Raw genomic sequence first — 1,153,433 nt, 5'->3', positions numbered from 1 at the left:
TACTTGTCACCCTCCACCTGGTGTTGCACTGGCAGCAATTTCTTCAGAGACTCCCCAGTTACCTCCCGAATACCTAGAATACCAAGATGTTTTCCGGAAGGATCAAGCTAACTCTCTACCTCCTCATAGGTCTTATGACTGCCAGATCGACCTGATACCTGGATCTACTCCTCCTTGTAGTAGAATTTATGCCCTCACCGAGCCTGAGAACCTTCACCTTCGACAATACCTGGATCAATACCTGGCAAATGGGTTTATTCGTCCTTCCAAGTCCCCTGCTTCTTCAGCTTTGTTCTTCGTTCCAAAAAAGGAAGGAGACCTTAGAACTTGTATAGATTATCGCTCCCTGAACCAGATCACCGTTAAGAATAGATATCCGTTACCTTTGATCCCTGAACTCCTGGACCAAGTCAGAAAAGCATGCATATATACAAAGCTGGATCTTAGAGGAGCTTACCACTTGGTACGAGTAAAAGAGGGCGATGAATGGAAGACGGCCTTCCGCAACAAGTATGGGCTATTTGAATATCAGGTCATGCCCTTCGGACTTTGTAATGCCCCGGCCGCCTTTCAATATTTTATGAACGATGTCCTCAGAGAGCTCATAGATGTGTGTGTTGTTGTTTACATTGACGACATCCTCGTTTATTCTTCATCGGAATCTGAACATCGGAAACACGTGAAAATGGTCCTCGAAAGATTGCGTCAACACAAACTTTTCGCTAAGTTGGAAAAATGTGTTTTCAACGTGACTGAAGTTGAATTCTTGGGATTCATATTATCACCTGGCGGAGTGCGTATGGATTCAAAGAAGGTCGATGCAGTTCTCAAATGGCCATCACCATCCTCCGTAAAAGGTGTGCAAAGCATGTTAGGCTTCGCTAACTTTTACCGCAGGTTTATCCCCGAATTCTCTCGAATAGTCCAGCCCATCACTGCCTTGTTAAAGAAAAACAAACGTTTTGAATGGTCTACCGAGGCGGAACAAGCTTTCCAGGATTTGAAGACTAAATTTATCTCTGCACCAATCTTAAAACACCCTCGCCCCGAACTCCCCTACATCGTGGAAACTGATGCTTCAAGCCTTGCCATGGGGGCAGTTCTATCACAAAAGGACCCGGTAACCAATCAGTTGCATCCCGTGGCATTTTGGTCCCGCAAATTCTCGCCTCCTGAAATCAATAACACGATTACTGACAAGGAACTTCTGGCTATCAAGTCTGCCTTTAAGGCTTGGCGGCATTATCTGCTGGGGGCCTGACACACCGTTACTGTGATTACGGATCACCGAAACCTGCAATATTTGAAAACCACAAAAGCCCAATCCTCTAGACAACTCCGTTGGGCATTATTCTTTGCCGAGTTTGACTTCATAATTACCTATCGACCTGGTACAAAAAACGGTAAAGCTGATGCCCTTTCTCGGATGGGAGTGGAAGAACACTTGATCAACCCTAAACCTGTACCAATCATTCCCGAACAAAGAATTCTGGGTGTAATCGCCACAGAATCCATAGAGGAAGTTAAGGATAAAGCCAGGCAACTTGTAACTCCAGCAGACATACAGAATTGGCATCTGCAGGGAAAGGACTTTGCAGTAAAGGACAACTTATTGTATTTCCAAGAACGATTATACCTACCCAGCACAGATTTACAGAAAAAAGTAATCTCTTGTTATCACGATTCTTTAATGGAAGGACATCCCGGTATGGCCAAGACCTCAGAAAAGATCAAGCGCTACTTCTGGTGGCCGTCTTGGAAAAAAGATATCAGAGACTTTATAATGTCCTGTGGAGTATGCGCCCAAAACAAGAGTCAAAAGGAAAGACCAGCAGGCCTCTTACGCCCTATTGACATCCCACCTCGCCCTTGGCATACGTATCTATGGCCATCATCACCTTCATCACCTATCTACCTCCATGCTCCGGATACAATACGATTCTAGTAATCGTGGACTTATTCTCCAAGATGGCGCATTTCATTCCGCTCAAAGGCTTGCCAACAGCAGCAACTCTGGCCCGAGAATTTCTCGAAAACATCGTCCGACTGCACGGTTTTCCTTCGGTTCTAATTTCGGATCGAGGTAGTCAATTTATTTCTCATTTTTGGCGAAGTTGCTGTCGGTCGGCTCAAATTGATGTGAGACTATCGACCAGTCACCACCCTCAGACCGACGGACAAACCGAGAGGACCAATCAAACTCTGGAACAGTATTTACGCTGCATGCTGCAACAAACTGAAAAAACTTGGAAAGACATCCTTTGGATAGCCGAATATGCCTACAATAACTCTGTCCATTCGGGAACTGGGAAAACCCCGTTTTTTCTTTTGTACGGCAGTCACCCTCGAACCTTGGAGTTGGATCCCCTCCAAGATCTTGAAACACCAGCAGTAGACTACCTGCATTCTACAATCACCCAAGCCTTTAAGGAAGCTGTTTCTCACCTTCAAAGGGCTAAAGAACAATACAAGAAAGGAGCAGATCAACATCGGAAGGAAGCCCCTCAATATCAAGTAGGGGATCAAGTCTGGTTATCCACCAAATATCTACCTCTAAAAGGGCCACGCACATTCAACCCAAGATACCTTGGTCCCTATTCCATCACTACCATAGTAAACCCAGTAGCGGTCAAGTTGGACTTGCCCCCGCACATGAAGATACATCCGGTCTTCCACGTCTCTCTATTAAAACCCGTGCAACCTCAAACCCGACTAACCAAATCTCCAAAACCTATCCTAGTTGATAGAGAACTCGAGTTTGAAGTCAAAAGCATTCTGGACTCCAAGATCTCCAAATCTAAACTATTCTACCTAATTGACTGGAAAGGCTACGGCCCCCAAGAGAGATCCTGGGAACCTGCTGAATATGTCCACGCTCCTCGCCTAATCAAAAGATTTCACCGAACATTTCCTGACAAGCCAAAACCCCCGGAGAAGCCATGTTTGGGAGGGGCCTTGAGGGGGGGTACTGTCATGATCTCTGCTTCCAAAAGGTCAGGGTTTTCCCAACTCCCTTGGAAGCAGATCCATAACCCAGGTTCCGAGTGCCAACCAGTGCCAATTGGGACCTTTTGGACCCAGTCCTGGCGCCAGTGGCACCAGGCTCATAAATATGCCCAGTCCCAGCGCTGGAAGCGCCGGGCTCATAATGCTTGGGTGGACTTACCTGCAGCAGACCATGCTGCTTACTTGCCTGCCAGTTGAGTCTCTGATCCTCTTCTGTTTGGAACTACTTTTCCTGTTGGGTGGGGCAGGAGCCACTCCCTAGATTCAGAACACTGGAACTCTTCTGGAAAGCAGGAACACTTTTCTTACCTAGGCGTGGCTGTGGAAGGAGACACCTAAGCACTACAGGAGGCTATTTAAACCACACCCGATGGATGAATCTTGCTTTGCGTTATTCTGCATCCTCAGCAGCAGAACGCTCATCGTGTCTTCTGCATCTGATCCTGGGCCTAAGGAAAAAGGCTTACCATTCTGAATCCAGTCTTCAGCAACACCTATAAAGACAAGAAAGAACAGGTTAGCATTACGGTCTTCAGTGACAGCTCTTCACTTACCTGGTCCATCGGCTGTCACCAACGCCTCGCGCTGCATTCCGGCATCTGAAAGACAAAGGCTTACCTACTCTTCGTGCGCTCCGGAGGTCTTCACACTGCATTCCGGCATCTGAAAAACAAAAGCTTACCAACTCTTCGCACGCTCCGGAGGCCTTCGGCGCTGCATCCCGCATCTGAAAGACAAAACAAGGTGCGTTTAAAGACATTGGGGAACTTTAATACTCACGTGCCATTACTCCTTTCCACATCTAACCCAGTGGGTATTCCGGCACCCTGCAGCCGCCCCGAACTTGTACCTGCAAAATAAAAAGACAGTTAGAGCGCATCGTGAAGCAGGCAACAAGCGCTTACTTACGTGCTTCCAGGCGCTTCTATTCATCACACGGGCTCCATCTTCAACTCACTTCAGCCCGCCATCCGCCATCGCCGGAACCCTGCAAAACAAGAGACATCATTACTAAAGACTTTAAAGACATTAGAATTACTCGAAACTTACCGTTCGTGCAGTAAACGACGGACAGCAGTCCTCTGAAGTCAAGAGGCCTGCTCCCCTTATCCAGTGAAGAAACTGGTTACAGCACCCTGCCTCGAGGCAGATGGAGAGCACGGCGTTCACTTACCTAAGACATCTTACCCTTCGAGCCAGACATACAGTGCACAGAGGTCCAGCCCAAAGAGCCAGCCGTGTGTTACACATCACCTTTGAAGATACGGTATACGCCCAGTCAAGACCGGCACCTCTACGGGAATCAGGTGAGCGTTACAGAGTACTAGAGATAGTACTTAATTAACAACATGGCCGAAACATGTCGACTATCGACGAGACTATAACTAGTTAGTCTCCCGTTATTGGCGACCAGTTGAGGTTTACCAGAGACCACCTCAAATTGATGTGACTAATAGATGGTATTCATTGCCTCAAAAAATCTACAGCAAGAGATATATGTTAGAAAACCTGATAGTCTCTGTGTAAAAGCTTTTTGTTCCAATAATCATTGAATTTGCAGAACAATAGCGTAATAGTCACTTACTAACCCCATTGTGTTCTAATTTTATGATTCTTTATGTATCCGATGATGGATTTTTTATCATGAATGTTGTATTTTTTTAAAGATATTTAAAAGTAACGAATACATTCTTCATTAAAAACCTTTCTCATGGCCGACATAATTAAGTAACTGGTATAGACAAAAAGTCCTACCTGAGTGTTACCAACCGAAGACTTTTCGGCGTAGAGAGGGGTAATCAGGTTTCCACCTATACCTCTGCATCTGAGACTCTTCCCAATTGAAAGCTGATCCCCCGGAAACAAAAAACAAGTGCAAGTACTCAATATCAATAGCAGTAAATATTGGATACAATACATGAGGTAAATGGAAAAGGGGGAAAGAAAAAATGACAAATTGTGGGATACAATATGTTAGGGGATACAACATGAAAAGTAAGTCACATAAATGTCCTAAACTGTTCAATAGGGTTCTAAACATGATACTCCATTTAAATCACAATCTATACTATGAAGACCAGAGTATAGTCAACCACAGAGGTCTGGTCTCATGTCGAAGCATCAATGGTTTCCAATTGGTACAGCATAAACAGAAATATAGTCATATGTAGTAGGAACTATCATATGAAGTCTGCTAGGTGAGACAATATCAAAACATTCAATTTGTTGTCTTTCATTCAAAATGATCTCAAGCGTGAAATGTCCTAGTTTCAACTAAAGCCCTGGTTGGGTTAGTTTTCTTCAGGAATGGGTTTCTTGTATGTCATGGACTCTGAAGCTGTGTGCAGGGGAAATCTGTAGGAGTCAGGAGATCACCCACATGGCCATGCCAAGAGGACTAAATGGTCCTTAGGGTAGACGCCGGGAAATTCCAACGGCACATGGGTTAAAGTCTGGCTGATCATTGGTGTCAGGAAAAGGCTATTGGTCAGGGGCGTCATTTGGGGGTCTCCAGGGGTCGCAGTTGCGACCCCTGAGGTCTCCTTTGCTACCCCTAGAAAAAAAATAAATTGTTTTTTTTGTTTTTGTTTTTTAACTTTAAAAAAATAATAATTTTAAAATGTAAAACCCTGGGCTCTGGTCAGTGTCATGTGGCTCTTTATATTTTATTTTTTAATTTTTAATTTTCATTTCACAGATTTATGTGGTTTTCCTTATTTTAAACCTTTAAACCTTTAATCTGTTGTAGACCAATTTTCCGTAATTTGTCTACCGCCTTTGTGTAGCTCACACGTCTTTGGTAATTGTCCCTTTGTCTGCGTCACTACGAAGCCCTTCTAATGTTTTAAGTATTAAAATCACCAGTCTTACAAGCGCTATATTGATCTTCATTATTTCTCCTTCTATGAGGATCTTCCACCAGTCTTCTGCGCTCCTTGTGACGAAGCTTCTCAGGACATTGCCCAAACATTGCTCACGGGCTTCTCTTAGTCCCGTGCAATGGAGTGTGAGATGTTTCAGGGTTTCTTTTTCTCCTTTGAGCTCACACACTCTACATTTTGCGTCTCTGTTCATGACTTTCCTCCTTTGTAATATTTCTCCCGTTGGCAGGATGTTCAGTCTGAATCTTAATAAAAGAGCTCGAAAGTACCAGTTCGGGAATAAAGTCAAGTAGCTCGGAATCTGGTTCAGTTTTCGCGGTTGTGCCCAGAAGTCTTCATAGCCTTTGTATTTGCAGATGGTTTCCTGGGTTTCTATCCAGTCTGCCATGTATAGTTTTTTCTTGGTTTTATCTGAGTTTATCCAAAGTTCGTCCTCTGATTTGTTTAGGTTCACCAAGATCTCTCGACGCGCTCCTTGCCACTCTGTTAGTGTTGCGTCTGTTTTTTCTTTTATTGCTTTGTTCAGCACTTTGAAACCTCCAGTTGCGTTGTCCTCCAGGTATTTTCGATAGAAGCTTAGTGTTTTCCATATCACTATGGTTTTAAGTGAAGTTAAGGTCAACTCTCTCCGTATCAGCTCTATTGGTACAGATTTGGGGAGTTGTAATACTTTACGCCAGAAGTGGCCTTCCAGAATTGACCATGTTTGTGCTCTTTATTTTTGGAGTGTCTGACTTTCTTGTTCAGGCCTCTTAAAAAAAAATAGGGTTCCACAAGTGTATCACTTTGAGCAGTGACGCTAAATAAGAAAGAATAGGAATAACACATAATTTGTTTTTTTGGAATTCTATCCAATAATTGCTAGACTCATGAAGGTTTATTTCCAGGCACACTTCAGGTGGTGAATTACTGATTTAGCCTGCTCTTAAACACCTCAACTCAGCCTTTCACCCTTCTGACGTCTATAAATGAGTAGCAACACAGGTTGGGTGATATTGTATGTCTATTTGATCTATATAAAACGCTTAAGCGTAAGTGCTATATAATAACATATCATTATCAGGTCTGCTTTCATTCACAGTAATTTGATAATATGGTCCTATACACACTGATATTAACGATACATATGGTGATCCATTCTTGTATGAAATGTATATAACATTATAGTGATATCGCAACCATATTTTTCATAGTGTACTTAGGAACAATATGTGATGTCCCTTCCTGTTTTGTGAAGGGGTAAAAGTTTGTGTTCCATCGCTTCCCGTGATGTCACTTCGAGGTGGGGGGGTCAAATGACATCACTTCATGTGATGTCATCAGAGGCCAAAGGTCATGTGATGGCACTTCCGCTACCCATGTCATTTTGGCGAAATGACGTTCCTGCTATTGATGTACCTCTACACATTGGAGAATTGGTAAGCCTCAACGCATTCTGTTGTGGGAAACATTAATTATAGTATGCCTGCTGGTGTTAGTATACAACGTTCAAGGGGGAACATCTTGTTAGTTGTTCCTGTTGCTGTGACAGTGCTGCCTTTTATAGTCCAGTGTACCTCAGACATTTGTGTAGCACAAACAAAGTTTACACTGGCTGCCTGTTGCATGAGTTTGCAATGTTGAGTTTGCATTTATTTAATATTTCTGTCCTGTCGGTTGCCACACCTGGACACACTTTTTGAACATGCTCAACCTTTCTCCGCATTTTCGCCCCATTCTTGGGGAACCTATGGTGCCATGGGACACTTGGAGGGATGCTTTTCTTGACTACGTAACGGCCATTCATGGCCCCAACTTCAATATGAAATGCTGCAGGGCACTTCTGATGCACTGCCTAGGATATGAAGGTAGACAGATCTTGAAAAGTCTATCTGACATTGCTAGCCCAGTGCAAGGGTCAGGTGAAGGAGTAGAAGCGCCTAGCGCCTATGAGGTAATTTATAAAAAGATGCATACGCATTACGAGAAGAAAATAAATATAATTTTTCGCCGCTATCACTTTAGTACTAGAGACTATGCTAATGATGAGTCCTTTGATTATGTAATTACTGCTCTCAGGGAACTGGCCAATAAATGCAACCTTGACTGATTGTTTATTTTGTATGCGCTAATAGACAAGTGATTCAAAGCACAACCATGCGTGGAAGGGGAAGACATAGGGAACACAAGACAAACAATCTTACTAGGCATGGTACATTCAGATTGAGCAGGTGAACAGAAACAGGAAGTGCATGGGCGGAGGGGGAACAGGGACCAAGTGCGCCCAGTCCTGTCAGAACCTGGGTTAAGTGCAGAGAGATACCACTCTCATGGGTCGTAAAGGAGGTGCAGTTGTGCTATGGCAAGTATAGGTACGAGGGCAAGTGCAGGAGACTGGCGAGGAAAGATTGGGACCTGTGCGGCTCACAAGGTGCACCAGGCTGCCGGTCGGCAAACTGAGCGGAAGAAGAGGAGAGAGAGTGAGTGAGCAGAAAGAGGTGGTTAGCAAGGGACGGGGAGAGAAAAGGAGGAGACAAACAGGAAGGTCTTGAGGAGTTTCCGGAACTTAAGGCGATCCGGCTGAAGGCGGAGAGAGGCAGGGAGGCTATTCCAATGGGAGGCACTTGCAGTGGATAAAAATCTCCCCCCAAATTTCTGCTTGGCGAAGCGGCTCACCCGCAGGGAGTTGGAGGAAGATGAGCGAGGGCTCGGGAAGGTGAGTATTTAGGAAGAGAGTGTTGAAGGTAGAGTAAGCACCTGCCCCAGAAAGCCTTGTGGACAATGCAAAGGGTCTTGAACTTAATCCTTGCAGCCACAGGGAGTCAGTGAAGGGATTTCAGTGCCGGAGAGATGCGCCCCCTGGGTTTGAACTTTGGACAATCCGGTGATGAACGTCTCCGAGACCAGTCCAAGTTAAAAGTAAAGGAAACTAAGATTAGAGATGAAATATGGGTGAGAGTTGATCCCACCCTAGAGGAGGTTCAGGAGATTGCTAAAAGGCTGAGGAAGTGGGACCAACTAAAGGTGTAGACCTGAAACCACATTCAATAGTGCTTGTTAATAGTATAGTTGTCAGAATGCTTATAGACTCTGGATCAGATTATACTATCATTAATAGAGAAACATGGCAGAACAAGTTTTCTACTGTGAGTTTAAAGACCATTAATATCAAAGCGAGTGCGTATGGTGGTGCTAATATTGTTACAGTGGATTGTTTTGTCATAATTATTTTTTATAATTTGTTTATTGATTTTCAATAAAGTAATAACAATATCACATAGCAATTTACCATACACAGAATCCCCCCATGCTGTTTCTCCGCATATAACCAAGTAACCTGTTGAACCCCTTAACACAGTCCAGATTTCCTTCCCCCTTTCTGTGGAGTTATCAGTGTGGCTGGCAGGCAATCCCCATTCATTCTTTGGAAACATCCCATTTACCCCATAACCTATATTTCCTGGCTGCTTCCTGACTCCTGTAAGTTATCTTTTCCATATTGCTGCAATGTTCCATGCCTTTCTTGCATATCCCCAAGGTGGGTGTTTGTTGGGCCCCCCATCTGACTGCTATGTCTCTTTCAACCACCATTGCAGAGATGTGGATAAATCTCTCTTCTCCCGTGATTCCTTCATACTCCCCCCTAACACATAACAGCAATAGCCTGGGATCCCTGGGCTCTGTGTGGCTTAGTATCCTCGTTAGTGATGGTGTGACTTTGTCCAACAGGTTTGCAACTTTGGGGCATTTCCAGATGAAATGTAAAAAAGTGCCAACCTCCCTTTGACTTTTGGGGCCTCTGTCAGTGTCTATTCTCACCATTTTGAACAATCGGCATAATATATTCTGTGTGCCGCCGGTGTCGTTTTTTTCCGACGCCCGCGAATGGGCAATTACTGGGTCATTACTGCCCTGCCGGACCCGGTAATTGCACTTTTGCAGGCGCCGGAAAAAAGATGCTCCCCATTCCCATTCGGCCCCATAGGGGAGGTCAGATGCACCATGTTTTTAACAGTGCCGGTGCATCCGAAATGCTGTGCTCGCGCGTGCCTTTCTGCCCACCAGGTCCGACCTGGCAGGCAGAAAGGCGTCTGCAAGCGCAGCTTGTAATTTGCCGGTCCGGGAACTATGGTACCGGCAAGCTTACTGGTACCGTAGTTCCTGGACCGGTAAACTTATAATGAGGCCCATTGACTTCTCTAGCCGCCACCTGTGCTTCCATCCAATCTTCAGTATCCCCACATCTCTTTCCCAACTGTCCTTCAATTTTGCCAAGTGGGGATGTGAAATTATTAATGGCCTGGTACAGCTGAGATCTTCCCTTTTGCGTCAACATTTCCAAAAGGAGGTTGACCTCGTGGGACGAGTGGTCCGGAAAATCCAGGTTCCCCCCAAATTTGGCCATCAGCCGTGTGTATGTATACTCCTCTATTGGTGCCAACCCATATGTATTCCTTAATGCTTGGAACATTAGCCCACTGTCGTCCATGACGTCTCCTATCCTACGTATGCCTTTCTCTATCCACTGTGGTTGGATAGAGAAAGGCATACCTTACTGACTTCCTTGATTCCAGGGATGTCTCATAGGGGGTATTGTAATAGCAAAAGGAAATATCGAGGCTGAGTACCCCAAAAGGAAGTACACCAAACACGGGCCTATAAAGAATCACAGATCTTTATTCTATAACTGTACAGTTTTCAAAGAAACAAGGTAACAGATAGCAATCTGGCCCTCAGTACATCAGAGCGAATACCAGCCTTTTCAGTGTGAGAAGTGAGAGGTACTGGACGTCTAAACAGTTAAGCTTTTTATACATTTCCAATCATAACATCCAGCCCCTCTACAGGTTAATAATACTCGGTCTTGGGTTCGTGCCGAGTTCACTTATAGTTCAACTGACAATATGCATATGGATTATCGTAGGTTTACATACTAACAAATTACAATGGCAACAGTGTACTCTCAGATTTAACTATAAGCTTTAGCACATGTCCTATACAATGTAGTTCAAGAAGTATCCACATCCAGTATTTGTTCTACATTGTTTCAATGCATGCTCGTGGATCAGTCTCGTTGGCGCAGACAATCCTCTGTCCACAGGTCAGACATGGAACAAGGTCTCTTTACTTAACCAAAACATTCGGCCAACTGACAGTTTATGCATTAACTAACATACATAGTGCAAGACGGTTCAGTTTACAAGCAGAAAACACTGTCCACCATTTAGGACACAAAGCTACTTTAGAAAATGGCGGATGGACCTAAAATGGCGGCTAAGTCGATCTTTGATCGAAACTTTGCAACGCAGATTTCTTCGCAGAGCGACTGGGCTTAGGCCAATATATACAGTAAAGGAAGCACAATATGGTATCCCGTTTAACAGTATTGCTTGGTTTTCTTCCCCTTCCACCCCATACCTTTGGTCACCTCTTTCCAGCTCAGTACCAGTCTTTGGCCAGCCGGGGGAAGACGATTCCCTCCCGGTCCCCCGTGTAACACTTGAATCAGATCTCGCCCAGTCACACAGGATAATTGCAATCTTGTGTGAGAGAGCTCTGTTCCCCCCGAATAACCATTCATTTGCAACTATCAATTGAGCTGCCCAGTAATACTTCTGAATGTCTGGTAAACCCAATTCGCCTTCAGGGTTTTAAGTGCGATCCGCAGGCTCTGACTACCCCATATTATTCCCCTAATCAGTGCTTTAATTGCATCAAACTGATGTTTAGGTAACCTCACTGATGTTTTCTGCAAGATGTACACAGCCTGGCTAAGGCCATCATTTAGCAGGTCGACTGCTCCCAGGAGTGTTACCAGCAAGGCTGCCCAGTGTTTGCCATCTACCTGCAGCCTGTGAAGTATTGGGACCAGGTTGCTTTGGATAAGTCTCATTTCATCCCCATGTATTAAAATTCCCAGGTACTTTAACTCTTCTCCTTCTATCCTGAGTGGACATCCCTCCGGTATCGCATCATCACCACCTTGTATGGGCATTAATACTGATTATCCCATTTAATTTTAAGTCTGCATACCATCCCGAATGTACTAAGCATTTCTATTTTTCTTGGGCCAGATCTATTGGGATTCCCAACATATATGAGAAGATCATCATCATAAAGTGACATTTTATCCTCCCAGTCTTTCTGCCATCTAAACCCCTGAATCGACGGGTCCAATCTAATTCTTTCTGCCTGTGGTTCAATAACCATGAGGAACAGAAGGGGTATAGAGGGCATCCCTGTCGGATGCCCCTATGCAGGTGGCAGGTCTGTGACACTGCTTGCTGGTTCTGTCTTGAGCCAATGGGCATGTGTGAAAATATTGTACCCACTCCAGAAACGTAGGTCCCAGTCACGCCCTTGTCATTGCCGCCCAGAGAAAGCTCCAGCCCAATGAGTCGAATGTCTTCTTTGAGACCAATGCCACCAATGCAATGACCGCGTGATGACCCTTCAGCAATCTGACATTGCTAATGGGTTGTGCGGCCTCTGTAAATTCATACGTCTGGGCACAAAGCCACATTGATCTGAGTGTATCAGTTTGCTGATGACTCTGGCTAATCTATTGGCCAATTCCTGGGCCAGTACCTTCGCCTCCACATTCCAAGGGGATAGGCCAGTAGGCGGAGCACTCCTCCAGGGGCTTTCCCTTTTTATGAATGACCACTGTTGTGGATGTTCTCACATTTCTAGGGAGTTCCCCTCTCTCTTGACTATCTAGGAACGTGTCCAACATGGGTTTGCTTACCTTGTCCCCCATACATTTCCAGAACTCCACCGGTATTCTGTTCGGTCCAGTGTTTTCCCTGATTGCAAACTATTTATGGACGCATGAATTTCTTCCTGAGTTATGCCTCCCTCTAGTTCCTGCCTCGATTGTGCATCTAGCATTGGTAGCGTGAGTTCCTTTAGATGTCTTTCTATCTCAGGTGTTTGGGGTCCTGTCACTTCTGTGTACAGTGCTTGGTAGTACTCATCGCAAGTCTGGGTTTTCTGTTCCCCATCCGTACATATCTACCCTCTACCATTACATATGTTCCTCACCCATTAAGATCCCTCATCTCATTTTTCTAGCCAGGCCAGCATGCGTTCACCTTTGTCACCTAATTCGTATACCCTATCTCTTTTATGCCAATATGCCTGTCTCGCATCGTTCGTCATGGCCACTTCATAATTCCCCCATGGCTTTCATCCAGGACCCTTTCGATTCAATCGACCTAGATTCTATATAACTCTTTTCTGCATCTGTGACTTCTTCTTCCAATACCGCTATTTCTTCCCTCTTTTCTCTTCCATGTGTTCCAATAGCGGCATGTGCATTTCCTCTAATCACTGTTTTGTACGCCTGTCAAAGGGTAGTGGGGCTGTCGACTGTGCCCCTATTGAGTTCAAAGTATTCGTCTGTGCCCTCTACAAGTTCCTTCCGTATTCTGTCTATTCCTACATAATAATCATTCACTCTCCACTCTCCTTGGCCCTGCGCTCCTTTTCCTCTAATTTTAATGAACAATGTCGAGTGGTGTGAGACCCAACTAGCTAAATATTTTGCCTCAACCACCCTCCCTGCCAACATGCAGGCGACTAACAGGTAGTCTAATCGGGACATGAAGTTATGTGCCCCAGAGTGAAACGAACAGTGTCTCCTATCCGGATGGAGATCACGCCAAGTATCTCTAAGCCCTGTCGCACCAGGAAATGTTTAAAGATTTGTGGGCGGTGCCCTGGGGGGGGGTCCACCTGGCCTGTTGTGAATTTTGTCTTCTTCCCATGTTTATTGAGTGCCTGTGATGACCTCTCTCTCCAGTGTCTCAGCTCTGGGATGCACCCCCTGGTTCTGTATGCGGTGGCTGTTCCCCTGTCAGTTCATTGACTGTTTCTGCCCAGTATCACACCTTTGCAGATTATGTGAAGAATCGCACTCCCTGCGGCCGCATACTCTCAAAGTGGCCTGAAACATTATAGCATATTTAACTCCTTTCTCCCTGAGTTTTTTCCTTACTGCATCAAAGGATTGCCTCGCCTTTTGGACCGTTTTCGTGAATTCAGGTAGATGGCTTTCACTGCTCCCTTGTGCTCCAGTGTGCTCTTCTTTCTTGCCATCTGACATCCCTGTCTTGGTAATTGAGCAGTTTGGTGATAATTTGTCTTGGTGGAGCCCCAGGGGTGGTTCCCTTCCTGCCACCCTATGAGCTTGTTCAATGGAAAGAAATGCATAGTCCTCGCTGACCCACCCATCCCTGGATCCATTTCCCCAGGAACAGCTACATGGAGGGTCCCTCTGCTTTTTCAGGGGAGGCCACTGAGATGCAGGTTATTCCTGTGGGACCTCCCCTCTGCATCTTCCATCCTGCTTTCCAATTGTTCTGTCCTCCTCAGCAGAGTCTGGGTACCCCCCTGTAGGGGTGTTATGGTGTCCTCGATTGTCGAGATGAAACCTTCAGCTTCTTGTACAGGACACGTTTTGGAGGTCTTGCCTCAGGAGCTCCACATCTATGCCCACAGCATCAATTCTTTGTTCTAGTTGTGTCTTGGCCTCCTGAATCGACCTCAAAATGTCCTGCATTGCCCTTGAGTCTTTGTCTCTCCTTTCCGTGGCTTCTTCCGCTTTATGGTACCTCTGACCTGTGTTGTCCTAATGTACCACCTGTGGTGTATGCATCCATCTTTGTTTGGTTTCCTGGCTTCTTTGACTTTTCTTTTTCCCTAGTCATCTCTGCAGGTCTCTCACCTCCCAGTATTTGCAAGCCGCTTAGTGTTGTTGTACCTATGTCCAGTATGTAGGTTTTCGAGTTCTCGTCACATTTGCCCGCTCTCCCTAGGAGGCTGTGGCTATTTGATTGTGTTGGGGCTCTGTCAAGCCTTGCAGTGGCTGGGGGGACCGACCACAGGTACCTTGTTTCCTCTCCCTTTCTTTCTCTCTGGAGAGGTACCTTTCCAGGGTTTGCTAGGACCCACTTTCAATTCTGGTTCAATTCAGCATGGGATTCGTCGTCTCTTGGTCCATGTATGTCCCAGCTTGTATGCTGGATCCAGGGGCTGCACAGTTCAATGTTACTTTTGCAAATGTTCGCGTCATCCTCTGGCTCTGTTACATATACCTAATGCAACTGGTCTCCCAGCAAGTTGTTCGGTATTGTTCTGACCCTGACCCTGAAAGGCTGTGGTGCTGGTGTTAAGAGAAGTTCCTTTCACTATCAACTGTAGGTGGTGGGGTGGGGGTTGCAGGGCTTCTTTCTTCCACTTCTATGTCACAAAAAGGGGGAGCATGGCAAGCCCCACCAGGGACCCAATCCAGGGTGAACCTTGTCTCTGGTCCCCTCTGCAGCTATGCTGCAGATCTGTGCCCTCCGTTTTCCAGCCTCTCTCCTCAGCAGGTATTGTCTCATCTTCCCCTGTCTCAGCCCTGCATCAGTTGGTATATTGCCTCGCGTGTGGGCTGCTTTCATGTTCCTCTCCCTCAGACTCTGTCTGCAGTCTGCAGCCAAGGGAGTCTGAGCTGTTGGGACAGGAGTTCCTGGTCCCACGCTCTCTGAGTTCAGTAGCAGTGATGGACCTTTCTCGGTACCCCCACGGATCCACCACAGATTAGTGCAACCCGGGTGTATATCTCTCCCGCACGCTGCCACTGCAGCCCCTTTAACCGTCTATCAGGTTCTGGCAGCAGCAGCTCCAGGTTGCCTGCTGTGCAGCTCCGCTCCTAGTCGGCCACCATTTTTGCTTAGCTTTGCATCTTGCTGGCCTTCTGAAATTCCACTGCTTCCCGACCTGTCTCCAGTTGTTCCCAAGCCTATGGTGATTTTTAGATGGGCCAAACTGTCTAACAGTGTAGTTTTACAGCCTTTAAATGCGGTTTTGGGGCAGAGCCACGTGAAAGCTGTCACTTCATTCTCTGTGCAACAACTCCCCTGTTTTGTCGCAAATCTTGAGTGTCAGAAAAAGTGTACCAAAGCCAAGGTGTATGTATCAGATATGGGTGGATGCTTGCTAGGATAGTACCAGCAAAGTCAAATGGGAATTATAAATAACCACAAAATTCCAGTAAGCAAAGCCTCCATGGCCTCATCAGAAATGTGCTGCCTTAGGAGAATGCATCTGGTGTTTTCAGGGAAAGACTTGGTTGTCTCAAGGGTATCTGTCACAAAATTAATTTAAGAAAGGGTGCCATTCCAGTAGTAGCTAAAATGAGATGTATACCCCTTGCCTTACGAGAGGAAGTAGCAAAAGAGATCAAAAGATTGGTCACTGAGGACATGATTGAGCCTTTGGAGGCTTCAGGGTGGTGCTCTCCCATAGTCGTAGTAAGGAAACCAAATGGTAGTGCATGATTGTGTGTAGAACTGAGAGCACTGAACAGATGTGTTATTGTTAACCGGTTTCTGTTGCCAAACATTGGAGAATTAGTTAGCCTCATGGCTGCGGCTGAGGTATTCTCTACTTTAGACCTGGCTTCAGCGTACCATCAGGTCAGGTTACATTTTTACTCCGGGGATCTCACTACCTTCATCACCCATGAAGGATGCCTTTTGGACGCATTTCAGCTGTAGCATTCTTTCTGCGGTTGATAAATTAGGTGTTGGGAGACATTAGTGGTGTGTTCTTCTAGCAGGAGGATATCTTGCTCATGGGTACTTCATTAGAGGATCATGCCATCAAATTGATTATTGTGTCAAGCAAATTAAACAATGCAGGTTAACTTTACAAAAAGCTAAGTGTTTCTTCAGGGTTTCTGAGATTGACTATTTAGGGCATAAATTGTCGAGTGAGGAGGTGGCACCCAGGGAAAGTTTGATCAACTCGATAGAACAGATTATGCCACCAAAGGATAAGCAAACAGTGTTATCTTTCTTAGGTGTTGTAGAATACTACACCAAATGTGTGAAACTTTGCTGAAAAGTGCAGGAACATTAGGTCTTTATGCAAAAAAGTTGTGTTTAAGTCGCTGGGAAAAGGTCGTGGTGACATTATATAGGTGACCATTTATATAGAGATGGGGGAACAGGGATTGCAAGGGTGTCCCTCACTCCCCTTGAAAAAAAAAAGGATTTGGGGTTTGAAGGGGTGTCCTCCGCATGTTCCATGTGATGATGTCCCTGCAAAAAATGGCAAATTCTGGTGATTTCTTTGCATGGCGATATTTTTGAGGGGACATTATTACATGGAACCCTGAATGTGATCAAGAATTTATGGAACTCAAACAAGCCATCTCACATGCAGCAGTTTTGGCCTCTTTTGACACCACAAAGGACAGGTTTGTCATGATGGATGCCAGCAGCACAGGCCTAGGGGCTGTCCTCTTAAAGAGAGACACAAATGTTGAGTGGGTGGTATCATTTGCATCTCGAACTCTTAAGGGCGCTGAACATAGGTACTCAGTATTTGAGAAAGAGGCGCTGTCAGTGATGTGGTCCATAAGAAAGTTTAAAACATTTTTATGGGGTAGGAAATTCACTGTTCGGACTCGTCACAAACTCTTGGTATCAGATTTTTCTTCAAAAGATCTGGATGGAGTGTCAAGACACATAGTTAATTTGGTTACAGCCCTTCAAGGACATCATTTTGTGGTTGAATTTGTTCCATGTAGAGACAATGTGGTTGCTGATTTCCTATCTAGAAATTAATGTGCTGTCTTGTACTGAGGAGTATAGTGAAGAAACTATTGAAACTATTTTTGGGTGTGTGAGGACACCATTGCACAGGATGTGTGGGAGAAGGCTGACAGTGCAGATCAGGCAGTGCTTAGAGTAAGGGAGTGTATTCACAATTATTGGTCAGGGTAGTCAGGTGATGTTGGATTAGGAGCTTTCCACAGAGGATCTAAGTGAGGAAGATGGTCAGGTTTTGCGTGCTGGATGCATGGTGCTTCCCATAGGAGTGTAGAAAAAGTTGTTGGAGTTGTAATTGTAGTTGGTTATTTATAATGCTGTTAATACCCAGAGGTTTCTAAGCACAGAACCCGGGATCGAACCAGTGTTGTTCCATGTTGTCTTGCTTCCAAGAAGAGCACATTTCCCCTGAGCTATCCTCCTTAGACCTTTGTCACATTGTGGTCACCTAGGGATTTCTAAAAACCAAGAGTAGACTGAAAAAAAACATGTTCAACCCCACAAAACCATCTGACTTTCCCAAGTTGCCATGGGAGTATGTTGCACTGAGTATTTTAGGACCCATATGGCTGAGAGAGGGTATCAAAAAGTAAGACCTTTACTCGAAATGGATGGAGGTGAAACGTGTGCTGGAAGCCGAATCCAAAGCGGTTGGGCATTTCTTCAAAGCATGGGAGTTTAACACCACAAGACCTTGTTGTTCCATCCTTCGACTAATGGTATAGTGAAAAGGTTCAATAGGACTCTGCTGCAGGGTGTACAAATGGCTGTCGGTGCTGGGAGGAACATATTGAGAAATTGGTCTTTGTCTACAGATTGGCACCTCACTCTACAACGGGCATGGTTCTGTTTGAGGTGTGAAGGATGTGAAAGGCTGCTTCATGTGTGTGTCCTCCTTGGTTAGACAAGATACATTTTGCAAAATGGGATGAAGCTGCTCTAAGAGAAAGAATGGCTAGAAATGAGGAAATTAAAAGTGTGTATGATGAAAAGAATACAACTCGGCTCACTAGAGAAGAAGCTGGTGATCGGGTATGGGTTCGTCGACCATGTGGAGTGATGAAGGGAGAGAGTATTTTTGTTGGTCCCTTGGTGGTAAGTAAGGTGAGAGATAATGCAGCAGTGTTGAAGGATGATCGTATATGGAACAAAAGTAGAATCAGTGTGAGACCGGTCATGAAGCAGATAATGGGAACATCTTTCTCTTGTGCAAGGAGGGAGTTCTGCTATGTGTGTTGAATCTCTTTTGTACATATTTACCTTCAAATAGAATCTGCTGTTACATATGTTTACCTTTGTACATAATCTGTCGTAACACTTGTTTACCTTTGTATACATTTCATATGGTCACTTGTTGACCCTGTTGCCATGTTACTGCTCATCAAGCATTACATGTGTACTTTGTACAGGAGGAGCCAAGTATCTCTACTGGAAGTTCCACCCCTGTTATGCCTATATGTTGGCAACCGGAAATTGCGACATGTGGAATACCAGTAAGAATGCCAATACCGCGCAAAATCCTTGAAACAAGGTATCCATTGAGAAAACCATATATGTATCCACGAAGAAATTATAATCTTCTGAGGGAAGTTCCGGACGAAGTTTGAAAATTAATGAAGAAAGAACTGGAGACGTCACATGAAGTTGAGGTGAAGCACACAGAAGAGATATAAATGAAGTAAGAACATAAACCTTAGAAACCTGATGGCGAATTAAGGAAGAATGTAACATTTCACCCCGGAAATGAAGATTGCATGTGCGAAGAAGTACCGAAGAAAATGCAAAACCATTTTACAATTGTACAGACGCAAAAACGCAAGTAGACTAAATAATCAACAGGCTGGCTACGAAGTGACCAGATTGCGCCGATGCGTCAACATATATACATAGGAATATATAGAATCTGTATGCTCCACAAACGCACTTTAGCAAACTTGGAAGCCCGTGAATGGAAGAATTAGGAATACGGCGCAGCAGAATACTAGCTAACGGTGAAGGAAGATTCAAGAAAGGCTCACCTGACCCAGTGTTAAGAGTCAGGCCGCCGATAACCTTGCCATGTATTCGAGAAGATACAAAAATGTGAGAAGCAAGCTCAGCTCCTTTCTGAGGTATAATGAAAACCATTGAGGGTGCCAAGATTTCTTCATTTAATGGTACAAAAATACAATGAAGATCTCGAAAATGTAGTCTCCAGTCACATGATGAGATGAGAATAGACTTTGGGTCGAGATACGCCAAGACCAGAAGATAAGGTCATGCTTCACTCCCTTCTATTCCCAGGTGCAGTGAGCCTCTGCAAGGCCAAGTTCAAAGGTATAAATTGAACGGCAGACCGCAGGAGTAATGATGGATGTTGGGCTTATTGGGCGGGGAGGCATGACTAGGCCAAATTTCCCAGCACCTGGAGTCCCAGTTGCGTCGCTGCTAGCTTGTGAAATCTTCCAGAAGAACCAATTATAGAGGACCATGTAGCAAAGAGCCCTATAGTTTGATAAGCCAATAATATGTCGTATATTTTCATGACACGGAAGATGGCTTGAACTTGGGATGGGCTTTGTTGCCCACCTAATCTTAGATATCCAATCACATCCTTGTAGCCCATAGAAAGTATATCTAGATGTTACCCGTTGACCAAACACAATCCCTAGTAGGTTTTCTTATTTTGCCACGTATCCTGACATCACTAATGATGAATATTTTGCATAAAGGCAATGTTGTTTTATGAATTATGTCGAGATAAGTCTGTGAGGTGTCCGTTGATGTCCGTTGTACTCCCTGTTTTAAGGACTTGCTATTAAAACAGCTTTGACTTATGCCAACTTCTTGAGTTAGTCTGATTATTGATGTTTGAGTCAGATCAGCATCCCCATCCACCTCAGATACTGTTACCCCGTCTAAAAGGACCCGTTGTCTGGGTTCATTTGGTAGCAAAGAGAGGATGGTTCAGAGCCATCGACCTCAGTAAGCCCTTAGAGATTGCAGAATTCAGGCATCCTCCGCCATCTAGCTGGAAGAACGGAAGGATTCCTGTGGAGAGCGGCCGCAAATAGGCAACCTTGCAAGTAAAGAAGATACAGGTGGGACAGGTCTCTCTTTCACGAAATCCCTCCTGGTTTCCACCGGCAATGAGCTGACCGAAGGTGAGGAGGAGACGATCGCGAGTATCAAGAGCTGAAAAGCAAATGGTGAGTGGATTGAAGGATGCAGCAAACAGATGTGAGAAATGTGAGAACTGGGGATTGTAATGATAGTGAAGAGTAACAGGAGTTGATTGAGTAAATAAATATATAAATGTGACGCGGAGCGTCAGAGACGAAGAGCGTCTGAGATAACGCCCAGTATCTTACACTTAAGAAGTGTCTAAAGGTAGTTATCTCAAAACCCAAGTGGGTAAACTAGGCTGCGAACTAGGCTGCGAATAGATAGATCTATAAGAGGTGAGGATGCACACTCCTATTGGAGTAATTAGGGGCAAGTAATAGCAGCAAAGTGCGCTGAGGAAGTATATGTTGGAAAAGTCGACTAGTTTGTCTGTTTGTGTATTTTATGTATAAGAGAGGTGAAGTATCGGAGAACGACAAGGACAGCTTGTGTTGGGTAGAGATTAAAATACTATAATTTATCTGCTTTAGTTATTTTTGGTGCAGATTGAAATAAGTAGATTGAAGTAAAATTATGGACTAGAGGCTTGGAGCAGCGAATATTGGTGCGCGCTCAATTTTATTGTTTTTCTGAAAATGTATTTTGTGTAAAGTAACGGTGAGTATTGACAATCAATTGAGACTGGTCACAATGGGGGATGCTACTCCATTAATGCATTTGTGGAAGCAACTGCCAAAACATGCACCCAAGCTTAAACAATACAGTGCAGAATAGGTTAAGGGTACCGCAGACAAAATGTTCATGCCATGGCCACAAGGGGGATCATTGTCAAAAGCAGTTTTGAAAAACATGACCACATTCTTGCACGCTGCGCATACATGGAAGAAATTGGCAGAAAAGTTAGCTAGATTAGAGCTTTTCGAAAATGTACCAGGAGGAACATGAAGATCCATCTCCTGAGGATTGGATGCTTAACCAGTGCAGGGAGGAGGCTGTGGAGACTTCTGCTCCCCCTACTGTGCCTGAAGTAAATGGCGATAGTACGAAAGATGACGTGTTGTACCCATTGAAGGAATTAAAAGCGGCGATAGGATATAGTAATCCGATATCTGAACCGCCTGCTTGTAGGAGTGACGAGAGTCCAGAAATAGAATGGGTTAAAGAAAAGGAGGAGACCTCTAAGGTCCTGCAAGATAAAGAGGAGAAGAGTGAATGACCGAACGTATCTCCAGATACAGAATGAGAGATTAAGAGATGGAAAGGAGAAAGGGATAGAACTGACAAGGTTACGCCCGTACAGAACGAATGGATGGGTGGACAGATCTTGCTCAAATTTGATGGGAAGAGCATCTAGGAAGTAAGGCAAGGGGAAGATCAAGATGAACAAGATACAAAAGACAGGGAACAAGAGAAACGATTGAAAGAGGATGAGCATAAGAGGAAGAATAGACAAAAGTGAGAGCCAATGTATCAGGAGGAGCAACTCAGAAAGGAAGAAAGGGCGGAAGAACAGAGAAAGCATGACAACAGGCAAAGAGCAATTGAAGAACAAGATAGGCTAGAAAAGAAAATAGAAGAAACAGAAGAGCAGAAATTATGAGATAAAAAAATGCAAAGACAAAGAGATGAAGAAGTGCATAGAGCAAACTAAAGAAGGGAAGAGAAAAGGAAGGAAGAAGATAGAGTTAAATGGGAAGTGAGAAAACAAAGGGAATTAGACGAAGAAATAGAACAAAGGGGGAGACAGAGAGCACGCAATATTGATCACATTGAGAAAGAACTGATGGAACCGAGTCCAGTAATATCATGGGGTGATATAGAGGAGTTTCTCCCGACAAAAGAAACAATGCCAGGACCATCCAGGGTAAACCTAGATGAGGATTGTGAAATAGGAAGTATCAGAGATAGAATCAATAAAGCACAAAACAAAACAAAAAAAATATTCAAAAGTAAGGGAAAGGAAGATCGACTGACAGGTGCCCAGTCACAAGGCAAGGAAGGAAGCTAATTTTCTTTTGAGCAAAGGGCCCTGTCTTTGGACAAGCTAACGTTAAACAGAGATGAGAAAGACGAAAGCCACACTAGTTGGGGACTAGACATGTCAGACGGAGAAAGAGAAACCTCCCATGGAGAAGCGGGAGAAAGTACATGCAATCCTGAGGGATGTCTGCAGACATATAAGGAAGTAAAATGGTTGGATTTAAACCAACCTAAAGATAGGACGCTTGACCCCATGGCATACCCAGAGTGACCTAAAGGGTGGTCACATAGTGAGAGGGGAGAATCGCCACCATTTGTGAGCAGATTGAGGTCCTTGCCAGGTAGAAGGCAATCGGGAACCATTGTTTCCACTATGAGTAGGTAGATGATGGGAGCGGATTTCGAATTTGGGTTTACGCAATTCTCTATCCTAGAGGCAGGAGGTGCCAGGCCGCAGTATATTCCTTGGCCACAAAGGACAAGGACAATTTAAGATGTAAACTCCCCAGCTTAACAGCAGGTGTGGGGAAATGGATTTATGAGTTAGAAAAGATGACAGGAGGAAACACGTTAGCTATAAGGGACATTGAAGGTCTCCTAGTAGCCATTCTTGGGAAAAGAGCTGATGACATTTGGACGAGAGCAGGTTATTCGAGTGTCACAGCACAGAACACAGCTAGTGATGGAACGCTGTTTAATAATTTGTAGGGCGGCTCTCTGGAACGCGCTTAGAGTACAGTATCCTGATAAGTCAGATATGGGTGCAATTATGGCACGTAAGATGCAAGAAAATGAAGATCCGCTTGCTTATATTCAAAATCTTCAGGAACGGTAGACCTTGGAAACCTGGGAACCTTGCAGGAAATCTGTGCCCGTATTTTACAATATCTTGTGTCAAGAGTTGCCTGAACAGTTACAGAGACAGCTCAAGAAGCAAGTGGGAATTGAAGCGAAGCCTTGGGCAGAGATACAGTTGACTATCATGCATCATTGCCGATTGCTGCAAGAGAAAAATAAAAAAAGGTAGGATGCTAGGAAACCTGAGAAAGCTAAGTTAGTCCAGAAGAAATTATCAAAGTACGCTATAGAAGGACCAGTATTGACAAGCAGAGAGGAGCTGGGAATGCAGAAGGTAGGAGGTGTGCAACAGGTGAATAATCAACGCCAGTTAGATCAAGGAGGAAATAGGTTTATGCCAAGAGGCAGAGGTACAGGCTTTAGAGGAAGAGGTGGCTTTCAGAATGATCAGGTTGGTTTTTTGAAATAACCAAGGCGGGTGTCAGAATCTGCAGAATGGTAACCAAAATGTGCAGGGAGTGCAATTGAGGAGGGTCCCTCCTATATGTTGGACATGTGGTATGACAGGATATATTGTGCGAACATGTGGGAGAGAAGGGTATGTACAGAATGGGCAATTTTCAAGAGGGGGGCCAGCTTATCCTCCAGCATACAGCCCACAAGGTAGGGACGGGTTTGCCGATGACCAGACAGTGTATCAAGCATGAGTGCTACAAATGCAACAGGCTTTACAACACCAGTAAGTACCATAGAATCCACCACAAGGGCAATTGCAGCATGCACCCATGCAGATACAGCAGAGTGCAAACATGGAACAGTTATTGACTCCTAGAGTAGGGGGGTGTCACTATTGCGGGTGGACATCCTTTTGTGGGAGTGAGAATAAGCATGTACCCACAATAGGACAGCTCACAGGGTGACTTGATGTGTTCAGTACTATCGGTGACACCAAATCCTCCAAAGGAACCAAGGGTCAGTGTTACCATGGGAGGCAAATCTTTTTATTTTTTTAGTAGACACTGGAGCAACTCATGTATACGAGAGGGAACGTTTTCGTTATCAAGAAATACCATGAATGCTGGAGGTTTATCTGGCGCTACAAGTAGAGTTCCTTTTACTGATGAATTACCAGTCTCTATAGGAGAGTGCGATATGGCTGTACCTTTATTTTATTCAAGATAGACACCAGTTAATGTTCAGGGCAGAGGTTTAATGACAAAATTCAATATGACAGTTTCCTTCACTGATGAGGAAATAGCGTGCCCCACTCCAGGGATACATTATTTAAACATGGGTGAATTTATTATGGCATTTACAGGGGAGATATCTCTGCGAGGAGTGCCATTAGAGCCAGAAATATTTCTTTATAGGGTACAGATTTTGCTAACATGGTTACCTGGTTTAGTGGGAAAGATTATGAGAATAACTGATAAATTTGGACGAAGAGGGGGGACAGATTTTTCCCCTACTGTTACAGGCAGCTGTAGTGCGAGGGGAATTAACCATGCTTGAAGTATTTGATGATGAAGGCAGGCCATGGAGAATAGTAATTTCCATTGGGGAAGCGTATAGATTGACTGACGTCACAGATGAAGGCATGTTTAGGGATGATCCATCAGATGATGAAGTAGTATTCGAGATGAGTATTACATATGGGGTGAGAATAGAAAGAAGAGAGATCCCACAGCGAATGGTGATTGTGCGGAAATGCCCTGCATTTTTCGATGAGGACATGGAAAAGGTGCCAACCTCTTTATGGACTACAAGCCCTTCTGAGGTATGCATATTGAAGGCAGTGGGAGAAGTTAATATTAAACTAAAACCAGGAACAATTTTACCTCGAGCAAGGCAGTATACAATGTCTTGAGAGGCAGATGAGGGTGTTTTTAAGACTATATCAGCTATGATGGAACAAGGCATCTTGGTGATGTCAGAGTCACCATGTAATACGGCCGTGTATCCTGTGAAAAATATCGAAAGGAGGGGCATGGTGTTTAATTCAGGACCTGAGGCCGATTAACCAGATTGTAAAAGCAGAGTTTCCTTTAGTTCCGAATCTTGCAACGATTTTATGTAGTATTCCTACAGAGGCACGATATTTCAGTGTGATTGACTTGAAAAATGCGTTTTTCTCAATCCATTGCACAAGGACTCTCAAGACCTCACGTCATTTACGTTCCACCAGACTAAGCTGAAGAGTACCCGTTTGCCACAGGGGAACTGCGAGTCCCCATCGATCTTTAATAGAGTCCTACAGATGGACCTAAGCAATATTGATTTGCTGAGTGTTGTGCTGCAGTACGTAGACGTTTGTAGCACGACAGAAGATGAGTGTAGGCAAGATTCAGTCCGATTGATGACTATTTTGGCAGACAAAGGATATAAGGTAGATAAGGAGAAGTACAATATTGTTGTACATAGGTAAGTTGATTTCATATGAAGGAAAAAGGGTTACACCTGAAAGAGCTGAGGCGATTATGAAAATGTCAAAATCACACACAATAAAGCAAATGCAGCAGGTTTTGGGATTATGCAACTTTGTCAGAGCATGGGTTTTTGATTATCGTTCATGTACAAGACCACTTTTGCAAGGGTTAAAGAAAGCCCACGTGAGCAATAAGAAAACAGAATAGACAGAGGAAATGGAGGAGAGGTTTGAGGAGATGAACAAAGCAATTTGTACAGCTCCATTTTTAGGAATTTCCAATTATTCTGAGGAGTTTGCACATGAATGGAACAGTTATGACAGCAGTACTCACACAGAGTACCACGCTTGGGTATAAACCCTTAGCATATTATAGTGGGATTCTAGATCCAGGCATGAGAGGACACTTCCCTTGCGAACAATCGCTGACTGCAGCTACGTTCTCCATTAAGAAGTCTGCAAGCATTGTGATGGGGTGTTCCATGACTCCATTTGTTGAATATGATTTGTTTGCTGTTTTGGAAAAACCTAAGGGTACACTAATGTCACATAGGGCTTCTGCATACAAGGTAGTCATATCGAACCTAGCAATTAAGATAGTCAGGTATTAAACAGTGATCCCTGCCATGTTTGTAGCCGAACCTGTGACAGAGGACAAACAGGTGCATGATTGCTCGAATTATGAGGTGTTTTATGACGAAATCCTGAGGGTAAAGGAGAATGCTCTAGCATGAGGGGAGGTTCTCTTTATTGACAGGTCTTCGAAAATTGATCAAACTGATGGAGAAAGGCATTCAGGTTCAGCTGTGGTAAGGCACAGAGCTAATGGGGAATTTGAAGTGGTACCAAGTGCAAGACTACCGTCTCATTCTTCAGCACAGGCTGCAGAATTTGTGGCACTTATTGTCATGCTCAAGAATCACGCAGGGCAGGAAGTGACGGTGTATAGTGACTCCGCCTATGTGACATCAACCGTGCATGCAGGGTTAGCATGCTGGAAAAGAAGGTGCTACCTCCAAGCGGATGGCACTCCAGTGCAACAGGCTGCATCATTGGATAGGCTTATTAAGGCACTACAACTCCCAATACCCATTGCAATAGTTAAGTGTGCAGCACATACTAAGAGATCTGACTTTATTTCACATGGAAACTAAGCCGCAGACGAAGAGGCCAAAAAGGTATTCATCTGATATTTTTAGTTTTGATACCCGTGATGTGAAAGAAAAACTGGTCCCAATTATTATTGTAAATGAGGGATTTAATCATCTGTCAAGAACGCAAATGATGGAAGTTCATGGTAGTGCTTCATAGGAAGAAAAAGAGCAGTGGACACGAGGGGGTGTTCTTTGTCCCCTTCTGAAGCATTGTGGCGACAGGACAGCAATGGTAAAGCAGTGATGGCTGTAGCCTTATTAAGGGTAGCGTTAGAACAGCTACACTACCCAGCACATGTAACTAGGGACAGTCTTGCTGCAGCTATTGCAGAAGACTGGTTTGTGCCGAACCTGTTAGAACACGTTGCATTTTATGTAGTAAATTGCATCGTATGTCAAAAGTTTACTGCTGGGCACACATTGCAAACAATTAGAGGAGTGATTCCTAGACCAAATGGTCCCCTTCAGCATTTACATATTGACTATGTTGACATGCTGCAAGTATGTAGTGGATATAGGTATATGATAGTGGTAGTGTGTACCTTTTTGAGATGGATTGAAGCTGGTCCATGCACACATCCTGATGCCACTTGCGCTGCAAAGTTTTTAGCCTGAGAAATATTTCCTAGATGGGGAGTATGTGAGGTGCTAAGATCTGACAATGGGCCCCATTTTGTCAATGAGCTAGACGAGCAAATTAGTTTATTACTTAGTATTAAACACAAGTTTTCCTCTGCTTATCACCCACAAGCAAACAGGATATGTGAGAGACTCAACAGCCTTCTCAAAGAGAGAATCGCCAAGTTGCAATGAACACTCAAGAAGTGGTGTCTGTATTATCTGCCCCTTGCATTATATGCATTGAGAAATCAGCCCGGTCGGACCACCACTTCACACCCCATGAATTAGTAACAGGGAGATGAATGAGGGCACCTCTGACTCCTCCATTGAGGACCTGGAGTGATGCCCAGACAACTGCAGAATTGTTAGGAAATGAGTTATGTGGGATGTTTTTACCCATGCATCCAAGCCCTACCATAAAACTGTGCAGTACTGGCATGGAAAACATCATAATGGCCAGAACTCCCCAGAGAGTGCACAGGGAAAACATGAAGAATAGGCTGCCACCCATTTTTGCCTATGTTGTGAGCACAGGAGGGCACTGCCTAAAACCACCATTGGGCTACACACAGAGTAGCTTGAAACCATTGGGAATGGCAATGCTGATTGCCAAAAAGCAACTCAGAACTGTGGGGAATTAATTTTCTTTATCCCAAAAATGGTTGCAATACCGGTACTCACCACTATCAGAAAGCGGGCGTTTTAAAACTACCAGACTTTTGTGTAAAACTGAACAAATGAAACAAAACCAGGCCAAGGAAAGACTTGCTAAGAGGTGGAAGAATGTAAAACTATATTCTGAAATGACTTGAAGGAAGTAATTATTTAATGTATAGGTAAAAATTGTAATTTTGATTTAAACTGGGAACTAAAGTGACATTTAGCTGAATTCTGCCTGACAACTACCCCCGACAGGAGAAACCTGCTCAGCCACTCTTCCCAGGCCTAGCTGCATCCTGCTTCCCCACCAAAAGGAGTTGACACCTCTCTGATTAGATTAGGGGTGGAGCACCTGGGAACTGGAAGGGACAGAACAATGCAACTTCCTTAACTCAGGCAAATGTTATATTGGGGGCGTCGTAAAATAGCTCCCTGTTGGGAGAAACTGGGGGGCAGCTGTGCCTCTGTGAACAAGCTGGCTTGGGGGAAGTGGATAAACTAGTTATTCCACCATGTGATGTGGGAAGCCACACCCCTTTTTGACCAGGGCATAATTTTAAAAAGATGGATAATTCATAGTACGGACTTGTCAGAATTATATAAGTAATATCATTATTCTTGTGATTTTTTCTGTGCACATTTTAAGAGGTGTTAGGACCCTGTGGTATGTTCCTGGGGATAGTATCGGAAAAAAGGTTGTTACTCCAAATGTATGCATGTTAAAAATCTGACACTTTATCATCTGTAACCCATATCCCTGGTGCACATTTGTGTAAAATCTGGAAAGGTTTAGAGGAGAATTCTGTCATCAGTGGACACGACATCGTACAAAGACAGGGATCGGATGGTTTGGTGCTACAGAAAATATGTAAACTGGACCTATAATATGAGAAAAATGGTACATAGATAAATATGTATTTGGATCAGAAATAGATTTGTGTGCAATTTGACAAGGGGAGGTTCCTCTAAACATAAAACCCACAGCATCACTCTGACACTCCATTTCTTCCCCCCAATCAAGGGAGAGGAAAGCTTGGCCAATGATAAGTGAGAGGGGCAGGCTTAGCTAGGCCCAGGCACACACCCATTTTTAAAACACATAAAAAGAGACTGCTGGGACAGGTAGAGACATTCAATTCCATTTGCTGCGGAGCATGCTGACCGACGACTTCACATCCAGAGATCCAGACTTCAAATCCATCAATCTCCAGAACCTGTAGCAGAAATTAACTCCAGAATTTGTAGCAGAGTGCCCTGAATCCACCAGCTGAATCCTCTTCAGCAGGCCTCAAAACCAACCAAACTATTCAACAGCCGGGCAAGCTGTTTGAATTTTTGCCAAGAACTTTTTGCAAGAACCTGTAGCAGTATCCAGAAAGCAGTGCTGTATCCGGAACCCGAGAGAACCACAAACCAGACCGTTGTGTGCAGATCCGGTGCTTGACAGACCCAGAGAGCAGAGCTGACCCAGATCGCTGTGAAGGGCCGAGACCAGAACCGGAGTCCAGTCCAAAACCTGACCAGATCCGTGACGAGGCCTATTTCAAATTGATATTGTGAGTACCTAGAAGAACTGTGCAGAACCAATCTCTTAGTTAAAATAATCTAATCCAAACTATTTTAACCTAAGTAGAACAGCCTCCTAGAAATCGTGTCATCTGTCATTTTTAAAGCTGGACACCTGTCACCTGTCAATTCTGCAGCTGCAAGCTGTCACCTGTCATTTTGAGTTTTACTTTAAATCCGAAAATCTACCTTTATTAAATCGTCCGTATCTCTGGAACCGTTTGGGCTAGGAACGGAATTTCGCGATTCTCGCACTCGCGAAATTTAACGCGATTTGCGATTTGGCCCGATTCTTCATCTGTAGAAATCAGCAGCTTGTTGCTTCTCTTTGTTAAAATCCATTTGCAGCTTGGTAATAACTCATAGAGCATTGCTAAAGTGAGCCTGAACTAATACCAACAAGCATCTCTCACTCACCCTGAACCTCTAGAGGGAATTAAAAGCAATTTTAGCACCTTTTCACTTCCCTGCAAACCACATTAAAGTAATGTGCCTGTGTTTAAAACTCATCCCTGTTTTCTCTAAGCTTGCTGGGGGAACTGGAACTGTGTATTGCATTATAAAGTGTGATTTGTTGGGATTCTTGAAGACTGTGTGCTCTCCTTCCATTTCTTGTATTGCATAAGGGGGAGTGAATTGTCAAAAGAAAAAGTGATCATGTTACCTTTTGCTAAAATCATAACAAGTTATTTCTGTACTGCATTTTATTCCACCTTGCATGTCCTTGAAACCATCAAGCATTTCAGCTACCTCATCCTCTACACTACTCCTAAATAACCAAATCAGTGTACCCCTGTAACATTATCCATTGCTGATCACGGTCGTATTCTGAAGTGTGATATCAGTTATCAATTTATTTATAAAGTGTGATAGATATATATTGTTGAATTGTCCAAATAAACCTTTTAATTTGCAAAACAAACCTACTTCTTGGCTCAGTGGGGTCAGGGGGATTCTAAGAGGGGGTGTTATACAAGGGTTGTCATCCAGAGTACTGAACTAGATATAAAAATACATCAATAAGTGTTTTCCTCAGCATCCCAGACTAGGAATTGACTTAGCTGTAGTGTTGATTGAATATCACTTACAAAAGTGGGGGCTCGGAGCCGGGATATTCTGGGTTAGATTTACCACTTGTGCAGATTAATACAGTGTGCCAACTGACCAGATACACATATCCGGTTAGATCACCACGCTGTTTTACACTGTGAAAGCATCCCTCAAAGGAACGCTCTAAGGAAACGGTCTGTTTTGCAAAATAAAATACAAACTTCTGTAAGTCAGGAAGGAACTCAAATTCCAGAATGACGACCTTGGTAGATATGAAAATAGCCAGAGAGCACTTCTTACATAAGCTATTTGTGAGAGGTGAGTGGACTCATCAGGACCAAACGGTCTGGTTGCAGGCAATCGCGCAACAGGTCACTGAAACAGGGTCAGATACATGGAGAGATCAGGGGCCATTACATGTGGCCCTGAGTGAATTATACATGGCTCCTAAAGTTAAAGATGAACACGACAAGATGGTTAGGATAGCGGCATATTTGTATCTATATATGGGAGCCATGCAGGACAAATGTGCTGAAGGCCAAGATCTGGCAAGTAGGCAATAGATGGCGTTAGAAAAGGCCCAATCTGACCTGGTCTCTTCTGAGCAGAGGCTGCAGAGGAGCAAGGAGTCAGAAAATGATAGTAGGCAGTATATCATTAAAATAAAAGAGGACAGGGATAGACTACAACAGGAAAACACGGACCAGGATACCAGAATTCTGGCTTTGCAGAAGGAGCACCAAGACAGTTTGGACTCCTTACTGCAGAGCCAGTAAAAGCTGGAACAACAGATCAATTTCAACAGGGCTTGCACAGAGCAGGTAGCCACCCTGCAAATCCAACTAGACAGAGAGAAAGAGGAAAGCAATAAATTGATTTTGAAAGACCTGGATACCCAGGCAGAGTTTGATGAAGAACGCCAGAAAGCTGGTGCCTTTCAAAGGCAGAGGGACGACCTGGCCTCACAAATGCCGGCTCTTGGTCAGGAAAGGGATACCTTAGGCCAGGAAGTCTGCCATTTAAAAAGAAAAATTGAAGAAAATCACTTGGCCCTCCAGGGGCTGGGTGACCTCCAAAAAGAGCATCAGGGCTTGCTAGATCACACCAGGAGGGTGGAGGAGGCGCTGGCAAGAAAGGAGCAGGTCAGTAGGGATGGGACTGAGGAGGTAATCCTCCTGCAGCAGAGACTGGCCCAGTACTCCAGGACCAATCAGGAGGCACAAAGAGAGAATGACGCTCTCTGCCAGCGCAATGATAGGCTCCAGCAACAGGTAGCGATGCAGGAGAGACTGATAGAGTCTAGTAAGGCCTTAACTGAGGAACTGAAAGCGCAGGCTCTTGTATTGCAACAGGAAGCAGGGGCGGATAGAGATGAGGTTCGCTGGGAAAGAGAAACTCCTGAGCACAACCTCAGGAGCCCTGGTACCAGAGGCCTTCATCTCTCCCAGTCCCTGGACTCTGCCACCCCCATGTCCCCTCGCGCACATGAGCCCAGGGCCACGGGGACGGCAGATTACTATCCAGCTAGAAATATGGGGCTCATATCCAGTACCTCCCAGGAATGGATGGGAGGGTATCCGGGTATGGGCACCCAAGCACAGTGCAATTTAGTGGGGAACCCCAGGAGAGTAAGCCCATTAAGGGCATCCTGAAAACCTCTGCCCAGTTAGGTCAGTGGGGGGGTACCCATCAAATCCTGGCAGCAAGGAGGGATCTGAAGACTCCTCTGAGCATTACAGGACACAGGAGACCAGGTCCCCACATTCTGCCAGCCATTCCCAGGCTCGCAACATCCGGGAAAACCTGGAAGATCAGACAGGCACCTCTGGGAGCAGTGCTTCTGAGTCAGAGGATGAATGGACCAGGGTTACCCGAACCAAAAAGGCCAATAAGTCAAAAAGGGCCTTGCTTAAGGACCCATTGAAACAAATAAAGGCAATAAGGAGTGTCATCACGCCTTATCATAACAACGCCAAGTATTCTGTTTGGGAACACTTGGAGCTCTATGAGCAAATGATGGAGACTTTCCATTTGAAGGACAGCCAAAGCTGTATTCAATATGTAAAGTGGACCTTCTCACCAGAATACTCCAGTTTCTTTGCGGGGCTGGAGGATCAAAACCATTCAAGGTGGTCCACATACAGGGCGGCCATCTTGAAACATTTTTCTGTGCACAGAAATCCTCAAGAGGCTCGCAAGGCAGCCTACAATTTGCAATGTGGGGAGGATCAGGCCCCACAAGAGTTTGTGCAAGAATTAAAGCGTGCTTTTGCGCAGACCACCAGAAGGGTGCGCACGGATAGCAGAGAATTTATCAATACGTTTTTCCATGCCTTACCCAAATACATAATGACCCAGCTCGTGAGAGATTTTCATGAGAAAAGATCTTTAGACTGGTTCATTGACCAGGCTACCCGGATCTATGAGGTGCAGAAGCCCATCGAAAATAAAAATAATGCGCCGAAAAACCCCAAAACCAACAGCACTCCTGCTGCTGCCAAGGTGGCAGAGGTAAAGGTTGCCCCTGTTTTAGATTGGGAGATGGGGGGGCCTAAAAATCTGCCTGCACCAAATAATTCACAGCCAAGAAGGCCCTCGGCCCAGTCACAGACAGGGAGTCGAGGAGGTAGTCCCACAAATGGGGTCCCCCGCTCCCCTGATTATGTAAGTCCCCGCTACAAGGGAAACCAACCCATCCTGGGTTATGTGTGGACTCCTCCAGCCCAAGGGGGGGGATCCAGCCAAGCACCTAACCCAGGGAACTTCCCTCCCAACTTCCCACAGGAGGGCAGGAATTCTCAAAATCCTGGGCAGAACTTTTTCCCCAGGTATCCGCCCAACTTCCAGCCCCAAAATCATCCACCCTTCTTTCCCCAATTCCTTGAGCCCAGACAACCTAATCCGGGAGAGGGGAGGCCAAGGGTGGAGGGGTACCCAAATCTTCCCAATCCGGGGTATTACCAGAGATGGGATAGCTACCCTTCCCGGGATCAGCTCAGGGGAGAAAATAGAGCCCCGTATCAGCCTGAGCGGGTTTCACAACTTGAGCGCCAGGTCCAAAATATGGCACGAGATCTGGGTCACATACTAAGGGCTCAACAGAACCCTCAGATGAGCATGCCACCGCAGAATGCCACAAACTCTGGACCTGGTGCTCCAGAACAATGACGGGGGCAGCACCCTGATAACCCACCGGTTCCCAGGGAGGAGGCACAAGGGGAAGGGGGGTGTAAAGCCTTGGAGGAAGCTTCCTTCCCAACTTGTAAACAGCCCCTGGAAAACCAGGAACCGGAAACAAAATCTCCTGCCCCTGAAAGTCTGCCACCGAAGGAGCAGAGGGGGGTAGGAGAAACAAAGGACCCAAACAGACCCACTTTGTGGAGGAGGTACAGGTCTTCCAATTTGAGGGAGAGGGATCCCAAGAGGATCCTGGGGAAAGGATCTTCTCCTTCAGAGATGGGGGAACTCCTCCCAAGGAAAAATGGGTCCCAAGGGATGCCAATTCAGACTGGGGAGATGTGGAGACTGAGCTACCGCCGCCCATAATCTCATCCCAGAACCGACAATACCAAAATCCCATGGGTCAAACCCATCCTGATGACTGCCTCCAAAAAGGGGGTGGCGGCCCAGAACCCGAAACCATTTCCAGTTGCCAACTTTTTCTTTCAGATTCCCCAGGCTCTCCACAGAATTCTGCCCAAATCTCTTCGCTAGCAATGTCCAAAACCAGAAAGTTAGCCCACCAGTTGTCCAAAAATGTGCATTATCTGTGCCCCCTTGAGGAGAAGGAGGGAAGATATTATGCCCCGGTACAAGGACAGGGGCAGGGTACAATTTTGGCACTGGTGGACACTGGATCCCAAGCTACCCTTCTGTCCAAAAGGGCCTTTGATGAACTAAATGCAGGAAGGGGGGATAATTACCATATTCCTCTCACCTCTCTTCCTGGACAACTGCAGAACTTTGACGGGAAGGAAATTCCTGTCGAGGGGACTGCAGATTTGGACATCAAAATTGTGCGACACAAGGTGAAACACCCGGTCATAGTAGTGACTCCAGAGGGCACCCCTTGTTTACTAGGGAATGACCTCCTGAGAAGGTTGCCACCCCTAATAGATTGCGTAAACAAGGTCCTCTGGACCCAGACTAGCCGACCAATAAAATTAAAACAGAGTGTCAACCATGTTAGTTTAAACGGCACCTGCCACATGGTTGAACAAAAATCTGACCAAGTAGAATTTCACTTCCAGAACAATCAAATTCCAGACGTGACAGTAATAGCAGTAGGACAACAGACTGGTGATGGGGGGTCCTCTCTATTTATGAAAATCAACCTTCCTTCCAGTTTAAGGTGGTATTCCACACTGGAAGTAAACACTCTGAAATTCTTTACTAATCCACAATCAGAAACTCCCACTCCTACAGTCCAGGAAGATGTGAAATCAGCTCAGAGCCTGGCTGATATTCAGAAAATTGGAGAGCAGTTGTTCATCCCTGTTCAGTTAAATGATGGGAAGGACTCTGTTCTCGCTCGAGTGTGTGTGAACAACGGTAAGAGCTTCATCAGCGAAGCCATGTTCCGCCAACTCCCAAAAGATCCAGTCATTCCCACATTCAAACGGATAGACAAATGGGAAATGGACCTGGAAGCACCTAATTCCAAACATCTCCTGCCAAGCAGGTGTATACTCAAAATCTCCATTGGCAACAAGAGCATAGTCCATAATTGTTGGGTCGTGCGAGACGTCACTGCCGCCTTTTACTTAGGCAGTGACATTCTCAATCGCTTCGCCATTAGTTTGGACCTAATAAACTTCAAAGCTTGGTCCCGATTAGCGGATAATCCCATGGGCTTTGATGATTCAGAAAAAGCATTTAGGTCAGCTCAATTGCTACCTTATGCAGTTGAAATTCAGATTAAAGAGGAAGTCACCACCCCAGAAAGGACCCGACAATTCTCCCTGGAAGTGAAAGTTAAAAGAGGACAAAAATTGAAAAACCCTGATGCTTATATTCATCTAAATGCTTCTCTCCAACAGCAAGGGTTGGGGGTAAACCCAACACCATTAGTCAACATAGAACATGACACCATTCCAATAGAGGTGGCTAACAGCGACTTAAAGAGTATTACTCTAGCCGCAGGTACCATTATTGGAATGGCGGTTGATGACCGACATTTCTCCATTGATTTAGGAAATGAACTGTTAGGATCGATCCCCAAGGACTGTTTTGACAGTGACAGTGAAGACAATACAACACCAGACAGGATTTTCACCCGGCATGGGGGGAACTTCCTGGTGTACACTTCTTGTCCTTATGGTAAGGAAGATATGACTTGTGACTTCAGAGGGGATGAGGTGATTTTCCAGGTCCATGAGGGCTGCCTTTCCCACCTGAAGCCTCCAGTCCAAATCAGCACTCTGACCAGGGACTTCTCCACCCAGCTGGTGGAGGCCGCTGAGATAGCCAAACAAGAAGTCTTTCCAGGCTTCAGGCAGATGGTGGAAGAGAGAGTCAACCTAGCTGATGCCTGTGCGACTCTGGAACAGAAGCAAAAGTTGAAACAAGTTTTCTTGGATTTCCAAGATCTCTTTGCGGTAGACTCATATGACTGTGGTCGCACAGACATCCACACCACAACAATTTACACGTACCCTGGAATGACTCCAGTGTTTGTGAAGCAATATCGTTTGCCTCTCGCATCCATGGAGTCCCTTACTGAAATAATTAAGAACCTTGAGTCCCGGGGAATAATCCGTCCAGTACACAGCACCTTCAATAATCCGTTGCTGGGAATATTGAAGCCAAACGGCCAGTGGAGACTCTGCGCCGACCTTAGGGAGCTCAACAAACGGGTCCATACTTCCCGATGGCCTCTGCCCTACATTGACCAAGGGCTGGCCCAGATTCAAGGGTCACAAGTATTCACTGCAATAGAGCTGACCAATGGATACTGGACCGTGTCTGTCAGTAGGGAGGACCAATACAAACTGGCTTTTACCTTTGGGGCCGGCAGTACACCTGGACCCGGACTCCCTTCGGATACCTCAACTCCGGCAATGAATTCAACATTTTCTTACATAAGGCCATGCCCGACCTGGGTGCGAGGGGTAACCTGGCTTATGTAGATGATGTCCTCATCAAAAGTTCATCAGTGGAGGAACACATAGCGGAGATCCGTTATGTTCTGACACAGTTGAGGGCCGCCGGAGCAAAACTTTCCTTTCAGAAAGCACAGTGGTGTAGAACCAGTGTTAATTTCTTGGGGCATGAGATTACTCCTCAGGGTCTCTGTCCCCAAGAAAAGAAAGTGGATGCACTTCAGAAACTGAAGGATCCCACAACTCTGCGGGAACTAAGGAGCCTCCTTGGACTGACTAATTACAGCAGAAAGTTCATTGAAGGCTATGCAGAGATCACTAGACCCCTGATTCATCTCTTGAAGGGGGGGTTGAGTGGGAATGGGGTCCAGAACAATCCGAGGCAGTAAGACAACTCAAAAGAAGCCTCTCACAAGCGCCTTGCCTAGCTTACCCTGTCAGAAACAAGGAGTTCTTCCTGGAGACAGGGTTCTCTAATACGTGCTTGACGGCAGTTTTATACCAAAAGCATGACAAGGTCAATAAAGTAATCTCCTATGCGAGCTAAACTTTATCCTCTGTGGAGGAAAAATTCAACGATTGTGAGAAGGCACTCCTGGCAACGGTGTGGGCATTGAAGAATTACCGCCCGTTCAACCAGGGGGAGCACATCATAGTGGAGACTCCACACCAGCCTCTGCAATACCTCCAAAGTGACAGAATCCGGGCCGGAAATGTGAGTAATTCCTGAATTACTTCCTGGATTCTGTCAATGCAAGGCTTTCCTGTAGAGGTCAGATATGGCCAAAACAAGAAGAGTCCCCTGGCGCAAGGTCTGGCTGACTTGCATGATTGTGCCAGAGAAAACTGTCTCGAGGATGAAAGTCTAAAAATCAAGGACAACATGGAGGCATACCTTAATTCCCCACACAAAGTCTTTGAAGAAGACAAGTGTGAGGGAATGCCCACTGTCTATGTGGATGGATGCTCGTACCATGTTGACAACAACGGGGAGAAGAACTGGTGGCCGGAGTAGGGAATGCATGGGTGACTGAGTCCCCAGAACCCTCCGCTGGATACAAAATTGGTCCCCGAAGTAGTCAGGTGGCAGAGTTGATGGCTGTGCATCAGGCCATCCTCACTGCTGTCCAACATCAACTCCACAAACTGGTCATAATCCCTGATTCGGATTATGTACGGAACGGGTTCGTGGAGCACCTGGTTAAGTGGAAAACCAGAGGCATGTTATGTGCTAATAACAAACCCCTGAAACATGGGAAGTTAATCCAAAACATTCATGATCTGGTCACCTCGAATGGGATGACCATCTACTGGAAGAAGATCAAGGGTCATTCCAAAGTAGAGGGACCAGACAAAACTGGAAATGACTTAGCTGATCAGCTGGCCAAAACCGGGGCCATCCAAGGGGATCTAATCGAAATAGAATCCCTGTTGGGAGAAATCCAGGTCACTGCTATCACTAGGTCCCAGACAAATGCTCACAATGATCTTTTAACTGCCCAATGGAGTAAGAAGACCCCTGATGCTGATTTAATTACAGCTCAGAAGGGGGATCCAATTATTGGTAAGTTTTACCAACACCTTGAGGACCCTGAGAACCTTCCCCTGACGGATACCGATTACATTGGGAAAGAGGACCTAAGAGTGTTGATGAAATGTCCAAAAATGTTCCCAATCCAAGACGGTTTGCTGGTAAGGAAATCCAAAGCTGGCCATGATCAGTGGGTGGTTCCTACCTCATTCCGAAGCCTGATTTTAAGTCACGCCCACGATGCGGCCACCGCCGGTCATAGGGTGTTTCACACAACACTGGAAATTTTAAGAGAGGTTGCATACTGGCCACACATGGGGCAGGACCTCGAACAATTCTTGAAGGGGTGTCTTGTGTGTGCACAATTTCAGCCATCATCCCTCACGCACCGTGCACCTCTCCAAAAGAGGGGGATGACACTGCCATGGTCAGATTTGCAAATCGACATTGTAGGCCTTGTAATCCGCTCGTCTAGAGGAAACAAGTACATGTTGACCGTTACATGCTTGTTTACCAAGTGGGTGGAATGTCTCCCAGCCCCAAATTGCAAGGCAGAAACAGCAGCTGCCCTGATGATTAACCACATCTTTTCCTGTTTTGGTCTACCTCAAAGAATTGAGTCAGACAGGGGTAGCCACTTCACCAGTGAAGTAATGACAAAGATGTGGGAGATACTGGGGGTCAAAAGAAGCTACATATTGCTTACAGGCCAGCTTCTTCTGGAGCAGTGGAGAGATACAACTGAACCATTGTGAGCATATTAAAAAAGTTTGTGGCAGATTCTGGGCCAAGTTGGGATATCCGATTACCTCTGGTCCTAATGGCCCTCAGATCTACCCCTTCATCTGCAACTAAAATGTCACCATTTGAGTTGATGACTGGACACAAGATGGTGCTTCCCCAGCATTTGCTCTACAGGACTCAAGAGCAGACACTGATAAATGCCTCCACAACTCATGAGTATGTGGAGAATTTAAGGAAACACCTTCAGCATGCTTTTGCCTATGCTCAGCGGAATCTAGAAAGATCCACCGAGAGCATGAAGACCCACTATGATTTAAAAACGACCCGAAAGGAATATAAGGTGGGTGATCGGGTCTATCTATACAATTTCCAAAGGAACCAGGCCAAACAGCGAAAATTCTTGCCTACATGGAAGGGACCGTTTGAAATTATAGACAAAATCTCCCCTGTGGCCTACAAGATCCGCATCCCCAAAGGCGGTTTGGCAGAGGGGGAAGACAAGTGGGCCCATATAAATCAGCTAAAGTGTTGCCATCCCAGACACACTCTGCAACAACTGGAGGAGTCCTCTGCAATACCAGAGGGGACCGCTCCAGAGTAATTCAATTCCAACCCTAAAATATCCCACATATAGTCTCTAAAATATTATGATTTGGAAAAAAAAATGTCTTATAATTGTATCTTGTTTTGGTTAAAACAAGAACTCAAATGTTTTGACTATAAAATGTATATGCCACCCCACCATATCAATGGTGGGGAAGAAATGTCTAGGAATGTGTATTGCCGCTTTGCTTTATCATCCTAGGAGAGATGAAACCATGGAGACTGACCAAGGAGGACGACTGGGGACTGGGAGCAGAGACCCGAGGGGCCCGGGGTACCGCCCAATCCTCCCATCAGGACCAGCAAGGAGAACTGATTGATCGACTGGAGGGAGGAAAAGATGCTGAACTGTGCCATCTATGGAATTGGAAGAAGAGGAGGCGAACATCCCAGATCTTGCGAGTTCCATCAGTGAAAGGACAGAATGGCCATCGCAAGAGGGGGGGGCTTGTGGGATGTTTTTACCCATGCATCCAAGCCCTACCATAAAACTGTGCAGTACTGGCATGGAAAACATCATGATGGCCAGAACTCCCCAGAGAGTGCACAGGGAAAACATGAAGAATAGGCTGCCACCCATTTTTGCCTATGTTGTGAGCACAGGAGGACACTGTCTAAAACCACCATTGGGCTACACACAGAGTAGCCTGAAACCATTGGGAATGGCAATGCTGATTGCCAAAAAGCAACTCAGAACTGTGGGGAATTCATTTTCTTTATCCCAAAAATGGTTGCAATACCGGTACTCACCACTATCAGAAAGCCGGCGTTTTAAAACCACCAGACTTTTGTGTAAAACTGAACAAATGAAACAAAACTAGGCCAAGGAAAGACTTGCTAAGAGGTGGAAGAATGTAAAACTATATTCTGAAATGACTTGAAGGAAGAACAATGCAACTTCCTTGACTCAGGCAAATGTTATATTGGGGGCGTCGTAAAATAACTTCCTCTTGGGAGAACCTGGGGGGCAGCTGTGCCTCTGTGAACAAGCTGGCTTGGGGGAAGTGGATAAACCAGTTATTCCACCATGTGATGTGGGAAGCCACACCCCTTTTTGACCAGGGCATAATTTTAAAAAGATGGATAATTCATAGTACGGACTTGTCAGAATTATTTAAGTAATATCATTATTCTTGTGATTTTTCTGTGCACATTTTAAGAGGTGTTAGGACCCTGTGGTATGTTCCTGGGGATAGTAGCGGGAAAAAGGTTGTTACTCCAAATGTATGCATGTTAAAAATCTGACACTTTATCATCTGTAACCCATATCCCTGGTGCACATTTGTGTAAAATCTGGAAAGGTTTAGAGGTTGTTATCTGGATGGAAAGGGGAGAATTCTGTCATCAGTGGACACGACATCGTACAAAGACAGGGATCGGATGGTTTGGTGCTACAGAAAATATGTAAACTGGACCTATAATATGAGAAAAATGATACATAGATAAATATATATTTGGATCAGAAATAGATTTGTGTGCAACTTGACAAGGGGAGGTTCCTCTGACCATAAAACCCCCAGCATCACTCTGACACTCCATTTCTTCCCCCCAATCAAGGGAGAGAGGAAAGCTTGGCCAATGATAAGTGAGAGGGGCAGGCTTAGCTAGGCCCAGGCACACACCCATTTTCAAAACACATAAAAAGAGACTGCTGGGACAGGTAGAGACATTCAATTCCATTTGCTGCGGAGCATGCTGACCGACGACTTCACATCCAGAGATCCAAACTTCAAATCCATCAATCTCCAGAACCTGTAGCAGACGTTAACTCCAGAATTTGTAGCAGAGAGGCCTGAATCCACCTGCTGAATCCTCTTCAGCAGGCCTCAAAACCAACCAAACTATTCAACAGCCGGGCGAGCTGTTTGAATTTTTGCCAAGAATTTTTGCAAGAACCTGTAGTAGTATCCAGAAAGCAGTGCTGTATCCGGAACCCGAGAGAACCACAAACCAGACCGTTGTGAGCAGATCCGGTGCTTGACAGACCCAGAGAGCAGAGCTGACCCAGATCGCTGTGAAGGGCCGAGACCAGAACCGGAGTCCAGTCCAAAACCTGACCAGATCCGTGACGAGGCCTATTTCAAATTGATATTGTGAGTACCTAGCAGAACTGTGCAGAACCAATCTCTTAGTTAAAATAATCTAATTCAAACTATTTTAACCTAAGTAGAACAGCCTCCTAGAAATCGTGTCATCTGTCATTTTTAAAGCTGCACAACTGTCACCTGTCAATTCGGCAGCTGCAAGCTGTCACCTGTCATTTGAGTTTTACTTTAAATCCGAAAATCTACCTTTATTAAATCGTCCGTATCTCTGGAACCATTTGGTCTAGGAACAAAATTTTGCGATTCTCGCACTCGCGAAATTTAACGCGATTTGCGATTTGGCCCGATTCTTCATCTGTAGAAATCAGCAGCTTGTTGCTTCTCTTTGTTAAAATCCGTTTGCAACTTGGTAATAACTCATAGAGCATTGCTAAAGTGAGCCTGAACTAATACCAACAAGCATCTCTCACTCACCCTGAACCTCTAGAGGGAATTAAAAGCAATTTTAGTACCTTTTCACTTCCCTGCAAACCACATTAAAGTAATGTGCCTGTGTTTAAAACTCATCCCTGTTTTCTCTAAGCTTGCTGGGGGAACTGGAACTGTGTATTGCATTATAAAGTGTGATTTGTTGGGATTCTTGAAGACTGTGTGCTCTCCTTCCATTTCTTGTATTGCATAGGGGGGAGTGAATTGTCAAAAGAAAAAGTGATCATATTACCTTTTGCTAAAATCATAACAAGTTATTTCTGTACTGCATTTTATTCCACCTTGCATGTCCTTGAAACCATCAAGCATTTCAGCTACCTCATCCTCTACACTACTCCTAAGTAACCAAATCAGTGTACCCCTGTAACATTATCCATTGCTGATCACGGTCGTATTCTGAAGTGTGATATCAGTTATCAATTTATTTATAAAGTGTGATAGATATATATTGTTGAATTGTCCAAATAAACCTTTTAATTTGCAAAACAAACCTACTTCTTGGCTCAGTGGGGTCAGGGGGATTCTAAGAGGGGGGTGTTATACAAGGGTTGTCATCCAGAGTACTGAACTGGATATAAAAATACATCAATAAGGGTTTTCCTCAGCATCCCAGACTAGGCATTGACTTAGCTGTAGTGTTGATTGAATATCACTTACAGTTACATGCATATTTAACATGTATCTCTGTCATTTCAGATCAACACTGGCATAAGGGGTGTCGGTCTCAGGACACAGATAAAACCATTCAACAACCGGATACCAAGAACTACCTGTTCCTAAACTATTTAGTGGAGATCGCATATGGATCTGAAATTTCACAAGGAAGTGGCATGATCCCCATTTAAGTGGTCCTTTTATAGTGGAGAACGTTACCCCATCTGCAGTAAAGGTTCAAGGAAGGCGTGCTCGGATACATCTTAACGACGTGAAGCCATATGATGGTAAAACCAGAACACCCCCACCTGATTCAGAAGCAAGCCAACAAGAAGCAGTTCAGCGGAAAAAGACTCGATCGATGACGAGGAAGAAGGACGCAAAGATTATGGAATAAATAAATGCAAGTGTGCATTTGGACTGTGGCTCCCCTGGACACATTGACAATTGGACCTTAGGAAGTGCTGAGATAAATGGAAAATGCCTGATCTGGAATTCCTTTTTGATGCTTGGAAAAGGGAGCAGTTCACAGATTTGTTTCTTACTGAGTTTCTCTTTGGACGCATACATGGTCCTGTCTGATTACGATGCCCGCAGGTTACTTGTTATGATCTTTTATTATATAATTCAAGTTAATCCTTATTTTGTTTGGTGCAACACCAATACTCATATTATTTTACAAGCTCCTATAAATCGTCCTTCAATTAGTTGGTTACTTTTGGAAATAATCGAGCAGATTCAGCAGCTACCTGAGCATTTAATGAGGCTGCCTGATTAAAAAGGTTTTTTCTTTTCTCAAAAAATAAGTACACAGACACAATGAGATTTATTGAGCATGATGCAGTCCCAGAAAGTAAGCAAACTCAACGATGTGTGGAGAGACAACAATGGTGGGGCTTCATGTATTGGTACATAATTTAAATATGCACAGCATCTGTTATTGTGTTTTTATTTTTGCTGATTCCTGCTGCATATCTTGTTGTTTCTAAAAAGATAGAAGTCCCTTTGATTCTCACCACTCCAGTGACCTTTGCAAAGTTAGAGGTTGCAAGGAAGCCAAGACCATATGTGATCATCCCGACACCAGTGACACATGTAAGATCACCTATTTCACTGACAAGTTTTCCTATTATTCCCTCTGTAGGAAGAATGTATACTGATGTGTTTAATGAGATGCTTATGAGAGCTCACCTGGCAAGATAAAGGCCCAAGAGAAGTACAAGCAAGGACGATTATGAGTTAAATGATTATTTAGACAGCACAGCACACTTGGGGAACAGCATGTGGTATCAACACATGAAAGAGGTAGGAAAGAGAGAACCTCTGAGGAGGATTGCTATGTTTGTGCTCTCCTACCTTATGCTACGGGAAAGTCTAAGATAGTTATAGCTATAGAAATAGATGTCCAAACAGCTCATTGCTTAACTCACCTTGTACTCTGCCATACAAGAGGTCAATTCCATGGTCGAACAGCATCTTTAGTTTGGGCAACTGAATGGACAGCACCCGAGGAAGACAATTATGTTCAAGATTTAAAGACAAAAGCAAGAGCACACACCAGAGATCACGTGATAAGATATGAACAGCCAGGCATAAAAGGAGCAGGAATCCGATGGGAGATAAATACAAAGCTCAATTGCCAGGGAAAGATTGATGAAGAAATACGAAGATACAAGGGAAGAGGACAGATGCAGATCTGGGCAGCAGTACTTTCTGATGATGGCTGGGAAGAAGGCATAGTCATATGCAGAGCTGTGGCAGTAACTGGACAGCATAAACCAGTCATAGATTGAGTAGAAAAAGGATGCAAACCTCTCTGGCCAAGGCTTACAAAACTGTTGACATGGGACTAAGACAATGGAGGCCCATTGCAGATAGGGTCTCTGGCTAGTGCAGAACTGCGCTTCAGAAATAATGGCACAAGGAAAGTTGGAGAAAACCAACAATGTGGATGAATTTTTGATGTACCAGGATTTAAGGATGGGACAGTAGTGATAATGGATCACTACTGGGCCTGTGGATCCAGAGCATATATGAAGCTGCCCAGGGATTGGGGAGTACTATGTTCTATGGTGATTATCCATGTTCCAGCGTTAGGGAGTCCAAAGAGTGACCTGAACATTGGTGAGTTTCCAAAAGCAGATGCTCACCTGAGAAAGAAAAGATCTGTTGAGCTCCTGGATCGAATGAAGAGGGAGAATTACTTCTCAGCTAAGTCTATAGCAAGACTAATTCAGTTTTTACAATAATCTTTATGCCTGGGATTTAGCCAGATGTTTACAAATACCCAGATGGGAGCTTTTGCAGACAATCAATACTATGATAAAGGGATCCAATGCTATCAAGGAAGAGCTGAGAGCCATACGACTTATGACTCTCCAGAATAGATATGCTCTGGACATGATTACAGCTATGGATGGAGGTGTTTGTGCCAAAATCGGAGAATCATGTTGCCTATTCATACCTTATCAGGATGACAAGAATGGCAATTTGACAGAGCCCATAACGAGGTTGACAAACTTGCACGTCAAGATGGAAGATGAAGTGGAAGATATTGCTGATGACAGCTGGTTTACGTCAATCTTCTCTTGGGTTCCACAAAGGATGGCGAACATTTTCAAGTTCCTTGGAGCCCTGTTAGTGATGATCATGTTTGGATTCTGTGTGGTTAGGATTATATTCGCACAGTGCAAAAAGACTGCAAAGAAAGCTACAGGAATGATAATCATGATTGATGTTGAAGCTGGATTTAAACCAAAAGAGTTGACAGATGAAGAAATCAGAGACTATGTAAAAGCCAGTATTCACCCACCTGAGGGAACAAAATTCCTGTATGCAAGAAACCACAAGAAGTATGTGGGAAGATTGATTTACCGCAGTCCCAATGGACAGTGCAGTCTTATGACCTGGAATGTTGATGAGCATGTGAAGTCATCAGGATGCCTGAACGGAGTAACAAAGATATGGACTCCAAAGAAATATTTCTTCAGACGAGGATGTCTAGATGCAAAGACTGATGGGAGAGTGGTTGATGAATCGCCCAGATGGGGGAGTGTAGAGGAGGAGCCAAGTAGCTCTACCGCAGGTTCCGCCCCTATTCTACCTATATGTTGGCAACCAGAATTGGGACATGTGCAATAACAGTAAGAATGCCAATATCGCGCAAAATCCTTCAAACTAGGTATCCATTGAGAAAACCATATATGTATCCACGTAGAAATGATGATCTTCTGAAGGATGTTCTGGAAGAAGTGTGAAATTGAATGAAGAAAGAACTGGTGACATCACATGAAGTTGCGGTGATGCACACAGAAGAGATATAAATGAAGTAAGAATATAAAACGTAAAGAACCTGATGGCGAAGTAAGGAAGAATGTAATATTTTGCCCCTGAAATGAAGATTGCATGTGCGAAGAAGCACAGAAGAAAATGCAAAACCATTTTACAATTGTACAGACACAGTAACTCAAGTAGACAAAATAATGATGAGGCTGGCTACGTAGTGAATAGATTGCGGAGATGCGCCAACGTATACACATAGGAATATATAGAATCTGGATGTTCCACAAATGCACTTTAGCAAACTTGGGCCCGGTGAATGGAAGAATTGGAAGTATGGCACTGCAGAATAATAGCTAACGGCGAAGGAAGATTCGAGAAAGGCTTGCCTAGCCCAGAGTCAAGAGTCAGGGGCGCGAGAGCCTTGCCATGTACTCGAGAAGATACAAAAACGTGAGAGGCGAGCTCAGCTCCTGTCTGATGCATAATGAAAACGATTGAGGGTGCCAATATTTCTTCTTTTAATGGTATTAAAATACAACAAAGAGCTTGAAAATGTGGTCTCTAGTCACATGATCAGATGAGAATAGACTTTGGGTCGAGCTACACCGAGACCAGAAGACAAGGCCATGCTTCACTCCCTTCTATTCCCAAGCGCTGTGAGCCTCTGCAAGGCCAAATTCAAAGGTATTAATTGAATGGCAGACCACAGGAGTGATTATGGATGTTGGGCTACTTGGGTGGGGATGCATGACCAGGCCAATCCCCCAGCACCTGGAGCCCCAGTTGCGTGCTGCTAGCGTGTGGAATCTTCTAGAAGGGTACAAGTGTGCCAACCAATTATAGAAGGCCATGTAGCAAAGAGCCCTATAGTTTGATATGCCAATAATATGTTGTATATTTTCTTGACATGGAAGATGACTTGGGATGGGCTTTGTTGCCCACCTGACCTCAGAGATCCAATCACATCCTTGCATCCCATAGAAAGTATATGTAGATGTTCCCCGTTGACCAACCACAATCCCTAGTAGGTTTTCTTATTTTGCCATGTATCCTGACGTCACTCATGATGAATATTTAGTATAAAGGCATTGTTTTTTTATGAATTATGTTGAGATAAGTCTGTGCGGCGTCCGTTGATGTCCATTGTACTCCCTGTTTTAAGGACTTGTTATTAAAACAGCTTTACTTTTGCCAACTTCTTGAGTCGGTCTGATTATTGATGTTTGAGTAAGATCTGAATCCCCATCAATTTCAGATACTGTTAGCTCGTCTTAAAGGACCCGTAGTCCGGGTTCAACTTGTATCCTGTGTAACCTGGAACCTACCAATGTTCTAACCAGAGAGCTATATAAGGTCTGGATTGATTTCTCTTTGTCAGTTGACAGGAGTGACAAGGGTGGCTCCGTATGTATAATAAATACCTCTTCTTCTGCAACTCACCTTGACTTCAGTGGATTCTTTGCATCAGTCTGCTTTGTATTTCTCTCCAGGAACTGGGGGGAGGGAGAAAGGGTTCCTCTGCTTTCGCCAATGGCCCGTTTGCTGTTTGTGATCCCTGCCACCGTTATGGTAACCCTGGTACCTTTTGTGGCATTACTGTCTTCCTTGGGTGTCTTCCAGGGTTGTGTGGGCTTGCTGTGGACTTCTGTGCACCTTCCAGCTTTCTCGGCATCTGCCGTTGTGCTTTCAGGTATAGTCTCCCTCGGCACATGACTCCTGCCTTGGTCATGTGTTCTGGCTCCCGGTTGCTCCCAGACCTCTAATTCACCAGCCAGGACAGCTCTGAACACCTCCTGTGTTCGTCCAGGCTCTGCCAGTGTCCCCTGCTCTTAGCGGTAAACTGTTAGTCAGATCCCTTTTCCTCCAGTAAGGATCTGCCTTCGTGAATAGTCCTTTGTCCCTTTTTATGATTGGGATTGAGTTGGATTGACTATACCGCTTATGTTGGTTCCGCTGTGGACCTTTTCCTCCTTGTCCAATCTTCTTCCTGCCAGTAGTAAGAGGGATTCCAATTGGGTCATTCTTACTCTTCCTCGTCACAGTATCTCAAAGTGATTGGGGAGTTCGATTTTACAGCAATAGATGAGCTTGTGGGATTCCCGCATGGGAGCAGTGACAATACCCTGGGATTCGTCACAGCGCGCAACACTGAGAGCTTACCACAAGCAAAGTTGGATTGACTTTAAAATAGGCACCACTGATATTTAGGCATCTGCCTCTAATTGTGTTTCTTTTAAAATACCTAATGGGGCTTTCTTTCTTACTGTCCATTGAAACTCAAGTCTTACAATAAAAGTTGTCCTTTATGATCTCTCTTTCAGTCATGTTAGAGGTTGATTTATTATTTTCCAAATGTTAATGCAGTACCACTATTTCCGGTTTCTCTAATAAGAAGCCAACACAGGCCTTCTCTACTCTCCATTTGGTAAACTTCACAGGTGTATTTGCCAGAGCCCCAGACCTCAATGTAAGTACTCAAGCATTTCAATGTGGTTTTTGGTCATGTCCTCTCAGGGGTTTGAAGGTTGTTTTAAGCAGGTTTTCTCCCATTGTGCAGCACTCCTAGACTTAGAATCAAGAATTAAAAATGTATTTAATTCACTTTCAGCTTGCTGAGCATTTCATGAAAAGCATATAAATCCTTGTATACAGCACCATGAATAACACAGACACAAATTTAAAACCACGACAATCAGTAAAATGTTTACAATATTACTAAAGAGCAACATAAATTGTTGCTCTTCTTGAGAGGGAGAGGCTAACTCTCAGAAGCTTTTACAGACATCAAACCAACCAAAATAAAATAACGTGTTCAAGCACACTTTCCCCTTGTCTCAACTTAGTCCATGCTTTACTGAAATATTACAGGATGCCTAAAATGTTATATGCATTGCTAATGGCTTTCTCTAGAGGGCAGGGCTAATGCACAATAGCACTTGCCACCCTCATAAATAACCCAAACCCATGCATACGCTTTCTCTTTGTCACAGCTTGGTCTATGTTCTGCTGCAGCTGAGCACAGCAAAACCTTCCACCCTCCTTATCCTTTCGTTAGAGGGCTCATCTTCCTTATTTGCACATCCAATTTTTGACCTATGCATCCAGACGGTGTCCAGTCAACTGGTCGACAACAAACTGGTCGACTGCAATTTGGTCGACACCATTTGGTCGAATGCCAAATGGTCGATTTTTTTTTTTTTTTATATGTATGTGTTTTGTGGGTTTTCGTGTGGGGAAAAAAAAAAAAAAAAAAAGGGGGTTGGTGGGGGGACTCCCCCAAAAAAAACCCAAAAATGGGTAAAAAAAAAAAAAAAAAAAAAAATTCGACCATTTGGCATTCGACCAAATGGTGTCGACCAATTGTCCTGTCGACCAAATGTTTTCGACCATTTGACTGGTAACCCATCCAGACAGCTTGCAAAAAAGATGCCACTATTCAAGTGATGATTTCATTGAAATGGACATGAGAAACATTATCGTTGTTCCTGCTGTCTCCACCAGGTGTGAAATGGTGTACAGCCAAACGTGTGTATGCGTTTTTGAGTTTTTTTAGGGTTTTACATTGTTCCTCTATGGCCAAATTCAGTCTTTTGACGTAGGTGAATCAGTACACTGCCTTTTTAGTTGTTGTAAAATCTCATTAGGGGTCGCCATCAGCAGCAGAAATGAAGTGGATAAACTTGCCTTTATTACTTACAGAAATGCAAAATTTAATGTTTTCGAATAGATCACCTGTAGCCTGATTTAATGTATTATTTTGCAATAGTTTCTTGTTACCACACAATTCTCCTCTTGCTTTCCAACCTGGTAAGAATCCCAAAAACTCTTGTTTTGCAATTTAATCTGTAATAATAACGATTTATATTACGCTGCATTGGACTGCTGGGAGGCTCCTCTCCGTCCTCACCCACAGGATGGGATTCTCTGTACTTAATTGGATTACATCATTCCTCTCAGGCAGAACCCCGGACATCTTACAAGGCTCAATCATCTCACTGATACTTTTTAACCTTTACATGGAGCTTCTCGGCACACTCCTCGAAGTTCGCGACATAGCCATCCACGAATACACAGACAATATTCAGTTGTACATGAGAGTAAAATGCCCAGAGGACAGCAGTCATCCCCGCGATTACCTAGTCATCATGCAGTCCTTGATGGCGACTGCCTACCTCAAACTTAACCTATCCAAGACCGAATTCGTCCTCATTGGTCAACTGCTAAACAACAACTTGTTCAACAATCGCTTAATGATATGCGCCTAGAAGGATTTGATTTGCAGCTCTCGGATTCAGCTAAATCCTTAGGCTTCAGAATTGACAGCAGTCTGTCCTTCCAGAAACACATATCCACGAAGGCACAATGGCCTGGCTCCAAATCTCTTCCCTTCACAAAATCAAACATTTAATCCCTCCGCAGTACATGTGGCATGTAGCGCATGTGCTTGTAGTATTGCAGATCGGTGGGGGAAATTCCCCCTGTTAAGGCGCCAAGCCACTCCCTTGGCTCTCCTAAAAGCAGTCCACCATGCTGTAGCACATCCTTGTTACAGATGTGCCAACATTTGACCGATTTACACCTATCCTACTCGAACTGCATTGCCTTTATCTCCAAGCCAGGATACTATTCAAGACTGCATGTTTCATCTCCCAAGCAGTCACGAGTTGCACACCATTGTACCTGGAGGATAAGCTCCACATATCTGGTAGCAAATGCTCCCCGTGCAACAAATTGACCAACCGGCTCAAATCGCAACTGGTCCATAAAGAGAGGACCTGCAAACAATCTTTCTCTTGTTATGCAGCAAATTGAATAACTGGCTTGAATCACAACTCGTCCATAAAGAGAGGACCTGCAAACAATCTTTCTCATGTTATGCAACTACCCTGTGGAGCTCGACCCCGGTATCAGCTCATAATGCCTCCACAATTCTCCAGTATTGCGAATCTCTCACAACTTGGCTTTTTGAACAACACCTGACAAAGGACTAATGCCAATGGACACACAGACTCCAACTCCAAGTACTGCGCTACTCTTAAAAGATGTCAGTCCAAACACTGGCTACTCACACCCTTCAGAGTGCTCTGCTGCTCTCGAGCTAGGTCCGCACTTTAAACAATAAAATAAAACAAAAAACATTGTCACAGCGCCTTTACACCACATCTATTTTTTGACAATTTCATCTCTACTTTTGAATGTGGGTCTGTGGTACAGCCATGCAGATCTGCAACTCCCTAGACTATCAGTTTCTTGTTATTTTGTCAATTTCTGACTTTGAGTGGGAATAATTGCATGGCCATAAACCAACCCGTAATTTCGGAATTTGGCAGATTTCCATCTCTGATTCATTCACTCTGTAGCCACACCAAGGGTTGGTTGGAATGCTTCAATTATTATCTTCTCCCCTTGTATAAAGATGTGAACATGTTGACTTGCACATGGAGTAGGTAAATGGGCTTTTTTCACCTGGGTTAAACATCTCTTCCAGTGGGGATAGAGTTTTATTTGCATACAATATTATCTTGTTAGTCTGATCATGGCTTTATGGATGTTAGACAGCTGTCTGAATGTACTGTTTCTATGAATTGTTCTCTGTTCCTTTCATAATAGGCCAGGTGAGGAGCTTCAGAGAGACTCCTTTTCAGAAGATTTACTGCCTGATGTTGGGCTTCTCCCCATTCCAACATAGCTCTTTTCCTCAATAATTTAACCAGCGGCTATTCTCAATTCATGTTCTACTTTAGTGGGTTCACCAGAAAGAACTCCCCAGTTCACTCAATGTGGTAGGATCCTGTAATTTGAACAGGGCTATTACTATTCTTAGGTATTATGACCTTCTGTTGGCATTTTATGTTGCAAAAAGTTAACTCTGGTCATACATCATTGAGCTTTCTGGAGAGATTATGTTGCCTCAACTCATGCAGCTTGGTGAGCACATGGAGGATTTCTATCAAAGGTTTTACAAATGAAAGAGACTTTATTTGAATATTGTCAACATACGTTAGGTGTACTCTCTCTGCAGCATGTGGCATTGCCTTGTGGAAGTAAATGCTGCCTTCAATGCCACTGTTAATGTACCTCAAGGGTCTCCTGACTATACCGTTTCTTCCCAAAGGAAAAGGCAAGCTTATATTGGCATGGCTGCTCAACAGGTACGCATCAGTACCCTGAGTGGAGGTCCAGACTGTTAAATTCTCACTGCCCTTGAATTTCAGGTAGACCTTGGTCAATTAAATGCAGCAGCAGTTGGGACATGGGTACTCTCTTATTCAACCTCTTCAGGTCTATATGAGGTCTCTGGTCCCAATTAGGCTGTAGGTTCCTGAAATGGAGTTGTGGTAGGTACTATTAATCAGGCAAATAATTTGACGATCTTACAAATTCTTGACAATCTCGGAAAAGAATTCTGAAGATGCCAAGAGTAGCTACCCGGTATCATTTAATGAAAAACTGGTGCTATATTTGAATTTATATGAATAGTGGTGGCTTGCAAGTTAGGCTTTCCCACAATCAAGGAAATATTTGGGAATATGTTTTGAAAATCTAAAAGTATTTGTCGCTGTCGAGTTTCCTCAGTGATGCAGGCAGCATCTAAATCCACCAGTTGAATCACTAAATCATTATTACATTTGGGAAACATCTCTGGTGTGTAGATTTATAATGTCCCCTTTGGAAAAAAAGATATATCCTCAATATGTTTATTTGTAGGGATTCTGATTAACCTACTTTTAAGGAGAGGGATCTTTTTTATGGGCTTACAATATCACCTAATTTCCCTTCACCTCACATGTAATTCTTCATCTCTGTATGAATATGTGATTTGTAATTTACACATCCCATCAAGACCATTACAGAATACGTCAATAGTGATTCCGTAACCCTCACACCAGATCTCAGGTATGGCACAAATAACTGTAGTTGTCAAGTACATTGTGAAATATTTATGGCTAATGGCAAATCTATGGTATTTCTCCCCAGAGAGATGGAACGAGGGTTGTTCGTGTGAATGAAAATCTTAAAACAACTAACCTTGGCCTCTTCCAAGGGACCGTAGGTGACATATATGCCTTTTTGATGTAGCTTATTGTTTATGGGGATGAGTGTGTCAGTTTCAGTTAGTGTCTATCCCCGCCTATCTAAAATGGGAGCAGAAAACGTTGAATATTGGGGGGGATATTTACGTCTCTTTTTAGTTGTATTTCCATAGTGTCGCAGCACAATTGTGAGGATTTGGAAAGCTATTTCATATCCAGGAAATTCAATCAGTTTTCCCCCAAAGGGGACTGTAAACTAGTAGACTGTAGTCGGAATGCAGAGTTCACAAGGTATGATTTATTGCTGAGTTATATTTTCACACAGCCTCTCGTTATAAACAACAAAACATGCTTAAATGTGATTCAGCAGGCTTGCTCGGGAAAAAAGGTGGAGCAATTCAGAGTTCGCATGAATGTCCTCTTAAACTTGGCTCCTCTTTGAAAGAAAATTAATCAGGTCACATAAATTCCTTTCCCCGGACACTAGCTTTCCATTCTTTCGCCAGCTGTCCCAATTGGGTTTTGAAAAAAGGAAAACCAACAGAGAGGGTAAACCTACGGAAACACTGTCCTTTGAAAATGGTTTACAGCCAGACTTTCCTTGTCAGTGAATCCGCTTCAGTACTGCCCCAGCGCTGCCGCTCTTCAAGCCTCTCCTGGCAGAGGCTCTGCCTCTTGATAAGGATTTCCGCGGTGCCGAGTCTTCAGCCTCCTAGTACGCCCAATGTACATCACCTGGGGATTCCTCCCACTCCTCTGTGGTCTTCGGCCAGGGCTGCTGCTGTAATGAGAGACAGCTGATGAGTTTCCCGGGGCTTCATTTAACTCATACTTTGCTCCTCCCCTTCTCTCAGCTTCCACCCTCCTTTCCTGCCCACTTCCCACACCTGCAGCCAATTTGCCTTCACTCCTCCACCCTGCTCCATGCACTGTTTGCCCATCCCAACCTGTACTGCTATTTGGGTATCTGTCACTGTACCGCATGACAGGGCTGTATCTATACCGCTTCCCTTTGTTCATTTTATCTTTTCCCCCACCTGGTCTCCATTTCCCGTGGTTGTTTATGGGACATGTAGTTTCGTTCTGTCCTGCTGATGTAACATTTTGGGTGCTGGGTCTGAAAGTTAGAATGGGGCTGTCTTTTATCTCTATTGCCTCTTTGACCTCCTCACAGGGACATAGGTTGTTATTGGTGTAGTCCAGTTTTCCAGCCAGATTTAGCACAATATAATTTTCAAGATGAATATGATAATGGCTTTCTTTATATATCAAGATATTCTGAGAGAGCAGTGTTAGGTAGTGTTAGGGAGATTTTTCATTTTAATGCTTCATCCCCTCTCCTAGTGAGGCCCCCCCCCCCGCACAGTTTGCTGGACTTCTGGACCTTTTTCTTTCTCTGCTTTCCCCCTCATTCCTTTTTATTTGCTCTGACTTTTGGAACTCTGTTCTCTGTGTTTTACCTATACTATGGATTCCGCTTTCCCCCATATCTCTTTAAAGGCATCTGTGTTTAACTTTTGCAGCACACAGCACCTTACGTGCAGTTTTGCTGGGAACCCTTTAGGTTCTCCTTTGAGATTCATGCCTTATCCTTACTAACTACAGTTCTTAAGGATAGAGGGATACTTTGTATCCTTCCTAAACCTTTATACTATGAGAGATTAGCACACACCACCATAAGTGGAGTGCTAAGGCGATACCTAGTATCCCCCTTCTCTCTTCTCGTGTGAAGTTTTAGTCACATAGACAACCCTATAGTTCTGGCTGATGGCAGTGGACGTGTTCTAACAACTATTATGCTCTTTTTTACTGCAGACCGTTTTCACAGTCTTGGATGTGCACAATTGGGTCATCTATGTTCTTACATGGTGGCTCCTTTTCTTTTCCCACCATTTCTATCGTGGTTGTTCTTTGTTAGCCTTTCTTCTACCATTCTGGGAGAGGGAACCCTGTGCGTGTGTTTTGCCTTTGGCTGGAAGCCTTGGGTGTCCCCACCTGGCTCCAGTGTGTCTGGGCAGGCAGGAAGTGGGGGAGGAGTTATTCACTCCCTGCCCTTTGTCTCCCTGTGAGCCCGAATGGAGCCAGTTACCACTTGGGGGGTGGAGGGGAGCTGGCTGTCCTGAATGGAAAGCCAGCTGCCCCTTTCTGTAAAATTCTCAGAGAGTTTGCAGAGGAGTGTGTGGGAAAAGTGAATAAAAGTTGAGGTTCCTGAGGTGAAAGGCAAGTTGACCACTCAAACAGAAGTAAACGAAGCTGAAGATGACCAGAGATGCCTGCAGACCCTTCCAATCACTGTGTAACTACCACTGCTGTCCTGACCCAGTTTTCTACTCGACAGAGGAGCCCCTTAAAGGATGACTCCTTCCCTTTGGCTGGTGGAACCAACCAGCCCCGAGACTAACTACACATTGAGCCATCTCCTGAGGTGCTGTGCCTTTCCAGAGCTGCAAATCATGAATAGAAGGAGACCTCTGACCCACTTGTAGTGCAACGTCTTGCTGAGGCTGGATCCATCCAGAACTTTGGTGAACTCTAGATGGACCTCCAAAGGCACGGTCCAACTCATCTAAGATGCCTCATCAGAGTGCAGGACTTCAGAAGCAAAGAAGATCAACCGGGAGAATACCGTCCTTTGTTGGTGCTGTGAAAAAAGGTACCAAAACCGCAGACCGACCAAGGAGACTGAAGAAATCCATGCCAAGGGCACTCTCTCGAAACTGCTGCTGAGACTTCCCATTCAGAGTCCTTCCTTTCATCACCAGACCGAGGAATCAGGAGAACGGGTTTGTCACTGCCGCACAGAAAAGAATCCAGCTATGAATATTTCTTCTAATGGAAGGTACTGTGGGGTGAAAGGTATAACTTACCTTGAACCAAGAAGTCGCTCCAGAGTGACTGGAGTGCGTGAAGAGGTCCCCAGGGTGTCTACCCTACCCCTGACTCACGGTGCCAGCTTGTGCCCCTTTAGGGAGTCCTTTTGCAGAGTCCCCCTCGTTGTGTTGAATTACCAAGTATCTTTTCCTAGAGACTAAGTATCCTGAGGAACTTTTTATGTTCTGCTACTTTTAAAGACTTTGGATCCACTCCTACACTGACCTTTTCATATAGTTAGGGATTGGCCTTTTAAAGCGTTTGTTTGTCCAAACAATTTCTCTAGAACATTAAGCTCTGCTGCTGTGTGATTAACCAACCTTTTTCCTTCCTAACAAAAGTTATCTTATATGGATTAGCTAACTAAATATGATTAGCGTATATCTGTGAAGTAACGCAAGTGCGCGGTAGTACCGATAATAAGGTAGAACTGTCATTAGTGTTAAACTCTGTAACAATTGTAACCGTGAACAACTACCATTGAAACAATGGCCTTTGAAAAGTATTATTAAGAATTCCTGTGTGTGTTGGTCAGTGAATTAAGTATTTATCTACCTTCTTTGTGTAAATATATTAAATGCATATTTTAATGTAACATTTTATGTGTACGTGTTTCTTTGGACTTGTGTATTTACTGAGTTCAGTGTACCTACCTACAGATCACATCTTCTTCTTATGGTAAGTCTGGCTGCTCTTCCACTCTATCCAGGTTCCTTGAGTAGTACAGACTTATACTAAGAGTTGCTGACCTGTATGCCAAGTGATAGTTTTATGAAGTCTTACCTCAAGTAGACTTTAGGAAAATTGCCCTAATGTGAAGATTTTCATTTTAATGTGAAACCCCCCTCTTATGTGAGCCCCCCAGGCACTTTTCTTTTTTTTTCTTTTTTTAAACATCTTTTTATTAGTATGTCAAAAGATATAATTCTTCATAGTATAATACAGAGGTGAATACAGAAAGAAGAAGAAAGAAAAAAAAGAAGAAAAAAGGAGGAGGGGGATGTTAATCCACTCCTCAATATTATTTACATACTAGATATTTAGTCATACAGGGCATTAAATGGCCCCATAACATAAGTTATTCCTCCTCTTTGTCCCTTGCCTTAAATGAGAGTTTTTCATAATTCGATAAAGTTTGCAATTCCACTAACCAGTCTTCCACTGAAGGCTTCTTCCTAGTTTTCCCAAACCCAGAGAATCAGTTTCATTGCCAATAACATAACCTTATCTATCCAATTATTGTATTTTATAGAACTTTCACACCTATCCCTAGGCAGAAGTAAGATTATATTCACTCCCCAGGCACTTTTCGATCTGTTCTCCTGAGTGAGTTGGAACCTTTTTCCACACTAACTAATTTACCCTATTTTTGGGATGCTTTTGTATTTCTTTTTATACCTTATTCTTGGAGTAATGCTCTCCCCCAAGTTTTGTGGCATTTGGAGCCCCATCATTTGTTGCAGACTCACCGACAATTGGCTAACAGTTGTCTTCAAGGAAGACAGTGTATCCTCACTTGGGGGATACCTAGCATCTTTTAACCATACAATTGGAGGCGAATAAGGATAATTATGGAAATCCCTCTGTGGCTAGTTTAAGTTTCTGTGTTCATCTTGGTTTTGAAGCTGTGGGTTTGGACTAGTATTTATTGTAGTCAGAGTCAAAAATCCTATGGAAAGGGGATAGTATTTATTGAACCCTTGACTCGGCCCATAGCTGTCATGATTCCTGCCCCTCATGTCCCCAGCCCTCCAAGATGTCAGGTTGGAGCCAGGCCACGATCACCTACATGGCCCTCAAGGGCCTCTCCATCCCTCCAAAGACCCACTTGGAGTCAGACTTGGCGCTTGTGGCACCAGACTCACTCACTCCCATAGGATAACATTGGGGATTGGACTTGTAGTGCATTGATGGGGACAAGATGGATGCCCCCACATATTTCGGTTCCCAGAACTGCATGTGCGGTCTAGTCCTTTGGGTGTGGTTCAGGCCAGAGGCACTTGAGATACCCAGAGACTATTTAAGCCACACCCAGGCTGAGAAACATGCTTTGCGTTTTCTGCACCTGCAGCGTGACACTCACCGTGTTCGGATTGGTCTCCAGTAGGCCTGCATCTTTCTTCTGCGCTCAGCTCCTGCAAGAACAAGAACACCGTCAGGAACAGCCTTACCTTGCGGTGCTTCTGCCCATCAGTCATCGCTCCTTCTGTTCTGCGGGCATCTTCGCTGTGTCATTCCCATCCCGGCACGCCGCTTCCTAAGGAAAAGGGAAAAGAACAGAAAAAAGGCATTAGTAAGCATTCTGCAAATCTTCGCTTATTTTTAAATACTGTACGAGCTTCAAACGCTTACCTGAATCCCAGCCGCTCTGGGGGAACTCTGTCTCTGGAACTTCTCATCCATCTGCAAGAGGGAAAAGACACTCCAGGTTAGCGTGGAAACATCTAGAGGCGTTGCATACCGCGATTACCCAACGCATTTGTTAATCATAACCGGCATCCACGCTGAAAATGTCGCTGCACCTAAAAGACACAGAAAAAGAACTCAGTTCAATGCAAATACAAAAGGGGTGCATCGCGCATCGCACTCTCACTCACCTTTTGCGCTACTCATCTCAGCAGCACGCCGCCATCCCCGGACGCCGGCCATCATCTAAGGAAGGAAAGGAACGAAGTTAGAGAACTGTTCAAAAGACTCATTATACTTACCTGTCGGACTCTTGCCAGTGAAGTAACTAGGCAGCAACGAGCTCGCATCAATCAATGCGCCCCTGCGCTGAACGCAGGACGGAGAGCACACTATCTAAGAAAACAAGGTGAGCTGTGAATCAAAGGGAAGGGTTGGACCCCGGGGAAGAAGGGGTTCAAGCACATAGAGACAATAGAGAGTTAAACTCTACCAATCCTGTGTTTCAGGCCCAATCTCCAGTCGAATAGCCTCCAGGTAAGGGTTCGAGGTCGTAAGAGGTCAGAACAGGCTGAGTGACGCCCCCGTGGATACCAGGTGAGCGTTACAATAACCCAGGGCTTACTGATTACCAAAAGCCTAAGCATTAATGTCCCTTCCTTGTGCTTAAGCACATGTATACTCCCTTTTTCTGGCTGATTTCCTGTGTACCTGGGACACACACAGAAATCAGTATTGGGGTGTCCTTTGATCTACACTTCATTAATTACTAGGTGATGTTTTCCCTCCCTTTCTAGGCTTTTAACAGACTCTGAAAAGATTTTGAGGTTTCCTGCCCCAGGTCTGATATTTGACTCACTTCTGCAATTTTTGTAGTGTTTTGGGGTGCTTTATTTGGTTTTGGGTTGTTATTGGACCTTGTTGCCTTTTGCACCTCAAATAATACCAACAGTAACCCGAGACACGTGTTTCGGCCTAGTCGGGCCTCATCATCCTACGTAACCCAGGGTAATCCAGACGTGGACCCCTTGCTCACTGTGCTTAGAGAGTCACAGCTTCACCTCACTGAGCCGGCCCGACTAGGCCGAAACACGTGTCTGGGTTTGCTGATGGTATTCTTGTTCAGAGGAGATTTGCCTAGCATTTCAGTTCTGGATTGCCCTTGTGTGTGGGTGGAACAAAGACTGGTATGCAAAGGAATATTTCTCCTTCGTGCAGTGAGCTAAAATGTGGTTGTAGACCCTCCTGAGTTGAAGAAATTCCATAGAACAGGGTATTTGACGCATGTTTGTTCTTAGTAGAGTGCTGAAAGTGTTTTTGCTGGGGCTGCATGTCACTATCTTGTTTCCTGCTGACTCTGGACCCATGCTGAGCCTCTCTTCCATTGCCTTTCTAAAGGCAGAACTTGCAGCTCTTGCGGTAGAAAGTCGCTATCTAAAGTGAAGCGCAGCGGAGTGCTGCAAGTGTATTTGCTGCGGCTGCGTGTCACTATCTTGATTCCTGCTGACTCTGGACCCATGCTGAGTCTCTCTTCCATTGCCTTTCTAAAGGTGGACGTTGCGGCTCTTGCAGTACAAAGTTGCTATCTAAAGCGAAGCGCAGCGGAGTGCTGCAAGTGTGTTTGCTGGAGAGCCAGAGGGCCCGCCACAAACGTGGCAAAACACATATATCCAGTTTCAATCTTCCAGGTAACTGCGGCATCTGCACAGCATGTGAGACTCACCTGATTTCATCAGAGCCTTACATGTTTAGAAGGAGTTTTGGATAACACACTTACGGGGTAAGTGGAAAATGTCCTTTAAGTTGTTTTGACCCCACTTAAAGAAAAATACAAGTGCAAGTCTTTAAATATTCTGTTGTCATACATCAAAAGTGACAAAGGAAGTACTTCTAAAACTCTGCGTTGATTCCACTTAGTACTTACGGATCAAGCGTCAATACCCCACAAAACTATGTACAATCTCAGAAGTGCATCGATGAAGAATGATTTGAGAGCACCTGAATTTGATCCATCTGGAGAGATGGAGAACATTCAATGCAGTATATCTAATCCGTGTGCTACACTGGCTAGCTTAGTAGTCCCAAATTTGACAAATTCCGTTGACTTGGATGATGATTATGTCTTAGTTGCTAACAGTTCCACCCTGCTGGAAGTTTCCCCTGTGTCTAGCTATCTGATTAAAAAATCTCACGATCAGAACCTCGAGTACACAATCTCAACTTCAACAATGAAATTTACAGTATGTGAGTTGGCAAGAAGCAAACATCTTTTGCGCAGTCTAGATGCACTGAACAATCTGGCAGATAGCAGTGGATTAATACCACAATGCACCATGGGTGTGAGTGAGGAACTTGATCTCCATTCTAATAGGAACGTACTCAGCGAGATGCCTCTGGAATCCCACAGAAATCCACTTATGGGGAAATACGAACATACTAAAGATGAACGAGCCCTCTACATGCTGACAACTCCGCGTAACATCCAGTACGCTCCATCCAGTTGAAGTACAAACATAAGAGGGAACCCGTCCATCTCACAGTGGAGTAAAACCCTTGGAGATAACAGACTACCAAGGGACCCCCCACAAGAAACCACCTTGAAAGCATTGAGCTCCGTTTTGAACTCCTTGGTCAATGTGTTTGACTCCCTGAAAAATGAGGTACACATTTATTCAGGCATTATCATGGAACTTTCGAATGAAGTAGGAAGCTGTGAATCTTCTTTGGTAGGTCTATCAACAGCCATCAATGGTCAAGTAAAAGATCCAATAGACCTATTGTTTGGAATTAGCAAAGAGCATTCACATGTACTCAATGAGCTAAAAAGGTATCTTCATAAACATAAAGAGAGGAATGAATACATGTGCAAGGACATCATATTCACATTAACAGATCTCAAGAAACCGACCTGTAGTACAAAGGAAACCGTTGCTGGACAGACAAACAAATCCTTTTATGGGGATGACACTCTGCTCTCAGCATCTGCAGTGGAGGAATTTATGATATTGCCACAAATGGTGGATGATCAAGAATTGGACCAAATTGCAACTGGCAGAGTTAAGAACAACAAGTCTGCTCATTCCTCCATACCCAAAAATGTTGAAATGGAGACAATGAACGATGAGCCAGCACCATTAAATCAAGATGTGCCTGAAGCACAGCCCCCTATAAAAAATCACCAACAGAGGATCAAAAAGAAAAAAAGTCAGGAGAAAGATATGAAGCCAATAGTTGAAGAAAAGGACATCATAGCAAAACCTGCTGAAAACCCAAAATTAAAGAAGCAGAGGAAATGAATTAAAAATAACTTCTTCGAAGCCCTTATTCAAATCTCTGAATCTGAAGGCCGTACAACTAAATATAACGCCTCACACAAAGATATCATTTCAGCTGTTCAAGCAAAGGAAAAGAAAAACAGCAATAGTTAATATTCATCGAAGTGAAATGAACTAGTCCTCAAAATGTAGACCCGAAGACAAAGATCAGTACCGGTTGCCAGACAGGAGAATGGCCACTGGTTCCGCAAAAGCCATTGCGCATGGCACCTATCGTTGTCAATAAAAAGAAAAAAGTCTGTGCAGACAATGCAAAAATGGTGCCCAGTGAACATAGTAAATCATATTCCCCTACAATCTCGGAAGTAGCTGCAGTCTCAGCTAAATCAGGACAATGCGAGTCAGCAAGGCCCTCAAACTTGTCTTTAGCTATGTCCATTGTTCCAATCAAACTTTACGCTGCCCCGAAGCCATGGTTAAAACAATCCCCACAAACAACGGGTCATAAAGCATTAAACTGTATTAACATATTGGCCTACACAAAAAAGTACCCGATCTATATTTGTTTGCTAGTAAAGAAATGGACTGGATTTCCTTCCCACATGAAAACTGCACTTTTATAGTGGAACTCAGCCTAGTCAAATGAGGGAAGGAATGCCATATTAATGAAAAGTGAACATAGAAGTATATGAGACACTGTGTCCCTTATCCCCAATTCCTTTGTAAATTCATTGTGATAGAACAGGCAATAATCAAGTTGATAAAAGCCTGACACATGAGAAGATTGTGAGTCCAATAGACATCACATCAAAAAATGGAATCAACAAGATTGTGCCAAATGAGAAATCCAAGTTGTGGACCCTTCTTCCTGATATTTTGCCTGAAATTCTGCCAAGGCAAAATGCAATCAAAGACCTGCTCAGACCCTCCAGCTTATAGCGATTTTGCGATCCCGCAAAATGCCGCGAAAACGGCCGTTTTGTGCAAAACGCCGCAAAAACGGCCGTTTTGTGCAACAATTGCATCTTAAATAAAAAAAAAAAAAAATTTTACTTTTTTTTTTAAGTAATCTGCAAAAATTACTGTTTTAAAAAAAATAATACTCAGGGTGACAGGTTCTCAACTTTTTTTTACACAAGTAATGAAATGCGCTAACACATCTCATCACTTGCGCACCAAAAAAGTGCAGCCCAATTCACAAGGGACACATGAATGGGCACATTCTATATGCGCGCCCATTCAGATGGCCTTTTTCACCTCCTTGATCAAATAAAGTGGTGTTTTTGTCAATTTAAAAGCGCATCCCTCATTTCCAAGCAAGATGCACTTTTAAATGTGCAGAAATTGTAGGCAACCCTACGCGCATGGGATGTGGGGCTGCCACTGCATGGCAGGGTCTTTCCTGACCCTGTCATGCATTTCTATTAAGGTATGAACCGCTGCTGTGCCGCTTGCATTTCTGTTCCTCAAACAGGATAAAAATGCATTTTTTGGGTCGCATTTTACAGCGGCAGGCACCTGGAGGGCCTGTCCCTGTGAAAGGCGCTAGGAGCTTGCAGACACTGTCGGGAGAGCGATTCTATTCAAAATACTGCCCATTTTGATGACAAAAATCTATCGAATGTTACAATTTGACCTATTTCGTCCAGTACTATTCGATCAATTTTTATAAATACTGAACATGTGTTGCGTGAGTGTCACCCTCTCCCCATGTTCCGCATTTTTGGTCCAGGGTGGTTGCATAAGTGTTTTCCCCTTTTTCCTCAAAATTGGAGCCGGGGACAAAAAAAAAAAGAAAATAACAAAAAATAACAATAAAGGGCCCCTGCGGAGTCGGATCCGACCCACGTTAGAGGGACGGATCTGGCAACGCAGGGTTGCAGGGGAAGTGGCAGCGACCAAGCAGTTAAGTAGGGGAGGGGATGGGGTGGTGGTGAAAGGTACATTTTGGGTTGTTTGGCTAAAGTGCAAATCAATTCGCAGCGAAATTGACTACAGTCAAATAATTACACTTCGGTCAAACAACCCAGAACACCATTCAAGGCAGCTGGCCAGCGCAAAATTTGCGCTACAGCTCAAGCCTGTGGAAATGCGCCGGTCACCTTTGAGAATAAGGTGACCTGCTCATTTCCAAAAATGGGTTGTCTAAAAATAGCATATCCTCCGTTCTTTTTTTAAATGCCCCACTATTTGAGGAACTGGGTCAAAATCTACATTTTAAAAAAAATAAAAAAATGGTTACACTATGAAAGAGGGAGAGTGATGGGTGAGATTTGAAGTGATAGGCAAGAAAGCAAAGGGAGAGCAGTGGGTCAGAGGAGGAAGCGCAGCACAAGAGAGCAGAGGAAGCAGTGATGCGGTGGGCCAGAAATCTAAGAGCGAGCAGAGTTACAGAAAGTAGAGGGAGCGTGTGGTCAATGAGCCAGAAAGCAGAGAGGAAGCGGTTGCCTCGCCTTTTATGCAACACAGCTTTAGTGAAGCACAGCTTCACCTCACTGATGATGCCCAACAAGGCTGAAACATGTCTATGGGGTTGCTGTTGGTACTCTTGTTCAGAGGAGAATTGCCTAGCATATTGGTGCTGGACTGCCCCTGGGCAGGACAAAGACTGATATTTGGGGACATTTCTTCTCTGTGAAAGGGACAGTGAGCTAAAGACTTGGTAGAGTCTCTCCCAGGGGTTATTCACCCAAAAACAGGTGATTGGGCTGTGTTTGTGCTGGTAGAGAGTTCCCAGACCCCCCTTTGTTTTGTTTGTAAATTAGTAAACTAATGGATCTGTGTAAAAAGTCAGAATATAACTAAAGGCACAACAACTAAATAAAATGCTTATTTATTGTTCATTTATAAGTGTCCCTTGTGAAACACAGTCACTTTGTGGTGCAAGCAATTTTGTGGAAAAGAGATTACGGTCATGAATGGCTTGTATTTGCTGAGCAGTGTTTGTGTCAAAAGTTCCCTTTTATTTGCAGGTACAATTTCTTTCTTATGCGACTCATCCCCAGTCCTTGGTGTCTGATGCCCCTGGATCCCAGCCTTTCCTTGATTCTCTCTTTTAAAGTGTTTCTTGAGGAGAAGAGTCTGTTCTATTTCCCCAAAACACTTCTATGCCCACTTTTATTGAAATGATGTCTATTTCAGCAATCCCTTTCCATTCCTCTGCTTCTAGAATTCCAACTGCTCATCCTTTTATCAGTATTTGGCTTTGCCTTTATTACCACATTTCCTGCTTGTAATAATGACTCTCTTTGCTTTATGACACATTCTTACACCTCTCTACTCTTCAATGTTTCCCCTGTCTCCTGTCCACTCCTTATAGGGAATCCCTTTCTTTACCTCCCCCAAAACAGATTTCTTTTTCAGGGGCATTCTTTTCTACTGATCAGCTGCTTGACATGCCCATATGGGAGAAAAAGTCTCTTAATAGACTGTTGGTTAAAATTGGGATAACAGTATGCACCTAAGTGACTCCGATTTTTGTCTTGTAGTAATCAGTCTCCCCTAGGATACAATTCACTTTGGCTTTTAGGAAAATGTTTAGGTGTGTGTCATCTCTTTATTCACTTTGAAGGCATTTTCCTTGCATTCAAATTTATTTAGAAGTCATATTTTGTTAGTCCTATTCCGGGCTCGAATCATTAATTTTTTAAGGGATTTAATTTCACCCATAAAATTATTTTTCTATGTATCATGGACTGTGTATCCTCCCGTGTCTGGCTTTGAATCTTTGGAACATCAAATTTCTCTTTCTGTGTTAGCTTATTCCATGCCTAGATTTCTTAGCCGGAATTGTGAGGCCCCTTATTTCTATCTGACCCAGGAAAATAGTACTCTTACACATTTAATTTTCATTGGTGATGCTATGCATATCCCTTGTTCCAATAAGAGATGTACCGAATAGTAGATTTAAGTATTTGTGCCGAATACTGAATAGTTGGACAAGTATTAGGCAAAAGTTCAATATCTAGCTGAATAGTTGCATTTCTAATAAATAAAGTTATGTAGACGAGAAAAACACTTTTTGGCCCTGATCCACAGAAGCATTTTATTATGGTAGAACCCCATTGAAAAAACCTCTGTGAATCAGGCCCTTTGTAAATTAAAAACACACTTCAAAATATGTATATCCATTCTTTATTGCATTTCTTTTCTTTGCTGTTCACAGAAGATGTTTGTATAAACCCTGAAAGGAAGACATTATCAGAAAGTAAACTGTTCAATAACAGCACAGTTTGTATTTTTGTGCATTAATAGGTATTGCTTGTTCAGCTGGGCCCAAGTAAGTAAGACTAGTCAAAAGGTATAGTATGCATGTATGCAATCACTGTGAGGGGAGACTGGGATGTGTGTACTTGTACTTTCACATTTTCCTTTTGGGCCAGCCCATCTTTATCCTTCTGGCTCTAGCAAGACACTGAAACACAAAAGGGGTCCTCACAACTCCAATTATTTAAACATTCACATATTAGAATAGGCCCTGCTAATAACAAAGAAACAGCTTTAAAAATGTATTCTCAGGTCTTTCCAAATCAATCCAAACTCCAGCAAGTAAAAGGTGAAGCCCACTTAGTGAAACACTGCATGTTTGTCTCTCCTTTTGTTCTGCAGGGTGGGCCCTGAAGGAGACATTGTGGGAGGTGTAGGTGGTGGAGAGAGGACAAGGGAGTAACTTTTGAGGTGGATGAAAGCATAAGGACGAGCGAGTTTTGCTTGTTTCATCGAAATAGCGATTATTTATATTGTAGGCATAGGCGCCAATGGATCTACTGTCCATACGTAAACAGGCAGGCAGCTTTCTTACGCGGTTCCTCTACCTCTAAATCCTTCCGCTATTCAAGGCGGGTGTTATGTTCCGCCCTGCGTACCGCTACGCGGTGACGCAGGGCGTGCCGAATAAAAGCCCCGCCCCCGTGCTCGGGAGGCAGTTCCGGGGCAGACCATCCTCTCATGTGCTCGTGAGTTATTGAAGCTCCCGCTGGAGCTGCGCCACAGGCCGTGCGGCCTTACCTAACTCCTCCAGACTTGGGCGCGCACGCCGAGGGCTGGAACTTAACAATGGCGACGAGGTGGACGAGGTGGAACGAGGACAAACACGCGCTCGGCGTTCACGGTGCCTAGATGGCCCGCAGCCATCGCGGCCAAATTTTTGGACACCCGGTGGGGGGGGGGATCGCTCACGTGACCCACCCCACCCCCAAAAAAAAAAAAAAAAAAAAAAAAAACATTTTCTCTGTCCTTCTATCTTCTCATCATCACTCGCCCTACAAGTGATGGCTGGGCAGTGTGGAGCATCGGAACCACATGGGAAAAACAGCACCTGAATTCTCCGCCACAGCGTTTGGACACCACAGCAACTCCAGGGAAGGCCCAAATTCACTGCGCTAGTGGTTGCCTGAAGAGCTCACGCCAGCGCTGAACAGGTACACGACGACATGGCGGCCGGCACGTCCACCCCTGGGCCCACCACGCCGTCCAGAATTGTGGCAAACCTATTGCTGTCGTCCCCACAGCCTCGCACACAAGGAGGCTCATCGACACTGGTCCAGCCTTTTGACCCCTTTACCGACCCATCTTCAAGTGGACCCAGATGGCAGCTGTGGATCCAGAAATTCGAGATGGCGATGGAGTGCAAAGATGTGACGTTGGCCAGGAAGATGAAGACGCACCTACTACTCAGTGTGGGTGACGAGGTACTGCGAATTTTCAACTCCTTGGATGTGACCGATGGCCAAGATGCGTACCAAAGCGCAAAAGATGCCCTCACGGCTCATTTTCTCCCCCAACTGAACCCGGACTATGAGACTTTCATTTTCTGCACCACCATACAGGCAGCAGACGAAACCCTGGATGCCTACCACACTCGGTTAAGAAAATTGGCCATGTCCTGCGAGTTCACTAATGTTGAGAGGGAGATCAGGAGGCAGATCATTAACGGCGTACAATCAGAAAAACTAAGGCGCGTAATACTCAGCGAGAGAGGCATCCCCCTGCAACGAATCCTTGAATTAGGACGACAAAGGGAACTAGCCCACACCAGAGCGGCCAACATGGAGGCCACACTGCACAGACTGCAACCTGCCCTCAACACAGCCATGGTGGCCCAGATTACCAACAAACAACCCTTGAGGGATGAAGACAGTGGGGGCTATGGCCAGAACAGGTGGCAACTGCGCATTCCTGGGCCCACAGAGTGTGGTTGGTGTGGTGGCCCACGACATGGCCACCGCAACTGTCCTGCGCAGGGCACCACCTGCGGCGCCTGCGGCAGGAAGGATCATTATGCAAAGGTGTGCCGATCGTCGGGCACCTCCACGCAGCCCCCACAGAACATTTCAGACAAAAACGCGACCAAGAAAAAGAAGCAAGCCAGTGCAAGGAGGGTTGCAGTGGCCAACTCTTCCACGGACGAAGAAGGGGATGATATCTCGACAGGGCAGCAGGATCCCGGCAAGGGCAACGAGAGGAAAGGAAGAATGATATACCTGGTGTCCGCATTAAGCCAAGGTCAAGAAACACAAAGAAAATCTGTCCGAAGGCGCAAGTGCATGGTCACCGTCCAAGACCAGCGCATTCTCATGACCATTGACACCGGCGCTTCGGTGAATGTTATGCCCACAAACATATTCCAGATTCTAAGGCCTCAACCAGTCCTGAAAAGCACAGACACGCGGTTGTACGCCTACGGCAGCCGGAAGCCCCTACCAGTCATGGGCAGGTTCCGCACCACGCTGGAGCACGGCGAAAACAGACTATGGTCGAAAGTCTATGTCGCGAAGGCAGGAATTGAAAGCCTCCTGAGTGGGGACGCCGCAGAAGATCTGGGAGTGGTCAAATTCATCTGCCACATTGATGAGGCCGAAGAGGTGGAGAAAATGCTAAGTCAATACCCTAAGCTGCAAGATGGAATAGGCTGCTTGAAGGGCAAAACCATCCGGCTGCACATTGACAAAACAGTGCAGCCGAAGGCCGTACGGCATCGGAGGACACCTTTCCACATGAGAGAACAAGTGGAACAGGAACTCAAGGCTCTGGAGGAAGCTAGCATCATAGAAGCGGTTACAGGGCCCACACCATGGGTCTCCCCGATGGTCGTCACGCGAAAGCCTAAACAGCCCGGAAAGGTCCGGATTTGCATTGATATGCGTCTACCTAACACTGCCATCAAACGAGAATGCCACATCACCCCAACGATCGACGAAATCGTGGCGGACCTCACAGGGTCTTGTGTTTTCTCAAAAGTTGACTTGAAAGCGGGGTATCATCAACTCAAACTCCACAGAGACTCGCGCTACATCACAACATTCTCTACGCATTTGGGGTTAAGGAGATACAAACGTCTGAGCTTCGGGATCTTGTCTGCTGCTGAAGTATTCCAGCAAACTATCCAGGAGGTCATCAGGGGCGTCTCTGGGGTCCTCAACGTGAGCGATGACATTCTGATTCACGCCCCCGACAAGAAGGAGCACCTCAAGAGGCTTCATACCCTACTGGCAGACTACAAGAGGCTGGACTGACCATACACAGGGAGAAGTGCGAGTTCCTCAGATCGGAAATCACTTTTTTTGGTTACAAGTTTGGCAGCACGGGCATCTCCCCTGATCCCCAGAAGGTCGCAGACATCCAGACGGCAAGCCCACCGATGAACCCCACAGAAGTACGCAGTTTCCTAGGGATGGCAACCTACTGCGGGAGGTTCATTCGAAACCTGACCACCCTATCTGAGCCACTACGGGAGCTGACGAAAGCAAACGTCAAGTGGGACTGGGGGCAGAAGTGCCAAGACTCGTTTGAAAGTATAAAATAATCCCTGTCCGTCGACACCAAGATGGCGTATTACAACACCAAACTGCCCACAGAACTGTTCGTGGATGCAAGCCCCATTGGGCTCGGTGCCATCCTAATGCAGGTGACGAGAGAAGGGGAGAAAAGACCGATAGCATACGCCTCGAGAGCCCTCACGGAAACCGAACAGAGGTACTCCCACATTGAGAAAGAGGCCATCGCAGTGCTGTGGGGGTGCAGGCACTTTCATCTGTACCTATATGGGCGGCGGTTCACAGCAGTCACCGACCACAAACCCCTACTACCCATCTTCAGGGGAACATCGTCACACCCTCCGGCACGGATCACCAAATGGCTACTACATCTCCAGCAATACGACTTTCATCTCATCTACCAATCAGGCAGTGGAAACCCCGCAGACTTCCTCTCGAGGCACCCGCGAGCGGCCACCCAACACGAGATCCAAGTGGCCGAAGAGACAGAGGAACATATATGCCAAGTGGTTCGCACAATGAGACCAAAAGCGGTGAGCATCGAAGACATCGAGGCAGAAACCAACAAGGATCCCTGCTGCAATCTAGTGAAAGATGCCATAATCTCGGGGGACTGGAAAAGCTTCATGAGACACACACATAACAGAACAGAGGAAGCAAAAGGATTTCTGTCCGGCATGTTTACCGTCCGGCAAGACTTGTCAATCACAGAAGGCGGAGTGATACTAAGGGGTAACCGCATCGTAATCCCTCTCAGAATGCAAGACAGGATAGTGGCCCTAGCGCATGAAGGACACCAAGGGCTGGCAAGGACGAAAGCCCGCATACGGCACAGGGTATGGTTTCCCCAGATCGAGGAACGGGTCGAGACACTCATCAGCACGTGCCTCGCCTGTCAGATAACAGGAGCCCCGCCAGAACCAGAACCAATTCTATCGGCGGCACGCGGCCGCTCTCGGTGGGAGGCCATCAGTATTGATTTCTACAAGCTACGGGAAGGCCTCCACCTCTTGGTAGCCGTTGATGACCACTCCCGATATCCGGAAGTTGAAATAGTCGAATGCACAGCAGCGGAAGTGGTCATTCCAGCCATAGAAAAAATGTTCGCAACTCACGGACTACCAACCTCCATCAAAAGTGACAATGGGCCACCGTTCATCGGGGAGGAATTCAAGAACTATCTGCAGGACCTTAATATAAAGTATCACCACATCATGCCGAGGTGGCCCCAGGCCAACGGGGAAGCTGAACGCTTCATGAGAACCATTAACAAGGTGCTAAGGGTATCCAAGGCGAACGCCAGCCCATGGAAGGTCGACCTCTACCGATTCCTCATACCGCCGGCGGATCTCATGTTCGGCACCGTCATCCGATCCTCGATTCCGCACCATCCAAGCAGGACCCCGGACGAGGTCAATGAAGGACGCACGGAAATGAGGAGAAGGAGTGCCAATGCCCACATGAGCGGCAAGAGGAGAGCTAGGCAGTCTGATCACCAAGTGGGGGACCAAGTCATCATGCTACGAAACCCCACCAAATCAAAACTCGACACCAGATACGAGGAACTGCCATGGACCGTCAGCGATCGGCACGGAACCATGGTGACTGTGACCCGAGGACACCGTCAAGTGACGAGGAACTCGTCGTGGTTCAAGGCGGTGCCTCGCAACCTGTGGACTGACAGTGAGTGCCATCTGGAAGAGGAGGACGCTCAGCCCAGCGAAGACGAGCCTAGGTCCATCCGGATGAGACAGGAGCGGCGGATGGAACCTGGGAACCGCTGGAGGCCCCCGGCCTCGAGGACATGACCAGTGAAGGTGAGCCAGATCAGGAGCCGGGGGGGGGTGCAGGCCCCGAGAAGGGCGGTACGATCATAGAGCAGCCACGAGACCGCCGGCCAAGCTAAGTGACTATGTGTGGTAGTGTGAGGTACCTGGACCACGGACACTATGGCCGGGCACTTATTGGTTAAGAGCGTGAGCAGATGTTTGCACTCACAGTTGATGCAAGTTAGTGTTATGTTTATTTGTTTTATAATAAAGGAGGAATGTTATGTTCCGTCCTGCGTCCCGCTACGCGGTGATGCAGGTCGTGCCGAATAAAAGCCCAGCCCCCGCGCTCGGGAGGCAGTTCCGGGGCAGACCATACACGTGTACGTAATCAACACCCATGCAGATATTTGTACCCCAATATATAGTTTGGGAAATGTATGTGTAGAATGTCGGTATTAAGCTATTATAGAAAGGAATTCCCTATGTAATATCATTTTGCATAGCAAATTATTCGGAAAACAATAAATGAACAGGCTCGGTCTTGACATCCAGAATGCCATGCCGCCAGCTCTGGCCGTCATGTCACAGGTTTCATTGCACATTTATTGCTGGTCACTTTGTCTCAGTGGGTTGGTTGTTCACAAGCCAGCTATCTTGTTTACCGCGGAAGGCGCAGCAGTGGGTGTTTTTTCCTGATTTGTTATCAATATGTTTCTTCTGTCATGGGAAAGGGGTTCCCTCGTCAGTTCCATTCAACCGTTCACTTTATTCAGTGCATGGCTTGCTGTTAATGGCTTCCTGTTAATGCTGTACAGCCACTGGCCACAATCAATGTCCTTATGACGATTACATCTGACAGGAAAAAATGTGCACATTTTTGAAAAAGGCGGCTGCTATATCTAAAATAAAAAATAAATCTCTATTTACTGTTCTACTATTGCATTCATCTAAGTACGATGCTGTCCTGCCCTTAAAAATAGAAAATAATATATTTACTGCATGGATATGAAAAGGAATATATTTGCGATTGATATAACAGTTTATAGATAGAAACAACGATTAACCCCGGGGAGTCCAGCAGGGCACACACGCTATACATGAGCTGACAGTATCAAACCGTGACGAGCCCCTCGCATGCATTTTCAGTCTGGCCACATGAGACACAGTGAGATTTGTATTTTCAACCAATCCATTTGTCCTCGTAAAGGGAGCCTCTTTACGAGCCTTGGTGCAATTGTTCTCTTTCAAGTTTAGTGCGCAAACTCTTTTCACGCAGGACAAAGGGCGATTCTTACTAATTAGTAGTGGTCTAACTTCAGCTTCGACTAACAATTCCAGTAAGTATTCGGCCGAAGCCGAATAGCTGGTATTCAACCAGAATTCAACTGAATACTTACTCGAAGCCGAAGTTTATTACACCCCTAATTCTAAATCATCTTTTTATCTTTATTTGTGTTAGAGTTGTGTCTCAATATCTTCTTAGTATGGTGTTTTCATTGGTTAACCGGTTGCTATTTGTAGAATGATGGTCCTACATTATTGGTCTCTATGGCAAGTCAACTTGGCTGCATCCCTTTCCTCTGTTACTGAGTAAAATGCAAATCATAATTCTAAAATTTTTCCTTTGACTGCCTTTCTTACCCTGATATTGATACTCCTCCATTTTATTCTGAACTATAACTTGCGTATGTTACCTAAGGTAGCATGTTCCTCAAATACATTCTAATATGAATTTCAAAATGTTGTGAATTCCCTTCATGCACTATCATAGTTAGTTTTGTATGTTTATTTATTTATTTGCATTTTTAAAGCGCTCACGCAGCCCGCGGGCATCGAGGTGCAGTTACAGGAATTGTTTGTTTTTTAGTTGCATAATTCTTTTTTTTGTCTTAGTTGCGTATTTATAACACGCTTAAATACCCAGAGGTTTCTAAGCACGGACCCAGGGATTGAACCTGTGTTGTTTCGTGTCGTCTTGCTTCCAAGGCGAGCACGTTGCCACTTAGCTATCCACCCGGGATGAATTGGAACGTGTATTGTGGATGTTAACCTTTCCAAATCAGCCTTTTTTTGGGAACTCTCATTATGTACACCAAGAAGGTGGCCACTCCAGGCCTTGAGGGCTGGAATCCTGACATGTTTTCAGGATATCCCTCATTAACATTGATGAGCAAAAATGTGCATACTTTTAGAATCATTGTATGCAAATTTATCTCATGAATATTAATGAGGGATATCCTGAAAATCCGTAAGGGTTCTGCCCTTGAGGCATGGATTTGGACAACCCTTAGCACATCATGTTCCATTGCTAGCGTTGATAGTCTGCATTTACTTAATCCACATTCTCTCTATTAGTAACCATTTATTGAAGAACAATTTGGAAGCAAGATTTGCAGTATGTTGTATTTTGTTTTGCCTTATTAACATGTATTTTATTTAAAGTGACATGAATGCACCCTTCTGGGGCCATAGTATCCTCTCCAGCCAGTTTCATTTATTAATTTCTTCTCCCCGTCAGCGTCAGCAGACCCAATCCAAATTACCTGTGGTGTCCCACAAGGTTCATGCGTCCCACCAACAATGTATAACATCTTTACTAAGCCACTCTTCGACAAACTTGACTGTCTGGGTGTCACATATGCGAATTATGCTGATGACACTGAGATCCTCATTCCCCTCTTGGGCAACTTTGTTGAAGACACGGCTCTGGTAAACAAGATATACCTCTTCATTCAGACATGGATAGCCTCACATGGACTCTGCCTGAATGACAACAAAACTGAGATTCTGATCCTGGGCTCTGACTCCAACCTAAAATAACTCAGCCCCAACTACCAATCATTCACCATCGATGTTGACACAATCAAAGTAGTTACTCAGGTAAACACATTTGGTTTTTACCTGGATTCCACACTATCACTAAAAAAAAACAAGTTAGCTCCTTGGCTTCATCTACAGCTTATACTTGTAAATTAATAAGGACCTGCAGACCCTTTCTATCTAAAGCTAGCTGTATCACACTTGCCAATGCATTAATAATGTCTAAACTAGACTATTGCAATGCTCTGTATGCTGGTGCCAACAAAATTAACATCAACAAAATGCAAATATTACAAAATAACACTTTGAGAGCTGCTCTAAATATTCCACGCAGAGAGCATATCTCCAAGTCCAGAAGAGACCAACACTGGCTAAAAATCAGTGATAGGATACTACTCAAAATGGCATCCCTCACTCACAAATGCCTTAACAACGCTGCTCCTCCCCACCTCTCTGCCAGACTTACCAGAAAAACCCCAACGCACCGCACTAGGGACTCCAACTACCTCTGTCTAGAAACTCCTAGATTCAGACTCTCTAAATCTGGCGGAACTAGCTTCCCTGTCAAAGCGGCTACTTCCTGGAATGCCCTGCCCACTTCCCTCAGAGTGGAACAACCATACTCAAGCTTTAGACAGAACTTTTTGAACTGGCTGCATACTAGCAATCACCTGGACCGGTGACCCCTGCATTAATATGAGAGATCTTAGGTGGCCATTGCCATCTTCGGTTCTATTCAATACAACCCTGATTGTGTGTATACCCCTCCAAACTGTATGTAATACATATGTTTATGTCTTGATGTACCTATATCTGTATTCATGTACCTGCACTCTGTAACTAAGCTTCAAGTATCCTTGTAACTGCTGCGCCCAGCTACCTAAGGGTTTGGTGCGCATTACCAAATAAATAAACAAACAAATAAACAAACAAACAATTAATCTTTGCATTCCATCCATTTAAATAGTCAGATTTCCAAATATTTGTTCAAACAGGAGAGCTAGTGCATTATTGGACAAGTGTTTCATTTAAGTTATTTCTAGCAAAAAGAAATGTACTCAATTGTATAGGGTTTTGTATTGGTTGTAACTGAACCGAGCACTGCGGTCCATGACAACGTTGCGGTTTTCTGTATGAATTAAAATACTACAATTTGTGAGTGTGATGTCACAGCTTTACTCCTTCGTTTCAATGGTAAATGTGAGCACAAAAGTGCACAGCACAAAAATCTCACTTTTAAAACAATTTCGTGGAATAAATATTGCTACTAATATGCACACAGATGCAATAACCTTGATTTGCTGTTTTTAGTAGCTGTTCGTTCGTTTAGTCCACACCTGAATGGTAAATGTTTAATGTTGATGCTATGATTTAAAAAAGGCAACCACACCTTAAATATCTTCATAGACTTCTTGAAAGATGTCCTCAATCTGCTGAATCGGGAAGGTGTATTTATTTTCTTTGGTTTATTTTTAAATGTTTATGGTTCATTGACATGCCTTATAACCGAAGAAATCAGGTGGAAACCACCTGATTAGCTCTGGTGCTCTCAAATTGCTCTGACTGAGCTGTATTCATTGATTCTATTACTTCAGTATTTCCCACTGTATGATCAATAAATATCCTTTTTCTTCAAAAAGTTACTCAAAGAAGACAATTCTCTTCTAGACAGTAAATCAAAAATAAAAATAGAAGCTATATCCAATTCAAATAAAAATTTCAAAAAAGCGTGTTTATTCACACGGTTGTTGAGGCAAAGAAATACGGTCTGTCAAAAAACACTATTATGCCAATGCATTTCAGTGCCTAGCACCATCTTCAGGGCTGTGTGTTCAATAATTCAATATATTCAATATTTACAGAACGTTCAGGATAAACCATATTCAATGTCCATAGTGTACAAAATTACCACAACATTCACCAAGGTACATATCAGTTTGTTTTCAATGTTCCAATTATTTACAGATAGTTACACGATCCATGTAAGAAATCAGAGAGACAGTGGGCCTCATTACGACTTTGGAGGTAGTCATGGCGCTACTAGCGCCATGGCTGCCTCCAAAATCGTGTCCAGTTCCGGTCTGGTGGAGTGGGGACTTACCGGGACATTCCGCCCTAGGCGGACTCGCTAAGTCCCCATTCCAAATGCCATTCCCCATTCCCATTTGAGCCCCGATAGGGCTCAAATGGGAATGGGGAATGCGCTAATTAGCAGGCCCGAATTAGCGCCCTGCTCCCCTAAAGGGAGTCGTAAAGAACGTGTGGTCCGACCAGATGTCTCTTGCGGTTCCCGCTAAGGGTCCTCGGAATTGGGCGGTAAGGGATTACTGGCACCGGTCTCCTTATCGGTGCCCGGTATCCCTTACCGCCCACCTCGTAATGACCCCCATTGTGTTCCAATAAGTATTTGCTCATGTTTTACAATAACTCAGTGTGCTGTATGTAAATCAAGTCTGACACATACCTTAGTGTCCAGCCGGGCGGCGTGACTGTGATCTCCCGTTGGAAATCTATTATCTGGCGTGCTGCCTGTAATAAAGGCACTAGTCAAAAATAATGCCTTATGTCTGTATTTATAACTAAAACCCAAGTTTCAGTAGGCTGCCACATTCACTCATTGAGGGGGAACACCGGGGACACAACTCGACGAGTAGTTAAAGCTACTGAGTATTGTGATCGCATTTCTAAGCGTTCACTGTGTTTAATATGAGCACGTAAACAGGTTGTCGTGGTTCCTCCCGTACGTCCCATCCTCCCGTTTCCATTGGAGGGCGGGACGCGAGGCCGTCCGGGTCGCCATGACGACTAAGAAAGCCAGCAGCCTCGCGCATTCCTGCGCAGTGGTTTGCAGAACTGGCGTATAAACGAAACGAGCAAGAGGTGAGTGTGGCAGCCTACTGAAACTTGGGTTTAGTTATAAATACAGACATGAGGCATTATTTTTGACTAGTGCCTTTATTACAGGCAGCTCGCCAGATAATAGATTTCCAACGGTAGATCACAGTTACGCCCCCCCACCTGGACACTAAGGTATTTGATTAACTACTATACAGCACACTTATTGTATATTATATATAGTTATTGTAAAACAAGAGCAAATACTTATTGGAACACACTGGGCCTAATTACGAGTTTGGCGGCAGCTATTAGCTCCATGGCTGCCGCCAAACCGGGCTCCTTTAGCGGGTTCCCAGAATGAGGAATTACCGGGCCATTCCGAGTTCAGAGGGCCCAGTAATTCCTCCCTCTGGGAACCCGGGCCCGGACCTTCCCCATTCCCCTCTGAGCCCGCATGGGGCTCAATGGGAATGGGAGAAGGAGCTAACAACGGGCCGATTACGACCGGCCCGTTGTTAGCTCCCTCTTCCCCTCGCGGGACCCGGTAAGGACGCCTGGTTTTACCAGGCGTCCTTACCGGGTCCCGCGAGGGGACCTCGTAATCGTGCGGAATGGTGTTAACGCGTCCGCATCCATTAGCAGAACCCGTTAACCCATTCCACCGATCTTATAATGAGGCCCACTCTCTCTCTGTTTCCTTACATGGATCGTGTAACTATCTGTAAATAATTGGAACATTGAAAACAACACTGATATGTACCTCAGTGAATGTTGTGGTAATTCTTTACACTATGGAAATTGAATATGGTTTATCCTGAACGTTCTGTAAATATTGAATATGTTGAATTATTGAACACACAGCCCTGAAGATGGTGCTAGGTACCGAAATGCATTGGCATAATACTGTTTTTTGACAGACCGTATTTCTGTGCCTCAACAACCGTGTGAATAAACACGCTTTTTTGAAAATTTTATTTGAATTGCATATCGCTTCTATTATTATTTTTGATTTACTGTCTAGAAGAGAATTGTCTTCTTTGAGTAACTTTTTGAAGAAAAAGGATATTTATTGATCATACAGTGGGAAATACTGAAGTAATAGAATCAATTAATACAGCTCAGTCTGAGCAATTTGTGAGCACCAGAGCTAATCAGGTGGTTCCAGCCTGTTTTCTTTGGATATAGTGTTGTTTACAGGCCCTGGTGTCATAGGGCTATTTTCCTCTGGTAGCTCCTTGTACATATGAAGAATGGAATGTGAAGAATAAATTAAGTTTTTGAACAGATACAAAAAGTAGTGCCCGCCTCTACCCCACTTTTTTCATTGACATGCCTTGACTGAAAGCTCTATAGGCTACACCCAAGCACGCAATAACACACACACTCTTTTCTAGTTTAAATACTTGATCTTAAAATATAGCTCGACAGTTCTTGTACCAAGGTTCATTTCGTAGGTACACTTAAATAAATGTATGGTTTCCTTGTACAGTTGGGTAACCTCGAACATAAGAATATATGTAACGCATCAGTCTCTGAGTTTGCCTTGACCAGCAATGTATATTTTATTTCCTTGTAGCATGTGAGAGTGGGCCTGAACTTTGGAGCCCCTTTTATTTGCTCTTACACAGCTTACAAGATGGCGGTGGTTTAACACTCGTGGACTGCAGCACTGGATTGGTGCTCCAGGTCACCTGACACTCTAATTCTCCTTGAAATATAATACAAACAGACCTTCACTGCAGACACATATAATGGTCAATTTGTATGCTCATTGAGGGTGAAGCAGAGAAAAACCCACCTGTACGGGTACGACCGATGCTCCCCACTACCACCAATGGGTGAAATGTACATATCGCTGCTGAAGGTAAGCCTTGCTACGCCTACCCAAGCTCTATCCTGATAGCACTCAGTCCCCTACCCATCCAAACGTCTTTGGTAAACTCTCTAAAATCTCACTTTCTTCACTAAACGTCCCTTGATCAAATACCTAACCTCCCTCGAGTACCAAATCAGACCACAATTAATACCTACCTCATAACTGCATGCCCTGCAGTGAACAATCAACTTGAACTAAAGAATCCAATGACAGGGTTTAATATAGACATCCTCTTTAGCAATGAAACAAGGCTAAGTGAAGAAAGCCTCAGTACACTAGGCAACATTTCACCACTGGCTTACAAAGCACTAGTCCAAAGCTACCCCTCAACACAGGACAGTGGGGGCAGCTATTATTTATAGACAACATCTGGATTGCAAAACACAAAGGTCCAGACCGTCTCATAAAGAAACTAACATCCTTATATCAAAGTTCATCCCAACACTATTATTTCAGCAGATCTAATCATTCTTTATAGCCCACAACCCTCATCTATGACACAATAATCCCATATTTCCTGGGTGCCCTTATATCATCTGTAATACACAGGCCCACTAATCTCACATTATGCTGAGTTTTGAGCTACTGGCTAGAATACCATGAGCTGGCTAGAACACACACTTTGCTAGACATACTAAGGCCCTCGTTATAAGTGAGCCAGCCCGGAATTAAAGGCGCCGGTAACAACGTTACTGGCACATTTTCCAGACTGGCTCACTTCGAGTCTGCTTGTAGGGTCTGTGAGCTAGTGGCAGGCCTGACGCATCGGCACCGTCAGGGTTAGCATTACCGCAGAGTCCTATGGGCATCCACAGTAAAGGGAAGTTACCGTTCCTCCGCAGTCTGTAATATCCTGGTAGCACCGGGATATCATGTGGCAGAAACGGTAAGGCAACCCCCACAGCTGCCTACTACACTTTGGTTTAATTCGCCTGGCCCTAGGGTGGCGAAACCATTTTCCCTCTAAGGGAATGCATGGTGCCACTTCGAGCTGTTAGAGACCAAGGCAACCATGTTTATTGCGTTGTGCCCCACGTTTTGGACCACTCCCCACTGCCAGAAGAAGTAAAAGAATCTGTGCCATCAGCGGGCGAGTGGATGAACAATAATGGCCTTATGTTTAATGCTAATAAAACAGAGATCATGGTATGTGGCCTCAACCCCCATCTCAGCTCCCTACATTCTCTAACACCAGCCAATCAAGTACACAATCTCAGCATCATCCTGAATTACTAATTGTGCCTTCTGCCACAGATAAACAAAGTCACTCACCCTTACTGTACGTGTCTTATATCAGAAGGTGCATTGCAATGTAGAAGCTGGACAGGACTTTAGGATAGGAGCTTGAACTGTCATGATGTATCGCCTATACTCTCCTGCCGAACTACTGAACTTACTACTGTAACGTAATAAAGCAGTTTCCTTTTCTACCTACTTGCATCCTGAGTGTTCCTGCTCCACGTGTCTCAATTACCTGGAGTCCCAGGATACATCTGTGAATATTCATCGCACTCAGTCCTGAGAACAGTTACAAGACACCTTCCCTTCGTTACCTTTTTTCATCAGTTGACCCGGGTATTTTATAAGCTCTAGGGTTGGCTAATGTAAATCAGTTTACCTGGGCGTCCAAAAATATGCTATCAAGATACTCCATGAATATTTAACACGGCTGCTAGAATTCTCCACTACATTACTTTTAAATCATTCTGCCGGGCCACCAGAATCGCCTGGAACTCTGCCATAGGCTTTTCTAGTGAAGCGCTCCTCCGCTTATAAACCAATGAGACAACTCTGATATGCCTCAATTTACCAGATCACCCTGAAATGTGGCAAGTAGGGCTTGTTCTAAGGCTTCTCGCCTATTGAATTGCCTACCCGATTCTACGGAAAAATAGCAAATCTGCTCTGCTTTAGACAACTTCTTGAAACATATTGTTCTCCTGTTAATCTTTACCAACTTGCAACCCACTAAAATGCAAAATAAGTGCCTAATTGACCTGCAGGCGCCAGTGCCCCACGCTACAAAAAGCAACTGAACATAACATTTACTGAACAAACATAGGAAGGATTCAACAGCACCCTTTATAAAGCTAATGGGCCCGGCTTTGCCAATATTAAGGTTAAGATTGTTTAGTAAAGCCCCCAGCACTTAATTTGTGAGGGTGCTTGCCGGGGCAGAGCTGCGGGACTTATTGACACTTATTCTCTGAGACTCTTGGGTGGCTTGCTTTGGCAGCTTGATTTGTATAACTGTCAGTATGCCTTAGTGACACAACAAGGAACAACAGTGTGAGCTGCGCCGGTGCTTCTGTGCTAGCTAACCAGTTCCATGAATAACAAACCCCATCAGAAGGTAACAGTTCTAGGCGCTAATGCTGGTCCTATAGCAAAACAAAAGATGTGATGGCTAGAAGGTGTAGAATTAATCTTAACCTCTGGCGCAGCACTGGGTAACACTCTAGACCATCGTTCTTTGCCTGCCAAGCTATAAAAAACGAGAAAGATCATATGCAAATCAGGCTTGGTATATGTCTGGGGATGCTCGTGGTTTCGTGCAGAAGCGATGTGACCTAGCAGTTTGGCTGGACTGGCTCTTTTGGGGTATTACCAACCCTCATCTGCATATGGTCTTTCCCTTCTGTAGTGGCTTTGCAGGTTGAAAAAAAGATGGCCTGGAGGGTTGCCCAGAGATGTGCCCGTGGTTAAGATTAATTCTAAACCTTCCAACCATCACCTTTTGGTTTTGCTAAGGCTGGTCCTCCCAGCACAATGCTCTAGTCAGCCTACATGACATTGCTGCTGCTCTGCGGTTGCAATAACTGGCACCACTACTACAGTCTAGTGGGTGGTGGGTGCTCAGGTGTGTGGTACAGGCAGCAGCCAGGGTACCCAGTGCACCTCTCTAGGGCTGTTGGCAAGTGGGCATTCACATGTATGTGTCCCAATGTGAGCATGCCCCTGGTTTTGTTCTTTCTTGGCAGGCAGCGGCACTCAGCGGGCACATGCAGGTCCTTGTTAAGCATGAACTTTGCACTAACTTTGCCCTGCAAAAATATACTTTGCACAGTTACATGAATCAGGGCTTGTGTCGGCAGTGCAAAGTCACTTTTCACCAATGCAAAGTCACTTTGAACCGTACAAAAAATTCCATGGATCGGGCCTAAGGTGTCTGACACATGACTGCGCTCAGACTGCACACTCGCCAGTGCCATAAGTGGGGCAGAGGGGTACATGACACAGAGAGGATAACAAAAGGACAGTCATCAGCCGACATCGCCACCACCATAGGGGCAAGGGATGGGAAAGGCCTCTGCTAAGGATTAGTGCCTATACTGAATGCCAACCTACAGAAGTAGATCTTGCTGAGGTGTTTGACGGGCAAGTTCATCCATTCAGTAGTGATTTGTTGCATTTGTCTAAACTTTACTATGAGAAGGAAACACGTTTACTCTATTTTCTATGGATCAACGGTCAACATGTTCAACGTGCCAACGATTGAATCAGGGAAAATGTATTACATGCAGCGCAAGAAATGGGCTCAAATGGTGCTCCTGCAAAACTTGTCTTGCCAGAGCGCTAGTTTGTCCCCAGACCTAGTGCAGGACACTCACAGATCACCACCAACAAGAAACGCGTCTTGTTGAAGTCTAGGTGATCTTTAGAGCAGATCTGTCCCCAGGCCCAGGAGCTAGCAGGGACACTCCCAGAAAGATCTGTAGTGAAGGTAAGCTTCTGCATGGACAAGCAACCCACGTTTCAATGAGCAGGCAGTTTTCAGTGGACTCGGCATGGGAGACTGAATACAGGAACTGCCAAAGCCTCACACACTGTGTGGTAGTTGCCCCAACTGGTATTCATATCATGCACTTTACAGACATTCTTTTGGTAGGGTTAGGACAGTAACCAATCAAAACTGCAGAGTTCAACTTCCATTATTCGCTCAAAGGAATCTTTTACTGATCACTATAAGACAGGTTTCAAATTTAAAATTGTGGTCATTCTTATGTTCCCATAATGCCCTTTACTTTTATGCAGATTGATAGGAATGGATTCTATGAAGAGACGCTGTGTACATGGCCTGGGGCCATGCCTCTCGGCCCGCCCCTCTAAGGAGGAGAGGGTTCCTCCAGTAAATATTTTCAATTTCCAGCACTGATTACACAGAAGTGGTTAGACACTTGGGGGCCGATTCATGGAATTATTTGCACGGGAAATAGGGAACTTGTGTGACGAACTGCGTGCAAGATCACATTCCTCGATTCATGGAATCGAATGCGCAGGACTTTTCCAGGACTTGCATGTAGTTCGCATAGGCGCGGCACGTCTCTGCGCACCGTCGAGCTCTTTGCGCGAGACTCCACACAAAGCATGGGCGTGGCTTGCATAGAGGGCTGGGAAGGGACAGAACTCAGATAATAGGGAAGAACATGTGAAAAAGTGAACGTTATAAGGGACGGCCCACAGGCAATCCCTTGCCCACCCACATTTGCACCAAACAACCTGTATTCATGGAACCACCGCGCAGCCTCTCGGCATAGAAATGGCCACCAAATCCCTCGATCACTATGCCACCAGAAGGTAGGCGTAAGAACACTTGCTCATAGGATTCGCAGTGTGAAGGTGGGTTTGCATGTCAGATTTAGGGGTGTCTGTATGCAGCCAGGGTTATGATCAAACTTAGGGGTGTGCGTATGCAGTGTAACATGATGCAGGAACGGTTTACAGGGTTCACACATGTTGTCAGGGTGCTGGCAACAGTTACGGGGGACCCTGCGCAGGATCCCCGAGATATAGGCCTGCTTGCTATGGACTCCACCCACTGTTTGATGGGTGCGTGTATTTGTGCCCCGGGGGAGCATGCAAAGGTAGCTGTTCTAACCATTTATGCTTTGCGTGGGAGTGTTTGGGGCCCGAAATGCGAATACGGTTACTTTGCACAGTAAATTCCATGAACACGGGGTGCACACATTTTTTATTCTGTGCGCAGGCTCGCGCAGTGTCCTTCTCGGCACGCATCCCTTGCATGATTTCTGCACACATTTCCATGAATCGGCCCCTTGAGGTCTCATTTCAAGATAACAACTACTATTTATGTTATGTTGTTGTTTTGATTGGTATTCGTATATCACATATAGGCAGTGCACACATTAGCCCCAATGAGCCTGTGCGAGTTTCAGCTGCAAACCCAAATGTGTTGACACTCTAAGGGGTTGCAGTGGTTGGGAGCAGCAGTGGGGGGCGGGATCTGCTTCCCTGATGTGTCACAGGTGTACTCGAAAATATGTGGGCCTTGGCACTTAATTATTTACAAATTAAGCACTGAAGCCCCATAGCACAAAACAGCCATATCAGCCACGTTAGCAAAGCCAAACATACAGTGGCGTAACACAAAATGTGGGGGCCATCCTGCGAGCCATGCTGAGGGGGCCCCCCCAGCTCGGCAAAGAATCATGGGTCGTGCCACACTTTGGGCCGGCCTATTTTATCACACTTGCACAATACGCATGAACGTGCTGGTGAAGGGGTATACCGCACACTGTACTAGGAGAAAGATATAAATATGTGTTTTAATGCAATATACAGCATAATTTCTGAGAAAAATTGGCTAAAAAGCCAGAGTGTTTGCCATTGTTTTGTAGGGTAAAACCAATCCAATACACGCAAATAACGTGTTGCTATTAAAAATGCCATGCCACATTGAAAACATGTCCCACTTGCTGCACAATGTAGACCAGTGTAGACACATTATAACATTACAGTAAAGCATGCCAGGCACATTTAGACATACCTAGACTGGTTGCACAAAAATGCCAGTCAAGCAATAACACTCATCAAGAAGAGAGCACACATTGAAGCCTGGGTCTCTGCTGCCTCTAACAACACGGCCAAACTCTTTAAAATCTGCATGGAACTGGTCGATCCTGTTGCGGTCTCCACCTCTCCTGTTCCCTCCCAGGTCCTCTGTATGGCTCTGGCCTCTCACTTCTCTGCTAAAACTCAGGACATCCTGTCCACTATCTCCTCTTCCTCTCCCTCTCTTGGCCCCCCTTTGGCCATCTCTACCTCTCCTCGTCCTTTCTCCTCTTTCTATCTGACAAAACCTGACAAGGTTTCTAGACAAGTCTGATCCATGAAAGTGCTGTCCGAACGGTGCTCCCAGGACCATCAAGGACCATATTGACACCCTCTCTGCACCTTGGCCGATTTCTGTAATCACTCTTTCACCACTGGAACGTTCCCTCTCCCCTTAAGCACTCTCTTGTGCACCCACTCCTCAACACGCCGTCTGTCGATCCTACCTGTCAGGAAAACTATCGCCCAATCTCCATCACCCAAATTCCTGGGCAAACTCTTGGAAAAAAGCTGGCCATCTCCCAGCTTACTCTCCACATTGGATCTGTTGGTTGTCTCCATGACCATCAGTCTGACTTCAGAGCTGCTAGAGGCACCAAAACCTCTCGCCTGAACACCTGTGAAGATCTGCTCTCTAACCTTGATTCCAGCATTCCTTCTGTCCTAATCCTCCTTGATCTTTCCTCTACTTTCGACACAGTCAATCATGCCATCCTGATAAATCGACTACATGAGAACCTGGGCATCACATATCAGGCCCTGGAGTGGTTGACCTCCTTCCTCTTGGACTGCCCCTCCCAGGTCCAACTTGGTCCCTTTCTCTCTGCCACCTCTCTACCTGTGTCATTCCCCAGGGCTCTATCCTCTCACCCTTGTTTTTCAACCTCTACTTGGCCTCTTTGGCCTACCTTCTCCTCTAACTTTCAGTGTTATGGGGATGGCACTCAGCTTTCCTTCAGGCTCCTCTCATCGCTTGCTCATTCCTGACTGTCTATCTGTGATTCAGGATTGGTGCACTGCCAATGATATCTACCTTAGTGCCATTAAGATGGAGATCCTTCTCATTGGGACCCCTGCCCCTGCTTTCCCTCTCTCACCCTGGCCACCCACCTAGGGCCCTCTTCCTTCACCTTCCAGCGAGGCAAAAAACCTTTGTGTCATCTTTGACTCCACTCTCTCTTTCTCTCCTCGCATCTCGGACGTTGCCAAGAAGTCCCACTACCTACCAGCTGCTCCTCCTCAAAGGGACTCTTCCCTTTCTCACTTTCCCCCAGAAGCTCACTGTCTCCAGAGCCCTGTTGCTCTCTAGGCTGGACTACTGCAACAGCCTCTATCTCAAGCTGCCTTCCTCTCTCCACCCTCTGCAACTAATCCAGAACAGGGCAGCAAGGCTTATCCTTGGCCACAAGCCCAGGGATCATATCTCTACAGCCCTGAAATCTCTCCACTGGCTCCCGGTGGTTGCAATAATCAAGTTCAAGAACCTTTGCATTGTCCACAAGGCTTTCTGGGGTCGGGCTCACACTAAATCCAATGCTCTCTTCCAAAATACCTTTTTTCTCGAGCCCTTCCCCCGGCTACCTCCAACTCTCTAAGGGCTAGACGCTTCTTCAGGCAGAGAGTGGGGGGTAGATCTCTTTCCTCTGCAGATGCATCCCTGCCCCTCCCAAACTTTAGCGGACCACCGGAAGCAGCTCAAAACTTTCCTCTTCACCTCTGCTTTCGCTCTCTCCCTCCCCTGCTGACCTACCTGACCTCCCCTGCTGACCTACCTGACCTACCTGTCCGCTGTACCGACTGGTTGCTTGGCTACCCTCAGAGTCTCACTGAGTCCAGGCTCTTTCTTGAGCAGTCACCCTTGCACTGCCTCCGGCATACCACACACTTAGGGACTGTAACTGTAACCCTACAGTCCCTTGTCCTCCTTGCACTACCTAGAGCCTCACTGTCCTGGCTGCACTTACTCAAAGCATTACAGCCCTGTTTTACCCTCCCTTCTTCCTTGCACTTCCCCCTCCCTTTCCCCTTGCATTTCTTATTCTCGCACTTGCACGATTTGAATGACACAAGGCCTAGTAAGATCATTTGTCTTGTCCACCCTCTATCTTCACACCATTGCTTGTCGCACCAAGAAACACTTGTGTATAGGCATGTTATAATAGACTTATATCATATCATTTTATCACAGATGCTCAAAAAAATATGCAATGCTGCAGTAAGAAATGGCTAGACTGGCAGCACCCAAATGACAATCTAGCCAGGTAATTACACTTAGCAGGACTGCTTTATCAGAAATGTGCAGTTAAAAAAAGGTCATAATAAACTGAGGAATAACTAGACTGGGTGCACCAAAATGCCTCTCTAGCCACTAATACCACATATCATGCCTGCTTAGCCTGGACATGGACAACCATTATGATGTATCGCACAATTCCACTGCCCACACATCCCCTCTCCCTCCCATGCCCTACCCCAACCTCCAAAATCAGCTCCTTGGCCCAGAATTACCTTAAAGGAGAGAGTTAACTGCTTGTAACATTGAAACTGCACTAGAATAGTCTCATTAAAATGCGTAAAGAAGTTAGATGCCCCCACACAAATAAGTTTGCTCCTCCCCACCACCCGTGAAGTTAGCGCCTCTTCCAACATTTGAAGAATCAGCCCCCTGAAATCTAGGTTTTGTTGTGCCCCTGAACACAAGCACAAACACCATTCACCATATACATGCATGCACGCCCAGCCATCCTTACATTTAAGTGTGCACTCTTTCACCATACAGGCATACCCAGGCAGCCATTCATACATTTAAGTGTGCACCCTTTCACCATACACGCACACACGCACACCCAGTCACCCATATATTTGTGTGCACCCTTTCACCATACACTCACACAGGTAGCCACCTCCACATTTAAGTTTACACCCTTTCACAATACACTCACACACCTCATTGGTTTGAGGGTCGCCCTATTACTAAAAAAGAAATTGGGCCTCAGTATAAGTTTGCTTGTCTGGTAACAACAGTACTGTTAAGCTTGCCGGTACCATTGTTACCAGACCAGCAAACTACGAGTTCTGCTCCCGGGTGCCTTCCCGCCCGCCAGGTCTGACCTGGCGGGCGTACCGGCACTCGCGAGCAGAGCATGTTTGATGCACCGGCACCATTCTGAATGGTGCTGGTGCATCCGAGCTCCCCATTCCCATTGAACCCTATGAGGATCACATGAGAATGGGGAGCATTTTTTCCAGCCGCCGCGAATGGCCAATTACCGGTAATTGCCCATTCGCAGGTGCCAGAAAAAATGGCAGGTTTGGCAGCAGCCTACCGGTTTTACCGGCAAGGCTACAGCCAAACTTTTAATGAGGCTGATTGTCTCTTTTTGAAATCACTCTGACTTCATAAAGAAATTATTTCTGTTAAGGACCGAACCATAACGGAAATCATTTCTTTATGAAGGCAGAGTGACTTAAAAAATAAACTATTTCTTTTTTAATTCATAGGACTCCCCCAACCCATGACATGGAGGCCTCCAGCCTGGTGTCTTCCATGTCATGGGGTAGGGGGAGCCCTCTGACTTCAAAAAGAAGGTTTCTTTTTGTAGTCACTCTGTCTTCACAAAGACATTATTTCTGTTAGACATCATTTCTTTATGAAGGCAAAGTGATTTAAAAAAGAAATTAAAAATGTTTTCATTTTTTTTTTCCAAGTGCGGCCCCTTCCCAGGCATGTGCTAGCAGGGCCCCCTCCCGCACCGCGGGGGTGCGGGGGCCCCTGTTACGCCAGTGCAAACATATTGGCTTTGCCAGTGCCGATTTATCTGCCTTTCATACCACGCCACTGTTTGGGGCATTTTCTGCTGGGATGCCATCACTTTAGTGCTTTCTCAAGAGGGCACACTGTTTAGAAGTATTGCTGGTGCTTTGATTGGATGGCTGTGATTATTTGATTTAAAATTCCCCAGCAGTTGTTGGGACCTGGTAACCCTGCCCTGCTCGCACAGTTGTTGGTTCTCATTATTTGTGTACACATTTCCTGAAATCTGTTGCCTTGAGATGCTGGCATAGCCCTTTGTTCCCTTATAAGACTATCGAGCGCAGGCTTCCTCCCTCTAATGAAATGAGGGCATTGTGCCGCAGAACAGATCACTGAAAGCCTCTTGTTCCGCCCTTGGAATTTACAGAGGCTTTCAAAGTCCGGGTCATGTGATTTATTTACCATTTCTGTTTCACTTGCCTTCTGAGGTCAATTCCTTCAAAACAAGTCTGCCCTAGACTTCACAGCTCATCCTAGGGGCGCACATCTGAAGGGTTTTTCTTATTTCCTGCATTTCATTTTAAATGTGCGTGGCATCACACGACAATGACACATAAATGCCAATGTAATCTTAGTATAGTAGCATTTGTTGTGTCATGTAGAGCACTCATCTCTGTTGTTTAATGTTAAATATGATGTAACCGTTGTTGACGGGTGCAAAGCAGATCACTTAAAAGGGGTCATTTTATTAAAAGTGGTAATTTCAAGCAGGGGACCGCCAACACGTGTGTCCCCTACATTCAATTTTCGTCACTCTCAAAGCAGAGTGGAAAACTGAAGTGTAAAACGAGACAAAATGACCTTTCCTCTTCAGCTTTAGGTGGTATTTTATAATGGAATCCAGTGGAATCTGCCTGCTGCTGAACCGTTGCAATTGAACACGACGTGTTGCTTTGGAATCCATCGGTTTTACACGGGCATGAGAAGCGTAAACTCGTGCGCTCCTTCAAGACGGAGCAAGAAAGCTAAGCGGAGATGCACACTCCGCTTTGCTGCCTTCCTATGCCTTGAATGAGCAGGAAAATGGTGCCCAGCATGAAATGGAGCCATACAAGGAATACGCCTTGATTTAATGTCACCAATGATCCTCACAGCCTAATTTTGATTGAGGTCTAAACTTCGATGGAAACTGCACGTTTGCTACTCTGGTCACGTGAGGAGGTTGCTACATTCTTGTTGCAGCACTGACTTAGTAGCGGCGCGCTCGATGTAACCAGATGTAAAGACTTTGTAAACAGAGAAATCGCTTGGTATTTTCGTTTTGGAAATCTGCATCGGAACACAATTAAGGTTCTTTAAAAAAAAATTCATTGCGTGCAGTGGAGCACCAATGTACTGCCGTGTGGACACCCTGCATGCAATTCGAAATGTCCACGAGCCAGTGTGGACAAGGAAAGAGTAAAAGCGAGGCGAGCTAGAGTTTACTCTGTCTCATGGAAATGTAAACATAGACTGCAAATGCACCTTGCGCTCAGCGTTTACTAATGGATTCCTATGGAATCCGTCTTGTCTTGACCAGGTGCAAAAGCGAGGGGGCCCCTTAGGAATCCATTTGTTGTACGCCTGCATGAAAATCACATGCAGGCGTACAATGAAGTGCAGCAATGAGGCGGAGGAAGAATGCACGGCAGAGTTGTTATCTACTCTCCGTGCCCCTCCTCCGTCTCCTCACTGCTGGAAAATTAGGCACAGGGTTAAATGGAGGCTTTAAAGCATTACGCCTCGCTTTAACGTGCCCATTTAACACTGCACCGCTTTCAAAATGAGGCTGATAACACTGCAAACCTTCGTGTCTGCCTGTGTTCGAGGTTCGGGAGCAATGTCTAGGCCTCAACACATGTACATATGTGTAAAGGGAGAGGACATGACCTCTACAGCAGTCAAGCCCCAATAGCTAGACCCTCTCCCCTGCAGAACGAGTCCCTAAACAGTGCCCCAGCTGATTTTAAGGCAGTACAACTATTTTTCCCACCTTGACTGCCATGTCAAGCTACTCCATCCCCTCCTATAACTTCTGGCAGAACCATTTTAATCCTGCTGCTGTCAACCTACCCTGTCTGCTCCTTACTGCCCCCACCCCATTCCTGTGCCCTCCTCTGCCACCTACAGACAACTCCGACAACACCAACTCCCTGATCCAGTGGCAGTTGCCTGCCCTTTTCACCCCCCCCCTCTACCCTCTCCAGACAATTTTCTTTCCACCAGGACCATGGTCAAATCCAAGAAGACCCAGGGCCTTGTTACGAATACAGCGGTAATTAAATCACTGTCAATATTACCGTTCTGCAAAATTACTGGTAACAGAAAGAAACGGGCGGTAATTGCTTGAGGCTAATTCCATGAGAAAAATTAATGCCGGTGGAATTAGGAGCAAAAAACAGCGGTAATTCCTCCAGAGCTAATTCCTCCACTGTAATTATCCACAAAACAATTCCACAGTATTACAAAGTGAAATACCACTGAAATACAGCCAAGAATCTGCTTTAACGCCTCACACAAATGGGTGCTGTTACCTCCACCAACCAGGAGGATGTAAAGACATTCCGGGTAAGAAAATGAACCAAAAGGAGCACTCAATAGCCTCTAACATGCTATGCAAGGGACACACCTTCCCCACACACACTTCAAAGCACTTCAGGAACTTCTAATCTGCAATGACCTGCAGAGGATAGAGCAGCAGCAACAAAGGAACCCACCACGGTCTAGGCAGAGGAGACTTGTGGGAAGCCGGCCGCCCATTCCCCGACTCAGACTTTCTCCCTGGACAGGAACAGAGCACAATTGATGCCACTTCCATCGCCTAAATCGGCTGAGACCATAGCAGACCTCCGGAACCTCATTCAGGCTGAAATTGAGAGTGTGACAAATATACAAACAGCTGTAGCATCGTTGCTCAAGCTGGTATCTGTCTTGCATTTTTGAGCCATGGGCACATATCAGCACACTGTTGGCATGCTGCATGGCATGTCACAACCAATATTTTCAAATTGCTGAGACAAGATCTCGATGCACTAATGAAGCACATGCCCCATCAAATCTCTACCTATCACTCCTGCAGACGGGCATGCCACAAAGGGTAGATTTTACCCACTGCCCCAATGCAATAGCGGCTTTAGACTGCACACATGTGGCATAGTTGGCACTCCTGGCATCAGAGCATGTTTTTCTCAATTGGAAACAGTATCATTTTATGAATGTACAATTTACATGGGATGCAGACATCACTGTGGCCCACTGCTGCACCCATGATGTCCTAGTACAATGGAACAGCACCCTGCAAGCATGCATGGACACCACGGTGGACTGCACACATTGATCCTGTGTATGTAACCACAAATGTGCACGTGGAAGTGAATGTGTTGGTGGGACGCTGTGCTAGAGTATAAAGCACACATACACCAGTGGAAAACTACGCAAATGATACAGAGTTGCAAGTCAAAAAACAACCCCCTTGCACAACATTTTGTACACACTTAGACTGTTTTCAATATAAACACATTCTTTAAAAAACGGGATGATCCGGAGTGAATCACTCCGCTCTCTAATTAATGGATATTGCATGTAAATATGACACTAGTACGGTTGATATTGTCTATTGCACAGCTCTCAGTGCTGTTGATCTATCCCAAAGTCATGGGTGGATACCGAATTGGCTGTGATAATCCATGCATCTTCTTCCCAATGATCAAATAGTGTAATTATGTTAATGTGAAAAAGGAGGCATATCAGTTATTTCTAAATGCCAGTATTTTAATGATTGTGTGTCTGTATATTTGTGTACCTTTTCATATGTGCAATCACTTTAGTAAACACTTGTTACAGTGAATATATTTGGTCTTTACCTTGTTACCTACTAGTATCATCCATTCAAAATAAATATATGTGCATATTGAACGCATTTTAAGTGTGTATAAAATGTTGAGCAGGATGGTTGTGACCGTATAATTTGGGTCTTTCTCCACTGGTTCATGCGCGCTTTATGGTAATTGTGATTTCCAGTTGTAACCAGGTGGAGTAATTTACTGGAAGCCCTTGCCTGTCCTTGGTAAGTGCACTAAAGATACACCCTGCAAATGCAGCAAGAACCTTCTTGGCACATGACAATGGGGCGCAAGCAGGGTAGGTTGCACCAAAAATACACCATGTACATGTACACAGAACCTTCATTGGGCTTGAGAATGCAGGGTGATGTTGCACCAAAGATACACCATGCACATGTAGCAAGAACCTTCCTGGGGCATGTCCCATCTACACTGATGCACTTCGGTTGAAGGGAGCAAGTGTCCCAGAATGCATTGGATTTAAAATGTGAAATTGCATTCTATTCCTAGAACCCTCCCTCCCCCACCATTCAGACATGATGAATGTCCCAGGTGGTTACCCAGGGAAGCAGAGCGGAAAGCACCCCACCCCTCCAAGGAGTACACAACTGCATGGAGATACACAATACACCAATCAAGCATACTGCCAAAGGCACATATCCAAAACACCACAGTGAAGAAGACAAAGCCATCACAGTCTGAAATATAAAGGGTAGCGTGTGGCATGTGCAGGGGGATTGGTGATGCAGAAAGTGGGGGAGGAACATATGCTGCAGAGCATGATGGACAGAACTTGTTGGGCATCTGCAACTGCAAGGAGAACCCACCCCGATGGCACTTGAGTGACCCACTTACATTTATGGAAGTAGAGGTCCATCGGTTGAGTATGACCATTATGTATTTGCAAGTGACCCAATGTCATCCGATTTGCAGTCGGCTCTAGCTTCCCACAACTTTCATGGCTCATGACCCCAAAAAGGAACCCTGAGACCACACGGGAGATTACCTACAGAAGGGCACATAGAAGGACCAGGGTGTGGATAGAGCACACATTTGCACTCTCGGAAGAAAGGTTCCAGTGTCTAAACTGGATCGGGGGTACTCATGTACAGTCCGGAGAAGGTTACTAATCGTCCTTGTGTGTGAGGACGAATGTTCCACTGGCTGCTGAGGAAACATGGCACAAGTTGACTCGGAGGAGGAGGATGAAGAAGCATGGGCTGGCAGGCCACCACAGGATGACCCTGCAGAAGGAAGGCACAGTCGCTTGAGGTGTCAGGAACTGATAGACATTTTCTTTTAAAACTGATATGCCCACTGCACAATGTAAATAGAAGAGGCACACTGGTAATTCTTTGACACGACCCAAAAGGCTACTAGATCTTCACTAGTTATGCAAACTCAATGTATTTATTGTTAAACACACATGCCAACCCTCCACCCACAATCTCTAACACTGAAGCCCTCCCTCCACCCCAATCCCTAACCTGTGCTCTCCATCCACCCTCATCCCCAAACACTCATGCCCTCCCTCTGCCCTCAATCCTCAATATCTAACGCCTCCATCCACCCTCGCCCCCAACACCCATGCTCTCCCTCCACCCTCACTGCCTAATACCCAGACCCACCCTAAATCTAAAACTTATGACATCCCTGTGGCCTCAATCCCCAACACCTATGCTCTCCATGTGCCCTGAATCCCCAACACCCATGCCCTCACTCCACCCTCCATCCTCAAGACCCTTGTCCACCTATTACCCTCAATCCCCATCTAATTGTCATCTAGGAGTCTAGCAAAATTTTAACCACCAATGGCGACTCCCTGCTTGTGACCTTTCAATAGGGTATCAGAGAAAGAGCTGACTACAAGCCACAGATGTGTTGCAATGTAAGGAGAAGCACCCTCAGCATATTCCCATGGCCAGCAGGCAGTGCCTCGGTAAGTCCCCACATCTTCTGACCCACCATGATAGTGAGGTGGTGGCACTGATGTGCCATTTCCCTGGCTATTCTCCTTGAGGCCCCTTGCACAGCATCCCACATTGCCTGTGCATGCAACAAGTGCAGCTCTGTGAGGTATTCCATCCTCTACTGCTGCTCCATTCTTGTGAGCATCTCCCAGATGGCATATAATGCATCACTGTGTAGGCCATAAGGTTGGCAAACAAGGGATGGGGGTGTATAACCTCTCTGTGCCGTCGCAGTCTGAATCATCATTGCCCTCATCTGCCCAATGGAATGCACGTTACTGCCCATGGTGGGGGTGTGCACACGCTGTCTTGTACTTTAGCACTAATTCCGCCGGATGCAATGGTGGTAACAGTATTTCTGACCACAGAGGGCACCTTGAACCTGTTGCAAATCGGCCTGAAAATGGAGATTCTTAGGGAATACTCCACTGACGATGGAAAAACCCTACTCAAGGTGACTGCTTTGAGAATCTCTAATCCCAAGATGTAGGTGGCCTGGAGAGAGGGAAGGTTGACCTCTGCCCACCCAATGATCTTGTGGGCTACTAACTGGAGAAAGGGGGAAATCATGCCAATCTGGCGATTAATATAGATCACGGCCATTTGTTTGTCGGTGCGTAACAGAACTGCCCTCCCTCTGGGCTGTGGTGCCAGAGCGTGCCAAGCCATCCAGATGACACGGTTCACTTCAGTTTGAGTATCTCTCCTCTCGTTGTTGGTCGACTTCCCCTGGATGAAAAAGGACCTCAGCAAGGCTCCCAACCCCAAGTGACTGGCATCCATCATGAGGATCAGGGTCTGGGAAAAATCTAAGGAGAACCCCCAAAAAAGATAACTTCCTGGAACTACCATGCCATAATCTCCCTGATATGGGTAGACATCTTGACCCACCTGGGTTGTAGTCCATTGAGGTCGCATTCCAGGAGGCTAGGAAATGCAATACCCATCCAGGGACTCATGTGGCATCTGACCAAGGGGACCACTAATCTGATGCTACTATGTCTCCTTGTACTTTTAGCTGTTGGTGGGAAGTTCCCACCAACCTCGCCAATAGGCCTAAAAGTCTGTTTCAAAGCCTAGTAACTCTGTGGGACAATAATATTTTCTGGGTGGGGGTGAGATTCACAGGTTCAGTACCCAACTTAATCTCTCCAAAAGGGATTGCACTCAAGATGTGTGCTCCTGGAAGGCAAGCGCTCACAAGGGCAGGTGGACCAATATGTCATTTAGGTAGGAGGGGCTAATATCTGGGTAATGGATCACAACTAGCATGGGAGCGAGGAATTGAGACTTAAGGGTAGGACCTGGAATTGGACATTATCCTCCACCACAGCACTATGAGAACCATCATGTGAGCCTCTAGGATGGGAATATAGGAGTAGGCATCCTTAAGGTTGGTGGAGGTGAGGAAGTTGCCATTCAACACCAGCGCGATTATTCCCTGAAATGTCTCCATCTTAAAGGGAATATCCCTGATGAAGCAATTGGCCATCTTCAAGCCTATGATCAGGTGTCTCGCTTCTGAGGGCTTTGCCACCCAAAAAAGGGTGGAGTACACTCTCCTCCTCTGCTGCTCTGGGTACAGATCAAATGTCCCTTTTGTACAGCAGGGCCAAAACCTTCTGCAGGTTCTTGGGCCAGGGGTTTATTACGACCTCTGAGTCTGGAAGAAGGCATCTGAACTTGGAGTATTTCTTGAGCATGATGTCCCGGGCTCTGGCGTCTCCAGCCTCTTCTTCCCGGAGTGAGCTGAATAGCTGGAGGTGGCCCCCACTAAAGATGATACGTGGGAGTCGGTATTGCATGAGTCAAGATGTAGCTTTGCTCAGGGGGTTTAGCCATTGGTTTGATTGGCTTAAAAACCCACAGGGAATGCGTTGAGCCCCTCTGTGCCTGAAAGGATGACCTGGACTGGCCTCTACAGTAGGCCTTAGGCTCAGTTGGCTTATTGTTGGATGGTCCAGAAAGGTAATTGTTTTCCTTAGCCTGCTTAACCAGGTGATTAATCTGTGATTCGAAGTGCATCTAGTCAAGGAAAGGCAGGAAAATCAGGATGGCCTTGTGGGATGCATCTCCACTCTGGGGTCTAAGCCAGTGCTGTCTTCTGACTGAGGGCACTGAAGCATCCCCAAAACCACAGCTCTTTTTGAGTCTGGGCAGCCTGCCAGATAAGGTGCGTACTAGGCCTTTTACGCATGAAAATCTTGTAAATACGACAGCTTTATTATTTTCCTGTGTACAGTTACACACAAGTTTAGAGCAGAGGGCAGTGAAAAGGTCAGGTTACTTGAAAAAACGAAAGGCTTCTTATGATTTGTATCTACCTGGATGTAAGTGTAAGCCATAGATACATGCCTCTGAAACAGAATGTAGTTCTCTGAAGCCTTTCAAAAAAAAAAACTGCACAATGTGATAAAAGGAATGGTTTATTTCCATTTAGCTTCTGCTGTGTTGATGCTCATGGAGCAAACAGAAGCACTGTGCATATTTATTTTCCTAGCATTTTAGGATTGTAAAATTAATTGGATGGAAAACTAAGTTGCAATTGAGAATTAATATTTTGTAACAAATTATGCTTTTTTTCCTGTGCTCTGTGCATAATCATGCAGAGGCAGATCATTTTTACATTGATAATTTGATTTAAACTCTAAGGGCCTCATTACACGGAAGGCGGTAAGGGTTAACGGTCACCGGTAATGGTACCGGTGACCGTTAACCCTTACCGCCTGTTTACGAGGTCCCTTTGCGGGTTGGTACTTTAACGCCTGCTTTTTAGCAGGCGTTAAAAACCAACCCGCAAAGGGACCAGGCTGCTAATTACGCTACCGCAATTTGCGGTACCGTAATTAGCACCTTCCCCATTCCCATTATGCCCTATGGGGCAAAAATGGGAATGGGGAAGGGCAATGGGGGAAGGGGGAATTACCGCCCCGCCAACCTTGGAATAGGGCGGTAATTCCCCTTTCCTCCAAGGCGGTGCCGGTATTTTACCGGCATGGACCAAGGGGCTAATAGCACCTTGGTCCACCGCCTACCGTGTAATGAGGCCCTAAGTGTAAAAACCGTGTGTAAAATGATGAGTATACACACTCTAGTTTACATCCATTCAACCCTCCACTCAATGGGGTACATTACTATAAATAGTCAGTGGCAGCACAGTCTTTGCTCAAGGGTGAGCGATTGTCATTACACCAATCACAGGTGTTATAGCCTCACAAATCTTCGAGACTACAATTAAAACACACAAAACCTGACTCTCCAGACAGTTCAAAAACAAACAAATTAAAGTTATATTGGTAATTGAAATAGAAGCTCAGCAAAACCTGTCTGATAATCCAGATATGTATTTAACTTTATGTAGCACTTCATACATGGTTCGTCCAAAATTCAGGCACTGTGATTATTATACCTCAGTTGATACTCAGTTAATCGACTTCTGAAGGATATTAGCCAATAAGATACCTCAGCCGGTTGAGCACTTGTTGCTGTGATCTGTGTGTGATCTGTAGGTTGCAGATTCGAATCCCAGCAAAGCCGACTCAGCCTTTCATCCTTTCGAGGTAGATAAAGGAGAACTGACTTAGGTTTGGTGATAATTGTGATAGATATGTTCTTTTACAGCGCTTTGCCAAAAGCGCTATATAAATAACCATTAGACCATGGGATTAGATGTAGAATTTAGCATGGAGTCCTTGCCTCTCTGCACTGTTTTATCATAACATTGGCATACCATTAGGTAGTAATAGCTCTGGGAAACGTGGACTTTCATTAAACATCAAAAGGCAATTCTGTTATCGAACCTCAAAATACACAATACAATTCATGCTTGCTTTACTATGTAATTGGCTAGCTTTTAGTATTTTCAACATTTAAATATATACAGGAGAGATCAAATGGCCAGACCGTAGAGAAATAATGAAAGGTGTATTCTGTCACAACGCAGAAAGCTGCCGCATAGTCATGATAGATAATACAGTTTTTGCACACGTCGGCTGGATGTCACATACATTTTACTCTCTTGCAAAGGAGAAAAGTAATTCTTACTCTCTTAAAATCACATTTACAGTCAAAATTTAAAAACAGGGAGTAAAATATTCCCACCTCAAAATCTTATCTGGAGCACTGACAGTAACTGATCATATGCGGCTATGCTGGCAGTGCCTTTGGGTTATGTTGGTTCTGGGTGTGCCCCTGTTTTATCACAAACCCTTGCATGGAATATAAATGCAGCACCCCATTTACAAGATGGTTTCCAAGTCCAGTAGTTTTCTGTTTTAGTAACTATTTTATCAATCGTAATTGTGTTTCAAGTTTGTGGTGTGTGTTTTCTACAACATAATTGCCTGTAATGTCCTATGGGCCACAGGCCACGTGATTTCATTTCCCAGTATATTTTTAGGGTTTGTGATGTTAGTTCCTCTATCCCTGGCATTATTATGAATTGACATCCCTTCTATACTTTTCTCTAACTTGATAAGGGCTGTTGAAGATATGCCTCCCCCTGACTACTGCTCCCGTCACCTGCCATAATCAGAGCCCATCAAGGCTTCCTGGTACAATTTGCCCATCCAGTTCTAAACAAAGTAGAAAAACTAAGCAAAACAAATTCGCCACAAAAGTTCCAGTTACAAATGCTATAATGGCAAACTTGATCCCCCACTAGTGAAAGGTAGGCAGGCGAGGAGAGTGAATGGCAGCTTTACATTTGAGTTTACCTAATGGAGCGGCCGCAGGGTATGCAGTGGAAGACTCTGTAGTTTCTATTAATGCTGCTCAATTGCGTTTCTCTTCGGAGATAAAACCGCTTAGCAAAAACCCAGGCAAACTCCACTAATTAGACTTGCTTCTGTGATAAATTAGCAACACTGTGAGGCTTCAACCGAAGCTCATCCTGCAAACCACCTCTTACCTGATGACTTTACATGAAATAACATTCACTTTACTTGAGAAACTGTATGCAGAACTGCATTAGAGGCAGGGAAAGACATTGGAATGGTGGGTTAAGTGTGTGGGAATGTTTGGTTGCTCTTATCATAGTAGGTGATTCAATATGGGTGGGTGGGGCTATTCTCAGTTTAATTTTAACTTGCTTCTGAGTGTTATGTCATCTTCCTCCGAAGTCTTATTTGGCATGAGGGGGTTATTGTGAATCCGATGAAGTCATCACTGTTTTTCCAGTGGTGAACTCCTTCCATGTAGCCTGGGGACGGCCACTACCTGGTCCTGACCCTCTGGCGGCTATACGAGGGAGGATCACATGGAGAGACGACCTCCGGGGAGATGTTATGGCTTCATTGGATGAGACATGGTATTCCCATCTTCCCTAGAGGATCACCCTTCCATACCTATTTCTATTTTCCAATCGCAACGGTCGCCCAGAGGCATCTTGACACTAAGCTAACATTTGAAGGGGGCTGCAGGGAAAGACTAAAACATGTAGGTCTTCAAAGCTCTCCTAAATGACATATTCATCCATCTTCTGAAGGGAGAAAGGGAGCGAATTCCACAGGATGCCACAGAAAAAGAATAAGCATTTGCCCTGGTAAACTTGAATCGAGACACCTAGTCCAGGAACACCTCAGCAGATTGCAGAGAGCGGCGAGGCACATATAATCCAAATTTACACTGGAGATATAGTGCCCCGGTCCTATGAAGGGCACAGAAAACCAGGCAGAGTGCCTTATACTGCACACTCTAATACCGTCCTGGCCTATTGTCCTACATCCACTCATCCTCCTATGAAGGGTAGTAAAACCTTTTCCCAAGACCCATAGGCCAACCTTCCAACTCTGCTCTGCCTTGTGAAACTTATGAAAATGCCTTCTCAAGTTCCACCTACCAATCATCTAGGACGGACTTGCCCTTGAAAACCATTGAGAATGTTTACCAACATTTATCGTGGGAATTGTCAACAGTGGACTAGCTTTCCCATAACTACCAAAGTACTGGGACAAGTAAGAGGAACCGAGCAATGCAGAGAAGGCCACAAGATTGGTTACACACACATACCTGTGACCGGGAAATTTAAAGTGCAGAAGAAGAGTGTTGGTGTGCTGCTGGCGGGAGAGAGCTGCTCCTCTCAGTGCGGATTGAGAGGCTGGGTCCTGTGTGGTGGAGACGTCGGGAACGAGAACTAAGAAGATGCCACGTGAAGAGGACACGCTCCAGGAACACCAGGAGCTGACAATAGACTGCTGGGCGTTTGCAAGTTTTAGAAAGCAGTATCAAATTCGCCAGAACCTGGAACACAAAGCAGGTGAGCCCAGCGGAAGCCATGAGCGACTGGAAAGCCAAGAGGAGGTTGTAGCGAGAAGGAAAGAACCGAAAGACTGTCACTGGCTGTCCGTGAGGGACACCAGAAACGCTAGCAAGAACTGGTGAGTCCAGCCAGAGACAGCAGAGACAGCAGGGACACCAGGGCATATCGGCGGCCACGCCGAATGCAAGTAATTGTAAATTAAGTAGCCAAGAGAGCGAGAGAGCTCATTGTCAAAAAGGGAATTAACTGTAAGTGAAAACCTTACAAGTATGTGAATGTATACAGTGTGTTATATGGGAAACACAGACAGGAATACATTATCAAACAAAGTAAATATATAAGTCTGGAAGATGGCACAGACACCGTATGAATAGAAGCCCTGGCAGAAGAGTATACCAGGAATTGCAAGTGTGTGTAAATACAAAATACCCTGGCAGGAGAGTAAGCAGTCAGTCACCACAAAAGTACCAAGGTTGGAAGTCCAGAGAAGTATCCAGACTTGAAAAAGGATTGTGTTAATCGGGAAAGGAGGCACAAAACCCTGTCAGGAAAGAATACCAGGTACCTGAAAGAGACCAAAGTAGAAAACCAGGCGGTTTTGTGTGTCAGTGTTGTTGCAGTTCAAGAAAGGCACAAAAACTGCTACTTGTGAAAATAAAGTAAAGAGGAATCCAGGGTAAGGGAGCCACCATCTCAAATAAGGATCTTTATCCTTTAAAAACATTTCTGTTGGAGTTATTTATTTTTCCTTTTGAACACTTTTCTAAACCACCCAAGGCCAAAGACATTACCATCTGCCCCTTAGAATTTAGTTTATAGTGTGAGGGTCATAATAGAACTTTGGACACTAGACATTTTGATTTGTACTTTCTGAGACAGAGAACCTTAGTTTTTAGGTTGGGTAGGGAAACTCCTCTTAGAGCAGGGTCAAGGAGGAATTTTCCCAACCCCTTTCATTTTGCCCCTGACAAGGTTCAGATGGTACTACAGATGCTCTGCTCTGCCCGTGAAAGAAACACACTGTGGGCCACAAGTCACTCAAGAAGGTGGAGTATAGGTCACGTCTTCCAGAGCTTGTGTCATTGATCAACTGCTGTTCAGTATGTTACCAAAGTATCTAGGTTGGTTACTTCATCACTTGAAAGACTAAAACCTACTAACTCTTTCAAATCCTCTGACCACTCTAGACAGTCAGGTAGACCAATCACGGATGTAATTTGGCATTGAGCTCTCGATAGAGCTAAGAAATTCTATAATGGGGCGTCATCGCAACAAAATGAGGGCAAATAAACTTGTAATTCTTCACAGGAATACACCTAAAATACTCATGCAGAACAATAAATTGATGCCAGGCTTTAATTTCCAGTATTGCCTCTGTGAAGACACGCCTATGATGGCTTTGCCCACATATCACATGCATTTGCCCCTGTCAGGAAATGCATGTGATAGTGTTGCCCCAATATGCCAGCATGTGACATTGAGCATGCATAGACAACATTGTGGCATCTCAAAATGTGTACTTAATATCCATATGGCCAATAATTACACTTATTCTTTTCTGTATTTTCTTAGACTGAGACATTTTTACATTAAACCTAGAGATGGTAAAGACTTGCGTGCACTGCATTGAACAAAAGTCCTATACTATGCTTGCTTAATATAATTGTGTAGAACATATTTATTTTACACACCTCATTGCCCTCCCAATGCTCCATGCCCCCAACTAAGCTCTACCCGCATATCCAATGTACACAGCTCCCCAGCAGGCACACTGACCCCTTGCAAACACAATGCCTCCACCCATATAGGATTCAATGGGAACTGTGATGTTCCCCTCCATTTAATCCAATGGCTGTGGGTCTTTCCACATCTGTGTGGGAGGGGAAGAGTGCAGATCGACACGTAAACCACAGCAGCAGAGCCCCAAAACTAACTTATACTGACCTTACAACTTTCAAAATAACTAAAGTGCAGGAGAATGAGTTCCTTCTCTTGTGGACTAGTCTCTGCAACAGTTCACTTTAATAAAGTTGTCAGAGTTACTTCTTAGTAGGGCTGGACAATATGGACCAAAAGTCATAGCTCGATATTTTTGGGTTGACTGCCGGTATACGATAAATATCTTGATATGGTTTATGTGGGTTAAATGCTCAGTTGTAAACCAACTACATGTGAGATGCCAACAGTAGTAATACTGAACAGTAAATGCAAAACACAACATGAATTGTCGGTTCACCTCATCCTAAAATTGCAATTGATTCAAAAGGGAACTATCTCAACAATAATGGAAATACTAACCAGAAAAATGCTAGTAAGATGCACATCTATATGCACTGAAGTAGGCATTATGTGATCTTTTTGTTACATTGATTTGTCATCCTCTAAATGTCATGGTTGACGGATGTAAATATATTTCTGAGGCTTGTGAATCTGCTTAGATCACATGCTGTGCATAGTCCGACATCTAGTGGTAGCCGCGGAGTATTACATTTTTTGTTTTCGAAACTTGAAAAGGGACATTGACAGTGCGTGCCAGTTATACTATACCAAGTGTGACGTCCACTGTACCCATGGTCCTTCACGTTGAGGTCCCTCAGATTGTTCTTTTTCCGCCATCGCAGTCTTACGCATATTGCAGAGTTCCTTCTGGCTGATGCCATTACTCATTAAAAGTTTAAAGTTAGACTTTCTTTCTGTCAAGGAAATGTCACAGGCCACCATGTTCTCCTTTTTGGTCATCTCCGGAAGATTCTCGCAGTCCTGCCTCCATCCTCCAGAGCAGGGGTAAAAGCCTGAAAGTTCTTAAGCATGGGCTGGGATTAAACCTCCCCTTCACAAAGACTCTAGAATGCATCAAGTCTCTTGGTAACTGAAAGGATGACCTGCACTAGTACCTATAGGGGCCAGAGGCTGAGCTGTTTTACCCTTAGCTGGTCCAGCAAGAGCTTTGTCTTCCATAACCTGGTTAACACTCTCATTCATTTGAGATCCGAAATTTTGCTGGCCAAGGAAAGGCAGGCACATCAGGATGGGCTTCTGGGATGCTTCCCCACTCTAGAGTCTAAGCCAGTGTTGTCTTCTGGCTGAGGGCACTGAAACATCCCCAAGACCAAGCTCTTTTAACCTCTGAGGAATTGTCAGAGGCCTGCATGTTCTCCTTTTCAGTGATCTCCAAATAGTAGGGATAAGAGCCTGAAAGTCCTTAAGCAGAGGTTGGGATTACACCTCCCCCTCCCAGAGAATCTGGAATGCATCAAGCCCCTGGTGACTGAAAGGGTGAGTCAGGGAGATACACGCAAGGCCAGTGGTGCCCTGTTTTTACACAAAAGACATTTTCTCTCCCATTTTTCAAAACTAAGCTTACCACCCTCCTGGAAGTGTTTTTTGGGTGCAGTTCGACCAATACATTCTACTAACACAATGTACTTATATTTTCCACCTTTAGAGACACAATCAGTGGTCCGGAAGAAGGCATATCCAGCTCAAAGCCGAAACGTCAAAGGACACAGCACATTAGTGCCAACAGTCCACTAAAGACCTAGAAACATATTCCCTGATGTAGACCCAAGTATTGGTCACTGGTTTGCCCAGCAGTTGACACCTATGAGGTCAAGATAAAGGACCCATATCCAGTACACTTTGCCAGTAACTCAGGAATTGAGCTAGGAGTTGACTTTCAAAAGTGTGCTTTGGTCTATATGTTTAGATACCGTCTCCAAATGAAAATGACGGCATTCTACACCGCACCATGTTTTGCACACATGCTTATCTGAAATAATTTTATTTGTGTCAATCACATTGCACATGTCTGTATGTTTTGAAAAAATTCTCTTTTCTGTATGTTTGAATTTAAAATTGAAAAAAAGAATGAAAAATAAGATACCAGCAAATTAATAAATGCTGGAAAAGTTTCTTTGGAACTGCTAATGTTGTTGGTATGATTGGATCAGCAACTGCAGTATCACCTCCGTTGTGGATGAGAAAGGGAGATTGTACTTGCTCTATAACCAAAACTTTCAGGAAGCCTACACGAACAAGAGTAAGGCAGAAAAATACAAGTGGCAGGACACCTAATGTTTCATAGGGAGATACAAGCCTGCAGTCCTAATTCACAACATGTAGGGAAATTAAAACATACAGGTGAATGAATGATCGTTGTATGTTTAGTTTTTTGGTGTTTTGATCAGATCGAGATTTAATCAAGAGAAGGGAGAAGAACTTCCCTTGCTATCGAAAAGCCCCTCTTAAGTGGAGCAGACAGCGAGGCGGGCTGTTTCTGCTGTTCCCGCCGTTTTAGTCTGCTTCAGTCTGCTTCAGTTTGTTTTCTGTTTTCTGCTGTAATGGCCCGCAAAGGCTGGAGGATGGAGGAGCTATTGGTGTGTTAGCCGTACTCTGTCACTGCAGGAGTTTGGAATTTGGAGTTGCAGTTGGGTCTGGCTCGGAACTAGCACAAGAGTTCACAGAGATAGTGAAAGGTTCCAGTGGGTGAAGTGCATAAGAGGAGAAGTTGGAGAATCAAGGGGGGGGGGAGCACAGTGCGCTATGATGCTGCTATTAAGCCGTGTAACCAACTACCTGCAATTGCTTGTTACTAACTGCAGTCCTGTAACCCTGTAATTGACTGTAGCCTTGCTCTACAAGGAGAAACACATTGGGCCTCATTTAGAGTATGGAGGTAGCCATGCCCTTAATAAGGGCGTGGCTGCATCCATACCGGGTTCCAGCTCCGGGTTCCTTCAATGAGAAATAACCGGGCCATTCCAACATTGGAGGACCCGGTAATTCCTCATTGAAAAACCCATCCCCATTCCCATTTGAGCCCCCATAGGGCTCAATGGGAATGGGGAAGGAGCTAATAACGGGCCCGTCAATAACGTCCTGAGCGGGTCTCACCAGGGGACCTCATAATAGGGCATCCCGTAGTGAATGGTGCTGGTCCCGTACCGGTCCCTTACCTGCGCCTTAGTGGAGGGTGAAAGTATGGAATTACTTTGAAATCCTTGCTTGCCATTTTTGCCTGTCATTTGCACTATTCAGAGTATGGAACTTGTTACACGAGTATTTTATACACTAGCATTTTCATCTTGCTGCTGGTGCTTACCTTTTAGGTCACTTAAGTTTTTTAAATTTAGTTTTAATTGTTTGTATAATTAATCTTCCGAACCTCATATTTTTTATTTGTGATATCAGATTAATCTGATTTTTTATGAATTGCAATTGGTTAATTTAGTTGTGCTATCCTTCACCCTTGTGGTATATTTTATTCTTAATTAGGCTGTGTTTTAAAAGTTGGGGTGCTGGGAGTAGGAGTGGTTTAAACTTTTACCTTTGAGACCTATGAGAAAACAAGCAAAAGAGAACTTAAAGCTGGACAAGGTTTCCCTCCCAACATTTGTAGATGTGGGTAAAATCATCCCTGGCTATACTTATGTAATGCAGCCATAAAAGGTATGATATTCCAGTGGAGATAAATGGCACCGCCAAATCGCCTGATAAGCAGAAACTGGCAAATTCCGTTAGTCCCTTAGAGGCTCCGGATCTCCTTATCTTTTCTGCAGATCCTCTTTTGAGCATTCCAAATGCAAACAGATTTAGCCCCCCTGATTGAGTTAGAGGTCATTGATAGAAGGGGGCATGTGGGGGCTAACATGGGCAGAGAGGACTGGTGCGGTGCAAAATCCCTAGCAGACAGTAAGCCCGCATTGTGCAGAGTGTAATCAATTACATTTCATTGTCATTGAGATGAACGGTGAATTGGATGGTTTAATGCATATTCTGAAGGAACTGAGAGGAGCCTTGCTGTGATAACTGGGAGGGTGGGAGGAAAACTATCAATCAAATAGTAGGTGGACCCAGCACTCCAGCAGCTAATTCAAATCCAGTAGAAGCCCAGCCAATCACTGGTACTGAACAGATATCTAAGGTAATCAAAGCCCACGAGTTTAAGAATCCCCCGCAATCCCGCACCGAATAGGTTGGGTGGGCAGGCTACTCTAAAGGTGCGGAACATGAGACCCAGCTTCTATAATTATAATTGGTTATTTATAGCACTCTTAATAGCCAGAGGTTTCTAATCGCAGACCCTGGCTTCAAACCTGTGTTGCTCCGTGTTGTCTTGCTTCTAAGGCAAGTGTGTTGCCCCTGAGCTAATCTCTATCTGTTGAACATCCCAAAGTTGACCCCTAGGCAGAGAGAGAGGCAAGGGAGAGCTTACAGACTAAAGTTATAGATTGGCTTAGAGCCAAAAGGGGATGTTCCTCCATTATTAGCAATGATATTATGATATGTGAACGCATCACAGGAAATAGGTTCTCGCATTTAAAGAATGCATTTTCTGCCATTTTTGTGGGTGATCTATGGTTTAGGCCGGAAGCAACGAAAAGCAGTTTCAAATTACTTATTAAGAAAGCGTATGCCTCAGAACGAGCAATGGATGATGTGGCAGACATTGGGCTTCATTGCGAGTTTGGAGGTAGCCATGGAGCTATTAGCACCATGGCTGCCTCCAAACGGGGCTCAATTATTGGGTTCCTTCAATGAGGAATAACCGGGTCATTCCAAAATTGGCGGACCCGGTAATTCCTCCTTGAAGGAACCATTCCCCATTCCCATTTGAGCCCCCATAGGGCTCAATGGGAATGGGGAGGGAGGTAATAACGGGCACATTACAAATGGCTCGTTATTACCTCCCTCTTCCCCTCGCGGGACCCGGAAAGGACGTCTGGTTTTACCAGACGTCTGTTCCGAGTCCCGCAAAGGGAACCTCGTAATCAGCGCTCCCGTAATGAAGGGTGCTGGTCCTGTACTGGCACCCTTCATTACGGGACCGCAAGGGCCGTAATGAGGCCCATTATCTCAGTCAAATTAATCTTCCAGGTATCGGGCCTTAAAACAATCATTTGGATATGAGGTCAATTTGGACCGTATGTGTCCTAAGCAAATGGGGTCGTTGTTTACGAAGCTGCGTTTTGGCATCTTACCTGCAGCTGCTACTAGAAACAACTGGATTAGTGCCATTGCCCCGTTCTACCCTTTCTGCCCTAATGTGAATGAAACCCTTGTATACTTCGTTTTGATCTGTCCATACTATGGCGATACTAGAAGAAGGCTTCTTAGGCCCCTTTTGAATGCTTGCTTGATTAGATATATACGGAAGAAGCCGTGGTCTCGTGTAGCGATGCCATACCCGAGTTCGGTTTCTAAGCGCTGATCCGGGATTCGAACCTCTGTTGCTCTGTTGCCCCTGTGCTATCCTCACTGGGGAAGGAGATCTAGTTGTTTATCTTGATGGCCCTTCCCCGTGATGGCTACTGTCTTCATGTGACTGTGGAGATATTAGTTGCTTGGCAAGTTGGGGAACAAGAAGTGTTCCAGGTTCCTGTGGTGGATATGCCCATGATCACTGATGCCATCCTTCCCCTTAGAAAGTGATACAGGCAGGTATTTATAGCCTGGTACACCGACTCATGTGAAATATAACCTATCCCTTTCTTATAAAACTGTACACATTTTGCATTAATATTGAAAAGGATGCTGGTCATGGGTTGCATGTTTTGGAATTTTATTATTCGAATCATTTGCCTATTTTGCACAGTATTCCAAAAATCACTTTTTTGCACTACTTGTACAAACTGTATATTGCTGTATCTTAATCATATACTGTTTTAAAGTCTTTTATTTGATGTGATTTTGTTTGTATTGTAAGGCTTTTATGACTTTTTGGTAGAAATAAAGCATGAACAAACAAACCAACCAGCAGAACTTTCATGGAGGCAATTAGTAGTGTGGTGGCGTTTTTATCTAAAATCAAGTTGTGGATGCGTGATGGTCCTGAGATGTGCTCAAGGTCAATGGAGCCCAGGGGTACTGGGGGCTGCTAACCAGATATATATATAATTCTGTCCTGCTGATAGTCACAGAGGGTTCTGATGAAGAAGAGAGACAGATTCTCTCTTCTCCACCTGAGGCCAATCTGGTATGACCCAGTAAGGGGAAGCTCTTTGTCAAACTCTCCTTTTGTGTCCCCAAGCACACACCACACAGCCCATTCCTGGCTCTGATAACTCCATCAGCGGACTCTGGGCCTCATTACGACCCTGCCGCTAATGGTTTAACGGCGCCGTAAAGAGCGTCGGCGCCGTTAAACCATTAGCGCCTGATTACAAGGTCCCTTAGCAGGTTGGAGGCTTTAACGCCTGCTTTTTACAGGCGTTAAAATCCAACCCGCTAAGGGACCTTGGAGCTAATTACGGCAACCGTAATTTACAGTGGCGTAATTAGCGCCTTCCCCATCCCCATTATGCCCTATGGGGAAGGGCAAATGGTGAATGGGGAATTACCGCCCCCGCCAACCTTGTGATGAGGGCGGTAATTCCGCCATCCACCATGCCGGAGACCGGCATGGACCATGGTGCTAACAGCATGGTGCTAACAGCACCATGGTCCAGCGCTTGGGTCGTAATGAGGCCCGAGGTTGGCGGTAAGGGATTACCGGCACCGTTAAGGGTGCTGATACCGGTAATCCCTTACCTCCGTATTCCGAGGTCCCTTTGCAGGTCCTCCCTTAATGCCTGGTTTTACCAGACGTTAAGTACGGGACCCGCAAAGGGACTTTGGAGGTAATAACGGTACCGTAATTTACGGTACCATTATTACCGCCTTCCCCTTTCCCATTGAGCCCTATGGGGGCTCAAATGGGAATGGGGAAGGGCCATGGTGAATGGGGAATTACCACCCCCTCCAACCTTGGAATGGGGTGGTAATACCTCCATTCACCATGGAGGAGTCGGAACGGGTTTGGAGGCAGCCATGCAGCTAATAGCTCCATGGTTACCGCCAAACTCGTAATGAGGCCCATTAATGACTGTCATCCTTGTATGCAGTGAATTGTTAAATAAGGCACTGGACTGCAGTATGAGATAATTTAGAGGTAAGCTTGCAAAGTAAGGCAAGGCAGGCTATCTAGGTCAGAGGAGACATTTACATTAAGCACAACACTCTAGGAGGGCAACAGTACATTCGAAGGCCTGCACATCGAGACAGTCTGGCACCTTAGGCACATGCTTTGAGGTTCCTACGTCTGCATAGGTGTCTTCAACTGAGGTCCAAGGCAATGGGAGAGCAGATACTCTTCTACTTACTTCTTAGGCCACGAGCATCCAGGTTCCATAGACAGGCAATCTCAGAGAAACTATGGCCACTCTTAAAGGAGCGTTGCCTTTGATCTGTGGTTCCTTCATTTGCAAGTCCCTGGACTGGGCTACTTGCAAGGTATTGAGGCCCGCTAGGAGCTTTATGGGGATGATAATGGCGGTGTGGAGGGTGGATTCCTCTTGGGCTGCGGCTGGGCTCTTCTGGGAGTTAACCTGCACAATCCATCTTTGTCCATCCTTCTCAGCCTGGGCTGCAGTTACTTGGTCCTGTTAACTGAGGGCAGCAGGGCAATCTTAGGTTGGGAAGGGTTAATTTAGCTGGTCTTCTTTGGTCGTTCCAACCCTTTTCCTGAACTGAGTGCTGTAAGCAATGCATATTTATGTATTAGGGTGTTTGCAGAGCTCTACATGTAGCCTTCCAGCTGCTTCGCAGCTCTTGTCAGCCATTAACAGTACAGCATGATATTGATGTGAACGACATAAAAGAACATGACAAATGGGCATCATTACAAGTTCGGAATTGCAGTGCATGTTCTTGCTGTGATGGAATTGCCGCCAATTTTACCATACTTCCGAATTCCAAGCTTGGAGGTGGGGGATTCCCCTCCTGCGTACCGATGGTCTTAAATCCTCCACTTCATCTTTGGAAGTCATTGCATTGACTGCATGGATCCACATGGAGTCCTATGGACCCCAAAGATGGGGATGGTAGACACACACGTGCGGGTGCATGCACATGGACACACACACACATTTTTTTACACCAATGGTCCATTCCATCCTCAATCAAATCGCTCTTGCTTTTCATGTAGGAGGTTTTAAGTTCGACCTACAGAAGACCATTTGAGGTTCTTTTCTGCTGGAAAAAAGAAAGCTTTTCATGCAGCCAGCGCCACCCCCTGATTATTGCATGGCCTCAGTTGTTGACTTTTTAATGGTATGTACTAGCGTGCTTCCATGATTAAACGTCATCTGTTTTAATATACTTGAATATATTTTATTGTTAATTTATAACGCACTTCCTAGGTTTCTAAGTGCGGGATCGGAATTAGAACCTGTGTTGCGCCCCGTTGTCTTGCTTCCAAGACAGACAGTTGCCCCTAAACTGGGCTTTCCCCACCCTTCATTTGCACCCGCTCTGAGTAGGTTCTAATTTCAGGTGCCTGTTTCAAGTGCTGATGTGTGAATCCTTTTTCTGTCAGGTGGATATTTCACCCAGATTATCTACGCGAGAAATAGAAGCAGGACAACAAGTCGCAAGGAAAGACTGTGCGGTTCCACTGCATTGTGGTCAGGGAGATTTCTCACACAGAGAATCAACTCAAAAGATTAGTCTGTATAGCCCATGTGTATACACACACTGGTCCATGTTTCTTAATAGGCGGACATTGTCTTTACGCCCACAAAGAATATTTCAAAATATGGCTCTATTCCGTTTTGCAAACAGTCAATGGGCCTCATTACGACCCAGGCGGTAAGTTACCGCCTGGGTCGAACCCTTACCACCATGGTGTAAACTATGTTTACACCATGGTGGATGGCGGATTTACCGCCCCATTCCAAGGTGAGTGGGGCGGTAAATCCCCATTTCCCATTTACCCTTCCCCATTCCCATTTTTGCCCCATAGGGCATAATGGGAGTGGGGAAGGCGCTAATTACGCCACCGTAAATTACGGTGGCGTAATTAGCACCATGGTCCCTTAGCGCCATGGATTTTAACGCCTGCAAAAAGCAGGCGTTAAACTCACCATAGCGCAAAGGGACCTCGGAATCAGGCGTTAAGGGTCGGCGCCATTTACGGCGCCGTTAACCCCTTAACGCCTGACTCGTAATGAGGCCCAATTTCTGCCATAAGACGTTCGATTATTTGTATTGACTCTTTTACAGGTAATCAGCAACAGTATGGGCCTCATTACGACTTTGAAGGCAGCCATGCCCTTAAAAAGGGCATGGCTGCCTCCGAAATCGGGTCCGGGTGCCTGAATGGGGAATTACCGGGACATTCCGAGTTTGGAGGGCCCGGTAATTCCTCCTTCAGAGAACCCGGGCCCGGACCTTCCCCATTCCCATTTGAGCCCCCATAGGGCTCAATGGGAATGGGTGAGGGAGCTAACAACAGGCCGATTAGGACCGGCCCGTTGTTAGCACCCTGGTTCCCTCGCGGGACCCACTATGGACGGCTGGTAAAACCAGATGTCCACATCGGGTCCCGCGAGGAAACCTCGTTATAGTGCGGAATGCATTTAACGGCACCGGTACCATTACCGGCACCGTTAAACGCATTCCGCACAGGCCGTAATGAGGCCCTATGACTGAGGGGTGCATTCTGAATAAGAACGTGGTGCCATTAAGCATTCTGTACGTCCGCGTAAGTCTCAAACCAGCTTAGCTGATGGTCCGCTTATCCTTCTCTTCAATTCCATAGATAAGGTGCCTTTCTTGTAATTGTTTATTTATACAGTGTTTATAAACAGGCGGAGTGCTTCAAAGCACTTCAAGGCGGGAAGGGAGCAAGGGGATACAGTAATCATTCTTTGAAGTTTCCAAATGAAAAAAACTAGCATACTAGGCCTGACGGCATTTCTCCTGATGCAAGTGCAAAAAATGGGGTGAGGAACGACGACAGGACAGATGAACTTTCTAGTACATTCAGGTCATGCATGCGTAAAGACGAAGGTTAGTGGAGTGTAGGGGGGGGGGACAAAAGTGTCCAGTCCAGCAGGGCTCTGGGTTTATTGCAGAGAGCGGTTGCCCCACTCATGGAGCCTAAGCTGAAAGTGCAGTAATGCTGAATATAGTGCAGCTGCTGGGAGGTAAGTGCAAAGATTGGCGGGGGAGCCTGGGTCCTGTAAGGCTCTGGAGATACAATAAGATGCAATCTGTAATTTAAAAAGCAGTATGCTACCATGCTTCATTTCTTTGGTGCCTCCAGTTCGCTTCACATGATCGTTGATTGTGACCCATTGCAATCTTATAGACGATAGAGCTACTTTGACAAAACTCATATGATGTGAGCATGCCTGGGTGATGGTGTTCAATGATGCTGTGGTTTACTCATTGCAGCTTTTCTTTTCAATTATTTGACAATTTCTACGTTGATCACCACCCATGATTATGTTTTGACAGAAAAATATTGGGCGCACAATGTCGAACTAATGAAACAATCTCTGGAGAGGTGAGGGGTGATGAGGATGGGATATGTCATTAAAAAGCCAAAAATAAATGGGTGTGTTTTTCATCTCCGAAGTCCGGGAAGAGTCTGGGTGTTCGGGGACATCTATGCCTATTTCTGCATTCCAGGGTTGGTGAAAAGCGGTTTTTGGATGGGTTATAACTTTGGCACCACTCAATGAAACTGCCCGAAATGTGTGAATTTTATTCTAGACCTGACTCCGAATGGTTATGCAAAGTTTTATCAAGAGGGAACAAAATTATAGGGGGGTAACAAAATATTTTAAAGCCTTATAAATGTGGTGCCATTTGATGAATCTGCACAAAAGTTTGCAAAAAGATTTTAGACCTAGATATGATAGTTTTTGCAATGTTTGGTGGGATTTTGTCAAGAGGGAGCAAAATTAGAGGGGGGTCTCAACAATTGTAGATGGCTTGTAACTTTGCTGCCATTTGATGAATGTGGACAAAGGTTTTCAGAAAGATTATGGACCCAACCCTGAATGTTTCGGAAAAGTCTGAAAGGATTTTGTCAAATGGGGGCTAAGTTATATGACTATTTTATGTACGTATATTTTGACACTTTAAAAAAAATAAAACATGGCGGATTTGCAGCAAAATCGTGTAAGGAGCATTGGGAAGGACCTGAAAGCATGGTTTTTCAAATGTGCGCGTGTTTTATTTTTTGAAAAGTGTCATAATGTAGTTACAAAAAATAGTGATATACCGAGGTATGTGGCCATGGACAGGGACCCCGACAATCTGGCTACTGGCGATGACCATGAGGGACTAGCAATGAGGTTAAAGTGGACATGGCCACCAGGGACCGGCCATTTGGTAAAGTTTTTCTAAATTGGGATAGGTTTGAATGGAAATACAATTCTGCTCATGGGTACAGGTTGAAGTGCTGGATGGGATTGCAGCAAATATGAACTTGTAAGCATGGTTTTGCAAATATGCCCTGTGTTTTATTTTATTGAAAGTGTGAAAATGTAAGTATACAACACAATGATATATACATTGATATCTGGGCAATTGGCCTGACCGTCAGCAAGGGGAAATACGTACTGTCATTTGCTTATTGGGGCATGTGGCATGGCCCTAGCGGTAGGTCTGAATGGGAAAACATATTCTGCTTTTGGTTACAGCCTAAAGTGGTGGACTAGATTACAACAAACTTGTGGGACGAGCATTAGCAAGGACCGGAAAGCATATTTTTGGAAAGATGTCTTGTGTTTTATTTTTCTAAAGTGTAAGAATGTAAGTAGAAAAACTAGTGATAGATATTTGGTGACTGGGTAGTGGGCCTGGCCTTCGGCAAATGCAAAGGTGTACTCTGATTTGCTTATTGGGGAATGCACAATTGGCCGAAGCCCATGCCCCATGTATGTGGAGACTGGCCATGGCTGCAAACCATGAGCACTGGCCATTACTTATATTATTAGAGTATAGTGGACACTGAGCTAGGATGCAGGGTAGGTGCAGTGAATAATAGGGGTAGTTTGGTTGTGCTGGGTCATGGTTGAGCCTTATGCCATAGGCAATTGAACAATGATTTCCATCCGCGCATGCACAGCTGATAACGACAAACATAAGTATGTGTTGCAAAAAAAATGTTTCTTAGAGGAGGTTTATAGTTCTTTATTATATATGAAAAGAGAAATTATTAATAACTTATATACAGTGATGTAACACCATGAAACATTTTCACTTATAAAAAACAATTAAATTAACAGAAAAATCTTGGTTAAAGGGATGTTACGGTTAAGATGCATCCCACCGTTCGGACTCCTCTGTTCCAGTAGTTAGCCAGTGCGTCCCACCATGGCATCTCTCAGCATTTCCCTCCTGGGTTCTTATGAACACATGCCCATCCGTACTGCACCTTCTATTTATGCACTTCACTCACTGCACAATGCATATGTGCATTTATAGGAGCACTGTGTACATTCTTTTTGTAGAAGTAAGGGAAAGGCAGATGCAAAAAATGTGTATAAGATTGCTAAGTGGCATTTGGTGTGTGGAAGCGTAATATGGTCATAGGGTTATATGTACAGTTTATGGAAGTGTTTGGTGGATGGATGCGTGCCTGTTTGAAGCAGGCATTGAGCGAGTGTTGGAAATATAAAATAAAAAAGGGTATAAGGGATGCCCTGTGCAATGGTGTGCACGTGCCATCCAGGTCTTTTAATGATCCATGGCCTGGAAAGGGGACTGTGGAGACTGCACATAGTTATAAAGGTCCATCGATTATGCTCCTTATTGTATGCTAGAGAAAAGTATTTGCAACAGAAAATGTATTCTGTCCTTCTATATTTTTCTCTATACAATTGTCCATTAGTACCCAGTGCACCGTAAAGATTGTGTATTCTATTCACTGATTGGTCCTTTTCTGAGCCTTACTGTATGGTATTCCCACTCATGTCGCACTCGCGCCTGTCCTCTTCATTCTTTCGCCTCCCCCACTAACGCGTTTGGTCCACCATTGAAAGGGAGAAGGGACTACAAGTAGTGCCTTCTCCCTGTATCATGGCTGCCATTTTTTTATTTACCTTTTCCCCATTACTTATAATGGCAAGCATGGAAAGGGAGAAGGGACTACGTGTAGTCTCTTCTGCTGTTCCATGGCAACCATTTTCTTTGTTTACTATGGCCAACACAGAAAAAGAAAATGGACTACGTTTTCCTGTCCACGGCTGCAATCATTATTCTTCAGCTACGAAACGCCACCTTTAGTGAAACGTCACCATTAGTACTAATTAGGCCAGAGTACTAATGGCAATAAGGCCCTCGACTGTGGGCCATTACTGCATAAGATAATGCACCCGGGGCCTTTGTTAACTATGGGCCTTGGGGGCATTACCTGATGCGGTAATGGCTGACAGTCTTGGGGCTTATTACTTTATTATTGCCGTTAACATAACACAAATTGCTAATGGAAATGTTGGAGAATCTTATTGAGTCTAACTACTTTACAGAGAAATGTAAAGTAGATGCAGTCTATAAGATTATTTTTTTTAGTTCTATTTATTTACTGTGAAAGGTGGTTCCTAAAGGAACCTTTTTTTGTGATTTTTAAAAAAAATATATATTTTTGCAGGAGAGGTGTGGAGGGGCAGGAGAGAAGAGGCACCAACCACAAATATGGAGGGGGAGGTGAACAGGTCAAGCTGTTGCGCATGTGTTACATCTAAGGTAAGGGGCAGTGTTTCTCATGCTCATTGATTACAGCTTCAAAAGCACTTCGAAATTGCTCCCCCTGCAGAGTATATATGGACTATTGTTGTTTTCGAAAGATATGGATCAACAGCCTCTTTTATCGCTTGCAAGATGGCTGGTGAGATTTTGTGTCCCACAGAAGTAGGCTGTGTGTGGGTGGAGGAAGCAGGCCTACTACTTCCTAAGAAAGGAGCAACCTTTCTGAGAGCATTGCAGTGGTTGGATTTGATGTGGTGGCGCATGGAGGTGGTCCCGTAGGAGTACTGTCCAGGGAGTCCGCGACTGAGTACAACTCAGTGCATTTCATTTTGGTAGCTGTAGCCTTTGGTACATTCCGAACTGTGGTAAAGAACTGCCACAGCCATGATTCTCTCTGGGTGCTAGAGGTAGGGACTTCCTCTTCCTCATCTTCTTGATCCTCTTCATTGTCTTTTGAAGTACTGCTCTTCTTGTGTTACGTAGGTCCTCCAGCTGGTGGTGTTGGCTCTTGGGGAGGAGGGATGGCAATAGCTGATGCCATTTTTAAGATAAATAGCAGTTTTGCAAATATTCTTCCAGGTATGTGCTCTGTGCTGCGTTGTTAATGGATAATGAGTGAGAGTAGGCGTAGGAGCTGTGCAAGGGTACATTTTGAGCTTCAAAGTTCCCAGATCAGCAGAAAATGAAGTACTGAACTGTTTGCGAAGCAAGGACCAGTTTGCGGACACGCTATCATGCCACGCGCAAGCGCATGGTCACGTGACGCTGTCTGAGAATTCTGCAATGACGTCAGACGTTCGCGAATGTCGACGCACACAACAACAGTGGAAAAAGTTGCAAAAATGGTATAGAAGTGTTAAACATGATTCTAGAAGCTGGGGAATGGCAGAGTTTTAATGTGTAACTTTGTAAATTGGACATAAATGTTGCTATATTGGGGTAAGTAGGATATTAGTAAGTTGTAGGAAATTAAGGGTGCACTGGTAAAAACCCATTAAATTCACTGAAAAAACTTTGTTAAAGGGATGTTATGGTTAAGTTGCACTAGTAAAAACCTATGAAATCCACTGAAAAAACTTTGTTAAAGGGACGTTATGGTTACAAGTAAAACCGAAAACCCCCAGAAATTCCCCAACTATGGTAAGCTGTCAACATGAAATAATAAATTAATTTTTAATAAACAGTCCCTACAAGGGGTTGAATTTATGATGTAGGAAACAAGATGTTAGGGGTGATTGTGAGACTTAGCATGAACTACTTAATGTATTAAAAATTGTCCTTATGTAAACAAATCATTACATTTGAGTGTTGTTGTTAATAGAGGAGCCTAATCATACATACATATAGGCAATGGTTGCGGCATGCACCATAGAAGTACCTTATTTTTTATCTGGTAATTTCCGATAGTAAAATAATAAATACTACCTTATGAGAGTGTTGAGTAATGTTAAACATGGAATAAATAGGTAACAATTGAAAACTTAGCACACACTTGTGTTAGTTGAAAAATACATATAAAAACACACAATGCACACAAATTAGAGGCACATACAGGGAAACTAAATTAAGGAAGAAAGAAAGAACAGCACCAATAAATGACAATAATATTAGAGTTAATTATCATGTACACACATTAATTGTGTGTTTGAGGTGTGTCTATTGCCCCATGTATGTGCACTCTGGGCTCAGATTAAACTCTAAGGAAAGTACTTTAAGAACATATAAAAACGTTAATGTGTGGATATATAGCACCTTTTAAAGTTTGGAAATTCTAATTGTCAGTAAAAACAAAAAACTAGCCTAATCATGTCAGTAAACAAAAACAAGTGGCCCTGATAAGTGATGTTTCATGAATCTGATGATGTGATGAATCTTTCATGTCCTGGGTGTTAGTCTTAGCAGTGCACAGTGGTGGCGCGAGTTATGGTTGCTTAGCTTACCATACTTACCATAACTGGCGAATTTCAAGTTTTTTTTTGGTTTTACTCGTAACCATAATGTCCCTTTAACAAAGTTATTTCATTGAAAATATTTTTTAAAAATGTAAAAAAAATAAATATATATACATATGTATAAATATATATATTTCTCTAAGGGTGTCGGTGCATTGGTGACTAGGCATTTATATGCACAGATATATTTACCCCGAGACCCAGACATCTTCTACAACTCTACCAGGCTCCTCTCATTTGAGAGAGACAACTTTATATCCAGAATTGAGTAGTAGGGCAGCCCTCATACCCCAATAGAGTGACATATGTCTCAAACATTTTATCCTCACATCCAAGTCCTGTGGAAGTTGAATGAGTACATATGGTTCATGGTTACAAACACTTTCATGTTAGAGTGAGCATTGTGAAAAAATTAAATGAGCGTCCACCGAATCATGCATTATATGCTTACTGATTTAAGCATGCAACTGTTTTGTCACAGACATATTGTCAAATATAAAAGTCTGTGGTCATTATTTGATCATCAAAATGCTCTCTGATTTTATGGTTAGCAGCCAAGGACCCACATTAAAGCTATTTGTTCCCCCACCATTTTTCATAGGGGTAAAGTGAAAGGGTGTAATGGAGGGTGCCAGGGCACCCACATTGGGATGAAAGCTCTCTATTAGAAAATCATATATACATTTAAATATATATATATGTTTAGGTTTTGAAAATGTGCTTTGCTCAGCTAGACAACAGTAACATTCTTATTATGATTACAGTATATTCTGGAAGTGGTCAGTAGAAATGAACATTGTAAACTTTTAAGACGAGCCAATATAATTAAACTATTTCTTTTTATAGCAGTTTTTTTCCGCCCGAGAATACATACCCTTTTGTCTCTAAAAATGACATTCTTTCAAGGAAGGATACACTTGGTTTAAAACCAATCATCTGTTTCTTCTGTGGGCACCAAGCCCATGTTTAATTTTGTGTGCTGGCCACTGATTGACTGATAGTGCTGCTGGACCCATGCATTTGTAAAGCATGCATACACAATGATTTCTTTTTAAAAATGTTTTTGAAGTATGAATAGTAAGCTTTTAACAACCTATAAATGCTTCATTTAATGATATTTATATGCTGGAAGGTAAACTAATATTTAATTGTGAAGTGCCTTCTGATTAAATCTTAAATTGGAATGTGCTATATTTACAGGCAGTGTGCTTCTGATGAAACTCAATGTTATGGGAACTGGCAACTCGAGTGTCGGAGAGCATGCATTAGAATGGTGCACAGCTCATGTTGTCCAATGCATTGTCGTAGAAGTTGCCATAGCCACAGGGAAATGGTGCAAAGACTAAAATGATCAAAACATAAACAATGAAGCGCCTATTCGAATTGAATACGAGAACACATGCAAATGCTGAATTATAACACGAGATTAGTGTGATTTCATCCGCAAATGCGAAGCGAGAGAGTAATTGCTATGCTGTTTAGGCAATTCGCCTTTAGAGTAATTGCTATGCTGTTTAGGCAATTCGCCTTTAGAGTAATTGCTATGCTGTTTAGGCAATTCGCCTTTATTTAGACTTGGACTTTAAGTCGTGCTATCACAGAAGCCTCGAAAGAAGAGCTGGATAGCTCGAAACATGTGTCAGTCTGACTACTCCTGAATAAATGCAAACTGGCATTTTAATTTGGACTCATTGTGCTGCAGTGTGTCTGGGATTTCTTTCATCCTCTTTTGAGTTAGGCTGTCGGAACAAAGGAGTATTGTAGCAGTAAAGGAGCTTTTCTTTGAGAATTTCCTTCACAATCTTTATTCTGCAAGGCTGAGGATTTTACAGTTTTATCAGTGATTATGTTGCCACACTTGAAGCACACTTTTTCGAATGTATGCAGAAAGAATAATGAGCTATGCAAACTGGTGTCTCTGAGGATACAAAAAGAAAGCCAAACAAGTATGGAAGCTGTGAGCTACCCTATGTGGGGTCATATCATCAAAGGTTTGGCCGTTTTATTAGCAGCCCTTCGGGCCCTTTGCCAACCCCCTACCTTTGGCTGTAGAGGGACAGTCCATTGTTTGAATGCTTGCTGGGGAGCAACAGAACACTTTATAAAGGGGACACACCCAGGGGGTTTCCCTAGGAGCTGAAATTGGTAAGGGGACACAGTGGAATGGGGGAATTTCCAGAGTGGGAGTGATTAGTGATTGGTGAGATGTTCTTTGAAGAAAGGGGTCTGCAGACGGGCTCTGCAGGTCCTTTTCGAAGGGCAGAATGGAGGGGACCAATCTTATCCGTGTTGGAACTTGTTCCAGAGACTGGGTAAGTATCAGGAAAAGACCTGTTCCATTTTATCTCTTGCAGTTGTTTGTTTACAGTGGCGCCCTGGCCTCCGGAGAGGATGAGTTTCTTTTGCCATGTGATTGCTAGTTGTAGTAGATGTCGGCATAACGTGTGCTTAAAGGGGTAGCTAATGCAGCTCCTTGAGGATGAGGATGAAGATGATGTCGTTGTTTCTTAATCCTCTGATGAGGCGTGCTGCAGCGTGCTGGATGGCTTTCAGAAGGGCCAGGGTAAGATCTGGGACTACCAACCATACAGCTGTGAGATCACCAGGGCTCGGACAACTGTTCCGATATTTAGGGAGGATATGACATGTTTGACTTTGGGGAGGAGCATGTTTTTATTACCCAAGTATAAAACACATATGGGTGATCAGACCGGGCCTGCTCTCTGTGATTTCACATACAGAGAGGTGGTGTACTCACAGGGTATATTTCCAGAGCATTGGCCTCACCTCTCAGAGTGCCCAGCACTGTTAAGGTGCACATTAGATGTTCACAAGTACGGTTTTTGTTTTTGTTATGGGGAGACAAGCTTGGTGTGAGCCCTGTGCAGCCTTTGTGTGCTTACGATGGCCGTACACCAAACGCTTACATTAATCCAGCCCCAGGTGACTCCAGGAAGAAGAAACTGGTAGACCCCTGTACATTCAATACTTTGATAAAGAAGAGCACCAATTTTACAGCTGCTTAATGAGGCCCGCCTATCCTTTTCCTTGTGATTTGGGGGGTCACAGAAAGACTATTCCTTGTGACTACATCATCAAGCTGGGCAGAGCAGATAAACAGGCTGAGGATCCAAGCAACAAGGATTGACATCAAAACAATGTGAAACCAAGTACAAGCTTTGGAAATGTCATTGGAGGACTGCTTGAAATAAAGCGAAAGTCGGGCAAGTAAATCACCAGGAAAGGTCTGCCAAAACTCATTCATGGCGTAGCAGTGTGCACCATAGACTATAATAATATCTAGTTTTATATAGCGCTACAAGCCCGCAGGCTTCTGAGCACTGAGATAACAGTTGATATTATTATCCCACAGCGTGGTATTCTGTGGTATTCAATTTATCGACCTCGGAAGGATGAAAGGTTGAGTTGGTCCTGCATCAGCAGGCTCCACAAAGAAGTCAGAAACGGGCGCTCAGCATGTTCTGCCATCTGACGGGCTTAACATTTCTGAACCAAATATCAAGCAACTGGGATGTATAAGTAACAGTTCCCAAACAGTGATGAGCATTTCTCTTCTACAAGCAGTTTATTTATTCAGAAAGCATTGAGCAAATCTTATAATATGTTCACTGACTGCCCATTACATGCCTAGGTAGGGATTAGTGAGCGCTTAAAATGGCCTTTGAAATAAATCAGTTTGCGTGCTTAGTCATTGCTAAAGGAATACCTTTCATCGTGGCTAAGGAGGGAACAATCACTTGAAGTTATATGCAGAGCAAATGTGAAAACATGACAAGGATCTGATTGCCTTGAGACCAGTTCTTCCTCCAGCAAGTTCGGGCCATGCAGACCTACGAGTGTTGTACACTCCGGCCCTGGTCAAGAGTCACCTGATAGCATGCCAGTGACAAGAACAATCACACAAGCAGGATATCACAAGATGGCTCAAAACCAGCGTTGCGCTACAGTGGCCCCCAGCTGGGCACTCAACAGCCAGAGGATGGCCTCCGGATCAGAGTGGCACTTTGGAATACAATCCACCATTGTGCCAGTGTATCCCACACAGAACATGCATGGAAAAGGAGAGTGACAACAGGTGGATGATAGCCAACCACGATAAGGACCACAGAAAGCATCTAGGAAAACAGCGTCTACGGGACGCACAAAAGCAACATCCCACAAATCACCATCCCTGGTGGTCACCCAGAAAACACAGGGATCACACGCCTTTCATACGGGTGCAAGAGCAAGTTACTCAAAGCCAGGTCCAAGACACCTCAATCCAAAAAAGCAAACAAAGCTCATAGCAGACACCCCAGAGCTATCGGAAGGTTGCTATCATTAAAAACACGGGGAGACCTTCCTCATGGAGCATGGACATTCCCCATGGAAATGTGGCTCTCATGTCCATGGGGTACCTGGAGGATTTGGTTCCAGTGCTGTCACAACTTTATGATGATAACATGGCTTGTGTTCCCACAGGCCCTAAAGGTCATTGTATGCCTAATTTTCCAGTTAGTACTGGAGTACTGCAAGGTCCCGTACTTGCGCCCATGTTATTTTCATTGGCCCTCATTACAATACTGGCGCTAAACCATGGCGCTATTAGCACCATGGTTGGTGCCGGTATCGTAACGAGTCCGCCAATGTTCAATGGGGAATTACCACCCCATTCCAAGGTTGGCGGGGCGGTAATTCCCCATTGAACATTGGCCCTTCCCCATTCCCATTTTTTCCCCATAGGGCTCAATGGGACTGGAGAAGGCGCTAAGTATGGTACCGCAAATTGCGGTACCGTACTTAGCACCAAGGTCCCTTTGCGGGTCCCTACTTTAACGGCTGGGCTAGACCAGCCATTCAGGTCGGGTCCCGCAAAGGGACCTCGTAGTAAGGCGCTAATAGGTTAACGGCGCCGCAGCCTTTTACGGCGCCGTTAATCCATTATCGCCAGGGTCATAATGAGGCCCATTATATATTAGTCATCTATACAAGATCATAGTGGAATCCAAGGCTGAGGTCCCAGTACTTGATGGAATGCCATTCCCTGTGTTGAGGTACGCGTATGACCTAGTTCTTTTTCTTGATAGAACTCCACGTTCTCGCCAGAAATAATATCCACCCATGTTCAGTTAATGAGCAATTTGGATCTCTCGATTAACAGCACAAAATTACCTATTATGGTATGTTAGTGGGGCCATAAACATCTACAATTAATGCCCTTTAGAGATGGTCAGGAATGAATCGGTGTCTGTGCTAATTATGACCACTTGGGGCTTACATGGACATCAAAGTTGATGCGCTGAAACATGTGTATGGGGTTGCTGTTGCTGTTGACACTCTTGTTCAGAAGAGAATTGCCTAGCATTTTGGTGGTGGACTGACTAAGTGGATGGGCCCAGACTGATATGCAAATCGATATTTCTCATCCGTGAAAAGTACAGTGAGCTAAAACGTTGCTGTAGACCCCCACACCCCAAGTGGGCACCTTCCCAAAAACAGATATTTTGGCTGTGTAAGTTCTCAGTTGAGGGGGTCCCAGAACATGTTTTTAATACAAAACATATAGAATATCAGAAACGCAAAATGGCCCAGGTCCTGGACGGTGTGCTTCGATTCGCTAAGGCTTTTAAACAACAGTCGGTGGAAATGTTGCTAAGAGATTATACAGTGGAGGCAAAAGCTATAGCAACGCATGGTTCTTGCCCATGGGTAACTGCAGATATAACTAGTATACAAACTGCAGAAAATCCTTTTGTTCAATTTCTACTTGGTGTTCCCAATTTGGCTCCCTCATTTGCCATCCATAGTGAGCTCGCCATGACATATTTTGCAGATGAGATAAGGCAGGAACTAGTGAAACTCTGGTTAAGGGTTTGGTCAAACGAGAAGCCGTCCCTTCACATCTGCGTTTGCCACACGTTTGTGCTTCAGAAGCAAATTGTTTATTGGTCCCATGGATTTTGTATGTGAAAGAGTATCTTTTTCTTGCCAAGGCTACTGTATGCTTTACTCACCAACTCATTATTTCTTCAGCCTTTAGAAAGGCAGCTGTTCAGAACTTGGACTTATTTCTCCTGGTCACGGATCTCGAGCATAAGAAAGTTGCTAAACTCCGTCATTGTGCACATATCATTATGACCTCTGGTAGATTGTCAGAATATCTGTTATTGTCCAATTATATACATGAAAGCTCCCTCATATTGAGGGAAACAGGAAATTTGTTACCGCTTCGAGCGGTTACTCGAAACTGGTCCTCTGATATTGTTGGCACCGCGTCTTGCCCGCTATATAACACGCCTCTTGAAGATATGATGCACTTCTTATTCTTTTGCCCTGCATATGGCCATATCAGGGAAAGTACTTTAAAAGTATTATTCCCTAAACTGCACTTCAGACATTGTCGACCAGCTGCGTATTTTATCATTTTAATTTTAATTTAAGTTTTTTTAATTTTACTTTTAGCTAACACTTTGCAGTGGCTTGGTGAAGTGTGAGCTAAAATACTCGACTTTCTTATCTTCGTGGTGCACTGAAAGAACGAGAGCCGCTAATAAAATTGTCCAAGGCTTGTCTTTTATTTATTTTCTGGTTGGCTGTTTAATTCTGCTGCAATCTGCACGTTTGTTGGATAGTTGTAATTCATGTATGTGTATTTACCATTGTTGATATACTGTACTTATATTATGGATACATTTTAGTCGAAATAAAGTTAAATGAGAGACTGACATTGAATATCGAAGAAAACATGTGATTATTGTATGCTCAAGAGCCCATGTGGGCACTGCATATTCTGAGTGCTCTAGAACCCATCTGCACACTGAATGCATCGGAACCCACTGGATGTTTAGGACACCCTGTGGCCAATTCCTGCACTGAATATTCTAGAAACCATTTCACCACTTAGAAAGCTTGTGACACATTAATGGCTAAGAACCAATTGAAGTTTTATAAATCTATGTAACCACTAAGGGCTGATTCATGGAATTATCTGTGCAGAAAAGAGGGCACTTGCATGCATGCGCAACTGTGCAAATCCGCCTTCGTCGATTCATGGAACCAAATGCGTGGTACTTCCCTGGACTTGCGTGGATTTCGTGCTGGCTCTGCACATCTGTGCGAGTTGTTGATGGCCTTGCGCGAGACTCCAAGTAGAGCGTGGGTGTGGCCTGCGAAGAGAGCTGGGAATGGGGGGAACACCAAAAATGGGGAAGAACTTGTGAAAAAGTGGGCATTCCGAAGGACGGCCTGCAGGCAGTCCCTCGCATGCCCACTATTGTGTGGCACGAGATGTATTCATGGATTCGATCGTGCAACATCTCGCTTGGAAATGGCCACACAAGTCCTCAATACGATCCGCCACCCGGAGGCAGTCGTAAGTGCACGTGTGCATTGGATTGTCAGTCCGCAGGTGTGGGTGCATGTCAGATTTCGGGGTGCATGTAATTAATCTGTATTCCAATGTAATTTAGGGGTGCGCGTAAGCAGTGTAGCAGGGTGCAGGAATGTTTTACTTCGGTTTACACTCAGATTTCCCAAGTTATTGCAGAGTTACGATTTTTTATACGCATGTTGTTGGTGTGCCAGTAATAGTTACGGGGGACCCCACGCAGAGTCCCAGAGTAAAAGGCATGCTTTCGGGGGAACCCATGCACTGTTTGAAGGGTGCGTGTATTCGTGCCCAGAGGAGAGCGCAAAGGTGGCTGTTCTGGCTGCTCATGCTTTGCGTGTGGGCGTGTAGGGGGTGTTCCGGACACGACTTGTGAACACAGCTACTTTGTGCTGTCAATTCCATGAATATGCGGTGCACACATTTTTCTTTTTGCGCACAGGTTCGCGCAGTGTCCTTCTCTGGGCGTGGCCCTTGCAGGATTTCTGCGCCCATTTCCATGAATCAGGCCCTAAATGATTAGGGATGCCTGCGATCATTCAGTGCTTACAGCCCATGTGACGGTTGAGAATGAGCGAGTCCACTGAATACCAAGAACTCATATGATCACTTAAAGCATAAGAATGTGTGTTACTGCTGCATGATTAGGAACTCATGGGATCACTGTATTAACTGAATGCTCTAGAACCTAGATGGCCATCGAATGCCTATATGCCCTTTGAAGACCTGCAGCCACTGCATGCTCTCATAGCTATACTGTCTTAACTTGGTACTCACTAAATGTGGAGCCAATGAGCCGACTGGGTTCTCTACAATCCAGCATTGGCTTTGTGCACACACCCTCCATGTCTGGCAGAACTGAAGACCTGACCTCTACTAGAACCAATGGAATAATTTGCTCCAGCAGAAATGCCCCACCATCTTTTCTGTACCCATTCTCCACGTCCTTAATGGCAATTAGGAATGGAAACCTCACAACCTCACAACCACTATGGACATTCAGAAGCTAATTAAGCTCCACCCCCTCCTCACTGTGTATCTCACCACTACCCTCCCAGAATCCGACCTTTCTGGAGCAGACACCATCATAGGAGGCCTTCTCAATGATAGGTCAGTAATGAAAAAACACCACCAAGAGAATCTTTCTCAAGAACCAGATGTCAGGCTGAGGCGGTGAAGTCGAACAATATCCTGCAGTGACCTTGAAGGTACTTCATTGAAATAAGTGGAGTACCTACTCATTAAATGTGATGAAGCCCATGCCACATTCATTTAGTAATGTTGGGTTATTTTGTCATATAAAGTAAGATTTCTTAATTCGATGTGTGTGCCTCTTTGACAGGGATCAAGTCCTAAAAGAAAAGTGGAGGGACATATGCGATGGAATCTGACGTCACCAGAAATTAGTATATCAAGGTTAAATATGCACAGTTCATTCAATTGGCTTTAAATAACCATACAAATTGCACAGGACAAATGGACACTTGCCTTTCATAAAATCAACATGTGCAAAAAACCAAGAGAGGATATTTTCTTCTAATAGGGTTTGAAAATGTTAAATGTGTGCACATTTTGAACACCAAATATTAATGCTAATGTTCTCCAAGGAGAGTGCATTCACAAAATGTGACATTTCACTGTTAGTTTGTTATTTTTTACCAGGTGTAGTGGTGAAGTGCCCGAACTGTGAACCTGGTGACCGCGGTTCGAATCCTCAGGTCGCGCTTAAAGTCACAATTTAAAAAATGACAGTCAAAGGGTCTCATCTCGAGTTCAGCGTTAAATTCCTAGTGATTCTGTGGTGGCAGTGGCACCATTTCTGGCAGCCGCAATAATGGAACCACCGGGAAATCATGACCTGTAGGTTGTGCGCATTCCCACATGCTGGAAACAGTGCCACCACCACCAGGGAATCACTGGTAAACAAGTCTGAAATCGACCGCACCACATACAACAATGCCGGTGGCACCGTTTCCGGCATGCGCATGCCAGAAACAGCAGTGACAGAAATAGCGGGACCGGAAACAATTTTACCGCTGGAACAGGAAACTGGTTGGCAGCCTTTTTGGAAAACACAATCCACTTAAAATCAGTCAATTCCACTAGCCATCTGGACCCGCAGACACCTGCAGTTCTCCAGAAGCAATGGCATCTCGCATTCCAGAGGGCAGGCGTTGATCATCCTCACGTACTGCATAGTAAACCATGCAGGAGAGTTGTTTGCTACAGACCATCGGCGCAGCACCCAAATATGGAACAAAGCTATATGAGAGGCAGTTGCTGAGAAGGTATCAGATGTGGGAAAAACACCCTGCACAGTACGTGACTGCCACAAGTGGTGAGATGACCTCTGCCTGAGGGTCAGAAACCTGGTGTCGGTCCCCTGCAAGCAATGCATGGCCACTGGTGGTGGAACCTTGTCCCCCATCCGATTGATGCCATGGGAGGACAAGTGCAGTAGCATGCTGCATCTAGATTGAATCAAGGGAGTTGGGGCAGCAGAGGCCGGAGCAAGGACACCTGGAAAGGGCGGTGAGTAGAACGTGCCACAACAGAACAAACACAGCTATACTGCAAATGCATTGCACCACACACATACTTCGAACCCACTGCATAGCACAAGACCACACCGAACCCATATAGGGAATGACGTCCCATGGATGTTGGCCAAGAACACCGAAACAGACACTCCAAATATCCAAGCTCCCATATACCCACAGGGCAACGCTATCTGCACTGCCATCAACGACATGGATCCAAACACATACACAAGCTCCCCCCCGCTTGGCATGCATCTACCAGCCGTCACCAGCTGTCATGACGGGCCCAGCACTGGCAAGTCTGACTGCCTAGCTGCCAGACCAACAGTCCCAAGTGCCCCACAAACAGTGAATTGCTGATGACACATACACTGCCCACCTACCATCACCCATCCAGTACAACCTCCCCATCCCCTCCCATACATGATTGATTGAGTGGTAATCTTGGAACGTGCCCTGCGGCCCATGCCTGCCCCGGTCCCAGTCAAACTAAGAGCCACCTCACTGTGGAACCTGCACACTCTAACCCGGCCACTCCCTGGACAGGCTCCATAAGCCCCTCCCCACACACCCCGCCGTCACCACTGAACCACCCCACAACTCGCACCTGCACATGACGGACCCTTGCAATAAGACAGACTCACAGCACCACCACCCCAGAGTCAGCCAACCCTACCACGCCTACACCCATATGACCGATGTCACCACTGCTCATGCCCCAACAACAGCAGCATCCCACCCTCACCCCTAATGCACATTCAGTACAATGTTGAGTCGAATAACCCAGGCCCTTGGCCTTGGGACTGCTATTGAAAAGCACAGGGATCACTGTACAGGCTCCCTGTGACGGTAATACCAATTACATGTCCCCCTGCCCGACACGCAAGGCTGTCTGCTGCCACGTCCACCATGTGTGATATCCGTGGTGGCACATCCACAAAAAGCCAACACCAGCACCTCCCACAGCCACCCTTCCCTTGAATGGCTGGGATGTGGACCATCTCCATCCTTGGCAATGTACTCCCAACTTGGACCTGCCCCTCTGCTCCATCAACATGTGCCTTGCCCCTTTGAGCCTCCAGCCACTGCGACACACCCCCTCACATCCCGGTACACCTGGACCAGCCTCACGTGCATGGCATAGTCTCCTGTAAACGCAATGTGACAACGACACAAGGACAAGTACAGCCGTGCCTCATAAATCAACCTCCACCTCCTTGCTGGTGGCACCCAGTGACACATGCAAAAATGTGGCCTGCAATGTTCCACAGTGGCCGGCAATGTTGTTTCCGTGGTTGCCTCTCATAGTGCAATGGTCTGGAATGTGTGCCGTTAATCGGAATAACCGGCACGTTGATTTTGGACCGCCACACTTGGAATGAGGCCCAACATGTTTTGTTTTACAACGCCACTAAAATACCCTGGGGCGATCGTCCACCCGCAAGTACCCTCGACTTGACCCCTGCTCTTTCATTACTTCAGTCATTTACCACTTACTGGGCCGTCTTAGATCTTGGACCTTGCTAAGCACATGGTGACCACATCTACGGGACTTGTTCTTCTGTACCTCATGTCATGTCATGTAATGTAAAGTGGTCTCAATTAGCGACCTGCTACCACTTGGATGGCCTCACATGACCCTGCAAGAGAGGAGGAAAGTAAATTGTTACTAGGATAGAGGTGAACATCTTTGGTATTGATGGCTGAAGGTCATAAATCCCTGGTATCTGAGAGCCACTCTGACTCTATGTGCTTGGGATTGTGTTTATCCAGAGAGGAATGTTCAAGATCCAATACATTAGACCGCTCTCAAACTGGTATGTCCACTGTTGTGGGTGTGAGGTGTGATAGAACTAAAGAGGTGAGCTTCGTGGTAGCAAAGTTTAAGCTAATGTTGAGGTGGAAACCAAAAGACCCCCGGTAGCACCTTGGAAGGTTTGTGTGTGTAGTATATGGTGAAAGAAAAGGTTAGAGAGGTGTGGGTTATTGATGGAGGAATGGAGAAGAAGAAGGATAGAGAAATGGAGGGTACATGAACAGAGCAGGGACGTTTAGGACAACATCTGGGGAGGAACAAATGGTGTCATCCATATTAGCCCAACATTGAGACCTATGCACAGCTCTGAATGGTAGGGGCTTTAGGAGAGCCACTAAGCCCCACGTCCGCTGTTCAGATCCCCACCTCTCAGTTTACAGCAGGGACAGCATCCTCTCAGGAAAAACGTACTGGAAGGCTACATGTCTGGTGCTCACAGGGCCTGTACGGGGGACGTGATGGTCTCCATAGGAGGCAGATGGAGATGTTCATGTGTTTGGATTAACTCAGACAGAGGTTCAATGCATAATGTTGTGTGCCCCTATTCAATTTCATTAGGAGCGAGAGACGGCCGGTAGTTCGGACTGCAACTACGTGGACTGTGTAAAGAAGTTTGACACACCTAATAAAACAAGGACTTATGCAGAATGCCCCTAACACGGCAAATAGATAGTTCCAGAAGACTGAAACGTAAGCCTTCTCCACATCCAGCATTTCAGAAACTGCCCTGGCTTGTGGATCACTTTGTGACAGTATACAGAAGACCCTCCGTAGGTTGTGTGTTGTGGATCGCAAGGGGATGAATCCCGACTGATCAGGGTGGACTCTCTTAGTCACGTGTGCAATAGCCTTGAGGCCAGAATGTTCATACATTTGTAATGGGTTATTTATAACGCGCTTGACACCCAGAGATTTCTAAGTGCGAACCCTGGGATCGAACTTGTGTTGCTCTGCGTCGTCTTGTTTCCAAGATGAGCGTGTTGCTCCTGAGCCATCCTCCCGAAAAAGATCTTTGCTTCTACGTTAGTGATTGATAATAGTCTGTACGAACATAGTTCTGCCGGTGGTTTGTTGGGTTTAAGTAGTACAATGATGTCCTTCTTAGCGTTGGTGACAGTAAAACCTTGTCTAGTGATTCTTCCGAAACCCTAAGCAGATGTGGGGCCAAGATTTGTTGAAAATTTGGTGACTAACCCATCCGTGCCCCGGACCTTACCTGATGGCAGATCACTGATAGGGTGCTCTGTGTTTAGGGATAGGGCTTCATCGCGTGTCAGGACTGGGAGATCTATTCCATGCAGCTGCTGGATTATCTTCTGACCCATGTGTGCATCTGCCTTAGCATAGAGGGTAATGTAATAGTGAGTGCCAATTGCATCAGTGACTTTGCCACTCGTATCTCCTGTATCTGTTATAATTTTCTTGTTACCTGCAGTCTTCATTACCCGAGCTAATGTACAGCCCGGTTGAACAGCCTCTCCATGTCTGTAAGCCAGCACTGGCCTACTGTTATAGTGAATCTCGCATCCCGCTAGTAACCGAGATTCAAGCAATTCATTTTTGATTTTTTCTAGGAGCTTGTTTTTTGGAAAGATGCAATGCTGATTTCTAACACCTGTATTACAGCTTGTGCGACTGCCAGCTCCTTCCTAATCTGCTTCAGGATCCCCCCACCGAAGACAGAGCGAGGTCCCATATGTAAACCTTGTACGATTCCCATAAGGTCGAGTAACTAGAAACCAAATCCGTGTTTGTTTCAAATTAGTACCCGGCGAGAGTCAAGCAGAATGCAACACGCATTCTGATTGGCTCTCGCCGAGTCTCGCCGAGAATCCCTCAATTCTCGGCCAAGATTCCAGCCACCTTGTCCACAGAGGGGGGCGTGGCAGCCCCTGAGCCAATGAGGAGGCTCAAAGCGGCACCATCCCCACTCCGATCCTCCCCACGGCTGAGAAACTGCCTTCGCCCCCCGCCGGGGACTCAGGTAAGGTATTATTTTTTTCCCCTTTTCTCCCACCTCCCTGCCCTGCCCTGCCCACCCCACCCCACTTACCTTCTGCCTCCTTTGTCCACAGCGGGCAGCGTGGCATCCTTCAGCCGTGTGGAGGCTCGAAGCGGGGCCATCCCCACTCTGCGATTCCATATGGCTGGAGGCTACCATCGTCCCCCGCCGGGGATTATGGTGCGTCGTTTTTTTTCTTTTCTTTTTCTTTTCCCTTTCCCTCCACCTCCCCTCAACCCCACTTACCTTCTTCTCTGTCGTCGTTCGGGAGCGGATGCCATGGAAAGGGAAAACGGACTCCGTTTTCACTATCCCGGTGGGCATTTTCTTGGTTGTTGTTTTTACTTTTTGCTGTCCCAAAATGCTGCAGATCTTGCGGGCCGGGGTACTGATAGCAATATGCCCCTCGCTCGGGCCTATAACTATGGGCCCAGGGGCATTATCTGATTGGGTAATGCTCCCGCCACTCGGGGCATATTGCTTAAGTATGTAATAATGTTACCTGTCAGGGTTGACAGAAATATGGGATTGAATAATGAGGCTGCAGGTAGTTTCCACTGCGGGCATGCGACATGTTCCACATCCAGTGGTCCAAGTAGGTACCGGGAAGGATGTCAGAACTATCTAGGGTTCCCATTAGGAGTGTCAATACCAGCCAGTAGTCTATCTGTGACATAGTGTCCTGGACCGAAGAGTAAAAGTTGTTTTCCCTCACTGTCAGGTGAATCTGTCTCCAGGCATAGGTTAGTTGAAGTGTGGACATGGTCTGTCTTATAACTCTCACTGGTGGCTGCATGTGTCCTACACCCTCATGCATGATGAGCATTTTATTACTCTCCATATTACCTTGACGCCATCCATAGAGCCAGAATTCTGTGCTAATTCTATGCAGAAGGATGGGTTGTTCACATTAGGGCCATATGTATTGACCAACTTGGTCTTTACTTCTGTAAATACTCCCCAAAGATGGACATATCTACCCATGGATTCGACTAAGTCCTTGCTAAGCCGCAAGTGAATAGAGTGATGTATTAAGGGTCATGAACCCACGCAATTGGGAGGAGTATGTGGTGAAGTATCTATTTTTCCCCCACCACTTAGAAAATGATTCACTAACCACTTGGAATGGATTCATTTCTTGTAGCATTATGACTTTGGAGTTGTATCTGCCAATGTAGGCAACCAGTTTCCTGTCTTTAATCGGGTTGTTGATGCCCCGTACGTTACAGATGAGGAACAAGAGCGGTTCTGCCTGGTGAATCGTGGTTATGGATCTATGTAACCTCCGAGTATTTGTTATGAGAAACGTTGTATCATTCTTGGCTATTTTATGGATTCAACACCCAAAACCCTTAGAACACCCTTCCCACCCTCCCTAATTTGACAGTGTAATCCCATTTTAAAATAACTAGAAAAATCATTGGGAGGGGCTACAAGCAGCACGCCTAAGCCTAACCTAACAGTAGGCAGCCTGATAGCAATTGGCTGCTTCTATCGGCACAATAATAAAAACATATGCCATCACAGTTAGTCACCTTTGCGTGCGCTCATTAAACTTCCATTCATTCAGTCAACAGCATCAGCACTTTCAGGTGTTCTCAGCCTTTGAGCCTTTGTTCAGGTAGAACCGCAAAAGGTTCCTGCCACCCCCAGGGATTGTAGTTTCTATGAATGTGACTGTGTTCATTGGTGATAGGAAAAAATGAGTGTGGCCTCCATATTGTATTCAGAGTTTAGCTGCAAACAGCATGGAATAGAGGATGATGCATTCTCGTAATAATTTCTTGGCTTGTCAAATGCCTTGCGGGCTGTTTGTACTCCAGGAGAGAAGTCAGACTATGTGAATACTCTCCTCGATTCATAGCGCAGCCCACGTCGTTCTCTTGCCACTCTCAAGGTCAAGTGTCTGTCCCTGTGCCTGCCTCTGTCACTGTAATTAAGCAGTCTCGTTATAATGGGATGGGGAGCTCCAGTGTTCTGTGCACTCTCTCAATTAGGAATTGTGGCAAAAACTGTGGGTCCCCTAGGATAGTCCACAGCATGTCTTCAATAAATGTCTTCATTGCCCCTTCTGTGTGCTATCAGGGACCCTGACTATTCTCATATTGTTTCACCTAGACCTTGATTCCAGATCATCACATTTGGCCTTGACCCTGCCAGGTCTTTGTTGATGTTCCTGACCATCGCATCTATTTCTGTTATCTTGTCTTTTGCCATGCAAAATCCTGTTCTCAGCCTGCATTATACGGCGACTCGCCTTCTCCAGTTTGGTTCAAATTGATCTAATATTGGCTGCAAGGTCATCAAGTGAGGGCAGGGAGGATAGCTCATGTTCAATGCTCACCTTGAAAGCAAGATGACAAGGAACAACAGAGGTTCGATCACCGGGTCCGGGCTTAGAAACTGCCCGGTACAAAGCATGTTATAAAGAACCAATTACAATTACATGTTTTACATTGATGGAGGTGAAGCCATTCTGCATTCCTTCCATGATTGGGGTCAGATCTTGTTTTTGTGGCTGGTGTGATGCTTCCCTATCCACAGTGTCCCCACCCAGGGCTTTTATTTCACTGTCCAGCCCCGGCCTGAGTGCTGTCCAGGTGTCCATTGGACCTTGCTTCTTACTCTCAGGCTGTCTCTCGCTTCAAGACACACCAGATAGGTCAACTGTCTGCTATAAGCCGTGGCTCACTGGCTGTCTCTGATTGTCCAATTCTGGCAGCCCTGCAGCCGGCATTGACAGCGGAGCTGTGGTGGCCTCAGGGGCTCAAAACAACCACTGTACCCTAACAGCGGTGCACTCAGGGTGGCGGCGCAGTCTAGGCTGGTGCCTCTACGATAGCCACCCTCCAGCTGGTTCAAATGGGGTGGGAGAACACCCGTTAGGTGTCAGAGGATTTCTACTGTGTAACACTGAGATAGGTCATGGAGGGGTCAGCGGAAATAGATATTGTGAAGGATTAATTCCAAGCCGCCACAGCTCCTCGATCAGGCAGCTATCTTGACAGCTGCTCAGCAGCCCCCTCTAAACTCTACATTCCCAATTCAAACTCGCAGAGGAAATTTTGAGCCTCACTTACAAGCATTACTGGTCAGATTTCCACCAATCTTACCTGTGAAGTTCAGATCTGGGACAAATTCGGATCTTCACTTCATTTGGTGAAAATATCTGCAATATATTTTAAAAAATGTGCCAAAAAAGTTCAGAGATATTTCTGGTCTGCAAACTAGTCCACTGACCCACATGGGGCAGAAGCAGAAAGTTTATTGGTTAGTGCAAGTCAGCTGACTATTTCGAGGACAACTTCAGATCTTCACTTCATTTAGTGAACATCTGTGCAACCTTCTGATAGAAAAACATGAAAAAGTGGGTCAAAATATGCCAACAACATCTAGAACAATTTTGGGCATGTCAATTAGTCAGACGATGAACCAAAATAAGGGGAACATAGTAGTTGTGGGTTTAACAAGTCATCCTAATACTAACTGGGTACTACAAATTCAATCAACAGGAAAGTAGAGACTGCACGTCAGAGTCTGTTATACCCAACAATCCACCTGTCATAAAGTGCAGGCACAATGATTAGAAGACCTAAAAACCAAATTTATTTTTTGCAATTATCATTATTTCTGAATCATTTTCATCTCTTTAAAACTTGATTTGCACCAATTTCCCATAAGCTGATTAATTGATGCATTTCCATAGTTTTGTTTGATCAATTTCCTACAATTTCCTACAAAAAAACAGCAAGGTTCAGTTGTTCAGTTGTTTTAAAACATTCTATCATTGTGGTTGTGTAATTATTGGTTGTGTTTCACTGCTTGTTATACTTACAATTTCAGGATATTTCTTTCTTTGCCATAATGTGATATTTCTTCTTCTAAATTAACTTCAAAATAAGCTGTGAATTTGTGCAAATTCTTTTTTTATGGAACTTCTTCCATTCCCCTCATTCAGGCATTCTTTTACTGTTTTGTTATTTTCTTCTGCACCCAAATATATCAATACTTATTTTGTGAGGTGCTGGTCAGTAATTTAATATTACAGTGTTATTGCCTTCACCTGCACCTGACCATATCAATACTGATTCTATAAAGTGTAGGTTAGTTACCTGGCAACATGTTTTTCTTTTTTCGTATCTTTCTTGAAGATGGATTGGGATTAATCTCACCCTTTTTAGCTGCTGTCCGAGTGTTTGCCGCCATCTTAATTGTTTAAATACATGGTGTGATGTCGTTGCAGAGCATGTGCCATGCACGTGATGACGTCACACGTATACTGTGTTGTTGTTTTCTTTACAATTTCATTGTTTAGGAAAAAAGGAAGAAGCGATCCGCATGTATTTACATCAAATCCCACTTATTTTTTGTGCGTTGATAAACATTAATTTTGTGTGCATATATTGTAGATAACCTACTTGTGTTTCCATTTTTTTATCATGTTGGGGCAAAATTCCACTGATTGTTAAATTGGATGTGGACACAAAGTGGAGCAGTCAATATTATAATTTATCATATTTTTTCTTTTATTACAAATCTCTGACTGAAGAATGATTTTAAGACACAAGTTAGGGCACACATTATTATGGATTACAATAATTGTTCTCTTATTTATTACAAATTGTGGGAACATCATGTTGGTATCCTTTTTAACTGGTAGCATTTAATCCGCTAGGGCCTTTCTTTTATTCATCTCAGTAAAATAGTCCATTCAGTCATCTTGTTTAGCCCATTTTGAGGAGAATTCAATTTCAGGATCCACATTTGTTCTTTTTTATTTAAAATGGTATCCGTGTTTTGATGGTACCTAGATTGAATAACTTCGCAAATGCTCCATTCTAGATCATCTGCAGGATATGACTGTTCATTATATTGATGAGCATTTTCACATTTTGTGCGGATTCAAGATCTATATTCTGAGATTCTCTTCTTCATGGTTCTGTTGGTTTCACCAATATATATCTTTTCAAATGGACATTTAATTATGTATATTTGGTAAAGCAGATTCCTGGCGACTTCTGGAAATAAACAGGTAAGTTCCTTTATACCTTCCTGACAAGTTACAGCAAGTTACCTTTTAGGAGCCTACTTGCACCCATCATGCAGGCTTGATCTCTCCAGCTTCCTGAGTATAGAACCGTAAACCATAAGCACTCTCTCACTCATTCAACAACATTCTCACTGCATTCTCTCTGACATCATAAGTTCCATGCATCCATCCAAGCACACTACAACAGTAAATATCATCAGTTGTTTTGCAGGTCGAAAGCTCTTGAGGATTGAAGTGGAAACCACCATGTGAGAAAGTCTCACTGTTCTTAGCATATGTGCATGCCGAACAATTTGCACACAGGAAATCATTTTCTAATTTTGGTAAGCCCCAGGTGTCAATAAGCGTGCCATCATTTACAGAATAATTTTTTCTTGATTAGTGTACTATTGTGTCTTTAATATTTGTACCTTTTTTTTAAGGGAAATCTAGAAGCACTGTGCTCGGGCACACCATCCCTCCAGCACTGGGTTACCTGGTTCACTGTAAAGGAGCCTGTCATCACAATATATTCTGTGCATCCTGGAGTATCATCTTTAGACTGGTATGGTGTCTGCTTCCAAAGATCCTCAAGAGTGAGCCACTGTCCCTGTCCTTTGAAGGGGTATCCCTGCCAGGAATCCCCCTTCAGCAAGTGCGCTTTACTTCTCAGGGAAAGTCTATGAAACGGTGAGGAATCTATTCAACGTACTCGTGAAATTGCACTATGCGTCATATGTCTTGGTTTTGGCACTTGGTATATGAGGTCGCATTGACCCGGGTAACAATGGAGTCCTTGATTCCTCTACTCCATTAGGAAGGGGCAATTTTAAAAAAAGTTACCCTTCGGGTGTACTCATGCGCCCAATGCTAAATATTTTTTAAATAATATTTTCTTTCACACGTTATCAATTTTTGCGAAATGTAATGCCCTATGTTGATGACACGTGTTTCGACGTCTACAACGTCTTTCTCAAATCAGGGCTTCAAAAATTAGTATGCAATTTATATTTATATGTGAACATTCCCAATAAACCAATTAGATGCAAATATAAATTAGAGAAAAATCAAATAAAATTAAAACATAGTTGGTTGCAATTAGCACAATCATTACCATGTTATTTGGTAAGTTTAACAACGGAAATATCGCAATGCCATGTTAGTTGTAAAACAAAACAAGTTTTAGTGCATACATTGTATGAGATTTGAAAAAACCGACATGGCCATGTTTAAAGGAGAGGGAGAGGGGTAGGAGGTTTGTGGGAAGTCACAGAAAACAGAAAAAAAAGTAAGAAAATATAATTACATTTCCATTGATAAGTAAAGTACATAAACTTAGAACCCCTTTGTCATCTTTATCATAATGGCTTGTTTCCTCTCCATTAAATCCTTACCTGATAGGTATTGTGGCATGAAAATATCCTCACAGTCTTTTCTTTCAGTCATGGGATAATCCCTGTCCTATTAATAAATACATCCACATTCTCTCAGTCATTGAGTCTGTATTTCAACATTAAAATAATTAACATTGTTGTCATAATTCCCTAAGTACACGTTTGTTTGTATTTGAAATGAACATTTTTACTTGGTTAACTCTTGCATAGTGTGCTTGTGTAAATAGCCCACATAATGCACATTATTGTGTGAGTTTCCTATTCTTCTCTTAACTATGGCTTCGCACGGGCAAGATTTTCATTTAACTATTACTGCCATGGTTTCCTACATTCCGTGGTTGACGGAAACCTTGTTTATATTTGTTGTTCGCCGCAAGGCTTAACTACGTGTCGCATGTCTGTTCTCTCTCAGTGCAGTGCTTTTGTTCGTTGTTCGCCGCGGGGCTTAACTACGTGTTCCATGTCTGTTCTCTCTCAATGTGGTGGCAAGTTCCATGAGGGTCCACGTGCCTAGTGTTCCTATTCTGTTTCTAGGTGTGCTGGTGGGCTTGTGATATTATAGAACGTACCTTCATCGTCTGCGTCTTGTGCCTTCCTGTCCTCGTACTACTCTGTCCGACGATTGCAGTTTGTTTAAGGGCTTACGTTGCTAGGTAACGTAAGTCCTTCTACTCTTTCTTTTTCGGCCGCCATGTTATGGGCTAATCTCCGTGTGTTAGAAAGTGGTTTATGTTTTCTTGTCCCAATTCACTTTGTTTATTTAACCACACCAATAAATAACATTTCTTTCTGCTTGTGATGTTTCTCATCACAATATTGTTAATTAAAATATTGATTATAGATGCTAAAAATCTTATTTAGAATATTGGAAAAAAAAATAAACCATTTTTGGGGTGTAAAAGTGCATATTTTCTTCCATTCTTATCTGAAAATTACGTATTCCTCCCTCTCATATTGTGTAAATATCTTCTTACGAAAAGTAGTTCCAATTCTCTGTAAATATTTCATGATCACCTAAGTGTATTAGGGGCACGTTCCCTTATGGATGTCTGCTTACTTTATTGAGCTCATTTTTTAGAGACCCATTGATCAATGCTCCCTGTCGGTACTGGAAGCTTAACCAAAATATTGAAAAATCACCATTTGTTGATGTGCTTTCAAAAACGATGTCTCATGCCATGAAAGTATTCGATCAGTATTAAAGCAAATGTGCAGATATAAACATCAAAGACAATCTACAGAAAAGAGTATATCTCATTATCCAAATTTAAACCTCTTTCTAATGTACGAAATCTGCAGATCATTTTAGCTTCTTCCTGTCTCAGTTTGAGTTCTTGATTTCCTCCCCTTGGTCCTAGGGTTACTCTCTTCAAACCTACAAATTTTAAAGTTGTTTTGTCCTTGCATTGGTGTTCCTTTTGCCAATGTTGTGCTAATGGCGAAGTTGAATTTTGATATCTTATGGATGATAAATGTTCTCTTATCCGCGTTGTAAATTCTCTTATGGTACTTCCTATGTAGATCTTCTGACATTCACAGATTATGACATATATGACATATTTTGTTCTACAAGTATGTTCGGAGATGGTATGCTTAATGCAATATTTGTCTTCAAAGGTTGGTGTACTGTTCATTGTATATTTGCACATTGTGCAAGTCCCACATTTCGTAAAGCCCTTTATTTGTCTTGGTAACCAAGTTGTTGTATTGTCTATTTTTAGATCTGGCAGCAAAGATGGACTTATAATGTTCTTAATAGTTCTTGCTCTTTTGAATATAATCTTTGGGCTGTCTTTGATGTAATTTCTGACACGTGGATCTAGTTGTAGAAGATGCCAGTTCTTCTTGAGAATGTTTGTCAAAATTCCGTTGTTTCTGCAATATGTCGTAATGAAGCTAACTTCTTCCGTTTGGTTGTTGGTTTGCATTTTTGAAGTTAAAGTCTCTGTTCTGTTCAAGCTTTTAGCTTTCTTTTGAGCCTTGCTGATGGTTTGGGTCCCATATCCTCTGTCTTTAAACCTCCTTGAGATGGCCTCTCCCAGCACCTACAGGCTGCTCATCTCCCCCTCTCGCATGAGCAGGACAGTCTGCAGGGCCTCTTTCGGGATGCTGAGTGGCACGAAAAATCTCGCTTTCTCTGCAAGGATGATCCTTTCAGGACTGTGACTGGTGTGGGTCTCCGGTGACTACACCCATGGATACCAATCCGGTTCCAAGCAAAACATTTGCAGGAACATTTTCCTAAACACCAATACAGAAAACTGTCCACCTTGTATTCAATTGGAATTGTCAATATATTACTTAAAAACGTTTCACATCGACCACTGGGTAGCCTAGTGGACTTCGGTGGAATCATTACGAGGTCCTCTGGGATTACCAGTGTCCGATCTACTAAAATAACACTAGGTTTAGAGTCTCATAATACAGAGGTTCTCTGCCCATTAATGAAGACACTTCTCACATAACTGAGTGTTCTCAGACCCATGGAAACACTGGGCTCATTCTGAAGTAATGGGTTCCACTTCAGTATGAAGGTCAAGCTGGCCCCTTGCACCCCTATGGCTATAACCTGTGAACAGGAACCCATACTCCCGACACCATTTGGAACTGTATTGGGCAGAATTCTTACTTCCTCCCACTATTTGAGCTATTTTACTGTTCTCAAGCCCACCCACCAGTGATGTATAGGGGTGAATGAACATTCCGCCTCCAAAGTGCAAAAAAAAGTGCAGAATTCGCACTGGAATCCGCTTCTGCCTGTTCTGCGAAATCATCATAACGGTACCATTGCCACTGAAATTTCACCCTTTTTTGTGCACGGAGCGTGGTGTTTCGTTTCCATGTTGGTTTAGTGTAGCTAGACGAGAAACCTTTTGTGGGTTTTTCTGAACCGTGCTGGTTTCGCACAGTGGGTTAGGGTTTCAATTTGTGCTAGGTGCCACGAAAATCTTTATCCGGGTCTTTTGAGATCAATGCTAGTTTCACACACGAGAAACGTTATGCAAATCTTATTTGATCCGTGCTAATTTCACGCAGCGGCATGAGAAACTTTGCCTGTTTTTTCCTGATCCATGCTAGTTTTGCACAGTGACGTGAGAAAGTTCACATAAGCCTTTTTTTGACCCGTACTAGTTTCACGCCTTGGCCTGAGAAACCTTGAAGAGATTTTCCGATCTGCGCTAGGTTCATGCAGTGGCATGAGAAACTTTGCACAGTTTTATTTGGATTCGTGATAGTTTGACGCAATGGCACGCTAAACTTCAGACAGCTCTTCGTGATTGATGGCACATGCTCCTTGTGCAGCAAATTGACCAACCAGCACGAATCTCAACTAGTCCGCCGAGAGAGAAATCACAAACAACCCTTCTCTTGCCACCCACCCATGCTCTGGTACTTGATACCAGTATCAGATCGGAATCTAAATCAATTTGGATCGGTATCTAATTCTCTAATGTTACAAATCTCTCAAAATGTGGCTTTTTCAACATCAGCTGACCATGTATTAATACCAATGGATGCACAGAATGCAACTCACAGTACTGCGCTACTGTAAAAATATGCCTGCCTAAATGTTGGCTACTCAAACTTTGTTTAGCGCTTGCTGTTCTCGAGCTAGGTCCGCACTTTAAACAATAAAATAAAAAATAAATTATGAATTCCCTCCAAAAATCACACAATATTATAATGTGCCTCATTACGAGTTTGCTGGTTCCTGGTGGTAAATCTGCTGGAATACCACCAAACGGAACTACTGTTACTGCCACTTGGTCTGTGGGTTTACCACAGGATTACAAGTGGTGGTAGGTGGTGTAAATCCCCATTTTCTGGAGTCCGTAGGACTATATTGGGGATTATTGGCAGAATTACCATCGGCAGAATTACTGAGTGGTAATTCCACAGCGTGTTGGAGGAAAAGTGGAGGGTTCACCTCAAGCATGGTGCACGAGGTGAATCCTCCACTTTTTCTCCATTAATTGGCGGAATTACTACTTGGTAATTCCGTCAGTGGTAATTCTGCCAAACCATGTATTTTGGCAGTGTGGGTAAACAGGTGATAATGGAATTACCTCCACTTTTTTCCCGCACTGCCAAACTTGTAATGAGGCCATGTGCAAACTGCTCAGGAATCAGAGATACCATTCATGCATCCCTCCAGATCTGATCTTCTCCTATTCTTGTCTTTCAGGGCAGGCAGAGGTCATGACCATATAATGGTTTCATCTGTTTCCTTTCACACAAAGCAACACAATCACAATGGGCTATAACACAAGCAGCTCTCTAGTGCATACCGTGGATTCAGCAAGGTGATGCCTACTTTTCAGAATTAAAGTACAACCTGCTACGAGCCAGTTAAGGACAGCACTAGCAATGAAAGGAGACTTGCACAGGGCATAAGGTGTCTTTAGGACCTCCTAACCCTGAGAGATATGTGTCTCTCATGGGCATATAACAGATATGGCCCTGACAATGCCGCCGATTAGGAATCAAAGCAAAATAATTGGTAAATTAGTCAGGGTGTCTCGCCAAGAGTACAGTCTAGGACTTTTTCCCCATACAAATTGCATTCAATGCCACCCGGACTGTATATGTGCATTATGCTTCTGGAGGTATTGACCTTCAATCTCACCAGGCCATCTTCCAACATGGAACGGATGCTGCCCAAACGAGCCCATATGTTCACCTCATCCTCCCATGGAAGCTCCTGTCAGCCGGGATGATGTTATTGACAGCTCTCTTGCCTTTGTTCGACAGGAAACCTGTCTGTCACAGCTGGCGTGTTGTCATGTGGAGCCGGCATTGAGGTGAGATAGGTAACATGATCAAGATGACACCTGTTAAAGAGGTCTTCTGAAGAGGAATGGGTCCCGGAGATTTGTGGCCATGTGGTTCTATAGCCACAAGTTTGGCATGGCGGAACGAAGAGCTGCCTTGGTCTCTTCTTCCTGGATATTATATATTAGTTCATATTATACTTCCGTAGGGCCATCTTCTACTTCCAGTGGAATACTCCAAGGGATATAGCGGGAGAATGCTATCAGCAAGGGATACTCGACTTGTGTGAATAAAGTGAATGCATTATCCAGGAAAGTGTGCTTTTCAAGCACACCCACAGTCCACATGCGATGTGTAATTAACACATGGTTAGAAAGTTGTGAACTGCCTGGTGTGGTTTCTGGCTCATGGTGTGACTAACTAAATCACTGATATCCATATGTTTAACATAATGCAGATGTCTATAGGCACTCCTGACCTTATCTGTACTAAAAGATATCGATAAACTCTCTGACTCCTACAAATCTTTTACTATCGACAGAAACATCATCACTGTGGCCAAAGAGGTAAAAACCCTAGGAGTATAACTACACTCTCCCTAAAGAGAAAAGTAAATGCAATCGCATCAGCTGCAGCATACATCGCTAAACTGATCCAACACCTGCCGGCCTTTTTTGAGCACTGACAACTGCATCACAATTGCCAGAGCCCTAACACTATCCAGGATTGACTATTGTAACTCCCTCTTTGCAGGCTCCAATTTCCGTAACATAAACAAACTACAAATCATCCAGAACAATGACGTAAGAGCCACACTCAACATTCCTAAAACAGACCACAACTAGACAAAATATCCACTGGCTCCTGGTCTGAGAACGCACCATGTTCAAAACACTATCCCTGATCCACGAATGCTTATCGAACAGTGCCCCGACTTATCTATGCAGGCAAATTTCCAAGGCCCAATCTAACAGACCTACGCGGTTTGCCTCGCACCTTCTCACCATCCCCAGATGCAAGTGTCAGAAAGCCAGAGAGAGCAGTTTACCTGTGATTGCGGCCAAACAATGGAAGGCCCTGACCTAGCGTTAAGATCAGATCCATCCTTCTGGTCCTTCCACAAAAACCTGACTCTTTTACCGAGACATCCAGAGGAATTGAAATCGTACAATTATCTTTGCACCTGGCAAAGTGTCTAAACCAAGTACCTTGTAAAGTACCACCTCGGTTTGAAACCAACTGTGGTCTTTATGCTCCTGTATACTACTAGCTCTAGTACCAATTATGTCTGTAACCAACTGCACTCTCTTCTCCTACGTAATCCACCTACTGTAACCACCAATCTAATTTATGTAAACTAGCGGCCAATTGTTTCTGGGTTCGGTGCACTTTATAAATGTCAAAACAAATAAATAAAACCGAAAGACTACTAGGTCCAAAATATCACCTAACAGCAGTAAGATTTAATTACAAACAATAAGGCCTCATGAAAAAACGACATTAGGTCTTTTCAATATTTTGTCAATATTTTGTCATACCAGATGTCAATCCACTGCAAACTTACTACTTTGGTGGCAGGTGCAGGCACAATATGTTGTGATATAAACAGAAAGTAATTCGTGGCCATATTAGTTTTGACATAAAGAAATGTGCGAAACTTTCCACTCACGACCCTGGTGCTAATGGGTTAACGGCGCCGTAAAAGGCACCGTACTTAGCGCCTTCCCCATTCCCATTGAGCCCTATGGGTCAAAAATGGGAATGGGGAAGGGCCATGGAGGAAGGGGGAATTACCGCCCCGCCAACCTTGTAATGGGGTGGTAATTCCCCCTTTCTCCATGGCGGAGTCGGTAAGTTACCGGCATGTACCATGGTGCCTGGGTCGTAATGAGGCCCACTGATTGGTCCTGAGATGTAGTACAAAGGCTGGGGAGGGAGCCCCCCTGCCATAATTAAAAACAACTGACTTGAAGCAATTTCAGGAACATACTTACACTTCATCTTTGTCAGAAAGAGGGATTTCCAGAGGTTGGGTGGCACCCAAAGCAGAACGTTGGAGCCTGTTCAACAGGGGATGAATATGGCAAGCAATTAGCAATTGAAGGCAGGCCCCTTTGTTCTTGAGGGGGCAGGAAATTGACAGAGCCAAGGCAGACCGTGAGCCCTGCGACAGTTAGGATCACTTTCACCACTTTGGATCTCCCAGCATGCTCACCCTCTTCCACCCAGCAATCCCACCAGAAGAAAGGCACCCGGGGAGTTGCTGCAAATGAGAGAGGGCACTCGATGAGGGAGATGTTCGCACTCGACCCTATAGGTGGGCTTGGACATCCCCAATCCACTACTGAATAGGGTGGGAACGACACACTCTGTTGGTTAAAGTATCCTCCCATAGGCGTGAAGACAGGAGACTCAAAAGTGGGGAAAGACCATTGCCTCAACATTCCTCTGGAGCACCATGGAGGTTTCCTTCTGATAAAGACAACCACAAACTCAGCAGAGGACAGTGTGCCCGGAAGTGCTTTAGAAGACTTCTGCCTGAGGGAGGACAGCAGAAGAGACCTCAAGTGTGAGAGATTGTTAGAGAAAGAATCACCCACACCCAAGACCAAGAATTGCTACATCTGGCTGCTGCGGATCAGCAGGCCCAAAAGAATGTTTGTGCCAGTACCGAGTCAACAAGTGAGACTGAACAGACACTAGAACCAGTGCACTGCATGATAAGGACGGCCAACTGAGCCGTCGAGCAATGCTTCACACCATTGAACTGTAGATTTTGCCAGCCACACCAGCTGCCTCGAAGACATTGTCGACCAACCTGATCAAATCCTGTTTCACACTATTGAGATGATGTTACAACTGTCCTGTGGAATCGCACTGCTGCACACTTTCAGGAATCGATACCCGTGACAGCCACGGTTAAACCCGGAATCGGGACTCTCAATGTGGAGGATCTAGAGACTGTAAACCGCGCTCTAGTTGTTCCCGCTCCTCAGACCGCGGAATTAGCTCCGCCCCCAACTTCCGGAATGGTATTTCCGGCAACAGGAATCTCAGCACTACGCGTTGCTTCTCTAATCAGAGTCGCGCTGCGCATCGTAAGTTTGCTACCTTCTTATCTTAAGTAATTCCTCTGCTGCTTTTCAGTGGATCGTTTCCTTGTAGCTTCAATCCCTTTTCTCCTTACCTTTCCGTTTCCTGAAACTCAGAGATCTCGATTTCCTTCGGAGCCCTGCGGATCAACAGGAAGTCACCTCCCTGTGTTCCCGACTGTTCTCTCTGGTAGTGTTTTGTTCTGTCTAGCTAATTGTGTTCCGTGTCTCTCACAGGGTTTCTCCCTCTAATCTTGCTTATCTATTACGTTAACTTTAGATTTCAACTTCAGCCCTATTCAGTCTTCAGTTCCCTCGAGCTCAAGCCCTCCATCCTGCTCTTTACAATTCCTCCCTTGGGCTATCACCTGTTGGTAAGACTCCAATTCCTAAAACATTCTTTGCATCTTCGTGTCTTTACTTTTTGACATATCCTAACCTCTTTAACATCTTATAGGCACTTTGCCAACTTTTCACATCCGATTGAAAAAGAAAAGCTTAGAAGGGAATAGGCTTGTCAGGGTAAGCTTCCTTTCTTATCCCTACCACTCTACTATATTAGATTCGGTATCTTTACATATCTGAAATTCTATTCTGTTTCTATCAGAATCCACCCTGACAAGATTCCGGTTAACAGCCCAACCAGTGTGACCCTCCACCAGCCGCTGCAGGAATCTACGCTCCCCAGCAGCACCTCACGGGGTTTTTTCCCTTCGGGGTTTCCCCTGGAGACTTCACTTCAATCTAGCCTTGGGCTGGGTTTGAGAGGAGTTTTCAGGTAATTCCCTCCTGCTTCTAGTTCAAAGAGAGCAGACCATCACGGAGGTAGGTGTCATTCTCATTTGCCGGGAGATAATTTGCTTCAAGAACTTTGTTAGTATAAAGTTATAACAGTAAGCAACGCCAGGTTGACCTAGAGAATTCTCTTATCTTTGGCATTTGTGAAGGACGACTTCTGTGATGGATCAACAAATTCATCAGCTCATAGCTGCGGTACAATCTCTGACTTCAGAGGTGCAGAGTCTGAAACAAGAAAATGCTAATCTTCGACAGGCTCAGCATCAGTCTCAGCAACAAACTGCCCAGTTGGCTTCCCAACAGGCAGCAGCTAGCAGGGTTCCGCATTGCTCAGAAGTTCCTCCTGGTCCCTTACCAAGGGGTCAGTTCGATGGTAATCCACATAAGATAAAGGAATTCCTTGATGCTTGCTCAGTACAATTCGCCTTTAAGGCAGCCTTCTTCCACACTGATCGTGACAAAGTAGGGTATATGATTTCACAGATGGTGGGACCTGCTCTAGCTTGGGCTACTCCCTTGGTCACAACCAATAATGCTATATTAGATTCCCATTCTGCCTTCTGCAATAGCGTTAGATCAATGTTCGGTAGGCAGGAGATTCGGATAGCGGCCCAGGAACAACTACTAGACCTTAGACAGGGCAATCAAGACATCCTGACCTATATTACTAGATTCAAACAGATTGCCAGTGAATCTACTTGGTTAGATGATGCACAGGTTACTCTATTCCGGAGAGGCCTGTCTGATGATCTTAAGGTTGAAGTATCTAGGGTCCCACATCCCACGTCATTGACAGAATTCATCGCTTTAGTCATGCAAGTTGACTATAGGATAAAAGAAAGGAACAGTGAAAGGCATAAAGGGAAACTCAATACTCGTACATATTCCACTACTCCTGTAACACACAGAGGTAACTCAAATGAGGAACCTATGCAGTTAGGATCAGCTAGTCGAGGGCCTTTATCCCCCGAGGAGAGATCACGCAAAAGGACTCAGGGATTGTGCATGTATTGTGGCTCAAATACTCACACTGTCCAGGAGTGCCCCATCACTCCCCCGAGACGATCGGGAAACGCCAGCTCCCGGACGTAGGAGGAACCGCGTTCCGGGATTCTAAAGTGTCTTTAGGTTCCTCTTTAAATATGCCGGCCTCACAAGGAAACGAGCATTCTCACACTCTAATGTTTGTATTACATATCACCCTCACATCTGATAATCAGAAGATGACCGAGATTCCGGCACTAGTGGACAGTGGCGCCGCCGGAAATTTCATTGATGAAATTTGGGCTAAACAACATCATCTACATTTGTTTTCTAAAGGTGAAGCCATCCCTGTTGAGAGTGTAGATGGTAGCCCTTTAACATCAGGGCCTATAATTAACCAAACCTGTCCATTAATCATGTCAATTCTTACACACGAGGAAGTCATTACCTTGGATGTAATACGAACTGCTCATTACCCTGTCATTTTAGGACTACCTTGGCTACGAATGCATAATCCCTACATAAATTGTGCGGCAGGTTCACTCTTCCTGGGATCAGAGTTTTGCCTCAATAATTGTTTGGGGAAAACTAGCAGGGTTTTTCATCCAAGACCAGAGGAGAACAGACAAGTCACTATTGTTGCGTCTGTCATCGGCCTTCCTGCTGAGTACCGTGAGTTTGCTGATGTTTTTTCCTCCTCGGAATACTCTCTGCTCCCCCCTCATCGCAGAGATGATTGTGTAATCGATCTTATTCCAGGCCAGCGGTTACCCTTCGGAAGGATGTACATCCTCTCTTCATCTGAGAAAGTAGCCCTAAGGGAATACCTAGATCTCAATCTAAGGAATGGACTTATTACCGAATCTACATCTCCAGCGGCAGCCTCACTATTCTTCGTACCCAAGAAGAATTCTTCGGAACTTCGACCCTGCATAGACTTCAGAGGGTTGAACAAGATCACCATTCCAGACCGATACCCGATGACTTTGATTCCAGATATTTTAGAGGCCGTCAAGGGAGCCCTCATTTATACAAAACTGGACTTAAAGGCTGCTTACCACCTTATCAGGATCAAAAAGGGAGATGAATGGAAAACGGCCTTCCGCACACCTTTTGGCCATTTTCAATACAAAGTCATGCCATTTGGGTTGTCCAATGCCCCGGCCATTTTCCAGCGATTCATGGATCATCTATTTGCGGATTTACTATTACATTCTGTTATCGTTTATCTAGACGATATTCTGATCTTTTCAAAGGACATTTCTGAACATCAATCCCATGTCAGAGAGGTATTACATAGACTCCAGAACAATCATTTGTTTTGCAATCTGGAGAAATGTTTCTTTCATCTGCCCCAGGTGACCTACCTGGGTTATATTCTTTCGGCACAAGGTATCGCAATGGATCCAGACAAGGTTATGGCGGTTCAGAACTGGGCTAACCCTCGATCAATCAAAGTAATTCAACGTTTTGTTGGATTCTCTAATTTTTATCGTCGGTTTATCCCCAACTTCTCGTCTCTTACTCAGCCTTTAACCAACCTTTTAAAAAAAGGAGTTCCATATGTCTGGAATGAGGAGACGCAAAAAGCTTTCGATACTTTGAAGAAGAGATTCACTTCCGCGCCCATTCTCATGACTCCAGATCAATCTCGCCGTTTCATTCTCGAAACAGATGCCTCCCAATATGCCTTGGGTGCTGTTCTCCTTCAAGAGGATGACCAAGGGTTGGAACGCCCCATCGCATATTTATCCAAAACTCTCTCTCCGGCAGAATTAAACTACACCGTTCTTGAGAAAGAACTATTGGCGATTAAGAGGGCTTTTGAGGAGTGGAGACGCTTGCTATTGGGAGCTCAGTTTCCTGTGGAGGTCCGTACTGACCATCAAAACTTAAGGACCCTTCAATACGCTCAGACATGCAACAGCCGACAGGCTAGATGGGCTCATTTTTTCTCCCCTTTCAGGATCATATTTTCATTCATACCTGGGAGATATAATTTACAAGCTGATGCATTATCACGTAAAGAAATCACTCATCAATTATCGGTCAAACCTGAACCGATTTTTCCCCGTTGTGTTCTGAACATCAAGAAGAATTACAAATCTACGGATTTTCTCAAACGTCTGGAACAAAGCTGTCGGGGGCAAATTATGCCGGGGTCGGCCGGGCTGTCCGTTGACCTCCGGGCAGGGAGGCCCCAACTCCTCCCGTATATCCCAAAAGAGATAGAGTATGAGACACACGCAAGAAGCAAGGTGACTCTGCTGTTTATTAGACAAAACGGCAGGGATGGGTCAAGGATCGTACGCGTCCGTCCTGACACACACACAATCGTGGGGCTCGCAGGCCCTTTTTACCTTAGTATGACGCGCTACTTGCGTCACCTTAGAAAGTTTAGCAAAAAACCTGTTTCCACTCTGGATTGGTTACTCGAGTGGTAGGGTTAGTATAGCATACATATAGAGAACGGTGTTAGTGGTTGAGGGTTAGTCAGGTGATATACTTGGGCTGTCCCTTCAATTTGATACATGAAAATTGTTACATGAAGACCTCTGAGGATTGGTCAATGTTAATGGCGTCAGTGATAAGAGCCCCATGTTCTGATTGGTCCGCTCGCGAGCCTCCCAATCTGGGACTATCGCTGTTCCCAGCTCGCGGTGCACCTGTCATTTGCAACAATGTTTTACTATGGGTAGGTGTAAACAATGTGAGGCTTTATTCATATGTTGGGAGGTCGACTACTCCCACTGCTACAGATGTCCAATGAGCCTTTTAATTGTATCTGCCTGTGTCTTGAAACGTGGGATTCAGGCGTCTCCTTCCTCCTGGGCTTGGCATCCTGTCAGGTTTGGCTTTGTCACGTGAGGTGGGACCGTGTTTGAGGCAAAATTCAGCACAATTAATATTGTTTTTCCCACTGTGTGCCTGGTTTATCTTGCAGGTGCGACCTTGGCGTCGGCTTGCGGTGTGCGAGATTGCAACATCGTGCCCTTGGCGGTGTGCTATCGCCGGGCTCATTCTGCAAGGTCAGCAACCGAGCTCTTGCTCATTCAATGTTCATGGAAGCTTTTGCTTGCGGCCTACTTGGGCCTGGTGCATAGGTGGAACCGTTTGATGCAGAGCGCTTTAGGTTACGGTATCATATTGCTCTATCTTCAGTATCGTGTCTCCGTTATATTCTTCATTATGGTACATGGTTCTTAGAAGAAGCGTGAGCAAGCCTTTTTAGATAAATTCATTATGCGTCTTGCGTTTCTGCATTTTGAGAGCCTATGTGGAAAAATAATAAAGATGCACGTCCGTGGGTATGTCTGTCGCCTACGTCATAGCACTGAGTATGTTCTTCGTGTGGATTGGTGTGAGAGTGTCCGGTGTGCATGTTTGCACAGGTGTGCTGATCGTTGGCTAGGTGTTCATGGCATCTCTAACGACGTGTAGGTTTAGTCGAGTTGATCCATGCCGCAGGTGTCGGCATGGGCTGGGCGGGCTGCTGGGCAGGTAGGTGGGCACATCCGTATGTTCCTGTACCAGGGTATTTGGTCGTCTGGTAGATAGGCAAACTCCTCTCGTGGCGGGTGTCTAGGCCGTGATCCTCTAGGCCAAGCGCGAGAGGGGAAGGGCGGGAGCCTGTTCTTCCATTCTCCCACTTCAAAGCTCTGTGCCCTCCATTTTGAAGAGGTTAACTAGGAAAGAGTTGAGCCTCTTGTCCAAAAAGGAAGGGTGTTATTTCCATGGGAAACAGGTTTTTGTACCCACCAAATCCTTACAGAAGGAAGTTCTAAATATGTGCCACGACTCTAAATCTGCAGGACATAGAGGTAATGTCAACACCCGGGAATTGGCCTCCCGATATTTTTGGTGGCCTTTAATGCGAAATTACATTTTAACATACGTCAAGTCTTGCCCTATCTGCCTGCAAAATAAGAGTCCTAGACATTCTCCCTTCGGAACTCTGGTCAGAATGCCAATACCCACTCGACCTTGGGAGATTATTTCAACAGACTTTATTGTGGATCTTCCAATTTCCGAAGGACGTTCGACTATAATGGTTGTAATTGATTCATTTACCAAACTGGCTCACTTTCTCCCCTTCTCTGGTCTTCCTTCGGCGGCTCAAATGGCACGAATTTTCATTTCCCGAATTTTTTCTCTTCATGGTCTACCTGAGACTATCATCTCCGATAGAGGATCTCAATACACATCAAAATATTGGAAACAGGTCTGTCAAACTTTGGGTATCACCCGGGCTTTGAGCTCCGGGTATCACCCACAAACCAACGGCCAGACTGAAAGATTAAATCAGACCCTGGAAGGATACCTACGGAGCTACATCTCAGCAGCTCAAGATAACTGGCTAAGTTTACTACCAATCGCTGAATACGCTTATAACAATGCGTATCATTCAGCGATTATGACCTCTCCTTTCTTTTGTTCTTATGGATTCCATCCTGCTTCTTTCCCTGACAAGAGATCTTTGGATGACAAATGTCCGGACGTGAAGTCTCTCCTGGAAAAGATACATCGGGGCCAACACGTAGCCTCTCAGGCTCTTAAATCTACCCAGGAAAGAACAAAGAAATGGCAGATCGCCTCCGATCTAAAGCTCCCGTAATACGACCTGGAGATCTGGTTTGGTTATCTTCCCGTTTCCTACCTAGACACCTTAGGCCTTCCAAATTTTCTCCTAAATTCATGGGCCCTTTTCGGGTGATTTCGGCCATAGGGGCAGCAGCCTTCAAACTGAAGTTACCCAAGACATGGGCTCGGATACATCCGGTTTTTCATGTTTCTCAGCTGAAACAAGACATTCGAAGTACTTTCCATCCTATGGTTTCTTCTCGTCCACCACCTATTCTACATCATACTGATGCGGAGTACGAAGTCTCAGAGTTATGTGACTCATGTATTCACTGTGGAAGACTTCAGTATTTGGTAGACTGGAAGGGCTACGCCCCTTCTGATCGGACTTGGGAATCAGAATCCAGTATCCATGCTCCGCGGCTAATTAAAAGGTTTCACAAGAGACACCCCGGTAAACCAGGGGGTAACGACTTTAAGAGGGGGCATACTGTTACAACTGTCCTGTGGAATCGCACTGCTGCACACTTTCAGGAATCGATACCCGTGACAGCCACGGTTAAACCCGGAATCGTGACTCTCAATGTGGAGGATCTAGAGACTGTAAGCCGCGCTCTAGTTGTTCCCGCTCCTCGGACCGTGGGATTAGCTCCGCCCCCAACTTCCGGAATGGTATTTCCGGCAACAGGAACCTCAGCACTACGCGTTGCTTCTCTATTCAGAGTCGCGCTGCGCATGGTAAGTTCGCTACCTTCTTATCTGAAGTAATTCCTCTGCTGCTTTTCAGTGGATCGTTTCCTTGTAGCTTCAATCCCTTTTCTCCTTACCTTTCCGTTTCCTGAAACTCAGAGATCTCGATTTCCTTCCGAGCCCTGTGGATCAACAGGAAGTCACCTCCCTGTGTTCCGACTGTTCTCTCTGGTAGTGTTTTGTTCTGTCTGGCTAATTGTGTTCCGTGTCTCTCACAGGGTTTCTCCCTCTAATCTTGCTTATCTATTACGTCAACTTTAGATTTCAACTTCAGCCCTATGCAGTCTTCAGTTCCCTCGAGCTCAAGCCCTCCATCCTGCTCTTTACAATTCCTCCCTTGGGCTATCACCTGTTGGTAAGACTCCAATTCCTACAACATTCTTTGCATCTTCGTGTCTTTACTTTTTGACATATCCTAACCTCTTTAACATCTTATAGGCACTTTGCCAACTTTTCACATCCGATTGAAAAAGAAAAGCTTAGAAGGGAATAGGCTTGTCAGGGTAAGCTTCCTTTCTTATCCCTACCACTCTACTATATTAGATTCGGTATCTTTACATATCTGAAATTCTATTCTGTTTCTATCAGAATCCACCCTGACAAGATTCCGGTTAACAGCCCAACCAGTGTGACCCTCCACCAGCCGCTGCAGGAATCTACGCTCCCCAGCAGCACCTCACGGGGTTTTTTCCCTTCGGGGTTTCCCCTGGAGACTTCACTTCAATCTAGCCTTGGGCTGGGTTTGAGAGGAGTTTTCAGGTAATTCCCTCCTGCTTCTAGTTCAAAGAGAGCAGACCATCACGGAGGTAGGTGTCATTCTCATTTGCCGAGAGATAATTTGCTTCAAGCACTTTGTTAGTATAAAGTTATAACAGATGATGATCGAACCTGTCCAGCCATCTGTCTTGAAGACGCTACTGCTGTGATTGTGCACCATCAAGCCTTTCATGCCCCGTCTATAAACACCCCCTACGATAGTCAATTTCCATTGATCCAATCCAAGAGCATTGAACTAAAGCTTGAACCAGTGTGAAGCACCAAGAAGACTTGCTGGATGCTGTCAAGCCACCAAAGACTAAGGTAGTGATCTACTGAACTGGGTGTCAGCCCCGGGCACTCTAGGTACCCCGGCCACTATCCCTGGGCTATTTAACCTGGTTAAGTGCCCCATCATTACCCTAACACAAAAAAAGCTTCTGAAATTCTACTTTTGTGTTTCATTCTTATTTTCTAATCAATGGCCTAATTTTACAATCTTTCCAAGACTGCACTTGCAAGCTACGAAGTCAGCCTCTTGTAGAGTTTCAGTGCCTCATTACAAGTGAGGCGGTAAGGGGTTAACGGCGCCGTTAAAGGTGCCAGTGGTGTTAACCCTGTATCGCCTCATTACGAGGTGCCTCCGCGGGACCCGCTCTGGACGTCTGGTCAGACCAGACGTCCTTTAGGGGTCCAGCGAGGGGACCAGGGAGCTAACAACAGGCCCGTCATTAACGGGCCCGTTGTTAGCTCCCTCCCCATTCCCATTGAGCCCTATGGGGGCTCAAATGGGAATGGGGATTGTCCGGGTCCGTGGTCCCTGAATGGGGAAATACCGGTCCCTCCAAAGTCTGAATGGCTCACTATTTCCCCAATCAGGGACCACGGACCCGGACCCGGACCCGAGTTTGGAGGCAGCCATGCCCTTTTTAAGGACATGGCTGCCTCCAAACTCGTAATGAGGCCCCCAGTCTTTCTGTACTGTGCTTTTTCCTTGCAGGCGTGAGTTGGTAGTGCTTTTAGCACGTTCTGTGCTTAGTAAAGGGCACTATTGTCATGTATGGGCCTGCTTGAACCTTCCTTCTATTTCAGTGTGGGCTGCACTGAGATTGTTTGCTCAATCCCGCTGATGACCTACCTCTCGGCAGGGACATGTTCTCTCTTTGGCCAACATTGAGGTATTATGACTTTTCTGAATGCCAAGTTTACTGCATTTTATTTTGCCGCATTGTTGCAGCTTTTATGTCCCACAAACGTACAGATGGTAAGTTTGGTTAAGCTACATAGAAAGGGGGAGCTGAACGGGGGCTTCAACCCCACCCCCTGCTGTTGTTGGTAAAAAAAAGCATGAAAATCGGTCAAAATAATTTTGGAAAATTGCCATGTATCAAAATAAAGGGAAAAATCTACATAGTTCCGACATTGACCCAGGCAATGCAGGTATACTATCCACCGTTGTCTCTTTAACCTTTATGACTGAAACACCTATGAGCCACGTTCTGCTACAGGTTTGTGCAAAGTCTGGAGTAGCCACCGCCTAGCCTCCTGAGGCTGGACAGGCCTTTGTCACAGCCACCTTCTCCTTAGTGCGCCACTGTATGTTTGCACGACACTTCTACTTGCTATGCATCTACCGCATGGGTGGAATACTTGACCCTCGTTCTCCTTCCTGGCCAGTGCTTAAAGTAGGCCGGGGCCTGCCGGGGCCAGGCCCCGGCAGTCTCTAAAAAGTGGGACTGAGCCGGGGCCCCGTCCTACAGCAACATTGGCGGGAATCGCGGGATGCATTATCCCGTTGCGGCTGCGTGGCTTGTGGGAGGGGCGTGGCTTGTGGGAGGGGCGTGGCCTAAAAAGTACACAAACCATAGTAAGGTATGCACACAAATATATAACATTTATATATATTTGTGTGCATAACCTACGGTTTGCCTAGTTTTCAGGGCATCTTTTTTAAACATTTCAGGTTTATAAAAGATGGCCGTCGGCAAAGCTTTATAAAAGATGGCTTGAAATGTGTACTTTCAAAGCCATCTTTTATAAATCTCGAAATATGTCGAGGAATCCCCAGGTTCGCCGAGGGTTAAAGACGTCTCGGCGACCTGGGGAAACAAAGGGACAGTAACTGCCTCTGCTGACCTCTCGCGCGAGGGGTCACCAGATGCATTTACTATGACTGACGGAAGTGGCAGCCAGTCACAGCGTCGCTGTGGCTGGCTGCTGTGGTGTCACGTGTCCCGGGACGCAGGGTCACGTGACACACGACGGAGGAGTGTGGAAATAAAGGTATCACCGGAACTGGCGTCTTAACGCCAGTCCGGGTTTATGCATCTGAGAGTGTGGTCCTGTCCTGATTTACTGCGCCGCCCCCGCGCACTGCGACATCAGCGCGAACACCGCGCGAGGCCTTCACCTCGCATCTATCCCGTCTGCCGTGCCCGGCAGGCAAACATCACACTATTCCTCCCCAACTTGGAGGCAAAACTCCCACGGCTTAACAACAACATTTATATTGAGTCTTACTTCTGGATAGGTGAATGTCTCTGTCTCTGCTGCCGTCTTCTTTGGCATATTTCGTCTACTACATACCCTTGAAGGCGGGAAGATGGTCTGGGCTTTTCTCTCAGACTATATCGGGTGCTTCTTTCTTGTGGCGCGTTTTCCGTGGCGGCCTCCACTTCGGCATTTGTTTCTTCAGGCGCTTCTGTGGCCTGCTGTGGCGTGGGTTTTTGGGGTGAGTGCGCTACTTCTCCCCTCTGGGGTGACCGTTGTTCTTCCCACATTTCTTGGGGCACTTTTCTGAAATGGGAGACGTTTCTGGTTACAGTCTCCTTTCCGCGGGTTGCCGTAATCATGCTGTGATTGGTGGTCGTGACGGTCCACGGGCGTGCTTCGAAATTGAGGGACATTTTCTTTGGTGGTGCCCGGTTCCTGACGAGGACAGTGTCACCCGGGTTTATTTCTCTGTGATGTGCTCGTCGAGCAATGCTTTCTCGCTCGTTGTGTCTTCCCCGTCTTGCTTCCATCTCGATGATGTCCGGGTCTGGCGCTGTCCAGTCGGGGTGTATAGGTAGTTCTGCCTGGATGGGAACTCCAAACATGAGGGCTGCTGGACTGACTCCTGTGGCTGAGTGTGGGGTTTGTCGGTGTGTCCTCAGAAATCGATATACAGCCTTCAACCAGGGGTGCCCTTGTTCTTTGGCAATCCTGATGATCTTGTTCAGTGATCCCATGAAGCGCTCTGCGTCACCATTCGCTTGAGGCCACCTTGGGGTGATGCGTTGATGTTTAACGTTGACCTCTTTGAAGAATTCTCGTAGTTCTTGACTGGTAAACGATGGGCCATTGTCACTTTTCATTTTCCTGGGAATGCCATGTGTGGCGAATATTTTCTCCAGTGTGAGGATGGTGGTTTCTGCGTTTGTCGAGGCAACATGTTCTACTTCAGGGTATCTGCTAAACTCATCTATTACCACTAGCAGGTATCCTTCTCCTGCGATGGTGCAGTGGTCCATACTGACGGCATCCCATCGTTTTTGGCTTCGGGGGGCGCAGCTGATTGGTTCGGGGTTTGCTGGTCTCCGTGAGGCTTGGCATGCTGTGCAAGATTCTACGAGTTCAGTTATTCTCTGGTGCATGTTTGGCATCCACATTCGGGATTTGAGGTAGGCGGTCGACTTGACGATCCCTTGGTGTCCGCTGTGGGCCAGCTTGAGCGCCCTGTCTTCGAGGGATTCTGGCAATATGATCCGGTGCCCTTTCAGTATTACTCCTTCAGGGGCTACAGAGAGTTCATGTCGGATGCCGAACAGGGCCCTGAGTTTGGCTTGGGCTGTGGTTGTTCGGTGAGACATTGACATGAGGTAAGTCTTCCAGTTTCCTGACTGCATGGCTGCAGCTGTATGTTTTAGGACTGTGTCATCTGCTGTTTCTTGTACCACTTCCTGCAGTGTCATGGCTCGTGGTCGGGCGCACGCTATCACGTGACAGACGTGTTCGTCCGTTTCTGTTGCATGGTGCTGTTCTTTGTCCGTGGCTGGCCGCGGATGGCGGGACAGGTAATCTGCCGGGTTGTCCGATCCTGGGCGGTATTCTACTTCAATGTTGTAAGGTTGCAGCTGCAACATCCACTTTTCAATGCGGGCTGGAGGATGTGGGGCGGAGCCTCGGAATATCGGGACTAGGGGCTTGTGGTCGGTGAAAACTTTTGCCTGTTTCCCTAGCAGGTATACCTTAAAATGGCGACATCCCCACAGAATAGCCAGGGCTTCCTTTTCGATATGTGCGTAGTTCAGTTCGGGTTTGGTGAGGGCTCTGCTGGCAAACGCGATTGGGAATATCGTGCCATCTTTATCTGTTTGGGTCAGCACGGCTCCTAGGCCAACCGGGCTGGCGTCGACGAGAAGTTCGGTCTGTCGGTCTACGTTGAAGAACGCCATGGTGGTGGAGGCGGACAGGGAGTCTTTTATTTGTTGAAAAGCCTGTTGGTGAACCTCCGTCCACTCCCATTTTTGGTCTTTCTTGGTTAGCTCTCTGAGTGGGCTTGCGATGCTTACAAGATCGGGGATGAACCATGCACAGTAAGTGGCCATTCCCATGAAACTTCTCACTTCCGAGGCCGATTGTGGTGGTTCAAATTCTTTTATGTCTTGTACCTTGGCTGGGTCTGGGGATACTCCTGCTGCACTGAATATGTATCCGAAGAAACAGAGTTCCTTTTTGTTGAATTCGCACTTTTCTGTGTTGAGGGTCAGTCCGGCATCTTCGAGTCTCTTTAGGACTGCTGCTAGGCGTTGGTGGTGGTCGTCTTCGTTCGATGCATATACGAGGATGTCGTCACTGATGTTGGTGGTCCCCTCGAGTCCTGTGATGACTTTCCGGATCTCATGCTGGAATACTTCCGCCGCAGATGATATCCCGAAGTTGAGTCTCTTGTATCTCATCAGGCCAAGATGGGACGAAAATGTTGTGATGTATCTGGAATCTTTTGATAATTTCAGCTGTGATAGCCGGACCGGAGGTCGAGCTTGCTGAAGATCGTCGCTCCTGTGAGGTCCACGATGAGCTCGTCGATGGTGGGAGTGACATGGCGTTCACGGCCGATGGCTATGTTGGGGAGCCGCATGTCGATACATATCCTTACCGCGCCTGGTTGTTTTGGTTTCTGGGCTACTACCATCGGCGAAACCCACAGGGTTGGTCCAGATGTTTTTTCGATGATTCCTGCGTTTTCGAGCTTAAGTAGTTCCTTTTCTACGGCCTCTCTCAGATGGAAGGGGATTCGCCTGTGCCGTACCGCTTTGGGTTCGATAGTGGGGTCTATGTGTAGCTTGACCGTTCTCCCTTTTAGGCGCCCGATGCCTTGGAACAGTTTTTTGTGTCGCCCTAAGAGGTCGTGTAGTACATCGTGTTGCGCACTGAATGCGAAGTGTATCAGCTCCAGCTTTTCTGCTGTTTTGCAGCTTAGGAGGGTTTCGCACCCAGCATCTACTACATATATTCGTGCCCGGCAGCTGGCGTTACTGTGAGCAAAGGTGGATTTGAACGATCCTCGCACAGGCAGGGGTTTCTTTGATCCATAGGTGTATAGCCTGACTTTCTTCCTGAGGAGCTCGGGTCTGGGGTTGAGTCTGTTGAACGCTGTCACAGGCATGACATTTACTGTGGCACCGGTGTCAATGATTACTTTCAGTGGGTCTCCATTGGAGAGGATGGTGCATGATGGTCTCCTCTTCCGTCGTGATTTCCGTGGGTCCACTGCTGATATTAGGTGCACTCGGTGTACTCGCCTCTGCCCTTTCTTTCTCCTTTCTTTGCCTTGCCTTTCAGGAGATGAGTCACTGTCAGTCTCATCGCTGTCGCTCGTGGCTGGGGATCTTTGTGATTCGTCGACTGCCCTGGCTTTCCCTCTCCGCGTTGGTTGGCGGGATTCCTTGGGCGCGAATCTCCTTCGTGGTTCTTGTGATGGCCGCAAGTCTGCGTCTCTGTCATTTTTGCTTGGTGGATTTAGGCAGACTGCGGCGTAGTGGTTCAGGCAGTTGCATTTTCTGCATGTGGACCCCCACGCCGGACAGGATTCCCCTTTGTGCCATGGACCTCCGCACCATTTGCACAATTGGTCGCGTCTTTGTGGTGGTTGCATTCTCGGGTTCTGTTTTGGGCGGGTGCCTTGGTGTTGGGAGATAGCTGCTACGTCTTCTGTTGGTCCCGGGTCATCTAGCGGTAGCCTCTGAATGGCTGCTTCCATTACTGCTACCTGGTCCTCTGTTTGTTCGCGGAGTCGCGCCATCTCGAGGATGCGTGATAGCCGTACATTCTTCTCCGAGAGTATCGCCCTCCTCAGCTTCTCAGAGGAGATGCCATTGATGATTTGGAGGCGGATGGCGAATTCCTCGTCTGGAAATTCGCAGCCTACGGCCATTTCGTGAAGGCGAGCGTGAAACTTGTCCACTGTCTCTTTTTCTCGTTGTCTTGCCATGCAGAAGTGGAACCGCTCGTAGTCGGGGTTGAGGTCTGGTTTAAACATGTTGGAAAGAGCGGCTTTTGCTGCGGCGTAGTTGGCATCGCTTCCTCTGTTTGGCGTGGCGTTGAATAGGCGCAGGGCGGCTGATCCTATGTTGAGGAGGAGAAAGGTGCGCATTTTTTTGGGCATAGTTATGTCTCTCGCATCAAGGTGCATCTCAAACTGTTGTAGCCATATTTCCCATCTGATGGCTGCTCCGTTGGCCAACGGGTCGAAAGATGGCATGAACGTGGTTTGCGAGGGGTCAGTGCGTTCATCGGTGAGGCTCCTCCTCGACGTGGACCTGGCGCTGGTCTCTGATGGGCTAGACGTCGGGTCGGACATGTTGTGCTTTGCGGTGTTGCAGCGCTGTGTTGCAGCTTACCGTGTTGTGGCAGTTGGGCCTGGTGAGCGTGCAGCGCGTGGTCCCACGTGCGGCGTCTTAGCAGGGTAGGCCGCGTGTTGTCTACGTGGTTTTCCTCACACCCGTCGTGTGGGTGATGATTGCTGCTGGATGCGGCTGCCAGGGTTAATGAGGCTGCTGCCCGGGGTGTATTTCTTTTTCCTGTTGGGGCCCTGGGGTACTGGGGGCCACTCTCCACCGCTGCGGGTGGATACTGCTGATGGTGGGCGGGGCCGGCGTCAATGCTTGCCGGCTCCGCGATGTTGTAGGCGCGGGTCCGTGGGTGCGACGGCTCCCGTCGTCGTCGGGGCTCGCAACCCACTTACCGCCTCGTCGCCAGTGTGATGTTTGCCTGCCGGGCACGGCAGACGGGATAGATGCGAGGTGAAGGCCTCGCGCGGTGTTCGCGCTGATGTCGCAGTGTGCGGGGGCGGCGCAGTAAATCAGGACAGGACCACACTCTCAGATGCATAAACCCGGACTGGCGTTAAGACGCCAGTTCCGGTGATACCTTTATTTCCACACTCCTCCGTCGTGTGTCACGTGACCCTGCGTCCCGGGACACGTGACACCACAGCTGCTACTTCTGTCAGCTTGGCTGACTTCATTGCAGGCGCATCTCTCGACGGGATAATGCATCCCGCCAATGTTGCGGTAGGACGGGGCCCCGGCAGGGCCCCGGCTCAGTCCCACTTTTTGGAGACTGCCGGGGCCCGGCACCGGCAGGCCCCGGCCCACTTTAAGCACTGAACATAGTAAATAAAACAGTCTGCTACATTTTTCCCTAATGAAAACGTCAGATAAAGGGGATTAGGGGCAAACCCTTTTTCTCCAGTCGGTGTCATCGAAGCAGCACAACTGATCCTAAATTCATTTGCTCCTGTTTTCTGCAGGAAGGCACACTTAGTTGATAGCAGTTGCCTCATTTTCCTGCAGACAATGCAGAAACAACTTCGTTTGCAAGAATACTGCCTTCTCACAGACACGTCCATATTTTGTGTGTGAATCTGGCCCTTTATTTTCACTTGCCTATTTTCAACTCTTTCATTAAATAAACACCACCCCCTACTGGCCTTTTACAGATATTCTCATGGCCTTGATGCTCGTCTTATACAGGGGTGAAACGTAATAACAAGACAAGGGGCCGAGACACAAAGCCCCTTCCCCTCAAGTAATGTTACCCTTCACTTGCGCAGAAAACTGCTGAGGTCATCAGAATGTGGAGAGCTGCCATGGCCACATTCTGCGGCCACATTCTGAGGCCACATAATGCAAACGTCCTTGTGAAAGAAATGGAGGACACGAATTGTGCTCCAAATTTGAAGCTTCTATAACATGGAATGGAGCAAACTGGTTTTGGCTCAATTTGAATTATCTAAAAAAAAATAACTGGGGCAAAACTGAAGCAGCTTTTTATGTTTTGCTATGTTTGCCACGTAACATAACATGATATGAAGTAAAGATTTTTCTTTTATCGTACATATCAGAAATAGTACAGAAAACAGCCTGATTCATGCTCGCCCCAATGCGAAGGTTTTTAGAGAGTACGGACTGTGAGAAAACCTGTTTGCTCCACTTTGTGTTCTCTAAGCATTTTCGAAGCTTTAAGCAGTGGTGCAAATGTTAGATAATCTGGTCCCTGATCAGGATTCTGAATTCAAATGTGTATTAGTGCAGTGTGTTTCCTCTCCTGTAAAATCACATTCGATTTTCATAAATGAAATGCACCTTTTCGTGCAATTTCACACTTTTTTTGTGCCCGTTGTAAACAAGTGCAAAGGCATGTGCAATGTATAGAAGGACACTTTCTGGTCTTCCTGTGCATTATTTAAGAGTCGGGAGCAGAGTTATGTACCGTTCTGAATGCATTTTCACAGAGATAGAAATGCATTTTTCTCATGTATGAGATTTCCTCCCGGTGTGCGTATGACCATAATCTGTACAGGAGTAGGTGATGGCAAGGGCATCACTTACATTGCACAAGGCCACTGCTATAAGAAGTGTCTAGTGAGACTTCATAATATCAAGTAGATAAGGAACCTTGAAAACCGTGTCATTAAAGTAGTGGCCTAACAGATGCAGTAGACCTGTCATACCTCGCATAAAAGGGAGTACAATTTATTTTAATAAATACATTGACTAAAAAAGAATGTATTAATAGATTTATAGTTTACATTTCATAGATGTATAATATGTTAATAAAACATCAACCGAAAGAAATGTATTCAAATATAAAATAGAACTAAAGTAGGTCAATGACTGTTCCAATCCCTCAATTCTTTGGAAGGAACTACATCATTCTTATGTATTAATTGCATTAAATCATTATCAAACAAGACTTCAATATATGCTGCAAAAATCTAACAATGCATTCTCTATGTTATACATTCCCTTTCCATCTTTGTAAGAAAACAAATCCAATTCCAAATGCATGTAACTGATGATATGATCTTAATCATGCCTCATAGAGAAATTCAGTATTGTCACTCATCGGCCCTCATTACGACCCTGGCGGAAAGTGACTGACCGGACCGCCACAGCGTAAATAGCGTTTCCGCCATTGCAAGAAGGAGCAAAGTGTGGCCCATTCCGACCCATCGGGCACGAGCACCACGGCATGGCGGAAGTGCAAAGTCCGCGATGGCGGAAATGACCCCAAAACGGCCCACACCGCCGCCGTACGGCGCCCTAGGTGCAATACCGCCACCCATCACAGCGGACACCGCAGTGTGCGCCTACCGTAAAGTACGGTGACCGGAAATATACGGAAACGGAAGTTAAAACACGGGCCCGGAACGGGAAACAACCCGCCGTACACCTATAAAACCACTAAAACCACACAACCACTAAAATCACCACCCTGAGACACAACCCAACCCGTCATCCACCCTAGCGAAACCAAGAAAAATGGGAAAAGTAGCGAAGAAAGCGTGCGACCGCAAGCGGCAGGTCCACTTCTCCCGTGAGGAACTCACCGTGCTAACAGAGACCCTCCAGGAGAATGCTGCCGTCGTCTTCTCCACGCAAATGACCAGGACGGCACTCGCAAACAAGAAGGCCATATGGGCTCTGGTGGCACAGCGGGTAAGTGCGGTGGGGACCGCACCCCGCACCCCACAGCAATGCCGTAAGCGATGGGACGACCTGCGGATACGCGTCCGCAGCATACTCTCTGCCAACCGCAACATTGCCACAGCCACCGGGGGAGGGTCGGAATCACCAATCAAGCTGACCCCCTGGGAAGAAATCTGTGCCGCCACCATCGGAATGGAGAGCATAGAGGGAGTCGGAGGGATGGAGAAAGGAGTGCAGACATCCGAAGATTCAGGTAGGTGGGCCTAATGAAACAATGCCAAAACCACAAAGTCCATCCATGTGAAGCACCATGTGTCCCCATAGTGCAACAGAAACACATGTCCAGGAGAACGTCCACACACATTGGCCTGATAGCGCACGTTAAAACCCACAATAAATACATAAATAATTAAAAACCCCTAAAACACGCACTACACGTGCAGCAGGCACACCCTAACTGCAGGCTGCCAAACAACTGCACCCTCACTCCACACACAAATGGAAGCACCTCCAAGGCCCCGACCCAAATCACCCTCAGGTACCACCCCAATGCATGTGATACAATGCCATTCCAATTCCCACAGACCCACCAATAACCCTCGCCCTCCTTTACTCCACCACAGGGTCCGATCCAAACGACGAGCTGCAGGACACCCCTACCAGCACACCTGCAAAGAGGGCCAAGACCGACGGCCAAAGACCCTCCACCTCAGCTGCACGCATCAAGATACGGCAGCAGCACAAATCAGGTGGCAGCACACAGGAGGGAACATCAACAGGCACCCCAGCAGCCAGCATGCCCACAACACCACCACCACAGGTCCCCCCAACGGATGCCACAGAAGGCACTGCCTCCGGTGGCAGCAGCACCATAGGTGACACCCCATTGATGGCAGCATGCTCCGACACAGAAGACGGGGATGTCGAAGTCAGATCCATCCATGACCTGTCCCAATCCCCCTGTCTGTTCCATCCCGTACTACATGAGGATACCACGCAGGGGCACCCACAAGACGACGACTGGCCATCCCCCACAAGCCCTGTGGCAGGGCAACATGAGGACAACAGCCCCTCTGTGACACCCCCGCAAATGGCCATGGCCCAGCAGAGGCAACAGTCCCTCGACCAGTTAATCGTGCAACAGCAGCAACTGGCCACGCTCCTCAAGGACCATGCCGATGAATGTGGGGGCACTATGGCAGACATAGAAACATCAACTGAGACACTTAGGGCACAAATGGAGAGAGGCACAGAGACACTAAGGGCACAAATGGAGAGTAGCACCGAGAGCCTGAGAGTCCAAATGGAGAGAAGCACCGAGAGCCTGAGGGGGGAACTGCATGCGACGTCCAAAGACGTATGTGCCGAACTTGCCGCAGTGCGCCGTGTGCTCACTGAGCTCTCGCAAACCCTTAGGGACATGCATGGACGTGAGCAGGCAGAGACATCATCCGTTGCAAGTTCCGTCCAGGGCAGCCCCCAACGTAGATCTGGGAGGAACCTGCGCTCCACAGGCAGGGGTGCCCCTGATACCCGCAGAGGGGGCTTGCAATAGCGACTGCCCACGGACGATGAGCATCTTTGGACACTGGTGTTCGGGGGGGAGGTGGGAGGGTGGAGGGGGTGTGTTGGGCTCACTTGGGTGGCGGGTCGATAGGGTGTACAACATGATATCACATATGCCATAAAAAGTGCACGATCAACCAATGAGATGTGTGGACATTGATCTTTGTGTACTAGGCCATCATAGGCGTACAGTCCATATTGTGCATGTCCCAGACACACACAGTGCCACGAGTCCCGTGTCCATGTATCAGCCACCAGGCGTGAGTGCTAGAAGCATACATCAATGAGATGCTGACGAATGTCACGGGCCTCCGGTGCCTCGCAGACTCCTTGAGGTGCTGCCACATCCCCACCCTCATCATGACCATCTTCAGGTGCTTGCAGTTCTGCGTCAGGGGGCATGGGCACATTTCTACGTACGCACATGTTGTGGAGCATGACACATGCCATCACCATCTTTGCAACCTTCTCATGGCGGTACAGGAGTGCCCCGCCAGACCTGCTGAGGCAGCGGAAACGACCCTTCAGTAGGCCGAATGCCTGTTCAATGACTACACGGGTACGTGAGTGGGCATGGTTGTAGTCCTCCTCATGCTGGTCCCGTGGGTTCCGGACTGGTGTGAGGAGCCATCTCTTCAGTGGATATCCAGCATCACCTGTATGTGGACGATAAACGTATGATGTGGAATGCCATTGCTACGTACGCACACCCCCCCTGCCCCCTTCCTGCCAGGTCATTGCCGAATCACATACCCCACATCATCATGCATGAAATGAGACTCACCGAGTAGCCAGGATCTGTTCCCTGCGTGTCGCTCCATGTAGCGTGGTATTGTTGAGTTCCTCAAGACCATAGAATCATGGGTTGATCCAGGGAATCTGGCACAACAATGTGTAATGATCCTGTTGGAGTCACACACCATTTGTACATTCAGGGAATGAAATTGTTTTCGGTTGCGGTACTGGGCCTCCATGGCATGTGGGACGACCAATTCCACATGGGTGCAGTCGATGGCACCAATGCAACCCGGTATGCCGCCAAGTGCATGGAATCCCACTTTTGTGTTGGTAATTTCCTGCTCCGAGCGTGGTAGAGAGATGTAGTCGTCTGCGTGCTGCAGGAGGGCATCGAGCACTTGCAATAGTGTCCGTGAGAACAGTGGCTGTGATATGCCATGCAACTGTCCGACTGTGTGCTGGTAGGTGCCTGTGGCCAGGAAGTGGAGTACAGACACCACCTTCAGTAGGGGTGGGATGGCGGTTGGGCTATCTATCATGCTGACAAGGTCAGCCTGTGTCATGTCCACAATGGCGGTTATGGTGTCCCGGTCCAGACGGTAGAGGGTGTGGATCTGCTCATCAGTGAGGTTGAACGGATGTGCTCGGAGGCGTGGGATTGCGGGCTGCCTGCGTGGTGGTAGTGGCTGTGCTGGCGGCCCTTGCTGGCCCTGCCTTGGCCTCCTCCTCCTCCTGCGTCTCCTCCGTGCGGCCGGTTGTAGTTGGTGTTCGTCTTCTTCTTGGAGTTGGAGTACTTGCAGTGCTATCAGGTCCCCCAGGGCCAACATCGCGAGTCCTGCCGGTAGCATTTCGGTGTGGTTGTGGGAGGAGACTGGCTGTGCAATTTATGTGTTTCCAGGCTGAATGGCCTCCACCTGTGGTGATTCATTCCACCTGTGCAAACTGCTCTCCCCTTTGGCCGAGCACGTCCCGCGCACAACGCTGCAATTCGTGGAATGGCATCTTGCTATTGCAATCTTGTATTTGTACCCGATGGCCGTGTAACATTGGTTGATATGTTCATTCTGTTGTGGTCCCATTGTTTCACATACTATCTGTGCAGTCGCGAACAGAGTTGTGAAGGGTCAGTGGAACGTAGTACTCGAGTAACGGTGGGCCCTCATTCATCACTGTACCGAGTTGCAACGACGGGCGGGGCGTCCCATTCGTGGGTGAAGGCAGTTGCCATTTTCACACACAGCCGCACTCGATGGATTAATTAGTGTTTTCAAACGGCCACAGATGCCTCTTCGACGTGATGTTGCAAATGAGGAATTCGAAGGGCGGCGCTTTCAGTATTCAGCTAGCGGCGAGGAGATGCCCACAGGTCTGACTGCAAATATAACGTTCTATTGTTCAATGTCCTTGGGACAGGGGCCATGGCGAGAATGCTATGATTGATATGAATAGTATGGGATGCGCAATTGCGTAGTGGACGATAAGGCAGGACGTTCCCAAATACATGTTACTTCACTAGACTGGAATTACGTGCTGGGGCACTGTGGATTTTGCAGGCTGCATAACGCACAGACTCAATGGATATTTCTAATGTTATGTGAGTAAATATTCAGGCGTTTTCATTACGGGATGAGGGAATGATGAATGGATGCATGGGCAGGTGATTTGATACAGTGTTTGCCATGTACAGGGCTTCTTGGGATCTGTCCGCCCCCCCTGCGCTATGTGATGCAGGGCTGCCATAGTGGGACCATCGTCTATCTGGCCTTGTTGAGCCCTCCCTGTCTCGACGCGCCTTCAGACACTTGTGTCCATGCACGTTACCAATCCCATCTGAAGGATTCTGTTTTCACAGGCGCATGCACAGGTACACTCGTTTGTGATGGTGTTTTCACCTCGATATAGATAGTTATGATTCGCAAGTGGTTTTGGGGTGGTGATGATCCTTTGGAGTGGGCTTGCATGCATATGGCTGTGGATCTAGTGTGATAATTGAAGTGAGTTGTTCGAATGTAGTTCTGATGGCCATTCTATTCTGTTTCTTTTCTTTTGGTTGACAGGTATCTCCTCCCCTTTTGCCACTGCCATCTGTATGCCACTCCTGCAGATGGATTTTACTCCCGACACCTGCTGCTTCGTGTTAATCAGTGGAGCAGCATTACGATCTTATGGGACGATCGCCAATGGGCCACATGCCCTTACGCAGTACTGGTGGCTCGGAGCAACATTTCGGCCTTTCAGCTGGACTAGTGCCTCCCCATTGGGACGGCCCTGCGGTTCTGTGCGCTTCCATGTTGCCTTTTAGTACGTGTATGTGGCTCTGTGTACCATGAGGGAACAGGGCGTCACACGAGTAGTGGCTGGTCATTTCTTGCGGATGCAGCCCACAATGGTGAAATGTGTTTTGGAGTTCATGGCCTGATGGCTGTATGGGCTTGGTGATATTGATGTGCATTAAAATTCTATTCTGATATGGGCCGTGTAGCGTTCTTCTTTGCAAGTGATGTGGCATATTCCTATTTGGGGAGCGATGTATTGTGAGGGGATCTGCATTGGGTTCCAGCTTCGGAGTTTTGTTGCGTGGTCCTGTACTGGGCGCGTTTGCCTACGAAGCCCGTGAGGTCAGGGATGGGGGCTGCCAATATGACAGTTTGAATGTTGTCATGCTCAGGGGCGGGGGATTGGGTTTTGTGTGACAGATGCCGGTCAGCCAGGTGGACTGGTGGAATGTTGTGATTTTCTGAATATTGCTGGTCACAGGTGCCTGTGTTTGCGTGCGTTTCTTGGTGGGGGACTGTGGTCATGTCCATTGGGATGGCTTCTGTATTCGTGCCATCTGTGCCCTGCAGCTCCCATTGGCCCCTCTTGAGGTTCATTTGTTCGTTGGCATGCATGGGTGACTTGTGCATTTCACTGGTTGCATTGTGGCTTCGTTGCACCTACGGGGAGTTGTACTTTGTGGGCAGGGAGCGGTGTACGGGCAGTCAGTGGGGCCGTTTACGGTTGATTCGCGATGCCGTACTTCTCACCATGGCGGAATGGTGCATTCCGCCATGCTTGATGGCGTTAGGTACATGTCCGCTGGGGTCGGAATTGGCGTACCGTTGCGCCATGGTGGTGTTTACGGTTTGGCATGGCGCGCGCGCGCGTGCTTGGTGCAGTTAGCGTTGGCGTTCACTACGGTGTCGCTAATGGCATCGTACTTTGCGGTGACGGGTCATAGTCGCACCGAGCGCTATTCGATGGCGGTATTGCATTTCCGCCATCGTTTTCCGAATTCCGCCAGGGTCGTAATGAGGGCCATCGTGTTTTCTTTTACTGCAGGACTCTAGGAAACCAGGTCCTCAAAATCAGCTTGGGAAGCCCATCCAGAGCCTACGGATTAAATCAATTTTTGGAGCTGACTGGGGCTGAGCTCCCACTAGCCCTGCCCCACTCAAAGCACTATATACAACCATAGAGAACTGCACAGTTTTAGTTTGTTCTGAATCGAACTGTTGCCATTTTTAGAGTTTCCTAATTCCTTGTGAAACGATAAATAGGCACCTCTTGATTGAATCCACTAGGACGTGTGTTGCTCAAAGCCAGTATATATTTACTCTCGAAAAGTCTCAGAGGGTAATCCATAGAATTTCGCAGAAAAGTGTCGCAAGCGGCTGGCGCAGAGTGTCCGCGTGCGATTGACTGCGCCAGGCACGTGCGCTAAAACCGATTTCCGCGCACAGCGTATTCATGGATTTTAGGCTTCCAAACCAGCCGTGGCGCAGAGAATCGCAGCGACCCTGCAGCAGCGCCAGTAACGCCCCCAAGAACGCCCTCGCGCAAGGAAAAGCCATCAAAATCGCTAAATCATCGCAAAGGGCTGCGCTAACCCTGGACCAGTTCAGCGGGCTGGCAAACAGCAAACGCCAAGCGGGGAACGTGTATTGCAGGGGTGCGCGGGAAGTTCCACACGCGACTGGCCCCGTGCAAGCAGGGTACGTGTATTTCAGGGGTGCGCAGGAACTTCCACACGCGATTTCAGCAGGGTACGTGTATTTCAGGGGTGCGCGGCAAGTTCCACACGCGATTCCAGCAGGGTACGTGTATTTCAGGGGTGCGCGGGAAGTTCCACACGCGATTCCAGCAGGGTACGTGTATTTCAGGGGTGCGCGGGAAGTTCCACATGCGATTCCAGCAGGGTACGTGTATTTCAGGGGTGCGCGGGAAGTTCCACACGCGATTTCAGCAGGGTACGTGTTTTTCAGGGGTGCGCGGGAAGTTCCACACGCGATTCCAGCAGGGTATGTGTATTTCAGGGGTGCGCGGGAAGTTCCACATGCGATTCCAGCAGGGTACGTGTATTTCAGGGGTGCGCGGGAAGTTCCACACGCGATTTCAGCAGGGTACGTGTATTTCAGGGGTGCGCGGGTGCCACCCGCGATTTCAGCAGGATACGTGCATTTCAGGGGTGCGCGGGAAGTTCCACACGCGATTCCATCAGGGTACGTGTATTTCAGGGGTGCGCGGGAAGTACCACACCCGATTGTCCCAGTGCGAGCAGGGTACGTGTATTTCAGGGGTGCGCGGGAAGTTCCACACGCGATTGTCCCAGTGCGAGCAGGGTACGTGTATTTCAGGGGTGCGCGGGAAGTTGCACACGCGATTACAGCAGGGAATGTGTATTTCAGGTGTTCTGGGGAGTACTACACGTGAATTGGCCGTGTGGGTCCTCCCAGGTGTACGCTCCACAACCTCCACGGCCCCTGCAGGCTGCCCACACCACGGGGGAGTACCCTGCACCCCTGCTCATGTCCCGCAGGCAGCCCATCCACCATGGGCATGCCCCCCAGCCAACCCACATGTCACCTTGCACTACTGATCAACAATCCATGTCTGCCACCACCCCCACCCCCCAGCACTGTGGGGCACCTGCCAGCAGGCCCCCACTCATGTCCAACTCATGTTTCCCACCACCCCCACCCCCCTGCCACCATGGGCAGCACCCACCAGGCCCCCACCCATGTCTCCCACCACCCCCACCCCCCAGCAGTGCAAGGGCAGCCTCCACCAGGCCCCCACTCATGTCTCCCACCACCCCCACCCCCCAGCAGTGCAGGGGCACCCTCCACCAGGCCCCCACTCATGTCTCCCACCACCCCTACCCCCCTGCCACCATGGGCAGGCCCCACCAGGCCCCCACCCATGTCTCAATCCACCCCCACCCCCCAGCATCCAGGGGCACCCTCCACCAGGCCCCCACCCATGTCTCCCACCACCCCCACCCCCCAGCAGTGCAGGGGCAGCCTCCACCAGGCCCCCACTCATGTCTCCCACCACCCCCACCCCCCTGCCACCATGGGCAGGCCCCACCAGGCCCCCACCCATGTCTCCCACCACCCCCACCCCCCAGCAGTGCAGGGGCAGCCTCCACCAGGCCCCCACCCATGTCTCCCACCCCCCACCCCCCAGCAGTGCAGGGGCACCCTCCACCAGGCCCCCACTCATGTCTCCCACCACCCCCACCCCCCTGCCACCATGGGAAGCACCCACCAGGCCCCCACTCATGTCTCCCACCCCCCCCCACCCCCCAGCAGTGCAGGGGCAGCCTCCACCAGGCCCCCACTCATGTCTCCCACCACCCCCACCCCCCAGCAGTGCAGGGGCAGCCTCCACCAGGCCCCCACTCATGTCTCCCACCACCCCCACCCCCCAGCAGTGCAGGGGCACCCTCCACCAGGCCCCCACTCATGTCTCCCACCACCCCCACCCCCCAGCATCCAGGGGCACCCTCCACCAGGCCCCCACCCATGTCTCCCACCACCCCCACCCCCCAGCAGTGCAGGGGCAGCCTCCACCAGGCCCCCACTCATGTCTCCCACCACCCCCACCCCCCTGCCACCATGGGCAGGCCCCACCAGGCCCCCACCCATGTCTCCCACCACCCCCACCCCCCAGCAGTGCAGGGGCAGCCTCCACCAGGCCCCCACTCATGTCTCCCACCACCCCCACCCCCCAGCATCCAGGGTCACCCTCCACCAGGCCCCCACCCATGTCTCCCACCACCCCCAACCCCAGCAGTGCAGGGGCAGCCTCCACCAGGCCCCCACTCATGTCTCCCACCACCCCCACCCCCCAGCATCCAGGGGCACCCTCCACCAGGCCCCCACCCATGTCTCCCACCACCCCCACCCCCCAGCAGTGCAGGGGCAGCCTCCACCAGGCCCCCACTCATGTCTCCCACCACCCCCACCCCCCAGCAGTGCAGGGGCACCCTCCACCAGGCCCCCACTCATGTCTCCCACCACCCCCACCCCCCAGCAGTGCAGGGGCACCCACCACCAGGCCCCCACTCATGTCTCCCACCACCCCCACCCCCCTGCCACCATGGGCAGCCCCCACCAGGCCCCGACTCATGTCTCCCACCACCCCCACCCCCCAGCATCCAGGGGCACCCTCCACCAGACCCCCACCCATGTCTCCCACCACCCCCACCCCCCAGCAGTGCAGGGGCACACTCCACCAGGCCCCCACTCATGTCTCCCACCACCCCCACCCCCCTGCCACCATGGGCAGCACCCACCAGGCCCCCACTCATGTCTCCCACCACCCCCACCCCCCAGCAGTGCAGGGGCAGCCTCCACCAGGCCCCCACTCATGTCTCCCACAACCCCCACCCCCCAGCAGTGCAGGGGCACCCTCCACCAGGCCCCCACTCATGTCTCCCACCACCCCCACCCCCCAGCATCCAGGGGCACCCTCCACCAGGCCCCCACCCATGTCTCCCACCACCCCCACCCCCCAGCAGTGCAGGGGCAGCCTCCACCAGGCCCCCACTCATGTCTCCCACCACCCCCACCCCCCTGCCACCATGGGCAGGCCCCACCAGGCCCCCACCCATGTCTCCCACCACCCCCACCAGTGCAGAGGCAGCCTCCACCAGGCCCCCACTCATGTCTCCCACCACCCCCACCCCCCAGCATCCAGGGGCACCCTCCACCAGGCCCCCACTCATGTCTCCCACCACCCCCACCCCCCAGCATCCAGGGGCACCCTCCACCAGGCCCCCACCCATGTCTCCCACCCCCCCCACCCCCCAGCAGTGCAGGGGCAGCCTCCACCAGGCCCCCACTCATGTCTCCCACCACCCCCACCCCCCAGCATCCAGGGGCACCCTCCACCAGGCCCCCACCCCCCAGCAGTGCAGGGGCAGCCTCCACCAGGCCCCAACTCATGTCTCCCACCACCCCCACCCCCCAGCAGTGCAGGGGCACCCTCCACCAGGCCCCCACTCATGTCTCCCACCACCCCCACCCCCCAGCAGTGCAGGGGCACCCACCACCAGGCCCCCACTCATGTCTCCCACCACCCTCACCCCCCTCCCACCATGGGCAGCCCCCACCAGGCCCCCACTCATGTCTCCCACCACCCCCACCCCCCAGCATCCATGGGCACCTTCCACCAGGCCCCCACCCATGTCTCCAACCACCCCCACCCCCCAGCAGTGCAGGGGCACCCTCCACCAGGCCCCCACTCATGTCTCCCACCACCCCCACCCCCTGCCACCATGGGCAGCACCCACCAGGCCCCCACTCATGTCTCCCACCACCCCCACCCCCCAGCAGTACAGGGGCAGCCTCCACCAGGCCCCCACTCATGTCTCCCACCACCCCCACCCCCCAGCAGTGCAGGGGCAGCCTCCACCAGGCCCCCACTCATGTCTCCCACCACCCCCACCCCCCAGCAGTGCAGGGGCACCCTCCACCAGGCCCCCACTCATGTCTCCCACCCCCCACCCCCCAGCAGTGCAGGGGCAGCCTCCACCAGGCCCCCACTCATGTCTCCCACCACCCCCACCCCCCTGCCACCATGGGCAGCCCCCACCAGGCCCCCACTCATGTCTCCCACCACCCCCACCCCCCAGCAGTGCAGGGGCAGCCTCCACCAGGCCCCCACTCATGTCTCCCACCACCCCCACCCCCCAGCATCCAGGGGCACCCTCCACCAGGCCCCCACTCATGTCTCCCACCACCCCCACCCCCCAGCATCCAGGGGCACCCTCCACCAGGCCCCCACCCATGTCTCCCACCACCCCCACCCCCAGCAGTGCAGGGGCAGCCTCCACCAGGCCCCCACTCATGTCTCCCACCACCCCCACCCCCCTGCCACCTCGGGCAGCACCCACCAGGCCCCCACCCATGTGTCCCACCACCCCCACCCCCCAGCATCCAGGGGCACCCTCCACCAGGCCCCCACCCATGTCTCCCACCACCCCCACCCCCCAGCAGTGCAGGGGCAGCCTCCACCAGGGCCCCACTCATGTCTCCCACCACCCCCACCCCCCTGCCACCATGGGCAGCACCCACCAGGCCCCCACCCATGTCTCCCACCACCCCCACCCCCCAGCAGTGCAGGGGCAGCCTCCACCAGGCCCCCACTCATGTCTCCCACCACCCCACCCCCCAGCAGTGCAGGGGCACCCTCCACCAGGCCCCCACTCATGTCTCCCACCACCCCCACCCCCCTGCCACCATGGGCAGGCCCCACCAGGCCCCCACCCATGTCTCCCACCACCCCCACCCCCCAGTAGTGCAGGGGCAGCCTCCACCAGGCCCCCACTCATGTCTCCCACCACCCCCACCCCCCAGCATCCAGGGGCACCCTCCACCAGGCCCCCACTCATGTCTCCCACCACCCCCACCCCCCAGCATCCAGGGGCACCCTCCACCAGGCCCCCACCCATGTCTCCCACCACCCCCACCCCCCAGCAGTGCAGGGGCAGCCTCCACCAGGCTCCCACTCATGTCTCCCACCACCCCCACCCCCCTGCCACCATGGGCAGGCCCCACCAGGCCCCCACCCATGTCTCCCACCACCCCCACCCCCCAGCAGTGCAGGGGCAGCCTCCACCAGGCCCCCACTCATGTCTCCCACCACCCCCACCCCCCAGCCACCAGGGGCACCCTCCACCAGGTCCTCACAATCCCCAATCATGTGCGTAATGGTCAGCCTCCACAGCCAAAAAGCCCTACCAAGTAACCCATTCACCCACATGGAAATGTAAATTACATGTTACACCCCCAATGTTCATGAAGCTAATGAACCCATGTCCGTCACACACAATGGTTGCAATTGAATGGGAAAACACCCAACATGACATGCATGAAACCAATGAGATGATACCACACAGTGAAGTATGAAAACAAAATTGTATTGAAAAAAATAAAGAATGCTAAAGAAAGGAAACAAACTACAATGGGAATGAGAAAAAATAAGGTGCATGTCCGTATAAAAAAAATAAACACTGCAAATCAGAATCCAAAAAAAAGTCGTCCAAAGTCAAATGTAAAAAAATATCTATGCAATAAAGAACTATGTTAAAAACTAACAAGGGTCCATGAGCCCAACTGAACAAAGGAAACCTACTAAAAAACCTAACTAAAAATCAACTATATACAAAAAGTGGAGCAGTGTCCGTCGACTCCAAATCATAATAAGAAAGAAAGGAAACCTAAAACTAAAGAACTATATACAAAGGCGGCGGGCAAGTCCAGCGGCTCACTCCGTGGTCTCCCGGGCCAGGGTATCATCGAACTCCTGTTCGATGTCCCGGAGGCGGTCCAGTTCCATGGCCCCGAGGGTCCGCAGGGACGACGCCGTGTCCTCCTCCAACCCCCTGCGGATTGCCTCGAGGCACTCGGCCCGCCTCAGGGCTCTCCGCATGGAGTTCTCCGCCCTGACCATTGTGAGCCGCGCCTCTTCCGCCCGCCGCCGCTACGCACCTATGGTGTGGCCCAACCGCTGCCACACGGAAGACACTCTCTGTCCTGGGTCCATGTCTCCCACCATGTTGCTGCTGCTGCACTGCCTCTGCCCGTGCACTGCCTCCTGCTGCCTGCACATCCTCCGCCGGCTGGGGTGCAGTTGTTGATGTGGCCACCCCTGCTGGACCTCCGACTCCCGACTGTGGCAGGGATGCCTCCTCCACCAGCCTGGCCGCACCGTCAGAGGCAGCTCCCCAGGGCACCCAGGTGCCTGATGGGTGGGAAGATGGCACAGAGGACGACTGGCGCGTAGGGGTTCCAGTTGAGGAGCGGAGGAATCTGGCCTGGGTGACCTGTCCCAACAGGCTGACGTGGTCAACGAGCCATTCGAGATGACGTGCAGTCTCTCCGTGAAAAGACTGCAGGTCACCTCGCATGGCCCATTGACGCAACGCCACACCAGCCAGGACAGGCTCAACCCGGACCTGGATGGCCACGTCTGCAGGCAGAGGAAGGCCAGTTGACGTCAGCTCATCCCCTGCCTGAAAACGGGTCTGGACGTAGGCATCCCTGCTGGTGCAAGATGATGCAGGGACAGGATCGGGGACAGGATTGCACACAGGCACCTCCGCGGCGGCCTGTGCTGCCTCCTGTCCCTGGTCCTGCACTGCACCACTAGCACCAGTGGGATCCCCACCTCCAGACCCCGTCTCTGGTGCTTGCACGGCCTCCTCCTCCACCAAACCCCCCACCAACCTGGATGACTCCGTGCCATCTTCCCCTGTTGGGCCCTGTGGGGTCCCAGCTGCCCCTTCTGCTGCCGAGGAGTCCAACTGCAACCTCTGCCTCTTGGACCTCCCCCCGGCAGCTGCGGCCTGGGACGCGGCACCGGACTCCTCACTCCCCGACGAGATGACAACACGGGAGGGGAGCCGGGCCTTGCGTCTCCGGCTGGCGGTCGGATCCCCGCCGCTGTGCTCCACAGCACCTTCTCCGCCCTCTTCATCAGTTGACACTGCAGACAGGGAGAAACAAAACACAGGCATCAGGGCACTGTACAATGGACACATACACACATGACAGTTGCACATGAGTGGCATTGGCAAACCTCAGACATGTCATCACAATCCCCAACACACATGTCATTGCAACTCGCACACATGAGCCATACCACAGCCATATCGCAACTGCCAGCACCATCCATACACATACAACAGCATCAGCAGCCAAAGGTGAGCCAGACATCACATGCAACACAGGAAGTGCACCACACATGTACACACACCACCACACTTGCATGCATGTGTACACCTCTGCCAAGTGTTGCACTGTTCAGACGGCCATCCATGTCACATCTGCCAATCAGGCTTCCACATACCGCTGTCACATGCATCCATGTTGCATCACTGTTGCACCCTTGCCAAATACACACACATGCACATGTACACAGTGCTCATACATGCAGCCGAAAACAACATACATGCGTGACATCACGGACATGTCTACTTACATACACATTCATACAAACATGTGTGCACGCACAACTGCATTTGCCATGCAAGCCTACACACACAAGCACCATCCATGTCTCACACATTACAGCCCTCGCATGTGTCAGCCCCACGGCCCTGTACACCCCCACCCATACTCGACCCCATACAAACAGATGTGCAACCTGCACAATACCGAATAATCACCACACGCACTGCTCACAATCAGGATGCATGTACACTCACCGCTCGACTCCAGACGGGTCTGCTTCTCTAGGACCTGGACGTGGAGCGCTGGGGATATGCATTCCAGGACCCCCATCTGTTCTTCCGACAAGTTGCCCTGGCGCCCCTTGGCATCCGCTGCCTTCAAGAGCCGCCGGGCCTTGTTCAGGGTCCTGGACCTGTAGTCCTCCCAGCGCTTCCTGACATGTTGTAAGTCCCGGACTGCCACCCCCTCCGCGTTGATGGCAGTCACGATGTCAGTCCAGATCCGAGTACGTCCTTCCTTGTCGGCGCGGGAACTTCCGAAGAGGGCATCATACTGCCCCAGGACTTGCTCCACCAGGACACCAACTTCGGTGGCACTGAAGCTGGTGCCCCTCTGCCTCTCTGGCCGGGGGTTGTCAGTGGTCACAGATGGTGTTTGCCCCGACATGACAACCCCAGAGGCAGGAGTGGGTGGGCAACTGCATCCTGGGGCTGGGCTGTGGAGCGATGTAATTCCAGTCGGGAGTCTTCGGTTCCAGCAGGGGTGGTCACAGCAACAGCACCCCTGGCTGATGTGCAGGCAGCAAATGGCAGTGCACGTGGGCAGCAGGCAGTCAGGCAGCAGCAGATGGCAGGTGGGAGTGTGCTCGGGGCTCTGGGGGGCAGTAGTTCGGCCTTCTGGGCAGGAGCGTGGTCTTCCGTGTGCTTACGCGTGGCCAGCTTGGTACGGAGTGATTTGGCACGTGAAAATCCTGCACGTCAGCGTGAAAATCGAGGAAAGGCCCTTAGCGTGTAAGCGCGTCAGCACGCATACGCGTTTCTATTGGACCAAAGGCCCTCAGCGCGTAAGCGCGTCTGTGACGTGACCCGCATGGGTGTTTCCCACACAGCACGTGATGACAGAGCACACGTGGAAAGACTGCACGTCAGAGTGTCATCGCGTGTGATTGGACAGCACGTCAGAGTCTCATCGCGTGTGATTGGTGGAAATGGCCCTACACGCAGAAGTGACAAAGCGTGTAATTGGTGGAAATGGCCCTAGCGCGTACACGCCGCGTAAGTGACGCTGGACGTGTGGGCCTGTATAAAAGGTACGTGTAGAACACCATTTCCTTGTACGTGCTTTTCGTGGAGAGCGAGTGGGTGAATTCTGTACTTCTTGTCGTTTCACACGCGATTTACTTCACGGCGTTTCAAGTTCGTATTCCCTGTTACCTCTGACAGCTTTTTCTCTTTTTTCTCTTCTACTGGTTTACCTGGGCCTGTTCCCTCAAACAGTGTTCCCTTCTACTGTTGTCCTGTCTCCTCAGACAGCGTACAAATCTTCTTTTGGCGGGGGTGTTGCCAACCAAACGCGATCCTTTTTCACGCTCTTTTACCTGGCAGACGGTGAGTCACGCACGTATCTAACATCTGTGCTTGCCCCGTGTGTAGCCTACCCCTTCAGAGGTCATTCTAGGCTGCGTGTGACACGCATACGTTCATTCTTGTGTTACTGGGTGCCACAGCGTAGTGCAGGTTTTTCTTTCTGCACACGTGGTCTAGGAGGGGTTGCGTGCACGTCATCTCCCTTTTTTGGGGCTCCTGTGCGTAGCGTGACCCGTCATCTTTCCCCAGGGGTTACAATCAGCCTTGCAAGAGCACTAGGGTACAATTACCATCTGGTACCCAACCCCTTTGACCCCCAATTGCCCAGGACAATACTTTACAGCCACTCCCATACGCACATCTACATCAGTGCCATGGCTGGGAGGTGAGGATTCCGTAAGGGTGGCAAAGGTGGAAGAGCCACAAGTGGTGGCCGTGGTGGATCCGGTAGGGGACGTGGTCGTTACTTGCAGGGTGAGCCTGTCCCCCCATGTGTGGAGGACCAGTCAAGGGCATCCATAATCCCCCCCCACCCGTTGAGGCTGATGTGGCTGACACCATCCATGCTCAGCCCTTGTTGGACCAGCCCATTGTGGCACCAGACCTGGCTGACTCCATGGCTGACTTCCAGGTCAGCAGGCCTATGACACGTGCGCTGGTGCACGTTGATGTCACCATGCCACGTGCATCTGGGGCAGCAAGGTCATCTGCTGCACCAAGTAGGCAGGGCGGAGAGGCTGCAGGGGCAGCTGCGGCTCCATCCACCCCAGCCCTCACACACCCAGCCAGGACAGTGTCGTTCCTAGTCCATGCTGCTGACATTCCCCCTGACACCATCACACTAGAGCCAATGCCTGCACCAACTCCCATGCTGAGTGTGCAATCCCACACTCCTGATACAGAGTCCACCAGGGCTCCTGCCCCTAGTGTCCAGAGCGGCGCAGGACACTCAGGATCACCACCACCTTCCAAGCGGAAGAGGAAGAGTGCTCGTCCGGCACAGGCTGATGCCCCAGACACGGCTACACAGTCTGCCCCGTCCAGGAAGCCCAGCTTCACGGATGACGAACTGAATGCACTTGTCGAGTATGTGTCCGCACATGACAACGAGATGGTCATTGTTGCAGGATCCAAGACCACACCTGCACAACGCCAGGCACACTGGCAGACCGTTGCGGACATCGTAAGTGCCCTTGGAATCGTGAGGCGCACAGCCAATGATTGCTATAAGCGCTGGAATGACCTAAAGCGCAGGGCAAAGAGTAAGCTGGCCTCAAGTCATGCCGCAACTCTAGTGACTGGAGGTGGGTCTCCAGTAGTAGACATGGAACTCACTCCACATGAGTCAGTTGCTGGGACCTACATCACGGAGGAACAGATCCAAGGCGTCGGAGATCTGGCTGATTACGAGGCATTGTCCGGTGAGTGCACATGCATGTGTGTGTCATCCATGTGCATGGTGTGTGTGTGAGGGCTTCTGTTTGTGTGCCAGGTGAGAGTGTGTGCGCCTGAGTCGTATGGGTCAGCCATGTGCTTCATGCAATACATCCTGCGCAGCTGCATTTGGCCATAGCAGTATCCCTTCTGCCAACAGTAGACATCTAGCCCAACTGCACGCCAGTTGCCCTTGAAGTGTCACCTTGCCACAACATTGTTGCTTATTTTTCACTGTTAATTCAGGCAGATTGTTTGCATTCCACCACCTTTACTAGGCATGTCCCAGTCCACTAGTCACATGTCTGACATGGCTATGGTAAAGTGGAGTGACTTTGTTACCTGGATATCATTTGTTCACACATGTCCCTGTGCAATTGGACCATTTCAGACTGGCAGCTCCAGGTGAAAAATCTGACCTGTTAGAATTAGAAAAGCTATTACATGCGGGAACTGGACTTAATGAATAGGTGCTGCCCTCCTCTCCATCTTCACTCAATAGCAATGGTACATGCCATCTGTGTGATGGCATGTGTGTTTCACCTGGCAATCACAGGCCAATGTGTGATGCCACTGCCAGGCAGCATGCAGAAAATGTGTTCATCTTCCATCTTGGTGTCATCAGTGTGTGCCATTTGCCTGCCCTTCATATGCAGTGAGGGTGCATGCATGGGAGGGTTTTAGTCATGTGGGACATGTGTCAATCAAGTACTGGTTCTCTTGCTTCTCAGCCCTCATTGTGTGCCATGGTGCTAATGCCTGTTTCCATTTCTCTGTTTTTATGTCTTTGCAGGGGAAGACGCACCTGATACTGCTGGGGTTGTGGAGATGGTGCAGACCCAGGAGGGGTCCGAGGGCCGACCACCCACCAGTGAGGGACGTGGTGTGGTGGTGGGTGAGAACCCACAAGTGCTGCAGGTCGCGCTCTCAAGGGGTGTCTCTGGCTGCACCTCCCCCGAGCTGTACTCAGGTGTTGATTCGGATGAGACCTACGTGCCGTCGCAGGTGAGTGTTCCAGGGAGGGATTCTGTTCTGTCCCACCCACCTGCACCAGGGTCAGAACCCTCAATGGGGATGTCAGTGTTGGCAGCTACGCCTTTGGTGGTTACGGATGCAGGGTCACACTCCGCGACATCTGATCCTGTTCCTGGGCCAGCAGATCAGAGGGGGAATGCAGTCCTGCAGCCTCAGGCAGTGCCGGCACAGCAAGGGGCAGTTCGCCTTGCCCCAGGCAGGTGTGGTGCCCGCCGACGTGGTGGCCTTACGCCACCTGGCAATACCGCATGGGAGCAATCCATTTACGGTATGGCAACACAACAGGCAGCATCATCCGAGATGATGGCTCAGGCCATGGATAGGGTGGCCACTTCCATTGTCCCCCCTGAAAGGCTGATGGAGCGACTAGAGCAGGCAACCGACTCCATCTGCCAGTCACACAGGGAGGACATGTTGGCGTCCAACAGGGACAGGCGGGCGGCACTGGCGACTCTGCAGGAGGCCATCTCCATTGAGTCCCAGGGCCACAGGGAAGCCCTGAGGCAGGAGCTCCTTCACCTCAGGACGACTCTTGTTGAGCTTGAGGCTTCAACACACCAAAGGACAGAACAGCAGCTGGAGCGTCTCACCCGTACGCTCTCAGCTGAGATGCAGGCAACGAGGGCGGAGGTCCGGGCATCCCGTGAGTTGTTGCATGGGGACCTCCGCACACTCATCCTCCAGAACCAGACCTACCACACCCGCATGCTTGCAGCCATGGAGGAGCAGACTAGGGCCTTGCGTGGGCTGCCTCCCATAGTGCAACCACCTCCGGATGCAGCTGCAGAGGGTGATAATAGCGACAGCAGTGATACTCCCACAATAGGGTAGCCGTGTGGGCCATGAGCCCATGGAGGTGTTTTTTTTTCCCAGGATCCACGCAGGTGGGTTCTGGTGTGCATCCTGTCCTCGGACCTCCTGGGTGGCCTCCCCAACCCCCCCGGGCCCATCAATGGCCATTTTTGATTTTTATTTTTATTTTTGATTTTTATTTTTGATTTTTATTTTTATTTTTATTTTTAATTTCTAAATAATTTTTCCCATTTATTTTGGGACAATTTGTTGGCTTCCGTGGTTCCTGTGGGCATACGCAGCATTGTGGCTGGGCACATGCAGGCTTGTCATGTATTTGGTTCAGATGCTTGGGTTTGAGTCACACACACCCCTCCTGCTTCCCGTTTCCATGGGCTTGCAAAGGGTGTGCCCAAGTGACAGTGAATTACACAGTGACGTTGGACTCCCATGAGCTGTGTGGGCAGTCTGTAGTCAATACTGTGTATACATTCCTAGTGCATATTGCTGTTGTGTTGTACACTGCATGTTGCATTGATGTGTAACTCATCATCTGTGTCTACCTCCCAATTTGCAGGTCCCTTCCTCATGTCTACACAAGGCCCTCTAGTCTGGAGATGGGGTCCATGTTGGCAGCAGTGCACGTACAACTCTACATGGCGCCAACACTGCACAGTTGGTAGTGGTGGGAGTGCAGGCATTTCCAGGTGGTGAGACTACTAATATATAAAATTTGTGATGTCATGTTAATGGTAGTACCTGCTCAAGTTTGTTGTTGGTCCTGCATTACTGTGAGCATTTCCGGTGTTGCAAGTTTCAATTAGGGACACTCTACATTGTGACACTAGTGTCATGTTGTGGGGATTAGTTTATTTACCTGCAAATAGCATGACATGGCACGGTGTGTGGTGTGGCGGTGCTGGGGATGGGTTGGCTGACATGGCACTGTCCTCTTGTTGCATTTTGCAAGTGGGTATTCATTTTAGCTGCTTGAATGTGTTACTTCACAAAACTGCATTGGTGGTGTCTGTGTGGGTAGGGATGCACACATTGTGACACTTCCAGGTGAACAATCTCAGGCTGATATGGTTTTCACGGTTCATTCTCCAGACATTCAGGATCAGTGTCAGGTTGGGTCATCATTGATTGTCAGATGGAATGTGCCAGGGCAGTGTGCACTCCACAGGGGTGTGATTTCTATGTGAAGTAATTAGCCACTAGCTGTGTACGGGCTGCCTCCCCCCGTGCCCTTTCCCCTCCCATGCGCAGCGGCTGTGCATGTGGTTGGGAATGTGGGGCCACCACCATGTCCACGGCCAGGCCCCGGCGTGTTGCAACGTTGTGCAGGACACATGCTGCCACTATGATCCTACACACTACTGGGAGAGCGTACAACAGCTGCCCGCCAGAACGGTCAAGGGAGCGAAAGCGTGACTTTAGCACTCCGAATGTGCGCTCCACTATGCCCCGGGTTGTAATGTGGGCTGTGTTATATCTTACCTGGGGTGGCGTGGTGGGGTTCCGAATTGGCGTCATCATGTGGGGGCTGAGAGGGTAGGCACTGTCCCCTGTGGAGGTGGTGATTGGTATCATTGGTGGGGTTGTGACCTTGCTCAGTATCTGACATGCATGCATGTGCAGTGGCATTCATACTCACCAAGCAGCCATGTATCGCCATGCCGCCCAGCTTCTAGGTCCCGGCTTAGGGTGGACATTCGGTAAATGAAGCTGTCGTGGGTTGACCCGGGATAGTTGGCATATACTGAGGTGATGATTCCCTTGGCATTACATACTACCTGCACGTTGATGGAATGCCAGTGCTTGCGGTTCCTATAGATGTGCTCAGATGCCCTGGGGGGACGTAGAGCCACATGGGTGCAGTCGATGGCACCTAGCACTTTGGGGAATCGTGCCACAGCGTAAAAATCCAGGGCGGCAGCATGCCTTTCTGCAGGTGTTCTGGGCAGGTATATGTGCCTGCGGACTGATGGGCGTGCAGTGATGATGTTCAAGACCTGGTGTAGGCAGCGTGACTGGGTGGCCTGTGATACACCACCCACAATGGCACTTGTCCGCTGAAATGATCCAGTGGCTAAGAAGTGCAGTACATTGAGGACCTTATCCAGGGGGCTGAGTGCTTGGGAGCACAGGGTGGGTGATGTGAGGTCATCCTCCCACTCACTCACCAGGTCCAGTATGATGTGTGGTGGAAACCTGTACCTCCCATGCACCTGGTCATCAGGCATCCCGAAAAGGCTGGTTCTGGGTGTGAATATTCTGGCCCTGGCTATCCTCCTCCTCCTCCTTTGGTTGGCCACGCCCACTGCTGCTAGGAACGGTATGTTCATCCTGGGTCTGAGCTTGTTATTTTGTTAGCGCGCAAATTAATGCGTTGCGCGTGTTGTAGGCGAGCGTGTGACCCGCGCACCCCTGAAATCCAGTACCCAGTCCAATAGCGTGTTGAAATTCCCGCGCACCCCGGGATACAGGTGCGCTGACGTACTTGCGTGTGTAAGTGTCCGCGCACCCCTCATATACACATACATAGGCCAATCGCGTGTACGCGCACTTTTGTCCAATTACACGCGATGAGACTCTGACGTGCTGTCCAATCACACGCGATGACATTCTGACGTGCAGTCTTTCCACGTGTGCTCTGTCATCACGTGCTGTGTGGGAAACACCCGTGCGGGTCACGTCACAGACGCGCTTACGCACTGAGGGCCTTTGGTCGAATAGAATCACGTATGCGTGCTGACGCGCTTACGCGCTAAGGGCCTTTCCGCGATTTTCACGCTGATGTGCAGGATTTTCACGTGCCAAATCACTCCGTACCAAGCTGGCCATGCGTAAGCACACGGAAGACCACGCTCCTGCCCAGAAGGCCGAACTACTGCCCCCCGCTCCCACCTGCCACCTGCTGCTGCCTGACTGCTTGCTGCCCACGTGCACTGCCATTTGCTGCCTGCACATCAGCCAGGGGTGCTGTTGCTGTGACCACCCCTGCTGGAACCGAAGACTCCTGACTGGAATTCCATCGCTCCACAGCCCAGCCCCAGGACCCAGTTGCCCACCCACTCCTGCCTCTGGGGTTGTCATGTCGGGGCAAACACCATCTGTGACCACTGACAACCCCCGGCCAGAGAGGCAGAGGGGCACCAACTTCAGTGCCACCGAAGTTGGTGTCCTGGTGGAGCAAGTCCTGGGGCAGTATGATGCCCTCTTCGGAAGTTCCCACGCCGACAAGGAAGGACGGACTCGGATCTGGACTGACATCGTGACTGCCATCAACGCGGAGGGGGTGGCAGTCCGGGACTTACAACATGTCAGGAAGCGCTGGGAGGACTACAGGTCCAGGACCCTGAACAAGGCCCGGCGCCTCTTGAAGGCAGTGGATGCCAAGGGGCGCCGGGGCCACTTGTCGGAAGAACAGATGGGGGTCCTGGAATGCATTTCCCCAGCGCTCCACGTCCAGGTCCTAGAGAAGCAGACCCGTCTGGAGTCGAGCGGTGAGTGTACATGCATCCTGATTGTTAGCAGTGCGTGTGGTGATTATTCGGTATTGTGCAGGTTGCACATCTGTTTGTATGGGTGGGGGTGTACAGGGCCGTGGGGCTGACACATGCGAGGGCTGTAATGTGTGAGACATGGATGGTGCTTCTGTGTATAACTTGCATGGCAAATGCAGTTGTGCGTGCACACATGTTTGTATGAATGTGTATGTAAGTAGACATGTCCGTGATGTCACGCATGTATGTTGTTTTCAGCTGCATGTATGAGCACTGTGTACATGTGCATGTGTGTGTATTTGGCAAGGGTGCAACAGTGATGCAACATGGATGCATGTGACAGTATGTGGAAGCCTGATTGGCAGATGTGACATGGATGGCCGTCTGAACAGTGCGACACTTGGCAGAGGTGTACACATGCATGCAAGTGTGGTGGTGTGTGTACATGTGTGGTGCACTTCCTGTGTTGCATGTGATGTCTGGCTCACCTTTGGCTGCTGATGCTGTTGTATGTGTATGGATGGTGCTGGCAGTTGCGATATGGCTGTGGTATGGCTCATGTGTGCGAGTTGCAATGACATGTGTGTTGGGGATTGTGATGACATGTCTGAGGTTTGCCAATGCCACTCATGTGCAACTGTCATGTGTGTATGTGTCCATTGTACAGTGCCCTGATGCCTGTGTTTTGTTTCTCCCTGTCTGCAGCGTCAACTGATGAAGAGGGCGGAGAAGGTGCTGTGGAGCACAGCGGCGGGGATCCGACCGCCAGCCGGAGACGCAAGGCCCGGCTCCCCTCCCGTGTTGTCATCTCGTCGGGGAGTGAGGAGTCCGGTGCCGCGTCCCAGGCCGCAGCTGCCGGGGGGAGGTCCAAGAGGCGGAGGTTGCAGTTGGACTCCTCAGCAGCAGAAGGGGCAGCTGGGACCCCACAGGGCCCAACAGGGGAAGATGGCACGGAGTCATCCAGGTTGGTGGGGGGTTTGGTGGAGGAGGAGGCCGTGCAAGCACCAGAGACGGGGTCTGGAGGTGGGGATCCCACTGGTGCTAGTGGTGCAGTGCAGGACCAGGGACAGGAGGCAGCACAGGCCGCCGCGGAGGTGCCTGTGTGCAATCCTGTCCCCGGTCCTGTCCCTGCATCATCTTGCAAAAAATGGTACCAGGAGAACAAGAGAGACTGAAGAAGGTGGGCAGACAAATATGAGCTCAAATCAAATAATTTAAATAATATATTGACATGCTAAGAAATCACAGAAGCTGATCATTTCATTAAACCAATAAGATATTATATTAGGAATGAACTGTGATTAATAACATTGTGAATGATTTACAACACAATGAAAAGAAGTGGTTTAATGAAATGATCAGCTTCTGTGATTTCTTAGCATGTCAATATATTATTTAAATATTGCATTAGAGATTGTATGTATGGATGTATGATTAGTAAAATGCTTTTTAGAATTAATAAAATTAATATGCGTCTATGTGTTTTTTTAGATAAATCTTAATAAAATGAATATATTGATTTGAGCTCATATTTGTCTGCCCACCTTCTTCAGTCTCTCTTGTTCTCCTGGTACCATTTTTTGTTCATATTACTTGGTGTTACCTCTAGGTATCAGTGAAAGTTGAGGTTCCCACTTTGGGTTTGTTGTTCCTGCATCATCTTGCACCAGCAGGGATGCCTACGTCCAGACCCGTTTTCAGGCAGGGGATGAGCTGACGTCAACTGGCCTTCCTCTGCCTGCGGACGTGGCCATCCAGGTCCGGGTTGAGCCTGTCCTGGCTGGTGTGGCGTTGCGTCAACGGGCCATGCGAGGTGACCTGCAGTCTTTTCATGGAGAGACTGCACGTCATCTCGAATGGCTCGTTGACCACGTCAGCCTGCTGGGACAGGTCACCCAGGCCGGATTCCTCCGTCTGATGGGGCTTGCTCCGACCCCCTCCTCAACTGGACCCCCTACGCGCCAGTCGTCCTCTGTGCCATCTTCCCACCCATCAGTCACCTGGGTGCCCTGTGGAGCTGCCTCTGACGGTGCAGCCAGGCTGGTGGGGGAGGCATCCCTGCCACAGTCGGGAGTTGGAGGTCCAGCAGGGGTGGCCACATCAACAACTGCACCCCAGCCGGCGGAGGATGTGCAGGCAGCAGGAGGCAGTGCACGGGCAGAGGCAGTGCAGCAGCAGCAACATGGTGGGAGACATGAAGGCTCGGGGCTTTCCACATCGGAGGGGCAGGCATCGGCCGGAGGGCAGGGGGACCCAGGACAGAGAGTGTCTTCCGTGTGGCAGAGGTTGGGCCACGCCATAGGTGCGGAGCGGCGGCGGGCGGAAGAGGCGCGGCTCACAATGGTCAGGGCGGAGAACTCCATGCGGAGGGCCCTGAGGCAGGCCGAGTGCCTCGAGGCAATCCGCAGGGGGTTGGAGGAGGACACGGCGTCGTCCCTGCGGACCCTCGGGGCCATGGAACTGGACCGCCTCCGGGACATCGAACAGGAGTTCGATGATGCCCTGGCCCAGGACACCACGGAGTGAGCCGCTGGACTTGCCCGCCGCCTTTGTATATAGTTCTTTAGTTTTAGGTTTCCTTTCTTTCTTATTATGATTTGGAGTCGACGGACACTGCCCCACTTTTTGTATATAGTTGATTTTTAGTTAGGTTTTTTAGTAGGTTTCCTTTGTTCAGTTGGGCTCATGGACCCTTGTTAGTTTTTAACATAGTTCTTTATTGCATAGATATTTTTTTACATTTGACTTTGGACGACTTTTTTTTGGATTCTGATTTGCAGTGTTTATTTTTTTTATACGGACATGCACCTTATTTTTTCTCATTCCCATTGTAGTTTGTTTCCTTTCTTTAGCATTCTTTATTTTTTTCAATACAATTTTGTTTTCATACTTCACTGTGTGGTATCATCTCATTGGTTTCATGCATGTCATGTTGGGTGTTTTCCCATTCAATTGCAACCATTGTGTGTGACGGACATGGGTTCATTAGCTTCATGAACATTGGGGGTGTAACATGTAATTTACATTTCCATGTGGGTGAATGGGTTACTTGGTAGGGCTTTTTGGCTGTGGAGGCTGACCATTAAGCACATGATTGGGGATTGTGAGGACCTGGTGTAGGGTGCCCCTGGTGGCTGGGGGGTGGGGGTGGTGGGAGACATGAGTGGGGGCCTGGTGGAGGCTGCCCCTGCACTGCTGGGGGGTGGGGGTGGTGGGAGACATGGGTGGGGGCCTGGTGGGGCCTGCCCATGGTGGCAGGGGGGTGGGGGTGGTGGGAGACATGAGTGGGGGCCTGGTGGAGGGTGCCCCTGGTGGCTGGGGGGTGGGGGTGGTGGGAGACATGGGTGGGGGCCTGGTGGAGGGTGCCCCTGCACTGCTGGGGGGTGGGGGTGGTGGGAGACATGGGTGGGGGCCTGGTGGAGGGTGCCCCTGGTGGCTGGGGGGTGGGGGTGGTGGGAGACATGGGTGGGGGCCTGGTGGGGGCTGCCCATGGTGGCAGGGGGGTGGGGGTGGTGGGAGACATGAGTGGGGGCTTGGTGGATGCTGCCCCTGCACTGCTGGGGGGTGGGGGTGGGTGGGAGACATGGGTGGGGGCCTGGTGGGGGCTGCCCATGGTGGCAGGTGGGTGGGGGTGGTGGGAGACATGAGTGGGGGCCTGGTGGAGGCTGCCCCTGCACTGCTGGGGGGTGGGGGTGGTGGGAGACATGAGTGGGGGCCTGGTGGAGGCTGCCCCTGCACTGCTGGGGGGGTGGGGGTGGTGGGAGACATGAGTGGGGGCCTGGTGGGGGCTGCCCATGGTGGCAGGGGGGTGGGGGTGGTGGGAGACATGAGTGGGGGCCTGGTGGAGGGTGCCCCTGCACTGCTGGGGGGTGGGGGTGGTGGGAGACATGAGTGGGGGCCTGGTGGAGGCTGCCCCTGCACTGCTGGGGGGTGGGGGTGGTGGGAGACATGAGTGGGGGCCTGGTGGAGGCTGCCCCTGCACTGCTGGGGGGTGGGGGTGGTGGGAGACATGGGTGGGGGCCTGGTGGAGGGTGCCCCTGGTGGCTGGGGGGTGGGGGTGGTGGGAGACATGGGTGGGGGCCTGGTGGGGGCTGCCCATGGTGGCAGGGGGGTGGGGGTGGTGGGAGACATGAGTGGGGGCCTGGTGGAGGCTGCCCCTGCACTGCTGGGGGGTGGGGGGGGGTGGGAGACATGAGTGGGGGCCTGGTGGGGGCTGCCCATGGTGGCAGGGGGGTGGGGGTGGTGGGAGACATGAGTGGGGGCCTGGTGGAGGCTGCCCCTGCACTGCTGGGGGGTGGGGGTGGTGGGAGACATGAGTGGGGGCCTGGTGGAGGCTGCCCCTGCACTGCTGGGGGGTGGGGGTGGTGGCTGACATGAGTGGGGGTCTGGTGGGGGCTGCCCATGGTGGCAGGGGGGTGGGGGTGGTGGGAGACATGAGTGGGGGCCTGGTGGAGGGTGCCCCTGCACTGCTGGGGGGTGGGGGTGGTGGAAGACATGAGTGGGGGCCTGGTGGAGGCTGCCCCTGCACTGCTGGGGGGTGGGGGTGGTGGGAGACATGAGTGGGGGCCTGGTGGAGGCTGCCCCTGCACTGCTGGGGGGTGGGGGTGGTGGGGGACATGGGTGGGGGCCTGGTGGAGGGTGCCCCTGGTGGCTAAGGGGGTGGGGGTGGTGGGAGACATGGGTGGGGGCCTGGTGGGGGCTGCCCATGGTGGCAGGGGGGTGGGGGTGGTGGGAGACATGAGTGGGGGCCTGGTGGAGGCTGCCCCTGCACTGCTGAGGGGTGGGGGGGGGTGGGAGACATGAGTGGGGGCCTGGTGGGGGCTGCCCATGGTGGCAGGGGGGTGGGGGTGGTGGGAGACATGAGTGGGGGCCTGGTGGAGGCTGCCCCTGCACTGCTGGGGGGTGGGGGTGGTGGGAGACATGAGTGGGGGCCTGGTGGAGGCTGCCCCTGCACTGCTGGGGGGTGGGGGTGGTGGGAGACATGAGTGGGGGCCTGGTGGGGGCTGCCCATGGTGGCAGGGGGTGGGGGTGGTGGGAGACATGAGTGGGGGCCTGGTGGAGGGTGCCCCTGCACTGCTGGGGGGTGGGGGTGGTGGGAGACATGAGTGGGGGCCTGGTGGAGGCTGCCCCTGCACTGCTGGGGGGTGGGGGTGGTGGGAGACATGAGTGGGGGTCTGGTGGGGGCTGCCCATGGTGGCAGGGGGGTGGGGGTGGTGGGAGACATGAGTGGGGGCCTGGTGGAGGGTGCCCCTGCACTGCTGGGGGGTGGGGGTGGTGGGAGACATGAGTGGGGGCCTGGTGGAGGCTGCCCCTGCACTGCTGGGGGGTGGGGGTGGTGGGAGACATGAGTGGGGGCCTGGTGGAGGCTGCCCCTGCACTGCTGGGGGGTGGGGGTGGTGGGAGACATGGGTGGGGGCCTGGTGGAGGGTGCCCCTGGTGGCTGGGGGTGGGGGTGGTGGGAGACATGGGTGGGGGTCTGGTGGGGGCTGCCCATGGTGGCAGGGGGGTGGGGGTGGTGGGAGACATGAGTGGGGGCCTGGTGGAGGCTGCCCCTGCACTGCTGGGGGGTGGGGGGGGAAGGAGACATGAGTGGGGGCCTGGTGGGGGCTGCCCATGGTGGCAGGGGGGTGGGGGTGGTGGGAGACATGAGTGGGGGCCTGGTGGAGGCTGCCCCTGCACTGCTGGGGGGTGGGGGTGGTGGGAGACATGAGTGGGGGCCTGGTGGAGGCTGCCCCTGCACTGCTGGGGGGTGGGGGTGGTGGGAGACATGAGTGGGGGCCTGGTGGGGGCTGCCCATGGTGGCAGGGGGGTGGGGGTGGTGGGAGACATGAGTGGGGGCCTGGTGGAGGGTGCCCCTGCACTGCTGGGGGGTGGGGGAGGTGGGAGACATGAGTGGGGGCCTGGTGGAGGCTGCCCCTGCACTGCTGGGGGGTGGGGGTGGTGGGAGACATGAGTGGGGGCCTGGTGGAGGCTGCCCCTGCACTGCTGGGGGGTGGGGGTGGTGGGAGACATGAGTGGGGGCCTGGTGGAGGCTGCCCCTGCACTGCTGGGGGGTGGGGGTGGTGGGAGACATGGGTGGGGGCCTGGTGGAGGGTGCCCCTGGTGGCTGGGGTGTGGAGGTGGTGGGAGACATGGGTGGGGGCCTGGTGGGGGCTGCCCATGGTGGCAGGGGGGTGGGGGTGGTGGGAGACATGAGTGGGGGCCTGGTGGAGGGTGCCCCTGGTGGCTGGGGGGTGGGGGTGGTGGGAGACATGGGTGGGGGCCCGATGGGGGCTGCCCATGGTGGCAGGGGGGTGGGGGTGGTGGGAGACATGAGTGGGGGCCTGGTGGAGGCTGCCCCTGCACTGCTGGGGGGTGGGGGTGGTGGGAGACCTGAGTGGGGGCCTGGTGGAGGCTGCCCCTGCACTGCTGGGGGGTGGGGGTGGTGGGAGACATGAGTGGGGGCCTGGTGGGGGCTGCCCATGGTGGCAGGGGGGTGGGGGTGGTGGGAGACATGAGTGGGGGCCTGGTGGAGGGTGCCCCTGCACTGCAGGGGGGTGGGGGTGGTGGGAGACATGAGTGGGGGCCTGGTGGAGGGTGCCCCTGCACTGCTGGGGGGTGGGGGTGGTGGGAGACATGAGTGGGGGCCTGGTGGAGGCTGCCCCTGCACTGCTGGGGGGTGGGGGTGGTGGGAGACATGGGTGGGGGCCTGGTGGAGGGTGCCCCTGGTGGCTGGGGGGTGGGGTGGTGGGAGACATGGGTGGGGGCCCGGTGGATGCTGCCCCTGCACTGCTGGGGGATGGGGGTGGTGGGAGACATGGGTGGGGGCCTGGTGGAGGGTGCCCCTGGTGGCTGGGGGGTGGGGGTGGTGGGAGACATGGGTGGGGGCCTGGTGGGGGCTGCCCATGGTGGCAGGGGGGTGGGGGTGGTGGGAGACATGAGTGGGGGCCTGGTGGAGGCTGCCCCTGCACTGCTGGGGAGTGGGGGTGGTGGGAGACATGAGTGGGGGCCTGGTGGAGGCTGCCCCTGCACTGCTGGGTGGTGGGGGTGGTGGGAGACATGGGTGGGGGCCTGGTGGAGGGTGCCCCTGGTGGCTGGGGGGTGGGGGTGGTGGGAGACATGGGTGGGGGCCTGGTGGGGGCTGCCCATGGTGGCAGGGGGGTGGGGGTGGTGGGAGACATGAGTGGGGGCCTGGTGGAGGCTGCCCCTGCACTGCTGGGGGGTGGAGGGGTGGGAGATATGAGTGGGGGCCTGGTGGGGGCTGCCCATGGTGGCGGGGGGGTGGGGGTGGTGGGAGACATGAGTGGGGGCCTGGTGGAGGCTGCCCCTGCACTGCTGGGGGGTGGGGGTGGTGGGAGACATGAGTGGGGGCCTGGTGGAGGCTGCCCCTGCACTGCTGGGGGGTGGGGGTGGTGGGAGACATGAGTGGGGGCCTGGTGGGGGCTGCCCATGGTGGCAGGGGGGTGGGGGTGGTGGGAGACATGAGTGGGGGCCTGGTGGAGGGTGCCCCTGCACTGCTGGGGGGTGGGGGTAGTGGGAGACATGAGTGGGGGCCTGGTGGAGGCTGCCCCTGCACTGCTGGGGGGTGGGGGTGGTGGGAGACATGAGTGGGGGCCTGGTGGAGGCTGCCCCTGCACTGCTGGGGGGTGAGGGTGGTGGGAGACATGAGTGGGGGCCTGGTGGAGGCTGCCCCTGCACTGCTGGGGGTGGGGGTGGTGGGAGACATGGGTGGGGGCCTGGTGGAGGGTGCCCCTGGTGGCTGGATGGTGGGGCTGGTGGCCGACATGGGTGGGGGCCTGGTGGGGGCTGCCCATGGTGGCAGGGGGGTGGGGGTGGTGGGAGACATGAGTGGGGGCCTGGTGGAGGGTGCCCCTGGTGGCTGGGGGGTGGGGGTGGTGGGAGACATGGGTGGGGGCCTGGTGGGGGCTGCCCATGGTGGCAGGGGGGTGGGGGTGGTGGGAGACATGAGTGGGGGCCTGGTGGAGGCTGCCCCTGCACTGCTGGGGGGTGGGGGTGGTGGGAGACATGAGTGGAGGCCTGGTGGAGGCTGCCCCTGCACTGCTGGGGGGTGGGGGTGGTGGGAGACATGAGTGGGGGCCTGGTGGGGGCTGCCCATGGTGGCAGGGGGGTGGGGGTGGTGGAGACATGAGTGGGGGCCTGGTGGAGGGTGCCCCTGCACTGCTGGGGGGTGGGGGTGGTGGGAGACATGAGTGGGGGCCTGGTGGAGGCTGCCCCTGCACTGCTGGGGGGTGGGGGTGGTGGGAGACATGGGTGGGGGCCTGGTGGAGGGTGCCCCTGGTGGCTGGGGGGTGGGGGTGGTGGGAGACATGGGTGGGGGCCTGGTGGAGGCTGCCCCTGCACTGCTGGGGGGTGGGGGTGGTGGGAGACATGGGTGGGGGCCTGGTGGAGGGTGCCCCTGGTGGCTGGGGGGTGGGGGTGGTGGGAGACATGGGTGGGGGCCTGGTGGGGGCTGCCCATGGTGGCAGGGGGGTGGGGGTGGTGGGAGACATGAGTGGGGGCCTGGTGGAGGCTGCCCCTGCACTGCTGGGGGTGGGGGGGTGGGAGACATGAGTGGGGGCCTGGTGGGGGCTGCCCATGGTGGCAGGGGGGTGGGGGTGGTGAGAGACATGAGTGGGGGCCTGGTGGAGGCTGCCCCTGCACTGCTGGGGGGTGGGGGTGGTGGGAGGCATGAGTGGGGGCCTGGTGGAGGCTGCCCCTGCACTGCTGGGGGGTGGGGGTGGTGGGAGACATGAGTGGGGGCCTGGTGGGGGCTGCCCATGGTGGCAGGGGGGTGGGGGTGGTGGGAGACATGAGTGGGGGCCTGGTGGAGGGTGCCCCTGCACTGCTGGGGGGTGGGGGTGGTGGGAGACATGAGTGGGGGCCTGGTGGAGGCTGCCCCTGCACTGCTGGGGGGTGGGGGTGGTGGGAGACATGAGTGGGGGCCTGGTGGAGGCTGCCCCTGCACTGCTGGGGGGTGGGGGTGGTGGGAGACATGAGTGGGGGCCTGGTGGAGGCTGCCCCTGCACTGCTGGGGGGTGGGGGTGGTGGGAGACATGGGTGGGGGCCTGGTGGAGGGTGCCCCTGGTGGCTGGGGGGTGGGGGTGGTGGGAGACATGGGTGGGGGCCTGGTGGGGGCTGCCCATGGTGGCAGGGGGGTGGGGGTGGTGGGAGACATGAGTGGGGGCCTGGTGGAGGCTGCCCCTGCACTGCTGGGGGGTGGGGGGGTGGGAGACATGAGTGGGGGCCTGGTGGGGGCTGCCTATGGTGGCAGGGGGGTGGGGGTGGTGGGAGACATGAGTGGGGGCCTGGTGGAGGCTGCCCCTGCACTGCTGGGGGGTGGGGGTGGTGGGAGACATGAGTGGGGCCCTGGTGGAGGCTGCCCCTGCACTGCTGGGGGGTGGGGGTGGTGGGAGACATGAGTGGGGGCCTGGTGGAGGCTGCCCCTGCACTGCTGGGGGGTGGGGGTGGTGGGAGACATGAGTGGGGGCCTGGTGGGGGCTGCCCATGGTGGCAGGGGGGTGGGGGTGGTGGGAGACATGAGTGGGGGCCTGGTGTTGGGTGCCCCTGGTGGCTGGGGGTGGTAGGAGACATGCATTGTTGATCAGTAGTGCAAGGTGACATGTGAGTTGGCTGGGGGGCATGCCCATGGTGGATGGGCTGCCTGCGGGACATGAGCAGGGGTGCAGGGTAGTCCCCCGTGGTGTGGGCTGCCTGCAGGGGCCGTGGAGGTTGTGGTGCGTACACCTGGGAGGACCCACATGGCCAATTCACGTGTGGTACTCCCCAGAACCCCTGAAATACACATACCCTGCTGAAATCGCATGTGGAACTTCCCGCGCAGCCCTGAAATACACGTACCCTGCTCACACTGGGCCAATCGCGTGTGGAATTTCCCGCGCACCCCTGCAATCCACGTACCCTGATGAAATCGCGTGTGGAACTTCCCGCGCACCCCGGAAATACACATACCATGCTGAAATCGCGTGTGGAAATTCCCGCGCACCCCTGAAATACACGTACCCTGATGAAATTGCGTGTGGGACTTCCCGCGCACCCCTGAAATACTCATACCCTGCTGAAATCGCATGTGGAAATTCCCCCGCACCCCTGAAATACACATACCCTGCTGGAATCGCGTGTGGAAATTCCAGCGCACCCCTGAAATACACGCACCCTGCTCGCACTGGGCCAATCGCGTGTGGAACTTCCCGCGCACCCCTGAAATACACGTACCCTGCTTGCACGGGGCCATTCACGTGTGGAACTTCCCGCGCACCCCTGAAATACATGTACCCTGCTTGCACGGGGCCATTCGCGTGTGGAACTTCCCGCGCACCCCTGTAATCCACGTACCCGGCCAAATCGCGTGTGAGACTTCCCGTGCACCCCGGTATACACGCACACGTATTTTCTGTCAGCGGGTGTCCGTGTTTGTGGGTACCCCTTTGCACGTCATTTGTCCTGGAGGGCCACAGTATAGGACATTCATCATGGCAGTATATGGGTGCTATTTGTTGGCGCACCTTTTGGCGCACATTTCTTACAGCCGCAGAGACGCTACCGCCTGCTTTCTTGTGGCGGTCGTGTTTGTGCCTGTGCGCTGGTTTGAGCGTGCGCTTTTTTGCCCTATTCTATTCCATGAATACGTGTTGTAGGCGAGCGTGTGGGCGTTCCGCGCACTTGTGCCCTGTACTTCCCCCGTGACGCCCACGTTTTGGCAAGTTGTTCCCCATTCCGAGTGTTACGCCCGTGTTCCGCCTACTTTTGTTGCGTGCGCCGCGCTATGTGCGATTTTCGCTGTGGCCTGTGCCAGTTTCGCTGTGACCTGGCGCACGCAGTTACATGGCCTGTGCGCCAACGTGCGCCGCGCACTTTTTTATCGCACATCCGCTGGTTTTCTCGCGCACGGCCTTCCATGAATCGATGTGCGCTGCTTTTCGTGCGATTTTCGCACTTGCACTGCGAATTTCGCTATTCCACTGCGATTCGCACGTTTTTGCCCACTTGCGCCGCGCTAATTATTCCATGAATCGGCCTGTCAATTTCTTTCTATCAAACCGTTCCAGGGAGGGGGCACCTGAGACCGACAGTGGCATCATCTCTCTCTCAATCTCAAATGTCACAGCCCACTGGACCTGAGTGGAAATAGTTAAGCAATATGACCCGAGCGGCGGGGGCATTACCGGCTCAGGTAATGCCCCCCTCGCTCAGGTCATATTTCTTTTAGTACCCGGGCCTGCAAGATCTGCATGACTGGGGCACTAAAAGCATTTTTTTCTGTCCTGAAAAGTTTCGGACTGAAAAAAAAAACGACCAAGAAAATGGCCACCTGGAAAGGGAAAACAGAGCCCGTTTTCCCTTTCCATGGCGGCCATCGGGAGTGGACGCACAGCGCGTCCGCTCCCGAAAAAAAAGACAAGAAGGTAAGTGGGGTTGAGGTTGGGAGGAAGGTGGAAGGGAGGGGAAAAAAAAACATACCTAGGTCCCCGGCGGGTGACGATGGAAGCCTCCAGCCGTGTGGAGGCTCGGAGCGGGGATGGCCCCGCTTCGAGACTCCACACAGTTGGAGGCTGCCATCGTCCCATGCCGGGGACAAAGCAAGCATTAGGTAAGTGGGGTGGGTGGGGTGGGGAGAGCGGAGAGGTGGGAGGGAAGGGAGGAATACAAAAAAACAACATACCTGACTCCCTGCTTTGAGCCTCCTCATTGGCTGAGGGGCTGCCACGCCCCCCACCGGGGAAAAGGCGTGTGGAATCCTGGCCGAGAATCGAGGGATTTTTGGCCGGGTAAAGCCCCGGCAAGGGCCAATCAGAATGCTTCTTTCATTCTTATTGCGCTCTCGCTGGGTACTAAATATAGTAAATGTATGCAGTGTCCTGTCAATCTTTGATGGCCTGTGGCATCGCCTTGTGCATATCCAGCTCCCTATTCGCTATCTATCCTGGGAAAGCGCTCTGTTAAGGCCTGCTCCACTCACAGTTGCCATTGCTTCTGCACAGTGTGTTCGGATAAAAACACTCGCCTTTCTCTTCAATAAACACAAATACATTCTGTGAAAAGGAACAGCCACAGGGCCTTTGAAATCATTACTTTTCATGACATGCAGGTGCTTGGTTACGCGAGTCTTAACGTTCCTGCTTTTTTGTGTCTATATTATACTTGATATGGAGGGACATTTCAACAGTATACAACATCAGCCAAGGGTGGACAGGGAACCAAAAGAGGCCCTTGAAATAATTTCCAAAGTGGCCCCATATTACACTTTTTGAGCATTTTCCTATGAGAAAATGTGAAAATAAAATTGGTAACCACACAAAAGAGGACCATGGTTCAGAGGCCCACTGGGAAATCTCCAGAGTTCCCCGTAGGCCAGTCCTGCCCTGTACCAGCATTAGAATTGTAAACATACTTTTAGTTGCCGTGGATGTATCCACAATCCAGAGGCGGTGCTGGTGGGGGGGGGCTAAGGGGCCTATAGCCCCTGGTCTTTTGGTTGGAGCCCCAGGAGCTACATCCAAAAGGCTGGCTAGCCCCGAGTCCCGACAGTTCCGACATTAGCAGAGCCCCGGGTCTTTTCCAGACCTAGCAACACCCCTGCCACAATATATTGGGAAACTAATTTCTGTTTCCTTCCTATCTGTCAGGCTGTAAATTGCTCACATTTAATTAACTTGTAGGTCTCTAGCTAATGGTTTACATGAAAAACGAATAGATGTCAACATATTTTCCAAACTGGGCAATTGGCGATATCTTAAATGTGGTGATTCACCGGATTTCATTGCAGGAAATTCATTCATGATCAGTACTGTTTCCTTAGTTTCGTTTTGTACGCTTTGTGACTGACGGCTGCAATTTGTAAAATAACCAGTTGTCTATTGAGTTGTGTTGTTAATGCTGTTGTACCGATCTACGCACTCCTTTGTTGATTGCTTTACTCTGTGTGGTTGGATCTTAGAATATTAATTTTGGGCACGTTTGCAAAGTTGCAGTTCAATAATCCGCTCACTGGCCAAGATCACAAGGCTGCGCTGCAATGAATCCCTCTGGCTGGAGTCCTGCCTTGTGCTGATTGCCTTCTTCCCCGTTGTTGAGGCCAGAGATCACACGGCTGCGCTGCAATGAATCCCTCTGGCTGGAGTCCTGCCTTGTGTTGATTGCCTTCTTCCCCGTTGTTGAGGCCAAGATCACAACACTGCGCTGCAATGAATCCCTCTGGCTGGAGTCCTGCCTTGTGCTGATTGCCTTCTTCCCCATTGTTGAGGCCAAGATCACAAGGCTGCGCTGCAATGAATCCCTCTGGCTGGAGTCCTGCCTTGTGCTGATTGCCTTCTTCCCCGTTGTTGAGGCCAGAGATCACACGGCTGCGCTGCAATGAATCCCTCTGGCTGGAGTCCTGCCTTGTGCTGATTGCCTTCTTCCCCGTTGTTGAGGCCAAGATCACAACACTGCGCTGCAATGAATCCCTCTGGCTGGAGTCCTGCCTTGTGCTGATTGCCTTCTTCCCCATTGTTGAGGCCAAGATCACAAGGCTTTGCTGCAATGAATCCCTCTGGCTGGAGTCCTGCCTTGTGCTGAATGCCTTCTTCCCCATTGTTGAGGCCAAGATCACAAGGCTTCGCTGCAATGAATCCCTCTGGCTGGAGTCCTGCCTTGTGCTGATTGCCTTCTTCCCCGTTGTTGAGGCCAGAGGTCACATGGCTGCACTGCACTGAATCCAGTCACCTTTGCTGATTCCTTTATTTCCCCCACTTGGATCTGAATTCCACATAATGTACTACTCATCCTCGGTCCCAAGGCTGCACTGTAATAAATCCCTTGATGCCCTTTGTGCCAATTGCTTCTCTTTCCTCCCCACCAAACACAATGGCCCAGCGCATACTGCTTGCCCAAGATTACTTGTACACAGCAATGTGGTGTCTGCCCACAAAGAACTTCGTCGACGTTGTGCCAGTTGTAGCCTTTTGTATATTTGAACACCTTAGCCCAACCAAGTACACTTATACTTTGTTTTAAACATAACATTGTATCCTCAAAGAATGAGATGTTCTAAACGTCCTAATGACCCGCTCATTGGGCTGTTACCAGCTACAGATATCCCTTGGCTCTCGATAGAGGATCAGAAATAAAGACTTGTCAAGGGGCTGTTGCCACCTGGTGGCACCTCTACAAATGCAGCATTATTGCTTCAACTGTTGCCCCACTGTATTATGCTCATTAGCACTGTATGAATTATTTTTGCTGGATTCTAATATTTTTAATTTAGTTTAATTGGTGCCCCCACTGTATTTAGCTCTTTTGCATCCTATATCCATGGTTTGCCCGCTGTATACATTGTCTTTCCTAAATCTCATGCTCCCTTCTTCATTCCCACACTATTTGCAGACCAACTATAACACTCACACAAGTCAATTTAAAATGTATCCCAACAGACATTAAACAACAGAACTCTACAACTCTACAACCAACTTATATAACACCAGCCCAGCCAATGCACCCCAGTGCCAGGCGCATAGATGACTCCCGTTTGGAGTCAAATGCCTCTATGCCCGCTATGCAGACCACTTGAAACAAACCCACACACAGTACCCGAGTACTTCTGACCTGCCCCCATCAACACAGCAGCAAAGCTATCTTGCATTTTCCCTCTCTCCAACTTACTTAACAACCCACTCGCTTTCAGATCCATCGGAGATCCTGGAGACCCAGCAAACGGCAGGAGTGGGCAGTATAATTCCCAGAAACCTAACATAACATATCATGCTTTGTCAAAGCCTTCCATGCTCTGGGAAACCCTCCAGACCATCACTTTCCAGCGTGCCAAGCCATTACATAAGGGGAAAACCATATGCATGCCCCACAAGGCCGAAGACTGTCCGTGGATGCGTGTGGTCTCGTGCACAAGGGATGTGACCAAGCAGTTCGGGCTGGACATCCCTTTTTGGGGTGGGACCAAGCTTGGTTTGCATACGGTCTTTCCCCTTCTGTAATGGCTTGGCAGGAGAAGAACGATGGTCTGGAGGGCTGCCCAGAGCAATGACGAAGAATGTGATTAATTCTAAAACTTCCAATCATCACTGTTTGGTTTTGCTTGAGTTCCTCCACCTACCTGCAGCCTACTGTATTATTTGATATTTGAGCAAAATGTACCACCAATCCTAAAACTCATCTTCCTCAAGGCTTTCCACCAGACTCAACGAAACATTCTAATGGTGCCAACCCTTGGACCGGCTAGCCAAGAGTTCATGGTTCATTATGATATGATATTATATAATTTGGCATTTATAACACGCCTATACACAAGTTGCTTCCTTTAATGTTGATAATCAGAATTGCAAATGCAGTGTCTCGAGAGGCTATAATGCGCCTTCTTTGACAGAGTTTTTAATGTAACAGCAGGCACATTTGTTTGGGGGTTTGTATTGTGCACGGGAGGGGGCTTGGCGATGGGGTTTGTGGGGAGCAGGGGGGCAGGCCAGCAGGGAACATAGTTTCACTACTTCTTTTCATACATTTCGACAACTGCTCTTACCCTTTCCCTTACTTTCCACCTTAGCACTCTGAAACATTTTCTTTGCATGCAGTGTGGTCTGAAAAACGAAATAAATAAAATGGGGATCATTAATGGAAACATCAGCAGAGGGCGGCTGCTCGGGGACCTGTGTTCAGTAGGCATGTCAGGACTTCCAGCCTCATTCTGCTACCAGAGGTGAATCTGACAGGAGGAGCCTAACTGCTTCCGCATTTGCGCACCCGAGAGCAGCACTACAGCAGGAAAGTCCCAGAGACCTCTTCAATACATTGTGTATTGTTGAGTATTGTTGGTGAATTCCATAACTCAGTTCTTCTTCATCTAAAAGTCTGCATGGCTTCTTTGGAATGTAACAGTACACAATTGAGCCTTAAATACTGAGTGAGAGGTCATTAGCAAAAAATAATGGCCCATCCAAAGCTCTACAAGGCTAGTAACACAAGGAAGTGAGTTTATTGTAGATTGTAAAAAAAGCACACACACGTGCTCTAATTAACATGGAACTAGTAACAATAAACATTACACATTGTGTGTTTTATTACAGTTAGTTAGTTTGAGGAATTGACCCGTCTCTGTCTTTACACAGCTGATGTCCTCTTCTTTCTGCTGCATGCCAGGTTGCTGCTCAGGTCAGAATGTTTGGAATGTGTTCTACACCAGACACTATAGACTGAGCATTCTGATTGGCTGAGTGAAGGTCTTTAATGGAATCCATCTGCTAGGTTGGCTTTATAGAGTTTATAGACTTAGCCAAGGGCTGTGCGGGGAGTTACAGGCCCTGAAGTTAGGTCTGAGGGCAAGGTCTATAGCTATTATAATCCACATCGCTCTCCAAAATAAACGCTATACTTACAAGTATTTAGAAGTTTTCAGTGAAAACATCCCTCTGGGTTGTCATAGGGAGTTGGTTGCAGGTACAAATAATAATTTGGGTACATTGTAAAACTAAGAATTGAAAAATAATCCCCCCTTCCCACACACAAAAGGAATCGTGCATGCTGTCCTCCAATGGGTTTAATGGATTCAACATTATCAATGTATTTATTTATTTTATTTATTTATTTGTAGTTTAATAGTTTTAAGAAATGGACACATTCCTTTAACTATTGAGAGTAAGGCATCCAATCAGATCTCTCAGAATGCAGAGGGCCACTACTCTTACTGCCCCACTCTGATTCAAAGCACTGGCAATGACCAGTGCAGTCACTGCTAAAGTGGGAAAGAGAGATGGTGGAATAAGGTGGCAGGGTGAATAAGAGGTAGGCAATTGGCTGAGGCAGTCAGGTGTCTCTGTCCTTTGTTTTTGTAGCTCTTTGTTACTGCTCTCCCCTGCAGTCCTGATAGTAATCTATAGCCATCCCATAGAGCAAGCACTTAGTAACGAGTTTCGTAGCCTGTTTGGCGTCTTTTTGGAGGGATCAATCTGTGTTTTTAGTGCAATTTCCAATCCAGTTTTTGTGCTAGATTACTGCCTTTGTTGTGTAGTCGTTTGTTTCTGTCCTTCTTCCGCCCCCCTTCCATCTTCATAGCAATTGGCTGATGCAGTTAGGTGTCTCTGTCCTTTGTTTTTTGAGCCTTTTTTCTTACTGTTTTCCCCTGTCTGTCTGATAGTAATATATAGTCATCCTGTACAGTATGCATTTGTATTTGTATTTGTTTATTTATAACGCGCAGACCATCAGGCCCGGAGGCATCAGGGCGCAATTTAAGCAAGGTTACATACAGAGCATAGATACATACATAAAGATTTACGAGTTTGTGCAGGGTTGCATACAGAGCAAATATACATATGAAAGAATGGCACATAAGATAATAAAGAAGCAATTCAATGTACATGAGTTACAATGTGAGTAGAGGCAGAAGACATAACAAGAATCTATGAATAAAAGTGGAGTATGGAGGCAACTGTGCACGACGTGTCTTGGTGCTCTTTGAAGAGCCAAGATTTGGTTTTGGCCTTGAATGTGTTGAAGGAGTCTTCGGATCTGATTGTCACGGGAGGGCGTTCCAAACCTTGGACGCTAAGACAGGGAAGCTTGTGCCCCCCGCTCTCTGGAGTTTGAACCTCGGGATCGAAAGGCAGTGGGTCTGGGCGGTTCTTAGAGGTCGGGATGTTGAGTGGCGGGACAGCCGACTGCAGAGGTAGGGGGGGCCTTATTAGCCAGACATTTGTGTGTGAGGGCAAGTGCTTTCAGTGAGATTCTCTGTTTCACAGGTAACCACATTAGATTGGTTCTGGATTCAGAGATGTGATGGTTGCGAGGGATGTTTAGGGCGGCTCTAATAGCGTTGTTTTGGGTTGTTTGAAGTTTATTCAGGTTCTCTTGGCTGGTACCTAAGTAGAGGGCGCTGCAATAGTCAATTCTGGCCATGATCAGGGTTCTAGAAAGTGTGACAGAGTTGGGAGTGGTAAGAAACGGTCTGCAGGCTGCGATGAGTTTACATGTGTATGCAGAGGCTGATCTGACTGCATTTATTTGTCGAGCTAAGGATAGGGTGGCATCAAGGTAGAAACTAAAAGATTTGGTGTCCTTCGAGACTTGGATGGTGTTGCCGTCAATGGCAAAGGACTTGTAGGCAGGCTCAAGTTTGCAAGGGGGGGCGACGTGCCCAGGATGAGGAGCTCAGTCTTGTTGTCATTTAGGCATAACTGGTGTTGGGCCATCCAGGCTTGGATGACCAGGTAGACATCGTTGAGTGCCTTGGAGTCAGCTAGATAGTCACCTGTGATGGGAATGAGTATCTGGGTGTCGTTTGCATAGTTTGTGTAGGAGACACCCAGATAGTCAAGCACATCGAAGAGTGGTTTCGTGAAAATTTTATAAAGTGTGGGAGACACGCAGGATCCCTGAGGAACGCCACAGTGAATAGGAGAAGGATCTGCGGATGCGGACGGAGCAAAGACCCTCATGGATCTGTGTAGGTGCCTTTCCCCGGCTTACTACGTCTGAGAGAAAATAAAATAACCAACACAACACCTGTCGGGGAAGGAGGCACTGAGACCCGGCTGCAAGAGTTCAAAGGATGGTTTATTTCTCCAGCTAGGAAATAACCCAAAAAACCCTCCAAAAACATTTACATCATCACTCCTATATATATCAATTAAAGTAACTCTAACAAAAAATACTAAATGGACCCGATTGGCCAGGCAGTGTGGTGCTGTAGGTGTGGGTGGCATCTCTTCCTTCTGATTGGCTGAGTGGCTGACGAGATGATGGACGTCAAATATCTTGTGCTCCACGCAGTTCAGGGTCCGGTCACTGTGGTCACTACCTAAGCTAATATGTTGCATTCGTAAAACACTAAATAACAAATTATCTAAACATTTTATGCTACTTTTCATATTTCTTACACAAATCACACATAGTAATTATTGTCAGTACAATTGGGTCATTTGTGGCTTTAATTGGAGGCCTTGACCTTTATTATGCATGTAAAAAGAGTCATGCTGTGTTTCACATATCTCCTAAGCTTTAGACCTATTAGTGTAAGTAAAAACATGTATTGTGGCAAGATGCTTAAGGTTAGTAGTGGGTGTGTTGGGTGGGTTTCGCAGCGCAGGCGAGGGTCTGGCACTTGAAAGAAATACCTTACATGGAGCGCAGGGTCAGGATGGCAATAAATTGCTCTAAATGGGGGTGGGTGGCTTGCACGTTTATGGGGACGAACGAACAGAAAGTGCTTAGCTCATCCTGGTTCACATGCTGGTTCTCATGGTAACAGTGATCTCAGAGGAAAAAAACTGTATCATATTGATTGTTGCAACTTTCTCCAGCTTCAGCGTGAGAATGGGAGTGCGGAGCTTTCCTTCGCAGGGGGAGTGCAAGGGTGGGGGCCACCCAGCTGCCTGCGCGCCTTGTGTGTGTGTCTCTGTCCTTGGCTATTGCAGTGGAAGGGGAGCTGAGCCTTGCTGTACTATCGCAGTGAGGCCTGTTTACCCAAGATGGAGTCGAAAGGGGGCACAAAAGATGGATGCCCCGTGTCCTGCTCAGTAGCCCCATCTATGTAGCGGTCAACCATGGTTAACTTTACATAAGGGCAAGGGGCAAACCCACTACCGGAGGCACATGGTCCAAGCTTTGTACTGAGGAGTGTATGGCGCGAAAGAGCCTGGGGGCCCCTCGCTCCCATACACTCCCCCCTTTCGTTACATGTAAAGTAACAAACTACTTATCTCGTTCTTTCGTTCTCCCTTCGGTAGCGCTCAGCTTCAGCCACAGCCTCATCCCAAGCGGGTGTACCCTTTATTGGCATCCATGCTTTGCACACACTTCTCAAGTTGTTACCCCTTCTTGCATATTCTTTTGGGGTGACCATTAAGTATATCCCACCATCCCCATCCAAATCTATCCAAACCTCGTTATACCACAGCAAGTCCTTTGGTTCTTTAATGGTAGTGTGATGTAGATTATCGACCACGTCCCCATACTGCCTATAGATGGCAGTCATTCTATACTGCGGTGTGGTGTATTCTCCAGTTTGTACTTGGGCATCTATCAGAGTAGCCACAGTTGTCTGTCAGCCCACTGTTACCATCATCATCGCTGAATTAGGCATATTATTTTCACAGCATCTTAGTCCCAGTTGGCACACACAGAATATTATGTTACGCTCACCTGACTCCCACGGAGGCGCTGGCCTGGTTCGCGCTGCTGTGACCTCTTCTAAGGTGATGCGCAGGGTTCGGAAGACGGACTGGACCGGGCACCCAAATCTGGCTTGTCTGTCTCGCAGAAGTATCCTTCTGTAGGCGAAAATAGGGGATTAACTGTCTGCGGGGTAATGCAATCGGCCTCCCACTTTCCCCTCTCACCCTCCTTGAAACCCTTCTGTGATTTCTCGTAGCGTCTCACCTTAGGGTCTGGAAGGACGAGCTCTCCATCCTGCTTCTGATGCAGGGGCGCGTTGGTGTCCAGTTACTTCACTGGATTTTCGGATTGGTGAGAACCAAACTTGCTTGGCTTACAGGTAAGTTTTTTGATAAGAGGTTCCCCTTGTGTCCATGCATGAATGTACTAATGCTAGTGTCTTTTTCCCCATAGGGGCCGGGGTGCGGAATGCCGGGGAACAGGCACCGACCCGAGATGAGAGATGAAATCCTTGTAGAAATCAGGTAAGTCTTTAATGAGCGTTTTTTGGTAATGTCTTTTCATTCGCTCATTAACGCCGATGTCTCTTTTTCCCCTTAGGGGCCGGGGTCCGGAAATGCCAGGATGCGGCGCGGACCCGAAATGAAGAGGGAATGAATCAACAGGTAAGTCTTAACATGGAGATTTAGCTTTCCTTATTCCCTTCCCTCTCTCACCTTTTGTTATGGTCTTTTTCTCCCTAGGCGCTGGGGCGTGACTGCGAATCCGGATGATCGCTGCTGAACATGGAGGCGCTCTGTAAAGGTGAGTGGAATGCGGCGCTACAGCGATCGACGCGATGAGCTTTTAAATTAAAGTCTTCCTTTTCAGGATTGTCGGCGAGATGTCTCCGGGATGCGGATTTAGCAGGTAAGGACTTTTCCTTCTTCTGTTCTCTTCTTCTCTTCCTTTGCAGGTGATCCAGGATGCTGGCAGGCGTGGCAGAAGTCAGGATGTAGGAGCAGACACGGTGAGTGTCCAGCTGCTAGATGCAGAACAACGCGAAGCACGTGTGGCTGTTCGGGTGGGGTTTAAATAGCCTTGGAAGAAGTTCCAGGTATGTATCCTTCCTCCAATCAGGTATGTATCCTTCCCCGACCACGCCCGGATGGTAAATTAGTCCCACAGGTAAAGTAGTTCCTTTCAGGCCTCAAGGAGGCCGGGATCCTGCAGCATGGTCTGCATCAGGTAAGTGCACCCAAGCATTCCCATGATGAGCCTGGCGCCTATGGCGCCAGGACTGATGTCTTTTATGAGCCTGACGCCATAGGCGCCAGGACACTGTCCAAAGGGCCCCTATATGGGGTTGCTGGGTCCTTCCTTTTGGACTGGATGTCCGCTTTCGGGGACGCTGGGCTTGAACCGGCTCCCCGGGAGCGGGCATCATGACAGCACTCCCCTCCAAGGCCCCTCCCAAGGTTGTTCCCTCCGGGGGTTTTGGTTTGTCTGGGAAGAGTCAGTGGAATTTCCTGACTAATCGAGGTGCATGCACATGGTCGCTGGGTTCCCACGACCTCTCCTGAGGTCCGTACCCCTTCCAATCAATTAGGTAGAACAGTTTTGAGCTAAACATTTTTGAGTCTAAAATGTTCTTCACTTCGAATTCGGGCTCCCCATCTATTAGAATAGGTTATGGAGGTTTGAGTAGTCGGGTTCCGGGTACCACTGGTTTCAGAAGTGACACATGAAAAACAGGGTGAATTCGCATACTAGCTGGTAAATCAAGTTTAACAGCCACTGGGTTAATTATTGCCGTAATAGAATAAGGTCCCAGATATTTTGGGTTAAAAGTTCGAGGCCCTTTGAGTGGTAAATGTCTGGTAGCTAACCACACTTGATCCCCAATCTGATACGGAGGTGCTTCACTCCGATGTAGATCAGCATTCTCCTTGTACTTTCTCTTGGCTTGTTGTAAATGCCTAGATGCCTCTTTGAAGGCTTGGGTAATTGTAGAATGCAGATGTTCTACTGCAGGCATTCCGAGGTTCTGAGGTGAGTCAAGGTTTGAGGTTCGAGGGTGATGCCCAAACAAAGTATAAAAAGGACTGTGGCCAGTTCCAGAGTGTATAGAATTATTATATGCGAATTCGGCTATCCAAAGAATGTCTTTCCAGTTGCTTTCCGATTGCTGTAACATACACCGTAAGTACTTTTCAAGGGTCTGATTTGTCCTCTCGGTCTGACCATCGGTCTGAGGGTGGTGACTGGTCGATAATCTTACGTCGATCTGCGCCATTTGACAACATTTGCGCCAGAAGTGGGAAATGAATTGGCTTCCCCGGTCAGAGATTAGTATAGATGGGAATCCATGTAGCCGAACAATATTTTCGAGGAATTCTTTGGCTAGGACAGAAGCTGAAGGTAAACCTTTCAAAGGAATAAAGTGGGCCATTTTGGAAAACAAATCCACAATTACCAGAATAGTATTGTACCCCGAACAAGGAGGCAGGTCCGTAATAAAATCCATTGATAGGGTGTGCCAGGGTGCTGGTGGTATGTCTAGAGGTTGAAGGAGACCGGCTGGTCTTTTCTTTGGACTTTTATTTTGGGCGCAAACACCACAGGACATCACAAAAGATTTAACATCTTTTCGCCAAGAGGGCCACCAAAATTGTCGTTTCACCTTTTCCTCTGTCTTGGCAATACCGGGGTGTCCCTCTATTAATGTATCATGATAACCGGAAATAACTAGTTTGTGTAATTCCTTATGTGGCAGGAATAAGCGTCCTTGGAAATAAGGTAAACCTTTATCTATGGTAAAGTCTGATCCCTTTTGTATCCATTCCTGTAAGGTTGCAGGGTCCAGGAGTTGTTTCACTCTGGCTTGAATGTCTTCAAGCGTCTGTAACGAAGTCATGCCTAGAATCCTCTGTTTGGGAATTATTGATACTGGTTCTGAGCTTGTATCAGATTCTCCCATTCCAATTCGGGATAAGGCGTCTGCTTTGCCATTCTTGCAGCCAGGTCGATAGGTAATCACGAAATCAAATTCAGCGAAAAACAAAGCCCATCGGAGCTGCCGTGATGACTGAGCCTTGGCGGTTTTCAAATACTGTAAATTCCGGTGATCAGTGATCACTGTGATGGTATGTCGAGCGCCAAGCTGATAATGCCGCCAGGCTTTAAAAGAGGACTTAATGGCTAACAGTTCTTTGTCCGTGATTGCATAATTAACCTCGGGTGCCGACAATTTTCTGGACCAAAATGCTACGGGATGCAGTTGGTTGGTTGCGGGATCTCTATGGGACAGGACAGCTCCCATGGCTAGGCTGGATGCGTCAGTCTCGATGACATAAGGGAGATCTGGACGCGGGTGTTTCAATATAGGTGCGGAGGTAAACTTAGCTTTTAAATCCTGAAAGGCCTGCTCGGCTTCTTCAGACCATTCAAAACGTTTATTTTTCCTCAAGAGTGCAGTAATGGGGTGTACCACGCGTGATAAACCTGCGATAGAAATTGGCAAAGCCGAGCATGCTTTGAACCCCTTTTACAGAGCTAGGTGATGGCCATTTGAGGATGGCATCCACTTTTCTTGAGTCCATTCGGACTCCTTTGGGTGTCAGGATGAAACCTAGAAACTCGACTTCTGTGGTATGGAAAACACATTTCTCCAATTTAGCAAATAGTTTGTGTTGGCGCAGTTTTTCAAGTACTGCCCTGACGTGTTTTCTGTGATCAGATTCCGAAGAGGAGTACACCAGAATGTCATCGATATATACGACAACACAAACATCGATGAGTTCCCGAAGGACATCATTCATGAAGTATTGGAAGGCAGCCGGCGCGTTACACAATCCGAAAGGCATCACATGGTACTCGAATAATCCGTATTTAGTACGGAAGGCAGTTTTCCATTCGTCGCCTTCTTTAACTCGTACCAGATGATAAGCCCCCCGGAGATCTAACTTGGTGTATATGCAAGCGTCCTTCACCTGGTCAAGGAGTTCAGGGATCAGAGGCAGAGGATAACGGTTTTTAACCGTTATCTGGTTCAATGCGCGGTAATCGATACAAGTTCTAAGGTCGCCTTCTTTTTTGGGCACGAAGAACAAAGCCAAGGATGCCGGGGACTTTGACGGGCAAATAAAACCATTAGCTAGGTATTGATCCAAATATTGTCTCAAATGCAGATTCTCAGGTTCGGTAAGGGCATAAATCCTGCTACAAGGGGGTTGTGCACCGGGCACCAGATCGATTTGGCAATCGTATGATCTGTGAGGAGGTAACGTGTTGGCCTGTTCCTTTTGGAAGACGTCCTGAAAGTCTTGGTATTCTGGAGGTAGTTGCATGGAGCCAGAGGTTACAGATGCTAGATTAATCTTCAGGTTTTCTGGGTAGCAGGTTTGTGTACAATCCGGGAAGGTTATTCTCTTAGCTCGCCAATCAATTCGAGGATTATGTGTCTCTAACCAGGGGATTCCAAGAATAACCTGAAACTGTGGAGCCTTGATTACATCAAATGCAACACCCTCCCGATGGCTGTCGGGACCAATAAGAGTCACCTCAGTAGTGGAATGTGTTACCGGTCCAGAGGCAATTTCAGTTCCATCGACTGTGGTGATGACATCTTTGCTGGTTTTAGGACGGAGAGGGAGGTTAATCCTAGAGACCAATTCACGATCCACATAGTTTCCAATAGCCCCACTATCGATGTATGCCTTTATTGCATGCAACCGCTTAGGCTGTTCTGGATCTACGAGAACCATTGGCACAATGAAATGCGAGGTCTGAGAGTTAGTTTTCAAGCTCGGCAAGTGGACCCCTACACTTGTCGGGCAGAGTCGTTTCCTGAAACAGAGTCTTCATGGTTTTTATCAGCGGCTCCTACCGCCTTTCGGGGCGGTTTTGCCGGGCAATCTCGTAGAAAGTGTCCAGAATTCCCACAATAAAGACATAATTTTAACTGCTGCCTCCTTTCACGTTCCTTTTGAGTTAAGGGTCCTTTAACCCCTCCAATTTGCATAGGCTCAGAGACATCAACTCCCTTGGGATTAGCATGGGTCTTGACCAACACCCGGGTCTCAAACCTGGACCGATCTGCTTTTCTGCTTTGAAGTCTGTGATCCAATTGGACCACTAAGTCTATATACTCTGTGCATTCTTGGGGCGGATTTACAACTTGGGCCAAGACATCTTTAAGTTCTCCGCGAAGGCTTCGATAAAACAACGTGACTCTTTTATCCATCCCGTTTCCACAATTAGTCTATTAAAGGTTGCAATATAGGATAGGAGGTCCTGATTGCCCTGTCGCAGGGATAGAAGTTCGTCATCCACAGCCTGCCCCTGAGAGTGTCGAGCAAATAACCTTTCCATGCTTGCTTGAAACCTTTGAAAATCACGGAGAATCGGGTTATCTTGAGTAACCAGTGGAACTGACCAATCGGCAGCGCAGCCGCTGTGATATGACAATACAAAGGCTACCTTGGTCTGATCATTAGGGAAGGCCTCAGGTCTGCATAGGAAGTGCAAACGACACTGATTCATGAATACAGCGAATCGTTTGGAGTCCCCAGAAAAGCGTTCGGTGGGGCCAGCCGCAAGTTTCCAGGTAGATTAATCTGCACATGGCTACTGGAAACCACAGGAGCGGGGTTCCCTCCGGAAACGGGTAGAGGAGTTTGCCCAGCTTGACCTTGCAAAAGCTGTCTGGCCAGGTCATCAGTTCTCTCCTTTGATATTATTAATTCCCTCCTGAGGGCATTAGTCTCTTGACGAGCGGCATGTACTTCGGCCCGTAATTCCCCCAGTAATTGGGCCAACTGATCAGTCTCAGAACTTTCCATAGCGCCTGGGTGGGAATTTGTAGGAAGGCTTCGCGTTCTGTTACGCTCACCTGACTCCCATGGAGGCGCTGGCCTGGTTCGCGCTGCTGTGACCTCTTCTAAGGTGATGCGCAGGGTTTGGAAGACGGACTGGACCAGGCACCCAAATCTGGCTTGTCTGGCTCGCAGAAGTATCCTTCTGTAGGCGAAAATAGGGGATTAACTGTCTGCGGGGTAATGCAATCGGCCTCCCCCTTTCCCCTCTCACCCTCCTTGAAACCCTTCTGTGATTTCTCGTAGCGTCTCACCTTAGGGTCTGGAAGGACGAGCTCTCCATCCTGCTTCTAATGCAGGGGCGCGTTGGTGTCCAGTTACTTAACTGGATTTTCGGATTGGTGAGAACCAAACTTGCTTGGCTTCCAGGTAAGTTTTTTGATAAGAGGTTCCCCTTGTGTCCATGCATTAATGTACTAATGCTAGTGTCTTTTTCCCCTTAGGGGCCGGGGTACCGAATGCCGGGGAACAGGCACCGACCCGAGATGAGAGGTGAAATCCTTGTAGAAATCAGGTAAGTCTTTAATGAGCGTTTTTTGGTAATGTCTTTTCATTCGCTCATTAACGCTGATGTCTCTTTTTCCCCTTAGGGGCCGGGGTCCGGAAATGCCAGAATGCGGCGCGGACCCGAAATGAAGAGGGAATGAATCAACAGGTAAGTCTTAACATGGAGATTTAGCTTTCCTTATTCCCTTCCCTCTCTCACCTTTTGCTATGGTCTTTTTCTCCCTAGGCGCTGGGGCGTGACTGCGAATCCGGATGATCGCTGCTGAACACGGAGGCGCTCTGTAAAGGTGAGTGGAATGCGTCGCTGCAGCGATCGACGCGATGAGCTTTTAAATTAAAGTCTTCCTTTTCAGGATTGTCAGCGAGATGTCTCCGGGATGCGGATTTAGCAGGTAAGGACTTTTCCTTCTTCTGTTCTCTTCTTCTCTTCCTTTGCAGGTGATCCAGGATGCTGGCAGGCGTGGCAGAAGTCAGGATGCAGGAGCAGACACGGTGAGCGTCCAGCTGCTAGATGCAGAACAACGCGAAGCACGTGTGGCTGTTCGGGTGGGGTTTAAATAGCCTTGGAAGAAGTTCCAGGTATGTATCCTTCCTCCAATCAGGTATGTATCCTTCCCCGACCACGCCCGGATGGTAAATTAGTCCCACAGGTAAAGTAGTTCCTTTCAGGCCTCAAGGAGGCCGGGATCCTGCAGCATGGTCTGCATCAGGTAAGTGCACCCAAGCATTCCCATAATGAGCCTGGCGCCTATGGCACCAGGACTGATGTCTTTTATGAGCCTGACGCCATAGGCGCCAGGACACTGTCCAAAGGGCCCCTATATGGGGTTGCTGAGTCCTTCCTTGGGGACTGGATGCCCGCTTTCGGGGACGCCGGGCTTGAACCGGCTCCCCGGGAGCTGGCATCATGACATATTAGGAGAAGAAAAACAATAATGGGAATGAGTATCTTCGCTGCTATGTTCACCCATGATGGTATCCAGCTGAACAGATTGTCGAACCACATGCTGTTGTCCGCTCCACCTTCCGTTCTCATTCTTTCTCCTATGTTATGCACTGCTGTTATCACGTGTGACAGTGTCCCGTTATCAGCATCTGAAGTTGGTACAAATGTGCAGCACGCCCCCCCAATTTTTTTGCAAACACCGCCGTCCATCACTATGATAAGATCTAAGACATATCTGTTTTGCATCGTCATCAGGTGCAGTGCACAGAGCTCTATTTTTATGTTGAATCCTTCTTCAGTGTCGTTAGCCAGCTGGATGAGCTCCCAGCGTGTTATCTGCAGCCATTTCGCGTTTGTCCTTGTTTGAACGCCTGGTGCTAGAAATGATGCAAAAAAATGTCTCTGCAGATGAGAAAAGCTTGTACTGCTGTGGGATTTCAGCAAGGAGTTCTGACGATTTGGACGAAATATAATTGGATCTTTTGCTGCGTGACAACTTGGTTGTCAATGTTTCTTCTGACAATAGTTTGTATGATAGGGGCTCTGTGATTGTCTCATCGGGTGCTGTCGATGGTTCAGCCGATTGCCCTGCTGCCGATATGTCAGCCGATTGGCCTGCTGTCGACTGTCAGCCGAAGGCCTTGCTGTAAACTGAACGTGGCTCTCTGGTATCACCATTAGGGCTGAGTGAAGTGTGGCTAGGGCACAAGTGCCCCTCCAGGATGCTGGGAGATGCAGGTAAGCTTGTTTGCCACAGATCCAGTATATGTCCATTAATGCGGCAGTGCCTTTTTTCATATCTGGTATTATTAAAGTCTTATTGCACTGCTGTGCGTTTCCCATATACACCTTCCCTTCTCCATGGAAGCAAAGTTCGTGCGGTATTTCCCTTTGAATCTTTATGGGTCTCTCTAGTGGTCTGACCCATGTCAGCTTGGTGATATGCTGTGACCAGATGGGGATGCACGTTTCTTTTGCCCACTCGTATGTTTCGTCTGGCAGCCCTCGAAGCCCCTCAGCTTTGCATTTAATCGTTTCATCATGCCACTTGTCGTCTGCATACATTGTCCCTTTTATGATGAAAAATGGCTCTTGGAGGCAGATTACACCTTGTCGCCTGCTGGTGCATGTTTGTTCGTTTTCCAATTTTTCCATGGTGACTGTGTGTGCCTGAAATGTCTTTTTTATTCTACACAGCATCAGATGAATCAAACATTGGGCCTCAGACAAGGGTACTTTCTGTGGAATTAACATTTTTGGGGTTCCAGTTGCATGAGGAATAAGTGAGCACACGTAGCAACTTTCATTACTTGCTTGCTTTGCTGCACTGCTCATGTCTGAATACCATTTATTTGATTGGTCAGGGTGTCGGGGGTCCTCTATTTCATCTAACCCCAGGTTGTGATAAATATCATATCTGTTTTTTCCCGCCCCCCTTTTTCTCCTTGCTCTTTTGTTTTTTAATTGGGTACCAACTCGTTGATATTGCAGCGGGAATATTCTGGACCATGCATCATCAATGTTGTTCATGGTGACATGTGTGTATTCAGTAGTGGTTTCTGGTGCCGTGTGTGTGTGCATGCTTGTATTTCTGGAGTTAGTCAACCAATAGTAATCGTCATTTACATTCCATCCAAGCTCTATTTCCTTGGCCATAGTATTACTCAACAATGGAATAGCAGTTTTGTTTACATGCAATTGGTTATAGGGTGGCGTTGCATTTATACTATTCGATTCAATGTTATAAGTGTCCTTCAAAATGGTTGTTACTCCAGTCCATATTAGTTTAGACCCTGGTTTTATCATGTTAGCCCCGCTCCCCCCTTTGTTCATTTCATTTGCCACAAATAAAACGACGTTATACCAAATAAAATAAAACATCATTATTGCAAATAGTATGGCAGCACATTTTATAACGCATTCCACATTACTTAATCTACTGGCCCTAGTGGCATCCCTATTTCTATCTAACATTTCTGCCTGCTCAGCCGTTTCATCGCATTGGCTCATGTTGAACCTATGTGGGCGAGACAAATTCGTTAAGTCATCATGAAAAGAAACATATTTGAAATTTTTCATTCTTTTTCATCTTTTTGCTCAATTAGGCATTTAACAATTTCTTTCCATTTATCATAAAAACAATGAAGAAAAATAGGAGAAATAACACGATTCATATGAGAATAAGAGAGAGAAAAAAAAGAAAGAGAGAGAGAGAGATAGAGAGAGAAAGACAGAATATTTAAAAAACATTTTGCTTTTTCACTATACTTTCCCTGTCTTAGTTGCAGTTTTCATCATGTCAGACTGTGTTAGCGATGCCATCCACACAGTCTGTTTCATTTTGGGGGAGTGCGACACCGCGCGCCCTTCTCACGTCCGAGAGGTGCACCCAGTATTTCAGTCCCTTCACTTTAACTGCAGTTGGGGTGCTGTACACCACTGTGTATGGACCATGAAATCTTGGTGAATTCCACCTTCTTACAAAACATCTAACATAGATGTGTTCCCCTGGCATTAATGGCCCCTCCGGGCTATCTGCTGCTGGCATGGAGGTGTCTGTCGCTACATCTTCAGTAAATGGCAGAGCAGTTTGTTTTGCTATGCTGCGTACTGCACGCGATAGCTGTGCTAGGTATTCCTTAAACTCTTCCCCCGGCACTGTGGCAGCCCTGTGTGCATCAGACGCCCTCCTAACAGGAGAGAGCGGCGTGTGCATTCTTCTCCCCATCACGATTTCGTGCGGGCTCAAATGGTGATCCTTGCATGGTTGATTTCTGAGTTGGAACAGTGCTAGGGGCAGACAATACACCCAATTCTTTTCAACGTGCTGCATAATTTTGATAAATTGCTTTTCAGCAGCCCGTTGATCTTCTCCACAACTCCATTGGCCATTGGATGATAAATCGAACATAATTTATGTTTCACCCCCAGAAGGGAGGTTACTTCTTTGAAAAGATCATTCACAAAGTGCGTGCCGTTGTCTGAACGGATCACGTCACATATTCCCCACCGCGAGAATACTTCTTGCACAAGGAACTTGGCAGCACTTTTTGCATCCGGATGGGGAAAGGGGCCCGCTTCCACCCACCGTGAAAAAAGGCATACCACCACAATCAAGTATCTTGCTCCATTACATCTTTCTCCCATATCGGCGTAGTCGATATGTAGTTCTCTGAATGGACCTGTAGGGCGTGGCAAAGTGCCACGCAGAGTTCGTAATGTCATTCCTGAATTGTAAGTTTGGCATATAGTACATTCAATCACAAATTTAGACAAGTATTCGTGCAGATTGGGAACAAACCAATCCTCCTGAATGTCTGAGGCGATGTGTTGTTTTGCAACATGAGCTGGGAAGTGCAGTTGTTGGAACGCTACTTCTAATAATTCTACAGGCATCACTACCTTGCCTGTCGTTTCCTGTCTCCAAATGAGATCTGTGGCTGATTGTTTACACCCTCGTTTGCCCCACAACTCGTGATCTTCCGGTGGGGCCCTTCTCTGGAGTTCTATCAATTGTGCTATGGGCGTGTTACTGCATGCTTCTGCTGGTTGTTCTGCTGTGGCTGTTTTTACAACAAACTCTGATGTTGGTGTCTTATTGAAGTACGAGGCCTCCTTCGCTGCTGTGTCGGCTGCTGTGTTCCCCAATGAGACAGCGTCTGTGTTATTGGTATGGGCTTGGCATTTAACCACTGCCACTACCGATGGCTCTGCTAAAGCTTCTATTAGTTCATTTAGCAACGTGGCATGTTGTACGGGGGACCCGTCTACTCTTCTGAACCCTCTCCTTCGTCAACGTGATAGCCCTGAGTGAACTTTGGTGGTGGCGTAAACTGAGTCTGAATATATTGTTACTGCACAATCTTTGGCTGTGTGTAACGCACTGGTTAGTGCAGTCAGTTTGGCTGCTTGTGCAGAGTAGTGTGAGGGGAGACGCTTTTGAACAATCACTTCGTATGTGTCTTCTTCCATGCGCACTACTGCCATCCCCACATGTTTTTCTCCTATCTCTGAGTTTATGGATGCTGACCCGTCTATGAAATAGATTTCTCCTTCTGTAAGGGCAGTTTCTCTTGCTTTGGGAATGTCATTGCCCTCTCCCTCATACGTGCTACAATCGTGTTCCTGTAAATCTTCAGATGTGCATGGCTGTGTAATGAATGTGGCTGGGTTCACTGTCTTGCATCTGACCACGTGTACATTTGGACTGGATATTATTATTTCATAAGCAGATGCTCTCTGTGTTGTGAGAGTAGATTTTGATCTTTCCAGGATAGCAAATAATGAGTGTTCCGCATATAGTGTCACTGAACATCCCATTACGATCGTGGCACTTTTCTCAATGGCGAAGGCCGCTGCAGCGAGGACCTGTTCGCAAGCGAAATGTCCCTGCATTACTGGTTCTAATATTCCACTATAGTACGCTAATGGTTTGTGGCCTAGCGATGTCTTTTGTGTCAATACTGCTGTCATCAATGTTCCATTGCTGTGTGAAAACAGAAAAAATTCCCTTTCATAATCTGGATTTGCAAGGACTGGGGCGTCTGCAATAAGGTCTTTTAATCAGGAGAATTGGGCAATTGTCTCATGTGTCCATTTTATTGAGGCCCTGTTCTTCTGTGCTTCCTTCAGTGTTTGTAGCATTGGCCGTGTGTATGCTGCATAATCGAGGATCCATGCTCGGCAATAGTTACATATGCCAAGAAATGTTTGCATGTCCTTCACTGTTTTTGGTATGATAATGTTTCGAATGGCAGCTGCTCTGTCTGGTAGTATTCTTTTTCCATCTTTAGATATTTGCTGGCCGAGATATACAATGTCTGCAAGGCAGTATTGTAACTTTCCTTTGTCCACCTTGTATCCCTTGGCAGCCAATACGTGAAGCATTGTTATCGAGTCTTCTCTACACTCTTCTTCTGTTTTGCTGCAGACGAGTAAATCGTCTACGTACTGTATAATGGTGCTCCCTACATCTATGTTGCTGACGTCTTCTCGTAGTACTCTGTTAAAAATGCTTGGGCTCTCGCAATATCCCTGTGGGAGTCTGCGGTGTTCATATCTGTTGTTTCCTAATGTAAAGGCTGTAAGGTACTGCGACTCTGGTGGGAGTGGCACAGAGAAAAAAGCATTTTTCAAATCAATGACAGTGAAGCAAGTTGCCTCTTTTGGTATACTGCACAATATTGATGTCGGGTTAGGCACTAATGGGAACTCTTTTTGGTGACGTCATTGAGTGGGCGGAGATCCTGGACCATTCTCCACGCCCTCCTTTTGCTTTTTTTAATCGGAAAAATCGCTGTGTTGCATGGGGAAGTTGATGGCACTAAGATACCTTGGCTTAGGACTGCATTCACTGTTTCTCTAATACCTTCCTCTGCTTCTTTGGATATTGGTTATTATTTCACTCTGGCTGGGAGGGCACCTGGTTTCAGTTTTATCTTTATGGGAGTCACCTTATGCAACAATCCCACATCGAGTGGCCCTGTAGTCCAAATTTCAGGTGCTACCCTGGCCATGTCTTCCTCAAATATTGTCAGTGGGGCCTTTATGTTAGCCATGAGTGGGTTGTGTATTTCTCTGTATTGGATCATAATGTCACATGGTATGCTTATTTCCATTATTATTTCTCCATCCCCCTCGTAATCGGTAAACAATTCTTCATCAGTAATATCTTTTAGCATTATGTTCAGCTCTATGCATAGCACATTTCTCCACTCACGTCCCTGCACGTCCAGGCCTATGACTACAATGCGTTTGTTGGAAACTTGAACTGCCTCAATGTCTATATATATAATTGTGCCTGGCACTACATCTGTTGGTGTGATTGGGCGGAATATGAAGTCTGATGGTATTCTCCACTCTTTTTGTGTTATTTCAGGCACTACTCGGGCTAATACCTGCATTCCATAGACAAACATGTCCATGTCAATGGGGATCCCTCTTACTGCAACTTCCTTTGTAATCGTGCTTATTATCAGGAGTGCTCGTACTGGGCATACCCCTGGCGTCAAGCACACTATCCCTCTTTCAGTAAAAGCTATGGTCATGTTTAACTTACTGAGCAAGTCTCGTTCCATCAAATTGATTGGCGCGTCTTCGTAATACAATAAGGGTGCGCGCACTGTTTTTCCCCCTACTGTTACATCAAGATCTTTTGTATAAGGAACTTTTAAAATAGCCCTAGAGAACCCCTGCGTCTCCAAATTTCTTCCCGAGAGCTGAAACCGCCCTTCTGTGAGACATGATTTTTGTGCTCCAGAGTCTACCATAAAGATAAACTGCTTGTTTCCTATCTCTGCCGCCACTACTGGTTCCTCATTTGCACTTTGTGTGGTGGATAGGACTGGACACGCAAGTACTCCCTGTGGGCTGTCCTAGTCTTGGTGTCTTTGCTGACCTGGCACTGAAAAAACGTTGTCACCTACGACCGTTACGCCACGGAATGGTGCAAGGGCACCATTTGCAGCCGCTGCAAAAGGGTTATTGTTTATGTTCCCTACTGAGTTTTGTCTTGCCATGTGCTGTAGTGCGTTTTGCTGTTGTGGCTGCTGCTGTTGCTGCTGTTGTGAGGCTGGCTGTCGTTGTTGCATTTGAGGGTCATAGCAGTACTGATCTTGTTGTCCCCCTCTCCCCATTGGAGCTCCACAAGGGCTACCTGGATGTGGGCAGCCCCATCCCTGTTCATTGTTCATGGGCTGCTGCTGCCCCTGAAAATACCCTGATGGTCGCATTCTACAATCTCGTGAATAATGTCCCCACCTTCCACAATTCCAACATGACCCCTGTTGTCCTCCTCTTGGTCCTTGCCCACCATACCCTCTGTTTCCCATTCCTCCGTATCCTCCCCTCTGCCCACGGTACCCACCTCTACCTTGGGCCGGCCTGTTCTGCCACTGTGATCCTTGGCATGGCTGTTCCTCTCCGTTCCACTGTCCTTGGTCCTCTCCAACCCACTGCGCTGCTATCCCAGCGGGCCTTCCTCCCGCGTTTCCCTCTCCTTCGTTTTCTCTATCTGCGGTTACACTGGCAGTAATGGCGGCGACCTTCACTAATTTTGTCTGTACTAGTTTTGCTTCGTCGGCCAACCTCTTTTGTGTGACCTCCTTTTCCTTCTCTTTGATCCTCCTCCAATGGTGTACAATTATGCTCTGAATTTCAGGCCACCCTTTGGCTTCGATCCCAGCTATTTTGTCCAAGGCCTTCTGCACCTCTTTCGGCAACCCCTTTTTGATGATAAAATAAAATAAGGCTGTTGATTGATTCCATGCTGTGCCAGTTTCACTTCTCCATAAGTCTTGCACTCGCAAAATGAATTGCGCAGGATCCTCGCTCTCCTCCATCGTGCACTGCATCACTGCATGTAAATCTGGAACGTCTGGAAATGCACGCCGCAATGCATCCCACACTTGTGCTCGAACATTGTTGAATGGTGATTCATCGTGGCGATCACAGCTCATTGTTACTCCCCGGAATCCTGCCCTTTCCCAGATTGTGTCTGCTTGGTCCCCGATTGCTGATACTAATAAGCTTTTCACATCACCTATAGCTAACGGCACGCCTGCCGTGTTCTTCTCAAATACATGTATCCACTTACCTGCTCCTCCCGTCAGCGGGGGGAGGAGCTTTAACAGGTTGTTTTTGTCCATTTGGGCCCATGGGATATAGTTTGGCCTACCTGCTCCTTTATGTATTAGTGGCATTTGTAGTTTCTGTTTCTTTCCTGTTTTGCTCATTCTCCCTTTTTTTGTTTTACTTACCAGAATGTTCCCTGTCCTCCCTGTTGTATCTGGGCGTATAATTCTCTCTGGCTTGTTATTCAATTGGAACAGGAACTGTCCTGACTGCCACTCTTGTTCTTGTCTTTGCTGTGATGATGTCCCTTGTGATGCTATAGGTTGTCCTGATACTGAGATTGCTGGGGTTACATTGCTTGCTGCTCATATCGGAGGTGTGAGATCTGCCAGTGACAGCGGGGGTACCTCCTCTCCCCCTGGCAGCATTTGCCCTTTGTCGCATAGAGCTCTTAACCGTGTTATTTCCATTTGTGCGTGTGCTAGCTGGAGATTTAAATCGCCTGTTAAACGTGCTATGTTCACAGGAAGCGCACTTGTGGGGCCGTACAGGCCTTCTTTGTCATATGGTGGGGGTTCAGGGGCTGTTGCCCTGCATGGAGCAGTGGGGGCGGGTGGTATATACATGGGCTCACTAAACCCTACTGCTGGCCTGGCCATTAAGGGATAGATTTTTGTTACTTTGTTCTCGGTTGTAGTTGTTGAGCACTCCCCTTTTGGTGTCCCGCTTACTTCTTCAGGTATTTTCTGCTTTTCTATCATTCGGCTTGTACCTACCTCTGCCGTGGGGGTAACTTCCTCGAACATTCGCCATAAATATAACACTTCTCTTTCCGGTTCTGTAACTGTTTCCCTTTGTATCGTGCTAGCAAATGTGTTGATACTAGGTCCAACACTCTTTTGTCGAATGGCCCTCCTTCTGGCCAAATTGGTACAACCCCATCTCCTTTTATCTCAGTGATCCACTGATCGTGATACTTCTGTATCCTGTCGCTATATAGTGGAAGGTGCTGGCAAATATGTGCTAGTGGCGTTACTCCCCCCATGGCAATGCTTCTTTTCCTTTCTTGTGTGTTCTGGTACCCTTGAGTCCCTTCCCACCTCTCACTTGGTATGTCAGTTACAATATGTGAAAATGCGTTCTTTATCAATGCTCGCAATTATGGTATGTCGCATTAGCTGTTCTTCTTGAGAGGTGTTACCTGGTCACCTCTCACAATTTATTTCTTTGCCTATTATTCATTAATCACAAGTTACTTGTACTGAAATACTTTGGCATGTTCAACAGGACATATACACAAAGCAGACCAACAAACATATAATCATGCAACATATACATGCACTGCCTGTGCGCGTTTGTTCTTTCCCTATTCCCGTTACTGTCCCTGGTTTTTCTTCTTCCCTATTCTACCTACTATTTCGCATTCACTCCCCACCTCTTTCACCTTTATTATGTCTCATGATTTCTTACCTCCACAGAAAAAGAATATTCTAAAACTACTCCGAGTCTACTCAATATACGAGACCCCTACTATTTTCTCTTTATCTCTATTCTGCACTTGGTCGGGACAAATGCTACGCGGCGCCGCCTTCTACCCCGTACGGGCTAGGATACCACTTCTCTTCTTCTCACTTCTTACAACACCTAATGGCCATATAAAGGATAGATCAGAAAAGTCTCACCGTCACTCACACAGACCCTATTCTTAACTACCTTCCCTTTGTTTGCTAATTCCCTTCTTCCCGTATTTCCCCTTACCTTCCTTTGGGGTCTTTGCAACCGGGACTCCATGTGTTTAGTCAGGTACTCCGAGGGTCACCGCTCACGGCCGGACCTCGCTCAGGTCCGTCCCCCAACCAAGCCGTGGCCTGCTTTGGCGAGCAGCCTTTTTGATCGGGTATTCGTCAACCGGGAACCCTTGACCCTTGGTGTGCACAGTCTGGTCAACCGCGGAGGAGATGGTCTTGCTGGGGGCGTCCTGGATCTCGCTGCCGGGCGGTGCAGGCCTCGAGGCACCTCTCTACATCATGTTGCGGGGGTCACTAAAAATGTAGGTGCCTTTCCCCGGCTTACTATGTGTGAGAGAAAATAAAATAACCAACACAACCCCTGTCAGGGAAGGAGGCACTGAGACCCAGCTGCAAGAGTTCAAAGGATGGTTTATTTCTCCAGCTAGGAAATAACCCAAAAAACCCTCCAAAAACATTTACATCATCCTCCTATATATATCAATTAAAGTAACTCTAACAAAAAATACTAAATGGACCCGATTGGCCAGGCGGTGTGGTGCTGTAGGTGTGGGTGGCATCTCTTCCTTCTGATTGGCTGAGTGGCTGACGAGATGATGGACGTCAAATATCTTGTGCTCCACGCAGGTCAGGGTCCGGTCACTGTGGTCACTACCTAAGCTAATATGTTGCATTCGTAAAACACTAAATAACAAATTATCTAAACATGTTATGCTACTTTTCATATTTCTTACACAAATCACACATAGGGCCTCATTACGACCCAGGCGGTAAGTTACCGCCTGGGTCGTACCTTTACCACCATGGCGTAAACTATGTTTACGCCATGGTGGTTGGCGGATTTACCGCCCCATTCCGAGGTTGGCGGGGCGGTAAGTCCCCAATCCCCATTTACCCTTCCCCATTCCCATTTTTTCCCCATAGGGCATAATGGGAGTGGGGAAGGCGTTAATTACGCCACCGTAAATTACGGTGGCGTAATTAACATCAAGGTCCCTTAGCGCCATGGATTTTAACACCTGCTAAAAGCAGGTGTTAAAACCTCCATGGCGCTAAGGGACCTCGGAATCAGGCGGTAAGGGTCGGCGCTGTTTACGCCGCCGTAAACCCCTTACCGCCTGAGTCGTAATGAGGCCCAAAGTATTTATTGTCAGTACAATTGGGTCATGGAGGCCTTGACCTTTATTGTGCATGTAAAAAGAGTCAAGCTGTGTTTCACATATCTCCTAAGCTTTAGACCTATTAGTATAAGTAAAAACATATATTGTGGCAAGATGCTTAAGGTTAGTAGTGGGTGTGTTGGGTGGGTTTTGCAGCGCAGGCGAGGGTCTGGCACTTGAAAGAAATACCTTACATGGAGCGCAGGTTCAGGATGGCAATAAATTGCTCTAAATGGGGGTGGATGGCTTGCACGTTTATGGGGACGAACGAGCAGAAAGTGCTTAGCTCATCCTGGTTCACATGCTGGTTCTCATGTTAGCAGTGATCTCAGAGGAAGAAAACTGTATCATATTGATTGTTGCAACTTTCTCCAGCTTCAGCGTGAGAATGGGAGCGCAGAGCTTTCCTTCGCAGGGGGAGTGCAAGGGTGGGGGCCAGCCAGCTGCCTGCGCGCCTTGTGTGTGTGTCTCTATCCTTGGCTATTGCAGTGGAAGGGGAGCTGAGCCTTGCTGTACTATCGCAGTGAGGCCTGTTTACCCAAGATGGAGTCGAAAGGGGGCACAAAAGATGGATGCCCCGTGTCCTGCTCAGTAGTCCCATCTATGTAGCGGTCAACCGTGGTTAACTTTACATAAGGGCAAGGGGCAAACCCACTACCGGAGGCACGTGGTCCAAGCTTTGTACTGAGGAGTGTACGGCGCGAGGGGGCCTGGGGGCCCCTCGCTCCCATACATCTGTTACTCAGAAAGGATTTGATCCAGGCTGTGGCTGAGGTGGAGAAGTGGGCAGCGGAGTAGAGGTGACTTCATAGGATCTGGTGGTTGAACAGATCGAATGCTGCAGAGAGGTCAAGAAGAAGTAACAATGCTAGTTTACCCTTGTCCTTCCGTACCTCAATTTGGGTTTTTAAGTCGATCAAAGCCGTTTCGGTCCCATGTCTGGGTCAAAATCCAGATTGTTGTAGACCTAGTAGGTTGTTAGATTCCAGGTAGTCTTGGATCTGAAAGTATGCTGCGCGGTCTAGAATATTGAGCAAAAACGGGACAGTAGTAATAGGTCTGAAGTTGGTGGATATGTTGGGGTCTAAGGATGGTTTTTTAAGCAATGGGATCACCCAGGTGTCCTTAAGGTTATCAGGGACAATACCTGATTTAAAGGAAGAGTTTATGAAGGCCATGATGAATGGGGCTAGATCATGTGCAGAGTCCTTAATGATCGGGGCTGGGCAAGGGTCACCTTGGCAGTTAGATGGTTTTCATTCTCAGAATGATGTTTTCTACCTCAGTGGTAGTGAGTGGTGAGAAGGCAAATGGTTTAATGTTAGCCGAGTCTAGAGGGGGGGAACCTTGCGAGGGAAGGTGGTTGGTTGTCAAGTTTCAGACTGTCTTGCTTGTTTTTAATTTTGGATTGTAGCATAGAGATTTTATTCAATAAGGCAGCTTGTATATTGGCACACCATTTACTGTCTTTGGTGCAGGTGTCAGGGGGGGTGGCTGGCGTTACTAGCTCTTTTATGATCTTGAAGAGTTCCTTTGTGTTCGAGTCAGCTTGTAGGATACGACTATTAAGGGACTTTTTTTGCAGTGAATATGGCATCTTTGTAGGTAAGTGAGGCAAAGAGGAAGCCATCTTTATGTTCATCAGAGGGGTGGCTTTTCCAGTGATTTTCAGCAGCGCGTTTAGCTTTGCGGAGCACTCTTAACTGTGGGGTGAACCATGAGTTGAGATGTGCTCATGGTTTGGACTTCCTGAGTTTGATGGGTGCAATGGAATCTATAGCTGTAAGCATAGTGCGGTTGTAGGTGTCTGCTAAGGAGGTGGGATCGGAGCAGGAGTCAGTGGCAGCGTTGAGAGATGGGAGTAGCAGAGGCAGGAGTTTCTCCTTGGTTATGTCCTTTTTTCTTCTGGTAGGGAGGGCTGGGGCTATCAGGGTCGGGGTCCGCGGGGTGGCTTCAATGTTAAAAGTTATGATATGATGGTCAGACCATACGCAAGGGGTATTGGCGAGGATATTAATATTGCAGTTAATGCCGGCTAGCCAGTCAAGGGTACTACCTTTGTTATGAGTAGGTTCTTGAATGTACATGGTAAAGCCATGGTCAGTTAGGACATTCTCCAAGTCTAGTGCGGCAGGATCTTTCGGGTCGCCAAGACCCAGATTAAGGTCTCCTAGTATGATAGTTTGGGAATTAGTTTTAGTTTTGTCAAGGAGGTAAGGAGCTTTTTAGCCTGTGAAAGGAAGCGCCCCCAATTTCAGCACGATCCTCCCCGCAATGAGAGACAATAAGGGACTCTCCCGTAGTGGGAATAAGGCCAAGACAGAGTGCGGGTGAGCGTAAGTGGGAGTTTATCCAAAGAATAGGGCATGCAAAGAACTCTGCAACCTCCGAGAGCGCTCTGTCTGACAATAGCAAAGACAGGCGTATTTCTAATACAAAAAACGTCATCAGAACCTACACACTATAGGGGGCACAAGTTAATTGGGATTGGGTGGCGTCGACTAACTATAGGTGTTGCTGCAGCGTGGTTGGTCTTGGCGTGAGGACGTCACTGGTCAGCCTCGTGGGTTGGGTTGGGCCTGGCAGGCCAGCTTGAGGTCATCCGAGCGGTGTTGGTATGCTGGGGCAGCCTGTGACAAAGATGAATACCTCTCCTGACTCGTTTGCCCTAGGCCATGCACACTGCAGTTATTCAAGAAACGACATCTAAGTTCATCAATAAATCGCTCGGCAGTTTGTCTTATACAATAAACGCAACGCATGAGGAATGCACCTCTTGAGAGGTCCGGTGATTGTCGGTTAGGGTGAGATTTACCTGTGTCCTATTGACCGGTATTTTAGGTCGAGGGGCTGAGTTTTGGGGCCTGAGCCGACTGGTACATGCCTGTCTGTCGCGTTAGAAGTTATTATATAAATGGGTCTCTGTGTCTTGTCCCAGTGATGGGGGTCGTTCTTGGGGTGGTCTAGGGGGGAGGGTTGTGGACTTTACGAGAGGGTGCTGGTAGATCAGTGGATTCAAAACGTGGGTTTATTACCGTGCTGTAAATAACGCAGGTGGTGGGCTGTGGCCTTGGGTGCGGTGCCGGGGCCTCTGACTCTCTGAAGCGGCTCCAGCTTGGTTGGGGGAGGTGAGGGAGTGCGGCACAGGCCTTAGCTTCCTTATCTGGCAGGCTTGGCAGGGTGGGAGGAAGAATGGCCTTGCATATACTCACAAAGGTTTTTTCCTCGTGCGTTGCTAACTTTTAAATGCAGAACTTTTATAACGTTCCGCCTTATTTTGATGTTATTTAAACACACATATATATTTCCATTTCGTTACACATTTCTTTAATACAGTCGGTCCGAGTACCTTTTCGTTACCTAACATTATATTTACTACATGATGTGATTATTTTATGTACATTAAACGTTACACGAGGTCGTTCTAGGTTATGGCCTACAGAAATTGATGCTCGCTGCTTTAGGTAATTAAGAAAACATATATGAGTAAGTAAAGGCTATACATTTGGTCGACATCTTTCTCTGTGGTTGTAGCAGCACTAGTCCAGACCTAGGGTGGTATCATGTAACGTTACATCTTTATGGTTAATTCACAGTTTACATGATCTGTTTAAACTGAGGTAGTTCGTTAATACCAATACTTGAATTATTTTCTACTTTCTTCAGATAGTGATGCTTCAGCTTTTTTCCCGTCACCCCGGCCTCGCGGACCAGGTCATGCAGGGTGCGATATTACATTGTGGATGAGAATAATGTTACAGTGTTAGCATCTCGGGTTAGCTCATATCCGACTTTCTCATGGGAACGCGCTCGCAGCGGATCTACCAGGGCTACTGCGGCGGCAGAGATGCATGAAAGGTCCTCCAAAGGTGGGGGCCTCGTTACAGTGTGCTGAACTCACGCCATGTTTGCTAAACAAGATGGCTTCTAGGCCTAACTGAATTTGGGTATATGCAGGGAACGGATATGTGTGGGCAATGTCGTCGGCGGGTGACCCCTCCTCCACCTGGGCCCGGGTGGCATGAGGGGACGGCCACCGAGTCATGGTCCTCACCTGGGGAGAAGGCTGCAGGTGAGGAGGGCCTCGCGGCCAGTCCTCCCCTACATTTCCCCCCTTTCGTTACTAAAGTAACGAATTCTTTAGCTCTTCTAATCTTCTACATTCTTGCTCCTCTATCACTGCGTCATCCCATGCAGGTGTTCCTTTTCTAGGCATCCAGGCTCTGCATACCCCCCTCAAGCTCTCACCTCTTCTAGCATACTCATCTGGGGTACATGTTAAATATATACAGTCACCCGTCTCTTCCAAGTCTACCCAGACCTCCTCATACCATTCCAGTTCCACATCTCTGGGTTCTTTGATAGTGGTGTGCCATAGTTTGTCTACTATGTACTTATCACGGCACATAGGCACTAACTGGTATCTGGGAGTGTTATCCGGTCCTGTCTGTACATGTACTTCTTGTGTCGCCTTAATTGTACCACCAGAGTTGCCCATTGTCACCATCATCATCGCACCGTTAGGGACTGCGTTAGCACAACATCGAAGGCCCACCTGGCACAGGCAGAACACCACGAGGAGGACCACCGCCACCGGTATCAATAATTTCATCGTCATTCCAAGCCAGGAGGGAACCCAGGAGAAGATATTGTCGAACCATGAGCTGTCTTTAGCCCCACCTTCCAGCTTCATTTTCTCTCCCAGGTTATGGACTGCTTCAATGACGTGTGACAGGGACCCATTTTCTGCGTCTTCAGAAGGTACGAACGTGCAGCACGCACTTCCTATTTTTCGGCAAACACCTCCATCGATTGCTGTTAGCAGGTCCAGAACATACCTGTTCTGCATGGTCATTAGTCGCAGAGCTCGTAATTCCACCTTTATTATGTTGAAACCTTCTTCAGTGTCATTGGCCAGCTGAATCAATTCCCACCGTGTGATCTGAAGCCATTTTGCATTTGCTCTTGCTTGGACACTTGAAACCAGTGAGGCAAAAAATGTTTCCACGGAGCTGAACAGGCGATACCTGTCTGGGATCTGTGCCAATAAATCGGATGACGCTTGTGATATATAGTTTGATGCTCGCTTGTTCCGTGATAGCTCCTCTTCTTTCCCTCCGGAGGACAGGACATAGAGGTGTGCTTCTGCAGTGGGAGACGTCTCGTCCTTGTTCATGTTTCCTTGCGTCTTTTTATTTTTGTCGACGTGGCTTTCTGGAATCACCATTAGGGCCGAATGCAAAGTGGCCATCGAGCAGCTGCCACTCCATGCCTGGGGAAGGTGCAAGTAAGCCTGATTCCCGCACACCCAGTATGTGTCCATTAGTGCTGCTGTTCCTTTTTTCATGTCTGGGATGGTGAGAGTTTTGTTACAGTTTTTGTTCGTTCCCATTGCCACTTTTCCTTCTCCCTTGAAACATAGTTCGTTTTGTATTTCACTTTGTAGCTTGAAGGGTTTCTCCATCGCTGTTACCCATGTTAGTTTAGAGATGTGTTCTTTCCATATTGGTAAGCACGTTTTTTCCATCCATCGCAGCTTGTCTGGTTGGACACCTCTCAGTGCTTCCGCTTTGCACAGTACTTCTTCATCTTTCCATTTGTTTTCTGAAAACAGCGTCCCTTGTATTGCAAAGAAAGGTTCTTTAGGACAGACCACTCCAGACGCTTTTGAATAGCACGTTTTGTTGTCCTGTATTATTTTGAAAGAGACATCGTGTGCTTGAAAGGTGTTCTTTATTCTACACAGTGTGAGATGAAGGAGACATTGGGCATCCACAATGGGCAATTCTCTTGGCAACAACACTTTGGGTGTACCTGATGCATGGGGGATGAGTGAACAGACATAGCAGCTTTCATTAGTTGTCTGTTTAGCTGTTGTACTCATATCTGCATACCATTTATTTGCTTGGTGGGGGTGTCGTGGGTCTTCCATCTTGTCTAATCCTAACCCATAATACTCATCATACCCCCTCCTGCTTGTCTCTCTTCTTCGCCTACTTCTCTCCCCCCTCCTGTACCTTATAGTTTCGATAGGTGTAAGAATAGGCCCCCCTTTCTCATTCCCTCCCCCCTTTTCCAATTCTTCATGTAGGGACTTGTGTTCTGTCATTGTAATTACTTTTCCATTTTCCTCAATAAACAACAAGTCGCTGTTTTGTATCGGGGCGGGAAGGGTAGTGGGGCTGTTATATATTTCAGGTAGGGACATTGTGTCATTTTCCATACCTTTATCTTTTGATCGTGACGGGGCAGCAGTGGGTGGTGCAGTGTAGTAACCCCATACAAGGCGGGATCCATCCCAGATCAAAAAATCACCTTCTTTAATATTCATGTTTGTAATTGAATTCGTGCCAGGGGCAAGGGTGGTGTTACTCCCCCCTCCCCCCTCGTTCATCTCAGTAGAGATGAACGCTATGACCCAATGTGTCATTAGGCAGAATATTGAGATGAAGAACACAATAACACACATTGAGAAACCGCATTCGTATGAATATGTCAATCTATCTACTAACATTTCTCTAAATCTAACAAATCTATTAGTTGCAGGCTGCCCATCCGATGCCATAGTGAATCCTGTTTGAGACATAAAAGTGCATTAAGTACACGCATGTAAACATTTAGAACGTTGTGAAAAAATTTTTCGGCAAAGTATGGGAGTGGGTGAAGGAGGGGGTATGTCCACAGACAAGGTAACTTTACAAATATTACTATCAGTACATTATTTCATACATAAAGAGAAAAGTCGAGAGAGAGAGAGAGAGAGAAAGAGAGAGAGAGAGAGAGAGAGAGAGAGAGAGAGAGAGAGAGAGAGAGAGAGAGAGAGAGAGAGAGAAGAAAACTTCTCCAAAACCCAAAAAGGACCAAAAAAAAAAAACCTTAAAAAGTTGTAAAAAATTATATATATATATATATATGTATATACACATGTTCATTTCAGTACGCATGTCATGCGCCATTCGTGTTCAGTGTTCAGCACTTAATGCACACAAAATTCCCATCATCCATTCTGCACAATTTCATTGTCCGCAGCTGTCTGTGCCTCGTCCTGTACCTCACCTTCCGCGGCGCTATAAGCTCTGCGTACGTCTGTCAAATGCACCCAGTATCGTAGGCCCTTTACCTTTACTGCTGTCGGTGTGCAAAACACTACCTCATAAGGGCCATGGAAACGTGGTGCATTCCACCTTCGCACAAAACTTCGGACATATATAAGGTCACCAGGCATTAGTTGTAATGGTTTTTCAGGCATTGTCTCTGTTTCTGTTGTGTTCCCCTCCTCTCTTGTAGAGGGGGGGGCTAGTTGCTTTGCAATTACGCGCGCTGCCCGTGTCAGTTTTCTCAAGTACTCTGTGAACTCCTCTCCTAATATCGCTGCGCTTCTGTGTGCATCAGAACGTTCACGGAGAGGTGAATGCACTGTGTGCATCCTCCTTCCCGTGACGATCTCATGCGGGGACAAGTGGTGGTCTTTACTTGGCTGATTTCGTAACTCGAACAAGGCCAAAGGCAGGCAGTACATCCAGGTCTTTTTAAGGGAAAAACACAGTTTTGACAATCTGCTTTTTAACAGACCGTTCATTTTTTCCACTACGCCATTACTTTGAGGATGATAAATTGAACATAATTTGTGCTTTATTCCCAATAGGGTAGTCACTTCCTTGAATAGTTCATTAACAAAATGCGTGCCGTTATCTGAGCGAATAACTTCGCAAATCCCCCAGCGCGGGAACACTTCCCGCACTAGGAACTTCGCGGCGCCCTTCGCATCAGGGCGCGCACAGGGGCCTGCCTCCACCCATCTCGAAAATGGACATACAACCACAATCATGTAGCGAGCCCCGTTACATCTTTCTCCCATGTCTACATAATCAATGTGGAGCTCTCTGAATGGGCCATTTGGTTTGGGTATCGTTCCTCTCAGTGTGCGCAATGTCATACCTGAGTTGTAAATCTGACATGTCGTGCATTCTAAAGCCATTCTTGTGACATGTTCATGGAGGCAAGGTGCAAACCAATCTTCTTGTATCTCTGCCATTATGTGTTGCTTTGCGTTATGTGCGGGAAAGTGTAGTTGTTGAAATGCTATTTCTAACAATGTTACTGGCATTACCGCTTTTCCTGAACTTTTTTGTCGCCATAACAAATCAGTCGGCGATTTGCTGCATCCCCTTTTAGTCCATAGCAATTTTTCTTCTGCACTAGCTCCCTCTTGCAGCTCTATTATTTCCTGTGTGGGCATCATGTTGTATCCTGTGGGGACCTCTTGGCTTGCTGTGTGGTGCAACATGTATTCTCCTACTACACCTTTCTGTAAATACGAAGCTTCTTTGGCAGCGGCGTCTGCTGCCGCGTTCCCCAAAGATATAAAATCTGTATTTGTGGTGTGGGCTTGGCATTTTACGATGGCCACTGCCGTGGGGTCTTGCAGAGCCTCAATCAGTTCTTTCAATAGTTCTGCATGCTGAACTGGTGTTCCATCTGCTCGTCGGAACCCTCTCCGCCCCCACCGTGCCAACCCGCCGTGTACTGTCGTTGTCATGTATGCTGAGTCGGTATATATTGTCACTGCGCACCCCTTGGCGGCATGCAATGCTTCTATTAGCGCAATTAGTTCTGCTGCTTGGGCTGAATAGTGGGATGGGAGGCGGTGTTGCACTAGTGTCTCGTATTCATCTTCCTCTAATCGTACAACTGCCATACCCACATGTTTCTCTCCTGTCTCCATATCTATTGATGCTGACCCGTCTACGAAATACACCTCTCCCTCGTTCAGGGCATTCTCAAAAATCACTTGATCCTGACCTTCGTCACCTGTGAATGTAGCGCAGTTGTGGTTTTGCATGTCCTCTACGGTGCACGCCTCTGTGATGAATGTGGCTGGGTTCACTGTTTTACATCTTACTATGTGGATGTTTGCGCTGGACAGTATTATTTCATATGCTGTGGCGCGTTGTGTTGTCAAGGTGCTCTTTGATCGCTCTAATATTGCAAAGAGTGAGTGTTCCACAAACAGTGTCACAGGACAGCCCATCACTATCGTGGCACTTTTCTCAATCGCGAACGCGGCTGCAGCTAGAGATTGCTCGCACGCGAAATGACCTTGCATTACTGCGTCTAGGGTGCCACTATAGTAAGCCAGTGGTTTGTGCCCTAACGATGTCTTTTGTGTCAATACTGCTGTCATCAGTGTTCCTTTGCAGTGTGAAAATAAGAAGAATTCGCGCCCATAGTCTGGATTTGCCAGTACTGGAGCGCTTGATATCAGTTCTTTTAGTGAGTCAAATGCTGTGTTCATCTCTTCTGTCCATTCTATGTGTTTGTTTTCCTGCTGTGCCTCTTTTAGTGCCTGTAACAAGGGCCTTGTGTATGCTGCATAATCCAATATCCATGCTCGGCAATAGTTGCACATACCCAGAAATTTCTGCATCTCTTTTACTGTTTTGGGCTCCCCAACTGCTCTAATCGCCTGTGCCCTGTCGGGTATGATCCGCTTGCCATCCTTTGATATCAACTGTCCCAAGTATAGGACCTCGGTCAGACAGTATTGTAACTTCCCCTTGTCCACCTTGTACCCTTTATTGGCCAATAATGTCAGGAGTGTTATTGAGTCCTTTCTACACTCTTCCTCAGTTTGTGCACAGATCAATAAATCATCAACGTACTGAATCACTGTGCTTTCTACACACAAATTCCCCAGATCTTCATGTAGTACCCTGTTGAATATGCTTGGGCTCTCGCAATACCCTTGAGGCAGTCTGCAGTGTTCGAACCTCCTCCCCCCTAGTGTAAACGCTGTTAAGTACCTGCTCTCCTCTGCTAAGGGAATCGAGAAAAATGCATTTTTTAAGTCAATAACTGTGAAGTGGGATGCCGTTTTTGGAATGTTGCACAGTATTGTTGATGGGTTCGGGACTAAAGGGAACTCCTTCTGAATCACATCATTGAGTGGGCGTAAATCCTGTATCATCCTCCATGAACCTCCCTTCGCCTTTTTAATCGGGTAAATGCATGTGTTGCATGGGGAGTTTGAGGGCACTATTATTCCTTGTGCTAGCAGTGCATCTAGTGTCTCTCTGATCCCTTCTTCTGCTTCGCGTGACAATGGATATTGTTTTACCCGGGGTATAATTGCTCCCGGTTTCAGTTTTATTACCACAGGCTGAACCTCATGTAATAACCCCACGTCATGGGGGCCATTTGTCCATATGTTAGTGGGTACTAGCCGCATGTCGTCATCAAAGAATGCATGTGGTGCTCCTACCACTGCCATTAATTCAACTTGAGTTTTTCTGGCTGTAACTACAATGTCACACGGCATTGCTAGTTCCATCACTATTTCGCCATCTGTCTCAGTGTCTGAAAATAGCTCCTCGTCCGAGAGCTCCCTCAGTGGGATATTTGCATTTGTACACAGTACTGTCCGCCACTCACATCCTTCCATGTCAACGCCAATCACACATATTCTGTTTGCTGACACGTGTACTGCGTGTAAATCCAACGATACCACTGACCCGAGAGCAGTGTCGGGGCTTGCTATGGGGCGGAAGAGGAATTCGGCTGGAATCCTCCAATCTATCCTTTTTAGTTCTGGTACTATGAGAGCCAATGCTCTCATGCCCTCAACAAACATCTCCTCGTTTCTTGGTAACCCTCTGATCTCTTGCATAATTGTGTGGCCGTGTATTACTGCTAATATGCGGAGGGGGCATATGCCTGGCGTCGAACATACGATACCGCTCCCTGTGAATGATATTGTCATATTTAGTTTGCTTAAGAGATCTCTCCCCAGCAAATTAATGGGAGAGTGTTCATAGTACAGTAGGGGTGCTTTCACTGTTTTACCCCCCACTGTCACATCCAATGCTTCTGTGTAAGGAACTTCAATTACAGCCCCAGAGAACCCCTGCGTCTCTAACGTTCTATTAGATAACGGGAACCGGCCCTCTCTAATGCATGATTTCTCCGCTCCCGAATCCACCATGAATATGAACTGCTTGTCTCCTATCTGCGCTCCTATCAATGGTTCCTCTGATGCATTGTGGGTCGTAGATAGTACTGGACACGCAAGTGCTCTCTGTGGGCTGTCCTATGCGGGGTGTCTCATTGCCCCCCCTTGATCAAAAATGTTCCCCGAAACTACTGACACCCCGCTGTAAGGTGCAGGAGCAGGTGCTCCGTTAGCTACTGTGGCGAAAGTGTTACCTGGCGTGTATTGCATATTGTCATTATTCTGTGGGTGGTTTTGTGTCCTGTACTGATGTCCGTGTAGTTGTGCGTTACTTCTTTGTCCTACATTTTCTGGTTGTTGGTATTGTCCCATGGGGAGGCCGTAGGGGCTTCCTGGGTGGGGGTGACCGTACTGTTCTGTCTCCTGGAACCCGTTGTTTTGTTTGCTCCTGCACTCTCTTGAGTAGTGCCCCCATCTCCCACAATTCCAGCAGCTCCCCTGTGGACCTCTGGGACCCTGCCACCCATTACCTCCCATTCCTCCATACCCTTGTCCTCCTCTTCGGCCCCGGTACCCACCTCTTCCCCCTCTTGGGGCCCACTCTTGCCACATTGGACCTCCGTTCTGCTCCTGCTCAGTCCACTGTCGTTGTCCTTGTCCTGCCCAATTTGCTGCTATTCTTCCTTGTATTGCTATTTGCCCCTCCTCTCCTTCCTCTCCCTCCCTCATGAGTGGGAGTCCTGCTACCGCTGCTGCAACCTTCACTAGTTTTGATTGTACCAACTTTGCCTCGTCTGCCAACCTTTTCTGTGCTACTTCCCTCTCTCTCTCTTTGATCCTTTTGCAATGGTGCACTATTATACTTTGGATCTCTGGCCACCCCTTCGCCTCAACGCCCGCTATCTTATCGAGTGCCTTCTGCACCTCTTTTGGGAGCCCTCTCTTAATGATGAAATAAAATAGAGATGTGGATTGGTGCCAGGGCGTGCCCGTTTCCGCTCTCCACATCTCCTGCACCCGGAGAATGTAATCCATAGCATCCTCCCCGTCATTCATTGTACATTGCATTACTGACTGTAAATCAGGGGTATCTGGGAATGTCTCCCGCAGCGCGTCCCACACCCTTGCTCGTACTGTATTAAAGGAAGCCCCATCATGACGATCATAATCTAACGTCACGGCCGGGAAACCAGCCTTAGCCCATACTCTGTCCGCTTGATCTCCTACTGCGGTTACTAGTAGGCTTTTCACATCGCCTACTGCCAATGGTATGCCGGCGGTATGTTTCTCAAATGCATATATCCACTTGCTCGCCCCTCCTGACAGCTGGGGCAATAATTTCATTAAATTAGCCTTATCCATCTGAGCCCATGGTATATAGTTTGGTCTCCCCCCCCCTCTGTGTATCAATGGAAGTTGTAACTTCCCTTTTGCAGTTGCACCCTCCCTTTCCTTAGTCGCTGCTGACTCCAATGACGCCATCTTCCCCACCCTATTTCTTAGTCGTCCCATCCATTCGTCGTCTATAGTCCCTAGTGAACATGCACCGTCCACTTCCTCGCTTTCCCCTCCCACTGCCATACTCAACCTATCACTGTCATCCAACCCTCCTCTGACATCACATAACAAGTCCTCTCTGATCCCTCTCTCTCGTGATACATCACCAATGCTCCCTTCTACTGCTCCTACCTCTATTATTCGTGTCGGCTCTTCCTCAATCCTGAACAGTATTTCCCCCTTTTTCCATCCTTCCTCAATCTGTCTACCTTCGCTCGACGCTCTAGACGTGCGTCCTGATTGGGTGGGGGCACACGCTGTGCGCTCACATATGTCTTTTATCCTTGAGAGTTCATCCCTTGCCACAGTAAGCCTCGACTCTAAGTCACTCGTTAGCTTCTCTATATCCACCCTCTGTGTGCTTCCCTGGGCGCGCTCTCTGGTGCTTTCGTATGGCGGGGGGGCTGTTGGTCTTTGTGGTGTACCAGTTGTGGGGGGAGGCACATACGTAGGGTCGCTGTATCCTGCTGCGGGGGCTGGTTTAGGTAATATCGGGTACAAACTAATCACCTCCGCAGGTTGTGCTGTACTTAGCTGTTCCTTTTCCTCTCTTGGAATCATCAATGGATTATCTGTGGTGGAAGGTAGATCAATATTTGGTGCCGGAGCTTTGGGTGGGGGTACCTCCTCAAACAATCTCCAGAGGTCTAATATCTCCTTCCTATTTTGCCATTGTTTCCCCTTATACTTGAGGCTAATGCATGTTCGTACCATATCAAGAACGCTTTTGTCAAAAGACCCTCCCTCGGGCCAAATCTGGGGCAGACCCTCCCCCTTCAATTCTGTTACCCATTGATCGTGATATTTATTTATTCGTTCAGCGTATCCCGGTAAGCTCTTACAAATATGTGACAAGGGAGTTTCGGCCCCCATCCTCTAAATCACTCTCACAGCCGTGTCCACCTTCTTTACGTTTAGTTAGGTGTAGATCTATGTATGTATACCCTTATGGCACAGACAAGAGCGGACGTCTCAAATATTATCACCCAAGTTTGTTCACTGCGCAAATCCTTTCGCACTCACCATAGCTCATCTCCTTCCCATTCCCATACACTCTCATATGATTCCGCTTACACTGATCAAGTACTAGTTATGGTCAACACTCTCTGGCGCCACCTCGCGGTCAACCGATCGTCTCCAACACTCACACGGTGCGCGCACCCATCACAATGCCTTTCCACTCACACTTCTTCTTATTTCCTCCCTTTCCTCCCTGGCCAGCTGTCCCTATTTTTCTACTAAGGTTGCTATGTTCACGTCTGTACGTGCCACTACTTAGTCCCTACTCCTCAAAATGTGCTCCCTATTTTATAGTCCTTCTACAAGTATATTTATCTTATATCCTTTTCGCTTTCTTCCCCTGCCCCGTGGAATGGAAAAAAGAAATAGAGAGAGTAGCAATCACTAAAAAATATTCCCGGTGTCTCCTTTTGCCAGACACCAATAACTTATTTCTTACTTCTTCATATATTCCCAGTACTAGTTTAGATAGCACTATGCGGCGCCGCCTTCCACCCCCTTTCGGAGCTAGGTTTCCGTCACTTCTACCACTTCACTTATTTCTTACTCCTAATGGCCATATGCAAAGAAAAGATAAAGAAAGTTTCAAGACCCGTCTTTAGTAGACCCCCGTTATTCTTCTCCTCTACCTGTCCCCGTTCTCCTGTTCACCGTTTCCCCTCCCTTCCCCTTTACGATCGCTCGCACTCAGTACTCACGTGCCCGTCTTGAACCGATAGTCTCCGAAACTGGGTCCGTCCAGGCGGTGTCACCGGTAACTCAACGGTCAGCCCCTGGCTCCGGCGAGCGGCACTCAAAGGGGATTTTTTTCCAATCGGGATCCCGTACCCTTTCTCATTGAGTGCGCACTTCTTATTGTGCCGGTCGCCGTTGGCGGGCGGCCTCCCGGAGCCGGCTCACCGTGCGTATCCCTTCTCGACCGGAGATTCTCGTGCCACAAGGGGGTCGTTAGAAAGGAGTTTGGAAAAATAATTTGGAGATATCACGCTATCGGGGTCACCACTGAAAGGAAGCGCCCCCAATTTCAGCACGATCCTCCCCGCAATGAGAGACAATAAGGGACTCTCCCGTAGTGGGAATAAGGCCAAGACAGAGTGCGGGTGAGCGTAAGTGGGAGTTTATCCAAAGAATAGGGCATGCAAAGAACTCTGCAACCTCCGAGAGCGCTCTGTCTGACAATAGCAAAGACAGGCGTATTTCTAATACAAAAAACGTCATCAGAACCTACACACTATAGGGGGCACAAGTTAATTGGGATTGGGTGGCGTCGACTAACTATAGGTGTTGCTGCAGCGTGGTTGGTCTTGGCGTGAGGACGTCACTGGTCAGCCTCGTGGGTTGGGTTGGGCCTGGCAGGCCAGCTTGAGGTCATCCGAGCGGTGTTGGTATGCTGGGGCAGCCTGTGACAAAGATGAATACCTCTCCTGACTCGTTTGCCCTAGGCCATGCACACTGCAGTTATTCAAGAAACGACATCTAAGTTCATCAATAAATCGCTCGGCAGTTTGTCTTATACAATAAACGCAACGCATGAGGAATGCACCTCTTGAGAGGTCCGGTGATTGTCGGTTAGGGTGAGATTTACCTGTGTCCTATTGACCGGTATTTTAGGTCGAGGGGCTGAGTTTTGGGGCCTGAGCCGACTGGTACATGCCTGTCTGTCGCGTTAGAAGTTATTATATAAATGGGTCTCTGTGTCTTGTCCCAGTGATGGGGGTCGTTCTTGGGGTGGTCTAGGGGGGAGGGTTGTGGACTTTACGAGAGGGTGCTGGTAGATCAGTGGATTCAAAACGTGGGTTTATTACCGTGCTGTAAATAACGCAGGTGGTGGGCTGTGGCCTTGGGTGCGGTGCCGGGGCCTCTGACTCTCTGAAGCGGCTCCAGCTTGGTTGGGGGAGGTGAGGGAGTGCGGCACAGGCCTTAGCTTCCTTATCTGGCAGGCTTGGCAGGGTGGGAGGAAGAATGGCCTTGCATATACTCACAAAGGTTTTTTCCTCGTGCGTTGCTAACTTTTAAATGCAGAACTTTTATAACGTTCCGCCTTATTTTGATGTTATTTAAACACACATATATATTTCCATTTCGTTACACATTTCTTTAATACAGTCGGTCCGAGTACCTTTTCGTTACCTAACATTATATTTACTACATGATGTGATTATTTTATGTACATTAAACGTTACACGAGGTCGTTCTAGGTTATGGCCTACAGAAATTGATGCTCGCTGCTTTAGGTAATTAAGAAAACATATATGAGTAAGTAAAGGCTATACATTTGGTCGACATCTTTCTCTGTGGTTGTAGCAGCACTAGTCCAGACCTAGGGTGGTATCATGTAACGTTACATCTTTATGGTTAATTCACAGTTTACATGATCTGTTTAAACTGAGGTAGTTCGTTAATACCAATACTTGAATTATTTTCTACTTTCTTCAGATAGTGATGCTTCAGCTTTTTTCCCGTCACCCCGGCCTCGCGGACCAGGTCATGCAGGGTGCGATATTACATTGTGGATGAGAATAATGTTACAGTGTTAGCATCTCGGGTTAGCTCATATCCGACTTTCTCATGGGAACGCGCTCGCAGCGGATCTACCAGGGCTACTGCGGCGGCAGAGATGCATGAAAGGTCCTCCAAAGGTGGGGGCCTCGTTACAGTGTGCTGAACTCACGCCATGTTTGCTAAACAAGATGGCTTCTAGGCCTAACTGAATTTGGGTATATGCAGGGAACGGATATGTGTGGGCAATGTCGTCGGCGGGTGACCCCTCCTCCACCTGGGCCCGGGTGGCATGAGGGGACGGCCACCGAGTCATGGTCCTCACCTGGGGAGAAGGCTGCAGGTGAGGAGGGCCTCGCGGCCAGTCCTCCCCTACACCTGTTTTGTGTCTTTTTGAAGGGATCTATCTGTGTTTTTAGTGCGATTTCCAATAGGTTTTTTGTGCTGGATTGCTCCTAGCGGGCACTGCCTTTGTGATGTAGTCCTTTGTTTGTTTCTGTCCTTTTTCCTCTCCCGTCTGTTAGGGTCGACCCCCAGGCAGGCCGAGCCTTGCTAGGAGTCCGCAGGGCCAAACTCATGGAAGGCCTAACTCCTTCCTTTGTCCAAAAGAACGTAAGGTCCACACAACTAGCAAGGTGCAACTGAGCTTTATTGCAACCCACAAACCACAGGGATTACATGTGCAGAGGGAAGTCCAGGCACGTCTCAGGGAATTCTGGCTCGCAGGCCAGTTTTGGTGACGTGTGATGTCACAATTTGCGTCATTCTCTAGGCCCTTCTCCAAAACCAATCTCCACTCGGGATAGGTTGCTGAGTGGTAGTTCCCATATAGGAGCCTATAGAGAAGTGGTGTTATTGGACAAGACTGTGTCAGGTGTTATGCTTGGACCATCCTCGAAAACTGTTATTCTGGAAATATTACAGTGATCAGGCCTTGTGATTGGTCAGTGACTCCCACTATCCACCCCTAGGGTCCTGGATTTTGGTTGGTTGAGCTGCTGGCCCCCAATCCTGGGACAAACTCTGGTCCCAGCCCGCAAATCACCTGTGAACAGTGCATGTGCAGTTATGTCTCTGCAAGGTGAAACTATGTGTCAGCGTCACAACTGTGTACAGACCATTACTACCATGAGGGCGCTCCATTTCCCAACGAAGAACTGTAGCTTGAGTGAAGCGACTTTGTTGCGACCACTCTCTGGTCCGTGAGACAGGTTGCTCTTTCCCAGCCACCAGATCTTGGCAGCTTCTCAGCTTGGCTGGATCACATGCTTGGAGACCACGTTTGTGAGCACAGGGGTTCTGAATTATTCTGTATTTGTCAGAGAGTGTGCCTCTCCTGCAGCCAGTGTTACTTTGGTGAGGAATGTCATCTGCAACATTGCAACCTTGGCAGTGGCTTTGTTCCCGCTGCAGTGGTTCTGCATGCACAGCATTCTGTGAGGCTTGGGGTCTCTCTAAGCCGATTGTGGCCTTCTAGATTTCCTAGACCATGGTCTAGCTTCTACTATATGCGTCTTTCATAGTGTCCATAGGTTAGTGTGTCATGGCTGTCAGGTCCCTCGAGTGCTCCTGCCATACCATGGGGTTATTTGCATGTAAGCATCTGCAAGCATTTGCACAAGCCCATCTTTCGTTCCTGTGTTTCTGTAGCAAGCCTAATGGCAAAAATAATAAACATGCAGACAGTATGTATATGTCACTGTCCTCAAACTCATAGAGCTGTATACTTGTGTTCTTCGTGTAGTTGGGTGTGTGAATGTCCAGCGTGTGTAGATGGCACATGATCTTCATGTCTAATGTAGCTATGTCGTCATGATGTCTCCAATGACTTGAGGCATGGCTTCTGGGTGTTTTAGTCGATTCTGGCCATGTAGCTGTCTCCAGCTCCTTCTTGTGTATTTCTGTCGACTCTGGGTAGAGTTCGTACTGCTGCAGGGTTGTAGGGCCTGCTTAGAGGGTGTCTTTCATGATAGTTGTCCATCGTAGGAGCAGTGGGAATTGCTGTGAGCTCATATGATCAGCAACCATATTGTCTCTGGTGCTTCTTCCGGTTGGGGGGTCTTTCGGGATGGAAGGTATATTCTGGGACGGGTGGCATTGTGGGATGTTTTTACCCATGCATCCAAGCCCTACAACAGAACTGTGCATTACTGGCATTGAAAACATCATGATGGCCATAAATCACCAGGAAATGCACAGGGTAAACATGAAAAATAGGTTGCCATCCATTTTTGCCTCTGTCAATGTTAATAAAAGAGACCATTGCAGGCCCTATCCTTTGGCTACACACAGAGCAAAACCAGTGCTAAGGAATATGGTGCTGTTCAAATCCGTTTTAAGTAATTTCAGAAATTGCTAAAATCATGGGCACAAAATGATTCTACTGCAAAATCCACATCAATATAATGTTAGCAAGGATCATATGCCATCAAGTAAAATCCCCTTTTTGGAAATGCATTAATTCAAGACAGCTGCCACAAAAATGGGTGCAGTACCGGCGCTTGACACTAACCGGCACTAGCGATCTAACTAAACTCTGACAGGAGACCTGTATTTTAGGAGCTGAAAAGGAACCTGAGTCAGCTGGAACTTCAAAGCCTTGCTGGTTAATGAGAATTCTTAACACCTACTGTTCCCGGGCCCTATACTAGAAGGCAGTCTGATTTAATTAAAAGTTCAAGAGGTCTCTGTCCATGGGAAACATTCGAACCTGCCCTTACCAGTAACAGCACAGGAGATCACATGGTTGTGTTAACCAGATGCAGAGTGGCACCCTGGTCCGCTGACCTCAGTCAACACATTAGACTTTCTACTGAATAGGATATGCTGATTTGAGGTGTAATTGTCAACAGTTGCTCTGGGGGAAGGCAAGACATTTGATCTCTGAGTCAAGCCAAGCTCTCGGGGGCGGACCAGACTCAGATGTGAATTCCATTGGAGGCAAATGTATGTTTTATTAAATTGCTTATAAAATATTGTATCTCCTATACAGAAATGTACAGTTTGGAGATTCTTAATATGAAAATTGTGCCTACAATTTGAGACTAAGCTCAACTCTGTGGTATGTTCTGGTCTGGGGGTAGTAGCAGAAAATAGGGTATTACTCCAAATGTCTGTATGTTAAAAATCTGATACTTCATCATCTGATGCCCATATTCCTTGCGCACATTTGTGTAAATTCTGGAAAAGTTTAGAGATCGTGTTCTGGATGAAAAGGGCAGAATTCTGTCAGAAGTGAACCCAACATCTTACAAAGACAGGGATCGGATGGTTTGGCGCTACAGAAAATATGTTAACTGGACATATAATATTAGAAAAATTGTACATAGATAAATATGCATTTAAGTCAAAAATAGATTTGTGTGCAAAGTGACAAGGGGAGTGTTCTTTCTGTATGCCATAAAAATGATGCCTGATGACAACAGGATGACTCACAACTCCGTTCTCCAGTCAGAGGACAGAAAATACTCTAACCTATCAGAATCCTCAGTGGGTTGGGCATAGAAAGTTAGCCTTCCCACCCATTTTCAAAATACATAAAAAGAGCCACTGAGACCTAGGTAGGGACGGCTCTTTCCACTTTCTTGCGAAGCACTTTGACGGACGACTTCAAATTCAGGCAATATCCAGAGACCAGAACTTAGAAAACCAGACTCCAGATTCCAGAACTTTGAAGCAGAAGGCCTACTGCAAGCTAAAAGTATTCTCAGCTGGCCTTACAATCTTGCAAACTGATTTACCCCAGACTTCCAAGGGGCACATCAGAATAAAACAGCCGGGCTGTACTGTTTGATTCTAGCCAAGAACTTTTGCCAGAACCAGACCCAGAGAGCAGTGCTGTATCCAGAACCGCAGACCAGACCAGACCAGACCGCTGTGCAGTGCCAATAATATTTGCCAGAACCAGAGATCCAGACCAGCAGAGCAGAGCTGACACAGATAGCTGTGACTTCAGAACCACCCGCTAGAAGTCCAGTCTAAACATGTTGTCCAGATCTTGACAGCATATTTCAAACTTATAATGTGAGTATCCAGCCAGTGAGTATCCAGCCAGAAATGTGCAGAACCAATCTCTTAGTCTAAAATAATCTCATCCCATCCATTTCAACCTATTTAGAACTGCATAGAAATTGTGTGTCCATTCTGTGATTTCAAACCTGTGAAAGTGTCATTTGTCATTTGAAACTTACTTTATTTCTGAGACTATACCTCCACTAAACTGTTCGTATCTTTTGAACCGCACGTCCTAGAAGCGAAATTTAACTTTCATTTTAAAGCTAAGAACCGACTTTCTATTGCTTATAGTTTTTCCGTAATCGCGATCGACGCACTCGGAAAAAGTGCTGCGAATTGCAATTTGACTCAATTTCTCCACCTGTCAAAAATAGCTGTCCTTTTGCTTGCAACTGCTGAACTCCGTTTTCAACCTGATATTCATGAATAACTGATAGTGTTGACCTGAACCAATCTTAAGTAGCTATCACCTACCCTGAATCTCCTATAGGGAATTAAAATCCTTTTTAGCATATTTTTCACTTCATTGCAAATCACATTTAAAAGTATTTCTGCCTGTTTTAAAGCATACCGGTTTCTCTAAGCTTGCTAGGGGAGAACTGGAATTTGTATTGCATTTGATTGTATTCCCGAAAACTGTGTGCTCCCCTTCCATCTCCTTATATTGCATAGGGGGGGGGGGTGAATTGTCAAAAGAAAAAGTGATCATCTTATCTCTTGTTAAAACCATATCAGTTTATTTCTGTTCTGCATTCTTTTCCATCATTGCATTTCCTTGAAACCATAAAAGTATTCTCTGCTACCTTATCCTTTCTATACTAACTCCTCATCTGATTGAAAAGTGTGTGCAATTATAACATTACCCATTGTTGATCAACATTATATTCATAAGTGTGCTATCAAATATTAATTTATTCATAAAAGTGGGATATATATATATATATATATATATATATATATATATATTGTTTAATTTTTCAAATAAATCTTTTAATTTGCAAAACAAACCTAATTCTTGGCTCAGTGAGGTCAGGGGGATTCAAAGAGAGGAGCGTTATACAAGGGTTTATCATCCAGATCTATGAACTTGTCATAAAAATATATAAATAAGGGCTTCCCTTGGGCATCCCAGACTAGGCATTGACTTAGTTGGAATGCTGAATTGAAATCACTTAACAGAGTGGGGGCTCGAGCCGGGACATCTGGATTAGATCTACCACTTGTGCAGCTTAATACAGTGTGCTAACTGACAGGATACATAAATCCTGTTGGATCACCAAGCCGTGTTACACTGTAAAAGCACCCCTCAAAAGAAGGACGCTCTAAGGAGACAGTCTGTTTTGCAAAAATAAATTACTAACTTCTGTAAGTCAGGAAGGAAATCAATTTCCAGAATGACGACCTTGGTAGATATCAAAATAGCCAGAGAACAGCTCTTACATAAGCTATTTGTGAGAGGCGAATGGACGGAACAGGACCAGATGGTGTGGTTGTAGGCAATCACACCCCAGATCACTGCAACAGGGTCAGACTTATGGAGAGATCAGGGTCCATTAAATGTGGCCCTGAGTGAACTATATATGGCCCCTAAAGCCAAAGAGGACCACAACAACATTGTCAGGATAGCGGCATATTTATATTTATATATGGGAGCCATACAGGACAAATGTGCTGAAGGCCAGGATCTGGCAAATAGGCAACAGATGGCATTAGAGAAGGCCCAATCTGACCTGGTCTCTTCTGAGCAGAGGCAGAGGCTCCTGCATAGGAGCCAGGAGTCAGAAAATGAGAGTAGACAGTATCTCATTAAAATCAAAGAGGATATGGGTATCCTGCAACAGGAAAAGTCTGACCAGGATACCAGATTTCTGGCCTTGCAGAAGGAGTACCAAGAAGGTTTGGACTCCCTACTGCAGAGCCAGAAAAAGCTGGAGCAACAACTGGACTTCAATAGGGCATGCGCAGAGCAAAAAGCTGGTGCCCTTCAAAGGCAGAGGGACGACCTGGTGGCACAGAGGCAGGCTCTTAGTTAGGAAAGGGACACCTTAGGCCAGGAAGTCTGCCACTTAATAAGAAAAATGGAAGAAAATCACCTGGCCCTCCAGGGACTGGATGACCTCCAAAAAGAGCATCAAAACTTGTTAGAGCACACCAGGAGGGTGGAAGATGCTCTGGCAAGAAAGGAGCAGGCCAGTAGGGATGGGACTCAGGAGGTAACCCTCCTGCAGCAAAGACTGGCCCAGTACTCCAAGACTAACCAGGAAGCACAGAGAGAGAATGAGGCTCTCTGCCAGGACAATGATAGGCTCCAGCAACAGGTAGCCATGCAGGAGAGACTGATAGAGTCTAGTAAGGCCTTGACTGAGGAACTAAAAGCACAGGCTCTTGCATGGCAACAGGGAGCAGGGGCTGATAGAGATGAGGTCCGTTGGGAAAGGGAAACACCTGAGCATAACCTCAGGAGCCCTAGTTCCAGAGGCCTTCATCTCTCCCGGTCCCTGGACTCTGCCACCCCCATGTCCCCTGGCGCACATGAGCACAGGGCCACAGGGATGGCAGATTACTATCCAGCCAAAAGTATGGGGCTCATAGGCCAGTACCACCCAGCAATGGATGGGCGGGCATCCAGGTATGGGCACCTAAGTACAGTGCAAATTAGTGGGGAAACCCAGGAGAGTAGGCCCACTAAGGGCATCCTGAAAACCTCTGCCCAGTTAGGTCAGTGGGGGGGGGTACTCATCAAATCCTGGCAGCAAGGAGGAATCTCAAGACTCCTCTGAACGTCACAGGACACAGGAGACCAGGTCCCCACATTCTGCCAGCCATTCCCAGGCTCGCAGAATCCGGGAAAACCTGGAAGATCAGTCGGGCACCTCTGGGAGAAGTGCTTCTGAGTCAGAGGATGAATGGACCAGGGTTACCCAAACCAAAAAGGTAAAAAAGGGCCTTGCTTAAGGACCCCTTAAAACAGATTAAGGCAATAAGGAGTGTCATCACCCCTTATAGCAAGAACGCCAAGTATTCTTAGGAACACTTGGAGCTTTACGAGCAAATGATGGAGACTTTCCATTTGAAAGACAGCAGGAGCTGCATTCAGTATGTAAAATGGACATTCTCCCCAGAATACTCCAGTTTCTTTGCAGGGCTGGAGGACCAAAACCACTCAAGATGGTCCACTTATAGGGCGGGTATCTTGAAACATTTTTCTGTTCACAGAAATCCCCAAGAGGCTCGCAAGGCAGCCTACAATTTGCAATGTGGGGAGGATCAGGCCCCACAAGAATTTGTGCAGGAATTGAAGCGTGCCTTTGCGCAGACTACCAGAAGGGTGCGCACGGACAGCAAAGAATTTGTTAACACTTTTTTCCTTGCCTTGCCCAAATACATCATGACCCAGCTTGTGAGAGATTTTCATGAGAAAAGGTCACTAGACTGGGTCATTGAACAGGCTACCCGGATCTATGAGGTGCAGAAGCCCATAGAAAATAAAAATAACACCCAGAAAAGCCCCAAATCAACCAGCACCCCTGCTGCTGCTAAGGTGGCAGAGGTAAAGGTTGCCCCCATTTTAGATTTGGAGATGGGGGGCCTAAAAACTTGCCAGCGCAGAATAACTCTAAACCCAGAAGGCTCTCGGGCCAGTCACAAACAGGAAGTCAAGGAGGTAGTCCCACAAATGGGATCCCTCATTCCCCTGATTATGTAAGTCCCCGTTACAAGGGAAACTGACCCATCCTGGGTTATGTGTGGACTCCTCCAGCCCAAGGGGGGGGTCCAGCCAAGCACCTAACCCAGGGAACTCCCCTCCTAACTTCCCACAGGAAGGCAGAAATACTGGGCAGAACTTTTTTCCCAGGTATCCACACAATTTCCAACCCCAAAATCATCCATCCTTCTTTCCCCAATTCCCTGAGCCCAGGCCACTTAATCCGGGAGAGGGGAGGCCAAGGGTGGAGGGGTACCCAAATCTTCCCAACCCGGGGTACTACCAGAGAAGGGATAGCTGCCCTTCCCGGGATCAGCCCAGGGGAGAAAATAGAACCCCGTATCAGCCTGAGCGGGTTTCACAGTTAGAGCGCCAGGTCCAAAATATGGCACAGGATCTGGGTCACATGCTGAGGGCTCAACAGAACCCTCAGATGAGCATGCCGGCGCAGAATGCCCCAAACTCTGGGCCTGGTGCTCCAGAACAATGACGGGGGCAGCACCCCGATAACCCACCGGTTCCCAGGGAGGAGGCACAAGGGCAAGGGGGGTGTAAAGCCTTGGAGGAAGCTTCCTTCCCCACTTGTAAACAGCCCCTGGAAACCCAGGAACCGGAAACAAAATCTCCTACCCCCGAAGGTCTGCCACCCAAGGAGCAGAGAGGAGGTAGGAGAGACAAAGGACCCAAACAGACCCATTTTGTGGAGGAGGTACAGATCTTCCAATTTGAGGGAGAGGGATCCTCAGAGGATCCTGGGAAAAGGATCTTCTCCTTCAGAGATGCGGGAACTCGTCCCAAAGAAAAATGGGTCCCAAGGGATCCAAATCCAGACTGGGTAGATGTGGGGACTGAGCTAGCGCCGCCCATCATCTCATCCCAGAACCAACAGCATCAAAATCCCCTGGTTCAAACCCATTCTGGTGACTGCCTCCAAAAAGGGGGTGGCGGCCCAGAACCGGAACCAGGGGAACCCACAATGGCTCTGATTTACAGTTGCCAACTTTTTCTTGCAGATTCCCATGACTCTCCACAGAATTCTGCCCAGATCTCTTCTCTCGCAATGTCTAAAACTAAAGAATTAGCCCACCAGTTGTCCAAAAATGTGCATTATCTGTGCCCCCTTGAGGAGAAGGAGGGAAGATACTATGCCCCCGTTCAAGTGCCGGGACAGGGTACAATTTTGTCACCTTTTGGACACTGGATCCCAAGATACCCTTCTGTCCACAAGGTCCTTTGATGAACTAAATGCAGGAAGGGGGGAGGGGGGAGAATTACCGAATTCCTCTCACCTCTCTTCGTGGACAACTTCAGAACTTTGACGGGAAGGAAATTCCTGTCGAGGGGACTGCAGATTTGGACATTAAAATTGGGCGACACAAGGTGAAACACCTGGTCACAGTAGTGACTCCAGAGGGCACCCCTTGTTTACCAGGGAATGACCTCCTGAGAAGGTTGTCACCCCTAATAGATTGCGTAAACAAGGTCCTCTGGACCCAGAATAGCCGACCAATAAAATTAAAACAGAGTGTCAACCATGTTAGTTTAAACGACACATGCCACATGGTTGAACAAAAATCTGACCAAGTAGAATTTCACTTCCAGAACAACCAAATTCCAGACGTGACAGTAATAGCAGTAGGACAACAGACTGGTGATGGGGGGGGTCCTCTCTATTTCTGAAAATCAACCTTCCTTCCAGCTTAAGGTGGTATTCCACACTGGAAGGAAACACTCTGAAATTCTTTACTAATCCACAATCACACATTCCCACACCAATAGTTCTGAAAGATGTGAAATCAGCTCAGAGCCTGGCTGATATTCAGCAAATTGGAGAGCAGTTGTTCATCTATGTTCAGTTAAATGATGGGAAGGACTCTGTTCTCGCCCGAGTGTGTGTGAACAATGGTAAGAGCTTCATCAGCGAAGCCATGTTCCGCCAACTCCCAAAAGATCCAGCCATTCCCACATTCAAACTGATAGACAAATGGGAAATGGATCTGGAAACACCCAATTCCAAACATCTCCTGCCAAGCAGGTGTATGCTCAAAATCTCCATTGGCAACAAGAGCATAGTCCATAATTGTTGGGTCGTGCGAGACGTCACTGCCACCTTTTACTTAGGCAGTGACATTCCCAATCGCTTTGCCATTAGTTTGGACCTAATAAACTTCAAAGCGTGGTCCGGATTAGCAGATAATCCCATGGGCTTTGATGATCCAGAAAAAGCATTTAGGTCGGCTCAATTGCTACCTTATGCAGTTGAAATTCAGATTAAAGAGGAAGTCACCATCCCAGAAAGGACCCGACAATTCTCCATGGAAGTGAAAGTTAAAAGAGGACAAAAATTGAAAAACCCTGATGCTTGTATTCATCTAAATGCTTCTCTCCAACAGCAAGGGTTGGGGGTAAACCCAACACCGTTAGTCAACATAGAACATGACACCATTCCAATAGAGGTGGATAACAGCGACTTAAAGAGTATTACTCTAGCCGCAGGCACCATTATTGGAATGGCGGTTGATGACCGACATTTTTCCATTGATTTAGGAAATTAACTGTTAGGACCAATCCCCAAGGACTGTTTTGACAGTGACAGTGATGACAATACAACACCAGACAGGATCTTTACCCGGCATGGGGGGACTTCCTGGTGTACACTTCCTGCCCTTATGGTAAGGAAGATGTGACTTGTGACTTCAGAAGGGATGAGGTGATTTTCCAGGTCTATGAGGCCGCCTTTCCCACCTGAAGCCTCCAGTCCAAATCAGCATTCTGACCAGGGACTTCTCCACCCAGCTGGAGGAGGCTGCTGAGATAGCAAAACCAGAAGTCTTTCCAGGCTTCAGGCAGATGGTTGAAGAGAGAGTCAACCTAGCTGACGCCTGTGTGACTCTGGAGCAGAAGAAAAAGTTGAAACAAGTTTTCTTGGATTTCCAAGATCTCTTTGCGGTAGACTCATATGACTATGGTCGCACCGACATCCACACAACAACAATTCCCACGGACCCTGGCATGACAACAGTGTTTGTGAAGCAATATCGCTTGCCTCTCATATCCATGGAGTTCCTTACTGAAATAATTAAGAACCTTGAGTCCCGGGGAATAATCCGTCCAGTACACAGCACTTTCAATAATCCGGTGCTGGGAATATCGAAGCCAAACGGCCAGTGGAGACTCTGCGCCAACCTTAGGGAGCTCAACAAACGGGTCCATACTTCCCGATGGCCTCTTCCCTACATTGACCAGGGGCTGGCCCAGATCCAGGGGTCACAGGTATTCACTGCAATAGACCTGACCAATGGATACTGGACTGTGCCTGTCAGTAGGGAGGACCAATACAAGTTGGCTTTTACCTTTGGGGGCCAGCAGTACACATGGACCCGGACTCCCTTCTGATACTTCAGCTCCGGCAATGAATTCAACATTTTCCTACACAAGGCCATGCCCGACCTGGGTGAGAGGGGTAACCTGGCTTATGTAGATGAGGTCCTCATAAAAAAAGTTCCTCTGTGGAGGACCACATAGCGGAGATCTGTTATGTTCTGACATAGTTGAGGGCGGCCGGAGCAAAACTTTCCTTTCACAAAGCACAGTGGTGTAGAACCAGTGTTAATTTCTTGGGGCATGAGATTACTCCTCAGGGTCTCTGTCCCCAGGAAAACAAAGGGGAAGCACTCCAGAAACTGAAAGACCCCACAACTCTGCAGGAACTAAGGAGCCTCCTTGGACTGACTAATTACAGCAGAAAGTTCATTGAGGGCTATGCAGAGATCACCAGACCCCTAATTCATCTCTTGAAGGGGGGGTCAAGTGGGAATGGGGTCCAAAACAATCCGAGGCAGTAAGACAGCTCAAAAGAAGCCTCTCACCAGCGCCCTGCCTAGCTTACCCTGTCAGAAACAAGGAGTTTTTCTTGGAGACAGGGTCCTCTAATACATGCTTGACTGCAGTATTATATCAAAAGCATGACAAGGTCAATAAAGTTATCTCCTGTGCGAGCAAAACTTTATCCTCTGTGGAGAAGGCACTCCTGGCAATGGTGTGGGCATTGAAGAATTACTGCCCGTTTATCCAGGGGGAACACATCTTAGTGGAGACTCCACACCAGCCTCTGCAATATCTCCAAAGTGACAGAATCCAGGCCGGAAATGTGAGTAATTCCCGAATTACTTCCTGGATTCTGTCAATGCAAGGCTTTCCTGTGGAGGTCAGATATGGCCAAAACAAGAAGAGTCTCCTCGCGCAAGGTCTAGCTGACTTGCATGATTGTGCCAGAGAAAACTGTCTCGAGGACGAAAGTCTAAAAATCAAAGACAACATGGAGGCATACCTTAATTCCCCACACAAAGTCTTTGAAGAAGACAAGTGTGAGGGAATGCCCACTGTCTATGTGGACGGATGTTCTTACCATGTTGACAACAACGGGGAGAAAGAACTGGCGGCCGGCGTAGGGAATGCATGGGTGAATGAGTCCCCAAAACCCTCCACTGGATACAAGATTGGTCCCCGAAGTAGTCAGGCGGCAGATTTGATGGCTGTGTATCAAGCCATCCTCACTGCTGTCCAACATCAACTCCACGAACTGGTCATAATCACAGATTCAGACTATGTACGGAACGGGTTTGTGGAACACCTGGTTAATTGGAAAATCAGAGGCATCTTATGTGCTAATAACAAACCCTTGAAATATGGGTTGTTATTGAAATATTGATACTAACCAGCGCTAGCGATCTAAACTCTGACAGGAGACCTGTATTTTAGGAGCTAAAAGGAACCTGAGTCAGCTGGAACTTCAAAGCCTTGCTGGTTAATGAGAATTCTTAACATCTACTGTTCCCGGGCCCTATACTAGAAGGCAGTCTGATTTAATTAAAAGTTCAAGAGGCCTCTGTCCATGGGAAACATTCACACCTGCCCTTACCAGCAACAGCACAGGAGATCACATGGTCGTGTTAACCAGATGCAGAGTGGCACCCGGGTCTGCTGACCTCAGTCAACACATTAGACTCTTTCTACTGAATAGGATATGCTGATTTGAGGTGTAATTGTCAACAGTTGGTCTGGGGGAAGGCAAGACATTTGATCTCTGAGTCAGGCCAAGCTCCTGGGGGCAGACCAGACTCGGATGTGAATTCCATTGGAGGCAAATGTATGTTTAATTAAATTGCTTATAAAATATTGTATCTCCTATACAGAAATGTACAATTTGGAGATTCTTAATATGAAAATTGTGCCTACAATTTGAGACTAAGCTCAACTCTGTGGTATGTTCTGGTCTGGGGGGTAGTAGCAGAAAATAGGGTATTACTCCAAATGTCTGTATGTTAAAAATCTGACACTTCATCTTCTGATGCCCATATTCCTTGCGCACATTTGTGTAAATTCTGGAAAAGTTTAGAGATTGTATTCTGGATGAAAAGGGCAGAATTCTGTCAGAAGTGAACACAACATCTTACAAAGACAGGGATTGGATGGTTTGGCGCTACAGAAAATATGTTAACTGGGCATATAATATTAGAAAAATTGTACATAGATAAATATGCATTTAAGTCAAAAATAGATTTGTGTGCAAAGTAACAAGGGGAGTGTTCTTTATGTATGCCATAAAAATGATGCCTGATGACAACAGGATGACTCACAACTCCGTTCTCCAGTCAGAGGACAGAAAATACTCTAACCTATCAGAATCCTCAGTGGGTTGGGCATAGAAAGTTAGCCTTCCCACCCATTTTCAAAAGACATAAAAAGAGCCACTGAGACCTAGGTAGGGACGGCTCTTTCCACTTTCTTGCGAAGCACTTTGACGGACAACTTCAAATTCAGGCAATATCCAGAGACCAGAACTTAGAAAACCAGACTCCAGATTCCAGAACTTTGAAGCAGAAGGCCTACTGCAAGCTAACAATATTCTCAGCTGGCCTTACAATCTTGCAAACTGATTTACGCCAGACTTCCAAGGGGCACATCAGAATAAAACAGCCGGGCTGTGCTGTTTGAATCTAGCCAAGAACTTTTGCCAGAACCAGACCCAGAGAGCAGTGCTGTATCCAGAATCGCAGACCAGACCAGACCAGACCGCTGTGCAGCGCCAAGAACTTTTGCCAGAAGCAGAGATCCAGACCAGCAGAGCAGAGCTGACCCAGATAGCTGTGACTTCAGAACCACCCGCTAGAAGTCCAGTCTAAACCTGTTGGCCAGATCTTGACGGCCTATTTCAAATTTATAGTGTGAGTATCCAGCCAGAACTGTGCAGAACCAATCTCTTAGTCTAAAATAATCTCATCCCATCCATTTCAACCTATTTAGAACTGCATAAAAATTGTGTGTCCATTCTGTGATTTCAAACCTGTGAAAGTGTCATTTGTCATTTGAATCTTACATTATTTCTGAGAATCTACCTCCACTAAATTGTCCGTATCTTTTGAACCACATGTCCTAGAAGCGAGACTTTCTATTCCTTATAGTTTTTCCGTAATCGCAATCGACGCACTCGGAAAAAGTGCCGCGAATTGCAATTTGACTCAATTTCTCCACCTGTCAAAAATAGCTGTCCTTTTGCTTGCAACTGCTGAACTCCGTTTTTAACCTGATAATCATTCATGAATCACTGATAGTGTTGACCTGAACCAATCTTAAGTAGCTATCACCTACCCTGAATCTCCTATAGGAAATTAAAATAATTTATAGCATATTTTTCACTTCATTGCAAATCACATTTAAAAGTATTTCTGCCTGTTTTAAAGCATACCGGTTGCTCTGAGCTTGCTAGGGTGGAACTGGAATTTGTATTGCATTTGATTGTATTCCTGAAAACTCTGTGCTCCCCTTCCTTCTCCTTATATTGCATAGGGGGGGAGTGAATTGTCAAAAGAAAAAGTGATCATCTTATCTCTTGTTAAAACCATATCAGTTTATTTCTGTGCTGCATTGTTTTCCATCATTGCATTTCCTTGAAACCATAAAAGTATTCTCTGCTACCTTATCCTTTCTATACTAACTCCTCACTGATTGAAAAGAGTGTGCAATTGTAACATTACCCATTGTTGATCAACATTATATTCATAAGTGTGCTATCAAATATTAATTTATTCATAAAAGTGTGATATATATATATATATATATATATATATAGTTTAATTTTTCAAATAAATCTTTTAATTTGCAAAACAAACCTAATTCTTGGCTCGGTGAGGTCAGGGGGATTCAAAGAGAGGGGCGTTATACAAGGGTTTATCATCCAGATCTATGAACTTGTCATAAAAATATGTAAATAAGGGCTTCCCTTGGGCATCCCAGACTAGGCATTGACTTAGTTGGAGTGCTGAATTGAAGTCACTTAACAGCATATTCTGAACTTCCCTCTTCAGTCCCCCCTCTGGTTACTTGTCGACCACACCACCATTGTTTCTTCCATCTTCTACCAAATGCCAGACCTTCGTTATCCTGTCCAGTGTCCATAGTAGGTGACATGATCTTCAAATGACCAGCACATATAGACACACCTACCTTCTGGTTTTCAGTATACCCACTTCCCTACGTACTTCTTTGGGTTGCACAGGTTTCTACCTTCATTTCTGGTGTTGATAAGTCAGATTCTGCTATTTTCTTTCTCAGCCTCTCTCTTTCCTTCATGCTGTCATCCATTGGCTCTTCCTTCTCCAGCTCCATTAGTAGTTGCATTCCAACTACCTCTTCTGCTGTTTTCTGACATATTCCAATGCATATCTTTATTCCAAGCAAGGATGCTGCTTCCAGTATCAGTCCTGCAGCCAGGACCTTCAGGACATCAGCCAGCCAGGAGGGCATCCATGACCAGAGATAGGTGAACCAGCTCTTGTCCTTTCCCATCCCCCTTGCTTCTTCTTCAATTTTTGTGTGCAAGTGGGCTAACTGGGTAACTGCGTCTGACAGTGTTCCATTATCTTCATCGTTGGCAGGTGTGAATGTGCAACAGGAACTCCCCATTTTCACGCAAACTCCTCCTTTCATTGCTGTGAGGTGATCTAGGAGAAATCTGTTCTCGAGTGCCACCAACCTTATTGTTCTGAGCTCTTCCTTTATTGCATTGAATCGGTTTACCGTTGAGTTTATGGTGGCCATAAACTCCCAGCGGGTAATTTGTAGCCATTTGGCGTTTGCATACGCCTGTACTCCAGGAAATAGTGATGCAAAGAACATTTGTGTCCTGCTTAACAGTCTCTGAGATGCTGGTACTTCATCCAATATGGCTTCTGATCTTCCCCATAAGTAGTTTCCTTCTCTTTTCACCCTATTTAGTCTCTCGGGTTGGTTGGCGTTTTCTGGTTGATGAGTCGCAGAAATGTTGAGTGATCTTTTCTTACTTTTGTTGGGTTGCATTTTTGGGAATTCATCGAGCTGAAGGTCTTTCTTTGGTACTACTAAAGAGGGCATGTTCACGTGTGCTAGGGAGGATAATCCTCCCCAGTTTGGTGGCAGCTTGTCATATGCTCTAGCTCCACAGGCCCAATAGTGATCCATTAGAACAACTGTTCATGTTCCCATTTCTGGGATTGTTTCTATTCTCGTGCACTCAACATTTTCTCCCACTTCTTCTTCACCATTGTGTTGATAACATAGAGCTAGTATGGTTAGTGGAATTATTGGCATAGGTCCCGCTTCGTTATCTACCCATGTCACTAGTTTTGCGCTTTTGTCCCATTCTTTAAGGCACTTATCATTCTCCTCTTGCACCTGGTTCACTGCTGCTTTTGCTGATGTTACCCACTCCCCACTTTTGCTCCCCACTACTCCATCTACCCAGCCATCATCTGTGTATACTTGTCCATAGATCAATACTTGTGGTCTTTCCCAGCACCCCAGCTCTCCTCCTATATCTCTTGCTCTCCATTTGCATGGCATATATTGCAAAGTTATTGTCTTTGTTTCTCCTTTCTCAGGTCCTTCTGTTATGTACTGCAGTCCCTCAGTGAGTTGTCAGTAACTGTCCATCATGGGAAATGTCTTAATATAATTGTCTTTGTATGGGAAGGTCGCCTTGGACATCCATCTTAAGGTGGCTGTTCTCCCTTGGAATCTTCCTCATGTTTGGAACATTGCAAGACACATCAGGCATTGTGCTGTTGCTACGGGTATCTCTGTTGCTATGAAGGTCCTGGAAGCACTCATGGCATAAGGGATCAATGAGCAGACATAGCAGCTCTCCCCGGTTGTGTCCGTACCAATTTTGGTCATGTGCTTATGCCACATGTTGTTCATTATGTCTGCAGTGATGTGAGATATGTGTCAACTACCTTCATGTTTGTGCCAATACTGCACTTACATCTCCTTGCCTTATCAGCAGTGTCATCTGTACCACCTGACATGCAGTTTGGGTCGGAAAGTGTTAGTGTGGGATACAGCGGAGACATGCAAAGCAAGATATAGCTGCCAGAGGGCAGTGGCTAAAAGTCCAGTAGATAGCAGTAACCACACAGTCGACATAACGATTTGTATTACATTTACCATTGTTACTTATGCTACTGTTGAGCAGCTGATGAGATGATAAAGTTGCCTGCCTTAAAATGGTGATAAAAAGCGTTATTATGTAAGTATTTGTGAGTATGTTCAAGTTCTGCGATCTAAACAATCACTAAGTTCTCATGCAATATCTCTTCCCAAATCTTCTGTATGGATGAGTTCCGATGCATGGGCAGGACAGGGTATGCACCTTTCTCAAGTTGTGGGTATGCTTGGTCCAGGTATTTTATAAATACTAGGAAGTACATTTCGGGTGACCGGGCTCTAAAATGTCTGGGTCTTCTTATAGCATGGACAAATTGGATGGAGAATTAAAATGTCTGGGTCTTCTTATAGCATGGACAAATTGGATGGAGAATGCTTCAGGGCAGTCAACAGGAGGCAACATCAAGGAATTTTCAAATACTTGCAGTTTTCTAACAATTTACATCAACAGTCGCAGAACCCTCCATGTGCAAGGAAGGAGAATTGTTAAGACAGGTGTTACTGTTGTAGTCCATAGTACAAATTGTGCGAGCGGAATGGTCAAGTTAAATCACGGTGCTACAATGTATTTGTCAGATTTGTTCCAGGTCATGGGAGGGAATTTGGGCAGGGCAATATTTCAACTTTCAGTTACTAAACGTCTTGGGGATAGGGGCAGTGTTTTTCACTGGTCAATTTGCACCAGTGTTGCTATGGGATTTGCAGGGACTTCAGAGCATCTGACCATAGGGTGGGCAGTAGTCTTTAGTTCATTTGGGTTTGGAACATTTCTGCTTTCTTGTTGTTCATTAGTTGATGCAGTGTTGGCGCTGTCTATTTCTGTAGTTGCACGTTGGGGTGAGGCCGATACTTTGTAGGGCTTCACGTCCTGCAGATGATTCCAGACAGTCTTGGCTTGCATCTTCACTGTTCTGTCAGTCACAGCCTCAACAATGTGGGGACGGTGAAGAGTGGCACATTCCAGCGCAGAGTACAATAGGTGGTTCTTTGTGTACATCATGGTTGTTGATTTCTTCTTGTGTGTTGCCTTCCGGCCTCCATGTGTCTGCTGTATCTGTGGAGAGATAAAATCGGTGCTAGGAACAAGTAAAGTTACGTATGCAAACATCTCCTGTCCCAGAATTTCAGCCACACTCTCACAGTCCCTCAGAGCCCTTGTGGGCAAAGCCAATGGGAGGTGCATTCATCGTCCTGTCACCACCTCGTGGGGCGTTAAATGGTGGTGGGACCCAGGCTTATTGCACAATTTGAACAATGCTAAAGTCAGGCAGCAGAGCCAATTCTTTTTGGTGCTTTGCTGAGTTTTTGCTATTCTCTGTTTCAGGAGGCCATTGGGACATTCACATATTCCATTTGCTTGCGGTTGGTATGCACATGCAAATTTGTGTTTTATTCCTAGCAGGGCAGTGATGTTCTGGAACATTTAGTTGGCGAATAGAGGCCCATTGTCAGACCGCATGACCTCACAAACGCCCCATCTTGAGAATACTTTGTGGACCAGAAAATTTGCAGCTCAGAAGGCGTCAGCATGGGAACATGGTCCAGACTCCATCTATCTCGAGAAGGGAGAGACCACCACAATCATGTAGCGGTATCCCTGATATACTTGGATCATGTCCACATAGTCAACAAGGAGGTGTAGAAATAGGCCTTCAGGTCAAGGTATTGTTCCCCTCACTACTCTCAGTATGTGCCCAGCAGTAAACTGCTGACACGTCAAACAGTTGCTAATAAAGTATGCTACATGTGAGTTTATTTTGGGACAGAACCATGATACTTCAATGCGTGCTGCAATGACCTCTTTCCCTGTGTGCGTAGGATGGTGCAATTGTTTTAATGCTGTTTTCAGTAACGCAAGTGGCATGACCACTTTTCCTGTGTTGTTTTGTCACCATAGGGCGTTGGTAGGGGACATTGAACATCCTCTAGTTAGCCAGAATTCCTTCTCATCTCTTTGTGCAGCTGCCAGCAGTTCCATTATCTGTGTTTCTGGTAGGTAATTGTATCCATCCTTCAATAGCATCTGTCTCACCCCTCCCCTTGGTTTTTGCTTATCCTTCAAATCCCACAATTCTCCAAAATAAGATGCACATTTCACCTGATAGTCTGCAGCTTTGTTACCCCTTGAGATTAGGTCCTCCCCATTGGTGTGTTCTTGGCACTTCACCAATGCTAGGTCTTCTGGGTATGTTATCACTTCGATTAGTTCGCCTAACAGCAGAGCATGCTGTACTGGAGTTCCATCTGCCCTCCTGAACCCTCTTCTGAGCCATCTTGCCAAACCTGAATGTACTGTGGAGGAGACATAAGCATTATTTGAGTAAATTGTCACGTTCTTCCCTACACAATTTTGTAGTGCCAATTTTAGTGCCACTAGTTCTGCTGCTTGTGCTGAGTAATGACGAGGTAAACAAGCACTCTGAACTACCTCACTTGTCCAATCTTCCTTCACTCTCACTACAGCAGCTCCAGTTCTCCTGATCCCATCACTTTGATCAATAGTTGAAGACCCATCAATGTACAGTACCTCTCCCCCCTCAATTGCGTCTTCCTCTACCTTTCGGGTTTCAGTGAAGAACTCAATGTGTTTGGTACAATCATGAGCCCATTCTCCTGGTTGGTGGACATCTGCCATGAATAGTTCTGGGTGTTAACATTTTTACATCTCACTATCTTCAATTCTGGTCTTGACAGTATGACCTCGTACCCTGATGGTCTTTGTGTTTTCAGTGTGCTCTTTGGCTTATGCAGTATCACAAAGAGGGCATGTTCCACATAAAGGGTTTTTGTGCACCCCATTGTTATTGATGAAGCCCTTTCTATTGCGAATGCTGCAGCAGCCAAGTGTTGTTCGCAAGGAAAGTGTCCTTTCATTGCTGGGTCAAGTTGTCCACTGTAATAGGCAATTGGCTTATGGCCCATGCTTGTCTTCTGGGTCAGTACTGCTTTCATAACCACACCATCGGTGTGTGGAAACAGCAAGAATTCCTTTTTGTAGTCTGGGGTCCCTGACACTGGAGCTGTGCTTATTGCTTCTTTCAGCTCGTTGAATGCCTCAGTCATTTCTCTCGTCCAACCCAGTGGCTTTGCTCCCTTTTGTGCTTCCTTGAGGGCAGTTAGAAGTGGACAAGTGCTGTAGTCAAAAACCCATGCGTTGCAGTAATTACACAATCCAAGGAACTGCTGCAGTTCCCCCACTGTTTTAGGTTGTGGTGTGTTCTGTATTGTCTGGGCTCTTTTCGGGGCTATGTCCCTACCGTCTTTGGAGATTAATTGCCCAATATATAGGACTTCCTTTTGACAGTACTGGAGTTTGGCCTTTTCAACCTTGTACCGCTTTTCTGCTAGGTCTCTGAGCATGTGCACTGAGTCTTTTTTTGCTTTCTTCCTCTCTTTCTCTACAGATGAGTATGTCATCCACATATTGCAAAACTGTGCTTTCTGTCCGGACAGTCCCTAGGTCCATCTGTATTACTGTTAAAGATAGGTGGTGACTCGCAGTACCCTTGCGGCAACCTAGTGTGTTTCCATTTCTGGTTGTGATACATAAAGCTGTTCAAATCTTGTGAGTCTGGGTGTAATGGCACTGAGAAAAAGGCATTTTTGAGGTCAATAACAGTAAAACAGGTTGCTTCAGCTGGGATGCCGCATAAGATCGTTGCAGGGTTTGCTGCTACAGGATACTCTGCTTCTACAATGTGGTTAGGAGGGGGCGTAAATCCTGGATAAAACGCTATGACATGATGTTCGCCTTGTGTACAGGGTACACTACAGTGTTGCATGGAGATTCTGATGGTACTAACATGCCTCTTTCAGTGAGGGCGTTGATTGTCTCGTAAATGCCCTCATCTGCCTTTTTTGTACAGCGGTATTGTTTTACCCGTGGTAGTATTGCAGCAGGTTTCAATTTGATCTTCACTCCCCCTATGCTTTTTATGCACTTCACATCGTAGGGACTTGTGGTCCATAAGCTGTTGGGTACCTTGGACAGATCCTCCTCCCAGAATGGTCGTGGCGCCTCCAGTGTCTTTGCCATTTTCTGTGCAACCTCTCTGTATGTGATGTGTAACCAGAAGCGCACACTCATTTCCAACATCATTTCTGCCTCCCCTTTGTCTTCTAAAAACAGCTCCTCATCTGTCACGTGTGTCAGCCTGCATCCTTCTGCAACTGCAATTATGGCCCTACATGCCTTCCCTTGGTCATCTATTGTGTGCACTGCAACCCAAGCCTGTCTTGCCGCAACCACTTTGATGTCTATAGATACAACTGTTCCTTCTGCCTCATTTGATGTCTCTGGTCTGAATAGTTGCTCACCTGGTCTCCTCCATACCTTCCCTGCAATTCCTGGCATCCATACAAGGGCCATGTCTGTCCCGTACTGGAACAGCACAGGGTCACATGGCCCCCCCTCTGTACTGTATTTCCACAATATGCCTAAACAATTTGTCTTACAGTGAGCATGTGTATTCCTGGTGTGGAGCATACTATACCATTGTCTGTAAATGAGATGGTCATGTTTAGTCTGCACATTATGTCACATCGAAATATATTTACAGGTGCTTGTTTGGAGTAAAGTATGGGTAAAGATAAATTGTGATTTCCTACAGATAAGGAGATGTTATCAGTAAAGGGAACTACTTCTCGAGCCCCAGATAATCTTTGAGTGTTTATGGGATCGCCTGACAACGCAAAGGTCCCTACCCGGATACATGGCCTAGTCGCCCCAATGTCAACAAGAAAGGAAAACGTTTTGTCACATATCCACACCCTTATGCAAGGTTTGTCCGCAGGATTAGGTGTGACCAACAGGATGGAACACAGCAAGTTGGTCTGTGGGCTGTCCTCTTGAGGGTATAGAGATAACACGTTCCCTGTGTAAGGGTTGTTCCCCACTAGGGTAACACCTCTCATCCTTCGTAGTGGTATGGTTGCCATTGTATCCATGGGTTCTGGGCAGTGGGCCTGTATTTGTGTTAGCTGTTGTGCTGCTGGTAAATATTGGGGCAGTGGTGCTAACATTTGAGGCACTGTCATTTGGGGTGGCGCTGTCGTGGGTGGTGCAGGTTGTGTCTGTGGGGGAAGTGATATCTGTTGCTGTGTGTTCTGCACCTGTCCTTGTTGTTGCATGTCTGGAGTGTAGTAGTCATTCTGCCTACCCTGGTGGCTCTGCTCTCCCCTCCCTTGTTGCGCCTCTTGTTTCTGCAGGCCTGGGAAATGTGTCCTAGCTGCCCACAGGTCCAGCATTGGGTTGGCTCCCTTCCTTGCCATGAGAATCCTCCTCCTCCCTCACCTGGTCCCTGTGACATTGCTGGTAGTATCCCTGAAACCCCCTGCTGGGTTGGTACGATAGTGGTCCAAACCCTGGCCCCCTTTGGAAACCTCCCCTCCTTCAGAAATTCTGTTTGTAACAGCCCCTTCCCATGTATCCTCCTCCCATGGGTGGCGCGTATTGTTGCATGGTGCTGTATTGCTGCTGTGGTTGGTACTGAGGCTGTGGTTGAGAAGTCACTGTCTGTGTCTGTGGGCTGGAGCTTGTTATTAACGCTCCTTCTAGTGCATATTTTGACCATTTCTTTTGAACAGCTTTGCCTCATCACCTTCTTCTCTTCTGCCTTCTGTTTTACCTTTTCTTGCCATAACCTTTAATGGTGCACAATTGTGAGCTGTATTTCCGGCCAGGCCTTTGCTTCCTTCCATACTAATGTTTTCTAGTTTGTCTGTACTGGCTCTGGTAATCCTTGCAACAAGATGTGATAAAAGATTGCTATCGTTTTGTCCCACGGCTCTCGGGTTTCGAGGCGCCAAAGATCTTGAATCTCTTGGATGTAATTAACAGGATCCTCGTCGTCACGCATTTTGCGGGACGTAATGGCTCCTATGTTTGACGTGTCGGGGTATTGTGTCCGCAGTGCCTGTCACACTGCAGCTCTGCAATTTACAAATGGCGACCCGTTGTGTGCTGTGTTTTGGGTGGTCACCTCGGTAACCCTGCCCTCTTCCAGATGTCATCAGCTGCGTCACCCAGTATGGAGACCAGCAAGCCTTTGAGGTCACCCACTGCCAGCCTATGCCCCACAGTTAATTTCTCCATTTCATAAATCCATTTCCCAGCTCCTCCACTTAGTAAAAGTAATCTGCACTTATTATTTTCCTTATCTGTGTGTTTCCAGAGCACATACTGTGGTCTTGTCCCTCCCCTTTCCAATAACGGCATCTGTGAATATGCACCCCTTTCCTCCAGTGTCCATCTGTACTGCCTGATCTGGATGGGCCCTCTCTGGTCCTCAATTTCTGCACCTATGTCTATTGGCAATATTGTATGTGTCCATTGTAGTGTGTCCTGTGCCCCTGACAATTACCCCCTGGAGCAGGAATGTCCTCTGGATTGTGCAATCGTTTGCCCGTCCCTCCTGTGCCCTGGGAGGCCCCTAAGTCTGTTGTTGTTTGGCGTCTGTAGGGCTAATCCTTCTGCTTTGTCTTGGATTGTTTTGTCTGTGCCATGCCCTCCACCCCTCTGTTCCTGTGACCTGCACTCCCACGAGGTACCCTCACCAGTCCTTATTAGGTAGAGGCTGGGCCCCTCCCTCTCCTCGTCACTATGGTCATCGTCATATTCAGATTCGTCATCCATGTGACTACAGAACCCACTTGAAAAGTTTAATTTTCGTGTTACCAGGTTGGGGTTGTGTGGTGCATGAAGGTCAATGTCTGTTAATTTGCATGTTCCCTTTCTCTTTTTTCTCCTCATCTCGTCGTTTCCTCTCCAATTCTACTTTAATTGCATTACTTACCCATTCCAATGCCCTTGCGTCTTCACCCTCCCAATATCGTTCCCTTGTCCACCTTTCCAACCTCAACTGCTTTAGCCGCTTCTCCTCATACTTACGTGTTGCCTGTAATAATATTTTCTTTCTCCACAATGCCATTTCCCTCTCCTTCTCCTCTTCTCCCAGCTCCTCTATTTCCTTTCTCCTCTTCTCCATCTCCTCCCTCTGTCGTTCCTTTTTCATGCCTCACTCCACTATGTCTCTCTGTTCCCTTTCTAACATTGCCAAATGCTCTCTCCGTCCCTGCTCCCGCAACTCCACTTCCCTTGCTAACTCTTTCTTCCGTTCCACATCCTCCCTTTCTAGTCTTGCTTCCTCAACCCCTTGAGGTTGCTCTTCCTCCTCCTCCTCTACCTGTGCTGCCCTTCCACAACACCCTTTACCCAGCTCCAGACCCTCTATTGCCTTTGTTGCACCCTCTGCTGATCCCGTTGTTGCTCCCTTAAATTTCAGTAGTTTCTGTGCGGCCACCCATTCTTCTGGTCCTATTCCTGTGAACTCTGCTTTCGCGCACTGCAGCCCCTCCCCATCGAGGTCGAAGTCACGGGCCGCCTGCCCTATGCTGCACGGGTGTTCACTTTGGACATATGGGGTGGTTTATATGTAGGTTTTGAGTATGCCTCCGCTGCTTTTAGTTCTCTTAATGGGTATATGCCCTGCTCCTCCTCTGCGTTATCAGATATTACGCTAGGTCGTGCCGGAAGCAGAGCAGAAGAATCCGATCCCTCCTCCTTCACTTCCTGCTGGCTTATCATCCATGGCCTGTCCTCCTGGAGCATACGCCACAGTTCAAATATCTCCATGCGGTTAGTTACATTTCTTTCCCTTGTAGGTGCTCTGTAAGTGGGTCAAGAGTGATTGCAGCACGTCCTTGGAGAAACTGCCGTTAGGTAGCCATGGCCTTGCTATTTTCCCTTCCGTGCTTTATGGACCACGTATACTATATTTCACTATTTTATCGGGGGTGGGGTCTAACAAAAGTGTTGTATGGTTGGTACCGCCCCGCTATACATGGTCGCCATCCGCCGTACGAATACATAAAAATGTTTGTCTTTTACCTGACCTCTAATCGAGGTTTTTGATACTCCTGCTTTCAAGGGAGGAAAAGGGTTATAATGCAATATTTGTTACTTTACTTTACTACGAGCCTCAGTGGCTCTTCACCTTATGGCATGCTCCACATACAGCACCATCTTCACCAAAGCTGCCATTGTCTGGCACACCACCTCAATCGTGTGCATGCGCCTGCCACGCACCACCACTGGTTCACCTCTCTACCAATCCCAATCCCGCAATGCTAGCTCCTCACCGTCGTAACACACCATCCTATGCACCAACCTTTGGGTGACGTCACCAAACTAACGTTCGAACAGATGAATAGACAATTTGTGTGCGCACAGAGCAATGACCCATTGCTTCAACCCCACACTAAGAACCCACAAACCCAAACCCCACAGCTGTCTTAACACCTCTCCAGGGTGGAGATAACTCCTTATTTCTAGTGATTAACTGCACGCACCGCGTCGCATGATGTGTGAAACACCTCTCTCCAGGAGACTTAACAAGCTAATACACCTTGTGCAATCTAGGATAGCTCCAGCTAACCCTGGCAGGGGGTCCGTCATCTATGCTCCGAAAACTAGTACATCCAACTCATAGGAATACCATATATATATATATATATATATATATATATATATATATAATAAACAGTCCAAGCCTATGGAGTCTATAGTCCCTGCTTATCACCAGAATCTGTTGCCTTGCAACCCGAATGCTCCCTAAACATAGAAAAGGGACTTCTACCTCCGCTCAGGTTCCTACCATCATGCACGTGCTGACACAACTTCACCACCAATGTTGGTCACAGTTTACACCTCCCTCTTCCCGCAATCATTGGACCTACCCACAACACATCGCTTTTATGTGGACCACAACTTAAGTTATTATGATATGGCATTTATAACGCACCTATACACAATCCTTCATCGACGCTTCTCGGCTGCTGGCTCCCCGTCAACTGCTCATCTCCCCCTTCAGGACTGCGCGGACACCTCGCTGACTGCAGCTGGGATATATTCTCGAGACGGCTCCCGACAGCCTATCTCTGGTTGTGCTGTCCGACTATCTCGCAATTCCTGCAAGGGTTCTGCAGCCTCCCGGGTCCGACGGCTTAAGAGGCACCTTCTGGCCGGGCTGATGTCACAAACGATCTCAGCGCTTGTAGGGTGTCCTGACCCACGTTTAAGCTACCCTGCTACAACATTTGGTGCTGTGGGCTTAGGAAATTCAAGATGGCGGAAAACCCACATGTGCGCCGAAATCCAGGAAAGCTGCGCAGTTGTGCGCACACCAAAATGGTTACCTAACTTGCCACCCACCAGGGTAAAGAAAGGTCTTTGTTAACAAAATCCACTTTTACTGATGTCAAAAAGTTGCTGAAATCGTGACTCATTGGACCACTTTAAAGATTCAACCCTTTTTGTGGGGTTCCACATAACCATCTTACTGTAAGGAGCCCCATCAAAACAATGTTAAGCAAGGATTTACTACCATGTAAGAACCATTCCTGTTTAGAATGCATTAATCCAAGAAAATCCCAAAAATGGGTGCAGTACCAGTACTCACCACTATCCAAAAGCCGGCGTTTTAAAACCCACTGTGTGTTTTTCTGAAGGCAAGCAAAATGCCTATTTCAAACCTTGCAACATGTGCAAAATATTCACTGAACACCAGCAGACATTTGGCAGAATGGAGTTTTGTGTGCCTACAAAATCTGGGAAATGAAGAGCCCAAAAACAATGCTTATAACAAAAATGCTATGGAGTCAGCAGCTTAAGCCTAACTGCAACTGGATTTAAAACCACCAAAATCGAAAATGTTAAATTAAATGAGTGACCTATGTTTGGTGTCACATGCCTTTGTAACTGTTGAAATGTCATAGTTTTGCACTTAGAATCAGCATTCTAGCTGCATGTGTAAAATTACAAGTTATTTTAAAAGCAACAAAAAGTTAGCTGAAGGTCTGGCTTAAGGAACTCGATTTTGCCTAGCAACGGATCCCATCAGGAGTGAAACTTGAGTCACAACTATGTTCCCAGGCCAATGTTCCTTTTGCTGCCCACACTAAGGATATGCCATCTATCTGATAATTGAATTTCCTGTGCTCTGCCAGAGAGTGAACAAAGCCCTCTCCACTCAGGCAAAGGTTTTTATTACAGACGTCGTAAAAAGTGGCTTCCTCCTGGAGAAGCTGGGAGGGGCACTGCCTGTGAGAAGCAAGCTGGCTTGGCAGAAACTGGAAAGACTGGTTTCTGTACCATGTGACCTGAAAAGACACACCCCTGCAGCAAGGATATGGTTTTATAAAAAGGGGGATAATTCATAGTGCGGACATGTGAAAATTTTATAAATGATACCATAATTCTTGTGATTTTTCTGCCCACAGTTTAAGACGTGGTAGGAACCGGTGGTATGTTCAGGGGGGTTTTAGCGGAAAAGTGGATATTACTCTAAATGTGTGCATGTTAAAAATCTGAAACTTCATCAGTTAATGTCCCTACCCCCTGCACACATGTATGTAAAGTTGGGTCCATGTCGGAAATTGAAAAAGCAGTTAAAAAGTCAATTATGTACACTCTTTGAATGCAAGCTCCGAGAATGAGCAGATTTGGACATAGACATGGCTAAATTCAGCCACACCATGTATATGTAATTTCAAACAACTGTGTAACTCTGAAGTATGGATTTTGATCATATATATATTTGGGTGCACAGATGATAAGGGAGGTTGTTTCAAGAGATCATAAAATGACATCAATCTGACTCACAGTTCAGTTTGCCAATCAAGCGGAGGAATGGAAGCCTGACCAATGACGAATGAGAGGGGCAAGTCTAGTGATGCAACACACACACCCATTCTCAAGAAACAGATAAAAGCAGAGAGTCAGGACACATAGAGAGATTCAATTTCATCTGCCGCTGGAAGCCCTGCCGGAAAAATCCATACTTACCTCCATCAAACTCCAGAAAGCCAAACTAGAGACTTCAATCTATCCAGAGCAGAGACCAGACCAGAGAGAAAGCAGTGCTGTGCCTAGCAGAGACCAGACCAGAGAGAAATCAGTGCTGTGCCTAGCAGAGACCAGACCAGAGAGAAAGCAGTGCTGTGCCTAGCCGAGACCAGACCAGGCGCTGTGAGCAGAATCCGGAAAGACCTGACCAGACTGAAGATCGTGACCAAGTCGCTTTCCTGTTCAAAATCTCTTGTGAGTACTTAGCAAAACTCAGAACACATCTCTTAGTTTAAATTCATCTAATTCAATCTATTTAACCTAAGTAGAACCGCCTCCTATCTGTCACCTGTCATTTCTAGTAAAATTTGTCATTTTGAAAAAGTGTGCGTTTAAAATTTACAAAACCAAAAACGACCTTTACTAAATTACTCATATCTCCGCAACCGTTTGGGCTAGAGACTTGCAATAACTTTCATTTGGAAGCTGAGATCCCAGGCTTTCCTAGGACCCCAAAACGGTAGAAATAGTCCTTGCGGTTCCTTTGTAATAGCGCTCGGCGCATCCGCGAATTTTGCCGCGATTTGCAATTTCTTCACATGTAAAAAAACTGCTGCTGCCTGATTTCATTTGCCAGAAATTCGTTTAACCTGCTAACTATCCCTGCATCATTGCTAGTGTGAGCCTGGACTAATATTAACTAGATACCACTCATCCTGAACCTCTAAAAGGGAATTAAGAGCGTTTCCAGCATATTTCTCATTCATTGCTAGCACCTATCAAAGCATTTGCCTGTGTTTTCAAACTTCTGTTTAAGCTTGCTGGATTGAACTGAATTACAGTTGATTGCATTTCTGAGAACTGTGTGTTTTCCTTCCATTTCCTTGCCTTGCATCAAGGGGGGGAGGGGAGTAGCCAGAGAAAAGTGATTACATTGTTTGGTTGAAATCATATTGCGTATTTTCTGTACTGCATTCATTGAATATTGCATCCACCTGAGCTTACATAAAGCATCCTCTACCACATTATACTTTTGTTCCTATTTACCAGTGTGCTACCTTATCCATTTCATGTCAACTCATTAGTGATTAAAGAAGTGTGCTAGTGCCAGATTCTCCGTTGTTAATATTTACCATATCAGATTAAGTGTGATATTCAATTATTAATTTATTAAAAAGTGTGATATATATTTTAATTTATCAAATAAACCTTTTAAACTTGCAAAACAGAATTACTTCTTGGCTCAGTGGGGTCAGGGGGATTCCAAGAGAGGGGTGTTATACAAGGGTAGTCATCCAGAACGCATGAACTGGACCTAAAGATATATCAATAAGGGTTTTCATTCAGTATTCTAGACTAGGCGTTAACTTGGCTGTAGTGCTGAATTGAATCCTCTTACACAGTGCCTCCTACTTGTTAGGGTTGACCCCCAGGCAGGCTGAGCCATACTAGGAGTCCGCGGGTGCCAAACTCACGGAAGGCCTAACTCCTTCCTTTGGCCAAAAGAACGTAAGATCCACATAGGTAGCAAGGTGCAACTGAGGTTTATTACAACCCACAAACCACAGGGGTTACATGCACGGAGGGAAGTCCATGCACATCTAAGCAAACTCTGGCTCGCATGCCAGTTTTGGTCACATGTGACGTCACAATTTGCGTCACTCCCTAAGCCCTTCTACAAAATCATTCTCCACTTGGGATAGGTTGCTGAGTGGTAGTTCCCATACATAAGCCTATAGGAATGTGGTATTATTGGACAAGACTGTGTCAGGTGTTATGCTTGGACCATCCCTGAAAACTGTGCTCTAGAAATGTTACAGTGAGCAAGCCCTGTGATTGGTCAGTGACCACCACTATTCACGCCTAGGGTCCTGGATTTTGGTTGGTTGAGCCGCGTGCCCCCAAGCCTGGGACAAACCCTGTTCACAGCCCGCAAATCACCTGTGAACCGTGCATGTGTAATTATGTGTGTGCAAGGTGCAACTATGTGTCAGCGTCACAACTGTGTATAGACCATTACTACCATGAGAGCGCTCCGTTTCTCAATGCAGAAGTGTAGCTTGAGTTTAGCGACTTTGTTACGACCACTGTCTGGTCCGTGAGACAGGTTGCTCTTTCACAGCCACCAGATCTTGGCAGCTCCTCAGGTTGGCGTGCTTGGAGACCATGTTTGTGAGCACTGGGGTTCTGAATTATTCTGTATTTGTCGGAGAGAACTCCTCCCCTGTAACCAGTGTTACTTTGGTTCAGGGTGAGGAATGTCATGTGCAACATTGCAACCTTGGCATTGGCTTTGTTCCCACCGTGGTGGTTCCCCTCCCCTGCAGCCAGTGTTACTTTGGTTCAGGGTGAGGAATGTCATGTTCAACATTGCGACCTTGGCATTGGCTATGTTCCCGCCGTGGTGATTCTGCATGCACAGCATTCTGTGAGGCTTGGGGTCTCTCGCCTAAGCCATGGTCTGGCTTCTACTATATGCGTCTTTCATAGTGTCCATAGGTTAGTGTGTCATGGCTGTCAGTCCCTCGAGTGCTCCTGCCATACCATGGGGTTATTTGCATGTAACCATCTGCAAGCATTTGCACAAGCCTTGTTGCTTCTTGCATTCCTCCATTGCTGTAGCAAGCCTAATGGCAAAATAATAAATGTGCAGACAGTATGTATATGTCACTGTACTCTAACTCATAGAGCTGTATACCTGTGTTCTTCGTGTAGTTGGGTGTGTGAATGTCCCGCGTGTGCAGATTGTATGTGTGCTTCATGTCTAATGCTATGTCGTCGTGATGTCTCTAACGACTTGAGGCATGGTTCTGGGTGCTTTAGTCGATTCTGTCCATGTAGCTGTCTCCAGCTCCTTCTTGTGTATCTTCGTCCAGTCTGGGTAGAGTTCATACTGCTGCAGGGTTGTAGGGCCTGCTGAGAGGGTACCTTTCATGATAGTTGTCCATCGTAGGAACAGTGGGAATTGCTGTGAGCTCATATGATCAGCGGCCATATTGTCTCTGGTGCTTCTTCCGGTTGGGGGGTCTTTCGGGATAGAAGGCCTATTCTGACCTTCCCTTTTCACTTCCCATCTTCATAGCAGTTGGCTGAGTCAGTCAGGTGTGTTTGTCCTTTTTTTTTGGAGCCCTTTCTTACTGCTCTCCCCTGCATTCCTTATAGTAATCTATAGCCATCCTGTACAGCAGACACTTTGTAAGGAGTTTGCAAACTGTTTGGTGTCTTTTTGGAGTGATCTATCTGTGTTTTTAGTCTTATTTCCAATCCATTTTTTTGTGCTGGATTGCTCTTAGAGGGCACTGCCTTTGTACTCTAGTCCTATGTTTGTTGCCCGGGCAGCTGGCGAAGGGCACAGGCCAATGGCGCCTCCTTAGGGGCCCAACCATCCCTGTTTGCCTGTCGCCTCAGCCCTGCAGGGCACCACACTCCACTTCTAAAGCTACATTTAGGTAAGGGTGTCTTCACTGAACCTTACAATGACTATATTCTGCTACACCTGTATAGTGGTTATCAAAAACCCAACTGGGGTTTGCACATCAAATCTCGTCACCTCTTGAATTTTCCCACATATGCAATTCACAGGACTAGGTTTCTGCTGCTTTAAAACTCCTCACTGTCTATGATTCCCACTCTTGAATTTTGTCTCCCAGAGTTACCCAAATGTAGTGCACCACATTTTGAATTTTTCCACTGCGTGTGTTTCACCATTCTAAACTTTTTATAGTGTTGGGCTTACACCATATTTGAATTTTGCCACAGCTTGGGTTGAATCACAGCTAATTTTTGCTGCACAGTGGGTGGCACCACATTAGAATTTCGCTGCTCTGTGTGTTTCAAACACTGCTTTTGAATTTTTGCCACACCAGAATTGTACTGAGTTCGTTAATGCTGCTTTTGAATTCAGCCCCACTGGAACTGTCATGATTTAATCAGTGCTGCTTTTGAATTTAGTCACACTAGAATTGTAATGATTTAATCAATGCTGATTTTGAATTTAGCCACACTAGAATTGTAATGATTTGATCAATGCTGCTTTTGAATTTAGCCACACTAGAATTGTACTAAGTTAGTTAACAGCGCTTTTGGATCTAGCCACACTAGAACTGTACTGATTTGACATCCACTGCTTTTGAATTTAGCCACACGAGAATGGTACTGATTTGGTTACTGCTGCTTTTAAATTTGGCCACATCTGAATTGTACTGAGTTAGTTAATGCTTCTTTTGATTTTAGTCACACTGGAACTGTTCTGATTAGGCATCTGCTGCTTATGAATTTAGCCTCACGAGATTTGTACTGATTTATTTAACACTGCTTTGAATTTAGCTGCACTAAAATTGTACCCGCTGCTTTTGACTGTAACCACACTAGAACCGTTATTGCCTGGGCAGCTGTGATTTTTTAATTTAGCCACTCTAGAATTGTACTGAGTTAGTTATAGCTGCTTTTGAATTTAGCCCCACTAGAACTGTAATGATTGGGTGTCTGCTCCTTTTGAATTTAGCCACACCAGAACCGTACTGATTTGGTGCCAACGGCTTTTGAATTTAGTCACACTAGAATTGTAATGATTTAGTTAACACTGCTTTGAATTTAGTCACACTACAATTGTACTGAGGTAGTTAATGCTGCTTTTGAATTTAGCCACACTAGAACTGTACTGATTTAGCATCCACTGGTTTTGAATCTAGCCACATTAGAATTGTAACGCGCGGCTTTTGAATTTAGCCTCACTAGGATTGTACTGACCTGGTTATCGCTGCTTTTGAATTTAACCACACTGGAATGGCACTGACTTAGTTAACGCTGCTTTTGAATTTAGCCACACCAGAACTGTACGGTTTTGTTGCTTGCTGTGTTGAATTTAAACACACTAGAACTGTAATCCCAGCGTTTTCGAATGTGGCCACACTAGAACCGCACTGCCTTGATTCACGCTGTTTCTGACTTTAGCCACACTCGAACTGTACTGATTGGGTGTCTGCTGTTCTTGAATACAGCCACAGTAGAACTGTACTGAATTAGTTAGTGTGGCTTTTGAATCTTGTCACACTAGAACTGTACCAATTGGGTGTCTGCTGCTTTTGAATTTAGCCACACTAGAACTGTACTGATTTGTGCCCATGGCTCTTGAATTTAGCCACACTAGATTTGTAATGATTTCAGTTAATGCTGCTTTGAATTTAACCACACTTGAATTCTACTGAGGTAGTTAATGCTGCTTTTGAATTTAGCCACACTAGAACTGCACAGACCTGCTTCTCGCTGCTTTTGAAATTAACCACACTAGAATTGCACTGACTTAGTCAACGCTGCTTTTGAATTTAGTCACACCAGAACTGTACTGTTTTGCTGTCTGCTGCTTTGAATTTAAACACACCAGAACTGTAATCCTGCCGCTTTTGAATTTAGCAACACTAGAAACGCTCTGACTTGATTCACGCTGTTTCTGACTTTAGTCACTCCAGAACTGTACAGATTTGGCTTACACTGCTTTGAATTTAACTACACTAGAACTGTACCACGCAGATTTTAGATTTTGCCACACGAGAATAGTACTGATTTAGTTAACGCCATTTTAGAGTTTAGCCATGCCATAATTGAATTAACTAGGTTCCCGCCACTTTGGGATTTAGCCACACTTGAACTGTACTAACTTGATTCCTGTTGTTTTTTAGTTAGCTAAACTAGAATTGTACTGATTCAATTTACACCTCTCTTGAATTAAGACAAACTAGAATGGTACCGTTTTAGTTAATGTTGCTTTTGAATCTAGCCACACTACACCCATACTAACTTAGCCCCCTTGCTTTGAACATAGCCACACCAAAACTGTCGTGAATTTGCTAACACCATTTTGAATCTAGGCACACTAGAGTTGTACTGATTTAGTAGTTTTAGTTAAGATGCATGACTCCACAATCCATAGACCAGGGCCAAAGAAATCACGGACAATACAGAACGAAGAACTGACAATACAACTACTCAACACTCAGAGATCACCCAAAACCATCTAACCACTCCTTCCCTTTTCCACACCCACACCTCTCACATACCACACACGCCCAGAGGGCTAGTGAAACAACCCACCAAAAACCTGCAAACTGCACACTCCTCTCTAATCATACTACAAACCCAATACCTGTAGCCAACAAACAACTCAGACAGTGGACACTATCCTTATGGACACAACAAGCCCAGTTTGCATAACAAAGCACACCTAGAAAGCTAACACGCACAGACGCCAGTTTCTCATGGTTCTGCACGCAGCAACAGATGAGCACAGGCTCTATCCTATCCCTCTCTCCCCCTCACTAACCAACCATAACCACTTTTCTTACAGAGCCACGAGAGTGCCTGGGGACCATGCAAATGGCAGTGGTGCGTGTTATAAATCAACATAACATAACATATTCATGTGCTAATGTCGTTATTGATCTTTGAGCCAGTCTATAGCATACTTTATTGTCCATTACCCTACCAATAGGCCTTTACTTGTGACTTGGATACATAAGTCAAGTAAGGTCCAATGACTAGCCTGCTCTGCGCTCAAATATTCCGCAATATTAATGTCAGTAAGTTATTGAAAGCTGAGGGTCCCTATAAGATTTCATATTACCAAAATCAATTCCTCATGAGTATTTTGAGAGGCTGTAAGCGACAAATATTCCTCCTTTGATAACATGGTTATGTTAGGTTTGTGGTATTAGATGCATCATGTCTGTCTGAGATGGCTGGCTAGTAGGCTGAGTTAGTTTATCATGCAAGGGTTGTGTCACAGTATCCTGGTGGTAAGTGCCTCCACCATATTTGAACACGTAATCATCAGGACAATGGTTACCATTTGTTTATCAGGACACTGGGGTTCCATTTGTGTGGTGTTGACGCCAACTTTTAAAATCTCTGTTCAGCAACCACTGGAGGTGTTTGTCCCTCACAGCTGCCACAGATTAATGCTTTTTTTAAGGACTTCATTATAAGTTTGGCGGTATTCTGGTGGAAATACTTCTGAAATACAACCAAACTAAATTACTGTTTCCGCCACTTGGTCCTGTAGAGTTACCATGGGATTACAAGTGATGGTAATTACTCATTTCTGGAATCCATAGGACTCAATGGGGATTTTTTGCAGATTTACTGCAGTCAGAATTACCACGCTGTAAATCTGCAGAGTTTTGGAGCTAACGTGGAGTATGTATCTCCACCTCCAGCAGTAAACTGGAGTTGAATCTGCCTTTTTTCCTCTGAAAATCTGCAAATTTACTGAATAGTAATTCTGTTATCTGTAAATCCGGCAAAAATTGTGGTTTGGTGATACATGAAAAGTGGCTGTAATGGAAGTACTGCCACTTTTTTCCTGCGCCGCCAAACCTGTAATGAGGCCAAGGCCTTATTCTGAGTTTGGTGGCATCCAAACGGAATTACCGTTACCGGCACACGCTCTGGCGGAATTATTGCCAGATTCTGAGTGCCAGTAAGGGTAGTTACTCCACATTCCATGGAGTTCAACAGGACTCCATGGGGGAGTTGCCAGTATTATCAGCACTGGCAATACCGATGCTAGTAATACTGGAGTTTTTTGATGGTGGTGTGACGGAATTACGTCCGGCTCTGAACTGGAGGTAATTCCGGCTACCCCACCATCAAACTCGGAGTTGGCCGGCACGGTAACGTGCCGGTAAACAGAATTACTGGCACGTTAACACTGCACCAGCAAACTCATAATGAGGGCCCTTGACTCTAACGACCATGTGGTTGTGCAATATGCTGAACGTCGTTGTGCAGTATGATGATGAAGTCTTAATTGCCTCCTGTGTCAAAGGTTGTAGCAAGACTAAAGGTACGAGGGGGCAGGGAAGTCTGGCTCAGGACATGGTGTGCATTGTCTGTCACATGGATGCTGACTGTCTGCATGGTGCATCTGGGTCTGAAGACAGATTGCTCAGCCTGCTGGGAGTCGTTGACATCAATCTGTGCTTGAAGTTGGGCACCCAATGCTGTATTAGTGATCTTGTGTAGGAAAGGAAGAAATGTTTAGTGGTAGTTGCTGAGGTCATCATGGTTCAGTTTTGATTTCGTAAGCAGGGGACTATTTGTCCCGTACTGGCGTTAATGGGGAAGGGGTCCAATGTACTAATATCCCCGCAAAAATATTGGCATACAAGAATGGCGCCATATTTATGCAGTGATATTAACCCATTAAACCTGCTGGGGACATCCTGCAACCCCCATATTATTTTAAAGGGAGCAGGGGAGACCCCCTAACCCCGCTCCCATTTACCCCAAAAATTATCTTCACTAATAATATTGCCTATGGCTGTTCCCGACAACCATATATATGGCGATATTAACGGTGGGGATAATATTACCTGAAACCGGGGAATGTGCCCTAAGTGGGGGGTGCATTGATGATGGCCAGAATGAGGTGGCCAGCCTCCGTGTGGAGTCTTAAAGATTAAGGTGGCTAAATGACATCTGAATTAGATGTTGCTTAGAGAGATGGAAATGACCTTGTCATATCTTCTAGCAAGAAGGTTTCGTAGGAGTCCATGATGCTAATTTGCATGGTTGGATGAGCATGACATTGTCTGAATTAGAATGAGCATTCATATTTTTGATGATCTTCACAGCAAACACACTGTTCATGGTTGTGGGGTTCATGGATGTGGGTTTCTCACTGCAGTGTGGTAGGGGAGTGTCAGGGAGGGTGTTACTGCTCTGCTGGCATTGCTTGCTTCGGCTACGGTATTCCTGTAATAGAAGGCTTTTGCTGTGGCCATTATTTGCCTGTGTGAAATCCAGAATTCTGCCAGTAGGATTACGTCAGATGGGGTTTGGGATGTACACTAGCTTCTTTTGCTGGTGTGTTCTTCGGTGTACCAAGGAGATGATGCTCCTGATCCAATTGTTTGTTGTTTTTCTTTGGATTGTATGTTTATATTTGTCTTTTGGGTGACGTTGGATGCTTCTACTGGGGTGCTCATGTTCTTGCTGTGGGGTCCTGACAGGGTGGTGAAGAGATTAATCAGATCTTCTGTAAGCGGTTCTAAGAGGAAGTCTTTTAAGGATCTGAATGTCTGGGTGACATGGGGATGGTAAAGGGCACCCCATTGTGTTCTGATTAGTCAAAAGTTAGGGGGGTGCTATATTTGTGTTGGAGAGTTGGTATGAATTGTGAAAGTAAAGTTTATATTGTTGCCTTTGTTGTGAGTTGGGATGGTTGTCTCTGGGTGAGGTTCAGTTTCCTTTAAATTTAGTGCCTCCCTTTTAGTCTTGGTTCTTGGAGGATGAAGTCCCAAAGACATTGTTGGTGGTGTGTGCAAGGGGCATGGTGGTGACCGGGTTGGAAAGCCATTCATGAAAGCTGTGTTTGGCTTAAGTGGCCCATAGATAAGTTGAAGGTGATGGTGGAAATGGTACAGAGGAGAACATGGTAGGTGAGTGCTTTGAAGGAGCTGATGGTGGCTACTTCCAGTCTGGTGCAGGGCCAGGCTGACTTGTGGATGATGGGTCCATCACCAGTTCTGAGGACTGTCAATGAGTTGGCGGTGAATATGTCCAGGATGTAAGTAGATATGGGTGTCAGCCAGGATTCAGTGATGACCAGAGCAACTGGGTACTGGAGGGTGAAAATGGCTATAATTTTGCCAGTATCTAAACATGCTCAGCAGATATTGATGAGTATCAGTTGTTGGGTTCTTGTAGGGGTTACTGTGTGGCTTGGCTCGAGTGAGATGGATGAGGTTGTGGTAGTGTGGTGTCCGCATTACCATTGATGAGGTGCAGTGCCTTCATAGTCTATTGATGGTGGAGATTTGCTATGGCGTGTGAGCTTGCCTGAGGTGTGAAGTGTAATGATCCTGTCCCTATCCAGGTCCTGGCAAAACCAAATCGGAATTAGCCCTTCACTTCAGACACCCGGGGAAGACTTGCCCTGAGTGTTCAGAGTTACGGGAAGAAGAGAGGGGGCAGACAGACAAAAAGAGCAAGAAAACACAGGCAATGATTGGCTGGTGGGTGGGTCCGAGGCAACATGACCGTGCACGTTTGCACTAGCTAAAAAACTGCAGCAGGAAATAAAGGCTGATATGAAGGCTAACAGGAGAATGGAGGTTGTGCGACAGGTGGGTGGGTCGGAGGCCACATGACGGTGCACTCGCTGAAGAACTGCAAAACAAGCCTGTCCTCCACTAGCCATTGTGAAGGTGAGATGGTGCCATTTAACGTGTCAATGGGCCTCATTATGAGCACAGCGGTAGCCGTGCCTGTATGACAAGTCATGCTCGCAACAGGCACCATCTCCCGCGATTGGGCAATAACCGGCCCATTATAAGATGAGTGGGCCGGTAATTGCCCATTTGTGTGTGGCGGTATTGCTGGGCTCCCGATCCCCATTCTGCCCCATGGAGCAGAATGGTGGTGGGGAGCATGGTTGCACCGGCACCGTTGATAATGGTGCTGGTTCAATCACGAGTTCTGCTTGCGGGTGCCGCACAGCCCACCAGCTAAGACCTGGCGAGCTGTCAGGAACCCACGAGCAGAACTCGTAATGTGGCGGCCCGGTATGAACGGTGCCGGTGCCTTACAGGCACTGTTATAATGAGGGCCAATCTCTCTGTTGACTCTGGGGATTGCTGATTTGAAAGCTCTAAGCAGCCTTGCTCGCTAGAAGTGACTTGGCCCATTGACAAGGTACATCCCCACTACCCAATGGAGGAATCCAAAGTTAGAAATGGTGCATATACCACGGTGACACACTCTGCTATCCCCCAGCTTCCATTTACTTATCTATTGCTTAAGAACTTGTTTCGTGGTTGCCTACCCCATATACATCTTTTGGGATTGCTTCAAAGGGGCATGAAGTGGTTAAAAAGGGTAGGTAACATTGTTTAAAAATAATGCTATGCAAACTTTTTTTTTTAACATTATTAAGGTTTATTCCTTGTATCCATGTCAGGGATAAGTTTACAGATTAATTTTGGTTCGCCAGACCAACCAATGGTACATTTCCGCTTAGAGCATCATACTGTGAGATCCGCTCTATGGATGCACACCGCCGGTGACACGCGGGCACGTACGCGAATTCTTGTTCGCCAAACCAACTTAGCATAAACCTGAAATGTTTCTTTGATTCCCGCCAGCCTTCAGCGGAATGAGCCTATTTTTCAGTCATTGGAAGGCCACCTCTTAATTAAATGGCCCAAATTGAGAATCTGATCTTTTCTTTTATTTGTTAGGGAAAAAACACAGCAAGTAAAAAATAAATTAGCTTTACAGCGGTTTTAGTACCAAGGAACGAAAAAATGTAGCAAGTAAGCATAACCTATAGCACACAAAATGTTCTCCATTTGTCCATAAAGTAGCAATTAAAATAGATACACTGTACAAAAACTTTACAGAACCTGGCAAGCGCGCATGGAGTGCAACCAGTATGCGGGAAGGTCTTGGCTAAAGACGCCATTGATGTCTAGTTGGGGTCTTTATCGATTGACCATTTGCATCTAGCACCTTATTGAATGCCTTTTGAAACATGAATATTTGAACACTCAACATAGCATGGAAGAAAAAGTAAAAATGAGACTGTACGGTGCAGTTGGAAGCAAGGACCCCTGACCCTTTACAGTCAAGTTCCTCGTAGACGTCATCCCTCCCCTATGTTGGCACACACAACGATTGCAGATAGTAACATCCCCGTTGCCTTCTGTGAACCATATGCTGTAAACATTCAATGGCATGAAAGACCTCGTGCCACGTCACAAAAACACCATCCCTTTGGGATGGGTCAACTATGGCTCCAGTATTTTACAAAGACAATCGGTGATGCATTTGGATGGACCTAGCCTTGTGCGTGGGTCTGAAGTTGATTCCTTGGAAAAGTCTGGCTACGTTAAGGCATCCAAGAAGAAAGCCGTGTCCCAGGCAGAAAACTATTCTTATCCACGGGGGACCTTAAATTACTTTGGTCTATCAATGATTACAGTATCAAGGTCATACTTCTCATTAGGGTCCATTTTGCAGGTCCTTAGAAATGAATCAATCCTTATTGGTTTAAGGCCCGCCATGCTTTTTGGCACATTTCAGATCCTTCCGCAATATATATTGGCAAGGCCACCGTATTCAATTAGTCACAAAGAGTCACAATCTCTACTTGTGACTTACTGGCATCCGCTGAGCTATGTTTAATTCTATGCATCTGGTCCCATTGGTACGGTGCTCCTGATTCTACATGGTCTATTGGGATTTGCTTTGGCACACATTTTTGTGTAATATTTGTAATTGGTCCATGTGTGCCCGCTCTTGGTTGCCTCTAGTGGAAGTATGCCAACATACCCAGGCTTAAAGGTGTCAGCGGGTGTGGAGGGAGATGTCTTTGTGGCTGATCCTAGGTATGTCCATCACGGTTATTTCTGGACCGCCACCTCCAGTGAGAACCTGTGCACAGTGACTTGTGTCCGTTTCTGGTGCACTAATGTGGTGGCACCAGCATCTGCTGATCCACCCAGCATCTACGCAATACAATCCATGGGTGATCTACTAGGGAATGCCAAAAGGCAGGCAAACATATTTACTGCATGTTTAAGTATGGTAAAAAGAATTCCAAATAGCTCAGAGACAGGAGCGGGCCACATTACCGCAGACATTTTTCTTCGGTCTAGGATCACACTATCCAGATTGCTTTTCTAAAAAAGAAATCAGGGCTTACGGGGGTGTCTCCTCTGCAGTAGGGGATAGGATTGGCAAACAACCTCCCCTGAACAGTAAAGAGGAAGGTGAGAACGGGAGCGGACAAACGGGTCATGGAATGATGACGTGTAAAATAATGACCCCAATTACCAGAGTCTGCAGGGTTCAAGACCACGCACGCGGCCTTCCGCGAGCTTCCTCAAGGCTTACGTATCTCTGAGGTGGGGCTGATCAGAGAGAAAAAGCTAGCACTCACGTGACATCTATAAATGTGCATGTCATGTTTTTACCAATAAAGAACATCTAATCAATTTGGTTTTCATGTGAAGAGGGCTTTTTATTGGATGCTGTTTGTATTTGTTCATAATTTGCAGTGTTAACATTGCTTGGAAATGTCAAACAGCCCAGATATCTTCTGCCCCCATCCTCAATGACTGGCCAAGGTTTGAGGATGGATTGTGGGAGAAGCAAGATACTGAAAACCAGTTAACATGCGTTTTAATATTTAAACTTTATTACCTACCACCACCGTCCGATTCAATGATTTGTGGGTGGATGGTTTTTTCATAGTGCAAAAAACAGCAGTTCACAGACTACTGTTAAGGTTAGTGGGAGCTTTCTTGAGTTCACTGAATATAATTACCTGTTAAGATTTCACAAAGTGTCCTCTTTTGGGGAGGATATAAAGGGTCACTTTATACTTACTGTAATGTATTTATTCAGTGATTTTTTTTCACACGCTAGATGCATACCACAGTCACTTAAGAGCACCAAAAAAGGAGGCGGGAGAAAGTGGGAAGGGAAATGAGCGGGAGATGGAGGAGAAGAATTAGCCGATGAGCACAATATCATACTCGTATGTCACAGCAGATCATTGAGTTGCATTCCTGAGAACCCTAACAGACCCTTTTCAAGCATAAATTAAGCGCAAACTGATCAGTTTGGTATGGTCACCAACTCTAGGCTGGGGGGGGACTACTCTCGGAAGAGTCCAGTTTTCTGCCTTCCTACATTTAGGATGATCTGGTTCAAGTCTGCTTTTGTCAAGGCACGTATCCCAATGCTCTGGACCTCTGATTGACACCAACTTGCCCCAAATTATTGTTCTCTGATGTGATGGTTGATTGAGTCTTCTTTCCGTGGAAGACGAGCAGAGATTCCGTGATGTGGTGAAATGGTTGAGCCGATTGATCAAGCATACAAGACCCACATGTCAGAACGCTCAGCCTATGATGCACATTGCTTTAGAGTCTATTCTTTATTTAAGGGAAAGCCAATGTAGATGTTGCACTTCCTTAGAGGTGTGATCATGTGTGCCTAAGCGGTGGAGCAGGTGGGCTTCTCTATTCTGGGTTTGTAGCAGTCTTTCGCTGGGAGGTCCCCATACACACATGATAGCACTCGCAGTTTCCATCCTGTGGTTAAGGAATGGGGGGATTGTCTTCAAGGTGTGTAATAGAAGGCTGTAATGTCTATGCGGAATCTCGATTTCAGTCTTATATGTGAGCTGTGCATCCAGAAGCATGCCTTGGGATCCTTATCCATGAGAGGCACCAGTGCAGCCCATCAGATGGAGCCTGCCCCACGGAATGTGTGGCTCCCGCTGAGAAGGAGCTCAATTCTTGATCCCATGAGGCAGAGGCTCCTGCCGATCCTTTGTTCTTGAATCTGTTCAAGGTAGCGAGTCAGCTCTGACTGCTGAATGCCCGGGTGGGTGAATCGTCAGCTTACAAGTGAAAGGGGGGTGTTCGAGGTCTTGCTCAGGGAGGCCAATGTCTCATGTAGGCATTGGAAGGGTTGCTAGCCATCTGCTAGGGTAGGTTCCTAGCACTGACTTGAATGTATTGGGCAAACCTTCAATCTAGTGTAGTTCATCCTAAGAGAAATCTTCTCCTTTGACCACGTCGTCGATATACGATTCAGCGTGTTGTCTAACCGGAATGCAGAGCCCTTTCTGGACGGATAGCAGGGTGCTTGGAATGGGTTTGCCATGTTTTCAGAATATCTGTTTGTACTAACGCTCTTTTTTGTCAGTCTTAGTGCAGGGCTGCTTTGGGGGATTTGGGCCACTATATTCGTATGTCACTTCTTTTTGGGAGCCTTGAGGCTATATTGAACGCTGGTAGAAAGGTCTTGGCACCCATTACTAGCATCCATCAGATGAGCTGTATTTCAGAAATGATTAGAGCAAAATATCCGAAGCAGTGATTAACAGCCGAAACCTGAGATTCTTTAAATTGCTGATGTATTTTAAGCTTTTATGCCAATTATTTTGGGGGGAATTGGGCCCATGCATTATAGACAGCCTTCAAGTACGTATCAGAATCATTATCCCCACCCACGATTCTCCTACATCATTGCATTTTTCCAGTTTAGAGAAGGGCTTTTTTGTTTCTGCCAGTTCCTTCATTAGATATCAGACCTGAAACTGCTCCGGCACCTACACTGTGCACTGCCCGGTGTTGCGGTTTCGGCATAGTGCACGCGTGTGCCCCACTTGGCTCATCTGCTGCTATCAGCCCAGCTGACCATCTAACTGTTCTGTTAGACATGTCTTCCCTTGGGATATCTGAGTCTCTCTTCCTTCATTTCTATCTCCACCAGTCTCACATCTGCCTCCGGTTGACCCGTCCGTTCTTCCTTCATCACTATTGTTGCCCTATGTTGATTGGTGGTAGGACAGGCGCCTTCGTTGGGGGCAATGTAGTCCAGACCTGTGGCACAGTGGGATTCCGGATGTTCATGAGCTCCCTGCTCAGCCTGAGACCTTTAGGTCTTTGGGAGGTGAGAATCCCAGTGGTCCCTCACTACATTTTTCCGAGATGCTACATCATTTTTAGTTATGCTACTGACACTTTCAGCTGCGATGATGTCAACCATCAGCGGGGTCTAGATTTTAGTTGGCTGATTACACACTCTTCCGAGCCCCCCTGTTTACTCCTACCCTGCACACTGCTGGTTTCCACCGGTGGAAACCTCCCTATTTTCCCCTTCTATCTCCGTTTCTCTTATTTTGTCTTTTTCAGGCGTCACTTTTTCCATAACATGCACTAACCTTCATCTACTATTCTGTACTCTCTTTTCCCTTTTCTGTTACTGGATCCAGCAACTCCTTCTCCTTTGGAGCACTCTCTATGTCCTACTGCAGCACCAGACCACACATTTCTTGGTGTCCGGACATTTCGTCGAAAGACATTTCGTCGAAAGACATTTGGTCGACGTAATTTGGTCGAAAACCAAATGGTCGAATTTTTTTTGTATTTATATATATATATTTTAGGTTGTGGTTTAGGGAAAAAAAAGGGTTTTTTTAGAAAAAAAGGGGGTTGGGGGGGGACCCCCCCAAAAAAAAAGTGAAAATAAAAAATAAAAAAAATACGACCATTTGGTTTTCGACCAAATGGTTTCGACCAAATATCCTGTCGACTAATTTTTTTTGACGAAATGTCTGGCAACCACATTTCTTTTCTTGCCTTGTCATTACCCTACTCTTTCCCCTACATTTTACCCAGCTAAGAATCTTCAATTCTCACAAGTACTTGACTTTGAATAACAGAAACTAATACCCATCATGGGAGGAGTCCGGTCAATATGTGTTTCAATCGAATTTGAACTGGTCACATTTTTTTGGGACTTTTCTTAACTGAATTCTTTACCACAGAAAGTGGGGGAGATGCCCATGTCCCCACACCCCTCGCCACCCACTTAAAGAGGCAACCGGGTGTTGAGGTAGGGGGCTGAAGAAGTATTAATTGGGGTCCGCAGTGGTGCACAGGATTCTAGGGCTGCTTTTGGTGCTCTTAGTAAGCCGATCCTCCAAGACTTATGGATTTCTTTCAAGGGGCGCAGCAGAACACCCAATACCTACACCAGCGTAGATCGCATGAAGTGCATCACCGCACTTCCCTTTGTCGGAAAGTTTCTGGAATCTGCAGGCTCACTATATCCAGGACCTTAGAAGCAACAGTGGAAGAAAAGGAGAAGATGGACTCCAGGAAGCATCAGTCCTTTTCAGAGTGATGGAACCTTTCACTGACAACTAGTGTGCTGTGAGTGGGGTCTGCCTGTCTTTGATGTGATGGGCGAGGAGGCCCTAGGTAGCCTCACTGTATTCACGGGCGCTGGTCCCTCTGGATTCGTAGTGCTCACCTGGAGGCTGGGCCCATTGCTGAGGAAGGTATCATTGGAGAAGTGCCACAGAACCTCCTGTTAATGCTAAATTTGGAGAAAGGATAGCTCAGGGGTAACGCGTTTGCCTTGGAAGCAAGACAACATGGTGCATCACAGGTTTGAATCCCGATCCCGTGCTTAGGAACCACTCGCTGGTATCACGCACGTTATAAATGAACAATAAAAGAAAAAGAAAATAAATAAATGGAAGGTGCTGGATGTTTAAGTGTTAAATGGCATGCATTTTTGTTTTGATGTTTATAGGAAGCCTTGACTGGCAGCTCATGTGGCAGCTTGTTTATGCACTTCCATAGGGAAAGCAGCAGCCACATTTGTGGCCGTACCGTCACCACACATATTGCCATAATCAGGTGCTTCTCAAATGCTACAATGTCTACACTAAAGCCACTGTAAAGAAGCCCAGGTTTGGGAGCTCGATGACTGCCTGCCATCAGAAATGCATTTACCGCCGGTCGATGGGCAAGATAGGCTTTTGTGTGGGAGAGCATTAAGGTTTCAAAGTAATGTATCTGTGCTTCACGTCATGCAGATCTATCGCTATACAAAGGTCCCCATAACAGATGTGTCCATGTTAGATCACTGAAAGCCAGACGTCTATTTCTGCGAGACTGTCTGACAGATGCTGCGCAGAAATGAGTGGTAAAAACCATATTCCCGGGATGGATCCTGCAGCCCTGTGTCTCTGCAGCGTGCTGCTATCAAAGCACACCCTAATCCTTTCAGAGGGTGTCGCGCAGCACAGTTTTCGAATGATTGATGCATACGACGGTCCTTAACTCAGGGATCCGCTTAGGGAAGAGTTGTGCTGAAGGCGCCGATGCAGGTCTCCAGGGAGACATCCTCATCATTTCAGCAGAGAAGGTGGATGGAGAGCTGCGGGATTTGCGGGGGAGGGGGGCGGCTATTCACACTATGAATTTGATGTACTTCTCGCTAATGCACAGTCTGCAGATACCGCCGCCGCGCGGAAATTGATGTTGCCCTCCGTATTGCTCCATTTCTATTCAGATCACACACTCGGTGCAGCTGCTTGAGTTGCGCGATAAAGTCTTTCCTTTACTACACATTTGGTACTTAATGTTATAAAAAGTACTCAATGAAGCACAGTGAGCCTAAATTTAAGACATTTTAATCCAAAAAATGACATCGATTTTTAAGACTTGTGGGGATTTCTTTTTAAGGGGAATATCATTTCCATGTACTCATATAGCAAGGGGCTGGACGCACAGTGTTAACGGCTACAGTCACATGATCACAGGGATCTATGACGTAGCTTTCCTTGCACGGGTGCCGGCAAGGCATTGGCGAGGATACCAAAACAGATACATTTATGGCGACTATTGCAATTCTTCCAAGTTAGGAATGTTTCATTCTGTTAATGGGAACTCAATTCTTTTTGTGTCTATCACTTAATCAATTCACGTGCTTTCCACTGAAAACCTTTGGAAGTGAAACGCTCCCCATCATTGTGGCGTCTTGACGCAGTAACATGCAGTTTGAATGAATGATATTTTATTATTGTCTTCACTATTTGGGTGGATTTTGGTTGGAACTTTGTGAAGTTTGTACAGATGTTTCCAAAGTATTAACGCATGCATATAGTGTTATCTAGAACAACAAAGCTGGATAGCAATGGAATGATATCCGGGAGTGAGGTTCGGGGCAGGACCATACACTTACGTGAAGGTGCGGGAGTTGGGGCCACCAGTGGTGTGTCCAGGGTTTGAGAGTGATGAGGTAAATAGTTATCGGGTTGATGAGGGGCTTGAAGAGGTACCCATTAGGTTACTATGAGAAATCCGGGAGAGATGGATTGATCTGCAGGGGTGGGTGCGGGATGCTTCTCCTCGTTACGTTTCTTGGTGGCTAGTCTCATGATGTTATGGTTTCTTTATTGGGTTGGCCTCCAGAGAGCATGACCTTTTCAGCCAGGTAGATGTGGGCATTGGTCATCATTGCCTGTTATGTCATTTCGGGGTCTTGAAGATGATGCAAGCCTGGAGGGTCAGCCATTGCAGATCTTTGAGGGGGAAGGGTGAGGTGAACATACAGTTTTAGTGCTTAGATCGCCTGATGGCAGCTAAGCGATGCTCTTCAGTTAGGCCCCAGGGACTCAAGTTATTTGCATAGGGCTTAACACTGCCATTTAGGACATTTCTTTGCACTGACACATTTGGCACATTTATTGCATATTGTGATCAAGAAGAGAAGGTATATCCAGGATGCAAAATTGACAATTTACCCGCTAATTCTCAAGCATCCTATTGGAGACTACTAGCAGGCTGCATCATCGAGAGTTTTTCTTATCCCTTTCTGTCTCTCGTACCAGTTCAGAGTTCAGTCTTATATATTGCCGTCATACGGGAATATGTTAATCCAGGTCATTGTTTCATCCATGATGCACATCCCAGAGCTCTTTGGCCCTATACATAAACTGTTTGAATCATCGCAATGTTGGAATTATTATTCTTGGGGGAAGATCCTACCCTGCATCTGCAGCAGGGCTCTGGACCCATCTATCACGGGACGTCTGGAAGAGCCAAAGCACTCTGTGATTCCGTGATGTACTGAAGCGGGTTCTGTAGGAGTGCCTTCTTCAGGGCTCAGAAATGTGGCCAGCAGTGGCTCTCCACAGGTGATCTACAGGAGCGCCTGATTTTGTCATAACATTACATACGGTAAATTACATTGCGACAAGCAAATATTGATTGTTTAGGATATCACCATTCCCTTAGAAATAATAACACACTTCCATTGTGTAAGTGTCGTAGCTAGTGAATTGAAATAGCTACAGATGAAACAGATAGTGTACCGCTCATAGGCAAATTTAACAACAAAGTGCATTTTTTGATATTTGACAATTGCAATATAAAATACAACAAACTGTAAAAAGAGCAACTCTTGGTTCCCTGCCAATGTACCCATGGCCCGGTGAGACGCAACATACAGCGCATCAGACTGCTGTTTCCCAGGTAAAATGTCTCTGTGCAGCTACATTGTCCTGTTTGCATTATTTGAATTTCCTTTTGCCGGCCAGGGACCTCAGCGGAAGCGATCCCTCATTCCATTCACCGGGCGCTGACATCATTTCCTGCCAAAACGCAATCTCCTCCTGGGTAGAATCCATCCAGTCTACACCCACGCCGTAGCTTTTACCTAGGAAGAGAATAGAATTAAGAGATCACTATCAATGTATCCTATTCTCTCACCCATATGTTAAGAAACACATCTATATTATCACTGTTGAAATGAGTAGTCAATTTTACAGACCCCGCACTAAATATCAGTCTTTTTTACTAGAGAATTAACGTCAGTGAGTTTCGAAGCCTTCTGGTCCGTCAACCTCTGCTCAGCTCATTCCATGTATTAGTGCTGTTTTATGGACTGTGTTGACACTTCGCCACCCTGACTGTCCTCCATCTTGTGAAGGGTGCCTTAATGTCTTTACCAATTTATATTTAGTGAAGAACTGGGCGTCATTTGGAAGAGAAATGACTTACAAAGTAGGCAATAACAGACCGCTGGCAGTCCGAGGGGCACGGCGTCTTCACATGAGAACATTGCCTGATTGAGTGGCATAGAATGGGGAAGAGGGAGACTGCAACCCGGGTTGGGGACGGGAGGACATGCCAATATTGTTTAACATTGACAGCCTGAGGCTAGCATTTGCAAAATACATGGAGTGGTCTTACATGAAAGAGAGGTGGGACGGGCAGTCGGTTTGGGTTGGGTGATGGAAGGGTTTTGCTGGTCCTTCAAAAGCTACTAGGTGGAGTTGTAGCCACGTTTTGAAGAGTACCACTGAAGAGATGGATTTCTATGGCTGGGGCTTTTTTTCTTTGCAGTCCTTGAGCCAGTGTTACATTTATACTCCAGTTATTGAAACCTCAGTCATTTACTCAAAATGTACATTTCCAACAAGAGTTTTGTAAATTGGCTCCTTTCTTGTTCAGGGCGCACAGTTATAGTTTTATAAACATTTCCTGGGCACCCCCCCGCCCTCTCCCACTAGCTCCAAGGTGCCCAGAAGCACAGTTTCAGTGCGCTGCAGCCCCTGACATGTGGCGGTGGGTCATGGGAGGTCCAAGCGTTTTGCTGGTAGATCCTTCCAGTCAAGTGCCAGTCCTATGGCGCTCCCTTGCGTTGTCCATGTGTCACAGAAACATGGCTTCTCGGTCTTGCCTAACAACCACCCTGTCCCCATATCCTAGAGTCTGGATATGCACTAACTGTCCTACTGTTTCCCTCTATTGCAGAACATTGAAACACAGGACTATAAAATAATTCATTAATATTGCTTACTGCACCATTTCCACCCCTCATTTTCTGCCTTTGCTCACATATTTTTCAGAAGAGGACAGGGGCTTGCACTAAAGAGTTTTGCCATCCCGATTCATATCATATCATATCTCTGAGATATTGGACGTCTTTCCATGTTTGTGACTAGTGCATGCTATGTTTAACAGCCATACAAACCTTATAGTAACTTATACTATTATACCAAGAGAAACTAGAGTGAGGGACCTAGAAATGTATAGCTTTTTCTTTTTAATCAGGGGTCCTTTCTTGTGATCTGCTTGGCTTTTTGGCGACATTTAGTCATATTATTCAGTTTAGGAACTAGACACCGCTCACCTGTGATAACGTGACATTAAGAAAGCATTAGACACTAATATTTAATTCATATTTTGGATCGATCTTTGCTGTAAGCGATGCATGTTGGACAAGGAGAACTTTCACAAGATGTTAAATGGTTTACAACAGAAAACCATAAATTACCACGATGATCTTTGCTGGCTGACAACATAAATCCAACCCAAGGTGCAAGGAAGAGCCGAGGGTGATGTGTGAGGCATGATCTGGCACTGGGGTGATGGTGAGGAGGGCTGTGATGGCATAGCCTGGTAGCACACGAGTGTCTTCCCTTGGCTTTGCTGGCAGTTAGAAGATACAGACTACTGTGCGAAGAGTGTTACTACACACCTTTTTGACACGAGTAACTGAAGGTCAGATTATGACAGGAATGTGTCAAGACTGAAACGTGAAAAAATAAAGCAGTATTTGCAGACTGTGTGGTAGTTGGAGAGGGCAAACTTGTACACATATGATTATAAGCAGCAGATATGTTATGTTTTTAATACTGGTATACTTGATGTTTGTGCCAGTTTAACAAATGTACTTTTTTCACAGTTCAAACACTTGCATTTTCCTGTTTGGAATGTTACTTTCATAAGCTTTTAAAACCTAATTAACTGCTAAGTAGTTTCGATACCTTGTACCAAACCTTTATTTACGTTTGTGTTTGCAATTAAGAACTATTTTAAAAAAAATCAAAAGATACTCAGGAACAATGTGCCACCTTGTTCACACATGCTGGTGATGAAAATGACAGTAAAAGGGTGCAGAGAATTTTTTCATTTAATATGTTCATGAAAACCAATAAATCAAGTATATATTGGAAATCGCTGTCTCTTGAGTACAATGTTAAAAATAAAATTGTATTTCCATTATTTCATCATTATCAGTGATGAGCAATTGAGGCTTAGCTAACATGGTAGGATGAGAGACATGTTTGTGCACTCCTGTTGAGCTACATCTTTAGGAGAGCGGCAAGGTGTGCAATGGATGCAGTGCTAAGTGGCTCTGTGCCAGGAGTCCGCTATCCCTGTTAGAGCCTCTTGGTTCCACTAATAGCGTTTGTTGTCAGAGTTTGCTTACAACCGACCCTCGCAACCCCTTCCCCCACCCCTTGTGTCTCCCCCTCTTAAATGCGCTCCCTTGCAACTTAGGCCATGTGTGCTCCCTCGCAACCTTGGCCGCTTGCCCTCCCTCCCATCGCAGGTTCCTGCATCCTGTTCGCTTGCGTGCACTCCCTTTCTTCTCCAGCCACATGCACGCACCCTCATCGCATTTACCCACATCCTGTCACTTTCGTGCGCTCCCTCACAACTTGGCTGTGTGCGATCCCTTCATCTCCAGCCGCGTGCGCTCCCTCGCATCGTTGGGCCCCCATCCTGTTCGCTTGCTTTTCCAGCCATGTGCGCACCCTCTCCTTGTAGGTCCTGTAGCTTACGTGCGCTGCATCGCTACTTGGCTGCATGTGCGCCTTGCTTCTCTAGCCACGTGCACTCGCTCGCATTGTAGATCCCCTTATCCTATTCTGCTCTCCCACTGCCTTCCTCTTGCATCTTAGCCTTTGATATTGATATTGATATTTTATTTCTATCGCGCTCGTACACAAGTGTTTCAGAGCGCGACAAGGTAAGGGAGGGGAACAGGGGAGAACAAAACAGTGATCATACTAGGCCCAGTGACATTGAGAACGCGCAAGTGCATGGGAGTGGGGGAGGGGAAAAGTGCATGGAAGGGGGAGAAGTGGAAAGTGCGAAGCAGAGGAGAAACAGATAAATAACAATAAATAAATAATAAAGGCAACAAACAGTTTTAGTGCAGCCAGCAATTTGCAAGTGCTAGGTTTAAGGCAGCAGACAGGGTAGGTCCGATAAGTGCAGGAAGAAAAAGGGTGGGGGCTGTATGGGTACAGCTACAGACCCCAGTGCAAGGGGTGGCCTGGAGGCAGTGCGGGAGGGTGGCAGGGTGAGCAGGTACCTGGGCCCGGAGGACAGAGGGTGGCCAGGTACATGGTGCCAAGAGAGAACAGATCAGCAGGGGAGAGGGGGAGCGATTGCAGAAGAAAAGAGGAAGGTCTTGAGGTGCTTCCGGAACCAGAGATGGTTCTCCTCAAGTTTTAGAGTGGCAGGGAGGCTGTTCCAGAGGGAGGCCCCAGCCGAAGACAGACATCTACCCCCAGCTCGTTTCTTTGAAAAACGACTGACCCTGAGGGAGTTGGAGGTAGAGGAGTGAAGAGCTCGAGAGGGGAGGTATTTGCAGAGGAATAGCTGAAGGTGGTTCTTTGATCCCTTCCTTGTGGTAACCTTCCTTGATCTATTGTGTACTGTTTTTGACACTGTGATGTGCTCCATGGTTTCTTTTTTCTAGGTTCATGTTGTGTTCTGTGCCTTGTTGATGGTATTGACTTTGTGTTGATCTCCACGGTTCTGATATTGTATTGTTCGCCACGGTTTGTGGCACTACATTGCATTGCCTGCATTCTTCATTTCTAGGTTCCCTGTTGTGCTCTGTGTTTACTTTATGGTTCTGTACTGAATTTGCATTCTTTACCTCTAGGTCCACTGTGTGCTCTGCTCATTGGTTTTGGTTCTGTATTACATCTGCATTGTTTACTTCCATGTTTCCAGGTTGTGCCCTGTTCTTTGATGTTGTTTCTGTATTGCATCTGTTTTATAGGACAATTTTTCTTGTTCTTTGTTGTGCCCCCCTCCCTTTCATGTCCCCCTTGTACCTACCTCCTGTCTGCCCCCACCCTGGGCCTCCTCTCTCCTGGCTGGGGCTCCCCTCTCCCTATCCCCTATTTCCTCCCTGCAAACCCTATGGTGCTCTCTGTCCCACCTATCCTTTCAAACTTCTATTGACTCTCCTATCCCTCTCACTAAGTCTGGCAGGAAGATGCTCACAAGGGACATCCTGGTCTCCAACCCAGGCCTCCCTATCACTTATACCTACACCAGTGCTTTCTTCAGGCCAACCTTTACCGACATACTCTTTGTTGTTCCCTCTCCAGGCCTATGGACCCCCCCATATGGTCTCTGTTCTCTCTCTTATTTTCCTCTTCTCACATTAATGGTGACACCTGGTGGAACATCCTCCAGGCCCCCTTCCACTCCTCTTAGACCATCATTAATGTCTACTTAAATGGCATCGTCTTGGTCCAGGTCACTCAGGCCAATCTCCTCCTTTTTGATAAACGCTTTCCACGCCTTATCAACTTCCTTTGCTCTCCTGCTATCCCCTCTATCACTGGCTCCTCTGTCAACTCCTTCCTCAGCCACCTCTTCAGGACCCCCTGCTGCTTTTCCGGCCACCCTTTTGCCTCCCTCCTCTGTAACCCCCATGGCACTCTCTTTTCCCTCTCTGACTACACTGCCTTCTCTTCCTTCCCCCTCTGCCCATCCTCGAGCATCTTCAACACTTCTGCAGGGCATACCCCTGACCTGTGCCCCTCCCCAGAAGTCTTTCAAATGAGGCAACCTGCTCCACATTGCTACTCTCAACTCTTGTTCAGCTTTCAAACATTCATCTGACATCTGCCCTCTCCTGGAAGAGCTTGATTTGGATGTACTCGGTCTCACCGAGACTTGGTTCACGACCAGCTCTGTCACGAGTTTTGACACCTTCCTTCCCGATGGCTACAAGAACCTCTCCGAGCCCAGAACCAACCATCCAGGTGGGGTGCAGCCTTGATTTTCCGAGAGTGGTACCCTGCTTCTATCATTCCAATGCAGGACTATCCTTCCTTTGAATGCCTGGTCTGCAGGCTCTCTATCTATCCTGGCCTCTCTCTCACTGTGGCCACTATCTACAGGCCACCTGGCCAGGTCACCCTCTTCCTCTCTGAGTGGGCTGATCTCTGCTCCTCCCTCCTTGCCTCTTCCTCTCAACTTCCCCTCCTCACAGCCCCGAACATCGAGCTGGATGCTACCAGCCCTTCTTCGGGACTCCTTTGCAACCTCTGCGATTCTCTCTCTCTCTGTCTCTCACTATCTCTCTCTCTCTCTCTCTCTCTCTCTCTCTCTTTCTCACTCTCTCTATTCTTCCCTCTGGCCTGACTCACTGTGCAGGGCACACCCTGGATGTTCTGATCTTCTCAGACCTTCCCTTGTCTAACCCCCCACCACACCTTTCCTCACACCTCTCTCTCTCTACCCCTCATGACAAGCGGACTTCAGCACTGCCACCTACCTTCTCGGTCATCCGATCCATGAAGCGTGTGTCAGTTGCGGCTTTTGCCCCTACTTTCTCTCCTCCTCCTGCACCTTTGGCTGACTCACACCCTGACACAGTCTTCTAACCTTCCTCTCTCTATCTCTAACACTCTGGATGTCCTTGCCCCTGTCATGAGGATTCGCTTGAAGCCCAAATCCAAGTGCAACTCTTGGTACGATTCCGACCTTGTCACCCTTAAACACAAGTCTAGGGTGGCGGAGAGGAAGTGGTGGCAGAGTCTCTGTCCTCTCTAAGAAGAGAGCCCACATCCAAACCCGTGGCTCTGCGACATCTAACAACTCGGCCGAACTTTTCAAAATCTGTAAGGAGCTGGCCAATCCTGCTGCAGTCTCTACCTCTCCTATTCGTCCCAGCCCCTCTGCACGGCCTTAGCTTCTCATTTCACCACTAAAACTCTGGACATCCTGTTCACCCTCTGTTCCTCTACCTCCTCTTCTTTCTCCTTCTCTACCACTCCTGGCATGTCTGAGGCCGGCTCTGCTCCTTCTTTCTCCTCCTTTCCCCTGTTCACCCCTGACAATGTTTCTAGACAAATCTGATCTATGAAAGTCTTGTCAAAGACAGAATTGGATGAGCTTGAAGTTAACCGAATCTTCAGCCTGATTGAAAACTCGATGCTGAATAATTATCTGGCTCTGAATAGGGCTAAGACTGAGTTAATGATTGTTGTCTCCCCACATTCTCTGAAGGTTCTAAATAATGTCTATGGCTCCTTCAAGCTAGGCGATGATATTATATGCCCACTCCCAAAAACTAAAATATTGGGAGTCACCCTCGACCAGTCTCTCAATATGAAAGCGCACCTGTCCTCAGTTGTGTCTTCCTCGGTTTATTATGTTAAACTGTTGTCACACCTGAGGCCTCTCATATCACAGAAAGCGCTGAAACCATTGTGAGAGCGATAATAGGGGCCAAGCTGGACTATTATTGCAGCCTATTACTAGGCATCGGCAAGTTGGCCCTACAGAAACTACAACAGGTTCAGAACTGTGCTGTGAGAGTTGTAATGGGGCTATCAAGGTGCAAACATGTTTTGGAAGCCAGGCGGGGGATTCACTGGCTTCCAGTGGAGTCCAGAATTAAATTCCGAACCCTGGTTATAACATTTAATTGTAGAATGCAAATGATGCCTCCATCTCTTCAGTGCTACATCAATGATAAAGTAAACACCAGATCGTTAAGGTCTGGTTCTTACAATCTTATGGAGCAACTTAGACCAAAAACTTCAAAGGTGGAGAATGGGGCTTTTGCTTTTAAAGCTCCCATTTTGTGGAACCAACTTCCAGATTATCTGCGCAAACATAAACTCCTGGCAATATTCAAGAAAGATCTTAAAACCTTCCTTTTTTCATGTGTATGCCTTACAGGGTAGTACTGTCTTGGAAGTATATTTCCAGCTGGCTTGATCCATTGAACCTTCTAGATAGGATTTCTTAGACTAGTATAGATGTCCTCATCTGTTGTATGTTTTGTACTTCTGTTAGAGACTTTATGCCTACGGGCCCATCGTGCGCTATATAAATATCATTTAATGTAAAAGCAGGTTCTCCCCTTCTCATCCAGAATCAACAAGGACCACATTGACACCCTTGATCCAGCCTTGTCCGATTTCCACAATCCCTCAATTGCCACTGGAACTTTCCCCTCTCCCCTCAAGCACTCCCTTTTGCACCCCCTTCTAAAGAAACCCTCGGCCGACCCTTCCTCTCCGGATAACTATCGCTGATCTCCATCTGTCCTTTCCTGGCAAAACTCCTGGAAAAGCTGGCCATCACCCAGCTTAATCTGCATACTAAATCTGTTGGTTATCTCCACGACCACCAGTCTGGCTTCCGAGCTGCAAGAAGCACGGAAACTGAACTCCTAAATACCCGTGAAGAGCTGCTCCCTTCTGTCCTCATTCTCCTCAATCTCTCGTCTCCTTTTGAAATGGTGAACCATGCTGTCCTGCTCAATTGCCTCCGTGATAACATGGGTATCACTAATCAGGCGAAGGCCTGGTTGACCTCCTTTCTCATTGACCGACCCTCGTAGGTCCAATTGGGGTCTTTACTCTCTTCTATCTCTCTCTCTGCTTGTGGTGTTCCCCAGGGGTCTATCCTCTCTCCCTGGGTTTTGAACCACTACTTGGCACCTCTTGCCCACTGCTCCGCTACTTTCTGTTCCTATTGTCAGTGTTATGCGGATGACACCCAGCTCTCTTTCAGCCACCTCTTCTCTTTCTCTCATACCAGACAGTCTGGTCACAATTCAGGAATGGTGTGCCACCAACGATCTCTGCCTGAGATCCTCCTCCTCGGGACACCGGATCCCTCCTTTCCTCTCTCTCTCTGGCTGCCCACTCTGGGCCCTCTTCCTGCTCTTTCGTGTGAGGCTAAGAACCTTAGTGTCATCTTTGACTGCACCCTCTCCTTCTCTCCTCAGACCTCTGACGTCTCTAAGAAGTCAAACTATCAGCTGCACCTCCTCAGAGGTATTCTTAATTTCCTCACTTCCCCCAGAAGCTCACTGTCTGCAGAGCTTTGGTCCTCTCTAGGCTGCAATACTGCAACCGCCTCTTTCTAAATCTCTCTGTCTCTACTCTTTGACCTTTACAGCTTATCCAGAACAGTCCTGTGAGACTTGTCCTTGGCCTCAAGCCCAGCGATTGTATCTCTCCAGCTCTGAAATCTCTTCACTGGCTCCCCATGGCTGCAAGGATCAAGTTCAAGACCATCTGCATCATCCACAAGGCTTTCTGGGGCCTGGGACCGCTCTACCTCCAACTTTCTCTTCCTAAATGTTCCTCGCTCTCTAAAGCCTAACTCTCTGAGGGTCAAACGCTTCTCCAAGCAGAGAGTTGGTGGCTGATAACTCTCTCCTCGGCTGGGGCCTCCCTCTGGAACAGCCTCCCTGCCTCTCTCAAACTTGAGCAGAACCACCTCTGGTTCCGTAAGCAACTCAAGACCTTCCTTTTCACTTCAGCTTTCTCTCTTCCTCTCCCCTGCTGATGTACCTGGCTGCTCCGCGCACCGGGCACCTGGATACCCTCTTAACTTGGGCCCAGGCTCCTGCATGTCCAGCTGCCCTCGAACTGCCTCTGGGCACCCCCAGGAGTTAAGGGTCTGTACCTGCAACCCTACAGTCCCTTCTCTTTGCATTTATGAGCCATTTGCTGGCTGTACTTATTGAGTTACCAGACCCCCCCCCCCCGACACTTCTCACCTTCCCTCTTCCCCACACTTATGCGATCTGAATAACACAGGGCCTAGTAAGATCGTTGTGTTGTTCTCCCTTTGTTTTCCCCTCCATTTCTTGTAGCGCCTAGAAACACTTGTGTACAGGCGCGTTATAAATGCCATATCATATCATATAATATCTCCACATAAGAAGCCACCTATGGGAGTGCTGAATAAGGGGGATCTGTGGAGTTAACATGCCCCCAAGGACTGCTGATGTGGACATGCATGACTGGAAAGTTGGGGGTTGGCCACAAGGCCTTGCCCTCTCAAGCCGTAAAGAGCTAGTAAAGAATCAGGGGCATGGCTGTTGTACTCTTCAGACAGTAAGTGTTCTTGCATAAAAGTTGTACTGATTTGATACTGATCTCAGATGTTAGTAAGGGCTCTTGGCTCTAAGGGGTTGGTCCCTGTTTTGCTGTTAGTTTGAGAAGTTGGTGGTGGGTTGGGTTTGTGGAAGGTGTTCACCACCACCATTCGTTTTTGCTGTAAATCAACGCTCTAGTTTGCTGCCATCATTCAGCGCGAGAGTGGTGCAGGGGTTATGCTATGCTGTGGCAAATGTGAATGGACAGCATAGGTTAGAGCAAGGATCTGCAACTTGCAGCTCAACTGCTGTTTTTGACTACGACTCCCATCTTCCCTCACCATTGACTTTGATGGGTAATGGTAATGGGAGTTGCAATCCAAAACATCTGGAGAGCCAAAGGTTGCAGTCCCATGCGTTAGAGGTTGCAGGAGCCAAGGTGGGCCTATGCTGTAAAATATGTCCATAAGTGTTGCCACGTAGATGGTTCTGAGCATGGATAGTGGACAATGGTTGCACGACTCTTCGGTAGGTCTAGAGATCCGAAGACATGGGACAGGGAGTGGGCATCAGGGTTCCATTACACTGCATTTGCAATCCATCAAATGACCGCCATTCAGTTTTGGGATCCTATTAATTAAGTGGTATCCTTAGGTTGGGGATAATTAGGAATATTGTGATTATCACAGGGTCAGCAATGGAGCCTAGCGAGAATATCTGTGGCAAACAGAAATATGCAGTACATGTATCCCTTGACACAATATGAACTAAAGGTCAGCAACATCCCACATGCGGTAATTTTCATCAATTTTCTATACCTTCCTTCCTATCAGATTCCACCCCCATTAGATGTCATTTGGAACATATAATAACTTGAAAGGTTCACAACATTGGGAGCTTTTTGGCTCACGTGTGCATTCATCTTACTAGACTTATTTAAGATCGGATATGGCTTCAGAACAAGGACCGTGTCACAAGGAAACAAAGGGTTTCCAAACCCGTAGCCTCGGAGCCTACTCACCGGTCCCAAGTCCCAGCCGGATCCCTCCCAGAAAGTGGTTGGTAAATTTCTCGTGGTCCCATATGGTCAGCTCAACACACGCGTCCTTTAAATCCTCTGTGTGGAAGCCATCGTACACGATGGTGTGGTTAAACACTGGGTTTGGATCTTTCTTGATCACCCGGGTCTTCTGGTAACTCTTCTTGCTGGTATCGGGAAGCACGTAACTGAAAGAAGGAAAATGACAGGGCAATTGATCAGTGTGTTAGAAACGCAGGGAGCATCGTTGTGATCTGAAGCCGCCACTCACTGAGGGACATCAGTGCAAGCCCATAGGATGAAACAACTCCCCCACAAACTTTCCCTGATAGCTTCAGAGCGCTTAACGTGAATAAAGATCTAGGAGCTGTAGGTTTTCAAAGATCAAAACCTTTCACAGCAATTCATAACAACCTTCTGGCCAAGGTAGTGTGCAATTTTACATGAAGTTAAAGCAAAGTGCTGAATAATCTGTCGCAGCCTTCCGATTTGTAATTCGCTATACCCTACAATTCCCCTATATTTTTAACATAACCCATAGAAACAGTTTTGTATTATGACCTAGAAACACTTGTGTATAGGCGCGTTATAAATGACTTATCATATCATATCATACCCAGTGCAAATGTTTATGCCAAGACTATTGCTAGCATTGTATTTTATTATTGAAATGCTGTACAGAGTTCACACCAAAGGGTACCTCCTGCAAGAACCAAGCAGTGCATGCTGACAAGAGAGCCCTTAAACCCAAACTAGTATTTGCAAGCCAGCCATGCCAAATGGTGCTTAACCTACAATCCATCAGTGCATTGTCCCCACTCTTCCTTTTACAGAGGCAACTCATATGCCTTCACCTGTTTAGACATTACCTCTGGTGTATGTCGGAACTGCGCCCCATGGTGAGTTTCCAAGCCTAATTCTCTACCTGCGCTCTCAGCTGCACCCCTGTGCTTGTCTATAATTATGCAACATAAGGATACAAATTAATTGGTTCCATGTCATTTCATCGTGGAATGTTTTTTTGCAGGGTTTTTATCGCAGATTTTTTTTTGGAAAAACTCATCAAATTTTTTGTTTTTATTTTGGGGGGTTTCCCTTTAATTTTTTTATATATTCCGGAATACCCACACCCAATTTATATATTTTTCTAACCCCCCCACCTAAAATTCGATGAGTTTTTTTGGGAAAAAATGTGCGGTACAATACCCTCCAAAAAAACATCCCACGATGAAAGGACGACGTACCGAATTAAATATAACTGCCTTCAATCAACGTATTGGGCCTCATTACAACCCTGGCGTTGGACCATGGTGCTATTAGCACCATGGTGCATGCCGGATTCCGCCATGGTGGATGGCGGATTTACCGCCCCATTCCAAGGTTGGCGGGGCAGTAAATCCCCATTCACCATGGCCCCTTCCCCATTCCCATTTTTGGCCCATAGGGCTCAATGGGAATGGGGAAGGCGCTAATTACGGCGCCATAAATTACGGTGCCGTAATTAGCACCAAGGTCCCTTAGCGGGTTGGACTTTAACGCCTGCAAAAAGCAGGCGTTAAAGTGTGAATTGGGCGTTAAGGGTTTAACGGCACCGCAGCCTTTTACGGCGCCGTTAACTTCTTAACGCCAGGGTTGTAATGAGGCCCATTGGTTTAGTATTCTTGTCTAATGTATCTGCTTTGTGATAGGTTACTTGATCTAACCAGCCTTAAGGTGAATTCACATAGCCACAAGCACCGTTCTACATATATATGTATATTTCAGACGACCTGACGTCAGAGTACACAGAAGCCAGGTGGCGGCCTAGCAGATTTTCAGAACTTGGGATATGTTTTGCAAAGTTGACCACATTCAACACTGTCAACAACAATAGCCTGTCAGAACATATGGTGAGGATTTGCTCTTTCCTGGGGGACCACACCCAGACTGTTTCTCTCCCTCTCTTCACCAGTAAAACTGTGGTGTTCCCCAGGGGCTCAGCACGCTTCCATCTTTCCCTCAATGCTTATCTGCGCCACTTGATGGACCTCCATGGTTATGGCTCCTGTGGCTCCTCCACTGGTGACACCCAGATTCTGATTCATTTCGACCAGAATGTGGGTGACTTCTGTCATCACCTCGATAAAAAATGCATGACCTCTTTGACCTCCTGGAGGGCTGCAAACTAGCTTAACTTAAATTCTAATGAAACAGGAATGTTGGGGGCTGCAAATTCCAGCCTTTGCAAGCACTGTTATTGCCTCTGGGAGTAAGGTTCCCTCCATCATCTGCTCTGGCAGGTTGCAATCTCAGCATTCTATTTGACTTTGAGCTCTCATTGACCGCCCATCTTGGAAAAGCCTCTAGCTCCTAAATCTTTGCCTCAAAAGTTATCTGGAAAATTCTTCCCTTCCCTTCCTTATACGCATGTGTATTATAGCTCAGTGGCAACGCGCTTGTCTTGGAAGCAAGACAACGCAGAGCAACACAGGTTCGAATCCAGGATCCGTGCTTAGAAACCTCTTCGGTATAAAGCGCGTTATAAAAAAACAATTATAATTATAATTCCTCCTCCTACATCGTAGACCGGCGGCTATTTCACCCCCAGTTCCCAAGAATGCTCCCCATCTGGGCCTTCCTCAATGATCTTTGAAGAAGACTGGAGCTTACTCAGAGCAGAACAGCTCAATCATTATTTACCCACTCTTGTTGATCTTATACTGCTAGTACTAAGCTCCGTAGACTGCATTTGCTTCCAGTTATACAAGCCCTCTGATTGGTGCACTGTGGCACACATGGTTTGGTCTATCCTTTCTTCAGGACAAGCTCTCGAGAAACTTTAATGCTTGCTTTCTGTGCTCATCAATGTGTCTATTACTGATGCTACCTCCCGCTCTGCTCATCGATGAGTTTATTACTGATGGTACCATCCTCTCTGCTCGTTTATTACTCATGGTACCTCATTCGCTACTCATCAATGAGTTTATTACTGATGGTACCCCCCTCTCTGCTCATCGATGAGATTATTACTGATGGTACCTCCCACTCTGCTCATCGGTGAGTTTATTACTGATGATACCTCCCTCTCTGCTCATCGATGAGTTTATTACTGATGGTACCTCCCACTCTGCTCATCGATGTGCTTATTAACAATGGTACCTCACTCTCTGTGCTCATTGATGCGTTTATTACTGAGGGTACCTCATTCTCTGCTCATCAATGTGTTTATTAGTGATGATACCTCGCTCGCTGCTCATCAATGTGCTGATTAATGATGGCACCTCTCTCTCTCTGCTCATCGAAGTGTTTATCACTGATGGTACCTCATTCTCTGCTCACTCTCAGTATTCCCATGATGTTGAGTGTCTCTTTTTGGTCCTGGCATCTCACAATTAGTATAAATATTCTTCCCCTTACGATGAAATCCGTGATCAACCACTTATTCTTTCACCAACCTATCACAACCATTCTATTCTCAGGGAGCCTCTAAACCTTCTTCCCTCAGTGGGATATCTTGTGCTGCCAATGCCATGAAGCCTTTTGATGCATGTTTGCATTCTGCAAGAACATACCAAAACCTGCAGCCGTGCGCACAGGATACTTTAACCACACTGAAGGAAGTTGTGTGTATGTGTGGGCAGCTTAATTGGTGAACTAGTGACGAACGGCAATGCAGCCTCAATCCACATGAATATGAAAAAAGCAATTGTGAGCTGAGCGGGGTGTGCCCATCTGACATCCATATTCGTGAACACCAGTGAAAGTGACATTGACCCTTACCACCCCCATGAGCAATTCAGTTCCTCTGGTTTTTCAAGGATGATTCACCTTTTGTGATCATCGTATTTAGTGTAAGGTTGCAGAAGATTGATTGCGTTATAAAAACTAAAATACATGCCACGCAACTGGTCGCATATACTTAAAATAACATCTGAAAACACACAAGTAAATTATAGGAACTAGGAGAGTTGGCAGCGGGTGGGACTTGCTTCGCAGTTTCCATGGTTCATGCACACCAACATCCAGCAAGAGAGGAGTGCCAATCATATCACATCATAACATATCATATCATATCACATCATATCATATCACATCATATCATATCACATCATAACATATATCATATCATATCACATCATACCATATCACATCACATCATATCATATCACATCATAACATATCATATCACATCATAACATATCATATCATATCACATCACATCATATCACATCATAACATATCATATCACATCATAACATATCATATCATATCACATCACATCATATCACATCATATCATATCATATCATATCACATCATATCATATCACATCATATAATATCACATCATAACATATATCATATCATATCACATCATATCATATCACATCACATCACATCATATCATATCACATCATAACATATCATATCACATCATAACATATCACATCATAACATATCATATCACATCATAACATATCATATCATATCACATCATAACATATCACATCATAACATATCACATCATAACATATATCATATCACATCACATCATATCATATCACATCATAACATATCATATCACATCATATCATATCACATCATATCATATCATATCACATCACATCACATCATATCACATCATATCATATCACATCATAACATAACATCATATCACATCATAACATATCATATCATATCACATCATAGCACATCATAACATATATCATATCATATCATATCATAACATATCACATCATAACATATCATATCATATCATATCACATCATAACATATCATATCATATCATATCACATCATATCCTTGTCTGCTTTTTCCGTGGCAAAGATTGCTCAGAAATGTGCTAACACAAAATCAACCAATCTAACATTTGACGATAACTACAAAGAGAAGGCCCCTGTGCAGAATGTACTGAAATCCAAGTTTCCTATGCCCTTGGGTTCAATAAAGTGAGTACAAGCCACAGACATCTCATGGCAGCTGTGGAGTTACAGAGAGATACCTTTAGACTGGGTCACTGCTTCACGCTTGAGCGGATTCCCCTTAGGATAGGAACTTGGCTTTACCCTCAAGAACCTAATGTCTCTTTCATTAATTACATTGCTTCTACCTTAAATGAAAAAACTTTTAATGAAAAGCAAGTGATTGGCCCATTTGTTCAGGCAACTTGTATTTCTAGACAACGCTGAGTCAAATACATGCTGCAAGTCATGCACCGAAACGATGATGACGCGGAGAGGCAAACGTCCAATGAACAGCCTTCCTAGTCTTGCTACGCCAGATAAAACACAATGCACCCCAAACCCTATATTTACCCCAAAGAAGCAACAACTCTGACACAAGCAGACGACGATGCCTCAGAACAGGTCCCATGAGGAATTAGGCAAAAATTCCACTATCGAGTAAAGTGGCCAACAGGCATCCATGTGCACAAAGTGCTGCCGTGGCACAGGCGTCTTCAATCTATTACTATGTAGGCTTTGCTACAGGTCTGGTGGAGATGGTGAAAAAGCTTCCAATCCTATAGTACTTCTATACAGAATTGGGAGGTGCTATTATGCGTGTGTGCATTTCAGCCATTAAAGTTATGCAAGCGCGGCCAAGGCCCTGCTCGTCACCCAGGTCTGAATGGCGTGTGGATGGGCGCAGCAGAGGTAAACTATGAGCTAAACAGGGGTGGATTGTGTTAAAGGAGATAGAGAGTCATGTGAGAAGCTACACTTCAATTTCTTTGTCATTAAAGATAGCTTAATTCTTATAGCAGAGGTGGTGTGCAATAGTGTTTGTGTCGTATGTGAGTGCAGGGTGTGTGGAATGAGCCCATGCCTTCTGCTAAGTTACGAAGTTGTGGTGTTTGAGGAGAGAACATGGGTTAGTTGTACAAACAACGTCTACATCCTGTGTTCCATCTATGTAGAAAGAGCAGTGATACGTATCACAGATGCAATAAGTGCTAAATGAATACACAATACTCAATACATAAGGATAACCCCTCTGCAAAACACCAACACAAATGATATTATAAAATGACCTTTGTCCATTTACGCATCCCCCTGCACGATTCGTACATTTGATAGCACTGTCGAATGACTATGAACAACATTGGCAAGCATGGGATCCGCAAAATGGCATGACCTTATCTGAATAATTGATTTAGGTTTTTAAGGTCGGAATTGATAGATCGCCCATTTGCAAATATCAATGGTCTCCCAATACATCCAAGTCACTGCCTCTATTTCCCACGTTTGAAGTTACAGTTTTCTCATGGGCTTCCTAAAATGAGTACAGGCTTGTGTTCGCATCGAACATGCACTGCTTATGAAGTTGAAGCATTATACATCAAAATACATGAACCTATCCCATCAACCTGATATTGAAAATGGGCTAAATACATGCTAACACACTCACAATGCTTGGCGTGGAACGCAAAGAGGATTTGCGTAAAAACATACCATTTTACGAAGGAATCAACACCTGATGGTCGAAGCTGAAGCAGATCCTTGGTATCTTTGACCCAGATATGAACTTCTCCAGAAGAAGGATGCTTTGGACCTATGATATACGAAAGTTAGTTAACTAGACAGTCTGAGGACAATCTAATTATTCTGCATCATAATGAGACATGTTCTCAGAAGTAGTGTTGATGCACATATCTGTGCACAGCAAATCAACATGTGCATATGGAAACTCCTGTGTACAGTTGCGTTATGAATGCCATATCATATTATATCATGTATGTCCTAGATGCATTAAACTGACTTTTGTATCTCCATTGAGCTGGAACCCCTAATGGATGTGCCAGAACTGGGCAGGAAGCCGCCTCCTGCATATTCATGAACTTGCACAGGAGCACGCGGTGTAAGGGTGAGGGGAAACACTGTTAAAATAGACCAATATGTAGATAGTACATAAATAATATTAAACAATGAGGAGCGGGTGGAGACAATCCTTGTAATAAACACATACTGGAACCCAAACCAATTACAGACTACTCGTACTTGAAGTCAATGGAAACGGTGTTGGATGAAGCAACCACGACTCACCAATGTAACCACGTGATAATTAACAGCAGTCTAAACGCAATATGCCCCGAGATCTTTGACCAAAGATTACATCTACCAAGATCGTCCCCAATTCCCATGAGAGGTAGGAGATGGGAGGCCTTAATGGCTGAAAGAGATGTGCACATCTTGCATTGGATGAGACAAAAATTAAATGTATCAGTTCCAACCCGGGAACGAGCAGACCAAAGCAGAACCATCGATCACACCTTCGTCTCGGAAGAGCTGCTAGCCTTGACAGACCGTTTTGAAGTTAAAAGGACACTAAACAGCAATCACAACATCTTGGTCACAACTTGGACAGCGTCACAACTACCTCAACATCGAATGCTCCAATACATAGAAGCAAATACAGGCGGTAATCCTGTAAGAATATCTAAGAAGTTAATAAGACAAATATCCGAAGCATACCGAGGGATTATTACCAGGAATGATAAATTCCTCTACAACGATAATTTGTAAGTGGACTGTGTACCCCTACTGACAAGTTATACTTTGAAAAAACAAATAAGGTGAATCAGGTGAACTCCCACACTCACTCACGCAACCTACAGCTAGTAGAACGAAGAAGAATCCTACGCCAAATAAAGAAGGCAATACAAAAAAACTCATTGGAAAACCAAAGAAGATTCAAGTTAGCTAGAACAAGCTATAAAAACTGGCTGATACACCATGGCCTCGAATTATATCAGCAGGATTCAGAAGAAATGCTGCAGGCAGTGTGTGGCAGGAACACAAAGGAGTTTTGGTCCCTAATAAAGGGAACCGCCAATAATAACAACGACCATGTCCAAAACAAGGTGGGTGAATCCCAGTGGGTGGAACACTTCTCAAAACTATATCAACCGCCAACGAGAGCAACCCAAGCGCCTCAAGAAGACATCTCAAGAGAAGATGCCTGGGAAATCCCATGTGATCCGAGTCCATCAGGACCAAAATCATAAAATTAAAGAACTCGGGAGGCTCCGGCACAGATGGGATCACCAATATGGACCTAAAACAACACCCGGAAGATTGGGCTGGTCTTATCGGTAACATCCTTTACAACTGCAACCTGGGCAAAGCAATTCCACCATCGTGGAAGACAGCAAACATTGTCCCGATTTTCAAAAGGGACTCAAAAGAAGACCCACGACAATACAGGCCCATAGCGCTTCTGGACGTTATCAGTGAAGTCTTCAGCTCTTTTGCCTTAGACGCTTTCCAGACCTGGCTGAAAGATGCAGATTACATCGACCCGTTCAAGACAGGATTTGTTAAAAACACAGGAACCACATTAAACATACTTTTGCTAAGCAGTTTAAAGGCCAAAGTCCTGCAGGGTGGCCACACGATATATATGGCCTTTGTCGACCTGGTCCAGGCGTTCGACCGGGTTGTCAGGGCACGCCTTTGGCAAAAACTGGACAAACATAACTGTCCGCTACCCGTGATAGGACCCATCAAAGCTCTCTACCAAGACACAACTCTGAGGGTAAGACTCAGCCGTGCAGGACAGCTGTCAGAATAGATTTGTACAGCTGGAGGCGTCAAACAGGGGTGCTCTTTGTCCCCGGGTCTGTACAACGCCTAAACGGCTGACTTTGCTGAGTCTGAAAAGGATGTAAGAGTTTTCCACCGATATTAGGAGACTCGAGGATCGTGAAACTACTTAATGCAGATGACATCATCCTGCTGGACTATACCCCGGTCGGTCTTCAAAGACAACTGAACAACCTACTGAATTGTTTAGAGAACAACAATTTAGAGCTGAACAAGACCAAAACCAAAATCATGACTTTTAAAAAAAGATCGAAAAAAACAGAAACATCGAAATGGTACAGCGAAGAAGTTCGGTTGGAGAAAGTGACCTGCTTTAAATATCTAGGAGTAATGCTAAATATCAACATACTGGAAACACTGATCTAAGACTCGCTGCGCAAAAAATTGAAAAGATTAACTAACCAAGCAATGGCTGTATATAGGAAATTTGGCTGCTTTTCTTTGATCCCGGCAATTAACTTCTTCAAGGCAAAAGTGCTGACAAGCTTACTATGCGGCACAGAAGCCATGCCACAAATTCCTAAAAAAAATGGCTGAAATTTGAGGGCTATTTCTGGAGAAGTCTTGGTTTAACTCAATCAACTCCAATGGCCCTCATTAAGTGCAAATTATGCCTGCCATCGCTAAAATCAACAAACGCCAGAAACACACTGATGCTGTGTAGAAAGGTCATCCTCCAACCAAGTGCAAAATACTTGATATAGTAAAGAAAGAAATGGACAGTGGCAAGAACCAGATGCTGACAAGTTGGACCGTAGAAAACAACAAACTCTTAGATGACTTGAGTACCACTGAAGAGAACCTATTCACAAACCCAAATAAAGTCATAAAGAAGCTGACAGAAAGGGACTGGATAAAGACCTTAGAGGCCGCTGAGACATACAATCTGACCAAGAACTTTCCAGCAGCTCTAATGAAAGTCAACAAAGTCAGAGGATATCTGGGCAAATTCCCAGACAAAACCATGGGCAGACTATTTCTTTGATTTCACTTGAACTTGATGAAGATGAATGAAATAATGGCAATAAGAGGACAATTAAATTCAAATAAATGCCGTTTTTGTAAAGACACGGAAAAAGTCGAAACCAGTCGACACTTATTACCAATTTGTACAGGAACACAGGCGGTAAAATCTAGATACTTGGGGAAAATACTGAGCACTTCTTCAACCAATGAAGAAGAGACCTTGTGATCCTTATTAACGAATGGAGAAAAACACACTGGGTCATTGGACTGGCTTCATTCATGAAACACATTGACTTGGAGCAGACTAACGACTGAGTGGGTTTAACTAGGAATGGAGGATAAAAACCGCTTGCTTTTCATTTGCTTGTATTTGTAAATATTGTTATACAATTGAACCAAATGAAAAATGTAATGTTAAATTCAGAAAAATAATGGTTGGTATGAATGCATCCTCATTGGAGGTGCACAATGCAAATATTAGGCAGGATTCAAACAGAATAAGTTAAAAATCCAACTAAATCTCAACTAAAGTCCTTATTGATGATCCTAATACAGCTTTTGGGCAAACATTGTTGCATAAATATATGATATCAAAGATGGAATTACTCCAGTACCAATCTCACCATTACTAATAGGCCTTTACTGAGACCACCTGAGGTGTTTCAGCCTTATTTCCCAAGCTCTGCTAAACATGCTGCCTCCAGAGAAGACTATACAGAGCTATAGTTGCAAGAAGTGTATTTGCACATATTAAGTGTCTCCCTTCAAAGTCCTAATGCTGCTGTTGTCAAGCAGTGAAACAATCAAGTGCTGCCCAATATTGTTACAGATGTGGAACAGAGATAGAAAATGGCATGTGTCTTCTTTACCATTTAAACACAGATGGCACCTTAACAAAGTAGCTAGGGTTCATATTTAGGTGACAAATGTCAGAGTTAAAAGCCCTGAATTACAAATACAGGTTATTAGTGAAAAGGGCTTGGTCTGGTTTATGTATGGCCAAAACCAAGGTATTATTTAAATACCAATCCATAAGAGGACTGCCCTTGCACCATACGTTCTTTCATCAATAAAAAGAATTTGGTGACAATTGCCCGAGCCATGATTCTATCACGATTAGACTACTGCAATATCCTACTCTGGAGCTTAAAAGTCTAATCTCCAGACATGCCAAACCATTGAGAATGATGCAGCCCGTATAGCAATGACCACTCCAGGAAGAGCTCATATGACCAACACCAGGAGAGTATTGCACTGGTTACCTGTGCGTCAACGTATCAAGTTCAAAATGGGCATCTTAATTCATCGCTCCCTTTATGGAAAAGCACCAGAATATCTCAAAAATATGATTATGCCCTACAAGCCAGACAGAGATCTGAGATCCTCTGCCCATTCCCTCCTGCAGGGAATCAGAACTAAAAGAGCCAGAGGCCTAGGTAGGTCCTTCCGTACCTTGACTCCATCCTTTTGGAACTCCCTTCCACTCTCTATTAAAGAGGTTTCAAATTTGAGCCAATTCAAAGAATCACTAAAGACGCACCTCTTTGGCTAAATTCTGACATCTGGGCCCTGAACGATTCTTTTAGGATATCCTAGCCTGTTCCAGTCTCGTTCTTATGTTTGTCTTTTTGTGTTTATGTCAGCGCCCCGATACCTGCAGGTTTTCTGCGCTATAGAAATAAATAAATAAAATAAAATAAATAAATGTCTACAATAGACTTATTCCAATATGCTCCCTTTATCACCCCAATTAGCCCCTCACCATTCAAGCCGAAGTGTAATTTCAAGAATTTCCTCATGTGACATGCCATTGCTTTGGTCTTATTAGAATTAATATTAAGACCTTTAGTACTACAAACTCAAACAAACTCATTTAATAGCTTCTGTAATCCTATCATTATACTCGATTGAAGGACTTAATCACCAGTGAAAATTAAGATGTCAATTATTTCCCCCCTTAAATGATGGAGCATTTAGTGGAAGAGATGACATGATTGTAGTAATATCGTTGATGAAAACTTGATAATGATTAGGCGGCAACGTCACATCCCTTGTGGACCACAGCATTTACAAAAAACGATGGAATCTGCATGCTCCCCTTAACCCTATCTGACTACTGCCTAGTTCTCTGTGTAAAGGAAGAGGATTGCTTTCAGGATTTGAGTTTGTATGCCTATGAAGCGTAATATATCCCTTAACAGACATTAACAGACATTACGTACCACCATCCAAGGATGCTTTCTGATCCACAAATAATAAAGACAGAGCCTCCCATTTCCGAACAAATTATTTCTGGATAAATAGAAACAGGCCAAATTGTTGTCCGTCATTCCCATGCCTCTTAAAACCTGCTTGGATATGACAAAGAATGTTGTTCTTCGTGGGCCACTGATCAAATCACTCTGCAAAGACATTCCTCTACACTTTCCCTAAGCAATTGATCAAAGTAATTGGCTCATAGTTTGCAGAATCACCAGGGTTGCCTTTTTTTTTGGAAATAGAAATGATCTCAGCTGAGCACGATGATTGAGTGGATGGGTATAACTGTTGATCAAATTAAATAATTTACTCGAAATTGGAACCCAGATCTTTGGCTCAGGCTTAAAGCTGATGATTTTCAAATTATCAGAACCCAGAGCCTTTCCCCTATTTTGGCATTCCAGGGCAAAGCCCTTTCTGTGGCTTAATAAAGCTGAGTCACAGAAATTTGACAGACTGAAAAGGGGGATTGGAAGCATTAAAAAGATTCTCACAATACATTCCCCTGCAGTATTTATGCCCTATAGGCTCTGTAATCACCACCTCTGGCCACAATGTTTTCTACAAGGATCCATGGATCACAATCTTCTAGAATGTGGACTTGTTCAACTCTCTCATAGCCATCTACAAAAGCTCCTAATTGAATATCACCTCATGTCTTTCTGTTTTGACCCACACCAGTAACTTATAATATCGATTCAAAGCTTTTGCATGGTCAGAACGTTACCTTGAGTGCTGCCCTTAAGGGCAGCTGGAAGGCCAGATTTAGATTCTCTGCACTCACCATCAAACCTCTAGGGACAAGGCCCAGCTTGCTTCCTAGTGGATGCACAAGAACAAGTAACCCATGATTTAACCTATGAAACCAATTCATCATAGGGGTCCTTTCTGTTGCTACAAGAAACTGCTATGCTGGATTCAAAAGCTTACAAGAGGGGTATTAGGGCTTTGAAAATTGTATGCAAAAAAGTTCCTAACTCCATTTCCCAATTTAACGCTGCAACAGTTATTACTCCTCACTAGGTTAAGGTATTCTCCTCCAAATTACTCTGCACTGAAGGGCCAATCAAATCGACAGCCATCTTTAGCAATAAAGGGTCCTGGTCCCTCTGAACACGCAAATATACGACCAGATCACTGGATACACCCCAATATGCCAGATCAATCGGAACAAAGTCTCAATGGCTAGTTTCCATACCGGCTCCAAAGGGCGGTTCTGCATCTATGTCGCCAGGGAGCCTACTATTGAAAGCACGTAATCCTATGCTCACAGTAAGAGTAACTAGTGCGATAGCATTGCCATGCCAGCGTTGTGGTGAAAATGAAGAACGGTCTATTTTTGATCCTATCAAAGTGAACTATCTTATTTGAACTGCACTTATGAAGCACAACATACCCCAGAAAGCATCTTGGCGCTAGCTCAGACAGGGTCATGGAACAACGAATTAGAGTAGATAAGTCTTCAGGGCTCACCGGAATGACATATAGTCATCCACCATCCGAAGGGCACGAGGGAGAGAGTTCCACAAGGTGGCAGCAGCAACTTAGAAGGACCGACCGCCAACCGCAGTCAGCCTGAATCGTGGAACCTCAACCAACTATCAACTATATACTGCGAAAAGTGTGGTGAGCTGTTGGTGACAGAGCACCCACTTACGATTTGATTTGTTTTGTTTTCGTAAATTGGAGATCCAATGCGTTTCGGCTCCCAACATGCAGTTTTCTTAAAAATGTAAAGCTTCCTCAGTCTGTCACCTCTGCAACTCATCAGCTAGCTAATAGTTTAGATTTAATAATTATAGCCCCGTCTACATTACCCTGCGATTCTCCTTTTCCCTTAGATTGGACAGATCACATTGCTATTACTTTTTTTCTTTTTCTTCTAATGTTAACTGCAACCAATTCTCAATCCTTGCTCATACCAACTTTCCAAAAGGTTTCTCCTGCCTCTTTGGTTGATCCATTCTTTTGGCCTGTACAACTGTCTCTCATGCCATGCGTATGCATGCTAATTCCTTGACTTTGAAATATCACTCTTTTGTAAGTGACTTTGCTAACTAATTTACACCATTGTGACATGACTGGTGAGAAAAGGACTTTGCCAATCGCCTGCTTGCTATTCTTCTTCTCTTATAAGCAAAAAAACAATCGATTTGCCAACCATATTGGAGATACCCTTCTAATGAGCTTCTAGTCCACCTTTGCTGCTCTTGTGCTACTTATAAATGTCACGTTACTGAGGCAAAATCTGCTCACTTTCATTCCAAATGCCAACAATCGACAATGTGACTTGTTGAGGGTAATTGAAATTGATATGCTGTACAGTTGTTTCAATGAAGTCAATTATGGTTGTAATTCACTTCGATGCAGTTACTTTGTGGGGAAGTAATTAATATATGTATATTTGGGGAAAAGGGTGTAAAGATATGGTGGGAAGGGAAGGGGGTGAGTGGGAGGAGGGTAGCGTAGTATGGGGAGGATGCTCTCCATTAGAAATAAAAAAATTGCAACACAGCACTTCACATCGTTGAAACAACATAGACCCCATTGTGTCTGTTTCTTTTAATAGTTCTTCCTTTAGTTTTGATCAAGTCCTTGCTTACAACATTACTTTGTTGATAAAATTCAAACCATCCAACATTGCACTGATGTTAAGATTGGCAAATCCAACTCTGTTTTCTGTTCAGTCTCCTCTCATGTGGTCCCTACTTGCTTTACATTCTCTCCTTTCTCTAAATCTTATTGGATTAGAACTATTTGTTCAATTAAAGCTAATTCTTATTTGGACAATCCTCTCCCCGCTCATTTAGACGTATTTCTCTGTCTTCTTATGTATACTGGTTTCCATTAATGAATGTCTCTTCTCTTGAAAGAGGGGAGGTGCTGCTTCTACCGAGAAAGCCAGGCTCCGACATCGTCTTGGGAGGATAGCTCAGGGGAAGCATGCTCCCCTTGGAAGCAAGATGACACCGAGTGCCACAGGCTCCATCCCTGGGTCCGCATCTGGGTATTAAGGGCATTATAAATAACCTATCATATCATATTAATAGGTTATGAAAACTATTGACCCATCAATGCCTTACATTTTCTGGGAAAAGGTATTGAGATATGTGCATCTCTTCACCTTTCCCCGCACTTATCCACATCATCTTTTGCAGGACTATCAGTCTGGCTTCCATCCCTGGAATAGCAGTGAGACAGGTACACCTCAGCTGTTACATGACGTCACGCGTGTGCTTGATGCAGGAGGTGTTTATCCTCCAGTACCCCTTGACCTCTCAGCTGCATTTGATACTGTCAACCATGCAGTAATGACTAACATGTAATCCTCCTGTATGGGCAAGGGAGGTTCTGTGCTGTCTTGGTTCAACTCATCCTGCAGCATTGGGCACAGTTTGTGTAGGCGGTCCTAGCCAGGTCTGACCGTCTGCTTCTGCATTGTGGAGTTTCTCAGGGTTTGATATTATGGTATCGAGTCATTTCATCGAACACAAAGCATTGAATGCCAAAAGAATTGAAAAAAATACATGGAAAAAAAGCATAAAATGCATTTTTTTCAAAGTTAAAGGTTTTATTTTAATTATAATGGGTTTTAAGGGGTAAAAAAACGGGGTTTGGAGGGACCCCCCATTAAAAACAAGAAAGAAAAAATGCATTCAATGCTTTTTTGTTGTTGCTTTTTTTAGATGCTAAGGTATTCGATGCTTTGGCATTCCATGAAATCACTATAAACCAATATTATCGCCTGTATTATTTAACATCTACATGGAACCACTTAGTGATTTGGTGACATAGACACTGGCTAAATGAGCATCAAGATACAGCAGTACACTGATTACACACAGCTCTATCCTGAAGTGTCGTCTTCAGCAGCCGGCGTCTGCTTCAAAGGTTCTCTTGGTCCCATCGGGGAGTGGGCATTTCTACTACGTGTCAAATGAAATCGTTCCAGAACTGAATTTTACTTGAAGTCTTCTTCCACTAATCCCCCTTTACTTTTCCAAGAGTGGCTTGCTCCACTCTCTTCCTTTGGTGCAGAGGGATAGCCGGGATTGTCTAAAAGTGGGGCCTGAAGCTAATGTAGGTGGCCCCACCGCAGTGGCATGAACATCTGTAAATGCCCACAGAGCACTGCTGAGTGGGCATTTACAGATTTTGGTTGGGCCTTGCCCACTCAGGCCCTACCCTGTCCACGCCTCTGCTTTGGTGTCACCCCAACGCGTGTGTCCACAGCAAAATCTCTTGACCCTCAACTTGAACTGTATATTCATGTTTTTCTCAGTTGTCTCTTCTCTGAAGAATGAAGCCATGTATTCCTCTCTAAGGCTTGTGGGCTGCCTTCCAGGCCTTAGTTCCTTCTGCGCTGGAAAATGGGTATGGTGTATTCACGGGTCTATGGGCCTTCCTGCCTCCTCTATGACCCCTTTGAAAGCAGTGCTGCATTCTGTGGCATCCAAAGGTTTGGACATGTTACCCCTTTATTGTGTCTATTCGTTGGCTTTCCATTGACTTTCATACACTGCTATAGATTTTCAGCATCACTTGCAAGACGGTGGCCATAGGTCTGGCTGAGAAGATGGCTATTTCAGTAGGTTTGAGGTTTCAGAAAAGTACTTATCTTTTGTACCTAGATATCCCCTCATGAAGAATTCCTGTTTCTCTTCACAGACCCCACCGGCATCTGTACACAGAGCCTGGAGTTAGATTCCCGCTTTACATGTCTTCTGCCTACTCTTTTGGGGTTTAGGAAGGCATTAAACCCCCATCTTTTTTAAGTTGCTTATTATAAATGATGTTATCTACTTTGCTTTTAAGCCATCTATTGTATTGGATTCTGTTTGTAAATATGAGTTATTCTGAATTTTGATTTTATGTAGTCAATTTGTCTTAAGAAATTATGGGCCTCATTATAAGCATGGTGGTCCGGGAACTACGGTACCAGTAAGCATGCCGGTACGTAGTTCCTGGACCGCCATACTACGAGCTGTGCGCGCGGGAGCCTGTCAGCCCACCAGGTCTGGCCTGGCGGGCAGAGCGGTACCCGCGAGCGCAGCATGTCAGATGCACCGGCACTGTCGTTGAGGGTGCCGGTGCATCCGACATCCCCATTCACTATTGGGCTCAAATGGGAAATGGGGACTGACAGGCTACGGCACCCGGCAAAGCAGGAAATACCAGGTCCAGCAATGTCGGAATTACCCGGTAATTCCTCATTGACGGGTGCTGGAAAAAATGCAACTCCGGAGGCAGCCGTGTATCTGTTTGGTTGTTTCGTGCTATACTGCTGCCGTGCCAGGGTACCACTTTAAAAATAGAAGGCGTAACTACTTAAACAAAAATAAGGTCAGAGATCTCTGAAGGCACGTCTTTGTCATCTGAAATTCCCATTAGAGCCCTCATTGGTTCAAACTGGCACTGAAATCTCCCACAATAGGTGTACTGCCTCTGCCACCGGGTTATGGGCCTCAGTGACCCATTTCTCTAAAGTAGTCAAACGAGATGTGGGTGAAGTCATTGGAAATAATCTCATATAAACGTAAGATAATGGTAAAAGCAATTCAGAAGACAGCACAATCTTAGGTAGTTTGATGTCAGGGTCCTCCAAAAATCCAAATCACACATTAAAGAAGTCATATAATTGTGACATATCCAAGAGGAATTTGAATGTCATACTGCACACACATGAAGGGTTATTCTGAGAGTAAATGTATGGCGATGTATACTTTACATGTGTTTTATACCTAGCTGAAATACGTATGCTTATATGGCAAATCCTAGAGATATTCTGGACCTAATATAAATTACACATACGCCTAAATTACACAGCTTGTGTCGCCGTCATTTAAATATCTAGGTCAAGTTCACAAATATGTTTAATCGAGCAAAGCAGGCGATGCCTCTCGGCATCTCTTATTTGCCCGTGCTACCTTACACCCGATTTATATAGCCTGAAACTGGAGCCCATCTGGAGATGCCTGGAGCATCTTTGGAATTCGAATGTGCAAATGAGTTTCACACCCCTTTTCTCAAGGGCATCTCAGACATTCAGCAGGCGACTTCAGTCTCAGCCTGTCAGGTGTGAAGTAGCAGGTCTAAATCTGAGATGATCAAAGGCATCGCCTCATTTGCTCCAGTGAATGGGGCCAAATGTGTCTAATCGGTTTCCTTTGATAAATGAGGCTGTTGGTTCGGTCCCCACTGCTGCTGAGATGTCAGCATTCATCTCAGCTTCCAATGCAGGTGGCGCTTTAGATTACAATTCCAAACCACTGATGTTAGGGGATTAATTAGCTCGCATTGCAAGATTTTTGCATCTCAAAAACTCCATTGCACGGCATGTTAATTCAGCATTTATGTTAATATTAAAAGGCATTATCCGTTCCGCTTTTATTATGGCACAACATAAACGACAAGCAAGGGCATTGAGAAGTCATTGCGTATGCCACGTGTTTTACCTAAGCTTCCTGGTGGGACGTACTTAATTGACAAATTCATTACTCCTCGGTGATCCACGCCATTTATGGCTGAAAGGCTCTGAAACATAAAGACACATCGGGATACAATAAATTAGTTCATGGTACATGGAAAATCTGTTCATGGAAAAAGCCAATTACGTTTAACGTCGCACCAGTACCCAAGCGGCTATGCCAAGACCATGTTTTCATCCCAAAACCTCTACTTAAAGAGACAGTGTTGTGTGACGCTTACTCTGCTGTGGATGGTAAAGTAATATTTGTAGATTCTTTATTAGGATGTTTCAGATATATAACCACAATTGATGCCTTTCAGCAACTTCTTGCTCGGGTGCTAGGGGTCTGCCACATGTGGCTCTCCAGATGTTTTGTACTATGACGCCCATGATCTCACTCCATCTTTTTATTTCTTTGATTTTATTGCTTATTTATAAGGAACATATACAACAAATGGTGTTTCAATGCTCCACAAGACAAAAAAAAGCAGCGGGGGACCAGGGGAGACAGATAACAATAACGGTCCTACTAGGCCTTGTGACATTCAGATCGTGCAAGTGCAGTAACAAGAAGTGTGAGGGAGACGGGGGAGGGAAGTGCCAGTCTGCGCAAGCGCAAAGTGCTAGCGTGAGAAGGGACGTGCAGGGTAAAGAGGAGAGAGTGCAAGTGAAGAGGGGGGAATTAGAAGGGAACAGCAACAGGGGCTAGGCGAGTGCTAAGGGGAAGCCAGGAGGGCAAGTGCCATGGAATTGCATGAAGTGCTGATGGTGAGGGTCCACATGCTAAGTGCAAGCAGGGGGATGAACTGGAAGGGGGGGCCTGGTGCCCTATAAAACTCAGAGGGATCCAGGAAGCCGGTCCCTGCGGCAGGTGGGGGTTTTAGCAGGGGAGGGGGAGAGGGAAGGAAGAAGAGAAAAGGACGGTCTTGAGGAGCATCCAGAACTTAAGTAGATCCAGCTCAAGTCGCAGAGGGGCAGGGAGACATTCCAGAGGGACGCTGCTGCAGACGAGAGAGATCTGCCCCCTACTCTCTGCTTAGCGAAGCGTCTGGGCTGCAGAGACTTGGAGCTAGAAGACAGACGGTTTTTAGCAGGGAGGTATTTAGGGAGAGAGAGTTGGATGTAGTGGGGTCCCAAGCCCCAGAAAGCTTTGTGGATGATGCAGAGGGTTTTGAATTTGATCCCTGCAGCAACCAGGGGCCAGTGGAGAGGTTTTGGGGCTAGAGAGATGCTGTCCCTGGGCTTGAGGCCAAGGATATGTCCTATTCTGGATTAGTTGAAGTTGAAGGGGGCAAAGGGAGGATAAAGGAAGATTGAGGAAGAGGCTGTTGCAGTAGTTCAGCCTAGAGAGGACCGGAGCTCTGCAGACATTGAGTATCTGTGGGAAGGTGAGGAAATTAATAATGCCTCTGAGGAGGTGCAGCTGATAGTGGGCCTTCTTGGCAAGGTCTGCAATGTGAGGGGAGAAGGAGAGAGAGGAGTCAAAGATGATGCCACATTCTTTGCCTCACAATTGGATGAGGGGTGGACCCATAGAGGGTGGCCACAGGGTAGGGGGAGGAGGAAGCATGGGTCCCAATGAGAAGGATCTCAGTCTTACTGGCATTAAGGTTGTGATCATTGGCAGCAAACCATGCCTGAATAGCAGTCAGACAGTCAGTGATAAGAGAAAGGAAGAGGATGCGGTAGAGGAATGCTTGAAGGAGAGCTGCATGTCGTCTGCATAACACTTGAAGTGAGGAGAGAAGGAGGAGATCAGATGGGCAAGAGTAGCGAGGTAGATGTTGAAGAGCCACGGCGAGAGGATAGAACAATGAGGGATGCCGCAGGTGGAGAGTGTGATAGGGGAGAGAAAAGGACTGAGTTGAAATTGGGAGGGACGATCAGAGAGGTCAACCAGTCAAGTGCCAGTCCTGTGATGCCAAGGGTGTCACAGAGCCGATTAGCCAGGGTGGCATGATTGACTGTGTTGAAGGCAGAGGAAAGATCAAGAAGGATAAGAACGGATGGAGAGTTGGAGTTGAGATTTGAGAGCAAGTGTTCATGGGTGTTCAGTAGAGCAGTTTTCGTGCTACTGGCTGCTCTGAATCCAGACTGGTGGTTGTGGAGACAACCAACAGATTCTGTGTGTTGGATCAGTTGGGGGGTGACCAGCTTCTTCATGCATTTGCCCAGGAAGGGGGTAATGGAGATATGGCGGTAGTTAGCAGGGAAGGAGGGGTCGGCTATTTTTTGAGGTGAGGATGTATAACGGAGGAATGTCCATGATTTGGTAAAAAACGAAATGTCAGAGGGAGAAAAAACAAAAGTTATTTGAATGAAAATAACTTTCGGTATTGTCTCCTGCGGACATTTCCATCAACCCGCTCCCCCATTACTCAACTTCTGGCGGCACACAGCGAAGTGTGCTGCCGCCTACGCCATCCCTCTGCGACGCCGGTTCCCGGTTCCCTCCATGCACTTGGATTGAAACTGGTGCCACAGGTTCCTTTCCTTTTTTAAAAGATTTTTTATTTTGTTTGCTTTGCTTGTCCCCCGCTTTCCTTTTTATGGAAGCGGGGGACACCCTTGCAACCTCCAAAGCCCCAGAATGTCAATGAAGGAGATCGGAGACACGCCCGCAACTCCTGCTCCCCTTGATCAAGATTTTTGGGTTCTTTTTTTTTCAATGGCGTATTCAGCATTTTCTTTCTTTCGTTTTCTTTCTCAATATTGTATATGGATACCATATGGTCATGCTTGAGGGATAGTGGGAAGGAGCCAGTGGCAAAGGAGTGATTACAGAAATCGGCCAAAACTGGCGCAAGGGAGGCAATCTTGTCCTTGATGGTTCTGGAGGAGCATGGGAGCACCTGTTTTGAGGAGACTTTCATAGAGAGGATTTGCCTAGAGACCTCATCCGGTGCTGTGGGTGAGAAAGAGGAGAGTAGGAGGGAAAGGGGAAGGGGGGCCAAGGGAGGCCTCCAAGCAGGGGAGAGAGTGGAGTAGAGAAGAGTGAGGACAGGATGTCCTGAGTTTTTCTTAAGAAGTCGGAGGCCAATGAAGTACAGAGGGTCAGGGATGGCAAGGGTGAAGCGGAGACTGCAGTAAGATTGGCGAGTTAGTTGCAGATTTTAAACAATTTGCCCATGTTGGTGTTGGCCCCAGAGATGCAGGCTTAGATATGGGCCCTCTGCTTCGTGGGGATGGAGAGTCTGTATTGCCTTTGGAGCAGGCGGCAGGGCAGTATGTCAGAGGATGTGCCTGATGACCGCCACTTGCGCTCAGCAACTCTGCATTCTGGTTTCAGAGAGACAGAGTCATACCAGGTGTTGCGCCTTGAGGCAGGTTTCATGTGGATCCTCATGACAAGGGCAAGGATGTCCAGGGTGTTGGTGACAGAGAGATTAATATTAGCAAGGGCAGAGTCAATGTGGGAGTCATTGGTATGAGCGGGAGGGGAAATGAAAGTGGTGGCAAAAGCAGCAGCTGACAATCGCTATATCGGTTGAATGATGGAGAAGAAGACTGCACTGCAGACAGAGGCTTAGCCAAGGGACTTAAGAGAACCAGGTGAGAGGACAGGAGAGCATGGTCAGACCAGGAGAGAGGTGTAGTGAGAGGGTTGGAGATGGGGATGTCTGCTGAGACGAGAGCATACAAGGTATGTCTGGCCGAATACGTGGACCGGAGGGATGAATGGGGATGGAAAGAAAGTCACAGAGGCTGTGGGAGAGTCCAGTGGCTGAATCAGGAGAGTCAAGGTGAATATTGACATCTCTGAGGAGGAGAGGTTTGGAGGTGGAGGCAAGATGAGAAGAGGAGAGGTCAGAGCACTTCAAGAAGAAGAGGGATCCTGAATATGGTGGCGAGAGTCAATGAGAGGGTTGGAGAGACACCAAGTCTACAGACGAGGCATTCAAAGGAAGAATAGGTCTGAGTGGGAATGCTCATAGCAGAGACCCATTCAGGGAAGATCAAGGCCACTCTGCCTCCAGATTGGTTAGGCCTGGGCTTGGAGAGGATCTTGTAGCCCTCAGGCAGAAGTGTGTCAAAAGCAGTGACAGAGCTGGCAGTGAACCACATCTCAGTAAGAGCGAGAACGTCAAGGTCAGTGTCTTCAAGAAGGAGACAGATATCAGAGGAGTGTTTAACAGCAGAGCAAGAGTTGAGGGTAGCTGGGTGAAGCTGGTTGCCACCTTTGAAGGTCTTTCAAGGAGGTGTACAGGGATGTGGTTTGCCTATCAGGGCCGGGGCAGGGGGTTGGCAGACAGAAGAGAGGCAGGGGAAGGGAGGAAGTTGATGAGAGATGGAAGACGCCTATCACAAAGGAGGAAGTTGGGCTGAGAGCCCTGGGCCATGACAGTGCCATTCTGATAGACAATAAAGATGCACCTAGTGGATGGGAAGCATGCCAAGGGAACTTCCCATCTGGAGCCACCATTAATGGGCGACGTGGGGAGGACAGAGACCATGTGGGGAGTCCATAGGTCCGGAGAGGAAGCGACAAAGACGATGTCTGTTACCGTCTGCCTGGAAGAAGCGGTGTCGTAGGTGTCAGCGCTAGGCAGGCCTGGGTTACAGACCAGGAGATTTTTCTTGAACTTTTGCCTTCCAGGCTTCGAAGGAGGGGTAGGATAGTTGATAGAGTAACAGTTAGAGTATATAGGGCTGAAGGTGTAGTTTGCACCTGCTACCTTGTACCTGATTTACAAAGCCAGACAGAATCTGGAGAAACCTGGAGCCTGGAGCATCTTAGAAATGCTTGTGTGCAAATGTGATTCATAAAGATTTGCCCAAGGACATCTAGCAGATGCTCGGGGCATCTCCAGCTTTCCCCAGTTTTGGGCTTCCTTAAACAGGTGTAAAAAGGAAATGCAAACCTGCGATGCTCAGGGCATGCCTTTATTTGCTCCAATGCACATCTTTGTGAATCAGGCCCAATGTGAGGAGAGTGGATATCCACTTAAGATCAGAGTGAGGGGAAAGGTTAAATACAACTGGACTTGTAGAGGACTGTGGGTGATTGGATATCCACTTAAGATCAGAGTGAGGGGAAAGGTTAAATACAGGTGGACTTGTAGAGGTCTGTGGGTGATTGGATATCCACTTAAGATCAGAGTGAGGGGAAAGGTTAAATACAAGTGGACTTGTAGAGGACTGTGGGTGATTGGATATCCACTTAAGATCAGAGTGAGGGGAAAGGTTAAATACAACTGGACTTGTAGAGGACTGTGGGTGATTGGATATCCACTTAAGATCAGAGTGAGGGGAAAGGTTAAATACAGGTGGACTTGTAGAGGACTGTGGGTGATTGGATATCCACTTAAGATCAGAGTGAGGGGAAAGGTTAAATACAAGTGGACTTGTAGAGGACTGTGGGTGATTGAATATCCACTTAAGATCAGAGTGAGGGGAAAGGTTAAATACAACTGGACTTGTAGAGGACTGTGGGTGATTGGATATCCACTTAAGATCAGAGTGGGGGGAAAGGTTAAATACAAGTGGACTTGTAGAGGACTGTGGGTGATTGGATATCCACTTAAGATCAGAGTGAGGGGAAAGGTTAAATACAAGTGGACTTGTAGAGGACTGTGGGTGATTGGATATCCACTTAAGATCAGAGTGAGGGGAAAGGTTAAATACAACTGGACTTGTAGAGGACTGTGGGTGATTGGATATCCACTTAAGATCAGAGTGAGGGGAAAGGTTAAATACAAGTGGACTTGTAGAGGACTGTGGGTGATTGGATATCCACTTAAGATCAGAGTGAGGGGAAAGGTTAAATACAAGTGGACTTGTAGAGGACTGTGGGTGATTGGATATCCACTTAAGATCAGAGTGAGGGGAAAGGTTAAATACAAGTGGACTTGTAGAGGACTGTGGGTGATTGGATATCCACTTAAGATCAGAGTGAGGGGAAAGGTTAAATACAACTGGACTTGTAGAGGACTGTGGGTGATTGGATATCCACTTAAGATCAGAGTGGGGGGAAAGGTTAAATACAAGTGGACTTGTAGAGGACTGTGGGTGATTGGATATCCACTTAAGATCAGAGTGAGGGGAAAGGTTAAATACAAGTGGACTTGTAGAGGACTGTGGGTGATTGGATATCCACTTAAGATCAGAGTGAGGGGAAAGGTTAAATACAACTGGACTTGTAGAGGACTGTGGGTGATTGGATATCCACTTAAGATCAGAGTGAGGGGAAAGGTTAAATACAAGTGGACTTGTAGAGGACTGTGGGTGATTGGATATCCACTTAAGATCAGAGTGAGGGGAAAGGTTAAATACAAGTGGACTTGTAGAGGACTGTGGGTGATTGGATATCCACTTAAGATCAGAGTGAGGGGAAAGGTTAAATACAACTGGACTTGTAGAGGACTGTAGGTGATTGGATATCCACTTAAGATCAGAGTGAGGGGAAAGGTTAAATACAAGTGGACTTGTAGAGGACCATGGGTGTTAGGATTCAGGAGTGTGGGACTGATGACAGGGAGTAGGTAGGCGACCGAGTTAACATAAAATGAGTAAAATGGGATTGGTTTAAGGCAGCGGGAAAAAAAGACAACCAGTTAGGTTCATTTAAAATATGGCTAAATGTACCCAACTGCAAACTCTTCCTGGAAATCTGATTCTCTGCTCCAGGCCAACATTTAGCAGGGAATTATTTTTGAGTGCCATGCAAATGAATAACTCAATGTGCCGTAAAGCACACAATTCCACTCTGTGTTACTTTGTGCAGAATTTTCCTAAACACACTGATCAGGGAATCCCAAAATCTTTTTTGAATTTGTTTTGCTCTTTCTGTCACAGCACGATAAATAACACTTTGGGACAAAACCTGGACACAAAGCACAAAACCACAGTTGCTAAAGCCCCAGACCAGTCAACAATACACAAAGCCTTCAAAGAAGGCTACAATGGTCTGCGAGACACTCATCCTTTCCCCCAGCGTCTCAGCAAAAGACAAGATTGCCAAGTCAGGGTCTTGGATGAAAAAGTAATTTCAGTCTATATTAAACTCGTACTACCCTCTGACAACCTGTCCTCCACCCCCCCAATGACTGCTGGTAAATGCTGCCCTCACAGGTATCGCGGGCAGTGAGCATGGCACAGCCTCTCATCTCAGCCACGTCAAGGTGCTATGCCTTGGGGAGAGGACTAGTAGACACTGGGCCTCATTACGAAGTGGGCAGTAAGGGATTACCAGCACCGGTAAGGGCATCGGTGCCGGTACTCGCTTACCGCTCTTCTACGAATTCCCTTTGCGGGTCCTTCCTTAACGCCTGGTTATTGCAGGCTTTAAGGATGGGACCCGCAAAGGGACTCTAGAGCTAATAACGGTACCGCAATTTGCGGTACCGTTGTTAGCGCCTTCCCTATTCCCATTGAGCCCTATGGGGGCTCAAATGGGAATGGGGAATGGACCTGGTGAATGGGGAATTACCGGTCCCGCCAACCTTGGAATGGACCGGTAATTGCCCCATTCACCAGGGCGGAGTCGGAACAAGTTTGGAGGCAGCCATGGCGCTAATAGCGCCATGGCTACCTCCAACCTCGTAATGAGGCCCATTGAGTATAGAAACTGTGGGCTGGTGACGGATATAGTCCCAGAAATCAGGATAGCAGACAACAGCGCATGTGAGAAAGTCATTGCTGGGTAGTGCGACAAAGCCGCTTTGCGATTCAATCTTTAAAGGCTGGCAGGGCTGCTTTACCGCTCAGTGACATACAACAGATGACTAAGGCACAAAAATACCAAGTCGAGTCCAAATACCTCCCTCGCTCACTGAGCAGTAAAATAAACATGATAATAAGCTATCTACTGGCACTACTGTTTGATGTACATATGCAATGTATGGAGAAGCAAGTGGTGTTCTATAACATTAACTGCACCACTGAATAAAACAAAGAAAGAGGCGTGGTTCATCGGTAGCACCTGGATATGATATGATAGGTTATTTATAACGCGCTTAATACCCAGAGGTTTCTAAGCGCAGACCCGGGGATCGAACCTGTCGTGCTCTGTGTCGTCTCGCTTCCAAGGAGAGCATGTTGCCCCAGAGCTATCCTCCCGTGATCTTGATCCGTGACCGCAGTGGGCAGCATGGCCCAAGCTGCTAGCGAATCTCCTTATGTGGGGCGTGGAGGGCTTCCCAGGAGTGGGCCCCACATTATCTGGGTCTAGGCACTCACCTGCACCTCGCTGATGAGGTCTCACAACATGTCTGGGGTTTCTTGAGTTCTTGAGCAGGAGGGCTGTGACCCAGTAGTCATGGCTGCTTGCTTGGAGGTAGGGCTATATGGCAGATGTGTATACATTCGGCTACTCTCTTAATGCCACAGTTGAGCTAAAATCATGGAATTTGATGCTACGCAGAGTAATGCGGGGAGCTAAAAATTCATTGGTCAAGCGTTTCCATCGCTCACTGTCTGATTTTCTCAGTGAGTCGCCCTGACTGAGAGGGAAGCCCTGAAGTCGTTGCGCCAAGGGACTAACACAACACGGGTGACACAAGTCTATCATTGTTTGCTCTTCTGTGCAAAGGGGCCATGGACTAGCAGTCCCTGCTGTGCTTTTCATTTCGGGGGTTCGGTCAAGACTGAGCTGCACACGTTCGGTCCCACAAAAGACATGAAAGGGTCGGAGGGTTCGCAACTAGTGTGAGGAAGTTGCCCGGATGTGTGATCAAGCTTTCTATGCCCATGGACTCCAATATGACTTCCCTGACGAGGCTCAACAAGCCTAAAGTACATCTGCTGTTTGTGTTCTCGTGCAGCGGGGCGCGGCTTACTTCTCGATGCAGTCTGACCCCGTGGGGGATGGGCCAAGGTAATTTGCATATGCTTAGTCCCCTTCTGTAATGGCACAGAAGAGCGGAAAACCAGTGCAATGGAATGCTACCCCGAGGAATAACCAATAGTTAAGAGGGGTTGGAGTCTGGATTTCCATGTTTATGGTATTGTGAACCATTCATTCTAGTAATACTTGGCTCAAGCTTTTATTTGGTCTGAAATTGTATAATTACTAGTATATCTGCATTATTGTTTTCTAATGCTATCATTTTATCACCGTCTACTTAAACCACAAAAGAATAAAAACATACTTATTTGCTCATATTTAGTCCTTTAGCACATGCCCTGTTGATAGCTAAATACCAAGTGCATTTTCAGAATTAATCATTTGAATACAAAAAAAGCAAAACTAGGGAGATGTTCATTGGCTGGTGATAGGTGCCATGTGCCGGGTGTGACTTTTTTAATGTATTTTTATTATAATTTTTTTTTATTTTGGATTTGTAGAGTGCACTACAGCCCAAAGGCATCGAGGCGCTATTGCAAGTGATTGTAAGTAGGCTTATTGGGCAGAATAACCTCAGAGATAACAGAATTTGTCAGTGGCTCAGTTAATCATCGTGCAGCATTACACAAGCTATAAAAATAGCAAATTGCCACAGCAGAAAGTAAAACATTCAATGTGTTGCTATGCACATCCTAAACCAGCTTCAAAGCATGGCATCCTAACCAGTACAGTTGTGTGGGTATAACCAGTGGTAATGCGGTAGTAATTCCATTGCTGCCACATTACCACACCACCGTACTACGAGTTTGGCTTCAAGAAGGAAGATTTACCTACAACAAAAAGCAGGGGGTAAATCTTCCTCCTTACCGACAACAATTGGCAGATTTTCAACACAGTAATTCTGCCAGTGGTGAATTTGCCAAAAATCCCCAGAGAGTCCTAATGAATCAGAAAATGGGGAATTACCACCAATTGAAATCCCGCAGTAAATCTGCGTATCCAAGTGGCAGTAATGGTAACCAATTTTGGAAGAAATTCTGTAGATTGAACCCCAAATTAGTGCCAAACTCAGAATGAGGCCCTATAAATCCACACAAAAGCTTAACAGTTAAGAGACAATGGTCACCTTAACCATGAGGGCCACCAGTACTCAGTGGTCGAAGTGAGCGGGAGCGGTCGGGAGCGGTGCTCCTCTACTTTTTTAAATGACCTTTTACAGCTCTTATACTTTTATTTTAAAAAGAAACCGCTCCGGAATGGTTTCGTTTTAAAATAATAGTGTAGGAAGAAGTTGAAACTTGCACTTTCAGTGCACTGCACTGAACGCTACATTAAACAGCAGGTGCAAGTGTTTGGGTGTGTGTATTGTGTGAGGGAGGGGACGTGGTGCTGGGGTTTGTTGGGAGTGGGTGCAGGCCAGCAGGGAACATAGTTCCACTACTTCTTTTCGTACACTTCGACCACTGCCAGTACTCCAGTACTGGTGTCCTTGGCACCAGTACTTGGCACCAGTACTCAGATGCCTAGATGCCCTTCTCCAGACTAAAGAACCCCTGGATGATGACCATAGCGCAGAATAACACCACCCAGGGTAATTTGGGGAGGCAGAACAATGCAAGTTAAGAAGCAGGCTCTTCACAGGTTTCGTGTAGTGGACACAAGCAAAGAAATTAGATGCCATCATAGAACAGTAATGACCAATAACAAAGTGACTTTGTTAGAGGACTTATGCGGTAGAGGGCTCAATGGCATCGTACCCTGCCACCACCCACTTCCCCCTCCCCGTAATGATATGGATGGTAGTCCAGGGAAAACCTGCCTCTGGAATACTGTGTCCTCTGAGAGAGGGACGCAGGGTCCCTAGTGGGGTCAATATAGAGTAGTAGGATTGGCCAACAGTGGGGGAACAGACTGACCAACAAATACGAAAGGACGCGCAGGAAGCTTCGAGCACGCTTGGCAGACATAGCAGCACGGTTTAACCATGGCGATGTGGGTGGGGGAGAACCAGAGAGGGGATTCAGAAGTGTACACATTGGGAAAGAGGCAGCACTGGAAAAACCACAGTGGCTGTACGGCTAGATCCGCGAGGGTGAGTGCTGGAATAAGAGTTGGAAACTGGGAAGTGGAAGGACAGCGAAGGCGAGACACAACGAGGAACATAGGACACAATCCTGACTGATAGGGGCAACAGAGAGAACAATAAGGGTGGCCACAACAATTCTGGAAAACACTCAGTAAGAGTAGCCTTGAGGGGATGGGACAGAACGATGCAGGCGATCAAGCTCTAACCACTGCCACAGTCATTTATAGTTAAGTGAAGCTCCCATAGTAACCTAGTCCTTTGTCTAAATTGTTTTCAAATGTCTAATCTGGGGCCAACTTGGACTGGTAACTGGCTCTCTAGAGTACCTTAAACATAAGATATTATTGGGGCACTTTTTCCCACATAGTCCACTCATTGCCTTTCTTCCCAATACCTGGCTTGGTCATATCTTCAAAACTCCTGTACACCCCTTTTTTTAGGCTGTGTTTCTGCCTTTATCTTGTCCCTTTGATCCTGACATCAATCTACAAATGACTCTGTCAAATGGTATCACGGCCACCTCTTACAACAAAACACTAGCATTTACTCCCTGCTTTCAGTCACTTTGTTTCCTGGTCCTTCCTTTGTTTGATGAAACCACGAGGTAGGTCTGAAATGGCTGTTGTTCACATAGAAGCTTACTCTGAGCCCGGCCCTGCACCCGTAGTATGGTTTGGATGGAGACATGTGCCTTTTGGCAATCCTTGGGCCCAAACTGATTGCGTGGATGCCTCAAAAAATATTTAAAGCCCTTTTGTGTGATTGGAGTGCTGGCTTAGGTGGCCCCTGCATGTACGGGATATCATGGGGAGACAGTCAGCATCACTATAACATTGCCGGGCCCCTGGTGGTAGAGCCGCCAGAATACCGGCAAATGTTGTTACCGTTTCTGGCACCCGGTACAGTGGCATAATCGCCGGATTACAGGTGCCACAGGGACGGTGTTAATCGCCATTCATGGAGTCCCAGAGTCCCATTGGATTCCATGAGGGGATTTGCTGTCATTCCCTTCACCGGCAATGACATCTCTTTTTTGCCGGTAGGGCTCCTACATTACCTCCAGCTTCTAGCTGGAGGTAACACAGATGCCCCACCGACAAAGCTATAGTCGGCCGGTCCAGTAAAGTGCTGGTATCCATGAATACTGGCACTTTTTTACCAGACCGTACGACTTAGAAGGAGGCCCACTGTTTCTACACTCAGTTATGTTTGAATGTTAAGGAATGCAGGAGGTTTACTTATCTGCTGGAGGGTTTTTGCTGTGACGTGGCAGTTTCTACATATTAAGACCAGGATTGTCTGTCCTGAGCTCAGCTCCCATTTGGATATTCAGCTGCTGGATGTCCTTCCTGGGTGTTCTCATCCTCCAATTGGCCCTTCTCATTGACTTGATCAGGCTTCCCATGTTGAGATACTGTTCTGGGCCATTTTACTTCCGCTTTCCGTCTTTACCGGCTGAGTATCCAGGCTTGGTGTTGGAAGCTGCCAGGAAGTCACCTGGAAGGATGGTGGGACTCTTACCTTCCCACCTCACCTGCTCATCTGAGCTGTACTGGGGCATCCACACTGTTGTCTGCATCAGGGCACCATCTTCTGCTGGTGGGCTGCCTCTATTTTGCTCTTTGAGCCACAATTGAATCCCAGACATCATTCACACAACTAATCATATCTGTTTCTGGCAACTGTAGCGCTCATGCTTTGAGGCAGGAAGAAGCCCTGGGCATATATAGTGTACTTATCAGACAAGTACAGTGGATGTGGTTCTGCAGACAGCTTTGAGGTCATCACCCACTGTATGCCAGATTCCAATAGCAGGGGGTCAACATTCAGTAGCATTAACTAGGGGCTACGGATGCCTTGGTTAAGAAGGAGGTTCAGCACTGGACGAGAGAGTGAGGGACAGCCACACGGCTCACAAACATTCTAATTAAAACCCTTGAACCATCCCTGAGACACAGAGTGATTCTTGTGCCATCTGTGACACTTGATGTTATGGTTTCATTCATCATAAATGGTCCATATGTCTGTATCGTATGTTCTTAGCAACTAATATATAATGTACCCAGCTAGCCATATGATCCTTTGCTTGCAACAAATACATGTGTGCAACATAACACTGTATAAAATGATTTTGTTTCATTAAAGGAATCAAATGCGTATGGTGATGAACACGTTAAGATGGACAAACGAAAAGGAAGTGTATACTTATGGACAAACAGTTGCACCGGCATCTTCTTTTTTACCGACGTGATTATATCAGCTGTACATTGTAATTTCCCAAAGCTCAACTGAGTAATGTACCATCTAGCTAACAAATTCCACACAACAGCTAAAAAGGTGTCGTTCTCCCCTCTTGAGTACATAAAAGTTAAAAAAAGCTGTTATATTAACTTTTGCCTGCTCATCTAACAGAAATGTTGTCTGACACATCTTAGCAAAAGCTTTTTTAAAGCATGCTTTCATTGCATGGATCCATATGTCGTAAATAATTCAACCATCTTGAGGTATAAACTGTTTCTGATGATAATATCTCCCTCAAAATGCTCTGATTTAATGTAGCATCATTGTTCGACCCTGCAGAAATCCAACATAAAACTTGGACTGGCTGCAATTGTAAGACTCTTGTGTCATTTGTGCTTTATTATATGTTTAGTTTCAACAATGCTTGGGGTACGCTGTCTGAGCGTAATTCCCAACCATGTAGTCTTTAACATGGGCACCTAATGTAATGCATTTGATATATTCAGACAATAAGTAGGATTCACGAGTAATTGCAGAAAATAACGTTGGGTTGCGATGTCCAGACCTTATCATATTATTGTACTTCCGGGTACATTGTGTAAACCAAGTCACTGACTGTATCCCCAACTTTCTGGGAAGTGTTCCACATGTCTCAGATATAGTCAATATAATTGAAATAGCAATACCATAATCATCGTCATTAGGCTTTTATTCAACTGTCCTTTACCAAAATACTTCCAACTAAAGAACTAACATAAAATACATATATTGCAAACAAGAATTAGCAGTCATAAAGTATCTTAAAATATGACATACTGAGCCCAACGGCCTACAGTGCAAACACTGCTAATAGTGCAAATTGTGCAAACCTGTAAACATTAAAGGCCTGATTCACAGAAGCGTTTTATAATGTACAAACTCTGTGTTATGACAAGAAATTCAAAGCTTCACAATACATGTTTTGCGGATGTTGTAGTAGCACTGTTCACTGTTTAATCCCCTATCCCTGAAGGTTTGCTGGCCTGAATTCTTTGGGGTGGTTCTGATAAGTGCAACATGCTACAAAGTTTCAGCAGGTGGTTTATAAGATTAAAAATCCAATGTAAAACCTAGAAGAAATGCACGCGTAATACAAAGGCTTGTCTGCATCTAAACATGTACATCCAAGCCCCAAACCAAAACATGCTAACCGAGCTCATGGTGCTCAATATGTAAAGATGCAACCATTCTGCTTGTTGCAAAACTCTGCAATCATTCGGGATGCAATGCCACACAACACCTGTTTTACTGGTGTTATAAAATCATGGTTCTATATGTATGCCCGCTATCCGCAAGCATTATTGGCTGGGATCTTTTAAGCCAAGCTTGGTGGATATAACTGCCTAAGCATCATATAATATCAAAATCATGTGTCTGCCTTACCAATACTAGGGCTTGATCTACATGATCTACATTATGAGCGTTACAGATCCATTTAAAAAACTTTGAACAAATAGTCTGATACCCCTCACAAAAAATCAAGAAGTGACATATTGTTTCGTTTGTTAAGCCACACACTGGACCCAAGTCACTTCTGTCCAGTGACCAAGCACTAGCCTGGCTCGCTATATGCAACCTCTTTAGCCACATTTTCAAATACAAACAGCGTGTCAATGGGGGATGGACTACGTCTAGATATTTTTCGTATCCTAAGGAGTGTTTACCAGTTAAGCAAATCTCGTCCGTGCATAAGATGTAACAGGTTATCAATTCGTTTAATTTATGGGAATTTGTGGGCCCTTTTCTTAGCTGCTTCTACCCTTTCTTTTGTAATCCTGTATGGGTCCTCCATAGTTCACGTAGGTTTAGATCATTCAAACACTTTTTGACATGTGCGAACCATGGGAGCAATTATTCACCCTCCAAGGGTTAAACATGCTCAACTGCATTATGATAATTCACTAGCCCCGGGACTGTCCATGCTCTCAGCAAGTATAGTACTGGGCGGAAGCTCACATCTCCATCCATAGGGCTGAAGCCTAACTCTAAATAAAGTGAAGGACCAGGACATGGGGAGCATTCCCAGCAAATGCTTAAGAAAGCTCTTTCCATCAGGCCAAAGTTATTGGAATTTGCATGTCCCCACATTTCTGCTCCTTAAAGGGCAGCTGACTTTGCCTGTGTGAGCTACATGTTAACAGCAGGGGATATGGCACCCCTTCCATGCGTATTAAAAAACCTCCATATAGCCCCACCATGTTTTTCAAGTGCTGAACAAGACTTGAGCACCTGGTTTTCCACTGGCCAGTGTCATTACATCTAACACCCAAATGGTTGTAATAGGGGACTTGATCCAATACTAGGCCATTGACCCTCAGTGTGAACTTTTTTGTTTTGGGACTTTTGGGCGAAAGACCAGAGTTTTTTCCCCTGCATTGATCTCAAATTGGAGTTCTGCACATCCATTCATACATGTATACATGGTAGCGTCCAAACCTTTTTCACATGTTGCTAAAAGCACCACGTCATCGCCAAAACAGCAACACAGGGAATGATTCAGGCACCAGCTTTGGCTGATCCAAGCAATTCACCCTCAAATCTCTGATCACTTCATCTATACAGATAAGGAACAAAGGAGGGGCTAGGACACAACCTTGCTTCACCCCTCTGGTCATGGCGAAGGAATCAGTAAGTTCTTTCCCTAATCCCCAGGGAACAGGGCTTTGTTGTCTGAGTAAAGTTGTACCATGATTTTCTATTAGTTGCCTTGAACTCCCCACTGGGCCAATACTAACTGTAACTGGTTACGTGGACCCCCATCGAAAGTGGTTCTGAGGTCGACGAACACAATATAAGTTTCATCTTCTTCAGAGCTGTGTACTACTGTACAATGAAAGATAGGCAGAATCCCTGATCACAGTACTCATCTTGGGCTGGAAACCCACCTGCAGGTGACCAATTATTCCTTGTTCCGCCATCAATGTTTGAAGATGTTCATGCACTGCCCTGGCAAATATTTTCCAAGGCTTTCTAGCAGGGGTAGGGGCCTGTAGAAATAGCAATAGTTGAAAGAGCTACAAGAACTACAGCTCATCCTATGAAGCTTATAGTTGCTGCTCAATATGGCAGCGGCTCGTATAATTAGGTGAAAGGTTTCGGAAGTCTGCATTGGCCTTTTAACAGAAACAAGCTTCTTACTTCTCTGAAAAGATGCTGAACACTGATACTGGGCCAGTGAGCTGAACAGCTTTTGGGGCCGATGGTGTAAGCAGCTTTTTCCTTCTGTTAGATATTAATCTAATAAGGGGAGTTGACAGCTTATGCTCAGAGAAGTACAAAAAGGCTGACTTCGGAAGGCAGGGCAGGAGATTAGCTGTGACGGAGTTGGCAGACAAAGATAGGGGGGAGACGGAAGGCTGGAAGGACCATCAAGAGGGAGAAGCATTGGGGCCATTATCGTCTGTGATGAAGGGAGGGGGCCAAGTACCTCAATTTTTCTTGCCTGCCTTTTTAAATCACTAAATTGGTTTTTTGGCTTTCTTGAGGCATTTGGGTCCCCCAAAGACCCACCGGCTATTAACTTATGAGCAGAACTATTATTTTGGACTGAGCTGTACAAGGAATATTTTTACATTTCCAGCAAGGCAAAACTGCTCAACCCTATGAACAGATCTTATTCTTAACTGGCTGATGCTGGCCCCATGGTTTATCTCAATTGACATTGACTCTTTTTGAAGCATTTATCTCTATTTTACCGGTCCTATGTGATTTTATCAAAATAATTCATCAATCGAGAATTCATTGTTTTTTTGTTTTACTGATCGATTTTGCCGCAGTTATATGCATGGGCAACCCCCCCCCCCTACCCCCCCACACCCACTGTGAGACTTGGTGAGGCAGGAAGTTGTTTTTAAGGTGACTATGATCTATCTGAGAAGGTTGACTTGTCTTGGTCTTGAGTAGATGTAGAGGCAATGACAAAGTTTGCTGCTTATTCCTTAATAACATTTTGCATTTTAAGTGTGTTGCGTATAGTGATCAGAATGGTAGCAATGGTTCTTTATTACTTATTTCGCATAGTTAAAAGATTCACATTATACATGCATGTGTAAGAAGCATTAATTGAGTGTTAATTACTGAGACATTTGTCAAACACATTTTGAATACGAGCATGATGTGTGGGGCATCTATTTAAATGTGTATTGATATGTTATATGTGGTGCATGTCTTTAACACACACACAAAGGGTTACTGGGAGGAATGAACAGTTGACTATCAATGCAAAATAATGTGACATTAGTAAGCCTCTCCAGAGCTGATGAATGAGAATAGTCACCCACTCCAGGGGGTTGTTGCTTACTCTCTTGGCTGATGAACAGTGACAGGTATATGCTTTTACCTACCTCTATTCCTATCAAAGCCCCTGATGGGGGGCTCTTGGACACTCCCCTTGGGGTGGAGGGATAGCTCCGGCGGTAGGGGTGATACGAATAATGTGAATTATACAACAATGCTTGTGGCTTTCAAACCTCTAACAGGGATTTAAATAATTTTCATTTCACTAGTTCCAGGTTTAAGCTCGATAAAACTACAGCGTGCGTGTCCACAAGTCTTAGCCTCAAACACATTATTAGATGGAAAAAGTGCCCCTCCCACAAACGTGGACGCAAAGTGTTGACCCTTATTAACCTGGTTCATATGTGTCACAAGCTTGTTTATTTGTAGAGACCATGTTTTAGTACTTGTGTACATTACACCAAATTAGTGAAACTACTATCCAGTTAATGCTAGACCATATAAAAGGATTTAACATTTACAATACATTTTACCGACTATGATGATAAACAAGGGTTTTGGATTTTTAAATATGACCATAATGTCATCTGCATAGGATGAAAAAGGGATGGACTATTATAAACCTGTGGTACATCAGAAGTGATTGATAAAAGATGCAAGTTCAAACTATTCAAATAAATATTAAGTCCAAGAGGAGCTATCACACAGCTTTGGCAGACCCCCATGGAGATTTCAAATGTGTTAATACTTTGGACATTCGAAGTACCATTATATAATTGATATTATCTACATAGAAGATTCTGTACTCATGTCAATTAAGACATTTCATAAGAGTGTATGGTTGACCTTAAAAAAGGTAGTGGAGAGTTCCATAAAGGGTAAATCTAGAATCTATCCTCTGAGCAAAACATGTGTTCAGTGAGAATCGACATATTTAAACATTGCTCTATAGTATGTAGCACAGGTAAACCTAGCTGGCGATCAGAAAGGATACTATTTTCTGTCACCAAGTTAGATAATTTAAAATGAAAAAATGTACCCAATAGTTTTAGTGAGATATCACTAAGGGGTTCTGGTCAGTATCATCTAGGGCCGGAATGGTCTGCTTTCGACACCAACATTTTGAATGAGTTAAGAAAGACCCAAAGGAAACTAGGAGGGTATGTAACCCTCTCATCAACTGACAAGCTCATTACTAGAGTTCTTTAACCAAAACCGTTTAAACATGTATAAAGATATTGATATAAACTGCCAAAATACTTTGCACACCCATTTGGCATTTACCTATAACAAAACAATACCGAGCTTGGAGATCTCCAAAGCCATAGCCCGAGGTGATTTAGAATCTTTCATTAAGGCAAGTTAAAGGTGAGGCCAAATGCCTTGTTGTTACGCATACATAGGAACATATTATTCTGACCTTATTTTACTTTCTTTTGTCATGCACTGATATTAATATTTTTATTTATTGATGTCTGTGAATATACAGTATGTAATTTGGTTTCTTTTTAAGAGTAATTTACTCTGATCAAATAAACCTCTGAACATTGCAATGTTGAAGTTACGACCTTGAGAAAGAACTATAAAGTGCGAAACATATATTGGTTGTGGTCTCCTGCACCAATTAATAAAACAACTGAATAAGTGCCATAACCTTGAAGTGGACTAAATAATATTCGTATACTCTACCAAGGTACCAGCACATGCGTCTAACTCCTTTTACTGGGGGCAGATATCATGTCGTCAGGCAGTTGTCTAGCAAGGCATTATTGCAGTACCATCCCTAATAGTGAAGCAGCTCTCTTGACTTCTCAGCAAGGCTCTTCTATTCCAGAACAACCAAAAGGGACAATAAAATCTACCCTGACCTATATTTTAATATCTTTCTGAGAGGCATTAGTATGTTTTTGTTGCCACCCCTAGTGACAGCATGACGGTTGCAGGATTAACCCTTGATCCGAACAAAAATGATAAGCTTTACGAACATAAATCATAGCAACAAAACCAAGCAGCACACATCTACATGCTGCACACATAGAAAAATATGGAACAAGGAAACTATTAACACCGATCATTTGAGACATATGGCCCTCATTACAAATTTGCTAGTCCGGGAACACGGGTGCCGGTAAACTCACCGGTACCCTTGTTTACGGACCGGCAAACTATGAGTTTGCCTGCCGGGGCCGCTGCGCCCGATATTTCTGACCCTGCAGGGTGCAGCGGGCACAGTAGGCAGACTGTTCTCTGAAGCGCCGGTACCATTAGCAATGGTGCCGGCGCTTCTGAGTCCCCACTCCCATAGAGTCCTATGGTATGGGACTCTATGAGAATGGGGACTAACATTTTAGCAGCACCTTACTTCCCAGGCCACCGGACTTGTAATATCCCGGTGGCAATGGTAAATCGGTGGTAAAATGTTACGAGTCTGGTGGTAACCAGCCAGAAGCACCGGTAGGGTTACTGCCGGACTTGTAATGAGGCCCACAATCTGTTACTGATCTGTTTCTGTGCACTGCTGGCTTTCATTGCTGCTGCGCATGGTGTCACCATGCACTCAAGCGTGCACTATTCATGTGCACAATCACAAAACACCTCATGTCTTCAAAACACAACACACAAGCAAACAGTCGTCCACCAGAAGAGGGCTAAGTCATTTCAGGAAGATTGAGGGATAGTTTCTTTTAACTTAAATCTTTTTATTAACGAAAAAAGGATCATACAGTAAATTCAACAACACAATAAATGCAAATCGTGACGAACGAAACAAAGGCTGTAAAGTCCAGAAGCAATGGACTAAGATCACTAGAATGGGGTCCCAATTATCTTGCCCAAATGTTTCACAGAAATAGGGTTAGACCCCCCCCCACCCTCCCGAGGGCACAAACAGTTTCTAAAAAAAAAAGGCAACAGGTAGATCATTTAATGCGCACAAGGGGAAGGAAAACACAAAGACATCCTGGCAGAAGCAAAACTCATATGCGTTCGACCTGGATCCCAGTACCCCCCACAATATCTCGCCACTTTTCCCCCTTATCTTCCCTTACCCCACCAAGCTGGTACTCGATAGAGGACAGGCTCAGCTGACAACAGAAGCCTGTTCAGATGTATTGATCATACAGTTCCCAAAGCTGCTGCCGCACTCTCTCCATTCCACGACGGTTCACATAGGCTTACCCCTCATGCTCACACAAGCTCGAAACAAGCCCCTACCACATACTCCCACGTGGGCCGATCCAGGGACTCCCATTTAATGAGAATGTTATTTCTAGCAGCGAACAGCACTGTATGCAAACGTCTAATGACTTTATTGTCATCATGCCAATCCTCCGCCAGCCTGAGGGATAGTCTGACCCTCTTTCCGGTCACATGAGGGCCAGTGTGTAGAAATGTGATATTGTGATCATAATCTGCAAAGTGCTAGCTCAAATTCAATACACCTTGGAGACTGGATGGAACACTGTTGCATCGGATGTTGTGGTTAGTATGCATGGTGATGTGAATGGTTTATGTGCAACATGGTCTTATGTGTACACGGTGAGCTCATGTTTGTCTGGAGTGGGTAAAGCAATGGAAGGTCAGGGTTGTACATCTCTTTATCTGTGCTCTGACAAAGGTCAAACCCTCACTCAGATAGTAAAGGCTCTCGGGCAGTGATTCTCAAGCCTATAGCTGGGGACCTGGACAGTGTGCCCGCTGAAGTGTGTGAATGGGTCTCCTGGTAGTGCCAGATCAGCCAACTGTAAGTCTAGCCAGATTTATCATGTTGAAAAAGTAGGTGGTGGGTGGACAATGCTGTTGTGCAAAGGTTACTGACATCAAATAGACTCATAGCAATGAAAGGTTTGAGAAACACTGCTCAACTTTATTCTGAGAATTCCGCAAAGAAAACAGAAAATAGGTAAAGCCCCATCTCATTGCTTATGATATAACGGTGAACCTCAAAATGTCCTAATATCATTATGGTTCTCGTCTGCCATGTGAAATTCTATGTATGGCTTGTATGTCTAAATGTACATTGCAGAAGTTACCATCCAAATTTAGGCCAGCAGTCTTTTTCCTTTAGTGCCATAGCTATGGCTATCGTTATAATAATAATGTATGCTAAATGAACATCTGAGTCAATGGCCCTCATTACGACCCAGGCGGTAAGTTACCGCCTGGGTCGTACCCTTACCACCATGGCGTAAACTATGTTTACGCCATGGTGGTTGGCGGATTTACCGCCCCATTCCAAGGTGAGTGGGGCGGTAAATCCCCATTTCCCATTTTACCCTTCCCCATTCCCATTTTTGCCCCATAGGGCATAATGGGAATGGGGAAAGGCGCTAATTACGCCACCGTAAATTACGGTGGCGTAATTAGCACCAAGGTCCCTTTGCGGCATGGGTTTTAACGCCTGCAAAAAGCAGGCGTTAAAATCACCGTCCCGCAAAGGGACCTTGGAATCAGGCGTTAAGGGTTGGCGCCGTTTACGGCGCCGTAAACCCCTTAACGCCTGGGTCCTAATGAGGGCCAATGTCCTCATTAGTAAATCTGTCCACTGAACAGACAGCATATCAGAATGTTAATGGAGCAGCACATACCCGTGGCTTCAGTGTGTACCAATTGAGTTTTCTGTTGCTCCAGTCCCAGCTTGCCAAGTCAATTTCCATTTCTCCTAGAAAGCTGTTGCGCCCAAGTGGGTCATTGTGCCACACAGAGAGGTTTAACTTTTGGATCAGCAAAACCATTTTCTCTATTTTGTACTGTAGCGGAAGAAAATACAGTGGAAGACAACAAAAAAGCATATTAGTTAGGGACTTAAATATTCCCCTCTGCATTATGTTGACTATGAGTTTTTTCTTTCCATTTAAGTTCTAACTCTAATTTTTACAAAGCAGGGAGATCGTTTTTTCATATACATTTCATCAGTTATGGACAGTTGTTAGCATGGGAAGAAGGTTGAGGTAGCCCTCAAAGTTACTGCTGTGTCTGGACATTTAGAGAAGTTTCTCCCACGTGACCAAAGGTCAGTAAGTGCACAGGAAAGAGAAGATGGACTAACTGGAAAAGTGAGAATGGACTAAACTTAACTCGTTTCTGAGATGGGAGAAAGCATCTTCCCAGAACTAGAGATCCTCTAGGCCACACTAGTTCACAGAGATAAGATGTTCATTCGTCAGTTAAATATCCATAATAGAGTGTGTTTTGGGGCAGAGGTTAAGTAGCTGCATGAGGTTTAGACTGGGACATGCTGCAGTGTAATAAAATTGTCTTTGTTCCTTGGTATGCTTTAAAATTCTATTGTGTGTGCTCCTTTTCTTCCACAGCGTGACCATAAAAAAGGACAGGGGTAAACGTTAGACTCGCCAACCATAAAAAGTAACTTGCCACCTCAGTTCTACACATACACACAGCACACCATTTCTTACTCGCCAAGAGTCAAGGATCACTAGCTAATGGCTAGCGGCGGGTGCAAAGTTTGCATGCGATAAAGGTGACCAAACTACTTGGAAAGCATCACACTTAAATTTAGCAAAGCAGAAAAGGGAACCTGGAGAAAGCTTCGGTTTTAGGTTGAGAATACGTCAAGTGAAATGCATAAATTACATTATATTTGTTCCCACAATTCTCTGTAATCTGACACTGTCTTTAAACAAGGGTTTTGTAAAATACCACCCCCCAGGGCTAGAAAAGGGCATACGCGCTTACAGTACCAAGCAAACAGTTACAATGTTTTGCTTAGTGAAATAACATCCAAGCTCTACTGAAATAGAGGACAAGCAACTTCTGGTAGGTCTTTCATTAACAATAAAGTTTATCAGACAAGTACAGCTTGTTCCAGACATGAGTAGGGCATCCGGCACACGTGACCCTAATCTGCTCTGAAGTGTGGAGCAATGCATACATTATGGGATTTCATAGAACATGCTCCACCTAAAATGAGAGCTTAGCCTGGGCTACTTTTTCCAAAGAACGGTTTAGAAGCATATTGGTATATTTCAATAGTGCAAGGTCCCTCTATTTATTCTGTACTTTTCCTTTAACAATAGAATTGAGCAAAAGCTAACACAATGTTCAGTTCATGGAAAAAGAATGATTATTATCTCATAATGTGATTCTCTTATGCAGGCATGCATTGCCCTTCCTGGCTAATTAAATGCCACAAGATATGCAGTTTTTACCCTCAGAACTTCATTGTAAATAGGGTTTATCGTCCTCCTCTTCACAGACGTCTTTCTCTTGCCCATTCTCGCTTTATCTGGGAGAAGATATGTTTTGACGTACCTGAAAAAACAAATTCCGACTTATAAGAAGAGTTTTTGTCTCTGACGTGCATCATTTAGTAGCTGTGACCCCTAAAATCCTTAACGGAGTGTACGCTCAGAAAGACCATGCAACTGATGGCCTGAACCCCAAGACTGTCAAGCAACAGACCACAGTGCTGGACAGTCATGGCTAATATATTAAATTATATAATATCAAATTATAAGAATTATTCAAGAGTTCAAGAAAAAAACTCACAAACCCTCTACTGTACAGTTCATTGTAAAACATACTAAGACACCTTCTCCCATGTAAATTGTTAATTTATGAGAAGTACATTTGAACTGCTTAACAATGTTTCTTTCCCAGCTTCCTTGCACAAATAAGGCATTACCAGAATCTTTCATGAAGATCATTCTTTAATGCATTTTATGAATGACAGACATAACTTACCCCTACGTATAATAGTGACTTATAATTAGGTATGCTAGTAGACAAAGAGCCACGCCATAGAGATGACAAACTCACGCTGGTTGGAAGAGTGGAGAACACTTGAGTAATATTCACTGCGTGCCACTACCAGCATAAGCCTATGTTTATAAATAAATATAATTAATTGAAAAAACACTAAAGGGGAAGTTCTCTCAGGAATTATATTGGCCCAATGGACCGGGCATTTATTTTTTGGCGTATATCGATCGACCCGATGCAAAATTCCAGTGCATTTTACCTTTGTTTTTCTCACATTTACAAATGCGAAAGTGACTTGTAGGAAACCGCCATCTTGTGCTAATCTTATTCGTTGTTCTGTTGCCCTAAGTTCAAATGCCCTCACAGCAGCAAATCAGATCGCCCGTCCCCTCAAGCTGACATCATCAGATCCTTACGCCCCTTGTCACAATGCCAGTGCGTGTCTCGTTTGAATGTCCTCTGTGCGCAATGTATTGACATGTCTCCATGGAAATGTCAAGACGCATCTTTCCTTGATAAGTATCAAAAAAACATTTCTGATCAGACAGCATTGGAGTTTCTGCTGGCTTAGTGTGCATCTATTTAATTACGAGCTTCCACAACTTCTATTTACTGTGTTCATCAACCTGCTAAGTATGATGTACTGAGAACAGGTACTTCCACTACTTAAAATGAATAAACTGTGTAAGCACTTTATATATAAAACTTTAAAATATAATATAATGTACAACTGTCTTTACTAAACCACTTAAACATTTTACATTTACGTTACTTCATTTTTATATTCGTCAATGTGTAATTTCAAATTTTAGGCCTAGTCCTCTTGTCTTTGGACTATCGGTTTTTGAAAAATGTCTGTTTCTTTTCTTAATTTTATTTCACATTTATTTCACATTTCATTTTAAACTAAAACCTCATTGCTTTACTTCAGCCAAAATACAAATGTTTTACTTTTTCACTGACAGTTGCTTTTGTACTCAAGAATTATGGCAACAATTAAGTCCCACGTATATGAGCTGGAGCATACAGAAGAGGAAATGCTTGCGAGAGAAAGAAGGTTAAAAGATGACAATCTGCTGTATTGTATTGATGATCAATCACAGGATCCTGATCCTATTTGCAGGTCCAACACAGTGTAAGTGAATGTGCAACTCAACGTGTTCTAGCGTCTATCAACAATTGTCCGCCTAGGACCTGTTGTCTCCCTACTCCCCTTAAAGGTCCACGTCCCTGCTTTGAACATTTCTCTGTCTCCTTTGATGAGTTTCCGGGCCTTTCACGCTCACCTCATGCACATCCATCTCCTCTCCAGTATCAATGGAAGATGCCACCTGTGACCGCTCATTCACAAGGGGGGGGGCTCAGTGGATAAGAGTGCACAAGGTGCAGAATACCATGTCCAAGTCAAAGGAGTCTTGCCTCTAGGGCCCGTGGTCCACATGGCCACTGCAGAACCAGTGTTGCCATAGTCCCCTTTGAAGACCCCATCCCTGCAATGAACATACCTCTGTGTCTTTTGCAAAGGTGCCAGACTATTCTGCTCACCTAATCCACATCCATCCACCCTCCAGTATCAATGGCAGTTGCCACTTGTGACCATGCACTTGGAAAGGGGCTCAGTGGATGAGAACGCACAAGGTGCCGAATACCATGTACAGGTTAAAGGAGTCTTGCCTCTAGGGACCATTGTCCAAATGGCCACCGCAGACCCGGTGTCTCCATACTCCCCTTTGAAGACCCCATCCCTTTAATGAACATATCTCTGTGTCCTTTGACGAGGTGCCGGGCCTATTCCTCTCGCCTCATCCACATCCATCCCCCCTCCAGTATCAATGGCAGTTGCCACTTTTGACCGTGCGCTCACAAGGGGGCTAGGTGGATGAGAACGCCAAGGTGCCGAATACCATGTACAAGTTAAATGAGTCTTGCCTCGAGGGACTATTGTCCACATGGCCACCACAGACCCCCTGTCTCCATACTCCCCTTTGAAGACCCGGTCCCTGCAATCAACATATGTCTCTGTCCTTTGACGAGGTTCCGGGCCTATTGCGCTTGCCTCATCCACATCCATCCCCTTTCAAGTATCAATGGCAGTTGTCATCTGTGACCGAGCGCTCGCTAGGCGTCTGGGTGGATGGGAAGGCACTATGTGCTGAATACCATGTATAACTCAAAGGGGTCTGGCCTCTAGGGGCCATTTGCCACATGGCCACCCCAGACACAATGGGCCTCAATGCGAGTATGGAGGTAGCCATGCCGCTTTTAGTGGCATAGCTACCCCCATAGTGGGTACCAGGTCCGTCACCTGCAAAAGGGGATTTACCAGGCCATTCCGACCTTGGAGGGCCCGGTAAATCCCTTTCACGGGACCCGGACCCGGTACATCACCATTCCCATTTGAGCCCCCATAGGGCTCAATGGGAATGGGAGGATGCTAACAACGGGCCCGTTAATGACGGGCCCGTTGTTAGCATCCTAGTCTGCTCGCTGTTCCGGCTAAGGACGCCTGGTCTGACCAGGCGTTCCAGAGCAGGACCCGCTGCAGACCTCGTAATAGCGCAGCCTGGAATGAACGGTGCCGGTCCCTTACCGGCACCGTAAATTCCGCGGCTGCCAGGATCCTAATGAGGCCCAATGTCTCCTGGCTCACCTTTGAAGACCTCTTCCATGCAATCAACATATATATATATAACTATTCACGAAACGCTGTGCTCTTCCACTCGCTTCATCCTTATACGCCCACACCCTTATCAAAGACATTACTCACATGAGAACATGCATTCGCAATAGTTGGTTGTGGATACCCAGAAGCTCACCGCCATCAATCTTTAAACATACCCAAATATGGCTATGCAACGATAGCACATCATGCCGAAAAAAGAACAACTAAATTTAGGGGCAGTCCGTTACCACGACAAATTGACATACACACCCACTTTTCTAAGCGTTCATAAACTCACTTCAAACTTATAAGAAAACATCTCTGCTGCCTATTATGGATATCATCATTGCAGCGTTTTTATACTCGTTGCTGAACGTTGAATTTTTCCTATTACAGGTAATAGAACTCTTGGTTATTTTGGTGTCCTTGTTTGATATGATATGATATGGCATTTATAACATGCCTATACACAAGTGTTTCAAGGCGCAACAAGGCAGGAGAGGGGAGACAGAGGGATGACAAAAAACAACAATCTTACTAGGCCTAGTGACATTGAGATCGCGCAAGTGCAGGGCAGCAAGGGGGGAGGGCGGATGGACAAGCGCAGGACAAGAAATCAACACAAGTAGTGCAGCCAGCAGGTGGCAAGTACGAGAGTTAAAAAACAGTCAACAGGTGTCTAATAATTGCAGGGAAGAGGACTGGTGTTACAGATACAGACCACAAGTGCAGGGGGTGCCAGGAGGCAGTGCAGGTGTGCAGCTGGACAGGCAGGGAACTGGGTCCGAATTCAGATGATAGCCAGGTAACCAGTGCAATTATCAGACAGAAGATCAGCATGGAAGAGGAAGAGAGAAGGCAGAAGCAAAGAGGAAGGTCTTGGGGTGCTTCCAGAACCAGAGATGGTTCTGCTCAAGTTTCAGAGAGGCAGGGAGGATGTTCCAGAGGGAGACAGCAGCTGGAGAAAGAGATCTCCCCCAACTAGTTGCTTGGAGAAGCGACTCGCCCTCAAAGAGTTGGAGGAGAGAAGAGCTCGAGTAGGAAGATATTTCTGAAGAGAGAGTTCAAAAGTATTGCAGTCCCAAGCCCCAGAAGGCCTTGTGGACAGTGCAGAAGGTCTTAAACTTGATCCTTGCCGCCACTGGGAGCCAATGCAGAGATTTAAGAGCTAGAGAGATACAATCCCTGGACTTGAGGCCAAGGACAAATCTTGCAGTCCTGTTCTGGATATGTTGTAGAGGACGGAGAGTAGAGGCAGGTACATTTAGAAAGAGGCTGTTGAAGTAGTACAGCCTAGAGAGAACTACAGCTCTGGAGACAGTGATCTTCTGGGGGAAAGTGAGTAAAGGAAGAATACCTCTGATGAGGTACAGCTGATTGTTTGATGTCTTAGAGACATCAGAGATATGAGGTAGAGACGGTTAGTGTGGAGTCGAAGATGAGCCTGAGGTTCTAAGCCTCACAGGTCAGAGCAGGAAGAGGGTTCAGAGTGGGCAGCCAGAGAGTGACAGGAAAGGAAGGAGCTGGTGAGCCGATGATGAGGATCTAGTCTTATTGGCATTAAGGCAGACGTCATTGGCGGCACACCACTCCTGGATTGCGGAAAAGACAATCTGGGATGAGAGAGGGAGAAGAGGCATCAGAGGGGAGCCTGAAAGCGAGCTGGGTGTCATCCGCATAGCACTGAAAGTTGGATCAGAGAGCGGCTATGCAGTGGGCGAGAGGTGCCAGTTATCGGTTCTTCAGCCAGGGAGAAAGATTAGACTCCTGGGGAACACCACAGGTAGAGAGAGAGAGATAGAGGAGAGGAAGGACCCTAGTTGGACCTGGGAGGGCTGGTCAGAGAGAAAGGAGGTCAGCCATGCCAGGGCCTGATCAGTGATACCCAAGTTATCACAGAGTCAGTTGAGCAGGATGGAATGATTGACAGTATCAAAAGCAGAGGAGAGGTCGAGTAGGATGAGGACAGAAGGGTGGTTAGGAACCAGGTTTGAGAGCAGGTCTTTACAGATGTTCAGGAGAGCAGTTTCCGTGCTTCTGGATGCTTCTGGATGCTCTGAAGCCAGAATGATGGTCATGGAGACAACCAACAGATTCAGTGTGAAGGTTAAGCTGGGAGTTTGCCCAGAAAAGTAGTAATGGAGATTGGGAGACAGGAGGGGTCCGCTGAGGGTTTCTTAAGAAGAGGGTGCACAAGAGAGTGCTTCAGTGGGGAAGGGAAGGTTCTAGTGGCGAAAGAGTGGTTACTGAAGTCGGCCAAGGCTGGAGCAAGGGTGTCAATGTGGTCCTTGATGGTTTTGGGTGAACAGGGAAGAACCTGTTTTGATGAGACTTTCATAGATTGGACTTATCTAGAAACCTTGTCAGGGGTGAACAATGGAAAGGAAGAGAAGGGAGGAGGAGAGGTGGCCACAGGAAGGCCCGAGGTAGAGGAAACAGTAGAGGAAGAAGAAGGAGAGGACGAGAGGGAGGACAGAATGGCCTGGGTTATCCAGATAAAATGTGAAGCCAGGGCCATGCAGAGGACCTGGGAGGGGACAGTAGGGGTAGAGACTGCAGCAGGTTTGGCCAGCTCCTTGCAAATTTAAAGAGTTCGGCCGAGTTGTTAGATGCTGCAGAGACGCGGGCTCGGATGTGAGCTCTCTTCTTGGTTTGGACAGAGAGTCAGTATTGCCTTTGGCAGGCCAGTTTGTCAGAGGGTACACAAGATGCCCGCCATTTCCTCTCAGTCACCCTACGCTTGTGTTTAAGGGTGACGAGGTCTGAGTATACCCAGAATTGCACTTGGCTTTGGGCTTTAACAAGATCCTCATGACAGGGGCAAGCACATCAAGAGTGTCAGAAATAGACGATTGGAGGTTGGAAAAGGCTGTGAGACAGCCAGAGGTGCAGTGGGGACAGAGAAAGTAGCAGCAAAAGCCTCAGCTGACACACGCTTCATGGGTCGAATGACCGAGAAGGTAGGTGCTGGAGTTGGCTCGGCCTGAGGGGTAAAGAGAGAGAGATGAGAGGAGAGGAGGAAGTGGTCTCTCCAGGAGAGAGGAGTGGTGAGAGGGATAGAGAGTCAGAGGTCTGAGGAGATCAGAACATCCAGGGTGTGCCCTGCAGAGTGAGTCGAGCCAGAGAGAAGAATAGAGAAAGAGAATCACAGAGGTTGCGAAAGAGTGCAGAGGAGGAACAGGGAGCATCCAGGTAGATGTTACGGTCTCTGAGGAGGAGGAGTTGAGTGGTCAAGGCCAGGAGGGAGGAGGAGAGGTCTGCCCACTCAGAGATGAAGGGGGTAACCTGACGAGGTGGCCAGTAGATAGTAGCCACAGTGAGAGAGTGGCCTGGAGAGAGAGAGCCTGCAGACAAGGCATTCAAAGGAGGAGTAGACCTGCATAGGAATGATAGAGGCAGGGATCCACTCTAGGAAGATCAAGGCTACACCCCCACCAGGATGGTTGGATCTGGGCGAAGAGAGAATCTTGCAGCCATCACAGAGGACAGTGTCAAAATTCGTGACAGATCTGGCCGTGAACCATGTCTTGGTAAGACTGAGAACATTACGGTCGAGTTCTTCCAGGAGACGGCAGATGCCAGAGGAGTGTTTGACAGCTGAGCGAGAGTTGAGATGGGAGAACGTTGCTACCCTTGAAAGACTTCTGTGGAAGAGGTACGTCCTGCGGAAGTGTAGAAGGAGCCCAAGGGTGGGCAGTGGAGGAAGGAGGAGAGGGCAAGATCGCCAAGGAGGAGGATGAAGGCACCAGAGAGGTGGCAGAGGAGGGAGGCAAAGGAGCTGGAGAGCAGAAAGAAGGAACAGCAGGAGACTTAAGGAGGTTTATGAGGCATGGGAAGCATCAAAAAGGAGAAGGTTGGCCTAAAGGGCTTGGACCAAGACGGTGCCATTTAGGTAAACATAAATTATGGTCTTAGGGGAGTGAAAAAGGGGCCAAGAGGGCCTCCCACCGGGTGCCACCATTAATGGGAGAGAAGAAAAAAGGGGAGAACACAGAAACCATATGTGGAGTCCATAGGTGTGGCGAAGGAATGACAAAGAGGATGTCAGTTACGGTCTGTCTGGAGGAAGCGCTGGTGTTGGTATCAGGATAGTCAATAGAGAAGCAGTTAGAGAAGATAGGAGAAACAGAGAGCACCATAGAGGATGCAGTGGGAGGATAGAGGGGAGAAAAGAGGGGGAGGGCGAGGTGAGGGAGGAAGAAGGTAAGGGGAAAGAGACTCTAGTGGAGGGCACAGGAGGAGGGGTGCAAGCAGACGAAACAAGAACAAAACAAGAACAACTTAATAACGAGCAGTAAAGTAGAATCAAGCAGACAAGTAGATGTGAAAACAAAACCAGTTAACCAGTGAAGACAAAACAAGTTAACTACATTGTTATAGTGTTAGCTTGTTGGCTTAGCTTTGTTTATCTGTGCATTCCAGCTTTTGATGGAATGTCAGGATGTCATCAGGTAACATCTTTGTATTCTGTGATGTCTGCTTGTTTACTTTCACTGGGGATTCTATGTTGGAGCAGTTGATGGTCAGCAAGACTTGTTGGTGCTGTGCCTGTTATGCTGGGGGTCTTTTGATGTTATATAATCTTAATAAAGCCATTGAAGATACAACACACGTCCTGGTATCATTGGCTCAACATAAATAACGAGCAGTCAAGTAGAATAAAGCAGACAAGTAGATGAGAAAACAAAACCAGTTAGAGTGAGAACGAGAGAACCTGAAAGAGAAAATAACACAACAGGGAACAACAGGCTGAGGAAGGGCTAGCAATGATCAATGAAACCTAAGGAGAAGAGTGAGAGACATGCAGAAGTAGGCAGTACAAGTATGCAGCAGTCAAAGATAGTGGACACAGAACAGTGCATTCAAGCAAAAAGGCGCCTAAAAGAAGAAGATCAGCAGATCACAGTGTATCAGCAGGGCTGGGATGGGGAAGTAGGGCAGAGGAAAGGGGAGGGGCCTGCAGGAGGAGTGGGGGATGCGCAGAGGACATAGAGGTGTGAGCGAACCAGAGATGCAAGTGGCACAAGGCACATGTGACCAAGGATTGCAAGGGTACTATGCAAGTGTAGCAAGGATGGAAGGGGTGAGGAAGACATGCGATCAGTGATTACTACGGAGCCGCACAGGAAGAGGACGTGCAGGCACGAGCTTAGCTAAGGAAGGAAGGAGCGCGGAGCACATGTGATCAGTCATTGCGAGGGAACCACGCTGGGCAGAGGAAGCAAAGGTGCAAGCGTAGCCAAGGAAGGAAGAGGCGCGGGGCACATGCGATCAAGGATTGCGAGGGACACGACGGCGCAGCGTAGCCAAGGATGGTAGTGGCACAGAGCACATGGAATCAGTGATTGCGAGGGAACCACGGGGGTGGAAGGCACGCAGGCATGGGCAAGCCAAGGATGGCAGGGGCATGGGGCACATGAGATCATGGTTGGTGAGGGACACGAAGGTGCAAACGTAGTCAAGGATGGAAGTTACGCAGAGCGCACGCGATCAGTGATTCAGAGGGAACCAGGCGGGTGGATGACACGCAGGTGCTGGTGAAACCATAGATGGAAGGGGCGTGGGGCCCACGCGGTCAAGGATTGTGAGGGATCCACGTGGGCAGAGGACACGCTGGGGCAAGCGTAGCAAGGAAAGGAGGGGCGTGGGGCACACGTGATCCATTTGTATTTGTATTTGTATTTATTTATTTATAAAGCGCAGCCAGGCCCGGGGGCATAAGGGGCGTAAATTAGATCTGGTTACAGTTACAATTAACACAGTCAACAATGGTTACATTACAGATACAGATAGGTACAAATATAGTATTGCAAGTGCGTACAAATATACATAAATTACAAGGTGTGTCAGCGGAAGTCAGGAGGTTAGGCTGTCATAGGGTCCAAATTATGAAGCCAGCACTTAGTGTTGTGTTTGAACAGGTTGAATGAGGATTCTGCTAGCAAGGATGCAGGGATAGTGTTCCATAATTTGGACGCTTGTACAGGGAAGCTAGCTCCACCCGAGTTATGAAGTTTGAATCTCGGTATGGTCATGGTGTTAGTTTGTGCTGCTCTGAGTGGTCTTAAGGAGGTGAGGGGTGTAAGTTGGTTCGTAAGGTATGCTGGCGCAAGGTTGGCCCTGGCTTTGTGTATAAGGGCCAGCGTTTTAAGGGATATTCTGTGTTTAGTTTACGTCTGGTCTCAGATATATGTGCCTTTTTGGGAATGTTGAGGGCAGCCCTGATGGCATTGTTTTGGACAACTTGCAATTTGTTGATATTTTTGTGACTAGTGCCCAAGTAGAGAGCGTTACAGTAGTCTATTTTGGATAGGACTAATGCTCGGGCAACAGTAATGCAAATGGGTGCGGAGATGAACGGTCTACATGCAGTGATCAGCTTGCAGGTGTATGCACCTGATGATGCTACTGCATTGGTTTGTTTGGAGAAGGATAAGGTGGCATTGATGTAGATACCAAGGGTTTTAGTGTTATTTGACACTGGGATAAGATTGCCATCAATGGTAAAGGCTTTGAATGAGAGGTTAAGATTTTTGAGTTTGGCATGAGTGCCCAGGATGATCAACTCGTTTTTCTCGTCATTGAGACACAGTCCATGGTGTGTCATCCATGCTTGTATTACAGAGTAGATTTCATTAAGGGTGGTGCTGTCAGTTTCGTAATCACCCATGATGAGAATGAGTATCTGGGTGTCATCAGCGTAATTGGTATACGTGACACCCAGATAATCAAGGATATCGAACAGGGATTTTGTGAATACATTTTAAAGTGTCGGGGACACGCAGGAGCCCTGCGGGACTCCACAGGGTACAGGTGAAGGTTCGGCAGAATCCATTGGAGAGAAGACCCTCATGGTTCTGTTCGCCAGGAAGGAACTGATCCAGGCCGTGGCTGCGTCTGAAAAGTGTGCTGCAGATTTCAAATGGTGACAGAGTGTTTTGTGATTGACCAGGTCGAAAGCAGCTGACAGGTCAAGCAGTAAGAGGAGTGCGAGTTTGCCATTGTCTTTCAGGATTTGGATCTGGGTAGTAAGGCCTATTAATGCAGTTTCCGTACCGTGTCTCGGTCGGAAGCCTGATTGCCTGAGTCCTAGGAGGTTGTTTGATTCTAAGTAGGTCTGTATTTGTAAATAGGCTGCTCTGTCTAATATTTTTAATAAGAACGGTACAGTAGTTATCGGCCTATAGTTAGATGGGTTGGTTGGGTCAAGAGTAGGTTTTTTGATAAGTGGAATGACCCAAGCGTCTTTAAGGTTGTCAGGTACTATTCCAGATTTGAAGGAGGCATTGATGAGGTTGGTAATGAATGGTGCCAGGTCATGAGCTGCCGCTTTGATGATCGGGGCAGGCCTCACCTTGGCAGTTTGAGGGTTTAAGTTTCCTGATGATGTTTTCTACTTCTCAGGTTGAGAGGGGTGAAAAGCTGAAAGGTTTGCAGGTTGATTTAAAGGTAGATGGTTTGTTCGGTAGTTGTTTATAGTCCGGGTCAGCTAGTAGTAAGGATTTTTGAAGCGTTGATTTTGGTTTGTAGGCGAGCTATTTTATCTAATAATGCCTTCTGAATATTGCTACACCATAGTGTGTCAGTAACACATTTGTCTATGGGGGCTACGGGGGATTCTAGTTCTTTCAGAATCTTAAAGAGTTCCTTTGTGTTGGAAACCGCTTGTGTAATCCTTTTATTATAGGTATCTTTTTTGGCAAGTAGTATGGCTTCTTTGTAGCTAGAGGAGGCTAGGGTTAGCTCAGTCTTATTAGATATTGTGGGGTGTTTCTTCCAATGAGCCTCAGCGGTTCTTTTAGTTTTGCGTAATTCTCTTAACTGTGGCGTGAACCAGGTGTTAAGGTGTCGCTGTGGTTTAGGTTTCCGCAATTTTAGAGGGGCAATGGTGTTCAGTGCTTTGAGTATAGCCTGGTTGTAGGTATCCACTAAGACTGTGGGGTCGGCGTCTGAATCAGTATTATTCAAGATAGGGAGTAGTATAGGTATGAGATTGTCCGGAGTAATATCTTTCTTGTTTCTCGTGCAGGTGGCAGGGGCGATGATGATTGCGAAGGATGCACAGGTGCAGCATAGCCAAGGATGGAAGTGGCACAGAGCACATACGATCACTGATCGCGAGGGAAACACACCGAAGTCAGGCATGCAGGCATGGGCAATCCAAGGATGGAAGGTGCACGGGACACAGGCGATCAGGGATTGCGAGGCACACTCCGGCGCAAACGTAGCCAAGGATGGAAGTGGTGCAGAGCACACACAATCTGTGATTGTGAGGGAACCACGCGGGCGGAGGACCCACAGGTGCTGGCAAAGCCAAGGATCGAAGCGGACCGTGGCACACGCAATCTAGGGTTGCAAGGGAACCACGCGGGCAGAGGCCGCAGAGGCGGGAAGAAGGAAGGAAGGAAGGGGCGAGGGAGTGCAACACAAGGAAGAAAGCGATGGAACCATGTGGGAGGGAATCAACAGCTGGGGGGCACACAAGGCGTAGGGGCAAGGGCAGAGGGGCAATTCTCAGGGAAGGGGTGATGCAAGTTAGGGGGAGTAGGGCATGGTCAGAAGGGCTGAGAAAGCAGAGCAGTCAAGCCACCCACAACTTCTTACGAATACAAAGCCTTTAGGCCCTTCTAAATCCTCATTTTCATCATCAATGGTGAAGACTGTTTCTTCCGCATTTACATACCATTCATCAATCATGTTTATGGTGTGAGACCTATAGCACTTCGCAAGGTGTCCCTTCCGTTTGCACTTGGTGCACTTCACTTCTTTAGATGGGTGGGAGATGTTGTTGGCAAGATGGCCCACATCTTTGCACCTGTAGCAACGCCTTTGAGAATGAATCTTAGATTATTTGGAAGCATTTGTAACCACCTTCGGTTTGGTGACAGGTTTTCTGTTGGATACAGCTGAAACAGTCTCAGCTGTGCCCTCCAACTGCTTGCACTGTTGAACTTTCTTCTCCAAGGCCTTCACGCATTTACTGCTATGTTCTACTTCCTTGGCACTGCTTAACACCGTTTCTAAGGAAGGATCGCCCTTTTCCCACAAACGTTCCCTAATTTGCCATCCCAACATTCCAGCATAAACTGATCCCTCAAACATTCATCAGTCTGTTCACCAATGCTGCAAGTTCTCACCAACCCTCTAAGGACTGTGATGAATGCTTCCACTGTATCCTCCTCCTTCTGTGACCTCTTTACATAGACCTCACCAGATGATGAGGTGGGCTAGAAATGTGTAAAATAGTCCCAGTTAAGTCTCCTGGGAAACTCACAGTACTTCCTGGGCTACTCACAGGCTCTTATGTCTCAGCCTCCTGTAGTTCTGAATTTCCTTGGTGGTGCTCTCAGAGGTCGAGTACAAAGGGAGAGAACAGCTCCTCTTCCTCCTGCGGGCTCCTATCGACAACTGTCCAACACCATCTTGAATGCCTTTGCCAAAAGGGCCCAGCTGTCATGATGCCTACCTCCAAGGAGCCAGGTCCGACCCAGCAACCCCAGAGGCAGGCATCATTCCCCCCAGGGAAGTTCCAGCGGGCCCAAGCTGGGGCCCTTTGGACACAGTCCTGGCGCCTTAGGCGCCAGGCTCATGTTGGACCCCAGTCCTGGCGCCTTAGGCGCCAGGCTCATAAAGCTGGACATGTGTTCAAGTGTTTTAGTGTGCACTTACCTGATGCAGACCATGCTGCTACATCCAGGCCCTCTTGAGGCCTGAATGGGACTACTTTACCTGTGGGACTACTTTCCACCCGGGTGTGGTCGGGGAAGGATACATACCTGATCGGTGGAAGGATACATACCTGGAACTCCTTCCAAAGCTATTTAAACCCCACCCGAACAGCCACACGTGCTTCGCGTTGTTCTGCACCTAGCAGCTGGACGCTCACCGTGTCTGCTCCTGCTTCTGGACTTCAGCCACGCCCGTCAGCATCCTGGGACACCTGCAAAGGGTAATAAGAAGAGAATTGGATAGGGAGAAGGCCTTACCTGCTAAACCTGCATCACAGAGACATTTCACCGACGATCCTGAAAAGGAAGACATCATTTTTAAAAAGCATTTCGCTCCGATCGCTGCAGCGCTGCATTTCACTCACCTTTCTTGGGCGCCTCCATCTTCAGCAGCGATCATCCGGATCCGCAGCCACTTCCCAGAGCCTAGAGAGAAAAAGACAAGAACACAAGGTGAGAGAAGGAAGGGAATAGGAAAAGCTCAGTTTCCTTCTAAGACTTACCTGTTGGGTCATTCCCATTTCATTTCGGGTCTTGCTGCTTCCAGGCATTTTCCGGACCCCGGCCCCTATGGGGAAAAAAGACAAAGACATTAGATGAGCGAATGTAAAAACATTACCTGAGCGCTCATCTAGGGCTTACCAGATCTTTACTGGAACTGCACATTTCACTTTGGGTCGGCGCCATATCTCCGGCATTCCGAACCCCGGCCCCTATGGGAAAAGACATCAACATTAGCGCTTTGTTGCAAGAAGTCTCCAAAGGAATCTTCATTCATCACCTGAAAAAGACAATGAACATTATTATTTAAAGCTGAACTTTTGAACTTGCAACAGAACTTTTACAGCGCCTTACCAGTATAATCAAGCTTACCTGAACTCCCATCCAACCTCAATCCAGTGAAGTAACTGGGTTCAACGCGCCCCTGCGTCAGAAGCAGGATGGAGAGCTCGTCCTTTTAGACCCTAAGGTGAGACTTCACGGGGAATCGTGGAAGGGTATCGAGGAGGGTTGGAAGGAAGTGGAAGGCTCGAACATTATTCCCCCAGATTGTAATACTCCCTTTTCACGTACAGGAGGATATTCCTGCGAGCCAGATTAGCCAGAGTTGAGGGGCCCGTCCTATCCATCTTCAGAGCCCTGCGCTTCACCACTGAAGAGGCATCAGCACTCGAAACCAGGCCAGCGCCCCCGTGGGAATCAGGTGAGCGTGACACCAGCGCTTGCAGCAGACACGACCACCTTAGACTACCCACTGGCTGTCTAGGGCACTAACCATCTTCCTGCTTTTGCATTCTGGCAGAATAGCCAACCAGCCCACACTCACTCTCTCCTCCACGATGATCCCGAACATGCTCCTTCCTGAGGTGTCCTGCTCTAATCTCTGCTCGGCTTCCTCCTTGTCTCTTCACCTGCACCTCCTTGATGCTATGCCATTTGCTTATTACACCATTCACCACAGGCTCACTCCTTCTTGACAGAGGTTTCAGTTCTTTCTCTCCCTCTGACTCTCTGGATCCTGTCTTGACAAACACCCACACCACAATCTCCCTTGCATCACATTTTATGCACCAAAGATCGCTCCTGATGTGATTGTTATCACCCTTACCTCACACAGACTTCCCTCCTCCCGCAAAGAAGTGTCTAAAACCCCACCAGCAGGGGCTGTGGTAGGAGTAGCGGTAGGGAAAAGCAGATACCTGTCAATGTGCTCTCTTGACTCTATCTTCTCTCAAAGTAATTCTCCTCCTCCTCCTCTGACTTCTCTATTGACCCCTCTACCTCTGTTCAAACCATTGTTTATTTTAACATTGCGATCGCTCCACTTTCTACTCCTCATCTCCCCTCTTCAATGACTAAGAAGAAATTAGGGCAGAACTCTCTTGCCTCTAATCTTGATAATGCGAAGACCTCTCTCCTGTCTCTACCCACTATTCATGCCTCTTCCATTGACCATGCTTTTTCGGTCTTTCACTATGTATTTCTGACTCCATTTCACCAGCACTATCCGGCTTGCACATTCACACCTTCCCATCCCTGTCCTCAAAATAAACATGCACAACATGACCTACGATGCTGGCACAAATTATGGACTCATTCCCTACTCCTAGCCTCTAAACATTCCCTGAATGACCATACCTCTGCAATGGACTCAGCCAAATCCTCCTTCTTCACATACCTAATCTCCTCCCTTCACAATCACCCCCACAAACCTCCATCTACCCTTCAGTCTTTGGTCACACCTCCCAAGCCAATCTCCATCACCTCCTCCCTTTTTGCTAATGACTTTGCTCACTACTTTTCCTCTAAACTTTGTGACACCCCCACAGCCCTCCTCTTCATCTCTCCTCAATGCTCCTGTCCACCACCTCTCCCCCGACCTATTCTACACTTGATTACTTCTTCCCTACCTCCCCAATTGAATTAGCACCCATCCTTCACAGTACCAACCCATCTTGGGCTCCTATCGACCCTTTTGCTCCCCAAACAGTAAAATACCTAGTCTCATTCACTCGCCCTTATCTCTCAGAGCTTTTAAACCCCTCTCTCTCTCCTCTGAACTCTACCCTGCCCCCTTCAAATCTGCAACTGTCTTACCCCATTTGATGAAACACCCTGCTGACCCAAACATCCCAGCTAACTATAGCCCAATTTCTCTCTTTGACCATTATTCAAATTTCCTGAGTGGCTGGTCTTCGACTGGATCACTAAGTACCTTGAGGATAATGGCCTCAGAGACCCACTTCAATCTGTATTCCATAGTAAACACTCAACTGAGACAGCACTCATGCATGACTCCAACTATCTCTCTAATGCTCCCCTCTCCAAAATCTATTCTATACATTTCTGACGCTTTTGACACTGTCAATCACTCCTCTCTCCTCCTCACTCGCCAGGACTTTGGACTTTGCAAATCTGCTCTTACTTGGATGGCCTCAAACCTGGAAGGTCGATGCTTTAAAATCTCTAAGAACTTGCAAACCGCTGAGCCGTCCCTTTTCCCTGTAAGCATCCCCCAAAGATCAGTCCTTGGATTTCTACTATTCATCCTCTTCACCTCTGCCCTAGAAAGACTTATCTCATCCTTTGGCTTTCTTTATCACCTTTTTGCTGATGACACTCAAATATTGTTCTCCTTTCCCCCTTCACCCCAGCCATCGACAACTAACTGTCTCACTGCCATTCATCACTGGATGTCTCTCCAGTGGCAAATGCTGAACTCTTCAAAAACAGAAGTCATCTTTCTCCCACATTACAATTCCATCCCTCCCCTATCCTATCTCCATCCAGCCTGACCTACTTTCTCCCTCACCCAAGGCTCACAAACTTGAGGGCCTCTTTAACAGAGACTTACAACTGAAAAACGTCATCACTACCACTGCTGCACTCTTGGGGACTTCATTGCTAGAGACCTTCACCTGCAATAAATCATAGCCAGTCAAGTGGCACAGCATGTAGAGCGCTCGCTTTGACATCCGTGCAGAGCCTGCTAACACAGGTTTGAATCCCGGAAGGGCCAAACTCAGCCCTTCATCCTTCCGAGGTCGATAAAGAAGCACCACACACCGTGGGTAATAATAAGCAGCGCTCAGATACCTGAGGGTTCGTAGCGCTATATAAATGCCAAATTATTATTATCACTAGCACTGCCTCTGCTACTCGCATGAACCTCCTCAACATTCACAACATTCATCCTTGTCTTTCTTACTCACCTACAAAAACTCTAATCTCCATTCTTGTGCTCAGCAAACTGGACTACTGCACAACCTTACTCCAGCACAACCTTACTCCTTGGCCGTTTTCTCTATTCCTTCCTCCCTCTAGACAAAGTCCTAAGCTTTTCTACCCACACTCTCTACAACATATCCAGATTCTCCCCTGCTTCTACGGACAAATGCTGGTTGGCTCTCCATGCACAACCGTTCTCTTGTCAAGTCCCCTCTCCTAGTCTACAAAGCTATCAATGGTCTTGTTCCTCATCACCCGCCTCATTGTATCTCAGTTTACTCCACACCTCGTTCCCTCTGTTCCTCCTCTGCACTCAACCTCACCATCCCATACCCTCCCAGTGCCTCATATCGGTTCGGCTCTTTCTCTCTACTTGCCCTGGTCCACTCAAACCCACTGCCCATAACAATCAAAACCAACCCAACTGTGGATCTCTTCAAAGCTTCGACTTAAACTTCATTTACTTGCCACTCTCAGCACTTATGAGCCACTTACCGGCAGCACTTATGAGCTACCTGCAACCCCCCCGACCCCTGGCACTTCTCCCCCACCCTCTCTCCCTCCTTCCTACCTCCCTCCCGCACTTGCCCGATCTGAATGACACAAGGACGAGTAAGATCATTTTTTTTTATCCTCCCCATTTCCTCCCTTCCTTGTCTTGTTGCACCTAGAAACACTTGTACAGGCACGTTGTAATGACTTATCATATCATATCATAAAGCATGAACTGCCCTGGACCTTTTTTCCCACCCTCTAACCTGAGCCCCACCACTTCCTCCAGTGACGCTTAATAATCTAATTTTTCATATTTAATTAGTACTCCTCTTTAGTTTGCAGCACTTGCCCACTGAGGTTCATGCTACCTTTGTATGTCACCTGTTTTCTTATATACATTGTATTTCTGTAGGTTTTGTTGCTGGTATATGTCTTCATTTTGTACACCCTCATAAACTGGCTCACCACTTCCTGTCATCTTTATGCTATTCTACATCCTTTTGAGGAAATTCTTCCGGCATCGGAAATGTGTCATTGCAAGTCATTCAGAAATTCACATCCCTGCTCCTCAAATAAATACAACTACAAGTACAAAGAGTTTCTAGCCTGCAAACTCAACTGTATACCTTCAGGAGGAGAGTAAAAAATAGAACAAACAGGTCAGTCCCCTTTCTGATAGTTGCTCCAAAACGTTATAGACTATAGGGCCGATTCATGGAATTACTTGCACAGTTCAAAGTGACTTTACACACCTGAAAAGTGACTTTGTACTGGTCACACAAATCCTGATTCATGGAACTGTGCAAGCTGTATTTTTGCAGTGCAAAGTCAGTGCATAGTCATTTTTGCAGTACAAAATGACTTTGCACGGGCTTTGCACTGCAAAAGTACACTTTGCACAGTTCCATGAATCAGGGTTTGTGTCATCAGTGCAAAGGCCCTTTTCAGCAGCATAAAGCCAGCCTGATCCGTGCAAAAAGTTCCATGAATCGATCCCTTAGTTGCTGATACACCATCACATGTCATATAACATGCGTTTCTTAAACACAGGGCAGCAGTAGAAGTAAGTGGCTATCATTAGTGACATGACATGTATGAAATGTAATGCACTAACGGGTCTGATCGCGCTTTCTTTTCATCCACCACCGCCAAGTCACAGCACTGGCCGATGTAGATCTGGAACTCTCTGTTCTTCTCGTCGTAGTCCAGAGCAAACTGAGCCATGCCTTGGGCGTCCACGCTGCCGAAATCCCCGCTGTAGACGCTCAGCACACTGTTGCTGATCTGTGGAAGAAGAACATTGTGTTACTTGGGCGAGATGGAGGGCCAGCAGGGAGCCTCGGGGGTCTGCGAGCCATGTACCTCATTACTACCATCATCCAGGCTGTGCACATGCCACCTTGTCCCACAAAGACAACATGGCAGCCAACGGTTGCTGTTATGTGCAACCGGGACGCCTGGACCAACCAGGTAACAGGAGCGGTGACAGATGCCAAAGAGAGCAGTGGCAAAGGCAGCAGGGGGCCTATGTTTGTAAATAGCGTCTAAAGGCGCGGTTTAATGACTAAGCACTGGGACTATTAATCATGAAAATGAGGATACTCCACTGCGTGCAAAATGATTGGCATTAAGTAAGGCATCAGGCAGAGGGGCAGGAGGTAACGACCCGACATGCATCCTGGAGCCCAAGGTTCTAGACATCCACCCCAAAAAAAGGCAACCCAGTCACTTCTCCCATTCTCCGTAAAAGAAGCATCGCCATTATGATGAATGCTAATTTAGGCCAATATCATACATGCTAACATTTTGCCACAGCTGGGAGGGAGATCTTTTATTAGTAGCCCGGCGAGAGCGAAGCAGAATGCAACACGCATTCTGATTGGCTCTCGCCAGGTCCCTACCCGGCCGGGAATCCCTCCGTCGGGATTCCACTGCCTTTGTCCCCGGCGGGGGGCATGGCAGCCCCTCAGCCAATGTGGAGGCTCGAAGCGGGGCCATTCCCGCTCCGAGCCTCCCCGCGGCTGAGAGGCTGCCTTCGCCCCCCTCCGGGGACTCGGGTAATCCCTTCCCTCCCTCCCACCCTCCCCTCCAACTTACCTTCTTGGTCCTACGTCCCCGGCGGCGGACGAGGGAAGCCTCCAGCCGTGTGGAGACTCGGAGCGGGGCCATCCCCGCTCCGCGCCTCCACACAGCTGGAGGCTTCCCTCGTCCCCCGCCGGGGACGCAGGTACTTTTTTTTTTCCCCGTCCCACACCCGCCCTCCCAACCCCACTTACCTTCTTTTTATCCTTTTTCGGGAGCGGACGCGCTGGGAACACTTGTGTTCCCAGCGTCTCCGCTCCCGATGGCCGCCATGGAAGGGGAAAACGGACTTCGTTTTCCCTTTCCATGGCAGCGGCCATTGTCTTTTTTTTTTTCTCCCGAAACGCTGCAGCGCCGAAACGCCACAGCGTTTCGAGACAAAAAAAATAAAGCTTTTAGTGCCCCGGTCATGCAATTTTTGCGGGCCGGGGTACTAAAAGCAATAGAACCCGAGCGTCGGGGGCATTACCATCCCAGGTAATGCCCCGGGGCATTACCTGGGACGGTAATGCCCCCGACGCTCGGGTTCTATTGCTTAAATAGAAATAGGGAGAATTTAATTTTCCCATTAGATGGAATTGGAGTTAGAAATATTTTAGGAGGGAGAAAGTAAAAAATAGCTCAATTTCTAATGGAAAAATCGTGAGTCTCCCACCCACATTGGTGGGGCAGGGGGTGTCATGCATGCTAACGACACAGAGAACATAGCTCTCAATCTTGTGACACCTGGGTGGGTGAAAAGACCCAATTTTGATTTGGCCGGGTGAAAGCTCCTTCACTTATATGGGCGTGTAATGTGATTGGCGGGTGAGAGAGTGGCTTAAGCGTGTGATTTGAGAGGTATGAGGTACTGAGGTTCAATTAAGGTTCATATTTGAGGTGTGCTACATGTCCTGAGAATGATAGACAGCAGGAGCAGGGAGGGGGCAGAATGTGGTAGTTATTTTCCGCAGAGCCAGGTCTACAGATAAACCAGCAGTGAGTTCTGGAGCTCTATACCAAGATAGTGAAGGGATCTACCTCCTTTGATGTTCTTCCTGATTTTAGGATTGTATGTGTGCCTGGGAGGGGTGGTGTCAGTTTCCTGTAGATGGTCCCGTGTAGTGAATGGATTTTGGCATGAAGAATTCAGGGTTTTGGCCATGTGATATGTACAACGTAGGCAGCCTTAAACTTGAGTGCTAAAATGATCAGAAGCCAGTGGGTGGTGTACAATGGTGGAACAATGGTATAATTTTCCTTGCGATGCGGGGGGATTCTAGCTGCAGCATTTTAGATTGCTTTTGCACTGCAGGATTATTATGCTATACAGTACCTCATACATAAACTGTTCCCATAGACGAGATGGGCTTAGATTAAGGTATTAACATCCTCTTATCTGTCAGGAAAGGAGAGGAAGTTGAAGGCATATCTCTGTGGATAAAACAGATTAAAGACTACTGGCAAAATAGCTGTCTTTGATCTGAAGCCAGTATAGACAATTTAGGAGTTTTGTAGGTGCCAAGATGTGACTGGAATCAACAGAGATGTTCTCCCTTGAGCTGTCCAGTCAGTATGCAAAACCCCAGCAGTGTGATCCTGCAGAAATAATTTCCAAATTGTTAGGGAATTAAATCGCAGCCACATTCATTGCCTGGCAAATGGCCAGTGAGGAGGAAGGCAGTGTGAGGGTCAGAAAGCATGGGGAAACCCCAAAAGGGTTTCTGCAGCACATCTTGGAGGCTCAGCTAACCACTACAAGGAAAGTTAAACGCGTTGTGAACTCTGGGTGTTGCCTTTGCACTGGTTTTACGAAGGCAAAAGCACATGATGCATTTTCCCCAGCTGTTTCTCTTTTAAGAAAAATTAGCTTAACATGTCTTAAAAGAAGCCGTTGTAAAGTAGGCCAATATTAAAGGCATATGCCTAATGGACTAAGTGTATAAGGAAAGCATTGCTCAGATTGGATGGGACATACCGAGGACACAGACGCCATGTCTGAAGAGTGGCTCCCACTGCTTTGGGTCTTCCGGTGGCGGGTGAACTGAAAGCTGATCTCAGAAGCAGTGTCAGACTCAGTCTACAGAAAAGATAAAAGGAGGATAATTGAGATGACACACAATAACACAATTCCCGAATTCCTTTTTGTTTCATATAAACATGTACATGTAATAAGGAGAACTGATGACACTGTACTGTCAGTGTAAGAGTACCCAGATCTGGAACCAGTACCCAGTCATTTCACTTCAGCCAAGACCTTGAAACCCATCTCTCAGAAATTCCAACGCAATGTAAGGCCAACTCCAAGAAAATGTACCCATAGGCTTTAATGCAAAATCCACCAACATTTTTAGTTTGGTTTATTAGGTGGCGCTGAAAGCGCTACCGTCAAAGCCGAACTATTGTCATGAACATAAGAGCTTCAAATATCGGCTTTGAATTAAGGTCTGTAATGCTTTTCCAAGAGAGATATATTTGAGGAGGGATACACAGTTGTAATCGCTCCCATTCTCTGCCCTAACCAATGTAGTGCCTATTTGCCAATCCCACCCATTCCTGCCCATCTGTAACTCTTTGATTTTGTGTGAGCTCTTCCATGGAGGCAGCCATCTTGGATGACTGTCTCTACGGAAGCTCTCTGGAAAGAAGCCGCCCATCTTGGAATGGGAAAGATACCATGCATCCTCCAATTAAACAGATACCTTGTTTAAAATAGGTAAAGTAATTAGCATTTTGGGATCTTGTTTTGATTGTACTTAAATATGAAAACAAGTTTGCCAATGGAATTAGATCTGTGCAACTTTGGGAAAAAAACGGTTCTGCCAATTAAACCATGCCATTCTTCATTCATAGAATGAAATCAATTTTACAAATGTGTGCTTTATTTACAAAATGAATCAGCAACTGCCCTATGCTGCTGCTCAGTGATCTGTTAATTTGGTTGGTGCCGAGCTGTAGGAGCATTTATACATTTGACATGCATGCTTACTTCATTTCAGGAACACAATAGGATTCTGGGAACAACGGGCATGTTAGCACACAAGCTGGGTATAGCTAGCAGCTTCGGCTTTGAGTTGGCATCAGGCGTTACGTGGCATTTCACAGGCGGAAACGTGAAACGCAATGCCTTCTGTGCTGCAGTTTCACATTTTATGTGACATTTAATGAGCGCAGGCGGCGCAGCAAAGTCCAGAGGAATGCCTCTGGCTTGAGGCTGAAAGGCTGTGGAGAAGCGAGCGCTAGATTCCTCACCAGCACAGTCAAGCGAGCAGGCTTTTTCATTGACATTTGCTTTGCCAATGTGTGCCATTTCCTCCTCTCAGCGCAAGGACGCAGTGTAAACTTCTTTCTCTCTGAGTGATTGGGATGGAGTTTCACTTCAGAGAGACAGCTTTTGCGTGCCTGAGCTCTAAACAGCACTGACAGTTCTGATGTATGGATGCTGAATGGTGGGATGCATGTGATGGTTGTGGCGTTGGCCCTTTAAGGGCACGCACGCGACGGGGTGACGTTCACTCCGTCGCGTGCGTAGTTAAATAAACGGGGCGTTCCCCGTGACGCGCACAGTCACCGGGGAGTCCACACTTGCGACACCGCTGTCTCCGTGTCTCTGTGTCCAGGGGGGTGGGGGGCTCACGGACGGCGGCATCCGGAGACCGCCAACAGTGGCGACGAGTGCCGGGATCACTTCCTGGAACAGGCGGAGACACTTGCTGGGAGCGTAGATGATCCTACGTGAACGCTCCAGCGAATTCTCACCGCGGAGAAGGAAGCGACACACGCGGCCGGCGGCCATTTTGATGAATAGGCCTCGGAGACTCACAGCCTCATAACGAAGCGTCGGTGAGCCATCCGGACATAATTTTTGGATATTTCAGCGGCGGACAGTCGCTGGAAACAGCACGTGTCAATTTCAGAATGATTCATTGACATTTTCACTGTTTTTCACCGAGTAGATGGGTGAGACTCTATGGGAAGCCTGCTGAATGCACCAGGGGTTTTTCCCCCCTGCTCAATTTTTGGACACTTCATTGTCTGCCTGCTGGCTTGAGTGATACATCTGCGAGGAGCGCGCCTGGTGAGAGGCAGAATTCAATCCATCTCTGGAGGCTGACTGCTGGTGGTGAGTTGCGGCCCCATCAATTATATCTTCTGGGGTGCCTGTGCGCTATCCACCATGAGCCAAGCTGCTGCTGCTGCCGCTGCTGCTGCGCCTCCGCCTGCTCCCCCGCTGAAACCACCTTGGTCCCTACAGCCAATGCCTGAGTTTGATACCTCGGGTGCTCCATCAAGCCTGGGACAGAGGTGGAAGATGAGGATGGATAGGCTTGAGATGTACTTCAGGGCCACGATGGAGACAAGCGACGACAGCAAGCTGGCCACTCTCCTGTACTCTGCTGGCACAGCAGTGCATGAGATATTTCTGTCCCTGCAGCCGGCGGATGGGTCGTTTGCGGCGGCAAAGGATGCACTCCATAATCATTTTCTGCCAATGGCCAACGCAGATTATGAACGTTTTCTCATGGGAACGGCTCGACAGAAGGATGACGAGACTCTGGATGTGTTCTACGGGCGGCTGCGGAGACTGGCCGCGCCATGTGCGTGGAACGACCCTGAAGTCATGATTCGCAACCAACTCATTCAGGGGTGTGTCTCTGGGAAACTGAGGCGCCAGATATTGCGCAAGCCTGGCATCACCCTTCCTCGCATCCTAGAACTGGGAAGGTGCCACGAGGTGCCGGAATTGCGGGCGACCAGAATGGAAGCTGGTGCCCGCCCAGGCAAGGTGGAGGAGGTCTGCGCGGTCGGAAGAGGTCGTGGAGCGAGGCGCCCCATGAACACTCAGAGCCCGCGCCCGCTTGGGACCACTTCCTCGTGCCCAAAGTGTGGGTACGATCTCCCGCACCCAGCTGAATGCTGCCCTGCGACTGGGGTTAAGTGCGGTAGGTGCGGAGGCGCGGACCACTTCGCCAGGATGTGCAGATCTGCAGCTCCCAAGATAGTGCCTAGGGGGCCTGTTCGAGCTGGTTTCTTCCGACCCCAAAGGACGTCCAACGTCGCTCAGGTGGACCAGGGTGACGAAGGGGCGCCTCAGGAAGAGGAGGAGGAGGAAGAGGACGAGGAAAACGTCTTCTTCGTGTCCAGTGTGAGCATGCTGAAATCCCGCTCCAAGAGACAGCCCAGGTGCAACGTGCTCGTCAATGGTGACTCTGTACCAATGCTAGTGGACACCGGTGCGTCCGTGAATGTGATGGCCAGAAAGCACTATGATACCATGCAGGCCCCGCCCACGCTGACCGCACCGAGAGCACGCATATTCGCCTTCGGCGGCGATCAGCCCCTCCCTCTGGACGGCGTATTCGTGGCTGATGTTCAATATGGGGACTCACACATCCGGGCCAGATTCTATGTCACCCCGGTGAGCGACAACACCTTGCTTTGCTGTGCTGCGGCTGAGGCGCTGGGAATTGTCACATTTGCATATTCAGTGTACTTAGATGACATTCAGGTACTCCTGGCCAAACACAGCTCCCTGTTTGAAGGCATTGGACAGCTGGTGGGTGAGCCGGTCCGGCTCCACATCGATGAGTCTATCCAACCAGTGGCGCTGAAGCACCGGCGAGTTCCGTTTCATCTCAGGGATCTGGTGGATCGAGAACTGGACAATCTGGTGGGGCTGGACATTATTGAAAAAGTTGAGGGCCCCACCCCGTGGGTGTCTCCCATTGTCATCGCGCGCAAGCCCAAACAGCCGGATGCGGTGAGGATCTGTGTGGACATGCGACTCCCCAATAAGGCCATAAAGAGGGAGCGACACTTGACCCCTACCATCGATGACATCATAGCAGAACTGCAAGGGGCGAGGTTCTTTTCCAAACTGGACCTGAGAGCAGACTATCATCAGGTGGTCCTGCACCCCGAGTCCCGCTACATCACAACCTTTACCACTCATCGAGGTCTTTACCGATACAAGAGGTTGAGTTTTGGGGTGTCTTCCGCGGCAGAGGTCTTCCAAAACATCATAAGAGGGGCACTAGCGGATTTGGATGGAGTCCTTAATATTAGCGACGACATTTTGGTGTATGCCAGGTCGGAGACGGAGCATCTGGCACGCCTGGCCAAGACCTTTGAACGCCTGCGCTCGCTGGGACTCACCCTGCACAAGGACAAGTGTGAATTTCTGAAAACAACGAATTCTTTGGGTTCGTGTTCAAGGCGGATGGGGTGTCGCCGGACCCCCACAAAGTGAGGGACATAAAGGAGGCGCGTCCGTCAGAGAATGTTGCGGAGGTGAGGAGCTTCTTGGGGATGGTTACTTACTGTGGCCGTTTCATCAGGAATCTGGCGTCCCGTTCAGAGCCGTTGAGATCGCTCACAAAGAAGGACACCACCTGGCAGTGGGGCCCCCTTGAGCAGGCGGATGACATCAGAGGTGCCTTGGCGGCTGACGACACCATGGCGTTCTTCGATCCGAGTCTGCAGACAGAGATCGTTGTGGACGCCAGCCCATATGGACTGGGGGCAGTACTTACACAAGTGGGGAATGACCAGGAGATTCGACCCATAGCATACGCCAGTAAGGCGCTCTCCGACACCGAGCAAAGGTACTCCCAGATTGAGAGGGAAGCCCTGGCGGTGCTGTGGGGTTGCAGACACTTTCGCCTCTACATTCTGGGGCGCCCCGTGACTGTGGTCACGGACCACAAGCCGTTGTTGCCGATCATGGCGGGCTCATCATCCCGTCCACCAGTGAGAATAGAGCGCTGGATGCTCGCCCTGCTCGAGTATGGAGTGTCGTTGACCTATCGTCCAGGGGCTAACAATGCGGCAGACTACCTCTCTCGACACCCAAGAGGGGACTCGCAGGAGTCTGCATCAGCGGAGGAGGCCGACGAACATGTCCGCCTGGTTGTGGAGACGGCCACCCCAAACTCCATGCAGGTGGAAGAGCTCGAGGTTGCATCAAAAGGCGACGAATGTTTCGCCATCCTGAGGGAAGCCATGCAGAGGGGTACCTGGAAGACGGTACTGGAGGCCGTGGAGCGAAGGACATGTGAAGCCAGAGTGGCCCTCGAGCAGTTATGGAGAGTGAGAGAAGAACTGACATTCTCGGAGTCGGGGCTGCTACTGAGGGGTGAGAGGATCGTGGTGCCCCAGGCCAAAATTGCACAGGTCATCACCTTGGTGCACCAGGGTCATCAAGGGGCGCCCAAAACCAAAGCTCGCCTCCGCCAGAAGGTGTGGTTCCCGGAACTCGAGTGGAAGGTGGAAGCATTTGTGGCGTCGTGCGTATGGTGCCAGGCTGCGGCACCGGCCCAGCGGGAACCATCCATTGAAGCAATGCCCAGAGGGACCAGACCATGCGAAGTGGTGCACGCAGACTCCGGGTCCACGTCGAGAGGCACTCACTTCCTAGTTGTGGTGGATGAGTGGTCTCGATACCCGGAGGTCGAGTTCATAGAGTCCGTCGCATTTGAGAACGTGGTGGTGGCGCTGGAGAAGATTTTCGCCACCCATGGCCTGCCCTCTGTGCTGTGCTCCGACAACGGGGCACCATTCCAAGGCGAGAGTTTTGCCTAGCTCATGAGGGAGTATGGCATTCAACACCGGCGGGTAACCTCACTGTGGCCCCGGGCCAACGGGGAGGCGGAGCGCATGATGCACACCCGCAACAAAGTGTTCAGGATCGCCCATGGAAAGGGCGAGTGCTTGCAGAGGGCCCTGTACGTCTTCCTGCGGGGATACCGGACCACACCTCACTCCTCAACGGGGGTGGCCCCGGCGGAGGCTCTCTTCCAAAGATGCCCGAGAGACGTCATACCGGAGGTGGGGGACAGGGACCCTGCCGTCATTGACAATGAACAGGTCGAAGAGGACAGACGAATCAGGACGCAGATGGAAAACATCCGGAGGGGCCTGAGACCCCCGCACATCGCGCCGGGAGATGAGGTTTTGGTGAGAAATCGCCACCCACAAGGAAAGTTGTCCCTCACGTATGAACCCGCTCCTCTAGATGTCGTGGCGGTCAAGGGCTCTATGGTGACAGCCTCTGACGGGACGTCGTCTGTAACAAGGAATGCTTCATTCTTCAGGAGGATCGGCGACCCGAGAGTGGACAGCCCGGACAACCGAGAGGGTGAGGGTGCCTTGGATGAAGGTGGGGGTGAAAGCCCCGCCGTGGACTCTCCGGCTCGAGGCAGACCAGGTCAAGATACACCGGCCAGGGACGTTGGCAGGAGGTACCCCCTGAGAACAGGGCGTGGGAAACCTGCCCGTCTCACAGACTATGTGACGGACTAAGCTGGGGAGGCTGACCGGGGGTAATGGTCAGGCCGTGACAGGTACCCGCGGGGGATCCAGGGTGGCTGTGAATAAATGGGGGTTTTTGGAGTTGACAGAGTTGTGTGCTTTATAAATGTGTGATAGTTAGTCCCTCCTGTTTCCAATTTGTTGTTATGGAAAAGGAGGAGTGTGGCGTTGGCCCTTTAAGGGCACGCACGCGACGGGGTGACGTTCACTCCGTCGCGTGCGTAGTTAAATAAACGGGGCGTTCCCCGTGACGAGCACAGTCACCGGGGAGCCCACACTTGCAACACCGCTGTCTCCGTGTCTCTGTGTCCAGGGGGGTGGGGGGCTCACGGACGGCAGCATCCGGAGACCGCCAACAATGGTGACAAAAGTTGCCTTATCGCCTGCATTCTCTGTGCACTTCAGATTAAATCTCCTGCTCCCTCCCTACACCCCGCACTACGTGTAGCTGACAACAGACAGCTCTTGGCAATTCAATACTTTTTATGACAATTTAGGAAGCGATAGTACTAAGATTGAGTTCATAATATGTCTTTAACGTCCTGACAAACAATTATGGAGTTTAAAGGCTGCTGTTCTATCTACAATATCCAGATGTCCCCACAAACCATTAGAGAGATTTATGAGTGCAGTTCCACGGACAACATACAGATGTCCTCAAATGTGATTATTGAGCCTAAAGGCTGCAATCCCACCAACAACATACAGATGTCCTCACAAGCCATTTGAGGTGGAAGCAGGACAAGAGCTGGACAAAAAGCGCCTAGTATTGCCTTGGTATGACATCAGACACACATGTGGCGGTGGTGGGTGTAAATTCTTCATTGTAATTAGCACTCCTCCCCTTTCCCTTCCTTATTTTTTATTAGTTTGGCCGATAAACTGAAACTATTGTGTTAGAGCACAGATAGGGAGGAATGGCATTTGAGGAGGAACACACAGCCTGCAGGTGTTGTTTGGTAATTTGGCCACCCGTTAACTGCCCATGGCCATGCTAATCCCTATGGCCATCCCCAACCAGTTCCTGCCCCTCCATGCCCAAAACACCTCTTCACAGGAATTCTTTCAGCTCACTTTAATCAAGCCATACCATCAAACTTTGCACTCGAAGTGCCTGCCAGTTTTTTTTCACGCAGCCTTCTGAGCGTTAATGACATAATTGGAGTCGTAAACCTGCTACTGGTGCAATAAAAATGCCTAAACTAGGTCTGCTTTCAGCCACTCGATTTATAAGCACTCTCGCTGTCCTTCACTGAAGTCCTATTAAAACAAGCATTGGCAAAGCCAATAGTTTTGGCTTGTGTATAAGTATTAGGCACACAAAAGCCCAAACTGTTGGCCTTGCCAATGCTTGTTTTTTAAAGGGAGGAAAGAAGCCCAAACAATGTATTAAACATTGTTAAAAGTTAAACAATAATCAGCAAGGGGGAAAGGGCATAAAACTACAGAGATACCTGTAGAAACAAAGATGATCAAAATAGGAAAGTGAAGTAAAGGAGAGGGAGAGGTGAGTAGGAATAAAGTGGAGTAATGTGGTTCTCTTTGTTGTGCATTAAAGAAGGGTAAGGAATCACACAAAAAATAAAAACACACCCTATAATTCGAGGAGCTGTCTTGAGATGAAATGTGCCCAGAAAATGAATTCCAATGAGTCGACTTCCAATAATATGTTTTGGGGAAGGAGACATGATCTTCCTGCACCCCCAAGCTTAGAATAAGGCAAGGGCCGCTGCAATTACTGTGAGAGACCAGGAGTGAGGGGGGGTGCCCTTAAGTCTTCTGCACGATTACATTATTGTATGCTTTATAGGCGCAGCAGACATGTGTTTGTTTGTTTGTTTGTTTTATTATTTTTAATGCGCAGATATACCCAGGGGTATCAGGGCGCAGCATTTACAAGAATATGCGAAGCTTATTTACAAAGTATAAAATGTACATATTGGCAAAGGAAGTATTTACAAGGCATAATAAAGTGAACAGGCAATATATACAGTATATGCAGGAATACAAAGTGGGCACAGGTGGTTGCACAGTATGCGGATAGCATGAAGGGATAGCCTTGGCACTTAGCTATCTTGGTGGTCCTTCAATTTCAGCCAAGACACTACCTTGGAACGGAAATGTCTACTCTAAGGTTGGGAGGCAAGGAGTTCCATAGCTTGGCTACTTTTACCGGGAAGCTGTTACCTCCTATAGTGGCAAGTTTGAAGTTTGGGACAGAGAGGTGGTCTTTGTATGCAGTTCTGAGGGGTCTCGAGGAGGCTTGTCTATGGAATCTGTTAATCAGGTAGATCGGGGCGGCATTGTTAAGAGATTTGTAGGTAAGGGATGCCGTTTTTAGGAGAATTTTGTCTCTAGTGGAGAGCCAGTTGTTCTGTTGGCGAAGTCCCGAGATGTGCTCTCTTCTGGGGAGGCCTAGGGCTGCTCTCAGGGCGTTGTTCTGGAGGGCTTGTAGCTTGCTGTTGGTAGCCTTGGAGGTTCCCAGGTAAAGGGTGTTGCAGTAGTCAAGGCGTGATAGTATAAGGGCTCTAGCGAGTGTGAGGCAGCTAGTGTCTGACAGAAATGGTTTGGCTGAACGGATTAATTTGCACGTGTATGCAGATGAGGATGCCACGGAACTCAGTTGTCTTTTGAAGGAAAGGTTAGAATCCAAGTAGAATCCTAGTGTTTTGACCTCCTGTCCAACTTTGATATTGTTCCCATCTATCATGAAGGAATTGTAGGCCGGGCTGAGTTTCTTTAAGCTGGATGTAGTACCCAGGATGATAAACTCCGTTTTCTCATCATTCAGGCATAGTCAATGAGTGGCCATCCATGCCTGGATGATGATGTACACCCTATTTAGCAAGGCCAAATCCTTACCATAATCTCGAGAAAGCGGAAGGAGGATCTGGGTATCATCTACATAATTAGTGTAGGTGATACCGAGATGATCCAGATCATCGAAAAGGGGCTTGGTAAATATGTTGTACAGTGTGGGGGAGACGCAAGAGCCCTGTGGGACACCACAGGTGATGGGTATAGGGTCTGCTGCAGCAGTGGGAGAGAAGACCCTCATAGTTCTTCCGTTAAGGAATGAGGTGATCCATGTAATGGCCTCGGGAGAGAAGTGTGCTGCTGTGTGGAGGTGTGAGCATAGGACAGAATGGTCGACCAACTCGAAAGCTGCAGATAAATCAAGGAGGAGGAGCAAGGCAACTTGCCCTTTGTCCCTGAGTGTGTCAATATGAGCTTTTAGGTCGATAAGTGCAGTTTCGGTCCCATGTTGAGGGCGGAACCCTGATTGCCTGGATCCTAAGAGGTGGTGTGCTTCCAGGTGCTTTTGTATTTGTACATAGGCGACCTTATCTAGGATTTTTAGTAGGAAGGGAACAGTCGTTATGGGCCGGTAGTTTGTAGGTATGGCTGGGTCAAGAGTGTTTTTTTTTAGTAATTTAGTAATGGAAGTACCCAGGATTGTTTTAGGTTGGTGGGGATGGCGGCATTGATCAGTTTAGTGATGAAGGGTGAAAGGTCACAGGCAGCATCTTTGATGAGCTGTGCTGGGCACAGGTCTCCCTGGCAATTAGAAGGTTTCAAAGACAGGATGATTTTTTCTACGTCGAGAATATTGACTTTAGAGAACTTGAAGCAGGTAGGATCTGTGCACTTATCCGGACTATTGGATGGGAGTTGTCTTTTAGGGCAGCTTTTTTGCTAGAAATTTTGCTTTGCAGGGTCACAATCTTATTTGCTAAGGCATTTTGAATTTCTGAGCACCAATTTTTATCTTTGGTGCAGGTATCAGGGGGCAATATAGGGGTTTCTACTTCTTTGAGTATAGAGAAGAGTTCTTTCATATTAGATTTCGCTTGGGATATGCGAGAGTCAAAGGAGGTTCATTTAGCCAGGTAGATTTCTTTTTTATATAGTGCGGCTAGTTTGGAAAGTTTGAGTTTATTTTCGGCTGAGGGGGATTTTTTCCAGGTAGCTTCGCAGTTTCTTTTTTGCTGCCTTAGGTTTTTGAGGAATGGTGTGTACCATTTGTTAAGGCGCCTTTTTGGTTTACTGGGTCTGAGTTTAAGTGGGGCGATGAGGTCCAGCGAGGTAGCCATGACTTTGTTGTATTCTTCAACCAGGATCTCTGGATCCAAGTTGTTGGGAAGTGTGTTAAGTGTGGGGAGTAAATTCGGGATGAGTCTTTCTGGTGTAATGTTCTTCTTGTTTCTGGTGAGGGTAGGGGGGCCGTGGTGATGGGCGGAGGTGGTGGTCTGTCAGTAGATAACAAAAACAATACCAGGTGGTGGTCGGTCCAGACTAGCGGTGAGATATTTGTGATGTTCGCTAGGCAGTTGTGGTCGGCCACCCAATCAAGAATTCTACCTTTCGAATGGGTGGGTGCCATTCTTCTTTGCGCAAAGCCTAGTTCGGCAAGAGTGGTGACTATAGTGCTGGCTGTTTGGTCTGCCGGGTCATTGTAGCCCATGTTAAAGTCCCCCAGGGTGAGAACTTGAGAAGAGCTTTTGAGATTGCTGGATAGAATGGCGTAGAGGTCTTCATCAAAGGTGCCGATGGGGCCTGGCGGCCGGTAGATCAAATGGATATTGAGGGTTTGGGTATTAGTAAGTGGGACTTTGACTGATAGAGTTTCGCAAGAAAGGACATTGGTGGGAGTTGCTAGTCTCATAGATAGGCTACATTTGTGTATAATGGCGACACCCCCTCCTCTGGAGTTGGGGCGATCTTGCCTCAGGATGGAATAGTTATCTGGGACTGCTAGCATGAGCATGGGGCCTGCTGCAGGGTGTAGCCAAGTCTCGGTAATAGCGAGGAAGTCAAGATCGTCTTTAAGGATCAAGTCTGCTATTTCTGTAGCGTGAGCTACTAAAGAGCTGGCATTGATCAGGGCTCCCTTAATTTTAGCGCTGGCTGTGTTTTTGGTAGTAGTTATATGACGTTTGTCCTGTGTTAATTTGAGAGTGCCCTGACTGGGGAGGTTGTGCAGGGATCTGGGGATGAGGTTTTGTGGTGGATTAGAAGTTTTAGTGTAAGGACTAGATTGAGGCGGCTGCTCTATGGACTTCTGTGAGATGGGCAGTGAGCCGGCGAGAGGCTCGTACATTTTGGCTAGTCTAGCTCTAAGTCCTAAGTTCCTATCTGTGGTAGTACGAGGGAGACTAGTGGGTAGTGACTGAGGGTTCATTATGTCTAAATTAGGTGCCTGGTCGATAAGCATAGTTGCTGAAGGCAAGTTAGTTGAATGTGGAGCCATCTTAGGCTGAATTGCAATGTTTAGGATGATGAGGACGATGTGAGAATAGCAGCCATCTTAGATATTAGCAGCCATACTGTGGCACAAAGCTTAGATGTAGCGCGACAGTCAGCACCCTAGGCCACGAACATGAGCAAAGGAATATGTTGCATCCTAGGCACTGATGAGAAAGGCCAGAACTACACAGATCCATAAACCCTTGATTGTCCTAAAATTTTGCCAAGCCATCGCTCCTTGGGAAGAATGTGACCTGCAAGGTCATAGGAGGAAGGCTGAGTGCCTGTGAACAATACAATTCCATGAGAAGGAGGGCACGGGCCTCTGACCTCCACCAGTTCCAATTCTAGGTTACAGCACTCAAATGTCCTAGCTTTAGGAACCCTGAATTCCAAGGTACCAGCAAACCCCAGGCCACTGATCATAAACCTGTTGGACCCCTGATTGATCTAAAAGATCAGAGAGCATGGCCTTCCTGCATTCACTTCTAGGTCACGTGATTTGTGCTGCAAGGTGCAGGGAGGGATGTAATTATAGCCCAGAACGAGCTTGGAGAGGTGCCGGCTTGTCTGTGAGCAAGTGAAGTGCGTGAGTTAGTATGACCTCGGCTCCCCCCCCCGCCTGTCCCCTGCCTGCTCGTACCAGGTGCACCACCACACAGATAGAGATGTGTTTTTTAGTTTGCGAATAAATTGCTAATTGCATGGCTTGTGACTGATGATGAGTGCAGCATCACCCACGTGAAAGAACATGGACGGACGGGGCTGGGACCAATAGCCTGGAATCCTCTATGGAACAGGCATCCTATTTATAGGGTCTCACCAACCAGCCGCACGGGTCTCTACTGTATGTAATGATGTCACTGGTGATGTTATGTACCTTTATAAGGTGCTGCTCATGGGATTCTGGCAGAAGGTCCTGAGGCAGCAGAGTTCTTTGTTGGCGCTGTTCCCTTTTGTATGGAAGTACACCTGGTTAGGCCTGCAAGAGGTGAATTGGGCCGTTTTCCCTAGTGGGTTGTATTTTTTCTGGTGTGAGCATCCTACAATGTCATAGCTCCAACATCTTTCCAGCCCTAAACGTTTCTTTAACCATTCAATGGTTTCAGGTGTCCAATGTGCTCATTTGTAATTGACAAAAACACAATCTCCCAAAAGGCACTCATTCTGAAAGCTCAACAATATAATGGAGTCATCCGGCCACCCTAAACAAAGAGCCACAAATTAGCAAATGCATTATCATTATTAGGCCTTTGATGAGGTACCATGGAAAACATGGCCAGTCATGGAATTAAACTTAATGTAAAAATGCACTACAATGAATTAGGCTTCTTAGGCCTGCTACATGATACAACCATTTAGCAGAAACAACATTGGCTTGCATCCTGCACTTCTAGACATCTCTTAGTTGTTGAGAGAAGTTGTTTTCATGCAGAGGACTATTATTAGTTGAATAATTGGTATCTGGCCCTCTGACCAAACTTATTTCATTGAAATACATTGAATGAAAAACTTTATAAACTACAAACATAATGCTAGCACATTTCACAAAACAATTACTAACTGTGGTGACATAAATCCAAGCGAAAGTCAAGAATACTCTGTGCTAAACAAAAAAAGGAGGCATATTCACACAAAAATTAACATGATAAAAAAAAATAATGCATAATAGTTAAAAGTGTGTGAAACATGGAGAGCACAGGGACATAAAAGAAAACAGATATTTTAAAAGGGTAAGTAAAAGGAGTTGGTGTGGTGCAAAAATGGGAGTGCAGGGCATAATCAAAGATGTTTTGGGATGTGATGTAAATAAAAAACGAATCATTCCCGAACAGTACACGTTTGAAGCTAATGGTGAAACATGCTGCTTATGGAAATACCACATGTTTTAGCCCTCATTCCAATTATGATTTTCCATTTAGAAACACTTCAATGCCACCTGTTTTTGCGCGAAGGTAATTATCTCGACACAAAAGCCTTAATGGTTGTGCTGTTGCCACGTGCATTAATAAAGCATGCAGTAATACAGCATTTCCTATTTGAGACCTAGGGGACTGCAAAATGGTGAAAAAGCAAGGGGTCTGCATGAGCGTGTTATAATGGTCATTCTGTTTGGCGGTATGCCCAGCGTAATACAGGGACGTCATTTCACCAAAATGCCAGAGGTAACGGAAGTAGCATCACACACCCGATGACATCACAGGAAGTGCTGTCGTATGACCTTTGACCTCGATGCCATCACATGGCATTTAACCCCAGAGTTAACACTTAAAGTGACAGACGGTTTTAATAAAAACACACAAAAGCTTACATTTCATGAAATACCAAACCGGTACTAAAGCACATACAAGAATTCTTTAGATACCAACCACATTTTAAGACTGGAGCTGCCTTAATATGCCCTGGAAGGGCTCATGTTATGAAGGGGATAGACGCAGTAGAACCAACATAAGCCAGCGACACTGCCATGCATTTGCTACTTTAGCCTCCTAGGGCAATTTTAACTGCAGGATGGATTCTACAGCATATTCTGTCACAACTGGACAGCACAGTTAAATCATAGGGCTTTTTTTTATTCCTTCTGCAAAATGTGCAGTAAAACGTGTTTTTTGGACCTTGGGATCGGTACAGCTCCCTTGCGATACCCAGTGTGGGAATATCTGCCCTGTAGCAAAAATATCAGAAGCTGCCACCCATTAATATAAGCAGAGTAAGTGAACATATCTTAAAGTGAAATGTACACGTTTAGATTAAGACAAATGAGTATTTGCTTTCAAATAAAGTAATCAACACTGGGAAAATAACCTGAAAGGATAGAATTTCCAATAATCATGCTGTGAACGTATAAAAGATGCCCACCTTTTAAATCCAACAATTTATTATACAATATTCCAAAGAAAACTAAATCCAAACAGGAGATGTGTGCTTTGATGACACTTCCATGCTCATACTTTCCCTCCTCGCCCCCATGTTTGGCTTTCAGCAATACCCTGTTTTATAAAGAGAACTTGAAACATACTCAAACCATAGTAAAGTACTCAAACAAATATATACCTCCCTATACAATTATGGCATTATCCTACCCCACCAGTCAGACTTAACATAGCCAACCAAAATGCCCAGCATGCGTCATGATTATTGTAAGCAGCCATCCGCAAAAGCACTCTGCTGCCCCCATACGGATGCCCAGACCACCCTTCCATACTGGATTATAGTCAATAATGCTCACTTGCTTGCTGAGTATGGGACTACAAGTCTCAGAATGAACACCGCCACTCACTATAGACGTCTCGCGTCGCTGTCCATGTAAACTAATTCACCCAGAGAAGTTATCCACACTGGCTGTTACGGGTGACCCTCCCAATGTGCATTGCCCCTTTAAGGGGATGTGCTCCTCCCACGTGTGTTGCCCCTTTAAGAGGGCCCATGACTGTGTCATGGCCCAAGTCAATAAAAGGAGCTCCTGCAGGCACGTGAGACAGAGCGGCTGCAGACTCCCAAAGAGGAACGACTGCGTCCGTGTCTCATTATCAATGTAGGCCCCAGGCCTACACGTGGAGGCGCAGGCCTGCACGCCCAGACACTGAGGGACCCGCATGCCAGGATGGCAGCAGAGGTCCCCTCGGTCAGAGGCCTGGCAGGCTGTGACCCCACGCCAGGGTGCCAGGGTGCATGAATTCATGCACTATGCTCACAGACCCCAAAAGGTAGTGTTATGCGCTATATCAAATAAATGTAAATAAAAGAAAACTAATAATACTATTTGTGTGTTTATAATCTTTTTAGCAACCCAGACATGTAATCCTGCATGGGTAGAATGTGGACTGCTTCATTGGAAGGTGTGCAGGGGAGCATTCATTGGATGTTTATCATTATTATTATTGTAATTATTAAGCTTTCTATTGAGCGCGACCTAGCTTCGGGAAGGAACGCAGCGCTTTGCAATCATAGGGGGAAGAACAAGGTTAGAAAAGAGACAAACGAGGGAGTGTGGATCTAACAACGGGAGAGGGAGGGCAATTGTCTGCTTTAAGTAAACAGGGAGGAACCAGTGGGGATCAGATCACTCATCTCAGTATGTGGAGGGAGTGGACGGTGTATGTACCTAGGTGTGTTATGGAGGAGCCATTTCTCGTAGAGGAGGGTCTTGAGCTCCTTTTGTCAGACATGAAAAAGTAGATACCCCTCCATGACAGAGGCAATGTATTTTGTTGGCCGAAGATCAACCGCCTCATATGTTCGGTATTAGTAATACAGACTCATAAGCTTGACTAAAGTGCGTCCATTTTGATGGAATAGGAAATCGCCATTTTGTTGTTAACCTTCGCTTCTTACCTTCTGTTTAAACTGCGTTGCTGTAAGCTTATTCTATTGCACTATTACATTGTTGTTCATGCATAGAGCAAGGCCGTGAGATACTTGTTGAAACATAATGCAGGCGACCCAGACAGTAATGCCCGGTCTCCTCCCTCACAAATCCTTGGAAGTAAACAACAAGGCATTTAATGATTACACAGGTGCCAGCTAGTCTCGCTCATGTGGTAGAAAGGGTAGAAACGAACAATTAAAGGCTTGAATTATGCTCTCCTTTGCGGCCCCCCTTCCCTGAGCCCAGTAGAGCCCTGGACATCGAGTTGACCACTAGCACACGAATAGAACCTAGAAGATAGCCAGGCCTGGAATGTGTCTCTCCCCTGCACGCAGCTTGTTTGCAAGAACAGGAGCAATGTGTTTTGTAAAACAAAGAATTGTGTCAGCTGGCTCGCAAAATTGCAAACTGTTGGTAAATGAATGTCTGAAGGTGTCATACTTGTCACAATTGTCAATTGTCGAACCCAATTCAAAGGAAATACATTATGGGCTTTATTGAATATCTCACCGCTGATTGTTAGATACTCGCTTTGTATATATGTAACTGTAAAATTCTCACTCTCTTGCGTCCCTCAGGGTCTGGAGACACACGTCGCGGGGCTTGAGACCCAGTTGGCCAACTGAGACTATTTGCTTTGCAACAAACCCTAGCTTTTGGGAATACAACCTCGTGTCTGGTGTATCAGTTTGTGTGTGGTGATTGTGCCTTGTTTCCATACGCGAGGGTCCCCTAGGGGCCCCATCACTTCCTGAAGTGTAGAAGTGAGGGGGTGAGGCAGATGTTGATGGGGAGGAGGTTTCAGAGCCTTCAGAGTCTTGGGGTGGAAACAGTGGAGGCCTGTCTTCTGTTGTTTTCCTTCATGCGTCGGCAGAGTTGAAGTCTGCATATGTCCTTCTGGTGGATCGTAGGCCTTTGCAGATGCTGAGTTTCTCAGTGAAGTAGCTGGGTGACGTCAGGGTGACAGCTTTGTAGATGATGCAGCTGGATTTGAAGATGATACGGGCTTGCAGTGGGAGCCAGTGCAGTTTGATGAGGGTTGGGGTGATGTAGTCAAATTTGCAGAGCATGTGTGGAGTGTAACTGCTTCCAAGAGGTTTCCTGGTGGGGAGTGCTGTATTAATGAAGGTTTAGGCTTACCTTTCAGTGTTGTGCTCACTACATATATTTGTAGCACATTCATCCCAGCTTCCCAGATCTTATTTTAGTTTTTCCATCTACCAGTCAGTATCTGAGGTTTCACCTCAGTTGTTTGGTTTTTGTCTGCTATTCCTTATGCATGCAATTTGTCCTAGAAGTTTTTGTTTCCGTAATTATGTTGTAGACGCTCCCCACTCCAGGTAGTTAAACGGGGGTCAGGAAACTAGAAGAGTGCCAATTGTTAGGGTGCCCAGCATTCTGGCAAACTATGATGGGATACTACAGTAACAATGGTACCCAAGATCTGTTTTTCTAAGCATACCAGGGAGACAGGATCTGTGGGCTATGTGTCTAGCCAACCCTTTGTCTGAGCTCAGACACTTATTGGTCTCCATAGATTGCTTGTTTCAAAGGCCTCTGGCCTCAGGAAAACATTGCAACAAAGAATCCTATATGTATCCAACTAAGTTTCCTATATGTATGTATCAATCTATTAAGTAGTGAGGCTGCTACTTTTTTAAACTGGAGGTGCGTAAAAGCTTCCTAATAATGCATAAGCGACAGAATACAGTGAGGGAGCCCAAACCAACCGAAAGCGGTTTAGGGGGTTATTCCCCAGAGAATATTTTAATAATAATGCGTTACAATCGTTCATTTTACAGCAACCATTCAGTTTGCAATCTGTTTTGTAGGGTAACACATACACAAATCCAATAGATGCAAGTCACACAAGTATTTTCCAGCACATTTCCTGATACCTCTGCCCCAAATATATGCCAATATAAACCAAATTTTCATGCTAGCTGTGTTCATCCATGTTCATGCAGGCAACAGCAATATATATGATGTGATATGATATGATAAGTCATTTATAACGCGCCAGTACACAAGTATTTCTAGGTGTGACAAGACAAGGAAGGGGGGACGGAAGGAGGACAAAACAACAATCTTTCTAGGCCTTGTGTCATTCAATTTGGCAAGTGTGGGAGCGAGGGTAGGAGTGCCAGGCTGGTGAGGGCATAGTGCAAAGTAACTCATAAGTTCTGCCGGGAGGTGGCTCATAACTGTAATCCCTTAAGTGGTTGGGATACCAAGAGGCAGTGCAATTGCAACTTGTGCAGGAGCCTGGTTGTGCAGGAGCCTGGTCCCATAAGTTCAGGTAGGTGGCCAGGTAACCAGTATGTGCAGCAGACAGGGACATCAGCAAGGAAGAGAAAGAGAGAAAGCGGAAACAAAAATGAAAGTCTTGAGTTGCTTCTGCAACCTTAGGTGGTCCTGCTCAAGTGTGAGAGAAGCAGGGAGGCTGTTACAGAGGGAGGATCCCGCTGCTGGAAAGAGATCTACCCCCCACTCTCTGCCTGGAGAAGGGTCTGACCCTCAGGGAGTTGGAGGTGGATGAGCGGCGGGCTCGAGAAGGAAGATGCTTAGGAAGCAAAAGTTGGAGGTAGTGTGCTCCCCGGTCCCAGAAAGCCTTGTGGACGATGCAGAGGGTCTTGAACGTGACCCTCCTAGCCACAGAGAGCCAGTGGAGAGATTTCAGGGATGGAGGGATATGATCCCTGGGCTTCAGACCAAGGACAAGTCTCGCAGTCCTGTTCTGGATAAGTTGTAAAGGACAGAGAGTAGAGGCAGACAGATTTAGAAAGAGGCTGTTGCAGTAGTCCAGCCTAGAGAGGACCAGGGTTCTGGAGACAGTGAGCTTCTGAGGGAAAGTGAGAAAAGGGAAAATACCTCTGAGGAGGTGCAGCTGATAGTGTGATTTCTTAGAGATATCAGAGATGTGAGGAGAGAAGGAGAGGGTGGGGTCGAAGATGACCCTAAGGTTCTTAGCCTCACAGGAAGGAGCAGGAAGAAGGCCCAGAGTGGGCAGCCAAAGTGAGAGAGCGAAGGCGGGAGCAAGTGACCCAATGAGGAACATCTCAGTCTTACTGGCATTAAGGTAGAGATCGTTGGAGGCACACCATTCCTGAATTGCGGACAAACAGTCTGGTATGAGAGAAGGAGCAGAAGAGTCTGAGGGTAGCCTGAAGGAGAGCTGGGTGTCATTCGCATAACAATGAAAGTCAGAGCAGGAGGTAGAGATGCGGTGGGCCAGAGGTAGTGGTTAAAGAGCCAGGGAGAGGGGTTAGACCCCTGGTGAACACCACACGTAGAGAGAGAGATAGAACAGAGGAAAGAGCCAAGTTGGACCTGGGAGTGTCGATCAGTGAGAAAGGAGGTTAACCAGGCAAGGGCCTGACCATAGATACCCACGATGTCACAGAGAGACTCTTGAGCAGGATGGCGCGGTTGACCGTGCCGAAAGCAGACGGAAGGTTAGAGTCAAGATTAGAGAACAGGTTTTCCTGGGTGTTCAGTTTCCATGCTTGTGGCTGCTCTGAAGCCAACTGGTGTTCATGGAGACTACCAACAGATTCAGTATGCAGATTAAGCTGGGAGAAGGCCAGCATTTCCAGGAGTTTGTCCGGGAAAAGAGTGATGGATGTCGGCCGATAGTTTTTCCGGGTAGGAACCGGCAGAGGGCTTCCTAAGACGGGGGTACACAAGGGAGTGCTTAAGGGGGAGCAGAAGGTTCCAGTAGCAAAAGAGTGATTGCAAATATCGGCCAAGGCTGGAGAAAGGGTGTCAATTTGGTCCTTGATGGTTCTGGAGGAGCAGGGTAGCACCTGCTTAGACGAGACTTTCATTGATCAGACTTATCTAGAACCATCAACGGGAGTGAACAGGGGAAGGGGGAGAAAGCAAGAGGAGAAAGGCCAGAGAGGGGCCTGGAATGGTAGAGGGAGAGGAAGAAGAGGTACAGGAAGAAATAGTGAACAGGATGTCCTGTGTTTTAGTGGTGAAGTGAGATGCCAAAGCCATGCCAAGGGCCTGGGAGGGAACAGGAGAGGCAGAGACTGCAGCAGGATTGGCCAGCTCCTTGCAGATTTTGAAATGTTTGGCCCAGTTGTTAGATGTGGTGTGCTGTGTTGTCCACATGTGCTTGGATGTCGGGTCTCTTCTTAGAGAGGACAGAGAGTCTGTATTGTCTTTGGAGCAGGCAGCAGGTCAGTTTGTCAGAGTATCCGCTTGATGCCCTCCACTTCCTCTCGGCCACCCTCCATTTGCGCTTAAGGGTTGCGAGATCAGAATCGTACCAAGAGTTGCACTTGGAAGCAGGCTTCAAATGGATCCTCATGAGAGGGCCAAGGACATCAAGAGTGTTGGAGATAGAGAGATGAAGGTTGGAGAGGGCTGTACCAGAGTGTGAGTCAGCCAAAGGTGTAGGAGGAGAGAAAGTAGCAGCGAAAACCTTCACTGACACACACTTCATGGGCCTGATGACGGAAAGGTGGGAAGCAGTGCTGGGATTGGCTTAACCTGAGGGGCAGAGAGCGACAGGTGAGAGGAGAGAAGAAAGTGGCCAGTCAAAGAGAGAGGAGTGGTGAGAGGTTTGAAGACGGAGAGATCTGATGAGATCAGAACATCCAGGTTGTGCCCTGCAGAGTGAGTAAGGCCAGAGGGTAGAATAGAGAGAGAGAGAGAGAGAGAGAGTCGCGGAGGTTGCGAAGGAGCCCTGAGGAGGGGGTAGTAGCATCCAAGTGGATGTTAAGGTATCTGAGGAGGAGAAGGTGAGAGGTAGGGGCGAGGAGGAGGACAAGAGGTCAGCCCACTCAGAGCGGAAGAGGGTGACCTGACCAGGTGGCTTGTAGATGGTGGCCACAGTGAGAGAGAGGCCAGGAGAGATAGAGCGCCTGCAAACCTGGCATTTAAAGGAGGAGAAGGCCTGCATAGGAATGACAGAACCAGGGATCCTCTCCGGTAAGATATGGGCTTCTCCCCCACCAGGACGGAAGGTTCTGGGTTCGGAGAGGATCTTGTAGCCATCATGGAGGAGAGTGTCAAAACTTGTGACATAGCTGGTCATGTGCCAAGTCTCGGTGAGACCGAGTACATCCAAATTAAGCTCTTCCAGGAATCGGCAGACGTCCAAGGAGTGTTTAACAGGGAAGCAAGAGTTAGAGTAGCGGCATGGAACAGATTTACACCTTTGCAGTAAAAACCATGTCATGGTAAAACTATATATACAGACTAGCTGAACCAATGTAGGCCAGTCTAACTACGTAATAACACTCATCAAGCTGCCTTTACATTTGATGCCCAGTAAAGCATGTCATGCCACAATAAGAGAACATTTATGCCTTACTGCTTCAGCACAAATGACACCCTTTCCTACATCTCATCAGAGCACTTGTCATGTTGGCTTTACCCTTCATGCCCTGTAAAATAATACCATGCCACAGTAAAAATATATATCCAGTCTTGCTACACCAATGTAGACAAGTTTAGCCACGTAATAACACTGATAATGCTGGCTTTACACTTGATGCCCAGTAAAACTTGATATGTCAGAGTAAATAAATGTATCCAGACTGGCTGGACCAATTTAGGCCAGTGTAGCCATGTTATAAAGCACATATTGCTGGCTTCACCCTTGATGATCAGTACAAAATTCCATACCATAGTATGAAAACATGAAAACCTTGCTGCTGCTAACTAATGTCAACCACCATCTGCCCACATACACATAAGAACATTCGTCATATTAGCTTCACCATTTATACCCAGCCTCCTATCGCCCAATCAGACATCAGCTCCCCAGCCACATTCACTCTATGACTCACATGCGCACACTTACCACATTCATACATATTCACACTTGCACCCATAGAGCATCCATACACTCTTTCATTCACAGGCACACCAAAATAACATACACTCTCTCACTCACACATGAACCCAAACAACATACACCCTCTCATTTCTGAGCATACTTACAGACACAATCCCTTACATGCACGCCAACACACATACATACATAAATAAATTGTTTTCTTACCTGCATCCCTGGTGCGGAATCCACCTGCCACAATGGCCCTCTGGCTCCTTCACAACTCACAACAGGTACCACAAAGCAAGAGAGCTTCCTGGTTCCCAAGGGCATGCACGTTGGAGACAGAATGCCTCCTTCATGACACTCCTGTACCCCTGAATGCAAAGGGTGGTGCAAGAAGGCCCCCTCACATATTCAAGCTGGCAGCAGCCCAGCCTGATCGCCAATGGCCCATGAATGGCATGGAAGGCAAAATGCCTAGGTCTTGCACGGCCCATTTGAAATGCGTGCTGGGGCACTGAGCACTCGCCCCCTTGGGCCTCCCTTAGCCTGATTACCTCCCCCCCCGGCACTTATCCCTCTTCTCCTCGCCCTGCACTTCCTGTTATTGCACTTGCACGTTCCGAATTTCACAAGGCCTAGTAGGACCATTACTGTTTTTCTCCCCTGTACCTCCCCTTGTCTTGTTGCGCCTGGAAACACCTTTTGATGTATAGGCACCATACAAATGCTCAATAAATAAAAAATAAATAGACATAGTGTAAACTCCAAAAGGGAAACAGTGTTTCCCTTTGACAGTTAAAAACTAGCCCAGCAATGCTGCCTCAGCAGCTTGCACTGTGCCGGCTTGCCTTATTCATATTGAGTGGTGGGTTGACGCCTAGTTGCCCATAAAGCTATTGAGCATTACAAGTATATTTCTCTGAAACCTTGGCAGTTTGCTAAGGTTCACATGGACAATCCCAATGCATAGATGTATCTTTTTGGTAATTTGTAGAACACTATTATTGGAAACAAAGTAGGGTTCTTGAATATGACGTAAAACTCAGTGTGGCATTGTAGAGTTCACACAAAGCATAGGAACAGAACATGTATGGAGGAATCAAGGAAACATACAAATACACATATCAGGCAAAGGATCAATGTAACAAAATGGTAATCAAATGTCTTAAGAAGCTAGCACATAAAAATGGGCGATGAAAAAAGCATGTCATTTCAGGATTAAATAGTGTGGCACAGTAACAGCAAAAGACACAAACACAAGGAAGAAAGAATGGTGGAAAATCCTCGAACATATTAAACAATCTAGTGAAGATTAAGGACAAATCAACAAAATGCTTCTATAAAAATGGGTAGTTATGGACTAAAGGCTTTGTGATTCCGGATGGCAGAATCATTTCCTAGTTTTCAAGAACATTAAGAAAACTTAAGGTAAGAAGTGAGGGTGTGTTGTGAGCCCAACCACCAGTATAACAGGTTAAACCCTACTGAAGGACTCTGGAATGTGCTATTACTCCTAACCAAGATCACAGCATCAAATAGGCCAGTCTTCCATGCCAGCAAGTGGACAGCACTGGTAGCCAGGTGCTGACAAGTATATGTCAAAAATGAGAGAACCAGCTTAATTTTACTAAATGTAGCAACCAGAAAAACAAGGAAGACTTTTTTGGGCTATCTATTCCTGGATGAGACCAGATGGCAGAATCTGGACTGCATAGCTGCCATGTTCCATGCATGAAACCTGTATTTGTATTTGTATTTTATTTATTTATATAGCGCAGCCAGGCCCGAGGGGAACCGGTGTAGTGATTTCCTTTAAACATTTACAAAGTGACGCATGTATATTTTTCTAATCTTTCATACGTTTATTCGGAGGAGCCCCCGAAACGGACTTCTCAGCTGAGCCACATCTTCGTATAACCTTCCATCAACATTCTGGAATGTTATACGAAGATGTAACTATGCAACAAACCAACATTCTTACATCTCCCTTTCTAACAATAAAATACATATTGTATTCAAACAAAATTTTCTGTAAACTTAAACTACAACACTAAACATTTAAACATTGAACATCACACCATGTCTTATTATCCAATAAAAAGGATACAATTTCTTCCATGTTTTTTTTTTTTAGATCAGCCAGTCTTGAAATTGTCACTATGTTGAAGTCTTCAATAATATAGTCTTGTTTGTGATTCCATATTCTTTTCCTACTTTTTGATCCTGACTGAAAACTGTCATTTTTCTCTTCAATTGGGTCTTTCTGTACTTCCTTCTCTTGTAACTTTCCTTTTCCTGCCACAAAATCATCTTCTCCATATCTTATCACTTCATTCTCCTTTGCCAACACAATATCATCACATGACCATTTCTTGCCATCTTCCAGTATCACAGACTTTCTTGAGCATTCCATGACTTTCTGTGGAGCACGAAACTTGGACTCTCCTTTCATCACACGTGTTGGTTCCCTCACTCTAACCATATCACCTTTCCTGATTGTACTCTCTTGAACATTTCTCTGCTTGTCATAATAACTTTTATATTTCTCTTGTTTCCTTTTCACCTTGTCAACAATGTCGTCCATGTTAAGTTTTTTTTTACTTTCATTGCTCATCATCCACGCAGGCCTCAACCTATTGGTGAAAAGTCTCCCTCTCATCAACGTAAATGGCACCTCCTCGGTAATTGAATGTGGTGTGACCTTATATGTAGTGAGAGCTTCTTTAAGTGTCTCCTTCCATGGTAACCCATTTGCACAAGCTAACTGTAATATACCTTTAATGAAACGATTCATTCTTTCTACCAGTCCATTACCCATTGGATGGTACAACGCTGTAGTATTGTGTTTGATAGATCTGTCTCTTAAAAATCCTTGAATCTCTGACGACATGAACTGGGCTCCATTATCTGACACAATTTCTTGCGGGTCTCCTTCTCTACTAAAAATCTCATCCAAAAACTTCACTATTTTAACAGCTGTCACTGACTCCTCTGCTATGCCACATTCCACCCACTTAGATGTATAATCAACTAACACCATTAGATAGATCTTCTGACACTCCAAAGATTCATATGGACCAGCTATATCGATAGCCAATTTAGTCCATACAGTAACAGGAATGTCCGCAGGTTGTAATGGGGTCACTCGTACAGATTTGCTTTTGTCGCTTACAGCACAAGCAGTACAATTTTTAACCAAGGTTTCCATATCACTCCACATGTTGGGCCACCAGTAAGCTTCTCTTACTCTTCTTTTCGTCAGCATTCTACCCACATGGCCTTCATGCGCAATGTCCATGATTTTTTTCCTTAAAACTGTAGGTGGTATTATACGATCTCCTCTATACACACATACCTCATCACTGGACAATTCATCCTTAAATCTTTCCCATTGGCTCAACTTGTCATCAGTTTCTCTCCAACCAGCTTCAATAGCCTTCCTCAACATCTCTTGTTCAATATCATTGTCTGTTGCTTCCATCCAATCTTTTTTTGAAAAACTGGGATGCACTTGAGCTATAATACAGTCCATGCTCTGTTCCTCTCTGAACCCTTGTTCATCCTCACCGTTATCTAGATTATTTTCACATGGCAATCTAGAGAAACAGTCCGCAACAACATTATTCTTTCCCGGTGTGTACTTTATGGTCACATTAAATTGCATAATAATCAGAGTCCATCTTCTTATACGCGGAGACATCATGTGGGAATTTTTTGCGTTCAATACATGCACAAGAGGCTTATGATCAGTTCTTACATCTACAGGAATTCCCCAAATAAGACTCTTAAAATGTTCTAATATCCATTTTACTCCAAGTGCTTCTTTTTCTATTGTCGAATAACTTCGCTCAGCTCCTCTTAATGACCTTGATGCAAACGCTATGGGAACTACTTCTCCATTTTGAACCTGTTCCAAAATACCACCTAAACCTACATTGCTTGCATCCACTGCTATTCTTGTTCTGGCACTTGAGTCAAACAATTTCAAAGCTGGTGCCTTATTAATCATAGTCTTTATCTTTTCAAACTCTTTTTTACATTCTTCTGACCAAATATATTTCATACCTTTGCACATTAACTTCCTCATGCTTTCAGTGTTATCAGAGTAGTGATCAATAAATTTGGAATAATATTCTGTGAGACCCAAAAAACTCCTCAACTGGTCTTTGTTATTTGGTTCTGCTATTTTGAGAATGGTGTCCACCAAAGATTCTTTAGGCATGATGCCTTTATCACTTATTCGATGACCCAAATATGTCACTTCAGTTTGTTTTATTTTACACTTTTCAATCTTAAGTGTCATTCCCTTCTGCTGTAACATTTGCAGCACAGCTAACAATTTTGCATCATGCTCCTCTTGAGAATTTCCCGACACCAAAATATCGTCCTGGAAAAAATACACTCCTTGTAGACCTTCAAACAGATGATGCATTAACCTCTGAAACACTGCAGCAGCCGAAGCTAACCCAAATGGCATTCTTTTGTACCTAAAAGCTCCCAATGGCGTCACAAAAGATGTCAAATGTCTCGATCCCTCTTCAAGTACCACCTGATGGTAGGCCGACGACAAATCTAAAGTCGTGAAAAATTTTGCTGGACTCATGGTGGATAACATCTCTCCAATATTTGGTAAGGGATGTCGATCAATCCATATGTTGGCATTTAAATCTCTTAAATCAACACACATCCTGATGGATCCATCTGTTTTTTTAACCAAAACAATAGGCGATAACCATTCTGAACTTTCAATTGGTTCAATGACATCTTGTTTGCATAGTTTCTCTAACTCAGCCTTTAATGCATCTCTAGTGCCAATGGGTATACTTCTCACTTTATGTACAACTGGTGTCACACCTCGTTTGAGAATAATGCGATGCTCAAATCCTTTAAGTAAACCAATCTTGTCATTGAAGACATTTGGAAAAGATTTTGCCAAACTCTCTGCATTGTCACACACCTTTTCAGAAATGCACAGAATGGGTACACTTTCTCCTGGATGAATTTTGATATTCAATGCAGCTTGCTCCCACCATCCTACTATTGAAAAACCATCCTCTGCCACATACAATCTGCAGTATGTCTTACGTCCTTCAAATCTCAATTTCACCCAAACATAACCTATAATATTAATAGGTGTCTTTCCATAACCTGTTGCTCTGGTGTTCGTCATCTGTAAATCTTCCATCTTCTTCTTCAAAACATTTACATACGTCTGTACATCCACCATAGTATAAGGTGAACCTGTATCTACCATCACTTGTAACGTTACACCATCAATATCCATAGGAACCCAAGATCCTACTCCATCATCTCTTGGTGTGACAGTAAGTATCTGAATTTCATCCTCTGCCCGATCTGTTATTGCTACCAAATTACTGGAATCAGCATTCTCCTCGACAGCTCTCACACCCATGGTAGTTGCATTCCTGCTTCTATAAAATCGACCAGTAGTCCTACCAAATCTGCCATTAAATCTGCTTCTTCCTCTGTTGGTGCGACACATCTTTCCAAAATGCCCTGTATGTCCACACCTAAAACACTCTGCTGAGAATGCTGGACACTCCTTTTCCGTGTTTTCATGTTTGCTCCATCCACAACATGTACACCTATTACTGTGCTTGAATGCACCTCCTCCATCTTGTCTGTAACCACCAGATGTCTCTGTCCTGACCATTCTCTTGACCATGGCAATCAGTTTTTCTTCCTGGTTGCTTTGCTGTTCATCATCTATACCTTGGACTGACTTAATTCCAGTGAACTCTGGTTTACTTTGAACCTCTCTCATACATTTTTCACCCATTTCCATTGACCTGGCTATCTCCACAGTTTTTTCTAATGTGGGATTTTTCGCCTGCCACAGTCGTTGCTGAATGCGCGGGTCAGCCACATGTAACACTATCTGATCTCTCAAGTATTCATCCGTGACTCCAGTGAAAGCACATGTGGCCATTAGTCCTCTCAATGCAGCTACATATGCATCAATACTTTCCTCTTTGCCCTGTTTTCTTGTGAAAAATCGGTATCTTTCCAACACAATGTTGGTCTTATTACCAAAATGTTTGTTCAATTTAGCCACTGCAATATCATACTTCCTTGACCCACTGGACGCTTCACCCCATGTTTCTTCATCTTGCTCAAGATCAGGTAATGATCTAAATATCCTTAAAGCTTCTGTGCCAATACAGTGTAGCAAAGTTGCTTCCTTCTGATCATCATTGAATTTTGCCCCACCAATCGCTCTCAAATACACCTGAAAGTTGTCCTGCCACTGCTCCCAAGGGCATGTTGGATTACCAGGAGCCGACAGAAATGTTATAGGAGCAGCCGTGTTCTGCATGGCTAAAGCTTGATGATGATTGATATGTAACGCCCTACTCATATGTAGTATCTTCTAAATAGTTAGTATATTTCTTTGTTCAATATCATCTGCTGTTTGCAACATATTTATTTATTTATTATTTTTTTTTTTATATTACTTCCTGCCTAACAACAACAGCTTCAAATCAGTACTTCCGTGCACCTATAAACATAGGCTTAATCTCCTACTGTTTATCTCCTTCAATGCGTTGTCTGTAACATCAGTCAATTGCCGTAAGCACGATCGTAACAAAACCAGTTTTTTTTTTTTTTTAAATGGCGGCACGCAACTCACGTCCTAGGGTCCTTTACTCTAGCCTCCAACGACGGTTGATAATGCTTGTCGCACTGTCCTCGATAACCCTGGTAAGTTGCTTACTTAATTTCCCTGTTGTACTGGCACTGCTTCTTGTTGCCGCTCACCCGTTTTTCATCATTAATGTGACACGGCAGCTCGCACAAAACCGGCCTTTACTCCATATAACCTTCACTGCGTTCGTTCACTGCGTCTTTTCATCCTGTCCGGGGGCTCCCTCCACTGACCAGTTTCCTCGTCGCCAATTGTAGTGATTTCCTTTAAACATTTACAAAGTGACGCATGTATATTTTTCTAATCTTTCATACGTTTATTCGGAGGAGCCCCCGAAACGGACTTCTCAGCTGAGCCACATCTTCGTATAACCTTCCATCAACATTCTGGAATGTTATACGAAGATGTAACTATGCAACAAACCAACATTCTTACAACCGGGCGCATATCTTGACACAGGGTGCATATTTACAGTACAGGTTACATTTTGGCATAGAAACAGTATAAAGTACACGAGTATCTACAGTCACAGAGTAGATTTCCTTATTTACAGAGTGCATATCGCAATATCTACAAGTAGCAAGGAAATATACAAGCAGAGGTACAATATGAGTCTGTAATACATTGGTCATTTAGACAACATTAGAAACTAACCATAATTTGTTCTTTGTTTGAAAATGGATCTAATAGGTAAGGGAAGCTAGTCCTGATGTTTTTTTTCCCATCAATTTCATGCTGGAACTTGTAGTTTCGTGCTCCCCATTGTAAGGATGGGCCTAACATTCCAGCATCCAGTAGGACAAAAAAACAGGACTCGCTCGAGGTGTCACACATGGAACTGTGAAACTTTGCAGTTATGGAACTGCTTGCTTATCCACTGGGATCTAGTAGAAAGGTATCTAGCTACCCAAAGGATCTCTTATTTTCATGCAGGAAATGTTCAGCAGCCGTTTGCCAGCTAACCAGGAACCGGGCGGCTCTATTTGCAATATGACATCATAATGTCCTCCTGATCTAGGAATGTGGAAGGTGGTAATGGAGAGCTCTTCCTCTTTGTCACATATCACTGGCAGAAGAAGACAGGATGATAGCTCAGAGGCAACGAGCTTGTATTGAAGCAAGGCAATGCAGAGCAACACATGTTCGAATACTGATCATGTGCTTAGAGACTGGTCTCCGGTATTAAGCGTGTTATAAAATATTAATGAAGAGGAGTGAAAACACACTGCATTGGGCCTCGGCCAGGTCAAGTCAACTATTGCATCCAGAGAGGTAACATCCGTATTCCCCAAGTCACTGTGTGACAATGCTAAAGACGGCCTTAAGCACTAGTGGTTCCCCGAGCCAATTGGATCATCAATGCAATATCATCTTCGATGCACTTCAGAATCATTTTAAGCACCTGCACCCAACATCTTATCACTAGATCATTACAAGCCCAGTAAGTAAATTAACCACTGGTGTATTATGCAATAAATAATTTATTTGTTTATTTGTAATGCGCCGAATCTCGCGGCCATCAAGGGACTCATGCACACAAGACAATATTAAGAGGAGGATGAGACAAAAGAGGATCGGGAAATTAGAGAGCTACATGACTCCAATAAGTAAGTCTTCAGTCATCTCTTGAAAGTTGTTATGGAATGACATTTAAAAATAGTTGAAGTTCCAGCAGATCTGCTGCTTTCATCATTTCTTTGCCATACCTTGAGCATACCTTTGACTTTCTAAAAGGCGGTGTTAGCCGTTAAATCTCAGGGAAGATAGAAAAAGTAAAAGACTAGCTGAGTCCTTGGTGCAGGTACAAATATTTTTATATTTTTTGCAAAGCAAATCAAGGGGTCAAGCAGAACCCCCTAAACGAAAGCCTTACAATGTTTCGCTGCTGTCCATTGCCCAATCAAGATTTAACTGCAGCAAGCGAAGGCACCTATTAAGTATCAAGGGCCTTTTTAAGGTGGAAGGGAGGAGGGTGAGTGAAGAGGAAAAGGCAGCCATTTTGGGGGTTTGAAGTGGGCAGAATGCTCTTTATTAAAGGAAAGACTATACTTCCACCATCTCCTTGTAAATGAATAGATAAGTGAAAAAAGGATTGTAGCCATCCAGAGTTATAGATTGGCCCACATCAATAGCGATTTGACTTTAGCCACTCTTAGCATTGCTGTTGGTTACTCTCTATAGAATGTTTTGAGCCAATGACTTACACAGCAGAACAAGTGGTAAGCGTCTTGGCTGGGTTTTCTTGGTCACCCGTTTCCCCTGGCTAAGAACGGGCAGGGAGTTAACTTAAGACAGGCGCATGAGGAGGTGGGTCAGAGAATAAACCATATTTGACGTGATTAATTCACCCTTAAAACTCCAATGGCAGGGTATTCAAGCTCTCCTGTTCCAGGAAGGTCTGTAAATGTTTGCACTTCCCTTGACGTTTCCTTTACTAGCCCATGATGTATTTGTGAAGTAAGCAATGTGCCAGGCTATTACGCAAGTCTATGCAAAAAGGACGAGCAAACTCATCCTTGCCAGTCGGGCAGTCTTTGATTGCGATGGGCGGCACAGGGGAAGCATGGGACAGTGCAGAGGAGCAGCAGAGTGAACACGACATTGAGTATAAAGAGATGCAGTCAGACATGCACTGAGGAGAAGAGTATTGATTGCTTCAGGCAGGTAGAACAGATCTGTGAAACCCAAGGTCCTGGAAAGTGAGGGGGGGAAGGAGGGGTAGACAGTGTCCACCGGGTGCTGAACATGGCACTGGCATTTACACTTTGTCTTCCGACTCAGGGCCCCAAATGGTCACAGACTTCCTGATTTCCAATGCTCTGATTATTGATTTCTTGTGATGAGGTGGACACAATCGCCTGTCAAATTATCCCCAAATTATGAATACCCTCTACCCCTGGACACAAAGGACACAAAGAGATAGAAGGACCTCAAGACCTTGCTCTTCAGAGTGCACCTAGGGGGGGACTTAGGACCTGCGACTTCTCGGTATATGCCATCCCTATAGTTTGTGATGTCCAAACCATCGCAACCTGTAACCACCCCGTCGCATAACCACTGCAAACCCCCAATTACGCGCACAGTGATCTGTTGCTCCCTAGCTAGGTGTGCTCTATACAACCTCAAATACATATCATGACGTCTATTTCACCCTTTGGTGGATCCAACACATGACAGGACGTAACATGACATGCACTGGAGAACATCTCACTTTCTGCATACTAGGAAAGCGAGTGAGGTTGTTTATTGGTTCTACCACTCCTTGCAGGGGTTGCACAATCATGTTTACCTCTGATAGGAGCGCAGGTGTAGATCTGCTCAGCTCCTTCACTCGTTCTGGTTCCAGAAGCTGTTGTGTTGGCGGCTTATTGTATGCTGTGGGCCGAAGGGCAAAAAAAGGGTATCAGTTCACATATGGAAAGTCAATTGCTACTAGAGCTAAAATCCCAACTGCCAAATGCATCTTATCTTGTTAGCTTAACGTGCATTTCAACCGTAATGGGGGAAAATGTTTTCCAGTTTGGAGATGGCTTAGGAAGGCAAAGTAATCATCAGTCAGACACAATTGCATACTTAATATACTTATTAGACATGATGCCTGTTTTTTTGGTTTGTGCAACAGTTTATCTTTTTTTTAAAGCTACAAAAAAATCTTTTAGAACCTTAGTCAAGTTCCTTCTAGAACGTCAATTAAAACATTTCTGTCCTTAAAAATCGTGATGATAATATCAATATCGACCATCGACAATTTTTACATACAATAATTCACACCACCCAATACTATAATTCTCATTCAAAACAGCTATACAATCACCAAGGGTCTTGTTCCTTTGCGGACCTACAGTTTCCCTGGAAATGCCGGACTGACAGCGTTGCCATATTGGTCGAGCATTTCCTCGCCCATTCTGATCTGTCCGTGGACATAGCGGAGAAAGATCAATGAATTGCAGCACGTATCCAGAAAAGAGTGAGGGACCCAGGGTTCTTCACAGCATGTATGTGGACATTCTTGAGGGACCTCTGCAACATGCACGCACAAGGTGGAGATCAGCTACGGCGTCGACTGCAGCAAAATGGCAGCAGTCAATGCCCCGCCGACTCCAACAGATTGAGTATGTCTTTGGAGGCATAGTACATCCTGACATATCTGTTAGCAAGTACTGATTCTGCAGGAATCAACATTGTGATCTCCTCTGAGTGCGGGGGCTTCCAGTGGGATCCCTGCTCATGTTCCTGCATAGGGTGCCCTCACACTCATGAGAAATCCTCAGACCTGTATGTGTGGATTTGGAGAAGAAAAGCATGCGCCACTTACACAGCGACAGTGTAATGTGCTTGACTTTGCAATATCATAACTGGTTGCCCAATAAAAGTCCATTTAAGACTGTGGTTAAAACTTCTTAATGAGTCCACACGTTCTATAAATTGCTCAGTTACTTAAGAAGTTCAATGCCAAATTCTGATTCAACACTTTCACATAAGTAAGCTGGGTAACCATACCCCCGCCACTCACTTCTCTAGCAATAAAGGGTAGAATAGGTCAGTGGCAACTTGCTCGTCTTGAAAGCAAACGGATGCAGTGCAACACAGACTCGAATCCTGGATCCGTGCTTAGAAACCTCTTAGGTATTAAGCGTATTATAATTATCCAATCATAAGGCCTGGGTTCCACTCCATTATTCTAGAATTGAGCAGAATTGGGATCCCAGCCTTTGGAATCATTTACCCTGCAATAGATGGCTGAAAGATAATCACAGTAAATCCGTTCCTAAGCACATGTTGCTTTTAGCTGGTGAAAACATGATAAGCATTCCCAAAAATTCTCCAGGAGTGCACTGAATCTGCCAACCAAATCAGTTCATGCAAGTGATAAGCATTTTAATGTCAGCGTATTTTGGTTTGTCCTCAGAAGATGTGTGCATGGCCGTACACTTGAGCTCGAATTTCAAATGGTGCATGGCCCACAGCAATGTTCACTTTGTGTTGTGCTTCTAGTCTGACCAGGCATGGTCTAAGACTTGAAAGAAACGCCTTCTCCCTGTACATGGATGGATCAGTGGCACACAGATTGTAGCCATCCAGAGGTAAAGATTGTCCCACATCAATAGCGATTTGACTTTAGCCACTCTTAGCATTGCTGTTGATTACTCTCTCTAGAATCTTTTGAGCCAATGACTTACCCAGCAGAACGTGTAGTAAGCGTCTTGGCTGGGTTTTGCTGCTCACCCGTTTCCTCTGGCTGAGAACGGGCAGGGAGTTAATTTAAGACATGCCCATAAGGAGGAGGGTCAGTGAATAAACCATATTTGACGTGCTTATTTGACCGTTAAAACCCCAATGCCAGGGTATTCGAACTCTCCTGTGCCAGAAAAGTATGTACATGTTTGCACTTCTCTTGATCTTTCCTTTACTAGCCCATGGCGCATTTGTCAAGTAAGCAATGCTTAAGCCAAGCCGGTCAGGCAGGCTTTGATTGCGATGGGCGGCAGCTTCCAATCCAGCAGGAGGAGTAGGGAAAATGAGCGGAAGTGATAGGAGGCACATGGGGAGTATGGGACAGTGCAGAGGAGCAACAGAGGGAACAAGGCATTGAGTATAAAGAGATGCAGTCAGACATGCACTGAGGAGAAAGAGTATTGCTTGCTTCAGGCAGGTAGAACAGATCTGTGAAACCCAAGGTCCTGGAAAGTGAGGAGGGGAAGGAGTGGTTGACAGTGTCCAAAGCGGCAGAGAGGTCCAAAAGGAGGAGTATAGAAGAAAGCTTGAAGTGGTGAGCATCAGAGAAAACGTTGGAGGCATGTAGGAGTGTTGTCTTGGTGGAGTGTTTACTATGGAAGCAAGATTGGGGTGGATGTCCAAGGCCATTATGCTTAAGACACCTAATGATTCGGATGAAGATTAAGGAGGTAGAAAGGAACCTGGATCATAGTTAGCTGTGATGTTTGGGTCAGCAGGAAAGGTCCTCAAAAGGGGTAGGGCAGTTGCAGGTTTAAAAGAGGCAGGCAAGATTCCAGGAGAAAGAGAGAGAGTAAGAAAGGGAGAGAGAGAGAGTAGGAGAGGGAGAGAGAGAGAAAGAGAGAGAGAGAAGAGAGAGAGTGTTTTCCTGTTTTGTCTTTACTGTACCTTTATCCAGGTCCTATGTTTATTGCGTCTTCTATCCTATTATTCCAACAACTGTTTCTGCCTATTGTCTACTTTACGGTTATCCGACTAGTCGTGACTCTGTATCTGTATCCAGGGGATGGAATCGGTGACTTCATGAGACTCTATTTCAGCCTTTCTTTCTTCCTCCCCTACTTTTAGGCAGCTTCTAACTTCGTCCTTAAACGTCATGGCTCGTGAAATACATTGCAACATTTAGCAAGTCTTCGGCAATGACCAAGAAAGCATGGATGGACAGACAAACCAAGAAGCTGAAGAGACAGAGCAGGGCACTTACTTTCGGTGGTGGTATAGATATTCACCATACTCCTGGCATTGCTAAGACTATTGGCGCGTGCCAAAGCCATAACAACAGGGGAGTCGTCATCTTCGTCTCCTGAAATAAAGCAAAGACATTAAGGGCAAACAAATGAAAAGAAGAAAATTATACATTACCCTCCATAATTACTTACAAGTGAATGTCTTGTGCTCTGTCTGCTGATTGAGATTAATGGTCAGGTAAAGCACACATTAATTAACAGGATACAGTTAAGCCCTGTGATGATTAATGATGATATAAGCTTAGATCCATCGAAGCATCAGCGGTACAAGGAAACTCTTTTGATAGTCAGTATATCTGTCTTCACCTTTTGAGTGTGTCAGTCAGTCCACAGTTGGTAGAGTGAGTTGGGCTTCATGACACTTGATGTCAGAGACTATCAGACCTGCATTCAGTGTAAAAATGATGTTTTCATAGGAAATGCTACAGTTTCCTACAAAGCTTGTGCAGCAAGGATAGATATCTCAACAGGTTCTGAAATCATTGTGTGCGAGAATGCGAAAAGGAACAAAAGAAATATGTGTGAACGGGCCACTATAAAAATCCCTCTCATTCCACCCTATTGCAAGGTTCCCTTGCGGGACCCGCTCAGAACCAGACGTCCTTTACGGGTCCCGCAAGGGGACCAGGGAGCTAATAACGGGCCCGTTATTAACAGGCCCGTTATTAGCTCCATCCCCATTCCCATTGAGCCCTCTGGGGGCTCAAATGGGAATGGGCATGAGTTTTTTGAATGAGGAATTACCGAGTCCTCCAAGGTTGGAATGACCCGGTAATTCCTCATTCAATGAACCCGGACCCGAGTTTGGAGGCAGCCATGGCGCTAACAGCACCATGGCTACCTCCAAACTCGTAATGAGGCCCAAGGTGTGAATCCTGAAGTGTTGATGAGTGCACATCGGAAGAACCAGTTTGTCTGTTTGATGGTTTGTTTGTAGCTAGGTACTTCCGTGTGAGGGCACTTGCGGTGCGTGTGCTTAATTTGTACAAGAGTTAAGTGCCTGGGCCCAAACATTGTTCAGTACATCTGTGCCATGGCGGCAAGGCAGCACGCTGCCCTCTGCTGCCACCACCCACTGCTGCTTATAGCTGCAGATTGCACCAGCTGATTGGTGTGCTTGGTGGTCTGCACATGGCAGAGGTGGGAATTACAAATATCAATCAGCATAACAAAACATAGCTACTAGCTGAGTCTTGGAATGCTCAAAAAGTCCCGCGGCGCAGCCCTGGCAAGCATTGGCACACATTAAGTAATGGGTAGGTGTGTCAAGAAGGGAACCCAGTGTGTTTTTAGCCTCCTTCATATGTTAGCAGCAAAGTCTGTCAGCGATCGGAGAGTTACAGGGGCCTGTGTGGGTTGGACTGGTAAACGTGGTGCAGTGTTATGCAGAGTTCAGTTCTGCTCAGCTGGCGAGGTAAGTGGTACCAGCAGGCATTATGCTGTAATGTGTGTGGCAAGTCAGGTGCTTATTGGATGGTGAAAAGAGGAATGATGAGTAAGCTGGTGGGGAAGGGATACCAGATAGAGCCTGAACTGACAATATTTACAGGGTCAGAGTAGAAAGGGCAGGTTTCAGCAGGATGACCCAAAGATTTAATCCAGGCTCCTAAGAGATGGACCCTCAACCCAGTCATCAAATAGAGGTCTGTGAGCCCCTAATCCTAAATAGTCTAACAGTTTTGGGGGTGATGCAAGACTACAGATTATATTTATAATTGATTTAATACCAGAGAGGTATCTAAGCACAGACCCGGGATTCGAACCTGTGTTTCTCTGCTTTGTCTTGCTTCTAAGAGAAACGCACTGCCACTGAGCTATACTACCAGGGCCAGATGCTCAGGGTTGTGCGCCAGATGCTCAGGGTTGCAGCAGTAAATATTACTTGCTCTCTGAATATCATTATTGAGGGAAAAAGTAATAGTCACTCGTAGTGGCTACTTTACTCCTAATCCATAGTTTCCTTTCCTCTGTACTAATGATATGACATCGAAAGAAATATAATGGACCGAAGAATTTTGCTTAGCTGCTCTGAATTTAAAAACATTGCTCGGGTGCATACGCTACCATGCCCCCACACAAGACTTCCCAAGCACATGTGACACAATCATTACAACCTCTGCTTTTGTGAAAACCCTAGGCGTCTACCTAGATTCAACCTAATCCATGGACAGGCAAGTCAGCGCTATATCAGCAGCAGCTGCTCTCACCTCTAAAATCATAAATGCAGTAAAACCCTATCCATCACCAAAGAACCGCCTCAACATAGCTAGAGCCACAATAGGCACAAAATTAGACTACTGCAATATCCTACTACTTGGCACATCTACAAACAACATCAACCGACTGCAAATAGCACAAAACAATGCCCTCAGAGCGGCAGCATTACTGAGAGAGAGCACATCACCCAGGCAAGAAAAGATGCCCACTAGCTCCCAGTCAAAGATTGCATAACATTCAAAGCCCTCACCATCACACACAGATGCCTCGCCAAAACAGCACCAGCTTACCTAGTAGAAAGAATACACCTATGGCCAACCCACAGACCAAAACGTAGCAAATACTCACACCAATTTACAGTCCCAGCTTTCAACAGAGCAAAAGCTGGCAGTACTAGCTTTGAAGTTGTAGCCCCTAAAGCATGGAACTCGCTATCCCCCAGTCTAAGAAGAGAATAATCCCTCTCTACGTTCAGAAAAACCTTGAAAACAAAGTTGTTCAACTGAAATTACTGTGTAACCTGCACTTCCTACAACATTTTTCAATCTGTAACCACTGAACACCTGTCCTACAATGCTATATATTCCTGCCTGTAACCAATACTACTAAATTGTACTAAGCTGAACTTTCTGTAATAGCGCCATGATGCCTCTGGGCCGCTGGGTGCTTCATAAATCGAAATAGATAAATAAATAAATGTGTGGAGTCCCAACCTGACCCTTTTTATTAACATGTAGATCTCTACCTCTTGTTACTGGGAACAGGACAATTTTATGAACGTTTTGGGCTGCAACCGAGACAATTTTAGTCTTCCAAATCAATTAAATTAAAAGACCTTTGGTTGTGCCCCCAATCTCCACTTCCATGTGATCACAACCCGAAGCTTGATCTGTTTTCCTAGCAGCAATTAAAATAACCATGGGAGCTCCCATCAAGTTTCTTTATCAATGTCATCCATGCAGGAATCTGAATAATAGATGTTTCCAGAGCAACACTAGATGTCTACAATGAGGGAACCTGTTTTCTAACATAGGCGCAGAACACAGTAGCCACGAAGATGGTATCTAGCCTGTAGTATAGGTGCAGGACACAGATCAGTAGCCATATGGAAAAGGTACACCCCAGCATAGACCCAAGTATAGCAGCCTGCGTTGAAGGCAAACATGTTCACCAAAGACTGCACAGTACTCTACAGTGAGCTAAGATGCTTTGTTCAGAATACCAGTATCATGCGGTGGCAAAGCCAGGATATGGGCCTAGACACTTTGGCTCCACTTACTGAATTTGGCTCTCTAATCACCTCTCCCGACTAACGCATTGGCGGTGGCTTTTATGAAGGTGTGGGCAAGCCATAGAGCTGCACCATTCTGATGCTATGTTAATTTTTATGCTTAGCACTTTTTGGTGAGGTTTGTTGTTTGGCAGCAAACTAGGTATTGCTATGATCAAAGTTCATTACCACAGTTGTTCAACCTCAGAGAGAAAAAGTCTACTTTGCTGAGGCTTTGGAATTGTGATCTGGCACACGAACAAAGGTCTCTGCAACAAGTGCAAGTTGCGCTTTTCTGAATGCAGAAACTGCATGTACTACAATGAACATAGAATGGATTGCAGAATTAATCGATCAATTCAAAGTTGTCAACAACAGCCAGGCAGTAGGCTCAGCACTCCAGCAGCGTGCTATACACTATGATGGCATAAGTTAGGTTTTGTAAATAATGTGCACTACTTTCTTTGTTTGAGGCAGCCAGGTGTGGAGTCCCAGGAGGGATGAGGGCTGAGGTACATTTTCCTTTGCCCTCCCATTAAGACATCTCTGACATGCCATGCAGTTTCAGTTTTTCCAGTGATGGGGAAGATACAGACTGACCAACAGAACAATTGAGATGTCCCTCTGCACACACTGAGGGCTTTGGCTGGAGTGTGGCCTAGCGTTTCTGAACTCATGGTCAGCCAAGCTCTGGGAGGCACGGGCTCTGGTGAGGTTATCCGCCACAGTCCTGCAAGCATCTTCATTTAGTCAACCATGGAGGGTGTGGGGTGTAATTCAGCCCGCAATCCTTGGCCAATTTCTCTGAGTTTAGAAACTCATTGTACATGGACACAACTGAACAATGTAAATTAATATGGACTGGGACTAGCAAAGTGTAAACTGGAGAATTGAGCTAGTAGTAGGTAGCAGTGGAATGCAGCAGGGTCCATCGCAGAGTTTAAAGAATGACCGACAAAATGAGACACTGGGCTTCATTACGGGTCCGGTGGTAACCGTGCCGGTAAAACTGACAGGTAGCCGCCGGACCCATAATGAATTACTGGCACCTGACTTCCTGGTGCCACCAGGCTATTCCAAGTCTGTGGTGGCCGAAAAGTCAGGCACCAGTAATTTTGTTACTCCCCATTTCCATGGAGTCCTCTGCGAGCGGGGGCCGTCCCGGCTGGCAGGTCTGACCCTGGCGGGCGGGACGGCACCCACCCGCAGAGCTGTACTGTGCCGGTCCGGTTGTAATGAGGCCCACTGAGAGACCTGTTAAGCCCTCATGGAATTCTGGGGAATATCCCTGAGTGGAGACTCCAAATCCCCACATATCCACGGCCTAAGATTCGAGAGGGAAGTTCTTTTTGCCTGGTCTGCACCTCTGCAGAGATGGATGAATTGTTGGTGTCTGATAGGAACAACCTTTCTCCCCTTGACACTGGTTTGCACCAGGTTGCCTCTGTAGTGCAATGCAGTGGCCAGTTAGGCTGTGCACATGGTCCAGTGAAGCAGGCTGGAAAAATGTTCTGTAAAGTGCTTCCGATAATCAAAACAGAGGGATGGAGTCAAAATGGTGACCCGATAGGACACTCTATGCAGGACCGCCTCACAACACGGTAAAAACCATGTACTCCAGGTATCCTTTGGCCCAGATTATTAGCCAAGTGTTCCAGAAATGTCTCCCTGGATAAGTAGGAATCTGCACCTGATTGAGCTCCCTGTCCGACTGGCCTTTGTGAGACAAGAGAAGAGACACAGAGGAGGCAGAGGCTTGGGCACAACAGAAAGTGCTGCAGAGGTGCTGCGGGGGACCTGGAGAGCCTGGAGCCCTCAGAACAGTGGGTCTGCACTGTTGTTTACAGCAACCTCTGGCAGGTGCGAGGACATAAGGAGGGGTGGCCTTCGCCTAGTACGCCTCCGCGAGCAGGCGCTGAGGGTCACTGAAGTGGTTTGGACCAAAGGCAGAGAAAGGCGGCTGGATTGGGTCGCAAGGGACTCGTCAGGAAACCTATGGAAGAGGGAATCCACTGCAAAACAAAGGTGGGCAAGGCGATTTTAGTCACTCCATAGGTGGGTGCCCTCAGAAGCATACGAGCCCAGGTGCCCCGCTGGATTACGCCGGGGTGTATCCTGGGGTTGGTCCGGGGAATCAGTAGGCCCAGGGAGACAATCCCCCTTAGTTGCACGTGGCGCCTCCAACGGTAGGAAAGGTATGCCTAATGGGAAGACAAATTTGTACATTCAGCATACCCTACCCTTCAATGGTCTGCTCATCGAGATTGGGAACACTGGATCCCATGAAGGCAGTCAATCCAGTGGTCTTTTCTATGGACTTGAGGTTCACCACTACACTAGCTTTAGTCACGGCTGCAGAACCATATTAATGCCTAAAAAGCAAATAAATCCCATTAGTGGCACCCTGGATGGGTACATATTCCCCTGAGGGTGTTCTGGCTCTTCTGTTCAGAACTCACTCTCTCACGAGGAGCAGTCCAAAACGCTAAGCATGGATAAGAACACAGGAGGAGAGGTAGGCCCCCCTCACAAAGGAAGATTTACCATCTTGTCTTATGAACCTACAAAATGAAATCACCATGGAAACTGAAATATTGAAGGATGGTATGAAGGAAGGTGTCGGAAGCAGCCATACTTTGTTTTGCCTGTTGACATTTGCACGGTGCAGCTTGATGTCACAAGGTGCTTTGCTCTAACCTAGCCTACTGAAGTCGCAGAGAAGTGTTCTGCGAGCCTGAGCAGTGGAGGAAGCTGCCCAGACTTCTGCTGGGGTCATTGCCTGAGCCTAGTGGTGACTAGTGCTCAGTACCGGCTGGCCGGCGGTAGAGGAGGCACACGGCGGTGCCGAGCGTTCAGTGCAGAGTGCGGTGCCCTCATGGAGAGACATTACCCAGTGGGTCCTCATCTTGGCAAGTGCTGTGTCAGCTCACTACTGGATCAGGCGAGCAGGTGAGACTCACTGACGATTGAAGACTGGTTTGGCCACTGAGTTGCTAGTGAGACAGCTGGTGGGACAGACAGTAGGTCTGTAGTAAACACCCAGCTGTTTGCCCGAGTTGTGTGCCCCCACTTAATTGACCAGTACAGCATTGTAGAAGTTAGAAAAGGCTTTGTACTGGAAGTTGGCTATTAGTGCTACGTTTTGCAGGCAGTTGCAGCTAGTTGCATCTCGCCCCTTGCGTGAGCTCACCTTTGAGCTTGCCTCATACTCAAGACCAGGCACCAACTGTGTGTCCCCCAGCACACATCACTCTGTTTGACTTGCTGATAGGGACTGCAGGACAATGTCCTCTGAGCTATCGGCATCATCCCCGGAGTGGGTGGAGAGTGTGTTGTCTTCACTGGTCTGTGGTGGGACTGGACGGAATAGGCGGTAAAGGCGCTGGAAAAACATCAAAGTGCACCCCGGGCCTGCCCCTCACGGGAAGCAAAATGGATGGATTAAACATTCCATGCACCAGGAGCAAGTCCAGACTGTATAGTGACGCAGTTTAAAGAACAGTTGTCTTTTGCTCAATTTGCAGACCAGGACCTTGTACTGAACACATTATGGGCGTTTCGGGTCAGAGGGCCAAAGAAATAAGACCTCTATCGACCTATGTGCCCCTGTTAATAAGTAGAGTGTGTTATCGTGTCCAAGTACATCACAAGATTTAGTAGCCGTGGAAACTAGCAGCAACATGAGCCTTTTTGCATCCCCCCCTTGGCGATTTAGGGTGGGGGGGCTCTGGTTACCAATATGCGGACTGAGGGATCGGCTGGGGCTTCGCTTCCTCGGGTGATGGGAGGGGAGAGTAGAGGCGAAAGGAGCTTGCCCAGCCTGACTCTGAGCAGGGATTTACCGGCAAGTTTAAATGACAAGATCCTAGCACCCGCCTTGCTTGAGTGTACCGACGAGCGAGTGTCGGAGATGCTGGTTAACCCATCATCTCCTTTGGAAGGTGTTTTCGAATGTGACACAGACAGGATAGTGGCCAGAGCGAAAAGATCTCTGCAAACTCTGGTCCAACCATCAGTGTCTTACAAAAACAAAGACTCTTTGCATTTAACAAAGGCCTGCAAAACAATGGGGTCCTGGGAGTCCCTCTGGCGGCCAATAAGTCCCGGTTTTGAGAGTCTTACCCAGATTCTTTAGCTCATAATCTGTTTCGCAGAGGAGAAATATCCATAACATATCAGTCTTTGTCCTGACCTGGGGCAGTCCAGCACTGAAATGCCAGGCAATTCTCCTCTGAACAAGAGTACTGACAGCAACCCCAGACACATGTTTCGGCCTCGTTGTGCCTCATCATTAGGTGGAGCTGTGCCTCTCTAAGAGCAGTGAGCAAGGGGTCCACGTCTGGATTACCCTAGTAACTTAAGAAAGAAACTCTTCTTTTTTAATGAGATGGGATGAAATAACACTGCTGTAGGGAAAAATAGGGAACAAACAACGAAGGCTGCCAATCTTGAGATTGCACACAATATAATTGGGGAGAGTGAACTATCTAATCATGAAATACTGGAATCAACACAACATTTGAAATTGGTATTTCATGCTGACCCATCAACAATGACACCTTCGGGAATGGTGCTGACGGTGCCTAATGAGGCATCCATAATGTTTTCACATTTGGGGTCTGTAAAAGTGGTCCATGACGGTCAGTGCCCAGGTCTCTCAAAATCAAGACAGATGTTGAACAGCATTGCATTAGCATGACATAGCATGGCTCACACACAACAAGGTGTCTACTAAGAGTGCTCTGAAGAGACCTCCTAATAAAGTTTGTAGGGAGATGACCTTCAATAGAAGTGCGACCTCCACCAGAGAAGGTTAAGATGGGGAGGAAGAAGAACCCCCAGTTAACATTGTTAAAGGCTCATCTACAATTGACAAGGTCGGCACCTTCAACCTTGTTCATCCAGCGAAATTGAATGGAAATAGTTCATCAACTAAACCTGTTGAAGGCCTAAACGTACCAACGTGGTCACCATTGGTACAAGGAGCTGAACGATGGATCTGTGCTTGCTAGTTCTAAGAGAGTGGGAACCTCTCAAGGAAAGGAAGTCCAACCTCTTTGGACTTTTCAGATGAAGGGGCCTCTTTACAGGCACGAAACCTAAAAGGCGAAGTTGCCAAGGTAGACAAAAAGACCAACCACTTAAGCAAGAAGGAAGGGTTGTCATTGATGTGGCTACTGTGTCAGCCTTAACAATCTCGCTGGCTCCTTTCATTAAGCTTTATGAGTTCTTGAATGACCCCTTAAAGGACCACACAACAATGTTGGCAATGCTCCATTCCAAGTTAATTTCGAGGAAGGTTTTGTCACAGCAATCCAAGCCAATTTGGATAAGAAATCAGACCATTCTCTGCACACATTGAACAACCTGCCTGACCCTTTAATTCATGAATGTTATAATAAGAAAAACTGCAGACCAACTTCGAGTGAGATGACTAGGAATTACCATACAGAGGGAATGGAGTTGCTTACCTCTGTTTATTCAGTGACCCCATTGCTAGCCTCTGGCACTGTACAAGCTCACACATTACTAGCTCCCACGCCTTTTAAGCCTTCTGTTATCACAGAGGAGGCACCACAATTGCATTCAGCCTCACAAGTAAGTGGTACCATTAACAATCAGATGTATGTCGAGTTGGGAGGATCTGTGCCCTCCGCTTAATATAAGCTCAAACCCACTTGATGGTGGAGAATGAATTGAGGAGATAAACTATACACCAACAGGTCCATCTTCGATGAATGTATCTATTGCTATAGACTATGTGATATTCGCGAGGAAAAAGTTAAAGAAGCAACAGCGAATGAAGCAATTGAAGCAAACATCAAAAATATTTAAAAAATGGGCAACAGGAAAAAACTGAAATCTAACGATTCAAGAACATTTCTGAGGAATCTCCAAATCCCAGTTAGCCCTAAGGAAATGGTAACTAACACAAGGAAGAACCGTATCCCACTGAGACTGAGGATAGAGAAGTGGAGTTACCAGAGAATCCAGCATCAACCTCTGCTGCTGACATCATATTGCAAAACGAAGACTCTCCTTCAGCGTCAATAAAGCTTTTGATGAATCTATCAGCTTATTTGGTTGAAGAAATGAGAGGCATTTACAACAGGCTACAGATGGTCTGCCAAGCCCTAGGGGAATTAAAATAGAAGGTGCAAGCTCAATGAACCAAACAATGGTGGGCGACAAGAGCAAGTCAAACATACCCTTCCGAACTTTGGAATAATGAAGACTGGCAATGATAAAAGCCACAATCCCTTCGAGTGAAACAACTGTTAGACATAGGCATAGAAACACATGAAAGATTTTTCCTGATAAACATAGGTACAAAGCCATTATATTAAAAAAAGACAGTCACAAGGGGGCACAGGACTGTGAAACAGGATGGATCTAGTAATTATTGTGTATGTCTAGAAAGATTGTTCAACATTCCGGGTGGTTTAGCTTTGAACAGGATTAACGTGCTGCACCTGCTGCATAATGTCCCAAAACTAAGATTTATTAACAGAAGTGACATTGACCTTGTTGGGATTCCAAACCAAAATTGTTTTCACTTGTCCTCCAACCTTAGTTAAGACGTTGCTCATGGAGGAAGCAGTGGGGCCGCTTCAACTGGGTTTTCGACTTAAGAGAGGCACATACAAAACTGAATGAGGGAGATTACGTGCATAATACCCTAAAGGAAAATTGGAATAAGAACAGTAGGCTCTCACACACAAGAGAAGGGGAACTAGCACCCTTGCAAATAGAGCAAAGGGAAGATTGGGGGGACAGAAAAAGGAAACAGTGTCTTTTGGCTGATAAAAGTTTATCTTATAAAATAACTGTTGAAGGGCAAAAGGACTCACGAAGAAGAGTTGAGTACAACAATAATGACCATTGTACGCCTGAGCAAAGGGAATCTGGTCAGGGTTATCTAAGGCCCTTGTCCATAACCGGAGCGAGGATTAACTGTAGGTTTCCTCCCAGCAAGGGGGAGTCAAGTTGGCATCATGGAACTGTAGAGGTTCACAGCGCCCTTTGGTGAAGGGAGAACTCCAGTTTGCATCCTTTGGGCTCCTTTGTCTACAGGAGACATGGTTGATTTCCCCTCAACATTGGATGGATATTCAATTTCTTTTAACAAGGCTACCAAGGGCCCAAGGGGGAGACCTTTGTTGGGTCTTATGACAGCTGTAATAAGTGGTATAGATCTTGAGGTAATAGTGGAAAAATACCCTAACCCATTCATCCAAATACTGGTAATTTGTAATAGATTGGTAGGACAAAGTGCCTTTGAATGGTTTGTCCTATACAACATATATTGGAATCCACAGGGGGTCAACGACCAGGACTTTATGGGCTCTTACATTGACACACTAAATGAATGTTGTGAGCCTTTGCACTCGATTTACATTATAATATGCGGTGACGTAAACATGTCTGTGCTTGATGGCACAATTAAGTCAAAAGAGGGGGGAATATCAGGCAAAAGGCTTTGGATAGGAGGACATTACCTTGGAAGAGGTTTCTAACATCGACTTGCACATATTAAATGGCCAAACAGAGGGAGATATCCCAGGGCGTATTGTGTAGAAAAGGGGGTGGGGGGGATTGGGACGTTGGAGGTTCCTATAAAATAGTATGGGTCATGGGTATGGGAAAAGGGGGAATACCACGTCTCATCATTGGTTGTCTCACCCCCACTCCCCAAAGACACCTCACCCAGGTGATCCTCCCGCACTGGTCCACCCCCAGGGTCTGGATCCAAAGGCGATTGCCGTGCCCTGGCCACCTGAGAGGGAGATCCCCGGGGCTAGTAGGTGAGGCACCCTTTGGTTTCTCACACTTCTCATTAGAGCCGCTAGTGACCTTTTACAAAATGAAAACTGTGGCGATTTTGACCTATGGGCAGATGTTTTCTTTTCAGCAGCCTTCTCGGTGTGGACTAAACTAGAAGGTCTGTTTTGGAGGAGGATTCTGCACTTACGACAAGGGACTTCGAAGGGCTTTTGAGATCTTAAAAGAAACTTACTGACCTAAATTGTACTGGTATTACAAGAATGAAATCAGCTTGCCAAAAAAAAAATTGAGAGATCTGAGAACAATTTAGGATATTTTGTGTAAAAATCCGTATGCAGTCAAAATTAAAATGTGGAGGAAAGTCTGGGAAAAAACCTTGAATGGGAGATCACAGCTCAAATCTAGAGCATAAAACATCTTGCCAAAATACCTCAAGTTGTTTCCATGTGGCTTTTATAGATCACAGTTCTTACATTTCCACATGAACTTGTTTCCGACAAAGGAGGTTTTAATCCTGAGGAGACAATGGGTGGGAGCGGATTTGAGCTGTAGATACTGTAATACTGAAGGCTCCAACGAAACATTGCGTCATTTACTATTATCTTACAGGAGGTTAACTGGAAAGATAATGCAGCACTTGGGCAAGATCTTTGACAATTTCAATGATTGGTGGACTATGCTTTTTATGGGAGAAAACTTGAAAATGGTTATCATTGCTTCCATTTTTTAATGACGTGTTTAAGGCATTAGCCAAGGCCTACTTTTAGAACTTGACCCTTAATGCAACTGTACCATTGAGTGATGAACAAGAAGTTGGAGAGCCATTTTTAATGACAATGTCTAAAACTGATGCTTAGTAACACACGTCATGTCATGTTTGACACTTCATGTCTTGTCCCAAAGACGTTGCAAGGCTTAAAATGAACTTTTCGCTCCTCCCTAAAAGCCTTTCTTCTTCACTCCCCCTCTGACTCCCCTTCCCTTCCCCTCTCCCCTTCTAACCCCCCCCGGACCACAAATTCACCACTGATACCACTTGTACTTTATGGTCACCAGACCACTCCCCCTTCCCATGCCCCTCCCCCTTCCTCCCACTCACAGACCTCAATACAAACTCTGGAATCCCGTTCACCTTCCCCCACTCTCCCTCTCCTCCTTGTAAATTGTTCTACGTGTTGTTCTAATGTCTTGACTTATGTTGTAAAATGCTTCTCTTACTATTGTACCTGTTGTTATATTGTAAAGCGCTTAGGCTTAAAGCGCTATATAAATTCAATAAACATAAACATAAACATTATTGGGAAATTGTATTGTCTTTGTTTAAGGGAAATAATCTTCAATTTTATTTAGTTGTTTTTTTTTTAATTTAAATTTTTCGTTTATTTATTTTAACCTTGTAAAAGCAAAACAATACAAAGGCACACGGGTATGCAGGACCCATATCATGTAACCACCTCCGAGGTTAATCACTGACCTTAGCAGGCTATGTGGCTGTGGCAATGAAACTCTTTTCCATCTAGTTTTACTTTGCCGAGCACTAAGGGATAACCGTACTCAGCTATTGGGAACATTCTTTTTGGAAACCAGAACATTGGATGCTGATGCTTGGTGGATTCTGTTGACTTTGGGAGCAAAACTGTCTTTGGGGATCATTCCGAGGTTGGAGGTAAGGGATTACCGGCACCGGTAAGGGTGCTGATGCCGGTAATCCCTTACCTCCGTATTCCGAGGTCCATTAGCGGGTCCTTCCTTACCTCCTGCTTTTAGCAGGAGTTAAGTACGGGACCTACAAAGGTACTTCGGAGGTAATTACGGTACCGTAATTTACGGTGCCGTAATTACCTCCTTCCCTCCAACCCTGGAATGGCCCGGTAATTACTCCATTCACCATGCCGGATTTGGGACGGTTTCGGAGGCAACCAATGTGCTAATTACTCCATGGTTACCTCCAAACCCGGAATGAGGCCCTTTGACACTGGCGCTACAAGCCTTCCTAAAAACTGGATTTGAAACTTTGGAGGTCTGTAATGTCTGATTTGGACTTTAAGGGAGGATGTGTGAGTGCACTATGGCGGTGGCTAGTTTGCTCTTAGCCAACTGATAGCTATGGTACCTATCCAAAAGTACACATAATTGGAACCTCCTCTGCCCTAGCAAGTGTGAAATAGTTTTTTTCTTTTTCTTTGCTGATATTGTTTTTCTGAATGGAGGAGTTTTCTTGTTCTGATGGCAGAAAGGTATGATTATTAAACCATGTGCCTAAAAAATAAAAATAAAAATAAAATATAAAGGCACAAGGGTAGGCAGCACCCATATAGTGTAACCGACTTTAAGATTAATCGCTGACTGTATCTGATTCGGGGCTCCAAAATTCCAAAGAGGCCAAGAAAAGAGAAAAAAGAAATCCCCAAGAATTAAGGAAGTGCCAAGTAGTGGCATTCAGGAAATGTACAGTCAACTCCAACCATAATATGTAGAAAGAAGATCCAGCCCCCATAGGAACAAAATGAGGCAAACAGTACTCAAGTGATCCCGCACTCTTCAACCAGTGTCACCATCCTGAGGTTTTGTTGAAGGCACAGTCTTCAACAGCTTCTCTGCCCCTTCAATATCTCAGAAGAGGTACTCCTTCCCATTCCAAGTCACCGTAAGCTCGGCCGGATGGAGCAGGCCCGATTTGACCCCACTCTCCAGAAAAGCTTTCTTTGTGACATTTAGGGCCCAGCATTTCTTGTTATTGGCTGGAGAGAGATTAGGAAAACATTGATCCTATGATCTTGATATAGCACTGATTTCTTGGCCGCTGCCACCTTTAGGATCCTCTCTCTGTCCTGGAATCACTTAGGCGCACCAGCAGCAGGGGACACACCTTTGCGCTCTGGATCCAGCTAACTTGAGCCTATAGCATTTTTCAACCGATAAAGTGTCATCATACACATAGAGATCAAGATGCTCAGGAAGCCATGTTGAAACTAAACCTATCGGGTCGTCGTCACCTTCTGCACCCTCTGGGAGGCCAATGATACGCAGTTGGGATGCATGCATTGTGTTTTCCACAAGTTAAAGCCTCTTATCTGTCACCCTGCTGCCTTTCACCACCAACTCCATTTATTTGCTGATTTTCTGCACCAGAGGGAGTGGTTGTCGCATTGCACATCCAGCTCAGTGGTCTTCAGCTCCAGAGTAGATGTTCTTGTTTCCAACAGGGCCACTTTCTCTGTTAGTTTGTCCAGTTTACCCGCCAACAACAGCATTGACTGTTCTATGTACCCTAGCGCTGTCATGTTGGCGTCCTGGGGTGGAGGCTTCTCCTGAGTATGTTGCCAAATATGGGGTGCAAAAAAATCAGCATCCTCCACAACGCTTATCTTCTTTAACTTTCCCGTTGCCATTTCTCTCCGCCTCTGTTTAATGGCTGGTCTCCCAGCAAGCCCTTTAGGGCAGCAAACTGCCCACTTATCATCCACAGCCGCACAGCGGGTAGAAAGCAAGGGAGGAATAGGATAGTGCTCTAGCCTAACCACAATACTCCAGAGTGCAGGCTCGCCCTTCTCATTAGCCCGTCTGGCCACTGTATGCCAGAGCTCAGTGATGGGCTGCCCATAGTTCATTGAAGCCAAACCGAAAAAACCCTCTTTTCCATGGTCCATGTAATCCAAGCCGAAGCCATGTCCTGTCATCCAGGCGCAGGGACAAATCCTGCACCAGATCGGTGCACAGTGAGGCCATCAGCAGTCTTATAGCTATGGGCTTCGGCACTCCGGCTGTCATCTGGATCAATGGTTCCAGGGTCAGAGCTGGGGTTGGTGTGCTGCACGGCAAGGGACCCGACCCTCGCCAGACTTGGAGAGAGATGATCCAAGCAGTACAATGATGTAATTCCAACGTGGCACCCTCCTCGACTCCCACGGCACACACTCGGAGTGCACCCTCGCAGCTCCTGCAATCTCACTCTGTGGGTATGCCTGGCATCACTCGTCACTGCCAAGAAGCTGGTTCCGGGGCAGCCAATCAGCCAGATTTTCGGGCCATCACTGAACCATGGAGGGGGCAATTTTCAGGGTTTCTTCACACAGTACGATGGCTCCTTCTGATCAGGGCCAACAGTGCGATCTAATATACATTGGAAAATGCAAACGAGAAATCCGTCAATGGATCTACGTACACAAATCTTGCATCAAAAAAGAAGTGGAAGATAAACCGATTGTTGCACACTTTAAAGCAAAGAAACACCTTCACATAGACCTTTTTTGGTTTATCATTGAAACGGTAGAAAAATCCTTATAGAGGGGGCAACCGTAATATGATGCTACGTCGCCTAGAACAAAAGTGGATCTACCGCTCGGATAATGTAAAGAAAGGCCTCAACATTTCAATGGAGTGGAATTTGTTTTTCAACTAAATCACACTTCTGTGCTTTCATTGTGAGACACAACAACCCTACCTTGTTTGTGCTCAAGAAGCCCCTGTTGTAATTCATCAACACCAGTCTATAAACTAATGTTTACATTAATCTGTGTAAAACTTTCCAAATGTAATTAGACTTCTGTTACTAGGAATGATTCTATTCTGTAATCTGTCTCTACAATATGGGATATGTAGATCTGTCTTTTCTCCCCTTTGTTTATTTGGTAGAAATGTGACTATGCAATTTGTTGTTCTTATTTGTTCATCTCCACAGTTTGTTTTCCTCTCATTACAGTGACATTGTTTATGTAAATGAAACTAAATGTTCTTTAGCGCTATAGACAACTGTCTCTATTTTAAATGACTTTGTGATTTGTTGGATTTTGATCTATACTTGTGCTCCATGCCCTTCAGGTGTCAGCTAGTGGGTCATTTTCCACAGCCAACTGTACAAATGCGAGTAACTCGCATGCTATTAATGTCATTTTTAACCTGAAATACGGAACACTTTGTCTGCATGCTTAGATACAGCAAATATGCTAATGGCTTTTAGGACACTGCACACGCTAAATACTATTTTTTATTCATATCCCATCATGAACCCTTAATTCACCCCTTAGTTCTAAATGATGAATCAATTTCAAATGTCTTAAGGAACCTCTGCCCGACACTGCTCCATTTTGCTGCAATACATAAAGTTATTCAAATTACAATGTCCCGCTCTCGGCACGTCTGCACATACGCGAAGCTTTAGGAACCCAACAAGGTGAGTTTTGTTGTATATTCTTTCTAAATAATCAGTTAGCCACTACTTGGGCTTCGCTTTAGCGTTTAGCACACGGTTCTTTCACTAACTCTGTTACACGCCACGGCGCGTCGTTAGTGAGCAAGTTATCCTCTGTTCCCAATCTTAAAAGCACGGCCTGCATTGTTTGAGCGTCACTAGTTACCGACAGCTCTATAAGCTCCCACATCTGTTCCGTACCTCACCAACAAGCGCACCAGGCTTTCCCTGAATAACCCTTTGCGGTTTTAACCTTCTAACAGCGCTGGTCTGTAATTCACTTTGCAATACTTGCCGTCGATGTTCACACGGAACTAATTAACACTACTTGCCCTGTTCCTCCTAGTTTTGTTATGCAACCAGTACTAGACACGTTTTAAAAATCTTTTCAATAATGCACTTTTTCGTGCTCCTTCCTAGGACGACCTACTAGCGTCCATTGGTGCCTCAGCCTCCAAGCAAGACAACTGAGCCCACATCTAATACTGGATGGTTACTAATTCACCAACAGACGGTCAAGTAGACCGTGTTGTCGGTCCCCAATCGTGGACCACACAGAACATGTCACACTACATGCATGACCTATATATTTTCGTCAGGCAATTAACTACCTTCCTTTGCCACTGCTATTCAGTGCTCACAACTATAGCTTTTGGTCCTACTCATAATTCCTGTCGCTATTACTATAGGTAGTTTCTGTGTACCAGATACTGTACGCAAGACAGTCTCAATCTTACCTCTCATCCCAAGATGTCACTAATGGCTGAAAGGTGAGGGCTCTACCTATTCTTTTTTATTCCCTTATTAATAATGGTACAATCACACCCTTTTTTAATTCGAACCTCCCTTGTTTTAAATATCTAGATAAATACTGGTACATCTAACAATCTTCACGTTATCCTAAAGAAAGCTCGGAGCTCCTGAAAGCCATTTTCCATCTATAAGATTTTAATGGTCGCAATATCCACATCCGAGCTAGAAACACCAATCTGTGTCGACAGTTAAAATGTGTTTGGAATTTGTTACTACACATTAATCTATCTTTTTGCATTAAATATCCATGATAAGACACAAGTATATCTGTCATTTTGGTTGACGATAGTAACCGCTTGTTTTCTTTTCTTTTAATATGCTGTTTTTTCAATTAAAAGTTTTATCTGTACAATTATGAGTGTGATCTCCAATAGCTAGATCTAATAATCACTAGCTTCGAATAGGTTCCCCACTTCACGTTAAAGGGAGGGGTAGCCTGGTTTCTATTTCTTTCCTCCTTCTGATCAGGGCCTAACCTCGCTCAGGGGAGCTTCACTGTAGGGCACAAGCACCCCCCGATATTTGTTAATTTTTAACCATTGAATTTTTAACTTTTGCGCTATAAAGTGTTTTGTATGGTGAAAGGCTTATGATTAGGTCTAGCACCATAATAATAACACAGAATAAAATATGAAGAATTCCTTTAGAGAGTATGCACATAGACATCCAATCGCTGGGAGAAAGAAGGTCGGCGAACAAAGACACCATTGTAGAGGGCACTGAGATCGCTAAGCTTCAAGGAGATCTAGCTGCATTACAAAATCCAGCGGTCCACCTTTTGGATAAATGTGAAGACCACTCGAGAAGAGGTAACCTAGGACTGAAGGCAGTTAAGGAGGAACTTGAGGGAACAGATCTACAGGGATTCCTTCATGACTTCTTTGAAGCTATCCTCCCAGAAAATCGTGAAAAAGATGTCTCCATGGACAGAAGCCACAGAGTGGGGCCCACATCCAACCAACCAGGTGACAGGCCGAGAGACATATCGGTAAAAGCTCAAATATTTTGCAGGCTTCAGTAAAAGCCTGCAAAAGAAGGGTTTCTATCCGATACCAGGAATAACCCATTTGTATATTAAAGGCATCAGTGTAAGAATTTTCCAGGACATAGCAGCATGCACACTGATGAAACACAGAGGATATAAAGAAGTGACAGACCAACTATGCTCACATAAGATACCATATAGATGGGTTTTCCTATGCAGCCTGGCCTTCACGCATAATGAAAGTCTTAACCGTGGAGGCAGGTTGCTCGATAATTGGTATTGATAAAGCAAGGCCAACATTTATGACCCCTGAACAGGTAGGCCAGAGATCTTGAGGAAAGAAATAGACATAAGCGACTAGAGGCTGGGGGGATAAAAAGCACAGGCGCTAAGCCAATAAGGATTGAGTGCTTATAACTGCTGTTGAGTAGGGTAGAGTGCGGTTAGAAAAAGCTTGTATTCCTTGAAGGAGACAAGTCATGGACACTGCTCGAACTGAGAGATGTATTTGCAGAGTAACAACACTGTTAAAAAGAGGTCCATTTGGATCTCAAAGAATTTAGAGGCAGACAGAATTCACCAGTTTAATGCAAGAACGCCAGGGAGGGTCATGGTGAGCATGTTGGGTTAGGACTAACTTTGCTAAATATGGTAATTCTCTTATTGGGGATGGACGAGAGGGGAGAAGGGATGGGGACTAGGGGAGTTTAAACTGTTTGATACTGTTATACTCATTTCTACTGTGCCTTTTGGATCACAGACTAAGCTCAGTAGGTTAATTATACTTGATACTCTCCACTGAAGTGTCTGACATTTAACATTAGGGGACCCAACTCCCATAATAAGAAGGCTCACCTATTTTATCTACTAAAAAAGAGGAGTAAGGAGTGGCCTTCTTTTAGGAGACACCTGATGCCAAATGATTCATTTCAGTTACATCACACAATGTTTCCACAGATTTTCCAATCATCTGCCCAAGTGTAGATACTGCAATCATCATACAGAGGGCTGGACCTAAGTGATGCATGGAGGTTCCACCACCTATCGGACCCATGTTAGTACACATGCTGTATTTGACCATAGTTTGGTCAGCATGGAGTTATCGCTATCCCGAGAGAACAGAGGAAAGGGCCCCTGGACTCTACCAAAACGCATACTGAGAGACAAGTTGGTAGTGCAGAATGTCACTAAACTGATCAGTGAATTGCTCATGCTCTACTGTGGCCACCTCATACCAACAATATGTAAAAGCTGCCATACAAGGCCTATTATTAACAGGGGCTAACAAGCTCGGCCGAATCACGGGAAAGGTCTTAGATAATTTGCAAAGAGAAATGAAGGCGTTCGAACAAGACTATGTGAGGACAGGGACCAAAAGGATACATAAGAAATTGCAGGAGAGATGCAAAAAATGAACAATGCTCCAGAAGAGCAGAAAGAGCATTGCTTGGCCTTAGAAGGAAATTCTATGAGAAAGGAAGCAAGCCTGCATTACCTCTAGTCAACGCTCTCCGTAATAAGCACCAGAAACATCATATTACAACAATTACATACCTGATTTTGTCCTGTTCTTTATATTGTTTCCTCCATGCATGTTCTAGCTTCTGGTTTGTTTTCCTCGAAGCCTGAAGTTGATGGGTAAACCATTTTGTTACCTATTTATTTTGGGGGTGAAAAGTTGCTTCTGTGCTATGGAGTCTAGGGCTTCTGTTATCCATTTTTGAAGCATCTCCATTATTGCCTCTGGTGGGAGTGTATCCAGGAGATCGTTTTGCGATTTTGCGGTTTCCAATAGGGTGTAGAGTTCTGCTGTCTTGGAGGATTTCCAGTTTCTTGTCTTGATTGGAGCTAGGTTTTATGTGGGCGACACATATTCACACTGAAGTGTGAATCACAAAAGAAATCATAAGGTGCTTGCTCCAGAGAATATGGATTGTGAGAGCAGTTGAAGTTAGACTTTCTTTGCAGACAATTACATCCAATGTGTGTCCAGCAGCTTCACCATTTGTCGTAGGTGCATGCTGACTTGATGGTAGGTGAGTGATTTGGTAGAGTTGCTATTCACCTCTTCGAACCAGCTGCTAAAGTCTCCTAGTATGATCACGTGTTTCTACTGGGATGCTGGTTATGCTGTCTGTGACAGTCGGGTTATATGTGGTTCGTCTGCAAATGCGTAAGAAGGGGAGATTGGTCCAATGATCCAGTTCAAGGTCAAGGAAATGTAGTTCACAGTCAGGGATATTTTGCGATGGTGCAGCTGGGATTCCTAGGCACTCTTCCTAAGCTGCACCTGGACCCCCCTCTTTTTCCTTCTTGGTTGGTTTCCCTGAGTTTGAAGTTGCTAGCGAGAAATGTGTGTGCAACTACCCACAAGTCATTCATTAGCCAGGTTTCTGTGAGGAAAAGCATTATCTATGTGCTATGTTTCGACATTGCTCATGTGTTGCTCAGAGTTCAATGAACATTCTTGTTTTCCGGGTTCTGTTTATCTATTAGAGGTTGCATCGTTAGGGTGATTGCCCCTTGGTTGGTCGTGCCATTTGGTCCATTGATTGACTTTGGTTTGAGGGGTGAGTGGGGAACTTTGTTGTTTCTGCTTCTTCGTTGAGGAGGTTGAGTAGGTTGTGATTAGGGTCAATGTTGCTTTTGCAGTTGGATACGATTCTGATCCTTCATTGAGGAGGTTGAGTAGCTTGCCAAAGTGGCATATGATAAAGATGGCAAGGTATCCAAATGGCAAAAAAATCCCTGTGGCCAATTCTCAAAGTGGCAACAAATCTCAATGGTAAACTATCAAAGTGGCAGATGCCATAGTGGCAAAATATCACAGTGGTGAAATATCACAGTCACAAATGATCAAAGTGGTCAAATGTCTCTGTTGCAAACTTTCCCAGTGGCCAGTTGTCAAAGTGACAACACATCTAAGTGGTAAACCATAAAGGTGGCAGATACCACAGTGGCAAAGTATCAAAGTGGGAAATATTACAGTGGCAAACTATCAAAGTGGGAAATATCACAGTGATAAATATCACTGTGGCAAACTGTTCAAGTGGGAAATATTACAGTTGTAAATTATCAAAGTGGGAAATATCACAGTGGTAAATGATCAAAGTGGAAACATATTACAGTTGTGAAATATCACAGTAGCAAATGATCAAAGTGGAAGTTATCATATCAAAATGGCAAATTATCAAAGGGGCAAATCCACAGTGGCAAACTATCAAAGTGGAAAATATAACAATGCTACATTATCTTAAATTGCATAATATCACAACAGAAAACTATCAAAGTGGCAAAATATCAAAGTGACAAGCTATCAGAGGGCAACATCTAAGAATGGCAGCCCATCAAAAGCAAAATCTAAAAATGCCAAACTATCAAGGTGACACAACATCTGAATGGCACACTATCAAAGTGGCAGAAATCCCACAGTGGCAACCTGTCTTAGTGGTAAAATATCACAGTGGCAAACTATCATAGTGGCAGAAATATCACAGTGGCAAACAGTCAAAATGGGCAAATATCACTGTGGCAAGTAATCAAAGTGGCAAAATACCACAATGGTAAAACTATAAAAATGGCAAAGTAGGAAAATATCACAGTGGAAAATTATCAAAATGTCATTATTGAAATGGCAAACTATCAAAGTGGCCGACTATCAGAGTGACAAACTGTAAGAGTGTCCAACTATCACAGTGGGCAAATATCACAGTGGTGAGTTATTCACTGTGCGGCCCCTTACCTTAATGCTGTGTGGCCCCTTGGCACAGGGTAGAGGGTGTTGGAGAGCAGGTCAAGAGTCCAAGGAGAACTATGAAAGTCTGATTTGAGGGGCAGAGAATTATGTTGTTGTGTGAATGTTAGAAGGGACATGCTGACGGTTTTAGTATTGCATTGCAATGCAACAAACATTGACCGTTCCTTGCTACTCTTCTGCATTTATCTGTGAGGGCTCGGTGTCTCCTACACTAGCAATGAAGTCACCAGAATTCAGAAAGTTTTATCTCTTGTGACAGAATGGAGCAATGGGCAAAGAGATGCCCGCACCAGGCCAGAAGAGCATGCTTCTGGGAAAAAAGACAGGAACGGAAGTGACAGCAAAAACGAGAATTGGTCAAGAAAAACGATCTAAAAAACACAGCAGCAATCAACAATTAAAGGTACATGAGGCTAGGCAGCATTGCCAGGTGTAGGGGATGGAGCGATCATGCCTTAATTCAAAATGTGAAATCTTATATTGTTTATTTATCACTTGTCTGGTGTGTTGGGCTTTTACATACCATTACATATGCCTGCTACACACAGGTATGAACTCGGTAACTGGTATTATTACTTCACAACTTATATCCTCAGTTGGAGTTATTTTGTTGTTAATGGTGATGGAAGCAGACGGGCACTCAGGAGATGTCATTGCAGACTGATGAATATATTGTAAGGTCATGAAACCTGGATCAGCTCATTGGCCAGAACATGAATACTCTGTGCAAGCTATTTCACTCTGAGCATGTTTGCTCTGTCTGTTGCATTCTGGTAGAGTACTGCATTTTACTTTGGTTTGGAATGATATTGGAACGTCTTATTATAGGGGTTAGTGCTATCATTCTCTGTCGGCAGCAATGAGTGTGTTAAAACATCTTACAAATGATGCCTAACTTTGTCTCGATGTCTGACATGATGTGTGATCTTGATCCAGAGGCAGGAAAGGGTTGAGTCCTGGACTATATGAGATTATCGACTAACTAATGAATGCTCCCAATATTCAAATTATTCATCCCATCATAAAAGATATTCTGCCCTTCTAGATGTAAAACAATCCTTCTCAAATTCATTATGCCAGAAAACAAATGAAGTTTTAGTTTCGTGGAAGGAAAAAATTGGCTTTTGATTGCTCCATTTTATCCCAGACAGTCCATAGGGTCCTAGGACGCTAAAGCCGCTATATAAGAATCACTTTTCACCACATCAGGTGTCTGCAAGCTTTGGCTCTCCTAATGTGTTGGCCAACAACATCCATCAGTTCTAGCCAGCGCATCCCTGGGAGGATAGCTCAGGGTCAATGCGTTTGTCTTGGAAGCAAAATAATGCAGAGCAGAGCAACACAGGTTAGAATCCCGGTCCTGTGCTTAGAGACTGGTGTCTGTAAAGAAATATGTATTAATGAATTAGTCGAAGTTGGGCAAGATGGGAGCTGCAATCCAAAACATCTGGAGAGCGCATGTTACAGGCCCTTCAATACAGGCCATTGCATAATGGATCGACTTCAATCCTCTGTCAACATACAGGGAAAAGTTTCTAGTTATGTTCACTTGCACTTGTTTACATGGAAGGTACTACCCACGGGGAATGTGACGCTGTAGGCTTAAGTTTAATTGTCTGATTTTACATTTTTGGATCTTCAAGACTGGTAGTGTATCCAATCGTTTAAAAATAATGTGCTTAATAGGCAAAATATATCTTTATAAAAATAATGAACATTCTTTGATCAATCTATGCTGTGCAGAGAGATGACTGAGTCTGAAGAGTGAGGATGGTACGCAGTGAGTTTATATAAATCACATTTCTGTACACTGGTTACTTCTTCTGGATTTGAATTGTAGCCTACAAAACCTACATGAATGTTGAAAAAGTGTATATTTTACATATACGCACATTCTAGGGGACCACGATCTGTAAGCCTTTTATGGGGTCATTTTACACTATTCTACAACAATGGAAATATATCAACATCGCATTCTGCAAACAATGATCCCTATCCATTTGAGGTTGACCTTACCTTCAGGATCTGGGATGTCGCATTTCTCAGTCAGTTCCCCATTGGCTTCCAATGTGGGCTGTTCTCTGAAACCGTTCACTGCAGAGTCAAGTGTTTTATCTTTTTCATCATCATCCGTAGTGGCTGCATCGATTAAAATCTGAACCTTGCTCTGTAGTGACTCTGCTCTTTTTTGGACGCTCTCCGGCACTATGACCTCCTCTTCGACTGTCAGCATCTCTGGATCAGAAAGACTTTGCAGCCTCTCTTTTTTGGGAGGAACTGGCGTGTCGACTTTGTTGTCCAGCTGTACGGAGGGGATTCTAACGGGAAGTCTGGATTTCTTGGAGTGCCTAACCGGGCTTCGGTTCTCCTCATTGCCATTGTGCCTTCCATTGCTCTCGGCAAATGCGTTGTTTTTGGACAATGCTGGGCCCTTGCTTCTGCCATAGGTGGACCTAGGGGCAGAGGAAGAAGTGGCCCCTTTCCTTGAATGCGGTACATGTATATAGAGGGGCTCATCCTCACTGGAAGACGGTGTCACTGCCCTTTTGAAAGGGTATCTTGTTCGGTGCGGAAGCTCAGCAAATCCCTTCTCCTCCCCCTCCTGACTCTTATCTGAGTGCACAGAGATAGAGCGGTTCAAAGGAAAAAAATGCCGCCCGTTGGAGTCAGATGAGTTTTGTTTCTCGACTGACTCCACGTCATTTGCATGATTTACTGTGCCAACATCGGCCCCCTTTTCCCAAAAGCTTTTCAGGGTCTTGAAGTGGTCGCGGTCTACAATGGTTTCCTGATCCTTTGGTTTATCTTTCAATGAAAACACTGTGAAGTGTGACCCTTGTTTGAGGATGTTGTTGCTTTCAGCGTCTGGTGAAGACAAACTTGAATTTGTGAGCGACTCGGTTTTCACGGCACTGGCATCGCACCGGCCAAAGTTGTTCAGAACCACCTCCGGCTTAGGCAACACTTTACTGGGTTTCTGTTTGACTGGTATTTTGCTGAAAATGTGCCTTTCTTCTGTTGGCCCTTTCTTCGATGTTGTGTCAACGTGGAGGTCCCATTGAGGGGAAGGATTGATCTGGACCACTTCTTTTTCACAAACCTTAGTATGTGAAGCCAAAAGGATATCATGACCTGATGAATATAAGACATATGCAGGTTATTCGAGAAACATATGTGTTAAATTACTAGTGTATTAATAGGGAATATGTTTTAATTCATTTCTTACATTTTAAATGAAAAGTTTGATTTGCGAAACATAAGAAATTGGCATCATTGGTTACAGCAATTCTAAATTAGGGGTTCTCTAATATTTTAGGGTCATCTCACTATTCTTGTGGTAGCTCTGGTACCAGGACCCCTAAGGAACTTCACATTGGCCTCCAGCCACACTGGAAAGAACTTCAATTAACTAACTGTAGAAATAGTAAAGTGGTGTATGTCATCATCTCGGTCTCGGGAGGATAGCTCAGGGGCAACATGCTCGCCTTGGAGGCAAGACGACACGGGTTGATCACCGGATCTGCACTTAGAAACCTCTGGGTATTAAGCGCGTTATAAATAACCTATCATATCACATCTGCCCTTCTAGTTTGTGGTACATATGCGTGAACATGAAGAAGATTAAGGTCAGGCTGGGAAAACACACGAGTTGCATGCATAATGCTACTCTGACAATCTCTCTGCTAAAACATTTGCTTAAGAAAGCCAATTCTGTTCACGAGAAGTTCTAGTTAATGTTGACATCTTTGGATGTAGAAACAAACAAGGAAAATAGAGTTTTCGAATTGGAATAATGCCTTATCTTCAAGACCAGAGCAAATGAAATAGGAGTCAATGTTGATGTTGTCTGGGTACAGCACATTGATGTGTCTGCACTGGTGTCTCCTTCCCAGGTTGCTTATCGATTGCCCAGCCCACCCCCACCTACAGCGTACCTGAACAAAGTTACACAGTTTCAATGGAACGCATCAGGATTTCAGTAAGTCACCAAACTTTTAGAAATTCTGATTCATAAACATTTATATATATATGTCCCTAAACCTGGCACATTTTGCTTAATTTTGAATGGGTGTAGCTTGTTTGTTGATGCAGCTCTTTTACATTGTGTTATATTTAATTAACCAGGCATAAACACCCTTACAATTTTTTTAAAATTCAATTGTGAGCCATTTTCAGTGAAATGGCAAATGTGGTCATATGTTGTTTGGCCATTTTAGTGACATCAATGCTCTAGATGTGTATCTTTCTACCTCTGTTTCATGACAGTCAGCCATTTGGGAGAGTGACGGGTTCGTTTTACTAGCAATACGGCCACCTCTGCTCCATTATGTTTGGCCATCCTTAAGCGTGACAGTCTACCTTTTGGCGACCACGAAACAACTTGCAAAACACATGCATTTCAGGTGAGACTTTCTCTCAACGTCATCCTGCTCTCCTCTACATCTTCCCCGGGGCTGACTTTTTTAAGCATAGCTTCTTTTTTGGGGGACACATTTTTTATTTTTTATATTTTCGTTTAGATGGATGCAATACTAAAACATGCATTCCCCCTTTTTGTTTTTTTTAACTTATAGATGAATATGGATTCCCAACACAATACTCAGCTTTGCGTAAGCTGCCATCCATTTTTAATACAATGTTTTTAAGAAGTGTTTTAATGTAGTATTTTATTCATGTGTGGATACATTTTGGTCACCTCTTTCCATATTGAGTCATGAGTTGTACGTACCCTATAGCATTCCCAGGTGAGCATCCCTCTGCATGGCAGACAGTTGTGTTGTGTTTAATATCTACACAAATTCCATCATTCCCTACTTTGAATTTTCTCTCTCCCCCTGGTCCATGTTTACACTTAAGATACCTCGGGGAGAGATGGTCACTGTATTTTTCTTGATTAATATTCATTTGTGGTCTAAGTGAGGGATTGACATTTTGCATATAGCAAATTGTTTTCTAATGTAAAGTCTATGCTGGCAATATAACTTATTTTATGTACTATCATGTAAATCGAGGTTGTTTTTGTTTGGTTACCACATCACCTTCACTTGCCACTGACGAAGGCCCGTCACTTTGTCAGAAAACAAAACATGTAGGGCTTTTTGCACAGTCCTAAGTAAGTACACGTTTTTTTCATTGATTTCATGATTGTGTTTCTCATTTCATATAATAATGTAAGAACCCATTTTATTTCTTTGTGATGCACAGTTTTACTATGTTATATGAGTTATAATTGACTCCAAAGAAATGTGTCATTTGGTGATTTGGGGATGTTCATTTAGCGACATTAAGAGAATTGAAATATTGGCCTTTCTTTCGTTAATCATACAGAGTTCATCCGAGTCTCACATTGTCATGTTTTCTTTGTACCTTGCCGCATGACTTTATTGTTGATTTTCAGGCTACCGTCTCAAATTCATTTACTACACCAACATTTTAGAACTCCCTTTTGCATTGAGAGCATGGTTGTTCATTGTCCATGTAGAAATGGCTGCTCCACTATAGCATTACTACAGATTAGTACCTGGTGCTGATGCAACGGGAAACACTGAACGTGGATTGGCTCAATTGCGAGCCATACCACAGTGTAATTCCGTTTACGCATCGGCGTGCATCTCGCGCCGGGTCTCAAAGCCTCCTTTCTCATCTCCCCATTCATTACTATGGATCAACTTGGCCCAAAATGGCACCCTGTTGATCCGTAGTAATAAAGCAGTACGTGCATTCTAGCCTCTATAGAACTAACGCGTACTGCACCGGCCCCCTTTTCAAACGGCGAAACAAATGCTGTTTTAAAAATATAACACCACCATTAGTATCCTGGGGTAAAAACACCCGGAAGACTAATGGCAATAAGCCCCTCACTGGAGGGCATTACAGGCTAATGGTAATGCTCTGGGGCCTTCGTTATGGCCCCTCGCTATGCTCGGGCCTATAACTATGGGCCCGGGGGCATTACCTTAGGCAGTAATGGCCCGCCGGCAAGGGGCTTATTGCCAGAACATGCCATGCTGCAAGAAAAGTATTGGGCAGGAGGCCAAGCCTTTCACTACTTCTTCAGCCAGCAAAACACTGCCAGTTCTGTCCTGAACGTATGCTATTTTATGTAATCATTTTGGTTAGTTAAGAGGGCTCTCTTTTTTTTTTTTTTAAACTCTTTATTAACATTTTGGATAACACCCCAAAGTACCAACCCCTCCCCACTCCTCCCCGCACAGTCAAACTTAACAGCTGGGCCCAAGGGATCGTTATTCGCTCTCCCTCCGTCTCAGGCTCCCTTCCCCGCAGGACCGTTAGCTCCGCCACCCCGCACCTCCGCACATCTTTCCGCCATTGACCAATCAATGGGCCCTGTAAGAGGGCTCTCTTAATGATAGAAAAAGGTTGTACAAATGGCATACATATGACATATATTTATATATTATGCATAAGTGGCATATACCATAACAACAAAGGTAAAGTCAAGCGATAATAGCAGAGGCAAGAAAGAGAAACACACATTTCAAAAGCGTTTAGTTAATTACATTTACCTTTCTCAGTTTGTTGCGAATTATCTGTCGCCACAAAGGGACTCAATCCGATGCCGCTGTCTGCAGGCGAAATTTCCGTCAGGCTGTATTTCTTTTCACAGAAGGGAAGGATGCGAGGAAAAGGGGAAGAAACATCATAAAATGAATTATGCTCCAGGGGTGGCAAAATCGTACTAACATTACCATTATTTTACCCTATGAATATTTAGGTAGCGCTTAACGCGTCCAAGTGTGAGATCATAAAAACAGCATGCTACCAACTCCCGGAACTGCTACACAAGTATGATCCAAGATAATAGCAGATCCCAGCAAGGGTGCACGACGTGTGTCTGTATGTCAAATTGTGTTTTTTTCAATAATTCCGTGGTGCAACAATGTCACAGACAATGCTGTTTTGCTCACAGAATGGTGCAGATGCCAGTGTTTTGAAATCGACGTTTCAAAAAGTGCATGTACGTTGCTGGCAACCGAATACACTTGGAGTTATTGGCTAAAGATACTTCCAGAGAAAAGAAAATAGAACTTAGATTTGAAGGAGCTGATTCACAGAAACGTTTTATGATGGTGCAAACCCATAAGAAAACGCTCTGTGAATCAGGCCCTAATTGTTTAAATAATTGTGGGTTTGTGCCTGTCCACTACAGAGCCTGTATTGAGCGACACGTCTGTTGAGTATACGCCACAGGACTCTGCACGATTCATACTCCATTTCATTTATTTCGAGAGCATGCACAAAATTACAAATGAGCTTACAGCGGGCATGGTCGGACAATGTTAATGCAGCAGAAGTAAATCCTGCCAGAATGTACTTATTATCCAAGATTGGTTTAACGAGTGCTATTTTGTTTTAGGCAATGCTAATTGTATATAAAGGTTTTTAATCAAGACACTTTGGATAAGAGCACTCACTGCAAACAAAACAAATGTTTTCATCAACATTTCACTTAAGAGTATATTAGCCTTTACTCTATCGTTCTTCTGTTTGGTGCTGTTTCGATGAAGCTTGCCTGTCTTCGGGAGCTTTCTTTGCCTGTCCTCAGCAGCTTCACTTTCCTGTCCTCAAGAGGATTCTTTCCTGTCTTCAGGAGGTTCCTTTGTCTATCCTCAGGAGCTTCACCTACCTGTCTCCAGGACCTTGTTTTGCTGGTCCTCAAGAGATTCCTTTGCCTGTCCTCAAGAGATTCCTTTGCCTGTCCTCAAGAGATTCCTTTGCCTGTCCTCAAGAGCTTTCTTTGCCTGTCTTCAGGAGCATCCTTTGACTCTCTTAGGGAGCTTCATTGTCTGTTTTCAGGAGCTTCCTTTGCCTGTCTTCAGAAGCCTTCTTTGCCAGTCTTCCGGAGCTTCATTTAGCTCTCTTGAGGACATTCCTTTGCACGTACTCAGGAGCCTTTGCTACCTGTCCACATGACCTTTGTTTGCCTGTCCTCAGCAGCCTCCTTTGCCTGTTTTCAGGAGCCTCCTTTACCTGTCCTCAGGAGCTTCATTTGGCTTGCTTCAGGAGCTTCCTTTGCCTCTCCTAAGGAGCTTTCTTACCTGTCCCCAGGACCTTCCTTTGTCTGTCTTCAGGAGCTTCCTTTGCATTGCCTGTCTTCAGAAGCCTTCTTTGCCAGTCTTCCGGAGCTTCATTTAGCTCTCTTGAGGACATTCCTTTGCACGTACTCAGGAGCCTTTGCTACCTGTCCACATGACCTTTGTTTGCCTGTCCTCAGCAGCCTCCTTTTCCTGTTTTCAGGAGCCTCCTTCACCTGTCCTCAGGACCTTCCTTTGTCTGTCTTCAGGAGCTTCCTTTACCTGTTCCTCAGTAGCTTTCATTACCTGTCCCCAGGACCTTTGTCTGTCCTCAGAAGCTTCCTTTCTTTGCTTATTTATAGGAGCTTCCTTTACCTGTCCTCAGGAGCGTTTGTTACCTGTCCTCAGGACCTTCAGTGTCCTGTCCTCGGCAGCCTCCTTTGCCTGTTTTCAGGAGCTTCCTTTGCCTGTCTTCAGAAGCCTTCATTGCCTGTCTTCAGGAGCTTCCTTTGCATTGCCTGTCTTCAGAAGCCTTCTTTGCCAGTCTTCCGGAGCTTCATTTAGCTCTCTTGAGGACATTCCTTTGCACGTACTCAGGAGCCTTTGCTACCTGTCCACATGACCTTTGTTTGCCTGTCCTCAGCAGCCTCCTTTTCCTGTTTTCAGGAGCCTCCTTCACCTGTCCTCAGGAGGTTCATTTGGCTTGCTTCAGGAGCTTCCTTTGCCTGTCCTAAGGAGCTTTCTTACCTGTCCCCAGGACCTTCCTTTGTCTGTCTTCAGGAGCTTCCTTTACCTGTTCCTCAGTGGCTTTCATTACCTGTCCCCAGGACCTTTGTCTGTCCTCAGAAGCTTCCTTTGCTTATTTATAGGAGCTTCCTTTACCTGTCCTCAGGAGCGTTTGTTACCTGTCCTCAGGACCTTCAGTGTCCTGTCCTCGGCAGCCTCCTTTGCCTGTTTTCAGGAGCTTCCTTTGCCTGTCTTCAGAAGCCTTCTTTGCCTGTCTTCTGGAGCTTTATTTAGCTCTCTTGAGGACATTCCTTTGCACGTACTCAGGAGCCTTTGCTACCTGTCCCCATGACCTTTGTTTGCCTGTCCTCAGCAGCCTCCTTTGCCTGTTTTCAGGAGCCTCCTTTACCTGTCCTCAGGAGCTTCCTTTGTCTGTCTTCAGGAGCTTCCTTTACCTGTTCCTCAGTAGCTTTCGTTACCTGTCCCCAGGACCTTTCTTTGTCTGTCCTCAGAAGCTTCCTTTGCCTGTCTTCAGGAGCTTTCTTACCTGAACCCAGGACATTCCTATGTCTGTCTTGAGGAGCTTCCTTTGCCTGTTCTCAGGAGCCTTCGTTACCTGTCCCCAGGACCTTCCCTGGTATGTCTCAAGGGCTTTCTTTGCCTGTCCTCAGGAGCTTTCATTACCTGTCCCCGGGACCTTCCTTTGTCTATCCTCAGGAGCTTCCTTTGCTTATTTGCAGGAGCTTGCTTTACCTGTCCACAGGAGCTTCATTTGGCTCTCTTCAGGAGCTTCCTTTGCCTGTACCCATGCACTTTTGCTACCTGTCCCCAGGACCATTGATTGCCTTTCCTCAGCAGCCTCCTTTGCCTGTTTTCAGGAGCTTCCTTTACCTGTCTTCAGGATCTTAATTTGGCTCTCTACGGGAGCTTCCTTTTTTCTGTCCTCAGGAGTGTTTGTTACCTGTTCCCAGGACATTCCTTTGTCTGTCTTCAGGAGCCTCCTTTGAATGTCCTCAGGAGCTGTCGTTATCTCTACCCAGGACCTTCCTTTGTCTGAATTTAGGTGCTTCCTTTGCCTATTCTCAGAAGCTTTTGTTACCTCACCCAAGGACCTTCCTTTGTCTGTCTTCAGGAGCTTTCTTTGTCTTTCTTCAGGAGCTTCATTTGGCTCTCTTCAGGAGCTTCCTTTGCTTATTTGCAGGAGCTTCCTTTACCTGTCTTCAGGAGCTTCCTTTGCCTGTTCTCAGGAGCTTTCATTACCTGTCCCCATGACCGTCATTTGCCTGTCCTCAGCAGCCTCCTTTGCCTGTTTTCAGGAGTTTCCTTTACCTGTCCCCAGGAGCTTAATTTGGTTCTCTTCAGGAGCTTCCTTTGCCTGTCTTCAGGAGCTTTCTTTGTCTTTCTTCATGAGCTTCATTTGGCTCTCTTCAGGAGCTTCCTTTGCCTGTTCTCAGGAGCTTTCATTACCTGTCCTCAGGACCTTTGTTTGCCTGTCCTCAGCAGCCTCCTTTGCCTGTCTTCAGGAGTTTCCTTTACCCGCCATCAGGAGCTTCATTTGGCTCTCTTCAGGAGCTTCCTTTGTCTGTCCTCAGGAGCTTTTGTTACCTGTCCCCAGGACCTTCGGTGGCCTCTCCCCAGCAGCCTCCTTTGCCTGTTTTCAGGAGCTTCCCTTACCTGTCCTCAGGAGCTTCATTTGGCTCTCTTCACGAGCTTCCTTTGCCTGTCCTCAGGAGCTTTCATTACCTGTCCCAACGACCTTCGTTTGCCTGTCCTCAGCAGCCTCCTTTGCCTGTCTTCAGGAGTTTCCTTTACCTGTCCCCAGAAGCTTCATTTCATTCTCTTCAGGATCTTCCTTTGCCTGTCCTCACAAGCTTTCTTACCTGTCCCCAGGACCTTCCTTTGTTTGTCATTAGGAGCTCCCTTTGCCTGTTCCTCAGGAGCTTTCGTTACCTGTCCCTAGGAGCTTCCTTTGCTTATTTGCAGGTGCTTCCTTTACCTGTCCTCAGGAGCTTCATTTGGCTCTCTTCAGGAGCTTCCTTTGCCTGTCCGCAGGAGCTTTCATTACCTGTCGTGAGGACCTTCGTTTGCCTGTTCTCAGCAGCCTCCTTTGCCTGTTTTCAGGAGCATCCTTTACCTGTCATCAGGAGCTTCATTTGGTCCTCTTCAGGAGCTTCAATTGCCTGTTCTCAGGAGTTTTTTGTTACCTGTCCCTAGGACCTTCCTTTGTCTGTCCTCAGGAGCTTCCTTTGCTTATTTGCAGGAGCATTCTTTGCCTTTCTTCAGGAGCTTAATGTACATGTCCACAGAACCTTCCTTTGCCTGTCTTCAGCAGCTTTATTTGCACGTCCTCAGGAGCTTCCTTTGCCTGTCCTCGGGAGCTTTCGTACCTGTCCCGAGGACCTTCGTTTGCCTGTCCTCAGCAGCCTCCTTTGCCTGTTTTCAGGAGCTTCCTTTACCTGTCCTCACAAGCTTCATTTGGCTCTCTTCAGGATCTTACTTTGCTTGTCCTCCGGAGCTTTAATTACCTGCACTCAGGACCTTCCTTTGTCTGTCCTCAAGAGCTTCCTTTGCTTATTTGCAGGAGCAATCTTTGCCTGTCTTCAGGAGTATCATTTACATGTCCCCATGACCTTCCTTTCCCTGTCTTCAGCAGTTTTATTTGCATGTCCTCAGGAGCTTCCTTTCCCTGTCCTCAGGAGCTTGACCTAACTATCCTTCAAAACTGCTCCATAATTCATTTGATCACCACAAAGCACACATGCATTTCAATATCAACCTCTGTCATGCTTAGGGTCATGGCTGTTTGACAGGGTGGTTCAGTGCTTCAGATGTGGTCTCAGTGCCAGAGGTTTTGGAGGAATTTTTTTGCAACATCTTCCAGACTTTCTTTAAGAATAGGCTACTGAACACGATCCTGGCGTGAAGCTCCAATATTCTTGTATTGCTTCTTATTCCATGTATTAAACACATAAACACAGTACATTAGAAAACGCTAAACAACAGACACATTAAGGCAAACGAAATTTACAATTTACAAAAGGTTTGTCACTTCACCATGCCCCAAGACTGGACATTTTGGGAAAATTTGTTAAAATATGAAAACGTCATTAAAAAAGCAAAGGGACACTGTTTTCGGCCTACTCCCATTCATTTCCCATAGTGAAAAAGTCCACATTCTGCGCAGCGCATAGCAGAAATCGCTGGATGGAATTGCACCAGGTATGAAACAACCTGGGCACGAAGCGTTGACTCAATTCCATCCAGTAGTATATAAAATAGAGAGTTAAAAAAATGTTTTTAATACAAAAAAAGTGGAATGTTACAGCTACAGTGAGGTGGGAGTTACTGGGTGTGTCGGAAGACTATGCCTACTTGGTTACTTTAGGGAACTGGAGGGTGCAGTATGGAAAGTGTACACGGCCGAAGGCCATGGCTAGTAGTCCCCAACGAAACCTATTGGGGCAACATGTCAAGGGACCACAGTTAAAGTCTGTGGCCACTGGTCATGGCTGAAGGCCATGTCAAGTGTGCCCAAAAGAAACCTAGTGGTGTGGCCCCGGCCGAGCGCCGGGGCCACTGGCCATGACTAGTGGGCCCATTTAGGAAACCTATGGGAGCAATATGTAGAATGGCCACGCCAAAGGCCATGGCTCGTGGGACTGGAAGAAAGTTTTTCATTAAACATGTAAAGGAGCCACGGCTGAAGGCCGGGGCCAATGGTCATGGATAAATGCCATGACTAGTGAGCGGGAAGAACACAGTGGGCAAAGCTGAAGGCCGTCCGTGGCCACCTAGTGGTTCCAAAAGAAGCATATTGGGGGAACATGTACAGATGCCTGTCAAAAACTATGGTAAAACAAAACCCTTGAAATTCACTGAAAATACCTTGGTTAAAGTGTAGTTAAGTTGTGCAAATTTAATGCAATGAAACCCTTAAAATTCAGTGGATGTGGGTAGCCATGACCAGCTTAATTCTGTAGGTTCCTGTAGCAAAGCCCATGATCACATATATACTATAAGAGAAGGGATTCACTATGACATACAAAATGGCATTATGGGGGAAATAACATCAAAGGAATTTCCAAAGCATCAAGAATTCTGGTCTTGAGAAGAGAGTTAATCTGAGCCAATTAGGGGAGAGCTGCGTCCAGGAGGGCAACAAGTTTACTGCAATGGTGCTGCTGCAAGAGCAAGCAGCCAGTCAGGTACACCTGGGTGAAGGCAGGATACCATATTGATTATACTAAATTATTTCTTAGATTGCGCTTGCTGATGTAGCATTGCAGATTTTCAGAGCAGTGAAAATCAGTTGTTGTTATTAGCCAAATCTAATATCTGGATCAATCCCCTTTGCCTGCTTTGAGAAGGTTTGTCCTATTAATGCGGCTTAATCAGCTACCAACTTTGGGGGTCATTGATGTGAGTAAAGGGCTATATAAGGAGGAGAGAGGATGCAGACTGTGCAAACTGAAACACGCATTATGGCAACATGCAGAATGCTGGGGTCAGTATACATGGTTCATTTTGGGGGCTTTGTACATGACCATGATTGGACAAAAACCTTTGGTTTTTGGGGAAAATATTTAATGTCAAGCCACAGTTGGCTGAATATGGCATTGCTCAAGATGTGGGAAGTAATAGAAGGTGAATTAGGAAGAGCAGGAAAATAAAATATATATCGCTAGGTGATGTGTGAAGCTAGGTCTTACAATAGGCACAAGATTTACGGAAAATGTTGTGATATAAATGGATATGCGTTGATCTTCCGCACGCTGCAGAACTTAAGACCAAGATGCAAACAGCAATCTCTCAAGCCTGCATAAAACACGCAAAATATGGCAAATTCTCCTGTGTCCCAGTCCTGACATTGTATAGTCAGAAGGTTGTCCCTACGGCTTTGTACTGTGCAGAGACCAAGACATGGAGACCTGAATCATTTTAGCTCAAGATAGAAGGAATGCTCTGGAAACGTGTTCTCTCTCTACCTCAAAGTCAACTCATGCCAATAATTGGGTGCGGGCTAGAGCTGTTATCCCTAGATAGCACATATGCATGGAAGTTGTGCTCCTTGTACACAAAGTGCTTGCTCTCAACTAAATCTTACTTCTTGTTGCACATCCTATCTAGCTATGATATGGCATTCATAACGCGCCTATACACAAGTGTGTCAAGGCACGATGAGGCAAGGGAGGGGAAACAGAGGGAAGACAGAGACAACGATTCTACTAGGATAGGTGATATTGAGATCGCACAAGTGCAGGTGGGGGAGGGGGAAGTGTGGGGGGAGGGGCAGTGCAGTACATAGGATAACAGTAAAATAACTAAATACAATAAATAAATAAAAAGTGCAGCCAGCTGGTGGCAAGTGCAAGGGTAAGTGCAGACATCAGGGGTCAAGAGCTAGTTGGGGCTGTAGGGATACAGAAACAGTCCCCAAGTGCAAGGGTTGCCAGGGGGGCAGTGCAGGTGTGCAACTGGCGGGGAGGGGACCTGGGCCCGAGATCAGAGGATAGCCAGGTAACCAGTGCAATTTCAGATTTAGCCAAGAGATCAACAGGGGAGAGGAGGAGAGAACACAGAAGCAAAGAGGAAGGTCTTGAGGTGCTTCTGGAACCAGATATGGTTCTCCTCAAGTTTCAGAGAGGCAGGGAGGCTGTTCCAGAGGGAGGCTCCAGCAGAAGAAGAGATAGACCACCAACTCGCTGCTTGGAGAAGCAACAGACCCTGAGGGAGTTGGAGGCGGATGAGAGACTATCTAATGTCTTCTAACCACAAGTTTATAGTGACACGGAAGCGAGAAACTATAAACATAAAGATAGCAGATGGCATCTCTTCTGAGCTTTTGCTGAATAATCCTATACGTGTCAAAGAAAAACTCTGGCAACAGGATTGGATCAATACTTGGAAAGTTTGCGAAACTTATACAGATTTCAAGAACAATCCATTTGGTCATAAAAGGTTTTGTGTCATGGAGTCTTAATGAGATTCCCCTCTCCACTCTTCAGACCATGCCTTTTTACGATTCATATTAATCTGTGGTGCACAAAAGAGAAGCTAGCAAGATGGAAAATCATTGCAAATTGTGACAATGACTGCAGATTTTGCAGTGAAATTAAGCAGTCAGAGTCCTTAAAACATATATTAACAGAATGTCCTAAGCTCTCACATAAGCAGACCGTTTACTTAAGGTATAATTGTGAGAATTCCTATCATCACATTTTTATTTTCATTGGATATAAGATAAGCTGATTCATGAGGTTTTCTGTCATAACAACTAATTGCATCTCCATTTAAGAGACAACGGAATTGAGTGCAATTTGTTTTTGTTTTCTAACTATAACTTTTTATTGTTTGTAATCTTGTCTCTAACTTTTTCTGTCATCTGTGTTCCAACACATTAATGTGAAAATGTTTTTTGTCCTATGTCATAATAATGTATATGTCTATTCCATCCTTCTTTCTTTCTTTTTTTTTGCTTAAAATCAAAAATTGAAAGTTTGATGTTTTATATATTCAGCCATGTTAATAAAAAGTAAATTAAAAAAAGATGGATATCTAAGATGGGTATAAAAAAGGTTGTTTTAATTAATTAAAATATGTCATCATTGTAATATTGTATCAGTTCATGTATTATGAAATAGTATGGATGTGAAACATGTTAACTCATTTTTTGTATTTGATTGATGTGAAAAGTGCTAATGAACTATAACACATTAATAAAAATGAAAAGAAAATGTGCCCAATCTGTGCCCCTTATTGGGAGGGTACATGCTGTGTCTGCTTTGCAGTGAGTTAAACCTGCGATCTGCATGTTTCACACTGCCCTCTAGTGGCGATACCATAGTGCCCTTTAGTATCTCCCAGAATGTAACACTTTTATTGCCATTTCTCTAAATGGATCAGATCCTTTGTGGAACGGGAGAGGCAGCAGTGTCCCTTCCCAGCACTGCCTATGGCAAGGGTGAACTGAGCATGCAAGAGAGCCTCAGAGTGTGAGCTCTTTCCCTGGCTGGTGGCTTGGTCCTGTGGCAGAAGAAGACCTTTCCTGGAGCAGGACGCCACTCAAGAGGTGCTAGAGATGCTTCCATGTAATTATGTCCCCTCAAAAATGACGCCATGCAAAATGATCATCGAGAAATCGCAGTTTTTTCCGGGGACATTATTAGATTAGATTAGATTTTTTAAAATTAATTAAATACTTTATTGTGATATAATCCAAAAATAGGAATTTACACAACACATACATTTCTCAAACGCATAAAACATATATATATATGTATATATATATATGAACAGAATGAGCGAAATATAAAATTTACAGAGAATAATCCAATACAAAAGTATATATAGACTCTAAAGCTCCATGTGATATTGACGTATATTGACTTGGTAATTAGGGTGGGACATGGGAGGAGATACAATATCGGTATTATTATACCTGAAGTAGAGTCATGATTTGTGACCAAACCTCATGATTTGTGACCAAACCCTAAAGAGTGAAAGCTGAAGGCCAAGGGAGTCAGAATTCTTCCTCCTTTTTTTTTTTTTTTAACTTTCTTTATTGATTTTCAACAGAATGATAGACCACAAACATATCAGGTGCTGCATATACATTACACGTCCATAACTTCCCCCATACCACCCTCCACCCGTACCCCACCCCCCAAGATTCCAATCTACTCCACTGTTCAATATCAAGCCAGTTCAGAGGTCAGGGCTGGCCGATCAACTGAGGGGTCATCCACCGCTCCAAGGTGGAGTAATGGCACGGTCAGCGACACCCAGCGATGTAATTCCTCACTGGAGTCTAGCCTCTGTTCGTGGATAGCGGTTTCCCACGCTCCGGTCTCGGCTGCCATCCACTTAGTGAGGTCGTTCCACCATTGTGCTACAATCGGGCCTCTGGGGCTCTTCCAACACATGGCTATGCGTCTTTTAGCCGTGATATAAATTAAGTCTTTGAGTTTATTTAGGGGTTTGTTTTTGCGATCACGGCTGCACCTGCCCAGGATGCAGGCCACAGGGCTATGTACGTCCAGTTCAATGTCTGCTTTTGCCACCCTTCCCCGCACCTGTATCCAAAAGGAGCGTATCGCTGGGCAACCCCAGAACATGTGAGTCATTCCCGCCTTCGGCTCCTTGCATTTAGGGCATAGCTGGATGGCTGCACCCTTGAAAGACGATATAATTTCCGGAGTTAGGTAAGCCCTGTTGGTAATGTATAGTTGGATAAGTTGCAGGCGGGCGTTTCTGGAGACTTTCTTGTGATAGAGGGTTACTCCTTCCCATTCCTTGTCGTCAGATTCCCGGCCCAGTTCGTGTTCCCACTTCCCTCTGCTCCTGAGCTCATTCCTGGTCGTGCCTAACATTAAGGCTTCGTAGAGCCGTGAGGTCTCGTGGCCCCCCTCGGCGGTGTTCAACATAGTCTCAATAATCTCGTCCTCCGCTGCAAGAATGGTCGCCACCGGCCATCTGTTTTTCATGGCCTGGATCACTGCTCTGTGGAGCAGAAATTGTCCTGTAGGTAGCTCCGAGGACTCGCTCAGGTCGGAGAACGCTAGGATTACACGATCCTGAACCCGGTCTCCGAGGGTGGCCACCCCGCAGGGCCCCCACTGTGCTCGCGTTTCCAGTTGTCCCCACGGGCGATGGGTCATGAGTGCTGCTATGGGGATCTGTGGGGAGTACGGATCCGGGGACCCCAACGTTCTGCAAGCCCTTCTCCAGAGCCGAGTTCCGAGCTGTACCAGATAAGGGTACTGCCTTAGGGCGTCCTCCTTGACCCAGAGTAGGTCCCTGAGTAGGAGGCCTGTCAGAGCTGGTTGGAGAAGTCTGGTATCTGTGGTGATTTCATCGGCCATCCATCGCATCACGTGTCTTAGCTGGCTTGCAAGGTAGTATAGTTCGAAATTGGGGACTTTCAGACCCCCTCTTTCGTAGGGTCTTTGAAGTGTTTCCAGTGCTACCCTGTGCCTGCCCCCCTGCCAGAGGAACTGCCTGCATAGTTTATTGATGTCTCTAAAGAAGGAGGGGGGGATGTTGAAGGGAACGTTGGTGAAATTGTGTAATAGGCGTGGAAGTGCTACCATTTTGAGGAGACCTGCTCTCCCGGCCACGGAAAGCGGAAGCTTCCCCCAAAAAACCATGGAATTTGCTAGGGCATCTTTAGCTCTGACTGTGTTGAGGATGTGTTCTGTGTGGGGGTTACGGTGTATAGTGATTCCAAGGTATTTAAAGGAGGTCAACTGCCATTGCAGATCTAAGGAGGGCAGGGATCTGAAGTTTTCTCTGTATAGTGCAGCAAGCGGGTAGAGGCAGGACTTGCTTTTGTTGATCCGGATTCCTGTGTGTTTTTGGAAGCATTCTAGGGTTTCGAGAATGTAGGGCAAGAGGTGTTCGGGGTTGTGTAAGTATAGCAGGGTATCGTCAGCGTACATGGAGACCAGATGGGTTATCCCGTCGATCTCAATGCCCCCATCGCCATATTCCTGTCTGAGGTATGCGGCCACGGGTTCACCGGCGATGATATAAAGCATCGGGGAGAGAGGACATCCCTGGCGAGTGCCCCTGTGGAGAGACCACGAGTCAGAGTATGTCTTGTTGGTCCGCACTCTGGCAGATGGGTTGGTGTAGATCAATTTAGTCCAATTTAAGAAGACAGGTCCTATTCCCATTTTTATCATGGTGGCATATAGCCACTCCCAGCGCACAGAATCGAAAGCTTTGGTGGCGTCTAATGACGCGACCGCGTATTTCTGGGGCCTCAGTTCCGTGCTGTATATAACGTGGTGCAATCTCCGCAGGTTCTCGGTTATGGAGCGCCCGGGCACATAGCCCGTTTGGTCCTGGTGGATTAAGTGTGGTATTACCCTACGCAATCTGTTCGCTAGGAGAGAGGTAAGGATTTTACCGTCAACGTTTAACATGGAGAGGGGCCTATAGGAGCCGCAGTCCGTACCTTCCTTGCCAGGCTTGAGGAGGGGGATGATAACGGCTTCCCTCATGGTGTCAGGGAGGGTGCCGCGCTCATAAGCTTCGTTATACACCTGGGTCAGCAGAGGAGCCAGAGTTTCCTCATAAGTTTTGTAAAACTCACCGGGGAGGCCGTCAGTACCAGGGGTTTTTCCAGAGGGGAGGGATCTAATGATTGCTTTTACCTCGTCGGGAGTGATGGGCTCGTCTAGTGTTTCGGCCATCTGTGAGTCCAATTTAGGCAGCTCAATGATGTCTAAGATGTCTTCAATGCTGGCATCAACCTCGGGCGGGGTCTCGGAGTAAAGATTATGATAGAAATCTGAAAAAACTGAGTTGATTTCAATTTGGGTGTGTGCCGTGGTGCCATCCGGCTTAAGAATTTGGCAAATGGGAGCTCGGGGGGTCTCACTTTTATACAACCAAGCCAGGAGTTTCCCGGGTTTGTCTCCTAGGGCGTGGGTTCTTTCGATGTGTTTAGTATAACTCAATTTACCCAGGGATTCCCAGTGTGTTAAACAGGTTTGCTTCAGGTCGGTTATTTTTTGTAGGAGTTCAGGGGTTAAATCAGCCCTGTTTTCCAATTCACCCAGCTCCGCTTCCGAGCGTTCCAGGGAGGATGTGATGGATCTACGGGCCCCTCCTGTGGACGCAATCATCTCCCCTCTTATGACTACCTTGTATGCCTCCCATGCAGTGCCTATGTATCTGACGCTATTCAAATTTCGTTCCCAGTACTCCTCGGTGTAGTCGCTTACGTGTTCCCGAAGGGTCGCGTCATGGAGGACTTCGGCTCTAAGCCTCCAAGTGGGGATGGGGGGTCTAGGCGGGAATACCTCCCAGGTGGCCAGCAGCGGGGAATGGTCAGACAGGACCCTGGGCAGGTAGAGGGCGTCGCCAAACATGGCTTGCTGTTCTTGGCTTACAAACAAGTAGTCCAGCCTCGTGTGGACAGCATGGGGAGGGGAGTAAAAGGAAAAAACTCGTTGATCAGGGTGCAGTTCTCTCCACAAGTCTCGGAGTAACAGCTGGTTAGTCAGTTTGGACAGAATCTTGGCCGGGGGGGATGGGCGGGTATGTTTATCATCGGATCTATCTTTTAGAGGGTCTAGGGTGCAATTGTGGTCGCCTCCCCAAATCATGACGCCGTCCCTGTAGGGGCTGAGCCTTGGGTACAGGGAGTGGAAGAAAGCGGTAGCGTCGTGGTTGGGTGCATAGGTGCTAATTAGGCATACCTCTCTGCCTTCGATGGTGCCATACGCTAGTGCCATCCTACCTTCATCATCAGTCTTTGTGCTTATTAGTTTGAAGGGGGTGGTTGGGTCAACCCATATCAAGACTCCCCTTGCATAGGAGGAGTAGGAGGATCCTATCAAGGTTCCACGCCAAGTTTTAGCCAATGCTTTAAGTTTATCAGCAGAGAGATGAGTTTCCTGAAGCATGGCAATCCTGGCTTTGCACCTTTTCAAGTATGCGTAGATGCGACGTTGTTTCACATAGCTATTCATGCCCCTGACGTTCCACGTGATGACTTTTATCGTGGCAGCCATGGGTAATAGGGGGTATAGCGTCCATTTGGGGGTACAGGCAGGGGCCGTGTTAGCGGCAAAAAGCATGTAGGGGACGTCAGTGGTCTAAGCGCTATTAGATAAATGTACATAACTGTGAAGCAACTGCCTCTTGTTCCCCCACTCGGTGGCTTGGGTGTCACCTGGCTTAGGGGCTGAGTGGTCCTCGGGTTGTGTATTCTGGACGTCAGTGGTCTAGTGGTTTCCCTTCCCCGGCACCTAACCTTCGTGCCAACTCCCATATTCCCTCCCCCCCGTAACTTTAAACAACTCAAACTAATAACAAGTCGAGCGAGGTATCCCCCGTCATGACTATCCCGTTTCTGCTCCATAAGACCGTGCATTGGTCGCCTGGTGCCCTACGGGCGGGTATGGGTATACCCAAAAAAACAGGAAAAAGATTCCGGGGGTGGAAGAGTGTTCGACTCTGGTGCCTCGCTGCTAAGGATCTATTCAGCTGTGACAAGCTGGCACTTGCGTGGAGGGGACCATGGGGGTCCTCGGGCCCAGCGCCGCCAGCGTGGTGTGGTTCAGCGCGGTCGTCGCCCCTTCGCCTCTATGTCGGGGATCTGTTCCCTGTCCATCCAGTCGCGGGCCTCAGATGGGGTGTCGAATAGGTGGGCTTTGTTGTTGCGTATTACTTTCAATCTAGAGGGATAGAGGAGCATGTAGCGCAGTCCGGCGGCCTTCAATCTAGCTTTGGTATGTATGAATTGAGCCCTCTTCAATTGGACCTGGAAGGTGTAGTCGGGGTAGATGGATATTTTGGCCGAGTCTCTGAGGATCTGGCCGCCCGACCGTGAGTAGGCCAGGATGGTCTCCCGGTCTCTGTAATTAAGAACCTTCGCTATTATTGGTCTGGGTGGGGTGCCAGGAGGGGGTCTTTTGGTGAGGGATCGATGGGCTCTCTCGATCGTGAAGCCTTGGGACAGTTTCTCGGCGCCAATCTCCTGTAGTATAAGGTTCTCCACGAAGTTCGTGGGGTCGGATCCCTCAATGCCCTCCGGCAGGCCCAGGAGGCGGATGTTATTTCGGCGTGCCCTCCCTTCTGCCTCCTCGGCCCTTTCCTCCAAGTTCTTCACTTTTTGCCGCAGTTCGTCAACATCTCTGAGGAGCTCCACTTTGGTTTCCGTATTTTCGCGCACTTGAGCTTCTAGTGTATCAGTCCTGTCGGCTAAGGAGCGGACGTCCTGGCGTAGGAGGCCCAGATCTATGGCCACCGCGTCGATTTTTTGCTCCATGGTGGTCTGGAACAATTTAATGGCCTCAAGGATTTGGGCATTGCTAGGTTCAGTGGCCGTTCCCGGGAGGTCGGGATGTGCGTCCAAGGTTGTGCCGCCAGAGGTTTCGGGAGCGATGGGGCCCCCAGCAGTGAAGGTATCAATGGTGGTTTGGCGCTGTTTGGACCTGGCTCCTTTGGTGGACATGGCGGAGGGTCTGGCGGATCTTGTCTACGCTAGCGTGGGCCCGGGGCGGATGGGGCCGTTCGGGGTGTTACGCCTCGGGGTTCCAGAAGATATGGTGGGCAAAGGGGGTGGGGGAATGCAGGTCTTCCCCCGGCTCACCTCGTGGGCTTCAGCGACGCCCGGGCCTCCCCGTTCTTCTCTCTAGCCACCACTCCAGGGGCTCCGCTCTCGGCAGGCCGCGTGCAGCGCCCAGGCCGCGCCGCCCTTCGATCTCCGCTCGTGTCTCGAGTCGCGTGTGTCCTCCGCTGGTCAGGTGCCGTACCGGGGCTCCGGGCCCCGCGCGGGTTGATGAGGAGGAGCAGGGCGGGTGGGCCGCTCGGGACTCCGTCAGCGGCACTGGAGGCAATGCTCGCGGCCGAAGGGCTTCCTCTCTCGGCCGGGCATCCAGGTCAGGCAGGATCGTACGCACCGTTTCCGATCAGCTCAGCCAGCGCGGCGCCGCGGCCTGGGCGCGGCTCTGGTGCAAGGGCCGCCGCGTATCTCAGCGCGAGGGAGCCGCCATTTTGGCTCTGGTCGGCAGCGATTTTCCGTGCGGCAGCTCTTTCTTCGTAGGGCGCCTCCGGGCTTGGAAAAACAGCCAGCGGGTGCAGGATGGTAGCAGCGTTCGATGAGAAGGAGTGCAGGCTTCAGGGGTTCACATTTAAGTAGGGAAAACAGCTTATGTTGGTCGCATCGAACGGAGCGCACCCAGAGCACGTCCTCTTCACATGGCGGTTAGCCACGCCCCTCAATTCTTCCTCCTTAATCGCCTCATAGTTGTGGACACATTTTTCATATGCATTCATATAAGTGGGGCCCATTTTGGGATTGAGTGATAGTACATGTCTACTGGTTTCAAGTACTCCTACCCCCTGGCAGATACGGCAGAGCCTGGCCTCCCGTGGGATCTTCAATCGAGGGCCTATGATGGTAAGTACCGGTAGCTTATTAGTTCTCAGTCTCAGTAAGAAATGTCTTACTTCAGGAGCCGGGCATAGGAGCAAGTAGGGCTGCGGTTTTAGATATCTATGTATAACATGCGAGACTGCCTCATATCCTTTCAACTTGGCCAAGTGATCTGAGTTCGCACACCATTCCCACTTGTTGAGTTTTTCCTCAAATGCTTTTTTCTGGTGGATATAAGGTAACTGCATCAGTTTTTCATGGGGCCAATCGATCTCACTGAATAGTGATCCATTCAGCTCTTTGTAAGTGCGGCCCCGAAGATGTTTTTCTATATCATAGTTATTCCCTTCCAGTCTCAAAAGTTTACAGCTGGGCTCTGTCCGAGATTTCAAATAGAAGTTGCCCCGCAAACGGAGGGACCTCCCTATCAGGGAAATAAGGCCCAGTTCCAAGTGAACGTATTGGATCAAGCACAAGGGTCCCAGAGCAAGCACCATTCACCAATAGTGGCCTTCCAGGATGTTTAGCCATGTAAGATATTGCATAGCCAATGCCTCCAGGCCATACAGGATTGCAGGCACAAAGCATTGCTGGTATAATCTCAATATGCCAGCCATGCTGAATCCTGCCGAGCCCTTTGCAAATTTACAAGCCTGGAGGGTGAGCAATTTTGCTTTCCGTATCTTATGTCTTTTTATGGCTTCATAATCTGTAGCTGCTTTAATGTCCGATCCCAAGTAGGGATATTGCTGTACCATCTCAATTTTTCTCACATTGGTGTCTATCCCAGTTCGACAGGGTCCCTTTCGTGCAATTATCATTTTTTTCGTTTTTTCCAAATTGATTACGAGACCTAGCTGTGTTGAGTAAACTAATAGTTCATTCAACATGTCCTTTAAGACAGACATCATGCGATCAAAGAGGATCAAGTCATCTGCATAAAGCATTCCTGTTATGGGCGTCTTGCCCAACTTTAGAGTGCAGTTTGACTTTGATGAAATACGAGCCAGCAGGTCAGCTATATATAAGTTGTAGAGCATGGGCGCAGTGACGCAGCCCTGCTTTACCCCAATACCCGTAGATTTTATCAGTTACATTGCCTTAGTCATTAAGTCGGACCCTGGTGGAGGTGTTTCTGTGCAAGGCTATTAGAATGTTTAATATCAACTTTGGGCAGTCCATAGCCTTTAATTTAGACCACAGGATGTTCTGCCCCACCAGGTCAAAGGCGCTACTGAAATCTCCGAAAGCGATGTACAGTGTAGCTTCCTTGCTACTCGTGGTGGTATTTATTAATAGGTCAAGGACCCTGATATTTTGGGTAGTGCTTGCCCCTGGTCTAAAACCCGTTTGTGCATAATTAAGAATATGATTTTTCATGACCCACTTTTCTGTTTCTTTAAGTACCAATGTGTTGAAGATTTTGCTAGTTACGCCCAGTATTGAGAGTTGACGATAATTAGCTGTTTTTGTTCGCTCCTCCTTTTTGTACACTGGAATTAGCACAGATTTCTTCCAGGAAGACGGTATCTGACAAGTTCTACATATTCTGGACTAGAGAGTTCGCAATATCTGTGCCTAGTTATGGGGATCTCTTTTCAAAACTGCATTGGCTAAGCCATTTGGGCCAGGGGCATTGGACGTTTTTAAATTCATGATAGCCTGCTTTATGATCTTATAGCTCAGTGAGAGGGGCCATAACATTACACCCACCAAACTACTAGTGGTAATCATGTTCTCTTTGTAGAATTTATTGGAGATGTATTCTACCCATTTATCCCCCGCAATGGGGTTGAGGACCCTCAGCTTCTGTTCTCCCCCCTCATGGGCTAGTATGTGCCAAATTCTGCGACTACTCTTACTACATAGAGCTTTAGCAAACTTCTGCCATTGATTTCTTTTTAATGTTTGGCGGTACCCTCTTAACCACCTTCGATATTTTCGTTTTATCTCTGCAGTCTCAGACTTTAACGCACCCTCATCTATTTGGGCAGTTTATAGCACTCTTATAATTCTTAGGGCTTGTCGCATCATACGTTTCTGGTCTCTTATGTTGGCATCAAAGGTTGGGGTTCCCCCCTTCTTCCAGCTCAGTCCCGGGACAGGGCTTCCTTTAAACAGTGAGTGGGTTAAGTTGGTTATCCAGCATTCAATATCCTCTGGGCTCTTTCACCACATTAGCTGTTTGATGTTGGAATGATTGGGGAATGTTATAGAGATCATTTTGTCAATGTTTCGCTGGGTCCACCTGATCTTTTTTCCAGCATGGTTAGGTATTAATTCTCTACAAATACCCCCCTCGGCCATTTCCCCACCTCCATCCACACTCAGTGTTAAAGTACCATGGTCACTATAGTTGTTCAACATAACATTTAGATGCACAACATGGTTCGGTAAACACTCAGAGACAGCCATGTAGTCAAGTACAGAGCACTTTTTTCCCGCTGCCCAAATTTCTTTACCCGGCGTGTTCCCCCTTGTACGCCCATTTTGTAAGGTCAGGTTCCATTCCTTAAGGATGTCTAGCCATAATCTCCATTTACTATTACTCTGATGTAGAGGTATTTAGTAGAGATTCTGTACAAAGGGGTAGTTCCCACATCCCTCAGGATCAAGGCATTTAGCATTCAAATCCCCACCAAGTATAATGCCAGTCACTTCTTCCCCCGTGCACCAGGTAGTTAACAATGTATCCAGTTTATCCCCCAAAGATTCCGTGATCAGTTGCCCAGGGGGGTCACAGATGTTAATGATCAGGACTTCATTACATCCGGCCCAACCACTCGGCGGGCTTATCTGGATCACCAGAATATTACCCCCCGGGCTATCCTGGTAAACTAATTTAGGGTTATATGCGGATTTAACAATTGTTAGGAGTACCCCTTTAGGTCTTCCCCGTTCTCCCCTTTTTGCCATGGTTTGATATGTTGTATAACCGTCAAATTCCAGATCAAAAGTTACCCTAGTTTCCTGTAACAGGAATAAGTCGTTGGTCAAGAGCAAGTCACGTGAGGCCCCCATGTTTCAACTAATGATGGTCGAGGTTCATCCTCTTTTTTTCTGTGCAAGCATTCCTTGTAACCACTCCCATCCCTGCTCGTCACTAAGCCTTTGTACAGTTTTTGCTGATTTTGTTATAACAGGGCTAGTTGAGCATGCACAGTTACATTTTTGACAATTTTCCACACTCGACTCTGTCGGTATGTGCACATCCAACACATAGCCTAAGTATTCCAGCGATGCTCGGTTTTCCCTTATCATGGATGCAGTTTCGGGCAAACAACAGTGGATGGTTGTGAGTTTCCCTCCTTTTGTTCCTGAAGGTTCCACAAAGTCAACATCGCTGGAATTCAGGATTCGTTGAGATGGTATTTTTGAGAAGAGGGCGAAGAGTGTGGGTCGATTCAATTGTGTGCCTGGTTTACCATTCTCCACCGGGGATATGGTCACATTTTTTATGTCAACCTTACTCGGCACCACTCTCCCGCCTCCCCCCATGATGGACAATTCGGGGGCTGGGCCAGGCAGGACCACGGGCTCCTGCACAAGTACTGACTCCTGGTGGTGTGGGACGGGGCCAGTTAGGGCACAGGAGACCGACTGTTATGTAATGCCTCCGTCCCCAAGTACCGCTCGAGCAGAATGTAAAATACTGCCCTAGCAATCTTTGAGGCCACAGGTGGGATTGTCGTCGTCAGCCTGGTATCGGGAATGCCGGAAGGACCCCTGAGTGCTGTAAGGCAAAGGGTTATAATCAAGGAAACACCCAAAAAGGCAATTGGCAATTGGCAGAAGGAGCAAACAAGATGCAGTGACACCAGCTTACCTAAAAGGGATGGAGTATAGGTAAGAAACCTATGCAGACAGCAGGGGAACCCACAGCAGGCTGAGATGATGTAGTTGGCACTCCTGAAAGCACCTGGTGGAACAAGACTGGATCCGTGGCAAAACTTGAAGCAATCCGAGGGTTGCAAAAACAGAAGGGCAATCCAAAAAGCAAGTCCAGAGTACAAATAGGTGTCAGATGTCCGGGAAATCAGAGAGCACGCCAGAGTCCAAGGGTAATCCAAGAGCAGGTCCAAATGAAGCGTTCCAAGGTCGAGGCAAGGAGAGAAACAAGAAGCAAAAGGTAACGCCTGGCAGTCCTCCGTAGAAGTAGCTGTGAAGCAAAGAGTCTTGTTTGCCGGCTTCTTTTGAAGCGGCGAGCGGTATCACGTGACGCATCACGTGGCCGCTTGCGCATGTTGCGTGGAGCGCAACGCGGCCAGCGATTGGGGCTGGCGGTACCTCCTGGTATCCTGGCGTCGCCAGCTGTGCAGGAAACGCCATGGCAACCGCCAACGCGAAAAAGGGCGAAAAGAGGCGGGTCTACCCAACATGGTATTCCGCCTGCCGTGCTTCCCCCGCTGATGTGAATAGAGAATACGACGGCGAGAAGCGCCTGATGAGGGAGACAGGTGTGAGGGGGGAAGTGAGAGATGGGTTGTGTGAGAGGGCGTGACAGAGCCCCCCCTCAAAGGCCCACGACCGCGTGGGCTGGATGGATCCTCCCGGTGAAACCGGGCCACCAGGCGAGGAGCGTGAACATCCCGGGAAGCAATCCAGTAGCGGTCCTCCGGGCCATACCCCAGCCAGTCTACTAGATACTGCAACCCACCCCTGTGTATACGGGAACCCAGAATAGCCCGTACCTCAAATACATCGGGGGACGAGACAGAGACCGGGGCAGGAGGGGCAGTCAACCGGGTAGGGCCAGGGCATGGCTTAAGTAGGGAGACGTGAAATACCGGGTGGATCCGCCAGGCGGGGGGCACCGCCAGGCGCATAGCCACCAGGTTCAGGACTTTGACCACCTCATATGGACCCACAAAGCGAGGGAGAAGTTTGCGACAGCCAGGGATGTGTAAATGGCGGGTAGAGAGCCAAACCCGGTCCCCCACCTTGTATGCAGGCGCATCCGCCCTCCTCCTGTCAGCAGCGGTTTTCATGGAGGTTTGGGCCTCACGCAGGTGGACCAACGTTTGGGCATGGACTGAGACCAAATCCCGAGCGCAGGCCGAAGCGGCGGGGGTATCAGAAGAGAAGAAGTCCGGAATGGGAAGAGTACGGGGGTGTTGGCCATAGAGGGCGAAGAAAGGTGAGAACCCAGTAGCAGAGTGCAGTGTATTGTTATAAGCAAACTCGGCGAGATGCAAGAGGTTAAGCCAAGTGTCCTGATACTGTAACGTTAGGCAGCGTAGATACTGCTCCAATGTCAGATTGACCCTCTTGGTTTGCCCGTCGCTCTCTGGATGGTAAGCAGAGGAATAATGAGCATCAATACCCAACAGAGAGGTGAGGGCCCGCCAGAAACGGGAGGTGAACTGTGTGCCTCGATCGGACACCAAAACATGGGGCAGGCCAAAGAGACAGAATACAGACCTAAAGAAATGCTTGGCTAAGACCGGGGCTGAGGGTACCCCCTTGCATGGTATGAAACGGGCCAGTTTGGTATAGGAATCGACAATGACCCAAATAGTATCGAAACCCTGTGTACGTGGCAGGTCGGTAATCGGGTCCATTAAGACCGTGTGCCGGGATCGTGGAGGAACCGGGAGAGGAAGAAGAAGACCCAAAGGTCGGTCCCTGCGTGACTTGCCCTGGGCACAGACTGAGCAGGTATTGACGTAGTTCTGTACGTCGCGTTTCATAGTCGGCCACCAACACCAGCGTTTGAGTAGTTCCAGAGTACGATGCTGCCCGGGGTTACCATTAATGGCAGCATCATGAGACCACTCCAACGCCAGGTTCCTGGTTTCACTTGTGGGAAGAAAGAGTTTCCCGTGTACAAAGGGCAGCCCATCCTGCATAACCGGATTCCATTCTGTTAGTGATTGTGGATAGCGGGAGACCCACTGTCGTATGGTGGACTGTAATGAAAGTGACGGTGTGCAGACACAAACTACATGAGTCTCACTCAACAAGGTTTCAGGGAAGGATGGGAGAACCTCCCCCCCAGGGGAACGAGACAGAGCGTCTGCTTTCCCATGCCCAACACCAGGTCTATGTTTGACCACGAAGTCGAACGCGGCAAAAAAGAGATGCCAACGTACTTGTCGGCTGTTTGTACATTTCAGAGAGGCAAGGTCTTGGAGATTCTTATGATCGGAGAACACCACCGTCTGGTGTTTTGCGCCCAGGAGGTGGTGTCTCCAGGTCTGTAGAGCGTCCTTAATGGGCAATAGTTCTTTTTCTGTGACTGTGTAGTGCAATTCGCTTGCCGTGAACTTACGAGAGTGAAATGCAACCGGATGCAATCGACCAGTGGCAGGACATGGTTGGGACAGTACAGCGCCTAGTGCATAGGAAGATGCGTCTGCTTCAAGGACAAACGGGAGTTCAGGGTCAGGGTGTTGAAACACCGGAGCAGTGGTGAACATAGTTTTCAGAGAGTCAAAGGCGTTTTGTTGTGTCACAGACCAGACATAGGGGACGGAAGGGCTAGTGAGCGCAGTGAGTGGTGCTACAATAGAGGAGAACCCAGCTATGAATCGTCGGTAAAAGTTGGCGAAACCCAAAAATGACTGCAGTTTCTTGAGTGTGGTCGGAATTGGCCATTCGTTGATTGCCCGGACTTTGGACTGATTCATAGAGAGACCCCCGGGAGAGATATGGAACCCCAAGAACTCAACCTGACTGGTGTGGAAAATGCACTTCTCGGGTTTAACAAATAGTGCGTTGGCTTGGAGACGCAACAACACTTCCTTGACATGCGTGATGTGTTCATCGAGGGAGGAAGAGAAAACCAATATGTCATCTAAGTACACTACCACGTAAGCGTTCAAGATATCGCCAAATATGTCATCCATGAAGCGCTGAAACGTAGCAGGAGCATTACAGAGGCCAAACGGCATAACTGTATACTCAAACAACCCTTGTCGTGAGCAGAAGGCCATCTTCCATTCATCTCCATCCCGCATGCGTATGAGATTGTACGCTCCCCGCAGATCCAGTTTGGTGTAGATCGTGGCATGAGTGAGTTTGTTTAACAACGGGGTAATGAGAGGTATGGGATAGCGGTTTATTACCGTGATGGCGTTCAAACGCCTGTAATCTATGCAAGGACGGAGATCCCCTTCCTTCTTTGGCACAAAGAAGATAGGACTTGCAGCTGGGGATGTTGATGGGCGAATGTTACCCAGACGTAGGGCCTGCTGTATGTATTCTTGCAGGACTCGCTCTTCCGTCTGGGTTAGGGAGTAGATCCGCCCCTTTGGGATGGGGGTGTCCGGGACTAAATAAATTGGGCAGTCGTAGGATCAATGCGGAGGAAGACCTTCAGCAGAGCCGTTGTCAAACACAGCCCGAAATTCATAATACTCAGAAGGTATGTTGTTCGTGACCGCCCCTATCATGTGAGTGTCCTGGGAGTCGGGTCTGTCTTCTATGGCTAAAGAAGCGACTACCCCTAGGATGTCTGCGGGACTGGAAACCCGAGGTGTCTCGAGCAGGCAGTAGTATTGGCACGTTTCTGATTCAAGGGAGACCTGACCCGTGCCCCAGTTAATCAGAGGATTGTGCCTCTTTAGCCAAGGAATGCCCAGGATAACTCCAAACTGAGGCGTGGCTAAGAGATCAAATGACATGGTCTCTCTATGGACTTCCTGTATGACTAATTCCAACGGGGCTGTCTGTTGCAAGATTGGTCCAGAGGCTAGGGACGTCCCGTCTACTGCATGAACCGGTTCGGGGTGTTTCTTTTTGATCAGAGGTAAGTTTAGTGAACTGGCTAGCGCTATATAAAGCAACCTGTAGCTCCAGAGTCGATCACTATTCGTACTGCATGGGAGACTCCTGCAGCTGGGTTTAAGGAAGCTTGTACCACCACAGGTCAGACGGGACCAAAAGCTGGATCAGAGGAATTTTGTATAGGACTCGCCCCAACCCCTGATCTCAAGGGCGAGTCTTCGGAAAACCCAGAATTTTGTTCCTTGGCCGGCCGGGACACTCCTTTACAAAATGCCTGTTGAGACCGCAGTAGAAGCAAGCGTTGTCCGCCCTTCTGCGTTCTCGTTCGGCATGAGTAATGGGGCTGCGTACCCCGCCGACCTGCATGGGTTCGGGTAAGGTGCCGGATGAGGTTGAAGGTGAGGTATGGGATAGCCCTGCTTCCCCCTTACGTTCTGCCCGCCTAGCGTCGATTTGCAAGGTCAAATCAACTAGGTCGATATAGAGTGAGGGAAGAGAAGGCACCACAGACAAAGCATCCTTCATGGAACCACACAAGCCCCGATAATAGATCACTGCTTTTTTGTTCTCTGGCCAGGAGGTCTCAGTAGCGAGTTGGTTGAACTTGGTGATATATTCAATGAGGGTGGATCGGCCTTGAGTAAGATCTAGGAGTTCCATGTCTCTGGATTGGGCTTTATATCTAGTGTCAAAAACCTTGGCCATTTCTTGGGTCAATAACTCGAAATCGTACAGAGCAGGATGGTTGCCTTCCAACAATGGGTTAGCCCACGTGGCTGCCACACCCGACAAATGAGAGAGAAGAAAAGCCGCCTTAGAGACCGGATCAGAGAAAGCCTGGGGTCGGCACAAGAAATGCAGTTTGCACTGATTTATGAAGGTGCGATACTTCAAGGGATCCCCTTAATACCTCTCAGGGGCTGCTAGAGGAAATGGGGTCTGAACCACCACAGACGGGGCTGGCAGAGTGGGTGGTGTGACGGGAATCGTGTTTTGGGATGGGGCAGCATCGCCGAACTTGGCGTCAACAGGTAAGGGATGTCGTGTGCTTTGCATGGCATCAAGACGGTGGTTCAGTGCAGTGGTGGCAGTGGCCAGGTCAGTGCGGAGGGCAGTGGTAGCAGCTGCCATATCTATCCTAAGCGATGTCACTGCTTGCATTAAGGCAGTCACATGGTCCCCGGCTGAAACATCCATAACTGGACGACCATAAGGCTTTACAGTCTGTTCTAACTTGATGGGTCCGACTTGATGGTCGTGCAGTTATGTAATGCCTCCGTCCCCAAGTACCGCTGGAGCAGAATGTAAAATACTCCCCTAGCAATCTTTGAGGCCACAGGTGGGAGTGTCGTCGTCAGCCTGGTATCGGGAACGCCGGAAGGACCCCTGAGTGCTGTAAGGCAAAGGGTTATAATCAAGGAAACACCCAAAAAGGCAATTGGCAATTGGCAGAAGGAGCAAACAAGATGCAGTGACACCAGCTTACCTAAAAGGGATGGAGTATAGGTAAGAAACCTATGCAGACAGCAGGGGAACCCACAGCAGGCTGAGATGATGTAGTTGGCACTCCTGAAAGCACCTGGTGGAAAAGACTGGATCCGTGGCAAAACTTGAAGCAATCCGAGGGTTGCAAAAACAGAAGGGCAATCCAAAAAGCAAGTCCAGAGTACAAATAGGTGTCAGATGTCCGGGAAATCAGAGAGCACGCCAGAGTCAAAGGGTAATCCAAGAGCAGGTCCAAATGAAGCGTTCCAAGGTCGAGGCAAGGAGAGAAACAAGAAGCAAAAGGTAACGCCTGGCAGTCCTCCGTAGAAGTAGCTGTGAAGCAAAGAGTCTTGTTTGCCGGCTTCTTTTGAAGCGGCGAGCGGTATCACGTGACGCATCACGTGGCCGCTCGCGCATGTTGCGTGGAGCGCAAAGCGGCCAGCGATTGGGGCTGCCGGTACCTCCTGGTATCCTGGCGTCGCCGGCTGTGCAGGAGGCGCCATGGCAACCGCCGACGCGGAAAAGGGCGAAAAGAGGCGGGTCCGCCCAACATGGTATTCCGCCTGCCGTGCTTCCCCCGCTGATGTGAATAGAGAATACGACGGCGAGAAGCGCCTGATGAGGGAGACAGGTGTGAGGGGGGAAGTGAGAGATGGGTTGTGTGAGAGGGCGTGACAGTGCCCCCCAGTTTCAGGTTCCTCCAATACTTGCCCCAGGAGTACTATTCTCCTCCTGGGTCATAGTCTCCTTATCCATAGTCTGTGGTAGATTTGCCCTGTCCTGTCTATTTTGCGGGACGGCTGTTGTCGGTATTTCCCTCAAGTCGATGCAGGGGATCATAGATGCTTTATTAAGCGATCTTAGATGTTATGGAGGGCAAGGATCACCGTCCCCTGTGCTTTTAGATCTACATCCATCATTCCACACGATTTTAGTAATATTTTGATGGCAAAGTTAAGTGTGGCATTTTCAGATTGTGAAGTTTCATGAATGCTATATTCCGATTGCACAGGTTCACATGACAAATTTGCTGAGTCCAACGCCATGTTGGGAATAGCTGATAGAGGCTAGTGCGGGTGTGGAGGAAGCGGTGGGGGTAGTTGGGACAGCCTCCGTTTGGGATGCTGAAGATACAAGGATGGGGAGTTCCTTACCCCCTGGTATTGGAATTTCCACTAATTCCTCCAGTGTAGGTAGGTGCAATGTCTCCTTTTCCCACCTGTGTATCTGGTACATTGTCACTGGTTGTTGGGTACACCGGGGGCTCTTCTCCTGCTGGTTTCCCCTCTTGTGTTCCCACACGATCTTGTAATGCATAACACAATTGTAGTAGGGAATCGTTGTCTAGATCTAGGGGGAGGTAACTGCCTTCTCCCTTTAGTTGTGAGGCATTGCCTTTATTAGGGCCGGTCAGGGCCTCTCCTACCACAGATTTACTTGGGAAGTAGGCATCTAATAGGCCCTTTTGAGGGACCATGGGCTTGTCTCTAGATTCTTTTGTTCCCCCACATTCCGAGGACATCTTGCTGCTCGTGTCAGTAGACACCCCTTTGTTGGATAGTAGGCCATTAGGTTTCTTCCCCCGTGTTATAGCAGTTTTATTACGGTTTGTTGCTTTCCCCAGCATTTATATTGTCTTTATTAGTGGGATTTAAACGGGGGGTTTGGAGTTCCCTTAATGTCCACTGAACAAAATAATCAAACCTGCACCCGGGATTGGGGCAGACCGTGGGCTATGGCAGTACGCCTGTCACACTCCCGGGGTCTATTTACAAAGGTCTACAATGGGTTCAGGGGCTATGGCAGTTAACAACTGTCACACTCCCGAGATTCCCTGCCCTTTCCCGTCTGGGCAGGCTATTTGAATCAACAATTAACAGCAGCGGCCAAAAGTAATATTCTGTCCGTGTCTTGATGATTTACAGCAATTTGTGCAAAGTACCTGTTTACAGATCTGTTCAATCTCCTTCTTCCTTGCTCCTTCCTCGCTCCCCCAGGAACGCGAGAAACCCACTGCGCACACCGAGTGCTCCGCGGTAAGATGCCTATTTGAAGGCAGTCCGCCCTCTCCAGATGGAATAATGGAGGTTATGGACAGACTGCAGCTCCTCCAGCAACTTGTGATGATCCTGGCTCGACAGGAGAAACACACTGCAAACCCCCTGGTACGGTCTGGATCAAAGACAATCCGCCCGCAATCTCCAGACCACACAGGGTTAGTAAACACTCTCTCAGTGGCTTGTATCAGTGTAATCAGTGTGCTGAAGACTTTAAGTCTATCTGATGCTGTAAGGATTTTTCCTCCCCAGCCCCCACTGTGTGCTTTCCTCGGCCTAAACAATGCCCACACACACCCCGTCGGCTGAAAGCCAGTAGCAGGTGTTAGGGGGCCGGCTGTAGACTTGGGGGAGGACAGGGCAGGTGGGCTAGCTGCAAGCTTGCGAGAATTTCCGACAGCCTCACAGCTTATCAGTAGCGCCTCGCCTGCCCGTTGGGGAGAAATTATAGTATACCTGCCAAAATCAAAGCAAAGCTGCTTTATGGCTCGAGACGTCACCGCAGCTCAGACTGCAGATCACAGGCTCACAGCGCCTAGTCCAGAGCACGGAAGACACGAAGGACACGAAGCACAGCACAGCACCGAAATTCTCCACAGAAGCTCCACAGTAGCTAGAGAAAAGCACCCTCTCGGGCCGTCAAGCTGCACCAGCTAACTCTATGGCTGACAGTACTGGCCGCTTCTGACAACAAAAACTCGATTTTTTTTTAAGGGGAGCGGGGCACACCCCCGCAACCCCCGCAACCCCTGCAACCCCCGCCCCCCCTCTCCCCATATATATGGTCACCTATGTAATGTTGCCAAGACCTTTTCCCGGCGACATTATATACAGAGACCATATATATAGGGATATTAATAACTGATATCCTAGAGATGATGGAGCGATGGACAGGCTTTCCTGGCAGGCTGTAGAGTAACCACGTGCATGGCTTCTGTTCACTTGCCTTGTCCCGTCGGCCATTGACAGACCACCTATGGATTTCTGTGGATATTGCCCGGGGTGGTCTATGCTGCATGGCTGTAGCAGGTCTTGGGAGCAAGCAACTGGTCTTCAGGGATCAAACAAATTCCTCAATTTAAGCACCAAATATCCAGGACATTGCTTTTGGATATACAATCCTGCCCGAAAGCCATGTGCAGACGCTCTGATCATCTGCGTATCCTGCTCGCCTTTCCGCTCCGCCACTGTTTCCCGACCTCATCTAGACCACCTTTCTGTACTATTCACATTCTGCCCCCACGCTCATTATCCAGAGCTCGGATTTACTGCCTTTATTGTAGGCGGCGCTTCATGTTCTGCTCTTTTGATTTAAAAGCTCTCTATTAACACAATCCACACAGTTTCCGGGTGGATGCCCTACTTCGGCGAATGCCGGAGGATTGTACACATTGGTCCCTGTGCGCTTCGCTAATTGGGCTAATTATGCATCCCAGACACTGTTTACATGCAATCTGCATATTTATTCTACAAGTCTGCTCTCCTTTGATTTAATGTACTCTCAATTACTGAATTATTCACTATTTGGGACATTATTTTATTTCTTACTGTTTCTTTGCCTGAAAGAACTGTGTAGTCTAAGCACAGTTCCATTTTCCACAAAATACAGCTCTACATCATTTCAGTACTACCGTTATGGTGAATTACAGATTGAAGACTTTGCTAAAGAGGAAGGAAAGGAAAAGGGAGGAAAATAAAAGTGGAGAAGGGTGCAGGCGGCTTGGGCTTAGGGTTAATAAGTGGTGGGAGCATCATGAAAAAAGGGTAAGGGCAGGGCGCAAGTGTTAGCTGTAGGGCTAGTGAAGAGGGAGAAATCAGAATGATGCAAAATACAGGAACAAACATTGGTGGGAAAGTACATCAGAGGAAAGGTCGATGTGGTGGACAGGCCTCTTAATAAAAGCACAAAGCGACCTAAAAAAATAAGAGAGAAAAAAGACGAAGAAGTGAGATTTTAAAGAGTTAAAGCAGAATAAACGTGGAAATGGAGTTAACAATTAACCAAAAGGAAGAAAAAAACACACCAAAAGAGAAAGGAGTGGGACAGCAGATCAAAAGAGGGATGTGTTTAGGGTTCCCTATCTTAATAAAAACTGGGGAAACAATTCATTAAAAAACACATTACATTAAAAGCGTTGACTATATTGTAATTCTCAAACATTGCCTGACACTTCGAAGGATGAACTCAGTAAACTCTTTGCAAACGGATGTTATTTAGTAACACATTTGGTTATGTCACTTTTGCATTTTTCTATGTTGAAAGAGGAGGGAAAATGTGCTTGGTGACGCCTTATGTCAAAACTGTATGTGTGCCTAAAACAGTTAAGGAAGGATTGAGTTTTTCTCTTTTTAAATCCCCCAAGAGCAGAGGACTGCATAGACTATAAAAAAATGAACTTAATTTCATGTCATCCAAAGTGCATGTCCTTAGGATTCTGTTCTGCATACTCTTTGTTAAGGTTTCATATTGTGGCCCTCCCACCTTGTGAGACCTTGACAAAGGACAGGCAGAACGGAGCATGCATTGGGGAGTGAGCCAGTGTCATGCACTTTTTCTGGAATACATTGGATTTAATTCAATCTTAACAGGCTGTGACGTTCTCTGTGTTTTTAGATCTGAACCTTATTCTTCTGAGCTTTGCTGTGATCCAGGGAAACTAGCTATAGTCTAACAGCGCCTTGCCAACTCATGCCAGAGTCGCAGTGTGTCACTTGACTTTTCCGGTAGCATCTGTGCGCAGTTCCGCTATAATAAAAACAAGCATTGGCCATGCCACCAGTTTTGGCTTTTGTGTAGGCATCAGAAATGCATTTGCCAGACACTGCCATAGTGGCAGTAACTGGCATTCAATGGTAGCAGCTGCAACATGGTGCAAGCACCTAGGCATATAATAGCAGTACATACCAATTGCCTAATACATATGAAAAAGCCAAAACTGTGCTTATAAATCAAGTGGCTGAAAGCAGACTTGGTTAAGATATCTTTATCACCAGTAGCACGTTTACAGCTCAAATTAAGTAATTCAATCTGAGAAGATTGCTTTGTAAAGAGATTGTCAGGAAATTTGAACACAAAGTTTGATGGTAATGCTTGATAAAGCTAGCTCAGAGATATCTCAGGAGGATGTGCTACGGTGGGGAGGGGTAGCAAATAGATGAGAATGGCAATAGGGATTAGCATTACCATGGGAAGTCAATGGGTGGGTAAAAAAAAAACATGCAGGCTGTGTGCCCCTCCTCATATGCCATTTCTTCCTCTCTGTACTCCAATGCAATCGTTGTGGCTTAGAGGCAGCACTCTAGTGCCCCGTAATAGCCAAAACTAAAAATGATAGGGCCACAGCAACATATTGCAGAAATGAGAAATCAGTCATCAGGTTTATGTTCCAGGACTTTCACACAGGACACACAGAAGTATGCTTTAATAAGTATGGACACAGCGAGTAGATACGACGACTTCATGGAGTGAGCATATTTTGTAATGTGTCACCGGCTAAGCTTGAGTTGTCTTGGACAGTCGGAGGCAGTGGGAATTGCAACTCTGTGGATTAAGGCACTTTCAGTGTGTCAATAGTGACCATTGTTATCCTAGTATCACTGTTATTACTACACTTATATCGTTATAGTATATGCCTTATGTGGTGATGATCTTTGCCCTACAGCTAAGGTGAAACTTAAGATCAATCGACTTTGCAAAAATGCTGCTGCTTATAACTTTTGACTCATATGACATATATGAAGGAGATTTTCCAAAGATGTCTTGTGGCCGGAACCCCTTAAATTTGAAAAGTTTTGTACAAATTCAAATTGGCAGACGAATTTGCTTCAAATTTGGAACAAGGTGAGTACAAAGCAGTGCATTTGCGCCTTTTGGTGGTTTGGTGCAAATCCATCCAGTAGTTTTATTAAAAATTCTTGGAGAACAGGGAGTCTCTGCACCAAAATATTTTATATATTTCCCACAGTGCATTGCAGCAAGTGAGGCTTTCAGAAACATTTGCAAGCAGTTCTCACTGTAAATGTGCAGTTATTTTGCAGTGAATTTGAAGTAAAGTATTGTAAGAATAAAAATGACTTTTCACTTTACCTGAAATTACATTAAGGTGATGGTTTAATGCAACAAAACCCTTGAAATTCAGTGAGTGTTTGACGCATTGTTCCCTAACTTTGAGCCCTCTTTTGCCAGGCCATAGGCACATTTATAACATCACAAATCACACAACGGATGACATCACACATATCAGTCACTTATCTTCTCAATTATTACAGCATCAAGACAGCACTGGAAATTAGCTCAGTTGATGACATTACAGCATATTTTATGGGAAATTACCAGTTAGACAAAAACATTCTCTTGCTCTATTTCAAGGCATATTTCAAAAATATTGTATAGATTCGTGTGTGGGGCATTCTAACAACCGTAACTTACCCATGGACCCATTATTGGGTAAAGTAGTCATTGGCTACCTTTAGTGGCCTGGAGGGGCCACTCCTCCTCTCCACCTCCATGAAGAGGCTGCATGCCTACTAACAGGGTGACACCACAGGCACTCACCCTGCCATTGGTGGCGTAGGTCTGCAATTCTTTTTCTATACACCCTCATTTTATTTTAATTGCTATCAGGAGCATGTCCCATGACAGCAAGCAACACAGCAGCAGCTAGATTTTAATGTTGTTTTGCTACCCTTGGTAGGTACAGGATCCTACATTCACATTATAGCGCCTCCGGCCTCCCCCCTCGCCCTTTACAGTCACGCTGTCACCACTGACTATTGGTCACTGGGTTGACGCCCCACCACCTACACACAGCTGGTATATAGGGTTTAGACACATTTTCTTGCCCTATTAATAACTATGTTACCACCTCATACCCATCTCGGAATGCAACGGGCTGGATCCACACTAGGTCCTGCTTCTGTACATCTATTGTTACCATGGCTCCCCAGGTTACATTCACATTTTTATCTGTGGCACGCTACGTGTCTCTTTATGGTCCACGCGGCATCAAGCCACATTCAAGTTTTTTATTAACACAAAGAAAGTAGTGTTTTGACTTACTTTATACCACCCCGGCACCGCACCTACTATTCCCTGTACCTCCTTTTCTCTTTTTTTAGTAACCATGGGAACTCAGTATCTGTATGTCCCCACCCCGGGTGGCTCCCCATTCCGAGCATACCATCCCTTTAATAAAGAAACACTCCTTATCTTCCACTTACAATTTTTCACATTTACTTGTAGCAATGCTAGCAACACACCGCCGATCCGGCTGGGATGCAAAATGATGTTGTTCCTGCACCTTTGATACTAGCGCTATGCTCAGAACTCCCCTGCCTACATCATTGGTATCGTCCGCCCCGAGCGATGCCGGGACACGCAACGTGTGTCTCCATCGCTACCAGATGCCTCAATACGACACTTCGGCACGGCATCTAGATTGAGCGGCTCTCCCGTGACTTCAGAGCGCACGACTGCAGCATTCGCCCTGACGAGTAAGTCCGTCCAACGCGGCACATTTATACTCAGCATACTCATACACGTCCCTCTCCTCTTAGCAGATTGATCTGCACGATCACATCTATGCCTGTTCTCTTTCACACTTCTAGTCTGGTTCCTGCTCCGCATTATGCATCACGCACAAACTTCTTGCAACATCGAGACCAGGGAGCAGTTTTTTCAGTAGCTTTCACAGCCATTCCGATTTCTAAACCTTGATGCCGGTCGCTGACCCCTTCACATGCTAAAGGAGTGCTGAGAACCACCAGCTGAAGGTATGGCTCATCCTCCAATCTTGCACTCTATCAGCAGGTTAATTCACATCCACCTACACACATTAACCCTTTTACAATTTAGGAATGATTTTTACATCTGGTCCCCACACTTCTTTTGTATCCCTGTGTGTCCCTCCCACTGCTATTCCTTGCATCTACCAGACCCAAAGGCCAGACAACAAGCGAGGATTCACTCATCTTGAAGTTTTCATTAACAGTTCCGAACTTCCCTCTCAGTGGCAAGCCAAAAACCACTACACCCGCGGAAATCCACTATAAGGTACCTAGCTCTGTAACTGTTGACCTCACATACATGATGTGTTCACTAGCTTTGAGATCTCAAAAGTATTCCTCTGCCTCTCGGTTTACATACGCACTCAATCTCTCTCTGTCTAGATATGTGAACCGTGACCTTCTTCATCCATGATTTTTACAATTGCAAGATTCAACCTCGCACCTCCAAAAGGACTGTCAGTTGCCAGCAACAGATGGTTCCTTAGTCTGCATACCCCTGTCTAGAATACAGGGTGAGTATTATATAGACATCTTGTGTTTTTTAATTAGAGAAAGCAGTACTATTTCTCACAAAAAATGTTCTTGGTAAGACAGTATATGTTTTGAAAACACAACATCAACAACTACTTGCATCTGCGTCCCTCTTTTTGCAGGCCTTCTTTGCGGTCCCTTTTGCCCCGAGGAAGGCTTTGAATACATGCCGACAACAATGGCAATAGCCGAAACGTGCCATCAGTGCTCATTTACGTGAACATTATGGTTATCAGCACTGATACAAAATATCGTGCTGATGATCATGCACGTTGGAGGATCACAAAACATGATGATACATCGATCGTGATACACAATTAGTAAATTCCTTAGGAATAGACTTCTCTACTAAAGGTATTGAGTCCACTCCAGAGTAACAATTGGATATGTTCTTCATTTTATTCTAGTTGTACTTTTGTTTCCTTGTCTATCTCTTTCTCTTTATTTTTTTTGCATTTACTTTTTCAAGCCTATATTGCTGAAGTAACCCCAATTAATTTGTTTTTTTGGTTACAAATGTTCTCCTTTCTTTGAATTATTTATTTATTATGATTGTTTTGCTTGTTTTGAATATTTTGCTTTATCACCAATAAATGGTCAATTGTTCTTTAGACATATACTTGGCATTCCTTACCTGTGACTCTGTACTTGAGCACAGAACATTTCATGTTGAATAAGAGTAAATTAGGACAGAAACCCAGACTGACTACAGTGTGGATCTTTCTTCTTGTTTGTTTAATGTTGAATATTGCCCTGAATCTACACTGACACTTAGGGGCTACCCTACTTTCTGCGTAACAAAAGCCATGCCCTGGGCAGAATGACCAGTGGCCAGGACCACAGGCTGGCCAGTGGTGCATGAGCCCTTTATTGGTATACAGTGGCCACTGGGATAGGCCACAAGACAGGTGGCTATGAGGTTTTATTGTTCACTGCACCTTGTTGCAAGCCAGGCCCTGCTGCTGCTACTTTGGGTGATTTAGCAGGGTCTGGGGCGTACCCTTCAGCCATATAACATTCTCTCAGGATATCCATGAATTGAGGAATGGGCACGAAAACAGTCCCATATGCACAGACATCCTTATTCTGAGACCCATGCCTCCCCCTTCTAAAAGTCGGTGAGAATCCCAAACACAGTGAGGCTCCCCTCATATGGGAGAGGAAACATTATCTCTAGAAATGCCAGCCCTCAGACACCAATCGAGGAGTAGACGTCAAAGCCATTTTATCCTCACATTAAAATCCTGAAGGTGTCTAAATGAATATTTCTGATTATTTGTTGCAAACACTTAAATGTAAGTGTGTGAGTTATATCCAAATAAAATGAGCTTCAAGCTCTGTATGTATTATTTACTCAGTGATTCAAGCATAAGACACTTTTCTCAAATTCTTCTCAAATATAAAGATCTGTGGTCATTCTTATGGTTAAAAGGTTTTCTTTGATTTCGTGCACCTCAGTCAGGAACCCTCATTGGTGACATTTTCAGCGGAGAGGCAGTGGCAGTGAGAGAGTCCGTCCGGGCAGGCTCCCATGTTGCCTGCGGCCAGCATCAGCTGATATGGCCATCCAATTAAAACTGCCTGGCTTCGTCGGAGCGGGAGAGGCAGAGAGATAGGCAGTCTGCATGGGCTACTGTGTCGTGTGGGGGGAGCATCAGCACAACTGCCCATTCTATTAAAATGCCTGCCATTGCTGGTGCCACAATTACAGTGAGAGAGGCTGCCTGGGCAGTCCAGGCTGCTTAGGACTGTTTGTGATTGTCAAAGTGCTGGAACATATGTGGAGTTAATTGGCCTGTGATAGGCCATGATAAGTGGTGGGCTTTCCATAACCTGCACAGCCACAGAAGAAGCTACATATGTGTTCTGCACATCTCCACCGGTAACTCTGTTATAGTTATCCATGCTCCAGCTTTGAGGTCAGGACCGGGGGGAGGGTTTTCACAACTGCGCCAACCAGATGCTCATCTTTTGCCCACCTTTCGATTTAAGGAGCCAGGCATTAACAGCTGGACCACGCTCTTCTCTACCCAAATTCGCTTCTAATTTGTTTTTCCAAAGCCCAAATTGGTGGAGCCTGCACTTGGGTATTGTTGTACGCTGTTGTGCTGTTGTGCCTTTTAGATGTGGGCTTGTAATGTCCCCTTTCTATGCCCATGTAAAAACAGGCATCCCACCTGTCCCTTTTTCACTCCTGGTTTGGGTGCAGCCCACCATCCAAATATAGAGGTAGGGTTGCACCGTTTAGAGTAGGAGAATAAAGAGTTTGGACCTACATGCTGGGCTCCTGTGTTTTATTACATACTCTGTTTCATTTATCTATTTGATTGCATCCGCTGCTGCGGATTTACCATTGGTGACGAGGCTCAACCACCACACAGCTCCTGCTAGAAGAAATAACCTTTGCCTGCTGAAACCAAGTCTCCGGTCTCCAACTTTCACGACTTTGTGTCAGAGGCTCCAGAGGTACGCAGTGCCTGCACCATGTGTGTTTACCCGCCCTGTCGGGAACCGTGTTTTGATTCCACAGGGCACTGGGCGCTCCCATCAAAATACCCATAGTGTGTCGGGAGGCCTGGATGGCGCTAGGTTCCATCCGGAGAGTTTCACATAAACGTGGCAAAAGGAGGCCCTGCCCCCACTGGAACCTGATCTCGTCAGCATGCGCTGCATGCCCAACACTCTTGGTTCTACAAATTATTGCATCGCCATGGAGGACATTATTTTCATGTCGAGCAAAACACATGTTTTCCACATTTCGTTTGCATCGCCACAGATGAAATTAAGACATTTCAACTAACAGCTACATCAAGAAGGAGGGAGCACGTGACCAGGCAGGCCCTGTGGTCTCAGATATATATTAAAATGGCACTGTCTGCATGAACCCTCACATGTGACACACAACATACCAACAAAGCACAGCTTCAAGGTGAGATTTTGCTTCAATGTTCTACAGTAGAACCCTGCCATCAGGGCAGACAATGAGGGTGTCAGTAGCTCACAAAACCCACCAGCAACCTCATCCCCTCACAACCCAGTGTCCAGGGAGGCGGGAGAACATGAGTCCCTACAGCTCCAGGCCATACAACCTTATGACATCTCAGATACAAGCAGTCTGCCACCAAGGTGGAGCAGGTGGCTCAAGGAACTCAATAAATACATTGATGCAACAGGCGACAGGGAAGAATGCCACATTAGAGGCATACTACTACGCTCATTAGGTCCCATTGTGAGAGACATTGTATTTGAAATGCCGGAAAATACTCGACTGAACCTTTCCAAGGCATTATTGACTCTTTGAATAATCATTTTGCCCCAAGTATGTAGATTACGAACGCCACATTTTCCACACATCTACACAAGAAAAAGACGAAAGCATGGACAACTCTGCCATGAGGTTGCGGAAAAGGGCAAAGTATTGCAATTTCATCCACTATTCAACAGAGGAAGCTCTAAAGTCACAAGCTAGTGCAGGCTGTGAATCGCCTGAGTTTAGAAAGAAATTATTGCAGAAGTGAGGGCCCTTGAAGAAATCTTACAACTTGCCAGAGCAGACACTGCGCTTTCCCTGCAGACTGAATCTTTAAGCAATTTTAAAATCAGGCAAACTGCTTCAACGGCATCCCTATGTCCTGTGCGTATGATAGAACGCAGTCAAGAACAGAAAAAATGTTACTGGTGCGGCTACAAATTCCCGTACATCGCCCAGGCCTGGCTGCAGGCTACAACTGCGACAAATGCGGGGGTGGGAACCACTTTCAATCGGTGTGCGAAAACATCAAGTTCTTCCAGAAAGCTGAGAATCACAGAGACACCAGGCAGCCGGTGAGTCACCATCCGAGGCAGGAAAGCCCTCGCTCAAGCACGTGGCACTTCCCAGCACCCAGCAGACACAGTTCGCACAGCAGAAGCAGGGAATCGTACCACAGGGACAGACAACATGGAGACAGAAGAGAAGATGCATGGTAGTCACGGCACAAAAGTGATTCACATAGGAGAGTGACACAGCAGAAGATAAGATATTTAGAGGCCTTGCCGAGGCATCGCAATGACTCAGATTCCTCATCATACAGTGGTGACAGGAAAAGAGGCTACGTACATGCCATAGGAAATGCCACAGTGACGTAATATAGCCCGACTCTACTACTACAGATCCATGGGTACAGTCGAGAATTTCTCATAGATACTGGTGCCACAGTCAATGAAGAGACCTACAAGTCACTCAACATTAAAAAAGAATTAAAGAAGGCAGACATTGACATATATCCATATGGCACAAAAACCCTGCTCGACTGCAGGGGAATGATCAAGGCTACGTGTAAATACAAAGACAAGAGAATGAGGGTCATGATATACGTAGTCAAAGGTGAGGTCCCAGGAGGAAGCATCCTTAGCTTCCGATCGGCCAGTCAAATGGGTCTGGTGCATGTGATGTATTAGATTATGTCGGCCTACACGACCAGCCCAAAAGGGATAATGACAAAAATGTTCCCGTCACTATTCAAAGGTCTGGGAAAGCTAAAAGGAAAGCAAATCAAGTTGCATATTAACACTCACATGAAACCGATAGCACAACATTACCGGGGAATACCCTTCAACATCCAGATGCATGTGGAGGACGAGATACAGTCCCTATTAGACCAGGACATCATCCAACTAGCTTAAGGACCTACCCCATGGGTGTCACTCATAGCGCCATTTCCTAAAATGGAAAACAATAAAAGCATTTGCATCTGTGTGGACATGAGAGCACCTAATATTGCAATTGAAAGAGAGCAGCACATGGCGTCCCAAATGACCTATATGTTGCACCTGTTGCATGGGGCAAAAGTCTTTTCCAAGTTAGATTTAATTAAAAGATATCATCAGCTCAAACTACATCCGGACTCTCGTTATTTAACCACTTTCTCCACACACTTAGGGCTCTTCAGATATAAACGTCTTAGTTTGGGGTACCCTCTGCTACAGAGATCTTTCAGAATGAGATACACCAGGTCATCAAACATATTCCGCATTGCCTGAATTACAGCGATAACATTCTGATTTTCGGAGCGACACAGAGGCACATGATGACACGCTGAGGAGGGTGTGCATGGCACTCAAAGATGCAAACCTGACATAAACGCCAGCAAGTGGGTTCCTGACAGGCAGAGAAGGTACCAGGGTTGGCCAAGGTGGAGGGAGGTGAGTTGAATTAAAAGAAGAGAGAGAAATAAGTAATCCAAAGGATCAGAGGGGTCTGGAGAGTCCCAAGGAAATAAGAGAGGTTGTGACAAGAAGGGAACCTGCCGGGTTCAGTTTGTCTATGCAAGGGACACTATTAGGGGAAAGAAAAGGTCTAAGTTGGTGGAAATGGACTAAGGGTATAACCCCTCACTTTCAAGAATTGGAGACATTTGGTTTGTGTAAAGACTTGAAATTGTTCCTGAGGAATTAAAAAGGAGACTTGAAAAAGTTTATTTTGTGAACTATTTAGAACAAACATTTGTGCTACAACCAGTACTTTGGGAAAGATCCAACTAACATTGACCGGGCGAAACAAGAGCTGGGAGGCAATGGCTGTGGCTCATATTTGTTTTTTTTTCTCTAAAGTGGTAAGGTCAGATAGTGAATAGGGTTTGGACTGAGGACTGCATTTTGGTTTTGAAAGTTGACAAGCACCCTTAGTGTAGTTTGTAGGCAGGGGAATCCCTCATAGCAATAGGGATTGAAAGGCATGTTTCCTTTTAATTTAAAATGAAGACCCTTGAAATGTTAACCATGAGTCTGAGTCCTTCCTCTGGTTCACCACAGTTCACCCCAGAAGAAAAGAGAATTGCAATGACTCAAACCTATAGAAAATGTTTACCTGTTAATGCTCTGTTTGGTGGTATAAGTTTAGCATTGTTCTGGAATGGAAAGGTTACTTGTGTTAACTGAGCAGATCGAAAGCTTTGAGGGAGTAGTGCTGACGTGCTTGGGGCCATATCTCCCTGGTCCAGTTTGAAACTTCATAATTCATTAGTCCTAGACCATCAGTTGAGAGGGAGGATGAAGCCTTTTGGGAAACACTGCAGAATAACTTTTTTATAATTTAGAGTAGACTGTGATAGCACTATCTAACCCACAACCGATGATCAGAGTAAATGTTAGCCTAGTTCCTAGGGCAGCTCTTTCTCATTGAATATGTCAGCTGTTCCATCAGCCTCTTTTCCTAAAATTCTATAGTAGACACTATTTCTCTCCATGCTTGGTTTTTTGGGTTATTGGCTGTTTTCTTTCTGTTTCTATTGGTTGACTTGGTACTACTGTCTCTGTGCATCTACTATGCTGCATTCTCCACACGCCACTGATGGTTTGCTCACCAGGTCTGAATAATCCCATTTCTGGACGGTAACCTAGGAGGTATCTGAAAGTAGGACTTTCCCTCTCCTGCAATTTGAAATCCCCATTTCTTGAATGTCCATCTCCCTTTCATTCGGCATCATGCCTGTACCTTTATTTGCTCCTGTTGAATATCTATGTGAATAAATCAGGGCCTGAGATGGATGATGAAACTCGACCCATGTTGGAACCTTCGCTTCATCCCCTTTTGAGTCTGTTGCTGCTAGTTTCTGATTCTTCACCAACATGATCGCCAGATTTGATACCCAAATGTCAGGCAACTATGGGTGCCCATGGAGGCGGGAGAGGAATATTGGTTCTATGAACTCCAGAACATACCTCGATGTCCGGAGTTCAGCTATATTTGGTTACTGAGTTTCCGCTCACTAGGTAGGCTCTGGCTGGTATGCAGAATATTTGGATAAGTGGGTTAGAGGTTGGTGGATCACCTGGGAATAGGTGGCTTAATTCCTCACTCTAGAGAATTTGGTATTGGCAGCATTCTGAGCAAAAGAGATTTGCCAGCAAACTGTGTACCTTGGCCTATATGCTGCCTCTCTCACATTGAAAAAAGTGTACAAACTGCTTTACCATTATCCTGCCCCTGCCTCCTCACCATTCTACGATCCAGCCCCAGTGATAAATATTCCTTTTGCTGATATCATTACATGATACACCTTGCAAACATTGGATGATGAAACATGAAATACCCTTTCCTTTCTAATCCAACTTCACCCGAGTAACCCCTGTAAAGACCAACGGCAACTGCAACAATTGTGACAATGACATGTATCCCCATACACCAAATGCACTCTAGGGGGCACCCTAAGAAGCAGAAGATTGTAGAAGCCGCCCTACAAATCATGCCCATTCAAAAAACATAGCTCAAATATTGTTCTCCACCAAGATTTGTAGCTGTCCTCGGTGCAAACCAAAGAAAATGAGGGCAGACATAGGCTATGGGTTAGCCTTTATTTGGTGCAATGCAATTTCCTGCAACAAGATAACTGGGTTGGAATTTGGCCCATTCAGATACCTCCAATAAATGCTTTTGTCTGTGCCTTTGTTTACCAGCCCCCCAGGAAATGGCATACATCATTCCTAACCTTTGTCTCTCCAGATATTTTGGACTACAACTTTTATTGGCCATAGCATAGTCAATGTTGAGGGATCATGGAAGTTGTAGTCCAAAACATTTGGAGAGCTGGAGGTTGTGGGCCCCAGCTCTACTGCACGAGCAACCTTAGAATATGTTGAATAGAAGCAATACTCCCCTTTGCACTGTTCTGTTGATGGTCCACTGGTTCGCTATGAATGGTATAGGTCAGGAGTCTGCAAACTTTGGGTCTCCAGATGTTTTGGACTACAATTCCCTTTAGCTCTAGCCATCATAGTTATTGGTGAAGGATCAAGGGAGCGGCAGCTTGCACACCTCTGGTCAAGTGCATCAACAACCTTAGAATACCCCAGGATTGAACCAATTCTCCCTTCAGACTGTTATATTGATGGTGCCCTGGTTCACTGGGAATGCTATTGGTTCAGGAGTCTGCAACCTTGGTGTCTCCATTTGATTTGGACTACATCTCCCATCAGCCCTAGCCAGCATAGTTAATGTTGAATATCCAAGGCAACACATCTGGAGAGCCCCAGGTTTCAGGCCCCAGTTATAGGTTCACTCACATGGCCCAAGCACTCCTTTGCTTCTCAAAAGCAAGGTCCACACTCAATAAATCAATAAATAGCCTAATAATAATAATAATAATAATAATAATAATAATAATATTAATAATAATAATAATAATAATTATAATATAATACATGACATTGTGTCTAGGATACGCAGAATATTGGCTTTGTCAGGCCATGAATCAGTGTGGCAGTGCTTTTAAATGAGCCAGTGGCACAAGCATGGAGCACCAACCATGAATAATTTGAGGATAGGAGGAATGGTAGTATAAATGGTACGATTGATCGCCAGGCTATCCTGCATATCACTAACCCATGATGGCCTGGATGGTGGACAAGTCAAGCATGTTACTAGTCAGTATTTCTTGCAGATGCATGTCAGTGGGTGACAACCTGGGCCTGACATTGATGCCATCCTTCTCCTCCGGGATTGTATGGAGGTTGCCTGCCTACCAATCCCCCTTCTGCAGCATACTTTGGTCCTCAGTATTAGTATTTGCCTTGAGGCAACATAATTGCCTCTTGCTCCAGCTGTGGTGCCCTGTGGAACTGTGTATTGACCATGTTCCCATTTATAGTGATTTGATGGATATTTCTGCCTGGTTTCAGGTAGTGTACATCTTGTGTCATGCTGTCCCATGGTTTGCACACATCAACCTTGTGATAAGAACATATGATACAAGTCAACAAATTGGAGACACACCTCATATTTGTAAAAGTGGGTAAGAGAGATCTTTCTGCATCTCAATAACATTAATGATGTTTAATGTACTGTCTGAGACATACTAAAGCTAAGAGGGATGCAATATACACAGAAATACTTGTATTTCCTTCTACATGGTGATGTTTCAAATAATTGCAAAATGAGAGTACAATATGTAAGATATCAGCATTGCCCCACATTTTACCTTGTCTGATATGGAGGATGTGGACATTGACTGCAGAACTGGTGGCCGCACCTTTGGCTTTGGCAAGGTTCTAGGTATCTCTGCATTATCCACTTCTTTACTTTCATAGTATCTGTAACAATAATGGCATCAAGATGGTGTGTCCATTTAGTGCGAGGCGGATAAAACATGAGTTTACTTACAGGAAATACAAAAAGGATTTTGTTGTCTATGTGATGTTTTTCCAATATGTTTAAAAAAGGGAGATCAGTAATCATGTTTTAACGATGCACAAAAGAAAGATCTAAGATTCAAATTTTAAAAGGGTAACAGACAGAAGATTGCTTGGCCCACATCAATCATCTTAAAAGCTGTCTCTCTTGATGTGAGTTTATTTCATGTAATTGAAATACTTCTTATTGAATAAATTGTATTGTGCATGGCTGTGTCAGCTCTATAATGTACATCTTACAGAAAGTGCCCTTAAACAAAGTGTTAAATCCAAACAGTATTACTTTGTGCACTCATGTTGCACAGATATTACTTAAAAATGAATTTTAAATGTGCAAGAAAGTCTAAACTGTATTTTGAAAATGCAATAGACAATATATATATATTGAATTAAATTACATTACCAACTGCTGAATTTGTAAAAACTACACACATAACACATAGCATTATTTTCTATTTTTGTATTTCATGTGAAAAAAAATTAAATTCAGTTGAAGCCTAGCCTATCCTTTGAAGCTCAGTCCTTACAGCCTATATTTATTCAGCTCTCTGGCATAGAACAAATACATATTATGAATTGGTACCTAATCCATTAAGTCCAGGTGAACAGAAACAGATAGGTATTCAAAGTATTTGATGAATTTTAGAATTACAATATGACATTTTGTGTGCTAGCAATTCTCATTTATTGGTATCACATTTATGGCCCAGCCCAGGTAATAAGGAATGGCTCTGTTTCTTTAGTAAAACAATATATAAAACAACCACATTCCCAGACAGACCTAGACCTTTTGTCCTTCGGGTCATCAATAAATTACCATCTGTGCATGTCTGTTTGATGGTATGGATATCAAAGGGATATAAGACAGTATTTAAGTTAATATTTAGATTAGATGGGGAACTGCTATGCACAGAAATGAAAACATGAATTACAATAGGTGGATTGATTTGACTGCACCAACATGAAATCACCTTATCAGTCATAACTTTGGAATGCTTTACTTGTTTTAAAAACCAACAACAGATCTGAGATCACTGAAACATTCCTCCTATTATACATCCAAATACAATATCTCAAGAGGTGTTCATTATTTATACTATTTTAATAACTCATATAACAAGTTATTGAAACATGTAGCATATCTACTGATTAAGAATTCTCTAGTGATTGTGAATATGCGAGCTTCAATATTGGGAGAAGTCCAATTAATGTCAAAACTAACACAAAACTCCCGAAGTGATGGGGATGAAACTCCCATTGTCACATGACAAAATAAATTGAACCATTCAAAATAAAGGGCAGGGTTAATGGGAGTTTTAGTATCTGAAGAGAACCAATGATAGCCCCTTCCAATAGGTAAATGTTGCATCAAATGACACTACATGGGTGCAGTGTATTAGTTATTTAAGGCCAAACACATGGAAAACTGGTGAATTATTGCTGAAATCTGCAGACAAAAGGTGCTGCTCATAGGGAGCGGAGAAGTGTGAAGTGGGATTCTACCTTGCATCTGGGTGATTGGAATATCCCTTAAAAATATATTTTTCCAAGAGGAAGCCTCATGTAGAAACCTTGCCCATTACAGAACCAGATTGCCTGAGAGGGATTTTGAAAGCAGGGGACAAACTAAAACTAAAGGCTACCTGGTGGAGATTGCCTGGAGCTGGAGATGTCCCTACCTGACCAGTGCTTATTAAAGACAAACCAAAAGTGAGTGTAACAATCCCTGTGCATTTAGATGTAGGCCACATAGATTAGCTAAAATCGTGGACTGCAATTGAAGGTCTTTTAGGGGAATCATTTACCAGCTAGGTCACCAAATGGGGACTGGGCTGTAAGGGAAATGCTGTGGAAGTTTCATTTAATTAGTGTGCACCAGAATATATGATAGCACAGTGCCCTTAATATTATCTGACTGTAGCCAAATACATTAATTCTTGCATTTTCACAGGGATGATGTATACCCAGATCTCTGTGATGGTTCACAACATTTCACAGATTTGAATGGGTTGTTCAGCATTCGGGCCTGTTGAAATCATACTTTATATACAAAAAGAATCCTGAATAGAGCTATATGTCTTTCGTTGGAATAGGAAGGAGGTTAGTTTGCCCACATTATTCCCCAGAAATTAATGTATATTTAAATACCCAATATTGTTTTTCCAAATAACATTGCACAGAAATGAAATGACTCTGTATTAAGTAGACTCCTACAGTCCAGTAGAAATGGAGTGTTGATCCCGATTCTATGAAAAGCTTTGTTCTCATCCTTAAGTGACATTTTAAAGGAACCTAGATGTCATGCTCTCCAAAATAATACCAAAGGCTGTAGATAAACAAGTTCAACATTACACCCTATATTAAATACACATGCCCTGATCAGAAGCCAGCACTACCCTAGATTTAGAGAATAATTATTTATAGAATAAGAACATTTTATGCAAATCCAATGTCTATTCTCTTTGAGACCAACACTTGTTGATAGTGTTAGAGAAAATTCATTGAAATGCGTACTGTACATTTTATTTCTGATGCCAATGAGTAACATATTGTACATTTCCAAAGAGAACATTCCAACATTTTGTATGGGAAGTTATTGCCAACAAGCGATAATCATTTAAATGTTTATCCTATAGTAGCTCTATTAGCTAAAGAAGCCCTGGATATTAGAATATCTCCTGAACTACCGTTCACATCTGGTGAAGTTATGACCGTAAAAATCTCCCTCACACCCACATGCACACTTACACTTCATATCATCTACAGACCCCCCCGGCGCCATTTCTACCTTTGAAGATGACATTACAACACTTGTGGCTCATAACTTGAAACCACATTCTAAAGTGATCATTGTGGGCGATTTCAATTTAGGATTGTATGATCCCCTAGATCTAAATGCAAGTCTCCTAGTGGGTTCTCTAGAAGCCCAAGGATTTACACAAAGAATTACAACATCAACCCATGATAAAGGGCACACTTTGGACTGGTTAGCTGACACTAATTGCTCTACCATCATCCAGTCCAATACCCCTTCACCATGGTCTGATCATAATATTATTTCATTCACTAGTACCATTATCACCAAGGACATGAAAAAGCATTGCCCAATTATGATGGCCCCATCCAGAAATCTTAAAAATATTAGCTAAGATAACATGCTACACTTACTCACCCCTATCCTAAACTGACCGTATTCGGATTGTAACACGTAAACACTAGTCAGCCACTACAACAAAACCATGACAGCAGCTATAGAGAAAATTGCCCCACTAAAAAGTAAAAAGTCCAAACCTCCGGCACATATCAATCCATGGTTTACCCCTGAACTTAAAGCCCTGCGGGCATAAAATATCAGCCAAAAACAAATGGATCAAAATGGCATCTCAAGAAAAAATAACCCTTTTCAAAGCTATAGCTAACAACTATAAGCTTGAAACTATCAAATCCAAAAGCGAAGTCTACAAACATAGAATCTCAAATGCCCAATTCAACACTAGAGAGTTATTCACAATTCTCAGGGAATTGGAATCCCCAGCTTCTACTTCTGACCATACGATCAAAGATGCACAATGGTGCTCTTAAATCCAGAATGCCCTTGCTGACAAAATCTCACTCCTACAAAAGAAATCCAAACTCAATCTTAACCCAACCACATCAACTACACACCTTCCAATAGATACCCCTTAGGTAACTAAATTCTCTTTTTCTCCACTTACTACGCTAGACACAATAAATATCATCAAAAGTTTAAAACCTTCCAGATGCAAAGGAGATATGTGCCCGGCAACCTTGGTAAAAGATTGTGCATCAGAACCATTTGTCACCAATCTGTTAATAACTCATTCGCCACTACCATAGTCCCTAATGATTTAAAAACAGCCCCGGTCCTACCCATGCTCAAAAAGCCCACCTTAGATCCCAATATTCCAACCAACGATTGACCTATCACAACTGCCCCCTTCTTATTTAAAATATTAGATTGTGCAGCCCAATTGTAAATCCAAAAATACCTTGAGGACAATCACCTTCTAGGCTTAAGACAATCTGGCTTCAGACCAGACCATGGTACGGAAACGGCCCTGCTTGATTTGAAGACGCAAATGAATCATTATAAGGATAATGGAGAACTGTGTATCCTTCTATTACTAGATCTCTCTGCTGCGTTTGATCTAGTGAATCATGATATCCTATGCCAACATCCGGACACTGCAGCCCAATTCTCCCCAGACTCCATTAACTGGATCAGATAATTTCTATCTAACCGGACCATGATCGTCTTCTCAGACTCTGTAGCAGCCGAGCCTGTCCCCGGTAACTTGCGGGGTGCCACAAGGATCATGTGTTTCATCCACTCTCTACAACGCATTTACTAAACTTTTATTTGACAAACTTAACAATATGGGTATCTCGTATACCAACTATGCGGACGATACCCAGATTCTCATACCAATTACCGAATGCTACGATACTGATTCTAAAAACCTAAATAAAATATACCTGGCAATCCAAGCTTGGATGGCAGGCAACGAATTATGCCCCAATGATGATAAAACGGAGCTTATCATCATCGGCAATAAAACTAAACTTAGTAACCTCCATCAGCAGTACAAATCCTTCATCATTGATGGCAATACTATCCCAGTAGCCAGCGAAATAAAAACCCTTGGAGTCTACATTGACTCTGCGCTCACGCTAAATAGGCAAATCAATGCTGTTGTCTCTTCAGCCACGTACACAGCCAAACTGATAAGAGCTAGCTGCCCTTTTCTTTCTCCTGAAAATACCATCAATCTGGCAAGAGCATTGATATTGTCCAGGATTGCAGGATTGATTATTGCAATTCGCTCTTTGCCAGAACTAGCACCAGAAACATCAAAACGTTACAAACAATACAAAACAATGTCATTAGAGCCGGCTTAAATATCCCAAGACACAACCACATCTCCTCTACCAGAAGGAACATTCACTGGCTTCCTGTCCAGGACAGAATTAAATTCAGAATTCCAACAATGACCCACAAATGCATCGCGAAGAAGGCACCCAAATATCTTAGTGACCTCATTTGCAAAGTCAGCTCCAATAGACCAACCCGAACTGTGTACACTAACCTGCTCAGTATACCTAGATTCAGGAAACAGAAAGCAGGAGGCTCGAGCTTTCCAGTTTTAGCGCCTAAACTGTGGAATGCCCTCCGGCACCATTTGAGAAATGACAACTCATTCTGCTCATTTAGAAAAAGGTTAAAAACTCTCCTCTTCAGATGTGACCTCGAGTAATAGCCTACTGTAATCCTGTACATATTATAAGGAGGACCTGCAACAACACTGAAAATGTAAATTTCCTAAAACTGTGCGATAATCTGCCACGAATATTATGTAAATATGATGTTCAATGTATTATATGTACTGATGATCTGTAAACCTGTATCCATATTCGTAAACTCAATGGAAATTTACCAAGTTAGCGCCCCGATGACTATGGGCTAGGCACACTTTACAAATGCATAAATAAAATAAAAATAAAATAAATCCTGAAGACAAATATATTTTTCTAGAATAGTTATTCAAATTTGCATCTACATGAATGGATGTTTGTGTGTAGTGTTAATCCAGATAGTGAGATAATATCAGACAGGTTGTATTTTTTGTCCTGCAGACTGCTTTTGCTTAATGGGAAATTGTGGGTGATTTCGTCAGCATAGAGTTAGAGGTCCACCTTTGATTTTGATTCATGATTTTAAATAATGTGGGTTGGGATTGTCATGGTAGCAGGTGTTTGATTAGGCGACACCTCACAGCATATATGAAAATGCAACAAAGATATAATCATTTACACTCTTCAACCCTAAGACAGGTTGATGAACCATCTGAAGCTATAGTTGTGGTTGTTGCTGAATGAAATCAAAAAGGAACCTGAAGGAAGAAAGGATTAGATATAGTGTAATAAATAAGAATGTTTAGACAGAAAGATGGACGTTTAAATTGCATTCTTGGTTTTTAAAAAGGAATATGAAAGAAAGTAGATGTTCCATCAAAACACTTGCATTAATATCTTATAATAAAAGTCTGTTTTGTGTCCCTCTCGCATAGTAATTAACCAACCTTCTTTCTGATTTGTGACTCTAATCCTGGAGGAGTCCTGAAGAAAAGTCCTGAATTTGCTACAAGGAAGATTAAGTAAAGAGAATAAAGAAGGCATAGTGCTGAACAAGTTTGAGATGCTTCAGATCTTACCAGGTGGCCTGTTAGCCCTTGGAATAATTTCTGAATCTCTATTTAATTTTGGATCAAGAGCAAATCTCAAGAGAACTGTCTATGTGAGTATATTGTAGCAGACTTTCCACTCCATTATATTGTTTTCGAAAAGATAAAAGTCCGCCCCAAACAGAAATCCAAGGGGATTTCCCATCCTTTTACCTCAGTAAACTAAAATACATGAGGTGGGGATTAGGGTGATAACCAAATAAAAATAAGGCCTGTCACACATAAGGGGAGGCCAGAACTATCTTCTCTGCAAAGATAGTATTTGACTAACCTAGAAGACAAAATGTATGTCTCACATTTATCACTAGAAAATGCTCTTAAAAAGTATCTAGAAAACGCAAAAGAAGCCTATTTTGACGTCAAGTACAGAAACATTCCTTTTTCTACACATCTAATCAACCTAATGTGATTATTAAATCTAATGCTATATGTGCTATACATATGCTATGTGGTATAGGTATATGTTGTTGATTAAATTAGGTTTACAATGTTTCCATTCAACCAAAAGACACTACACAAAATTTAAATATGCATTGATTGGGGGCCCGCTGTTGAGCAGCAACATTGATGGCTCTCAGGATCCTACCAATACCTGGCACCCCTTGCCCACCGCATTGCTGCTCTCTGCCCCAACTTTCAGTGCTATGCGGGTGACACTCAGCTCATTTTCAGGCTACCTTCAGCCACCTCTTCTCCTTCTCTCATCTCTGACTGTCTGTCTGCTATACAGGAGTGGTGTGTCGCCAATGATCTCTGCCTTAATGCCAGTAAGACTGAGATTCTCCTCATCGGCACACCCACTCCCTCCTTTCCTGTCACTCCCTGGCCGGCCTCTCTTGGCCCTCTTCCTGCTCCCACCTACGAGGCTAAAAACCTTGGGATCATCTTCGACTTCACACTCGCCTTCTCACCTCACATCTCTGAGGTCTCTAAGAAGTCACACTATGAGCTGCACCTCCTTAGAGGGATTCTTCCTTTACTCTCCTTCCCCCAGAAGTACTGTGTCTCCAGAGCTCTGGTTCTCTCTAGACTGGAGTACTGCAACAGCCTCTTTCTAAATCTGCCTGCTTCTATTCTCGCCCTCTGCAACTCATCCATAACAGGACTGCGAGACTTGTCCTTGGCCTCAAGCCCAGGGATCGTATCTCTCCAGGACTGAAATCTCTGCACTGGCTACCAGTGGCTGTGAAGATTAAGTTCAAAACCCTCTGCATTGTCCACAAGGCCTTCTGGGCCTGGGGCCTCAATATCTTCCACTCTATCTTCCTAAATATCTTCCTTCTCAAGATCTTCACTCATCCGCCTCCCACTTCCTGAGGGTCATTCGCATCTCCAAGCAACAAGTTGGTGCTAGATCTCTTTCTTCGGCTAGAGCCTCCCTCTGGAAAAGCCTCCCTGCCTCCCTAAAACTTAAGGAGAAGCATCTCCAGTTCCGGAAGCACCTCAAAACCTTGCTCTTTGCTTCTGCTTTCTCTCCTCCTCTCCCCTGCTGAACTCCTGGCTGAAACTGAAACTGCACTGGTCACCTGGCCACCCTCTGATCTCGGGCCCAGGTCCCCTCCCCCGGCAGTTGCACACCTGCACTGCCTCCCTGGCAACCCCTGCACTTGTGGACTGTTTTCTGTATCCCTACAGTCCCCTACCAGCATTTGACACCTGATGTCTGCACTTACCCTTGCACTTGTCACCAGCTGGCTGCACTTTTTACTTACTGGTTTTATTTATTCTATTTAATTTTTACTGTCAGTCCCATTTACTGCACTGTCCCCTCCCCCTTCCTTCTCGCACTTTTCCCCTTCCCTCTTCCCCTGCACTTGCTCGATCTCAATGTCACCTGGCCTAGTAACATTGTTGTCTTCGTCTTCCTCTGTTCCCACTCCCTTGCCTCGTCGCGCCGTTTAAAACTTGTGTACAGGCGCGTTATGAATGCCATATCATATCATATCATATCATATCATATCATATCATATCATATCATACCAAAATAGAGAATGCCCAAAATGTTGGAGCTGATAATATCGAAATTCAAGACCCACATTTTACCAGACAGTATATACAAAAGGTGTAGAGGTATTAGGGAGACCGAGGGGGGTCCCACCACATATATATGTGGTAAAAAGGGGTCAAAGAAATCTGTATTTTTGCCTTCAACATTAATTTTTCACAGTGATCACATAGCTCCTGGCCATCTAGGCACAGAGCTACACTGCCGGTACATTACCTTTGCTAAAATATTCCATTGCCTATCCAAATATTCGCTTCCTTTTGCTGCTGCTGTTGACAGGCGCTGTGTGCGGACTGTGTCAGACTTCTGTGTGGTTTGTTACTGGTGGAGCAGAGAACGTAGCCTAGGGAGATACAGCAGTGAGAGCATGTGGGCAGTCGCTGAGCAGGCTGGTGGATTTCTTCGGGATCGATTGCAATATGATGGCGTGACTGATTTGCGGCCTGTTGTAGGTGACCTCGACGGAGCCGGAGAGTCCTCGGGAGCTTCTGCACATGAACGGAGCAGCACACTCAACTAAAAAAGGGTGAGTGAAGCCCCTTGTACCCTTAGCGCTTAATGTAGAATAAATATACACCCGATATCACCCAACCTCTGATGGTACTCATTTACAGACCTCAGAAGGATGAAAGGCTGAGTTGAGGTATTTAAGAACAGACTAAAGTGTGCCTGAAATAAACCTTTAATGAGTCTAGCAACTATTGTATAGAATTCCAGAAAGACAAATTATTTGGTATTCCTGTTCTTTCTTTTTTTAAGGGGCCTGAACAAGAAAGCCAGCCACTCCAGAAGCAAAGAGCACGCCACAGCCCAGGAGCTTGCATTACAAAAACACAAAAAAGAAAAAACGTTTCATTTTTCTTTCTTTTTTAGAGGTCGCAAGGGAGACCACAGAGGTCGCAATTGCGACCTCTGGCGACCCCTAAATGACGTCCCTGCGAATGATCACTGCGACTGTGAAGGAAATAGTAATTAAGACACATACCACATGCTAGTCCTTTACCCACGGTAAGGAACATGGGGACGCAACACTACATATTGCCATGAGAGGCGAATAACAATGACAAAGCTATTCTAGAATTGTAAGGCAAATGGTGGCAACATTATTGGACATAGCTTGGTAAAGAGTGGGAAGACGCTTGGGGACTGTATTTATATATTGCAGCGAGTTTTTAAGCGCGGGATCGGATTTGATCTGTGTTGCACCGCGTTGTCTTGCTTCCAAGACAAACGAGTTGCCTCTGAGCTATCCCCCCCACCCCCCAAGGAAGCAAGTGATTGATTTCTAGAGCTAGGTGAGCCCGGTGGGACTTGGGCCAGCCTGAGCCCTACCTAGAACTCTGGCCTGACCCCCCTCTCTGGCCAGTGCCTGCCCGAAGCAGGTGCCGGCCACGAGCCCCACCGTGTGCACGCCCACTCTGATTTTAAAAAATTAAATTTAAAAAAAGACACACTCGAGTCTTCCTTTCTTTTGGCTGCCTCACTGCCTGCATGATGTGCCACCCTTGCACGCCACTAATAGAGCACCGGCTCAAGGGGTGCGCCTGCACAACTAGGCTGCCCCTCCCGAAACCCCACCACCTTGAGCGCCTGGAGACCAACTCCCTTGGTGACTGTGCGCTATATAAATACCTTTAACATTAACATTAACCCATGTGGCGGTAAAGAAAGGGCGTTATTTCCCTGACAATGAGCTGGAGGCAAAGCAGTCTGAGGCATAATTAAGGACATGTTTAGGGACATTATGCGTGGAGCTCCCTGAACTGAGAGAGACCACCCCACACCACGGCCCTCTTGCTAGCAGTGGTATTAGGTTTGTCACCTTCTTTTTTTACCCCGAGCTACGTGAAACCTCTGAACAGTGAGAAAACCATGCTCGACTGAGCGGAGGCAGAAAGAGGGAAGTATATATCTTGAGTTTTGAGGAAAGGTAGGACCAGAATTGGAAAAGCAGTGAGAAATACAGGGCCTTTTACAAAGAACACATGACGCAGGGCCAGGAAGAAATTGATCCGCGCAATACAAAATCAAATGAGCAGATGAGTTCTGCGAAACCTAACGATGTATGAAGTCGTAAGGAGCACAAGAGTAGAAGCCAAAGTACAAAGAATTAGAATAGTTCAAACTTGACTGAATAAGCGCTGAAGCTGTAGAAATATGGGCGGCCATGGACAGACAGCTTTCTGTGCTTTGTACCAGCACAGAAAGAATAACTTCACGATTGACACTGTATTGCTTTAATCTCTAAATAATGACAGATTGTGATCCCTTATAGGGGCAGCCATGGTGATTACCTGTGACCAATTTGCCAATGTGTATAGAACAATATGCTAACAGCAGGGCTAACACATTTAGAGAAATGTACCTGGACAATTTAGCTGCTTGCCTTAGGACCTAGATACTCTTGACCCATAGACACCACAAGCGAACAAGTACACATACTAGTGACCATACACGCTCAGAATCTGAGCACAAGCTTCCATATCTGATCTAACACAGCAGGGAGGTACCTGTTTGGTTCTTGGTCACTTTTTTCATTTTACGTTAATATGTAGACCCCCCATGCTTATTCACAGCAATAAGTACATTTCTTTTCTGGCTTACAAACCATTTTCGGATTTCAAATCTAGACTACCTCATACATACTTGCCAACATTCTGTGACCAAAAAGATGTGGGATTTTTTAAGTTTTAAAAATAATACTTCGCATAACAATGACATCACAGGAAAATACAAAAACATCCATTGGTAGCACCACTGGAACTTTCGAAAATACACAACCTATCAAACAGCACAATATGGAAAGATGTTCAAATGTTTAAAATGTATAATTCTGAATGGTAAGTTAACACCGAATTCAATGACCTAACTTCACAGGAGGTAATCACGCAGAGCTAGGAGGCAACGTTTTCCACAGCCCAGGCAGTGCATATGTATTCCTGCAGTGCAAGATGAATAACTGAACAACATGGAGACTGATTGCCTCCTCAGTCTGACATGCAGGTGCTGTGTGATGGTGGTGCGGTCCGCCACTTGCCTTCACTTGTGGTTCCTCTAAGGCCTGTCCCGGCAAGAGTGCAGGGCGGAGTCATGTAGCTGACAAGTCACTGGATTGATCAGAGCCCAACACTCAAAGTAATCACTTACCCGCCCACCGCACAGACAGACTAATGTGTTGCATGCTTTGTCCTGGGCCGGTCTCAAGCAGCCTGCCTTAGACCCACATAAGTAACCTGCTCCTGTAAAAAGCTGTAGGATCTGTCACCCAAATCTGTAGGCGCTAGGACTGCTTAAAAAGCAGTAGCCCACTGCCTAAATCAGTAGGGTTGGCAAGAATGTCTCATAGACTTTGAGATTTACTTACGACAAGAAGTCCTTAATGTAATGGCAGATTCTACCAGTTTACATCATTAACAACCTTTGATAACCTATATAGACCGCTATCATACTTTATGTATAATTATTTAACACAGAATTGAGACAACTTCCTTCAGAATGGTTGCTTCTCATTGATACATTATTCTTTTTATTACCCTGATCTTGAATCCTGGCTCTAACACCTTTTCCGACACCATTACTGGGATTTCTGACATTGACAACACTCTTACCAACATGAGCGCTGTTATGAATGCCTGACGTTCCGCCAACGCGGTGACGTCAGGCGCCATGAATAAAAGCCCCACCCTGCCACGAACGGAGGCAGTTCCGGGCGAGATCCATATCATGAGAGTCCCTGTAATTTATTGCGCTCCACAGCCTGGCCTCTCCCATGCGCCCTCACGCATTCTCTCATCAGCCGCACACCGGCCCGAGAGAATCCAACAAGCGCAAGAACGTCTTACTGCATCTACCATTTTTTTTTTACATTGACAATATTAAAAATACCGGTGTCCCGATACAGATTCGCTACACAGTGTTTATATATCTGGCCAGATGCAGAACACCCGTTCCTCCATAAATAAACACGGCTGTCATTTTTTACATGAGCCAAATGACGTCACACTGAGTCCGTAATCCCAATAGCTGAAGGTAATATTCAAACACATAGTAAAAGGCTTGAATATACGATTGCCTCATTTCTGAAATATATCTGCTTTGATCCTCGCTTGTCTTTAACAGGTTATATTCGATAACATTTTGGCACTTCCGGCACATGCGCCAAAATGACGTCACAACCTCACGCAGTAATGCTTTGCCAAACAGTTAACAAGAATCTACATTTATAGATAGTCCTGGTACTTGTTTTACAGGACTCTCCTGAGCAGTTATAGAATGCGGAAATATGTACACAATAGGCCTCATTACAAATCGCCCGGTATGGAAACAACGGTGGTGGTAAACCCGCCGCCACCGTTGTTTCCATGCCGGGCGATAACAACTCCTGCAGGCGGGAGGTGATGTTCCCGCCAGGTCTGACCTGGCGGGTTTAACACTGCCCGCCTGCAGGCGGACGAGGAAACACCGGCAGCATTACGAGATGCTGCCGGTGTTTCCATGATCCCCATTCCCATTGAGTCCCATAGGATTTTACCGCCTCGGTTACCGCCGGACTCGTAATGAGGCCCAATAACTTTTGACTCTTGTTTAGACACAAACAAAACTTAGTTAATGACGTCACTCACGCATGCGTGTAGTGACGTCACCGCTTCGGTACACATATCAGCTATAGCCATGGTACCTGCATTACATGCCTCTTCTTAGCAGTGTTTAGAAGGCGGAAATATGTAGACAATGGGCCTCATTATGAGTCCGGCGGTAACCGAGGCGGTAAAACCGCCTGGTTACCGCCGGACTCGCATTACCATTCCGCCTCCCTGATTCCCGGAATTACCGGGGCATTACAACCCCGGTTTTCCGGGAATCACGGAGGCGGAATGGTGTTAATCCCCATTCCCATTGAGTCCTATGGGACTCAATGGGAATGGGGATCATGGAAACACCGGCAGCATCTCGTAATGCTGCCGGTGTTTCCTCGTCCGCCTCAGGCGGGCGGTGTTAAACCCGCCAGGTCAGAACTGGCGGGAACATCACCTCCCGCCTGCAGGAGTTGTGATCGCCCAGCATGGAAACAACGGTGGCGGCGGTTTTACCGCCACCGTTGTTTCCATACCGGGCGATTTTAATGAGGCCCAATAACTTTTTTACCCGATTTTCTAGAAACAAATAAAGCTCAGCGAATGACATCTCTCACGCAAGCGCGTAGTGACGTCATCGCTTCTGCGCACATATAAACTGGGATTCGTACTAGGAACTGCAGCAGTCATCCCCGGTCATCTCGGACCAACGGAAGGCTCTACAGCGACCCAGTGCCACTGAAAATACAAGTAAGTTAATTTTAGCACTGCCAAGACTCTGTCTCCTATCTAATTAGTTAGTATTATTTAATTTCTCTCCTGACTTCTTAGACATACATAGCTCTCAACTCACACGCTTTTGGCAGGTATTACCCGCCTTGTAAAGGGCTGACTCACCCGCCAAGTCTCCTGCACCCCAATTCATTTCAATGAGCTCTCATCTGCCAAAAACAAAATTGGTTGTTTTCACCCGCCTTTGCTACACAAATGGTTGAGAGCTATGGACATACGTATTATCACCAGAACACTAATTAAGCTAGAAGCCAAAGACACATGAAGTCTTTTCACATTGAACTTGGATCTGCTCCAAGCACCACAAGCATTCTAGTCGGTAAGAAATGTATCCTCATTCCTTAGCAGGGAATACTATGAGTTTACTTAACACTATCTCGTACATATGTATGTTTTCTAGATACCGGCACTCCCAAATTGCACAAGATATTTCTTTGGAAGATGAGAATACTTTTGCGTGTAATACCCAACCATTGTAAACAAGTTTTGAAAGCCATCACAAGGTTAGCACACTCTAACTAGTAGATACATATTAAACGTTTTTTTCCGAACATGTAGTGCTCCATAACAATGGCTACATCCCATAAAATGTACATATGTAAATTGATCTCTTAGGTCCAATATGACCCTTAGCTAAAACCAACTGATTATCGGGTTTAATGTGGATTAATCTACTTTTAATGTATAGATAACATTATCAAATATGAGTTTAATTTCTTTAAATGTCTTTTTCATAGAAAAACTACTTTGCCCCTGATGAAGAGACAAATCTCGAAACACGTTGGGCCATTCTTACAATGAATATCAAGATTTTGAGATAACATGAAATTGTCATTTGAATTACTTATGTAATAATTCTGTGTTTGTCATCTAAAGTATTTTTTTTAGTTTCTGAAATTTGATTGAAAAAGTGGTTAAATGCCAGGATAGTCACCCTTGTTCTAGGTGAGCTTCCATAGGGATGGTATACCACATACAAGAGATTTGTCTGTTTTAATCAGACTTTAGACAGTGTGCAGGGGACGGGAGTTCCCTAATTGGGAATCCTTCCTTTTTGTCTATAAAGCACACTGCACCATTGCTTTGAGTTCTCTCCTGAGGGCAGTGCATGGGAACTTGGTCTCGATCCTACCCTCTCTTGTAAACCTAGATGATAATAAAGATATATGAATGCCTGTTTTTCCAGTGAAGTCAATGTGTGCTCAAACCAATGATACATTTATGAAACAAAGAAAAAAATAAATATACAATGACAAGTGCAGCATGCTACTGGCCCCAATTTCCAACTACTGTGTGCAAAATAACACACAAATTGCAACTTAACACAACAATCACAATTTGAGCAGGTTAAATAACCCAGATCTTAGGGTTTTAACTTCTGTTCGGCCATCCCCTCCTTATGACAGAATGCTTGGATCCACACCAGCTGTGTGTTTTATCTGCGCTTTGAAGGCAAGTCCCTGCATGCTCACACCAGAAGAAATGCAAACCACTAGGGGAAAAAGGCCCAAGACACTGCTTGCAAGGATAACACGTTTTTATACCTACAAACAGGAGTGCATCAGCAAAGACCTCTGCTGCCGCCGAACGTTATGCCAAATTAGGGATGTGCAGTAAGCTAAAATGTCGTCATTGCATACAGTGAAAACCCGTGAGGCTGGTTGGCGAGACCCTATACATGGCTTGCCCACTCCATAGGGGATATTAGGCCATTGGTCCCAGCCTTCTTGTCCGTCTTCGTCCATGTGTGTGCTGCTGGGCTCGTCATCCGCAGTAGAACAGGACCTAATAAGCAATTAGTTACTTTAAAAACAATGCTACTCTATCACTGAAATAGTGCACCTGGCAGACACAGATAGGGCCCAGCGGGAGAGCCGAGGTTATACTAACTCACTTACTTCACTCATTCCCAGATGCGCCAGCAACCTCCCATGGTCTTCCACTCCCTTGTTTTGGAATATAATGTCATCCTTTCCCAGTACCGCACAGCACAAACCAATCAGGGGTCTTACAGCTTTATGGTCGGTGGTCAGCGCCTGGCTAGCACATGGTATAAGGGGGTCTTGGGATGAAAGTATAGCTCTGATGCAGTGGGTGTTGGGACTTAGGGGTCATGCTATCTGTATTGTGGGATGGTAACTGCCAAGAGGCACTGTGCCCCCTTCTCGTGGCCTTGCAGAGCACATTCATCCCAGGGCGTGAAGGCCTACAGCCTCTGATACAATGAAAGGCTTGTAACTCCCTGATGCTCACTCGTGGTGTAGGTTATGTCTGTGCTAATAATGCAAGCCTGATACTAACACATTTGGTGCTTTCGCTGCGCTTGCGGATATGTTCCAAAATGGCTGCTAATCACTAAAATTGGGTTTACACTTGCCTCCAGTATATAGCTCCTAATGCATGCACTATGCGATCGTGCCCTCTCCTGTGTGCAAACCCCCATCCCACCTGCTCTCTCGAAGTGTGGTCTATCATTAACTTCTCATTCAGAATCATCTAGGCGCGTGGTAAGACCCTCTCTCCTGCCCAACATTCCCCCTTTTATTAATTCTATATTAACAAACTTTCCTGCATTGTCACCCATGCTTATCCCCAGCACTGGTCCTCTTCCAATCACTGTACACTTTCTAACCTTTCAGCTTCCAAATAAGGTGGTGATCCCTCCTCAGGAACCCATGCTTTACACACATTGTTCAATGTTGCTCCAGATTGGTTATACTCCTCAGGGGTGAAGTCATGTATATACAACCCCATCACCAGCTGAATCAACCCAATGTTCTGTATAGTTCTCAGGATCTGGTGGGGCTGTAGTGATAGTGCCATGGGGGTGTAAACATTGCTCAATTCGGACCATGCGGTGCTTATTTGGGTCATCTGTTTGGGTACCTTGTTCTGTGGTACCCTGAGGTGTGTTGGATACCTCAATTGAGACCATCATCATAGCACTATTAGGAACTGCTTTGGCACATCATATGAGTCCAGCTGGCAGGTACAGATGATGACCAACACAAACCAGATCATAGGTTCCAACATTTTCACTATTGCTCCCATCCAGGATGGGCCCAGGAGAAAATACTATCAAACCAGTCCTCACTTTTATTTCACGCGCACTCCCTATTTGCCCGAGGGAGCCATTCACTGATCCTTAGGAGACATGAACGTACAACATGAATCTCCAATATCTTTGAACTCACCCACTTCCATTTCAGTGAGGTGGTCAAGAACGTAGCGCATTGTCACCAATCTTAAGGCCCGCAACTCTACTTTTATGGTGTTGAACCCTTGTGCTGTGAAATTTTCCAGCTGTATCAGTTCCCAGCAGACAATCTGGAGCCATTTGGCATTAGCAGATGCTTGGACCTCAGGCAGTAACAGTGATGCAAAGAATGTTTCCGCGCTGCTGAATAGTTTGTACTCATCGTGTATCTCATTAAGAAGTTCAGATGAATCGTGAGATAAATAGTTTGCTTATTACAACGTTCATTGTCCCCTACAGAAACAGTCCCTTGGGGCCACTCACAACCATGTTTCTTGCAAACATTGTGCAAATGTGTTTTCCAGGGACTGTCCACACACATTAAATAGGTGCACAAAGCCTTGTGTGTTCCATGATAAAAGAACACACGCAGACTCAGGCTCATCACGTCATAGCTATTGTTGATGATGTCGTTTTGTATGTCTTGTACAATCTCGACTTCGCCGTTTATCCTGTGACACTCCTTTTATTATCGTTTCTTTTGAAGTCATCATTGATTTTCTCAAAATTACACTTTTTTCTTCCAGTGTTATTTCTTCTGTTGGGGATCGCCCTGTTGGCATAAAGCCTACTGTCTCTGGTTCAAGGGACAAATCAAAAGCAAAGGAAAGCAATTCGTCTGAAGCTTTTAATATCGTGTTGCGAATTACAGCCGATGTAATGTGTAGTAACACTTGGTCAGAAGTTTTTTCTGTCGGATATTCAACAATCTTGATGTTGTCTGATTGAATAGTCCGCAATAAAGGAACACAGTTAAATAGCTTCATCACATTAGTGCGATTTAAGTTGACTTCATTGTCATCTGCTTGTATATTTTGCAGTCTCAGTTGCCACGTTTGTCTTTTCCGTTCCTGGGCTCTTTTTTGAATGAACCCTCGTCGTTTTGCAATATGTCCAGTACAGAATGGTGCATATGCTGTATTCACTCGGGCCAGGACCTTGCCTTCAAACCCTATGAAGCATCCCGCCATACAACTCAGCTTCATTTCTTGCCATATACTTAAGTCCTTGTAACACTAAATGCAGTTTCGACAGACATTGGATGCTTTTAGGATTGTTGTTGCATTGCAGTTGATCTGATTCTTCGAGCCTCATACTATATGCCTGGAAGGTGCCTCATATCCTACATAGCACTAGATGGCTCGGGCATTGAGTCTCTAAAATTGGTACTTCCTGCGGCACTAAGACCCTAATGCATGCAGTATCAACGAACAAACATAAACTTCATTCATTTTTTCTCTCCCCACAATGCTCATGTCCGTGTACCAACTATTGGATATTCTGGGTGGCACACATCTTCTATAGCATCTAAGCCAAGTCCATGGTAGGCATCGTACTTTGCCCTTTTTGCTTGTCTTTTCGTGCACATAGAGCTTTGTATGTATCCATTAATAATTTTACACCGGCTCGTGCCATTGGTAAAACTTGTATCGCAAAAAACATTGGGGAACAATAAGGACCTGGCAATACATTTTAAAAAACCGGAACCAGTGGATGCGCCTATAATAGGGACAGAACTGTTAATGCTAGCATTTAAGTTTGCTGCCCTTGTACTGTGTATTAGGGACGGTTGCATTTGCATTTGCATTAGATGCATTATTAACAGTGGTGTTTTGATAGCCACTCCCCCTTTTTATATATGCCCCCATATAAAAACAGCCCCTAAATAAATGCCTAATGCACACATATAAATTGTAAACAACCCTGCAATATAATGCATGGCACACAAGTATGAGTATGAGAATTTAGATGCACTATTATCACTAACATTTTTCTTTATATACAAGGAGTCGTTTGAGAGCACTGGATTCATCTTCTGCTGTTTCTGAAAAGCAATTATATTATACAAAGGAAAGAGATAAAGAGAGAGAAGGACAAAGAAAGAGAGAGAGAGAGAGAGAGAGAGAGAGAGAGAGCAAGAGTCTGGGAGGGTGCAAGAGTGCGCTCTCTGTGCAAAATGTCGTGTTTATCAGTTGAGTTGTGGTGGTACTGGTACAATGTGGTTGAAAAAGAGGTTGCTAAACTATACTAGTACCCAATTGTTCAGGGCTACTGAGTGTAGGAATATGCTCTTATGGTTACTGTTGGGTGTTCAGGGGTGCTCTCTGGACATAAGGGAATCCAGTAGCAGAACTCCTTTACTTTCACTGAAAGGGGAGTGGAAAAGACAACCTGTTAGGGCCCATTATACTTGTGGTCATTCCACCTGCGGACTAAATTCTGCACGTGGACCAGTTCACCTGGAAGTAATGGTTGAGTGGGTGAGGAATTAGGTGGTGCAGCAGCTGCGGCACCCAGTGTTTCCTCTGATTGGGGTGGTCCGATCTGCCAAGAGACAAATTTAATGGCCTGTGTTAGGGTGGTCAAACAGTTGTTAAATTCTTCTTCTAACAGAGATGCTGTGCTATATGAGTCTGACACTCTCCTAACAGGAGACAGGGGCGTGTGTATGCGACAACCAGTAACCACCTAATGGGGCGATAAATGGTGGTCTTTGCAGGGCTATAGGCACAAACTTAAATGGCAAGCAGTGCACTCAGATCTTTTTTAACATGGTACAAAGCTTGAAGAGCTTACTCTTCAATAGGCTGTTGATCCTCTCCACAACTCCATTGGCCTGTGGGTGGTAAATGGTGCACATTACATGTTTAATGCCAAACAATATAATTCCTTGCCCAATATGCATGTGAATTTTTCTATCTATATTGTTTACAACATTTTGTACTGTACCATGGTTCTTACTGCTTGCAAGTGCCCCGATGCCTTTGGGTTTGGCACACTCTACAAATGAACAAAATAAATAAATCAAAATAAATAAAATACTGCTTTAATCTCAATGAAAGAAAGCACAGAGATATGACAGCTATTAAAATAGATGCATGCATATTCTCCTTATATCTTGCTTGAACAGAGTTTATATACTTTTACATACATCATTTATGATGTTATCCTACTTGGCATTTTGCAAAACCTATTCACGGGAGGGACTGAATTAGGCGAACATTACTACTTATGGAATTATATAAGGGTCAATATCTCATTGGCGGCCCTTGTCTGTAGGACACGCCCTGAGCTACTTCCACATACGTCATTTACTGATTATAGCAGAGAATATGGCAGCAGACTAATTAATCCCTTTGTGCCTTGCACCTATCTCTCAAAATAGCCTCCTTGATTCCAGGCCAAGGTATTCCCTTATTTCCTACACACTAAACAGCTTCTTCATCAGTTCTTCAATTTGCAATCCTCGGATAGTATTTTGATTTAAGAGGGTTGATTCTTAACATGGCCGTCGTCCATTTTCTTCCAATGGCTGTCCTAAACGTTATGTATATACATCTTTTTAGCAAGCTTCTATATGTCTTTTCTACCTTGCGTTATAGCCTATTTACAGCTATTGTTCAGCCGGTTGCTTCACCTCCTTACATTCGCAATCACTTCATCTTTAGGTAAATGTTTCTCTTAGTGCTCCTTAAGTATTTTCATATCATTTTGCCATAGGTTCATACATCTTCTTTATGACATAACTCTGTTGTCATCAGACTTTACTTAGCGTTCGTCCATATTACCCATCGCCGCATTCTAGCATCTTGGCAGTGGACATCCTTCCTAATAGCAGCCTTTCACTGCCTCAACGTGAGGGTATATGCTGAATGGTTGCCTGAGTGAATATCGTCATTCATGCACTCGACGCGGAATAGGAATGGTACATGGATTCATGCAAGGGTTCACAATTGTAGATCTTCGTCTGCTATTCCAATAGGATGGTGGTGAGGAGGCGGGGATCAGAGAAGAGGCATCAACCTGCTCCTCTACAATCCCTTATGTTCTGTTGAAGTTCCACCCCCCTCCATTACGGTGGCCACTCTCTCGGTATCCTACGCCACTCCCTCGTCAGGGTCCTCCATGTCCTCAATCATCTTCCAAAGATCTAAAATCTCCTTCCTCTTCTGGAGCTGCTTTGCTTTATACTTCGTTGCCAAAAAATGCGGTCATGTGCTCTAGCACTCCCCTATTGTGGGTGCTCGGCTCTGGCCAGGAGCAGGGCAGCCCCACTCATGTCTCTACCACCCATTGCCTGTGGCACTTTTTGATCTTGTCCCTGTATAATGGCAGAGCACTATACATGTATTCTAAAGGAGACCCCCTCTCATTTTAGAAAATAACGCACTCAGATCTCCTAAGCTTTCACTTGCGCACTGCGCAAGCTGCAGTTGTCAAAGTCAAAACCAGTCTTCTGTCCCTCCTCCCCATTGCCCCAGTCAAAGTTCCCTCCCCTTCCTTTCATGCACACTCAATACCACGCTACACTCACTCAGTATACTTAAAATGCCATACCAACAACAACCCACATTGGACCTCCACTCCTTACAAATACAAAACCACAATACGCTAAAACAGCAGGCTAAAATAACAAACTAAAACAACAAATACTACTATATTCGAGCCAACTAATTATGCAGAGCTCCTACTTGTTTACCTATGTGTCAAAAAAACAAATGGTACCATCATCTCCCCTCACTCGGGAAGGCTCCCTAAACTCCTTTATTTTCGTTCCTCATTATTCCTCTTAAAAATGGTGTCATTAAAAAGCAAATAAATTCTCCTTTACCACACAATCAAACGTGCCTTTCCATCATTCACACAATCCCTGTTTTCCATACACATACACACTGTTGCCCTACTTGTTAACACTTGCAAGGGTATACTCACATTTGCGTGTTCACCCGAACTCGTCCGTCACGGGGTCCCAACAATGGCCGGCACTCTCCCTGGAGCCGCTCCCTGCTACAAATAGCAGGGAGGAATTCTGTACAAACAGCTCCTGCACACCTCTGCGACTGACGTGTCTAGGACTGGTCACTGCAGGTGGGCACGGCCCCTACGGAGAAGAGGCCTGGAAGCCTCCGTCAGTGCGGGGGTTGCTGGGATCACATCATGGTCACCAAATGAAGGCAAGCCCCTGCATGCTCACACAAGAAGAAATACAACCTGCTTGGGAAAAAGGCCCAAGATACTGCTTGCAAGGACAACACGTTTTTATCCCTACAAACACAAGTGCATCAACAAAGAACCCTGCTGCCGCCAAACAATCTGTCAAATTAGGGGTGTGCAGTACACTAAAAGGGCATCTGGCGTCATCAATGTCATCATTACATACAGTGAAAACCTGCAAGTTTGATTGGTAAGACCCTATACATGACCAGCCCACTCCACAGGGAATGCTATGCCATTGGTCCCAGCCTTCTTGTCCATCTTCTTCCACGTGGGTGCTGCTGGGCTCATCATCTTCAGTAGAACAGAGCCTAATAAGCAATAAGTTACTTTGAAAACAATGCTACTCTATCACTGTGACAATGCACCTGGCGGAAACAGGTATGGACCCAGCGGGAGAGCTGAGGTCCTACTAACTTTCCTACTTTACTCATTCTCAGATGAGCCATCAACCTCCCAAGGTCTTCCACCCTCGTTTTGGGCTATAATGTCTTCCCTGCCCGGCACCTCACAGCACAAATCAAGTTACCCTAATGTGAAGGCAAGTTATTCTTGCTCTCTGATCTTTTTGATCGATCGGGGGACTTACAGCTTTAAGGGCGGTGGTATGGGCCTGGCTGGTACCATGGTATGTGGGGGTCTTGGTATCAAAGCATAGGAGGGCTGTAGCTCTGGCGCAGGGGGTGTTGGGGATTAGGGGCCATGCTATCTGTATCTTGGGATGGTAAGTGCCAAGAAGCGCTATGCTCCCTTGTCGTGGTCTTGCAGAGCACATTCTTACTGGGGCGCCAAAGCCTACAGCCTCTGAGACAATGAAAGGCTTGTAACTCCCTGAAGCTCACTCGTGGTGTGGCTTATGTCTGTGTTAATATTGCAAGCCTGATACTACCACATTTGGTGCTTTTGCTGCGCTTGGGTCTACTCTCCTGCATGCACCCCGCCCCATGTTCTCTCGAAGTGCCGTTTATCGTTTGCTTCTCATTTGGAATCACCTAGGGGGTGGGAAGACCCTCTCTCCTTCCCAACAGCTTCATAGGTGTGTGGAAAACGCAGCCAGTTAAGCAGTCACTGTTTGGACAGGTTATATAACTCAGATCCTGCGGTTCTAACTTCAGTTTTTCCATCCTTATGACAAAATGCTTTGATCCTTTTCAACAGCAGCTCTGTGTTGTATCTGTGCTTCATAGGTGTATGGATAGCTCAGCTAGTTAAACACTCACCCCATAATTCTGTGCTCAACCTGGAGGATTACAATTAATATTAAGGGGTGCCTGGCTTATTCCCTGATCTCCTAAGTAGTGCAATATAATCAATGAATTGATCAGGGCAAATTTCCAGATAGATCAACTAAACTATGGATATCACTGCCACACAGTAAGGTGATATTGTCTGTTTGTGTCCACCCACAACCCTGTGAATGTGATTAACCATTACTGTTAGTATAATAAACAAAACATCTTAAACCTGTCTTTATATGTAGACAGGGGCCCTTTAAAAATGGCTGCCATGGAAACACATAATAGCGATGAGGTAGGGGTCACTAGATTCGACCCATCTGTGTGTAAAGAAATCATAGTGAGGGGGTATGAGTCGGCTGTGTGTATTCACACCTTTATGAAAATAATATGGACTAGTAAAAACGGTGGTGTAAAGAAAACAAGTACTACATTCCAATCTACACTACATTGTTGTGCTACAGTAGTATGTTCTGCGTCTAGATGCAGCTTGCTGCTTGGTTCCTATGGATATTTGCGATATAAAAAATAAATTACAAGAAAAGATTGAAATAGACAAAACGAGGTGTCATGGGCAACTAGATTGAACACATGCGTGTGCAAGTGCGACACAGACAAACCAAGATGGCCACCATGAACAATAACTATAAATCGTAGTCCGCTTGTATATGACGTAATTGGTGTCTAATATGATGGCCGGCGAGTGAAGCTGTGCGGCAGAAAGGATTTATCCCAAAGTTGAGCTGGGTAAAACCATCTTTGTCCTTGATCGGAAACTCTGTATTTAGGGAAGTATTCCTTTTTTGGGTGGTATTCCACACCCTAATGGGGGCTGCAACTCAGTGCGCGTCATGCCTTATTGCAGGTGGGACACCATTAGAGTGAAGGATGGCATCTGCCGTGTACGTGAAGTCAGGAAATGTGCGACATGTGTGAATCATTGTAGAGGAATAAGCACAGTCACGCTTGAAAGTTTGAAGAAAGGTGAAATATTCAAATAATTTGGCATGTGGGAGCCAGATGGCTCTGAACAGACATTAAATAAGATACATCTCTTCTGATTTGTAAAAGAAGAGGAATTGGAGGCACGATTGTGATGCAGTCAATGAGTCAATGGGAATGAATACACATTAAAGAGGCGAGCGTTACACTGCATTTGAACTGATTTGAAATAGGCAGTAAGGTCCACATCAGGATTGAAGATGGTTGTTTCAATTTCTGTTATAGGAAAAGTGTACACTAGGAGCACGACTTGGACACATGTGGAGCAGGGGTCCTTGAAAAGGGAAGTGAGGTACAAATGGAAAAAGAGGTGAGCTATACATTGAACCTAAATCAATCTGAATAAGCAGTGAGGTTGAGACCAGTATAGAGGATGGGTGTTTCTATTTCTCTTACAGGAAAGTGTGCACTAGGAGCGCGATTAGGATGCGAGTGAAACAGCAGGGGTCCTTGAGAAGTGTTGTGAGGTACAACACTTTTTGCCAGCATTAACTGTGTGTGAATAATGTGTTATACATAATCTGTGAAAAGTATCCGGGTAGATCCTTTTTATCTTGTTTTTATTCCAACCATGTGACATGCACCTGGTTATCAGATCTAGCTCAGTGGGCAACTTCGAGGTCAGCCTGGTCCTTGGAAACAAAGCAGCCCTTTTCTCATCCCAGACAGGTTGGCACACCCATCATGCCCTCCTCACTATTTGGGCATCATTAGTTCTCTGCTTTTCTTTTTTTTCTTTGGTTTAAAAAAACCTTTACAAACGAGAACTCATTTTTATAAACACATACATTTTCTTCAAGATAGTTTGTTCAAAATGATACCTTTCTATAAAACAAAAGCTTCACGTAAATACACACAATTTTAATTCAGTGTACACAGTTTCAAGTTTCATAATTAAAATCCATGCATAAAATCTCTCCTGATTACTGTGAAAAAATACAATTGTGCAAATTAGCAAAAGTGCAAATATTGCAATTAAAATCTGAGCAAAATATTTAAGATGTAACATCACCCTTCAGGGGATTAATTCGAACACTTGAAATTTCATCTGTTCACTTGTGTGAATTGATAAGAGTGGAAATATCATAATTAAGATCAAAGCAATATATTTCAAATGTATCATAGCTCTTCAGAAGCTCGATTCTGCCAGTAAAATAATACAATTTTTAAGAAAATCAATCATGGTATACCATAAAAATTAATCATTCTTATTTTGATAATTCAAAATCTATTATTTTCAGAAACCTAGTGAGTGCTAGGATTAAGGATTTGTTTTCACCCCATATCATTCTTATCCAAAGAAAGTCACTGACAAATTCTACTCCATTATTAAAAAATGCGTTAAGTGTACACAGTCTCGTTGCTCGAAAGTGAGGACATATCAAGACCAAATGTTTCAGAGTTTCTTTGGGTTCATCACAGTTAGGAAACCTACATTGCAACACCTGGTTAGTGCCCACTTCACATGACCAATGAGCTAACCTTTCCCGTCTATGGAATTGGTTTAACCTGAAACGCCTGTACAAGGTGTGAGCTTTGAAGCAGGGAAAAGAGATTAAATACAAATTTCGCCATTTTCTTTTTCTCGAAAATTTTGCATACACTGTATACAAGGTATATTTATGTAAACCCTCGATTGTTGCAATCCAATCCATATCAAATAGTTTTTGTTTTACAAACCCAGGATGAAAAAATTTGATCTTGAGTTACTACATCAAGATTACCTAGCAGCACATGCATTTTTCTGAAAAATAAGCCAAAAGAATTCAGGCTATTTTCCATCATCATTTCATGGAGGTCCTTGTATAATGAATTGTCAGGAGGGTCCAAGATTTTGGCAAAGTTACAAAGCATCCTCCATTCATACCTGGAAGCTAATAAAATGAACCCAGTTTGTGGCGCAACAAGGAATTTGGAATGGACGATGCTAAGTGAAGTAAAATCTTCCAAATGCAGCCCTGTAAGCTGTTCAAGAATGGTCCAATGTCAATACGGCACATGTCCAAACCATATAGGAGTACTCTCTCCACTTTCAGAGTGTAAAAGTCAATCAGCGGTAGAATGGAAAATGTACAGTATTTCAAATAGATCACTTTCATTTGTGACAGCAGAGGTCGTAACTTTTCATTCAAAGTGCCTTTCCACATTTCAATAGAAGATACATTACAAAGATTGTAACCCAGATAAGTTACATTCAAGGGTTGTTCGATATAGGTACCATCAATAGACCATTTGCACGATTTCAGCTTTCTACCACCTGTAAAAATCATAATTTTTGATTTGATAGGGTGGTGACATAGATTATGTTTGACCACAAAAAATTAGAAGATTTGTAATTTGTTTTGAAGGCCAAAGGGAGTGTTATCCAAACGTAAATTATCGTCTGCGAATGCAATCCAATGTAAGCTAATCTTACCCATTTTGACGGGAAAGATATTAGCTTCGGACCGTCTAAGTCGCAAAAATACAAATGGAATAATGTGGCAGCTACATTACAGACTTGTTTAAGGCCCACAAAGGTTGATACATGGTCAGTCATGACTCCTTCCTGTTTAATTCTAACCTTATATGAAGTGTTAGTGTGTAACATCGGAATTAATAATATGATCAAAATGGGTACACCCAATTTGATCATTTTATTCGTTCTCCGCTGTCCCCTTTATCAGTTCCCCTCCCCAAGAGTGCACCTAATATCCCAATAATGAATGGTATGTTTGCTATCTCCACGCCTGCCAAGTGTTCCTCTCCTGGGTCGGCAGTGACTGATGGAACTGGACACGCTATGGCTCTCTGTGGGCTATCCTAATCCGGATACGTGTTTGTTCCTGAAAGCACATTGGCTCCCTGATATTGGGTCACCATACCATTCAGAACAGTGTTATTGCTCGGGATGTGGGGGCCCTGTTGCTGCCCCTGATGTACAGCGTATTTTGGCATTTTACTAGATCCTGGGGCGGGTATCTGCCGAAAAGTTGGTGGGGGAGCAGGCAGAGCCGTAGGCAATGGTGCATCATAAGGGGCTGCCGGAGGCATCTATCCATTTGACTGAGGGTATAAAACTGTACCTCCCTGGGAATAAGGGTATATCTGTTGTTGGGGATATTCATATGCCTGTCTATCCCTGCATTCTCTTAAAAAATGGCCCATACGTTCACACGTCCAACACTGGTCTGCTCCTCCTCCTCATGGTCCCATTCCTACGAAGCCCCCTTGCATTCCATGGGCACCCAAAAATCCCCTTTCCCGCACGGAAGCCCCCCTTGATACTGATGTTGGTACCTACCTGTCCACCTGTTTTCTCCTCCCCAACGGGTGCTGCATGTATGTCCACCTGGATCACCCTAAACTCTGCCAACCCTTCCATCTGCACTGCTGCCGCAGCCACCTCCAGTGCAATGTTTGCTAACTTCTTTTGAACCAGTTTCACTTACTGTGCTTGTGCTCGCTGCACGTTTCCTTCTCCTTTTGTTTCAACCATTTACAGTGATGAATAATAATATATTGAATTTCAGCCCACCCTTTTGCCTCAATCCCCACTATCTTTTTGAGTGCCTTCTGCACCTCTTTCAGGAGACCTCCTTTAACCACAAAATAGAAAAACAGAATTGCTTGATCCCATGAGTCCTCTGTCTCCGCCCGCCACATCTCTTGTATGTGTAATATGCATTGGGCAGGATCCTCATCATCGCACATTGTTCATTGCATAATCGACTGACGATCGGGTGTGTCTGGGTATGCACGCCGTAACCACGCCCACACTTGTGGCCTAATGTTATTAAAATGTGCTCTATCATGGCTGTCATCACACAATTTCAAATCCGGATACCCTGCTTTAATCCATATGTTATCGGCTTGGTCTCCCAGTATCAACATAAACAAGCATTTTAAATCCCCTACAGCCGAGGTAGTCCCGGCTGCATGTTTTTCAAATGCATCTATCCACTTGCCCACCCCAGCTGTGTGGACGGGAGTGTCTTTATGAGATTATTTTTGTCCATGTGTGCCCAAGGGATATACTGTGCTCTCTCTGGGCCCTTGTGCAACAACTGGAACATGGCGCTCCTACCGTCTTCCCAACTTTTTTATTTCCCAATTGCAACCTCCTAATTACTGCCATTCATCCAAACCTGTCATGTAATATAGGTCCCCACAAACTTTCTACTCATGGGGATATTACAGGTGGCTGCTATGCGAATTCCAATTCATCTACCATATCCCATTCCTCTTCTCCTTCAAGTGTAAAATCGGATTCCTCCTCTGACCTGGCCATCGCACAATCCCCCCTCCTCCTTTTTTCTTTGTGTTCCTTTTCTATATGCACATCTCTGATAGCTGTGCTACCTATATGAAATAAAATGTCCCCTGTCCTCCATCCATCCACCCCTATAGGGGTCCGCTATGCATCCCGTTGTTCTAATTTTAGTTGCACCTTTTTGTGGTTTTGTGTCATCTCCCTCCAGCCCTGTGCCCCTCCCAGCTAATGACACTGTGGAATGGTACAGATTCTGATAATGCGCCAATGTGTGTTGCGGGGGTACCGTAGCAGGCAATGGGACATACATAGGATTTGTGAATCTCAACATGGCACGCATAGGGTAGCATTATAATGGAGGACACCAGCGTGTTTCTAATTCATGAAGGATTTAAAGCCCATTTCCCTGCACAACCTGTAGTTCAGACAGAGTGACCGTCATTCTGGGGGGCACCAGTGACCTAAACCTTGGTTCATGTTTTGGCATCCCAAGACCTCTGCCTTCACTCCAAGGAATACGACCTTGGTGCTAGGCTACAGCCCTTCACTTCTTTGGATGCACACATTCCTAGCTAATCAGTTCAAAGGCCTATCTGGGGGTCAAACGCATGTTCTTTGCTGCGCCTGGGAATCAGGACACGATGGTGACGTGAGGGATAAGGCCTTGTTGTTCTGTGTTTCTGTGAAAACATGACCTGTGAGGATTAAGGCCTACTCGTGAACGCTGTGTTAGTTTGTGTTATGACTGTGATGTATATATATAATATATAATATTTATATATTACACGGCCCGCAGTAGCAGGCGTATACTTATGGTTAAGTTACTAAACTCATGGAAAGAGCACTTTTTTGGTGGCTTATAACTTCGCTGCCCTAGACAAATCCTCACCAAACTTTGCAAAAACAATATATGGCTGGGTCTGAAATTATTCCCCAAGTTGGGGGAGGTTTCGTGTGGGGGGATGGGAGTTAAAGGGGGGTCCAAACATTTTTTTTCCCCATAGACTGAATGGGGTAAAGCTTTGCTCACGACTATAGGACAAACGGCTGGATGGATTTTCACCAAATTTGCGGCAGGGGCTTGGGTCAGAAAGCGTGCTTTTGTTTGTTTGGTGGAAATACGTGATATCTGGGTCTGCTCCGCGGACAGAGGTGTGATTGGCTCGTGGTTCAGCGTGCTGTCAGAAAAGTTTGGACGCAGCCGGTGGTTGGCTGGAGGGAAGCGTGGTGTACATCAACATTTTTTGGGAAAGCCAGCATGTTGTATCGGAGGACAGTGCGGCGATGGAAGGGTCTGGAAAATGTACCCTACGGAATGAGTTGGCGGCAATAAGGGAGGGGACGGGTGGGGGAGTGAGAAGTGCTTAATGTGACATATGTAGGTGAGTACTGCGTGTGGTGATTGGAGGCACCTGTCGTAACAGCCCCATAGCTTCTGCCGCAACCTGTTTGCAGGGACCCCTTTTGTGGTGATCGCTGGCAGGTGAATTGCAGAAGGGGAGTGATATCCACATGACATAGGGTGGGTGGGAGCATGGGTGCCTGTGCACTGCGGATGGAATGTGGTTGTTGGTGACTTGGTGGCATGCATGGGTGAATGAAGGTGTGGTGGGTCTGTGGAAGGATTGGACTAATGGGTGCATGGGCAAAGGCCATAGGCCGTAGGGTATAGGGCATGCTCTCAAGAGCAAAGGACTGCAACATACTCACCGGAGTAACGCATGTTTCACTCTGCATTTGGTACAGGGTGCTGCTTGCATAGTGTGGTATGTGCAGATTGGTTGCAGTAGGGCTAGTGTTGCGACCAGAATGTGGGTAGGTTGGCAGTGACACAGTACTTTGTCAATGGAAGTGGGGGCGCCCATAGTAAGTGAATAAAAGTGCAAAGCGTGAAGGAGAGAGTGTTTTCTTTGCACATTATGTTCACTGTTGCAATTTGTTGCTGTATAGCTGTGTGGCGGTGCGCAGGTTCGGTAGGAGTGCTGGTGGCAGTGGTGTGAATGTGGATGGTGGTAGTGGGTGCCATGGTGACATGTATGGTGGCATTAAGTTGCTGTGGGTGTGTTCACGGCCTATGCTGTGTGCAGATTTCTTCAAGTAGGCCCAATGTTGTGAAAATGTTGAGGTAAGTGACACAACACTTTGTGAATGGCTGTGGGTAGTGATGGCGGAGGGTGTGGTGTGTTTGTGGATTCTGGTAATTGCGACCTGTTTTCATGCATGGGTGTTTTGTTTGTGTTTAATGTTAGCTGCCCACATGGCTGTTCTGTGAAGTGGTAGATTTGGTGTTGCTTAGCGGCATGGCGCTGTACAGGTTGGGTAGGAGTGCTGGTGGCAGCGGTGTGTATGTGGATTGTCGTACTTTCTGACATGGTGACATGCATGGTGGTTGTGTTCAAGGCCTAGACTATTGAGTGAATGGCCAAAGGCTGTAAGCCGTAGGCCATGTACTCCAGAGCCTAGGCCTTGAGGACACCCATGGCAGTAATGCATTTTTTAATGTGCATCCGTTAGAGGGTGGTTACATGTAAGGAATGGTTGTGGAGCATATTTCAGCCATTATAGCCCAGTGTTGCAACCAGATTGTGGTTAGGTTGGAAGTGGCACAATACTTTGTGAATGGAAGTGGGTACGCCCATAGTGTGTGAATGAAAGTGCACAGGGATACAGGAGAGATTATTTTGTTTGCACATTATGGTAACTGTTGCATTTTGTTGCTGCGTTGCTCCATGGCTGTGCACTGTGCTTCGAGATACTGCAGTGAAAAGTCATGCAGTGTGGGCTCTGGGTGCAGTGTTTGCATACTGTTAGTATGGTAGAGGGTATGGGTGAAGGGCAGCTTATATGTGCTTGGATAGTATGCTGGGTGCACAATGCCTGAAGTATGGGCAATGTTGTAAACATTTTGTGGTTACATTGGCAGTGACACAATACCTTTTGAGTGGAATTCGGTAAGACAATAGTATGTGAATGAAAGGGTCTAGGGGTGCCGGAAACAGTGCAATATGCATACATCTTGGTATCTGTCGCATGTAACGTTGTGCATGTGCATTGCAGTGTGGAGGTTGGTTAGGAATGCTGGTGCCAGTGGTGCGTATGTGCATAGTGCTAGTTGGTGATATGCTGACATGTATGATTGCATTACGGTGTAAGAAATGTGTGCAAGGAGCACACGCACTGGAGCAATGTAGGTTTGATATTGCTGAAGGCACAGGATTGTGAGCTTTGGAGAATGGGTCTGCAGCACATTGTGGACGTTTATAGCACTACAAGTGAGTTGCGAAGCATGTATTGTGCATTCCATGGTTGTGGTGATAGTTGCAATGTGCTACAGTATTTGGTGTGCGTCAGGAGATGTTGCAGTGAGAAGTTGTGCATTGTGGGCACAGGGTGCAGTGTATACGTAATGTGAGTATGGACGTGGGTGTGGTTGAAGTGCAGGTTATATGTGGTTGGTTACTGTGCTGTGTGCAGAATTATAGAAGTAAGCCCAATATTGTGCAGCTGTTGTGCATAGGTTGCCAGTCACACAATACGTTGTGAATAGCAGTGCGTATGGGTGATGTAGCCTGTGGTATGTTTGTGGATTGTGCTAAGTGTGTCATGTTTTCGTACATGGGTGTTTTATGGTGTGGTGGAGTTGGGTGGAAGTGCCACTACGTATGTTACGTTTGTGCATAATGGTAGGTGCCCACATGGTCGCTTGCTTGGATGTATAGTGTGCTGGTGGGTGTGGAAAGGGCTGCAATGTTGTGTGCATGGCCAAAGGTGTGCTGGGTGCGTCTGAGGATCTTTGTGGGTGCTGCAATTGTGCATTATTTAGAAGAAGTTTCTGGTGGAGGGGCTTTGCAATGAAACGGAACATGTACTGAGAGTGTTCAACGGTAAATATGGAGTGCTGTATAGAAATGACATTGTGCAATGCAGAGTCTTTGTATGTCATTTCTGCATGCTTGTTTGAAAATGTGAAAGCACCCAATGGGGGACTGCTGCAAAAAGTGCCTATGCATAGGGAAGAAGTATTGTCTCAGCTTCACTGGGCTGTGGACCTCACTGTATATGGGAAAGCGCACGTGCACATCCTGAAATTATGAGCAAGTTGGAAAGGAAATTGGAATTGTGGAAAATAGGCAAGTAGGAGTTCAGGGCGTGGTTCACAGGAAGGGGCGGTACCATTTTCTCCCAATACTGTGTTGTGAGGGTAGCCGAGATGGATAGATGCACAGTGCTTATCCTCTGTGATACCTTTGTGCGCCACTTGCACAGGTGTTGTGTGCAAAGAGGCGCTGCTGGTCATTTCGGGTTGGAAAGAGTGGACGCTCTCTGGGCCTGTCAGGGTTACTGCAGTTTCAGCGGGATGGCTCGCCTTTGCAGATATGTGGCGTCTGTCACGAACGTTGACTTTGTTGTGCTGCACTATGGAAGTCTACATTTGGATTACATGTCGTGTGGACGATTAATCCGTCATCTGAAGAGGTTTCTGACCACAGTGATGCATATTTTTCTGTCAAGCCTGGACAACGCTGGGGAACTCTCCTGTGACCCCTCCTCACCTCTTTCTTCTGATGAGCCGGTCGGAGTCTCTGTCATCCCTTTTCTTCAGTTTCCACCTTCTTGGCGCCTCTGGGTCTTACTCTTCTTCTCGTGCAAGTTAGGACGAGCTACGCCGGAGGCCACCTTGTCAGGATGTAAACACCTGACCAAAGGGAACCCCAGGGAGCCAGCCTCCGGATCAGGGAAAAAGCACTTGGCACCAAAAAACCCTGCAGTTAAGAGTCCTGCTGATTCACGTCTGATGTCCTTGGGCACAGAAAAATATACAGGGAACTGCGGTCGGAAAACTCCAATAGAATCCGACTGGAACAGAACATCCATGGAGGCTGGATGCAAATTTAGGTATGGGCTGAGAGAATAGTAAAGACTGGACCAAGAGTTATTCAAGAAAAGAACAGAACAAGGATATATGGAAAAGAAATGCCAGAGCGACTGAAGTTAGAGCAGAATCTCAGAAAAAGGTAAGAACAGCCACGGACGTGTAAGGAACACCTTCCGTGAGAAATACAGCAAGCTAGGCAAGCGAAAGAGCCGATGAAAGCATAGCGAGAAGGCGTACCTTTAGAGCGATGATACAGAAGAAACAGAAATTAAGAGTGGCGAAAGGTGGAAGGCGAACACTGGAAAGCACAGAAAGAAATGAAGTAAGGCGGGTCCAGTAGGGGAACCACTGAGTAGAAACTACCACTTAGGAGCAGGAGAAAACAGCTAGGAGAGCTGCCGCGGGTACCAGGAAGTAAGATATAATGCCCCAAGCCATGACTACGGCACGTTGTTATAGCAACCTTACCATGCAGCGGCCATGTTGGGAGAGGACTAGACCGCATGTGGTCCTTCTTGGATAGCTGTTCCCAGGACCCGATTCAGGACGTGTGATACAGTGCATCCTCCATGAATGCCATAAGCGCCAGGACTGCCGCATGACATTTTCCTACTGCGAAGGTCGTTTGCTCATGCATAACACCAAGAGGAGTTTGGGTCAATGACGGTGTAATTTGTCCACAGCCAGAGTGAGTTTATGCAGACTGCTGGCATGTTCTGCACCCAGTATGAGATCATGAGGTCGCCAAATACGCAGTGGTTCTGTAGAAATGGCATTTATTTGAGCGCCCCTGGCAATGCCGTTTTCTTTTACACTGTGCAAGAAGCATTGACCAGAATGTGGTACAAATGTGACGAGAGACAAACAAAAACGCATATAAAGAGAAAATCAAAAAAGGTTGCTGGCACGCATGTTACAAAAACAAAACAAAAAAAACACTTTCATACATGAAAGTATGGAAGACTGAATCCCCAACCCAGTTTGATATTGTTAATCCCCCTCCCTGACCCCATCCGGCAACTATCATGAAAAGGAAGTGCATTACATAGTACTTTAAGGATTACACGTGCCACATCCAGGGTGGCTATGTGGATGTACACGGATGGAGAAATCGTGCATACTTTCATTGAACTTTGTAGTGGACATGCTTTGGAATGGCATGATATTTGTACTGTAAATGTGTAACGGTACATTTGAAGTGTTGTACAAGAGTGACAGTGTTGGATGATTGAGACTTCGATGCGACTGGACGATGTGTGGGTGATTTTTTATGCATTACCCAACGAAGTACATCTGCAGAGAACATATTCGAAAGGGAAGAAGGACAGCTCCAGCTTTACAAGGGTGCGGCCCTCGCGCTACTTTGGGAGCCGCACGTGCCAAAATGTGCTCTTTACACCACCTTGCCCAATTGCCATGGCAGTGTGGGGATTAGCCAATGAGGTAGTGTGGGTGTGGTTAACAAGAAGGGAGGTGTAACTGGTGTACATTACATTCTGCGTACTGAGTGTGGCTGACATGGCGAAAGGCATTGTGTTGACTGTAGGTGATCCCTTTGTCATAGATCTGCACTACTATGACCTGCAAAGACACTTTGGGCCTCATTACGAGAATGGAGGTAGCCTTGGAGCTATTAGCTCCATGGCTGCCTCCATTCCGGGCTCTATTACCGGGTTCCTGCAATGGGGACTTACCGGGTCACTACGACATAGGAGGACCCGGTAATTCCTCCTTGCAGGAACCCATCCCCATTCCCATTTGAGCCACTATAGGGCTCAATGGGAATGGGGAGGGAGGTAATAACGGGCAGATTACATCTTTTACCAGGTGTGCGATCCGTGTCCTGCGATGGGAAGCTCGTAATCGGTTCTCCAGGAATGAAGGGGGCTGGTCCCGTACCGGCCCCCTTCATTATGGGAGCGCCAGCCTTATAATGAGGCCCTTTGACTGCAATTTTCCTTTGTAAGGAGTGAACGCATTGTGGAACGCTGTATATGAGAGCAATGTCGCTGATATGTATGCACTTTGCAAAGACCTCAACACTTTTCCAGTAGTAGATGTCATCGTCATCCATTACAGCGGCATGCATATGGGTTACCTGCCTTGATTAGATTTATTCCATAGACTGAGGAGATTGCTGAATGTCGTGAGGACGCTTTTTCCCACCGCCAAGGTGCTTTTCTGATCCATAATACCACATAGAGCATGGCCTACTGCTCATGTTTGTGGTTCCGAGCCAGACGCAGGAAACTGTCTCATAACCAGAAGCATGTATACTTTTTTGTCCGCTCGTGGAATGCTTTTCTGCAACAATGACCAAATTAGTTGTGTGTGTGTGTAGAGTGTTTCCAAGAAAATGGCATTTTGTTGTCACCCATTGGCAATTCAATTTTGTTTACTGGTCTACAGGCTGCGGTGAAGAGTTTACTGCACTACTGTGAGCGGAAGAAGTCACAAAAGCCAATGAATACAGGAAAAAAGGTGTTTCTGTAAAAGCATCTAAACAAAAAAAACTATCGGCTCTTTGAAGAGTCGCCCCTTACCACAAACTAACACCCTACCCTGGTTGCCAGTTATTCCTCACGTCTGCATGCAGTGCGAAAGTTACATCCAGATTTTTTGCGAGTGGCGGCCATGGAAATGGAACTGTAGGGATTGTCCCATCACATGATTAGGGTATGCACCAATAGGAACAGCGACTCCTGCTTCACTCTGGCCCACCCTCGACATACATGGGGACTCGCACATGCCACATTCAGCGCTTCTCACCATGCTGGCCTATGGAAATGGGACTTCAGTGATTGTCCTATCAGGTGGTGCTCAGGGTGTGCGTCACAGGAAAGTGCACCGATACGAAGAAGGACTCCTCCTGCTGTATTGGGGCCCGGTCCTTGGAAAATGGCACGTGTCACATTCTGCGCTTCTTAGCATGCTGGCAAAAGGAAATGGGACTATGGCCTTTGGCCAATGAGGTACTCAGGGTGTACGTGCACGAAACAGCTCCAATATGGAGAAGGAATCCTCCTGCCTCACCAGGGCGTAGCCCGTGGGCTCATTGGGGAAAGGCCCGTGGCACATTCTGTGCTTCTCATCATGGTGGCCAATGAAATGAGACTATGGATTTTGGCCAATCAGGTGCTCTGGGTGTGCATCACAGGAAAGGACGGCATTCAGTTTAACCATTACTTTCTTTGAGTACTGCGGCTGGCAAAAATGGCAAGACGTACAGTTTTCGTTGTGGGTGATGGCTTTGTGGAAGATCTGTGTGTGTATGTCGTCCAAGACGACTTGTCTGGCAATTTCGGTTTGGAGGGAGTGGAAGCTTTGTGGTGTAGTGTCGAATCGTGCTGTTTCGGCAGACTGCTTCTAGAATAACGACGCATGGCCTCTTTGGCAACTGTACATTTTGTGATTGTGCATTTTGGAGCCTTCTTTTTGGGTTACATGCCTTGTTCCTGTGTTTTTAGTCAACTCAAGATTATGATGAAAGCAGTGCAGCGCATTTTTCCTACTGCCAAGGTGCTTTTCTCATGTATACCCCTGAGAATAGTGTGGAAGTATTCCAAGGATTTGTGTCGCCAGCCGGAGGACGGAAGCGGTCTCGTCAACAGAAGCATTTGTGACTTTGTGAGTGCTGCTGAGATATTCTCCTGTCCGAATGAGAACATTGGTTTGCGATACATACACCTTTTCAAGGTAAAGTGTCGCATAGTGGCAATTAAATGTTATTTCACAATCTACACACTGCCGAGAACACCCTATTATAAGAATGTCAGCTGACGTGCAAAACACACATTTACGTATGAAGACCACAAAAAAGTGCTTACACGTAAGCTCCTTTAATAAAAATAAAAAAATAAACCCAAAGGTTCTTTTAAGAGAGAACACACCTAACGACGTCTGCTCCCCCGGCTGATAGTTATTCCCCCACTACTGCGCTTGCCCCACAGAAAATGTCAGCAAATATCACGATAGTTGCAGGGTGGCACATGTTACATATGCCCCCTTTGCAGATGACGCAAGAGAAATGTGCCTGCAGAGGCCATGGGATTGGGCAATAAAGTGTGTGGGTGTGGTGTTTATGGACAGACTGTGATACACAGTGTATTTGTCGGAATAAATGCATAGGGTTCGGTTATGGGTGTGTGTTTCACGAGGCACAGCATTCAGGTTTTAGGGGATTCCGACATACATTGAGTGAAAGTGAATGGAAAACACTGTTCAGTGGCTACTCATTTTGCAATCTATCATGTGCATGTGTAGTGCAATGGAGTAGGTACAAGTAAGTGCCAGATTTTGGTTTCTCTGCATGACACTTTGCCGATATTATTGGTGTTCATTGCGCAGGGAAAATGGCGCATCATGTTACACAACCTTAAGTGCCGTTTGCGATGAAGGAGGCACTTGCCCAGTTCATGCGTTTGCTTCAGATCTCTTGCATGCGTTTGTAGCGCATTATGCATCCACCGAAGTGGCAGCGTCATTTCCTATTAAGTTTGTAATTGGAGACAGCGCGGTACATTGAAAAGAAGAGTATGTGTGGCTTTGTTCGACATGTGCCAATGGCATCCTTCGCCCATGGGACTATGACGTTTCACAGCACAAATACTTTTCCCCAGCTATAACGATTTTCTTACTATGCCAGCCATCCAGATTTTTGCACACCCCATCTAAATTGGCTTGGTGCCCTTCTTGAAAGTAGTGACATTTCTTTTGTACTTTGTGTTGCATTGTGGCATTCTTGAAAACACTCTGGAACAGCCACAAAACCACTTTCTACAGCGATCCCCTTTGTAACTGATTGAACTACAGTGTTTACAACACTGCCACGCCAACCGCCCTGCAGGCGTGGATTGACAATTCTTTTGTTGATCTGTGAAAGGTGCTTTCTTCATTTCCCTTTTTCCCTTTCACAGTTAATTTTTTTTTATTATGGTGTTGTCACATACGCCACAGAAGGAACGGCAGCAAAGGTCTGGTACAGAAGGGGCAGCACCTGTCTGGATACTATAGGGGACGTACCGGGAGACAGCATTATTGGGTGGTCCCCACCTACATAGGCGCCAGGAATTGTAATGCTTCCATAAGGATAGTTACCACACCCTTCCAAGTACCTTCCCTTTGTACAGTAGCGCATTGCAATACATGCACAATACATTGCCCTCTGCCGGGTAAGTGTCTAGCGCAGCATATGGTTTGCAAAGGTTGTTTTATAGCTCTGCTGCCCTACAGGAGTGCCCCTCTTGTCGCCCCCAGCAGATATGCAAAACGCTGTACATAAAAGTACCCTACATAATTGCTGGAAGGACGGTAGCTTGCCCACTGGTCCCTTGTGCTTTGTTTGAAATTGTCGTCATATGCAGTAGAAACAGTTTATGCCACGCCATTACTGGTAGGGGTAGCATTCATGGATATACATACATTGTGGAATACAAGAATGTTTACAAGGACGGGAAACGCAGCTTGATTACGTGCTCCAGGAAGCCATTTATTCTGTGCGACCCATGCAACTACAGCGCTTTTGTAACCGGCACTAAAGTTGTTTGCACTCTGCATATTTTGCTGTTTCCTTACTTGCCTTTACATGCATTAGTATGTGTGTGAGGAAGACTAAGTACAAACTGTCCCACCTGCACTTACATGTTTTCCTCAAATGTACGACCGGCAGGCGATCTCTTTATACTTTCCCTCACACCGCTGAGTGCAGACACAATGTATTTGTTTCACAGATAATGGAAAGGCAAACAGCAGATACATTAAAGTAATGCAACATTTAACACGGCCTCGTGACAATGGAGGTTTCTGTTCCTTGTTTAACAGTGGCCGTTATACAGTTAGGAGTACTGAAGCCACACATTGGTAGGTTTGTAGAGCCACCCACGAAGTCGGCAGCAGTACTTTAAATGTGTTCGCTTTCTGCATGATTCCGTAGGGCTGGTGACAGGGGCGGTGTTACCAGCTTACAGTCGATGACCTATGCATGGGTCTAGGTGTGGAATGCACACACATGCGCTTCCACAACTACTTAAAAGTGCATTCGAAGATGCGGCAATGCGGCCACTAATGGAGTCCTATGGATACTTGCAGTGTGATTGCACATACGCCAACCAGGTGCAGTGTCCCTAGGAAATGTCCATATTGCTCATTTGTACTCATCTCGGCCAGTACTGTGTGGTGCAGATTTATCATGCCCTTTTAACACAAAAAGAGAGCCTACTGCCACACTACACAACATTTACTAGGTACATGTATAATTGGTACGATATGCCAACACTATTCATAAAAGTAAGGGGTAGCGCAAATGAATACATACACCAAACAGTGCGCACTTTCCAGACGTTCATCATGAGGGCCGCCAAGGAATTAGTAACAAACCATTGTTAACGGGATTTATGATGTCATCTTTGATGTTATGGGTGTTAGTCTTAGCAATGCACGGTGGTGGCACGAGTTATGGTTGCTTAGCTTACCATAACTGTCGAATTTTTAATTATTTTTGGTTTTACCTGTAACCATAACGTCCCTGTAACAACGTTTTTCCATAGAATTTCATAGGTTTTTGCTAGTGCAACTTAACCATAACGTACCATATATACATACATATATACTAGACTCTACATAGTTCAATTGCAACACTTCTGGTTAACACCCCCCTATATGATTTCCCACTCCCACCTATTGTCCCCACCCATGAGACATCCTTACCCCTAAACCATCCCGTGAACATGTATATATTTTAATGTATTTTTGGGAATTTAAATCATCTAGGTGGGACTGTGGTCTCAACGTGCATCCCAATATTAGCCACATTGTAACACATAAAGTGTATTAGGATTATCCTTGATGATAAGGGTTGACATATTAAGATGTGTAATTGTGATGAGTGAGGGTCATCAGATGGATTTGTTGTCTATCTCATTCCTGTGTCTACAAAATCTTGTGGGGACATATGAAAAAAATCTTCAAATTGTGGGTGGCTTTCATATATATATGTATGGTTGATCTATGTATAAGAGGTGAAGTCTAATATGTGATGTTTTGAATATATGTTTTTTTAACAAATAAATTGATTCAATAAAGAAAAATATATTTTTGCAATGAAATGAGTGTGGCAGTGAGATGCATAGTTAGTTGATCTATCCGGAAATTCGCCCTGATCAACTTCTTCGATTATACCCAACCTGCAGGAGACACGCTGAATCTCGGCAGGTCCCACCAAGGCCTGCATCCTTCGGAAATCGCCAAAATGAGGACATTAAGTTGTGTAGTCAGAGCACCTACCAGTAGAGTGCTTAGAAGTAGGAGGAATCTGCCACTAAAGGCTGTATCAAAACGGGATTTTATTGCAAAAACTGGCCACCCTTAGAGGCAAGCTAAGTAGCACTATTAAGTGCAACAACAAAACGATCTTAACACTTCCGAAAGAATGTTCCAGAATCAAAGATGCAAATGGAGAGCTTCCATGCGTTATCAGAATTACATGTCTTTGGGAAATGTAAGAAGCTGTGAAAGCATGAATATTTGGTGTGCATATTAATCATCAGCTTTCTCGCCCTGCAAAAGATTTCTCCACACATTGACCAAAATGCAAATGCAACGAGTACAGCGCAAATAAAGATGTCAACGCTTATAATTGCCTACCATGGTTTATGAACATTGCATGTTCTGAAAATCTGGCTTGTTAAGAGAATGTCCCGCCCTCAGGTCCTTTTTCAGGCCTGTGTTGTGGAGCATCTGGAAATGTATCATTGTGCATGTCACGGGCAGCCAGTTTCTACGGGCACACACTTGTTTAATGTCTCGGTGTCTATTGTGTGAAATTAATGTTTAAAATCCCATTTGAAACGCTGGTTAATATTTGACGGTTCACCTACTGAATCATTGCTCCTTGGCAGATTCTGACTTCGCACCTCTACATAGGCAGGGCCATCTTAAACACTTTTGGGGCACAGAGGCATGGACACCTTAGGGCCCACTTCCACCGAACCAAAGGAATCGGTGCTTCTCTACTTTAAAAAAAAAAAGGTTTTACTGTTTCTATTCTTTTATTTAAAAAAAGAAACCGTTCCAGAATGGTTTTGTTTTAAAATAAAAGTGTAGGAAGAAGTTGAAACATGCACTTCAGGTCACTGCACTGAACATTACCTTAAACAGCAGGTGTGTTTGCTTGGGGGTTTGGATTGCGCCTGGGAGGGGACGTATTGATGGGGTTTGTGGAGAGCAGGGTCAGGCCAGCAGGGAACATAGTTCCACTACTTCTTTTTGCACACTTCGACCACTGCCTTCTTCAAGGTGGGGGTCCCGGGCAAGTGCCCATTTTCCCCTCCCATAATGAATGTCTGTACATAGGCTAAGAGCTGTCATGGTTTGATAATCAGCAACAGTTTCGGCATCAATATACAGTGGCAATCCTATTTAGTATAAATATCCAGTGATCTCCTGGGGGTCAGATACAATTTGGCCAACAGCACATGAGCACAGCTTCTTGGAGCTCTAGTGCTTGATGCTATGTCAAATGGTGTGAAATATCTGAGGCAGGAGTCTGCAAATATTTTGGACTTCGACTCCCATGATCCCTCAGAATTGACTCTGCTGGCTGGGGCTAATGGGAGTTGTAGTCCAAAATATCCGGAGAGTCAAAGGTTGCAGACCCTTGAAGGAATAATGGGAGGCAGTTCTCTTCCCCTGAATGTGATGCTCAGCCTCATTCTTTTGAACGCACAACCTTTCCTTGTCCTTGATCTAACCCAATTATGTTATGTTATTGGGTTTTATGCCACAGTCTGATGCCATTTTCATGGTCTCTTGGCACTCTGAGGGATCTCAAAGAGAGAGAGGCTGGGGGAAGATAGAGGAGTAATATGGAAAAGGCAAGAGAGCTTTGCTGCTCTGTAGATGTAATCGGTTCAGAGTACCCGGTTACTATGTGTGGCTCTGTTTCTAGGTGGTTAGTGTACAGCGGTCTTCAGGCATCTCTGTCTGAAAGTCAGTAATGTGCTTATGCTGTGCTTAAAACCTGAACATTTAGATTGGCATAACTTTGGGGGTCATTCCGAGGTTGGTGCTAAGGGAAAGATTACCGGCATCGTTTACCGCTACAGGCTATTCTGACCAGCCTGACAACTATTAACTGCATCATTATTTACGATGCCTTTAATAGCGGCATGTGCGAGGGCATGTGGGCCATCATGCTGGCAATAGCAGCTTGCCGTAAACTGGAGTAGCTCACAAGTGAAGCGGACATGCAAATAACGGTATCATGGAGGTGGAAAAAGTGCTTACCGGCATGCCGTAAATACTGGCATCGTAGACCAACCGTAAAATGCCTTGAGCAGTGTTCCCAAATGCCACAGGTGCACACAATCGTCAAAGCATCACAGGTGGAGGCAATGGAGTCTGGCCCAGTACAAAACGAGCACACCCACACACCACACCCCCTCCCACACCAAAATGATTCCAATAGTAGTATCATTACTGGAGCTAGAGGACATACTAGCATTGCCACAACATCAACAACAACAACAGCCGGCACCACAGAGGAGACGCAGGAGGAGAAGGAGGGTGAGACAGGCCCACCATGCCCCACCAGTGCAGCCACCGTTACCATGCCGGCAGCCCCCAATCCCTCGCATCAGAGCCAGTCCTTTCAACCTAACCCCTGAGCAGATCCACACCCTGTACCGTCTGGACCAGGACACCATCACCACCATTGTGGACCTGATACACGATGACATTGTGAGCCTCATCGAAATACACACAGCCACCCCCCCTCTACTGAAGGTAGTCTCTGTGCTCCACTTCCTTGCCACAGGCACCTACCAGCATACTGTGGGGCACATGCATGGCATATCACAACCCTAATTTCTCAGATTATGAACCAAGTGCTGGATGCCCTCCTCAAGCACACAAGGGACTACATATCCCTGCCACGGACTCCCCAGGAGATATTTGATACAAAAGTTGGCTTCCATGCACTGGCAGGCATGCCAAATTGTGTAGGTGCCCTCTTCTGCACTCATGTGGAGTTGGTGGTCCCGCATGCCATGGAGGCGGTGTACCGCAACCGCAAGCAATACCACTCCATCAATGTGCAGATGGTATGCAATGCCAGCAAGATCATCACACATTGTTGTGCCAGATATCCAGGATTAACTCATGACTCTTATGGACCTGCGGAACTCCACGCTACCACGCTTCATGGAGCGACATGCTGGATGACGTGCCTGGATGCTTGGTAAGTTGCAAGACTGGCACATGGCATTGAAATGTTGGGAGAGATGCACACACCACCATGCTGTCAATGTTGATGTGACTGCATGATGTGCACATCACCGAACACAGTGCCCCAAAGCATCACAAACGGTACATGACACCCAAATCCCATATGAATGAAGTAAAGTCGACACCTATCACTGCATGACTAACAGGAAACCACCCCACATCCTACAACACATGCACCACTCATCAGCGGCCGTCACCCTCTGTAACGCCATCCAGCACCTTGCAGTGCATATCCACTATGTTGCTGTCTCCAACATATCAGAACACAGGACAATCATCCATGTGAGTGCATCAAACTGAACCAACTAGGGGATCCACTGTCTGCCACAGAGCCGCTACACCCACATGAGTGCTGCATGTCACCATGGGAATGATCAGCGCTGATTGCCCAATATTGTTCATACTACTGCCAATGCTCCCTCTAAGTAAATCTCACAGAACACACCTCACTAATTTGACACTAACACAGCTGCATGCGTACACGATGCATGTGCAACAAGACGTCAGTGTACACCATGTATCATCTTGAAGATGCAACCCACACCATTAGTCCATGGCACAGGACACATTGAGGGACTTAAAGGCGTAAATACATCCAGGGATATGTGCATGTGGGCAACGATAATCTGCAGGCATGTGTGACTAGTACAGCTGTCCATCATGATTCTACTAACATTTACCTTTGATTGCCTCTCATGCAGGTAATAGCGGCTATCCCTTGAAGCCGTGGTTCCTCACCCCTGTCCGAAATCCACAGAACAGGCATGAGGAGGACTACAATCGTTCCCATACCCGTAACCGTGTGGTCATCGAGCAGACCTTTGGCCTGTTGAAGGCACGATTTCGCTGCCTCAGCCGGTTGGGTGGGGCACTCCTATACAGGCATGAGAAGGTGGCCAAGATCATCATGGCATGTGTCATGCTGCACAATATGTGTATCCGCCGGAACGTGCCTCTGCCCCCTGACATTGAACTGGTACCACCTGGTGATGATGAAGGGGATGAAGAAGATGTGGCGGGACATCATTACGGTGCCGATGCACAGGAGGGACGTGCTGTGCACCAGTCATTGATTGCACAATATTTCTGACATACATGGCAGCAGAGGGTGACATGATAGTTGGGCAGAGGGCACTGGGTGTGGGGGTACATGTACACTATGCACTGTATATGAATAAATGACAAATGCGCAATGATGAATGTCTACTCAGGTCTTGCTTTTCACACAACGGGTGTATTAAATATAACAATGTTAACGAAAGTGCAAAAACCCTCCACCACCCTCAGCCCCCTCCCCCCACAACTCCCCCACACACCCTTACCCCCTGCCCCCACAACTCCCCCACACACCGTCCCCCCTTCCCTCTCCCCCCACAACTCCCCCACACACCCTCCCCCCTACAACTCCCCCACACATGTTTCATCAGGTGTCCAATGCATACATGAGGCTGCCCTGACTTTCAATTGGCACTCCCTGGTCCAGGTGGTGGCATGTCTTGGCGGCGCAGGGTACGTGCCGATCTGTGGAGCGGGCTCGTCTGGGTCGAACTGGATGAAGATGGAGTGGCCGCCTGCTAGTATTGGGTAGCGGGATGCCCATCCACCATGGCATCCGCTATGCGGCCTAAGACCTGGCGGAGGCCCGAGACCTCCTCGCAGAGGCGGCTGGTGTTGTCTGCAAAAGATTTGGCCATGAAGGCAGTATTGTCCGTGATGGACCTGCCTAGAGAGGCGAAGTTCTCACGCCACACCTGTCTGGCCAGTCTGTTGTCCTCGACAAACTGCCGCACAAGGGAAGTAAGCTGTTCCGACTGCTGCGGACCTGCGGGTGCACCTGTGGATGTTGTTGGTCCATGGCTGTCCTGCTCAGCCTGCTCAGCCTCCCTACTTGTCAAAATGGGACTGAAGTGCCCTTCCGTCTGCTCCTGACCAGAGTGCTCCGGGGTGGCGGCGTGCTCTTTATCGAGGGACGATATTTGTGGGGATGCCGGTGGACTTTGCGTAGGGACCACTTCAGATACATCTTCCTCAACGGGCACCGATTTGTCATGCAGTAGGTCCTTCACAGCCAGGGGTGCTGTGGCTTCCACCTCCCTAGCCAAACTGGACTCCTCTGAATGTGGTGCCTCGCCTGATTCATCAGGATGGCCAATGGGTGGTGGTGGTGCTTCAACTTCTACTGCCCTTAGCGGCACCAGTGTAATGGCTACCTGCGGTGTCTTGCCTGTTGGTTCACGGTGGACCCTGGGTTGTCTCCTCAAGGTCGAAGGCCGATTTGCATCATCCCGGGACCTCTTCCGGGTGTGGTCTGGGGAGGGGTTGAATCCTGCCCTTCGCTGTCATGGTCAGAGCCTGTGGGGGTCGAAGAGAGGGATGGCATGAGTGATGATTTGATAGGCATCATACATACATTTGGACAATTGATCATCCACAAAATTGGGGGTAATAGGCATTTGTGTTTGGATGAGCACATTGATTGATAGATGGGTGGGTTATGCAGGCATACGTCGGCGTCACTCATGTTGGCCAAGAGCAATGCTATCTGACATGCATGGTATTTTGGGCCTGCACGCTGTGTGACCCATGGCATTTACATCTTTGTGTGGGATGTGTCAGGTACGGCATTGCCTTGCAGCAGGCACCTGCATGTGTCTGTGATGTTTCCGCCTACTTTGCTGGGTGTGTGTGTGTGTGTGTTGGACCATGGCTTGACTCTTTAGACTGACATATTGGTTGACTTTCTTCAGACTTGGCATTACAATGTTTTCTTATGACACTCACCTCCATCGCCCGATGTTGTGGCGCCACACTCCATCTCGCCAACACCTTCTATCCCCTCCATTCTTATCATGCTGGCGCAGAAGTCCTCCTATGGGGTGAGCTTGATTGGAGAGCTGGGGCCTCCTCCTGTTCCCATTGCCTGACTCCGGTTCACTGAGAGAATGTTTCGGACTCTCAGTCGCATGTCGTCCCAGCGCTTGCGACAGTCTTTGATTGTGTGTGGGGTGTTCCCAACAGCACTGACCTTCTGAGCAACAAGTGCCCAGATCTCCTTTTTTACTTCAGTATTGCCTCCCTCTTCATGTTACTGCTGAAACCTATCCCAGCATGCTCCTGCAGTGTGTCAACCAGCATCTGCAGCTCATCCTCATTAAATCTTTCTTTCCGCTGGCGGGCAGCTCCCTTCTTCAGGGCCTTGGGCATAGTGGTGTGATAGGAGGATCTTTTCATGAAAACAGCAGAGTCCAAAGGGTCCTGTGTGGTGAGGATGGCAATGGATTGTGTTTATAAAGATGGCCGCCGTGCTCCTTCCCTTTCCTGTGCGATGACGCTACTTCCGGTTCCGCTTATTAGCAGTGACCGTTATTAGCAGCGGATCTTGTCGGTAGTGCTATCTGCGTTATGCTTGATGCTGCCAAAGGCACTTTGGGTGCCTTTAACGGCATGGCGGTAATGACCTTACCGGCATGGAGTAAAGCTTGTGTCCGCGAAGTCGTAATAGTCCTCTATTAGCGGACTGATGACTGCCCGGACACGCTATTTATGCAATGCCGGTAAGGACCGTTACTTACCTCCAAACTCAGAATGAGGGCCTTTGTCTTTATAACAGACCAATAGAAACTGGTTTTGCTACCCCCTGCAATCAGTCCTCTTTCCATTATGGTCTATGTATTTCTTGTCTAAGAGACTCCTCTACCTGCATTAAAACCCCATTTACCCTATATTCTCTGCTTCCCCTGCAACCTATAGTTCCGCTGCAGTCTGTTCCCCTCGACACAATGGGCCTCATTACGAGTAATTGGAAAAAGTGACTGTAATTCCGTTACCGCCATTTTTACCACTCTGCCGAATTAAGCATTCTACAAAATGGACATTAATTCCATTGGCGGAATTAGCACCGGCGGAATTACTGCCAGTGGAATAACTTAAAAGACGATGGAAATTCCACTGGCGCTAATTCTGCCAGCGGAACTAGGGGCAGAAATAAAAATGATAATTCAAATGCATTCGAAGGGGAAATAACACCAAAAATGGGTGGTAATTCCACCAAACATTGGGTGCAATGCATGCAGGTGAAGAAAATGAAGCCACAGGTGCACCTAACTGACTCAAACAGGGAAAGTAAGGGACACAATTTCACCAAACTCACTTCCAATTACCATGCACCCCATGGCTGTTGCTAACTATGAGATACAGGGACTCCTACTATGTATTGAACTATAGAGAATAGGACACCAGCAGCAACAAAGGAACACACCGGGGCCAAGGCAGAGGAGACATGTGGGGAGCACTACTAATACATTTGCACCAGCACATCCCTCTGCCCAGCACACCTGCAGAGATGCATGCCATGAAGGCCAGATCTGATAACACTGTTCACTTCCCCAAAGTTACAGCAGCCCTGGACAGCATGCATGTGGCATTGGTGGCACCCTAGGTATCAAAGCATATGTTTTGAAACAGGAAATTGTACCATTCCCTGCATGTGCAATGTACATACATCGCAGACCTCACTGTGACCCACTGCTATGCACGTTTCTGAGGTTCAAGTCATGACGCCATGGTTCTATGGAGCAGCACCCTGCCTGTGTACATGGAGTTTACAAAGGAGAGCACACTTGGATCATATGTATGTATCCACAACGGTGAATGTGGAAGTGAAGGAGGGGCAAAGATCCACCATGCACATGTAGCACAAATGGCCTCACAAACACCCCATGCAATGCTGCTGCCACAATAAAGTAGTCAGGCTGCAGGGACCACAAGTCCCAGAATGCATAAGATAGCAAAATTGAAAATACATTTTGTTCCCTAGCCCTCAGATTTGATACCAGGCCCAGGTGGTCACCCATGGAAGCAGAAAGGTAAGCACCCACCATTCACAGAAGCATGTAACTGTCAGGAGAAATACAAGATGCCAATCAAACACACTGCCACATGTACACATCCAATACACCACAATGGGCAAGAAAAAAGCAGCACAGGCCACAGCATGCAAAGTAACCATTAGGAGTGTGACAGCACAAAACACGACACATGACTGAGCGTCATTTAATAATTGTACAGCAGATATATGCAGGGCTCCGAGAGTACAATATCCTGAAAAATCAGAAATGAGTGTGATTATGACAAGGAAAATAGGTGAAGACGGACTGTGGATTTATATAGGCAAATGAGGGAGAAAGATGGTTATGAGACCAGAAGGTGCTCCGCAGGATCTCCACTGAAAGAACCAGCAGATAGATTGGATGACTTAATGATGGACAAATATAGAACGCTGTCCTTTAGTAGACTAGGGGGGTCATTACAAGGCAGGTGGTAAGGTGTAAACGGTGCCGGTAAAGGTGCCGGCGCTGTCAACTCCTTACCGCCTCATTACGAGTCTCCTCGCAGGACCCACTAAGGATGCCTGTTTTTACCAGGCACCCTTAGCGGGTCCCGCGAGCAGACCAGGGTGCTAACAACGGGCCCGTAATTAATGGGTGATGTAAAAGGAGTACTTGCAGCCATCCTAGGGGAGAGAGCTGACGACATTTGGAGATGAGCAGAATATGCGAGTGTGACAGCACAAAACACAACACATGATGGAGAACCATTTAATAATTGTAGAGCAGATATATGCAGGGCTCACAGAGTACACTGTCCTGACACATCAGATATGGGTGCGATTATGACAAGGAAAATGGGTGAAGACAAAGATCCTGTTGCTATTATTCAGGAGATTAAAGAACATGGCGTCTTGAGACGAAGGAACCATGGGATAAAAGAGTAGCATTATTTTTCACATTTTATGTCAGGGGCTGCACGGGCCAGTGTAACGTCAAATGAAGAACAGTTAGGGATGGAAGCGAAGCCATAGCCAGAAATGCAGTTGACTATCGTACACCATTGGCAATTGTGACAAGAGAAGAATAAGAAAAAAGCTCAGAATAGAAAGCAGGAGGAAGCAAAGTGGTCCAGAAAAAATGTTCAAAGCTTGCAATAGAAGGAGCAGTATTGACGAGTGGTGAAGGCGTGGCCACATAAGAGTTACATCCAGCGCAGCCAAGCAATGCAGGGCACTCTACAGATCAAGGTTGGTAACATTTTTGGTCACAAGGTAGAGGGAATGGACCTAAAGGATCAGGCAGATTTCAAAACCCTCAAGGGAGAGAAGGATTTTATAAAGGACAAACGCAGCAATGCTGGAACTGTGGGAGGACGGGACATATAGCCCACATGTGTAGAAATAGATGGACATGCAGCAGAACTGGCAAGCTTCAAGAGGGGAGATGGACTATCCTCCACAGTATGAAACCGAACCTCAGGACTATTTTGCCCAAGATCACACACAGTATCAGACACATGTGCCACAAACACAGCAAATGCAGCAGAATCCGCTGCAAACACAGTCGCCACAAGAGCAACCACAGCAAGCGCCTATGCAAACACAACAAGTGCAGACACAACAACCACAGTGCACTCTGATGCAACAAACACTGGTGCCACAATGGAAGGCGAACACAAAAACCCCACAAGTACCCACACCCAGGATAGGCAGTGTGACAGTAGTGGGAGGAAATCTGTTTACAGATACTGGTATGATTTTATACCCACAATAGGAGAGCCCACAGAGTGACTTGATGTGTTCAATACTATCTGTGACACCAGATCCACAAGAGGAACCAAGGGTCAAGGTAACGATAGGAGGCAAGGCATTTTCGTTCCTAATAGACACAGGAGCATATCATTCCTATATTCGAGAGGGAATGTACTAAATACCTGGGATTGCCATGAAAGTGCAGGGATTCTCTGGGGCTACGAATTTGGTTCCTTTTACTGACAAATTACCACTTTCTATAGGAGAACATGATGCATCTATGCCACTATTATGTTCGCGGGAGACACCAGTTAGCATATTAGGAAGTGATATGATGACAAAACTTAACATGACCATTTCTTTCACTGACAAACGGATAGTGTGCTCCACTGCAGGCATACACTACATACATGTAAGAGAATTCATATTAGCATTTACAGGCCAAACGTCATCACAAGGGGTTCCTTTAGACCCAGAAGTATTTTTGTATGGAGTAAACATTTTCTTGACATTGCTTCCTAGACTGGATAGGTAAATTGTTGAGAAAACCTGATGAATTTTTGTTTAGGCCAGAAATACCTATGGATGATGAGGAATGACAAGCTATCCCCTTAGAACTAGAAGCAGCAGCGGTAAGAGAGGAAAGGGTGATTGTTCATGGGACAGATGATGAGGGAAGAGGGTGGAGAGGAGTAATTACTCTTGTTGAAGGATACAGACTAACAGATCTGACAGATGAAGAATGGTTTAGAGATGATTATTCAGGCGATGAATTAGTATTTTCATAAATCTCACTTATTAAATTAAAGTTGAGAATAGGGCGATACCACAGAGAATGGCATTGGTAAAAAATAAATTGTCATTTTTCCAGGAAGATTTGGAAAAGGTGGAGTGGAGCAGGAACAGTTAAAATAAAACTTAAACCAGGAGCAATTTTGCCATGAGCAAAACAGTTCCCCAGGTCTAGAGAAGCAGATAAAGGCATATTTTAAACAATTTCCACTTTAATGCAGCAGGGAATATTGTTGCCATCATAATCCCCATGTAACATGGCTGTGTTCCTGGTGAAGAAAGCGACAGGGGGGTCGTGGAGATTTATTCATGATCTACTCCCTTTAAAAAATATTGTTGAAGCAGAGTTTCCGCTGGTTCCAAATCCAGCTACAATATTACGTAACATCCCATCTAAAGCCAAATGTTTTACAGTAGTAGATTTTAAAAAAAGCTTTCTTTTCAATTCCCCTTTGTGAAGACTCACATGATTTGACTTCATTATCATATAGAAACCAGCTCTGGAAACATATGAGATTACATCAGGGGTACTATGAGTTCCCATCGATCTTTAATAGGGTTCTTCAGATGGACCTAGATAACGTACAACTTGAGAGCACTGTCATTTAGTATGTACATGATATATTAGTATGCAGTGAGACAGGAAAGACACAGAGAAGATCAGTTCAACTAATGACAGTACTACCATTAGTTGAAAGGATACAATGTAGACAAAGAGAAATTACAGTATTGCCAGGAAGAGGTCCTGTAAATAGGACAGTTAATATCTCAAGAGGGGAGAAAAGTGACACCAGAGAGAGCAGAAGCAATCATGAAAACTCCAATACCCGAGACAGTAAGGGAAATGCAACTTTTGTAGGGCTATATAATTATTGCAGGGCCTGGGTTTTTGACTACAATACATATATTCAACCACCTTTAAAAGGACTCAATGAACCACAGATAGGTGAGAGTAAAATTACATGGACAGATGATGTGAGTGAAGGATTCAAAGAATTAAAAAGGGCGATGTGTACAGCCCCTGTGTTAGGGATTCCAGACTATAATGAGGAGCTTTACTTCATCTCACATTCCAATGGAGAAGTAATGACAGCAGTCTTCACACAGAAGATGACATTAGGACATGGACATAAACCATTAGCTTATTATAGTGGGATTCTAGATCCAGTAATGAAAGGGCATTACCATTGTGAACAAGTATTAGCTGTTGCTGCTTTCATAATTAAAAAAGCTGCAAGTATTAGAATGGGATGTTCCATGGCATTATTCGTCGAACATTCTTTATTTGCCATTTTGGAGAAACCCAAAAGCACATTAACTACACAAAGTGTGTCAAGGAACGAAGTTAATATTTCGAACCCAGTGATCAGAATGGTAAAATATAGTGAATCCAGCAACATTCATAGCAGAACCAGCAGGGAAGTATGACTATTTAAATGACTGTACAGAGTATAGTTTTATGACGATATTCCCCATGTTAGAAAGAATGCTCTCAGAGGTGGGGGAAATCCTATTAATTAACGGTTCTTCAAAAATTGATTAACCGACAGGACAAAGACATACTAGATCAGCAGTACTGAAGTTAAAATGTGATGGTGAATTTGAAGTAGTGACAAGTGCAAGACTGCCTCCACATTGCTCAGCACAAGGTTCAGAATTATCGCTGCACTCCAGTGATATGAGGATGAGGAAGTGACAGTGTACTCTGACTCTGCCTATGTGACATCAACCGTACATGCAGGGATGTCACATTGAAAAAGGAGGGGTTTCCTCTATGCAGAGAGCACACCAATGCAACATGCGTCTCTATTGCACAATCATACAAAAGTATTAAAGCCCTGATTGGCTATAGCTGTGGTGAAATGTGCAGCCCATAATAAGAGGCAGACATGATTTCTCACGGTAACAAAACCACAGATGTTGAAGCTAAAAGAGCAGCATATTTTCCAAACATTTCTAATTTTGAAGTAGAGGATATTAAGCAGATGTCAGAAATTTGCATGCTGATAAAGGAATATGTTAACCATTGTACAGTTAATTGAGCTGCAAGGTTGAGCATCAAAGAATGAGCAGGATTTAAGGAAGAGAGAGGGGGGTGTTTATCGCCCACTGAGGCTCTATGGAGACAGGATAGCACTGGAAAGCCAGTTATGCCTCTAGCATTATTAAAAGTTATGTTGGATCAGCTTCACTATACTGCATATACAACCAGAGAGAATCTTGCTGCTATGATTGCAGAAGACTGGTTTTCACCAAATTTGTTAAAACACATTGCACAGTTTATTTTGAAGTGCATTGTTTGCCAGAAGTGTACAGCAGGGCATACCTTGAGAACAGTGACAGGAGCAATCCCCAGACCCAATCGTCCTTTTCAGCATCTACATAGAGATTACTTGGATATGTTGCAAATATGTAATGGTTATAAATACATGTTAGTGGTAGTATGTCCCTTTTCCAATTAGATGGAGGCAGTTACATGTACATATCCTGATGCCACACGAGCTGCCACATTTTTTTTACGTGAGGTGTTTCCTAGATGGGGTGTGTGTGAAGTCTTGCGGTCTGATAATGGGGTGCATTTTGTAAATTAATTGTTCGAACAGATAACTCTTCAATTAGGCATAAAGCACATGTTTACATCTGCCTATCACCCACAGGCGAATGGTATTTGTGAGAGATTAATCTAACTCCTTAAGGAAAGAACAGCCAAGATTAAAATAACATTGAAGAAGGGATGCCTACATTGCCTACCCTTTGCATTGTTCACACTGAGTAACCAACCTGCCTCAGATCACAACCTGACTCCTCATGAGTTGGTGACTGGACACCTCATGAGAGTGCCTCTTGCTCCTCCCACTCAAATACAAACTGATGCCCATAGTGTAGGGGAAAAATGATGGGATGAGATGCATGATTATTTAACAAATATGTCTGCTAGTGTTTCTTTTATTTCTCAACAGATCAAAAATCAGGGGGAAGGGTCGAAGAAGATTGATGAAGACAGCCAAACAGTTGATCCTTTTTGCTTGCTAATACAACTTGTTTTGTTGGAGTGTACATAGTAGAGGGGTCACTCTTACTGCTTTGAAACTCAAAGGAAGAAGAACTTGGCAGCACCTGAATGACATAAAGCTCTACAAAGCAGAAACCCTCACCCCTCCTGCACCCGCTGACAGTGAAGCAAGAGAAGAATTCTGTGCATGCAGACTAGATCGGCTACCAAGGGCCAACAAAGAACAGAAGAACAACTTGAACTTTTAGTTATTCCGAAGTTTGAAGGGAATCGAACACCCTTCTGCAGTGTTTAACAAAAATGTTCCAGTTAGGTTAAAAGAGACAATGGCCCTCATTATGACCCTAGCATTGGACCATGGTGCTAATAGCACCACGGTCCATGCTGGTAACTTACCGACTCCGCCATGGCGGAATGGGGAATTACCGCCCCATTCCGAGGTTGGCGGGGCAGTAATTCCCCATGCCGCCATGGCCCTTCCCCATTCCCATTTTTGCCCCATAGGGATCAATGGGAATGGGGAAGGCGCTAAGTACGGTGCCGCAAATTGCTGCACCGTACTTAGCACCAAGGTCCCTTTGCGGGTTGGTTTTTAACTCCTGCAAAAAGCAGGCGTTAAAATCGCCAACCCGCAAAGGGACCTCGTAATCAGGCGTTAATGGGTTAACGGCGCCGCCACCTTTTACGGCGCCGTTAACCCCTCAATGCCAGGGTTGTAATGAGGGCCAAAAGAACAAAAAGATTGAACAAGACACTTTATGCTGTCTGTAACATTACACACATTTCTGTATGCTGTTTTCTTATGCATACTTCGATCTTATCCAGCCTTAGTGAGATGACACGTTGATGATGTCAAATTTTTGGAAAATTCTAAAAATAGTCCTAATATTTTCATGATCATCATTGCAATCATATTACAATTTTTGTTACAAACGTGTGGTTTATAAAAGTGGAAGGAATTACACATTGAATTAAAGAAAATTGGAATCTTCCATTATATTAGATAGACATTGCTAGCAAGAAGACCACCTACTTAACAGGATATAATTGGACACATGACTATTCTTGCAATACTTCTTGTATTTTTGCATAATGAGTTCTCTTTACTTTTTTATGCTTTAACATTTCGCCAAATGATGTTCTATAATACAGATGGAGTTTTTAGCAATGAGACATCTATTTCTACTCCTAACACTAGCATGATAGCAAGATCCTGAAGGTATAAATTCATAGCTTGATAATTTAGCCCGTTTAAAGAATAACATGTGGTACCAGCACATGAAGGAAGTGGGGAAGAAGACATCAGATGAGAGCTGCTATGTATGTTCTCTCATCCCCTGTGTCATGGGCACAGTCAAAACATTCATTGGAAGAGAAATACCTATCCATGATGCGAAGTGCCTTAGCCATTTAGCAGCATGCACAACAATAGGACAATTTGAAGGAAGATGGGCAACCCTACGATGGATATTAAATAAAACGTTTCCATATGAAGATGGTTCTATCAAAATGAATGCGTGGTAGTGGTAGGACTGGAGAACAGATAAGAACTGTTGAACAAACGAGACTGGGTTGTGCAGCTGTATGGGAAACACCAGGAATTCCCGGATGCTGGGAGAGGCCTCAGGATGCTGAGAGAGGCCTCAGCCATTGGTATATCGATGAATTGCCACTAGTACAGGATGGGAAGACAAAATGTTAGCATGCAGTGCACACTTATTGATGCCAGCGCCAGTACACTTAGCGCAAATAGTGAATGAAGGCCTAAAGGAGTGGGTAAAGTTTTAAAAATTAATAACATGGGTTGAAAATGAAGCAGGACCTGCGTCTATATTACGAATGGAGAATGCAACACTTTGTTTTAGAAACAGGGGACTGAACAAAGTTGGAGAAAATAAAGGATGTAAGTAAATAATTGATGTGCCAGGAATGAATGGAGGAACTGCTGGGTTAGTGAACCACTTTTGGGCCTGTGGATATAAATCTTATATGCAGCCGCCTACAAAATTTGGGAATTATTGATCATACATTTTCCTGCACTGGTGATTCCCCAAAGTGATATTCAATAGACAGCTTTCTGAAAATGGATGCCCACCAAAGCAAGAATAGGTCGCTTAGCCTCACCAGACAGAAGAGAGAGAATTACTTTTCAGCAAAATCAATAGAAACCTACCATGACATTCCAGATAAGCACAAATTGTTCAGTTGGATGGCAGTGATATTTACAGCCATATTCATGCCAGAAAATCAAACTGCAATCGCTAAGTGTTCACAAATCACCAGGTGGGAACTGCTACAAACAATTAAGACAACAATAAAAGGATTCAATGTGATTAGAGAAGAATTGAGGGCCATCAGGCTTCTGACCCTCCAAAATAGGTATGTCCTGAACTTGATTGCAGCAATGGAATGAGGTGGGTGTGCCAAGATCAGGCTTTCTTGCTGTACTTAAAGACCTGCCCTTGAAGGAGAAAATGAAACCCTGACAGAAACAATAACTATACTGTCAACCCTGCATACGAAAATGGTGGAAGAAGTAGATGAAACTGAAGATGAAGATTTGTTTTTGTCCCTGTTCTCATGGGTTCCAAACTGGATGAAAAATTTCTTCAAACTACTGGGAGCAATAATAGTGTTGGTATTGCTAGGATTCTGACTTGTATGAATAATCATAGGACAGTGCAAGACAACAGTGAAAAAAAGCTATTGGGAAGAAGATAATGATCAATGTGAATGTGTTAAATGATGAGCAGACACAGATCGAAAGCACCACCCATAAGCACCTGAATGGAAGTTCTCTGGTACCCCCAGGAATGAGGGTTTACTATCCCAAGGATCCTAAGAATTATATGGGACGCTGAGTATTCTGTCAACCAACTGGGGAGTGTTGCCATATGACCTAGAGTGTGAATGCAGATGACCTGAGGAGGGTGACAAAGATATGGATCCTGAAGAAACCAGAGTGTGAAGAGAAGGCGAAGAAGGTTGGGGAGGTGATCGAGGAATCAAACAGAGGGGGGAATGTAGAAAAACAGATGTATACATCACACATGGAGCCCACCCCCTCACCTCCATCATATTGGAAGAGCAGCAAGAAAGCACTGTGTTTGACACCTGGCATCATCCCAATACTGCATTGAAGATATGAAAGCCGCTATGAGCTCAGACAACCATACCAAATGTATCTCAAACTGATGTGGTACAATGAAGTATTCAGACACCACGGGACATAGAAGAGCTATCAGTAAATTCTGACAGGTGTAAAGTGACATCATGAAGAAAAGAGACGAGGATGCACTTAAATGATATAACAATACTCAAAGAATGAAGATTTGACTGAAGTAACAAAGTAACTGAATATACAAATGCAAAAAAATCATATACACAAAGAAGATAAGTGAGAAGATGCATTAGATGTATATAGACAGAAACACAAGGTAGATGACACATATAGAAGCTTGCTACAGCAAAAGATATAACGTGGGTAAATCAGCCATGTTGAGAAGATGGACGTTGGTTTTGTATACTAGTAAGCTAAAAAGCACCTAGGAAAGAGACCAAGGCTGCAAAGCTGACATGCACCCAAATACAGATTTATGTAAGAACAAAGAATATTTGTTTGGCCACGGATCAAGAATCCTGCAGCAAGAAGCAACTGCAAGGTGCAAAAGGAGTCGAAGAGGATTAGCTATGTACTCAAAACAAATTTCGCTTAGATTAGGCAAAGGGATGAACATTTGCGAGTGCCAAGTAGTGGACAATTAAAGATGCAGAAAGCATATGCCAGATGGAGAAACCACATCTTCAGGCCAAGGAGAGTAATAGCACACATTATAACTTAATTAAATAGCACTAAATAGGAGGATAAAATGGACAAAATCATGATCTCCTCATACGTGGTGCAAGACCAGAAATCAATGCATATTCATAACCATCCAGACGAAGATAGCAATGTACCTTCACTCCCTTTCAAGTTACAGAGAAGAGAACAGTCAGCGAGGTCAGCTACAAAGAAGAGGGACTTGGTTTAGGGCCTAACTGATGAGAAATGGTAGACTAATTGCTCAAGTGGCCAGTTGTCTGATGTTGTACTCCGTACCTGGGTTTCGTTTTGCTTACATGCTGCTAATGAGCCAAATGTCTAAGGTTGGAAGAGAGTGCCAACCAAGCAGGATGGCCTATGTGATGGTGGACCATCCACTGTTGCAGAAGCCAATCCGCTGCTGTTATTCTGCTATTATCTTTACTATACATAGTTAGAGGTTGTTCCAGGTGTGCCCTCCTGATAAGGGGCAGCCAATAATGTTACAAACACCTAAATAAGATATAGGTATATATGTTCCCTTAACCAATCCCTCTGCCCAATAGGTTTTTATTATTTGCCACTTAGGATGACGTTATAGCAGATGTATATTGAGGTTTAAAGCCTTTGTGTAACTGATATGTATTCAAGAGTGTGTGTGCTATGACTTGTTATGCTTGCCAGATTTTCCTACTTTATTGAATTGATAATAAAGTAGTATGTTGCCATATTCATTGAGTGTGTTCAGTTATTTGGACCATAAATTAGATATTGTGGTAATCCCATCCAGCACTTGTTACGCTCCTGTCACTGCACCATTCTTGTGAACCTGTCCCAGATGGTAGATAACGCATCATGGGCAGAGCATCAGATGGGCGAACAGGTGAGGTGGTGTGTGTGTCATCACACTCGAACATTGCTGCATCGCCACCATCTGAAGCATCATCACAATCATCAGGCTATATGAGTGACTCTAGGTTAACAGCAATAGGGAATTGGGGAGGACTGATCTCAGGAGAACCAAGGCCTGAAAGGGGTGGCTTTGAAGTGGGCAGGTCAAGTCCATACCACCCCTGATGGTGACGAAGAGCCAATGCTGGAGACTGATAAAGGGTGCCTTTTGGTAGTAGTCACCAGTGGTAATCCTGCTTGACTTGAGCCAGGCACATTGCTGGCAATTGAGGTGTCGGTTTGTCAAAAGAGAAATTATATCGTGCCTCCTAATGCAATAAATATATGTATATTGACCTACGCCAAGCTGCTTGTAAGTTGCTTGCGAAGGAATCGTGTTGCAAGGTCCTGACCTTAAAATCAATGTAAGCCGCCATTTTAGGTCAATCCGCCATTTTAGGATTTGCTTTGTAAAGTCACTCTGTGAGTTAAAATGGTGGACAATGTCATTCCAAAATACAACATGGCCGTCTTGACCTCTGTACGTAGCTAATATGTAACTTGCCTGCAGGCCACTTATTGAGGTCGTGAACTGAGACATTGTCCTTCGTTGACCTGTTGTTAAGGGATTACTCGTGCAATGAAACTAATCCACGAGTATACGATAAAGACAATGTATTCAAATACTGAACGTAGAACTCTTGTTGAACTACATTGTATTAATGCTTAAGAAGACCTAAATGGGAAATCCCAGAATACACAGTTGCCGTATAGGCTTGTTGATATATGTATTAAAAGCAAACCAGTTATATGCGGATGTGCGAGACTTGGCATGAACCCTAGATCGATGATGTATTAGTTAGTGGAATATTAGCCCGAAGTGGGGCTGGACATCGTGCTCACAAAAAGTATAAAAAGCCAATGCATTCTAATGTACAGCGTCTCTCACTGAACACATTGAACCACGCTGGAGTTCGTTGTGTTGTACTGAGGGCCGATAGCTATCTGATTTTGCTCTGTTTTTGTAACTAGATTCAGTATAAAATAAAGTACTTTGTATGTTTCTTTGTAACCCGTGTTCGGTGTATTTCCTTTTGGGGTACTCAGCCTCGACATTTTGATTTTGTTTTCACAGTTGGCCCCCGAATAGGGACCCTCATGATTGATGCCAGATTGTTGAAGGTTGACGCAGGCTATCGGACCGGGATCGGACGGTGTGACAAAAAGGGGCCCCACTGAACGAGATGTGACACCTCAGCAGCGCTGCACGACCCGATCCCTGGACGATTAGCTTGTGGTCCAAGAAGGCATCTTGACGAGGGTCCACTTATCGAGGCGGGCAGATTTGCCGAAATCACCATACACAAGCTAAGATTAGTTAGGTAAGATTCTTTGAAATCCGATCAGACTTCCTTAGGTTTGTTCAGGTGAGTCGTGACCCGACTCTTAATTCAACCCTGAAAATTTGAATTTGGCGCATTGTATCTGCAAGCACAATTATTGACCAGGTAACACCAATAATTTGATATGCCTGGGAAATTGTCTGCCTGCTACAGGGCGTTGTTCCGCAGCGATAGACAATCTTTGGAATTTAGCCATCCCGCACCACAGGAGGGGTCACCGGCATCTACTATGTACTATAAGCATGGCATTGGATGTATAGTATTTAATGACATTTGGCACAGACAAACCAGACATGCCTCTGAACTTCAGTGGCCAATCAATGGTAGTTTTGAAATCCCTCGTATTGAGTATTTAGAGTCAATTCTATTAAAGAAAAAGGCTAGACCTGCAGCATTTGATGTTTTGCAGAATTGGAAAAAAGAAGCGTTGCAACAACTTAAAAGTAGAGAAAAACATGTGCGCCGTCATAAGACGAACGCCGAAAAAGCATTATTGTATGACCAAGATAAACATTCTGAATCGACTAGGAATATGGATAGGGCTTTCTCACTTGGAATTCAAAAAATATATCCTTCCAAAGACCTCCATGCTTCCGATGAATTTATAGACAAATTGTTAAATGAACGAAGGCCTGGTGCCTCTGCGCCACCTCCGTATGTTCCTCTTCCCGCTGCTTTGCCTCTTCCTCCTGTTATTCCTGCTCTACCTGCTGTTGTTCCCGTTGTTCCTGCTCCTCCTAATGTTCCCCTTCCTCCAGCTCCTCCACCTCTTCTTATCACACCAGTTACAGTACCTCCATTGAATTTGCCTGCTCCCTCTCTTCCAAGTGGTCCTGAGCCGCTTGTAGTCGATCGAGGTGCAGGGTCAAAGGTTGTCACTCGCAATACTGTACCACCAGAGAAGAAACATGATTTGATTGCATGGACTAAACATTGTATGGAGAAGGATGATCAAGCTACTGTTTTTGCCACACTTCGTAATATGAATAATTTTCCTGAGAAAAATGTTTTTATTGAAGGTTTAGGGATTCATTTATGTGTAATGTGGGGAAAATTAAATAATATAGATCTCCCGCAAGGGTCAAGGGATCTAAATACTTTAGCGTTTTCTAGAGACACTGTGGAGAAAGTAAATGAGCATGTAGAGAGGTTATTTGGGTATAGAAAGGAGTTAGAAAAGTTGCAGAATGAGGATGACGAGGAGGAAAGTATGTATGTACAGAAACGGTTTCTTCCTTGTCGTAAATCGATATCTGAGGAAGCATGAATTTGTACGAAGGACACACTTAGATGGATTTCAGATATGTCGATAACTCCAGTTGAAGTATATGACACATATAGTCAGTATACGCCAGAAATGCAGAGGAAAGTGATACAGGTAATGATAGAGTACCTACACGATGATTGTGTAAAAAGAAAGATTAGTTGTCCCACAGAGTTATTGAGTATTTACAAGAGAGTTTTTTCACTTGACACTTCTTCGACTGCTTTAGTGCTCGATTTAGCTATGTTGCTTAGTAAGCATTCGGAGTCACCTACTTCTCGATTGCCTATGAGAGAGGTTCCTGCGACATTTGTCCCGAAGGTTCAGATTGCGGCCGATGTTGCACGAAATATAGTCACTGTGGACATTTCTGCACATTATGTATCGCAGTTCGTTCACGTCCAGTTCTCAAGACAGGAAGTGAATACTATTAGGCAATCCATTCCTGATATTAGGAAAAATCCGTCAGGATTCTATAAAGAAATGGAGTCCGTCTTGCAATCCTCAGTGTTCACCTTAGGCGATATTGATTTGTTATTCCCTGTACTCCTGCTCGTAGATTTGTGGAAACAAGTTAGAACTATAGACGACGTGCCAGGGTTGGGAGATACCTGGGTGAATATAACTAGACTCGATGGAGAAAGGCCAGCTGATGAAAGACCGCCTCAGGTGATTTTAACTTTGCCTGATAGAATCATTGCAAAATTGAAAACCATAATTCCAGAGAAAAGAATGATTTGGGACAAACTTACGGCCTGTGTCCAAGGAAAGTCTGAGGGTGCTACCGAGTTCTTTAATCGGTTCGAACAGGTATTCTCGGATTTCAGTGGACAAGACCTAGGCACAGAGTCTGGGAAAAGATTATTTGTGGACAAATTTGTGCGTGGATTGCTGCCTGACATCCAGTCACAAATTATGTCTTCTGAGAGCGCTTGGCAGGTGAAATCGCAATCAGAAGTACTGCACATGGCTCAGTACTATGAGAACTGTGTCAATAATGAAAAAGATACAGTTGAAAAATGAAAAGGTGATTTGAAAACTAAAGTGCTATTGCAGCAAATTGTTAGAGGCCCCAGAGGGGGTAGTTCTCAGATTAGAGGTCAGTATGTCCCGCAAGGGAATGTGCCCTTGGGTCCTGTGAACATTAACCAGTGCGCCTATTGTCGTCAAGAGGGTCATTGGCATGCACAATGCCCCGTCCTTCGACAAAGGTCAAATAACACATTCAGGAATATGGGTAGACGATCCAGAGGTCGCCCGGGTGTAGGGGGCCCTGGTTGTAAGCGATATTCAATCAACACTACAGCTAAGTCAATGCCTAGTCTGGGATGCTGGGGAAAACCCTTATTGATGTATTTTTATATCAAGTTCAGTACTCTGGATGACAACCCTTGTATAACACCCCCCTCTTAGAATCCCCCTGACCCCACTGAGCCAAGAAGTAGGTTTGTTTTGCAAATTAAAAGGTTTATTTGGACAATTCAACAATATATATCTATCACACTTTATAAATCAATTGATAACTGATATCACACTTCAGAATATGAGCAGTAGTCAGCAAGAGGTATCTTATGAATAGGAACAGAAGAATAAGGTGGGAAAGAATGCTTTATATGGTTCAAGGAAACGCAAGGTGGAATAAAATGCAGTACAGAAATAACTTGTTATGATTTTAGCAAAAGGCAATATGATCATTTTTTCTTTTGACAATTCACCCCCCCCCCTATGCAATACCAGAAATGGAAGGAGAGCACACAGTCTTCAAGAATCCCAACAAATCACACTTTATAATGCAATACACCGTTCCAGTTCTCCCAGCAAGCTTAGGGAAAACAGGGATGAGTTTTAAACACAGGCAAATTACTTTAATATGGTTTGCAAGGAAGTGAAAAGGTGCTAAAATTGCTTTTAATTCCCTCTAGAGGTTCAGGGTAGGTGATGGCCACTTTATATTAGTTCAGGCTCACTTTAACAATACTCTATGAATGATTAGCAGATTGCAAACGAATTTTAGCAAAGAGAAGCAAAAAGCTGCTGATTTCTACAGATGAAGAAATTGTGCCAAATCGCAAATCGCGGTTCCAGAGATACGGACGATTAAATAAAGGTAGTTTTTCGGATTTAAAGTAAACTCAAAATGACAGGTGACAGCTTGCAGCTGCAGAATTGACAGGTGACAGTTGTGCAGCTTTAAAAATGACAGATGACACGATTTCTAGGAGGCAGTTCTACTTAGGTTAAAATAGTTTGGATTAGATTATTTTAACTAAGAGATTGGTTCTGCACAGTTCTGCTAGGTACTCACAATATAAATTTGAACTAGGACTCGTCACGGATCTGGTCAGCACGTCCGGCTGCGGTTCTGTCTGCTCGGCGGGTCAATCAGGCACCGGTTCTGCTCACAGCGATCTGGGTCAGCTCTGCTCTGCTGGTCTAGCCTCTCTAGATTCTGGATGTAATACTGCTTTCTGGGTACTGCTACAGGTTCTTGCAAAAATTCTCAGGAAAATTTCAAACAGCTCGCCCGGCTGTTGAATAGTTTGCTTAGTTTTGAGGCCTGCTGAAGAGGATTCAGCTGGTGGATTCAGGCCTCTCTGCTACAAATTCTGGAGTTAATTTCTGCTACAGGTTCTGGAGATTGATGGATTTGAAGTCTGGATCTCTGGATGTGAAGTCGTCGGTCAGCATGCTCCGCAGCAAATGAAATTGAATCTCTCTACCTGTCCCAGCAGTCTCTTTTTATGTGTTTTGAAAATGGGTGTGTGCCTGGGCCTAGCTAAGCCTGCCCCTCTCTACTTGTCATTGGCCCAATTCTCCCCTATCCCATGATTGGGGGAAGGAAATGGATTGTCATCATGATGAGGTCTGTTTATGGGTCAGAGGATCCTCCCCTGGTCAGTTTGCCCACAAATCTATATTTGATTCAAATACATCTTTCCCAGATACACAATTTGTTGAAATTACATGTACACATTATATATTCCTTATGGTCCATGCTTGTCCGCCTCTGATCTTCCTGAGGGCTTGCATTCAAAAATGACAACATTTTGCGCTTTTTAACTGGTTTTGCAATATCGGACATTTACCCAAAATTACACACATGTGCGCAAGGAGTATGGACATTAATTGATGAAGTGTCAGATTTTTAACATGCAGACATTTGGAGTAAGACCCTATTTTCCGCTAGCAACCCCCCAGAATACACCACAGGGTCCTAACACCTCTTAAAATGTGCACCGAAAAATCACAAGAATAATGGTATTACTTATATAATTCTGAGAAGTCCGTACTATGAATTATCCATCTTTTTTTAAATTATGCCCTGGTCAAAAAGGGTTGTGGCTTCCCACATCACATGGTGGAATAACTGGTTTATCCACTTCCCCCAAGCCAGCTTGTTCACAGAGGCACAGCTGCCCCCCAGTTTCTCCCAAGAGGAAGCTATTTTACGACGCCCCCAATATAACATTTGCCTGAGTCAAGGAAGTTGCATTGTTCGGTCCCTTCCAGTTCCCAGGTGCTCCACCCCTAATCTAATCAGAGAGGTGTCAACTCCTTTTGGCAAGGGTCAGCAGGATGCAGCTAGGCCTGGGAAGAGTGGCTGTTGATCCAGTTTCAACTCCTGTCGGGGGTAGTTGTCAGGCAGAATTCAGTTTCATTAAGCCAGGTTTCAGCTAAATGTCACTTTTTGTTCCCAGTTTTCTACATTCAAATCAAACTGACAATTTTTACCTATACATTAAATAATGACTTCCTTCAAGTCATTTCAGAATATAGTTTTACATTGTATCCACCTCTTAGCAAGTCTTTCCTTGGTCTGGTTTTGTTTCATTTGTTCAGTAATACACAAAAGTCTGGTGGTTTTAAAACGCCGGCTTTCTGATAGTGGTGAGTACTAGTAATGCAACCATTTTTGGGATTAAGAAAATGAATTCCCAACAGTTCTGAGTTGCTTTTTGGCAATCAGTATTGCCATTCCCAATGGTTTCAGGCTACTGTGTGTGTAGCCCAATGGTGGTTTTAGGCAGTGCCCTCCTGTGCTCACAACATAGGCAAAAATGGGTGGCAGCCCATTCTTCATGTTTTCCCTGTGCACTCTCTGGGGAGTTCTGGCCATCATGATGTTTTCCATGCCAGTACTGCACAGTTTTATGGTAGGGCTTGGATGCATGGGTAAAAACATCCCATATGGTAGAGGTCAGTTTACACAGGTTCCTCAGCAACCTTTCTCGCAGGACAATCAGACTTCGAGTGTGGACACCAGGAATATATTTGATCATCCTTCCGCTGCATATTTATCTGAAGAGCTTCCTTTTGATGAAATTTTGTTTCGTTAGGATTGCCCGAAGCAGGGTTTGGAACCCACATCTATTCCCGTCAGTCAGAAAGGTCCCTACGTCGAAATGGTGGTAGGAAATAGGAAACATCAGTTTTTGATAGACACTGGAGCACAGAAGTGTTCTATTGATCATTCACAGGTTCCAAACATTCCACTGTCAGGGCAAACCAATGTTTCTGTAGGGTTTTCTAGCACACCAGTCGTTTGTCCGGTTTCTTCGCCGGTACCTATTTCTTTGGGTCCCTTTACGGACCACTGTCCATTTCTGTTGACTTTGAATTGTGGAGAGAACTTGCTGGGGTTGAATCTGTTAAAAGAATTAAATGCAGTGATTTATTGTTCTTCTGATGGAGTGTGCTTGATGATTTCACCACAGCTATTTCTTGTCTCACAATCCGTGATTAGACCTTTGCTGCAAGAATTCATTAAGGTACCAGAGAGCTTATGGGCTGTTGATGACAATGATGTCGGTGTTTTACAGATTGAACCTGTTAAAATAGTTTTGAAACACGGAATTGAGCTGCAACGCATTCCCCAGAATAAGATTTCAGTTGAGGGCGAGTAAGCTTTGAAATGCATTGCTTCCGATTTTGTGCATCGTGGGGTGATTGAGTTAATTTCAGGAAGTTTGTGTAATAGTCTGATTTTACCAGTGTACAAGAAAGGCGATAATGCAATTCCATTCCGTTTCATAATTGATTTACGTGCCATTAATAAAGTCGTGGCTCCACAATTTCCAATTGTGCCTGATATAACGACAATCCTAACCATGATTCCAGCTACAGCTACTTACTTTAGTGTGGTGGATCTAAAGAATGCTTTCTTAAGTATTCCTATACAAATGGATAGTAGATACTTATTCGCGTTCACTTTAGGGGGGACGCTCGTTCATATTTAATCGTGCACCTCAAGGGTACACAGAAAGTCCTAGCATTTATAGTAGGGCTTTGAAAGAACAACTTGATACCCTTGAATTGACCTCTACTTGTACATTGCTTCAGTATGTTGATGACTTGCTCTTAGCTGCTGACTCTGAGAGCGCCTGTAAGGAGGGCACTGTGTTATTGCTTATCCATCTAGCTAAGCATGGTCACAAAGCTTTGCTTAAAAAATTTCAATATTGTTGCCAGGAGGTCGCCTATTTAAGCTATCTCCTGTCAAAGGTGGGAAGAAGATTGACACCTGAAAGAATAAAACACATTTCTGGCATGTCTGTGCCAAATACACAGAAGGAAGTTAGATCCTTGATAGGTATGGCTTCTTACTGTAGGTTGTGGATCCCAAATTTTTCACTAGTGATCAAACCGATGTTGGCTTTGACAAAGAAGGGCATTTCTTCGCCATTGCCATGGAAGACGGGACACCAGCAATCATTTGATTTGCTTAAGACTGCATTATGCTCTGCACCAGTTTTGGGCACACCAAACTATGAAAAGGCCTTTGTGTTGTTTGTGCATGAATGTGATGGATGTGCTTTGGCTGTATTAACGCAGGAACATGGAGGGAAGAATAGGCCGTGCAGTTACTTTTCTTCCGCCCTTGATCCTGTAGCATGCGCTTTGCCAAGATGTTTGCGAGCTGTCGCTGCTGCTGCTCCGTCTGTAAAACAGAATGAGGGAATGGTCCTAGGCCATGATCTAACCCTGATGGTGCCTCACTCTGTAGATGTTCTACTGAACCGAACCCAAACGCAACACCTCACTTCTGCACGGTTGACAAGATATGAATTGATCTTGTTTGCTCCTCACATTCAAATTAAGAGGTGTTGTGTTCTTGATCCGGCTGAACTCCTACCTTTCCCGCAAGATACTACTTGCGGCGATGAAGAGTCACATGACTGTCTGTATACTACCGAACAAGAGGCAAAGGGTAGAATTGATTTGAAAGACACCCCTTTGGATAATCCGCAAGGAGAACTGTTCTGTGATGGCTCTTGCTTCAAACTTCCGGATGGTACATCCACAGCTGCTTATGCAATCACTACATTAAGCACGGTTGTGGAAACTAAGAAAATCATGCATAATTCTGTGCAGGCCGCAGAGATTATAGCACTGACCCGAGCTTGTGAACTTTTCGAAAGGCTTGCAGTAAATATATATACTGATAGTCAGTATGCCTTTGGGGTGGTTCACAACTTCGGGAGACTTTGGTCGGAGAGAGGGTTCCTAACTTCACATGGCACCAAAATCCAACATGGCTCCTTAATAGTACAACTACTCTCAGTGCTTGCGCTCCCTACTCAGTTAGCAGTTATGAAATGTGCGGCACATCGAAAAATTACAGATGACATAGGGAAATGGAATGCTTTCGCTGATCAGATAGCTAGACAAACTGCTACCTATCCCCCTACAGAGATGTATGTTTCGAGGGAGACTGTAAATGCTTATGCAATGGATGAGGGTGTTGGGTCTGTACGGGATATCCAAGCTGATGCCACGTTAGAGGAATCCAAAAGGTGGGCTGAAGGCTTGGGGAAACTTGATGATGACGGGTGTTGGGTAGATATAGCGGAAGGGAAATGGCTACTCCCTGACGCGTATGTAATGATGATGGTCATCAGGGCCCATGGTCCTATGCATGTATGTGCCCAGAAGATGACAAAAATGTTAGAGAAAGTTTGGGTAAATGACAAAATTTCAAAAATTGCACAGCGCTACGTCCAGGATTGCATGATTTGCCTACAACACAATGTGGGAAATGGGACAGTAACTCCAAGGGGAAGTTTTGGGCCACCCTCCGTCCCCTTTGAAGTTATCCATGGAACAATGTGACAATAAGAAATATGTACTGGTGGTCATCTGTGCTTTTAGTAAATGGGTTGAGGCTTTCCCTGTTAAGGATGCTACAGCCATGACTACTGCAAAAACCATGTTAAGAGAATACTTCCCGCGGTTCGGGCTACCAAGAGTTATCTGGTCGGACAATGGTCCACATATTGTCGCTGCTGTAATTCTGCAGATATGTGCGGCGTTACAAATTGACAAATGGTTCCATTCGACCAGACATGCTAAGAGTGCCGGACTAGTAGAAAGACACAACGGTATCATTAAGAACAAGCTCGCTAAGACGTGGGCCGGCACCAAACTAAAATGGCCGGACGCCTTACTGATCGTGTTATTATCTATGCTTACAACCCCTCAAACTAAGACTGGTCTCTCTCCATTTGAGGTGGTAATGGGGAGACCTCCCAATATTTGGAACCTTCCTAAATGCAATTCATTGAGAAATGTTCAAAATGTATTACTTTCAGATTATTGCAGCCAGTTGACTAAAAACCTGTATTTTATTTATCACCAGGTACGAGAAGCTTTACCTGTGCGATACGATGGCCCAGGCCACAGTATACGTCCCGGAAGCTGGGTGCTCGTCAAAGCATTTGAGCGCTCTTCCTGCCTTGTGGCTCGCTGGCGTGGGCCGTTACAAGTCCTGTTGGTCACCCAAACAGCGGTGCGGGTCTCTGGGAGAAAGAACTGGATCCACGCGTCCCACGTCAAGAAACTTCCTCACCCTGTGCCACACGTTATAGAAGAAACATAACCCCTCGCTAATACTGCAACCAACGATCCCAAAGCAGTAAGTAGCACTGAGAGTGTGTCAGAGAATCTCTCTGAGCCTGTGAGGCTTGGGGAAGCTGCCATTTTGTCTCCACACTCTCTGAAAGTTTTGCATCCGGAAACTGCGGTTTCAAATTCGGCATCTTCACTTGTTTCTGACACGTTGCTTCCAATGGAAAGTGAGGACATATTGTTTCCGGATCAATCAGTACCGGGAAAAGTAAGGTACAATCTGCGTCCAAGAAAATAGATTTACGGCACGGTTCAGCTGTGCATTCGAAGAAGAAACGGATCATCGAGGGCTTGTTTTTTCCCAAATTTCAGAAAGGGGATTCTGTTGGCTAGGGTTGTGGAAGGACTAAGAAGTCGCGTGGCCGGGAGGTCGCCAGCAACGAACATTGGGGTATCCGTCTGAAGACTACAATGCCTGCTACCGCTACCGCTCAAATGGGACTTGTAAATGAGGGGGTGACCAACTGGGACAATGGACAAAATGCCTGGGCCCCGAAAACTTATTGCTGTGTTTTTGTAATGATATTTGGGTTTATAATAGTCACTGTTTTAGGATTGTGGTACCTTGAGGAAATGCATCCTTTAGAATCCTTGTTGCCCACTGAAAGTATACCTGCTGTTCCTACTTCCTTTGTACATTTGCATACTCTGTCCCCTAGGGACTCTCAGCATAGATAAAGGTACCACAATAATACTCTACTACTTATCATGAATGCTATGCATGCCATTTTTAATAAGTCTAACTGTTGGGTCTGCTCACATTTACCGCAACACGAGGATAAGGGGCTAGGTTGGTATATTCATCCTTTACCTTTGACAATTGCTTGCTATGCCTCTCTTAGAGCACTGTTCTTTGGCCGTTGGAATGTTAGCATCTTAGGGAACTTTGATGGCACCAATTTGAATAGTTTTGAGAAACGTGTTTTGACTCCCCTGGGATGCTCGCTTTTCACAAACAGAAGTAAACCTAACGTTGCTTCTATTAGGCCTTCTGATAAACTGTCCCGTCCTTTCCAATCTTTGATTTCCTTTAAGATGGCTCCAATAGGCAATAAGGATGCCATGCCTCCTTCTTACACTGTTAATCATAGCCCCGATTCAGTTTCTTTTTACATACAGAAGAATGGAACTCAGTCAATGGGAGATTTTCTAGGTTGTGCCAACGTTGCAAATTTGACTGGGGAAAACAGGCTTTTGTATGTAGGCGAACCTGTCTACTTTGTCTGCGGTAATGTAGCATTCCCATGGTTGCCCAGGGATTGGCAGGGAACCTGTTATCTAGGGATCCTGTTACCTGGCGTGTTTATAGCTAGTACAAAAGAAGTCTCAAAGGCTCGTCCACGGCGGGACGAGAATGGTGACACCCCAGCACAAATCTTGGGAGATATAGCAAAATCAGTTGTGTCATTTTGGGGACAGATAGCGAATTCAGAAGATATCAGAAAACTAGCGAGAGTACTGGAGAGAACCATCAACCGGACCAAGGACATACTCTATAATACGACATTAGAACAGAAGGCGATAAGACTAGTAGCACTACAAAACCGGATGGCATTAGATGTCATTCTGGCTGAACGTGGTGGAGTGTGTAAATTAGTGGGGTCCGCTTGCTGTGTTTTCGTACCAGATTCCTCCCCAACCATCTTCAAGGCAATACAGAATCTGCACGTCCTTAGTTCAGAAGTGCATGTTCCCGAGGGAAACTGGGATTTTAGCGCTTGGTTCTGGGACTTCTTGCGATCTTGGGGTTGGAAGGTACTTTCGGTCTTGCTGATTATTTTGGGAATCCTGTTGATTCTTTGTTGCTGTATTCTATGTCTACCTGGTATATGTTCAATGCTAGGGGGATGTTGCGCACAAACGATAGGTTCGATAGGACATAAAATGTATGCCCCAGATAAAACTTCCAAAGAATATGTGTTGAAAGACATTTTAGCGAATTACCTAATGGCAAAAGATATTTCCGACAGCGATTCAGGGTGCATGGATGATGATGCATGGAGTTATTTGCAAGGAGATCCAAAGTAGTTTTAGCACTTGGCATAGGCCAAAAGGAATGTTTGTCAAAAGAGAAATTATATCGCGCCTCCTAATGCAATAACTATATGTATATTGGCCTACGCCAAGCTGCTCGTATGTCGCTTGCAAAGGAATCCGTGTTGCAAGGTCCTGACCTTAAAATCAATGTAAGCCGCCATTTTAGGTCAATCCGCCATTTTAGGATTCGCTTTGTAAAGTCACCCTGTGAGTTAAAATGGTGGACGATGTCATTCCAAAATACAACATGGCCGTCTTGACCTCTGTACGTAGCTAATATGTAACTTGCTTGCAGGCCACTTGTTGAGGTCGTGAACTGAGACCTTGTCCTTCGTTGACCTGTGTGTAAGGGATTACTCATGCAATGAAACTAATCCATGAGTATACAATAAAGACAATGTATTCAGATACTGAACGTAGAACTCTTGTTTAACTACATTGTATTAATGTTTAAGAAGACCTACATGGGAAATCCCAGAATACACAGTTGCCGTATAGGCTTGTTGTTATATGTATTAAAAGCAAGCCAGTTATATGCGGATGTGCGAGACTTGGCATGAACCCTAGATCGGTGATGTATTAGTGGAATATTAACCCGAAGTGGGGCTGGACATCGTGCTCACAAAAAGTATAAAAATCCAATGCATTCTAATGTACAGCGTCTCTCACTGAACACATTGAACCACGCTGGAGTTCGTTGTGTTGTACTGAGGGCCGATAGCTATCTGATTTTGCTCTGTTTTTGTAACTGGATTTAGTATAAAATAAAGTACTTTGTATGTTTCTTTGTAACCCGTGTTCGGTGTATTTCCTTTTGGGGTACTCAGCCTCGACATTTTGATTTTGTTTTCACAGGTTGGTACAACTGGCAAGGGAATTGCTGGATTTGCAGCTGAAGTGGTGATGTTTGCAGCAGCAGATGTGGGGGTAGGCAGCTGTGGTGGCAGTGGCCATGGAGAGGTTCCTGCAGCTAGGACAATGCCGGTAGAGGTGGAAGCTGCTTCAGTGTACAGTTTTGATTCAACATTTTTGGCTGGGGTCTAGCGGTCTACTGTCTGTAATGTGTGGGTGGCAGAAGAGGTGCTTGAGGTTGTAGGGTCTACTCCTGTGTTGATGGGCACGGTATGTTGAGGTGCTATATCATTGCCACTTGTACCTCTACCCTGGCTGCTTTGTGTGCCTGTAATGACAGGAAAGACCTAGATTCCGTTGTCATGCACAGAACATGCAGAATGGTCCGTAGCCTTGATCCATCTAAATATGTTGGTCTCATACCTGTGCTCTGCATAGTCCACTGGGGTGTAGGGTCACCTAAGCACATTCAACATAACTTAGCAGATCTATGACTAATATAGGGCGCCTGTGTGTCACTGTGCTGGTGTGATGGCTAAGGTGTGCCCCCAGCGTTGTTGGCGTGGGTGGATCAGTCCTAGGACTACATTTTTGGAGAGTGTGCATCCTGCCCTATATGTCCTGCAGGCTTGTGATAGTACTCTAACTCCTGGGGTGGATACCGTTTTTGATGATGTGTTGGGAGGCTTTGTAATAACAATTATCTGGCATGATGCATATGGCATGACCAGGGGTATTTCAGGGTTACTGGTCATGACAATGTGCATTTCTGGCTGTTAAGGGTGCATGAGGTGACTAGTCTGTTGATGTCTACAGTCATCATATTTATTTTCATTCTTTACCGCATGGTGCAACTTCCAGGGGTACACATGCAATTGGTCGTCATATGTATTCCTGTGGCATTGTTGAGAGTGTGCAAGCAAGGGACTTACCAAACATCAACATTGTCACCTGTGTGTTAGCCAAATGCTTGCTGGGACACATGCACTGCCTTTACATTTCCCTTCCCCGTAGTGTGCTTTTGTACTTAGCTGCTTGGGGTTGAGGTCCTGTTCTCTTCTCTGCTGCTCCAATTTCCTGTATTCCTTCCATGTGAAGGATGCTTGCCATTCTCTCCTCCCAATGGCTAAGGTGTAGTGGCTCGACTGTGTCTCATCCAGTGGCAGTCGTCTCACGCTGATGAGAGGCAAGGAGGCTGTGGACACGTGCCTTGAGGTCATTCCACCTCTTGCGGCCGTTTCCATGTCCCGCTGCACAGTGGCCACTGACACTACCTTGTCTATTAAGTTGGCCCATGCTGTGCTATTGTTAGGGACAGATATTTTGCACGGATTCGCCCAAAACAGATCATCAGCATTGGCCACCACCTCATCTGCTAATACCTTCAGCTCTGCTTCACTAAATTTGGGTTTGTAGAACCTCATCTATGGCACCCAAATATTGCTCTTGTCTACTGGCATAATTCCACAAGTTTTGGTAGCTGGATAGCAAAGGGAAATGGTGGATTGAAGATGGATTGTGTTTTTAAAGATGGGCACCACTGAGCTTCCCGTTTGCAAAATTATGCTTTTTATGCTCAGCATTAATTCTGCCAGCAGAATTACCATTCAGTAATTCCTCCACTTTTTCAGCAGTAACAGTAATTCTGCTGAAATTTGGCAGATTTACCATTCATAGTTGATTTTCAGCTGATGGTTTGTGCGAAATTTGATGAATCATGTGGAGTCGCTGGAGCTAAGAGATCTCCTCTGACATTGCCAGGCGAAGGCAGCTGCTACCTGATACTGACTCTCTGAGGGGGGATTATGAGGGAGGATCATGTGGGTGGAGATAGCTGTCATGGGAAGGTGGGGACCCCAAATGGGCAACGGTACAAACAAAATGAGAATGGTTAACAAGCAACAATAGAGGTATGTTCATGATGAGGAAGGAAACATTTTAAGAATATAAAGTCTGGAGTAGATGAGATTTTAAGCATTTTTGAAAGAAGTGCAGTGTAGGAGAGGAATACATATCCAGAGAGAGAGCATTCCAAAGTTTGGGAGCTAAGAGTTGGGACAAGCAAAGCTTAGAGGGCGAGCAGGAAAGACGAGGGACAGACAGATGGATTTTGGAGGCAGAATGAAGGTCTCCAGAGTGTTGATATAGGGAAATCAGGGAGCAGAGATAAGGAGGAGCTAGAGCTTGAATGCTCTTGAAGACAATACATAGGTACTGGAGTCCACAGAGTTGTTTCATAGGTAGCCAGCAAAGATGCGATAAAAAAGAAATGTGTGAGCGTGGTGGCAAAAAAGAGTCCTGATGTCAGAGTGGACAATTGAGCGTGATGGTAAGCATAATTGGGGAGGCTGGCATAAAAAGAACAACAGTTGAGACGAGAAAGAACAATGGATGATTAGATGTGCTCTTAAGTATGTACCAAACAACCAGTAGATTTGCTAGGTTTATTCTATTGTATTTTGTTCATTTTAGCCCTTCTAGGTTGCCACATGTTTCAGCTTGAAAGCCTTTCTCGGAACTAGCTGTTCTCATGAAATCAATCATATACAAACCTAAGTAATAATGTCAACATATAGTTGGATGTACAAAATGTTCAGCGTATTAATTTAGACAGAAAATAAGGATTGGTAAGGAGGAGGGTTGGTTAGGGTTGAGTGAAAATAATAACATTGTCTTATTATTCACGTTGTCTTCATCATGTGCCTCACAATCATTATTTAATCAATTTCCACATATATCTATAGCTCCTATGTAGTCACTTCTAATTACCTATTGTGTCCCATTCCTCTATTCTTCATTGCACTGAGATAGGGTCTTAAATATTCATAGTTTCACTTTGTGCCTATCCTATTCCTCCTCCGTGCCCCTCTCTTTTAGACTCATTCGTTTGAACAGTATATTATCTCTTATTGGAGGCTTACCATCTATTCACTTTACTTTCATATTCCACTTCTTATTTTTTCAGTCCTGGGATAATCCCATTCTGCAAAAATATATATGCCAAATCCTCAAAAACCACCCCGCTCTCTTTAGTCCCCTTGCATTGGCATTCATGTTTCCATGACGCGTGTCAACGCTTTCCCACTGTGTTCACTTGTGTTGTCATATTGATCCAGTGTACCTAAGGCAGATACTGTGCATATTTATGACGGGACCATTTACTTATTTTTGCTAGTCCTACCTTATTCGGATCGGCAACTCCTTTCCTTGCGTCGGCTTTCATGTTAAGAATTCCTGTAGCCAGCACCATTTTTATAGTTGAATGCCGTTGCCAAGACAGCCACATTGCAGATTCATCTCCCATGTTACATTCTGATGTGTAGGCAGCCATACTTTGGGATAATTCGTGGTTAGCTGCATTGATGTAGTAATGTAAGCCCAATTTTCAAAATTTCATTAATTACGCACACCACCATTCCATTAGAAAATGTACATTCTATTACCTAATGTCAGTGTGCCAATATATTACACCATTCGGTGCTAATTATACCGCTATTTCCTTTTTACTGGTCCTAAATTATTCTTTTATTACATTGTGGAAAATATTTTGTCCCCTTTGAAATATTGTTATTTCTTAAATCAATTTCCTTCTTATTATTTATTTGGTTTCATCTTTAGTGTTTTGAACTCAACCATTTGGGGGTATTATGTTCTAATTAGTGAAGTAAAATACATTAATTCTGTTTCTGAAGGGTCATTACCTGTTTTTTGTCATATCAAACAAGGTTGTACTTGTCTTAAGAGCTTGTCTTTGTCATCTCCTTTCCTACCCACCTTAATCTTTTTTAACCCATTAAATCTAATGTCTTTTTTATTTTCCAGTTGGTGGACAGATTGCGCATGCTAAAGGAAATTTAGCATCCTGACTTCCAATAGTTGCAATGTGCTCCCTTATTCTATTCCTTATTCTAGTCCTCAATTCTTGTATCGTGCTTCCTATGTGAATCTGATCACAGACACATATTATTGCAAAAAAACTAATTTGGATTTACAGTTTATGTTGTCGTCAATCCGTATTCTGGTTTCTTTTTTATCCATGAATACCTCAGAGTCCTTGTGTGCATATCTGCACAAGGTACATGTTCCACATTTTTTAAAACCTTTTCTTCTAGGTTGCAGCCATGCCCTTACTCTTTCAAATGGTGCATCTGGTAGTAGGGATGGATTTAGGCTATTGCTCAAAATGTTTGCTTTGTTTCTTGAGATGTGTGTCCAACCTAAGTAAATACCAATGTTTTTTTTCAGAATCCTTCTTATTTGATAATGGTTGCACCATTATTTGGTCACAAATTAATCTTATAGCTGTCTTCCTTATTGTCCTTTGCTTTATGTTAAGGGTTACATTTCCTGACATCTCTCGTGCTTTCTCCTGCTTTGTTTTGATATTCTTCCTTGGATATCCTCTTGCTCAAAACCTTCATGTTAGTAGTTCACATTCTTTGTCAAAGTCATCTTGTTCTATACAATTACGTTGAGCTCTTATGTATTCCTCTGTGCGGATATTCCTTATTGTGGATTGATAGTGACAGCTGGTTGCAAAAAGGGATGAGTTTACCTCTGTTTCTTTCTTGTATGTTCGAGTATTGAAACTATTCCCTGAAACATATGTCGTCAGATCAAGGAAGGAAATGTATATCCGTGTAACTGCTCTTTCCAGTAAATGGGATGCCAAATGTATTGCGGTTAATTCTGTTTGTAAATTCCTCCAATTCCCCTTCTCTTCCTTTCCATATTAGTAACACATCATCTACGTATCGTGACCATGACACCACTTTACCTTTGAATGCTTGGTCTGTGTAAACAACTGCATCCTCAAATAACCCGATAAATAGATTTGCCAGTGCCAGACCTTATTTAGTGCCCATTTTAATACCTTTTATTTGCTCATAAAAAACATAAAAAATGAATTTGCTGTGTTCTCCAGCTTTCTCTAAGTGTGTATTCCAAAGTCCTGATTTCCAAATCATGACGGATTGAAGTGTACAGTGCCCCGACGTTTAAAGCGGCCAATAAGTGAGGTTCCCATGTTAATCCTTTTAATATCTGTAACACATTTGTAGAGTCCGTCAAATACGCTGGTAGTTTTGCGCTAGTAGGCATATGATAGTATCCTAGTACTCAGAAAATGTTTCAGTCACCCACCCAATTCCGCTTAAAATTGGTCTAGTTTTTGGACTCTCTGTGAAAGCCTTGTGGATTTTAGGGAGAAAATACATGGTTGGTAAAGTCGGTTTTCTGATGGTTAACTATGACCTTTCCGAGCTGGTTATTATGTCTTGTCTATGCCATTTCATGATTAGTTCCCCTAATTCTTCTGTCACTTGTTTTCATGGGGTTTCCTGTAGGATCTTAAAACATTCAGGAGTTTCCAAATGTTTTTTTTACCATTCTAATCTAGTCCCTTCTGTACATCACTACATTATTCCCCCCTATGATGATGAAGAAAGAGTGAATAATAAGACAATGTTATTATTTTCTCACTACCCTAACCAACCCTCCCCATTACTAACCCTTATTGTCTGTCTTGCACTTTAATACACTGAACATTGTGTACATACATATGTTGACATTATCACTTCTGTTTTTATATGATTTACTCCATGAGAACAGCCCGGTTTTGTAAAAGGCTTTCAAGCCGAAACACATGCCAACCTAGAAGGGCTAAAATGAACAAAATACAATAAAATAAAACTAGCAAATCTACTTGTTGTCTGTCACATCCTTAAGAGTACATCTAATCATTCCCTGAGCAACGGAGCAGGTATATCCGTAAGACTCTGGGAGTGCGACTGACTAGAGGCAGAAGCAGGACAAAAAAATATTTCCACTTTATGAGGGTTAAGGCAGAGAAACCGAGAAGCCATCCATGATTTGACGGCAGAACGCCAAGAAGAGAGCTGCTGGTTAATGGAATCTGTAAAGGAAGAACAAGAGATGAAAATCTAAGTGTTGTCAGCATAGAGGTGAACCTGAAAGCCGTGGTGAGAGATTGGCGCAGCCAATAGGGACGTGTATACGGATACTAGAAGTGGCCAAGGACAGAACCCTCTGGGACTCTGAAGGGAAGGGGATGTGATTGAGAAAAAGACTATTTGCACAAGGTGGTGAAATAACGGTTGGATAGGTAATGGGAGAACCATTGAAGGGCAGCGTCTGAACATTTTAGATAGGAAAGTGTAGAGAGGAAGGTAGGTCCACCCACACTGTCGAATGGCTGCACTGAGATTGAGTAAAACAAGAATCGATGATTGTTTGAAATGACTGGCTTGAAGAATTAAACTTAGAACAGAAGGTATGGTAGTTTCCATAGAAAGCAAGGGCGGATCCCCGATGGATGGGAAGGAAACAAATTGAAGAGATTATGGTGCAAGCTAAATTGAGAATGGACAAGTCTCTCGAGCAACTTATATAGATAGGGGAGGAGAGAGATAGGGCGGAAGTTAGAAAGATCAGTGGGATTCAAGGAGGGTTTTTTAAGGAGTTGGATAATCAGAGAAGTTTTAAAGGCAGATGGAAAATAGCCTGAGGATAAGCAAAGATTCAGGAGGAATGAGAGAGGTGGACCTACTGCTGGAATAATAGGTTTGATGAGGGAAACAGGAAGAAGGTCAGTCCAGGCAGCAGTAGGATGAGCTTGTAGATATCCGTCTCAGAGATGGGTCTAAAAGAAAAGTGAGGATGATCAGAGGAAGTGAGAGTAGAGTTTGTAGAAGAAGCAAGGGGAGAAGGAGATGTTGAAGTGAGTGCCTAATGTTCTGAATTTTGGAGAGAAATAAATTGGCAAAATCTTTAGGTGTATAAATAGAACAGATCTAAGGGTCAGGAGAAGGAGGAGCTAGAAGATATTTCAAAGTGGAATGAAGAAGTTTGGGAGAAGACATCTTCGATTGAATGAGATTCTGGAAATAATTGGCTTTAGATTGTATTTAAGGAGAGAGGAGAAAGATTGAAGTAAGGTAGCAAATAGTTGATAGTCAATATTGGTGCGGGTTTTGAGCCATTTCCATTCAGCTCTCCTGAGTTGAATCCAGAGTTGTTTCAGAGAGTCAGAGAGCCTGGGGCGAGGGGCACTGGCCCTTGTTGTGAACAATGTGCAGGGATGCAAAGAATCTAGTGAGGAAGAAATAGAATATTGAAAATGTTTGACAGCAGCAACAAGGTGCAATGAAGAAAATTCAGTAAGATTAGACAGGTGAGAAGAAATGGATGCAGTTAGCATATGTTCCAGATATCATGGTGAAGGAAAGAGGATCTTGATGGGGGGCCAGAGGCAGGAGAGGGGGGAAGAGGAAGGAAGGAAAGAGTAGTTAAGAAATGGTCATCTACAAGAAGAACATGCAGTTTAATGGAGATGACGGGGCAAGCAGCAGAAATTAAAACTAGGTCAAGCATCCCACGTTTAGTATGGGTAGCCAAAGAGGTGAGAAGATTACAATTATAGGTAATTAAAAGGATCCAAGGGCACGAAGAACGTTGGAAATTGGGAGGTGGATGTTGAAATCACCAAGGCCGATAAGAGAGGAAGTAGAAGAAGAGGATAAGGATAGGTGAGAACCAAAGAACTAAAGTCATTGTAAAAGGACCCAAGTGACCCAGGGGGGCACTAGGTTACCAGGATAGTGAGCGGAGTGGGGAGACAAAAAGAGTGAACATAACATTCAAATCAAGTGAAACAAGGGTGACAAATGGAAGAAGGAACAGACTTCCAGCATAGATGGAAAAGAACACAGGTCCAGCCACCACAGTGATGCAGTTAGGGCGAGTGAGAGTCATCTAGTATTGGAATTACAGAGGTTTCCCAGGGTGGCCTGACTGTTGTCTCTGGATTGTTTCCAAGCAAATGAGGATTTGTAATCCATCCACGAGAAGCAAGGGGTCTCATGTACACATTGAAAAGCCACAGTGCTGTTGCTGACACTTGTGGACTGCCAAAATATTGACAATGCATTTTGCGATTTGGAAGCTTTGCTTTGCTCCTTGAGAAAAGAGGAAGGCCGAGTCTAGGCTGATCCTTTTATTCCTAAGGCATGAACCGCAGCAGGGGGATCAGCTGATGCAATGTGAATCCTAAAAACAATAAATCTGCCCCCCGGCTAGGTAGGAGGGGGCCAAAGTGGGGTTCAGCCTGAGTCAAAGAGGAAGCTGACCAATTCAATATATCCTGGTTTGAAATAGGATGGCAAATAATACAAGTATTAATCTAACATGACATTCTATGTGTGTTTGAGTTTATTGCCCTGGAACAGTCTTATCCCTATATGGTACCTGTCATTTTCCAAGTCAGTGCTGGACTCAGTGAGTAAATGCATGCTCGGTGCATTAGGGGGGGAGGACCCGGGGTGAGGGTCATCGCTCTCATTTCCATCTCGACAGGTATCACCTAAAAAAGGGAGACAAAAATCAGGATTTAATATAAAAATCCACAAGTCTTTCAAGAATTCATAGGACATTTGCCATATGGGACGATATCAACAATGCTATGGTTAATGATACTCCTTTATTTTTTACCCTGTAAGAAATATGTATATGAAAAATCTATAAATACATTGATGAGATCACAATGTTTCAAAATTAAACATAATTTCTAGTTGTTAGCGTTGCTTGTTAATCTGAAACTGGATTTTAGTAAAGAAACCAAGCTGCCCTTTGGTTTTGACTCATTTGTGAGTCAACACCTTTGCTTTGGAGCAGCACTCTGCAAACCTTGTTCAACTTGTGGGGCACTTGAGGACACATTATAATTTTGCAGTACACCTGCACGTTATAAGTAACGTACACACATATAAGCTTAGCAGAGGGGCATTACCGGTCAGGTAAATCCCCAGGCGCGAGGGCTTTAATGTTAGCCCCGGGACATCATCTAACTGATAATGCCCCCCCAGCGAGGGTTATATTGCTATCAGTACCCCGGCATGTTTGCCATTTCTCAAATTGAGAAAAAGCTACAAATCAAAATGGTTGTCCTGGATTGTGGCGAAGGTAACTACATGTAGTCCGTTCTCCCTTTCCTTGGTGGCCATTGCCATGATGGAGACGGCCGGCGCTGATGAGGGACAAGGCAATGCTAGTTAAGTGCGGTGGGGGTAGGGCATTAGAGATGTATACAAGGGGAATGGGGGTGGGAATGCGATGCGGGGGAGCGCACTGACCTGAATCCCAGTCAGGGAAGATGGCACCCTCCAGCTCTGAGGAGGCACTTAGTGGGGGTATTAGCGGGTGGTTAAGCCCCCATTCTGAGCCTCCTGATGGGCTGGGAGGCCACCACACACCCCTCGCCGGGTAAAAATAATTGTTAAAAGCATATTTATTCTTCTTTACAATAACATAGAAAATTTTAAAAAAAAAGTGTTGTTACCTTCTACTTTTAATTATATATGCATGCCTGCACGTGCAGAACAAATGCTCTTACTGTATGTTTGGTCTGCATTGGATAAATCAACACGGCATTTCTGGACCAATCCAAGCAAAGTTACTCTCTTGAAGTTTTTATCTCATATTAATGCTAGAAAGCTAAGGTCACACAAATACATTGTGGAAAATGGTAGTAAAATCAAAATAGCTTCATTAGAAATTGGATTATATTTCACCTGGAGCTAAAAAAAACCGCATCAAATTGTATATTTCTACGGTTCATTTATAAATTGTGATGTCTCCTGGGGTGGGCCAACTCTGCTGCCCTCTGAAGAGAACATAGATTTATTGGGGTGTCAGTGGATGCCACAAGGACCTTACAAATGCAATCGCTACAATCAGTGTTAGTTTCCCCACAATAATGCACACATTTTTCTTGGGTCATGATCCCCTTTTTCTCAGCCTCTTGCAAAGCTAACGCTTATCGTATATTTCCACTTTCTGTATCCGCTCAAACATCTCGAATGATCCACGATCAGTTTTGTTTTCAATCCATTTAATTTCTCCAACTCGGTTAGTACGTTTTCATAGGCACCTTGCATCTTGTGCTTAAGTTTATTGAGGAATCTGAAAACATTTTACATATAAGCAAGCTCCAGCGCCCAGAGATTATCAAGAAGCCCAAGTCTGCTGGGCCCTATCAAGTGTACGACTCACAACCACTAAACCCCCGCCCTTAGCTACATCTCATGTGCTACTGTCTGTTGTGTCTCACACTCTTAACGTTAGTACTGTCCTGCTCTGACTGTCCCGTATTGGTTTACTGTCCCAAAAACCTCTTACATATGTCTTGTCTCTTTTTTGTTTCACCCCTTTATTTCCTGTCATGCAACTAAGTAAGTTTATCTTGTAACAACGCCACGATGCTCAAGGGCTTTATAAATGTGAAAAAATAAAATAAATAAAACTATTTTATATAATCTGACTCACTTTGCATTATCACAAATTCTCTGATTTTGTTAAAGAATCAGAATATTCTTGATAAACCTATTCCTATTCAGAGTATTTGTGTGTGAAGTACTAGAGAATGATGTTCCGCTCCCATTTCTTCTCAACGAATTGTAAATACACGAGAATGTAAAGCTTTTGTTTTGATCCAGTTAACCAAGGTAACAAGTTGATCCAGTACTGATGTGAGTTTGTGTGGCAAACTCCTGCCCATCAACGCAATGCAAGACTTGAAGCTTTGCACTTGGTTTTTGGTGGTTTCAGATGAAACGTGTTAAACTTCCATTCATCACAGCACCCCAAAGTGTGTAGATATCTGCATCTTTTCTGTAAAATTCCTTCATTTCATCTGTAAATCGACAAATGTCTTCGACAATTGCTAAGGTAAGTCTTTACAAAAATAAATATTTCATCGAGCCCTCATAAAAAAGCACACTAGCTATTAGTCAGGATTGGTGGGCTGTGGCAGTTGCTAGACAGTCCTTATTATTTTGTGTTCCCATCCACAGCCTCTTACATTTGTGACTCAGCAGCACAAGCAGTCGATTGCTAATCAGCCTTTGCTTTGCATTAGAGGATGTTATTCTGTCTGCTCCTTTCATGATGTCATTGAAAAAGAAACAACAGAATGTGCCTCATTATGAGTTTGGCAGTGAGCCCGGCTGTAATTCCGCCACATTACAAGGTGACGGGAGCGCACATGGACCATCGGCAGTAACTCTAATTCCGTTCAGCAGAATTTCTGCCTTAAATCAACTTTGAATGGTAATTCCACCTGGCATCAGCGGGATTATACGTTTACCACAGTTTAACCCAGTGCTAATTCTGGCGGAAGAATTAGCGCTGGGTCAGAAATAGCTCCATGGTGGAAACAGGAAGTCAGGTGGTGGCCATCTTTAAAAATCCATTCAGCCCTGAATCTCCCATTTCCTGTTGTCATCCGAACACAGGAGTACCTGAGATAATGTCACAGAAGAAAGGCAAAGGCAACGTGCCGGACATAAGGCTACGAAAAAAAACAGAGGCTCAGTGAGGATGAGCTGCAGGTCCTCACAGGTCATGGCTCATGCCGATGAGCTATAAGTGTCAAAGCACAGGAGGACATCTGGGCAGAGGAAGGCTACCATTTGGGCCAGCATTAGGGACAAGGTTGTGGCAGTGGGCAGGGTCCGACAGGACAGTGAGAACTGCCACAAGCATTGGAATGACTGCAAGGCTAGGGTACGCAGCCTCCAGGCAAAACATTGATGTGAGACATCGCCACAGGAATTGGCCCAGTGGAGCCCCTTGTCCTGACCCCATGGGAGGAGAAAGCCAACAGCATCCTCCAGATGGAAGGGATTGTGGATGTTGGGAGTGCAGAAGTCAGGTGACGCTGGTGTGTATGAATGTTCACTCTCCCATGGGAAAGTACTGGGCTAATGCTCATTCCATGCATGCGTCCCCCAGCATAGATGGGCACAATGTGCAGGGGAATGGGCGACCATGTGACAATGTGTACAAAGGCACTGCTACTATATGCATGTAAGTTGGGAGACGGTGCACATAACCATGGACTGTAGGGGAAATGGGTGTGTGAGCCCATGCAAACATGAGAAGCACCCATGTGTGCTGTGAAAGACCCAGTGGCAAAATGAACCCCATGCACCAAAACATGTAGAAGCCATATTGCCAGCCCAACAGGCAATGAGCCCATACATGTGTGGCATACAACCTCAGAACCTTGGATGTACTCCCACCTTGGATTAGCCATTCTCATTGGCCTGCAACTGACCCTGCCCATAAACCCACATGTGGTTAGGATGAGTGACTTGACAGCCCACGTGCAAGTATGCATGATGACTGACAGCATGTCATTGTCCACCCAACAGGTTCACAGTCGACTCAGGACAATGAGGCAGGCCCATCTACATCCCAGGGAATGTCCACAGGTAACACAGGTGACAGAGACTTTAGGTCCCCCTGCTTCAGCCTCTGCCCTCTCCAAAGTCTGTAGTGCATGCCTCAGCATTCTATCCATACAATCTGGTGGAGGCTGGATGCAATGGAGAAAATCATGGAGACACAGGTGCAGCATCGGCAAGCCACCTGTGCAGGGCTCGTCAAAAAGGATTGCAAGGTCCTTGGATCGGGAGTGCTGGCAATCGTTGTGGCAACTGTGCCTTTACTTTTGTGGGCCACAGGATGAGGGAGCTCACAGAGGGCATCTGGGCAGTTGCTAAATCGATGCATGCTCGCATGCTCCTGACCCTCCAGAACATCCGGGCCCAGGAGTCTGACCTATCACCCTCAGTCAACTCAATAGAGGGCTCATTGGCTGGGAGCCCACAGCGCCGCTCAAATGCCAAATGTGACCTATCCACATCTGGAACAGCATGGCAAAGGCAAGAGGCCATGGAAATAACAATGATTTCCCTTGACAGGATTGCACTGGTTGCAAGGGAGGTGTGTGAAAATGGGTGTTGGGGATGGGGGAGGTGGGTGGTTCATGGGTGTTTTGCATGATTCTGAATACAATATTTATTCACTTGAACACAAGCAAGGAATATGCTTTTTGTGCAAACATGAAATATTTAATACGTGGCCATGTTCAAAAGTGTGCAGCAGGTGAAAAGAAATGTGTCTACAAAGAATTGTCTATTAGTCCTTGCCACACCAGTTGGCTGCCCTTTACTTCCTCAAGTTCACTTTGTGGCAGCACTTTTCCTGCAGAAAGTGAGCCGTTGTTCTCTGGGGAGGCATTATGACATCTGGGGGCATGGGGACATGGTGCCTGAGAAAGATGTTGTGCAGCATGGCACAGACATCAACGATTTGCCCAACCTTCTCTGGCCTGTACATCAGGGCCCCTCCAGTCCAGTGGAGACACTGGGAGCATCCCTTCAGTAGGCCAAAGGTCTGCTGCATGCACAGCCTGGTCCAGACGTGTGCTTCATTGTAGGCCACCTCCTGTGGCGTGCGTGGATTGCGCACAGGTGCTATCAGCCATGGCAGCTGGGGTACACAGAGTCACCTGCAAGGGCACAGGTCACAGGTGTCAGTCACATTGAGGGTGTGTGGCATTTTTTATTGCTTGTCGATGGACACTCTCTTGATGCAGTTATAGCGCATTTTTGTACAATATGCTTTTCCATCCCAGTAATTGAATGAAGTGTTATGTCATTCGGGGGTACATATGCATTGCCACTTTGAGAAACACTATGCACACTGTTCATACCCACCAGTTGTTACATACATGGCCTTTGCTAGGATTTGCAATGCCCATGTTATCTGTGTTGGCCCTTTGCAGTGTTGTCATGCCTGTGCCCTGATGGGTGTTTGCTGTGCATGTTTGAGGTTTCTCTGTTACTGCTGTAATAGATACACATACATGGCCTGCCAGTGTTGCATTATCATTGTGCATTGTTGGAATGTGCTACTGGCAATGTAGGTATGCATTCCCTATGCTTGTGGTTCCTGTAATTCTCTGTGGATTTTGTACCTGATGGAACAAACTGTGTTACTAACATGCTACTGCGTTTTCCTGTGGGTTGGTGGATGACATGTGTGGGCTGAGAGGGAATGTCCTACATGTACAGGTCCTTGACAGGGCATGCATTGATTGGTAGTTCTAATGCCCCCCCCTCACATAGCATTTCACTTGTGATGCAAGATTATTATGTGGGATGGCACTTGCACTTACTCAGTATCCATGCCCGTTGGCCTCTGTGGCTCTCCATGCATGCAGGCAATGTGCTGCTCCATAGTACTATGGCATTGTGGGTGGAACCAGGAAAGCGGGTGCATCAGGGTGTGATTGTGAGGTCAGCATCACAGGTCACTTGTACATTCATTGACTGATACTGTTTCCGGTTGCGGTATACCTCTTCTGTTGCTTGGAGGGCAGCCAATGCCACATGGGTGCAGTCCAGAATGGCAATTACGTTGCACAAGTGGGCTGCAGAGTAACAAGGTGCCATAGCGGCCTTTATGTGCCGGGGTGGTGAGGCGGGGTGCATGGCGCAGGAGTGCTTCCAGCACCTGCCTGAGCACAACAGAAAATGTGGGCTGAGAATACCATACAGAATGTCCACAGTGTGCTGTTAGGTGCCACTTGCTAGGAACTGAAGCACAGAAACAAGCATCAGAAACATAGGTAAACTGACAGCTCAGATGTTGATTTGGATCTGGATGTCGTGATGGATCAGAGATAATAGCTCAGCTATGGTCTCTGTTACGCTCACCTGGCTCCCACAGAGGCGTCGATCTGAACTGGACAGCTGCGGTCTCCACCAATGTGACCCGTAGGGCCGAGATGACGGACTGGACTGGCCCACCTAGCTTTGTTTGCTTGGCCTGTAGGAATATTCTTCTGTAAATGGAGAAAGGGAATTAACCACCCGTGGAGTTGAGTGTAAATCCCCCCACGCCCCTGCTGTTCTCCCCACGAATCACCTTTGATGTCCCCTCTTATAGTCTCACTTGATGGTTTGAAAAGATGAGCTCTCCATCCTGCATTGAGCGCAGGGGCGCGTTGATAACCAGTTGCTTCACTGGCTCGAAGGAATTGGTGAGTTCCAGAACAATATTGACTCTGAAAAGTATGTAGTTTGTAAGAGTTCAAATGCCTGACTTTCACTCTTGTCCGATTACTTGCAGATTGCTGCTTGACCCTAGTGAAGAGTTCTCGTGGCAACCGGTAATATTCTGGTAAGGATTTGTATTTCCAACACAGTTCGATAAATAATGTCAATATGCAACCTGTTGCTTTCTCCCTTATTCAGGCACTGAGAGAAAGTATGAAGTCTCGGGGAATAATACCTCCGGCGGTAAAATCAGGTAAGTCTAATGTGGTGAGGAGGGTTCCCCTTGATAGTCCTTTTGTTTCCCCTTAGGGGCCGGGGTTCGGCGAAGATGCAGTGGAAGCTGCGCCGACCCGTGAAGAGGAACAGTACCCCCGGTCGTAAAATCAGGTAAGTCTATGGGGGGGTTACTAATATTCCTCTGTGTATTCCCTTGACTCACCTTGCTGTTCCTGTCTACTCCTTAGGTGCCGGAATGCAGCGGGAACATGCAGGAGGATGCGGTGGAATGTGAAGATGCTGCGATGCTGCGCTGCAGCAGGCGAGGCGACGCGCATAAAATAACTTCTTTCTTCCAGCTCGAAGGCGCGATGGATCGGGAATTCAGGTAAGGATCAAAGGTATTGCTCTTGTTCTAACCTTTTCTCCTTCTTTCTCCCTTTTTCTAGGAGCTCCAAACTAAAGGCGGGCGTGGCAGAAGGCTGGATGCAGACTTGCAGGCACGGTGAGCGTTACGCTGCTGGATGCAGAATAACACGAAGCATGTGCTGCTCTTTGGGCGTGGTTTAAATAGCCTCCAATGTAGTCCCAGGTAAGTATTCCTCCCCAGCCCCGCCCGAGTAAAAAATAGTCCCTAGGTAAAATAGCCCCTTCCAAGCCACATTTGGCTTGGAGCTCTTGCAGCATGGTCTGCATCAGGTAAGCTTGCAGCATGGTCTGCATCAGGTAAACTCTCTTCTATGAGCCTGGCGCCTATGGCGCCAGGACTGACTCTCCATATGAGCTTGGTGCCATAGGCGCCAGGACTGCATCCAAACAGTCCCTAGCAGGGGTTTTTGGGCTTGCCCAAAATAACTTGATGCCTGCTTCCGGGGTTGCTGGACCTGGTCTGGATCCCGGGGGGTAGGCATCATGACAGCACTCCCCCCGCAAGGCCCCTCCTCAAGTCGTTCTTCCCCGTGGTTTTGGTTTGTCTGGGAAATTTCAGTGGAATCTTTTCACCAATCGAGGTGCATGCACGTGGTCACTAGGTTCCCAAGACCTTTCCTGTTGTCCGTAACCTTTCCAGTCGATTAAATAAAAAAGTTTTGACTTCACCATCTTGGAGTCCAGGATGTCTTTAACCTCAAATTCGTGTTCCCCGTCTATAAGGATGGGGTCTGGTGGTTTGGTTAGTCTTGTCCCTGGTTCCACTGGCTTCAAAAGTGACATGAAAGACGGGATGAATAAGCATATTAGCAGGTAAGTCCAACTTGACAGCCACCGGGTTGATAATGGCCTTAATAGAGTAAGGTCCCAAATATCTAGGGTTAAAGGTCCATGTTCCCTTTAGAGGTATATGTTTTGTGGCTAACCATACTTGGTCCCCTATTTGGTATTGTGGAGAATCACTTCTATGCCGATCAGCATCTTTCTTGTATTTTTCTTTCGCATGTTTTAAATGTGTAGTTGCTTCCTTAAAGGGGTGTGTAATCGTAGCGTGCAGATGGTCCACTGCGGGCATTTCTAAGTGTTGGGGTGAGTCAAGGTCTGAGGTTCGATGATGGTGCCCATATAGGGTATAAAAGGGGCTTTGTATGCATATTTTGTGATCCAATCTCAGTTTGATGTAACATACAACGCAGGTATTGTTCAAGAGTCTGGTTGGTCCTCTCCGTTTGACCATCGGTCTGGGCGTGGTGACTGGTCGATAATCTCACGTCGATTTGTGCCAATTGACAACATTTCTTCCAAAAATGTGAAATGAATTGACTGCCCCGGTCAGGGACCAACACGGACGGAAATCCATGTATGCAAACAATGTTTTCGAGGAATTCTTTGTCCAGGATTGAGGCTGAAGGAATCCTTTTAAGGGAATAAAGTGGGCCATCTTGGAAAAAAGATCCACAATAACTAGAATGGTGTTAAATCCATTACAAGGAGGTAGATCAGTAATAAAGTCTAACGATAAGGTGTGCCATGGTGTAGGCGGAATGTCTAAAGGTTGTAAGAGTCCAGCTGGTTTTTTCTTTTGACTTTTGTTTTGGGCGCAAATGCCACAAGACATCACAAATGATTTTATATCCTTTCGCCAGATGAGCCACCACAATTGTCTTTTAATTTTAACTTCAGTTTTTGCAATACCTGGGTGCCCCTCCATTAGGGTATCATGATAATGGGAAATGACTAGCTCTTATAGTTCCTTGTGTGGCAGAAATAGCCGCCCTTGGTAATAAGGCAGATCATTGGTGACAGAGTAGTCCGGGCCTTTCTTTACCCAGTCCTGCAGGGCTGTAGGATCAAAGAGTTGCTGGATCTTTACCTGAATGTCCTCTAGTGTCTGTAGAGTAGTCATGCCAAAAATCCTTTGTTCGGAAATCATAGGTACTGGTTCTGGGTTCACTTCTGCCTCTCCCATCCCTATTCGGGATAAGGCGTCTGCTTTACCATTCTTACAACCTGGTCGATAGGTTATCACGAAATCGAACTCGGCAAAGAACAATGCCCATCGGAGTTGACGTGACGATTGGGCCTTGGCTGTTTTTAAATACTGTAAGTTCCGGTGATAGGTGATCACAGTAATAGTATGCCTGGCACCGAGAAGATAGTGCCGCCAAGCCTTGAAGGCGGATTTAATGGCTAATAACTCCTTGTCGGTAACCGCATAGTTTAACTCGGGTGCCGAGAACTTTCTGGACCAAAATGCTACTGGGTGAAGCCGGCCAGTTTCAGGGTCCTTTTGAGACAGGACAGCTCCCATGGCTAGACTGGATGCATCAGTTTCCACTATGTATGGAAGGTCAGGGCACGGGTGCTTTAATACAGGTGCAGACGTGAATTTAGCTTTCAGCTCTTGGAAGGCATTTTCAGCTTCTTCAATCCACATAAAGCGTTTATTTTTTCGCAAGAGTCCTGTGATGGAATGTACGACAAGTGAAAAATATGGGATGAATCTGCGGTAGAAATTGGCAAAGCCGAGCATGCTTTGTACTCCTTTAACTGAACTTGGTGATGGCCACGTAAGGATTGCGTCCACCTTTCGTGAGTCCATTCGGACTCCCTTTGGGGTCAGGATAAACCCAAGGAATTCAACTTCTGTGACATGAAAAACTCATTTTTCTAGTTTTGCATATAGTTTGTGCTGGCGCAATTTCTCAAGGACTGCTCAGACGTGCGTCACATGGTCAAATTCTGAAGAGAAGTATACTAGAATATCATCGATATATACAACAACACAAACGTCAATGAGTTCACGAAGGACATCGTTCATGAAGTATTGGAAGGCTGCTGGTGCATTGCACAACCCGAAAGGCATCACCTGGTATTCGAATAACCCATACTTTGTGCGAAAAGCAGTCTTCCATTCGTCACCCTCTTTTACACGTACCAGATGGTATGCCCCCCGGAGATCTAATTTAGTGTGTATACAAGCATCCTTCACTTGGTCTAGTAGTTCAGGGATCAGAGGCAATGGGTATCGGTTCTTAACAGTTATCTGGTTCAATGCGCGGTAGTTTATGCAAGTTCTGAGGTCACCTTCCTTTTTGGGCACGAAGAACAAAGCTGAAGATGCAGGGGACTTGGATGGGCGAATAAAGCCATTGGCAAGGTACTGGTCTATGTATTGTCGTAGGTGAAGGTTCTCAGGTTCCGTAAGGGCATAAATCCTGCTACAAGGGGGTTGTGCACCTGGTATGAGATCGATTTGACAATCGTACGATCTGTTAGGAGGTAAGGTGTTTGCCTGTTCTTTTTGGAAGACATCCTGGAATTCTTGGTATTCTGGAGGTAGTTGCATGACTGCTGTGGTTACTGTGGCCAGGCCTGCGCTCTGATTTTTCTTTGGGTAACAGGTTTGTGCACAATCTGGGAAGGTTATTCACTTCTCTTGCCAATCAATACAAGAATTATGTGTTTCCAACCAAGGTATCCCTAGTATTATTTGGAACTGTGGGGCTTTGATTAGATCAAACACAATAGTCTCTCGATGCCCATCCTGATCCAATAGTGTCATCTCTGCAGTGCAATGAGTTACAGGCCCAGAGGCATTTTCAGTTCCATCGACTGTGGTGATGACATCTGAGGTGGTTTTTCGGCAGAGAGGTAGATTCATCCTGGAAGCCAATTCATAGTCCACATAGTTTCCTATGGCCCCGCCATCAATGTATGCCCTTACTGCATGCATACGCGATGGCTGCCCTGGATCTACGAGGACCATTGGTATGATGAAATGCGAGGTCTGAGTATCCTTCAAGCTTGGCAAGCGGACCTCTACGCTTGTCGGGCGTGGTCGTTTCCCGAGTCTGACTCCATATAGCTTTTATCAGCAGCTCCTACCACCTTCTTGGGTGGTTTTACAGGGCAATCCCGTAGAAAATGCCCAGAAGTTTCACAATATAGACACAATTGCATTTGACGTCTCCTTTCTCTTTCCTTCTGGGTTAAGGGTCCTTTCACCCCTCCGATTTGCATGGGTTCTGAAGCATCTGCTCCTTTGGGGTTAGCGTGGGATTTGACCAACACCCGATTCTCAAACTTGGCTCGATCAGCCTTTCTGTTCTGAAGTCTGTGATCTAACTGGACCACTAAGTCAATATATTCAGCGCAGTCTTGAGGTGGGTTCACAACTTGAGCCAAGACATCCTTGAGTTCTCCTCGAAGCCCTCGATGAAATAACGTATTCGTTTTACCTCCCGCCATTCAGTTTCCACTACCAACCTATTAAAGGTCCTGGTTACCCTGTTGTAGGGACAAAAGTTCGTTATCTAGGGCCTGTCCTTGGGAGTGCTGGGCAAATAGTCTTTCCATGCTCGTTTGAAAGCCCCGAAAACCCCGAAGAATTGGGTCATCCTGAGTAACTAGTGGAATTGACCAATCAGCTGCACTGCCGCTGAGATATGACAATACAAAGGCTACCTTGGCTTGATTGTTTGGGAAGGCTCCAGGTCTGCATAAAAAGTGCAAGCTGCATTGGTTCATAAACACAGCGAACCTTTTGGGATCTCCGGCAAAGCGTTCGGGTGGAGCTAATGGAATATTTCCTGGTAGGTTTATTTGCACAGGGTTACCCGATAACACAGGAGCTGGATTTCCCCCGGAACCCGGTAGGGGTGCTTGTCCAGCCTGGCTTTGCAATAGTTGCCTAGCAAGGTCATCAGTTCGCTTCTTTGACAAAATCAGTTCTTTCCTAAGAGCATTGGTTTCTTGACGGGCGGAATGCACTTCAGCCCTCAATTCCCCTAGTAATTGGGCCAATTGGTCAGTCTCTGAGGTATCCATAACGCCCAGGTTAGAATTTGTGGGTAGGCTTCGTGTTCTGTTATGCTCACCTGGCTCCCACAGAGGCGTCGATCTGAACTGGACAGCTGCGGTCTCCACCAATGTGACCCGTAGGGCCGAGATGACGGACTGAACTGGCCCACCTAGCTTTGTTTGCTTGGCCTGTAGGAATATGCTTCTGCAAATGGAGGAAGGGAATTAACCACCCGTGGAGTTGAGTGTAAATCCCCCCACGTCCCCGCTGTTCTCCCCACGGATCACCTTTGATGTCCCCTCTTATAGTCTCACCTGATGGTTTGAAAAGATGAGCTCTCCATCCTGCATTGAGCGCAGGGGCGCGTTGATAACCAGTTGCTTCACTGGCTCGAAGGAATTGGTGAGTTCCAGAACAATATTGACTCCGAAAGGTATGTAGTTCGTAAGAGTACAAATGCCTGACTTTCACTCTCGTTCGATTCCTTGCAGATTGCAGCTTGACCCTAGTGAAGAGTTACTTGTGGCAACCGGTAATATTCTGGTAAGGATTTGTATTTCCAACGCAGTTCGATAAATAATGTCAATATGCAACCTTTTGCTTTCTCCCTTATTCAGGCACTGAGAGAAAGTATGAAGTCTCGGGGAATAATACCTCCGGCGGTAAAATCAGGTAAGTCTAATGCGGTGAGGAGGGTTCCCCTTAATAGTCCCTTTGTTTCACCTGGCTGTCCTTTTGTTTCCCCTTAGGGGCCAGGGTTCGGCAAAGATGCAGTGGAAGCTGCGCCGACCCGTGAAGAGGAATAGTACCCCCGATCGTAAAATCAGGTAAGTCTATGGGGGGGTTACTAATATTCCTCTGTGTATTCCCTTGGCTCACCTTGCTGTTCTTGTCTACTCCTTAGGTGCCGGAAAGCGGCGGGAACATGCAGGAGGATGCGGTGGAATGTAAAGATGCTGCGATGCGATGCGGCGAAGCAGCAGGCAAGGCGACGCGCATAAAATAACTTCTTTCTTCCAGCTCGAAGGCGCGATGGATCGGGAATTCAGGTAAGGATCAAAGGTATTGCTCTTGTTCTAACCTTTTCTCCTTCTTTCTCCCTTTTTCTAGGAGCTCGAGGCGGGGGCGTGGATGAAGGCTGGATGCAGACTTGCAGGCACGGTGAGCGTTACGCTGCTGAATGCAGAATAACACGAAGCATGTGCTGCTCTTTGGGCGTGGTTTAAATAGCCTCCAATGTAGTCCCAGGTAAGTATTCCTCCCCAGCCCCGCCCGAGTAAAAAATAGTCAATAGGTAAAATTGTACCTTCCAAGCCTCATTTGGCTTTGAGCTCTTTCAGCATGGTGTGCATCAGGTAAGCTTGCAGCATGGTCTGCATCAGGTAAATTCTACTCTATGAGCCTGGCACCTATGGCGCCAGGACTGACTCTCCATATGAGCCTGGCGCCATAGGGGCCAAGACTGCCCCCAAACAGCCCCTAGCAGGGGTTTTTGGGCTTGCCCAAAATAACTTGATGCCTGCTTCAGGGGTTACTGGACCTGGTCTGGATCCCTGGGGGTAGGCATCATGACAGTCTCCCTGTTCAACCAGGGTTATCAGCTGGACATCAGTTAATGCCCAGGGTGAGGGTGTGACCCAGCAAATTGCTGCACCCCTTGCATGGTGTCTCCTCCGCCTCTCTGCTCCATGTGCTCTGTGGTGCTGTTCCTGTGTCTGCACCTCAATGTAGAGCAGAAGGTGCTGCATATCCCAGTTTGGAACTGCTAGTAGCAGCATGGTATTGAAAGGTGTGTTTGGGTCCGGTGTGGGCCTTATGTACCATTTGTGAGTGGATTGGGTGCACTTGTGATTTGATTTTCAGAACCTGTGTGCATTTTCATCCCCCTTTAGGTGGAGGTAACTACAGTGTGTTTTTGGCAGAATTACCTCCCATTTTCAGCTGCCTTTCTACGGCAGAAATGGCATTTTGAATCTAGGCGGAAATTCCACCGGAAGAATGAGTGCCCATTTCCACATTCCCCTAATTCAGTGGTGTGGTTAGATTGGCAATAATTCTGTCATCTGCACTTTTACCGCATACAGCATACCACACATCTCGTAAGGCGAGTTGTGCCAATGGGATGGCCATTTCAGGAAATGAAAAAGAGCAAGCTGTCAAAATATAGCTTGGAAACCAGTGCGTATATGTGTTGGTCTCATTGGCTTATTCATGTGTCTGTGTGCACCTATTGCCTCACATGAACACAATGGAGCTTATTTTCAATAGTGGCATAACATGAAGAAAGGCGTAAAAGCCTTGAGTAAGGGTTTTACAACTTTCATTCACGCCACATTTTCATTCATTTGTATGGTGGAGAGGAGGGGTTTCCGTCGCCTCCCTTCCTCTCTGCCATACAAATGCTCCAGCATGGATTTTCATGCTGGCACAAATGCCTGAGATAAATATGGGGTCCACTGGCTTTATGCAATAGCATAAAGCAGACAGACTACAAAGGGAGCCATAGTATGATATGATATCATATAACGCGCCTGTACGCAAGTGTTTCGGTACCCGTTGCCTGCCATGCTCACGTCGGGCAGCTTTTAATTGTAACTGTGAACGGTGCTTACCATGCAAGCATTGTAGGCAGCGTGTACCCCCCCACCAGCTGATATCATTTGGTGATGTGTAGTTGCTACCCTACACAATCGATTCCTTCTTCTTTAATACATGCATTGCCAGCCTGACACTCGTCCAATCCTTGCCATTCTTTGTTGTTGCTGTTCCACACTAATACAATGTCGATCGTAATGTGCATGTGGTGTCCCACGCACACAATATCCTGCTCGTTATGTGCAGGTATTGTTGTCCCACCCTTTCCGAATTGTGGTTGCTTTTGGCAGGTGCTGGCCTGCTTGAGATAATCCAGTCCAGGTTTTTCCCTCGACCGTCTTCAGTGTTGATGGAAAGTCACCTGGTCTTAGCAAACAGAGGAGGAGGTGAACACAGTCTCGGAAAGGAGATTCCCATTGTTTGTGTTGCCACTGGCAGTGATTCAAACCTTTTTCATAATTTACAAAACCACTTTAAGTACCAACTGTGAGAAGTTTAACAAAGGCCTGTAAAAGTTAATATCACGTCAGCCGTTAAACACATTGTAAGGGCGTACGTGAAAAAAAAAAACTTAAATGTTATGTGGAGGTTTAATGTGTTAAAATGTGTTCATTGCCTTGTTGTGTGACGGGTTTCACACTTCATAACTGCAGAAGTAGCCATGTCAACTTTCACTTCAAACATTTTATCATACTAGAACTATTTTACCACATTAATTCTGAAAGAATGAAACTTTTGTTTGAAAATATTGTATCTGTTTTCGGTTGTGAATGTCACCTGGATCTTTGCTGCTGGGATACATGTCCAATCAGGGCTCTAAGGTTCCCTGTAGCCATGCGTTTGTTTTCCCTTGGAATTCTGGGTCTTGTAGTTTTCTTAAATGATAAATGGGGAAGAAAAAACGTCACGTCCCTGAAGCCAAAGGGGTAAAAACAGGACTGGATGGCCTTCTCATGCATTGATACAGGAAATTTAAGGCCTCTGGTGAAGTGCAGTAATATCAAGGATAGTAAAAATAAGAAGCTAACTTCAATGTCATAGAGACAGCGCTGCCTTGTTTACGACAAAGCAGAAAATCCATTCAAATAATATCCTGAAACAATTTCACCGCAATAAGAATGTGTGTTTAATTTTGTGTGGCCTGATAAAGAATCGATCTAGAGTAGGGATCTGCATTTTGAGTTTACAACTTCCACGATCCCTCACCATTGACCATGTTGGCTAGGGCTTTGATTGATTGATTGATACTTGATTTCTTTTTTTTTTTGTTTTATAGTTTTTATTGAAGTATATCATGTACAGATATAAATTCATTATATTTACGGCATAATGCAGTAATCCATTGACTACAAAACCACTTAATGATCAACAGTTAAAGAAATGTTGCTATATATAAAAGTTAAGAAGATTCAGCTAGAGTACTGACTAGCAATAGAAAGATTGTAATAAGGCTTACTGAAACCACAATGAAGTATAGCCATATGTTATGCGCAACTTAGTGTGGAAACATTTCTGCATCCTTATATGTTGAAATGGGGGTGGACAAACGCATGACAAACACATGACAAACACGAGAAGATGGGGGAGATTGGGGAAAGGGGGCTGAATAAGGACGAGAGGCACTTTTGCGATTAATATAAATATTCAATAACGTATCAGGTGTAATATTCATATATTAACAGATCTTTGGAGCATCCGAGGAGTGTTATACATTAGGCAAAATCACCTTCCATGTGTGGTTGCATTAAAGTGATCAAGATAACAAATGAAAAATGACCATTTAGCATTGTATTTAGGTATAGCATTGAGATTGTTAGCCATGCACAATTCCATCCGTTGTGTGAGACAAATGTTATTCCACCAGCTTTTGATGCACAATGAACGTGAGTTTTTCCAATTAGTAGTGTTAATAGCGAGGTTTCCTAAAACAATGTTCATGAAAGAAAGTGGAATGTCTGTGAAAAAAATAGCTCTTAGATATTTCCACACTTGTTGCCAAAACTTGAAAGTATAGGGACACCAAAAGACAAGGCAAGGGAGGGGAACAGGGGAGAACAAAACAGCGATCTTACTAGGCCCAGTGACATTGAGAACGCGCAAGTGCATGGGAGAGGGGGAGGGGGAAAGTGCATGGAAGGAGGGAGAAATGGAAAGTGAGAAGCAGAGGAAAAACAGATAAATAACAATAAATAAAAATTAAAGGCAACACACAGTGGTAATGCAGCCAGCAATTTGCAAGTGCTAGGTTTAAGGCAGACAGAGTAGTTCTGATAAGTGCAGGAAGAAAAAGGGGGGGGGCTGTATGGGTACAGATACAAACCCCAGTGCAAGGGGGGGCCCGGAGGCAGTGCGGGAGGGTGGAAGGGTGAGCAGGTACCTGGGCCCGAAGGACAGAGGGTGGCTAGGTGCACAGTGCCAAGAGAGAACAGATCAGCAGGGGACAGGTGGAGCGAAGGCAGAAGAAAAGAGGAAGGTCTTGAGGTGCTTCCGGAACCGGAGATGGTTCTCCTCAAGTTTTAGAGTGGCAGGGAGGCTGTTCCAGAGGGAGGCCCCAGCCGAAGACAGAGATCTACCCCCAGCTTGTTTCTTTGAAAAACGACTGACCCTAAGGGAGTTGGATGTAGAGGAGCGAAGAGCTCGAGAGGGGAGGTATTTGTGGAGGGATATCTGAAGGTATTTTGGACCCAGGCCCCAGAAAGCCTTGTGGACAATGCAGAGGGTTTTGAATGTAATCCTTGCATCCACTGGGAGCCAGTGGAGAGATTTCAGAGCTGGAGAGATACGATCCCACGGCTTGAGTCCAAGGACAAGTCTCGCAGTCCTGCTCTGGATTAGTTGCAGAGGGCGGATAGTAGAGGCAGGTAGATTTACAAAGAGGCTGTTACACTAGTCCAAGCTAGAGAGAACCAGAGCTTGGGATACCATGAGCTTCTGGGGGAAGGAGAGGAAAGGCAGAGTACCTCTGAGGAGGTGCAGTTGGAAATGTGACTTTTTAGATACCTCAGAGATGTGAGCGGAGAAGGAAAGGGTAGAGTCAAAGATGACCCCGAGGTTCTTAGCCTCACAGGTGGAGGTAGGAGGAGGGCCAAGGGAGGCCGGCCAGAGAGTGAGGGGAAAGGATGGTGAAGGTGGTGAAGATCTATGCCCCAGCGCTAGTGCCGGTCCCAGGTCTGCCAGCGCCCTGTGCGGGATTTGTGCACCCCCTGCCCCGCCCACCACAGATGCAGAACAGCAGGGGGCTCAGATCTGTTGTTCAGGTGATACTCAGTGGAACATCCGAACTGAGCCCCTTGCTGTTCTTGTAAAGTGTGTTTAAGGGCCCCTTGCCTCCAGTTCAGTGTCATGTAAACAGCGCCTATTAAAGAATCACACTGTGAAATCACACTGTGATTCTTTAGTAGGCGCTGTTTACATGACACTGAGCTGGAGGCAATGCACCCTTTATTTGATGCGCCGTGGGGGCACCCTTGTGATGCCGCACCTTCTGAGTGCACCTTGAGCCGGAGCTGCCCAGCCTCATGTGATTCTGTTTAATGGACACGACTGAGAACCATCTGTGGATAGGCCTGTTGTCTTTACATGGTGTAATAGTTTTACTGAAAGTGCAAAGCAGAGTGACTCTGTGCATGCTTGTCCCTAACCCCTGCACAATTTATCAAAATAAATGTTTCTTTCCATGCAATTGATTCTGTCATTGTGCTGGGCCTGGCAGCATATGAGAGCCATAACCCCTGACAGCTTTGCTTAAAAAAACTGTGATCAGCCCTATAGATAAGCATCGCACCAGCCTGTTTTACTCCCAAAAAACAGACTCATACAATAAACAAAAAAGTGAAATACTCTCAAACAATAAGAGGAAATAACTGACACACATGAGCCTCCATCCTGCTTCCACCCACAAACCTAGATGGATATTTAAATTCAGATCAAGGCTACCAACAGAGCAGAAGCCAAAGGAAAGAGCTGTAATATTATTACTGCCTGAGGAGCTTTAGGGTAAAAATGCATCTTTTATTTTACATGAAGCACTAGGTGCAACGAAGTATAGATTACAAAAAGATACCTATATTAGAGTTAAACTCAGAGTTCTGTATCATTATTTTGAAACTTAATTCTGGAATATTTTTTTTAAAATGTATTTATTGCATTCAAATTGTACAACAATTTTTTTAGCAATGACATTTACATGTAAACTATGACAGAAAAGAAAGAGGAGTAAGAAAAAGTAAAAACCTTAAAGGATGCAGTAACAGAACAGATTAGAAGCAATCAGCTGAGTGTTCCAGTATCAAAAAATAATCGCTCGAGGAATTGTACCAGGGCTATAACATACTTGATTTTCGCACCACCAATTAAAAGTGACCACCAAACTTGGGGATCAGAAGCAATGAAATCTGAAAATAGATGTCTAAAGTAAAAAGTGCGAACAATCTTTCAGCCCAGTGCATTTTGTGACGATGTGCACCAATGTTTCAATCTCGTCAACTTGTCTACAAAAGCGACACCTATTGTCTTTTGATAATCCTCGTATTGCCTGGATCTCGTGGGTTGAGTACCAGTTCACCCGGGCTCGCAAGAAATTGTCTCTTACATTTTTGTCCTGAAAATGTTTCAGATATATGCACACACTGTTCAGTTTCCAACTGTCCGAGGGCAAGTGCGTCACCAGTTGACTTTCAGAACCCACTTGCAGCGTTTGAATCCAGTCAAACCTTTTCAATTTTTCTTTCACCCTGTTTGGGTTGGTCAAGAGTTGGTCAAGACGACTGCCAATGGCGTCTAGGCAGCTGGTCATATCCTGGAACCAGTCCTGCAAAGATGGGTTATGTTGTTGTTTTGTCTCGTTGTGAATCAGTTCCAAGATTGAAGGTCTTGATGAGGAAAACATTTTACCAAACAAGGCCAGTCTATTCCAAATGACTGAACACCTCAGTGATGAGAGGCCCATTTCCCGACGAAGAATGGCAATCGGGGTGGATTGTGGGACCCCAAGAACTTGCTCCCATAAGAGACCCTTGAGGCGAGACCAAACGGGGTCTGAAATAGAGAACATGGCGTCAGCCCCATAAACTACTGTCCGGATAACCTTTGCTTTGTAAAATCGGATTACCGGTAGAATGGAGAAATATCTGAATTTCCTGTTTAAGGCACACGCCTGAGAGGTCAAGGTTTTCATTTTTCCTACCAAGAATGACAGCATCGGGGCTTCCGGCTTGGAGTTGCTTAGCCAAACCCCAAGGTATTTAAAGGAGTCCACATTCTCGATTTTTTCACCACCGATTTGCCAGGAATAACGGTTTTTGTCTTTGGTACACGTGCCAAAGCTCATGGTTTTGGTCTTGCCTTTGTTGATTTCGAGCCCATTCTGCCTGATGTAATTATTGAGGGCATCTAGTTGCCGCTGTAGGCCCACCGGCGTTTGGTCGATGAGTACTACATCGACCGCGTAGAGTACTCGAGAATGGTAGACCCCACCCACCTTTAGGGGGAATGATCTTGTCGAGTGAAAAGCCTCGGTCATGTCTTCCAGAAAAAAGCTGAAGAGGCCAGTCGCCATCGGGCACCCCTGTTTTACCCCTCGCAAGATCTTGATTTCCTTGGACAGGAGACCGGCCTTTTTTAACCTGACTATTAAGGTGATGTGGGAGTGCATGGCCTTAATTGGTTCCAATATACATGGCAGGCATTTCTTTTTCTCCATTTTGGACCAGAGCAGGCCTCTGTCTACTAGATCGAACGACTGCACAAGGTCCACAAATACCATGTAAATCTTTATTTTCTGACGCTGAGCCCTTTCTTTCAGGACCTGCAACAAGAGAATGTTAACAGCCTTACCCAGGCCTTTCACAAATCCATACTGGAATTGGTCATAACTCGCGGTGGCCCTACACCAGGCGTGGATATTTTCCAGAAGGATCATATCAAACAGTTTGCCGATAACATCCAGTAGGGCGATAGGGCTATAGTTCCTTGGATGCTTCCGATCCCCCTTCTTGTGGATCGGAACCACTATCGCCCTCCTCCATGTGCTCGGAATTTGATGAGTGATGACAATCTGATCGAACAATGACACAATGAACTTGGCCCAGTCTTCTGGGTGCTCTCGAAGCATAACATTTGTAAGACCATCAGGACCCGGGGCACGGGAGATCTTAAGTTTCATGATGCGTGACATTATGTCATTGGTGTTCAAGATGAGACCCCAAAGATCCTCGCTCATAGAGAGCGGGACCTCCTCCACTCATAGTCGATGTGTAGAGCTTGGTAAAGTGAGTAATCCATGCGTCCTATAGGATTAGATTGATCTGCCCTTGAGGAGTTGTCATTTGGTTTGATGAGCTACCAAAAGGCACATGCATCTCTGCTTACCAGTGTTCTTAACATGGCTTCGGCATCATTCTGGTATCTTAGGTGTTTAGATGAGCAGAGCCAGTTTTTGTAGTCGCGCTGGGCTGACCCAGCATCACTGAGTGCTTCGGATGAGTTGGTTTTATTTGCCAGCTGCCTCAATTTTCGGACCCATTTTCTTTTCGCCACCAAGATAGGGTCAAATGCGTGGCGACCAGTTTTAGTAGGGCAACCATCAGATATAGGGCTAGAGAAAAATACTTCCAACAACAGAGAATAGTCGATCGTAGGTATAGTTTTTGCAAACGAGGAAGCGAAAGCCCTTACTCCTGTTGCCGACATCCTCAGACGGAGACCCTTGTTGCAAGAATCAGTCACAATCGGAGTGTAATCGCTAACTAAAGAACCGAAAGTTCACCATTCAAGGAGGAGAAGATTGTGGTCGCTCTGGGGGTGGCACTTATCTGAGGGCTGAGGACCAAAGGCAGGAAGTTAGAGAACACGTAGATATAGTCTACAGTAAGGTAGAACCCCTGCTTTGCCAAGTAGATTGAGCAGGCACATCCCCTGTGATGTTACCATTAAGGTACATGGCTCTAGAGTTAATCAGTGTGTTCCACTTGTTGCATCTTATTTTAGTGAGATATTGCCTCTAAATTATACTTTTGCACATTTATTTGTTGTATACTCTATTTAGGCCAGACACAATCAACAAAGTGGGAATGAACGTAGAGTAATTCCTTTGCTGTAAGCTTAGGCGGGGAAGGCCATATTTGTTCCTGTAGACTTTTACTGGCTCCCATAGAATTTCTGGTTGATCATTCCCATTGACTTCTATTGAAATGGTGCACATATTTTACTGCATTTTTCATTGATCGTTTTTCAACCAATCATTTTTTAGTAGTAATAAGCTCAACATTTGGTTTGGGATTTGCATTTGCGGTAAGCCTGCTGCGGGTGAAGGGTGCTTGCTCTTGCTGCGCACCATCTGTGATATTGATATTGATATTTTATTTGTATCGCGCTCGTACACAAGTGTTTCAGAGCGTGAGGGGGTTTAATCCAAGGCTCCAACAAACAGAACTGAAGGTCCCACTGGGAAAGGGACCTGCCAGCATTCAAAAACCTTCATGCTGATAATGGGCCCATTTACGCACATTTTGTGGGTGTCTTTATGCAGGTAAAGTCCAAAGAAAGCTAAAACAAAACTGTAATCTGAGTGCCAATTGGAAAAGTGCATCACATTGCTGGTTGAGAAATAAATTCAGCATTTTCACTGAAACTACCACCCATCAAAAGGTGGTGCACTGTAGCAATTCAGACCCACTTTTTAGCATAAAAACAAATTTGAGATAATTGAAAGTGTATTTTTATTAATGACTAAAAGAAACAGACAGGTGTTTTCAGTTGTTTTTATTAACAAAAACAATGCCAAGTGAAAAGAAAGCAGAAAATCATCAATAGAAAAGCAAAGTGAACCGTTATCAGTAAAACACACCGTAGGTCAAAGAATAAAAGCTGATGTTAGAAAACGCAATATGTGAGTTCCTTTCAGCCAAGGACATTTGGTGGGTCTATGGGCAGAATTTGCAAATGGCTTCCCCCACTGCAAGCCTGGTTTGTGCATTCCAACTATTTACAACTGCATTAAAATGTGGCCTGCCTAAACGGTGTGGAAAACAAATGTTCACCAGGCCTGCTGCCTCTCAAGACTCTGCTCTGTGCAGGACAAATGGCCCTAGCCAGAGCGTGACTGGAATGTGGTAAGGGGCTACAATCAAGGGAAGCTGAAACTTTGAAATAAATACAATAAAATAGAAGGTTCAGATCGAAATAATGGTCCACAACAAATTACAGGACAGGATGCCAGATGGCAGCAGGGCATTGTGACATCACAGGACCGGCCTAGATCCTTAGCTGCAGTGTGAGATCTGTGTGTAGCTGATGTCTCCCAAGCAATTACGCCTGCCAGTCTACCAACTTCAAACAACAAAGAGGCTAATAAAAGCACAATCCAGGAAGCTCTGGTCATATGCTGGCCAGGAATGGCAAATTGCCTGGAGGAAGGGGAGCTCACATTTGCATAACATGAAGATTTCCTATTAGTTTAAATGGACTATCACAATTGCTGCATTTTCTCAGCAACCACAAGTCACACTGCATACATGTATGTTTCATTTTTTATATAATTTCATGGTGATTTGTTGAAATAAAATGTGTGCACCTGCGACTTAGGGAAATGTAATGGCAAGCTAAAATGTGTTTTTGACTGCTCTGAACATGTCCCGAATTTGAGAATTGGCATGCTGGTGGAGGGTAAAATTATGTATGTGCAGAGTAAATTGCATGTGCATAACTATTATGCGGAAAATTGCAAAAAAGCCCATGCAACATGGTGCAGACCCGGCTGTTTTATTTAATTCCCTATAATAAGCTCAATCGGAAAAAAATAAACATTATGGCAGTTACTAGTAAATCACAAAGTTTTGCCATATAGCTACTTTTTTTGCTAAAGTTGACATAAGAAAAAAAAGGAATTTAAAAGGGGAGTTGCAATATTTCTGATCTAGACTCCTGAACCAATCCTTAGACAGGGGATGGGTTGGGGGTTGGAGAGGAATGTGAAGGACCAATCAAAGGCAAATGAATTCCGGCAGGGCACTGCCCGATATTGAAATCTTGATGTGTCATCACTGGTATATAAAGGGGATGCACTTTGACAGAAGGGGGGAGATGCTAACAATTACCATCTGACAGCCGCAAGGAAACACCAAAAGGAGATTTTGCTGAAATTGCATTTGTGTGGAGCTGTCTATTGCTGGGGAAGTCTAAAGGCTGACTGGGGCTTATGGTGAAAAGCTGGGGTATGCGAGTGTGACTGCACCAATCATGCCACATGATGAAACGCCATTTAATAATTGTAGAGCAGAGGTATGTCAGGCGCTCAGGGTTCAATATCCTGATACATCAGACATGGGTGTGATTATGACTAGGAAAATGGGTGAGAATGAAGATCCTGTTGGCTTTATTCAATATATTCAAGAGCAATGGTGTCTCGAGACGAGAGCACCATGGGATAAAACAGTGGCATTATTTTACCACATTTTATGCAAGGGACTGCCTTGGCCAGATGAAAAAACAGGTAGGGATGGAAGTAAAGCCATGGCCAGATAAACAGTTGACTATTGTGCATTATTGCTGATTGTTGCAGGATAAAAATTAGAAGAACGCTGAGATTAGAAAGTAGGAGGATGTGAAGTTAGTTCAGAAGAATGTGCCAGAATTAGCCATAGAGGGAGCAGTATTGACAAGTGGTGAAGATGCGACAATACAAGAGATATGACCTGCGCAGAAAAGCAATGTAGTGTTACCTATGGATCAGAGTGGGTAACATTTTTGGCTACAAGGGAGAGGAGACAGACCTAGGCAGGGAAGAGGTCAATTTCAAAACCCTCAGGGAGAAGGAGGATTTAATGGCAGACAGCCACAACAATGTTGAAATTGTGGAAGGATGGGACATATAGCCGGAACATGTAGATGTAGCAGGGGGCATGCAGCAAAAATGGCAAACTCCAAGAGAGGGAATGGGCTATGTTCCACAATATAATACAGAACCACAGGAGTATTATGCCCAAGATCACACGCAGAATCAGAGATGTGTGCCGCAAACACAGCTAATGCAGCATGCTCCATTACAATTGCAACCACCACAAGGGCAACCACAGCAAGTGCCTTTGCAAACACAACAAATACAAACACAGCAAGCGCAGACACAACAGGCCATGGTAACACAATGGAATCTGAATACAGAAGTCCCACAAGCACCAACACCTAGAATAGGGAGTCTGACCGTGGAAGGAAGAAATCCTTTCACGGGTACAGGGATGAATTTATATCCACAATAGGACAGCCCACAGGGCGACCTGATGTGTTCCGTACTATCACTGACACCAGACCCCCAAGAGGAACCAAGGGTCAAGGTAACGATAGGAGGCTAGACATTTTTGTTTCTTGTAGACACCGGAGCTACTCGCTCCTCTGTTCGTAAGGGAAAATATCCAATTTCGGCCATTGCCATGAACGCGCAGGGATTCTCTGGGGCGATTAGCTTATTTCCTTTAACAGACGAATCACCAATCTCTATAGGAGAACACAACGTGTCTATGCCATTATTATATTCTCGGCAGACACCAGTTAACATATTAGGGCATGGCTTGATGACAAACCTTGACATGACAATATCTTTTACTAATGAAGGAATATGGTAATCCATTCCAGGGACACATTATATGAATGTGAAAGAGTTTATATTAGCCTTTACAGGTCAGAAGACATAATGAGGAGTCCCTTTAGATCCAGAAGTATTTTTGAATGGAGTGACTGTTTTATTAACGTGGTTACCGAGGTTGGTTGAAGAATGTTTATTTGAACCAGAAATACCTATGGATGATGAAGAAGAGCAAGTTATCCCCTTACATTTAGAAACAGCAGTGGTAAGAGAAGAAAGGGTGGTTGCCCATGGGACAGATGATGAGGGAAGAGGATGGAGAGCATTGATAGCCCTCAGTGAAGGATATAGGTTGACAGACAAGGAACTTTTCAGGGATGAATATACAGATGCTGAATTATTATTCTTCATAAATCTCACTTATTGGATTAAAGTGGAGAATAGACAAATACTGCAGAAAATGGCAATGGTAAAAAAGAAACCACAATTTTTCCAGGAAGGTTTAGAGAAATATTTTTGGACTAACAGTCCATATGACGTGGGTCTGTTGAAAGGAGGAACAGTTAAAATCAAGCTTAAACCAGTAGCAATCTTGCAACAAGCAAAGCAATTACCCATGCCCAGAGAAGCAGATGAAGGTATATTTGAGACTATTTGCGCTTAATATAGCAGGGAATATTGCTGCCATCTGAGTCCCATGTAACACGGCTGTGCACTCAGTGAAGAAATCAACTGGGGGGTCATGGAGATTTATTCAGGATCTCTGTCCCCTAAACAATATTGTTGAATCAGAGTTTCCTTTAGTTCCAAATCCTGCTACAATATTACACAACATCCCATCTAAGGCCAAATATTTTACAGTCATAGATTATAAAAATTCTTTCTTCTCAATTCTCCTTCATGAAGACTCACAAGATTTGACTTCATTTTATTATAGAAATATGCGCCAAAAGCATACTCATTTGCCTGAGGGGTACTGTGAGTCCTTCTCAATTTTTAACAGGGTCCTCTAGATGGACCTAGGTAATGTACAGCTTGAGAGTGCAATAATTCAGTACGTAGATGACATATTAGTTTGCAGCAAGACAGAAGAAATATGCAGAGAAGTCTCAGTTCGACTGATGTCATTACTAGAAGAAAAAGGATAAAATGTAGATGAAGAAAAATTACAATATTGGCAGAAAGAAGTCCTATATATAGGACAGTTAATCTCTCAAGAAAGGAGAAAAGTGACACCTGAAAGAGTAGAATCAATTATGAAGACTTAAAACAGTGAGGGAAATGCAACACTTTTTAAGCCTATGTAAATATTGCAGAGGCTGGTTTTCGATTACAGCACATATATTCAACCACTTTTATAAGGACTTAAGGAAGCACAGGTATTTATTATTATTATTATTATTATTATTATTATTATTATTATTATTATTATTATTATTATTATTATGGTAAGATAAAATGGACAGATGAAATGACTGAAGGATTTGAAGAATTAAAAAGGGCAATCAGTGCATCCCCTATGCTAGGAATTCCAGATTATCATGAACATTTTTATTCATTTCCCCATTCAAATGGAGAAGTTACAACAGCAGTCCTCACAAAGAAAATAACATTAGGACATAGACACAAACCATTGGCTTAATATAGTGAGTTTTTTTATCCAGTAATGAAAGGGAATTGCCCTTACGAGCAAGCATTAGCTGCTGCTACCTTTGCTATTGAAAAAGCTTCAAGTATTACAATGGGGTGTTCAGTGACATTATTTCTTGAGCACGCATTATTTACTATTCTAGAGAAACCCAAAAGTACATTGACTACACAAAGGGTATCAGGATACAAGGTAATTATTTTGAACCCTGCGATCAAAATTGTTAGATGCAGAATAGTAAACCGAGCAATATTCTTAGCAGAACCAGTAGGAAAGGATGATTATGTACATGACTGCACAACATATACTGAATTTTATGATGACATTCCCTGTGTTAGAGAAAAAGCTCTCAGAGGGGGGAAATTCTTTTTATTGACCGTTCTTAAAAAATTGATCAAACGATTGGCAAAATAAAAATACTGGATCAGTAGTAGTAAAGCTGAACCTTGAGGGTGAATTTGAAGTAATGACAAGTGCAAGATTGCCTTCGCATTGCTCAGCACAGGCTGGAGAATTAGTGGCGCTTATCGCCACACTTCAAAGATATGAGGATGAGGAAGTGACAGTGCACACTGACATTTCTACAGTACAGAAAGTGTCGATGAGCTTGCATATACTTGGTAGCACTTTCTGTAATGTAGAAATGTGGCACTGACAATGTGAAAAGGAAACCCATTTCAGGCAGTCTGCCATCTTGTGGTAGTTTAGTCTAATAGCTTTAAAACATATTCTCCACATACAAACTTTCTTTTTTTTACGGAAAAGCATATATTACATAATTAGTGCTGCTTGTTTTCTACTCTAACAACATCTCCAAGGTGCCGTTAATTAACGTCCCTATAGGCTGGTGTAAAAAGGGTGCTCTAGGCCTCAGAATACAGACCTTGCAAGCCCCAAATGGGCTGTTTCAGATCTACATATAGATTATGTGGCTATGTTGCACACATGCAACGGCTATAGGTACATGCTGGTAGTAGTATGTCATTTTTCTACATGGATTGAGGCAGGTCCATGTACGCACCCCTATGCCACACGCGCTGCCAAGTTCCTTGTACGCAAGGTGTTTCCAAGATGGGGTGTGTGCAAAGTCCTGCGGTCTGGAAAAGGACCGCATTTCGTAAATTAACTATTTGAGCAGGTTACTATTTTATTAGGCATAAAGCATAGGTTCTCTTCTGCCTATCACACACAGGCAAATATGATTTGTGTACATTTAAACTGTCTCCTTAAAAAGAGGATAGCTATAATCAAGATTACTTTAAAGAAGGAGTGGTTACATTGCCTACCCCTTGCATTATATGAACTGCGAAATCTGGCCCTCCCCCTGAGTTGGTTACTGAGCACCATATGAGAACACCTCTTGCTCCTCCTACTAGGATAGAAACTGATGCCCACAGTGTAGCGAAGACATTAGGTGGTGAGATGCATGATTAATTGGCAACTACGACTGCTATGGTCTCTTTTATTTCTCTACAGAACAAGGATCGGAGGGAGGGGTCAAAGAGGATTGAAGAAGACAGCCAACCAATTGATCCCGACAGTCTAGTAAAGCAAACTAGTTTATGTGCAGGGGACCAGGTGCTGGTACGAATGTTTGTTTGCACTTGGAATAAACCCTGTTTCGAGAGACCATATGAAGTGGAAGAAGTTACTCCCATGGCTGTCAAGCTACAAGGAAGATGAGCATGGATGCACCTGCATGACATCAAACCGTACAAAGGAGATACCTTATGCCCTCCTGCATCTACTGACAGTGAAGCAAGAGAAGACGTTCCATGCATGCGGACCAGATTGGTTACCAAGACCAAAGATAAAGAATCTATGGAGTATAAAAACACTTGGGAATAAAATTGAAATTTCTTAAATCTGATAAGGAATGAATGGACATGCAGCTATTCAGCTATTCTAGAACTATTTTAGATAGCAACAAGAGTCAATGTATTGACGTACCAGATCCAAAGGAAAAGAGCATACTGCATCTTCTATGCTGCCAATCATGAAAACATTACACACATTCTTGTATGCTGGTTTACCTATAAATTGCAGTCTTACCCAGCTCTTATAAGATATTGAAATTTTATTTATATCGCGCTCGTACACAGGTGCTCGTAAACATAGACATTGAGACATTTCTTGGCAGTCCTAAAAACAGTCATATTATTTTCAAAATCATTATCGCTAATATACCACAGTTTCTGATATAAAAGTGTGATTTTCAAGATGTAATTGGGAATTTTCCAGTATATGAGATGCATACTAACAAGGAGAGCAGCTACTCCAGAAGAATTTGTGTGGCATATGAATGCAATGGTAATACTTCTTAAGATTACATTATGTCTCATGACTTGTTTACATTTTGTGAAATTCTGTTTTCTAATTCAAGTGAAATACTTGAGAATGAGACATCCATTCCTGTACCTGATAAAGGCACAGGTAATATTTTGTCTGATATTTCTGAACAAATTGTTCAAGCCAAAAGAGATGTTGGGGAAGATAATGAAAATACAAATGCATATTTTGATCATTCGGCCCATTTAAAGAATAACCTGTGGTATCAGCACATGAAGGAGGTGGAAGAGAGAACGTCAGATGAAAGCTGCTACGTATGCTCTCTCATCCCCTGTTCCATGAATGCAGCCAGAGCATTCATTGCAAAAGAAATACCTGGACACGATGCAGAGTGCCTCAGTCATCTAGCAGCGTGCACAGCCAGAGGACAATTTGAAGGAAGATGGGTAACCCTACGATGGCGACCAAGGAGATGATTTCCATATGAAGATGCTTATGTGAAAACACAAAAGATGGAAAAAGAGATAGGATGAATGAGCCAGGTACTCATATATTCATCCCAGACTGGAAAAAAAAGTAAGGGTTGTTGAAAAGAAAAGTCTGGGATGTTCAGACATACAGGAAAAACCAGGAGTACCAGGATGCTTGGAGAGACCTCAGCTATTGGTATATGGACGATTGGCCACCAGTACAGGATGGGAAGGAGGAATGTGATCTTGCACCACACAGTTATTGAAGAAAGAGTCAGTAATCATAGTGCAAATAGTAAATTACATGTGCCTAAAGTCATGGGCCAAGTATTCTAAGCTATAAACATGGGTTGACATGAAGCAGTACCAGTGTCCATAATACCTTTACAGATTGTGACAGTACGATTCAGGAATAAAGGCCTTGGCTTAGTTGGAGAGAGTAAAGGATGCAAGCAGGTGTTCGAAGTACCAGGAATGAATGGTGGAACTATTGTGTTAATGGATTGCTATTGGGCCTGTAGATCCAGAGCTTATATGCAGCTGCCAAAGAATTGGGGATGAATATGTTCTATTGTGATTATACATGTTCCTGCATTAGTGATTCCCCAAAGTGAACTCTATATTGAATAGTTTCCAAAGATGGATACACTCCAGAGAAAAAAGAGGTTACCCTAACTCTATCGGCTGAATAGGGAGAACTATTTCTCAGCAAAATCGACAGCAGCCTTTGATGATAATCCAGCTGAGACTAAGTTGTTCAGCAAGACGGCAGCGCTATTTACAGCCATAGTCATGCCAGGAATACAAACTGCAGTAAACGCCAAGTGGCTGCAGATCACTGTGAGCTGCCACAAACGATCAGCTTGACAGTAAAAGGATTTGGTCAAATCAAAGAAGAATTGAGGGCTATCAGGCTTATGATATGATATGATATCATATGATATGTCATTTATAACATTCCTGTAGACAAGTGTTTCTAGGTGCAACAAGACACGAGAGGGAAGACAGAGAGTTGACAAGACAAACAGTCTTACTAGGCATTGTGTCATTCAGATTGTGCAAGTGCGACAGTGTAAAGTGCAAGGGGGAGTGCCAGGAAGGGGGAAAGGGGCAAGTGCAATCAAGGCTGCATTGCTTTAAGTAAGTGCAGCAAGGGCAGCGCGGCTCTGGGTAAGTGCAGGGGAGAATGCTCAAGGAGGAACCTGGAAACCAGTAGACTTTGAGGGTAGCCAAGCAACCATTCGGTGCAGGAGACAAGTAGGTCAGCAGGGGAGAGAGAGAGAGAGAGAGAGAGAGAGAGAAAGCAGAGATGGGAAAGGAAGGTCTTGAGCTGCTTTCGGAACTTCAGGTGATCCGGCTCAAGTTTGAGAGGGGCAGAGAGGCCATTGCAGAGGGAGGCACCAGCAAATGAGAAAAGGACGGTCTTATGACCGTCCAGAACAGGTATGTCCTGGACTTCAATTACAGCAATGTAAGGAGGCTCGTCCGCTAAGATATTGCTGTATATTCAAACCTGCCCATGATGGAGAAAATGGAACACTGACAGAGGCAATAACTATGCTGACAACCCTGCACACAAAGATGGAGGAGGACGTTGATGAGACAGAAGAGGATGATTGGTTCTTGTCTCTGTTTTGATGGATTCCAACTTGGTTGGCGAATGCCTTCAAGCTACTTGAAGCAATACTAGTGATGGTATTGCTAGGATTCTGTCTTATAAGGATTATTATAGGAGAATGCAAGAAGACAGCTAAGAAAACTATTGGGGTGAAGATAATGATTGATGTGAATGGGGACCATAGACCACAGACTGAAGACACCACCCCTGAGAACATAAAGAGGAGTTAATTGGCACACCGAGGGATGCAGTTTTATTATGCTAAGTTCATAAGAACTATATTGGATGTTAGGTATTCAGTCAATCGACTGGAGAATGCTGTCCCATGACCTGGAGTGTGTACGAGCATATAAAGAATGCAGATGACCTGAGGGGCGTGAAAAAAGTATGGATTCTGATGAAACCAAGGTATGAAGAGAAGATGAAGAAGAATGACGAGAAGGAGGTGGTCGAGGACTCGACCAGAGTGAGGAAGGTAGAGGAGCAGGTGGACATGTCATCCCTAGCTCCTGACCCCATCACATCCATCATATTGGAACAGCAGGAGGAGAGCTCTACATGGGACACCAGGTATTGTCCCAATACCATATTGTGTGTATGAGAGACGATATGCACTTAGAAAACCGTATTGAATGTGCCCTCGCACTGAAAGGGTGGACGGATGTCTAGGAACACCATTGGACATCGAAGAGCTATAAGTGAAATCAGACTAAGGCAGAGTGATGTCATAAAGGAAAGACACTAAGATGTACTGAAATGATATGCAAATACTTAAAGAATGAAGATGTTACTGAAGTAACAAGAGCACATGTAATAAAATATGAAGGAATCACATGCAGCAAAGACATTAGTGAGTACAGATGATGTGAATGTATATACGCAGAAACACAAGGTAAATGAGACAAAGTGAGGCTTTCTGCAGAAGTAAATATAACGTGACTGAAGTAGCCATGAGAAAAAGATGGACGCCGGACTCGTTTTGAAACCAATCAAGCTACCTCAGAGACAGACCAGGGCTGCAGAGTTAGAAGATGCTAGAAAAACAGCTTTGTGTGAGGAATAAAGAGGAGTCTATTGGTCTGGGATCAAGGAGGCCACAACAAGGAATAATTGCAAGGCACAAAATGAGTCAAGAGGATAAACCATGCACATAAGACTTATTTCTCTTAGATTAAGCAAAGAAGAAAACATTTGTAAGTGCCAGGTACTGGACAGTAAAGGATGCAAAAAGCTTCTGTGAGGTAGAGCAACCAAGTCTCCAAAGGCCAAGAAGAGTAATGACACCGAGCTTAATTGAATTAAATAGCATTAAAAATGCACAAAATCATGGACTCCTCACACGTGACTCAGAAGTCGAAAACAAGGGCTATTTATTAAGCTCTAGACAAAGATAATGGTGTACCTACATACACTTGAAAATCCCGGAAAAGAGAATAGGCTGCAAGGTCAACTATAAAGGAAGAAGCCTTGGCTTGGGGCCTGTCAGATGAGAGATGATGGACTAATTGGGCAAGTGGGTAGTAGCCTGACTTTGCTCTTTGTACCTTTGTTTTGTTTTGCTTACGTGCCGCTAATGAGCCAAAACTCCAAAGTTGCGAGAGAATGCCAACCAATCATAGGGTCTATGTAGCAACATGCTATACAGTGTTGCACAGGCCAACCCCCCTGCTGTTATTGTGCTAAAATATGTATTATACCTATTTAGAGGTGGTTCAAGGTGTGCCTACCAGATAAGGGGCATCTAGTGATGTTACTAATGCTTAGATGATATATAGGTACATATGTACACTTAACCAATCACTCCCTTCAATAGGTTTTAAGTTTGCCACGTAGGATGATGTCATAGCTGTCATACATTGAGGTATAAAGCCTTTGCATAATCCAAATTGAAGTGTGAGTGCATGAACTACATTTTGTTGTTTGCCAGATTGCCCTACTTTATTTGACTTGATAATAAAGTAGTGCTTTGCCATATTCTTTGAGTCTGTCCGGTTATTTGGGTCTAAGATCATTATAGGTAATTCCATCGAGCACATGAGACGCTTCAAGGTGCTAGCCCACAGGTGAAAGGTGGTGGGGTTGTTGGGCACCATCCTTTCTTTCCCCCGTTCCGTGTTGGGAACTTGCTTTGCCCCCTGCATCGCAGCACCAGTGCACCAGTTAAGAAAAGGAAGACCAACGGACCCTTGTTGATCAAGTCTACCGTGGGTGAAGTGGACCACAGTTGCTGGGTGCTGTCTTTTCTTTCTCCCGCTTCCATGTTGGGTACTTGCTCCGCCCCCTGCACTGGGGTGCCGTGCGCCTGGTAAGAACAGGAAAACCAATGGACCATTGCAGCGTAAGCCAGCCAAGGGTGAACCACGCCTCTGTTGCTCGGTGCTGTACTTTCTTTCCCCCGTTCCATGTAGGAATCTTGCTCCGTGCCATACATTGCGATGCCGGTGTGCCAGGAAATAAAAGGAAGACCAGTGGACCCTTCCAGTGTAAGCCGACCGTGTGTGAAGGGCGGTGGTGTTGCTAGGCGCCATCCTTTCTTTCCCCTTGTTCTGTGTTGGGAACTTGCTACGCCCCCTGCAACACAGTGCTGTGTACCAGGAAAAAAAATAAAACCGACTTTGGGGAGTAAGCCCCCTGAGGGTGAACGGACCCGCTGTTGCTGCGTTCTGTACTTTCTTTCCCCCTATTTCATGTTGGAATCTTGCTCCACCCCCTGCATCGCAATGCATGTGTGCCAGGAAAGAAAATGAAGATGAACAAACCCTTGTGCCATAAGCCCACCACTGGTGAAGGGTGGCGTTGTTGCTGGGCGCCGTCCTTTCTTCCCCCTGTTCCATGTTAGGAACTTGCTCTGCCCCCTGCACCAGGACGCTGGTGCACCAGGAAAGAAATGGGAGACCGACTGTCCCTTGAAGTGTAAGGCCGCCATGCGTGAAGGGCGCCACTGTTGCTGGGCAGTTGGCTGGTGGTGGCTGATACCAGCTACAGATCATGGTCCCTTCAGCAACATAGCCATAAGACCTCTTTCACTGTAAGTGCAAAGGAATGTCAAGGAAGGTGATTTTCAGTCGAAACAGGGCCCTCCCCTTGCTCACTTTGGTGTTCTATTGGTTTTGCTTGGAACTGTACATATATTTTCTGTATTTAGAACTTTTAAGAACATTGCAATTCGGAGATTGTAGCCTCCTGTTGGTGGAAAACTGCAATCTCGCAAACCAACTCGCACACGCCTTTTTTAACATTCTCTTACGTGTGGTGACTTTCTGTTGTGAACTAAAGTTTTCTTCCACATGGCTCTGGTAATACTCTGCGCTAAAGAGATGACTGCGGGTAATGAATGACATTTGAGTCTCTCAGTGACGTGCGATATTTGTGTGTTTGATTAAAAAAATTAAGAGTGAGGCTCTCAAAACAAAACCAGCAACTGCGTAACGAGCCACTTATCCTCGGATATTATCTAAAAACCAAAGACTCAATCAATTTGAGTAATTCCTGGATTTAAAATTATTTAAGAAATTGGCAAAGGAAAGCAACCCAGAGTCCTGTTGCTCTACTGGGCAAGAAATTAAGGAAAGCAGTTGGCCAAAAGTCCGAGAAATCCCAATCATCATTGGACAGTTGCTTGGCAGGCAAATATGACGTGCAAGTGAAAGCTGCAGAACAGGTTTTCTCTGCATCGGAAAATGTCTATATCCGAACCAGACACTGTTATCATCCCTTGAGGACCATAACATGAGAATAACCACCACAGATTCTACACCTTTGGCTGGACTGGCTTCTCATTTGCCCACACTAAAGTCTGTGCAAAACCACTTGCGAAGATTGCTAATGCCTGTGCAAACACACCTAATTAAAGCTATCTATGCAAATAATGGGGCCAAGAGAAGTCCCACTATGAATTACACAAACCCACTGTTTGTTCATATGGTCCATGTAAGAGAGCTAGATCTTGCCAAACTGTGATGACTACCAATGCTAACATATCATTGGCTGAACAAGGAGAGCCTATGTTGCCAACTGTGTCCCTGGAGAGTACTGGGCAAGAAAGTGGCTGGCACCGGAAAACAAGAATTCGACATTGCTGAAATATTGGGCTAGTTTTTCAATGAGTTTAATTCTGCCAATTAAGTTCTTATGGCTAAAATTCAACCCATCACAGATTTTATAAGCAATTTGCAAAATAAAATTTATAGCATGCTTTCAACTATGGACGATTTTTTAAGATCTTTTATATCTGAACTAATGACCTTGATTACTGAAAAACAAAGGAATTAACAGGAGTCTAGAGATAATGTTGACTGTCTTAACAAAACCAGAGCTTCTCCATTGTTATGTAAGCAAATTGAGGCCGTTAATATAGATATTCATGCCCTACCTAAACCTACTATTGGGCAGGGCCAGTTGTTCCATATAGTCATTTGTGAACCTAATGACGTGACTAAGGGACATCTTCCACCAGCTGCATTTGCCCTTGCAGGCGTTATTGTCAACGTCCCGCCGTTATTGCCTGGCACTAATTAGCAAAAGAGCGCATTGGATAAATACTAAGTTAAGGACACGACATATAAACCCCCAACACATACGAATTGCCAGAAGAGTAAAATCGGTGGGAACGGCTAACAAAAGTCTTGAGGGCGATTGTGGTCACTTTTTCTAATCCTATGATCTCTGACTACATAATCAAATCGAGCCTGGGCAATTACACTACAAAGTCTGCTTTAACGATTGTTCCTCTAACCTTTTCTACCCAATGGAAGGCTTTGCACTCCGTCATACGAACCTCAGACCTCAGTCCCGGTACATGATCTATATAATTCTTTGAAGGTACCTGTAACATTGAAAGCTGCCCCTATTGGACCCATGCCATGCCTCACTAATTTCCAGAAACAATCTTCACCTGAAGTGGGAGAGTTCAGCGCATCACTTTTGTCAGAAACCGTTTTAATTGCCTGGCAGACATGGACACAATGGACTGGCTACCATCAAGCTCACCTAATCTTAGACAGCTTTCTTGCCCACTCTTTCCTAAACCCTACCGTCACGCCCAACGGAAACATCAGATAATGACAACATGACTGGGCTTGACATCCAATTCAACCCCCGACATATCGGTTCTCACAGTGACTTCTTGGAATGTGGCAGGGTTAACAGGAAACTAAAAAATCTGAACGTTTTTGAGTTCTCTAACCAAGCAGACAAAATGCTGCTTCAAGAACATGGTCGCAAGAAGACATAGTTATTAACGGATTTTATGTTTACCATACACCGGCACAGAAAATCGTAGGGGTGCGACGCTTTGGAGGAATGGCAACATTGGTTAAAACCAATGACAGCCAATTGATACCACATGGCTTAAATTAAATCATGTAACTCTAATGATGTCCTACTGGTTAATTTGTATAATAGCCCACATCGCCAATATAACAAAGGCTTGTTTATCTGAACGTGTTGTCTTAGACGATGTGTTGGCGAGCTCATTCAACCAAGATTCAATCGTAATTATTTATTTATTTATTTATTTGTTTATATAGCGTTAAAGCCCGCGGGCATCAGAACGCTTACATGTAGACTGGACAACAAAAAAGGAGACGGGACTAGGCGAGAAAAGGCCTAAGTTACCTCAAATTGAGTCGTTATGTTACCGGGATTTACTTAAAAAGTAAGGTTTTCAGTTTTTTCCTGAAGATGAGGTAGTTAGGCTCAAGTTTTAATGAGGTGGGTAAGTCATTCCATTTTCCGATGGCTAATGTCGGGAAGGCCTTGCCGAGGCCATGTTGTTTTTTGGTTATAATGGTTTGTAGTTTGCCTGTATTTGATGATCTGAGGCTCCTGGGCGGCTCGTACCATTTAAACTGTTTCTTGAGGTAGGCCGGGGCTGCGCCATATAGGCAGCGATGTACCATGGTGAGAGACTTGAAGGAGATTCTCTCCTCCATAGCCAACCAATGGAGGGTTTTCCTTTCTCCGGAGATGTGTTCTCTCCATGATTTTCCAGTGATCGTTCTGATGGCGTTGTTTTGGATGGTTTGGCATCTTTTCAAGCACTTACTGTTAGCTCCCAAGAGTAGGGAGTTTCCGTAGTCCAATCTAGACAATATAGTGGCCCTAGCGATGATGGTGCTGTTCTTTTGGTCTAGCAATGGCCTGATCTTTTTAAGGAGAATCTGATGATACTGACAGTTTTTTTTAAGGTAGCTTGTATGTGCTTCAGCGCCAAGAGAGGCTTGAAGATACACACCTAGGGTCTTTACTTTTGTTGATATTGGAATCTGGATGTTTTTGATGGTAAATGAGTTAAAGGCAGGGCTCAATTTTTTTCTGGCCTGTGTAGATCCGAATATCATGAGCTCAGTCTTAGAGCCATTTAAACACATCCAGTTTTCTTTCATCCAATGTTCGATGGTGTTGTATAGGAGAGAAAGTTTATCATTGTCTATTTGGTAGTTCCCACTGAGTTCAAATACCAGTTGGGTATCATCAGCGAAATTGGTAAAAAATATACCCATCTGGGAAAGCATGGTGCAAAGGCATCGCATGTAGAGGTTAAAAAGTAAAGGGGAGAAACTAGCTCCCTGAGGGACCCCACAATCGACTAATTTGGTGTTAGAAGCTTTGTCTCCCCAAACTATCTTGGATTGTCTGTTTTGCAGAAATGAGGCAATCCATTCGATGGCTCCTTCTGAGCAATTGCCGGATTTTTCGAGGGCCTCCCGGAGTTGGACATGATCTAGCAAATCAAACGCCGCCGAGAGGTCCAGCAGTATCAGTAACCCTGATTTGCCTCTGTCCAGGATGGAGAGCATTTCAGTTTGGAGGTCTAATAGCGCCGACTCAGTGCTGTGGCTGGATCTAAACCCAGATTGTTGTGGGTGAAGTAAGTTATTTTCATCTATAAAGCTTTGAAGTTGATCAGTAGCTATTTTATCCATAATTTTCAGCAATTTTGGTAAAGGTGTGACCGTGACTGTTTTGATGATGTTGGGTACAGTATGGTCTCTGAATGAGGCATTTACCATTCTTGTAAGAAAGGGACCAAAGATATCAGGGTTTTCAAGAATAAGTTTAGGGGGAAGAACATTTTCTGAGCACGAGGTACACCTCATGGTGGATAGCGTTTTTTTCATAATGTCAACTGTGGTGGGTCGGAATTTGAATTTAGGGGTTTCTGTCTCGATGTTATGTTCTATGAGGTAAGTTTTAACTGGAGTGTATGTGGTCTGGCAGTTAATGATAGTTTCTCTGGCTTTGGTAATTTTGTTTTGAAATGCAGTCTGAACATTCTCACAGTCTGTTTCGGTTGGCTGTAACGGTGGTGTGAGTGTTGTAGGCTTGTCTATGGATTTAAGGATTTGGAAGAGTGTTCCAGTAGAGTTTGCCGCAGTACTTATGGTATCATTATAGTGGTTTTTCTTCAAATCCACTAGTTTTGATTTATATGAGTGGTCTTCTGTCTTCCAGTTGCTTTTATTAGTTTCGGAGGGATCTTTTATCCATTTCCTTTCAAGAATTCTTTTGTCCTTTTTAAGCTTAATGGCTTCAGTTATGGGTGGGAATTTTTATTAAAAAAATGGGGAATGGCCCACCGACAACTTTTTTGATGAGACCAAATACAGATTGTCTGTAATTCTGAACCCTATTATGTCTCCGAACTGTACTAAAATGTCGGCTTGATTTGTGCGCCCCCGCAGTTACTGCGACTTTGGGGAGGACAAAATACTGACTTCCATTACTGCACCTAAGCAGAACGAAGGTTGCAGGGGTGTCCCCCGCTCTCCCTGGGCGTAGTAACGTGAGTCGTGGTTGCAGGGGTGAAGAAAGTAAAAAAATAAAAAATAAAAAAGCACTCTGTGGCGTCAGTTCTGACCCACGTAAAGATAAGTGGGGTAGGGAGGGTCGGGTACGGGAATGTGGGCCGGGGATATGTATAAAGTGATCTATTTGATCACTGGGCCACACCATAATTGGCGTCGATATTTTCATCAGCGCAGTTAGGGGCAGCGCAGTGATCACATAGATTCTTAGTCTCACCCTAAAATGTGCACTGATGGGCTAAGGCTAGTGACCAGTCTGTATGAATGGGGTCTTAGTGCGGTGAACATGCGCTTCCAAAATGATAGACCTGGGATGCACACGCTCTGTGCTGCACAAGGCAGTTCGTCCAGTGATGATTTCTGCTTCCCTACAAAGTTTTGAAAGTTATTTGTATATTTTTTTATGTTGTGGAAGACATATTCAGTGATCATCACCCAATACTGCTGAAATTTAAAATATCAAGTGGCCTAATTTGAATAATGCACCGAAGCCGACAATGATGTATCCAGCAAATTCTAAATGAAGGGTGAAATGAGAAATGGCCAATCAGGGGAAAATACAAGAATACATAATACAAAACAATTCTCTGAGCGCTGCCATCGGCATTCCCAAAGGGGAGCACATCACTGCCGCCAGGAAACAGGCACATTGGCTCCCAATCAAAGAGCAAGTACTCTTTAAAGCCCTTGCCTTGACCCATAAGTGTAGCCACCAAACTGCCCCTCCATACCTCTCGGAAAGGATACACCCTAATGCATCCACAAGACCGACCAGAACACGTTACACAAACATGCTCACAATACCCAAAATCAAGAGAGCCCGACCAGGAGGTGCCAGCTTCCCATACCTAGCAGCCCTACAATGGAATGCCCTGCCACCATCCCTACGAACTGAAAACTCTCACCTAGCATTCCGCAAAGCTGTGAAAACTGTGATTTTCGCCTGAACTCCACTCACTAATTCTAGTTAGGAAATATACCTGCATGACAAAATGTATAATGTATGATATGTAATGAATAATATGGACAGTACTGCTATTCTCCTTTGTAACTAAGCTCCTCACAAGTAACAGCGCCGTGATGCCCAAGGGCTGCCTGTGCGCTATACAAATGTAATAAATAAATAATTAATGCAAAATGCCACATTATTATCTTATTACTGGAATGGCCTGGTAATCCAATTAGTACTGTCTCTAATTTTGGCATATTAGCATCAAATTTATCGAACACAGTCACAACTATTTTTCGGGAAAAAAAGAGAGGCTAGATATACTGTTTGGTTTAACTCTGAAAGTATGAAAGAAAAAAGTAGGCTGATTACTCGTTTACAATATCTCACTACCCCAAAGAAAGAAATAATAGATGACATAGCCTTTTACAAAAAGACTATGAATTGGGGGAGGTTAAGAAAGAAGGAGGAAGGGTGTGGGCAGGGGAGGGAGAGGATTAGTTGTGTTTCAAGATGTTTGTTAAGTTTCTTGATGTATGTTGAAGAAATGATCAATGTAAATAAAAAATAAAATTAAGAAAGGACTATAATGCAGAGGGAAAAGGAGATATATATGAATACGTGGTCTGAACTCGTAGCTGCATCGGAACAAAAGGATACAAAAACATTATTCTGGGAGAAAGTGACTCGGGGGCGCATTATAAAATATATCAAAGAATGTGCCTGCTTGTCTTGTGGAGCCCCACAGATGGAATTGTTCAACGGCAGAACATTAGAAAGTGTATCGAGCATAAACACAGTAAAGAATGTCAACAAACTCTGGCCGCCATTTTAGGGCAGTGAATGGTTGAGCTGCAGGACAATCAATAATGCAATACGTTGGGTATGGCCAACACATAGGACATGAGCAGTGTGGTTTGTGGGTAGTGCCATCCTGTGGAGAGAGTGTGAAAGTGTTGTTAGTTTCTTTTTAGTCATATCAACAATTTGGATAGAATAAATATTTGTGTGGGAGGTATCTCGCCAAGATGCAGCATTTCGTCTCGCGGTAAAAGATACATTGCGTATTGGCTGATATTACAAATGTTGTGTACAAATACTATATGATATCTAACAACTGATTGCAAGGATGCATTGTGTCCTGGGCCACGCCTAACCGCGTCTTCACACTTCGGCCAACCTCCTTTCCTACAGATTGACGCTTCAGACATAGATTTCGGAGCAGTGTTGTCACAGATCAGAGAGGGAGAGGAAAGACCATTATTGGTTATCAGTCAAACACTGTTACCCAGAAGCAACTTATATTCCCATCTAGAACATGAATATTCAACTGGTGGCAGAAAAAGCTCTAGAATATTACCTCGCAGGGAGACAGTTCACACCGCCAACCAATCATGCTCTCTTAATCTGGCTGGAAAAAATAAGGATAACAATGCCAGAATGCCCAGGTGGTTTTCAGGCACTCAACCATTCAAATTTGACATTGCCCACCTGAGTGGCAATAGAACGCACATAGTGGCTTCCTCTTGCTCTTGCCTGGGTCTTCTGAGGATGAAATGAAGGTGTGGCACCTAAGGGAGAAGGTGTGTGGTGAGGGGCCCCAGAACACTTGGGAATGGAGAGCAATGCAGAATAGAGACATTCTTTCCAGTGGCGGCCCATCCATGATGGGTGGTGGGGCGGTGACCACTGCCTAATATGGAGGAGCCACATCAAAATAGGCCCCTCGGTCTCACCACAGCGAAAGCTGCTCAGGGCCTGCTCTCTGATGCAGCCAGGTTAGGCTCAGTGTGTGCCTGGCAACCCGGCAGAGGTAGGACACATATTACACATGCTCGCTTGCTGCCTGGAAGCGTTTTGAAGCACTTCACTTGTGTATAAGCGCTGTACAAATAAACTATTACAATTACAATGGCATGTTTGTTCATTTGTGGACGTGTGGTGGGGTGGAATGCCCGCGCAGTCACACGTGCAGCCAGCCTGCAGCTTTTCTCTGCCACACATTCTGAATAGCATGCATACCCACATCAGGCCACGAAAGCCTGAAGGGTGACCTGATTATGCTGCCGGTGCATGAGAAGCCAGCACCAGCAATGGTTCCCACCAGACAGAAGCCAGGGACATGTGTTAGTGACACCGCCCTTGGGCCCAGCTTCCTGCATGCACCTCTGCTGACATGCTGGCGGCATGGGAGGTGATACGAGCTGCCAGGCTCTTTACTTATTGTAGCCCGGATTGACACTTTACGTTATGCCGTGATAAACTTGAGGCCGGTCTGAGTGACTGTGTTTTTTATTTCCCGATAAATCTGATCCACGGATTTATTATTGGACAGACTGGTTGGTATTTATGACTGCATTTTCTTTATTGCCGTTGGAATGATCCTTATGTCGATTAATCCACTGCACATCTTTTGCACTTTGCTGTATGAGGCCCTGAATCTGAGCTTGTGATAAAAGTAGTGAAGAAAGCCAACATTCTCCCCTCCAGTTTCCAGCACCACCACTCAGAGGTGGGTGGAAGGATTGGAGGGGAGATGTTGTGCTTTCCAGCAGTAAAAGCTACTCAAATCTATTGTTGTGGGAGAAACGTGTACACCAGTGGCAATGTGAGCTTTTCTTAAAAGACTGTCACTTTTCTAATTTGAGACAGTGTTCTTAAGCTTTCCGCAAATTAGAAAAGTGGTGCTTCAATCTGTGAAATGCTCATTTAATAAAAAAGAAAATGTGCAGTAGAGAGCGAGCTGCACCTAACAGGTGCCATATATTAACTTTATTTTTTGACATGCAAAAGCATGGCTTTGCCAGACGGATCCCTTCTCAGTCCTTGCCTTGCATTCCTGATGGTTACCAGGGCCGATGCCAGGCCGTAAATTAGGTACATGCAAAAGCGGAGGGGTTCATGTCCCTACTCCACATTCTTTCTTTGTTAGAATAAGGTGCATTTAAGAAAAGTGTTCTTCCTTCACGGAAGATCACTTTTCTATTATTGCATGCACCTCAGAATTGGGCCCTGAATGATTCCAAGGTGTACGAGCAGGTTGTTAAAGATAACCCGCGATAAAGAATCAGTGAAGCAGCAGTACGGGGATATCTGCCCTGTGGGAACATTTTGGGTTTCTATAAATTCCTCGTGCATCAGTTTGTCTCTGCCCATAAGGTAGAACAGAGCTCGAAACACAAGCACTGAGGTCCCGATTCTGAGCTTGTAGAAAGGCGACATTCTCCCCTCCAGTTTTCAGCACCACCATTCTGAGGTGAGTGGAAAGATTGGAGTAGAGATGTCCTGCTTTGCAGCTGTAAAAGTTGATGGAATGGAGATTCCATGCTTTCAAGCTGTAAAAGCTGATAAAATCTGTCTATCTTTGTGGGGCCAGCGTGTTCAACAGTTACCTTGCGAGCACTTCTAAAAAGTCTGCCACTTATTTATGAAAGGATAGTGTAATTGAGCTTTCAGTAAAAAAAGAAAAGGGGTGCTGCAGAAATGCCTTCATTACAAAAGGAAAATGTTTGCAGTAGATGTGAAGGACACCTCAAAAGAGCTGTATAGTAACTCACCTGCAAGACCCAGGCTTTATTAGGATAAGCCCCTCGTAGTGCCTTCCCCGCATAGGTGATGGTTTCTATGGCTGTTGTAAGGCAGTAAATCAGGAACATGTTAAAACTGAGGCTATCATGTCCGTACACCACATTGTTTCTTTTTCAGACAATGATGCATTTCAAGAAAAGTGCTGTTCCTACTGGGAACGTCACATTTCTATTTTTACACAGACCTCTGAATCGGGCCCTCAGCTGAAAAGCAGACCCCTCATGGTCATGGGAGAAATAGAGACAGCAGAGGGATGGAGACCTTTGTTATTGTGCTTGCGAAGGGTCCTTTGTCCTTCACGGGAGCACTGCCTTTTTCTGTCTCCAATGCATTCTTAATACCCGGGGAAAGCTAACTTACATCCTCTGACTAGACAGCGTCCCCACGCATATGGAAGTGCTTCCATTTTCTAAAATATAACAGGAGGCATTAATAATGTTAAACATTTGAAACATGTTTGCGTGGGAAATCTATCCTGCAGGGTTTGATTCATGACAAACATCTGTCTATAGGAGAATGGTTACCCCTCCCTCATTATAGGAGTGGAAAGAATTGCCCACACCGTCTAAACTGCACCACTGTGTGCTGCTTCTAGTGCATCCAGCTAGAGAGAGAGAGTGAAGACCGAGAACTCTCAAGTCACTCATTTATTTAAGAAAAACGCATATCCAGGGTACAAGATGGGCCGTAAAAATCGGCTTAACCAAACACCACAAAGAAATCAACATTGACAGTATTTCGAAGACAAATAGTCGTTACGCATCACTGCTTGCAATAAAACCTTTAACGCATACATTTGTGACTCGGGGTTAGCACACTGTGATTTTGCGTAGTACTTCTTGACACAACAGCACGATGCTAAGACAGGCAAAAACACTATTAAATTTGAGTCACTAGTTGTAATCTTGTTTTGCAACAGATATCTCTTACTGCACACTGATTTTATAGTGATACAGTTTTTAAATGCTGTGCTATTATTCAGTGTCTTTTTTTTGTTTGAGGAGCACAAAACAGAAGACCATTAAGTTAGGCTTTCTTTCTCAAGTCGACATGTGTTTCGGCTCTTTGGTCGTGGTACACTGTCACTCGTGCTCACGGTTTACAGAGCCATCTTCAGGACACATAGCTAATTCTAGTACAGGATCAATCAGATACCAACCCATTCACATGATGTTTAGTTAAGGCAGGTAACATAGGGCTTATTTTGGGTGGTTGTTTCCAGTTAGAGTACTTGGTTTGGCTCGATTACTTCTAGCTTCCTTCCAGAGTCTTTTCTTGATTTCCTGGGAGGGTTAATCGGGCGGGCCGGATAGTTTTCAATGGTGCGTACTTGTCAAGCGCATTGGAGCTACCGTGGTCATCGGTGTCTGCTATCAGATGCTCATCTGTAATGAAGGACGCAGCAGGAAAATAAATGTAGAAGTGATGATGAAACGGTCAGTTAAAAAAAAAAAGTGGCATCTTGAGTGACTGTTGTGTGTCTGGGTGACTGTGTGTGTTTGATTGTATATGACTGTCCGCATTTGGGGGGCAGGCATGGAGACCATGCAGGGGTGGACTGAGAACCAAAAGAGGCTCTGGAAAGGGTTAAGAAAGTTGCCCCATATTACACATTTTCAGCAATCCTAACCCTTTCACTATGGGAAAATGTGGAAATACCACACAAAACAAGTCCAGAGTGCCAGGCCTACCGGGAAATCTTCAGAGTTCCCTATAGGCCAGTCCAGCCCTGAGACCATGAAAATGTGTTTTTCTATGGTGTATATTGGGTCCTGGCTTCGTGAGGTGTTCATGAGGCAATTCTATACTATATCAGGCAGTGGCTGCATTACAACATGTTTTACAGGGCATCAGTGGCAAGTATAGGGTAATGACAGCGTTAAAATATGTATTTAGAGTGTTGTGCTGGCATATCCTGGGTACAGGCAGCATAATGTGTTTTTACAATGGTATGCTGGGCACGGCCAGTGTTAACATTTATTTTTACATGGCATATAGGCATTTATTGGGTGCAACCAGCTTGCCTATGTTTTCTTTTCACAGTGGTAATATTGGCATATATTGGGCAAAGGCAATATGAACACGTGCTCTACATGGAAATATTGGAATATGTTGTTGGGCACCGGCAGCATGAAAATGCTGGCAGAGGAGCCTCATGATTTTTCTTTAGACACATCCAGCATGAAAATGTGCTGCAAAATACTCCTTTGGTAAACCAGCAAGGTGACGGCTGGAAGGTTTGGAATGAATCTAAACCACTGGGCATTGCTCTGGGCAACACTCGACACCCAAGCTATACCTCAGTGGCGATGGCCTCTGAGCCTGACACATGTATGGCTTCTGGTTCTGTGAAGGAGGGATGGGATCTAGTGGTTCAGACTGGTCTGCCCCTTTTGGACAGAACAGCTCTGATGTGCATATGGTCTTTCCCCTTCTGTAACAGTTTCGCAGGTTTAAAAAACAATGTTCTGTAGGTTTGCCCAGAGATATACGCTTGCGTATGATTGATTCAAATCTTTTCCAGATATCATCCCTTTGTTTTGGGTGTGTACTGTTGCTGGCATGGTATTTAATGGCGTTTTCCATGTGCTCCTGCAGAACAGATTATAAATTGCATGTATTTTTGAACCTCATTTACCTGAAATTTTTACCGCAAAATGCACCCTTTTAGACCATTATTTACAACATTATCTGGGAGTAGACCTACCAACCCTACCAACCCTCTCACCACTCCCCCAATTGGTAAGTGATAAGTCCATAGATATTAGAATCACAACACCCTCGTCTTAGAGCTATGAGATGCAACATATTGCTTGGGAAGTGAGGGTTTCTAAGACAGTGTTCATCTACCCATGTCAGATGGGTTTCCTGAATAAGAACTATTCCCTTCACTATCTGGCATAGGAGCTGAAGAGTCCCCTTTCTCTTTCTCAGAGAGTTCCACTCCTGGACATTAATGGTGGTTATTGGGGCAGAGGTTGGAGCCCCAGGGTCAGCTAATACAGACATATGAGAGCGAGGGAGTGCTGGAGATGGGAACTGTGCCTATTTGAAGTGTCCCATAGTTTGGAAGTATCTGGCTGCTGGGAAGTGAGAACCAAACCCAAAAGAAAAAGGGGTAACGAAAATTCCCAACACAATAAAACAAAAGTGTAACTTGAAGCCATAAGGGGCCAGGAACTACATCAATAACTATCCGAATGGGGCATTTTTTGGGACGCGCATTCACAAGTGAAAGTATCATATTGAAAATAACAATACAATCCGAGCATATCGAATAGGGATAGAGCCACGGAACGACTCCGGATAACCCAGTGTGCGGATACTGGTGGTTAAATAGTGATGGCCCCGGCTGGCAGACATCCATCTTTCAAGCAGAGTGGGAGTATGCTCGGGAGGGTTGTATGTCACTGTCCTTGGTTCAGTAGAGGTTCCGCTTCACTCAGATCGGAAAGCACTCAGACTTTGTTCCAGGTAAATTGGAGGGAGCAGGCAAAGCCCCAGCCGTATTTGACAGGCCTGTCTCTCAACCAAGCAATCTCTGCTTTGGATGAAGGCCAGTTTGCCATTGTAGCTGGGGCTACATCTTGGAACAGCTGGATCTTAACATCCTTATAACACAGCTCACCTTTGGCACGTGATAAGATGAGAATCACCTCTTTACCCTTGAAGTAATGGATCCTAGTGAGAACATTAGGTGTCAGGTTTTGGACTTCTGGAAAGCTGCCTATACTCGATGGGTTTGATCCAGTGCAATACATTTGTTGACAGGAAGTGCGAGGATAGACTTGAGTCCTAGGGTAACGTTCTCGCGCTCTGAGTCCTGGATATGGGTTGCTATGCTCCTGACCCAGATATTATTCCCCCGTTGCAGATTCCATATCCACTTGTTTCGCTAGGATTTGTTCTGCTAAGGCTTCCAACGACTCCACCCTAAAAGTCACGTCGGCAAGTTCATAGAATGGAGCACAGGCAAAGGGTTTCAAGCTCATTGACATGGTATTCGAGACCAAAGACTTGCTTATCTAATGCTGTGATTTTCTGGCTTAGCTCTGCTGTGCTTGACTTTATTTCATTTTTGATCTCTTGTAGGAGGATCTGGAGATACAATTCTGTGGCTAAGGTGGCAGGAAATTGATCCTGGGCCATGGTTGTGTGAATCTGTGCTTCGGTGCTGACTTCGTGCCTCTCCCCTTTATCTGAGGTAGCATTTATCAAGGTAGGCTTGTTGAGTTTGCGCTGGTTGGCCATCGTGGGCCTGGAGGGATGGTCAGTCAGATCAACAATTAGCTGTTTAGATATGGCCTGTGATCAATTTGGGTTTGGATTGAAGTGCCTCAGAAGGAGAGGATTTTAGGTGTAGGCCACAAATACATTGACCATGAGATGGGGTTTGTGGTTGTATCATTTTGCCCCAGGTCCTTCTGTTCCCCCGCCAGCAGGCCTCCACTATGCTTACGCAGCATCTTTGGGAAACTTGATGTGACCCTGCTCCAAGTCGAGTCAGTTGCAGATAAGAAAGCCACCAGAGGCCCGTAGTCCACCCTCAGCTGTTACTCCCCCAGAGCATGAGGCAAAGCTTGCAGTGCTATGGCAGGGTGCACAGGGTTTGTGGATGAGTCCCACCCAACGTCACCCCTGAGGCGCGAGCGGGGAAGGATGCAGATGGCAAAAGAGGACATGTATTCAAGAGACAAGCAAGAGGAGCGATTGCTATCAAAATGGACCAAAATAGTAGATGGGAGAGAGCAGACGGGCAGGAAAGCAGAGAAGATCAGGTATTGTGAGGGAGTAGTAGTCAAGTACTAGGAGGCCTGGGGGATCTAACTGCAGTAGTTGGAAAATCACACAGGAAATCAAAGAGAGAGCCACTATGATACATTAGGTTCCTCGGGGTGGGAGCTGGGGCTGGTAGCAGTCTGTATGCATCCTGGGGCCCCTCTCAACATGCCAGCGCTGAACGATGCCCTCCCTTCTCAGCGTTGTTCTTTTTAATTGGAAAGATGCCTTTGGTCGGGATTACCTGGCACGAGGAGTGCAGAAGACAAAATAAATGAAACGTGCAGTGTTTCATCGCATTAATTCCTGTATAACTGGTTGGGTGGCTCGACGGGTTTTGAAAAGGCACCCAGCTCCTTGATATATCTTGCTTTGAGCAAAACAAAGGAGGTGATGGCTGGGAGGCTTGTTATTCATTTTACCCTCGGGCATCGCTCTGAGAGACCCTCCAGATCATCATTTGTCTGCCTGCCAAGCCATTACAGGAAGGGGAAAGACATATGCAAATCAGGTTTGGTCCCACCCGTAAATGGGCAGTCCGGCCGGAGCTGCTAGGTCACATCCTTTCTGCGCAAGACCACAATCCAGAGGTGGACTGGCCTATAGGGAACTCTGGAGATTTCTCAGTGGGCCTCTGCCCCCTGGGCCTCTTTTATGTGGTGACCTATTTTATTTCCACATATTCTCATAGGAAAAGGGGTTGGCTTGCTGAAAATGTGTAATATCCGGCCACTTAGAACATTATTTGTAGGGCCTGTTTTAGTTCCCAGTCCAGCCTTGCCACAACCACCCCCAAACATGTTTCGGCCTCTTTTGGCATCATCAGTGAGGAGTAGCTTGGGTCTCTAGGCCCAGCAGGCTCCGGACTCACATCTGGACATACCCGCCCCAGTCGGGGTGACTAAAGCAAAACAAAGGAGCTGATGACTGGAAGGTTTAGAGTTAATGGTAACCTCTGGCATCACTCTGGGCAACCCCCAGAGAACATGAAAAGTAAAAACACCCTAGATTGTTAGTCACTAGTGTGCTCGGATTCACAAAGAATTAGGTCAAAAGGATTTCCAAACCCACTCCATCCAGGCCAACCAGAGCAGCATATTCCAACAGGATCACTGTTCCCAAAACCCGCAGAGTTTGTGCGGGTGGTACCAGCATCCCAACTATGGCCCCCACTTTTTGGAACGCCCTCTCTTCTCATATCAGGTTGATTGACTCTCATGCAGCCTTCCAGAAACCCATCAAAACCAGGCTCTTTGTTTGACACTACACCTGTACCCCCTGTATGCATCTCTGTACTTGCAACCAAGCTGCATGTATCTTTGTATTTGTAACTAAGCAACATGTACTAAGTCATTTTTTTGGGCAGCGTTGCTGTAACCCTGAATCAAGACTTCATACACTCCTGTAACAGCGCCTCGATGACAGTGGGCTGTAGTGCGCTCTACAAATGCCAAAAATAAATAAATAAATGTAAAAAGTAATACGAAATTGAGAGGATGGGATTTACTTTGCTAATCTAAGACATGCGCAGGCCACCATACTCACAAAGGTGACCTACTTATTTCTTAGCGTGTTGTGTGCCAGTGCAAATGGTGCCACAACCAGCCCCCTTGCATACAGGTCTATGCCCCGGTCACTAATGCAGGAGTGGCTCCCAGGGCCTTTCACTGTGACAGGCTCCAAAAGCCTCCCGCCCTATTACGAAATGTGTGACAAAGGCATTTCCACCCATGTTTGGAGCCTCTAAATGTGAGTGGAGCTGCAGTGGCTGATACCCTGATGTGCCACTTTTAAAAAGATGCAATAAAGGGTCTGCTATGGCCCTCCTGAATTGCACAACCCCCTGTGCCTGTTCTCAAAAGGTGCAGGGGAGTGGTGCTTTGCCTTTTTACCTATTTCACAGGCCGTGCCATTTGTAAATCCGAATGTTTTTTTAAATGTGCAGGGTGCAACATTTTTTCACGCAGGGTACCCGGATGCGCTACCACATCCTGTTCGCTAGCACCAGAGTCATCTGGTGGCCACTGCTACACTGAATGGCTAATTGTACTACACATTTGTTTATAAGCGGAAAACACATTTCCCCTCCTGCTTCAGAGCAGATGGGCCATCCCTGGTCCAACATCCGCAAGTAGCCACGCCCAAGTCCGGAAGGAACCCGCAGGCCTCAGTGGGAAAGAATAAATAATGGTTTAAGGCCAAGGCTATTTGCAATAAGCTCAAGCACACCGGGTACTTTCCGAGTGAGCAGTCGCTGTGACCGTATGAAATGCGCCTGCCCGTCTGCCGTTGCCTCAACAGGTCCAGGTTCAAAGTGCTAAATTACAGCCTAAAAGTGACATCAATCTCCCAGTCTAATGCATAAAGGTACATTGCGCCAGTAATTACTTTTCCTTTTCAAATCAAAACATTGAGAAGAAGATAGGCTGTGTGGAACTTGCGTGCGTTCTCCCCAAATAGGTGCAGATGAGTGAAGTCTGAGTGGGCAGGGAAAGGGATTAGGATGATGGAAACCGGAAGTCCAATTAGAAAGCCAAACTGGTCTAACTACATTGCTATTGGTGATGTAACAGCGTTCTTCCAAATGTAGGTTGGTGAAATATCAGTTTTGCTTGCTTCCAAGTAAGACCAAAAAGAAGGTGTATGTACTACACTGGGTTAGGAGCCAAGAGCTCTTAGCTACCTATCCTATATATGAGCATTTTAAATGGAACAGTAGGCCTTTTAATAGAATTTCGCCATATTTGTGTGAGCGTTGGTGAGGGGGGGGATGCGAACGGGGCTATAGCCTCGGATGTTTTGGTTGTAGCCCCGGATAGAAGCTCAGGGGGTACAACCAAAAGGCCAGCTAGCCCCCAGTCCAGTCCCGACAGTCCTGGCATCAGCGTAGCCCCGCCTCTTTTCCAGACCTAGCAACACCCCTTCCCCTCATGGACTTTTTAGAAATCCGATTTTACGTTTTAAAATGAATGTGTTCCCAACTAAAGATGCAGTTGGTGCCAGAGAGGGCATACCAAAAATGAGAGACTGTGCCGGTACTGTAATGTTGTGGTGGACGGCTTAAAGCATCTCTTTATTGAATGCACTGTATTATGAGAGGTACGAAGGCAGATTATTGTGTAGATTGTAATTGGTTATTTATAACACGCTTAATACCCACAGGCTTTTAAGTGCGGACCTAGCAGTCGAGCCTGTGCTGTTCTGTTTCCAAGGCGAACACGTTGCCCCTGAGCTGTCCTCCCGAACCGAAGAGTGATGTTTTAAATTGGGATGGTTTCTCGTTAAGAATTTTTAATTGTTGGCAAACCTCTCCAAGTATTGCTGTTATTGATTATTTAAAAAGGCTTTTAGTATGATATTAGGACAGATTTCTAGATTTGATTTCGATGTAATTCATAGAAAATTTGAAATGTTAAATTTACTTTGAAAATGTTTGTGTGAAAAGTTTGTAAAAACTATGACACTCATAAATAAATAGAAATATGGGTTGATATCCTAGAGAAGTACAGCTGACACTAAACACGTCTCAGTCAGCACTGCCTGCTATTGGAAGATAGGGACTTTGCATTTCTTCAAACAGTGACTCACATTCCCATTGGGAGTAGTATCAGCCGGTAGAACAGCAATAGCTGGTAAGATAGCTCAGTGGATGAAGCGCTCGCTGCTGCAATCTGTGTGTGATCTGCAGGTCGAAGGATCCAATCTTGGCAAGGTGGATTAAGCCTTTCATCCTTCCGAGATCCATACAAAGAGTACCAATTTCGATTGTGTAATAATACATGTATATACAAATGTTCTATGTATAGCGCTTGGCATAAAAGCGCTATTAAATAACAAGTTATTATTATTAGTGAATTTCGCAACACCGTATTCCATTACAATGTTTTAAGAATCAACGTTCCCATTTATTCGCTCAAACTATTCCTTTTCTTTTTCCTTTGTGCTTTTGGAATGGCACCCTCACACCCTCTCAATCCGGACACAGGAATGCCAACCCTCGCGCAGCCCCGCCCACTAGGTGGCTCATCGGGGCAGGGCGAAGATGTGTTGCTTCAAATACTGCATGTGTTTCCATCCACATCATTTCAGGCTTTGCCCCATGTAGTACTTTAAAAATACTAAATGATTAGGAGGCAGAATCGCACCCCAAAATACCATACACTTTTATCTTTTTTTGACTTTAAATGAGGCTACATCAGAAAACTATTTTCCAACAAGTGAAGCAATGAGTGCCGAAATGGCCCCACATTTTGATGCCCAGTGTCCAGGCTGTGCGGTGCACACAAGAACTGTTACCAGCACTCCGGTTCGTTTGACAAATTCAAAGAAATGGAAACACAGTTAAATCATTTTCTCTAATGGGAAAGTTGGATAATATTTCATGTCCAGTTTGGTTTCCAGACCAGGCAGCAGTAAAACCATGAGGTTAAGGAAATGATAACCCTGGAACGCATTGTTTTGTGAGACGATTGGGCAATCTACAATGTGTCTCTGGAGGGAGTCCTAACAGCGAATCAGAATTCAGGCCTTCTGAGGAGCACACATCACTGCAATGGTGATGGCTCTTTATAGCTGTCAGGATGCCATCAACCTCCTTTCCCTGCCCATACCTCAATAGTACTCACTCGCCTCTGGCTGCCTCACCCACGCTTCATGCTATTCATGTCTCCTGGTCACTCCAATCTGTTCCCCTCTTCCATGACTATGTGGCCCGTGCTTAGTGCGCTTCGTAAATTCCTCCTTCAGTCACGGGAACGTGTCGGATAGTCTCAAAGAGGTGGTAGTCGCCCCTCTTCCTGGGAAGCTTGGCCCAGACCAAAACAAACCGAGCAACCAGAGCCCAATCACCAACACACTATCCTTGCTAAAAGTTATAGACCAAATTGCCAACATGCAGTTTCGACAACATCTGGGAAGGTCTAATGTTCTTCATCAAAAGCAATCTGGTTTCCGGGCCTTTCACGGGACGGAGACAGCATTAATTGATCTACAAACCCAAATGCTAAGCACTATGGACAAAGGGAAATCAGCCTCACTGATACTATTGGATTTATGCGCCGCCTTCTATCTGCTGGAGCATTCTCCTCTCCTGGATTGTCTACGAACTTTCGGGCAACGCTCCGGAGAAACAACTAAATGGATCGGCCCCTTCCTTGGAAATAGGAAATCACGAGTGGGTTCGGGAGAGGCAATTTCAGCACCCGAGGCTGTATACGGTGGTGTTCCCTCAGGGAGCCTGCCTAGCCCCACATTCTTTAACTTGTATATCAAGCTCCTCTGTGATCTCCTGATGGCCTTGAATTTACATTTCTCAAACTATGCCGATGACACGCAGCTCCTTATGGAGCTGTGTGGAAACCGTGAGCATGATTTGGCGCAGCGCAATCGCATTTACAGCCTGATCAATGGCTGGATGACTCAAAATGCAATGTTCCTGAACCCATTGATGATTTTTGGCTCGACACCAGCTAGATCCAAACTTGGTCCGGAATACTCCCACATGAATATCAGAAACAACCACATTAAAATTCAAGACAATGTTAAAACACTGGGGGTATAGAGGAATGCTGCAGTGAGCTCAGAGGCACATGTGGGCAGTGTAATCACCAGTACTCAATACCATCTGTAAGTACTGCGGCAGGACAAACCACTCCTATCCCAAAAAAGAGGATGACTTTGACAAGAGCAATCATGATGCCCAGTATTGGTTACTGCAATGCCCTCCTGGCGGGCGCAAATATGTGCAGTATAAAAAAACTACAGATTATAGAGAACGAAGCTGTACATGACATCTATGACATCCCCATGAGGGAACATAATACCAGGGCCAGAGGAAATCTACATTGGTTACCAGTGTCAGCCAGAATACAGTTCAAAGTACGTATTTGACACACAGATGAATTCATGGAAATGCCCGACATACCTAAGGGAGAAAATAAATCCTTATATCCCCTGCAGACAACTCGGCTATAGTAACAGGGGCATGTTGACTCTGCCCGGGAGTAAATAATGCAGGGGCCTGGGCAGATCCTTTGACATACTTGCAATTAAGTTGCTGGCTAACCCATGCATGACCTATAATTTTATTATACTTTACAGACACCCTTGAGCTATGCCATTATTCGAAGAACAAATGATAGCTCCCTGTCAACGCTTTCTGAAATCAGATTACAAATGTATTCTTCTGGGAGATTTCAACTTGTGGTTTAACGACCCGCAGGATGGTGCAGCCTTTTTGGTTAATCAATCTTTAGAAGGACTGGGGTTCGAGCAGGCTAATAAGGAACCTACCCATATAGATGGACATATCCTGGGTTGGCTATGCTCTTCGGGTTTAGTGGTGAACATATAGGAGATTAAAGCCTGTCCGTGGTCAGACCATTTAATCTCTCTACACTTTGCTTTACCAATCCCGGATTTACAGCGTTGCTCGTATCCAACTAATGTTTTGGTGCCTAAGCGCAGTCTAAGTAAATTTACTCCTACTGCTATTGTACCGTTTTTGGCACCTTTGTCGAACATAACATCTCAGGGGTATACAGATGACTTAGTCGCCTGTTATACTCAATGTTCATCCAATGCCGTTGACAGTATGGCCCTATTAAGATTGAGTAATCATACAGGGGGAGCTTCTACGGCTCAGATGCGGTATAATCAAGAACCAAGGAGTTTAAGGTCTGCGAAGAACAAGGCTTATAGGCAATGCCAGGCTATGCCAACAGAAGCAGACAAGGACGTATACAAGCAAGCTGCAAGTCAGTATAAAAAAGCCATCATGCAAGCAAAGAAGTGCTCTTATGATGAGCGTATATGCAATACTAGCTCTGGCACTAGAAATTATTCAAAATCCTGAAGAAACTGGAAAAGCCAAATGTGGTGCCAGAGCAGCATGTTGTGAAGCTCTTAAACTGGAGTACTGCTATACAGCAGGCACTTATGAAGAAGGTAGCTAATCTAAAAATGGCGGTTGATGTCAAAAAGCTGTCATTGCAAACACAGGAACAAGGCTGTATCTGCTACAGTGCCGTTATTCAATTTCCAGAAAGTTACCGAAACTGATGTCTTACAAGTACTCCAGAATTTAAAGCCCACTGGCAGCCCAGGAGCCCACGTCCAGAGAAAGTTGTACAAAACGGTGCCGTCAATGTTGCTCTACCAATCGCTAATTATATCAATGCAGCCTTTGAATCCGTGCATGTGCCGGCTACGATTAAGCAGGCTTGGATTACCCCTCTATTTAAAAAAGTATCTTTGGATCCAGGCAGGGCAACCAATTATTGCACTATCACTAATGTGCCTTTTGTAGTGCATATTTCTTATAGTATGGCATATCCTCAAGCCTATATTGAAGAACAGTCTGGTTGTTGTGCCCACAATACCACAGAATTGGCTCTTTAGCCTCTACGTGAACATGATGCACACCTCATTGCTGATTTTATTGGATTTTTCAGCTGTTTTTAACTTAGTAGATTTTATTTGGGCGGGTGCAATCTGAGGCCCTTTTATCTAAGGATGCTACCGATTGGATTTTATAATTTTTCTTTTTAGAGGGCTGTAAGAGCTTTTAATGCGGACATGGCTCCTAACCCTGTGCAGCTACAAAATTGGGTACCAAAAGGCTCCTGTCTCGTCCCTCCCCTTTTTTAATGTTTATATGAAGCCTCTGTTCTCAATGCTTTAAGCTGCAGTGGTTTTCTATACTAATTACACTGATTATTCGCAGATGATGGAAAAATTGTCAGATAATTACACCGTGGACGCCGCCATGGTTAATACTATTTTTGATTTGGTCCAATGTTGGATGGCACAAAATGGTCTTGCTCTTAATGAATCTAAAACAGAGTTAATACTTGTGGGCACCCGCCTAAGGCTTGAAAAATTGCCGGCCACATGCAAAGGATTCACTATTGCTGGATGCCAATTATAGTTACTGTTAAAGGTCAAAACACTGGGAGTCTACTTGGACACTAGGTTATCTATGAAAGATCAGGTTAACTCTGTAAGCTCCTCAGCTGCTTATTACCTCAGTTTATGGGCCAGATACGCCCTAACATATCTGAAGGTAATGCTCCCACACTGGCCCGCGCCATTATTGGGGCACAACTTGATTACTGTGCTACTTTATTCGCTAGTTCACCTCAAAAGAATCTTTCTAAACTGCAGGTGATACAGAATAATTTTGTGAGGATAGTAGCCTGCCTTAAGCATCGGGATGATAATAATAATTTAGGGCTACAAACACTCAGGTATCTGAGTGCTCCTTATTATTACTCACGGTGTGTGGGTGCTCATTTATCGACCTCGGAAGAATGAAAGACTGAGTTTGGTCCTGCTGGGATTCGAACCTGTGTCAGCAGGCTCCGCACAGATGTCAAAGTGAACGCTCTGCTGTTGTGCTATCGGTCCGAATGATGTTACCGAGAGCAGATGGGCCCTAAATTGGCTACTGGAGAGAGAGCGGATAAAGTTCAGGCTCCTCACCATTACCCACAAATGCCTGTGTAGTAAAAATCCCAGCTATTTAAAGCGAAGGTTGTCAGTGAAGCAGCATGTGAGGACACTAAGATCTAGTCATTCAAATTCCTCAGTGGTTGCACGTTTTAAATGGGAGAGAGCGGGTAAGCTACCTTTTAACTTTCTCGCTTCAGACCTTTGGAACCGTTTACTGACCCATTTGCAGATCGAGTTGCCATTGGCTGTGTTTCAGAAGGCTCTAAAAACCTCCATTTTACTTAGGCCTTGATTGGCGGTTTTATCTCTTTTAGGTTCTTACTTGTCTTCTGTAGTGTTTTGATCCTTTTATGGCTTATATGTTTCTTTTATGATCATGTTTTGTGGTCTTTTACAACTGTGTGTTTTGGTTGTAGTATTTTTCTCACCTCTGTCCTTAGGCCTTGTCTCTGTTTGATGCCTGGCGCCCGTTTGCCCGTTTGTCCGTGGGACTAAGGCGCTCTTAAAATGTTTAAATAAATAAATAACTTAATAAGATCCTGCTTCTATGTTAGTCGTTCATGCAGATTTCTCGTGCAACTAAATGCTATGATAATAGGTGTTATTACCAAATTCAATGGTATCCACGTTATCGGACATGCAAGGATAAGGGTCTGAGTCGACTCTGCCAGGATTATTTCAAACCTGTGACTGAGGGTTGTACGAGACCTGAAGCAAACGGTTAACTCGCCAAACCACCTAGCTGACTCTTCTCAATATAGGTCTCCAATACCTGTAGGATAAACTCTTATCATACAATCCAGTGAGGGCAAAAACAGGACTGACGACAGGGTACAGAAAGAGATGTGATGGTTTGACAGTAGTTATGTTGGTGGAACTTTGCCTCTTTAAGACTTCTTTTTAGTTTATTTCTTTATTTCTTAAATGAGATTGGAAAAATTGCTTTTTTTGAGTATGTTTTGGTATATGGTTGTACTTATATTGTTGCCATGGTTTCTGGAGACAGTCACCTACTAAAGACCATTACATTCATTCAGGGATTCTCAGCCATGGTACAGCCGGGCCAATGATCGGAACATAATTGGTGGGCATTTACCCTTTAGGAGAGTTTCAAAGACATGGCTCTTGTACACAGCTTTTGCTAGTTAGAATCATCAGTCTGGGTCTGTCCCTGCCAGTGGTCTGGGAAATGCTGCTTCAGCATGTCCAGATTTCAGCTGCATGGCAACATAGCCAATTTTACAAATAAATGACATGTAAATGGGAAGACCCATGCTCAAAGGGCTTAGGCCATGAATAGCTATTATTTTGTACTGCTATAAAAGGGCACATGGCAGTGCAACAAAAGACCTTCTGCCGATCCCTCCTGTCTGGCAAACTACCGCCCTATCTCCACTCCATGGGCAAACTCTTGGAGAAGCTGTCCATCTCCCAGCTTGTCAACCACACTGACTCTGTTGGTTGTCTCCACAACCACCAGTCTGGCTTCAGAGCTGCCAGAGGCATGGAAACTGCTCTCCTGAACACCTGCGAGGACCTGCTCTCTAATCTCGATTCCAGCTCTCCCACCGTTTGCATCCTTATCAACCTTTCCTCTGCTTTTGATAAGTCAATCATACTACCCTGGTAAATGCTTGGCATCACAGCGCTATCTCTGGACTGGTTGACCTCCTTCCTCTCAGACCGACCTTCCCAGTTTCAACTGGGCTGTTTTCTCTCCAGCATCTCATTCTCCACTAGCGGAGTCCCTCAGGGCTCTAGCCTCTCGCATTGGCTTTTCAACATCTACCTGGCACCTCTAGCCCATCTGATTGCCACCTTCTCTCCTAAATTCCAGTGTTATGCAGATGACACGCATGTCTTCTTCAAACTTCCCTCCTCTGCCTCATCCTCTTCCTCCTTCATTCCTGACTGCCTGTTTGCTTTTCAGGCATGGTGCACTGCTAACGATCTCTGCCTTAATGCCAGTAAGACTGAGATCCTTCTTATTGGGACCCCTGCTCCCTCTTTCCCTCCCACACTCTGGACACCCTCCATGGGCCCCCTCCCCTCATCCTACTGTCAGGCAAAAAACCCTATTGTTATCTTTGACTCCTCTCTCTCTCTCTCTCCTTCTCTCCTCATATCACAGACCTTGCCAAGAAGGCCCACTCTCTGCTGCACCTCCTCAGAGGCATTCTTCCTTTCCTCACCCAGAAACTTAATGAATGTCTCCAGAGCTCTGGTTCTCTTCAGGCTGGACTACTGCAACAGTCTCTTCCTTAATCTGTTTAACTCCTCCCTTCGCCCACTACAACTAATACAGAATAGGACTGCAAGACTTATTCTTGGTCACATGCCAGGGCCTGCATCTGTCCAGTCCTATAATCTCTCCACTGGTTCCCGGTTGCTGCGAGGATCAAGTACAAGACCCTCTGCATCATCCAAAAGTCTTGCTGGGGCCTAGGACCCATCTGCATCCAACTCTCTCCCCCTAAATATCTCTGTGCTAGCAGCCTTTGTTCGTCGAGCTCTCTCTGCAGATAAGCCATTTTTCCAAGCAGAGAGTGGGGGGTAGATCTCTCCACTGCAGGTGCATCCCTCTGGAATGGCCTCCCTGCCCCTCTCAGACTTGAGCCAGATCACCTTAAGTTCTGGAATCTTCTTAAGACCTTTGTTTTCTCTTCCTCCTTCCCTCTATCCCTCCCCTGCTAATGTCATTGTCTGCTTCTTGACTGGCTGCCTGGTTCCCTCAGAGTCCTACCGGGAACCAGGTCTCCCTAATCGAGTTGACCCCTGCACTTGGTCACCCCTGGCCCCCCCTTCTGCCTGCACTTGCCATTCTGGGCCCCTCACCATGCACTAACCTGGCTGGGCCTGCACCTGTGTAGCCCTTCCAGCCCCTTACCTCGCACTTAGCTTGTGGACCATCCTTCCCCTGCACTCTCTGCCTTCCCCTGACTCTGTCCACCTGGCCTTACCTGGCACTTGCTCTTCTCAAAGGGCCTGCCAACCGGAACAGCACTTCCCCCACTCCCCTTTACCCTGCACTTCCCTCTACTGCACTTGCACGATCTGAACGTCAGAAGGCCTAGTAAGATCGTTTTTGATTTTGTCCTGTTTCCCCCACTCTATTGTCTTGTTGTGCCTCAAAACACTTTGTATTTTGTATTTTATTGAATTTATATAGCCCTTTACTCCAAAGTTCTTTACATGAGAACAATTAAACAATACAGAAAGCATAAGGTGACAATTGAACCGCAACCTGAAAACAGTATAAAGAACAACTTACAATAATGCAGAGGTGAGGAAGGTGTATGGAGGGGAGAGGTGTGCAAGGGAGTAGTAAATGTTAGAGTAGGTAAGAACAGGGGAAAGAGGGAATGCAGGAATGTGAGGGAAGAAGAGAGGAAAAGGTGAGACTAGATGCGAGCAGGGTGAAGGGAGGAAGGAGGTAGGTGAGATGGAGAGGGTAAGGAAGAGCAGGAGTAAGAGGTGAGAGTAGAGGGGAAGGGAGGAGGAATGTGGGGTGTTAGGCAGATGAGTGGAAGAGATAAGATTTTAGGGAAGAGCGAAAGGAAGGGAAGGAGGCAGAAGAGAAGATGTGAAGGGGAGGCGGTTCCAGTGGAAGGGAGCAAGGAGTTGGAAGAGCGGAAGTGGGAGGGTGTGCAGGGTGGAGGAGGAGGAGAGAGTAGGAAAAGATTACCAGACCGGAGAGAACGAGAAGGGGTGTAGAAAGAAAGAAGGGAGGAGAGGTAAGGGAGGGCAAGACCATAGAGGGATTTGAAAACAAGACAGAGGAACTTGAACTTAAGCTGGGAATGAAAAGAGAGCCAGCCTAGAGAGGTGAGGGAGGAGGAGATGGAATCAAGAGCTGAGAGAAGACATAGGGAGCGGATGGCAGAGTGGTAGATGGATTTAAGAGGGGAGAGATGAGAGGAGGGGAGTCCGAACAGAAGGGAGAAACAGTAGAAGAGTCTGGAGAAGATGAGGGAGGTAATTAAAAGTTTAGTGGCGTGAAAGGTAAGGATGGGTTGAATTTTACGAATGTTGTAGAGGTGAAAGCGACAGGATTTAGCAGTGAGAGAAATGTGGTGAGATAGAGAGAGGAGAGGGTCGATATGGAGACCAAGGTTGCGGGCATGGGGAGAGAAGGAGAGCTGGGAGGGGGGAAAGAGAATGGAGGGGGGCAGGGGAGGGAGGAGGAACAGTGTTAGCCGGGAAGAAAAGGAGTTCAGTTTTACCAGCATTCAGAGTAAGGAAGTGTGAGGACATCCAGGATTTAATAGCCAAAAGGCAAGAAGAGAGTTTATCATGAATGTCAGGAGAGAAGGAGGAGAAGGAGAGGAAGAGCTGGGTGTCATCCGCATAGAATTAGAAATATACTTTGTGTATAGGCGCATTATAAATACCCAATTACAATTACAACACTGATGATGTCAATCGATGGGGGTGGGAGACCGTATGGAAAAGTGAATTAAAGATATGCTGTCATGTTTTCTCATGTTCTGTTGTGAGGGGAAGCCACTGTGACAGGATGTATATGTTTTCTTCGAAAATATTTTACCTAATGGAGATTTCACTGAATCTATTTCATCAAAAAACAAAATTACCGTTTTACTTTTTATACTTGTTTTTATAATGCAGGGGAGACCACCCGCAGCCCCCTTCACTCCTCCCTTCCCTAACCTATACCCTTACCACGCACCCCACCTATTATGCACTATACATATACCACTTTACCTACCATTTTCGGTGAAATAAATTCAGTGAAATCTCATTAGGTAAAATTGCATTCAGTGAAATGTAGGTATCGACTGCATCTGCAGTATCGCAGCCAAATACTGCCAATTTGTATTAACTAGCGTCTCTCAGTAGCAGAGCACCAGGTGTCACCTGGGGTACTTTTAAGGTGGACTGTGGTGAAATCTGTACCCAGATCACAGTCTAAACGTGATCTCTGCATTCACGGTGATCGTGATCCAGTGTGATGCTTGTAATAGCCTCTTCAGCACACGTGGATCTTGACAAATCAACCATATTAAAAATTAAATGGCTGCCAAGATCCCTTGGGTGTGCTCAATTTAGGAGTAATGCAAGGACTGATATATGGCCCAGGGCTACCTTTGAAATGAGACAGTCACCAAGTTAACCATTCGCCCTCCGGCACTGAACACAGAGTAAAACACAGATACTCCCGAGTGCAACATTCTACCTGGCTAGACTTCGTGCACCTATTACCTGATGTCCTGACAAATATTGACAATCATCCAAATGGCACATGCAGCAACGCTTTGTGTACCAAAGGCAGAGGTAAACACAAGGCAGACAAAGGCATGACGGCAGCCTTCTACATGAAGGCACAGCTTCCCTGGTCCAGGCCAATGTTACATCTTTGCTAGAGAATTCCTTCTCCAAACTGCCTGTCTTTTATTATTTCAATACCTTTATTGAATTGCATGAAACTGGCACTGACGATTATTAAGCAAAGAACGCAAACTCTTTCAGATTAAATGTTTTCGTTTCTATATTTGAAGGATTTCATTTCTTGATGTAATCCTGAAGTATTGCACAGGTAAACCATTGCCTGCAGACCACTGTTAAATTGTAACGTGAAAGACCCTTGCCCTCATAAGACACATGATCCTTGGTGCCTGTATGCCACCAACTGGCCACAGTATATGGGCTCATGTCCTGTCTCAAATGTTCTAAAATATGCCAATCAGCAAGTGACTTGCTGGAGCGTGTGGTCGTGTGCCTCGCCTCACATACTCTCAAATAAATTGCTGAAATGTCTGGGGACAAGCCTTGCCTCAAATGCTCTAAAATATACGAATCCTCCAGCAACTTGCAGAAGTGTATGGGGATATGCCCTACCTCAACAGCTCTAAAAGATACAAGTTACCCAGCAACTTACTGAAGTGTGCCCTGCTCAGCCTCAAATACTCTAAAATATACAAATCCCCCAGCAACTTGCAGAAGTGTATGGGGGGGGTATGCCCTACCTGAACTGCTCTAAAAGATACAAGTTACCCAGCAACATACTGAAGTGTGCCCTGCTCAGCCTCAAATACTCTAAAATATACAAATCCCCCAGCAACTTGCAGAAGTGTATGGGGGGGGTATGCCCTACCTGAACTGCTCTAAAAGATACAAGTTACCCAGCAACATACTGAAGTGTGCCCTGCTCAGCCTCAATGCTCTAAAATATACGAATCCTCCAGCAACTTGCAGAAGTGTATGGGGGTAGGCCCTACCTGAACTGCTCTAAAAGATACAAGTTACCCAGCAACATACTGAAGTGTGCCCTGCTCAGCCTCAATGCTCTAAAATATACAAATCCTCCGGCAACTTGCAGAAGTGTATGGGGGGTTAGCCCTACTTCAACTGCTCTAAAGGATACAAGTTACCCAGCAACTTACTGAAGTGTGCCCTGCTCAGCCTCAATGCTCTAAAATATACAAATCCTCTGGCAACTTGCAGAAGTGTATGGGGGTATGCCCTACCTGAACTGCTCTAAAAGATACAAGTTACCCAGCAACATACTGAAGTGTGCCCTGCTCAGCCTCAATGCTCTAAAATATACGAATCCTCCAGCAACTTGCAGAAGTGTATGGGGGTAGGCCCTACCACAACTGCTCTAAAGGATACAAGTTATCCAGCAACTTACTGAAGTGTGCCCTGCTCAGCCTCAATGCTCTAAAATATACGAATCCTCTGGAAACTTGCAGAAGTGTATGGGGGGGTTAGCCCTACCTCAACTGCTCTAAAAGATACAAGTTACCCAGCAACTTACTGAAGTGTGCCTTATTCCGCCTCAATGCTCCAAAATATATACATCTTCCAGCAGCTTAGTGAGGTGTATGGGGTATGCCCTACCTGAACTGCTCTAAAAGATACAAGTTACCCAGCAACTTACTGAAGTGTGCCCTGCTCAGCCTCAATGCTCTAAAATATACGAATCCTCTGGCAACTTGAGAAGTGTATGGGGGTATGCCCTACCTCAACTGCTCTAAAAGATACAAGTTACCCAGCAACTTACTGAAGTGTGCCCTGTTCCGCCTCAATGCTCTAAAATATACACATCCTCCAGCAACTTGCAGAAGTGTATGGGGGTATGCCCTACCTCAACTGCTGTAAAGGATACAAGTTATTCAGCAACTTACTGAAGTGTGCCCTGCTCAGCCTCAATGCTCTAAAATATACGAATCCTCCGGAAACTTGCAGAAGTGTATGGGGGTATGCCCTACTTCAACTGCTCTAAAACATACAAGTTACCCAGCAACTTACTGAAGTGTGCCCTGCTCAGCCTCAAATCCTCTAAAATATACGAATCCTCCAGCAACTTGCGGCAGTGTATGGGGGTATGCCCCACTTCAACTGCTCTAAAAGATACCTGTTACCCAGGAACTTACTGAAGTGTGCCCTGCTCAGCCTCAAATGCTCTAAAATATACAAATCCACCAGCAGCCTGTGACAAGCCCTGGCTCACATATTCCAAAATATACAAATCTGCCAGCAACCTGCAGAAGTGTATGGTGGTATGCCCTACCTCAACTGCTCTCAAATATGCAGGTTACCCAGCAACTTACTGAAGTGTGTGGGCACATATCCTGCTTCCTCTCCTCTAAAATATACAAATCTGCCAGAAATTTGTGACAAACCCGGCCGTGTGGGCACAAGCCCTACCTCAACTGCATTAAAATATACACATCTTCCAGCAACTTGCTGAAGTTTGTGGGGACACGCCCTAGCTCAACTATTCTTAAATATACACATCCACCAGCTGGGGTGCATGGTAGGAAACCTTAGCACACCCACCACATAAGACACCAGTGCCACAAAGTTCTTTCTCAGGTTCAAAGCCACGAAAGATAAAAGTGTTGTCTAACTGTCCAAAGCGCATCCTAATATGGATACATCCAATCTCTAAACCATCAACTGTCTATTCAAGATGGCGCTCCGTTTCAGAGATAAACCTGCAGGGGTCCCCTTCAGATACACAGCATCACAGCGTATCAGAATAGTACACTGCATTATGGACCACTGTGTTGGTATCCTTGAGCTCCTCAAGTGGCTGAAAGCATTACTACCCTCAAAGCTCATTTTAGCAGCCATGATTGTCCACTGAGACAATCTACATCGCAGCTCATTATAATTGATGTGCATGGCCATACATGACACTGACCTCCAAATTAAGTATAATAGATAGTATCAGCTGTTAAGATCACTTGCACACAACAGTAATGCGATTAAGTGCCTCCATCTAGCGCTACAAATACACACACAAAGCGACTATCTGTAATATGCAAGCGCTGATGGAAGCAGAAACACAGATATAACCTGGGATAAACTAGGAGAACAGAGAGCACTGATCACTACATTTAGTGGAAAATGGAAGTGAGATCCAAGATGGCAGCCTGAGTTTTTAGAACCTCCCATCTCTAGGCCACGAGACTAGAGTCCAGAGAATGAGGAGGAACCAAAGACCAGTAGACCAATGTGCCTACTGAGAACAGGATTCTCCACCAATGGGGGTAAGACATGGGATTTATGAGAAGGGCAAGAGGCACACCAAGAGGAAGTGTGGAGAACTGAAGAGGTGACACTGAGGCACACAATTCTGAAGCCTTCAGGAGAGATGGTTTAGAGAAGAATTTGAGCAGATGGCACTATGACTTTGGTTGGGCTGAACCCTGGCACAGAATTATACCAGAGACCACAGGTTGTCAGAGAGGTTCTGAGGATCGGAAAACAGCAGAGGATCTAGCATTGTATGAGGAATGAGGGACACGGAAGAGATTGCCACCCAATCTGCCAGAGGTCCTGCGAGAGCTGAAGAGATGTGGCTGATATGCAGAGAGGAGAATGTTGTTCCCTCAGAAACCAGAGAAGTCACCGACATTGGACATCCACCAGAAAACCACAGACAGAATGAGAAGTCTTTCGAAGGACAAGGATAAGTGGAAGAGAATCCTTGAAGGATGCTGTATATTGTAAAATGTAGCCTAAGTACAAAAGCATTCATTAACGTGTGTTAGAGGAGAGCTTGGATGCTGAATTGTGAGAGTTGTAGGGCAAGAACCAAACTGTTCAACAAAGTCTTTGAGAGAAGGAATGATCATACCCTTAATTATGGGAGTTGTCATCAGGATTACCAAGGCATCTAATAAAGGATGTGAGAGAAAGTGAGCTCTGTAACAGAATTCTGGGGGGAAATATAATCAAAGTACCAAAGTGTCCAACAAAGATTGTGAGATAAGGAAAGTGAAGACACTTAATCCTGGGAACTGCAGCCAAAGTACCAAACTGTCTGATGAATACTGGGAGAGATGGGGAGCTCAGATTAGATTCGGGAAAAGGTACGCAAAGTTCCAAACTGTCTGAGAAAGACTGTGTCAGATACTGCATTGTGGGAAATGTAGTCCCCATACCATAAGGAAAACTCACACATTGCATTCTGGGAGACAAAGTTCAAATGATTTAATTGGAGACTTGGTGAATGGGCCACTGCACCATAAATTAAATACATTAATTCTTTCCTCAGTGAACCACAGTAAGAACATTTTGAAACATGAATATGTGTTCATATTCAACTCAAATATCAGGACCTACCCAAAAAAAAAACATTCAGACAAAATCATGGTGATCTGCTATACTCAGATTAATGTGGTCAAAGATTGATCAAAAGGGAAAGCTACAAGACTGCTACTAGGAAATCCTCAAGATCGGTTACTTTGACGGGGGCTTCACACTCAAGCTCACCTCCTGCGCCAAGTCCCTCAGGTTCCACATCCACAACCACTTCTCCTTTAAGACACACATAGCTGAGAAACCTCAGACAGCGTGGTATCCGCTCTCCCTCCTGTGGAAAGTCGAGCCTTCCTCCCTCTGGGCAGCTTTAGATCCACTGTTAAAGCACCGCTCCTATCCCACCTGGATGGGGATAATGCTCTCCTTGAAGGCCTCCTGCCATCCTCCCTTGTGCCCCTGAGAAGTGTCCTACACGCAGCTGCACGAGTCATCAAGTGTGTACGCAGATTTGAACACATCACACCGGCCCTCATCGACCCTCACTGGCTCCCACTGCACACAAGAATCATCTTCAAGTCTTGCTGCATCATCTATAAGGCAGTCACCTTCAAGTCACCCAGCTACCTCGCAGAGAAACTCAGCATCTCCATCTGAGCCTTTTATGTCTACGCCCTAAGACTATGGAACCTCCTCCCTGTCAGCATAAGACTCACCCCCATGCTCTTACAATTCAGAAAAGAACTCAAGACCCACCTCTTCAAGGAGTCTCTCCTCCTCAACACCTAGGCCATCACGCCACCCCCCATGCAACCTGATTCGCTAAAAGCCGTCCGCCCCTCTCCTCCCCACCACCCTGTACAGCTCTACCCCTCTTCTGTATCCTACCATCACTGTATATCTCTTCTGTTACCTCTGAAAACCGCTCTGTTATGTATATGTACTGTGTACACCTCTGTAAAGTGCTCTGTTGTATATCTGTATTGTTGTATACCGCTGTAAAGTGCTTCCTTGCTTCTCAAAGCGGTATCAGGTAATAATATCGCCATATATATGGTCGCCGTAAATAATATCGCCGGGAAATTGTTGTGGCGATATTATTTGGATGACCATATATATGGCGACAGGGGCAAAAAAAAAAGTTTGGGGGTTGCGGGGGTGTCCCCCGCATGTTCCATGTAATAATGTCGCCACAAAAAACTGCCATTTTTCGGCGATATTTTTGCATGGCGAGATTTTGGTGGCGACATTACTACATGGAACCCTCAAAGCTAGGTCCACACTTAATAAATACAATAATAATATGATAAAGTATGGTAAAGTGGTCTTCTGCCAATAGTGTTGGCCTCACTGTGCATGGCTCTGTAAAAGAAAAGAGGCGGGGTAGTTGTGTAGGTGAGGATTTTTGGGGCTTTTGTGTTGATGAGTGCAGGTCGTAAGCTTGTGCTACCTGTGTGCTGAATATGGGTTGTGCTGCATTAGGACGGGTAACGAGCCGTGGGACATTTAAGCTGTGGTCATAGGTTTAGTAGGATTGTTGTGGGTGCATTGGAGCAGAGGGAGGTTTTTATAGGTAAAGGGTAGAATAGGAAGCTGCGCATGGTGTGCTAGGCCCGGTGAGTCATCGTATGGGGATGGAAGTGTTGTAAACAGTTAGGAGTGTGGCGGATGCAGGGGGCCCTTGTTTAGTGAGTCCTTCAGAAGTGTTTGTTAAATATTCACTTTGCTTCAGCAGACTAGACTCCTTTGTCAGAGATTTCAGTTGTTTTGGGCGTTTGAGCTGAAATCGGATTCATGAATTTGAGATGTATGGAAGCCGGTGAATCGCGTTGGGTTAAACTGGGTTTGTTGTTTTATAAGTGGTCCGCTAAACTGGAGAGTGATTTTTTTCCTCAAGGTCTGGTGGTTTGCTTCCATGTGAAGAGGTTTGAGTGGGGAATTCCAAAGTTTGGTAGCCAGTACGCAGAAAGAGGACGCACCTCATCTTTTTCATTCGAAGTCAGGAACAAGGACTAGTGGTAAGCACAGTGGGCAAGGAAAAATGTTTTGAAGAGGAGGGGCCATTTGTTTGAACCCTCTCATGCTAAGGATTAGCCTGACCGCTGCATTGTGTGCACTTTGTATGTTTTCCATGAAGTACTCAGGCAGTCCTACATAAAGGCCGGTTGCATAATCCAGTATATTGCCTGTTGGGACAAGCGTTATTGCGCCCATGGTCCTGCGATTGAATGAAAGGTGTGTTAGTATGCGTCGGAACATGTGAAGTTGAAAAAGGGCTTGGACACCTCAACCACTCTCTGTCCCAACTGCAGATGTATGTGTTGTTAGCCCTATGGAATCTTTCTATGTATCCTATTTCTTAGATGTTGGGCCCGGAGTATAGCTCAGGGGCAACACGCTTGTCTTGGTAGCAATCAATTAATGCATCTGGGTGTAACCTGAAAAGTTGGGGGTTTGAGCACATCTCCAATGTTAGAGATTATTAAGTTATTTGGTTTATGAATGTTATGTTGAATTGCTGCTGATTGTGAAAATGTAATCTCTTCATGGCATCAGGCTGGGATTCTGGCAGTGGTCACCCTCCCTTTCCCAAAATCGGTATGGGGTTTTAAAAAAACAAAAAAACTTGTGCCTCTTGCCCAATTCCAGGTCATTGCCAGTAAAACCAAGACGTGTGTTCACCCTACTACTGGCAATATTTCATGATATTTCCACATCTGATTTATTTCTACTCACCAAAGGTCCCTTTGCATCTCTAAATATTCAAATACCAAAGAGTGCTTTCAGGAAGGGGTAAAGCAAATGCGTCCAGAAAAGCTAAGGATTTGGGATCAGAGGCATGGCTTGGAGGTGCAAAAGAAGGTGAGAGCAGACGACTTGCTTGCAGTGACTAAGGGGGAAGAGGATCGGCTGAATCATTTGCTATGAGTAAGGGTAGTTGGGAGAGGGGCTGGAAATCTGGGAAAGGTCATGGGAGTGTGACAAAGCTGGCTAGAGCAGTGGGGTTGCCTCAGCAAAACAACATCAGAACAGTAATAACCCAAGCCTCTTCAGACACTCTCTACTCACCATGATGGAACACGTAAAGAGACTCTACCAGAGGTACAGGAATCATGCGACGATGGCCCACCCAGAAACCAAAGCGCCTCCCCATTGGAAGGGAAATGGGGATCTTCAGGAGCCCCCTCTGATAAACTGGCCTGCCGCCTTCTTCAAAGGCGTTATAGACTCTGTATCCGCTCCAAGAAAAGAGCCTATATGGAAGCCTGCATCTCTGTGGTATCTGACAACATAGACAAACTTTTCAATGTCTGCAAGGAAAGGGGCCAATCCTACCACAACCGCATCCTCTACTGCACCCACCCAGGCCCTTTGCTTAGCCCTGGCATCACACTTCACCGCCAGAACACAGTACCTCCTGTCCTCTCTTTACTCTGCACCCCCTCCTTCACCAACATCTCTTGCCCCCCCTCAACTGTCCCCACCCATCCCCCTCCTCTCCTATACTCCCCTGTCACACCTGATGAAAACCATCAAGGACAATATTGAGACTATCGCTTCAGCCTTGGATGACCTCTGCAACCTCTCCCTCACCACTGGAGTTTTCCCCACTTCTCTCAAGTACTCTCTTGTGCACCTCTGCTAAATAAACCTTCTGCCGACTCTTCTATTTTGGCAAACTATCGCCTGATCTCTGTCACTCATTTCCTGGGCAAACTCCAGGAGAGGTTGGCTATATCTCAGCTTACTCTTAACACTGAATCTGTTGGTCGTCTCCATGGCTTTAGAGCATCCAGAGGCACAGAACCTGCTCTTCTGAACACCTCTGAAGACCTGCTCTGAAATCTTGACTCTAACTCTCCATTTGCCCTCATTCTTCTTGACCTCTCTTCTGCTTTCAATACGGTAAACCACAACATTCTGATCTCCTGTCTCCATAATCACAGATCAGGCCCTGGCGTGACTCGTCGCCTTTCTCTCTGACCATCCTTCCAAGGTGGAACTTGTGTCATTTCTCTCCTTTAGCACTCTTTCTACTTGTGGTGTCCACCAGGGATCTCACCTATCCCCCTGGTTCTTCAATGTCTACATGGCCACCTTGGGCCACAGGATCTCTACCTTTACCTCTAACTTTCAGTGTTATGCAGATGACACGCAGCTCTCTTTTAGGCTACTCTCGGCATCCTCCTCCTCCTCCTTTCTCAACCCTGAATGTCTGTCCGCAATTCAATCCTGATGTGCTGCAAATGATCTCTGCCTCAATGCTAGTAAGACAGAGATCATACTCATTGGGACCCCGGCTCCTGCGTTCCCACTTTTGCTCTAGCCGGCCTCCCTTGGCCCTGCGCCCTCACCTGCTAATGAGGCAAAGAATCTAGGGGTCATCTTCGACTCCACTCTCTCCTTCTCTCCTCACATCTCTGACATCTCCAAAAAGTCTCACTACCAGATGCACCACCCCAGAGGTATGTTACCTGTATTCTACCTTTCCTCACCTTCCCCCAGAGGCTCACCATCTCTAGAGCCTTGGTTCTCTCTAGGCTGGACTACTGCAACAGCCTCTTTCTCAATCTTCCTACTGCTACTCTCCGTCCTCTACAATTCATCCGGAATAGAACCGCAAGGCCTATTCTTGGCCTCAAGCCCAGGGACAGCATCTCTCTGGTGCTGAAATCCCTCCACTGCAGTCCCTCCCCATGACTGCAAGGATCAAGTTCAAGGCCTTATGCATAATCCACAAGCCTTTCTGGGGCCAGGCCATTACTATCTACAACGTTCTCTTCCTAAACACTCTCCCTCTAGGGCCCTCGGCTCATCCTCCTCCAACTCTTTGTGGGTGAGCCATTTTAACAAACAGAGATCTGGGGGTAGATCTTTATCCGCTGCCGGTGCCTCACTCTGGAACAGCCTTCCTGCCTCTCTCCATATTGAGCCAGATAACCTTAAGTTTCGGAAACTCCTCACAACCTTCCTCTTCTCTTCCTCCTTCTCTCTCCCTATCCTCTACTAACGTCCTTTTTGTTGTCTCCTGCCTTCCTCCTCCTTCTCTTCCCTAACTCTGTCCAGCTTCATGCTGACTGGTTTACTGGTTCACCTCCAGAGCCTGACAGGTCCCAGGCTGCCCGCCAGTCTTGCACTTGCCTCCCGGTCTCTGCACTATGTTCAGCATTACTGCACTTTCAGCGTATGCTCCAGGAGAGTGGCAACCTCCATGCACTTAACCAGGGGCCTGGGCTCACCTGTTTCACCACTGGCCCCCTTCCTCACACTTCCGTCTGTACACTTGCATGAGCTGAATGTACTAGAACTAGTAGGTTTGTTTGTCCTACCCTCCACCCCCCTTATTTGCCTCGGGAGGATAGCTCAGTGGCAATGTGCTCGCCTTGGAAGCAAGACGACACAGAGCAACACAGGTTCGATCCCTGGGTCCACGCTTAGAAACCTCTGGGTATTAAGCATGTTATTAATAACCTATCATATCATATCCCCTCCCTAGTCTGATCGTGCCTGATACACTTCATGCACTTGAACTAGGAGAAATGCTGTCAGGCCTATCACGCTAGTTTTTGTTAGATCATTCGGGATCTTCAAGGACTAAGAATGACTACTGTATTGCCTTGTTCCCTACCCGGCTTGAAGCGCTTTGAAGCACTCCATTTGTGTATAAGCGCTATATAAATAACTATTACAATTACTATTACAATTGGGCAAATTGGGACAAGGCCTGAAGAAATACCCTGCTCCAATTTGATAAGGAGATAGAGGTGCCAATTCTACAAGAAATATACGTTTTCTGATTGGTGGACCATACAAACGAACTGATTTTGCAGTGAGGGCCATTCTCATTGGATTCTGATATTGGGTTGGCTCAGAGTCAAGAATGTTCCACCAGATGAGACTATACCACTCTAGGTTGAATAAGAATTAACCTACAAAACGTGCTATTTTTTAGATAAACATATCACCTATCTTACGCAAGGAACTTGTAGCTCAGTAGAATATCAAGCTGATCTCTGTAAATCAGACAAAAGCTATTACCTATTGTTAATCCCCTTCTTCACCTGCTACCAGAACTCAACCGCAAGCGTGGGTGATGGGTGGGGATGATTTATATAGCAACAGTTCTCCTGGTTGCTGTCTAATGTGGCTACACGTCAACTTTAATTCTTGTCTTGGGACTTGTGGTGCAAATGTTTCCATACCGGGACCATTTGTGCCCTGCACATTACGACTGGTGTATAAGGTCTTGAACATCAGTAGGTCTTTGCTGGCACAAGATACGGACACCTAATGGAAGAATAACAGGATTTCAATGCAAAGCAAATCTCAGCAATAGTGAGGCAACAGGTGGAATCTTATATACCCAAACACCTAGCCCTGAAGGCTCTGTCCTTAAACCACTCCTCTTCAAACTCTACACCTCATCACTTTGCAAGGTCACGTAATCTCCTCCTTGGAGGTCTCATATCATTGTGTATAGAAGGAGCAAAGTACCGCCACTAAAAGCTCCGCCTCCAAGCTGCCTATATGTTGGAAGCCAGAAATTGAGACACGTGAGAATGCCTATACCGCAGAAAATCCTGGAAACAAGGTATCAGTTGAGAAAACCCTATATGCATTCACGAAGGAGTAATGACCTTTTGGACAAAGTCCCAGAAGAAGTGTGAAAATGAGTGAAAGAACAGACTGGAGAAGTCATGTGAAGCAGAGCAGACACACCTAGAAAAGATACACGAGGTAAAAGAACATAGAAGTCTATAAGATCTGAAGAGGATGTGTCAAAGATGAGCAACATTTCGGGATCGAGGTGGAGATGCTCATGCTACAGAAACGTTGAAGAAAATACACATCAGTTTACACTTGTACAGACGCAGTAACGCAAGTGGAAAAAGTGATCTTAAGGCTGGCTACGTAGTGAATAGTTTGCAGCAATGCGCCAATGAATATACATAGGAATGTATAGAACCTGGATATTCCACGATGCACTTTAGCAGTGACTGAAACCCTGTGATTGGAAAGAGTTTTCAGTGTGGCGCAGTTGGAAAATTACTGATGGCAGAGGAGAAATTCAAGAAAGGCTTGGGTGACCCAGCGGAGAGGAGAAATTCAAGTAAGGCTTGGCTGGCCCAGCACCAAGTCGTCGATGGCCACCATGAGCCTGGTTTTCCATCCAGTAGTTACATGAACGTGAGAAAGAAACAAACTTCTGTTTGAGGTGAAATGGAAAAACACTGAAGGCATCAAAAGTTAATTATTTAATAGAATTTAATACAGAAGAGAGCTCAGAAACGCGGTCTCCAGTCACATGGTCAGATCAAAATAGACATTGGGTTGAGCTACACTGAAACCAAGAAGATACTCACTTTTATTCTCAGGCACAGAGAGCTTCTGCAAGGCCAAGTTCAAAAGCCTTAATTGACTGGCAGACTGCAAGAGTGATGATAGATGTTGGGTTAATTGGGAGGGAGGCATGATCACGCAGACCCTCCCTGCACCTGGTATGGTAGCATGCGTAAAGCTAGCGTGTGGAATATTCCAATAGGGTACAAGGGTGCCAAACCAGTAGTAAAGAGCTATGTATCAAAGAGCCCTATAGTTTGTGTAACCAATAAAGTGTTGAGAATTAGTGTGACATGGAAGATCACATGCACTTGGGATGGGCGTAGTTGCCCATCTGACAGTAGACACCCAATCACTTCCCCCATCAGTATGGAACATATACCTAGATGTTCCCTCTAAGCCTATTACATGCGCAAATAGGTTTTTGTAGTTTGCCACATATTGTGACGTCACTAATGAGGAGTTTTGACTAGAACAGCTGTGTTTTTTATAATATTTGCTGAGAATAATTGTGTGAACGTCCGCTGATGTCTGTTTTAACTCCATGTTTTAGATAATTGCAAATAAAACAGACCAAGTTTTGCCAACTTCCTGAGTCGGTTTGATTATTGAGCAAATTCTGCATCCCCATCTATCTCTAAGTATTGCTACCTCGTCTTAAAGGGCCCTAGGTCTATGGGTTCAATTGTTCTGCTGAAGGCATCCAAATAGTTTCCTCCTTGGTTTCCTTATCCCAGAGCTTTCTTACCACATCACATACAGTCTGACCACCATCTGACAGTAGAGGGTGCTTCACTTCCGGATGCTTAATTCCTTCAAACTGAGTAATCTGCCTCCTGGCCTCTCACGCCCCTTTCTCCCCTCTATTCCTCTCTTTGCCCCTTCAACACTTACTCCATCCACCATGGTTTGCACATTGGGAGCAAATTTTGACAGTGTTCGGAAACTACACTTACTCATGACCTCTTTCTCTACCACTGCCAAACTCACCTTTATCGACATCCACAAAGTTTACCCTTCTCTCACCTTTCACTCTGCAAAGACTCGCCTCCATCCTTGTCCTCCACAGGCCTGACAACTGCTTCAGCCTCCTTACTGGACACTGTAGAGGAGCAGGAAGATGTTATCTTGCCAGTTCTTGCCCCCTCACTGCCGTCATATTGGAACAGTCAGAGAAAAGCAATAAATGGGACCTCCTGCATTGTTCCCATACACCATCGAGTGTATGAGAAACGGTATGATCTCAGACAGCCATACAAAATGTACCCTCACACTGTAAGTGTGGAAGGATGTTGCAAGGAAGACTGCTACATGGAAGGATGCCGCTTACCAAGCTGTCAGAATGCATCAATGAATATTATGGACAGACGTTAAAGGTATATATGATAAATACAAAGTGATGTTATAAAGAAGATATATGAACCTATGCTAAAACGATATGAAAATACTTAGAAGTAATGATGTAACTGAAGAACTAAGAGTAACATGTACCTAAAGCTAAAATAATCATCAATCTCAAGAAGATGAAGTAACATACTGACCAATAACTGTAAATATGCAGTAATGCAAGGTAGAAAGAAAATGTATAGAAGCTTGCTCTAGAGGAATATATAATGTGGCAAGGACCGCAATAGAAGGAAAATGGACACTGGCTCATGTTGAACTTAACCAAGCTACCTCAGAAACAGGCTGAGGCAGTAGAATCAGGAGACGCAGAAAAACAGCTCTGTGTGCAGAGCCGACGATGAGTTAAGGTTGGTCCAGAGTTAATGATGCTATTTTCAAAGGATAAGTACGGAGCACAAAGGGAGTACGTGGATAAGCATTGAATGTGGGACATTCTTCAAAGATGGAAGACGAAACCATCCATGAGAGCCAAACTGCTGGTCAATTAAAAGTATACAAAGTTCATATGAGCTAGAGTGAGCAAATCTCTAGAGACCATGGGGAGAAACTGCACCCTGCATAATTAAATCAAATGGCCTGCCGATTAGAGATGATGGACTGATTAGGAAAATGGGGAGTAGTCTGATGGGATTCAAACACCTAAGTTTTGTTTCATGTAAATGCTGCTAAAGAGTCAAAAGTCCAAGGTTGGGATAGTATGCCAACTAATCAGTGGGGTTGAGGGACAACCTAACGTGCAATGTAGCATAGACCAACCCACTGTTGGTTTGTCCGCTATAATCAGTACTATACATATTTAGAGGTAGTACGAGGCATGCCCTACCGATAAGGGGTAGCCAATGATGTACTAATCCTTATATGTTCTAAAAGTAGATATGTTCCTCTTAACCAATCCTGTCCCTTGATAGGTTTTTTTATTTTGGCACTTAGAATGACATCATAGATGAAGGTTATTGGGGTATAAGAACTCCATGTAATCAAGCTGATGTGTGCGTGTGAATGCATTAGTCAGATGCCTGCCAGTTTGCCCTGCTTTATTAAATTTATGATAAAGTAGCACTTTGCCATATTCTTTGAATCGATACAATTATTTGGTCTGAGATCATAATTGTAATTCCATCTAGCATAAAAATCCTCTTCAAGGCGCTAGAGCACAACTCCCTCTTTGCTCTTTACCCCACTTCACATGCCATTTCATTTTTGAATAAGCACCTGTGCTTGAGAGGAGGCTTGCTGGATTTGTTCTGGAATATTCTAGCCGCTACAGAGGCTTTTGGAAGGCTCTAACTAGCATATAGGAGGCAAGAACCCCAGAGAATTCAGTTGGGGAACACTTAAACGGGCACATTAATTGTTAAGTTTGAATATGCAGACCCTCCAGCTTATAGCGATTTTGCAATCCCGCAAAATGCCACGAAAAACTGCAGTTTAAAAAAAAAAGCACTAAAATTGCAGTTTTTGCAAAAACACACACAAAAAGGGCAGTTTTAGCAAAACAATGTTTTTTAAAAAAATACTCAATGGGCAAATTTCTCAACTCTTTTTTTTTACTCAAGAAATGAAATGCCCAAGCAAATCTCATCACTTATGCAAAAAAAAAAAGCAGTCCAATCCACAAAGGACATGAATGCAGGCTTCTTATATGCACCCATTCAGATGTTCTTTTTCACCACCTTTGGGCAAATCAGGGGACATTTCTGCGCATTTAACAGCGCATCCCAAATTGACAAACAAAATGCGCTTTTAAATGTACAGAAATTGTAGGCATCCCTATGCGCCCACTTTGAATAGGTGCACGACAGGTGCCACTGCATTACAGGGTCTTTACTGACCCTACTGACTCATGCAATGCAATGCAATACTTTAAAAAAAAAAATCTTTACGTGTGACAGCTGCTGTCTCACTTACATTTCTGTTCCCCAAATGGGATAGAAATGTGTTTTTTTTGGGTTGCATTTTACAGTGGCAGGATCTGTAAGGGCCAGTCATGGTGAAATGAATTGGGAACCTGTAGATCATTGTCGGGAGAGCGCTTCCAACACAAACATATTCAAGGCGGCTGGTCAGCGCATCATTGGCGCTACAGCTCAGCCCCGTGGAAATGCGCAGGTCACCTTTGAGAATAAGATGGCCTGCTCATTTCCAAAAATGGGTTATCTAAAAACAGCACATCCACTGCTCTATTTTTATATGCCCCATTTTTTGAGGATCTGGGCCAAAATCTAGTTTTCAAAAATAAAAAAAATGGTCACAATATGTGAGAGAAAGGAGAGAGCGTGTGAGTGATGGGTGAGCTGTGGATGGTAGGTAAGAAAGCAAAGGGAGATCAGAGGGAGAGCAGTTGGTCAGAGGGGGAAGCGGTGGGCAAGAGTGCAGAGCGGATGCAATGGGGCGGTGGGCCAAAAATCAGAGAACGGAGGTACAAAAAGTGGAAGGAGCGTGGACTCAGGGGTGGTAGTGGGCCAAAGCAGAGAGGGGTCGGCCAGAAAGAGGCAGTAAGCTGCAGATTGGGAGAAAGGATGAGGGAAGAGTGTGATAGAATGGGAGAAAGGATGCAAGATACAGATGTAGCATGCAAGAATGAAGCACTGTATACTGCGGGAGAAATTGGGGAACTTAAGGTGTGAGTTGGGAGCATAATTTGGAGTTTGGCAGGGGCCGGAGAGCGCAAATTGTGACTTGGAGGTGTGACAGATCATGAGAGTATGTGTATGACTGAGCTTGAGGTTCGAAAACACAGGTTGTGATGGGGAATTGGTGAGACGTGTGAGGTGTGTTGGGTGAGAGAGGTGTGTGGGTGTTTGGGGGATTGGAGAACATAGAAGGGGAATATTTTCAGCATTACAACTGATAATGATTAATAAGATTAATAATATTAAATAGGCATGCACATTAAACCAAAAAACCTAGCCAAAACAAACACTGTTCTGCCAAGCCAGAGACATCTAAGACTCTTACTATTAAATTGATACAAAAGATAGATATAATGACACCCTGTCTCCCTTGAAGCCTTGCACACAGCCACTTTCCAGCAATGTACCAAACTTGCACCCTCCCGTCAATAAAAATGGTGTTGCAAATATGCTGCCATAAATAAAGGTTTGTGCCGCAAAACTTGCCATTTCATGCTGCAAAATTTGCCATTTCATGCTGCACAATCCTGGAGGGTCTGAATATGGTTGGTCTTAGCTAAATAAAAATCTTTATATGGTTGGCAGTGCATCAAATAGTGACTCAGAGGTACATCTTTCTAACAGATACAATAGGAGATATTCTGCTAAATTGTATATCTCCTCTCAGATGTGCATGAGGCACATATGCCGATAAGCCTTTGCTTGCCACGTGCTGCTGCGTAGCTTTGCACGTTGCTACTTTACATCATCTCCCTTGCTTCCTTGGAGAAGGAGGCTGCAATATTATTTTTATTTTTCATTTACATAGTTCTATCCCAAGATTGCATGGTCCCATTTTAATTGTGATTCAGACCCTATTTTGCTTGTCTTAATCACTCAGGCATTTTTTATTATTACGCTTCCCCCCACCCCCCTCTGTGTTGTCGCTTGGAACCTTTCTGCAGTGATACTCGTTAGCCCCATGTTCATGTGCGGCTGCTACAGGTGTTTCTTCCATACACATTTCTATGGCGGACGTGAGCCTGTCTGCATCAAGTCATCGTCTTGGGCCCAGTATCCTGCTACTGCTAAACACTACAGAAATTCCACTTGTCTCTTAGGTGTAACGCACCCCCAACACCACCCTGTTATTGCACTCAACAAAATCAACCAGCTGGTTATCACCCTTGCCATGATGATTCCCTCGTAGGCCCATTGATCTGCCTGCTTCGGCGACACAGTTGCTTACGGACACTCCATTATATTGCATTTTGGTCAATGCTTGCTCTCTGATCAAACCCTGGCATGACTTTACAGATCTTACCTTGGAGTCAAGCAGTGACCTTAATTTTCCACCACAATCTGGATCACCCTTATTCATGCCATACTGCCCCCCTACAACATCACACACTACTTGCAACAAAATTGCCTTTAGCTCTTCCCGGTTGCGTATTGACCTGTTAATGTATCTTGTGGAACAGACACGTGGTCTGCAAGTGGATTTGCCATTTTCAAGGCACAACTCTTGGTTGCATTCAGATCCTCACTGTGATGTTTTCATTCATAAGTGTTCAGATGATTTTCAAATGAACAGTTATTAAGCAGCGTGTCGCAGCGCAGAAGGAAAACGCACGACCGTTCGTTATGTTTCACACACCCGGACTGCTGTTACTACGTCAGATCCGGTTGCCTCTTTATTTTTCTTCTTCCTTGTTTGCTAATGTCACGTGACTGGCTATTCTCCAGTCACGTGACACCACACTCACTAATCATCAGTGATTTCAATTTGTGGGCAGAGGGTGTGAAGATTCCCCCCTCACTGATCCTCATCAATAATCTAGGATCACTGGGGCCTAGGCAGGCCTTACACACTGGATCAAATCGTCTTCTCTGACAACTTAGTTAATTCTGTGCTTACATCCCTCCGTCCGGGACAGATCATTGTGCGATACACTGCCCCATCCAATCCACAGCCTCCGACCTCACTCTCATCTGTGCGGGAACTAGAAAAAGGGCAACATCACTCATTTATGGAAGTCTCTCTCCATTTCTCACCAAGTCAACTATAGTGTGGATTTTTCAATGCCTTCCTCCTAGTGTTCACTACATGTGTGTGTCCTGTCAAGACTGCTGGATGCTTTACCCCCATCTCAAGCAAATGAGGATTGTCACACACACATTTGAGTGTAAAGCACCTGCATTGAGACTATGAGGCGAACACTCCCTATTAGGATAATTTCATTTGCTCCAAAATATCCATTCTCTAAGCAAAAAAGGGCCACTACTCCAATAGGGTCCCTAAAATGGACATCACCAGTAAAGAAGGGAATTCCACATGCAAAGGGAACTCGCCTCCACAGCACTGACTCAAACACCTGGTTTCTCCTTCCCTGGAAATGTGTAATACAACAACAGCATTTTTTAAACAACAACACTCCAGTCTATGCTGGATCAGACCTCCACTCTATGGCTTTTAGAATCGCCCACCACTCTCTTCATCCAATTGTCAGGATGTTCCCATTCTAGAAAGATAGATTCTGTCCCCTATTGGAAATTGGGACATCGTTTCTTGTTGTATGAACCAAGAGTGGTCAAAGTTGCAGAGAGGGCAGTCAAGGTGATTCAACAGTTGTCAGATCAACTCATTTAAAGGACACTCAACAGGCTGCATTCCATCCTGCCTGAGGAACTGAGTATGTTCTGGTATTGGTATTGGGTGACTTGTGTATGACGGCTGTAAGCCAGGATTTTACATTGTGCTGCTTTTTTGTGTCACTTTGTGAGACCCCCAGTCTTTTTGCTGGACGTGTGTGTCTTTGACTTTTTCTTTTGAGCACGTTAAGATCCTATCACTGTAACTTATCTTTAATGGGAAGCTATGGTAGTCCCTAGGACTACTCGGGCAAGGGGTACACCTTTGCCCTGTTTATTGACGCTTGGGAGAGTCCACTTCACTCAGGTAGTGCCCTAAGGTGCAGGCGATGGCAATTATTTCTTCTTTTTTCTTCAACATGGATACAGTACTGTGCACCATCTTTTTGCCAATGTCATGATATGTTAATTGGGCAAACTGTGAGCCCACCCAGGGTGTAAACCAGACCGTGGTCTATGGGGTGAAAAAGAAACAGTGAAAAGGTAAGCATTAATGGCTACGATAGCCTTAATTGTGTTTTGTGCCAAAAAGGATACCTCATTTTTATGAGCCCTGCAGCCTGGTCCACTGGCTTTGTTGGCGTTCTTCCTCTTCTTTGTTGCTGGGAATGGCAATGTCTGGTCATTGCATGAATGGTTCCCAGTTTAGCCTGGGTATGGGTCTGCCAGCTGCTCTAAACCACATCACTGAGTGTCATGGCACAAGAGAAGGTTTGCTTGACATTCAGGATTGGATGAGTGTCAGTTCTTTGAATGCTGCATGGCCATTCGGTCCCAGTCCACTCAGGGGTGGACTGGGAACAAAAGGGGTCCCTGGACATGTTTCTCAAAGTGGCCCCACAGTACACCATGCGAGCAAGAGCAACCCCTTAAATAGGGTTCGGTGGCAGGTGGGAGGGAGTCAACCGCGACAACATTTGGAAATAATGTGTCCGAATAGGGATTTTTAAACATAGACATACAATATTTGTTAAGAGTGAGGCATACCGTACTAGAAGCTTTATAACCAAGTCTTTACTTCTCAGGAAAGTGGGGGATGAATAGAGAGGTCATGTGTAACACATCTCCTGCCCTTTATCCTATATGCATGAACCTGCAGTATTGCTGCAGCTGACAGGCCCACCTGTCATCTTTGCCACTCTTTCTTTGTTCCACACTTCCCCATTCTGAACCGAACCGGCTGACTGTGCTGAGGTTTTTTCCTCCTCCTGAGTCACTGGTGGCGTGTTGCAAGGATCATCCCCAAGACTGCTCCATTGCTGCTACATCTGCTGTGTTCTGTCCATCAAGGGTTGCCTTGAGCAGGTCATCCATCTCCTAGCTAGACCCAATCCAGACCCGAATCCCACCTCGGCCTTTTCTGCAGCTTTTTTCATTGTGAGTATTCTTCCCTTGGTCTAATGGCCAACAGTTGTTTATGGCCTTCCACATCTGGCCTCCAATGATGGGCATACCCATTTAGAGTTTGTGCTGTTAGGTGAACTATTGCATTCGAGTACAGATAGGGAGATGTAGCATATTAGGAGGGACACACAATCTCTAGGTGTTGTTTGCCTATTTGCCCACCCATTGACTGCCTATGCCCATGCTCATCCTATTGGCCATTCCCACCCAGTTCTTGCCCCTCCCCACCCAAAACACCTTATCATTAGATTTCTTTGAGCTTACTTCAATCAAGTCTTACCATCAAACTTTGCACTGGAAGTGCCTGCCATGGTTTTTCAAAAACCGCCTTCTCAGAGTACTTTTTTGTTCTCTATTTTTTTTAATTGTTTTTTTAATCATTAATTTATTACAAACCTTTGACACATTTTACAAAAGAAAAAAATTATAATAATAAAACAAGGTTTGAGCCAAACATAAACACACAGCTAAAGATTAAAAAAAAATAACCTATAATCACACTAAATTTCATTTCAATCCCAGATTGTTCATTGTGTCTAATGAATAAAATTTACTAAAAAAGAACTTCAATTTGCAAATTTCTTCGAGGCCTCTTTCCAAACATTGAAAGCAGCAGCTGTTATAACAATCGATGGAGCACCCGGTATAGTGGACCAAAACTGGTCTCCAGTGCAATTATCAATGTTTGTTAACAAAGTTTATAACCCCGTAAGTAGTGAGTCTGCAATAAATTACAATCCGTTAAAACATGGCGGCTTGTCTTAATCTCCATGTGACATAACCGGCACAATCGATATTCATAAGAGATTTTTTGCCAAGCTGCAAGCAAGTCCATTGTAGGGAGCAAATTGAAACGTAACAATAAAATAGAATGTTTAAGTTCATTTGTACATAACTTCGTCAGATATGTAGCCGGTGGATGTATATGAAAATTGAGTCTTGAAAAGTCAAAATAGCTAGTCTTACCATGTAGTTTATTGACATTATTTGCAATGTCCCAATGTCTTGCTTTTCTTTTGATTGTATCTATGTAATTAGGTTCAGATGTCAGTACATCGCCGCACAAACTCAGTTCGGAAATCAAGGTCATCGCAGTGCCCTCGAGACCAGCGAGGAAACAGTTTTTAGCACCATAGCCAGAGTCCTTGCCCAGAAGTAAATATAATGAATTTGTGGTCATTTCGTTTCCTAGAAACTTCATGTATAAAAACGTTCTCTGTATCAACCACGAAGTTAACAGTGAAGTAACCACATACTCTAGTCGCAGTACCTCTACGGGGACACAGTTTGGGACGTTTATGACGGATCTCAAGATTTTACCTTCCAACTGTTCTAACCAGGCAACCTCATTGTTTTCCAATGCCGCCAATCCGTATAGTATAGTTGCCACCATACTAATACGATATACCTCCAATAATCCTTCGATGTTATTTACACCTCTGTTCTTTATGAAATGTTTAAGGGCTAACCATTTACACCATGCTTTCAGAACAATTCTTTCTTCATAATAATAATTGCCAGGATTTGAAATGATTGAAAAACCCAACTAATTGTACTTGGTTACTCTATCCAGTTGGGTGTCATCAAAGTACCAACTGCAATTATCCTGATCACTACCTTTGTTGCTAAAACGCAGTACTTTAGGTTTAGATATGTTAATCTCCATTACATTATTTTTGGCATAAGCTGGCAAAGCTTTTATTGAGCGCTGTAAGCAGACTGGGGTTAGATTGAACATCACAATATCGTCGGCATATGATAGCCAAGGTATCTTTGTACCATTTATACTCACGGGAAAGTTGTTAATAGGACAAAAAACAGTGCTCAAATCTGCAGTGAACAGATTATACAGGGTTGGTCCCAATACACAGTATTAGACGATGTATAGGTCTTCTCGGCTTGAGTGTTATGATGGAAAGCCAGGATACTCATCTCATGCCGATCCAAAAAGGTAATCCAGTCATTAGAGATGTCTAGTACACAGCCAGTGGAAAGGTGCAAATCCCTAGTATTTAGATCCCTGATATGACCACAGGTCAACTGCCCGTGAAACTAGACCATCTAAGGATTATATCTTCTATAGCTGTAATGATAGTTTTGGTGTGCGACCCTCCTGGAGGGTCGTACACATTTACTATCAACATTGGTCTAGCAATATCCTCATGCAAATGTAAAACAGCAGGCAAAACATATGGTACAACTTCTTCACAAGGAAAGATTTGCAGATTGTGAATGACTTTTGTACCTATTGCGAGTTGCCCCCCTCCCCCGCCCCGAGGCCTTTCCTGGACAGAGGAGATAGCGGGGTTATGCACGATCTGATAATCATCAATGTGAAATGACATGGGACACCACGCTTCCTGTAAAATAAAAACATCACTAGCAACTATGAGAGCCACCCCATGAGAATGGAAAAGAAAGGACCTGTAGCCCTTTGTTTTCCAAGACAGCCATTGCCCTCTGAGAGTTAATGACTTAAATGGAGTTGTCAACCCTCCACTGGTGTAATAAGAACATGTCTTAACCAGGTCTGCCTTCAACCACTCAATTTATAGGCACACCGTGTCCTGCACTGACGTCCAGTTAAAAACAAGCATTGACAAAGCCAACAGTTTTGGTTTGTGTATAATTTTTTGCCATTTTCCAGGCACTGCTATTAGAAGCCCAGGTACTCGCACCATTTTGCACCTGCTACCATCAATGGCTAGTTAACATTACTATGGCAGTGCCTGGCTAGTTCCTTTCCCATGCCTACACAAAAGCCCAAACGGTTGGCATTGACAATGCTTGTTAATTCTGCTTTGACCACAAAGTTTTCCTTGTGGGACGATGTCCTTTCTCTGCAGCCATCCCTACTCTTGTCTTAAGCATTGGAACCTGGGCTTGAGATTCTTCTGTGAGGTTTTGGGTGGTTGCAGTCTTCATGGCTCCTTGGGCTTGTAAGGCACATTTAAGCTTTGTTTCAATATAACTGTGACTTACTTGTTTGGCTTTTCCTGCTATTTCCTATGAGAGAAAGTGTCTAACTCTTTAAAATTGCCCGTAAATCGCTGATAACATAACTTGACTATGAACATTGACTTTATACTTGCCTAGGTACAAGAGTTGAACTTTTTGGAGACAGGAGAATTTTCCCCAATTTCCTTATATTTTTAAGGGTAGGGTGTGTCCTGTGTTGTGTTGCATGACATAATTACAGTAGTTTCCCCTATTTACACATTTGTTTTAGATATATATGCATTGAAAAAGTGCATGAATTTGCAGAGCTCCTTGGTCAATATACTCTTAACTTACTGTGTGTTTTGGTCTTTTTTTTCCTTATTGAAGCTCGAAGAAGATCAGACCCGTGTAAATCCTCTTCAAAACGCTGAGCTTTCACATCTTGAAACCATTCTCCTGTCACAAACTTTTTCTTCTTTTCATCTTTTATTGAGCCTTTCAATCGCCTACAAAAAATTGATTCTCATGAGTTACTTTTCACATAGCATTCATCCTAGAAAAGCTGAAGCGGGTAATAACCATTGAGGAAGATACTTGGAAATACATTTACACATATTGGTGGTGATGTAAACGCTGCACCAAATCACACTCTCTAGACCAGGGTTGTCCAACTCCAGGCCCTGAGGGCCTCATTAATATTCATGAGAAGAAATGTGCATACATTTTACATGTACACTTATCTCATGAATATTAATGAGGGATATCCTAAAAATCAAACATGGTTCCGGCATTCTAGACCTGGAGTTGGACAACCCTGCTCTAGACTATGCTGATATATTCATTGAGGAATGGTATTTTTTGCTAGATTGAATCCGACAGCTTTACTCCGTCTCGCTGTTTGTATATACGCATACAATGATTTCTTCTCCACATCTGAAAGAGAGCCTGGGCACACAGATCACAAAGCAAGATAAAATCATGCATTCTCACATTAGAGAGACGGTGCTGAGGGTGAGGGGAGATGGCCTGCAGGCCAGTAGCTGCAGCCACATGTTACAATAAGCACTTCCTCAGACTCTTTTTACAAAGGGTGGACCATTTAAATTCCCTACCCTTGAGCATCCTGAACATGGAAGTAATAATAATACAAAAACATGCTTTTTCCTCCCTCCTTAGACATTTAAAGTCTTTTTATCAGTGTTTTATCCTATTTAATCACTTGTTTTAGGACACGCTGTATCTAGTTTCTCAAACCATACAAATTCATTATGAAACATAATTAGAAATAATTAATGTATGCCATGTAAATCACAACTTGAACATCTAATTTTTTAAAAATATTTATTGTCTGGGCGCATGGTTTATAAAAATGTAATATTATAACTGCACATACTGACTTTTCAACACAAATAGACAAAAGATTGTGATATTTTTAAAACACTTAATTGTCACTTTTAATGCCATAGAACACATATTCTCAAAAGGCTGTAGGATAAGCCTAGGGAAGAGAGGGTGCACAACCCCACATCTGCTCCAGTGGATCAAGTTAAAGCATCACAACTGGATAATCTATTTCTAATATCCTGGGTATAGTGTCATTTTTTCAGAATCTTGATTGTAAAAACTGATCACACATTTCTTGATATATTAACATTAGCATCCAAACTTTTACATTCCGAACAGCGGGCCTCAATATGAGTTTGGCGGTAGCCGTGCCTGTTTTACAGGCACGGCTACCGCCAAACTCGGTACCGGCACCGCCACCCGCGATTGGGCAATAACCAGCCCATTGCGAGTTGAATGGGCCGGTAATTGCCCATTCGCGTCTGGCGGTATTGCCAGGCTCCCGATCCCCATTCTCCCCCATAGGGCAGAGGGGGGATGAGAAGCATGGATGCACCGGCACCGTTGATAACGGTGTCGGTGCAAACATGAGCTCTGCTCGCGGGTGCCGGTACCCTAGAGCAGAACTCGTAGAATGGCAGTATGGTAACAACGGTGCCAGTACCGATACCGGCGCCGTTGTTGCCTTACCGCCATACTCCTAATGAGGCCTAGTGAATTCAGAGAAGGAGTGACATGCTGCTTTACTCAGGATAGAACTCCAATCTTTTAGAACATGGGTCAGTTGTGTGAAGAAGTTAAGGATTCATTTGTTGTGAGGGTGCAATATTTATGACTACAAATGTTCAATTTACGTTGAGTTTTTATGTAAATATTAATTTTGGCATTTCTAATGTTTGCAAACTTTACTTTTTATAGATAGTATCCTTAACTTTTTTGAATAAAATTTCTTTTTTACTGATTCCTTTTTTTGGGTTACAGCATGTGTGCATATTAAAGTATCATGGGGGTATTGCGTGAGAGGAAGGGGTATGAAGATAAAAGCATTTGTCAATGAACAACTACAAACCTAAAAACTACTGGCTCTGCCAATGCTTTTTGTATGTGCAACTGTCATATTATACTTTGTGAAACGGTATACAAAGCTACAACCATTTGTTTGTCAATGAACAGCAGAAATACCAAAACTATTGGGTTTGCCAATATTTGTTTTTGGTGGATTTTTATAGATTGACTGGTAAGAGTAACTGAAGCTATGATAATTTGCTTGTCAAAGAGCAGCAACAAATGCAGAAAGTATTTTATATTGTTAATGCTTGTTATTTACTAGAAATGGAAAAAGATTTGGCTTTCAGAATGCTTGATATTTCATACATTTGTACATGAGTGATTGGCCATAGTAATCAACATAACAACCATTTGCTTGTGATTGTTGAAAACTACAAATGGTTACAATACATTTACCAATGCCCGTTCTCCGTATGTCTTTACACTAGTAATTGCTCATGATAATTGAAGCAGCTTTAACTATTAGGTTTTCATTGAACAATACAAACAGCACAACTATTTACTTTGCCAATTCCTGTTATTTTGCCAATTTTTACTGAAGTGGTTGCTAACGGTAATTAAAGCTATGACCATTTGTCTGCAAACAAACAACTACAAACCCAAAATTATTGTCTTTGCCAATGCAGGTTATTTTGCACATTTTTAACTGTAATTTGTCATAGTAACAGAGGATATCACAGGGGCAACGTGCTGGTCTTGGAAGCAAGACCACGCAGAGCAACAGAGGTTTGAAACCCGGATCCGCGCTTAGAAACCAAACTCAAGTATGGTATAAGGCGCATAATAAAAAGCCAATTAAATAAATAAATAGTTATTGAATGTACAACCATGTGTTTGTCAGGGAACAGCTTAAAATATAGAAATATATATTTAACTTTTTTTATTTATAGAATGTTTAATTACAAAGTCACATATAAGACCAAGGACTAGAGATGTAATACATAAACATAAACACCTGATTAAGATCAGTGCATCTATAGCAAAAACAGGAGTTATAAAAAAATCAGGAGAAAAATAGAGCGAAGAGGAGAGGAAAGAAGAGGAAGAATAAAGTTAAACAGTGAGTCAATCCTGAACAAAATATACACATAATAATTTAAAAGTAAAAAACAAACCTTTTACAATATACATAATTAAATATTGCATTATAATCATCTCAAATGGTTTTTTTCGTGTCAAAAAGACATCTTTTCCTTTGCTGGCATATATATAATAAAACCATACCATGAATCCATTCTTCAGGCAGCGGCTTATCTGAGCTCTACCGTTTTCTTAAGTCATTTTCTGGGACATTATTAAAGCTCTGTAAAACCAGTATTTAGCCTCATAAGACACATTCTGAATGACAATTGACCCAAAACAACGTACCTTGGTGAACTAGGAATATTACAATTTGTCACTATCTCCAGTCTATTAATAACATCGTCCCAATAATCGCCAACTTTTCTAATTCCCAAAACATATGCAAGTTTGTGCCCCTTGGAGCTTTACATGACCAGCATAAATCCGTTGCTAACGGTTAAGAGTCTTGCATCTTCCATCGCATCCAATACAAACAATGAACAATTCTCTGCTGGCTGTATCTCAGATCCAGATCCAGCTTCACTCAGAAGATGTTTCTATATATGTCTGATCAAACAACATCTGTACATTTTAACCGAGTGATTCTTCATAGTAATTGTATTAAGCATTATACTTCATAGTAAAGGGTGCCTTGTGAATTGTTCATTGATGTTGTATAAATTTGAATTTGTCTTGTATATAGCTTGCACAATGTTATACTATGAATGTCAGAAATATATATACATGTAGATAACTGTGCCCTTTTTCAGAAGTTCCTATCTCCTGTTTCACGTATGGAAAGTATACTTTACATTTTGTGGAAACATGTGAAATATCGAAGCAATAAAAATTCAGATTTTTACTGAATATATATAATTATATTCATTGAAAGAACTATAGTTGAATGTTTTGGGGGCAGCAGCTCAAAATCTAGAATGCTTAAGAATGTGCTACTCAACCATACCTCACACGGCCAACATGCATTGTTCACACTGAAACGAGCACCATCAAAAATTACATCACAAGCAGCATTGTCAATGACATTATTGAAGACATTACTAATGACATTACCAATATGCAAATATCATGACAAAGTCCTTACTAGGAGTTATGTCTAGGGTCCAGCAGCCTTGTAATAAATGGCTTAGTTTATGCCTTACAACTCAACAGGGCATGCAACCGATTGTGTAGCATGTAAACAGGCAGGTCTACTCGACCTTTCAAAATCCAGATTTGTTGGTTTATATCTTCTATAAGAACTACCTAGAATAGTCAGGGGCAAGACGTATTTATATTTTTGTATTTTATTTGTGTTTTATTAAGTGCCTTAAACCAAAGCGCTGTAACATAGAATACAGATCAGTACAGTACAATACGCTGCTAAATGCTTGCCATCTTTCCTAAAGACGATGGCCATTAAGTCTCATCTGGGCCTTAATTTCAATGGCTCAGAAAAAAACATACTGACAAGAGATGTTTCCCCTGTCGTAGAAGATGATGAATGCCTGAATGTAACTTATTCCATCGATGAAGACCTTTACACAATGGATGATGACAATGTACAATTCAAGCACAGTTTGCCAATGGCCCCAGACTCCTCTGAAGTTGATGATTTTGAAAAAGTTAATTCGCTGGTGGAACACAGTTAATCGAGGATCCAAGATATCCATTCAGCCTTACATAAAGCTCACTTTGTCCTTAACACCGTCTCTGAGCAGTTCACGACCCTGGCAGGGAAGCACCAGAAAACTATTGCCTCTCAAAAACGATCAATGTTGGAAAGAAGAGACTCACATCACGCCTCGGTGCAATTCTCTGACAGAGATTCCTTTGGCAACAGATATAGCTACCTGAGATCAAAGCATGAATCACCAGGAATCAAAGCTATGCCTGAACATCCTGTCTTTATGCTAGAAAGCTTGTTCCCGGTGATGGATGACTTAATCTTGAATTGCTTCAATTTCGTGAATCTATTTCATATGATTCCTTTTTTATGTTTCCTGAGATCTGATGATATCAGGATCATCGAATTTCCTAAGGAAACTGTCATGGATAAAGTGATCCTACATTTAAAAATGAGCCTGATTAAGATCTCTATATTGGAAATGGCTCACTTGTTGCTCCCAACAGAATTTGATTGTAGAGAGATTCCTGTCTGCACACGGAGAGGCTTCAGGCCTCCTCCGGAGGTAAGCACACATCAGCTTCCTCTTTACAAATCGGACCCTATCAAATGACTCGCTCTTCAAAATTCACTTAGATTGTTAGCGACAAGTTTGTACTGCGCCTTTACCATAAACTAGAAGAGCCAGCCCCATTTGAAGAGCCTAATAAGCAGCTTGTCATCACGGCCCCCAAAGAAACATCTTTCAGAAAAGTTTCATTCTTCAACCAAGTTTTGCATAAGCATAAATCTTCTCTTTCACAAATGCCCAAAGGAAAATCGGCTAGATTTGGAAAATGTGCATTAACCACGGCAAACACTGTGCAAAGCAGCGTATTGGAATACTAGAGGATTTACACATCTTCCCAACAATGCTAATCTATTTTCAGCAACCTTTCAATTCATCTGCCTACGAGAAACCTGGCTATTATCTAACCCACCACTTGATGGATATACATAGTTATTGAACTCGGCCTATAAAGGATTAATGGGCTGTCTGGCTGCTAATTATACTACGATCGAAGCTTTCGTATGCCAAACAACTTCTTACAGGCCACAGGAATCACATTAAATCTGCACACTAACGACCAGCCTCAACGTTACCTTACTGGAATCCTGTGGCAATACAAAGTGATTAATTAATTGCTGCTTTAATCACAATGATCGAAGAAGGAACTACTACCTTCAATCCCCATTTCATCAGCGTCGGGGGAGACTTCAACTGCTCATGTATCAATAAAGGCGCACAAAAGTTAACTCAAAAGAAGGCAACCATGCCACTGATCTGATTGAAATCTTGGCAGCTCGATCCCTGCATATGATGAATGGCTACCCAAATGGAGACAACCCCTATAAAGCCACCTGGTCCAACGGTAAGTCCAATAAGGTACTCGACTACATCTTTATTTCCAGCTGTCTCTTGCCCCACGTTAAAACCTTTGAAGTTATACAAAAAGCTGCCAGTGACCATGACCGTCTACAACTCTCCTGGTATGCTAACATGTCCAAAATATCTGACCATAGGACGGTTTTGTAACACATATATCAGAGTTTGGGTGAGAACCTTCCACCACCAGTTTAAAAATGGAGGTGATGTTAACTAACTGCCTCTATTGCTACCGTTTCAATTCATCTCCCAAAAAGTGAATTACACAAAGATGACTCACAACCATGCCTCAGATAAGATGGTCACCCAAGCAAAGAAAATTCTTAACAAAGAGCTAAAACAGCTCAAATATTTACATGACGATCCAAACGGGTCAAAGTGAAGGAAAATCAGACAACAATACAAGAAATGACTTAAAAGACATACAGCTGAACTGATTTAAAATGATGCTGAAAGGATGCTTCTATTGATCGAAAAGAAGGATGTACGAACAACTTGGCAATTACTTAATGGGGCTGGCACACTCCAGAATTCACACTTATCAAATGCAATTTCTCGAGAAACATGGGCTGAATATGATCAGAATCTCTTTGAATCAAGAGTGGAACAACTCTTTCCCAGACCCTCCAAGCAAAGAAGGGCTGGCACCTGCCGATCAATATAGATGACATCATAATATTGATTAAGAAAGCAAGCAAATCCAGAGCACAGGGGACAGACGGTCTGACCAATTCAATGATCATGGCAGCCCCTAAGGCATGGGCACCCTTGATACATAAGGTATATATTCATATATTGGAGACCAAATAGATCCCTATTCCCTGGAAGTCTGCGATTATCATACTGATCTACAAGAAAGGCCCCTGAGAGAACCTACCTAATTACTGCCCTAGTGCCCTTTTGGACGCCCTAGGCAAACTGTTTGCCTCTTTTTTCTGTTGAGGCTCTTCCAATCATGGATATCAACTAATGACAGAGAAGATCCCCGGCAATCCGGCTTCACAAAAAGAGTCGGCATTGAGCTAAATGTATTTTTAATAAATACACTCAAGTTGAAGGCTTATCATAACAATAGACAAATATACTTGGCCTTCATTAATATCAAAAAGGCTTTTGATACTGTGAATCGACAACACCTACAGTAGGATACGCATTAATGCCCAGGGCCTCTTATCAACAAAAATTAATGCCAATAATGGTCTAAAGCAAGCATGTCCACTCGCAGTAACTCTATTCAATCTCTTTCTGTCTGACATGAAGGATGAATTGAATAAAACTGGCTTATTTCCACCAGTTGGTGCTCATCATATACCATGTTTGCTCCATGCGGACGATCTTGTCTTGAACGATAACACACCTATAGTTCTACAACGAGCTTTGAACTATCTAAAGCAATCTCTGTCTGATAATGGACTCGAAATTAATCAGATGAAAACCAATATTATGATTTTAGGTCCGTGTGGGTGCCGTCACAGTCATGCAGTCTCAGTCATGCAAGCAGGTGGTTCCTTAATAACAAATCGCTTTCTATTATTAATGAGACTTGCTACCTGAGAGTTTTAATCAATAATAGTAGAATTGATCAGGCTTAGAAGACCAACCTGAAATAAAATTGACATCTCTTCTGACGCAAGGGCATCCGATACACAAACAATTTGATACATTTTCTTTATGTCAGATTCTAACATTTTACACTGCGAAAGTCTCTCCAATTCTCCTACATATATCTGAAGGCTGCATATCTACTCCCTGGGAACTTTGGTCAACTCTTGAAGGCTCATTCTCGAAGAAGCTCCTAAGACTTCCAAATATCATACCAACAGTGGTTATTCAGTATGCATTAGGATTGACCTCACTTTTTGCAAGATCACAGTGGGAAATGCTTATCCTTATCCCGCAAGTGCATTCTCTCCCAGGTAGCCAAACCCTATCTCATTTTAAAATTAGCCCTGACAAGTGGTACGTATTGAATGGTTGGTTTAAGAGATATAATGTTTTGCTGCTAGAAATAGAATCAGATCCTGATGAACTAGACCAGAACCAAGCAAAAGTGAAACAGAAATTGTGGAAGGATGATTGGATCAAAACCCAAGACGAGAAGAACACATTTAAGCTCTCACAAACCTAGAAACCAGCTGCCATGATACCTCAGCAAACTTCCTGATATAGGAATTATTTCCTACGTTTTAGAACATTCTCCGAACCAATGAACTACTTAACATTTACAAACAGTCAGTAACTGTTGGTTGTCGCTTTTGTAAGAAAGCAGAAGAAATTAATCAGATGAAACTGAAATGCTTAAACATATAACTCTGTTCTGTACGGCGTAGACTGATTCTAGAATATTCTATTTTGAAAAAATGGATCATGACGACATACAAGACGGATGAATAACCTTCTGATTATTTTTTACCAAATTCAATTTTTAGACAAGGCTTTTAGTGACCTGGAAAGTCGACGCCACAAAATAGGAAATTAAACCGATGAACAATGATCTTATCTCCTTTCTGTAAATGGATCATTTGAGATCTTTTTTGACATAGGTTTTACTAAACCATAAGTTTCAAAAATAAAAAAAGTGGAGAAGGAAAGGTTTGTGTCGAAGTAAAGATAAATATTACGGGCTGTAGGTGAGATTCAAAGCTTAGATGGCGGAAAGGATATAAAAGAAGGTGGAAGATGGGGAGGAAGAGTGTTGGTGGGAAAAAACAGTACTTCGGTCTTTCCGGCATTGAGGGCAAGGTAGTGAGAGGACATCCAAGATTTGATTGCAACCAGAGACATTGTGATGAATTTCGGGAGAAAAAGAAGAGAAAGAAAGAAATAGCTGGGTGTCGTCAGCCTAGCAATTGTGAGATATCCCAATAGAAGAAATGATAGCCGCAAGATAAGATAGATGCATAGAGGGAGAATAGAAAAGGGCCCAGCACCAACCCTTGAGGCACCCTGTGAGCCAGCAAGAACGACTTAGAGGACTTACCTGCCCAAGAGACAGAGAATGTTCTGTTACAGAGGTAAGAGTGAAACCAGGACAACACAGGACCTGTGAGACCAAAGATGAAAGGGAAGCCAAAAGTAGAGAGTGATCAACAGTGTCAAAAGCGGCTAACAGGTCTAGAAGAATAAGAAAAGAAGAGTGCTTAGAATAGCGTGCAGAAAGAAGGGAATGGCATCCAGACATTTAAATACCCCTGGGTGCTATGAATTAAGAACGGATGATTTTCGAAAATCAGCATTGGAGCAAGTTGAAGCGCACATACTCAATTGGCATAGAAAAGGATTGATAACGGATGATGAACGCACTTATTTATGGATAAAAGAACCGGTAACTCCAACAATGTACTTCTTACCGAAAATACATAAACCCTATGAAAGGATACCAGAGGGCCGCCCGATCATGAGTGGGATTGGGTGGGTCACAGAGAATATCTCGGAATATCTGGATCTATTACTCAAACCAAGGGCTATGTCACTTCATTCATATTTGCAAGATTCCACCAGCCTTATACGGAAACTAAAAAACTTTACTTGGCAGAGTACCTTCCTTCTAGCGACTCTAGATGTGAAGGCACTGTACACGTCTATTCAGCATAAATGGGCCATGATTGCAGTTGACTACACTTTCAGGCATGAGTCAGCCTCGTATTACAACCATTTGAACATGATTAAAGAAATGTTACATCTCACGTTTGATCTCAATGTCTTTACCTTTGACAACAAGGTATACCAACAGACCAGGGGGGTAGCTATGGGTACTAAATATGCCCCAGCATTGGCGAATATCTTCATGGGGATGTTGGAAGACAAAGCAATATACACTGAATCATTTTTCATTGAGAAAATCCAATTTTGGACAAGGTACATCGACGATGTTTTTTGCATCGTCGATAGTAGCATAGAGGAATTTCACGCATTTGTGGACAAGTTAAATCTTAATTGTTTTGATATTCAATTTACTGGAGAATGCAACAAACAGCGGATACATTTTCTGGACTTGACAATATATTTGGAAGATCAAGTACTACAAACAACTACATTCAGAAAACCAACTGAAGTTAACTCAATATTACATGCTAAAAGTTGTCATTTTCGACCAACTATCACCAATATACCATTGGGTGAATATATCAGAGCGAGACGAAATTGTAATAGTAACTTAAAATTTGAAGAGGAATGTAATCTATTACAACGACGTTTTAGAAGGAGGGGATATGCCCAAAAAGATATAAGTAAAGCATACAAGAGAACCAAATTGATGCAGCAGCAGGATACTTTGAGACAGAGACAAGGGAATAATTTGGAAGCTAACATGCCGATTAGCTTTATCACTCAATATTGTTCAGACCACCAGAGATTACGAAAAATTTTGAACAAACATTGGTACCTACTTAAATTGGACAGTCATATTGGTGAGTTTGTGAGTGATCATCCACGCATTACCTTCAGAAGAGCAAATACACTTAAATCTATCCTTAGTCCATCGTTATTACCGGACATTGAGAGCACTACTCAAGGTACATGGTTACACAAGAAAGATTCTGGTTTCAGGAAATGTGGAGTCTGTCCACAATGTAAATATGCATACCAAAGAACAACGGAATTCGAAGATAAAAATGGAAAATGTTGGATCATTAAACAAGGAATTAATTGCAAAACAACTTTTGTAGTATATGGCATCATCTGTGTCTGCCACAAACTATATATTGGTAGCACCAAGAGACAGTTGAGAATCCGTATCCGTGAACATTTAGCCAAAATTGGCAGTCAAGACCCATCACTTCCGTTAGCTGAACATTGGCAAAAAACACATCAGCTACATCTCAAATCGGAAATCAGATTCATTGGTCTTAAACAAGTATCCTTGAACAAAAGAGGTGGTGACAGAGTGAAGGCGTTACGACAAGCGGAAGCAAGAGCAATTTGTTACTTCAATTCGACAAATACAGGACTTAATACAGATAATGAAATGGTTTCATTCTTGTGAGATGTAGTACATTGCAATCTGGCTTCTCAAGCTCGAATAATTTTCATTGTTATACTTGATTTAGAACACGGCTCATTGTTTATTAGGAGGTTACATGTATTTCAGGGTGTTGTTAAAGGGATACCCCATCATAATTGGTAGCTCAGTATTTTATTTGAATGTTGCGTGTAATGCTCACCAACCTTTTGTAGTTAGGTGCATTAGTGCCCGTGATTATACATTACTGTGATAGTAACCATTTAAGTATTCAACAAATATAAATTGGGTCAGGAGAAGCGTATACATGCTTTGTTAGTTTCTCAGGCTTTATTCAAATATTTTGAATTATATAGCATATGTAATTTGTAGAATGCTGGGGGATAGAATGCGGTTTTCAATGACGACGCTTGTCCTTGCGTCGCCGTGGTAACCGCGCACAGTGATGACGCCTAGTATAAGAAGGCATACCTGGTAAGCGTTCGGCTTACCTGCCGACGCGTGTGACTGTTTGTGTTCCAGGAACTGGTAAGAGAGGACCGCTTATCTCATGGTTTACTTTTCAATGAGATTTAGCTTTAATGGTACTTGACGAGTAGCAACAAAATAAGCTATATGTTGTGCTTTCCGTACTTGATATACGTGTTCTATAATTGGAAATGCGTCATCATTTCACGTAATGATGGTTAATTACAATTGTCTTCACTACGGAACTTATAATGAATTGTTTTGAATAAGGCAGAAATGGCCTGTGACCATTAAGAAGAGTTGTTTTGCCCGTTTGGTGAAGGGCGGGATTTATTCTCATGAAAATGCCTAGTTGCCACAGGCAACCTTGATATACACAATTAATGTATATTCTAAATTGGACAATCAGTTTTATTTACCTTCGCTACTTACATTTTTTGTTTAGATTGATATTGGGGATTGCACCCCGTTACTACTACATGGACAAATAGTCATAAGAACTGGTTACATCAAATTTCGGGTAAGGACATCCACCAAGTTGTCAGTTTGTCTCAAGGGACCATTGCAGAATTTGGTTATATTATTCAATGAATTGAAGAATAATGATTACTAATGGGTTCTTTTTTCTTTTTGTTTGTGTTTTTGTTTCTGTTTTTTGTGCTCTTTTTCTGTTTACTCAAACATAACAATGTATTATGATATGTTTGCCTATTTTTCTACACCCATGAACCCTTCCCTTTTGCCCATCCTTGTTTTTCTGTCTAATTTCTTTCATGTTATTATGCATATTTTGTGGTCACGATATTTGAAAACTGGTATTATGTTATACTTTATGATGTCGTTCATACAAATTGTTTTTTGACTATGATATATTGTATGTCCTATATTACAATTATGGGTAGCCCGGATTTGAAAAAGGCTCAGTGGAGCCGAAACATGTTATCAATTATGGGCTCAATGGTCATGGATGATCAATAAAGCATAGTCTAAGATTTAACTCAACTTGAGTTGTTGGCGCAGAGTCCTGTATTTTCATTAATTAATTTCTTCAACGTATGGGACTGTTAGGCTTTTTACCGTCCTTATACAGTTGACCTGCGACTTCATTGACCGGATTTTGAAACTTTTAATCTTGCACGTATAACTATCGGGATTGTAAGGAGTCGCCCTGGTGGAGCAAGGTTTTTCAAAGCCACAGTTTTTCAAAGAGTGAAACCAGGACAACACAGGACCTGTGAGACCAAAGATGAAAGGGAAGCCAAAAGTAGAGAGTGATCAACAGTGTCAAAAGCGGCTAACAGGTCTAGAAGAATAAGAAAAGAAGAGTGCTTAGAATAGCGTGCAGAAAGAAGGGAGTTCAGCACAGAGAGAAGAGCTGTTTCTGTAGATTGAAGAGGATGGAAGCCAGACTGGAACTGGTGAAGAATAGAAGAATTAGAAACAAACGTAGAGATCTGAGAATAAACAAACCGTTCCAGAAGTTTAGTAAAGATAAGGCAGTAGAGCTAGGACTAAAATTAGAGACAATCAGAGGATCAGCAGTGGATTTCTTTAGAATTGGAATAATGGAGGCGTGCATAAATGATGCAGGAAAAGTGGAAGTAGAAAGACAAATGTTAAAGAAGCAAGCAAAATAAGGTACAAGAAACAGATAGACCATGGGAATTAATGCAAAGGGGATGCAGCGTGACCAGTAGGCCTTTCATGAACTAGGACATGCTTCACCAAATATACTTATTGTGAGAGAAACTGTTTACTGGGTTTCTGTTAAGAATAGAGCCACCTCGTAATGCATTTTCGTAGGCCAAAGCTCCCGTTAGGAGCATGTACGCCTCATATGCAGTACTCGGGAAGCCATATCCAGTCCCACCAGAACTCTGAGTGAGATCAGCTTTGGGCTCAAGATCTAAATAACCATGAAGCACTAGCCATGTGTATGGATATACAGAGTATGTTTTTATCATTGGTGCATACACATCTGATGCACAATCAGGTAATAGCTGGCAGTGAGGCGATGGCCAGATCATGAACATAGGATCAGTGCTAGTCATATATATATCGTCGGAGGTTTACCTTTGTGTTGCTGGGCGAGGGCAGGAGGTTTCCACATGGAATTTTTTAAATTTTTTTTTCAATAAAGAAGACACTTTTTTTATCGAACTTTGGTACAGCTGGCTCTTTGAGAACGTTAGAATTAACTTTGAGACTTTATTGCACGACACTCCGGGAGTGCGGCTCAAGACTGTGCCGGTTCACGGTACAGAAATATATATATGGTGTTCAAATGTTATAACCTGCCTGTCAGTGCTATATAGTTCCGTTTCTGTGTTCCTTGGGCACAGTCAAAATCCTAAGGACGCTGGCATAAGTTGGGTCCCTGAGGTTAAGGCCTGCATATACAGCACTTCTAGTAAGTATATCGTTATGCCATGTCCTCAGTGCTTGCAGTCAGTGAACAAGAAACGCTTCCTAGGCCATAGCCAATGTGTGGGCCGAATCTATTGTGTGTTTGCAGAGTAGACTTAAAGTGTCACCATGTACATAGGATGCAACTGGCCATGTCATGTGTGACATTGGCAGTGATGTACCTTATCAAGAGAAAGTCAGTGAAGGAAATGAATGCACTATTGTGATGGTGGCGGCGATAAACAATGTTAACAGTCCGAAGAGAGAAAGTTGGCCTTGAAAATGAATTCTGCTGAAAATGAATGAATGCAAACATTGTATTGCTGCAACCTATTCCTTAATCTTGTTCTTTCACACACTGAATGCATTTTCTGAATTCACATACATTTAAATTGCCTGGCCTTGAAAAGGTGCCGGTTTCCCGCGAATAATGTGCCAACAAAATGCTTTGTTTTCAAAGAAAGCAGACATTTTGAAAAATAAATCAATTTGGATGAAGGGAGCAACTACTTGTAAATGTTTGGCGTCTTATGCTCAAAGTGATCTAAAATCATGAATGCCTACTTTCTATCAGGCATTAAACAAATAAAAAAAACACAGATTCAGAATTAAGTGAGATTCTCTAAAGGTTTTTTTTTCTCACACGTGACAAAAAATGAATATGTTTTTCAAATGCAGGTTCTGGTGTTGCAGATCCACACATGCTGACCGTCCTTTTTAGTAAAGGAATGCTTGGGGGTCGGGGGGGGGGGGGGACAAAGATGACGATTCTTCCGCTCTACAGTACCCCAACTAGCTGACCATGACAATCTGGAAATTAGGAATGATGAACAGGGCGTTAGAGTGAAAGCAAAGGTTCATGGTTAGTTGGATCATAATGCCGTTGTGTTGTGATCGCAGTTTTGTTGTCCTTATATCGGGAAGTTTTAAGGAAATAATTTCCTGGGAGTAGAACATATGGAGAACTGCATTAGTGAAGTTAGCTGGTAGTCCAGTATCCCACATCATAGACACAAGCAGTTTTGATCACTGCATTAACCAGAGGATCAAGACTCAGATTAGAGTTCAATCAAAATTCTAGCTATTTAACAGGGGTCTTCTATGGAGGTCATTGAAAGGTAGACATTTGGGGTGACAATCAGTCCATCCATTGTGGTTCAAAGGTGACACTTTAGCACAACTTGTGTCAAAAATCTTTGGGCCTCATCACGAGTTGGGCGGTAGCCCTTAAATGCGGCAGCACCACTATTACCGCTGCAATTATGGGTCCACCCAATCACTGGTCTGGCAGCATTTACCTACAGCTCTAAACTGGGGGTAAATGCGCCAGAAAAATGCCAATTTCCAGCACAATTACCGTGAGGTAATACTGCCGGCGGTAATCGCGCTGAAATTTCACCATTGGGTATGGACCCAATAGGGAATGGGGAATTACATTTACCGCTCAACCCAAGATTGGGTGGTAATACCACCAGACAGGTGGGCGATAAAGCAAATACAGTTGACCGGTAGACAGTTGTAACATATTAGTAATCCTATGTACCAATATGGTAGCCATTGCGGTACTAATGAATATTTTAAGTCTAACTCTTGGCCATTTACTTTTTCCTATCCCGTTGTCTATGGGGACCACGACGTGGGCCTAAAATAGCTGCTGTGCTAACATGGGCTCACCTTAACCCCAACCCTTCACTCTCTAGTGTGATTTACACCTGCCTAGCCACAAACAGCCCTAGTACTCATCCTATGGGCGATTATGGGTACAAGGCAGAATTTCTAGCTCAACCTAACTGGCTAGTTGACAAAACCTTTGTGTGTCTGGCTGGTGTGTGATTGGAGGGCTGGCTTAGGCCAACCCATGTGTGAATGTGCATTACTCGGTTCAATGTATTATTATCTGAATTGCTGGAAGGATTGCGACAACAATAGGATGCTTATTTTCTAGGACCAGCTTTGGCCATACTGGCTGGCCCTGGGACCTTTGCTCTTGCCCAGATTTCCTATTTTGGCTGGTGGACATCGTTCCTGTAATTATCCTGATCCACCACCTGGACCTTCTTGCTGACTGGATTTGCATGCTGAGGTCATTGCAAGGTTGCTGCAGTGTTGCTTCCCTGCAGAATCCTCTTGCACCAACAGCCTTGATGAAGGAAGCCTCTGCTCCAGCTCTCGCTGTATCGTCCTTGGTTGCCCCCAACGATTGCTCCCATGCTGGGGCCCTTCTTTGTTGGCTGGTTGGCCCAATTTACTACCTGAGCTGATCGGATCTATTTGGTCAGGTTTCTACAACCTCTTAGTGCCTTTCTCATTGTTGCTTCAACTTCTGGTCAGTAGGCAATCATCCGGAGTACGTCAATTGCTCGTTTTGTTCTCCATCAGGGTCATTTTTGGTCCAGGTTTCAAGGTCCTGAGTTCCAGATACCTGTCTCCAGCCCTGTGGAAGACACCATGTACTTGCTAGGGTCTCCAACATCTTCTGAGCTAAATTCTGAGTGACTGGTACTTTGGGTATGTGTCCCAGAGACCTTTTATATTATTCAGAGCCATCTCCAGGATTCCTCTGAATTCATGGGTAGTTGGGTTTATTTGGCCTCATTTTACTGTGAATTACCATTGTCCTACATTGGCCCAAATCCTGCTTTCTGTTCCTCTTTCTGTGGCTACCTGGAGCTCTTTAATGGGATCCCCCCTGGAGTTACCTGGTTTTAGTTGCTTCTTTGTCCACACCTGTGGGGTAGAACAAGAACCTACCAGGACGTACCCTATAACTACAGCTCTACCTATGGGCTTTGTACTATTTATTCTTCTGGCAAACATTTATAAACGTTTACACTCCTTCAGAAAACTTAACTGGACTTTTCATGGGGCCGCGTTGGGTGCCTGGAGTTTTAAACTAAGGAATAGAATTTAGTTAATAATCTTGATTTACAACAGTATTAAATACATACAATCACTGCACTGAACTACTGACATAGAAATGTATAAGGATACTTTGCCTAACCTGGGATGACTTGTATATATTCATTACTATAATTGCAAAAGGACCAGGTATGTCTGGTAATGGTATGATATACCTCTTTTCTGAATGGCGGTGGCCCTGTGGGGCATGGTTTAAAAATGTTAACATCTTCTCTCCTTTTAGATACAACTTAAGTAGATGCCTTAGCTATGTGCAACCTGTTTTACTGTATACTAGAGGTTGTGAGGAGTACTTGGATTGCTCATATATGGGAATATGACTTAGTAAGGTGTGCTGCTAGTGTCTAGGGGTCCCCTTTTCTCTCCTATAATGTAATGTGTTTAGCATGAGGTCTGGGTCATACATTTATCTATAGAAGGGGGAAATGTCTGTCTAGGCCCTTTACTGTTTCAATACATATATTGCTTTAGTGTGTTACATCCCAAGCACTTATATGAACTTTCGGTATTTTTATGTGTAACTGTATAATAAACACTATACTTTTCCAGTATATCTGTGTAGTGTACTCTCTTGGAGTGTCTACTGGGACAAACTGTACCTACCCAGCAGATTTACTTCCTCCTTTGAGTGAAGCCTGTCTGTTCACCCTTACTTAAAAGTGGTTGATCTTTTGATTGGAGTCCTGTATAACCTTAGGATAGATGGATTCACACACCCTAACCAAAGGGCTGTGAAAATATTTCCCTAACAGCCGTGGTTCCCTATTTCTACTCGTTCCAAGAACACATAAGGTGCTAGCTACAATATTACAGTAAGTATGTCTTTTTGTCTTCGGTATATTTACTCTCTCCCCTAAACATGTAACTATGTATGATTTTTGCATTTTTTTTTAAATTAAACTCATTAAAGTGCATTACTTTACATATAAACTTTAAGCACATTACAAAATAGCAGTTGAAATATCAGTTAACACATCAGTTTACACAACAAATTACAGCATAAAAATAGAAAATAGAAAAACTGACATATAATTCATGCATTCAATTCTGTTATTACAATGATACTATATACATGTATTGTACTAAAAACATTAAATTCATAAAATAACATTTTAGATTCTATAGTCTTGTGACCCTATTCCAAATTTCATACGCCGCTGAGCTCATTATCACTGACTGAGCCCCTGTTAATGTGGACCAGAATTGATCTTCTCTGATGTTTTCCATAGAGCTTACAAAGTTTCTGTACCCCCTCCTGTAGAACTAATTCAAAACTGTGCACAATGTAAGAACATGTCGAGCAGTCTCGATCTCTAGTTTACAACATCTGCAGAGATCGTCCTGCAAAGCAGAGGCTCCCAGCAACTGATATATTCTTTGGCGGGAAGAATATTAAAGCACAGATACAAAATAAAGCGTTTTTACTCGATATTACAGCATTTGGTTAAGTAGCTACGATGCATACCTCCACAAAAGCTCTGATATGGATATTCTTTATATTGTACATACCGATGCAATTTCTCGATATTCAAAATCAGGTCCCATTGTTGAAACTTCTGCTTGATAGTTTTTTCACAGTCATGAGATTTTACAAGTACATTATTGTCAAGACCCAACATTGCCATGTGATCTTTAGAGATTCTCTGCCATCCTGAAAATAAAAGGATTCAAAGCGATTGGAGGGGGGGCGTCGCCCAACAATTGTAAGAGAGCGTTTGAGCTACGATCTTATTTGCCCAATTTGGCGTATAATAGTACTCTTCTTACACTCCACAATGAATATAAAGAGGGCAGCCCATATTCAAGCATCAGAGCCTTAACCGGGACAGCTTGAGGGAGGTTTATGATAGTTTGCAGTATTTTTGCTTTGAATTTCCTCAACCACGGTACCTGCTCAACTGACAGAACTTCAAGGGCATATAATATAGTGGGAATTATGCTTACCCTGTAAATCTCTACAAAGCCACTAATGTTCCACCCACCATTATGTTCAATACAATTCTTTGTGACTAATCATCTTTTCCACACTTTTCCGCAAAGCAATTCGGGAATCCGAAGGAATACAGGGAATACCGTTTGGGGGCAGGCAGCACAAGGTGGCGGCCGTCGCAGACGACATGTTGCTTGCCCTGACCAATCCCATAGAGTCGAGTATGCAATGCAGGCTACTACTAGAAGACTTTGGGGAAGCATCCGGATTACGCATTAATATGCACAAGTCCGAATTGATGGACCTGACATTGGCAAGGGTAGAGAGGGAGGAGTTAAAGGGGATGACGCCCTTCGCCTGGCGACCGGGGGGAATTACGTACCTGGGGGTGAGAATCACTCCGGCTCTACGAGGATGGTATGCAGAAAACTACCCTCCACTCCTGCAAAGAATTAAAAAAGACCTCCTTAAATGGCAGAACTTGCGGATCTCCTGGTTGGGGAGGCTAGAGGCACTTAAAATGGTTACCCTGCCGAGGCTGCTCTACCTCTTCCAAGCCATCCCTCAAGCAGTCCCGGCCAGCTTCTTTAAGGAGCTCCAGGTGGTAACAAATGAGTTTATATGGGAGGGAAAAGGGCAAGGGTGAGTAGGATGCAACTTACGGCCCCGAGAAAAGGGGGGGGACTAGCTCTTCCCAACTTCCGTCAATATTATGAAGCGGCCCAACTGAGGGTGATTAGGGAATGGCTCCGGGAGGGGAAGGAAAACACTGGGTTCAGATGGACAGAGCGGTCACGCGACACGAACTGGGGGAGGTTCTGTGGCTACCCAGACAGCATCGTCCGGGCCATATGTACCTGAGCTCGATCACCAAACTAGTTGCAGACAATTGGGACAGACTGGTCCAACGTAAGGAAATTACAACCTACCCGTCCCCCTTCTCCCCATCTTCAATAATAAAGACTTTACCCCGGGGTTGCAAAGAGGGGCATTCCGGAACTGGCGGGAGGGAGGATGCCGTTGGATGCGGGACATGTTTATAGGAGGGGAGATCAGTTCTTTTGTAGATTGTAAAAGGGATTTCGCACTGGGGGAAGGCGAAAGACTGAGATACTCATAGCTGCGACACTGGCTTCTATACCCCATAAATAAGGAGGCGGCTACTAGATCACCGACCCTTTTTGAGAAATTCCTGATGACCAACGACGGCTCGAAAGGCCTTATCTCGCAGCTTTATAAGATCTTGGATGAGGATACCCCGAGGCCGCAATGGGCATATATGGGAAGGTGGGAAAAAATTCTGGGCAGGGAAATAGAGAAGACAGAGTGGGAAAATCTATGGAGGAAGATCCCCAAACTAGCGAGAGCCTCTCAAACCCGGGAGGCCTGGTATAAGATATTATATGGGTGGCACTATACTCCAGTTCAGCTGCGCAGGATCTACCCGGATTCGTCGGGAACTTGCTGGAGGGGATGCGGCCAGGAGGGCACTGCGGAACATATTTGGTGGTGATGCCCACAAATAGTCCCGTTCTGGGGAGATATCAAGCAGGTGATGGAAGAAGTGTTTGGGACAGAGGGAGGCATACCCCCGGAATGGTCACTATTAGGCTTGAGGCCAGCAGAAGGGCCGGCGGGTTCGAGGGGCAGGGAAAGAGCGAGGGTGATGCTCAATCATAGCCCAGAGATGGAAGTGCTCGAACATACCAATGTTTTCAAGACTGGTTGCGTAAAGTCTGGGAGATAGTAGCGATGGAATGGGCCTCCTATGCAATGAACAATACAGTACAAAACTTTGCGGGCGAGTGGGGTGAGGTCCTTTCCTTTCTCAGAGATGATTTCAGGATCGGGTGGCGCCCGCAACGTTTAAGACTTTTGGATCTGGAATTACCCCGACTAGACACTTTGTGGTGACAGGAAGCTACGGAGACTTTGGAACAGCACCGGGGGGAGGGGGGAAGGGAGGGAGGGGGAAGTTAGGGGGATTGTTAAAGTTGTTGGAAAATTCAATAAAGAGAATTTAAAAAAAAACATGTGCTTCAAAAAAAAGGCTGATGCTCCAATCTTTACAGGGAAACCCAGATATAAAAATTCTTCAATTCATTAATGACCATATTATTAGTCTCTGCATAATCGGCGACAGCAGCTAGTGATCACTCCAAGCCAATGTGTGTCTGATCAAAAATAATAATGTCAGCGCATGCTGTTTATTTTGGGCGGGAAGTTACTTATGGTATTCAGTACGGGGACTAAGTCAGCTGTGTATAAATTGTACAGAATGGGACCCAATACGCATCCCTTCTTCAGGCCACCATTAGTTGGACTATAATCTGAATGGTGACCCTCAGAGCTAAGGCGTACAGATATTGAAGTATTTGTGGACAAGGATTGAATAAAATACAACAGCTGTGGCTCTATGCCCCATTTCTTGAGTTTTTCCCATAGCTTAACTCTTGAGACCAGTTCAAAGGCCTTGGTAAAATCCACAAAGCAGAAATAGGGCCGGGAGGATAGCTCAGGAACAAAACGTGTTTGCCTTGGAAGCAAGATGACGCAGGGCATAAACCATTGCTTTTATCCTTCGAACATGATGAAATCAAAAATTGTAACATGGCAATATTGGTTGTAGTATTGTAGGCCATCCAAAAACCTGTTGCCAATCGTTTTTGCCATTTGCAAGCTGCATAAAGGTTACGCTGTCCCGCTCTTTTTTAACAATATAACGTACATAATAGAAGCAGACCACAAAATGACACTGTGAGTGAAGCCTCCCAGTTACCTCACCTGGCCATATAAAAATATTTTGTGAAGGACTAATTAGTTCTCATGACAACAGTGACCCAGCAGCCATGAAATTCAATGAAATCTATGTCTATGGTTTTTCAAGAGACTAGAACCTGGAGAAGAAAGTATGCTCTGCCGTGAGCATGGCCGATGTGTGCCCAAAAGTCTTGCGACTTTATAGACAAGACATGCTTGTGTGCTTTAAATGATCAGCATTCAAACAATCTCCTAACACCTGTCTATGCTTTGAGCCGTTTCTCTGTTTCCTCCTTTCTCTTTCATTGCCCCCTTCTCCTTCATTTGCCCCCCTCGCTTCCACCTCTATCACCTTGCGCCCCATCTCTATGCACGCAGTGGCTTTCTGCACAACACAGGCAACAGTCCCCTGTGGGGAACATGTGGGTATCATGACACATTCTTAGAGTAAGAACAGTTTAGCTTGCCATGTGGAGCCTTCCTCCAACTACTGTCATGTATACTGCCTTTAAACAAAAAAACATCATTGGGCCCCATTATGACTCAACCAGTCCGGTAAAAAAGTGCTGGCATTTACGTATACTGGCACTTTACCAGACAGGCAGATTTCAAGTATCCCGGTGTGGGTAACCTGACTTACCTCCAGCCAAGAGTTGGAGTTAACTCAGGCCCCCAACGGCATACAATAGCTGGTATTTTCGGCTCTGGTATTGCTGGTGCCGATATTACTGGCAAATCCCCCCCAAGGGGTTTTATGGGACTACATAGAATGGTGATTTACCGGTGGTGCCACCACCTGTAACATTCTGGTATTAAAGGGATATCAGGCGGCAGAAATGGTAGGTGCGTTTGCTCGTATCCAGCCGGATAATGAACCAGGATACTGGCAAACTTGGAATTAGGCCCATTGAACGGCAAAGAAACTATCCAAATCGGTAAATTGCGTTCAGGCTGTGCTTCAAAGCCGGTCCATTCCTCGATAGCCGACATCAGGTATTACAAATGCAGTCACAGTCTGACCCACAAATAGCAGGCAATCGCATAGCTTCAACCACAGTAGGGCACTGTGACTCCACCCTAGCCACCAAGGGTGCTGTCCAGGGTGAAGGGATAGCATCCGGCTTCAGGTTCTGGCAGACCAGATGAGCGCATGGTCAATGCTGCCCGACATAAGTATGGTATGACTGTAAGGACCCCTCAAAGGACAAATGCTGCATTCAGAGAATGCAGTCTTTAATGTCCTTATGCCTCAGTCTTCTCTCTGTTTCTATGTACTCACTCTCCATTGAATCTAGTGAAGAGGGAATCATCCTTGATATCTGAAAACCTTTTAACTTTTTTGCTTAAGGCAGCCAAGGCTCTTAATTTTCTGGTTACATTTTCTGGAGTGAACTGCTCCTTCTGGGACAAAGGACATCTAAATGATCAACCATCCGGTCATGACTACCTTCCCTAAATCCAGGTTAAAGGCGATATTTGGGAAGATCAGAAACCTCACAATCATATATCTTAATTTTTGTCACAATGGAATGGAGCACTTTCTGCGAAATGCCTGCTGAGTGATACACACAGTCATGAACTCTATTCTCTTAGAGCACACTCTAAAGTCTTAGAGACTGGTGGAAAATGAAGTGTCGATAAGGCAGGAGTCATACGATCTCTGAGTGGGCTTAGTTTAGTTTTATTATTCATAATGCGCACAAGGCCCAGGAGCATCAGGGCGCAGCAGAAAGGATATGTTCCACTTAGTTACATGGCCAAGCAGGCCGACATATAAAATAACACGTCAGTATATACACAGTAAATTACATAATCACAAGAAAATGCACTGAAATTACATGTGTCCATGAGGTACAAGACAAAGTAGGCAGTGGCATGTCAATATATACAAATAGGTTCCATGGTTTAGGTAGCATGGAATGAGGGAGGCGCAAGTTGTCCAAGTGGACTGGTGCAAAGTAGGCAAATCCATGGGCTGGGGATAGGGGCAGAGCACCGCGACGGTGTAAGATGATCCATTCCGGAGCCACTGTACATTTGCAATAAAATGGGCGGGCAGGCAAAGATGCAACCTTTTACAAGATCTGATTCCAAGTTTTCAAGCAGAATAAACAGACAGTAGCACTACTGTGACCTATGAACCTATGCTTTTCAAGACCCACCGCAAGTAGTAACCCTTATGCGTGGTCTTGCACTTTGTAGAATGTCACTCTGCACTTACCGTAAATAGCACCTAGATGCCTGAGGGTTTGGTGCGCTGCTATTATGCAAAATAAATAAACTAAAATAAATAGTTAAAACAAGAGAAGACTTTCTAGCCAAGATAACACCCACATGAAGATGTTGGAAGCAGTCGTTGGTTTCTATGACTCTCAGAAACTTCCTACGGTGATGGTTTGATGTGCAATGCGACGTCCCGCGGTCCTTTACTATAGTGCTTTAACGCTGCACTTTTTCGCCAGTATATCGTGTACCGTGTTTCCTCTATGAACACACGGAAATACTCGCCGACAGCTGCAATTCTTCCCGAGGCGGCTGGAACTGCTGCGCTAGTGGACGACAACACGAAGATACACGCTGCCCTTTCACTGACCTTTCACTGGAAATTAAAAGGCTCCTTCCCGAAGCGCGAAAAAGGGAGAGGTGACAAGACTGGCTAAATCATGAAAGGAAGGAGCGGAGATACGCTGGATCGAATTGAAACGCTGGATAAACTGGCAGTCGGATCTGGAGCAAAATGTAAACGTTCCTGAGCTTTAATGCCAAGTGAGAAGTTGTTACTTTCATTTTCTGCTATTAAGTTCTACGTTTGCTGCTACTAACAGACATACCCTTTGAGGGTTATAGATCTGGGAAGAGAAGGCATAATACAGCTCTGCTATACTTGCTGGGAAGCAGATTTACTGGGAATTGCAGCACTAGTGAACACACTGTCTAACCCAGATCTTTCTACCATAATAATGACACGTAAAAATCAAACTCGGAAGGAAAATGTACAGCACAAGCGCCACAACCTATGTAGTGGCAACAGGTATTCAGCTTTAAAAAACCCTAAATGTGACCAGCCATCTCAAGCAGACATCACAGCCTTTTGGATCCCAGGACAAGCCTTCGCTCAGACATTCATCCGAAACAAGAGAGTCGGATAAGGAAAAACGCCTGTCTGATACAATAGATAACAACAATTCACTGTTCAATGTAGTAAATAACTTGAAAAGAGCTTCATTGGGGGAAGAAAAAAGGCTGTCAAACAAGAAGTGCTGAGCTTAATGAGGGCATAAGTTTGTCTGACTCACCTGTCATGTCAGTTTTTGCTACACACTCGGACTCATCACATACATCTTTTTCCGAGGAGGGCACTGAGTCCAATATGGTGGGTCACACAACTATGGCTGATGACCCTGATATAAAGAGCTATTTGATGGCATTGGAAAGTCATCTTACTTGCATTAATCTTAATGCACAAGCTGTACTAATTGCTTCCATAAAATAAGACCTAGGAGTTAGCCAAAAGATCTCTATAAGGCTGTTAGGCATATCAACAGCATTGTTCAAAAAATGAATACATTTTTAAATGACAAAACCAAACAATCTGGAAGCGAACAAGGTAAAGTGGTCGCTAATGATGAAAAAAATAAATCGAAACAAAAGCAAGGAACCTGCGATCCAAAGAAAACAGGGGAGGATTGTGGGCAGCCCGGTAAGAAAAAAATGGATTGGGACTTCGAGGAGGTCCAAATATCCCCACCCACTGAACTAAAGAGGGTTCTAAAAAATAAATAATCGCCTAAGACACACCAGGTTATGCCATCTTATAAAACATTGTAGCCTCAAAAACAGCAAAGGTTGTTTGAGTGTAAATGGTTTGCACACCAGAAGAAGGAAGGCACAGGATTAACGCAGAACAAAGGGTCGATAGGGAAATATGATATAAACACCAAGTCATTGGCACAATGAGAAGCACCACCTAAGAGTGATTTGAAGAAGGACAAAACTCTGCCACAGCCTCAGAAGTCAGTAGAACTAGAAGGTGTGAGGACTGACATGCCAGAAATCGCAGAAGATTCATGTAGCAACCAGATCTTGACAGAGGAAGTCTTTATAATGCCAATCATCCACCACGGTGCCTTGAAAGACGGGGGGACATGGGTAATACTGGCGGAAATTGCACCTACCTCACAGAGCCCTTTCCTAAATCGATCTGTACTATTGGCGATATTTAAACAGCTAAAATGCATGGAGTACATTCAAACTAAAGACATTTTGGAAATTGAGTTACCGGAATGGAACAGTGAGACAAACTGGGCATTGATCGAGTTTGCGTCACCATTAGTGGTGGCTTTATTGAAAACACACTCAGAAGCCTTTCTGAGAGCAGGCTTTATATTAATATCTGCCAGAAAACTGCAGGCACAATAGCTGTACACGAAGGCCACATAAAGAACACAAATACCACCTTAAATCTGCCAACAGAGAGAGAGGCATTGAGAGCATTACAAGAGCAGAAGGCACGGGCTATGCCCCAGGTCATCACTTCCACATTATGGATGCCCATGAACGCATGCAGTGCGGCCAACTGACAAGTGAAAGTTGCTGGAAAGTTATCATGGGCTTCTTGGAACACAAGAGGTCATAAATCATACTTAATCCATCCAAAGAGCCAGCAATTGATGAAGGAGGTGGACATATTTATGTTCCAAGAAACTTGGTGCACAAAAAATGTCCATATTGATGGGTATCAAATTCTATATAAGAAGGCCCCCAAATACAACAAGGGCAGAGTGAGTGGGGGTCTTGCTATTGGAGCTGGGTCTCACTCAAAACTGGAACCTTGGTTAAGCGAATGCCAATCCCCAAAGGTGCTAATGGGCATTCTGCAACCCTCCAGCATGCCCTCTGAGGGTAAAATATTAATTATCAACATTTATGATCCTCCAGGGGGCCTACAGACTAAACCTATACAAGTGGTAATTACAGGGGCTATCACCAGCTGGATGTAAAACACCCCCACAGGTGGCATCATATTGGCGGGAGATTTCAATAGACGCATGTTACATGCACCACACACTTCTAAAGTGGGGCCTAAAAACAGTTAGTATTCATTATTTGAATTTTTCTTATTTGGATCCTATGGGAATGCAAACCAGTGAGGCAACTGCACCAATAGATACATGGTCAAATGGCATAGCCTCCTCCCTAATCGATTGCGTGGTTATGAATAAGGTAATGTGGGAAATATGCAGCAATATAAAGGTTACTCACAGCAGGGTTAGCGATCATGGAATATTATGCTGGACGTCGACGCAAAATGAAGGCCAGGAAGAATTGCAAAACTGTGTAAATGACATTCCAAATAACTCAGGAAATAGACTGAGATGGTCACATAGAGATATAGGGCCTCATTACGAGGCTGGCGGTAGCCATGCCTGTAGTGCAGGCACGGCTGCCGCTGGTATCTATTTTTTTTCCGGCACCCGCGAATGTGCAATTACCGGGTCATGCCGAGTTTGGCAGACCCAGTAATTGCCCATTCATGGGTGCCGGTAATAAGGGACTTCCCATCCCCCCGGCTCTATGGGAATGGGGAGGGTGGTAGCACCGGTACCGTTTATAACGGTACCGCTGCTACCATCATGTTCTGCTCGCGGGTGCCGGTACGGCCACCAGGTCAGACCTGGTGGCTGCAAGGGCACCCGTGAGCAGAACTCCTAGTATGGCAGTACGGTAGCAACTGTGCCGGTAGCGATACCAGCGCCTTTGTTGTCTTACCGCTATACTTTTAATGAGGCCCATAGAACATTTAAATGAAGCAATAAAATCTAATGAAGGAAAAATGAACCACATGCATACTCTAGGGGATTTTGGAAGAGATAATAAAACAGGTTATCGCACCTTACTAAAAAAAAAAGGGGAGGTTTTGAAGAGGGAAAATGGGACGACCCCTTCCCCCGATTCTCATCCAGACCATGACCTATGACATCATGACACAAGCACCCACCGCTGGAGGAGTTCGACCCGCTCACTGCTGCCCCAGACGTCAAGATCCACCGCTGCCACGCCCCGCATACCCAGGCAAGCTGCGCGTCATCCCAACCTCGGGCTGGGACCTCGAGTGGAGCTGACACCAACCACATGGACCAATTCAATTAGACATCACCCATTAATATTGCCATCGTTAGAGATGCCATGATGACATAGCCCGCGGACAAGAACACATGTGTCACCAAGCACATGGACCAGACACACACCAACCCACACAAAGAAAATACTCAGTGTGATGACATAGAGGACCACTCACACTCACTTATGCATCGTTATTATTTTTCACATAGGCCAACTACAGCACTGCAGAAATGCAAGACGCCAGAAGAGCTCCTGTATATGCTTGCACACGCTTCCTTGCTATTAAAACCATGAAGATGTAGCCCTGTATGTGGACCAGTTCATAAGAACTCTTGTTGCCCCTCGCGACCCCCACATTATGGACTGTATACCGCCACCCAAAGTAGGCTGCAGAGTCCCCAGGCCGGAGCAGCTCAGACGAAGCTGCAAGACGCTGCTCATGCAGAACGAACCCTGACGAGAGCCCCAAAGCCAAGGCCACAAAGTTGCAATTTGCACGCCGCGGACCCTGCGCCAAGGTTACACCTGCTACTGCTAAACGCTCCACAGAGCCGAAACGCAAATCAAATACCAGTAATTCTGCCCCAGCCACGGTCTCCCAACACGTGACCAGGCCGACCTGATACGATGCCAAGCCCCAAGGACCAGAGAAGCTCTGGGGTCCCACGTCTGGGACACAGACTTCAACAAGAAGTGACAAGTTGGACACTGACAGCGATGGTAAAGTGACACCCAACAGCCAATAGTCAGACCTGTCCATTGTCCGCCACTGACACATAGGGCCTCATTACGACCTCGGCGGTAGCCATGCCGCTATTGGCGGCATGGCTGCCACCGGAATCACGTCCGGTTCCGGGTTTCAAGAATGGGGAATTACCGGGCGATTCCGAGTTTGGAGGGCCCGGTAATTCCTCCCTCCAGGAACCCGGTCCCGGACCTTCCCCATTCCCATTTCCACCCCCATAGGGCTGAATGAGAATGGGAGAGGGAGCAAACAACGGGCCGATTACGAGTGGCCCGTTGTTTGCTCTCTCTTCCCCTTGCAGGACCCGGTAAAGACGCCTGGTTTTACCAGGCATCCTTACCGGGTCCCGCGAGGGGACCTCGTAATGTGGCGGAACGGGTTCAACAGGTCTGCCTCCTTTTGCGGAGCCCGTTAACCCGTTCCACCAGGCTCATAATGAGGCCCATAGTCACACATTGTTTCCAGCACCAAGTACATTGCGATCTGGGAACAGCAATGGTCCCAGGCTTGGGGGCTCATGGGTGAACCAATCAGAATACAAGGGGCTTACCACTGACGCCACTATAGTTTAGCCAATCACAAATTTTCCCTTTGTTACAATTCTCATGTAGCAACTATTAGGGACAACCCAAGCGTACCACCTGACCCCTTCTCCACCAACAACCCTTTCTTCTATACGGATCTATACTGACCCTATCACTCGTGGAGCCAACCTGAGATATCGTTAGGTTTAGGGGCTAGTTTTCCCAGGTGACGCACATGGTCGCGTCATCCTGCTAGAAAAAGGGCCTGCGAGCCCACCATGGATGAGACGTTTCTTGGGTACCTGTGATCCGAAAACCTGTCCCTGTCTGTTTTGTGCAATAAACAGCAGTAACTCTTTGCTCTTGTGTGTGCCTCACACTCCTTTGGAACGTGGGAGGAGTTGGGGCCTCCCCAACCACGGAGGTCTGCGGACTGCCCTGCCGACCCCGGGGAAATTACCTGCTGAGATGTGAGATAGAGCAAAGCGAGGCCGCTTGCATCAAGGTTGCCCGGCAACGCGGCCCCCTTTGCCGTTGCCCCCTTTGGAGGACTGCAGGACCATTGCGGGACTGCGATATGACCGGACAGTGCAATCCAGAGATTGGCCGTCGGGAGCCGACTTTAGAACTATCCCGCCCGCGGTTGGCGAGTGTCCAGATGTGGTCCAGATGAGGGGAGGCGGGGAGCTGATTGGAATGGGAATGGGGAGGGTGGTAGCACCGGTACCGTTTATAACGGTACCGCTGCTACCATCATGTTCTGCTCGCGGGTGCCGGTACGGCCACCAGGTCAGACCTGGTGGCTGCAAGGGCACCCGTGAGCAGAACTCCTAGTATGGCAGTACGGTAGCAACGGTGCCGGTAGCGATACCAGCGCCTTTGTTGTCTTACCGCTATACTTTTAATGAGGCCCATAGAACATTTAAATGAAGCAATAAAATCTAATGAAGGAAAACTGAACCACATGCATACTCTAGGGGATTTTGGAAGAGATAATAAAACAGGTTATCGCACCTTACTAAAAAAAAAAGGGGAGGTTTTGAAGAGGGAAAATGGGACGACCCCTTCCCCCGATTCTCATCCAGACCATGACCTATGACATCATGACACAAGCACCCACCGCTGGAGGAGTTCGACCCGCTCACTGCTGCCCCAGACGTCAAGATCCACCGCTGCCACGCCCCGCATACCCAGGCAAGCTGCGCGTCATCCCAACCTCGGGCTGGGACCTCGAGTGGAGCTGACACCAACCATATGGACCAATTCAATTAGACATCACCCATTAATATTGCCATCGTTAGAGATGCCATGATGACATAGCCCGCGGACAAGAACACATGTGTCACCAAGCACATGGACCAGACACACACCAACCCACACAAAGAAAATACTCAGTGTGATGACATAGAGGACCACTCACACTCACTTATGCATCGTTATTATTTTTCACATAGGCCAACTACAGCACTGCAGAAATGCAAGACGCCAGAAGAGCTCCTGTATATGCTTGCACACGCTTCCTTGCTATTAAAACCATGAAGATGTAGCCCTGTATGTGGACCAGTTCATAAGACCAGTTTGGAGGACTGCAGGACCATTGCGGGACTGCGATATGACCGGACAGTGCAATCCAGAGATTGGCCGTCGGGAGCCGACTTTAGAACTATCCCGCCCGCGGTTGGCGAGTGTCCAGATGTGGTCCAGATGAGGGGAGGCGGGGAGCTGATTGGAAGGGGTGACCGCTGCTGAGCGGCACTGGCAGGTGAGAGCCCGATCTGAGTATGGCACACACAACAAGCAGCGTGATGTTGTGCGGGTGGCGGGAGGCATTGTAAACAGGGTGGCGGGTGGTTTTCGCAGTATGTTCAGAAAATATTTTGGTCTTTGAGCAGCAATCGATGTGTAAGGCGTGGTGGAGATCGGAACGAAGGCCGTCCCCTCTAGTGTTTCAGGGCAAGCTGGGTGGGGCTTCAAGCCCCCACATGTGACTTGCGGATTGCGCTGATTGATCTAGATCGCGGGCACCTGTATAAAGGGGTGTGGCATTCCTATGAGTTGGCATTGTAGATCAATCAATAGATGAGGATTCCTATTGATTGGTGTTTTAGCTCGGTGAATAGATGACGTATTCCCGCAGGAGGTAGCTAGATTGTTTCTCAGTGCGGAAGATAGTTGGCTGGTTAAGTTCCCCTAGTGAGGGAACGTATCACACGCAAGGTGACGCAACATGTTCAGTCCAATTGTGATAACAAAGTGATTAATGAATACTCCACTCCAGGCGTGGTGGGAAGACAGCTGTGGGGATTGTGGGGAATAACATTGTGAAGACTAGCGCGCATTTCCTTTTCATTATAACTGTAGGTACCGGTAACCCATTGTAGTAGTTGGTGACATCACTCATAGGACTTGTATAGGACATCATGGTCTTCTTAAACCACGAAGAGGGAGAGGCGGCCGCACACGGAGATCGCCGTCACGTCCTTGCTCAAAGGGGTTACACTGAGAGGTGGTACAAGAAGTGGGAGGGGGAAGAGAAGGATAGCACTGGAAAGGCGGGGTGGCTCAAAAGCACACTGCACCGGACGCAAAGCCACAGGGGGGCTTTGCATGCTACGGGTTGAATGGGGCCCTAGCTCCGAAAGGAGGAGTGCAAAGGAAGGTGATAGTGTTGTAAAGAACAAGAGGGCGGCGGTTATAATAATAACCTTGCCTTCCATTAAAGCGGAGAATCAGAAGTCCCCAAACTATGGGGCCAGTTAACGTTGGTATTGAAAAATTGAAAATTTTAAAATGTCTATGTATTATGGGGCAGGGGCGGGATACAGAGCCAGCACCTTAACCACACCACTCCAACACATCTGTGCAACACTAATACCGCATAGAGATAAAATAGCAAAGTACAGTGTCGAATGGACTCAAGGGGCGGATAAGAAAAATTCGGATACCATGGCTGCCCAACGGCAGCTTTGACATTTCCACCCAACATTCATTGCTAGCATATCTGCATAACACATATAAGGGGAAGAAGTTAGCGAGCCACCTAGATGTTTTCGATCTCTGGAAAATGTTTCAGGGATTTGTGCCAGGTGTACCGGGAATGTTCTGCATGCTGGGGGTAAAGGAGGAGAAGGTGAGCAAGAAGACAGGGTGCAGCACACCCCAAGCTCCTTCCAGCACTGAAGAGAGTGAGGAAGAGGCAGAAGGATCATACCCAGGTGCAGAAGTAAAGAAGGAAAGCGAAGGCGAGGCATCCACAGTTAAAGAAGTAAAGGAAGAAACAGAAGGGATGTATCCAATAAGGGAATTAAGAGAAGTGACACGATCACAGCTGACGGCAGCTGAAGGGTACTCACACCCTACATACAGCCCACCGCCATATGCACCAACCGACCACTACCAAAATGGGCAGGAAGCGGGGAGCGCAGCAGATACAAAACTGCCACAGGTGAGGTCAGGGACCATAAAAAAGGCACAAATAGACATGGCAAGTATAGGGCCAGACGAATGGATAGCAGCGCAAGTGTTACTGAAACTTCGGGGGACACTAACGGGAGAAGAGGAAGAAGCTGTAAAAAGGGTAGGTAAGGAGGAGATGGGACACGCGCATGGAGGATGCGAGGTAAGTACGAGGAAAGAGGAAGAATGGAACAAGCCAAGCACATGAGGCTGAGACACATGCGTGTGACAATAAGGGGATAACGATAACACAAGTACAAGGAGACACAGAGAAGACAGGTGAGTACACAGACATAGGGCCTCATTACGAGTTTGGCGGTAGCCATGGAGCTATCAGCTCCATGGCTGCCACCAAACTGTCTCCTTTACCGGGTTCCTGCAATGAGGAATAACCGGGTTATTCCACCATTGGAGGACCCCGTCATTTCTCCTTGCAGGAACCATTCCCCATTCCCATTTGAGCCCCCATAGTGCTCAATGGGATGGGGATGGAGGTAACAACGGGCATATTATGAGTGCCCCCTTGTTACCTCCTTCTTCCCCTCGCGGGACCCAGAAAGCACGCCTGGTTTTACCAGGCATGCGATACGGGTCCCGCGATGGTAAGCTTGGAATTAGCCCTGTCGGAATGAAGGGGGCCGGTCCCATACCTGCCCCCTTCATTCCGAACCGCACGGGTCGTAATGAGGCCCATAGACTTAGAAACAGTAACAGTGGAGGAAAACGCCTAAACACAAAATTGACATTCTCAGATGGATTTTGCAGTGAGGAGGAAGAGGGATCTTGTGGAGGACAGAGCGATGGAAGTGGGGAGGGGCTAAGTAAATTATACATAACACGCACAGACTGCGGGTAGTCATGGGAGTGTAAGACACAAGAATAAGGCAAGACAGGATGGGAGGGCAAGAGACAACAAAGAGAAGGGACACAACGGCCACTGACACCACCAGCACAACACACGCCCTATGTTAATAGACTTAGAGACCTCCCGGCATGCAGAATGGAGGGATCAGCCACCCCACACAACAAGGACCAGATGGGTCAACGAAGAGGACATAAGGACATTGGAGATACTCGGCTCACACAACACCTCACTGACTTTCTTGAAGAATTTTCTGACATGGAAGAGGAGAGCGGGTGCACGCACACATCACCACACAGACGCACGCAAGGGGAGATAAGAGAAAACACACAAATGCCATTACAAGAGATAGGAGGGGCAAGGCCACAAAATGTTCCATGGAAACATGCAGACAAAGAAAACATTAAATGTAGATTACCATCTTTGAGCGGAGGGGTGGGGAAATGGATATATGAAATGGAAAAGCAAACTGCAGGACAAAGGCTAGCAGTGGGCGATGTCAAGGGGTTGTTAATTTCCATACTGTGTGACGCAGCAGATGACATTTGGAAGAGGGGGGATCCCCAGGGGTGACAATCAATGACACGTTGCATGATGGAGCGCCATTTGCAAATTGTAGACATGCATTATGGCAGGTACTGAGGGTACAATATCCAGACACTGCAGACATAGGGGCAATCACGTCACGCAAGATGCGTGAGAATGAGGACCCTGTTGATTACATCTAGGAAATTCAGGAGAAGTGGCGCCTGGGAACGCGGGAACCGTGGGACAAAACACTAGCAATATTTTACCATATACTGATACATGGACTCCCAGAACCAGTACAAAGGCAGTTAAAAAAATTGGTAGGAATGGAAGCAAAAGCATGGCCAGAGATACAGCTAACAATAGTACACCATTGTAGGCTGTGGCAAGAAAAGATGAAACAGAAAGAGGAAGACAGAAAGGCAGAGGAGGCTAAACTGCTCCAGAAGAAACTGCCCAAATATGCCATGGAAGGTGCGCTAATAACCAGCCCTGCCCAGATGACAGCAGTACCAGCCACACAACTGACAGCCACTACACAGCAAGGAAGTAGGGGTGGACAAGAGAGATAACAGATGCATTCAATGAGCTAAAACATGCCATTTCAACAGCACCAGTACAAGGTAGCCCTAATTATGAAGAGGTTTTCTATATCTTCACATTGTGATAGTGCAGTAATGAAAGCAGTACTAACACAAAAGACAAGCATGGGACTTAACCCAGTGGCATTTTACAGTGGCCATTTGGATCCAGTAATGATGGGACACTTCCCATGTGAACAGAGCCTAGCCGCGGTAGAAAAATCCTCCTCAATCACCATGGTAAGCTCCACCACACTGTATATGGAACATGCCCTCTTTGCAATTTTGAACAAGCCAAAATCCACACTGACTACTCAAAGAGCAACAGGGTACGAGATTATCCTGTCTAGACCTGAGCTGAAAATTGTAAGGTGCAGTAATGTCAATCCAGCACGATTTATAGCAGAGGAGATGGAAAATGGGGAGTATGCACATGAATGTGCCCATGCGATTGAATTTTACTCATGTACCAGAAAAGTGGAAGAGAATGCCCTGGGGGGGTTAATGTACATTGATGAGTCATCAACAATTGATCAAAGTGATGGAATAAGAAGGACGGGAGCAGGAGTAGTGCGATTGAGGGAAGACTGGACTTACATTCCAGTAAAGTGTGTCAAACTACCCCAGCACTATTAGGCGCAAGCAGCAGAACTAGTAGCGCTTATTATGGCCTTAGAAGAAAGCAATGAGAAACAAGTAACTATATATTCTGACAGTGCATATGTGACATCAATAGTACATTCAGGATTCAGGATTAATAAAGTGGCAAAGAAGAGGACTCAGAAGGGCAGACGGTACTCCTGTACAACATGCTCTCCTACTGGATGAACTAATAGAAGTAATAAACTACCCAGCAGAGGTAGCATTGGTGAAATGTCAGGCACACACCAATAGTGACGATCTAATATCAAGAGGTAACGAAGCAGCAGACGCACATGCAAAATATGCTGCGTACTTTGGCGAGACATGGAACTTCCCAGAAAAACAGAAAGATAAGGGGGGAGGGGTAAGACAGATGTTAATGAAGGATGGGTACACACACATACCAGAGACACAGATTATGGAGCTACAGGCAGCAGCACCAATGGCAGAAAAGGAACTGTGGGTCAAAAGAGGATGTTCCATGTCCCCCAAAGATGCAATATGGCGACAGAACAATACAGGGAAAGTTGTGATGCCCCTGGCCCTGTTGAAAACAGCTCTGACCCAACTACACCATCCCGCGCACACAGGGAAAGAAGTAATTTAAGCACAAATAAAAGAATCATGGTTCTGCCCCGAGCTAAACTCACATGTTACAAATTTCATTAGCAATTGCCTTACATGCCAGCAGTATACAGTCGGTCACACGCTGCAAGTGATCAAAGGTTCAATACCCCGGCCTGAAGGACCCTTTTTGCACCTACACATTGACTACGTCGACATGATCAACGTATGTCAAGGATACAGATACATGATTGTAATAGTGTGCCCATTTTCAAGGTGGATCGACGCCAGTCCGTGCCCTCATGCAGATGCATTCAGAGCAGCTAAACTCTTGGTAAGGGAGGTGTTCCTGAGGTGGGGAGTTTGCGAAGTACTGAGGTCAGATAATGGTCCTCACTTCGCCAATGAACTATTCCAGCATGTAACTACCCTCTTAGGAATACAGCACAAATTTGCCTGTGCATATCACCCACAAGCTAATGGCATCTGTGAATGCCTCAACGGTCTCCTAAAAGAGGAAATAGCAAAGATTCAGCAAACAACCAAAAAGAGTTTGCTGTATTGCCACCCTTTGGCCCTGTTTGAGTTACGGAATAGACGAGGGTCGGACCACCACCTCACACCCCATGAGGTGGTGACTGGACGCCAGATGCACCTCCCACTCACACCACCATCAAGGGCAATGAGTGATTGCAACAATACAGGTACTGTTTTTGATGAAGAAATGCACGAGTATGTCTCTTCCTTGGTTACTAGTGCCGCTTTCATCTCTCAACAGATCCAACGGACACAGGGCGGGACGAAGAACAACCAACAAGGAGAACCAATGAGGAACAGGAACTGACTGCACAGTGGACAGTGAAAGAAGGAGATGAAGTTCTCCTAAAGAGCTATCGCAGAAAGTGGAATACCCCTAGATTTACAGGGCCCCATACAGTGCAGAAAATAGCACCTAGGGCTGTTAAGCTGCATGACAAGGCCGTGTGGATGCACATTCATGACATCAAGCCATACAAAGCACAGACTGGCCCTCACCTCAGCGAAGGGGCCAACGCTTCAGCAATGGCAACTGACAACAACGACACAGCACTGGCGCCAGAGACTCCAAAAGACACAAACAATCAGCAACATCTAGCCCACCCCATGATCACGAGATCCCAGACAAAATAAATAGGTTTAGCCAAAATTAACACTCCCAGCCACCAGTTAAAGAGGAACATTGTCAAAGGAACCTGCAATATACACCACACTGTGTAAACACGTGCATGCTCTCTTCTCTTTTTGTCTCACACATGCAGGTATTGTGCATTGTTATTGTATATGTAAGTGAATGACAAGGAACATACGTCGTTTCCCAGGGGCAAATGCTGCCCGCAGACGATATCCCACAATCCCTGTCACACCAATTTGTATATATTATAAAAAGGCCAAAATACTTAAGACCATGGAGAATACGCATCCATTATGACGCGTTTCTCATGCTAATAGTACGCTCGTTTCCACACCTCCATGCATCATTACCTGCCTTAAGAGATAGGACGGTAAGGAAAGCGTGGGAACAGCTTTTCGCCTGGGCATTGAACGACCACTTGATACGCAGGGCTTGTATAAAAAGTACTAACAGTAATAACGCACATTTTGAGAGATTTTCAGGTGGGCACCTATATCATCTAAAGTAAAGTAGCTGCAGGACCGCAGCAAAGGTAAGAAGAAAATGCAAGTGGTAATAACAACTGTAATAAAGATGATAGGGATATTTTTTACCACTGGTCTGATTACTGCTGCTATCTGCCAGGCCTACTATGCTTTTTATGTGACGGCGTATCCCACTACTAAGACTACCCCTACCATGGTTGCAAGGAGCACGGTGTCAGGTGGTACAAGTAGCACAGGGTCCAACATAAAAAGGGATAAACGTAGTGTTTCCATTGACGTACATGGGGTGGACACATGTCTCATTGAATACGCACACATCTCCAACAACATGTGGTACAAGCACATGTTCAAAATTGGTAAGGACACAACAAAGGAGAACTGCTATGTGTGCTCGTTGATCCCATAGGCCGTGAGTACCTCCAGAACATGTGTGGCAACTGAAGTACCTGCAACAACTGCAGAATACCTGTTATATATAGCATTATTTCAAACACAAGGGCGATTCCAAGGCAAACAGGCAACACTAAGATGGAAATCAAGGTCCACATACCCCTACGAAGACAACTTCATCAAGACACTACCAGTGTATGACAATTACTGGCAGCTCACTGAAGGACTATAATACATAACCGATGGACCCAACAAGGGAGAAACAAAAGAAGTGACATTGAACTACCTGCCATGCAAATGGAGCGCAAGTGAGATTGGAGGTGAACCAGGGTGCTGGGAGAGACCGCTAATACTAATAAATGGCTAAGTATACACAAAGAAAGGATGAGTGGATGGAGTTGCAGGAAGTAAAACTGTGACGTTGGCAAAATCATCAGTGATGACAGTACAAGAAGAAAATGACAAATGCTACAAGGAATGGACAAAGAGTGCAGCACTGGTAACATGGTTATATAAAGAAGAACCCATAACAATAATTCTCCTTACAGCACCCACACTGTGTTACCAGCGTGATGGAGAAATTGATGTTGGGATGAATGAAGGATGCAAGGCAATGGTCAAACTTCCTGAGGGGGGTGCAGGAACAGCAGTATTGATGGACCACTATTGGGCCTGCGGAGCCAAAGCGTACAACAGCTTGCCACTGTTATGGAATGGAGTGTGCACTATGGTACACATCAAGGTACCATCACTAGTAGTACCACAAAAGCACGTCAACATGAAGAAATTCCCTATGATGGACGAAGGGAACAAGAGGAAGAAGAGATCACGGAAGATGATAGGAAGCAAGTCACAGAGCGGCACTGCACACTTTACAGAGTAAAAAGACAAGGAGAACCACTGACAGGAAATTACCTGTGGGGAAAGTCAGAAACAGCCCTCAGTGACATTCCACCAGCACACAGGCTATGTAGCAGAGCGGCTATGTTCTCTTCCTCCATCATACATCCAGGCGTGCAGGCGTATGCAAATGCAAAATGGTTACAAATAACAAGATGGGAGTTAATGATGATGATTAACTCCACAGTTAACGGATTCAACGCGATAAGAGAAGAATTAAGAGCAATCAGAATGGTGGCCCTACAGAACAGATATATGCTGGACCTTCTGACAGCAATGGAAGGAGGTGTTTGCACAAAAATTGGGAGCTCATGCTGCACGTTCATGCCTGCAAACGATGAGGACAACAGTACGTTATCTGAAGCGGTATCACAGCTGGCCAAGATGCACACCAAGATGGAAGAGGAAGCAAAGGAAGTGAAGGAGGATGGTAGCTGGTTTTCATACATCTGGTCGTGGATGCCATCATGGCTCTCGGATGGCCTGAAGTTTGTGCCAGGATGCGTCATCCTGGGAATGGCTTCACTGATGGGGATGAAGCTATGGAAGGCAAGATCAAAGTGTACTGCTGAGGAAATGATCGGCATGCACGTCCTTATGCCAGCTGAAGACAACGAACACACATACATCATCATCAAGGAACGTGAATGGCTACTGCAACAGATAATAGAAGGAGACTTGTACCCTCCATCTATTAAAGTCGAGAATCCAAGAAACCCGAAAAGCTATGTCAGGAAATGGGTTCATTGCAAGCCGGGTGGTGGATGTGTATATATGTACTGGTTGTTTGAAGACCATGTGGACCGGTACGGACACTTGGCAGGAATAACAAAGGTATGGCGAGTACGAGGAGATAAGAGAGTGGATAATTATGTGGTCGACAAGTTGACCAGAGGGGGGACTGAAGAGGGAAAATGGGATGACCCCTTCCCCTGATTCCCCTGAACCACATGCATACTCTAGGGGATCGGAATTTGGAAGAGATAATAAAACAGATTATCGCACCCTACTAAAAAAAAAAGGGGAGGTTTTGAAGAGGGAAAATGGGACGACCCCTTCCCCCGATTCTCATCCAGACCATGACCTATGACATCATGACACAAGCACCCACCGCTGGAGGAGTTCGACCCGCTCACTGCTGCCCCAGACGTCAAGATCCACCACGGCCACGCCCCTCATACCCAGGCAAGCTGTGCGTCATCCCAACCTCGGGCTGGGACCTCGAGCGTAGCTGACACCAACCATATGGACAAACTCGATTAGACATCACCCATCAATATTGCCATCATTAGAGATGCCATGCTGACATAGCCCGCAGACAAGAACACACGTACCACCAGGCACATGGACCAGACACACACCAACCCACACAAAGAACATACTCAGTGCGATGACCTAGAGGACCACTCATACTCACTTATGCATCGTTATTATTTTTCACATAAGCCAACTACAGCACCGCAGAAACGCAAAATGCCAGAAGAGCTTGTCTATATGCTTGCAGATGCTTCCTTGCTACTAAAACCATGAAGAAGTAGCCCTGTATGTAGACCAGTGCACAAGAACCCTTGTTGCCCCTCGCAGCCCCCGCATTATGGACTGCATACCGCCACCCAAAGTAGGCCGCAAACCAGAGTCCCCAGGCCGGAGCAGCTCAGACGAAGCTGCAAGACGCTAATCATGCAGAACGAACCCTGACGAGAGCCCCACAGCCAAGGCCACAAAGTTGCAATTTTACACGCCGCGCTCCCCGCGCCAAGGTTACACCTGCTACTGCTAAACGCTCCACAGAGCCAAAACACAAATCACATACCCGTAATTCTGCCCCAACCACTGTCTCCCAACCATTGACCAGGCCGACCTGATACAATGCCAAGCCCCAAGGACCAGAGAAGCTCTGGGGTCCCATGTCTGGGACACAGACTGCAACAAGAAGTGACAAGTTGGACACCGTCAGCGATGGGAAAGGGACACCCAACAGCCAATAATCAGACCTGTCCATTGTCCGCCACTGACACATAGGCACACATTGTTGCCAGCACCAGGTACACTGCGAGCTGGGAACAGCGATGGTCCCAGGCTTGGGGGATCACGGGTGAACCAATCCGAATACAAGGGGCTTACCACTGACACCACTATAGTTTAGCCAATCACTAATTTTCCCCTTGCAACAATTCCCATGTAGCAACTATTAGGGACGACCCAAGCGTTCCACCTGGCCCCTTCTCCACCAATAACCCTTTCTTCTATATGGATCTATACTGACCCTACCACTCGGGGAGCAAACCCAAGATAGCGTTAGGTTTAGGGGCTAGTTTTCCCAGGTGACGCACATGGTTGCATCATCCAGCTAGAAAAAGGGCCTGCAAGCCCACCACGGATGAGACGTTTCTTGGGTACCTGTGATCCGAAAACCTGTCCCTGTCTGTTTTGTGCAATAAACATACGGAGAAGGTGGTTGGTAATAACATCTTACGTGGAGCACAGAGGTGGCAGAAATACAGAAGGGTTTATACAAATTTACGTATAGAACAGATGAGTATAGAGATGAATATATAGAATAGGATATTGCTGTTGAATGCGTGAAAAGCACGAGTGCTTAAAGAGGATGAGTGCGGGGAACAGATGAGTGCGTAGAGGTGATGAGTCTGTAGAGGGGATGAGTGCATAGAAGGGATGAGTGCGTAGAAGGGTTGAGTGCGTAGAAGGGATGAATGCGTAGAGGGGATGAGTGCATAGAGGGGATGAGTGCGTAGAGGGGATGAGTGCGTAGAGGGGGTGAGTGCGTAGAGGGGGTGAGTGCGTAGTGGGGGTGAGTGCGTAGAGGGGGTGAGTGCGTAGAGGGGGTGAGTGCGTAGAGGGGATGAGTGCGTAGAGGGGATGAGTGCGTAGAGGGGATGAGTGCGTAGAGGGGATGAGTGCTTAGAGGGGATATGTGCGTAGAGAGGATGAGGGCGTAGAGGGGATGACTGCGTAGAACAGGTGAATGCATAGTACATATGAGTGCATAAAGCGGATGAGTGCCTGGAGCAAACAAGTGCCTTGAGCAAACGGAATGCATGCGTGAGGCAAACAAGAGTAAATGCGTGATGCAGAAAAGAGTGCATGTGAGGGGCAGACAAGAGTGCATGCGTAGGGCAGACAAGAGTGCCTGCGTAGGGCTGACTGGAGCGAGCGGACTGGGATGCATGGAGTGGATAGGAGTGCATGGAACGGACTGGAGCGCATAGAATTGCGTGACGTTTATAGTATGGCTTGGAATGCAGAGAACGTTTGAAAGAGCATATAACCCATCATATCACATCACCACGCTTACCCTCTCCTTTACATCACCACTCAACTAGAACACAGAGATAATATGACACCATTCGGTATAACTGTTCTCATACCAACATCTGCCGCTCACTCCACATCATTCTAAGTAAACACTGCTGGTTACACCCCCCCCAGCCGGGCGTTCTCTTCAGGCCTAACGCAGCCACATCTGGTCTGGATAAATCCTGCCAGAACGAACACATACTCCTGATCTCTCAACCACCACACCTACCGCTAAGAAGCAGCTATTACACGGATACCGCATGAGCTGCACACATACCCGGTGCTCACACACACCTTTTGACTCTCTCTACTCTCTCTACTGATCCGAGCTTCGGTTCCCAAGGGCGTTCAACCTACCAGCGCCTTCAGACCATACCAGTGGTATATAAGGCGCTATATAAATGCAAAATAACATAACATAACATATCCAGTGTGAGACCGGGGATACTATATGCACTTGAAATACTGCAAGAAAAGGATATCGGGTGGTTACCGAAACTGGAAAGGCAAGATTATGCAGTCCATAATGAATATGCCTAGGGGCGTGCCGGTGGAGGCCGTGAAACTGGAGTATGGATTAGAGCATTACTTTCAAGTTGGTCCATCAGAAAAAGACTTTTGTATCTAAAAATTGGAAAAAGAGTAGCGAGCACAAATCCCCTTCTTCAGTTAATGGGTAAAACAACAAACGGTGAACGTTCCAACTATTTTAGGAACAAGCTGAGCCTCTTCACGGAAGACTATTTGCACAAACTGGGCCTAAACATAGGCACAATATGTGTCAGTGATTAAAAAGAAATCCAGGGAGAGGGATATGGTAACTGACATAGACAATCTGTGTAAGCTCAGCAGACATAGAGAGTACTCTCACCAAGGATTCAAGCTGGGTAAACCCAATACCTACCTAATAAAATGGTCTAACCCATCGCTCAGGAGATTTACACTGCAACTAAGACTCAATATATTGGGAACTAAAGAATACATGAACAAGTGCAACAGGGGTGCCAACGAAGTCGAAGATATAATGTGTAGGCACAGAAGTGGAAACAATTGGACATTTATTGACTGCATGCATTGTACTGAAACCCCTATACATCAAAGGTTACGGAGGTCGTGGCACATACGTAGAGAGTATAAGCAGGGACCAATTCTGGTTGGATCTTGTGGGATGTTTTTACCCATGCATCCAAGCCCTACCACAGAACTGTGCATTACTGGCATTGAAAACAGCATGATGGCCAGAACTCCCCAGAAAATGCACAGGTAAAACATGAAAAATAGGTTGGCATCCATTTTTGCCTCTGTTAATGTCAATATAGGAGACCATTGCCAGGCCCTATCCTTTGGCGACACACAGAGCAAAAACCAATGCAAAGAAATATGGTTCTGTTCAAAATCTGAAATGTATTCATTCAAGACAGCTAACAAAAAGGGGTGCAGTACCGGCGCTCAACACTAACCGGAGCTAGCGGTCTAAACTCTGACAGGAGGCTTGTCTTTCAGGAGCTGACAAGGAACCTGAGTTAGCTGGAAACTTCAAAGCCTTGCTGGTTAATGAGAATTCTTGACACCTACTGTTCCCAGGCCCCACATCAGAAGGTAGTCTGATCTAATTAAAAGTTTAAGAGGCCTCTGTCCATGGGAAGCATTCACACCTGCCCTTACCAGCAACAGCACAAGAAGATCACATGTTTCTGTTAACCATATGCAGATTGGCACCCTGCTCTGCTGAGATCAGTCAACACAATAGACTATTCAGCTGAATAGGATATGCTGATTTGAGGTGTAATTGTCAACAGTTGCTCTGGGGGAAGGAAGACATTTGATCTCTGAGTCAAGCCAAGCTCCTGGGGGCGGACCCAGACTCAGATGTGATTTCCATTAAGGGCAATGTATATTTTTATTTAATTGCTTATAAAATATTGTATTAAGCTTACAAAAATGTACAATTTGGAGATTCTTAATATGGGAAATATACCTACAATTTGAGACTAAACTCAGCTCCGTACGATGTTCTAAGACCGAACCTGTAACCACTGCCAATACAATTCAGGAGCACTTTGCAGGCAACAATGGAAAAGTCCTACCTTGTCTTCGGTATCTCTGAAGGAGTGAAAGTTTACCAGAGACCCCTTCCCCAACCTTCCAACACAGGTGCCAGAAAGGGGTTCTCCGGGAAACCCTCTTAGAGGGAAAAAACCCAGTTGTGGATGTTGTTCTGTAGGTGGTTCGCTTAGATCCCTCACGACTAGAGTAGGAAGTTTAACCGGATGGGGTCGCGATGAATCGGCTTGGATGAGACTCTTCTGTGGGAATAGAAAAGGTAGAATTAACTATCTGTAGCACCCTGTAGCACCCTTCGTCTTATGGTTACCCAAGGTTGAATGAGTGAGATGTACCTGTGGGAGAATCCCAAGGAGTGTTATGGAGAGTCTCTGTTGGCTGGGGATGTGGTCCGATCTGATATAAGTTAAAGAAAAACAGAAGGGAAGGTTTGAATCAGGTTTTGTGAGAAGAGAAGTAAAGGGGGCAGAAGCCTGAATGCTTAGATCCCTACCTGTTGGATAGGCAAGGATGCAGAGATCACGTGTTGAGTCTTGGGAGTTCGAGGGTAGTGTCGAGACGGGTAGTGTCGAGACGGGTAAATAAGACCGCTGAGAATTTCGTCCGTAAGACTGAGCCGGGTGGGGCTGCTGGGTCGGACTGAATAGGGGTAAATGGAGGAAAGTCCTGCAGGAAATGTAAGCAGAGTAAAGTAAAGAAAGAAAGGCTTCCCTAAATCTAAATCAATGAGAGGCGCGTATCGCAGTTTCAGTAACTCACGGAGCGGAGCTGTGATGAATCGTAGTAACGCGTAGTACTCCTGGCAACTCTCGTTCATATCGTACTTCCGGAGTGGAAGGAGGAGTCTCACGAACCACTAGACCGCTCCTCTGAGTTTGAGGCTCCCTGTTGGTGGTATGAACTCGCATCCGCGGCTGTAACCGCCAACGATGCCAGAAAGTGGTATGCCGAAATCTGGGTGTAACAGTATACCCCCTCCCCAAAGAAGCGAAACCAGGCTTGCCAGGATGAAAAAGATGAAAGGAGCGAACCATTCGGGAAGCCTGAACGGCCGAAGCCGGCTCCCACGACCTTTCAGAAGGAAAATAACCCTTCCACTCCACCAGGTATTGTAGGACACCACGATGATACCGAGAGTCACAGATACACGAGATCTCGTATTCGGGACCCGCATCGGTCATCATCGGCAGAGGGGCGGATACCGCTGTACGATGAAAGCGGTTCCGTACGTCCGGCTTCAATTGGGAGACATGAAAAGTCAGATGAATACGGCTCCAGGATCTGGGCAGCTGCAAGGTATAGGCCACAGGACCCCGTTTAGCCACTATGGGAAATGGTCCAAAATATCTGGGAGACAGTTTGGACGGGACAAGCCTTCTAGGTAGGAATTTGCTCGCCAACCAGACCTGTCCACCAATCTGGAATTGGGGAGTTGGAGAACGATGCTTATCTGCTTGAGCTTTACTGCGAGTTTGGGCTTCCTGAAGAGCCAGGTGAGCAGTCTGATGTCCTTGTTGGATGGCGTCCACCAAACTCTCTAGAGCCGGGAATTGTGCGTCTGATGATGTGGCAACCGGGAAAACCGTAGGATGAAAGCCATAGGTGCAGAAAAAAGGACTTGCTTTGATAGCCGAATGTGCCGCATTATTATAAGCAAATTCGGCCAAGCGCAGTTGGCGTTTCCAATTGTCCTGCGCAGAGGAGACATAACACCTAAAATAACCTTCCAGCGTCTGGTTGAGGCTCTCCGTCTGACCATTGATCTGCGGGTGAAACCCAGAGCTCAAAGCTCGGGATATCCCTAGAAGGGAGCAAAGTTGTTTCCAATATCTGGAAGTATACTGTGGGCCCCTGCCCGAAATAATAGTATCCGGAAGGCCATGTAGAGAGAAAATGCGTTCCAAAAATATGTGAGCCATCTGGGCCGCTGAAGGAACTGCAGGCAAAGGTGTAAAATGAGCCATTATAGTCAATGTATCTATGGTCACCATGATAGCGGTACAATCTTCCGATCTCGGTAAATCCACAATGAAATCTGTTGAAATTATTTGCCATGGTCTCTCCGGAATCGGGGTCATGACCAATTTTCCCATAGGCAGTATCCGGGGAGATTTAGTCTGACGGCATATCGTGCATGATGCAATATAATCCCGTACATCAGTACGGACTGAAGGCCACCGAAAATGCCTCTGAACCAATTCGAGAGTGTTGAGGATTCCTCAGTTACCAGCTGCTAGTGAATCGTGACAAAGTCTCAATACTTCTTTTTGGAGAGTTATATCCGGGACGTACACTTGTTCCCCTTTGAATAGGAGTCCTCTACTGCTTGTCAATCCCCTAATGAGACCATGTTCTGTTTCTGCTGTCAGCAGATCCTTAGTCTTGTCCTCCAGTGTCTGCAAAAAGTGATGGACTACTGGAACAAAAACAGCCTTTGGAAACATAGGTTCTGCTCGGAAGGGGATCTTCCCCGCAGGATCTTTGCGGGATAAAGCGTCAGCCCGGAGATTTGTATTTTCCGGGATGAAGGAGAATTTGATTTGATAGGGTGAGAAAAAATGTGCCCATCGTGCTTGTCGGCTGTTGCAGGTTTGTACATAAAGAAGAGAACGAAGGTTGTGGTGATCAGTTCTTACTTCAATAGGGTATCGTGCTCCCAAAAGGAGATGGCGCCATTCTTCAAAAGCCCGCTTGATGGCTAGAAGTTCTTTTTCTAAGACGGTATAATTGATTTCTGCCGGTGAGAGGGTCTTGGATAGGAAGGCTACAGGTCTTTTGGTGTTATGACTGTCCAATTGAAGTAGAACCGCTCCCAGGGCATATTTCGAGGCATCCAATTCTAAAATAAAAGGACGTTGTTGATCTGGGACTTTAAGTATCGGAGCCTGGGTAAAGAGAGTCTTCAGGTGGTCAAATGCTTCCTGCGTCTCGGAGTTCCAAAGATATGAGGTGCCTTTTTTTAGCAATTGAGTGATGGGTTTGGTATAAGAAGAGAAGTGTGGAATGAAATGCCTATAAAAATTGGCAAAACCTAGGAATCTTTGTATCTCCTTGATAGAACGAGGAGGAGGCCATTCCGTGATAGCGGAAACTTTTGCAGGATCCATAGCAATCCCTTCTTGGGAGAGAATATATCCCAGAAATGCTATGGTGGTCTTATGGAATGCACATTTTTCTAGTTTGCAATACAAATGGTTTTCCTGCAATCTGTTTAGGACCTCCTTCACTTGGGACTGATGTTCTTTCAAAGAGGAAGAGAAAACTAGAATGTCATCTAAGTAAACAATAACATAATGAAGACTAATATCTGAAAAGATGTGGTCCATAAATCTTTGGAAAACTGCCGGAGCGTCGTTCATAAGCCCAAAGGGCATGACTTTATACTGGAAATGACCGAATGGTGTTCTGAACGCCGTTTTCCACTCGTCGCCAGCTTTGATGCGAATCAGATGATACGCCCCCCGTAGGTCCAATTTGGTGTAGAATTTGGCTCCTTGCACCGCTTCCAGTATGTCCGGGATAAGGGGCATTGGATATTTGTCCGGGATGGTTATTTTGTTCAACCCTCTGCAGTCCATGCATGGGCGAAGTTCCGATGTGTCTTTTTTCGGAATGAAAAAAAGGGAAGCGGCTGCCGGGGATGTGGATTCTGTAATTAATCCATTCTTGAGATGGGTGTGTAGGTACTCCCTTAAAACTTCCTTCTCTCTTGCCGACAGAATATACATCCTGCCAAAAGGAAGGGGGGTGTCTGGGACCAAGTCTATGGCACAATCATCCCTTCTGTGAGGTGGGAGTTCTGAAAACTCTGGGTGAGAAAATACGGGACGAAACCGTTCGTATTCTGGAGGCAAGGAAGAGATCTTGTTGACTACAGTAGTCGAGATCCCGGTATCTGGAATCTGCTCTACCTTGGGGGAGTTTACCGATTGGTGATGTTGTACACATCGTTCGGACCCCAAAAAAGTGTGCCTGCTGCCCAGTTAATATAGGGATTATGGTGTCTTAACCAGGGCATCCCTAAGATGATTGGGTAGTGGGCTGTCTTGATTATGTCAAACTCTATATTCTCTTGATGTGAAGCAACCACCATCAACAAGGGCAAGGTTTGATCCTTAATGGGTCCTGATGTGAGCGGACTCCCGTCCACGCTTTCCACAGATATGGCCATTTTTTTGGAGGTACGAGGAATGTTATGAGAACGTGCCCAGGTATCGTCTATGAAATTCCCTACGGCACCACTATCAATGAGGGCAGGAACATTAAGTAAGGAAGTGTTCCAGGATAAAGAGATTTTCAAACTGATCATGATGCTCTCTGATGAATGGGCAGAAAACCCACTGGATATGTAAGAAGAGGGACTATGTGTAGTGAAAGGACCCGATGCCGTCATCCCTTTTACGGTCGGGTACTGGCGTTTCCCTGCCCCGGTTTCCTGGGAGGGATCAGAGTACATTCCCTAATAGTATGGCTATTAGACCCACAGTACATGCACAAGCCTAGTGTTCTTCTTCGGGCTCGTTCTTCTGGGGTTAATGGACCTCTAGCTGTACCTAATTGCATGGGTTCGTCTGAAGGGCCTGACTTAGGGGAGGTAAAAACCTCTACATGAGCTCGAGACCCTTTTCCCTTTCGTCTTTCTCTGTTCCTCTCTTGAAGACGGTAATCCATTTGCATAACCAAGGCAATATATTCTGCGAGGTTCGTTGGTCTGGAAACACGGGACACTTCGTCCTTTAAGTCTTCTGACAGACCACGTCTAAATAGCGTCATCGGCCCAAGAGGTATCTGCAGCCATTCTTTTGAACGCCGTTATATAAGTAAGTATATCCTGACTACCCTGTTTTAAATCTAACAGTTTCTCTTGGGAGGCAACTACTACTTCCTGTCGGCTGAACATACTTCGGATACTATTACAAAAAGCAGGGTATGAATCAAGGATTGGATTGTTGTTGGTGACTAATGGGGTGGCCCAGGCCAGAGCGGCACCAGTCATTTGGGCAATCATGTGCCCTACTTTGTCCCTATCAGTGGGGAAAAAGGCTGCCTTGAATGAAAATTGGACCGTACAAGATTCCAAGAACTCTTTCACGGCATGTGGATTGCCGTCAAAGCGCCCTCCTGGTAAAGGCCCCGGGGGTACCTCCGAACTCTGCGCGGTACGCCCTACCTGTTGTTTAAGAGTGGCGTTCTCCTGTTTCAGTAATTGCACCTCAGCAGACATATTCTGCATTGCTGCGACTAATTGCTGTATCTGTTGTTCCATTGTTGCCAGCTGAAATGCCTGTTCAAGTTAATTTGAACACGTACCCTTTTTAGGTGTTGCTATCTGTAACCACTGCCAATACAATTCAGAAGCACTTTGCAGGCAACAATGGAAAAGTCCTACCTTGTCTTCGGTATCTCCGAAGGAGGGAAAGTTTACCAGAGACCCCTTCCCCAACCTTCCAACACAGGTGCCAGAAAGGGGTTCTCCGGGAAACCCTCTTAGAGGGAAAAAACCCGGTTGTGGATGTTGTTCTGTAGGTGGTTCGCTTAGATCCCTCACAACTGGAGTAGGAAGTTTAACCGGATGGAGTCGCGATGAATCGGCTTGGATGAGACTCTTCTGTGGGAATAGAATAGGTAGTATTAACTATCTGTAGCACCCTTCGTCTTATGTTTACCCAAGGTTGAATGAGTGAGATGTACCTGTGGGAGAATCCCAAGGAGTGTTATGGAGAGTCTCTGTTGGCTGGGGATGTGGTCCGATCTGATATAAGTTAAAGAAAAACAGAAGGGAAGGTTTGAATCAGGTTTTGTGAGAAGAGAAGTAAAGGGGGGCAGAGGCCTGAATGCTTAGATCCCTACCTGTTGGATAGGCAAGGATGCAGAGATCACGTGTTGAGTCTTGGGAGTTCGAGGGTAGTGTCGAGACGGGATCGACCAAAGGTAAATAAGACCGCTGAGAATTTTGTCCGTAAGACTGAGCCGGGTGGGGCTGCTGGGTCGGACTGAATAGGGGTAAATGGAGGAAAGTCCTGCAGGAAATGTTAGCAGAGTAAAGTAAAGAAAGAAAGGCTTCCCTAAATCGAAATCACTGAGAGGCGCGTATCGCAGATCGCAGTTTCAGTAACTCACAGAGCGGAGCTGTGATGAATCGTAGCAACGCGTAGTACTCCTGGCAACTCTCGTTCATATCGTACTTCCGGAGTGGAAGGAGGAGTCTCGCTCTCGTCCTTCTCACGAACCACTAGACCGCTCCTCTGAGTTTGAGGCTCCCTGTTGGTGGTATGAACTCGCATCCGCGGCTGTAACCACCAACGATGCCAGAGAGTGGTATACCGAAATCTGGGTGTAACAGAACCCTGCAATTTATCAATCTTGCAGACACTGGGTTTATGCTAGAGACATGATAACTTATATTAATATGCTCAGGGAGAGGGTGCAGGTCTGTGTAAATTTTGAGGAAAAACCAATATGGCAAAAGTCACTAAAAAGCACAAAATATTGTCGTTTCTAATCCCAAGCTCGTAGAAACCTGTGCCATGAACCCAACTGTACCTTAAGCAATCTGTGATGTGTACATGTCATTTCAACGACGTGTGTATCTGGGAAACCTGTTAGTTATGAAGAATTAATTTTCTAAGTAAAAGCAAAGGGGCGTTTCTTCAATAGATTGTAAATTGGTAGCACTGGATGACTCACAACTCTGTTCCCCAGTCAGACGACAGAGAATCCTATAGCCTATCAGGATCCTCAGAGGGTTGGGCATAGAAAGTCAGCCTTCCCACCCACTTTCAAAAGACATAAAAAAGACCCATGGAAACCCAGGTAGGGACTGCTCTTTCCACTTTCTTGCAAAGCACTTTGCTGGACGACTTCAAATCCAGACAATATTCAGAGACCAGAACTTAGAAAACAAGACTCCAGATTCCAGATCTTTGTAGCAGAAAGGCCTAATCCACAAGCTGAATCCTTTCCAGAGGCCTCAGAATCCAGCAACCTAACCAAACTATTCAACAGCCGGGCGAGCTGTGTGATTCTGGCTAGAACCCTGTGCCAAGAACTGTTGCCAGAACCGCAGACCAGACCAGATCGCTGTGCAGTGCCAGACCTTTTGCCAGAACCAGAGATCCAGACCAGCAGAGCAGAGAGAACCGCAGATCTGTTGACCAGATCTGTGACGAGGCCCATTCCTTCCAAATTTAGGAGTGAGTATCCAGCCAGAACTGTGCAGAACCAATCTCTTCGTTTAAAATAATCTAATTCAAACCATTTCCACCTATTTAGAACTGCATAGAAATCGTGTGTCCATTCTGTGATTTCAAACCTGTGAAAGTGTCAATTGCCATTGTGTGCTCTCCTTCCATCTCCTTATATTGCATAGTGGGGGGAGTGAATTGTCAAAAGAAAAAGTGATCATATTATCTCTTGTGGAAACCATCTCAGTTATTTCTGTGCTGCATTCTTTTCCATCATTGCATTTCCTTGAACCCATAAAAGCATTCTCAGCTACTTTATCCTCTCTATACCAACTCCTAAGTAATTTAAAAAGTGTGCTAGTGTAATATTATCCATTGTTGATCACTGTCATATTCATAAGTGTGCTATCAAATATTAATTTATTTATAAAAGTGTGATATATATCTTGTTTAATTTTTCAATAAATCTTTTAATTTGCAAAACAAACCTACTTCTTGGCTCAGTGAGGTCAGGGGATTCAAAGAGAGGGGCGTTATACAAGGGTTTATCATCCAGATCTATGAACTTGTCATAAAAATATATAAATAAGGGCTTCCCTTGTGCATCCCAGACTAGGCATTGACTTAGTTGGAGTGCTGAATGGAAGTCACTTAACAATCTGCTAGGGGCAGAATCAATGATACATAACGCTGCTGCCTATCATATATGGCAAAAGGCCACTGAGTAGATATGAATCGATTATTTCTGTTATAAAAGAAGTCATCATATTGCAAATTTAGTCGGTGGACATAGAAATGTGTCATTGTATTTTTTATATATAGAGGTTTTTGATTACTTGTGTTGAAGAATCGGTTTTGTCCACACATGTAGTAGGTAATGTTATTTTAAATTGTGTAGCAGATAATGCTATTTTTCATTAATTTGTTTTTTTTTCTTTTATATGCAAAGTTTGTTCTTGATTGACTATAAACTAAAAGCCTGAATAAAAAAAAACTTTAAAAAAAACAAATTCCTAATAGATTCTGCAGAAGTGAAGTCATGGAATTGTTACTTATACTACAACATTTACCACTGTACTTGGGGCTTGTCTGGGGTGCCATTTTGCCCTTGCTGGTGAAAAGAGTCAGGGGAGAAGAATGGGAGTGATGAAAACAGATAATAGCACAAAGGTGGGGGGGTGTAGAATAGATCAGGAACATGACAATCCTTGTTTCTGTTTCGTTGTGTGGGGTCTTCAGGCTGGAGGAGGGGGAGAGACATGCTGCTGAGGAACTAGCATGACAATGTTGAGCTGGTAGTTATTCTGCGTTTTACACAGATATGTGTACATCATTAGGGTTTAAATGAACAGTGGGCTGCCGTGTGATGGCCTTGAGGTGAGCTTAAGCGGAACCTTGTATTGGAGCTTTTTGGGATACGGGATTGTGTACATTAAGGACATCCAAACACAAAGCTTTTAAAGCTTGGAACTGCTGTATCTAATGCTTTGAAACACAACCGAGTCAAGAGTTGGCTGTGTGTGCAGGTGAGTCTGGGGGGAACAAATGGGAGGGGGGTCAACAGGCGATGATGGATGGGTCAGGACCCCAGGAACCAAACCTGTGTTTCAGCTTATGTGTAAGAACTTGAGCAATTAAAGGACAACACATGATCGAATAATTGCCACACTCAAATCAATCATGACAACTGAATGTATAGAACGACTTGGTGGTGAAATAGTGGAGTGTCAGCTAAACGCTTAGACCAAGACCAACATTTTTTAGAGGATGTTTGGCAGGCAAGTGTCCTCTCTGCAAAGAGCCACAATGATTCCAGGAGACAAGGGTGCTCTGCTGGTGATATGATGTACCAGCTGGGGTTACCTGTGAACCCACCCTAACAGGGCTGCGGTTACCTAAAGGAGGACAACATTAGGACCGTGTATCCCTCAGGGATTTCGTGTCTTCCTATGAGATTGTCAAAGTAGAGGGGGTGTGCTAGATTGTGAGTAACTGCTGCACAGAAAGGGGCAGGAGCATGTCATTTTTCAAAAGCCAATAACAAGGGACCTTTGTATAATGCACAGCTGTCTGTGTTTGACTTTGCAGCGCTGTATCCCTGTATGTAAGTGCAGTCAATTCGTAGCTTGGGCATGGCTGGCTGGTGCCTTGCAGTTAGGTTGCCTATATGTGGTGACTGTCAGGTGTGCATTGGGGTTGTGTGGATTCTCCAAACTGTTGGTGCAAGCCTGTCACTGCTGGTAGTATGCACTGGAGTCGGTTGTGAGATAAGCAGTGTGTACAGTGACTGGTGAGGTGTACGTCAGGTATCTCACACCCTCCCTAATGGACTGGCCAATATCCATTTAAGAGTCCAGCCTGAGTGCGTTTGTGAGGTTTGGAGAAATGTATATTTACGCATGTGTGGGCTGGGTTTATGGTCATAAGACCGAAGAAATAAATCTCGAAAAAAAAATCTAAAAAAAAAATCTAAAAAAAAAAGTCGAATTTTTTTTTAATGACGTTTTTTATTCGAAATGGGGGGTTCCCCCCAACCCCCCTTTTTTAATGTTTTTTTTTACCATTTTTTTTATCCCAGACCCAAAAATAAATATATAATGAAAAAAAGAGAAATTCGACTTTTTTTTCTGAGATTTTTTTTCGACCTTTTTGTCATTCGAGATTTTTTTTTCGATATTTTGACTGACCACCTGTGGGCTGTGCCAGGCGAAGTTGATGACGGAGAAGTGGGACATTAACTTGGTTAGAAAGAATTGCCTGCTGTAGATTATATATACAGATGTTCTGAAAGCTTGTATCTGAGTATGTTATGATTCAGCCATTGAATAGTTGCAATGGGAGGGCTCTGATAGGTTGGGGAGCTTGATGATCAATGCTGTATCATCTGCCGATTGCTCTGCTTTGAGAAAGCCCAGAGACGCCCACAATCTCTGCAGAGTGCAATGACAGCCCCACACAAGTCCCGCCTCACATTGATTGATACTGTTGACATCTCGACTTGGGCTTGTTCTCGATTATAGATCAAGGTAGGGCTAGCAGCCCCTTCTTGCTGCTTGTCGCTCTCAATTAACTCAATTGAGCGGAAAGAAAAACCAATGGCTTTTGGTTCTGCCATTGTAAAGGGCTTTGACATGCTGGGACCTAAACCGAATGGGGAGTTCTTTATTGTATCTGACTATAAGTAAAGAGAGGGCATTTCACCAACAAAAATACTCTCAAATACTTTGAGACAGCATAGTGTTGTTTGCTGTTGCTTTCCCAGAGGAGTCTCCTGGGAGGGTGTTACTACAATTCATCACAAACATGGATAGATATTCCCGACCACTCTTCACACGGTATAAATATGTGTATCCCCAAAGTAGTGTTGTTTATAGCAAAACTATTTGTTTGGAAGCAGAACTGGGGGAAGAGATACCCAAAGACACTGCGTCCACTATCTTACTTCACTTTCAGACAGCATCACTGAATTACCAATATAAGCTTCTGCAGAACAGATTAGTCTTGCATTACTAATACTACACCCTTGGAAAATAGCACAGCTCACCCAGGGTATATCCGATGAATGGACCTGATGTAGGTCACCACGGGCGTGGTTCCTCCTTGTCTCCTTGTATTTCCCTTCTATATTTGCTTTATTGAATGAAGTATGGGTCCTAATAATGGAATTCACTGGTCTTTCTGAACCTAGATGCTCCCAAACATGCCATCTGGGAGTACTAGGCAACATAGAGAAATGGGCAGAAGTTGGGTTAGTGTGGCATGTTTGATGGCTAAATAGGTATAGCTAAACACTGGACAAAGGGTCCTCTTACAACATCAAAAGAGTGGCTTAACGTACACGTATGTTGTACGAAAAGGAGAAAATGTGGGGGGGGGGCACACATCCCTCCACTAATAGTCCCAAGGATTAATGGCCCTGCTTCCAGGCTTATTCAGAAATTGAGTCAGATGATAGACCAGCTGAGACTCAACCCTCATCTGAGCAACAAGAAGGTTAAGGTGATTCCACTGTATATGAAAATGTATCTTGTATGAATTTGGCACTTATTACAAATGGTTTTGCTCTCTCGCTGTCCTACCATGCGATGTGCAGGAGTGATGTATAATGCTTGCAATTGGATGTGAATGGATAGTCCTACAAATACAGAGTTTGACATTTCATCGAACCCTGAATCATCTGCACACTTGTAATAGTCCATTCCATACGACTGAAGTAGTCTCAGGATGTAAATACTGAAGGAACTCGGAGGTAGGGATGGCCCCTGTGAGAATGAACAATTGTCCCCTGTATCAGATGCAACAGAGAGCTGTCATAATACCTGGTCCTGGTGCACTTTAGCACTGAAGTCATCGAAGAACCTATCGTTGGACTAATGTGGTACCCTAAGACCAAGCCAAAAGGGGATGCAAAATATGGCTCCAATTCACAGAGGGCTGCAGTGGTGATACTAGGGCCCTTTCCAAAGGTTTAGCAGGATAATGGAGGTCCACTACACCCTATTATTGATCTAAGTTTGAATTTCAGAATAGAGTGCTCAATACTGACAATAATATACTTGTCTTGATCATACAGAGTTGTTGATGAGTATAAGTAATAGTTTGGGCGATTTCCAACAGTTCTGAGTCATTTTCAGAGGCATTGATAGGAGGAGCACCATAGTTTGATTGTACAGGGATTCTGATCTCCTCGGCTGAGAGCAACTCAATGTAATGCAAAGCAAGAGAGGTCACAACTCCTCACCTTGACCCAAGAGATCTGTGCCCTGATGTTTTCCCCAGAAGTCTCTGTGTAAGCTACCAGGATGTTTTAGTAGAAAAACAAAGCCAGCTGATCTGAATTCTTGTGAAGTCACTATCTGGGCTAAAGGCACAGAGCAGGAATGCACATTTTCTCAGAGCCCAAAAGAGTATTTTCTAAAGGGCAGAAACTTCTACAAAGGGACTACTATAAAACATATTTTGTTTTCATATAGAATAAGAAATTGACATCTTTAGGCTTATTTTAATGATGCCTCATTTGGCCTTAATGTTCTATGCGTGCTACCATAAGCATGCATGTTGTTTTTATTCATGTTGTCTTCCCAGAAGTAGGAGGGATCCACTAAATCCTCCAATTGCTGATCAAAGTTCAATGTATTGTTGTGGGGGCCTTATAACCCACTCCCCAGCATACTACCAAGATGACAGATGCCACTCACTGAAGCAGCCCCACAGACCATAACCGGATGACATCACTAAAGTAATTATGAAGAGGTGACATGGCTGAACACACACATGTAGATGCTTTAGACATGAAGCACACTCATTCGTGCACACAGATATGCAGACTCTTAGGCCAATTACTGTTAGCAAGAAGAACATACATATAACTCACTTAGCTGGTTGCACAAGAACACACATGAACTGCTTGCTGACACCTAAAAGCAACTAACATGAACAGCCATATACATAAAGATGGAAGCCACAGGTGCATTGAAATGAATGAAAGGCACTTTGAAGGCTCAGGACACAGGGATTTCTCTGAGAAACGCAGACAGGCTGGCAGTGCAGCTATTGTGCCCAACGGTGCCAAGGATGCAGAGAAGAGTGTTTCGAGTCAACAACAAAGATACAACACCTGCAAGGGCAGGCAGCTGAAACTCTTCATAAATGCAAGCAGAGAAACTCAAATTTGCGGTCCCTACACATGTGATCTGAATCTAGGGAACAAGGCCCATTCATTTGAGACAGGCAGACTCTGTGGTTCCCACCAAACTGAAGACAGAAGATACAAAAGGTAACACAGCATGACATTGGAAGCTTGAATGCCCTTGCTCAAGGCCAGAGGAGTCAGAGTAGTGGTAACCTCATTGGGAAAAGGCAGTAACCTGGGGCCATTCTCCCCACCCTTCATTGTGCTCATGTGCTGGTAATTTTCCCAAGCTGAGAAGGCTCATGCTGGCCTCTTGTGGGTGGTCTCAGGCAGAGCTACCAGATATTATCAGACCAATTAGATCACTTATCCGCTATAGGATGTATGTCTGTCCATACTGTTCACCCAATCCTGTCTCATCTGAAGTTCAGGAATGTATCGTTTGCTTGTGATGTCATTGTGTAATAAAACCTTTTTTGATTTGAGAGTGCATTGGAATCTGCAGACGTCTGTGTGCCTTTCCCTGCTTTTGAAATCTATTATTAAAGCAGTAATTTGTCACATTTATGGACTCCCCCATTTCTTCGGCATAGGGGATTTTCCTTGAGCTGACCTCTGGTTTTCACTCTGCTTCAATTGGCCGCTTTTGGCCAAAATGATGTCCCCCCTGCATTCCTACCTGCTCTCTGTGGGACGTCCAGAGATAAGAAAGTGGAGTGGGAGGCTGCGGGAGTGACGGCCGTGTCCGAGGGCTTTAGCAGATCCACAGAGTTGTTGTAAGCATAGGTCCAGAAATCTGACAAATACAAGTGGGAGGGAATTGGGGGAACAGTTATGTTTTGTTGTCAGTTGTTTTGTGTTGTTGTGAAGAAAACCTGTTTCTAAGCATTTAGCTTAAGGTTTCCGATGTAAAAAGAAAAATGAAAAGAAAAATGAAAAGAAAAAGTATACTTGTATTCTAGGCATTTAGCTTAGTTTATGGATGTGTTCATCTCACAAAGATGTTATCCTATGTGATGGTATAGAAGAAGAACCACGCATTTGTTGGAAATCCCTGATTGAAGAGCAGGAAGATGGCCGCATACATGTTATATTGTTTGTATTGTTGTGTCTTGGGGTTTTGCAGGATTTGAGAGCTCCCCGCAAAGCATTAGGGTGTGCATTAGGGTTGGTGACGTCACACAACAGGTTGTTAATAGGATATAGCATATTGGCTGAAGGTTGTGGCCCACAGTGGGGCATGGAGCGGTTGGTGAATATAAATGGAAAAGACATCGTGGTTTCGAAGTTTTGGAAAATTAAAAGAGTGTGGCACCATTGGGTTGGGCTTGAGAAGCATGTGGAAGGACGGCAGACTGGCCTTCAAGCACAGAGGTGAAAGTGAAGGCGGCTCGTGGTATGTGTTGTGCTTTGAGTGCACCCAGATATGCAATTATTGTGTGTGCTTTTTGTCCACGCTTTGTCTGTTCTGATCTATGTACTTTTTGTGTGTCTAGCGGCGTGGCAAAAAGCTCCCACTTATATAGAAAGGGAAAAAAAGAGAAAAACTGAAAGAATCAAGGAGCGTTTTGTAAAGGGCTCTTGCATAAGCCAATATTTCTGCCAGAGACAGGCAGTGCGGGGGAAACTAGGAGGGGGGCATTGAAGCAGGACAGCTGACTCTAACTCAGCGGTCGAGAGAACATGCGGCTGTTCTGTCAACCTATATCTTGTTGTAACATGAGATGAAATTAAGCAAGGAAAATCAAAATGTATTGAGCATTCTGGTGGGTAATTGAAGTGTGATACATGGCATCAACCTCCCAAGAAGCAACGTTTTTGAGCGACAGGGGTATGGGAGAAGCAACACACATAGACATTTGAATACAGGAAGAGAAGAGTTTTTCTTGTGAATGTCGACTTTGATTACATGACAAATGATGTCAAAGCAAGTATTTATGCAATAGGGGAAAAAAAGTATGAAGACCCAGGCACTGTATTGGCCGGTATTAAAATGCAAGGTAAAGGAGATGTGTTTCGCTGGAAATGATTGGGTGTTAACTTACATGTGTAGGTGACATGACAAGCTTGGAAAGGTAGTTTGGGAAGGACGAATAATATAAAATGGCAAAGTTGCAGAGAATGGAGTCTTTGGAAAAGGTAGCATTTTGGAACATTTGTCAATATAGGGAATGGCTGGCATAAAGTGTAGGGTGCTTATGAGATGTGATTTGGGAGGCAGAAGAGGGCTATGAATAAAGTTAATTAAGGCAAAAGAATCTCTTTTAGTGGTGTGATCTGAGGCGCGTAAGGCGCGCACAGGGAGAAATAGATTGGGAAAGCATGAAATTTGCACTAAAATATATTGGAATGAGTAAGGTTATACATGATATGTATAGGTGTGTATGTATATGACTAGCGCAGATTGTTGGATGAGACAAAGCAGAAGATTTGCAATTCTTATCTATATCAGGATGAAGTAAAATCTTGTATATAGTGAGCAAAGTGATTTTTGACTGACATTACTAGTGGAACAAGTATTAGGATGGTTATGATGACATGCTTTGGAAAATGTATTGGGCCTCATTACACGGTAGGCGGTAAGGGTTTACCGGTACCGGTATTTTACCGGTACCTGTAAATCCTTACTGCCTTACTACGAGGTCCCTTTGCGGGTTGGGGAATTTAACGCCTGCTTTTTGCAGGCGTTAAAAACCAACCCGCAAAGGGAGCAGTGGAGCTAATTACGGTACCGCAATTTGCGGTACCGTAATTAGCGCCTTCCCCATTCCCATAGAGCCCTATGGGGCAAAAATGGGAATGGGGAAGGGCAATGGTGGAAGGGGGAATTACCGCCCCGCCAACCTTGGAATGGGGCGGTAATTCCCCTTTCCTCCAAGGCGGTACCGGTAAATTACCGGCATGAAGCATGGCGCTAATAGCGCCATGGTTTACCGCCTACCGTGTAATGAGGCCCATTGTTAATGTGGGGCTTTGAGGGGGCCGGAGGGCAGACTCCAACAATAGGTAGATACTGCCCCAGAGCCAAGACTCATTGGATTGGTTATTCCTATCAAAGCTTTCATGAAATATATAGATACGAAGTGCAAAGAAAAAGGGGTGTGTTAATTGATTTTGTCAGGCGATGTATTAACGTAGCGTTAGTCAGATATTTTCAATTGGTATGTATGGTAATGGATTGGTTTTTAAGGTTGCATGAGGTAAAGACACCTTAATTAGTGATTGGCTTACATATGGATATGCTATATGGATGAAAATTGGGTCAAGTTAAAGTTCATTGCCATCGATTACACACACAAATTAGAATGGTCCCAACAAACAGTTCATTCGATCGCACAGGACGCTTTTCGGTGGCCAAAGCACACAATAGATCTGCTGTTTTGAATTTGAGACTGTGCCAGACATTTTTCAAACATTTCATTCGCGCACTGCATAAAAACACATTAGAGAATATGTTGTTTATATATCTTTTTGTCCTTGCAGGTGCCTTCCTTAGCAATAAGTGGGATACTTTAAAGGGCATAAAGCAGTCACACTGAGGGCAAGTGGAAGACGCTCTTGATTTATGAAGGGAAACAACGTCTGGAATTTAGATGCATTGTGGGACGACAATTTGGAAAAGGGAGATGCTTGCCCATTGTTTCCCAACACACATGTAGTGAGACAGGAATGGCTTCAAGTGTCATGGCAGGGCCACAATGACACATACAGACATAATTATGGGAAGTGACAAGCCCTGGATATAGATGAACATAGTTTTTCTGTGAAAACCATAACAACAGGAGGGCGAACAGCATGTAGGAGGGAGAAAGCAAGCGTGTAAGATTAGGACACATTTTAAAGCATGCAAGAAAAAAAAAACAGGGGAAGGAACATTGGCAAGATTTGAGAGGTAGGATAACACACCCTTCACAGTACAGTGCATAACCACATGTACAGTATGCCCAAGATCACACAGTGTCAGACGCATGCAACGCAAGTTGTAACTTATATCACAGACAAATGACACACACAGGACAAGGGGCCTAGCAGCATTGAGGGCAGACCCCTCTTTAGGAGAACATGACATATTTACACCATTTATGTCAGCATTCTATGGCTAGAGGAGACAAAGGAGCGCACCATTAAAATGGAAGTAGTTCCCCATGAAACACACACACAGTCAGCATGACTGGTAGGTACTGGGGAAGGTGGGAGGAGTGTGTGGGTGAGGTCCTCTATTGATCTACATGGGAAGAGAAGGAGGCGCAGGTGAGTAACAGGTAGAAAGTGAAAGAGAATAGAGGGGTTTTCAAAAAGGAGCATCTTTTTGTACAGGACAAGAGGCACAGATGAAGACTGGTACTCGGAAAGTGGCCGTCAATGAGAAGAGAAGAAAAGTATATTTTTTATGAAGTGTACAAAATGTAAAGGTGTTAAAATAGCATGAAATGTTTTTTTACCCTTAATGTATGTTGTATGTGAAATGTATGGTTGAAGCATTTGGAGAAAGGATAGAAATGTATGTGTTAGAGAAACTTGTGTACACATATCTCATGCCTGCATGCACTCACACATCACACACGCTTCTTTTAACGTCAAGAAGTCAAATTCAAGTCAAAATAACATTATTCGGCTATCACGCCATCAAAGTACATCCCAGCAAAACACAACAGTTACTTTAATTTTAACAAAACATATCGAAAGAAATAAAAAGAAAACAAAGATAACCAGTATAGCATTGATTGATATTTTATTTATATCATGCTCATAAACAGGTGTTTCAGAGCGCGAGAATAGCATTGGTTTTAACCCCTGAGATCTGCTAGTCGCCATGGGGCACGATAGTGGTGGGGTCTCCTTTTCGTGTTCACGTGAAAATTCTAGAACCCCTGGGTTTAAGGCTGAAGTGGTTACCATTTAATGTTGGCCCTAGTGGAATTATATTTGCACCAGATAAGGCAGAGTTGTATAAGGGGTGTTTCAAATTGGCTGACACATTTCAGATAAGGATAGGTGTTTATTACAATCCTACTATTTATAGTTCTGCCAAGGGTCCCAGCTCTGCCAGGAACACCATTGGACACTCTTGGGTCCCAGAATTCCAGCTTGACAGAATCAAAGGAATTGTCACCCTCATTGCGCACTCTATGGCAATTCGCTATAGCTTTCCTGGACACAAAGGTACAGCCCCTTACGGAACGAAGCCAGCGTAGGCATTTGTTTCAGAGTGCTACCGTTGGTTCTCGCTGGTTGGGGCCAATTTCTGAATCCCATGAAGAAACACTGTCGCCCTCCTAGAGCCCCTAAGGACTTGATGGCTAATCAAACTTTCCCTAGGGAAGAATCTTTGTGCTCTGTTTTCAAATAAACTGGGGCTTTGGGTTTCTACTATGTTTATAGCCCGATCGTCCCCTTTGGTGTTCATAATATTAATATTACGGACCTCAGTGGCCTCCCTGATTATGGTCTGCTGGGCTGCTTGCCTATATTGGGCCTGTATCACATGAGTATGTGTATTAGTCTTGCGGTGGACAGGGACCTGCAAATGTCTCACTATTTCCGATATACGGGCTTCAGCCTTTTCTTCAGGAAGCAATGTATCACGTATAAGTGTCTTTTCTGGGCATTCCAGGGATGGGTTTTAAAGTCCCTTTACACCCAGTGGGCTGGGTTTGAAGTCCTCTTCGGGTCCTTCTCCTCCCTTCTCTTGGGCTTCTGTCAAACCCAATAAGTCGATTTCCCTCCTCGACAATTCATCAAATTTCTTTTCCAACTTAGTATTGAGAGATTTAAGGGCAAGGGATAAAAGGATCAACCTACTTGGCCCACTGCAGACGGGATTCAGAACGGGCGTAGGTAGAATAATCAATGGGTTAACATTGAAAGCATGTTTGGCAGATGGGGGATCTGACTCTAAGCGCTCTTTATTTGTGGCATCCATGGATTTAACGTCTGCGTTTGATAATGTTGACATCTGTAAGTTGTGGTCTAAATTGTCAAAATGGGACATAGATCCTTCCCTGTTGGCATTGAGTCAACTTTTGTATTCAAACAACTCAACAAGGGTTAGACGTAATACTGCAAGTGAATTATCTAGAGCAATCATATTGAATAAAGGCATACAGCAAGACTGTTTGCTAGCACTTACCCTTTTGAAATTCTATTTGGCCGACCTGTGGGAGGCTAACAAAGAGTGGGGAGGATGTGGGTGGGTCTGAAACTGAGGGGCATCCCTTTTGCTGATGATATCATCCTAATGGACTACACACCGGTCGGTCTCCAGCGCCAACTTAACGGCCTTAACAAATATTTGAACGAAAAATTCACTACACATAAACACAACAAAATCCTATCTAATGGTCAGTTCGATCAAAAAGAAAAGCAGGAAATATACATGGGAATTGAATAATTCTGCAATTAAGCAAGTCAATTCAATTAGGTATCTTGGATATGATATAACGGTAAAAAACAGAGTGAAATTGACAGAGTTCGAATTGACGACAAGATTACCTATTGTTTGTCTTTGTTGAAAAGGGTAAAAAGTCAACTATGCGCCTACTCTGCAATACGGTTAATAGAGTTTTATAAAGTGAAAATGTCTCCCATTGTGCTGTACGGTTGCGAGCTTATGAATATTCCAAATAGAAAGTTCTTTGATGTACTAGAAGGAAAGATCTTAAAACAAGTACTGAGACTCTCAGTCTCTGTTCCTATAGGGGCAATAAGACTGGAACTGGGTCCAACATCCTGGTGGGACCAGTATATCACTAGAAGCCTGTCTGTGCGTCATAGCCTAGAAAAGTCAGATCCAACTCCTTTGGGTTTTATTTAAATACCCTAATAAAGCAGAACACCGATCCATATTTAAGAAAATTGAAAAAAAGATGCGATAACTTTGTCACAATGATTGATTTGGATGGCTCCGAGCCAGAAATAGTCTTTAAAAATAAAATAAAAATGTGAGATAAGTCGATAGATCTGTCTGACCTGAGTCACCTTAAAGTGTACAAGAATAAGGAACTAATGTACCTACTTCTACCCCACTTAAGACCGTATCTAGCCAAATTCCCTAGTTTACACTATCGAGAATGGTATCTGAAATTCAGGTTAAACTGCTTACCAACACTAGAGGTGGTGGGCCCTAAGTTGGGAGTAATTTGTGAGTTGCGAAAGTGTAGAATGTGCGACTCTAACACGATTGGGTCGCTATTCCATTTGGTAATGGAGTGCCCGTCGTTCTTGAGTCATAGGATACATCATCTGGAACGGTTTATTCGTTCACCAGCCACAGTGTTGATGACTGATTTATGGTACCGATTAATGACAGTTCGAAGAGCACTTGTTTACAATTGCATCCCTTGTCAAAGAGATCCTCCTTATGGAAAAGGTCATGGTTAGGGCGGGTGTGTTGAATGATTTGCTTAGAGCCCCCTAGTGGAGTAAAGCAGAGAAAAGAGAGGTTCCAGAGCAGGTGCTCATCATATTCTCACTCCAGGTACTGCTAGTAAATGAGAGCTTATCACCAGGTACAATGTCATTCCCCAAATCCATTAGGGGCACTGGGACCACGGAGCTGATTTTCTCAGCTACTATAAGCAGAGTTCTATCCGTTCGGATAATATAAAGCACAGTCAGAGACTCAGAAACCAAGCAGTTGTCCTTGGGAATGGTTTTGGATATCAAGCCACCCCTCTGAGCCCAAAGGGGGTGACAGCTGTTAGGGGGACTGGGCTAGCAACTGTCACCACGGGTGTTGTTCGTGGCACCAGCACGTAGGTATTCAGCACTAGAGTGGGATGTAAGATAGTCAAGTTAGGGTGGACCGGGAAGGCAGCACAGAGTTTGTCATATGGGGAGAGTTCAGCTAGATTTGTTGGCAGAGTTGGCAGAGTTCCATTTTCACTGTGGGTGTCAACAGACCTTCTTTTGTGGTTGGATTATCTTGATTTTTGGCTATAGGATTTCATTCAGGGCATACACCGATCAGACCGCCTAGGATGTTATTTGTTTCTCCTTCATGATGAGCTCCAGGTTTAATTGAATCCCCACCCAAGACATCTTGATTGGACACCACAAATGTATGTATTTGTTTGATTAGAAAGTAAGCTTCTTCCGTAAATTTAGTAGGGCTGCAATCTTTTCCAACAGAGACAGTGTCAGAGTCAATATCACACTTCACGTCGTGTCAAGGGGGCTGAATCCCAATTTGCACCTCACAGATCTTACGTTTGGGCTCTGTGCAAGTTTGCATAGTTATGGATTAATTGGATGTGTGGGCTGTATGCAGTGGGAATGTGAGAAGTATACAGAGGTAGAAAAGAATTTGACACCTCCTTAGAAGATATTAAATGCGACTCACATGGTAGAGGCAAAACAACAGTCACTTTAGCCCCCATCCCAACTTTCTCCATCCTCACCTCGTGGGTCTCTTCCGGTTTATGTTCCTCTATTGCAGTGTTAGGTAGTGGGCAGCGCTTCGGCCCAAGACGTAGGCTCTTCGTCTGATAAGGAGTCTACGCACCCTGCTCTTGCAAGTGCAACACCTGCACCCTCGAGCCCTGCCGGAGTTGCTTGCCGTGATGAGGCAGGAAGGGGTATGGCCTCACCCAACGCAGCATACAGTAACCCTCCTGGGCAGTGAGACACAGAAATGTGGGACACAACCCCATGCCCTTGATCCCTGCAGGCTTCAGCCCTGTGGGAGTTGCTGCCAGTGATAGAGCAGGATGGGGCATGGCCTCACCCAATGCAGCGTGTGGTGGCCCCCTGGGCAAGGAGACAAAGAAATGTGGGATGCAACCCTGCACCCTCGATCTTCGTGGGCTTCAGCCCTGTGGGAGTTGATGGCAGTGATGAAGCAGGAGGGTGTGTGGCCTCGCCCAATGTGGCATACGGTGGCCCTCCTGCACAGGAAGACACAAATGCAGGACACAAACCTGTGCCCTTGATCCCTGTGGGCTTCAGCCCTGTGGGAGTTGCTGGCAGTGATGGAGCAGGAGGGGGCATGGCCTTGCCCAATGCGGTGTACGGTGGCCCTCCTGGACAGGGAGACACAGAAATGCGGGACGCAACCCCTCACCCTTGATCTCCGTGGGCTTCAGCCCTGCAAGAATTGCTGGCAGTGGTGAATCAGGAGGGGGCGTGGCCTCCCACAATACAGCATATGTTTGCCCTCCTGGGCAGGAAGACACAGACATGTGGGACACAGCCCCATGCCCTTGATCCCTGCGGGCTTCAGCCCTGTGGGAGTTGCTGGCAGTGGTGAATCAGGAGGGGGCATGGCCTTGCTAAATACAGCATACGGTGGCCCTCCTCCCTAGATCCCTGCTGCTACCTCCCCGAAAGGTATAAGAGGTAGCAGCTATGTTTTGCATGAACACTACATCATAAAGAAGATGGACAAGGGGAAAATGCCAAGAAAAAGACAGCTCATGCAGGCCTGCCAACAAACCTGCAACAGAAAGGGACAAGTTGTGCATTATAAAAAAAATGGAAGCATCTTGGTCATCGCGTTAAAGCAATCACCATCACATTGACCCAGAGCAATGAAATTGCAAGCTTGTCACATGGAGGGATCACACAGCGGCAAGGCCAAGGCATCACGCACAGCAGGAGAAGAGAGAGTTCATTAAAAGGGGGGTAACATTCTGCCCATTATTTTAGTATGGCTTTTTGTCCCCATTTGGTCTCTACAGGATGAATTAATTCAGCTCAAGAATGTACCCAGAAGGAGAGCAGAAGTGGCAAGGGCTGGAAAAGGACTATGGTGTCGGTGTTATTGTGTTCTTTAACTCTCTCATGTGGTTAAAGGAAAATGAGACAGCTAATGCTTCAGAGAAATTAGGAGAGCACCAACATATTGAATGACATGAAGGGTAGAAGTGGATTGGGTAGTCGGCATGTGAAATGTGAAGTAGATGAAAGGAATAGACAAAAAAAGGTAGAAGTATTAGTAACAAGCACTCAGGCCATGGTAGGACATGATATTAAAGAAAATGTATATACACTTTGAGAAGCTCACCCGATTTCCTCTGTGTTTCAGGCACAAATGGACTTTTAACCAGATACCAAAGGAATTTGCATCAAATGACCCCTGCACCCGAGGCCATGAATAGAGACAGAAGGCCCTATCGGAAGGACGGCCTGTGGGACCCAGTCCAATGCCCAGATGTCACGAAGCTCAGACATAAGGAAAGCCCTCTGATTATGTGCTCCCCAACCTCTTTGTCCCCTCATACCCATGTTCCCCAAATTGACTGTCCTACTACTCAGCACTTGGACTCAAGGTTCCTGGACGTGGAGCAACTCGCAATATACATAGTATCCAGGCAGATGACAAAGGGGGACAGGGAGAAGAAGATGACTTTGGTGTGGCAACTTTTCAACAATTAAAAAACAAGTTGAAAAAAAATCTACCAGTGGGCTTTTGGGTCCTAAAATGTGTGGGGGCGTCACTTAAGAGGCCTCACCAGCTCGTGGTGGCAAGGGTCACCCATTGTGCATTAAATAAGGAAATAAATAAACAATGTATAACTAGGAAATTATATCGTACACACTTACAACCTGTGGAATTGCAGTGCTGAAAAACGTATCTATGATTGTTTTGTATTCTACTGTCTCTACTTCTGTCCCCTCCTAAGAGTACGGAAAGGAACAATTTATTCTGTATGCATCATGCACCTGAACGAGTATGTTCCCTGAATTACCAAAGTAATGACCTCACCCCTTGCTAGTATCGCAAAGAGATAAAGCAGCTCCAATGGTGCGTCATTACCAATTTGCTTGTATGACCAATTTGGCCCATACCGCTAACGGTTTATAGTACCAGCACATGACCCGTGTGGGGAAGGAGGCTTCAGGGGAGGGCTGCGCTGTGTACTCTCCCACTTCCCAGGCCATGAGCAACTACAAGACTTCTGTGGTGGTTTCAGAAGAAGCGGGCCACACTATGATGAATGACACAGAAGATATTACCCCATGAGGACAGTTACATGAAAACATGGACAATGATAGAGGATTGCTCGAATGCAGATGACCTGATAAAAAACATACTGAAAGGCCCAGACAAAGGAATTGTAACACAAGCATAATTGCAATGCCTTAAGACTGGAAGAAGAGGGTATAAGGGATGCCTGAATGTTGCAAGAGACACCAGCAACCAGTTTATGGACAGGAGTTTACAGGAGAAGAATGGGTTGAAGGGATGCAGGGATGCAAAACACAAGCGCGCCTGGCAGTTCTAGTAGAGGTGGTGTAGAGAGAACAATGAATACCTCAAGGAGTGGTCAAGGAAGTTCAAGCTGCTCACATGGGTAGAAAACAAGGCAGAATTCCCCTCAAGAATAACACAACTACATTACCAGGATGAAGATCCAGTAAAGGAGGTTGGAGAGAAAGGAGGCTGCAGACACATGTTGAGGGTACATGGCATGAGAGAAGGCGCAGCAATATTTGCAGACCACATTTGGGCTTGAAGCTCACATGCAGATGCCACCCAAATAGAGGAGGCATATGCACCCTGGTGCCATTAAACACACCATCCTTGATGGTGCCCCAGAAAGATACAGAAATTGATGGTTTCCCCATACTGGATGCTTACCGGAGGAAGGAGAGGTTGCTGAAGCTAAACAGGGTGAAGAAGAGGAGACGACCCAGAGCAAGGACCAACAACAGAAGGAGCTCAAGTGACCTGAGGGGGAGGCAAACGTGTGGAACCACAAGACACCCATCAGTGTGGAGGGGCACTGTTGTGGGGCCCTCAAATCCCCCCAGCATACCAGCAACATGACAGACGCCACTCACTAAAGCAGCCCCACAGACCAAAATCAGATGACATCACCAAAGCAATCATGAAGGGGTGACATGGCTGAAGACACACGCATTAGACATGAAGCACACTCATTCCTGCACAAAGCTACGCAGACACGTAGGCCGAATTACTATTAGGCACAAAGAACATGCTTCTAACTCATTTAGCAAGTTGCACAAGAACAGACATGAACTGCTCGCTGATGCCTAAAAGCAACTAACATGAACAGCCATATAAATAAAGATAGAAGCAACAGCAGCATTGAATTGAATGGAATGCACCGGAAAGGCTCAAAACACAGGAAGAGGCTGGACACACTGATTTTCCTGAGAAACGCAGACAGGGCTGGCAGTGCAGTTATTGTGCCCAACCTTGCCAACGACGCAGAGAGATTGTTTCAAGTCAGCCGAAAAGATAGAAAACCTGCAACTGCATGCAGCTGAAATTCTTCATAAATGCAAGCAGAGAAACTCAAATGTACGGTCCCTACACATGTGATCTGAACCTGGGGAACAAGGCCCATTTAATCGAGGCAGGCAGAGACTGTTGTTCCCACCAAACTGAAGACAGAAGTTACAAATGGTAACACAGCATGACCTTGGCAGCTAGAATGCCCTTGCTCAAGGCCAGAGGAGTCAGAGAAGTGGTAACTTCATTGGGGGGAAAAGTGGTACATTCATTGTACTCATGTGCTGGTAATTTTCCCAGGCTGAGAAGGCTCACGTTAGTCTCTTGTGGGTGGTCCCAGGCAGAGCTACCCAATATGGCCAGACCAATTAGATCATCTATCCCCTATAGGATATATACCTGTACATACTCTTCACCCAATCCCATCTCATCTGAAGTTCAGGAATGTATCCTTTGCTTGTGATGTTATTGTGTAATAAAGCCCCATTACCAGCCTGTAACGAGTTGACTGTGCATTGGAAACTGCAGAGTGTGCCTATCCCTGCTTTTGAAATCTATTATTAAAGCAGTCATTTGTCACATTTCTGGACTCCCCGTTTCTTGGGCATGGGGGATTTCCCTTGAGGTGACCTCTGGTTTTCATTCCACTTCAGTATTTTATAAAGAGCAAGAGAAAGGAAGCAGCCGTCCAACCAACACCTGCTTCCGGTGGCCCCGGTGAGTGAGCGATACCAATCTTACAGTAGATGGTGGTTGATGAAAGCACTTCATCTTCAACAATTTGTCAGTGGTCCCATATTTCATAAAGGGCATTATTTGAATGTCCTTTTCTTGCCCCCAATTATTTAGGATTGTCATTCCACTTACCCTCCAATTGGTACAACCAAGAGTTATTACCAGGGGTCTGAAACCTTTGGCTCTCCAGATGTTTTGGGTATCACCTCCCATCAGCCCTTTCCAGCATAGTTAATGAGGAGGGATCATGGGAGTCACAGTCCAAAACCTTTGAGGATGCTAACCCCTGTTCTAAACCCTTCTTGAGCAGATCCTTCCGGAGACCCAGTAATGACCCCATTCAAGTGAAGCAGAGCATGTGCAGAACGTGATTGGAGTGCTGAGAGACTGAGTGCTGAGAGACCGTGAGGCAGGGGTCACAGAGAGACATGGGGGCTCAAAGAGACTGAGTCACAACAGATGTTTGCAGAGAAAGACAGCGGCCTAAAGAGCTGGTAGGAAATGAGCCATGCAGTCACAAAGAGAGTGGGAGGAACAAAAAGACAGGGACACAGACAAAGAGATGTAGTCACAAACAGACACCAATTACAAAGGGAGAATCGTGTGCACAAACAGAGATGGGCACAAAGAGACAAGGACAGATGGAGACAAAAGAAGAACGGCACAGAGAAACAAAGGCACCAATGGCCCGACTCATGGAATTTTTTGCACGGTTCAAAGTGGGTTTGCACTGCTGAAAAGTGATTTTGCACTGCCGACACAAACCAGAACTGTGCAAAGTGTATTTTTGCAGTGCAAAGTCACTGCAAAGTCATTTTGTACTACAAAAATGACTTACAAAATACACTTTGCACAGTTCCATGAATCAGTGTGCGTTGGCAGTGCAAAGTCACTTTTCACAAATGGGCAGACACCACACCTTCATTCTACAGAGTAAAATGATACCAGGTGTGCTGGCCTAGGGAACCAGCAGAGCACCTGTGCCCCTTCTATTCTTAGTCCTTAAGACCGTATGAGGGAATAGCTACCTCTCTTGTATTTCATTTCCAGCTTGAGGAACCTATAGTCTCATAGCAGACCACTCTGTTGCTTCCAGATTCACTAGTTACACACAAAGAAAATATGCACAAATTGTGATACCAGTCACAGGGACTTTGTTTTCCTCAGATTAACACTTGATCTGCAGACATGCATTGGACTAATACTCATCATTTACTTTAGGGTAGAGCCCAAGGGTCAGGGTACTAAAAAGGCAATATGACCCGAGGAGGGGGGCCATTACCGGTCGGGTAATGGCCTGGGGCAGTAGTTAGAAACCCAAGCGAAACTAGCCTCTGAGGGTCATATTGCCATTACTACCACGGCACGTCGTACCGGGGTACTAATTGCAATTTTTCTCGAGTTGAGAAATGACGCTGCACGAGAGCGGACTACACTTAGCCCCTTCTCCCTTTCCATGGCGGCCATTCAGTTGAATGAGAAAAAAAATAAACAGAAAAAGGAAGGAACCCCAGATCTGCGGCAGTGAAGCAGAGGCTTCAGAGCCTTCTCGGCAAGGTAAGGCCCAGGCGTTGGCCAATGAGCTTGCTTGTATCAAGCTCATTGATCCTCGCCAGGTACTAATGGGACTTAACTGCCTGCAGCCCAAGATGATGGCAGAGAGTGAAGTGAGAGCGAGTACGAGGGCAATGTACAATGAAGCCCCTTTAGTTCCCTCTCCAGTAAAGCCATTAGCACCTGGCCACAGGACCGGTGTCAAGACGTCCTCCTCATTTTCACTTTTCATGCTTCAACACAATAAGAAAGTGAAAAAACGGTGCTTAGCCAGAAGAGAAAAGAAAAAAAGAGGACAAGATTGTTGACTCAGAAATGTGGATAACTGTAACGCAGGGGAGAGACATCAATTTCCATATATAGTAAAAAATGAAATGCTGGTTGCAAGGGGAGCCAGATGGACATCTGTCTAATAGAATTGAACAAAAGAGATTAAATGCCAACCGCAGGACAGGCGAGCAGGAATCACATCAGTGCTGCAGGGGAGACCCAAAGCTGCCCTTAAGTGTGTGTTCAACAATAGCAGCAGCAGCGGCAGCAGCCATCTTGGGTTTGGCTCATATAAAAAGAGCAATGGCCAAGAGCAACTGCTCATGATGTATTGGTCTTTCATGTGAGCGGAATGCAGTAGCCCGGGCCTCATGCATGACTTCAGGTGACTCCAGAAGAATCTAGACTGATGTGCTTCAACATCTCATTGTCTTTGCTCTTCACCAGTGACAGAGACAACAAACGTAAAACAGATATTGCCTCCATGGTCACAACCTGCCTCCCTGATGCCAGAAAAACTCCCCATTGCACCTCCCTTTTCATCCTTCCAGTTATCCTATTACCATGCAGCCCATCTGCTGACTACTACCCTATTCCGCCCACCGCCTCACTTTGATTCTCCCAGGGACTCCATGGATAAAGAGAGATTTCCAAACCAACATATCTCTCTACTACTAGATGGCGAGCTAGCCATGATCTGTGACCCGATCCCTGTTTCTCTCTTCGGCTCTCTGGGCGGGGGCATCGTGGGAGACCCCTAAACAGTAAGACAGGGATGGGTGATGGCATTGATCGGCCTCTGAGGAAGAACCCGCTCCTCTGTGAGCCCTCCCCCTTGTAACCCGTGTGGCTGAATGGTTGTTTCCTATCTAACAACGGCACACGTGGCAGTGTCACACATGACGTCCCCGGCCCGTAATGTGGATCAAACCGGAACTGCAGGAAAAGCACAATGACTAGAGGTACACGCAAGGGTCGATGGGAGACGTGCAGCATAGTACAGGCCTCTTGACTCAAGCATAAATCCCTCGAGAATGGCCATAAGTCGTTCAGAGAGATTGTGTCGCCTATGTGGTTGTCAGGTCTCCGAATCCTTAAAACATCTTTTAGTATATTGTGAGAGTCTTACCACACTTCGTGCTCGCTTTTTAAAGTCTTTTGATAATGTGTTTGATCCTAGCCATGTCTCACGTATATGGATGACTTTTATGCAAAGAGATGACGTTTAATTTTATCTTTTTTATGGTCAGATTTTGTCTGAAAATGTTTGATATTTAAACATTTTTAGTCTAATTGTTTAGTATATGTCATGATATTTATTGTAAACTGCTACGGTAACTGTGAACATGTACGTGCACAATTGTGTAAGGAAATTGGATTTATGTATCGTATCTGTATGTATTATGTGTTGTATGTACAAAGTCGTAAGGCTAAAAGTATATGATTAAATAAATAAATCCCTCTCTCAATATAGAGGCTGCATAATGTAATGCCTCTTGCCAAATATGCTGTCAACTTATCTTTAAGTAGAACAGGTTTGTGAAGCACTTTACTTACTTAACACTTTTAGCTACTATGCTGCAATGACAGGTTATGTAATCAGTTCGATCACCCAATTAAAACAGATTATTCTTTCTCACACGCCAAAGGATGGTGGGCTCAGCCCGTCACCTGATGTTTTGCACAAAGATTGCACATGGTATTTACATCAACTGAGACAAAAAAAAAAAAAATCAAGGAAGCATTAGGTGCACAGGCATGTGGCATGTTACACGCCGCCCCACATTATTTACAAAATGAGGCAGCACTGGCATCCCAAAGGCCTTGTATAGCGCCGAACAGCTGTGTAACATCACATCAGTGGAAGTGGCACTATAAGCAGCAGCATCAGGCAACACAAGCAGCAGATGTAGCAGCTAGTTGAAGCACCTTGGCTACTAGTACCCTAACTAGCTGTTGCAGTAGCATTAAACCTTCTAGTACATGCAGTGGTCATTCTGGAAGTGTTGGTACTAATATATATATAGTTTGCAGACAGGATGATATGCAGATTGCCTGCCCTCGCACTCAAATCAACTGCTCTGTATTTGAATTAGAGGATATCATATACATTGTAAATATACACCCAGCAATGCTATGATCCCTGTAGAAGGCAGACAGGAGTTAATGCTTATCATTTTTAAATTGTGCAGAATTTAGCGTTATGATCTTTATATTTTCTGAATATGTGCTGGAACAATACAATAAACTCCTGCCTTCCGTTTTGGGGTGATGTGTGGGCACCAGGGTGCACCCCAGTGACCCAAGAAATTGGTCTTATTTATGTTCGCAAGGTTGTCCAACTCCGGGCATCGATTCATGAGAATAAATGTGCACACAATTAGAATCATTGTATGCAAATTTATTTCATGAATATTAATGAGGGTTATCCTGAAAACCCGACATGGATCCAGCCCTCGGGGCCTGGCTCCCAGCATGTAAAGGCTCTATGCATGGTGTCATGTCTTTGCTAGGCATTGAAGGTAGTCTGATAATCTTCACCTGGCTTGGATATCCGAGCTGTAGCCTAGGAGGCCTGGCCTCTTCCTTGCACACATGTAACATGCCATACCTGATTCGGTCGCCGTCCTTCCTCTTCAGTTCTTCATCCCTCTGCAGCACCTGCATGAGCTTCTCATACTCCTCTTCGGTGAGAAAGCTGAGGTCCAACATCTTGTCCCTATTGTTCTTCTTCATTAGCCAAAGTGGAGATGTTGCACGTTCAGGCCTTGCCGCTGGAGTGCATTATAGAGCCGGTGGCACGCAGGCCGATTATGAGTCTGCAGAGGTTCTAGACCCGGCCCCTTAGCATCCGCACCAGCGTGATGGAAATCCCTTTAGACCTTGCGTTGCTCGGCATGGACCACCTGATACTTTACGTGGTCATCCGTGCCACAGTTCCTCTGTGCTGTTGAGGGCTTCTCATATGCTCTTTCTGCTTTGTTTCTGCCATGCAGAGCTACTGTGTTTTTACCACCGGGCGGAATTTGCACGCTCCCACTGCCCGTGGCTGGCATGCAGTCGATTACCGGCATCCGCAGACGGGTGCGCCGGCCATGGAACCCTCCAGTGCCTCTTGCTATGCCATCAAGGAAGGAGGATGAGGAGCATTCGTCCAGGGCTGCAAGGAGGAAAGAGAAAAGCAATGATAAACATGGCATATGTGGATTGGATGTGTACACTGGGCTGGTTGTTTGTTCTTGATTTGCAAAGCAAGGTGTCCTGCCTGTTCCACATGTCCCTGGCAGCTCTTAATGTAGCCATATAACTATGATACCAGACTATTTCAGTGAGCTTTATCAGGGAAAGCAAACAACTGCCTACCAGGACGCATACAAAAATATAACTGGGCAATTCAAATTGTTTCCAATGTTACAAAAGAGTCACCTTGTTAAAATGCTAAAGCACTTGCTTGCATTGTTCACTATGTCTTTCTTCATGCAAATTACCACATCAGTCACACAGAACAATGATTTCCAGGCAATTTAGGAAGATACAAGGCTCTCAAGTAGAGCCTCGGCGTTGCTAAGACTACAATCTGCAGCGGGTCTTCGCCGCTTCGGGGTGCTTCAGTTCTCTGAGAAAAACCTGCTGGAGGAAAGGGTTGGTTAAAGGTGACCGGTGGGTGGAGGCGCCCACGCCCAGGCCTTGACAATGCACGCCAGCCCCTGAGACGCTAGTGTGTAATGACGCGTGCCACGCCCACTCGGCATCTGGCGGAAGGGACTTGATTGCACACAGGTTGAACTGCCGTTGATCAGCCCATCCCTGTGATGGGTGTGTTCAACCTCCAGCTCACCAGCTCTCTTCTGCAAACTCATAAACAGGCATCTTATCTGTTACAGAGCCTCTTCCGAAGAAGCCCTGTAGCTCCTTCCCTGAAAGAGCACATGTGTTAGGATTGCCCGTTAAGTATGCTTTGTAGATCCACTTTGGCACAAAGGTTAGACACACTGCAGTCAGGCACACCTATTTCGTAAAACAACTGGTTGGGATATTGTCCCCGCCTTAAATTGCTTCTTCCTCCTCCTTTGAAACCAGAAACATCACCTTATGATTGCACTATGCAGGCGCAACACCACATTCGCCCACTAGAAGTCAGATTGCGGCAGCTGTCCAGATGTTGCAGCCTTAAGTGCTGTTTACAGGGGCGTCTCCAGGAATCAAATTTAGGGGGGCACAGAAGGGGATGCCGCGTCTGGAGTGCATTGAGAATGCTATCAAAGCCAGAATTGGATGGAATCACAAACACTTAATTGCCTCACATACAGACAGGCTTTGAAGGTGGGCAGGAACCAAACCTAGACATAGTTGCGATTAATGGTGGCCCTCATAAATGGAAGGGATTGTGATTATCGCTGAATGCCGGATCCAGACAGAAATGCAAAGATGTCCACGTGCCACACCTAGAAATAACGTGGAAATTTAGCACCTTGCTTCCAGACAGCGATACCAATAACCAACCCACTAACAACCTCACCCTTCTACATACACCTCTCAAACTCTAACCAAACACAACCACAACCCTATATTACTACAAACTGCACAGACTTCACTACACCACAACAACAAAACAAACCACACATAGACTTGCACAACACACAACGGCTACCGACCGAAAAAACACCCCAAGCCCAGCGAACAGTGTTAACCGTGTTGAGGTTGTCAATGACACATCACTGCTCTCTTGCACTTTTCCCACTTTTTCCAACAAACTCACTCCCCTTCCACTTTCAGAGCCACCAGAGCGCCAGGGGACCTCTCTGGTGGTGAGAGTATGCGGTACAAATATCCTTTAACATTAACAATGTGAATGTTTGCCGCAAATTGAAAAGTAGCCCAACGTGAACACAGGGAGGTAGAAATTGTGTATTTCTACAGCACAATGTTTGGGGGAAGTTGGATAAAAAGACATTTACAAGCAATTTTGAAGGACAAATTAAATATTCAAATACTTCTGATGCCAGGGCGTTAACTGTGAGCACAATGCCTATTATGCATCCTAGGTTAGTATAAATGAAACCAATGTTAATATTGTGCCAGAATATTATGCAGTATGCAGCATTGTTTGGAATTACCAGAATATAACCAAATTAGTTGTAAGGTGTTCCCAACAAAATGCCAGGATGCTTGAATGTATACCTTAGTGTTGCTCAAATGCTGCCGGATGCTGTCAATGCAGGGTGACCTGTGTTGCTCTTTTACAGAGAGTTGCTCATAAAAGTGGCAGCCTGCCTGGGACAATGTTTCAACGTTCCATGATTGTCTTAAAACTGCAATGTTCAGTGCAATGTGCTAGCCTGTCCCCAAGACCCAGAGGACAAGCCCCAGATCTGGCTTCCTGCCCCATCTCCAGAACACAAGTCCTCTACCTGGCATTCTCCGCCCACCACCCAAAACAGAAGCCATGGGGCCTGGCATCCTATACCCCACTACACAGTGCACAAGTCCCTTACCTGACACCCTGCCCCCCAAAACTCAGCGCACAGGTCCCATACAAGGCATCCTGGTCTCCCACCACCGAGAGTAAAGGTAATATACCTGGCCTCCTGACCCCACTGCCAAGAGCACAAACCCAATACCTGGTATGCTGCCCCCCCCCCACCAACCAGTGTGCAAATCCCATGCCTGGCACCCGGCCCCTACCACTAAGATTGCAAGCCCCGTTCCAGACATCCTGTCGTCCACCACCCAGAGCACAAGTCCCCAGTGGTCGAAGTGTATGAAAAGAAGTGGTGGAACTATCTTCCCTGCTGGCCTGCCCCCGCTCTCCACAAACCCCATCGCCACACCCCCTCCGACACACAATCCAAACCCCCAAACAAACACACCTGCTGTTTATGGGAATGTGCAGTGCAGTGAACTGAAGTGCAAGCTTCAACTTCTTCCTACACTTTTATTTGAAAACTAAACCATTCCAGAACGGTTTATTTTTAAAATAAAAGTATAGGAACGGTGAAATTTAAAAATAAAAAAGTATAGGAGCACTGCTCTCGACTGCTCCCGCCCACTTCGACTTCTGCAAGTCCCATACTTGGAATCCTGGTCTCCCACCACCCAGAGCAAAGGTCCTTTACCTGGTATCCTGCCCCCACCACCAAGCTTGCTAGCCCCATACCTGGCATCCTGTCTCCACCACCCAGACCACAAACCCAATACCTGGCATCCGATCCCCCACAACCAGAGCACAAGTGCTATACCTGTAATCCTGCCCGCCACCACATATAGCACACACCCTATACCTGGAATCCTCCCCCCCACCCCACCATGACTGCTGGTCCCGTACCTCGCATCCTGCCCGCCAACAGCCAGAGCAGGAGCCCCAGGCCAGGCTCCTGTTGGCCCTAAGGTGTCTTCTGTTCTAAGCTGGCTTTCTCCACAGAGAGGTAGCAAGCCCAGCAACCCAAGACCACTCCAGCCTTGTGGGGAGGGCAACACAACATGTTTTTAGGGGAGGCAGGTGCTCCCCGTCCACACCCTATAGATGCCACCGGCTGTTTGTTGTCCTCAAGGCCCTGCATAACCTATCAATATTTGAACAATTCTTCTGCATTCTTGTCTTCCTGTTGCAGGCATCCAACTCACCGAAAATGGGGTACAAATATGTAAAGCTGTTATAGGTGCCCCCAACAGAAAAACATTAGAATCTACACCAGTTTTTACTTTTGTGTAAGGGGGTATAATTATGCCAGGACGCAAAACTGTGAACAAAGACAAATTACCCATCATAGTTCTGGTACTAGTCGATGGACCTCAATTAGAATTGCCAGAAGAAAGATACAATCAAAGTTGCTATTAACTATATGGAAGGGGGCTGCCACTACGTGCCAGCTCATTCTCAAACTATATCTCAGCACTTCCGAAGGAAACCTCGGTGCTTAATATGAGGTAATTGATCAAAGAACCACGTGCACTTCTAATAATGCGATGCTCAATGTGTCAACATGCCATGCGAGCTGCTCATTTATACTTCGGAAATTGCAAATGTGGTATTGTACTGCTCAACGTGTCAAGCAGTTGGTCTTGAGGCCTATGCACGATGTGGTGGGTTTTAAGGTGGGTTTTAAGAACGGAAATAAATAAATAAACAATAAAAAGCCATGTCCAATTGCACATTGCAAACCAAGATTCAGACTCGACCAGTTAATCACATATTGTTCGGACAATATTAACGTCATTCTCATGTTGCCCCATTGAAGCACAGCCATGATGGTTTCTAGCTTCTCTGCATAAAATGTGTAAAACCATTTCAACAGTGCCCTGGATGTTTTGCCTCCATAACACAAAATGGCATTTTAATTTTTACATTGGCCTAAATAAATTCGTATGCACGGTGTCCACACTGGCCTCAACAAATGCCTGTGCCACTTTCACATTCCCCCATAAAACAACCATGCCAGTTTGACCACTGTTTTCCCAAATGTCCCCAGTCATATATCTTTCTACAATGCATGTAGGAAATTGCTGTGCTGGTTCCCCATTGCCCCCCAAAATACACGTGCCAGATATATAGCTGTCCCTGTTTTACGTTCCTCAGAAATGGGTGTGGCAGTTATGCCCCACTGAAGTACATTGCACTGCTCGCTTACTCATTGCCCGAGAACATGACCAACACACTTTCCAGTCATGTACTTAATTATTTCTTTTATTTTCACATTTATAAATGTCTGGCAACGGATAAGTGCTCACGCTTTGGGATGTTTAGTGCAGCTCGGAGGGCATTGTTCTGTATGACTTGTAACTTGTTAATGTTACATGCGAGTTTAAACAGTTCAATGGCTGTGCTACTTCAGCTATGTTCATTGTCATTCATGTTTGTGACTGCATTGTCTCAGAAAATGAGCAAGACATTTTCACATTCCTCTTCCTTCTCTAGGTATGTCTGGTACTTTTATATCCTGGTTCTCACCTCATCTCTCTGACTGCACATGAATCTTGGACTGGGAGTTCTACTTTGTTTCTTCCTCTTCATTTCAGTGTTACAGAAGGTTCTGTCCTGACCCCCTGCCATTTTCTCCATATACCACTTCCCTTTTTTCTTCAGTCTTTTTTGTAATTTCTACTCAGATGATTCTCAAATCTTTTTTTCATTTTGATCTTTTTCGGATTAATTTCACTCGTCTATTTCTGATTGTTTATCAGCTATTATCCATTGGTTATGCTCTCATTCTCCTGATGCTAACTCCTTTGAAACAGAGGTTTTATTTTTTCCATCTCCATGGCCTTATGACTGCTCTCCTCCTTCATCCATTTCCTCTTATACATTTTCACATTCTGTGCCTACTTCTGCTCACAGTCAAAGTGTAATTGTTTATACTTCCCTTTCTTTCTTCTGTCATATTTTATTCTGAAATACCATTGTCAGCTTTACAATTTACATATTTTCTACCTTTTTCTGCCACAAAAACTCGTATTTTTACCATGTTTTTTCTCACATTGACTATTCTTCTCTTCTTGTGAATCTTCACATTTTCTCGCTCCTCTTCAGTCTAATTGTAATACTGTTGTTTGCTTGCTTTACTCCCTTCCTCCCCATTTTGCCCATCTTTTGCTTCACTTCCTTGGTTTCCTGTTCCTGCCCTCCACCAGTTTTGCTTTCTTCATATTGCGCTGAAGTGTATCCGTGGTCTGGCTCACCCTTATCTGTTTTCTTTGTTCATTGCCCTGATTTCTACTGACAGTACCTCATCCACCTTGTACTCAATCTCACCAAGGCGACATGGTATTAGGTCAAAACACCTTTTTTAAAACACCAAACCAAAAAAAGATACATTATGAAAGACCGCTCTTTGACCGCACAGAGCGGGCTTTTTAAATTGAAGTGTCACGCTCCTGCCGCACACCAGGGACGTCATTCAGGGGTCGCCAGAGGTCGCAACTTTTTTTTTGTAATGCAAGCTCTTGGGCTGTGGACAGCACCATGTGGCTCTTTACTTCTGGATGAGCTGGCTTTCTTGTTCAGAAAAATAAGAACAGGAGTGCCACAAGTCTAACACTTTCACCACTGACCCTAAATAAGAAAGAATAGGAATACCAAATAATGTGTCTTTCTGGAATTCTATACAATAATTGCTAGACTCATGAAAGGTTTATTTCAGGCACACCTCAGGGGGTGAGTCACTAATTTAGTCTGTTCTTAAACGCCTCAACTCAGCCTTTCGTCCTTCTGAGGTCGATAAATGAGTACAAACACAGGGTGGATCATATTGCGTGCATGTTTTTTCTATATAAAGCGCTTAAGCGTAAGTGCTATATAATAACACATCATTATCATTTGGTCATGGACGTCTTCTTGCATTCACAGTAATTTGGTAATATGGGCCTATACACACTGATTTTAACGATGCATATGGCGATCCATTCTTGTTTGAAATGTACATCACATTATAGTGATATCGTAACCATATTTTTCGTAGTGTACAATGCTATGTGATGCCACTTTCTGTTTTGTCAACGGGTGAAAGGTTGTGTTCTATCACTTCGGGGTGGGGTCAAATGACATCACTTCCTGTGATGTCATCAGGAGGTCAAGGGTCGTGTGATGTCACTTCCGCTACACCTGGCATTTTGGTGAAATGACGTCGAGTGAGCTCAGGGGCTGACAGGCTCTGTGAGCCCTAGTGTAGTCATCGAAGGAGTGAGAGGTGAGTTTTTGTATGTATGTGAGTGTCTGCATGTATATGTCTGTGTGTGTATGTGTGTAGAGGATGCGTGTGTTGAGGTGGGAAGAGGGTTGTGGGTGAGGAAATTAGGGTTTTGGGGGTTTCAATCACATGATAAATGAGAGAATCAGTGGGGGAGGGTGTAACAGTATGTCATATTTCCTCATTTTAAAGCCAAAACATAAAAACGCCTGAAAAAAACGGTCTTTTTTGTGTTCAGGCTTTAAAAAGCGGAAATATGACATTGAACCTGCTACATTCCTTTCTTCTCTTAAAAATAATCTTCATGTTCTTGAATGAAATTCTTCTTCATATTTGATGAATTTTGTACATTCTCTTATCATTGTTATGGATTATTGCATTTATGTAGAGGGATTTTTAAAGTCAAATGAACACACACATAAAACATGCTGCATTTCTGCAAAGGAGAAGGGCGTGTTTCTGGTAAACACCTACTTCTAGTGCTATTGGGCATTGCTCTAGAATTGTAAAACTCAGCATATGGCCGGCCCTGTGCTCTGGAAATTGAACAAGAATTTCGAATGCGTCCGGGGCTTGCACTGCAAATTGTCAACAAACACTTTCTATTGTTAGGCGAACCTGAGATGCAAATCACCCTTATTTCTAGGATGCTTGGTCCAGTGCTGATGGGGTATAATATGTCATGTAGTAGCCTGCTTTGAGTGCAAACACCTACTATGCTTAGGATAAACGCCAATCTATTCAAGAAATTCAACTCGGTTTTAACAATATTAAAGATTGTATCAGAAGACATAACAAATTACTGGAAACGGTGTTCTGATCAGGTTCTCGAGCAATGAGGAAGCAAAATCCATTTGCATATCAGTCTGGTCCCACCCACAAGGGTAGTCCTGCGCTTACATGTCAGGTAATTCTCCTTAGAGAGGTTCAGCTTCACCTCACTGAGTAGGCCCGACGAGGCTGAAACACGTGTCTGGGGTTGCTGTTGCTACTCTTGTTCAGAGGAGAATTGCCTAGCATTTCGGTGCTGGACTACCTTTCTGGGTTGGACCAGACTGGTATGCAAATGGATATTCCTTCTCTGTGAAGGGTGACGTGAGCTAAAACGTGGGTGTGGACCCTCCTGAGTGGAAGACATTCCATTGAACAGGGTATTTGACCCATGCTCATTCTCAGATGAGGGGCTGCCACACTCCTTTGTTATTCGGCGAAACCAAAACAACTGAAACCTAATTAACCAAAACCAGGATACCCTGAATAAACAAAGCATTTGATACAATCCACCGTGCAAGGATACACACCCAGCCAAACCAACACAACCATTGCAGAGAAATGCACAGACCAATCTCGCCAGTACCCATACTGAAAACTCTGCAGTTTCCTACATACGCACCCTCAGCTACCAAACAAAACACACACATACGTCTACCAATGCAGAAATTTGAAACCACTGCAACTGCGCACAGCCTGCAACACCCATCTCAGCCCCACACATTACAGAAAACTAAACCAAATACACACAAACCACCCCACTCCCACACCAAACCCTTACCGAATAAAACCAAAACACAGTGACCATTTTTTTAAAACTGAAGCTACCATTACCACAACACAGCTCTCCTGTGCTTTTCCTTTCCTTCCAACAAACGAATCCTCCCCATCTCTCCTTCCCTCACAGATCTGCCTGGTGGCCACAAAAATGGCAGCGGTGCATGGAATTACTCACAATAACCTAACAACATGTAATCTTTGAACTTATTCTGGTTTGGTTCTGCAGTGTTGCTTTCAGGCGTCATGCGCCCTCTCCTGCACTGTGCGATCTCAATGTCACCGGGCCTAGTAGGATAGTTGTCTCAGTCTTCCCTCTGTGTCCCCTCCCTGCCTCGTCGCGCCTTGAAACACTTGTATATAGGCGCGTTATAAATGCCATATCATATCATATCATGCACTTCATTACCACGCCGTTATGGTAACAGGGACATATCAATTATATTTCCAGGCAGAAATATCTGGGGAAACCCTTCCCAACATCTCCATATAATGAATCCATTTCTGATAATATCATGGCATTTTGACAGCCTTTTACTTTCCCCGTTAATCACAGGACTATATTTGAAATATCACATCTCATTAGTAAGACGTACACTCAGGTACCAGTCACAGCAAACCTTCTTAAGCAATTAAAAATGCCCTGCTCCTAGGTCAATTTCATAGAACAGGACCAATGTTCTTTTTCAGAAAAGGGGATCCACACCCCTGTTTAATTTGTAAAACTTGGGGTTTCACTATAAGTTACCCAGGAAAATCCCGACGTGCACCACTTGCTCACTGTGCCCTTGAGAGGCTCAGATTCCCCTCACTGAAGAGGCCCCACTAGGCCGAAACACGTGTCTGGGGATGCTGATGGGCTTATAACAGAAAGGTGTCCTAACAGACTAGTCTGTGTGCACTGCTATAATGTGCATTACTCTTATAATCATACATGACATTTAATGTCCAAGTATTGTAGTAGTCTAAGCAACAAAAGTACGTCACCCACACATCATTTTTTTGTTATTTTTCTCTTATAGCCATTCTGTATTGATCATATTGTGCATCATTTACAATGGTGCTGTTTACATTTTTCTACAAGTTGTGCTTTTGTGCCCATTCTGTTTACGGCTGACATAATCTCTCAACTACACATATAAACATATTTAAATGTAAAACACACATATATATGTATATATAAACATATCAGAACGTAAAACACTGGGTCTGAAACATAGAACATAAAATCACATGGTGCTGACCTTAATAACCTGAGTTTGAATAACATATTCAATAATTAAATAGAGAGCCATGTGCAAACAAAAAGAAAATACATCTCAGAGGTGTGATGAATTTACCGCAAATGTGTGTGAAAAACACAGTAAGTTACAACTATTGGTGTAAAACAAAACTCTTGATGCAAGGTGCTGCTTATAAGGTCTGGGTGTGCATGTGTTTCCGTGTAATTATGTTGGCCGGGGCTCCCTAGAATTTGTGGGTATTGAAACTTCTTAAATCTTCCAGAGATCAAGTGTCACAATCATGATCATTTGTTCATGTGCGGTCATGGGACCCATTCTTGGGGTTGCCAATGATACTCTTGTTCAGAAGAGAACTGCCTAGAATGTCGGTGCTGGACTGCCCTTGTGGGTGGGACCAGCCTGTTATGCAAAAGGATATTTCTCCTCTGTGAAGGGTGCCGATAGCAAAAAGGTGGTTGTAGACCCTCCTGAGTCAGAGAAATCCCATAGAACAGGTTATTTGACCCATCCTCAATCTCAGTAGAGGGGCTCCCACAACATTGTTGAATTTGTTTTGGTTTTGGGGGTATCCAGTCAATGGCTAAAACATTCGACAAAGGATAATAAAATCAAGTGGAAAGAAAGTGAAAAAGTATACAGAGAAACAATTAGCACTGCTAAGAAAAACTTTTATAATGTAGAGATGAAAACATTGGAAATTCCAACCAGAAAACTCTTCGAAATACTAAAACTATAGAAAAAGCCTAAGGTCCTAGTCCCCCCCTTCTCTCCAACCCAAGAGGACTGTGACACAGCCCAAAAAGCCTTTTCTGAAAAATTTAGAAAGGCCAGGGATATCATAAGTGAATCCCAAAAATCAAGTACCAATCAGGCAGAAGCAGATCTTGAAACAGCACCAACTCAATGTCAAGAACCTTTTTCAAATTCCACCAAATTACCATTGAAGAAATGACAAAGATAGTGAATTCAATGAAACCCACCACCTGCGCCGAAAATGCCATTCCAGCTAAATTTATTTTAGAAAACGTCACCACCTTGGCACCTTTTTTCACTAAAATGGTGAACGCCTCTTTTAGGGAAGACTATGTACCAACAGAAATTAAAAGAGTTACAATTACGCCCCTACCAAAAAACAAAAAACCTGAATTTGACCAAAGAGACCCAAATACTTTAAGACCCATCACTAACTGTCATTTTCTACTGAAAGTATTGGACAAAGTTTCCACCAAACAGCTTCAGGAGTATGTAGAAGCCAATGAGATACTTCACGAACAACAATCAGGCTTCCGTGCCGCACATAGCATGGAAACAGCTATGACTGACCTCCAGTCCCATATGCCGAGCAATGTAGAAGACGGGAAAGCCGGTCTACTCATACTGCTCGACCTCAGTGTGGCCTTTGACTTGCTGGATCACGAACAACTGAAGCAAGCACTTAGGAAGGGAGCAAATTGCTCCCAAGAAGCAACAGATTGGCTGACATCATTCCTATTGGATAGAAAATCTAAGATACACTGGGGGAGACAACACACAAGACAATGCAAAGGTCAAAGAGATATACACAACCATTGAAACCTCTATGACAAAAAATTGGATGTGTCTGAACGCAAAAGAAACTGAACTGATGAACTTCGGATCTTCACATGCTAGAGCCAAACTAAGCCAGCAATATGAGTTCCTACAGATAGATGACGTACAGATAAAAGTAGCAAACAAAGTTCAGACATTAGGTATCCACCTAGAAGTCTCCTTAAGCGCAGAGACACATGTACTACAGCTAAAAAAAAACTGTCCCTACTATCTAAGAACAGGTTACAGGGTGCCTGGCTAGGTCCTGATATGCCCAGGAGGTTGAACGTATATTCAAACAAAAAATCAGGATGGGAGACCCACACTTTTGAGATTCAGGATAATTTTAGTTTAATCTCTGAATTTTGGTGATGATACATATAATATATCAATTGTTAGCATAATAACAGACAGACGGACAGTTGTACATTTGATATGTAGGTCTACCACTAGGTACCACCCTCAAGAGTGTGGAGGGTGCAAGTCTTCTGATGGTGCAAGATCTCTTGGATACACAGTTAACAAGGGTTTACAAAACAAGAGTGAATGCACCCCAGGACCTCAGTTGGTCCATGGGTATTGTCATAGGGAAAGAAAACACAACAACAGGTGTGTACAAGTATGCAAGGGGTGGAGTTGTGTCATGGATCGACACTGTAGTGTTTCGGCCACAGGGTACGAAGACTGGACGTAGGTGACTGGGATGGCCTTCTTCAGGATGGAGGTGAAGGGATGAAACACTGTCCGTGTGGTATCTGTGGGATTCAATGACAGATAGTTTAGGAGGAGTGGGATCTCCAGAGTTAATTGGTGATTCGGGCAACTTATTAGTGACCAATTAGTGTCAGGACAGGTGCAAAGAGTAAGCACCAGAGAACAGAAGCTTACTGTGAACCGACAAGTGGTGTGGCGTTAAGGGCTTCTGAGAGTCTTCAACCATGCGGGAAGTCAGGTGAGGGCGGTGGCCCAGTGGCCACTGTTGCTGATGGAATTAGTCCAAAGAACCGTATCTGGAACCAGGGTCTACAGATGGCGGTAGTGTCAATCAATGGCGCCAGCAACTGGAAGGAAAAGGCAAGAGCTACTAGTGGTCTTGGTCTAGTAACAGAAATGGTTGATCGGTCAGGGGTGGTAAATACCTGATCAGGGGTGAAGGAGCCAAGAAGCCGATTCAACTGAGCCAGAACATGTGTGATGTCTGGTTCGAGTAGAGGCTAAAATAGCCTATATGCGCCCAAGTTGACTGCAAGGCAGGAGCCTCCATGAGGTGCAATGCGTAGGAGCCGCATGGAGGGAGGCATACATCGTGGTTCATGGTACCCATGTGGTTGAGCTGTGTGGTCAAAGTGATCCATACAGAATGACTAACTGAGGGAGTGCCGGGTGACGGTGCCTGTGGGTCCCAGCAATTGACATGGTCACTGTGCAGCAGAAATGAGAGAGCAGTGAAATGCCAAAAAGTAACAGGCATGAGGTTGAAGACTGAGTGAAATCGTGTGAGGGACGTGGAGTGTCCCAGAATAGACTATGGGCCAGCGAGTAGTTTGAAAAACAATTCGCAATTCTTAAAAGACTTACTTGGTTACTGGAGCAGAAGCGTTGCGGCGTGTGCAAATGAAAGTGAAACTAAAAAACTGCAAGTCACAGGAAGTACCCGCCCCCAGATCGGGCGGTCCAATCAGCTGTCAGCACGTGGGCCAATGAGAGTGCCGTGTGTTGGAGAGGGACAAGCCCTGTCAATCAATGTTGGCTATGGGTTGAGGGTGCTGGGAAATGTAGTCCGGGGGCTGTTTGTGGTGCAAATGCACCAGAATGCGTGGTGTACTGCGCAATGTAATGACAGTTCATAGAAAGTCCAATAGTGACGTGACTGACTATGTTGATGCCGTGAGTGGCGGCTGTGCAGAGGTGTGTGCAGCGATTCAATGCTGAACATGAGCAAGGTTATGAACATACAGTACAGGTGCAAGTCCATAGTGACTGAGTTGGGTGGTGGCTGGAGTGACAAATACGAGCACATAAATGTGGGTGAGCGTGGCATACGTTTTAAAAGCCAATCGATGTTCAAAGACCAGCATGTGCATATTCAGGGTGACAGTTTGCAATTCAATGTTCAAAAACAGCATGTGCATATTCCTGGTTACTCATTAAAGAATTAAAGAATCACTCAGGGTTGAAAGGAGACAGTGTTGGCAGTTATGTCCAGACTACTGCACACAATTCAACCCTACCTAAGTGAAGCTAACTGTGTAACAGTTGCAAGAGCAACAATCCTGGCCAGTTAGACTACAGGAACGCACTCCTACTGGGTGCTAACAAGGGCCATATAGCAAAATGTCTGAAAATACAGAACCATGCAGTGAGAATCGTAAAAGGCAAAAAGAAATCCGAACACATCGTCAAGGATAGAAAAAACTACATTGGTTAACAATCGAGGACAAAATAAAATTCAAGGCACTGACTCTGTCACATCCATGTATTTACGGCTCAGCACCACCATGCCTCAAATCCAAACTGACCTTGTACCTTGTATGCACCGAAACGGTCCCCAAGATCCAAATCACAGGGTCAACTAGAAATTACCAAACACAAAAAAGCAAACGGTCTAGGCTCTGCCTTCCATACGCTAGCAGCCAGAACTTGCAATGACCTTCCACAGACTATCAGACCTGAAACATCCTACAGCCTATTTCAAAAGAAGGTCAAAACACTACTCTTTCGATAAGGAATAACCCGACTTAGACTAGTAAGGCATAACCTGAATATACATGTCAACTGTTTTCTCGTAGGATGAACCTCAAAATGTGCACACCCAAAATCAGACACACCGCAAAAGAAGGAAAAATAAATGGTGTGATCTGAAAACTCTGAATTAAAATTTCTATAATGACAATTTAACATAAGTCCAGTAACACATGCCAGTGTCTTTACCCTACCTGATCCAAATATTCACTACAACTCCACAATATAACCACTGGCGTACCACCTGTGTGCCCTCTACTACTATTCAAAACCAAAATTAACTGGCGTGCAAAACACATTACCATTTACCTCCTCCGAATAGAATGCAACGCCTGGCACGTCAGAAAAGCTTAGGAAGATAATATAACTTCTAAAAATCAACTCCAACCTCAACAAAGAGGAAAATTGTCATGTGGTAACCTTCAACGCAGACAAAACTACAACTTTGAGAATCTCTATTCCCTTTTTCATACACCCTATTGCGTTGAAAATTCACCACAACCTAAAAATGGGCTCCATGCCGTAATGTCACCATTACTGGAACACTCTACTGTGAGTGTCCAACCTCCTTAAACTCTGTGGACCAAAACTCGAAGTTTCATTTAAATATACAACTTCATAATCTAAAAAAAAAACAACTCCATGTGCTTCCAACGTCCACTGTTGTAAAGGTGTCATCCTAATGAGAAAAAAAAAATGTCTTCAACATTTCAGAATAAATCTGTGTTAACCTCATTTAAAGCATAGTGCACATCACCCAAGTGCATCTCTAATCCGTGTTCTTTAAGCACGTACCCTGATTCAAATCCTTGCATGGCTATAGCCAATTGTAAGGTGTGCATTCAACATACACCAATACCTCAACATGCCTTTAAACCGGCTTTAAACATTACAGACTGAATCCTCGTCATTTGACCTCAGTGCCCCCGTAACCCCATTCGTCAGGATGCATGAATAAATAACCAGGACAAAAGGTGTTTGGTTTTCTCGAGGGTTATTTTCGCTGCACATTGGATCGTTTTTCCTTGTGGTTTGTAAGGAGGGGGATGGTGTTGTATTCTAGTACCTGTGTATGGTTTACATCTGGTATGAGAGCTGTGGGTCTGTGAGTGGAGCTTGGAATCTTGTGTGAGGCATGTAGGGTGGGTAGTGAGAGGGTTCCAGGTTGGGCGGTTAAGGAATTGCAGGGAGAGAGCCAAGGGCAGAGGCAGCATGCTATTGATTTCCTTATTCTCACCTTCCTACTTAAGCTGTAACCAATAAAGAAGCCTTTACCTTTTATAACCCTGGCTCCCTGGTGGTTCCTGTCTGTCCTGCTTGAAGTTGATACCACCAGAAGATACATCACACAGCCTGACAAAGTCCCGAAGCAAGTGGGCAGAAATACTTGCTGGTGTGGGGGCCAAGGAGCGAGCAGGGTGCTATATCCTAGGGGCTGAGACCACCAAGAAGCAAGCAGTGCACTATAACCCTGGATCTTGGACTGGTAATGATCTTAGTTAGGACACCCTGGGGAAGGCTCTTGAGACACCTGGAGTTGACATACCCTGTACAGTTGTACAGTTGTACATAATGTACAGTTCACACTGAAACAAACTGCATACGAAAAGAATGATTCCAGCAAATGTGATGTCACTCTCTTCAACATTTCTGCTCTCTATGAAGTTGATATAAAAAAAACTCAGGAATACGTTAGTTTGCATGTTAGTGTTGTGACAGAGAACGCTTGCCTTTGTGGCATGTGATGACACTGAACTGTTAGCTTGGCCAATCAGAATGAAATTAAATGATTGTGTGAGACACCAATGACATAACAAAAAAAGTTGGAGCAGCTTTGATGTTTGGGCAGAGAAGAGGGGTTGATTCCGAAAAAGACCATTTCTGGAAGGTGACACCCTGCCAGACTGCCTGATAAACCCCAAGGGCCTGATACAAAAAGATACGCACTGTAGGAAATACAGTATTTTCTGCGAGCTGCTCATATGTGCACCTGCTGCCCAAAGCCTAACTGGAGCAAATCTGGAAATGCCAGCATGTTAGAGTTGCCAGGGCCATGTTAGAGATGCCAGGACCATGTTAGAGATGTTAGAGATGCCAGGACCATGTTAGAGATGCCAGGACATGTTAGAGATGCTCATCTGCAAATGGAACACACAATGGGTCTCATTCACAAAGATTTCCACTCAAGCAAATCAGCTGAGGCCCTGAGCACCTCATACTTGCTCCTGCTACCTTATGCCGTATTCACAAAGCATAAACGTGGAGCAACGCTACAGCTGGCTGGAGCATCCTTCATCTGCCCATTGCAAATGGGAATGGAAAAGATGTGCTCTTGGCAACTCTGGATTTGCTCCAATGTCAGACTTTCTGAATCAGGTATGAAGTAGCAGCTGAAAATGTGAGCTGCTCACAGGAATCGTCTGATTGGCTCTAATGCAAAATATTTACAAGGTTGCAATCATTCTGCAGTTTTTAAGTACAATCCCAGTGTATTTCTTTTTCGACAGGAATACCTATTTGCCTCTTAAAAAATAAAAGGGTATTCTTCTTTGTAGTTAATTGAGAGTAGGTATTTGAAGCATTAACTTAAAGGCATTCTAAATTCCATTGACTTTCTGGCAACATTCTGTAGAAAATATCAATCTGAAGCCAGACAGTCATGACAGTGACACACTGTCCTATTCTACAAATCTACCTGAAAAGGCATGTTCATAGAACCCAGTCAGGTAGCACTTGCTACAGTCCTTATGATGAGAAATAAAGTCCACGTTTGACCAACCTACCATGATGACCTGGCAGAGAGACCATAGATAGACAGGGTGTGAGCAAAATGTAGGCAAAATAAAATCATGAAGACAAGAAAAAAGGAGGGCATGGCCTAATGAGGCAGACGTGGGGAAATAGGTTTGGATATGATGCATAGAAAACCCCACTTCCAAAAATAAAATTAGAAAAATAATTGATCAAAAAAAAGCTTATTTTCAGGGAAATGGTGAAAAAGGCTAATTTGAAAAAAGATCACATGAAACCAGGTAACACTAATTGCAATGATAGTTAACCAAATTACATTTTTCAAAGAAATAGGTGCTGTTAATTCCAACAGTTTTTTGTTTTATTATAGATTTCATATTTTAGTGCATGAGATTCTTTTGGCTTTGCAGAAAATGCCTATGCGTTCCATTCTACATTCTATTGCGAAGATATGTACTGACGATCAGTAAAAATGAAGCATATTGTTAAATTGGTATGTTCGCCTTCTCATTATTTGATACTGCGCGTGGGTTAAAGGAGAATTTCCTTTGTTGCAATTACAAATTGACAGATCTTGAGTACTGAAAATGTGTGGCAATTTCTTGTTAAATTGTATTGGTTGTGCGAGGGTCTATTTGTACTGACAGCAGGGGCAGAGAGGGTCCTCGATTTTGTCTTGATATTTTGGATGGATCAAAAACCTTCCAGATGCGTTCTTATCCTGGAAAGTCTTGCTGAATTTGTATCAAACATGGTCAATTTTAGACAACCAATTATAAAATAAGTTACATGTTCTTTTAAGAGCTGTGTGAAATAAGTATTACTTTTGTATCCAAGCTGGGTTAAGGCAGGCTTATTTGTTCAAGTCCAACCTTGAACAATATTTATGAACAAACACCACGGTTTGACTCGTTCAGTAAAAACACACCAACCTGCATCTCTTAATGGTAGATGCTGATTGTGTAAAGAACAAATAGGAGTTAAAATTGTTCCGCACCATTAGTGTAGGAAAACATCTGAGTCACCATGAAAAATCCCACCTGGGTAACGGCAGATCTATCGGCCTTTGTTCAAACCACCTGAAACGGGCATGCGTAAGTGACAGCGACAGAAAATCAATGCAGTGACCTTAGCTAGAAAGGGAGGGGGGGCGGGTGGGAGGAAGTTCTGTGCTCCCGCCTTTAAATCTAACTAAAGACTCACAGCAAAATATTCTCTTGTTGTCCTGCCTTCTAAAAAGTTGATTGACATTCGATTTGGATGCTGGAATGATGGTATCAGGTGCTAAATTGGAAAACCAAAAAAAATGTGGAAGATTAAAGCTTGAAGATACAAGTTTGAAACTAAAATATGTTTGAAAACCAAAACTGAGAAAAAGTTGGAAAAACCTCAAAAGAGTGAGTCAACCAGTAAACATAACCAGTGGAAGGGGTAAAACGACTCTTTCATATACAGAAAGAAAAGGGCAGAAGGGCACATACTTTGAGGAAGGAAGGAGGATGGGTTAGGAGGTTAAAATGGGGGAAACAGGGAGTATCCCATCGTCATAATATAGCATAAAATGCGTGACAACACGGCGGGGAGCATGAATTAGAGGCGGAGGGGATGACAAGAGTGAAGGCAGCAGAAGGCAAGGCGCTTCCAGCAGGACCTTAGAAAATTAAACATATCAAGAAAAGGAATACATTGAAAGTTACATTTTCGGACTGAAAGTCATAGCAATGCAAAGTGTACAAAAAATATATATTTTCGTATTTCAACTTTTGAGATTGAATTTTGAAACTTGTGTGTTTCAAACTATTCACTTATAATCACAATGAGCTCATGAGGTACCTTGGATTGATGAGGCCTCCTAAGACCAGCTGGTCCCGAGAACCTTTAAGTCATGTGATTGGTATGCATAATGATCACAGTCTGTGGGGGCGCTCGGCCGGCATGGGATGTTTGGGGGTTGAAACCTACCCACCCAATGAAGCCATTATTCTGGCTGTTACAGGCCACATAGAGACTGACAAAAAAGATTGCCTCTACTAGGCAGAATAAGGACATAGAGCCAAATGATCATGCGCAAGAAGCCACCAAACAGTAGTAACATATTTAGTGTTTAGCCACAAAACCCTCCAAACCTGCAAGTGTCAGTTAACAATTGTCTTTCCATGGAACAGGTACATTCAGTGTTTTGGGGCATTTCTATGGCAAATGAAAAATACATGGGAAACATATCCTTGTATATCATATTGAAAGAGCTAGTAAGAAAAACATATTCCAAATTCCCATCAATTGTGAACATTCCCATGATCAATTACGTGATCAGGGTCTTTGCTCAGATATTCCTGATTTCACTACAGACTGCTCACCCTTAAAAACTGCCCTGTTAACATAGCACACACTTTTTCAAAATAAGACATGGGCGTCTCCCTTTCTGATGAGGAGTGGTGTACTAAGGAACCTCCCTGACAGGGAGTGATTGTACAAAATAGACTGTCTTTGTGATGGGGTTGTTGTACTCATGAGGATTGGTTGTACTAAGGAGATTTATTTTCTGATGGGGATTGGTTGTTCCGAGGAGACTCGTTTTGAAATGATGATGATTTTTGGTTCTAAGGAGATTTATTTTCTGATGGGGCGTGGTTCTACTGAGGCGACTCACTTTCTGATGAGGACTGTTTGTACTAAAGAGATTTACTTGCTGACTGGGACTGGTTTAGTAAAGAGATTTAATTTATGCTGTGGAGTGGTTGTACTAAGGAGACTCACTTTCTGATTGGTAGTGGTTGTACTAAGGAGACTCACTTGCTGATGAGAGTATTTTCTGATGGGGTGTGATTGTACTCAAGAGACTCACTTGTTGATGGAAAGTGGTGTCCTAGAAATCTTACTGGGAACTGCTGGTGAAACTGAATTCAGTCTAAGAGCCCACAATTGATTTATATTTGTATGTAGTTGCACAGCAAGGTCAAACGTGAAGTCCGTCAGAGGTGCTGTAGATGTAATCATTACCCGTGAACCTTTCTACATATGTTGTGGCACTGTTCAGTGCTGGGGTCAGTGCGGGAAGACGGGGCTCAGTGCACGTGGGGGTTCATTGGCTGAGTGATGGCAGCTGCTCCTAAAATAGTGTTTATTTAGCCACATGCAGTGAATATAAAACGTAATATGATGATTATGTGTTTGGCGCTTTTCATGGTTCTAGAAAAGCTAGAAAAAGATGCTGTAGACTGAAAATCAGAGACGTTTAGTGTTTTTTTGGGAGAGTTAGAAAAAACATGCTTCTGCGAGTTTTCAATAATACACTTTCACCCAAGTGGTTTATGTCCCGTAGGATAGGTTTTTATTATATCGAGTGCGTGGGTTAGATCCCCTGTTTATGCATGTCCGGGACAGCCCATGTTGTTGGTTGCACGGAAATATGTCAACATTTTCAGTTCATTTCAGACAGATCTGCTCCTGGGTACCCTGCCAGCCAATTGGGGCTTCAGATAACATGTTATTATTATTATTTTATTTTTATTTTTATTTTTATTATTATTATTATTACTATTATTATTATTATTATTTTGAAGTAGGTCTATTTATTGAGGTTTGGAGTAAAATCCCTAGAGAGGGGGTAACTATCATTTCCAATGGTGGCATTTGAGATGGGTAATAAGAGATTGTCTTTCTTAACAGGTATATAGTTGCTATCCATGCCATACTTCTTTGCACCTCGTAATTCATGCAAAATAAAATGTGATTTGTTTTCTTCCATCAGACAGTAATATTAAAGCTCTTTCCCATGGCCCTGTCCTGCTGCTACTACTTCTCCAAACATATCCACACAGCACTGTGGAAAAGCAGGTGGCAGCGGAGGCCAGGGTTGCAGTTTCTGTTGGGAGTGTGTGCATGTTTTGCGAGAGGGCTCCACTTATCTGCCGGATTGCAACCAATCACATTGATTTGACATTGGTTTCGGATGAGTATGATGCATAATATTTGTGTTCGATGATGAACCTGAGTAATAACAGCTTAACGGATCAGAAGTCATCCCTGGACTAATGGGGAACATATTTAATAGAATCCATTCTTTAAGCCTTGCAAATATTCACACTATCCAGTATTTCATGACAGTTAATGATGTATGATGACCTGTGGCAGTTTCTCAAAGATTAATGGCTTGATGAATAATGAATTGGAAAACACCCCTTTGCCTCTAAGAATGTTCATTTCTTGGTCACAATTGATGTCTAAAGGCTTTCATTCTTACAAGGCTTTACATAGGGCATGTTCCATTTGGAACATAACCATGTAGAATACAAACCATGTTCCTCTCTATTGAATGCATTGATATATAATAAATGATGCTTGAATCAAAGTAAATTCAAACTCAGTCAGTGTCCAACTCGCTTTTGAATTTATGAAATTATTTTAGTTAACATACATGGCCAAAATAAAAATTCTATTGATGTGCTCGACAATCCCCCAGTTTCTTACCATTTAAAAGAGAGTTCAAAATCAAATACCAAAGGAGTTTCCAAACATAAGGAAGCAATTTGAATGTTTTACTTTTCCTCCAATTGAATGGAGAAATGGATCATTTGTTGTATATAGCTATTTCAATTGTACAATTAACTTGATTTTGCAGTATAGCAAAATATATATTTTTGCTATACTGCAAATATATATGCAGTATAGATTTAGCAAAGGTTTTAAACAGCAACTCTGAATCCAAGATGCTAAGGCTTACTGGCATTTCACACACAATGCCATTACATCCATCTTCAGACATCCAAATCAAAAGAATGCAAAATCTCCTTAACTAGTAAATAATAAAAATGTAATCAGCTATATGTTCAATTATGTGTCCCAAAAATCATCTTGAAAATGTTACTTCAAAAAGGCCAATGTGAGACTATGTGATGTGAGTGTATGAAATATTTTAAGTCATTCAAAATCACGCAGCCATAACCGAAGTGTATATATGTATAAAAGTGCCATCTGAATAAATTATACCAAAACTTGTACAATCTATTATACCAACATAAATTAAGAAATATTCGATTTCATGCAGGCAGCATATTGACTACCTTTTAATTGTATCCTCATATCTAGTATCCACATAGTTAATTAATGACAAATCTGTTCAATCAGATATTGGTTAAAACACATCTATTGAAATTGATCTTTCTAAATCCTTTTAGGGTATGCATATATGGTTCTATTCCGTACGTCAACCTTTTCATGGCCAACCATGAATAAGAGTTTACGCAACAAGAAGGCAAGACACTCCTAACAATTCCATGAAGTAATAAATGGGTTCCACCCACCACTGCATTAGGTTCTGCATGGAAAACTCCCAAAATATCCTAAAATGTATACCACTATCTCTGTTGGAAAGAATGGCCAACTCGAGAAAGCTGTATACAAGAAACCCACAGTGGAACACATACCTTTGCAGGACAGGTATACAACCGTCTATTGGTTGCAGCCAAGCCGCACAATACCAACATATATGTTCCAACAGGAAAACAAGCATTAATCAACTTGCTGTATTTCGTATATTATTCCTGAAAAGGTGTCCATCAGTCAGACACAGTGGCTGGGAAAATGTGTTCAAGCATTGCAGATACCCAAAGAGAAATTGCTACGATACAGAAGCAGCAGAAATACAGAAGAAGTACCCTTGGTGGTCACTTATCAGCCAGAACTAACAGAGTTGAATAGAACTAGTAAGGAACTGCAACCAATTTTCAGCAGGGATGATGAGCTGAGAGACATGTTCAAGGCAACTTCCTTAATTGGATTAAATCAGCAAAGAAATCTAGCACAGTCCCTGACCAGAAATACCCTTCCACTAGACATCAACAAATAACACTTGAAACATACACAGGCAATGCTAGGGGATGCATAATGTGCCCACACACCTACACCGAATCTGCCATAACAGCCTCGCAGAATAAAGCATTACAGGTATAAGGGACATACAACTGTAAATCATACAATGTTGTATTTCTCATACAATGCAAAAATGCCTGCCAGGGAAGGATGCAGGTGAGATATGTCAGGAGCTTTGTGAAAGAATGAATCTACATGGATGCACCATCTCAAACCACAAAATAGAAACTCAAGTGTGTCTCGATTTCAAGCAGGATGGGCACACACTGCAGGATTTGTTGGTGATGGTATTGAAATGTGCCCTTTCAAATACCAAAGAAGAACAAGGGAACACAAGTACATGAAGATGCGCAATCTAAAAAGAGTTCTGAACATAGATATTGGATTTATGAAAGCCTCTGGCCAACTTACTTTGAGGACAGGACTAACAAGTATGCCACATCAATCACACCAAAAGAACCCCGATCACCAACAGCTGTTAGACACTACTGTTGAGACTCCGAATGGTTGAGGACAAAAGACGGCAACATCAATCTTGGCTTTTAAAGCTCAAATGGTTGGCACCGTTATTGAGCATGAGGATCAGTTAGACAACAATGGACGTTGTAAAACTCATACACAGGTAACATTTTGTGTTTGCCGCATTATATGCATGCCAGTAAGGCATTTTCAAGCATGAGACATGTCAAGGTAGAATTGGACAATTGGAACAGATTTTGGTGTGGTAACATTGTATGCATCAAGTAAGCTGCAAAGAATTAGATTGAGGTCTGTGTGCAACCTTGACACTGCATGGAGATTGCAGAACACATCTGACTTAATGCTTCAGTGTACATAGTGTTGGAAGCTGCCATGCTTATGTTGGAATGGACACTGAAGTTGCAACAAGCAATTATATGGATGGAACGGGCTGCCAGAGAGACACAGACAGCTATTTCATTAGGAAAAACTGATGGTTGGCTACAGAGATGACCTTTTAAGCAACCTTTTAACAACGTTCAGCTGTGCTTCAAAATGGTATGTTTTTCAATCATTTGATAATGTGGGTAATTCTTCACACTTGCTGTGCCCTACTTTGGGATTGCTTGCATCCAGTTCTAAACAGATTATGTATGTGTGCCCTCTTTTAGTGCCCTCATGAAGTGTGACCCCAGGCACTGCTAGAACTGTGAATCAGTTTCAATGTCATTCAATGTGTACCATGCCCTGCTGCCAGATGTGTGCATCTGTTTATATGATGGCTGCCCCATGCCCATATTCCGTGCATAAATTATCTTACTCAACAAAGTTTAAAGTGTAAATGCTTTTTTTTCAACAAGAAAGTAATGGCCAGTATACGTTTCTTTGGTTTACCATCACCTGACAAAGGAGTCTATGGGACTTCAAAAGATAGCTTGCACCATAGTAACATGATTTTTAGTTAGACAAATACATGGAATACAAACTTGGATTTTGTGTGATTTTAAACCTGGACTAACAGGATATCAAAACTATTTACAGTACCAACTGGTTAAGAATGACATTCAGTCGCTCTATTATTGTGATATAGTGTAATGACAATTATAAATAAGTTCCTGGTTTTCACTTGGATGCGTGTGTAACAATGAAAATCATCCTTAAAAAATTCAGATGGCAAGCCAGAATATGACATAGTGGCACCATGCATGTTTTGTGGTATTTACTGTAGGTCCACGGTTTGAGCGCAGGTATTGAGGAGGGTGGGGAGGGTTGGATATTTTCAAACACAAAATGCTCCTTCTTGCAAAATGCTAATTCTTCTCTTACTTTGGAAAGGGAAGTTTAGGAGCAAGAGTGGTTGGCGTGAATGAGCTATGGCAATATTTGGGAATAAAAAATCAACATGCGACATGTGCTCCAATACAGAGTCGGAGGCAGCTTTTGGTGTGTGTGGGGGGGGGGGGGGTGATCGGGCACTAATGGGAGGCTCGGGGGTGCACTGTGCACCAGAGGGGAGGCCTGCAGGCGGCCGCTTCCCTCTGCCCCCACCCTGGCTCCGCCACTGCACCAATATGGATGCACAGTTCATCTGCAAGCTTTGGATGTTCCCATTCCCGTTACTTATGCAAATGAATGACATGTATTGTGCCACTCCTGCTTTTGTCCCCCTCTATGGGGTATGACCCAGCCACTTGCTTCCTCAGCAGACATCATGTCTCCTGCCTGCTGTGCTACTTTAGTACTTCATCTTTGCGCTCCTCTCGTCTTCCACACTCACAGCTGTTTTTCATTAACAAACAGAATTTAATGTTCCTTCCAGTCTCTGGGGCGTCCTATTTTCAGCGTTACATTTGTTATTTTATTCGAGGACGATTCAGGTATCAGAATACGCATGGAAAATAATTAAATACAAAAAAATTATCTTCGGGTAAAAGTGTGATCACATTAGTAAACATTCACTATTTCACTGGAATGACATGCCGTGTAAGTATCTCACTCATAAGACGTGTGATCCAGCATTTTGACAATAAAACCAGGCTAATGCTTACGCTATGCTCCTGGGATATTTCTAAAGTGCTAAAGTGCCTTGCACGTGCCTATTAAATGTGATTCTGTTTGCTAGATCATGGATGCCCCTTATTAGGTTTCTGGTACACTGTAGTGTGAACACAGCACACCTTGTCAACTGGAACCTAGTAAAGAAGTTAACTCCGCCACCTGAGGTGTCAGAGTCATCTCCTGTGCTTTTTTGTGGGCGGGGTGGAGTTCTTAGGGAGGATCTGGCTCCACGTGTGAGGCGTCCTGATGTCCAGGTCAGGGCGTAATTTTTGAAGACACTTTGCTTCTAATGTAGCAAGTCCTTTTATGCATACCTGGGAGGGTGGACGACATCTATGTAAAGTGTACATATGTAGCACCATCTTTAATTGATTTTCTACTGTTATTGTGGTGATGTGGGGCCTGTAAACTGCTTGGTATGTCTTTGTAGTGAGATTTGCTGCTCTTCCAGGGTGTTTTTGTAAGTGACATGTGTTACAGGTAGTTAGTTGGCTCATCTCTGTATGTTTGGCTCTGGATGCGAGTTGCTGCATGTATGTTGTGGCCTCTGTTAATCCCGATTTCCAAAGTATCAGTGACAACATCAAAAATCCATCAATTCTGTCAGAAACCTTTGTGTAATGTATGATTTATTTGTCTATTTGTTTTCCTTCACAGGACCACCTATGTCATGGACTTCGTAGCACAGGGCAATGGACTCGATAAGAGTAGGATTCTCTCGCTTACATTTCTTTTGTATGCTCAATTTGCCTACACTTGTATGTTGAGGTTATATGTTGTATGCCTTGTGTTGTAAACCCGGTTCGTGGCCTAGCAACCCACTAGTTGGGCTTGTGATGGCCCAACCCCTAGGTGTATGTGTTTTACAGTGCAGTGTCCGCTGCAGAGCCTGACCTGGCCACGGGCCGCTTGGAGTGTTGGACACTCATCACTTGGGGGTCTTGGACCCGTGCCTCTTTCCTAGGGTGTTGGACACCCACACCTGGGGGGTTTCCTACCTGTGCTTCTGAGGAGTTGGGCAGCAGTAACATGAGGGGGAGGTCATCTCCACCTCCTAGTGCACTGGAGTGGGTGCCTGTGCCCCAGAACTTTGTTCATTACTTCATTGGCATAGTACTAGTTGAAAGGTGCGCTGTGCATCAGTGCACCTTAGTGGATGAGGGTGCTGGTTTGAGATTTTGTGGCATTGTCGGGTGTTGTTGTGTTAGGGCTGGTTCCCTTGTTAAGAGCGTCTGTTGCCCGCGACAGACTTTGAGTGTACTTGTATGGCAACTTTGCTTCATTATAAAACGTTGAAAGGAGGAGGTAGGTGGGAGTGTGGTTCCTTGTTCTTCTGAAGGGAGTGAGTGGAGTGGGAGTTTGGAGTTTGAAGGTTGGTTTTGGCCACAATATTGTTTGGCATCATGCTTTGGTCGCACTACCATACGGTTTTCCTTTGTGCTCCTTTCCATACTCTGTTTCCTTGGTTTCGGTTGAGGTGGGAGATATGGTATGTCTTGTGTCCCCCTTCTTGGTCTTGCATGAATGCTTGCTTGATGGAATGCCTGGTGGAACGTATGCCTGTGGAATGTTGTGGTGTGAGTGCCCCTGTGAATTCCATGAAGTTCAGTTGGAGTAAGGCAGCCTGTGAGAGTGGAGGCCGGTGGATGTCTTTCTTGTACCTTCCTTCTTACTTACCTATGAACTTACCTGTTGTATTCACCTTGTCATCTGGAACCTAGTAAAGAAGTTCACTTCCCCACCTGATTTGTCAGAGTCATCTTTCACATCCTAACTGCTCGCCATCAGCTTTAGCAGTAGTCAGAAGCGCCTGACAAGGTGTTGGTGCACTGTGTGAGGCTAGTGCCAATTGTGGGAGTGTTTTTTTTTTCTTTCTTTTTATAGTTTTTTTTATAACGCGCTTAATACCTGAGTTCGGTTTCTAAGCGCAGACCCGGGATTCAAACCTCTGTTGATCTGTGTGGTCTTGCTTCCAAGATCAGCATGTTTGTATTTGTATTTGTTTATTTATAACGCGCAGACCATCAGGCCCGGGGGCATCAGGGCGCAATTTGTACAGGGTTGCAAGAAAAGAACATACAGGCAGATAGATTACAATAAAAGTATACCAATACAACATAATAACAATCTCAATAATTACATAAATTACACATGGTACAGTGTCCCTAGGCTCCGCAGAGGAAGTATCCCTGAGGTAGTTGGGAAGGTAGCAGACCGGAAATCGTGCTGGGGAACAGGCGGGCTGAGTAAGTAGGACAGATGTCTAACACAACTATTGCTGGTCAAAGATCCAAGATTTGGTTTTATTCTTGAAGGTGTTGAAGGAGTCTTCAGCTCTGATGGCAGCGGGGAGGTTGTTCCAAAGTTTGGAGGCTAGGACAGGGAAGCTAGTGCCTCCCGCTTTTTGGAGCTTACACATAGGGATAGTAAGGCAGTGAGTCTGAGCAGTTCTTAGTGGACGGTCAGTGGAGTGGCGCGAAAGACGACTGCAGAGATAGATTGGAGCCTTGTTGGCTAGGCATTTGTGCGTGAGGGCAAGCGTTTTTAGGGAAATTCTCTGCTTCACGGGTAAGCACTTAAGGCTAGTTCTGGCTTCTGAGATGTTGTGGTTACGAGGGATGTTCAGGGCCGCTCGAATTGCATTGTTCTGCGTGGTTTGGAGTTTGGACAGGTTTTCTGTATAGAGCACTGCAGTAATCTATTTTTGCCATGATAATTGTTCTCGCTAGTGTGACGCTATTGTGGGTGGTGAGGAATGGTCTGCAGGCTGAAATGAGTTTGCACGTGTAGGCAGAGGTGGACCTGACTGCATTAGTTTGTCTTGACAAGGATAAGGTGGAATCCAGGTAAAAGCCTAGTGTTTTAGTCTCTTTCGAGACTTGTATGGAGTTGCCGTCTATGACGAATGACTGATCGGAAGGATCAAGTTTGCTCAGGCGTTGTGATGTACCCAGGATAAGTAGCTCCGTCTTATCGTCGTTCAGACATAGCTGGTGCTGGGCCATCCAGGCTTGGATGACCAAGTAGACGTCATTGAGGGCCTTGGTGTCAGCATGTTGCCCCTGTGCTTTCCTCCTGTTCAAAATAGTGTGCAGTTCCAGTTTGAATTTAGGTGACGCTGCTCAAGAGGGTGCCATGTTGGAAATCTTAGGAGGCTTTTACAACAGTATGTCATTGACATACACTTTTCTCATTGCTTTCTGTTCCATTTTACATAACGGTGCTTATTTTCATGGAGCAAAAACAAAGGAGGTGATGGCTGGAAGGTTTGGAATGAATCCTGACATCTGGCATTGCTCTGGGTATCCCTCCAGACCATCATTCTTCACCTGCCAAGCCATTACAGAAGGGGAAAGACCATATGCAAATCAGGCTTTGTCCCACCCAAAAAGGGGCAGTCCAGCCCAAACTGCTTGGTCACATCCCTTCTGCACAAGACTGCAAGCATCCCCAAACATGTTTTGGCCTTGTTGGGCCTCATCAGTGAGGAGTAGCTTGGGTCTCTAGGCCCAGCAGGCACAGCACTCATGTCTGGGCATACCCGTCAACTCGGGGTGACAAAGCAAAAACAAAGAGGTGATGGCTGAAAGGTTTGGAATTAATCGTAACCTCTGGCATTGCTCTGGGCAACCCTCCAGACCATCATTTTGATGGCACAGGGAGTGTAATTCAATGGTAGAAACATGGTCTGCATCAGTGAATTTTTGTATGATCTGTGTGATTTTTATGTCATATTAAATGCCGGGACATGGTGGGTAAAGACTGCACCCCCCTCTCATGCGAGGTAATACCCCAGCGTCTCCACCGGCATAAAATTGCCATGCAGCAGTACATGCTTCATTCCACATTGGAATACTCACGGTTTTCGAACCTCCAATAGCTACACACATTCCACATGGATTAAGTCACATAACATTCAGCATGGACTACTTGCCTGCCGGAAGGTTCTAGGTCAAAGCTTTGAATGCAAAGGATCGAATGACCAAAGGGTCGAATCAAAAGGACCGAAAACCAAAGTGTTGAATTCTTTTTTTTTTACATTTTGTAAAAAACACTTTTTTTTCCAAAACGGAAACCCAAAACAAAAATATTAAAAAAAAAAAAATCAACCCTTTTGTTTTAGGTCAAATTGACTCTCCCCTTTGGCATTTGATCCTTTTGAATTCGGTACTTTAACTGGACACCCTGCCGGAATCTACGACTGATTTCATGAATGGGTGTATATTATGCACGTTAACACAAGTCCAGGCCATGGTGCTTTTCGTGCAGAATATTTCCCCATTCAGAAAATCAATCAAAACTGCACGGAGAGGGCCAGGGGTGTTGCTAGGTCTGGAAAAGACCCAGGTCTACAGTGATGTTGGAACTGTCGAGACTAGGGCTAGCTAACCTTTTGGCTGTAGCTCGTGAGATTCTATCCGGGGCTACAACCAAAAGACCAGGGGCTACAGCCCCCTTAGCCCCGCCCCTAGCAACGCCTCTGGAGAGGGCTTCTTACGCCTATGTGTATCCATAGGCAGCAATCCTCCCTATGCAATTTACATTTTATTCCAAAATGAGCTTCCACAATAAATTAATTTCCAGAAAATACAATAATGCAATGCCTTATACCAACATTTCTTGTTTTCATCATCAGCTTAATCAACACCATGTTTTCAGGATTGCCATACAAAATGTATTTGAATAGAATATCCATATTGAGGATCGGTCCTTCATTAGGAAATGTGTGCAGGTGCTTCGTGTTGTGCAGTAATCACCGAGGAGGCGCTTCATGCTCCAGAGTGGCCCTATTCATGAGCAAGCATGTGTTTCAGAGAAGTTCAACATTCCGGGACATCGCGTCACTAATGCAGTCGTCTAGAAAGGTCAAGGCCACTGGTTCTGTAATTTGTGGTTTGATGATATGATTATCAAATTTGTGGTTCCAGGCACAGTGATCACAGCAGTATTTATGGATAACCCCGTTGTTTACAGTAAATTATGCATAAAATGTAATTCAAAGGCCGATAGTTAAACAGACAAATGGCAGGAGATGGGAATGGGTGCTTTTGAATAACGCTCCCAGTGTTGTGCAGTTTAAGGAAAGCAACGTATGCTGCAAGACAACACAAAAGGAAAAACAGTCTCACTGCCAAGGTTTGGCTACCACCCGAATGTATCTTTTTCATTGAAATACTAAATTGTAAGCAGTTGTATTGCCATGGTGTTCCCTTATGATCATGAAATGGACTTGCTTGAGTCCCGCTAAGAAAAAGCACTGTACATGGAAAAGAAAGAAATATGAGTATTTTCTCATGTACCTTTTCCATGAAACCACGCCCTATCCAGAATATTTCCAGAAACCACGTCCTATACAGAACATTTGCAGAATCCACGTCCTATAGAGAATATTTGAAAAACCACGCCCTACACTGGATATTTGCAGAAACCACGTCCTATACAGAACATTTGCAGAATCCACGTCCTATAGAGAATATTTGAAAAACCACGCCCTACACAGAATATTTCCAGAAACCACGTCCTATACAGAACATTTGCAGAATCCACGCCCTACACAGAATATTTTCAGAAACCACAACCTATAAACAATATTTGAGGAATCCACGTCCTATACAGAATATTTTAAGAAACCACGTCTTATACAGAATATCTGCACAAACCACATCCTAAACAGAACATTTGCAGAATACACGTCCTATAGAGAATATTTGCATAAACCACGCCCAATACAGAATATTTGTAGAACCACGTCCTATGTAGAACATTTGCAGCAATCACGACCTATACGGAATATTTGCATAAACCACACCCTGATTGCACTATTTGGAGAAACCACACCCCATACAGAATATTTGCATAAACCGCACCCTATACAGGATATTTTCAGAAACCACACCGTATATGGAATATTTGCAGAAACGACGCCCTACACCGAATATTTTCAGAAACCACCTCCCATACAGAACATTTGCAGAAACCACACCCTATACAGAACATTTGCAGAAACCACACCCTATACAGAATATTTGCAGAAACCACACCCTATACTGAATATATTCGGAAACCACGCCCCATACAGAACATTTGCAGAAAACACACCCTATATGGAATTTTTACAGAAACCACGCCCTATGCGTAATATTTGCGGAATCCACGCCCTATACAGAACATTTGCAGAATCCACGTCCTATAGATAATATTTGCAGCAACCACGCCCAATACAGAATATTTGTAGAAACCACACCCTATATAGAACATTTGCAGCAATCGCGTCCTATACGGAATATTTGCATAATCCACACCCTGATTGCACTATTTGCAGAAACCACACCCCATACAGAATATTTGCAGAAACCGCACCCTCTACAGGATATTTTCAGAAACCACACCGTATATGGAATATTTGCAGAAACGACGCCCTATACCGAATATTTTCAGAAACCACCTCCCATACAGAACATTTGCAGAAACCACACCCTATACAGAATATTTGCAGAAACCACACCCCATACTGAATATATTCGGAAACTACGCCCCATACAGAACATTTGCAGAAAACACACCCTATATGGAATTTTTGCAGAAACCACGCCCTATGCGTAATATTTGCGGAATCCACGCCCTATACAGAATATTTGCAAAAACCACGTCTTATATAGAATATTTGCTGAAGCCACGCCCTATACAGAATATTTGCAGAAACCACATTTTATACAGAATATTTTCAGAAGCCACACCCTATACAGAATATTTGCAGAAACCACATTTTATACAGAATATTTGTAGAAACCACACCCTATATAGAACATTTGCAGCAATCGCGTCCTATACGGAATATTTGCATAATCCACACCCTGATTGCACTATTTGCAGAAACCACACCCCATACAGAATATTTGCAGAAACCGCACCCTCTACAGGATATTTTCAGAAACCACACTGTATATGGAATATTTGCAGAAACGACGCCCTATACCGAATATTTTCAGAAACCACCTCCCATACAGAACATTTGCAGAAACCACACCCTATACAGAATATTTGCAGAAACCACACCCCATACTGAATATATTCGGAAACTACGCCCCATACAGAACATTTGCAGAAAACACACCCTATATAGAATTTTTGCAGAAACCACGCCCTATGCGTAATATTTGCGGAATCCACGCCCTATACAGAATATTTGCAAAAACCACGTCTTATACAGAATATTTGCTGAAGCCACGCCCTATACAGAATATTTGCAGAAACCACATTTTATACAGAATATTTTCAGAAGCCACACCCTATACAGAATATTTGCAGAAACCACATTTTATATAGAATATTTGCAGAAGCCACACCCTATACAGGATATTTGCGAAACCACTCCATATGCGGAATATTTACAGAAACTACGCCCTATACAAAATATTTGTAGAAACCAAACCCTGTACCAAATATTTTCAGACACCACGCCCCATACAGAACATTTGCAGAAATCACGTCCTATATGGAATATTTGCATAAACCACACCCTAATTGGAATATTAATGAATAAAATCAAAGAGATAAAATCGTCAAGAGCACCGGGACCCAATGGTCTGGCCAACATTGTTATGAAAGCGTACCCTGAGTTTTGGGCGAGTCTCCTAAATATCCTGTTTGAGAAAGTCGTAATAACAGGTAAAATACCCTGCTCCTGGCAGACGGCAATATTAATTCCCGTTTTTAAAAAGGGTAACAGACTTGATCCAAGCAACTATAGGTTGCTCTCAATGTGAGATGTTACGGGAAAGATATTTGCCTCACTTCTGCTCAATGAATTACAATCTTGGGCCGAGGGTATAGGAGTACTGTCTAGATTCCAAAGTGGGTTTAGACAAGGTTACTCTACTGCCCATAACATCATGGTAATGGATATCTTGCGATCTAGAGCATTGAGAAGTGGATCTGCCCCTCTCTACACACTTTACATAGATTTCTCTGCGGCATTTGATTCTATACCTCGTAGCCGTCTGTGGAAAAAACTACAATCAATGGGCTGTCCGGAAGGCTTAACATATTATCTTAGACTTTTGCATTCGAACAACTTAGTTAAATTGAAGCTGGACCAAGAAGGCCACACAACTGAAAACATTGTGCAAAACAGGGGAGTCAAACAAGGCTGTGTAACAGCACCCCTAATCTATAACCTATATGTTTATGATATCCCAGATGCTATAAATGATGTTAGCAATTGTCCGCCGAGAATTGGAAAAACAAGTTGCCCAGTATTAGCTTATGCAGTTGACTTGGTGGTATTTGACCATACCATCAGTGGGATGCGTAGATCGGCGGTTGCACTCTGGGAGTACGCAGAAAAGAATGGGCTGAGTATTAACCTAGGAAAAACAAAGATTATGAGATATACAAAAAAGAAGGCCTCACGTGTGCAACTTACAGTAGGGCTAGCGAACATTTCCTATGTCCCTCGGTACTGCTACTTAGGCATAGATCTTGAAGATTGTGGAGATTATGTCGCCTGTAAACAAACACGCCGTATTAAAGCATCACAATTGACCGCCTTGTTCCATAGATTTACTGTTGGGCAAGGCGGTTTTACCCTGTGGGGGACTCGTCAACTCTATATCCAGGTTTTTGCTCCAGCGGTAATATATGGCTTGGAAGGCCTCCTGGAGTCTGATCTGAAATGGCTACAGTTCCTAGAGGGTAAATTTTGGCGACATGTTCTGGGCCTATCTCCCTCCGTCCCTGTGGCCATTATCAGATTAGAATTGGGTCTGACCTCCTTAATGGCTTTAGTACTGAAAAAGAGGGCCTCGCTTTATCTTAGAATGACCTGAGATGTAAGTAATGGCCTACTAACAGCGGTCCATCAGGAATTAGAAAAGGAAAGTTTGATCTCTACAACTGTCGACCAGATGAATAATCTGTTCCGCGAAATAGGCTGGTAACACAGAGATGGTAAATACTCAGAGGAAGTAAACAGAGCACTAAGCAAACGTGTAGATCTCTGGGATTGGCTGGAGAATTTTGAACATCTTAAGAGCCTGAGCAGTTACCATTTTGTGCAATATAGATTGTTTGACTTTAAGAAAGCCCAGAAATACCTGAATATCTGTCCATCTGTCAGACTTAGACGGTTCATATTGTTGCTCAGACTGGAACAACTACCTACGCTTATGACCACAGGGAGAAAAGATATGATTGCTGTTGAGAAGCGCATATGCCAACTATGTAAAATTCAAGAGCAGCTAGAGACGGCAAAGCATCTATTGACTGAATGTCCAGATATGGCCAGCATATTTTCCCCTCTTTTTGCCAGCTATGTCCATGAAATCATGCATATTGGGGAAGCTTTGTTTTGGCATCATTGTCTCAACTCTAACAGCATACGTTTGCTGACAGTCCTGTACACTATCTGGCTGCAAATTGAAGTTAGGTTGGGTATAACTCTTTAGATGACTATATTCATTATATGCGGGTAAATACCAAATAGATTGTATGAAACATATGTATATAGATTATATATTCTTCTATTTTAACTTTTTCTGTAAAAGATATGAATTATTTGTATTTAAAATTGTATTTGGATTCTGAATCATTTGTATCTAAAATTGTATTTGGATCATGTTTTAATACTATATGGTATGTAACGTGAAATTTGTGTAAAGTTTATAATTTAAACTATAACACAATAAATATTATTGGAATATTTGCATAAACCACACCCTACACAGAACATTTGCAGAAAACACAGCCTATACTTAATATTTTCAGAAGCCATGCCCTATACAGAACATTTGCAGAAATCATGTCCTATATGGAATATTTGCGTAAACCACATCATAATCAGAATATTTGCAGAACCCACACCCTATACAGGATATTTGCAGAAACCACGCCGTATACGGGATATTTGCAGAAACTACGCTCTATACAAAATATTTGTAGAAACCACACCCTTTACCAAATATTTTCAGACACTACGCCCCATACAGAATATTTGCATAAACCACACCCTAATCGGAATATTTGCAGAAACCACACCCTATAAAGGATATTTGCAGAAAACACAGCCTATACTGAATATTTTCAGAAACCATGCCCTATACAGAACATTTGCAGAAATCATGTCCCAAACGGAATATTTGCATAAACCACACCCTAATCACAATATTGGCAGAAACCACACCCAAGGATATTTGCAGAAACCACGGCATGTACAGAATATTTGCAGAAACCACACGTATACAGAATATTTGCAGAACCCACACCCTACACCAGATATGTGCACAACCGACACCCTTTACAGGATATTCCAGTAGCATAAATAGCAAATGAACACCTAATTGTTTACCATCATTTTCTGCCTGACTAAGGTGCCTACTATCATAGTTCTTATGGATGATCTTGAGATGAAGATCAACCGATGCCAAGTTAAAGAGTGCAAGAAAATAAAAGGGCTCAAGGTGAGCTGTGGGGACTTTTTGGTAAAAATACAGCCCACAGGAAATACCACCACTGCCAGTGGTGTTTTCTGAAAGTCCTGCCTATTGCAAGTATACCACTGATGGCGGTCGTATTTCTGGCAGACCTCTGGATATATTCTAAAAATGCAACCTCCATCAGTGGTAACCCTGAAGGGGATAACTACCTTCGATGCATTGGTTCCTACCACTACTGACATTTGAATGCAGTTTTTTTAATGCATAAAAGGGCTACTGCAGCATCTTGTTACTCTCCCTAATATGTTGCCCTCAATGACATGTGCCCCATTACTTCCTAGCTAGGCCTGCACCATACAAAATCCCAAAGGCAAATACATTACTAGGTGGCGGGACGAGGCATCACAGAGGCCCATCTTCTGCACCCCTTACTTTTCTTCAAATAAAACAAATGTTTACTGTATTGAGGCGATCTACACCAAGGCGGCGAGACGACCCTGCCGAAATGACCTACACCCAAGTTTAGAGCCCGAGCGTAGTGAGGGTCCCTTAACACAGACAGTGGTGCTTTTACTGCCCACCCAACAAGTAAGTGAGGGTAGTTAGTCTCCCCATTCTATCCTTCACTCACGGACAGCGCATGGCACGCCAGGAATTACAGAATGTTGAGACACGTCTGCAGACTGATAAGGGGGCTCCCCTTTCTATATCTGCACCCTGCAGGGGGCTCGTGCATCACTATACCGCATCTTCAAAAGGTAATACAACCGCTTTAGAGAAGGAAGAAATTGAGGAGAGCGTAGCAAGGCTTTACTCACTGCACACAGCATTATTGATAGATAAGCAGTCGGGTACCTTAATAACAATTAATTGCCAATGCAAAACATAGCTTGACATCAGACGCTACACTGTTACAGGTACGAACAACAAACACACAAATAGAGCCAATTCCGTACTCCGACAAAGTCGGATGAGTTTCTGGTCACTTCAGATTGGTGTCTGTCCACCGTTGGAAGATGGGCCTGGAGAGTAAGATCGAAAAAAATAGAGACTCATGGTTCACGAAGCATGGGTTTTATATTTCATCACATGAGTTCTGATGATGTTTTTGAAAGGTATTGGCTTTTGTGATTCCTAACATTTCTTCTACTGTGTTTATGAATTGTCATGTTGGAGGTTGTTTTTATGACCGATTGGTCAAATGAATTGTATTGTTTGGATGCTGTTTTATGAATTTTATTGTCGAAATAAAGCATTATCAACCGAATACGAATTTTAATATGATACGATGAGGAATCACTTTTTTACAACATCAACACGTGAGAATGTGTATGACTATGGGCCTCATTACACGGTAGGCGGTAAGGGTTTACCGGTACCGGTATTTTACCGGTACCGGTAAACCCTTACCGCCTTACTACGAGGTCCCTTTGCGGGTTGGGGAAAACCAACCCGCAAAGGGACCAGGGAGCTAATTACGGTACTGCAATTTGCGGTACCGTAATTAGCGCCTTCCCCATTCCCATAGAGCCCTATGGGGCAAACATGGGAATGGGGAAGGGCAATGGGGGAAGGGGGAATTACCGCCCCACCAACCTTGGAATAGGGCGGTAATTCCCCTTTCCACCAAGGCGGTGCCGGTATTTTACCGGCATGGACCAAGGTGCTAATAGCACCTTGGTCCACCGCCATCCGTGTAATGAGGCCCTATATGTTGATTTCATCCACGCTTTTTAAGAATTGTTTGGACTACTAAACACAAAGCCTTCGATGTACAATACTTTGTTGACTGTTGCACCTATCACAGCTGCATATGGGTGATGAATAAGAGACATGCACTGAAGTGGCAATCTTTTTATTTTTAGCCCATTCCCATGCATACAATTGGAAACCTGACGAAGATACGGGAGGGAAGGAGGTAAGCTCACAATTACAGTTTTGATTTTGGTTAAATACAATGTTGGACCTCAGCCAACACCACCCTCATTTCCCTCACACTGAAACACGTGTCGGGTAAGTAAGTGTTCAACACGACTTAATATCTGTATCCATTATACTTCGTGGGAACAAAGTGTCGCTTTTCATTTGACTGTGTGTTTACGACATGGTGAAATTCATTTATTCATTGTGCATTTGTAAGGCGCTTATACCTCACAAATTGTGTTTCAAAGCGCCCACAGGGCAAAAGGGAGGGAACATGGGAACACAGGCGCTAAGGATAAACAGGTGAACAGGAAAGGGGCGGTCCTGTGAGCATTCAGAACGTGCATGTGCATGGAGAGAGGGAGGGATAGGCAAGGGGGTAAGTGCTAGGAGTTCCGGGAAATGCGGAGGAGTACGTTGTGTGCATCCGTAAGTGCCTGGCTGAGGTCGCTTGGTACAGAGTGATCACATGCCATTAATAAGTGCAGGCCTGTAAGAACACAAGCCATTGGGTACCTTAAGGCAAATGAGGGTGGGGTGCGGAAGGCTCAAGACGATTGGGCGGAAAGCTAGGACCAGAAGGACAAATAAGGTCCTAGGCCCCCAATCCCAGCGACTGTGGGGCATTAGCACAGGAGTGAGAAACGGAAGGAGGAGGTGAAGAAAAAAGTATTGAGGAGCTTCTGGAATTTGATGGCTCAAGGCAGAAAGGGTGGGGTGAGGCTGTTCCAGAGGAAGGAGTCAGCCGAGGAGAGAGATCTGCCACCAGCTCGCTGCTTAAAAAAATGCCTGACATGCAGAGAGTTGGAGCCGGATGAACGTAAGGATCTGGAAGGAGAGTATTTGGTGAGAGCAAGTTGTAGATAGATTGGTCCTCAGCCCCAGACAGCCATATGGATTATGCAGAGGGATTTGAATTTGACCCTTGTGGCAACTGGGAGCCAGCGGAGGGATTTTAGAGCTAGTGAGATACAGTCCCATTGCTTGATGCCAAAGATAAGCATCGCAGCACTATTCTGGACAAGCTGGAGGGGGCGGAGAGAGGAAGAGGATAGGTTAAGGAAGAGGCTGTTGCAATAGTGAAGCCTAGAGAGTAGCTGTGCTCTCGAGACTTTGAGCTTCTGGGGAAAAAAATGGAAAGGAAGGATGCCTTTAAGGAGTTGGAGTTGAAAATAGACCTTCTTGCCAAGGTTGAAGATGTGAGGGAGGAAAGAAAGAGAGGAATCAAAGATGACTCCAGGGTTTCTGGCTTCAGTTGCAGGAGACGGTGGAGAGCCCATAGAGGGTGGCCAGAGTGGATGAAGGAAGGAGGGAGGAGGGATCAGGGGTCCGAATAGGAAGGATATCAGTCTTGCTGGCTTTGAGGCAGAGATCATTGGAGGCACACCAGGACTGGATAGCAGGCAGTCAGGAATGATGGAGGAAGAAGGGAGGGGGAGAATCAGAGGGAGGTTTGAAGATGAATTGGGTGTTATCTGCATAACACTGGAAGTGGGGGGTGGGAGTACAGATAAGGGGAGGAAGCAGAGCTAGTTAGACATTAAAGATCCAGGGTGAGAGGTTAGAGCCCTGGGGAAGGCTACAGGTACAGATAGAGTAGGAGAGGAGAAAGGGCCCAGGATGACGTGGGAGGGACGGTCAGTGAGGAAGGAGGTCAGCCGGTTCAATAACCGCTCCGAGATACCAAGGGTATCATTGAGCCTTTTTATGAGGATGGATGGTTGATCGTGTCAAATGCAGAGGACAGATCAAGTAAAATGAGGACAGCAGGAGAGTTTGTGTCAAGAGATGTGAGCAGTTCTTCACAGGTGTTCAGGAGAGCAGTTTCCGTGCAGTTTCCTGCTCGGAATCCAGATTGGTGGTCGTGTAGGTAACCAATGATCTCAATAATTGCAAACCATCCTGGAATGCTCAAATGTGCCAGATAATTTGCAATAAGAGTACATGATTTCACAAATTGCTAAATGTTTGCAGTTTTGTCCAAATTGATTTCTCCAAAAGGAGGCTGGGATTAAATAACTATACAGTGTACCTATGCAGTGGTTCAACCACAATTTTTGTTCCTGGCAGAGTCAGCTCAAGGTTTAGGTGTATATAGCCATTAGCACCCAAAGGTTAAAGTAAATTATTAAAAAAATCAGACGTACCTTCAGTCCTGCGTCGCTGCGTCACAGAGAGGAAGCCCATTTTTAGTGTTGACGACAGGAAGCAGTGTGCCACAGGAATTAAATTAAATTTTTCTATTTTATAATTAGTGTAAGCCTTTAGCACAGCGTGTGCTTAATCGTGAGTGCTAAAGGAGGCATTGGGAGGAGTGGAGAGCAACAAACGTACAGGACGAGGGGCGCACAACACTAGGGGAGCTTGGAACGTGTGCTTATACCAGAGAATACAACCTGCATTCCGAGCTCTCTGATTGGCTTGCACCCCGGCGCAGAGTGCTAATGAGGGGAATTTATACCTCCACCAGAACGCTGCTAAAAATCTGCTGGATGATTCACATCTGGCGACATTGCAATTCAATACTGCCGGAAGCATTCCTCTGAACTCTGAATACGGTCAATGGTAAATCCGGCGGTATTATAGAAATACTGGCAGATTTACTAAAACCACCGAACTCATAATCACCCCCAGGAAATGTTGCAATGTTTCCTCAGCCACTTTGCAACACATAGATAGATTTAAAGAAGAGTTCCAGGTCTTCAAAACAAAGGCCAAAGGCAATACACCCTGTCACATTTTATTTAAAGACTGTGAGCATACGAGGGTTCAATAAAGTCGAATGTCGATTGTTTTTCTTTAATTAGTAAATACGAACGAGCTAAAAAACTCCCACAACCTTTCACTATAAAATACTTTCTTCTTCTTCTTGTTCTTTTTGTTCTTCCTCTTCTTCGGGGAGTGGAGCTGGTGTGGACCTTGATGTTAAGGAGCGCCATTCCTTGAAGAGGAGGGTCTACACCTGCTCAATGTAGGCATTCTCGGCCAACTGACCTGCTGAGCTGTTCTTTCTTTTCAGGTTGTCCCATATTCTCGAGAACTCAAAAAACCTTTGATGGATTTATCTACTTGCCTAACTCAAGGGAGTGACAAAGCAGTCTCTAGGGTTAGGACTCCCTTATGCGCAGCCCTGCATTTTTCTAAATGTGAGCTCACCCGCAATCAGGTCCAAGCCATCAGAGGCGTTAGGGCAGCACCTGATTCGGTGCCCATAAAATGCAATTCTAGAAGCACCACGTTAAGGGCACATTTAGAAACGCCCAGTGCCCTTTTTTAAAAATGAGTTCACAGATGCTGTTAATTTGGGAATAGGGCAGTGACCTCATAACTCGGGGCCGTAAATTGAGGACTGAAATTCGGAAATATTTCCCTTTTTTGTGAAGTTATTTGCAGACATAAGAACCACCAAACAACACCGAGCCAGAGGCAATGTATGTTTTTCCATGTATCTGCCCCAGCCGCATTGATGTTGACGTTTTCCCAGGCGAGTGATGGAGCGTCCACCTCGAGGGATGTGATCTGCCCTGCTAAACCATTCATAGACAAACTGAATATTATTGGTGCCAAGACACATCTCTGCCTGACACCTTTCTGGATGGGGTGGGGGCTGAGGGGGTCCGTAGTTTCACCTTCTAGGTTCTATCTACTCTTCTCTAAATTGTTACTATACAGATCAGCGTTAGCTGATAGGAGTAGTAATGGAATGCTGTAGCTCAATAGGGGTTTTCTCGGTTCTCTTCTCAGTACCCTTTCCAAAGCTGTCTTCGCGTTTGTAAGAGCCAGGTACAGAAATGATTTCATTAAAACATCATATCGTTTGCATTAATAGCAACATTCTGAACCCCTTGTCTAACTTACTGACCACCTTTTGGAAGCCAGCTATTAGGTGGGTAGTTACAAGTTTCCAAAAGAGTTAGCGGGGCCCTACCGTAGCTTTTCTCCACCCGGTCCAGTAAGGTTATATATAGGGCCGTGATTAGCAGCACAGTCTTGCCTTCCACTGTTGAAGATCAGTAGTAACTCTACACTGTGCTACAAGGGAAGGATACGTCTTGTGTGTCCAACTGCATCGCAAATAATAGAAAGGTGTAGAGGGATCTCAGCCTGCGATATCTCCATAAGCTCTAGATCTAGCCGCTCTCCATCATGAAAGTTCTAATCCTCTCCCCATCTTGAAAGTTCTATCCTCTCTCCATCATGAAAGCTCTAGCCTCTCTCCATCATGAAAGCTCTAGCCTCTCTCCATCATGAAAGCTCTAGCCTCTCTCCATCATGAAAGCTCTAGCCTCTCCATCATGGAAGCTATAGCTCTCTCCATCATGAAAGCTATAGCCTCTCTCCGTCATGACAGCTCTATCCTCTCTCCATCATGACAGCTCTATCCTCTCTCCATCATGACAGCTCTATCCTCTCTCCAGCATGACAGCTCTATCCTCTCTCCACCATGAAAGCTCTATCCTCTCTCCACTCCACCATGACAGCTCTATCCTCTCTCCATCATGACAGCTCTATCCTCTCTCCATCATGGAAGCTCTAGCCTCTCTTCATCATGGAAGCTCCAGCCTCTCTCCATCATGGAAGCTCTAGCCTCTCTCCATCATGACAGCTCTATCCTCTCTCCACCATGAAAGCTCTATCCTCTCACCATCATGACAGCTCTATCCTCTCTCCACCATGAAAGCTCTAGCCTCTCTCCATCATGGAAGCTCTAGCCTCTCTCCATCATGACAGCTCTATTCTCTCTCCACCATAAAAGCTCTAGCCTCTCTCCATCATGGAAGCTCTAGCCTCTCTCCATCATGACAGCTCTATCCTCTCACCATCATGGAAGCTCTATCCTCTCTCCATCATGACAGCTCTATCCTCTCAGCTCTATCCTCTCTCCATCATGACAGCTCTATCCTCTCTCCATCATGACAGCTCTAGCCTCTCAGCTCTATCCTCTCTCCATCATGACAGCTCTATCCTCTCTCCACCATAAAAGCTCTAGCCTCTCTCCATCATGGAAGCTCTAGCCTCTCTCCATCATGACAGCTCTATCCTTTCTCCATCATGGAAGCTCTATCCTCTCTCCATCATGACAGCTCTATCCTCTCAGCTCTATCCTTTCTCCATCATGACAGCTCTATCCTCTCTCCACCATAAAAGCTCTAGCCTCTCTCCATCATGGAAGCTCTAGCCTCTCTCCATCATGACAGCTCTATCCTTTCTCCATCATGGAAGCTCTATCCTCTCTCCATCATGACAGCTCTATCCTCTCAGCTCTATCCTCTCTCCATCATGACAGCTCTATCCTCTCTCCATCATGACAGCTCTATCCTCTCTCCATCATGACAGCTCTAGCCTCTCTCCACCATGGAAGCTCTAGCCTCTCTCCACCATGGAAGCTCTAGCCTATCTCCACCATGGAAGCTCTAGCCTCTCTCCATCATGGAAGCTCTATCGGTAGAAATGCTATCTTTCCAAATGTTGCTGGGTGTCATGGAACACACACATACACGCACAGACATGCACACACACCACACATACACAAACACACACAACACACATATGGCACATGATGCCGCAGTCCTAAGGAACAGTCAGCTAACATGCACCATGGAAACACAAGGCTTAGCCAGAGCGTGGCTGCGGTCCCTGAATATTCCATGTTATCTTGGCATCTTGTGCGGAACTGGGAATTCTGGCAGAGCAATTAGTGAAGCAAAGGTTCCTTAACTGCCCATTTGTACATTCATAATGTACAGAAATGTTCTGGTTTTGTAAGTACAATATCGCACACTCCGACACACTTTCTGCTCATACCACCCTACACTTTCTTCATTACACAATCATGAGAGGCAAACACAAAAATGTGTGATAATAAATACAGCCACTACCACTGTGGACTTTCAATATGGCTAAAGAGAGTACACATTACAACAGCTAACAACATTACATCCTCAACCATAAACAGCAATGCTTAACATTGTTGCACTCATACACAAACTGGTCAATACACATGTGAAAATATGTGGACATTCTCTGAACTCATTTCACCTGCATCACATGGAAATCCTTCCTCTTACAGGAGATTGTGGACGTCTCCTGCATCCTTGGGCTTGATCTCTCTGTGTTAACGAGCAACTGTTCAGGAGGTACAGATGGCACATAGGAAGGAAAATGATACACTGCAATGAGCAAATGGACGGTTAAAGAATAGGTTGTATTATCTCTACAAGATGGCAGAGGGTGGCAACAGTGCAAACACTACATGGTGTGCAAATTCATGGTCTGATGCTGAATCTATATAAATATATATATATATACATATATATATATATATATATATATATATATATATATATATATGTATATATATATATATATAAACTGAAAATCTGTTGGTTTGTTTGTTTATTTGTTCCTCATATAATTTCACACCATTCCACCAACCTGTTAGGACCTTCCGGATGCCACTTATTACATTACATGTGGACATCCCACCCTGTTCCTCGGATTTCAGCCTCTGCACACATGAGACGGTTGCCTGGAAGCGGCAAAACATCAAGGTGGCCGTAGAAGGATTGGGCAAAGCTAATTTCAAGCATTTGGACATGAAGAACAGAATTTCAAGGCATCGAAAACAATGTTTCAATGCCCTAAAACGCACCGTTTCTGAAATACCTGTGCAACAATGCTCCGCTACATACTGCACCGTACAGGGTGAGGCAACATGTGGGGAGAGTGCTATGAAGGTCCCATCGTGCTGCAGCACACCAACTCTCGCCTCCTCTCCACGTCTGCTCCCAGATTGTCAACAATTGATGAGAGTCTGATTATGTATGTCTACAGAACCCGTGCGAAATACAGGCACTTTTTTGCTAGTATTCTATAATATGGAAATACACTGCTTTGTACCCATGCCTCCTGAGAAAGAGATAGGTGGCCTAGACTGTGATGAGGAGAACAAAGCCAATCATCTTGTCACATTGTTGGTGGGTGCCGATAGAACTGTGCTAAGGGGCAACACAGTACACACATTCTTTATTTAACCACTGACTGCAGGTGAGATTAATCTATTCCAATCACACCCTAACTACTTTCCTACCACAACACACTGCATGACTACACCCCATGATCATACACATCCCTAGTCCCTCCCTAATCAGAACATTACCTTCGCTCTTATTAAACTCAAATCCCCTACCCCTCTGAATCTCCCCGGCAGTCTCAATGCAATCCAGCTGACTTCCTAAACACAAAACCCTCCATGTCCAAAACCCAGTCCAAGACTGAGATCCTTCTTATTGGGACTCCTCCCCACTCCTTCCCTCCTACTCTTGGACCGCATTCCTTCGGACCCCCCCCGTACACTTGTGTGAGGCTAAAAATCTGGGAATCATCTTTGACTCCTCTCTCTCCTTCTCACCTCATATCGCTGACCTTGCCAAGAAGGCCCACTTTCAGATTCACCTCCTCAGAGGCATTCCCCCTTTCCTCACCTTCACCCAGAAGCTCAATGGCTCCAGAGCTCTGGTTCTCTCCAGGCTGGATAATTGCAACAGCCTCTTCCTAACCTTCCTCTTTCCACCCTCCGCCCTCTTCAACTAATCCAGAATAGGACTGCAAGACGTATTCTTGGCCTCAAGCCCAGGGACCACATCTCTCCAGCCCTAAAATCTCCACACTGGCTCCCGTTGTTCGCAAGGATATAATTCAGGACCTTCTGCATTATCCACATGGCTTTCTGTGGCCTGGGATCCTGCTACATCCAACTCTCTCTCCCTAAATAGGTCTCTGCTAGAGTCCTCTGGTCCTCTAGCTACAACTCTCTGCATATCAGACGTTTCTCCAAACAGGATTCTGCCTCTGGAACGGCCTCCATGCCTCTCTATATGACTTGAGCCAGACATCCTTATGTTTCTAAAGATTCTCAAGACCTTCCTTTTCTCCTCCTCCTTCCCTCTCCCCCTACCTTGCTAAACTCCTCCTGCCATGGTGACTGGTGTGCCTGTGTCCCCTATGAGTGTTACCGGGGCCACACCTTCCTTCAACCAGTCTTTCCCCTCACCCCTTACCAGCACTTGCCCTCGGGCTTGCTTCCCTGACTAGCCTACTGAGGATGGTCCTTCCGTGTCCTCGCACTATTTTTCTCCACATCTGCTTCCCATGGGACTTGCCCTATCCGGCTCCCACAAGCATTTGCCCAGCCCCTGGGCCCCGTCCCTCCTGCACTTCTCCCTCTTCTCCCTCTCCCTATCCCATCCCTGTGCCCTGACTTCCCCCTCCCCCGGCACTTCCTGTTACTGCACTTGCACGATCCGAATGTTACAAGGCCTAGTAGGACCCTTAATGTTGTTTTCTCCCATGTACCGCCGCCTCTTTTGACTTGTGGTGCTTGGAAATATTTTTGCTGTATAGGCGCAATACAAATGTTAAATAAATCCTAACTCCTCCCTAACCTCACCATTCCCCATATCCAATCTGACATCTAATGCAATACCTTCTGAACCTTAACATTGTTCTAATCTGACCATATCCATTCTGAAACATAGCATCCCTCAAGTCCAATGCCACCGCTAGGCTAGACACTGGATTTATATAGTGCAATCCTGCACTCTCCCTAATCACATCACTGACAGTGTCCCATGCATAGTCCATTGCTACACCTTATATAACTGCAACATTCCCTAAGTCTGTTCCTCACACCTTACATTTACTCTATACAGATAAGAGAGTTCTGGGGGACTGTGGCTATGCTGACAGGGTGAAACATCACTCAGTGTGCACTGGTATTGTTAAGATGACTGGAGATAGGATGACGGGGAAATAGGGGTGGGTTTACCGGGCCATCCACAGTATATGGCCTTTTTCTTAAAGAGCAGCTCATGTCTTTGCAGGATCCTGGGTTAAGGCAGAATGAGACTGGGCCTGTTGCTCAATGGAGGCCCAAATCAGCTGTCTTATATTTTTGTCTGATGCAGCTACAAGATTGAGAACTTATGCCACAGTAGGGAAGGAGTCTGCATATACCTAGTTGAAGGACTGAACATCATAACGAGTCACAAAGGCTTACACATGTGCCTCATAGCTCTCTTGGTATCTTGGATGGCATTTAGCTGAGCTGGGCTCTGAGAGGCAGAGGTCAAGATAAGTGCCGGCTTAAATGGCAGTAGTGAAGTGGCATGATGAGAACGGTCAGAGAGCCTTTTCGATTGATACTTCTTCGACTGCCTTAGCGCTTGATTTGGCTCTGTTGCTTAGTAAGCATTCGGAGCTGCCTACTTCTCAGTTGCCTATGAGAGAGGTCCCTCCGACATTTGTCCCGAAAGTTGAGATTGCGGCCGATACTGCGCGAGGAATACTTGCGGTGGACATCCCTGCACATTACGTATCGCAGTTTGTTCACTTCCCGTTTTCAAGACAGGAAGTGAACACCCTAAAGCAATCTATTCCCGATGTAAGAAAGAATCCAACCGGGTTCTATAAAGAAATAGAGTCGGTCTTACATTCATCGGTATTCACCTTAAGTGATATTGATTTATTATTTCCCGTACTCCTGCCAGTTGATTTATGGAAACAGATTAGGACTGTAGATGATGTACCTGGGTTAGGAGATACATGGGATAACATGGTTAGGCTAGATAAAGACCAGCTGGCGAGCGACCGCCTCAAGTGATATTAACCTTGCCTGGTAGGATTATTGTAAAATTGAAAACTATAGTTCCTGAAAAAAGAATCATTTGGGACAAGCTTACAGCCTGTGTCCAAGGAATGTCTGAGGGTGCTACCGATTTCTTTAATCGGTTTGAACAGGTATTTTCAGATTTCAGTGGACAAGACCTAGGCACAGAGTCAGGGAAAAAGCTGTTTGTCGACAAATGTGTACGTGGATTGCTGCCTGACATCTAGTTACAGATTATGTCTTCCGAAAGCACTTGGCAGGCAAAGTCTCAATCAGAAGTACTGCATATGGCTCAGTACTATGAAAATCGTGTGAAGAATGAAAAGGAAAAACTTGAGAAAAAAAAGGGTGACCTGAAAACAAAAGTCCTATTACAACAGATTGTTAGAAACCCTAGAGGGGGTAATCAATTTAGAGGTCAGTACATTTCACAGGGAAGTACGCCCCTGGCTCTGGTAACCAATAGCCTATTGTCGACAGGAAGGCCACTGGCGCGCACAATGTCCGACCTTGCAGCAAAGGTCATTTGGGAACATGGCTAGACGATCCAGAGGTCGCCCAGGTGCAGGGGTCCCTGGCACAGGTCAGTTTGCACCAGAATCACAGCAACCTCCTTCACAGGATAAGCAAGTTTCAAATGTGGATAATAGAAACATTTTTGATCACCCTTCTGCTGCGTACCTCTCTGAAGAGCTTCCTTTTGACAATATTCGGTTTCGCTAAGATTGACCGAAGCAGGATATGGAACCGACGCCTATTTCTGTTCATCAGAAAGGCCCCTACATTGAGATGGCGGTGGGAAATAGGAAGCATCTATTTTTAGTAGATACGGGAGCACAGAAATGTTCCATTGACCATTCACGGGTTCCGAATATTCCCCTGTCAGGGCAGTTCAACATTTCCATAAGGTTTTCAGGCACACCTCTAGTTCGGTCTCTTTGCCGGTACCGATAACACTGGGTCCCTTCACGGAGCAGTGTCCATTTCTACTTACCACAAACTGTGGGGAGAACTTGCTGGGGTTAAATTTGTTGAAGGAATTGCATGCAGTAATACATTGTTCTCCGGACGGAGTTCGGTTAACAATTTCACCTCAGCAATCACTCGCCTCTCAGTTTTTGACTCGACCTTTACCGCCAGAATTCAGTAATGTTCCGGAATGCTTATGGGCAATTGATGATAATGATGTGGGCATTCTTCAAATTGAACCTGTTAAAATTATTCTGAAACATGGAGTAAAATTGCCTCGCATCCCGCAATATAAGATCTCAGTTGAAGGTTGAACAGGCTTTGAAATGTATAGTCTCTGATTTTGTACATCGTGGAGTAATTGAGGAAATTACGGGTAGCTTGTGTAACAGCCCCATTTTGCCAGTATACAAAAAAGGTGATAATGCGATTCCCTTTCGGTTTATAATTGATTCACGTGCTATTAACAAAATTGTGGCTCCTCAATTTCCTATTGTACCTGATGTTACAACGATACTAACCATGATTCCGGCTTCTGCCACTCATTTTAGCGTTGTTAACCTCAAAAATGCGTTTTTCAGTATTCCCATACACAAGGATAGTAGGTATTTGTTTGCATTTACCCTAGGTGGACGCTCATTTACATACACTCGTGCACCACAAGGGTACACTGAGAGTCCAAGTATTTATAGTAGGGCATTAAAAGAGCAGCTCGATACTCTTGAGTTGCCTACTACTTGCACGTTACTACAGTGTGTAGATGATCTCCTCTTGGCTGTTGATTCTGAGAGTAGCTGTAAAGAAGGCACCGTGTTGTTGCTTTGTCATCTAGCGAAACATGGCCACAAAGCTTCACTTAAAAAATTCCAATATTGTTGTCAGGAGGTCGCTTATTTATGCTATCTCCTGTCAAAGGAGGGAAGACGGTTGACACCTGAACGAATAAAGACTATTTCTGGCATGTCTGTCCCAAATACACAGAAGGAAGTTAGAGCCCTGATAGGTATGGCTACTTCCTGTAGATTGTGGATCCCTAACTTTTCGTTAACGATTAAACCAATGCTGGCTTTGACAAAGAGGGGCATTTCTTTGCCATTGCCATGGACTTTGGAGCACCAGACAGCATTTGAATTGCTCAAATCCGCGCTGTGTTGAGCACCGGTTTTAGGAACTCCGAATTATGACAAGGCCTTTGTGTTGTATGTGCGTGATGGATGTGCTTTGGCTGTGTTAACGGAGGAGCATGGAGGGAAGAATAGGCCGTGCGGCTAATTCTCATCCGCCCTTGATCCTGTTGCATGCGCTTTGCCGAGATGTTTGAGAGCTGTTGCTGCTGCTGCTGCGTCTGTAAAACAGAGTGAGGGAATGGTCCTGGGTCATGCGTTAACCCTAATGGTACCTCACTCTGTAGATATTTTATTGAATAGAACTCAAACGCAACACCTCACTTCCGCACGATTGACAAGATATGAACTGATCTTGTTTGCTCCCCACATTCAAATTCAGAGGTGTTGCGTATTAAATCCGGCTGAACTTTTACCTGTCCCGCAAGATACTGTTGATGGTGACGAAACGTCACACGATTGCCTTTATGCGACAGAACAAGAGACTAAAGGTAGAATCGATCTGAAAGACACGCCTTTGAATAGCCCACAAGGAGAGCTATTTTGTGATGGCTCTTGTTTTAAACTGCCGAATGGTAAATCCACGGCTGCTTATGCCGTTACTAATTTAAGCATGATTGTGGAAACCAAAAGAATTATGCATAATTCCGCGCAGGCCGCAGAAATTATAGCGTTAACTTGAGCTTGTGAACTTTATGAAGGGCTTACAGCAAATATATATACCGATAGTCAGTATGCTTTTGTGGTGGTTCACAACTTCGGAAAGAACGAGGTTTCTTGACCTCGCATGGCACGAAAATTCAGCATGGCACTTTAATAGTGCGATTACTTTCAGCGCTCGCACTCCCTGTTCAGTTAGCTATTATAAAATAAGCAGCACATCAAAAAGTTACAGATGATATAGGAAAGGGGAATGCTTTCGCTGATCAGATAGCTAAGCAAACTGCCACTGATTTTAGTTCAGAAATGTATGCTGTAAGAGAAATTGTAAATATTTTCACTTTTGGTAAAAGTATCGATTCTGTAAAAGACATTCAAGCAGATGCTACTATAGAGGAAACTAAGAGATGGGTCGAGGGTGCAGGAAGACTGGATGAGGATGGGTGTTGGGTGGATAATGTTGAAGGAAAATGGTTACTCCCTGACGCCTACATTACAATGATGGTTATTATGGCTCATGGTCAGACACATGTCTGTGCGTGTAAATTGACTAAAATGCTACACAGTGTATGGGCCAATGATAAGATTTTCAAAACTGCGGAGCGCTTTGTCCAAGGGTGCATGGTCTGCTTGCAGCATAATGTAGGAAAAGGTACCTCGACTCCTAGAGGAAGTTTCGCTCCACCTTCTGCTCCGTTTGAGGTTATTAATTTTGATTTTATTGAAATGGAACGTTGCAATAATCTTAAATATGTGTTGGTTGTTATTTGTGCTTTTAGTAACTGGGTTGAGGCCTACCCTGTTAGAGATGCAATGGCCATAACCACGGCAAAAACTCTGTTGAAAGAGTTTTTTCCTAGGTTCGGGCTGCCGAGAGTCATCTGGTCAGATAATGGGCCACACTTTATCGCTGCTGTAATCCTACAAATATGCAAAGGATTACAAATTGATAAACAGTTCCATTCGGCCAGACATGCCCAAAGTGTCGGATTAGTGGAAAGGCATAACGGCATTATAAAGCACAAGCTCGCTAAGACGTGTGCTGGCACCAAGTTAAAATGGCCGGACGCCTTACCGATTGTGTTGCTGTCGATGAGAACAACCCCTCAAACTAAGACTGGGCTCTCTCCCTTTGAGGTGGTAATGGGGAGACCTGCTAATATTTGGGGTATGCCAAAAAGTAGCTCGTTGCGGGATATAGAGAATGTGCTTCTTTCAGATTACTGTAACCAGTTGACTAAAAATCTGTTTTCAATTTATTACCAGGTGCGAGAGGCATTACCTGTATGTTATGAGGGTCCTGGTCACAGTCTACGACCGGGGAACTGGATCCTCACGAAAGTTTTTGAGAGGTCGTCTTGCCTTGCACCTCGGTGGAGGGGTCCCTCCCAAGTCCTGCTAGTCACCCAGACTGATGTGCGGGTAGTGGGTCGTAAGAACTGGATCCATGCAACGCACACCAAATGGATCCCGCAGCCCATGCCATACAATACAGAAGACACAGAATCCCTTCCCACTGCTGTAACCAACGTGCCTGAAATCCTTTTCTGATCCCATTTCCGTTCACTCGCCACCTCCAGTGGGAAGTGAGGACACTTTGCTTTCTGATCCTTCAGCACCAGAAATTGTGAAATATAATTTACGTCCAAGGAAATAGACGTACAGCACGGTTTGACTGTGCGATTGAGGAAATCATTTGAGGGCTTGCCTTTTGGCCGACTGTACGGAAGGATTCTGTTGGCTAAGGGTTGTGGAAAAGACATTAAGAAGATGCGCGGGATAAGGGGATAGGTTGGTATATTCATCCTTTACCTTTGACAACTGCTTGTTATGCTTCTCTTAGAGCACTATTCTTTGGCCGATGGAATGACATCATCTCAGGGAACTTTGATGGTACAAATTTGAATAGTTTGGAAAAACGTGTTTTGATGCCCCTGGGATGCTCGCTTTTTGCAAATAGGAGTAAACCAAACGTTGCTTCTGTTAGGCCCTCTGATAGTTTGTCTCGTCCTTTTCAGTCTTTGATCTCTTCCAAAATGGCTCCTATAGGCAATAAGGATGCCACGCCTCCATCTTATTCTGTTAATTATAGCCCCGATTCAGTATCCTTCTGCATACAGAGGAATGGAACACCGTCAATGGGTAATTTTAGAAAATGCGCCAACATTGCGGATTTGACTAGTGAGAACAGACCTCTGTACGTGGGCGAATCTGTCTATTTTGTTTGCGGTAATGTGGCATTTCCATGGTTGCCCAGGGATTGGCAAGGAACCTGCTATTTAGGGATTCTATTACCTGGGGTATTTATTGCCAGTACTGCAGAAATTTTGAAAACTCGTCCACGACGAGGTGTGAAAGGGGATACTCCAGCACAAACTCTAGGAGACATCATGAAACCCTTTGTGCCATTTTTTGGGCAAATTACGAATTCAGAAGATATCAGGGGACTAGTGAGAGTGTTGGAGAGAACCATCAACCGGACCACTGACATACTCTATAATATGACGTTAGAACAGAAAGCGATAAGATTAAAGGTTCTTCAGAACTGGATGGCATTAGATGTCATTCTGGCTGAGCGTGGAGGAGTATGTAAATTAGTGGGGTCCGCTTGCTTTGTTTACTTAACAGACTCCTCTCCAACGATCTTTAGGGCTATCCAAAATCTACATGTTCTTAGTTCAGAAGTGCATGTTCCTGAGGGAAACTGGGAACTTAGTGCATGGTTTTGGGACCTTCTACGGATGTGGGGATGGAAGTTGTTTTCAGCGCTGCTGATTACCTTGGGAAGTTTTCTGTTCCTTTGTTGTTGTATACAGTATCTCCCTGGTATATGTTCGGTATTAGGGGGGTGTTGCACGCAAGCAACAAGTGTATTAGGGCATAAAATATGCGCCCCAGATAAGGTTTCCAAGGAGTATGTGTTGAAAGAAACTCTAGTATCTGATATAATGGCAATAGATATGTCTGACAATGATTCGGGTGTATAGACGTTGAAATGTGGAGTTAATCGCAAAATGATTGAAGGTGGTTTAGCGCTTGGCATAGGCCAAAAGGAGGGCTTGTTAGAACTGATATAATATTGTTTCGTCCTCATTGTATATGTTGGCTTATGCCCAGTCGAGGAAATCCGTATTACAAGGTCGTGACTTTGAGTGAATCAAGCCTCCATTTTAGGTTAGAGCTGCCATTTTTAGTTTATTGTACAAAGTCACCCTTTGGCCTAAAATGGCCGTCTTGTGTTCTCTTGTTCTTGCTTTAACCTCTTCAACCTCCGGAGGAGAGTTAATGTCCAACCTGCCTTCAGGCTACATGTTAGGGTCATGTAGACCTTGTCCTTTGTTGACCTCGGTTTCAGGGGATTACTTGAATTGGCGATGTTAACCTACAAGTATACAAGAACAATAACGCTATCTAAATACGACATGCGAAACATTTGTTTGGTCTGTATTAAAGCAATGTGTAAAGAGTGTAAAGTTAAACTTAGAGAATAATAGTGTTTGTTAGTAAATGTATTAAAAAGTAAACCGCATGCACGAGATATGTAAATTAGAAACGAACCTGGCGTGTCCAGTACATGATTAACTTGAAAGAGGCTGGACATCGTTATAACGAAAATGTATAAATACGCCGATGTCCAGCTAGCAAATCCTGTTTACTGCTCACATTGAACCCTGCTGGTGGTCTCTGTGATGTATTGACGGCCAAACAAGCTATTTGTGTACTTTGTTTTGTAACTGTTCAGTTTTGCAATAAAGATTCTGGGAATCTTTACAAGCCCATGTCGGTGTATTTCTCTTTGTATGGTGTAAAAGCCTTAATATTGTATTTTCTGATTCCACATGCATATATACCGCGTTAAGATTAAATATGGAGGTTAGCATTTATATTGCATTTGGTTGAAATGTGGAGGTTAGCATTTTCATCGCATTTAGATGAAATGTGGAGGTTAGCATATGTATTGCACTTAGATGAATTAGACAGGTTAGCATATGCACCACATTTAGATGAAATGTGAGGGTTAGCATATGTACTGCACTTAGAAGAATTAGGCAGGTGAGCCTATGTACTCCATCTAAATGTGGAGGTTATATATATATTGCATTTTGATGAAATGTGGAGGTCATCATTTATATTGCATTTAGTTGAAATGTGGGGGTTAGCCTACAGTATCTAGATGAAATGTGGAGGTTAACCTATGTATTGTACTTCGAAGAACTGTGAAGGCTAGCCTATGTATGGCACTTAGAAGAATTTGGCTGGTTAGCATGTGTATCGCATTTAGATGAAATGTGGAGGTTAGCATATGTATCACATTCAGTGGGAATGTGAAGGTTAGCCTAGGTATTGCACTTAGAAGAACTGCAAAGGGTATCCTATGTACTGCACTTAGAAGAATTGGGCAGGTTAACATATGTATCGCATTTAGATGAAATGTGGAGGTTGGCATATGTATCGCATTTAGATGAAATGTGGAAGTTAGCATTTATATTACATTTGGTTTAGATGTAGAGGTTAGTCTAGCGCATCTAGATGGAATGTGGAAGTTAGCCTATGCATTGCACTTAGCCGAACTCTGAAGGGTAGCCTATGTACTGCACTTAGAAGAATCAGGCAGGTTAGCCTATGTACCACATCTAGATGAAATGTGTGCAATAGCATGTATATCACTTTTAGATGAAATATGGAAGTTAGCCTATGAATTGCACTTAGACGAACTCTGAAGGGTAGCCTATGTACTGCACTTAGAAGAATCAGGCAGGTTAGCCTATGTACCACATCTAGAGGAAATATGTAGAATAGCATGTATATCACTTTTAGATGAAATATGGAAGTTAGCCTATGCATTGCACTTAGAAGAATTGTGAAGGGTAACTGATGTACTGCACTAAGAAGAATTTGACAGGTTAGCATATGTACGCATTTAAATGAAATGTGAGGGTTAACATATGTATCACATTCAGATGAAATGTGGAGGTTAGCATTTATATTACATTTAGTTGAGATGTGGAGGTTAGTCTAGCATATCTAGATGAAATGTGAAGTTAGCCTAAGCATTGCACTTAGAAGAATTGTGCAGGTTAGCCTGGGTACCACATCTAGATGAAATGTGGAGGTTAGCATGTATGTTGCATTTGGATGAAATGTGGAAGTCAGACTATGCATTGCACTTAGAGGAATTGCAAAGGGTACCCTATGTACTGCACATAGAAGAATTGGGCAGGTTAGCATAAATATCGCATTTAGATGAAATGTGGAGGTTATCATATGTATCACATTTAGTTGAATGAGGAGGTTAGCTTACGTATCACATTTAGATGAAATTTGAAGTCTAGCATATGCATTACGCTTAGGAAAACTGTGCAGGGTAGCCTATGTACTGCATGTAGAAGATGTGTGCAGGTAAGCCTACATACTGCCTCTGGAAGAACTGGGAGGGTCTGCCTGCGTGTTCAACTTGGATGAATTGTGCAGGTTAGCCTATGTATTGCATCTAGAAGGAATGTTCAGCTCAGCCTGTACATTGTACCTAGATACACCGTGTCCTCTACTGCTCTTGATGAAGCTTGAAGGCAAGCCATTGTGTTACACTCGCAAAATGATAGCCATGTACTGTACATAAAACCTGGTGAAGCTATCATAGGCGTAGCACACTATACATCTAGGAGAATAGCAAACACACCACACTTAGATGAAACACAAAGACAGCCAATCTGTTGCACTTGGAGGATTTTGAGGGGAGCCAATGGGTTGCATTTTTTACAAGTAACTCTGGAACTTCCTAACACTCAGCATATCTACCACCCATTACATAACTAACTTGACCCAAACCTCTGACACAAGACACCAAAACTACTAACACTCTTCCATCTCTCCAAAACACCCACCAACACACCTAAAAACACCTGCATACAACATACAAACGCCAATCCACCAAAATCATACTAGCACACAGTGACCGATTTTTTCTAACTGAAGCTAGCAATAGCACATCAAAGCTCTCTTGCACTTTCCCTCTCTTCTCCATTAACCTTCCCAGCCCCCTTCCTTTCCAGATCCGCTAGAGTGCCTGGAGACCGTGAAAAATGGTGGTGAGTGTGGTACAAATCCTAATAACATAACATAACATAACATTTGATCTCCCCTTCTGTAAGGGCTTGGAAGTGTAAGAAAAATAGTCTGTATGGTTGCCCAGTGCAATGGCAGAGGTTAAGATTAAGTTGAAACCTTCCAGCCATCACTTCTTGTGTTTTGTATTGAACATTGCAAGAGACACATTTGACCCTTGCAAGGGTGCTGAGGCAATTCTCTGGCAAAGGAAACATTTTGGCATTCACAGAAGAGGGTATCCTGGGTGTTCCTTCAATATGATTACCAGAAAGGATAATTCTTAGATAAAAGAGGTATAGGCTTTAGCAGAGGAAGAACGTTGGGGAAAGGGTACGAAAGCAGGAGGTACAGCAAGTGGGACATCATGTGTAACGAGTAACAAAGGAACCCATAAGGAGAGCTGTGGTCCTACCAGTGTTCTGCTGAAAGAAGGAATGTCTGAGGGGTTTCAGACCAATTCCAGAATCATGCTTACACAATTGCCTTGGAATATAGGAGAGGTTGGTCTTTGGCAGGGGTCTGCAACCTGCTACTTTCCAGATGCTTTGGACTATGGCTCCATGATCATTCACCCCTGACTTTTCTGGTTAGGGTCGATGGGAATTCTTGTTCAAAACTTATGAAGAGCCAAAGGTTGCTGACGTCTGGTTTATGGGCACTGTTAGGGAAGGGTGATTGGTATTGAGAGACCACCGTTTAGCATGAAGGTTTATGTATGAGGTTGTTAACAATTCTATTCTGCGTGGTAGAGGCATTAGCTGAACAGGACCTGTACAATATGAACATGATATATAGCTTTCATGCCCTGCCAGGATGGGGGACATGGCCGGTAATGACCTGCCAGCCTGAGCTAAGGTAGGCCAGATCAAAAAGTGGGCCTCATCTTGGGCTGTGAGTCGTTACCGCCCTTGTCCACCCGACTGGCAGGCATGAAAGCTATTTGCATCCCGGGGTTCGTCTGGGGTGTGAATAGCTTTATATTTATTCATCAGCAGATCTGCTCTGCTTGCACAGCTGATCTCCCGATGAAAAATGAAAAAGAAAAAAAAAGATGGCTGCCGTCATATGGAAAAGGGACTATGTCCCTTTTCCATGTTTATGGCAGCCAGACAGGTGGAGCTCTGGGCCAGGAGCGCAATGCTCTGGTCCCACAGGTAAGTGGAGGGGGTGGGGAGGGGAAATCGGATCATTTGGGGTGGAGGGGCAACAGGGATATGCTCCCTGTTGGCTCCCTACATTGGAAAAAAGGGGAATAAAAGTGCCACCCGGGCACCGGGCCTTGGGGGGTTGGAACAGCAGGTGGGGATTGTGTATTCTCTGCCTCTGTTCCAAGCCACCTGCTTAGCTGAGTGCCATTCAACGGGTGCAAATTGCCTGTATAGCCTTCTTTGGTCCCTTTAACTCCCTGATTGCTGGGAGAAGAGAAGGGACAGAAGGTTTGGAGAGATTCAGCCATGCTTTAAAAAGGAGCGCATTGATGTTCTCAAACAAAAGGCAGAAGCAAACAGGAAAAAAGGTCTTGTTCTAAGTTGTATAGTTAACATTGTTGTTGGTCAAAATGTGATGAAGAGGGGCAAGGTAGGGATGCAGCAAGAGAGAATTGCACTCTGCTGTGTCGCTTTGTACAAATGACACAAGGTGTTTACTTCATCACAACAATTTCCTGGCATGTGTCCTGTCAGAAAGTAGGTTAACCTATGCAGAGACATTTGTATTATACCAGCAGAGGGTTTACTACTCCAATTAAGTCAATAACAAAGTTTGATGGCAACGCTTGAATAAAAGAAGCTCAAAGAGTTCCCACGTGGATGTGTTTTGGGCGCGGAGGACGCAGGAACTGGGTGGGAATGGCCATAGGGATTAGCATGGCCATTGCAGTCATGGGTGGGCAAATAGCCAAACAACACCTACAAGCGTTGTGTCCCTCCTCATATGCCATTTCTCCCTCCCTGTATTGTAATGCAATAGTTTTGGCTACTAGGTGTCATGAAAGTGCCACCTAACAACCTAAACTAAAAAAGAGAGAAGGCAAAGGTGAAAAGGCGGTCGCCGCACTATAGATAAGTTGAGTATGGAGATACATAGGAAAAATGATAAATGAATTGCTAACTTTTGACTCGCATGACAGATTTGCCTGAAATGTTGCAACCAGAAAGTTTGAAGCTGCCCCAACTCCCCCACACCCTCCCTCACCTCCGTCCCAGACTGGACATTTTTGGAAAGGTCTGTTCAAAATTTAAAAAGTTATGAAGAAAGTCAAAAAACACTTTCAACCTTGTCCCCATTCATATTTTCCCATTGGGGGAGGGGGAAGGAATCCAGTAGCTTTTAAAATATTTAACAGGGAAAAGGGTGCCACCTTCTGCTAAAATTGTAGCTATATCTCCCATGGCGCTGTGCAACAACAAGGATGACAGGCTTTTCAGAAATGAAAAAGCAGCTATTTCCCCCAAAATTCTATTGCTAATAACTTTTGACTTGCTGAATGGATTTGGATGAAATTTTCGAAAACAAAGAGTTTGTAAAGGCATGCCCCCAAACTGCAAACTTTGGGAAGAAAACATTGTAAAATGTAAAAGCTATTAAGAAAACAAAATAACACAGTTTCACACTTTTTACACTGATTCATTTTCCCATCAAAAAAAGTGCAGTTTTTGAACAGCTGTAGCGTGAAAACCTCTGGGCAGGTTTGGATCAAATAATAAACAACTTGGGCACAACACATTGACTTACATTTCTTGACTTGTTTGGGGTAAACATTGAGTCGTTGTTAAAATATATGACAGAGAAGGGGATCCCCCTGCTCTTTAAAACCTTTATTTTGGCCTTGGAGCTTTTTGCAGCAGGGAGGCTGACCGAGGCTAATATATTTTGAGTTGCTGGATGGTCTGGATGAAATATTCCAACAAACAGTTTGCCAAGAGCCCCACTGAACTGGGAAATGAGGGAACAATTTGTTAAAAAATGAAAAAGTGATTGAGAAAACATAAACGTGCTGCTTTGCACATTGTTTTTATGTATTGTGAGCCTTGTTACCCCACCAATCAGGTTCTCAGATTGTGGGCTGAATACCACAATCCAAGCACGCTTTCCACGCAACATGATGGATGCTCACCCTGCCATCTTCCCCTTACCCTACCCTTCCCCTCGCGCTCGCTTTCCCTCGGTCACCATTCCCTCCTCTCACCATCCCCGCAATCCCCATTCACCTTATTGATTTGGAGGCAGCACAACGACTGCCACCACTCCAGCCACCCTAGCTGACATGGAAAAGGAAGGGAGGCTCCACTTTGTGCCCCATCTACCAGCTCTATGGTGGCCATCTGTTAGGAAATATTTCACTTAGGTGCAATTTTTCCTCCATTTATGGAACCCCACACTTTCTCCTTTTGTTTGGCTATCCTAACCTGACTTTTTCCAGTGGAGCCCAGCCTTCAGCTGCGCTCCTCTGGGCTTTTGCTCCTATGTTATGGGGAAACTGGCACGTCCTTCAGACTGTCAATACTGGGAAACAATGTTTCCCTTAGTCTTTGACTATGTTGCCATTTCGTGGTAACTTTTTATCTATTTGCCAAGTAACTTACAGTACCATGCATAGGGGTGTGTTTCTTTTATGGCCCAAGATACCCTATAAGGAATTTGTGGTGATTGTACACGTGTGCCTAGGATGAACTGGTGGCAGCAGTTTACTTTTGCAGTATCTTAATTCTTTTAAAAAATGTCATAGTACTAGCTCCTCTGGGTCGTGATTTAAGAGAGTATGCGTTGATTTGCGGTCCCTGTGTAGCCCTGGTGTTGTAGGTCCATGCCTGCCTGCGCCCCTGTGCCATGAGACATGCTGCACTGGAACTGTCCTCTTTTCTTCACTGAGAGCTGAGATAAGGCTACTGTCCCACCACAGATGATTGTCCCATCCCACAGCTGCCGAGAGCTGAGAGCTGTAGCGGCGTGCAACTGCAGGGGTTGAACCTGCAAGCGACCTGGCCTAGACTGGCAAAGTGTGGGCCGGACTGTTTTAAGGGTCGGTGAGTAGTGCATCTCTCACCGGTAGCCCCCTGGCACAGCCATTGTTCTTTACGCACGAGAATCTCTAAAAAGATAGTCACCTTAGCTGGGCTACCCTGCGCTCCCTAGCTATTCCTGAAACTCAAAACTCGCTCTGCCTGCAAGGGTAGACCATCCTCGAATAGAGGGAGTCTGTTCTTTATCACCTCAAGCCCCCTCCTGAACTGCTACAGCACCCTTAAAATGCCCCACTTTCTCTCATTACGCACGACTGCACGTTTTCAATGCACTACTGTACTTTTGAGCACAAGGCTCCCCACTTCCTCAGGCTTGACTGCTTAAGTTAGGGATCGATTCTGAAGAAGTGCCTAATGCTATATTTGTGTTAACCTACCCTTCTGTTGCAGGTTGGGGCTGTGTTTTCCCCTTTACTGCATTAGGCAAAACATTAACTGTATATATTTTAAATAGTGAAAGGCGTGTGGTAACTGTTTTATATTACTGTGGTTTATTTTTGTTTAATTATTAAGGCCTATAATACATGTAAATGTATTTTTTTATATATACTTGTCTAAGTGTATCTCTCTGGAGTTTTACTGTGTATGCTTATTGTGGACTTCCGATCACTCTCACCCCTCCTGAGATTTAGTCTTGACAGCCTGCCAAGCTACCGTGATTAGGCTGGCTTGTCTAGAAAGTTCCCCTGCTCTACTAAACTAGGGTGGCCTCCTAACCTTCTGTCCACCAGGTCAGAGTTCAGAAATCCATCTTAACACCATTTTGTATGCAAACCGAGGGTATTTGTGTTTCTTTTTATTTTATTTTATTTGGGATTTATAGAGCACCTTAAGCCAAAGCGCTGTACATAAGATCATAAAAACATTACAATAAAAATGGGAAATGCAAGTAACATTTGGCAGTCAGCCTTGTCAATCAGAATGGAGGCAGGACTTTAGTGATACAAGAAACCGAGAGTATGAAAAATTGAACAAAGAGAAAGTGGGAGGGCATTCCAATGCAAGGCAGGCAACAAAAAAAGCAAAGGAAATGTGAATGAGCAAAAGGAGGATGAGAGACAGCCGGGAGAATTGCGAACAAGAGCGGAGAGAACGGGATGGAATATAGAATGAAACGAGGCAGGAAAGAAAGATACATGCAAGACTATAAAGAGATTTAAAGACAAGACAGAAAAAGTTATATTTGAGTCGGGGCTGAAATGGGAGCCAAACAAGAGTAAGAAGAGACGAGGCAATAGTGTTACGGGGGAAGAAGATAGAGAAGATGAACAGAGGCATTAAAACAGATTTCAAGGGGGCAAGAAAGGGAGGCAGAACAATAGAAGAGTCATGAGAAGATCAGAAGTTTAGTAGCATCAAAAGCCAAGAAAGTCAGAGCTTTACGAATGTTATGTAGGTAAAAGCGACAGACACGCGAGGGTAGATAAATGTGAAACAAAAGATAGATCAGCATCTAGATAAAGTCCCAGGTTGCGAGCTGTGGGAGAGATAGGAAGCTGAGAAGAAGGAAACTAAATACAAGAAAGAGGAAGAGGAGGTGGGATTGTGTTAGCTGGAAAGAAAAGTACCTCCGTTTTCTCAGCATTTTTTACAAGAAAATGTTCTGACATCCAAGAGTTGATTGCTAATAGGCATGACAAAAGTTTGCTATGGACTTCAGGAGTAAAGGATGAGAAATACAGAAAAAGCTGAGTATCATCTGCGTAGAAGTGGTGAGATGTACCAAAGGATGAGATAATATCAGGCAAAGTAGAGGTACAAAGAGAGAAAAGAAGAGGATCAAGAATCTAGCCTTTCGGGACACTGTGAACAAGTGAGAGTGTTTCATATGATGACCCTGCCCAAGAGACTGAGAATGTCCTTTGGGACAGGTATGACCTAAACCACGAAAGAACAGACCCAGAAAACCCAAACAAGGAAAGAGAAGTCAGTAGTAGAGGGTGATCAACAGTGTCAAAATCTGCAGACTAGGCAAGAAGAATAAGAAGAGATGAATGTTTGGAGTAGTGCACAGAAAATAGAGAGTTAAGAACAGAAAAAGTGCACTTTCAATAGAGTGGCAAGGGCAAAATCCCAACTAGAAGCGAGGGAGAATAGAATTTGCATATAATACCCAGCAATAATACTTGATCCGACCGGCCTGATTGTGTGTTAATGGCACTGGTGCCCATCGTTAACTTTGGCCCTGGGTTGTTAGCACTCAATCTGGGCCACCGGACCAGGTTAAGTGTTCACGTATGCCATCCTGAAATGGCAAGATAACTCTGACAATGTCATTGTGTGTATGCATGTGTCAGCTTCATGACAATGTTCCCATTCGCTCTGTGTTTCCCTTGCCTTTGACAACCTTGAGCTGCTGCATGTAATGTAACTATGCACTAAGCAAAGGAATATCTGCATTATATTATAGGAAAGCATTTTAGCGTAGTGTGTATTGCAAGACAATTTAACTTCTTTACACAGTTGCTGGGGCGTTAGTGGAGTGTCAATACATTTTGTTGGTGAAACCTATGATATTTCTTGTCAGGAGGAACGCAGCAGTGCCTTCTCCAATCAACAACCCTTTATGGGTATGCAAATGATACATGACTGATTTCTGGAGCATGAATTACATCTGGTTACAGAAATGAAAACAAAGATAAGGCTGCAGTGCATAGAGGGAGCCTGGCAATCTGGCAGACACTATGGATGTGGAAGTATTGGAAATTCTCTACAGTAGCAAGCATTGGAAAAGCCAATCGGCTTGATTAATAGAAAAAGCGCCAAGTCCCCTCAAAGTACTCTGCGCATAGAACACCTTTGCGCCTACCTGCATGCAAAAGTATGTTTTGCGCGTTCCGCGTATTGATGGAATAATGATCTCAAAGTCGCACAAGGCACAAACAAAATAGAGTAGCACCCGGAACACCAACAACACGCCCCCACGCAAACCAAAACCAGTAACATATACCAACTTTCTGCCCACCTTATCCGCACCACCAAGCACCTCGGCAATACTGCGCACTGTCCCACGGCAACCAAGGCAGCACCCCGGCGATACTGCGTACAACGCCCATAACCCAAAAATGCGATAATCTGCATACAATTTTTCGTAACTCAAGGCAGCGGCTGGTAAACCTGTGTGCAAACCCCTGTAATTCAAGGATGCACCCTGCTTATCTGCATACGATCATCCCTAACTCCAAGCGGCACCTCAACTATGTGCCGTCACCCCTAAATTGCTATGTAAACCTTACCTTTGTGCCTTGGAACCTATGCGCACAGTGTTCTGCACCTCCGATCATGTGGCAGTGAGTCCACAAGGTTTGCGTGTAACTTTTCCCAACATGAAGTTGTGCATTGGATTCCATGAATTCCGTTAGGTTTGCACTTGACTGGGCGTGCGATTTCATTGCATGGCCCATGCCTCAATAAGCCCACATTATTCCTTGTTCTTCCTCATTCTCCGGGGAAAATGGGGAATATACATGTTCGTCCCCTATTTACTTCTTTGCATAGGTATGTCCCACACTTTGCGTTGAGTGCCACGCTCACAATCGACTGCACTCACAGTCTTGACGGACCCACGGAAATTCCCGCAAATGCACGCAAAGTCTGATCCATGAATCGCTGAAAGGAGTGTTGCGCCCTGAAAAGTGTGCAGCGTCACTTAACAGAGCGTAAGAAATTCTATGAATCAGGCCCAGTACGTTTGGCTTCACAAATGCTAATGATGTGCCTTTTTCCTCCTGCGGGGGGATCCCCAAAAATCGTATACCCCCCATTTACAAATCCAGAACTATTTTCTTTGCCAACGCTTGTTTACAGAAGTGCTTGCAGATCGGGGAACCGGAACAATTCACCCAAATTGGCTTTTCTGCCCTATTCTCCCAGATTTTCAATTTATGCAAAATGACTTCCTGTTTGCTCATAGAGGCATGTGACTATGCGCACTTCCTGCTGTGAAGAAGTTGCTTTAACAATTAAAGAAACCACCAATGTACTCACATTCACTTCGTCAATTGCCTCCAACATTTACATTCTAACGGGCGATGTGGGTGAATGTCGTCCCACGCTGCATGTGGGAACTGCAGAGCTCTCTTCCTGAAGTGGTGTCGGGCCGGAGGGAGGTCGGGGGCTTGGGGCCTCGCTGGAATGCACCTTTGAACACGCATTCCTCCCTCGCTTGTTTCAGTGTCCTCTCAATTATTCTCACCCTTCTGTGATTCGTTTCTAAACCGTTGCATTGTACTTTCCCACCAGAGTACACAATGGCACTACTTCATTTAAACACGCCCCTTTTCCTGGCACTATGTGTTCTATTCTGCCATGGCTACACGTGCCTTTTAGTGTTCACAGCGCAACACCCTACTTTGCTTATTGCTGGGCACCCTGCTAAAGCCCTGTACCCCTTTTCTGTGTTTTAGTGATTTGCAGACACTAAGAGGATAATGGAATGCTGGTCCTCCAAGAATGCAATTCATACATCAATCACGCTAGGGGGTCTGCAACCCCGCCACACTTAAGTTCTTTTTCTGCACTATGGCCCTCATACATTGACTATGCTGGCTAAGAGTGCTGGGAATTGTAGTCCAAAACACGTGGAGACCCCTGCACTAGCTGTTTGTAGTCTGGTCCTTCCCCTCTACCAAGTACCACGCCAGGACCAAGTAGTGAGGTAACTGCCTGTATTGCCAGACACAAGTTAGTAGAGTACACAGGTGACCACTGCACCACAGCCAGCTCAGCTCAAACTGCCACTTAGTAGAACACTCACCCAGGTTAACACGCTACATGCCAAAGAATGCACCACCTTCGCACCAATATCCTGACAGGCAGAACGCCACACTTGACAATATTGCTGTGGAGATCCAAACAGCACGTCACGTGATTGAACTCAAACTGTTGTGATAGCCTGTGCAGTAGATCTTTTGTGCTTATGCTGGCCCATGACCGCTGTGTATACATATTAGTCACCTGTGGTAATGCGAGATAGCACCAGTTGCCTTTGAAGATAACACGCAGAATCATTAACCATGACCCCCTCTGAGCAGCGCCACGCAATCATTTCGTTTGCCTTAGTGCCATATAAAGGTTGTGCCAGAGTTAATAAAGGTCAACGAAAGTGCTGAGTCTATTTGAAGTGCTGGATGCCGTATGAAAGGGGAATCCACTTGTTCAAGGGAGGTCCGGAAAGATTGTTTTTCTGAAAGCGCAGAAGTGTCGCTTTGAAGAGGTGGCCTGCACCGCAGAAGAGGCGTACACTACCCTTGCACTCACCCAGCCCAACCCTGGTGACATTCGGCTTGTACTCTCTCTTGCGTGTCGCTGTCCATATGCCTATGATGATATTCATGACTCTACGTTGAGTGCTCTCTCTTGCGTGCCACAGTCCATACGCCTATGACAATATCCATGACTCTCTACGTTACGTATTCACTCTTGCGTGCCACAGTCCATATGCCTATGACGATATTCATGACTCTCTACGTTGGGTGCTCTCTCTTCCATGCCGCAGTCCATATGCCCATGACGATATTCATGAATCTCTATGTTGGGTGCTCTCTTGTGCGTTCCACAGGATTACGCCTATGACGATATTCATGACTCTCTACCTTGGGTACTCTCTCGTGCGTGCCACAGTCCTTATGCCTATGATGATATTCATGACTCTCAACCTTGGGTACTCTCTCTTGCGTGCCATTGTCCATACGCCTATGACGATATACATGACTCTCTATGTTGGGTACTCTCTCTTGCAAGCCGCAGTCCATATGCCTATGACGATATTCATGACTCTCTACGTTGGGTACTCTCTCGTGCGTGCCAAAGTCATTACGCCTATGACGATATTCATGACTCTCTACCTTGGGTACTCTGTCTTCCATGCCGCAGTCCATATGCCTATGACGATATTAATGACTCTCTACGTTGGGTACTCACTCTTGTGTGCCTCATTCCATATGCCTATGACGATATTCATGACTCTCTACATTGGGTACTCTCTCTCCCATGCCGCAGTCCATATGCCTATGACGATATTCATGACTCTCTACGTTGGGTACTCACTCCTGCGTACCTCATTCCATATGCCTATGACGATATACATGACTCTCTATGTTGGGTACTCTCTCTTGCATGCCGCAATCCATACGCCTATTACAATATTCATGACTCTCTACGTTGCGTACTCACTCTTGCGTGCTGCAGTCCATATGCCTATGAGGATATTCATGACTCTCTACATTGGGTACTCTCTCGTGCGTGCCACAGTCCTTACGCCTATGACGATATTCATGACTCTCTACCTTGGGTACTCTCTCTCCCATGCCGCAGTCCATATGCCTATGACGATATTCATGACTCTCTACGTTGGGTACTCACTCCTGCGTGCCTCATTCCATATGCCTATGACGATATTCATGACTCTCTATGTTGGGTGCTGAAGTGCCACAGGGTATGAGTCAAAACTCCAAAGTGAAGCTAAGGAACCTTGTGTACTCCAAATCTAATAGTTCTGCTAAAGTGGCACAAATGGTACACATGTTTTGCTGCTACAATAATGCCATCATTCATTCTACACACACTACACTAAGGTCTTTGCCTCAGCAAGTGGCACTAAAGGACCTGCTGTGAGCCCAATTTAAGCATGGTTTTAGAAATTCCATCCCAATTCTTTGAAAAGGGAAAGGGGAGGACTTGAAAAGGAGTTCTCTGGTGACGTCACATCACACTACAATAGCCTGAGTCCCTACATTATTACCGTGGGAGTGGTGTCTGTCAATCAGGAGGCTAGGAATGAGGGCTACATCTGTGAGTATTGCCTGCCTCCTGCGCTACACCCACGAGCCACCGTCTTTTGTCAGCCATTAAACTGGAACCTGCATACTTCTATTTCTCCTACTCCCTCTGTGGATCCCACGCCCTTAACACCTACTGCCCCCACTTGTCTGTCAGTGTCTCTCCTCTTCACATCCTGGCTGCGTGATAAGATCTCAGAAATAGTCAACTATACTGCCTTTTTACTATAACCAACACTGGCCATTTTGGTTTGTAGTCATTTCTAAAGGAAATGGAGCATTCACAATATTCGCCGGGGCATTTTCTTAAAAGAATAAACACTATTAGCTCCCTGAAATGAAAGCACCGAGTTGCTCCATTACTCCCACTTTTTACTGCCCCTCTGATTCCTGAGTTTAGGATTGAAATGGAGGATTTACCTCCAGCATCATGCTGCATTTACATCCAACACTTCAATGCCAAAAATCGTCGGAATTACTGCTCGTGGTAATTCTGCCAAAATCGTTCCATGGAGTCCTTTGGACTCCAATAATGGGGACCAACACTGCCTTACCACCACTTCTAATCTTGTGGTAAACCCACAGGAACAAGTGGCAGTACCGATAACCTGGTTTCCTGACTGAACTCGAGAGAAAGTTGGACCTGTGGAATAATGATCAAGTTTTAACTTTTTTATTTATTTATTTTTTGTATGCATGTAAGTGAAAGGTTTCTGTAAACCAAACACTAACAATAAATAATAATAACGTTTGTTGATGTAATTCAGCAGAATTGCCACTGAATTACCGCCAAACTCGGAATGAGGCCCATTGTTAGAAGAAATCATAAGATTCTGTGGAGGCAACTGATAATTTCTAAAACTACCTGTACATTTACAAGAACAAGATATGGAAATTACAGAGAATGCATGTACAGAGTGGAGAAAGCAAACACGGAAAGTGGAAGCCAGGAACAACCGCCCTTGCAAGATCCTACTATGAATAAATAGCAAACAAAACATCATATGAAGGATTAAAGGGATTGTAAGATTTGATTACCAATCTCTCATCACTAACCCTATGAACAGTGGAAAAACAAGTGCTTGAAAAGGGATTCTCTTTTTCTCTTTTAGAACCACGCAAAAACCTCAAGAAATGGAGTGGAAGCCATGCCAAATATTCCGACCTATAATTGGCAAAAACTGCAAGGCCTCTTTTGGCGTTGAGTACTAGCTATGCCTCTATCGACCTGCATGGTCCTAATTCGTCGAGAACTAAGCCTAATGTCCATTAAAGCAATAGCAGATCGTAATGGCCTAATGCTCTATAGAAAGACCATTCTCCCCTCAACCAAGCTGATTTTTGAAATCATAAGAAGAGAAATGGATGGGGGGCAGAACGCAATGCTAACTACATGGAGATCAAAGAACAGGTTGCTGTTAGACAACATGGGAAGTTCAGAGCAGGAGCGGAAAACAAATCCAACAAAAGTGAATAAGAAAACATTAGAACTTTATTGGAACTTGATTGGAACAAACACTGGAAAAAGCTGACAGTTACAAGCTCACCAAAGATCTACCGGCAAACCCTAAGAAACTAAATGAAGTTATACCATACTTAGCAAAATCCCCTGACCAAAAAGTGCAGCAAAGCTTCCTACGCATTCGACTAAACCTGATCAGCACAAACGAGATCCAAGCGATTGGAGGGAAAGTTACCTTTAATAAATGCCGGTTTTGTCAAAATTCAAATCAAGTGGAAACCACAAGTCACCTATTATTAGCCTGCTTGCATGTGAACGAGGAAAAGAACACCGGGCTAGGCCCCTTCTTTAAAGATCTTCACTTTTATAGGGAAGAAGACTGATGGGCCCGCCTAATAAGCGGAGAAAAGATCAACTGGGTGATAGCATTTGTCGGATTTTTTGGGATGCTTGGCTTGGTCTAAATAAAACTGAATAAGGAAGTCGTGAGTTGGACATCGCCATGAACGAGAGACGTATTTGAAGAAACTCTGGCCAAACTTGTAATAACCTTGAGAAGACTAGACATAAAACATTCTTTGAAATCCTTTTCTTCACCCTTTCTTCTATTTTCTTATACACTTTAGATAAAAACTGGAACTTGGATTAACGAAGTAAGAACATTTAGGATGTTTCTTCTTCTTTTTGTAAACATTGCTTTATACAATTAAATCAAATTAAAAAATAAAAGGAAAACAAAAAAACCTCCAAAACACTTGTGGAGCTATCAAATACACAAGAAAATTAAAGCCAATTTAAAAAAACAAGAAAATTGGCACCTATCATGCCAGAATTTCACCAGAAACAACAATGGAGGATATTCAGGAGATGCAGTTACATCTCCCATTACACGATGTGGAAACACCAGAAGAAACAGATTTGGAAATAGAGAACTTGGGGTGGGCTGAGCTCTATGGGCCTGCCTGTCTCTCCTTTCCAAGGTTTAGGCCCAGGGCCATCCTTCGGCCCTTCCTGCTCTCAGTATGCTACATCCAGGGGGATCAGTACTCCTCCCACCTCCATCACCTGCCTAAGGGCAGCACAGCCTGCTGCAACCTTCCTGGGCTACCTGCTGATATGGTTCCTCTTTCCAAATCCTTCATCAGTCTCTGTCTGCTCCTGCTCTTGAAAACCTCCACCATTCTTTTCTTCCATCTCACCACCCTTCTATAACTGTTGTACCACTTTCTCCCTTCCTTCTCCAACCACATCCTGCAGTTACCAGCACTTCCTTTCCTCTCGAACCACTCCTTGATATTACCACCTCCTCCGTACTTCCCAACCTCCTCTTTTTTTCTCCAACCACCGCCTGATGATATCAGCTCCTCCTTTCTTCTCCAACCACCCCCTGATGCTACACTCCTCTTTTCTTCTTCAACCATCTCCTGATGATACCACCTCCTCCTTTCTTCTCCAAGCACCTCCTGATGTTACCACCTCCACCTTATTTCTTCAACCACCTTTGCATGTGAGCACCTCCTCTTTACTTGTCCAACCACCTGCTGATGTTACCACATCTTTCTTACGTCTCATATCACCACATTCTCCATTCTCTTCAGCCTCCTCTCTGCACACTCTGTCTCTGCTACTCTACTTCCAAATTCCTCTTTCCAGCTCCTTCTCTAAAGTTGCTTCTGGTGGTCTACACATGTCCCTTGCTCGCTGCGCCATAGGGAACCAGGCTGCACTTCACTGAGGAGGCACGACAAGGCTGAAACATGCCTGGGATTGCTTGTGTTTCCGTGCAGAGGGGACCTGGCCTAGCAGTTCAGGCTGGGCTGCTACCATTGATGGCAGTACCTGACTGATTTTCGTATGGCTGGACCCCTTTTTCAATGGCGCAGACGCGCTAAAAAACGGTGGTGTGGAAGGTTACACAGAGCAATGCCAGTGGTTCAGATTCATTCAAAACCTTCCACCCATCACTTTTGTGGTCACAGTTTGTCTCACTATGTGAGAGAGGGTATGCCCAGACATGGGTCCCTTGCTCGCTATGCAATAGAGAAACAAGCTGCACCTCACTGAGGAGGCCCAACAAGGCCGAAAAATGTCTGGGGTTGCTTGTGTTTCCGTGCAGAGGTGACCTGGCCTAGCAGCTCGGGCTGGGCTGCTACCATTGGTGGCAGTACCTGACTGATTTGCGTATGGCTGGACCCCTTTTGCATTGGCGCAGACAGGTTAAAAACGGTGGTGTGGAAGGTTGCCCAGAGCAATGCCAGTGGTTCAGATTCATTCAAAACCTTCCACCCATCAATTTTGTGGTCGCAGCTTGTCTCACTATGTGAGCAAGGGTATGCCCAGACGTGGGTCTCTTGCTCGCTGCACCATAGGGAACCAAGCTGCACCTCACAGAGGAGGCCCAACAAGGCCGAAACATGTCTGGGGTTGCTTGTATTTCCGTGCAGAGGGGACCTGGCCTAGCAGATCGGGCTGGGCTGCTACCATTGGTGGCAGTACCTGACTGATTTGCGTATGGCTGGACCCTTTTTGCATTGGCGCAGACGGGCTAACAAACAGTGGTGTGGAAGGTTGCCCAGAGCAATGCCAGTGGTTCAGATTCATTCAAAACCTTCCACCCATCACGTTTGTGGTCACAGTTTGTCTCACTATGTGAGAGAGGGTATGCCCAGACGTGGGTCCCTTGCTCGCTGCGCCATAGGGAACCATGCTGCATCTCACTGAGGAGGCCCAACAAGCCCGAAACATGTCTGGGGTTGCTTGTGTTTCTGTGTAGAGGGGACCTGGCCTCGCAATTCGGGCTGGGCTGCTACCATTGGTGGCAGTACCTGACTGATTTGCGTATGGCTGGACCCCTTTTGCAATGACGCAGACGGGCTAAAAAACGGTGGTGTGGAAGGTTGCCCAGAGCAATGCCAGTGGTTCAGATTCATTCAAAACCTTCCACCCATCACTTTTGTGGTCACGGTCTACACATGTGACCTGAGATTCTATAAGAGCAGGGATTGTTTCCTTCTCACGGGCTCGAAGGGTCCCATTCTTAGCTTGAGGAGCCAGGCTTAGCCTGCATTGGGCATGTCCGCCTTCTTGGAACACATCCTTCTCTTGCCACTGCACTACACTGCTCGCAGAGCACACAGCTCCCTTGATTCCCCGGCATATGAACGCAATGTGAACAAAATATCTTAATTATTCAAAACCCTCTGAATGTCAGAGGAAGTTTGTCCTTGGTAGAATTGTAGGTGTGTGTCTCTCGTGGAGGAGGACTGCACCGGGAGACAGTTGATGTGCCTTTGTATCGTTCATGGTTTGGAAGGCTTCTGGAAATTTGTGTACCAGCAACACTGCATTCTGCATGGTAACTTAGGGCATATGACATGATATTTTATTTGTATCACGCTCATACACAAGTATTTCAGAGAGCGACGAGGCAAGGGAGGGGAACAAGGGAGGACAAAAGCAACGATCTTACTAGGCCCAGTAACATTGAGAACGCGCAAATACAGGGGAGAGGGAAGGGAGAAAGTGCAAGGTAGAGGGGAGAAGTGGAAATTGCTGAGCAAGGGAAAAAACAATAAAAAACTGGTAGTGCAGCCAGCAAGGTGGCAAGTGCAAGGTTTGAAGCGTATACAGCACTTAGGGTCCATCTCTGTGGTCCTTTGAAGTGTGTGTCTGTCTACCACTGAACATTTGATAACCAGAACAGTGTGTGTTTTTAAAGTGTCTGGAAGGAGCTTTAGCCTGGGTCAGCTGGGGTCTGAATTTGGGATTTCTCATGTAACTGGGTCTGGCCCCATGGTGTGGACCAATGAAAAGAAACAGTGGATCGTCCATATGCTGCTCTCAGGTCCTTCTTGCCTTGCAGTGAAACCCAACCCCCTGAGTTAGCTTTCTGTTGGTCCCCAGAGCTTGCACTTAACATGGTACTGGTTACTGGTTACTGGTTACTGGTACTTAACATGGAAGGCAACTTCCTCACGCACGCTACCTAAATACAATGAATAGAGATATATACTTTTTTGTAGTTAGCCATGGGTGCACTGGTGTCGCCTCCTTTCCCAACAGTGACATCAATTATTTGGCCTCCTAAGGCAAGGATAGCAGGAAGCACTAAGAAAACAATGCAGGTGTTGATCAGACACTGGAAAGGCACCCCAGCCAAAGAATGCTGCCCATCCTCTTCCTTATTTGCTTCCTGTAGACAGAGAAGGGCGCATTCAAGGCCCAAGGACACAGCTGTCATTCCTGTGGCTCAAGTCACATCCCACTCTTACGGATCAGGTAGCCTTCTGTATCCAATACAAAACCGCAAGGCTTTTTAAGTGGGAGGGTGGGAGGGTGGCAGAGTTGCCAGCACTTTTACAGCTACCCAATTAGAGAATGCCCATACACTATCATTTTTAAAATAAAAATCTATTCTTTATAAAAAGAAAAGAAAGCATATTACACTTATGGATAAGCAAACTTCTTCAAATAAATGCAACACTGACAGGAAAGTAGAAATAATTCAAAAGAAGTCATAAAAGTTCAGAAAAGGGGTCTTTCCAAGAAGGAGAAATGCAATTACAGGTGAGTCAATACATTTCTTCACTAGGCTAGAAAAGAGTATTCAGACAGCCAAGGGGAACCAGCTGTGCGGATTTAAGCTGCAGTAAAGAGTTACCTTTTATGAAAGTGTTCAAAGAAGCAGTATCTGGAGTACTTGTGGCGTTAAAGCCACAGAAGACCATTGGCGGGGGGCCAGAGGCGAATATTCAAGTGCAGAAAGGACTCTCCTGCAGTAATAGGGAGTCATGGTAGCAATACTCTATGTCTAAAAAGCAATTGTGCAGCAGGCAGTTTAACTCGTTTCCACCGGTGGTCACTGTGCATGTTGTTTGTCGACCACCGTAGGCTCCGGCGATGATCCACCCGTGCAGCAGGGGCCTTAAGACAATTGGATTCCCGGATCGAAGGTCTGAGTCAGAGAAGTTCAAAGGGATTGTAAAGGGTTGGTGGTAGTCAGGAATGCAGCGTTCCCCGGTTGTCCTCAGGCATAGGATTCAGCTTCGGAGGCTCGGTTTGGCTTGAGAACACTCCAGGAAAGGATGATTAGTGAAGAGTTTCTTATGAAGTCACAATAGATAACTCCATCCATGGAGGAAGAACTGTGAGGGAAGTTTGGGGGTGCGATTGTAGGGTAAAGGCGAGCACAGTCCCCTGGAGCTTCGCAGAAGGGGGAGATTGAACCAGGCACTTGCCTGATGGCCTGGAATGAAGAACTCATAGTGAAGAGAGTCTTCAGGGTCCCGACAGGAAAGTGAATCCCACTTCTGGATACAGTGATGCAGGCAGAGTCAGAAGCTTCAGGAAGACGAGGCCTGTTGAACCTCTGGATCAGGGCGAAGGAGCACCACAATCAGTTCCTTCTGGAGAGGCAGGGCTTTGCCGTCAGGTATCTGTCGGGGGGAAATTCTCCCGGGGTCTGCTGGGCGGTCCGCGGACCCCCGGGCAGGGAGGCCCCAACTCCTCCCGCATATCCCAAAAATGAGTATGAGGCACACGCAAGAAGCAAGGTGGTTCTGCTGTTTATTAAACAACGGCAGGGATGGGTCAAGGATTGTACGCGTCCGTCCTGACTCTCTCAAAATTCGTGGGGCTCGCAGGCCCTTTTTACCTCAGTATGATGCGCTACTCGCGTCACCTGGGAAAGTTAGTAAAAAACCTATCGTCACTCTGGATTGGTTCCTCGAGTGGTAGGGTTAGTATAGCATACGTATAGAGAACGCTGTTAGTGGTTAAGGGTCAGTCAGGTGCTATACTTGGGTTGTCCCTTCTATTAGATACATGAAAATTGTTACATGAAGGCCCCCCTGATGATTGGCTAATGTTAATGGCGTCAGTGATAAGTGTCCCATGTTCTGATTGGTTCACTCGGGAGCCCCCCAGCTTGGGACCATCGTTGTTCCCAGCTCGCGGTGCACCTGCCATTTGCAACAATGTGTAACTATGTGTTTGTGCAGACAATGCGTGGATTTATTCATATGCTTAAAAGCAGGCTACTCCCACCGCCGCAGATGTCCATTTGAGTCGCTTCAATGTTGCTGCCTGTGTCTCAAAAACGTGGGGCCCAGGCGCCTCCTCCCTCCTGGGTCTGGCACCCTGTCAGGTTCGGCTTGGTCACGTGAGGAGAGACCGTGGTTGAGGCAGAATTCTGCACATTTAATGTTGCATTTTCCACTGTGTGTCTGGCTTAGTTGGCAGGTGTGACCTTGGCTTCGGCTTGTGGTATGCAAGTTTGCAACATTGCTCCCTTGGCTGTCTGTTCTCGCCGGGCTCATTCTGCAGGGTCAGCAATTGTACTCTTGCTCGTTCAATGTTCATGGAGGCTGTTGCTTGCGGCCTACTTGGGCCTGGTGCATAGGTGGGGATGTTTTATGCACGGCGCTTTAAGTTACGGTATCATATTGCTTTATCCCCAGTATCATGTCTTTGTTATATTTCTCATTGCAATGCATGGGTTAGGAGAAGCGTCAGCAAGCATTTTAGATGAGTTCGTTGTGCGTCTTGCGTTTCTGCATTTTAAAAACCTATGTGAAAAATAATAAAGATGCGCGTCAGTGGGTGTGCCCGTCACCTACGTCATAGCACTGAATATGTTCTTCGTGTGGATTGGTGTGGGAGTGTCCAGTGTGCCTGTTTGCACGGGTGTTCTGACCATTGGCTAGGTCGTCATGGCATCTCTAACGATGTGTTCATTTACTGTTGAATGGTTCAGTCGAGTTCATCCATGCCGCAGGTGTCGGCTTGGGCAGGGCAGGCTGATGGGCAGGCTGGTGGGCACATCCGTATGTTCCTGTACCAGAGTATTTGGTCGTCTGGTAGATAGGCAAACTCCTCTCGTGGCGGGTGGCTGGGCCGCGATCCTCTAGGCCAGGGGCATGAGGGGATTGGTGGGAATCTTTTGTTCCATTCTCCCACTTCAGTCCCCCCTCTGGTCGACTTGTCGACCACAAACATATCTTTTTCCTTATCTCCTCTTACTCTCCATATTTTAGTTACTCCTCCCAAGTGTCCATAGTGGTTGACATGGTCTTCAAATGACCAATACATATATACACAGGTTCCTCCAGGTGTGCAGTATACCCATTTCCCTATGTAGCTCCTTGGGTTTCTTGGGTTTTCGAGCTTCACAGATGGTGGGTCCAGGTGGTTGGTGATGATCTGTTTGCGCAGTTTTTCTCTTTCTTTTATTATTGTGCCTGTGTGCTGGTCATCATCTGTCGGCATCAAGGGGTGCATACCAATCATTTCGATCATTTCGTCTGTAGTGCATGCCTTCCGGGCCTTCCAAAATCTTATTATGATCAGTGCAGCTCCAGCCAGTATTATGCATCCAACTATAATCTTCAGTCCGTCCGACAGCCAAGATGGCATGCATGACCATAACATTGAAAACCAGCTGTCATCCTTCTTCACTCCTTTACTTTCTTCCATCATTTTGGAGTGCATCTGGGCCAGTTGTGATACTGCTTCTGTCCGTGTACCATTGTCAGCATCGTTAGCAGGAATGAATGTGCAGCATGATTGTCCTATCTTTGCGCAAACTCCTCCTTCCATTGCTGTAAGGAGATCTACTACATATCTGTTCTGTAGTGCTACCATCCTCACTGCTCGCAGTTCCTCTTTTATTGCGTTGAATCCATTTACTGTAGAATTAATTGTCATCATTAGCTCCCATCGAGTTATCTGGAGCCATTTTGCGTTTGCGTAAGCTTGTAGTCCCGGATGTATTATTGACGAGAAGAACATTGCTGCTCTGCTGAATAGTCTGTGTTCTGGTGGGATTGAAGTGAGTGCTGTTTCTGACCTTCCCCATAGGTAATTTCCTGTCAGAGGTTCTCCTTGTCTCTTCTTTCTATTCAGGACATTGTTGTTGTTGTTGTTTTCGTTCTCTGACCCCTTCTGAGGTTTTACAGATCTCTTCTTCCTCTTGTTTCCTTCATCCATTTTAGGGAAGTTCGCCATGTTCACATGTTTCTGGGGCACCACTAGTGATGGTACACTAACGTGTACCATTGTGCATATACCATTCCACAGCGGGGGCAGTGTGTGGTACGCCTTGTTTCCGCAGGCCCAGTAATGGTCCATTAATACTGCTGTTCCTGCTCCCCCCTCAGGTAACTCTGTCACGCTTGCACAGTTGGTGTTGTATCCCACGTCCACTTCTCCTCTATGTTGGTAGCATATCTTAGGTGCAGACAGCGGCAGTATGCTTATTGGGTCTTCATCCTTCTCCATCCACGTCATCATGGGTACGTACTTGCCCCAAATCGTCCAACATCTGTTATTGTGTTCATCAATAGTTGTAATATTTTCTCTTGTTAACATGTTGCTGCCAATCACTCCTATGTCCCATTTGTTGTCCATGTACACCTTCCCTGTTATTGTTACCAGTGGTCTTTCCCAACATCCTTGTTTACCAGGAACTTCAGTGGCGTACCAGTCACATGGTAGGTATTGTAGTGTAAGTTTCTTTGTTTCTCCCTTTTCAGGACCACTTGTCACGTATCTGAATGCTTCAGCATGCAAACTGATTTTGTGGTAACTCAAATAAGTCTTGAGGAAGTTGTTTTCGTATGGATACGTGTCTCGCGTTTTCCACACCAATTTCACCACCGTCCCTTGAAATCTCCCTTTCGTTTGGAACAGTGCCAGGTATATTATACATCGTGCTGTCTTTTCATCTATTTCCGTAGCAACGAACGTTCGAGAAGCGCTCATGGCGTATGGGATCAATGAACAGACGTAGTAGCTGTCTTCTGTTGTCTGCTTACCTATTTGGGTCATGTGTTGTTACCACATGTTGTTCGAGACGTGTGCTGAATCTGTTATGTAATTATCAATACCTTTAATATCTGAGTATGTGCTGCGTTTAACTCTATTTCCCTTATGTGGAGGCTTGCTAGTACCACCTGACGTAACACCTGTTGCAGCCGTGGGTGGGGGTACATTAGGTTTGGGTACAGCCAAAATATTGATAGCATAACTTTTCTGCCATACAGAGGCAGCCAAAAACCCAGTGATCATCAAAATCCCTATCATCTTTATTACAGAAGCTAGTCTCACCGGCATTTTGCTCTTACCTTGCTGCAGCCCGGCAGCTTATTCTTGCGACGTTAAAGTTGCCCGCCTGAACATTTTCAATATGCTTGTTATTAGTGTTAGTTGTTGTTTTCAAGTTCTCCCTATCAAGTAGTCGTTCAGTGCCCAGGCGAAGAGCTGTTCCCACGCCAATCTAAGCGATCTGTCTCTTAGGGCAGGCAAGTGTTGGTGAAGATGGGGCATTGATTGTTCTATGGCCAAGATAAATGCTGTGTAGTAGACACGTACCCTCCTTCTTTTTAGGTACTTTGGCCTTTTTATGTGATAGACAAATTGGTGTGATAGGGCTTCAAGGTAGTTATCGTCTGAGGGTAGCATCTACTCCTGGGCAATGAACTTTGTTAGTTATCTGGTTTCTTAGCAATACAATAATACGCGGTACCTGCATGTGCGAGAAAGAAAAAGAGAACATTCAAGTGTTTACATGTGTATATGTGCAAGACAATGTCCTTCAATTGGGTGGTTACTGTAGTGGGTAGGAGGTCGATGGGCAGAGGGTTTGGGGTTCAATTGGCGGAAGTCTCTTTACTCTTTGATCGTGTGACCATGGGGTGGGCGGTATGGGAATTACCAGTTTCTATTTTAGTAGTTGTCTCTGGGGAATCTGAGGGGTGGCAGGGTATGGAGACACTTATGTCGTCAGCTGTGGTAGAAGTCTCATCCTCGGTGGGTGACGCGGTCGCTGTTCTTCCAATGGCCCTGTCGGTGACGCTAGGGCGGGTCTGGAGTTTGCAGATCTTTACGTCGTGTAGGTGATTCCAAGCACGCTTATCCTGCAACTTTACTGCTCTCGTAGATACCTCCTCTACAAGGTGGGGACCAGTGAAGCGTGGGCTGTTCCACTTTCTATTGAAATTGCAGAGTAGCACGTGGTCACCTTTAGCAATTTTGCACAGTTTTTCCTTTTCCGATCCTTGGTCCTCGTCTTCTTGTTGATAACTCTTAGACCCGCCCCGCGTGCGCTCGAGCTGTTGAGACACAAACACTACACTAGTAATCAAAGAAGACACATATTGGTACATTTCATCACCAAGAACAGTTGCAGTGTTTTCATAGTCTGTGAATGCCCTTGATGTTGGCGCTAGAGGAAGGCGCATTTGACGTCCGGTCACCACCTCATGAGGAGTGAGGTGGTGGTCGGAGCCTGGTCTATTCCTTAGCTCAAATAGAGCTAGCGGAAGGCAATACAACCAACTCTTCTTTGTTGTTTGCTGTATCTTTGCAATTGCCTCCTTCAGTAGGCCATTCAGGCGTTCGCATAAACTGTTGGCCTGCGGGTGATATGCACATGCAAATTTATGCTTGATGTTCAGTAAGGATGTGATGTGCTGGAACATTTCATTAGCGAAATGCGGGCCGTTATCCGACCGCAGTACCTCGCACACTCCCCACCTGGGGAAAACCTCCCTCACTAGACATTTAGCTGCTCTAAATGCATCTGGATGTGAGCAGGGTCCTGCCTCAATCCACCTGGAGAATGGGCATACTACTACAATCATATACCTATTTCCTTGACATACGTTGATCATATCAACGTAGTCAATATGGATGTGCAGGAAGGGTCCCTCTGGCCATGGTATAGTACCTTTTATCACTTTCAGCGTGTGACCGGCAGTAAACTGTTGACATATGAGACAATTGCTGATAAAATCTGTCACATGGGAATTTAACTCGGGACAGAACCAATCTTCCCTAATTCGTGCTGCAATAACTTCCTTGCCTGTGTGGGCTGGGTGGTGGAGTTGGCTCAGGGCGGTGTTCAATAGTGCCAATGGCATTACCATCTTTCCAGTGTTACCCTGGCGCCATAGTGCATCAGTTGGCGACATTGTACATCCTCTTTTTACCCATATTTCTTTTTCTGCCATTGGTGCAACCGCTTGTAACTCCATTATCTGTGTGGCTGGGAGATGGGTGTACCCTTCTCTCATCAACATCTCTTTAGGTATCCCCCTCTCTCTCCCTCTCTCTGACTCTGGGGGGTTCCATATCTCACCAAAATATGCGGCATACTTCGCATGTGCGTCTGCTGCTGCATTTCCTTTTGAGATATGATCTTCTCCGTTAGTGTGTGCGAGACATTTGACCAAAGCTAGTTCTTGGGGATCATGTATTACTTCAATTAACTCAGCTAACAAGAGAGCATGTTGCACTGGGGTGCCGTCAGCTCTCCTAAACCCTCTTCTCCTCCATTTGGACAATCCTGAGTGGACAGTAGACGTGACATATGCGCTATCAGAATATATAGTCACTCTTTTGTCAAAGCTTTCCTTCAACGCCAAGATCAGTGCAACCAATTCTGCTGCTTGAGCAGAGTAATGTTGTGGTAATTGTACGCATTTCACCGCCACATACACCAATTCCTCTGTCATTTTTACCACTGCTGCCCCAGTTCTCCTTATCCCATCACTTTGGTCTATTGTTGATGACCCATCAATGAACAAGAGCTCTCCTCCATTTAGCGCGTCCTCTTCAACTTTTCTAGTACATGAGTACATTTCGGTAGTCTGCGTACAATCATGTGCATAGTTGCCTTCCTCAATCACTTCCGCTATAAACCTTGCAGGATTAACTGTGCTGCATCTAACAATTGATAATTCTGGTCTAGATAAGATGATCTCATAACCTGACGCCCTCTGCGTGGTTAGTGTGGATTTAGGCTTGTTCAATATTGCAAATAGTGCATGTTCCACAAATAGTGTGGTTGGGCACCCCATTGTAATTGATGATGCTTTCTCTACCGCAAAGGCAGCTGCGGTGAGACCTTGTTCGCAAGGGAAATGTCCTAACATTACAGGATCCAAGTGACCGCTGTAAAATGCTACTGGTTTGTAACCCATGCTCGTTTTTTGAGCCAACACTGCTTTCATTACTGCTGAGTCGCAATGTGAAAATATAAAGAATTGTCGTTCATAATCTGGGGTGGCCAGTACCGGAGCAGTTGATATTGCATCTTTCAGTTCATCAAAGGCCTCTTTCATTTCCATTGACCACCCCAATTTTTTCTCCCCTTTGTTAGCTTCTCTTAATGCCTCAAGTAGGAGTCCTATGTATGAGCTGTAATCAAATACCCATGCTCTACAGTAGTTGCACAGTCCCAGGAACTGCTGCAGTTCCCTCACTGTTTGTGGCAACAGTGTTTTTGATATGGCCTGTGCTCTTTGTGGTGCAATCTTTCTTCCGTATTGGGATATGAGCTGACCAATGTATAGCACCTGTTCCTGGCAGTACTGTAACTTTTCTTTGTCTACCTTGTAACCCTTTTCAGCCAATATTGTCAGCATCTTCAATGAGTCTTCTCTGCATTTTTTTTTGCTTGTGCTGCAAATTATTATATCGTCAACATACTGCAACATTGTGCTTTATTGTGGCCGGGTTTGCTGCTATGGGGTATTCTGCTTCCACTATGTTGTTCAAGGGCCTGAGGTCCTGGATGAAACGCCAAGACCCACCTTTAGCTTTGCGCACTGGATATACGGCTGTGTTACATGGTGATTCTGATGTTACCAATATGCCATTATTTATAAGGGCCGTTATTGTTTCATATATGCCCTCATCTGCCTCTTTTGATAGTGGGTATTGCTTCACTCTAGGGAGTATTGCACCTTTTTTCAATTTTATTCTTACTCCCCCTATACTCTTTATGCACCCCATGTCATATGGACTAGTAGTCCATAATGATGTTGGGAATTTTGCCATATCCTCCTCAAAAAAGGGAATTGGGGTGGATGTGGGTGCTTCAAGTGCCATTGCAATTTTCTGTGCCACTTGTTTGTATGTCACTCTTAGCCATATTTCTACACTCATCATAAATACCATTTCACCTTCTTCCTTTTCTTCTGAAAAGAGCTCCTCGTCTGACACCTGGGTGAGCCTGCATCCCTCAGCTAGGGCTATCACTGCCCTCCATGCTCTTCCTTCCCTGTCTTGGGCATGCACTGCGATATAATCAGCAGTTGCTATAATGCTCTTCATGCTCACTGAAATCACCTTTCCTCCTGGTTCATTGGCTGGTGTTTCTGGTCTAAACAAATAGGCTGTTGGCCTCCTCCAGATCTTTCCTTCTATTCCTGGCATCCATGCGAATGCCATGTCTGTTCCGTACTGGAACAGTTCGCCATCTACTGGCTCAGCCCTAATCACTGTCTGTCCACAGTATGCTTGCAGTATGCTTGCATAATTTGCCGTGCAGTGAGCATGTTTATTCCAGGAGTGGAGCAAATTATGCCGTCCTCCGAAAAGGAGATCGTCATATTCAACCTGCTCATTATGTCTCTCCCAAGTATGTTTACTGGTGAGTCCCTAGAATATAAAAGCGGGACAGACATGTCATAATCCCCTATCGATAAGGGAATGTTATCAGTAAAGGGAACCAACCCCCTAGCCCCAGAGAATCCTTGGGTGTTCATGGCCTCACCTGACATCTTAAATTTACCTTCCCTTATGCAAGACCGGGTCGCCCCGGTGTCAACAAGAAATTATAATTTTTTGTCACCTATCTATGCGTGGTTCCTCCGCACTATTAGGTGTTACCGACAGGATGGGACACACCAAGGCCGTCTGTGGTCTGTCCTATTGTTGGTATAATGATTGACCACTTCCTGTGTAAGGGTTGTGTCCCAGGACCGTCACCCTTCCCAGTTGTGTTTGCTGTAGTTGTGTATTGGTAGAGGTTATTTTATGGTCTTGAATTTGGGCAGGTTGCTGTACTTGCTGCACTTGATGTTGTTGTGTTATCGCTACCTGTTGTTGTGGTAGTGAATATGTCTGTGGCTGTTGTTGTGTTACTAGTTGTTGCTGCACATTTCCCGGTTGCAGTGCCTGCTGTTGTTGGATGCCCTGCTGTTCCCTTGTAGGCCCTTGTTGTCCATGTTCTCCCCATGCTGGTGTGCCGGGTCTCATTCTACATGTGCGTGACATGTGCCCTAGTAATCCACAAATCCAACATACCGGTGGTTCCCTGTTCTGCCATGGAAAGCTCCCTGAATTTTCCTGGTATACTGGTTGCCCGGTGGGGTAAACATTTCTGAATCGTCCCCCTTGCTGTTGTGTGTTATAGCCATACCCCCTCCCCCTCATCATTCCTCCCCTTCCCCTGTTATAATTATCCTCCTCCCATGTTAGTCGTGTATGGTTGGGGTGGTGGCAGCTGTTGTGCTACGATCTGTGATGATTATATTTGGGAGGGATCTTGTGCAGCCACTACTTGTGTGGGGTTTTGAGTCATTGTTGTATGTGTAGTTATCAGTGCACCTTCCATCGTGTATTTAGTAAGTTTTTTCTGTACCAGTTTAGCCTCTTCCGCTTTTCTATCCTCTTCCTTTTGTTTCATCTTTTCTTGCCATGTCCTACAATGATGTACTATCGTCAGTTGTATTTCTGGCCATGCTTTTGCTTCCATCCCCACTACCTTCTTCAGTTGTTTCTGAACTGCTTCTGGGAGCCCTTGTATTAGTATATGATAGAATATTGCCGGTGTTTTGTCCCATTGTTCTCTAGTTTCCATACGCCACTTCTCTTGAATTTCCTGGATATAATCAACAGGATCTTCGTTCTCACGCATCTTGCGTGATGTAATTGCTCCTATGTCTGATGTGTCTGAGTACTGTACCCTCAGCGCTTGCCATAATGCATGTCTGCAGTTTGCGAATGGTGCCCCATCGTGTGATGTGTTTGTTATTGTCACCCCGGGGAAGCCTGCTCTCTTCCAGATGTCATCTGCTGAATCCCCCAATATTGATATTAGAAGGCCCTTTACATCCCCCACTGCCAGCTTCTGATCTGCGGTGTGTTTTTCCATTTCATATATCCATTTTCCCGCACCTCCACTTAATGATGGGAGCCTGCACTTTATATTTTCCTTGTCTGCATGCTTCCAAGGGACGTATTGTGGTCTAACCCCTCCCCTCTCCAGAAGTGGCATTAAGTTGTGTCCTGTTTGACCCCCTGGGTTCCACAAAATCGAGTCCGTGTACCCCTCCTCTTCTTCCGTGTCTTCTACATCGTCAATTGTGTCCATATTTCCCCTGCTCATAACTGTTTCTCCTCCATCTCTTCCCCTTCTTTTATCATTTCCTTTATTTAATGTGGGCGTGTGTATTCGTTCTCCCTACCTGCGTCCAGGGAGGTCTCTAAGCCTGCCTGCATAGGGTGTCAGTTCGTGGGGGGCGGGTGCGGGTGTAGGTGGGCATGTTGCACGTAATGAGTGTGGGGTGGTGGAGCATGTTGGACGGGATGATGAGGGTGTAGCAGCACGTGTCTGCCTTCCCGCCATTCCTTGCTCTTCCCCCTCACTTCCCTCCAGTTCTTCCTTTCTCCTGCAGGCCCATGGTGATTCTCTATTTGTCCGGGTGATGTATAATTTATCTAGGCTTTCCCTTTCACTATTTCTTCCTTCCTTCTCCATTCCTTCTTCTTCCTCACTACAAAAGTCATCCATTAATGACAACCCCCAATCTGTCTTTTTCCCCCTAATCGTTACTGTTTTTAAGTCTATTAGATCCGTTCCTCCTGTTTCTTCTTTACCAATTGCTCCCCTTTGTGCTGATGTTGTTGCTGCTTCTGTGTCTCTGTGTACATACCTCCTTACTTCACTCTCCCCTCTCCTATCTTCTCTTTCCCCTTCATTTTTCTCCGCTATTTCTCTACCAATTTCCTCTCTTTTCTTTTTCAATTCCTCCATTACTTCACTACTCATCTTTTCCAATATCCTTTCTTCTTCTCTCTTCCTTTCCCATCTCGCTCTTTCCCGCTCTAATATACTCTCTATCAACCTCCCTTCTTCGTATTTCTTTGTCGTTTCTGATAGCAATCTCCTCTTCCATATTTCCATTTCTTTTTCTTTCTCTTCTTCCTCTCTTTTCTTGTCACGCAGTGCTGCTCTAGAGACCCTTTCTGCTACTGCCTTTACCCTTTCGGCTTCTCTCTTTTGCTCCTCAGTTCGTTCCCTCATTTTTTCCAACTCATTCTTACTTTCTTTCCTTTCCCGTGCTCTCTCTCTTTCCTCTCTCTCAAGCTGCTTGATCAGTGCATTCTGCTCATCCCTTAATTCTGCTAATCGTTCCTCCAAAATCTCTTCCTCTTGTCGTAACAGCTCTTCATCCTTTCTTTTCCCCTCTTCCCCTTTCATTTCACTCTTTCTGGTATTATCCTCGTCCATTTTCCTTACTACCTCCTTCTCTTCTCCTGTTAATGAACCTCGTAATTTTAATAGTACCTGCGCAGCTACCCACTCATCATGCCCTATTTCCGCGATCTGCTCTTCGCCAGTCCTCCCCTCCCCTGCAGGCATCTTCCTATGAGCTGATCCCGTCGTACTAGTCTGCTCCCTTCCCGTCTGGCCACCTGTAGCTGTATATGGTGGCTGGCTGTATGCCAGGTTCGAGTACCCCTCAGCAGCCCTTAATTGTTCTCTTACTATTTCTCCTAGTTCTCTTAAAGGATATAACCCCCCTCCCTCCGTTTTCCCTCCGTTTTCACTACCTTCGCTAGGGGCATATCGTCGCTCTGTTCCTTTTTTATTTCCTTTTCGTTTAGGTTGTTACTCTTTTCTCCTCCCTCTTGTCCATTCCTCGTGTTCTGTGTGCCTTCACTCTCTTTTTCCCCATTCTCTCCTTCCTCCTTAATCTTCTTCTCTTCCGTTGTTTCCCCCATAGTGAACATTCCGTTTGGTCCTGGTCGGGACCCTTGGAACATCCTCCATAAGTTAAACACCTCCACGTGGTGTGTCAACTTCTTCCCCTTGTATGTGTTATGCAGATGGGTTAATAGTGAATGTTGGGTATATGGGTCGAAACTGCCATTAGGCGGCCATGGTGTCGTCATTTTGTTGTCCGTCCCCTGTGTCCATTCTATGCTGTATTTGATCAGTTTCTCCCTATGGGGTGACAGTGTTTTACATATATGCTGTAGCGGGGTAGTGAGGGTGTTCCCCCACCCTCCCAATCCTGTCCCGTATGACATAGTAGCACTTCACTTGTTATCCTACCCCTATTTGGTAGCGGTTATCTTGCTAACAGTGTACGCTATACAATCTTAGATCTTTACCTGGCCCCGTAATTTTGGGGACTTGCGATTGTCCGCTAAGGAAAAATAGTAAAATATAGCATTGCATTTGTATATTCTTTTCTTTCTTTTCTTCCTTTACCCAACACCTTTACGGCCCCCTACGGCTGAGGCGCACGTAGCCCCCTGCGGCTGCGTGCCCTGTGTGACGTTCTTATACAGCCGTCCCACTTTGTTTTAACCCTCCTCCTCTTTCTTCACTTGTCGTGGCCGGCGTTCTCCGTGCGCGGTCACGTCCCCCTTTTCACCTTGCCCCGATCTACTCGTTACCGTTTATCTCCATCACCACTCCCTTACCATTATTCTCTTCTCCACCACTCTCCGAAAAAATGCCTCGAGATATCCTATGAAAGCCCTACTGGTGACGTCACCGATCTCTTCCACAACTACCGGTAAATTCTTTACATGTTTTTAAAAGTTCAAAATACGCTTGCAATCTACCCCTGTTAGCCCTACAGCTGTCTTCTTGTCATGTCTGGAACAAGGTAATCAACAATATAATCAGACTGCGCACGCTGCGTCGCCTCGCGTGTGATACGCCCCTCGACAGGAGGGCTTAACCAGCCAATTATCTTCCGTATTAGGCAACCAGCTAGCTACCGCCTACAGGGAAACGTCATCTATCTATCGAGTTTTCTGCTCGATCAATAGGGATCCTCATCTACTCATTGATCAATAATCACCAAATCGTAGGAAACCGCACACACACACACACCCTTACAGGTGGTCGCGACCTAGGCCAATCAGTGTCTACGAGCGGCCGCACGTGATGTTTTCGTGCTCTGCCCCCTCCTCTTCCGTAACGTAGCGGACTGCTCTTGCACTTGTCCAGCTACCATTCACTTCACCGTCAACACTAATTTATCAAACCTTCGCCGCGCACCTGTGTAACACCTCCCACCTCCCGTATTCTATTCTTCCCCCCTCCCTCACAATTTCACATTGCTTGTTGGGCGTGGCATACTCACCAAGTTCTCTTGATGCAGGGCCGCTCGACTGCGTGCACCCCTCCAAGCAGCTCGCCACCTCCCCTCGTCTGGACCACGTCTGGACACTGGCCAACCGCGGGCGGGACACTTCTCAACCGGCTCCCGAAGGCCAATTTCCGGATTGCGCTGTCCGGTCTTCTTGCAGTTCCGCGATGGTCCTGTAGTCCTCAAAAAGGGGGCAGCGGCAGAGGGGGCCGCGCCGCCGGGCCTCCTCACAACGAGAGCACTCGGAAAAATAAAATAAAAGCAGATCTTAAACAAATCTCAGCAGTGCCTCCAACTTGTCGGGGGGAAATTCTCCCGGGGTCTGCTGGGCGGTCCGCGGACCCCCGGGCAGGGAGGCCCCAACTCCTCCCGCGTATCCCAAAAATGAGTATGAGGCACACGCAAGAAGCAAGGTGGTTCTGCTGTTTATTAAACAACGGCAGGGATGGGTCAAGGATCGTACGCGTCCGTCCTGACTCTCTGTCAAAATTCGTGGGGCTCGCAGGCCCTTTTTACCTCAGTATGACGCGCTACTCGCGTCACCTGGGAAATTTAGTAAAAAACCTATTGTCACTCTGGATTGGTTCCTCGAGTGGTAGGGTTAGTATAGCATACGTATAGAGAACGCTGTTAGTAGTTAAGGGTCAGTCAGGTGGTATACTTGGGTTGTCCCTTCTATTAGATACATGAAAATTGTTACATGAAGACCCCTGATGATTGGCTAATGTTAATGGCGCCAGTGATAGGTGCCCCATGTTCTGATTGGTTCACTCGCGAGCCCCCCAGCTTGGGACCATCGTTGTTCACAGCTCGCGGTGCACCTGCCATTTGCAACAATGTGTAACTATGTGTTTGTGCAGACAATGCGTGGATTTATTCATATGCTTGAAAGCAGGCTACTCCCACCGCCGCAGATGTCCATTTGAGTCGCTTCATTGTTGCTGCCTTTGTCTCAAAAACGTGAGACCCAGGCGCCTCCTCCCTCCTGGGTCTGGCACCCTGTCAGGTTCGGCTTGGTCACGTGAGGAGAGACCGTGGTTGAGGCAGAATTCTGCACATTTAATGTTGCATTTTCCACTGTGTGTCTGGCTTAGTTGGCAGGTGTGACCTTGGCTTCGGCTTGTGGCATGCGAGTTTGCAACATTGCTCCCTTGGCTGTCTGTTCTCGCCGGGCTCATTGTGCAGGGTCAGCAATTGTACTCTTGCTCGTTCAATGTTCATAGAGGCTCTTGCTTGCGGCCTACTTGGGCCTGGTGCATAGGTGGGGATGTTTGATGCACGGCGCTTTAAGTTACGGTATCATATTGCTTTATCCCCAGTATCATGTCTTCGTTATATTTCTCATTGCAATGCATGGGTTAGGAGAAGCGTCAGCAAGCATTTTAGATGAGTTCGTTGTGCGTCTTGCATTTCTGCATTTGAAAAACCTATGTGAAAAATAATAAAGATGCGCGTCAGTGGGTGTGTCCGTCACCTACGTCATAACACTGAATATGTTCTTTGTGTGGATTGGTGTGGGAGTGTCCAGTGTGCCTGTTTGCACGGGTGTTCTGACCGTTGGCTAGGTCGTCATGGCATCTCTAACGATGTGTTCATTTACTGTTGAATGGTTCAGTCGAGTTCATCCATGCCGCAAGTGTCGGCTTGGGCAGGGCAGGCTGATGGGCAGGCTGGTGGGCACATCCGTATGTTCCTGTACCAGGGTATTTGGTCGTCTGGTAGATAGGCAAACTCCTCTCGTGGCGGGTGTCTGGGCCGCGATCCTCTAGGCCAGGGGCGTCAGGGGATTGGTGGGAGTCTTTTGTTCCATTCTCCCACTTCATATCAGTGGCACGTCAAAGGATATTAGTGCAGAGCTTCAGTCTGTCCTCTAGCAGCCGGCCTTCTGGGAGTGCAGATTCAGAGTTCCAGCAGTAGACCAGCTGAGTGGGATAGGCGGTCTGTTTTTGACCCCCTCGGAAGCAGTGAGTAAACACAGCACCCAAATCATACACCACACATCATTCAATCATAGGGATGGTCAATCAAGGGCTGCATATCTCTCCAAGTGCACCCCAGAACTCAGGAAGGGCTCACACACACAAAGGAAGGCAATCTACACTATCCCAGAAAGGAATATGCATATGTCAGTCAGAACTGGTATCAGGATAACTACAGCCCTGTCATGGCCGTTCCAAGGTGGCCAATGTGTATGCTAAAAAAGTGTGTGGCCGGCATGTTACTTTGAACGTTTATAGGACTCTGCCTTGGGTCGCCGGAGTGTCTCAAAGCTCCATGCTTGCCCACCCATTCCCGTGAGTACTCTCCTTGCTGCTTTCCCCTCCTGCCTTCTGGCCTACCTGGTTCCCCTCCTCATTCATCTCCTACCTCCTTCTCCTCATCCTCTGTGATGTGACCCTAACCTTATGCTGCCTTCTCCCTTCTTCTCTGCCATCTGCTGTCTGTCATACACAGTATTACCCACCAGCTTCCATCCTAGTCCATTGGAGGGTTCCCCATTCTGCCTTGGATTCTACTTGAGTACCAATACTCTCTTCAAGACACAGTGAAGACATCAACCACCAATTCGAGTTTGTTTCTGGCATTGCCGTTTTCATCCAGCAGTAGTTGCAATTTCTTGGTGCCAGATGTGACGAGAATTGGATTCTCCCTCACATGAGTACACGGGTGAGCAGAGAGAAAATATGCTCGCTAATCCCTCACACTTATTGTAATTGTAATTGGTTATTTATAACGTGCTTAATACTCAGGGGTTTCTAAGCACAGACCAGGGTATCGAACTTTTGTTGCTCCGAGTCGTCTTGCTTCCAAGGTGAGTCTGTTTCCCCTGAGCTATTCTCCCGGCCCTATGCAAACAAAATCACAACGCAATCATAAAGGTAAAACTGGGACAGTTAAGAGATATACCTCCGACTTTTGGCCAAACGCGGGCCAAGGGCAGGCTATACTCCTAAAATGGGTGTGAAGGTGAACCAGTAGTGACCCAAACAACGCATTATCACAGTTAAAAAATAAAGACAATGTCCAATCAAGGTTCTATAAAAATATAAACACTTTAATAAAACACACCATCTGCAAGAGGAAAAAAAGAGATTACTATACAAAAATCCACCCCAAAGCAAGAACAGAAAACACGCGACAGACTGGTAGCACTCTGAGTATAGTTCCAAAAGTGTTAGGTAAGGTACTACCAAAGAGGATATCTTGGAGATGATAGGGACGATTGTACCCTAACCAGTCTCCCGCGCCCAAGTGGACCGTGGGGGCAGTTCAGTGTGACAGTACCTGAATTCAGTTCTTGTTGGGCTGACGCATCAGACCCGCTGCGAACTTTGAAAGACGATGCGAGCTAATCAGGCTCAGTCAGGCACGTAGGATCGCGGACTCCTTGTCAACAAGTGGGCATCGAGCAGGGGTGCATGCTTGAGCTCTGTGTGCTCGGTTCAACTGATGCAGGTCAGCGCAGTCCCAAAAACTATTCAACATTGGCTAGACCGGTGGGCGTAGGTCGTGAAGTGGTCCTCGACAGGTTGTCGATGTGCAAAAATTAGGCATCGGTTCTTCGGCGGTGAGCAGGCACTTCGGGCCTGGCAAGTGATGTGCTTCACGAGGACACAATCCTGTCTCAAGCTGACGTTAAGGATGTACTTGATTATTTCAAATACGAACATTTCGAAGACGAAAATGTTGAATTCTAAATATTCGTATTCGAAATAAGCACCCCACAGCCAAATGGCCTTTATAGAAATCCGATCCTTTCATACATTGTTATTTTTTTTACAATATTTTTGTGCAATACCGACGTTAATACAGTGCAATAGTTCAACTGGTTGGAGGAATGCAGATACCAGCACCTTCCTTCTTGCTCAGGATGCAGTGAACGAAGAGTGGCCGGTTCGGTGAGGGTGAGCAGGGAGCTGATATGGCCCTCCGGGTTACTTTGAGACCTTCACAAAGGACTCGAGGACAGGATACTTCAGTTCAGCGTTTGCTCATTCGGCACAGAAGATCTGTTGCAGATTGTTGGTCCATATCCACAGCACTGGTCACTCCCTGGGAGTGGTTCAGGGATTGAGCTTTATTCTGTCTTGGGCAGTTCTTTCTTCACCTCCATCGGAGGACTTTGGCCAGTGCACCTGTCCCAACTGATGTCCAGGTGAGAGTCTTCAGAACGTATCTTCAGCCTTAAAGGCTCCCAGAAGAACTGAAGATGTTCTGTTGAAGGGGTGCAAGATCGACTCTTTTAAGGGCCCAAGTCTCTAGGTGACTGGTCTAAAGCTAGCCTACTTTAGGAGACCAATCCATGCTCCCGGCTCAAGTGGACTTTGCCCTCTTGATCTTAGACACAGAGTGCTCTACTCCATAGGAACTTGGGGAGACACCAAAGGGGTCGATAGACAGTGAGAGACAAACTGGTGGATGGCTTCTTCCACTGGCCAGGCAGTCCTGTTTATCCTGCTCCCGCCCCCTTGCACCTGACTGAACAACCATGACCCTGGAATGTGCGCACCCTAGTGTGATGCTACTCCTCCTGAATGGGTGTGCCCCATTGAGACCTGGGCCTGGGACGACTACCTGCTGTGTAGCTGTCTCCAGGGGTGGGTGTTATTGGCCCTCAAAAGAGAATCAAAGACAGGCCGGGTCCTCAGTGTTTCTGTCCTGCCATGTGGCAGCATCGGCCCGTCTGACCCCGGATGCACAATCCCTCCCGCAGTAGAGCTGGCTCACAGGAGCCAACACGTGTGCAAAATCAATTTGGATGTGGCAGACATGATCATTAGTATCGCCTGCACTATGCCTAAACCCAGGAATAGCTTATTCTTAGAGATGACCCTGCCACCAGTACTCATGATCATTGTGATTTGGGTACTGGGGGCATCATCTCAAAATGTCTCCCCGGTGCGGCAGTGACTCGGCTGTTGCTGCCGTGGTCAAGTAGGCATCTTGTGACCTTTCAACCTACTCTGCACAACAAGCAGAGCGGGTGCTGTGAATCACGCTACTGATGCAGCAGGGCACAATGGCACTATGCTTTTGGCATGGAGTTGAGAAAAGGGGGGTCTAGATGACCACTTTGCAGAAGCAATTACCCCACAGTCTGAATTCTTCCTCATGCACCCCAATCAGATACCCAAAAGTGAAGATTTAACCACTCAAACAAGGAAGTCCCCCCAAAATGCAGCTCCAATCTCATATCATCTCATATTATCCTTGAACGCCAAACATCAGGTGATACAATTGCCTGGCAATCACTGTTCAACCCAACATAGGTAAAAAGCAACACACGGTACTACTGGTATGGAGCAAACCACAAACTACGTCAGTCGGTACAGTGCATCAATGGTGTAGTTTCAGTCACTGCTGAAGCTGAAAAACGATTCTGTGCCAGTTCAGAGGCCCATGCCAGAGCTAGAGGAATTCAATCTCAGTGTACCTCAAGTGACCCCTAGCAGCTGTATGCCACCCTGCAGAGAATGAGTCTGCCACTGAAGACTACCCAGGGTGGGCTGAGCCCTAACATCCATCATCATTGACTTTGCTGGCTAGGGCTGATGGGAGTTGTAGTCCAAAGAATCTGCAGAGCGAAAGGCTGCAGACCCCGGCTGTTAAGCTTCATCCCTCACGACCCTCTGCCTGGTTATGAACTTTCTTGCCAATGCCTCCCTCCACCATTCACCTGATGGCATCCAGGAAGCACTGAATGACCAGTCTCTGTCTCGCCCTCACCTGTTCCATGCCGTTGAATTTTATTTTGCACGTTATTCCACGGTGCTGATTTCGTTTGACCTTATTTGCAATATTTCATGTGATGCTTAAATTTTTTTATAGCCTTTTATTTCAAAGTAGCAAAAAAATCGATAAAATAATGCAAAGATCTGACTTTCACAATGTAAAAACGAGTAGCAGCAAAACATGTTCTTGCCCCACTTTTCAACATCGTTATGGTTTGGAGGCAGCCAGTTACACTTTGTGGACGGCTCGCATGTTTTAATGCAGAAAGGACATTGTTGGAATTAAACAAAATCATTCAAAATCAATTCTTTGTGATGGCTCCCAAGCAGTTAATTTAATACGAGTACATGATTTGTGGGTTTGTTTTTTCCTCTTTATGTGATACTTTTTTATTGTCTATGTGGTGGGCCTTTCTTAGCTCATACAAATTATGGAAGTGTTTTTAATTGCAACATTAATGTAGTGCGACAAACGCTGTGTACAGTGTCTGGCTTCACCTGTGTGAGTGAACGGCAAGGGCCCAAAATCATGGGCACAGGTTAGTTTGCAATCCTTCTCAGCAGCTTCACCTTGCCCTCTTCTCTCCCCTCCTTAGCCTGCATATATCTCTAACTCTATAGTGTCAGGACTAGGTTCATGTCACCACCACTCCAGGATTTGACTTTTAACTTCACCCTCTCCTCTTCCTACCTTAGCTCTCTCGTACCTCTAACTCCTAACTGTCAATCTTATATTCCTTCAACTGTCAGCCCATGACTTCACTTTCAACCTCACCTTCCGCTCCTCCTCCTTCCTTCGATCACTCTTACTCCTTACTGTCCATTTTAGATTCCTTCAACTGTTAGTCCATGATTTCACTTTAAACCTCACCTTTTGCTCCTCCTTAGTCCTTCGATCACTCTTAACCCTAACTCCTTGCTGTCCATCTTAGATTCCCTAAACTGTCAGTCATGATTTCACTTTTAACCTCAGCTTCCACTCCTCCTCCTTCCTTCGATCACTCTTACCTCTAACTCTTTACTGTCCGGCCTAGATCCCCTTCGCGGCCGCCACAGGAATTCACTTTATCCATCCCCTCTCCTCTTTCCTCCTTCACTCTCTCAGACCCCAAACTCTTTACTGTCAATCTTAGATTCCTTCCACTGTCAGACCGCGATTTCATTGTTATCCTCACCCTCTCCTCCTCCCTAATTTGCTCTCTCCAACCCCTAACTCCTTACTGTCAGGCCTAAATTCCTTTCACTTCCGCTCCCTGATTTTGCTTCTAAACTCCCCCTCTCCACTTTCCTCCTTCGTGCTCTAATCCTCCTAATTATAACTCACTGCACAGTCAGCCCTTAGTTCTTTCCAATGTCACCCCAGATTCCTCTTCCATCCTCACCCTCTCCTGTCCCTTCTTCTGCCCTCTTTTGTGCATTTCCCTTCCACCCTTTTCCTTGGTACCCTATCCTCCTAAAGTGCTATAAAAGCACCAAAGTAGCATCAGGTTGACTCCTTTCCTCTCCTGCTCCCCCCTACCCTCTCTCTTGTCCCCTGCTTCCTGCCTTCCTTCTCGCCAGTGATTTGAAGCAGCCGCAGGATGGTCTACGCTCCCAACAACCACCAACCAAACAAGTGCCGATGAACACTCTCTAGGAATACGATATGTTTACGCATTCAGAAAACCTTCCATTTAAACAGCCAAACATGAGATGGTAAAACACAGTGTTATCTTAACAAGTAAGGCAATAGGTGCATCTGAAATTAAAGTCAAAGAGCCCGAGGGCTTTCTTCCAACATTGCCTACAGTGAGCAGATGAGAACAAGGAACAAGAAACGATTGTAGTTCCAGAAGCAGGAAGTTGCAGTCGCCAACGCAAGGTGCCAGCTTCCTTGTTAAAAAGATAACACAAAACACACAGTTCCCAGTGGCACCGAGCAATGTCACTGCGGATTATAATGCTTGAAGGACAGGATCCGGTGCCCAATGGAAGACATTTTATCATTCAAAGGCAAGTGAAATGTATAGGGGGACTGTCAAACCAACCATCTAGGAGGTATGGCAGCACACAGTATTTTGATGGCCACGTTATGGCATTTGTTTAATATATGCGGAAAGCAAAACACAAAGTGGTGATGTCTTCTTCGAGCTAAGGCTAACCAATGTGAGAATCCACCATATTTTTGGACTTTCGTAGAAGAAAAGTCAAATCCACTGTCTACACCCATAACATTTGTCTGCAGTGGTCGAACGCTAAAAGTCCAGACAAAATGGCAGTCACGCCATGCAAGACTGAGTGGCATTATACTACATATTGATTTACTTGCCGTGTTGGAGGGTCCCATCATCCGGCTGCTCTTCCTATCTAGGTCTAAACTATATGAAAACTAACTGACCCTTTTTAAGTAGCTTATGCCCTTATGCAACAAATGTGGAGCGCCTTTTTAGAGAACCCTCTAGCAACAGCTTATTAATACACACAGGTAGCGTTTGTCCTGGAAGGATAGCTCAGCGGCAACGTGCTTGCCTTGGAAGCAAGATGACACGAATCGATCCCCAGGTCCGTGCTCAGAAACCTCTGGGTAGTTAAGCGCCTGATAAACATGCAACTAAGACAAACAACTACGCAACTAAAACAAACAATTCCTGTAACAGCGCCTCGATGCACACGCGCTGTGTGAGCGCTTTAAAAATGCAAAAAATAAATAAAATAAAAAAAGAGGACTCACATTTGATAACACGTGAGAAGAATTATTGCTTTTCAGGTTTATTCACAGGCTTCATTTCTGTGTCAAGTTTCATAAAAATCAGAGCAATGTAATGTTTTGTCATACATGTGTTTGCTCAGAGGGCATGTATTTACTTATTACATAAAAAAGCAGACGTGTTTCAGCTTGTACATCCATATGAGCATTCCTCAGGGCTGTGATGATCTAGAGTTAATGAAAGATAAGGTAGAACTTACAACAAGCATTAGCATTTGTGTGATAGATTTGAACCTATTATCAGGTCAAAAGCAATGCTGCAAAGACAAGGCAAGTCTTCCTATCTTTAGAAGAAATGGCACATAGAAGAACAAAAGTGAAGTATCATTTACATTTTTACAAAATTACTGAATGAAAAGCATAGAAAACGTACTGTATTTCACTACGGTATGCGCCAATATGGGTGGAGACCGACTTATAAGTGGGGCAACCCTTTTAGCCTGCCCACAATATGCCCCAATGATAATAGAAAGTGACTAAACTCAAAATGTATAAAAGCAAAAAAAGGTCAAAAGACAAATACTGCATGAGGAGTGAAATCTTTCCACCAGTGTGATTGTGAAATGTTCTGTGCTCAGTGCCGCACCACATGCATTCATTGAACTTCAGAATAACATTGTGAATTCTATAAAACATTTGCTTACGTAACATATGTTGGATATTTTTTCTCAACTACATAGTTGCAAAAATGAATCCGCAGAGAGCTCATATTCCGCTGACACTTATAAAATTGAATGCAAATATTCCAGGAGTAGGGGTAAGTGTTAGAGAACACATTCAGTCAAACTCTGAATCACTCGAATTTTCGTTGTATTCGAGATACGCTGGGTTTGTCAAATTTCTAAGCAATTTAGGCAACAGATTTGAGTTAAGCTCATGTCCTTTTCTTGCTATTGAAAAATTGCTGTAAAAAGTGGGGTTTAAGAGGTCAGGCCATTAACTGCAAGCACATATTCAAAACACAAGCTATATACTTAATGGAAAAAATCTGAAATGTTCCTTTCAGGAATGTCCAAAGAAAACAAATTTGGGCCTCATTACCAGTTTGGGGGTATCTCGGCGATAAATCCGGCGAGATATCCCCAAACCTATTTTACTGTTACCACCACTTGGTCTGGCAGAATTACTGTCGGTTTAAAAGCACTGGTAGGCACTGTTGGGCCGCATTTATTGGAGTCCATAGGACTCCATGGAGATTTTGGCAGAATTGCAACTGGCAGTAATTCCGCCGATTCAGCCTCTTTTTTGCTGTAAAGCAGAAGAGTTACCTCCAGCATTCTGCTGGAGGTTTTTCCACCACCGTGCCTCCTAACCAGTAGTTCGGTGGTGTGGTAATGCAGAGGCAATGCAGTGGTACACTGTTTTTGGCCACACCGTCTAACTTGTAATGAGGCCCTTTGTCTAATTGACTAATGGCTTGCAACTGGCTGTTTCTTTAATATAGAAACCCAAATTAGCTCTTTGTATTCAGCTGACAAAAAATAATACCTACAAAACACTTCCATAGCGACATGTGTGTGTTCCCATGTACAGAGCTCATAATATTACAATATTAAACTGTATGAATGTACGCACTGTCAGAGAGATGGAAGTCTGCATCATGAACACTTGACTTGAGAAGGACTCATCAACAGCTCCAGCGGCCTTTCTGATGTTATTGATTTGCAGCCATGGACTTTCCCAATTATAAAATAATGAACCTTGGTGGTCCCCATGGAAGCAAACTTAGCAGGAGGAAACTTCACGCATAACTAGTGCATGACTGACTCTTTCTCAGTCTTATGGGCTTTCGAGGTTCATGTCTGTTATGAACTCCCAATACCGGAACATTATAAACCTTGATAATACTCCATATATCAGCCCCTGAAAGATGAAAGGCTGAGCTAGGCAGGCCTTACATGTGACTGAGTCTGCTGTTGACATGGCATCATACAACTGCCCACTTCAACTTTACTCATTTTATCAACTTGAGAAGGACAAAAGGCTGGGTAGTTACTGCCCAGATTCAAACCTGGGACCTCTTGATTGCGTATAGATTTCTGCACCAGGTGTATTAACCCGAGAGCTTATTGCAGAGTTTAATGTGCTGGCCTTTAAATTAACATTCACAGCTGCACAGGACTTAATTGCTTTCTCTTGCTTCCTGCAGCCTTTGAAGGTATTGTGTGTGTATGTGTTTTCACAGGAATCAACCTGAACCACCTGATTCAGGTGGATTTGGCAGTAGGAACAAAATGTGGAACCTCATTAAACTACCCTAATCCCATTTGGAAGTTCACAGAAGTCTGTGCGTGGAGTGTGCCAAAGTTGATCCAGCATTTTTAAACCAGGTTATTTCTGCCCTGACTTGCAACTGGCCCTCTTACTACCAAGCCAGGGTGGGTATCAAACAATACACCCTCACCCCAGACCAGCTGAAAGAGGAGACAACATTAGGCAACCTGGCGTTGACAGCATGTTAACAGGAGTGGGATGCAAGCTTGAGTTCCAGATGTAAATGATCACGTGACACTAGATTGAAGTTTGGCTGCTAGGGTATTAGTGTCAGGATAATGCCCTTTGTGCTCCTGATGCACTTAGATAAGCAGAAGGCTCCCAGGCATACACCACAGGGTACATTAGTGTCTGGACAATGCCCTCTGTGCCCCCGTTGCTGTGTGATAAGGCAATAGCTCCCAGGGACACAGGACCTGGTACAGTCGTGGCTGGACAATGTAGCCCTCTGGGCTCCCGGTGCTGGAAGCTAAGGAGATGGTTCACAGGGCCAGAGCACTGGGGACAGTAGTGGCTGGGTAATGCTCTCTGTGCTCCCGGTGCTGGGAGCTAAGGAGATGGTTCACAGGGCCAGAGCACTGGGGACAGTAGTGGCTGGATAATGCCCTCTGGGCTTCCGGTGCTGGGAGCTAAGGAGATGGTTCACAGGGCCAGAGCACTGGGGACAGTAGTGGCTGGATAATGCCCTCTGGGCTCCCGGTGCTGGGAGCTAAGGAGATGGTTCGCAGGGCCAGAGCACTGGGGACAGTAGTGGCTGGATAATGCCCTCTGGGCTCCCGGTGCTGGGAGCTAAGGAGATGGTTCGCAGGGCCAGAGCACTGGGGACAGTAGTGGCTGGATAATGCCCTCTGGGCTCCCAGTGCTGGGAGCTAAGGAGATGGTTTGCAGGGCCAGAGCACTGGGGACAGTACTGGGTGGATAATGCCCTCTGGCTCCCGGTGCTGGGAGCTAAGGAGATGGTTCACAGGGCCAGAGCACTGGGGACAGTAGTGGCTGGACAATTTGGCCCTCTGTACTCCCGGTGCTGGAAGCTAAGGGGCTGGTTCACATGGACACAGTTTTTGTAGCTCTTGAGGAACTTTTTTTGTGAAGATAGCTTGTGTTTGTACCTGCGCGACTTGTATTATTTATTCTTTGAAATTGTAGTACTTTCTTTGTGTATTTGTAGTTCTTTCTGTGTTAGCCAATTGTTTGTCGCATGGGTGAAGGCCACGACGGAGACAATGACTCCCTCAACTCCGTCTTTAAATAGTATGAGAAGTAAGCTTGTGCCCGCACCCTCCTGCGCCAAGATAGATCAGTCACAACAATGAAACAGCCATTGTTTCTCAAGTGCAATTTTAATTAGTTTAGTTTGTTCTGTTTCTTAGACCCTTGTGGGCTAAGGCCCGGGTACAGTAAAAAGTGGACAATGCCCTCCGTGCTATGCTGTGAGCTAAGGAGAAAGTTCCCAGGGACACAGCACAGGGTAGAGTAGTGGCTGGACAATTTGGCCCTCTGTTCTCCTGGTGCTGGGACCTAAGGCGATGGTTGACATGGCCAGATCACTGGGTAGAGTAGTGGCTGGAAAATGCCCTCTGTGCACCCGGTGCTGGGTGCTAAGGGGATGGTTCACATGGACACAGGCCCAGGTACAGTAAAGCGTGGACAATGCCCTCTATGCTACCGGCGCTCGGAGCTAAGGAGAAAGCTCCCAGGGACACAGCACAGGGTAGAGTAGTGGCTGGACGCTTTGGCCCTCTCTTCTCCCAGTGCTGGAAGCTGAGGTGCTAGCTCCCAGGGACACAGCACAGGGTAGAGTAGTGGCTGGACGATTTGGCCCTCTCTTCTCCCAGTGCTGGGAGCTGAGGTGCTAGCTCATAGAGACACAGCACAGGGTAGAGTAGTGGCTGGACAATTTGGCCCTCTGTTCTCCCAGTGCTGGGAGCTGAGGTGATAGCTCCCAGGGACACGGCACAGGGTAGAGTAGTGGCTGGACAATTTGGCCCTCTCTTCTCCCAGTGCTGGGAGCTGAGGTGATAGCTCCCAGGGACACAGCACAGGGTAGAGTAGTGGCTGGACAATTTGGCCCTCTGTGCTCCCAGTGCTGGGAGCTGAGGTGATAACTCCCAGGGACACAGCACAGGGTAGAGTAGTGGCTGGACAATTTGGCCCTCTCTTCTCCCAGTGCTGGGAGCTGAGGTGATAGCTCCCAGGGACACAGCACAGGGTAGAGTAGTGGCTGGACAATTTGGCCCTCTGTGCTCCCACTTCTGGGAGCTGAGGTGCTAGCTCCCAGGGACACAGCACAGGGCAGAGTAGTGGCTGGACAATTTGGCCTTCTCTTCTCCCAGTGCTGGGAGCTGAGGTGCTAGCTCCCAGGGACACAACAGAGGGTAGAGTAGTGGCTGGACAATTTGGCCCTCTGTGCTCCCAGTGCTGGGAGCTGAGGTGATAGCTCCCAGGGACACAGCACAGGGTAGAGTAGTGGCTGGACAATTTGGCCCTCTGTGCTCCCAGTGCTGGGAGCTGAGGTGATAGCTCCCAGGGATACAGGTCACTCAGCCGGGCTGTAGAAGACCTAGTGTACCATTTCACACATAGTAGGCGGGCAGGGTACAATTTTGCAATAATACAAAAGAAATAGATAATGTCATAGCAAAACAAAGAGGTGATGGATGGAAGGTTTAGAATGAATCTTAACCTTTGGCATTCCTCTGGGCAACCCTCCGGACCATCGTTCTTCGCCTGCCAGGCCATTACATAAGGGTAAAGACCATATGCAAATCAGGCTTGATCCCACCCCAAAAGGGATAGTCCAGACCGAACTGCAAAGTCACAACCCTTCTGCACGAGACCACAAGCTTCCCCAAACATGTATCAGCCTTGTTGGAGTAGCTTGGGTCTCTAGGCCCAGCAGGCACAGGACCCACATTTGGGCATACTCATCCCACTCAAAATGACAAAGCAAAAAAAAAGAGGTGATGGTTGGAAAGTTTAGAATGAATCTTAACCTCTGGTATTGCTCTGGGCAACCCTCCAGACCATCATTCTTTGCCTGCCAAGAAAGCGATTTACTCAGCCAAGAAGGAATCTTTCGACACCAGGATTATAGAGGCCAAATCAGACAGCCGAGAATTATTTAAAATCTTAAAAGAACAGGCTCAAGCACCCAGATCTGCTCAAGCTACTTTTAGTAAGGATGAGGCATGGTGTACGGAGATTCAATCCGCCTTATCCAACAAACTTGATAAAATTAGAGAGGGGATTGAGTCGAAGAAACCCAATCTACCGATCCAGGGTCTAGAAAATAGTCCCTTGTCTCCCACCAGAAAACTGGAGGATCAAGCCGTGTTCAGATTTCAACCCATCTCAGAGCAAGATTTGTCCAAGGTAATCTCCAATTTAAAAAGCACGATCTGTAAAGGTGATCCCTGCTCCTCTCTTATAATTAAAGAGTGCTCCCCTGTTCTCATTCCAGCCTTAACCAAGTTCGTTAATGCTTCTCTTTTAGTGAATGAAGTTCCCGGCAACATAAAAAAAGCATGGATTAAAAAAACCTAATCTCTGCCCCCTCACTGCTTCTAATTACAGGCCCATTACCAACACTCCATTCCTGTTGAAGATCTTGGATAGAGTGGCCTATAATCAGATCGCTATTTTTCTGGAACAAAACCAGATTTATCATAAATATCAATCAGGGTTCCATCTGAATCATGGCACCGAGACGGCCCTGTTGGCACTTAAATCCCTTCTCCTACAGAGGATGGATGGCGGTCACATCTCACTCCTTATGATCTTAGACTTGTCGGCTGCCTTTGACATAACATACTGTCCACCAGGCTAAAGAAGAATGCCAACTTTTCGGATGAAGCAACAAATTGGGTCATCTCTTTTTTGAAGAACAGACAAAACAGAGTGGCCAGCGACACTGCAGAAGCAGAACCAACTGTACTTACGTATGGGGTCCCTCAAGGAGCCTGTGTGTCGCTGTGCTTCTATAATATATTCATGATTCCCTTTTTCCAGATGCTTGAGAAAGAGGGGATCATATTTGCAAATAATGCGGATGACACTCAATGTGTCATCCCCATATCTGGATCCCATGCGGAAGATGAATCAAGAATTAATGAAATATACAAAAAAAATCAGGATTGGATGGTATTGAACGGTTTAGCCATCAATAGTTCCAAAACTGAGCTTTTACTCACTGGCTCAGAAGCTAAATTAGATAAGCTAGGATCCAGCTAAATCTTTCCTCATAGATAGCTGCCATATTGAGGTTATGAGTAAGGTGAAAACACTAGGTATCTACCTTGACAAAAATCTGAATATGAATGCACAAGTGAATAATCTGGTCTCATCTGCTTCATATTTCCTCAAGTTGTTTCGCTGCGTCAGACCTTTTATATCAGAATCCAATGCCGAAACCCTGGCAAGAGCCATAATTGGCTCTAAGATCGACTATTGTTGTAGTCTACCTGTGGGGTTGCCACTATCGGATGTTCATCGGCTACAGGTCATACAGAATGGCGCAGTTAGGGTAGTGAAAGGCCTATCAAGAAGAGACCACGTGTCGAAGGCTCGGCGCAGCCTACACTGGTTACCAGTACAGGCCAGGATCGTGTTTAGGCTTCTCCTTATTACTCATAAATGTATACACAGAGTCATGCCACTTTACTTGAAAGAATTAGTCTCAGTAAAAATTAACATCCGATCTCTTCGATCGGATGAAACAAATACCCTGGCCATGCCACGCTTGAAAACTAAAAAATCCAGACTCAGCCTTCATCTCGGCAGCCCCCCTTAAGTGGTACTCGCTGGCAGCTACATTGAGGACCACCCCGTCCGTGGAAATTTTTAAAAAGGGGCTGAAAACTGCACTCTTTTTATAAAATACCTCCTCCGTAGGCTGGACCTGACCCGTGTATGATTACTGCTTATGAGCCTGTCTTGGATTTGGTTCCGTTCTTTTTTGTTTCTGTACTGTTTGTGTGTTGTCGTTTCTAAGCGCCCTTAAGCCTTAGGGTACCTGGCGTGCTATACAAATGCTAAACATAAACATAAACATCACAGAAGGGGGAAAACCATATGCAAATCAGGCTTGGTCCTACCCCAAAAGGGGCAGACCATCCTGAACTGCTAGGTCACATTCCTTCTACAAGACCACAAGCATCACTGATTAGGCCCAACAAGGCCGAAACATGTCTGGGGATGCTTGTGGTCTCATGCAGAAGGGAAGTGAACAAGCAGTTTCGGGCTGGACTGCCCCTTTTGGGGTGGGACCACGCCTGATTAGCATATGTTCTTTCCCCTTTTATAATGGCTTGGCAGGCGAAAAACGATGGTCTGGAGGGTTGCCCAGAGCAATGCCAGAGGTTAAGATTCATTTTAAACCTTCCAGCCATCACCTCTTTTGTTTTGCTTACAAAATATAATTCCAAGGTATTTTAAATACGTTTATATGAAATTCATAACCCCAATGAGTATTCCAAGTTGATTCCGCTAATAATTACATTATTAGGGTATTTACTGAGTGCAGTCCTAGCTTTGGGAACCAACAGAGTGCTTTACAAGTCATAGTGGAAAGTATATGGTGAGGGAGGCCTCTCGAAAAGTGATCAATACAAGGAAGTGGGGTGCTAACAACCGTTGAGGGGGCATGCAGGCAATTAGGCAACAGGGATGGACTAGAAAATCAGCAGAACAAGAGCAGGGAGCAGATTGCCCCTCCTTCTCAGTATCTTTCTTATATATCCTCCAGGGGTGTTCGTAGGGCTGGAAAAGATCCAGGGATACACGAATGTCGGGACTGCCGGGACTCGGGGCTAGCTATAGCCTTTTGGTTGTAGGCCCTGAGCTTCTATCCGGGGCTACAACCAAAAGACCCGGGGCTATAGCGCCCTCAGCCCAGCAAGGCCTCTGATATCCTCTACCTTTCTCAGTCCCTCCCGGTCTTTTTCTGTCTTGCTGAGTCTGTGGCTCAGTGCACTAATGGATGCACTACAGTGGCCCGTGTTTGACCTCGTGGTCACAGGTTGAAATCCCAGCAGGTCCACTCAGTGCTTCATCCTTCTGTGGTTGATAAAATGAGTACCATTAAGTTGGGTCACAATAAACATCTGCTGTCTGTCAATAGCTCGAAGATACCCCTCTGGAGTTCATATGTGTTCTATGAATAACCCTGTTATGTTTGCATTAGTAGCTGCTTAGCCCCCCCATTCTTCTGAAATAACAAAGATGGACAGAAAAAGAACAGCTGCAACTTCTCAGGGAAATTCACTGACCTGATTTTAATAGGGACAAAAATAAAACCAAAATGTTCTTTTTCATCTGTCCAAAGAGAGAAGGGCCCTGCTAAAGAGGGACATGGGGGTGAGCATTCCTCTTGCTCCCCCAGTCAACTCCCCATTCTTCCTCTATTGTATCTGTCTCCTCCACTTTCTAGGTTTTTTTTTTCTTTTTTTCTTTTCTTTTTGTCCTTTGCCATGTACTGTTCTCATTTGAGCCAGAAGCATTTTCTACTCGTGACGGTCTGCTGTTGATGATTTCTGGTACCTCATTCTCTCGTTCGCTCTAATTATTAAAGCATTCCTGCTACCAATTACTTTTGCCACCTGTTCCTCTGCCCAGAGGTATCAGTTTCCCTACCTTCTTTCACTTATCCTCTTCCCTTTCTCTCACTTTCTTCTCTCTTTCTCTTTCCTAACTATTGACCTTACGGCTATGTCCTGGTCTGCCGTGTTCCCTCAACTTCCTTGCCCCACATCTCTTCTCCATGTACTCCATCCTTCTAACTCACTCCCTCTCTTTTCCTTGTTCCCTTTCGGCCCTTATTACTCTCCCCCTACTCTACTTCGGGCTTCCTCTGCCCGCTTCTCACTCTCTTTCCTTAAGAAGGCAATACCCAGACCTTCAATATTTTTGTTCTTTGGTGCAGCTCTAAATAATATCATTGAGGAAACGTAAATGTTACAGTGGAAGTGTCCCTCCTCCAAATTGACAATATTGAACTTATTTATTTGTATTTGGTTAAAATACGTTGACGATTACAATCAATACCACAGATACTTATAAACGGTATCAACCCAAAAGGTTGTATTCAGAAGACTGTACGCAAGGTTTTCCCACATTAGGCATATATATAAAATGACGCATCTGAAAATACTGAGGTAGGTGTGCAGGGGTTGCAGAGGTGTTTCCCGCACTCCAATTCGGTATTTTCGATTTCGGGGCTGCAGGGGTGGGCGTACATTTAAAAATAAACGTGAAAATCGAATTGCAAAATGAAGCACAGTGGGCCTCGGCATTTTGCAATTAAATCTTTTCGTCCTACGTTATTATAACATACATCCATTATAAACATGCACACACAATTCATCCAATTTAAGCTGTAAATCAAAGTCATGAATTTATAACATCTAAAATCACAATACAATTCATTAATTTCTTTCCGACATCAAAGGTCAGTTGCTATTTACAATATCACCTGATCTAATACTTATACACTTTTAAACTTCTTATAAAACTCGAAACGGTGATAGCAACTGATGATGGGGCTAAGCTCAACAGTGTAAACCACAAGCCATAATTATCCACTGATCCATTATCATAAAACAATTTCCTAAAATCGAGCATTCCATAAAATAATAAGGCCGGGCAAGATAACATTATATGATGTCATGTCTCCATCTCCTTTGGATTGTTACAGTGTCGGCAATAAGCACAGTCTCTTGATAACTGTCCTCCATTGGACATAATTTCTCTAGTTGGAAGCAAATTGTCTCGAAACCTCAAAAGTGTGCTCCATGCATTGGCATTTGGGGAGCGCACCAAATAAGGTGCCCCTGTGCCTATTATTTTATGTGCAGTGGTAAGGCATTATAAAGTGCTGTAACCATGCATTGCTTCCCTGGTTGTAAACCAATCTAGTTTGTATAACGTCATTTTAATTCGATCTGGTGCCACGCAGAACTCCAGCATAGTAAATCCTATAAATTGCAATAAACCATTACAGTAGTTAGCCATCTGGTTCACTGTGCTATTGGTCTTATTATTCAACTGAATAATGTATCATTTAAAGGTACAGTAATTCTACGTAACATTTGGAGAAGTTTCCAATTGGCTCTAGCTTCCAGAGATTTTAAATCTTATAAAGGCTATCGGTGGACAATACGGCCGGCCCAAGTCTCTCTTCCAAATAAAAGATTCAAGTTTCTCTAACCTTTTCAACACCCACAGTTTGACCATCTCAATACCATAAAGCAATTTTGGGATGATTTTTCCCCCCAGAAAATGAAATGTGATTAATGGAACCCATGCGAATTGGCAGAATTTACTAAATATCTTTCTCATTTGTCCAGCCAACAAGGCTGCCTTATTCCTCATATGATTCCAGAAATCATTCATACAAGACTTACTTTGGATTTGAATACCAAAGTAGAATAAATGATCCGCCCTGGTTATACGTTCTTGGTTAACATGCCACTTTTAATTAATATATCTCTTATTGGCTGTGAATTGTAGTATCCTAGATTCCTATTGGGTTAATCATTACACCATTATTTGTGACATAGTTAGAAAAATACACTAACATTGGCTGAAGTCTGATGTTGGTGAAACCAAACAGCATGAAGTCATGAGCATATGAAACCCATTTTATACGCTGATTCCCTAGCTTCGGAGCAACAAATGAGGCATGATTCAGATGTTCATCCAGGTCTGCCATAAATTAATTAAAGAGGCAGGGAGCAAACATGCATCCCTGCCTCAAACCCACCATTGTCTCAATTTTCCATGTGAGGTTACCATCAAGACCAAGTTTGATTTGAATGTTAGATTGTAAATGTAATCTCACTAGAATACTCAATAAACCTTTGGGGATTCCCCAATCAGCCAATTTTTTTGCTGACTAAATCAAACGCAGAAGTGAAATCCACTGAGACTGCAGATACCTTGGGATACTTATGTCCACAGGCTAGCTCCTGCATACCCTTCAAAACAAATCCATTTAATGCTGTTCCAGGGCCACGCTGCAATCCAGTCTGATACGTCTTCAAGATACCATTTTCCGATGTCCAAGATTCCAGATGCGTCAATGCTGAAGACGTGAATGTTTGACTATCCGCGTCCATCAGTATTATCGGTCTGCCATTCCTGGGATCTGTTCTTAAGCCCTTTTTAGTTTGGGCTATTAGGTGTTGCTTGCGACACTTAGAATAGCCAAAACTATTGCATTCAAATACTGATACATGTGTACATAGGGATTAGGGCTTCTGACAAGGAGCACACATGAATGACATGACAAAAAGGAAATTAAGAAATGATCTCCTTTGTTAAAAAAGATATGCGAAAGGATCAAAGTCCTCACACCCTGAACGTGAGTGTAAGTATACTGGTGTCACAAGTTTTTAAGTTTTAGTTTTCCAGCGTTTTTTAAGGGTTTAACTAGCCTTTTTTATGCCAGCTGGGGCATTTTATTAAAAGTATATTTCCAGCACGAGTCAACTGAGACACTCATTGAAATGTTTCTTTTGTACATTTGTAGTACAAGCACGCATCCAAGATTGAAAAACGGGTTATACAAGACATATGCTTCAACACAAGAAATAGTCTGTCCGGAAGAAGGCCAAGGAGATTTGTTCTAAAATGCCACTAGAGATAGTGTCTAATTGTGATTGTAATGGCCGAAACATGTTAACCATCTTTAAGACTAGGAACTAATAAAGTATTTTACCAACCAGAGCCAATATATGCCTCTGAAAACTAAGCTTTGTTGTATTATATGCTATATAAAGATTAAGAATGATGTTATCATATATGAATTTCATAGGTAATTTGTCTTTTTTTAGATCCTATGGTAAAGATATATATTTTTCCCATCCATGACAAGTGAGGATGAAGTATAATACAACAGCAAAACTAGAACCCCAACCTAATGAGTTTTACTTAATTGTCGATTGCTTCTCTTAGAATGATTTGTTAAACCAAGATTTGTTTCTGAACATATGTAGTGAACTTGATGGACTACATGAGTTTTTTCCTAAACGGTATTTTGGGATATTATATATTTTTTTTATATATGTTTGTATTTGATTGATAATAAAGTTATATTTTGGACACATTTTGTATGTCCTCTGTCTCGTGGCTGAGATAATATTTGGATGTAAAATTTTGACTATACTTTTGAATTAAGTCTTATATGTTGTGGCAACAGTGCGCTGTTCAGGCTGGAGAGAGGGGTAATCAGTTTCCCTGTGTGTTAGTGCATTTCAGGAGGGATACACAGTGCTTTAGGTGTTGTTTGGTCATTGATCCCTTCCATTCACTGCCCTTTGCCATGCTAATCCCTATGGTTAATCCCACCCATTCCTGACCATCTCTGCAACTCTTTGTGCTCTGAGCTCTTCCATGGAGGCAGCTATCTTGGATGACTGTCTCTAAAGAAGCTCTCTGGAAACAAACCAAAGCTAGCAGCATCTTTGAATTGGAATGATTCCATGCATCTTCCAAACGAAATGATACATTGAAGCATGTGAGTGTAATCTTTTTAAAAATGGCTAATGTACATGTATTTGATTTTACATGGTTTTGATATATTTTTTGTTTTTGTGTCGCAGGTCTGTGTCCCAACTTCCATGGCAGGCAACGTGTATTTTCTGCAGCTGCTCTGCAGAGTACAGTTTGATATCTGCACAGAAGCAATGTCCCGTTTGTCTTTTAAGCTACAAAGCCTGTCAAGGCTTAACTAGGTGAAGTGTTTGTAACAAGCAAGAGTCTCCCTCAGCAAAGGTACCATGCTATTACCAGACGATTGCACAACTGATTTGCCAAGGTGAACCTTCGAGAATGCCATAGGGAAGGCTGTACATGGAAAGCCTTGCCTCCTTTTCAATGAAAGTCCTGCTCTGTTTATGTTGTGTAAGGCTTCGACCTTAACCCAAGCCACCTGAGAACTACGAAGCTGGCGCACTCATGAACCAGGCCGGTGGTCGGTTGGCGAGGAAAGGGAGCACAACCCCTTCAATGTGCTGCAGCCATTGAGGTGAGAGGCACTTGGCCGCGGTGAGCTTTATTCTGGACCCGCAGGTGCTTGTGACAGGAGAGATGTTCCGAAAAATGTAGGGTGCGCCTCCGAATGGGATGCATGCTTTTTGCTTCCGATACATATGGCAAAAACACTAATGGAGACGTAACGTCTGGCCATCACACTTAATTGTGCAATGCTTAAAGACACGGTGACAATTTGACTCTTCAGCTAGACGAAAGAGTGTACCTCAATTCTTCAAATGCATAACGTAGGGGTTAACGGAAAGTCTGCTGACAAGATTTACTGATAGCGCTGCTTGGGATGTCTACTAAAAGGGGTACTGTCTGACTCACTAATATGTGCACTGGAAGACCGTGGTTACAGAATGATCCCAATCTCCTTAACACGTCTTCCCCAGACATGGCCGTACGGTTAGCGAGTTATTGCACATTGCCAGTTATCGTCTTGGTAACCTTACATAGAATTAATGGGACAGAAGCCCCCAAATAAATTGAATTGTAAGAAACCGAGAACTAGAATACTTGGGACCTTTTTGCCTGGTAGTTAGTAGCAAACTTAAATGGTGGCGAGTTAAGTATTATGTGGTGAATTGAGGGGTGTACTTAACACGCTGATTAGACAACAGAGGGGTATATTCACAGACAGGTTTGGAGTGATGCCCATGTTACTTACTGATGGTTTTTGTTAGAGTTCTATTCTTCCTCGTCACTGTGTTTAATTTATGAAGGGTCCCACCTCTCAGCCAGGAATCTTTCTCGCTTTTTAGTTTGGGCTATACCTATAAACCACAACTATTGTATTCCAGTACAGATAGATAGACATGGTATGTAAGGTGTGACACAACTTGTAGGTGTTGTTTGGTTATTTGACTGCATATGGCCTTGCTAATCCCTATGGTAATTTCCACCCAGTTCCTGCACCTCCCAACATCCTTCCTCATAGAAACTCTTTGATCTTGCTTTATTCAAGTCTTGTCGTCAAATTTTGCACTGAACCATGTTAAACAGACGCATTGGCAAAGCCAACAGTTCGAGCTTGAGTATAAGTAGTAGGCATTTGCCAGGCACTGCTATTAGATTCCAGGTACTTGCACCATTTTGCAGCAGCGACCATCAATAGCCAGTTTATATGACTATGGCAGTGCCTGGCAAGTGCTTTCCCATGCCTATGCAAAAGCCCAAACAGTTGGCATTGCCAATGCTTGTTATAAATAGGCAGAACATAGGAGGTCTGCCAAGATTCACGAAAGATATTTGTGAATATTACCTCCTTAAAGAAGATATCTAATATGACTACCGAGATTTCAGGAGCAGTTTTGAACTCATTAGTCAACTTGTTCTGAGCCATATCTGAGGACGTGCTCACCCTTTAAATCCTACAGAGGATATAATCACTATCAGAAGCGAAATGACATTTCCCATCACCTTGACATTGTGATGCTTCCATTGCATGCTTCTGCATGTGTATATACAATTTCCCAACAAAGTGATGAGCCATACCTTTTCAGGGATCACATTAGCTTGTGGGTTAGATTGATTAGTTCCCAAACGATTAATTAATTAACAGAAACTGGATACCTCTTTACCCTTTAAAGCCTTTAGCATACTTTCTCTGTCATACTGTATGAGGTTCCATCTATGGGTTTTCACCCAGTTGTGATCATTTAGTTTTACTTTTCTTTTTTGCCCCCAATATCAAAAGATCATTTGCACAGTTTTCTAACTTGTTGCTGTATCATGGATTTCCTGGTTTTAATCTCAGTATGAAAGGAGTGCCCTTGATCTTTTACTTTCCCTGTAGTCATTGTTGCAGTTAGCTTCTTACAGAATAAGTCCTTTATTATTTCATCAGTATACTGATGAAAGCACTCGGGCCCAAAAACAAAACGTTTCCATTCATAACTAGTCAGTATGGTAACCTCTTGAAAAATCCTATAAAATTTCCCCATCATGTGACCACTCTGTTTAATTCGTTTGTTTCCTGCATTAAACACCATCTCTCCCGATAATCTTTCTGTATACCCCTCTTTTTGAAGAGTAAATTCTACAGTCATCTATTCTGATCGCTTATTCCGAACTCAACATTTCTTCCGAACAGTCATGGCTAGTGGGTCCCAAAGAAACATATCAGTGCAACATTTACAGTGGGCATGGCTTAGTTCCATGGCTAGGTGTCCCCAAAGAAACCTATTGGTGCAACATGCACAGTGGCCATGGGCCTCCGTGTCCACTGGTGATGGCCAGTGAGCCCCAAAGAAACTTTGTCGTACAACCGTGGCCACTGGCAATGGCCAAAGGCATGACTGGAGGGTCTTAAAGAAACCTATTGGTGCAGCAAGCACAGTTGCCAATGCCAAAGGCCGTGGCCACTTTGCCATGGCTATTGGGCCCCAAAGAAACGAAAGTATAACAAAACCCTTGAAATTCTGTGATAAAACTTTAGTTAAGAGTGAGTTAAAGTGATCAGATTTAATGTGAAAAAATATAGCAACAAGACCTTTGAATTTCAGTGAAAAAAACTTTTCTTAAGAGAGAGTTAAGGTGATTAGATTTAATGCAACAAAACCCTTGAAATTCAGCACTGTAATTTGAAGCAAGTCCACCTTAACATTGCAGCCCCTGTTGTGCAGCGTATGACCATAATGACAGTATCAATGATGACATCGCTGATGAAGGTCATTGCTAGTGGCAACCTATTGGTGCAACATGTACAGAGGCTACGACCATAGGCCATGGCTGCTCGCCATGGCCAAGGCCATAGCTAGGGTACCCCAAAGAAACCTATTGTTGCAACATGTACAGTGGCCAAGGCCAAAGGCCATGGCAAGTGGGCCCCAAAGAAACTTATTGGTGCAACATGTGCAGTGGCATGGTCAAAGCACATGGCTAGTGGACCCCAAAGAAACCTATTGGTGCAACATGTACAGAGGCTATGACTGTAGGCCATGGCTGCTCACCATGGCCAAAGGCCATGGCAAGTGGACCCCAAAGAAACATATTGGTGCAACATGTGCAGTGGCATGGTCAAAGCACATGGCTAGTGGGCTCTAAAGAAACCTATTGGTACAACATGTACAGTGGGCAAGGCTGAAGGCCATGGGTAGTGGGCCCCAAAGAAACTTATTGGTGCAACATGTGCAGCGACATGGTCAAAGCACATGGCTAGTGGGCCCCAAAGAAACCTATTGGTGCAACATGTGCAATGGCATGGTCAAAGCACATGGCTAGTGGGCTCCAAAGAAAGCTATTGGTGCAACATGTACAGTGAGCATGGCTGAAGGCCATGGCTAGTGGGCCCCAAAGAAACATATTGGTGCAACATGTACAGAGGCTACGACTGTAGGACATGGCTGCTCGCCATGGCCAAAGGCCATGACTAGTGGACCCCAAAGAAGCCTATTGGTGCAACATGTACAGTGGCCAAGTCCAAAGGCCATGGTACGTGGGCCCCAAAGAAACGCATTGGTGCAATATGGGCAGTGGCCACAACTGAAAGCCATGGCTAGTAGGTAGTAACTATAGTATAACAAAACCATTTAAATTCTGTGATGCCATCATTGTGGTCATACGCTGCGAAACAGGGGGCACAAAGTTAAGGTGGACTTGCTTCAAATGCGAGTGCTGCATTTCAAGGGTTTTGTTGGGTTATATCTGATCACTTTTACTCTATCTTAACAAAGGTTTTTTCACTGAATATATAAAATATATAAGTAGGATAGTCCATTTCATTTCAGCTAAGTCACACATTCCACAACGCCACCTAGAAGCCATAACTGGAAGTTCTCCAACAGTTCTGAGCCACAACAGCAAGGTATTGTGGGTATATGAAATTAACCCACATGCAAAAATGTATTTGTCTTAGAGGGCAATGCTACTTTATAAATAGCTTAATCAACCCAAGACAGACATTTTACAAGACTGTCAGGACAGCTGCATATCTGGTGTTACCCTTTTTAGGGATCATCAGTGCAGGAAAGTCCTGACAGCCTTGTGGTTGGAGCATTTGGCCATGTTTTCAAAACACCAAGAAAGTTATGGTGGTTTTAAAAAGGTTTGAAAAAAAACTTTAATCTGAAATGTGAAAGTAGGATAGTCTATATAGATATGTGATCGAGCGGTTTGCTAACCGTGCAACCCATTTTGCTTGTTGTTCCCTGTCCACCCTATACTCAAATAAACTATTTTTCCTTGTGGAATCTGTGGCCTGTTATTCCGCGCAGACTGAAGGATTATCTCTCTCTCTGCTGCTCTGGGGAGTGCTGTCCACAAGAGGCCTTACATGTAGAGCTCGGCCTTTCCTAGAGCCTCTAACTTCCATTATTACGTTTGAGGGTTTATGAAAAAAATTATTTATTTTACAAATCCACAAAAAATGTGCGATTGCTGTGAATCAATTTCTGGGAAGTTCATTCAGCTTTAATTCTTAAAGATGTGCACTGCCCATTATACCCCTCAAATCTTTGAGGGAACGCGGCCATTGATTTATCCGCAAGGTATAAGGGCCAATATAGTGCCGAATTGGTCTTTCATCCGCAGATTTCCTCATGGCCACTCGCTGACTGTGTTGTCACTGATCTCAAGCACAGTGCCCCCTGTCATCGTGGGAACACCGCCTCGGCCAAGCCTGCTCCCATGTTCACCCAGGCTGTTGGGACTTTAATCTGCACCCCTCCACCAGCTGCTCCTCACCTTCGCCCAAGTCGCTGCTGAAAAACACGACGCAGGCCCTTGACTCTGTCCCCGCTGCTGACACGATAATTGCCCCGGACGGACGTTTCAGACGTAGCCAGGGCTTGCATTAAAGCCCCTCCCACACAGCCTATGTCTCTTCAGGCTTCTCTCCATCCCGTTGCCAATTTCACATCCTCCCTTCCCACAGACAATTCCCTGCAACCACTCAGGTAGATTTTTCTTTCCCCCAGGCCTGCGGTTCCTCTTGGGGTTTTAATTTCCAAATACGTATATAATAGATTTACAGCTCCTGCCCTTGGGCTGTACTGGGAGTTCCTTGTCTTCACACCTATGGTCTAAGTTAGCTTTACAGACCCGGTCCATTGGCCATACCAGTTGTTATGGGCCCTGAAGACTGAGTTAAAGGCCTGAGCACAGCAAGGAGGATTAACCAGGTTTAGGCCCCATAATACCCAGAATGACCCTCAGCCCTTGTTTGTAAAGCTATTATAAACCCATGTGCGCTTTATGACCGTTTCAAGGGCTATAATTAATCAATATACATCAAAGGGGATGAGGGTTTACTGGCTGGTAAAGGCCCTCGGGCCCAACTTAATGCAGGCCCTGGGCTGTTACCAGCCTATAAAGTCCCCTTCTAAGGTGTATATAGCTGTTAGCACCCCAAGCATGTGAGCCAATTTATTTTTTAAGGGAGTCCATCTTGTGCAGTTTGCACGGGCTGTTTCCCCTTAACACAACGTAACCAAAGATGGCCACCATGGACATAGAAATGGAGTCCATTTTTTATGTCCATGGCAGTTGCAGCTTTAAAGGAAGGCCTAGTGAGGGATGAGAATGTTTAGTCAGTGCCAGTTAGAGAAGTGGGGGTTTCCAGGAAAATTGCAGCTGGAGAATAGGAGATGAGGAAAGTGTGTGGGGCCAAAATGGGACGGTGCAGGAGCACAAACAGGCAATAAACACTGCCTGCCTAGGGCATCAGTATTGGTAGCCTGCAAGGAACGGAGGCTTTACCATTTGGTAAAGCCTGTTTTCCTGGTTGTCCTGGTTGGATAGCACCTCTCACAGGGGTGCTAATAAACAAACCATGCCTCTAGATACACAGTGTAGAGAGGGATAACAAACATGCATGCACAAGGAGAGCAGAGAACCACACTCTGCAAACCATAGAATATAATATGACAACCTCGCAGAATTTGAATTGCTTCCATAATGCACTTCAGGATTATACATTCATACAATTCGAAGGCGTTGTAGTGCAGTTCCACGTAATATTCCCATGTAATGTTAGACGATGCATTTTATAACATCGAACCCTCCAAAAAGCACCGAATGAAGCAAGGAAATAAGACATGCCACTGTACAGTATTAATGCACCTTAGAATGGAATGCAATGACATCATCGGACAAATGAGTCACCCTGCCAGGTCTGTGATCACAGGGTCTGCCTATACAGACAGCAGGAATGCGCAAATCCAGTATTATGCAATGACCTATCACGCTCGGTTAATCACACTGCTTTGTAAATGTCACGGCCACTAACCCTCGCTCTACACCTACATACCGTAAGGAATAAAGGCTTCACCTTGCTCGCTCACATATTATGCTGAGTAATTTGAACATAGCAAATAGTGTCTCTCCTAACTCTCTTGCGGCATGCCACACAACGAGAGAATTGTTAACTTTCAGGAGTCGGCAACCTTTGGATTGACAAATGTTTTGGACTGCAACTCCCACCCACCCTAGTCAGCCTACTCAATGAAGAGGGGTCATGGGAGTCATAGCCCGAAACATCTGGAGAGCCTCTGGTTGCAGCCCCTGGGATTCTTAGTTTATGTAGGTGATTTGGGAAGCAAATAATGTCGACTTGCGGCCACTTCTCTGCACTTGTTGCACTTGTTCTCGGGGGGTGCCGTCAAGGTGGGGGTTTCCACAGTAACCTAGGTATTTTAGAAACTGTCCCGTAAAGTAGGCTAGATTGTTTAGCAACACAGAATTGGTTTATTTTTCGAAAAGTTTCCCAAAAAGCGCTATACTCGATAAATGGAGTGATGGATGCATGATTGGATGCTGAAAAACCTGTAACCAAGAAAGCACATGCCCCTTAAGTGCTAAGTATGTTTGCCCTGAATTCCCATTGGGAATCATTACGGCCTCCGCCAACTGCTGCACTTAAGAGCGCTGACCCTTTCCATTCGCAGTGTGGTTCCTCGCACTTCCACCCCTTCTTCCTTTTGCCTCATAAGCTGCAGTGCGACCCTTTCCATTCGCAGTGTGGTTCCTCGCACTTCCACCCCTTCTTCCTTTTGCCTCATAAGCTGCAGTGCGACCCTTTCCATTCTCAGTGTGGTTCCTCGCACTTCCACCCCTTCTTCCTTTTGCCTCATAAGCTGCAGTGCCTGCTCCTGCTCCCACATCTACATGTACAATCCTGCTTAAACATGTGGGGCCATATGCGCGCGCGAGTAGGCGCACAGACACAGCAAGCAGTGGGTTTGCCACATAACATAGACATGTTTGGATGCATCAGTGGGTGGCACCATTGTCCCACTCTTCCACAGACCAAAGCTGTGCAGATGTGTCAATCAGGGCTCAAGTTGAGGGTACACACGGGTGGACAGAGTCGCCCCAATTTTTTCAGAGGGCACCTTGATATGTTAATTTCTGGTGACGCCACATTCAATTGGTATGTTAATGAGTTCCACCACTTTTATTTTTAGGAATTGGCCCCTGGTGCACTGCATACTAAAAACAGAAAGTCATACTAAAAAGATGAGGGCACTGGGAGAGGCCTAGCAGTGAAGCTTGTGAGTAGAAACAAAAGATGCTGCAGAGGGCGGCATAAAGGTGAAGCAACACAGAAAAGCCAGGGGCTCGGGAGGAGAGGCATCTAATCCTTGCCCAAATGCCCTGTCTGGAGGCAGGAGCCCTACACCCTTAATATTGACTAGTGATTGGTGTCATTTCAGGTGGCGACTGTAACCTGGGGTAAAAGGAGAGAATGTCTGGGAGAACCTAAATAAAAGGATGACCTCAGTATGGCTGGGCACATCGACTAACAATGGGCATGTGGCACGTAAAAAGAAATAAAATAAATAAATAAATAAATAATTCCAGTCGGGTTTAGGACTACCCACAATACGTCTGTAAGATAAAGATTTGCATGCATTGTGCTTCAGTAGAGATTATTTACATGGCTTTTTGCTCCTTCTGATTATGAAACACACCTGGACTTCACTATATGGTGGGTCACCCACGAGGACATGCAACACCCACTCAGAGCAAAGCACAGCTGATGACGCCATTTTGGCAGGAGTGATTTAACCATACTCTTCTGGTAAGTGCACTGAAAGACATTTTGGGCGTATTTTATGAAATCTGTTTTAACTGCATTTTGTTCCTTTATTGAAGACATTATTAGCCAGGGTTATCCATTCAGTGTAGTCTCCATGCAGTGCCCATTAACAGATATCGGACACAATCGAGATCATTGTCCAACAGACTATACTGGGACTGGTCCCAGAGCATACTTACGTAGTAACCCAGAAGCCGGTGTATTTACCACATGGTTACGTCTCTGGGACCGAGTTAGCCATAATTTGGTCCTGGGGCCATCACCAGCTGGCAAAACGCCCACCCAGGCAAAGAGGCATGTTGTGATTAGTAGCCTGTGATTAAGCAGGATGTTGCAGATGTCCCAGGGAACTACTGGTGACCTATCAGGGGACAGGAGAGCCAAGTGTACACAGTGTAGGTTACCGTGAAACAAAGAAAGGACTATGATGAGTAGGAGCTGGGGATACGTAGGGCGAAGGAAGTGGCAGGCCATGGAAGACAGTAGAGATCAAGCGGGATTAGACAGACAGTGGAGCTGGGATGATTGTGGGCATGATAAACGGACGGGGGTACAATGGCCAGAGTGGGACTAACAGGAGCAGGGATAATTGGAGGAGCGTAGGTGCAAACGCCGGCAGTGTGCGGGGGATCAAGGGACGTAGGGGGGAAATGGTGGAACTATGGATTTACCAATCGTAGAAGCGAATGAAGAGCCCCTGGCTACTAATTCCAAACATGTACTAGATCCCTCATCAGGTCTTACTTCAAGACTACATTGATGCAGCAACCAAGACTTGCACCAAAGCCTATACTGAGACAAGACCCAGGAAATTCCATTATCATTCATCATCATCATTTCACTTACGTAGCGCAACAAATCACCAATGGCATCAAGGCACTGCAGATTCAAGTGGGCGGATGAAGATTTTGAAGAGATTTTATGAAAACAGATCAGTCTTCAAAAGGACTTTACACAACTCAAAGTCCAATGTACTTCGCAAAGACGAAGGAAGAGAGTTCCAAAGATTAGGTACGGCCACCGAAAAAGCATGGCCGCCACAGCGTTCCAATCAATAAAATGAAGGAAGAAGCTGCTCTCAGCAAGCGCGTTGGCGGCTAGGGCAAACATTTTTCCTAAAGAGACAGACAGCCTTTCCTATAGTCGGCCCGATGAATCATACAGAGTGTTTTATATTTAATTCGGGATTCAACAGGGAGCCAATGAAGGTCTCGCCGAATTATGAGATAGACCGGTTGGGCTGAAACTTGATAGCAATGGGGAAAGCCTTTGGCAAGGCGGACTGCTGAATTTTGCAGTACCTGAAGCCGAATAAGAGATAGACCGGTTGGGCTGGTAGGGTAGCATTAAAGTAGTCCAAACTGCCATTGATAGAGGCTGCTATTACCGGAGCATGAACATTACCTGGAATAAAAGGTTGTATTTTCTTAAGCTTTTTAAGTTTAAGAAAACTCGCACTGCAAATACAACTGATGTGAGCATCTGAGGAAAGTGAGGTTGCTATCTTTAGGCCAAGGTGTTTTACTATTTTAGCAGGAACTGGAAGAGGGGCTAGAGTGGATGGCCAGAGGTAAGCAGGCCACAGCGTATATACCGGGGTACCACCCATTACATGCTAAAAAAGGCTATATTGTGAAACCACCCAGAACATACTCAAAATCCTATACAGGGACTCCAGCCTGGACTTGCAAAGACTGTCTCCAATGGTTTGTATTCATTGCAACCTCACCAACACCTGGCACCCTCTGCATACAAGCAGCTACATAGGACTATCTCTGAAAATATTCCCACAATATATGGGCCTGGCAATTCATCACGATCTAACGGAGGCAATGGGTATGCCTGGACGCAATAAAACCCAGAATATCTCTCAGCCCTCTCCATCCCCCTGCCCCGACACCCCACACCTCCAATGCTGCCAAAATAAGCTCCTGTCGTAATGTAGGGGTACATCTTGTACATTGGGGACTCTTACGTTTCTTTCTAGATGGCAGAAGACTCAGCAAACAGATCTGGGGAGTGGATTCATTGTTCAAACCAGTGCATTCAGACAGTAGATCTGTTGCGTTGGAACACATCATTAGTAATCTACTACAGGTGTGCAACATGTGAAAGAGACATCTGTTATTTCAGACCCCCACCTAGCACAACTCGGGGAACGCTCTGATCTAAATGCACGCACTGTGAGTGGTGTCAGGTAGAGCCTATGCAATATCTTAAATTGATTTGAGATGGGCATTCAGGGAAACCTGGCATAGACACTCACATACACTTTTAAGTTGAGTGATTGCATCTGAGATCTTCAGGTCATTCAGGTTAGTGCCATCGACCTTGGTGGCAGTAAGACCGGATATGTACAAACCTGTGAAGCTGCAACCGTAGCGAAGCAGTTGCTAGAGGTGTGCAGTCAAAATATCGAATCAATAATGTCGAAAGTCATAATCTCGAAATAATGTATAATAATGTTTTATTTTTTATTTATATTTTTTTTTGGGTCCGGGAATAAAAAAAAGGGTAAAAAAAAATTTAAAAAGGGGGGGGGGGGTTGGGGGAACCCCCCCATTTTGAATAAAAAAGTAATTTAAAAAAATTTGACATTTTTGTTTTCGACATTTTTTTCTCGAGTTTATGAATTTCGACATTTTTGTTTTCAATATTATCACTATAAACCATTGCTAGGAGTTGGCAGGCTGCCACTCTCCAGATGTTTTAGACAGCCTGCCACTCTCCAGATGTTTTAGACTGTGATTCCCATGATCCCTCACCATTAGCTGTGCTGCCTGGGGTTGATGGGAGTTGTAGTGAAAACATCTGGAGAGGCAAAGGTTGCAGACTCCTGCAATATAAAGAAAATGTATTATTACGTTACATTTCTTAATATGACAGAAGTCCATATTAAGTTAATGTACAAGAAATTCCCTAACCTCTTAAACTTAACGGCAAATCACACGAAGGACCACACCCATAGTATAACCCACATGGTCTGGACCAAGTAAAATCACCAAACCAAAAATTTGACAAACGTAATTCAAGTACAATTCAGGGCTAATTCGTATGGCTCTTGTGCAAGGTTTTAAATGTGACATGAGAAATCTTCTTGCCTCTCCCCCACAACACTTACCATACATTGCACTTCACCTGTTGCTCACCCACGAGCACCCCAGCACCTACCCTCTTTCCCCATTCCTTCTGCACTTGCACGTTCTGAATACTCACAAGGCATAGTAGGTTTGTCGTCCCCCACTGTATTTAATTGTTTTTTATGTATTGTAATGTTTCTCTTCCCCTTGTCCCCTCCCTGTTGCCCTGTGGGTGCGTTGAAACAGAATGTACTTGCTGTGTAAGCACCTAACAAGCGAACAATAAATAAATAAAGAAACAGCCAAATAAACACTAGAATGTGTTTTCCAAATGAAAAGAAATTTATTTTAAAATGATCGGAAGCCCAGACTTAATATATTACTCTTTTGGCCTCTCTGCAGCCAGGCATGGAACAATGGACTTTGTAGATGACCCTTCTGCCTCTGACGGTGAAGCCGCACTGCTGGTGGTCCTCGACCTCTCCAGGGGGCTTTCGTCAAATCAATGATGGGGGCTTTCATGGGGCTCTAGAAGCCATGTGATTCCTAAGGAGCATTGAGGGACAGTATCCCAGGGCACCTTCTATTCATGAGACCCTATCCTGGCGTGGGTCACTGCTTGACTCAACACCCATATATGGAGTTTGATTTTACCCATAGCCTGGGCCTGTAAACAGGTCTAACTTTGTTTTGTTATTTTTTCTTTATTCTTTTTATTTGTATTACTCCTCATTCAAGTGTGGGTCTTTAAAACATTTTGGATTGTAGATGTTTTTCCATTTCCTTAAATGGATGAGAAAAGTCACTTGAGATTATGAACTTCCGCGCAAAAAAACTTCTATCGCCAAGACTCTATTTAGAAACTCAAAGAATTGTGCTCTGAGGAGTTATGGAATCTGGGGAGCCATAGAGGTGAAAACATTTGGTGATGCATTAATGGTGTGTTCAGGCAGGCTCCTCCACACCACTGTGTTGACCCATTGTCACCACAGTTGTGTCTGTGGCCTCTGATGCTATGTGAATCTCAGGGTTGAGCAATGCGACTACGGCCACAAGTCACCCTAAGGTGCTGGTAGTCTGAGGGTTCCCGAGAGGTGCCTGAGCCAGACTTGACTTGAAATTTGGAGCTCAGTATAGTTGGCCTTTTGGGATTGCCTCTGCATCAACCAGGATCAGTGACCCACCGCAATCAAGCAAATTAATTGTTTTCTGCAGGTTTACGCATACACGTGTGCGGTGTTGCGTGACAATGCAGATGTCCATGCCAATGTCTATATCGACCCTCACATATTGCACTCCAATTGTATATCAAACTGGTTCTATAGTTGGTCAGATCAAGTCAGAAGATCTGCTACACCTTCTTCGCTGTCGCCCATTGAAACTATGGTCAGGAGAGGTTCATCCGAGCTGCTCATGTCAAGCTCAAATTAAAGGATGCCGTAACTAGTGCGGTGGAAGGTATTTCATGAAATCATGGTATGGAGTTATCGTGGCCTTGGGATGTGCTGAAGAGGGCCTTGGAGTTGTGTGGGTTTTTAAAAGCAGAACACCATATTGCAATGGGTCCTCATGATAACTGATAGGGGAACTAGTAATGTAGAGCCATCCTAATAGAGCGGTCAGAGCTCAGAGTTGGCTGAGTGCAGGATGAGTGCTGGGGACACAAACAGGAAAGATAACACAGAATCTCCTAATCTCCTCCAACTACATGAAGAGGAGAGCATTAGGAGGGATAGGAGAAGAGGAAGATTACGATTACAGCAATAACACTTTGCCAAGGATTTGTAATTTGATAACAAGCTTCAGGCCCAAATTGTATGTAATGCTGAGGGAAAATGTGTTATTCCAGGTTGCCACTTACTGAAGCTGGTTAAAAAAGACTGACAACACCTGTGGATAGCAGGAAATCCTCTGCAAGAGAAAAATAGAAATGTAACGGTCTCTAAATTACTGGAAGTCACCCAAACTTTACCTGCATATGGTATAAAGACATTATTTCCAGAGAACAATACACGTTGCCTGAGACTTGTCTGGTGAGAGCTTCTGTTTGGCTTGATGTGGTGCGGTATAGCACCCTTCACAGGTGTCTGACGGGTTGGGGCCTAAGCATTCCATAAGGAAATCCTACAATGGGCGTCTTCCATAGTGTCACCTACCCAGGAGACATGTGCATCATTCTCTGCCCTGTATAGCTGGGAAGGGGAGGCAGGTTCAACACCAGAAGACTTCACCAGGGCCCATGTTCAGTATCAAAACGATGATACCTGGGATTGAAAGGAAAACCTGGAAATGACTGTGGGGCTCCGCAAGAAGTCTCCTGCTTTCACCTTGAACTCTCTCCGGTCAATTGCTGGACCATGTCGTCGGTCGCGACCTTGGCCCATTTCCTGACCTATACTTGTATCTCCCTTCTGTTTGACCATGCCTTCTCGTTACCTGACCTTGGCCTCATCTTGCAATTTTTCTGTTATTGACATCTTGGACTTTCAGTTTGCCAAGTCCTGTCCATCTTTGTGCCACCAGGGTGGACTTCTGATTCTTCCTAGTGCCATCCGGCTGGACTGCAGCCCTGTTCTTGTGATGCCAGATCAGGCTTTGCGGACAGAACTTACCTCTATGTTTCGTCTTTGTCTGCCATACCATGAGGATTTCTTTCAGTCACGATTAGCATTTTGGTTTTTCCATTGTCTATTTATTCTCTACAGGTCAAGATCTTCCTTGGTGCAGTACATGTGTAGATTTCACTATATTTCTTTACAGGTGCTTCCACCGCTTTTTTTTTTCGACTGTTCAGGCATGCCTACTTCATGGCTGGTATCCCTGCCACCATGAGACCTTGGGTATACGCATGTACAGGGTTTGGCCAGTGCACAGGGACAGGTTCTGAGGGTAATCACAGTCGACCTCTTATGACCATAGACACTGAGTGGAATGGATCGGCAGTCACCAAGGAGACATCTTAAAGGATGTTGCCAAAGTACTGAACATCTCTGCCTCCAGTGACCGTGCAGCTGAGCTACTGCTGGTGGATGAATGCACTCCACTCCCTTATGCAATCGGTAGTTTCAGTATCTGTATGGGATCACTGGAGATCCTAATGACAGCAAGACATACCACAACACCCAAGACCCCAAACTGTTCACGAAGGCGAAATCACACTACAGGCAGGGCAAACTAAGACCCCATTGGATCATCCTGCTCCATCCTGACACCTCTGCCTACCCTCCTGTGCAAAGTTACTGTGCCGGTTTACCTGGTTCTCCTGTAACCCCATGAACCTTGTACACCGTTCATATGTCTCACCTTTGTAACTAAGTAACATATATACACAACTGTAACAGTGCCGCAATGCCTAAGGGCTGGTTTGTGCGCTATACAAATGTAAAAATAAATAAATAAAGGGATGAAAATAATTGGTTTAATATTCGCCCCTTAAAAGACCTAATCATGATCAATGATGCAGAATTGGTTGCAATTGACAAGAGGGAGCTCGTGACAGTGGTAGATGTAGTAGCAGGTCTGAAACAGGAAGTGCTTTAGCTCTATATAAGCCGGCTCACTTTACCACCGCTCAAGTGATGAACTGACAACTTTGCTATTCTGGACGGTTTGGGTACCTTTCCCCTATAACGCTCTGCATACCTATTCCATCAGTTGTGTTAGAAATGCCAAAGCAGGAACACCAAAATAGCTCATACCACACTGAAAAAGAGCAAGCAGGGCCAGGGCTTCGGGCATGCTTCATGGTTTTATTGATGCAAGAGCCATCATTACAATTTCCCAGACCATAACCTAAAAGATTTGTGTATAGACCGCAGGTTCACCGCAGTGGGGCACCTTTGGGCTGATCTTGCGGGGCTAACAGGTGTTTATTGTTGCCCAACTCAATGGCACTCATTTTATTGACCTTGGCAGGATGAAGGGCTGAGTGGACAGCCGGGATTTAACCACGTGTCCAGAAGGTCAAACACAGACATCTGTAGTGGATGCTAAATCCACTGAGACAGAGACCCGGCTATTTATGATTAAAGTATCACACTTGGGCACACCCACCAAGCTGCAACGCATTATCGGGGGAGCCCAGCGATAGAACTCCGACATCCCTGGTCACTTCCTTCTCCGGCTGTGCAACTTGTATGGCTGTACCTCCCGATAGAGCTCTGCAAATAGTAAGAAGGGTGCCTATAAGCACAAAATAAGAGCCGCTGGCCCTCCATGCACTGTTAAATTCTGAGCATGCCCCTGACATTTAGATGTGCATTTACTACTGGTAGCCATATGTGTGGTGATGTGGGAGACCTGCTGTTGTCAGTGAGGTTGACAGGCATCATTCCAAACACTTACATTGCTCCATGTGTTGCTTGAGGAGATAGTGGTGTCCTATGTCTTCCCATTGAACTGTGCCGGTTCAGTGGGAATGTAAAGAATATAGAAATGCTCATGCTCTGCATGACTGTTTCTGTGGGGAGCTCTGCCCAGCAGCCCTCATCGAACTGCTCTGGCTCACTCTGCAAGCATGTATCATTTTCAATTCCTACTGCATCATCTACTAGTCTGTTACCCTGAAGTCCCTATGCTGCCTCACTGAGAAACAAAGCATCTCTGGAGGTCTGTGATCCACCAAATCCAAGGACATGTGCACACTGGAACTCTGCCAGTCCAGGAAGGAAAGGACCAGAAGACAGACCAGGCCTGTCTACACCCCAAGACTATAGAACTTCATCTCCATCAATATCTGACTCTCCCACTCGCTTCTACAGTTCAGGAAGGAGATCAAGATCCTTCTCTTCAAGCAATGGCTCCTCCCTAACACCAAGGTGCACACACCCTCCACTCCCCACCCGACCAGAGACTGGGTTATCTGCTCCACACTCTTTCCTCCCCTCATTGCTTGTAGATCCCCTTGCTGACAAATTGCTCACCTTCCCCCTCCTCTGTTGTTAAGATCTCCACTCCCTTGTTTCTCTGCTTCCCTCACTCTGTTCTTCCCCCTATGATTGTAAAGCGGTCTGTTGCTTCCACGATCAATAAATACCCTTTTGCTACTACTACTGCTAATAATAATAATGTTTGTTTCACTGGGGACATTTTTTCACTGGTATTAATTGTACTTGCACCGGGGCAAAGTGTCTGAAGACTGCCCTCATGTATTTTGCACTAACACAACTTTTGCTTTCATTCTAAATGCACTTGCACTGGTGTAACCTTCCATCCATCACTTTTTTGTTTGTAGTTTGTCTCCATATGTGAGAAGGGTATGCTGAGACCTGGGTCCCTTGCTCGCTGCACCACAGGGAACCAAGCTGCACTTCACTGAGGAGGCCCAACAAGAGGCTAAACATGTCTAGGTTTGCGTGTGTTTCCGTGCAGAGGGGACCTGGCCTAGCAGTTCCGGCTGGGCTGCTCCCATTGGTGGCAGCACCTGACGGATTTGCATACGGCTGGACCCCTTTTACATTGGCGCAGATAGGCTAAAAACAGTGGTGTGGAAGGTTGCCCAGAGCACTGCCAATGGTTCAGATTTATTCAAACCCTTCCACCCATCACTTTTTTGGTTGTAATGCTTCTGTAACACTGCCCTGCACGTCTGTTTAGAACATGAGTTGTTTAAAATTAGAAATTTGAAGTATTTGTAAGGATTAATTTCAAGTCATCTGGACAACGTCTTCCACCATAGTCTAGCGTGACACGCATATAGCAAGGTGTGCGTGTTACACTGGTTTGTCAACTGTGGATTGTTTGTAGTATTTGGCATCCCTGCTCTAGAGCATGAATCTTTTTTTTTGTTTAAATGTCCCCTTAAATACTTTTATGAAAAATAAATACATAAATGTATAAAAAAGGGGAGTCTCAACCGCGCAGCAACACATGTCTTGTCCTCCATATGATAGGTCACATATCAGCGATGACCCTGTCTCATATCTATTGATTTTCCACACAATCAATGCAGCAGATAGCAAGCAGTAAAAAAAGAAAAAGATTAAAAAAACGTAGGAGTCCAATTACTGGAAACCGGCCATTTGTATCATGTCCCGCAAGAGAACCGCACCTGCCCTAAGCGCTGCGCAGATGCATCGGCAGCAAGATCTGTTCTTCTTCTTCTTCTTCTTCTTAATTATCGGATGCGTGGGCGGACCCACGCAGGCGCGTCCCCATCCTAAAGGATGATGTGCACCAGACCCACCAATCAATACTTAGCTCACATAAACTCACAACTCCTAGCGAGATCTCCTCTGAGGACATAACCATACAGACAGTCCCAGTGCCTACATGAGCGAGAACCTCAAGCACGGACTTGTTCTCCTTGGTCCGATGCCCTGCATACTAATGCTGCAAGAATACCCTCATCTATGTTAGAGAATGCCTTTCTATGTCTTGCAAGGTTATTATCTGAAAGTATTAATATAACCATTGCATGTCAATCCTATTAATAATATTGTATTTCTTATATAGCACTACACACCCATAGGTCTCAGAGCGCTCAAATAACAGAAGACATTATTATCCCACAGAGTGGTACTCATTTCATCAACCTCAGAAGGATGAAAGGCTGAGTTGACCCTGACGGGATTCGAACCGCCACAGCAGGATGCACACAGATATCAGGGGTGAGCGCTTAGCTCGCTGTGCTATCTGACGGTTATTGCATTTCTGGCACTACTATAATGGTGATTTGACGCAGTAGAAACACCTATTAACAAATAACATACCATAATATGTCAGGCATGTCCAGTGTCGTGGTTCCCACTGTCTGATCGCTCTACAACTTGCTAAAAAAGAATGAAGGATGCTCGACGGTCAGTGCCGCGTCAAGGAAGTAGGCCCTGGAAAGGGACATGTTTTAATATTAGCTGTATTCAAGCCTGGAGGAAACAGCGCCTCGTTTGCAAGGTTCCGTGCAGGGATGAGGAGGCACAGCATTGCACTTGTGAGGGTGAAGGGTTAAGTACAGGAGTGGGCAGGGCTTACAATGATTTCCTATGACATTCAGGAGAAAAATATATAGCTGTAGTAGTTAATGGTTTAAGTGCCATCTTTCTGCTCACTTATCCTTTTAGCAATAAACTCTGGGGACATTTTACAAGCCTCTATGGTCGGTCAGTGGAAAGCCAGGAGCCTTTCAGTGCGATCTTATGAGGCACTGTGGAAGCGAGAGCCGCAGGTGGTGTGGTCCCCACGAGATAGTGAAAATTCCGTCTCCTGATTATTCCCGGTATATTCCACTATCAGATGAAGCATATCCAGAATTCACTTCCCAGGAAATACACGCTCTCAAAGGAGCCTTGCAGTGCTGGGCTATACGTTATGTTAATATGCTTTTATACTGTGCCAAACCACCGCGCTAGTGGTATTAGAGCGCCTGGGCTTCTGCGTGGAGTGGTGTCCTCTGCCTGTCAGGAGGATCCAGACCCTAGTCTGCTGGAGGAGAAACAAGAGGACGATAGGAGGTTGGAGAAGCAGGAAACTGATGCTATGAACACATGTAGAATACCTTGTGAAAGCACAGGTACATTTCAATCCTGCAATGTGGAACACGATTCTGCCAAAGGGACGAGGCGGACATGTCCGGAAGGGCAGCGATCATTGGGTTGGGGAATTGTAGGCAGTACACAATGTCACGTAGGATACAGGAAGGGCTCGAAGGTTTGCTTCGGCAACACTGAAGCTTTGGTGGCTTTTTTGGTGGGAAACCCAGGTCCATCTCCTTAATGTTAATTCTGTGACGACATCGCCCCAAACCAGGAGGGTCATAATCACGGATGGATGATGTTGTTGATAACAGAAGGTAAGGGATTTGAATGGTAAAATGACAAGGCCTTGCCTCTTGATGCCAAAAATGTTTACTAAGAGTTTGGTCCATGTCACGTTGTGCTAGACTTTATTTTACTTCATGGTGAGACAGGGCGGCGCCTTACTTGGAAGTATCCTATCAAAGTAAAGTAGTACTTAGCCTTCTATAGTGAGAAAGTATAGCCTGAGCTCACTATACAGGATGTGTTCATTTACTATGTGGAGGGCTGATGTGCAACAGGGGAAGAAGGACCTGATTTCTGTCCTTCTGTATGCAGTGACAGACGTTACCATTCTTGCACAGCACTTTATGACACAGTAAGGCCACCTCCCAGGACTGAGGAGCATGCTGGGAAGCTTTCGGGTCACAAGCCAATGAACCTGAACACCAGTGTTCCCAGAGATCAGCATTGTGGGGCCCCAGAGCCAGCCTGCCAGCAAGTGCAAAGAGAATTGTTGTGAAACTAAAGTGATTGTGTCCCAAATGGACTCACAGGATAGGGAAATGGTGATCTGGGCAACCTACTCACCTGGAAATCCATTTAATAACACAATTCAGCAGGAATTGTATGTCAAAATGTTGAAACCCAAAAAATGAGCAAACTTGTGCTGTTTTCCCTTTACCGTATAAACAAAGGATTTATACTGCAGAAAGTCATCACTGCAAGAGTCTTATAACCCTCATAAAGGACCGGAACCGGAAGCCTGAGTTTACTGGCTCGGGCAACGTAAGGGCAGTTTACAATAGCTTGGGGATTTAGCAACTCAACTAGTCCAATAGCAGTACAAGCTATAGGGCTCTCAGCCTCTGTATTAATCGCCTACGTGCCAGGAAACATAATCATACATTCAGCCCAATGTGCTTGGAGTAAATGATGGAAATGCTAAAAAATAAAAGGTAACACTAATGCTTATCATGAGCGTTTCCCTACAGGCAGCATTGCACATTTTCCTGCACAGATGCATAGGGATGAGAGCAGGGACGGCCATGGATAGAAGTGCACCCCCTGTGAAACAGGGTTGCATATGCATCTGCCGTAGTCCCCTCCCAATTCTACCCTCTGGTCTGACACACTATGAGGAGGGGAGAACCCCACCAAGGTGTGCCCGGCAGACATCCCCCTCTCGAACCCTCTCACCACTCCTCTCTCTTGGACTGACCACTTTCTGCTCTCCTCTCGCCTGAAGCTCTGTGTCCTCCAGGCTAAGCCGACCCCAGCACTGCCTCCTACCTTCTCGATCATTCGGCTCATGATGCGTGTGTCAGTGGATGCCTTTGCCGCTACTTTGTCTGCCCCTCCTATGCCTGTGGCTGACTCACACTCTGACACAGCCTTATCTAACCTGCATCTTTCTATCTCTAACACTCTGGATGTCCTTGCCCCTGTCATGAGAATCCATCTGAAGCCTACCTTCAAGTGCAACTCTTAGTATGACTCCAACCTCAGCACCCTGAAACGCAAGGGCAGGGTGGCTGAGTGGAAGTGGAGGGCATCGGGCGCATCCTCTGACAAATTGGCCTGTCGCCTACTCCAAAGGCAATAAATGGAATGATATTTTATTTATATCGCGGTCGTACACAAGTGTTTCAGAGCGCATCCAGGCAAAAAGGGAGGGGAACAAGGGAGAACAAAAAAAAAAGAAAACCGCAATCTTACTAGGCCCAGTGACATTTAAGAAAGCGAAAGTGCATGGAAAAGGGGGAAAGTGCATGGAGGGGGGGAGTGCGGAGCAGAGGAGAGAAACAGAATAAATATTAAATAAAATAAATAAGGGCGATAAACCAGGGTAGTGCAGCCAGCAAGTGGCAGGTGAAAGTTAGTCAGATAAGGTACAGCTGATAAGTGCAGAAGAAATGTGGGGGGTGGACTGTATAATAAAGACTCTTTGTATTGTCCAAGAGCCTGTGTCTCTGTGACCTCTAACAACACGGCAAACGCTTTAAAATCTGAAAGGAGCTGGCCAATCCTTCTGCAGTCTCCACCTCTCCTGTTACCTCCTAGGCCCTCTGTATGGTTCTGACTTCTCACTTCATCACTAAAACTCAGGACATCCTATCCTCGCTCTCCTCTTCCTCTCCTTCTACCTCTCTCAGCCTTCTGGCCACCTCTCCCTCCCTCCTCCTTTTTCCTCTTTGTGTCTGATCATACCTGACAATATTTCTAGACAATTTCGATCTATGAAAGTGTCGTCCAAACAGGTGCTGCCCTGCTCCTCCAGAACCATCAAGGACCACATTGACACCCTCGCTCCAGCCATGGCCGATTTCTGCAATCATTCCTTTGCCACTGGAACTTTTCCCTTTCCCCTCAAGCACTCCCTTGTGCACCCCCTCCTGATAAAGCCTTCTGCTGATCCTACCTGTCCGGAAAACTACCGCCTGATCCCTATCACTCTATTCCTGGGCAGACTCCTGGAAAAACTGCCCATCTCCCAGCTTATTCTCCACACTGAATCTGTTGGTTGGCTCCTTGACCATCAGTCTGGCTTCAGAGCTGCCAGAGGCATGGAAACTGCTCTCCGGAACACCCATGAAGATCTGCTCACTAATCTCGATTCTAGCCTTCCTTCTGTTATCATCCTCCTGGACCTTTCCTCTTCTTTTGATACAGTCAGTCACGCCATCCTGATCAATCGTCTCTGCGAGAACATGGGCATCAAGGATCAGGCCCTGGCATGGCTGACCTCCTTCCTCCTGGACCGACCCTCCCAGGTCCAACTTGGGTCTTTTCTCTATACCACCTCTAACTCCACATGTGGTGTCCCCCCCAGGGCTCTAATCTCTCACCCTGGCTCTTTAATGTCTACTTGGCGCCTTTGGCCCACCTTATCTCTACCTTCTCTAACGTTATGTGGATGACACTGAGCTCTCTTTCAGGCTCCGCTCAGCTTCCTCTGCAATCTCACTCATTCCTGAATGACTATCCATGATTCAGGAGTGGTGCACTCCCAACGACCTCTGCCTTAATGCCAGTAAGACTGAGATCCTTCTCATTGGGACCCCTGCTCTCACTTTTCCTCGCTCTCTCTGGCCACCCTCCTTGGGCCCGCTTCCTTCGCCTTCCTTTGAGACAAAGAACCTTGGTGTCATTTTCAACTCCACTCTGTCCTTCTCTCCTCACATCAATGACCTGGTCAAGAAGACCCACTACAAGCTGCACCTTCTCACAGGTATTCTTCCTTTCTCACTTTCCCCCAGAAGCTCACTGTCTCCAGAGCCCTGGATCTCTCTAGGCCGGACTACTGCAACAGCCTCTTTCTAAACATGTCTGCTTCTACTCTCTGCCCTCTGCAACTCATCCAGAACAGGACTGCAAGACTTGTCCTTGGCCTCAAGCCCAGGGACCATATCTCTCCAGCCCTGAAATCTCTGCACTGGCTCCCGGTGGCTTCAAGGATCAGGTTCAAGACCCTCTGTATCGCCCACAAGTCTTTCTGATGCCGAGACCCGCACTACATCCAACTCTTCCTTCCTAAACACCTTCCTTCTCAAGCCCTTCGCTCAGCCACCTCAAACTCTCTAAGGGTCAGATGCTTTTCCAGGCAGAGAGTGGGGGTTAGATCTCTCTCCTCTGCAGGTGCGTCCCTCTGGAATGGCCTCCCTGCCCCTCTCAAACTTGACCCGGACCACCTGAAGTTACAAGAGCTGCTCTATACCTTCCTTTTCACCTCTGCTTTTACTCTCTCTCTCATCCCTTCTGACCTACCTGTCAGCTGCGCTGACTGGTTGCCTGGCTTCCCTTAGAGTCTCACAGGGTACCAGGCTCCTGCACGATCAGTAGCCCCTGCACTGCGTCTATGCTGACCGCTCACTTAGGGTTTGTAACTGGAACCCTACAGTCCCCTGCCTCCTTGCATTTAGCCAGAGCCGCGCTGCCCTGGCTGCACTTACTCAGAGCAATTGCTGCCCTGATTGCACTTCTCCCTTCCCTCCCCCTAGCACTTCCCCTCTCCCTCCCCATGCACTATGCGTTCCCGCACTTGCACGATCTGAATGACACAAGGCCAAGTATGATCGTTTGTTTGTCCTTCCTCTGTCTTCCCTCAATTGTCTTGTCGCACCTAGAAACACTTGTGTACAGGCAAGCTATAAATGACTTATATCATATCATATCTACCCCTGCCGTTCTCTCTTTCTTTTTCTCTCTCTCTTTCTCTCTCTCTCTTCCTCTCTCCCTCTTTCTCTCCCTCTCTCCCTCGTCACTTTCTCTCTCACCCTCTTTCCATCCCTACCCCTACCTTTCTCCCTCTCGCTCTCTCTCCCTTTCTCTCCTCTCTCCCTTTTTTCACTCTCTTTCTGTCGCACCTTCTTTCCATCTCTACCCCTCCCCTTCGCTCTCTCTCTCTTTCTCAGCAGTCTTTCTCTCCTTAGCAGTGCAGTGCCACCTTCCAAAAATTCAGGCGAGGATCAATCGAAGCAAACCGACGGATATACATATGTTGGTGGCGTCTGCTGTATTTTCTATGACCGTTTATAGTGGTAGGTGGTTGTGCCATCTTGGCTGCAAATGCACAGAGCTAGGCTGCATTTACAGCATGACATAATGGAGTGTTAATGGGATAAAGGTCTGTCGTGTTTGCCTGCAAGATTGCATGCAGGTATATTAGATGTGCAGCATTTGCTATGGGAGTGGTGACCGGTGGGTAGGTGGGCGTGTCCCTTTAGCTATGCAAGTGTGCAGAGGTAAGTGGGCCTGCTTGCTGCATAGTGGGTGTGCAGTATTTGCTGCAGCTTCACCCGCCACCACTTTAGATCACCTCTAGTGATGAAGGCCGTGGTCTACACATTGGACAGTCTCTTCTAAAGTATATTGGGGTGGCACCTGTGGCAGAGCGTCCTCAAAATATCCCCAGTTAAACCAAGCTATTCAAATGATAACTCCTGTATTTCAATTGTATCTTTTACTGGATTCCTCCATTGCTGGCCTACTTTTGTATCGTCCTCCATTCAGTCTTTCCTGTCTCTCTTCTTCACTTTGCAGATAATATCAGCCCCATCATTCCTCTATATCCCGGCACCACTCATGTTTCTTCCTGTACCAATACCATTAGCGTTGCCTTACCTTCCTCCAACATGTACCTTGTCCTATAGGTGCCAGCACCTAGATTCTGGCCTATACTTATTCTCACTTTCGTCAGACAACGTCATTCTTTCAGGTTCTGTATCATTCTTTCCTTTGGAAACCTGGACTGTTCTACTGCCGCTTTCTCATAGATACTACTGGAACCCATATGTCCTCACCTATGACCTTCCTTTGCTGTTGGTCATAGAGCCTTCCACACCTCTTAGGTTCAGCTGCTTCTGACGGTTCTCAGCACCCTTTCGGTTCAATGCTTCAAAGGCTTGTCAGCATATTATTAGGTTAAGTGCTCCTCGGGGTTCTTAGCACCTTTTAGGTTCAAGTGCTTATCAGGGTTCTCAGTGCATCATAGCTTCAAGTGCTTCACAGGCTTGTCAGCAGCTCCTAGATTCAAGTGCTTCTCACGATTCTTAGTTCATCATAACTTCAAGTGCTTCACAGGCTTGTCAGCAGCTCCTAGATTCAAGTGCTTCTCACGATTCTTAGTTCATCATAACTTCAAGTGCTTCACAGGCTTGTCAGCAGCTCCTAGGTTCAAGTGCTTCTCAGGGTCCTCAGCAACGTTTAGGTTCACGTGTTTCTCAGGGTTCTCAGTGCATCATAGCTTCAAGTGCTTCACAGGCTTGTCCGCAGCTCCTTGGTACAAGTGCTTCTCAGGATTCTTAGTGCATCATAACGGTGTCTAGTCAAAGGATGGAAAAAAAAGGGTCGACAGGACAAAGGATCAACACCAAAGGGTCGACAGGACAAAGGATCGCATTTTTAAAAAAAATTATATATTTTTTTTTAGGTTTTCGTTTTGGTAAAAAAAGTGATTTTTAGCAAAAAAAGGAGGTTGGGGGAGGACCCCCCCGAAAAAAAAGTGCCTCTGAGGGTTCTCAGCAGCTTTTAGGTTTAAGTGCTTCTCGGAGTTCTTAATGCACCTTAGCTTCAAGTGCTTCACCGGTTTGTCAGCAGTTCCTAGGATCAAGTGCTTCTCAGGATTCTTAGTGCATCATAACTTCAAGGGCTTCACAGACTTGACAGCAGCTCCTAGGTTCAAGTGTTTCTAAGGGTTCTCAGCAACTTTTAGGTTCAAGTGATTCTCAGGGTTCTCAGTGCATCTTAGCTTCAAGTGCTTCAGTGCTTCACAGGCTTGTCAGCAGAACATAGGTTGAAGTGCTTCTCAGGATTCTTAGTGCATCATAACTTCAAGTGTTTCACAGGCTTGTCAGCAGCTCCTATGCTCGAGTGCTTCTCCGGGCTCTCGGCAACTTGAAGTTTCAAGTGCTTCTCTGGGTGCTCAGCGACCTTTAGGTTCAAGTGCTTCTCAGGGTTCTTAGTGCATCATACTTTCTAGTGCTTCACAGGCTTGTCAGACGCTCCTAGGTTCAAGTGCTTCTCTGGTTTTCAGCACCCTTTAGGTTCAAGTGCTTCTCTGGGTGCTCAGTGCATCTTAGCTTCAAGTGCTTCACAGGCTTGTCAGCAGCATCTAGGTTCAAGTGCTTCACAGGCTTGTCAGCAGCTCCTAGGTGCAAGTGCTTCTCAGGATTCTTAGTGCATCATAACTTGGAGTGCCTCATAGGCTTGTCAGCAGCTCCTAGGTTCAAGTGCTTCTCAGGGTTCTCAGCAACTTTTAGGTTAAAGTGCTTCTCGGGGTTCTCAATGCATCTTAGCTTCAAGTGCTTCACAGGCTTGTTAGCAGCTCCTAGGTTCAAGTGCTTCTCAGGGTTCTCAGTAGCTTTTAGGTTCAAGTGCTTATCTGGGTTCACAGCACCCTTTAGGTTCAAGTGCTTCTCAGGATTCTCAGTGCATTGTAGCTTCAAGTGCTTCACATGTTTGTCAGCAGCTATTACATTCAAGTGATTCTCAGGATTCTTAGTTCATCATAACTTCAAGTGCCTCACTGTTGTGTCAGACACGCCTACATTCAAGTGCCTCTGATAGTTCTCAGCAACTTTTAGGCTTAAGTGCTTCTCAGGGTTCTCAGTGCATTTTAGCTTCAAGTGCTTCACAGGCTTGTCAGCAGCTCCTAGGTGCAAGTGCTTCTCTGGATTCTCAGTGTATCATAACTTCAAGTGCTTCATAGGCTTGTCAGAAGCTCCTAGGTTCAAGTGCTTCTCAGGGTTTTCAGCAACTTTTAGGTGCAAGTGCTTCTCAGGATTCTTAGTGCATCCTAACTTCATGTGCTTCACTGTTGTGTCAGATGCGCCTATATTCAAGTGCCTCTGAGGGTTCTCAGCAGCTTTTAGGTTTAAGTGCTTCTCGGAGTTCTTAATGCACCTTAGCTTCAAGTGCTTCACCGGCTTGTCAGCAGCTCCTAGGTTCAAGTGCTTCTCAGGATTCTTAGTGCATCATAACTTCAAGTGCTTCACAGGCTTGTCAGCAGCTCCTAGGTTTAAGTGCTTCTAAGGGTTCTCAGCAACTTTTAGGTTCAAGTGCTTCTCGGAGTACTTAATGCACCTTAGCTTCAAGTGCTTCACAGGCTTGTCAGCAGCTCCTAAATTCAAGTGCTTCTCAGGATTCTTAGTGCATCATAACTTCAAGTGCTTCACAGGCTTGTCAGCAGCTCCTAGGTTCAAGTGCTTCTAAGAGTTCTCAGCAACTTTTAGGTTCAAGTGCTTCTCGGAGTATTTAATGCACCTTAGATTCAAGTGCTTCACAGGCTTGTCAGCAGCTCCTAGGTTCAAGTGCTTCTCGGGGTTCTCAGCAACTTTTAGGTTCAAGTGATTCTCAGGGTTCTCAGTGCATCTTAGCTTTAAGTGCTTCAGTGCTTCACAGGCTTGTTAGCAGAACATAGGTTGAAGTGCTTCTCATGATTCTTAGTGCATCATAACTTCAAGTGTTTCACAGGGTTTTCAGCAGCTCCTAGGTTCAAGTGCTTCTCAGGGTTCTCAGCAACGTTTAGGTTAAAGTGCTTCTCGGGGTTCTCAATGCATCTTAGCTTCAAGTGCTTCACAGGCTTGTTAGCAGCTCTTAGGTTCAAGTGCTTCTCAGGGTTCTCAGCAGCTTTTAGGTTCAAGTGCTTATCTGGGTTCTCAGGACCCTTTAGGTTCAAGTGCTTCTCAAGATTCTCAGTGCATTGTAGCTTCAAGTGCTTCACATGTTTGTCAGCAGCTCCTACGTTCAAGTGATTCTCAGGATTCTTAGTGCATCATAACTTCAAGTGTGTCACTGTTGTGTCAGACACGCCTACATTCAAGTGCTTCACAGGCTTGTTAGCAGCTCTTAGGTTCAAGTGCTTCTCAGGGTTCTCAGCAGCTTTTAGGTTCAAGTGCTTATCTGGGTTCTCAGGACCCTTTAGGTTTAAGTGCTTCTCAGGGTTCTCAGTGCATCTTAGCTTCAAGTGCTTCACATGCTTGTCAGCAGCTCCTAGGTGCAAGTGCTTCTCAGGATTCTCAGTGTATCATAACTTCAAGTGCTTCACAGGCTTGTCAGAAGCTCCTAGGTTCAAGTGCTTCTCAGGGTTCTCAGCAACTTTTAGGTGCAAGTGCTTCTCAGGATTCTTAGTGCATCATAACTTGGAGTGCTTCATAGGCTTGTCAGCAGCTACTAGGTTCAAGTGCTTCTCACGGTTCTCAGCAACTTTTAGGTTCAAGTGCTTCTCTGGGTTCTCAGTGCATCTTAGCTTCAAGTGCTTCACAGGCTTGTCAGTATGTCCTAGGTTCAAGTGCTTCTCAGGGTTCTCAGCAACTTTTAGGTTCAAGTGCTTCTCTGGGTTCTCAGCACCCTTTGGGTTCAAGTGCTTCTCAGGGTTCTCAGTGCATTTTAGCTTCAAGTGCTTCACAGGCTTGTCAGCAGCTCCTAGGTTCAAGTGTGTCTCAGGATTCTTAGTGCATCATAACTTCAAGTTCATCCCAGGCTTGTCAGCAGCTCCTAGGTTCAAGTTCTTCTCAGGGTTCTCAGCGAATTTTAGGTGCAGATACTTCTCAAGGTTCTCAGTGCATCTTAGCTTCAAGTGCTTCACAGTCTTGTCAGCAGCTCCTAGGTTCAAGTGCTTCTCAGGATTCTTTGTGTATCATTAATTCAAGTGCTTCACAGTTCAAGGGCATCTGAGGGTTCTCAGCATCTTTTAGGTCCAGGTGCTGCTCAGGGTTCTCAGCACCTTTTGTGTTGAAGTGCTTGCCAGGGTTCACAGTGCATCTAGTTTCAAGTGCTGCACAGTCTTGTTCGACGCTTCTAGTGCATTTCTCACCACCTCTCAGGCTAAAGTACTCTTCTCAGCACCTCTCAGCTTCAAGGTCCCTCCACAGCACCTCTGTGTCTCAAGTGCTCATCAGGGCTTCTCATGCTTAAGTGTTCTTCTTAACATTTCTCAGGCTCAAGTGCTCCCCTCACCGCCACTCTGGCTCATGCCACCAACGTAGCCTCTCACAAATCTTCTACCTCCTTCTGTGAGGTGAGAGCTCTCCTTAGTATCAGTTTGCCACCTCCTTCTATCTCTCTGCTATTTGGGGATAGGCTTTCCTCCTGTCTATCTTCTGATCAGGGTAGGCATGGCCTGTTTCACAACTGGTCCTTCCTCATGAAGCAGCATCTGATCCCAGAAGATTGCATATTCTCCATCCACCACTTCATTTCCATGTTATCTCCCATAGCACTCACAAAGCCTCCTCAGGCCCTGTACCTGCTATCCATCTCTCCATTCAGTCGAGGTAACACAGCCTCCACAACCCGCCTGTGCCCAGCAGCATCCCCTACCGGCACACAATTGCCCCAGAATTGGTTGGTTGCCCCGCTATGAACACCGTACAGCAAGTGTGTGGCTCTCTCTAACCGCAGTATCTTTGCAACCGCTTGGTCATATACCATAACTGTAGATCCTATTGGCACATCATTTGAGGAAGTCCATAACCACATTCATAGCAGATACATGCTAGAAATAGTAAGAAGGCAATGCCTTGATCCCATGATGGCTGGCCCTTCCCCACCATCTTTCCCTGCTTGTTTGGTCTCTGCCCTCTCATAATATCCCCCACTGCCTAACTTGTGTGAGGGTCTTGGTGGTGCAGGTCGCTGTTCTCATGTCCTGGAGGGGCAATGACGTGGGGCTCTGAGGACCTCTGTGTGTCATGGCATACCATCCTCCTGCAGCCCAGATCACCAACTCTACAGGTTGAACATGGCGTATCACAATCAAGAGCTCTCTACTAGTCAAAGGAACCGATAAGTGCAGGCCGTAGATGTGCACATGACTGTCTCTGAAAGGGAAGGAGGGCAGGGTGGTCACTGGTGTCAAGATGGTGGTCATGAGTTGTAATCTGAATAATAAAATCCAAAATTTTATCCAGAACTTGTCCAGTACCCTAGAGACCTTTGGCTCGTCTCCACGCTGAAGCAGGGGTAAATCCGCGCGACTTCTGCCCTGACCTCATTCTGATCAGAAGTCACACTCTGGGAAGAGAACAAGGCCATAGGGTGGCGAGAAGGCTTATCCGGGTCAGATGCTTTACCTGCATCGGCGGTCAAGAAAAGAATACATCGGAAACTCCATGCCATTTAAAAATAAAAGATGGACTCCATCCATCCTGCGAGGAAGGATAGCCCAGGGGCAACGCGTTTGTCGCCACACAGGTTTGAATCCCGGTCCCGTGCTTAGAAACCACAACACTGGCATTTAGCACGTTATAAATGAACAATACAATAAATAAAATCCGTCCTAAAGGTGAAATAGCGTTCATATTCAGGGAACCCGGAAGTGCCTTCAGTGGAATGGTGGAGCATTTTAAAGTTAATTTTCATGACGGGTGGTTGAGCATGGCAAAGGACTCGCTGACCACCATTCTCCACCTGCTTGATAAAGTAGCTGCTGGTACTGCACAATGGATGGCATTAGGCTCAGAAATAATTATGGCACTTACATTACCAATGGCTAGTACCCGCTCCGCAACGCTGGCGATGGGGGGCTGCTGTACAAGACTGGCAGGGGACAAATGCTGGGTCAACACCTGGCTAGCCTGGGTTGATTGCTGCCACACACATTGGCTATAAATGTTCAAATGCCTGGCTACTGGAGGCAGACTACCCCGGTGCAGTGATGTGTTATTAGTGACACAGCATCTGGTTGTTGGGGGCTGATCTCTGGCTCAGTCATTGTCTCAGGATGACCAATTGCTGATGTAATACCTGGTTAATTGTGGCCGATTGTTGCCATTATAATTTGTTTACAAGGGCGGCTTACATTCTCTAACTGGTTCATGTCTGCTGCCAGAAGCGTTGCTAGGGGGGACTGAGGGGGCTATAGCCCCGGGTCTTTTGGTTGTAGCCCCAGATAGAAGCTCAGGTGCTACAACTAAAATGCTAGCTAGCCCGGAGTCCCGCCAGTGCTGATATGAGCATAGCCCCAGATCTTTTCCAGACCTAGCAACACCCCTGCCTGCTGTTTATTCTCACAAGTCATCGCAATGCATGACGCTGCCATTATAACAGATGATGTGTAAAGGTCTAGAGTTCCCGATTTGTCCGGATCTCCACGAGGGTGCAGGAATCATTGTAGGCTCCGCCCACCAGTGGGAGGAGCCTACCATGATTCCTTATGGGAATTCAGGACGAATATAAACGCCCTTAGGACTTAAGCATGGGTGTCATGGCTGTCCAGAGATATATGCTGTCAAGTAGACACACTTCAGGGTGACCTCATTAAAGAGTCCCACGTGTACTTGAGAATACTTGCATAGATTGTTAACAGGGATGTCATTTGGGGGTTGACACAGGTCGCAACGCCGACCTCTGAGGTCTCCCTTGCGACCTCTGGTCTCCCTTGCGACCTCTAAAAAAATTAGAGAGAAAAAAAGTTTTTTTTTTTTTTTTTAAATAAAGCAAGCTCCTGGGCTGTGGCCAGCACCATGTGACTCTTTACTTCTGGAGTCGCTCGCTTTCTTGTGCAGGTCCCTTAAAAAAAAGAAGAAAAATAAGAACAGGAGTGCACAAGTCTAGCACTTTCAGCACTGACCCTAAATAAGAAAGAACAGTAATACCAAATAATGTGTCTTTCGGGAATTCTATACAATAATTGCTACACTCATTAAAGGTTTATTTCAGGCGCACTTTAGGGGGGTGAGTATTTAGTCTGTTCTTAAACGCCTCAACTTTCATCCTTCTGAGGTCGATAAATGAGTACCAATACAGGTTGGGTGATATTGGGTGTATATCTTTTCTATATAAAGCGCCAAAGCTTAAGTGCTATCTAATAACACATCATTATTATCATTTGGTCATGGACGTCTGCTTGCATTCTCAGTAATTTGGTAATATGGGCCTATACACACTGATCTTAACGATGCATATGGCGTTCCGTTCTTGTATGAAATGTACATCACATTATAGTGATATTGTAACCATATTTTTCGTAGTGTACAATGCTATTTGATGCCACTTCCTGTTTTGTCAACGGGTGAAAGGTCGTGTTCCATCGCTTCCTGCGATATCACTTCGTGGTGGGGTCAAATGACATCACTTCCTGTGATGTCATCAGGGGGTCAAGGGTCATGTGATGTCACTTCCGCTACCCCTGGCATTTTGGTGAAATGACGTTCTTGATTGTTAACGGGGAATCTTGTCACTTGGACACATTTTGCGGGCCTCACCTGTTCGCGCTTTGAAACACCTGTGTTTAGGCGCATTACAAATGCCATATCATATCACGTCATATCACTTGTGCAATTACTCTGGTCACCTGCATATATGGAAAAGTGAATATCCACTCTGCCCAGAAATCTTGACTGTGTTTCCTAGCACCCCAATTCTAACTAGTGCACATTATTCACCCTGGCACTCCATAAGCATGTGCCCCCCGAGACCTGCTGAGATTTGAATAGATTTGCATACTTACCTAATGCACTATGTGGAATGAAGCTTGCAAACACTTGGGGTACATGAGAGCCTGGGGGTCATTTTGTCCACTTAGTGAGATTTTAAGCAATCTGTATCCACTCAAGAGATGCATTTGTGGTGTTTACATTTTTGTGAGGCTTAAAATCATGTGATCATTTTTAAACTTGTACGTGGCGTTTTTTGTACCCATTTTACTGACGTCACACCCTTTCATGTCGACCAGGGGTCTGCAACCCTTGGCTCTCCAGATGCTTTGGACTGCAACCCCCCATCCGCCCCAGCCAGCATAATCAATAGTGAGGAACAACGGGAGCCTCAGTCCAGAAAATGTAGGGAGCCCCACGCTGCAGAACCCTCTCTGGAAGTAAGGATCTCATGTCATGCGCTGTCACTTTCACCGGAAATTAGAAATGTCAGGGGTCTGCAACCTTTGGTTCCACAGATGTTTTGGACTACAGCTCCCATCAGCCCTAGCCGGCATAGTGAATGCGAAAGGATCATGGGCGTCATAGTCTAAAGCATCTGGCGAGCCACATGTTCCAGACCCCTGTGCTAGGCAATAAAGGGTGCAAATCAGCTGAGTTTGGAAGAAGAGTGCAAGAATCCCGAAATGGCCGGCACTGCCTTTCCTCTCTCCCGGGCTGATACATTGAGTCCCTCTGGAGAGTTTCAGCATTTAGAAGTGTATATAAAATGGAGGCAGCGTTACTATATTGAATTAAAACCTTCGACCTTTTCATTACATTCAAGGTACATTTCGATTTCTGAAAATAAAAAATATAATAAAACACCATCGCTGGCATGATGTGGCCCCAGCTCGTGGGTGTTTTCGGGGCGACCTTCAGTTCGTAACATGATGGATGGGTCACCTGAATTAATGACTATTGATCGGCAGGTGTGTGATTCCTGCAGATTGTCTGCGCTGACTAATGACACGCTCTTAGATTGCATCCAGCTGACAGGCTCGACATGCCTGCCTGCTAATCCAGGGCTGCAATGTATTTATTAGACAAGGAATTCTCAGATGAAATAACGCTCCCACGGCTCGTCATTTCCCGACTCACATGGGCTAACCAGCCTGCTTATTTATCTATTTATTTATTCTTGTATTCATAAAGCACACCAAGCCCGCGGGCATCTAGGCGCTACACTGGCAATGATGGGCTCTGCTATAACTGGAACCCCTGCCACCCCCCGCCTGTTTATGTGCCAGAAATAAATATCAAACCATAGCTCCATCCTGATGTGCAAATGCAAAGCCGAAGTGGGAAGATGAGTCGTCTGTGGAGGTGGAGGCGGTTTTGCGCTTTCATAGTTCGGCGTGAAGTCTCCGCTCTGCGGCAGAGCCGGGACTCCCACTCTCTGCTCTTCTGTGAGCACAAACCGAACCATTGCACTCTGATTCTGAACCACAGTAACAGGCATGTTTCTGTGCAGGGGTCAAGTCCTACAAATTAAAGTGGGGGGACTCATCAACAAACACAATGGGATTCGACATCGCCAGCAAAGAGCATATCAAGGTCAAATATACACATTTAATAAATGTCCTGCATCTACGTGCTTAAATCACCAGGTTTTTTCACTGAGTTTATTGCCGAATATTTTCGTCCCAAAAACATCATTGATTTTATTTTTTATTTGGGGGTGTTCCCCCAACTCCCTTCCCTATTATCTAGTCCCTAGTACCCACACACCCCTAGCCTATACATCCCCTCACCCTCCTACCCATATTTTTATGTTTTTTTTCAACCGAAAACCTTCTGCAAAAAAGTCCACGAAAAAAACACTGGTGGTGTAACAACGTTGTACCAGCAGGTATAAGCCCCCCTGCAGCCCAGGTTTGTTTGAGTCACAAGTACTCAGTGGTGGAGTGAGAGGAGGTGTAGCCCCCTCAGACCCCGGACCCTTACAAATCCCGATGTACCCCACCACCAACAGAAGCTTACTGACATATCCTGAACTAATTCACACGAAGGAGCCCTTTGCCACCCCTAGCATGAGAAGCTGCCCCTGCCTCAGCAGGTGATGTGTGCCCGGGCACTTCTAGAGTATGGTTACTCATTATGTGGCCCTCCAGATGTTTCAGACTCTCTTAAGAGAGCCCCTTAAGCCCCACCCAGCAGAGTCAGTGGTGATGGATCAAGGGATTTGTATTCCAATATATCTAGAAGACCACGTGCGTGCTTGAGTGATCGGGACAAGCTGGGCTGGTTTACCCATGGAGTACCCCCGTGCAGTAGCATGCATGGGGGTTGCTCGCGTGCAACGCAGGGCATTGGTGAGGCCAGATGTTTTTCACGAGCGTTATTTGGACAAGTCCACAGTGGAGGAATGATTGGTGAAACAAGCGAAGCTTGCCCATGACTTGCCCACATGGGACTCTAAGTGCTTAAATTACTGCTAGCGTCACTACATGAACAATGACGTGTGCACCATTGAATATGCGTTTGTTTCACTGCCAAATATGTATTCCAGCGTCTCATATAACGCAGACAGTATAGTATCTTATTTCAACTCATTTGTATAGCACACGGACGGCCTCAGTGCGCTTAGAGGAAGGTAATTAAAGTGGGATTGGAATGTAGGAGAGGAACCAGACCCTGCCAGTGGTATTAGGAACATTAACTTTCCTAAATATGTTAACGTCAATCTCCAAGTGATGGAGTGATGGTGGAGTCCCAGAGGGGCGGGGATTGGTGCTTTTCCAGTTCTACCGCCACCGGTGTGGGGGGTGGAGAGGCGGTGGTGGGGAGAGGATACGTTTTAAGTGGCCAGCCTTAGGTGCCTGGTGGGTTTTTGACGTCGGACTAATTTACTTTGGTAAAGAGCTGTATGATCAGGTATAACTTGGGCATACGTCTTACGTTTTTGAATTTTACCCTCTAATACACAACTGTCAATTTAACAACACACACACGAGTATAGAAGTGGCTGTAGTAATTATTCAGTGATGAACTTCCTAAGGTGAGCGCAGCCACCACCCTCCCTTTTCCAAACCAGTTTTAGAAATGAAGCCTGTTTACCCTCCAAACAGTAGTTGCGTGCTTTAAAAAAGTGAACTCGGTGCCCTCAAAACTGGAAAATGTGGCGTATTTAAACTCCAAAAGTAGGTTGAGGGTCCCTGAAAAAAATGCTGCATGCTCCCCACATCCTGAGCAGATTGCAGGGTAAGAATAACTATTGCGCAGTATTTATAAATGGTGGTCTTATTGAGCATTTCACACTGGATTCCCCTCGTTTCTAAGCACTGTATTAACTCAGACCTTCTGCTCTAATGTCAGTGACCTGTGATCATTTGGCAATTACCCACCCAGACAATTTAGCCTGATTTGTAAGGCATCCACGCACGTTTGCCCTGGGCCGGAGCCTGATTCCATATCCCACCCGACGTGGCCAAAATGTGCCCAAGTGGGCAAATGACAGAGACTGTCTCATCCCCATACCTGCCTAATCTCTGGGTTTATCCTGGAGAATCTGGGTTTTTATGCTCCTCTCCGGCTTTCCGGGGAAGAGCGTGGAGTCTCCGGGTTTTACCCATTGCACCGTTTGCACCCTCAGCGGGAACTCCACAAACCAATAGATTGGCGATTTAGACACCGGTACACACGTGCACGCATTCCCAGTGCGGCCATTTTGTAGAGTAAGACACAGCAAGCACGTCCATTTGTGCACCTCTCCAACCCTCCGTTAGAATACAGGCCTCATTGTGTGTCATTCAAGTCAATAGCTTACATGTTTTTAGCGCGTGAAAAGAAAATGTGGATGGTGAGGTGGGGGCGGGGCGTACAATGACATCATCCTCCAGGTTTTTCTTCAGGAAATGTAGGCAGGTATGCTCACCCTCCTGGGGTTCTTGTCTGGGAGATGAACCCAAGAAGTGAGTTTGGACCCAGGGATCATGCGAGCCATAGTAGGCTAACCCTGTTATCAGCATGGCAACCTGCTATGTACATTTCTAGAATGCACTGCACAATATTGTTAGTCATGAAAGCACCCAGCCTAGCATAAAAAGCAGGGGAGTGCATGAGTGACTGCATGGGGAAGTGTATATGTTGATATGTGAATGAGTGTCTACTATGTAGGTGTTTTATACTGACCTGATCATGCTGGAAGGCAACAGAGCGCTGTGTTACAAAGGGATACCGTTTATTTTATGTTATTTATTTATATACTGCGTCGAAAGCCCACGGGCATCGGGGCGCAGCCATTACACACGAGGTACAAACAGAAAGAAACCGGATCATTCGATCAGGCTAAGGGAAGATCAGGCACGAGTTATCTGATTACTTGAACAAGCAGGGTTTAAGGGCTTTGCGAAAAACCTTAACATCTCCCTCCTGTCTAAGCTTCGGGGGTAGAGAGTTCCACAGATGTTCTGCTTTTACTGGAAACGATTTTACCAGGCCCTTTGCACGCTTGAAGCCTGGACAAAGTAGCTGAAGTTGGTTGGAAGAGCGTAGTATTCTAGCTGGGTATCACTACATATTATCCCCACCAAAAATATCGCCGTATATATGGTCGCCTGGAACGTCCATAGGTGATATTTTTGGGGGGGTGATTTTTGGTTTTTATTGGGAGTGAGGGTTGCAGGGGTGTCCCTGCTCACTTAAAAATAATGCGGGGGTTGCGGGGTTGTCCCCCGCAGGTTACATGCATTAAAAACGCCACACAAAAGATAATATTTTTATATGACGATATTTTTGCGGGGATATTAACTCATGGAACCTCTAGCTGGGGTGTAGCGAGGGGCCCATGATTTAAGATATGATGGAGCTGTTCCAAAAACGCACCGGTGGACTAGGGTGCATGCTTTGAAGTTAATGCGCTCCTGTCTCGGGAGCCAAAGGCCCCTCCTGTGTTCTGAGATATTGACCATTTTTGCAATCATTTTGGCAACGCGAACAACGTCGTTCTGAAGAACTTGGTATTTTTTCAAATGAGCTACAACTGTAAAAAGATAAAAACAATCTGGATACAATTAGAACACGGGTCTGCAACCCGTGGCTCTCCAGATGTTTTGGACTACAACTCCCATCATCCCCCCTCCACAAAGTTAATGACAAGGAATCATTAGAGACGTAGACCAAAACAGCTGTAGAACCAGAGGTTGCAGAGCCCTGAATTGAAAGGACAAAATAGTAAGGGCACAGTGGGAAGGATATGGAAAGAGGCAATATGGTGGGCTACAGGAGGGGTGATACAGGCTATGGAAGTAAAGGCAGAACATGTGTGTGTCAGAGCACATCAACCCAAGTAGCAGACAGGAAGCAAGATGAGGCAGACCCAATGAGGAAGATACCCAGGAAGACAACCTACAAGGCTGAGGCCATCTCATCTGTGACAGCAGCACCAGGAGCAAAAAGGAGAACCCTGCAAGGGTCACAGAGGGCTCTATTTAGTAGCACAGTCCAAGGCTGGTAGAAGCCACATACAAGGTAGGAGCCCAGGTACAAGCCAGGAAGCAGGAGATGCTTCCAAGAGGAGAAGAAAAGCTGGAGCGGATCCTAAACATCCGATGAAGAGGAGAGGCAGATTAGCAGGTAGCCACCTGAGATCCAGGCACGTACAGCAGAGAGGAGCCTCCACCTTTAGGCACCAGGATCAGCAGGAATTCACACGAGCACTAGGCGCTGCGGTGAGGAGTGGTCCAGCATGGACAGAAAGATAATACCAGCATGAAGATGCAGAAATGCATGTAAGGAATAAATATGGTCCCCTCTGATGTACTCATTCAGTCAAGGGCAGCTAAATCAGTCCACCAACCCACAGGCATGTAGCATTCACCTTTCGGTAAGCATCTAGCATAGACAGGCCAGTCAAACTTCCCAACACTCAGGCACACCCATACATGTGTGGACTGAAAGGCTTGGAGGTTATCATTCCAGTTCAGACTCGTTTAAAACTAAACCGTGGGTACCTTTGTGGGGTCAGGATGAGGCTACATCAGCAACATGGCTGTGCCTCATGCTCTGTACAAAGAATTGCCCGAATTGAAATGGTTGAGGATAGGACCAATAGTACCCCAATGGCTACCATAAAGAAGTATTTGGCTACTCCTACAGTAAAAGTGTCTAAAACTGTGGTGTACCCAAAATAAAAGAACACCAGCCACAATCCTACTTCCCACGTCTACCTTAGGGTGATGTAATCACCAATGAACCAACATGGGGTTTAAAAAGTGTGCTGCCCTGGTGCCCACATGCACTACTATGGGCAGGACACCAGAAGCGGGTTGCAGTGACAGAAGGCCTTCAGAGGACATTCATCTGGTGACAAAAAGAAAGTCAAACAATGATACCAAGACGTTTAGGGCAACCACAAAGCTAGGCAAAAGAACCCCAAAATCAGAATTCTGTAGTAACACACAACTACATCACACTAAGCTGCTCTAATGTCTTTAAATCTCAAGTCTGAATCAAAGATTGCAAAGATTTAAAAGATTAAAAAATGTCACAATCCCCACTTGCTTTAGAATTGCAATCAGCTTGGCAGTAATTGATATAATTTAAGAACATATAAGTGTAGATCTGATGAGCGGTGGGTTGCAATCAGGAATCAGTTCAAAGTAAGGCTAGACACGTTGATCCACTGAGCAGTAAAATCTGGTTACATTTTCCGGCTATCAGCAATGAATATATATGAAAGACATTTGCATTTAATACAATTTGGTAAAGATGATTTGCATATGATGGTCATTCTGAAAACCCCAAATGCATTTTCATATTTGGTGGGTCGCAGCGAGAGCCAAGTCAGAAGAACATCAATAAGTAACACATTGCAGAACTATAATTATGCGGCGTACTGTTCACGCAAGGAGACAGAACCGACGCTAGAGGATTGGAGAGTAGCCCCCTTTGACACTGCTATCTGTGTTAAAGGGCAGATTGGATTCGCACGGAAGGTTGCCCAGGATATAGGGTGACCAGGTGTCCCGGTTTTGCTGGGACTGTCTGGGTATTTGCGCCTCCATCCCAGGGTCCAGAGACTTTTTTAAGTTTAAAAACTCTGTCCCGGGATTTGGGGATCTGGTGGATACATCCCGGTTTTTGGCCCGATGTCATGATTTTTCCATAGGTTTGGGCAAAAAAACTGGATGATATCCACCCTATCTGCAAATCCAAGACTGGTTTTTAAAATTTAAAATAGTCTGAGGACCCCGGCCGCCTTCTCCACTCGATAAACATGACACGGGACAGGCCACCCACATAGAAGTAGGACTAGTTTCACAGCTGAAGCTGTAGTCCTACTTCTGTCTGTCCTGGTTTTTTATTTCCAAAATCTGGTCACCCTACCAGGATAGCCCCTCCCATGGCATCAAAGACTCCGGATGAGGATTTGGTTAGGATACCTACAGGTCTCCTTATAATTATATGTAAGAGGGTTCTCCCAAGGGAAAAAGGGGAATGGCGAGAGTAGCTACCTGTAGGACTCCTGAGAGACGGATACACCACCTTACGGTACACATGTGTGAATGCAAACCTGGGGCTGGTGGGGGGTTCTCTAATACTTGCTTTATGGGCTGTCCAGCCGAACTGGGCAGCTGCCCTATGTTTTGCACTATGACAAATAAACAGTCACAGCCTGGTGAAATTTGGATGGAGTTCTACTCCTTCTTTAAATAACCATCTCAAAGAACAATAAACACAATTCAGGATTCATAGGTTATATAGTGGGTACTTTACACAGTATTAAAATGGAGGAATACTGTCATAATTTTTTGTTTACATTTTTAATTTGGTCTCCTATGGGTGGACTTCACATTAATACCAGTATGACGTTGGAGGATGCAATACCCTTCACAATAGGATAAATAATGACTTCACTACAGTTTCATTTGCATTAAACTCATAATGGGCTCCCTTCAGATGGGAGAACTCCAGAACATTCTATAGCACATTTGGTTAGTGACCATCTACTTTGCAACCAATAATATCTTGGGCTACCACTTAAACATACATGTGTCGGGACCCTAACGCTTTACATTACTGGTAGCCTGTTTGGCGAGAGCATAATATGTCAATAGTAAAAACCTCAACACTCATTCACATCTGTGTTGCAATGATAACAGGGATCACTCTAATACAGTACCTGGCCAACCCCTTTTTACTACTTGTGAGGTACTTGCTGGAAAGACTTGCCAGTTAAATAAATAACCCTCCTTTACTTCTTGGGGTACATGGGTGAGCGTGGTATTACACAATACACCATTTAGCCCTCTTTCACTTCATGGGGTGCTTTGGCACACATTGGGCCCACCTGTGAGCTTGCCTTGGTCTGAGTTGTTAAATAAACACTTGTTATTTCATAAGTGGCACATGCGAGCGTGATTTCAGGGACGTCATTTGGGGGTCGCCAGAGGTCACAACTGCGACCTCTGTGGTCTCCCTTGCGACCTCTGTGGTCTCCCTTGCGACCTCTACTAAAGAAAAAAACTTTTTTTTTTTTTTTTTTTTAGTAATGCAAGCTCCTGGGCTGTGGCTCTTTACTTCTCGGGTGGCTGGCTTTCTTGTTCAGGCCCCTTAAAAAAAAGACTTGTGGGACTCCTGTTCTTATTTTTCTTCTAACACTTTCAGCATTGACCCTAAATTAGAAAGAATAGGAATACCAAATAATGCGTCTTTCTGGAATTCTATACAATAATTGGTGGCCTCATCAAATGTTTATTTCAGGCACACTTCAGGGGGTGAGTCACTGATTTAGTCTGTTCTTAAACGCCTCACTCAGCCATTCATCCTTCTGAGGTCGATAAATGAGTACCAACACAGGTTGGGTGATATTGGGTGTATATATTTTCTATATCAAGCGCTTAATGATGTGTTATTATATAGCACTTACGCTTATCATTTGGTCATGGACGTCTGCTTGCATACACAGTAATTTGGTAATATGGGCCAATACACACTGAACTTAATGATACATATGGCGATCCCTTCTTGTATGAATGTACATCACATAGTGATATCGTAACTATATTTTTCGTAGTGTGCAATGCTATGTGATGCCACTTCCTGTTTTGTCAACGGGTGAAATGTCGTGTTCCATCGCTACCCGCGATATCACTTTGGGGCGGGGTCAAATGACATCACTTCCTGTGATGTCATCAGGGGTCAAGGGTCGTGTGATGTCACTTCCGCTACCCCTGGCATTTTGGTGAAATGACGTCCCTGGGTGATTTGTTCACATTTGCTAGAAAAACACGTTTTTTACGTCAGGACACTTCCACTCAAATCTAGGCGCACATCTAGGCCCCCTACTTAGGTGCCAAGACAGGTGTGATGACTGGGCGCGCTCTTAGATGACAAAAGCTGCCCGTCTAATCTCTCTTCCACTGATCCGCAGTAAGACCGAGAGGGCCTATACCTGCAACCCTAGCCCCACCAGTCTATTAAAATTTAACCCCCACTCTCTAACTCTGTCTAATCGGGAATCTGTTGCGGACAGAAGTCTCCACAATACCTTGCTATCCCCTATACCCGTTACACTCTCTGACATTTCTCTTCAGTTATGAAGTAAACAAGAAATGGACATAATCCACCAACGCGGCTGCAAGAGCTGGGACACAGACAAGGCGTTTATAGTTCCAGTGGGTGGCTACTAAGCAGTTGGCTCAGTATACTTTTCCTCTCCTACCTCCAGTCACTGCAAGGGGACGGGAACACTACCATCAGCTATGACAGACCCCTAGACTGCACAAACCCACGGCGCTACCGGTGACAGGATACAGGAATTTTGCCAGGATCTCCTCATCTACGCTCCCAATCCCCCTGTGGGCCACTCATAACAAATCCTCCCCCCAGCCAAGGAAGAGAAAGGCAGCAGACATATAAACAGGACTGTCCTTTCACTTATGAATCCCCCTTCTTTCTATATAAATAAACTCCCACTCTCTAATGGGTGGGGTTTTACATATAACTGTTCTAATTTTAACTGTTCTTTTATAACGGGGCTGGGATTTCGAACCCGTGTTCACTGCGTTGTCTTGCTTTGAAGACAAAGACATTGCCCCGGAGCTATCCTTCCTCCACTTCCTCCTCATTGAGAACCAATGACAGGGAGTGGGCCACAGAGACTGACATCACACATCCACCCCCTCCACAAGGCGTGGGCTCTTTACTGTCAAATTGCGATGAAAATAAATACTACACTATGAGCGCCCTCTATTGCATAATTAGTAATATTTTGACAGTGTGATTAATATTTATCACACACCAGAGGAAATGGGTAAACACATTTTATCACTTCTAGTATGCGGTCCATAAACTTACTTTAGGCTGATTTCTTAAACCAAAAGCACATTCACCTACAAACCCTACTCCCTGGGCATGCAGACATAATTGTCAAGAGTTTCTTCAATACAATATAGCAGTTTTTTAGAGACTTACAATGTTACTAATACCACCAATAGGCCGCCAAGCGGCCTCCAGTTCTTTATATAAAACATGTTTGTAGAAGAAATCATGTTGTCAACTCAATCTGTTAGCTTCCGGTGGAAGGATAGCTATTTGCACTAAGAGACGACTGAGTTTGTGCCATACGAAATTCAGAAGTAATGTCTAGGAATGGACCTGATGTAATTCTGCTGCTCTCAAATGGAAGGGACATTGAAACCTTGGCTACTAAGAGGATGCAAAGGTTTACATAACACGAAATCATGAGGGATGGATGCCATAAACCAATAAAACAAATGATATATATGACGAAATTACTACTGTCCTGCAGGAGAACAGGGAGTAGCGGTGTATACACCTTTTACTCAAACCCACACAATTACAATCCCAATCATAAAGGTAAAACAAACACAGCCTGATGGGTAGACCTCCTTTGCCTTTTGTGGTAATATGGCCAAGGGAAGGCTATGTTCTTCAGAAGGAATGTGAGATAGCAAAGAAGCATAAAAAAAACAATAGTAATGTGATTCCAAAATAAAAAAGTCCCATCAAGGTTCTATAAAAAAAATAGACACTAATGAAACTAAAAAAAACAAATGCAAGACTCAAAAACACTAATAACCCACCCCTGAAATGTAAGACAAAGAAGATGAAGATGTTAAGGTGAAAGACGCACTCTGGATCTGAAAATAGAGGTTTGGGGGGCAGGCAATATTTTCATTAGCAATGTTCTAGTTCAATGAACATATCTTTTAAAAGGTAAGGAGTGGGGTACTAAATTACCCTACAGCCCTTTCCTTTAAGGCAGGCCAATGAGACAACCACTGCAAATATCATTTATCATTGTTCCTGAGGCTCTACAGTGTCGAGATGATCTTCTAGGCGCTTTACAATTGATTGTCTGCATCGAGACAGTCGTGTCGGTTGGTCCTAATGGACCGAGTGTGTTCAGATGGTCTAGTTGGCTTTACATGGTCCAGAGATATGATGGGGTCATACAATGAGGATCAGCTTGAATAGGATGAATAACGGGCAGGCGATGGGCCAGATGCTATCGCCAAGTGGTCCAGATGGTTTGACAAGGTCGACCGATGGGATTCATTTCTTCAATGGCAATTGGCTCCAAAATAGCAGGAGTACAGGCAGGCGTTGGGTAAATCAATTTTCTAGATGGCTTGAATCGGTTCTATGTGAAAATGTGACCAGGAAAATGTAGCCATGTGAAAATGTAGTTAGCAAAAAGTTATTTTAAAATGTAGTGATTCAATGAAAGCAATCTAAAGTGTGAAAGTGTTGCCAGTAATAAGGTCGCCAAAAAAGCTATTTTTAAATACACAAAAGTACAAGGCTGTAACCCTAAAAATGACTCAAACCTCTAACTAAAACTCCACAGTCACCCTCACTCCATCCCTAAACCTTCCCTGACTCTAATTACAACCCTTATTCTATCCTGAACTCTTAAAAAAACGAACCCCTCAGCACTCTAACACATTTATTTGCATGTTTCTCAATCCAAAATAAATAGAAAATGAACAGTGAACCTATATTCAACCCCATAACCACATCACTACAAAGTACTTAGTCCTTGCCCTAATCTAAACCCTTGCTCTAATACGAACCTTAGCCTTAACCCTAACTGTAATCCTACCTCTTACGCTAATACTTACTTTACCATAACCACTAGGTTTATACTAACCGCTATCCTACGTCAACATCGCCAGCCCTCTCCAACCTCCCTATCCCTTTCTTTAACACTTACCCAACCATTACTCTATTAGAGTAAGCCTTACAATAACCCCTACCCTAACATTAACCATGGCACTTAATCTAGCGTAATGACTAACCAAACCTCAACTTCTTTACTCTAACCACTATCCGTACCCCAACCCCTATCCTAACCCTAGACCAGGCAAGCACAAGCCCACTAAACATTCCTTAACCCTAAGAATTCCCATAGCAACACTGCATTTTGGCTACTTTTCAGCTGCATTTATTGACTACATTTTGCTTGACAACATTTTCACTACAGAGTTATTTTTACCACAGCTTTTTTACATTTATGTTGGATACATTTTCACTGGATACCATTTAATCCAATAAAAAAGTGACAAGTGTCAAAGACGGCTCGGGGTAGCCTGCAGTGGGTTGAAAAGTACTTGAAGCAGTTGAGTCAGCTCGAAGTAGTTTGAGGCAAGAAACTGAGTGCATAGATGTTTCTAGACTCCTGTGTTGCTGGAGGGCCCTGTCCAAGATCTCCACGGATAATTGGAGTCCTTGCTCTGCCCTTCCCAGCCAGGATATATGCCAGAAAGCACTTGCAGAGGCTGTCATTTCCAATAAGACGGATCCTGGTTCCAGTTTTTGGGCAGCAGAAAGGCCTTGTCTACCCAGATGTTCATCACATATGGTCCTCTGGGATAATTGAGGGGAGGGCTTTGCTCCCTCCTTGTACTTGCTGTCTTCATATTTATTGCAGAGGGTTTTGGGTAAACAGTATCCCAATAAAGTTCCAATTAAATCCTTCTTCTTCTGAACATGACTCAGATTAAGGTGGAATAACACCTCCTTACATACTCAATTTGCAATAGCGGATTGGCATTTGAAGCCTTCTGTAAAGGTCCAATCCTGGCTGCTGTGACAAGATTTTTTGCCTGATTATGTCAATCACACAGTGAAGTTTCTGCAGGGAATCAGGAAGAAGTACTGAAGTGTGATTGGACTAAGAAATCCAAAGATGGAGAAACCCTGGTCTTGGCCGAAACTAATTTCTAGGGTACTGTAACACCTACTACTCCACTGTTTACCTAGCATCAAAGAGTATCTAGTAATTACCACTGGGTTGGACTTCCTGTTTAGCCTTTTCTTTGAAAAACTGTAGGATGTTTTAATAGAACGACATCTAGTTTGGGGCAATTTTCTACCCACCCCAAATCAGCCATGCACAATTGTTATTTATTCAATACAGTTTGTTTTTATGAACCTGGGACCCCAATTAAAAATACTGATTCCCTACAACCTCCCTCCCCTTTTGGGACAAGAAGCACACAGGGATTCACAGGTCTATTTAGTAATAAAACAGAAACAATTACATTTATTTACATATGAACAAATTACACATCTATGAAATTCCATTGGTAATGTTTGTATGATCATATACTGATCAACTGATTTGTTACTGCTGCACTTAACATGAATGTAGATCTTTTAAAAACACACGCATCTCCAAATGCACATTTGGTTTACCCTGAGCCTACATCCACCATATGTTGAAAAGTGTATGAGATTTCAGGATAAAGCTTTAATTTGGAAATAAACAAAATTAAATAAGAACATCCCTGTCTGTATAACTCTCCCTACTTCTTGTTAGTTGAAAAAAAAACTCCACTCGCCCCAAAATAGACATATGAGGATCTGAAACAGCTTTCCAGAAAACTAAATTTAAAAGACAAGCTGCTTGACTTTCCCACATGTATATCATTTGCAAAAGGAAAATGTATGTTTAACATGAATGCTTACTAGATTCCCTTCAGTGGTGTCTCCATTGCATTACTGTGTAAAAGTGTACATTTGTCATTTTCAGTGGGCAACGGAAAGGTGGTAAATGGGTAGCAGTCAATAACCCTTCCTCCTTATTCTTGAGTGGTTCAGTGCCAGTAACATACCTCTGCTTGGTGATGTAACTAGGGAAGATTGGGCTGGGATTAAAGTCTATTCCCCTTTAGAGTACCCTTCAGTTGAATCATTATATTTCCCCTTAACATCACACGTACATAAACATGTATTTTGGCTGTCTCAGTCAGATGGGCACCCTTTTAAGGACTGTGCCCTCTCCCTTTCTGGTAATAGGTGGACATCATTCAGCAAGACCGGGCCAGATTCCCTCCACAACCTAGTTTCAATTAAAGTGCACTGCTGCTATCCCAAAATGGGTAAATATGAAAGCACTGTCAATTATTCTTTCTCTCCTTCTTCCTGTCAGTCAGTTAGCCAGTCAGTCAGTCAGTGACGAGTGAGTGAGTCCGCCAAATCTATTGTTTGTCATTTTCATAGAATAGAGACCCCCTCCATTTAGAGGTGTGTATAATTTCTCTATTCTAATGGGCCAGTGTATGTGATTGGACAATAGTCTAAAATTAAATCAAGCAAAACCATCCCCATATGACCCATTGGGCAAATTAATGAAAGGGAAAGTCTACGGGGATTAACTTCTAAACCCACTTTCCCCTCCGATTTGATGTGATATTTGATGTGATATCATCTTGGAGATTTCTACATTAAACAATTGTTACTTTCTGAAACCTCATTTTCCTCACGTGTGATTATGTTACTTATCAGTTCACAAAATTGCTCTCACTCCTCAGATGAACCCAATGATGATAGTCCGATTTCAGACATGACATGTGATGTGTGTGTTACAGATTTTGACTTTTTCCACACTAATGTTTTCACACATAAATCATATTTCCATCTCAGAGTAATGGCCTCGCTGGCACGGAGGATGCTAGAGTATATGAATCATTGATGTGCAATGTTTCTGTGTAAAAATCTACATTTGTCTAGCTTGTATAATTAAAAAAAATAAAAAGGTACCATTTTCCATTCAGCTGATAGAGCTTTTCACCCTGACATTTTGTTTTTTAAAAAGTAAGCTTCTGCAACCTTTCCTTCAAAAGTTATAAACAGAAATGTGATTCCATATGTAAAAATGTTATAGTGCAATTTTTTTCACATATAATTTATTTATTACATTTGTTTATAGTACCCAAACCTGTAAGTATCACAGTGCTTCGGTAGGTTACAGTACAGATAATACATTGAAGAGTGGTTAGACAGTAATTAGACATATTTGTTCAAAAGAACAGTTTTTCGTTTATTGTGGACGATCAGATAGGAGGACTCTTCCTGCATAGATGGCCTGAGGGTGTTCCAGAGTGTGGGAGCTATGACAGTGAAGCTAGCACCTCCTGCTCTTTGTCTGGTGAATCTTGGTGTCAAAAGGGAAGTGGGCGTGGATGATCGCAGGACACACAGTTTGGGTGTTTTGGAAATGCGCTGCGTGAGGTCAGAGGGTGCCATGTTGTGAATGCATTGGCGTGTAATTTAGTGTAATTTAGAGTATTTTGAGCTTGATGTGTGTCTTGATTTGCAGCCAATGAGCTTTGTGTCTCACTAGCGAGATATGGTCAGATCCTTTCAAACCCTAAACTGCCCGTAGGGCGTTGTTTTGGATCAGTTGTAGTTACAATAGATTTTTGATGGAGGTTCCTGCGAGGATGGAAATGTAGTAATCCAGTTTACTGCCAAACATGGCTCTCGCCAGCATAAGGCAATTTTCTGGGGAAAGGAATTTTCTGCAGAAGTTATACTTTTAGTGGTGTAGGCTGCGGAGGAATCAACGTCTTTGACATGTTTCTGCATATTGAGTTCGTGGGCAAGGTGAACTCCCAGTGTGTTAACGAAACTGGATACCGAAGTGACGTTCCCATCAATAGAGAAAGAGGTGAATGCTGTGTGAAGGTGTTTGAGTCGGTGCAGGGAGTCTACGATGAGGAGCTCTGTCTTATCATCATTCAGGCATAGATGGTGGGTTGCCATTGAGGCCTGAATGATGCTATAGGTCCTGTTGATGTTGGTATAGTCAAGATCGTGGTTGCCAGTGATTTTAAGGAGTACTTGCGTGTCATCGGCAAAGTTGGTGCAAGGGATTTCAAGGCTATCAAGGTGATCAAAGAGATGCTTGGTGTACATTTTGTACAGTTGCAATGAGAGGTATGATCCTTGCGGGTCCCCGTAAGAGATGGGGATGGAGTCAGCAGCCTCCAACCCATTGAAGACCTTAGGGGATCACTCACTCAAGAAGGAGTTGATCCAGTTGGCTGCTTTGATGGAGAGGTTAAAAGTGGATGTAAAGTGGTGGCACAGGATATCGTGATCAACGAGATCAAATGCTGCAAATAGGTCCAGTAAGAGGCGGATGGCTAGATCACCTGTCCACAGATGATGTCAAGTTGTAACTTAAGGTCCAGGAGGGCTGACTCTTTGCTATGTCATGGTCTGAAGCCAGATTGGCACATGCTAAGAAGGTTATGGGTTTCTAGGTACGTTTGGAGTTTTAAGTAGGCAGTGTGGTCTAGGAATTTTAAGTAGGTAGTGATCCGTTGTGATGGAGTGGTAGTTGGTGGGGAGAGTAGGATTGAGCGTGGGTTTTTTGAGGAGAAGAGTGACCCAGGCTTCTTTAATGGTTCTAGGCACTATACCGCAGTCAAAAGACAAATTAATAAAATTAGCAATGATAGCTGCGAGGGGTTCTGCGCACAGCTTGATGAGGAGGGACAGGCAGATGTCTCCTTTGCAGATGGACATTTTTAGGTGACAAATGTTGGTAAGCACTTCAACTGGAGAGACGGGGAGAAGAGGAAAGGGGGACGCTAGTCTTTGGATGAGTGATTAAATCGGGGGAGGGGTTTCATTGATTAGTATCAAGACCTTTTTGAGGATGGTTTTCTCTCTTAGGTTATGTGTTTTATTGGCAAGCGTGGTCTGTATCAGGGCACACCAGGATTTATATTTCGGGAAGCTAGCAGTGGGTGGAGCTGGGGATTCACACTCCATGAATATTTTAAAAAGTTCTCTGGTATTGAATCTTGCTTCATTGATCCAAGTGTTATAGATGCTGGCTTTGCTGGTGACAATTGCCATTTTGTAGGATTTGGCTATAGCGAGAAAGGACTCTTTGTCGGCTGGGGTGGGGTTTTTCTCCATTGGTGTTCCTGGGCATGTTTCAGTTTGCGAAAGCTGATAAGTTCCTCTGTAAACCAATTGTGGTTGTTGCTTTTTTTTGTTTCATAGTTTTGAGTGGGGCATGCAGGTGAAGTGCGTGAAGGAGTGTGGAGTTGTAGGCAGTGAGAATGGTTTTTGGGTCGGAGCTGTCAGGCATCAGAACCAGGGAGACACAAATGGTGGGTTCCATCAACTCCTTGGTAAGTTTGCGTGTCTGTCTTCAGTTGATGGGGAGTGGTTGCAGGTTTTGTGGGAAACAATGGGTTTGATGGTCGTAGTAAAGAGGATCAGGGAATGGTCTGTCCAGGATACAGGGTCAACGGCTGACACCTTCATGGGTATGTTGATGTTCATGATCCAGCCAAGGATCCTACCCTTTGTGTGGGTGCGGGCAGTGATGGCTTGTGTCGGGTGCAACCTATCACACAATCACCGCCCACTGTCTCAGCCACCCGAGACCCTTTCTCGGGTGGAATTTTCTTTCATTTCCCATTGCGGAGCGACAAAAGAGAGCCTCTCCCTGTTGCTCCCCATCCCAAAATTTCCCATTTCCCCTACGCACCCCCTCCACTTACATTCAGGACCAGAGCGTTGCGCTCTAGTCCCGAGCTCCTCCATCTGGTCATCGACATAAAAATGGCCATGGAGTCAAGCATTTTATTTTTTCATTTTTATCTCAGATCTCCCGATACAAAATTGTGAAAGACATTTGCACCCTGGATGAACCCCAGGATGCGAATGGCTTCCATGCCCCACCTGTCGTAGCTCAGGCTGGTGGGAGATTAAAGGCTATGTCCACCCTCCAGGCAGGGCATGAAAGCTACATTCATTGCTAGCTATAACTGGCCTACGGCCTTCAACTTTAAGAATGATTAAACATGGTCCTGCAGATGTATTTTGGCAACTAGAGGAAGGTCTGCATAAACAAGATGTTTTTTGAAGTACAGATTGTGACTGCTAGCACCATAAAAAAAGGCCTTCTAATTTATGTGACCACATACATCCTCTGATGACCTGGAAAAAACACTCAGATCCTGCCCCCAGGCCTCATATTTATTATCACCAAACAAATGGCTAACCCCCTCTAACGATGTTAATACAAAGGGCAAGATAACATCTGTTCCCTTGCACCCAGCCTACAAAGAGGCCTTTCTCGCTACAGCCAAATCCTACCAAATCGCAATTGTCACCACCAAAGCCAACATTTATAATACTAGGATCAAAGAAGCCAGCTCCATGTTCAATCCCAGACAATCCATGAGGTCAGTGAGGGGGGTCTTGCCCATGCCCTCTGGTCCATTCAAGGAGCTCCAAATCGACTCTGTGGACATGATAACGATGTGCAGTAATTTCAGATATCTTATCATGGTGGCCTGTCCATTCTCGCAGTAGCATGATGTTGGTCGCTGCGTACACCCTGATGCCAAATTGGCAGCAAGATTTCTGTTGAGAGAGGTATTTCCAAGGTGGGGAATTTGTAAAGTTGAAGTTCTAAAATCTGACAACAGAGCCCACTTCTTGAATGCCTTGTTCGCAGAAATCACTTTGCTTCTAGGAATAAGGCATCAGTTGTGCTCAGTGTATCACCCACACGTCAACAGGATCATGGAGAGGCTCAATGGGGACCTTAAGGCTCAGTTAGCCAAATCGTGTGCAGGGTTAAATAAATCATAGTTAATTTCCCTCCCACTAGCTTTATTTTACAGACAATCAGCCAGGGAAGGATAACTATTTGAGCCCTCATGAAATCGTGACTGGGCATAGACTACATACACCTTTCTCATCTACATGTATGCCATAGGATGCGCACAAGAACACTGCAGTTTTAGGAGGGGAGTTCAAAGAGTATCTTACAGCATTAACAAAAAGTGTTAAGATTGTATCATCACAGGTTGTGTCTTCTCACCAACAGACAGCAGGAGAACATGGTGAGACTACCGATGATCAGCACAAAATACAGCTTATTCCTGGGGACAGAGTCTTTATTCCCACCTTTGTGTGTTGCTGGAACGAGCAGCGGTTTCATGGGCCACATACAGTGGCCTACGCAACTCTGGCTGCCGTGAAGGTGAAGGACAATAAGAGTTGGAACCACCTGAAAGACACTCGAACGGATACCAGTAACCCTGCACAGGAGCAGGTATAGAAGATAAGCATGCCATAAGGATTCACCGTTCGTTTCAGTTTAATGGGGGATGTGAATGGAGATCTGGAGCTAAAATCAGTTTTGTATAAGAAAAGAAATGTTTAAGATGGTCAATTGTGTAACAATGAATATGTTTGTGTTTTAGTTTGTTCCTTGGATCATCATGTCCGAATATGACAAACAATACATATGGAAATGAATTGAAATGGTTTAATCTTATGTCGTCTGAGGAGAAAATGATAAGGGGAAAAAGAAAAATTGATAATTATTTTTTGGTAACGATAAGTTAAATCCCATAATGAAGGCACATGGTTTAGCAGCTGAAAACATATGGTATGACCATATGAGGAATGTGGTGAGAAAGAGATCCATAGGATATTGCTACATCTGCTCTCTCATACCCCAGGCTTCTGGCATTCCTAGAGTGTTTACCCCAAAAAAGATAGAGGTGTGGCAGATGCGCTATGTATAGTGCACTTAGGGTTTCAGGACAGTTTAAAGGGCAGTCAATTACAACATCAATCATACCAAGTGATGTTAATTGTTCAGTGGCTGAGCGGGCAGAGCACAAAAATATTATGTGTACTCAAAGAGTCCAATTGATCTTGGAAGGAGCTATTTTTCTAAAAACCGATGGAAACAAGGGGTGAAGAGATGTAGAGCTGGAGGAACGAGGGGATTCTCAGAAGAATGGGTGGCACAAATAAACAAAGAGTGTGGGACAGTATGGAGAAATCATTTTCAGTATCTGACATGGCACAAAGGACCAGAAAAACCTGTTAAGATACAGATACTTACCATTTTTTCTCTAGGTTTTAAGGGCAATGGCACGGTGCCCATTGGCACAAATGGGAACTGCAGTAACACTCTAATCATTGCAGATTTGGCTGGAGGTACGGCTGCCCTTCTCGCCAATTTTTGGATCCGTGGCCAGTGTGCATACAGGCAGTTGCCTCCAGCCTTGCGAGGTGTGTGCAGTCTCTCTTCCCTTCATGTGCCCGTCTTTGTAATCCTTGAAGAGCACTAGATTGTGGCCCATCCAATGCCTTAAATTACATCTTTGCCCCCTTCGTCCCTTGTGCCACTTGCATCCCCTTCACCACTGTATAAGGACAAACCAAGACTATGTTTGATGGTGAAATTCCTGGACAATTACAACAAAGGAAAAGGTTCAACTAACTCTCAGCAGCATCATCACAGGCCTTAGCAGACATTCCTGATAGATATCGGCTATTTAGCCACACAGAGACCTTTTTAACCTCGCTCTTGGCACCTGGCGTCTAAGCAGCGAAAATTCCATATGGCTCCAGGTGACCAGGTATGAACTGTTGCCCTTTGCCAAAACTTCTGAGTCAGCGTTTAGTGCTATTAAGGAAGAATTACGGGCAGTGAGGCTCATAACTTTGCAAAACAGGTATATATATACTCAAGCTCTTGTCAGCAATGGAGGGTAGACTATGCCCGAAAATCGTGAGTACCTGCTGTACATTTGAGCCTCCCATTGACATCGAAAATGGCACGCACAACAGAATTGCTGCTCTGCATGAACTAAAAGTGATCAGGCAAATTGAGACTGGGATCATCACCGACTCATGGATTAACTCTTTATTTTCATGGGTACCTCCCTGGTTAAGCCGTGGTGTGAACATTCTGATGTCTTTTGTGCCTTCCAACTAATTTAACGTTATTGCTCTGCCCAGGTAGCAACAGGCATGGCCATGATGACTGTAGCCCTGACCAAAGCTAGAGCCACCACTACTTTATCCCATATGCGTATTCAAACTGAAGCTGTTTTGTTTCCTCCACCAAATTGGCATGCTTGTGCGGAGCGGTGGGTATATTGCGGAAATGATGGGGGAACGAGTTGGGTTGATTCAGCAGGGGATACCAGGGTGAGAGATGGTTGTAGAGATGTTCCCCAAGAAGATGATTATGATTTGTTAGTTGAAGTTTTGGGTTGAATATCAGGGTGGTGAAGGTTAGTCATTTGTTTGGCGATAATAAACATGAGGCCCAAGGCCAGGGTCTGATGGTTAAGTGTTTTTCAAGGTCATCAGAGGTTGTATGTGGCCGCATAAATTAGAAGGTCTTTTCTTAAGCCACCAGTAGTCTATGGAATGAAGATCCCAATCTGTAGGTCAAAGAAAATCCTCTTTATACAGACCTTCCTCTGTTTGTCAAAATATGTCAGCAGGACCATGTGCAATCATACTTAAAGTTAAAGGTCTTAGGCCAGTTATTGCTGTCACGATCCTGCTCGCCTGCCACCCAGCACTGCTACATGCACCTCTTCCTTTATTTCCTTGTTTTACCGCTGCAGTTTTGGACTAATCTAATTTCATGTTCCATTCCGGCTTTTGGGTTAAAGCAGCAGATGCATTCTGGTACATGTATGCTGTCCAAGAGGCAGAGGGCTGGTGGAGGCATACTAAATACATTTGTTTTCAGCAAGCTACTAAGAGCTGCAGAGGGCCTGATTGCATTCACCTGTTCCAAGCTACTGCAGGCTAGGCTGCAGAGAGCTGGAGAGCACTTGATTAGAAACCACTGCTGCTACTGCTGCAGGCTACTGAAGACAGGGCTGGACTTAATTGAACACAGCTGCCAGAGTCTGCAATCAGCTCTACCCTGCTGGCCCGCTGGCTGGGAGGGCCTTTATAAGCTCACTTTGAACAGAAGCAGTTGTAAGTCAACTGCTTCCACTGGGAGTTTGTGCTGGTGCTCCTGTTACCAGTTGTAGACCTTTCCTGGAAATCCTCTTTTGCCATTTCGGTTCCTGTTGCTGTTGATGCTTGCAGCTCCCTCTCCAGTCTGCTGCAGCCTTCTCCCCTGCTCCTCTGGGCTCCCACCTGGTGGCTCTGCCGCACTCCGCTGCCTCCCGCCCCACTCCTCTGGGCTCCCACCTGGCGGCTCTGCCGCACTCCGCTGCCTTCCGCCCTGCTCCTCTGGGCTCCCACCTGATGGCTCTGCCGCACTCCGCTGCCTTCCAGCCTTCTCCTCTGGGCTCCAGCCTGAGGGCTCTGCCGCACTCCGCTGCCTTCCGCCCTGCTCCTCTGGGCTCCCACCTGGCGGCTCTGCCACACTCCGCTGCCTTCCGCCCTGCTCCTCTGGGCTCCCACTGGTGGCTCTGCCATACTCCGCTGCCTTCCGCCCTGCTCCTCTGGGCTCCTGCCTGACGGCTTTGCCGCACTCCGCTGCCTTCTGCCCTTCTCCCCTGGGCTTCCCTGTCTGGCAGCCTTGCCACACTCTTCTACCTTCTGCCTTGTTCCTCTGGGCTCCTTGCCTTGCAATCTGTCTGTTCTAGCTTCTGATATCCTGTCCTGTCCTGTACCTGGTTATTTCTTTCAACACTGCTTTCTACTTGTATACATCTTGGTCCACTGTGGTGTCTCCACTTGAATCCGTTTTACAGTGTGACCCTGGGTTGGTCTCCGTTCAGATCAGATAAGGGAAGACGTCTGTTGCCTTCACCTAGTCCGTGGAAGTCGTACCTGCCTCAGTATATGGTCTTTCAGTTTTACCCTTGCGCTAAGTACAACAGTTTCCTCGGCACGCCTAAATCATGACGTTGCGGTATGACTGTTGTTAAGAGTAATCTGCTGGTACCTATCCCAAGGGCTTTCCTTAATCCCTGGAAACCCCTTATCATATTCCAGTACACCATTATTTCTGATCAATCTAAGTTGCCCAGTGTACTTGCTTGTCTTTGCCTTTTCTCTGTCTCGTTGTTTACAGCCTGCTCCTGCAGTTCATGTGAATACCTGTTTCAACTAACAGCTTGGTATGTACCTTTAATCTGTTATATTCTAGCATTGTCACCGGAATCTCCCTTAATCTACTTGCATACAGTGAGAGATAGCCTCTGCCCTGTACTCTCCGCCTAGACATGTGACAATTGCTAGCAATGAATTATGTTTTCAATACTAATGTTTAATCATGCGCTGACGTCCTGACCTACTACAGACAAATCCCAAGAAGAAGAGTGTTTTGAATATGATTTGAAGATAACAATGAAGATAAGCCTGGCTAAAGAAAATGGAAGAATTGGGAAAAGATGGGATTTCTTTGAAGAGGTTTTGACCAATCATATTTGGGGTGGATGGTAATAGAGGAATCTGGGAGTTTTAAATTGTTGCAAAAGGTATATAAACTGACAACTGATGTTGGATTGTTGAGACTTGGGTTAGTTTGGTCCTGCAACACCATCTAACCGCTCCCCAGAATTTATGGACAATAAACTTGCTTTATGTACAACCGTGCACCCACTTCTTAAGCGGTGGGCCACCTGTTTTTAGTTAAGGTGATTAAAGGCCCATCTCCACAATGATATGAAGCTGATATGACCTAGTAGTTTGAGCTGGGCTTACCTTTTGGAATAGGACCAACCCTGATTTGCATATGCTGCTCTCATTTCTCTAATGGCATAGCAGGCTGAAAGACGATGGTCTGGGGGAGTTCCCAGAGCAATTCCAGTGATTATGAGTCATTCAAATCCATCCAGCATTCACTCTTCAGTTTTCATTCTTTCTGTTGGCTCGTTTTAGGGTGCACTTGATGTCTGACAGCCAAAACCTATTGGCATTGCAAATGCCTGTTTCAAAAGCAATTGTGACTTCCCAATAAGGAGGTGGCTGAAGTGCAAGGAGTAATATAGCTTATTAATCATCTAGGCAAACATCAGCAACTAGATAGATATGTTTAATTTGTCACAGTGGCGACGTCACAACTACTGAGCATCCTTTCTTAGGGTAGTGATTACCTGCAGGCCGGAAATATTGGATCCTTACTACAGCCCCTGAAGTTGGTATCAGCCAATAGACATTCAGGAACGGGATTATTCTTAAAAGGTATGTGTCAGGTATAAATGGCATACAGTGGGTCTCTGTTAGTGCAGAGAAACACACAGGGGCTGATTCATGGAATAATGTGCACCGAAAAACGGGCTTTGTGCGCCATTCTGCTCGCAAATCCCCATTTGTGAAACAGGGATTTGCGGGCAGAATGATGCACAAATCCCTGTTTTTCAGCGCACATAATTCCATGAATTAGCCCCACAATGTAACCCAGGACTGGTCAGTTGGATGGCTGGTATTGAGTTGCCAGTCTGAGCTGAGAACAGTAAACAGCCATCAGAGACCTTTGCATGATGCAAATTGAGAGGCATTTACAGCTACTGCGTGAACACATTACCACAAGGTACTTTTTCTGTAAAGATGCACACTATATTCCAGAATAACCATAGCCCTATTCCACCATTGGGACTGGAATTGCATGAGCCCAGCGTGAACACATTACCACAAGGTACTTTTTCTGTAAAGATGCACACTATATTCCAGAATAACCATAGCCCTATTCCACCATTGGGACTGGAATTGCATGAGCCCATTCTGGTTACAATCTGAGGCAGCTCACGCCGAGGAGCAAAGAGTCCAAGTAAAAGTGTATTTTATTTCTTTTCAGCTGATAACATTTTAAATAATTTCAGTTTGCATATTTTATTTTATTGGATATTGAGCAAACCTAGCTTAAGAGCAGCGGAGCGCTTTACAACAGAATTGTGCCAGAATTGGGGTTGGCATTTTATACAGTAAAGCAATACTGTTGGTGGAGAGAGAGCGGGATTTGTAAGCGTCTGGCAGGTATTGTTGAAAGAGACATGTTTTTCATTTTTTGTGGAACTGTAGGATGGTAGAGGCCTTTCGAGCCTCTACTGGGATTGAATTTTAGATGGCCGGACGTGGTATGAAAAGGATTGTATGTACGTCTTCTCTTTGCAGGCTAGCTTGGACTCCAATCTTTTGATAGTTTTTCTGCATGCAGTGCGAAAGCCTTCATAGGTATGGAGTTTAGCCACCAAGTATGTTGGTGTTCAGTTTGACACTGCTTTGTAGGTAATACATGTAGTTTTGAATATGATCCTGGTGGGGAGAGGGAGCTAGTGAAGCGTGTGCAGCGTTGGAGAAATACAGTCGATTCTGTGGGCACCTGCAATGAGGCTGGCTGCAGCTTGGTGTGCTGCTTTGAGAGCGGCCATGGGTGCAGCTGGAAGTGTGGCTGTAATGAGGCGGGCTGCAGCGTGGTGTGCTGCTTTGAGGGGGCAACATGTGCAGCTCAACGGGTGAAATAATGAGGGCTTGGATCACCATATGGTATTCATTCGGGGGAATGAAGGGTTTGATTTTGCAGAGTGTGTGGATCTGAAGCCATGTGGTTTGTGCCTTTTTGCTACATGCTTTTGAAAGGAACGGCTATTGTCAGCAATCAAGGCCATGGATTTGGCTGAGTTCGACAGCTGAGGGGTGAATCTTTCCAGGCACATGTCATCCTGCCATTGTAGCATTAGTTGTTGTTTGGTGGGGAGACCGATGAGGCCAATTTTGGTCTGGTCAGGTACAGTTTAAGGTAAGCATTCAAAGTCCATTTGTATACAGTAGCCAGGCTTTCATGGAGGCGAGCGCAAAGTCCTGGGTGGCAGCAATGTCCCACATACAGAATTAATCATAGCTCCCAAACAGTGAACAACCAATACATTTGTAATGGGTAATGGAATCTTTCCAAAGAACAGCTTTAAATTGGTGCAAGAGAAGTATCCTAAGGTATGTGACCCAGAAGATTCCTTTTGTTATGTCCTGAAGGTATTAGCCTATTTGACCTAAAACAATTGACCCAATGACCACTTTGATCGAATTTTGCATGGGTGATTTGGCCATTGGGGCAATTTGGTTGCATATATTGCAAAATACCTACCCTGGAGAGCAGGAGTTGCGGAGGTGTCCCCCTGCTCCCCATGTTTGATATTTTGCCATTTTGGAGGTGCAGGGGTGTCCCCTGCTTCCTTAAAATTGGAGGCTGGGGACCAAAAAAGAAAAAATGCATATGCATTTAAATTGGGACCTGAGCAGATAAATTGCAGTCAGTTTGCCGCGATCAAAAAGAATTCGGTCAAACACACCCACACCGTCACGAGGACTGTATAGTAGCCAGGAGTCATTGTTTTGTCTTCCGATCCAGGCCACTACGTATGTATTGTGTTTATAAAGTGCAAATCGAGCTATAAGCAACAGAGCTCTGTATGACAGAGGTAGATTACGCACAGGTATGATCAGTGGCAGGGTTTGGTAACTGATGTGCTTGAGCAGGTTCACCACACAGGTGCTCTATGATTCACAGAGTTAATTGAGGAATTCCTTGTACATCAAGGTCCTCCGTTCTTTTCTGAACGGCAAGAGTGATTGCGCCGTGCGGATAAACGGCGGGATGGTGTTCCATAGTGCTAGCGCACAGCTGGGAAAAAGCATGTTTACTGTTTTAAGCCCCTGTTTACTGTTTTTTTGTTTCCAGGTTTTTTTGTTCTCAGCCACACAATGTTGCAGCTTCTGGAATGGGGGAGGGGGCGGAGGCTAGCAAAGTGCCTTTCCCTTTCAGCAATGGTTTAAGGGTCTTTCTGTATCAGGGATCCAATTTATTTTTCTGGGGGTTAGGGCTGCATCCAATCCATGCTTGGTATGTGATGTAGTGCAATGCATGTTCATGCATCTGGGACATATCACAGAATATTTGCACATGCTCAAGTGCAACTATGCACATTATCACTAGGCAACACATTGCCTTAGTGAAAAAAGCATATGCTTTCAATGCATTTTTGTACCAGGGTAAAGTCTGTCCTAGTGGTAGAAGTGTACCGAACAAAGTAGTGGTCCTGTGGTCTTGGCAGGGGAGAGGGGAGGTGGCAGCATAGTGCAACATGTGACAAGGTGTTGCATCCGGGGCATTGCAATAGTCTAAGTGACTAGTAACTAAGGCTCCCTATTACAACTTTACACTTGCACACGGACATGAATGGACAAGTCCTCTATATGGAATGATGAATATGGTTGCAAAAAGTGGAGGAATGAGTAAACAGAAACCGTTCCCGCTCACTTCGAATATGATTTCATATTTGCACTAGGGCACCCTGGTCCAGAAATGCATTAGAAAAAAATAAGTTTAAGCACTTGGATAATTTTTGCTCTAGTGCAAATACTGTGCAAAATGGCCCTTGCACAAGTGCATCATATCTGTAGTGTGCCCCCAGGTGCATAATGAAACAATGCAACCATAACTAATATGTTAAGTCTGATCTGTGAGGAGTATACGTCTCTGCTCCGGGTGAAACATGTCTACGGTGTTGTTTTGGGTTCGGTGTCACTCTTATTGAATGCATTTCTTACTGGCTCTGTGCACTCTGCTTTATGGGAGCTGTACTGTTGGCCTGTGCTCTGACATCTCTTTTAGTAGAATGGAAATACTCGGAAATAACATTAATATTAAAATGGCAAGAAAGCGCGCTGCAGAGTTTTAATTCTAGAGCTGCCCACACGACCTGGGTGTATGTGTACCTAAATCGGGTAGGCTCAGCAAATATTCTACGCCTCGGAAGCAAACAGCATTTTCCATCAAATATTTAAACTACAATGCAGATTAGCAGTGAATAAAACAACATTTAAAGCTTCCCTTAATCTCTTTCATCATCGTATATGCCCCACCTGTGAAAAGCAAACTGTAGAATGTTCCCATCATTAGCCTGGGACTGTCCTGGGAACGTTTCATGCAGTGAACGCAGTTCTGTAACTATGAGCTCAGGAATTACCGCGTAGACGCACATCATTTGGTCAATATTTATTAAGGTATTTGCAAGAGACACAACGTGGAGAATGGCGTGGATTCGGGGGCTGTTCACCAGTACGGTGATTCCAAGCAGATATTGCGGTCTGTTTGTGCCCCTTAGCACCCAGCAGCACATGCCTAGGAGGGACGCTTGTCTGCACTTTACCTGCTAGAAGACATGGCTTAAGGGGGTGAGGCCATAGCATCACAGACATACAGAAGTACCCGTGCCACCCTCTGCCCCTTAACCCCTCTGAGAACGTCATCAGATGACGGGGGGCGGTCACAATGCTGGGAATTTGCATCTCAGTGGCGGGTGTGTGGCGGAAGAGCAGCGAGACAGACGCCATTTTATGCTCTCTATGCCTCACTGGACTCACTGCGACACACGTCCACGGTCTGGCCAAGCTCTTCACGAGAGCGGTGGATGGGCCGTAGACTTACACACTGGGGGCACATTAAGAAAACACGTGTAGGATAATGAACGGCCAAAACCAGAGACGCCACGTCACACTTTTGGGCCCTCTTTTGCTTGTCAAGAGATATGTCAAGATGCCTATTGTTGTAATCTTCTTGCCTGGCAGCGGAGGCAGATGTAAGGAATGGTGCAATAGGAAAAAAGGGCAGTTAATCAACTTCTCAATTAGTTATTTTTGTTGTATCATTGTAATAAATAGATGTTAATATAAACAATAAATACCTTAATAACACTAACAATAAATGAACATCCTGCCAAACTCAATCATCATTACTGCATGCAATAATACTAGTTTTACAGATGTTTTAGAGTCCCACGATCTCTATATGTATTACCCATTTAACATCTGCTTGGACTACATTCGGAAAATGTGGTGTTGCTTCATGCACTATTACCACATCCATTCATGCTTTTTCTCCTGAGATAATCTCCTCCACAGGCAGATTTTTTGGGCATGGATTTTTTTCAAAGATATAACAGGGCAGAGTGGTAAATCGTGCAGTATTTCTCAATACTGCACGGTTTGCTATTACTACACAACTCATAATGCGGCCCGTAATGTGTTCCCTTCTTGGCATTTGACATTGCATTATGGAGAATATCACAAATGTATTTCTTTTTCACAGAATCCCTTCCAATCTTTTTGCATAACATGCTTCTATAAAGAGTTGTTATATATTATCAGGTTGGTTTATTATAAGATTTGTGGCTTTGTATGTCAACTAAACTGAACAAACAGGGTAGCTCTCGAAAGGCCACTATGCATACACTACTGAATGTTTGGTTTAGAACCAGAAAGTAAATGGCAGGTGATGTGGTCTACTGCCGTAATTGTAAACTGTGGAACCAGGAACCCCTCTCTATAATCCCGCCTTCCCCACAATAAGTAATCCTCAGCAAATCACCTCGTCACAGTGATCTTTGTAGTCCTGCTGAAGGTTCGACGTATGGTACAGAAAAAGGCGTACGCATAAATGGCGTTTTCTCATTTAATGTTGCTCATATACACCAATAAGGAGCCACTTTTGTCATAGATTGCATTTCACAGATGAGATACAGCGATCTTATTGCGCCATTACATGGTGCTGACAAGGTGAATTGTCCGTCAGCCTACTAATGGAATGCCGCCTGTGACCTATACTTCTCCACTCTTAACACCATTTACTTACATTTTATATTCCATTTAATGATACATGCTTTTCAAATGCATGGATACTTACAAACACTCTATCCTTTGACGTCATCCTCCCAGCCCCCATTTCTTGGCTTTTCCCCTCGTAATGTTTTCTAATAATATGTCACTGCTTTCCTTTACCTTTGCTCTTATCAGCGACTTTACTAACAGATACCTGGTCCCACAGTGCACAATCCCACCTCACTGTGTACCAGCAAAGTCCCCACTGGAGCGTTCAGACGGAAAGATATTCATTTTGAAAACAATGATGAGAAACATCAAAGCATTTCCGGTCAACTCCCTGCCCAGATGTGATGCAGGTACGAGCCGCAAAGACGAAGGGAAAATGCATATTTACTTCACTAAATCTGCCAGATTTGTAATCGCCAATCTGTGTTATCTGCACGTAAAATCTGGAAATCCTAGTCAAATGTCAATTGGTGTTAATTCCCCACATTCATTACTCCTGAAATTGACACCATTAAAGACTTTATTTCTCCTGTTCACCGCTCCCCTGCAAGTTGCATTCTTAAATGCCTACATCTCAGCAGGGCTGCACCCATGGACTCTCCCTCGGTTTACCAAAGCTATTCATCACCTGCAAACAATGCAGAGTTCTGTTGCCAGACTGCTATTAAAGCAGCCAAAGAGGACCTGCATTACACCAGCACTCATGTGTAGCGGGCCCCTGTGTGTCACTCAGACAGTGTAACTCCCTTTTTAATGAAGTAGAACCGGCCAATATCTCCTGCATTTGATCCTCATCTTCACGTAAACCATAAGAAACTGGGCGGCAGCAGAGGCAACAAAACCGTAGAATAGGATCCCACACTCACTATGTAGCTTTGTTGATCATCTCTGCTTTAGGAAACAACTAAAAGTGTTCTGCAACCTCTGGCTCTCCGGTGGTTTTGGACTACGAATCCCATCAGCACGAGCCAGCTGAATCAATGGTGAGGCATCATGGGATTTATAGTCCAAAACATCTAGAGAGCTAGAGTTTACAGATCCTTGATCTAAAAGCCTACCTGCTTTCTTCTGCACGGTACACCCACAAACATGTCTGTGGTGTAGCATATGTCCTTCCATAGATGGGATGTGGCCTAGCAGTTCAGGGTGGACTGACCTCACCGGTGACAGGACCAAGACTGATTTGCATATGGTTGGTAAACATTTGTAATGGCGCAGACAGGTTAAAAAAGATGGAATGAGAGGCAGTTTATAACAATGCCGGTGGATTTATTGACTCAAAAGCTTCCATCCATCAGTTTTTAGTTCTGGATTATTGGCATTCCACTAATTCACCTGTTCACCTGCACGACTTGTCTTGGAACTCAGTGGATTCACTAATATAGTCTCAAGGCCTGGCATATTAAATGAAGGAAAGAATGTCACTGCACACAACATGCATCTCCTCCTATATGATACAAGATATCAGCAGTGGCCACAACAGAGGAGTGAGAGTAGTCTAATGAGAATGTAAAAGTTAAATTATAATTAAGTAAGCAAATAACTGTACATGTCACTGCGAAGACTTATGCAGCCGCTCGGTGTGGAGCACAAACAAGGGTGCGTACACAGGAACGTTTACGCATAGACACACATATCTTTGCACTGAAAAACTGTTCTGTTCCCTTCCTTGATATTGTTCTATGCACAGACATTGTAGCACTTTAATGCTCCTAACCATTGCTCTATGCCCAGAACAATGCCAACCGTTTGGCTAAGGGTACTACCACATGATATCGATGCATTCATTCATCGAACTACAGAAAGTGAAGTATTTTCAGGGCAGAGCCCAAAAATGAAAATGGCTCCGAGAAAGAATAGCTGTCAGGGAAGAAGGACAACCATTTGCATGTTTTCAGGGTCATTTTGCATGGTGGGGTTATTGCTTTTAGAGAAACACAGCGGGTAGCGCTTGCATGTCCGATGCCTTCCCTTAGCATGTAATTTGGTAGGGGTGTATAAAAGGCAGCCCTGGGTTCCTGAGCCTTTTTTACACCTCTAACTGAAAATAAGTGGTAATGGCGGCCGCCCTGTACCAGCATGTCTGCCGGCATTACAATGAATTGATATGGAGTCCACCTGCTTTTTACTGGTGTAAAATGCTGGTAGAAACCAGAGGGATTCAAGCATTTCAACCTGCATCAAAATTAGATGCGGGGTGATGCTGGCCGAATCCTTGTGTGGGGTGTAAATTCATCCCCCGAGTGACAGAGACTGAGAGGCCATGCAAGGCCCCTATTGTGAGAAGGAAGCTGGCTGATGTGGAAACCCATTGGAATATGCAGGCCAGTTTGAGCATTGATTTCCGACATACGTCCCAGTGAAGGAACACAAATTGCAACTTTCCCAAAATAGACAGGCGATCAAGTGAAGGAAAATGTGCCTGGGAACTTAAAACTGCTGGATGTGCCCAATGCATGGCAAAAGACCAGTGTGGCTGGAAATGCTGTTTTCATAAAATATGAAAGGCTCCCATTTCATTTAAGGAGACAGATAGCAGCATGTCACATTGACCTCAATGCAGCACAAGGCTATGATCCCGAAATCTGAAGTGAAGCCAAGCACTTTGGATTTGTCACAAATAAAACACTTGCTTTTCAATATTCAAAATAACATAATTTAAAAGGAGTGGCTTACTTGTTGTAGAAGTGAACACTAGTTTCCTTTGTTAACTATGGCTTATGTGTGAATAATACGGAAAGTTAGATTCATATATTTTTAATTATTGTATTAAAGAACAATTTCATTCCTGGACAGTAGGTCCAGATGCAATATAAAATGTTACATGTTAAACACATCGGGCCTCATTGTAAGGTTACCGGTCCGGTAACAATGCTACCAGTAAACTTGCCGGTACTGTTGTTACTGGACCGGCAAACTACGAGTTCTGCTTGCAGGTGCCTTTTCGCCTGCCAGGTCTGAAATGGCGGGCGGACCGGCACCCGCAAGCAGACCATGTTGGATGCACCGGCACCATTCACGAATGGTGCCGGTGCATCCGGCCTCCCCATTCCCATTGAGTTCAATGGGACTCAAATGGGAATGGGGAGTCATATTTCCGGCGCCCGGGAATGGGCAATTACCTCAAAACTTGGCTTCTCGACAAATACTAACCATATGCCCGACCTTTGTCCATTCTAATAATCACTACTGCCAATGGACCCACTATTCCCTACCGTTTTACCTGCTTTGTGCAATGTTAGCAACTTTATCTGCCTGTAAACCTGCTATCTACACCTCGGTGACTGTCATAAGGGGAACACAAATCCACACTGTAAGCCCTTTTGCTTTTTTGATGTAATGTAACAACCAAGACTAAGTATTCTGTAATCTACGCCGTGGTACCTACAGGTTTGGGCGTAAAATAAATGCAATAAAATAAAATAAATAAAATAAATAATTACCGGGTCCACCGGGGCTGTAAGGCCCCGGTAATTGCCCATTCCCCGGTGCCGTAAAAAAAATGACTCTGGCGGTAGCTGTGCCGGTATACCGGCATGGCTACCGCCATTGTCACAATGAGGCCCATTGTGTCAATTTAAAATGCTATCCTTTCAGAATTATGGACGCACCTTAGTTTCCCCACTGAACTTAAAGGTCTGTGCCTCTGAAACTTTGACCTCACGACCTTTGGCTGAGGCCCACCAGGAAAACAGGTCTGTTTCTGTTAAATGCTAAGAAATACAGCATTTGAGATATAATCCATTGAGGGGTTAGATAAGGAAAACCAAGGCCTGACCTCTCTCCCCATAAACTTCAAACAGAGACCTTTGAAGAAACTTAATGGCAGGGCTGAAATGACATGGAGCCAGGTAGATGTCGTGTCATGTGACTTGGGAAAAATTGAAACTCATTGGGGGTTGAGCTAGATGTGGAACTCAAGGGCCCATAATATGCATTGCCATTTCATTAACATTGGACTCCTTTTCCTTAATAAAAAGAGAATTGTGTGTCCCAGTGAGCTCATGCAGACTCATATATATTTCTTATTATTGTTCATTTATAACACGCTTAATACCAGCAAGTGGTTTTTAAGCGCGGGATCGTATTCAAACCTGTGTTGTGCCACGTTGTACTACTTGCAAGACAAACTAGTTGCCCCTGAGCTATATACTTCCTGTCGAAGATCACAAAATGACTGTCAGTTCCATGTAAATATTAACCAAATGGGATAGAATTTGAGTTAGGAAGAAACCCATAATTCAGAGGAACTCGAAGGTTGGTGAACTGATAGATACCTCCTAAACTCTTGGTCCCATCGGTTGGCAGTGGGCGGATTAGTGGGAGGGAGCAAAGAGAGATGTCCAATCCGTAGAGTGGGAATATTCATAATATGTAAGTGTCATCAGCACTATATAATATCAGTTTGTGAGAGAAGGGCAAAAAGAGGAAAGCAGACTGACAACAACAGAGAGCTGACGAAAGGAAGGCTAACACCCGGGAGAGCAGAAAGACAGGAGACCCGGGACACTTGCTGGGGACTTTTGCTTGGAAACCTGGGAGGCCTATCTGAGAGAGGCCTTCAATCTGGCTGAGGGGACTATGCTGTGAATGGATGCCTGAGGTGTAAACTGCAATCCAAAAGAGGGTCCTAGGATCTGGTGGGCCTCCTGAGCTAAGAACAGCGATCTCCTGTGTAAGTAGAAATATCCCAAAGCTATCAATTGCAAAGAGCTGCCTGCCTTAATCCCTTTCCATTAGTGGGTGAGGGGTAAGGGGAGGGCATAAACCCTGGCCATATTTGACTAGAAATATCTCTTAATTCCCTTAGAGAAAAACACCATATCTGTTTTAACTGGAAGTGTGAAGGGAAGCAGTCTGTTTTAACCCATTCCATTTCATTAGTGGGTTCTCTTCCATTAGTGGGGAGGGGGTAAACACGCTATACTTTTTACTTATTTAACCAAAAATATAATGTAATTAATTCCCATAGGGTCAGATATCACAGGGTGATGTTTTTGTCAAAATTCAAAATTGACACAGATTATCCCAGTGCACAATAAATGACTCTAGTCTTTAATGTAATTGGGTAACCCAGCTGTTCATTTGAATGTGCTAGTGTCCCCAAAATGAAAATCCCAACACCCTGTATTCCCCGTGAAAACAAATTGTCCGAAACAGATTTTCCCATTCATTACAAATTCCCCCAAAGCCTGCAATTCATTTGAAAGTGTGTTCCCCAAATGATTTTCCCACTGAGTTCATTTCCCAAACGAAATTCCCATTACATTCCCACTGCCTGTACCTTTCCTTCAAACATAAGGGGTTATATATAACTGATGCCTGGGGTGGGGGATTGCTGGGAGAAAAGAGCATTGTGATACACTAAGCTAGTCTGAAAAGATATCCTATGTGTGTTTTGACTTAAAATTCTACCTGTGTTTGTTGTGTTAACCGAACGCCTATTAAGGAATACATGTCAGTCAATTGATGCAAGTAATTTGCATTTGTGATTATTGAGTTGTGCCACCGAGTTGGTGGCTGGGGTTCTTGTGATTGTCATTGTACAAATTTTAAATAAATATGTACACTATTATTTCTATACACCAGCGTGGTTTCTAGCCTATTGGCTATACAGAGGGTATCTGCTGAATGGTGTTCTACAGGTTGGAGGCCTAACCAAATTTGAATCTGCTAAGCGCTATGTTGTGCAACACCTTCATCAGGGGAAAGGAAATCCCTGAGTTGAGAGTGATAGTCCAATAAACCATGACACATGCACAGAGCAGACTTTATTCTGCTTGCCTCATTCATCTCTGTGCAAAGACTTCTTTTCAGAATCTCCAAGGTTTTATTTGACAGATGGAGAGAGTGCTTGTCTGTACATATAAAACAGGATCAAGGACATTTACCGAAGTTTCTGGCAGAGGTGCCATCATAAGGGTGTCCAGCAAAGGTCAAGTCCTAAAAAAAAGTGGGGGGACTCATTAACCTACCAATTGAATGTGGTGTCACCAGAAAATAGCATATCAGGTGCCCTCTGAAAAAGTGGGGGAACTTCTGAAAAAACTGGGGGGACTCCCTCCACCTGCGTGTACCCTCGACTTGAGCCTTGGTGTCCAGTGATAATTTAGCTCAGTGGCAACACGCTGGTATAGCTCAGTGGTAACGCTCTCGTCTTGGAAACAAAATGACACAGAACAACACAGGTTTGAATCTTGGGTCTTCGCTTAGAAGCCTCTTCGGTATTAAGCGTGTTATAAAAAAACAATTATAATAATGATATAATATTAAGGTCTACCACTAGAATATTGGCTGGCATTATCGAGGTAGTAATGTCCACTTCATTACACAGTGAGTAAAATAGATGAAGTTAGAAGAGGCATGGGAAGTATAGCTCACTGGCAACATGCTCGTCTTGGAAGAAAGACAACGCAGAGCAACACAGGTTTGTATCCCGGGTCCGCGCTTAGAAACCTCTTCAGTACTAAGCACGTTATAAAAACAATTATAATAATAATAAGACTATACAATTATATTGTCTAAGGGGCAGTGGTTAAATCTGGAGGGGTCCTTGTTGCTGGAGTGGTGGGGGTGAACAAGGAGGAATTTTTGTGTTCTTGTTCTTTCCCCATATGGGAAAGGAGTCGCAAGTACGCAGGTATCATATTGAAGAATTGAGTTATTAACTTTTCAGGCCAATATTTTTTAAACATTTTTTTGAAATATTTTAGTATGTTTTTTTCGAATTATCAACATTATCCTTATCATTAGATTTAATTGTTGCTGACGCACTGTGGTCAACATCTTTGTAGTCTTCCTTTTGAAGGTAGATATTGATAAAACTGAAGCATTGATGAAACCAAAGCGTTGCGCTTAGGAGTATGTTGTCTGTTAATTCAGCCTTATAGATACGAAAAGATACCCCATGTCAGCTTGCTTGCAGATGCTTTCCTTGTAATACAAAGAGTTATGTAGCGGAATAGGATTTTGAAGATACAGTCCATTCAATACAAAACTATGCTATAGGAAAAGTTATATATTGATGTAGACCTACAATAGAATCATTGCTTGAAAATATTGAGCAAAGGGTAGTGCTTGAACTTGGACATAACCCTTATAAATCTAGCCACTGAGAAAATCCCATTGAAAAACGCTTTGCAAATCAGGCCCTATATATTTTATGCATACATGTACAGGTTTTATAAAGTGCAAACCTTGATGGTATTTTGTGACGGATACCACTGTAAAGTTTAATGTTGTCTTTAGGCACATTTGGCCCTGGTGAGATGACATGCAAAGTATTACGATTTGCAGCCATACGCAAAGGGTGTATTGTCCCAGGAAACTGTTTCCTCGTTGGAAAATGTGCCTGGGAACAGTGCTTCTTCTTTTCATAAAAAGTGCTGCCATTCTCCTCTCTTACATGGCTACGGTGGCACCCTGCTTCTTCGTATAGTGATTTAAGAGGTAAGAGGTTTGGCTAAGTAACATTACAGCCAGAGTGAGCAAGAGGTGGTGGAGCCAAAGAATTCAGGGGTAGAGCCGAGCCAGAGCCAAGCCATCGGGCATGACTTGGCTTTAAGAGCCAGACACAAGCCAAGCCACCAAAAGATGTATACATTGTTGTCTGCCCACCAACAAGCACAAAAACCATAACTGTCATCCTGCCTCCTCAACCCTCACAACAAAAAAAAGAATATCTGGCATCCTCCTGCCTGCACCCCCACAACACAAAGCCATACTTGATGTCCTGCCACCCGGCCCCCACACGAAACCTATACCTTCCATTCCAATTGTCAAAGAAATACCACAGTGAAATTAAGTGATTTGTCCAGGATCATACACTTTCTACAAAATTGGATTATATCCCAGCCTGCACTTTAGTGACTTGACCAAATATTTTCTCATAGTTAGCTGATATAAATGTGTGTGTTAATGCATGGCTAAAACAATGATCTGTTTCATGAAGATGACTAAAAGACACAAAACACAATATATATCTGCCTGGCAAATATATACAACCTTATGTTAAGCATCAAGGATGATTATCGCTTTGTTTTCACCACCCTGAAGGGAACCCAAATTGTGTACCACAATGCAAAGTAATGTCGATCTCAACAATTCCCTGTTTTACAACTGTACTTTCCAGAGTTGGACACACAATGACAAATGTGCGTGAACAGATCAACTATGTGTAGTCATTGTTTCATACAGGCTAAGTACATGGCTTCTAGCAAGCTTAAACCATAAGCTTCCGTCTTCCAACAGGCACAAGTGGAAGAAAAAGGCAGTACTGACATGTACTGGATGGTGGGCGATCAAAGAGATCAACGAAGGAGCTGTGTGGCACGTGCAAAGCTTAATTTCTAGGCAAGTATCCTCTTGTCTAAGACCAGTATGACACATCCCCACCTCATTCAGAAACTTGGTAGTACGTGGTTAAACTATGGCCATCGCTCATAACAAGGGGACAGCATAGCTATCAATCCCGCATCGGGGGCGGGGGCGTATATGGGCAGTAACAGCCGGCAGCTCAAGCCTAGGTAGGTCCTAGCTAAGTGAGGCCCTCAGTTAGGGCTTGGAACAGTTACTGGCTACGTAAACACCCCTGACAAGGGGTGATTCCAATTTGCACCTGGGGGATCTGTCTGGGGTCTGAATGGTTATTCTTTTCAAAAACAAGATGGCCCCCACCATAGTAAATAGAAAAGGGCTTTTCTATTTCCAGGGCGGGTGCCGAGGACAGGAGAGAATGCCAGGATTGGCAGGAAAGTGGGCAGGGAGGGAGGAGGTGAGAGAAACCTGCAGGATTTGTTGGAGAGGTAAGGGAGGGGGCATAGGGAGGCAACAGTGAAAGGATCCCTGTCGCCTTCCCACAAACCAGATGTCTCAGGTGGCTGAAAAGGTCTGGGTGTAAAATGTGTTCTCACCCGCATTTTCAGCCCCCTGATCGGCTGAAAACTCTTTCCCTGGTGCGAATAAAAAATATTCTCCTGGCAGGCTCCTTATGCAGTAAATGAAAATGTTCCAGGCAACTCTCTTGCCCATCTACTTTAGTTCTTTGTTAGGATAGACATGTGGCACATACGTGACATATCAATGAGCAAATAAAGGGATACCTCAGCATGGGGTGTGCACATTATAAATGAAAAATATTTATATTATTTGGGTGGCAAATACTGAGCTAATACAGTATATCTATGCAGGCCTAGTTGTGTAGTGCACATTTAAGAGAAGCACTTCTAAATGATCCCACTTGTTGAAGCCAAATGAAATATGACGCATTTAAGTAAAATGATTTTCCTAGGATTGCATAGATTGGTCAAGGGCGTTGCCAGGTATTCTGGTTACCACACATGCTCCCGATGCATCTTTACTTTGGCAAACAAATGCAATTGCTAGCAAGAGATAACGAAAGTAGATGATTTCATGCAGTTGTTTTTACTGTCACTGGATGTTAGTATCACTTTAATTTATTCTATGAATCTTACAGAGAACAGGGTTCTCTACCATTCCACGTCCCTCTCTAGCAATATCTCTTTTTCCTTTCTCCTCCTTCTCCCTGCTTACTCCGGACGATGTTTGTAGACAAATCCGATCTATGAAACTCTCATCAAAGCAGGTGCTCACATGCTCCTCCAGAACTATTAAGGACCACATCAACACCCTTGCTCCAGCTTTGGCCGATTTCTGCAATTACTCTTTTGCCACTGAAACCTTTCCGTCCTACTTAAGCACTCACTTGGTCACCCCCCCTTCAGAAGCACTATGTCGATGCTTCCTCTCCGGCAAACTATCGCCTGATCGCCATCACTCCTTTCCTTGGCAAACTCTTGGACAAGCTGGGCATCTCCCAAGTGAATCTATACATACTGAATCTGTTGGTTGTCTCCATGACCACCAGTCTGGATTCAGGGCAGCCAGAAGAACAGAAACTGCTCTCCTGAACACCTGTGAAGACTTGCTCTCTAATCTAGACTCAAACTTTCCTTCTGTCCTCATTCTCCTTGATCTATCCCTGTTTTCGACACGGTCATCCACGCCATCCTGCTCATTCATCTCCGTGACAACCTGTGTATCTCTCATCAGTCCCTAGCCTGATTGACCTCCTTTCTCTCAGATCGACCCTCCCAGGTGCAACTTGCGTCTTTCCTCTCTTCTATCACTCTCTCTAAATGTGTCCACGAGGGGTCTAACCTCTCTCCCTGGCTCTTTAACCACTATCTGGCACCTATGGCCCACCACATCTCTACCTTCTGTTTTAACTTTCAGTGTTATGCAGCTCTCCTTCAGGCTCCCCTCAGCCTCTTCTGCTCCTTCTCTCATACCTGAATGTCTGCCAGGAATTGTCTGCCTCTGAAGATCCCTGCCTCAATGCCAGTAAGACTCCTCATTGGGACAACTGCTCCCACCTTTCCTCTCTCAATGTGGCTGCCCACCGTGGACCCTCTAACTGCACCTTCCTGTGAGGCAAAGAACCTTGGTGTCAACTTCGACTCCACCCTCTCCTTCCCTCCTCACATATCTGACGTCTCTAAGAAGTCACACTTTCAGCTGGCTGCACCTTCTCAGAGGTATTCTTCCATTTCTCACTTTGGTTATCACCCAACTTACCCTCTATACTGAATCTGTTGGTTGTCTCCATGACCATCAGTCTAGCTTTAGAGCATCCAGAGGTTGGAAAACTGCTCTTCTGAACACCCGTGCATACCTGCTCTTAAATCTTGACTCTTACTCTCCCTCTGCCCTCATTCTTCCTGACCTCTCTTCTGCTTTTGATACAGTAAACCACAACATCCTGATCACCTGTCTACGTGATACCCTGGGCATCACAGATCAAGGCCCTGGCGTTGCTCGCCTCTTTACTCTCTGACTGGCCCTTCGAGGTGAAACTTGGGTCCTTTCAATCCTCTATCACTCTCTCTACTTGTGTCCCACAGGGATCTAACCTGTCCCCCTGGTTCTTCAATTAATACATGGCCCCCTCAGACCACAGGGTCTCTACCTTTACTACTGACTTTCAGTGTTATGCAGATGACACACAGCTCCCTTTCAGGCTACCCTCAGCCTCCATTTCCTCCTCGCTCATCCCTGGCTTTCTATCCGCAATTCAGTCCTGGTGTTCTGCTAACAATCTCTGCCTGAATGCCTGTAAGACAGAGATCGTCCTCATTGGGACCCCTGCTCCCGCTTTCCCACTCTATTACTGGCCGGCCTCCTTTGGCCCTGCACCCTAACCTACCAATGAGGCACAACATCTTGGGGTCATCTTCGACTCCACTCTCTCCTTCTTTTCTCACATCTCAGACATCTCCAAAAAGTCCCACTACCCACTACACCTCCTCAGAGGTATTCTTCCATTTCTCACTTTCCCCCAGAGGCTCACTGTCTCTTGAGCACATGCCCTCTCTAGGCTGAACTACTGCAACAGCCTCTTACTAAATCTGCCTGCCTCTACTCTTTGCCCTTTACAACTAATCCAGAACAGGACTGCCAGACTTGTCCTTGGCCTCAAGCCCAGCTATCCTATCCCTCCTGCCCGGCAATCTCTCCACTGGCTCTCTCTGGCTGCAAGGATCAAGTTCAAGACCCTTTACATCGACCACAAGGTTTTCTGGGGACGGGGACCACACTTCATCCAACTTTCCCTTCCTACGCATCTTCCTTCTCGAGCCCTCCGCTCATCCACCTCCAACTCTCTGAGGGTCAGACGCTTACCCGGGCAGAAAGTGGGGGGAATATCTCTTTCCTTAGTTGAGGCCTCCCCCTGGAACAGACTCCCTGCCTCTCTCAAACTTGAGCAGGACACCCTACGGTTCCGGAAGCAACTCAAGACCGTCTTTCTTGCTTCCGCTTTCACTCTACCTCTCGCTTGCTGATGTCCCTGTGTGCTGAGCATACTGTTTACCTGGCCACCGACTGAACATACAGGACCAGGCTCCTGCATGACCAGTTGCCCTTGCACTGCCTCAGGTCCTCCCAACCACTTAGGGACTGTATCTGCAACCCTACAGTCTCCTGACGCTTTGCACTTAACAGTTGCTTTGCACCCTCTCCTCCCTCTACCCCCTGGCAACCCGCGCACTTGCGCGATCTGAATGACACAAAGCCTAGAAAGATTGTTGTTTTGTCCTCCTTCTATCTTCCCATCCTTGTCTTGTCACACCTAGAAGCACTTGTTTACAGGCACATTATAAATGACTTATCATATCATATCATGCTCAGCTTGGCTTAATTTGGGCTCTTCTTTACAAATGTACTTGAGTCGAGCCAGAGCCAGGCATTTGGCTCTAACCAAGTGCAAACTTACTGTGACTCGCCCACCTATAGCGTGGAGTGTCACTTGCCATTCTCTTTAGTACGGCAATCATAATGCATTCGGTGGGCAACACCGGCTGGTAACAGTGTGGGGAAGCCCACCAAACACGTTATTATTGCCATTAGCACCTTGAGGCAAACCCTCGAGGAGCTAATCATTTTTTTAAAAAAGCCCCACCTGCTTTGCTTTGTTTGCAGAAGCCGCTGGGCAGAGTCAGGATTGCCATGGAAATGGAAGGCGAGGCTCTGCGCAAAGCCCCTTTTCCATTTTCACGGTGTAAACAGGAAGCCAAGCTGTGCAACCAGGGCGTAGGGGCCCTGTTAAGGTAAGAAAAGGGGGGTTGGTGATTGGTGTGGGGCTGGATATGGGGTTGGGAGGCAGGGGAGGAGGGAGAACAGGTAGCACGTGATGAAGGGGGGACCTTCTGATTGTGCCTTCCAGTGTTTCAGTCACTTTCACAAGACATCCATTGGACATTATTATCCATGTTATCCCAGGGTGTGTGATTGGGTGGGACCCAAATGAGTTAACTCTTTCTTTTATGAGTGGAAACAGTATGTTAAGCTGGATTCACAGTCCCCCTAACTTATTGTCATGTCCTGCGTGGGGACTCAATATTCAGTCTGCTTGTCCATGCATTTCAGTATGTACCATGTCCGCTTGAAGAGGGGGGTGTCTACATACAAAAGTACACAAAAGCATTCAATTATATAGAGGAATTGTTGAAGGATGTCCCCTGTCTAGGGTGTTTTCGGCTATACAGAGATCTCTGGACAACAACTGTGAAATCTGACCTCTACAAGTTCTAGAAAAGGAGGGTTTTGAGCCTAAATTGGCATCATGCGCCAAGTCAAATGGTGTTTCCATTAAACTAAACTATCCATCTCAGAGTCTGATCTACCACACCAGACAAAGGCAGAGTACAAATCCGCACCCCCCCCCCCCCCCCGATCTACTGTGAAATGCCAAAATGTGATCCTGGGACCTAGCGTAAGAGTAATCGAAGCTGAGACAGTCACAGCAGATTGCTTCAGTCACTGCATTATCGGACCAGGCAGTGGCAGATATGCAAAAGGCAAACTGTTCAACTGCAAACAAGATGATGGTGTGTTAACTACTACGCTACACAGAGCTGAATTGAAAAATATGCTTAGTACAAGTAAAAAATGAAAATGATTCCTAAACAAGAAAAACACATCTTTGTTAGGATATCACGTACTTTATACAGTACCTTCCTTCCAAGTTTGCTTGCTGCCTGTTTTCATAATGAAACTGCACTAAGAACAATGCCAATTGATGGGCAAATAGGAACTGTATACATAGAACAATACAAGTACAAAGTCCTGTGCCAGAATACCATTGCAATCTTTCGCTGGATGATTAAGTTTTAATAGGATTGTGCAGCTCATTTGCAAGAGCTCCTGCAGTTTGCATAACTGAGGTACGTGGAGGTAGGGTGATTTGTTCAAGAAGACTCACACTTTGCTGAAATGAAACTCACATTTACCGGTTCCACAGGGGAAACCTAGACCACTGCACCATGGTTTCATATTTATAGAAAAGGAGGAGTAACATAGAACTATGATGACAATATGGCGCTTTTCACATCGCATGGTCTGTTCTCCTTAAAAAGCCATTCTTAAAAGTCTATATAATGACAGTGCAACCCATCAGGGACTCGTGCTCTAGTGAAACCTCAGGAGCAGCAAGTTACCATGGGGAAAGTGTTACTTTTGTCAGTTTGTCTAGTTTTCCAAAAACGGTATAGGTATTGATGCCAGAGAGGTTGGGAGAAGTAATTGTGGACTGAGTGGATAGATAGTTTTAATTGTTGCGTTTGGATTTTTAATGTCGAATTTATTGTAATTTATAATGAGTACATGGCGCTATGACTTTAAATCAATGTATTGTATAATGCATTGTAGTTTATGTGATTTTTATTGTAGTGTAAAGATTGTTTTTCCACCATATGAACTTAAAATACAAAATCAAATAAAAAACGGTATAGTCCTTTTTTGGTGTCTCAGGGATCTACTAAACCAAGACTCGAAAAGCCAGAAAAATAAGTTGGCTGCAATTTAGACTTTTTGAGGTTTTAGAAACCCAGTGGCTTAGACATGCTATTTTAAACTGCAGAGGCAATGTTCTGTTGTGCACATGTCAGAATAGAATGACAAAATATGTTAAATAAAAAAGCCTTAATCTAAAATATTTCTGTACACCTCCAGGACATTATAGACTATCCCCTCCTATGGGAAAAAGACAAGTGATGCCTACCTAGGTACATTACTTTATGTAATGTTTGGGAACCCAAGGTTTAATTAACTATCTGCTTTCGTTCGTTCATAAGCTTTTTTTTTGCCACGAGCCATAAAAGCAATACAATAAAATATCAATTTAATTTATGCTCAAGAAGTTGATAAACTTTAACATAGTAAAGTGGCAAGGTACATACTGTACTTTACATACAATATAAGGTGCACGTGCTGGTTCTTATATGCTTTGTACTACTTAGCAATATTTTCTAATAATAAATACATGACATTTTAAAAAACTGCTTTCCCAGCATGCCTTGCGTGCAAATGAAATCTAGGCATGGCTTTTGCCACTAATGCCGTGCAAGCATATGTCAAGGTCTTGGTCACTAGTATGTGACTTACTGGATCCTTGCAGTGATGGGCTTCCTCGCTTTGTTTCGGCACCGGTTAATGAGTCATCCAGGATGTTCCAGGGTCAGTGTAGGCAGGAAACTCGGCCACCCCCCCCCCGCCCCAAGTGGATTGAGTGACTTGGGCTAAGTTGTGGACCGATTCCATCACACTACGGGCTAGATTCACCCGCCAGCGATTTAACGTGGTGTAGGGCAGTGGAAGCACAAGGGTGCCTCTGAGTAGGGAGGAATTGATGGTCTCAATGATGTCAGAGGATCCACTCTCTGACAATGGATGGTAAGGCAGAAAGGTAAAAGAAAAAGAAGAGACAGGACCAGGGCAGAGGAAAGCCCAAGGAAGGAACTGGACTCAGTCAGGGAAAGGTAGCAGGCAGGAACAGGGTCAGGCAGAAGGGCAGAAAGGCAGGAACAGGAATCAGGCAAGGATCACGCAGAGAGCAAGGTGAGAGCAACTGGGGCCCAACCACAGAAGGGACAGAATGCTGACCAGGACTGTGGGAGTGTTAAGATGCACTGTTCTGACTTACCACCTGCCTTTTATAGTTTGGAACGTGAGTTCCGGCGTCAGCGGTTTCATTGCGAACCCGATCAGCTGATCCCAGAACATAAGGCCTTGCCGTGACATCAGCGCGCCGGGCTCCGATCCCAGAAGCATACCAAGCGACCGCGCAGCCACCAATGAATCCTCTGCCAGTGCCTCCTGTTCCCGGATGCTCCCCATGCACTGCAGATTAAAGCGCGCCCACCCACACCGCCGGGGATACAACCTCCAGGCTCCAGCAGATAAGTGGTGCGTGTGGAGCGAGTGGCCAGGGCAGCATGTGACAGCATAGCTCCACTTGGCCTCCATGCTTTAAGCAGATAGTTGGCAACAGAATGGACTGGAAAGCTATCTATCGACGAGCGGCACAAAATCAATGCTTGCATGGTTGGTTTGGTGGATCTCACTTGGAACAGAGGTTTTAAATAACATTTCCTGAGGTCCAAACAATAAGGACAAACCAGGAAGAAATTAACAATAATTTCAGTCATGGTACGACCCACTGGGCAAGTATCAGAGGCACTACTACTCCATTTGTGACACAATTGTGCAACCAGAAGAATGCCAAGGCGGAGCTTGACATAAAGAGTTCGCATTTGCTGGAGGCGAATGCCATCTAAGTAGGTCTCACATCCAAACTCTTGCTTTATATCCCAGTAATTACTGGGCTTGTTTGACTGCCCTATTGACCTGAGCAGCACTATTTTTGCTTTGACAAGATAGGCATTATTTCTTATGAAGTGCAGTGCTTCGAATTGGCGTCCATACATTCCGGCGTCTGCCAATAGTCACTTTTACCCAAATGAACACGCTCCTTTTTCTTATGGGCGAACCAGGGCAGTGATTTTCCACCTTCAAGGGCCAATATGTCTACCATGGCTTCTCTATATCTTGATAATTCTGCAGTGGTCCAGTTCCCTATCCAAAATAACAGTGGCTTGGATTTGCATAGAGGATCTATTCTTTGTAGATTTGTCTCCAGGTACACTGGCAGATTAGGTGTGCTAGTGGGGAGTCCTAGGATGTTCTTTGGGAACTTATTCTCTATCACAGTTGTCTGTGCCCCATAACTGGCTCCATACAAGGACGATTGCTTTGCTTGGAGCTTATATGCTTCTAGCGTGAGAGCAAGTGCCCCATTGCCAAATTCTCCAGAAGGTCCTTCCAGTGCCCCAGTGTATCTGGATAAAGTTACCCCTGATTTTCCTACTTGTGCATTCCATTTGCAATCCTCATTGGGTCTGAGCCCAAGGTAATCATTGCTGCCCACCTGTTCCACTGGTTCACCATTCAGTACAAGGCACACATCTAATTTCCCTTTCCTCCTCGACCCCTTCAACTCCATGACCTTTGTCTTTGATACATTTATAGACAATCCATTTGCCAAGCAAATATTTTCAAAAACCTTAAAGTGCTGCCTGAGCGCCCCAGTAGTAAGCGACAAAAGCACTGCGTCATCTGCAAATAACATTATTGGAAATTGACCTGCTTTCCTCAAACTTCGTTCATCTAAGAAACAATGTTAGTAGCCTTCAAATAATCCTTTTTCATTTCGTCACGTTCGCTCCTCTTCCATTTCAGAAGTCCTTTGTCTCCCTCGCCTCCTCTTTTCCCTTGCATGTATGTATGGGATTCATAACGCCCAAACCCAGCTGGATAACAGTGGAGCACTGAATTTAGGTGGTTAAATGTAGGGTGCAGGGGTAGAAAAGAACCAGTGATGGGTAAGCGGAGCAAGGGATTGGATAATGATGTGTTATTTATATAGCGCCTTAATCCAAAGCGCTTTTCAGAACGCATATTTACATACAATATCACCCAACCGAAATTGGTACTCATTTATCGACCTCAGAAGGATGAAAGGCTGAGTTGGCCTTGCCGGGATTCAAACCTGCAACCTGCAGATCAGGCTCAGATCGCAGCAGCGAGCGTTCAACCCGTTGAGCTATTGATTGGCGATTGGCAATATGTTCTTCAAAGGGTAGGTCCATCCTGAAGTAAGTGGCCAGTCTTATGTGCTTTGGGAACTGGTTCTTGCAGCTCTTTGTATCCACTCTGGTGATGTTGTGGCTGCAGGTCGGGGAGTGAACTCCAGGGATGGTGACTTTCTCAGTCTGGGGATTATTGTCATTATTATTTCATGCTTATGCGCGTTCGTGCTCATGACTGTTTGCAAGTGATGCCGGCTGTCTTGACCATGAAGCCTGCTTGAAGGGGTAGCCAATGCAGCTGCTTGAGGATGAGGGTGGCGTGGATTCATGTTCTTAGTTCTCCGATGGGGAGTCCCTTCCTTGTCTCCTCTCCTGTCTTCCAGACTTCTCTTTTTCATGCCTCACTCTTCTTTCTCACTTTCGTTTTATTTCCTCTTCTGTCTTTCTTCTGCTTATCTTCCCGTTTCTTTTTTGGTCGCCTCATTGCTTTGCACTTGCCTGCTCTCCTTTCTTCTCCCTGGGTCTTCTCCGCTCTTTCGTCTCTATCTCATCGCATTCCTTCTACAGTGTCTATTACTTAAAAGGTTTGCTGTACCATGGATACTAATGTCAATGCTCTAGGTAACAGTTGCATGATTTGCGAGGAGGGGTTGGTTTGCTGCATCAAAGGCTTTTTCAAAGCAGTCACCTCCTTACTCCAGAACTGTTGTTAGTTGCAATTAAATATAATTATTGAACATCATGTGTGATTGATCGGTGATCCAGGGCGTATTTCACTGCGTTTCTGTGGCGGGCAAGTGCAAACTGGTACAAGTATCAGAACTAAAATTACAAAATGTACCTCACCTGTAGAAGACTAATTGTCTCTTAGCAGAATTGCCAAAAATCGCATGGGTGTTTTTCGAATCTGTATTTACTTATGTAGCTGATTAGTGAAGGGAAGGACCAGACATTCATCAGAATGTAATTCCAACTTTAAGGCCAATACTCTGAAATGGTCTATTATGTTTCTTAGTCCGCCTCTCTTGTGGACATTCCACTACTGAAACTGCTGGAATCTTAATAATCAGGGAAACACCTAATCGTTGTAATGGTTTCTCCAGACCTGATGGTTTTCCATTCAGATAACACAAATAAATAAAGTGCCACTGAGTTCCGTATTAACAACATTTATCATTGGGAAGGATGTGGCACTGCTATACATAAAAAGGTGATGTTATGATTATTCTATTTCCAGAAACTAAGAAATCCTGCCTCCCAAAGGAGGCCAGTGAAGGGCAATTGCATGCTAGGCTATTTTGCTTGGGTGCTCACAGTGTTACAATTTCAGAGAGAGGTATACACATTATTTATACCAGATATTCAGAAAAGGTGTCTTATCTGCGTTTCAGGCATGTGGGTTTCCTTATAGGGCTCTTCTAGAGCATCATTGTAATGCTATATGTTAGTGATTCACAATGTGGAAATATTAGTGGACGGGAAAATGTATTTAGTGAAATGTATCAAAGTTGCTATGCAAAGATAATTTGCTTCGGGAAGAAAGTTTGAATAATTGAAAACAAATAAGGTCTTTCCAACGGGGAAACACGTTTAACTGGTGATCTGCTAAGAAAAAATGCAATGTGGGGAAAATGAACACATGGCATTCCTGCAGTTCAATGTAGTCCTGCGTGAAACCCCTCCATCACCAAGCCCTACGACCCGGGTCAATAGCACCTGGCATTTGTTTCTGCTAAGCAAGCCTAGGAGGAGAATTGCATTTATTTATTTATTTTGCATTTGTAAGGCGCTTATACATCAAGAAATTGTGTTTCAAAGTGCCCACAGGGCAAAGGGGAAAGAACATGGGAACAAAGGCAAATAGAATATACAGATGAGCAGGAAAGCGGTGGTCCTATTTGGCCTTGTGAGCATTCAGAAAGTGCATGTGCAGGGAGAGAGGGGTGCAGGGAGAGAGTGAAGGGGGTAAGTGCTGGTGGCAGTCCTACTTGACAGCAGGAGCGTAGTAATGCCCCCAGCACTGGACATATATGATATGGCATTGCAATACAATATTAATGAACAAAACTGCTACTCGACGCTTCCATAAGAAAATGCCTCGATAGTTCATATAGCCTGTGTGGAAACCATAAATGTTCCTGCTCAACATCCACATCAACATTTCTGACTCCCCAAATTCACATATCCTATAGCACGGCTAGCCAACCTGACACTCCACAAATGCTTTGGCTTACAATTCCTACAATTCCCTTGATCCCTCGCCACTAACTATACTGGGGCTGCTGGAAGTTGTAGGTCAAAACCTCTGGAGGGTGGCAGGTTGGCTAGCCCTGCCTAACAATATCTCCATAATCACAAAAGAAGTTGCAGGAATATGTATTATAGAGGGTGCATTCGTCAGGGTGTCTAACCATTCAGAACATATTTGAACTTGACATTAAGGGTACATATCCTTTACATGCTACCCCATTCTCCTCATATTCCCTTGGTTTAGACAAATGTGCCTGGTAAAACAGAGATAATCCCATTATGGTGCAACCAGGAAGAGAAGAGCTTTGCATCAAACCTAGACAGCCTATTGGACCATCAGAGATGTGGACTATGAGAACGAAGTCCACGTAATAAGATATTCTATAGAAAATGACAAAGACACCAAATAGACAGGAGATATAATCCCTACTTTCCTTGCAATCAGGTTTCACAATGAGAGCATTCAGGGCTGCTCCAGAGTATTAAGGATTTAGGGAAAAGGCGTGGATGGGTCCAGCTGGGTTGGTCACACATTCCTTCATTCCCGCACACATTTTCTGCCACTGAAAAGAATACTGCACTGATATCCTACACGTGAACCTCCAAGGCATGTCAGGGATCTACAGGAGGGGTCTGCAACCTTTTGTCTCCAGATGTGTTGAACTACAAGTCCCATCAGCCTTTGAGGATAACAGACTCGAATACCTCAAAATGCCATTGGGAAACATATGTTTCGATTACACTAGGCTGATCACTGCCTCCTGAGATGCAACGGGCTGTATGCATGCGGGATCCTGTTAGATCTCAGGGGCTAGATTGATGTGCAGCTTCTGCTCTCTTGCTCATTCCTAATAAACCACCCTGGCAAGAATAATTTGAACCTGCAACTTCAGGTATCTTTGTAATGTTACCCTAAAGGGTGGATGAAAGAAGAGCTACATTTGCAAAGAATCAATTGTGGGTGCAGAACTTTGGGAGCACCAGAAAGATTCCGATGACAGCTACACAGCCATCACAGTCACCCTTGGGTGCCAACAGAGTTAAGCAGAACATTGTGCACTCCATAAAACTGGCAGCGGCGGCAGACTCATTGTGAATTATTTGGAGTCGCTGTTAATAAGGCAGAATATTAATTCATTAGATACTAGACTTTGGAAGGATGTTTTCCATTCCACTGTTGCCAGGCAGCCACCGGCTGTTAGAAGCATAAAACAGAAATGGAAGTCTCGCAAATGATTTCTGTTTTTCACAGCCCATTTTAATTGGCTGTTAAAGCAGATCAATTTTATTAAATGTGCCATTCAAATGACACTTATTGAATCTCTGAAAATTCTGTTTGATAAGCCTTTGGGACGAAGCATATCGGTTTTGTATCCAACATCATATCATACAGTGTAGTGATTTGGACAGGTTGACCACGGCTGAGTATCTCATCTCTAGAATTGAAGGGTCTCCGTCTTGAATTCAGGTCTGTGCCATTGTGTGCAACATAATTTGCCTATTGAATTTCTTTAGATAACAGCTGCATGTGACAGCAGTGCTCATTCGGTGGGTAGTTCTTGCATGAAAAGCGATATAGTTTCACCATTAAAGAGAGATTTGCAATGAAATGGGGGTTCTCCACTACCACTAACAGGCACCTTCTCCTGGTGGAGGAGAATTCCCTAGGAATAGCTGGCCTGCTTCCTCATTCTGTGGCCCAGTATTGCTGTTTTTCCTTTCACCTGAATGCAGATTCACTGTACGTGCCCACTTGGTGATGTGATTTAGGGGACATAATAGGATGTCTTAGGCCTCTTGGAGCAGGTGTAAACAAGGGTCCTCTGAGTACACAATATAAAAAATCATAGTAAAAGGAGCACACAACGGGCAAGAAGCAACGCTGTTTATTACAGCCGGGTGAGTACAAATCAAATAGAACAGTGGACATGCACTAGTTAATGAGAGCTTACACGAGGGTGCACAGCGGACATTAATTTTATAGAATGAGTACAATAGTCCAAGCTTTGAAACTGTTATGGTTAGAATGTGCATATTTTCCAACGTTCCCAGGACAGTCATTGTCTGTGTTATGTCATTTCCTTAGTGCTGTGCATATGTTAGCGAAACGTGATTGGAGCAAACAGATCAATAATATCCCAAGACATCCCTTTTATTTGGCGCCACAGCGATTCTCACCTTTCCCCGCAACAGTTTGTAAATAGTAATATGACATTTGTGCTGACCGCTTGGGCTTTATCATTCTTACATTGGCCAGCACCATTGCGAACGAGACACGAGACACCCTGCTTCTGATGGGAAGGGAGACAGTCACACAGTACCTTCCGAATATTGGCCTTTGCAGTGCTTCTAGTGGATACTCTGAAGGCTAGCGACCTCCCGGGGACACAAAATGTACCGCTTGATTGGTTCCTCCGGGAACACCACTCCGCTCAGTTTCTTTTCACATGACCACATGCCGATAGGCATTGGTAGCCCTGTGAACGGACCGCTGGCTCAGATCCACCTCCCCTCAATCCCAGAGTGCCCACTGGATTGGCTTGCTGTCCTGTGTTGACACCACCCAGTGAGGTTGCAGTTGGCTCAATCTGCCTGTGATGCGCTGTGTGAGTTCTGTCCCCCGTTCCCCTGACCCACAGATGGTTGATCATATGATTGGAGCAGGACTTCCCAGGCATGGGTGTTTCCCCACTGAATATGTACTATTTAGGATAGGTCATCTCTATCGAGTGCTAATTTTACATAGGCCCTTTGGGCTGTTATTACGTAAGGCATCCCTACTCCTGCAATTCCCCACATGGTCTGTTATCATGCTATGATTATATTTTGGTTGCGCCATGTTTTCCCCATCCCCAGTTTTAGGATGCCCTATGCCCATTTGTTCACTTACACAGTTTGTAGGTCAGGAGGCTCTGCGTGCAAAGGAAAATACTTCAGATAGCTAATCAGGATTTGGGCAGAAAAAACAACTTTTGAAATAACTGAGGTTACTTTGCAGTTGACCTGTCGATAGTCATTGGTTCAGACATTTCCAAAATAGTTAACATTTCCCATATGTATATTCAACCAGGAATATTTTTAAGGATATTCAGAAGATGATTTCCCAATCGTAGGTGGTATGGTCAATTGTTCCAGAAGTCTAGGCCAATCTTTGACTAGCGTGACCTCTCCGGTGTCATCTCTTGGATTGGTCTAATTGGAGTAGAAATGCTCATCTGGAGTGGTGAGTTCTCGGCGGATTATAGGTTTTCAAATAGTTCCTAAAGTAGTTAGTGTTTTTGTCACTGTATGCTCCTTAACTAATGCAAAGGACCTTGTACTCAATCCTTAGCCTATTAGGAAGCCAGGGAAGAAAGATAGACAAAAGAAATCCATCAAAATAGAAATAATATGATGAGTCCCGGAGAACTGTCTAACATGAACGTCTTGCAAAATATGACAAAAGATCTCTCTAAACAGATAAGATTAGAAAATATAGGTAAGGTCCAATGTCCACAACTAACAAAACAGTTAAGGCTCAACCAAAGCCTTTTACAGCATGCATAATACCCATGCACCCTTGATCCCTGCGGAGAAATTGGGCTGCCGCTGGTGGCAAAGAGAATCAAAAGCAACTCTGGGTATCCACTATATCCTAGTCAACAAAGCCTCTGTGGGTCACAACCAGGAGCAAAATCACCCCTCACAGTCCCAGCCCCTGGGCCGTCTGACTTGCAGTTCTCTATCACATCCAGACCTATCAGTTGACAAGCAGGATGCAAGGTTCTTGATGTGGGCCACATGCCTCTCACCTTCAGTTCTCCCCTTTTCCACAGGGGATTGGCCGAATAATTCTGTCACTGCTGTATAATGAAATCATGGTGCAGCAACTCATGTGGAACAGCATGTCATCCACTTGCTCAGCCCTCTTGCTGGGCCACCCCATTGGCCCCCCCTTTGGCCACCCCAGCAATGCCAGAATTTCCAGGCACCGTGAAGAAGGGGTGCAGGAATGGGCATATGCACTAGCAACTCGCTGGCCAGCACCAACGGCCTCAGCCAGCCCGCAACCTCCCACTTATCTACGAGCAATTCACTGCTTATGGCTGCAGGCAGCAACTTCCTCCCCAGTCATGTGCGGCAGCTCCATGATGATGCGATGACATGATTTCCTTGAGCTCCTTGGCTGGCTGCTGGGTGTTGAGCACTCAGGAGGCAGCAGGTTTGTTTACATTTATTTTCTAGTTTAGCAGTTTAATTAGAACTAACTAAAGTGGTCCATCACAGTGGAGCCCTATACATGAAATGCCTTTTTTTATATGAATACACAGTATGCAGCAGGTACTTAGAGCTTGTTGTACATATATTCAGGGAGGGCACAGGCACAGTGATCAAAGTGGTTGCGGCCGTAGAATGTCATAATGGGTCTAAATTCTTTAAATGATTCTGTTTGATCCCGCTAGTTTCCCACTTCTCATGTGGGACTGGTTGATGCCAGACAATGGCAATACGAACTTACATTTGTAAATGTGCCCACTTCCTCCATCGTTAAATGTATGGCCCCCACAGATGACCAAAGTTATTTGCTTTTATTTTGTGCAACTGTGTCAATCTGTTTAATAAAGGACTAACTTAAATTAATGCTGACAGAGAGCAATATATACTTTGAAGCCATGAAGGCCCCCTTTGCCGACCTAGGCGGTAAGTTACCGCCTGGGCCGTGACTTTACCACCATGGCGTAAACTAGTTTACGCCATGGTGGTTGGCGGACTTACCGCCCCATTCCGACCTTGGCGGGGCGGTAAGTCCCCAATCCCCATTTACCCTTCCCCATTCCCATTTTTGCCCCATAGGGCATAATGGGAGTGGGGAAGGCGTTAATTACGCCACCGTAAATTACGGTGGCGTAATTAACTCCATGGTCCCTTAGCGCCATGGATTTTAACACCTGCCAAACAATGTGGAGAATTTGTCAAGTGCTTAGTACATTTTTGGAAAAGACAGGGACATCACTTTTCAACAGTATGTAGGAAATGCTTTGTGTAGGCATTTTTACATTATGGATATACAGTTCCCCTCATGCTACGCTCCGAACCTCTAGGTCTCTGTACCAGAGGCAATGCGCACTGCTCCAATTCTGCTTCAGTTTAGGAATTAATTGAAAACCTGGCTCAGCCATTAAGGTGGGCAGGGTATTTCACAAAGCTTTGAGCAACAGAATAAGATATGTCAAGCGGGGTGGGGGAGCAGCAGGCCTCCTGTTGTTAAAGTATGTTCAAATGCACATATGCCTGCCTAGCAGCCAATGCGTAGATGGACCAAAGGTTATAACAATGGAAGGTGATCAGCCCCAGGAGCTGTGCGTTCTCTCCTGCCTACTAATGATCTCCTATTTTTCTAAATATTATAAAAATGCTCTTACTATCTATAAGTGCAAATGTCAAGCAATATTGGTTGTTTGTCTTGTGTTTAACCACTGTTTATATGGTGGGGCGAATTAAAGGCAAATGAAGACCGTCTGAATTCAAAGTTAGAGGTGCTGGAATAGTGCCTTTTCCTGCCTTACTCATGCCTTATTTCTTCAATTGTTACAAATAGTGTGCACCTGTGGGATGCAGAAAGTTACCTGCACACCTGAGAGATAGCACTCACCACATGGTGCGGAAAGCGCCACAAACAAAGTAATCTCTGGGACAATATTGGGCCTCGAGTGCATTTTGCCACAAAAATAAGTTTGAATAACTTTAAATTGACAGCAGGAAATGCATGAAGAACCGTGTCTGCCGCACTTGAATTGTACATCTGAAAATATCAGTCCAAATGTGTCAAAAGTATAATTCTGCTCACCGGAGAACATGTCCTGTATTACAGAAATATCATTTAAAATGACAAAAGTCAAGTAGTAGTATGTTGTCAAGTGTTGTAAATGGTGAGCTTATGCAGTTTCCCTACTGTACATCACGTTAAATAAATGAATCATCATTGGATTCTTTCTAATGCAATGCTTTATTTCTTTTACCAACCACTGATGGATTATTGCACAAAGGTTATAAAAAGATGGTGCATTGTACATATTATTTTATAGTGTACATTTTTTGACAACAAGTACTTCTTTGTATTCGTTTGAATCACTCGAGTGTTAATTTCAGCCCAATATTGTGCTGACTTCAGGGTGCCCAGTGTTTCACCCAGAACAAACCAGCTCCCATCATTGGGAGTATTTTCAGTATTTTGCAGGGGACTCTTAAATAAAAAATAATATAAAATTCCAATAGTTCGAGGTTTGCGGTGTGGCTGGAGAGTAGCTTCTGTTCGTTTGAATGTGTATGTTTTATTACTGAAGTTTCAAAAGCAAATTATGTCATTAAAATTGTCAATTTTGAACTCTGCATGGCAATACAACTGGCCAACAACTAGGCTAATACAGGAGAACAAAGCAGGCCTGTCAACTCCTTTCAATTCAATCTTTCACTGTACCTATTATACAGATTTGTTCACATGAGTCATGTGCTGAAGCACAAGATGTTGTTCATAGGGCAAATGGTGGGCATGATTCAACTACCACTTTATACATTTTAGCTTGTAACTTTAAACCCATAGCAGTTACAAAGAAGGGACTGGATGCGTTTTGAAGCTCAGAGCCACCTCTGTAATTCACATCCCTTTTGATTATTAAACTTTATTATAATTATTAATATTTACTACATTATAAATGTATATGCTATACCTTTATGCAACATGCCCAGACATGCATCTGAGATGAGAAAACAACAATCATTAAAGTATTAAGAGCAGGTTGGGGTCTCACCTTTTTCTAGACACAAACAGAAAGATTATCATCAGCCTATGGAGATTGGGGTGGTGTATTCTATAGGAGTGTCTGACTATGATGCAGACAAGTAGAACTATAGGGCCAATGAAACAGTGAGACATAATAATGACATAAGCATGGGAATATTTTACACTTCAAAATGTGGGAGAACAAAGGGGATAGGATGCGGACTCTGGAAAAAGCTGCAGAAAAGAACAACACATTTTCCTATTGGATGGTTGGACTGATGAGAGAAACCAATTTAAGGCTGTAGATGGGAAGATTCCTGATCTAAGGGAATGAGTCCTGCCAAGGGACAAGGAGCCTGAAGTGAAGGGAACCAAAGGCACTCCAAACTTCATTGTAGCAGACCAAGAGGGGCCTGCTGACTGACACTTTCCGGGCACACTTAAGGGATTTTTGCTTGCTCCCTGTCTTTAAACATATGAGAATTGCACAAATGACATCTGTACAGTGTTCGCATTGCAATTAAAATCAAGATGACATTTCAATCCAACCCAAACTATTTTTTTTGGAGCTGTGTGCATGGTGGTAAAGGTAGGTACAGGTAGCATTTTATGAAGTCTGCATGCAGGTCTTTGTATATTATAATCTTGTTAAACTGTACTCAAAGAAATAGTTAACACAAAGCTGGGATATGAAGACGTCCGTACCTTAACTGAATAAGGATCTGTTTGATAATGTGTGTTCTGTGAAGGCCATATCTATTAAATAAAGAATAGGAAATTTGTGTTTAATTGTGCCATTTCTACTGCCATATAAATGACACAAATGTAAATCCCATCTACCCCTATTATTTTTAATTTCACAGCTGCACTTACTACCTTCAATTACATGCATAGGCTAGAAGCTCACAGTCCCACATTTATATTAGGGGGAACTAATAGATGTAAAGGGATATATACATATATGTATATGTCACCTTCCTATGCAACAGTTCTCTAATTCCATACATTGTTTGTGTTATTGGGGAAAGCCAAGTTCTTTGATCCATTTGTAAATGTACCTTACTGTGTAATTTGTAGACGCGGACAAGTGGCAGAAGTTAATCTAGCATGCCTGTTGTTATTCAGAGTTAAACATATAAAGATTTGATTATGTAAAAGTATGTGTGTGTGTGTGAGGAGAAATAGTGAGATTCAAGAAGGAAGGTTCTTTCCGTTTTGTGCACAAGCTGCAAGTGATTGTGTAATACTGTGGTGGCTTTCCCAACATAAAGCTCAGGGAACACCTTTAATTTAGAGTTTTGACCAAACCGCCAGTTTCTTGCCCAGGATTGTAGAGTGGGACTGTATGCTAGAGGGCATTAGATCGAGGGTGCCTGCTTAATCAAGTAACAATATGTCAGCCGTAATGTATCTTACAAGGTTTATAGTGACATTTTCAAATGTAATAATTTCGAATGCCTTAATGTCGAATGAAAAATGTTGAAAACAAATGTTGAATTATTTATTTTTATTTTTTTAATGGGGGGGTTCCCCCAACCCCTGTTTTTTTAATGAACCCTTTTTTACTAACTAAACCCCAAAAAAACTATAAAATAAAAAAAATATATATTCGGGAAAAAAAATTCAACATTTCTTTTTTCGACATTAATGCATTCGAAATTGTGCATTCGAAATTTTAACTGGATACCATCTTACAATACCTGTGCTGGATGTATATAGGAACAACAATGGCAGTCCAGCAACACCTCCATTTAAATTTGTTTTACAAACTTAAAAGCTAACATGCATATTTTCCCAGATTTTAGCCAACATGGAGCGATTATTTGATAACCATCTAAAGTAGCCATCTAAAAGTCAACCATGCATGCAAATAATATTTGTTCACATTACAACAGGTCCGTCAGTTTCCAACACCATACAGTAGGCATTTAATAGCTGAGGTATATATTTACCAAGGTCTTTGGAAGCCTACGGGAAACTGGGCCTGGACATAATCAGAGCACATTTCAATGTACAGTTGCCACACATGACCAATGATCTTTTCCTTTTATTGTTTTGGTCCCACTCATGATACCCCTCTCAACGCCAGCTTTCAACAGTCACCGAGCAGTAGTGTGTCCAGATCCATCTCTCCTACCCCATCTCATTTCTTTATAACCATCCAGGTTGGCAGCAGTGTTTACAGTGAGGCAAGTTGATATTTATCTGTGCCCCCACCCACACTGTGCAAAATATCAAAGCAGCTTGGTTAATCATGGAAACATGACCCAGTTCTCAGCATTCATTTCCCCATGAACTGAACTTTGGGTGTTGTAGTCCTGTTTCATTTCAATTACATACATTCGAATTAAGTCAGGCATGGAGGGTGTGAACTAAATACTTGTAAATACTAACATCTTCATCTCTGCTTACCTTGAGCTTGCGAGTCCTTTCTTAAACATTTTAAGCAATCTTCTCTTTTAAATATAATTTAGCTTATTAGTTCAAATATGTTTAACATCAATATGTACTGTGTGAAAGTGGTTTGAAAGTAACATAACCCTTACTCACCACCTCCTCTGAATGAAGTGCTTTATGTATTTATGTACAGTAGGTACATAGCGGTTAAGGTGCAGATAAATCAAAGCTTTGAAATGTTCTTTTCAATCTGTCTGTTGTTGTTACAATAGGATCTAAGGCACTTAGTCATGCCTAGTGACGGGAGCATTAGTGGATCAGAGGTTAGAACATTGTCCTGGAATGCAAACATCCCCAGGAGTGGGTTTTATTCTCCAAAGCAATAATCTACTATTTTTCTAAATATTATTGCAATATGTTAAGATTACAGTTCAATCAATATGATGTATATGGTAAGTGTTTGGTCATTGAGTTAGAAAAGACCAATTCCCATGATTACTTTTTAATACTTCCATGTAGTAGACCATATGAGCTGGAGTATGAGAGCTGTATTCAATCACTGTGTTGTGGCGGTCAGGGAAGGTCCCAATGGTGAAGAGGGGTTCATGTTGCACGTGGCATATTTGTGATTGGGGGTGTGGAGAAACGGGCATGAGGTTGCAATTTTATATATGTATCCGTGGAGTTAAATGTGAATGGAATATGTTACTTAAGTGTTACTTTGTGTTCAAGTTGATACATATTAGAATTGCAAGCACGTAGAAAGATAAATGCTAAAACCGTCAAATGAAATATAAAACATGATCCTGCTAAGGTGTGCTATGAAGTACCTAGAAGCCAGCAACAAGGAGTTTCATAATGCACATGCAAGGAAGGGGATTGGTTATAGAGAACCCACAGTGAAGAAATAATGACAGTTATTAAACATAGAAAAGGAGGTCAGGGTGTCCCTCTGTGAGAAAGAACACGGCATGATAACCTGTTCCGTGGGAATGTGCCCACTCAGAGTCCGCAGCCACATGTTTTAGCTCACTGTACCTTTCACAAAGGAGGAATACCCATTTGCATATCAGTCTTTATCTCGCCACTTGAGCAGTTCAGCACCGGAATGCTATGGCACTCCTCCTTTGAACAAGAGTGCCAACAGCCAGACCCAGACATGTGTTTCGGCCCTATTAAACATGCATGCACACTGACATACATACACAGGGAATTTTAATTTTACATGAAGTGGGCTTTTTTTTATAAAAGGCAATTTAGGTTTTACATGTAGTGGGCTCTTTTTATAAATGGATTAAACTCAGCAGTCAGGGGTTCGCAAGGGGAATTTTAAGGGACTTTGAGAAACTGGTTTTGTATAGTTTCAGGGCAATAGGGAGGCTAAATGAGTGACTACGACCTTTGCAGATGGTCAGCTCATCTAACAAGCCAGCCAGGGTCTTTATGGCTGGGCAGTATCGTGAAAGCAGATGTAATCTCTTCTAGGTGTATGGGAGCTTGCAGAAGGGTTTCAGTGATTTGTTTTGACCAGCAATAAATATGGGGCGAAGTGATGCTCGAAGCCAAAGTGATCAATACTCAGGGGTTTTGGTCATATTCTCAGGATGTGCCGTGCATACAGAAATTGTAGTTATTTAGATTAGAGTGTTCCGGGATGCCAGTAAAGTTGGGGTGGATGAGATAGTTATTGCCATTTCAAAGGGAACCTGTTAATTCTTCTTTCCTCAACGCATTGAAGTATCCATGGTGCACTATTCAGTTGTATACGTGCCTACCAAATGCTCAATAAAATAAACCATGTGCAATTATGTTTGAGATTAAGAGGTTTCAGGTCAGTTGTGACCTGTAATGAATTATGTTTGTATATAAATGTGTAACCATGTCATGAAGTCCTTACCTAACATGGACGAATCCCAAAGAGGGGTGTGTTATGAATATGATCTGAAGATGGTAGTTAAGACATCGATGATCAATCAGAATGGAAGAATTGGAGAAAGATGGGATTTCTTTGTATATGTTTTGTGCAATCACATGTGGGGGTGGATTGTAATAAAATATATGGGAGTGTTTTAACTGTTGCAAAAATGTATATAATGTGTCAACTTGTGTGGTTCAGGGAGACTTGGGTTAGTTTGACTCCATGGGGTCATCTAGCTCCTCCCAGCCGTTTGTACAATAAACTTGCTTTTTGGACAAAACATGCACTTGCTTCTTCGGAGCTGGCCTATTCTGGGTTAAGGCAATTGGAGGCCCGTCACTTACAACTGTAACTCCTCTTTGGCCGTCCATAATCATAGCCACTTAGCCTGGTTGTACCCTAATGCTCGTTCATTCTCATTTCAATTTTTATCCAGTACAAGTTTACAGAGGAATATATACTGCATATATAAAAGGCCCAATGCATTTCACTTGTTCAAAGTACAGTGTTCACACCAATACCAATGCCCTGATCTAGTGGTAAAACCTCTTAACTACCAATGCTCTGGTCATTTACAAACATTAAAACATTTAAAAATAGAACACAGTATGTCCATATACGACAAACATCATCTTAAGGAAGGTATTTAGTGGTAAGGCTGTAGAACAGTAGCTAAGGCAAATTATTTGGTATTTCTAAAATTCTTAAATCAGGCAGTACAATTTGAATCTGCACCAGACCATGGAAAGGGTTCAGTTATAATCTTGCAAGTGTATCCACAATAGGAAAAAGAAATAAATGATTATTGGGTGGCAGGTTGAGATGCAGGCCATGCTAGTGCAGCAAAGACCCCTTTGGTGTAACCCAAGATTACAAATGTCCATGACACGCACTGTAGGAAAATATCCTCTTTTTTCTGTTTCCTCTTACCTCTAGCTAATGTATCCATTTCAGGCACTGCCAATTCATAGAAAATTACTCTCCCAAGAGGAAGACACAATATATGCCCTTGTCCATCATGTCATCAACAAATAAGCCAAACAGTCCATCCTCATGTATGAGGTCATTTAGATATAGCCACAAATATTATGCACACATTATAGCAAGGACACGGAATTCAAAGTAGGCTTCATCTATACGTTACCAGCAACCGGAGACACAACATTTCATGTCTATGGCAGCGTCACACTGCATGTCACCTGTAGGACCAGTGTCTCCACCTGTCCAAAGAGTCTACCAGTAATCTATCTATCCCTATGACGAACTATGTGAGTTTTTCAATCCTCACATCTCTCCGAATCATACAGTTCAAGTAATTAGTAATCACACGCCTCCAACAACACAAACCACTGTTAGAGTGAGTAGAGTTTATGGAGCTAGCATCGCACTCCTGGGCTCCTGTCAGCTTCCAATAGCTTATAAAAACTGCATCTTTACAACTACAATTTCTAGAATCTCTTTGTATCCTGTACTATGGCTAAATGGGCATATATTTTGGATATGCTGTAGAAACTGAATGCGTGTCAATCTGGGACAATGTTGTTACCTAGTGGGACACCACCTCACCTCTGACCATTACACATTCATTGACAGGTTGCAGTGAGCCACTGATGCCAGACCAGTTGTGTTAGTTAGTTAGTATTATTATTTGTATTATTATTATTGTTACAAAAATTATCGTAATAGTATTATCGTAACCTAAGCGTTGGTGAGGAGAGAACGGATTTGCAACACAGCTCCCAAGGATTGGATGGGTCAATAGAGTGGATGGAAGTAGCCATGCCAAACACATTGAAGCCAACACCCATGTCTTCATGTTCGCCCCGCGACATTTTATTCATTCTCCCACTCATCTGCCCCAATCCATCTTCAGGATATGGGTACCTCCTAGTCTGTAGTCTTTCTGGGGAGATTTGCGTGTTCGGTATAGTCATAGTTATAAGTGTGAATTAGTCACATATTACAATAGATTACTAATCCTCTTTTTACAGATACAAATCTATACCAACGCCTCAATGGCGAGTGCGTGTAAGCATTTTGAGCACTCTGTGTTACCTGTTTCCATTCATTGACTCTCAGTTTTTGGAAACTTTATTGTGTGTCAGGTTACACCAGGGTTGCCTAACTCTGGGCTTCGAGGGCCAGAATTCAGATGGGCTTTCAGGATAACCCTCATTAATATTCATGAGGAAAAAATGTGCATATATTTAGAATAGTCATATGCACATTTAGCTCATGAATAGTAAAATAGTAATGCAGGGTATCGTGAAAACCCGGCATGGATCCGGCTCTCGAGGCCTGGAGTTGGACAACCCTGGGTTACACCATTGAATCTTTTTTAAAAATATGTATTTACAATTTAACCAACAATACAACAGTCACATAGCAAATACCATGAATGAAAAACGAGAAGAAAGAAGAGGAAAAAAAAAAAAAAAAAAAAAAACCAACCACCCCTGTAATACATTTAACTCTCAGGCCAATGTAAGTACACATATAGGCCACTTGCTAATACAGGTCTAAGAATGAAACCCACACCTTAGCATGTATCTGCAATTTCCTCAATCGCCTATATATTACCCTCTCAACATTCGCCAATGAAATCATCTCATCAATCCAACTTTCCGCAGTCGGAGGAATCCGGGATTTCCAACCCCTCAAGATCAATCTTTTAGACACTGAAGCTCCCCTAAACAAAAATTTCTTTTCAGACACCGAAAGATCTTCAAGTAATTCACCACATCCCAAAACCATCGTCTTAAAGTCCAGGTCAATCGTGCAATCCAGGACTCGCAAGTACATACTGCAAACCTCATGGCAGAAGCTCGGTACCCTGACACAATCCCAGAGCATATGTTCAAGAGTCCCAACATCCAAACCACAGCACCAGCACGCATCAGAATCAATCATGCCCCTCTTCCTGAGCTTCTCCGGACACCAAAACACCCTGTTGAGAACTTTAATTTGCCTTGAACGTTCACACAGATTGACTGAGCAAAGCTGTACATTCGCACACATCTCGTTCCACATATCAACAGTAATCTCGCAACCTAAATGCCTACTCCATTCCTCCACCAATCCAGTATTATCTTTATAGCTTGCAACCATTCTGCGATATAATCTGCTCGCCACCGACCGAGAATCCATCGCCAAATTCTCCAAAGTTTCAAGTTCACACACATCAATCTCACCAACGCACTTTTTTAATTTCCTGTAATCCGCCATGGACACATTCTCAATATCAAAATTAGCACATAAAAGATCAAAATTAATGAATTTTCCGTCTCTGTAAATGTCTCTAATCCATTGAACACCACCAATAAACCACTCCGGCCAAAAAATAGGCTTACCAGCCTCAGTAATGGATTTATTAAATCAGATCAATGCCGAAGGAGATCCCTGAGCCGATGAGCCACACATTTCATGAACTTCTCTCCACACATCTCGCAAAAACCCAGTCAAGGGAAGCGTCCTACCCCTATTGCTAACCGACGTAAGTATCGCTCTTGGTGCAAGAGGACCTAAAGCACCCGCCTCCACCACCGCCCAAGCACCCGGAGACACAGCCAGGAAAGGAATCAAAAATTGACAAGAGAAGGCAAGATGATATGCCCTAAAATTGGGGACCCCAAGACCCCCTCTGTCAGCAGGGAGCTGTAGCTTCCATAACTTAAGCATCGGCGGTTTCCCATCCCAAAGGAAGGTTTGCATGGAAACATCAATCAATCTCCAATAACTTGCGCTAATCTTCATAGGAAGCATACCCAGAATGTAGTTTATTTTGGGAGCCGCCACCATCTTCAAAGCGTTTACCTTGCCCCATAACGACAGACGCAAAGCCGACCATCGTAGCAAGGTTGACTTTAGTTCACGACAAGCCTCCCCCAAATTTGCCTCTACCATATCATGCACAATCGGAGTGAGCCAGAGCCCCAAATATTTCATTTTTCGAGTGCACCATTGGAATCCAAACCCCGTCGCCACAGATTTAATACAACTTCTCGTAATAGGTAAAGCCTCCGATTTCAACCAGTTAATCAAATAACCAGACGCAGCATGGAACCGATCCAAAATCGCCATCAATGAAGGCAAAGAGACTTCCAAATTTCTTAAAACCAATAGAAGGTCATCCGCGTAAAACCAAGTTTTTTGCATAACTCCATGAAAGGGTACACCCTCCAAGGTCAAATCGTTCCGCAGAGCAATTGCAAGTGGCTCAATAGCCAACACAAACAACAAAGGTGAAAACGGACAACCCTACCTCGTGCCACGCCCTAGTGTAAAAGTTCCGGATAGTAAACCATTCGTCTTAACATTAGCCGTAGGGCAAGCATACAAAAGCGAGACCCAAGAGATAAACTCCTCACCCAAATTCATTAACCTCATCACAGCAAACATGTATTGCCAGTTAATACGATCAAAAGCCTTCTCAGCATCCAAGGAAAACACAGCCACATCATCGTCCAGATCTCGGGCCGTATTCATGGTCAACAAAAGATTCCGAATGTTGCTGGAGGTTCTACGATTTTTTATAAAACCTGACTGATCTGAGTGAACAAGTTTCTGAATCAAGTCCTCAATACGTAACGCAAGAACCTTGGCCAAGATTTTGTTATCAGTGTTTATTAAGCTTATCGGCCTGTAACTGGAAGGTAGAGCACAATCCTTACCCTTCTTAAGGAACACAGAGATGGTGGCATGGTTAGTAGACTCTGGAAGTACCCCCACCTGCCTGGATTCAACATACATGTCTCTTAGAAGACCCAACACCGCCTCCGGAAGAGCCTTATAGAATTCAGCCGGCAGACCATCAGGACCAGGTGATTTCCCAGAATTCAAACTCGCAATAGCAATCCTAATTTCATCAACACTAACTGGCTGACTCAAACCATTCATGTCATCATCCGAGACTTTAGGAATAGTCAAACTGTCCAAGAAGCATGCACCATTGCTAGTAACACCAGCCTCATTCTTATACAACTTCATGTAGAAGTCTTTAAAAACTTCATTAATCTCGCAAGGATCAAAAGTAACCACCCCATCAGTCCCTTTTATAGAATTAATGGCACCCTCCGAAATCTGTTGCCTTAATCTATAGGCCAGCCACCTGTCACATTTCTCTCCTTTCTCAAAGTAAGCGCTTTTTATCCTATATAAATCCTTCTCAGCTCTTGCGCCCAAAGCGTCATTCAGATCCCTCTTCAACCGCTTCATCTCCATTCGATTTGCAACATCATTCGGATCACGAACCAATGCACCCATCACCTCAGCAATTCGAGCTTCAGTGTCTCTCAGCACCTTAGACATTCTATTCCTCCTACTACAGGATAAACCCAGAGCAATGCCCCTCATCGTACACTTAAATGCCTCCGAAATGACACTTTTACTAATAACATCAGAAGAATTCTCAGTCACAAAATATTCAGCTTCCAGTCTAATCTTTTCTAAAACAGACTCATCATGCAATATAGAAGTGTTCATCTTCCATTGAAAAGTCCTGCTTCGCACAAAATTCAAGGACAGGCCCAAAAAGATAGGCGCGTGGTCGGTGACAGCTATACAGCCAAGTCGGCTATTCAAAAGTCTGGCAGTCGCATCCCCAGCAGTAAAAAACATATCAATCCTTGAATAGGTGTCATGTGCCCCCGAATAGAATGTGTATTCTTTGGAGTCTGGGTGGTGTAGCCTTCAACAATCCTTAAGATCAAAATCCTCAAGTAGTGTCCGAAAAGAACCAAAATGCCCATCCTTCCTCTGTACAGCAGAGCGTCCAGTGCTATCCATGGATGAATCAATCACTAAATTGAAATCCCCACCCAAAATGATATTAGCTGAGCCCAAATCAAGCATCAACTGTGACACTTCCCCAAAGAAAGTGCCACAGTCCACCGAGGGAGCATAAACATTACATAGCACATGTAGGACACCCTGTATTTCCACCAACACAGCCACCGCCCGCCCCTCCCGATCACAAGTGGTCTTCAGAATCCTAACAGGAGAACCCTTCCGTAAAAGAATTGCTACCCCCCTGGACTTAGCACGAAACAGCAACCTCACCCAGCCAACCTTTACGCAAGACCCCAATGTCCTCCAGCAAAAGATGAGTTTCTTGTAAAAAGTAAACATCACACTGCATATCTTTTAAACTATTCATAACTTTTTGCCTTTTGAGAGGATTATTCAGTCCATTAACATTCCAGGAGGAGAACTTAAGTTGAGAGTCCCCAGCAGTAGACATAACATAAGATTCAAGCGATGTCGAAGAACTAAAGAAAATGAAAACAATAAAACAAAACAAAAAAAGAAGAACAACCCCAAACCCTCTGCAACAGAAAAAGGACGCCAATGCAGAAGAAGCATAGGAGACCAAACCAACACCCCAGCACCCCTCCCAAATCCAAGGTAACCATCAATCCGTCAAATCCTCTAACATAAATAACCAAAGTCATAAATAAATAATATGCAATAACGTCAATCAATCCCACCCCATAAAATCCAGTAAAAGCAGCATTCTAATCAGGTCATCAAAGAACAGATATCAACCATGTAAAACCTACAAACAACGACACGCACAGATAATTGAAAAAAGGAGAAAATAGACAATAAGGGAGACCTATTTAAAGAACCCATGCACCAAATAATGGACACAAAATCTAAAACCCGCCCGAAGAGAGCAAGCATATGACGCCCCACCACATACCTAAATTGAGAAACATAGACACAGTAGGCCGCTCTCCCATAACAACAGAGACTGCAACCTCTATCAAACTTTGCCCCATCGTCAGACCCCCCAGAACAACAACACCATGTACATATATCCTGTTAAAACCAGCACATAAGGTAAGGACAAAATGGAACACCTTAGAGCAAGTGAATGAGTGACGTGCGCCATAAAAAGTACGATAGCATTCACAGATCCATGCGTTGTAGGGGGAATTGAAAGGGTCCAAATGCAGTCCCATTTACACCAACGCTCACCGCCGCCCATTTTGCTGAGCACCGAGTTCCGGAGTAAACAATCGCTGGAAGTCAGGCCTTCCACCGCGGTCCAGCAACACTAGCTCTCATGGAGCCGACAGAAAGCAGCCTGCAGCCGTGACGAGCGCTGGAGAGAGGGAAACACGGCAGCACCCGGAACCAGGAAGTAGATCCCCTGTGACGTCGGGAAGAAAACGGCGTTACGTCAAATCAGCTGACCGGAGCCTCGGAAGGTGCTTTACTCCACAGCACGGGGAATCCACTTCGTAATGAAGATCTCGGCATGCGCATCATACGAAGTGATTAAAGTTCCTTTCCAACGAAAAAAGAGCAACTGTGGCGGCAGATGGGCGCCATTTTAACCCATAGCAAGTGACCAGAAATAAAGACGAACATAATTGAAAAAAGATTTGAAAGGGAAGAAGTCCTTTCTAAACTCACCCCATTCCCTTTCGTGTCACTCAGCAATGTTATTATCATGAACACCAAGTTTGTCCAGCCATAAAAAGGCTTCCTGGGGGTCCGAAGTGGTCTTGCTGCCTCCAGGCAGGATCAATGTTAAATTATTGAATCTGTTTAAAAAAGCCTTCACTTGAAGGGATTTTGCACGCTCTTTCACCCCTTTAAACAGCTTCCTTGCCTCCATCACCATCTTGGGATAATCAGGAAACAAATAGATAGGTTTCCCTTTAAAATTGACAGACACCTTACCCCTAGATGCCTCCAACAAGGACTCCTTAATTCTTGCCAGAGTAAAGGACACCAAAATGTGTCTAGGCTTCAGGCCAGGAAGTTTTCCAATACGATAGACATTGTCAATTTCACTTTCCAAAGTGTCCACACCATAGCACTCTTTAAATATCTGCAAAATCAATGGCAGCAACTTTTCACCTGTAGGATCTGAGTGCTCTGCTACACCAATTAGCCGCAAATTCCTCTCACGCAGTCTCAAATCCATCTCCAGGCGGTGATTTTTTCCCTCTTGTACATCAGCCTTCAAATTCTTGTAAGCTCTATAGCTCCCAGTAATTTCTGATCCCATTTTAGAGGCTTTCTTTTCCAGACCAGTCACCCTTGTATCCAAATGGGAAACTTTTCCATTCAGTTCTGCCATGGTTGTCTTAACCTCAGCCATGTCCATGGCCACCTGGCGCATCAACTTGTATAAATCCTGGACACTTGGGTCGTCCTCATCCATCACTGTGATTTGTTTTTGTTTTTTTGAAGTAGGATTATCAGGTTCCAAGATCTTTTTCTTGGAATTCATATCAGCAATAAAGCAGCTTCAGGGAGGAGGCCAGGAGCTGAGGACTCAAGCTGCTCTCACCTTGACCAACATTCCAGAACCTCTACACCATTGAATCTTGTCTCTAAACTCCCCTGGAGCTGTATGAGATTAGTAACCCGGAACCCTTTAAAAGACAGATCGGACAGAATGCCCCCATTCTTGTAACACAACGAACCTGGGCATTTCAGTTGGAAACCATATTTAAGTGAAAAACTTGTGTTTGCTTTTTCGTTCATATAAAGTTAACTTATGAATTAATTATTATGAACAAACCATGGATAGCAATGTGGCTTTTTTCTATCCTAGACCCACTCTTTAACAGTTGCTTGTTTTTCCCTGAGGAAGGCTGTGCCATGAAAGATATGCTCACAAAGCCAAAACCTGAGATGGCATGACTATAGGACATCTCCATTAATGGATAACAACAATTCCATAATGTGTTCATGAGAGCAACTGTCTCATATAAGAAAGTGGACTCTGCTAAGTACATCTACATCCTCATGCTGTGCTGTGAAATTGCTGCTGTTGTTAGTTTTGGTGTTGTTTTATGTGTGTAAAATACACAAAGGTGGTTCTGGGTACACACTTGGTGTTGTGAACGCATGTGAGTTCTGGAAGATTAGCAATGTGAAGGTACTATTACCATTGCTATTTTATATTTCATTTTTTTCTTGTTGAATATATACTTTGTAGCTTTGATGTTTCTCTTAGCACTTGGAATGGGTTTGTTTTGTGTCATGTTCTTGTGTAGTAACAGTAGAGAGATTTTAGAGGTCTGTATTTTCTGAAGCTTAATTGTACATGACCCATCAGACCTCCAGTTGACTTATAGTTCCGGTCACCCTTGGATTTGTGTATGAACATGCTGCCATCATCAACAGCTGGGTGCCTCTAGCAAATTTGCACCTGACAACGCGACTCGCACTCAGAGAGAGAGAGAGAGAGAGAGAGACAGAGCGAGTGATTGATAGTTAGGCACTGGGTATAGCAGGTATGTAAGTAATTAAATCATTCTATGCATATAACAACTTTAAGCATTGAAAAAAGCCCAACTCCCCAAAAGCTAGTGAGAAGAGGCAGTCAATAGCTGTGAAATACTATACATTTCACAGCTTATGTAAGGAGGGAGGTACATGGTTAATTCAAGATGAATAAAGAAAATACAGTACTGGCTATGCAAAAGACCCAATACACCCACCAACCTAGCAGAATCTATTAATAAAAAGATTCAAAAGTGAGCTACCATAGGCAATGCATTTATGTCCTGTGCTGAAAAGGAATATAGCATCAATACTACCTTCTACAAATACCCTGGTAATCGTGAAAACTCCAAGGACCAAGGAAAATATTAGAGTGCAGGAAAGGATCAGTTGAAGTCACTTTGGAAACGTTCCCAATGTTACTATGGGTTTGTCCGCAGGATTCAATGAGCGTCACCCAATTGGTCTCCTTTGGCTATAGGTTAGTGGGAGGTATAGTGTGCTTACAGCCTCTAGGCATGGAGGAGGCAATACCCACACAGCTGGGGAGTTTGGAAGGCACTCATAGAAGAGCTCTAAGAGACCCGGCGCCTGGCTACAGCGTGTGATCTTTACTCGCATGTGTAATACGGACACGGTCCAAGGTGACAGGATACAATGAGGCAGGGACACCTTCTCGGGGTGCTGGCTGTAGCGGAAACTGCCCAGTCGTTTCAGGTGCATAGATAGGTTTTGGCATTAGGATTGGGACTGGCTATCAGTGCTTGGGGATTCCTGTTCAGTAGAGCAGTGATTACAGGTGTGCTAGAGACACAGCAATGAACCAACAAAGAAGAGGCAACCTGTAAAGAAGACCTCTGGTAAGGTGGATACCACAATCATAACAGCAAATACAGGGAGCTCGGCAGCGAATCCAGCAATGAAGGCGCTGTCAATGAAGTCGGGAATCAGCGGAACAGTTATAACTGTGTTTTCGAGAAAAGCAGAGAAAGGAGACTTCCACAGCAGCACAGCGGGAGAGGGACCAGCCATTATCACGAGTCACTGCAGCATCCAGAGTCATCCAACTTGGCAGCACAGCTTCCGGGTAAGTTCCCAATGGATCTCAGAATGGTAGGGGGTCACCCCCAGGCCTACACATTCACCCAGGAGCTGGCTAAGCCAGTCCATCAGCTCACAGGCATGCAGCACACGAGCTTTGGTGCCCAGTCAATCAGGGTTGGCCAACCAAACTTCCACACATTCAAGTACATCCACACATTTGTGGGTTGGAATATCTGGTAGCCCCCTCCCTCCAACTAGTTCCAACAGGAAAAGCTGTCAGCACAGAGAGACCAGTGTGGGTTCTAATTGAGCCTACGTAGAGTTAACAGCCATTTTGGCAAAACCCATAGGCCAAGCAAACAGAGGCACAAAGTAATATGGAGGGCCTGCTGGACTTCTGAAATGCCTTGCTACCCAAATGGTCTCCATCTATGGGCATTTGGCTACTGACACTACAGATATGGCGAAGCAAGAAACAAATGGCAAAGATACGACCAGCCTACTACCGTACACACCTTCTGGGGGATAGCAATCACCAAGGAAGAACATTGAGCTCTTAACCATGGTACCCATATGGGCTTACAAGGGCAGAACATCAAAAAGGAGTGGCTTCAGCAGAAGTTCCTCTGACCTAAAAAAGGTAGCAAAAAAAACATAAAAAGACACCAGAAAGGTTGCAGAAATCAGGGAAAATATCTTAGAGCTTTTTTTTAAAGAAAACAAATGTAATGTTAACAATTTTGAATAAATGCTGCAAAAGCAAACAAGATGGTGAAGGGCAAGCTGAAGGCAACACAGAACAGAATCAATGACTTGTACGGCTGAGGTGCTCAGGGGATTGTCAGAGAGACTTCCTGCTCAGACTTTTTGACTCATAGCATCGTTCTTCCCAAACCAGTTCCCAAGCCCTGTGCAGCAGCCACTGAACAGGCAGGCAGCGGGGGAGAGATTCACATAAAAACAAGATGCCAGATAATGGTTCCAGGGCACTGAAGGTGGGGTAAACACCCGTAAAATAACAGTCGGTTTGATTAAGATGAAAGAACAATGCAAGCAGAGTCACCGCTAGACAACCTTCCCTAAGACCTCACCGAAGGTTGGGGGTGGGGAGAAGCGGTGTGGTTGGAAGCCAATTCCAGGAGTTACCATCTATGAACTCAACAACTAAACCACTAAAGCAGGGACATCAATTAGGAGTAAGGGGGTGCAAAGTGACACCTGCCTTGCTGCTTAGAACCCCCTCTAGAGGCTTAGCTACCACTGGGATTTAACCAATTTGACTGGTGATCTTTTTAAAGTATGACCTTAACTTTCAGAGCTTTAATATCTGCTTCTTGGTCTGTCATTGCCACACAATCTTATGAGAAGTAACTCTCCATGAGGTCTTTGGGGGTCAGAGGGCATGCGATATCCCGTCTCAGACCCTTATGGCTTTTGGTTGAATGACACCAATGAACTCCACCTGACCCCTCTCATCCCTGACACTGAATTCATGCTCGAACCTGGATTGTGCCATTGAACTGCATTGGAATGGATGAATATTCAGCAGGGTCATTGCAGAACAGAGTTCGTGTATGGCCGAATAAAGAGGACAAGATGATGTAAGGGTCACTTCAGAGGCAAGCAGCGTCCTCCTGGCGCCGTGACTAACTCGGGTAGAGGAGGGTGTCCCAGCAGGTGCACACACCTTCCCTAACTAATAATACGAGGGCAAGGCATACAGAGAAAGCCAGCACATTCTTTGTGCAAGCCGAACCCTGCTGTGTACAAGTCCCCGCAGGCTGTCTCTGCAGCAGCAAACCTTGAGAACAAAAGAAGGCTGACAATGAGAAACGACTGCTCCGGTTGGGACATGCGGGGCGGCTTTAGGTAAACACCGCCCTGAACAGCTCTGCGCCACAAGGTGAAAGGACGCGCGCACGTAATCGCGTTATCCGCGGTCACGCCCCGTCATTCCAGCAGGCCCTGCCTGCTCAGTGGAAAATAAATCAGTATAATGAAGAATATTCTGAAGGAACTGGGCAGGCGTGAATGTTTTCTTTTTCTGTTGCCTCGTGTGCAATATTCACAGATTGATTGGTGATAAGTTAAGAGCAAACGGTGAAATAGAAGGAAGGAGAAAAAAACATTAACAATTGTGGCTCTTGCGTAGTGAAAAGCTCCACTGTTCAGACAGACATGCGCACCCGCATAAGGTGGGGATGTCGAGGAGTGAATAGGCAGGAAAAGGGTGATAACAAATGGAGGGACAATGGGGCAGATTAGCTGTTTCCTCTTGGGGTGCTATCCCACAACAGCCTCCCATTAGTGACGGGTCACACTACTACATTAGTGTCTGTGTCCAAGAGAACACCATTCACCCACATACAGAAAACACCTTACAAACTGCAAGAGAATAAACAGGCAACAATCCCCGCATTCATCACCCAGGACATCACCAGCATCCTATCACCCTATGCCTTATAGGTTATTAAACATACATCCCAGCCCTGTTCCAGGTCCATACAATAAAGCAGCCCTTTAAAGAGGGAATGGTTATAGCCATTCTCAAACAAGCCATCGTCAAACCCCTGCTTAAAACCCATCAGTTGAACATTCAAAATTACTTCAGGCGTATCACTTGTCTTATTACAACCTCCAACATCCTTCAGAAACGACATTGAAAGCATTTGCAAGTGTCTATTAGAACCTCTGGATCTCACTGCTTGACTGTTAGAACTTTTAGATCTCACTGGCTGTTAGAACATGTAGATCTCACTGCTTGACTGTTGGAAGTTCTAGATCTCACTGCTTGACTGTTAGAACTTCTAGATCTCACTGCTTGGCTGTTAGAACATGTAGATCTCACTGCTTGACAGTTAGAACTTCTAGATCGCACTGCGTGGCTGTTAGAACATGTAGATCTCACTGCTTGACTGTTAGAACTTCTACATCTCACTGCTTGACTGTTGGAAGTTCTAGATGTCACTGCTTGACTGTTAGAACTTTTAGATCTCACTGCTTGTCCGTTAGAACCTCTAGTTCTCATTGCTTGGCTGTTAGAACTTCTAGATCTCACTGCTTGGCTGTTAGAACATCTAGATGTCACTGCTTGGCTGTTAAAACATCTAGATCTCACTGGTTGGCTGCTAGAACCTCTAGATCTCACTGCTTGACTGTTAGAAGTTCTAGATCTCACTGCTTGACTGTTAGAAGTTCTAGATCTCACTGCTTGGCTGTTAGAACATGTAAATCTCACTGCTTGACTGTTAGAACTTTTAGATCTCACTGGCTGTTAGAACATGTAGATCTCACTGCTTGACTGTTAGAACGTCTACATCTCACTGCTTGACTGTTGGAAGTTCTAGATCTCACTGCTTGACTGTTAGAACTTCTAGATCTCACTGCTTGTCCGTTAGAACTTCTAGTTCTCATTGCTTGGCTGTTAGAACTTCTAGATCTCACTGCTTGGCTGTTAGAACATCTAGATGTCACTGCTTGGCTGTTAAAACATCTAGATCTCACTGGTTGGCTGCTAGAACCTCTAGATCTCACTGCTTGGCTGTAAGAACATCTAGATGTCACTGCTTGGCTGTTAGAACATCTAGATGTCACTGCTTGGCTGTTAGAGCATGGCGATCTCACTGCTTGGCTTTTAGAACTTCTAGAATGTGGTGGTAATTTCGATACCATAGACCTTCAAACACCACTAAATGGCCTGTCAGAGCTAGCATGAGCTTTGGACTCATTCACCTCTGGTAATTCTCATTGCCTCAGACTGAATTCCTAGCTCAGCAAATCCTTTTAAGTCTTGTGTGGAGGATCCTCACGGCCACCAGTTCTCTTCAACAACTACCTTCCTTCTCATGAAGGACTATGGTGACCATGAACTGCTCCTACACCAGTGACAGCAATCTCCGTCTATACATCGTTAACATGCGAAACCATGCAAAGCCCTACATTCCTACCCAACATAAAGAGCAGTGCAGCTTGGAGCTGGAGCTTGGAACTGAAGACAGTGTATTGGACTGGATGATGCAGGGCTATCCAGTGGCTGTCAATCAGTGGACGATGCAGGGGGCAGAGGACAGGGCTACCGGGCCTGTTTCCAGAAGTGGCGAGTGTTGTGCCACAGTGCAGCGGCTGCAGCAGTAGTGGGAAAGATCCAATTCAGGGCGAGGGACCAACGCAATCTGCTAGTTCCCATGAGGAGGATTCTGCTACCAGACTGGCACGGGATGGGTTTTGCTATGTGAGGGGTGTCATGGGGGTGAGGCAAGGGTTGAAGGCTGGACCTCTTGCCATTGTCCACAGACATGAGAGACTGTTGGTGACTAACGCCTCCACCCCATAGCTTGTCTACATGCATCTCCTGCCTGGGACTACCCAAGTCAATTTCCTACTTGGCCCCACCTTCACAGTTCCCTTTTCGATCCTGCCTGCTCGGTTATACTCTCTGCAATGCAGACATTGGACTACCCTTGCTGTTTGGGCTCAGAGGTGACTGCAGGGCCTGAGGAGGGACTCTTGGGGAGTGGGGAGGTCATTCTCTATTCCGTTTGGCTCCCATTTGCATGTTTTGGCTGAGCTTACTGTCACCTTCCCAGAGAATTTCATCTAGTCTGTGGCCCTCCTCTGCTTGGTTGTCTTCTGCTGTGTAGATGGGTGGATGTTCTTCTAACTCTTGCCCGGTGGCTCCTCAACTGGCCCATTGTTCAGAGCCACACTGGACTCAGACCTTTTTTTTCCACTTCAGTTTATTTCAGTTTTTCCAGAATCCACTTGCACGGTATTCACGTGTTCTACTTTTGTATTCTGTTTCTTTTCCTGTAATGTGAGCATTTTTCTGCATCTTCGTTGCAGTGCAAGAGGCCAATTAGGAGGCTCTGTGCTCTTTAAAAATAATAAGCAAAACATGTATTTATTTATTTATGTTTACATTTATAGAGCGCTCTAAACCCATAGGCATCAAGGCGCTAGATACAAGAATGGTTACAAGACAGACATTAGACAGACATGATTGTCAAGGATAAGTTCAGGGGGCTGGGGGGGGAGTTAGGTGAACATCACAGTTTTCAGTTGTTTGCGGAAGGTCCAGTCCGATTGTTCGGATCTCAAGGCCAAAGGTAGGGAGTTCCAGAGTTTTGCTGATATAACCGGGGAACTGGCTCAGCCCGCTCTAGCTAGTTTGAAATTGGGTATGACGAGACAGTGAGCGTAGGTGGAACAAGTCAGTCTTGATGACTGGGCTCTCTTGAGGTTATGTGCGACGTAAGGGTGGCAGCAATGGCTAGGAATCTGCGGGTGATGGAAAAGGTGATGCGTTCACGTATTAGGAGCCAGTGGACGTTTCCACTAGAGGCTGAGATGTGCTCACACCTGAGAACATAAACATAAGTTCCTGGAGGCTCAATATGCGCTTCCAACAAAAACCTTCTCCACATTCCGCAAGCTTGCTGTCGCTGAAAAGGAGTCAGAGGCTTTTCAGCAGAAAGATCAAAACTACAGAAGAGGCTCCCTATAGCAATCCAAAATGCATCCATCCCCATAGCATTCAAACCCATGATCGCTGATCTTTCCGTCACCCCCCGGTCAACCAACAGAGTGTTGTGAAGTGCTTGTCTTTGCATGTTGGAAGACTGTGATGTCACGTGAAATGTTGCGTTGTTAATGAGAGAATGTTTGGGTGAGGGATCCAAGGACAGGCATTAGAGTCCCTGCCTGTGTGATGGGTGCCAGTGTTTTTATGTTCCATGTGACTTAAGATGTAACTGTGACTTAAGAAGATGTTAATAAACCTGAAGTAACGACAAGAAGCCTAAGAGGTCACTTCATTACACAGAGCACACCTGGAGAAGCTTCGGTTCACACAGCTGCACTGTTCAATTTCATTTGTTCAACCTAATGACTGTCTTCTCTAAGCCATTGGCGCTTTCTAAAAATAGTAGTGGTTGTCTCTGCAACAACATACCATCTGTGATCATATATCCATTGGGCAGGACCCTAGGTACCAAGATTCCGATTGCAAGCAGGCCTTGTCAAACAACTAGTCAGACCCCCTTTCATAATGCTCCATGCTAGAAAAGTATGGTGCATATGTGACTTTTCTCAATTCATCTACTGATACTACTCAACAGCTGCCTTTTGGTTTGGCGGGCTGCCAGACACAAAGTGACATGTGCATTCCAGCCAGCAACTGTTGGAAACAAACGTCCAGCATGTCATATCCTGGTGACAGATGACATATCTAAATATAAGCCATGTCTGCTTATGGCATGGTGATCTCTGATATGCCAGAATTAAAGTGCCCAAAACCTATTGATGTCATTTTGTTATTATGTTGATTTCTATTGACCCTCCTGGTCCTGGGCCCCTGCGTATTCACTTTCTGCCACTGAGTTTCTTCACCCAAAACTAACCATTTGGGTTGGTCCCAGCAAAAGCCTTTGACCTCCCTGGCAAAGGGTTTTTAGCTCTTGGAAAGGCAAGCACTACCTTACCTGCCTCTACTGGGTAGGTAGTTGTCGAGTGATTCAAAGAACAGACTCTGGTAGGCCAGGTGAAGTCACACCAGGGTGGTAATTATCAAAGTCCCTTTAATGTCCCTTCGATGTTGGCAGACTGAGAAAGGGGGCAGGGTAGAGTAGCCCAGTAACAGTCTTTCCAGTTAGAGAGAGATTCCACCATCTTGGATGTTCCAACATCCTGTCCCCCTCCCCATTTCCTGCATACAAAGCACTCTGGCTATGACATCACCAAGCAAGAAGATTATGAAACAGTAGTAGGGGGTGGACCTTTAAATAAGGCTATAAGGGAAATAATCTGCTGTGGACATTTGCCGACATAAGGGAGAGACCCTCACCTACATTGAATCAACTTTGAACACTGAAAGAGAAGGATTTATCTGGAACCTTGTTGGGAATACAATGTTCTCTAAAGTGCTCTGCAATAGAGGTGAAAACCAAGATTTCCAAGGAAGAGGCAAACACTTCCCCAAACCATCCCAAGGGAACATTTGGTCTGACAGGCTGTTTATGAGGCTTGCTTGCAGTCACAATCCTGATACCCAGGGTCCTGCTCAATGGAGATAGCCAGCCTGTTCTCTCTGGAACCTTCCTTTTTGGTTGGGAAAGGCAGTACAAGCACTACCCTTATCCTTGGAGGATCTGGACAGGATCCCCCAGCAACCAAGAACCAAGTAAGTGACCCTGACTCTCTTTACACCTTCAAACCCCTTTGATGCCGGTTTTATGCACATGCAACTCAGTCCAACTGCAAGGGTACATCTTGAGTCATCTTCGGCACAGAACTGCATCATGAGTTCTACTCAATGCCGAAGCTCCGCTGTCTCTACATCCAAGACCCACCCAGTCTTTTAGTGTCCTCAACTTGACACAGCCTGCCCCCAGGACATTGCACCTGCAGTACCATAACACTGTGTTGAGATAGTTGAGCCCGCTCACCATCCAAGCCTTCCCTTCTCTGCATAGAAACTGCACCATTCTTGCCCCTGGCTCGATGCCGAAAGCACCTAGACTCCTGATTTGATGGAAAAAAGCCTGCAAAGCAAGAATAAATGTACTTATAGGGGTTCTGTTCCCTAGGCCTGCTTTAAAGAGCGCAGGTGACTTGTAAGTCCTAACGTTCTACCTTTTTAAAGCATCTTCAGTGACACTGCTGTTTAAAACATTGTCTGTGCACCCCTATTTTCGAACCCATAGTGTTATTCCTAACTCTACATTCTCTTTGTTTTCCTTTACAGGTTTGGGTTATAGTGTTTTAAACCAGTTTGTTTGAATTGTTAGTTTAATCAAAGTATCCTTTTTCATAGAACTTGGTTGTACCATCTTGTATTTTGGTAATAACATACTATTGTTCCTTGATCAGCTTCTGTCCTAGCTCACACCCATCCTGATGGATATAGGCTTCCCTATGCCCAATCTAACATAGGAAGCAAACAAGGTACGCCCATTGGTGCGTACCTGTTTCACCTTCAAGATTAGGTGCGCTGCTGGTTCAGTAATTGTGTGGGGATGAGTAGGAGTGTCATTCACTACTCATCCCTGTATTCCTGAGGACAGTAGTCATTTCATCACAGTCTTGTCTTAGTGATGGGCAGTTCTACTACAGCAGAAGTCTCTATTGCATGTCTCCTTTAATTTATGTCAACTATCCAACAGTGGTAGGGTGTGTGGTTTGCCTCCCCTTATTTATTGGGCGAGCTCCTAGAGTGGCTGGGATGTCGTGGTTGTCTCCTCCAAGAGATAGGAAGCTCTAGGGATTGCCTTCTCTAAGTGATGGGGGTATGGTCCTACAGTAAAGGGCGGTAATGGCTATCGCATGATGATGTGCTGGCTTCATGCTCTAATGCTTATTTATCTATTCATTTATTTTAGTTTTTGATAGGGCGCTACATGCCTGAAAGCCTCAGAGCAGCAAGAAAGAGAAGCAACAAGGCAAAGGGATAGAAAGATCTGGCCCTGTAGAACAAGGTCATTAATCAGCTGAGTTAAAGAGTAAGGTTTTTATACTTCTCCTAAAAGTTGACACAGATTGAGATGCTTTGATACCAAACAGGTAACATATTCCATTCTCTTGGAACATGGAAATCAAAGCAAGATTCACCAAAACATTTTAGGTGAAAATGGGGTTGGTGCAACTGAGGATTAACAAAGGAATGCAGCTCTCGACAGGGTTGTTTAAATGATAAGCTCTTGGACAGATAAAGGGGAGCAAATACGTTCTGACATTTAAAAGCAATAGACAATATCTTATGTCTTATTCTCTGCCTTACTGGGAGCCAATGTAGTTCCATCCTGAAAGGCGTGACATGGTCACGCTTAGATAGTCCAAAAACAAACAAACCAACCATATCTGAATTCAGCCTATGCGCCAGCGTTTCCAAGCAATCCATCCATATCAGAATTCCGCCCATTCACCAGTGTTTCCAAACAACCCATCCATAGCTCAATTCAACCCATGCACCAGTGTTTCCAAGCAACCCATCCATAGCTGAATTTAGCTCATGCACCAGTGTTTCCAAGCAATCCGACCATATCTGAAATCAGCCCATGTGCCAGTGTTTCCAAGCAATATAACCATATATGAATTCATACCATGCACCAGTGTTTCCAAGCAATCCAACTATAGCTGAATTCAGCCCATGCACCAGTGATTCCAAGCAATTCATCCAAATCTAAATTCATCCCATGTGCTAGTGTTTCCAAGCAATCCATCCATATCTGAATACAGCCCATGCGCCAGTGTTTCCAATCAATCCAACCATATCTGAATTCAGCCCATGCACCAGAGTTTCTAATCAATCCATCCATATCTGAATTCAGCCCATGCACCAGTGTTTCCAAGCCATCATCCATATCTGAATTCAGCCTATGCAGCAGTGATTCTAAGCAACCCAAACATAGCTGAATTCAGCCTATCTACAAGTGATTCCAAGAAACACAATCATCGCAGAATTCTGCCTATGCACCAGTGATTCTGTGCAACACAATCATCACTGATTTCAGCCTGCGTGCCAGTCATTCCAAGCAACTCAATTATCGCTGAATTCAGCCTACGCACCAGTGATTCTGTGCAACTCAATCATCAGTGAATTCAGCCTATGCGCCAGTCATTCCAAGCAACTCAATCATTGCTGAATTCAGCCTACATGCCAATAGTTCGAGCAATCCCAGATCCAAGACTTGCTCTCGCAGGAGTAATGAGGGCTTCATGACTCAACTCTCATCTTATATAAATATACTCAACTTCATCGTTGAGAGTTGTAGGGAAAACATGACATTGCTTTCAATGGAGGCAGTGAAATGAATGCAAAAATAGCAAATTGAAATGCCCCGAGCACGTGTAAAATGTTCTATGTTATAGTGAAGGGGCCATCTGTACAGTTTGCACTGAATACATATGCTGACCTAGAGTAATCAACTAGCAATTTCCCATGAAATAACATTTACCCGGTAATTAATTAATGTACCCTTTAACAGAGCAGTGCAAATGATTCAGATGACAAATTTTGTTTTAATCAGTGGAAGTAAACTTGCATGCAAAATGCATTGGCTGTCTTTTTCATTCAGAAGGGGCTATTGTGTGCTTTGCAGGAAGCAAGTTGATTAAAATATGCTCAGGCGCTGGAGTGTTCGGAGAGAGAAATGGCATGATTCTAGAAGGATCAGCTGGGGTTACAGGAGATGTCAGGAGAGAAGGGGCAGGGTCAGTAAGATTGACAGGCCTATGGTATAAATCTAGCTACAAGGGTGGTGGAGAGTCAGTCATCATTTTGTGGAGAGAGGAGATCAGAAGTGCCACCATCAGCTGAGCAAAGAGGACAATGCCAGACAGTCCAGGTCCTTAGACAAAGCTGGAACTGTGAGCTGACCTTGGTGGGGAGAAAACTGTGTGGAATTTGCAACACTTCCATTTACTGATAATCCACTTCAGAGAGGTGGCTTTCCTGATAATAACGCAGAGTCTTCACAATTGAATGTGAGTATATTTGTGAATTGGGGAGCATGTGTGTGAATGTGTTCTGAGATAGAAAGAGAACCAAGGTCGAAGTAGGTGAAGCTTACACTGTGTTCTCATGTTTGATTTTCTCTCTTACTGTTCTGGCTGAGTTGTTTTCCCATGAATATATTGGGTCGCTATTCAATGTTGCTGTTTTTTTTCCAATCGGTAAGTTTAATGATAAATGCACATTTTAAATGTTACCGTGTGTCTTGATACATTATTGCCGGGATCTGGGTTGTGTCATTTATTTACTGTGACTTCATAGATAGAAAGATTGTATGTGTGCGATGTCTCCCGTGTGCATGCTGAAAGCTGAGGATATTCATCAAAGACGGTAGTCTGGTTTTGTAAATAAGTGACTGGAAAAACAGCTAGTGCTCTTTGGTCCCTGCAAGTGCGAAGCCCAATAGTCTGCGCTTACAGTCAACCCTAAACAGAATACAAATATTAGGAAGGCGGGAGTCTTGTTCCATCATATAGGGCATTACTATAAATATGCTGTGCTACCACTAATTTACCACAGTATTAAAATATTACCCAAGTTATGTAATAGCCCTCTGACAAAAAACCCTAACACGGTCTTTTAGAACTTATATAGGCAAGGACCCAAAGACTCCCTGGCACTGACTTTTTCTGCTCCACAAAATCAAGCCTTGTCTGTGATATCAAACCTTACAACCAGCATCCAAGCAAATGGATGGTGACAGCATCCCACTAGCCTGCATCATCATCAGAACATTGGCGCCACTGAAGAGTGAATTGCACACACCCAAGCAGCTCATCAAATTACTGAAGAAATAAGGCCATATAACACCCACACTGATAGATCTGTACCTGTACCTGATCACTCTTCAATCCAGCGTCACCTTCCAAATCCGTACATCACATACAAGGTGGTTACATTCAAGTCACCACTTAACCTGGAAGAGCAAGTAAGACTCTGAGGGGTTGATGGAGCACCAGATGCTGGGACAGAGCTAGATTTTCTGGATTTTGAATAAGGAGAAAAACAAAGTCTGAAACAACATCCCATCACACATTAGGCTTGATTCAGCATGAATGCATTCCCAAAAGGAAGACCCATCTCTTCTGGGATGGCCTCATTCACAGATTAGACCTCCTAAAAAAGTCAGCTTGTCACCTTCAATGACTGGTCTCTGGGGTAAGGAGCTAAAAAACCTTGCACCCCCTTCTCAACTTTGTACACACACTTGAATCTTTCCCAACTCCAGCAATCCCTGCTGAGAATCTATACCACCCTGTTCAACACTAAGTGACTGATCAAGTAGGTTCAGCGATTGTATTTGTGTCTCTCCCTAGTTGTGGTTTGTCTCCTACAGTAGCATACTATGGTCATTGTCTTCTTTAAGTAATGAGCTACTTGAAATAGCTTATAATGATTTTTCCGATTAGCGAGGGAGCATACTCCTATAGCGGAAAGGTTTAGTGCAGGGGTCTGCAACCTGTGGCCATCGTGATTTGTTAGACTACGACTCCCATGATTCATCACTTTTTTTATAACACCTTTTATTATATTTGAAACATAGAAGAGAACAAAACCAAATAAGCACGTTTGATTGGCATAATCCAAGAGGTCCGGATGTACAAAAAGCAAACAATTTCGTATACACATACAATTCCTGCTATTATGCCATCCTGCAGGTGAACCCCCTTTAAGAAGCTTCTTCCCATTTATTCCATATCTATTGGAATTTGGTCGGGTACCCATGCATTATATACTCTTTGTTCGTATGACATGCAGATATCCATGTCCGATACCCATTTGCTATATCCAGGAATGTATGGCTTACCCCACATCATGGCTATACTCTTTTGTTATCAAGATGGCAGCCATGAACAGTAATAATCTTTCAAAGCAACTATTGGAGTTAGTTCCCTATAATCCCAACAATGATTCCTCACCTTTGACTATGCTAACTAGGGCTGATGGGAGTTGTAGTCCAAAACATCTTGAGAGTCAAAGGTTGCTGTTTTAGTGGCACAATTTAGTGATAGGGTGCGCTCATAAAGTAGAAGGTGGTAGTGGCAGTCGCCCCTCCTAATAAACTATCAATGGAAAAGTAGATGTAGCCACTTGTAATAATGGCAATTATGAACATTTTCACTGGTATGTTGTTATTTAAAATATTATTGTTTTTAGTGACTTTGGGAAGTGGAGAGGTCCATGGAAAATAGAATTTTAAGCGTAATTATGACTTTTCGAATCAAGCGTTGACCAAACATTTCCCAGAAGGTAATGAGTATACCCACATGCATGGGTGATTAGGTGAAGGGCACCTTTAACTATGTGGTCAAGGTTTGTACATGAACAAATGTACATCTTTGCTTTTAGGGGATCTGTAAAACTGTGATTAAAACCAATGAAGATTGGAACTCAGAATTAAACAGCCACCATTGATACTACTTCTGTATCCCTAGTGGCGTCAAGTTAAAGGTACATGTGTTTTGTGGTCTCTACATAGGAGATTTGGTTTAACATCTTTGGTGCATTACAGAATTGAGTATTTGTATATGTTTGATTTTAGGGGTTCAAATATATTTGGAACCTCGCACGTTGTCGGAAGATTAGTTGCAAATCAAGGGAAACAGATTTGGTTGACATCCAACCATTAACAACAAATTATAGATAAACTGTTATTACCAACTGGAAGTTGAAAATAAATATTATTTACTTTAATTTTCGATTGAAGTGCATTAGTGACTTGATAGTATACACCCCAGGGTGATAATTTTGGGTGATTGAGCACTAAGTATCCAATTAAGTATCGTTGGTGGTGGCAACATGACTACAATTGTGGAGGTTGATACCCTCCAGGCATGGTGCGCTAAACATGAACACTAGGAGTATAGTGCTTCGATTGTTAAATTAATTGTCAATATCAGGAAGGGAATAACAAAGGTTTTTTCATATATTTCTGTTTCCTTCCTACCAACCCATCTTTGTTACCGCATCGGGTTTGTATTGTGTTATTATATGGATTATCATACACATTTTTGTTTGTATTGATGCGGATATGCATTGTTTACATGCAAACAACATATATATTACAACCAATGATAATGATGTATTTATAATTTTGCATTAAGTTGCCTTAATATGAATGTGCTCAATGGTATTGAAATACTGAGGAAGACCTATGGGATTAAGTCGAAACACGTGTTGGCAATCTAGTATAGATTATGTGTAGCAGAAATTGATTACTGTGTTTTTATATTAAGGAACAACGATAGCTTGTTATGATAGGCCGATTCTATATAATAATCAGGGTTGTGGCGCTTGCAGACATTCCTTTCTTTAGGCAGATGTAGTGGTTGCTTACTCCATTCTCTAGTAAAAGACTGTAGTGTTTTCTGTTCTATGTGAGAAGGTTCATGAAATTGACGACTGTTGTTATTGCACCTCCCTTTTCAGAGGTATTTTACAGGTTTATTGAGACACTTTTTAACAAGCCTGTTAATGTCTGTTTGTTGGAAGCAGCTCCTTTCTGCATTCGGTGAGAGATGTCACACCCTGAAGTGATTGAGAGAAGAAAGAATGGTGACATATCAGACAGGCATTGAGCCTCCCTGCCTGCCTTGAGGCACCCAATGCCATTGTGCACATTTCTCGGCTGGTGAGCACTTTGCTAACTAGGTAAATGTGCACTCCCAACTTCCTGCACTACCCTGCATGCCCCTATACCCCCAATACAACAGAGGAAGAACACAATACAATGATGCACGGAATAGGCTAAGCAAATAAGCCTTGCTTTTAGGAAAGGAAGAACAAATCTGCCTCCTAATACCATATGTTCCTTCTAGTGGCATAGTACTTGTGTAAGCCAACATTAGAAACTATCCTTCATACCTCTATGTGCCAGTGAAGGCCCTTCTAGGGTGTCCAACAGTTGTAACAAAATATGCAAGCATTCAGGTAGGGTGAAAATGCAGCACCGGCATGGAAGCTGTCCCTGCTGCCAGAAGGTGCTAATGCAATAACTGGACAGAAGCTGTACCCCATGCCCGAGGGTGCAAATGTAGTAACTGGACAGAAGCAATCCTCCATGCCTGAATGTGCAAATTGTGGGATGTTTTTACCCATGCATCCAAGCCCTACCATAAAACTGTGCAGTACTGGCATTGAAAACATCATGATGGCCAGAACTCCCCAGAGAGTGCACAGGGAAAACATGAAGAATAGGCTGCCACTCATTTTTGCCTATGTTGTGAGCACAGGAGGGCACTGCCTAAAACCACCATTGGACTACACACACAGTAGCCTGAAACCATTGGGAATGGCAATGCTGATTGCCAAAAGCAACCCAGAACTGTGGGGAATTCATTTTCTTAATGTCAAAAATGGATGCAATACTGGTGCTCACCACTATCAGAAAGCCGGCATTTTAAAACCACCAGACTTTTGTGTAAAACTGAACAAATGAACCCAAACCAGGCCAAGGAAAGACTTGCTAAGAGGTGGATACAATGTAAAACTATATTCTGAAATGACTTGAAGGAGGTAATTATTTAATGTATATATATAAAAAAAAATAGCTGGGGATGTCAGCAGCTTAAGTGAATTTGGGGGTAAAGCCACTAAAATCGAAATGTTTAGAATAAATGAGTGACCTACTTGTGAGTGTCACATAGGTTGCAATTGTTTAAATGTCATAGTTTTGAAGTTAGAATCAGTGTTATAGCTGCATGTGTAAAAATTGTAAGTTTGGGTTGAATGTAGAAAAATGGGAACTAAAGTGACATTTAGCTGAATTCTGCCTGACAACAACCTCCAACAGGAGTTGAACTGGCTCAACAACTCTTCCCAGGCCGGGCTGCATCCTGCTCCCCCTGCCAAAAGGAGATGACACCTCTCTGATTGAATTAGGGGAGTGGCACCTGGGGACTACAGGAAACTGAACAAAGCCCTGTCCTGGACTCAGGCAAATGTTATATTGGGGGGGCCGTAAAGTGGCTTCCTCTTGGGAGAAACTGGGAGGGGCAGTGCCTGTGGGGGCAAGCTGAGCTTGGGGGAAGTGGACAAACCAGAAACTCCACTATGTGCTTGGGGGAAACCACACCCCTTTGGGCCAGAGCATAATTTTAAAAAAGATGGATAATTCATAGTACGGACTTGTCAGAATTATATAAGTAATATCATTATTCTTGTGATTTTTATGTGCACGTTTTAAGAGGTGTTAGGACCCTGTGGTGTATTCTGGGGGGTTGCTAGTGGAAAATAGGGTCTTACTCCAAATGTCTACATGTTAAAAATCTGACACTTCATCAATTAATGTCCATACTCCTTGCGCACATTTGTGTAATTTTTGGTAAATGTCCGATATTGGTAAACTGACCAAAAAGCGCAAAATGTTGTCATTTCTGAATCCCAGCTCGCAGGAACATGGGGCTTGAACAGAGACCTGTCTTAATTCATCTGTAATATGTACATGTAATGTCAACCACTTGTGTATCTGGGAAATATGTATTTGAATCAAATATAGATTTGTGGGCAAATTGACCAGGAGAGGATCCTCTGACCCATAAACAGATCTCATCATGATGACAATCCATTTCCTTCCCCCAATCATGGGAGAGGGGAGAATTGGGCCAATGACAAGAAGAGAGGGGCAGGCTCAGTTATGCCACGCACACACCCACTTTCTAAATACATAATAGCAGACAGTGCAGGACAGGTAGGGAGATTCACTTTCCACTTTCTTTCGGGACGCTTTGCCGGGAGACATCATACTTCACATCCAGAGATCCAGACTTCAGAGAGGCCTGAATCCACAAGCTGAATCCTCTTCAGCAGGCCTCAAAACCAACCAAACTATTCAACAGCCGGGCGAGCTGTTTGAATTTTTTGCCAAGAACTTTTGCAAGAACCTGTAGCAGTATCCAGAAAGCAGTGCTGTATCCGGAACCAGAGAGAACCACAAACCAGACCGTTGTGAGCAGAACCGGTGCTTGACGGACCCAGAGAGCAGAGCTGACCCAGATAGCTGGGACTTCAGAACCACCCGCCGGAAGTCCCGTCCAACCTGACCAGACCTTGACTGCTTATTTCAAAAATATAGTGTGAGTACTCACTGTGCAAAACCAATCTCTTAGTTTAAAATAATCTAATCCAAACTATTTTAGCCTATTAGAACTGCCTCCTAAAATCGTGTCATTCTGTCATTTTTAAAACTGAAAACGGTCATCTGTCATTCTGAGCTTTAAAATTTCAAATCCGAAAAACTACCTTGACTAAATCGGCCTTATCTCCGGAACCCTTTGTGCTAGGAGCCACATCAAAGTACCTTGCCTGTGTTAAAACTCATACCTGTTTTCCTCTAAGCTTGCTATGGGGGAACTGAATTATATTTGATTGCATTCCTGAGAACTGTGTGCTCTCCTTTTCATCTCCTTACCTTGCATAAAAGGGGGGGTGAATTGTCAAAGAAAAGTGATTACATTGTCTTTTGTTGAAGTCACATCAAGTTTATTTTCTGTACTGCATTTTCATTCATCATTGCATTGTCCTTGAAGCCATAAAAGCATTCTCAGCTACTTTATCCTCTCTATATCAACTTCTAAGCCATTAAAAAGAGTGTACCACTATAACATTATCCATTGTTGATCAACATCATATTCTCAAGTGTGATATCAAATATTAATTTACTATAAAAGTGTGATAGATATATATTGTTTAATGTTCAAATAAACCTTTTAAATTTGCAAAACAAACCTACTTCTTGGCTCAGTGGGGCCAGGGGGATTCTAAGAGAGGGGTGTGATATAAGGGTTTTCATCCAGAGTACATGAACTGGACATAAAAATATATCAATAAGGGTTTCCATCAGCATCCCAGAGTAGGCATTGACTTAGCTGTAGTGTTGAATTGAATCCGCTTACAAAATGCAATAATTGGATGGAAACTGTGCCCCATGGCTGAGGGTGCAACTGCAAAAACTGGACGGAAGCTGTCCCCTCTGCCTGAGGGTGCAAATGCAATAATTCGATGGAAGCTGTCCCCCGTGCCCGAGGGTGCAAATGTGATAAATAGATGGAAGCAGTCCCCCATGCCAGAGGGTTTAAATGCAATAATGGGATGGAAGCTGTCCCCCGTGCCCGAGGGTGCAAATGTGATAAATGGATGGAAGCAGTCCCCCATGCCACAGGGTTTAAATGCAATAGTTGGATGGAAGCTGTGCCACCATGGCTGAGGGTGCAACTACAATAACTGGATGGAAGCAGTCCCTCATGCCTGAGGATGCAAATGCAATAACTGGATGAAAGTGTCCCCTCTGCCTGAGGTTGCAAATGTAATAACTGGATGGAAGCTGTCCCCATGCCTGAGGGTGCAAATGCAATAACTGTACAGAAGCAATCCTTCATGCTGGAGGGTGAAAATACTACAACTGGATTGAAGCAGTCCCCCATGTCTGAGAGTGCAAATTCAATAACTCTATAGAAGCAATCCTTCATGCTGGAGGGTGCAAATACTATAACTGGATTGAAGGAGTCCCCCATGTTTGGGGGTGCAAATGCAATAACTCTATAGAAGCTGTCCCCCATGGCTGAGTGTGCAAAGGCACTAATTGGATTGAAGTGGTCACCCCCTGCCTGAGGGTGCAATGGAAATGACTGGGTGGAATATGCTAACCTGAATGAGGCTGCACATGCAAGAACTGGATGGAAGCTGCCCCCCATGCCTGAGGTTGCAAATTCAATAAAGAAATGAAAGCTATCCCTCTATCTGAGTGTGCAAATGTGATAATTGGGTGGAAGCTGCCCCATGGCTGAGGGTGTAAATGCAATAAACAGACGATAGCTGTCCCCTCTACCCTCAACAGGCTGTGTTTTATACAGACTGTCACGGCCTCCTCGGCCTCCGACTAACACGGCTCTCAGAAGTCCACGTTCATCACGGATAGAAGTAGGGCCCCATGTCAGAGGGTGCAAATACAATAACTGGACAGAAGCAGTCTCCCACGCCTGAGGGTGCAAATGCCATAACTGAACGGAAGCAGTCTCCCACGCCTGAGGGTGTAAATGCAATAACTGGACGGAAGCAGTCTCCCACTCCTGAGGGTGTAAATGCAATAACTGGACGGAAGCAGTCTCCCACGCCTGAGGGTGTAAATGCAATAACTGGATGGAAGCAGCTAACCTGAATAAGGTTGCACATGCAATAACTGGATGGAATCTGTGCCCCATGCCTGAGGGTGCAAATGCAATAACTGGTCTGAAGGAGCCCCCCCATGCCTGAGGGTGCAAATGCAATAACTGGATAAAAGCAGTCCGTCATGGCTGAGGGTGTAAATGCAATAACTGGACGGAAGCTTGCTTCTTTGCCTGAGGGTGCAAAATAATAACTGGATGGAAGCAGTCCCTCATGGCTCAGGGTGACAATGCAATAAATGGATGGAAGCAGTCCCCCATGCCTGAGAGTGAAAATGCAATAACTGGAAGGAAGCAGTCCCCCATTGCTACACGGCTGTCATCCTGAAGTCCCCAAGCTACCTCACTGAGAAACTCAGCGTCTCTGGAGGCCTTCGATCAACCAGAAGTAAATAAATGTGCAGACTTGAATTACAACATTACAGGAAGGTAAGAACCAGAAGACATGCCTTCTCTGTCTACTCTTTAAGACTGAGGAACCTCCTCCCCGTCAATGTCAGACTTTCCCCATCACCTCTACAGTTCAGGAAAGAACTCATGACCTTTCTCTTCAAGGAATGGATCCTCCTTAACACCTACGTCAACACACCCTGAACACTCAACCCTACCTGAGACTCGGTGATCTGCTCCCAACTGTCTTCCCAGCATGCTGCCAATTGCCCATCCTCCCCTGTTTGCTCCCTGATCATTTTTCCTCTGCTTCCCTCCAGGGATGTCATTTCATCAAAATTCCAGGGGTAGCAGATGTGACATCACACAACCCTTGATCTCTAATGACATCACAGGAAGTGATTTCATTTGACCCCACCCCGAAGTGATATCACGGGAAGCAACGGAACATGACCTTTCACCTCTTAACAAAACAGGAAGTGGCATCACATAGCATTGTTCCTAAGTACACTAGAAAAATATGGTTTACGATATCACTATAATGTGATATACATATCATACAAGTATAGATAACCATATGTATTGTTAAGATCAGTATGTATAGGCCCATATTACCAAATTACTCTGAATGCAAGCAGATATCCAAGGTCAAATGATAATGATGTCTTATTATATAGCACTAATGCTTAAGCGCTTTATATAGAACAAATATACATACACTATCACCCAACCTGTGTTGGTACTCATTTATCGACCTCAGAAGGATGAAAGGCTGAGTTGAGGTGCTATGAGAACAGACTAAATCAATGACTCACCCCATGAAGTATGCCTGAAATAAACCTTTGATGAGTCTAGCAATTATTGTATAGAATTCCAGAAAGACAAAATGTTTGTTATTCATATTCTTTCTTATTTAGGGTCACCGCGGAAAGTGTTAGACTTATGGAACCCCCTGGTTTTGTTTTTCCTTTTAAGAGGACTGAACAAGAAAGCCAGCCACTCCAGAAGCACAGAGTCACATGGTGCTGGCCACAGCCCAGGAACTTGCATTTATTTAGGGGTAGCAAGGGAGACCACAGGGCTAGCAAGGGAGACCTCAGGGGTCGTAGTTGCGACCACTGGCGACCCCTAAATGACATCGCTGCTTCCCTCACTGTGTTCTTCCCCCTTTGATTGTAAAGCACTCTGTTGCTTCCCAAAGTTAGGTCTGCGCTCAATACATATTATAAACAAATAATCAGGATGAGGAGATCCAAAACAGAGACACAAAAGTGCTGTGTGTGTTTATTATGTACTCACACAGGAAGTAGTTAGTGGCTCAACAATTTACTTTACATTTCTTCCGATAAGCACGAAAGATGGTTGAAATCGACGAACGGACAAAGTTAGTTATACAGTAGTAACACAAATAGGTGTCGGCCTCTGGAGTGTAGAGGTCAAAACTACATTGGGATACATGTTTCCTTACAGATCGAGGGGGTATAAGAACCCACTGGTACAGGAAAAACACGAGCCTGAGACTGGGGATGGTCTGAGGCGTGGTAAACAAAAAGTGCACACAACAATCTTCGAATATGCCAAATACAGGGTAGTGATACAGTTGTGTCACGTAGTTCGACACAGGGTGTGACACAGGGTGTGTTTCGGCCAAAGAAAGTGGCTTGGTTGGAGCCGTCTTTATGCTGGCCTTCGTCAGGAAATGGCACTAGTGGCGGTGCTGTCCGTGATGTCTGTGGGTGAAACAGAACTGTTAGGATCTCGGGTGGTTGTTCATAAAGTACTAAAGGTATTAAATATGGGCCAATTAGTGCCCAGGTGATACACCACATGGTGTATCTAAAGATCAGCTTACCTACTGCTGGGGTAGCAGAGGGGTGCTGTCGGGAAATCCACAATAAATGCAGGATAACCGGTGCTATGCTGGCACTGGGTCGATCGGCTGTAGTTTCCTAAAGGCTGACATGGTTCAGAGTCTCACGGTACCGGAGTGGGCCGATATTGGACCCAGGTCTGGAAGGAGAGTAGAAAAACAGGTATATAGTAACCTATAATCGTAGGGATTCGAGAGTGCTGGGTGGTGTTAGTGACCGGCACAAAAGGTGGCTGCTTGGTCAATCGTGTCGAAATACCCTGTGCGTTCACGGGTCATCGGGAAAATCAAAGGTGACCACGCGAGGCGGAGCTGTAATAGCTCTAAAAACACTGAGTGCAAAAGTGAGCTCAGTGGTTGTGCCTGGAGTACAGCGTTGGTGATGTGGAGAATGACTCGAGTGTGGTGCACGAGTAATTCATCTCAAAGGCTTAACTGTGGTGCATCTCCACAACATAGTACCCAGCGCGGGGGTAAGTGCAAAAGTAACCGAACTAAGGAGAACGTCACTAGTTCCCGGGATACACAGAAATGGTGTACCCTTATGAAGGACCAGAATAATGGCGGCTACTTAAAAACAGGAGCGATGCCCTGGTGAACTGGTGGATGGGTGCCTCAAGTGACACTAATCACTACGTTACGAGTGGGCAGGACGTGTTGGTGATTGGCCCAGTGCGTGCGAGTCGGGGAGAACTTACCACGGTCGTGATGGTACGCTGCCGTGATGAACGGGGACTCCTGAGAGCCGTGTTAGTCAGAGGCCGAGGAGGCCGTGACAGTCTGTATAAAACACAGCCTGTTGCTGAGACCAGGCAAATAGGAGCCCGCGATCAAAAAGAGGCTGCCTGCGGGAGCCAATCAGATGGCTGTGCGTGGTATCCCAATCAAAGTGCGAGATGACGCATGGGATGTTGGGTAATGTAGTCCGGTGGGGCGCGGGATGACCACTACTATTGGTGGACACATATAGACAGTGTCATGGTGTGGGGGCTCCTGTTGAGGCCCGTGAGGCACCGGCTATTGCTCTAGATACAGAAAAAGTACAGAAAAAATACAACTCCTAAACCAATACAGTGTAGGATTGAGGATTTGAAAGACAACACAACATAGCAGGCAAACAATAAGGTTGAAAACATTGATGCCCAAGGTGTACCGTGTTGGTGGTAGTAGCACATTATAATTAATTGAGTGTTGTGGACACTGGTGATAATGGGCTCTAGGGTAGCCATTTGAGAGAAAACTGGAGTGTCCAGTCCTCTGTTGTAGAGTGTGGGTTGAACACCAGGCGGACACCAGGCCAAAGTGACATAATTGAAATCAATTGCTGTTGCTGTAGTCTCGGTGCTGTGGCTGACAAACCGGTTGCGGTATCTGTGGGTGCTCCCTCCTGGAGCTAGCAGGACCCCTGGTTGGTGAGCAGGAGTGTTTAAAGGTGTTACTTGGGGGTCAGACACAAGGGGAGGGTGTTGACGGCCATGATGGTGCCATGCTTACGGAGCACTGGTTGTTCTCTAGAAGTGTTTCCATTCAACGGTTATGTTTAGACTGTTTTGAACCGAGTTTAATTTGTGAACCCATTTTTGCTCAAGTCTGGTGAGGGCAAGGTTGATATCTCCTCCCCGTCTTTGCGGCAGGAGTTGCTGAACCACGGTCCATGTGAATTGTTCGTGGGTGTGTTTCTTCTTGGTGATGTGTTCGACCAAAGGTTTGTCCTCAATTTGGTTCTTAATGCATGATCTGTGCTCATTAATCCTTTGTTTGACAGGTCTAATGGTTTTGCCAATATAGACCAAGTCACAGGGACACTTGATGGCGTAGATCACGTACTTGCTCTCGCAGTTAGTGTGGCTGTTCTGTTTCCATACCAGATTCTTGTGAGTGAAAGTTTTGCTGTTGGTTGTAAAACGGCAAGCAACGCATTGTCCGCAACTAAAATGGCCTACTACTGGCGGAAGGTTCCACAGGGTTGTTGCTGGTTTGGTAGGTTCTAGAAAGGTATGGACCAGGGAGTCTCTTAGATTTCTGTTCTTCGTGAATGCGAACAGTGGTTTCTTCGCAAGGGTGCCTTCGTTCTTGACCAGATGCCAGTGTTTGTTGATGGTATTTTTTATGAGGTTGCTGACTGGATTGTACGTGGTTACGCAAACGGTTCTGTTGATAGGGTCTTTCTCTTTGGTCGTTAGGCAAAGGGAGCGATCAGTGTTTGCTGCTCTTTTTTTGGCTGTCTTGATTGACCTCCTTGGATAGCCTCTCTGTCCAAGGCGTGTTTGCAGTTGTTGTGCATGGAGGTTAAATTTCTCTTTGTCAGAACAGTTTCTCCGGATGCGGAGAAATTGACCATAGGGGAGATTGTATTTCAACCTTTGCGGATGGTAACTCGTGAAGTGGAGTAGGGTATTCCTATCGGTGGGTTTTCTAAAGAGTTCTGTCTTCAACATCTCTCCGGACCGGTAGATGTGTAAGTCGAGAAAATTGATAGCTTGATAGTCCCATTCAATGGTGAACTTGATGTAGTCGTTCCGTGCGTTGAGCCATTGGTGGAAGGCTAGTAGTCCTTCAATGCTTCCTTCCCAAATGAGTAATACGTCATCGATGTATCGACACCAGACCTTGATGTGTGGTCTGTGGGGATTGTCGTTGTGGTAGATATGATCCTCTTCGTATTGTGCCATGTATAGGTTGGCGACGTCTGGGGCAAAAGTGGCACCCATACTGACGCCTTTTATTTGCTGGTACATCTGTTGGCCGAATAAAAAGACATTTTCTCCCATAGCGATCCGGATGCACTCGACCAGGAAGTAAGTAGTTATAGTTGAAGTGTCGGCTCGTTTTTCAAGGCATGTTGCCAAAGCCTGTAGGCCCTCTATTTGTGGAATAGAGGTGTACAATGCCTCGACGTCCATGGTGACCAATATAGACTGGGTGGTAAGATGTATGGAGTCCAAAATCTTGATCGTTTCTGTGCTGTCCTTCAGGTAGGAGGCCATCTTCCCCACGAAGGGCTTCATGAAAAAATCTGTGTATAAGGAGAGGGGTTCCAACAGTGAATCACAAGCGGAAACGATGGGTCTGCCTGGTGGTTTGGTGGGGTGCTTATGTATTTTGGGTAAAATGTAGAAGGCCGGGATCCTCGGATGTGTTTTGTTTAAGAAGACCAGTTCTTCTTGACAGATCTACCCCTCCTCTTCCGCATGCTTGGTTAGATTGATGATCTCTTCTTGCAGCCGTGGTGTCGGGTCTCTGTTCAGCATCTTGTAGGAGGTTTTGTCGTTGAGGAGTCGCTGGCATTCCTGGTTGTAATCTGTGGTGTTCATGATCACAATCCCGCCTCCCTTGTCTGCCGGTTTTATGGTGATGGTAGTGTCCAGGTTTAGGTCCTTAAGGGACTGTCTTTCTGTTGGTAGCAGGTTGTTTTGATAAAAGTTTTTCTGTTTTATTCCATCGGTAATCGTTTTCATCACGATTTTTTCAAACGTCTCGAATTCACTCGGGATGGTGTGAGGAGGGGGAAAGAAGGTTGATTTGGGTTTGAAACCAGTGATGTTGTCTTTGCTCCTCTCCTGTCCATGGCTGATGGAATCTTGTTTGCTGGGTAAATGTACCTCAAAAAAATATTTTAACCTCAGAGTCCAGAAGAACCGTCAGAGTTCTGCTTCTGTGGTGAAAGGGTCCGCTTTAGTGGCTGGAACAAAAGAAAGGCCCCTTTCGAGGAGGGTCTGTTCAGCTTGGACTAGTGGTCTAGAGGACAGATTAAAGATGGGAATGGTTGCTAGGGCTGGTTCGAGTACCATTGGCGCGTCCTCATGTATTGTCCGGTCTGTTGGCGGCGTCTCTTCGGGCGGCCCCGTTGTCCCCCTCTCTGAAAAAACGGATGTTGTGGAGGTGGGCCCTGATTTCTGCTGCTTCCGGGGGATTCTGGAATACTGCCGCTTGAAGATCCTGAACTGCCTGAAAAATTTACTACGCGATTGCATCTGTTGTAGTTCGTTTTCTGTTGTTGCTGAAGTTCCTCATAGTATGTTTCTTTGAGGTAGGGATAAGTTTTCTCCTCCGCATAGTTGGTGGGGTCTTTTCTAAATTTCTGTACCTTCCGTTCTACCGTGAGTTGGTTGAATTTAACTACCTCTTCTTCTAGTTTTTCTAGTTTTTGCTTGGCGTCATTGATAGTTTTGTCCTCGACGAATTTCTTTTCCATGGTGGCCAGATCTTCTCCTTGTTTTTTGCATTCTTCCTGGGCAGTGTCTATTATGAGAATTATCCAGTCGCGGCTGCATTTGTTGCCCACGCCGCTAAAGTTGACTTAGAATTTCGGATTGTCATTGAAAATCCTAGGGATGTTCTTCACTTGTAAGCCTTCGGGGATAATTCCTGCCTTGAGGTGTTCTAGCATGAAAGTTCCATGCATCTCTGTTCGTACGAGTTTTTTCCTCTTTTGTAGGATGGTATCCAGTTCATCTCTGTTTGCGCCCTGGGCAATGGGTCCGCCTTCCGAACCTAGGGTAGTGGTTGTGCCCATTAATTTCCGAAAATATTCGTCCGTGTATGACACGATATTGACTTTGTCCATGTTTGTTGGAGATAGGCGAACGTACAAGCGAATGCTCCTATGTTTTGAGTGGCCCTTCAACCGTGGGTTGTGCTCAATATACTATAAATCATAGGGCACCTGGCGGGGTCCCGATTTACCCAGGCGGGTATACGTATTATAAACAAATAATCAGGATGAGGAGATCCAAAACAGAGACACAAAAGTGCTGTGTGTGTGTGTTTATTATGTACTCACACAGGAAGTAGTTAGTGGCTCAACAATTTACTTTACATTTCTTCCGATAAGCACGAAAGATGGTTGAAATCGACGAACGGACAAAGTTAGTTATACAGCACAAATAGGTGTCGGCCTCTGGAGTGTAGAGGTCAAAACTACATTGGGATACATGTTTCCTTACAGATCGAGGGGGTATAAGAAACAACTGGTAAAGGAAAAACACGAGCCTGACACTGGGGATGGTCTGAGGCGTGGTAAACAAAAAGTGCACACAACAATCTTCGAATATGACAAATACAGGGTAGTGAAACAGTTGTGTCACGTAGTTCGACACAGGGTGTGACACAGGGTGTGTTTCGGCCAAAGAAAGTGGCTTGGTTGGAGCTGTCTTTATGCTGGCCTTCGTCAGGAAATGGCACCAGTGGCGGTGCTGTCCGTGATGTCTGTGGGTGAAACAGAACTGTTAGGATCTCGGATGGTTGTTCATAAAGTACTAAAGGTATTAAATATGGGCCAATTAGTGCCCAGGTGATACACCACATGGTGTATCTAAAGATCAGCTTACCTACTGCTGGGGTAGCAGAGGGGTGCTGTCGGGAAATCCACAATAAATGCAGGATAAACGGTGCTATGCTGGCACTGGGTGGATCGGCTGTAGTTTCCTAAAGGCCGACGTGGTTCAGAGTCTCACGGTACCGGAGTGGGCCGATATTGGACCCAGGTCTGGAAGGAGAGTAGAAAAATAGGTATATAGTAACCTATAATCGTAGGGATTCGAGAGTGCTGGGTGAAGAGGATCATATCTACCACAACGACAATCCCCACAGACCACACATCAAGGTAAATGCAATAACTAGATGGAAACGTTCTTCCCTGTCTGACGTTGTGTTATATCTTAAGGACGTATTTTCACTTTTTTGGAACATGCACATGCAGATAGACTCGTACAGAGGTAAGCACTCGCACATCTTACATCCAAGCATTCTCACGCACATACACTCACCTTGGATTCAGCATGTTACATTGCATTCTCACTTACATGCCTGCATGCTCCAGCTACATGGCCACAAGGAGCGACATTCAGATGGAGCCGTAAGGGCGAGGGAAGGAGGTGAGAGATGAAGGACGGTTGGAGTGAGCCTGCCCTGGGGCTTTAATGTACGAGCCTGGAACTTAAATAAATATTGAAGTTACTAACCAAACAACGGTGCACTGGCCATTATAATAGTGTGAAAATTAAATAACTGGATGAAAGCTGTCCCTCCTGCCTTAAGGTGCAAATGCAATAACTGGATGGAAGCTGTCCCTTCTGCCCGACAGTGCGAATACAGTAACTCGATGGAACTTTCTCCCCTGCCGGCGGGTGCAAATACAATAACTGGACAGAAGGTGCCCCTCGCCTGAGTATGCAAATGCAATAACTGGATGGAAGCTGTCCCTCCTGCCTGAGGGCCCAAATACAATAACTGGATGGAAGCTGTCCTTTCTGCCCGATGGTGCAAATACAATAACTGGAAGGAAGCGGTCCCTCCTGCCTGAGGGTCCAAATACAATAACTGGATGGAAGCGTTCTTGCCTGCCAGAGGGTGAAAATGCAATAACTGGAGAGAAGGTGCCCACCTGCCCGAGGGTGCAAATGGAATAACTGTATGGTAGCTGTTACCCTAACTGAGGTTGTAAATGCAATTAAGGGATGAAAGTTGCCCCCCTCCTGGTGCAAATGTAATAGCTGGGTGGGAGCTGCCCCTCCCCCCCGCCTGAGGGTGAAATACAATAAATGGATGGACGCTGTCTCTACTTTCTGAGGATGCAAATGCAATAACTGGATAGTAGCCTTACCCTCACCCCCCAACCCTCGCCTGAGGGTGGGTACAATGCAATCACTGGATGGAAGCTGTCCCCTGCCTGCTTTTGTCTGCGAAATATTTTGTAGAAGATTTTCACTGCAAACAGCATGCCATACAGTTAAGGTCATTCTACTGCAACACATTGGGCCTCATTCCAAGTCTGACCACCAGACTACGAGAATGCCTGCAGGGGCCAGTGCCTGCGGCATGACCTGCTGGGAGCACCAGCCCTTGCAGTCAGGGGTGTTGCTAGGTCAGGAAAAGACCCGGGGCTACACTCATGTTGGAACTGTTGGGACTGGGGGCTGTCTAGCCTTTTGGCTGTAGCTCCTGAGATTCTATCCGGGGCTACAACCAAAAGACCAGGGGCTACAGCCCCTTTAGCCCCCCCTAGCAACGCCTCTGCTTGCAGTCATGGTTTTCACAGAAGCACTGGCATCGTTAGCAACAGTGCCGGTGCTTCCATGTCCCCAAATGGGGACCTACAGTTTTCACCGCCTGACATCCAGGGCCACCAGGACTTTGTGTCCCGGTGGCACCGGGATATCAGGCGGCGGATACGGTGTTACGAGCTCAGCAGCAACCCGCTGATGGCACCGGCGTGTTACCGCCAACCCCGTAATGAGGCCCATTGTCTCACTAGTGGATCAGTTACCCCGAAAAAAAAGGTTTTGGTGAACAGCTTTGAATCACTGAAGTTCTGCGGAATTTAATAATTCCTGTCATTCACACAGCACGCGTTTCAGCCTCGCTGCACTTCCTGCTGACCCAGAAGCAAACTCCTATGCACTTCAGGGCGGACCCCACAGAGGAGGACTCTTCCCATTAAGTTTCTGCTTTGATTCCGAAGCTTGCAAACCATGCAAGGTTAATTTGAATCACCCCTTCAAATTGCATATTGAATCACTTGTAAAACCTAAATTATGAAGGTCGTTTCTGCTGCCTACAGCTGCTGGGCATCTCCAGAACTTCCTCGTCTGTGATTACAATAATAAATGAAGGCACTTCATGTAAACCCTGCATTTGGTTCCTTTCTCACATGGGATCCAGGTTTGAATGCTAACTAAACTGCACTTGGTCTCCAATGAGGGTTTTAGTGTAGGGATATAAACTGCATCGTCTGTGCATTGCTATGAAAGGAATCCTAATGAAAGATTATATTGCAGAACTTATTTAAAGGAGCACAGAATGACTTGTTGTTGTCACGCTGGTCAGTACTTTATCCAGGGTCACTGCAAGGACTTTAGGCTGCCTGGGCGGCCCCCCTCCTCTCTCTGGCAACATTATATTTGGCTGCTGCCTCACTGGCAGCACCAGCCTAATTAACATACTCATGACACTCTCTTCTGATTGGTGCCCCAAGTGGTTGCCTTGTTCTTGCTAGTCTTGCATCTAAATGGTTCCTGCTGTGATGATCAAATGCATACAAATAAAAGGAGACTGATTCTACAGTTGGATTGGAAAGTAGTGTGATGAAATAAAGTTCAGCTCTGCTCAGTAATACCCTTCTCAGCCCCACACTATTACTAAACCAGCAGTCATCCCAATCATAAAGGCGAAACAGGCTCAAAAGGTCTATCTCCTTCGCCTTGTGTGATAGCATATGTCAGAGGCAGGCTATATCTTCAGGAGGGGAGTGAGCTGTTAACAGTAGTAACCCAAACAACTTAAATTCAATGGTCCAATGTAAACGAATATTCAATCAGGATTCGATATAAATATAAACAATATAATGCAGACCACTAATCAGAAAACACTGTACAAGACACGTAGATAATGCAGCCCTCTGGGTAAATGAGAAGGGATGTTCAGGTAATAGATTGGAAACAATGTCACTGTTTAAGGCTATGGGCCTCATTACGACCCAGGCGGACTTCGCGGTGCTAAATGCACCGCGAAGCATGGCGGAAAGCCGCCGATAGCGCCATGGGGGTTGGCGGATTTACCGCCCCATTCCGACCTCGGCGGAGCGGTAAATCCCCAATCCCCATTCTGCCCTTCCCCATTCCCATTTTCGCCCCATAGGGTATAATGGGAGTGGGGAAGGAGTTAATTACGCCACCGTAAAATACGGTGGCGTAATTAACAACGAGGTCCCGTAGCGCCATGGTTTTCTCCGGCTGGTAAAACCAGGCGGAGAAAACCTCCATGGCGCTACGGGAACTCGTAGTATGGCGGAGAGGTACGCCATGCACTACGCTGGCGTAATACCCTCTCCGCCAGGGTCCTAATGAGGCCCTATGTCTTTGGTATCATAAGGTAGTGAAAGGGGGCTTAAAAGTCACTGTTGTCCAATAAAGTGAAACAGAGTGACAAGGCGTCTTTAAAGTATATGGATCCTTGTCCTGGGTTCACGACAGCATTGGGCTGGGCTTTTAGGTGTTCAAGTCTATAGATCCTACTGGCCATCGCCGTTGAGTTGGTTCAAAGGTGTGGGTCCCGATGGGTCAAGCGAATGTTCGAGGCAGCAGTCGAATCGGTGGCAAATGGTGGCTCTGCAGGGTCGAGTAGGCGTTCAAGATGGATGAGCTTGATGGATTCAAGCAGTCGAATCAGTGCTCCAGTCAGTTTCATCCTTCAATGGGTCTTGGAGGTTCAAGATGTGGTAAGTGATTTGAGGCTTAAATAGAATGCTAATAGAGTAACCACAGCTCCAGTGGTGGCTCATAGGTGTTCAGCTCAGTCAAAACAGTTTAAAGATGTCATGAGGTGGCAAAACAGGATTCTGGCTTCATCTGGGATTCTGGGTTGCTGGGAATCCCAATACGGGGGCTCCAGGACAAGATGAGTCCTTCTGTTCTGAACTTCCTCTCAAGGGACTTGTGTGGCATATACAGAGGATCCTTCCCCTCCAGTGAACAGGGTCTGGGTTCCAGTGTAGCCAGCAGGGATGCTTTGGAATAGCAGCAGTTCACCCCCAATGTTCTTTGGGGATAGTTAGAAGACAAAGCTTTCCTGTTCCTTGAATGCCTTCTGTCTTCACCTGGTCGAGGACTTTGGGATAGACTGCATCCTCACAGAAGTCCAGATACATTCTATTTCGTTTTCTTCTGAATATCCACAGAATAATCAAAGGTGGTGGGATTTCCCCTTCATATAAAAACAACATTTCACAGGGGATTGGTACAAGGCAAGTCTGCTGTAAGGGATCCAATCCTGTTGCCCTTTGCCTTCTAACATCACACTCAAAGTGCCCTGACTGCAGGAAATCGGGGGGTAAGGTTGGGTGCAGGAAGTGATAGAGAGTCCTAACAAAATCAAGACGTGGAACCCTTCTCTCAGCCCACCTCACCCTTCTAGCTATTCTAAATCAGCCTCCTCCCCATGTCTACTGACTTAAAGCGACCCTGGTGTGAGAGGCGTTTTTTTATGTCAGCATTGCCTTTAAAGCACTTGGTCCGAGGAGACCTCCTAGGTAGGTTCCTGTCCCATTGGAGAAAAGTGTTGACCTTCCGCTACCAGGTCAAAGAGGAAGCACCCTGGCCATTGTTCCACATGGTAGTGGTGGAGACAATCAGACTGGACACTAATACACATCAGTGCTGTCATAGCTGGGCCCTGCTCACAGAGTTGACACATTGTGATACCAAAGTGTTGTGGCTGTATAATTGAGGGCTCTTAGTAGTCACCATGCAACAACCAGGCATGGCTTACATTTAAAGATTAACATGCCACCACATTACCAAGGCAGACATTTATTATAATTTACATCAGAGGTGCACACAGTTAAAAATCCACCTCTGCCTGCAGGAACTTTGTGTTCCAGCAGCAGCGAGGACTGCACATGTGATCTTTGAACCTTTCTAATACCAATGCAGGGCTAGTGCTGAGGGCCGTAGGAGGCGGTCTCAGCAAAGGCACATGTGTGTACTATAATTTTGGCAGGCGACATTTTTAAACGGTAGATCTGATTAGCAGACCTCCCTTTCAGCAACAGAATTGTCCACACCATTTTCTGTAATAAAAACCAAAAACCGAGCTTTCATACCCTGACAGATGGCAATCCTTCACAGGTAGCAGGAAGAACACAGTAACAGGAAGACGTTGGATATATACAGACACCCACATGTACCTCCAATTGTTTCACCAAATCTCTCTTCAACTACAGCCAGAACCTGGACCCACACCCCACATTTCATATGTCTTGCACCAATATTCCATGCACACACAGCAAGGCAGAATACGACACCTGCTCTATTCACATGAAATTGGCCAGACACAACATCAATGCATGAACTGAACAAGACACGAGTAGGCAACATCAACCACCTTATAACACAATAGAGTAGGAAACATTGCAAAGTAGCTTGCAATAGCAACAGAGTGACCCTCATTACGACCCAGGCGGTAAGTTACCGCCTGGGTCGTACCCTTACCACCATGGCGTAAACTATGTTTACGCCATGGTGGTTGGCGGATTTACCGCCCCATTCCAAGGTGAGTGGGGCGGTAAATCCCCATTTCCCATTTTACCCTTCCCCATTCCCATTTTTGCCCCATAGGGCATAATGGGAATGGGGAAAGGCGCTAATTACGCCACTGTAAATTACGGTGGCGTAATTAGCACCAAGGTCCCTTTGCGGCATGGGTTTTAACGCCTGCAAAAAGCAGGCGTTAAAATCACCATCCCGCAAAGGGACCTTGGAATCAGGCGTTAAGGGTCGGCGCCGTTTACGGCGCCGTAAACCCCTTAACGCCTGGGTCCTAATGAGGGCCAGTGACATGCAACATAAAGTGTGAAAAACCCTTTAGGCAAGGATGACAGAATATGTATATTTGTATTGTTTTATTGTATATTTAGTTCATTAAAACCTTAATATATTAAAATATATGCATACAACACACACATTATCCCATTTATGTTTCACGATGATCATGTACCTTTCTTTTCCTTTAACTTTCTGTAACCTCAGATAAAATTATATAAATGTTTGGCCCCGTATACTTCAGTGACTGTAATTCATTGAAAAGAAATTCTCTTAATAAATCATAAATTGATTCTAATGAGCTGTACCAATGCAATTATCATGCCAATGTGCCCATAACTGAGTAGATGTATCCAGAACCCATTTGGGTCCACTCTTTCTGTTGTCATAATACATCTTCCTAAGGATCTATCCCTGTGTGGTTTTACTGGTTCACATTTGAACATGATATGCGTTACTGCTTCTTTTAATCTGGGAACCATCTCAGATAATCAAGGAATGGTACCATGCATTCTTACGCTATTTTCATATGGTTTTAGGAGGGCATATTTATTCAGGGCTATATCCTGTTGGGCCCCGTCATAGAGTGTTAACTTCCATTTAATCTTACATGGAATCTCAGATAACAATGCACTACTGCACCCAGTTTCATCTAAGATTTGTAAGCATTCCCATCTGAATTTACTCAATAAAGGCAATGATTCATCCACTACAAATTTATTTAGAGCATCATATAGAGTATACTTTCTAAAATGTAAGATTTCTTGCAAGATCATCAACTTCCTATAGATGATACTAGAATACATACCACCAAATTGTAGAACCAATTCTTACCTGATGACTGTGATAAGGAGGCTCATAGATAGGTTTACATCAACTTCCAAATGTTCCCCTCTAATATATACCTAACTCTCCCGGTAGGTGCATCAACTACTTCTAAACCATAGGTTATCGCGTGCATGATTTTGGCCTCATAAAAAGGGAGTAAAGGCAATATTGCCTATGGACAGTGTTTCAATGTAATCTTTTTAATCTGTAATATTAAATGACTAATTTGGATCTCAACTTTCCCATCGCTCCACGTAACATCACTGTTGAGAGCATTGTGTAACCCAGATATGTCAACTGTTTATTTATATGTAATTTCCTCTGTAGGATAAACCAATTACTGTGCTTCTGTTTCTTTTATTTTACGAAATATTATCACAGCTGTTTTCCCAACATGTATCCTTAAATTATTTAAATCTAGATAAGGTTCCATATGCGTCAACATTCTCTGTAGGCCTACTTGCATGGTATCAAAAAAGGACTACGTCATTCTCAAACACCAAATCCGGCACATGCAAGTGCCCTTTTTTTTGGTGGAAATATGCTTATATTGGTTGCAGAGAGTCCTCTTATGTGTAAGATTTCATTCGTAGGTAATAAATTCAACCTAGCATGCAGTAGAGTATTCCGAGTTTTCTGTTTGGATGTTTTATCAAAAGCGGTTGGACTGCATTTAGTTTTCTACATGTCGGAGGTAGATGACTAGTCAGTTTGTACGCAGAAGCTTTTTCAAGTATACTTATCCAGTCCATTTCCTCTATGCGAGTTTTGGTTTTTGTTGGATTACCTAACAGCTCTTCCATGTAGCTGCCGCAGGTTTCAAGCTGTAGTGTGCACATTGACTCCCATTTGGTTAGCAGTTTGCTTTTACCTGAATTAATCTCATCCTGTACCATGAAAAAGATTGTCGGGGAAGAGGGATCTTTAATCTTCCGGTATAGCATAACAGAGGCCCTCATTACTATTGACTCTGGAGATGAGAGAGAGAGCTCACGTCTTATCAAGACAAGCGGGGTGGAACCCAGTAGATTCAGAACTGAATGCCAGAAAAGACTCTCTAGTCTGGACCACAGAGAGTTGGGAAGAGATGGCATTGCGTCTGCTCCGTAAGTGATAGTTGGAATAACTTTTCCCAGATATAATTTAAGTAGGGGCATCAGATAGAAGCGGTCGTATTTTCTGTCCAGAATTTTTGCTTGTGAAATGAGAGTTGTCATTTTTGCGGAAAGATGTTGTTGCATTGCAGAAACTTTAGCTGTCGAGTCAATAAGGACCCCAAGATATTTAAATTCTGCCTTTTTTTCCAGCCAGGAACCATGAGTTGATGTTCTTCTTTTTGAGGCTTTTTTCAAACACCATGATCTTTGTTTTTTGTTTATTCACTTCCAGATCATTGGCAGCTGTGTATTCGGTCAGTGAAATCAGCTGGCGTTGTAGGGCAATTGGAGTCTGACCAAGTTGAATAAGATCGTCCGCATACAAGAGTCTTGGGAACTTCTCCTTGCCCAATTCTGGGGGAAAAGCTCGTGTCAAGGTTGTCATTTCTTTATAATCCCCAAAGTATGAAAGAAAAAGGGCCGGGCGAGAGGCCAACCCTGTTTGACCCCTCGGTTGGTTGGTATCACTGCCAAAAGAAGACCACTTGAATTCAGTCGCACCAGGACCGTAGTGGAAGCATGTAGAGCTTTAATTGGGTTCAAGATCTCCGGTGGGCAATCCCAGTTGGTGAGTTTTCCCCAGAGTTTCCTTTGATTGACTAAATCAAAAGCCTGGGTAAGATCTATAAACGCCAGATACAGATTCCGATTTGCTTCCTGGGCTTTTGCTTTTAGAATACTGAGAATGAAGATGTTGATGCTGGTTCCAACTCCTTTTTTGAACCCAGATTGAAAAGGGTCATTACAGGGTGCATTTTTTGCCCATGAGTTGAAGTGTTCCAAAAGTAGGGATCCGTAGACCTTCCCTATGACATCAAGCAGTGCCACTGGGCGGAAATTCCTAGTGTCGTCTTTTCTTCCTTTTTTGAATATGGGGATGATTACTGCTGAAGTCCAAGAGGGTGGTATTGTGCTGTAAGTTGTGCATTTTTGGAAAAACAGGCTCATCAAGTTTGTCCAGTCTGCAGGCGCGGATGTTAAGTTTTCGTTCGAGAGACCGTCGGGCCAAGGAGCCCTCGATTTCCTTAGCTTGGATATTATGCGCAAAATTTCTGTTTTTATCACAAAGGTCAACCCAAGGTTCAATTGCCGAAGATGGGGGAGGCACAACAGAAGAATCTGGAGATCTGAACAGTGTTGAATAGAACCCAATCCATGATGCTTCCGGGATACTGTTTAGCATCGTAGAGTCTGCCTCTTTAGCCCGTGGATTGATCAATCTCCAAAACTCTCTAGAATTACTTTTCTGAATTTGCTCTAGCATAGCTTCAGAGTCTTTTTGGTATAATGTTAGACGATGAGAACGTAGCCAGCTTTTGTAGAATCTCGTTGCCTCGATTGCGTAGGTTCTGTTGGAAGCCGTATTATTTCTTGCGGAGGTTCTTTTTGCTCTATGACATGTATTTCTCTGTGCCACCAGGAGGGTGTCAAAATTATGTGATTGGTATGATGACTCTGGATTTTGTAGCTGTAAGAATTTCATCGTAGATCTGTAAGGTTCCAAAAGTGGTCTGTAGTCAACCTCCAAATCAGACACACTGCTTCCATATGAAGTTGTGATCGCTCAAATGTTTTCCCGGGTGACCCTCACCCGGATGCCTTTACCTTCCGGTTCAATTCTTCCCGAATAGTGGGCTGATAGTGGTTTTGTAGAAGCCCATTTGATAGCCAGAAGATTGTGATCACTTTGGATTGACTGATGAACACTGAAATCTGTCAGTCGAGCTAAGAGAAATTCCGAGGCAAAAATATAGTCTATAGTTGAGTGAGTCGAGCCCTGCTTCCATGTTGGTAGGTTGTTGGAATCAGGAAGTATGGTCGCTGTATTAAAAAGTTGTCTTGCAGTCATCAGTTTGAGCCAGGCTGTTCCTTGTTTGCAGGGTTTGTTCTGTGAGGAATCCGTAGATTAAGACCCAGCCATCGAACATTTGATGTTCAGATCTCCGCAAACAATGACTTCACAGGCCCCTTGGTCCAGGTATACAGAGTCTGGTGTAGATGATACTATGTCAAACAGTAAGGACTTTTGGATTGCTTTATGATTCCAATAAATGGACATCACCAACAAGTAAGTGTGCGTGAGTGCTCTTCCCCGGTCTCTTTCCGCACCCAAGAGATTAGTGCTGCCAGGACGAAAGGGGACTTCAGGATGATCTTGACTATTTCTAGACCCGTACCCATCTGGACCACAATCATTAGTCCTGAAGTTGGCCTTCCTTTATTTCCTGATAGCGCTTCTGAGAAAGCAATCTCATATCCATCCAGTGTTGGTTTAGATTTTAGCCAAACCTCTTGAAGGCATATAATGTCATGTTCCCCTAAGTTAATGTCGCCAGGGATTGTTAAATGTAGGAACCCTCTTGTGTTCCAACTCGCCAGGGAGAGTGATTGTTGCTCTTTGTCAGTATTGGTATATGATGGTGGCTATTAATGTAGCCAAGTAGACAAGGCTTTCGGTAACCAGGACCATGTTGGAGACTTAAGGTTTAGTCTCACCTGGGTCGCCTTGGAATCCTCCTCTAGTGATATGCTGGCTTTTATACTGGTTATTGGCCGAGGAGGAACGACTTTCCCATGAGCTGATGATTGAACAGTGTCAGGCCTGTGGGCTGATGATGGACTTGAGAAGAGATTGTCTCTTGATCTAATGGGATTGTGTTGTTCAGTTGTATGTGTTGATTCCGTGGCGTGATCCTTTATAACATTAAGATCAGTTTTAGTTAGCCTGAGCAAGGTTAAATCAAAGCCTTGTTTGTATAGTACATCCGATGCCTCTGACAGCAAAGTGGTCACTCTATCTGATGTTATATAGAGAAGACAGGAGGACTTTTGACCCTCGTGGGAAGGTTCCACCATTTTAAGATCTTCTGATTTGAGGTTTATTAAAGTTGAAATACTGTGTAGCAGACTCATCACAGTACGTCTATTTAATATTAAGTATTTTTGGTTGCCAGTCCGTTGTCGTATTTTAAAAGAGGGACTCGACCTCTGCCTGTTGTGATCTTGATACGACTTCTTCTGTTGATGGGTGTTGTTGGTCTTCCTCACCCGTTGGTTGTTGTCCTGGTTGCCGGTTCTCTGCTGCGGCTGTTTGTTGTCCATAATGTTGTCCGGTAATTCTGATTTTGATTGAGTGTGGACTCTCGAGGTGTATTTCGGTTGTGGACGTCGGATGGGTGAATCCAAATGAAGATCGTGTTGTGTGAACTCATCAATAGGCTTATTGGTGTGGGCCCCTTTACTGCTCCGTAACTCTTTGAATTCAAGGAGGTGAAACTTGAACAGTCTCTGGTGACGGTCTGTTGGAGGGGTGTCACACTGGGTAAGTGAAGGATCCCTCCTTCCTGTTGACTGTTGACACTGGCATCTAGATGTTGGCTTAAATCCATCAAATCTTTGTGATTGAGGAAATTGTTAACCGATTTTGGCGACTGAGGAGCAACTTCTGATAATTTGTGGATATTTAAGGCATTTGTTGAATCTATGTACTTCCCCCCCGAGCTTTGATTTTTCTGAGGTAGAGTCTCTTGGCTTGAACAAAGGTGCCGTTTTAAGGCACACTTGTGAAGAAGACGTTTGTTGTTTGTTTCTCTTGTCCAAGCTCGAGTTGGAAGTCACCCCTGGGGCCATTGGTTTAGATGTGTTTCCCTGATTTGGTCCTGTGCTTGTGTGATCTTTATGCAGGGGTATGTCATCTAAACACATTACATCGTTGTCTCCCAGCTTATCAAGCGTAGAGTCGGGTCTAGTTAGTGATGAACTGAAAACACCTGCCAAGTTGCTGGAACCAGTTTTTGGTCTAGTCCCACAGTCCACTTGAGAGGCCTCGCACCGAAGTGTGTCGTGTGATGTTGTTTGCGAGCTAGCATCTGCCTTTGGGCCCTCCTTATTACTTTTTCTTGTATCAGTTGAGGGTTCCATAAATTCAGATTGATACATGTGGCAGATGCCGGCTGGATCATTTTTCCGTCTCTCCAGGGCATTGATGTAGCCTTCTAGGTATATGACCTTTGAATTCATCATCGCAAAGATGGATATATGATGTTTTAAGGAATCATTAATCGCCTCATATAACTTGCAGAAGGATGCCAGTGCAATAGTTACGGCGGATATGATGTACATGAAGTCTGCCTTTTTAGATGGAGTGTCCTTTGGGATGCTATAGGATGTGTTGCTTAATCTCCTGTTAGCTGAATATCTTGTTGGTGAGGAAGGCGGCCATAGCCGCGGGATTTGCTGGGTTTTATGTTGCGGGGTGGACGTCCGAGGGAGAAAACCCTCCTGGGATTCCGACACCACCTCCTTCCTTTGTTCTGCCCCTTGAACGCCAATAGTAGCCTTGTCTGCCCAGTTAGTGGGAGTGGTCGCCAAATTTCTTTTCTTGCACATTTAAGGCGATAGGATTTCGTTGTCTTGTGGGCCAGGATTGTTTTTATGCAATGAGCCTGATATAGCGGTAGGCAGGCCTTTAAAGTCTAACTGGGAATTAGATTTCGAGCTTCCCCGTGGAGATTGGATTGTCTGGTCGGACCCAAGTGGATTTGGGTCTTCAATAGAGGGCTCATTTTGAGATGGCGGGGGTGATGAAGGTTGAGTTTCCCCTGGCCGATTTTCTTGTGTTTCAGCAATGGTTGGTAAAACTGCTGGCGCAAGATTGTGAAGTTCTTTAGCTTGCTCTTTTTGTTGTTGTGGGGATGCTTGGCCCCCACTGCATGGGATGTTCTTCTGGTGGCCTGCTGATGCAGTAAGTAAAGGTTCAAGAAGCGCTTCCAGCAAATCTGCGTCCGAGATTTCCCCAGGCCCAGTTTGTTGTTGTTTTTTTTTGCTTGTCTTTGGAATAATGTTTTCAGGGAATTTTCCAAGCGCGAACTTGCCGATGCAGTTGTTATAATAACTGGTTTTATGGGCTTTTTTTGCTGGGGATCGCTTATTCGTCGAAGGGAGAACACATTTTTTTGTGATCAACCTAAATGGGATTCCATTTAGATGGCGATTATGTACCCCTTGTCTGTTTCCCTCTCTCAAGTCTATGGACTTTAAAGGTTCGCTTGCAGAGATCTGAAGTCCAGTCTGTTCCATTTCTTCACTTTCGGCTGATGGCAGTGCCGATTTCTTATGGATCTGTGCCTTTGTAGTGTTCACAGAGAGAGGCGTTGTAATATTATCTGTAACCACCAGATGGCGCTGTGGGGCGGCTGTGCTTGGAGGCAACGAGTTTAAACGCCTCGCCGCCCCAGCGTCTCTGGTTTGATCCTGAAGGTGCTGATCCTGGAGTTGTCCCCCGTAGTTCCGCTCCTCCGGCGGGACACACTGATCCACAGTGCCTGCGCCGGAGCCCGCGATGCCAGGCCGCGCCCCCCCAGCTTCCGATGCAGGTGGCCCCCCCTCCTTCGAGGGACGGTTCCTCCGCGTCTCCCCCCAGGAGAGGCCGGGACAAAGGAGCCGCAGCTCTGCTGATTTTCCCCACGCAGCCGTCCACATCCTGGGAACGCCGCCGTGGAGACACCTCCATTCAACTCCGTTCCTCCGGCAGGCCACGCCTGTCCGCATTCACTGTGTCGGAGTCCGCGACACCATCCCACAGCCCCCCACAGCTTCCAACACAGAAAGCCCCCCTCCTTCGAGGGACGGAACCTCTGTGTCTTCCACAAGTGGGGGCTGGGACAAGGGCGCCGCGGCTCCACTGCTTAGCAGCTGGCCTTCAACATGGACCCAAAGGTCCCCACTGTCTGACTCTCTCTGGTGGCGGCCTCCCCCTGCAAGATAGGACCAGACGTGGGCTCAAACCAGCCCGCAGGCAAGAGTTTTTGTTTTTGTTTTTGAGCAAGTTGATTGATTTTCACAGCTTGTTGTTGTTGCGCGGCTAGTTTAGCCGATCTTTTTGATGGCATGTTTTGCAGTTTTCCTCCTGGCCTTTTTAAAGAGCCTGCACTAGGTAAATTACTTGATTGTAGTGTAGAAAGTACATCGTTGGAGAGAGAGGATGTTAAAGAGAGTGTGGGAATACTGTTGGCACAGGCACTCCACAGCCTGCGAGGCTCATCTTCGCCTCCAGATGTATTGAGTCTCAGGTCCAGAGAATCTACGCATTCCACCCCAGCAGCCATTAGACTTCCTCAGACTGCGCACTCTCAGACCACTCCACTCCGCTTCGCTCCTGCTTGGAGACTTTGTAGAAAATGGCGCCAAAACAGTAATGTCTACAGAAGAAAGACTGTAGGCTGCCTCAGACTGCCCACTCTCACACCACTCCGCTCCGCTTCGCTCCTGCTTGGAGACTTTGTAGAAAATGGCGCCAAGACTGTAATGTCCACAGAAGAAAGACTGTAGACTGCCTCAGACTGCCCACTCTCACACCACTCCGCTTTGTTAATTTCGAATGTTAACAAAATTACCCTGTGTTATTTAGCTATAGGGGAATTGATTGATGTATTATTTGTCAAAATATACTAAGGGTCTACTTCCATAGCCCCTTCCATTAACTAAACACTACTTACATCGGATTTATTAGTTTGGCGATCAGGAAAGACATCAGCATTTCAGGACCCTCTCTTGGGGAAGCACTGATATCTGGTCAGCACTTCAGTCATGGATATCCACCAGCATTTGTCTCTCTATTTTTCCCTCCTTGCAAAGATCCCAGTCTCTTTAGTCTTTCCCAATTGCTGTCTCCTAGGCAACTATTAAGTCTGCAGCATTTTTCAATAGTTGAACCCAGATGATTTTTAGGCAAGCTCTCCAGCAAGGTTAAATTGTGCAACCCCCTTTCAATATTCACCCAGATGATTTCAGACAGTTCTCCCCTCTTTAGCTTCTGCAACCATTTTTTAACCTTAAAGCCACACCTCGGAAATATTAAAAACCTAGGAGGTGCTAGCTTATTAGACCTGAATTTTAATTGGATCCCAATGGTCCTCTCCACCCCCAAGGTCCAGCTCCTCTCTTAGATAGGCCCTGGTAGTTATGTAGTTGCGATGGGAGGGATCAATCCAATCACTGGAGCTTTCATTTTACAATTTTCATTTTTTCACCTAAAAAGTCACTACATGGCAACTTTCTTCATTTTTCACAGAGACGTAACATATATATTTTTGGGTCTCTTTAATCATGCCGCTCATAATGAACTAACTCCCGTCTTGGCAGGAGATTGCAGGTGCAAACAGCAATTTTTTGCAGTTTATTCAAAAATTGCAATAGTTATGAATGTGACATGTTCTATCCAGATATCATATTTATTAAGTTATCACAACCCCGAATCACTGCTTTGTGACATTTTCTGGGGAGTTAAAAACACAGTTTAGGTTGTAACCCTTGCCCTCAAGGTTGATCGATAAAGCTGTGGCAACAGAACGGCCTTGGGACAAGTTTTAAAATGATAGTTGAGTTATCGTTCTGCGATTTACGGTTCCTGAGAAAACCAACAAAATAGGATTTTTAACCCAAAGTTATGTCAAAATAATCACGTGCATAGTTCACTTTTCACATTACACCTCTTCAAGCCTTAATTGGTGGTCTGGCCACTGACTTCTTTTGTTAGTGTTCTTGCCATAAATTCCATTAGCATTCTTGTAAGATCAAAGATCAGGCCATGGTTCTGCTTATCTTAAATAGCATAACAAATTGCCCCACCTCCATGCTCAGGGAATGTCCGCCTAGAACAAGCCTGTAATCAGTATCACTGAGCTGACCACAACTCAAATTTAAATACATATTTTTAAGAGTTACACCTATTTTATTACAGTCTTTCCATTAACCCAGCACACTGATAAATGGCTCTGTCATGCATGAATAAATACTCCTCTTCTCTCTGGCTTTGACACTTCAAAGCAATTGTCTTCCAGATGTAAAGCCCAATCAGAGCATATGATGGGGGAAGGTCCCTGTTTTTTTTTTCCTTTCAGAAGAGTCTTTACACTCACACAAGCCTTCTGTGCTCTGAATAACAGAAATACTTGCTTTCCAATCTGCTGCATTTACTCTTCATTTGAGGCCTTTTAATATCTTGCATCATGCCGTCACATATTCATTTTCTCATCATGATATGTTCCTTTTGGCAAGGGAAATTTTAACTCCATGAGTTTATTTTTTCAGCTGCAAAAGGCACCCACTTTCATAATTGCAGTGTCTGTGTTTGCATATGCCATGCTTTCCTTGTAGAAAAGCCTTTATTTTTTCTTGGCTTTATCAATCAAATGCAAGGCTCAATCAGCACGTGGATTTCTCTTTATTTGAAAAAGCTTTATGGTATGTGGCAGATGCAAATGAAATACTGCCTCATTCATCTCGGCATGTTTTCAGCGCCCTGCAATGTGTATGCCCAACGTGGCTAAATGCAGTTTCCTTCTTTTTGGGACAAACTCTATAACCCAAGTGGAAGAGGGCGCATCTGGCCAATCTCGTACCTCTTTTGTCTTCCTGATGTTTTGTGAAGAGGGTGCATCTGGCCAATCTCGTACCTCATTTCTTTTATTTAGTTTTATCTTTATACTGTGCCAAACCAAGTGGCTTTCCTTATGCATGGCTTCTTTCATGCTGTTCTGTTTAGTGAATGGAGTTGTGTCTTTATGTGTTATTGCAGCTTTATGGCAAATTTACAATCTGCTTGTGGTGCAGGGCAAAAATTTGTGAAATACACAGTTTCATTTTGAATGTTAGGTGACATCTGAGGGCTACGGGCCCAAGCACTTCTGTGGTGCAAAGAGGCGCAGTTCATACCCACTAATGCAGTTCTTACTTGCATTAGTGGGTATCAAAAAGAGGCCCTGGAAATAATGTTCAAAGTGGCACCCTATGACACATTTCCAGCAAGCCTAATGTACCACACAAAAGAGGCCCAGGGTGCAGAGGCCCAACGGGAAAACTCCAGAGTTCCCTAAAGGCCAGCCCACCCCAGCGTGTCAGGCAGAGCAGCCACGGCAGGTAGACTCCGAGTTTGCTGATCCAGGAAACAAGGTTTCCGGTGAGTTTACCGGCACCCTTGTTTCCAGACCTGCAAACTTATAATGAGGCGCATTGTCTTTACAATTGTATTGTTCATCTCATTGTGGGTCCCAACAAGTGAATACAAATGTATTAGTGTTAACAGCATATGATTCAGAAACTGCACTATCATTCTTCATAAAACTGTATTATAGAAATTGCTGTGATGTAATTGTAAATGAAACCTTGCAACTTCATCAAAACTTAACACTAACTTATTTAGTATATTAGAAATCATGCAAGGGAAGTACCTAATTAAAACACCCAGTACCTAATATTGTCTTTGCATATACTCTTTTTGTCTATATTCAATTAAAACCTATGTCACAGGGTATCTGCAGTTCAATTGTGCATTCAATGATATGTCTTGGAACTTGGAAGGCCTTGCTGATCATGAGGTGGTCCATCTGGAAAGATAGACATCATTCCCATAATAAAAGAAAACCATTAAGCCAGATTAAATCAATAACATCACATGCTTAGGGCTTAAAAACATCTTTTGCATTCCAAACAAATTCAAATGATATTCCTCCGAGCTGATAAAATGCGCGTTGCTCACATGTTGGGCGGCTCTGGATTTTAGAACCGAAGCTTCAAAGGTTGAAACAATGCACTTAACTTTTCAACTTTCAAACTCTGTCTGACCATAAAGCAGGGACGTCATTTGGGAGTCACCAGAGGTTGCAGCCGCGACCACTGTGTTCTCCCTTGCTACCCCAGTGCATTCTTCCTTGCTACCCTAGTAAAACAAAAAAACAGAAGCTCCAATAGTAGCAGGGGCCCTGCCATACCCGGTCCGGTAGTGCCCCGGCACAGTCTTTACCCATCAGAGTGAAGGAGGGGGTAGGGCTTGCAGCACGAGAAGGAAGCGCTCAGTAGAGGTTGGTGCTGGCTATGACATGTGGCAGGTGTCACATGCACATTCAGTTCCAATCCCTTCTCCTCCGGCTTCCTTTCGGCTCATATATAGGAACCAGGAAGCTCCCACAGCTTCCTACTTCCTGTTTCTGAGCAGTACGGAGGAGCCAGAGGTGGCCTGGAGTGATGGACCGAAGCTGGAAAAACAGGTAAGAAGGCTTTTTTTAAAAAGTGAAGTGTATTGTGCTTTTGTGAATGCGTGTCAGGTGTACGTATGTGCTATAGGTCAGTGAGTGGTGGATGAATGAGATGAAATGTGATAGTGTGCGTGTGTAAATATTTTGGGTGGGTAATGTAGTGAGAGTGGATGTAAGAGAAGGTGAATGAGTTAGTGACTGGTGGGTGAATGAGTGTGAATGTGGTAGTGGGTGTTTGTATGTTCTGGGTGGGTGGATGTTTGTGTGTCTGTGTAGAGAATGCAGTATGAGTGAATGTGAAAGAAGGTGTATGGGTTGGTGAGTGCTGGGTGAATGAGTAGGAATGTGATAGTGTGTGTTTGAATGTTCTGGGTGGGTGGGTGTGTTCCTGTGTGGCGAATGCAGTGCAAGTGGACGTGAGAGGTTTTTGGGTGAGTGAATGGTGGTTGAATGAGTAGGGATGTGAGTGTGTGTGTAAATGTTCTGAGTGGGTGGGTGCCAGTGTAAGTGTATGTTAGATAAGGTATCTGGGTGAGTGACTGGTGGGTGAATGGGTATGAATGTGATTGTGTGTATGAATGTTCTGGGTGGGTGTGTGCATGTCTGTGTGGTGAATGCAGCGTGAATGAATGTGAGAGGAGCTACATGGGTGAAAGGAGATGCCTGTGTGTGTGCCTGTTTGTGTATGTCTAAGGCCCTGTGAGACTGAGCATCACTAGAGAATTGTTGACACACCCTTTAGTGGCTTTGCATGTTTTACTGCTATTTTCGGGCAAAGCCAAGTTCATGTGTATCATTACCTGGCTATACAGGCATTTTGGTACAGCCAGTCTAGCTATTTATTACTGTGGCATGACATTTATTACTCAGCATCTCGGATAAAGCAAGAATGATAAGTGGTATTACTTCGCTAGACTGATGTTTTGGTATAGTGGCCTGTATTTTTCTTACGCCAGCATGACTTTTTATTAACTGAGCATCTATGATGAAGCAAGGATGGTAAGTGTTCTTATGGGTCTAGACTGGCTTACATTGGAAACAGTGTGGAAATATTTTCTTATTGTGACATGTCACTTTTAATGGCCACACCAACAGGAATAGTTTCTTACATAGGTGTACTGCAGATCCAGCGTTGTGCCTAGTGACAGTAATGATACTATTAAAAACATCTCAAAGCAAACACGAGTATGGGAATACTAGCATATGTTGGTTGAGCCAGCATGGAAATGTATGGGCACAGCGAGCATGGAAATGTTTTTTATATTGGCATATATTGAAGGGACCAACATGACAATACATTGGGAAATGTGCTTATGCACTTTTGGTGACGGGCATCTATTGTACTTTTTTCCATGAGTTACCCTACACACTACAAAACCGATTGCAAACTGTGTGGCCTTCTACCCAAATTTTCACAGAAAGTGTGCTGTGTAATGCACCATTTTAACCCATTATTCATAACTTTTACTCATGGGAGGGGGGCAAACCACTCTGATGCCCCTATGCTCGGTCGCAATCACATATTTGAGGCAAATATTTACACCCTCCAATTAAACAACTGACCAGCCACCACTGGTTCCTGGCTTATTTTGGGACCAGGCACCGCCCCTTTTTTCTACGCTAGGTGAAACATTTAAGCTTTGATTAAAAAACATATTTACTTCTTTCACATGGAGTACTGCATGCCCCTGCATGCGTGGTGGTCCGGGCCGGTCCGGGGTGTGGAGTGCCCTGTGATTTGTTACGGAGCTTGGGGCGGGGGTGCCCTCGGCATGGCTCACAGGGGGGGCACCCAAAGCTTGTGCTACGCCATTGATTGGGCTCTGTGCACCTTGAACGCATTCAAGTGTGATGTGAATGGTTGAGAGGGGCTGTAAACCCGACCAGGATCCTGCTCTGGTGCAACATTGTTTAAGAAAATAAGCATTGGACACATAATCTCAAATGTGAGAGAGCCATGGAGTGACCCAGCCCTCCCACTCAAACTCCTTCTTGGAAAGGGCTGTGTGGAAGTTTCATTCAAGGGTCAGTACTGGGGGGTCCATTGAATAACGCACCTCGCACATAGAGCTCTGAAAGTTATAGATGCATTGAGCCCCACTCTTGAGGGAAATGCAGCCCCCCTACCTCACCCTGTAAAAAAAGATTGAAGAAGAGTCATGTATTAAATTCTACGACATTAAGGTGTTTTGTTCGGCTCTGGGTTGTGAGGGAAAACATGTGGTTGCTTGTAACATAACACACGGAGAAAGATGACCTTAGTTTACACACGCACAATCGGTTTATTCTATCATAGTGGTAGCTGACTCATAGATAGATTTATAAGCAAAGAATTTTGTTGGTACTAAATCCTGGTCAATGATAGTTTTCAGGCCTTACTCGTGCAGCATTTTTCTCCTGAGTAAACAGCAGCGCACGCCTCCCCAGGTCAGTGCTTTTTTAGCTTGTTTAACACAGCATCACCACAGATAATGAGTAGGTCTGTGTCCATTGATCTATAGACGTTTCATACACTTGCTGCAGCCTGTGTTAGAGATTTTGGTTACCCTGTTACAAATACTGCATTATGTGTGTTTTACACATAGACCCCACATCGAATCTGGAAAATGACATTGCCAAATGGGTGATCATGGACACATCACGCCTCCCTCTATGCCTCAGTTCTTATATCTGGCTGGCTGAAATGAGAGCGTCTGGAAACACGTGTTCTAGACGCATCTGAAAAATCTGAAGCTCGTTTGACATCACTTCGTGTGATGTCATACGGGTGTCAAGGGTTGTGTGATGTCACTTCCTCTACCAATGGCATTTTGGTGAAATGACGTCCCTGTGTTACTTTGGAACTTGACTCCAAGACGCATTTTGGAACCTCAATGAAAACCTGGCTGAGTTCACCAAAACCAACACTGGACTATTCTCTGTTGAAGCGTGATGTCGAACAAAGCCTCAAAACTACTTTTTAACATGTTTTATAAAGGGCGGTTCGTCCAACAAAGAAAAAGGGACCGCAGGATCCTACACTGTAGCATCCAGAGGATGGGCCTCATTACGAGGTTGGAGGTAGCCTTGCCGGGAAGAGCGGCAAGGCTACCTCCATACCGGCATGAAAGTCTGGCACCCGCGAATGGGCAATTACCGGGGTATTCCGACCCTTCTGGACCCAGTAATTTGCCTTTCGCGGGTGCCGGTAGATCCCCATTTACATTTCAGCCCCATAGGGCTCAATGGGAATGGGGATGCCGGCAGCACCGGCTCTGTCCATAACGGTGCCGGTGCTACAGGCATGCTGTGTTCACGGGTGGCTTTCATTCCACCAGGGCAGACCTGAGTTTGCCGGTCCGGTAACAAAGGTACCAGCAAGCATACCGGTACCGTTGTTACCGGACCGGCAACCTCGTAATGAAGCCTAATGTCATCAAATGACATGTCGCTCCATTTGACCACGTAAAGACTGCAGAGTTTGGGAAAAGCAAAGCTAACACATTGATAGCGTCGACCCAATGTCCTTCCAGTTTTTATGTAAAGACTGTGCACAAGAACTGTGGTTTTCTACTGTTAACACTGAACCATGCATTTGCAGATCGACTGGATTAACTTTATTAAACTACGGGCTACTTGAGCATAACTTTTAACATTCCACTGTGAATACTTACCTGTTTCTCTAAAGACTTCTTTCATAATTCCTTGCAACACCAATCAAGTGTTCTTGTTTTGCTGACTCTATAGAGCTGGCAGATCGAGGGATTTCACGGGTAGGGCCGAGCCAGGGCCAAGCCTGGGGGTCAGGCCTGGCTCTACGAGCCCACCACGGGCCGAGCCCATGAAATCCCTGGATCCCCCAGAGAAAGGAAAACAAATAAATGAATCCCTGGCGAGCCACCATCAGGGCCGCATTTCTTACGTTTCCTTTTCGTGCATTTCTTTGCATATTGCCCACACTGCTGGCAAAATGAAAAGAAATGCAGAAAAAGGAAGAAAAATAGACACGCCGCTGGTGCCCTCTTGGCACCCGAGCCTCCATCAGGGGCATATTTAATTTTTTTTCATGTTTGGAGATTTCATTCCATTTTGCCGGCACCGCGCGTGCTGAATGATGTGAAATGCCCAAATATGAAAACAATTTAACGCGGCCCTGGTGTTCTCTTACCACCCAAGACGTCATCAGGGGCATTTGTTTCAATTTTGGCCGTGTGGAGCCGGCAAAATGGAAAAAAATGGCCATACAAATTAAAACATATGGTAGGGAGTTGGGGGAACGGGCCTACCTCAGTCGTAGGTTTTAGCTGCTGTAGGGCGACTCACTGGTCTGCCCCCAGCCAATCAGGTTGTCTGGGGCGGGACAGGAAGTCATGGCTCGGAGGGTGGTGTGTGGGCAGGCTGCATGCAGCTATGCTGCTTTTTTGTTCCTTTTTTTTTCTTCACCTTTCGTGGACGCTGGACAGCCATGGTGGGGTCTTTGGCATCAGGGGGTACCACCCAAACGAGGGTCGGGCTGGAGCCCCCATTTGAGCCGGGCAGGCCCAGGCCTCGCCAGACTCGCCCACCTCTACTAACTTAGCGCAGACATTCTTTTTGTCCAAATAAACATTGTGTAAAAATACCCTTCTCTGATAATCCACAGACCCTCATAAAATCAGCACCTTGGCTGTTCAATCACAGCTACCCTAGGTGAGAGAGGTGACCAAAGCCTGCTTAGATTGGGCTTAGATTGGCACCTTGGCTGTTCAATCACAGCTAGCCTAGGTGAGGGAGGTGACCAAAGCCTGCTTAGATTGGGCTTAGATTGGCACCTTGGCTGTTTAATCACAGCTAGCCTAGGTGAGGGAGGTGACCAAAGCCTGCTTAGATTGGGCTTAGATTGGCACCTTGGCTGTTCAATCACAGCTACCCTAGGTGAGAGAAGTGACCAAAGCCTGCTTAGTTTGGTCTTAGATTGGCACCTTGGCTGTTCAATCACAGCTACCCTAGGTGAGAGAGGTGACCAAAGCCTGCTTAGTTTGGTCTTAGATTGGCACCTTGGCTGTTCAATCACAGCTAGCCTAGGTGAGGGAGGTGACCAAAGCCTGCTTAGATTGGGCTTAGATTGGCACCTTGGCTGTTTAATCACAGCTAGCCTAGGTGAGGGAGGTGACCAAAGCCTGCTTAGATTGGGCTTAGATTGGCACCTTGGCTGTTTAATCACAGCTAGCCTAGGTGAGGGAGGTGACCAAAGCCTGCTTAGATTGGGCTTAGATTGGCACCTTGGCTGTTTAATCACAGCTACCCTAGGTGAGGGAGGTGACCAAAGCCTGCTTAGATTGGGCTTAGATTGGCACCTTGGCTGTTCAATCACAGCTACCCTAGGTGAGAGAGGTGACCAAAGCCTGCTTAGTTTGGTCTTAGATTGGCACCTTGGCTGTTTAATCACAGCTATCCTAGGTGGGGGAGGTGAGCAAAGACTGCTTAGATTGGGCTTAGATTGGCACCTTGGCTGTTTAATCACAGCTAGCCTAGGTGAGAGAGGTGACCAAAGCCCACAGCTATCCTAGGTGGGGGAGGTGAGCAAAGACTGCTTAGATTGGCATATTGGGTGTTCAATCACAGCTAGCCTAGGTGAGGGAGGTGACCAAAGCCTGCTTAGATTGGGCTTAGATTGGCACCTTGGCTGTTCAATCACAGCTACCCTAGGTGAGAGAGGTGACCAAAGCCTGCTTAGTTTGGTCTTAGATTGGCACCTTGGCTGTTTAATCACAGCTAGCCTAGGTGAGGGAGGTGACCAAAGCCTGCTTAGATTGGGCTTAGATTGGCACCTTGGCTGTTCAATCACAGCTACCCTAGGTGAGAGAGGTGACCAAAGCCTGCTTAGTTTGGTCTTAGATTGGCACCTTGGCTGTTTAATCACAGCTAGCCTAGGTGAGAGAGGTGACCAAAGCCCACAGCTATCCTAGGTGGGGGAGGTGAGCAAAGACTGCTTAGATTGGCATATTGGGTGTTCAATCACAGCTACCCTAGGTGGGGTAGGTGTGTAAAGATTGCTTAGATTGGCATCTTGACTGTTCAATCACAGCTTCCCTAGGTGGGGGAGGTGAGCAAAGACTGCTTAGATTGGCACATTGGCTGTTTAATCACAGCTACCCAGGTGGGGGAGGTGCACAAAGACTGCTTAGATTGGCACTTTGGCTGTTCAATCACAGCTACCCTAGGTGGGGGAGGTGCGCAAAGACTGCTTAGATTGGCATCTTGGCTGTTCAATCACATCTACCCCAGGTGGGAGAGGGGACCAAGGACTGCTTGGATTGGCACATTGGCTGTTCAATCACAGCTACCCTAGGTGAGGGAGGTGATCAAAGCCTATTTAGATTGGGGAGGGATTTCTTTGGGCCCTGAACATATACCCAGTGGAATTGCTTCCAAAACTTTGAGTCAGGGGTTGGACCATTATTGGGACTCCAGAAATTCTAAATACACAATCCTATGGCAACATCTAGTGAAAAGATGGAACAGGTTCAGGTCTATGCAGAAAATATTAATATTGCACTAAAGAACTTTCCTGGGAAATATGCATTAAGACCCAGGGACTGAACAAAAAGATCTCCTTGCCGCCATTCACCAGTAGCAAGAAAAGCAAAAGATAGCTCCGGAGTAGAGGGCGGAGGAAGGAACCCATGCATTCGACAACCCTTCTCTCAGCAACATCTCTGCGACAATGCTGACAGCAGCTGTGACCAAAAGATCTACAGTTTCGCCGGAATTGGAGTTTCTCTGATTCAAGCCATTCTAACTGGAGGCACAGAGGGCTCAGCTGGCCGAACAGAAGTTTTGTTATCACCCTGCTGGTTACCTCTGGAAGTGCATAAGCACACATTCCACTCTGTTCACAACTTCACAAGTCTCAGTTTCAGCTGGTTCAATCCTGGCAATTGCCATTGCTAATTTGTTTTCTATTGCCCTCACCGTGCTCTCAGTGCATCCTTTAATAGGTCACAGAGGACTCTCCATGACAGGGGATTTGGCTGATGACACCGCTCACCCCTTCAGAGATATACATGGCACCCCCCTTTCAGCATCTCCATTCTGTGGGTGAAGGCCAGGGATTTAAGATGTTTTCCTGCTTGGGCTTGTACTTATGTCAAGAAGGCATTTGGGCAGTGCATGAGACCACTTGTTATTTGTAAATTGTTGGCATCAGGATTCACTGGAGGCACGCATAGTTCAGATGGGTCATTACAAACCATGCATTGCATCTCATAGGATGCGCGGGGAACACCACGAGGCACACAAAGGGCAACAATGATTCTCCGTGTGTAATTAGGGAAGGGCTGTTCAGCCATGCTCTTCATCCCACTGGCCCCCTTGCTCATGCCTTCATCTCTGACTTTCAGTGCCAATGCTGCTTTCCTCTGTAGGAAAAGGTCCATCTGTGCTGGTGCCCAGCCTAGAGGAGTGGGTGGTGTACAGACTCTACGTATCACTCGCTATTCCTCCAGTGCAACATCTGCACTGATGCTGTCTGGATAGAGGGCGCTCTGATTCACTTGGACATCAGTATATTTGCATCGGACTGCCACTAGCTCCAACTTGCATCTGCAATATGGGGTGCTCCAACACTCCCCAGCCTCTTATCTGCCAGCAGCAATACAGTCAGCATCTCCCACTGGTATAGGCCGCCCTGGAAGACGAAGCCTGCATTTATTTATTTAATCATTTTTTTTAAATGCGCCTAATACCATACCTGAGTTCAGTTTCTAAGCGTGGATCCGGGATTCGATTCTACCAACAGGTCTGCGTGGTCTTGTTACCAGGACCACTTGGGGCTGACCCAAGGTTAGAGGACATCTTGAAGCTCACCTGACTCTGCCCTTCCCTTAAACATGGTAATCTCAAAACATCTGTAATTCGACTAAAGCTAATCTGTTAGACCTACCAACGAAAGGAGGTTCTAATGGATGTCTCCACCAGCGTATTCGGTTTATGTTTATGCTAATGTTTCTGATATTCCTAGTGAGCTAACAGCCCTTGCACATCACAGCCCGTGAATCTACATGCGGTAGGAACAACAAACGGTATGCAGTGATCATATTGAATCCAAAATAACTAATAAAAAAATAGCGAATTAAAAAACAACTAAAACCAAAATAACTATTTTTGAAAAAAACTAAAAATAGAGTTGTGAGGGGGAATAGTGGTTTTGGGGGTGGGGGAAGAGTATTATAAACAAAGATTTCGGGCAGAACCCCTCACCCCCGAAAACAACGAAAAAGAAATTAATTATTTTGGAATTAGTTGTTTTGTATTCGTTATTTTTTCATTTGTTATTATTTCATTAGTTATAATTGCATGTAACCACAACAAACAGCTGAAAGAGTTAGAAAAGGAAGACTTTGACTGTCCCCTTGATAAGACTAAGGTCTTCTAGAGAGTGAATCTAATGAGGTAGGGCATTGCAGAGCCTGGCTGCTGGAACAGAGGACGATATGGCAAGTGCCCCTGCTTTCTAATGTTTCCGTTGCATGAATGGTCCTTTGTGTCATTTGCTCTTTGGAGACAAATGGATGTGGACTACCTTATACTTTTTTTTGGGGAAGCTGGCAGCCTGTCTTTATAATCCTTTATGGACAGTGGTCAGCACCTTGAGTAAAATCCATGCTTTCAACAGAAGCCAATGTAATCTCCCCAGAACTGGGTAAATCTGCTTGTGTATGGGTGTATTAAACACAACTCTAGCAGCAGAGCTGTGTAGCCACTGCAGTGTGCACAGCTTGATACCTGTCAAGAAGGCATTGTAATTCTCTATCTTGGAGCCAATAGTTGCACGTGCAACAGTCACGCAAGGATGTTCACATAGAAGGGGGTCTATGTTGGCGCTGCAACATAGATGCTTATTAGCGGAGAACCCCAACACATTGACATGTTGGTCAATGCATAGCAAGGAACCTAGTGTTACCCCAACTGATTTACATTTGACTTCTATAGAGATAGAGACAAATGTTTTCACAACACATGTAGGGAAGACATACGTAAGACTGTGGTTGGCTAGTTTTCTCTTCAGCATTTTTTCGGTTTATAGTGATGGCATCGAATGCCAAAGCATCGAATGCCAAATCACAAAATTGAATGTATTTTTTCTTTCCTTCTTTTTTTTAATTTGGGCTGTCCCTCCATCTCCCATTTTTTACCCCTTAAAACCCATTACAATTAAAATAAAACCTTTACCTTTGAAAAAAATGCATTCAATGCTTTTTTTCAATGCTTTTTTTTAATGCTTTTGTCATTCAATGCTTTGTATTCGAGGCATTAACTGGATACCATTTTTTGACGTGATGCAGAATGTATTGGATGTGTTTCGTCTACACCCCCCCCCCGATTGTCATCGTCCAATTGAAGGATTATCTGGGTGTTGTCTGACTAGTAATTGGTAAAATAAGAGCCATTGTTGCAGGACAGTTTTGCAACATAACACTGGAATAATGGCGCACAGTCTTTTGCACAAACTTCATTATTGTACATATTTATGCTACAAAAATTTGTGAAGGACTGCGGTTGCCATTTACAAACTCATTCCTATGTAGTTCAGTTAAAGTATGTAATGCCTATTTATTTTTAGCTGGTTGTTAAATATAATCTAATTCAGAACTGGTTTGAAAAATACCATAGACAAAGAAACAGAGACAAAGAGACAGAGAGGCAAAGAGACAGAGAGAGAGAGAGAGAGAGAGAGAGAGAGACAGAGTGACACAAAGATATAGAACTAGAGAGACAAAGAGAAACATAGGCTGACAGTGAGACAGAAAAACAGGTACAAAGAGAGACAGCTGCACAGACAATGGGCCTCATTACACGGTAGGCGGTAAGGGTTTACCGGTATCGGTATTTTACCGGTACCGGTAAACCCTTACCGCCTTACTACGAGGTCCCTTTGCGGGTTGGTACATTAACGCCTGCTAAAAGCAGGCGTTAAAAAATGAACCCGCAAAGGGACCGGGGTGCTAATTACGGTACCGCAATTTGCGGTACCGTAATTAGCACCTTCCCCATTCACATTATGCCCTATGGGGCAAAAATGGAAATAGGGAAGGGCAATGGAGGAAGGAGGAATTACCGCCTTTCCAACCTTGGAATAGGGCGGTAATTTCCCTTTCCTCCAAGGCGGTACCGGTAAATTACCGGCATGAACCATGGCGCTAATAGCACCATGGTTTACCGCCTACCGTGTAATGAGGCCCAATGTCATTTTAAAAAAAAGCTAACTGCGTGCAAGGGACCGCTGATATTAGAACTTAGATGCTGTTGCGTCCCCTGCGTTCAATTTTCAAAATTCACAAGGAGGAATGCAAAGGTGAAGAGTAAACCTGCCTTTACTCTGGGTCTTGTAAAAAAGTAAAGGCCGCCTGCAAATGATGCTTTGCAGGCGCTGTTTACTTATGGATTCGTATGGAATCCACCTGCTTTGAGCAGGGGCTAACTGCAGGCGGAATTCACAGGAATCCGTCAGCTGTACATCAGCATCAAAGTGAAATTCCGCCTGCAAGTACTGCTTTGCAGGCGCTGTTTACTTATGGATTCCTATGGAATCAGGCGGAATTCACGGGAATTCGTCAGCTGTACATCAGCATGAAAGTGAAATGCTGGAGGCAAACAGAGAGGCTTTTCGGGTAGAGTGGGAAGTATGGTGCAGACATCTCAGTCCTCTCATGACCCCACTCCACCTGCAACTCTTATCAAAACCTCGCAGAGAGGTATAGAAGGTATGTTTGTATGCCTTGCTATGTCTCACCCCACAGCTTAAAGTGACTCCCAGGAGCACAACCAGGTATAGATAGATTAGAGAGATAAGCGTGACTTTAGTCAGCGTTGTCACTACACTTTCCAATCCTGTTCCCAGGATTAGCTTTTTCTGTAGAAACTCTTAAGTACCCGAACTGAAGCCGTTCTTGGTCTTGGCAGGCCAGAGTTCTCTCGTATAGCATGTCACCGAATGCCAACACTCTTACCTGTGAGACCCCACCCCTTACCACGGACCAGAAATAGTACATGAGTGGGCGAAAGTATTTGCTAGGATGCAGCGCGCCTCTGGTCCTGTAATGCGAAGAGCTTCCGCTAGCGATAACATCCGTAGCGCTATAAACTGATCAAACAAGGAGTGTTGATGTACTCGCACTGAACACATACAATTATGCAAAAGCCGGAAAGAGGCGCCCGGGGCAGAAGCCTACTGCGCGCCTTCACGAGTTCCTCGTGGCAGGGAAAGCAACTTGTGGGAAGGCGGCAAGCGAGGCACAAGAGGTGGGAATACGCGGGTTTTAGTCCGAGCTACGCATGCGTCCTTGAGGCACACTTAGGCCCTGAATTACATGACAACATCCGACAGAACTTAAGGCTTAAGTAATGGAAGACATGCACCTTGAGAAGGCAGCTCTTCACCGTTTAGGGGGATTCAGTGCAAAGGACGGAAACAGCACAGCCAATTTCCCATTCCATTTACTTAATTCATAGTTTTCATCAGTGACAGCAGGTGAATTTCGTAATTTGAGGGCAGTAAATGTTTCTCATAAATATGAGGGATTGACCAGCTTAGCAAGGAGCCTGAACCAACCAAGGAGTCTTTCTGGGGGTTCTCCCTCCTAGAAAATGTTTCAAATAATGGGTTTATATTGTGCTCATTGTAGCACAGTTTGAAATTGGTTATGGAGGGTTTTGGCGGTTAACACATAAAAAAAATGGCATAGATGCATGTCACCAACAGTGACCAGGTGCATTTTGTAATGCATTTTCATGAAGCTCACCTCCAGTGCCAAGTCCCTCAGGTTCCCGGTTCCACATTGACAAATCGACAAACACCTCTCCTTCAGGACCAGCAACCGCACGTGATGAGAACATATCTTTAAACATATGCTGAGGGTACCACCAGTCACACCTGATCAGACCAGGCATTTACACAAATATTGAGGGTACCACAAGCCACACCTAATCAGACCATGTAAACCAGCACTGGCAATTGGGCCGGCTCTCGCCGGATCTGAGATCTGGCACCAGATGTGTAGCCGGATCTCGGGATCTGGCCAGAGTGGGCACTGGAAAAAAGAAAAAAAAAAAGAAAAACAAAGCGCCCGCGAGCAAACTAACTTCCTCTGTTGACCCTGTGCAAGGGGTCACAAGAGGAAGTTACAGTCCTCGGCCACAACCTGGTCCTCAGACACGACCTGGTTTGTTTATTTATTTATGCAACGTTTGTCAGATACATGACCCGGATTATTTATTTATTTATGGAATGTTTGTCGGATATTGCATAAATAAATAAATAAATATACAGATATCCGATAAACATTGCATGAATAAATAAAAACCCCTATTAACATTGAAATTATCACACACGATGCAGCCACGCAACTGGTTTCAGAGGGGAGCTGCAGGAGCTGTGCCGGGTGGGGTCCAAGTAAAAGAAAACGTTGCTTATGGCAAACATAAATCACCCTGTTTGAATAGTACGCAAAGGGGAGTTTCTGTTATGAAATGGGATGCAAATTGTGCATTTCAAAGAATATTTACTCAGCAACACTGGTCAAAACTATTATCTGCATAGTGCAGTAACTCATCACCAGTGCCATGGAAGTGGTTTAAAGTGGAATTGATATATAGTTTGGAAAAGAAGCAGCCCTTTAAAACTATTATTTTGGATATTTCCTTTGATTGGAGGTCAACTGCCAGCTCTGCCCCCCTAAACCACACCTCCTCGGGCACCGCCCCTCAAGCTCTGCTCCCACCCAGGCCCTTGTGGGATCCCCCACCATTTCTTTTCCATTTCCAGCACTGATGTTAAGAGATATTGAGGGTACCACCAGCCATAGCTGATCAGAACGTAGCGTTAAACAATCATAAGCCAGAGATGGCCATCTGGTGCCGGGTATTAAGGGGCCAGATGGACTGATGCTTTGGCAGCTCAAGCTTCACATCGCCTCACAGCTGACTGATAAAAAGATAGATAATAAAAAGTGTTTCTTCGACTTGTACTTTTCTTCTGGAAATATGATCCAAAAAAATAAGCACTTCATAAAAAGCTTGCCTTATATAAGTAAACTAGAAAAACAACACAATAAATAATTTAAGAATGAACACTCTTAAATTAAAAGGGTTTATGAACTGATCCTTTTACGGGATGTTTCCTAAGCCCTTTTCATATATTTTCTGGGGATGGGGCAAGGGCAATCCACCAGTCCACCGCAGTCCAAAAGGAGATTATCTCCGGCTTCATAAAACTGGTAAAAACCTGGTTATTCAACCAATAACAATGAAGTCGCATTTCTCAGAATTTGTAAGTAATGCCACACACCTGTTGTATAAATGTTCAATGTAATTCTGTAACAATGTAAATGTGCTGTATATTTGATTTTGCCATTGTATATTTGCTGTAATTTGCTGTCTGTAACCTCGCCGTGATACCTCAGGGTCTGGACGTGTAACAAATGTAATATATAAATAAATAAATCTGTTGTCTCACTCTGGCAAGCAAACAAATACAAATTAAAAGCAACAATATATTTGATTTCTTTTCCGAATCATAGCTAAACAGAGGGTCGAGCTTGATTGCAAAATAGTCCAGGTAATAAAGACTGCATTACAAATACCTCTGCCACTACCCATCTAGGATAGCCCCAGCTCTTAGGATCAGCCCCGGCTACCTGCGGCTCACAAGCATCCACTCGATGTGGCTGGGATGTTAGACTCTCAATACCCCATTAACAACCCTCTTCCCTGCTCCTTCCTTGCAGGACCAGGTATGGGGAGTTTTTGCCGCAGTAGTATTCGTCAAAGTAGATTTAGTCTAATTATTTTCATCGGAATTTGGCACAAATATAGGCAGGGATGGGTTTAGGAGAATAAATAATCTAGAGGGGTTAGGGGAAGACTGTGTGGGAGGGTCGACCCCTGCATATATTTGTGGCAAAAACTTCCTATTAAAAAAAGAAAATTCTACGAAATCTACTTCACCAAAAAAGTTTCAACTAGATTACAGAGAACCGCAGGACCACGCGCCTTGAGGCTGCCAAATGGCAGACGTGTGCTATACAAGACCACGCTACAGTACATTACATTAGGAACTCTGGTTCAAAGAGGAACTACAATAAGCATTAAGGAAGATAGGGCCAGCTCTGCAGCGAAGCACACCTAGGCGCCTCAAGGAGCGCCATCAGCTCAGCATGGGATAAGCCGGTGACCATATGTACTTCGTTCATGATGGGAAAAAGACTTGCAAGAAAACTGTAGGCAGAATGGATACAATGGAGTTGCCATATCCTTAGCATGACATAACAAAAGCTTTAATCACATTTCCAAAAGCATTGAAAGGCTAGAAATGCTAGATCATTGTATCTTTCAAGATGGGGATAACATGATTTTATGACATGCACCAGAGTTACCTTTACTGATATGATATGATACTTTATTTATATAGCACCTATACAGAATGTATTTCAAAGCGCTTCAAGGCAAGGGAGGAAACAAGGGAAAATACAACAACATTCTTACAGGCCATGAACAGTAAGGATGTGAAATTAACTATCGTACTCGGCCTGACGACATTTCAGATTGTGCAAGAGCTAAGACATAGATAAGGAAGGGAGGGGGAACAACACTGACTTGGTCCCCCGCCACTGAGTTGGATCACTGAGTTGGGGACCAACACTCTCCTGCTTTTGAGCTCATATCCAACTATTTGTCAGGTGCATGCACTTTGGGGGTCCAGCGCAGAGTCAAGCAGCACTCAGCCCAGAGGTCGAGCGAGACTGTGGTAAAAAGTCATTGATGAAAAGAATCGTGAGGCTGGGTCAGCAGATCCCTCAATGGCTTCATGTACAGATTGAATGCAGGTGACAGAGTCAAATTATTATGCATCAATTGGCTGGGGATACCTTCAGGCTGGCGGGAGGCAGACCACTGCTGCACACTCAGTTAAAAAGTACTACAACTAATCGTGGACTCCGCTCGAGAATTTTCAAGGCCAAAGCAGTGTTCCGCACACATACATTTTGTAGGTGAGGGAGACAGCCAAAGCAGTGTTGGGCACGTGCTCATTTTGGAGACTGAGGAGTAGGACAAAGCAGCATTAAGCATGTGCATATTGCAGGCTGGAAGAATGCCTAAGAATTGAGAACCACATGTGCATTTTGTGGGCGTAGGACCACACCATTGCAGTGTTAGGCATATGTGCATTTTGTAGGTGGAGTTGAAGGCCAACTCTGTGTTAGGCACATGTTCCTTTTGTAGGAGGGAGAATGCCAGAGAAGCGAAATGCACATGTGGATTTTGTCTGTAGGGAGAAAGCAAAAGCATTGTTAGGGACATGCTAATTTTGTAGCTGAATGGAAACTCAGCGGTGTTAGGCACTTGTGCATTTTATATCTAGGCGAGAATATCAAATCATTGTTAGGCACAAATGCATTTTTTAGGTGTTGTAAGGACCAAAGCAGCATTAAGCATACATGCATTTTGAAGGTGGAGAAGCACGTCAAGGCCTTTTGTATGCTGCTCACAGCAAAACGGCAGTATTACACCTGTATTGTGTAAGTGTGGGAGAAGGACAACGCAGGTGTAGGCACAAGTACATTTTGTTGGCAGAGGTAATGCCAAAGTGTTAAAGTGTGCATTTTGCAGGTGGGGAGAATGCCAAGGTAGTTTTAAGAACATATGCATTTTGTACGCAGTGCCTCCCTCCATGGGCACTCTTCCTTTGCCTTACTCTGAGGCAAAAAAGCTTGGTGTCATCTTCCACTCCACCCTCTACTTCTCTCCTCACATCACAGACCTTTCCAAGAAGGCCCACTACCAGCTGTACCTACTCAGAGGTACTCCTCCTTTTCTCACTTTCCCCCAGAAGCTCATTGTCTCCAGAGCACTGGTTCTCGGTTGGGCTACTGTAACAGCCTCTTTCTCAATCTGCCTTCCTCTACTCTCCGCCCTCTGAAACTAATCCAGAACTGGACTGCAAGATGTATCCTTCGCCTCAAGCCCAGGGAGCCTATCTCTACAGCCTTGGAATCTCTTCACTGGTTCCTGGTGGCTGCAAGGATCAAGTTCAAGACCCTCTGCAGCATCCACAAGGCTTTCTGGGGCCGGGGCCCGCACTACATTCAACACTCTCTTCCTAAATAGCTTCCTTCTCGAGCCCTTCGTTCAGCTACCTCCAACTCTCTGAGGGTCAGACACTTCTCCAGGCAGAGAGTAGAGGACAGATCACTTTCCTCTGCAGGTGCATCCCTCTAGAACGGCCTCCCTGCCCCTCTCAGACTTGAGCCGGACCACCTGAAGTTCTGAAAGCAGATCAAAACCTTCCATTTCTCCCCTGCTTTCTCTTCCTCCCTCACCTGCTGACTTACCTGTCTGCTGCACTGGCTGATTACTTGGTTACCCTCTGAGTCTCACTGGGTACCTGGCTTCTCTTGACCAGTCTCCACCGCACTGCCTACAGGCCTGTAGCGCACTAGGGGCTGCATCTGTAACCTCTACAGCCCCCCGTCTCCTTGCACTTAACCAGAGCTGAGCTGTCCTGGCTGCACTTATTCAGAGCAATGTTGCCCTGAATGCACATACCCCTCCCCCCTTGCACTTCCCTCGTCCCCTTCCTGTGCACTTTGCATTCCGCACTTGTATGATCTGAATGATACAAGGCCTAGTAAGATTGCTTGTCTTGTCCTCCCTCGTACCCTCCTTTGTCTTGTTGCGCCTAGAAACATATGTGTACAGGTGCGTTATATATGATATCATATCATATCAATGCCAAAGAAATGTTAGGCACAGCTGTATTTTGCAGACAAAGGTTAAGGCCGTGTAAGGCACATGTTAATTTTGACAGCAGTGGAACATTCAACAGCAATGAGAACCCTACATGCAATTTTGTAGGTGGAAGAGTAGATCAAAGCAGCGGTAGACAAACGTACATTTTGTAGGCTGGGAGAATGCCAAGGTAGTGATAGACATACGTGCAATTTGTACAAGGAAAGAAAGCCAAAGCAGTGTTAGGCACATGTTCATTTTGTAAGTGGAGATCACAAAAGCAGTGTTAGGCACATGTGCGTTTTCTAATTGGAGGAGAAGGCCAAATCAGTGTTAGGCACAGATGCATGCAGGTTAACACGAACACCAAGACATTTTAAATGTGGACAGGATAGACAGTACAATGTTAGGGAAACATATAGTTTGTGGTCAGGTTAGAAGGCCAAGCAGTGAGAATCACATCTGTGTTTTATAGGAGTGGCAGAAAACCAAGGCAGTAAGAGCCAGATGTGTATTCTGCAGACAGAGATGAAGATCTAGGTGCTGTTACCCACATGTTATTTTTGTAGGTGGAGAAGGCCAAAGGAGTTTCAGCTATAAGTGTATTTTTTTGGTGGGGAGAATGTCCGTTTTATAGGTGGGGAAAAGGCCAGACCAGTTTTAGGTACGCATGATTTTTTTATGGCGGGAGAATGCCAAAGCATTGTTAGGCATACATGCATTTTGAAGGCAGGCATCACGTGAAAGCAATGTTAGGCACACATGCATTTTGTAGGTAGAGTTTTTTGGCAGATAAAAAGGACAAAGCAACAAGAAACACAGGTGCATTTTGTATGTGGAGGAGAAGACCAAGACAGTGCAAAGCACATGAGCTTTTTGTAGGTGGGGAGAAGGCTAAAGCAGTTCTAGGTACACATTCATTCAGTATTCAGAGAGAATGCCAAAGCAGTGAGCACCACGTGTGCATTCTGTGGGCGAGAAGCAGCAGTTAGTGTTAGGCATATATGCATTTTATAAGCTGGGTGAAATCCAAAGCAATGCTAGGCACACGTTAATTTTGTAGATGAAGGTGAGTGAAAAAGCAGTGTTAGGAGCATGTGCATTCTGTATGCATGGGAGAATGCCAAGGCAGTGTTAGGCACTCATGAAATCTGTAGTTGCAGAAGTTCAAATCAGTGTTAAGCATACAGGTATTTTAGAGCAGAGGAAAAGACCCAAGCAGTGTTTGGAATACATGCGTTTTGAAGATGGAGAAACACACTAATGCATTTTGTTGGCAGATGAGAGCAAAAAGACATGTTAGGCACACATGCGCTTTGTGTACAGGGGAGAAAGCCAAAGCAGTGAGACCCAAATATGCATTTTGTAGGTGGCAGAAATCAGAAGGTCAGTGTTAGACACACACATTTTAGCAGTCAGGGGAGGAGGCCAAACCAGCATTAGGTCACATATATTTCTTCAGGCGGGGAGAATGCTAAAGCAATGAAAGCAATGAGCAGACATGGGAACACACCAAGGCAGTCTCAGGAACATGTACATTTTGTAGGGGTGTGTCAAAGCAGTGCTAGCTACACATGCATTTTGTAAGTCGATGTTTATTACACATGCATTTTGTTAGCAAGGGAGAAGGCTGAAGGAGTATTAGCTACACATGCATTTTGTAAGTCAATGTTTATTACACATGCATTTTGTTAGCAAGGGAGAAAGCTGAAGCAGTGTTAGGCACACATGCATTTTGTAAGTCAATGTTTATTACACATGCATTTTGTTAGCAAGGGAGAAGGCTGAAGCAGTGTTAGGCACACATGCATTTTGTAAGTCAATGTTTATTACACATGCATTTTGTTAGCAAGGGAGAAGGCTGAAGCAGTGTTAGCTACACATGCATTTTGTAAGTCGATGTTTATTACACATGCATTTTGTTAGCAAGGGAGAAGGCTGAAGCAGTGTTAGGCACACATGCATTTTGTAGGCAGGGAAGAAGGCAACGAATGTTTAGGCCCATTTACATTTTGGGCACGATTCATGGAAAAGTGTGCAGAAATTCCACACACGAGAACCCACTGCGTGGGCCTGCATGCAGAGGTTTTTCTGCGCACACTGCGTTTTCATGGAATTTATTCCATAAAGTAACTGTATACGCAATTCGTGGCTGTAACACCCCTGACATGCCCCCACGCAAATCTAAACAGTCAGAAACAGCCACCTTTGTGTGCTCCCCAGACACAAATACATGCACTCTCCAAACAGTGCACAGAGTCGCCCGCAAGCAGGCCTGCATCTCAGGGACCCTACGCAGGGAAATTAAATAAATAAATAAAATATTTGAGGGGGGCTGCTATTCCCCTCTGCTTCTAGAAGTAAATGAGTTCCTGTGGTCCCTACAAAAGCAAGACTATTTTTGGGTTGGTAAGCTATGAGATACCACAGACCATTGTAGGCCCTGCTTACTCCATCAATTAATGTTTAGTTACAAAAATGTTCTCTCTCCAATAACTTTTAAATAATTTCTGGTGGATTATGTGTCATCTCAAACTCAAAATTGAAAATGCTCTAATTTTCATCCAAAGGTTTTGAAGGGACAATGTTTTATAATCTGATCTCTTTATTTTATGTATACCATGTTATTAAGTAAACTGTTTGTGCTGTATCCAAGTTTCACAATATAATATGTGTATGCTTTAGTAAATTTGTGCCTGTCAATAAAGTTATTCAAATATAAGGACTCATGTTTTAGAATAGTCATTCACTTATGATGATGGATAGATTGATTTCAGTAAGCAATTATATTTCTGCATTTATTTGTCTATTTATTTCTATTAGTGAGGCCAAAAATAGGTGGGTTGTATTATGATTACATATTGTATTTCAAGATAAACCAGATGTATTTGTTGCATTTAGTTGACTTCCCCTGTTGTGAGGTGGTGAGCACATGCCTTTAGATTCAAGATAGCTCAGGGGCAATGCGTTTGTTTTGTAAGCAAGTCAGCGCAAAGCAACACAGGTTGGAATCCTGGTCTCACGCTTGGAGACTGGTCTCTGGTGTTAAGCGCGTAGTGAAAGATTAATTATATTTTCAAAATAAAAACAACATCATATTCTAATCCAAAACAGTCAATTTGTTGTCCCAGATTTCTAGGTGGGTTTGTGTCACAGGCATCATTAAAATATTAAACTGGTGTTATTCTAATCTGTTAAATTTGCTAGGTTAAATGGTAGTTTGAACCCAGTTTCAAGATGGGTTGTTAAATTGCTCTGAGGGCAGTGCCATCCAATGAAATGCATTGATTGTCCACAGTAGGAGGGACCAAATCAGTGCTAGACACAGATGCATTTTTGGAGGAGAAAACAAAAGCAGTGTTAGTCACACATGCATTTCATTTTCTCTGCAAGGAGAATGCAAAGGCAGTGCGAGGGTGCATGCATTTGCAAGGTGGGGAAGAACTTCAAGGCATTGGGCCTCATTCCGAGTATGGCGGTAAGGGATAGCGGCCACCGGTAACGAGACCGGTGGCGGTAATCCCTTACCGCCATACTCCGAGTTCCCTTTGCGCCCTCGCCCTTAACGCCTGCTTTGAGCAGGTGTTAAAGTCGAGGGCGCAAAGGGGCCTCCAAGCCAATAACGGTGACCGTAATGAACGGTCACCGTTATTTGCATCTTCCCCATTCCCATTGAGCCCTATGGGGGCTCATTTGGGAATGGGGAAGAGCCTTGGTGAATGGGGAATTACCGCCCCACCAACCTTGGAATGGGGCGGTAATTCCGCCATCCACCAAGGCGCTGCCGGTCCGGGTACGGCGTCAACCAAGGCGTTAATAGCGCCATTGGTTAGCGCCGTACTCAGAATGAGGCCCATTGTGTAAGGGAAGGAGCATGATACGGCAGCAGGAAGCATGCATGCACTTTGTAGGTGGGGGAGAAGGCCAAAGCAGAGAGAATCAAACAGCATGTGAGTTAGAACAACAGAGCAGGGTTAGGCACATGTAAGGGCTTTAGGCACACATGCTTTTTGTGGGTGGGTAGCATGCCAAAGCACTGAGAACATATGTGCATTCTGAAGACATGGGAGAAACCAAGGCAGTGTATTGCACCTGTGAATTCTGTAGGGAGGGGGAGAAGGACAAAATAGTGTTTTGCACCCATACACTTTGTAGACAGAATAAAAGACAAAAGCAGTATAAGGAGCAAATTCGTTTTGTAGTTGGAGGGAAGGCCAAAGCAGTGATAGGCACTGATGCATTTTGTCGGCTGGGCAGAACACCAAAGCAGTGAGAACCTCCAACGCATTTTGTAAGTGGGCGAAGGCCATGTCAGATGCACACCTATTTTAAAGGCAGAGGAAAACACTGAAGCAGTGCTTGGCACCTGTGAGCTTTGTGGTCATTGGAAATGTTCAAAGCAACTTAGGAACACAAACTTTCTGTAGGCAGAGGGGAAGCCAAAGCTGTGATAGGCACATGTCTGTCTTGTAGCCAGAGAGGAAGAGAACACTGAAGCAATAGTATGTACATATGCATTATGTAAATGGGGGAAAATGCCAAAGCAGCAGTAGGCACAAGTGCATTGTGTAGGCAGGGCGAAGGCAAAGCAGTGTAAGAGGGGAGAACACCAAGGTAGTGTTAGTTACACATGTAATTTGTAGTTGGAGGAAAAGGGCACAATACTTTAGATGGCCAAAGCAATGTTAGTTGCAAATGTGTTTTGAAGGTGGATGAAACAGCAGTCAAAACCACTCGTGTGTTTCGTAGGAGGAGGAGGAGAAGCATAACAGCGTTTTCTAGGCAGATGCGACAGTCAAGTCAGGAAGACCCACACCATGCATTGCAGACCGAGGAGATACCAAGCAAGTGTGAGGCACAAAGGAATTGTATGGGCAGAGGGTGGGGAATGGCAGAACAGGTAGAGCCACACTGAATGTTGTAGGTGGGGGAGAGGGCCAAATCTGTGAAAGGCACGTGTGCATTTTGTAGAATGGATTAACCCCAAAGCAGGGTGAATCCAAATTGTGTTTAGTAATCAGAGAAGAAGGCCAAAGTGGGGAGAACCTCAATTAGGTTTTGGAGGCAGATGATAACACCAAGGCAGTGTTAGGATCACATTCATTTTGTATGTGAATGAGAAGGCCAGAGTAGTGAGGACCACACGTGCATTTTGTTGGCCAGGGAGAATGCCAAAGCAGTGAGAACCCTACATGCATTTTGTAGGTGGAGGAGAATGCCAAGGCAGTGTTAGGCACACTTGCTTATAGTAAGTGGCTAGGAAAGCTAAAGCAGCGAGAACCCCATGTGCATATTGTGGGTGGTGGAGAAGGCCAGAAAACAACACATATTTTTGTATGCAGAGCACGTCAGTGTTAGCCCATATGCATGCTGTGGGTGGATGATAAAGCAAAGCCAGCGAAAACCACACACGCACTTGTGTAGGTGGGCAGAACACCAACGCAGTGAGAACTCCACCAGAATTTTGTGGGTGAATAGAATGCCAAATCAGTTTTAAAAAAAAGTGCATATTGTAAGCAGAGGGGAATGTTAAAGCACGACAACCACACATGAGTTTTGTAGGCTGGAGGAGAATGCCAAGGCAGTGCTACTGTTAGTACAATGGAGGAGTAGGCCAAAGCAGTGAGAATCCTATGTGCATGTTGTAGACAGAGAAGAAGGTTGGTTGAGGAGAATGGTTATTGTAAGGTGGAGAGCAACACAATTAATATGTATGGATCTGCCACAGTACCCAAACTCGGTAGGGAACAGGGCTGGGGCACGTAATGAATGCACCTGGTTGGCACTTTTCACTTGCTGCAGCAGTGGCTGCATGTGCTGGAACAGTCCAGATGGTCTGTGGGTCTGTGCCCTAGGCATTCTGGTCAACGAGTATCCCCTTATCTCCCTTTCCAAACAGAACAGGGGCCTCTGTCTGCACTGGGAAGAAATGTAGTCGTGCATGCTCGGCTGGTGCACGTCTGTGAGAGAGGACACCGCTCAGAGGAGGAAGACGAATCCCCACCATCTGAGCCACAGGAAGGAGGCTAGATAACATCACCTCAGCTACAAAGAGAATAATCTATAAATGATAGGCACGAGAAGAAATGATTCCTGCAAATCCCCCACCACTGATTTACGAAGAAACCGGTGGCAATGAAGAACAAGAACAAGGTTATGATCTTTCACCCAATTCCAAATTGAGACTGGGACCTCTCTCCTTCGACAACACCACAGATGGGAGTCAATGGGCTAGGACAAGGGGATTGCAGTCTTTTGAAAAAGCATTCAGAAAAACCATGCAAGTGGTAGCGCAGCTTTGCAATCAGTCACATCAACACCACCGCCTCCTTCGTCAACTACACCCATAAAGCATTCACCGTAAAGTAAACTGAGCAGATCCCATGAAAGAGGAACATTTGGGCCCATCTCAGCCCTCAAAACAAATTGTGTGTGTGGAGTTATTACACATTAGATAAGCAAGAAGAAACCCACCGTATATGCAAAGATGTTCATTCAGAGGGAAGCAGACAACCTATCTGAGCACCTCTTTCTATAGTCCAACATGGGATGTTGTCATCCATCTGGAAGAGGCTACAGGTCAGGCTCTCATGCCTCATCGGCAGTCAAAGACAATATGTGCACCACCTTCCCACACGATGCTAGCAGAGAATCTCGCTGATCCACAGATTTCACAAGCCCTGCCAGAACGCCATCTTTGGGCATATCATACAACATCAAATACGACTTCACAGGCTTTGTCTCTTTAATGGCATTCTTAGTGTAATGTTGGCAACAGATTGACTACCCTGCTGCTACGTTGAAAATGGTGACTTCTGATAACTCCATGGCCTCATTAATACTCACTGGAAAATTCTCAATCTGCAATACTTCATGCAAACTACAGTAACACGCCACTTCTACCACATTATCGATGCAGTGGGAATGCCACTGGACCACTCCGAGGGTTGGAAAGACCACATAACAATGAACATGTGCACCAATATTAAGGCAATGGATTGAATGGGCATCACAGTACACTGGGCCACTTTATCCCATACTGGTCATCAGCAGAGCCCAGGAAAACCGTCCCAGAATGTCATTCTCCAGCTGGGCATCTTCGGCCTGGAAGGGTTTGTCAAGAGGTCCCACAATGGAGATGATCATGGGGCAAATGTGATCTCTCCCCAGGGGGCACAAATAGGGTCTGTGGCAACTGACAATGGATCTAATGTTGCAGACGCGTGCCTGTTTTGCCCATTTGTCTAATATCAACCAAATCAGAAGCCAGAACCCATTACCTATTGAGATGGTAAGTATGGTCCCGATGAATATGCACCCACCTTTATCCTTCTACAATGCCTGACATATGTTGGGAAAGTTGCAGCCACACCAGCGCCTGCCTGACAGCTGAAACATGCGATGGCAACTTGGTGGAATTCAAGCCTCCATACGATGGAGCATCTGTGAGAACAGTGCAATGCACAGAAACCTAGCCTAACCTAACACATACACAGTGGCAAAAGATGGGCAATGCTTTTTTCTTTAAAGCAATAGTTTTAAAAGCAAACCGAGTGGCATGGCATGGACGCTCTATCCCTCTGTGCATTCCTGCAACTGGTTTATCTTTTGGCATAGGGACTAGCCGACATAATGAATTAACATACTATGTCTGGTGAAGCAGCAGCAGGGCGACTGGGTATCAATCTTCTGTCCAAACCTTCCAACAGCATCTACACATATTTGCAATGGGGGGTCATATGGTTTCCATGCCTCGATTGGGAGGAAAACCAAACCTTTGCTCACCTTAAATGACCGGAAGTGACAGACAGCAATCCTGTCCAGGATTTCCATTAGAAATGGTTATAAATAGCGTAAATGAGATGGGCTGGTAGCTGGAGTATAGACTGGGGTCTAGAGCTGTTTTTTATTAAAGGGGAGACCCAGGACCTTTTCCTTTTTAGAACAGCTGGGACTGTGGACTCACTGGCACAAGAGTTTGACAAACTTGGCAGAAATAGGGGTGAAAATATCAGTGTTTTCCTTCACAATAGACAATGGATAAAAGTCTTCCAGCCATTTGGTCAATGTTGGCTTGTTAAGAGTTTAAATGACACACTCTACTGAATTAGATGTCAATTAACTCTACAAGGAGATTGAGCATATAGGAGAAGACCTGCAATCAAGTGCATAATTAACAGATGGATCACTGATATTTGTAATCTATTATTATCCCTGATTTGCAAACCTCCTCTTGGAATGACAGTTGGGTTTCATTAGAGGAGGGTTCAATAGCCGATCTTGAAATGCCTGGTTTATCGAGTGCAAGTAAAATCCTCTGTTTTTAGAGGAGTTCTCCGCTTGGGATATCTGGTTAGAATATAATAATCTCTTGGCTCCAAAATGGGCCAGGTGTGCAGAAAGGCACCTCCCACAGTTTAGGACTATGGATATAATGGAATCTGCAAGTAGTCCTGGGGACAGGGAGCTGTACAATCTCCATCTAAACTGGTGATGGATTTATTCGCATTTGTCTCTTGGGTCAGAACCATGTCTCCTTGTTTCCCGTTCATCAGAGACATTTCTCATTTCCACCTTGGCTCTGCGCATTGGCAGTATATCAGTAAAGCTTTTTATGGCACTCATGGGGATTTTTACATGGCCTCGGCACATGTGAGTGGTCCTTAGGTCTTGGTAGAGGGCCATGGTACAAGGTCTCAGTACAAGATGTCATAGCAGTTAGTACATTGGCAGTATAACAGGGTGAATTGCCTTTTTGGTCTCAGTCCTGATCCTGCTCTTTTGCAGTGAACAAGGGAGAGTGCTCCGTTCTGTCATGTTCCTTGTATTGGCAGTATATCAGAGGGCCGCCCTTTCTTCCCTAGTCCTGATGCTGTACTTTTGAGAATATATCACAGAGAATTCTCATTTGCACTAATCCTTAACATTGGCATTTTAATTTGATAATGCACTTCAAAAATTCCTTTCTACTTAAGACCAACTTGCATAAGCTTGATATAAAAGATATGTTGGGCAGAAGGAAAAGTGTTACGTGTTGTGTTTTTTAAAATTAGGATAGGGAGGGGGGGGGGTCGAAGGAAGAAAGTACCGACAATTGGGGAAGCACCCGTTGCACCCAAGTTAACTTGATCTTAAGGAAAAAGGTATTTTTACATGCAGAACTAATTGGCAGTAGATCAAAAACAGTCAAGTTCTGTCTTTCCTGTGCTCCCATAAATGTGGCTTTAAATATATGGGAGTGCCCATTTCTACCATTGTGGTGATGCTGTACACTGCCAGTGCATCAGAGAGCTTTGCAGTTTCTGTTGTGGTCCTGGACCTGTACATTTGCAGGATAATGTGGACACTGCCCTTTGCTGTCCTGGTCCTGTCATTTTGCAGTGTGTTAGAAAGGCAGCCCATTTCTGCCTTGCCCCTCTTCCTGTATTTTGCATTTCAGAGTGTTTGCCCATTTCTGCCTTTATCCTGTTCCTGTATATTGTATTTCAGGGAAGCTGCCCATTTCTGCATTGCCACTGTTCCTGTATTTTGTTTTTCGGGGGGCTGGCCATTTCTGCCTTGATCCTCTTCCTGTATGTTATATTTTAGGAGGGTTGCCCATTTCTGCCTTGATCATGTTCCTGTATTTTGTATTTGAGGGGGCTGTCCATTTCCGCCTTGGTGCGCTTCCTGTATATTGTATTTGAGGGGGATGCCCATTTCTGCCTTGCCCCTGTTCCTGTACTTTTTTATTTTAGGGGGGCTGCCCATTTCTGCCTTCATCCTGTTCCTGTGTTTTGCATTTCAGGGGGGCTGCCCATTTCTGCCTTGATACTGTTCATGTATTTAGTATTTCAGGAGGGCTGTCTATTTCTGCCTTCATCCTGTTCCTGTATTTCAGGGGGGCTGTCCATTTCGGCCTTGCCTCTGTTCCTGTATTTTGTATTTCAGGGGGGCTGTCCATTTCGGCCTTGCCTCTGTTCCTGTATTTTGTATTTCAGGGGGCTGTCCATTTCGGCCTTGCCTCTGTTCCTGTATTTTGTATTTCAGGGGGATGCCCATTTCTGCCTTGATCCTGTTCCTTTAGTTTGTAAATCAGGGGGGCTGTCCATTTCTGCCGTGGTGCGGTTCCTGTATCTTGCATTTCATGGGGGATGCCCATTTCTGCCTTGACCCTTTTCCTGTATTTTGAATTTGAGGGGGGCTGTCCATTTCTGCCTTGACCCTGTTCCTGTATTTTATATTTCAGGAGGGTGGTGGGGGGTTGAGAGGGTTCCCATTTCCGCCTTATCATGTTCCTGTATTTTGTATTTCTGGGGGGCTGCCCATTTCTTCCTTGACCCTGTTCCGGTATTTTGCATTTGAGGGGGGCTGTCCATTTCTGCCTTGACCCTGTTCCTGTATTTTATATCTCGGGGGGGGGGGGGATGCCCATTTTGGCTTTGATCATGTTCCTGTATTTTATGTTTCGGGGGGGGGGGTGCTGCCCATTTCTGCCTTGATCCTGTTCCTGGATTTTGTATTTATGGGGGGCTGCCCATTTCTGCCTTCATCCTGTTCCTGTATCTTGCATTTTGTGGGGAATGCCCATTTCTGTTTTGATCAGGTTGCTGTATTTTGTATTTCAGAGGGGCTGTCCATTTCTGCCTTGACCCCGTTCCTGTATTTTGCATTTCAGGGGGGATGCCCATTTCTGCCTTGATACTGTTCCTGTATTTTGTATTTGGGGGGGGCTGCCCATTTCTGCCTTGGTGCTGTTCCTGTATATTGTATTTCGGGGGGGGGGTAATTTCTGCCTTGCCCCTGTTCCTGATTTTTGTATTTCTGGGGGCTGCCCATTTCTTCCTTAATCCTGTTCCTGTATATTGCATTTCAGGGGGGCTGTCTATTTCTGCCTTCATCCTGTTCCTGTATTTTGTATTTCAGGGGGGCTGTCCATTTCGGCCTTGCCTCTGTTCTTGTATTTTGTATTTGAGGGGATGCCCATTTCTGCCTGCATCCTGTTCCTGTATTTCGTATTTCAGGGAAGCTGCCCTTTTCTGCCTTGATCCTGTTCCTGTATCTTGCATTTCATGGGGGATGCCCATTTCTGCCTTGATGAGGTTGCTGTATTTTGTATTTCAGGGGGCTGCCCTTTTCTGCCTTGACCCTGTTCCTGTATTTTGCATTTGAGGGGGGCTGTCCATTTCTGCCTTGACCCTGTATTTTAGATTTCGGGGGGGCTGCCCATTTCGGCCTTGATCCTGTTCCTGTATCTTGCATTTCATGGGGGATGCCCATTTCTGCCTTGATGAGGTTGCTGTATTTTGTATTTCAGGGGGCTGTCCATTCCTGCCTTGCCCCGTTCCTGTGTTTTGTATTTCAAGGGGGCTGCCCATTTCTGCCTCGATCTTGTCCCTGTCTGTTGACAGAAAGCTTACATTACACACACATTCTATGCATCCTTCATGCTCATTTTAAATGATGGAACCACATCAAGAAAGCAGCAAATAATATTATTTATCAAAATTGAAAGCAGCCTTAGCATTTTGCTCAAGGCATCTCGTAAAAAGCCGGGGTACACCACTTTCACAGAATAAGGTGCATTAGAGCCCAACTAACCTTAAATTGATGATAAACAAAGAATGACATCGGACAGGAGCATACCGCCCACTTCCCCGTTTGTCAATAATATGTCCTTCCGTCTGTCCAAAGTATCTGGGCCTGGGGCATTTGCAGAGGTCATACTAACATGCATGGATGATATAAAAGGCACACGCTTTTTCGCTGCTCTGTAATTGACTCCGCAGGACTTGGAAAAGACCACCACCTTGAAGAAGTAGATTAAGTACAGGATCCGGATTCAAACCTGTGTTGCGCTGAATTGTCTTGCTTCCAAGGCAAACGCGTTGCCCCTGAGCTATCCTACCTCCCCCTTTATGTCATGTTATTTGGATTTGTACTGTTAACATGGTCTCCAGGCACTCTTGTAGATCTAAAAGAGATGGAAGTGTGGGTAGTAGCCTGGTAGATAAGAAGGCGAAGACTAGCCTTTGTGCTTAACTGTTGGTGTCAGTAGAACCAGGAGGAAATGGTGTTTGTGTGGATTCTCTCTGTGGTTTGTGTTCCTTCTTCCCCGGAGGTCTAGGTTTCCAGATGTGAGGCCTGAGGGCGGAGGGACATCTGCACATCCTGAGAGTGTTTGAGCCGATTGATGAAGAAGAGTAGCATTTGAGTGTGTTGTTGTGGGTCAAGTAATTTGTTCTTGCCATGTATTGAGATGGCGAGTAGGTGACAGTTAAAAGGTGAAGTCGTTTGTCGTCGGTTTCTTCGTATAGATCGGCTGCATTCGGTTATGTGAGTGCATTTTAGGCTGTCTTTAAGATTCTGATTTTGTCTCACATTAGAATTGTGTGTTCTTTAGTAGTGGTGGCAGTGATCAGGAGGCGGAAAGTGATAGCTTAGGATAGCTAGTCCAGTTTGGTGCTATTCCATTTTTTAGCAGGTTGTTGTGTTTTTATCTTGAAGTATGCTTTCTTCCTTCTGTTCATTTTGATGTATTATTCACTGTCAAGGTGTCTGTTCGCGTGGTGGTGGTATTATTGTAATTTGTTTCCTACCTTAATGTTTTTAATCGATCTCTAGCTCGGTGTATTGATTAGCCAGGTTTTTCACAGTTTCTGCAAAGTTATAAGATCTTGTGCCGTCCTGATTTCTTTTGGGATCGAGTGCCATAGTTTTGCTGGGACGATAGTGAAGGCGATACCTCCGTACTTGTCTTTCTCATAGTGTCTTCATTCTATAAGTATGTTGCTTATAATTATTATTATTATTAGGATGGGGTATTTATTTAGCGCAGACCTAGCTCCGAGAAGCAACAGAGTGTTTGCAATCATTGCGGGAAGAACATGGTGTGGGGAGCAGAGAAACAACAAAGAGGGGAGCTAAGAATAGGAGGAGAAGGTGGGCAATTTATTTCTAACGCGCCGGGGGGCCTGCAGGCATCAGAGTGCGACACGGATACAAGAAGACAAACAAAAATACAGGAAGAAGTCAGCAGGAGCCGGATCGGGATTACATAAATAGCAGGGTTTCCAGGGATTTCCTAAAGGTCCTGAGATTGTGATCTAGAGTCATGGAGGAAGAGAGAGAATTAAAGAATTTAGCCGCTTAAACCTGGAAAGATTTACCCAGGCCCTTCTCCTGTGTGAACCTAGGGCAGACAATCTGCATTTTGCTTGAGGATCATAGTGCATCTTCAGATAAGAGGGGGCTTCTCCATACGCCTATTATTAAATGATTGTACCCACTTTAATGTTAAGCGTTCCAGAAGTGGTAGCCAATGTAGCTCCCTTCTGTGGTAGAAATGTGCTCCCACCTGGAAAGATTATTGACAATGCGCACAGCGTTGTTTTGCAGCACTTGACATTTCCTAAGATTGTTGGCTGAGACTTCTATCAATAAGGAGTTGCAATAGTCCAATCTTGTATGAACGGTGGCTCGAGCAATAGTTGCAGTATTGTCTCTGTAGATAAATGGACATATGTTTTTTAAAAGATTGAGCGAATGGTTGCAATTTTTTGTCAAAACGTTGATATGAACATCGGAATTTAAGGTGGCCTCCAGGCTGATGCCCAAGGTTTTCACCTTGCTGAGGACGGGGATGCGACTCACACCAGTTTGAAAGCTGGAGTAGGCCGGGCTTAATTTAGCCTGTGCTGCCTTTGAACCAAGATCCATAGTTCAGTCTTATTGCAGTTCAGGCAAAGCCAGTTAGATGACATCCAGTCATCGATTTGGTGGTAGATTGTAGAGAGGGCTGCATAGTTGGTCAGATAGACTCCCGTTGCCTCTATGACCGGTTGGGTATCGTCAGCATAGTTAGTAAAAAAATGCACCCAAGCTGTTTAGAAGGGTACAAAGAGGCCGGATGTGAAGATTAACCAAAATCGGAGACAAGCCAGCCCCCTGCGATACTCTGCACCAGATGGGTTTGGTGGGGCAGCTTGGCTCGCCCCACTGAATGCGTGAGTCATGGTCTGACAAGAAAGAGAGAAAACAATCGACTGCATTGTCCGAGCATTGCCCTAGGTGGCATAGGGTCTGTTTCAGAATGCCATGGTCCACCAAATCGAAGGCCGTGGACAAGTCCAGCAAGGCCAAAATGCCTACTCTACCCTCTTCTGAAATACAGAGCATGTATGCTTGAAGGTCCACCAGAGTGGTTTTTGTGCTGTAGTTTGGTCGAAAGCCAGATTGTCTAGGATGGAGAATATGGTTGACTTTGAGGAAAGTTTTGAACTGCATATAGGCATCCTTAGCCAGAACCTTAAGCAAACAATTGCTATTGGTGATGGGTCTAAGTTTATTAGGGTCGAGGTTGAGCTTTTTGGGCAATGGAGTGACAGTGACTGTTTTTATAGATTTAGGCACATTTCCTTCACGAAAGGAGGCATTTACACACCTCATGAGAAAAGGGGCAAAGAGCACCCCATGTTCTGGGATGATTTTAGGTGCAATATTATTCTCTGAGCAAGCTGTGGGCTTCATGGATGCAAGGGTGTCTTCCATCTCACGTATATTTATTTTGGAGAAGGAAAACGAAAGGTGTCCAGGCACCTTGTGATTTGTGTCCGGCGGGCTTTTGGATGTGAGGTTTCTGACCTACATCCTTACCTCTATCTTCTCTCTTGCTTTAATGATTTTTTCCTCAAATGCTGCCTGCGCTGTAACTGCATCGAGATTTGTAGGTAGGAATGGTACTTGAAGAGGATTAGGGTTCTCAAGAAGTCTGAGGGTTTCAAAGAGTTTCCTTGTACTGTTAGCTGCTTACGTTATTTCATGGTTATAAAAGTGCCATCAATCACTTCATTTTTGTAAGTTTTATCCGCCTGTTTCCAGGCTTCTTTATTTTCCTTGGTATGATGTCTCAACCATGTGCATTCTAGCTTTTCTTTTTGCCTCTTGAGTGCAGTCCTGTCCTGGCTGAACCATTTTTGGTGGCCAGGGTTATCGCTAACTAGCCCGGTTTTAAGTGGCGCATCTTTATCCTGAAACATAGTCAACTTTCTATGATATAGGAGAGCACGATGTTCAGCCGAATCAGTTTCAAGGGTTTCTGACCTAATGAGGTTGAGGCATGATGCAAGATTCTTAGGGTCTATCTTTTTAAAATGTAACACTCTTGAAGACGACCTGGGGGTCGAAACACGTGTCGGCTGTAGCAAGATTGGAATTAAACACACACTTTTGTATTATATACAGAAACACTTGAATTTTTGTATTGGATTTGAACTATATGATTGTAAAGGGTTATAGCGCAATTATCAGCATTTTACTTTCCAATAAGATTCCTGCTGGTGACTAACTTGGCTATGCCTGGTCTCCTGGAATAACCATCTGAAAGCTAAATATGAAAATCGATAGTATAGTGGTCTGACCAAATACATGGCAGTGTCTGGTCAACATGTACTAGAAAGTTCCCGGTAGCCACCCAATTAAGAATTTGTTTTTTGTCCATAGTGGGAGCATCGTTAATAACTTGAAAATTTAAACTGCTCAAGGATCTTTTGTGCTCAATGGCTTCTATGTCCGATTCATCTACTTTTCTGCGGTTCAGATCGCCAAGGCAAAGGGTGGCCCGATTAGGACCCTCTAGGGAGAGCAAGATTTTTGTTCATTCCTTGTTAAAATCGGGCTTTAGTGAGGGGGGCCTATATATCAAGACAATATTCAGGCAACAATTGGGAAAAGGAGTCAATTTAGCAAGCAGTATTTCACTGTCCTGATAGGAGGCTGGGGAGGAGAACAATCCTAGGTGGCTGCTAATTGGGCAGCAAGGGATCTACAAGCAAAAAGGGAAGGAAACGGGAGGCGGGCGGGGGGCTCGGATCACAAAGTCTCAAGTAGAGTGGAGAGTGGAGACTGGTTGATCTGAATGTCCCTCTTGGGTGATAAGAAGGGGTTTTCGATTGCAGGAATTCTGCTTCCATCCTTGTAGTGCTCTGTGAGTGATGCAGAGTGATTTGAAGTGGATTCATTTTATCATTGGTAACCAGTGAAGGCTTCACAAGGCAGGTGTGATGTGTGATGGCTGATCCTACAGAGCTCTGCAGTCATTATTGTGTCCATTTATCAATCACCCCCTCTACTAAAAGCGAGCGTGAAACCTTAATCCAGAGCAAAATGTAATTTCCTTGCACTAAACTTGCATTTCAGTGAATACCAATGAACCCAATCCTTTTATGGGGATCAGGGAGCCTGATGTGGGCAAGCACAGACAATTATGTTTTACTACACTTGCCCCGTCCCGTTTGCACGGTATCTTCTGTGAAATCCCTGTTTGTCGGTCACACACCCTTCACAGCCACCCCTCCCTTGTTAGCAGACAGCTACCAGTGGCACACGGTCCTGTGAGGGCACACACACAGGCCTGTTTGTACACTCTCTCCCTGTCCCGTGCACTCCTCTCTTGCAGGGACATGGGTAACTATTTGCAAAGACACAGGGCCTCATCAGGAGTTGGGCGGTATCCCTGCTGCAAAACCGGCCAACTGTAATAGGGTTAGTGCCCACCAGTCTGGCGGTATTACCGCTGGATCACGCATTGGGCATTAACTGTGAATTCCCATTGGGTCCATTGGACCCAATAGGGAATCTTCGGCGCTAACATCGCACGCTAATACAGCCAGCAGTAATACCGGGTGCTAATACAGCCGGAGGTAATACAGGTCGCTAAATGGGATTTTCACCTCCAGAAAAAAGCTGGAGGTAAAACAGCCCATTTAGCGCCCAACTCTTGATAGGGCCAGCCCTTAAATGCAGCGCTAATACTGTTACCGCTGCATTTAAGGACTACAGCCCAACTCGTAATGAGGCCCCCAGTGTTAACCTTTCTGTTTTTATTTGCACTTGGTGTCATCTAGGTGACAATACACATAATTACCACCTGAGCAGTCATAGCCTGACATAATTGCCTTTCCCAAACTGGGGACTGGGCTTTTATCCCACAGCAATGGCCCCTCGGGCAGCCTCATACTGTCTAAACCGTTTCTCAGGTTTCGCTATCTTGGCCAGTATATGTAATGTTACATAACAACGATGTTTGCTTACGTTCTCGGCCCCGCCTCCCAGTCTGCCACTCACGGCCCCATGGGCGTAGGCCAGAGAAGGAGGCACGAACGCTCATCGTTTGTGATTTATAAAGGTTACATTTGCATGCTACCGTTTTCTTTGTTTTTGCATTCTTTTAATTTCTGCAATTGTTTTGTTTTTGTTAGGTCCAAGTCAAGCATCATTTAGCATAACAAAAACTCAACATGTCCCCAAGCCATTACAAAGATGACTAAGCACAGGTGCGCAGCCATTTTACAGGTCTGGTGTAACGATGACTTGCTCCTGTTCTCAGGAAGCTTTACATTTTTGGCACCGCTTCATGCAATGAGCCGCTTTCAGCCTGTTCTGCACTGCAAAGTAGCGTGAGTGGCCGATATCTGGCGCTCCACCATTGCACAGTCATGAAAACCCTGCTCGGCCTGTTTGATCTGTAAACATAGGCTGTGGCCTATAAGCCTATAAGCGGTAAACCAAGCTCATCTGGTTCTGGAGCTCTGGAGGGCAGCCGCTCAGGTCTGATGTATGCAACAGGAATTCAGTGTTGGTAAAGGTTACTATCGGTGGTGACGATACCACCCGTGTCATATTTGCGGAACTCTCACCACATATATCGCCCTGTATCGAACTCGACCGTCCCCGATTCCGGGAGGCATTCAAAACCTGCCGATTAACAGTGAAATACTTGCGACAGCCAGTAGGATAGCTCAGTAGGTTATGCACTCGCTGCTGTGATCGTATGTTATCTGCATGTTGCCGGTTTACACCCCAGCAAGGTCAGCGCAGCCATTCCTCCTTCTGACATAGATTAAATGAGTACCAATTTCAATTGGGTAATAATAGTTGAATGTAAAAAAGATTAATGTAAAGTGCTTTGGCTAAAAGTGCAATATAAATTGCAAGTGATTAGTAAGTAAATCCCACTATGCCACTGCTCTGCCTGCCCTTTGATCCCACTCTGACATGCACAAAAATAAATAAATAAAAGATTCTTATTTTTACTCAGCTAGTTGACTACAACACAGATTTATTTTTTATATTATTATTTTCAGTACATAAACCAAGAACCCTTATATTCGCCTGGTGTTTATTATAGCAGGAGAAATTGTGACTTTAATGCCATAGAAAACCTGTCTTTCCAAACAATGTCTGTTTTTTAACTGAATAAACTTAGTTGCAGGTACAGGGAAATCATTTAGCAGTATTTTGCTGTACTGATTGCTACACCTCTGCACCTTGAGAGTGGTTTTTCTTAATTTAGCACCTGTCTGCTTGCACACGGTACTATGTATTAATTTGTTGTACCCTACCAAGGCCACCCATCGGCATCAAACGTTGCATGGTGTCTTTTCTTTCAGGGTTCTATGACAGAATACTAAACTCCATGTGCCATGCATGTGCTATGGCAGGATGCCTCCAAAAAACCTCCTAAATACCCCCTGATGTTTTTTGATGAATTATTTATTTACCCTGATTTCGTGTCAAATCAGATTTTCTGCCAAGCATCACTATTAGTGCTGGGTGAACTAATTTGGAAATTCACCGAACCATTAGAGTTGTGGGTGACCAGAGGTCACGCAAGCTTTTTGAACCTTTCTGGAAATTCGTTTGAGGTAAGAAATTAGAACTTTGCAGGATGGGAGGGTTGGCAGAATGCTTCTATCCAGCATGCAGCGCTATCCCGTTGAATATCAGGCCCATTACCACGGTTCCCTTCCTGCTTAAAATCCTTGATCGAGCGGCTTACCTCCAGATTCAGGACTACCTCAAATCCAACAAACTCCTTAGTTTTAGGCAATCAGGCTTCAGGCCCAGGCATGGGACAGAAACACGCCTCATCGATTTGAAAACACAAATCGAGGACCTTAAAGACAAAGGGAAACTGGCTCTGTTGCTCCTATTAGACCTATCCGCAGCCTTTGACCTTGTTAACCACTGCATCCTTTGTCAACCACTCTCGTCAGCCGCCACTGTTTCAGACTCTGCCACTTCCTGGATCAGATCATTCCTCGACAACAGATCTATGCGAGTATTCTCCCCCTCCGCGGCCGCTGGACACTCTCCTGTTCCTTGCGGTGTGCCTCAGGGCTCCTGTGTATCTCCCACACTATACAACGTGTTCACCAAACCTCTCTTTGATAGTCTTGACTGTATGGGTGTCACATACACAAATTATGCTGATGACACCCAGATACTCATCCCTATCACTGGAGACTATTTGGTGGACACCAAATTACTGAATGACGTCTACCTAGTCATACAGGCCTGGATGGCTCAACATGAGCTATGTCTTAATGATGATAAGACTGAGCTCCTCATCCTTGGTTCACAATATCACCTCAGCAAACTTGACCCTGCTTTCAAGTCTTTCATCATTGACGGCAACACCATCAAGGTCTCCAATGACACCAAAACCCTCGGTATCTACCTTGACTCCACCCTGTCTCTCTCCAGACAAGCTAACTCCGATACATCTGCCTCTGCCTACACATGCAAACTGATTACCGCTTGTCGCCCCTTTCTCTCCACGGCTAACTGCATTATCTTAGCCAGAACTCTTGTCAGGTCCAAGATCGACTACTGCAACGCTCTTTATCTGGGAACCGGTCAACGGAACCTAAACAAGCTGCAGGTCACCCAGAACAACGCCATCAGTGCAGCCCTTAATATTCCAAGAAACAACCACATTTCAGACACCAGACGCAATTTGGGCTGGCTCTCAGTAGCCCAAAGAATTTCACTAAAAACCCTGACACTCACTCATAAGTGTCTCTCTAACCAGACTCCCACATACCTCTCCAATCGATTTACTCTCCACACCTCCATTCGTCCCCCGCGAACTGCCCAAGCCAACTGTCCCACCCTCCCCAGGTTCAAGCAACAGAAAGTGGGCGGTTGCAGCATCTTGGTGCTAGCAACCAAATTATGGAGCTCACTGCCCTCCACACTCAGCTCTGAACCCTCCCCTCACGCCTTCAAATGTAAAACTAAACTGTGGCTTCAGGATAGTGACAATTAAACAGCGGCCCTACTCGCTATCTGACCACATCTTATCATACGCTGATTCATCTCTGTGTTTACCTGCTAATGTAAACTTCGTATGCACGTGACCTGTATATACCCTCTATTGGAAATTTTGTAAATTGCGACTATACATGTCTCACGTTCTTTGCTGTACTACATGCTGTATTATTTATCTCTGTAACCTAACCTAAGATATGCGCCCAGATGCCCGTGGGCAAGGAGCGCTTTACAAATAAAGAAATTCAAATTCAAATTCAAATACCGCCCAACAGGGCTTGGCAGGCCCCCGTAGGAGAGTGGAACATGTTAAGCTTGTTGTCCATTTCCAGTGCTATTGTGCGGGAATATTTTTAAAAAACAAATTATTCTTGTGATACTGGGGGAATAGGGAGACGCTGGGATCAGTGGTGGGCACAGAATGGCAATGGATTGCTTTGTAGGTCTGCACAGGGGGCTGGTCAACACCCACCACACTGGCCTGCATTATTCACAGAAGGTTTGAACCTTTCCCTCGGGCTGTAGCATCATGTCTTCCTAACCCCTACTGTGCTACACTGGCAATTTCCCTTTGGCTGTAGGGCTTTTTACCACCTTCACAGCACACTGCAATTCTGACCCACTGGTGTGACACTGCACCTCACTGTATAATGGAGAAGTAACATATGTGTGGATTATTTTCCATCTCAAAGTTACTAAGGGATAGTAGCTAAAATGGTAACCTGTTCCTTATTTGTTTCAGATGTCCAGCAAGTAGCGGGTCCTGGCTCTCCAGTGGATGTTGTCCCCTCTTCCTTGTGGGTTAACACTAGTGCTCGTAATGATACACTGAGAACATGAAGTTTTGGGTGGATTAGTGTCCGACATCTAATTCCTTACATTAACGTTAAATATCAACTCCTGACACTCACAGAGCGACAACAGCCTATGACACTGTGGACCACATCTACCCTACCGAGAGCCTCTATCCTATCCAGAGACTTAAACACACAATGGGCACATAAGCATCAGTGCTCAACTGTCTCCCCTCCTTCATACAAAACTGCACAGGACAAGTCAGGCTAGACGACTACAATTAGTCAACATTCAAATTCGACATGGAGTATCCCAGGGTTCTGCATTGTCACTGTTACTATTCAATGCTGACATGAAAATGTTGACTTCCCTAATTGAATCCTGTTGCCAGACCTTCCGACACTACGCAGATGACATCCAGAGCACATTCAAACTTGATCAAATGAAAAGCAATGACACATCACCCAAGGCTTTATTCCCATTAACAAATGAATGATTGATAGCAAACTCTGTTTAAACACCACCAAAACTGATGTTCGTTTGGTATGCTTTAGCACAGTGTTGTCCAACTCCGGGCCTCAACAGCCAGAAACCTGGCAAGTTTTCAGAATATCCCTCATTAATATTTATGAGAAAAAATGGCATACATTTAAAATCGTTGTATGCAAATTTATCTCATGAATATTAATAGGGCTAACCTGGAATTCTGACATGTTTCTGGCCCCCGAGGTCTGAAGTTAGAGAACCCTGCTCTAGCAGCTCCCAAACAGTCCCATTCCTCAGCCCTTCTAAAAGCCCCTTGTCTTATACCTGTTAAAGAGGCATGAATGTTGTCGGTATGGTCGATATCGAACCTAATGATTAATGTTAAAATAAATGAAGCAAATCTCAAACCACACTTCCAACTTCAAATGCTTAAAATGAATCCACCATCGTTGGAAATGCTCCAAAAGATTGTTACCTGGGACCTTAGGGTTATCTAGGAGAGACTATTGAAATAGTATTTATATATTGTAGAACTACCCAAAAGGTCGATGTTCTATCTAAAGCATGTACAAAACAAGGCTGTCAGGTTTCTACTTGGTCTGACATATAGAGAATGCATGGCCTGTGGACTGAAAACACTGAACTGGCTGGTTCTAGATCATATTACCGCCTGGTGAATGCCACCAATAATTAACGATGCTGGCAGCATGCCCCTTTTTTTACATGCATTTGGTTACACTCTGTACTTTAGGAATAGTAGGGGGCTCTGAATAGCTGAGGTCTGTGAGTTGCAGGATTGTATTAGCTTAGTATGCACATGTAGTGTTAGTGTGGGCTTTATATAGAAATAGAGACATATAACACATGCAAGGCATAGGTGGCAAATGTAGCCGGTGCACGCACTAGATGGGAAATGCATAGGGTCCAGGAACAGAGAGCATGTTTTAAAAGTGTTTGTTATTTCAGGATGATATTTCATTTGACTGGCTTGCACTGAAAGTAAATACTAATATAAATTAACATACTAACAGTAACATGCAACATGTCATTAATAACAATGAGTGCAAATTGGTCTAAATGAGAATAACCTATGAGATTAAATGTGAAGTTGGAGCGTGTGTGCATATGGAATGCTGCTCTGCTAAAAAACACCATTGTTAAATCAGGAAGTGAAGGAAAGAAATGTATCTTATTGCTGTCCAGTAGCATATTCTGGTCGAGGTGAAGGATTTCTTTTGAATGACAGTGGGAAATTATAAAAGGGACTGTGAATGGGTTTAGTGGTCTGTCATTCAGAAACCTCCTGAGAGAGACATCCTGGGATCTTTGAATGCGGAGACGGGCTGGCAGGCAGACTGGCACCCTATGCAGAGGGACAGTGAATTGCTGCAAGCTGGCAGGCTGACAGACTCCCAAGCTGAGGGCTGTTCACTGGGCTTATATGCATGACCCTGGGTTCCCTGCCATATTGGGACAGAAGTATCGCCATCAGCTTTAGGTATTATAGGTCAAAAGTGAGGAAATTGCAGTGTGCCTGGCAAGCAGATTATTTCATGTGCAATGTTAGCAATATTTTATGTGTAGGTGTTTTCAAATGTTCATGAAGCCATTCACACTGTTATTCTTTCTCTCTCTCTCAAATTGCTGTCCTTACCAGTTTCCTCGTGGCCAAGGTCAGATAGTAAGATTGTGCACAGCTGGTTCTGTTAATCTGAGCGAACAATCTAATGAAAAGCGTTTTGCATTCTTATGTACATGTAGTTTGTATTGCATAATGTAATTGTCTGAATAGCTTAGAATTCTAACATTAAATAAAAATGTAGAGATTTGGAAACAAGCTGGTGTGTTCTTATTACATGACTGCATGTTATTAGCACATAGAGTGAGGTTCAACAGGGGATAGGTTCATTTTACCACATGTGGTAAAATCTGAAGTAGGTTTTTTCCTGATACGTGGGTCTTACCAGTGCCTGACATATGTGTACAATTATTTGCTCATAATGTGATATGTAATTTGCACTTTGGCTTTTAGAGCATAGAACGGCATTCTATATAAGATGCTGAGAGGTGGAAATACCATTACATACTGAGTGTACCAAGTCCAGTCTCTGATGCATTGAGTAAGCCTGGTAGAAAAATGACATTTGTTAGATTATATTATGAGGAGAGTCTTGCCACTGTAAAAGGGGATCTACCAACAAATCATCAAAAGAGATACTATACCACAATAAAATACCACTATTTACCACCATGATAAAATATCACAGAATTAGGTGTAACTCCTCCAGAAAATATATCTAACATATTTGGTGCGTTGGCCATTGGGAACAGTTTCTGGGCGTGGCATTGCATTATAGGCATAGCCATACTGTGCACTTTAAAAGTGAATTAGTGCTGTGAAGTGGTGCAGCGCGGTGTGCTCATTTGAATCACACAATAGTGTCACCATGTCCCAAATTGGGGCTGAATTTTCTGATCTGACAAACTATCTTGAGGCAAACATTTTGCCCATGCAGTTTGATCTTCAGAAATTGCAACAATATGGAAAGATAGGATTTGCACGGAAGTGGAGAAAGAGCCACTTGAAAATATCTTTGAGGTAGGGAGCATCGTGCAGGTATGCCTCATGAGGCTGTTTACAGACCCAGACTGAAAGGAAGAGAAAAATGGAATCATCAGATTATGTGCAAAGAAAGGTATGGTTTTTATTGTACAGGTCTTTAAAGATGCAAGGAAATGATACTGAGGTGATTAGTAAGTTACAATGTAGTTTGGATGATGCAGTTGATCAAATATAGCAGCTAAACGCGGAATTAGAACAGTGCAACAGAGAATTGCAATCCAAAGGCTACTCAATTGGCTCAGAAGGAGAAACAATTTAATGAGAGTGAGCAAGAATTAATGCACTTAAAGGGGATTTCAGATGCAATAAGACAAGACAAAGATACTGCCATTTCAAAATGATCAACACTTAGAGAGCATAACAGGAAAAACATAAGGAATTCCGGCTGTGGAACAGGAAATAGTTAAATTGTTGGAAGAGAATGACAAGAAGGACAGAGCCGGGTACAATATGTGAGTTGCAAGCCATAATTAATAAGATTAGGGATGAGAATTCTAATCGTTGTCATGAGCGGAATGACTTCATGGACAGTGCAAGTAACTCCTCCAGAAAATGTATCTAAAGTACTCTGCTTACCTCTCTCTGCCACCATCTGATCCTTTTTGCTTGACCCTGTGTTTGGGGGATGTTAGGGAATGCAACTGGCAGTCTTTTCGCCAGTCACATTCACCGGGTGGCATAGTGTTCGGTGACTGGATATGCCAATGGCTGCCAGTTCAGTCAAGAATCAAAATCAAGACACAGTATGCCATCCGCACGACTATTTGGTGAAAAGGTCCAAAATATCTCACAAACTGTATCATCAAATGCAACATCAGTAATTATGTGACTCTGCTAATGATTTGACCATATGATACCACCACATATATAAAAGTGCATCAGTAAATCCTTGTTCCAAAAAATAAGTAATTGTTAGGTGTTCACAGAAAGTCACAAATGTAGGGGCTATATGTTTTTAAACAAAATTGATAACATCAAAAAAGAGAAATAGGAATGGCCAGCAAATATTAAAGTGGGAAAGAATCAAAATAAATATTCAACTGGGAAGACCTTCCACTGCCTTAGAGGCCATAGAAGGATGTCACAGGACTGTCGGTGGCAGATAAGATAACACAACGCAAGACCACGCGGAGCTACTGCTGCCAATACAGGAAAAGGTCTAACTTAAGAACGCATGGGTGGGGCCCCGAGGGGCACTAACCCACATTCCATATGCTACTCTGTCATAAATAAATCTGCTTTCCAATGTATCATAACTCATGGCCACACCTCTGCTGGCTCATCACAAGCACTAATTACAGTGAAAATCCATTGGCCACCTGCCCTGAATATCTAGATATCATTGTCTAAAAAAGGAAGTTAAGGAACATTTCACACAATGTTGTATTTTATTTTTATTTCCCCTCATGCGCCCATGCTTTTTATATTTCTCTTTTATTTGTGGTTTTAAGGGTTGCTCTTGCCACTCTGTGAGAATTTGAATAAATCAGCAATGGTGCTGTGGCCTCCCAATATGTCCTGCTGCTGGACAAGTTCTGTGAGGGCAGTATGCCCTGTAGGTTGCCAATCATGGCAACCTGTAGGAACACCCAAGCACATACCTTTTCAAATTCCCCATTTGTAGGGTGCCATCCAATTTGGGCTCATGTTCACCCACCTGACAAGACAAATGCCTCTGATAGACTTACCCTCCAGGCAAACCTTCATCGGCCTCCTAAAATCTGTCCTGTTCTGACTTTAGAGGTTCTCCACGTAAAAGCCTTTCCCGTACCCCTAATTTAGAGGCTCAACAAGTTGAAAGCTATGCACGAGGGACAATTTTGAAAATGTCACCTGTATTGGAGAGTGGTATTTTGAGAGCAACCAAAAAAACATGACACATGTAAGTTATTCATTAAAAAAAGCATAGGTGTTCATACAACTCTCAAACCATACACACCCACACATACAACAACACATGTCAAATTGCAGACCGAAAAACACAAATGTTGACAGACAAACACACATCCTGACTACACCTCCAACACCTTTTTGTGGCAACTGGTGCATTTTCTAATTAGATTGGCATAAATATTTTACATGAATAAGCAGGAGCGGTGCTACATGTCGTGGGGCCCAAACTATCCAAGGTGCTTCTGAGGTGGTTTTGCCCCGAGCAAATGATTTGAATAATGGGCATTTTACAGCGCACCTTCTGTGAAAAAGTGGGTATTTATCAACAAAGTTTCCAATCGGTTTTTTGTAGGGTAAGGCATACAGAAACTCCATTGGAGTCCAAGTCATCAACAGTGCACAGTAGCATTTTCCAGCACATTTGCATAGTGCCTCTGCCAACAATATGACAGGATTCTGTCAGTGTAAAAACATGTTCATGCCAATTATGCCCATACATGACCATGCAGGCTGCACCAATATATATCAGTATTCCTAAATAAGAACATACTTATGTTAGCTTTGCCCATAATGCCATTGGTGATACTATAAGAAAACATGTCTCTGCTGGAATTGCCAATATATGTCAACAACCGCATATAAGAACATACTCATGTCATGCCGTGCCATAGGAAACACTAAGAAAGCATGTCATTGCTGGAGGCACAAATGCCCCACCTCCCCCCATATCTATGAACACTCATCATGCTGGCTTTTCCCCAAACACCAGTAACGAATCCTAAATCAGTGCAAGAAAAAGTCTATCAAGTCTACCAATGCTGCCTGCACCAATGTAGCACCCCTCTCCCAATCCCACCTCCGTGTACTAGCACTCACCAGGTTGGCTGTGCCCCAAAATGCCAGTAAAACATGCCATACCACTGTAAGAAAACATCCATGTTATCCTCACCAATGCACCCCAGCATCTCACACACACACGCACATGCACACACAGTCATACCTATTCACACATGCATTCAGGCACCCATACAGCTTCTCTCTCAATTAATGAATCAGGCGCATTCTCATCCACACGTGCACTGACAGCCATACACACTATTCACACTGCAATCTCATTCACTGGCACACTTTACCAGAGATGCCCTCACATGCACGCAAACATACATATACATCCTCGTAGGCACACATACAACAATGCAATGTTCGTACCTGTGCGGCACTGCCTTTTCAGCTGCACCCCTTGCCCCAGGCTCCCATGCGCCATACAGACAGGAAGCAGGAGGCTTTAATGGGAAGAGAGGCGCAGGAGCACCCCCTGTTCTCGTGTGGGTCTGCAGTTCCCCGGGCTATGGCCCACGCGCACAGGAGAACTGAACATGTTAAGGGCGGCCACATGTTCCTGCTTTTCGAGGCTCTTCTGTAATTGGTGTCGTGTCCGCGCCCGATTAAAGATTACGGACAAGCCGTCCTTGCTGTACACTACGCTCTACGCACGCCCACACTTAAAACAAGGCGGCATTTTAGCTGCGTAAATGCCTGCTTTACGTGTGGACACCGAGACTGCATCACAGATTCAGCTCAAGGCCTGGGCCAGTGGCTGCCTCTCCATCTTCATTTCACGTGCCTTCTTTCACCAGAGTTTCTTTCCTCTTTCCCTCTGCCTTTCGTTTCATCTCCCTTCCTCATATTTCTTTATTTCCTTCTATTCCTCTCTCCTTCCATCCTTCATTTTTACTTCTTTTGTGATTTAAAGAAGTGGCTAGAAAAATAAATCTTTTTAAAAAAAACATTTTTCATTGTTTTATCTGAAATATTTCAACTTTACAATATTGAATACAAAATTTGAACACAAAATCCAAACATTAGATAATATATTAAACACCTACAATAAAAATTCATACATCTTCTTTTCCTTCCAACAAAGAAAATCCAAAACATCTAAGATCACACAAGGTACAGCACTATAATATTTTTTTTTAAAAAAACAGAAAAAGAAAAACAAAAGCCCAATGAAACCATTCTTTGCATTGCACTTAAATTTTCATCTATTTTCAAAGAATGGAGAAAACCAAGTGCTCCAATTCTCACTCGTGTGAGAAATCCACTATGGATCAGAAAGCATAAAAAAAGGCATCAACATTTCTATGTTCTTTCATAACATATTTGAAATGCTGCTTTCTCTGGTCGTCTAAAGACACGATATGTGCCTTAATGTCGCTCTCTGCGTGGCAGAACAACAAAACCTACATCTATTATCAGTTTGCATGATCGTCTTCCTTTTGGCCAAAACATCTTTCGTTGCCCACAAATTGAACCGCAGGCTCATACATTCTATGCAATGCCTACTTGATGAAAATGTTAATATGCAAGCCTCTGTGATGCCATATATATTTTTTAGGCTGGAATGGGTTACTACAAAAGTCTTTCTAGGTGTTACACTTTGCTATTGTTTGACACCAATCCCATTGGAATAATTTGGTCTTGATTCTTGTGGGATCCTGAATCAGAGTTAGTAAAGCCCCTTCAATAGAGGCCATCATATGAACAACTATTTTACGCCAGCTCGATATACACTTATCTTTTGAAGTAAACATATAGTTTGCCAGAATGCCAACAACCATGGAGGACTGAACTGCAATAAATCTGGGCAATGCTGCAGTGCCTCACAAAGCGAGGCAGGGTAACTGCTGTTACCATCAGCCGGCCTGGAGAGGAGCAGCACGTCCTCTCCCCCTCTCTGCTCCTCTCCTCCTAGTCATAGAGACACGTAGTCTGTCCTGCACAAAGCTTTGGAAGGGTGAGGTGTGAGCAATCACCTCACCCTTCCTTCATGCAACTAGGTGCTAAGCACCGAAGGACACCAACAGGCAGGCAGGGATCAGGTTCAAAGACATGCCCCCCGCCGGGGGGCCAGATAGTCAGCTATCCGGCCAGGGGCTGACACTTAGCTCCCACTACTATGCACATCAAAGAACCAGGGCTCCCCTGGGTCTTATAAATACAGAGCGGCATGCTCTGAGAAAACACAATCAGTTTGTGGACCCTGAACGGGGACCCAAACACATAGGAGGTGCACTGTTCACTCAGTGCCTTCCAAACCTTTGCTTCTCTTACCACAAAACCCTCCCACCCTACAAAAAAGGAAGAAGAACAAAGGAAAAGAAGTACAGGGCACTGTACGGTGCCCACAACAAGTCGTGGGACATAAGAAGGCGGGCACGGGCCAGAGGGGGTAACCCCAAGACCCAGTGCCCAAAAGTATTGTTTATTATCTTATGATATGTGATTATTGTTATTGGCATAACCATATCTGTACAATAAAAACCTACAGCCTTTTATTGCCAAAACTTGACAAACAATGTGTGAGCCAAATTATTTCTGGGTAAGGGTATGGTTTCGGCAAAGTATAAGGATGCATGCATATGGGTCCAGCAGTTATAAAAAAAACAAATGACTGGACCGGGCTCTTGGCTACGAGTGAAGTGTGCAGCGCGGTCTCCGAGTCTTTCAAACGGGAAGCAACTCCCGCCGAGTAGAGAAGCACACGCGCCAAGGAGCACGGTGCAACGCTCACATCCACTCAAAATGACTGCACCCAAAAACTATAGTGCAGCCGAACATAGTTCGGATTAAGAGAGCGGAGGTACGGTGGGCGAGGAGGAGTGGTTCAAGAAGGACAAAACAGAAGAATCAGATCACTTTCCCTTTCCACTTGTCGTGCTACAGAACGGATGGGTTCACAGATAATGCCATACAAGTCAACTATAAATAAATAAATACATAAATAAATAAAAAACATCCACATGCTCACTAAAGTCTAAGCAGCGTGAAACAGACACAGTAGCAATGGGCGGCACTCAAGAGACAAAGACGGAGACCAATTGATGCACTCAAAGTAAGCCTGATGTTTGCCTGCCATCAATGTCTTAGTTTGCTTTATATTTTCGGATGTTTTGTGGCATATGCAATGTGCTGGAAGTAAAACAAGTTATTCCTGGTAATGATGAGGTGTTTGCAGAGCAATAAAACACCCTCTACATATCCAAGTTCTATAAATATCAGATGGTATTTCCAACGAAACTGATGATACGCATTTTATCCGAAGATGAAAAGTTGAGCCGACCAAAAAGAGAATTAACTTCTCACGTAACTTGTATTTGTGATGCTTTTAATACAGTTCATGAAGAAGGCACTGTGCTCCTTGATATTAGTGAAGGCGCTGTGCGAAGGCACTGTGCTCCTTGATATTAGTGAAGGCGCTCTGCTCCTTGACATTAGTGAAGGCGCGGTGCTCGCTGATATTAGTGAAGGCGCTGTGCTCCTTGATATTAGTGAAGGCACTGTGCTCCTTGATATTAGTGAAGGCGCTTAGTGAAGGCACTGTGCTCCTTGATATTAGTGAAGGCGTTGTGCTCCTTGATATTAGTGAAGACACTGTGCTCCTTGATATTAGTGAAGGCGCTGTGCTCCTTGATATTAGTGAAGGCGCTTAGTGAATGCACTGTGCTCCTTGATATTAGTTAAGGCACTGTGCTCCTTGATATTAGTGAAGGCGCTGTGCTCCTTGATATCAGTGAAGGGGCTTGGTGAAGGCACTGTGCTCCTTGATATTAGTGAGGGCACTGTGTTCCTTGATATTAGTGAAGGCACTGTGCTCCTTGATATTAGTGAAGGCGCTGTGCTCCTTGATATTAGTGAAGGCGCTTAGTGAAGGCACTGTGCTCCTTGATATTAGTGAAGGCACTGTGCTCCTTGATATTAGTGAAGGCGCTTAGTGAAGGCGCTGTGCTCCTTGATATTAGTGAAGGCACTGTGCTGCTTGATATTAGTGAAGGCACTGTGCTCCTTGATATTAGTGAAGGCGCTTAGTGAAGGCGCTGTGCTCCTTGATATTAGTGAAGGCACTGTGCTCCTTGATATTAGTGAAGGCGCTTAGTGAAGGCGCTGTGCTCCTTGATATTAGTGAATGCACTGTGCTCCTTGATATTAGTGAAGGCGCTGTGCTCCTTGATATTAGTGAAGGCGCTTAGTGAATGCACTGTGCTCCTTGATATTAGTTAAGGCACTGTGCTCCTTGATATTAGTGAAGGCGTTGTGCTCCTTGATATTAGTGAAGACACTCTGCTCCTTGATATTAGTGAAGGCACTGTGCTGCTTGATATTAGTGAAGGCACTGTGCTCCTTGATATTAGTGAAGGCGCTTAGTGAAGGCGCTGTGCTCCTTGATATTAGTGAAGGCACTGTGCTCCTTGATATTAGTGAAGGCGCTTATTGAAGGCGCTGTGCTCCTTGAAATTAGTGAAGGCACTGTGCTCCTTGATATTAGTGAAGGCTCTGTGCTCCTTGATATTAGTGAAGGCGCTTAGTGAATGCACTGTGCTCCTTGATATTAGTTAAGGCACTGTGCTCCTTGATATTAGTGAAGGCGTTGTGCTCCTTGATATTAGTGAAGACACTCTGCTCCTTGATATTAGTGAAGGCACTGTGCTCCTTGATATTAGTGAAGGCGCTTAGTGAATGCACTGTGCTCCTTGATATTAGGAAGGCACTGTGCTCCTTGATATTAGTGAAGGCGCTGTGCTCCTTGATATTAGTGAAGGCGCTTAGTGAATGCACTGCGCTCCTTGATATTAGTTAAGGCACTGTGCTCCTTGATATTAGTGAAGGCGCTGTGCTCCTTGATATTAGTGAAGGCGCTTAGTGAAGGCACTGTGCTCCTTGATATTAGTGAAGGCACTGTGCTCCTTGATATTAGTGAAGGCGCTTAGTGAATGCACTGTGCTCCTTGATATTAGTGAAGGCACTGTGCTCCTTGATATTAGTGAAGGCGCTGTGCTCCTTGATATTAGTGAAGGCGCTTAGTGAAGGCACTGTGCTCCTTGATATTAGTGAAGGCACTGTGCTCCTTGATATTAGTGAAGGCGCTTAGTGAAGGCGCTGTGCTCCTTGATATTAGTGAAGGCACTGTGCTGCTTTATATTAGTGAAGGCGCTGTGATCCTTGATATTAGTGAAGGCACTGCGCTCCTTGATATTAGTGAAGGCGCTGTGCTCCTTGATATTAGTGAAGGCGCTTAGTGAATGCACTGTGCTCCTTGATATTAGTTAAGGCACTGTGCTCCTTGATATTAGTGAAGGCGTTGTGCTCCTTGATATTAGTGAAGACACTCTGCTCCTTGATATTAGTGAAGGCACTGTGCTGCTTGATATTAGTGAAGGCACTGTGCTCCTTGATATTAGTGAAGGCGCTTAGTGAAGGCGCTGTGCTCCTTGATATTAGTGAAGGCACTGTGCTCCTTGATATTAGTGAAGGCGCTGTGCTCCTTGATATTAGTGAAGGCGCTTAGTGAATGCACTGTGCTCCTTGATATTAGTTAAGGCACTGTGCTCCTTGATATTAGTGAAGGCGTTGTGCTCCTTGATATTAGAGAAGACACTCTGCTCCTTGATATTAGTGAAGGCACTGTGCTCCTTGATATTAGTGAAGACGCTTAGTGAATGCACTGTGCTCCTTGATATTAGTTAAGGCACTGTGCTCCTTGATATTAGTGAAGGCGCTGTGCTCCTTGATATTAGTGAAGGCGCTTAGTGAATGCACTGTGCTCCTTGATATTAGTTAAGGCACTGTGCTCCTTGATATTAGGGAAGGCGCTTAGTGAAGGCGCTGTGCTCCTTGATATTAGTGAAGGCACTGTGCTCCTTAATATTAGTGAAGGCGCTGTGCTCCTTGATATTAGTGAAGGCGCTTAGTGAATGCACTGTGCTCCTTGATATTAGTTAAGGCACTGTGCTCCTTGATATTAATGAAGGCGTTGCGCTCCTTGATATTAGTCAATCAAGACACTCTGCTCCTTGATCTTAGTGAAGGCACTGTGCTGCTTGATATTAGTGAAGGCACTGTGCTCCTTGATATTAGTGAAGGCGCTTAGTGAAGGCGCTGTGCTCCTTGATATTAGTGAAGGCGCTGTGCTCCTTGATATTAGTGAAGGCACTGTGCTCCTTGATATTAGTGAAGGCGCTGTGCTCCTTGATATTAGTGAAGGCGCTTAGTGAATGCACTGTGTTCCTTGATATTAGTTAAGGCACTGTGCTCCTTGATATTAGTGAAGGCGTTGTGCTCCTTGATATTAGTGAAGACACTGTGCTCCTTGATATTAGTGAAGGTGCTTAGTGAATGCACTGTGCTCCTTGATATTAGTTAAGGCACTGTGCTCCTTGATATTAGTGAAGGCCCTGTGCTCCTTGATATTAGTGAAGGCGCTTAGTGAAGGCACTGTTCTCCTTGATATTAGTGAAGGCACTGTGCTCCTTGATATTAGTGAAGGCGCTTAGTGAAGGCGCTGTGCTCCTTAATATTAGTGAAGGCACTGTGCTCCTTGATATTAGTGAAGGCGCTGTGCTCCTTGATATTAGTGAAGGCGCTTAGTGAATGCACTGTGCTCCTTGATATTAGTTAAGGCACTGTGCTCCTTGATATTAGTGAAGGCGTTGTGCTCCTTGATATTAGTGAATACACTCTGCTCCTTGATATTAGTGAAGGCACTGTGCTGCTTGATATTAGTGAAGGCACTGTGCTCCTTGATATTAGTGAAGGCGCTTAGTGAAGGCGCTGTGCTCCTTGATATTAGTGAAGGCACTGTGCTCCTTGATATTAGTGAAGGCGTTTAGTGAAGGCGTTGTGCTCCTTGATATTAGTGAAGACACTGTGCTCCTTGATATTAGTGAAGGCACTGTGCTCCTTGATATTAGTGAAGGCGCTTAGTGAATGCACTGTGCTCCTTGATATTAGTCAAGGCACTGTGCTCCTTGATATTAGTGAAGGCGCTGTGCTCCTTGATATTAGTGAAGGCGCTTAGTGAAGGCACTGTTCTCCTTGATATTAGTGAAGGCACTGTGCTCCTTGATATTAGTGAAGGCGCTTAGTGAAGGCGCTGTGCTCCTTGATATTAGTGAAGGAACTGTGCTGCTTGATATTAGTGAAGGCGCTGTGATCCTTGATATTAGTGAAGGCTCTTAGTGAAGGAGCTGTGCTGCTTGATATTAGTGAAGGCGCAGTGCTCCTTGATATTAGTGAAGGCACTGTGCTCCTTGATATTAGTGAAGGACCTGTGCTCCTTGATATTAGTGAAGGCACTGTGCTCCTTTATATTAGTGAAGGCACTGTGCTCCTTTATATTAGTGAAGGTACTGTGCTCCTTTATATTAGTGAAGGCGCTTAGTGAAGGCGCTGTGCTCCTTGATATTAGTGAAGGCACTGTGCTCCTTGATATTAGTGAAGGCGCTTAGTGAAGGCGCTGTGCTCCTTGATATTAGTGAAGGCACTGTGCTGCTTGATATTAGTGAAGGCGCTGTGATCCTTGATATTAGTGAAGGCACTTAGTGAAGGAGCTGTGCTGCTTGATATTAGTGAAGGCAATGTGCTCTTTGATATTAGTGAAGGCGCTGTGCTCCTTGATATTAGTGAAGGCGCTTAGTGAAGGCGCTGAGCTGCTTGATATTAGTGAAGGCAACGTGTTCTTTGATATTAGTGAAGGAGCTGTGCTGCTTGATATTAGTGAAGGCAATGTGCTCTTTGATATTAGTGAAGGCGCTGTGCTCCTTGATATTAGTGAAGGCGCTTAGTGAAGGCGCTGAGCTGCTTGATATTAGTGAAGGCAACGTGTTCTTTCATATTAGTGAAGGCGCTGTGCTGCTTGATATTAGTGAAGGCGCTGTGCTGCTTGATATTAGTGAATGCGCTGTGCTCCTTGATATTAGTGAAGGCGCTGTGCTGCTTGATATTAGTGAAGGCGCTGTGCTCCTTGATATTAGTGAAGGCGCTGTGCTCCTTGATATTAGCGAATACATTAATGCAAATGACGATTCTTGTATTTAGATCTGCAGACTGTTAGCCTCCGGCCCACAAAGGGTGGAGTCCTTCTGGTTGCCGGGGCAATGCCACCGGCTATTTAAGCTTCCTCTGATGCAGAGTATTCCCAGGAATATGGGTATTCCCCCGCCACTACCAGGGAAGGGGCTTATTCTTTTGTACCCCCCCTCCACCTCCCAAATCCCCTATGCTCACTTGCTCCACCACCTCCATCCATCCCTTGTGCCTACATGCGAATTGCACTTGCATATAACATTGCAACTTGCAAGTAAAAAAATAAAATAAAGGCAAACACGTTTTATAATTCATTCAGTGGTCTCCCGCAGGTGTGGACGTATCATTTTTGTTCACAAATGTTACCCGGACGTCAGTATATGTCTAGGGAGGATAGCTCTGGGGCAACGTGCTCGCCTTAGAAGCAAGATGCCTGAGAGCAACACAGGTTCGATCCCTGGGTCCGCGCTTAGAAACCTCTCGGTATTAAGCGCATTATAAACACGCAATTACAATATGAGTATATGCCAATAGACGTCGGTGAACACTCAGTTAATTCGGGTGGGAGTTCTGTATTGGAGGGCAATTCTCAATTCTCCGGTGTAACCTGTTGTGATTTGTGGACAAGAGCCAACCTGTGCTCTGGCTCAGCATCCATCGAGCAGAGCTGGGAGGAATACTTGGAATGCTCAGTCACGTGTTCTTTCAAATCAGCTGATGTGGCGAGGAATGCCCTGGCCCTGATCATCAGACGCGCACGCGCACTCACACACTCAGTTCTGAGGAAGTGCGAATAGATGTAGGTGTCAAGCAGATATGTGGTGCCTCCATGTTACAATGCTGTGCTCAGGCACATGAAGGCCGCTCCACAAAGCCCCAATGGGCACGGGATGCGAGGCACAAAGTGCTCCTCAACTATGGGACCCACATTTCCCTGCTCGCAAATACCTGTTTTTCAACAACAAAAAGCTTGCGGAGGGACTGTACAAGGGACGCACACCCAGGCCCTTATTTTCATTATTATGGTATGTATTGAGCGCGGGCCTAGCTTTGAGAAGCAACTGGAAGCTTTACAGACAGGGACGTCATTTCACCAAAATGCCTGGGGTAGCGGAAGTGACATCACATGACCCTTGACCCCCTGATGACATCACAGGAAGTGATGTCATTTGACCCCACCCTGAAGTTATATTGCCGAAGCAATGGAACACAACCTTTCACCCGTTGACAAAACAGGAAGTGACATCACATAGCATTGTACACTACGAAAAATATGGTTACGATATCACTATAATGTGATGTACGTTTCATACAAGAATGGATCGACATGTGTATAGGCCCATATTACCGAATTACTTTGAATGCAAGGAGACGTCCATGACCAAATGATAATGATGTGTTATTATACAGCACTTACGCTTAAGCGCTTGATATAGTCAAAATATACACCCAATATCACCCAACCTGTGTTGGTACTCATTTATTGACCTCAGAAGGATGAAAGGCTGAGTTGAGGCGGTTAAGAACAGACTAAATCAGGGACTCACCCCCTGAAGTGTGCCTGAAATAAACCTTTAATGAGTCTAGCGATTATTGTATATAATTCCAGAAAGACACATTATTTGGTATTCCTATTCTTTCTTATTTAGGGTCACTGTTGAAAGTGTTAGACTTGTGGCACTCCTGTTCTTATTTTTCTTCTTTTTTAAGGGTCCTGAACAAGAAAGCCAGCCACTCCAGAAGCAAAGAGCCACATTGTGCTGGCCACAGTCAAGGAGCTTGCATGAGGTTGCAAGGGAGACCACAGAGGTCGCAAGCGAGACCTCAGAGGCCTCAGTTGCGACCTCTGGCGACCCCTAATTGACGTCCCTGCTTACACAACAGAACAGATATACAGCGGGAGTTAGGAGACAGAGAGGAACAGAGGAGGTGTACAGCTGTACCGGGTGGCGGGGTGGAGAGGGGCAGACGTGATATCCTAGGTATTGAGGAGGAGAGACTCCTTGAAGAGGTGGGTCTTGAGGTATTTTCTGAACTGTAGGAGTGTGGGGGCAAGTCTGATGCTGACCGGGAGGAGGTTCCATAGTCGTGGGGTGTGGGCCCTCCATGCATACCTAGATGCCAGGCATGTTCCCAACACCTGGGTATGCATTGGCTAACTGGTCCTATGCGCGGAGGGGGAAGGTGTTTGCCACCTACCCACGCTGGAACAGTGAGCGTGTTTGTAGCATTGGGACCTAATTGACCCATCGCTTCTAATGGTATTTTGACATTTCCACTTGTTTTACAAGTGAAAGATGTAAAAAAAAAAAAAAATAAATAACATGCTCATGCCAAACATCAGTGTTCAATGTGGGCCCCAGAATTGCTGCCAGGGGTCTGTACGTTCTCCTGGCAGCATAACACACTCCAATGCCATGCGCCTGGTTTCCTACAGTGGCGTCCAAGCATGGGGGCACGAGATCAGAGACTGTCACGGGTGGTAGCACACCCGCCACGTATCTGGGATAAGCTATGAACAACGTTTTGGTTTATTCATTGGCGGAGTGCTCCCTGCATATCTCATTTCATGGTGATTCGGCAGATTCCAATGGTGGTTCCACTTGGGTGTCCTAATAGAGCAGATGGACCTTGAGTTTTTCCGTAAAGACATCTGGTCGGTGCGAATCGTACGTTTTCTGGAATTTAATGCCAGAGGGTGGGAATGACTCCATCAAATCTTCTGTCCCAGACGCGTCTTGCCAGTTTTAGGGTTAGGTAGCTGTCCTTTGTGGAGTATAGGGCTACGTTGGGTCGGTTAGAAGTTATTTTCTTGTAGGTCAGATAGCACAGAGAGTAGATCGCTCGCTTTGATATCAGTGCAGAACCTGCCGATGCAGCGCCAAACTCAGCCTTTCATCCTTCCTAGATCGATAAATGAACACCACACACCGTGGGTAATAATAAGCAGCGCTCAGATGATTGAGGGTCTGTAGCGCTATATAAATGCCAAATTATTAATGTTAAATTATTTAAATTAAAATTATTAGGTAATATGGCCCAGGGGTATCCAAGACAAATGATTTTGAAGGAGATCCTGTCCTACACCAGGAGCCAATGCTCCAAAACCCCTACTAAATAGACAATATAAGTAAAACATATGCATTTCAGATGGCTGGCCACTGATTGGCCTTTCCTGAAGCCAATGATGAGCCTGCGCGCAGTGTGTTGGAATTTTTGTAATGATTTGCTAGTTGTGGAGGCTCGCACAGAAGGTGATGCAGTAGACCAGTTGCAAGTTTGCAAAACCACCTTTCACCACTAGGTGATTTTCTGCTATGCAGGGTAGGTTTATTTTTGGGTTTCATTTGAAGAATGCTATTTTGACCAGAGCTCCAGCGATGGATTCATGGACAGGATGGGATGCAAAATTAAGCTTTGGTTGTGTTCCTTCATTTTTGGAGGGACTATTTCTCAGAAGAAGCTGGGGGACACGGTGAAGAGGTTCCTGTTAGTTCGCACTGCACAAAGTCAGGTAGGTTTGAGATATACTTCTTTTATTAAGTGTCCTACCACAAGCCCCTGCTCTAGGTTTTCTACCGCTCTTCTCCTCTTCAACTCTCTTACCCTGGAGCTCTCACCTCAAGATCCCCCGAAACATTAGGGTAACCCTGGAGCAGGCCTGAAATGCAACAGCACAACTCACAGGAGATACCACAGTTCCTTTAAGTACGGGGGGCTGGCAAAGCACTAGGATTTCAGTGTTAGCACCTGTCTAGACATTACAAAAAACTGGCAAGAGTGCAGGATTGTGTGCTACTCTAAAGGTGATACTGGTTGTTTGAGAAAATAATGCACTGAGCTTGACTTGGTTGTCCAAGTAGGAGCAAGAAGTCAAGAGCTTTGCTTCCAATCCCAGTGATCTTGGCACGGTGCAAGAATCTTATGGACGACAGCAACAAGCAAGAGTATTGCTCAGTTGTGCACTTGCACAGTTGCGCACTTGCTTTCTAACTAAGTCTAGCTCCTTATCTATAGTCAGCAAAGTAGTTTTGGCACCTTGATGGGGGTTGAAACCAGGCTGAATATCGCTTAGATTGTATCTGAGTTTGAGATGAGTAGGATAGTGTTGACTGGTGAGAACAGTCTAAAGAAACACTTATCTGGCCATGGTAGGCATGAGAAGGGCTGGCTAATCTGTGGGTGTGCAACATATTTCTTTCATGTGGCTGTGACAATGGCATGTTTGAGTTACACATGGAAGGCCCATGTTTTGAATTGTAGCATTTCAGACTGGGAGGTGATATGGTCAGACTGGTTGCTACATCCTGCTTGTGGGTGGCAGCCAAACCGTGCAGTTGAGCAGTGCAGGCAATCAGGGTTGGGGCGAGTTTCTACCTCTGGTATCTCCACCTTGGGGATGTTGGGTTTGTAACTGAAGCATGATGTCAGATGTTCACAGCTGTGAAATGGCTGGAGCAAAAGAGGTTTGCAGTGAAGAAGTAATTTCTCTGGATCTTTTTTGGAGGGGTAGTCTGGGCTCTATAATGAGCATTTCTAGATATTGTATGCTTATGGGTGTCATATGTGGTGCCAGAGGCAGCCACCGTGGTCATCTGGAAGATGGGACGTTCTGCATAGTCTTTCGAGTGATCTGCCGCAGTGTTTTAGGTTTTGAAGCTCTTTGGAGTAGCGGGCATTGGCTGGGCATTGGCCGTTGTTGACTTTCAAAGTGGCGGCAGGGGCTAGCTGGTCTTGCAGGGTGTTGATCATGTCCTCAATTAGTTGGGGAATGGTGTTGCCTTCTGTGTTGAGAGCCTCGTCGTGAGGCAGCCAAGAACTCCACGATCACCATTGGCCATTGCTGCACCTCTCTGAGCTGGAGGAAACCTTAATATGGTCAGCCCAAGTGGGAGGCAGCTAGCCCATGATGTGGAGGTTGGAGAGGAGTGATAAGATAGCCATCATACTGCGGCCGCTGGGGGATCGGGGAAGGGCTGGCAGACAGAAGAGGTATGGGAAGCTGCCACCCCATAGATGCAGTGAAATGGCAAATGGCATAGACCGCCCTCTCCACCCTTCCACCATTCTGGCTCCTCTCAATACAAATTCGCTCCCTCTTCAAAATCCTTCTTCTCGTTTTCAAATCCGTCCTCAGACATTTGCACTCCAACACACAATCTGTTCCTCCTCCTCCCTTAACCACTCCATCCTCCTCCTGCTCCCCTCTTGTAATCTCCGGCTCTACCAGAAATGTTGTCAGCCCTAGTAAGGTAGTTGCCTGTCTGTTACCTTTTCTCCCTCCCTACCCCATTCCTTCCTTACCTGTCTTAGCTCTTGCACTATCTGAAATGTCGCCAGGCCGAATAAGATAGTTAATTTCACATTCTTGTTTTTCATGGCCATATCAGAATGTCATTGTATTGTTTCCTTTGTTCCCTCCCTTGCTGTGAAGCGCTTTGAAACACATTGTGTATAGGGGCTATATAAATAAACAATCATATCATACCATACCTCAAGCACTTGTGCTTGGCCGCCTTCCACTCCTTCTCCTCACTTGTTCAACTCCACTCAAACGCACTGTCCCCCCCCAGATAATAAAACCATCCCATCTCTTGAATGTTTCACGACCAGGCGCAAAGTCCACCTTCTGTCCTGCAAGGGTTGAGCCCCGCCCACTTTCCCCTACAGATTCAAGTCCAGCTCGGTCACAATAATCCACTCCTGAGTTCAGCTGTAATATGTGCATATGTATAACAGCAATACAATGGTGGAACTTTGGCTTATATTAAGAGTACTAGCTATGTCTGTTATCTTGTCCAGGTTCTAAGTTCTTGTATTCTATTACTTGTCCTCACAACCGGCTACTTATTACCCTCAATAAAGGCACCCCATCATGGGACTACCTCGGTCCCCTGTATGGTTTCCTACGTACACCATTTCAGGTCGAAAATACAACTCAGCCTAAAATAAATAAAACACTGAATTCAGGGCACGGGGGAGGGGTTCGAGGGAAGGTTTCAGGCCATCGCTACTGATGCAACCCTCACTAATGCATCCCAAACATCTACAGGCCCGTGGGTCATACCTCTCAGGCCTTGTTGGAAAGAAAACACTACATTATGCCAGTTTAACAACTAAAGTGTAGTCTAGTCACATACTAACCAATCAGCCAGTGTGTTTTACTCAAGACAGCAGAACAGCCACTCCTCCCCGATCCGTCACATTAGGATGGTAGCCCCACTCTGCCCTGCACAGGAAGTGATCAGCCTGGAGTTGCCTGAAGATAGATCTTCATCTAGCTAATTATGACTACTTCAATTTAAAGGTAATCCGGGTCAGCCTTCCGACTTCTCGGGAGGATCCAGGTCAACCTTCCGACTTCTCGGGAGGATAGCTCAGGGGCAACACGCTCGCCTTGGAAACAAGATGATGTGGTGCAACACAGGTTCGATCCCCGGGTCTGCGCTTAGAAACCTCTGGTTATTAAGCGCGTTATAAAAAAACAATTACAATTACTTTTCATAGTTCGGAAGATGCCCCCATCTAACACACTTCTGTGCTCTTCTCGCAGATATGTGGATGCTAATTGGCAGGGCAGCAGCAGGATTGCTTTGTATTTCTATGGCTGTAGCAGGAGCTACTTAAAACTATCACTGTAGACCTCAGACTCTGGGGCAGCACTCCAAGAAAGCCCTGTAATTCCCACTACTTGCCCCTGTTAATGAAAGTGTGTAAGGCGGGTGGGCATAAGTCCACCAGCATCTTCCCACACTTGTGGCAGTGGTGGGCTCCCATTGGCCTACCCAGTTGCTATGCCCCTGATTGGGGTAGAACCTTGCTGCCACACGTCTACAATTAGGGGTCAGCAACTTGTGGTGCTTATCATTTTTTGGACTACAACTCCCATGATACCCCACCATTGGCTATATTAGTGAGGGAAGATGGACCTTGTAGTCCACAAAATCTGAGAAGCCAAAGATTGCATATCTGGCGGCAGCTCAATTAATAATGTATACCTAAAAAAACACCCAGCACCAGCTAACATTCCAAGCAGAGATTCAGGAAATAGGTTAAAATCTGCACTGCAATTTGCAAATTATAAACTAGCATTCAAGTAAAGCTGGGCTTGGCGAAATGTTGAACAGTAAAATCACGTGGGCTTTGTAGAACAATCAAAAATATACAAATAGTCTATATTTCTCTGCTGATTTTCCTCATACACATGGCTTGTGGAACCCTAACAACCTGTCTTTATTCTTACAGCCTCGCTCTTCGTAGTCGGGCTGTTCCCGAGGAATTCTTTACTGTGTGCACATGAGGTGACCACATGAAACTTGGTGTTGTTTGGTAATTTTGTTTGCGCTCAGTAAATGTTTGTACCACCACTAACGGCAGGAAGGAGCCCAGCATAGGGCTGCTAGCCAAGGGCAACACTGTAGCCTCCGCGCTGTGCATGATGAATCAGGGACGGCAGGTGCAAACAATGGCAAAAGGCATTAATGGACACTGTTCCCAAAAGTGAGTGTGCCATTACATACTACTAGCCACTAAAACGACTATTGTGTGTGGTTAAATATTAACAAAATGTCCTTTTCATGGATTTGCGATGTCTGGAGTAGCGCACAAGGTGCCCAGGTACGCCACGGCTGTCTGGCAACACCACTCTTAGCAGAATCAGCAGGTGTCTGGGATGCACAGATGTAAGCATTGCGTTCATGCAACATTCAGACCCCACAGCCGAGAGAATTGGTTGGTGTGGGTGCAAAATGCAGCACGCCTGTTTGCCTGTTGTTTACCCGCATCCACCAAGCTAAGAATGAATGCTTTGGTGGGTCGACAGGTGAAGATATAGATGCAAGTCTGTGTAGCACAGCTCTACAGCCTTTGGCTCTGTGGAGGATTTGGACTACAACCCCCATCAGCCATAGACAGCATAGCCAATGGTGAGAGATCATACGAGTCATTGCCAAAAATATCGTCCGAATAGGATTGATGGTGATTTCAATTCTATGCTTATGCTGATCCTAAAGAGAAACACTCTTTTGGTAAAGTGGCAACTCTGTAGATCTCACCCAAGAAAACATTTAGAACATTTGAGATTAAGCACCAATCTGTCCCAGAGTGTTCAGATTGTCACATTCATAGAATAAAGACAAGCCCCCCCCAACCCAACCCATGATTACTGCAAGCCCCCCCAACCCAACCCATGATTACTGGAGGGTCCTAACAGGAAACTATGCAAAATGTGGTGCAGATTGGTGAAATGGTGTAGAATTGTATAAAGAACAAACTAAAATATGTTTGGCTTTATATAGAGAGATTAGGATGTTTTTTTCTTATTCTATTCTGTCTAGCTGTTTTTCATGTAAAGAAACATATGATTTCTGAATAAAGAATTTATGATGATGATGACTATAAAATACAAGTAAAAAATACAACTTTGTACATATTCTTTCAATGATGATGATTAAAATGTTATAGCAATTAACATAAATAAAACGAGGACAAACTACCATCATAGACGCTTACAACTCTCAACCTTTCATATGGCCTCGAAAGGCCTTGACTGGTCTCGGCACTCACTGAGTTTTCTGGCCAGCTCCCCAGACCCCCCTTTACATCAGTGGACAGTTAAAACTAGACTCCTTAGTGGTAACAACTTCTAGAAAGAGCAGGAACACATCTGGCCCCTCCTGATAAGGAGTGTAAAGATGTACACTTCTGGAAGAAAGGTAGCCTCTTCTAGCTTACCAGGCTAGAATCACTAATACCACCATATTGGATTTACAACTGTCGCAAGTGGTATGAGATGGCCGAGCAAATGACTTCAGTCCCAGAGCCCCTGAAAACAGTTGTCACTCTCCATTGCATAGGGTAAACAAATGGCAAAATGCATCCTCTAGAATAACTTGGATGCAGCAGACCATGCAGGAAGAATAATAGTAGAGGGCATGTTGATTAAACTCCACATGTGGCTTCACCAGTCTGGCTTCCAGTTTGAGACTGTTTACCCTCCTTAATATGCCCATAGAACCCAACATATTTGCCAAGGTGATGGAAGATGGTCTGAGGGTGGCCACGATTGACACGGTGCTGTCCTTAGTGTCCTCCCTAGCAGAGTTAGGGGTTCATGTTCTGTAATGCAGGACTTCTCTCTCAGGGGTTTCCGCTTACCTTTCTACAGACCTGTGTTCTTATTCTCTAACTAACCCAGTGGTGAAGAGGCATTTTGCTGGCTTGACACACCTCTACCCTCCGGTTCATAATCCGCACCCGCCATGGGACCTAAATGTTGTCCTGACGGCACTGTGCCATAAACCCTTTGAACCAATGGCTACGGTAGACCTCAAGTACTTGTCTTGGAAAGTGTCCTTTCTGGTCGCCGTTACGTCAGCGAGGAGAGTGAGTGAGCTCCAGGCATTGTCGGTGATGTGCTTGGAACCAGCGAAGTGGGGGGAACTAGTGAAGTGGTACAATTAGTTAAGTGAATGGAACGTGTGAAGATGACGTATGTGGATGGATGATGCATGGAGTAAGGATAACATGGGTAGAACGAATGAAAGGATCAGTGTGAAGATGACTTATGTGTATGGATGATGCATGGACCAAGGATAACGTGGCTAGAATGAATGACAGGAGTAGTGCATAAAATGGTGGAGGGCATAAAATGGTTGAAGTACATGGAACGGATGGGAGTGCATGGAACGGATGGGAGTGCATGGAACGGATGGGAGTGCATGAAACGGGTTGGAGTGCACAGAATGGCGGGACGTACATGAAATGGTTTGGAGGGCATGGAATGTCTGAAAGAACACAAAGGAATGGTCTGAGTGCTTGAAACGGTCGTAATGCATGGAACAGTCGGAGTACATGGAACGGATGAAGTTCTTGGAACTATTGGAGTGGGCGCGATCTCAAGCACCTACAGTAAACCACCATACGCACATCTCCACGCTTACTCTCTTCTTTACACCACCACTCAAATAGAACACAGCGATACTATGACACCATTCGGTATAGCTGTTCTCATACCAACATCTGCCTCATACTCCCCATCACTCTAACTAGACACTGCTGGTTACACACCCCCAGCCAGGCGTTCTCCTCAGGCGTAACACAGCCACGATCGGTCAGATAATTCCTGCCAGAACGAACACATACTATTGACCGCCCAACCACCACACCTACCGCTAAGAAGCAGCTATGACACGAATGCCACACCAGCTGCACACATATCCGGTGCTCACACGCACCTTTGACTCTCTCTACTCTCTCTACTGACTTGAACTTCGGTTCCCAAGGGCGTTCAACCTACCAGCGCCTTCAGACGATACCAATGGTATATAAGGCGCTATATAAATGCAAAGTAACATAACATAACATAACTTGATTTTACATTGGGCAATACCTGATTAATAAACCTAAAAACTGTTAAAGTCAGAGAGTTTTGAGATCCCACAAACAATCTCGACCAAAACTCCCTTGATGGACAAAACAACCTATACCGTACAAAGCCCGCAAAGTGGATTAGTCGAACATCACAGCTCTCAGGATATTCCAGCATTATATGATACAATGGTCCCGCTTGGCTCTGAATCTTACAGACCCTACAGCAGGGATGTCCAAATCCAGGCCTCGAGGGCCGAAATCCTGACGGGTTTTTTCATATCCCTCATTAACATTCACGAGGAACAATTTGCATACATTTAGAATCATTGTGTGAATATTAATGAGGGGTAACTTGAAAATCCAACATGTTTCTGGGCCGTGAGGTCTGGAGTTGGAGAACCCTGATGTAGAGTCTCTCCTAAATCCTAGTTAAAATCTCCCTAGTATTCAGTACAATTTAATGAAATCTTAGGAACGTAAAGCAACCATGTGAATTATGAAATGTGCCTACATATTCCCAATTTTTTTTCTGTTCAGCGAGGTCCTTGCATAATTTATAATCTAATAGTCCTTCCAAAACTTTTGACCAATCCAATAACCAGAGTCTCTTTTTTTTCGTGCACAGGGGATTGCAAATAGACTGTTCACATTTACACCCCAAAGTTGTCTGCAATTAGTTACACTTCTTTTCTAACACGTTCAAGACTCTTAAAAATCCTAATTTGATAGTTTATGTCACTAGAGAATCATCAACGGGCGCCAACATTTTATAACAAAGAAGTAGCAAATTCCACCAAACTACGGCCCGTAGATAGGTAAGACCAGATTTGCATCTGGTTCTGCATGCAGGATCACAGGTTCTTCTCCATAAGATTCCCTCGAGAGTGCCGAGTTTATCCCATTCATCAAAGTGCTACAACGCCAAAACGCATATGGTACTTAGTACTACTTTTCTGTTGTAAAATGTATTTAATGACAAAATCTGTCTGCCAGTCGCTTTATCTGAGCAGAGAAAAAAACATTTTGGATTTTTGCACAGCATATAACAATTTAAGATTTGGCTCATGAAAGATCGGGTGAACTAAATAATCCAAGTGGGTGACCAGTTGCAATTTAGCCCCTTTAGAAGCTTAATTGAAGTGTGTTGGAAAAAACGAGGGAATTTAGAGGACGCTGAAGGCCAACTGGAGAATGATCCAACAGGACTATATCATCCACATATGTGAGCCAACGTAATGTCAATACACCCAACCTGGGTGGACAGCAGTGTACCTCCTCCTTGAGCACTTTGCCCAGGTTGGGAATATAGAGGTTGAACAGGCAGGGTGCTAACACGCATCTGTGACCCAGTCCTCTGTTTGTTGGATTCTTGTTTTGATAAAGTACCTTGAGCATTCAGTCTGGTTCCAATAACAATATTGGGATGCATATCTATGAGGATCCACCACGCTGCAAATGTACCCCATGGGCAGAAAGGGTTGATCAGATCGATACATGCCACAAATATGTCTAACTTGTTTTTGTTCCAAGCCTGTCTCTGTAAAGTGGTCAATATGCAGCCATTGAAAGATGTCCCCACATGTGACATAAGCCTGTTTTGGAATGTCTCCAGCTGGCCCGTATCCTTAACCCATTCCTAACCTCTCACGCTATAAAGCAGCAGCTGATGGACTAACACTCAACCAAGTTTGCCTTAGGCCACTTGATTTATGAGCAGCGTGTGTGCTCTTGCTTCTGTTCCTTGCACTGAAAGGCTATTTAAAGGAACCACTGGACCAGTCAACAGATTTGGTACTGGTAAATTCTTTAGAAAGGCATTTGCCAGGCCATGCCATGTACTCAAGTGCTTGTACCATTTGCCAGCTTTTGCCGTTTTATTTCCAGGTAGTTCCATTGTGACACTGCATGGACAATGCTCACCGCCATGCCTATGCAAACACCTAAACTATTGGCTTTGTCAAAGCTTCTTCTACTTGTGGTAGGCGGTGCAGTTTTATGATTTCCAAATGGAAACTCTTTTTCAAAAAGATGTTGGAGGGAAAGATGATGGTCAGACGTGCTGGGTACCACGGCGAGCGACCCATACATCACACACTCCGCTGCGTGGGATCCGATCACATGGAGTGCGTGCAGTGCTGGGCTGCAGAGGCGCCTAAAGGCAGGCAAGCTGCATCCATGAACCTCGCTGGCTCATATATGTCTCTTTCTTGCTGGCTAATGAAGAGCATATGGAGCGCTTGGCAATAAGAGTTCAGCCAGTGACAGTTAACGCCTTCCTCTGAAAAGTGGGTGCGCCATGCACACGCATACATGGGCGATCACACACACACGCCCTCCTTTCTAATGGGACCTGTGTTAAGTAAACATCAGTCAAATTGAAAATCAGATGGTAGGTGTGTTGCGTCTTCGCTGGCAATTTTACATATCCTCATGATAACACATCGAGTGCCACAACTTCTACATGAGATTTAACAGGGTTTAAGTGGAGGGTACACACGGGTGGACGGAGTCCTCCCACTTTTTTACAGAGTCAAGTCGAGAAAAAAACATGCGGGAGTCCTCCCCACTTTTTTCAGAGGGCACTTTGATATACTCATTTCGAGGGATGCCACACTCATTTGGTATGTTAACGAGTCCCCCCCCCCCACTTTTTTGTAGGTCTTTACCCCCAGTCTTTTGATACAATAATCTGCGTGATTAAACATACAGAAAAAAATATTGCACTAAATAGAGCACGGTGCAATAGTTCAAACTGACAGGGCCAACCGGGGGGCGGGGGGGTCTTCTTTACTTACAAAGCCTATAATGCAACCTGCTACTTCTCCCTTAAAGACACTGTGCCCAGGTGGAGAAATGCATGCGTCGAATGAAAGGCAAAGACGTGCTCTAGTGCCTCGGTTGCGAGAAGATGCTTCCTGGTGGCCAGGTAAGTTGGGAGAAAAGTGTGATCACGTGGCGCAGTACACGGGGAGAACATTGAGTCCAGTGCTTGTGTAGGTTTGGAAAAGATGCGACCAGTGTGTGCGTGTGGAGGGGGGTCGTGGGGGGAGCAAGTTAGACGAAGAAATCGTGTTGGGCTGTTTAAGCCAGGTGTAGATGCGGTGTGATGCTAAATAGATTGGGTGAAAGTGCAGAGCATTGAGAAGGTACCTCAGAAGAAGATGGGGTACAGTGGATTACACTTGCAGAAGATTGGGGGGGGGGTCCAGTGGCTAAGTGATTTGGGAGAAGACGTGTCGTAGTAACTGCATTGGAAGAAGAAGTGGGGACTACTGGCTACAATGTTTCTAATCCTAGCAATCTCGGCAAACCTGGCACCACTTGATCAAAATTGTGTGATCCTCAGCAAATCAATGTAAGTCCATAAACCTCAATTGTTCTCTTTGACAACATTGTAAATGCTGATGCAGACTGGGAGTCGCATTTAGCCCTAAAAAAAAGAAGCGGTACCATTCAGGCCAGCCTTAAAGCGCCTGGAGAGGATTCCGTTTACAGCATAGGGCACTACATAACTTTGGTCACACAATCTGAATTTCCAAAATTGTAAGCAAGGGTGGTGGCATGGCGCCACACGCATCCGTGACATCTACATTTCACAAAGCATTCATTAACACCAAAACACATGTCACGAAGTTCACAGCTGTTTCTAAGTGCCAGCGATCTCCAGTCGCACAGCTGGCTGTTCCACCTCGCAATGTCCGCCTTCCGCATAGGGACACTAGCAGCCGGTGCGCTGCCACACACAGGACACTTGTGTCGCATTCGCACACAGTGCACTTCTCGCGTAACCGCCGCCTCACCTGTGCTCTGCGGGTCTACATGAGCAGCCGGCTGGGGGAAGTTTCTTTTCGGCCAGCGCCCCCCTCCCCTCAGTCCGCCGGCTCCAGGGACCCAGGAAGCTGTTTTCAGGCTGCCTGCATTTGGACTGTAATGCGACAGTGCCTCCCTCACCTGTGATAGCGTGAGCCGGTGCCAAGAGCGCAGGTGCACGGGCTGCTCCTCACGCTGTCGGGCCCGCCTTCCCATCAGTTGGTAAACTGCAGCCACCCACTGCTGGGCGCCCTGTACAGAGCGCAGCGGCGGCCCGCTGGAAAACCCGGCCTGGCTCAGCCCTGCTGCCACCGCACGTTCGGAATCCAACCTGCTGGGCCGGTCAGGCAGCTACTTGGCACAGCGAATCTGGCACGTTAATGTGCCCGTGCTTGGTACACACCTGGCATATAGAAACTGCACCGTGGCAACGTGGCACTGAGAGCGAGCCAGCATTGCTTTACAAAACGTGGTTTATTGTTAGGCAGTTTCACAATTCGTCATTAAATCGTTAACGTTTATTTATGTAGAACCCATGAATAACTCTACACTTTACAGTTCTTGCAATAATTCTCAAAAAGATAATTGGGACACAGGGGTGTTGCTAGGTCTGGAAAAGACACGGGCCCACACTAATGTCAGAACTGTCGGGACTTGGGGCTAGCCAGCCTTTTGGTTGTAGCTCCTGACATTCTATCCAGGGCTATAACCAAAAGACCAGGGGCTATTCCTTAGCCTCCCTCTAGCAACGCCTCTGTTGGGACGTAACCATAACAAATGCCAGGAGGCGCGTACAAATGTAATATAACATTACTGTACATTGAATTCTGGACTTGTAGTCTTAGAATATTCGGCGGAGTGTTGGTTGCAGAGTGTCAGGTGCAGTCGGTTGTAACTGTTAGACATTCTGCTTCCCAAGTCTTTCTACGCTGCTAACTGGAGGCAGGGTACCCTTTTAAAAAACCATAGCGACCATGGAGCGGGCCGCAGAGTGTTGGCTGCGGAGTGTCAGGCTCAGTCTGTTGTTCTTGTTGGACATTCTGATTCCCGAGTCTTTCTACGCTGCTAACTGGAATAGTGGCCGCAGAGTTTTGGCTGTGTTAAGGATTTCAATCGGGCGACGCACACTGGACCGGGACCTTTGCCCTTAGCCTTGGATGTAGCACTCAATTGGGCTTTCTCTTTATTTTCTGTGAATTCAATTTGATATGGCAAACAACCCTCTTTTACAAATACCCCGGGTCACAATGGACCATGAACCAGGCCGGTTGGTGGGAATGCAATACCTATTTATTTGAAAATTCAAAGAAATCACACACATTTTAATATTGGGCAGCAATCACCAATGGGGTGATAATTACAACGAAGACCACTGAAATATACTTGGTTAACCTTCAACAAGGATATATCCAAAGCACAAATGAATAGGAGCAGTTTTGAAATACGAGTAGATAACACCTGAGTTAAGATTCCCCCCTGCAATGCTCTCCCAAATCCCAATGAATTGAATTTGGAGCGGATAGAAAGAAGAAGCAGGGAGTCAGGGATATGAGATAGCAAATAGCATACAAATCTGACCTTCCCTCACAAAATAAGAGGCAAAAGAGATTTTAAAGCCTTTTGCAATGAGAGTCGGAATTTGACAAATAATGAATTAACGCACAGTTAAATCAATGAGGCAAATATGATTTCTCACAATAGCAGGTATGTATAAACACTAGCAAGGTATCAAAAAAAAGCATACAGTTCAAAAGCAAGCTGAAAGTAAGAACACGATGCAGCTGAATCACATGTTGGAAAGTTGCATGTTTCTCAAATGCAGTTTTAAATGTCAAAAACGTTTTTTTAAGAAAAATGTGTGAAATACTTGAAATCGGAATGTGGTTTTTGGGCTGGGGAATAGATGCACATCACAGGGACAATATAGAAGTGAAAGGATGGCTATAGCTAAAGAGATGGATGCGATTGGCAAGATAAAAGGAGGTTCGGTTTTGGAAAAATAAAGCCATTAAAGAGAGAAAATTGGTTTAGAAAGAAAAATACAATGTTTACTTATACTAGATTATCAAGAAGATAGAGCTGCCCATGAAACAGGTTAAGCGGCCGGATTAACCCGCTCCACGCCGCGTTTCTCTTTATGTGGAAATTACTTAAATTATTTCAAATATTACTAAGGAGTTACAAGATGGGCGAATGAAAGAATGGTGCTAGCGCTAGGAAATCACAGACAAGATGCATAGAGAATTCTGACAGTTGGACAATTTACAAAGGCATGGATAGGGTTGCTTAGAGAGTGGAAGAAAGATAAAGAGTCAAGATGGGGTAGGCTATGTTGCTATGGGATGGGGAATACTCACAAACCGCTCTTGAATTTGGGATTAAGAACAGTCAACTGGGTTCTGTACTCCAAAGCTCGGGTCACCAGGTAGCGGCGGACTCTCCTAGCAGAACAACAGCTGTATGGCAGTGGTACAGCGGGCATGCAGTTAGTGGTCAAAAAGCCGGTCTGGACACAGGATGCTCCCCAAAAGGGTACCACAGCTTTTCCCCTTTGCTCTTGGGGTTTTTAGTGGGATTACTGGATCTAGGCCTTGCTGAGATAGGGTCAGCTATGCGTTGGCCTTGCAGTGGAATCTGGAATCTGGCAAGATGAATGTAGAATATCAGGATACGCAGGGCTGGAAATTCTGGAGAGAGTGTGTGTCCAGAGATCTGTCAGCCTCCCTTATTTATAAGACATGGTGACATCATACGATTATATGGTGGGACAGGCTTAGCTGGGCACACCTCTAAACAACTGGATTGCTCAGGGGTGATTGTTAATGCCTTGCTGTCAGCTGGTTGGATTTATAGGAACATGACATCAGTTTTATGATGTGGCTTTACAATGCAAAGGATCATCCCACAGTTACTTTAGCTAAAATCATTCTTCACATAAATCACACATTTACGCAATTGTGGCATTTTTACAAATTGTCAAGGCACATTACATATTTCACGCAGAGCATGACAACTCTACAGTTTGTGAACTCTGTTTCATCCGCATAATAATTTTTCATCATTTTCAGTGATAAATATTCGACCTAAAATTCTATAACTTTATACATGTGTATCGATTATCATAAGGCATGTAATTATTGAATTTCAAAGTGGCATCATGTACATTTTCCTCAGACTATCCAATTCTCTGCCGTTTCTGTTCCCAATATGGCAGTGAAGGGTTCCACATCTTGTTTAAAAAAGCCATGAAAATTACATTTAAACTGTTAACGTTTTACATTCCTGCAAAGTCCTGTTGCAGAGATAAAAGTCTTAAAAGTTTATTAATAAAATAGTATTTTGAGACAAATGGTTAGCGTTGTCTACCAAATAAGGGCATAGCTTACAAGGCTGCTCTTGAGTTGGCTTGGAAGCTCCCAGTAAAAGTTGTGAGGACGTGTGATTTACTATTTCACACGCATTTGTCCTAGAATCACTATTGTAAGCAGACTCTGCCCAAACAAAAGTCTGATGGGCATGGGATGTTTAGTGCTTTTGGTCCATTCAAAGTTTTCAAAGGCAGCAATTAGCATGCATGTTTCCTAGAATCTATTGTAGCTCCCTCTTTCAAGGGTTAGGCCACTCCTGTTGTCAGCCAAATGTCCCTGGAGCCATGACAGAAAACATGTTTGGGCTGATTTCGCCAGTGTAGCCACTGCCATTTTTTCTTTATTTTATTTTATTTTATTTTATTTTGAATCAGAAGCAAGCCTGTCGAAATAAAACATCCCATATATGTTTCCCAGCAAAACCCCCTTTACATTGCTAGGCAAGGACACATTTTTATTCGTACTTTTAAAACAGGCATTTCTTTTTGGTTTGCAAAAGCCCATTTTCTCTTCCATCTGACTTGCCAATATGGTTCTGCAGCCCCAGCCAGTTTCTTTTATACAGCAGTTTGTTGAAGACACAGGTTCACTGAAATTGGCATATGCCGTAAAGCTACAGTTTCTTTGAAGCATTGATTTGTGACTTTTGTAACCCAAAAGACAAGCGTTTTCCCGTGCAGCTGAAAGTAAAGCTTCTGTTAATTTCCCAGTTCTGGCCTGACACAGCCTGTCATGTAGGGATAATGCTCTATTTTGCTGTAGTACAATCTGGATATGGGTGGGAATGGCAGGGTCTCACTGATAAAAACAGTGTGATGTTTAATAGATGAAAATAGCGTCAGGGCAGCATCCTTTTCATTGTAAAATATTCCCTTTTCAATGGGAACTTTTTGCAAGCAGCAGAGCAGCGCTGTTTTTGAATTTGCTTCTTTTGGTGCGCACAAGAACACATATTGGTGGCCTTTCACAGTGTGCTCTCTGGTCCAAATTGCCCAATAGTTGTTTGCCAAGATGGTGCAGCCATCATTTTTCTTTAGTGTGGCTGCAAAACGCAGTTTTGATGCGGGGCAATGGTGCTCCAAGGAGCCTGTTCAGCCATTTTGCTGTTAACTGACTGCAGATGTGCAGCTAGATCTTGAATGGGAATTCTGCTTAGTGGGTCAATGTACTCCACAAATCCCCCCCGACTCTTCTGAAACTTCTTGTCAAGGGAGATTAGGAGAAAGTGGGGTTCATTGGTAGGACAAATCGGGGTTCATCAGGTGGAGTCCTTACATTAGGGAGCAGTACGCCACAATCCTCCCGTTGCCTCTCATTGGAGTGTGGAGCGACACCCACAGCTTTCCTTTACGTCTTTTATTGTGGTGTGGAGCGACACACCCAGCTTTTTCTTCAATCTCTCCTTTCCTGGTCCTCCAGGGAGGTCGTCCTTGGTCTATAAAGGACACAGCCAGTACGAATCTATTAAATAAATAAGAACTGTTTACTACATATTCCCACTGACTGCCTTCCAGGAAGGTTAACAGCAGTGGGACACACATGCAATCAGTTATTACAGTACTTAGATAATAAAGAAAATAATCACACACAAGACACAGATAACGATTGTGGGAATCCCTTTTGTCCTGACAATGAAGAAAATACTCCCTGTTAAATAATGATATTTCTAAACGTACCTGTTCCCTTCTGGTTCTTCTTTTTCTGGTTCTCATTCTCCAGATGTCTCCTCTATTTGATTTTCTCTTGGCTCCTCAATTAGCTGCAACGTGTGCCTAGGGTGACAACTTTTTAACTGATTAATATGGACCCATTTCTCTTCTGTCAGCTCTCCTTTGGGGATGCGGATTCTGTAGGCGACAGGTGACATTTTATCTACAATTTCAAAAGGACCGCACCAGCTCAGTAAAAATGTCCACTCCTTGGTCTGGTTCCTTTGGAAATTGTACAAGTAGACCCTGTCGCCTACTTGGTATCCTTTTTTGGTTGTTTGAGTCTTCATCCCCTCTGCAGATTTTTCCAGATTCCGCTCAGAGTACGCAAAAGCATGTTGAAGGTGTTTTCTTAGATTCTCAACATACTCATGAGTTGTGGAGGCGTTTATCGGTGTCTGCTCTTGTGTTCTATAGAGCAGATGCTGAGGTAGCACCATACTACGTCCAGTCATTAGCTCAAATGGAGACATCTTGGTCGCAGAAGATGGTGTAGATCTGATAGCCATCAGGACAAGTGGTAATCGGATGTCCCAACTTGGCCCAGAATCTGCCACAAACATTTAAAGAATTCTCACAATGGTTTCATTGTATCTCTCAACTCCCCCACTAGAGGACTGTTGGTATGCAGTGTGAAATTTCCTCTTTACCCCGAGTATCTCCCACATCTTTGTCATCGCTTCGCTGGTGAAGTGACTACCTCGGTCTGACTCAATCCTTTGGGGTAGGCCAAAATGCGAGAAGATGTGGTTGATCATCAGGGCAGCTGCTGTTTCTGCCTTGCAATTTGGGGCTGGGCGACATCCACCCATTTAGTAAACAAGCATGTTATGGTTCACATATACTTGTTCCCCCTAGAGGAGCGAATCTCGGGCCAGATGAAATCTACTTGTAAATCTGACCAATGGAGTGTCATCCCCCTCTTCTGGAGGGGAGCTCAGTATATGAGTGACGTTGGCTGAAATTGTCCACACACAAGAAACCCCTTCATGTATTGGTCAAGGTCCTGCCCCATGTGTGGCCAGTATGCAACCTCCCATAAGATTTCTAGAGTAGTATGAAACCCCCGATGACCGGCTGTGGCCGCATCATGGCTGTGACTAAGCATCAGGCTTCGGAATGAGGTAATAACAAACCTTACTCACAAACCGTCTTGGATTCTGAACATTTTTGGACACTTCATCAACACTCTGAGGTCCTCTTTCCCAATCGGTATCCGTCAGAGGAAAGTTCTCAGGGTCCTCAATGTGTTGATAAAATCTTCCAATAATCGAATCCCCTTTTAGTGCCGTGATTAAATCAGCATCTGGGGTCTCCTTACTCCACTGGGCAGTTGAGAGTTAATTGTGAGAAATGGTCTGGGACCTAGTGATAGCAGTGATCTGGATTTCCCCCAATAGGGACTCGATCTCAAGGAGATCCCCCTGGATGGCTCTGGTTTTGGCCAACTGATCAGCAGGTCATTTCCAGTTTTGTCTGGCCCCTTTATTCTGGAATGACCCTTGATCTTCTTCCAATAGATGGTCATCCCACTAGAGGTGACCAGATCATCAATATTTTGTATTAGCTTGCCATGTTTAAGCATTTGTTATTAGCATGTTTCTGGTTTTTCAATTAACAAGGTGCTCCACAAACCCGCTGCGGGCATTATGACCAGTTCATGGAGTTGATGTTGGACGACAGTGAGAATGGCCTGGTGAACTGCCATCAACTCCGTCACCTGACTAGTGCGGGGACCGATTTTGTACCCAGCGAGGGTTCCCGGGCATCATTCACCCAGGCATTCCCAACGCCGGCCACCAGTTCCATTTCCTCGTTATTATCAACATGGTAGGAGCACCTGTCCACATAAACTGTGGCCATTTCCTGGCACTTGTCTTCTTCAGAGACTTTGTACAGGGAATTCATGTATGCCTCCATGTTGTCCTGGATTTTAAGACTTTCGTCCTTGAGACAGTTTTCTCTGGCACAATCATGCAGACTTTGCGCAAGGGGACTCTTCTTGGTTTGACCATACCTGACCTCCACAGGAAAGCCTTGCATTGACAGAATCCAGGAAGTAATTCTGGAATTACTCACATTTCCGGCCCGGATTCTGTCACTTTGGAGGTATTGCAGAGGCTGGTGTGGAGTCTCCACTATGATGTGTTCCCCTGGATGAATGGCCAGTAATTTTTAAATGCCCACACCGTTGTCAGGAGTGCCTTCTCACAATCGTTTAATTTTTCCTCCCCACATGATAAAGTCTTACTTGCATAGGAGATGACTTTATTGACCTTGTCGTGCTTATGATATAATACTGCTGTCAAGCACGTATTTGAGAACCCTGTCTCCAAGAAGAACTCCTTGTTTTTAACAGGGTAAACTAGAAAAAGCGCTTGTGAGAGGCTTCTTTTGAGTTGCTTTGCTGCCTCAGCCTGTTCTGGACCCCACTCCCACTTGACGCCCCCTTCGACCGATGGATCAGGGGTCTTGTGACCTCTGCGTAATCCTCAATGAACTTCCTACTGTAATTAGTCAGTCCAAGGAGGCTTTTTAGCTCACGCAGAGTTGTGGGGTCTTTTACATTTAGGAGTACTTCCACTTTCTTCTCCTGAGGACAGAGACCCTCAGGAGTTATCTCATGCCCCAAGAAGTTGACATGGGTCCTGCACCACTGTGCCTTTTGGAAGGACAGTTTTGCTCTGGCATCCCTCAACTGGGTCAGAACATAACAGATTTCCGCTATGTGTTCCTCCACAGTTGAGTTTTTTATCAGGACTTCATCCACATAGGCCAGGTTACCCCTTTCACCCAAGTCGGGCATGGCCTTATGTAGCAATATGTTGAATTTGTTGCCGTAGTTTATGTATGCGAAGGGAGTCCGGGTTCACGTGTACTGCTGCCCCCCGAAGGTAAAGGCCAGGTCCTCCCTACTGACGGGCACAGTCCAGTACCCATTGGTCAGGTCAATGGCAGTGTATACCTTTGACCCCTGGATCTGGGCCAGTCCTTGGTCAATGTAGGGGAGAGGCCATCAGAACATGTGTGACATGTTTATTTAGCTCTCTAAGGTTTGTACAAAGTCTCCATTGGCAATTTGGTTTTAAAATCCCCAGCACCGGATTGTTAAAGCTGCTGTGGACTGGACGAATTATCCCACGTGACTCAAGATTTTTGATTATTTCCGTCAGGGGCTCCATGGACACGAGAGGCAAGCGATATTGCTTCACAGAAACTGGAGTCATTCCATGGTCCATGGGAATTGTTGTAGTATGGATTTCGGTGCGACCACAGTCGTACAAATCCACTGCAAAGAGATCTGGAAAATCTAAGAACATCTGTTTCAACTTTTGCTTTTGCTCTGGAGTCTCACAGTTATCAGCTAGGTTGATCCGGTCCTCAACCATTTGCCTGAAGCCTGGAAAGACTTCGGGTTTTGCTATCTCAGTGGCCTCCTCCAGCTGGGTGGAGAGGTCTCTGGTTAGAGTACTGACCTGGACAGAGAGTTTCAGGTAGGAAAGGCAGTCATTGTGGACCTATAATATCACCTCATCCTGCCTGATGTCACAGGTCACCTCTTCCTCACTGTAAGGGCAGAAAGAGTAAGCCAGGAAATTCTCCCCTTGCCGGGTGAAGATCCTGTCTGGTGGTAAGTCATTGTTACTGTTATTGTCAAAACAGTCATTGGAGATTGGTCCTATCAGTTCATTTCCTAGATGCATAGAAAAATGTCAGTCATCAACCGCCATTCCAATAATGGTGCCTGCGCCCAGAGTGATACTCCTAAGGTCGCTGTTATCCACCACTATTGGAATGGTGTTGCGTTCTACATTGACTAATGGGATTGGGTTTAACCCCAACCCCTGCTGTTGGAGATGGGCCCTGAGGTGTAAATATGCGTCAGGATTTTGCAGTTTCTGTCCTCTTTTCATTTTTAATTCAAGTGAAGGGTAACTATCCCTTCTCCCGGAGTACCCTAGGAATTGTGGATTTTGGTAACCCTCCACCCTTGGCCTCCCCTCTCCCGGATTGGGTTGTCTAGGCTCCTGAAAGCGGGGAAAGAAAGGAGAGTTGTCCAGCAGGTTGGGGTTTTAGTGGATATCGGGGAAAGAAGCTTAACCCAGTATTTGGGGGATTACTGCCCTCCTGGGGGAAGTTTGGAGGGAAGTTTCCTAGGGCAGTACTTACCTGATTGGATTCCCCCCCTGGGCTGGGGGAGTCCATACATACCCCAAGATCGGTTGGTTGCCCTTGTATCTGGGACTGATATAATCAGGAGAGTTAGGGTTCCCATTGGTGGGATTGCCTCCCTGACTGCCCCCTGTTTCTGATTGGCCTGAAGGCCTTCTTGGCCTCTGGTTTTGCCGGTTTGGGGGCAACCTTCACCTCCGTCACCTTAGCAGCAACAGGGGTGTTGGTTGGCTTGGCGTTTTGAAGCTGATTTTTATTTTCTGCAGGTTTTTGGACTTCATATAGCCGGGTAGCCTGCTCTGTTACCCAGTCCAGAGATCTTTTATCATGGAAATCCCTCACAAGCTGGGTCACAATGTATTTTTTGTTAGCGCATTAAAGTAGGTAGTGATAAATTCTCTGCTATCCATGTGCATCCACCTGGTGGTTTGGGCAAAGGTGTGTTTTAATTCCTGTTCTTCTCCACACTGTAGATTGTAGGCCGCTTTGCGAGCCTCTTGGGGGTGTCTATGGTTGGAGAAGTGCTTCAAGATAGCCGCCTTGTAGGTGGACCATCTTAAATGTTTTTGATCTTCCAGTCCAGCAAAGAAGCTGGAGCATTCTGGAGAGAATGTCCATTTGGCATAATCTGTACAGTTCTGGCTATCTTTTATGTGAAATGTGTCCATCATTTATTCATAGAGTTCCAAATGCTCCCAGATAGAGTATTTTGCGTTTCTATTGTACAGTGTCAAGAAATTCCCGATGGGCTTGATATGCCTAAAGGGGTCTTTCACCAGAACTTTTTGGTTTATCTGCCTTCTTTCGCCACGTCACCTGAGTCCATTCGCCCTCAGATTTAGAAGAGCTGCTATTTGAGGTCCCTTCATAATCATCTAGGCGCTCCCTGATTCTGTGAGCTTGTTAGGGGCTCATAGAATGGTGGGGCCTAGTTTCTTCTTCCCTCTGGCACACAGGAGAGTAGTCTTCTGACTCCTCCCTGCTTCCAGGGTTTGCAGAGTATCCCTCCCACTGCCCTGATTGGGTGGAGGTCTTCCGAATGCTCTTTTCGGGCCTCTTTTCCTGTTGTTCTTGTGCAAATCGAACCAACTGGTCCCTTTGGAGGTAGTTATTCTGCAGATCTAATTCCCTGACTTTCTCCTCATAGGAGGTTCCCTGGTCAGAGACATCAGCCATTATATTTATGTCTCTATACAGGGACGCCCTTCTATCAATTTCTGGGGTCGCTGGCCTGTCAGCTCCATCATGCTAGGCCTATTTAAGTCTGATGGCCCATGGTTAACCGGTAGCCATGAAGTCAGCAGTGCACAATGTATTAAATGGGTTTGCGTCCCTTATTACAGAGGTCATCATACTATGATCAGGGGTTGCCCTGTCCCTCTCTACCTGTTCGGGGTCCCTCCAATTTGGGTTGAATCTAGTATATTCTCCCTCCAACCTCGCCAGTTTCTCCTTCTCAGCCCCTATATCTTGATAATAGGCAAAGATCTGAGCCTTTTTCTCGGCGATCAGAGCTTTACCGGCCTCTATGACCAACTCTTGGGCTACCACTAGCATGTGGAGCCCATCTTTCTCCTCACTGAGGGCCTCATTATCTCTTTGTGCTGCCTGTATAGTTTGGGAACACTGAGACAATTTTTGTTGCAGGAGACTCACCTTCCGAGTTTGTGCATTTTTAGTTTGGGTGTTCTCTTCCAGAGCACCTTCTACTCGTCTGGTGTGCTCCAGTAACTTTCCATATTCTGTTTTGAGTTCATTTAGTTTCTGGAGGCCCAACTCACTTTCCGGTAAATCTGTTTTTAAATTGCTTACTTCCTGACATAGGGCCTCTTTCTCCTTATTTAGGGTGCCCCTCTGTTCAGCCAGGCCATCCCTTTGTTGCTTGATGGTATTTAATTCTGGCGCTCTTGATCAAATTCTGCTTGGGAGTGGAGTTCTTTAATAATGAATTTGAAATTCTCCTCTTCCAACCTTTTACCTGATCTTGCAGCATGGTTATTTGTCCTGAGCAGGTCCTGTTATATGGTAATTGTTGAGTCAGCTTCTATTGACTCTCTCCCAAACACTCTACTTTTAATGCATCTAATTGGGCCTCTTTGTCTACATTATTTTGCTGTTGGAGAGCCAACTCCTCTTTTAATTTTTTTAAGTAATTTCCGGATTCGGTCTCAGAATCTTGGCTCTTTTGCAATTTTTGTTCCGCTAATTTCTGTTCAGTCTGGATTTTAGTTAAGAGTTCAGATTGATTCTTCGCAAGAGGTGTATTTTCCTCATGCTTTTCCTGCATCACACCCTATGGAGATACATGTAGGCCGTGATTCTGACTATTTTAGTCTGCTCCTCTTTAAGCTTGATGTAATAGGGGCCACCGTCCTGCCACGCGTCCATGTTCATGGCAGTGACCTGTTCCATCATTTCTTCTAGCCAGACTTTTTCATCTTGCTCTGCCCATTCCCCTCTGACAAATAATTTGTGCAGAATGTGCTCCCTGGCCATATTTATCTCTACCATGGTCATTTTGGAAAGTGTTCTTTCTTTGTTCATTTATTTATGTAAGGGTAATCTGTATTCTGTTGCTTTTTGTCTAGTTTTGAGGTTGATTTAGTTTTAATTTTATACACAGGCCTGGTACTTGGAATATGTGTTTTGGGGAGGCGCTTCTACAGTGTAAACCAGTGTTGCAACCACACAAAGTATCACTACCTTGAAGGTTAGTCTGCTGTGTTAAACTGCCACGGGTTAAGGATTTCAATCGGGCGACACACACCGGACCAGGACCTTTGCCCTTAGCCTTGGATGTAGCGTGCAATTGGAATGCGTTCTCTTTATTTTCTGTTAATTCAATTTCAGATGGCACACAACCCATCTCACACCCCCATTTACAAATACCCCGGGTCACAATGGACCATGAACCAGGCCGGTTGGTGGTATTGCAATATTTATTTATTTTAAAATTCAAAGAAATCACACACATTTTAATATTGGGTAGCAATCACCAATGGGGTGATAATTACAACAAAAACCACTGAAATACAATTGGTTAACCTTCTACAAGGACATATCCAAAGCACAAATGAATAGGAGCAGTTTTGAAATACGGGTAGATAGCATCTGAGTTAAGATTTCCCCCTGCAGTGCTCTCCCAAACTCGAATGAATTGAATTTGGAGTGGATAGAAAGAGGGAGTCAGGGATATGAGATAGGTAACAGAATCAAAATCCGACCTTCCCTCACAAAATAAGGACAAGGTATCAGCAAAAGGCATACAGTTCAAATGCAAGCTAAAAGTAAGAACACGGTGCAGCCGAATCACACGTTGGAAAGTTGCATGTTTCTTAATTGCAGTTTTAAATGTCAAAAATGTTTTTTAAGAAAAACGGGTGAATTACTCGAAATCGGAATGCGGTTATTGGACTGGTGAATAGATGCACATCACAAGGACGATATAGAAGTGAAAGGATGGCTATAGCTGAAGAATTGGATGAGATTGGCAAGATAAAAGGAGGTTCAGTTTTGGAAAAATAAAGCTGTTAAAGAGAGAAAATCGGTTTGGAAAGAAAAAGACAACGTTTACTTATACTAGATTATCAAGAAGATAGCGCTGCCCATGAAACAGCTTAAGCGGCCGGATCAACCCGCTCCACACAGCTTTTCACTTTATGTGGAAATTACTTAAATTATTCCAAATATTACTAAGGAGTTAAAAGATGGGGTGAATGAAAGAATGGCGCTAACGCTAGGAAATCACAGACAAGATGCACAGAGACTTCTGACAGTTGGACAATTTACCAAGATATGGATAGGGTTGCTTAGAGAGTGGAACAAAGCCAAAGGGTCAAGATGGGGTAGACTATGTTGCTATGGGGAATACTCACAATCTACTCTTGAATTTAGGATTAGGAACAGTCATCCGGGTTCTGGACTCCAATGTTCAGGTCACCAGGTAGCAACAGACTCTCCTAGCAGAACAACAGCTGGATGGCAGGGGTACAGTGGGCATGCAGTTAGTGGGCAAAAAGCCAGTCTGGTCACAGGATGCTCCCTAAAAGGGTACCACAGTTTTTCCCCTTTGTTCTTGGGGTTTTTAGTGGGATTACTGGATCTAGACCATGCTGAGATAGGGTCAGCTATGCTTTGGCCTGGCAGTGGAATCTGGAATCTGGCAAGATGAATGTAGAATATCAGGATACGCAGGGCTGGAAATTCTGGAGAGAGTGTGTGTCCAGAGTTCTGTCAGCCTCCCTTATTTATAAGGCATGGTGACAACATAGGATTATATGGTGGGCAGGCTTAGCTGGACACACCTCTAAACAACTGGATAGATCAGGGGTGATTGTTACTGCCTTGCTGTCAGCTGGTTGGATTTATAGGGACATGACATCAGCTATTTAATGTGGCTTTACAATGCAAAAGAATATCCCACAGTTACTTTAGCTAAAATCATTCTTCACATAAATCACACATGTACGCAAGTGTGCCATTTTTACAAATTATCTAGGTAGATTACATATTTCACGCAGAGCATAATGGTCCAACTATACAGTTTGTAAGACTCTGTTTCATCCGCCTAATAATTTTACATCATTTTCAGTGATAAATATTTGACCTAAAATTCTATAACTTTATACATGGATATAGATTATCATAAGGCATGTAAGTATTGAATTTCAAATATACACGTTCCTCAGAATATCCAATTCTCTGCCATTTCTGTTCCCAATATTTCAGTGAAGTCTTCCACATCTTGTTTAAAAGCCACGAAAATTACATTTAAACTGTTAACTTTTTACATTCCTGCAAAGTCCTGTTGCAGAGATAAAAGTCTTAAAAGTTTATGAGCCTCAATACGAGTAGGGCGGTAAGGGATACCGGGCACCGGTAAGGAGACTGGTGCCGGTAATCCCTTACCACCCTACTACGAGTTCCCTTAGCGGGTCCCTCCTTTAATGCCTGGTCTGACCAGGCGTTATGGACGGGACCCGTTAAGGGACTTCAGAGCTAATAACGGTACCTCAATTTGCGGTACCGTTATTATCACCTCCCCCATTCCCATTGAGCCCTCTTGGGGCTCAAATGGGAATGGGGAATGGCTTTTTCAATGGGGAATTACCGGTCCCGCAAAGGTCGGACTACACCGGTAAGTCCCCATTGAAGGAGACCGGTGCCGGACACGTTATTGGTGGCAGTCATGCGCAAATAGCGCCATGACTACCACCAATCTCATAATGAGGCCCTATTAATAAAATAGTATTTTGAGACAAATGGTTAGCATTGTCTCCCAAATAAGGGCATAGCTTAGAAGGCTGCTCTGGAGTTGGCTTGGAAGCTCCCAGTAAAAGTTGTGAGGACGTGTGATTTACTATTTCACACGCATGTGTCCTAGAATCACTATTGTAAGCAGACTCTGCCCAAACAAAAGTCTGATGGGCATGGGATGTTTAGTGCTTTTGGTCCATTCAAAGTGTTCAAAAGTAGCAATTAGCATGCATGTGTCCTAGAATCTATTGTAGCTCCCTCTTTCGGGGGTTAGGCCACTCCTGTTGTCATCCAAATGTCCCTTGAGCCATGGTAGAAAACCTGTCTGGGCTGAATTCCCAAGTGTAGCCACTGCCATTATTTCTTCATTTTATTTTATTTTGTTTTGAATCAGAAGCAAGCCTGTTGAAATACAACATCCCATATATGTTTCCCAGCAAAACCCCCTTTACATTGCTAGGCAAGGACAAGTTTTTATTCAACATTGTACTTTTAAAACAGGCATTTCTTTTTGGTTTGCCAAAGCCCATTTTGACACATGGTAAATGCTGCTGGGATTTCTCTTTTTAAAAGGTTTTCTCTTCCATCTGACTCCTCAGTATTGTTCTGCAGCCCCAGCCAGTTTCTTTTATACAGCAGTTTGTTCAAGAAACAGGTTCACTGAAATTGACATTTGCCCATAAAGCTAGGGTTTCTTTGAAGCGTTGATTTTTGACATTTTGTAACCCAAAAGACAAGCATTTTCCTGTGCGGCTGAAAGTAAAGCTTCTGTTCATTTCCTAGTTCTGGCCTGACAAAGCCTGTCATGCAGGGATAATGCTCCTCACAGCTGCAGAGTGTCAGGCGCAGTCTGTTGTACCTGTTGGACATTCTGCTTCCCGAGTCTTTCTATGCCGCTAACTGGAGGCAGAGTACCCTTTTAAAAAAACATAGTGGCCACAGAGCGGGCCGCAGGGTGTTGGCTGCATAGTGTGAGGCGCAGTCTGTAGCAGTCCATTGCTGCTCTGTGCCTCTGTGCCTCCAGAAACCCACCGGTGGTGAGCAGGTTGTGAAGCAAACTGAACTCATAATACTTCGCCAGAGTGATGCCGGGCAACGAAGATAGCGTGGAAGGCGACCGAAGACCAAACACACGTGCCCACCTAGGAAAGAAACCCTCGCTATTACCAGCGCTGCAAAATATCCAGCGGGAGAGGGCGAGGATGATAGGAACCAGATGGTGGTCAGTAAGTGCCTCAGCAATCAAATCGCAAACAGTATGTAAAACAAGCGCATGCGCCCAGTCCTGTGAAACAGTGACAAACTCCTGAGACACCAATATAAAGAGTTTCCGTCAGATTACCCAAAGTCAGGAGAGTTTTGATATAACTGATGCCGAACTAATGGAGTTTGGCTCACAGTTGGGCTCGGAGAATGATGGCGGACAATGGGAGGTCGAGTGAAGGGCGTTTGGAACAAAGGGCTACGCTTGAGGTGCAGGAAGTAAATTCTGGGCTGGGAAGTGAAGAAGCCCATATTAGCATAGAGAAAATGAATGTACAGCCAGGGAATAGGCAAGAGGTGGAGTCGGAGATCATGTTAACCACAACATCACATAAGAATACCCTTAGAGAACCCTCACACCACTTATTACAGGAGTGGGAAAACTCGCTAACAAATGTGGATACAGATATTGTTGAGGAGGACTCACAAAAGGAACCTGCACTAACTGTAGGAGAGGGTATGACTCTGAATGCTGAGCATAGACATGAACATACGCTTGAAAACACCACTGCTGTGACAATAGAGGCTTCGACTTCAAATGAGAACTACAAAACAGCAAGAAGTCTCTTTAATGAAGGATTGCACAAAAGGAAAAAACTAGCAGAAAATGTTGAAAGAGCTTCTGAAAAACAGCAAGCTCATCAAGCGAGTGAGGAAGAGGACCATGATGCAATACCTCTTCACCTGAAAGATTTTCGGTTTCCAAAAGCAGCAATAACAACTTCAATAAGCACTGAGTGTGCTTTTGAGCAGGACAAGGAGAGACACTGTACAGCTCCATGAGACAGTTGTGAAGCACTAGCAGAGACAAATAAAATAAAAGATTTGAAGAAACTGGATTTGACTAATGTAACAAGAGATTATGAAATAGTGGACATTGCTAGGCAAGACGCATGTGAGACTCCATTGAGTGGACAATGTTTGTCTCATAGAGAAGAATTGAAGAGGCAACAAAGACAGAACGAAGTTGTGGAAACTTTCACTTTCACTATGGCTCGGGATGATGAGGACCTATTGTCTGAGATGAAATCCCAACCAATACAAGTACATCTAAGGAATCCTGACTTAATGCAATTGACGAAAGCAACTAATGCCACCTTTATGTCAGAGGAGAGGCATTCAGGAATAAAAACAGAGCAAAATCATATGTCAAAACCATTGACAGGAAGGAAACCAAACAAACGAAGCTTAAGCTTACAGGAAACCTCAATTGCCGATGAAATACGTGAACTCGAATGGCGCCACTCTTTCATCAAAAAGATGAACATAAGAAAGAAAGATCCTAAAAAGCATCCAAGAGATATGCATTCAGGTCTACATGAGAAGCGTAAGGAAATCGCTGACCCTGAAAGTGCCATAGATCGAAATTTTGACCGTTCTAAGAAACAAGGAGGAGTTACAAGAGACCAAGCAAAAACACAACATCTAATGTGACAATCGATTTTGAGAAGGACATAGTGTAACAGCGGCGAATAATCAGACTCCAGCACTAACACTAAGACCGGTGATGGTGGCCGAGTCAGAGTCCTCGCAGGAGTCCCTAAATGATATGGATCTGTTCTAAGGCCTGAGAAAGCCAACAATGTTTCAAAGCTGGCTGCCGAAACTGTGAGAAACCTCATTGAATCAAGAAGCTGCAAGAGAACAAACAAAGTGTCTGGTGTGCATTAACAAAGAGATTTAGATGAACCCACTATAAAGAAAAGCGAGGATATTTAAGTGCAGATAATAGATACAAATAATCTATCAATAGCTGCCGAATACAGATCCACAAGAACATAATGGCCGGCTTGTCCATCTCGCTGACACCTTACACAAAATTATATGAATCAATTAATGACAATCTGAAGGATAATACGACATTGCTTGCATTGGTTCACTCGAAACTTGCCTATCTCGACTAATTCACGTCAAAGATAGAAGAGCATCTAAACCGCGAAGCTGATTTCTCTGCCACCTGGAAAAGACGTCTAAATGACATAGCGGTAGGCAGTCAAGATGAAACAGCTGCTACTTCATGAGCACTTCAGGACACGTTGACATGGATGAGGAAGCTAATAGAAAGAAATGAAAGAGATCAACAATTCCATTTTGAGAGGTCGAAAGAAGGATATCAACAATGTAAGAGCACTCAGAACAAGGGGGTTGACATAATGGACAAGGAGATGTGTAAAGTACGGACATTGTCGTGTTCTTCAACTGTGCAACATCCGACGACAAACGATATACAACATCTAGATCATTCTACAAAACAAAATAGATCAACAAGCGTAGTATTGGAAGGACAAGTCGCGACCACCAACTTGGTTGAAGCCCCCTCGCTTACACGCTCAATAGGCAATGCGGATAAAACGATGGCAGTGGCTGCTGAAACCAAAATCAGACATCCTACAGGAGAGTCGCAAAATTTGTGAATAACGATACTGGGATCCACCAAAGATAAAGTCAACAAAGACGGGCCAACTGACAGTATTTACGCCGTATTTCAAAAAGGGGCATCAGTTTAGCAGAGCCAATTAAAGAAGGAAGTATAACGACTTGACAACTAAAGAAAAGGAAGACGCCAAAAGAAGTCACTCAACTAACGTAAAAGAAAACCAAAAATATAAAATCAGGAACAAGGAAGAGAGTGACGGGGTCGAGGGCCTTCTTAAGAAATATTCAAACTCCCCCACGTGCCATCACTAAGTTAAACACAGAAGCCACTCGACTTGATGACAGAAAAAGTTCCAAGCCAAAATCAAGGAATGTGGTTGTTAAGACGTATTTCTGAACTCTGACCTGGTGGGAGAGGTTCAGAAGGCCAGCCTGGTTTCTTGGAACAGTGTAACCTCTGGACAAGCCAGACCAATCAAGGTGGGTATGGCAGGCGGTCCAGACTAAGTCTCAGGAGGGGTGAGGGTGACTGAAAGACCTCAATGAGCACACAGAGCAAGGACACTTATGAATTTCTCCTAGACAGATGTAAATATCAAAAATATAAACACATTTATTACAAGGCCTTTGTAACTCAACACACAGTAAAAGAAATACAGCAATACTATCAAACCAACACAACACATCCAATACAAGATATATACAAGACCATTGGTGTTTGAAGGGTTAGAAGCACAAAATATATTCACAAACTTGAGGGGAAGGGAAATAGGCAGTGCAGATAGTCTTTAGTCTCCTTTAACATCAAACACACACCTAACTAAGAGGCAGTCCAGACCCTAAGAAGAGAGGAGCCTTATGCTCAATAGTACATGCAGTGCAGGTGCATGCGGTTGTTCCAATGGGCATAACAGGGTCTCTTCAGAGGTCGCTAGCAGGTCAGGAAGGTGGGTGAGGCGATGAAGAATAGATTCCCACTATTTGAGGAGGGCCTCCATTTGAAGGCAGAGGTGACTTCAAAGTTCGGGAATAGTTTGCTAGTTCGCACTAGCAGTGGAAAGGAAAGGGACCCCCAGAGGCCACTCGTGTGTAATAATGGATAGAGGCGCTAGGGCCCACCGGCTAGGATTAGGTTTACTCACCGACTCCAGGCGCACTCTGGACCAAACTTCGCCATTCGAGTCCACTTCGTTTGCGGGTTCTAGTGCGGCAATATGACGGCTCTGCGGCTTTCAGTTCCGAAAATACAGTGAGGACTCCCAAACCGGACAGTGGCAATTTCCCTGCCCCTGATGGATGGATCAGGGCAGTTTCACTGCAGCAGGCTTCAGGGGCAAGAGGGTCACAAATGCAGTGCACCTGCAAAGATCGTCGCCACGGCTGGGCAACACGGCAACCACGTTTACTCCGGTCCTGGCGCACTCGTCTCACTTCAGAACTGGGAATGCCAGTGTTCAAATTCGGTGTGAGGTTGCCGGGAACACAGAGCTAGCAGTATACCAAGTTTCGAGGGCTTCCTCGAAAGGACGGCAGAGACAGAGCAAAGATCTTGCGTAAGCTGGTCAGCCCACTGGTTGGCCCAGGGACACTTCCGAGAAGGCTTACTTGCAGGTTTTGTTGAAGGTTCCGAGAATAGTTGGTCCCACTATTCTAATGGGTCAAAGCATCTTCGCAGACCTTCTAGGATGAGCAGATGCAGAGGGGTCCCACGCGACGACAGCGGGCTCAGGGTGCCAAACCTTCCAGCAGTTCACCAGCGGTTCCTCAACTCGGCTTCTTAGTTTCAAGATACTTTGATCCTATCCTTCGTTCACTGAGAACTCCGGAGATCGACATGGTATGGGTGTTTTTGGCCTCCTCTTATCCAAAGTTCCCTTCGCGCCAAAACAGAGAGGACCCAATGGGAGATCTGCTCACAAGCACACACTCCATACATGGACCAATCACAGACCACGGTGGTCCCAGGCATTCACAGCACTCCAGACTCTCGTCACCCAGGATGTGTATTGGGGACAGACACCCCAGCCCACATCCTGGAGGCGCACACACAAGGCATGCAGAAGCCCGCAAAAGCTTGGTGTTTCGTGAGAAACTGCATGACCAAATAAGGACTGACCCGGGTCGGCTCGACCTGGGGAAGTCAAAGGGGCAAGATGGCCAAAAGACAGGACAAAGAACCCTGTGACATGGCCATTTTGGAGTCAGGCCACCTATTCATGCCAAACGCGGTAAGTGTGGTTAAAAGGGCAGGAAAGGGTTGAAAGTACATGAAAAGATAAGCTGCCACCAGCCCTGTCCATGACACATCTGCACATCTCCAAAAAAGTCCTATGAGAGTATCTAAGGTCTTTGGAATTGACTATGAGACCCAAGTGCACTGTACTGTAAGGTACATTGTGCACTTGTTACATGTTGCAGAAAAGTTGCAACACTGGAAAAGGACTAAGGGAAACAAAGTCTCCCAATACTGACTGTCTTAGGGGCATGTCAGTTTCCCCATAAAAAGTGAGCTAAACCCCAGAGGAGTGCGGCAGAAGGCTGTGCTCCCCTGGCAAAGTCAGACTAAGGTGTTTAAACAGCAGCAAAAAGTTTGGGGGTGTACAACTGGAGGGAAAATTACATATAAAATGAAATCTTTCCTAACAGTGGTAATCTCACTGAGCGCCTCAGATGACGATCATGATACTGACAATTCTCAGGTAGAGTTAAACGAAACACACAATTTAATCGATGATGCTTCCTTTTCTATTGAAGAATTAATCAGAAGACAGATCCTGAAGAAAAAAATAACACCATTGATAATATCGACTCAAATGATGGTAACCAAGTAGAAGAAAGAGCCAGAGATGTAAATATAAGTGATTTTTCCTTTGCTTCCATGGAAGAGAAAAGAAACAAACAAGAAAGAGATGATCAGAGACAGGGGATAAAAATCATCACTTATGAAGGAAACGAACTGGAATCCGAAAAAACCTTTAAGTACAGCTCGTACTGCTGAGAAAGAAAAAAAGAAGATAGAGATGCAAGAGTGAGAGGTACTGACAAACTAAAAATTAAAATAACATATATTTTCAAAGAACAGGATGAGACCAATTTAAATAGAAAGAATATCCTGCACCTGCTACATGGGGTGCAAGCTGTAAGATCTATTGATACGGAAGACATATTGGTGGTGGAATATGTGGACGAAGTAAGAGTGGATAGAGTGATTCTTCACTTGACCTCTCTGAAAGTGAAAGATATTCTGCTAGACACGGCTAATGATCTGTTAAAATTTGGCTATGAGGTGGAAGACCTTACTAATAGATCAACCAAATAACCAGCAAAGGGAAGAGTTTTCAAAAGACAGGAAGAATCCAAAATAAAGAAATGTATGCCAAGACAGATCTTCAAAGTCACCTTTGAAAATACTCAGAGGAATTCTCAAGACTCCATAAGAGGGAAAGCGAAAGAACATGCGGAGAGGCAGTCTGGGGATTGGGCCTTTATTGCGGGTGTATTATCAACCGCAAAACATCATTAGCCAAAAAAGATCTCAACCGAGGTGAGAGATTCTATCTTGTCCTGGAACACTCGTGGTTTTAATCACCTCTTCAACAAGACGAACAAGGATCTAGAAAACAGTGCAATTATCTGTCTTCCAGAGACATGGATACAGGAGCAACCAGTCTGTAAAAACTATGATGTAATATTAAATCCTGTGAGGAAAGGGCGTAATGTAAGGTCGTATGGAGGATTACTAATGCTCATAAAACAAGGTCTAAATCTACAAATAATTGAGCATGGCCATCTGGCGAACTTTGGTTTATGGGCTTTAATCGAAAAGAGTCATTTCGACGGCCGTGCAAAACAGCGGCAAATGATTATAAACATTGATTGGAACCATGCTGAAGAAAACACTGAGAATGTAGTTAAAAAAACGGCGTCATTAATATAAAAAGCACTAGGGAAAGATTCCCTGCTAATCATTACGATAGTGAGGTATCTAAATATCAAATCTTTGGACATGATGGGTAGGCCTAACATTGATGAAAAATTATGAGGAAACTCAGATACAGCACAATGGCTACAAATGATGGCGGACTGTAATATGTTTATGTTAAACAGGCAAATGACAGGAGACATACCTGGGAAACGTACATGGTCTAATGGGTTGTTAAAATCCATAATCGATTATATGTGGATCAATAAGTGCCACTTACAACCTGTGGACTATTTCGAAATTCTAAACCAATTAAACAGTGACCATAATATTCTGAGATTAATATGAATTGACAGCCTTAGAGACGAACGTGTAAAGGTGGCCTTGATTGACACAGAAATTAATCAAGGATATAATTGTCTCCGACTAAGGAGAAAAGATATCAAAGAGTGAGAAGTTTGATGCACAATATGAAAATGGCGAGATTAATGGGTCGTATACCCCGCTGTTGCAAGCCTATGCTTGCAAAAAGACCGGGTTGAAACATCCACTTTTAGAACCTAAACATTGCTACAGTGAAATAATGGTGGCTCAAAGGAAAACATTGAGGCAAGAAATAAGAAGAATTAAGAAGTCTGAGCTTCCCGACCGACAGAATAAGATGATATTAGATCGAAAACAATCATATAAGAACTGGTTGATTGGGTTCAGGAAAACGAGAACCCAAGAACAAGGAGAGCTGATGCTACGGGTGCTTTCGAAATCTAACACCAGGGATCTATGGTCCATTATAAACAGTCAAACCTTGAATCAACAAAGTCGACTGCAGTGTGGAGTCTCTGAGTTAGCATGGATGGAGCACTACTCAAAATTCTTTGGTAGTAATGATGTATGTAAAAGAACAGAGCTGCAGCAAGCCAATTCGACGTCGGATGTTTTGGTTGACAAAGAGGAAAAACGATTGAGAATAATTAAACTATCCTCTTCCTCTGCAGCCGACCCTGATGGGATTACAAAAATTCATCTAAAAAAAGACCCAGTAACACGGAGTAGTCTGATTAAATTCATAATTATGAACATCAGAATCTGTAAGAAAATACCTGAATCTTGGACAAAGAGCATCACAGTTCCAATTTTCAAAAAGGGTGTGAGAAGTGATCCCAGCAACTACAAGGCGATAGCCCTCTTAGATACAATTGGTAAATTGGTGCAAGTGATCTGCAAAAAATACTAAGTAAGTGATCTGCAAAAAATACTAAGTAAGTGGGCAACCAAAAACATATTATTGACCTCGACAGACAGGGTTCACCAAACAAACAGGCACTGAGCTGAATCCGTTCATTTTCTCCCTCTTGAAGCTGCATTCCATCAAAGCAAGAGAGAATATACATCTGGCCTTTGTAGATCTGAGGCAAGCATTTGATGGTGTCAGCAGGGAAAAATTATGGACTAAACTAATTACCTTGAATTGCTCAAGTGAAATCCCTCAGCCAATAATGGCCTTACATGAACAAACCTCCACAAAAAATTTGGATTAACAACGAGGGTCTTCTCTCAGCAGGTCTGGAGACCAAAAGAGGGGTCAAGCAGGGGTGCCTTTTGGCGACAACGCTTTTTAAGCTTTATATAGCAGACCTGCCAGACTGCCCCAATACCACGAGAAAATTCCCACAAAGATTTTACAATGAAGAGGTCCCAATCATATGCTATGCGGATTATATCATCTTAATAAATCGCACACAGATTGGACTCCAGCATATGTTGACTGACTTACAAGAATATATGGAGTTTAATGAACTAGAAATTAACATCAGTAAAACGAAAATACTCTCGATTGGAGGATCAAAAAAGAAGAAAGACAAACAATTCAACTGTTATATAGGTGAAGAAAAACTGGGAAAAGTCAAAGACATAACCTACCTTGGAATCAGATTTAATTAATCAATTAATAGTGGAAAAGAATTGGGAATCTGAACTGCATATGAAAGCAAAGTTAAGCATGCAAGGGGCAATCTTGAATTGAAGATATGGAAAGTTCTCATTATTACCAGTAAGAGCCTTCTATGTGCAAAAAGTTATACCGCCGCTAATTTATGGTGGAGAGGCGGCACTGAATATGTCCTGGTGAATATGGACAAAGCTTGAAAGGAAATTTTGGAAGCGCATACTAAACCTGCCGAGACGTACACAGATGGCAGCGATAAGAGCAGAATTGGGTTTACAATCCTTACACTCTGTCATAAGATGGAAATCGATGGCTCCACTAAGAAAAATAATACCGCCCCAAGTAACAACAGGCTATCAAATTCTTGGCAAATGCAAAACCTGCAAAAGTGCAGAGATGCTGACTCTTTGGAAAAAGTAGTGGAAGGATACATTGACAAAAATAGGTTCCTCTGAAGATGAATTAATAGCCAATCCACACGGGTCACAGTCCAGAATAGACTACATCTGGGTTTCGACTGCCCTGGTGGGAAAGGTCAAGGGCATCGAGGTGGGCCCCATGGGAATAGCTGACCACAAAATCCTGTCTATGGACTTGGACATAGGGAAGAAAAGAAAGGGGGTATGGGGTTGGAAGTACCAGGAGTACCTATTGAGGGATCTAGTCGTGAGGGAACGAATAGAGGCTAAAATGAGTGACTTTTTTTTTTAATAATCGCAGGGGGGACACAGGAGAGGACATGAGGTGGCATGTCTTCAAAACTACAATGAGGGGAGAACTTATTGCGACCGAAGCACAAAGGGATAAACAGCTGCAAGCCCTAGAGACCAGACTTGAAACAGAGATAGAAGAGGCGCGAACCAGGGTGGCCGAGGTCCCGAGCAGACAAAACCAAAGGGAATACAGGCGGGTGATGGGTCAGCTGGGTATCTTGCGCACAAAGAAAGCAGAAGGGGCTCTCCTCAGGGTCAGGCACACATTTTATGTTAAAGGGCACAAAGCAGATGGCTTATTGGCTCGCCTGCTCCGGGGAGCGTCCTCTAGAAACATAATCTCGGCCCTAAACTCTGACTCAGGGGATAGGCTCACCCGTACGGAAGACATTCTTGGATCTATGGCCCAATTCTATGAGCACCTCTATACGTCTCAGAACCCTAGTGCCCAGGCTCAAGAGGATTTTCTGTGAAATATAAGCCTACAAACTATTCGGGAGGACGCCCAGTTAGGTGTACAGCGAGAAATCACAGAGGAGGAAGTATACGGGGTGATTAGGAAGTTGCCGACAGATAAGGCCCCCGGCCCACGCGAGTTTTCAGCATCATTTTATAATACCTTTGCCAGGATACTGGTGCCCCAATTAACCTACCTCTTTAACTCCTTTAAAGAAACCACGCATGTCACTGCATCCATGTCAGAGGCTAAGACATCCCTAATCCTGAAACCAGGTAAGAATCCCCTAGAAAGGGCCTCGTATTGTGAAAAGAGAAACAAAATATTGAGGCTGAGTACCCCAAAAGGAAATACACCAAACACAGGTTTCAAAGGAACATACAAAGTACTTTATTCTCTATCGAATACAATTACAAAACAGTGCAAAGTCAGATAGCTATCGGCCCTCAGTACAACACAACGAACTCCAGCATGGTTCAGTGTGTTCAGTGAGAGACTGTACATTAGAATGCATTCGCTTTTTATACATTTTGTGAGTGCTATGGCCAACCCCTCTTCGGGTTAATATTCTACTTTATACATCACCAATTCTAGGGTTCGTTGCCGAGTCTCAAATAACCGCATCTAACTGGTTTGTTCTTTATTACATGTAACAATAAGCGTATGCATTAACTGTGTATTCTAAGTTTCGTATTGCAGGTCTTCCTAAACATTTATACGATATAGTAAAACAGATGTTCTTTGTCCAATGTGTAAATACATTATCATAATATATACTCGTGGATTAGTTTCATTGCGCGAGTAATCCTTTTACACATAGGTCAACGTAGGACGAGGTCTCAGTTCATGACCTCAACAAGTAGCCTGCAGGCAGATTACACGTTAGCGATGTACAGAGGTCAAGACGGCCATGTTGTATTTTGCAATGACATTGTCCACCATTTTAGCTCATAGAGTGACTTTTCCACATAATCCTAAAATGGCGGTTTGACCTAAAATGGCGGCCTACATGGATTAGAGGTCAGGACCTTGCAACACAGATCTCGCAAGTGACTTTCGAGGAGCTTGGCATAGGCCAATATTATTATATTTATTACAATAGGAGGCACGATATACTTTTTATTCTGACAGTATAGGCCCATAGCGCTCATTAATGTTGACACTAAGATATACACAAAAATACTGGCCAACAGGCTTGAGGGGCTCTTGCCCGACCTGATCTACCAGGACCAGGCAGGGTTTATAAAGGAAAGACAGACTGCAGATAATATCAGGAGGGTGGCGCATCTTGTGGAAAAGGCAGAGAAGACCCTCACCCCGGCGGCGCTGCTCTCATTGGACGCTGAAAAGGCGTTTGACCGGGTGGAGTGGTCCTTCCTTTTCAAATCTATGGAAAGGATGTGTTTGGGGGGCTCTTTCCTTCAGATGGTCAAGGCAAACTACGACTGTCCTCCGGCTCGAGTGGTGGTCAATGGGACGACTTTGCGGTCGTTCCAGCTCCAGAGAGGTACAAAGCAGGGATGTCCTCTGTCGCCGCTGCAGTATGCGATTTACCTACAACCCCTGTTACAAGCTATCAGAGAATTGGAAGGGATTCATGGCATCCCGTTAGGGGGCAGACAACATAGGGTTGCGGCTTTCGCAGACGATATGCTGCTCGCCCTAACTAACCCTCTGGAATCGACCAAAAATTGTATGCTGTTGTTAGAACACTTTGGGAAAGCCTCGGGACTACGCATCAACACGAACAAATCCGAATTGATGGACCTTTCCTTGGGGAAAGAAGGGAGGGAGACGTTAAAAAATACAACACCCTTCGTGTGGCGACCTGGGGGCATTACTTATCTGGGGGTCAGAATTACCCCACGTCTCTCCGGGTGGTACGTGGCTAATTATCCCCCACTCATGGGTAAAATTAGTAAGAACCTCGACAAGTGGAGGAACCTACGGGTGTCTTGGCTCGGGAGATTGGCGGCAATAAAAATGGTTACCCTGCCGAGACTACTCTATTTATTTCAGGCTATCCCTCAGGCAGTTCCGAACAGCTTTTTAGGGCTCTCCATGTGATCACACACAAATTTATACGAGAGGGGAAAAGAGCGAGGGTGAGTAGGCATCTTCTCATGGCCTCAAGGAATGAAGGGGGATTGGCCATGCCCAATTTCAAACAATACTATGAGGCGACGCAGCTAAGGGTGATTAGAGAGTGGCTTTGGGAGGGGGAACAAAAACATTGGGTCAGAATGGATAGGGCTGTGGCACAACACGATTTGGGGGAGGTCCTGTGGCTACCCAAGCAGCATCGACTGGGGCATTTGTACAAAAGCGATATAACGAAGCTTGTAGCAGATAATTGGGACAGGCTAGTTAACCACAAGGGGATCACTACCTACCCCTCCCCACACACACCTCTATTTAATAATAGAGATTTCATCCCTGGGCTTGAGAGGGATTCATTCAAGATCTGGCGGGACAGTGGGTGTCATAGAATGCGGGACATGTTTATAGGGGATAAAATCAGTTAATTCCTAGATTGCAAGAGAGATTTTGGAATTGGGGAGGGGGAGAGATTGAGATATTCCCAACTACGTCATTGGCTCTTGCTCTTACACCCCTCAAACAGGGAGGCAGCCGTCAGATCCCCTACTACGTTTGAGAGATTTCTCATGACTAATGACGGCTCGAAGGGCTTAATCTCCCAGCTATATAAAATACTGGCCGCGGCAACATCGAGGCCTCAGTGGGCGTATATGGAAAGGTGGGAGCGGGTCCTGGGCAGGAGGATTGAGAGGAGGGAATGGGAGAAGCTCTGGAGAAAAATCCCTAAACTGGTGCGATCTTCTCAACTTAGAGAAACCTGGTACAAGGTTCTTTTTGGGTGGCACTACACTCCGGCACGCCTGAGCAAGATGTATTCTGACTCATCGGGTCTGTGTTGGAGGGGTTGTGGGCAGGTGGACACAGCGGAACACTTGTGGTGGAGGTGTCCTGAAATAGCCCCTTTCTGGTCCGAACTTGCACAAGCGTTCGAATAAGCGTTTGGGCCCGGGTCTAGCACGTCTCCAGAGTGGACCTTGCTGCGATTAAGACCAGTTGAGACAACAGGGGAGCCCAAGGGTAGGGAAAGAGTGTGGGTGATGCTTACTTTAGCAGGGATGTCGCTTATTACCCAGAGATGGAAATGTTCAACTATTCCAACGTTCCAGGAATGGTTGCGCAAAGTGTGGGACTTGGTTGCAATGGAGTGGGCCACGTACGCTATGAACAATGCTCTACAGAACTTTACGGGCGAATGGGGCGAGGTTATTATCTTTCTAAATGACTACTTTAGGATTGGTTGACGCCCGCAGCTTCTTAGGCTTCTTGAACTGGTATGACCCCTAGGAGTATCTACGAGTGGGTCGGAGACACTGGCAGACTGACGGCAGCACCGGGGAAAGGGGGGGAGGGAGAGAGTTCTTATTGCTTTACCATTTTATGGTTATAATGTTTTACTTTGGTAATGAGATATTTGTCTGTTGAAAACTTAATAAAAAGAATTAAAAAAAAAATAGCCAATCCAGAAAAAACTAAAACAAAAGAAAAAACACAAGATTGGATAAAGACACGAGAAATACGATTATCGTATAAATCTCAAAGAAATGCGGCAATTGAACATCGTGAGAGAGGCACTCTATTAGTATATTTAGAGTAATTCTATACGAAACGTATTAGAGAAAGACTGATGCAAATAAGACTGGATGTCTTTCCGACAAACATTTTCAAGTTTAATACAAGACAGCGAGGCATTGAGAATGGCGCTTGTCGATCTTGTAACTCGAGAACAGAACAAGAAACACCACATCATGTGCTGTTGGTGGAGTGTACACGGGTTGCCACCACAAGGGGGAAGAGGCTGCCAAACATTTCAACAGACTTTAAAACTTTTGATAAGGACGAATGGTGCCAATATCTTACCCAAAGGGGAAACCCATGCTTCACAGCAGCAGCCATCACTTTATTAGATAACCTAATGAAAGAGAAGGAACAAGGAAATGTGTAAGAGAACAGACTTGGATAGTTTTTAGAAGGAGGATTAATTGGACTACATAACTTTTAGGTTTGATGTGGAATGTGTTACAAGTTTTCTGTTAGTGTAAAACTAAACAACACAATTAAAAAAATAAAAATACAATCCAGACTCTACAATAAAAAGGCATGGGCAAGAATAAAAAGTAGGCCATTATCATGAATAGCTATTTCTGACATTTTTCCAGATATGGAGTGGTAGGGGAGCGTTTTTTGTTGAAATGAATTTTGGGTCAAGGAACACCTCGATTTCTCGGTGGCTTGCAATGTTCATATAACATATAGTAGTTGGTACTTTATCCCATAGGCTGTGTATTCCTTCTACAGGAATATTATGCGCAGAAAAGAGTCTGAGGGTAATTATTCAAAAATAATCACTTTTAATAATTTAATAAAAACTAATTATTCATACATAGAAAACATAATTTTGAAGGGCAAACAAAGACAGTAAACAAATGATATTGAAAGCACCAAGGCACAAACCAACAGTAAAATTAAATCTCACAAAAATTAACATGAAGAAACATCAATTACACAATCCACACAATTTAAAAAACACATGCACCAGACCCACCATTCAAAAACACAAGCAAATTAATTCAAACAACCAGCATACACACTGAAATGCAAAACTGACAAACACAAAAAATACAAGAAATTCACAATAGCCGAAATGAAGGAGATGGCTTCCAATCTCAAAATCCCATCTTCCAGGCACTGCAAACATCATCACCGACCGGTTTCGATGTCCTATGTAATATAAATGTCTTCATCAGGGTCATAACAACTATACAGAAATGAATGAGACATACAACACTGTCAATTGCCCACAAATGATTTAACAAAAAGGCATTATGAATAATGAAATCGAGAACCATTACAGGACTTCTGACTTTAAACAAGGATCGGTGTAAGAAATTAGAACAATCCCTGGAATACTGTGTGTGATCAGCTGGGAAATACCCCTTAAGCCAGTGGCCACGTGATGGCAGAGAGACACCAAGGTGACTGAGAACACGGGAAACACCACACTGTGTGTATTTCAAAAGAAAATCCCATAAATGAAATGCCCTGAATTATGGCCCAAAGCAGGCACCAAAGTGACAGTGAACATGGGAAAACACCACATTGTGTGCATATCAATAAAAGATCCAATAACTGAAATGCCCCAAATCACGGGCCGAAGCAAGCACCACTCAGTGATCCAAGAACAGAGTTTGGGCTAAGAATGGAATCAAATACCTTATTCCAAGGGCCCAGGACCTGCAGGTCTAGCCAAATAACGAATCTAATAAACAACTCCAATACATTGGACATGAAAACCTAACCTGTGATTTAGAACACAGACGTGAAAGTGACTGCATAATTGCTTACCTAAAGACTGCCAAGAATCAATTAATTGGCATGCCACCACAGGCAACAATGACTCCAGCACAAGTCGAGCAGGTGTGAATAATTTTTGTACCAATCTAAAAACTAAAATGAGAGAAACCTCAGGAAACCTGAGATGCAGAAAAGTAACTACAGCCAAAGAAAGATGCTAAATGTCTTTTACTTACCTTGAGGGTTTGCAATAATTTATAGCATATTGTTCTAACACAGACAAATGTCACCAAGCCTACAAAGTGCCATGGGAGTTGTTCCAAGCAACTGAAGGAATCCACTTTTCTGGAAATAATGTCCAAAGCTTACAGGCGACAGCTTCTGTGAGATCGGCGTGTGCGTACAGGAGCTTTGTATACATCTAAAAGGAGTTGAAGCTAGAGGAAGGACTGACTCTAACAGCCAATGTGGCAGCCATCTTTGAATGTGTAAAGTGATAATAATGGAGTCCTAGAGCAGACAACAAACATTCGGAACCAGGTCACAAAGCCAATAATCAGTGGCCAAGTTATGTAAGCCTAGACAGCGAAATATCTACCACACTCTAAACAAGAAGTTGATAAAGGGCCCTTGAGAGAGGGATCAAAAAATAAAGGGCACCAGGCACTAAGTGGAATAAACAAACCCTGAAGGGGGTTGTAACTGGAGTTATTACCTGGTACACTCATGTGCCACACTGCCAGTGGTCGATTATATTGAGCTCAATGCTAGCCAATATAAAGGGCACCCCATGTGGCGAAATGCCATTCCTCGACTACATTGAGCCCTTGCTCAATGCTTTTCAAGTTGAAAATCGAGAGCTGTTCCTTGGAAGCCAATTTTCTGGCCATCCCATTATATAAAGTTGTGGCTCAATTTTTGAGTCCTTATCTAAATTTATGTACTTGTTCATCAAGCCATAATCATCAGACACTCCAACGTTTCTCAAGGATACAAGCAATGTTATCCAAACGGTCGAAGGATTACAGTTCAATCTATCTTCACAGCTGTTGGTCACGCTGGATAAAGTGGTGCTCTACACCAGCATTTCTCAGGATAAAACTGCAGCAGGCCTTGAATTAATGTTAAACCAGCATCCCGCGCCTCACACAATATTCTAACTGCCTTTCTTATGGTATGCACAGCCTTGGTCCTTAACAATAGTTTTTATGTATAAAAATTAATACTATCTTCAAAGTAAGGGTACCACCATGGGTTGCCTCTTTGCACCCAATTGGGATTTATAACACACAGCACTATTTGAAGAAAATCTGGTTTTGAACATCAATAATCCCTTCTGTCAATCCATAGCCTTGTATCGAAAGTATATCAATTATATATTGATTATATGGAACAATATGACACTAGATTATGGGAATTTGTGGAATGGCTTAATCTATTGGTCCCTGATTTTTATTTTACTCGTGAATTCAATCTATTGTCTATATCATTCTTGGATTTATTCATATTCTTCAGTAAGGGCCAAAAATTATTTTGGAAAGTGACAGAATGGAATACTACTTTACATTTTTCAAGCCAACATTCAAAAAGCGTACTTGATAATTTACAATCAGCATGTTCCTGTGCCTTTGGCATAATTGGTGTAATTGTACCAGTTGTACCAACATTGTGTGATTCAAGCATCATGCCGATATTTATAGTTGAGACAATTGGCAAGAGGGTACCACAGGAGGATGGTGTGCCACTGCCGCAAATGGTCAAGATGGTCAAGATATGCCAACCGTGAAGCTTGTCTACTGAAAATGACAGGCAATAAGCGGATTGATTGGTTTGCGCGCTGACCTTTTGCCAAAACAGTCATGCGAAACGTGGATAAATTCTTAAGAATTGGCATATTTTACATAATCTGGACAATTCTTTTGCTAAGCCTTTGTTTGCTTTCAAAAAAGGCAAATGTGTAAAACAAAGACTGGTGTGAGCGAGCAGATCACTTGCCATTCCATCAAATACATTTGACATTTCTAATAATCCAGTATTCTGACACTACCCATGCACCTCCTGTTTGGCCTGTACATTTTCCAAAAACATTCGGCCATTTCAAAGCGCTGGAAGAAAATGCCATTTGAGATCTTTCACCACTTGCAAATTAATTATGTTATTTTATCAATTATTTACAAATTTGACAAGATTTACATTGGTAAAACGACCCGAGCGGTTCATCTTAGAATCAACAAACATCGTTCCGAGATTCAAACCAGGATACTGTCTGCCCCTTTATCTTTAGATTTTGTTGAATATGGCCATACAGCTGATGATTTAGTATGGTTTTGTGTAGGGAAAGTGTGTGGCATTCGTCATGAAATGTTAGCCAGAAAATTGGCTTACAAGGGACATCTCTGGATTTTAAACTTGAAATTCATTGAGCAACGGCTCAATGTAGTCGAGGATTGGCAGTTCACCACATGAGTGTGCCCCGTATATTGGCTAGCATTGAGCTCAGGCTCAATGTAGTCGAGGAATGGCAGTGTGCCGAATGAGAGGAGCAGGTAAAAATTCCAGTTCCAACCCTTCTTTTGGGGAGGTTCATTCCACTTAGCGCCGGGTGCCCTTTAGTTTTTGATCCCTCCCTCAAGAGCCCTTTATCAATTCTTGTTTAGAGTGCACTAGATAATTTGATATCTAGGCTTACATACCTTGGCCACTATTTATTGTCTTTGTGCCCTGGTTCAGAATGATTGCTTTCTGTTGTATGCCTCCATTATTATCACCTTACACATTCAAAGATGGCTGCTGTATTGGCTGTTAGACACAGTCCTTCCTCCATCTTAAATTCCTCTCAGTTTTACACAGAGTTCTGGACGCGCACGCTGTCCTTACAGAACCAGTCACCAGTCAGGTTGGAAATTTTTTTCATGAAAAGTGGATTCCTCCAGTCGCCTGGAGCAACTCCTGTGGTACTTTCAAGGGCTTGGTGACATTTGTCTGCATTGTAATTGTAATTGTTTACTTATACAGCGCCTATACACAATTGGAGTGCTCCAAAGCGCTTCAAGGAGGGAAGGAAACAAGGGTTTACAGTAATCATTCTTAAGCCTTGAAGTTTCCAAAAGATTTAAACAAAAACTAGCATACTAGGCCTGATGGCAATTCTCCTAATGCAAGTGCATGAAGTGTTAACAGTTGCGACCAAGCTATGGAGGGGGGGTGGAAGAAAAAAAGGGTTGGACAGGGCAGACGAACATTCCTAGTCCTAGTACATTTAGGTTATGCAAGTGTACAGACGGAGGTGCGAGGAGGAGGGGGATGGGGAAAGCAAACGTGTCCAGTCCAACAAGGCCCTTGGTTAAGTGCAGAGAGGTTGCCTCACTCATGGAGCGTAAGCTAAAAGTGCAGTAGTACTGCACATACTGCAGTGGCCCGAAGGCAAGTGAAAAGACTGGCGGGGGGCCTGGGACCTGCAAGGATCTGGAGGTGAACCAGGCAACCAGTCTGCAATACAGAAACAGAGTTTGGGAGGAGAAGGAGGAAGGAGGGTGAAGAGAAAATAACAGAGTTTAGCAGGGAGAGGGAGAGCGAAGGAGGAGGAGAAGAGGAAGGTCTTGAGGAGTTTCCGGAACTTAAGGTGCTCAGGCTCAGGATGGAGAGAGGCAGGGAGGCTGTTCCAGAAGGAGGCCCCTGCAGGGGATAAATATCTACCCCCAAATCTCTGTGAAAGCGGCTCGCCCGCAGAGAGTTGGAGGAGGACGAGCAGAGGACTCTAGAGGGAGAGTATTTAGGGAGAAAGCGTTGTACATAGTGCGGGCCCTGACCCCAGAAAGACTTGTGGATTATGTAGAGGGTCTTGAACTTGATCCTTGTAGCCACGGGTAACCATTGGAGGTATTTCAGTGCCGAAGAGATGCGGTCCCTGGGCTTGAGGCCAAGGATAAGTCTTGCAAGTCTGTTCTGGATGAGTTGTAGAGGACGGATAGTAGAAGTAGGAAGATTGAGAAAGAGACTGTTGCAATAGTACATTCTAGAGAGAACCAGGACTCTCGAAGTGGTGAGAATCTGGGGCAAAGTGAGAAAAGGTAGAATACCTCTGAGGAGGTGCAGTTGGTAGTGGGACTTTTTGGAGATGTCTGAGATGTGAGAAGAGAAGGAGAGAGTGGAGTCGAAGATGACACCAAGATTTTTTGCCTCATTGATAGGTGAGGGTGCAGGGCCAAGGGAGGCTGGCCAGTGTTAGAGTGGGAAAGCGGGAGGAGGGGTCCCAATGAGGACGATCTCTGTCTTACTGGCATTCAGGCAGAGATCGTTAGCAGCACAACATGACTGAATTGCGGATAGAAAGTCAGGGATGAGCGAGGAGGAAGTGGAGGCTGAGGGTAGCCTGAAAGAGAGCTGTGTGTCATCTGGATAACACTGAAAGTTATTAGTAAAGGTAGAGATCCTGTAGTCCGAGGGGGCCTGTAGCTATTGAAGAACCAGGGAGACAGGTTAGATCCCCGGGGGACACAAGTAGAGAGAGTGATAGAGGATTGAAAGGACCCAAGTTCCACCTGAGAGGGCAGGTGAGAGAGAAAGGGCCTTATCTGTGATGCCCAAGGTGTCACAGAGACAGGTGATCAGGATGTTGTGTTTTACCGTTTCAAAAGATCTTATGAAATCACTTGGACTCAGCAGCTCATTTCTCAAAGGAGGCTATAGTCTGGATATCATTCCTCAGTAACAGGATTATGAGAGTCTTCTACCCCTCTGCAGCCCCCATCCCTATCACCTGTGGAGTGCCCCAGGGATTGTGTGTCTCACCTACTCTGTATAATATATTTACGAAGCCCCTTTTCGATGATCTGGACCATCTTGGTTTCACCTACACTAACTATACAGATGATACTCAGATTATCCTACCACTTACTGGGGATTATGGCAAGGATGTGGCCTTGGTAAACAGAGTTTACATCATCATTCAGGCCTGGATGGCTACTCACGGTCTCTGCCTGAATGATGACAAAACTGAGTTCATCATCTTAGGTACCACGTCTAACCTCAAAAGACTCGGCCCCGAATACACCTCCTTTATCATTGACGGGAACCTCATCAAAGTTGCCACAGAAGTAAAACCCCGAGGTTTTTACCTCGATTCCACCCTCACATTTACCAAACAAGTAAACGCTTTAGCATCTTCTACTGCATATGCATGCAAATTAATCAGAGCGGGTGAACCGTTCTTATCCACGAACAGCCGCATCACCTTGGCTAGAGCTCTCATCCTGTCCAAATTGGACTACTGTAATGCCCTGTACATTGGTGCCAATAAATATATTGTCAAGCAAATATAGACACTCCAGAACAATGCCCTTAGAGCTAGTATAACAAGGAAAGAGCACATCTCTGAGATACGGAGACAACACAACTGGTTATCTACTAGCAATAAAATCCAACTGAAAACAGCTTCACTCACCTAGAATTGCCTAAATAATGGGGCGCCATGCTACCTCACTAAGAGAATTAATAGAACATCCTCAAGCAGGCCTACGAGAACTGTTGACACTAACTGCCTATCAGTGCCAAGATTCAAACTATCCAAAGTCAGGGGCAGTAGTTTCCCAGTGAAGCCTGCACAGGTTTGGAACTCCTTGCCGCCCTCTTTGCGAGCTGAACAAACATTCATACATTTTAGACAGAATCTTATCACCTGGCTTAAAGATAATGACCAGTAAATCACCTGCCTGACCCACATTATAAATAGATCTCTGACTACCCATTCAACTATTTGCATGCCTGCATAGTGCTTTCTCTGTATTTATGCACCTATGTATGCATTATGTACCCACTATATCGTGTATCCTCAATGACCTTACTTGAAACACTTGTGTATAGGCGCGTTACAAATCCCATATCATATCATATCATATCATATCATATCATATCATGTATATGTTCAAATTATACTCCTGCTTGTACAGTGTATTTTCTTTATTATATGTATATGCGCACCCATAATGTACCCACCATATGATGTACTTTCACAACTTGTATGCTATTTGCTATTTGTAACCTAAGCTGAAAGACTCCTCCTCTGCGCCCTGAAACCTTCGAGTCTGGCGTGCATTATAAATAAAGAAACAAACAACAAACAAACAAAAGCAGAAGAGAGGTCAAGAAGAACGAGGGCAGAGGGAGAGTAAGAGTCAAGATTTAAGAGCAGGTCTGCATGGGTGTTCAAAAGAGCAGTTTCCCTGCCTTAGTATGCTCAAAAGCCAGGCTGGTGGTCATGGAGACAACCAACAGATTCAGTATAGAGGGTAAATTGGGTGATAGCCGTTTTCACCAGGAGTTAGTTTGGGCGGTAGTTTGCCGGAACAGACAGGTCGGCAGAGGGTTTCTTGAGCAGAGGGTGCACAAGAGAGTGCTTGAGAGGAGAGGGGAAAACTCCAGTGGCAAAAGAGAGGTTGCAGAGGTCGGCCAAGGCAAGAACAAGAGTGTCAATGTTGTCCTTGATGGTTTTGGAGGGGCAGGGGTCCACATGTTTGGAAGAAGCTTTCATAGACCATACTAGTCTAGGGACCTCATCAGGCATGACAGGGGAGAGGGAGGACAGAAGAGGGGGAAGGGTGAGTGTGGCCGAAGGGGGCCCAAGAAATATTGGTGCAAGAGGGAGAGCAGAAGAGAGAGAGGACAGGATGTCCTGTGTTTTGTTGGGGAAATGTGCAGCCAGGGCTGAGCAAAGGGCCTGGGTGGGTGTAGTAGAGGATGCAGCTGCAGTAAGGATGGTCAGTTCCTTGCAGACTTTAAAAAGTACAGCCGTGTTGTTAGATGACGCAGAGATGCAGGCTTGAATGTAGACTCTTTTCTTGGAGTGGATGCAGAGTCTATATTGCCTTTGAAGAAGGTGGCAGGCCAGTGTGTCAGAGGGTGCACCTGAAGATTCCCTTCCCGCTGCTCTGCACTTGCGTTTCAGGGCAGCCAGATTGGAATCATACCCAGAGTTGCACTTTTTAACTGGCTTCAGTCGGACCCTCATGACAGGGGCAAGAATGTCAAGAGTGTTGGAGATGGAACAGTGAAAGTTAGCGAGGGCTGTGCCAGGGTGGGAGTGAGCCGCAGGAGTAGGTGGAGGAGAGTGGGTGTAGCAAAGGCAGCAAGTGACACTCTTTTCATGGGTTGGATGACCTGGAAGGCAAGAGGTGGAGCAGGGTCTGCAATTGCTAAGGGATAAGAGAGCTTCAAGTTAGAAGAGAGGAGAGAATGATCAGTCCATGAGAGTGAGGTAGTGAGAGGAACAGAGAGTGGGATGTCTGTGGAGATGAGAGCATCCAAGGTGTGGCCAGCAGTGTGCGTTGGACTAGAAGGTAGAATGGAAGAGAAAGGGAGTCACACAAGTTGTGGAAAGGTCCTGAGGAGTCTGCAGAGGCAAGATGGATGTTAAGAACCCCCAGCAGGAGGAGTTGGGAAGAGGAGGAGAGGAGAGAAGAGGCCAGGTCAGCCCATTCCGAGATGAAGAGGTGGACTGGCCTGGCAGCTGATAGAAGGTGGCCAGAGTAAGAGAGGTGACAGGGTAGAGAGAGAGCCTGCAAACCAGGCATTCAAAAGAGGAGTAGACCTGAGTGGGAATAATGGAAACAGGGATCCACTCAGGAAAGATCAAGGCTACTCCACCTCCTGGCCTGTTGGACCTGGTCACAAAGAGAATCTTGTAGCCTTCAAGGAGAAGTGTGTCAAAACTCGTGACAGAGCTGTCCTTAAACCATGTCTCAGTAAGAGCAAGAACATGAAGGTCCAGGAGTTCAAGGAGGTGGCAGATGTCAGAGGAGTGTTTGACAGCAGAGTGAGAGTTTAATCTGGCAACATGGAGCAGGCTGCCACTTTTGAAAGGCTTATTGGTGGGTGCAGGGGACAGAGGACCCCCTGTAAGTGGTAAGAGGCAGAGGAGGCAAGGATGCCAAGAGTTTCAGTGAGGAGGGTGCAGGCAAGGGAGCCAGGGTAGTGGAAGATGAAAAGGGAGCCAGTGTGGGAGGTGCCGCAGGAGGCAAGGGAGCACCAGAGGTTGTCAGCATGGTGAGAATAGGCAAGGAAGCCTGTACAGTTGAAAGCAACAATGGGAGAGTTGTAGGGAGGGCATCAGGTTGGTAGGGGTGTACTCCGAGACCCCCGACCGGCCCATAGTGCCGAGGTTTGCTCAGAAGTACTTTAAGACAAGATAGCTGCACCCATGAGAAGGAAGGGGGTGCAGATTTATTACTCCAACACCAATCAATAAGGACAACTCAATGGCAAAGGGAGTCCGTTTAATGACAAGTACAAAAAACAGAGAGTTATGGATATCAGAAGTGATGCAATCGTCCTTCTCGCTTCAACTCCAACAAACTTCTTACAAGTTGTAACATTCATACTCAAAACACATCATCATTGACATATAACAGTCAAAAGTTAACATGCAATTCTATTGGTTAGGAAAAGGTAACTTTACTATAGGTACTATATCTGTATATGGTAACGGAGTGAGGGGATTGGATAAAAACTGTCAGGTGGGCGTCTAAACCCTTCCTTCAAAAATGATTACTGTAGATGTCACTAAAAGTACGACGTCTCATTGGTTCTATGAACTATAGGACCCTAGAGTATTTGGTCCATTGTGATTGGGTTGGCACCAACCCCATGCATACTTTCTCCTTTGCTTAGCAGCACGCAGTATGGTCAGCCAGGTGCGGGGTGCCCCTTAGTTACTCGGCCATCCTCTGATTATGGTTACAATCAATCATCACTTTAGTAGCCATGTGTCAATTATTTCACTGTGGTAGACCTCGAGACTGCATCTTCTGTCTGGAAAAGTTCTGATATCTCTACCTGGTCAGGTGCCAAGTGTAGGTGCGAGCCTTCGCTTCTTCTTGCTCGCTGGTCACGTGATTCCGACACCGTGAATTTGTCTCTTTTCTCTCAATTTGGGTATTTGATTTTCGTTTCACCCGCCACCTTCCTTTGCCTTCTTATCTCGACCTTTTAGAGGAAGGATATTCTGTTCTTAGTTTCAATTAAATGCAGCTACTGTTCACCTCTTCTATTGGTATGACCTTGGCTTTCCTGGCACGAGTTGCTTCTGCTGAGTATCGCTTCAGCCGTCTCTTCTCGTTTTTTGCTAAATATGAATCTTTCTCGCGTGGCCTTTAGTAACCTGGGTTGATTCTGCTTCTTGTGCAAAGTAGAAATATGCTAATAATACTGTGTTTGTTTGAGGTAGATCATGTATAATGGCGCTTGCCGCACTATTCTTCTACTAAGCATAGCAAGCTGCACTGTTTTCTTAGCTTTCTTACAGTTCCAAGCATATTTACAGGTGTAAACTGGTTGATTATCTTCATCTTGCTTACAGCTTTAAACTTCTTTGCATTTCGACATCGTCCTTTCACCTTAAGTTCACGATATCTTTAATCATGGCGTTTTGTCTCTTTGCATCATTCTCTGGTTGTCATTTCTTTTATCTGCAAGTCAGTCTGGCCCTCGTGACGATACCATTCGTCTTCCATTAAGACCTTTTTGGTTTCTTCAGGGACTGCACACAAACGATCTTCATTTAGTTTTATTTGTTGGTAAGGTTTTCTCAATTGGTACCTTACTGTCCATGGTTTTCTTGTTATTGGTACATCGATAGGTGCTGTTCGTCTAATAGGAACTGGGCAGAGCCCTACTGCAGCTCTCTGCTGGTTTATTTGCTCATCATACGTCACATATCTCGGTGTGAACGTTCCTGGTACTTCAAAATGGGCAACTGGAGTGCAGGCTTTATTTGGGACTCCTCTACACTCCCCCCTCTGGGTGATTCGTCGACCACTTTCACTTTTGTTTTTGGATTCATCTTACTCGGTTCTTCTGCATTCATCTTCACTTCATCGCCTGGGTTCATTCCTTCTTCATCTTCTGGATCTATACATGATAGTCTGAAGAAATGTCTCTTTGGAGTCCAAATTTTTATTACTCCTTTCAGGCTTCCTGCTGTCCTTACATGTTCATCTTTATTCCATGTCATCATTTGACATTGTCCATTTGGGCTGCAGCAAACCCATCTTCCCATATAGTTTCGATGTTTCCTGGGGTAGAGAAACTTTGTTCCTTCTGGTGCGTGAATGCTGGCCTTTACAAAGTCTCTTATTTCTTCATCAGTCAGGTATTTGGGCTTCCATCCTGGCTTAACATCAATCATGATCTTCCTCCCTATGGCTTTCTTTGCAGTTTTCTGGCACTGAGAGATTATTTTCTCGATAACACAAAATCCTAGCAATATCATCACTAGCAGGGCTCCCAGGAACATGAATGCATCTGCCATCCATTGTGGGACCCATGAGAATAGTGGTCTAAATCAGCTGTCATCATCAACTTCGTCTGTCTCGTCAATCATCTGGTTCTGCAGTTTTGTCAGCATACCTATGGCTTCTGTTAGAGTTCAATTTTCCTCATCGTGGGATGGTGTGAATGTGCAACATGATTCTCCAATTTTTGTACAAACTCCTCTATCCATAGCTGTGATCATGTCAAGGACACATCGTTCTGGAGAGTCATCAGTCGGATGGCTCTTAACTCTTCCTTGATTGCATTGAGTCCTTTTATTGTCGTATTGATGGTCTGCAGTAACTCCCATCTGGATATCTGTAACCATTTAGTATTTGCTCCAACTTGGAACCTTGGCATGAAAATTGTCGCAAACACTGCTGAGGTGAGGCTAATCAGCCTGTGCTTATATGGGATTGCATGAAAGGCTTTTTCCCTTTTCAATTGGATCATCAGTTCCACAAATCTCTTTTTCCTCAGTTGAGCATCTGCTTTCAGAAAACTGTCAATATTCAGTTCACTTTTCGGGATCACCAATGCAGGAACATGGACGTTCAGTATGGTGAATATACCTCCCCAGTTTTTCGGCAGTCTGATGTATGCTTTGGATCCACATGCCCAATAATGATCCATAATTACTGCAGTTCCATGCATCATTCCTGGATCGTCAAAAACTAATCCACAATTCTGATTCCCTCCCATTTTTCTAGTGCCATTATTCATGAAGAAGAACTTTGGGCTCTCCAGTGGCACTATCTGCAAGGGTCCTCCTCTGTCTTCGGCCCATATCAGTGGTTTTGCAAGCTTTGACCATAATGGCTTACATCCATTCTGTACAATGTCGATGGTGCCTTGGTAACGACCAGTGACCATCCAGGCTCTACAAATTACTACTCCTTTCTCCCATCTGTCTGTTGAAAGCACTGTTCCCCAAATCTGCATTTGTCCTCTGTTCTTCCAACTTTGAGCCTCTTCCGGAGTTTTTCCTTGGACATTTAGCTTCTGATTCACTTCCCATCGGATTTCTGCTCCTTTCACTCCCGATTTCTCATACCGGATTACATGGTTCCTAGTATGAGCTCTATTTCTTGTATTTATGTCTTGAACATAATCATCTTTATCGGGATAGGCTGTTTCAGTTGCCCATAGTAGGGAGGCATCACTACCCATGAACTGGCCTCTGGTCCTGCACATGGCTACGTGTCTGGATATCAATTTCTACAGCTATAAAGATCTTGGTCTTCCCCATGCTGTATGGTAGGAGTGCACAAACAAAGCATTCCCCTTCTGAGTTTCGTCTTCCAGCTTCTTTCATGTGCTGGTACCAAATGTTGTTTCCCAAATGTGCTGTGCTGTACATGTAATCATTTAGTTCACTGTCGTCTCCATGCATGCTCCTCTTGATTCTTAAGGTTTTCATGTAGTTTGCTATCACTACATCCCTGAATGCATCTGTTTGTCTCTTTCTTGCTGGAGGATTCTCAGGTGTCCTGGTCCATGATGCAGGCCTCCTCATCTGTGCCATTTAAGTAGACAAAAGTCTGGCAGTTCTCTCCTTGTCCTTATACATCTCCTTCCTGCTGGTTATAAATGCCCATCTTATCCACCCTGACATTGGTCCGGTATATGGCTGTACTGTGGAACTTGTACTTGTCCCTTTCACTGGAACAGACATGTTTGTCATTGCTGTCTCTGTGGGTTTCTTCTCCAGCTCCTCTAGTCTTTTCACTATGTCTGCTTCCTTCATTTGGCTCTTTACTTTGCTTGTAGTGATATTTCCCATAGTAGGCAGTCTCTTCTTCTCTGAGGCTTTGAATTGTAGTTCTGCAGTCCTTGACACTAGACCCGTTGCCTGTGCATTCCGTGTTTGCATGCGTGTGGTTGTCAGTAATCTTGTCATATTCATGCTTTGCCGACCCTGTCTTCGGCTTTTTGATTCATCTGTCGCTACAAGTGTGTGTGTGTCATTGCTAATCACATCCATCTCAAGTTCATTCATTGCACCATCAAATCTTCTAGGGACTGGAATGACTATGTAAGGTATGGGTACTTTTGTGGGTTTCATGAGCACATCATTAGGTGGGTGCACTGGAATAGGAAAGCTTTGTGCATCAATAAAAAATGCAGTTCTGATCGTTAATGACTATAAAACTATGATGAATATAATACACAAATACATTATGCCCCTGTATGTCAGGCATCAGAATTTACTTCCAGAGAAAAGTGGACTTCTTTCCTCCTGCGGGAGGACAAGGTTGCTGCTCTGGATCCCCATCTAGATCATTCGCCAAAATGTTAACTTTTACTATACTCCTTTAATCAATTTTGTCTTTCGGATTCTTTGCTGTGAGGTTCCGGTGTTACACAATTGTCCCCCTCTTGTGAAAAATGGATTGTCTATTATCTCAGGATGCAGTTCTTTTACTCGGCTATGGGAAGTGTCAATATCAAGCAATAATTCAGCAAGTCTCTTCTACTACGCATGTTCAAAGTATGTCAGCTCCCAGTCTGTGCCTCTTATCTGCTTCATTCCCGAAGAAATATTGTCTTTGTCAAAACAGAAAATATGAAAGGAAATTTCTGGCAACGGTCTCCCGATCTGTCCCTCAGCGGAAAGTCTAAAATCTTCTCAAATAGTTCTGCTGATGCTTGAAGAGTTCCACTTGCATCACTTTTCCATGCAAGAGCATGCCCATCTGTGTAGCATTAGCTGGGTCCCTGATGAAGGTGAGGACATCAACTTCTACATGTCTCCCCACTAGCTCTGGAAAATCAGTGATTAAATGAAAGAAAATGTTGCTGGCCAACCTACTGTCTTCTGGTGACAGGGACATTTGTCCTGCCTTGCTGAGGTTTGGAACTATTTGCTCTCATTCAATGTAAACAGTGTCTGCATGTTCCCTTTGCGTGGAGTGCAACTAAGATCACAATGTAAATTAGGAGTTTGCTTGTATGTTCTGTATTTGCTGGATCTCGAAGAAATGTGAGTACATCTGTTGTTCTTCCGACAAGATTTGGACAGTCTTCGATTATACAAAAGAAGAATGTATTGACAAGCGCATTTACTTCCTTCTCTGCTTGGGACATTTGGCTTCTCCTCGCTGTATTCAGGAAGTAGGAGGAATTGCTTGGTGATTACAGTAAGCAGTCTCTTTATGATCTTTTCATTTTCAGCATCTTGAAGAAAGTCAGTGACACTTGTGAGCCTCCCCACCGGTGATGGGTACGATCTTAGCACTAGATTGAAGTATGTCACCACATCTTTGGTGATGTCATTATTGTGGGACACCATAAGTGATTCCGAACAAAGTCTATGTGTAGAAGGAATCAGGGTACCCTATTTTCTTCCAATATATGTGTCCTCGATCAAAATTTGGGATGTTATTTTCTCGTCACAGTTTTAGTGTGTCTCAATCCAAAGTTCAAATTCAATAAACTATGTTGTGGTTTATAAGTGCCATTGTCTTCTCACCCTGCAACTAGGATGCACAGAGTTTCCAGTTTATCTGTCCTTATCCTCTTTTTTGCTCAGAGGAATGTCTTAGGTGAAACCACAACTATCTCACAAAAGTTCCTTTGTCTTTACTTTTCTGTTGCTCATGCGTCCTTTTCCTTTGTCATGCATCTCATCTGCACGTGCCGTGGTTCTTCCCCGTCGCTCGTAGTCTCCTCTCGCTGGGGTGCAGGCAGGGGGCCTTCTCCGATGTAGGGTTTGATATCGCCCAGAAAAATCCAAGCTCTCCTGCCTTGTAGTTTTACTGCAGAGGGAGTGCAGTCCTCCACTGTAAAGGGACCGTTAAACCTTGGCTCTTCCCACCTTTTTCTCGTATGGTTCTTTACCAAGATGGTATCTCCAGGGAAAACGGATGGTACACAAAGTCCTTGAGGTGTGCCTGTAGTAGTATCTCCTTCTGTGTTCCGTGCTTCCCTGCACCCTTTCCGTCATCGCTGCAGCTGGTCTGAAATTATAGTAAGGCAAGATGTTATGCAATTCAGCTAATATTGCATTTCAGACCCTAAGATTTCATGACATCTGCATGCCTGTCTATAACTGAATTCTGTACTTCCATTGTAACCGGCAGACTGTATCACGACATGGACCACACTGTAACCTGGTCTGTGTTGCTTCCAATTGTACTACCTTTATCGCGCATGTGCAACTGTCTGTAACTTATGTTTGCTTCAAGCCCAATGCGCCCAGCTACCTAAGGGTTTGGCCACGCTATATAAATAAACAAACTAAACTAAACTGTTGATGTGCATCACATCTAGCTCTATCTTGGGGTGTCAGGGGAGTGCGCATTCTTCTTCCTGTAGCTATCTCGTGTGGCGTAAGATTATGGTCGGAACCGGGTGGTTCCTGAGTGCATACAGTACCAAGGGAAGGCAGTGCAACCATCCCTTTCTTAGAGTAAGCTTCAACTTGGCTATCCTTTCCTTGAATAAGCTGTTGAGCTTGTCACAGATTCCGTTACCTTGCGGATGATATGCCGATGAGAACTTGTGCTTTATATCAATCAGCAAGTTAATATGTTTGAAAGTCTTGTTTACAAAGTGAGCTCCATTATCTGATCTCCTGACTTCACACACCCCCCATCTGGGGAATACTTCTCTCACAAAAAATGTGGCCACACAGGTAGAGTCTGGGTGTGTACATTGGCCTGCTTCTATCCATCTAGAGATGAACACACCACAACAATTAAGTATCTGTACCCGTTACATACTTGAATCATGTCGACGTAATTCGACATGCAAGTGCTGAAAAGGCCCATTTGGCCTGGGGATGACTCCTCTCATTACATAATATGCGCCCAGCTGTGAATTGTTGGCAGATTATACAGTTCACTATAAAAAATGCAACGGGCCTGGTTAAATTCGGTATGAACCAGTCTTCTGCGAGCATTGCCGCTAGATTTTCCTTTGTCATGTGTGCCGGATAATGTAGCTGCTCCAGTGCTAATTTTAACAGGGTTATAGGCATCGCCGGTTTACCAGTGCTGTCTTGTCGCCACAAACTGTCAGAGGGGTTTAAACAACACCCTTGCCGCTTCCATACATATTTCTCTTCCTGTGGTGCCTCCCCTTAGAGTTCCATCAACTGTGTTTGCCCTAGATTGTTATAGCTCTCAGGTGTAGTTCGTGCAATCATCATTCTCTCATTGGTATGGGTGACTTCCACTTCGATGATCGTCTCAATCTTGGATGCCATACGTTTGGCTTCCATGTCTGCTGCTTGATTTCCGTGTGAGATAAAATCTGTCCTTTTCGTGTGGGCGGCGCATTTCACGACTGCTATGCACACTGGGAGCTGTAGTGCCTTGATCAGCCTGTCCAATCAGGCTGCGTGCTGCACTGGCGTGCCGTCTGCTCGGAGGTAGCACCTCCTTTTCCAGCGCACTAGGCCTGCATGCACTGTCGACCTCACATAGGCAGAGTCACTGTACACTGTTACTTCCTGGTCTGCGTGATTCTCAATGCCAATAATTCTGCAGCTTGCGCTGAAAAATGAGATGGTATTCTTGCACTAAGGAGTACTCAAAATTCTCCATTTGCAGTTGTTTCATTACAGCAATGCCTGTATATCTTTGCCCATCATTTTGATCAATTCTTGAAGAACCGTCAATAAAGACACTTTCTCCTCCCACCAAAGCATTTTCTTTTACCCTGGGAACTACAACATAGAATTCTTCATAGTTCGCACAGTCATGTATTGGTTCTCCTTAAGTGACTGGCTCTGTAATAAACATAGCTGGGTTCACTATCTTACATCAGACTACCTTAATCGATGGATTCGATATGATCACTTCATAAGCAGAAGGTCTCTGAGATGTCAGTGTGCCCTTTAGTTTCTCTAGAATAGCAAATAGCGATTGCTCGACGTACAACGTCATTGAGCATCCAATTACAATGGTAGTAGCTTTTTCGATGGCGAACACTGCAGTAGCCAAACTTTGTTTGCACAGGAAATGGCCTTTCATCACCGGGTCCAAATTCCCACTGTAATATGCCAGGGGCTTGTACCCCAATGTGCTTCTGCGTGAGCACTGCCGTCATAATGCTGCCATTCGTGTGTGAGAACAGGTAAAATTTCTCAGCATAGTTGGGAATTCCTAAAACTGGTGCCATTCAAATAGCTTTTTTGAGTTCAGCAAATCCTTCCTCCATGGTTTCAGACTATTCAATTTTTTCTTTTGTCACTTGGGCCTTCTTTAAGGCCTGAAGCAAAGGCTTGCTGTAAGAGCTGTAGACGAAGACCCATGCCCTGACATAGTTGCACAGGCCTAAGAAGCTCTGCATCTGTTTTATCGTGTGTGGCTTAGCCGTGTTCACTATGGCTTCAGCCCTTTCTGGGGTCACTCTTTTTCCCTCATGCGAGATCAGCTGGCCTATGTACAGCACTTCTTGTTGACAATATTGTAACTTCTCTCTGTCAACCTTAAATCCTTTCTCAGCCAGTATAGTCAATAGCTGAACAGAATCATGCCTGCATAACTCCTCTGTCGTGCTGCAAATTAAGATGTCATCCACATATTGCAGGACAACACTTTCCAATGCAATATTGCTTAGGTACATCTGCAGGACTCTGTTAAAAATAGAAGGAGACTCACAGTATCCCTGGGGCAGCCTTGTGCTTTTCAGACGCATCTGTCTGAATGTGAATGACGCCAGATCTTGTGAGTCACGGTGCAACAGGATTGAGAAAACGACATTTTTCAAGTCAATCACTGTGAAACATTTTGCCTCAACAGGTATATTACATAGGATTGTAGCAGGGTTATGGACTAAATGGAACTCGGCCTCAACAATATCATTTATTGGCCTCAGATCTTGAACTAGCCTCCAAAACCCTCCTTTACTTTTTTTCACACGGTACAATGACGTCACTAGGATGCCGTGCTCCATCATGGCAGACGTTATCTTAAAAATCCCTTCATCTGCCTCTCTGGACATAGGAAATTGTCGTGCTTTGGGTAAAATTGCTCCTGTTTTGGCTTAATTTTCACCTCTCCAACCCCTTTCAATAGGCCTACGTCATAGGGTCCTGTGGTCCACACTGAGAAAAGCACCTGGGCCATGTCGTCATAAAAATATTCAGGACGGTTTTGTGCCAGCATCATTCTCTGAGGCACTTCCCTTTTGATCATTCTCACCCAAAAGGTGAGACTCACCTCCACTGTTGTCTCTCCCATATCTGTTTGCTCTTCAAACCGATCGTCATCAGTGACGTCAGTCAATCGGTATCCCTCTTCAATGGTGATTACTGTGCACCATTGTCGGCCTTTGTCGTCATAACCACCAATCAAGGCCATTTTGCCTCGTACTGTAGCTGTGTGTATCATCAAGGGAAATAGTTGTCCCTTTTTCTCATGCATAGATATTTTTGGCCTAAGTAGAAACTCATCTGGGGTTCTCATGATTCTGTCTGCAAGTCTTGCCATTAGTATGCACATTCCATACGTAAATATTTCTGGCTCTAATGGGACAGCCCTCATAGCTGTGTGTCCTGCGTATGCTCGATTCAGCTGTGCTAGTTATCATGGCTCCCTCAAGAGCATATTTTGACAATTTCTTCTGCAACAGATTTGCCTCTTCACCCTTTCGTGCAGCTTCTTTTTTGTGATTCTTTTCTTGCAATAGCCTGCAACAGTGTGCAATGGTCAGCTGTATTTCTGACCAAGGTTTAGCCTCGATTCCTACCAATTTCTTGAGCTGTTTCTGTACCGCCTCTGGCAGCCCTTGGCACAATATATGGTGGAACACAGGAATAGATTTCCCCCAAGATTCATGAGTCTCGTGTACCCACGCATCTTGAAAATTCTGTATGTAAATCAATAGATCCTCAGACTCCTTCATTTTTCGTGTCATTATAGCTCCCATATCATTAGTGTCTTAGTAAAGCACTCGTAATGCCTTCCATACCGCGGCTCTGCAATTGTTAAATGGTGCTCTGTCATGCGCGGTATTAATTGTGGTCACACCAGGGTAACCTGCCCATCTCCACACATCGTCTGCTCTCTCACCTAGTATGGCGATTAGGAGGCTCTTGATATCCCCTATAGCTAACGTGTTTTGTCCTGTCATTTTTTCTAGCTCCTGTATCCATTTTCCGGCTCACGATGTCAGCTTTGGAAGCTTGTTTTTGAAATTCTCTCTATCCATGTGTGGCCATGGAATATATTGGGGTCTTGCTCCCCCTTTCTCCAGTAACAGAAATTGGGATGTGGAGCTCTCTCTCTCTCTACTCTCATTGTTCTCCTGTCTATTGCAGGGTTATGTTCCTGCATCGCTGCCTGCCTGGCAATGTCCTAAGCCTGCTCACATAGGGCAGTGGAGACACCCCACTCTGACCGTGAGATACTTCTTCGTGTTGGTCTGACTGTGTGGCTGCAGACTCACTATTGTCTGAACATCTTATCCCTTTTTCCCTTAGGAATCATCTTTTGCTCCTTTTCTCTTCCTCCTTTTCTTCATGCTACTCCCTTTTTGCGTTGGACATGGTCTGTCATCAACTCGTGCAACTTCTTGTGTCTTCTTTGTTCCTACTTATTTCTAATCTATCCAGGGATAGTTCTCTATTCCCACTACTTCGGGAGACATCCTCAGTGTCGTAAAGTTGAGTGCTCTCTAGGCGCTCGTCTTCCCCACCCCCTTGGGGTATTTGTTCTAACCCCATTTTGTCATATATTCTATCGATCGATTCTCCGATGCTTCTGGTGTCGAAGTCATCTTCAGTATTCGCCCTAGACATGCCTGGTACTGAATCGTAAGCAGGAAAGAATTCTTAGATGTCTTCGCAATCTACCACTGGATCAGGTTTTTTAACCTCTCTCTCCAGATATTCAAGATCGCGTGCTCTCTGTCTTCACTTACGTTCTATTTCGTGATTGAATTCTCTGCGCTTCCTCGCCTCTTCTCTGACCCTGTCTTCTTCCTTTTTCTTTTTGTGTCTTCGTTCATCTGCCCTTTGGATTTCTTTGTCTCTTTATTCTTTTCTGTCGGATCCTCTGCTCTTCCTGTAACTTATGATGCTCCTGTCTGTCTTGATCATTGGCTGCCTTCTGTTTGCGATCAAGCTGTCTTTCTTGCTCTTCGCGATATAACTGTTCTCGTCTCTGTCTATCTTTTTTCCTTATTCTTTCGTCTCTCAATTCTTTCTCTTTCTCCTTTCTCTGTACATTGTCTAGCCTCTCCTTTTATTTCATATCATCAATGCCTTAGCCATCGAGTTTCAACAAAATTTGCCCTCCCATCCATTCGTCTTTTGCAAATGCTATCTCATCAGTTCTAGCTTCGCTTCCTTTCCATCTTTTACCTTCTCTCTCCTTATTGAGAGCTGTACTTTTCTGTGCCTGGTCTCATCATCACGTCTCTCCTTGTCCCTTGGGACTGTGGAGGTGATGTCCTTATCCTTTTCCTTACCTTGATTTTCATCACTACTTTGCGTAGGTGACTCATATGCCGGGTTGCTATACCCTGTAGCTGCTTTAAGTTCTCTCAGCGGGTATAACCCCTCGTCTTTATTTTCTTCAATCTTCGTTTCGGATGGGGCGGGTGGCGCGGTAGGCATCTCACCCCATCTGAACATACATTAAGTATCCAATCTATTGGTGGCTCCTCTCCCTTTTCTTGTTCATACATCTTCCAAAGCACTAGAACAGCTAGGCGTTTGTCTAACTTTTTGCCAGTGTATGTGGCGTGCAAATATGTCATCATGTGTTGCAAAACAGTTTTAGATAAGGGCCCGCCCTGTGGCCTTGGCATAAACATCTTGTGGGTGGTTCCTTTAACCCACTCTGTACTGCATTTTTTCAATTTAGGTGCATGTTTCGGCAACTGTTTGCACAGGTGTGCTAATGGAGTTATGTCCTCCATGTTTAAATGTGTTCCCTTTCTCCTTATATAACACTTGTCAAAGCTTCATGTGACTTAAGCAATTCCCACACCACAATATGAGCGAGCACCAATCACTGCAAGCTCCAATCCCGATTTTCTCCCCCAAAATGTTATATCTTTTATTTTACTTAAAAAACATCAATTCGTATACTATAATATCTCAGTTATTCAATGGCGTAAAATTTAAGTCAGTTCTTCTAAGGAAAATGTTCAACTTATGACGTCACAACAAACAACATGTAAGACAGACGTTTAACAGACTAGACGAACACCAGCTGGTCACATGTATCTCTGCATCTAAAATTACCCCGAATGGAGTTTAAACTTATCCCTTTCACGGCGTCTTTAATCGCTGTGGTAGTCTATTCGTTCCACCTTTATTTGGGACTCTGGATACGCGTTTCTTCAAAGCCCCTATATAAGCGTAGGAATAAGGCGAATCCTCTCTCTCTTCTCGGGTGTCCTCCCTGATAACCTCTCTCTTCTCGGGTGTCGTCCCCGGTATCTTTCCTCTATTTACTTCCTTATTCTCAAGTCATTATTCCCTTCCCCCTATATATATACATTCTTCTCTACTTCTAGCTATATTTTGTGATCCAACCTACCTCTGTTACCTTTTCCCTTCACTTGTTCTAAAGCATGCACTTTTAACAAAACACGTAGTCTTTTTCACTCACCGTTCGCATGTTCCCTCTCTGGACCCTCGGGATCACCGTCTTTGTCACCGCCTTCTTCGGCTTTTCTCCCGTTCAGCTGTCCGTAGGAATGGGAAGGGGTTACGTGGGGAAGCACAAGTCCCTTCAGACCTTGATCAGCCGGTTTTTTTAAATTTTTTTTTACCAACTTTAATTATTCAAACACCATCATTTTCAAATATTGTGTTGGCCAACAATGTGATTAATTTAACACATATCATTTGCTAAGGCCACATCTTAACTATTGGTGTTACAGTTTTTAGGTGTAAATTTGAACATTAGCTTAACTTTGACTACAATCATTCAACAACCTTTCCCAGAAGTGATGCGATCGTCCTTCTCGCTTCAACTCCAACGAACTTCATACAAGTTGTAACATTTATACTCAAAACTCGTCATCATTCACATATAACACTCAAAAGTTAACATGCAATTCTATTGGTTAGGAAAAGGTAACTTTACTATAGGTACTATATCTGTATATGGTAACGGAGTGAGGGGATTGGGTTAAAAACTGTCAGGTGGGCATCTAAACCCTTCCTTCAAAAATGACTACTGTAGATGTCACTAAAAGTATGACGTCTCATTGGTTCTACGAATTATAGGACCCCTGAAGTATTTGGTCCATTGTGATTGGGTTGGTACCAACCCCATGCATACTTTCTTCAGCACGCAGAATGGTCGGCCAGGTGCGGAGTGCCCCTTAGTTACCCGGCCATCCTCTGATTATGGTTACAATCAATCATCACTTTAGTAGCCATGTGTCAATTATTTCACTGTGGTTGACTTCGAGACTGCATCTTCTGTCTGGAAAGGTTCTGATATCTCTGCCTGGTCAGGTGCCAAGTGTAGGTGTGAGCCCTCGCTTCTTCTTGCTCGGCCGGTCACGTGATACCGACACCGTGAATTTGTCTCTTTTCTCTCAATTTGTGTATTTGATTTTCATTTCACCCACCACATGCCTTCACTTTCTTATCTCGACCTTTCAGAGGCAGGATATTCTGTTCTTAGTTTCTATTAAATGTAGCTACTGGTCACCTCTTCTATTGGTATGATCTTGGCTTTCCTGGCACGAGTTGCTTCTGCTGGGTTTCGCTTCAGCCGTCTCTTCTCGTTTTTTGCTAAATATGAATCTTTCTCATGTGGCCTTTAGTAACATGGGTTTATTCGGCTTCTTGTGCAAAGTAGAAATATACTTATAATACAGTGTTTGTTTGAGGTAGATTATGTATAATGGCACTTGCCGCACTATTCTTCTAATAAGCATAGCAAGCTGCACTGTTTTCTTAGCTTTCTTGCGGATCCAAGCATATTTACAGGTGTAAACTGGTCGAATATTTTCATCATGCTTACAGCTTTAAACTTCTTTGCATTTCGACATCATCCTTTCACTTTTTGTTCACAATATCCTTATTCATGACGTTTCATCTCTTTGCATCATTGTCTGGTTGTCATTTCTTCTATCTGCAAATCAGTCCGGTCCTCGTGACGTCACCATTCGTCTTCCATTAAGACCTTTTTGGTTTCTTCAGGGACTGTACTCAGACGATCTTCTTTTCGTTTTATTTGTTGGTAAGGTTTTCTCATTGGGCATACTGTCCATGGTTTTCTTGGTATTGGTACGTCGATAGGTGCTGTTCTTCTAATAGGTACTGGGCAGAGCCCTATTGTGGCTCTCTGCTGGTTTATTTGCTCATCATACGTCACATATCTCGGTGTGAACATTCCTGGTACTTCAAAATGGGCGACTGGGGTGCAGGCTTTATTTGGGACCTCCTCTACAGGGTTTAAGGAAGTCAAGGTGGGCCTAGTTGGCAAGCAAGTCTGGGTGGCCGTAGAAGTGTGTGGCAAGGCAGCCACTGAAGAGGAAATAGGAAAGTTGATAAGCCGAGATAGGAACCTATAAAAAAGTAAGATGTTGTGTTGAGACCCTTGTACCAGGGTGGTACCATTTCGATAGACATTTATGATGGCCTTGGAGGTGGAAAAGGAGGCAAGAAGGACCTCCCAGGGGGTGCCACCATTTATGTGTGAAGAAGAGTAAGGAGAGCAGAGTGGCCATATGTGGAGTCCATAGGTCGGGAGAAGGAACAGAAAAGAGGATGTCAGTGAGAGTCTCTCTGGCGGAAGCACTGGCGTAGGTATCGGCAATAGGAAGGCCTGGGTTGGAGATCATTATGTCCTTCTTGAGTTTCTTCCTGCCAGACTAGAAAGAGGTGAAAGATAGGAGCTGGAGAACCAGTTAGAATAGATGGGGAAGATAGAAAGTGCCATAGTGAGGGGCACAGAGTGTGGTACACTTAACCAAGCAGAACAGCTGAGGTACGTGGGAGGAGGTAAGCGTAAGCAAGGATGGAGCAAGCCCACAGAAAGGCACAACCGGATAGGGAAGAAACAATGGGATCTGAAGAGGGTGAAGGAACACATAGCAGAGCAGACAGGGAGCGGGGTGTGGGGGTTAGGGGTTTAACCAGTCAGCACATTCCCATGAAAAGCAGGATGTGAACACAGCTAAATTCGATTTTGTAAAACAAACATGTATCAAAACATGTAGGATGTGCACACAGCTAAATTAGATTTTAGGACAGCAGCAAAACTAATGCAGGATGTGCACACAGCTAAATTCGATCTTAGGACAGCAGCAAAACTAATTCAGGATGTGCACACATCTAAATTCGATTTTAGGACAGCAGCAAAACTAATGCAGGATGTGCACAGAGCTAAACTCTAAACCTTATGCAGTGAATTCTCACAAATGTGCAAAGTAAGTTAATTACATTAACAACCTGATTCATGGAATTATCTGCATGTAAAACGCAAATTTGCGCGATTCTGCCCGAAAATCCCTGTTTGAGGTATGGGGATTTTCAGGCAGAATGGCACGCAAATCTGCGTTTTACGTGCAAATAATTCCATGAATCAGGATTTTAGTGTCTTTCATTGTCTGTAGTTGCTTTTTGGTGTCTCAAGGTTTTGTTTTTAGATTTGTCCAAAAGCTATTCACGCCAGCTCGGCTTGTGCCGGAGTCATTCTTGCCTGTGGCCGCATGCCAATCATTTGATTCTTGGCAGTCTTTAGGTAAGCAATTATGCAGTCACTTGCATTTGCTATTCACATCTGTGTTCTCAGTCACTGGTTTCTCTTTTGATATGGACACAGTGTGGTGTTTCCCATGTTCTCGGTCACCTTGGTGTCTCTCTGCCATCATGTGGGACCTGTCGTGGTGGGGTATTTCCCAGCTGATCACACACGGTATCCCAGGGATTGTTCTCAATTCTTAGGTCAATCCTTGTTTAAAGTCAGAAGCCCTTTAGTGGTTACGGTCTTCATTATTCATAATGGCTTTTTGCTAAATAATTCTGGGGCAATTGACAGTTTTTTATATCTTATATGTTTATGTATAGTTGTTTTTACCCTGATCAAGAAGGTTAAATTATGCAGTATGTCAAAACTGGTCAGTGATGTTCTTTGCAGTGGGCAGAAGATGGGAATTTGAGATTGGAAGCCAAACCCCTCATTTTGGATTTCGTGTATTTTTTTTATTTCTCAGTTTTGTATTTCAATGTGTATGCTGGTTATTTGAATTAATTTGGTTGTGTTTTTTTGAATGGTGTGTCAAGTTCATGCGTTTTTTGAGCTGTTGGATTGTCTCATTGATGTTTCTTTACGTTAATTTTTGTGAGATTTAATTTTGTTGTTAATTTGTGCCTTGGTTCTCTCAAAATAATATCTTCACTGTCTTTCTTGCACTTCCAAATTATGTTTTCTATGTATGTATAATTTGTTTTCAGTAAATTGCTAGCAGAAGTACCTGTTCTCTGAGCGGGTTCTGTAAACAAACATGATAACACTGATGCTGTCGCTATTTCGATTTGCTTCTCGCTTAATGTGCTTTGCACCCTGAAGTAAACTGGACTGAGAATGGGCACGTGTGGCTGGCTGACATACCCCAGAGCAGACAAAGGGGGGTCTGGGAATCTCTCTACCAGCACGAACACAGCCCAATGACCTGTTCTTGGGTGAATAACCCCTGGGAGAGACTCTACCAAGTCTTTAGCTCACTGTCCTTTTCACAGAGAAGAAATTTCCCCGCATATCAGCCTTTGTCCTGCCCAGGGGCAGTCCAGCGCCGAAATGCTAGGCAATTCTCCTCTGAACAAGAGTACCATCAGTAACCCCATACACGTGTTTCAGCCTTGTTGGGCATCATCAGTGAGGTGAAACTGTTGCCTCTCTAAGAACAGTGAGCAAGGGGTCCACGTCTGGATTGCCCTGTTAACTTAGGGTGAAACCCAAAGTTAATGTATGCAAACAAAGGGGGGTCTGGGAATCTCTCTACCAGCACGAACACAGCCCAATGACCTGTTCTTGGGTGAATAACCCCTGGGAGAGACTCTACCAAGTCTTTAGCTCACTGTCCTTTTCACAGAGAAGAAATTTCCCCGCATATCAGCCTTTGTCCTGCCCAGGGGCAGTCCAGCGCCGAAATGCTAGGCAATTCTCCTCTGAACAAGAGTACCATCAGTAACCCCATACACGTGTTTCAGCCTTGTTGGGCATCATCAGTGAGGTGAAACTGTTGCCTCTCTAAGAACAGTGAGCAAGGGGTCCACGTCTGGATTGCCCTGTTAACTTAGGGTGAAACCCAAAGTTAATGTATGCAAACAAAGGGGGGTCTGGGAATCTCTCTACCAGCACGAACACAGCCCAATGACCTGTTCTTGGGTGAATAACCCCTGGGAGAGACTCTACCAAGTCTTTAGCTCACTGTCCTTTTCACAGAGAAGAAATTTCCCCGCATATCAGCCTTTGTCCTGCCCAGGGGCAGTCCAGCGCCGAAATGCTAGGCAATTCTCCTCTGAACAAGAGTACCATCAGTAACCCCATACACGTGTTTCAGCCTTGTTGGGCATCATCAGTGAGGTGAAACTGTTGCCTCTCTAAGAACAGTGAGCAAGGGGTCCACGTCTGGATTGCCCTGTTAACTTAGGGTGAAACCCAAAGTTAATGTATGCAAACAAAGGGGGGTCTGGGAATCTCTCTACCAGCACGAACACAGCCCAATGACCTGTTCTTGGGTGAATAACCCCTGGGAGAGACTCTACCAAGTCTTTAGCTCACTGTCCTTTTCACAGAGAAGAAATTTCCCCGCATATCAGCCTTTGTCCTGCCCAGGGGCAGTCCAGCGCCGAAATGCTAGGCAATTCTCCTCTGAACAAGAGTACCATCAGTAACCCCATACACGTGTTTCAGCCTTGTTGGGCATCATCAGTGAGGTGAAACTGTTGCCTCTCTAAGAACAGTGAGCAAGGGGTCCACGTCTGGATTGCCCTGTTAACTTAGGGTGAAACCCAAAGTTAATGTATGCAAACAAAGGGGGGTCTGGGAATCTCTCTACCAGCACGAACACAGCCCAATGACCTGTTCTTGGGTGAATAACCCCTGGGAGAGACTCTACCAAGTCTTTAGCTCACTGTCCTTTTCACAGAGAAGAAATTTCCCCGCATATCAGCCTTTGTCCTGCCCAGGGGCAGTCCAGCGCCGAAATGCTAGGCAATTCTCCTCTGAACAAGAGTACCATCAGTAACCCCATACACGTGTTTCAGCCTTGTTGGGCATCATCAGTGAGGTGAAACTGTTGCCTCTCTAAGAACAGTGAGCAAGGGGTCCACGTCTGGATTGCCCTGTTAACTTAGGGTGAAACCCAAAGTTAATGTATGCAAACAAAGGGGGGTCTGGGAATCTCTCTACCAGCACGAACACAGCCCAATGACCTGTTCTTGGGTGAATAACCCCTGGGAGAGACTCTACCAAGTCTTTAGCTCACTGTCCTTTTCACAGAGAAGAAATTTCCCCGCATATCAGCCTTTGTCCTGCCCAGGGGCAGTCCAGCGCCGAAATGCTAGGCAATTCTCCTCTGAACAAGAGTACCATCAGTAACCCCATACACGTGTTTCAGCCTTGTTGGGCATCATCAGTGAGGTGAAACTGTTGCCTCTCTAAGAACAGTGAGCAAGGGGTCCACGTCTGGATTGCCCTGTTAACTTAGGGTGAAACCCAAAGTTAATGTATGCAAACAAAGGGGGGTCTGGGAATCTCTCTACCAGCACGAACACAGCCCAATGACCTGTTCTTGGGTGAATAACCCCTGGGAGAGACTCTACCAAGTCTTTAGCTCACTGTCCTTTTCACAGAGAAGAAATTTCCCCGCATATCAGCCTTTGTCCTGCCCAGGGGCAGTCCAGCGCCGAAATGCTAGGCAATTCTCCTCTGAACAAGAGTACCATCAGTAACCCCATACACGTGTTTCAGCCTTGTTGGGCATCATCAGTGAGGTGAAACTGTTGCCTCTCTAAGAACAGTGAGCAAGGGGTCCACGTCTGGATTGCCCTGTTAACTTAGGGTGAAACCCAAAGTTAATGTATGCAAACAAAGGGGGGTCTGGGAATCTCTCTACCAGCACGAACACAGCCCAATGACCTGTTCTTGGGTGAATAACCCCTGGGAGAGACTCTACCAAGTCTTTAGCTCACTGTCCTTTTCACAGAGAAGAAATTTCCCCGCATATCAGCCTTTGTCCTGCCCAGGGGCAGTCCAGCGCCGAAATGCTAGGCAATTCTCCTCTGAACAAGAGTACCATCAGTAACCCCATACACGTGTTTCAGCCTTGTTGGGCATCATCAGTGAGGTGAAACTGTTGCCTCTCTAAGAACAGTGAGCAAGGGGTCCACGTCTGGATTGCCCTGTTAACTTAGGGTGAAACCCAAAGTTAATGTATGCAAACAAAGGGGGGTCTGGGAATCTCTCTACCAGCACGAACACAGCCCAATGACCTGTTCTTGGGTGAATAACCCCTGGGAGAGACTCTACCAAGTCTTTAGCTCACTGTCCTTTTCACAGAGAAGAAATTTCCCCGCATATCAGCCTTTGTCCTGCCCAGGGGCAGTCCAGCGCCGAAATGCTAGGCAATTCTCCTCTGAACAAGAGTACCATCAGTAACCCCATACACGTGTTTCAGCCTTGTTGGGCATCATCAGTGAGGTGAAACTGTTGCCTCTCTAAGAACAGTGAGCAAGGGGTCCACGTCTGGATTGCCCTGTTAACTTAGGGTGAAACCCAAAGTTAATGTATGCAAACAAAGGGGGGTCTGGGAATCTCTCTACCAGCACGAACACAGCCCAATGACCTGTTCTTGGGTGAATAACCCCTGGGAGAGACTCTACCAAGTCTTTAGCTCACTGTCCTTTTCACAGAGAAGAAATTTCCCCGCATATCAGCCTTTGTCCTGCCCAGGGGCAGTCCAGCGCCGAAATGCTAGGCAATTCTCCTCTGAACAAGAGTACCATCAGTAACCCCATACACGTGTTTCAGCCTTGTTGGGCATCATCAGTGAGGTGAAACTGTTGCCTCTCTAAGAACAGTGAGCAAGGGGTCCACGTCTGGATTGCCCTGTTAACTTAGGGTGAAACCCAAAGTTAATGTATGCAAACAAAGGGGGGTCTGGGAATCTCTCTACCAGCACGAACACAGCCCAATGACCTGTTCTTGGGTGAATAACCCCTGGGAGAGACTCTACCAAGTCTTTAGCTCACTGTCCTTTTCACAGAGAAGAAATTTCCCCGCATATCAGCCTTTGTCCTGCCCAGGGGCAGTCCAGCGCCGAAATGCTAGGCAATTCTCCTCTGAACAAGAGTACCATCAGTAACCCCATACACGTGTTTCAGCCTTGTTGGGCATCATCAGTGAGGTGAAACTGTTGCCTCTCTAAGAACAGTGAGCAAGGGGTCCACGTCTGGATTGCCCTGTTAACTTAGGGTGAAACCCAAAGTTAATGTATGCAAACAAAGGGGGGTCTGGGAATCTCTCTACCAGCACGAACACAGCCCAATGACCTGTTCTTGGGTGAATAACCCCTGGGAGAGACTCTACCAAGTCTTTAGCTCACTGTCCTTTTCACAGAGAAGAAATTTCCCCGCATATCAGCCTTTGTCCTGCCCAGGGGCAGTCCAGCGCCGAAATGCTAGGCAATTCTCCTCTGAACAAGAGTACCATCAGTAACCCCATACACGTGTTTCAGCCTTGTTGGGCATCATCAGTGAGGTGAAACTGTTGCCTCTCTAAGAACAGTGAGCAAGGGGTCCACGTCTGGATTGCCCTGTTAACTTAGGGTGAAACCCAAAGTTAATGTATGCAAACAAAGGGGGGTCTGGGAATCTCTCTACCAGCACGAACACAGCCCAATGACCTGTTCTTGGGTGAATAACCCCTGGGAGAGACTCTACCAAGTCTTTAGCTCACTGTCCTTTTCACAGAGAAGAAATTTCCCCGCATATCAGCCTTTGTCCTGCCCAGGGGCAGTCCAGCGCCGAAATGCTAGGCAATTCTCCTCTGAACAAGAGTACCATCAGTAACCCCATACACGTGTTTCAGCCTTGTTGGGCATCATCAGTGAGGTGAAACTGTTGCCTCTCTAAGAACAGTGAGCAAGGGGTCCACGTCTGGATTGCCCTGTTAACTTAGGGTGAAACCCAAAGTTAATGTATGCAAACAAAGGGGGGTCTGGGAATCTCTCTACCAGCACGAACACAGCCCAATGACCTGTTCTTGGGTGAATAACCCCTGGGAGAGACTCTACCAAGTCTTTAGCTCACTGTCCTTTTCACAGAGAAGAAATTTCCCCGCATATCAGCCTTTGTCCTGCCCAGGGGCAGTCCAGCGCCGAAATGCTAGGCAATTCTCCTCTGAACAAGAGTACCATCAGTAACCCCATACACGTGTTTCAGCCTTGTTGGGCATCATCAGTGAGGTGAAACTGTTGCCTCTCTAAGAACAGTGAGCAAGGGGTCCACGTCTGGATTGCCCTGTTAACTTAGGGTGAAACCCAAAGTTAATGTATGCAAACAAAGGGGGGTCTGGGAATCTCTCTACCAGCACGAACACAGCCCAATGACCTGTTCTTGGGTGAATAACCCCTGGGAGAGACTCTACCAAGTCTTTAGCTCACTGTCCTTTTCACAGAGAAGAAATTTCCCCGCATATCAGCCTTTGTCCTGCCCAGGGGCAGTCCAGCGCCGAAATGCTAGGCAATTCTCCTCTGAACAAGAGTACCATCAGTAACCCCATACACGTGTTTCAGCCTTGTTGGGCATCATCAGTGAGGTGAAACTGTTGCCTCTCTAAGAACAGTGAGCAAGGGGTCCACGTCTGGATTGCCCTGTTAACTTAGGGTGAAACCCAAAGTTAATGTATGCAAACAAAGGGGGGTCTGGGAATCTCTCTACCAGCACGAACACAGCCCAATGACCTGTTCTTGGGTGAATAACCCCTGGGAGAGACTCTACCAAGTCTTTAGCTCACTGTCCTTTTCACAGAGAAGAAATTTCCCCGCATATCAGCCTTTGTCCTGCCCAGGGGCAGTCCAGCGCCGAAATGCTAGGCAATTCTCCTCTGAACAAGAGTACCATCAGTAACCCCATACACGTGTTTCAGCCTTGTTGGGCATCATCAGTGAGGTGAAACTGTTGCCTCTCTAAGAACAGTGAGCAAGGGGTCCACGTCTGGATTGCCCTGTTAACTTAGGGTGAAACCCAAAGTTAATGTATGCAAACAAAGGGGGGTCTGGGAATCTCTCTACCAGCACGAACACAGCCCAATGACCTGTTCTTGGGTGAATAACCCCTGGGAGAGACTCTACCAAGTCTTTAGCTCACTGTCCTTTTCACAGAGAAGAAATTTCCCCGCATATCAGCCTTTGTCCTGCCCAGGGGCAGTCCAGCGCCGAAATGCTAGGCAATTCTCCTCTGAACAAGAGTACCATCAGTAACCCCATACACGTGTTTCAGCCTTGTTGGGCATCATCAGTGAGGTGAAACTGTTGCCTCTCTAAGAACAGTGAGCAAGGGGTCCACGTCTGGATTGCCCTGTTAACTTAGGGTGAAACCCAAAGTTAATGTATGCAAACAAAGGGGGGTCTGGGAATCTCTCTACCAGCACGAACACAGCCCAATGACCTGTTCTTGGGTGAATAACCCCTGGGAGAGACTCTACCAAGTCTTTAGCTCACTGTCCTTTTCACAGAGAAGAAATTTCCCCGCATATCAGCCTTTGTCCTGCCCAGGGGCAGTCCAGCGCCGAAATGCTAGGCAATTCTCCTCTGAACAAGAGTACCATCAGTAACCCCATACACGTGTTTCAGCCTTGTTGGGCATCATCAGTGAGGTGAAACTGTTGCCTCTCTAAGAACAGTGAGCAAGGGGTCCACGTCTGGATTGCCCTGTTAACTTAGGGTGAAACCCAAAGTTAATGTATGCAAACAAAGGGGGGTCTGGGAATCTCTCTACCAGCACGAACACAGCCCAATTTATGTTTTCTATGTATGTATAATTTGTTTTCAGTAAATTGCTAGCAGAAGTACCTGTTCTCTGAGCGGGTTCTGTAAACAAACATGATAACACTGATGCTGTCGCTATTTCGATTTGCTTCTCGCTTAATGTGCTTTGCACCCTGAAGTAAACTGGACTGAGAATGGGCACGTGTGGCTGGCTGACATACCCCAGAGCAGACAAAGGGGGGTCTGGGAATCTCTCTACCAGCACGAACACAGCCCAATGACCTGTTCTTGGGTGAATAACCCCTGGGAGAGACTCTACCAAGTCTTTAGCTCACTGTCCTTTTCACAGAGAAGAAATTTCCCCGCATATCAGCCTTTGTCCTGCCCAGGGGCAGTCCAGTTCTCTGTGAAAAGGACAGTGAGCTAAAGACTTGGTAGAGTCTCTCCCAGGGGTTATTCACCCAAGAACAGGTCATTGGGCTGTGTTCGTGCTGGTAGAGAGATTCCCAGACACCCCTTTTGTTTGCATACATTAACTTTGGGTTTCACCCTAAGTTAACAGGGCAATCCAGACGTGGACCCCTTGCTCACTGTTCTTAGAGAGGCAACAGTTTCACCTCACTGATGATGCCCAACAAGGCTGAAACACGTGTATGGGGTTACTGATGGTACTCTTGTTCAGAGGAGAATTGCCTAGCATTTCGGCGCTGGACTGCCCCTGGGCAGGACAAAGGCTGATATGCAGGGAAATTTCTTCTCTGTGAAAAGGACAGTGAGCTAAAGACTTGGTAGAGTCTCTCCCAGGGGTTATTCACCCAAGAACAGGTCATTGGGCTGTGTTCGTGCTGGTAGAGAGATTCCCAGACACCCCTTTTGTTTGCATACATTAACTTTGGGTTTCACCCTAAGTTAACAGGGCAATCCAGACGTGGACCCCTTGCTCACTGTTCTTAGAGAGGCAACAGTTTCACCTCACTGATGATGCCCAACAAGGCTGAAACACGTGTATGGGGTTACTGATGGTACTCTTGTTCAGAGGAGAATTGCCTAGCATTTCGGCGCTGGACTGCCCCTGGGCAGGACAAAGGCTGATATGCAGGGAAATTTCTTCTCTGTGAAAAGGACAGTGAGCTAAAGACTTGGTAGAGTCTCTCCCAGGGGTTATTCACCCAAGAACAGGTCATTGGGCTGTGTTCGTGCTGGTAGAGAGATTCCCAGACACCCCTTTTGTTTGCATACATTAACTTTGGGTTTCACCCTAAGTTAACAGGGCAATCCAGACGTGGACCCCTTGCTCACTGTTCTTAGAGAGGCAACAGTTTCACCTCACTGATGATGCCCAACAAGGCTGAAACACGTGTATGGGGTTACTGATGGTACTCTTGTTCAGAGGAGAATTGCCTAGCATTTCGGCGCTGGACTGCCCCTGGGCAGGACAAAGGCTGATATGCAGGGAAATTTCTTCTCTGTGAAAAGGACAGTGAGCTAAAGACTTGGTAGAGTCTCTCCCAGGGGTTATTCACCCAAGAACAGGTCATTGGGCTGTGTTCGTGCTGGTAGAGAGATTCCCAGACACCCCTTTTGTTTGCATACATTAACTTTGGGTTTCACCCTAAGTTAACAGGGCAATCCAGACGTGGACCCCTTGCTCACTGTTCTTAGAGAGGCAACAGTTTCACCTCACTGATGATGCCCAACAAGGCTGAAACACGTGTATGGGGTTACTGATGGTACTCTTGTTCAGAGGAGAATTGCCTAGCATTTCGGCGCTGGACTGCCCCTGGGCAGGACAAAGGCTGATATGCAGGGAAATTTCTTCTCTGTGAAAAGGACAGTGAGCTAAAGACTTGGTAGAGTCTCTCCCAGGGGTTATTCACCCAAGAACAGGTCATTGGGCTGTGTTCGTGCTGGTAGAGAGATTCCCAGACACCCCTTTTGTTTGCATACATTAACTTTGGGTTTCACCCTAAGTTAACAGGGCAATCCAGACGTGGACCCCTTGCTCACTGTTCTTAGAGAGGCAACAGTTTCACCTCACTGATGATGCCCAACAAGGCTGAAACACGTGTATGGGGTTACTGATGGTACTCTTGTTCAGAGGAGAATTGCCTAGCATTTCGGCGCTGGACTGCCCCTGGGCAGGACAAAGGCTGATATGCAGGGAAATTTCTTCTCTGTGAAAAGGACAGTGAGCTAAAGACTTGGTAGAGTCTCTCCCAGGGGTTATTCACCCAAGAACAGGTCATTGGGCTGTGTTCGTGCTGGTAGAGAGATTCCCAGACACCCCTTTTGTTTGCATACATTAACTTTGGGTTTCACCCTAAGTTAACAGGGCAATCCAGACGTGGACCCCTTGCTCACTGTTCTTAGAGAGGCAACAGTTTCACCTCACTGATGATGCCCAACAAGGCTGAAACACGTGTATGGGGTTACTGATGGTACTCTTGTTCAGAGGAGAATTGCCTAGCATTTCGGCGCTGGACTGCCCCTGGGCAGGACAAAGGCTGATATGCAGGGAAATTTCTTCTCTGTGAAAAGGACAGTGAGCTAAAGACTTGGTAGAGTCTCTCCCAGGGGTTATTCACCCAAGAACAGGTCATTGGGCTGTGTTCGTGCTGGTAGAGAGATTCCCAGACACCCCTTTTGTTTGCATACATTAACTTTGGGTTTCACCCTAAGTTAACAGGGCAATCCAGACGTGGACCCCTTGCTCACTGTTCTTAGAGAGGCAACAGTTTCACCTCACTGATGATGCCCAACAAGGCTGAAACACGTGTATGGGGTTACTGATGGTACTCTTGTTCAGAGGAGAATTGCCTAGCATTTCGGCGCTGGACTGCCCCTGGGCAGGACAAAGGCTGATATGCAGGGAAATTTCTTCTCTGTGAAAAGGACAGTGAGCTAAAGACTTGGTAGAGTCTCTCCCAGGGGTTATTCACCCAAGAACAGGTCATTGGGCTGTGTTCGTGCTGGTAGAGAGATTCCCAGACACCCCTTTTGTTTGCATACATTAACTTTGGGTTTCACCCTAAGTTAACAGGGCAATCCAGACGTGGACCCCTTGCTCACTGTTCTTAGAGAGGCAACAGTTTCACCTCACTGATGATGCCCAACAAGGCTGAAACACGTGTATGGGGTTACTGATGGTACTCTTGTTCAGAGGAGAATTGCCTAGCATTTCGGCGCTGGACTGCCCCTGGGCAGGACAAAGGCTGATATGCAGGGAAATTTCTTCTCTGTGAAAAGGACAGTGAGCTAAAGACTTGGTAGAGTCTCTCCCAGGGGTTATTCACCCAAGAACAGGTCATTGGGCTGTGTTCGTGCTGGTAGAGAGATTCCCAGACACCCCTTTTGTTTGCATACATTAACTTTGGGTTTCACCCTAAGTTAACAGGGCAATCCAGACGTGGACCCCTTGCTCACTGTTCTTAGAGAGGCAACAGTTTCACCTCACTGATGATGCCCAACAAGGCTGAAACACGTGTATGGGGTTACTGATGGTACTCTTGTTCAGAGGAGAATTGCCTAGCATTTCGGCGCTGGACTGCCCCTGGGCAGGACAAAGGCTGATATGCAGGGAAATTTCTTCTCTGTGAAAAGGACAGTGAGCTAAAGACTTGGTAGAGTCTCTCCCAGGGGTTATTCACCCAAGAACAGGTCATTGGGCTGTGTTCGTGCTGGTAGAGAGATTCCCAGACACCCCTTTTGTTTGCATACATTAACTTTGGGTTTCACCCTAAGTTAACAGGGCAATCCAGACGTGGACCCCTTGCTCACTGTTCTTAGAGAGGCAACAGTTTCACCTCACTGATGATGCCCAACAAGGCTGAAACACGTGTATGGGGTTACTGATGGTACTCTTGTTCAGAGGAGAATTGCCTAGCATTTCGGCGCTGGACTGCCCCTGGGCAGGACAAAGGCTGATATGCAGGGAAATTTCTTCTCTGTGAAAAGGACAGTGAGCTAAAGACTTGGTAGAGTCTCTCCCAGGGGTTATTCACCCAAGAACAGGTCATTGGGCTGTGTTCGTGCTGGTAGAGAGATTCCCAGACACCCCTTTTGTTTGCATACATTAACTTTGGGTTTCACCCTAAGTTAACAGGGCAATCCAGACGTGGACCCCTTGCTCACTGTTCTTAGAGAGGCAACAGTTTCACCTCACTGATGATGCCCAACAAGGCTGAAACACGTGTATGGGGTTACTGATGGTACTCTTGTTCAGAGGAGAATTGCCTAGCATTTCGGCGCTGGACTGCCCCTGGGCAGGACAAAGGCTGATATGCAGGGAAATTTCTTCTCTGTGAAAAGGACAGTGAGCTAAAGACTTGGTAGAGTCTCTCCCAGGGGTTATTCACCCAAGAACAGGTCATTGGGCTGTGTTCGTGCTGGTAGAGAGATTCCCAGACACCCCTTTTGTTTGCATACATTAACTTTGGGTTTCACCCTAAGTTAACAGGGCAATCCAGACGTGGACCCCTTGCTCACTGTTCTTAGAGAGGCAACAGTTTCACCTCACTGATGATGCCCAACAAGGCTGAAACACGTGTATGGGGTTACTGATGGTACTCTTGTTCAGAGGAGAATTGCCTAGCATTTCGGCGCTGGACTGCCCCTGGGCAGGACAAAGGCTGATATGCAGGGAAATTTCTTCTCTGTGAAAAGGACAGTGAGCTAAAGACTTGGTAGAGTCTCTCCCAGGGGTTATTCACCCAAGAACAGGTCATTGGGCTGTGTTCGTGCTGGTAGAGAGATTCCCAGACACCCCTTTTGTTTGCATACATTAACTTTGGGTTTCACCCTAAGTTAACAGGGCAATCCAGACGTGGACCCCTTGCTCACTGTTCTTAGAGAGGCAACAGTTTCACCTCACTGATGATGCCCAACAAGGCTGAAACACGTGTATGGGGTTACTGATGGTACTCTTGTTCAGAGGAGAATTGCCTAGCATTTCGGCGCTGGACTGCCCCTGGGCAGGACAAAGGCTGATATGCAGGGAAATTTCTTCTCTGTGAAAAGGACAGTGAGCTAAAGACTTGGTAGAGTCTCTCCCAGGGGTTATTCACCCAAGAACAGGTCATTGGGCTGTGTTCGTGCTGGTAGAGAGATTCCCAGACACCCCTTTTGTTTGCATACATTAACTTTGGGTTTCACCCTAAGTTAACAGGGCAATCCAGACGTGGACCCCTTGCTCACTGTTCTTAGAGAGGCAACAGTTTCACCTCACTGATGATGCCCAACAAGGCTGAAACACGTGTATGGGGTTACTGATGGTACTCTTGTTCAGAGGAGAATTGCCTAGCATTTCGGCGCTGGACTGCCCCTGGGCAGGACAAAGGCTGATATGCAGGGAAATTTCTTCTCTGTGAAAAGGACAGTGAGCTAAAGACTTGGTAGAGTCTCTCCCAGGGGTTATTCACCCAAGAACAGGTCATTGGGCTGTGTTCGTGCTGGTAGAGAGATTCCCAGACACCCCTTTTGTTTGCATACATTAACTTTGGGTTTCACCCTAAGTTAACAGGGCAATCCAGACGTGGACCCCTTGCTCACTGTTCTTAGAGAGGCAACAGTTTCACCTCACTGATGATGCCCAACAAGGCTGAAACACGTGTATGGGGTTACTGATGGTACTCTTGTTCAGAGGAGAATTGCCTAGCATTTCGGCGCTGGACTGCCCCTGGGCAGGACAAAGGCTGATATGCAGGGAAATTTCTTCTCTGTGAAAAGGACAGTGAGCTAAAGACTTGGTAGAGTCTCTCCCAGGGGTTATTCACCCAAGAACAGGTCATTGGGCTGTGTTCGTGCTGGTAGAGAGATTCCCAGACACCCCTTTTGTTTGCATACATTAACTTTGGGTTTCACCCTAAGTTAACAGGGCAATCCAGACGTGGACCCCTTGCTCACTGTTCTTAGAGAGGCAACAGTTTCACCTCACTGATGATGCCCAACAAGGCTGAAACACGTGTATGGGGTTACTGATGGTACTCTTGTTCAGAGGAGAATTGCCTAGCATTTCGGCACTGGACTGCCCCTGGGCAGGACAAAGGCTGATATGCAGGGAAATTTCTTCTCTGTGAAAAGGACAGTGAGCTAAAGACTTGGTAGAGTCTCTCCCAGGGGTTATTCACCCAAGAACAGGTCATTGGGCTGTGTTCGTGCTGGTAGAGAGATTCCCAGACACCCCTTTTGTTTGCATACCCCAGAGCAGACATTGGGGGGAGGTGAGAGTTGGTGTGCTGCTGCATACTGGGACCTTCTGTGCACTCTCCCCACCTTTCGCCTCACCCTCGCATGGTGCAGTTTCTTGCAGTGCATTGTGGTGCATTGTGGTGCAAATATCTTGGAAACTGTGCATCCAAGGGCCTGGACCTCAAATGTTCCTTGTGTTGGGACCGTTCCTTCTACAACAACATTGTTGTTTAGCTGATTTCAGGCTACTGTCTCATGGGTGAAGGTGCTGCAATCCAGGGAAAGGGCTTGGGTGTGAAAATGTCATGTAGCTGGTAACGTCCGGAGGGTCCTACCAGGGTCCTACCAGGGTCCTGCCAGGGTCCTACCAGGTAACTATGCAACATTTTGTTCAGATTGGTGAAACAGTGTGGAATTGCAGAAGGAACAAAGCTTCTCCGACCCACAAACCCACAAACAAACTTGAACTTGTACTGAAACCCGGGGAACAGGATGGGGTGTCCTAATGTCATATATCCGGTAATATATGGGGGTCCTAATAGGTAACTATGCAAAATGTGGTGCAGATTGGTGAAATTGTGTAGAATTGTATAAAGAATAATGCTTCACCAAACCACAAACTCACAAACAAATTTTGACTTGTGCTGAAATCTAGGGAACGGGGTGGGGTCTCCAAATATCATTTAGCCACTAATATCCACAGAGTCCTAAAAGGCAACTCTGCAAAATTTGGTGCAGATTGGTAAAACAGTGTGGAATTGTAAAAGGAACAACGCTTCACCAAGCCACAAACACACAAAATGTTTTGACTTTTGCTGAAATATGGTAGTTATGATATGATAGTTTATTTATATAGCGCCTATACACAATGTGTTTCAAAGCGCCTCAAGGCAAGGGAGGGAACAAGGGAAAATACAATGACATTCTTACAGGCCATGAACAGTAAGGATGTAAAATTAACTATCTTACTCGGCCTGATGACATTTCAGATAGTGCAAGAGCTAAGACATAGATAAGGAAGGGAGGGGGAGAGTGGGAAGGAAATAGAAACAGACAGGCGACTACCGTACTAGGCCTGACAACATTTTTGGTAGAACCGGAGAAAAACAAAAGGTGAGAGAGAGGGGTGTAGAAAGGGAGGGGAGGAACAAAACAAGCGACCATCGTACTAGGCATGATGACATTTCAGATAGTGCGGGGGGGGTGCCCCGAGACCCCCGACCGGCCCATAGAGTGAGAGTTTGCTGAGAAGCACTTTAAGACAAGATAGCTGCACCTGTGAGATGGATGGGGGTGCAGATTCATTACTCCAACACCAATCAATAAGGACAACTCAACGGTTTGGCAAAGGGAGTCTGTTTAATGACAAGTACAAAAAACAGAGAGTTATGAATATCTCAAAAGTTATCATGCAATTCTATTGGTTCGGAAAAGGTAACTTTACTATAGGTACTATATCTGTAGATGGCAACAGAGTGCGGGGATTGGGTAAACACTGTCAGGTGGGCATCTAAGCCCTACCTTTAAAATGACTATGGCAGACGTCACTAAAAGTGACTATAGGACCCTAGATTACTTGGTCCACTGTGATTGGGTTGGCACCAACCCCATGCATACTTTTTTACTTCGCTTAGCAGCACGCAGAATGGTCAACCAGGTGCAGGGTGCCCCTCAATCATTACTTTGGTGGCTATGTGTCAATTATTTCGCAGTGGTTGGCCTCGAGACTGCATCTTCTGCCTCGATATCTTCTCCTGGCTCACAGCCATGCCTAGGTGTGGGGGTCTTGCTTCTGTTCATTCGGCTGATTCAGACACCGTGGATTTGCCTTTTCTTCAACAATTTGTGTACTTGATTTTATGTTCAACCACCACCTGCCTTCACCTTCCTATCTTTCTCCTTCAAGGCAGTATATTCTGGTCCTTGCTTCAGTTAATTGTAGCCACTGCTTGTTCATTTTGATGGATACGACCTTGGTTCCCTAGGCACGAGTTGCCTCTCCTGATTTTCGTTTCTGCCGCTCAGCTCCTGATCTTGTTGAATGTGAAACCTTTCTCTACTGGTCTAAGTAATTTTGGTTAATTCTGCTTTTGTGCAAAGTGAATGTATACTTCATATAAAGTGCTTTAATTGAGGTATATATGTATATGGCGCTTGCCGCACTATCCCTCTACTAAGCATAGCAAGCTGCACGATTCCTTTAGCATTCTTGCGGTCCCAAGCATCTGTACATGTGTAAACTGGTCAAATATCTATGCCATGCTTACAGCTTAAGCCTCTTTTATTTGACATCGCCTTCACACTCTAAATTCATGATATCCTTATTCATGGCGTTTTTTTTGTCTCTTTATGTCATTCTCGGGTCGTCATTTCTTCTATGGGTGAGTCAGGTTTTGGTTCTTGTGACGTCACCATTTGTCTTCAATTAAGACCTTTTTGGTTTCTTCAGGGACTGTACTCAAACGATCTTCATTTCGTCTCATTTGTTGATATGGCTTTCTCAATGGGTACCTTACTGTCCATGGTTTCCTTGGTACTGGTACTTCAATAGGCATCGTTCTTCTGATAGGTACTGGACAGAGCCCTACCACGGCTCTCTGCTGGTTTATTTGCTCATCATACGTCACATATCTCGGTGTGAACATTCCTGGTACTTCAAAATGGACGGTTGGAGTGTGGGCTGTATTTGGGACCTCCCCCACAGGGGATAAGTAAGGTGAGGGGAGAGGAGACAGACGAGGTTGCTATCATACTAGGTCCAGGGCCAATTCTGAGTAAGTGCATAGAAGAAAGTAAGAGCAAGAGATAGGAAAGGGGAGGGGGGGAGAGAACAGAGAGTAAGCAGTCAAAAAATAGTGGGGAAGCAAGAGGGGAGAGAGAATACAATTGCAGTAGTCAGTAGTAACACATAATGTTACAAGCCAGAGTACAAGATGAAGATGGGAATATCATGATTCAGGGCCACCATGAGTACAGGATGCAAACGAAGTCCAGCTCAAGAGTTGAGAAAGGGTGACGCACCGTGATTCAATGAAAACCGTAAAAGTCAAATCCAGCATTGGCCACAAGACGGTGATGGTGAAATCAGAATGTATCAGGACAGACTCCTGCAGAAGTAGGCTGGAGTGGGGAAAGGGGGCGCAGGATATAAGAATCACGTAAAACAGGCAACACCTACGTGCGAGAATGGGGGTCACAAGAAAACATCACAGGGGGACCAGAGAGGGGTGGGGATGGCCTGTGGCGACAGAGGGAGTAAACACATGTTGCTGCATGCTTACCTGCTGTATGAGCAGGGGTTCAGGCCATGGGTCCTCCTTGTCCAAACATGAATTGCCCTTTTCTTTGTCTACCCTTTGCTTCAGATGTCCGGGAGAGAGATGGCCTTGATCTAAGAGTTAAGAGCAGGAAAGAAGAGGCAGGGCTAAGAAGTTGGGTGGTGCTTAGGCCAGGAGACCTAGATCCACTTGCACCTGCTCCTCAGCTGCAAAGGAAAAGAGTCTGTAGGGCTCATTAAGTAGGGAAAAAGAGCGGGCAACCGTGAAGGCACCAGGTGGGCGGGGCTTTCTAAGTGGGAAAAAGACTGACAACCAGGAAGGCACAAGGTGGGCGGGGCTTAGGCCAGGTGACCTAGATCCACTTGCACCTGCTAACAAGCTGCAGAGGAAAAGAGGCTAGAGGGCTACTTAAGCAGGGAAAAAGAGCGGCAACCAAAAAGGCACCAGGTGGGCGGGGCTTAGGCCAGGTGACCTAGATCCACTTGCACCTGCACCCCAGCTGCAAAGGAAAAGAGGCTGGAGTGCTCCTTAAGAAGGAAAAAGAGCGGCAACCACGAAGGCACCAGGTGGGTGGGGCTTATGCGAGGTGACCTAGATCCAATTGCACCTTTTCCCCAGCTGCAAAGGAAAAGAGGCTGGAGGGCTCCTTAAGTAGGTCCAAATGAGCGGCAACCCGGAAGGCCTCACGTGGCTTAGGCTAGGTGACCTAGATCGACTTGCACCGGCTCCCCAGCTGCAAAGGAAAAGAGGCTGGAGGGCTCCTTAAGTAGGGAAAAAGAGCGGCAACCAGGAAGGCACCAGGTGGGCGGGGCTTAGGCCAAGTGACCAAGATCCACTTGCACCTGCTGCCCATCTATAAAGGAAAAGAGGCTGGAGGGCTCCTTAAGTAGGAAAAAAGAGCGGCAACCAGGAAGGCACCAGGTGGGCAGGACTTAGGCCAGGTGACATAGATCCACTTCCACCTTCTCCCCAGCTGCAATGGAAAAGAGGCTGGAGTGCCCCTTAAGTAGGGAAAAAGAGCAGCAACCAGGAAGGCACCAGGTGGCCGGGGCTTAGGCCAGGTGAGTTAGATCCAGTTGCACCTGCTCCCGAGCTGTGAAGTAAAAGATGCTGGAGAACTACTTTAATAGGGAAAAAGAGCGGCAAGCAGGAAGGCACCAGGTGGGTGGGGCTTGCTAAGTGGGGAAAAAGAGCGGCAACCAGGAAGGCACCAAGTGGGTGGGTCTTAGAACAGGTGACCTAGATACACTTGCACCTGCGCCCCAGCTGCAAAGGAAAAGAGGCTGGAGGGCTCCGTAAGTAGGGAAAAAGAGCAGTAACCAGGAAGGCACCAGGTGGGTGGGACTTAGGCCAGGTTACCTAGATCCATTTGCACCTGCTCCCTATCTGCAAAGGAAAAGAGGCTTGAGGGCTCCATAATTCGGGAAAAAGAGCGGCAACCAGGAAGGCACCAGGTGGGCAGGGATTATGCGAGGTGACCTAGATCCAATTGCACCTGCTCCCCAGTTGCAAAGGAAAAGATGGATACTTAAGTAGGGAAAAAGAGAAGCAACCAGGAAGGCAGCAGGTGGGTGGGGTTTTCTAAGTGGGGAAAAAGAGCAGCAACATGGAAGGCACCAGGTGCGGTGGGCTTAGGCCATGTGACCTAGATCCACTTGCACCTGCTCCCCATTTGCAAAGGAAAAGTGGCCGGAGGCCTCCTTAAGTAGAGAAAAAGAGTGGCAACCAGGAAGGCACCAGGTGGGTGGGGATTAGGCGAGGTGCCCTTGATCCACTTGCACCTGCTCCCCATCTGCAAAGAAAAGAGGCTTGAGGCTCCTTAAAGAGGGAAAAAGAGCGGCAACCAAGAAGGCACCAGGTGGGCGGGGCTTATGCAAGGTGACCTAGATCCAATTGCTCCTGCCCCGCAGCTGAAAAGGAAAAGAGGCTTGAGAGCTCCCTAAGAAGGGAAAAAGAGCGGCAACCAGGAAGGCACCAGGCGGGTGGTGCTTAGGCTAGGTGACCTAGATCCACTTGCACCTGCTCCCCAACTTCAAAGGAAAAGTGGCTGCATGGCTCCTTAAGTAGTGGCAACCAGGAAGGCACTAGCTGGGCGGGGCTTAGGCTAGGTGACCTAGAACCACTTGCACCTGCTCCCCATCTGCAAAGGAAAAGAGGCTGGAGGGCTCCTTAAGTAGGGAAGAATCACCGCAACCAGGAAGGCAACAGGTGAGCGGGGCTTGCTAAGTGGGGAAAAAGAGCGTCAACCAGGAAGGCACCAGGTGGACGGGGCTTAGGCCAGGTGACCTACATCCACTTGCACCTGCTTCCCAGCTGCAAAGGAAAAGAGGTAGGAGGGCTCCGTAAATTGGGAAAAAGAGCGGCAACCAAAAAGGCACCAGGTGGGTGGGGCTTGCTAATTGGGGTAAAAGAACAGCAACCAGGAAGGTACCAGGTGGGTGGGGCTTAGGCCAGGTGACCTAGATCCACATGAACCTGCTCCCCAGCTGTAAAGGAAAAGAGGCTGGAGGTCTCCTTAAGTAGGGGAAAAGAATGGCAACCTGGAAGGCACCAGGTGGGCGTTGCATCAGCCAGATGACCTAAATTTATTTGCACCTGCTTCTCAGATGCAAAGGAAAAGAGGCTGGAGGGCTCCTTAAGGTGGTAAAAAGAGCTGCAACCAGGAAGGCACCAGGTGGGCGGGGCTTGCTAAGTGGGGAAAAAGAGTGGCAACCAGGAAGGCACCAGGTGGGCGGGGCTTAGGCCAGGTGACCTATATCCACTTGGACCTGCTCCCCAGCCTCCAAGGAAAAGAGGCTGGAGAGCTCCTTAAGTAGGGAAAAAGAGCAGCAACCAGGAAGGCACCAGGTGGGCTGGGCTTGCTAAGTGGGGAAAAAGAGCAGCAACCGGGAAGATACCAGTTGGGTGGGGCTTCTGCCAGGTGACCTAGATCCCCTTGCACCTGCTCCCCAGCTGCAAAGGAAAAGATGCTGGATGGCTCCTTAAGTAGGGAAAAAGAGCGACAACCAGGAAGTCACCTAGTGGGCGGGCCTTGCTAAGTGGGGAAAAAGAGTGGCAACCAGGAAGGCACTAGGTGGGCGGGGCCTAGGCTAGGTGAGCTAGATCCACTTGCACCTGCTCCCCACCTGCAAAGGAAAAGAGGCTGGAGGGCTCCTTAAGTAGGGAAAAAAGAGCAGCAACCAGGAAGGCACCAGGTGGGCTGGGCTTGCTAAGTGGGGAAAAAGAGCAGCAACCAGGAAGGTACCAGGTGGGCGGGGCTTCGGCCAGGTGACCTGATCCACTTGCACCTGCTCCCCAGCTGCAAAGGAAAAGAGGCTGGAGGGCTCCTTAAGTAGGGAAAAAGAGAAGCAACCAGGAAGGCAGCAGGTGGGTGGGGTTTTCTAAGTGGGGAAAAAGAGCAGCAACATGGAAGGCACCAGGTGCGGTGGGCTTAGGCCATGTGACCTAGATCCACTTGCACCTGCTCCCCATTTGCAAAGGAAAAGTGGCCGGAGGCCTCCTTAAGTAGAGAAAAAGAGTGGCAACCAGGAAGGCACCAGGTGGGTGGGGATTAGGCGAGGTGCCCTTGATCCACTTGCACCTGCTCCCCATCTGCAAAGAAAAGAGGCTTGAGGCTCCTTAAAGAGGGAAAAAGAGCGGCAACCAAGAAGGCACCAGGTGGGCGGGGCTTATGCAAGGTGACCTAGATCCAATTGCTCCTGCCCCGCAGCTGAAAAGGAAAAGAGGCTTGAGAGCTCCCTAAGAAGGGAAAAAGAGCGGCAACCAGGAAGGCACCAGGCGGGTGGTGCTTAGGCTAGGTGACCTAGATCCACTTGCACCTGCTCCCCAACTTCAAAGGAAAAGTGGCTGCATGGCTCCTTAAGTAGTGGCAACCAGGAAGGCACTAGCTGGGCGGGGCTTAGGCTAGGTGACCTAGAACCACTTGCACCTGCTCCCCATCTGCAAAGGAAAAGAGGCTGGAGGGCTCCTTAAGTAGGGAAGAATCACCGCAACCAGGAAGGCAACAGGTGAGCGGGGCTTGCTAAGTGGGGAAAAAGAGCGTCAACCAGGAAGGCACCAGGTGGACGGGGCTTAGGCCAGGTGACCTACATCCACTTGCACCTGCTTCCCAGCTGCAAAGGAAAAGAGGTAGGAGGGCTCCGTAAATTGGGAAAAAGAGCGGCAACCAAAAAGGCACCAGGTGGGTGGGGCTTGCTAATTGGGGTAAAAGAACAGCAACCAGGAAGGTACCAGGTGGGTGGGGCTTAGGCCAGGTGACCTAGATCCACATGAACCTGCTCCCCAGCTGTAAAGGAAAAGAGGCTGGAGGTCTCCTTAAGTAGGGGAAAAGAATGGCAACCTGGAAGGCACCAGGTGGGCGTTGCATCAGCCAGATGACCTAAATTTATTTGCACCTGCTTCTCAGATGCAAAGGAAAAGAGGCTGGAGGGCTCCTTAAGGTGGTAAAAAGAGCTGCAACCAGGAAGGCACCAGGTGGGCGGGGCTTGCTAAGTGGGGAAAAAGAGTGGCAACCAGGAAGGCACCAGGTGGGCGGGGCTTAGGCCAGGTGACCTATATCCACTTGGACCTGCTCCCCAGCCTCCAAGGAAAAGAGGCTGGAGAGCTCCTTAAGTAGGGAAAAAGAGCAGCAACCAGGAAGGCACCAGGTGGGCTGGGCTTGCTAAGTGGGGAAAAAGAGCAGCAACCGGGAAGATACCAGTTGGGTGGGGCTTCTGCCAGGTGACCTAGATCCCCTTGCACCTGCTCCCCAGCTGCAAAGGAAAAGATGCTGGATGGCTCCTTAAGTAGGGAAAAAGAGCGACAACCAGGAAGTCACCTAGTGGGCGGGCCTTGCTAAGTGGGGAAAAAGAGTGGCAACCAGGAAGGCACTAGGTGGGCGGGGCCTAGGCTAGGTGAGCTAGATCCACTTGCACCTGCTCCCCACCTGCAAAGGAAAAGAGGCTGGAGGGCTCCTTAAGTAGGGAAAAAAGAGCAGCAACCAGGAAGGCACCAGGTGGGCTGGGCTTGCTAAGTGGGGAAAAAGAGCAGCAACCAGGAAGGTACCAGGTGGGCGGGGCTTCGGCCAGGTGACCTGATCCACTTGCACCTGCTCCCCAGCTGCAAAGGAAAAGAGGCTGGAGGGCTCCTTAAGTAGGGAAAAAGAGGAGAAACCAGGAAGGCACCAGGTGGGTCGGCCTTGCTAAGTGTGGAAAAAGAGCTGCAACCAGGAAGGCAGCAGGTGGGTAGGGCTTCATCCAAGTGACCTAGATCCACTTGCACCTGCTACCCAGCTGCAAAGGAAAAGAGGCTGGAGGGCTCCTTAAGTAGGGAAAATAGTGGCAACCAGGAAGGCACCAGGTGGTTGGGGATTAGGCCAGGTGACCTAGATCCACTTGCACCTGCGCCCCAGCTGCAAAGGAAAAGAGAATGGAGGGCTCCTTAAGTAGGGAAAAAGAGCAGAAACCAGGAAGGCACCAGGTGGGTCGGCCTTGCTAAGTGTGGAAAAAGAGCTGCCACCAGGAAGGCACCAGGTGGGTGGGGCTTCAGCCAGGTGACCTAGATCCACTTGCACCTGCTCCCCAGCTGCAAAGGAAAAGAGGCTGGAGGGCTCCTTAAGTAAGGAAAATAGTGGCAACCAGGAAGGCACCAGGTGGGTAGGGCTTGATAAGTGGGGAAAGAGAGTAACAAGCAGGAAGGCACCAGGTGGGTGGGGCTTCAGCCAGGTGACCTACATCCACTTGCACCTGCTCCCAAGCTGCAAAGGAAAAGAGGCCAGAGGGCTCCTTAAGTAGTGAGAAAGAGTGGCAACCAGGAAGGCAACAGGTGGGTGGGGCTTTTGCGGGACCCGCGAGGGGAATAGGGAGGTAACAACGGGACACTTGTAATGTGCCCGTTGTTACCTCCCGCCCCATTCCCATTGAGCCCTATAGGGGCTCGAATGGGAATGGGGAATGGTTCCTGCAAGGAGGACTCACCGGGTCCGCCTATGTCAGAATCACCCGGTAAGTCCACATTGCAGGAACCCGGTAATGGAGCCCGGTTTGGAGGCAGCCATGGTGCTCCAAGCTCGTAATGAGGCCCACATACTCCTGGGGAACCATTAGCGAAGGAGCAATCAGAGGGGATAAGCCTAAGGGCAAAACATACCTACCAATTGGGTCCCTCATTGCTCCAATTACTCGGGCCACAAATGTGTAAACGACACCTCCTAGCTGTGGGGCTGTGAAGATGGTGTTACAGAGTCGGAGCAGTAACATAACAATTGGAGAAGTGGTAGATGTGTTCATCAAATAGAACAAGACAGAAAGTACACAGCTTGGCAAAAGTCAGGGGAGAGAGTCCAGAAAAACAAGGTGGTCTACAAAGAACATGGCCTCATAAGCTGAGAGGGGCCCTACATTCAGAGACCTCCTCCGTCCTTCTAACACTTGGATACATCCACATAGTACAGTGCTACACTGCTTGCCAAGTAGTTTGTTCATTTTAAATGGTATATAAATACATGCATACTCACCTATGTTGACCTGGAGAACTACGCTGGGTGCTATAGCTCGGAGTGTGGTGGCAATAGCAAGTCCAACATCCAAAGTTATATAATGATGCTCAACCTTGAGCATTTAGGTAGTGCGGGGGGGAGGTTTGCAAATCCTACCTGTAATTACTCCGGTGGGGTTTACTTAACCGTATTGTCAAAATTAATCCTAGCGGGGGTACATTTCAGGTCTTGCCCCAGTAAGGTCAGTAATTGCCAAGGATGCAGATCAAAAAGCCATCCTACCATACAGAGAGGTAAAAACAAAATAAACAGAGCAAGACAAATATAATGAACACAACAGAGGAAAGTAGCAGGATGCTGTCAAGGATAAAGATAAAGTATTGCTCTGGGGAATTGTAAACCACCATGAGACTGTGAGTGACTATAAAGACCTTATCCCAGGTGCAGATGCCCCATTATATTTTGATGTAGATGTAAGTGATTTCAATCCGGCACTTCACCTAAGTCAATGCCTAGCGTGTAATGCACAACTGAAATCCTTATTTATTTATTTGTGTCTAAAAGTAATTTTATTCTGAACGATGTACCACTTATATCACGCCCCTCTCTTGGAACCCCTCCTCCCCCGGTCACACTGAACCAGGAATCAGGCTGGTTTGCAAAGTTAAAATATTTATTTATATATTCACAATATAATCACACTATTTTTAATGGGTAAACAATAATCACCAATGGGGTGATGTCACACTAAACAATCTCTTTAATCATAAGGAGTAATAATGAGCAAAAATAATGCAGCACAGCAATAATACTTTTGTGGGTGTGTGTTCAAATCAAAATAGCAATGTGGTTACTCTTTCCCCCTGCACACCCCTCAACCCCCCAATATACAATGTAGAGTGATAGGAGGAGAGAAAACAGGTTTCAGGAATGCAGAATTCAAACAAATGTCAATCCCAATTTCCCCCCAGCAAACACAAGAGAGAAACAGAACTAATTGGCAAACTGTCAAAATGGTTTTAAAGTTGGCTTGGAATGGAATAGGCAAAACACTAAATATGGGCTAAATCACAAAATGGTTTAATTCTAATGCGAGCCTCTTTATAGGGTTGCAGACAAACACTAGCAATGATTTGACAGCAAAAAGGAATGTGACAACTTAATTTTGAGGTCGGGTGCAATGAAAAGCTGTTTTACACATTATAGATTTTGCCAAAACGAAACTTTGCGGCGATCACGGGAGAACTATAAGGATTTGGGATGCGGTTTTGGGTTCTCTGGAAAGCTTAGGATGTTAGCTACAAGCAGACACTTACATTTCGTTTCTAGCAAAAATTGACGAAGTTATAGACGTTTTCGTGGAGGTCGTTTTTTCAGATAGAGGCAAATTGGAAAACAGGATGCGCTTCTAAAAGACACTAGGGGAGACTATGAAGAAGCAATTGCTACATGGAAGCTCAGCCACTTGATCAAGGCGACTGCCAGCCAAGATGCTTGCCTTCTTCAGATGCAATATATCAATAAGCGCAAAGATCATTTTACCAACATTAGTACAGAAGGAATATAGGATAAGATGGAAATTTCAGGCAATTCAAAAAGATTTCTAACAATGCAGGTTTCTAAGATAAAATAGGATGGAATTAGATAGGGATTACTAAGGACAGTATATATGAGAGTGACACAGTCCTGTCGGGGGGGAAATTCTGCCGGGGTCAGCTGGCCGTCCGCGGACCCCCGGGCAGGGAGGCCCCAACTCCTCCCGCGTATCCCAAAAATGAGTATGAGGCACACGCAAGAAGCAAGGTGGTCTGCTGTTCATTAAAAAACGGCAGGGATGGGTCAAGGATCGTACGCGTCCATCCTAACTCTCTCTCAAAATTCGTGGGGCTCGCAGGCCCTTTTTACCTCAGTATGACGCGCTACTCGCGTCACCTGGGAAAGTTAGCAAAAAACCTATCGCCACTCTGGATTGGTTCCTCGAGTGATAGGGTTAGTATAGCATACGTATAGAGAACGCTGTTAGTGGTTGAGGGTCAGTCAGGTAGTATACTTGGGTTGTCCCTTCTATTAGATACATGAAAATTGTTACATGAAGACCCCTGAGAATTGGCTAATGTTAATGGCGTTAGTGATAAGTACCCCATGTTCTGATTGGTCCACTCGCGAGCCCCCCAGCCTGGGACCATCGTTGTTCCCCGCTCGCGGTGCACCTGCTATTTGCAACAATGTGTAACTATGTGTTTGTGCAGACAATGCGTGGATTTGTTCATATGCATGAAGGCAGACTACTCCCACCGCCGCAGATGTCCATTGAGCCGCTTCATTGTTGCTGCCTGTGTCTCGAAACGTGGGACCCAGGCGCCTCCTCCCTCCTGGGTCTGGCACCCTGTCAGGTTTGGCTTGGTCACGTGAGGAGAGACCGTGGTTGAGGCAGAATTCTGCACATTTAATATTGCATTTTCCACTGTGTGTCTGGCTTAGTTTCCAGGTGTGACCTTGGCTTCGGCTTGTGGTATGCGAGTTTGCAACATTGCTCCCTTGGCTGTCTGTTCTCGCGGGGTCATTCTGCAGGGTCAGCAATTGTACTCTTGCTCGTTCAATGTACATGGAGGCTCTTGCTTGCGGCCTACTTGGGCCTGGTGCATAGGTGGGGATGTTTGATGCACGGCACTTTAAGTTATGGTATCATATTGCTTTATCCCCAGTATCATGTCTTCGTTATATTTCTCATTGCAATGCATGGATTAGGAGAAGCGTCAGCAAGCATTTTAGATGAGTTCATTGTGCGTCTTGCATTTCTGCATTTTGAAGAACCTATGTGAAAAATAATAAAGATGCACGTCAGTGGGTGTGTCCGTCACCTACGTCATAGCACTGAATATGTTCTTCGTGTGGATTGGTGTGGGAGTGTCCAGTGTGCATGTTTGCATGGGTGTTCTGACCGTTGGCTAGGTCGTCATGGTATCTCTAACGATGTGTTAATTTACTGTTGAATGGTTCAGTCGAGTTCATCCATGCCGCAGGAGTCGGCTTGGGCAGGGCAGGCTGGTGGGCAGGCTGGTGGGCACATCCGTATGTTCCTGTACCAGGGTATTTGGTCGTCTGGTAGATAGGCAAACTCCTCTCGTGGCGGGTGTCTGGGCCGCAATCCTCTAGGCCAGGGGCGTGAGGGGATTGGTGGGAGTCTTTTGTTCCATTCACCCACTTCAGTCCCCCCTCTGGTCGACTTGTCGACCACAAACATATCTTTCTCCTTATCTCCTCTTACTCTCCATATTTTAGTTACTCCTCCCAAGTGTCCATAATGGTTGACATGGTGTTCAAATGACCAATACATATATACACATGTCCCTCCAGGTGTGCAGTATACCCCTTTCCCTATGTAGCTCCTTGGGTTTCTTGGGTTTTCAAGCTTCACAGATGGTGGGTCCAGGTGGTTGGTGATGATCTGTTTGCACAGTTTTTCTCTTTCTTTTATTATTTTGCCTGCGTGCTGGCCATCATCTGTCGGCATCAAGGGGTGCATAACAATCATTTCGATCATTTCGTCTGTAGTGCGTGCCTTCTGGGACTTCCAAAATCTTATTATGATCAGTGCAGCTCCAGCTAGTATTATGCATCCAACTATAATCTTTAGTCCGTCTGACAGCCAAGATGGCATCCATGACCATAACATTGAAAACCAGCTGTCATCCTTCTTCACTCCTTTACTTTCTTCCATCCTTTTGGAGTGCATCTGGGCCAGTTGTGATACTGCTTCTGTCAGTGTACCATTGTCAGCATCGTTAGCAGGAATGAATGTGCAGCATGATTGTCCTATCTTTGCACAAACTCCTCCTTCCATTGCTGTAAGGAGATCTAATACATATCTGTTCTGTAGTGCTACCAGCCTCACTGCTGGCAGTTCCTCTTTTATTGAGTTGAATCCATTTACTGTAGAATTAATTGTCATCATTAGCTCCCATCTAGTTATCTGGAGCCACTTTGCGTTTGCGTAAGCTTGTAGTCCCGGATGTATTATTGACGAGAAGAACATTGCTGCTCTGCTGAATAGTCTGTGTTCTGGTGGGATTGAAGTGAGTGCTGTTTCCGACCTTCCCCATAGGTAATTTCCTGTCAGAGGTTCTCCTTGTCTCTTCTTTCTATTCAGGACATTGTTGTTGTTGTTCTTTTCGTTCTCTGACCCCTTCTGAGGTTTTACAGATCTCTTCTTCCTCTTGTTTCCTTCATCCATTTTAGGGAAGTTCGCCACATTCACATGTTTCTGGGGCACCACTAGTGATGGTACATTGACGTGTACCATTGTGCATATACCATTCCACAGAGGGGGCAGTGTGTGGTATGCCTTGTTTCCACAGGCCCAGTAATGGTCCATTAATACTGCTGTTCCTGCTCCCCCCTCAGGTAACTCTATCACGCTTGCACAGTTGGTGTTGTATCCCACGTCATCTTCTCCTCTTTGTTGGTAGCATATCTTAGGTGCAGACAGCGGCAGTATGATTATTGGGTCGTCATCCTTCTCCATCCACGTCAGCATGGGTACGTACTTGCCCCAAATCGTCCAACATCTGTTGTTGTGTTCATCAATAGTTGTAATATTTTCTCTTGTTACCATGTTGCTGCCAATCACTCCTATATCCCATTTGTTGTCCATGTACACCTTCCCTGTTATTGTTACCAGTGGTCTTTCCCAACATCCTTGCTTACCATGGACTTCAGTGGCGTACCAGTCACATGGTAGGTATTGTAGTGTTACTTTCTTTGTTTCTCCCTTTTCAGGACCACTTGTCATGTTCTGAATGCTTCAGCATGCAAACTGCTCTTGTGGTAACTCAAATAAGTCTTGAGGAAGTTGTTTTCGTATGGATATGTGTCTCGCGTTTTCCACCCCAGTTTCACCACCGTCCCTTGAAATCTCCCTTTCGTTTGGAACAGTGCCAGGTATATTGTACATCGTGCTGTCTTTTCATCTATTTCTGTGGCAACAAAAGTTCGAGAAGCGCTCATGGCATATGGGATCTATGAGCAGACGTAGCAGCTGTCTTCTGTTGTCTGCTTACCTATTTGGGTCATGTGTTGGTACCACATGTTGTTCGAGACGTGTGCTGAATCTGTTATGTAATTATCAATACCTTTATTATCTGAGTATGTGCTACGTTTAACTCTATTTCCCTTGTGTGGAAGCTTGCTAGTACTACCTGACGTAACACCTGTTGCAGCCGTGGGTGGGGGTACATTAGGTTTGGGTACAGCCAAAATATTGATAGCATAACTTTTCTGCCATACAGAGACAGCCAAAAACCCAGTGATCATCAAAATCCCTATCATTTTTATTACAGAAGCTAGTCTCACCAGCATTTTGCTCTTACCATGCTGCAGTCCGGCAGCTTATTCTTGCGACGTTAGAGTTGCCCGCCTGAAAATTCTCAATATGCTTGTTATTAGTGTTAGTTGTTGTTTTCAAGCTCTCCCTATCAAGTAGTCGTTCAGTGCCCAGGCGAAGAGCTGTTCCCACGCCAATCTAAGCGATCTGTCTCTTAGGGCAGGCAAGTGTTGGTGAAGATGGGGCATTGATTGTTCTATGGCCAAGATAAATGCTCTGTAGTAGACACGAACCCTGCTTCTTTTTAGGTACTTTGGCCTTTTTATGTGATAGACAAATTGGTGTGATAGGGCTTCAGGGTAGTTATCGTCTGAGGGTAGCATCTACTCCTGGGCAATGAACTTTGTTAGTTATCTGTTTTCTTAGCAATACAATAATACGCGGTACCTGCATGTGCGAGAAAGAAAAAGAGAACATTCAAGTGTTTACATGTGTATATGTGCAAGACAATGTCCTTCAATTGGGTGGTTACTGTAGTGGGTAGAAGGTCGATGGGCAGAGGGTTTGGGGTTCAACTGGCGGGAGTCTCTTTACTCTTTGATCGTGTGACCATGGGGTGGGCAGTGTGGGAATTATCAGTTTCTATTTCAGTAGTTGTCTCTGGGGAATCTGGGGGGTGGCAGGGTATGGAGACACTTAGGTCGTCAGCTGTGGTAGAAGTCTCTTCCTCCGTGGTTGACGCTGTCGCTGTTCTTCCAATGGCCCTGTCGGTGACGCTAGGGAGGGTCTGGAGTTTGCAGATCTTTACGTCGTGTAGGTGATTCCAAGCACGCTTATCCAGCAACTTTACTGCTCTCGTAGATACCTCCTCTACAAGGTGGGGACCAGTGAAGCGTGGGCTGTTCCACTTTCTATTGAAATTGCAGAGTAGCACGTGGTCACCTTTAGCAATTTTGCACAGTTTTTCCTTTTCCGATCCTTGGTCCTCGTCTTCTTGTTGATAACTCTTAGACCCGCCCCGCGTGCACTCGAGCTGTTGAGACACAAACACTACACTAGTAATCAAAGAAGACACATATTGGTACATTTCATCACCAAGAACAGTTGCAGTGTTTTCATAGTCTGTGAATGCCCTTGATGTTGGCGTTAGAGGAAGGCGCATTTGATGTCCGGTCACCACCTCATGTGGAGTGTGGTGGTGGTCGGAGCCTGGTCTATTCCTCAGCTCAAATAGAGCTAGCGGAAGGCAATACAACCAACTCTTCTTTGTTGTTTGCTTTATCTTTGCAATTGCCTCCTTCAGTAGGCCATTCAGGCGTTCGCATATACCGTTGGCCTGTGGGTGATATGCACATGCAAATTTATGTTTGATGTTCAGTAAGGATGTGATGTGCTGGAACATTTCATTAGCGAAATGTGGGCCGTTATCCGACCGCAGTACCTCGCACACTCCCCACCTGGGGAAAACCTCCCTCACTAAAAATTTAGCTGCTCTAAATGCATCTGGATGTGAGCAGGGTCCTGCCTCAATCCACCTGGAGAATGGGCATACCACTACAATCATATACCTATTTCCTTGACATACGTTGATCATATCAACGTAGTCAATATGGATGTGCAGGAAGGTTCCCTCTGGCCGGGGTATAGTACCTTTTATCACTTTCAGCGTGTGACCGGCCGTAAACTGTTGACATGTGAGACAATTGCTGATAAAATTTGTCACATGGGAATTTAACTAGGGACAAAACCAATCTTCCCTAATTCGTGCTGCAATAACTTCCTTGCCTGTATGGGCTGGGTGGTGGAGTTGGCTCAGGGCGGTGTTCAATAGTGCCAATGGCATTACCATCTTTCCAGTGTTACCCTGGCACCATAGTGCGTCAGTTGGCGACATTATACATCCTCTTTTTACCCATATTTCTTTTTCTGCCATTGGTGCAGCCGCTTCTAACTCCATTATCTGTGTGGCTGGGAGATGAGTGTACCCTTCTCTCATCAGCATCTCTTTAGCTATCCCCCTCCCTCTCCCTCTCTCTGACTCTGGAGGGTTCCATATCTCACCAAAATATGCAGCATACTTCGCATGTGCGTCTGCTGCTGCATTTCCTTTCGAGATATGATCTTCTCCATTAGTGTGTGCAGTACATTTGACCAAAGCTAATTATTTTATTACTTCAATTAATTCGGCTAATAAGAGAGCATGTTGCACTGGGGTGCCGTCAGCTCTCCTAAACCCTCTTCTCCTCCATTTGGACAATCCTGAGTGGACAGTAGACGTGACATATGCGCTGTCAGAATATATAGTTACTCTTTTGTCAAAGCTTTCCTTCAACGCCAAGATCAGTGCAACCAATTCTGCTGCTTGAGAAGAGTAATGTTGTGGTAATTGTACGCATTTCACCGCCACATACACCAATTCCTCTGTCATTTTTACCACTGCTGCCCCAGTCCTCCTTATCCCATCACTTTGGTCTATTGTCGATGACTCTTCAATGAACAAGAGCTGTCCTCCATTTAGCGCGTCCTCCTCAACTTTTCTGGCACATGAGTACATTTCGGTATTCTGCGTACAATCATGTGCATAGTCGCCTTCCTCAATCACTTCCGCTATAAACCTTGCAGGATTAACTGTGCTGCATCTAACAATTGATAATTCTGGTCTAGATAAGATGATCTCATAACCTGACACCCTCTGCGTGGTTAGTGTGGACTTAGGCTTGTTCAATATTGCAAATAGTGCATGTTCCACAAATAGTGTGGTTGGGCACCCCATTGTAATGGATGATGCTTTCTCTACCGCGAAGGCAGCTGCGGCGAGACCTTGTTCGCAAGGGAAATGTCCTAATATTGCAGGATCCAAGTGACCGCTGTAAAATGCTACTGGTTTGTAACCCATGCTTGTTTTTTGAGCCAACACTGCTTTCATTACTGCTGAGTCGCAATGTGAAAATATAAAGAATTGTCGTTCATAATCTGGGGTGGCCAGTACTGGAGCAGTTGATATTGCATCTTTCAGTTCATCAAAGGCCTCTTTCATTTCCATTGTCCACCCCAATTTTTTCTCCCCTTTGTTAGCTTCTCTTAATGCCTCAAGTAGGGGTCCTATGTACGAGCTGTAATCAAATACCCATGCTCTACAGTAGTTGCACAGTCCCAGGAACTGCTGCAGTTCCCTCACCGTTTGTGGCAACGGCGTTTTTGATATGGCCTGTGCTCTTTGTGGTGCAATCTTTCTTCCGTATTGGGATATGAGCTGACCAATGTATAGTACCTGTTCCTGACAGTACTGTAACTTTTCTTTGTCTACCTTGTAACCCTTTTCAGCCAATATTGTCAGCATCTTCAATGAGTCCTCTCTGCATTTTTTTTCGCTTGTGCTGCAAATTATTATATCGTCAACATACTGCAACACTGTGCTTTCCAATTCAATGTTTCCCAAGTCCATCTGTATTACTCTGTTGAAAATTGAGGGTGACTCGCAGTACCCTTGTGGCAATCTGGTGTGTTTCCATTTTGTGTTTCTGTACGTGAAGCTTGTTAGATCTTGTGAGTCTGGGTGCAGGGGTATTGCGAAAAAGGCATTTTTGAGGTCAATCACTGTAAATCGTGATGCCTCTGCTGGAATGGCACACAATATTGTGGCCGGGTTTGCTGCTATGGGGTATTCTGCTTCCACTATGTTGTTCAAGGGCCTGAGGTCCTGGATGAAAAGCCAAGACCCTCCTTTAGCTTTGCGCACTGGATATACGGCTGTGTTACATGGTGATTCTGATGGTACCAATATGCCATTATTTATAAGGACCGTTATTGTTTCATATATGCCCTCATCTGCCTCTTTTGATAGTGGGTATTGCTTCACTCTAGGGAGTATTGCACCTTTTTTCAATTTTATTCTTACTCCCCCTATACTCTTTATGCACGCCACGTCATAGGGACTAGTAGTCCATAATGATGTTGGGACTTTTGCCATATCTTCCTCAAGAAGGGAACTGGGGTGGATGTGGGTGCTTCAAGTGCCATTGCAATTTTCTGTGCCACTTGTTTGTATGTAACTCTTAGCCATATTTGTACACTCATCATAAATACCATTTCACCTTCTTCCTTTTCTTCTGAAAAGAGCACCTCGTCTGACACCTGGGTGAGCCTGCATCCCTCAGCTAGGGCTATCACTGCCCTCCATGCTCTTCCTTCCCTGTCTTGGGCATGTACTGCGATATAATCAGCAGTTGCTATGATGCTCTCCATGCTCACTGAAATCACCTTTCCTTCTGATTCATTGGTTGGTGTTTCTGGTCTAAAAAAAAAGGCTGTTGGCCTCCTCCAGATCTTTCCTTCTATTCCTGGCATCCATGTGAATGCCATGTCTGTTCCGTACTGGAACAGTTCGCCATCTACTGGCTCAGCCCTAATCACTGTCTGTCCACAATATGCTTGCATGATTTGTCGTGCAGTGAGCATGTTTATTCCAGGAGTGGAGCAAATTATGCCGTCCTCCGTAAAGGTGATCGTCATATTCAACCTTCTCATTATGTCCCTCCCGAGTATGTTTACTGGTGAGTCCCTAGAATATAGAAGCGGGACGGACATGTCATAATCCCCTTTCGATAAGGGAATGCTATCAGTAAAAGGAACCAACCCCTAGCCCAGAGAATCCTTGGGTGTTCATGGCCTCACCTGACATCATAAATTTACCTTCCCTTATGCAAGACCGGGTCGCCCCGGTGTCAACAAGGAATGATAATTTTTTGTCACCTATCGTTACCTCTATGCGTGGTTCCTCCGCACTATTAGGTGTTACCGACAGGATGGGACACACCAAGGCCGTCTGTGGGCTGTCCTATTGAGCGTATAATGATTGACCACTTCCTGTGTAAGGGTTGTGTCCCAGGACCGTCACCCTTCCCAGTTGTGTTTGCTGTAGTTGTGTATTGGTAGAGGTTATTTTACGGTCTTGAATTTGGGCAGGTTGCTGTACTTGCTGCACTTGATGTTGTTGTGTTATCGCTACCTGTTGTTGTGGTAGTGAATATGTCTGTGGCTGTTGTTGTGTTACTAGTTGTTGCTGCACATTTCCCGGTTGCAGTGCCTGCTGTTGTTGGGTGTCCTGCTGTTCCCTTGTAGGCCCTTGTTGTCCCTGTTCTCCCCATGATGGTGTGCCTGGTCTCATTCTACATGTGCGTGACATGTGCCCTAGTAATCCACAAATCCAACATACCGGTGGTTCCCTGTTCTGCCATGGAAAGCTCCCTGAATTGTCCTGGTATACTTGTTGCCCGGTGGGGTAGAAATTTCTGAATCCTCCCCCTTGCTGTTGTGTGTTATAGCCGTATCCCCTCCCCCTCATCATTCCTCCCCTTCCCCTGTTATGATTATAATATCCAGCTCCTGGCGTTGAGTATCCTCCTCCCATGTTAGTCGTGTATGTTTGGGGTGGTGGCAGCTGTTGTGCTACAATATGTGATGGTTGTATTTGGGAGGGATCTTGTGCAGCCACTACTTGTGTGGGGTTTTGAGTCATTGTTGCAGGTGTAGTTATTAGTGCACTTTCCATCGTGTATTTAGTAAGTTGTTTCTGTACCAATTTAGCCTCTTCCGCTTTTCTATCCTCTTCCTTTTGTTTCATCTTTTCTTGCCATGTCCTACAATGATGTACTATCGTCAGCTGTATTTCTGGCCATGCTTTTGCTTCCATCCCCACTACCTTCTTCAGTTGTTTCTGAACTGCTTCCGGGAACCCTTGTATTAGTATATGATAGAATATTGCTGGTGTTTTGTCCCATTGTTCTCTAGTTTCCTATACGCCACTTCTCTTGAATTTCCTGGATATAATCAACAGGATCTTCGTTCTCACGCATCTTGCGTGATGTAATTGCTCCTATGTCTGATGTGTCCGGTTACTGTACCCTCAGCGCTTGCCATAATGCATGTCTGCAGTTTGCGAATGGTTCCCCATCGTGCAATGTGTTTGTTCTTGTGACCCCGGGGAAGCCTGCTCTCTTCCAGATGTCATCTGCTGCATCCCCCAATATTGATATTAGAAGGCCCTTTACATCCCCTACTGCCAGTTTCTGTCCTGCGGTGTGTTTTTCCATTTCATATATCCATTTTCCCGCACCTCCACTTAATGATGGGAGCCTGCACTTTATATTTTCCTTGTCTGCATGCTTCCAAGGGACGTATTGTGGTCTAACCCCCTCCCCTCTCCAGAAGTGGCATTAAGTTGTATCCTGTTTCACCCCCTGGGTTCCACAAAATCGAGTCCGTGTACCCCTCCTCTTCTTCCGTGTCTTCTACATCATCAATTGCGTCCATATTTCCCCTGCTCGTAACTCTTTCCCCTCCATCTCTTCCCCTTCTTTTATCATTTCCTTTATTTAATGTGGGCGTGTGTATTCGTTCTCCCTGCCCGCGTCCAGGGAGGTCTCTAAGCTTGCCTGCGTAGGGTGTCAGTTTGTGGGGGGCGGGTGTAGGTGGGCATGTTGCACGTAATGAGTGTGGGCTGGTGGATCATGTTGGACGGGATGATGAGGGTGTAGCTGCACGTGACTTCCTTCCCGCCATTCCTTGCTCTTCCCCCTCACTTCCCTCCAGGTCTTCCTTTCTCCTGCAGGCCCATGGTGATTCTCTATTTGTCCGGGTGATGTATAATTTATCTAAGCTTTCCCTTTCACTATTTCTTCCTTCCTTCTCCATTCCTTCTTCTTCCTCACTACAAAAGCAATCCAGGAATGGCAACCCCCAATCTGTCCTTTTCCCCCTAATCGTTACTGTTTTTAAGTCTATTAGATCCGTTCCTCCCGTTTCTTCTTTACCAATTGCTCCCCTTTGAGCTGATGTTGTTGCTACTTCTGTGTCTCTGTGTACATACCTCCTTACTTCACTCTCCCCTCTCCTATCTTCTCTTTCCCCTTCATTTTTCTCCGCTATTTCTCTACCAATTTCCTCTCTTTTCTTTTTCAATTCCTCCATTACTTCACTACTCATCTTTTCGAATATCCTTTCTTCTTCTCTCTTCCTTTCCCATCTCGCTCTTTCCCCTTCTAATATACTCTCTATCATCCTTCCTTATTCGTATTTCCTTGTCGTTTCTGATAGTAATCTCCTCTTCCATATTTCCATTTCTTTTTCTTTCTCTTCTTCCTCTCTTTTCCTGTCACGCAGTGCTGCTCTGGATACCCTTTCTGCTACTGCCTTTACCCTTTCGGCTTCTCTCTTTTGCTCCTCAGTTCGTTCCCTCATTTTTTCCAACTTATTCTTACTTTCTTTCCTTTCCCGTGCTCTCTCTCTTTCCTCTCTCTCGAGCTGTTTGATCAGTGCTTTCTGCTCATCCCTTAGTTCTGCTAATCGTTCCTCCAAAATCTCTTCCTTTTGTCGTAACAGCTTTTCCTCCTTTCTTTTCCCCTCTTCCCCTTTCATTTCACTCTTTCTGGTATTATCCTCGTCCATTTTCCTTACTACCTCCTTCTCTTCTCCTGTTAATGAACCTCGTAATTTTAATAGTACCTGCGCAGCTACCCACTCATCATGTCCTATTTCCGCAATCTGCTCTTCGCCAGTCCTCCCCTCCCCTGCGGGCATCTTCCTATGAGCTGATCCCGTCGTACTAGTCTGCTCCCTTCCCGTGTGGCCACCTGTAGCTGTATATGGTGGCGGGCTGTATGCCGGGTTCGAGTACCCCTCAGCCGCCCTTAATTGTTCTCTTACTATTTCTCCTAGTTCTCTTAAAGGATATAACCCCCCTCCCTCCGTTTTCACTACCTTCGCTAGGGGCATATCGTCGCTCTGTTCCTTTTTTATTTCCTTTTCGTTTGAGTTGTTGCTCTTTTCTCCTCCCTCTTGTCCGTTCCCCGTGTTCTGTGTGCCTTCACTCTCTTTTTCCCCATTCTCTCCTTCCTCCTTAATCTTCTTCGCTTCCGTTGTTTCCCCCATAGTGAACATTCCGTTTGGTCCTGGTCGGGACCCTTGGAACATCCTCCATAAGTTAAACACCTCCACGTGGTGTGTCAACTTCTTCCCCTTGTATGTGTTATGCAGATGGGTTAATAGTGAATGTTGGGTATATGGATCGAAACTGCCATTAGGCGGCCATGGTGTCGTCATTTTGTTGTCCGTCCCCTGTGTCCATTCTATGCTGTATTTGATCAGTTTCTCCCTATGGGGTGACAGTGTTTTACATATATGCTGCAGCGGGGTAGTGAGGGTGTTTCCCCACCCTCCCGATCCTGTCCCGTGTGACATAGTAGCACTTCAATTGTTATCCTCCCTCTATATAGTAGCGGTTATCTTGCTAATAGTGTACGCTATACAATTTCAGATCTTTACCTGGCCCCGTAATTTTGGGGACTTGCGATTGTCCGCTAAAACAAAATAGTAAAATATAGCATTTGCATTTATATATTCTTTTCTTTCTTTTCTTCCTTTACCGAACACCTTTACGGCCCCCTACGGCCGAGGCGCACGTAGCCCCCTGCAGCTGCGTGCCCTGTATGACGTTCTTATACAGCCGTCCCACTTTGTTTTACCCCTCCTCCTCTTTCTTCAATTGTCGTGGCCGGCGTTCTCCGTGCGCGGCCACGCCCCCCTTTTCACCTTGCCCCGATCTACTCGTTACTGTTTATCTCAGTCTCCATTCCCTTACCATTATTCTCTTCCCCATCACTCTCTGAAAAATGCCTCGCGTTCGAGATATCCTATGAAAGCCCTACTGGTGACGTCAGCGATCTCTTCCAAAACTACTAGTAAGTTCTTTACATGTTTTTAAAAGTTCAAAATAGGCTTGCAATCTACCCCAGTTAACCCCACAGCTGTCCTCTTGTCTCGCCTGGAACAAGGTAATCAACAATATAATCAGACTGCGCACGCTGCGTCGCCTCGCGTGTGATACGCCCCTCAACAGGAGGGCTTAACCAGCCAATTATCTTCCTTATTAGGCAACCAGTTAGCTACCGCCTACAGGGAAACGTCATCTATCTATCGAGTTTTCTGCTCGATCAATAGGGATCCTCATCTACTCATTGATCAATAATCACCAAATCGTAGGAAACCGCACACACAAACACACACCCTTACAGGTGGTCGCGACCTAGGCCAATCAGTGTCTACGAGCGGCCGCACGTGATGTTTTCGTGCTCCGCCCCCTCCTCTTCCGTAACGTAGCGGACTGCTCTCACACTTGTCCAGCCACCATTCACTTCACCCTCAACACTAATTTATCAAACCTTCTCCGCGCACCTGTGTAACACCTCCCATCTCCCGTATTCTATTCCTCCCCACTCCCTCACAATTTCACATTGCTTGTTGGGCATGGCATACTCACCAAGTTCTCTTGACGCAGGGCCGCTCGACTGCGTGCTCCCCTCCAAGCGGCTCGCCACCAGGATACTTCTCAACCGGCTCCCGAAGGCCAATATCCGGATTGCGCTGTCCGGTCTTCTCGCAGTTCCGCGATGGTCCTGTAGTCCTCAAAAGGGGGCAGCGGCAGAGGGGGCTGCGCCGCTGTGCCTCCTCGCAACGAGAGCACTCGGAAAAATAAAATAAAAGCAGATCTTAAACAGATCTCAGCAGTGCCTCCAACTTGTCGGGGGGAAATTCTGCCGGGGTCAGCTGGCCATCCGCGGACCCCCGGGCAGGGAGGCCCCAACTTCTCCCACGTATCCCAAAAATGAGTATGAGGCACACGCAAGAAGCAAGGTGGTTCTGCTGTTTATTAAAAAATGGCAGGGATGGGTCAAGGATCGTACGCGTCCGTCCTGACTCTCTTGCAAAATTCGTGGGGCTCGCAGGCCCTTTTTAACTCAGTATGACGCGCTACTCGCGTCACCTGGGAAAGTTAGCAAAAAACCTATCGCCACTCTGGATTGGTTCCTCGAGTGATAGGGTTAGTATAGCATACGTATAGAGAACGCTGTTAGTGGTTGAGGGTCAGTCAGGTGGTATACTTGGGTTGTCCCTTCTATTAGATACATGAAAATTGTTACATGAAGACCCCTGAGGATTGGCTAATGTTAATGGCGTTAGTGATAAGTACCCCATGTTCTGATTGGTCCACTCGCGAGCCCCCCAGCCTGGGACCATCGTTGTTCCCAGCTTGCGGTGCACCTGCTATTTGCAGCAATGTGTAACTATGTGTTTGTGCAGACAATGCGTAGATTTGTTCATATGCTTGAAGGCAGACTGCTCCCACCGCCGCAGATGTCCATTGAGCCGCTTCATTGTTGCTGCCTGTGTCTCGAAACGTGGGACCCAGGCGCCTCCTCCCTCCTGGGTCTGGCACCCTGTCAGGTTCGGCTTGGTCACGTAAGGAGAGACCGTGGTTGAGGCAGAATTCTGCACATTTAATATTGCATTTTCCACTGTGTGTCTGGCTTAGTTTGCAGGTGTGACCTTGGCTTCGGCTTGTGGTATGCGAGTTTGCAACATTGCTCCCTTGGCTGTCTCTTCTCGCCGGGCTCATTCTGCAGGGTCAGCAATTGTACTCTTGCTCGTTCAATGTTCATGGAGGCTCTTGCTTGCGGCCTACTTGGGCCTGGTGCATAGGTGGGGATGTTTGATGCACGGCACTTTAAGTTATGGTATCATATTGCTTTATCCCCAGTATCATGTCTTCGTTATATTTCTCATTGCAATGCATGGGTTAGGAGAAGCGTCAGCAAGCATTTTAGATGAGTTTGTTGTGCGTCTTGCGTTTCTGCATTTTGAACAACCTATGTGAAAAATAATAAAGATGCACGTCAGTGGGTGTGTCCGTCACCTACGTCATAGCACTGAATATGTTGTTCGTGTGGATTGGTGTGGGAGTGTCCAGTGTGCATGTTTGCACGGGTGTTCTGACCGTTGGCAAGGTCGTCATGGCATCTCTAACGATGTGTTCATTTACTGTTGAATGGTTCAGTCGAGTTCATCCATGCCGCAGGAGTCGGCTTGGGCAGGGCAGGCTGGTGGGGAGGCTGGTGGATTCTAGGATTCTGCTGGGCACACCGGACTGGACAGCAAGGCACTCCGGTCTGCACGGCACAGCATGACTGGACTGTATCTGCAATGGCTCTCTGGTCACGACACAGCACAGCGCGGCACAGGATTGGGTTTAATCTGCCCTTCTGGGTCTGAAGATAATTATTGGCAGGCAAGCAGTACAGCACAGCTCGGCTGCTTCTTTGGTTTCCACTTTACGTTTGTGGGATTGGCTCTGAAAGTTAAGGCCCAGCTGAAAGTTGTTCAGCTATGCAATGAAACTTTCTGCTTGCAATGTTTCTGGAGTCTGGAACAAGGAGTATGGATGGATCTCCTTCAGGGTGCTTCGCCAGGATCGGGATAGTGAGTGGATCTGTCTGTTTCGAAGTCCTCAGCTGTCTCTATTTATGCATTTGATAAAGGGGTGTGTATGCTGAATTATCCAAAGTGCACCCCCTAGGTAGTCTATTAGCTAGAATCTACTTTCTCCCTTGATTGGTGTAGAAAACAGGGTGTCACCATGATGATGTGGTTTTATGAGTCAGGGAATCCTCCCCTTAGCTTTTGAACATGAAATCTACTTTTAGTATAATACATATTTACATGTGTGCAGTCTTTATAAAAATAACATACATAGATCACATATTTTGTGGAGAAAATACTCTTCCCGGCCCCGTCTCTGTAGAATCTTGGGTCTGGATTTGACAGAATTTCGCACTTTTTGTCCGGCACACAATATCTAATTTGTCCAAAATGTGTAAACATGTGTGCATTGTATATGGGCATAAGTGTATGAAGTTTCATGCTCTGACATAAATACATTTGCTGCAAAACCAGAATTTTCACTGTTCCTTCCCAGAAAATCGCACAGAGTTCTGGCATCTCTTAAAATGTGCACCCAAAAATCACATTAACAATGCTGTTAATTCTATAATTTTGACAAATTTGCACAGTCATTTATCAGTCTTTTAAAAAAATATGCTTTCTGTGCTTATGAATCCACAAATGGTTGTCTGTCCCCACCTCCTTTTCCTCCTGGCAGGTCTGAAGCAATCCTCCCCCTTCCTTCTGGGAGAGACCATGTTTGATACTTCACAATCTGCATATCCTTTCAGCAAGAGAAGGTCCATTGTGCCCTTCCTGCTGCAGGCCAAGATCTCCTCCCCTGATCTAATTCTCACAAAGGTGTGATTTCCTGACCTTGGTGGGAAGCAGAAGGGAGATACCTTTTGTTGGGGGAAGCTGTGGAACCGGTTTGGTGGCTTTGAGTTCAGCTCAAATTCAATGTCATTTTACTACGTTTTTCTTGGTTTAAAACACAACTTTCAATTTTCAAACAAGCAGCTAGAACTCTTATTCCAGCTTCTAAACCATGGAAATTAAATAGTTACAACCTCGGTTCCTCTTAATAACAGGTCAATTAGTTTCCAGACATTTGATTTCAATAGCACAAGTTTAAACTTCTGATGCAACAACTGACAGCTGTCATCAGGCGGCGGCTGGTACTGCGTCCCATATTTTGATAGTTTTCACAGGCAGGCACCTTTTTGCTGTGGATATTTTGATGACAGATCCCGCTTTTTCATGACATTGTATGTTCATAATGATTTCTCAAATGAAGTGACGGGTAACACCCAGCAAAAATATTGGATGTTTTGTGATGTTTTGGACCGGCATTCTGTAGTTTCAGCAACCAAGAAAAAAAAGGATTTAAGAACAATTTTGGGTTTCTTTCAGTAAAGCACTGCCCTTCATGCAGTTTCCATTTTTACTTGGCGGGCAGCCCAGTGATATGTTTCAGCAGTAAGGTCTCAGTTCCACCACTGACAACAGGCAAAGTAGATTTGGCAGCCATCTTTTCGTGTTTCAAAGTGCAATCTCCATAGGTTTTGGCACGCCCAGGGGTTTTGCGTCCATTTTGATAATTCTTGCACCACCAGGACACAGGGAAGTCGCAGGGCAGAGCAGAAGTGGGTCAATACATCCCACAAGCCCCCCTCACGACTTGAATTTGACCGCCTGTCAAGGGGAAGTCGGGAGATTGGGATGTCATTCTTTCTGTTTGGTCCAAGAGGAAAAATGTGTGTGCTTCTCCCTTCGGTGCCGGATCGACAGGTTCTCTTTGCCGGTTTGAGGTGGGAGTATGGAGCGATACCCCGAGCCCCTTGGGTCTTTATTCCTGGTCCCTGAGTGGTCCTCCTTGAGTTTAGGATCAATGGTTTCAGTCCTAGGATGACAAAACAGAGCATATTTGTAGACATTTCCCCACCACTATTCATGTAGTGGGGCAGACGCATACATTTGACATATATTTTGCACTCTTTCCTGTTTGCACTTATTACTGATTTTCAACAGATGGAATGATTTTTCCAGTCAGAACTTTCTAGGGAGCTGGAATGTCCCCCTCGGGGTTGCCAGATGAATCCTCTAGTTGCTGCAGAGTGTGCCTAGGATGGCAACACTTCAGCTGGTTGATGTGGACCCACTTATATTCCCCCTCTGCCAAACTGCCTTTGGGGATACAGATTTTGTAGGCGACTGGTGAGATTCTGTCTACAATTTCAAAAGGACCCCGCCAGCTAGGAAGAAAATTGCGCTGTTTGGCCTGGTTCCTTTGGAAATTGTACAAGTAGACCCGGTCACCTACTTGGTATTCTTTTCTAGTTGTCTTCAGGTCATAGTGGGTATTCATACTGTCTGCAGATCTTTCTAGATTCCTCTGAGCATAGGCAAAAGCATGTTGAAGGTGTTTTCCCAGATTCTCAATATACTCATGAGTTGTGGAGGCATTGATCAAAGTCTGGTCTTGGGTTCTTTAGAGCAGATGCTGGGGAAGCACCATCCTTCATCCAGTCATCAGCTCAAACGGCGACATTTTAGTTGCAGAAGAAGGGGTAGATCTGATGGCCATCAGGACAAGCGGTAATTGAATGTCCCAACTTGGCCCAGAATCTGCCACAAACTTTTTTAATATGCTCACAATTGTCTTGTTGTATTTCTTAACTCTACCACTAGAGGCTAGTCGGTAGGCAATGTGTAGTTTCCTTTTGACCCCAAGTATCTCCTACATCTTTGTCATCACTTCGCTAGTCAAGTGACTAACTCGGTCTGACTCAATGCTTTGGGGTAGTCCAAAATGCGAGAAGAAGTGGTTGATCATCAGGGGAGCTGTTGTTTCTGCCTTGCAATTTAGGGCCGGGAGACGTTCCACCCATTTAGCGAACAAGCATGTCACGGTCAACATGTACTTGTTCCCCTTAGAGGAGCGAATCATGGGCCCGATAAAATCGACTTGTGAATCTGATCATGGCAGTGTCATCCCCCTCTTTTGGAGAGGAGCACGGGGTGTGAGGGATGTTGGCTGAAATTGTGCACACACAAGACACCCCTTCAAGTATTGGTCAAGGTTCTGCCCCGTGTGTGGCCAGTATGCAACCTCTCTTAAGATTTCTAGTGTTATATATAACCCCCTATGACCGGCGGTGGTCGCATCATGAGCGTGACTTAGCATCAGGCTTTGGAATGAGGTAGGGACCACCCACTGGTTATGGCCAGCTAGGGATCTCCTGACCAACAAACTGTCTTGGATCTGGAACATTTTTGGACATTTCATCAACACTCTGACGTCCTCTTTCCCAATGTAATCGGTATCCGTCAGGGGAAAGTTCTCAGGGTCCTCAATGTGATGATAAAACTTACCAATTATTGGATCCCCTTTTTGAGCCGTAATCAAATCAGCATCTGTGGGCCTCCTTACTCCATTGTGCAGTTGAGAGTTCATTGTGAGCATTTGTCTGGGACCTAGTGATAGCAGTGACCTGGATTTCCCCGAACAGGGATTTGATATCAAGTAGATCCCCTTGGATGGCTCTGGTTTTGGCCAGCTGATCAGCTAGGTCATTTCCAGTTTTGTCTGGTCCCTCTATTTTAGAATGACCCTTTATCTTTTTCCAGTAGATGGTCATCCCATTCGAGGTGATCAGATCATCAATATTTTGGATTAATTTCCCATGTTTCAATGGTTTGTTATTAGCACATAGCATGCCTCTGGTTTTCCAGTTAACCAGGTGCTCCACTAACCCGTTCCGTACATAATCCGAATCCGTGATTGTGATCAGTTCGTGGAGTTGGTGTTCGACAGCAGTGAGGATGGCTTGATGCACAGCCATCAACTCTGCCACTTGACTACTTCAGGGACCAATTTTGTACCCAGCGCAGGGTTCTGGGGCATCATTCACCCATGCATTCCCTACGCCGACCACAAGTTCTTTTTCCCCGTTGTTGTCGACATGGTAAGAGCATCCATTCACATAGACAGTGGGCATTCCCTCACACTTTTCTTCTTCATAGACTTTGTGTGGGGAATTAAGGTATGCCTCCATGTTTTCCTTGATTTTAAGACTTTCGTCCTTGAGACAGTTTTCTCTGGCACAATCATGCAAGTCAGCCAGACCTTGCGCGAGGGGACTCTTCTTGTTTTGGCCACATCTGACCTCCACAGGAAAGCCTTGCATTGACAGAATCCAGGAAGTTGTCGGGGGGGGAAATTCTGCCGGGGTCGGCCGGGCCGTCCGCAGACCTCCGGGCAGGGAGGCCCCAACTCCTCCCGTATATCCCAGAAGAGATAGAGTATGAGACACACACAAGAAGCAAGGTGACTCTGCTGTTTATTATACAAAAACGGCAGGGATGGGTCAAGGATCGTACGCATCCGTCCTGACACACACACAATCGTGGGGCTCGCAGGCCCTTTTTACCTTAGTATGACGCGCTACTTGCGTCACCTTAGAAAGTTAGCAAAAAACCTATCGCCACTCTTAATTGGTTGCTCGAGTGGTAGGGTTAGTATAGCATATGTATAGAGAACAATATTAGTGGACAAGGGTTAGTCAGGTGATATATCTGGGTTGTCCCTACAATTAGATACATGAGAATTGTTACATGAAGACTCCTGATGATTGGTTAATGTTAATGGCGTCAGTGATAAGAGCCCCATGTTCTGATTGGTGCGCCCGCGAGCTTCCCAGCCTGGGACCATCGCTGTTCCCAGCTCTCGGTGTACCTGTCATTTGCAACAATGTTTCACTATGAGTACATGCAGACAATGTGAGGACTTATTCATGAGCTGGAAAGCCGACTACTCCCACTGTCGCAGATGTCCATTGAGCCTTTTAAGTGTATCTGCCTGTGTCTTGTAACGAGGAATCCAGACACCTTCTTTCTCCTGGGCTTGGCATCCTGTCAGGTTCGGCTTGGTCACGTGAGGTGGGACCGTGTTTGAGGCAGAATTCTGCACAATTAATATTGTTTTTCCACTGTGTGCCTGGTTTAATTTGCAGGTGCGACTTTAACGTTGGTGCGCGGCGTGCGAGGTTGCAACATCATGCCCTTGATGGTCTGCTTTTGGAATGTGGGTTTGCAACATTACGACCTTGGCTCTCTGCTTTCGCCAGGCTCATTCTGCAGGATCAGCAACCTGACTCTTGTTCTTTTAACGTCCATGGGAGCTCTTGCTTGCGGCCTACTTAGGCCTGGTGTATAGGTGGAACCGTTTGGTGCACAGGCGCTTTAGGTTATAGTATCATATTGTCTTATGACCAGTATCGTGTCTTCGTTTTATTTCTCATTATGGCACCTGGGTTTAGGAGAAGCGTAAGCAAGCTCTTTAGATGAGTTCATGATGCGTCTTGCGTTTCTGCATTTTGAGAGCCTATGTGGAAAATAATAAAGATGCACGTCCGTGGGTATGTCTGTCGCCTACGTCATAGCACTGAGTATATTATTCGTGTAGATTGGTGCGGGAGTGTCCAGTGTGTATATTGGCACAGGTGTGCTGACCGTTGGCTAGGTCGTCATGGCATCTCTAACGACGTGTAGGTTTTAGTCTAGTTGATCCGTGCCGCAGGTATCGGCATGGGCAGGGCGGGCTGCTGGGCAGGCAGATGGACACATCCGTATGTTCCTGTACCAGGGTATTTGGTCGTCTGGTAGATGGGCAAACTCTTCTCGTGGCGGGTGTCTGGGCCATGATCCTTTAGGCCAGGCACGAGAGGGGAATGACGGGAGCCTGTTTTTCCATTCTCCCACTTCAGTCCCCCCTCTGGTCGACTTGTCGACCACAAACATATCCTTTTCGTTATCTCCTCTTACTCTCCATATCTTAGTTATTCCTCCTAAATGTCCATAGTGGTTAACATGATCTTCAAATGACCAATACATATATTCACATGTTCCTCCAGGAGTACAGTATACCCATTTCCCTATGTAACTCCTGGGATTTCTTGGGTTCTCGATCTTCACCGATGGTGGGTCCAGGTGGTTGGTGATGATCTGGTTGCGCAATTTCTCTCTCTCTTGTATTATTATGCCTGTGTGCTGGCCGTCATCTGCTGGCATCAATGGGTGCATACCGACCATTTCAAGCAACTCGTCAGTGGTGCGTGCCTTCCGGGCCTTCCAAAATCTTATTATGATCAGTGTAGCTCCAGCCAAAATAGTACAACCAACTATAATTTTCCGTCCATCTGACAGCCAAGATGGCATCCATGACCATAATAGCGAAAACCAGCTCTCATCCTTTTTCACGCCTTTACTTTCATCCATCATTTTGGAGTGCATCTGGGCCACTTGTGAAACTGCTTCTGTCAGTGTACCGTTGTCAGCATCGTTGGCAGGAATGAACGTGCAGCATGATTGTCCTATCTTTGCGCAGACTCCTCCTTCCATGGCTGTGAGGAGGTCCAATACATATCTGTTCTGAAGTGCTACCATCCTTATAGCTCGCAGCTCCTCTTTTATTGCGTTGAATCCATTTACTGTAGAATTGATGGTCATCATTAGTTCCCATCTAGTTATCTGGAGCCATTTTGCGTTTGCGTAAGCCTGCAGTCCCGGATGGATTATTGAGGAGAAGAACATTGCTGCTCTACTGAATAGTCTGTGTTCTGGCGGAATTGAAGTGAGTGCCGTTTCCGACCTTCCCCATAGGTAATTTCCTGTCAGAGGTTCTCCTTGTCTTTTCCTTCTATTTAGGACAGTATTATTGCCGTTGGTCCTGTTTCCTGGCTCCTCCTGAGGTGGTGCAGATCTCTTCTTTCTCTTGTCCCGTTCATCCATTTTGGGAAAGTTCGCCACATTCACATGCTTCTGGGGTACCACTAGTGATGGTACATTGACGTGCACCATCGTGCATACACCATTCCACAGAGGGGGCAGTGTGTGGTATGCCTTTTCTCCACAGGCCCAGTAATGGTCCATTATCACTGCTGTTCCTGCTCCCCCCTCAGGTAACTCCATCACGCTTGCACAGTTGGTGTTGTATCCTACGTCCACCTCTCCTTTATGTTGGTAGCATACCTTAGGCGCAGTCAGCGGCAGTATTGTTATTGGGTCTTCATCCGTCTCTATCCGCGTGAGCATGGGCACGTACTTGATCCAAGTCGTCCAACATCTGTGGTTGTGTGCATCGATAGTTGAAATAATTTCTTTTGTTACCATGTTGCTGCCAATCACTCCTATCTCCCATTTGTTGTCCAAGTACACCTTCCCCGTTATCGTCACCAGTGGCCTCTCCCAGCATCCTAGTTTACCAGGAACTTCAGTGGCGTACCAATCACATGGTAAATACTGCAGTGTTACTTTCTTTGTTTCCCCTTTTGCAGGACCACTTGTTATGTATCTGAATGCTTCAGCATGTAAACTGCTCTTGTGGTAACTCAAATAAGTCTTGAGGAAGTTGTTTTCGTATGGGTATGAGTCTCGTGTTTTCCACACCATATGCACCACTGTCCCTTGAAATCTTCCTTTCGTTTGGAACAGTGCCAAGTATATTATGCATCGTGCTGTCTTTTCATCTATTTCTGTGGCAACAAATGTTCGAGAAGCGCTCATGGCGTATGGTATTAATGAGCAAACGTAGCAGCTGTCTTCTGTTGTCTGCTTACCAATGCGGGTCATGTGTTGGTACCATATGTTGTTTGAGACGTGTGCTGAATCTTGTATATAATTGTCAATACCTTTATTATCTGAGTATGTGCTGCGTTGAACTCTATTTTGTTTGTGCGCAATTTTACTAGTATCACCTGACGTAACACCTGTTGCAGCTGGGGATGGGGGTGGGTTAGGTTTGGGTACAGCAATAATATTGATAGCACAGCTGTACTGCCATACAGAGGCAGCCAAGAACCCGGTGATCATGAAAATCCCTATTATTTTTATTACACATGCTAATTTCACCGGCATTTTGCTCTTACCTTGCTGCAGTCCGGCAGCGTATTCTTGCGACGTTAGAGTTGCCCGCCTGAAAATTCTCAATATGCTGGTTATTAAATGTTAGTTGTTGTTTTTTTTTTAAGCAGCTCTCCCTATCAAATAGTCATTCAGTGCCCAGGCGAAGAGCTGTTCCCACGCTAATCTAAGCGATCTATCTCTTAGGGCAGGCAAGTATGGGTGGAGGTGGGGCATTGAGTATTCTATGGCCAAGAGGAATGCTGTGTAGTAGACACGTACCCTTTTTCTTTTCAGGTACGTTGGCCTTTTTATTTCATAAACAAATTGGTGTGACAATTCTTCTGGGTAGTTATCGTCTGAGGGTACCATCTACTCCTGGGCAGTGAATTTGTTAGTTATCTATTTTCTTAGCAGTACAATAATACGCAGTTCCTGCATGTGCGAGAGAAAAGAAAAGTGAGCATTCACGTGTTTACATGTGTACGTGTGCGAGACAATGTCCTTCAATTCAGGTATTACTGCAATGGGGGTAGGGTCAGTGGGTGGTGGGCAGGGGGTTTGGGCTCAACTGGCGGAATTATCTTTACTCTTTGAGCGTGTGACCATGGGGTGGGCAGTATGGGGATCACCCCTTTCTTCTTCAGTTATTGTCTCTGGGGAGTCTGGGGAGTGACAGGGTATGGGAACACTTGGGCCTTTGGCTGTGGTAGAAGTTTCTTCCTCCGTTGGTGATGTTGTTGCTGTTCTCCCAATGGACCTGTCGGTGGCGCTGGGGCGGGTCTGTGGTTTGTAGATCTTTACATCGTGTAGGTGGTTCCAGGCACGCTTGTCCTGTAGCTTTACTGCTCTCGTTGATACCTCCTCTACCAGATGGGGGCCAGTGAATCGTGGACTATTCCACTTCCTGTTGAAATTGCGAAGTAGTACGTGGTCACCTTTAGCAATTTTACACAGCCCTTCCTTTTCCAATTCTTTATCCGCGTCTTCTTGTTGATTGCTGTTAGACCCGCCCCGTGTGCGCTCGAGCTGTTGAGACACAAACACTACACTAGTAATCAAAGAAGACACATATTGGTACATTTAATCACCAAGAACACTCGCTGTGCTTTCGTGGTCAGTAAATGCTCTTGACGTTGGCGTTAGGGGAAGGCGCATTTGACGTCTGGTAACCACCTCATGAGGGGTGAGGTGGTGGTCAGACCCTGGTCTATTCCTTAGCTCAAATAGGGCTAATGGAAGGCAATATAACCAACTTTTCTTTGCTGTTTGCTGTATCTTTGCAATTGCCTCCTTTAATAGGCCATTCAGGCGTTCACATACACCGTTGGCCTGTGGGTGGCATGCACATGCAAATTTATGCTTGATGTTCAGCAATGATGTGATGTGCTGGAACGTTTCGTTTGCGAAATGTGGGCATTGTCTGACCTTAACACCTCGCACACTCCCCACCTGGGGAAGACCTCCCTCACTAGGAATTTAGCTGCTCTAAATGCATCTGGGTGTGAACAGGGCCCTGCCTCAATCCACCTAGAAAATGGGCATACTACTACAATCATATACCTATTTCCTTGACATATGTTGATCATATCAACATAGTCAATATGGAGATGCCGGAAAGGTCCCTCTGGCCGGGGTATAGTACCTCTTATCACCTTCAGAGTATGGCCGGCCGTAAACTGTTGACATGTGAGACAATTACTGATAGAATTTGACACATGAGAATTTAACTCGAGGCAGAACCAGTCTTCCCTAATTCGTGCTGCAATTACTTCCTTGCCTGTGTGGGCTGGATGATGTAGTTGGCTCAGGGCGGTGTTCAAAAGTGCCAATGGTATTACAACCTTTCCAGTGCCACCCTGGCGCCATAGTGCATCGGTTGGTGACATTGTACATCCTCTTTTTACCCATATTTCTTTTTCGGCCATTGGTGCAGCCGCTTGTAGCTCCATAATCTGTGTGGCTGGGAGATGGGTGTACCCTTCTCTTATCAACATCTCCTTAGCCATTCCCCTCCCTCTCCCTCTCTGTGACTCTGGGGGGTTCCATATCTCACCAAAGTATGCAGCATACTTCGCATGTGCGTCTGCTGCTGCATTCCCCTTCGAGACGTGGTCCTCACCATTGGTGTGTGCGGTGAATTTTACTAAAGCTAATTCTTGGGGGTCATTTATTACTTCAATTAGTTCAGCCAATAAGAGGGCATGTTGCACTGGAGTGCCATCAGCTCTCCTAAACCCTCTTCTTCTCCATTTCGACAGCCCTGAGTGGACAGTGGATGTAACATATGCGCTGTCGGAGTATATGGTCACCCGTTTGTCAAAGCTTTCCTTCAACGCCAAGATCAGTGCAACTAATTCCGCTGCTTGAGCGGAGTAATGCTGTGGTAATTGTACACATTTCATTGCCACACACACCGGTACCTCCATCATTTTTACCACTGCAGCCCCAGTCCTCCTTACAACATCCCTTTGATCGATAGTTGATGACCCATCAATAAACAAGAGCTCACCTCCCTCTAGTGCGTTTTCTTCAACCTTTCTAGTACATGAGTACATTTCAGTTATTTGCGTACAGTCATGGGCATAATCTCCCTCCTCAATTACTTCTGCTAGGAACCTTGCAGGGTTGACCGTGCTACATTTAACAATTGATAGTTCAGCTCTGGATAAAATGATCTCATAACCTGATGCTCTTTGCGTTGTTAGGGTGGATTTAGGTTTATTCAATATCGCAAATAGTGCATGTTCCACAAATAGTGTAGTTGGGCACCCCATGGTGATTGCTGATGCTTTTTCCACCGCAAAAGCAGCTGCGCCGAGACCTTGTTCGCAAGGGAAGTGGCCTAACATCACAGGATCTAAGTGGCCGCTGTAAAATGATACTGGTTTGTAGCCCATGCGTGTTTTTTGAGCCAACACTGCTTTCATTACTGCTGAATCGCAATGTGAGAATATAAAAAATTGTCGCTCATAGTCTGGGGATGCCAGTACCGGAGCAGTTGATATCGCATCTTTCAATTCATCAAAAGCCTCTTTCATTTCCATCGTCCACCCCAGCTTTTTCTCCCCTTTATTAGCTTCCCTTAACGCCTCAAGCAGGGGTCCTATGTACGAGCTGTAATCAAATACCCATGCTCTACAGTAGTTGCACAGCCCCAGGAACTGCTGCAGTTCCCTCACAGTTTGTGGCATTGGAGTGTTTGAAATGGCCTGTGCTCTTTGTGGTGCAATCTTTCTTCCATGTTGGGATATAAGTTGACCAATGTAAAGTACCTGTTCTTGACAGTACTGGATATTTTCCATGTCTACCTTTTAACCTTTTTCAGCCAATATTGTCAACATCTTTAAGGAGTCCTCTCTGCATGTTCTTTCGTTTGTACTGCAAATTATTATGTCATCCACATACTGCAACACTGTGCTTTCCACTTCAATGTTACCCAAATCCATCTGTATCACTCTATTGAAAATTGAGGGTGATTCGCAATACCCTTGTGGCAATCTGGTGTGCTTCCACTTTGTGTTTCTGTAAGTGAAGCTCGTCAGATCTTGTGAGTCTGGGTGTAGTGGTATTGAGAAAAAAGCATTTTTAAGGTCGATCACTGTAAATCGTGATGCTTCTGCTGGAATGCCACACAATATTGTGGCCGGGTTTGCTGCTACGGGATATTCCGCTTCTACTATGTTGTTCAAGGGCCTGAGATCCTGTATGAAGCGCCAAGACCCCCCTTTAGCCTTGCGCACTGGGTACACAGCCGTGTTACATGGTGATTCTGAGGGGAGCAATATACCATTATTTATAAGGGCCGTTATGGTTTCATATATGCCCTGATCTGCCTCTTTTGATAGTGGGTACTGTTTTACTCTGGGGAGTATTGCACCTTTTTTCAATTTTATTCTTACTCCCCCTATACTTTTTATGCACCCCACGTCATAGGGGCCAGTAGTCCACAATGATTTGGGTACCTTTGACATATCCTCCTTAAAGAAGGGGACTGGGGTGCATGCGGGTGCCTCAAGTGCCATTGCAATTTTCTGTGCTACTTGTTTGTAAGCCACTCTTAGCCATATTTCCACACTCATCATAAACACCATTTCACCTTCCTCCTTTTCATCTGAGAACAGCTCCTCATCTGACACCTGGGTGAGCCTACATCCTTCTGCTAATGCTATCACGGCCCTCCATGCTCTTCCTTCTCTGTCTTGGGCATGTACAGCAATGTAATCAGCTGTTGCAATAATGCACTCAATGTCCATTAGAACCACCTTTCCTTCTGGTTCATTAACAGGTGTTTCTGGTCTGAACAGATAGGCTGCTGGCCTCCTCCATATTTTCCCTTCTATCCCTGGCATCCATGCAATTGCCATATCTGTTCCATACTGAAATAGTTCGCCATCTACTGGCTCCGCCCTAATCGCTGTCTGTCCGCAGTATGCTTGCATAATCTGTCAGGCTGTGAGCATGTTAAGCCCTGGAGTAGAGCAAATTATGCCGTCCTCAGTAAAGGAGATCGTCATATTCAACCTGTTCATTATGTCTCTCCCCAGTATATTTACTGGTGAGGCACTATAATATAGAAGTGGAACTGACAGATCATAATCTCCAATAGATAAGGGAATGTTATCAGTAAAGGGAACCAACCCTCTAGCCCCAGAGAATCCTTGGGTGTTCATGGCTTCGCCTGACATCTTGAATTTACCTTCCCTTATGCAATACCGGGTCGCCCCGGTGTCAACAAGGAATGATAATTTTTTGTCACCTATCGTTACCTCTATGCGTGGTTCCTCCGCACTATTAGGTGTTCCTGACAGGATGGGACACACCAAGGCCGTCTGTGGGCTGTCCTATTGAGGGTACAACGACTGGCCATTTCCGGTATAAGGGTTGTGTCCCAAAACCGTCACCCTATCCAGTTGTGTTTGTGGTGCTTGGGGTTGTTGTGTCATCACTACCTGTTGTTGTGGCAGTGAATATGTTTGTGGCTGTTGTTGTGTTAATTGTTGTTGTTGTTCATTTCCCTGTTGCAACGTCTGCTGTTGTGGTAGGCCCTGCTGTTCCTGTGAGGGCCTTGGTTGTCCCTGATCACTCCATGATGGTGTTCCTGGCCTAATTCTACACGTGCGTGACATGTGCCCTAATAGTCCACAGCTCCAACACACCAATGGTTCCCTACTCTGCCATGGAAAGCTCCCTGTGTTGTCCTGGTATACGGGTTGCCTTGTAGGGTAGGAATTTCTAAGTCCTCCCACCTGCTGTTGGGTGCTATATCCGTATCCTCTCCCTCTCATAATTCCTCCTCTCCCCCTGTTATAATTATAATACCCAGCTCCTGCCATTGTATGTCCTCCCCCCATGTTGGTCGTGTATGGTTTAATTGGCGGCGCCTGTTGTGTTATAGCCGGTGAAGGTGGCATTTGGGAGGAATCTTGTGCAGCCACTACTTGTGTGGGGCTTTGGGTCATTGTTGCACGTGTAGTTATTAGTGCCCCTTCCATTGTATATTTAGTAAGCTTTTTCTGTACTAGTTTAGCCTCTTCCGTTTTCCTGTCCTCTTCCTTTTGTTTCATTTTTCCCTGCCATGTCCTGCAATGATGCACTATAGTCAGTTGTATTTCGGGCCATGGTTTTGCTTCCATTCCCACTACTTTCTTTAGTTGTTTCTGAACTCCTTCTGGGAGCCCTTGTACCAGTATATGGTAAAATATTGCTGGTGTTTTATCCCATTGTTCTCTAGTTTCCATGCGCCACTTCTCTTGGATTTCCTGGATATAATCAACAGGATCTTCGTTCTCACGCATCTTGCGGGAGGTAATTGCTCCTATGTCTGATGTGTCTGGGTACTGTACCCTCAGTGCCTGCCATAGTGCATGTCTGCAGTTTGCGAATGGTGCCCCATCATGCGATGTGTTTGTTATTGTTACCCCATGGAATCCCGCTCTCTTCCAAATGTCATCCGCTCTATCCCCTAATATTGATATTAAAAGGCCCTTTACATCTCCTACTGCCAGTTTCTGTCCTGCGGTGTGTTTTTCCATTTCATATATCCATTTACCCGCACCTCCACTTAATGATGGGAGCCTGCATTTTATATTTTCTTTATCAGTATGCTTCCAAGGGACATACTGTGGTCTAACCCCTCCTCTCTCCAAAAGTGGCATTAAGTTATGTCTTGTTTCACCCTTTGTGTTCCATAATATCGAGTCCTCACACCCTTCCTCCTCTTCTCTTTCGTCTACATCTTCAACTTCGTCCATATTTCCCCTGCTCGTAACTCTTTCTTCTCCATCTTTTCCCCTTCTTCCATCATTTCCTGTATTTAATGTGGGCATGTGTATTCGTCTTTCCTGCCTGCGACTAGGGAGGTCTCTAAGCCGACATGCATAGGGTGTCAGTTCGTCTGTGAAGGGCGCGAGTTTTATTTTGCGTAACGAGCGTGAGGTGGTTGAACATGTAGGGTGCGATGGGGATGGTGCGGCCTCATGTGCCTGTCTTTCCGCTATTCCTTGCTCTCCCTCCTCACTTCTCCCCAGCTCCTCCTTTCTCCTACTGATCCATGGTGAGTCTGTGTTGGTCCGGGTGATGTATAATTTATCTAAGCTTTCCCTTTCACTGTTTCTTCCTTCCTTTTCCACTCCTTCTTCTTCCTCACTACAAAAGCTAGTCATAAACGGCACCCCCACTCGTTCTTTTTCCCCTTGATCGTTACTGTTTGTAAGTCTATTAGGTCCAGTTCTCCTTTTCCTCCTTCATCAACCGCTCCCCTTTGTGCTGATGTTGTTGCTACTTCTATGTTTCTACATACATCCCCCCATGCTCCACTCTCCCTTCTCCTATCTTCTCTTTCTCCTTCATTTCTCTCCTCCATCTCCCTACTATTTTCCTCCCTTTTCCTTTTTAATTCCTCCATCACTTCACTTCTCATCTGTTCCAATATTCTTTCATCCTCTTTCTTCCTTTCCCATTTCACCCTTTCTCTTTCTACTATACTCTCTAGCGCCCTCCCTTCTTCGTATTTCTTAGTTGTTTCTGATAGTAGCCTCCTCTTCCACATTGCCATTTCTTTTTCTTTTTCTTCTTCTTCCCTTTTCTTTTCTCACAGCACTATTCTTGATACCCTTTCTGCTGCTGCTTTTACCCTTTCAGCTTCTCTCCTTTGCTCCTCAGTTCGTTCCCTTATTTTCTCCAATTCGTTCTTACCTTCTTTCCTTTTCCTCGCTCTCTCTCTCTCTTCCCTCTCGAGCTGCTTCATCAATTCATTCTGCTCATCCCTTAATTTTTCTAGTCGTTCCTCCAAAATCTCTTCCTTTTGTCTTAACAGCTCCTCCCCCCTCATTTCACTCTCCCTGGCATTATCCTCGTCTGTTTTCTTTACTACCTCCTTCTCTTCTCCTGTTGATGAACCTCGTAATTTTAATAATATCTGTGCAGCTACCCACTCATCATTTCCTATTTCCACAGTCTGGTCTTCTCCGGTCCACCCCTCCCCTGCTGGCACCATCCTATGAGCTACATATGGTGGAGGGCTGTATGCCGGGTTCGAGTATCCCTCAGCCGCCCTTAACTGTCCTCTTTCTATTTCTCCTAATTCTCTTAAAGGGTACAACCCCCTTCCCTCTGTTTTCACTCCCTTTGCTAGGGGTATATCGTTGCTCGGTTCCTGTTTTATTTCATCTGTTTTATTATTCTTTTCTCCTCCCTCTCCTCTGTTTCCCGTGTTCTTTTGGTCCTCACTCCCCTGTTTCCCATCCTCTCCTTCCTCCTTAATCTCTTTGTCTTCCGGTATTTCCCCCATAGTGAACATTCCATTTGGTCCTGGTCGGGACCCCTGGAACATCCTCCATAAGTTAAACACCTCCACGTGGTTTGCCAACTTCTTCCCTTTATATGTATTGTGCAGATGGTTTAATAATGAATGTTGGACATATGGATCGAAGCTACCATTAGGCGGCCACGGTGTCAGCATTTTGTTATCCGTCCCCTGGGTCCATTCTATGCTATACTTAATCAGTTTCTCCCTATGGGGTGGCAGTGTTGTGCATATGTGTTGTAGTGGGGTAGTGAGGGTGTTCCCCCACCCTCCCGATCTTGTCCCGTATGACATAGTAGCGCTCCACTTGCTACCCTTCCCCTATCTGGTAGCAGTTTATCTCACTAGTAGTTTACAATATACAGCCTTATATCGTTACCTGGCCCCGTAAGTTTGGGGACTTACGATAGTCCGCTAAGGAAAATTATATAAAAAATATAGTATGTTACATTTGTATATTTTCTCCTGTCTTTCTTTCTTTATACAACACCCTAACGGCCCCCTGCGGCCAAGGCGCACGTAGCCCCCTGCGGCTGCGTACCCCTTATGACGTTCTTATACAGTCGTCCTAATTTCACGTGCTCCTCCCCCTTCTACACTTGCCGTGGCCGGCGTTCTCCGTGCGCAGCCACGTTCCCTGTTTCGCCTTTCCCCGATCAACTCATTTACCGTTTATCTCCGTTTCCACTCCCTTACCACACTTCTCTTCCCCATCACTCTCAAAACGGAGATGTCTTGTGTTCGCGATATCCTATGAAAGCCCTACTGGTGACGTCACCGATCTCTTCGAGCTACTGGTAAGTTCTTCATATATTCTTTAAGTTCAAAATACACTTGCAATCTACCCCCGTTACCCTTACAGCTGTCTTCCTGTCACTCCTGGAGCAAGGTAATCAAATCAATAATATAATCGGACTGTGCACGCTGCGTCGCCTCGCGTGTGATACGCCCCTCGACAGGAGGGCTTAACCAGCCAATTATCTTCCGTATTGGGCAACTAACTAGCTACCGCCTACAGGGAAACGTCATCTACCTATCGAGTGTCTTGCTCGAACAATAGGGATCCTCATCCACTCATTGATCAATAAATGCCAAATCGTAGGAAACCATACACACACACACACCCTTACACGTAGTCGCGACCTAGGCCAATCAGTGTCTACGAGCGGCCGCACGTGATGTTTTCGTGCTCCGCCCCCTTCCTTCGCGTAACGTAGCCGACTGCCCTCGCACTTGTTCGGCTACCATTCATTCCATTTCCAACACTAAATTGTCAAACCTTCGCCGCGCACCTGTGTAACACCTCCCACCTCACGTATTTAATTCCTCCCCCATCCCTCACAATTTCACATTGCTTGTTGTGCGTGGCATGCTCACCAAGTTCTCTTGATGCGGGGCCGCTCGACTGCGTGCACCCCTCCAAGCGGCTCGTCACCTCCCCTCGTCTGGACCACGTCTGGACACTCGCCAACCGCGGGCGGGATACTTCTCAACCGGCTCCCGAGGGCCAATATCCGGATTGCGCTGTCCGGTCTTCTCGCAGCTCCGCGATGGTCCTGTAGTCCTCAGAAGGGGGCGACGGCAGAGGGGGCCGCGCCGCCGGGCCTCCTCGCAACTGGAGTGCCTGGAAAAAGCAAAAATAAAAAATGCCGATCTTAAACAGATCTCAGCAGTGCCTCCAACTTGTCGGGAGGGAAAATTCTGCCAGGGTCGGCCGGGCCATCCGCAGACCTCCGGGCAGGGAGGCCCCAACTCCTCCCGTATATCCCAGAAGAGATAGAGTATGAGACACACACAAGAAGCAAGGTGACTCTGCTGTTTATTATACAAAAACGGCAGGGATGGGTCAAGGATCGTACGTGGCCGTCCTGACACACACAATCGTGGGGTACGCAGGCCCTTTTTACCTTAGTATGACGCGCTACTTGCGTCACCTTAGAAAGTTAGCAAAAAACCTATCGCCACTCTTAATTGGTTGCTCGAGTGGTAGGGTTAGTATAGCATATGTATAGAGAACAATATTAGTGGACAAGGGTTGGTCAGGTGATATATCTGGGTTGTCCCTACAATTAGATACATGAGAATTGTTACATGAAGACTCCTGATGATTGGTTAATGTTAATGGCGTCAGTGATAAGAGCCCCATGTTCTGATTGGTGCGCCCGCGAGCTTCCCAGCCTGGGACCATCGCTGTTCCCAGCTCTCGGTGTACCTGTCATTTGCAACAATGTTTCACTATGAGTACGTGCAGACAATGTGAGGACTTATTCATGAGCTGGAAAGCCGACTACTCCCACTGTCGCAGATGTCCATTGAGCCTTTTAAGTGTATCTGCCTGTGTCTTGTAACGAGGGATCCAGACGCCTTCTTTCTCCTGGGCTTGGCATCCTCTCAGGTTTGGCTTGGTCACGTGAGGTGGGACCGTGTTTGAGGCAGAATTCTGCACAATTAATATTGTTTTTCCACTGTGTGCCTAGTTTAATTTGCAGGTGCGACTTTAACGTTGGTGCGCGGCGTGCGAGGTTGCAACATCGTGCCCTTGATGGTCTGCTTTTGGAATGTGGGTTTGCAACATTACGACCTTGGCTGTCTGCTTTCGCCAGGCTCATTCTGCAGGATCAGCAACCTGACTCTTGTTCTTTTAACGTCCATGGGAGCTCTTGCTTGCGGCCTACTTAGGCCTGGTGTATAGGTGGAACCGTTTGGTGCACAGGCGCTTTAGGTTATAGTATCATATTGTCTTATGACCAGTATCGTGTCTTCGTTTTATTTCTCATTATGGCACCTGGGTTTAGGAGAAGCGTAAGCAAGCTCTTTAGATGAGTTCATGATGCGTCTTGCGTTTCTGCATTTTGAGAGCCTATGTGGAAAATAATAAAGATGCACGTCCGTGGGTATGTTTGTCGCCTACGTCATAGCACTGAGTATATTCTTCGTGTAGATTGGTGCGGGAGTGTCCAGTGTGTATATTGGCACAGGTGTGCTGACCGTTGGCTAGGTCGTCATGGCATCTCTAACGACGTGTAGGTTTTAGTCTAGTTGATCCGTGCCGCAGGTATCGGCATGGGCAGGGCGGGCTGCTGGGCAGGCAGATGGACACATCCGTATGTTCCTGTACCAGGGTATTTGGTCGTCTGGTAGATGGGCAAACTCTTCTTGTGGCGGGTGTCTGGGCCATGATCCTTTAGGCCAGGCGCGAGAGGGGAAGGACGGGAGCCTGTTTTTCCATTCTCCCACTTCAGTCCCCCCTCTGGTCGACTTGTCGACCACAAACATATCCTTTTCGTTATCTCCTCTTACTCTCCATATCTTAGTTATTCCTCCTAAATGTCCATAGTGGTTAACATGATCTTCAAATGACCAATACATATATTCACATGTTCCTCCAGGAGTACAGTATACCCATTTCCCTATGTAACTCCTGGGATTTCTTGGGTTCTTGATCTTCACCGATGGTGGGTCCAGGTGGTTGGTGATGATCTGGTTGCGCAATTTCTCTCTCTCTTGTATTATTATGCCTGTGTGCTGGCCGTCATCTGCTGGCATCAATGGGTGCATACCAACCATTTCAAGCAACTCGTCAGTGGTGCGTGCCTTCCGGGCCTTCCAAAATCTTATTATGATCAGTGTAGCTCCAGCCAAAATAGTACAACCAACTATAATTTTCAGTCCATCTGACAGCCAAGATGGCATCCATGACCATAATAGCGAAAACCAGCTCTCATCCTTTTTCACGCCTTTACTTTCATCCATCATTTTGGAGTCCATCTGGGCCAATTGTGAAACTGCTTCTGTCAGTGTACCGTTGTCAGCATCGTTGGCAGGAATGAACGTGCAGCATGATTGTCCTATCTTTGCGCAGACTCCTCCTTCCATGGCTGTGAGGAGGTCCAATACATATCTGTTCTGAAGTGCTACCATCCTTATAGCTCGCAGCTCCTCTTTTATTGCGTTGAATCCATTTACTGTAGAATTGATGGTCATCATTAGTTCCCATCTAGTTATCTGGAGCCATTTTGCGTTTGCGTAAGCCTGCAGTCCCGGATGGATTATTGAGGAGAAGAACATTGCTGCTCTACTGAATAGTCTGTGTTCTGGCGGAATTGAAGTGAGTGCCGTTTCCGACCTTCCCCATAGGTAATTTCCTGTCAGAGGTTCTCCTTGTCTTTTCCTTCTATTTAGGACAGTATTATTGCCGTTGGTCCTGTTTCCTGGCTCCTCCTGAGGTGGTGCAGATCTCTTCTTTCTCTTGTCCCCTTCATCCATTTTGGGAAAGTTCGCCACATTCACATGCTTCTGGGGTACCACTAGTGATGGTACATTGACGTGCACCATCGTGCATACACCATTCCACAGAGGGGGCAGTGTGTGGTATGCCTTTTCTCCACAGGCCAGTAATGGTTCATTATCACTTCTGTTCCTGCTCCCCCCTCAGGTAACTCCATCACGCTTGCACAGTTGGTGTTGTATCCTACGTCCACCTCTCCTTTATGTTGGTAGCATACCTTAGGCGCAGTCAGCGGCAGTATTGTTATTGGGTCTTCATCCGTCTCTATCCGCGTGAGCATGGGCACGTACTTGATCCAAGTCGTCCAACATCTGTGGTTGTGTGCATCGATAGTTGAAATAATTTCTTTTGTTACCATGTTGCTGCCAATCACTCCTATCTCCCATTTGTTGTCCAAGTACACCTTCCCCGTTATCGTCACCAGTGGCCTCTCCCAGCATCCTAGTTTACCAGGAACTTCAGTGGCGTACCAATCACATGGTAAATACTGCAGTGTTACTTTCTTTGCTTCCCCTTTTGCAGGACCACTTGTTATGTATCTGAATGCTTCAGCATGTAAACTGCTCTTGTGGTAACTCAAATAAGTCTTGAGGAAGTTGTTTTCGTATGGGTATGAGTCTCGTGTTTTCCACACCATATGCACCACTGTCCCTTGAAATCTTCCTTTCGTTTGGAACAGTGCCAAGTATATTATGCATCGTGCTGTCTTTTCATCTATTTCTGTGGCAACAAATGTTCGAGAAGCGCTCATGGCGTTTGGTATTAATGAGCAAACGTAGCAGCTGTCTTCTGTTGTCTGCTTACCAATGCGGGTCATGTGTTGGTACCATATGTTGTTTGAGACGTGTGCTGAATCTTGTATATAATTGTCAATACCTTTATTATCTGAGTATGTGCTGCGTTGAACTCTATTTTGTTTGTGCACAATTTTACTAGTATCACCTGACGTAACACCTGTTGCAGCTGGGGATGGGGGTGGGTTAGGTTTGGGTACAGCAATAATATTGATAGCACAGCTGTACTGCCATACAGAGGCAGCCAAGAACCCGGTGATCATGAAAATCCCTATTATTTTTATTACACATGCTAATTTCACCGGCATTTTGCTCTTACCTTGCTGCAGTCCGGCAGCGTATTCTTGCGACGTTAGAGTTGCCCGCCTGAAAATTCTCAATATGCTGGTTATTAAATGTTAGTTGTTGTTTTTTTTTTAAGCAGCTCTCCCTATCAAATAGTCATTCAGTGCCCAGGCGAAGAGCTGTTCCCACGCTAATCTAAGCGATCTATCTCTTAGGGCAGGCAAGTATGGGTGGAGGTGGGGCATTGAGTATTCTATGGCCAAGAGGAATGCTGTGTAGTAGACACGTACCCTTTTTCTTTTCAGGTACGTTGGCGTTTTTATTTCATAAACAAATTGGTGTGACAATTCTTCTGGGTAGTTATCGTCTGAGGGTACCATCTACTCCTGGGCAGTGAATTTGTTAGTTATCTATTTTCTTAGCAGTACAATAATACGCAGTTCCTGCATGTGCGAGAGAAAAGAAAAGTGAGCATTCACGTGTTTACATGTGTACGTGTGCGAGACAATGTCCTTCAATTCAGGTATTACTGCAATGGGGGTAGGGTCAGTGGGTGGTGGGCAGGGGGTTTGGGCTCAACTGGCGGAATTATCTTTACTCTTTGAGCGTGTGACCATGGGGTGGGCAGTATGGGGATCATCCCTTTCTTCTTCAGTTATTGTCTCTGGGGAGTCTGGGGAGTGACAGGGTATGGGAACACTTGGGCCTTTGGCTGTGGTAGAAGTTTCTTCCTCCGTTGGTGATGTTGTTGCTGTTCTCCCAATGGACCTGTCGGTGGCACTGGGGCGGGTCTGTGGTTTGTAGATCTTTACATCGTGTAGGTGGTTCCAGGCACGCTTGTCCTGTAGCTTTACTGCTCTCGTTGATACCTCCTCTACCAGATGGGGGCCAGTGAATCGTGGACTATTCCACTTCCTGTTGAAATTGCGAAGTAGTACGTGGTCACCTTTAGCAATTTTACACAGCCCTTCCTTTTCCAGTTCTTTATCCGCGTCTTCTTGTTGATTGCTGTTAGACCCGCCCCGTGTGCGCTCGAGCTGTTGAGACACAAACACTACACTAGTAATCAAAGAAGACACATATTGGTACATTTCATCACCAAGAACACTCGCTGTGCTTTCGTGGTCAGTAAATGCTCTTGACGTTGGCGTTAGGGGAAGGCGCATTTGACGTCCGGTAACCACCTCGTGAGGGGTGAGGTGGTGGTCAGACCCTGGTCTATTCCTTAGCTCAAATAGGGCTAATGGAAGGCAATATAACCAACTCTTCTTTGCTGTTTGCTGTATCTTTGCAATTGCCTCCTTTAATAGGCCATTCAGGCGTTCACATATACCGTTGGCCTGTGGGTGGCATGCACATGCAAATTTATGCTTGATGTTCAGCAATGATGTGATGTGCTGGAACGTTTCGTTTGCGAAATGTGGGCCATTGTCTGACCTTAACACCTCGCACACTCCCCACCTGGGGAAGACCTCCCTCACTAGGAATTTAGCTGCTCTAAATGCATCTGGGTATGAACAGGGCCCTGCCTCAATCCACCTAGAAAATGGGCATACTACTCCAATCATATACCTATTTCCTTGACATATGTTGATCATATCAACATAGTCAATATGGAGATGCCGGAAAGGTCCCTCTGGCCGGGGTATAGTACCTCTTATCACCTTTAGAGTATGGCCGGCCGTAAACTGTTGACATGTGAGACAATTACTGATAAAATTTGACACATGAGAATTTAACTCGGGGCAGAACCAGTCTTCCCTAATTCGTGCTGCAATTACTTCCTTGCCTGTGTGGGCTGAATGATGTAGTTGGCTCAGGGCGGTGTTCAAAAGTGCCAATGGTATTACACCCTTTCCAGTGCCACCCTGGCGCCATAGTGCATCGGTTGGTGACATTGTACATCCTCTTTTTACCCATATTTCTTTTTCGGCCATTGGTGCAGCCGCTTGTAGCTCCATAATCTGTGTGGCTGGGAGATGGGTGTACCCTTCTCTTATCAACATCTCCTTAGCCATTCCCCTCCCTCTCCCTCTCTGTAACTCTGGGGGGTTCCATATCTCACCAAAGTATGCAGCATACTTCGCATGTGCGTCTGCTGCTGCATTCCCCTTCGAGACGTGGTCCTCACCATTGGTGTGCGCGGTGCATTTTACTAAAGCTAATTCTTGGGGGTCATTTATTACTTCAATTAGTTCAGCCAATAAGAGGGCATGTTGCACTGGAGTGCCATCAGCTCTCCTAAACCCTCTTCTTCTCCATTTCGACAGCCCTGAGTGGACAGTGGATGAAACATATGCGCTGTCGGAGTATATGGTCACCCGTTTGTCAAAGCTTTCCTTCAGCGCCAAGATCAGTGCAACTAATTCCACTGCTTGAGCAGAGTAATGCTGTGGTAATTGTACACATTTCAATGCCACACACACCGGTACCTCCATCATTTTTATCACTGCAGCCCCAGTCCTCCTTACACCATCCCTTTGATCGATAGTTGATGACCCATCAATAAACAAGAGCTCACCTCCCTCTAGTGCGTTTTCTTCAACCTTTCTAGTACATGAGTACATTTCAGTTATTTGCATACAGTCATGGGCATAATCTCCCTCCTCAATTACTTCTGCTAGGAACCTTGCAGGGTTGACCGTGCTACATTTAACAATTGATAGTTCAGCTCTGGATAAAATGATCTCATAACCTGATGCTCTTTGCGTTGTTAGGGTGGATTTAGGTTTATTCAATATCGCAAATAGTGCATGTTCCACAAATAGTGTAGTTGGGCACCCCATGGTGATTGCTGATGCTTTTTCCACCGCAAAAGCAGCTGCGGCGAGACCTTGTTCGCAAGGGAAGTGGCCTAACATCACAGGATCTAAGTGGCCGCTGTAAAATGCTACTGGTTTGTAGCCCATGTGTGTTTTTTGAGCCAACACTGCTTTCATTACTGCTGAATCGCAATGTGAGAATATAAAAAATTGTCGCTCATAGTCTGGGGATGCCAGTACCGGAGCAGTTGATATCGCATCTTTCAATTCATCAAAAGCCTCTTTCATTTCCATCGTCCACCCCAGCTTTTTCTCCCCTTTATTAGCTTCCCTTAACGCCTCAAGCAGGGGTCCTATGTACGAGCTGTAATCAAATACCCATGCTCTACAGTAGTTGCACAGCCCCAGGAACTGCTGCAGTTCCCTCACAGTTTGTGGCATTGGAGTGTTTGAAATGGCCTGTGCTCTTTGTGGTGCAATCTTTCTTCCATGTTGGGATATAAGTTGACCAATGTAAAGTACCTGTTCTTGACAGTACTGGATATTTTCCATGTCTACCTTTTAACCTTTTTCAGCCAATATTGTCAACATCTTTAAGGAGTCCTCTCTGCATGTTCTTTCGTTTGTACTGCAAATTATTATGTCATCCACATACTGCAACACTGTGCTTTCCACTTCAATGTTACCCAAATCCATCTGTATCACTCTATTGAAAATTGAGGGTGATTCGCAATACCCTTGTGGCAATCTGGTGTGCTTCCACTTTGTGTTTCTGTAAGTGAAGCTCGTCAGATCTTGTGAGTCTGGGTGTAGTGGTATTGAGAAAAAAGCATTTTTAAGGTCGATCACTGTAAATCGTGATGCTTCTGCTGGAATGCCACACAATATTGTGGCCGGGTTTGCTGCTACGGGATATTCCGCTTCTACTATGTTGTTCAAGGGCCTGAGATCCTGTATGAAGCGCCAAGACCCCCCTTTAGCCTTGCGCACTGGGTACACAGCCATGTTACATGGTGATTCTGAGGGGACCAATATACCATTATTTATAAGGGCCGTTATGGTTTCATATGTGCCCTGATCTGCCTCTTTTGATAGTGGGTACTGTTTTACTCTGGGGAGTATTGCACCTTTTTTCAATTTTATTCTTACTCCCCCTATACTTTTTATGCACCCCACGTCATAGGGGCCAGTAGTCCACAATGATTTGGGTACCTTTGACATATCCTCCTTAAAGAAGGGGACTGGGGTGCATGCGGGTGCCTCAAGTGCCATTGCAATTTTCTGTGATACTTGTTTGTAAGCCACTCTTAGCCATATTTCCACACTCATCATAAACACCATTTCACCTTCCTCCTTTTCATTTGAGAACAGCTCCTCATCTGACACCTGGGTGAGCCTACATCCTTCTGCTAATGCTATCACGGCCCTCCATGCTCTTCCTTCTCTGTCTTGGGCATGTACAGCAATGTAATCAGCTGTTGCAATAATGCTCTCAATGTCCATTAGAACCACCTTTCCTTCTGGTTCATTAACAGGTGTTTCTGGTCTGAACAGATAGGCTGCTGGCCTCCTCCATATTTTCTCTTCTATCCCTGGCATCCATGCAATTGCCATATCTGTTCCATACTGAAATAGTTCGCCATCTACTGGCTCCGCCCTAATCGCTGTCTGTCCGCAGTATGCTTGCATAATCTGTCATGCTGTGAGCATGTTAAGCCCTGGAGTAGAGCAAATTATGCCGTCCTCAGTAAAGGAGATCGTCATATTCAACCTGTTCATTATGTCTCTCCCCAGTATATTTACTGGTGAGGCACTATAATATAGAAGTGGAACTGACAGATCATAATCTCCAATAGATAAGGGAATGTTATCAGTAAAGGGAACCAACCCTCTAGCCCCAGAGAATCCTTGGGTGTTCATGGCTTCGCCTGACATCTTGAATTTACCTTCCCTTATGCAAGACCGGGTCGCCCCGGTGTCAACAAGGAATGATAATTTTTTGTCACCTATCGTTACCTCTATGCGTGGTTCCTCCGCACTATTAGGTGTTCCTGACAGGATGGGACACACCAAGGCCGTCTGTGGGCTGTCCTATTGAGGGTACAACGACTGGCCATTTCCGGTATAAGGGTTGTGTCCCAAAACCGTCACCCTACCCAGATGTGTTTGTGGTGCTTGGGGTTGTTGTGTCATCACTACCTGTTGTTGTGGTAGTGAATATGTTTGTGGCTGTTGTTGTGTTAATTGTTGTTGTTGTTCATTTCCCTGTTGCAACGTCTGCTGTTGTGGTAGGCCCTGCTGTTCCTGTGAGGGCCTTGGTTGTCCCTGATCACTCCATGATGGTGTTCCTGGCCTAATTCTACACGTGCGTGACATGTGCCCTAATAGTCCACAGCTCCAACACACCAATGGTTCCCTACTCTGCCATGGAAAGCTGCCTGTGTTGTCCTGGTATACGGGTTGCCTTGTAGGGTAGGAATTTCTAAGTCCTCCCACCTGCTGTTGGGTGCTAGATCCGTATCCTCTCCCTCTCATAATTCCTCCTCTCCCCCTGTTATAATTATAATACCCAGCTCCTGCCATTGTATGTCCTCCCCCCATGTTGGTCGTGTATGGTTTAATTGGCGGCGCCTGTTGTGTTATAGCCGGTGAAGGTGGCATTTGGGAGGAATCTTGTGCAGCCACTACTTGTGTGGGGCTTTGGGACATTGTTGCAGGTGTAGTTATTAGTGCCCCTTCCATTGTATATTTAGTAAGCTTTTTCTGTACTAGTTTAGCCTCTTCCGTTTTCCTGTCCTCTTCCTTTTGTTTCATTTTTCCCTGCCATGTCCTGCAATGATGCACTATAGTCAGTTGTATTTCGGGCCATGGTTTTGCTTCCATTCCCACTACTTTCTTTAGTTGTTTCTGAACTCCTTCTGGGAGCCCTTGTACCAGTATATGGTAAAATATTGCTGGTGTTTTATCCCATTGTTCTCTAGTTTCCATGCGCCACTTCTCTTGGATTTCCTGGATATAATCAACAGGATCTTCGTTCTCACGCATCTTGCGGGAGGTAATTGCTCCTATGTCTGATGTGTCTGGGTACTGTACCCTCAGTGCCTGCCATAGTGCATGTCTGCAGTTTGCGAATGGTGCCCCATCATGCGATGTGTTTGTTATTGTTACCCCATGGAATCCCGCTCTCTTCCAAATGTCATCTGCTCTATCCCCTAATATTGATATTAAAAGGCCCTTTACATCTCCTACTGCCAGTTTCTGTCCTGCGGTGTGTTTTTCCATTTCATATATCCATTTACCCGCACCTCCACTTAATGATGGGAGCCTGCATTTTATATTTTCTTTATCGGTATGCTTCCAAGGGACATACTGTGGTCTAACCCCTCCTCTCTCCAAAAGTGGCATTAAGTTATGTCTTGTTTCACCCTTTGTGTTCCATAATATCGAGTCCTCACACCCTTCCTCCTCTTCTCTTTCTTCTACATCTTCAACTTCGTCCATATTTCCCCTGCTCGTAACTCTTTCTTCTCCATCTTTTCCCCTTCTTCCATCATTTCCTGTATTTAATGTGGGCATGTGTATTCGTCTTTCCTGCCTGCGACTAGGGAGGTCTCTAAGCCGACATGCATAGGGTGTCAGTTCGTCTGTGAAGGGCGCGAGTTTTATTTTGCGTAACGAGCGTGAGGTGGTTGAACATGTAGGGTGCGATGGGGGAGGGTGTGATGGGGATGGTGCGGCCTCATGTGCCTGTCTTTCCGCTATTCCTTGCTCTCCCTCCTCACTTCTCCCCAGCTCCTCCTTTCTCCTACTGATCCATGGTGAGTCTGTGTTGGTCCGGGTGATGTATAATTTATCTAAGCTTTCCCATTCACTGTTTCTTCCTTCCTTTTCCACTCCTTCTTCTTCCTCACTACAAAAGCTAGTCATAAACGGCACCCCCACTCGGTCTTTTTCCCCTTGATCGTTACTGTTTGTAAGTCTATTAGGTCCAGTTCTCCTTTTCCTCCTTCATCAACCGCTCCCCTTTGTGCTGATGTTGTTGCTACTTCTGTGTTTCTACATACATCCCCCCATGCTCCACTCTCCCTTCTCCTGTCTTCTCTTTCTCCTTCATTTCTCTCCTCCATCTCCCTACTATTTTCCTCCCTTTTCCTTTTTAATTCCTCCATCACTTCACTTCTCATCTGTTCCAATATTCTTTCATCCTCTTTCTTCCTTTCCCATTTCACCCTTTCTCTTTCTACTATACTCTCTAGCACCCTCCCTTCTTCGTATTTCTTAGTTGTTTCTGATAGTAGCCTCCTCTTCCACATTGCCATTTCTTTTTCTTCTTCTTCCCTTTTCTTTTCTCACAGCACTATTCTTGATACCCTTTCTGCTGCTGCTTTTACCCTTTCAGCTTCTCTCCTTTGCTCCTCAGTTCGTTCCCTTATTTTCTCAAATTCGTTCTTACCTTCTTTCCTTTTCCTCGCTCTCTCTCTCTCTTCCCTCTCGAGCTGCTTCATCAATTCATTCTGCTCATCCCTTAATTTTGCTAGTCGTTCCTCCAAAATCTCTTCCTTTTGTCTTAACAGCTCCTCCCCCCTCATTTCACTCTCCCTGGCATTATCCTCGTCTGTTTTCTTTACTACCTCCTTCTCTTCTCCTGTTGATGAACCTCGTAATTTTAATAATATCTGTGCAGCTACCCACTCATCATTTCCTATTTCCACAGTCTGGTCTTCTCCGGTCCACCCCTCCCCTGCTGGCACCTTCCTATGAGCTACATATGGTGGAGGGCTGTATGCCGGGTTCGAGTATCCCTCAGCCGCCCTTAACTGTCCTCTTTCTATTTCTCCTAATTCTCTTAAAGGGTACAACCCCCTTCCCTCTGTTTTCACTCCCTTTGCTAGGGGTATATCGTTGCTCGGTTCCTGTTTTATTTCATCTGTTTTATTATTCTTTTCTCCTCCCTCTCCTCTGTTTCCCGTGTTCTTTTGGTCCTCACTCCCCTGTTTCCCATCCTCTCCTTCCTCCTTAATCTCTTTGTCTTCCGGTATTTCCCCCATAGTGAACATTCCATTTGGTCCTGGTCGGGACCCCTGGAACATCCTCCATAAGTTAAACACCTCCACGTGGTTTGCCAACTTCTTCCCTTTATATGTATTGTGCAGATGGTTTAATAATGAATGTTGGACATATGGATCGAAGCTACCATTAGGCGGCCACGGTGTCAGCATTTTGTTATCCGTCCCCTAGGTCCATTCTATGCTATACTTAATCAGTTTCTCCCTATGGGGTGGCAGTGTTGTGCATATGTGTTGTAGTGGGGTAGTGAGGGTGTTCCCCCACCCTCCCGATCTTGTCCCGTATGACATAGTAGCGCTCCACTTGCTACCCTTCCCCTATCTGGTAGCAGTTTATCTCACTAGTAGTTTACAATATACAGCCTTATATCGTTACCTGGCCCCGTAAGTTTGGGGACTTACGATAGTCCGCCAAGGAAAATTATATAAAAAATATAGTATGTTACATTTGTATATTTTCTCCTGTCTTTCTTTCTTTATACAACACCCTTACGGCCCCCTCCGGCCAAGGCGCACGTAGCCCCCTGCGGCTGCGTACCCCTTATGACGTTCTTATACAGTCGTCCTAATTTCACGTGCTCCTCCCCCTTCTACACTTGCCGTGGCCGGCGTTCTCCGTGCGCAGCCACGTTCCCTGTTTCGCCTTTCCCCGATCAACTCATTTACCTTTTATCTCCGTTTCCACTCCCTTACCACACTTCTCTTCCCCATCACTCTCAAAATGGAGATGTCTTGTGTTCGCGATATCCTATGAAAGCCCTACTGGTGACGTCACCGATCTCTTCGAGCTACTGGTAAGTTCTTCATATATTCTTTAAGTTCAAAATACACTTGCAATCTACCCCCGTTACCCTTACAGCTGTCTTCCTGTTACTCCTGGAACAAGGTAATCAAATCAATAATATAATCGGACTGCGTCGCCTCGCGTGTGATACGCCCCTCGACAGGAGGGCTTAACCAGCCAATTATCTTCCGTATTGGGCAACTAACTAGCTACCGCCTACAGGGAAACGTCATCTACCTATCGAGTGTCTTGCTCGAACAATAGGTATCCTCATCTACTCATTGATCAATAAATGCCAAATCGTAGGAAACCATACACACACACACACCCTTACACGTAGTCGCGACCTAGGTCAATCAGTGTCTACGAGCGGCCGCACGTGATGTTTTCGTGCTCCGCCCCCTCCCTTCGCGTAACGTAGCCGACTGCCCTTGCACTTGTTCGGCTACCATTCATTCCATTTCCAACACTAAATTGTCAAACCTTCGCCGCGCACCTGTGTAACACCTCCCACCTCACGTATTTAATTCCTCCCCCATCCCTCACAATTTCACATTGCTTGTTGTGCGTGGCATGCTCACCAAGTTCTCTTGATGCGGGGCCGCTCGACTGCGTGCACCCCTCCAAGCGGCTCGTCACCTCCCCTCGTCTGGACCACGTCTGGACACTCGCCAACCGCGGGCGGGATACTTCTCAACCGGCTCCCGAGGGCCAATATCCGGATTGCGCTGTCCGGTCTTCTCGCAGCTCCGCGATGGTCCTGTAGTCCTCAGAAGGGGGCGACGGCAGAGGGGGCCGCGCCGCCGGGCCTCCTCGCAACTGGAGTGCCTGGAAAAAGCAAAAATAAAAAATGCCGATCTTAAACAGATCTCAGCAGTGCCTCCAACTTGTCGGGGGGGAAAATTCTGCCAGGGTCGGCCGGGCCATCCGCAGACCTCCTGGCAGGGAGGCCCCAACTCCTCCCGTATATCCCAGAAGAGATAGAGTATGAGACACACACAAGAAGCAAGGTGACTCTGCTGTTTATTATACAAAAACGGCAGGGATGGGTCAAGGATCGTACGCGTCCGTCCTGACACACACACAATCGTGGGGCTCGCAGGCCCTTTTTACCTTAGTATGACGCGCTACTTGCGTCACCTTAGAAAGTTAGCAAAAAACCTATCGCCACTCTTAATTGGTTGCTCGAGTGGTAGGGTTAGTATAGCATATGTATAGAGAACAATATTAGTGGACAAGGGTTGGTCAGGTGATATATCTGGGTTGTCCCTACAATTAGATACATGAGAATTGTTACATGAAGACTCCTGATGATTGGTTAATGTTAATGGCGTCAGTGATAAGAGCCCCATGTTCTGATTGGTGCGCCCGCGAGCTTCCCAGCCTGGGACCATCGCTGTTCCCAGCTCTCGGTGTACCTGTCATTTGCAACAATGTTTCACTATGAGTACGTGCAGACAATGTGAGGACTTATTCATGAGCT

General features: G+C 45.4%; 1 protein-coding gene across 3 annotated transcripts; it reads right to left on the bottom strand.

Moving 5' to 3' along the window:
* Positions 1-279,057: 279,057 nt before the first annotated feature.
* Positions 279,058-1,028,178, bottom strand: LOC138480861 (synaptotagmin-like protein 2). 3 transcript variants are annotated; one of them, XM_069612635.1, is made up of 17 exons: positions 1,028,071-1,028,178; positions 707,118-707,666; positions 632,967-633,118; positions 547,868-547,982; positions 467,322-467,433; positions 424,651-424,741; positions 420,140-421,255; positions 396,063-396,161; positions 392,913-392,998; positions 361,212-361,313; positions 358,287-358,456; positions 340,006-340,108; positions 338,425-338,586; positions 316,438-316,516; positions 304,607-304,706; positions 298,139-298,344; positions 279,058-287,883 (listed from the first exon to the last, which is right to left on the bottom strand). In XM_069612635.1, the coding sequence occupies exons 2-17, from the start codon at positions 707,240-707,242 to the stop codon at positions 287,738-287,740; spliced, it is 2,964 nt and encodes a 987-aa protein (XP_069468736.1). In that variant the 5' UTR covers positions 707,243-707,666; positions 1,028,071-1,028,178; the 3' UTR covers positions 279,058-287,737. The 3 variants fall into 3 exon arrangements, with proteins under 3 accessions (XP_069468736.1, XP_069468735.1, XP_069468737.1); XM_069612634.1 differs by lacking the exon at positions 1,028,071-1,028,178 and adding an exon at positions 1,027,920-1,028,060; XM_069612636.1 differs by lacking the exon at positions 1,028,071-1,028,178 and adding an exon at positions 750,827-750,904.
* Positions 1,028,179-1,153,433: the final 125,255 nt, after the last annotated feature.

The sequence above is a fragment of the Ambystoma mexicanum genome, chromosome 5p (genome assembly GCF_040938575.1).
Source record: "Ambystoma mexicanum isolate Mex_15411 chromosome 5p, UKY_AmexF1_1, whole genome shotgun sequence".
Lineage (NCBI taxonomy): Eukaryota > Metazoa > Chordata > Amphibia > Caudata > Ambystomatidae > Ambystoma > Ambystoma mexicanum.
This window is presented reverse-complemented; position numbering and strand designations above follow the sequence as displayed.

Excerpts from the sequence above, each read along its gene's own strand:
- LOC138480861 (XM_069612635.1), bottom strand. The coding sequence starts at position 707,242 with ATGAAGAAGAACAATAGGGACAAGATGTTGGACCTCAGCTTTCTCACC. Across the intron at positions 424,742-467,321 it reads CATCCTCCATATCAGACAAG|AAATACAGCCTGACGGAAAT; the intron begins GTAAAATGTGGG and ends TTCTGTGAAAAG. Across the intron at positions 287,884-298,138 it reads CCGGCTGGGACTTGGGACCG|GTAAAAGCTACGGCGTGGGT; the intron begins GTGAGTAGGCTC and ends TTCTCTTCCTAG.